Source organism: Lycorma delicatula, chromosome 1 (genome assembly GCF_047948215.1).
Source record: "Lycorma delicatula isolate Av1 chromosome 1, ASM4794821v1, whole genome shotgun sequence".
Lineage (NCBI taxonomy): Eukaryota > Metazoa > Arthropoda > Insecta > Hemiptera > Fulgoridae > Lycorma > Lycorma delicatula.
In genome coordinates this window covers 223,151,430-224,291,113 of record NC_134455.1, presented here as the reverse complement: position 1 = coordinate 224,291,113, position 1,139,684 = coordinate 223,151,430, and the positions used below count along the sequence as shown (strand labels likewise).

The 1,139,684-nt window shown below is 31.3% G+C and overlaps 10 protein-coding genes across 28 annotated transcripts; 6 read left to right on the top strand and 4 right to left on the bottom strand.

Annotated features, from left to right (window-relative positions):
* The first annotated feature begins 27,403 nt into the window (after positions 1-27,403).
* Positions 27,404-236,279, top strand: pps (protein partner of snf). 4 transcript variants are annotated; one of them, XM_075373559.1, is made up of 27 exons: positions 27,404-27,721; positions 33,927-34,039; positions 41,322-41,455; positions 45,597-45,932; positions 60,805-60,942; positions 66,155-66,378; positions 77,429-77,560; positions 86,658-86,733; positions 94,064-94,162; positions 96,300-96,355; positions 104,545-104,751; positions 110,132-110,420; positions 113,103-113,135; positions 115,522-115,821; positions 125,086-125,219; positions 127,878-128,522; positions 158,080-158,171; positions 163,409-163,516; positions 169,422-169,492; positions 191,294-191,537; positions 199,045-199,238; positions 203,160-203,452; positions 209,152-209,364; positions 211,214-211,420; positions 216,787-218,308; positions 222,856-223,085; positions 234,091-236,279. In XM_075373559.1, exons 3-27 carry the CDS (start codon positions 41,335-41,337, stop codon positions 235,648-235,650), a joined length of 7,524 nt encoding a protein of 2,507 aa, XP_075229674.1. In that variant the 5' UTR covers positions 27,404-27,721; positions 33,927-34,039; positions 41,322-41,334; the 3' UTR covers positions 235,651-236,279. The 4 variants fall into 4 exon arrangements, with proteins under 4 accessions (XP_075229674.1, XP_075229666.1, XP_075229691.1 ...); XM_075373551.1 differs by lacking the exon at positions 33,927-34,039; XM_075373576.1 differs by lacking the exons at positions 33,927-34,039; positions 60,805-60,942.
* Positions 236,280-275,080: 38,801 nt separating this feature from the next.
* Positions 275,081-360,115, top strand: OstDelta (oligosaccharide transferase delta subunit). 2 transcript variants are annotated; one of them, XM_075373524.1, is made up of 14 exons: positions 275,081-275,235; positions 280,369-280,556; positions 294,388-294,516; positions 299,773-299,930; positions 306,337-306,476; positions 310,406-310,578; positions 317,358-317,560; positions 319,116-319,325; positions 321,610-321,814; positions 328,063-328,254; positions 329,455-329,517; positions 346,937-347,032; positions 356,252-356,327; positions 358,773-360,115. In XM_075373524.1, exons 1-14 carry the CDS (start codon positions 275,190-275,192, stop codon positions 358,913-358,915), a joined length of 2,022 nt encoding a protein of 673 aa, XP_075229639.1. In that variant the 5' UTR covers positions 275,081-275,189; the 3' UTR covers positions 358,916-360,115. The 2 variants fall into 2 exon arrangements, with proteins under 2 accessions (XP_075229639.1, XP_075229650.1); XM_075373535.1 differs by lacking the exon at positions 329,455-329,517.
* Positions 360,116-368,364: 8,249 nt separating this feature from the next.
* conu (Rho GTPase-activating protein conundrum) lies at positions 368,365-601,817 on the top strand. 6 transcript variants are annotated; one of them, XM_075373489.1, is made up of 17 exons: positions 368,365-368,549; positions 461,037-461,082; positions 466,257-466,322; positions 534,456-534,588; positions 541,014-541,264; positions 542,350-542,459; positions 545,758-545,933; positions 552,185-552,347; positions 554,905-555,043; positions 560,618-560,792; positions 562,800-562,894; positions 566,391-566,640; positions 569,923-570,100; positions 578,482-578,665; positions 583,225-583,400; positions 593,246-593,439; positions 596,698-601,817. In XM_075373489.1, the coding sequence occupies exons 4-17, from the start codon at positions 534,483-534,485 to the stop codon at positions 596,817-596,819; spliced, it is 2,319 nt and encodes a 772-aa protein (XP_075229604.1). In that variant the 5' UTR covers positions 368,365-368,549; positions 461,037-461,082; positions 466,257-466,322; positions 534,456-534,482; the 3' UTR covers positions 596,820-601,817. The 6 variants fall into 6 exon arrangements, with proteins under 6 accessions (XP_075229604.1, XP_075229630.1, XP_075229593.1 ...); XM_075373515.1 differs by lacking the exon at positions 461,037-461,082; XM_075373478.1 differs by lacking the exon at positions 466,257-466,322.
* Positions 601,818-610,896: 9,079 nt separating this feature from the next.
* Positions 610,897-640,646, bottom strand: LOC142329128 (glutamate dehydrogenase, mitochondrial-like). The gene is made up of 9 exons (XM_075373467.1): positions 640,358-640,646; positions 639,775-639,975; positions 638,076-638,162; positions 634,671-634,858; positions 633,871-633,987; positions 625,269-625,436; positions 623,542-623,746; positions 614,810-614,955; positions 610,897-611,013 (listed from the first exon to the last, which is right to left on the bottom strand). The coding sequence occupies exons 1-9, from the start codon at positions 640,644-640,646 to the stop codon at positions 610,897-610,899; spliced, it is 1,518 nt and encodes a 505-aa protein (XP_075229582.1).
* LOC142329094 (uncharacterized) lies at positions 637,364-714,297 on the top strand. Of its 5 annotated transcripts, XM_075373460.1 has the most exons (8): positions 637,364-637,643; positions 639,132-639,318; positions 668,409-668,561; positions 669,499-669,742; positions 673,080-673,883; positions 689,297-689,353; positions 692,027-692,154; positions 712,352-714,297. In XM_075373460.1, the coding sequence occupies exons 4-8, from the start codon at positions 669,532-669,534 to the stop codon at positions 712,619-712,621; spliced, it is 1,470 nt and encodes a 489-aa protein (XP_075229575.1). In that variant the 5' UTR covers positions 637,364-637,643; positions 639,132-639,318; positions 668,409-668,561; positions 669,499-669,531; the 3' UTR covers positions 712,622-714,297. The 5 variants fall into 5 exon arrangements, with proteins under 5 accessions (XP_075229575.1, XP_075229567.1, XP_075229555.1 ...); XM_075373452.1 differs by lacking the exon at positions 668,409-668,561 and having other exon boundaries at positions 689,297-689,356; XM_075373440.1 differs by lacking the exons at positions 637,364-637,643; positions 639,132-639,318 and adding an exon at positions 661,816-661,928 and having other exon boundaries at positions 689,297-689,356.
* Positions 643,686-644,045, bottom strand: LOC142317766 (uncharacterized). Its single transcript, XM_075354316.1, has one exon. The coding sequence runs from the start codon at positions 644,043-644,045 to the stop codon at positions 643,686-643,688; it is 360 nt and encodes a 119-aa protein (XP_075210431.1).
* Positions 714,298-731,040: 16,743 nt separating the features above from the next.
* LOC142329084 (centrosomal protein of 19 kDa-like) lies at positions 731,041-737,005 on the bottom strand. Its single transcript, XM_075373424.1, has 2 exons — positions 736,968-737,005; positions 731,041-731,777 (listed from the first exon to the last, which is right to left on the bottom strand). Exon 2 carries the CDS (start codon positions 731,775-731,777, stop codon positions 731,283-731,285), a length of 495 nt encoding a protein of 164 aa, XP_075229539.1. The 5' UTR covers positions 736,968-737,005; the 3' UTR covers positions 731,041-731,282.
* A 24-nt stretch (positions 737,006-737,029) lies between these two features.
* LOC142317765 (uncharacterized) lies at positions 737,030-820,240 on the top strand. The gene is made up of 14 exons (XM_075354315.1): positions 737,030-737,178; positions 763,298-763,525; positions 765,126-766,973; positions 768,934-769,104; positions 771,684-771,808; positions 776,302-776,514; positions 786,313-786,487; positions 788,033-788,092; positions 791,526-791,564; positions 802,368-802,475; positions 806,819-807,027; positions 810,510-810,677; positions 813,980-814,129; positions 820,104-820,240. Exons 2-14 carry the CDS (start codon positions 763,309-763,311, stop codon positions 820,164-820,166), a joined length of 3,546 nt encoding a protein of 1,181 aa, XP_075210430.1. The 5' UTR covers positions 737,030-737,178; positions 763,298-763,308; the 3' UTR covers positions 820,167-820,240.
* Positions 820,241-983,105: 162,865 nt separating this feature from the next.
* On the bottom strand, positions 983,106-1,057,033 carry LOC142329069 (deoxyribodipyrimidine photo-lyase-like). 6 transcript variants are annotated; one of them, XM_075373403.1, is made up of 10 exons: positions 1,056,981-1,057,033; positions 1,046,287-1,046,408; positions 1,038,414-1,038,540; positions 1,028,579-1,028,704; positions 1,022,497-1,022,699; positions 1,013,020-1,013,178; positions 1,006,348-1,006,546; positions 996,041-996,233; positions 986,088-986,329; positions 983,106-983,561 (listed from the first exon to the last, which is right to left on the bottom strand). In XM_075373403.1, exons 2-10 carry the CDS (start codon positions 1,046,395-1,046,397, stop codon positions 983,395-983,397), a joined length of 1,527 nt encoding a protein of 508 aa, XP_075229518.1. In that variant the 5' UTR covers positions 1,046,398-1,046,408; positions 1,056,981-1,057,033; the 3' UTR covers positions 983,106-983,394. The 6 variants fall into 6 exon arrangements, with proteins under 6 accessions (XP_075229518.1, XP_075229478.1, XP_075229488.1 ...); XM_075373363.1 differs by having other exon boundaries at positions 1,056,749-1,057,031; XM_075373373.1 differs by having other exon boundaries at positions 1,056,764-1,057,031.
* Positions 1,057,034-1,057,489: 456 nt separating this feature from the next.
* IntS6 (integrator complex subunit 6) lies at positions 1,057,490-1,134,553 on the top strand. The gene is made up of 16 exons (XM_075373350.1): positions 1,057,490-1,057,803; positions 1,058,005-1,058,082; positions 1,063,593-1,063,832; positions 1,074,796-1,074,976; positions 1,078,690-1,078,821; positions 1,082,808-1,082,944; positions 1,091,190-1,091,366; positions 1,093,887-1,094,039; positions 1,101,437-1,101,664; positions 1,106,883-1,107,028; positions 1,109,064-1,109,200; positions 1,112,168-1,112,377; positions 1,112,574-1,112,710; positions 1,118,342-1,118,663; positions 1,124,166-1,124,591; positions 1,133,684-1,134,553. Exons 1-16 carry the CDS (start codon positions 1,057,675-1,057,677, stop codon positions 1,133,869-1,133,871), a joined length of 3,021 nt encoding a protein of 1,006 aa, XP_075229465.1. The 5' UTR covers positions 1,057,490-1,057,674; the 3' UTR covers positions 1,133,872-1,134,553.
* The last annotated feature ends 5,131 nt before the right edge of the window (positions 1,134,554-1,139,684 follow it).

The window sequence follows — 1,139,684 nt, the reverse complement described above, 5'->3', positions numbered from 1 at the left end:
GATTGTAAACAGTACTGAGAAAGTAGTACTGAACTCTTGTAATATCTTTACTTTCATAATATCTTAAAGAATAAATTTATTTTATGAGGTCAGGTGTAATCAATATAAACATTTTCTCATCAATTGCCTTTTTGTAATAATTGTTCATGAATCTTTATGAGCATTTAGAACATATCTGTTTTATCCATCTATTTATTAGTATTATTTTGTTTTTTAAGTAGAGAATATTATTGACTGATAGAGATTTAAAAAACAACAAATAAATGCATAAATTTCATTACTTTTTGCTAATTTAATGGTTTTTTAAGTTTATCTCCTTTTTTTATTAATATCACTGTTTGTCTTTTATTTCTCATATTTTTCAATTAATAAAAAATAAAAATTCATATGAAAAATAATAAAATAAAGTATGACACATGTGAAAACATAACAAGTGAATGAATCTACTTCGTAATTATAATAAAAACTGATAATATATAACTGTCCCCTTCAAATATTACACCCAGTAAAACATTGCTTAAGAAAAACTAACAATCTTCATGAAAAGAAATGACCTAGATGCACTCTTTCAACAAATTGCAGATGAGCACTAAAAGAAAACTAGCATGCTTTAATATGAATAATTTGTCTACTAGTGGTAAATTGAATACAGTGTTATTACAGAAATGATCAAAATACCAGTGAACTGTTGAGCTGAAATTCTATTTACAGTACATTGTATTATGTTCATAAAGTTTCATTCTACCTGAATCAATCAGTAATAATTATCTATTTATGTAGTACAAGTATTAAATGCTCAAAACCAAAAATTGATAACACATTGAGTGCATCAGTAATTCTGAAGCATCCTTCAGAATGATATTTATTATCATTTATTTCCTTGTTACAACCTACACAGATTATTATTGCAGTTAATATTTCATGTGTATTCGCAAAGCTGACATACTTGATCATATTTTATTGGAATCAAGTGTAATAAAATTGTTATATTGTTAGCCAGCATAAAAGTTTGAATTTTTTCTTAACGTTTTTATCGTTTAAATAACTGTCCTGTTCCATACATTATTTAAGGGTTTATCTATGAAATAATGTATTTCTATTTGAATTTAAATATATTTCTCTGATTATTTACTTATATAATTTAGTTATTGCACTTTATTTTGTATATCCTGCTTAAACTATATTTATTTACTGCATTTCTTTCATTTGTAATGTATTCATTTTATTTATTTTCAACAATGTTCGTATAATTGTTCATTACATGTTTTTTTTATTTTCATACCATTACTTTGAGTTAGATTTTTCTGTTAATTTTATTTACTTTTTTAAAATCATTATAAGTCTTTATGGTAGCTAACACATCAGTTTAAAATTATTTAACGTCACAGCATACATAATTATAGTATACGCATATCATACATGTAATTAAAATATATTTACACCAAACATGTACTTGGATTAAAATGTTCAACTAGTATAGTTAGGTAGAAAGGGATTATTTTTTAGAATAATGTCTTTATTCAAAATATTTTAGTGAAAGCAATTTAAATTATTTACTTAAAATGTCTGATTTTAGGAAAGATAACATTTTAAACTGAAATAATAGTGTTGTATTCATGGAAATTAAACAGAACTGTTAATTTTTCTCTTTCAGTGTAACAGAAATTATTAAATAATGATACAGAAATTATTTGTTATTAAATTAAATGTAAATGCAGAATAGAGTCAAAAATTTGAAAGCAAGGTCGACAATAACTAACTAATTGATGTGATGACAACTTAATGACTTTCTTTTATATTATAATGATCTTATCAATATCAGTAAAGTTTCTGTTAAAGAACATACCATTTATGCACATCAATGTAAAATAGATTGGTTAATTTATTATTTTGTAAATCATGCTCATCAGATCTACTACGACAATGCTGAGTTTTGCATGTGGGCCTTGCTTGGTTTCTGAGAAGAGACTAATGTTAGAAATGTGTAAAACTCACTTGCATTCATTGTTTGATGTGGAATTATAATTAATGTCAAAGCTGCCTTTTCAATTTCTCTTTTAAGTCTTAGAGTCAAAATATTTTTAACTTAAACCATTCTTGGAAAATCTTATTTAATTCTATTAGTGAATTCCTCTTTTCTTCCTTCTTAATTGAATAAGCATCTTTATATGCACTTTAAAATATGTTATAATTTCCTAATTAATATAATTTTTGTACAATATTTTACAGTATGGTTAATGTTCTTACCACTAATCATCAATCTTAAATAATAATAAAAGAACTCTGTACAAAGGTGTAAGTTTCTGTCATTAGTAAAATAATTTTTTTTCAAAAATCCAGTTCATATACATTTTATGAATAAAAAACTTTGCAATTTTATGTAAAATCAAACTAATACTTAATTTACATAACAAACTGAACTGCTAACAAATTCTTTTCTGAGGTGTATGTGATGATATCTTAAACTTAATACAAACAAATTCATGTGTAATATGCATAATAAACGCACATGAAATTATCCTGTTGCTAAAATTATTAAAATTAGATTGATACAAATTTAAATACATAAGAAGTAATAACTGCTATACTAGTGTGACTGTGATCACAGTTTTACTGAATTTTAGTTCAGTACATTCATTCATCTTAATTCTTTTTTAAGGCTTATTAGTTATCTACATTTATCATCATGATTATCTAAATCAGATAGCTACAGAAATACTTTAGATTTTATTTTCTAGGCTTCAAAGTGATTTGTATAATCCTGCATTCTGTTTTAAAGATGGGGTTGATTCTGTGTAGCAAGAGGAAATACATCACGACTCTTATAGCAAAATCTGTAATTTAAAAATTCATACGTTAACATGGATATTCTTTTATTGTTATTATTGTGAATAACAAGCCAATATTGGTAATGATTATTCACAACATAATAGATCTTTCAAGTTTTTAAAAAATATTTGTTTTTTGTATGTAAATATACCTAACAGTTTGAGCTAAGGGTGATTCTTTCTTTTCATTAATTATCTCTGTGTAATGAAGAGTAGCCTTAAAGGACTTGTAAATTTTAATATTACTTTTTCCTGCTTTTCGAATCATTTTATTAATTTTTTCTAGTATATTCAAATTAGGTATATCATTTGTTTGGTAAATTGTAGATATACTTGCTATTAATTTTAATTTTCTTCAGATGAAAGTTTGAAATAATTTTATCCTTTGTCACTGCTTGGAATAAATCAATACTAAATTATGATAAATGTTTCAATATTTCTATTAAAAATAATTTATTTAAGCATGAGCCAATTGAGCTGGTTATAAATATGTGTCTTGACTACTTTAACCAAGAAAATTCCATATTGATCGCTTTCATTGAACTAAACAGTTTAACAGAAATAATACGTGATGAATTATTTTCTATTTTGAAGTAATTTTTGTGCAAATTGAGAACTGTGTAAGATAAAAAAGATTATTAAAGTAAGTTCATAAATAGAAAACACTCAAATTGTTCACAAACAATTAGAACTAAATTTACATTTAGACTGTTGAGCAATCATCATCAATAGAAACAGATAATACATCTTTATTTCATTGTTTAACTCATTTTTTACTTATAAATTGAATAAATATTTTTTGTCTCATTTTTTCTTACTATTGTTTATAGTGTATTATAGATATAATTCAACAAATGTTACAGTCATTTAAGTTATCATCAATACTTATTTATTTTCAGAGGACTTCTTTAATTTTTTTTTTTTTTTTTATGCAAAGTATTTCTTAACCAAGAGAATTGTGTATTAATATAAATTTATTTTAATATTACTGATCATTGTGGTTTGAATTTTATGATGTGATGAATACAAATTAGCATGAATTTTAATTGTGGTATTCATTAGGATTATTAAATTATAAATGTACTTTATGTAGCCTATTTGAAAAATGCAGTATATTTGTTCTTGATTGTATCATTCTAGTATCATTTTGAACAGACATGCAACTAGTAAAGAGCTATAAAGGGAGCAAGTCCATTAACTAGGCTATATCACTTTAAGGGCAGTGTTTTCTCTGCCAAATTCTGTTATGATTTTCCTCTATGAAAGAATTCATGACTGGTTAATTTGTTTTCTAAAATTTGTTACTCCAGAATTAAAATCGCTGAACAATTTACCCATAATTGATAATCGAGTCCACCTATACTATATTAGGTTACTATGTTTACTTTATTTGGGAGTTGGGTTACTATATTTTAGCTTAGTTTCATGTTAAGGTGCTGAATATTTGCATTTAAAAAAAAAATTAATCCCTTGAAAAAACTGCCATTTCCTAAGAATAGTTTTATTTATTCAGTATTAGCATACCTCTTGATACCAACTGTTGTACAGGCAGGGCTCATCACTAAAATTATTGATTTTTTATTGCAAGCTAGTTATTCTCATACAGCCTTTTTAATACATATTATACATTTATTGTTATTCTTTGGTTGATGATTAATTCACAACATAAATTTGAAGCTTCTGCAAGGGAATATGGGATGGAAATTCTGTAACATCTGAAAAATGCCATACCTGACAGGTTTCAAACTCAGATCTTACACATGAAAGTCTGACAATACCATTCCCTTACAAAAGTCAGTGGTTTTTTAAATATTATCATTAAGAATGTATTGTTCATTTAACAAACTATTTTTATATGTAATATTACTACAAGTTGTATTCATAAAGTAAGGGCCAATTGGTCATTAGAAAAAATTAACTCGTGAGAAAAGTAGTTTACTACATTATTTCACTTATCCATATACTCACCATTCAGTTCTAAGCACTATTCGGAATGTTGCACCCGTTTCTTTAACCCTGCTACGCAGAAATTTGCCACCTGGGAATTGAACCAATTGACAATGGCAGTCTTGAGTTCCTCATCATTTTCAAACCGTTGTCTACCAAGCCACTTTTTCAAATGCAAGAAGAGGAAGAAGTTGCTAGGTGCAAGGTTGGAGGGTGGTCAAAAAGTTCCCAATGAAAATTTTGAATCTTCTTGGTTAAGGCAGCAGTGTGAGGATGCGCATTGTCATGAAGGAGGATTACACCGGACAACAGTTTCCCACATTGTTGATTTTGGATCACACATCTCAGTTTGGTGAGCGTTTTGCAGTAAATGTCAACTGTAATTGTTGATCCGCATTCCATGAAATCAACCAAAATGATACCCTTTTCATGTCAAAAAACAGTAGCCAACATTTTTTGACTTGAGTATGGAGATTGCTTTTAAACTTTTTTGGTTTTGGGGAAATTGAATGGCGCCATTCTTTTGACTGTTGTTTCGATTCTGCATTGTTGTAGGATATCCCCTCTCGTCATTCGTAACAATGTGGGAAAACAAATCATCTCCATCTTGTCAGTAGCAGTCCAAAAACACTTGTCCACTGCACATTCTTTGCTCTTTGTGTTGGTCAGTGAAGATTTTCAGCATCCACCTTGCACACAGTTTGTGATATCCGAGCTTTTCTGTGATAATCGTGTAGTTAGAGATGCATCTAACATGTGGAAATTCATCAGCCAGAGCATTAATTGTCAGTCATTGATCAGATTGCTGTTTTTGGTTCACTTGTTCAACGATTTCATTGGTCTGAATACTGGGCCTGCCACTCCACTGTTCATCATGCACATCTGTCTGGCCATTTTTAAAGTCTCAACACCATTGTCTAACCTTTCCTTCAGTCATTACTGTAAGTCCATACACTAGGCATTGTCCATTACTATTACAAAATTATTTAGTGTACTTTTCTGATATTATTTGAACCACTACTTGAAAATACTACATTCATTCTATAATCCCTGTTTAACTGAAATTTTACTACAGAACTTGGTACAAATCTTGTTTGAACCAGTATGAACTGCAGTAATTCTTCCAATTTGCTGGAGAAAGACTTCCTTTTTGATCTCGTTTTTGTCTCATTCATTCATGATTTTAGTTTTAATATCCATGGCTCATTCAGTAATAATGCTGTTGAAAAATCAGTTAACTAATTCCATTTAAAAAACTACACCTTATGCATTAAAAACTCACCATTGCTTATCTGAAAGTTTTGACTATCTTTTTCTATCTGAATCTAAGTTTATGAACAATCTTCCATTTGAAGGGTCATTTATAAACTTGTAGTAATAATTCTACTATTAAATATATTTCTTTTCCTCAAAATATCTAGAATTTTCTTCATAGTTGGAAGTTCTTAGTTTTGTAAATTTTATAAAATCATTGCCATTATTAATTGTCATTTCATCAAAGTTACTGTGTTTGGACTAGTGGAGTAAACTATTGAAACTTCTGTAGTAGAAAAAAAAGAGAAAATACTTTGAGAAAAGCTCTTTAGTAAAGACATATTTGAAACTTAATCACCAGGTAGTGTACTACCTGGTGATTACCACTTTAACATTGCGTACTACCCTTTTTAACATCACTTTTCTTATCACAATCTAACCAGACCTTCTTTATGATTGATTTATTTATAAGCTTCTTTATACTGACATCTTGCTTTCTCCCATCAGTTACAAGTAGCAGTCAGTAGATATCATCCGCAGTCGTATCCAATAGTACTAATATTTTTCTGTACTTGTTGAAGTTTACATACACTCCACTCCACTTCTTATCACTCGTCATTTCACTTTGCTAAATAAATATATGTTATATTATCCTATATTTTATATTTTTATTATTATCCTGTTTTTTATGTAAGTAATAAAGTTCATATCAAAGGAGCAGGTACAAGTGAATTGGTTCTGTTACCTTTTTTTACCATATAAACAAACACCCGTTATTTTGACCAGAAGTAATTTCAGTTACCTTATGAAATCATGCGATTTAACTATTTCTTTGCTGCCAAAAAAAATTATTACTTTTAGTATATGAACTTAAAAAAGATTTTTTTAATGTAGATATTTAAACTGAAATAAATAAAAATTGTTTTTAATTTTTTATATTTTATTTTTGTAAATAGACTACTATGGCCATCTTTAGTGATGGAATAATAAGTCATTACTAATAAGAAGGGCGAATTACATCAGAATAAATACACTAGTAAACTATTAAAGAAAGTTATAATGTAAAACAAAAAAAATTAATTCCTGATATCAGAACAGAACAGGGGGTAGGAAATACTCCCTGTATGTATCATAGTATCTGGATATTAGTTTTGCTGGGACTTTCCTTATTAATGTGGGGAGGGGTAATTGCTTTTTTTGATTGCAATTACAAATTTTGTTTTCTGTCACTTAGAGGGATGTAGAATTGCATTCCGATCCTTTTCTAGATCTTAGATCTTTCAGTTTACAGGGATTTGTCCTTGAGAGAGAGTAGATATGGGTATCCTTTTCATCCAGCGCAATTCCCCTTCAATCCATTTTTAGCAAGAAAGAAACAGAATAATTCAAGATCACCATGCTAGTACGTTTCAGTTTAGTAAGAATGTGTCTGATTACCTGATAAGTCTCATCTTCTTTTAAAAATTAAATATTAGAATTAATTATTAATCAAAATTATTTATTGATGTTTACTAAATCATTATTAAATTTTTAAAGAATGTTTAAGCCTGTAAACTATAAGAAGATAAATAAAAAGCAGTTGTAACTGCTGTATTACATGATGTATGTACAATAAATACACTATGACTGACTGAGAGCGATGAAGTATAAAAGAAGTTATCTGATCCAAAATGAATAACAGAACTACTACAGTGATTACTCATTGTCTCAATAAACAGAGTACAGATGACTGATCATTGTGTTACAGAGTGATGTGAGAATAAATTATTTTGTGAACTACATAAAAAATGATGTAGCTTCCTTCACTGTTAAATTTCAGATAAATCAATTTTGTTACTTCATTTATATTATTGATCTTTGCATTTGATTAAGTTTTTCTTCTTTTTTCTACAATTTGCCAACATCCCAAATTTTTACCCTAAAATTGAAAAGTTAAACAGCAGCCCTTGATATAAGAATGTTGTTCATTTAAAGAAAAAAATATTAATGTAAAATTCTTAAAGAAATGTCTAAAATGGAAACATGAAAGAAAATAAAAAGAAAGTAAACAAATAATTCGTAAAACTTATAATACAAGTGTAATTTTTGTATTTGTACATATCTGTCTTACAATTAATATTTTATATAGCATACAGTCTTAACGTCTTTATTTTTTCTTTCTTATTAAAATGTTCCTACTAATTTCTTATTTTACAGTAATTTATAACTGCTAAATAGAGCACAAATTTGAATATTTACACACTAGAACTCAACTCAAATGAATTATTAGGTTATACTAAAAGTAACATGACAAATGTTTGCTAATACCTAACTTAAGCTTACTACATCTTGAAATTGTTTTTAAATATCACAAAAAATAACAGAGAAATATTAATTATAAACATTTATAATATAAATAATTTTTTTTTTTAAATTAGTAGTATTATATTATTAAAATACTGTATATTATTAATTATTTTGGTAAGATACCTTAAATATGTATTTCTAATACTTTCATTGTTTGGTAAACACAAAGACCTATTTCCTCAGTTGTTTATGTACAGTTCATAAGGTTTTTCCAACTTGTATAGGACTTCATGCTTTATCATAAAGCATTGTTTATTACCTCTCCTAATATTTGGTTTATAGTAACTGCAAGATTGGGTTTCTGTTTCTAGTGAACTTTAAGTTCTGATAAAATATTACAGTTTTCTTCTGTTTGAAGTATGTTTGGTTTATTATCAAAACTTAAATATCTTTATTTGAATGAAAGTAAAAGAATAGATGATTCTACCTTAATGATGATTTTACCACTAGACCAACCTGGTAGGTTCTTTATCTTATAACGGTTTTTTTATTCCTGAATGCCAACATTTTGAGACATTTGAGTTGTAAAACACAGGATTTAAAAAAAAATTATTTCTTGTTTAAAGTTAATTTATGAAAAATAATGATGGGCTAGATTAATAAGTGGACTAGGTGTCAGCGATTTAAAAAATGACTTTGACTGAATAACAAATATGATAAATTTCTTAATATAAAGTTATGACAATTTGATGCTGCATACAAAAAATTTGTTTATATTATAAAATACAAACTATTTGTTTGTCAAGGTAGATTGTTTCATTGGCAGCTTTCTATGAAATTTTGCTATGAATTACAATGGATGTGTAAACGTATTTCTTTTTAAATATTTTAATAGTAAATAAAATTTGTCTTATGAATACTGACAAGATAAAAACGAAAGTTTATTTAAAATCATCATTCAAGTTAATTTTAAAATTTAAATTACTGTCACCTCTTAAGATGGCAAATTATATTTTAAAAAGAATTAAATAATGTTTAACACCATCACAAAAGAAAATCACTTACATAAAACGTGATATAATAATGATATTTAGTTTTATTTCTTTATATTTGATTAAATAAAAGTAATAGGTTGTGTTTTATTTAACTTAACATCTTGAATTTAAGTGGTGATAAGATGTGTATGCTCAGTATTAGGATCCATTATTTTAAAATCTGTTTTCTTTTACTAAATTATTCTACATCTCTCTAGATACTTTTTTATTTATCACACTCTGCACTAGTTCACTGGTACCTTCTTTGTGCATTTGTTTGTAATTTCTAGATTTAACAAAAATAAATCTAAACCTTTTATTTTAACAAGGTCAAATCTGCCCAACGATTTTTTTGTGCCTACATTAAAAGCACCATGCAATTAGAAAATATTTTTAAATTATTTTTATTTCTTAGAGGCCCAACTCAATACAAAGTACTTCAACCGGCATAATGGTTAAGTAAAACACAATTCTGAAATTATGTGTTAAACCTTTTCATGGTCTTTTTCCCTTTCTTGTAAACATATTCGATCAGTTATAATTATAATTTAGAAGGTCAGGTATTAAAAGTATGTATATTATTTATAATAAGAGGAACAGTTACCAGAAGAAATAGGATATAACCCATTTCTTAAATGAAATGGGTGTAACTTCATCTGAGTTTAGGTAAATGTTAAATCATGAATACAGTCAGATATAACTGTGATAGTATTTACCATTTGTTCTTAATTGCAAACATGAAACCATATTGTATGATAATGCTTGATTTTACATAAAGAAACTTGCACATATGAAAACTGTTTCGTTAAGTTTTCGTAAAAGGGTGATATTTTTAAAAATGCATTGTTGTATAAGCATATAAAGCACTGCATAAGATAAAAATAAGTATATGCCAGGCTTATAGAAGTATAGAAAAGCCAGGAGCATAGAAAATATATTATAAGGTTGATGGAGTAGCTTTTTTTTATAGAAAAAAGGTCCTTTAAGACTCAGTATAAATTTTTCAAGATTAATTTTGTTGAATTTTAATAAACCTGTTTAATGATTTAATTCTTTTTAAGAACAGATTCAGGAGTGTTTCCAGCAAATCTAGTATAACAGATTTTTTATATAAGAGATTCTTTGGAACAGAATTTGGCAGAGACAATCCCACCTAAAGTGTGATAAGGGTAGAGTGAATTTAATGCATAATTAACAAGTTTTTTCCTGTATACCTTTTTATTATTCATACATACTCACATGTACAATGCACACATATTTTTATTCAGGTTTTGTTTTTATATTACTTTGAGTGTGGTGAACTGCCAATTAGTAATCCATATCTGTATATCTATGATGGATTATATCTGTATGGTATTAATTATCATCTTGTATAAATATTTTATTTATTATGGTATTCATTACAAATGGTATAATATTTATTGTTCAGTATAAACATATATATTTATAAATCTTATAATTTTTTACATAATTTATTACTGTATTATAATATTCATAATGCATCATAATTCAGTATCAATAATATGTCTGTGGAATGATTGTCACTTATTTTATTACTAATTAATATATTAATGTTTATGTAAGCACAATGTGACATAGCTGTTTCAATATGTAGAATAGTTATTGTGTTTAAAATTGGTTTAATAGAATCATTATTATTCCTTTTGGGTTAATTTTTACTGTGAAACTTTACGCATAATTTTACATTAAGTTCCTTGTTCACTGATTTAGTCACAGTGTTTATGTATTTAGTTACAATTTTTTTTATTATAATTGACAAACTTTACACACATTTTAAAAGTATTTATATTACATAGTAGTTGTAATGCTGATTTTTTTGTTACCAGTCATTTTTATATTACTTTATTTACAGTGTCAAAGTTATGCAATATTAATTGGAAGAGATTTTAATTTTTTTAAACTTTCTTGTATTATTTTTTTTCGAGTCAGTATTTTCTAAATTAAATTATTCTGTGTAGATTTTGTGACAAGATAATTTTAAAAAATGGAAGTATATTTGTAAAACTTGATTATGCATTTGGTATATATACTAAACTGGTTTACTGAATTTTTTTTAATCAATAAGAAAATTAAAAATAATTTTTCTTCACCCACTTAAACCATTTAACTATCTGTAATTAATTTCATTTTTCTTGAAAACTTTTTTTCATAAATTTTAATTTATTTTTCTTAGCTGGAGTTCAATATCTTTGTGATATTGTAATTTTTCTGCAGAGGTTTTGATAGTTATGTTCATTAAATCCAAGAGAACTAGTCACATCCTATATTTAATTGTTTTTACAATTATTAATTCTCTACCTTTCCCCTATATCAGTGTTTCTCAACCTGTGGGGCGCTCATCCCATAGGGGGGGTGTGATAACTCTAAATGGGGTGCACAAGCATATCAAAAAGAAAATATTATTAAAAAATTATATTAATTTACTGAAAGGAAAACAAAACAAAATACATTCTCACATAAATAATAAAATACACATTTACACTAATATAATACACTTATAAATAGAATTGTATCAGTACTGCACAATGTATTGATAAATATACTAAATTAAAAATAAGTTTAATAATTATTAGTGACTCCCCTGGACCTCTTGCACAGCAAAGTTTTTCAAAGGAAGGTGTAATATTACAAATAATCACTGTGAGCTATTTTTCTATATATAGCTGAGATTGATATTTTATCTTCAAAGCAGCCACTGCAGAAAATCCAGTTTTGCAAAGGTAGAATGTTGAAAATAGTATACAAAATGCTCTTGCTTTCAGTCCAGAAAACTCATCATCCACCCCTGCCCAAAATTTATTACCAAATTGTCTTTTAATTTCAACTTTTACCATGAAGTCTATGAAGGTTTTTTATTCGGCAGTTGAGAGCCCTTCGGGAGAATTTTGAAATGGATCCCTAACCCACTTGTAACTTGCTACCAAGTTGTCGTCAGCAAGAAAATACTTCTTAAAATTTTTTGCCAGCATGGCTAAATGATTTTCACTGGTTACAAAAACAACTTTCACATGTTGTTCTTCAGCCTTTGAAGTTTTAACTCATTCATCCACATTTGCAAACATTTCTAGGAGTTCCCAATGAAAATCTTGAATCTTCTTCTTGGTTAAGGTAGCGGTGTGAGGACGCACGTTGTCGTAAAGGAGGTTTATACCAGACGACAGTTTCCCGCATCGTCGATTTTGGATCACATGTTTCAGTTTGGTGAGCGTTTTGCAGTAAACAGCTGTAATTGTTGATCCACATTCCATGAAATCAACCAAATGACGCCCTTTTCATGTCAAACATTTCTAGGATTTTTTGCTTTAAATGTCTGCTCCACAATTCCTGTTTTCTACAAAAAGCATTAACTTTATCACTCTTATCTAACATATGTGTATTTGTTCCTTGGAGTTGAAGATTCAAGGTATTTAATTTCTTGAATATGTTGACCAAGTAGCTCAATTCCATCACAAACAAACCATCTTGAAACTTCTTGGTACTGGTCGGTTTTCCTCTCTTAGAAAAATGACAATTTCATCTCTTAATTCATAAACACATTGCAAAACTTTCCCATGTGATAACCATCTTGCCTCGCAATAAAATAGTAATGCTGAATGTACTGCACCTATGTCTTTACAAAGTTCAGAAAAGATTCTTCATTTTAGGGTCTCAATTTTATATAATTTACTACAGTTACAACCGTCGTTAGCATAATATTCAGACCAAGACTCATTTCTTAAGAAGCCAGAGCTTCTTTGTGGGTCGTGCAATGTGTCCAGACACACTGTGGAGATTTTTGTTTCACTAGTGCTTGAATACTTTGGAATCTTCCAGACAGTGAATAAGCACCATCAGTGTATATTTTGACACAAATTTTTAACTGTATGTTTGCCTCATTTGTAAAATCATTTAAGATAGCAAATTATGTGTGTGTTGTTGCTTTTAGTTCTGTTGGTTTGCAGTAAAGTAGTTCTACTGTTGACATACCATACAAAATTGAACATAGGCAATGAAATGAGCGTCTTTATTGCTATCTGTTGCCTCATCAAGCTGACCTGAAAAAATTTATCGCATAACTTCCCAAAAAAATGATGCTGTACATCTTCAGTTATATCGCCAATTCGACAGGCAACAGTTTCCTTTGATAGTCATATGAACGACTACAATTGTTTGGCAAAATTATTTCCGAATTTAGTTTCTACAATCTCAATTGCATCTGGCAAAATAAGCTCTTCACCAATGGTATGAAGCTTTTTATATCTGGCTATTTTATATGAAACTTTGTAAGAGGCAAGTAAAGCATTTTCATTTGCAGACAATGTTTTTTAAAAATTATGTTTGCCTTTCATATGATTTTAATTTTAATTAGAAGAATTCTCAGGGTTTATTAACGTACTCACTATAAAGCATTTCCAAATGTTTAAGTTTAATGTTAATGTTTTGGTTTCATGCTGTCTGCTACCAAAATTTTTGAGCAAATGACACACAGGGCCCTTTCTTCTTCTTCTTCTTCATTTACTTCAGTACTGGTAAACCCAAAATTTAAGTAATCTTGAGAATATTTTCTTGATTTTATTTTCGGAACCGTGCTCATCTGTGCACTTGATGCTTCACTATCATCTAATGCTCCCTTATGCCCACTTAAAAATTTATCCATGATACTGTATAAATCTATTACCTTGAATTGCAATTAACATGCAAATTACAACATACACATGTTATACATACATGATTCGATAGCGATAGAAGGGTTGACTTGACTGAGACTGGCTGGAATTGAACGAGGTACCGCATTTACACACTGTCATGCAGACATTCCAGAATGTTCAAGACAAATCGGAACTTCTCGTGAAGCCGCAAGAATGGTAGACATAAGACAGAGAGCAATAGAGAGACATCGATTCTGGTTTTGTCAATGCAGCAGATCGGTGTTGCCAAATATCAATAAATTTACTTATTCTTGGTAATTTTTAAGGTTTGTAAAGGTCATAGCGTAGCTTTAGCGTCAAAATACATTTCTATTGTATGAGAGGGGGCGCAATGAAAATTATGATTGAAATTTGGGTTCACAAATACTGAAAAAGGTTGAGAAACGCCGACCCCTATAAACAAATAAAATACATTTGTTTATTTTTTTTTATAAAAAGAATATAAGTTTTGATTAGAATAAATGGCTTTACCACAGGAAGATGTGCAAAGTGTTTCTATGCATTTTTATGGATTTTTTTTATAAGTTTTACAGATTTTTAACCCGTTTGATGTATTGAAATTTATCCTCTTTCCACTTTGTTCACGTTGCCAAAAATGATTAAAGTGAAGTCATAACTTTCAATGAGGCAATAAAATTTTAAACTTCATTCATCGAGAGAAGTTAGTTTACTTTGTTTAGTTTTCTGGAGTTTGTAATTAATCTGATTACAATCTTGTCAAGTCAGTACTGTCAGACCGATCAGTAAAATAATGATTTGTTGTTTATTTTAGCAACTACATACAGGCCAATCACCCAATTACAGTCATTCTTGAGATGCAATAAAAATAATATGAAAAAATTCATATCGTTTAAGTCATTTGTGGTTACTATAACTGACTGGTGCTGACCGACAGAAAATTAATATAAAAATTTTAAATAAAATATAATGTAAATTACTTGTTTAAGAAGTAATAATTTTATTAGATTCCTGAATAATCCTGTGACTAAATGGAGATCACCATTTCTCTTCTGTTTGTATTTTTATCACTGCTATTTTTGCACTGCCAGCAAGTACAAAACAAACAGTATGCCTGCTGAAAGACTGCATTATTCCGAAATATTTTTGAAAAATTATCAGACACGTAGAGTAATTTAAAAGGACTGAGATGGCAATGAATTCAAACAAGTTTTTGTCTTAAATAAAATAAAACTCTTTTTGATGCACAATAATCTCTTTCCAGTAACGTATTCATAGCTTGCTACTCTGCAAAATAGTGAAATTTTTTATTTCTGTTTTATTAAGTATTGTTTTTAAAAGGTTTTTTTTATTCAGTATGGCAATAGGTAATTTATTTTAAGGAATTATATTTATATATATATATACCACTATATGTACAATATACCAATTATATATAATGCAAGAAATAATGTTTGTGTGGATGAAAATATTTTGTATATTTCTTCATTATTAATTTGTGTATGTTTGGCTACATGTATGAAAAACTACCATGAATAAATTATACTTTACGAGTTGTGTTTTTAATATATTTATTTATTTATCTACGGTATCTTAAGACTATTTAATAAATCTTTTTATCTTTATTTTCTTTGGCTTTCAAGTTAAATCGTTCATATATTCCCGTGCTGTTTCATTCTCTTATATTTATCAGTACATTGAATAATTTATATGTAATTATTTCTATTGTATTTTAAAACTTTTACGTATCTAATATTTAAACTAATTATTAGCAATCCTCAATTTAACTCAGCTGCTAATTTTAACAGTTCTAAGATTTTTGTAAAATTATTTTCTCATGGATAACACACATCACTTGTTTACTGGCTACTACTTCCAGATCACATTGGATTTACATATTTTAGAGTAAGATTATTAAAAAAAACACCTGATTTATTAGGGTATTTCAAATCACTTCTTTTTGGTGAAGGAGTAGAGGAAAAGAGTCATCACCCTTTTTGTTGCACAACATAGTATTCTCAGAATAGAAATCTGAAAGAAAAAAAAATATATAGACTTGCTTAGGAAGCAAAAATACTGCAATCAAACTTCTTTGTAAGCTACAAGGTAGTTCAATTGCAACTACCTTTTACATATATGTTCAAGGATCATTCAAATCTAAACCGGAATCTATTTACATAGCTTTACTGCTATTAAATAAAATTACAGATAAACTAACTTAATTTTCTACACAGTTAATTCAGCAGAAATACATTTTCTCCACAAGATAGGTAGTTTCCTGATCCCTTCATCAAAGAAACAGTATGGCTGTACCAATTTCGCACATAATTCCCGACTGTGTCATCAATTTCGAATTTCTCCTCCTGAAGCTTTTTTCAGCAAATTAAACAGTGGAAATCACATGGTGATAAATCTGGACTATACAGTGGGTGTTCCAATGAACTTTGGCGTGTCTGAGCTGCTATATGTGGCCGTGCGTTATCGTGCAGGAGGAGGACGTTGCGAATCGGTTACTGGCGTCATTTGTTGCGATAAGCATCCATAACGTAATTCGATAACCGGCAATATTATGCCGCAATTACCGTCCATCGTTGCAACAAATCAATCAGCAGCACCTTTTGAGTCCCAAAACACAGCTGCTAGAACTTTTCCAACTGACAAGTGTTTGGCTTTGATCGGTGCCGCCACTCCATATTTCTCTTGTTTTCCAGGTATACTGGTGGATCCACGTTTCGTCGTAGCCAAAAACGCCTCTCCTTCACGCGGATGATGTTCGTGACTTCCTTTCTCCACTGCTTAACGGCCACTTTCGTGACTTCCTTTTTCCACTGCTTAACGGCCACTTCGTAATTTTTTTTACTCAATCAGACAGACAATTGGAGTTTTTGACAGGATAGCATTTCCCAACTCTGCCGGGAGTTGAATAAAAGTTTCTGAGGATTTGACACCTTCGTTGGCAAGAAACTCGCTAACGAACAGATTTCTGACGTATCTGGATATGATTTTTACTTATTTCTGGCTACAGAATCATCTCTCGACAGATTGCCGTACAATTTGGAATCACTCAGTATATAATAAATATACCATATAATAAAGAATGTACGTATAAAAACAGTAGTTTGTTTTGTATTTTTCCGTACAATTGAATTGTGTGATTAGTTTTTGAATATTAACTATTTATCAATTGCTGAAAAATTCATTGTTGCAATAGTCATTTTTTGTTTTCTTTTTTCACTTTTAAGCATATTTTTCAATTGTGATTATAGATTTTTTTGATTTTATAAAAAAAGAATATGTCAAAACGAAAAAAAATTAGCACCGGCAGAATTCTGTACGACGATTTTGCTAAGAAGAATGTTTTTTTTTTAAGTGTTTCGGACCGGGGAAAATGAATATCTCGGAAACTTTATGATCTTTTTTTATCTATAAGACATAGAAAGGTATACTTTCACCAAGTTTCGTCATAATTAGATTATTTTTGTGGAAATAAAAAATAAAAAAACGACTTGTATTTTTCTCGGAAATTTTGAGGTTATGTTAAAAAGCGAGCCTACTAAAGTTGTAGATCTTTGCATGATCTACAATGTATTTCCATAATAATGAATACATAATGCAGAACTTGAAAGTCTGAATGCGTTTCGTTTGTAAGGCTATACACGAACGTGCTCATTAACACATTCCAGCAGTCGAAAGCTTATGACCAAATAGTATCTTTACATGAGGAACTGCATGACGCCATTGAAGTTATTTGTCCACGTGAACCATTTATTTTATTAATTGCCTAACTTAATTAAATGCAATAGCTGGATATTTATTATTCAGAAAAAGTTGAAAAAATATGTTAGTTCAAATGTTACGTAACTAACTAAATTCCTTGAACGTAAAAATCCATGTTAAAAAATATTCGAGAAGAATCGAGAACTTGTCTGATTTTGGAAGAGTCGCAATGAGAGACGATTCCGAATTTCACTCTGTATTTAATCAAGAAAGTGGATTGTATACTCTTATAAAAAGTTAAAATAAACCAGATGCGTTAAAATGTCAAGATTGTATAACTAGTGAAATATTACCGACATGGCGACGAAACCGTGCTTATGTCATGTCGAATGTTACGGTTGACAAAAAGGACTAGAATTGTTACAGCAACAGAATTATTTTATTATCGTGTAAAATTCAACAAAAAAGATGATCAGATACTATAGATGTCGCACGGACCGGCACAAATACACATAATTTAATGTTCTTTTTAAATCCTTGCTAAATATAATAATTTATTTAATGTATTCTTCCAGAAATACCGAAATTTTATACGTTAAAATACTGAAATTTCTTGTCGATTAAAAAAATATAATTAAAGCTCCATGCCGGATCAATAATAGAAAATTTAATCCCGCAAACTAATGTAAGAATTGAATTTCAAATCGAACATTCAGCCTAAGCTGTGAAGTGTAATGACATGAGTTTTGAAATCGTATTTTGTAGAAAACATGATGGATTTGTGTAATTTACAATGTTATTTATTATGATACCGTAGCAAATAATATAAATAAATTTTCGGTGTTGGGAAACAAGCATTTGATCTCATACATACCCACTCTCTCATGACGTTCTATATACCTTTCGCCGAACAATTTTACATACGTTTGCGCTTTGATTTACTAAGTGATCATTGAATCGATGCCTCCACAGCAGCATACGTCTCAGCTCTAGTGCTCGGCCTCCCAGTGCATGGCGCACCAAGAACACTTCAGCACAAGTTTTTTTCTACAGTTAAAAAAAAAAGAAGAAAACTGTTAAATTTAATTGCTATAAACGATACACAATATACGTTCCTTTAATATACTTCACAACTTTTGTTATGGAGACACAAACTCACTTACTATAATGAACAGGATGTGATCTTGTTAAAATAAAACCATTACTGCATTACAAAATTAACTTTATTTCTTCCGTTCGGACCCGTACGAATTAGTCTGCCTGGGTAAGGGGTTTTATGGGAGGAGAGGCTTTATTACATAAAAAGAAAGAATTCTTTTGTCAAAACCTCCTTCACTGTTTAAGTTGCACTTATTACTGCAGTCTAATTAGAGAATTTTTAAGTAAATAAATTCTGTAAGGGTACCAGGATTTTTTGAAAATAGGATGTACCTGGTTCGCATATGGATCATAACTTTCTACCACAATAAATTATCGGCACAAAGTTTAGATTGTAGGAAAAATTTAAAGAAAAACTTTCCTAAGACAAACTCTTGACACATTCAGTATGGTCAGCCTTCTTCTTTTTTTCCTGTTTAGCCTCCGGTAACTACCGTTTTTAGATAATACTTCAGAGGATGAATGAGGATGATATGTATGAGTGTAAATGAAGTGTGGTCTTGTACATTCTCAGTTTGACCAATCTTGAGATGTGTGGTTAATTGAAACCCAACCACCAAAGAACGCCGGTATCCACGATCTAGCATTCAAATCCATGTAAAAATAACTGGCTTTACTAGGACTTGAACAGTATGGTCAGCCTAAGACCAAAGTTCCATCCAATACTCTTAAGCACTTTCTTATAGTCATATTCTTATATGAGCACATTCTTATAGTCACTTATCATCTAAAAATTGGTGAATGCTTAATTATTCCTATGTTATGGAATGATCTACCATCATTAAGAATCGCAATACAAATTTTTATTGAAAAATTTTCACTAAAAATGCATAGTGTTGTGAATTTTGTTTTTAAAATTTACTGATCAACATGATAAAAACTGATTCAAGTTTTTTAAAGATTAAATTGAAAAAGAATTTATATTGTAAATACAATATTTTTTCAAATTTAGTATTTTGTTAATATAAGATTCATAAGTTGAAATGCGAGGTCGTAGATTTAATTTCTAAGTGTAAAATTTCTATGTTGTGGTTAACATTAGCGGAAGAGTCCTGTGCCTGTGAGAATATCTGCAGAGTTGTGATTATAATAACTATTTTGTGTGGAGTTCTAGTTTCTCAAATGTATGGCTGAGTGTGTTCATCTAGTTTGCCTGACCTAGTTTTTAATTTGCACTTTAATTTTTATACTCTAGAGTTTTTTATTTCAGTCTGTATTTTATTAATTTTTCAAATTAAATTGCTTACTTTGTTTGTGGTTTGGAAAGTGTCCTAAAACCCTTATTTTTTGAAAACAATTAAATTAATAATTGTTATTTACTTTAGCATCTTATAGAAAAAATTATCACCCAAGTCCCATAGCATCCCACAATTATTATGGTTAAAGATTGAAAATATTAATATTTGAACCATGTTTTTGAAATTGAATTCCACCTTCAAGGATAAGCAAAAATTTAATGAGTCCAAGCAGATCAGGCCCCATTATTGTCCAGGCCCCTAACCCTCTCAATTAAAAACATGAAAATTATGAGTCAGAAAATCCTCTTATCAAACTACATTAACAAAACATTGGTATATGGTGATGCTCAAGTCATTCTTTTTTTAAGAATCAGTAAAAATTTAAAATCAGTAAATTTTTAATCAGCAAAAATTATTCTTACAATCATTTTGCTATGACGTAATGTTTGGACTACTTTTCACCTAATCCCTAGCTTCCTGCTGATTAACAAAAATTGAAATTATAATTTCAATTTATAATTGTTTTATACAAATAGTCTTTTGTTTTACAAAATTAGAGATATGTCTTTTCAGAGACATGTAAAATAATGTTAGAATTTTCTGTCCCCTCACTACCAGGCCTTCTAGTCTCAGCTCTTACTGATTGATATTCAACTAGTCCTCAGTTTTTTGCACTGGGGAAAAATAAAATTTTCAGTAATGCATTGAGTTTATGCCACCTTTTTCCTCCCTACTAAGCACCATACTCTTTTAAATAACAAAAAAAAGGAAATTTTACTTCCCCTTTTTTGAGTTTCTACCCAATGAGTTTAGAGATCAAAACTAGCTGCCTTGTTCCAGGAACTGAGTTTCTAGAAACCTCAGTTTTAAATATTTGAATCTTCTCTATGAAAAACACTCCCTCCCATCTGGGCCAGTAGAAAATAAACAACTAGGTCCCTAGCCCTAACCCACCGGGTCTAGTGGTGAACGCATCTTCCCAAATCAGCTGATTTGGAAGTCGAGAGTTCCAGCGTTCAAGTCCTAGTAAAGCCAGCTATTTTTACACGGACTTGAATAGTAGATCGTGGATACCGGTGTTCTTTGGTGGTTGGGTTTCAATTAACCACACATCTCAGGAACGGTCGAACTGAGAATGTACAAGACTACACTTCATTCACACTCATACATATCATCCTCATTCATCCTCTGAAGTATTATCTAAACGGTAGTTACCGGAGGCTAAACAGGAAAAAGAAAAGAAAAGGTCCCTAGCCCTATTCATTAGCAAAAATGATATTGCAATTATTGAATGGTTATTTTTAAAAACGAACTCAAACTGCAACATCAAGTAGAAAATTCAATCATATAAAAGAGGATCTGGATCCCTTGCTACCTTATGCTACTTAGCTTTTCTCCAGTAAAAATAGATGAAATATTATGACACTTTACCCATTGTTTTGAAACGATCACCTGCTCTGCAAGACAGTGTAATACTCAATGATGGTGTCAAAGCAGTCTGAGCATTTGTAGCATTCCCTCACTTTCTGACTTAATGAAAATCTGATGAGCTTCTCAATGAATGTAAAATTAAAGAGCAAAAATTAATACTCAACAAAATTAAATCTAATTTTGTTGAGTATTAATCTAAGTATATAAAACAGTTTTAATCTAAGTATATAAAACTGGACATTTGTGTCTACATATAATCACAGTATGGTCTTCTTACGTGTTCACTGCTGAAATACTAATGCAAACAAAGGGCATTATCTCCATCTGAATCAGTTAACTCTTAGCTCTTCATGCAACAACAGCAGAATCATTTTTAACAAAACTTAAGTCATTTTACGTAAGTCAATTCATATAATTTTCATAACCTCGACTGAAATATATCTTATTTGTTAACATTAACTTAATCTTTTAATACAAAGGACTTATAGGAAGACTCCCTTTAAATTCTTTTTTCTTTTTATTTACATTCAATGTTTTATAGAAAATAAAATTATAAAAACAAAGCACATTAAATTTACATCCTTTACTCTGAAGGATATAAATTTAAATGTAATTTAATTTAAATGCAATAAGTTTAAATGTAATAATACATTTAAAAAAGGATGTAATAAATTTTTTAAATCCTTGAAATCATTTAAACTGTTAAAATTTTAAAATACTGGTAATTGATTTTCTGGTGAAAGTTCATAACAGAAAATATACTTTCATAGCAATTATTTGTAGTTTATATGTGCAATACATTATTTCTTATTTATTTAAAATATTTTCCTGTTTTTTTACATTTCTGTTGTGGCAGTTCAGTTTTTACTATTTTATTTTCCCAAGTGATGGATTTTAGTGCTATTTGAGAGGTTCCTTTACCTCATGTTATTATTTCTATTGATCTGTGTGTCATGATTTCCAATATTTATTTTATGTGATTTAATTGCTACTGCTTATTCTAATTACGTTTGAAATTAAGTAACTGTTTTTCACTTCACCTCTGTTACAGCATTTAGTGTTTTGTATTTTACAGATAATAATAACCTCTCTCATTATATACCCATTAAAAAAATCATCTAGAAATTACTTTTTATACATGAAAAATTACTGATGGTGCAGTAGTTCTAATTCTTATCTGCTCCCGTTTTCTGTAGAGTTACAATTGTTAAGTCTTTATTGAAATCTGATTGTATTTCTTCAGTTTTGTATAGTTTGCATTTTAATGTTACACAACATTCTACCATTAACTTGTCTTTTTTTTATACCTAACAATATCTACTTGTTTTATTTCTCAGAAGCTGCATTACAAGTATTTTCCCACTATCACCTTTTGCGCTTTGATTTTTTCTGTGTTTGTCCATTGTTAACAATATGTGTAATTTTGGATTCCTACCAACTGTCTTTGTTCTACCTAAAGTCTGTTTTCTTGTCTTGGATACTTCCTTTTTTAAATCTGTCTACTCATTTGTTATAACATTTGGATTTGTTATAATTTTTAAACTTGTTCCTATGATTTTTCAGATCTTCCTTTTACATATTACTTACCTGTATCTCATTTCTTTTTTCCACTTTTTTCTTTCATTTCTTAACCTTTAATCTGTACTTCATAGTTAAATAATGATCATAATCCTTTCTACTCTCAAGTACATTCTAAAGTCTATCTTTTATTTCAGAATCTCTACTTAACCCTTAATATCAAAATTTGCAATATATTTTAAATTAGATAATTTTACTCATAAAGAAATTAATCAATATATATACATGAGACTGTGCATCTCTCCACATTTGATGCTCTATAACATCAAACTTTAATGTAACCATTATGAAATCTTCCTGATGAATAATGCCTCAACTTTGAATACATGCTTCTTTTATGGCTTTGAAAAAGGTTGTTCTCTTACTAGTCTACATTTTTTAGATAATTCTGAAAGCCTTTATCCTATTTCAAGGTAGTGATTCAAATAAGAGTCAGATAGTTATATCAAATTTAAAAATACATTTTTTTATAAAAATATAAAATGACTTATTTGCAAATATTAGAACTTTGTTCGTAACAGCACCTTTCAGACTAATTAGCAGTTCCTTTTTCAGTGCAGTTACTAGTGATGGTATTGTTTTCGTTATTAGTGTCAATTCTAAAAACAATAGGGATCCATATAAATGTACTGAATATTTTTTGTCAAATTTTGCTCAAGTTTATTGAAATTGTGGATTTTATGTGTTGCAGTAACATTTCATATTCTGGTTAGTGTCTTGGTATGTATATCTTGTTTCTATGAGATTATTGTTTTCAAAATTATTTAAAAAAAAATGTTATTCTGTTATCATGTGTAATGCCTATATGTTCTTTACATTTGTGGGTGATTATGTGTTCAGTCTGTCAAATGCAGTATTTGATAGAATTCACTACTAAGTTTACATATTCCTGGATTGCTGTGTTCGACAGTAAGTCTGTCGTTAAAATTTAGCATGATCTGCACATTTTGTTTATTACTTTGAAAACATACAATAAACTTATTTCCTGAAAATATTGATGATTTTGTTTGACTGTTAGTTGTTATATGTTAATGATATGTATTTTCCGCTAGTAGGTGTGTTTTTAATTTTGTTCTGTACATAGCATGTTGTTTGTTAATATGAATGGTGTCCATTAACCACAGTTGTTTTACTGTTGTGCCAGATATTTTATTTATTTTCTTCAATGTAGTTAATGGCTGATAAGATAAATATGTTAAATAATGAAACAATAAAAAAGTTATATGTTTGTGTCATATAAGGTGGTTAAGTGTTTTGGAGAAGTGTAAAAATCACAGTAATTTTCTATAAAGTTTTAAGTTGTGTTTAATTTTAAATTTAAAACTGTAACTTCAGAAAAGACCAGTGCTATTAATTAGCTCTGAAAATTACTCTTGAAAAACTTTACAGTATTTTGAAAATAGATTGTTTTATATTAAACTGTTATCACATTTTATTGTGCTGTTCATTGAAAAGTATAAATATATTAAACCATATAACCAATAATCAATAAAATCATCATTAATACAATCATGTAACTAACACTTCTCATACCATTTTGGAAACTAATAGTGTTTCAAAATTGATAAATCATTTATTAAAATTATCTCAACAACTGAATTAATTTAATATGTGTAATTTTAATCACTTTTAATTACCACTTTTCATGTTTTATAAGTTTTTTTATAAGGAATGTTCCTTAATGATCAAAATAAAACAGCTTCAAGGAGAAAATGATTACTTAAAATTCATAGTGTCACTACTAATCAAACATCTCACACATGCGCGCGTGTGCACATATACACACACATGAATCACAAATGGACAAATATTAACAACAGTCTTGGTATACTACATATATCCAAAACAACACCACATATTAACACAACTTAATGCTGTGAAACACTAACATACAACACTATATTAAATGAATAGACAAAATTCAAATCCAATACACTTTTCAACCACATTCTAAACAAGTGTAAGCCTAACTAAAAAAAAAAACTCAAGCAATTTCATCAGCTGACACTGTAGTGCAAGATGGTTGCAAGAGCAACTAAAAATGATTTTAAGTTAATATAAACACTAATTTTATTTAATTTTGTTTAGTTGTTGTTACAGAAATGTAGTTTAAAAAGATTTGTTAAATGCATTTGTTATAAAATATGTTAAATAGCATTGTTATCTAATTTAAATGAAATCAATGAATTCACTTCAATCAGTAAATATCATGAAATCATTTTTAAACTAATTTTTTGTTCAAGTATTTATTTTTGAAGGTACCTTGATGCCTCCTTTTTCAAAGAAATCTGAATTTTAAAAATTATCTGCAGGGTAAGTATTAAAAATGAAAGTTTATAAACAAAAGGTTGTGAAGTTATCAGTCTTTCGTGTAACTGAAATCTATTTATTTTAAAGAGTGGAGCATAGAACAATCCTACAGTCTGTATGTGCTTTTTTTTAGTCTTCAGTCAGTTGACTGATCTGATACTGTTCACCATTCCTTTCTGTTCTGTTACTGCAAGAACCATATTAAAAACCTTTTAAAAGTTTTTGAATCTAGAGAGCTGACATTTTGCATACTTATCTGAAATGACTCGCTGATGTTCAGAATCTCGTTAACAAGAAACCACCAAGTAAATCAAAATTGAAAACAGTTATGTTTTGTCTTCCCATAACACAACTATGCCAGCCTACGTGGCATGAGTGGTAGCATCTCAGACTTTCATCTGGAGGTATCAGATTCGAATCCCGGTCAGGCATGGCATTTTTCACACACTTCAAAACATTCATCTCATCCTCTGAAGCAATACCTAACAGTGGTTCCGAAGTTAGAAAAAAAAAGAAAAAAGTTTTAAGTTAGATTGTTCTTTAAGCACCAGCATAAATTGATTCTTGTATAACAGTGAATAGTAAATAATCTTGTAATAAATTAAAAATATACAGCATATATAGACACTAATTTATTTTTTGTAATTAATTAATATTTTTGTAATCTTCTGAATGAAAGTACATTTTGATAATTGATTTCTGTGTGCTTCTGGCTTTTCGGAGTATTCTGTCAATTTTTTTAATTTAAATCATAAAAATTAATTTTTTTTAAACGTTTGTTGAAGTAGCAGATGATCTACTTTCATAAGTTTTGTTAAGCTAAATGAAATTTGGTAGGTCTTAACAATTTTGATTTTAACTCCGAGACAAAATAATCATTGGGAAGTTTATTCTTTATATCAGTACAAAAATTTGCTGATCACAAACCATTGTTATTTTCTAAAAATTTCCTATACATTAAAAAGCTAAACCAAGTATATATTAAATGTAGATATGGAATGATAAAATCAAAATGTTAGTCAAATACAATACATGAATTAATGTAGAAGTGCTCTAATAGGATGTCATGCTTTGTACTTTTGGAATGGTATGAAACTCAATTTGAATTATTGAATCAATTTAAAAATTAGGCAAAATGGAATTGGTGCAAGCTGCATTAATTAAGTTGCTATAGGTAATTGATTAAATATTTTTATAGCTGAAAACAAACTGATTCTTGGTCCACAGCTTGATATAGACGACTTAATTTTATAGATAAACTAATCACTCAAATTCTACATTTCTTGCTGTTTATTGTAAATAACGTTAGTTTGGATTCAAAAGACAGATCAATTTTTACAAGATATCTAGCAAGTAGTTGAATTGATTACATTCTGTTGATTATATTTCAAATCATATTTAAAAAAATCGTAAATAGATATTTCAATGGAATGTCTATTTACCAAAATAACTAGGTTTTGGCTTTTCTAAATATTGGAGAAAGTAAATTATATTTTCGTAATTATCACGTATCAAAAACCATTAAAAATAATTCCTAAATCAGTTCAAAGATAAAACGAAAATATAACGACATAAGATGAGATTTGTGGTGGGTTGAGTATAGTTAATGCCGCCAAACTAAGAGGCTGTCTGAGGGATTGGAATAAGCAATAATTTATTATATTCTCTGTGGAACGATATTTGCAGAAGCACGAGAATTTCCTTCTAATAAGATAATAATCTATGATTTAATTCTACAGGAAGGAAAAAAGTGTAACAGTTTAGTTGAGAAATAAATTTCAAACCCATATGCATACCACATTCATAAAATCCAACATATCCTTAAAAAAAAGAAATAATAACCAATTATTATTGTACAATGATTTGTCTGCTTCTTTAACATATGAAACGTGCAATACTAGAAACCTTCTACTCTTTACGTTTTAATGTTCCATGCTGTTGTTGGCAACCATGGCACAGTAAATATAGGGATTTTGTGTTGAAAAGTGTGAGGGGTGTCTTCTTATTGTATTCGGATCGTAGCGTTTGTGGACGTTTTGTGCACCTCAAAGTTATTAATTTTTATGGTATTAATAATATATCTGTTCAATACTGTTAGCATTACACTGTTGTAGGTAAGCCAACTGAGATGCCGCCTAGAATTTAGGAAAATGGACTCCTTCAAAATGGCGTTCTTATAGTGGTTAGTGTTATGTGCAACGATTTGTTTTTTGCCATGTGGTTGATATTAACTGTTACTTCTTCCATTCGTCGCATTTAAGTATTGATATTAGGTATGTAGTATTTGGTATAACTTAGTTTTAAGTGTTGCTGTTTCATTTTTTTTTTCCACCTAGCTCGATAGCCATGTAGCTGAATGTCCGCTCTTTTTTGAACGTAACCTAACCTAATATTTAAAAAAAAATATATAGAATGGTATTTTTCATGCACGCAGCCAATTCTAAACATTTTATTTGAATTCATGAAAATTAAATATTACTTTTCATACAGAGTTTACAGTTGTTTCCTCAATTATCTCGTTAGTTTTTTTTAATAGTATTTAGAATAGTAAACATTTGTTTGTATGGAGTAATGGTCCATTTATTAGTGATGTTGAAAAACAGGCTTAGAAAACTAAGCCTGTAAATTTTATTTTGTCATTCTTAAAATCATATTCTATTTTGATGGATGAATTGTAAAAATCTTTGTATATGATGAGTTATGGAGTCTGTAACTTACTTTAACCTTGTATTACTGAGAATGTAATTATAATTAATATGTGTTAACTACTGCTAATGACAGTGTGTGATATTGTGATATTAATGCATAATTTTGCGTAAACTATGATGCCGTAAATATCTCAAAGCAAGCTGAAAACTGTTGGATCAAGTAGTTGCTTTGTGTATTCCGTAAATAAAAAAATGGTTTAACTTAGACTTCAATGTAAAACATTTGATTTCATTCTATTATAAAATAAATTTTATTTTAAGTAGTACATTCTTAGTTTTCATTTTAATTAATGTTAAATGTTTACTTTTAAGCAGGTTTTTCTACATGTACAGGCAATTTGTATAATGTGTCATTCATTTTATAAAGGAGTAAGTTAATCTGTTGTTTTACATCCTTTTTTGCTAATCTTTTTATCATGTAGAATTACATATGGTGCAAGAGACTAATCAGTTCGAATTTTTTTATTGGGTAGTAATGATATTCACTAATAGCTAATTTCTTTGGTAAAAGAGGTGTCAGTTGTAGTGCTGAATATGAATTGTGTTTCAGCGAGCTTGGCGATAAAAAAGGTTGCCAGAAACTACTTCACTCTTTATTTCTATTTCATTCTTTATCAGTTACCAAGTCTAGTATGAAAATCCTTACTTAGTTTTTTTACTTATCTTTTCGAATGCTTGGTTATATTTGGCAGTTACTTGTGTCAAGTTCCCTACAGGCTCACTCGACATACATATTGAGGAGATGTGTTGTATAATAAACAGTTGTAGGTGACCTGACATGACATAAGTTGCTCTTTTATATGGCATAACCATTTTTGGTGCATGCTTTGACAAGGAAGTGAAGAGTGAGGTGGAAATCTACTTTTTCAGAGAGTAGCATGTAGCCTACTATTGCATGAGCAAGATAATTTCAACAGATATAGTTATCCTTTCAAGTGATATCTTTACTTCATTCATTAAATGAAATGGCAGTTATTGTACTTGGTTGCTTTTAACAAAAGGAACTCTTGATTGGTGGGTGTTTTTGTTTTATGAAAAAGAGAGTGACAGATAATATAATAAATTAATATTCCCATTTTGTCATAAAACAGTGTGTTTAAACATGTTACTACTTATTCTTAGCAGGAGAATTAGATTAATTATGATTGCTTTTGATGTGGTTTATTTTTCTTGTTAAAACACATTTAATGAATTAAAATTAGTTATGTTAGAAACGACTGTAGGTTTATTGCAGAGCTCTGTAATAAAAAATTATTATGTAAAATGTTTCTATTTTTTAACATGGCCTTTTTTAATTAAAAAAATAAAAAGGAGACTCCTTCTAACTACTTTTTTTAACATTTTATCAAAGTTTATAGCTTCACATATACATTATTATAAAAGCTAATTGTAGAAATAGGAAATCATGCTTTATTTGTTAGTTTCATTGAATTTTCCCATTGAAGATAAATGGTTTCTTGATTCAGATGCTTATGAAAAGTTGTGTATATTTGTGTCTGTAATTTAGAGCTTTTATGTTTCGTCTATTTATGCTTTGGAACAATTAATTAATTCTGTAAAATATACTATCAATAACTTGACAACAATTTTTATATAATAACAATGTTAATTCATTCCTTATTTAGTATTTTGTAACTGATAATGAATCCATGAATTAGAAAAGCATTTTATATGTATTGGTTAGTTTACTTTAGGCTTGCGTTAAATGCCAAAATGATGCATTCACAGGTGATATATGCTAATATTAAAATATTAATTCTGAAATAATATTAGTATTATTACTATACAATTATTATTCATATTTTAATGTAAAGTTAATAATGTTTACCCAATAAAATGGGCAATTTAAAGAATTTAGTGATTTAAAAAAAAATTATGCTACTTATTTAGAAAGATATGACATGCATTCAAAAGTTGTGGTATATGTTGTTTTGGTCATCGTGTTAATCATCTATGAACTAGAAAAAAATTTGCCCAAACATAATTTTTAAATTTAACATAATTTTATTGTAATGATAATGATGAGTTTTTTTACTTTTTCATAATGTTTGAGAAGAGAATAAAAGTCAATCATGACACAAACATTAGTTTTCAAATAACTGTATTTTTATATACTCTATTCTAATGGAAACGGATCATATGTAGCATCAAAAAAGCATCCATGTGATGCTTTTCACCTGAGTTACATCCCTTGTAAATTACACAGTACCTTACCCTATCCTAAAGAGCACAGTAAATTTTTACAATATATTTACTCTGAAATGCATTAACATATAATAAAAGAATGAAGCTAAGAAAGGTAAACAGTATCAACATAGAAATCACAGTGTTCTTAGCAGAAAATATAATAATAATTAATAACAATTTTAACTAGGTTAACCAGACCAGAATTGTAGAGAAATTAGAAAATTTAAAATTTTAAATTGTAGAGAAATACAGTAAAGAAATTACATAAGACATTAGCAAACGTACGGTTTAATAAACAATATATTTTCAATCAAATAATACCTAATTACTCTAAAATTAAAAATAATAATAGTTACCCAGCAAAAAAAGCAATTAAAAGGCAGAAATAGATTGGGTAAAAATGGAAATTAAATCTATATATAAAAAAGGAAAAATTTAATAAAGAGTTACTGCACCTACACCTAAAACTCACCCAACACCTTTAGTCAATACAGTAAATAATAGAAAAATTAAAAGTATTATAAGTACAATAAGTTTTGACAATGGAGTTATTCTGAAATGTGTCAACATATAATAATAGAATGAAGCTAAGAAAGGTAAATAGTACTCAGCGTAGAAATACACAGTATCCACCAAAAATTTAATAATTCATTACTGTACAAGTGTAATACACATTATTTTCAGACTAAATAATTGGTTAATGTATACAGTTACTGACTACCCTAACAATCTGTTAATTTAATATTAATGAAACGAGTGTTAGGTAGGTTATGTTTGCTGATATCATAAGAAGTTCAGAAACTTGTTTAATTTAATTTTTGTAAGTTAATCGTGATGGGGCATCAGTGTTACCAGGATGTGGAGTTTAATTTCTGCCAACTAACATATTTACTAATTATTATTCACGTGTAACTGTATGTACCAAAAAGGGTATCGCCACTTTCACAAAAAGTGTGTTTCTGTACTTCCACAACCACAAGTTTATTCTACAGTATGTAAAATACATTTGTGGAATATAAAATAAGTTCCACAATTTTTTTTTCATATTATGTAGAATAGAACAATTGATTGTTTACCCATTACTTAAAACATTATTTTGATTCATGAAATTGTTAGATGTTAATAATATAATCTTAAAATAATTAATTGTATTATTAGAAAAATTTTATAATTTTAACTTATTAATATGAATTGTGAAAATGAAAAGTTCTTTAAATTTAGATTCAAACTTTAAATACTATATTTATAACCTGATTTGATTTGAACGTTCTTGTAAAAAGAGGAGCAATTCCTTGTAAGTCATCACTAATTGATTCATTATCAGCCACACTTATAACAAATTTATCAATAATATTTTTCGATTAAATATTGCTCTTCTAAAGATATTTAAATTTTTTTTTTATATTTGCATATTACTTTCAGTTATGAAGTTATGCTTATAGAGCAACATTTCTTATAGATCAGACATTTTAATCAGGTTGAGGTTCAAATGGTTATCTTAAAATAAATGATAGTTTTACTTAAGAAATTTCATCTTCCAAAACTTATTTTTTTTTATGGTTTATTCCATTTTGTTATGGTAGTTTAGTTTTTGACATGACTCTATTAAATAATATTTTGGGTTGTGTTAGCCAATCCTGCATTTCACTTTTGTGTAAATCTGAATTCAGAGCTGGATTTTCAAGGAAATTTTAATACAGTGCATTGGCTAGCACTATTGTCAAGTTAGCCAGTAGGATGTAGGAAATGTTTTAATAAAACATTTACAATCCGCATTTTGAAATTGTTTTAATTGAGGACTTTGATAGTTATCATCACTTTTCTTTGATGGACCTGTTAGGAGGGTGTTGGGAACAAATCCTTTCTGTCTCCAGTCTGAACTCTTGCATTTTAAAATTTAAAACATATATCATCCTTGCTTCTGTTGTTATGCACCCATTACTCTGTGTAAAAAGTGGGTGCGGTTTCATAGAAATTAACAATGTTTCACCCTTCTTTTCTATGTTGTATTTGTTAATGAATTTTGCAGACTCTAATATCATATTTTTCCAATAATTGGCATTGATGTCAGCTGTTTTTCTATTTAAACTAAAATTAAAAGTCGTTTTACTGATTGAAGACCGATTTGCTTTGAAATTCAAGTCCACTTTTTCGTGCGGACTCTTGAAATGAAAATCTTGATTTTTTTCAGTTGTGTAGAAGTCTATATGCTGAATCTCATCCTTGTTCAATTATCTAAGTCCGATTTTAGACGAGATTGTCACTGTTTGCAGTTAAAAACAGAGGATTAGCATCCTTGTAGTTTTAAATTCTTTTATGAATTTCCAGAACTGTTTTCACTTACGAGTAGCTGTGCTGTTTTTGCTACTTCTCTGACAAACTACTTAATCATTCTGATTTTTCACATAATTATAAAAGTTAACCATGATTTCCCATATCTGGATGTCAATAACTGTGTCTTCATTATTTGCTATTCTTCAAGGGGCATAATGGCTAATAAAATCATGTGTGTAATACAAAGTGTTATTACACGAAATGTAAAACTACTCATTTGTAAGCACAAGCATATGGAACAGCTACTACAAACTGCTCTTCCTCATTAAAAAAAATTAAAACAAACGTAAAAACCTCACTGCATGTGATAGAAATCACTAAAGGATAAACATTTTGTTTAACAGTGAAAAAAAAAAATGTAAACAACTGTAACTGTTATAGTGACTAACATTCTTTGTACTATTCTTTGCACTAATTGAATTGTAAGATGATGATTCATTATCTATAATGCCTCTTCCTGTAATGTATAATGGTTTTTTATATTTAAAAAATATTGTTTCACTGTATAAAACATATAAATGGTTGTTTTTGATTCAACATAATTTTGATTCCATTTAATTATACAATGAAATTCTTTCATAAACAAAAATCTTTATAATTCAACCTCTCAGTATCTATGTTGATAGAGGGTGTCCAATTTAAAATGCAACCCACTAATCAGTCTTCTATAATATTTTTAATTGACTGCCCAGTTCCCTATGTTTTACTTGAATGGACTCGTTTAACAAGTGAACATTTTGTCGACACAGTACATTGGTACTGATTGCCATAACAAAGCAATCATAATGCTCATTGCATTGTTAATTAGAAGATCGTGTTTTCAAAAGAAGAACATGTTATTTTTTTTTTATATTTAAGTAGCAATCAGCGGTTGCAGTGCAAGAATCTTTTTACTGTATCATGATAAACCAGCACCTAACAACAAATTTGTTTCGAGTTTAGTGGCTAAATTTAGAGAGACAGGTTCTGTTAATAACAAGAAACACAAACGATCAATGACAGTGTTGAATGTAGACACATTTGCTGAAATCAAAGACCAGTTTACTGCCATGCCTAAAAACATAATTAGACACTGTTAACTGAAATTTATTTACAAAAATCAACCATTCATTGGGTAACAAAAAAATAAAACTTACGACCATATCAAATTTTTAACTTTTTGATCCAGACAAAATAAAAACAGCTAGAATATTGTCATTGGTTTTGTGCGTGAGGGTATTCATGTTATGGATTCTATTTTTTTTCACAGACAAGGCATGGTTTCATCTAGATGGCTACATAAACAGCCGTAACAGAAGGCTTTGGAGTGATGAAAATCGCCATGCTATCATGAAAAACAATTGCACCTGCAGAAGATATATGGTATGCAATGTCAAAAAAAAATTATTGGTCCTCTTTTCTTCAGGTACACCATTACTGCAGAGCAATGTCTCAGAATATTTTATTGCAATTCATTGCACTCTTGGAAGAGGAAAATTAATACAGCTGTTTCCAACATGACAGTGCAAGATCACATTTTGCACATTCAAATTTTGATTTTGTTAACAAATTTTTTGGTGATCGTGTTATTGGTATTGGCATATGGCCACCAAGATCTTCATATTTGACTGCGCCAGATTTTATTTTTTTGGGTTTACCTCAAAGAAAAAGCCTACAGCAACCAACCACAAACACTTGAATAACTGGAGGTCAATATCGAACAAGCTGTTTTAAATATCAATCCATAAATAAGGGTGGACATGTATATTCATGAAGGCACTTCCAGCATTTACTGTAGAATTTAAGGTGTTGGAAAGTTTATAAATAAAATATTTAATGTAATAACTTACAGATGCCTTTTTATTTAAATATACTGACATAAATGGGTTGCATTTTATATGGGACATCCTGTAGGTGTTCTAATTTTTTATTTATAATAATTATTTTAAAAGATTTAAAAAAAAGTTTGTCCAATTATGTTGTGGTTAGGTTTTTGTATTGAAACAATAAATCTGAACTGTGTTGAATGGCTCCAAGATGCAGTAGGGAATTTCAAGAAGCAACGAAGAATGTTAAATATTGCCAGCCTTTCTGTTAAGGCTTTGTAGTTTTTTAAATGCTACTGTAGTTTGATTCTAAAACTATTTTAACATACACTCCAACTGTATTATAATGTAAATTTATGTTTTTTATTTGCAGTGATTAAAAATATGTTAAGGTATACATTTACATGTGGGTAAGGATAGTTAGTAATTAGGCATAATAAAAGAAGGGAAGAAAGAAAACACTTTATTTTTAGTTTTTTAGTGATAAAATATAATGTTTTGAAAAGGGTAAACTAATAATATAATTAGTTATATTATAATTGTTTTAAAAACCCAATTAGAGTATTTTATTATTTTCTTGAGTTAATAGGTTTTTTTGTAAATATGAGTAATTATTTTAAAAACCTACAACAATGATTAGATTTTCCATCCACCCCTTTGCAACTCTGTTGTGGATTCATTTCACACTAAAATTTATATTAAGGATTTGGGCAGCAATTTTCAAGGTTTATTGAGAACTTTGTACAAACTTTGTAGATTGCAGTAAGAAATTTACTGATTTTAAAATAGACTAAACACCAGACACAATATAAATTAAATTGATGTTAGAGAACGTGTTGAAAGGGGTTTCCTAAATGTTTCTAAATAGATTTTACTAGAGAAATTTTATAAATAGTAGTAGTGTGCAATACTTAAGTTAATGTTGGTAATCTCAGTGTCCATTGCAGTTAAAGATATGAGTTATCTCCTGTATTCATTACCTTCCTGGTTCATGTTGTTTGGATTAACAGGTGAGAAATATATCTGGTTACCTTTTGAGTGAAAAGGGCATGAACAAATTGTGAAAATTATGTTTGAGTTTCTTGAAGAAGATTCAGTGCTAGAGGATGTAAGTTATTGGATGAGAAGAAATATTAGAAGTTACTGGGGTTTTGATGACATCAGTTTTTTTTTTTTTAAATAATTGCAGAAAAAATTTTCCACCCAATGGGTTTTTCATTACCTGGCTGCTGAACAGAATCAGAATCACCTGAATATTCAAACATCATTGAAGCAAAGATTTGAAAGATCATGAATCCTATTTAAAATTTTTTCTATTGTTGCCTGTGAAGTTATATAGCAGTTTTGAATGAATCTTTTGTTACATTTTTATCTATTTAGTCAATCTAATTTACCAATCTTAATATTCAGTGAAAAATGAGTATATTTTTAAAATTTTGCTGGTTAGGGTATGTAATACATAATGTATACAGAACTTGAAATCAAACTGTGAACAATAATTTATCAATTTTTATAAATTTACACTCTTGTATGTTTCCAAGATTAGGCTTCTTCTTCTGTTGTTCATATTGTATTGTATTTATATTTAAGTAGGGATTAGGAGATCTGACAAGCTTTCCTACCATTAGGCTTATTAATAGGTCCATCAGATAAGAAACTCCATTGCCTAAAGAAGAGGTGAGTACTCAGGTTGTGTACAACTCTCCACCAGATCAGTCCAAGGTTTGTTCCATCAGCTTGAGGAATGGATAGGTTTCTTCATGAGATTAATGCAGTCATTGCTGGTTGTGACTCCTGTTACTGCCTCCTCCTTGCTCTTCTCTCTGTAAATAATGTGTTTATGATAACATTCATTAATAGCTGTTATTAACTTGCTTAGTATCTTAAACATATAGTAGCAATAATTACATCTTTTATCAGCTAATTTTCCTAGTAACCCCTAAGAAGAAACAGGTTTATCCACATGTATATTGCAGTTTTATCTCATGGTCCAATCATTGATGCACAGACATTTGGATTTATCACTGAATTAATTGATTTTTATTTATAGTGTCTTAAGTTAACAACATAAATGACTACCATATTGAAATGGCAGAAACAAATTCATATTGAAAACATTATAGTACACAACTATATTTTCAACATACTTAACTATACTATACTTTTACATACATACTACATACTATACTTTAACTTGCTTTTTATTTTGTTAACATGGTAAATTTTATTGCCTGACCGAAGAAAATGTAATTTTTAATTGTAGTTTTAATTGTAATTTTAATTGTAATTTTTAATTGTAATTTTTAAGTATATTAACTTAACAATATTATTACAAGTATTCACTACTAATTTTTTTATTTGTGGCATTTTTTAATTGTTTATAGTTAAGAAAGTTCAAAATTAAAAAAACAATTCAGTACTATTATTATGTCTTTGGATATACAATCATTTGTATGTAGATAGATTTTTCACATCCTTTTTCATAGATAATATAATTTTTTTTTCACACAGTTGTGAACATGTGCGAAAATTATCATTCATCAGTTAATTGTTTTGCAAGTCACCTTTAAGTAAGCACTTTTTGTTCTTTGACTTAAATATAATAATAATATACTAAATAATAAATATTTCAGTTATGACTAATTGTTTGCAGTTTTGTAATTAAGTGTCTTGTAAGGGACACTACTGCAGATAGTGAGGTGTGATTGCTTTTGGTATTGCATTTGCCAGGCTAGTCTGATAACAGAATTAACACTACCTCATCAAATTTGTCTTTTGGATAAAAAATCCAGAAGACAAATTAGTTTAGTAATGAAAATTACTAAACTGGTTGTTATCTTCATTAGTCATTGTTGGTGGATGTTGTAGAAATTTAGTTATTTGTTCTAGATAAACAGTTGAAAGGAACCAAGAATGTAAATGTATAAAAGGTACTGTGTACCATCACTGTGATGACTTGTTGCAGATCTAAACTTTAATAAATAGATTTGTTATTAAACTTCAATTTTTTAATTGAATTATGTGGTTGTTGGTACTGTAAGATATTATGTATAAATATACTGTTAACATTGTTTCTGCTGTTAGTAAGTCTCCTCATTGTTATTATAGGATTGCCTGAATTTTAGCATGTCAGCGCCTATTAAATTTACACAAATTTTATTTTGTAAAAATTTAATTGCATTGCATCTAATGTAGTAACTGGACATATTTATAATCGTCCATTTTAATTGATATTAATTATTATGTATATTTATTTTTTGTTGTTTTGTGCGTATACTTAACGCTATATAATTATTCAATAAAACATCAGAGATGGTTTAGTATCATTTGTTATTTACAAAGGTTGGGGTGTTGCAGGGCTGCTTATACAATTTCTGTAATGAAACTATAATGTTACATTCATATATACAAAGTATATTCTAAAAATAAACTTATTATTTAAAAAATAAAATACGCAACACATAAAAATTAAATAAAAAAGCCAGTGAAGAGTTGCATAATTTTTTCCAGTTTCTTCAGAAAGCTATGCATCCCTGATTACCTAGGGATTAAGCCTTGTCAACTACTTGAGAAAGATTAAGTGGGACATTAAAGAATGTTAATGTTTATTAATTTTTAGTAAAATTTTGATGAATGAGACTCATGGGGAAGTATCTCCCCCATTTCCTTTATTAATTGTAACCAAAATTAAATTGCCTCACTGACCCATATTTAGAGATTATTGTACATAGTTTCATAAAAATCATTACTTGATCCAGTCTGTAAATATCAAACAAAACAATAAAAAAAAAATACAAAAGTATTATGCTCCATCTCCGAATTAATTTGGCCTAATATACTACCAATGTGACACTAATGTTATAGAATCATCTAATTAGTACAAGAATATAACTTTATATGAATCCAGAAATGACAAAAAAGAGAAATTAAGGTTAAGGGTACCTCCATGCTGTTATGGGGACTTGAATGAGACCAAATATCATCGGTGTTAATATTTTGTGTGCTTGATTTTGTAAGTTACAAAATGTAATAGTTTGTTAAGAAATGTAGTTTTTTTTGTCCATATTGTATTATATTTATTTTGTTATGTCAGATGTAATCTTAGTTACTAAAGTAATATTTTGAAAATTTCTTTCACTATTTATAAACTATTGTTATCATGTGCCTTTTATCAATCTCAATATCAATTTTTCAGTTGAAAATCAAAGTTGCCACATTCTTAAGCTTGCATAATTTTGGGCACAACTCTGCCCACCATTAACACAGGAAAATCAAAGTATTGCCATAACTCAGTCACTTTTTTTTATGTTGTATTGTAAGGAAAAACTTACTGTATTAGATGACGTTGAGGCTCATATTTCCACACACTTTCTAACTCCAAGAAAAAATTTAAATATTATGATATTCAAACTTATTTTTTTTAAACTTTTCTATTTCTGGGAACCAGTAAAAACCTCAGTAGTTGTTTTAAGAGTTAGGTAGGTATCTTCTCCCTTTCCACAGGGACATGAAGTTTTGTTACCTCGTCATTTTGTAAACTTTGAAATTATTCTTATTCAAAACATTTATCTTTAAGAAATAAATTAAAGGTGGTGGTATTAAGAGTAGTGCCCTACTTGTATCCTAATCTTTTGTGAACAAAATTAAATTTTTGAAGTATTCTAACTATTCTTGTTTAATATCTTATAGGTATTTTTGTAGTTACAAAGATCTTTTTTGTCAGTTTCTTCCTCCATTTCAGTATCATATTTTTTAATACATGTTCACTTGTGCACCTGCAAAACACTTTAAAAGCAATATTGTTCTTGTAAAAAATGTTTCATAAACTACTACTTGCTAATAATTCTTTACTAGGCAATTTTTTGCTGATCCATTTTTGTTTGTGTGTTCACAAATAAAGTGGACGTTTTCTGGCTCTTTTGGTCTCTAACCAAGCTAACTTTTGTATATGAATAATGTTTTTCACAGTTGTTTTTAATGGAATTTTCAACAACTTTTCCTTTATACATCTTCTTTTTATTTTTAAGAAACAGAGAAAAAGGTTCTGAATGTAACCTTTTTCCACTTGGTGGAAAAATTTTGATTTTTTATTTAATTTTGAAAAGAAACTTCATTTGGTAGCCCTATTGTATTTACTAAAAAACTTAAAATGGAAAATTTTAAAGTGAAAATAAAATGTTATCTTCATAGAAATGATTTTTTTTTTCACTCTTTGTTATCTCATTATCAGACTGTTGTAATATAATTACTCAGGTTTAACAAAAAAAGTATACTTGGTTATTCATTTTTGTATTTGATGCATCATAATTAACAAAACATATTCATATGAAAAGGTGGTGATTTCCTGTTTGTCACCCATTTTATATTTTTAATAAAAAATGTATATCACAACATGAAAAATTACATCGAAAACATTTTAGAAAAATTTCAAAATTTTGGCTGTATCAATTTTTTTAAATGTTGGTAATTGTTAGTTCTATTGGATAAAAATACATAAACATGAATAAAAAGTATATTTTTTTATTAATTGAGAAAGTTGTAAGCACATGCATCAAACTAATAATGAATCTTGAAAAAATAAAGAAAAATGTGAAAAAAGAAATGTAATACGGAGAAGCCAAAAGAGAATGATGTTAAATTAAAATTTGAACTATGGTTAGGTTCAGGCTTAGAAATTATTTCAATAGAAAATACAGTTGAAAATTAATGGAAAAAGATTTTAAAAAAAGAAGGAAATATTGAAGGCAGGAGAGAAGATGCTGACCCACCGGGTTGGTCTAGTGGTGAACGCGTCTTCCCAAATCAGCTGATTTGGAAGCCGAGAGTTCCAGCGTTCAAGTCCTAGTAAAGCCAGTTATTTTTACATGGATTTGAATGCTAGATCGTGGATACCGGTGTTCTTTGGTGGTTGGGTTTCAATTAACCACACATCTCAGGAATGGTCGAACTGAGAATGTACAAGACTACACTTCATTTACACTTCAGTTACTGTAGCCATAAAACCATGGCTAATATAAAATATACTGAAACTGATAAATGACCATACTTTTTCAATGTCATTGCTGATTTATTCTGATGATGCAATTCTAGTTTTTTATATTTTATTGTAAGTTCCAGTTTAATTAACTTTGCATCTCTTATTGCAATGCACAGAAATTCCTCACCCTGGTTTTGATCTATTTTGAGCATTTATATGTGATGTTTCCTTTTTGAGTTTTTTGAAATCATTGTAAAATTGGAACCCAAAGACCAATAATTTCATGATATTGGAAGGTTTGAATTATCATTTGATCTGAACTGTGTTCTACTTCCCATTGCATTGTATTCACATTCTTAGTCACATTTTTATATCATTCTGTTATTAAAATTAGATCCTTCGATTAAAATATTTTATTGACTTTCTCTTATTGCTAGTGCCCGTGAAAGTTTTTATGCTTATATTGAATTATTTTATGAATATCACTGGGGATTCTCTCTTCAGGAAAAACATTCAAAAACAGTACATTGCTGGATAAACATCCATAGTATGCGTGGAAGTGTTAGTAAGGGTTTGCTTTAAATCTTTAGAAATGACTGTTTGCTTGTAAGAGGATGTATTATCTACAAAAAATTACTCTGATGTATATAAATATCAAGTAGCATTAAATTTTACCTACAACTATTGTGTATAGTATAATTTTAAGTTGGTTGATCCTTTTTTTCCTTTCTATTTAATTTTTTTGTATTGTTTAAAGTTATTTTATTGCTTTGATTAACTGGTCTTGCATAAAATTATTCTGATATTATTGTATTTTATTATTTTGTGTTTGTATTGCTTTATGATTGTTTTGTTGTTGCAGTGGGTCAAATGCAATGTCCAGCACATTTGTTGCTGATAGCACTGATGATCGAAAATCAGACGACACATTAATAATTATTGTAAATGCTGATGGTACATTGTCTGTTGATCCGGATGCTTTAAATAAATTATTAGGTAAATACAATGTTATTTTTGCTTTTAATTGTTCACTAGATCAAATGCAATTTAATTATGGTAAAGTGTTATTAATAAATTTTCAGTATAAGAATTATGAAAAAATTGAATTATTAGAAAACACTCTGAAGAACCTACCAGAATATTCAGGTACAGTAAAAAAATATTTTTCGAAACTTCCAGCTAGTGTTTTGGTTTGTATAAGGGAATATTATTAAATATATCTGTTTTTGACCTGTGTGGTAGAACTGTATCTTTTTATCTTTGGTTAAAGGAATTGAAACAGATAGCTGTCAGTTTGTAATAAACTGTTAGTAATTGTATGCAACAAAGTTTTTTTAAATTTTATATGATTTTGTCACAATTGTATGTGTGTCATCCAGGAAAAATTTAAGCAGTGTTATACTATATAGAAGTTTTCTGTCATTTGTGGTTGAGAATTAAAAATTTCAGGGACATTAATCAAAGTGATTTATTATTACTAACGGGTGAATTAAATTGATTATGAAAACATTTTTTAGTTTCTATTCAAGTTAGTAGACTTTTCAGATGAAAATATCTTATGCATTTGTTTTGACAGGCTAATTTATTGTTCTGATCTTTCAAGACACTAATTGCTGCTCAGTCAGGCTTTGTTTCTTCTAGTGTCTGTCAAGTGTGAGTTTTTTGGCTAGTTTCTGTCTTTCATCTAGAAGGTTCTGGTATGAATCCTGGTTTGGCTTGACTTTTTTACACAATAAAAATGTCTTCTTTCATCCAAAAAAAGAAAGTATATTAACTGTAATTTTTGTTATTACAGTGAATTAGTTAAAATTATTATGTTCAAACTTTCATTTTTTATTATTTGTATAGAATTCCTCTTATTGCTTCTCATTGAACAAAGATTTTGAAACAATTTTGTCCATGACTGTTTGAAAATTATTTAAGAATATAAACTTTTTATATTTAAATTAATTAAAATAAAATAGAAACAAATTAAAAAAAATTGAACCACAAACTGAATCAAATTTTATTAAATCATTTTTGCACAACTTATTCATAATTTTTTATTGCTTTTTTGGACATCTTCATTGACTGTTGCTGCTGTTGTTATTTTGGAGTCAGCCGATATTATTGCTACCAGTTTTCTAATTCAGGCTAAAGTATTTGAATATGGTAAAAAAAACTTATGTTTGATTTGAATTGTCTCTTTATCTAGTACATAATTGTTACGTGTGTATTTATTTCATAATGTTCAAATGGTTAAGATGTCATCCTTTTTGTGTAAATGTAGAATTCCAAGGTGTTGTGATTTACCAACCTCTCTTAAGAGAAGTCCAAGCAAGATCAGCTGAAAACATTGATTTATTAAATTTGGTTTACTGTTTAAAAACTTTATAATTTAAAAAAAAGTTTTATGTAAACAGTAAAGTAAGAGGGAAGTCAAAAGTGTATGGTTCTTTGTTTACACAGGGAAGAAATATTCTTTTACATATTGTCACTGGGAGTGGTTATTCAGAGAATGAATTTTTTGCCACTGTTGTTATAAACAAGGCACATAATGTCTTTATTGCCATTGTAATCCTTTGCACATTCTATGTAGTATTATGTAGGTTGTTCTGCTGTCACATTTTTAGTTACATGATCTTCATTTAATAAAGTACAAAAAAGAAAAAAATTCATGTTTTATATATCCAGATTTAGAAGGTAAAAACAATTATTATTTTTTTAACTTCTTGTAAAATTTTATTACTGAGATGTATGGAAAGTTTTATAACTTGTTGAAAGGTAAATTGATAATTTTCCACAAGTTCTATTATTCTTACTTTAATAACTGTGATTGCTAAAGAGTGCTTATACGTCGTCTATTGCAGTTCTTTTTTTCCTTTAATATTATTATTACTATTACTAGTAATACTGGCTATCATGATGGGTTTCATGTTTACTATCATGATTTTAATGACAGCAGCTCCATTTACACTTTGTACTTTTACATTTTGTACTATCTTTACATTTGAATATTTATATATTAAGTCTGTTTATTGTTAATCGGGGCCTGATGAAAACAAATCCACCCATTACACCAAATATTTCTCCGCATCAAAGCAAAGTTTTCAGCAGAGCATGAGTATAGTGTCAAAATCTCACATGGCTTTTTCAGATCATATTTGCTGTCTTCCTTGATCTTATGTTTATGTATTACAGCTTTACCTAAAACATGAGTTATAATGTAATGTGTTATAGATTTTACATAATTCCAGTGTTTAAAAACTTTAATCAGGGCTGCCACTCAAGATCCCGCTTTCATTAAACATAAACAGAAAAATCTTTAAAAAGTGGGGAGAAAACTATTGTATTGAATGCATTATACAAATCTTGTGAAAAACTTCAGCATAATTTATGGACATCAGTGAACAGGGCCACAATATTGAAAATGAAATAATCAGAACAGGTGAACTAATTATGTCTAGTAAAACTTGAAAACAAGTTCGACCTGTCATTAGAAAATTTGATAACATACAGTCTGGTTGTTTATACAATCCTTTCCTAAATAACAAAATGCCCTACTTCAAATAAAGTACAGATATAAATGTCAGCTATAAATGATGATCCTGATCTTCCCAATATTAAACTAGTGTATTTTTTTTTTATTGTTATTAGAATTTAAATTTGCGACTGGAAAAAAGGCAAACTGTAATCATAGATGGGGAGAACATCACATTGTGGTCATGGAGTTATTTGAAAATAAATATTAAGAGACCTTAGAAATAATAAATGAAACTTTTCTATTTGGACAAGACAGGTTATAATGAAAGTTTTACGACCCCAGAAGTTAGACATGATGCAACTATAAAATCAGCAAAAATAAGCATTTTTGTAGACATTAGCAGCCTACAATCATCATGTAATGGAAAACATTTAGTTATACTTATACCTTAAATTATTTGTAGGAAACAGAAGCAGGTTTTTTAGATAGCCACTTATTATTTGAATTGAAAAAGTTGGGTGGTTACCATGTGGAAATAAATAGTGATGTTTTTAAAATACTGATTGTTTAAAAAAATTGTGAACTTCTTACCAACTAACTGTACAGTAATTATAGATAATACACAGTATTGCAGTGTTAGACTTGAATGGGTACCCTGGAGTTTTTGGCACAAATGTGTTATTGTTCAATAGCTCCATGAAAAAAAGATAAGCTTTGACTAAAGTAACCTAATTGCTTAACTTCTGCAGACAGTAAAAAGTAATTCAGGCTCTTTAAACAAATATTTATCATTTAGTTGTGAAAGAAGACCATACAGTGTTAAAGTTGCTTTCAAATCCACTACATCTTGAATTATATGGAACTAATTTGGGATTCAAGTAAAGGGCCACATAAAGCTTGTAACAATAACATTTTTAAGGCTTACAAATATTTTGGAAGAAGGTTGACTAATCTTATGACAAAAAAGTGGTGCAATTGTTTAATTTGTTGTGTGTGTGTGTGTGTGTGTGTGTCGTATGAAAAATAAAAATAAAATGGCAACTTCAAATTTTGATATTGTTGTAAAATTAATTATTAACTTGAATGATAACGGATCTATTGAGTTAGAGTTGGAAGGTAGTATGGAAGAAGTTATTCCTTTAACAGATGATGAGATCGTTATTGAAAATGTTTATAAATGTGTAGGTGATACTTATTTGTTGTTTGTTTCATTTGTGTTGCAATTAAACTGGTTTTTTTATCAAATTTAATTTGCTTATGTAATAATGCATTATAATTGAATTTTTAATTTTTTCATATTTTAAAGAAACATTCATATTTATCATGTTTTTAATAATAATATTATGTTCTGTGTTTCGTAATTAAAATAAATAAAACAGATATTTTCTTACACTATTGTACCAGTACATAAGAGAGGAAAACAAGGTATACCTATGAAAGGAGAACATAAAGTAAACAATTTTAATTGTAAGGGTACATGCCCCTTCAATGTTTACTATGTTTACATTTGGTCCAGACTAATAGTGATCAAGACTTTAGAAGCATTTTTTAATTTTCAAATATTTATTTCAAACAAAATTTAGTCTTTCAGTATTTGAAATTGATATTGACTAAAATGATTTTTTTAAATTTCTGTAATAAACTTTAGTAATTTTTTTATGGGGTGTTTTTCAGCAAATCAGCATACTACTGGTGTGAGTGTTGTTCGGGTTGGTGGAGATCGACAAAATGATGGCATTGCTGAATCAAATGAAGGTGCTGGAGATGATGATAATCCTCATATCAACCTCACAGTGGAGGGTTTTTATCCACCAGGTTCAACTACTGCTATTAATTCCACTGCTTCTGCTTTGGCAGCTGCGACTCCAGTTACTACAAGTGCTACAGATGTGGCAGCATCTGTTGCTCCTCCTACCACTACTATTGTATCACAGCCTGCTACAACTACCAGTGGCATTACTATCACTAGTACATCAAACGTTTTACCTGTTGTATCGCCTGCTGTTGATGGTTAGTTTCATTTGCCTGATGTTTAGCATGTAAATTAATTATAAATTGTTCAAATGACTGCTTGAAATGACAGCTTGAGATTTCATATGTTTTCAGTTTTTAAACAGAAACTGAAATTATTGATTAAAACTAAGTGTATGCATGGATAATCAGTTCCTGAAGCATAAGCTATATGGTTAATTTTAATGTATTATTTAAAAAATTTTTATTAATATGCTTTCTGTTTGAATTTAAAATATAGAGTGTCTTTAGATTTCAGCTGATTGTGATTATTTCAGTTAGTACATACATTCATATTAAAATAAAAGTTTTTTAATATAATTATATTGATTTTATAAACTAAAGCAATTTAAATCTAGTTGGTTACATGCTTGAATGAGGTTGTAAAGGAGTTTTGGAAAAAAAGTGTATGCTGATCAGTTATCATACAATTCAGTGAGATCTGATATGCTAAGAATTATTCTTTAAAAGGTTTTTAAAGATTTTTTTTTTGTCTGGTAAGATTTAGATCTGATTCTGGTGTGAATTACTTCTGATTAGGGTAAAGGTGTATTATTTTATCCCTTCTCATAGTAGTTACCTTGTAAATTCAGCTACTACCTCACTTGTTTCATCTCTATCATACTAGCTAGTATAATGTGATTCCTATTAGTGCATTAGCATCCTTATTGGCGCTTGGTAGATTAGTTATTCTACATTTGGGCTGCTGGGGATTCCCATTTCTTATTCAAGTTTTGCATAAAACACAGCTTTGAGAAGTCCCAGATAATGACTTGAGACAGCTTTTGTGGAAAGCTGCTTTCCTACTCTTCTTAATATGATAATTTGGTTTATCAAATGCTTTCTTAATATGAATAGTGCTACTGAAATTTACTGGCCTCTAAAGCGAGATTGTGATTCTTATGTTTTGACACTATTGAATGTCAATGATGTTAAATGGGATGGTTGATCATTGTCTTAGTGATGTTCTTGATTTTCACAGAGGTTTATGAGGGTTGTCACTCATCATTTTTAAGCATCTTTAATTCATTATCATTAGATCTATTGTCTGAGACACGATGGCAAACAACAATTAAGGAAGAAATCTCAATTTTTGCATTGTTGTTTTATAGATAGTGATAGATTTAAACAGAAGATATTCTGGTGCTGTCATAAAAGGAAGATAGATAATTAAACTGGTTTATTAAAAAAATATGTTTGTTTAGACCTTTTTAAAAGTGACCTCTAGTAGTTTATGTTTTATCCAAGCTGGAAAATTTCAGTTAAGGTGTGTGTATTAGTTATTCAAGGTAGGATTATAAATAGTTTTGAGCAATTTTTAAGTTTGAAATTTTGATAGAGATTGTTCTGAGATAATGTTTACAGTGGATTTTAAATTAGATACAGTTTAACTTTTTCAAGACAGCTTGTGGAGACAGTAGTCACGCATGACCTACAGCAGTTTACATCACATGTTTTAAGTTGCATTAAAAAGGAAATTCTAATTTTTAAGAAATACGTAATATCTGGTCCAAATCATTAGTTTTTAAAGAGGTGTTTTAAGCTTTTTAATTTTAAAAGGTGATAGAATCTAGAATAATAAATATGTAAATGTAAAATGTGAACCATCAGATATTTAAACTCTGTAAAGAATAAAATTAAACAAATTGAAGTAATTCTCATTGAACTGTTTTCTCAGTAAATATTCATTGTAGTAGTTATCATTGGGTTGAGTAGACAAAAAAGTAAGTAAAAGATTAATATGAATCTGAAATGATAGAATACAGTAGGCTCCGAGTTTGCGATACTGTATTTCCTATAAAAGTTTCTTAATGAACAGGGAACATCCATGACTTTCTAAAAATTGAGAAAGATACTATAAAATTAAATGTTGGTGGAATATCATAAAAAATGCTGGAGCTGTTTAGTATAGGGTGGTTTTTATGATATTGACTATGACTACTACATAATATGTGACCTTAGCACTAGGGTTATACTTACCAAGTTATTTCCTGCCATGGAAATCTTAATGTTATAGTTTGAAATAGGTCACATATACATTAAACCTATTGTTAAAAAGAAAAATGATCTAGCAGTTGACAAAATGTTTTGAAAATTGCTTAAATAAAACTACTTAACTAAACTACTTTATTTTATCATATTTTAAGTTACATAGTGAAAAAAGTTAATGTATGTTTGTGTATAGATACTTTTTAAAAACATCTTGTTTTATTAATTGAATTTTTTAACATTTTTATTTCTTTTGTAGTATTTATAGTTAGTATGCTGTGCAGTATTATTAAATAAACTACCTAGAACTGATATATTAAAAACTAAATTCTATGTATATTTTTATACAGGCTGTCTCGCGAAGAAACTGAAAATGTTTGGAAATGAAAATAAAGGAAAAGGTTCATATATAATTATGGGCATAATACATATATAATTATGAGCATCTAGAAAATGATTTGTTTATAGTTTATTTATAGGTTCTGAAAAATTTCACTCTGATATAAATTCAAAGATACATACGAAGGTATTTGGAATTTAAATCAAGAGATAGATTTTGTTGGTTTTTGACCTGAATAATTGAAGAACATGTCCGTTGTAATTTTTGAGGAAATTATTATAAAATGTAAAAAAAAATCAGTGCCCCAAAACACAGTTTCTTATCTTTGTAAACTGTTGAAATTTCGTAGAAAAATTTGTAGAGAATATAATTCTGTGAATTTATATTTTGTTAGTTATATTGCCTACTTACAATATAAAAAAAATATAAATTCAATTTTTTAAAAAGTTTCTAAATAATGAACTTTTATTTTTAATATTTTTAACAAAACACAATAAATTTAAATAATGCTATTAAACTGTTGACCGATTCAATTTTCCTTTTTATTTATTTTTAATAGTTTATTTTGTTTCTGAATATTTTCACTATTAAAATGATTGTTTTATTTTGAAATTATAGTACAGTATTTTTCTGCCACGTTGGTCTGCTTTGTTTTTAACTTCTAAAACAAAAATCAAAGTTTTTAATTTCTTAAACTCTTTGTGTTCAGTTAATGTTACATAAATTTTCTTGGAATTAAATTCTCTAAAAGTCTTGTTTTAAAATTTTATATGTACTGGCAATTTTATGAAGTTATTGTATATCAAACCTAACAAAAATATATTTTCTGACACCGATTTTTGCATTTTATAGTTATTTTATAAAAAAATTACTAGAGATATTGTTCAGTTTCAACAGATACAGTTTTATTCAATTTCTCAGGTCAAAAACCATCAAATTTATAACTTTACTTAAGTTACAAAATGTTTAGTATGGTTTCATGTAATCTTGGAGCACAGAAATCAGGGGAAATTTGTATAATTTTTTCTTTATTTTCAATTTTAGAACATGTGCTGAAATTCTTTTAATTTAGGAGGCACTCCATAAAATGAGGTAAAGTCAAAAAGTAAAAGGAGATTTCTCTTTCCCTTCAATCACATGTGTCTCATGTCACACTGACTGTTGTGCTATAGATCAGAATCTCATATCATTTGTTTATTGGAAGTATTATCTCATTATTGGCTGTTTATGGTTGTGTTTTAAAATGAGGGCACTTGTTTCGCACCAAGGAAGAAATAGTAGTGTGATGTGTTTTCTCAATTCTAAAAGGGAGAAACTAGAAGAGGTTATTCATAGAGTGCAGAGGTGTACAGAAATGGTTATTTAATTGGAAACAAGATTTATAAAATCTATTGATTGCTTTAAAAAAGATAGAAATTCTATCAGTAATAATGGACAACTGGGACCTTCCACATCAAAGTGTAATGACATTATTGAAGCGATTAAATAATGATTCACAATAATCATCGGATTAAAGTTGATGAAGTTGTAAATAAGTTAAATATACTCCGTGGCTCAGAATTTTCAATCATTCATGGTTATGTTTCCTGTATTTCATATCAACTTAACAGGAATCCACAAATAGAATTTTTTGAAAATTTCTCAGATGTTTTTAAAACATTATGAAGATGAAGAAGAGAGTCATTTCTTAAGCAAATAATATCTGGGTTTACATAATTTGAAATTGTAAATGAGCTTCAAAGTTTAGTCTGGAAACATCCTTTATCTCCAACAGGGAAAAGATTCAAAATTCACACATATGTAGAAAAGTTGATAATGATGTTATTCTTAGGTTCTGGCAGTTTGTATTCTCTTTACACCAAAAGGTGAAACAATGAACATTTCTGTGAGCTGCTGTGGTCATTGAAGACAAGAATCAAGTCCAAAAGGTGTGGTAAACTTTCTTAAAAAGTGTGATTTTGCTTCTCACACTTATTATTCTGGATAATTTTCAGTCTCAATATTGCCAACTAATCAATACTTTGTATTTTGTCTTCAATATCTGGTTTTAATCTGCTGGACCACCACTGTATAGTCCTGGCCTGGCTAAAAGTGATTTTCTTCTTTGGGGTCCATTGAAAAAATAGCTGCAAGTGTGAATTATTTTTGTTTTGGTGAAGACATCATCTAAATGGTGTATAATGTTTGCTAAACACCAGGCAGAAAATTTTTTTTCCAAGAAGCAATTCAAAAGCTTGTTGTTAAAAGATAAACTAAGTGCATAGTAATATAAGGTGATGTATATAGAAAAATAAGCATAATTGATTTATTATATAAGTGCAAATAAAAATAATGATTTTTTAAATCTCATTTTACTTTTTGACTTACTCATGCATATTTTGAATGCTATGTTGCAGCCAATACCATAGTATCATTATTATACTGCAGTTCGATATCTGCTAAAGTTTTCAAATTTTTATCTATTTGAATTATCATTGTTGTCCTAGTTTGAAAGCTGAAGCAAGAGTTTCATTTCAATATTGCCAACAAAACACATATTGACACCTTATTGTATTTGTGGTTTAATTTTTGAAAATATTTTGTACTGATTTTAATTTATTTTTATACTAAATTTAGTTAGTTTATAGAGTTGAAGTAAACAAACTGCGCGTAGGAGTGTTCAGGTGGCCAATTCACAAGCATCTCCTGTAAATTCATGTGAAGGAAAATACACAACGAATATTATATTTTACAAAAATTATACATATATTTTAGATTTAAATAAATTGAGTCATGTTAAATGATCAATAAATATTTCTTACCTTGTTCGGCACATCTCATATAATCCATGAGTATTTTATTCATTAAAATTGTTTTTTGTTACATAGTTTCCTCGAGTTTTTTAAGAGTTATGAAATTGTCCACTAAAAGTAGAAGTTCACTAATATTTTTTATAATATTTCTGTGATAATAAATAATATATTCAATTCAGTCATCTGATTATGAGAAATCAGTAGTGCTGCAGTATTAAGAGATTCAATGAAAGGGTGAATATTGTTTTCTGTTTTATTATCCAATTCCCAATAATATGGTTCAGCAGTATCTGTTACATCTTTTATACAGTTTTTCCATCGCTGCTGGCTCTTTTTATCGATGGTTTTGAAGCATAAATTCTTATCATCAGATTGTAAGTAATATTTTCTGATGCTATGTAACTTTTGATTTGCCCCCAAATTAACATATTTGATTGAGTTCACAATGATAAGGAGATAATCGAAGCATTGGATCTTGTTAACTTATCAATTTTATGCAGATTAAAATTACTTTTAACGCGTGAAACTCTTTGAGATGATTGGAAAGTCAACCTTAAATTCATCCTTTTCAAAAATCACTCCTTTTGAACTAAGCCTTATTTTGATATCATTATTTTTTCAAGACATTGCTGCAGTTTTTTCCTTTTTACATGAATGATGAAAGGGGCGTTGTCTAAGATAATAGCTAAATTTTCTTCTAGAAGAGGTAACACATCGATAAACCATTTCTCAAAAGACTGTCATGTTCATCTCGTTTGATAGTCTCCTGTAGATTTAGATTAAAAAATACAGATACCACCATCGACAAACATGTTATCACTGCTGATATGCATAACTATGAGACGGAGTCTTATACAGGTTGATAAGCCACACAGAAAGGCTTCTTTGATGAATTCACAACTTTATCTTTCCAAATGGAACTTTTTTTGTGGTCTTTGTTGACCCAAGTTTCATCCATATAATAATTTCTACGGCTTCCTTGCCTCATTTTCTTTATTTCACTGAGGTAGTGTCTTCCCCATATAATGACATCATCCCTGTCAATTAAAGCACTTTCCCACCCTTGTTTTTCTTATTAAAATTTATACTTTTTAAAGATTTATGAAAAGTTCTTCAAAAAATCTGGTAGGTCATCATTGTTGTTTACAACGTGTAACACTTTTGTCTATTGTAGGCAGTTCATTTCGAAAATAAAATTGTGTACCTTTTTATCAATCGTGTTTTTATCAAAACCATCAACTTTTTCTTTAATTGACCTGCTGGGTATTGTTTCCTTAGAAGATCGTAATTCATTAGTAGATTAATACTCGCGCGAATCACTTTGTACATTGAAGCAGCACATCTTCCACTTATGTTAACAATTTTATTAATAACATCTGAAATCAATGCCATTGGATTACTTTGTAATCCACTTTTTTAATTATTCAAAATGGCTTTTTTCATGGCCTTTTCTTGATAGAGGATGTCAATAATCTTGCACTATTATTAACAGACATTGTGTTAAAATGATATAATTCAAGTTATACAGACAGATATGGGAATACACTGCACTCACGTGCCAGTGAACTTAAAAAATTGCATTATATTAATTTTAAATAACATTAGAATAAATAAAGAAACATAACTGAACATGAGAACGAAAGAATGATCATATGAAAAGATAAGGGTTTTAATAGAACTGAGAAGATATAACCTTATATAAACGTTTGATTAAAATGACTATTATGTAACTAATTATATAGTGACTGATGTATATATGGTTGTGTTGTGAATTTGCACTATACATGGAACATGATTAAGCAGAACCATGATGAACTCACTCACACAAACGCAGCATTTGTTTTAATCATATGTGCATAAAACTTGTTTTTAGTATTGCCAGTTAAAGATTTTCCTTTTGTAACAACATTTTTACCTGTCTCCAAGAATAAAAACTTCACCATAGCTCACAAGAACAATGTTAAAATTTCATTCTTGTAGTTGTATTATTGTTTCTAGCGTATTACATAATTTTTAAAACTACGATAAAAAAATGAGACTGGAAAGAAAAGTGAGAACTGAATGGGTGCTATAAAAAATTCCAGTTTCATATCCGTTTCATATCAGTTATATATGAAATTATTATAATTAACAATCAGATTGCTTGTTGCATAAGACATGGCTCAGCAAGGTATATACTAAACTTGGGTATATACTATTAACAAGGTATATACTATTACTTAACAGTAATTAGTCATTGGCAGGGATATTTGATATAACAGTATGCATATTAATTGTGGTCTTAGTTGGTGTTAGTGTATTGCTTAACAGATGATCTTTTTGTGACCAGGAAAATGGGTATAAAAACATTTTTGTTGCAGTATTATGAATTGATGAACTGGTTAATTTTAGGATAATCATTATGCTTTTATATGAATTGTTCTTTTATGTATTAGTATGAATTTATTATCTAAATAACAACTAAATAACAAATTTTTTGTGCATTTAGGGATTTTATACAATGCATTTGAAAAGTTACTGTGCACTATGCTCTAGAATTACATAGTGCATTCTGTTATTTTGGTGTTAGGTTGGTTGCCCTGTGGGTTTGTTGGGCATTGCTCAGTAATTAACCAAGACATCAGTTGCTGAGTTGTGATTGAGTGTGCTTCATTTTGTTTAGTTTATCAGAATCAATAGTTGCAAGAAATATAATGGTTCTTTTGTTCAGTAGGGGAATGCAGTTTTCTTGTTGAACATGTCTTGTGGATTTAGTGAAGCTTAAGTTTTCTGAAAAGTTTCCAAGTACCCCTGTTCCTCATTACTGCAATGCAGTTTAAACTCTATCAAAAGGTTTTGGGCAACAGGCTCTATTGAAGACGCTGATCGAAATGGAAGACCATCTGAACTAAATGGAACAGATGCTGCTTGATATTTTGGATGATATGGGCAAAAGTCTATCATAGTCAAATGTGTAAGGTATCACACCAGCAAGATATCAGACTACCTGTCGCGCATAAAGCTGTAAGAAAAGAACTGAAACTTTTCTTTTACAAAGTATTGTGGGTTCAATAACTGAAACCTACACATCACGCCAAGAAATTATTGTTAATGGTTTAAACGTTTTATTGACCAAAATTTTGTAAATATCTTCGACATTACATTTTCTTTTGCAGAAGAAGCATGGTTTCTTGTGGGAGGGCATATTAATTCACAAAATACATGATGTGGTTGACAACTAACCCCATGAATAATACAAACAATCTTTACACGAAATGAAAATTGGAGTCTGGGTCGATGTGAGTAGAACATGCATTGTGGGTCCAATCTTTTTAAAATACAGTTAGTAGTGATCGTTATTGTGTTGTTTTAACAAACTTCATTAGTTGGTTAAAAGAAGTGGAAATCAACCATGGGGTTGGTTCACACAAGATGGTGCCACAGCACACACAGCTAACAACAGTTCAATAACATTTTTATAAAATATCTGATGAATGAATCATTCAGCGAGATTTGTGGCCTGCACGATTGCTTGATCTGATTCTCCCAGATTATTTTCTATGGGGTGCAGCTAAACAAGCAATGTATCGCAACAGACCATACACGATTGACGAACTAAAAACCGCAATAACAGCATACGAACATGACATTCCCATAAATTAGATGGATAAAAAATGTTTGAAAAAAATTGAAACGTTTGCAGTGTTGTACTTATGTTGGAGGAGGTCATTTTTAATACCTTTTGTAATTATTACAGTTATTGTAATATCTGTTTCTATAAAATAATGAAGTTAAAATATAAAGTAATAATTGATAAAGTTTCGTTTTTACACTTCCCTACTTCCAGTGCACAACAACTTCCTGAATTCACTGTATTAGAATTGAGTGTGTCTGGGAGACAAGTCTGATCTTGTTGTAGAGGATTTACAATTTTTTTTTTGTCTTCAGTCATTTGACTGGTTTGATGCAGCTCTCCAAGATTCCCTACCTAGTGCTAGTCGTTTCATTTCGGTATACCCCTACATCCTACATCCCTAACAATTTGTTTTGCATATTACAAAAATTGCCTGCCTACACAATTTTTTCCTTCTACCTGTCCCTCCAATATTAAAGCGACTATTCCAGGATGCCTTAATATGTGGCCTATAAGTCGTGTCTCTTCTTTTAGCTATATTTTTCCAAATGCTTCTTTCTTCATCTATTTGCTGCAACACCTCTTCATTTGTCACTTTATCCACCCATATGATTTTTAACATTCTCCTGTAGCACCACATTTCAAAAGCTTCTAATTTTTTCTTCTCAGATACTCTGATCGTCCAAGTTTCACTTCCATATAAAGTGACACTCCAAACATATACTTTAAAAAATATTTTCCTGAGATTTAAATTAATTTTTGATATAAACAAATTATATTTCTGACTCAAGGTTCGTTTCGCCTGTGCTATTCAGCATTTTATATCACTCCTGCTTCGTCCATCTTCAGTAATTCTACTTCCCAAATAACAAGATTGTTCTACCTCCATAATCTTTTCTCCTCCTATTTTCACATTCAGTGGTCTATCTTTATTATTTCTACTACATTTCATTACTTTCTTGTTTTGTTCTTGTTTATTTTCATGTGGTAGTTCTTGCGTAGGACTTCATCCATGCCATTCATTGTTTCTTCTAATTCCTTTTTACTCTCGGCTAGAATTACTATATCATCAGCAAATCATAGCAGCTTTATCTTTTCACCTTGTACTGTTACTTCGAATCTAAATTGTTTTTTAACATCATTAACAGCTAGTTCCATGTAAAGATAAAAAAATGACGGGGATGGGGAACATCGTTGTCAGACTCCCTTTCTTATTACGGCTTCTTTCTTATGTTCTTCAATTAATACTGTTGCTGTTTGGTTCCTGTAAATGTTACCAATTGTTCTCCAATCTCTGTATTTGAACCCTAGTTTTTTTAAAGTGCTGAACATTTTATTCCAATCTATGTTATCGAATGCCTTTTCTAGGTCTATAAATGGCAAGTATGCTGGTTTGCTTTTCTTTAATCTTCCTTCTACTACTAATATGAAGCCTAAAATTGCTTCTCTTGTCCATATACTTTTCCTGAAACTAAATTGGTCTTCTCTTAACACTTCTTCCACGATTCTTTCAATTCTTCTGTACAGAATTCTTGTTAAGATTTTTTATGCCTGGCTAGTTACGCTAATTGTTCTGTATTCTTCACATTTATCTGCTCCTGCTTTTTTTGGTATCATGACTATAACACTCTTTTGAAGTCTGACGGAACTTCCCCTTTTTCATAAATATTACACACCAGTTTGTATAATCTATCAATCGCTTCCTCACCTGGACTGCACAGTAATTCTACAGGTATTCCATCTATTCCAGGAGTCTTTCTGCCATTCAAATCTTTTAATGTTCTCTTAAATTCAGATCAGTATTGTTTCTCCTTTTTCATCCTCATTGATTTCCTCTTCTTCCTCTATAACACCATTTTATAATTAATTTCCTCCGTATAACTCTTCAACATATTCCACCCACCTATCGACTTTATCTTTCGTATTATAAATCGGTGTACCATCGTTGTTTAACACATTATTGGATTTTAATTTATGTACCCCAAAATTTTCCTTAACTTTCCTGTATGCTCCATCTATTTTACCAATGTTCATTTCTCTTTCCACTTCTGAACACTTTTCTTTTGCTAGTTTGCACTTTCTGTTTATAGTATTTCTTAATTGTTGATAGTTCCTTTTACTTTCTTCATCACTAGTATTCTTATATTTTCTACGTTCATCCATCAGCTGCAATATATCATCTGAAACCCAAGGTTTTCTACCAGTTCTCTTTGTTCCACCTAAGTTCGCGTCTGCTGATTTAAGAATTTCCTTTTTAGCATTCTCTCATTATTCTTCTACATTTTCTACCTTATCTTTTTTACTCAGACCTCTTGCGATGTCGTCCTCAAAAATCTTCTTTACCTCCTCTTCCTCAAGCTTCTCTAAATTTCACCGATTCATCTGACACTTTTTCTTGAGGTTTTTAAACCCCAATCTACATTTCATTATCACTAAATTATGGTCGCTATCAATGTCTGCTCCAGGGTAAGTTTTGCAGTCAACGAGTTGATTTCTAAATCTATGCTTAACCATGATATAATCTATCTGATACCTTGCAGTATCACCTAGCTTTTTCCAAGTGTATATTCTTCTATTATGATTTTTAAACTGGGTGTTGGCAATTACTAAATTATACTTTGTGCAAAACTCTATAAGTTGGTCCTCTCTTTCATTCCTTTTGCCCAGTCCATATTCACTCACTATATTTCCTTCCTTGCCTTTTCCAATGCTTGCATTCCAATCTCCAACTATATTAAATTTTCATCTCCTTTTATGTGTTTAATTGCTTCATCAATTTCTTCGTATACACACTCTACCTCATCATCATCATGGATGCTTGTAGGCATATAGACGTTAACAGTTGTCAGTTTAGGTTTTGATTTTATCCTTATTACAATGATTCTATCGCTATGCATTTTGAAATACTCTACTCTCTTCCCTATCTTCTTGTTCATTACGAAACCTACTCCTGCCTGCCCATTATTTGAAGCTGAGTTAATTATTCTAAAATCACCTGACCAAAAGTCATTTATTTTCCTCTTCCCATCAAACCTCACTAATTCCTACTACATCTACATTTATCCTATCCATTTCCCTCTTTAAATTTTCTAACCTACCAATCTTTTTTTAAACTTCTTAAATTCCACTCTCTGACTCGTAGAATGTTATTTTTTAATTTTCTGGTTACCTTATTCTTAGTAGTCTCCACCCGGAGATCCGAACAGGGGACTAGTTTACCTCCGGAATATTTTACCAAGGAAGGCGCCTCCATCATTGCTATATGAAAATGCAGAGAGCTACATTTTCTTGGAAAAAAGCAGCTGTAGTTTTCTATTGCTTTCAGTTGTGCAGTACTCAGAGGACTGAGTGATGTTGATATGGCCGTTTAAGTTGTCCTGACTTATGCCCTTAACAACTACTGAAAGAGCTGCTGCCCTCTTTCAGGAATCATTCCTTAGTCTGGCTCCCAACAGATATGGTTGCACCCTCGGTCCAGCTACTCTATCACTGAGCACTCAAGCCCCCTCACCAACGGCAAGGTCTCATGATTCATAGAGGGAGGATTTAAATAAAATAGAATAAAAAAGTTTATTTTACTTAACATTAATACTTCTATTGTAGAGTAGTTAAAATCTTCCATAAATCTTGGTCCATTTTTATCTAACTTTAGACTAATTTTAGGCATAGGTATCTTGCAGTTGTAATTTTTTTACAAGTGAAAAATTATTTTGATATTTGGTACGTAAATGTGACTACTTTTTTAAGTGACTTTATAATCATGAGAGATCACTTACAAAGATATGGTATTTAAAATATAAATACATACCAGGTTTCTTAAAGTAAAATTTGTTTTGAATTTAGCATATATATATATATATATATATATATATATATATATATATATATATATAAAACAGATGGTGCTTGTGTACTTCAGTTATTTCTATCAATAGTCAGCAGTCAGCTACAATTATTAGTTGTTTTGATGTTAGCTATATTTTATTCATCTATTTATAATGAGTGCTACATTCGTGATTGTGCCAAGTGTGAAGAAGTAGGAGGAGTAGTAGTAATCTGCTTTTTGATGGCAAAAGACAATTCTGTGGCTGAAATTCACTGGCAAATTTATGATGTTTATGAATTTAGTGATGCTAAAGTAAGATGGTGAAATGTTATTTTCAAAAGTGTGAACTATAAAGAATAAAGAAAATAATGATAAGAAAAAAGGGTGCATGTAAAGAATATAATGCTGGCCGTCTGTGATAATGGATGATTTGATTGAAAAACATTTTTTATTACTTAGTCATAAAAAAAACTTCTGGTAATTCACAGTGATAGTTATCTGTTAGATTTTCAGGCCTTATTCAATTTCACCTCTGTCTTTGTTAACACTGGAACCTTCTTTTTTTAAAATTCAAACTAAGGACTATCTACAATACTGGCATAGGGTTTATTGCACTTAAACTGTACAGTCCTGTCTATTCTGTGCTGTATTTAACAATAGGAAAATTTTCAAAATATTTCCTGAAAACATCTCAACCACATATTGTTATTTATTTCAAAAGACTATTTACCAGCTGCGATGGTTGGTGATATCAGAAAAAAAAATTTGTTCTGAAAAAATAGACAATTGAGATTGGTATTTTACATTTTTACTTCCACTGTAATGTTCCATTAAAACAATGGAAGTTTTTTTATACATATTTAAAGTTTTCATCCATAAAAAAAAGTAAAAAAAAAATTTCTTTTAATATTATTAATATAAGATGTTTATAAAATTACAATTGAAAAACGTAATATTATGTAATGCATACAGTAGTATTATGAAACAAAAATTTTAAACACTAGCTACATATTTTATATGTAGGAGTGTTATCCTAACTTTTTATAAGTTACAATAAGTTACAGAATTTTTTAAATGATTATTTTGGCAGTTACTGTTTGTAATTATAGGTTGCCATGGCTTTTTTTTATGTGACAGTAATTATTTTAATAATTCTTTGTAGAATTGATAAAAAGTACTTAAAGATTCATATCTTTCCATGAGGTTTATTTGGTGTTTTTCATTAGCCTTTTTCATGTATCTTTTTTTACTTATGAGTTAGCTATATATTATAATGGTCTAAATTAGCTATACCTTTTCTTAGTGTCTGAATTATTTGATTTTTTAACTGCTAATGCTTGGCCTGAATTGACATACGTTTTTTCTAGTTTTCAACAATTTGTAGGTTAATTATAACAGATAAAAAAATAAGTTTTTATTTTGCAGACAAGTTATATATTAACAATAATACTGATGCAGTTGATAAACATTTCTAGAATAAAATTAAATATTTGGTCATAGTTCATTACTTATAATCTAAAACAATGGCTTACAGTATCTTTGTAAATAATATTATATACCTATGTTATCATCAGTATTATAATTATCATCGCTATTGATTGTAGAATACTTAAAATATACTAAAAGGTGCATCATTTTGACTCTTTAAAATGCTGTTCTCTCTTTGATCAGCTAAAGGCTTTCTGATTCGTTACAATTTTTTACCTGATATAAACTTGTGAAGAGTGTTGTGATGTAACCATAAGTGTAACTTATGGTTATTGTTATTTATGTAGCGTGTTAAGTTGTTGACTTTTGTTTATTGTGAATATTATTTTGATCTCTGGAGTATCAGCTTTCTGCATTTTATAAACTTTCATATTGTAAAACAGGGGCAAAGCATAGTATATTTCTTAAATAACTTCATTTGTGTGTGTATGTGTGTGTGTGTGTGTGTGTGTGCTGTGCGCGCGTGCGTGCGTATATGTATGTATGTATGTAGAGGAGAACATAAGCATACGGAGAAAATGCTATTGGTTATGTTATTAAAGTACAGTTGTATGTTTTCCATTTAACTGTATTTATGTTGTTGTAATGTCCATTAATCATATCTTTTTTTGTGGTTAATTTATTTTAATGTTTTTTCTAGATTTCTTTCTTTGGAATTTGTTTTGAGTTGTCTTTTTTTAATGTAATGTCATTTTTGTGCTATATACATTTTGTACTTCTCACAACTTTAAGTGATTTGGTGAAAAATTTACTGTTTGTGAATTATTTACCTTCGTAATTGTTGTTGCCATTGTATTTAGTTTGATAGAAGTAATTTTTTATAGGAGGGGCACAGAGTGGGGGAGGGGATCTGGTTGATCCATTTTCAGAAATGGATTCAGAGCAATTGAAGCGACTGGAAACAGCATTGCAGTCTGAACAAGCTAAGCAGATCCTTGGAGAGAATGTTACAGCCATGTTTGGTGTGTATATTCTTTTTTATGACTAATACAATTGTCGTGCATGCTTAATGGAGGAGCACTTGGAAAGAGTTCATATAATCAATTATGATATTATTCAGTTATTAATAAAACTGTAATAATGATTCTTATATTTTTATAAGTCTAATACATTGATTTTTGTAGTAACTATGTTTATGGTTTAGTAAAAATTTGCCTACCTTGAGGCAGGTATCTACCTCATGCAAAATTGGTCACTCTTCTGTTGAAATAGTGATCAAATTAAAGTTCTGACATCCTGTAAAAGTCAAACTCAAGTTTAAACATTTTTAAACCATTCTTAACACCAGATATCCATCTTTTCATCGATCACTTTTCATATATATTTAAGATATAAATTTACAATGTTTTGGAGACTTGTAATGAATTAACATTTCCGCATGACTTACCACATTATGATGTCCAGTTACATTCAACTTTTGAGTTTCCAGTTTGGATTTAATAAAGAAATAATCACTTCTAATGTCAAAAATTCTCTTTTGCATTGTTGTTTCATATTTCATGAAAATTTTCATTTTATTGACAATAATTTTGACATCTGTAAAAACTTACCTTTACCTCTTAAAGGTAAACACCCCTCTTAAAGAGGGGTGCATTCAAATTTTACCTAATATTCTATAAATAAAATTTATTGGGAATTATGAATAGCTCCACAAATTTTATTGTGAATATTTTTAAATCCGATTGGAATGAAATTGTTTTGAATAATTTTTTTAAACTCTTTTTCTGTTAAATACACTCCAGTTAGTTATGGTATCTAGTTATAGTAGTCTAATGTACTCATAACTTGTTTGATGGTTGATGGTGATTGTATATATTTAATCTATAATTTTTGTTGGTTATATCATGTTATTTGTCTTTTGCAACTGTTGTTTTATTAAAGGATTTATAATATTCTGCTATTTAGAAACAATGTGTTTCTTTCAATTAGAGAATATTACTTTACCAAAGTTTAGTATACAGTCAGGTGTGGCTTATTCTTAGAGTAAGTTTTATAATTCCTGAAGTTTGGTGGTTTCATTTTTTATTCTTTTACATATACTGTTCATGTAAAATATTACTGAACAGCATATTGCTCAAGAATGTTGCTGTTACTACTAGATTCTATAAGGAATTTGTTAGTTCTTGATAAGATCATCAGAAAAAAAAGAATAAATGTATTGTATTTTAATGTTTATGCGATAAACTATGTTTAATTTAGATATATATATTTCTATGAAAAAGTATCAGTTTATTTCTAGGAAGGTTAGAATTTATAAATCTGTCTTAACTCTTTGCGCTCTTTTGGCCTGCAGTGCAGGCCAAGATGGCTTCCCCATGTGCTCTCCATATTTTAGAGGTTGCTGTCCTGACAGCTCTCTTGGCCTGCATTGCAGAACACAGTTACTTACGTTATTAACTCTGTGTGTGTTGTGACAGTGTTGTGCCTGTCAGCTCTGATTTATTTATGCTAAATGTCTATTCAAATGTACAAGTTATAATCGTAATTTGTTGTATTAAATGTAATTAAGAAACATGTTTTAACGAGTATTTCTATTTTAATTGCATAAAATATTACTCCATGCTATATTGTATGTCACCATTATAAAAAGTAATAATAAAAGCTGTCTAAAACAAGGCATGAAATGAAAATTGGATGTGTATGTGTTACAAAAAAAATTTTTAATGTCTGGGTGATTAAGAAACATTTTCATAACAATGACTTTATCATGGTGTTGTATATAAAAATATTTTAATATAATTATAAAAATTACAATATGTAGAAAAAAATTAATAAAATGTGTAGAAAATACATATTTTAGTACATAATGAAATGAGAAAAATTATGTATAAAGAATAACATTAAAAGTAGTACAATTATAATATTTGTACCCTAGAAAAAATTGTTATTGATAAAAATAAAAATATCCACCTGATTATTAAAAAAATTGTATAGTTGAAAAACAGTAGGTTAAGCATAATAATACAATAAATAATAAACACAGATATAACTAAAAAATCATAAAAATTTAAATATTAGTTTGATAAATCATTCAATTTTATATTTTTTTAAGGTGTGGTACCTATGAAAACAGTCACCTGGATGTAGTCCCAGGTTTATTTGAGCATGTTTCACAGTACAATCTTGTATGTTTTCTCTCTCCCATGGCAGATCTGTTGCTGCAAACTACACAGTCCTTGGATTTTCTGGCCTCCAAAAATCCTTCAGGCAAATGATCCAGAATATTTAGAAAAATCTTTCCTTTGAAAATATGCCCTTAAAAAAGGGTTGATAATGTAACCAGTCTGAGGAAAAATAATCGACTAACTCTGGTTTAGGATTGAGGGACATATTCATAATAGCACCTATAAATGCTTTCAATTCAGGCATCATAATATCCCTCCATGAGTGCCAAGCAAAATTTTTTTGTAAGGGGTAATTCATTTGTGTCTTTTCCCTTGCATATCTATTACTTTCCTCAACAATATCAAGCAGCAGCTCGTCAGTAAAAAATAACTGAAAATAATTTATTTCAGAGTTTCTGTCAAATCCTGGTGGAGGGATAAAACCACTTTTATTTTGATAATGAAATTTAGGAAAACTTACTTCTTGGTTGGTCCACTCACGCCATCCTCCTATGCTACCAAGCAAAACATTTGACTCATCCTCATTTTCATTATCACTGGTTTCTTCTATGTCTTCTTCCACATAGTCATTGTTATCCAGATTGCTTTCATGATCACCGTCTATGATAAAATTGGTAGGTTCATTAAAACTAGAAGGCTCCACTTGTCATCATCCCCTAATTCACCAAATCACTCATAGTCTGATAAATCTGCATATATTAAATCCCTAATACTATCCAATGAACAAAATTCCTCCTTATTAGCCATGAAAAAAACAAAAACAGTATAGTTTGAAAAAAACAAACGTATAAATAAAATAATAAAGATTTTAAAAGGTCCACTCATGACATTAATATTCAGGCCAGTGAACTAGAAACGAATAACTAATATTCTCTCCTACACGTTTGTTTAAGTACAATACAACACAAATACAATCAGCTACACATAGAAAAAACCATTAAGAGAACACACAAAAAGCCATTTGTGAAAACATGACTATAAGTGTTTATTGTACAAGGAATGTAAACGGGGATTTTGTTTTAAGTTGTTAGACCATTATAATGTTTTCATTCATTAGTTTTGAACGCAAGCACGTACAAATATAGTTTAGTTATCAAATAAAAGATAATTTTGTTTACTATGACAAAATTGTTAACAAAATATATTTCAATAAACATTTAATTAATTTAATAGTGCTAATCATATCATCATGATGAAGCAAGGGAATTATTTATCAGTTTATGAGTAATATCTAACGTATGAATAAATTTTATCGGTACATATCAGACTTGTCAATGTGTTATTTTTAAATGAGGCCATGATGTGACTGCACTTTATAGATATACAGAAATACCATATAAAAGAAAAATATAAGCTGTACCTCGGTGGCCTGCAATGCCGATCAAGAGAGTGAGCATAATGACTTTGGCCTGCCATGCAGGCCAAGAGAGCTGTGAGGACAGCCTACATAATATTCAATCAGAGCTGTGTGCAATATGGCGATTTCCTGCAATACAGGCCAAAAGAGTTGAGGGACAGATTAACAAAATTTTTCCAGAACGCAAAGGGTTAAATTAAATGTTAATTTTTTATTGTCAAGCATCGATCTGGTTGGTCAACCTGTTCTTTGCCACTATCTAATTTTGTAAAAAAAATAAAAAAAATGCCTTTATCTAATTGGTGATCACTGATATCATAGCTGCAAGCTGCCATACTATCTGTTGTCAGAGTTGCAATTTCCACACAAAATTGACTGAACACATATCCCTGGTGACTTATATGTCCTTATCTTTTCTATTTTTGCCTTACTTATCAGTAAACTCAATCTTTACATTTGTCTTATAAAAAGATAATTAGTCAGTTAAAGTGTTATAAAAAATAATTGCATATTTCCGAGTGTGTATGAGGCAAGAGATTTGTGTTTTTTCCCCTTTTAATTATCTTGTTAAATATGCATTTAACGTCTAAAAAACTGATGCTGTTTTCAAATATATATGATGAAACAGGACACTGCTCTTAGATGAGGTTGTGAATGGAGATAGCACTATTAAACATGTTTTCATTTAACGAGTTAATGTCCAACAGAATGCACTGACAGTTTACTGCCAAGGAACTTAAAGAACATTAAAGAGTAATTGTATACTTCTTTATTTAATATAGTTTTGAACATATGAAAGACACGCTTTCATTACAGCTAATGAGGATTTGAGTGGAGTGTAGTGGTGAATCAGTTTACTATATTATATATTATTGTTTGGATTCCAGTTACTGTTTATAGTTGTTTCAGTGATTCTTTTCTTAATTTATTTTTAATTCAGTTATTTTGTTCTGTATATTATATAGAATTGTTTGTTTTCTTCTTAGTGTGTGAAAAATTATTTTTCTTTAAAATATAGATGTGGTTACTTTGTTGCACAACGTAATCTAATTTTTTCTGTTTAATTTTTCATAAGTTGAAAATAATTGTTTAGTAGTAAATGACATTCGTTTCTAAAAAAAAAATAAATAAATAAAAAGATACTGATTTTCTGTTGCTTTGTATCAAGGAACATTGTACTAACCACTGTATGCTCCAGTCTGTAATTTGTATTTATTATTTCATCATAACAGCGCTAAAAATAATGTTCAGTGTCATTGCAAAATCTTTATGGTCATAGTAAAATCATGATATAAAACTCCATTGGTATATCCCTCCAAACCAAATGATCTGTTTATCGGATTTTTGTGGTAAATGATTTTAAGTTTAAACTTAGCCCATCTAGCCTAGCAAGATTTGTAAAAATTGTAAATAAATTCTGTACTTTCAACTATGTAAAAGAAATTAGGAGGATTGAATCCTGTGTCTAGCCTGCTTTTTATATAAATAAGCGTTACTGAAATACTGTGAACAGTGTTTATTTAAATTTTCTTACTTGTTAAAATTTCCTTGAGGTGTTAAAATACACTTTGATCATTTGATGTTTGCTCATATAGCTCAGCTGTAAATTTGCTGGGATTATGAAGTTAGAATATTTATAAGATTAGTTAAAATGGTTCATGTGTTGTGAGTAGAGTTATTGTTTGTTTTCAGATATGCTTAATGTTAATGGCGAACAAGAAGTCCCACTTCATGAATCTATTAGAATGGATCATTGTTACACTAACTTATCAGGGCCATCTGTGAGTAGTTCCCAGTCAGTTGCAGCAGCCTGTGCAGTTCAGCCAACCCAGCCTCAGGAACAACAGTTACATATCCAAACACAATCACAACTTCAAAAATCACAGCCTGTTGTAGCTACTGTTATACGAGGGAAGGTAAGATAACATTTCTCTTTGTATTATTTGTTTCTGTTTCTAAGATTATGTTTTGTACTTAAATTTTAGTTCTGTGAATTTCACTGCCACATTAATTTTGTTTTGTAATTCTTAATGCATGTAGACGTAGTCTGTACTGACTTAGTTCAGATTTTGCGACAACCTTCTCTGTTGTTTCAAGTTGAGAAATTATTTTTCATTTTAATCTGATTTATTTTTTCTTGAGGAGGAGTGCATGTACAACTTCCTTTACTGTAGTGCTTTTGAATTAAAATTTTCTCTATATGTATTTTAAGGTCTTTTTGTTTTTTGCTGCCTTAGTTTGAAAAGTAACAGGTTAAAAATAAAGGACGCAGTGTGTAATTGTGTCTCTGTTGTTTGGTGTTTGACACTTTTACTCCCATCACTATTTGATGAATTTCAGTTTTATCTTAGCTTATTTTTTGTCGTACTGTGTGTTCACCAGAAAAATGCTTCACACTTTTGATAAAAAAAGAAGTTTAATTCCTCTGTAAGTTTTCTATTGACATGCCCAATTTGTTTTATTGGTGAGTTATCGCCTGCAAGAACCTCCAAATAATATCTAAAACTTTTTTCTATTAATTACTTATTGGCTTAAGTTTTTGTAACTTTGCTCAATTCAAATTTTTCTAAACTGATTTTTTTTTCAGTTGTTGATGATTTTCTAAGTAACTGTTATTTGTCAGGAATGGTATTCATCAGGAATTTCATATTTTTAATGGTTACGTCAATTTTTTTTAGAAGCTTTAGAAAAAATATGTAGGAAAATTGTTTTAAAGTAATTATTACAGATTGAAAAGTACTTAAAAGAAACAAGAAAATTCTATACTAAAAAGACCATGTAAAGCAGTGCTAACTTATTAACGTGTTAAGTGATTGAGCAGTTTTGATATTTTTTAATGTGATTAAATCTGAAGTAATGTTTTACATTCAGGCAAATAAAAAAAAAACACAAATTTTGTTTTCTTTAGTTCTGAATTCAGAACAGTAACATTATTGATCATTACTTTTACTTGATTTTGTTCATGTTTATTATTACTAGATGTGTTGTATCATTGCCTGTCAGTTGATAATTCAATTCATACTAATAGTTAAAAGATTAATGGTATACTTATTTTATTTTATGTCACTTTTAATTAATGGTGCCTTTATTTTATGTCGCTCTACATCTGTGATACGGAATCATTTTTAAAGGTGAAGTTCGATTTTTTTTTTTTAGTATGCATAAAACAAATATAAATTCTGAAAAAAGGAAGAAAAAACATAATACATCAAAAAGAAGTTTAAGATATTTGTTTATTTCTCTAGATAAATTGCAAAGACCTGATGAAAAACAAACTTAGATTATGAGAGCTCAACCAAAAAGAAGTTAAAAGAATTTAACAGATTAGGAATTTGAAAGCAAATCAAGTCATTTATTATCAGTAAAGCTTTTAACAATTCATCTATCATTTCAGAATCTGTTATTGTTTAATATAATTATTAATAAGTATAAAGTTTAATAAAAATAATTATTACTAATACAGTACTTGCTTACTAGTACGTTAAAATTACAGTATCAATACTTACAATAATACATGGAGTGTAGAGAATAGTAAATAATTTTGATAAATATAAGAAAACACATGCACTGTCAAAAATATGGTTATATTCAGTACAACATATTCAAAATAAATTACAGACGTCTCGCAAACATAAATATTTGATGATTGGGATAATATCGGTAGCATATTTCTAAAAGCATATACACAGACAAACAATAATTATCTATATAAATGAGTAGATAATGTTTATAGTTATTTGTATGGAGAGGTCCTGTGTAGTCTGACCTTATTTGATCTTTTTCTTCCTTTTTATCACAATAAGTTACTTATGAATGATGACAATTTACACTTGTATTGTCAGTGTTTTTTATTGACATCATTTATCAATTCCTTCACATTATTATTGATTTTTGTGTATTATAATTACATTTGAAATTATTACCATGAGTTACTTTTTTCTTTTTATTATATTATTGTTTGGTTATTGCAAAAAATCTCACAGCTTGTTAACTTCTAAAAAAATACACTTTTTCTTTAAACAAACTGAGGTCTGTAGGATCTACAAGTTTTTTCAGTGGAAGACCTGTGAGAGAGAAAACTGTGGCATGACAATATTGTTAAAGGAATTCTATTCAGCTGTAGCTCTTTCAGGTTATAGCAATATTGAAGATGATGTTAAAAAATATTTCATATTGCAGGTTTACTAACCAAATTTTATTTCTGTTTTATTTTTTATAAAAAATAAAACTTTGCAAAACTAGCATAAATTAGATTATATTTTGGTTAGGATTTCAAACTTTTTTTTGTACTTTGCAATATTTTTAAAACAAGAAGCAATTCCTAGCAATTGAAAACAAGAAGATAGAGTTTTATAGAAGAAGAAAAAGATAAATCATAAGGTAATTGAACAGTTGTTATGTTTTAGATTTTTAAGAAGATTAGTAGAAATAATATCCTGCTTTTCATTTTTTTCCAGTTAGTATAATAATAATTACTGTAAGGAGATTGGTTTTTTATTTAACAGTTACCTATTTGCTTCTAAAAACTTTGGGAGTTTGTTTTTCAGAAATTAAAACTATTCTTCCCTTAGCCTTTATTTACTTATTAGCAGCAGAGAATTAATTAAATTAGGTTAAGTGTTGATTAAAAAAAAAAAAAAAACTACAAGGGGATAAGTGTAGTTTCTTTTATATTGTATTACAGTTTAATTATTTTTTAAATAAAAAAATATTTAATTATTTTAACATACAGTAAATCAAAATAATAATTTTGGCCTAATAAGAAAAAGTACTATTACATGTTTTTCAGCTGTTTCTACTCAGAATTCATTGTTGAAATTGTACATTTGTGCACCTCTGTTGTGGACTATGTTATTGAAATGTATTTCATTTTTTTTTTACTAACTTTTTATTAGTTTTCCTAAGGTGTTTAATATTGTTTAATATCTTAGTGTAAATATTTGAATTTTGTGCATTGATAGTACATTACATTAATTTAAAATTGCGGTGTGGTATCCATTTTGCATTTAATATTTTTCTGGTATTTGATCTCCAGTGATTAAGTAAAGCTGAAGTTTTGTACAATTTCTTTAAATTATATAAAAGAATTCAGTTTGTGAAACCCATTGTGTTCCTTAATATTTTTGTTTGTAAAATGTTCAGTAGAGGAGAAAGGTATAACCTAAAAGTAGGTTATGATTTTTTTAAATCAGAGGTCCTGGTTCCCATTCAGCTTATCTTTTAAAGAAGAACTGATAGTGTTTCATTTTGATAGTATTTGCTCTGAATGTGATTTTTAATTAACATCATTATTTTTTAAGCATTTATATTTTACTGGAGAAATCAAATTTCTGTACTGAATTATTGAAATTTATTTTGTATAAAGAATTCCAGTAGTTATTTTAAAATTTTAATTTAATTTTTTAAAGAAATTAGAATTAAAGGCAGTATGTCCAACAAATTTCTTAAACTAGAAAAATATTACAGTTGGATGTTATTGTAGGTTTAATTTTTGTTTTTTACTGAACTTAATGGTTTACTCATCTTTTGGAATTTAACTATTTTAGATTAAATCAATTGTGTTAAAATCTTCTAGAAAATTATTTATTGGGAAATTTGTTGCATACTAGTACTCTTGTTATTAATTATAGTTTGATATTGATGTCTTTGATTTAATTTTTTTTTAATTTATTTAAAAATATGTTGTCATTACTATTTTACAACGAATTGTATTCTTGGATTTTTTTCATAAGCTAATGGTGAAGTTTAGAACTAGAAACATTTGGGTGTAAAATTCTAATTGATTTTTGTGTTGCGATTGTTCTAATCGTAGAATACGTACAAAAATTCACATTTCTAATTAAAATACATTTATGTTTGTAATTTTCTTCCCCAGTCACAGAAACTATACAAACTTCTCTAGCACCCTTTTGTTTTTTCCTCTATCCCTTCTTCCATCTGTTTTGCACTATCTTATTAGTTACATGCATTACATGTATTCTGATTAGTGAACACTAATTTTTTATTCAGATTTATCTAGGTATTCAATCCACAGTACTAACTTGTCTAAAACCTCATATTCCCTAAGCATAGTGGCCAAGCTACTGCAGTTATTTCCAGTGATTTAGAGAATTAGATGTCTCTTTTTTAAAGTCCTATGAACATTTCCTCACGTTGCTCTGAAATATGTTAATTCTAAACATATCAGCTGAGGTCATTTTCTATTATCTAACAGTAATGTGGGAAAAAATTCTGAGTGTAAAAAAAATTGACTTGTAATTATTTTTTTCTGAAATACCATTTAGAAGAATTATAATTTTTTAGGATGTTAGAATCTTCACTGCATCTTTCAGATGCATGTTCAAATAGGAAAGTGGATTGACTTAATCTTGTTCCAGCTTCTATTGTCCGTTAATGCACATCAATCTCAATACATATGGTTATGATTAGGTGTATAGATCTTGTTTATGTATGAAAGCATTGTTCTTTAGTATTGTATCTAGTCATAACAGTATTATGGGGCGGCTGTTTTGACTAATTAGCTAATGGTAGTACAATTGTTAGTTAATATATGGTTAAAGGCTACTTTGTTGTAGAGTTAAAATAAATTTCTTTATGTATTTCTTTAAATAATTTTTTGGATTTATCTAGAAATTTCCATAAAAACTGGTAAAAATTTAATAAGAAGTGGAAGAAGTGGTGCAAACCTGGTTCTCATGAAACCTAAGTTAATGAGGAAACTCTTAAGTTATGAATTACAGTAAAGGTGTTAGTTGCGTCTTAAAAATGTTTAGGAAGATTTTAATTTTCAAAATTAATATGTTGCTAACTGGAATTAAATTGTTAAAATTTTTAATAAATGGATATTTATGCAGCAGCAATTCAATACGATTTTTACAATTTATTTATGATTCAAACCATGATATTTAATTTAATAAATTTTATGAACTGTTTTTAATTAAATCTTTTTGAATATACTTTAACAAAAATATACAAAACAACTGTCTTGGAAGATGAATTGAAACTAGGTGAGTGCGTTTAACATGAAGAAAGTTAATTCTTCCTGTTAGCTATTAAGTACCATTAAGACAGATCTAAAAAAATAAAGATATATAGTACCAAAAAACTACAGATGAAAATCATGTTTGCTAAAAAGTAGTATATTTTCATCAAGTTTATTGTTGAGTAATTACCTTTGAAGTAAGTTCAGTTTTGAATAAAAAAATTGAAAAATATAAACAAACTACTATGAATAATAACTTACTATTTAGCTCCCTTCAACCTTAACACCTTTTTCATAGTTTCACTAGCTTCTTCGTTGTTCAAGGAATTCCACTACCAATGACTTAAATCATGCAGTAAAACTATTTTTCAGTTTATCAAACTTATGATGCAAGCCACTGTTTAAGGTGAAGGAAAAGAAAATAATTGCTGGGAGTTAAGTCAGGGGCATAGGGTGTGTGAATGAAGATTTTTCAACAGACTTTTCCAGATACCTGTCTGTATGAGTTGCTGTGTGTGGCCAGGCATTGTCATGCAAAAATAAGATCCCAGGATAGCATCCCGCATTTTTTAATGTTTTACAGTATGTATTGAAATTCATACTAGTTCTGCGATCACTAAATTTGACAAAACAAATAACCCATTTTGCCCCAGCAGTAGTTATAAACTTTTTTCTGAACATTCTTGTTTGAACTTCTTCGGTCTAATAGATAATGAATGCCACCATTGCATTGACTGCTGCTTTGTCTTGATGTATAAATAAGAAGGTTTCATCTCTGGTAACAATGTGAGCTAACAATTCATCACTTTCATTTATGTAATTCTGCATAAATTCATGCACTGCAGCAATATGTTATTACTTGTATGTCAGTAAACATCTTTGGCAGCCATTTGACTTATAATTTTTTGTACCCAAATTTTTCAGTCAAAAACATCAGTCAAAAGATTGTTAAACATCAAAGACAATTAGGATGCATTAAAGCACACCAGTTTTTTCAAATTTTTTTGTTAACTTTTTCAATTAAATTTTCAGTTATCAACAGCCAGGCTCTATGTTCTTTATCATGAACTGCACCACTCTTAACTATAGCATCACTTATAATTAGCACCACCATTAAACATCACAAATTTGCCTATGAATTTCAGCCGCAAAGTTGGTTTTTTGCCATCAAAAATCACTCTTCATACTTTTAGCACTCATTATGAATGTAAAGATTTAAGTATTGTTGCTAAGAATTGACTGTTGATTCAAATAACTGAGCTACAATAGTGCCATCTTAAATATGTAATGTAAACAGATGGCACTATTACATATTTAGGCAGCAGATTAAACACTGACCTGTAAAACATGCCCAATATGTAAGTGTGTACTTTAAATGCCATAACCATAATAGTTGTAGATGACTTCTTATAGATTCAAGACATAGAGTCAAAAGTCGCTCAAAAAAGAGGAGGTCATATTTAAGAATATTAAAAGTCATTTACCATATTTACTATGGAAATGCGGAAGTTATAGTTTGCTTTCTTCACTAAGCCAAACATACAATTGCATATCAGTGTTTCAGGGCCCAATAAAAAAATGTAGTTTACATTCAACCATGTAAGTGAACTTTCATTGTGTGTAATATGGGACTGCTTATACAGTGAACATCATTACTTTCAGAAAATTCAGCCCTTGGCTGATGACTGTTGTAGTCAAATATACAGATGATTCAGGAGGAAAGGGAAATAATTTGGTAACAGATTCTATAAGCGAAGAAAGTTTATACAAACATATGACCAAAAATGCTTAGTTATGGAATTAGATTAGTGAAAATGTTTGCCCAGATTTCAAATTCCCTGGGGAAATGAGGTTATACTGAAATTTTTAGGCATTATTTAAGATTATAAGGTTATACAAGGCGTAAACTGGAAGGTCTCTTATGTTTTTTTGATAGAAAAAATCAAATGAAACTTATCCCAGAACTGTATCTCCTCCTCTAGTTTTCATGATTACTCAATGTAAAACAAACAAAATTGGTGACAAAAACGTGTTTTTTTTTGGTTTGAGTATAATTTTGTTAATAACTAATCTACGTGTGAATTTTATTATCAAATTGCACAGAATTTAATTATTGAGAAAATTGATGTAATAAAGGCTATGAAAATTAAAAAAAAACCAAAAATGTCTGTTTTTAGTACAGTAAATTTAAACCTTTGAATCTAAACTAAAATACTTTTAATTTACGTTTTAAAAAATACTCACTGTGATTTATACTGTTTTAATATATAATAAATGTTCAAAAATTCCATCATTGACATGCACTTGTTAACTTGTCTCTTCACATTTTCTGTCTCCAATCTAATGATATCTTCATGTTCCTTGATTAGCCCAGCAGCATTGATAATGTGAGGAGGATCAGTTCATCACAGTGTGTCTAATTTTTGCTTGTATACCTTGCATTACATCCATCCCCGTAATCAAAGGTAGTAAGGTCCAGTGATCTGGCTGGCCAATTTTCTGGCTCTCACATCCAATCCATTTACCGGTAAATTTCTCATCCTAAAATTGTCTTACTTCATCATGAACTGTGTTTGCACCATCAAATTGTTAGTGCATTTCAATTTGTTTTGACAATGAGAGATTTTCAAGTATGATAAGAAACTCCTTGTTTAAAAATTTTAGTTAATTTTTCTGCTGTGACATGTTATAGTATAAAAGGGTCTATTAATTGGTTGTCAAACATGCTACATGAAACGCTCACTGAAAGTCATTGCTGGGAAATTTGATTTGATTACAGCATGTAGGTTTTTTCATCATTGATGTGAATTCTTTGTATTGTTTATACCATTATGAGTAAATTTTTGTCCAAAAATAGTATCAATGGAATTAAGGGATAATTATTAACAATCCATTGACAAAGTGCAGTTGTGTTATGTTCATAAAGATATGGGAGGTGGTGGTGTTGATGAGGAGGTATTTCAAGTTAAGCTAAGTTGTACCACCTAAAGAATGTTCCTTTTTATCATCTCCATGTACTGGTTGATGTTCAGATGAATTATAAGTACTGGGAAGTATACCATTCTCACAAAGATTATTAAAAATTCTACAAAATATTTTATGGTTTGGAACTACTCATCCGGAATACCTACACCTGTAATCTTCCGCTGCAGCTGGAGCACTTCCATTCCATAGGCCATACACAAAAATCTTAGTAGTATATTCTGCATGAGTGAAGATGCAGGCCTTTCAAAACAAAGAATTCAAAATTGATTTTCACTTTTTTAAATTTAGACTTGTTTGGAAAAATGTAGGTACAGTTTAGAGTACAACAAACACAAAAATAGTACATAACTAATTCTCAAAAATTATGTAAAAAATAACTAAACCGCCTAATGCTTATTAATCACAATTTTATGTCAATGAGTAGTTTAAAAATTATTTTTGAAGCATATAGTTAGTGTTGCCAACCTAATTTTTCTAAGGTCTAAATTTATATTAAAAAACAGCTGTTTTTAATTTTTACAAGTTCATGACATTTTCTGTTAAGTTTTGTTTTTAATAATAAAAATTGGGTTTCTTTTTTTCATAGACTATATCAGTTTTTGCAGAATTAAATTTTCTTCAAGTTTTGGTAATAAAGTATTTCACAAAGTAATTGCACTATATACCTAAAAACCTTTTTTTTGTTGCTGAATCTTTTATTTACATTGGGTATCCTGAAAAGTACAGGAGATACAGTTCTGGGACCTGTTTTATTTGGTTTTTCAAGTCAAAAAACTTAAGAAACCATCATTAACCCAGTATTTAATGCCTTAAAAATGTCAGTTATGACCGCATTTCGCTGGGGGAACTGAAATCCAGGTGAAACGTTTTGCTAGCCATAACTTGATAGTGTTTTCTGACATATTTTTGTGTGAACCTTTTTCCTTATTTCAAGCTCTAGAATCAGTTACTAAAGTATTTCACTTTCCTACTGAATCACTCTGTAAAAGAGATGATTTAAAATTCAGTATGTGTATAAAATACAAAACTTGGGTCTGATCAGTAATAATCCAGTTAAAATATTAAAAATGTTAACTATTGCTTCAGATTCCATTATATGCATTTTTAAATTTCAAGTCACGATATGCCAAAAAGAACTTCAGTTGTCTACGGGAAGGTGGGGAAAGTAAATGTTATTCAGTTTTAAGTAAGTTACCCTTCTAATGCAGACAGTCTGAATGATTCTAAACTAGATCATGCTGCTGCACATGCAGCTAGTTTTGATTTTTTTTACTGTAGTTTGTAATTGTCCATTGGATAATTATAATAAAAATATGATAATGTATATACAAAAAGTTAACTTTTATTTTTACTTCAGATTTATCTCATATTAATCCATTTTAAACTAAAATAAATTTGCCATAAAATGTTTAAAAGTGAGTAAGCTATTTTTTTATTTTTGTTTTTTATTATACAAAAATTAGGAATAAACTAAAGTCCAATAATACGAAATCATTTTTTGCTCTAAAAAAAAAGTGAGAAAGCAGATTAATTTTGTTTCATGCAGGTATTATGTAGTATAAACATGTATTTATTACAGTTTCTGTAATTATTCATTAAAAAAATATATATACATTTATACACAAAATGAAGAAATGTAGTCAGTTATTAGTTTAAGCAGTTTGGTATATTACTTTAAACTAACTTGGATTAAGTCCAAGTTAGTTATCATATTAAGAAATTTAGTGTTTGCTAGACTTTAATTCTAAAAAAAGAAGTTTTTTTGATACATTTTAAAAGAATTTAAAAAAAGTGTTATGTAATAGGAAAAATGCAGCAGTTATAATTGTATCAAGAGAATTAGAAGACTAGTTAATCATACAATAGTTTTCAAAGGACGTAGTTAACTTATGGGCAAGCAGTCAACTTGGCTAGATCCAAGGCCTTAAATTGAAGGAAGTCACTAGAATGTGATACCCTTGTTACTGTATGTGTAACTATATTGAATTATCATTTATAGAGTAACAAATCTTTTTTATCTAATTCATTTAAGTAGGTTTCGAAGCTCATTTTTAAAATGTTCATTCTAGCAGGGTTGTAACTGATTGTTACAAACTCTGAGTAAAGATATACTCTATTAAAAAACTGATGGTACTACTAAAACAGTTTTAGGTATGGATTAATTTTATCTAATTACTCAAAAATCTCTGATAGCATATTCAGAACCCGAGCTAAAATATAGGAGAACTACCTGGACTGGTGAACATAATTTACATTTAGAGTATTGGCTCTGTGGTCTAATTTATAACTGGTAAGAAATAAGAAAAAGAAAAAAATGAAATCAGATTTTTACACTGGAAAGTTGTAGGAAGTATGAGAAAAGAAAGAAATGTGAAACTAAAATTAGACTAATCATTTCCTCAAGGTATTATGGAAATAAAAACTAGTGAATGTAGTTCTGTATAACATTCAACAGTTGTGTCTATCATAATGAATGGTTCTTTATGTACTATAAAGAAAGAATTTTATGAAACACCTTGTTGATTCCTAATGTTGATCTCATTGTACCAATGATTTCTGTTATTTTAGATTAATGTTGACCGAGTTAATTATAATTTCTTTCTCTACATCCCTTGTGTGAGCTGTAGAAATTTTACAGATCTTGCATGATTGTTTAACTGGACACAGTTACTTAACTTTTAAAACTTTTCTTGCTTATTGTATTGAATGTCTGTGAATTTTAAAAATATTTTTAATAAAACTGGATACTTAAGTCTCTAGTTATGTTGTAGTACCCTTAATTAAAGTTAGTTTCCATTGAGCCAATTGTTTTATGAATTTTTAAGGTGACTTTCTTTTATCTATTTTTATTAAACTGATTTTTACAATTTTGTAATTGCTTTTTTGTAGTTAATAAAATAAAGCAGTTAATAAACAGTTTTGCTTTATACAGGTTAACTACTTTTTTAAACAAATAAATTATTAAAAGTACTTAGAAACATAAAATATGATTTGCACAGGGACGAGGAAAACGTGGAGCCACTACTGATACTGGAAGAATTTCTGTAACTGACCCTACTCTACAGAAGGGCGGGGCCAGGCTTCTGCCACTGGTCCATCCTTTGATATTACCAACATCAACTGTAAACACTGTACGTATTAATTGTGGCTAAATTGTTCATCATTCTGTTGCAACTTGGTTGGCTTTAAAGTATTATAATTTATTATTAATCATTACATTATTTAGGCTGTCTTCAATTTAAGTCTGTATTTGTTAGTATGAATTATGCAGTAAGTTCTATTGATGAAAATATTTTTATTTCAGAAACATCAGCTAAACATTTTCTCATTCATTTATTAATAAATTTTTGTGTTTTATTCATGTCTTTTCTTAAATTAACCTTTTTGCTGCCAAATCTGTTATGTTTGTCATTATAAAACTATCAAGTATGACTTCATTTTTCATAAATATAAAAAAAATTTTTCCTTTTTTTAATATATGTATATTTTTTAATTTGAATTGTTCTGAATTTTTTAATAATTATTTATTTAAAATGTGTTATTTTTTGTCATAATATTTATTTTTCTGCCATAATGTGAAATTAATAAAAAGAAATTTGTATTTATAAAAAAAAAAGTCATACTTTGATGTGTGTGGTGAAAACAAAAATGAGTCATTTTACTCATTTATTTACTAACATATGTGTAGTTTACTTGATTATTTATGCTTTATGCTTTTAGTTGAATATTAAATTCATGTTTAAGTAACAAAGAACCATGCATTTTTTTTAATTTACTTCTTCAGACAAGGTTGTATATGTATACGAGGGACATTCAATAATTAGACAAGTTGATGTAGAAATGAAACAGTTTATAGGAGGCATTTTGTACTTTCATTACTAGGTTGGCATCACTAGGATGAGCTCAGAACAGTTGATAATAAAAATTGTTTTGTTTATAACCTCAATATCACATTTAACGATGGCATGTCCACTTGAAGTTTCCACATTAGTTGAACAATGTTCAGTGATGAATTTTTTGCTTTCTGAAGGTGAAAAACTGGCTAAAATCTTTTCTTGAATGATTTTACAGTATGATGAACCATAGAAATTTTTATAAGTGGGTGGAACAGTTAAAAAATGGTTGAACCTCAGTGACTGACGAGCAATGTCCTCTCAGGCCAATTGAAGTGTCAACTCCTTCATTTGAAATCAGCATTGAGAACATTATTTGTGAAGACTGACATATTACAGTTGAACATAAAGCAAGAACAGTTGCAGTAAGTGTTTTTCACTAACAAGCTCAAGAACAGCAAAACAAGTGCAAGGTGGGTCCTGAAAGAGTTAACATAACACAAGGAAACAACACTCAAAGTGTGTACAGACTTGAAAGAACGTTATGAAAGGGAAGGTGACCCTTTTCTAAACAAGATTTTAACGTGTGATGAAACTTGGGTTCCCCATTTTCAATTGGAGTCCAAAAGACAAATCATGGAATGGAAGCACACCAGCTCACCTGTCTGAAAGAAATTCAGAACGCAGCCATCAGTGGGAAAAGTCATGTTGACTGTCTTTTGGGATGCTCAAGGTGTCTTTTGTGACTATTTGGAAAATCAGTATAAACAGTGTCTACTACTCAGACCAGCTGATGAAAAAAGTAAAGCCAACAGTGAGAGAAAAACGTTGCAGATCTCAAAGAAAAGATGTTCATGTGATGTTGCTACATAGCAATGCTCGCCCTCACACTGCCCAGCTGACCCAAGAAACCATTGGAAAATGGATTGGGAGATACTCATCATTCCTACAGTCCAGATTTGGCTCCCTCAGATTTTTATTTGTTTGGTCCACTCAAGGAGGCATTACGTGGAAAAAAGGTTAACAACAAGGTTAAATAATTTGTGGGAAAGTGGTTCAAACAACAAGACAAAGACTTCTTTGCATCAGGTATAAAAAAAAAACTAGTTCATTGTTGGGACGTATTAATATTGAGAGGGGGGGGGGGTTATGTTGAGAAGTAATAAAAGTCTCATGTTGTAAAAATACCGTTTTTTCCTACATCAATTTGTCTCTTTAATTATAGAATCTCCCTAGTATATATATTTTAATAAGGAAGATATTAGGATGAAGTGGTAGATGAAAAAATGGCCACTCATGCCAGTATCGAACCTAAGTCCAGATAATGTGGAAGCTAGTTAATAAATAATTGGTATACAGACTGGATTAACTTTTTATGTAGTATTTGAATAATCATAAAAAGTTTTCTTTAGCGACTGAAAAACTGAACTTCACATTAGTCATGCCTACTGATTGTTAGGTAATCGACATTGAAAATAAAGAATAAATTAAAATCTGTTTGTTTTGAATTGTTTGAGACCTATGTATTGATCCTGCCTGTTTCAGAAATCAAATTCTTTAATCATAGTGGTATGTACTCACAGTAGCTCTTAAATATCATTACCTTTAATGCTATCTTCATTTCTTTTATCACTGGATTTACTGAAATCCCAGTTCCTTGCCAAATCCTCTATTAACATTGAAATATCTTACTCTGGTAAAATGTCATTTGATGTAGATTACATCATCAGCAGCAAAAGTAGAAAGAAATAAATGAGTTTATTAAGGTTAAGTAAAAGAGGGAAAATTAAAGCAAAACCTTTTTATAAAAAAGAAAATCTTTGCTTCAATTCAAGTAAACATTAAACCACAACAGAGTCAGCTGATGGTGATAAATTAGAAAATTTGCTCCATTTAATTTTTATACAGAATAAGTGGTATGTGATTAGTAGATGATGCTTGAAGCAGCTTGTTAATAATATGATAACACTTAGCAGGAGATGAATTTAGGATATCAGGCAGTTCCCAGGACTATTAGCCTTCAGCACTCTTTTGCAAGAAATATGAGTTGTCTTACTGCCTTTCTGGCTGTGAAAGGGTTAAGAAGATTGACAGAAAATATTTTATAGTTATTGGGAAGGTTTGTATCACTTATTTTTTATTAATAATTCATTGTTACTGATCAACAATCTTATTTAATTAAAATTACATGTACTTGAGCAGTGTATTGATTGTATTTGAGAATGCCTGTTGTGTACAGGTTAATGCTCTGAATTAATGTGTTAAAAAATACTATTTATATTGTCGTGATGATATAATTACTGAAAATTACAGATGTATAAACAAAAGATGTTACTTATACACTGGAATATTGAATGAAGACAGAATGAACAAGTATTAATTTAAAATCAGTGTAGTATTAATTTAAATCAATCAAGTATTAATTTATAACTGTGTTTCTAGTAAATCTATCTGTTCTGTTTATTTGTAAAATCTTATTGTGATATAAAAGTGTGTAGAGTATATCTCTTGTAAAAAAGATATTACCTAATTTAAATTTGTATATCATTCTTAGAATAATAAATAAAGTAACAAAGTAGTGGCATCATAAACAATTTTGTAATAAGACAGAGTAATACATAATTTAGGACCTAGTATGCTCTTCAGTAAATAAAAAAAAACAAGTAGAAATTAAAAGTAATTAATTTTTTGTCATTGTAAGGTAATCCTTTGTTTAGTTCAGGGATGAACTAACTGCTCATCTGAGAGTGATTGGAAAACCCCGTATTATGAAGGAACGGTCATGCAGTGTTGCTCAGTGTTGGAGGCAATGTAGTCTGCATTCCATGCAAAATATTATGTGATTATGGTCATTAATATATTGTTGGTAGTTTATATTGTTGGTAGTTATCTTAAATCACTGTAAAAATAGCTGGATTGAACTTGTTTCAGGATATAAAAAATTTATCTTTTTAACAGTGTAAGATGAAATTTTTCCTTTGTAAATATTCAACCAGCAGCAAAAATGTTTCAAACTGAAGTGATACATACAAATCAAAAGAAAAAATGTAGACCACAGTATATACAAAATTGATAGTGTTTTATTTCAGTGGTTAAATCTCTAATTTCATATTTTTTACAAAAGGGTATTCAACTTAAAAAGGCCTCATCACTCAGTAGTTCATATTAAAAAATACATATTTTTTAAATAAAATGCATATATTAGTGTGAGGTGGGTAAAATAATGTGGAAGATGTTGGTATGACAATTGGGAGGACTGTTTGTTACTTACACATGTGATTACATCCACAAAAAATAGGCGTTTGGTGTGTGGTTTCAAGGCGACAAGTAATAGGACCCTTGTTTTTTGAAAAAACTGTGGATGCGCTTCTCTATACCTAGAAATTATCTCATTACATAGCCTTACTGCAGGAGGATGAGTATGACTGCTGGCCATTTGCAATACAGCTTGTTCTACTATGGAGATGCTAAGGATTTTTTTAGTAAAAGAATCATTTCGAAAGGATTGTGGCAACCAAGATTCCCTGATCCAACTAATCCAGACTTCTTCTTTCTTTGTGGTTACTTAAAAAAAAATCTGCAGGAATTGAAGATGATCATTGTCAATGCCATTCAGGAAACAGACATAGTACAGCTAAAAGAATAGCCAGGAACATGACCAAACGTGTTAAGTGGATGGACATAATTTTTAACACCTTCTATAAATTATTGTGCAAGTGTTTGTCAATAGCCTAAACTAAGTGAGGGAGCCTCTTTTAAGTTAAACGCTCTATTTGTAAACATGACTTTTCTTCGTGTTTGATAGTTGTGATGATCACTAGTGACATTTTGTTTTCAAAATGCACGTAGAAAATTCTAGAATATAAGAAAATCAATTACATCTTTTATGGTAAGGAATTCCAATAGTGAAATCAGTATCATTAATGCAGAAATTTTATGAATTTTATAGTTGAACGTAATCTGCCATTTCATGTCATACAAGTCCCCCTTGTCTTTTGTATTATATTCTTAGATGATTTACTGATGTCAGTATTTTATTACTGATGAACTATTCTGAAGGTTGGCATCTCTGATTATATTAACTGTACTATTTGGTTAAAAAATAGGAAATATTAACCTTTTTAATGAAGAAAGTTATTTTTTAAAACAACTTTTAATAGTGCCATATTTTTAATTTTTTTGTGAATAGGATAATCTTTGTATAGTAATTTTATTTCTTTTAAATACAGTGACTATTAATTTTGTGATTATTTATGCCAATATTATGATTAATGTGTAGCCATATTGGGATAAATTACATTTGTCTAATTATTTCTGCGGAGATAATTTTAATCTGAAAATTATGATCTCTTTCCATTATTGCTTACTCTAATAAATAATATTATATAAATATAACAAAAATTGGATCAGTGGAAACAGAGTTGTTTGGTGATGGCCAAGATGTTTACTTACAGTGCATTTAGCTATCTAATGTGTTAAGTAGTTATTATTTATTAGAATTATTTTTTTTGTTGTAATTTTCAATTTTGCTTGTTGAAAATGATTGTTTATAATTTGTTTATTGTTTGCATGATTAAACCTTATGAAATTTGTTAAAGGAATGCTATTATCAAGGTGATGCTGAATAATTTCAATAAATTCAGAGACTGATTATTCTTAAAGAAAGTGGTTCTAAATATTAATTTAAAAAATTGAATAACTCCTATTTTTGTACACAATTTTTTTTTTTAATTTGTTTCATCCTCATTGAGTGGTAGTGACCTTGTAAATTCATTCTGCTTCACTGAACTTTGATTAAAAAAAGTGAACAACAAATTGTTCTTTTTGGAATATTGCTAACTTAATTTTGGATGAAACATTTTGTCATTGGAGTGGTAGATTTCCATGATTTGATGTTAGTATTGTCTTCCTTTATTATTTTAATTCTTTTATTTTATAATAAAATAATGAAACTAATAAAAGAATGAAGCTAAGAAAGAAAGGTAAACAGTACTCAACATAGAAATCATAGTGTTCTTAGCAGAAAACATAAGATATTTTCTCTGCATTTAATTACAAATAGAATTATCAAGAATGTTTTTTTAATAAATATTTTTTTCAGTTTAACAAAACATGAAAGAAAGGAATAGGAAGTGGGATCTACCAGTATTTTTTTAATAAATATTTTTTTTAGTTTAACAAAACATGAAAGAAAGGAATAGGAAGTGGGATCTACCAGTAATGAAGCTAAGAAGCAAATAGTGAACATGAAAAACATGTTGTCGCCTACAACTCAACATGAAAAACATTTTCTTGTTTATATTGAAAATATAAAAAATGTTTTCAAGTTACATTTGCATGTAACTGGTATGTTGTGGCCCATAAAATTTGTAGTTACAAAGAGTTGACCTTATCAATTGTATAGGTATTTTATTGTTAATATTTCAGGTTTTTGAACAAATATGAGTCGGGTTAATGTAAGCTGGTACATTTTATTAGTAGGTAGTGAAGGTATCTTAGCAAAACTGTTTTAAATGTAGCACACTATTCTCTAAAGGAGTATGCACAAGGAGTTTATGTATGTATTAACAAGTAAGGATCCATATATGCATGGTGTGTAAGTTAATTATGCAATAATAGTGAGGAAAATCATGCAATAAGAATATTGCTCACCATTGAGAGTTAAATAAATTACTTGTTAAAGAAAGAGTTCGCTGGACAGAATAATTATTAACAGTCGCACAGTAAAAGTAGTGCAACCACTAAATCAATCATCAATTTCTGTTATTGAATCTACATATGTTGTTGCATCTTGAATATAGTTCTAATATTCTTAATTTCTAATATAATTACTATAACAATAGTTGTAAAAGAATGTGAAAGATCTCCCTTAATTAATTATCTTAAGGAAGTTCGGGTTCAGCTAATGGGGATCCATTATAATTTGTGAAAGGTAACCGGTGGGTATGTATCTATATAGTATGTATTAATAAACGAATTGAAGGTATTAGGCTCAGAAGCTGGAATTGATCTAAGGGAGAATATAAATTAAGAATATGATGCATTCATATTTGTAATTATAGTGATAGTGGAGGAGTGAGAAATCAAGGGAGGTTATTTTTATGGTTATTGTAGTTTTTGGATGGTAGCATTAATAAGCTTTAAAAAAGGTTTTTTGTACTGCTAGTTGATTATGAATGGTGAAGTTGTAGATTAACATTATATATTGCGCATAAAGTTGAATTCAAATCAACAATTTTTTTATGGGTGTAGAAATAATCAACATTATTTCTCTGGAATAATATATTCTCACGCATTCAAAGACCTGCTTGTTTGAATGAAGTTAGGCATACACATCAGTATTTTGATTGACAGGGTATTAAGAGTTTTCTTTATGTCTGCAAGTGCGCATGTGTGTGCATATATGCATGTATTCAGGAGGTTCATAACTGTAATTAAGAAGAGGAAAAAATACCAGCGGTTGATAAAAATTGCAATAAATGAATTTTATATTGGCATATGACTTGATGAAATCAATAGCAGTGTTGGAGAAATTACAATTACATGGTTATTTTAAATGAGGATAAAAATTTTCTGGGATAAATTGTAATAGTATTTTTGGAAATACATTCAAGTGAGAAAAAAGTGCTATAAGATTGATTTAATGAAAGAAAATTGGACACAAAGTACAAATGGATGTTAATGGTTTCGGATAGGTGTATAATTTTCGAAGAGAGTATTACTAAAATATATACTTTGAATATTCCTTGATTTATATTAAGGGAATTACAAATTTGATATAGAGTGCATTGATTTTACAAAGGTGTAAACCAATTTTCTGATAAAAATTTTTTATGAACATAGATTTCATTAAAAGTATTATTAACACATGATGATGATAATGGCCATTCAGTGGTGTTTGACCCTCTGAGAATCCATAGGTGAATGTTCTCCACAATTGCCGATCATGTATGACTTCTTTAAGCGTTGCTATTGTCCTGCTTGTGCCGCTTTTGATAGTGTCAAGCTAACATGTCCGTGTTCGTCCTGTTTTTCTTTTTCCACTGAGCATAATCGAAGTTTCTAAACAAATAGTGCGTATGATGTGGCGGAAGAATGTCAGTGTAATTCTTGTGATTTAAGTTTAAAGTGGAATTTCCAGTTTTATACATTGAGAACTTCTTTGTTTGTGATTCTGGTGATATTCTTAACATTTCATGGGATTCTCAACAATCTTTGCCAGCACCACAATTTGAACGCATTGGTTATCCATCATTTTGATTTTCTTAGAGTCCAGTTGTCACAACCATACATGGTAATTGGAAAAACTATCATCTGCATGAGTCTGCATTTATGTCCAATCCAACATCTCTATTTTCCTAATCTGCATACTAAGCATCATGGTTTGTCGAAATGCAATATAGCGTTTACGGTCAGGTGCTGATTTTGCATCGCAGTTGATATTGGAACCAAGGAAAATGAATCTTGGACACATTCAATTTCATTTTAACACATACTGATTCGGAATTCAGTGATTGCAAATAGAAATTATTTAGCCCCCCTTGTTTTCTTCTGTTTGCTCTTTGTATGTGTACGTTGTTATTTTTCTTCAGTTTCGTTTAGCAGTAATATATAGTATCCTGTACAAATCTATTTCTTTATTATTGCAGTTTTATGGTACTAAGAGTAAATCTTTGGTACTAATTTCAACTGATTAACAAGTCTTTGGTAGCATTTAATTAATTATTGATATCTGTTACTATTTTTGTCTTTTTACTATTTCTGTCAATGATTTTTTTTTCATTGTTAACAAAACCTGAAAGTTCATTACTAATCACAGTCTTGGTTGTTTTTCGCTTATCTCTAGGTACCTTATTGAGAAACATTTTATGTACTCAAAAATATGCAACAAGAATAAACGTTTGTTCCTCTTTTGAATAAATTATTGACAGCCCTGTGATCTCTGAATAATGTTGGGCACATTGATATTACTAGGGATAAATTTAAAACATCAAAGCTGTGATCAGATGTTGCATAAACTTATTCAATCCTGTGCTTTCATAGTTTGATTATTTGCTTTGAAATGAAAACAAGTCACCGGGTTGTGTTTTTATTGGGACTGCAGTATTTCTGTAGTCTGATGTATCCCTTAGCTTAAAATGAATCATGTGCTTAAATGAATCATATGTAAATTTTGTTTTGGAGTTCTGAGTGTATTTGTTTTTAAAATTTGTGCTCATTTTTTTTTTCCATTTAGTTAAAGCTAAACTAATAAACGAAAATTAATATCAGTTATAAATTTGAGTACAAATGTTTGATATAATGTTAATGATTGAAAATTAGTGAAAATTTTCATTATAATATTCTTATTTTTTTCACTGGTAATCATATTTACTGTATGTTTGTTGTTCTCTAGATTCAGACCGGTGGAGTGGCAAAACCTCAAAGGCTCATTCTCCCACAAAGCAAAGTTATTATTGCTCATGAATTAGGTAAATATGTTATCCTTTATTTCATGTAATTATTATTTCATGATCTTGAAAAATTACTGGTAAAGCTAAATTTAGCTATAATATATTGATATCTAATATATAAAGGTAATATCTCTCTAGATAAAAGTTGTTTAGATCTGAAAAAGTACACCAAAATTCTATAAGAAAATTTATCTAAGAATCATAACACATTCATTCATTTTGATTTTTGTTTTTAAGTTTTAAAAAAAAAATTGCATCATAATAAAAAGTTAAGATTTATATTTCAGGAAGATTATTCTACCCAGTAACAGTTTTGTAGGTACAAAGTGTGATAAAAAGATAAGATAATTTTTAAATTCTGTGCTCTAATTTTATGTTAAAAATGGCATTGTGCAGTGAAGTGGTGAAAGTGTAGACAAAGCTTTTGGTGAAGATGTGTTATGTTGACACCAAGGGCTGATATATGGTACAAGTGGTTTCAAGAAGGCCATCAAGATGAAGATGATAAAAGGATGGATGTCTTAACACAACAACTGATAAAAATGTTGACAAAAACTGATATTGTGGTCAATAATTATCGAATCACTATTAGAGAAGTTCCACTATTAAAGAGGTAGGAATTTTTCTTATGGCTGTGTGAAACAATTTTGACTAACATGAGATGCAGCAAAAATTGTTCTGAAACTTTAATTTTTAAGAAAAACAGTATTACAGAACAGTTAGCTGATATCACTGATGACTCAGAATTATTCAAATGTATCATAACAGCTAATGAAATGTGGGTGCTCAGTATGATATTGAAACAAAGGTTCCATCCCAATGGAAGCTTCCTTAAGAACGAAGATCGAATAAAATAAAAAATATTTTGAGTTTGAATGAAAAATTTAAGGTTCTCAATCTTTAAGATGTTTAAGATATATATATATACTTTAATTAGACTTACAGTGGCATCTATTATGAAGTCTAACCACAAGATTGGTTTTATGGTCAACAAATAGTATTACTTAATAGTTTTACACTGTTTATGTGAGACAAGCTGAAGTAATAAATCCAAATTTGGCAAATAATTTTTGGCTTTTGGATTGTGATAAATATAATTACATAATTAATGAGATTAATAAATTTATAAATTATTTATGGAAAAGAAATATATATATAAATAAATGTTTGTTTGTTTATCCCATATGCATTCCTATACCATTCATCTGATTGCAATGAAACTTTGGTGAGTTGTTTGCATGCCCATGAAGCTTCCTGAATTAGTTTGGACCTGCTAGGTGGTGCTGGGGTGGAGATATTTCGAAAAATTGTATTTATGGTCCAATTTGGCTCATATTTAGAATATGTGTTATTTACATGGAAAGAAATACTTCTGCAAAAAAATGGATCTGCTAGATGGTGTTGGGGTTGAGATGTTTAGAAAAATTGCATTTATGGTCCGATTACGTCAAAGAAAAATATTTGCAAAATCTATACCCGCTAGGTGGCATTGGTGTTGAGATATTTACAAAACAAACAAACAAACAAATATACAAATAGACTTTCTTCTATATATATATATAATATGTGTGTGTGCATATAGAAGGCAATGTTTGTACGTGTGTCCGCTATAGTCTAAAAATCTACTGGACAGATTTACGCACAGGGAAAAAGGGTGAAGGGAAAATCAAAAAAGGGAAATAGGAAAAAAGGAAACTGGGAAGAAGGGGGAATGGGAAACTGAAAAGAGAATAGAGAAAAGTGGCAAAGGGAACAAAGAAAAAAGGAAAAAGAGAAAAAGGGAAAGGTTAAAATTTGTGAAGTTCCATAATGTTCATTTTTTTTATGTTTTATCAAACTTTCAATTCTGTTCATTTAATCTGTTTATATACTAAAATCTAATAATAGCGAAACATTGCTGGGTCTGCTAGTATAAAATAAAATAAAATTACTCAATTTTTAAGTAAAACTAAAATAAATGTAAAGCAGTAAATATAAATAAAATGTTAATCATTGTGATAATAACTACATTTTTAAAATAAATCTATCTTTAAAATTTTTTTCTGAATATATTTGAGTTTATAAAAATTCAAATATAAAGGGTCATTGAAAAAGGTTGCAGCAATTAAAAAAAATCCTACCTCAAACTACTGGTGAATTTTTAAAAAAATACTCTAACTCAGAGTTTTTTTTTTACATACCTTAATGTTAATATGAGCCCCGTTGGTTGTTCTGCAAACATCCAGCCAATCATCAACTTCTGTCCAGATTTGTGGGATCATCACAGGCATAACTGTGGCAATAATAGCGGTGATTGGTAATCTTAAATCTTTTGGCTTAATTGTAGGATATGGGAATCTCAGCAATCCAATGAAATTATTGAGTAGGTCAAAGATTCCCCAGAAATAAACGTGTGGTGTGGTTTGATGTTCGATCATGTGATTGGCCTATTCTTTTTTCATGAGCCCAACTATCACAGGGCCTGTTTATTAGGCAAGCTATAATTGTACATTTTCCTGTAAGTTGACAAAATTAAACAAAATAAACAAGAAAGTAAACAAAAACAAAATTAATTACTTTAAAATTAATTAAAGTAAACAAGTTGACAAAATTAAACAAGAAAGTAAATTGCTTTATTGTTTCAATAAGATGGTGTAGCTCCACACTTTACCCTAGATTTGATGTGCTTTCAATGAAAATCCCCTATCATTGGATTGGTAGGGCTGATTTCTTTGCTTTGGCCTCTGAGTAGTCCAGATTTGTCACCCCTAAATTTTTTGTATGGGGATAAGTTAAAAACGTAGTCTACAGTGAAAAAATCAGGGATGTACAACAGTTAAGACAAACGGATTACCTCTGCTATTGCCAAAGTTACGCCTGTGATGATCCAGTGGACCTCAGCAGAAGTTCATTATCAGCAGAATGTTTGCAGGGTGACCAATAGAGCTCATATTGAAACATTCTAGGTATGTAAAAAACTTTTTGAGTTGGTTAATTAAAAAATATAAAAAATATTCGTTTGATTATCTCTAGCAGTTTATGAGATACAATTTTTTTAAATTGCTGTAACCTTTTTTGATGACCCTATGGAATAAATCTAAAAACCAATATGAGGGACGTTCAATAATTAACGAGACAAATTGATATAGAGGAAAAACAATTTATTCAGTGACAATGAAACTTATACAATTCTTCAACATAGTCTCCAGCAAAATTTAGACATTTGTCCCACAGTTCTGTGAGCTTTCTGATTCCTGCAGCGTAGAAGTCTTTACCTTGCTGTTTGAACCATTTATGTACCACTTTTTTGACCACTTCGTTGTCATCGAACTTGCCATGTAAAAATTCTTTAAGCAGGTCAAACAAATTAAAATTGGATGGAGTGAGGCCTGGGCTGTAAGGAGGGGGTGGCAACACCTTCTAACTCAATTTTTTGTTTGTTTCTCCTGTTCTCTGAGCTTTTTGGGGGCATGCATTGTCATACAAGAGAATCACACCTTTTGAGAGAGGCCTTGACGTTTTCGCCTTATCGTGGGTGTCACTTTCCGTTGGAGCATGTTAGAATAGTACTCAATGGCGAGTCCCACAAGACCATCAACATCACTTCACCGGCTGCTGCGTGAGTTGTGAATTTTTTTTTGTTGTAGGTGAATCCAGATTTTTCCACTCAAGACTGCCGTTTGGATTTGGGCTTGCAATGGTGTTGTATCCACATTTCATCACAGGTTCATTACCTTTCGCTTCAAACCGTTCTTTGAGCTAAGAACAATTGTGAATCCGGGTGTTTATGGGCTTGAGTCAACTGTCTTGGACCCATCTTGAACACGTTCTGCGATAATTTAGCATGTCGTGAATGATTAAATGTACGATTCCAACACTAATATTACACAAACTAGCAATTTGGGAAATTTTGACTTGCCTGTCTTCACAAATAAGATCATTTATTCGACTTTGCAGCGCAATAGTTGAAACTTCAACTGGTCGTTCAGAGTGACGGAGATGTCACACTTTTTCTGCCCACTTTAAACTGTTCTAACCACTTATACATGTTACTGTGGTTTAAACATTTTTCATCATACTGTTTTAACATTCTTGAGTAAAGTTTTGCCAGTTTCACACCTGATAGCAAAAATTTTATCACTAAATATTGCTCTTCCAGCATACATGTCTCATGCGGAGTTGACATTCTGAAATCAACAAAAGAGGTTATGGTATGATCGAGATTAAAGAGATAAATTGTTATCGAATAGCTGATTGTGTTCCCAAGAATGCAATTTGACCTTCAAAAAGTTTCATTGTCATTGAATGTACAGTTTTTTCTCTACATCAGTTTGTTTCATTAATTATTAAATGCCCTTCGTAATAACAAAACCAAAATAACTAGAAAATGATTTAGCAATATTTGTAATTAACAGCAATAACAGTAATGTTAGATTAGAACAAAATAACTAATTAGGAAAAAATATAATTCAAAAAGTTTTTTCAGGATACTTAACTTTATGTAGTTAAAGAAAAATGAAAGCTGTTAATTAGGTTACAGTGAACTTCCATATCAGTTTATATAGGTATATATTTAAATTCTATTAAACAAATTGTATTTATATAGGAAAATCAAATAGAATCTTTAAAACTAGATTTCTTGAACATTATAGAAACACAATAAACATTCTATTTTTTGATATTAATACAAATTTAAAAATTAAGAAAGACATTAAAATTAAATATATTAGAAAAAAATTACATGTATAAATTCAAATAAAATTTCAGGTGATAATCAGACGTTATTTGAGGAAGATCGTCTAATAAAAACTCCAGCAGATAGCAACACTTGTTTAAATTAATAAGAAATTTTCATTTTAGTAGTTATATTATACAATAACATAATTTCAGTCATGACTGAGGATGCTGGATCCTGTGAAAGTACTTTGTTGAAAAATTAAGAAAAGATATGTCTTACCTCAGTATGAAATATAATTTAACAGTACAGAGAAGTAATATGAATCTTATAAGAATTAATTTTGGTAAATATATATATATATATATTCATCATGCTTATCAATGCAAATTTAGTAAAAATAATAAAATTTTCAGACCATAATCAAATAGGGAAGTGAATTGGTAACAAAATTTATTGTTACTGTAATTATAATGCCAATAGTAATGTATATAATAATTATGTAATTTTTATCTGCTTTAGGTGAAACTTTGTATTTATTTTGTTTTTACTACACGAGGCATGTTTTTAATGTAAGGTCCAGTATGAATTGGCTGCCAATATATGCAGTGCAAATAGATGGTGTTTGTATAACGGTGCTGTTCATTTCAAGAAGGACAAATAAACATTTATGATGAAATTAGTAGCTGGCCAATGTTGATAACAGATGATTTGATTGAAAAAGTTGAGAAAATTGGCACTTCACTTTGTCGCCATCTTGGATTTAAAAAGTTTTTACTGAAAAATTATGTGTAGATGGTAAAGATAAAACTTGGATATCTTATTTGAATGTTGAGACAAAGCAGCAGTCACTCATTGTGGGGGCTTTCTCCATGGAATTTTGTTTTTGGATGATAATGCCCGACCTCGCAAGGCAAATCAGTCGGGCAGTTGAAAACTTTTTATTGGAAAATCATCAGACATTTATCTTGTAGTCCTGACTTAGCTTAGCAATTTCTTTCTTTTTCTCTATCTTAAACAGTAGGCTACATCACAAAGAGGTTTAACAATGATTACAAATTGAAAAATCACTGGCAGCAGAATTTCTTGAAGAGGGAATGAAGAAGCTAGTAAAACGTTATGAAAGATGGAAGTGTTGAAGTTGAAGACAGCTATCTAGAAAAGTAGTAAACAAATATAATTTGCATAAAATAATAAAGTTTTTGATGTTTTTCAGTTTTGTTTTAATTTCAAAATAGACCTAAAAAAAGCCTTGTACTTTAAAAATTGCCTTTTTGATTACAGTTTCACCTACAGTTTTTAAATGTATTTAACTGTCTGTTAGTAAATGAACAATCATATGTATATGCATATATCTATATATATATAAAAAATATACAAATTATGTCTGTAACCATTTTGCAGCTGCAATTCATCCAAACTTTAGGGCCCATACCCATACCTTCAGAATTGTTTTAAAATAAAAACTAAAAAAAAAACAACTAAAAAAAGGTCAAAAATGCCCCTTTTTTCACCATTTGGCATCTATATATATATATATATATATATATATATTACATATTAAATTATCTCCTACATGTTTGTCATCGCCTAGCAGTCGCATTACTTTACATCTAAAATCCATCCAAATTTTAAAGGGTCAATATTCAAGGCTATGAGATGTATGTAAGTCAAAATAAGTTTTAATTAATTTAATTATATTCATGACTAAAAAAATAAAGAATAAATTAAAATAATCTATGCTTAGAAATTAAATTTAATCTGTAAATTATTTGTCAACGGACTGTTTCTAGTGGGAGATGTGCAGCAGATGGAGCCTTGTGCAGCAGCTTGGCGCCTTGTGCAGCAGCTTGGCGCAACACCATTGGTCCGTTGGAATCTGAAGCCACTAAAACTTTGCAATAACACTTGACAATATGTCAAAAATTTATCAAGAAATATCATAGAAGCAACATTACCTACTGGAAAAAAATATAGATGTTTTCCAATAATTTCACCCAAACTTCTGTTTCTTTAAACATTTGCAATCCCCTTTAAGAATATCATTCACAATGACCATCAATAAATCATAAGGACAATCCCTCTAAACATGGCTGGATTACTGTTAGAAAATAGTTTTGGTCATGGTCAGTTATATGTGGCATGCTCAAGAGTTTGTTCACCAAGAAATTTATTCATTCAACCTGAGAATCTCGCCAGACAAACAACATAGTTTACTAACTACCTAATTAACTACATGGGATAATAATCTTTTAATTTTTTTTTTATTAAGCTTTTTGTAATATATTTTATTTTACTTTATTTTTATTGTTTGTCGACATTATCCCACAACCACGCAGTGTTGCCCAACATGTATATAAGTCAAAATAAGTTTTAATTAATTTGATTATATTCATGGCTAATGGGTAGAATAAGAATAAAAGAATCTTACGGAAATTGTGGTTTAAATTTTTCCTTCATTATGTAAATAATTTACACTGTGAAAAGATTACTGCCAGGACTGTGAAGCCGGCCCATCGACTTTAACAAAAAAAATGTAACCCTTTCCCTACCCGAATGGCTAGCTGCCAGCTGGCTGGTATATATTATTATATATATGTTTTTTAAATTTTAAAACTGAAAATCTAATTATCAGAGGGTGTTTTTTTGTTGAGTTCTATTCAACCATGCATTAAATTTTTCATTTTTTATTAGGAGGAGTTTCAACTATAATAAATCAAGCCAGCCCAAGAGTAGTTCTTAGTAGAATACCACCATTGACTACATTCTCTGTTGTTAATACTACTCCTGTTGGTAAGTTAATTTCAGTTTAATAAGTTTTGATATAGTATTATCATGTTACAGGTAAGGTTTGTATTTTCCAGTCATTAATTGAAAATTTTATTAATATCTGAAATTCATTTAAATGTTTTTTCAGTTGTAAAGTATGTACTTGTTTAGTTTTTAATTATGCTTTTTATCCGTTATTCACAAGTTCTGGATAAGTTAACAGTAATATTTTCATTGTCACTTTTCTTAACTTCTTACTTTACGATCTTATTTTTATTAACCCCTTTTGGCCACTGATGATGTGTTGTATGGTCACTTATCTGCGATAGCATATTACCATAAGATACAAATAATCCTTTTGATTGTTGTAACTTTTTTGTGACAAACTTGTTACATTTTTCTACCTGCAAGTGAAAATTATTTTTGAATATACTCAAGGATGGCAAAAAATAATTTAGCAAGTAGAATAGAACTTTTGGCAGAAATATGTAGATTGATATTTTTCTTCATTATTTGTAATTTTTTTTTTTGTTCTTTATGTGCATGATGTAATCTGTTTCAACTAGTGAACAATAAACAGCCCCTCCCCTGTGGCCTAATGAGATTAGGATATGTGTGACATGTACATGTGGTGTGATTTTATGCAGACTCAGACTGACCGTTTCTGAGATGTGTGGTTAATTGAACTCCAACCAACCAAGTACACCGGTATCCAAAGTACATTGTCTAATATTCAGATCCATATAAAAGAACTAACTTTTACTAGGTTTTGAACCTCAGAACATTTGACTTTAAAAGTCAGCTATTAAACAACTAATCTTGTGACAAGTTTACCACTAGAGCAGTCTGGTGGGCTTGAATTTTGTTTTCTTTCTAAAAATAGGCCTTAAGGACTAAGTTGCTAAAAAGGAAAAGAAAATAAAAAAGGATAGTAAGCTTTTATTACATGATTGCTTTTAAGAAATAAAAAAAAAATCATTTATATTAAGTCAGTAGTATACATACTATATTCTTCAACAGTATCTGTTATGATGATCTCATAATTTGATATATGTTCCTGACTTAAACAACAGATTAATTTACTGTAAGGTATTAATTATTCTACTTGTCTTATTTTGATTACACATTTATCAGTTATGATAAATTATGAACTTTCAATTTCTTCTCCCTCTACGTTTTCCTTATACGTTTACTTTTATTCCTAAATAACTGCCTGGTATTATACTTACATGTATATTATGATATTACGATATTACATGATATAACAATATCAATGCAGTTCTTCTAGTAAGAATTGCTGCAGACTTTCTTCAGGTTATCTTAAAATTAAAAACCGTTTTGTTTTCATCTTTAGCAACTAATTTCTGCCTTTTGAGATTATTTCTTTTTCTATGTTTCACTGTCAAGTACAACACTTCATACTATAAGACAGTTGTTTTGTAATTCCTAGGTACACGTTGGTAGTTAAGGTACTAGTAAATTTCTTCTTTTTTTTTTTGTAAAGGCTCCACTTTATTATTAACACATTATAACTAATATAGAAATCATTGGGGAATAATAAGGAAACAAACATTTTAAAAATATATTGTGTACTGATAAATCTAAAAGAAACTTTCATTGATGAATAAACAAAAGGATTTTGGGAGTCATGAATCAGGTTAACTGGATTGTTATGTATATAAAGTTTAAATTATTCAATTATTTTCATGGTATAGATAAGAAATTTCAATTCATGACAGTTCGGATGTGGTTGAATTAATAAAAAAATTCTAAGGTATATGTTCTTATGTAAATATGTTGTAATTTTACTACACTGACAGTGAGAGGACTCACCATTGTTCAGTATTGTTAAAAATTTACAATATTTAAATTTATGTTTGAATCCTCAATCATGTTTCATGCTACGTGTTTGGTCGGGTACAGTAAATTCATTAAAAGTTTGTAGCTTTGAAATAGTTTGAGTCACTGATAATTAGGATTTGGTAAAAGATTAGTAGTCATTTTAACAGTGTTGTGTGCCCAGGCACATATATGTGCTTGGACTTATGCTTGCCACGTATATAAACTGATGGTTTCTTTTATTTTTATTGTCGTAAGACAAGTTTTATGTAACTAATTTTTCTCATAATAGTGATTTCTTTGTTTGATGAATATTTTTCAGTCTCTGGTAGTACAGTGACTGTTGCTTCAACCAATATGGAGCCGTTAAAAACAAAGGTATGTTTATTATTTTTTTTCAGTATTACTTTTCAAGTTTTAAATAGCTTTAAAGTTTTTGCTAAATATGAATATTGATGAAGGTACTTAAGTGATTTTAAACAGTTATTAATTTTTCACCTAAACATTTGCTGGAGTATTGCTGAAGGACAGCAGGTGTTAAACTTTGTGTTTTTCTATTTTTAGTGAGTGGTTTTCAAATTACACTTATAGTTTTTACTTAGATATAAAAGTTTCAGATCTGTCTGTGGTATAAAAGTTTCAGTTTAATATCTCATAAATTATGTTTAGTTGTTTGTTCTGTCATATTAGCTAGCCTATATATTTTGACTCGTTTTTTGCTGTTGATCATTTTTTAATCATAAGAGATCCCTTAATTTGTGAGGACTAAATTAACACAGAAGCTTCCTAATATCATAAAATATTTTAGAAATTATAAATCTCTTAAAGATTTAAAAAAAAAATTTAATTGATAAAGCATTCATTGTATTTAGGTGATAACTTTCTTTTATGAGAGCTTGGTTAATATTATAGTATTATTATTAGTACTATACCTGATGATTTGTTAGTAAATGGCACCCTTTGTATATGAGGGGATACCAAAAAAGGAGAGAATTATGTATTAAAATTTTTTTAAATTTAAGATAAAATCTTGAAAATATCAGTTTTTTCAAAACACTGTCCATTAGATTATATTCTAATGATTTTTCCACTGTTCAAAACATTTTGTAGGTCTTTAATTGATCTAATCTTGTTAATTGCTTTCAGTAATTTTTTCTTTTCTTCTGCATCCTGAAAACACTTTCTGTTTAGGTTTTCTTCATTCTTTGGAATAAAATGTTGCAAGGGGTCAGGTTGGGTAAGCAAAAGGGGTGAGAAACCGTTGTATGCCGTTTTTTGTTAAAAGTAGTTGATAATTAATGCTGTGATCAGGCACTTTGTCATGTTGAAGCAGCCAGTCCCCTCTTTACTACAGACTGATATTTCTCACTGCCTCATGCAGTCACATCAGCACTTGTAGATGGTAATGTTGGTTCTCTGTGCTACTCTGAGGAACAAATTCAACATAAATGACTCCTTTGATGTCAAAAAAACAAACCATCATGGACTTCACTTTTGTACTTCATTTGCTGTGCTTTTTTTGGTCTGAGCATCTGGGCAGTGAAGCTGTCTTTCTCTGGCTGGAGCTGTTTTGTTTCAGGATCATAGCCGCAACACCAAGATTCATCCCTATTATGACTTGTCAAAAATCCGGGTAAGTTGTGCATGTTCTTTCAATGTCTGGCACACTGTGAAACAGAGCAGTCATGAAACAAACTTTGCTGGAATTTTTTGACTCGCATTGAAATTTTCAGTTAGGATTTACTCATTCTTCAGTTAGTTAACTTCTTCACTGTTAACTTCTTTTGAAAGAAGTGATAGTGGAAGACCCGATAAGGGTCAACCACTATCACTCCTCCTTTTGGCCATCATCCAACAGGGTCATGATGGTTGGATTACTAGCAATAAGCAACCTCTGCTAGGACCTTGTGTTTGTGATAACAGGTGGGTTATAACAGACATTGATTATATTAGTACAACAGGAGTAGGAAAATAAGCAAATAAATATCTCTGATTACCATATTAATATATTTATTACATAATGTTCTTATATATTTACATTGTTGAATTCTAGATCTTATAGTCCATTTAATTTATACAATAATAAAATAATATAATTCTAATTTACATAAATATATAATTAACTTATATTTACTTCATATGGTGTACAAACATGTTTAAAAATATAATTATTATTTGAGAATATATTAGGTAATGGCATAATTTGTCTAGTGTTTCTTTAACTTCTACATTATTATATCCTGATTTCATGTGGTGTATTACAGTAGAAGTCCGATAATCCGGCACGTTCGGGACCGGCTCGGTGCCGGACTACCGAAAATTCCGGTCTATCGGGCGGTAATTATAAGAACAATTAGGTTAATAATTAAACTACAAATACAGTATGCAAATACATACAACAAAGTTTATTTTACATTTCATATAATGTATGTACACGTACTGTAAAACGTATTTCACTTAGATTTAAAAAAGTCACGAATGTCTTTTTGTTTTCTTGACTTTTGGCGTTTAGTATAAAATTTATTTCTAATGATATGGAAATCAATAATTTCTGAAGCACTGTAGCTAGTACTAGCCTCAGCAAAAGAGATAAAATTATTTAGTGATTCTGCAGCTTCTGCCCAGCTGATTTTTGATAATGTCCTCATCGGTTAGTTCTTGTTCAACAGGCTCATTCTCGTCGATTAGAAGCCACTCCTCTACCTCATCTTCAGGCGGGTTTTTCAAGGGATTGTCAGCACTTCTAACGGCATCCAAAACTTTGGTCAGAGCGTCTTGGTCAGAACTCGAAGGCTTAGGTTTTGAAAACATGGTCACTGTACAGTTAGAACGAAAATCACTTTTTTTATAAACAGTTTCAAAAGTTACGTTTACTGCGATGTGAAAGGACACAAAACAACAACGCACAAAAAAATGGCGAAGACGCTTCGTGATTGATTAACGGAGCTGCACTGCACCTGAATTTGTTGTGGCAGCTGAGACTAGCCGGCCGCTAATTGTTTCCGAACAATACCGAGCACTTCCGGATGATCCCGAACTACCCCGAAAATTTCCGAATAGCTCTCGAGCGTTTTTATTTGCTTTAAAGACACACTTTTGGAGAAAACCAAAATTTTTACAATTTTCCGGAGCGATGCCGGATTATTGGGCATTCCGGACTGTTGGATGCCAGACTAATGGACTTCTACTGTAAATGTAATAATGTACTTATTCTAATAAAATATTTAAATTTCATAATACCAGTTTCATCCTCTACTTTGGGGGTTTACCTAATACTACACCTGGATATGTTTTTTCTATTTTGTATAATTGTCCCTGATGTATTAAATGTTGATCCCACTATATTATCTACTAGCATTTCTGTATTATATTTAATCTGTTGATCCTTTTTTACTACACCCTGACTGCCTGGTATTAACATGTCCCATTTTTCTATGTTGGTTTATAGCAATGATTATGATGTAATGGTGGGAAATGAATTGTTTTTTTGTATTCCTTTCTTTGTTCTATTTCTTCTTTAGTTATTATATCTAAATCATCTCTGAATAATTTATTTTCTGTTAAATGATATGTTGGACTCATGTCCTCCTTTTTTATGTTTAATAGTGGTGGTGACTTATCTTATGTTCCTATTACTAAATTTTGTAAACTTTCAAAATCATATGTTGTATAGTTAGTTAATCCCCCTTGTAATAGTCTTGCCTAATTATACACTTCCATAATTATTTCTCCTTTTATCTATGTTAATCCCCCTCCATGTGAGTTTATTTAATTCTTTCATCAATGTCATTGTTTGGTTGTCTCCGATTTCGTTTTTGTGCCAGCTGATGTCAAGAATCCAGCGAATTGGTATGAAAGTGGAATCTGGTTTTGGTGTGTTGTAAAATCCAAAGTCATGCAGTGGCTGGTTTTTGCTACATTGTAGAAGCTGTTTCCTCTGTTCCATATGTTTAGTACCTAAGCAAGCGGATGCATTATAATTAGTTATTGATTATAATTATTTTTTGGTAATTATAATGAATTGCTTGCTTACTGTTAATGACATTCACCATCTGTTTCCTTGTCCTCCTGCGCCATCTCCACCCCCTGCAATAGCGACTGACTGATTATCTGACTTTCCTGATTTTCCTTTTCCTTTATTTTCTTTGTTTTCTACCATTGTATCTAGTTCCCCTTGACCGTCTAATGTCAGAGGTGACTGGAATCTATATGTTGTGTAATATTTTTATTAATGTATATAATTTTGTTATTTTACCTCTTCTTGATATATTTTGTCATGACTGTTGTCAATTGTGTGTACCACGTCGAGGTCTATGATCTTCTTTAGACTGTCTTCGCCGTACATTATATATATAAAATGGCTTAGTGAATCAGGTTGATTACTCCTAGTATTCTTGATATTTTTATTTGTTTAGTGTGTGTTCTTCATCTCTGTGGTAGATTGTTTTTTCAAATGCTCATAGTTTAATTCTTTGGTATATTTGGATTTCTTCGTTTCTGTCTATATTGTTAGTTATTGGTGTTGCCGTAGTAATATATATGTAATCTTTGTATCCCTTCCTTGTCTTTGTGTTTAACGTCAGTTTTACAGTCTTCCCTTCTAATAGTAGCTTCCATGTCACTACATTAATTGGTGTTGTTATTGGTTCTTCAAAGAGTGCCCTGGATGCATTAGGTACTTGGTCTAGGTGGAAGCCACTATTGTCACATTCTTGTGGTATATCCTCTGGCATTGTCGGTCCTATTAAGTTATTTATTATTAATGACTTTCCTGTGTTTGTCTGTATAGTTCAAGTCAGGTTTTTTTTTGTATGATTTTGTTTTTATTATTTCAGTCCAGGTGAATAGTTCTGTTAGATTTACATTATTTTCCTCTGGCATATATTTTATTCATCTGGCTCTGTTAAAGTCTTGTAGTTCAAAGTCTTGTGCGTATGATTTGTATATGTTTGTCATTACTTTTGTAAGTGATTTTCCATTATTATTTTTTTTACTTGTTCATGTGTGTTGTAATGTATAATCTTTTGTATGTAACTGTCTATGTTAAGTCTGAGTTCTTTAATTAGTTGTCTTTTTATTTTATTATCAATTCTGTTGTCCCAGTTTGTACATGATGTTATGTTGTGTTTGTTTATTAATTCTATTACATCGACTACGTTTGTGGTTTTTTTTTACCAGTTTGTTTTTTTTATCTTTTCCTCCCAGTACTGTTTACAGTCTTTGTATTAGATTATGTCCATTTGTGTGTCTTATTATTTTTATTTCGTTTTGTAAGTCTCTTTGAAGCCTCATCAGTCTAGTTGATCTTTTAGCTCCAAATTGATGGAAGCTTCCTGTGCAATACTGAATATATGCCTTAAGATTGTGATTTTTTTTTTGCGTTGTGACGTACATTTCTTCAAGTCCTGCATTGTCAAGTTATAAATATCGTCCAATCCTGTCTCTTGTTCTTGTACTGTTTCCTCCTCATTTGTTTCTGAAGTAGATGTGGCTGTGGTCTCTGTAGCTGTATAGTCCAAATTGTGATTCGTTTCTATATCTCTGTTTGCTTGTTTGTCTGAATCTGGTTGTTGGATTTTGTGGTGGATGATGAAAGTGTATCCATATTTATTATCTTTTGTCAGTTCATTCTCCTTTTGTGTCGTCAATTCCTCCAGTTGTATGTTGTCAGCTGAGTCCATCAGGTTTGCCTATGTTGTTTGTTCTGTCATTGTTCGTCCCTGTTTTTCTATATTTAGTTTTAGTCATTTTGTCAGTAGTCATTTTTGTCTTTTGTTTAGTGGACTTTTTTTTTGTAAGATTTGATGTTCTAGGGGGTTGGGCTGGATCGTCCTTGTCTGTTATTAAGTGTATAAGTATCACCTTGTACATGAACCTCCATGGTGGAAGTATATTTCCTGTCGTTAGTGTTTCTAATGTCTGCTATCGATTTCATTGTTGTTGTTATTGTCTCCTGCTCCATTTCTGTCTGGAAGCACCTTCACGTCTTTGTGTCTCTGTTGTGTCCATGTCATTTTTGGTCTGTAATTTTGATCTAAAATTGTCAGTATATTCGACAAAATCATCTTTCATATAATTTGAGAACTTCTGTTCACTAAGAGTAAGTATATTTTATCCCATTCTCTTCCACTAGGAGTTAGAAAATGGAATTGAATTCCCTCAGTGGATTCGGGGCAAATCGGTGAAATTGGGAGTTTGCTATTAATTGTTTTGTGTCGTTTGTTGTGGGATCATTGGTGGCTTCCGTTTTTCAGAGTTAGTAGTGTCACGTAACATCTTGGAGCAGTGTAAATCAATGTTCCCCATCTGTTTCATATCGTTGGGTATTATATTTGTCTGTCATTTGATTCAGCCATGTCAATAATCTTTGTAATTCTGTCAGTCTGTTCATGTTTAGAAATAATTTGTTGAAGATTATCTGTATATTTGTTGACTTGTTCCTTCTCTTGTAGTTCTCTGTTCTTTCAATATATTTAGTTTTCGATGTTGTCGTAGAATCTTCCGTTGTCAAAGAAGTGTTTTAGTTCATCTTCTTTATATTTTCTATCCTTTAATGGAGTAAACCAACCCGAACACTGCTGATCTTGATTTCCACAGTAAACACAATTGCACAGTATTTCGCCATATTCACAATCAGTATGTATGTAACAGTCTATCACTTGTTCATTTATCATGTCTGAACTGTTAATGAACTGCTCTTGCTGATGTTTTCGTATTTATACCCGTGGATGGATGGAAGTGGAGATTAAGGGAGTAATGTTCTCAGACTACCACCTGTTACGTGTGGTAATACGTAATACCCCACGTGGTAACGTGGGGTATGGGTGTTTTTTTTTTTTTTGCATTTCTTGCATTTTATGACCAGGGACCCCCAAAAACCAAAAAAAAGTTTGAGGTAATGTTTGTATGAATGAATGAATGAATGTATATATATATATATATATGTGTGTTTGAAGCTTAATAGCTTTTCATCGGCCTAACCGATGAGGCAGTTTGCTGATGAAATTTTGAAGTCAATGGGGTAGATAGGTTTTTGGGATCAGTTTTCTAAAAGATTTTGCAAACCCCACTTCATATATTAAGTTCAGTACATGGGTATTTGCTTACATTACCATTTTAAAAAAAAATTCTGCCATAAAATTCCTCCTTTCTTAAAAATAAAAAAAAGCTTTCTTCATTTAGTGCATATTGTTTAATAAAAAAATTTTTCCTCCTAGGCATAGTAATGCTGTGAGCGACACAAACAAATACTTTGGGGACAATATTGGGGGTCAGAGAGCTTATCAAAGTTTAAAAATATTGATTTTTTGAATTTTTTAAAACTTTTTTGATTTATTTAAACTTAATCAGTTTATTTAATTAATCATAATTCATCCCCCACCCACCAAAAAACAAATCTTCATTTGATTTTTTATTGGTTGTACATTTTTCAGTGAATTTTTTAACATTTCTTTCATTTAACTTTAGCAAACAGAAAAATAAAAAGATCTTCTTGGAAGGTGATTTTGGAGGTGAGGAGCAGAAAAAAATACAATTTTTTAAATTGAACGTATTTTTGTTTATTTAAACATATAATGATAATTTTACAATAAAACTTTTAAATCATAAATTACCCTCATCCCAAAAAATAAATCTTAGGTAACTTTTCCCATGTATCTATTTTTCAAATTTGTAAGAATAAATAACCAGCGCCAGGAAAATATTACAACTTTGTTATCATTATCTTTAATATTTGTTCGATAGCCTTTTTATCCTTAATTTTTATTTGTTGTCAGCTTTTTTAATCTTAATTTTTGTTAGTTTTAACTATGAGAATATGAGTGTACCTACTCTAATTGGTTGTTTTGGATCATATCATTTCATATTAATAATTTAAATTTTTCTATAGGTGGATTGTTTTTATAAACTGACATTCTGGTTTTACAATAGAGAATTTTTTCTTGTAATTACTTTTTAATATAATATTTAAGATAACTAAATGTGCTCAGTTCCCTCCACACCATCATGCAAGGTCCTGTGCTGATTATTTGGGGTGGAAAATATAATAGACTCTTTAGATAATTGCACATTAATATAGCTATTTATGGGAAAAGTAGAATAGATAAACAACAATAAACAAGGTTGAATTGAAGTATTTTCTACAATTCTTCCCCTTATCCAAAATTCTGGCTCAGCTAGTGAATTGTAGGCTCATCTTGTTCTATTGTTGTCTTTGCTACCTTTTATTCTTTTTTTTCACTTGTGTAACTTTTTTCCATGGTCTTCCTTAACATATCTTCCCATTTATCCTAATTAAATATTTCATTGGTGTTCTTTATTCTCTTAATATGTTTAGCCACCTTGGTTTTGCTTTCCCCAGCCTTAACACATTTTCTATTTTTATATAAAAAATTCTATTCTTTTCTTTACATGGTATCACTTGCCTTACAATATGTAAGAAGTTTCATTCTCATTTATTAATTTATTATTTAATTTAAATTCATTGATTAGGTTAATTGTTAATCTGTTATTGCTTAACATAGAAAATGAAACTCAATAAAGTCAAACTGTGACTTTATTATTACCAGGTGGTTAGTAGTCGTGCAGGGAGAGGAGGAAACAGGATTGGAAGAGCACGAGGTGAACCGAGGAGGGTTGCTGGTGGAGGAAGTAGGGGTGGTAAAAATGCTAAAGTAAGCCCTGAAATGCAAGCACAGGTACTTCGGCTGGATGAAGAAATGGCTGCAGCACTTCGTGCTATGGAATCATCGCCACCTCCAATTGCTGATAGTCAGGTATTTTCTAAGAATATTTTTAAATTGCATGACTTAGTTTGAATTATATTCAATTAATTTAAATTAATGAAAGCAATTTTTAAGGTGAATTGCCTTTTGAAAATATTGTTTTAGAACTATGTTGCTTTTTAATAGATTTATATTTAACAGGTTATCTTTCTTGACATGAAAAGAAATAAAATTTTATAGTGGTCTGAATTCATGAAAAGGAGTGACATTTAATTTAATTTCTATATTTTGAATATTATTGAATAATAAATTTCCCAGTCTTATCTTATAAATGTTTCATTTGCTTTTTAAGTCAATGAAAATTAATAATTTTTTCACAAATTATTTCAGCATTTACCTATTAACTGCTTTATATTTTTACATATGAATGTATTTACCATTTCTTATTGATATTTTCTATCATAAAGTTGGTGGGTGGGTGTGTGTGAATATATCAATAATAGATATATTTAATTACAAATAAATTTAATATTAGTGTTATTGTGTAAAAAAAGATTTTCAATGTTATTTATATATATATATATTTTTTTTTTTACACATTGTAAGATTAAATAAATAAAAGATGAAGTTATTTTCAGTTAAACATTTAATTATTGTATTATATATATAAAACAAACTGTTTATAAAAATGTGTAATACATGTATATAAAAGTTTTTTACAAGTGAATAAAGAATATAATTTTTTCTTAATTTGTTTCTCTGCTTCTTTGATATAACATAATTTTGTTTCCTTGACTTGTTATATATACTGAAAAACATTTTTATTAGCCAGTTTTCTAAGAGTTAAGAAAAAAATAAACTGCTCTTGTATTTTTATAGTAGGATCTTGAAAGTTGTAACTTCTTACTATTACTTAAGTCTGTAAACACTGAATACCTCAAGAGGTATCTGTAATGTTTTCATTCCATGTGCTAACTTCTTCATGTTGCGTGAGCATTCACTTCTCTTGATTAAAGAAATCCTGCTACCTATTGTCCAAAACTTATGCACCTAAATCATCAACTTCATTTTCTTCTCTTTAACTGGGATTTTCATTCAATGTCTAATAAAAAAATTAGGCTTTTAGTTATTTCAGATCATATTCCAGTTAATATTCCAGAAAACCAATTTTTCCATAATTATATTTACATTTTTCTCTCAAGATTTAGCACATTAGGAGATGTTTTCCTTAGGTTTATTCGTTAAAAGAATACAGGGTTTTATGCATAAAGTATGCTTTGGTTGATAGGTTGGTAGATTAACATTGGGTGGAGATAATTTTTACACAAATATCAAAATTGTTAAATTTTGTGTTAAAATATTATAGATTAATTAAAATTGATTTCTTCATAGTACTTGTCTGCCTAAAAATGTTTCTTTACATAAATATAAGTCTTTGTAGAACCAGGCTTCAAGTTAATTATATGATATCCATACATGATTATATTTTTTTTGCTTTTGTAAAAATTTGTCTTTCATTTAGTCTTTTATTAGTTCATCAAAACTGGTTATGAAAGTGGTTTTTTTTCAGTTTCTTCAACAATTTCTTCCTGCAAACCGTACAGCTGCCAAACTCCCGTATCTTTTTACGCTGTACAACTTCTACTAAATTTTCTATAAACACTTAACTATCTTTAACATTTGCTCTAAAGTTCAGTTTTGCTTTTTTCTGAATTATAGAGGCAGAAAATTATATGAGAAAGATATTCAATGATCTTTTGCATTTTTGGGTGGCTTCTTTCTTTCTATGTATGTTAGTACATTTGTAATGGCATTCAAGTTTTTCTTTTTTTTTTAATCTAGTCTAAAGTTGTTAAAGGTCAGCCAAAAGTCTAAAGCTGGAAAACCCCATTACAAAATTGCACAAAATTCATTGTTTTTAAATAAAAAAGAAGAAACAAATTTAGTGCAGTACAGTTTTTCATTTTTTGGCTTCATCATCATCATCATGCCGCCAAGGATTAAGTACTAGGCCTGTTCTGCCCAATTGTAACCTCAGTCTTCCAATCTTTTGCTTTCCTCTTGGAATCTAATCTAATGCATATTTAGGTAACCGTCAGCCAATTGCCTGTGAATTGTGTTTCATTGACTGCCATCATCTGGAGTACATCCCTAATTTTGTCATTCCTGTGTCTGTCAACCTAGTCACTCCTTTCTCCTTAAAGATCTCATTTCAGCTGTCTGAACATGTTTTACTTTTTTGATATCGTCCAGGTTTCTTCTATCAATGGAAGATTTATTTTTTAAATTTTGTTATCACCGTTTCACAAACTTGTTGAAATCTGTAAATCTTATTATATGCATCATTACTTTTTAAATAAGAATTGTCACATCTTGAGTAAGTAAAATATGTCACTTGTTCTAAAATCTGACCTTTTATGACTATTTTCAAACAGGTTCATTATAAAAAAAATCCATGACTTTGGTTTTTGTGGTAGAAAATTAATCAAGCAACTGGAGTTCGTCTTCTGATTCACTTAACATAACCAAATCATCAGCAAACAAAAGGGAATTTATAAAACAATTGTTACTAACTTACACACCCAAAGGTGCTTTTCTTCTCCATTGTACAGTGAAACATTTAATATACAAATTAAAAAAGTATCTGTGACAAACTGCAGCCTTGTGTAACCCTTTTATTCACATTAATATATCTTCTTACATCAACAGTCTTAGTTCGCATTCTCCTGTGACATTTCTGGATAATGAAGATAATTTGTTGGTATTCCTAACTCCTTCATTATTTCACATAATTTTATTCTGTCGACATGATCAAAGAACTTATCCGAATCCACAAATACAAAGCGACACTTATCAGTATAGGAGCATTCTCTGTGGAATCCACATTGTTCTTCTGTAATTAATAAATCCACTAATATTTGCATTCTTCTTGTTATGATTTTAGAATATGTTTTGTATCTCACAGAGAGCAGACTAATACCAAGATAGTTTCAGAAAACACTCTGGTCACCTTTTTTATAAATAGAAAACGACAATACAATCCAACCATTCTTGTGATGAATAATATCACTTGTCCCAACACAAATTGAGAAAGTGGAGTATTTAAATTTCATCTATTGATAGACATATTTAAATAATTCTGATGGAAGTTCATCAGGTCCTGGAGCTTTCCTGATCCTCATATCAGCAATTAGGGAGCTGTAATTAGTGTGACAATGTTTATCAGATCAACTTTTCCAGCACTATATTTTCATCAGTTAGTACCTCTGGATCATACCACAGGTTCCTCTTCTATTGTATTATTAAGGAAACATTTCTTCATCTCTCTTATCTATTTAAGTGTTCAATAGCTTTATAAGTATATGATTGTCTATCATGTATGTCATGTTCTAAATGATTGATAAATGTCTTCCCAATCATCACAATGAGCTTTCTGCAGGACCACCTTCAGATATTACTTCAGATGATGAGATGAATGACAATTTTTATAACATGTGAAAATGCCATGCCTGACTGGGATTCGAACCCGGGACCTTCGAATGAAAGGCCAAGATTCTACCACTCGCACTCGCATGGAGGCCAGCTGCTTGACCAGTTTGGTGTAATTCCTTTTTAATTTATATTCCTTGTTGTTTTTGGCTGTTCTATTATGAAGATACTGCATGTGTGCTTTCTTTTTTCCTTTTAAAGCATCTAAATAGCCTCATTCCATATCTTCAAAATTTTTCCTTTCTATTCCTTCATCTTTTCCCCAGCACGTCTGCAGCTCCTTCCAAAACATCTTTAATGTTACCACTCAGTCTTTACATTCTCTGGGGGGAGTTCTTTGTGTAACTCAGACTTAAGTACAAATTTCTAATGCCTTCGTCTTCCAGAAGACCAGTCTAAAAACAGTCTTTGTGTCTTCAGACCCTACTTCACTCCCTTGAAATACATGAGTTTCTTGAATCTTAAAATTTTTCATTGACAATTAATGATTGTAGTCCCTTGCTTCCCAAGTATATTTATTAATTCATTTTTTATGAAAAAAAATGTGGGTGATTTTCAGCCTTTTGAAGGAACAGAAATCCACCAGTGTTCTCCCATTACCATTCACTACAAAAGTTCCAGCTACACTTTCCACTGCTGTATTTCCAACTTTGGCATTGAAATCTTTGTCTGATATAATATATCTGACATTAATCTTACTTAGTTCATGTTGGAGTTGCTGGTAAATTTCCTCAGATTCCTTTATTTAGTTTTCCTCAGGTGCATATGCTCCTACAACTGTCAAGTATGCTGTTATCCTGAGTAGAATCAAGTATGCTGTTGTTACTGAGTAGAACAATTAAAAACCTCTCCTTTATGAATTCAGCTCCTGAAATGATTTGAAATCGGTCTTTTCATTAATGTAATTTCTTTTTCAATGTGCCGTAATAGTAATTAATTTGAATTTTAAAAATGTTTCTTTTGTCACAGCATCCAAATCTCATGTCATCATATATGTGGTTATTGTTGAAATAAATGTAACAAGTAGTTTATTTAAACTTTAGAAGTTGCGTTATGAAATATTTTCTGCTTTTTATTGCTAAGTGAAATTAAGTTGATAAATAATTTAACAAGAGGAAGTTTACCTATAATCATGTTGTAAGAGTTGACTGGGAATTCAGACTGCTGGACTGTTCATGCTAAAGGTACTTCATAATGTATGAAAAAAAATTAATCAATTATAATTTGTGTATCTATGGTGCATTTGTAAATATTACAAGATAAGAATTGCACATGCACGTATTATATCAAAATTTAGAAAGTACAAACACTTAGTGAGGCAGGACATTGTATGCAGAAAGAAACCAGACACACTGGTCCAGCAGGTCATCCCCGCTCTGCATATCAGTTAAGGTTTTTAAACTCTAATAAGAAGCTTAGTAACTTCCTCTATAAACAATAAAGTGACAGACAGAAAGAGTTGCCCTGGCAAATATGTTAAATTTAATAAATAGAACAAATAACATTGCTTTCCCAATCTCATGTTTCTGAATGGTAAAATATGTAGTGCTGACTGATTGATTTTAAATCTTTCTTGCAACTCAATATTATTGTGAGATTAGAATCTACATTTGGATTTCACACTTAACTTAGCTCCCACCTTGATTAGTATTATAATTTGTTGGCAGTATTTTAATGCTCAGTTGGTCAGTCTTGAGATAAAATTCTGTGGATTTGACATTTTTAATTGCCGTTTCATTTTTCTTGTTATTGTTTGCAAACATATTGGTTGCACAAAATTTCCAAAAGTTATTGCTTTGAAATGCAATTTGTGAAAAAAATTTTTTTTTAAGCCAAAAATCTTCCCAAAGTTTGTGTAGAAATTGAATATTTAAAAGTGTTGATGCCAACTGGGACAAGTGATATAAATTTTTTTGTGCATTTATTTCTTTCAATTTTTCAGACAGTAGGTGCTGATATTAAAAAGAAAACCGTGGTAAAAGTTGTGAATAAGAAGAATTTGGATAAAGTGAATCAGCAAGTTAAGTTAATTGCAGTGGATGAACACAAAAAATTAAGTGATTCTAAAACTGGAGGGCAGCTTTCAAGAATTATTCCTCAAAAGAAAGTAAAAGCAGCTAAGAAATCTGCTGATTCTACTACACCTTGCACATTTGCTGTTACAACTACAGCTGCTTTAAATACTCCATTAGTTTCATCAGAAGCCAGTTTTTCGCTATTAGAAGTTCCAGGTATATTTTATAATATATTTTATGTCTAGTTTTATAAACACTTTTCTAATGTAAGAGGCTGTGTATTGTAAATGTTTCAGAAATTTATATACCAACTGTGAACAACAAAATATGATCTTGAATTTAAAAGATTCAAATATAGCTCTTGCATTCAAAAATCTAAAACATTATTTTAATCAGGTAAGTTAATACTTGTTTGCGTTTCAGTATGTGTGGATTTCAAACAAAATTTTGTCTGAAATCCACAATTTAAATATTTTTTATTCGTAATTTTTCAGTTAAATGCACTTTAAACCTAATTTTTTTTTTACACTAATATAGTTTACTGTAACCAATGGACAGAAGTATGAACATCAAGGAAGCATAAAAATATGCTTTTTTTTAAACAATGTATAGTGTTTTATAAATTACACATTATACATTTATTATTATGATATCTTTAGCTGGATAAAACTTGTCCCATGTGCCAACTATATAATGCTTTATGACCTCTTCATTTGAACAACAAAGTCAAGTTGAAAATATGTGGTAAATTTCTGTTATCTGAAACTATAGTAAATTAAAACTTTACTATGTTTTTGAACTTTTTTGGGTTTGGTTATTGATCTAGTTCACAGTAATTATTTATTGTTTCATCTTATGCTGTAAAATGAAAAAAAAAAAAAAAAAATAGGATCTTCTCGTCTCAAATATTACCGCATGAGTTTTGAATACTTGTGGCTGTCAATGGATGTTTCCAGCTGAAATTCCAAACCACCCAGTTTTTTAAAGCATTCCTCACAAACTCTCATTTCCAATAGTTTGAAAACCATCCATGTAATACAGCACCATCTGATGTCTGTACCTAGCATTTAATGTACCTTTTACATTTTGACACCTTCTATTTTCCCAACTTATCCCTGTTCTTATCCTCTGTGGAGACTCAACCCCATAAATTTTAATTATGTCCTCACCATATATAACAAAAAATTAACAATTCCTCTTGTCTTTCAGCAAACATTTTACCATTTTCTATCAGAGATGCAGTAGTATATGAAGATGGGTTGAAGCAGAATGATACCATTGGGGATGCTTTTTTGTTGTAAATGAAAGAATTTGTGTTTGATTTCCTGGTATTACAAGTGTTACAATGCTGAACTGTAGTAAGCCATCAAAATGGCCTTTAATGTCATTAAAACAAAATATCATCACATTTCTATCTGTAGCGATTCGTATAGTGCTCTCCAAGCTATAGAGGATTTGTATTCCAGACATCCTATTGTCACCGAAATACATAATACAATCACTGAATTAAATCATCACAATATACAGGTGAATTTCTGCTGTATCCCAGCCATGTGGGAATCCTGGGTAATGAATGTGCGGATTCTGCTGCTAAAGATGCACATAGCCAACAGTCTTTTACCACTCAAGTTACAACTACTGATTTTACTAATTCCATTAAACATACACTTTGAAGAAGGTGGCAAGGTGACTACAGCGGATAATAAACTCTGACAGATGAAAGATATGGTGTTGTTACAATGGGATTCTTCATGCAGGAAAATTTGCCAAGAGGAAGTGGTCTTGTGCCAATTGTGATTAGGACATACCAGAGCTAATGGATACCTAATGTTGTCGATGTAGAGCACACCACTGACCATGCAGTGTGACTGCCGCTTGATTGTGGACTGCATATATTATGCAGACCTACGTCGCAAATTTAGATTGCCAAGGAACATAATGGCGCATCCTAGGAAATGACAAGAATGTACTAGACCGGGTATTATTACTTCTAAGAAGAATCAACATACTCTGTAAGATTTAATGATAATCAACCATAAATTCTATTTTGTTCATGTTAAATATTTTATCTTAATGGTTACGTTTCTTTTATTATTTTAGTTTTGATCTTATTTCTGTCTTAGTTTTAACCTTCTTTTATTAATACTTTAATATCAGAGAAGGGTCCTTTGTTACTTTTTGATCCAGCTGATAACACAAAAGCATTTTTTGTCCCCCCAAAAGCTCAAATTTGGCCTACTCTCAGGTTCAAAGTGAAGGATCAATGTGACTTGTCAAAAAGGTTTGTTATTCATGTCAGAATTAAATTTGTGTAAAATTTTCAAACAACTCTCTTTGTGGATGTCAGTTGACCAGTCAATATGCATGTTAGTTAGAAGTCATGGATGTTTGAAAATGCTGAGCAATGGCTTATGTTCAGTTTGGTAGTAACTTGATCAATTGTCAGCTGTAACCATGAGCAATTTGTAACCATTTTGATATTGTCATTGTTTTTAAAGTTAAAGGTTTACCCCTTTCCATTCTTCATCAATGAGAGAAATTGATGAATCTGATCCACTCTGAATTCTTACATTTCTTTCACAATGTAGTATGACAATAGAGCACTCAATTTAAATTTCCTTTTAAATATAGTAGCAAATTATCGCTGAAACAATGCTTACATTGAAGATAGAGTGTGAAGTTATAATTTGCAACAGAGCAGTCAGTACTACCATTACTCTTACCTTCTCTGGAGCAAGAGAAAAATTCCTTTTATCTTTTCAATTTACCATTACAAGAAATAAAAAGATTGCTGAAAGTAACATTTACGATTTACAATGTTGTGTAGAATTTTCTATTAGATTCTTTATTTATTTCATTCCATAAATAGATTTAACCTTTTTTTAACTGTTACAACAGATCTGTCGGCCGGCTGTCATTGGTGTATACAAGGTACCGTGTCTTGAATTTGTTAAAAATTTTTTGTGTTCTCTTATTATTTTATAATGTAATGAACTGTTTTGTAATTATATAACATAAATATTTTTTACATTCATTAATCTTAGTTTTCTAAAATGGGATACGTTTAAACAATACACATGCCTTGTATACAGCTGAATCTTACATTGCATTCAGTTTTTGGTATATTAGTTTTATGGTTTGTTTCGTTGCTGAATTTTCTTGTGGTTGTGTTGATAAAATTATTGTCTTATTTAATTAACAAAATTTATGAAATGAGAAAAGCACCCTCAGATTTTTTAAATGTGTAAGTGACATCTAACAAAGAAAGCACAGGAGTAGACCTACAGAAAACAGATGTATATGACTCTGGTTGCAATGAGAGTGAAGGTAAAAAAGCAAGCTTTGATTGAGGAGGGAGTCTGAGGATCTGTTTCTTCTTTTGATAGTGTAAGAAATAATATAGAAACTGAAAATCAAGTTTGCAGAAAAACATCCAAAGAAAGACAACAAAAGTATTTAGTTTTATTGATGAGCTTGTTCTTTTAGTTAAGACTTAAGTTATAAGAAATACAAGAAGCATAGGATATAAGTTCTTGCATTATTAGGACAATATTTCATTTAAGAATGAATGAGAATAAAACAAAGGTTATAGAATGGGGCAAAAGAATGATAAGGAATTAAAAAGGCAGAAGAATGTAATCAAGGGCTAGCTGATAAGTAACGCACAGTTTCATATTAATGGACGAATAATATATGCTGAGTTTGCCATCTTGAAAAAACTATATTCCCCTTCTTAAAATTCAGGAAGAAATGAAAATTGCAGGTCACTAGATCTTGTGACTATGGATGATGTGGAATGAGTTTAAATTTTATCTTCACACAAGAGCTTAGGGAGTAGCATGTGTAGTATGGCTGAGCATAATCATGCTCAGTCACACTTGGCCATGATTGTTTAGCCATTATTAGCTTGATGCATTTTTTGACATAACACACATCTTAAAATATTTTAATGTTTGTGTATTGTGCAGAATTTTCAATTATCCCAGCTGTCAGGTTTTCAGTCTCATATATTTGGCATCTCAAAGTTCTGTCAAGAGAAGTATTTTGTTTTGAATTTCTGGTATTGCTGTTATTCCATGTGTTCCTTTTTTCTGGAACATATTGGTGGACCCAATCATACCCCTGTTATGTCTTTGTGGTACGTACTATGAAGAGATTTTACAGTACCCTGAAATTGCTCAATAATGTGTTCTTTTAATATGCTTAGTTGCATGGTGATGTATGATGTAATAAATCAATTCACCCATATTCATCTGATGCTTCTTCATGGAGGAAATTGGCCCACCAGTGCAGATTTCATCCTCAGGATGCCCGTTACTGGATCCAATGCACAACATTTTATTTACCACTTTTTCATAGCTACTTTTATTACATTATAGTAAAAGTAGCCAAGGTCAGGTTTCTAGTCCACTATAAATATTTTTTATGGCTAAAAAATCAAATGGTGTGATTTGTTTCTTTTCTCTGTTAAAAGTTTCTTCTTCTCAATACCTGTTGTTACTTGCTGATTATTCAGTAGAATTTGTTTCTTTTCTCTGTTAAAAGTTTCTCCTTCTCAATACCTGTTGTTACTTTCTGATTATTCAGTAGAATTTCTTAGGGCTAAATTATGGAAAGTGTCTTTCATTGATGTTAGAGGAAAAGAATCACCTGGCAATAACAATGATGTCAACATTCAGGATTCTCTCGTAACACTTTTTTCCAAAAGTATTTTTGATTAGTCTATGTTTCTATAGGATGTAAATACCCTAAGTTTAGTACTGTTGAGAAACTGAATAACATCAGCCAATCCAAAATAATTATTCCTTGACTATTTATTATATAAATATGCACACATTTACGTGCGCATGCACACACAACAATTTTTATTTCATGGACTTATTTATTGTCTCATTTTTATTTAAACAGCACCCATGTGTTTTGCAGTCAGTTAAACACTCTTCTTTTTTAATAAAATTAGTGTCAGACTTGACAACTCATAGATTTGTAATCAGTCTTGAATTTTTAATTTCACTTAACTCTTAAATTTAAAACTGTTAAACTATAACTCTAGTATTTATCAAATCTATATCAAACAAAAAAGTTTTTCTAACTTTTAAAGTTAGAAAAAAGTTTTATATGAGCAGTAATTTTACTAAAAAACAACACATTGTTTTCTTAATTAAAATGTATGTAGTCTACTAATTTGATTGCATGTCAGGAAGCAATTTTTGGTGAATTTATTTGCATTATATATGTCTCTAATTGATATAGATTGATTTGATTACCATTTTGTCAAACGGGATAGTTTTTGTTTATTATACAATTTTTTTTTCAGGAAAAGTAGCAAAGTCTCCAGATAGTGCTACACCTGCCACATCTTCATTTAATAGTTTCAGCAGTTCTAGTTCAGCTGCAGCATCTTCTAGCACACTTACAACTGCTGCTACTACTATTACTACTTTCTCTACTTTAAATACTGCTGCAACTCCTCTCCAGCAATCTAAAAAATACCCCAAAAGGGAAAACCGTAAACCTCCAGCACATTTGGCTGAAGCTTTTGGACCAGCCCTCTTTTCTACTCCTGATATCATACGACGTGTCAGTACAGATAAACCTCAATTTATACCAACTAAAGGTAATATATTATATTAGATTTCATTGAGATAACATATATGTGTAAAAACTCAACTTCCAATTTTCAGTATAATACATTTAATGCTACCACCATGATGTATGTGGTAGAAATAATTCTAACTCTATTGCTGTGTAAGCTATAGAAGTCATCTTTATACGAGGGTTATTTTTTTCAAGGTCCGATCGGTTGTAAAATAAAATCCCCCACAAAAATCGGATGAACCTTTGCGCATATATGTTGCACAGCGTCTCTAGTATGGCCTTCAATCACGCTGTGTCACTTCGTTTAGTTCTGAACATGCAGCTAAACATGTCTACAACAATAGCATCTCCAGCCAAGTGTGAAGTGCGTATGGTAATTCGATCTCTTCAGGCTGAGGGGGTGTGTACTGTAGCTGAAATTCATTGACGAATAAGTAACGTGTATGGTGAAACTTCAGTGAGTGACAGCAAAGTGCGACAATGGTGCAGGAACTTAAAGCAGGACGTGCAGGTGTTCATGATGCAGGCGGTCAGGGAAGGAAGTGAGTTTCAACCGATCTCATTGAGCGAGTGGATGAGGCAATTCGAGAAAATCGTCAGTTCACAATTTCTGTATTGAGTGATTCGTTTCCTGAAATTTCAAGGTCAGCTCTCTACACCATTGTGAGTGAGAGACTTCAATACCGCAAACTGTGTGCGAGGTGGGTTCCCAAGATGCTGTCCGATCATCACAAAACAATGAGAATGGCCGCCTCCCTAACGTTTCTCCAGCGCTACCACAATGGAGAAGATTTTTTGAACAAAATTTTCACAGGGGACGAGACATGGATTCATTTCGAAACTGAAGAAACAAAAGAACAATCCAAACAGTGGATGCATTCTCATTCTCCCAGTAAACCAAAGAACTTCAAGCGAACCTTCTCCAACAGAAAGTGTATGGCTACTGTGTTCTGGGACCAGAATGGAGTTCTCTTGGTGGAATTCATGGAACGTGGCACGACCATCCTCATATGTGGACTGCAGCCTCATACTGCATGACTCTTCAACGTCTACGAAGGGCGATTCAGAATAAGCGGAGAGGAATGTTGTCATCAGGCATTGTCTTTCTCCATGACAATGCTCGGTCGCACACTGGAGCTGTAACAAAGAAGCTCCTGCAGCATTTTCGTTGCGAAGTGTTTGATCACAGCCTGGACTTGGCTCCATTCAATTTTCACCTCTTTGCTCACATGAATTGCTGGCTAGGAGGGCAACATTTTGGCACAGACATCAAGCTGCAGACCAGCGTGGAAACATGGCTGAAACACAGGTGGCTCTGTTCTATGACAAGAGTATTGGAACGTTGATACCACGCTATGATAAATGTCTAAATCGAAGTGGCGACTATGTAGAGAAATAGCGTAACTATGTAAGTACTTGTTACAAATAAAAAACTTTTTAATTTCGTGACCGATCAGACCTTGAAAAAAAAAATAACCCTCATATTTTTTAGGCTTGTTTTGGGGTTAGCTTACTGGTGTGTTCTAGCACTTGAACTTTAATATCCTGTTATTTTTTTCCCTGTGACATTTGACAAAATGTTTACTATTTCAAAACTCTTAAATCTATTATATATAATTTATTTTATTGATTTTATAATAAAAATTATGTATTTAACATTGTCATAACAGATTTAGTACACATTTAAAACCACTCATTAATTTCCTCTATTGAATTTCATTTGGAGTGGCCAGTTTTGTTTTATTCTATAGCGTACACATAATTCTATGCACTATAATATATATTTCAGACCTGCATTTACTTCTTTGTTTAAAGTAAATGTAAAATATGAATTTATTACAGCAAGTATGAGTAAATATGATTGTACTTTTATTTACAACTATCCTCAAATACATTTAATATATGCACATTTAATGAAATTTTATTATTTCTGTTTAACTACTATTATTTCTGTTTTAATGATTTAGTTAGATTTTTGTATTTACACCTTTTTTCCTTTTAAAAGAAGAAATTATTGTAATTTTTAATTTTATAAGTTTTTAGTATTATTATTATTATTATTATTGCTTATGGACTTGATAAAAGTTATCTACAAAGGAAACTAACTTTTGTCACAATGTCTTTCAATATGCAGGGTGCTGTTGGCATGTATGCTAGGTGGCAAAATGGTGAAACATATTTATAAACATTAGTAAAAAAAAAAAATCAGTTTAGATTACTACATACTATAAAAAAATGTACAATAAATATTGATAAGTATAGTGTTTAGTAAAGGATTCTTGGAATTAATTTTTTTTATACTGTATAATTTCATCATTAATTTTTTTCATACTGTATAATTTCATCATTAATTTTTTTCACTTGCACAAAATCATTTCTTTATCATTATTGTGATAGTGAATACATAATACATGTACAAGGTGTGACAAGAAAAGTACTGAGACTGGCAACACTGGGAGCGATCTGGCAATGATGAAGACTCTGCCTTTATATAACTTGTGTATCTGAGATACTCAGTGAAAGTTCCAACCACATGCGGTAACTACACGACCCTAGAGATTGTGATAAGTGAAGTTGTGGTTTTGTAGTATGTTGCAAAAATGGAACAGTGAAATTTGAAGCAATGATGTAAATCAAAAATTTTTTGTAAAGCAAAACTTGGTGAATCTGCGAGTTTCACCTATGAAAAGTTGCAGCGAACCTTTGGGGAACATTCCTTATCAAGAGCATAAGAATTTGGGGGCACAGACCATTTAGACAGCCAGGAAGCAGTGGAAGTCAAACCTTGCTCAAAACTGAGGAAAATGTGGAAAGATTGAGGCACTTTTGAAAGAGTTCATTCCTTAGAGTAACATTGAGACTGATGAGTAGTGCGTTAAATTTGAATCATTTTACCCTTCTCCATTCTTTGACTGAAGATTTGGGCATAAGAAAGGTATGTTCAAAGTTAGCGCTGAAAACCCTTTCCATTGAACAGGAAGACAAGCAGAAGAATGTGACCTTCTCAACAGAATCGAAAATGACCGTCGTGTGATCACTAGTGATGAAAAAAGAATTTTTTTTCTACAATCCAGAAACAAAACGTCAAAATCAAGAGTGGCACACTGACACTTCTTCTCTACCAAAGAAATCTCAAATGAGCAAATCGAAAATCAAGTCTATACTGATAATTTTTTTTTTGACAGTTGGAGAATTGTTCATACAGAATTTGTGCCCAAGGACAAACTGTTAACCAAGGTTTTTTAATAAAGAAGTCCTTGAAAGGGCCAGAAAAAGGGTGCTGCGTGTCAGGCTGGACATTTCAAACACTTGGATGATACACTATGACAATGCCCCCCCCCCCCTTACCTGACCATCTTCATCAACCAGTTTTTGATGAAAAAAGGGGTTCCAGTGGTTCCTCAGCCTCTATTCACTGATTTTAGTTCGTGTGACTTTTTTGTTCCCCAGGATTAAAAACCAACTTGAAAGAATATCATTTTGGTACTGTCAAAAACTTCCAAAAATAGCATAACCAATGGATCTGACAGCAATTCAGTATGAGCCTTCCAGCCTTGTTATGAAGCATGCAAACAATACCTCCCCCAATGTACAAATGTCCAAGGGAATTACTTTGAAGGTGATAACATTGATCTATAAAAATAAATTGAAATCTTTGAAAAAAAATCAGTTCATTACTTCTCTGTCATACCTTGTATGTATGCTTTTGCAGTGGGAACACGCACATTGGAGTGAAAATCAATACATTGAATAGGCCAGGTAAACATAACATGAAGTTTGCATTGGTGTTGCAATACTTGATTTAATTTATTACAGTTTGCTTGCATAATGCACAGTTTTAAAATATTTTAAAGGTGGGCTTGCCATATTGTAAGATCTCTTCCTTTGGTAGTGCTCTTTGAAAAGTTTTGGATGGCCAGTATAGCTGAAACTCTGGAATTCAGCTGAAGATTGAGTGAACAAGAAATTTCTTCTATGCAAGTAACTAACACCGGTCTTTTGATAACTTGTTTAAAGTTAAATTTATCTACATGTCCACTACAAAGTAAATTAATATTTTATTGTATTATTTTTTTTGGAGTTTAAAAATTAATGAAGTATTTAACTGTTCAGGTAATAAGGCCATAAAAATAATCTTCAGTCAGTTACTTTTAAACACAATATTAATTTATTGTTTCTAAACAATTAATTTTATTGAAATTTTTCTAATGGATTTATTTATAAACATTTCCAACTTGAGTAGGGGGATCACATAGACAGAGCTGAAGTGTGCACAACCACTAGGTTCAAAGTCTTTACATCATTTTCCTTCAATATTTACTATGTTAATAATAATACATTCTAACATACATTTGTATCATTCTGCTACTACTTCTAAACTAATGTAATCTGTTATATTTTGTATTATAGTAAATAATGGTCCCACCATAATTATAAGCATTTTACTAAACTAAGTGTACACTAGAATTATATTAAACTAGACTGTAATGGAATGCAATTATACTGATATATAAATACTAATATCGCAACATTTTTTTAGTAAACTAATATGAAATTTACTAAAATTTTATTTAAGTCGCATTGCAGTTTTAAACTTTTATATTTGTGTGATTGGTGGTGGATGGTTCCTTTCACATGAATACATAAATGGTAGCATCATATTACTAGATTATGATATAACGTAGCCAGTCTTTCTCCTTCATTCTTCTATTATTGGACCTATATCCACTCTTCAAAACTTATTAAAAAACCTTAGAACGAGGGACATAAAATCTTTCTGAATGTAACATTTTATGTAGAGGTGGTCTGTAATATTCGTCCTATTTAATTTGTTTCATGGTAGGTTATCAGGTAGCCGGGGCCTTTCCTTGGATTCCCAAGTGGTTAGTTCCTTTCTGTATTGCTAATGATGAAGTCTTCTTTTTCCTATTTTATGTTAGGTGGTATTTAAGGTCTTTCATATGCCTGGTATACAGCGGGAGATTTATTAAATGAATAGTTATCATGAGCATGATATTGTCTTTTCCATCATTTTTGTTTTGTGGATGAGGTAAATATTGCTCTTTCTGTAATAGCTGTTGACGATTTATACTGCTCGGTGTTAACTGTGTGTTACCCCACCAGTTATATGTTACTTTCTGTTTGGCAGTGGTGGCTGTGATCATTAGCTATTCAAACATTTCCAACTGAATGCAATGAATGGCATCCAAAATTTTTAACTTGAGTGGTCTCTGGGGACCAGTACATTGAATACGGCTTTGGCTGTTGACATTTATATACCATTGGATTGCACATTTATATTCGTTTGCCGAATGTTCTCCTTCGGATATTTCAGGTGTTGTAAAGCTATTGTTTGTAAGGGAATTACTTTTTCATTATTGATTTCCAAAATTTTAAAAAGAAATGAAATGTGCCAAAAGAAAGATGGTATTATATTACCAGTGCTCCCCTCTAGAAACTTAAAACTTCAGTAAGAAATAGGTTTCCAGTTAATCTGAAAAACTTTTGGAAGAATAATTCTGATGATTTGAAAGTCTGCTGTTTATAATTCTTAATTTCAAAGTGTTATACTGTCCTTAGCAATCATTAATAATGTTTGCCATTTAAAAAATGTGTTTAAGCTTTATGAAAGAACTGAAACTTTTTTCCAGAGATACTAAAAACCACAAAAGTTGTTATCCAAGTATGGATAACAACTTTATCCATAAAGGAAATAAGGATTATTTTAATATAATTTTTTTTCTCATAATATCCGATTATATCTTCTAGAAAAAAGAATTTTGAAATTATTTTCTGTTTACAAGTGAGAATTTATAGTGTGAAAGTTATTTTTATATGTGTAGGTCTGACTTTGCATTATTATATTATTTTGTTATTGAGAAGTACAGTGATTAAAGATTGTAACATTATTTTATAATTATGAATGTAAGTTTTATGTTTAAAATTATGTTACAGTTGTCTATGGTTTCTTTATATTTTTCACCAACACATATTTATCCTAAAGTCAAGCCTACGCTCTTAAACTTAGAAATGTTAAAGGTTGTTTTCAGTATTAATTTTCAAGTTATATAGTTTAAGTTGTTTATTAAATGCCACTTTTAATATAGTGATATATTGCCTTGAATGATAATCAGATTAACACATTAAACAATATAATAAGTAATGAAAAATTCTACTGTTTCTCACTTATGTACAAGGACGGTTTGGAAAGTAACCGCATAGTGCTAGTAGCACTACGCTACAACTGTAGTGTGAATCGGTGTGCTTTCGGCTCTGTCAGTTTGAGCCATGTACTTTAGTCCGTTCCCTTGTTATAACCTAAAAATATGAGAGCACTGCAATAGAAAATGCTGTGAAATACAAGGTGTTTGCTGTCATAAGATTTCTTTGGGCACAAAATGTTTTTGACAGCAGACATCCATCATCAGTATGTTCTGTGTATGACCCAAACGTAATGAGTGATGGTGTAGTGAGGCAATGGATCTGATTTTTAAAAAATGGAAGGGTAAACATCCATAAAGTAGAGAAGAGTGGTAGACCTTCTGTTGTGAATGATGATCTTGTCAGTGAAATTGACAAATAAGTGAGTGAAAATTGAACATTGACTATCTCTGAACTTTCGAAATAATTCCTGCAAATTTCTTGCATGATTTTTTAGAAGATTGTCAAATTAGGCTACTGGAAGTTGTGTGCTCGACGGGTTCCAAAATTGCTCACAAAGATCCATTGAACCAAATGAATGTGCTCTGCCTTAGACTTCCTTTCACACTATGACACGGGAGGAGAAAGTCTTTTTTAAACTGAATTGTGACTGGGGATAAAAAACTAGGGTGACCTATGTGAAGGTCAAAATGAAACTAACAGTTGATGGCCTGGGACCATGTCAGTTCTCCATGCAAGCCAAAGAAAGCTTGCCAAACATTGTCAGTGAGAAAGGTTATGACTATCGTTTTCTGGGATGCCAAGGAAGTTCTTGTAGTTGATTTTATAGAACATGGTACGACGATTACTTCTGCAGTTTGCTGTGAAACTTTGAAGAAGCTTAATTTAGCCATTCAGAACAAATGTTGCGGATGCTCTTATCCAATGTTTTTTTTTTTGCATGACAACGCTCGTCCTCACAGTGTTTGAAAAACTCAATAAGAACTTCTGAATCAGTTCCAATGGAACATTTCTGATCATCCCCCTTACAGCCCGGACTTGGCAGAGACTGATTTTCATCTCTTCACTCACATGAAGAAATTGTTTGTGCTGCAGCACTTCGATGACGATGATGAACTTCAAAATGTCATGAAAGGTTGGCTAGGTACCCAGGTGGCTGAATTTTATGAAGAAGGTATTTGTAAATTAGGGAAGACATGACAAATGCTTGAATTTAAATGGCGACTATGTTGAGAAATAGTTGTAGTTTTAAGTTGTATAAATAAAATATTTTTATCTATGTAGGTTTTTTATTTATAGCCAAATGGAGGTTACTTTCTGAACCGCCATCATAGTAAAATATTATATAACATCACATTAATGATATTTTATTGTTATGTGAAATCTGTGTTGTTATGTAACACTATATTATATTGTATACTTTTCACTGTAAACACTTTTCACTGTAAACACCAAGTAGACCTCTTTCTGTTTCCCCATAGTTCATGTCAGCAGCTAGAAAAAATTTTACAGTTGTAAAATTGGATTTACTGTAAAGCATTAGGTAATGTTATTGTAACTGTGTAAAATGATTTCTTCTTTAAACGTTTTCCTGGTTATTAAAACCTGTACTCTTTATAAACTGTGAGTGATGTAATCAGAAAAGCATAAAACAATAAATAATGTATATTACAATAAATAATTTAAGTACCACTATGATTAATACAAACTAATGTGCTGTAAATTTATAAAATTTATTTTTAATAAATACTTAGAGTATTTAATAATACTTCCATTCTTGATAAAAAAAAACATTATTGTAAAAAATTAACACATATATCCACACTGATAAAATAATATCTATAATTATATGTTAATACAAAATTTTCAAAAAATAATATCAGTGTTTTAATTTGTTAGTATTATCTTCTGAATGAGAGGTTTAAAGTGTTGATTTAACCCTAGAATAAAAGAGCAAAGAGAACATTTTAGTTACACACATGACCGTAATATTTCGCTTAACAGCATCACTAGTAAAGATGGCGACTCCTGAACTGAAAGACTTCTGTGTGTTTGCTAAATGTGAATCTGTAGTTATAGTTCAGTGTGTGTTCTGTAGAAAGTTTAATTGTGATCCTCCAAGTTATAATGACATTTATCAGCGATAATCAGTTAGAAATGACCAGATGTCTCTGTAAAGGGAAGAGTACATTACAATCAAAGGGTATCATGTTGAATGTATCAGAGAGTCTTTCCTGTGTAGTCCGTAAAAGTCTGTTAAGTCCAGATACAAGCTAGGAATGTGAGCGACTTAAGGAAACTTTATGCGTCATACTGTTTACACTTGTTACAGCCTTTCAAAAATATGCTGTATGCACCATCTTCTCAATCAGAATGTTATAGCATGAAGTTGACCTTGATCATATCATCTTTACTTGAGTCAACATTTCATCTAAGAGAGATTAAATCATGATGACTATAATTGGTGTCAGAAAATCCCCATGAACTCTTACAATGCAAAAGGAACCCCTCAAAATTAAATGTTTTCTGTACAATATCCTAATGATAAGTTTACAAGCTGTTGTTTTTCACCGAAGCAAGTATAACAGGAGTTGCTTATTTGGATATGCTTTGTACTTGGCTTTTTCCTCGACTGTTTGATGGATTGGAGAATTTTATTTTGCAACAAGTTGGTGGGTCTTTCTTTCTGGTATATGTGTACTGGATTGGTTGGATGACATTTTTTCAGCTGCTGGATTGGTTGGATGGACCTGATGACAGTGTTTGTTTGCAGTGGTCTCCATGATCTCATGTTTGTGGTGGCCTCTGATCTGATGTCACGTGATTTTTTTTCTTTTTGATTTTTATCAAGAATCTGTTGCATTTGCCTCCATTACCTACTGATCTACTCAGTTCAGATAAAGGACTGAAGCAGTTGTTGCTTCCATTCTCCAGACATGCTAGTCTAAGTATGGGATGAATTCTATCAGTTAGCTATGTGCCATGTGATGAAAGGTGCTCACATGGTACACTTGTAAGAGTTACTCTTTGATTTTATTTGTAATTCATTACTGTGAGTCAGAATTTTAAAACCTTGTTATTCTATTTTGTAAACCTTGTTTATTCTTATATTTTTTTTTAGAAACCTCAGATTTGGGTGCAGATACTTTGCTAGACAGTATAAATTCTAGAGTACCATCTCAGGAAGATCATTTGTTCACAGATGCTAGTAATCTTTTGTTAGAAGAATTGTCTGAATTACAGGAAGCAGCTGAGGTAAGAATCTATATATTTTTTTTTTGTGTAATTGTTTTATCATGCAGACGATGATGTGAAACTATTATACAATTATAGTAACAAATATTTTTATGTTTCTTCCTCATTTTTAATAACACTACATTGCAGTATTACATCAGTTAGGAGTTGAGAAAGCACACATGACGTGTTCTCTAATGTGCACAGAAATTGGCCATAATTGTAATACTTGTCATCCTGTGTTGAATTGTTGAAGTCATATTTATTAGTTCCTATTGTTAATAGTTCATACACATGTTGCCTTCCTTGACTTCTATATAAATTCAGTTTATACAGTGCAATCATTTTTATTGTTCACATCATGATACTATACCCTACAATTCCACTATAATGATTGAAATACACTCGTATTTGATATGATTCTGTTCATGGAATGTAATATGCACAACTGGTAATGTCTTGCAGCAAATGTTGGAAATAGAGATCACCATTTTCCTGAAGGCAGGTCTGAATCCTTCACACCATATTTGTTCACGCCCTACTTAGGACATCAGGGCTAATGGAATCATCTCTGTACTAATGAAGGGCTCCAGGCCTTGTAGACTATGTGGGTATGCTCGATATACTTATCCTTTCAAAAAAACCCAGAGAAAGAAGTCTGGTGATGATAAATTAGGGGAATGAGGTGGCCAGCTGGCCACAGACCTTTTGAGATCGTGCGATCATCAAAAATTTCTTCCAAAAATTCCTTGGTGTTTTTGGATATATGATATGTTGCCCAGTAACAATAGCAGGTAACTATAGCTTTCATCAGCCTGGAGAAGAGCTGCAAATTGCATAATTACATTCTGGTATGCTGGACTTTCAAGGGTTTTGTAAAAAAAAATCAGGCCCATTATTCGTTATCAAGACTAAGTGCAGTGTTTCATTAGTATGTGTGGATTTTGTATTAATCATTATCTGTTCTGACTATTGATGTATAACCTCTAAGGTGAAAATGTGCCACATCGCTAAAAAACATATAATCAAGTGTGCCCATCCCCATTACTTTCACCTGGTTGATAAACCACTGACAGTGTACCTCATTCTTTCTTGGAGGTTTCAGTTCCCGTACACAATGCATTTGGTGTGCATGTAGACCTTGTAGATGTATTTGGTATGCACCCGTGTACGATATTTGTCTGTAATAATAATTTACGCAAACATTTCCTTGGAGACTGTTCAAGTAATTAATACACATACCTCTTCCATTTTCCCTTCTGTCAATACTGAAGCACGCCTATTCTTGTCAGCAACACTCCCAGTCTTTTAAAAGCAATTGATGATTTGCATTACTGTTGAGTTGTTTGACGCAGGTGCACCTGGAAATCTTAACACAAAATTGTCCTTTAACATAGTCACATGACTTGCTTCCAAAGTAAACCTTGGCAATAAATGTCTGCTTTGCTGTTGCAAACTGCATGATTATTCACAAGGAACACACTACACTATACCACACCACATGTTCTGTAATCACAAAGATCATGTCTTTGTATGCACAAAAACGATTATTGCATACTGCATGTTGACGCCACATACCTCCCGGTAGGTTAGCTAACTACATAGCCAACACTTAGACAGACATCAACTAACTTTGAAAAATTGCTAAAATGTTATTCAATGATTTGCGCATAAAAATGATCGCACTGTATAATTAGTCTACTTGAATTAAATTGCATTTAGTTTAATATAGTTCATTTTAAAAAAAGTTCTACTTTTTTTAATTGCATTATCTTATTTTTTCATGTTTTGTGTTTTTTGCAGTGGTTTTAGAAGTGAAATAAGAGATGTTTTATTTTGTGAATATCATTTTCATGACACCAGTATATGGAAAAACTTTAAACTTATTTGATGTATTAGTTTACTTTATTAACCCTTAGTAAGGCAGTTATGATTGTAGGACATCAGTTAAAACTTGTTTTACTGTTAGAAAAAAACACTGGTTGAAGGTGACACTTCAAGATTCAGACTTTAAATGTATGTGTATCTAAAATTACAGACTTAGTCTGTGCTTAAAAAAAAATGAAAGTGTTTAGTTTGGAACTTAAAATTGAGTGAAATTCTTGATAGTGTTTTTGTGATGTTAAATCACAAGTATGCATATAAATTTTAATGACTTTTTTAAATTCATATGTTTTTTCAGTTTCAGTTGTCTGAGTGGTTTTGAGTTTGATTATTGTGTTCTGTCTAAAATTTGATTATGATTGTCTTATACAAATTTTTAAGCTAATCTGTATGGAACTGGTTTCTTTTTATAATTAATATATATGACACGATTTATTTTTCATTGTTTGATATTACAGCTCTTAATGGTATTTGCCATTCATAGTATTTCTCTCTCTGCTCTTCACTACCAAGTTCCTCAAGAACTTTCGCTGTCTCATCCAACTGTTTGTACTAGGTTCTCTTCTATTTTGCTTTTATGCCTTCTTTTTTATAGTGTTAGATGTTCTTGATATCTTTATCCTTTAAATCTTTGCTGTCCAGTATTATTTGGGCTTAATGAATAAAATAATACTGTAATTGTGAAATCATCTAATCTTTTGCTGACAATGTGTTAAACATTTTTTAAGGAGGAAGAAAATGTTAATGAGTAATTTTTATTACAGATTGATTATTTATCAATTTTCTTTTCTTTAGGTTATATCTCAAGAAGAAAGTGATATTGTGACTGAAGTTGTTTCTAGTGATCGAACATTAGAATTAGATCATAGTGATGTTCCACTACAAGCAGAAATTCCTCCTGCTTGTTATTCAGCTGATAAGTTTGTGCATGAAAAAGTTGATTCAGGTGTTACCACAGGTGTTTCACATTCATTACAATCTGTAAATTCCAGTGTTACTACAGAAGCCAGCAAAACAGTTTCTGTAACACCACCATTAGTTACAAGCTCAGTAATTAGAACTGTTGCAACTACATTGTCACAGACTTTGATGACTGTAACTGCTAATACATCAGTGAGTAGTAAAGTTATGACAACAGTAGTGAAGACTGAATCAGTAACAATAGCTACAACACCTCTTATGATAACTACAACAAGCACATCAGCATTGATACCAAAGACTACTCCTATTACACAATCTGTACCACCCAAACTACTTCCTACTCCTTCTGTAACAGCATCAACATCACAAATTCCTATTTTGAGAAAGTTGCCTCCAGTAGAGTTACCTGCTACACGATCTGCATCAAAACGTGCATCCCTCCAACAGCAGCAGCAGCAGCAGCAGCAGCAGCAGATACAACTATCGATTCAACCACAATCTCCAGTACCACAGAAACAGGTTTGTTATATTTTAGAAAGACTGATTAGTTTATCCAGACAGTTATAGTGTTGATTTTGTTGTTAGTCTGTTCAACTGTGTAGTGTTGTGCTGTTAAAACATCAAACAATACTTCAGAGTATTGAATATTTTGAATTTATTATTAACTTGTCAATATTTGATAAAGATTTCTTTTTAAGTCCTGTAATAAAATTATTATTTTGTTATTTTGTTCCAGTTTTATTTCATGCACTGCATTGTTTGTAGGTTTTCTTTTCCTGTAGTTTATTTCTGTTCATATTTAACTTTCTTTTTTCTTTTTTTATGAAAATTTTGTTATTTTCTGTAACCAGTCGGTGAAATTAGTATAATATTGTTAATATTTAAAGTTATTTACTTGTGCATTTTTTATTTTCTACAGTCTATTATATAAAGTTAAATCAAAGTTAAGGCAATTTTAAAAATTAAATTACCAAAATTGGGTTAAATACTAAAATATAGATATTAATGTTTAGGCCTATATAAAAATTAACACAGATGTGTAAAATATTGGCTTCTAAGCTATGTTTGTATGATATAATACTAATAGTACTACAGGTGATCATAAATTATTCAAAGCATTTTAAGTGCTAATAAAGACATAACAAAGCAGTGTTACATGCATGTTTTGTTGTAACAGGACATTTTAAACATTTTGTTTAGATCATTTATTAACTTCAAACAAGTTTCACATGAACACATTTTGTGGCACATAAAATATCTCCATGATATTTCACTTCATGCCATACATTAGAATAAAAAGAATTTCTGGAGTTATTCCATAATTACACCTTTAATGTGTACACCTTGTCTTTTACAAATCCCTAAAGAAAGAAATCAAGTGGCGTAAAACATCAGGGATTTAGGTGCCCATGGAATTGGTCCATCATAGCCAATCCAGTGATTAGGAAATTGTTCATACAGGTAGTCCCTAACATATAAACACCATTTTTGTGGTATGCCATCATGTTGGAAGTAAATGTTGGGTTGCCGATGTTCAATTTGTGATACTGCATATTCCTGTAACATGGCTTGGTAACTAGTGCAAGTAATCGTTGGTTCGGCGAAGAATTGTCTGATCACTTCATAAGCAGTTAATGCATACCAAATGTTAATTTTTGGACTATCACATCATGTCCGTCATGTTATTTGTCCATGGCATGAGGATTCTCACTACCCCCAAATTCGACAGTTAACATGACCAGAAGATGGATGGTCACTTCAGAAAAGATTACTTTTCTAAAAACACATTATCTTGATTCACTTTATCAAGATTCTTCACAGAAAAATTGTAACATTGCTTTCTCCTGCATGGTAGCTATTGTTCAAGTGACAACAAGCCCCCCTGTCATTACATTGAGCTGGCATGTTAATTCAAGATCATCAGTAACTCTAGTACCTACAATGATGTTTGAAAAAATCAACATGCACTGCATTGCTTTGTTCATTTTTTATTAACCCCTAAAATATGCTAAATAATTAATGTTTACCGTATATTATGTATATGATGAAATATATATATATAGTGAGATATACTTTTTGTCAGGCATCATCTGATACATGCCAGTGTTGTCTGGAATTGTTAAGAGAGTTTACTTTATTAAGAAAAAACCCAGAACAGTTTTGTTATGACTTAGGTAGAAGTTCTGAATTTAAAGGCAAGCCAATAACAGACTTCCAAATAAATTCACAGTTAAATCCCCTGCTCGATAGACAGGCTACCAAGGATTTACTCTTTTTCACTTTATGGATGTCTTTCTGGCAATTTTAATGCTCCTTTGTGTACTTGAATGCTTATTAGAAATTACATGCCATTTTTTAATTTTTGCCATGAATGTGATCTTTCACCAGAAAGAATTGTAAATAAGTTCACAGATATGTGTTTTGTAATTTTAAATATAATCTAAAGGAGAGTTTTCATTGATGATAAAGTGATTTAAAATAATTCTGGTTTGTTTTATGGGGTGGGGTAGTTTGTGTTTTTTTTAATGTTTTCTGTTTGTGTAATTCCAGTATTCTTACAAGTTTCCTTTTCTATGTTTCTTTAAAATTTTTGTGTTTTCATATTTTTTTTAGAATTACATAATTCCAGTTCTTTTGGTTTTTTATTTTTATTTATTTCATAGTTACTCAATGGTTGTAATACATCAAGTCAGATTGTTCTATTACAGACCAAATTTGTGCTTCATTTTATCCTTTTTCTATTCCTGGATCTAGGATGGTAAGGAATATATCCAATAGGATGATAAGGAATATCTTCCTTGTAAGTACAAAGAATACCAACACAAACCTACGTACGTACTTTCATGCAAGCACATAGTACGCTGTATGATAAATGTGCCTTATTTCATTTTAATATCCACTTTATTGAGATGTTTATATCATAAAATGTAAATATTTTTATTTTATTATTTTTTTTTTTAAATTTTAGTGCTTGTCTTAAAAAGTAGGAAAGCAAGGATTTGTTTTAATTAGCTATCCCATTTATGTCATATGTATCATCTTTGTCTGATGACAGATTAATCAGTACTATTAAAGGTATTTAATTGGACTAATTCATGTACTTCACTTTTTAACCAATCTACAGAGCATGGAATATTTCTGCAATTGTAGCCATTCCAGCACTACTTGTTTTCTGTGAGTTGGATTTTACACCTTTGAATTCTGCTTCTTGTGTAATTTTACATAAAGTTAGCAAGCACTGCCAGTTAATAAAATTGAAAAAGAGGAAATGGTTTTGCAAATTAATTTTGTTTGACCTTTTTTTTTGTACTGCTTAGCATTATGTTCTTCCAGTATTCTGCTTCTAAACTGACTTAAAAATCAAAAAATGTATTTGGAATCTCTCCTTTAGCACTACTGGCATGCACCAGCTTCAGTCCTTTTGATATAGGTTTTTGTAGCCATTTATAGAGCTATCAGTCCAACCATACTTTTTACATGTGTTGACTGAATGTATGTTTCTCTTAAAAAAATTGTTATTCTTCCTGTCTGTAAATTTTAAATTGTTTTAAATAATGTATTAGAAACATATGTTGTGTTTTTCTGCCAAAGTATTCTTTTATTTTCAGTCTTCCATTTAAAATCCATATTCCTCAGAATTTTCTATAGTTCTGTGCGTGCAGTTTATCTGCAGATGTGTATTTTATTTTTAAAATTTTAAAACCACAATAACTTCTTTAATTGTTAGAAATGTTTTTAGCAGTATGTAAGAATTGGGTATAATAGTTCTTAATCAAAATCTTTGAAATTTATCAATCTTAATTTTCTTTTTCATTCTGTTAGAAGATTTTTTGGGCATACTAAAATTTTCATTTTGTACCAGTTAATCTGATTCTGTTGTAACTTTACTTACTATATGGTCAGACATGCCACAATTCTAAATTTTTATACATACATATGTATAAAAATTAGTTATAGGATTGTTAATCAAAAATTTAAAAAAAATAAGATTGTGGTGGTTGTATTCTATACCATACTTTTCCAAACTAAAAACCAAAGTTGTCTAAAAGTCATAAAGTCAGGATATCAAACAAAATTGAAAATGAAAGTAATTAAAAAAAGCATTTAAGTATTCATCACAAATCTATCTGATCTCTAGTTATTTATTTCAAGATTATTGAGCATATGAAGAGTGAAAATAAATAACTAGTATCTTTAAATTCTGCACTCTGTATTTTCAACTGAGTTCATATTTTCCCCAATTATTGACATCATTGTCTATTATGTATTAATATTTTCAGCCATATTAGACACAAATTTTACAGCCAAATAATTAGGATGTTTTATTATGACTGGTAATTCTTGTTTGAAAATTATGGAAATAGGATTTGCATTGAATCTTGTGTTAAAAATGTAATAAAGTGCAGTGAATTGGTGAAGTTGTTAGAGTAAGCTTTTTGGTAAGGATGTTTTTATCGACAACAAGGGTTTGTGAATGGTATGAATGGTTTCAAGAAGACCTTGAAGATGACAAAAGCGTTGGATGTTCTAATGCATCAATAAGTGATGAAAATTAAGGACATTGTGATCAATAATCATCAAAAAAATACTATTAGTGAAGTTTGTGAAGAGTTGGGAATCTAATTGCTTGTGCTGGAATAAGATTTAGTTTTGGTTATGAAATGAGTAGCAGAAAAATTTGTTCCAAAACTGCTGAATTTTAAACAAAAGTAAAATTTTGTAATTGTTATTTGAAATCACTGATAACTCAGAATTATTCATACATGCCTTAACAGGTAATGAAACATGGCTGTATAGTTATGTTGAAACTGAAGGTCCAGCATCCCAATTGAAGCTTCTGTAAAAAAAAAAGACAGAAAATCACGCAGAGTCGAATTTTAAGGTTCTCCTCACCTTTTTTTCTGATTACAATGGCATTTTCCATTTTGAATTGCTACCAAGGGAGATTTTGGTCAACAAATGGTATTCATTAATAGTTTTAATTTGAGGTAAGGCGCAAACAATTCTTGGATTTTAAATTGTGACATCACTCCAACTCTCCCTTCATTATTAGTTTGTGATTATTTAACCAAAAATAGCACCATACTGATGCCCCAGCTTCTGTAATCTCTAGACAAGGTACCCTGTGGCTTTTTCTTATTCCCAGTTATCAAAAGCACAATTATTTGGAATGTAGATGAAATTAAAAAAATTGCCAAGTGAACTTAAGGCTCTACCAAAAAATGTTTTCCGCAAATATTTTGAGGTTTATAAGAAACACTGGCATAGTCGCATTTCTCAGGGACTTTGTTAAAGGGGACAATATCAATGCAGAAGAATAAATAAATTTTTTTTGATCAGAATTTCAATTCTCTTTATTTTTTTAATCGTATTTTGTATTTAGGCACATTAGTATAACACAAAAAATTGTCTGATAAATTATAGATAAACCAATCAGGAGAATCTGTATGGAGAGTTTGTGAGATATAAATGTTTTGATGATATTAATTTGAATATTACCATATATTGTTGCAAAGAAAATAAACACAACATTGTACAAACACAGTAAACCACAGTTGCATTGAGGTTATAGGAGGACATAATCACGGATGTTATATAGGATCAAGTTGCATTATGAAAGTCTTAGATGCTTATTACAATATCAAAAAATTTATTGTATTTTATCATAATCCTTGAATGTATTAATAAATGTAAACATTTTTTTTAAACTAAAAAAGTGGTAGGCAAGTAGTTAAATGTTTTGTTAATTTTGTTGTTTTTTCAAGTAGGCCTACAATAGGCTATTTGTTAGTTTTTTTATGATTTTATCTTTAAAAAAAACAATAAAGACACTTTAGTATATCAAAATATAATTTTATTTATAATTTGTATTATTTGTTTTATAATATAAAAATAACATGTAAAATATTATTGCATGTAATTTCTTGTTTTCCTATCCAGTTACCCCCCACCCTCACTTGCTGCTTATATTTGAGAGTCATCAAAAATAAATCAAAATAAATCGTCATCAAAATAAAGAGATATCCTTATTCTTTGATAAGATGATTTTGCTGTGATGTTACAAATTGGCTGTTGTTTTATGTGACTTTTTTCTGGAAAAATGTTCTCATTCGTATTATATCTGAATCCAACTACGTTAATGACATGTAACTGGAGTCGATTTCATAATCACAAAATGTACTATAGAAACATGAAATACGTATAAAATAAACTAAATATATGGTGCACATGCATTTAGATTTTAGAATTCGCATTATTATGTGTAGGAAGTCACTTGGAATTCAGGAGCTGACAGATAAAATTATTAATTAGGTACATTCATTTTGTGAAATAAGGCTTAAAATAATGTAAGTTCATTGAATGACCATTGTAAAGTTAGGTAATAATATAAAATAATAAGCAATTGTATGTGACATAATCTGTAATTTTTGTGTGAAATAATCCTTTTTTGATGTTAGTAATTTTTTTGATAATGGTGTTCTCTAATATTTCAGATAAATTTGTATGATGTTATGTAGTACTATTATGAATTTCTTTAATAATATAATGCTTAAATGTTAAATCAATCCATTTCAGCCATTATTATTGCTGATGTCTATTGTATTATGTTACTTTTAAGTGATTAAGTTAACAAACTCTGTATTACCATGAAACATTACTACAAGAATAACTTTTTTAATAATTTGTAATTAAATATGATCTGTTTTTATGTAATACAACAGAGATTAACAAAATTTCTTTATATATTTACAAAAAATGATTGATATTTTAATTACAATTCGTAGATGTTGCAAATTATCTTAGGAAGTGGTTGTATAATATGGTAGCACTCATAGTAAAATGAAAAAAGTTTGAGTGAGATTAAATATGGTAAACAAATATATAAAAACTGTGTGATGTCAACATTTGTGAGAATATTACTGATCTATTAGTTTCTAAAGATATTATTGAAGCTAGTTTCTGTTGCTAAATATCAGAGGCTTTAGTACAGAAAAAGTGCAAAAAGGAGAGCAAAGTAACAAAATTAAGAAATAAAGAGTGAATATTACTTAACAAAACTGAAGAGTAAAGACATATGAAATATAATATTCCTCTGAAAAGGTGTTGGGTGATACACATTTTGAACTTCAAAATAAAGAGACAGTTGTAATAAATTGTGTAAATTCAATGAAAAGTACATTTATGGGATCAAGAGATTTTTTTCATTATTTGTAATTGGTGGTTTACAAAATCAAATAGCAAATCTATCTTTTGTAAAAATCTCTTTACTAATAATTCAACTTTCTAGATTCACTACCCCAGCAATGCTTCACTGATTATATATTTCTAGCACTGTTGGGGAGAAATTGGACCCCTTTATCCATTTTTACCTTTTTAAAGATTGTTTAAAGGAAAATTCAAAGATTTATTTTTATAGAATTTTATAGTCACTTGGTATCTTATTTTTACTTTCTATTTAGTATATTACAGTAGTATCATCTGTTGAGGAAATCATGCTTATTCTATCTCATCCTTTTAGGAACAGTTAAAGTAGTAAAATCCCAATTTTTAAAATATTGTTCAGGATTGATTATGAGCTTCTCTCGTCACTATTGGATTCTAAAATTTCAATTTCTCTCAACATCAGAAAAAATAATTTAACCGTATTAGAGAAGACAGAAAGAGGGTTGTAAAAAGTTACATTTCAAAGAAAATTCTAAACTTATAAGTTATACAAGGTGTGTTTAAAAATTGATGAGAATTTTGAAATTTTGTGGGTTGTATTAGTTCGATGCTCGGGATTTTGTCAGTGTTGTATTGATAAACATGTCTGAAAGTATCTGCACATTTTTAGCCATATTGGATGTTTAGTTTGTTGTCAGCTGTCAAAAGAATAACATGTGTTGTGGTACAACTGGTGAATTTTTATTTGTATTAATAATGGTTCTGAGAATTTGTATAGCAATGTTTTAAAAATATTAAATATTGCTTTTGGTGAGTGCTATGAGTAAAGCAAGAGTTTACAAGTGGTATAAGCATTTCCAAGAAGGTCATGAAGATGATTAGTGCCCCGGACGCCCCAGCACATCAAAAACTGATGAAAACATGGAAAAAGTGAAAGAAATGATTATGAATGATTGCCGAATCACAATCAGAGAAGTTGTTGATGATGGGATATCAATTTGGGTATGAAACTTGTAACAGCAAAATTTGTTCCAAAATTGTTGAATTTCAGACAAAAATAGCGGTGAATGAAAGTTGCTCTGGAGTCGCTAAATGAAGTCAACAACGATGCACCTGCTTACAATTCATTGCTTGTTCGTCAATTTTTAGCCAAAAACAATGCTGAATTATACTCCAGCCACCATATTTGCCAGACATGGCCCCGTGTGACGTTTTTATATTCCCAAAAATAAGGAGAACCTTAAAGGGTCGTCGTTTTACAAGCATAGATGAGATTAAATGCGAATTGCTGAAAGAGCTAAACACTATTCCAAAGATCAAGTTCCAGAAATTTTTTGGATCGGGAATTTGAAAAAGCGCTGGCATAAGTGTATAATATCAAATTGGGACTATTTTGATTGGATAACTTTAATGTAGATGAATAAATAAAATTCTTTCCATAAAACAAAAATTTTCGTTTCTTTTTGAACACACCTCGTAAGTTATTAGTAAATAAATGCTGTTACTACTGTAGTAAATATTCCTGATAAATTTCCATATTTCATCCCAACTAGAAGTGAAATGTGGTTAAATTGAAAAAATGGTTTGTACCCCATTTCAATCTCCTTAAAATTGATCCTTCGTGGTAGTTTACTTTAGGGTAGCAACCCTTTCTTGCCTGCTAAAGGTTGTAAACGTAATATTTCCCCCTTTTTTTTAAAGGATCTTTTAAAGTAAGCAGATTCAGTTTTCTAAGAATTGAAAGAATTACTAATGTATATGTCATTGAGGACTTCTTGTTTATATATTGGTTTATATTTATTTTTCATATATATTTTGTTACAATTAGCAAAGCATAATCTGAAGTTTCTACTGATTTTTGTAGCACAGTAGTCGTATATTTGTCTCATAACGTATTGCAAAGTAGAACTACAGTAACGTTTAAATTAATTCAAACACAGGGAACTTTTTATCTTATTTCTCTATTGTCGCTACACTGCTCGATTTCCTCCATTCTTTAATTTGCCTGTGCAATGTGAGGTTATTGTTCTTTGATTATTTAGAAATTTTCATGTTGCAAATAGTGTTTATGTAATTTTTTATACAAAATATTTTATATTTTTTTGCCCTGTGAGTTTTAAAAATATATATATATGTATATATATATAAAATGATGTACATAACTCCAAGAAAACATTTAAAAATTGTTTCTCTTTCTGAGCATACCAGTTTGACACAATGCAAATAGCTTTTGAGTGTGGTGTTGGACTAGGGACTGTTCAGTGCTATTCTAAAACAATTTAAAGAAACTGGTTCCTTTTCACCTCAAAGGAAAGGCAAATGAGGCCATAAATGAAAATCTATTCCAACATAGGATTGCTTATTAGTGAGCCAGAAGTAAACTTTATCCAAAATTATCTGCTGTGGACTTGAATTGAAATTTAGCAGCCATTGGAACAGACTTCTTGCAGCTGCACAGAAAGCTCTTCAGCCAGCTAAAAAGCAGTTTTTAGCACCAGCAATGTGCAAAAAGTCTCGTGTGGGCCAAAGCACTGGAAAAATGCTATGTTTTGTGACAATTCACATTTTTATGTTCAGGGATGAAGGGATCCGTACATTAGAAAAACATCAGATGAAAATACATCACTGATTTCTAACCACCAGTCAGTTAAACATTCTCAGAAAAAAAATGTTTTGTTGTTTCACATTTGAAGGTCCTTGTTCATTATTAACAGCAGATGGTATATTGAAAAATTATGGATATATCAAGATTTTGTACCATGCCGTACTGCCAAAAAAGTGGAAGTATTTTTTGAAGAACACATTAAAGTGCTCCTGTGTCAACCCAACTCCCCAGACTTAAACTCAATTTAAAATCTTTGTGCCGTAGTAAAAAGCAATATACAAAAATGAATTGTACCATAAAAATTGACCTCAATAAAGCAATAATTTCAGTAATCATAAGTCACTTGTTTAATCGATACTAAATCATGTATGTGAAGTAATTAAGTATAAAGGAAGACACATTAATTACAGTAGAACCTTGTTTATCAGACATCCACGGGACCAATTGATGGTTGCAACAAAAAAAGTCAGATATTGCAAGAAGTAAAAATCAATATTAAAACAAAAAAAATCAGGATGTATTATGGCATTCTAAAGAACTAAATAAAGGAAGAAATATTTAATTTTAATGATATTGAGAAATATTTGATTATTATTGAAGCGATAAACAAATAAACTGACATACCACATGGACGCAGCAAAATAAGATTCTAGTTTTTAAAAAAATAAAACGTTCTTATAACAAAATTTTATTGCACATACTGTATTACTGTACAATAGATTTAAAAACCTTGTGTCTCAATTATAACCAGTGTGCATAATAAAAAACATAATTTATGTCAAGACAGATTTATTGCAAACAGAAAAAGTCTTAATTTTGTTTTGTCAACATCCTGGACTTTGCTGCTGTGTCCCATAAAATATCCATAGGTGTTGAATTTGGGTGCTGTTCTACATATTGTAGATCAATATAGAATATATATTTGGCAGTGTGAGAATCCTTGATAATCAGGGTGTTTTCATTGTTGTCGTCATCATTCAGATCCTGTTGCCTAACTTTGCAGTTATCTGATCGTCGTTCAATTCTTCATTAGTGTTAGCCTCAACCATCACGTTCAGAAAGCTATTCTATAATGTTGTCATATTCAATATCAGGCTGTGTAGCTTATAGATCTTGGACCACTGCCTTTGTGTCAACATCAGAGGCTCATTTTCTGGTCCATATTTGGTCACAGTTTCCTCCATGATTTTAATGTTTCAATCATTTCTGAAAAATGTCAGTCTTTTCTGTTTTTTCAAGAATGAATTCAATATATATTCAACTATACCTTTTTTTCAGCCATGTGAATCACACCCTGATCTGTAGGTTGGACATATAGAAGTGTGACATGAGCTGGTAAGAGATATTGTTTTAATTTTTCCTTTTTGTAATTCATTTTCATGTGGGTGATGTGGTGCTATACCAAAAGAAGAAGAATAGCTTTTGGTAGAAGATTTTTTAATTTTAAATCTTTTTCAACTATTGGTACAAATTCATTGTAAAACGAGTTCTTTAAAAGATTGCAGTCCATCCAGGCAGAATCCTGGTTATGATATTAACAGGCAGTGAAAGTAAGTGTAAATTCTTAAATGCTCTTAAGTATTTTGAACTTCACAAAAATAAATAATAGCAGTTTATGACTTCCACTGGCATTACTGCAGAAAGCAGTTGTAATTCGATCCTTTGCCAACTTGGAACCAGTAACATTTTCAAATTTTGATGCAAATAGTTCTTTTCAGGAGCATTTTGTAATTTAACTCTGTATCATCAGTATTGTACAGTTTGCTATCTTCAACTAGCTTTTTAAATTTTACCACAAATTGATTTGCACCAGCATCACAACTTGTCAAATTTCATGGTGCTTTAGATAATTTTGGATGCTTTGTTATGGTAGGTCAGATTGCGATGTTATAAACAATTTTTGAGGGTATGAAATTGATATTTAGTTGTAGTTCAATTTGTAAATTTTTATTGGTTATCAGTTTTTCTGATTCAGTTTAGGTGAGTTTGAAAAATATGTTTTGTTAATGGATTTCAACACCAATGGAAATGTTTTTTTGAGGCATTTGCATTGGTGCCATCCTGATAGACACTTTACTCTTGACTGAGATCAGATATTGAGGATCTAGAAGATGACCTCCGGTAAAGCCCTTCAGCTAGGAACAGACGGGTGGTGTGGCGGTTGGGATTGTCACAAGGTGGGTGTCTTCCCATATGGATCAAGATGGCACTTCCACCTGTGAAGCTATCCCTCACTTGCTGTGAATTTTTCATCTTCCCTTCCAGTTTTTTTTTTTATACAGAACCATTGCATTTCCTTTAATAATGAGTCCAGATAAAGGAGTTCCTTTCCGGTGTTTTTGGCAGAACTGAAGCCATAATGCAATCTTTAAGATTTCCAATTTAGGCTTTCTCAGCATTTTTTGGTTTTTAACGTGTCATCTCAGTCATGTGTATGTGCTTCAAGGCCCTTTCTGTTTTTCCTCCTATCTTTAATTATGATAATGCCAACTTCCAAATTTTAAAGAAAGATTTGCCCAGACTCACCCTTATCAAGTTATTCAAGCACTTAAAGCTTCTGTTGCAATGAACACACTGGGATTTTGTTTTTGAATAGCCATTAGTGAATACACAGTGAAAACAAACAAAGATACTATAGCCTGCTCACAAAATTCACATTAACAGTGACTATCAATATGGTAATGCAGTAATGAACAAACATACTACTGTACTATATTGGTTAAATTAAAATAAATTGTTATTCCATGTACACATCAAGGCTGAACAGTAGTACATTATGTACGTCTCCTTAGTAGTAAAGTATGTATGTCTCCTGATACTATGCTATAGTACGACATAATCAGTTGTGGTGATTTGCATATATGATGTACATATCAAGCTACAGTACTATACTGTGTCGGTCGGATATGCCGAGGAGTCTGTTATATTGAGGTCGAATATGGGGGGGAGGAGGTGTGTGCTATGTATTAGATATTCACAAATTATACAGGTATGATATTTTCTAATTAATTTTACTTTTTATTTAAAAAAAAAAAAACATAGTGTTTGGATTAATTTTCATGCTACTGTACTCAATTTCATATTGAAAATGTAAAAAAATGGATTTATTACAATTATATCAAAGAATCATCAAATAAAAAAACTGTTAGTTATTATTCAGAATAATAAATTGAAATGCATCTTAAGACATTATGCTGCAAATTAATCAAATGTAATTCAAAGGAAGTGTTGATTAGAAAACAAAAAAACTTCTAAAAATCGCAGCTTGTTACTGTTAATATTCTTTAATATTATGTAAAAGTCTTTGAAAATTTCTCTGTTTTCCTTGTGTTATATTTCACTTTATCTATTTATCTAGTGTTTTCTTGGTTGTCCATTTTCATTATACAATCTTTCTTAACAACTCTGTCTATCCTCATTCCCTATCCTCTTCACATGCTCATACTAAGCCTTTTTTACCAGCTGTTTTATCTTGTTTTAATGTAGCTTGCTTTATCAATCTCATTTCTTTTTGCAACTTTCTTCATTTTCTCGACCATTCTTAAGAACTTCATCCAAAGACAAAAATCACTGTCCATCTTTGCCATTGTTTTCTTTTTTTTAATTAGAATAATTATGTATTAATGCATTGTGATGTCTTATTTAGTATAAATATTCTGTATAATTTCCTTAGTCAAAAACTCACCAGACTGAGTATTGATGGTTGTTCAGCGTGGTTCCAACATGAGGGTGCAACCATAAACTAAGCAAGGAATAGAACAGCCATTATGAGAGAAATATTTTTCAAGCATGTCGTTTCCTAACACTTTGGCATTTTATGGTCTTAATTATCTAATCTCTTCATTTGTAACTATTATTAGAAATACTCTAAAAACAAAGTTTAACACAGTTGAGAAACCAGATGCTAATATTTACTGGAAAATAGTGATAATTAAGCTCAGATGCAATAGAAAGAATTAGGCTGTAAGTGTGTGTTCATAACATGTGATGCACTTGTGGTGGGGGACTTTGTAGACATAGATGTAAATTTACATAATTGTACTTTTCCTTTTATGGTAGATTTTTTAACAACTGGTATTGCATTAATAATTTCAAACGTGGTTAATTTCCCTGTTGCATTCTTTATTTATATTTAGGTAGGTAGGTTAGTATGTTTAATATTTTTATAATCAATAACATATTGTTTAAAAATAAAGCACTAACAGACGTCTTTTTCTCATTCATGATACAAATTTTTATTTACGCAGTTAATCATACCTTCAGAAAAAATGTTTAGATTATTTAAAGAATGTCAGTATATATCCAGTTATTTATAAGATTTAATATTGTAGTACAGAAGGTTATTCAAAAAGTAAGTTTCAAAGGGCTATTTAAAAAATGTATGTAACTTTTTTATTGCTCTTTGAAGTGTTATACTCTATTTTTCTATACAGTTCCCCCACTGTTAAGGCATTTATCATAGTGCGGAACCAGAAGTTATATCGTTTTTTCATGATCCACCTATGATACAATCCACTTCAATGATTTGTTTGACCATGTAGTTGTGGAACTGTTGACCAGTAAGGAAAGTTTTAAGATGCAGGAATAGCTGGTAGTTACTTTGTCCATGCTGTATGAGTGATCAAACTTTTCTCAGCTGAAAGTAGTGAAGAGATACACTGTGGTGGCAGCATGTGGATGAGCAATGTTGTGAATTAATGAAACATGCCAGGTAAACAAGCTACATTGCTTGTTCTGGATTGCACAATGCTATTTTTTTTTTTTCATTGTTTTGGAGTAGACATTATTGATTGTGCAGCCTTTGGGCAAGAAGTCTACAAACAAAACATATTGTCCCAAAATATTGGGCACTTGATCTTCAGAGTGGTTTGCATTTTGTATGTCTAATCAACGAAATATGTTGCTATTCCATAAATTGTTTTTTTGTCAATTGTAAAGTATAACACCCATGTCTTGTCCCCAGTGATTATACAGCTCAATAAGTTGTCATTATCTGTACTGAGGTAAAAATTCCAACATGCTTTTCATTATGTGATTTTTCATTAGCATCTTAGACACCCCAGCAGACACAAAATTTATGATAATTTAATTTCTCAGATTCAATCTCATGTATGAGGAATGTTCAGGTCAATTTGGGACTATTAATTTTTAATAAATAAAAGACACACTTATGATAAAAAATACTTTTACTTCTCGATGTAATCTTATGCGGCATTTATACATTAAACCCAGCATTTCACTAGTGCCTGGATGCCCACAAGTGTAGAAAGATTAGTCATTACGTTGAAACCAAGACAGGAGTGACTGCTTCACCTCATCATTGCTGTTCAGACGCTGGCCTCCCAGGAGCAATTTCAAGGGCCAAATAGTGAAATTCACTGGGAGCGAGGTCTGGTCTATACAGGTGGTTTGGTAGTAACTCCCATCCAAGATCTTGTTGCATGTATGTCATGCACTGAGCTGTATGTGGTCGTGCATTGTCCTGCAGAAGCAGAACACCTTTAGTGATTACACCAGGCTGTTTTTCTTGAGAGCACTGTGCACATGTTAATATTGACTCAATGGGGTAGAAAATCGACATGAATAATATCATTTTTATCCCAAAAAACTATAACTTTGCTTGCAGAAGCAATTGTTCAAAAACTTTTGAGAGGTAGTTAGTCTGCATGCTTCTGCTTTGATGCATATTTGCACCACTCAAATGTTTTGTGACGACTGACAGTCTCATCACCGTACTGTGTAAGAAGTCTGTGAGGAAATCTCACCAGGTTTTATACCTTAATTCATGAGAAATTTCATTACAAAAATACAACATGCTGTTCCACATATCCATTCACTACATTGAATACCATGTTCTTTACAACTGACTTGTTTAATGTTGCTTCATGCCAGTGCGCCATGCGGTAATAGCTGATATTTTACTTTATGTCTACAATCAACAGAATGTGCACGAATCTCAATTCACATTCTAGTCTAACAAAATAACCAGATGACGTTCCTTGTAGAAGGAAAAATGAAATTTCTTGAAAATGCATGGAGAGATGTGATTGTGAATCATTAGTTGTCTTTAATATTGTCATCAATTGCATACACAAAATTGTCTATAATCAAAGATGGTAGAATGGATTTGTAGAATAGCAATCATAGCAATACAGCAAAAATATTTTGAAACTGAACTTAGTTTCTGGATATACCTTGTATTATTCTGCAAATAGTACATAATTGAAAATATGATGTTACATTTTACTTATGTGTATATTCAATAGCTGTTTCTTTTACAAGACAAAATCATATTGCCATATATGATCATAGAAATTATTTCATGTTCATACTATTATGGTGATAGTGTCAAGGCTGACATACAGTGGTGTGTTATCAGTGTGTACAATATATTGCTGACGTTCTTCTTATCTCATTTGTCAGGTAGTTGCTAAAATCAAATGTGAATTTATTATACCCAAGAACTTGGCCAAATTGAATTATCTAAAAAGTATTTAATATTAAAAAAAAATAAGTTATATAAAAAAAGGAGCTTATCCACCTTAATTTTAAACAGATTCCATCGTTTATGATAAATGATTATTTTTTAAATAACTTTATTATTTAAATAAGGTTACCCATCCTTGAATTACTTGAAAAGTTTTTAATATTAAAGATTCCATCATTTATGATAAAAATTCTTATTATGTTGAAGGTATATACGAGGGCTATTTTTTAAGTAAGGTTGTTTTTTTAAAATAAAAACAAACCAGTAAAGATATTATCAAAAACGTTTTTTTATTTCACTGCACTTTATGCTAATTTTCTCTACAACTACCTATCTGTTTAAGCAATTATCATAGCATTTTATTCAATTTTTTATACCCACTTCATAGAAATCAACCTCCTGTGAAGACAGCTAGTCTTCAACTGTTGTTTTCACTTCTTCATTGGTGCCATACCACCGAGAAACTTCTTCAGGTAGTGGAACAGGTAGTAATTGCTCGGCCCCAGTGTCTGTGCTGTACGGTTGATGGTCCATTTGCTCCCATCCAAAAGATCTGATTAACTCCAGAGTTTGGGCTGCAAAATGAGGTCATGCAGCAACAAAACTCTAGATGAAGTAGGGCATGTCAATTCATTCTATGGCATGCTGAAGTTTCGTCAAGGTCTTGCAGTATGCAGCTGAGTTTATTATCCCTTTGGACATAAAATCAACTAACAGGACACCATGTCTATCCCAAAACACAATTGCCATAATCTTGCATGTTGACATGGTCTGTTTGGCATTCAGTTTGATGATAGATGTTGTGAGTTGTCATTCCAGTGATTGCTGCTTTGATGCTGGAGTGATGTGAGAAACCCATATCTTGTCTCCTGTGACAGTGTGGTCCAAAAGTTCATCTCCTTCCTCAATATATCAAAAATGTTAAAGCACTTTGGTGTTCTTTACAAGCAGCCTGGAAACCTATCACGAGCACAGACTTTTGAACTGCATGATTTCAGAAATGATTTGTAAGAATATCGGTGACAAAGTGGAAATTGTGAATCGCCGGTTTTCACAAATTTTTGTGTCAACTTTGCCCCCTAAATTGTCTGTGATTATGGAAAGTCGGCCTGGCCTGATCTCTGTTCATCATTGACATTGTCCTGCCTGTCCTTGAACAGTCTTGCCCATTTACACTCTTTGCTGTCACCAATTTAAGTCTGTAAACCTCACATATCTGGCAATGAATGTCTGCTGCTGACGCGTCTCTTGTGGTCAAAAATAAAATCAGAAACCTTATTTTACATTCGGCAGGCTGCATGATTATTTTAAACTTTTCAACTTAACAAGAGAAATCATACACAGTAACGCTATGACTGCAAATAGTGCTGCATTTGTGGAAGGCTTGCTGGAGCGCAGGCGTGATTCGACAGCCGTGCAAAATTTACTTAGCTGCATTACAATCCATTTACTTGGCCATAGCTATATAAATTTTGCACAGTTGAACCTTACTTAAAACATAGCCCTTGTATGCTGTTGAAGTCGTACAATCAACTTGCATTACGTATACATGCATATAGAAGGTACATGTATGGTTTCAGATGTGTAACAGTTTTAAGTTTCGCATTGCTTGTCTACATAACTAATTTAGTACAAACTATATGTATACTTATTTTGTATTGTAAAGCAAAACTTTTTTGTATGGATAAACTACATCAGCATAAACATAGTTGAAAATTGTTATCAATTGGCAGTACTATTTTAATGTACTTCATGAATATTGTAGAAAAATATTTATTTTTTTTTTTGTAAGGCGTCATGTTATAAGAATATCCTGAGATGACATTTCTGATAAAATAAACGAATTATTTCAATTTTTTTTGTACAAACTATCGAAACCTTTTATTAATGATCAGAAAAATGAAAGTACCTGGATGTCACACTGTTTGTGGCCTATGACTTTTGTACTTATTTAAAAAATATTTTAATACTCTAACAAAGATTATAATAAAAATGTTATTCCTAATTATTTAGTTAAGTGTCAAATTAAAAAACACTTATAAGTTACAGTTCTGATATCAGCATTTGCAAAAGAAATCGCCAACCTTCAAACAAATTTTTTTATTGTAACTTTGGATGTAGGAGTCTGTTTACAAAGTCGATGATAGTTAGCTGCTTATCAGTGAAAACAATTTTCAATGCAAACTATTTAATGATGATGTATGAGGTCTGTTTAGAAAATAATCCAACATTTGTAATTATGCACCAACAGAGTGCAGGTTGATAGTGTTGTTGGCAGCATTATGTTCTGTATAACCTTTGAATTACTGCGCAGTGCAGGTGAGGAAGCGATTGATAGATTATACAAACTGGTGTGTAATATTTATGAAAATGGGGAATTTCCATCAGATAAAAATGTTATTCCTAATTATTTAGTTAAGTGTCAAATTAAAAAACACTTATAAGTTACAGTTCTGATATCAGCATTTGCAAAAGAAATCGCCAACCTTCAAACAAATTTTTTTATTGTAACTTTGGATGTAGGAGTCTGTTTACAAAGTCGATGATAGTTAGCTGCTTATCAGTGAAAACAATTTTCAATGCAAACTATTTAATGATGATGTATGAGGTCTGTTTAGAAAATAATCCAACATTTGTAATTATGCACCAACAGAGTGCAGGTTGATAGTGTTGTTGGCAGCATTATGTTCTGTATAACCTTTGAATTACTGCGCAGTGCAGGTGAGGAAGCGATTGATAGATTATACAAACTGGTGTGTAATATTTATGAAAATGGGGAATTTCCATCAGACTTCAAAAAAAGTGTTATAGTTATGATACCAAAGAAAGCAGGGGCAGATAAATGTGAAGAATACAGAACAATTAGTTTAACTAGTCATGCATCAAAAATCTTAACTAGAATTTTATACAGAAGAATTGCGAGGAGAGTGGAAGAAGTGTTAGGAGAAGACCAATTTGGTTTCAGGAAAAGTATAGGGACAAGGGAAGCAATTTTAGGCCTCAGATTAATAGTAGAAGGAAGATTAAAGAAAAACAAACTAACATACTTGGCGTTTATAGACCTAGAAAAGGCTTTTGATAACGTAGACTGGAATAAAATGTTCAGCATTTAAAAAAAATTAGGGTTCAAATACAGAGATAGAAGAACAATTGCTAACATGTACAGGAACCAAACAGCAACAATAACAATTGAAGAACATAAGAAAGAAGCCCTAATGAGAAAGGGAGTCCGACAAGGATGTTCCCTATCTCCGTTACTTTTTAATCTTTACATGGAACTAGCAGTTAATGATGTTAAAGAACAATTTAGATTCGGAGTAACAGTACAAGGTGAAAAGATAAAGATGCTACGATTTGCTGATGATATAGTAATTCTAGCCGAGAGTAAAAAGGATTTAGAAGAAACAATGAACGGCATAGATGAAGTCCTACGCAAGAACTATCGCATGAAAATAAACAAGAACAAAACAAAAGTAATGAAATGTAGTAGAAATAACAAAGATGGACCGCTGAATGTGAAAATAGGAGGAGAAAAGATTATGGAGGTAGAAGAATTTTGTTATTTGGGAAGTAAAATTACTAAAGATGGACGAAGCAGGAGCGATATAAAATGCCGAATAGCACAAGCTAAATGAGCCTTCAGTAAGAAATATAATTTGTTTACATCAAAAATTAATTTAAATGTCAGGAAAAGATTTTTGAAAGTGTATGTTTGGAGTGTCGCTTTATATGGAAGTGAAACTTGGACAATCAGAGTATCTGAGAAGAAAAAATTAGAAGCTTTTGAAATGTGGTCCTATAGGAGAATGTTAAAAATCAGATGGGTGGATAAAGTGACAAATGAAGAGGTATTGCAGCAAATAGATGAAGAAAGAAGCATTTGGAAAAATATAGTTAAAAGAAGAGACAGACTTATAGGCCACATACTAAAGCATCCTGGAATAGTCGCTTTAATATTGGAAGGACAGGTAGAAGGGAAAAATTGTGTAGGCAGGCCACGTTTGGAGTATGTAAAACAAATTGTTGGGGATGTATGATGTAGAGGGTATACTGAAATGAAACGACTAGCACTAGATAGGGAATCTTGGAGAGCTGCATCAAACCAGTCAAATGACTGAAGACAAAAAGAAAAAAAACCTTTGTAACCACATGTTTTGGATTGCTGATGTCTCATGTAGTTTTTGTGTTATTGTTATTTGAGTGCAATGCTTTTAAGTGTTAGTAGCAATTTTCAGGAGCAACAATACAATGTAAAAGTTTGTATAAAATTTTCAGGAGCAACAATACAATGTAAAAGTTTGTATGAAATTGGGAAAATTTTCACAGAAACGTTTCAACTTTTGAAACAAGCTTACGGAGATGATGCTGTAGGTCATATGCAATGTTACGAATGGTTTTCACAATATAAAAGTGGTTATTAGTCAATTGAAGATGACCCTCTACCAGAAAGGCCTTCAACTTCAACTGCGTTACACCCATGTTCAAAAAATCAACTATTTGTTGCGTGCAAATCACCATTTGACTGAGAACTTGCAGCATCTCAATTGGATCATACCATGACATTTTGACCGAAAAAATGAACATGCTTCAAGTTGCAACAAAGTTTGTTCCTCATTTGATGACTGAACAGCAGAAGGAACATTGAGTGGATGCTTGCCAGCAACTTCTTGAACAAGCCAATGACAATGAAACATTCATGCAAGGGATTATAATGGGAGATGAAAGCTGGATTTATGGCTACGACATTCAGACAAAGTTCAATCATCACAATGGATTGGCAAAGTATCTCCACACCCCAAAAAGGCATGTTAGTCTCAATTCAATGTCAAAGTGATGCTCTCTGTCTTATTTGATTTTAATAGAATTGTGCATTTTGAATTCTTGCCTCAAGGTGAAACAGCAAAATGTGTACTATCAAGGTGTTTACAACGGTTATGTGAAAAAATTCACAAAAAGAAACCAGAGTTGTGGCAAGATTAACTCATGGTTGCTTCACCATGACAATGCTCCTGCATACTCAGCTTTGCCAAAAATTAGATGACTGTCCTCCTTCAGCCACCCTACTCATCAGACTTAGCTCCTTGCAATTTTTTTTTCTTATTTCTGAAATTAAAGTCTGTAATGTAAGGACACCGTTTAGAGACTATAGATGACATTAAAGGAAATTGTCACTGACCTTGAGGCCATTTCAAATGCTCTACGATGTGGAAGCACTGCTGGGAAAAGTGTGTGAATAGGGGGAGGGGGACAAGGATCAATAATCTGTAAATTTAATAATAAAAATTAAAAAAATAAAGTTCAATTATTTTCTGTACAGACCTCATATGTATGAATAGTTAATCATTCAATTTTAGTGCACAGCATTCAAATAAATTTTCAATACTAAACCTCAAATTCAGTTTTTTGTTCAGTACATCCTCATTGAACTGCACACAAATGCCTTGGTGTAGGTAGAATTAATAAGTTACCATTCTGTGTCCAATGATACAGTTGCATCATACGTTGTGTTTTTGGAAATTTGATCCTTGTCCTAGAAAATTGTGCTTTTGAGAAGGATCAAATTCTTCAATTACATTTATCTTTTATATTAGATTGTGGTAAAATAAATGTTGTGCATTTATAATTATTATATGAACATATATACATTTATATATCTTTATTTTAATTTTGTTTTTAATACATGGCAGTTGAATGCTACTCATATCATTTATTAGAGTAGGAATCTTAAGATTTGTTTAGTTGAAAAAATTTATTTCATTATGATTTACTGAATGACATTTAATGGTGTTTTCTTGTGATATGTTACATGGCTATAACCAAACAATTTTTTATATAGACATGAAACATCAGTACCACTAATAATAGTTTATCTATTTGTCAGGGACTGACTACTGTACAATAACATCACCCTTTTGTATGAGAAAACAATTACAGTCCATTAATGTATTCAACCTGTTTGTGGGAAACTGAATTTATTGAAAATTTCACTTTGTGGGAAGTTTCCTGATTGTTTTTTTTATTATAGGTTTAAACTTAACATATCATTATCTAAAATTAATTTCTTCATTTAGTTTGTTAAATCCATGAGTAGTCGGAAATGTTTCATAATGATCAATGATTTTTCACAAGTTAATAATTTAAGTTGTGGGTTTATAAACTTTAAATTTAAATTTTATCCACTCTTAAAGAATTGTTTAAAGAAACATTTTTTATCATGGTGTAAATAAAGGCTTAATAAAAAATTTAGATCAGCATTAAAGGAATAGATTTAAAAAAATTTGATTTCGAAGAAAAAAGATAAGATTAGTTGAAGTAGTAAATATTAAGAAAAAGGAAAAGTAAGACAGTAAAGGTAAATGTTTGGAATTATTATTGCAAGTAAACAAAAAATATTAAAATTTCATTGGACCATTTCTTATCTTGGGTGATAAGTAATTGTTAACCTTTGCATGGTGGAAGTATATAAATTTAGTCTTCGTTCTTTTGACCAATTATTATATCAAAAATTATTTAAGGAAAAAAGAATTTGGATCAACCGCAGAATTTGAATCTGAAGGAAAAGAATGTGGCCAAACTGTAACTTAGTTCATAGATGTCTTGGTTTGGGTATTAGCTGATAGAAATCATGATGATTGTACCATTAAATATAGTTTATAGAGAATTGAATCAAATCAAAACGAGAACTTACAATGATAAAAATTATTTTAATTTAGGGTATATATGATCAAGTAAAATAGATCAGCGTTTTAAAAAATGCTAATTTTCTAGTCAAAATCTGACAAGAAGTAGTAAACAAAAATCATAAACCGTTATATGATGGTTCAGATTTGAGCTCTTCAACCAATAAATGTAAAGTTAGGCAACAGTTCTTGAGAGGGATTCTAATTTTAAAAAAAAAGTGTTATCAGTAGCAGCAGCTACTGACTAGTCATAGTCATCTAACAAGTTCTGATTAATATTTGTTACAACCTCTTTGATATTGTTTATAGTTAAGACTGTGGTGCCAAACATTTACAATGAATTAGTTTGCACCTGTTCTGTCATGTAGAGAATGTATATTTAAGTGTTTAATATGTTCTAACCAGTGTTTTTGGTAACTGTGATATTTTAAGTTTTCCGAGTTACAGCACACAGCGTGAAATTTATATGGTTGTCAGGAGAAAGTTCAGTAGTGTATGACCAAAACGGTTGATAATATGAAGAGTGTAAATAGTTTTATTTACTTAAAGAAATTTGTTGTAATTATCCATAATGTTTTTGAGAAATTTAAATTTGTATTATTTTAAGTTATTATATTTACTTTTTTTTGAGTTGGACCATACTTAAAATTTGGCTTCTATTCTGTAATGCTCACTGCAAAGATTGGTTAGCAGCAGTTCTCAAAGTTGCTCTTTCATTTGATTTTTCTCAGTTCTTTAAAGCTTCCACAGGCCATCTTTCACAATCTGTAAATAATTCAATCTGTCTTCCTCAAGATCTCATACTTTCAACAAAGCCTTATTCATTGTGTCCAGTGAATTCAGTTCGCGTTATATTAACCTTTTTAATATTATTTTCATTCTCTAATTTCAAAACTTCATCATTATTTACTTTATGGCACCTTTTCTTGCAAATCATTTCAAGTCTTAATTCTTCTTCCTTGATACAGATCTCTGCTGTAGGATTTAAGTATGTAATAATTTCTTCTGAATGCTGTGAGACTGTGTAGTTAACAAATTTTTCTGCTAGCAGAATGCTTATATTAGCTAATGTATCCTTCAAATTACGTATTTTATGTAAACCCATCACTGGTAATTTTGCTTCCCAAATAAGTAAATTTCTAACTTCTTCATTCTTTTCCTATGTAGCAAAGTGTGTATCCAACTTCTCTCTTTTATTTTATTTTACACTTTTTTATTTTTAAATTATATTCCTTACTTGTTATTACCTCCTTATTTTCTCCAATTGATCATTAAGGATCTGTATATTTTGTGCTACTAAGCAGTACTCTATAGTATTTAAACCATGGTGATTTGTTGGATTTTAACCCACTTAAATATTGATTAGATAAATTAGTACATTATTTATTTTTTTACTAATTACTCCATTTTTTTCTTCAGTAAATATGTATACAAATATCTTGTAGGTAGGAAGTGAACCTTTAGGCCATTGCAAGATTTTTAAATGTAAAAAATGATTTCTTGCCTAGAATGTATCGCAGCATGATGGTTTTGGACAAATGGGATGAGTGAAAGAAGAAAACTGAAAACCCACAAAGATAATGTAAAACTGATATAAAGAGTATTGCTAGCTCTCTCTGAGTGTTTAAAAAACAAACAGAAAGATAAATATATGTAATTTAATAGTAGCTGATTGAGTTGTGGAGTTGACTCAAATGATGATAAAGATTTTGATGTTAAGTTAAAATAACTGTAATAAAATTTAGGAAACACTGAATTACTCTAAAACTCCTAGAAATAAGAGAGAAATAGATTTAAAAAAAAATTAAATTATTGTTTTAAACATAAGTTTATAATAGGTTATTATAATAGGCCAGTACTTTTGTAAGTGTTGTAGTACTTTCTGTATTTTCTATTGAGAGCATTGTACCATTGATAATTTTGATATAGCATTCCTGAGAAGTTTTAATCTTTGGAAATAAAAAAAAAGCTTTTACAGTCACAGATTGTCAGATGTATATACCATACCCAAGTATTTGATAATTAAATTGCATTGGTTCATGATAATGTATTGTTTTGAACATGAAAAAATTTAAACAAGAAATTGAAGTCCACAATATTAAATGTATTAGCAAAATCTTTTTGTTTTAAGAAAACAATGTTTTTAGTCTCAACCAATATGTTTCATGTTTAGTAAATGGTACAATTATCTATTTTCTTTAATGTTTACTGCTTCCTACCTCATTTTAATTTCTTTCTTCAGATATTCTTGACAGTTGATTTAGGTGCAGCATTTATTATATGGTTAATTAAATTATCAATTCTGAGATATACAAAATGGTGTTTAATTAAATTTTTCCCCACTATAAATGAATATTATACATATTTCTGTAGAATGCTTTTGGACTAAAAAAAGTGGAAAAAGAACATTGTTAGTAAAATTAAGAGATAACATATAACCCTGTGAAAAAATATAAAAAATTCAAGTGGGGCAACAGATGTCAAATGTGAAAATATAATTATGTGAACCTTTTTGAGAAAACTAGCATATATATATATATATATATATATATATATATATATATATATATATATATATATATGCTAGTATATAATTAAATGGTAATTACGTTTTGAAATAACTTATTGTCAGATTAGTGTAAGTCTATATCACATTACAACATCAAATGATATACTACTAATGGTTTGAAAGTCGATATATGTAGGGTAACTAGGTACAAAAATTTTCTGAAATATTAATTTGTATAATTCTGCACACTATAAATTTTCTAACCATGAGTTATTCTGATATGCTTACTTAGCCTACTATTGTGCTGATGCTTTTTGGTCTTATACAATCTGTATTTGATCAGGAATTATATTGCATGCCACTGTTGACAAAATATCTGTCTGAGTAATCATTAATCTATTGTATTGTGTAGAATTTAATATTAATCATTGCCTGTAAAACTATATTCAAACTATGCATTGGGAATGGTCCCATGAGATCTTGTGTTATTAAAAGAGGTATGATGGTAGTACACATGTGCTAAGTTATTAAGGATTGAACAGAGATTCTGTAAATTTAGAATTTATTCTTTAGGAACCATAGTTAATACTGCAGTAATTACTAGATTTGAACTGAATAGGAAGAAAAGCTTATGAAGAAAAATATTATTAGCTATTTGAATTAACATTGTGAATTAAGTTTGACCTGTATCTGATATTGAGTGGCTAAATGTATTCCTTCTACTTCAGAATTATTCTTAATGTAATTCTGTGATATAGTTTAAAGAACATCTCTACCAGCCATACTTCTGAATAATAGCAGGGGTTGGTTTAAACTAAGTAGTGTAGTTTTATGAGCTGCAGTATATTTATATTAATTTACTTTTTTTTTCATCTGGGTAGCATGTTTCTCATATTTAAATTTTTTATTTAGTATGTCCTCTATTTGCTAAACCTTCCTCTATAGCTAATGCCATTTTTTATTTATAAATAACAACTGAAGATAAAATAGGATAAGGCTACATAACATTTAAACTAAATAATTTTTAAATGTTTGTCCATTCTATCATTACAGTCATCAAAAAAATTATATCTTCCATTTTTAACATCCTTACTGTATGGTATATCCAATCACTAAATCATAATTCTTGCCTGTACTAATTTGTTTTAAATCTTGTACATTGTCTCCTGATAGTAGTATAAAAGTATATTATTGTTTGAAGTTCCAATGTGATGAAAATTTATAAATACATTTTTAAAAAATATTTTTTTTATTTAAAAATATCAAATGTGTTTATTAAAACCAGATTTATAAAAAAAAAATATGTTGACCTCTCTTCTCTAGTAAACATAAGTTTTCTTTGTAAACATCTTTAAAAAAATTTATCTTTTTTAAAGCTTTTGTAACAACTGTCTATGGTGGGTTTTTATTCCTAAAAGAGTTTTGATTTTAAATCAATAAGTTTTAATTGGTGACATTTAATTTAAATGCCATGATTACAGCTTTCCTAATAGCTGTAAAGAAAAATTAAGCAGTTGACACTTTATTCATAAAAAATTCACTTTAAACAAAGTATGTTACATAATCAGCTGATTAAAGCTGATAAAATCTTTGTAATTAATTTTTTTTTAAGATGGTTGTGATTGAAATAGAGACTTAATGAAGCAACAGATAAAATCTTGTAATAAAATTTTCACCTAAACACTTATTAATAGCACCTTGTTTCAGTATAAAAAAATTATCAAGAATAAAAAGTTATTTTGCTAAGGATGAAAAGTTATGTACATTAAATTTATCTAAATCTCTTTCTATTGTACAATAATAAATAAAAAATAAAGGTAATTTTTATGAAGATATATGCTGTATCTCAGATATAAATATATAAGGTTTAAAATTGGATATTTGATAGCTTATTTATGTGTTGTTTACAAAATATGGCTCTGCCTCTTCTCCAAAATAGTAAAAAATCCTTATGTGGGATTCAATTCCAGTAATATATTTTAATGTCTTCTTACGTTTTGCCTTTTTTCCTTTATTTTTAGAGTTAAGAGCGGAGCACCATTTTCCATTCTAACCCTGTAGTTGCCCTATTTCATACTATTATCCTGTACTTGTCAGTTTTTTTGATAAGGAGATCCCATTTGCTGTTGTTTAGAGTGATGATAAAAATGGCGTCTTTCCATATTATTTTGCTGGAAGGAGTGAGAGAGACATATAAATGTTTTATATAGTAGTATAACTTAAAATTTGTGATTCTTAATTTTAGTCAATTATGAAAGTACTCAGATTTCTTGAATACACACATTTATTCTGATTTTATTCTCTAAGCTGTAAAATAAAATTGGTAGAAGAGTTTTCTATAGTTTTCACAAATTAGTGGCAAAAATGTTTGAGCTTTATATTGAAACTATAGCTGGGAAGCCAGGTGACCTCCATGCAGATCTTTTATTCATTGCAAAGTGAAAAAGGTAGTTCATCAATCAAACCACCCTTTTCTCTGGCACAAAATGCTTTCTTAGTTTTACATTACTGTTATTTTAATATGAAATATTACAATGCCTTTCATAAATAGTTGAAAAGTGAGGTTTTCAGAAATTCTTCTTCAGAATCTGTTGTAGAAACTAGAATACTTTTTCAAATATATTGTTTTTTTATAATCTCATCTACATTTGATTGTAGTAATGTGCATTTTGCTGCCGTTTAATTTACTTAACATATCTGATTCCAAGATTAAAATATGTGCTTTCTTCAAATGAGAATCACATTCTTCCACTTTTTTTCCTGAGGTTTTGTTTTCTTCCATTACGTTACAGTAAGCTTACTGTATAGTATGTGTTAACAGAAACTATACTTCATTTACATTCATAAATATCCTCATTCATCCTCTGAAGTAATACCTTACAGTGGTTCCGGAGGTCAGAAAAAAGAAAGAGGTATTATTAAAATCTTAATCTCTAATGGACTACCTACCTTCTTTTAAATTAACCACCAATCAAAAGAGAAAAACAGATAGCAAATTCCAGGTTGAAGTGCAAAGTCTTAAGTGTTTAATGCAAAGAGCATAGAAAATAAGGGGAAGTTTTAAGACTGTAAAGGTAATAAAAATGATGTGTTACAGTATTACTGAAAGGACACATAGAAAGAGACTGTAATAATTAATTTTTTTTTGCTCAAACTTTAATAAAAGATAATAGGATATCTGCAATTTTTAATGTTGACTGGGTAGAGATGTTTTGTAGTATGTAAAGTGCCCAACATTTTTTCTTCACATCAATTGGAGGATCGATAATGATATGGTCAGTGCTTTAGTGGAGTGTGGTATCTGATATGCTCATATACTTTGTATGTAATATTCAGATTCATTTTTAAATTTTTTGATATAGTTGGTAACATCTCTCTTTATTGGATCTTGGGCCACTGTAGAATATGGAGGCTGAGTTTGCAGTAACAAAAGCCTTAATTTGTATCGCATTTTACAAGTATACTAATACACCAGACTTTATAAATGTAGTAAAGAAATTCACTAATGATAAGTGGCAAGCGGAGTTGAATACCAAAGCTGGAAACAAATTCTTTTGCATTAAAATATAGTGTTACCCTGGTTGTACTCAAATCAGTATAGTAAAAATTTATGAAGTATTGCTGGTTGCTTACTGTTTGCTCATTTTGGAGAAATGCATTATCTTTTACAAAGTTTTTCTTTAAGGTGAATTCTGTATTCAGTGTTATGCTATTAATACCTCCTTTTATCCTGTGCTTTTAGAAGTATTTGCATTAACATTTTATTATCCTAAATAATGTAAAGTTAAATTAAATACTCATATAAAGAAGGAAAAAGTAAAAGTAACAGAGCTTAACCGCAAACTGCTGTTTAGCACCTTTTGGTGTCATCCACTTGTAACTTACCACTTATCAGCTAAGATGAAAATCCACTATTCCCTGTAGATCCTTGTTAAGATTAAGAGAATAAAAAATTAAATTTTGGGTAAGAGTGAATCACTTACAAAAAACTAAGAAGTCTTAATGACTAGTCAAAATCAAATAACTGGAAAAAAAAATTCCTGAAAATTATGGACATGTGTAAGACCAGTGCAATGTGTAAGACCACTGAAGTTGAAATTGAATTGCAATGTAATCTTAAAACAGTCAGCCAGAATCATGTTTCAGTGTACTTAAATTATAAATATTTTATCCTTGTAAAAGTTATCCTTAGATAGGGTAAATGTTTCAGTGACTACTGTTTAGTGCTTTACAATGCTTCTTAATGCACTAACTAAAACTGACCAATTGTGGCTATTTACAAAACAAAGTGAGAAAATAGTTGGTTAAAAAGTGATTTTGTTTTACAGAAAAATTACTTTGGTATATAACATTTTGATTGAGTACAACCAAATTTTTTAAACAGAATAGAATAGAATAAGTTATTATAGTTATTCTCATTTAGTCATTTGATAAGTTATAACATGCATGGGTTTCTTTATATTACAGTCAGAAATTTCATTTACAGTTATGTGTTAAATGTGAGGCATCAATAAAAATTATATATATATTTTTTTTAATTTGTTGATTCCAAGCTTAGAAAATTTGTGTATAAATAATCATAAATCTAAAACTTGCATAACACTTTTATTGAATATATTTTCTTGTGACAGGAGCTGGAGGTTGTACCAAAACAACCTGCATCGATAGCTGCTTCAAAAGGAAGACGGAAATCTTCAATGGAATCTAAAGCATCAAGTGCACGGTTAGTAAAAGAGTAATAATTAGCTTTCAATTGATATTCTTAACATGAACTTCATTTGTTATTCTACACTTTTATTTTATATAGTTATTAAGTCCTTATGTGTATTAATTTATATTGGCTGAGTTTTAATCTGTTATACTGATCAATGGTCTGTTTGTTGCAAGAGTTTCAGAAACAATACCTTACTTTGTTTCTTTGTTGTTCTTAAATCAATAGGTCTCCAAATCTAGAATTTTTTATTTTAAGGCTGTGTCGATTACTTGACAAATAACAGACAAAACAATTGAAAATATATTATCATATTTATTTGTATGAAATGTATTAATCTTCTGTATAATTTTTTCAATTCACTTGTGTTCTTTGTATACTTCAATAGTTTGATCCTCTGAAGATGTTAATATTACCAAAAGTGTTTAGTAAAATGTAACATATTATGTACGTGGCATTCTTAAAGGTAAGAAAGAAAAAATATTCACTTAAAATGAAATAATAAAGAGGCCGCACCTTAATCAGTCTTCATTCTTCAGTTATAACTTACTTTAAAAAATTAAATATATTCAAATTATTTACAGAGTGAACATAAATTATTCTGTACATTTTAGGGGTTAATAGAAAATCAACAAAGCAATGTAGTATGCATTTATTTTCAAACATCAGTGTAGATACTAGTTACTATGACCTTGAATGAATATGTTAGCACGATATAATGACTGGAGGGGATCATCAGTTGAGCAGTAGCTATGCCAGAAATGTGCATAGGTGTGAAATGTTCATTGGTTTTTGTGAAAGCAGATCTGTTATTAAAAGTTCTTAGATGTTTTTGTTTAGCGTACTGCCTCCTCCTTATAAAGCATCTTTTAAATGTTAGTATCAGCAGTTTAAGGATGCAGGAAGTATAATACACAAAAAAAGATGCTGGCAGAAATCCCATATCTAAGGAAGTTGTGGACAGAGTAAAAAAAGCTTTACAGAGAAGCTGAGATAAATCTACTTGTGTGAATTTAGAATTGGGAATACTGCAATTGATAGTTGGGAAGGTTCTATACACAAGTTCCTAAAACTTCATTCACGCAATTCAGTTGGGACATGCAGTTGAAGATGACGATTAACCATTTCATTAAAATTTTGCTAAGGACATTCTTGACAAAGTGAACAAAGAGCTGCCCTCCGTGTTTCTGGTCACATTAACCATCATGGTTGTTGGATTTGGAGTAGCGAGAACCCTCATGCCATTTGACAAACACAATGTGATAGCTCAAAAATGAATGTTTGGTGTGTATTGACTTCTTGTGAAGTGATGAGATCATTTGCCATGGTAGAGTCTATGGTTACTAGAGCTATTTATCTAGACATGTTTCAAGAGTATGTAGTACCAAAATTTGAACATCAGTAACCCTTCATTTACTTCCAAGATGACACACCACCACACTGGGGTTTATGTGTTCGGTACTGTTGTGTAATGTTGATGTTCAGATTAAATAATTGTTTTATTAATATAGTCTGGCAAGACTAAAGGCTGATTGTAGTCAAGCTAACATTTCAGACGTCGAATCAAGTTGTAGATTTGTATCAGTTGCTTGTAAAATCATTTTAATAAATGTTGTTTATTAACTCAGCTATGTTTTATTAAAACACGTGGTATATTATAGTGCAGTATGGTAAAATAGAAAATTATGTTTCATCTTTAAATTTAAAAAAAATTCAGTTCATAATTTGTATCAGTGTGAGATTTAGTACATGATAGGCTTATTGCAAATTTGTATATAAATTAGTGAGTAATTTAAGAAAATAGTTTCAGTAAAATCTACCATTTTCTTTGAAACTGTCTGGCAATTTATCTGAAAACTGGAAAAATATTTAACCCATTCCCGTCTAAGTTTTAAATAAAAAACTTTCCTGGCCCACAGGACTGTTTTTTTTGTTTTCTAGTAAACTACACAGTATAACATTACAGAATATATTTAGCTGAACAGATCTTGCAAATATTCAGTTACCAAAATGCAATCTTGGGGACCAGCCATCAGCATCCGGTGATAATCCACTTTATCTTCAGGCAAAAAAGTGGGTCAAAAAATACCTTCTACAAGCATGGCAAGACGTGGTTTTCTTGCATGGCAAGAAAAATGTCTAAAGTGTATAGTGCTCAAGGAAGAGGAAGTGAAACAAAGTATGTGCAAAAGTACTTGATTTGAAGAGTATCATACAATAGTAAATTACTGAAAATGTAAATATACTTTTTAAATAGTGTATATAAAGTTGGTTGGAAACAAGTTTGTGCTACAAATTATTGCTAAGTAATAGTTTCTACATTCATATTGATAGTCTATAGACTATCCCAACCAACTTTATGTACACTATTTAAAAAGTATATTTACATTTTCAGTAATTTACTATTGTATGATACTCTTCAAATCAAGTACTTTTGCATGTACTTTGTTTCACTTCCTCTTCCTTGAGCACTATACACTTTAGACATTTTTCTTGCCATGCTTGTAGAAGGTATTTTTTGACCCACTTTTTTGCCTGAAGATAAAGTGGATTATCACCGGATGCTGATGGCTGGTCCCCAAGATTGCATTTTGGTAACTGAATATTTGCAAGATCTGTTCAGCTAAATATATTCTGAATTCTCAGATATTGCATGCTTATGTTTAGTTGTTCTTTTGGCAACCATATTATGTATTAAACTAATGTATAAAAAAGCCAAAAAATATTTTTTTATATCCTTTCATGCATCTTGCTTGTCAATAGCACATATATTTTTATTATAGTCAACCACTACATTAGATCTTAATGTATTTTAGGGTTATGTTTCCTTTTTTCTTGTTGAGGAATGGTACTCATGGTGTTCTTCATGGGCATGAAGTGTGGACAACATTGTTGCCATCTTCCGGTCATGCCACTTCAGAGACAACAAATTTTTACAGGAAGAAATTGACAGTTCACCTTTTTTCAGTTTTATTCTTCTCTGATCTTTTCCTTCTAATTTCTAAGGTTCCCACAGCAAAAGTATCTCGATTGAGAACCAGTCTGTGTAATTTCAGTGAACTTTACTAGTTATCCATGTACAGAACACTCAACTCTAAAACATCTTCACTAATTAGATTTTCTGTAGTTTCAGATCCTGTGGCCTTACCAGTATAAATGTTAAAATTATAACACTTGCCTGTGACTGAATCATAACATTTTAAATCTTAATCCCAAATGTTTGCCCTCTTCTTAAGATTGAACTGTGTACAGGAAAGTCTTCCTCGAAACAGCATCAAACTTTTATTAATGGAAACATATTTTCCTGGTGTGGAAATTTTTTTAAAACATTGAATAAATAAATTAACCACACCTTATTTTCCTCATTTTGTCATTTTCATCTGAGAATGATGAAAAATGAAGGAAACAAGAAATCATTTTGAAATGATCACAGGACATTGTTTCTCCAATAGTAGGAGAGAATAAAATTTTTCTTGTAGGTCAGTATTTATTGGTACTATCTTTAGAATTCTGTGCCATAATAATTACCAAGCAATATATGCCTTCAGTTCATCTATCCATTTTACTCTGCCATTCCTGCTGCATCAGTTCTTTCCTTTGCATATTTATTTGTCTCATTGCAAATCTGAGTCCACTTCTTTTTTTTTTTTTTTAAATTTGAAATTCGAATTGTTCACCCAAAAAGTTTTTGAAAACATCTAATGTGGTTAAATTTTCAGAATTGTTGGGAAATTATCGGATTAATGCCAGAATTACCTGAAAATGCAATGTTTTTTACCACATTAGTAACAGTTATGCAATTCCAAGTTGAAAGTAATTTTAAAAATTAAAGCGCTTATGGTAGTACAAAAGTGTCCTGAATATCCTTTTAAGATTTCTTGTGCTGTTTATTTTGGAGGTAACTCGTGTTTGGTTGTTGTGGATTGTTATTCGAGATAGATAAGTAGTTATAGCAGGTAATATATCATTTGGATCTTGAGAATTTATTGTGTTTTCTAGAGAATGGAGTTTTAAAATAACTTCTAGTCTAGATATCCACAAAGTAACAACAGCTTGACCAAAAAAGATGTTAAAAGGATCAAAAGAAAGTGTTGAAGAGTAAGAATTAATGTTGTTGAAATATCAAAGTACACTTTGTTGGTTCTGATTATTCAGATGTCTGTTGTTAAGAACTAAAATTCCTGTTTTTTAAAAAATAAATTAGTAAGCTTAGGATACAAAGACAATCTAATAAAATTTGTGAAAAAAGAAAATCTAAGATTAAACAATATTGTGATGGTAGTTGTAAGAAAGAAAATATGTTAAAGGTAAGCAATAATATAACATACTGGGATGAAAACTCTAAATCCAGCTGTCATTGTTGATAAACATAGCACTCCAAGATTTTATTGGATTAAAGATGCAAATATTCAGGTTAAACATAGAAATACGTTTTCATATTAGAAAATCTTATAATCCTATTAAATTTAATTGTGATTTTGACTTTAATGATGATGTTATTTATAATAATGATCATTACAATTTCCTAATAATTCTAAGAAATAGTATGATTATTTTGTTATAATTGTAGAAATGGCAATGAGTAATAATTGTTTAAGGTAATAAGTATATTACAAGGTAAGGTAAGAATGTAAAAAGCTTGTGCCATTTGATTTGTAAATTGTAAAAAAATTGTTTTATGGCAATTGATAATTGTTAATTTGTTGATATGGTTGAATGAGACAGGCTGATGGTCAAGCCAACATATAAGACATCTAGTTAAGCTGTAAATTTGTATAAAGCGCTTGCAAAATCATTTTAATAAATCTTGTTATTTATTAACTTGGCTAAGTTTTATTGCAATACATGGTACAACAGGGACTAGCTACATGAAAAATTTCCTCAACATTGGATTGGTTGTGATTGACCAATTACCTGGCCATTGTGCCACTTGATCTCTTTCTTTGGGGGTTTTTCAAAGATAGGGTGTATGCAATGAAGGTTGTCAACATCAGTGAACTAAAAAGAAAAATTGTAGGTGTAAATAATGGAATAACTCCACATATTCTTCATAATGTTTAGCATGAAATTGAATATGATCTAGATTTATGTATTATAGATTTATTTATGTACTATTCCGCCTGCTACAAACAAGATGTACTTTATATAGTAATTATTGACTCTTTTATACTTTCTATTACAATTCTTTTTTTTATATGATTTGTGTTCAAGCATAATTTTATACAAACACACTTATTTTTCATTTTCAGACTGTCTACTTCAGAAGAAGAAATCCCATCTGATGAAGATGGCAGCTATAATTCTGAGGATGATCCAGATAGACTATGGTGCATATGTAAAAAACCTCATAACAATAGGTATGTTTCAGTTTTCTGAATTTTTTAGTATATCTTGTTCAGGTAAAGAGTACCATTGTTGAAAGACATTAGTTGCTGTTAAAATAAATTAGGCAATGTGGTTTCATTAAAATAATTAACCCTCTCTCTCTTTTTTCCTGTTTAGCCTCTGGTAACTACCGTTTAGATAATTGCTTCAGAGGATGAACGAGGATGATATGTATGAGTGTAAATGAAGTGTAGTCTTCTACATTCTCAGTTTGACCATTCCTGAGATGTGTGGTTAATTGAAACCCAACCACCAAAGAACACCGGTATCCACGATCTAGTATTCAAATCCGTGTAAAAATAACTGGCTTTACTAGGACATAAACGCTGTAACTCTCGACTTTCCAAATCAGCTGATTTGGGAAGACGCATTAACCACTAGACTAACCCGATGGGTTAAAATAATTAACCCTAGATACAATAAAACCCACTTATAACATAACCAGTTTTATCAATTCTCTATGTGTAACAACATTCTTGCTTTTGCAATATTAATGTTATAAATAGTGTTTTGTGAAAGTTTATTTCATTTTTTATTATAAAATATTTTCACTTTTTTTTCTGTATGTCTTGAATAAATAATAATGAACATAACACTAAGAAAGCATTAAAAAATTGTTACTCTTTTTGAGCATATCAGTATGACACAATGTCAAGTAACTTTAGAGTGTGTTGTTGGACTAGGGACTGTGAGTGCTATTCTAAAACAATTAAAATAAACTGGTTTCTTTTCACCTGAAAGGAAAGGCAAATGGGACCGTAAAAGAAAAACTACTATTACTAATGTAAACTTTATCCAAATTATTTGCTGTGGACTTGAATTGAGAATTAGCAACCAGTGAAACAGATTTACACATGACAACTGTCGTCAGATGCAGACATCTTGCAGCTGGACAGAAAGCTTGTCAGCCAGTTAAAAAGCAGCTTTTAGCACCAGCAATGTGCAAAAAAGGCTCTCGTGGGCCAAAATACATGTTAACTTGACCAAAGAAGACTGGAAAAATGTTACGTTTTCTGACAAGTCACATTTTTATGTTCAGGAACAAAGTTGGTGAAGTTATATCTACCTGAGGAGAAAAATGCAATGGTTTTATCCATTGCAGTGGATAAAACCATTAAAATCCATCCAGTGGATAACTTTTTGAACTGCTAATGTAGAGTTCTAAATTTAAAAGTCCTTTTAAATAATTATCTTTGGATATACAGAGTTCTCATTTGCAAAGAGTGATAGTGAATGGTTCAAGATTTTCTAAAAAATCTGAATGGCAGAGAACACCACTTCCCTGTGGCACTCCACGTTCTAAGTTTTAAAGTGAGGGCCTACATTTCATATGTGCATTCTTAACAAAAGGTGAAATTTCAACTGCCTTTCTGTACTCGTTTGATGACTTAATATAATAAAAGCTGACGTCTGAATACAAATTGTGAATTAGGCTGTCAGTGATATGCTGTGAGCTGATTTGACTGCCTGCATTAAAAGGGTGTATATAACATTCTAAATGTATAAAAGTGTACTTACATGTAACATTTTATTACTGTATTTCTTAAAGGTAGAAAATAAATATGACTGTAAAATATGCTAATTAATAAAAATTATTAAATAATAATTGTAATAAATAAAGAATGTCATTATTTTTTTAACATAAGATTATAATTCACTTTTGATTGCAAAGGCAGCAGGATGATAGGTGATTTGAGGTCTAAACTCCTGAAAGAAATAGACTGCCTGTGCTATTCAGTTTCAACTAAACATGTTGCTAATTTTAAAGAATGCTTGTTCTGGTTGTTTTTACTTTATTTTTATAATTTTACTTACAATCCTCTACCTTTACTTACAAGGAATAATAAGGATAAAATCAAAACCTAAACCGACAACGATTGTTAACGTCTATATGCATACAAGCGCCCATGATGATGATGAGGTAGAGTGCGTATACGAAGAGATTGATGAAGCAATTAAACACGTAAAAGGAGATGAAAATTTAATAATAGTTGGAGATTGGAATGCAAGCATTGGAAAAGGCAAGGAAGGAAATATAGTGGGTGAATACGGGCTGGGCAAAAGGAATGAAAGAGGGGACCGACTTATAGAATTTTGCACAAAGTATAATTTAGTAATTGCCAACACCCAATTTAAAAATCATAATAGAAGAATATACACTTGGAAAAAGCCAGGCGATACTGCAAGGTATCAGATAGATTATATCATGGTTAAGCAAAGATTTAGAAATCAACTCATCGACTGCAAAACTTACCCTGGAGCAGACATTGATAGCGACCATAATTTGGTGATAATGAAATGTAGATTGGGGTTTAAAAACCTGAAGAAAAGGTGTCACATGAATCGGTGGAATTTAGAGAAGCTTGAGGAAGAGGAGGTAAAGAAGATTTTTGAGGAGGACATCGCAAGAGGTCTGAGTAAAATAGATAAGGTAGAAAATGTAGAAGAAGAATGGAAGATTGTTAAAAAGGAAATTCTTAAATCAGCAGAAGCAAACTTAGGCGGAATGAAGAGAACCGGTAGAAAACCTTGGGTTTCAGACGATATATTGCAGCTGATGGATGAACGTAGAAAATATAAGAATGCTAGTGATGAAGAAAGTAAAAGGAACTATCGGAAATTAAGAAATGCTATAAACAGGAAGTGCAAACTGGTGAAAGAAGAGTGGATTAAAGAAAAGTGTTCAGAAGTGGAAAGAGAAATGAAGATTGGTAAAATAGACGGAGCATACAGGAAAGTTAAGGAAAATTTTGGGGTACATAAATTAAAATCTAATAATGTGTTAAACAAAGATGGTACACCAATGTATAATACGAAAGGTAAAGTCGATAGATGGGTGGAATATATTGAAGAGTTATACGGAGGAAATGAATTAGAAAATGGTGTTATAGAGGAAGAAGAGGAAGTCAGAGGATGAAAGGGGAGAAATAATACTGAGATCTGAATTTAAGAGAGCATTAAAAGATTTAAATGGCAGAAAGGCTCCTGGAATAGACGGAATACCTGTAGAATTACTGCGCAGTGCAGGTGAGGAAGCGATTGATAGATTATACAAACTGGTGTGTAATATTTATGAAAATGGGGAATTTCCATCAGACTTCAAAAAAAGTGTTATAGTTATGATACCAAAGAAAGCAGGGGCAGATAAATGTGAAGAATACAGAACAATTAGTTTAACTAGTCATGCATCAAAAATCTTAACTAGAATTTTATACAGAAGAATTGAGAGGAGAGTGGAAGAAGTGTTAGGAGAAGACCAATTTGGTTTCAGGAAAAGTATAGGGACAAGGGAAGCAATTTTAGGCCTCAGATTAATAGTAGAAGGAAGATTAAAGAAAAACAAACCAACATACTTGGCGTTTATAGACCTAGAAAAGGCATTCGATAACGTAGACTGGAATAAAATGTTCAGCATTTTAAAAAAATTAGGGTTCAAATACAGAGATAGAAGAACAATTGCTAACATGTACAGGAACCAAACAGCAACAATAACAATTGAAGAACATAAGAAAGAAGCCCTAATAAGAAAGGGAGTCCGACAAGGATGTTCCCTATCTCCGTTACTTTTTAATCTTTACATGGAACTAGCAGTTAATGATGTTAAAGAACAATTTAGATTCGGAGTAACAGTACAAGGTGAAAAGATAAAGATGCTACGATTTGCTGATGATATAGTAATTCTAGCCGAGAGTAAAAAGGATTTAGAAGAAACAATGAACGGCATAGATGAAGTCCTACGCAAGAACTATCGCATGAAAATAAACAAGAACAAAACAAAAGTAATGAAATGTAGTAGAAATAACAAAGATGGACCGCTGAATGTGAAAATAGGAGGAGAAAAGATTATGGAGGTAGAAGAATTTTGTTATTTGGGAAGTAAAATTACTAAAGATGGACGAAGCAGGAGCGATATAAAATGCCGAATAGCACAAGCTAAATGAGCCTTCAGTAAGAAATATAATTTGTTTACATCAAAAATTAATTTAAATGTCAGGAAAAGATTTTTGAAAGTGTATGTTTGGAGTGTCGCTTTATATGGAAGTGAAACTTGGACAATCAGAGTATCTGAGAAGAAAAAATTAGAAGCTTTTGAAATGTGGTGCTATAGGAGAATGTTAAAAATCAGATGGGTGGATAAAGTGACAAATGAAGAGGTATTGCGACAAATAGATGAAGAAAGAAGCATTTGGAAAAATATAGTTAAAAGAAGAGACAGACTTATAGGCCACATACTAAGGCATCCTGGAATAGTCGCTTTAATATTGGAAGGACAGGTAGAAGGGAAAAATTGTGTAGGCAGGCCACGTTTGGAGTATGTAAAACAAATTGTTGGGGATGTAGGATGTAGAGGGTATACTGAAATGAAACGACTAGCACTAGATAGGGAATCTTGGAGAGCTGCATCAAACCAGTCAAATGACTGAAGACAAAAAAAAAAAGTACAAATTTCATCGTATTTTATGTAAAAAAAGACAGTGTTTTAGAGATAAATAGAAAAATATTATTTCAAATAAACAAAATTATATCTTTTTTACACAAAAACTAAAGAAAATTAAAGAAAAAAAAAAAAATATATATATATGCAGGGTGTCCCATATAAAACGCAACCCATCTTATATTGGTAGGTATTGAAATATTAAAAAGGCATGTGTAAATGTAAATGCAATTTTTATTATTACCATCCATTACCTTACATTTAGAGTAAATGTTGGAAGTGGCCGCCATCTTCTTGAATACAAGCTTCCATTCTTTTTACAGCGTTTTTTGCAACTTTTTTCAAAGTTTGTGGCTGGATATTTAATACAGCTTGTTCAATATTGACTTTCAAGTGTTCGTGGTTTGTTGCTGTGGGCTTTTTCTTTGAGGTAACCCCATAGAAAAATATCCGCCGCAGTCAAATCTGGAGATCTTGGTGGCCACAAGCCTTGACCGATAACACAATTACCAAAGAATTCCTCAACAAAATCAGAAGTTGAACCTGCGTAGTGCGATGTCGCACCGTCATGTTGTAGCCAGCAGTGTCTGTCTTCCTCTTCCAAGAGTGCAATGAACTGAAATAAAATATCCTGATATCGTTCTACATTAATGGTGTACTCGAAAAAAAATAGGACCGATTATTTTCCTCCGCGATATGGCGCACCACAACCATTGACAATATTGTAGCCGTTTTTCTTTGTCGGACCCAAGAAGTTGATGAACCATTTGAATGCGATAAGGTCGTAATTGTAATTGTTTGGTCGCCCAATGAACAGTTGATTTAGACAAATTAATTTCACCAGACAAACGTCTGATCGACTTATTTGGCGAGGCGTGTAATCTGTCTTTGATTTCAGTGACACTGTATCTGTATTCAACACTGACGCAGATCTTTTGTGTTCCTTGCTATTAACAGAACCAGTCTCTCTAAATTTTGCAACTAACCTTAATACTGATGTTTTGTTAGGAGCTGGTTTATCTGGGTACTTAATGGCAAAACAAATCTTGCAGTGCAACCACTGATTTGGTACTGAAGTACGACTCAACAATGAAAACACGTTCATCTAGCGAAAACACCATCTTGTGTCTAGGAATACACTGAACGTTATAATTGCATTGTTGTTACTATCGGTAGTGTTCTACTGTGTCGCCGTGATGTTCAGATGTTGGACGAGTCCATTTCAGTAACGAGTAGGGCTTGACTTTTGAAATTTCATGGATGAGTGATTGATGGGTTGCATTTTATATGGGATACCCTGTATAATTATATACTCATGTATTATGTGTTTTACTTCTTTTAGCTGAGAAAATTTTTCCAAGTTTATGGTACATTTTACTAATTCTTATGTCATTGTGTTCATGTGATTTTTTAATTGTCATTGTTTTTTTTTTTAATTTTAGATTTATGATTTGTTGTGATGCTTGTGAAGAGTGGTTCCATGGGAAATGTGTTGGTATCACAAAAGCAATTGGTAAGAGAATATATTTTATATTTCATCATGCGCAATTATAAATACATTTCACTTATCTGTAATATTTTGCATAGTTATTTTAATATAATTAAATAATAAGATCTTGGGCTCTGTAAAACTGTATTTAAATTGTTTGCTTTGTGACTTTTTATGACATTTAATTTTAGTTATTTACAGTCCTGTTAAAAATTGACATCTATAGTCCAGTTGTCAGAGCTCTGTAATAGGGTCCAGGTTTGATTCTCAGTTCAGATTTTTATCTATCATCTTATTCATATTTCAATAATTAAAATTTTTCTTCACAAGTTCTTAAGTAATATCTGAAAATCACTTTACTTCTAAAAAAATTAATGGTTTTACTTGAAAACATTTTTGTTTTAAATTATCTTCAATTCTTTAGTTGATGCAACCTATATGTAGTTAATTAATGATTACTTAAATCTGTGATTTTTGACTTCACTTTATTAATTTCTTTTTTTGGATAATTTTTTTTATAAATTACACATTTTGAAAGAATATCATTTTCCTCTGTTGAAATATTATTTTATTGTTTTTAGATCACATTTTTGTTTTTCTTATACACCAGAAGTTTTTGGGAAACATTATTATACTTACCAAAACTATCATTATAGTTTGTCATCTAACATAATGGATGTAGTTGAAATAGCTTTTCTTCCCTTGCCAAAGAAATATTTCCAATTAGAGGATGGAATAATGTGTAGAGTGTGTTTTAGCTTTTTAATTTTACAGTTAAATAATTTTTTTAGTGCTTCATAACCATTTTTTTCCAGTTAATTTTATTTTCTTCAATCTTTTGTTTTAATTCTCCTTAAGGAATTTGTCAATAATCTGTTACGAATTGTGAATTAGTGACAGTTATTTTCATTGATTGATCAGTATTGAAACTGATGTTAAGAAATATACTGTTCATTCATAAACTGTTAGAATAAGGAACAATGAAAACTAAAATAAAATTCAACTCCCCGAATTCAAAATGATTAATAGCTATTAGGCTGCCTTTAAGTCCTATCATAATTATCTTAGAACCTTTTTTTGTCCAGTATTAAATGAATGTTTCAGTTATTAGAAGTTGAAGTGTGTGGTACTCTGAATTCCTTAAAATCATTGGAGTGGTATTATCAGAAGACAAACTTTGAATAGTCATACATACTTCTAACTTGTTAACCCTAGTACGGTACTAGATCTATAATAGATCTTATAGTAGATCAATTGTAATACACAATACGGTTTTTTTTATTTAAACAGTTAAAATTATCTTTCTTTTTTGTGAGTTTTTAAATTTAAAATAAGCATAACATATAAAATATGTTTACTTATTTAATATATTAATCATATTGTGTAATTATTTTCAAAGAATAAGAAACTTTAAATAAATTATTACCTAAATTTGATTATTACGTAAAAAAAAAAAAAATAATTAGAATCCTTAACCATTATTATGTAAAGATTACGTTTGATTGATCTAGCACACCAGTAGCATTTTCTTGCTCAGCAATCTTAAGCATATTCAGAAAAACTGGACACTATTTTGTTAGAATTACTGATGCTGATTTTTGTCAGCCATAGTATTATTCTACATGTATTTCCTCTTCCATTTCACCTTAATTTATTTAAAATGTAGCATTTTTTAAATTATTTGTACAGTGATACTCTCCAAGCTATTGAAACCCAGTAAAAAGGATGACTTACACTGTATTCAGTTAGCTCATAGATTGAAGCATAAGTAAACATTGTGTTTGTGTGAGTTTATCATGATTGTGCTGAGTCATGTTCTGTGTATCAGTGCTGATTCATAATGTGGCCATATATATATATGGCCACATATATAATACTCCACATAATATATACTCATATATTAGTCACCATATAAGTCATGTAATCAAACGTTTATGTAATGTTATGTCTTCTCAGTTCTATTGAAACCCTTGATCCTTTCATATGATCACTCTTTAGTTTTCATGTTCAATTTTTGTGTTTGTGTTACTTATTTATTACTCAGTTATTTAAAGTTAATGTAATGCAATTTTTTTTAAGTTTTGTGTCTGTATCTTGATTTATATCATTATTTTGACTCCATGTGTGATACCAATTCAGCTGATAGTAGTGCACAATTATTAATATTTCCTCTGAAAAAGGCTGCAATTAAGTCATGCAGAAAAAGACATAATTTTAAATGCTTACAAAAGTGAAGTACAGAATAATCCAGCAGCATCGATTTTGGTTGTCATTAATAAAACTGCCAACATAAGTGGAAGTTGAGTTACTTCAGTGTACAATGTGATTCGCGAGTATAAATCTACTAATGAATTACAGTCTCCTAAGAAACAAAATCTCACAGGTTAATTGAAGAAAAAGTTGACAATTTTGATTAAAACATGATTCCTAAAAAAATACATTAATTTTATTTTCAAAACAAATTGCCTTTTTTCTGTTTAGCCTCTGGAACCACCGTCAGAAGATGAATGAGGATGATATGTATGAATGTAAATGAAGTGTAGTCTTGTACAGTCTCAGGTTGACCATTCCTAAGATGTGATGTGTGGTTAATTGAAACCCAACCACCAAAAAACATCAGTATCCACAATCTAGTATTTAAATTCATATAAAAGAAACTGTCTTTTCTAGGACTTTGAAATCAGTGATTGGTGAAGATGATTTCATCATTAGATCAACCCATGGATACAGCAGACAAAGTGTTACGAGTTGTAAATGATAACAATCTACCAGATTTCTGAAGAACAAGTTTTTTATAATTTGTTAAACAGTATGAATTTTAAATACAAAAATTGGGGTTGGGAAAGTGCTTTAAGGATTATATCATTATATGGTGAAGACATTACCTCACTGAAATAAAGAAAATTAGGCTAGAATATATTGTATGGATGAAACTTGGGTCAACAAAGCCACATAAAAAGTTTTGTTTAGAAAGATAAAGCTATGAATTCGTCAAAAGAAGCCTTTCTGTGTGGCTAATCAGCCAGTAAAAGGCTTCATTGGGGAAAGGTAGGCATCTCATAATTATGCATATCAGCAGCGATACCAAGTTTGTCAATGGTGGTCTCTGATTTTTTTAATCTTAATCTACAGGAGACTATCATAACAAGATGAATGTCACAAGCATGGCATATCTTTTGAGAAATGGTTTATTGATGTGTTACCTCTTCGGGAAGATAATTCTGTTATTGTCTTAGACAACATCCCTTACCATTCATGTAAAAAGGAAAACATTCCAGCCGTGTCTTGGAAAAAAATGATATCAAAATGTGACTTTTATCAAAGGAAATGATTTTTGAAGAAGATGCACTTAAGGGCCAATTATTGCAAAGGGTTTCGCTTGTTAAAAGTAATTTTAATGTGTATAAAATTGATGAGTTAACAAGATCCAGTGGTAAAACCATGCTCAGATTATCTCCATATCATTGTGAACTCAATCCAATTGAGTTAATTTGAGGACAAATCAAAAGTTATGTTGCGTCAGAAAATACTGCTTTTAAAATATTTGATGTTAAAAATTGAGCTTAAAAGCCATTGATAAAATGGCCAGCAGAAATGGAAAAAATTGTTAAAATATATAACAGATACTGTCAAACCAAACTATTGGGAATTCGATAATAAAATAGAAAACAAAATTGAGCCTCTCATTGTATCTCTCAATATTGAAAGCACTACGGATTCCTGCAATCTAATGAAAAACTGAAAACTGAATTGAATTTATTATTTGTTTATTGTCATAAAAATTTAATCTAAAATATTAGTTAACTTTTACAGTTAATGGACAAATTGATAATTTCATCATTTAAAAAACTCAAGGAAACTATATAACTGTAAACAATTTTAATGAGTAAAATACCTCATAGGTTATCTGATGTTCCAAACTAGGTAGGTATATATATATATATATATATATATATATATATATTGATCACTTAACATGTCTTAATTTATTCAAATTTAAAATATGTGTTTAATTTTTTTTGAAAATATAATAGCGTATGGTTACTGAATATTAATATTGTTTAGTTAGTTTTATATGCATGAGGATTTACAGTAGATGCTTGTGAATTGGCTGCCTGAACACTTGTACACACAGTCTGTTTATAGGAACACAATATAAGCTAACTGAATTAGGTATAGGAATACCTCTGTTAATATTAATTCACATTTTTGCCTTATTTTTGAACTCAACATTAATAAACATGTTGTCCTTGAATTGTCAAGTTGACAATGTGGAGTTCACATTGTCCTTCTTCTGCAGTGGGACATACCTAATTTGATGATCAGCCATTGATACACGAGGTCATTGGGTAACAGCTAGTCTGCCCTTGAGCAATGTCATTGTTGTTTTCTCTGTGCTAAATACCGTCTTAAGTAGCAAACCCCACCACTGGAGTATCTTGCAAGCCTTGGCTGCCCTGAATTTAATCTCATTCCTCAGAACAGCAAAAGCCCATCATCTGCATACACGATGACACAGCATCCACTGGGTAACCTCAACTACATCAAAGTATCAAATTCATAAACCCAGAGAAGGAGCCCTAAAACACTACCCAGCGAACAACCTTTAGATAGTGTTTTTCCTACTTCTGAGATGTCATCTCGAAGAACAACATGTCAGTTTCTGAAATAATTACATAACACATTCAGCTCATTCTGCATACAATCAGACATCTGATTGATAGGAAAATTCATCCTATACTTTAACCAGCATTCTAGAGTAATGAAAGTGACAGCTGCTTCAATCCTGTGCCTAGATTAATAGGTGGTAGAGGCATATTCACAAAATCTTTTATAAAACCCCAACAGAAAAAATCACATGGGCTCAGATCAGGTGACCTCAACCCACCGGGTTGGTCTAGTGGTTAACACGTCTTCCCAAATCAGCTGATTTGGAAATCGAGAGTTACAGCGTTCAAGTCCTAGTAAAGCCAGTTATTTTTACACGGATTTAAATACTAGATCGTGGATACCGGTGTTCTTTGGTGGTTGGGTTTCGATTAACCACACATCTCAGGAATGGTCGAACTGAGAATGTACAAGACTACACTTCATTTACACTCATACATATCATCCTCATTCATCCTCTGAAGAATTATCTAAACAGTAGTTACCGGAGGCTAAACAGGAAAAAGAAAAAAGAAAGAAAGATCAGGTGACCTTGGAGGCCACCACAAACATCTGTCTTTGGGTACGTGCCAACTAATCCAATAGTTGAGGAAAACATCATTCAACTAATCCTGATAGATTGATGTTAACCAATCCTATGTATGATTCTAGTTTTCCCACCTTGTTGCCAGATAGAATTCTTTGTTCTATCTTATAATTTAGGAAAGAGTCACGTATACAGCACATACAAATAGCCAACATCTGTTACACTTGCTTCAGCGAAAAAGTAAAATTGCCATTGAGATATTGCACAGAAAACTTTTAATTTTGGGGAGAGTTCCTTTTGCATTGTAAGAGTTACAGGAATTTGCTGACTCCCAGATACGGACATTATGTGTGTTAACTTTTCCACTAAGATAAAATATCTCATTAAATGCAACACAATCAAGAAAGTCATTTTTCATGTGAATGAAGATAACTCAGTCAATAAAAATAAATTATTTATAATTGATAGTTGATTATTAATCTAGATAAGCCAGTGTTGCTGCTGTAATATTTTACTTGTAAAGTCAAAAGTCAACATGCATAGCATAGTTGGTAGGCTTCAAAACCTATAATAATTGTAAATGATGCGAGCTTATATGTAATGCTTCCTTAAAAGCATCAGCTCCAGCATTGGTAGCTCACAGCTAGCCTTCCTAACAGATTTTTTTAGAGCTACATAGAAAAGGCTCCTGGACTTGTTCAACAGTTTCTTCAGACACCCTTTGTCATTTTGCATTCATACATTTACACAGACATCTGATCATTTAAAACTGATTATGTCATTGATAAATTTTATTGTTACGTGGAGGATCACATTAAACTTTACAGAACACATGTTGAACTATAACTACATATTCACATTTAGACAACTCCAAACGCAGAAGGCTTTCTGTTTACAAGTTGCCATCTTTGCTAATTGCGCTGTCAAGCAGAAAGCAGAAAAATAGGAAATAAATTTATATCCATGCATGCAGCTAAAATTGTCTTTTTGCTCTTTGATTCTTCCCATTTTTCACCTTCCAATCCCCAATCCTCTAAGTTAACAGGACTTTAAAAATAATGTTCTTATTGTTAATTAACTATTAAATATACTAAATTTTTTCTTTCTTAATGTGGTCTACTGCTTCAAAAATGTTACAGTACATAATGGTGTACCAGAGTTTCAGGCTCCTCAGGGGCCTTTAAACCCAGCCTTTCTGTTTTAACAAAAATCAGATATTGTGATATTTGAATCAAGCTTTTAAAATTGTATTAATTGTGTTGTGTTCTATCCTTAGAAAAGATATGATATTTGAATTTCTCTTTTAAGATTGTTCTAATCTTACAAAAAATGAAATAGATAAGAGAAGAAAACATTCGAACATTCTTGTCCTAATGAAGATTGTTCTCCCTAAACCAGCGTTTTTCAACCTTTCAGTATTAGCGACCCAATTTTCAATTATAATTTTAATCGCACCCCCCTCTTATTCAGTAACAATTTATACAATAATAATGTATTCTTTGTATTTTGACGCTATGGCTACATTACGATCTTAATTACAAACCTTACAAATTGCCAAGAACAAGTAAATTTATTGATAATTGGCAATACCAAGCCACTGCATTGACAAAACTAGAATCAATGCCTCTCTTGCTCTCTTTCTTCGTCCACCTCATTGGCTTCAAAAGAAGTTCCAATTTATGTCAAACATTCTCGAAATGTCTCTGTGACTGTCTGCGCAAATGTATGTAAATGCTGCACCTCATTCAATTCCAGCTAGATTCAGTCAAGTCTATTCTATTGCTATCGAATCTATCATGAATGTGTATTTGGTAATTTGCGTGTTAATTGCAATTTCACAGTATTAAATTTTTCACGATAGCAGATTTATACAGAATCATGGATAAATTCTTAAGTGGGTGTAAGCGAGCATTAGACAATAGTGAAGCATCAACAAGTGCACAGATGAGCGTGGTTCTGAAAGTAAACTCAAGAAAATATTCTCAAGAATACTTAAATTTTGGGTTTACCAGTATTGAAGTAAATGAAGAAGAAAGGTCCCTGTGTGTCATTTGCTCAAAAATTTTTGGCAGCAGACAGCATGAAACCTAATAAACTTAAACATTTGGAAACACTTCATAGTGAATACGTTAATAAACCCTGAGAATTATTAAAATCAAAATCATATGAAAAACAAGCATCATTTTTAAGAAAAACCTTGTCTGTGAATGAAAAAGCTGTATTTGCCTCTTACAAAGTTTTGTATAAAGTAGCCAGATGTAAAAAACCCCACACCATTGGTGAAGAGCTTATTTTGCCAGCTTAATATTGAGTTTGTGAAAACTATGTTTGGAAATGATTTTTCCAAACAATTGCAGTCCATACCTCTATCAAATGATACTGTTACCTGTCAAATTGGTGATATAGCTAAAAATGTACAGAATTAGCTTTTCGAGAAGTTAAGTAATGAATTGTTTTCAATTCAGCTTGATGACAAACAGCAATAAAGATGCTCATTTCATTGCCTATGTTCAATTTTGTGATTGTATGTCAGCATTAAAGAACTACTTTTCTGCAAACCAATAGAACTCAAAGCAACAGTACTCACATTATTTGCTATTTTAAATGATTTTATAAACAAGGCAAACATAGAGTGGAAAAATTGCATCAGAATGTGTGATTGTGCTCAATCAGTGTCTGGAAGATTCCGAAAGTATACAAGCACTAGTGAAACAAAAATCTTCACAGTGTGTCTGGACATATTGCATGATCCACAGAGAAGCTCTGGGTTCCAAAAAATGTGTCCTGGTCTGAATATTGTGCTAATGATGGTTGTAACCGTAGATGATTTATTTGTGATGGAATTAAACAACTTTGTCAAAATATTTGAGAAATTAAATACCTTGAATCTTCAGCTCTAAGGGGCAAATACACATTTGTGGATACGAGTGATAAAGTTAATGCTTTTTGTAGAAAATTAGAATTGTGGAGCAGAAATTTAAACAAAAAACCAAAAAGTGTTTAAAAATGTGGATGAATGTGTTAAAACTTAGAAGGCTGAAGAACAATATGTGAGAGTTGTTTTTTTAACCATTGAAAGTCATTTAGCAAGTTACAAGTGGGTTAGGGATCCATTTCAAAATACTCCCAAAGGGCTCTCAACTGCCAAAGAAGAAATTTCCACTTCACGGCAAGTGGCGAAATCAAAAGACAATTTAGTAATAATTCACTCTTTGAATTTTGGGCTGGGGTGGATGATGAGTTTTTTGCACTGAAAACCAGAGAATTTCATATACTATTACCATTTCCAACATCCACCCTTTGCGAAACCGGGTTTTCTGCTGTGGCTGCTTTGAAGACAAAATAAATCTCACCTAAATATAGAAAAAGAACTCAAGAGTGTAGTGTCTGTCTATTTCTGATATTAAACCTTCCTTTGAAAAACTTTGCTCTGTAAGACAGCCCAAGGGAGTCGCTAATAATTATTAAACTTGTTTTTAATTTAGTATTGATAAGTTAATTGTGAAATACATTGTGCAGTACTGATCCTATTTGTAAGTGTATTATATCAGTGTAAATGTATATTTTATTTTTTATAATGCGAGAATATATTTTGTCTTGCTTTCTTTCATTTTTTCTTCTGTCATTTGAGTGGTTTGATGCAGCTCTCCAAGATTCCCTATCTAGTGCTAGTCATTTAATTTCGGTATACCCTCTACATCCTACATCCCTAACAATTTGTTTTACATACTCCAAACGTTGCCTGCCTGCTCAATTTTTTCCTTCTACCTATCCCTCCAATATTAAAGCGACTATTCCAGGATGCCGTAATATGCGGCCTATAAGTCTGTCTCTTTTAACTATATTTTTCCAAATGCTTCTTCTTGCCGCAACACCAAATCTATTCCAAATCTATTTCCAAATCTATTTGCCACAACACCTCTTCATTTGTCATTTTATTTACCCATCTGATTTTTAACATTCTCCTATAGCACCACATTTCAAAAGCTTCTAATCTTTACTTCTCAGGTATTCGATTGTCCAAGTTTCACTTCCATATGAAGCTACACTCCAAACATATACTTTCAGAAATCTTTTCCTGACGTTTAAATGAATTTTTGATGTAAACAAATTATATTTCTGACTGAAGGCTTGTTTCGCCTTTGTTATTCGGCATTTTATATCACTCCTGCTTCGTCCATCTTTAGTAATTCTACTTCCCAAATAACAAAATTGTTCTACCTCCATAATCTTTTCTCCTCCTATTTTCATATTCTGTGGTCCATCTTTGTTATTTCTACTACATTTCATTACTTTCTTGTTTTGTTCTTGTTTATTTTCATGTGGTAGTTCTTGCGTAGGACTTCATCCATGCCATTCATTGTTTCTTCTAATTCCTTTTTACTCTCGGGTAGAATTACTATATCATCAGCAAATCATAGCATCTTTATCTTTTCACCTTGTACTGTTGCTCCGAATCTAAATTGTTCTTTAACATCATTAACTGCTAGTTCTATGTAAAGATTAAAAAGTAACGGGGATAGGGAACATCCTTGTCAGACTCCCTTTCTTATTACGGCTTCTTTCTTATGTTCTTCAATTAATACTGTTGCTGTTTGATTCCTGTAAATGTTAGCAATTGTTCTTCTATATCTGTATTTGAACCCTAATTTTTTTAAAATGCTGAATATTTTATTCCAGTCTACTTTATCGAATGCATTTTCTAGGTCTATAAATGGCAAGTATGCTGGTTTGCTTTTCTTTAATCTTCCTTCTACTACTAATATGAAGCCTAAAATTGCTTCTCTTGTCCATATACTTTTCCTGAAACTAAATTGGTCTTCTCTTAACACTTCTTCCACGCTTCTTTGAATTCTTCTGTACAGAATTCTTGTTAAGATTTTTTATGCCTGGCTAGTTAAGCTAATTGTTCTGTATTCTTCACATTTATCTGCTCCTGCTTTTTTTGGTATCATGACTATAACACTCTTTTGAAGTCTGATGGAACTCCCCCTTTTTCATAAATATTACACACCAGTTTGTATAATCTATCAATCGTTTCCTCACCTGCACTGCACAGTAATTCTACAGGTATTCCGTCTATTCCAGGAGCCTTTCTGCTATTCAGATCTTTTAATGCTCTCTTAAATTCAGATCTCAGTATTATTTCTCCCCTTTCATCCTCTGACTTCCTCTTCTTCCTCTATAACACCATTTTCTTATTCATTTTCTTCGTATAACTCTTCAATATATTCCACCCACCTATCAACTTTGCCTTTCGTATTATATATCGGTGTACCATCTTTGTTTAACATATTATTAGATTTTAATTTATGTACTCCAAAATTTACCTTAACTTTCCTGTATGCTCCGTCTATTTTACCAATGTTCATTTCTCTTTACACTTCTGAACACTTTTCTTTAATCCACTCTTCTTTCACTAGTTTGCACTTCCTGTTTATAGTATTGTCGATAGTTCCTCTCATTTTCTTCATCACTAGCATTCTTATATTTTCTACTTTCATCCATCAGCTGCTATATATTGTCTGAAATCAAAGGTTTTCTACCAGTTTTCTTTGTTCTGCCTTAGTTTGCTTCTGTTGATTTAAGAATTTCCTTTTTAACATTCTCTCATTCTTCTTCTTCATTTCCTACCTTATCTTTTTTACTCAGACCTCTTGCGATGTTCTCCTCAAAAATCATCTTTAAATTCTTTTCCTCAGCTTTTCTAAATTCCACCAATTCATCTGACACCTTTTCTTCAGGTTTTTAAACCCCAATCTACATTTCATTAACACTAAATTATGGTTGCTATCAATGTCTGCTCCAGGGTAAGTTTTGCAGTCGATGAGTTGATTTCTAAATCTTTGCTTAACCATGATAAAATCTATCTGATGCCTTGCAGTATCGCCTGGCTTTTTCCATGTGTATATTCTTCTATTATGATTTTTAAACTGGGTGTTGGCAATTACTAAATTATACTTTGTGCAAAATTCTGTAAGTCGGTCCCCTCTTTCATTCCTTTTGCCCAGCCCGTATTCACCCACTATATTTCCTTCCTTGCCTTTTCCAATGCTCCAAGTATTATTAAATTTTCATCTCCTTTTATGTGTTTTTGCTTCGTCAATTTCATCGTATACACACTCTACCTCATCATCATCATCATCATGGGCGCTTGTAGGCATATAGACGTTAACAATTGTTGTCCATTTAGGTTTCGATTTTATCCTTATTGCCATGATTCTATCGTTATGCATTTTGAAATACTGACTCTCTTCCCTATCTTCTTGTTCATTACAAAACCTACTCCTTCCTGCCCATTATTTGAAGCTGAGTTAATTATTCTAAAATCACCTGACCAAAAGTAAATTTTCCTCTTCTCACCAAACCTCTCTAATTCCTACTACATCTACATTCATCCTATCCATTTCCCTCTTTAAATTTTCTAACTTGCCAACCTTTTTTAGATTTCTAACATTCCACGCTCTGACTTGTAGAATGTTACTTTTTAATTTTCTGGTGACCCCTTCCTTAGTAGTCCCCACCCGGAGATCCGAACGTTGGACTAGTTTCACTCCAGAATATTTTACCAAGGAAGGCGCCTCCATCTTTGTTATGAAAATGCAGATCTTAACTAATATCACTTAACAACAGAAGATGTAAATGAGCTGTAAAGATGTCTAATAATTGAATTAGATATCTCATAATTGATATTCTTTAGAAAAATACCTCAACACAGGTAATGATTTCAAGAAGAGGCAGATTTGAGGAAGATTGACTAGTGCAAAATGTAAACTAGGAATGGAATAAAAAACTAGAATACTAGTAAAGAAAAAAACATGTTACGATTGCGAGTAAGTAACTCTAAAACAATGTTCTTTGTTTTGAATAATGTTTGAAAATCCAGTGCTCATCACATTTTGAAAAGTAAATTTAGAAACTATATTTAACCCTGATCCTGAAATGAATGTAGTATGATTCAGACATGAGATTCCAATTTGTGAATTGTTGCTCATGCATTAAAGAAGTGAAATTTTTCAAAAAAATATTTTTTTGTCTATTGAACCCACTTTTAAGTGTTATCACTGGGCCAACAAAAATCTACTTGTATTATAATTATAGATTAATCTGTTACAGATATTAGTATAGTCCAGTGCTTTGATTTTATTGATGTTGTAAGACAACCTTCTACTAGCAATTTATCATTATTTTTTTTATTTTTTAATGGTGACTGATACTTTCAGCAGGATAGTAGGCCACCAAATTTCCAAATTTGTATGAAAATTTTCTTCATGCCACTATTTTCAGGAGATGGATTGGACAAAGAGGTGCAGTAGATGTCAGCCTTCTAATTTGAAACCATTGGACCTTTACCTCTGATTTACAGCTTTGTTAGCAATAATTTGTGTCTATACTTTTCAAATTTAACTATTCATTTTTCTTAAAATGTTAGTGCAGTTGTCTCTTAATTTTCTTAATATATCCTGTGTAATATATTCTCTAACAATTACCTATAACTAATATTTTAAAATCTAAGATGAAAATCGGATATGATTGTTTGCATGTATATGTGTTAATGTACTCTATTCGTTGTGAAAAGTATATTGAATTAGTTCATTCATTTGTGCAACTAGAACTACAAGAAATTGAACTAGCTTGCAAACAAAACTGAACTTGGATTGCAATATTTTCTTTTTAATTAAATTGAAATAATTTTTTTTTAATGTGATGAGATAAAATTATTATAAAGTTTATTAATTCTCTCCTAGAAACAATCATCAACAGATTAATAGTCTCTACAGATTTATCAGTAATGAAATAATGTAATGAAACAAATTTCTTTGTTTTTATTTAATGTAACTGTTAATAGGTGACTAGATTCTGCTGATCATCATGTAGTATGATGATAAATGATACATAAGTAACAGCTCAAATACATTAATAGATTTTTTATTTTCCTGAAACAAACTAATTAGGAAAAATTAAAAAAAACAGTCATATGTTTCATAACTAATTAAATAAAATTTCCACTATGTTTTTGTATTATTTTTTTTGTTAGATAGTGTTTTTGAAACTTAAAACATTATTAAAACCTACAAAAGTTAAACTACAGTTTTGAAACTCTGCTACGTTTTTCAGAATCTTCATAAATATGTGTAATTTTTGGATGCATGACAGCCATGTTCAGTGGAAACAATATAATGTTAAAACTGTGATCATTCTTCAGTTTAAAGCATGCTTGTTGAAGAATGCCAGCAAAGATTTTAATTTTAAACTAAGTATATAGGATGAAAAATCAGCTTAATCAACAGTGTTGATAAATAATGTAATGTGTAAAGTACATTGTGTTTGTATACACATACACATCCACATACCCATTAAAAATGTACACATGTTTAAATTTTAATAAAATCAGGATTGGTGGTTTTTCTTGATTGAAGTGAATTATGTATACAAAATATTGAATGTCACAACAAACATAATGTATTATTTGTTATACATATTATTTTTTTTAAATAAAGTAGATTTATTTTAAAAAAATAAAAATATTGTAGTTTTTAAGTCTAAGATTCATCCTATTTATTTTGTTTATTATATAAATCCTCATTGTTGTTAGTTGCAGTGCTTGTTTCTGTTATTATATTGCTATAGCACTCTTCTTGTGTTCAATCAATATATTGATTTTATTACTACCACTTCCAGTTTTGTTTACAAATAACTACGCGTTAACACTGCTGGACTGTCCAGCAGTAGGCCATCACATACAACCTAATCATATTTACAACTTCAGAAATTGAACATAGACTCTAAAAAAATTAGCCCTAGTTTCAAACATAAATGTCGTGCTTTTTGTAATGTGCTACTGTTTATTGTGAAAGGTATTCATTTTAATTTCAGTAATATGCTAGTTTCATATTACTGACAGGTAATAGGCTAGTTTCATTAATGACAGTTTTTGTTTCTTTAATATATTTTTTATCTTTAATATTATAATATTGAATATATATATATTTTCATCTGTAGGATACTACTTTTTTTCTCATCATTTACAGTAAAGACAGTAAATTTTATGTTTACTTAACATTTTGAGATACTTTGGGGTTCTTTTTCTATATTCTCCATGCAGTTCAGTCCATTTTAAATGCAAGTTTTACACTCATTGTAACTGTATTAAACATTATGATGAATGAAAACATCTTTTTTACAAGCTCAATTCCTTTAATAGGAATTTCTTAAAAATCTAATGATTTTTTTAAAATGAACTAGAAAAAAGTAACCTGTATTAAACAAAGTAGTATTAAACAAAGGCAGATGCAAAACCGTCTTTACTTTAATATTAAAACAATAGTTTTTCCTGATATAAATAGTATTAAAGTAAAGATATAGAATCGACAGTGATAATTGTTTATGAAATCAGTCTACAGATAATACCAAGAATGTGTTACAGAATAAACAGAAATAATAAAAATGACATCAAATTACTTACAGGCAACAAAAGGTGTGCTAAAATATGAACTTGAAATGAGAGACATTGACAAGGGAGTAAAGACAGAAGTTAAACATAATGCAATTTCACTTTTCAATATATATATATATGCTTTCAAATCGTAATTGTTACTATATATTAAAAAAAAAGTTAAAAAGACTTTCTGTAAATAAGAAAAAAATATTTCTGGTTTTTGTGTATAAAAGGATAATCTATATATAGTGTATTTAATTAATACACTATAAAGTGTAAAGTTAATTATTTTGTTAATTATAAAATAAAATAAAGACCGAGTGAAAAAATGTATAACTTATTTTGGTGAATGTTTTGTTTCATTTGTATTCTATAGTACTGTAAGATAAATTACTGATTACAAAATGAAATTTATGGTAGCAGAATGTTACTTTTATTTATTATTGGAGTACGTTTAAGCACTTAATATTACAGCATGTTTATTCAGTTAACCATTAGCTTGTAATAAGGCGGATGAGGCATATTCCTGAGCGAACAGCTGTAATATCAGCATTTTCTATGGTTAATTGTTGGCATTATCTCTGTATGTCAAGCATTAAAAGATTATTAAAATGTGTGTATTTGAACTTAATACTATTTTTAAATGTTCTTACATGCCATAACCAAAAATATTTTAGGTAATTTGACATACATTACATTAACTTGACATATGTTGAAATATACATTTCATTCCTGAATTGGCATAGTCATTCTCTAGTTAATAAGCAACCTGTATCTCGCTTAGTAGGGAAAGTGAGTGTGCGATTTCCTGTTGCTTTTTTCAGTGAGCCAGATTTACTGTTCACATCAGCATTTTATACCCACTGAAATGCAACTGTTTTTCTGTAGCAGTGTTTGTTGATTCTACAAATGACTCCACTCTGTTCACCACATTTAGAGTACATAATTACTCTAAGAGAGAACAACTAGATTAGTGCTTTTTGTAACTCAGTTGCTTTACATGCACCACTGCCATTAGAAATACCAGCACATGTAGTGTAAAGCAACAAATTAATCTCTCAGAAAATAAATAAATTTAGTCTTATATCTTATTGTTATGATGTTTAAAAGTTATAACATAATTTATAGAACTAGTTCATGTAGTTTTGGAAAACACAAACATTGATTTTTCGTTACTCTTTTCCTTTTATTTTACAAATTTTTTAAAACTAATTACTGACAAGCAATAAATCATCTCAGTATTTCATTTTGTAGGATAATCTGGCTGTTACATAATTGGTGATTTAATTTGTGGCTCGGCCTGTTATGTTTGTTGATGTTATAATTCACATTTTATTATTACAATTCATCTAGTTCTGGTGAACAAACAAAACACTTGCAGGAATCACCCATTTAAAAATCAGCAAATTTTACATATTTTTTTGCTGCATCTGATAAATGAATATAAAAAACAGTTATACTTAAAGTAGTTATGATTACTATTTTACTACTTCTGTAAACATCTCTTGAGTGAGTGTTATCTCAGTTGTTTGTTTCAACAAATGTTTTTCTTCCTCATTTTAAATTTAAAGCTGTGCTTACCATATCTAAAAATAGATAATTATTTTTATTAATATAAAAATCTTTATTCATATAGTTTTCATTTAATATAAATGTAGTATGAAATTTAAAAGTTGATACTTACCATACCTTTTATTGTATGGTGAAATTGGAATATAGGTTGAAGATTTTCACTACCGATTCAAAGTTTGAACACAGTATGAGCTGTGGAATAATTATCTTATATTTAAATTAGAAAATTGTATGAAATATTGAAATTATCTCTATGGCAGAATGGTAGTGTGTCTGTTCTTCATCCAAAAATTACTAAGTTTGAATCCCAGAAAATTGATCGATGATTTAGAATTTATTGAGTTGCAGTATTTTTAAGCCAAAATTACATTAGAAGCAGTATAGAAACCTTGTAATTCTTTGTTGATAAGGGTAGGTATTGCAATTTTTTCAAAAGTTAATATACCCATGTATATTAGCTGCATGTTAATATATACTGACAAATATATTCACTGGCAAATATATACGTATATTGACTGCATGTTGCTGCAGTCAGTCATTTGCAGAAGAATAGTAGTTAGTGTCTTTGGGTAGAGTTAATGATTCACAGCAGTCATTAGAGTATCTTAATATTAGTGTCATTAAAAGTTTAGAATCATTCAGGTAATCATCAATGGTTATTTTTGTTCATTTACCTAATTTTTGCCTTTTGATAACAGTGTTTAAACTAAGCACTGTCTTTACCAGAGTGATAATGCCTGTGCTGAATTTAATACATTTGAGATACAAAAGATGCTGGTCAGGATATTTTCTGAAAGTAATGTTGTTCACTATTTGGTTAGTCCCTATAGTGAAGGTATCTCATCAAAGTGAAACTGAACATTAAATCTATAATGTGCTTACTGTCCTTATTAAAATTCTAATGTCTGTAGCAACAAACTTAGACTTTCTTCTGATATGTTTGGCCCTATATCTTCTTGTAAAACATGATTAGGCTATTTTTAAGTGACTTGTGCCTCATATTTGCTCACCTATAATCGCAGGATTTTGGTACTGATATATTTAATTGTGGTATTTAGTAATTAGTTATTTAAATTCAGTATTAGTGCTTTCATTTTGTTGTTTGAAACTTAGGTATAAATATGTAATAAAAAAGATGTTTAAATTCTGTGTAGAATATACACTTAATGCCTGCTTCTAGTGTGAATTGTTTTCCTGAGAATTGCTAAGCAGTCTCAAAATTGTGTGCACTTCATTTAGGCTCTCTCTTGAGAGGAGCAGTTAATGGTTAAGATAGTTAATGGTTAAGATCTGTGTTAAGTAATCTCAATAAAACTATACTTTCAAACAGGATTTATTTTTATTCACTAGATTTCAATAGGCTATTATAATTCATATTTCATGACTGTTCTAGACTGTATAGTATGTCACCATAGATTCATCTGAAAAAGGACTTGTGCAACTGCTAGATAGCTGCTACTTTGTTTCAACTTATTACTACAAGTGTGAAATGGAGAGAGAGGTTGTTGCAGACTAACAAAAAAATCGTTTTGTTTTTTAGTCTTATCTAAATGCAGCTATTATTTCTCTCTGTGTTTCCAGATATGTTAATTTCTTCTTTCTTTCTTTTTTCAATGCTATTCTCTAGTTATAAATAATTTATAATTATTTCCTTTGTCCTCTTTTGCCCACTTCTAATAAAGCAAGGGTGTCATTATTAAAGACAGTATTATTTATTTATATTCTTCAGAAGCTACAGGCTGAAATACAGTTTCAGAATGGTAGTTGAATTTTGTAGTGATGATCTTGTGAACTTGAGAAGTCCATAAAAATGATGACTAGTTGGTTGATCTCTGCTACTCTTAATAAAAAGCATTAAAAACCCTAAAAATCCTCAAAATCACTGGTGATTCTCACAGCACACAAGTAATAAATATATTAATCATGTGTAATGAAATCATTGACCATCTCACAAAAAAATGCCTATTAAAATTTAGCTAATTTTTTTCTGTTGATTTTAGTTTAATACTGTTATTTAACATTTTATAAAGTTCTATTCAGTTTTTGTTTTTTAGTTATTTATTATATATAAATTTACTTATTAGCTTTATTTTTGATCTGCACATGAATTTGTTACACTAACAGGAAATTATTGATAAAGTTTACTGTCGTTAGGTTACCTGTGCAACTCTGTGCTGTAAAAGATAATCTGTACTGTACAGATTTTATATTTTCAATTGTGTTCTTCTATAATCTTGTTAAAAGTACTAAAATTAGCAAAAATTTATCATATAAAAAATTATCTTAGCCATTGTTAGATAGTAATTTTGATAAAGTAATCATTAATGGCTTTTTTTGTTAATCCCCAAGAAGTTGTGCCAGCATAAAAATATGTTGCTTACTATTTATTCCCTGTTTGCCCAAAATGAAATTCAAAAAATTAAACTTGTTTAAATAATGTTGTGTACCCAGTTCAATTAACAAATTGGTTTTTTGTGAAAATTATAAAAAAATGTATCTATAAATTCTTAATAAAATTATTGAATTTGTTTACTAGTTTTTTTTAAACCTTTTTATCCTACTATAATTAATATAATCAGTATCAGTTCATATTATCAGTATTATTTCATATAATTATTTTTGTGTATGAATACAGACTTAAACCACCCTTCCCTTTTCAATTTATTAATTTCTCGTATATTTTTATTGGTTCCCTAATCAAATTTTTTTCCAATCTTCATCTTCAATACAAATCTGGGGGCATTGGACAGCTTCTTTCTTGACTGAAAGTGTAGGAAATCTATTCCATTTATATAATGTAGGCTTTTAAGTATAGAAGTATGTCAGTCTGAATAAAATATGTTTTTGTTTACATTTAGCTTAAACGGGTAAAACTTATACATTTAAAAACATATATTAATAGACAAAATCCTACAAATTCCACAACAAAAAGTTTAATTTTATTAGGTAAATAGTTTATAACAATAAATATCATTCCTTGTCATGATTTACAGTAATTCATTTTTTTTTAATACACTAAGTGTACGTAATGAAATCAAAATAGGAAATGTTGATGTAAAATGGAAATGACAGGCATTTCAAAACAAACATACATCAATTTCTAGATCTTCAGTATTCTTTAAACAGTTCTTGAAAATTTTCTCTTTTTAAGTAATCATTTAACAATAAGTTTAGCTGCTTTGAAATAATGCCTCATTTCATCTTCAATTAAAAATGTGTAACAGCATGTACATCTTGGGAACAATAACAAGATATTTAATGTCCACAACTTAAGAGTAATTTTCAAATAGGAACAGCAGTATAAATTTTGACACATGACTCGCTCCCATAATTAATTTTCAATTGCCTGTACATTTGTTGCAGTTACACGTTTTTCAGAATTTAAAATAATTATAATATTACCTTATAATGTGGACAGTGAGCCTAACAAATGCCAACTGTGAGCAATCAAAATTGCTTAACTAAACTTATTTTCTCTGGAGATAAATATCTTTATTTATAGTTGGAACTATAAGCTGTTTATAATTTATCATTGGCTAATGGCCATAATTGCAGTCCATTTATTTAAATTGAACAAAAATAAATAAAGAATACATTTACGAATCACATTATTCAACAAAATTGTGTCAAATTTATCTTCAAAATTTATAAATAAATTATGTTATGTCATTTTTTACCATCTATACCACATAGCTAGATGAAAGTAATTCATGAAATTTACCATAAGCAGTAATTTATCAGCATCCATTATCTTACTCTTCAATCCTTCAAGTTACTCCTAAGAAGAAAACAAGACTACTCACTATACCTATTTGAACATATTGCAAAACACAAACTGTAATCTTCCAAATAATAGGTTTACTTCTCTCCAAAATGGTTGATATATTGCTTAAAATAATTATGCCTTTGACAACACAATTTAAATAGCATTTAAGTGTATCACAGTTAGGATGTATACTTATTTATTGTGTAAGCAGTTTAAAACTGTATTAGCTTTCTCTCTATTTATGCTACTTTTTTCATAACATTCAAAACATTGTATCTGGATTAATTAAATTATATAAGTATTTCATATTAAAAAAATCAGTATCGCATGTGTGCTCTACCGTAGAGCCATTTTTAGAACTAATTTATTATTAGTTAAAATTTTATGTAGTAAACACAGTGTTCTCTTTGTCTAGCGTATTGTTTTTGTCATGAAAAATGCATAATTGGAAGAAATACATATCAAATTAATAGTAATAAATCAAAATCTAAACCTAGACCATCACAAAGTACTAATTGTACAAATTATGTGCGCATACATAATGAAAGCGTCAGTTTTTAACTAATTATTTAACAGCATAATAATAAATCAGTGTAACCAGTAACACACAAAAATTCATATACATAAGTTTTATTAGTATTTAATATTATGAGAGTGTTAATGAATTAACATTATTAAAATAATTTCAAAACCTAAATTAGTAAAAAAATATTTATGTATTTTTCCTGTAGAATATTTTCAGTAAATGTTTGAGTAGCAAGACAAATCACTGTCTACGTAAATTTTTTTTTTGCATGATATCACGAAATTGAAAGTGTTTTCTGCTTCAAACAAGTAGGTGAAAAGGTGTTAATGTATTCAGTTAATAATTTAAAAACCTTTTATCCTTTTCCAGCTAATTTACAATAAACTACTTATTTGTGCCAGTTGTGTTCATTCACTCTGCCTATTACTTATTGTGTTTATAAAGAATGTTTGTTTCTACCTTTATTTATTTATTGTTTTTTTTATCAGGTACTGTGAATCTTAATTAAAAATTGTGCTTTATCTAAACAATTTTACCTGAGAAACATTCTACCCAGTATTAACATTCTCAATCTTGTTAACTTACTCGGATGCTTTAATCTGTCTTATCATTTTGTAGCCTATTAATTTTTTTACCTAAATTTTAAATATAGTTTAAATAATACTGTTTGCATCATAGAAATTGCTATGATCCAAACAATATTCATTGAAGATAAGCTCAACTGGTTTTTTAACTCTTCAGTGATCTACAGAGATGGTTTATTAAACATGGCTAATCATGTTTAATCATTGGTGTTTAACCTTATTTCACACCCTTTAATTTAGTATGAAGTTCTAGTTAAATTTTAGATATTGCAGAATATCAAACATATACATATTAATATCAAATAACATTACACATCAGGTTGTGTAATGTTGTTGCAGTTAGTTTTACATAGAACCCTGCTATAACTTACCTGTATTTTTTCCTATTGAATACCACCATTACTGTTACATTTTTAAGTTTTTGACTTACCTACAGTTCTTTTTTATACTTGAAAAATTTGACATTATTAGCAGCTTTATTTTTTCCAAAAAATTATCCTTTCTGTTAATATGCTTTTTATAAGCTTTTAAACTGTATTAGCTAAACTACACTTGCGACTTTATTAAAGTCGAAACAAAGTTAACTATACTTTCAACTGCGTTTTAGACTGGCTCATATAGCTTCACTCTAAAAGACCATATTATCTAGGTGATGTATTCTATTATTTACCGTGTATACTTTTTTTGTCTACCATGTGTAATTTACACGTTCATGTGAAATTACAGTGTCATTTTTTGTTGCAGGAAAGCAAATAGAAGAACAAGGAATTGAATGGAATTGTCCTAACTGCAAAAAGAAGGTTTCAGAAACAAAAACTGTTGAAGTTTCTGCTGAAAAGATAACCCCAAAGAATCAGGTTCAAAAACCTTCATCAGAAGCCAAAGGAAATCCTAATGAAAGCAAACAATTGAAAGAAATGAAATCTCCCTCTCAAACGAAACAGACTACTTTAAAATTCCATTTTGAAAAGACTGCTTCTAAGCCTGTGTACGTTTTGTTTTTCATTAGTGTTAACACATATAATAATGTAGATTACTGTATGTGAATTGTGTTGAAATAAAATTTTACTTAAAGGAAGTTTTTAAGTGATGCTAAAATCTTTTCAGATATATATCTGCTGCAAACTAAAATCAATTACCTTAACCTTATTTAACATCACAGAATTTTATTTGGGTTACTCATTTGTAACTTATTTTTATGAAAAACCTGAAATAGAATAATCTTACAGTGGTTTTTCTTTAATACTGCCACTCAGATGTGTTTGATGTTATTAATCTTAAAGGCATGTCCTACTTGAATGTGTAAATGCACTTGAAGTGTTAAACAGTTTTTCTGAATTTTGTTATACAGTTAACCTTATTATGGTCAAAGTATCTGTCAGTTTTGTTTAGCCATTGATTTAGTGCAATTTTATTTTTTCAGCTTTTCAAAAAATACCTGCGTTTTTTTTTGAGACCCCATGACCCTTATTTTGTAAAAAATACTTGTAAGTATTTAAATACCTTTGATAATAATTATATGAAATAAAAACCATGTTTTCCCCATCTAGTTATTTATAATTAGCATAAAATAACTTTCAGTTATTTGGATTTCAGTTACGTAAGCACTTACTCTAAATGCTTAAAATGATTGCTTAATTGTTCAACACCTTTTCTAAGTAGTATATATTTTGATTGCACTCATAATTGTGCCTATATATATGTATATATATATATATATATATATATATATATATATTTATAAATACATACCAGAAAATATGTTCACTTTTTGTCTTATTTTTGTTGTAACCAATGTCATCTGATATTGAAATCTTGGTGATACTAGAGATATTTGTATTTCCTTGTTTCATGTTTTTATTCAGTTTATTAATAATCTCGAGTAAAAAATAAACCTTTTCTCTTGCATCCTACTCTATGCTTGTTTTATAACTCATATTTTTAATTATGGCTTTCTTCTTTTGTTACAGTTAGCTGAATTATTTTTGAGAATGGCCTTATTTAATTTAAATCGTTCTGAAAATTATGATGGCCAATTTTTAAATCATATTATGTAAACTGTTCCAATCTGGTTTCTCTCTATTATGTTTCCGTGTTTATTGTTTTGCATGTTTTTGTTACTGTTGATTGTCCACCATTTCTTTGTGATTATTTATTCACTGATGTTTCTACTCATTGAAAGAAAGCTGGAAGTTTCCATTAGAAGATGGTATTTTGTATTATGATCTTTAACACTGAAGAAAAAAATATTAGTAACTAGTTTTTTTAAACAGATAAGTAATTTTGTTTTCATATTGTGAGGTGGATTAGACAAGTGAAGTACATAAGGATATGAAACAAAAAAAGGAACCTTCTAACAGTGAAGTTAATGCTTTTAAACTGCACACCTTAAAGAAGAAACACTGATAGTGGTTTTATATTGTTTCTTTTTTTTACTGCATAGTATATAGAAGGTTAAAAAAAAATAATGTATGTGTAAAATAAAAATGTTTTGTTAGTGATTAATAAATTGGATATTTTTTTGTATGTGTTATTAGTTTTATCAGTAATATTACATGATATGCATTGTGTTAGTTGATTTAGAGTTAAATTTTCAAATTAAGGCAAAATTCTACCATGAAGTGAAGTCTTGTAGCATCCAAGTAAGAAAAAATGTTTAATGCGGAACTGTAAACTTTTGATACTCCCATATGAAGGGCCTCACTGAAGTGGATGTTTCAGTTCCATTCAAATTATGTTTTTCAGTTACTTTTAAGATATTTTTTACCATTAATAATTTTAGCGTTAAGTTTTATTATGCTGCAATAGCAATTTCTAAACCATGCAGCAATGAAGTAGGCCTGATCTTTTCATTAATCTCCAAAATTTGTTTATCCATAATAAATGTTTAAAACTTCAATTTTTTTTTATATAAGTGCACTGAGTACTTAACCAAAACGATAAATTTATAAAGATGTGTATTTTTTAATAATATGAAGGGTTCATGATATTACCATGTTATTTATATTATATTTATAATAACTTGTTAAGAATTTTGGGAAATGGTCCTTTGTTAGGAAAGAATTAAGGAATATTTAGAGAATTTAGGAATATTGAGTTTTTCTTTAGTGGAGTTCATGCGATAGATTCTGACCATAAACACAGTCCAGTGCACATGATTTATGGTATAAACTGTTGTTATACCAGTATAACTAAGCATTTTGTCAAAAATATTACGGTAGGTCTCATCTCTGTGTAATATTTCTTTGATCTTTACCTTTCTACTACATTTTGCATGCAGTTTATTTTATTTTGACATTATTTTTTGAATACTTCAAGCAAGCAATAAAATATATAATTCATTTTTAAACCATGTTCTGCATTCTCTGTTTACTGCAATAATAATTATAGTCAGATTCATCAGTCATTAATAGTGAAATTTTTGTGAAAGGTAACAAAACTATAGAATTTTATTTTTATTTATGGATGTTTCAATATTTTAGCTACAACTTTTTCAGAAGTTGGGAATAAGTATCTTTAATCATCGATGTATTGGGATTCTGAAGTTATAAATTGCAAGTATTAAAAGTAAGAATGTGGACAATCTCAGAATTTGAACTGTTTTCATTTTGAACTGATTGTATTTTAAGAGTAATAAATGACAATAGCATAAATCTAAAAAGGGAACCATGCAGGCTACAACACTTAAATAGCAGAATTGACTCTTTGTTATCAGGTTTATTAGTTTCATTATCACTGTTGGCAAAAGAAGCAAAATTTATAAGTTTTACTAGGTTGCACGTTTTTAAGGAGTTCCATTTATAGATTAATGGGGCACATGTAGGATGTTTATAAATGATGTTTCATAATTAATTAATAATTTTGCATGAGATTCAATGAATATGGGTTAAAGAGGAGGCATACAAAATTCATTCATGAAAAAGAGGATATCTCAATTCTATTTATTTGTGCTTTAAGCACATCAAATTACAATTTGAAATTTTCAGAATTATTTTATTTAATTGTATACTTTAATTGATATGTAGTTTGGATTGAAATAATCTGTGTACAAAATGATATTACTCGGTGATTATTTATTGAAACATGTGCTGTTATTTTTTGTATTTAACGGTTTTAATTAATTGTAGCAGAGCTTTTTTCTTTTTGGGATGAAATGTCAGATTTTTTTTTTTTTTTTTAATTAACATATGCTAAACAATTTTGTAAAATTTGTGTGTAAAAAGACTGCTTGCAATTTTATGAGGTATAATTTTTTTTGTTTTATAATTTTTTTCATGTAAAAAAAAATCGCCACATGAACAGAATGTGGTGATACTTTGATATCACATTACAGTTTTTACTCTTTTTTTATTAATCCTTTTTTTGTTTACATTTTTTGCCTGCGATATATTTCACTACAGTTCATAAACATATAAAGGAAAAATATTTTAAGTAAATTCATCAGAACATGCTACCCCTACCCTGTGTGGTGTCTATATTGTCTACTAACAATCTCATATTGCAGAAATAATGGATTAAGATTATGCTTTATAAGTCTCTTATTTGAAAAATTGTATGTGTAAGTAAAATAAAGATCCTTATTTTTCTTTTTGAAAAATTGATCATTATTCATGGTTGGGAATGAATTTTATTCACAGTGTGAAAGTTTTCTGGATTTATTAAACATCCTTCAAGACCCTATGTAAATTTGTTAATTTTATACTGTGTATGATATATATATAAAAAAAAAAATTAATTTCAACCAAGATTCTGTCGTAGCTTCTGTCAATAACATAACTATGGTACATAACATCTACCTTACTAACCAGTCAGTACTGGATAAGAACTAACTTTAATGAGGAACTCATATCATTGTTCTATACGTCACCCTGGAGGTCTTCATGTAGTAATAACTGTTGTGAGGAGGTTATTATTTGCCATTTGCGAATAGGGCGCACTAGGCTCGATCATAATATCTGATAACTCAAAATGATGCACCCATTTGTGTTCACTGTGACTGCCAACTGATGGTACACCATATTTTAGTGGACTGTGTCTGTTATGCAGCAGTGTGTTAGAAATTTAAATTTGGGGCTAACATCAGAAATATTTTAGGTATGTTATAAACTGTCACAGTTTCTTAAGGCCATACATATAGATTCAAAGATTTAATTACTCATACAATCTTCTTTTTCATCTATTTATGCCATTTGGTGTATGATAGATGGTATTTTTGTTATAAGTTAATTTTAACTATTGAATTTAACTGTGGTTTTAATTTGGCTTTAGCATACGGCATGGGAATTTTATATCTATTGCGTGTTTTTATATTACTTTTGTGTAATATTTGGGTTAATATTTTAAATTTAATTTTTATTTGTTAGTATCGTGTTTGGGTGCTAATGACAACACTTTAATTTTGCACCCACAAAAAAAATCTTTTGGGAGGAATGATATTATATCCATTATTTGCTGCATGAATGATGGGTCTTGTATGAGAATTTCAAAAGAGAAAAACAGTCAAAAAATTTTAAACACCTAATGTAGAACAGTTGACTTAAGTACCTGCAAATAATTTAAAAAAAAGAAGAAATAGAAATACAACACTTAAAGCATTTATATCTCCTTAAATGAAGACATGAAATAAATAAGATAATTATTTTAAACTACTTATTAAACACATAATTTTTAAAAACATATGTCAATCATCATGGATAAAAATTTTAACAAAGAAACGTGAAAATTATGTTAGTTGTATATGTTTTGTTTGGGTAAGTAAAAAAAAAAAAAAAAATACCTGTACATACAGAAATTAAAAAAAATAATTTGAAAATTCTTATGAAATGTTCAAAACAAGTTGTAAATTTGTTCATTTAGATATCCAGTTATGTGACTCTAATATGGACTCATTAATGTGTATATGAAGAAAAAAAGAATAAACTAAAATAAAATAATGGTGGTAGAATTACAGTGTTCGAAAATCATGACAATATTGTTAATTTATAGGCTAAAAACTATTTCACCAACAACCATTCAAATTTCTCTTTATAACAGCTTCAATCTAGGAATTATTATAGAAGTATTCAAATGCAAGATTTTACTGTGTTTAGTTCTTTTTACAAATGATGACCAATGTTGCTTAGAAAATAGCTTCTTAATTTATCAGAATCTACTTAAAATGATGCCATTGCCTGTATGAGTGTTCACTTGCACAAGTTGTAAATGTGATTTTTATCTTGAAAGGTAAACCCTTCCATGTTTCACTCTTTACAAGCAAGTGTGTGTCTTAAGACTTACATGTCACATTTGTAATTTAATTTGAATATGGAATCAGATTTCTCTATGATAAAAATAACATGACTTACTGATATGAAGGGTTTTGATTAATTTATATCACATTACTAGAAACTGCTTGCGCAGTCAAGGTTGTTAATCTTGTCATGTATCAGGGTACCAGTCCTGACATGCCTTCTATTAACTCCAAATTACCGAAGTAAAGTGGTGATAAAGTTTAATCAATTAAATGTACTTAATGAAAATCTTTTCAGAATTGCTATGCAGCTCCTTTTTCAGTGTTTATAGTTTGTCAAGGTTATAATTATTATTTTATAATTTTTTTTTTTACTTTTTTATTTCATCTGATAACGTGTGAATTTTAATGAACACTATATCTAAATTTGTGGTTTGTTAATATTATATTAACTTGTTCAGCTGTAGGTTTAAAAGAAAGGTTTGTTTTAATTACTGTTACACCTATGTGTAACAAAGAAGTTACAATTTAAATGAAAGGCACTATATGCATGCATAGAAACAGCACTGTACCTATAAAGATGATTTTATTGCATATACAGATTAAATTTTGCTTCCATAGGTCTGAACCCTAAACTTGATTTTTTCTGTTGTTGGTTCTTAAAATAAATTATTATGAACTCATAGAAGATTTAAAAATGTTATTTTAAATGCTGATCCTTCTTCCACTCCCACATTATTATAGTCATTGTAATTCTAATTTTATGACATTATTCTTTTATCAGGATTTTGCAAATTTGTTTAAAATTTTAAGTAGCATGACTTGAAATCTTTGTTAGGTTTTCCTTATTTTGTTCATGCAATTAACAGCTTTTGCATTGCTTGTTTTAATATTAAAGACATACTAAGGATTTCTTTCATAATTTTGTCACTGTCAGGTTATTTACTGAACGTTTTTCAATTAATTTGTAAAAAAAAAAAAAAAAAAATATAGAGATTAACAAAGAGAAAGTACATTCAATTTATTAACTGCAAATTAAATTCAATTAAATATCACTGAAATTGTTATTGGTTAATTCAGTTATAGAAATTAATTTTTATTGTTATTTATTTTTCTTTACTGTCTGGTGTGTTTTTAAATAGTTAACAAAATAACTTTTGAAACAAAGTACTAATTAAAAACTAAATTCATCCTCCTTGTTTTTGGAAGGCATACATTTTTCACATTCATGGTGAATGAATAGTAATGAACTAGTTATTAATTTTGAAATTCAAATATTCTCAACTTTTAAATTATTTTATCCCAAGAAATTTTTGAAGTGAAGGTTATTTGACAAATTTTTGGGGTTTCAAGTTACTATCAGAACTGATCCTGTAATATTTTCAAAATATTGAACATTTATTTTTATAGATATTAATTTATTTCCTAAAGTATAAGTTCAGTAGAAAACATTTTATTTTTTTAGAGTCATTTAATTTATAATTTTGACACTCTCTTTGAATAGAAATAATGAACTTTTGGTGTACTTAATAATACCAGTGCACTTTGGTGGTTGGGGTTCAAAAAATACATGTATATATCAGCATTTGTGTATTTTTTAGGGAAGACAGAAACTAATATTTTGTAATTTAAATACTATGCATCAGTAGAAATAAAATAATTTTGTCAGAATTTAAAAATGTAGTAAGTGTAATAATTATGAAAAACATAGTTTATTAATATAAATTTGTTAAATATTGTTTTAAAAATTATTCATAGCCTGTTTTTGGATGATGTTTATTATTTTACCTTATTTCATTACTTCTTTAATTGTGATATTTTCTAATTGAGAAATGTCCTGTGTTCTTAAAATCGATGCAAAATATATTATCATTAGTGTTCAAAAAATGGTTGGTAGTACGTTTTTCATATACTTCATTTAAATCAGGATGTTATTACATTTGTTTTGTTTTTTTCCTTAATCTTGTATGATTTATGTGATGTTTATGCTAAAATTATATATATTCCATTCTGTTCATGTACATTCCAATGTTCAATCTGATCTGTAGTGTCCTAAGCCTCCTTTCTCTTATGTAGGGTGAAAATTACTTGATAACTAGTGAATGTTAATATGAGGGAGTGTAGTTTATCTGCAGCACATGATTAAAAAAAAATGTGATTTGATAGATTGAACTTGCTTATTAAAACAGTTAAATCTTTGCTATCATCCTTTTTCTTAGTTTTAGTACAATTCTACTTAAATAAAAATGTTATCTTTATGTTTCAGTGGTAATATCAGTTGCATTGTTTGTAAAAAGCCAGCGCAGATTGAAAGTATTTATTGCAGCGATGATTGTATTGTAAAACATGGTGAAGAATCATTAGAGATGATTAATAAAGAAAAAGGTGATAACTCTGGAAAGACTGTAGGAGATACAAGAGTTATTGTTTTTGAAAGAAAGACAGCACGGTTATTAGCAGGTCTGTATTTTTCACTGCTGTGATTCACTAATAATGAAGTTAGAGGCTATTTGACATGGGCACATTTAAATATTACCTATTACAAAATATGTATGTTCTGTAACTTTTCATTACCAAACAGTTTTCAAAGTTATATCTATATGCATTAATTTTAAACATTGTGTGCCTTGATCCTAAAAATATGATTCTCTCATCTTAAAAATATCTGTATAGTTGTATATTATGTAGTTGATATATCTATACCTGTAAGTTGACACTGCTCATATCTGCACAGCTGTGGGTTATGAAAAAGTAATTTCTAGAAAATTTTACTAATTTTCTAGAAATGCACAATTATCCGTTGCTGTATAAATAACTTTTTTGACATTAAAAAATAAAAAGTTTTTTATTGTTATTTTTTTCTTCATGAGGATAGAGTTATTTATAATGTGTGATTTTTTTCTTAAATTTATACTCACAGTTAAAACCATTATATTCCGATGTGTAATTTGCAAACTTATTAACATATTTACTTATTAAACTGATATTTTGATTTTTTTTTTTACATGTTTATTATATTTATTTTTATGTAAGTTATTGTGCATTTTATTTTATAACTCTTATGATGCCTAAAAACATTGTCTGGAAATACTTGAAAAAGTAATCTACCAAAATATAGAGCACATAGAATTTAGCAGAATCATAAATAATAAATTACTTAACAGTAAATTACTTCAGATGACTTATCTAAAAAAAAATGTCAGTATTGAGAAAACCATTCATAGAAAAGCAAGTAATCTGCTCTGCAGAGTAATCTGCATCTGCTCAGTGGTGTAGAAATCTTCTATTAGAATGTGAGTTGTGTAGTTGTAATCAACTGGAAGAAGTTAATACAAATCTCTTTTGGCTAAAAGTTATATAAATAAAAAATAATATTAATTTCAGTTGCTTAACTGCAGTTTCATAATTATTATTAATTATACTGAAAATTGAATTTGATTTTATGAGTTGATATATTAAATATATTAATAATCTATATATACTTTTGGTAACACTCTCTTGTAACATTATGTTATAAATAATTCATCCAAGTTGATATCCATGTGCATGTTGATTCTAAGAAATTGCTGTTGTGACAAAAGCATTATTAGTAAGTGATATTCTGGAAAGGAATGAATTTTTAAAGTTTTATCATAGTTGGAATTTATTCCATATCTAGATACTGACTGTTTGTGATTTATGATAAACTGTGTGCAACAGTTTCAAGAGCAGAATGCCTAGAAAATAAATTTTTCTAAAATGCTTTTTTCTTCCAATAAAACAAAAATAGTTTTCCAAGAGCATTAATTTTTTTGAGCTTTTTGTCTGACTAAATGAAATAAGATGATTGAATTCATAAGGACAGAAAATAGAGTCTAAATGTTTTAAAAGATCATCTTGGTTATGTATAATACTGCAATTTTTGTACCAAGTACTAGTAGACATAGGAATTTCTGTGAGGGTCACTGAATGACCCTCAAAAAAGAGATAAATGACTGTAGAAAAATTATTTATTCAGTGATAGTGAAAATAATATTACTTTTCAACATAATCTCCATCTACTTTAATGAACTTGTCCCTCTTTCTGTAAGCTTTCTCATTCCAGTAGTAAAGAATTGTTCACTTTGTGTCTGAGCCAATCTTGACCTGCTCATTGTTGTCAACCTTTTTTTTAAGCCTTGGGACCGTCATATTGCTTCAGAGGATGAAATGAAATGGCAATTTTTAGCATGTGAAAATGCCTGCCTGACCAGGATTCAAACCTGTAATCTCCAGATGAAAGGCCAAGACACCATCACTCAAACCACAGATATATATGTAAAATCTCTTAGAGAGGACAAAAAAACTGATGATGTGAGATCATAAATGTAAGAGAGATGTGGCAACAACTCCCAATATAACTTCTGAATAGGTTTCCATGTCTGATAAGCGGTATCAGGGATGGGTATTACCGTGCAGAAGAATTAGTATTTGAGAGAAAAGCAGGACATTTCCTCCCCATTGGTGTTCCTTTAATCTTCTAGCATGTGACAAAAGTACTCACTGTTGGTTGTCCTATATTATTCTTCCAAATAATTGCAATAAATTGGATCTTTATAGCCCCAAAACACTTTTTGCATAACTTTACACTTACATTTTGAATTTTTTCCTAGTAGATGAACTTGGATGTTTCTATTACATACTCAGATGTTTGGGTTCTGGCTCAAAATGATGGATCCAAGTTTCATCACAAATTATTTTCCAATCTAAAAAAGCTTCCACTAAAAACTGTTGTTTAAGCTTGGTATAAATATGAATTCAGGTATCTTTGTGATTTTGAGTTGACTGTCTTAGAATCCACCTTGAACATATTTTGCTTGTGGTAAGTCAGTTTATCATGAATAATGGAATAGATAGTGCCGATGCTTGCGCTAAAAATTTCAGCAATTTCCCAGAATTTATGTGTTTTCCTCAGGAATAAGATCATGAATAGGATTTTGCAAAGCATCCATTGAAAATATCAGTCTTACGCAATGATGAAAATTGGTGGCACCTGTTCTACCCAATTTAAACTGTTCAATCCACTTATAAAAAATTGCACAGTTAATGCAATTATGGCTCAACCATTATAGCATCCATGAGTGAATTTAGGCCAGTCTTACACATGCCTTAGAAAATAATATCACAGCACACGCTTTTCTTCCACAGTACTTTTCTCAAGCAAAGCTGACACTTTGATATAAACAGCAGAAATTAAAATAATGGAAATTCTTTTCAACCAGCTGATATTTTCTGTCAGGGGTTCCAAACATTAGCCGTTTTCAATTTATTCTATTAAATAGTTTTTCTGTTGCCAGTTATCTCTTTAATTATTGAATGATCATCATACTTATTTTTAATATTACTACATATCAACATAGAACACTCAAATAATCATATCAAGTGGAAAAACTTGGAGGATTGATAACAGTGAACCTCTTCTTAATTTTTAGAGAGAACTTGAAACTACTAAGGGCCAAACTGAAGATCCTTTTTTTGTTCTGAAACATTAATGAAGATATAGATAGATGCTTCATTTACATTAATTAATTAATTACCATTCCAGATATACAAAATAATAAAGGAAGTGATAAAACACTCAAATTATATTTTTAGTGGCACTTCAAAATACTTTCAAAAGACCTGGTTTCATTGGGTTTTTTGTGAAAATTTGATAAGTTAACTTATTTTACCAATGTTAGAGCTCAAATATACTGAATACTGGTTTGCTGTTTGTAAGTATGAATTTTAGCTGCATCAAACTTAACTGAAAAATAGGAGAAAATTCAGAATACAAATCGTAGCCTACGTGTTGTTCTGGGATGCAACTAAACCTCTTCAATTAGCTTCACAGAGACAGATTAAGCATTATGAATTTTTTATTACATTGAATTAAATAGCTGAAACCTTTACATCAGAATCTGTTGATGTAAAGTAGTAGAATATCATTCCTGTTTTCATAAATATGCAAATAAAATTTAATAAAATATTGTGATGCACTTTTAATTTAGTAATGTCCTTTTTGAAAGATATGATTATTACGGAATGAAACGGCTTTATGAATGAATAATTACTAATTTATATTCTATTGTTAATTTAAAATTATTTTTTTTAAACTGAGGTTGCTGTTTTCATTTCAGCATAAGCCAATTGACAATATACTGCACTGATTTCAGCTTTCCATGTTCAAACTATATCAGCATGTATATTTTAATAATACTTACATTTCAGAGAAGAAATTCAATGAAATGTTTGTGAAGATGGTATTCCTCAAATCAGTTAGTAGATAAATTCAGAAAATTCTGGATTGATTGATAAATACGAAATAAGATCTTTTATTAGGAATTATTATTACTGGTGTTATAATAAATAAATTTTTTTCAGGTCCTAATGCTCCACTTGCTTCTAATTTGATCAGTTGGTTGAAAAATCATCCTACATATGAAATAGTCAGGCCTGGTCAGTTGCCTACCTCAAAGTTCTACAGTCAGCCAAAGCCAGCGCCAGTAAGACCTGCCCCACAAACTAACCCCAAGATCCAACAAAAAGCACCTGGAGCAACAAATTTAAAACAAACTGTACTAACTGCAAAACCTGGAACTAAACATATAATCCTCTCTACTAAAGTACCAACTACCAAACAAAGCCGAATTGTTCTAATACAACCAAGATCTCAGGTATTTAAATAATGCAAAGAAGTGTTTATTAAAAATTTTAATTCTTTATTTAAAAAAAAAGTTTGTGTGTGTGTGTGTGTGTGTGTGTGTGTGTGTGTGTGTGTGTGTGTGTATCAAAGACTAAAGTATAAAAACCATTTACCAGCAAGAGTACAAAATTTGATGTCATGAAATATGATGTCTAATTGAATTGAGATATTAGTGCATATGGACAAATACAATAACAAAAGAATTGTTTTTTCTTAGTTTTTTTATACACACACACACACACACACACACACACACACACACAGACAGAGGTGTAACCTAGAACTTTTTGTAACCTATTGCACTCATGAAAATAATGGAAAAAGTTCATATAAACATATGTCCTAAAGTGCTTCGTTTGCAAGTTACAGCTAGTGAAAGATTTCGCACAGATTTCAGCTACCTCGGTTAAATGAGGTCATACTGAAATTTTTAAGATGTTAATTGAAGGGCAGAATTAAGGATTTCTTATGGTTTTTGACCTGAAAAATTGAATAAAATAGGTATCAAAGCTATATCTGCAATAGTTTTTGAGAAATTTAAGGGGAAAATAGATTGGGGTAAAAAACCCTGTTTTTTATGTTTGGCATACAATAACTTTGTTAAATTGGTAATAAACACATAGAATTTTCAAACAAAACATGTAGAGAATTCAATTCTTGACAAAATGGTGTAAAATAAGGTAAATAAAACAAAGAAAAGTTAGAAAAATTACTTAAAATAGTTAACAAAAAAAAAAGAAAAATACAAATTTTATTTAGAAACAGTACATAACAACATTTGTCTGGAAATTACACAGCAATTGTAAAATAAAAATACAACAAATAAAAATTACTTAGATAATAATTTTTACAGAGTACAATAAATTATTTGAAAAATTATTTCAACGTTAGCAATAAAGCAGCAATAGCTGATCAACAACACGCAATACTGTGTTAATGTTTAAATCATTCTGTAATGTACATTAAATATATTGGGTACATTGAACTGTGCTGTTATTAGTGAAGATTTTCTGTGAATTTTAGTCTGAACGTGATTTGTTTGCCCTTGAAGTAATGAGTACTTACATACAACATAGGAATATGCTGATATGGCATTCATTTTAGGTGTGTGTGATGGTAATGCTACAGCTGCTGCAGTGGAAAATGAAATATGTTTTCCAAACCCCAAAATAATTAGCATGGCTTGTCGCACTTTTCAGGAAGCAGGTTCTCTTCCTAGTATTTGTACCAGTTGAAATGATCTGTCCAGCATGACACTGGTTATTGATGAAATTATTATCGATGCAGTCCAGGGGTCAATACATGCCATCTTTTTAAGCAGATTGGAGTTTTGCATTTGATGGTTTAGAGGTCACTTAAACAAATTTTTCTTTATTATAAACAACCAGTACAACTTCTGCACCCAGGAGACAGCCTGCTTTACCTTGAGTTCAGCAACTGATGGAATACAGATCGACAACTATACAAGTATGTTTTGTTTTCTGACAAGGCAAATTTCTCTTGAGTTGGTATCAACTTACCCAATGAGCATATATGGGCCAAAGTAAATCCTAATGAAACGATTGAAGGCAACATTCAAAACTAATTTAGCATGGCCGCTTAAATTCTAAGGTCTGCTTGCACTTTCTTCAGAGAATTGCTGCAGCTACTTGAAGATGTTCCTCTAGCACCAAGACAAGTATACTTCCAGCATCATGACACACCTCACTTCTCTTGTGCTATTTCCACTCACTTAAATCATTATTTCCCTGAGAAATGGATTGGTTGTGGAGGTTTACAATCCTGCCCACCAAGATCGCTTGATCTAACACCTTTAGATTTTTGCATCAGGGGATGAGTTAAAAATATTGTATACAAAATAAAAATACATTCTCATGAAGAATTAATAGTCTGCATTATTGATGCCGCTACGTAACTTATAAGGAGAGCTCTAAAGAACTAAAATAAAGGAGCAGAAGCATGTTTTGAAAATGGCAGGCTCATTTTTAAATGTTTATAGTAAACTATTATGTATAATACACTTCGGTGTAGTGTACTGTTTCTAAATAAAATTTGATTTTTTCAAACTTTTATTTGTTTTATTCAATTTATCTTACACCATTTTATTCAGAATTAAAATTTTTTACAGGTTTTGTTTAAAAGTTTTATGTATTTATTAACCATTTAACAAAGTTTGGGTCAAACATAAAAAACAATCGTTTTTTACCCCAATTTATTGGATATCACTTCAGATTTCTCAAAAACTGCTGCAGATATGATGTGAGACCTATTTCAGTACAATCACATTTCACCAGGGTGGCTGAAATCCAAGCAAAATCTTTCACTAGCCATAACTCACAAACGAAGCATTTTAGAATATATGTTTATACGAACTTTTTCCATTATTTTCACAAATAGAATAGGTTATGTTTTGTAGAACCTATTCTCTCAGGAGAATAGTAGTTCTCCCACAATCTTAATAACCTATTCTAATCAAGTGCTCTACTTCAAGTGAAAGATTTCATTTGGATTTCAGCTAACCTGATGTAATGACATTGGCTTAGAAAAAAAACTTAAAAAAATGTTAATATTTTATTAGGTAGTAAGATGTTCTATAAAGGATTTTTTTTACTCGCTTTTAGATATTTTTTTTTATCTTTGGTTTTCAGTAAAAGTGGATTTCTAAAAAATTTATCCTGTACTTATTACAAATTTCATAAATTTTCTCAAAATTAAATTCTCTACAAATTTTTCAATAGTTCTGTTTTTTTTTTATTGGCATTAACAAAGAAAATTTATGTCAAACCTAAAAAAGCATGTTATATATTGCTCTGAATTTTTCAGTATTTATAACAGTTTTCTGAGAAAAGGAATTAGAATTTACTACGGCATCTACATTTACTAAAAAAATTTCATCTCCTGTTACACTATGATTAGACCATCTAAATCGTCATTAAATTTTTATAATTAAATAATTTTAGACCAGATGTACCTATACAGGATTTGTTGAATAGTTTGAAATATGTCTGTACCATGAAGATGAATGATCATTGGTGATTAATGAGGCTTTGAATCTACCCTGACTGAGAAATTCTTTTATTGTGTGTTTCTTTTAATAACATACTTATTTTGATATATTCTTCTTTATTATAATTTGTGTTAGTATTTATATATCTACTTTTTTTATTCCATTTATTACCTGTTATATAAAATAATTATCCTACGATTCCTGGACCAAAGATTCTGCTATAACTAACTGGTAACCTCTACTTAAGTGATTCTAGTTCCCATGTAAGGAAATATATTATCTCCTAAACATTTACTCCAAATGATGGATATCATATTACATTGTGAAAGAACAAGAATGAGGGAAAACGTATGGTTGTAGTTTACATTATTTTTAGCTATGTGGTATTCAAAGTGTAACATTTAGCCAGCCTTAATTTGTTATTGTACAGTTAATAACAACCATCAGTTGGTGTCTTCAATACTTACAGGAACTATAACCTCATTTCAGGAATGATTTTTTAATCATTTCTATCCTTCAGATACCCATTTGTTTTTATAACATCTGAAGTACACAACTATCAGCCTCCCTAAACCCCTGCCCAACAGTGTCACATAGTTGCTTAGAAGTAATTTTGTTTATTCCACTTAAATAAAACATATTTTTAATTTGGTTGTTTCTTATCAATATTTACAGTAATTTTGGCCTAAAATGGTATTGTTAGTTTTTATTGCAATCAGAATTCATTAATTATAGTTGTATATTTTTCCTTTTTTTATCAAATAACTTTGATAAAACTTTTCATAATAATTTTCAAAAGCATAATTTTATTTTGAGTATCTATTCTCAATAGCCCATATTGTGAATAGAAACCAAAAGGCAATTCTATGGGAGCTGATTTGGGATTTTAATATAAAAAGATTTTTGTTCTCTTTCAAATTGTAATATTTTTAGTCAGTTTTGTTTTGAATTAACATGAAATGTATTTACATTAATATTTGAATAATTTGATTATCTATAAAATTTTGTTAAAAATTTTTATTTGTTAACGTAATTTATAAAAGGCTAATTTACAGTAGATCTAAAAGAGGTTTATGGTAAAAAAAAATTGTATTCTTTAAAATAGAATTTTTTTAAGCTTTGCAATAATTTTTCCAAAACTACTTCAGATATTGTTTTAAGGTCAGAAAACATAAATCCATAAAATTTGGTTGTCATAATTATTAGTTTGACTTCATTTTAGACTTGGACCAAAAATCAGGGAAAAATATTTTGTTAGCCATAACTTGAAAATAAAGCATTTCTGGGCATATTTATAGAAATGTTTTTGTTTTATTAATTATCAGATTAGATCCCAAAATATTGCTGAACAATTTTGAATCACCTGTGTAATTTTTATAGATGTATCTAAACTAAAAATTAAAATTTTTTTTATCTACACCTACTTATAGCTCCTACTTCACGTACTTACAATGTATTGAATTAATAGTTGTGATAATTAAATCTACGTACTCTGATATAATTTTTTTTTTATAAAGTTTTAATTAAATTTTGTTTTACAATATTTTTGATTAGTGACTTGTTTGTTAAATTCAGTGTATGATTCGCCTATGCATATGATCAATAAATTTTTTATTTATATTTATCTTATGTTTTTCAAGAACCTTGATAGTTTATGAATGGTTTTATTAAGGTTTCCTCTAAACATTTGTTTTGATTTTAATATTATGTATATCTCAATTTTTGTGCCTTACTAATTAATTTTGTTTGTTTTTTCTTCATTACGTAAAATAAAATAAATTTTTATAAATCGTTTACTACGATGTTATTAAACAATTTTAGAGTTCAGATAAGATTGCTGGCATTGAGAATTTCACAGTTGAGCCTTCATTTAAAATTTACCATGAATCTCAAAAATACACTTCTGAGCGTTTACCTATGTATTACACATACCCTCTCAACCCAAAGAATTAAGGTAACCTAAACAGGCATCTGCTTAACTGTGTAGCACTAGTGAGCAGATCCGTGTGCTCTTGCTGTACTTAGACATTGTAACTATTTTTTTATATGTACCTCGTTTTTATGGACACGCTTTACAGTATTTAAATTTTTATTTAGTATTATAAAGTACTTTTTTGTAAATGTATATTTTCATTTAAAATGTACTTTTCCTGTAAATGAATTTTTTTTACATTTACAATTTTTTAAGGTAAATGTATTTTTTCCGTAATGTAATCAACCCTTTTCAATTTTCTCATCTAGTTATCAGGCACAGATGATAAAGAAATAGGTTAAAGAAGGTAGATTTTATTATATATTCTTTTAGTAAGTATAATTGTACAAGAGTATTATTATTTCACCTGGTGTGAAATGTGTACATAAACTGTTATAAATAAGCAGGATTCAAAAACCAGAGAATCACATATTATCTGTATAGTTTGTTGGCAACCATCTTGGAAAATGGGAATCAATTATTAGTTTTTCTAGAACATTTTGAAAAATTCAAAAAAGATTAATAATACAGTATTATCAAAATTTGTGTATACAGAATTACAAGAAAGTAATACTAGAATAGATAACTCTGTGTGAATCAATTTCTTAATAAATCAGTTGAATTAATTTACATATGTTAGTATGATAAATTGACTAAATTATTATTTGACAGAGGATTTAATATTTTACAGCCTGTGAATCAGAAAGGACAACCAATTCCTAAAGTAGAAGGACAACCAGATACTACTACCCAGGAAAAGAATCAAAGTACAAAAAAAGAATCTGGAGTGGAAATTGTTGATTCTTCAAAGAAAACTAATGTAGCCCAGAAAAAACAAGTGCAATCAAATATTCCAGCCGTTATAACACCTTCTCCCAAAGTAACTCAACCTTCTAAGAAACAAGTACGATAAATGTATTTTTTTTTTTAAATTAGTAAAATAGCTTTTCTTTGCAGAATGAAATTTGATTAGCATCTTATGGATATTAACAGTATTTCGATTATAATTCAGAATTCCATTATTCAGTTTAAATAATACTTTTAAAATAAAAATTATTTTATTATGAGAGAATTGTTAGAGATTAGGTTGTGTACTTTATGAGTACATGCTATTTTACTGTACTTAGTAAAATATTTATATCACTATTTAAAAGTTGTTTAACAGGTTATTAATATGTTGTATAGAAAATAAGGAAGATAAAATATTATTTAAATTGATTGTGCAGTTTCAGGTCTATAAACATGTAATATGACATTTTTTATTCAATATGCTTGTTTGTTTCTAATCAAATTCATTATAAACAATTATTTATCAGTTGAATAAATATTTAGCGTTTATAGTAGAATGTAATTTTATTGCTGTACTGTAGTAAACTTGTTTTGTTTAAAGAAATTAAAAATAGGCTTCAGATTATTATTACTGTAAAGTGAGATAAATTTATCTATTGCTATGAAATTTGTTACTGCTAGTAAATATCCTATAGAAAGCAAACAATTAAATTACGTCTGAGAATAATTTATATTTAAATAATTTACTGTCAAAAAGTTATATAATAATAGCAATAGAATTACAGAATAATAATTTGCATTTTTTTATAAATTAAATTAACAAACAAACAAAAGATAGATGTCATTTTAAATAAAAGAATGATCTGGAAGTAAAATTGTCTGAAATTAATAGAAATTTATTGAAAGACTTAAAAATAGGAGAGGAGAACATAAAAAAATAAATACAAAAATGGAAGTCCAACTGATTCTTATAACTATTTAAAAATTAAAACTGTTTAATCCAGCCTTTTTTTAATGGGCTAAACTACCATAAGACTTCATTTATGTAATTCAGGACTGTTGGAAAAGGTTTTTATCTGAAATAAGGTAGTGTTATAACTGATTTATTTAACATATATCCCTACTGAGTTAAATTACAGCAAATAGTTTATTAACATTATAAAAATTGTCTCCATATTGTATTCTTGACTCGATATAGTCATAATTAGCATTTATAGTAAACAATTTATTTCTTTTATTGATTTAAATCAATTTTTTATATTTCTTAAATTTCATTTTTCAGCATTATTGTAATATTTACATGACACATATTAAAAATTAAACTTATAGTCTTCTTGATTCAGTGTTTCAATCATCACAAAAATTGTCTTAAAAAATTATGAAATGGCAATTTCTTAATTTCTCTAGATAGTCAGCAGCCATTCATACAAGTTATATTTTATTAGTGCCTACATATTACAAACATCTTTGGAGTTTGATTCTATTAATAGATTCTGGAAAGGCAGTTTAGACATTTAACATTGCTTAATGTACACCATTGTTACACAAATTAGGATTGGAGCATCCTACAGACCTTAATTGAATTAGGGTTCACCAGATATTCTGAAACTTTCAGTATCTTATTATATTCAGTCTTTTATCTCATTATTGTACTTCTTAGATAATATTTATTTACAACTTAATTGTTATTGCATTAAAAGTAAATGGAAGTCGGTTCATGCAGATAAAATGAGATAGGTATGAGCTTAATAAAGTAAGGAGTTGCAAGGTAAAATTGATGTTACTCTGATTTTAAGATATTTGATTTTTTTTCCTCATATCTTCATATTCATTCAGTAGCACATGGTAGAGTTGAAAAAAGTTTTTCATTATTTCAGTTTTTATAGTAGAAACATATAATTAATTTTGCATTTTCCAGTAATCAAAATTTTCATATAAGCAATATTTTTTACATATTTTTTCAGAGAAGAACAAGTAGTACAAAGGACGATTCTAAAAATGTATTAAATAAGAAACCAGAAATTAAAAAAGCTGAACCCAGTAACCCAACCAAATCATCAGAAGATAGTTCAAAACCTGAACCAGTAAGATTAAATGTTAAAAAGACTTTGGGTGAATTATTGTTAAACAGAATAAAAGAAGTAGGAGATATTCAGATCGAAGAATCTGAGGTGAGTTTATGTGTATGAAAGTATTAATGTGTTAGTTAATAAATCATTATTGTAATTTGCATTTTAAATAACTAATTGCTAGAAAATGATACTGGGAAATCTGGTATGCACAGTTCTTTTCTTTTAGTTTGTAGTATGATTTTTTGATTTGAAAATAATTGTAAAAAGTTTTGTAAATTATGAAATCATTGAACTTTTTTTATGGTGATTAATTTATCAATAAATTTTTAGCGCCTAAAAATGAAATTATGGATGGGAATACGAAATGAAAATTTTATACCAAATGAAAAGTGCCATGCCTGATCGGGATTTGATCTTGAAACATTTATCCTAATGAAATCTATTTATTATACCATTATTTTTTATATATAACAAGACTAATAGGGAGATCTTTTTATCCGTTGAACTGTTAATTTACAAACATTGTAAATGGTTTATTAAAACCAAACAAGAAAGTCAGATATAAAAATTGTAACTCTTAACAAGCCTGTTTTAACGATATTTTTACAGTACTCCATGCATTTCTTTATTTCAGAAAAATTAGAAATTCACTTCCATTTTAATGAAAGGTTTGGATTTGGACTGCTTGGGTGAACATCAGATCATCCCAGTTTCAAATTACAAGCTATCATATATTACTCTGAAAGCATTCATCAGGGAAATTCATGTAACCAATTGCATAATTCTATTGTGATTCTAATTATAATTGTAATCTTATAGATAATCTTTCTTACAAAATAAAATTCATAGTTTTCTGGCTTGTAACATTGTACGTTTGTTATAGTTTAAAATTAGATAAATGGTAGTGGGATATATTTTAAAATAACTATAGAAACATCATATTATTGTTCTAATATAAAAGTGCCGTTTGAGTGACACATAGTACCACTACCGAGCTCTGAATGATTATTGTGTATATCATTGATAATATAAATTTAGACATGATAAAAATTATAGCAGTCACCAATTTGAAATTTTTAAGATGTTATAATTAATACTTTAGCTGTATTAATCAGTCTTTATTGGTATTTATCAATTCAGCTGAACAACTATTCAATTCTGTTAGTAGAAGTATGATTTAAACAAAAAATGATTGCTTGATATTAATGTTGCTTCTTTGGCTTAATTTTGAAGCTGCTATGTAACCAAAAGCAGGCAGTTACAATTGATGAATGCAGTGGTAATCTCCAATTGAGTATGGGTGATATAGCGCACCCTTAGTCCTGTACTGATCTTAATTTTGACAAACTGAATCTTTTGAGAAAGGCAAATTCTTATATAGACAGTGCTCTACCATCATTCAAGAGAGCTGACTGGACTCGTATATTTACTTGAGTCTCATGGTCAGCAAGGCGGTTGAGAATTGGTATATGAATCTGTTATTCTTCGATGATGAATTTAAGTAAAACAAATTGTTTGGCAATTTCATAAAAGAAGAAAAATAATCCCACTAGTTTTACTCTTAAATTACATGTAAAGGGTTCCTGATTCTTTACAGAAGCTTGTTCTTATAAATACTTAAAATGGCAATATTTGTTCTTACAAAAATTAAAATGGGTATCTCATTGAAAGTATAAAACCAAAAAAAGTAAACTTCGGCTGTGTTATCCAGTTATATAGTTTGGCACACTTGCTTGGAATAGAGATTTCAAGTTATCAATCCACTTTTAGTGATGTAGAGGGGCCAATTTTTTTTGAGTCTAGTTATTTGGCTGAATTAATTTTTTATTAAGAAAATTAATTCTTTTACCAAATTAGCTTTTTGCCTCTCTCTTGTCACTAAATTAACTAAACCTGAATGTCTTTATGGATCACCTATCTAGTTCGCTTCTTTGTAGGATTCTGCTTCTACTCTCTTATGTTCTTTTCTCTTCATTTAATATGTCTTTATGAATCACCTATCTAGTTCGCTTCTTTGTAGGATTCTGCTTCTACTCTCTTATGTCCTTTTCTCTTCATTTAATATTTTATCAATCCTCACAATTCTCAACATCTTATGTTATATTACATTTTAAAGGCCTCTCGTTTTTTCTTCGTAAACTATTGTCTGTATTTCACTATTACAAAGTGGTGTATTTTGAAGAAAAATCCTTTTAATTTTTTGATAAATAGATATACTAATAGATTTTTTCTGCATAAAAGCTTTCCCTGTTTATGTCAATTTCCAATTCATCCCTTACCATACTTCTTCCATCTTTTATAATTTACTTCCTAATCAGTCAAATTTTATAACTTCATGTATATTATGTTCAACCACCTTTATATTTAATTCTTTGTTATCCTTCTTTCTGCCAGATTAATTAATTTTGCATTACATTTATTTATTTTCAAGCTGACTTTCTCTCCTATCAATAAATCCATGCCACTCAAAAATTTCTTATAACTCATTTTTTATTTCTTCCAATTGAACAATTTCATGGTTGAATCTCAACATTACTTTATTGTTTCTGTTTGAATATTTATGACATTTTTCTTAAGTTCCTGCATTGCTTCTTTGCATTCAAGTTGAAAAACAATTCTGATGACTAAAACTTTATTTCATTCTTTTAGAATCAGTCTGCTTTCTTCCTCGTTCTCCTTCTTCTCCTCCTCCTCCTCCTCCTCCTCCTACACTTATTACTGACATCTTATTATTGACAGGTTGAATGCAAGTCTTTCTTCCCTATATTTCCATCTTATTTTCTTTAAAATTGAAAGATTTTATTCTACATTATCAAAATGTTCTCTCTAGATTTACAAATTCCATGTAGGTAGCTTTATTCTTAAGCCAGCCTTCTAAAATTACTCTGAGGATTGGAATTCCTCCCTTGTATTCGTGTCCTTTCTGAAACTGTACTCATCTGTATCAAGTACACCTACCACCATACATGATATTCACCTTTAAATATCCTTGTATTTTTTATGTATAATGTAACAATTACACTGTTTAAAAATTTACCTGCACTTCTCAGTCTCATAAACCCTACATACTAATAAGTCCATTTATTTTATTCAGTCTTGCTCCTCATAGACAAAACTTGTCATATAATATGTCTTGTTTATGACAAAATATAATATTATTATTCTTGTTGAATATTAAGTTTGAATGGTTATAAAAGTTTATTATTGTGAAAAAATCATGTGTCCTACTACCTTATTATGTTTAAACTTTTTACAACTCTATCCAAAAGGTGAACTAAAAGTAGTCTTTTCTAATATTGTCATCAATTTCTTTTTTTCTTCTCCAAAACGTCTGATAATTGTCCTCCCTTTTTAAATCACTTTGTATATTCCTGTTAGCTCTTTCTTATCTCAGTAACTGGTCTTCCAACCGAACTACAATTTAACTGTCAAGGACAAATACAGTTACTTAAGAGATGTTCAGATATTACAGTTACCATCACCTAAATATACTGTTCTAATTAAAATTACAGCAGTAATATTCTGAAGTTCAGTATTTCATTTACTAATTAGTTAGCAAAAATATATGGTGTTTCTTTCACATAACCCTGTATTATAATTATTGGAAATTGAAAAATTATTAAAAAGAAGAATTTTAAAGAATCATAAATTGGATAATAAAAATTGGAAGTGTATTTTGAAAACTCTCTAATGACTATTGACTTATTCCCTAATCTTTACTCTGATTTTTTTTTCTACTGGTGCCTTATTTCATTTACACTTTTCCTTTCATGTAACTGACTTGCATTAGTTTCTTGTATAATTTGTTTTTTGTGTATTGAAGTAAATTCTCTAATTTCAACTTAAATTCCTTTTGTCTAACATTGTGATTCTCTTCAGCCTGAGCTCTCTGTTCATTTTTTTAATAAAAATATAAATAAAGAATTTAATAATTATATATTTTTTCCTGTTCTTTTTTTATTAATTGCATTTTCACTTGATTATTTTAAATTAGTAAAAGCTCAAATTATTAACAAATACCACATAAAATATATTTTTTTCAAATAACTTTTAATGAATACTAAGCTTTAGTATTTTCCAGAAAGAAATTGTATGAAATTTGCATAAGAAAGAGATATTAAAAATTCCTATTCACTGTTGAAAGAGAAAGTAAAGTATTTGGACAATATACATTTACAAAAGTAAAAGACTAAAATACATTTTTACAGGGAAGAATAAAAGATAAAAATAGTCATAGATAAGTTCTCTAAAAATATAACTCCTCTTGAAACTAAATAGTAAATTTAAAAAAATGCAGTAATCAAAAGTTGCCTGGAAAATTTAAGAAAGGGCAAAAGATTACAATATAGATGATGAAATTGCAGCACCATTGAGGAATAGCATACTACAAATAGTTAAGATTTTACTTCTGGAAAACAAGAAATAAATTACAACTAGCATATGGATTTAGGATGTTACTAATTTTAAATAATCATTTGAATTACAATTTGTAAAAACACTAAAAAAGGAACAGAAAAAGAGATAAAATAACAGCTTTTTATTAATGAAATATAAATGTTGTTAATAACAAATGTAACAAAATATAGATTTATTAAAACTAGGTGGAATATGCACAGATATTCAAAATAGAGACAACATTAAACTACATAGATCATTTGACTAGAATGGCAGGATCTAACACTTCTAGAACATATGATGTAATTTCATCATGGGTTATGAAAATAAAATTACAATTACAAAAATTAACTGAAAATATGTTAAAATTTGTCATTTATAGATTTTCAGTACTCTTTGAAAAGAGTTGGAAAGTTGGCATAGTTTTAGTTCAAATGGAATTAAAGTATTGTATTAAAAGTCATTTTAATCACGTCATATTTTTAGAATTATGCTGTCAGTAACATTTAAGAAGAGATTATATCAAGAATCAATCAGAAATAGTAGCTTTTAGTTAGATAAACAGGAATTATCAGTATTGTATCAACCTGTATAAAAAATTAATGCATGGACATAATGAGAAAATGAAATAAATGTTGGTCAGAACTCATCAGACTCTTTGCTGAGTTGAGAAATATGTACTTGATAAATGAATGTCTAATAACTGATGAAATATTTTTATTAAAATTAAAACTGTCAAACATTATTATCAAGGTATTTCATGAACCTATTATTTATCACTGTTAATTAGTGAAAAAGCATTTTAGGTTCCATGCAGTTGGTATTGTGCTAGATCTCTGCACTCAGTAGTTTATACCTTTTTTTAAGACTTATAAAATAGCATTATAATGATTTCCTTTAAGTGCAATAGTTATAAAATGAAATTTAAACTTTGATAAAAGATGAATGAGTGTGAAGGAAGTGGATAAAAAATGCTTACCTTTCCAAATTGAAAGGAGTTCTCTTGTTTACAATTTGTTTTTTGTAATAGTGATGTTATGTGGTTTACTAGTAAATTTTCCTTTTTTCAGATTGAGAAGTTGGCTTATCATATCGAAGAAGAGTTGTATACTCTTTTTAAAGACACAGGAATGAAGTACAAATCAAAATACAGAAGTTTGATATTTAATATCAAAGATCCTAAAAATTTAACATTATTTAGAAAAATTGCTGAAAAATCTATTAATCCACAACAACTGGTTAGACTTTCTGCAGAAGAAATGGCTTCTCAAGAATTGGCCCAGTGGCGTGAAAGGGAAGCTCGGCACCAGCTTGAAATGATAAAAAAAAATGAATTAGATCTTTTGCAACAAGCAAAAACAGTTGTCATGAAGACCCATAAAGGAGAACAAGTAATTGAAGCCGATGAAGGATTGAGTTCAAAAAACCCAGAAACATCCCTTACGGAACTGGAATCTGCTCTGAATAACCCTGTGATAGATGAATTGGTTTCAAAAGAAGTTGCCACTCCCATGAAAGAAAAGGATATTATTTTATTTAAGAAAGATGATAAAGGCAAAGATAAACATTCAGAAGAGAGACACAAAAGAAGCAATAAAAGTAAAAAAGATGATAAGAAAAGCAAAGACAGAAGGTCAAGAGATAGGAAAAATAGACATAAAGAAAATAAAAGGAGTCACAGTCATAGCAGAAGCAGAAGCAGAAGTAGAAGTAGGAGTAGAAGAAGTTCTGATAGTAGAGATAATAAAAGAAAGGGTGATAAAGAAAAAGAAGACAAAGATAAGATTAAAATTAAAGAGATAATAAAGAAACCTATGGAATCTGAAGTTATCTCTCAGGTAGCAGCTATATCTGATTTGGATATTGAAATGAAGGATATTACAAGGAAAGATCCAGATAGTGATATGTCTGATCGAGAACCAAGCTCTACAGTCATCATTAAAACTCCTCCTTATGATGAAAAAAATGTGCTATGGAGAGGTATATTAACGATGACTGATGTTGCAACATTTCATACTACTATTCAGGAAGTTTCTGGGGATTGTGAATTTCTAGAAAATGATCTTCCATTATCTATTGACTGTGTCGGAAGAATTAATCCAGATACAGTTTGGGATTATATTTCAAAAATAAAAAAATCTGGTACTAAACAGATTCTAGTAATTCGCTTTGGTGCTGAAAATGAAGAAGATAAAATGTCTCTTTTAAGTCTGTATTCTTATTTGAGTAGTAGAAATAGGATGGGTGTAGTCGGAAATAATTCTAAGATGATAAAAGATTTTTATTTATATCCCTTGGGAAGCCACTGTCCTGTACCTCAAGTACTTTTACCATTAGATGGTCCTGGATTTGAAGACTATAGACCCCATCTTTTGTTGGGAATTGTAGTTCGTACAAGAAGAAAGCGAGTAATGACTGATAGAGATATTCCATTTGTACCAAAACCAGTAAAAAAAGTGGAAAGAAGTTACACACCACCGTTACCAGATAACGAGAACCATACTCCACCTCATCCACCACCAGTTGATAGCTCTCTTTTGTCTCCAAGAAAGGATAAGAAAGACATACACCCTGAACTTAGTCCAAACTTAGGTAAATATCTTTTATTATTATTATTATTATTATTATTATTATTATTAACTTTTATGACCACGTAGGATCACTCTAGTCAGTCCACTGCCTAAGTCTTCTTCAGTGGGACTGTTTGGGCCTTGTGGTCCTTCCAGTACGTTTTCATATGTTCCAGTCTTTGTGCCCTTAGTGTTGAAAAAGTTCATGTTGTGAATTTTTTTCTTGTGAGTGTGGAGCGAGTGCTTTTGTTCTTTATTTTTTTTTTCTTGTTTAATCTTATCTTATCTGTGATGTCTTCTGGTATAAGCCCAATTTCCTTCTGATCCTCTCTTATTTCTCTGATCCATCTGAATTCTGTTTCGTTGTTTTCAAGTCAAGATTGTACTGTACTAGCTGTTTCAGAAGTCTTGAATCTTGCATCCTCATGGTATCCAAAGAATCATAATCTCTTCTTACGCATGGTATCAGTGATGGGTTGAAACTCTGTACAAGTCTTTGTTAGGCACAATCCACTACTGCCCGTCTTTCTGGTACTTTATATTGACGCAGGTTCTTCCAATTCTTCTTTCGATTTTCTGGAGTCTTGTCTGTCTTTGATTGTTCATTCAGGTGGGAGAGTGTTTCTGCTGCATAAGTGATTTCTGGTTTTATAACTGTTGTAGTTTCTTATTTTTGCGTTTATTGATAGGTATATCTTATTGTAACTGGGTTAATTTTTGAGCTTTAGCTAGTTTGTTTCTTATTTGGATTGAGGTTTTTTCATTTAGGTTGTTTATTATTATTTCTCCGAGGTATTTAAAATGGGTTACTAATTTTGATTTTATTACTGTTTATGTTTACTTCTTTTAATTGTGTTGGTTTTTGGGCATAATTTCTGTCTTCAAATGATATTTTGAAGTTTAATATCTGTAATTTAACTTCATCAATGTCATTTTCTAGCAGTGCCAAGTCATCAGGATACAATTTGGCAATATCGGGATTCAATTTCCATTATCGGGAGACAATTTGTTTTTATTTTTCAGCCTATTTTTACTTCTGCGGCCATTTTTTGAGCCAGTTTCTCATTGCCATTTTTAGAGCACTATTGAATAATAGCAGTGAAGAGCCCACCACCTTCGCGCAAACCTGTTTTGATCTAAATTGGTTTCGACAGCTCACCTCTGAATTTTACTTTCGACTTACTAATGAGAGTCAGTTTTATCATGTTTATTTATTTGGTACATAGTCCAAAGTGTCTTAACATTTTTAGTAGGGATTCTCTGTGGATACAGTCATAAGCTTTCTTGAAATCTACAAATGTTATCACCTTGTCTCTGTTTCTTTTCCTGTTGTAATCCATTATTAGTTTGAGACTCATGATCTGGTCCGGACAGATCCTCCAGGGTCTGAAACCTCCATGGTATTCTCTTAGTTTTTTCTCCAGTTGTGAACCGATCCAATTGAGGATGATTCTTGAAAGAATATTGTATGTTGTGTCTAGGAGTGAGATTCCCCTGTAATTGTTAGGGTCTATGTTGTTCCCTTTTTTGTGTAGTGAATGGATGAGGGCTGTCGTCCAGTGTTCTGGTAGTTCTTTGATCCAGATATTGACAAGCTGTTGTTGAAGGGCAGCCTTTGCTGATCTTCCTGCATGTTTCCATATCTCTACAAAAGTCTGATCTTCTTCTGTTGCTTTGTAATTCTTCATGTCACCCAGTGCTTGGTAGACTTCTTTTATTGTGGATGGGTTGATGTTTTTTGATGATGGTGTTGAAGTTTAGGAGTTCCATCATTTCTTCACAATATAGGACTTTCTTGAAATATTTAGCTAGAATTTCCACATTTGCCTTTATTGTTATGGGCTAGTTTACCATTTTCATTAGTAGGGTTGGGGATTCATATTTTTTGAGCTGATTTTTTAAGTTTTAATAGTAGTTTCTCGACTCTGTTTTATTGAGTTTTTCTTCTGTTGACTTCAGAATGACTTCATGGTGTTACCTTTTTATTCTCCTAATAGTTTGGGTTGTTTCTTTTCTTTGTTTTACTAGATTTTAGAAGGATTTTTGGAATTGGTAAAATAGTCATGCTTGATGTCTTTTCTCCACTGTTTCATCACATTCCCTGTTCATAGTGGTCTGAGCCTGTGTCTACTCTTCAGAGAACTTTTACGTTGTAGATCTCCTTGTGGTGTTGTTTGCCCATGAAGACATGGTCTAGTTGCCATTCTCCTTTAGTGTAGTCGGGGTGTTAACAAGTTTTGAGGTTTCCACTCAAATATGTAGATTTTGAGGTTAGGCTGTTGTGTCTGCAGAGATCGACAAGTCTGTCCATTTTTGTTTGTTGTTTTTTGGGCATGCCACTTCCAATGATGTCGCGGTATGTTCTTTCTCTGCCTAGTTGAGAATTGAAGTCTCTGATTAATTGCTTAACATAGTTTTGGGGGATGATATTTATAGTCAGGTTGAGTACATCCCAGATCCCCATTATGGTCTTTTAGAGAGTTATTTTTATTATTAGCGGGTGCGTGGGCATTTATTATAGTGCAGATTTTATTAAGTCCTTTTAGAGTGAGTGTTGAGATTTTTGGGGATTGAATTTTTGTTTGAAGTTTATTATTTTGAGGCTGACTGTTCCAAACTGTGGGACATTTTTCATTACTCTCTTTCCAGATATATCTTTGTAGAGCCTTTATTGAGATTCCAATGGTATCCTGGTCAGTGTTTCTTATTTCCTGCAAACTCATGATGTGAATTTTTTGTTGGTCTATTAGGTTAGTTAATATTTTTAGTTTACCAGTCGGCATGAGCGAGTTTACATTGTGTGTGAAAATGTGATTTGCTTTGGTTTGATTTTGGATTTTGTATTTTTCTTGTTTGTGTGTGTAGTGTTGGGGGTCAGTGCTTCCGATCCTATGTTATCTTTTAAGTTGCAGTCCACCGTATCCGAATGCTGCCTTCTCTGAACTCTGGTATTGCTTGGTTCAGCTGGTGGAGTATTCCTTAAAAGACCTTTCATGATTTGACTATCAAGGGGTTACCTGTGGTGGGATTAGGTCCCGAGTTCAACTCTAGATGTGATCTGGTGAGGTATAATTTGATGATAAATGAAGCTGTGAAGTTTGTTTAGAATCAGTTCGCTGGAAAAACTTCTAGTTCCAGATGTATGCAAATGATCCTCATGGAGGCTCAATCCAACTTTTGTTAAAGTTGTTATTTTGTAGAAAAGATGCAAAATCTGATCCTAAACATTATGACTAAATATTGTTTATATGTAACATTTATTTAATTTTATTTCTGGATATTATATACTATTCATTTAGTAATTTAATTTAATTTAGTATCAAAAAATGTTTTTGTTTCACAAGATAAAATTTGAAAATGGATTGTTTATGTTTGTACATACAACTAATGATAGTAACCTAATGTGATTAACTTTATAAATTGAACCAGTCATTTTATCAAGAGTAATTATATTTACATAATGATGGTAATGTACTATCTGACATATCACATTGATCTATTACATGTGATCATATCACATTGATCTATCAGAGGTGATCAGTAAATGGCAAAACCATTCTCAGTAATAATAATCATTTCTTGCTATATCTTACTAAGAAGAGTATTGAATGGTTTCCCATTGCCTCTATTAAGTTAAATGTTTAATTGTATAACAGTGTGCTAAACTTGAAGAAAAGCTAGTGTATTTATTTATCTCAACAAGTGACAACTTCACTCTCTTTACCATACAGATAGATCATTTTTCATGTAAAGAACAAATGTAAGCTCTTGACCTAACACAAAAGCTCACCTGACTGAAAAATCTTGTTCAGTTTCATCAGCATACAAAACAACACGCAGGTTTACATGACAAAGTAGATTCAAAAACTTTTGTTGGTATATCAAATGATTGGTGATTTATTATGTTTAAGAAATTAGATAGAAGTTACTATAATAGATAGAACTATCTGTTAATATAATAGGTAGAAGAATAGGCAGAAGTTACTATTGGAGAAATACACACCATTGAACACCTCACGTAATTTAAGTCAAAAATACAGAAAGAATATGTTGTGCATGAGCACACCCATAGTGGCTGAAGACTTCTGTCATGCTCTGTATAATGAATATGCTTGGTAAAATTCATAAAGCCCATTTCCATGATAGAATGTCATGGTTACATCAACATTCGGCATATTTTGGCTATTAGCTGATCTCACCATTGTCAGGCAGAAGACTTTCCGCTCTACTAGAATGCGCTTACTACAGGGCTACATACAAAATTATTAGTAACAAATTGAAGATAGTTGTTATAGAGGAGATCAAAGATTCTTAGAACTGTTTGACTCAGAAATGTAGACTACGAAACCCTACTCCAACTGAAATTTTACCAAATATTTTACTTTTTACTTAATTTTTTTTAATAACTCATTTCAGGACTCCTTTTGTTGGTTTCATGCATCTATCGATTTATAACAGCTTAATTTACACTGTGTAATGTGTTCTGTCTAACTTCTTAATTATGCCCAATTTAATATTCTATTATTTGTGATAACAGATTATATTTATCTGGGTATTAATACTTTACAGATTTTGAAGATGGTGATGAGCCCTATAGTCCTGGTGGTGTAGATGATAAAGATATTCCTTATAGTCCAGGAGGTGATAATGATGTGGAAATTCCAGGTAGTCCACCTTCTGTTGATTTGCAGCGTAAAATGGAAGAGTTAAATCGTAGAATAGAAGAACAAAAACAACAAATTCAAACTATTAGTAGTGCTATTGAAGGAACTCCAGATATTGGAATTTCATCTGAGATGGTAACTGAATTTATACTGTCTAAAAAATTTTCTTTTGAAAGATGTTTTGTGATTGCTTTTTTTAAAGATTGTACAGTTTTGATTTAATAACACTGAATAAGTTGTAATAATCATTATCAAATGGATAACAGTACATTGTTTTATTTATAAATCTTGCTTTATTGTGAATATACTTTAATCACACATGATGTTCATCACTGAAGGTTACACAAAATGATTACTTTTTGTAATCATACTTTGACTGTTCTTTGAAATATAACAGAATTGTTTTTATTTAGTTAAATACATTTTCAATTATATTTGGTAATCTTCCTCTATTATTAGTGTAACAATTACAACTGATCTTTGTACTCTGATTCCAGCAGAAATGATTGGTTTGGTATTTTTAAATTGGAAAAGACATAATTAGGACTTAGCCAAATCATATTATAAACACTTTCATATATTTTTATAGACAAATCCACCATTAAGTTCTTCCTTCAAGCTTGTTCAAAAACTAATCTAATATGTTCCTGCCATTAATTTTAAAAATAATTACAAACATGTAAACATAAATTCAATTGATTCATTAAAAAAATTCAGTACAAGCCTCAAAACTGCATAAAAGATCTACAAGATGACATATCTCATTATTCAGCAATTACGTCTTTTAATATAACAAACTTCTAAATAAATAACCACCTTCTTGAATGTACTCAAACATAATAAAGTATTGGAGAGCAAATTTCAGAAATAATAACTATTAAATATTATAACAAAATACATATATATATATATACAAGCTTTGTCCCAAAAGTAAGTGTACTGATTTTTTTGCAGACGAACAGGTAAAACGTCCAGGTTTAACGTCCAGGTAAAACAAAATCAAATTTTGTGTGAAACTCAACAAGTTGAGACTTGTGTGAAACTCAACAAGAGTTTCACACTCTGTTGAGTTTCACACTCAACAAATCTTTAACTCAAAGCTTTAACCAAAGCTTATGGAGATGCCACTCTATTAAACTATGGTATTTAAGTGGCACAAAGTTTTCAAAGAGGGCCGAGAAAATGTTGAAGATGACCCTCGTTCTGAAAGATGAACTTCATCAATAAACGATGAAAATGTGGAAGTGAGAGCTGTACATTGTGCGCAAAGAACTTGTACCTCCAGGACAGACAGTTAATAGCGCCTTTTACAAAGTTGTCTTGGAAAGACTTCAAAAACAAATCCAGCAAGTCCAAAGAAACATTGCACATGATTGGATGCTGCACCTTAATAACATGCCAGCTGATACTTCAATTTCAATTTGAGAATTTTTGGCGAAGAAAAACATTCCCCTACTTCCATAGCTTCCCTACAGCTGAGATCTAGCTCCATGTGATTTATACTTCTTCCCTAAGTTGAAATTGAAATTGAAGTTGAAGGGTCGATGATGGAAAACATAAAAACCTTAGGATGATGTTTTTACATCGTTCTAAGTTGGAATGATGGAAAACAAAAACCTGTAATCGATGCACTACACACTTAAGGAAAATGAATTGCTATGAACTGTGAAAGAAATGTTGGAACCACTGTGTAATTTCCCAAGGGTCATACTTCGAAGGAGATAATTTGTAATTTCAGGTAAGTTCAATGAATAATTAAATAAAAAATCAGTACACTTACTTTTAGGACATACCTCATATATGGTGTTTGGGCTAAAGTTTTTCAAAAGTAACTTACATTAACAATAATTAAGTAGCTTACATTAACAGAACCAGTTAATATAATTTAATAAGTTATTTAAAAATGTATAGCAACTCACCAATTTTTAACAGGTTGACTCCCATGAGACATGAAATGATGTCTCAGCCATTTATCCATTTCCAGCCAGTTATAAATATTTTGATGTTACAATAATTATTAACATAATTTGATGTCTCAGTTTCACAATCTAATACTGCTAATTTTTGTGTCCAATTACATATTATTTTAAAGATGAATTTCTGTATACTATTGTGTTATGTGTAGCACAGATGTTTTTCTTTAAATTTAAAATTAAAGAATTTTTTTTGAAATTCAACAAATAAAAGCAAAATAAACATAATTAAAAAGTGCTGTAATAAAATTTGAATTAATTTCAGTTGTTTATTGACAAAGTTAAATTATATTTTAATACCAAGTACTCTTAAAAATATTAAATTTAAATTTTACTTTAAAAATCTCAATTTGAAGTATAAGTATTAGTAAGATGTGATTTTATTATAAGATTGACCTGTAATAATTTATGTTAAAAAAAGTATAACAATTAATAAAAATACTATTACAAATAGAATTTTTATACAATTTTGGAGTTCTAGAATTAAAAATAAATACTATTAGTTATTAGTAAGTGAAAGATATTATAATTTGATTAAAATATGTTAAAAATTCTGAGACTTCATTGGTGTCCCGTTATCCACAGGTCCTATGAATCACAAATTGATGTCTCAATTTTATTTTTGAATATTTCAAAAAGTAAAGTTGCAAAGTGAAATTTGTATAAAAAATTATTAATAAGGTAACAAAAACTTCATTGAAATTGAAAAAAAATGGCAGTACTGATGGATATTTTTAGCAAAATAAGTATAGCAGTCTTGGAAATGTTGCATTTTTCAGTGTGGCAATCAGCCTGTTACTGTAGTATACTCAAGTTCATTATGTGCACCATTTGTAGCCCCGCATTTGTCTAGACCAGCATTCTAGACCCCTCCTCCCATGGGGGTTGTGACCCTCAACCTGAGGGTAACAACCCCCACAGGTCATATGAAAGCAGGATCGCAAAATCAGCCTACTACTTTATACGTTAATAATATATAAATATTAAATTAATGAGATAGTTGCGTTTGTTTTTCATTTAAAAGTTTCTTCATACATGGATTTATTAGAAACGCACAAAAGCATATTGTTTTTCAAGTGATAAATGACGATCCCTGTGCAACTATAGATGATATACCCTTTTCATAGAGGTAAGATGTGGTAAAAGAGATTATAACTTTCAATGCTTTTGTTACTAAATTTCCATATTCACTTTGATGATTAAGCCAAAATGTTCTAAATCTTCAGATGTGAATTGTTATTGTAACGTTTTGTCGGCAGACATTTTGATGAGCTGGTCATGAATTTAAACTGGTAACTTAGCAGTTGATTTAGCAATGCAAAAACATTGAGAATGGCATTTTGTTTATCTTGGAAAAGTATTATTAATTCATCTCACAATTCCAATAACCAGGTTAACACTTTCCCCTGTGACAACCATCTCACTTCTGTATGTAAAAGAAGAGATGTTTTCTTTTCACCCATTTCATCACATAGTTTAGCAAGCATGTAGTGGTTGAGTTTTAATAAAATTAACCACTTTTACAGCTTTACAAAAAATTTGACATATTTCAGCATACTTTTTGTGGCAACAGCATGTCTGTCAATCCATTTCAGTGCATCCATTTGGCCTTTGGTATAAGATGATCTTATAATTTTTTCAGAAATCCACTGTTCTTTCCTGTTATTGCCGTTGCTTCATCCCTAAATACTGTAATACATTTTGTCAAATCTATGTTATAGTTTTTAGTAGCTTCATAAAAAAGATCAAAAAGAGGTATTGTCCTGTTGCATGACTTGATTTGCAAAACAACATTTTTTTTTTATTGATCTGTCCCTATTGCATTCATATCCCACAAAACATAAGAAAAAATGCTTGCCACATCTCTTTATTTCAAATTGAATACTAAAAAATTCACTTGAACTCACTTTCTGAATTATCAGATCAGTAGACAAGTCATCACTTCGCCTTGATCTTGTCATTGTCTTGATAGCAGAATTTTTTTAGATTTTTTTGCTTCTTCCACACCTATTAAAACACTGACCATATCAGTTGTAGTATGCAATATAAGATTTTCTACGGTTATATGAGGTTTGGACATCTTAGCTACTATTAATGGTATGAGATTAGATACCTTAAGTGTACTTTTATCAGTATGGCTTGAGTATAAATAGAAGCTTGTTGATTTCTCAAAGTATGTAATTTTCTTTCAAAAAATTCCAAAGGTTTGCTTTTAAGATCTGGATGTTTAATTTCATAAGTGTCAAATTAATTCTGATGGCTTCATGCTTTCATCAGAGAGAACTTGAAAGTAAACAATGCACTGTGGCATACCGTCCATTGAGGTAAAACATAAATTAAATAACTGTCATTGTATAAATCTTATCTTTTTACCAATTGATGCATTGGATGTCGAAAGGTCACTTAGTTTTTTCACAAATTTATCCATTTTGCATAAGAATCTAATTGAGAAAAAAAAAACAGCAGTTACATTGTTTGACCATACATTAAAAAACCAAAACCTCAAGTCTTATTATATTCAATGAAACTACGCTTTTAAAAACTTAAATAAAGGCACCAGATGCATGCTTTGCATTCAAAATTAAGTTAACATTCTGCAGCCCCTTACACTTCTTTTATACTGCTAAAAGAACAACGTATTCAAACATATCATATGCATGTTCGAACATGATGCTCTCACAGCAAATATTATGCAAGTAGATCAAATTACTAGGACCACATACATATCAAGTTAAAATCTGTATATGCTCATGTTTATACACTTCATACATGCATTTTCATACTTTTGCTATCAACATAGCTAAATAGTTTTAACTAGATTTCATTGGGTTGGGATTGGAGGGTTGCAAAATACTCATTATATATTTTCTTTACATTTTGGGGGTCATGAAGCTAAAAAGTATGAGAGAATCACTGGTCCAGACAATAATCTAACTCTTGCAAGGTGTTTAGGAGCATATGTGACATTAATAGATCAACAGCTTCAACAATTCTTTTTTAAATCATCCAAACCTCGAACTATCCTTTGGTACAAGCATCTTTTAGTAAATCCCCAAGCAAAATGTACAAAGGAATGATACCTGGAGATGTAGATAGCCATGCAGTTGGATTTCCTTGTCCAATCCAACATCCAGAAAAGTGTTGCTAGGGAACATAACATTTCATTGAAAGTGTGATGGTGCACCATCTTATTAGAAACTGAAGCGTGCAGGAATCTGAGGAACATCTGACCCCAAAGAGGAAGACACCCACCATGTGACACTTCCGGTTGCCATGCCACCCCCTCCATCATCTAGCCTTGATGGGCTTTACCCGAGGTGGTAGATGTATTGCAGTCTCACCTCGTTCAGGATGCTACCGATGCAAATGCCTCAAACGACATTCCCATCTGTGTACTTCTAACAAAGGTGGACATGTAGAAACAAAACACATCTCAGTTAGTATTAAGGAAGTCTGAATTTGCAATCATTGAGTGAAGGAACTGAAATCACCAACACCTATCTGATGAGGTAAAAGTGAGTCCAACACACAACTTGAACTAAAATTAAAAATAAATCATAACTATACTAGTAAAGAATTAACAAAAACAAAGAAAGAAGATCAATAAAAACAAAACAGACATCTCGGTTACATTTATCATCATATTTCATGCACTCATGTATCACATGAAATGCGTCATTTAACACTCTGCAGTGTGGACATAAACCCGTATCAACCAGGCCGAATCTCACCAGCTTGCCCCAAAAAGGCCGTGTACCAAAAAAAAACTGTGTGACACACTTGTTTGGGGAAATCCAGGAGGTGCGCTTCAAGCATCTAATGTCTGGAAAGAGATCATGCGTATACCGCACTCGTCATCTATCTCATCCCATCTAGCTTGCCATAGATCAAATCCATGCTGCTTGATTTCCCAGATCTTTTAGAAAGTCAACTCGCCCAACTTCCTAGCAGCATAACATTCCGCCCTTTCTACTGCAAGAATATCGATTGATTTTACTCCTGCAATCACCATGATCACCTCTCATGAAATAGTTCAGTAACCACCTGTTACTGTCAGCAACATAAGTTGTTGGGCCCTCAGTAAAATATTCCGGCAACTTTGAAATTTTAGCCTCCTCACCCAAACAGGCACCACATGTAGCATAACACCCTTGCACATGTCTTAGTACAGGATGCTCATGATCTTAAAATTAAGACCCCAATCAGGATTGACCACATGTCGATTTAGAAGGAGGCACTACAGGCCTTCTCTCTGACGTATTGAAAGTGCTTCTTGAATTGCAGCTTCTCATCCAGAAACACCTCAAGGTACTTCTGAGCTGAACATATTTAATACACTAGCCTGCTATCAAAACGCAGGCTTGCTGCCACTCACAGCCAAATGGCGCTTGAGGAGCATCGTAGTGGGCTTATCCAAGCCAAACATCATCTTGTATTGATGACCCTACAGCTCCAATATCCTGCATGCACAAGTGGCCCTGAGCTCAACCTCCCTCCATGAGCATCCTTTGACCAGCAGGAATCATCAGCATAAGCCATCATGCAATACCCTCTGGGCAATCTCAGCTGTAGAAGAGAATCAAATTCGACCACCCACAATAGAGGACCCAACACACTGCCTTGGGGACAACCCTTAGACAGTGTCTTACCAATCTCATGGTTACCCTTATGGAGCAACGCAACGCGATGACTGAAATATCTTTTCATTACTTCAATTCAAGTAGTTTTTGTAATTGGTAAATAGCTGAAGGCCACCACAGGTTATTAAAAACACTGGAAATGTCCAGGAAAATTCCCAAAACATATTCCACCACGGTTGTCAATACCACACTCATCACACGGAGTATGGCATCCTTGGTACCTTTTCTGGGATGAAACCCATACTGATTCTCCATCAATAACCCAGTTGCTATCAGCCTCTCATTTGTATGAGGATGCATGACCTTCTCAAAGACCTTACCAATAACTGGCAGCAGTGTCAGGGGCTTGTAAGATGAACTAATAGTGGGATCCTAGTTTCCTACTTTAAACAACAATTTAACAGTCCCTTTCTTCCAACATACCGAGAAGCACCCACCAAACAATTTATTAAACACCTGTCTGATAGTTCTCACACTTACCCCTACTGAGTAAACAAAGAGCTCTGCCATTATCCCATCAAACCCTGAGGCCTTACCCCTGCCTAAACTACAAATAGCCGGATGCACCTCGACCTCAGCAATCTCCAAAGATAATGTACCCCATGAAATAGAATGACCTCATGCCTCACCTGCAGATGGTATGCAGTCTCCCTGCTTCGTTGTTGACAGGTAGCAAATCATTTAATAGTCTGTAAAATTTCAGATACATCTGATATTATGCCATGTCTAATCGAAAGAGCAAACAGAAGAACGTCCTTTCCACATTTGTGTCTCAAAACCCTATACACAGTAGCCCAGAGATCCTTGTTTCCCTGTTAACAAACAAAGGAATGCCAGGAATCCCTCTTCACCATGCAGACCTTATGAAAATAATAATGAGTCTTCGATCTCTATACTCTGCAACTAGGACTGCCCGCCTTTCCAGATATCCTCACACTGAGACACTACATAAATGACTGACAGCCTGTTTCAGGCCTTTTAATTTTCTATTCCACCATGGGGTAATTCTCTCTTGACCTGAACTTCAAGGAATTGAATATTCAGCAGCATCAATGAAAGCTGCTGACAACCTAACTTCCAGATCCTCGAAAGCTAATGTCTCCAGACTTTAATCAATAACACAAAGTCTGTCCAACAAGAAATCAACACACCTCCTCCAGTCTGCATGCCTGTGCAGAAAAAACCCTGCTGAACTGGAACATTAACGTTAGTAACAATCACTCAAGCCATCAATTATCTCATAAACAATCCATCTATGATCACTTGAGCAAACATCAACCACCTTCCAGTTGTTAACATTGGCAGATATACCTACCAATGGTGACATAGATGTTTGTTTCACCAAACAACCAACGCCCATCTACCATACCAGCATAGGTGAAAAACTCTCCTGGCATATTAAATACCTGTAAATCATACTGGGCTAAAAGCCCTCGACCAATTCACTGCCTTTATTGGTGAATCCACTATGCCACAACAGTGACTTAGCAGTAACATCTGCCCCGATAAGGATTATGGCCAGAGAATCTGAGAATTTTATCCCAGACCTCAAGATGACAATCAGCAGGATCGGATCCCTGTACCAAAAATACGAACTTGTAACATATAGATACAAGTTCTGAACATCTACATGAACAGCAGCAGCATGATGATTATCTGAGAGCTATCGCAAGAACGGTTCTCACAAGAAGACAGTCTAACTCCTTTCTGCACACAGCAGTGGAAATACTGGCAAAATCGCAGTAGAATCATTTCCAATAATTAGAAAAACCTGGCAGAGGTTTTTCTAAAACAATATCCAAACCCTACAAAGAGCAATCTCACCTAGCTCTGTCTGTATAACGTAAGCATCCTGTATATTTAACTGATTAAATTTAACCGTGTAATGCCAAAGAATTCATATACATATCAACAGCCCTCCAATAAAAACTACAATCCTTATTACTTACAGAGCAATCCTTATTGCTTAGAGTCCTTATTTGCGCACTTACAGTTCATCCAGGTAGGACCCTCTGACTTTTTGGGACACCATCATTCTTGTGTCCCTCCCCTCCTCAATGCGCACACATTGCCACCAGTTTCTTACAGAACTTCAACCTGTGTCCATAATGGCAGCATTTAAAGCAACACATCGCTGGACATCTAAATTACCCTTAACCATGTAAGAAGAGAAGTCTACAAACAGCCTACCTTAAGCAGCAAAGCGTTTCCAGAGTTCAGGGCTTACCTCAAACATGCCATGGTAGCACTCGGCCTCACACCTACCCATTTTAAAGAGTAATCAACAGTTGGACATTTCTGTCGTCTAAGTATTTTGTTCACATATCAGAGTCATCATTTCATCCTCAGATGAGTCGCCTGTCTGTCATAAATGATGATCCTAGGGCACCTCAACAACAGGAATTGAAACTTTTTCCTTTAATATGACTTCTTTCACTTCAGCAGGCCTTGCAGCTAAGGCCTCATATCCCTCAACTAGAGCCACAGAAAAGGATTTAAAATACTAAACTCAGGGGAAACCAGTTTTAATGAATCTAATGTTCCACTTTTAGAATTGTCAAAAATTGCATGAGCGTATCATACCATTCATTAAATTCACACAGAAGTGGAGCAGAACTCCCTTGACACCCAAAAATCTTATGAAATTTACCAATAAATTCAACTGCTCGAGTTGAAACACCAGACACTCCAACCCTCAGTTCCTCTCCTGAGAATAAATCATCAATTCTCACCCCAGTTAATAATTCGCCAACAGGAATTGCGCTGTTTGCACCACCTGGTCCAACCCTGCTTCTCTTTATTGACATAACTCACTAATTATGTTAAAAAGAAATTGTAAATGATAAATAACAAACTAAATAATGTAGTAGTTGTTTACAACAAATAAACGAATACCCAATCAGAGCAAACATAAACAGTAAAACGAGCCAGTCAGAACAAGGCAATAGGCTGACGCAAAAGCACAGCAACCAATCACAATGCAACAAGATGGCAACCATTACTATAGTAAACAAACTGTGCTCTGAATTAACAAAACTATTAGAAATTATAATTATTTCCAATAAACCACAAATAAACAATACAATTAATCACTTAACAAAACACAACACTGATAAAAACCCACCAAAAGAGGTGGAATTCAATCAAGAATAACCACCTGATTACCTATGGCCCAGATAGCCTAGGCTACCCAAGCTAAAATAAATAAAAATAATTAATTACACCAAAATAAACCCGTAGTTATTAAAAACAACCTACAAACCTTAGGAAAACAAAACTAAGTAGTGAAATTAAATAATTCCAAACTAAAAAACTAGTATGGCTAGAGCAGTAAAAATACATCCTAATTCAACCAAGTCTTGTGTTGAACTCAATCTGAGGAACTGAAAAGTTTTCAAGATGTAGAGGTTTGTGTGTCCTATCAGAGTGGGCTTCATGCAAAACAGACCAGTGACACCATTTTTGTGCAGTCCTAACCAGATGTTGATCTTCGGTGTGTCCCTTTCATTTTCATTTGGGGGGGTTTTTAGTATCCCAGTTTCAACAGTTGTGTCTGTTAACTTTCCTGCATACATGAAAGGGGTCCATATCACGACTAATTACAATTGCATTATGCAGCTTGCCTGCCCATGTGTATTGTGCTGACCTTGAGAGTATACAAGACAAATATTTTTAGATATTTCCTGTCAATTGAGCCTATGTTTAAAAGATAACGATGACTGATTTTCCAATTATAGGCCATTACCTTTGGATACCTTTAGTCCGGACACTGTATATATAGGTGTTTCATTCTAATCGCCCCAGGCGATTTTCTTGTAAACTACACACAATACAAAAAAATTACCTAAACAAAACTTAATCAGACTGAAGGGGGACATCTTATGGTGACCTAGAACTTGACCTTCTTTCAAGTTTAACATAATTTTTTTTAATGGAATGGCCTATTTTTCTTGTCGCCAATGAAAAGAGCAGAAAATTTTATATTGGAGTATGTAAAATTTTATGTAAAAATTTTTCCATTGGAATATTATTATAACACATATGACAATGCACCCTTTTTGAAGCCCATATAGCTCATGAGATAGTGTTGTATGGAGATAATGTTATATGAGTTTTGAAGTCATAGAATATTCCTGAAATTTTTATATCCCAGGCCATTTATCTTGCAAACTATGGGAAAGAGAGTGCATCATAAAAAGGACTACTTTATACAGAGATATTTAATTTAAAACTATTTCACAAAGTGAACTGCATTATAGTATAATGTTGGCTGATACTAAATGAATGATGAGATTTCATAAATATCCAATAAAATTATTTAGAGTAGAATTATTGAATTTTACTTTATATAGTGCAAAAATAATAAAATTTGATTATCATAAAACAAAAATTATTTGTTATTATAAAAAAAAAAGACTGTTTACTTGTTGTTTATATCTTATTTTGGCAGTCAAAAAAGATGCATATAAATATTGTATTGTATTAAAATTATACAAATGGTTTATATCATAATGTTTACTTTTTCAGATGGAGTTGGCCTCTGGAGCAGATGATGAAGCATATAGTCCCTCCCGTTCATTTACACCTCCACCAGCTGAGACTGATGCAATCCCTTTTCTGGATTCTGCTAGCATTCCTACAGATATTTCATTGCCATCTAATCTGCAAGAGATCTTAGCCAGCATTAAAAAAGTGGATGAACCAGCTGCTTCAAAAAGTTTAGATTTAAAATATGATCCAATCGTTCAGGCATATAGTAAAACAGATGAACCTTATTCTCCAGAAGATAAACCATCTTCAGTGCCCATTGAAGAATATGTCCCGACTATAATTAGTCCAGAACTTCAAGAAGATTCTTCTCAAGCATCTGTTATATCTCTTAGCAAGGAAAGTAGCAAAGATTCAGTTTTGAAAATGAGTCGAGATCCTAGGCAAAGAAATGAGCCCACAAAGAAAACTGCATTAAGTCAGTTAACTGATGATGAATTAATAAAAAAAGCTGCTGAAATGGGATTTATTAATTCTGATGATAAAGATGGAGAAAGAGCTGTAGATGCTGGAAATAGCTCAGCTGATATGGATCAGCCTCCGCCTCCTGGTCTTGAAGAAGAATATGATCTTGATATGAACAGTAGACCTGGAGAAAATTCTGGTATGATTTATCCTGTTCATATGGGACAGGGACCTCCTTTTAGAGGATTTCCTGTCGTTGTACAACCTGGTGTCAGTCCTGTTCTTCCACATGGACCTATGGGTCAACCTATTGTACCAACTATAGGACCACCTCCTTTAGTTCAGCATGGTCCACCAATACCTGCGCATGGGCCACGACCCATGGGACCTATGGCTCCTCCTCCCTTTGCTCAGGGCAATTTTGTTCCTGGGTCTGGCCCTGTATACCAGCAAGGCCCACCCCCACCGCCACCACCACCACCTGCAGCACCACCCCCTCCACCACCTCCTCCACCAGCAGTCACTCCATTTCCTCCTTGCTCATCATTCAATTCATCTCAGTCTCATCGAACTCCAGAAAATTCAATTCAGGACCATAATGTTGCCGGTCCTAGCAAATCAAAGCAATCAGTTATTCATAAATCACATCACTCACAGAAAAAAGACTCTGGTAAAAGAAAACAGCATTCTTCATTTGATGATGATGATGATGATATAGATAAAGTGGAAAACATGAGAAAAAAGAGAAGAGATATCTCAGGAGGAGATAGTGGGGGAGGGACTTGGAAACGTGAACTTCCATCTATAAATAGAGATTATATGAGTAGATCTGGAGGAAGTAACTTTATGAGAGGACACAGAGGAGGTAACAATGGAGGAGGAAGGGGCTATTCTAGGAATAGAGGACATGGATTTGAGCATAGAGGAAGAGGTCATTTTTTCAGAAATTATTCACAAAGAGGCTATCGATCCAGTGCACCTCCAGGCAGTGTTCAAAGCGAATGGGATGAAGAGATAAGGCATTTTGAACAGAATAGAGAAAGAAGGCATAAAAAAATAGAGAAAGATAGGTATTGGAGTAGAGGAGGAACAAAGAGCAGAAGAAGAGATTACTCTCCTGATCATATCGATTAAGTATTCTGATGGCTATTGACTGAACATGTAGCCTGATTATGTACTAATTTTATTCTCTTGAATATTGAGGCCTACTTCCTGAAATGCAGCAGATTCAAGACGTTTTTACCAGTTGATGTTCATTTATAAAATCATATCAATTATGTATATCGTGTGAATAATAATAATTGTGTATTTATATGTGCTTATGTAGAATGGAAAATCTCATAAGTTATAATGATGTGTATTGTGTGAATACAATTTCATATACAGTTTAAAATGTGTATAGATTAATGGGATTGATCTTTAAAAAAGTACAGTGCTTACAGTTTAATTCCTTCCAGTTATTCTTTACTATTTGTTTAAAAACTAGTAAATATTTAATTTTTGCAACTTTGTTTATAGACTATATTGTGATTGTTTAATTAAATAAATGTACTATATTTATATTTGTATAAAACTAGTTGTATGGTTTAGTGGACAGCATACTTTAAAATATTACCTTTCAGTTATTAATTTTGGGCTTAAGTAAGATCTCATATGAATGTGTGAATGCTTGTTTAATTTAGAACTGTGCCATTTTCTTTACAGTTTTGATATTTGCAAACTATTTTTATGTTTTTATTATTATTATTATCATAATTTTGTTAATGAGCATAAACAATCTTAATATAAAAGTAAATTAGTGTTAAGTATTATTAATATTTTCTGTTAAGTGGCTTTAAACAGAAAATGACTGTAAATATTTTAAAACATATATATATATATTACAGATTTAGTTTAAATGTGTTATTTTAACACACTATTTGAATGACAGTGAATTATAGTTAAGCTCTTAATTAGTTTTTCTCTATAAGAATTGATTTATTTCTATTTCATAATCAATTGCTGTTATTAAGAAATAAAACGTAGTATTAATTGATAAGATCATTTAATTATTATGCTGTGTTACTTTCTTTTCTTGATGCATTTACAGTATGCAGCATTAAAATTAAAGTAATAAAATGGTTTGTTTGAGAAATGTAAGAAATAGGTATTACTCAGTAATTTCTTACATTTTCTATTTGGCTAATTTTATGTACTTGACCGATTCTATTGCTTCAGTAAAATTTGATGGTATTAAAACTTTAAGCAATATTGATGAAAAATTTGTCCTTTACAGGGATTGGCTATAACTGTAAATGAAAATTAAAAATATATATTTCTGGAATTTATACTTGTTAACTCCCTCAACTCTAAAAACATTTTTTCTCTTTCTTTCCTTTTGATTTCTTTAATAAAAATTGATCAATATTTATTAACTTAAATTCTTTCCAGGTAGCCTCATTTTTACTCCTGTTTTAACTAAGTGTGTTAAAATCAGTTCATTTACATTTTATCATGCTTGTTTTTTAATCTGATTAAAAATTATAATGAAATAGGTTATTAAATGTATTTTCATTTTAATAAACTGGTCTTTCTTTAGAAAACAGAATTTTTATGAGTGACTGACACCCCTAGTCCATAAGGTTAGAAAAACAGCATTGTAATTAGTATATTTTGAAATACTTGCTTTATGAAAACTGTTCAGTGTGGAATAAAATGATTTTTGAAACTTCTGTGGTGCAAGGAGGTTTGAAGTGTTAAATTTTTTCTGGTAGAAAGCCATTGTAACAAATATTCTCACACAGCCATCTCTGTATTCACTGTAGATTAAAAGAAACAAAGTCCTGTTGGCCAAGTTGTGATATTAAAAAACTGTTGACTTCTGTTAGTTGCATTCTTGAATTGTTTATCTCCATAGGCATCTGTGTCTGTGCGTGCTTCCTCTGGGATGAATGTAGCTTTGTTGGTTGTTCATATCCAATAATCCGACCTAGTCTACTGAGATGATCTTGATTTGAAGTAGAATAACATTCTTCTATTTAAGGATTTATTAATAGATAATGATAAGTTCCTTCTGGGTGAGATTTAAAAGACACAGACAATCATGGTAACAATATGATAATGCATTTAAATCACTTATGACCGTTGCATGTAGCACATCAAATGAAATACCTTTTTGATAGTGACTTCTTAGATAATAATGTAGTAGTCCATTACTAAAATAAAAATTTCACTAAAACAGTTCATCATGCAACATCATTATCATCTCTATAGCAGCTTTACCAAGAGTTTAATGTAAGAATTTTTCAATTCCATATATTTTCTGGTCTATTTTGAAATTGTAGTGCAACATAACATTATTGCTTAATTTCTGATACCTGCCATTGTAATTTATACTTGTTTCAAAGGGGGCTGGTTAACTAAGTAATTTCTTAAATTAATAAATGGTTTATTTTTGTTTTAACTGATTAACACTAAAATTTATTTTCAGTTTAAGTACTTAGAATTAGCATAAATTTAAAATATTTTTGTACAAAGTAATAAATAATTTTAGAATGTAAAAAAATATCTGTGATTATTAAATTAAAAAAAAAATTGTAACCATAAAATTTAAGTTTTGTAGATAGATAATTATTTTAGTTTTATTTATGCAGTTGTTCTTGTCTCTGTTATCATTTTATAATTGAAAATTATAAATTTTATCAATAATTAATATATATTGTATAAATAAATAAAGTTATGTTTATTTATAGGTTAATTTGTAGATTTAGTTAAAAGTGCTTTGTAATCATTATGACCAAGCCAGTCAATCCATAATCACGTAATCTTAAATGATTTTTTAACAATTTTATTTTTGTTAAATAGACTATTACTGTTTGGATGCTGTTTTATTATTTTCATACTAAAAAGAAATTTTTCCATCTCTAAAATTATGATATAGTTGTTACTACATCAGTTAACTGCATTAGCTTGCATTTATTATGTCATTAAAAATGCAATGTTCACCTGTAATCACAGCCTTCAAATTTAATACAGAGAATTTACTGCTGCTTCATTCAAACATTCATTTTAATTTATTATATAAAAATTCAAGTTATACTATCTGAAGATGGATTAACCCAAAACTGGATATGTCATCTAAGCTATAACTAAGTTACTCTACAAACTTATAAAATAATTATACTTTTATATCTATTGTTATTAAAAATATGAATATTATTCTTATTTATACTTTAGATAATGTACTAAAATAGCAATATTTGTTAATCATAGTTTCCAAAAAACAATTCTAATGTTAATGATAATACTAGTTGTTAAATTACAAATCAAATAAAGCTCAACATTTTTCTATTTGAGGAAAAAATTCCCCAAAAGAAAATTATTTACATTTTTCTTTATAATAATTAAAAGTTAATAAATTTCACTATTTTTTTATCATTCAAATTTCTTCAGTTTAGAAAAAACTGCTTACTCTAGTAATTAGTAGACAGATTTTATTATTGCATTCTAAAATCCATAACTTCTGAATGTCATTTTCCACTGGAATAATTTTTGAGTTAAATATACACCCTAACAAGATGAATAAAAATTGTTTCTGAATGATATGAATATTTTGAAAAGAAAAATTATATAATATGCATTTTATTGAATATATTCATTATTCATAGTGTCTTCATTTTTTTTTTTTTTTTTGTTGTATGTAAAATAATTGTGATTCCTTTCTAATTGTGTTTAATGAGTTAGAACACTGATTGTTTACAGTTTGACCCAATGCTTAATTTAAACTTCATGACATTACTATATAATTAAAATATTCTTTAGATTAACATTAGTAATATTAATGTTATCTCTTGTTATTTAAATCTAGTAGTTTTAATACAAGATCTTCAAAATTTCAATTTTCCTTTAACTCCATAAAAAAATAGCACAAAGACAAGTCAGGAAAAATGTATGATTGTAATTCGCTTGTTGAATAAGTGATGAACTTGGTACTGCAACTGATTAAAATATTTACAATAATACACTTCTATTGAAACATTTCAATACTTGTTCATTTTTATTCATTTAAATTCAATCATTAGTATGTAAAGGAGAAATAACATAAAAATATTTAACAATTGTGAATATATCAAAGCATGAAAACTGTGTTGTTTTTTTTTTTTTAGTAGTATTTGTTTGACAATTTTTGTTAGTAAAACATCTCATTTTTTATTATATTTTATAAAATAGAAAAAGTAAATTTTATTAGTTCATTTCATTGTTTCTAAAATGTTTTATGTACTGACTTCCTTTCATGGTGAAACAGTTATTTTGTTTTGGGTTTGCAAAGTATTTTTTTATGTAATCTGATTTTAAGATTTTTTTCATTTAAAATAAAAATTGTATCTAAAAATTTATTAGATTGATGGTATAAAATTAGTTTAATACATACATTTTTTTGCAGGTAAATGGTGTCAGATATAGTTTTTAGACATATGAAAGTTTATTTTGCATTAAAACCTAGAGTTAAAGTAATTTTTTATTAAACTCAATTTCTACGGTCAAAGACCTGTAATGTAATTTCTTCTGTGAAGTTTACATGATATTTTTTATGTATTCTCTTAAACATTATAACAGTTAATAGAATTACTAATAGTATAAATAAAAATAGGAGTTGTATTTCAAATAAACATTAATAAGTAAACAGAATTTGAAATGAACTGTGTTATCTGAATAATGCAAATAAAGAAAAATATCAGAAATTAGTGTGCACATATTTTTTGCAGTCAGATAATAATCTTTACCAGTAAATTGATGATTTTTCACTGATTCTTATGAATCCGTGAAAAACATGTGTGTAGTAATAATTACACATATGCAATTAAATTACTGGAATCTGTTTAAGATAATGTTAGAATATCTCCATGTAAACATCTTTTGTTTGTGTATTAAGTGAATAAAAATATAATTTTATAAAAATAAATTATTTATTTTGAGAAATAATGAGACTTGTGTCTCATTACAGGTCTCTTACAACTTTTTTTTGTAGTGGATTTTTTTGAAGTTAAGTGTGCTGTTTTCTGTAAATTAGTTCTGAATACTATTCAGTGGAGTCAGAAAGCTACAAAGGAAATCTTATTTCTTAGAAATTGTACTATTGGTACAATACATTCTATTTTTAGCTATTTCATCCAGTAATCTGACACATTGCTTTCAACAAACTGAAGGTATAGTGTGAAAAAATGAAAATTTAAGATGGGATTTTTTTACAGATTGTGAATTTTCCATCTGCTTTGTCCTGATTTTATTGATTTCTAAAGTACTAAGTTATAAAATATAACTCTTATATTAATATAAAATAAATATATTAAATCTTATATTAAATCTAAAATTAACTTTTTTTATATTTATTTTTCAATCTGAAGATTTCTTTGTCATATTGAATTGTTCAGTTCAGTTAGCAAAAGTAAATGTCTTTGAAAGTTTAGTTCCATTAAGATTCTTGCTTTTTCAACAAAAAAAAAAAAACACAAAAAATGAGGCTGTAATTTTAATAATATTAATATATTTTATTAATATTCTTTCACAAACACAAACAAAATCAAGATGTAATCCTTACATTTAGAAGTTATAGAGAAGATTTTATATTTTTAATTAGCTTATATATCAGACTGTTTAAACAGTGTGTATGTAGTTAAATTACTGTCTAACTTTAATCCATTTGTCTTTTCTATGCTAAAATGTTCAATATGATTTTTAAATTATTCTTGTGCCAACCATAAAAACCATATTCCATTATCACCTAATTATTTAACCCACAGCACAAGGGACATCTTAGGTAACACTACATCTTGGAAAATAAAATTATGTAAATCAAGTATAAAATTTCAAAGATACAAACTAGTCACCCTTCATAATATTCTCTCCTTTAATGGTAAGTTGTTAAAGATTTTTAGATTCATCTACATTTAATTTTATTAATATTACCATAAAACCTTCATGGTGCACCATTGTCATTACAAGAGTAAATGTATTAATTATTTTGTAGTGAAGTTTTTGTTGGATTGGATTAACCATTTTTTGCTGCTAAGACTAGAAAAAGTACTTTTTATTATAAGAAAAAAAGAAAGTAAATGGTTGAATATGGGAGTCCTGTATTAGTAAAAGTTTTTTTAATGCCTAAGATAACTGATTGATTATTCATGAAAATATACATTTAGTTAAAAAGTAATTATATGTATTTAACTACTGTTGCTGAGTCAGATTCACAGCAAAGTTATCCAGTTTTCTAATCATCCCAAAGAAAAGTGAAGCAACTACGAGTAGAAAAATGGCTGGTTTTTTTAAATTTGTTTTTTATTAATTGTGATTTTTCCTTTTTTAAATTTATTTTACAGTAAGTGTATCTTGCAGTCATAATTTAGTATTTTTCTCTTTTTTTTAAGTTATAAATATTCTTAAGCTCAAAAAATAAGAGAAGGGATTACATAGTATATGCATACTGTTTAATAATACATAATTTCATAATTTAAGTACAATCTTTATTTAATTTTTTAGAAGTTAATCCTTGGTTAATTATAGTTTTTGTGGCGAACAGGAGAAATTAGACAGCAGCAATATTATCTATTGTTTAATGAAAAATCGCATTACATATAAAAGTCTTATTAACTGCATTCTATTAGTTTCAGCATAAGGTAGTTAATTTTAGATAGGTGATAGATAATTTTGTTATTAGGCAAGAACAGAATTGCCTTTGAGATATATATAAAAAAACAAAAAGTAATTTTTTAATTCCTTTTAGACTGAAAAACATTAATAAAAAAGAAAAAAAGATGATATGAAATTACTGTGAAGGATGTGGTTTTGTCCATTTATTTACATGTAAATACACACATACATATGAAAAATAAGATTGTCAATGGATTGTAAATTTTGAATAATCATTACATCATAAATAAAAAAGTGATCAAGATTAAATTTGTACATGTTGCATAATGTGGTTCTATAAACTGATTGTTAGTTGCTGTTAACAATTAAATTCATACAAGTTGCATAATATGGTTTTGTAAATTGATTGTTGTTTGCTATGGTTAATGAAATTAATTTATTGTTGAATTCTCTGTGTAATATAAGAAAATTCACTTAAAAAATTTGTAATTTAGCTGCTGAATAATATATTTTAGTTGTAAGCATTTTCATATGGCAAAAAATGATTGCTTATTTGTAAATAAGTATGTTGTATTTTTGTATATAATAAATCTATTTAGACTATACTTTTATTTCTATAATCTATGTTCTTTAAAACTTATTTATGTGACTGTCTGTTAGCCTATTACTTTTAAATTTTAAAATAGTACCACCTACAGATGAAAGGCAAATTGCCGTTCTTGCCACTGAAATTGTTTAAAATTGAATATTTTTATTTTATAGCCCTGAGTCATCCCATAATTATTATTTATATTACTGTCCCCTAGTGACCATGTAGAGTAATTTACAAGTAAGAAGTTATTCTAAAACTGCTTATTGTTGGGAAAGAAAAGAACTCTAATATGGAGTAAAAATATTTTTAATTTAACCCTGTAATTACACTTAAACAATTGGCTGAGTTTCTGAATCGGTTGATTTGATAAAAATCTTGTTAGAAGACCTTAATTTTTATACTACTTTATTTCAGCTCTACTTTTCAAACTAAAATTACTAATAAACCATGTTTTAGCATCCACAGAATAATTTTTTTCAAATATGTAAGAAGCAAATATAAAATTAGATTGTTCCAGTTAGACCATATTGAGAAATAAATTTATAAATGTACTCCCCATGTCTGGTGCAAATTAAAAAACTTATATATCTTAACATATTTGATTTGAAAGGGAATTTTTTGTAACTCACATTGTACTTTAAAAGTAGAGATATAATTCACAGGTTTTAGGTTATATAAGAAATAGAAATAACTTTTATCATGCTAAAAAAAAAAAAATTTTATGGAATGATAAGATATTGTATTATATTATAATCTATTATTATAATTAAATGATAACTTACTCAGTATTGAGTTTTTTCAGCCAAATACGCACATAAATGTAAAATAATAAAAGAGCATAAGTATAATAAACAATATCCATTAATTGTTCAATCAAATCTGTAACATATTCACCCCCATTTATTTCTTACATCTCCATCCTCTGCCTGTGAATCATGTCTGTCTACTAATATTTACATTGTTCTACCATGACACCCCCTTCATCATTGTTTTACTTTTCATTTCAAATAGCATTCAGTGACCTTGTTTAATTGTCCTCCCTATAGAATAAAATGATTTTCTTTTACTTACCAACTATGTAATGTTTGTGTGGAAGTACAGTATGTTCAGAAAGTTACTGTGCACTGGAATTATGGGAATTTCTTAATTATTACTTTGTCTTTGTTTTATTTTATATAAACGGATATAAACGTATAATAACAGAATAGTTTGTAAAAAGTGTTGAAAATTATCTCTTCCAACATCTATATAACACTGCATACATTTCAATTTGTTTTCAAACACTTTAACCAGCTGATATAGTGGAATGTCTCATACATATGCCATTATTGTGACTTTTAGTTCATCAATTGTGCATCACCTGTTACAATACACTGCTTGTTTCACTGCCCCAAACAGAAAGTAACCTGGGGAATGATATTGGGTGATTGTGCAGGCCACAGACCCCTCAAAATGATTCATTCATCAAAGTACTTCTGTAAAAAATGTCATTGACCTATTAGCTGTGTGCTATGTGGCACCATCTTGTTGGAACCAACCATGATTGATCTCCCATTTCTGTCAATTGACTAATGAAGTTTGTTAAAACAGCACAATAATGATCACTATTAACTGTATTTTCAAAAAAGATTGGACCCACGATGCATGTTCTACTAACAATAACCCAAACTCCAATTTTCTCTTCATGTAAAGATTGTTCCTGCAATTCAAGAGGGTTAGTTGACCACAGTTTTGTATTTGTGAATTAATATACCCTCCCAGATGAAATCATGCTTCATCTGTAAAAAAAACTTAATGCCAAGGATAAACGTTTGTCAGTAAAATGTTTTAACCATTGACAATAATTCAGTCTGTTGGCATGATCAGTAGGTTTCAGTTTTTGAATACACATTACTTTGTAGGGGAAAACTTTTAGTTCTTTTCTTACAACTTTAAGTGCGGTAGCAAGTTTAATATTTTGCTGCCGTGCTAACATGTACGTTGACTTTGATGGACCTTCAGCCATAGCATCTGAAATATCAAGCAGCTTCTGTTCATTTAATGTCTGTGTGAAACCATAGTGTAAAGTAGGCCATTTAATTTTAAGTATGGGTGGTCTTCCATTTCAATCGTCTTCAGCAGAACCTGTTGCCTGAGATTTTTTTTTGACAAGAGTTTGAACTGCAATGTGGTGAAGAACAGGAGTATTTGGAAACTTGTGCATCACTAAATCAGTATATTTGCACCCTCATGAAAGATGTGTTCAACAAGATAAGTGCATTTTTCTACCAAAAGAACCATTACATTTCTCGCAACTGTTGATACTGATAAACGAAACGAAACTAAGCACATTCAGTCACAACTCAACAACTGACATCTTGGTTTATTACTGAACAACGCCCAACAAACCCACAGGGCAACCAACTAACACCTAAAGAACAGATTGTACCACATAATTCTAAAGCATACTGCATAGCGGCAACTTTCCAAACACTGTAAAAACTGCTTTGTTTTACTGCAATAATTTTTTTGGCCAATTGATAAAAGAAAAACAAAAATAACTATTTCTTTAGAATAGTAACAATAATTTAGTTTATGAACTAACAATAAATTCATAAATTAAATGATATTCAAACAATCTTAATGTGCATAAATTTATACAGACAATTTTATTAGTACTTGATTTAAATATGATTTCTGTGTTTTTATTTCAATATTCTGGTTAGTGATATTTATAATGAGAGCTCAATGTATCACTACTCTAAATATTTTGAAATCTACCAAGAACAAACAGAAATTAGAAAAAATTGAAATAACTTGTAAATCTCATAACTTAAAGTGTCTACATTTGCATTGTAGTAAATATTTTATTTGAAATGGTATTAAATTTATTATTATGCAATACATATGAAATTTTTAGATGTAAACATGAGTTGGAAGTCAACATTTTGCAGACTTAATTGAAATTTATCTTGTAATTCTTAAAACCATATGGCAACTCTAGAATTAAGTAATTAGCTTCAAAAATAATATTTAAGTTATATGTTTGTCTTTTCAGACATAATAACTATGATAAGTACAGACTTCTGATAAAAGTTAAAACACTTTTCTTTATCCTGAAAATGAAAACTTATGTTGATTGCATCTTACCTGTTGACTTAAAATTTTAGTGGAGGAAAAAGTAAGTAAAATTATAAATAGTACACTAAAAGTGTTTACAATTATACTGTATGTTACTTTTCAAATTTTGATTTCTTTAAAAAGAACTTATGAATTTATGGAAAAAATTAACTATAACTTCATCAATAAATAATGACTATTAATTCATCAGTTCTTTATCCTACTGTGTATCTTCATTAGGATAAATATTGGATATATCAAATATTTTTAAAAATTATACAGATGTTAGGAAAGTCTATAAACAAATGCAGATGTGTATAGATACAAAATATTATTTTATTTATTTAGAAATTTCGGTCTACTTTGAATCAAACTTAAGTTTTTTAAATAGCAAGGAACAATCATGTCTGTTAGGCACAAAAACTGCAGAAATTAAATGAGAGGAAATATAGTTAGAAATTTTATTTGTAATGCATTTCACCTGCAAATTGCATTTAGTAATACACTTTTCACAGTGACTGGTATAAAATGGGGGCCACTTTAGTAGTTGACATGCTGGTTTCTAGATCTCTGAGGTGTGATTATTATTTTTTTTTCTTTTAGTCTCTGGGACCACTGTTAGCTATTGCTTCAGACAATGAGATGAAATGGCAATTTTGTAGTATGAAATGCTACACCTGATGCGGATGGCAAGAGCCTAGAATTTTTTCATTCTCATTAAAAGATAACATATATATAGCTCAGCTCATAAACAGTCATATTTTAAAGAATGACTGCTGTAGATTAGCTGTATAGTAGTAGGAGCAGTGCAAGAGAATAATTATTAAAAAGATTTATTTAAATGTTTTTTACTTCCGTGTATGAAGTAAAGGAAGTATTGTGATCGTAAAATATTTTGGTTTTCAGATTTCAATGGAAATATCCATTTTGACTAGTTTTGGCATGACATCTGTACATAAGTATGTATGTACGTACATATGTACCTTGCATAACTCAAAAATGATTAGCTGTAGGATGTTGAAATATTGGATTTAGCACTGTTGTAACATCTAGTTGTGCACCTCCCTTTTTGATTGCAACTGACTGAAACAAAAAAAAACCAAATCCAATTTTTTTTGGATTTCGACTTTTTCTTAACTGCAGTAATAAGCCCTCATTGAGAGCTTTTCAACGATATAGTGGTACTTATTTTCATTGGTTACAGATTTATATTCAAATTAAATTTTAATAAATGAAATATTTGGATCTTAGAAGGAGAAGGTACATCAGTTTGAATCAGACTTATCTCCTTTTTTTTTGTAATTTAAATATATTGATTTATTAATAATTATTAACCTCTGATTGTAAAAAAAGTTTTAAGATAAATAATAATTCAATAATAACAATAAAAAAAAAATATCAGAAGTTGTTAATGAAATAAAATTTTATGTATTTTTATTTTTTTTAAATGTATATTATGTTATTTAATAGGTACAAGTAAGTCATGTAGTGCCCACATAAATTTTTTTGTTAATCTCTTAAATTATTAGTAGTAAATTCTTGAAGTTCAGCTTTCAAAAATTAATTATCTAAGTGCTTCCCTTCTGCAGTTTACTAATCTCAAGTGATAGATTTGATTATTTCATATTTTCAAAAATGAATAAATCTACAAGCTGATCAGCATGTAGTAGTCAAGACTAAAATAAGGTAAACATGTCCCAATTATTTCCGTTTAAACATTCTATAACCCATTATTTTGTCAAACCCTAACTTAAATTGCTTTTTGCGAATACTACCCAAAAAATGGAAAACAATTTTCTTAGTTTACATAAGGAACAAATCCATTGATGTTACTTTCTTTCCAGTTTAAAATTTAAATTTGATAAACCTCATGGACCGATAAAATTAAACTCAGTCTGTTTATTGTTTAATAGAAAATTAAGTTATAAATAATTGTCATTGAGCGTTCAGTTGCATCAATTATAAATACCATGAAAGTAGGTATAAACTACTTAATGCACAGATCTCATACATAGTATCATACAATCCATTTCAACCAAAAATCCATTCATTCCTCCTAATTCTTTAATTATTATGCAGTCTCATACATGTCGCTCATTTTTTAACCATTGCTTATATCAACCTTCTACATGATACACAATGTTTCATATCAAAATATGAGGTAACTTAAATCTTACACCTGATATCTTCAACATATAACTAATAAACAGAAATAAAGGTTCACAGTTAAGTTCTAGATTAATATAATTAGGGGGTCCTTGGTAAGAGTAATAAATTTTTTCATAAAAAATCTGAGTATAGTTTCAAGAGAATCAATTTCCATTTATTACTATTAGTAAATCATTTTTAACTATGTTTTAATTTTATATACAGATCAGATATCACAATTGCAATTCACGTGGTAATGTGATCTGAAAATGACAGTTGAGAAGTAAATGTAAATCAGAGATATTTACAAGGGTAAGTCAATTATTATCGGCAATTTGGTTATATTTTTGTTTATGTTGGTAGGCATGCGTGGTTTAATTGATGTTATGTCTGTGCAGGTTTGATACTGCTAGGTTAGTTCCATTATCGCTGCCCTGCCGTTAACCATGGCTGTTCCGCTTTCTGTTTGCACCAAAGAAAAGCAACGTTCAATGATCCGTTTTTTGTGGTCGGAAGGTGTATCAGGGACCGAAATTCATCGAAGACTTTTGCTACAGTACGGGAACAGTGTCTTGCCGCAACGAAGTGTCTACGAATGGATTGGAAAATTAAAAAATGGTCGCACAAGTGCTACGCACGACGAAGGAGCCGGACGACCGTTTACCGCCCCAAATGAGGAAAACATTGAGTGTGCACGTGACATGGTTTTCTTAGACAGACAAGTAACTAATGATGAAGTGGCACATCGTCTGCAAATTAGTCACGGTCCTGTCTACGAAATCATACACAACAGACTTGGGTTTCATAAAGTCTGTGCAAGATGGGTCCCAAAACAAATTACACAGTTGCATAAACAAACGCGCTTGGACATTTGCCAAAAATATTTGGATCGTTATGTTAACGAACGGGACATCTTCTTAGACAGAACATCACTGGTGACGAAACATGGATCCATCATTACGAGCCGGAGAGTAAACGACAGAGTATGGAATGGAAACATCCAAATTCGCCCTGAAAAAAAAAGGTTCAATACCCAACTATCCGCAGGAAGACTGATGCTTACGGTTTTTTGCAACTTTCAAGGCGCAGTACTGGAACATTATGAGGAAAGGGACGACAATAAACAGTGCGCGTTACAGTGAGATGCTTACTGTCAAGCTGAAGCCTGCAATTCTAAGCAAACGCCGAGGAGTGCTGTCGAAAGGTGTTGTGTTGTTGCACGACAATGGCCGTCCACATACTGCTGCCCACACTCCAGAAACTCAACTTTGAAGTACTGGCTCATCCTCCATATAGTCCTGACCTTGCCCCTTCTGACTACTACTTGTTTGGTCCACTCAAAGAGGCATTAAGGGGCCGTCGATTTACCTCGGACGAAACAGTGAAAGAAGCGGTGCATTTCTGGCTCGCAGCTCAACCGAAAACTTTCTTTTATGAGGGCATCAGAAAGCTTATGCAACGATGGACCAAGTGCATTGAAATGCAAGGGGACTATGTCGAACAATGAGGTACATGTACGTTTCCTATTTGTATTGCAATAAAATTTATAACTACATTGTGGATAATAATTGACTTACCCTCGTAAAATAATTAATAATGCTTATTTTGTCATAACCTACAAATCTCCTTTGATAAGAAGCCAGTCGAGTCGACCCATTCTGGAAAACTATTATTTCAGATTTGTTTGAATTGATTACCAATTCTAATATATTGCAATTTTTTTATGTAATTTATCATCCTTTGTAACAATTTAGGAGCAGAAGCAATTAATGAAAGGTCATCATTTTATGCTAAGTCATGAACTTTTTTCCCGTTTAGCCTCCAGGAATCACCGTCAGGTATTACTTCAGAGGATGATAAGTATGAGTGTAAGTAAAGTGCAGTTTTGTACAGTCTCAGGTTGACCATTCCTGAGATGTGTGGTTAATTGAAACCCAACCACCAAAGAACACAAGTATCCATGATCTAGTATTCAAATCTGTATAAAAGTAACTAACTGCCTTTACTAGGATTTGAGCGTTGGAATCCTCAACTTCGAAATCAACTGATTTGCGAAGATGCGTTCACCACTAGACCAATCCAGTGGGTTGTCATGAACTTAAACATCATCAAACCTGTATCCCTTACCCCACAAGTAAAAAATATTTTTATTAATTAACGAAAATAACAATGGTAAAATAAACAGCTTTGTTTTAAACCAGATAACATAAAAAAAGGTCTGTCATCCCATTCCTTTTGCAGACACCAGCCTTTTATTTGTGTACATCTCGATCCCCCCCCCCCCCCGAGGGGAGAAGATCCCACCTCGTAGCGTGTCCGGTCGCTACACCACCCCCTCCGTTCCTAGCCAGTAGTGGCTTTAACGGAGGACATCTTCTCGCCTTCAAACTGATTGCGCACCACAGCTTTCAGTTCAGGCCCCGCAGAGATGCCACCGATGCAGATGCCCCGAGGGACATCTGCATCGGTAAAGTTCACCCCGAGATAGTTTTATATGTTTATGCCTTCAGAAAGAAGACAACGGACACCTGCAGCTACCACGTCGCCCTCAGGAACTAAGCTAGAAGCCTAACCACGGAATGAAGACCCCGCACCTAGCACTAACTTTATTGAGCCAATTTATCGAATGTCTCAGATCCGAGCAAAACTACCACTATAGCAAAACTTTCCCACTAAAGTTTAACACAGCGAAATTTAGACCTTGTTCCCTTAAGAACCCCGCTTATTACTCGAAATGAGTTTCTTTACTGACTCCGCTCCGGTCTGCCCGGGAGAGGAGAATTAACGCCTACTCCCGTACAACTCCATCGCGGAGTCCCGCGTGACATTCACCATCTTTCGTAACCGCCGCCGAAACGTCGCTGCATACCACCGAAGCGGCACCCAGAGACGCCCCGCCGACAGTGTCGTTAGCTCACAAAATGCCCCCGTCGAAGCGCGACTGCACCCCCCGGGACAAGGATAACCATGCCCGTTGGCAGCGGCCGCAACTCTGCCGACAGCCTTACTCCAACAAAATAACACCAATTATTCTAACCGAGGCAAGCTGCCTTAAGCGCCTACCTTCGGCCAGTCAACTGCCCAGGCGGTCCCTAGCTACCCAGGTTCCTATCACCTACTAAATCCCTTCGGCAGTTCTGCTCAGGGCGAGGAAGCAAAGGAAGCCTATTGTCCACTCTCTACGAGTCCTCCAGTTGATTCGTAGATCCAAAACAGAGTTTACTCTCTCGAGTTCCCTAGTAACTGGTACGCTCAGCTTCGTACCGGGGACATATGTGTAGGACATGGTCCACGGTGTCATCGACCCTACAGTCCGGACAGAAGCCGGAATCAACCAACCTAAACCTAGCCAATTTATCCCTAAAGGCACCATGTCCGGAGAGGAACTGCGTCGTGTGCCGATTGGGGGATACCCAGCTAACCGCTCGCAACTCTCTAACATTGGGGAATATACCATGCGTATAACGACCTGTTAAAGAATCGTTCCACCATTCTTGCCAAGAGTCAAAACCTTAGTCTTCGATCTCACGCATACGCCCTGAAGTAAGAAGGCCTCCCTTCTTTGCAACATACCGCTGGCTACGTTCCGTAGCCGAAATATCCACAGGTTTGATGCCTGCGATCACAATTACTACCTCTCGCGAGACAGTCCTGTAACCGCCGACAACCGCTAATAAAAGAAGACGCTGGGCTCGTAATAGAATGTCCCTATAACATTGGTACCGCAAACGATGAGCCCAGACGGGCGCAGCGTACTACATAATGGCCTCGCAAACACCTTTGTAAAGAATCTGCATGGTACGGAAATTCAACCCCCAATCGGGATGGACTACTCTACGGACGCCGAAGAAAGCATCAATTGCCTTCTTCGCCACATACTGTAGGTGCTCCTTGAAGAGAAGCCTCTCATCAAGGATATCATCCAGATACTTCTGAAGAGTGACATACCTAATTGAACGACCGTCCATCACAACCCGCGGATGGCGAGTTGCAGCTAGACGCCCCCTTCAAAAACATCATAGTGGTTTTCTCCGCACTGAAAACCATCTTATGCTGAAGATTCCACAACCGCCCAACCCTACATGCCTGTGCCGCTCTGAGCTCAATCTCAGCACGCGAACCACCCTCAACCAGCAGCAGCATAAGCTACAACGCGACAGCCACCGGGCAAACGTAGCCGCATGAGAGAGTCAAACTCGATGGTCCAGACGAGTGGACCTAATACACTGCCCTGTGGACATCCTCTTGACAGGGTCTTTCCTACTTGCGAACTGCCGTCACGAAGGACAACAGTTCTTTCGCTGAAGTAACTCGAGAGAGTCCTAATTTCATCCCGCGTGTAACCACGCTTCTGCAATTGAAACAAGGCAGAGGGCCACCACAAGTTATTAAATGCCCCGGATATGTCCAAGAAGACACCGAATACATATTTGTACTCACTGCATGAAGCCAGATCCAGGACTCTAAGAATCGCGTCCTCTGTACTCTTACCGGGTCTAAAGCCATACTGGTCGTCCATCAGCATGTGATTCGAAGTCAGCCTACTATTGATGCGGAGGTAACGTACCTTCTCGAAAACCTTTCCAACAACTGCCAAGAGCGTCAGAGGACGGTAAGACGAACTGACGGTGGGGTCCTTGTCGCCACCTTTGATTAATAGCTTCAAAATACCACGCTTCCAGCAAGCCGGGAAATAACCAGCGAATAAACACCTATTGAACACCCTAGTCAATGGGCCAAGAATTACAGGCAGGGTGCAAACAAGGAGCTCCACCATAATACCATCATATCCAATGCAATTAAATCCGTCCTTAAAAACACAAAATATTAAATAAGACAAAAATTGAAAAATTAGACCCGTCACCTAAAATAAACCTTTAAAAACACGCCCGATAGAATCATCCAGCAGCAAGGGACACTGTCCAGGTTCTGCGATCCGTAGAGAGAATCTATAAACTCCCGCCAACTTTGCATTCCATTCCATTCCATCATATCCGGGGGCTTTGTTCCTAGCAAGGGTACAGATTACTTGGCGGACTTCCGCCTCAGTAATCTCCGAAGACACAGAGTCTGTGTTGAAATCTACAACCGCCGCTCGAACTCTCTGGTGAAAAACGAGGTCTCACCAACCTCTGTATCATTGGGAAGCAGATCGTCCATCAGAAGAGATAGAACACGATCTTTCTCAACTACAACGCCGTCTTGGGTCGAGAGAGCCGACAGAAGATTGTCCTTTTTCCGCTTGTGTACTCGATAAGTACTCGATAAACAACACCCCAAGGGTCTTTATTCCCTTGCTCTTGAACAAAAGAGCGCCAGGAATCTCGCTTCGAAGTCCTAATTCTATGAAAATACTCGTTCCTTTTCTGACGATACTCCGCAAACAGGACCTCGCGCCGGTGTGTGCGGCTCTCCTGAGTCGGCCCACGGCCTGCTTTATCGCAGTCAAGTTTATTTGTGTACAGTTCAGACAACACGTGAGAAATCAATAAGACAAACTTACTTCATGCAGTTTATAAAACAGAGCATCTTGTCTTATGTTATTAAAGCCGACCTTAAGATCCACGAAAAAGCAGTATTTTCTTTGTCTTCAAACTAATCAGTTTATAGAAATTAAAAACACCTCCAGTGGGTTAGCCTACTTGAAACTTGCTCAATACATTATTTTTTTGTAAACCAGCTTTTAAGTCTCCCCAGCAAACTCCCTGAAAATAGTTTCACTATTGCTTTGGTAAAATATATTCCTCTACAATTTTTCATACTGCAATACCACCTCCCATTTTAAAAAGCAGAAATTGTAATATCACTTTAAAATTATGAGGGGTGGTTGCATTTTGTAAGATGTTATTGAAGAGTTAAAATCTCATACAGAAGACAATTAGGAAAATATTTATCAAATTTTACCGGGTTACTATTAGTTCCCGTCATTTTTTTCCCTTCGCTTTATGTAAAACGAAGACAACTGTTCGCAACTAACCTTTCATAAAAAGTTTCTTCAACTCTAAAAGAAGTAACAAATCAAATTGTTTGTGCCTTTCTGTTAAGTCTAAACAAACCACTAAAATGATTTACCCATATATCAGATTGTATTTAATTTTGTAAAAACTCCATTAAGTATCTCTGATCGTCTTCTATGCATATTAATTATATATATTTTTAGATAAATGTAAAATGGTTTTAATAGTATTCAAATTGTTTTTTCAACATTAGATGTTAAAAAAAACATGCTATTAAATACAATGGCAGAAGGTGAATTGTAAAACAAATTGCTATAGCAAATTCCCTTTGTTTCATTTCTGTACAAATTTTGTAATTTTAATTGTTAAAATTAACAAAAGTTCATATAATTGTTTTCATTAAATTCTGCCTGAAAATAATAATAATACTACAATATAAAAAAAACATGATGCCTGTTGCACTTTATATATTATGCTGTGTAATTTAAACAATTAGAATTCAAGTGACTTTTCCCACATGAAATTTTTAAATTTGCAAAATAGTATTTTTGTAGTTCCACAAAAATAGTATTTTTTACACATCTGTATTTGTTGTTTAATCACAAACAGTTTTATAATATGAATCCATATCCAGACATTTCTAATACTCTGTGTAATGAATTATAAACTTTCTACAACCAAGTTTTTATTTATTCTGCTATTTATGTGCTACATAAAAATACCTTGTTTTATTATAAGATTAAAAAATAAATAAATATAATTCTGGAATTTTTTTTGGCACTTTTCAAAAATCATTAGTACTTTCATTCTTAAAAAAAGAATTTTTTAACATTTAACACTAAAAAAAAAAATCTAGCCACATTTTAAAGGGTTAAAAAGTGTTTCCATGTTAGAGGTTCTTGTAATTCTATGAACTTTAGCGATATATTGTTTGTTTCCTTTCAAATAATATTTTATGGTCTTGCGTACACCTACTTTCTTTTCTCACCATTTCTTATACTGTAATTATGACAGCATTTTAAAATCTGGCTGTTAATTAATTATTACTTCATGAATAATTTAAAGTATAGTATTAATAATAATTGCATCTTTAATCTTACATGTCTTGTGGCTGCTGCCTAAAATTTCTTTTTAAATTTTGTGAAGATAATGATCTCCAAAACATTAGTGAGTATTACATAGGAGAGATTATCATCAGTCTGATGAAATCTGTTGTCATCAGTTAGTTATCTGCACATTCTTCATGACAGGTATTAACCTTAGAGGAAATTTCAGAAATACTGAAGCTGATTTTATATAATACATAATCTACTAGTGTTGTGGATCAGACTGGATGTATATGTATGTATTCTGCATTATTTGCAATTAGCACTGGAGCTTAAAATTCCTTTAAATCAATATATAAAAGACTAATTTTAAATTATTAAAAGTATATGTAATAAATTTACAATAATTAAATTAATTTAGAAAATTATATTATAATTTGGATTAATCTATTTTAATTTAATTAAAAAATAAGTATGTTTTTGTAAGGTTTTGGATTTACCGTTAAAGTTCCAGCTTCTTCTGATTTCACTACTTGTCACTAAAAAGTGCCTTAGGATTTGCGCTCAGTTAAGAAATTTAAACAGTCCAAAATAGTAGATATATTTAGTAATAAAAAATCAAAATAAATTGCAGATCTCACAAATTTAAATTTTGATGATATAGCAAGCACATCTAAAAATATATAAGGATAGGTTTCGAAAGAATAGAGGAGTCGATGCAAAGTTTCTATTCTATGGTGTCATAGCATTCTGTTTACAACATAGCTAAATGTAATTGTACCTCAGGACTCATATCTCCATTTTCATTTAATTGCAGCAGAGTTTGTACGTTATTCTAACTCCCTTGATAGGAAGTGAAGATGTTGCAGAGCTTCTGGGCCCGCTTTAAAATGTTGCTACTAAAATGTAGTTTAATTTTTTGGAAAGTAATGTATATAAGTTTGCGTCGATCTGTTAAGAAATTAAGAAGATAATATGACATATAAATCTTTGCCAAAAAAAGGATAGTGTGTGGGTTTGTTTCTTTGTTTGATGTATGTGCTCGCCTTTTTATTTTAGCTGCTATTGGCGTAGAGTAGACCACGAGCTCTGCGCCAAAAGGCAGCTGCGCGCAGCTCACGAACGTTCATTCGTTCGAACGATTTATACATCACTAACGGGTTTTTTTAACCTCCGGTACCACCGTTAGGTATTACTTCAGAGGATGGGATGAATAACAATTTTTTTAGCGTGTGAAAATGCCATGCCTGAACCAGATTCGAACCCGGTTATACAAATCTCGAACAATTTGTACTTCTTTATACGAACGATTTATCTAAAATTATATTTATGTTTTGAGGATAAAAAAGGAAAACATTGGGGTTAGAGCTTTGTAAAAAAATCACAACTAAACAAACAGCTAAAAATGTTCAGGATTTTGAAGCTTTTCGTTGTAAAATTTTTTGTTGTTGTTGGCACGCTAAATTCATGAACGTTATTTAGTTACAGCTGGCAAAAATGTTAAAACAATTCATGTCTAACGCCCGCCTTTTTTCTAGTATTGATATAATTCTATATGTTAACATTTTTATTTTATTTTTTTTTTAATTACTTATTTTTAAAACTTACTATTGAATGAAAATAAATCACAATATATAAGTTTTAAAAGTAAGTAATTAAAAAAAATAAAATTAAAATGTTAACATATAAAATTATATCAATACTAGAAAAAAGGCGAGCGTTAGACATGAATTGTTTTAACATTTTTGCCAGCTGTAACTAAATAACGTTCATGAATTTAGCGTGCCAACAACAACAAAAACTTTTACAACGAAAAGCTTCAAAATCCTGAACATTTTTAGCTGTTTGTTTAGTTGTGATTTTTTTACCCAGCTCTAACCCCAATGTTTTCCTTTTTTATCCTCAAAACATAAATATAATTTTAGATAAATCGTTCGTATAAAGAAGTACAAATTGTTCGAGATTTGTACAACCGGGTTCGAATCTGGTTCAGGCATGGCATTTTCACACGCTAAAAAAATTGTTATTCATCCCATCCTCAGAAGTAATACCTAACGGTGGTACCGGAGGTTAAAAAAACCCGTTAGTGATGTATAAATCGTTCGAACGAATGAACGTTCGTGCGCTGCGCGCAGCTGCCTTTTGGCGCAGAGCACGTGGTCTGCTCTGCGCCAATAGCAGCTAAAATAAAAAGTGGTTGAGGTGTCGAATTAAAGTTACTTTATTATTAATTTTCTTATCATTAATATATTGTTGAAGTTATACTTCTTTTGGCGCGTTAGGAGAAACTGATCAGGGTGTATTTTCAGCAAGTTACGGAAGTTGCGCGCGCTGATGTAACACACCATAAAGATTTGCACAGGCTCAAGTGGATCAGTTTGCACCCAGATGCGTGTAGTCTCTAATTCAGCCAGTCTTTCAATGCAATTAAGCGATTAGCACACGTTGTAAACATAACAGATATTAAGTTGTAATAAATATATATTTATATACACGGATTTCTCAAGACAAATATTTTAAACTTTGAATATTGTTGGCCATATTCATAAAACTTTATTTGTGTTGCACCGTATATTTATATTTTTTACTTTTTTTGTGAAAATTGAGTATCAAGATTTGAGGTTATATTTATGTAAGTATTATTTTTTATGAGTAAAATTATATTTTTTAATGACACAGAAAATATCACACTTCAGTTAAATTCTTGATTTTGCTTTAACTAATTTTAAATTTACCAAAAACAATTTTTTTTTTTTAAATGCACAATTATAAAATAAAACTGTATCATATCTTTCACATCATAAGCCGCTGGTAACCCTCGTGCCTATTCAATCGTCATCCGAAGAATTAATGGAACTAAACTAATCGAAATACATTCGATGAACTTTGTTTTATGTGACAACGAATACTTCATTTATTTTTAAACTGCATAAAATAAATATTTTATTTTATTTAAGTGTTATTTATTCAAAATTTTATTCATGGTATTTAATGACGTCTATCGATTGTTTGACTCTGTTCAAATTTGTTTGAATGTGTAAAAAATTCTTTGTTTATTTACGCCAAAGAAGTATCTTCTTTTACGTGCGTACTTAAGTACACACGAGCTTTTTTTTAGTTAATTACATTCAGAGGTTCAACTTCTTGAAAATATATATATGTATTTACATATTGTCTCCTATTTCCTTCTTCTCAGACCCAAGTACGTTATTGCACATCAGCAAATCTGTCCAATGAAGTGGAATGAACTCCGATATTCAGCATACTTGTTAAAACTTCACTCTGTTCATTTCAGAGGCTGACAGTTGTATATGGACATCATTATTCTCAGAGAAAGTCGAAATCCTTCTATAAAATATGACCTGAATGGCAGTGTATTCATGAAATCAATCTAAAACTCATTTTCAGACATTATGTTCACGTTTACTTTCTTAATGTTAGAGCACCAGATTATCCTTCACAGTGGGCTTGAACCAGTATTAATTCGACTGATATAAAACTCCGGATTTTTTTTTTTTGGATATGGTAGTTTAGCCCTTTAGAAGTAATTTCAAAAAATAAAACTATAATCGTGTCTTGGTAAAAAAAATCGCCTTTAAAAAAATGGTTTTAATTTGTTTAGTGTGATTTACGTAAAGAATATTTTTCATTTCAGTTATTCCCTACAATATAAGTTATAATATTTTAATAACGGGTTTACTGTGTAAACCTGTTAATTATTCAACAATATATTAATCTTTCAATGCAATTAATACAAATACTAATTTTTAAAACATAACAGTTCAATTATTGATGTTAATTTTTCCATAAATAAAATTGCCTGTTGAAAATATTATGAAAACTTTTTGCCAAAGTACAAAGGATGCATAATGAAGTGCTTGGTCATGTAGAAATAGGTATAGAGAACAGTAGAGGATTTTTGACGATATGGGTGTCTTTAAAAAGCTAAGCGGAAGGAGTCTTAGCGCAAACGAAGAGTACAGATGAGCAAACACCAAAACGGAAACCGCGAAAAAATACGGAAATGCACTATTACGAATAAGTTTAAGTATTCAGAAATTAAAAAGCTACTTATCATTGGTTTGGCAGAAGGGATACAAGAAAATCATGAGAACGTGTCTGGACACGTCCAAGCTGTGGTCGTTATTGAAGATTAATGAATCGCCAAGATTCACACTTGCCACACACTTGAAATTAGCTAATTTGTTAGTAGGGATTATTTCGCATTCAAGCTGTTTTCCTAGTGTATGGTGCACAGCACATAAGAACGTATTACACAATGCTGCTCCGCTGCAGACACTTTCAAGCTGTTTAAAACAATACGAGGCATAGAAAGAAGCCAGAAGTAAAAAAGAAAACGCGAAATTATATGAAAATTGTATCTGTCAACCAATTCTTGTTCGAAAGAGGATATGGAAATCATCGATATCATCCTATCCCCAGAATTGCATTTGATGCTTGAAGTTGTAAACACTCTTTTTAAGCATATGCTTCTGAAGTTCGAAGAGGAAAGTTTGTATTGGGCAAACTCATGCAATTTTCAGCAGCAAATCAACTACGGAGAACCATTTTTTGCTGGATGCGATGGGAACGCATGTAAAACTTTGTTAAACAAAATTGATTTGTTGCGAGTAAATTGCGAGCCAGAGCAAAATGTCTGCCATTTGTCAACTGTTTTGCAGATTTCCAAAAAGTTGTCGATTGCTGATTTAAAGCCAGATTTTGTGAATGAATAATATCAATAATTTTCCCGAGTCATTTGAAATTAAAAATTAACGTAACACCAAAGGTTCACGCTGCTGTTTTTTCCCTCGTTTCTGACTTTTGATCTAGAATTAACACGGGACTGAGCTCTTACAGCGAATCAGTGCATGTGCATTCAGATTTCAAGTAGACTTGGAATAACGGAAAATTAGAACATCTCATTCTGAGTATAAAAAATAAGTTACTACGAGCTGTCTCTGAATAAATATATTAATCTTTGTGTTTAAAAGATTGTAAATATTATTTTCAATCGAACCGTATATTTTAAATTACTGTAAAAATGCAAAATAAATTTATTCTCGATCAGTTAATATATTCATAATATAAACCAATTAGTGTTAAACCTAATACTTTCATATAAAATGAAATATTTAAAATTAGTAATATCTTGTTCCTAACAGTGTTCTATCTTATCAATAATTTGCCCTACTTGAACATGCACTTGATTAATAATTTACGCATTAAGAACATCAATAACTTCGCGATTACAAAACAAAAAAATTTCATAAAACTTTCAACCGGCAATTTTATTTGTGGAACTAATAACATCAATGATTGAACTCTGTTTTAAACAATTAGTATTTGGATTAATTGTATAGAAAATGAATGTATTTCGAGTACTTAACAGGTTTGCATAGTAAACATAGTTTATTACATAGGTTTACATAGTTTATATCGTAGGATATAATTGAAATGAAACATAATATGTGCGTAATTCACACTAAAAATCTTTCAAACGATTTTACTTTTTAAGGTTATCATGAGGCGATTTTAATTTTTTTTTTAAATTACTTCCAAAGTGTTAAACTATCATATCCAACAAAAAATCAGGGGTCTTAGGTCAGTCGATGTAAAAAGTAGTTCAAGCCCTCTGTGCCTTCCATATCAACTTTTGCAGGAATGTATTAAAAAATTAACGTAACACCAAAGGTTCACGCTGCTGTTTTTTTTCCTCGTTTCTGACTTTTGATCCAGAAACTCCCACTCCTCCCAACGACGTGGTAACGGAATACCTAATAAGGTTTTCATCACCATCATGCGTGTCAACGGGCACATTCACCTAGCCTTCGAGCCACAGCTTCAGGCGTCTTCCGAGGGCACCCAGCAACGACGATCCGGTTGAACCCCCGCTGCCCACCCCTGGGAGCTGGCTCACCCACCAGCAATACTACCTTCTAATGCTCTTCTTCGTTCATCTTGGTAGAAAGAACTTCTTTGAACCATTTACAACACTTGTTCCATTCGTCATCAGAATTAAGCATCCTTTCCGTCACTTCCTCTGGGAAAATTTGCCCACTAACTGGCCGCATCGCCGCCCACCTCGGACACTCCAAGAAAGTGTGTTCGCGTCATCCGAGAGACCACAATATTGACACCCCGGGGTTGTGCGTCTCTTCCTGGCGTATAGGAACTTATTGAACGGTCCATGGCCCGATAACTATTGAACCGTCTCAAAGTCTCCCCATGCTTCCTATCACACCATGTTCTAATACATGGGATAAACTTATACGTCCAGCGACCAGTTGACGCATCTTTCCAACCTAGTTTGCCAACGATCTAACAGGGCAGCCCTAGCCACATCTTTCTCCACTCCCAGATACCGATCTCGCCTTTCCTCTGCAAGCAAATTCACCCAAGGCATCTCGGCTATCACCAGCACTGCCTCAAGCGAGATAGTGCGGTACGCCTGCGCCACTCTGATGGCTAGCCGTCTGTATGTCCTCTCTATCCTCATTCGGTTTCTCGCCACTCCAAGGGTTTCTGACCATACCGGGGCTGCATACAACATCGCTGAAATGACTATGGCAACAATAACCCGCCGTTTGGAGACTTTGAATCCCCAGACGTTTGCCATCAGCCTGCAAACCGCCAGGCTCACCCGTTTGGCCTTCCTGACTAATTCCTCCACATAGGTCGAGAAGCCTCTCCCAGAGCTCAGCCAAACACCAAGGTATTTGACTTTCCTCGATAAGGTCACCTTCGTACCTTAACCTCAACCAAAAATTGAGGGATCTTTCTCCTAACTGCCATCGGGATCATAATTGTCTTGCGAGCCAAGACTTCCAGTCCCTGTCCTTCATCCACTGGACAACACGTTGCAGTGTTTCATTTGCACGAGTCCGAACCTTTTGGACAATTCTTCCCGTCATCACCACTGCAAGTCCATCAGCATAAGCTGTTAATTCAACCCCCGGAGACAATTTAACCCCTAAAAGGCCGTGTAAGCCACATTCCGTAACAGGGGTCCCAAGATTGACCCCTGGGGCACCTCTCTTTTCTTGGCTACGACGACCTGTTCTCCTTCCTCTATAGTGATTCTCATCTCCCTACCTGTCAGGTATTCCTGGATCATCCTAACCAGATAGGGAGAAATCTTCTCGTCGGCCAGACTATCTAAAATATCATTCCACTTAATGCTATTGAATGCATTTCTAGTGTCGATTAAGATCACTAAAGGTATCTTCATAGTGTGCCTCGTCCCCTTTGCAGCGTTATTGACCATTTCCATGACACTCATAATTGCATCAATGGTGAACCGTCCCTTCCTGAAGCCATACTATCTCCATGACAGCCCAACCCGTTCCTTCAACTCCATATTCAGTCTCCTGGCAAGTAGAACCTCAAACAACTTCCTCAACGTATTAATTAGGGAAATTGGCCTGAAACAACTCCTCCTTCGGAACCAGAACCAGTCTGGCCGCCTTCCATGTCATCGGGATACTCTCTCTACATATGGCCTGATTAAACGGTTTCAATAATGACATGGGGAACGTTTTCACAATCACTTTCAGAGCTTCGGCCGTTACCCCATCAGGGCCCACTCTTTTATGCGGCCTGAGCTTAGTGACGGCATATTCTACCTCTTCCGCCGTTAACCGAGGAATCTCCACAGCAGCTATCTCCTGGCGCCTACAATTACCATCATGGGGAAACACTTCTCGAAGGGTTTTCCCCAATTGAGCTTCGGGCAGTCTAGACAGGACCTTCCCAAACCTGCTCATGACTGTACAATACGCGTCCCCAAAGGGGTTCTCGTTTAACTTATCGCACATATCATGCCACCTCTTCCTCTTGGATCTATCAATGGCCCTTCTGAGATCCTTCCTTGCCCGTCTCAAGATGAGTGCCGCCCTTTCATTTTCTACGTGCCTTGACTGGTTCCGACTATCCTCAACGACCTATCTACAGGCTTCCACTATATTCTGATGTACCTCTTCTAATTTGGTCTTATCCTAATCCTCCACCTTCTTCAAGAATACCTCCCTAAGGACAGGTATTTGAGAGCTCCTCATGATTCAGGACCTTTCCTGATTCATCTTGTTCCTTCCGGACCGTATCTCCTCTACTGATCCATGTAGAGGAGACCCAGCAACCACTTCAATACAGCTGTGATCGCTGAGCGTCTCACTCTCCAAAAGTTGCCATTGAGTCGACCAATATGGGACTCACTAACAAATGTCAGATCCAGAACTGATCCCATTCCTCTCCTGTGGAACGTATGCGCCCCAAATTCATTAATGTACACCATTTCCAGGGAAGCCATAGATTCTCGCAAGCTGCCTTCCCCGTTTGTTAGTAACTCCAGTACCTCACTCGTGGCTCTTAGCATTAAAGTCACCTCCTATTATTATTGGGCTCCTCCTACATCTAACCTTAGAGGCCGGCCCCTCCAAAAGCTCAGAGAATTTCTCTAACTGTATGTTCAGATAAACGTAACAGCTGAACTAGTACCCTACAGCACCGCAACCCAAACAAATCCTCTGCCACCACCCTTGCTGGTTATATGACTCCTATCTTCAACCATGGCAATGGCACAGTCTCCTACTAGATCTGTAAACCATCTAGCATTTGCCACTATTCTTCTATTGAGCTCCGAGACCATCAGCAACTCTCCGCCAACCCCTCTTGCCAAAGCTCATAACAGGTTTGCCCAGACCTCTTGGTATTTAATTGCAAGATTTTTATTATCTGTATAGCTTCCATTCCTATTGTATGGCATACCTATTGTAGGTATAGTGCCATACCTATTGTATGGCTTCCATACCTATGGTCCTCCGCGCCACACTTTTTGCAGGTCGCCGGCTCCCTGCACCGACTTAAAATGTCCATATTTTCCGCAGTTAAAACAACATTTGGTTCTGTTAGGACCCTGGCACTTAGAGGCCTTATGGTCCCTGTCCCAACAACGGAAGCACCTTTCCACCTCCATATCTACTGCTACCTGCACATCACCACTCCAACTTGCAGGCGCCCCACCCTGAGGAGCTTCTCTGCCACCCCCTTGTTAATTTGTAATGTAGCCACCTGCGTTACCGAGTAGACAGGTTTCAACCTAAGGATCTGCCCCACTTTCTCTTGCACCTCTGCAATCTCCCTCACCACCCTCACTACATGAAGGTGGTGAGGTGGTGGGAGGAGGGTGCCCTCACGACCACCCTCCTTAGTCGTGAGGGCATCAAGATCTTTAATACAAATTCTCTGCCTTCGTACATTTTACTTCAGGGCATAGTTTACGGATGATTAATCTGTATCTATAAAGTATGTTCTGATCGATTCATAATCAATGCTCAGCAAAACCTGCTGACGATAAATTGGAGAAAATTTGTATACGTTCTTATTATAGTGAAAATGCATACTAGAAGACTAGAAGAAAGGATTTTTTGAAATTTCGAGTTTAAAGTGTTAAAATGGAGTAATATTGAATTTTACTTTTTTTTAAATTTTTCGTTAACAAATGAAGACTTCATTTTTGGTGTGTATAATCTTCATGTCAATATCTAAAAACCAGTTCCAAAATTTTTCGAAATTAGACCTTCAAAGGGGCAAAGAAAGGTAAAAAAATTTTGAACAATGTATGCAAATTTTCCCAATTTCTGATTATACCAAACGAGATATTTACTTATAAATAAATACTCTTCAAATAATATTTAAAAACTATTTTCAGGATTTTTGAATTTCGATTTATTAAGGGGTGTGACGGTGTATACGGCGCTGCGGCTCAACCAACACAGCCACTGCCACTGTTACTGTAAATGCGACGCGATATATGTGCCTTCGATTACTTGACTAAAAAAACATAAAATAAAAATGACGTACGGTCACCTTCTAGTGGTGCTTGTCGGGTAACGCTAAAACCGAGCAAAATACATTTTTACCCATATGAAGGACCATTAACCAACTACAGCTACTATCTTTAAGATGGAGGCCGTTTATTTTGATACGCGCAGTCTTCAGATCACTCTGAAGTTTCGAGTCCTGTACTGATCAAATTGTTGCTCTATAAAAATTACAATACACTGATAATTTTTTTTTTAAATTGAACAAACTTTAATTTTTGTTTATCATAATCATGAGTTTAATGAACATAGTGGGCAGAACCCACTGACCGGCTAGTCTTATAAAGGGTGGAGCAGAGAAAACGCATGATTTTCACTACTGAATAACTTCGGTTGTTTTAATTACGGAAAAAAAGTTTTAGATTAAATAATAACATTTTCATTGCATTTTTGAAATTAACATACCTTAATTAGGTTCGGAAAATAATGTCCGTAAGATGACGTTCTTGTCGGACGCAAATTAGGAGCCTATCCTCAAAGCTGTGCACGGCTTTCTCCAACATTTCATTCGACACGGCTTCAGTTCCTTGACGAATGGAAATTTTCAGGTCTTCGATTGTCTGTGGTATGTTCACGTACACTCTTGATTTCAGGTAGCCCTACAAAAAGAAGTTACAAATCGATAAATCGGGAAAGCGTGGGGGCCAAGAAACATCGCCGAATCGTTAAATTATATGTCCAGGAAACATTTGTCAAACCACTTCAGTCGATGATCCGTGTAAGCTGAGACACCATCCTGTTGGAAACACATTTTTCACATGCTCACCCGATGCCTTTCCAGTTCTGGATGCAGGAATTTGTTTAACATGTCGATGTAGCGCGCTGATGTCACTGTAACTGTGGTTCCCACTCTTCAAAAAAATAAGGACCAACAACCCCTACCTTGGACATACCGCACCACCCTGTTACTTTTGACCTGTGGAGAGGTTTTTGTTGTAGTTCACATGGGTTCTCGGACTCCCAGTACAGACAGTTCTATACACTAACTTAGCCATCCAGATGGAAATGGGCTTCGGCACTCATCATTACTAGGTCGTTTTCATCTTCTATAAGAATAGCGTTCATTATGCCACAAAATTCATTGCGTTGCACAAAATCCCTTTCAATTAGCTGCTGGACGATCATTATTTTGTATGAGTGAAATTTGAGATTACAGTGTAAAGTGCGATGAAGTGAATGACGTGATATACCCAGCGTTACAGCTTGTCGTCTAGAGGATCTTATCGGACTAGCAAGAACTGCCCTTCTTAACCCTATCTACGTTTTCCGAAGATCGAACTGACAGGGAAAGCCAGGTCTTCCTTCATCATAGATTCAGTACTTCTAAACGCCTCAATCCATCGGTGTATGGTGTTTCAAAATGGAACTGCACCTCGACGTTCGACATTAAAATTTCGACAGAAGCGACGTTGAACCATGACCACAGAATCTTGTTTTTAAAAAGCTGCTCGACAGCAAACACACGATGTTCTACGGTCCAATGCTCCATAGCGACTGAAACTGCGTAGTCTGAGCTGTCCGCCAAAGGTCGACGAAAGTCAATACCTCCAGTCACCATTGAGTAGTACTTGTTAAAAAAAACATGCGTTTCCTCTGCTCCACTCTTTATACAAAAGATGTCCTGACTGACCGATTCATTCACTCATCAACGCCCAGCTTAAAGTACTACAGTTTAGAGACACGAGATTTTGAGGGTATGTTCGTTTTTTAGAAAATGATTCACATTGTGCTACTGGCGCTTTCTGAGCTCATTCTATCAGCGCAAATAATGAAAAACGTTCAACAAACATGGGTCCGGAAACGCTCCATTAGCGAGTTATGGCTAGCGAAAGATTTCGTCTTGATTCCAATAAAACTATTCTGAAATTCTAGAAACCCAAGTTAAGGGGTATACTTGACGGTTTCTTTTGACTTTTGATCTGAAAAATTGAATAAAACAGGTTCAACAATCATATCTACAGTAGTTTTCATAATTCCCGACGTAAAACAGAAAAACTTGTCTAAAAACACGATTTTTTATGTTTCTTATAAAAAACTTTGTTAAATGGCTAATAAATGCGTAAAATTTATATCAAAACTTGTAGAGAATTTAATAGTGAGAAAATTGATGTAAAATAGCCCGATAAAAAACAGATACAAGTTCAAGAAATTTGATTTTATTAGTACTTATATGAAAATGAAGAGATTACACGTAAAAAGCATGTTTGCTTTCCTAAAAAGTGTAATGATACCAAAAATAATGTTTTATTGTAGATAAAAATAAAATTAATAAAACCAGAACTAATGTTGTGTGAATGACAATAAAGTTTATGTATCTTTCTCGAACTCACTGTCAACTTGAACACTGGAGATATTATGATTTCGTAAATTGTTAACAGAAATCAGCTGGTGAACAATGTATTTTATGTCGTGTCATTAGTGTGTTGCATATTCTGTGTTACTACTGTGAATTTTTACAAATACAGTGTAGTTTAATTAAGTGTGTGTGTGTGTGTGTGCGCGCGCGCGCGCGCGCGCGCGTGTGTGTGTGTGTGTGTGTGTGTGTGTGTGTGAGAGTGTGTATTTGTTTTAATTGGTATCATTCTGCACCAATGTCTTTGTTATTTACGACAAGGAATAAGCCGACACAGTAAATATCTTGGGACTGTGTGTTGGAAATGCAATTGCTTCTGCCTGTAGAATATCAAAGACATTTTCCTTTTCGCAGAGTTCCAAATCCTAAGAAACAATTAGTGGGACTTTCCATACGCTAGGAAACGGCGTTTCCCAGCATTAGTACTCTCCGCGACTGTTCTGCACATCATGATGCTAATATTGAAATATTATGAAAGATACTCAACGCAGTCCGGGTGTTAGTGTAAGACGCCTTTCCCAGCGTTTCAGAGTTTCTCAGTTTACGGTGTCGAGGAAACTTCGTAACAACAAACTGTATCCTTTCCATAATCAACGAGTAAAATATCTTCAACTAAAAAAATCTTCAATCCTTCTTTTTGTTTGCAATATTGCAACTGGTTGAATATGAACTGCTGATTGCACAGGTTCATTTTATTTACTGACGAGGCTCAGTTTGCTCGGAACAGCATCAACAATCTTTGCAATAAATATTAGGCAGAAGTCAATCCACACACGACAGTAGAATGTAATTTTCAACACCTACTTAGCGTCAATGTGTAGTGTGGTCTAGTTTATGATCAGAAATTCATTCTCCCAGTCGTCTAAATTCTAACATTTACTTGGAAATCATTAAGAAACAATTACCGCTGCTATTAGATGTTCCCCTAGCATCAAGATATCGCATGTATAATTTGGGTAAAAGAGTTAAGGAACTTATCATCATATGTAATAACATATATACTGTATCATCATATGTACTGCACGGATACATTGTGTATTTTCTATCACAGTATTTTTTTTATAATCAAGGGTTTGGGGGCTAGAACCAACAATTGGAGGTAAGAAGGCTTGATCCTCATGAGCATCTATATATTTTATTTCATTTTTCTGAAGGTAAAACACGTTTGAGAAATAATAATTTTAATCGAACTTCTTAGATACTTTTGTTTTGAAATTTTTTCTTAAGATAAAACATTACAAAAAAACCAGTTCAATCCCAACACTTACATTTTTGTTAAGTGAAGGATTCCAGGAAAGCTAGAAGTGATTTTCAAATTTTTGAAGACAGAAAATGGTTTTGAAAAAGGAAAGTTGCTTATCAGAGAATTTAAGTTTTTGTAAGATTGCTGGTGTGGTGAAGCCATACCTTTTCTTCTCCTCCACGGTCATTTTATTACTTCCTTGTAAGAAGTAAAATCTGAAAAATTTCGGTTTTCAGATTTCAACGGGAATATCCATTTTGACTAGTTTTGGCATGACATTTGCATACACGTATGAACGTATGTACCTCGCATAATTCAAAATTGATTAGCATGTTGTATGTTGAAATTTTGGATTTAGGACTGTTGTAACATCTAGTTGTGCAACTCCCCTTTTGATTGCAATCGACTGGACCAAAAGTGTTAAAAAAAGCCCAAAATCCAAAAAAAAAATCTGGATTTTGAGCTTTTTCTCATAGCAGTAATAATCCTTCATTGAGAGCTTTTCAACGATACATAATAAGTGGTACTTATTTTCATTGGTTCCAGAGTTATAGTCAAATGAAATTTTAATTAATGAATATTTGGAACTTATAAGGGGAAGGTACATCGGTTTGAATCAGACTTCATCAACCTTTTTTAACTTTTTTTTAATTTAAATATATTGATTTATTAATTATTAACCTCTGATTGTAAAAAAAATCTTTTAATAAATAATTCAATAATAACGATAAAAAATGGTATGAAAACATATCAGAAATTAATGAAATAAAATTTTATGTACTTTTCATTTTGAAAAAATGTGTATTTGTAATTTAATAGGTGTACAACTAAGTCATGTGGTGTCTACATCAGATTTGGTGAAACATCTGATTATTTGCTTTTGTTTTCATTTTGTTGATGGTTACATCATAATAATTTTTAAAAAAAAACATAGTATTAGGTATAATTGACTTATATTTATTTAAAGAGTAATAAAGGGACCTTTACTCATTCCTAATATTTCAGGTAAGATGGTTGAATTAATAATTGTATAAATATATGATGTTAATAAAAACTAATATTTTAGTAATTGTGTAACTATCCTCTTTATTAAAGAATTGGAGCATCGTGTCTCACTTGCAAGTGAAATAAGTTTACATGAGGTGCAGCAAAAAATTTGTATATGTAATTTAATAGGTGTACAAGGAAGTCATGTAGTGTCCACATCAGATTTTTTTTTTTTTTTTGAAGACAGAATGTATTTTGAAAAAGCTATAATTAAATATTTCAGCATTTCAATTTTTTAAGTGGGAAAACTATTCGTGGTCTGAAGAGGTTAAAGGAGTTTAAAATATTTTCCACTTTAATGATGCTGTGCTTTTGATCCCACTGAATAAGATTTCAAACTTTGGTGGGTGTGTCAATAAATTTTTTCACATAGTTTATTTTTTACCTATATATATTATTAATTTTATTAATATGAATGAATACCAAGGGGGCCAGAATTGACAGTTACTAGTTTTTATACAGCCTAATAGGAATAGAGTTTATCACATCAGTTCAGTAGTTCTTGAGATTACTCCAAGCAAATGAACTCTGTGTCTTTATATAACAGTACAGAATTTATTATTAAAAGTACTTTTTTGAAAGCATTTTAGTATTAATGTATTTAAAATGTTGCAACTGATCAATTCAAATGTTATAAATCCTTAAGTAATTTTTAATAATTTACACGTAAATGTAATTTTTTTTTTGTTTTATTGACTGAGTAATTTTCTTTATATGAAATGACATCTTTCTATACAGTTTTAAGTTTACAAAAGTGATGTCTATATATGCGAAAGGATAATTTAATTAGAAAGGCCTTTCTAATCAAATTAATTACAAACCCATAACTAACTGTGATTCCAGTATTGGACAAAATTCTTGAAGTTCATGTCCAAATGAATTATTATTGTTATTTTTAATAATTAAACATACCAATAATTAAATTAAATAATCAACAATTAAACATTAATTATGTTTAATAATTAAAATTTAATGATTATTGTCATTATTAGAATATGAAATCATGAAAAAAGAAAACATTACTAAAACAACTAAACAAGGAATTAATTTAAAAAATGTACTGTTAATGGAATTGAATAATATACAAAAAAGTAAGTAAACCAACTTTTGCAGGAATAACTAACAAAATAAACCTCAAACAAAAAGAGTACCAAGAATAATAACAAAAAAGAGAATAAGCAAGGATGATCATACTGACATAAAAGATAAAGTAACACACTACATGATAAAAGATAAATCTATTCAAACTAAACAAATCTACATGAAAAATGATAATGAAATGGCTATCAGTTATATGAATGAAAATAGTGTATTTACAACCGAAAAAATTCTACAAAATAAATACCTAATGCTTTTAAAATTCAAGTGGAACAATTAATAAAACCCAAAATAAAAACAGTTGGAATAGATAATTATGAAAAAATTGAACAATAAAAAGATTGACGATAAAAAGATTGAACAAGATATAAATAACAGGAATTTCAGCAATTTTAGCACAAAAGGTCAAGTTTTATACATGTAAACCAATAAAAATACTGGAATGGATACAGTATTATGGAAGTTTCATCTGAAATTTATATACATCTAAGAGAAAGTAACAATCAAATTTTTGTAGGATATCAAAATAGTAGAATTTATGATATGACAAATGTTAGACCATGCTTCAAGTGTGGTAGATTTGGACATAGTGGAAAGAAACGTAGAAACGAAGTTATATGTCTAAAGTGTTCTGATAAACATGAAACTAACATGTGCTCAAATCAAGAAGTAAGGTGTCCAAATTGTATTTATAACAATAAGCAATACAAATCTAATTATAACATTCATTCTGTCATGGACTTGTAGATAACTACATTCATCTAAAAGATGTGGTAGGAAGAGACAGGGTATCCAAGCTGATCAACTGGGAAGAATAGTTATACTAACATCAACTTTCCTTGGAAGTCCACAGCATGTGCATGAGTGAGCTCAAGATGGGATGATATGTCCGTCACTGTGGTAGTTCAGATTTGTTCATTACATTCACATGCAATCCGAATTGTAAGGAAATTCAAGAAACATTACTATCTGAACAGAAATACTATCACCGCCCTGACATAATTTCAAGTGTATTTCACCGCAAAGTAAAGCAGTTTATGGGTCTATTGATAAAAGATCTATTTTCCAAATAATTCAATTGATGTGTTAGCATGTGAGAACGCATGCACTATTTGTTGAAGGGCTACAAACCAGAACTCCAAAGTACTGTCAACCAGGGCTACTTTGGTCCTTGCAGGATTACTTTGGTCTAACACAAAACAGAAGTTATTAATTTTTGTACTGAATAAACAATACTAGAAAAATGGGAGTATTTGGGCTTGAAAAAGTTTATACCCTATTTGAGGGTAATTTAATAGTTTGGGGTAAATTTAATTTTTTGTTAATGGCAGCACTAGAGTTTTTGCAAACATTTATTTACATGTGAAGATTTTTACTCTCCAAAGTTTCTCCTGTGAAGCAATCTGGAAAAGAGTTAAAAATAAAGTAAGTATCAAAAAATATAATAAGGTAAGTATCAATATATTACCTTTAGTAACCAGTTACCAGTGCATGATCATAGTTTTTCCTTAATTTTTTTGTTTTTACAGTAAACTTTGAAGTTTTCATAAACATAACTTAAAAACTAATTTTTGGGGCTACTTTGTGCCAGAACCAAAATAGCCCCAGCTACTTACAAATACCTTTTTTGCCACCAAATCTTTAAAAAATGTTTTGAATAACATTTTTTTCAAATGTTACTGTTGTAAAATGTTATTGTAGTTGTTTTTGTTCCAGTTGCTGAGGACATCATGACAAGAAATTACAAAAGAAAGGCAGGTTTGAGAAAGTATGCCTATTACAATGCTGAGACATTGCAACCTTGTTTGACGGACATAAGAATTGGAGTAAGAACACAAAGAGTTACAAGTCAGTATTATAATATACCTAGAAACACAATAATAAATAAGCTTAAAACAAATGAGGTAAAAAAAAACATGGCCATCCCACAATATTTTCTAATCAAGAAGAATGTTCACTTGAGGCTCATTTCAACAAGTTGGCTGAATTTGGATTTCCAATTACTGATCTTGATTTGAGATATTTCAATAAATGCTTTCTTGACAAACAGTTGCATACAGTAAATAACTTTAAAAACAATTTCCCAGGACCTGATTGAGTAGCATTGTTTAGGAAACACCACCCAAACTTATCGGTGCACAAAGAACGCAACATAAAACGAGTAAGAGCTGCTATTTATAAAAAGATAGTCGATTATGTTAATAACTTAGTAACTGTCCTCAGTGATGTGCCAGATGAAAATATCTGGAAATATGATGAGACAAATCTACGAGATGACCCAGGGTCAAGTAAGGTTATTTGTAAAAAGAGGACTAAAGTATATAGAATGCATTATGGAGTCTATGAAATCTTGTACCTCACTAATGTTTTGTGGAAATGTGTGCCTGCCCTCAAACTCTACTCATCTCACCCAGCCACTGGATGTTGCCTATTATGGCTCTATGAAAAGAGACTGGCATAAAATATTGACTTTGTGGAAAAAAACAACCCAAGGACAAACTTCCCAAGGATCAGTTTCCTAAATTCCTAAAACCGCTGGTTGATTATTTGTATGCAGACAAGAAGAAAAATATGATATCTGGGTTCAAGAAAACAGGTACCATACCCCTTGAGAACCAGAGTTCTGCAGGGCTTGCCTCAAAAGGATGTAAGCAGCTCTCTAAAAAAAACTGATAGGAGACAGTTTCTTGCAAAACCTTGCAGAAAAAATACAGGATAAAAAGAGCCTAATAAAAAACAAAAGAAACTGGATGTGCCAGCTGGCAAAAGTGTCTCTTCAAAATTATTTGATTAATCAAGCACAGATGAAATGGGTTTGGAAGGAGTACCAACATCTACGCCTAAGCCAAAAATAGGGCGCCCATTTAGAAATCGAACACCAGAAACTGAATTTGAACACTCCAATCCTTACAGTCTCCATGACTGCAGTCATTCTGATGATGGCTCCAGCTTTTGTAAAAGTGAATCTGAAGATTTTGGAGAAGCTGTTGGTAGCAGTGGGCCTAACAAAGATCTACTGGAACCAGAATCTCTAAAAAGTAATTTAGAAGAAGGTGACTTTGTCATAGTCAAATATGCAGGAAAGCACTATCCTGGTTTGATAACAAAACTGCCCAGTGGAGGAGAGTCAAGCCCTACAATAAACTGCATGACCAAGACCAAAATCTCATGGAAATGGCCCGATAAAAAGGATCTTCTTGTTTACAAATGGGCTGACATCAAGAAAAAAAAATCAGCCTTCCCAATCTAATTAAACGAGGACACTTCAATGTTGCTGAGATGGCTGATCAAGAGTTAGAATGAAAAGTTTAGCATTGAAAAAAGTGATAAGAAGAAAGGACAAGTTTTGAGATATTATTTCTCATGTTTTTCAAATCTAGAATTGTTTATTGTGTTTCAGTATAATAAAAACTTTTTTTTACTAATTTGCAGTGTCAGTTTATTAGCAGGTCCTTATGCAAGGGGTACAATAGTTCCAACATTTGACATCTATTCAATTTGTATGAAATCAACTGAATGGACCAAAGAAGCCCCAAGCAGGGGGTTACTTTCCAAAACTTTAAAAATAGTAAGAACTGAAAAAGAAATAAAATATCTTTTTAAAAAAATACAGTTTATTTTTTTATACCATGTTAATTGGTTAAAACTCAATTTGGACATTGAAAATTCATATATTATATTTTTTAATTACAGAAAAATTAGTGAAAACATGAAAAAGTGACCCAAAGTAGCCGATTGGCAGTAGCAAATTGAATTTGTAATGTAATAAATAAAGATAATCAAATTCTTATCACTTTGAGAACAGATAGCTTATGAAAATTTATGTTAGAAATCTATTAAACTTACAGAATAAATTCATTATTCTGAATTATATATTATTATTATTATGAGTTCTAAATTCTTTATTTACTAGAGCAGTAAAATTATGCAATACATTAAATTGTTTGTATATGGTACAGGAGCGCATGTTTGTAAACAAAAAATAGAATGGTGGGACATGATTTTGAACCTTTTTAATTCCTAAATGGGATTATATATTCCTCTGTACTTTTCTGTGTAACGTTTTAATACAGTTGTTCACATGTAGCTATAATTGCTGAAAGAGTGAAAAACGAATACTTTTACAGTCTCTTTCAAATAAGTTTACACAAAAGTGCATATAATTTTGAAAGTATAGAAATTCCCTCCTCTTACGTTTGCATGTGGTATATAAATAGTGAATGAATTATTTTCCATTCACGATTTTTGTTAATTATAATCCCGCTTCTCAAATTAATAAAAAGCCAGTGGCGGTTTTTTAACATATGAACATTCTAAAAATATTTCATACTATAAAATTATCCCGAAATTTTTACTCTACTTTTACCTGATTTTGAATAATCTGAAATTACTCCCTACCAAAAATGTACGGAAAGTGGTTTAGATAGTTAAATCTCTCTAGTTTTATTTTAGTTTTAAGTTTTAATCGGCTAATATAAACTATTTTAACAATCACAGTCGAATGGATGTTTCGGTATGATATCGTTCGTCGGTAACGTGTAAAGTAATTGAACGTGGTATCTTCGACATATCGACACTAACGAATGTTAAATGCCGGTTTTAATGACGTGTCTATTACTAAAATGTGGAGTAAGTATTTCTTTAATATTAAACACCTTTTATTACTGTTTATTGTTTTTTTCATCAAATATATCTTATAAGTTGCATTTTACTCGTTTGAACTAAATCGGTATTTTGTGAGTTTTATTTATGTCAGTTGAAGTTGTTTGATGGTTATGTGTTAGTGTGTTTTTTGTTTGTTAAAAATCTTTACCTTTAACACTTAAAAAAACTAATTTTTGTGTAAATCGAACTGATTTTCATTTTTGCAGATTTTTAATTTCAGCACTGTAATGAAGTCGTGGTGTTAGTGTTTATTTCTTGGTTAGAAAATTTGTACTCATTGGAGGTATTATACTTTTGCGTTAATCTACTGTTTTGTCCATTGTTTGAAAGAAGTCATCATACTTATTTAGATCGTTCTTGAAGTATGTAAATAGGTTAATTTATAGTTATAATAAACTACAAATTTGAAGAATAAACTATGAAAACGGGAATTATAATAAATTCTTGTTTTTTTCTTTATGTTCAATAAATCACAGTCCCCCTTGTTTTGGTATGGTTTATTTTTTAATATTTTAATGCATGGTTTATAATTTTTTTATGTTTTGTATGGAAAGACCTTATTTTCCATTGTGTGTGGTTTTTTGTATTACTCATGTAAATGTAAGTCTCGGTTTAAAGAAATTATCTGATTTGAAGGGATTCATTTTGTAAATTGAGGTATGATCTGTTTTATTTTTGTTTGATGTATTTGGGAACTTTTCAGTTATTGTATATCTGTTTAGTTTTCAAGCAAGACCAGTAACACAGTTTAATAAATAGCTAATTGCTAGCAGGCTTTAATGAAATATGTTATCGCTGACATGTGGTTGTTCTTCCATCATAGGGTTACAGTTTTAGACTTGTACATTAGTTTTAAATAAGTAGTGAATTTTTTTTCTTACTGTAGTTATATATTTTCTCTTGGGTATATATTCTGCCTCGTGCCCTATGAGGTGGTATTTGATGTTGCTGTATTTTGATATATTACCTTTCACTTCTCCCCACAATCTTTCAATGTGCTGAGTGTGTGCACCTGAATCAGGATTTAAAAAATTGTAGCTATGGTTGACAGTAAGTTGCTAGTATCTTTAAAACTGAAGGCAGTTGTATGTTTTCTAGCAAGCTGAAATGATATTAGTTCCAGAGCATATATGTTTATGAATGATAGGTAATAGCGTATCATGATCATGGATTGCAACTGGCACAAGAAGACAATTTTTGTGTCCGATTTGTACCTACCTACCTTCATTTTACTGGTTAACATGACTAACTTGTTACAGTTAATTAAAATACTGAAAACCTTGTCTTTGTTCTTTTAATTTCATGTATTTATCTCAGTTTTGACACTTCACTTCACTGTAAAACTTGCAGGGAAATGTAAAAAAAAAATATTGGATGATTTTATAAAACTTGTTTATTGTATTTTCACAAATATTACACAGAAACTAATTTTATCTGAAGAGCAAACCATTCCACTAGGAAATGATAGTTGTCTATTAATGAGAAACCATGTCACAAAATTGACATTTAAAAAACCCAGTGGTTGACTTATGATGATTTGTGACTTTCAATTTATGTAATTTTCTGCTGCTAAACTTCAAAGAGACAACATATTTTGGTAGTAAGCAAATTGAAAATGATACAATAATATTAGAGAATTACCAAAGGTAGAAATAAAATAATAAGCCAGTACATCTTGTTGACTTATTACACAATGTGTAATCATATATGAAAATCTGATTATACATATGTAATCATATATGTGTAAACATATATGATCTTTATATGTTAGCCCATTTTTACTACATGCAGTTTTAACAATATGAGTGCTGAGTGTATTTTATTTTATTTGTTAAAATGTGTGGAAGCCTTAGCAAAAAATTATCAATATAATACACAATAATTGGGTAATTATGTACAGTTTCAGACTCTTCCTTGATTTTGATGAAATTTGGATTTTACCCTATTTAGGACCTAGATTATTGTAACAATTGAAACTATTTGTCAAACGCCTTTCACCCAAGTTATGTCCCTTGTAATTAAACAGTACTCCCTTCAAAAATTTTGTAATTCAGCCTTGTACAAGTATAATATACATTATTTTCAGACTAAATAATTAGGTTAAGAATGATATTAGATTCACTTAAGATTAGATTAAATGAATTAAGCTTAGGTTGTGGGTTTTTTTTGTTGTAAATGTGTAATATAAATGTTATTTATAGAGTAAATAACTTTGTTTAATTGTAATTTAATTGAGTTTAATTAGGTTTGAGTTAAGGTTAGGTTAAGTTAGACAGGTTTATAAGTAATTTATAAATTTAACAAACTTACTGTTATTTGTCTGATGAAGTCACAATTCAAGACTCCTGCCCAATTTGTCCTTAAGCAAATCTAATCTTATTCTTCATCAACTTTAACTGAAGATTGTTTATTTAGTCACCAAATAATATTTATTACACATGTATGGTGCAAAATAATAAAATTCTGGGTGTGGTTACTCTGTAATTTACAAGGTACATAACCCATGCAAAAAGAAGTTACCAAAGATTAATTTCAGTTTTAACATTGCGTAGTATTAAGTTACACAATATAAATTGGTGAATCTGGGAATCTTACCTTCTTTTTTTTATCAAAAAAGGGAAGACTTAAAATGTTTTCAGTAAAATATTGATTAACAGTTATAGATAACTTGTAAATTCAATGATGAATATTTTGCCTTTAGGCAGCTTTTTTCATTCATGCCATATGTCATGTTATAAAATTTAAGTATCAGTACTCATTAAAACATAAAAAGGAAGACATGTTAGCCAATTTCTTATATCATATTGAAAATCTTCATTATTAGAAACAAGTCCGTCTGAGCATTGGGGTTCAACATTCCAGGTATTACTGTTATTTGTTTAGAACAATTAGCTTAGTTCTCAATTCATCTGGATTTGTTTGACATAATCATGTCAAAATGTGCACATAGGTAAATGTACAATAGATTTAAATCTGGTGATGGGGAGGCAAGCTGTATGACCTTGCCCAGCCCACTAATCAGACCCACCGGGTTTGTCTAGTGGTGAACGTGTCTTCCTGAATCAGCTGATTTGGAAGTCGAGAGTTTCAGCGTTCAAGTCCTAGTAAAGCCAGCTATTTTTACACAGACTTGAATACTAGATTGTGGATACTGGTGTTCTTTGGTGGTTGGGTTTCAATTAACCACACATCTCAGGTATGGTCAAACTGAGAATGTAGAAAGACTACACTTCATTCACACTCATACATATCATCCTCATTCATCCTCTGAAGTATTGTTTAAATGGTAGTTATCGGAGGCTAAACAGGAAAAAGAAAAGAAAGAAAGCCCACTAATCAAGTAAACAATTATTAACTCTGACTTAATCGTAGAGTTTATAGGAACATTAACATGGATGAACCATATTTGTTATACATTTTTTACAGGAATTTATTCTAAGATATATTGAGATTATTTCTGAAATATTGTGGTTAGTGATCTGTGCTATGCTTCTCCAGTCAATCAGTTTGACAAGATTTAAGGGCGAGACAGCATATCTCCAAAGATACCTGTCAAATCATTGACCAAAGAGATATTATGCCTTGAAATGCAAGTAGCATGTGGACTTTCCTCTGGCGAGAAATAGTTGTTTTAAAAATTGTTTATTGCTCCCAAATAAATGATGTTTCATCTGTAAATAGAATATTATATAAAAACATAGTGTTATGAACATGCTTGTTTATTAGTCATTGACAGAAGTCAGTCCTGCTTTGGAAATAAATTACAGTTTGAGCTTGCTGAAAATGATACACTACAGTAACTGGTTGTGGAAAATATTTCGTGTGATGGTTGTGAATACCTTCCGACCAGTGATTCTTCTACTTGATGAACCTGGATCCTGTTTAATCATATGCAAAACCCATTTCTCTAATTCAGGTGTGGAAACGGGCCTTAATTTATTATAATAATTTGTCAGTTGTTCAAATAGGCCAGTCTCACTTGACTGGATTGTGAGTTTTGACAAGCACTTTACTACTGGGCTGTCTACATTGTGAATAAATGTAGGAAGCAAATCCATTTGCCTTTTCATTCATAAATTGTATATCAGTCTTTTCCTGCGTTTGCACCGCAGATTTGCCATACTTTTTTGAAAAATGTTACTCGTCAAAGTTTAAAAACTGTAATCATACAGATTCACAGTAGCTCTATATAGGGTATCTGAATTAATGTCAGCATTACTAATAATACAGTTGAAGGAATGATGTACTGCAATTGACATATCATTGGTAGAAAGAAGTCATATTATCCAGTAATTCATTCCTATCCTACATATAAACTCAACTTTCTAAACTTTTAGAAGTATCAGCACTATCAAAATTTTCAGAAATAATCACAATAGTACACACTACTCAATTACAAGATGTGTTGCTACTTTCTCTCAATACAAGAATGTTAGCTGTAGTTTTAAGTTCACAAATATGCTATGAGTTTCATAAAACAACCGATTCAAGTAATTTTGACTTAAGTCAAAATAGACCAAGTCAAGTAATTTTGACTTAAGTGGAGAAGAAGACTGCAGTAGATAACCTCACTGGATTAGCAGTATGTAAATTATATTAACTATTTGAGAAGTATTGACTGATATGATCAAATATAGAATGAATAAAATTTAGTCATTTTTCATTATAATTTGTTTGTTTGAAAAAAACAAAATGCCATTTTGTTCTCGATAAAACATCAAAATTTTAGCTAATGAACAATTAGTCTACTTACTAACACTTATAGTTCTTGAGCTGTTACTAAGTGAAAAATTAAGTGACTGCAATTTTGAAACTGAATATAAAACTATTTATTTATTCCATTTAGAATTTTAGTTCAGAAAGATATGTTAAATTTGATTAAAATAACCCTGTTTGTTCTGGAGATAAATTCTATATTTAAAAAAACAAAATTCTGGACAGATAATAAAAGGTGTTTTTTTTTTACGTATGTTTATATGAATGTTTTTCTTGCATTAATTTTAGAAACACGTAGGCAATTTTTATTTTGCATGACCTTTTTATATACTCTGTGTGTATGTATCAATAAAAAATATAATTTTCTTTGTATTTTTACAGGTAGGTTATTAGTGCTCATTACCACCATTGCTAGCCTGTATGCAGCATCCACAACTACTTCATATTTGTCAGTGGCTGATAGAGAACGCTTAAAAAATGTCTTTATATTTGATCTTAATGATATTCCATCATTACATTATGCTGTGCTTGGATATAAATTATTAGGAGTTCCTATACCTGAAACTGAGGTAAAATTACATACACATACTGTATTATTATATTTTCTAGTTTTTCTGATCTGTATGTATAGTAAACCTTATTAGGTAATTTTTATTTTAATTATTCCCTTGTGAAATACCATTAAAAAATGGACTGTGATGTAATGTATTATTTTTGGAATTATGGAAGTGTAATGACAAATCTTTCTTAATTTTACTCTGTATTTTTATTTCATTATTTAAAAAAAAAAACAGATATGACAGTAACTTGATTAGTTTATAAAAGGTGCTGAAAATGATCTCCTCCAACATCAGTAAAACACTGCACACATTTCAGTTAGTTTTCAAATAATAACCAGCTGATGTCCTGGCATGATGCCTCATATGTATGCCACTATTGCAGTTTTTAGTTCCTCAATCTTGCATGGTCTGCTGCAATACACTGCTTTTTTTCGTTGCTTCTCGTAGAAAGTAATCAGGAAAATCAGATCGGGCAATCATGCAGGCCACAAACTCCTCAAAATTATTCGTTTACCAAAGACATTTCCTAAAAAAGTCATTGGCTTCTTAGCTGTGTGTGCTATGACACCATCTTGTAACCAACCATAATTGATTTCCACTTCTGTTAACTGATTAATGAAGTTTGTTAAAACAACACAATAATGATGTATTTTCAAAAAAGATATGACCCACAGTGTCCATTTTCTTCACACTGACCCATATTCCAACCTTCACATGTAAAGATTGTTAGTGTAATTCATGGGGGTTAATTGTTGGCCACAGTCATGTATTTTGTGAATTAATATACACTCCCAGATGAAACCAGACTTCATCTGTAAAAAACGTAATGTCAAGGTTACTTACTGAATTTTGGTCAATAAAATGTTTAAACCATTGATATTAATTTAGTCTTTTGGCATGATCTGTAGGTTTCAGTTCTAGAACACTCATTACTTTATAGGGAAATACTTTCAGTCTTTTCTTATAGTTTTATATGCGGTAGCAAATCCAATATCTTGCTGCTGTGCTAACTTATGCATTGATTTTGATTGACTTTCATCCATAGCATTTGAAATGCTATGGGTAAATAACTTAATATGGATTAATAACTTAATTAACAGAAGCAGCTTCTGTTAATTAAGTTTAAGTGGTTTTTCAATTCAATCAGCATCTTCAACAGAGCCTGTTGCCTAAAATTTTTTGATAAGAGTTTGAATTGCATTGTGATGAGAAACAGGAATATGTAAAAAAATTTCAGAAAACTTGTGCTTCACTAAATCTGTATACTTGTCACCTTAACGAAAGACATGTTCAATGAGAAAAATCTGTTCCTCTATTGAAAAAACCATTATGTTTCTTTCAATTATTGATTCCAATGAACGAAACTAAACTAAGGACATTCAGTCACAGCTCAACAAATGATGTCTTGGTTTACTACTGAGCAATACCCAACAAACCCACAGGGCACCATACTTAATGCCAAAGAACAGAATGCACCACATAATTCTAAAGCATACTGCACAGCAACTTTTCAAATGCATTGTTTTAATAATTACTAAACACAGTTAGCATACACTTGCTTTGTTTACAACATAAGAATACATTCATAACTGTATATTTATTGAAAGTATCCTTATATCATATTAGGTATTATTGGAGATACCTAGTATGCACATTATAGTCATAGCCTGATTATGGTGCATTATTTATTTATAAACAAATTAAAATATGGCATAGAAAAATTTATCAACTGAGGTAAAAAAGCTAATGAGTTTTCACTCAAAATTTCATTATTGGTACATTTTTTAACAAGTTTTGTTTTTATTAGGACATTTCCATAGTTTGGACAAATGAATAAACAACAGAATATACTGGATGGATTCCCAGAACAGCACTTTGAAGGAGTTTACCTCCAGCAGTGCTGATCATCAATAAACTGCTTGGAGAGTGTTCCAAGGTGCTTGACTGGGCTGGTAGACTACAGGATGGACAACTATAAATATATTTTGGCAGTTTTTATTGATATTGAGGCAGCATTTTTTCCCTTGTTTTGGAATTTGTCTTGAATCATTCCTGTTCCCAATGCTTTCCAGGTCATTGTCAGCGATTACGTGATTAATAGAAATACTTAATTAAAACCATACAGCTGCTGTGCAAAAATCCATCACTAGAGGAACTTCATAAATATAAGTATTTTGATCTTTAACCGTGAATTTGATGACCTCATGGGGCTTCTGCTCCCAGAAGGCATTATTATTCAAGCTTATGCAGTTGACTGCTTTCTCAAATACATGGTAACTCATGTTTACATTTTTAGAACTGAGAGCAAATGGCTTTAGCATTTTTGAAGGGTTGAATGAACTGCAAAATATAAATATGTTTATTCCTAAGGCAAAGTATATGCTTCTCAAAGATATGAAAAAATTAAGCTTTGGGTTAAATCTCCTTAAATATAAAGGAACTACTTCTAGTCTATAAGGTGTTATGGCAGGATGTTATTGGATGATAAATTGCTTTTCAGCAATCATATTATCTAAGTAGCAACAGATGCTGCCTTGATAATGTAAAAATGAAAAAGAGTAACTAGTAGAGTGGGATCTTTTTTATGTAGTCTTTTGGATGCTATACTAGGAAGTTTTCAAAAGTGTAGGTTCTTCATTGGGTGTGGTTTGTGATAGAATGTTAGATTAAAATAAAAGTTATTCTAAATTTAGAAGTATTCAGCACAGGCCCATACAATATGAACTATTTTATTTGACGCATATTCCTTTGAGGCTACTATCATTCTGGGTAAGGTTCTCCCAGCAGATACAATTGTGAAGATGCAGGCTGTTGTATTGAAACTGTGAAGGAAGCAGAAACTACAAATATTATGAGAATCACTGAGGAACTTTGAAATACTGGAGAAGTGTAGCTTATGTCATTGCCATTCTAAATTTTGTTGCATTGGGCTATACTCCCAGAAGAAGCGGTTTCAAGCTCTTTCTCTAGAAAAATGGAACAATTAACATAACATATCACGTAATGGAAAGCCTGCATTTGAATATGGTATTGTACTTGGAAGATTGGTATGCTACCTGTTTAAAAGAGTGACAGTCGTCTAGGTATTCCCTCCAACCATAGTATTTGGCTAGTTAGGCTAGTATTTGAGGAAGTTAAGCTAAATTATATAAGTTAAATTTTCTGTAAGCAGAGGATGGTCCAGTCAAATTAATATTGTATGTATTGATTGCCTATTTTTGGAAGGATTAGAGACTGGTACTACAAGGGTGGTTCAACGCTGGGGGAAAACTGGTTTCTTTAATGGAGTGAGGCTTTGTGGTGTGAACTGCACTGCCAGTTTGTGTGAAATTTTCAGTGAAGTTATGCTTTGTTCAGTTTTCATCAGTAAAGTTGAGAAAACTGCTCTTGTGAAGGTGGACCCTGTTATCAGCAAAATTTTTATTTGAATGACTAGTTAGGTACAGTCATTTAAGCCACCTATCAATACCTAAAGTTTCTCTTTAACATAATTTTATTGTAGGAAGCCTAATTATTTGTTTTAGATTATGATGTGAGAGTAATTGTAATACACTTGACTAGGTCCTAGTTGACAGTATTCTCTCCTCCCTCAGTTTTTATTGTAAGTAAATTTTAAATGAGGTTTAATTTTTAATTTGTAAATGGAAATGATGACAAGAGTATAAATCTCCTAGTAAGAGTTTATAGGAAGAGACTCAGAATTTATGTCATTAGGCAATTCAGAGGGGAATCGGCAAAAGAAATAACCAATTACTCAATTATTTATTGACTTATGTTTTACTGAAAGTTTATCAGCTATCTGTTGTTTATAGAGAAACATATTTGTAGTCATACGTTTTATATCTTGGAACTTAAAAAGATATATTTATAAAAAAAAAATTATAATAAAATAAAAATTAGTTCAGGTAAATACTTGCTCAAGTAAATACTATCTTCCTAAATAAACTCGCATAATGGAATAGCTCCATTCTGTGAGCATTACTACTTTAAGATCCTTTTAATGGAGTGACGATGAATGTACCTTTCCATATCTTACAGTCAGGAGCTGACCGAGTAAACAGTTCTATAGTGAAATGTGTTATTGCTAGAAGATTTGTTTGTAACATACTCAAAATATATAGTGTAAAATATTTAATACCAGTGGTGTGACAATTGATTAAAACATAAACAATTTCAGTTGCATTTTTTTCATCTTCTCCAGCTAACAAATATTTGTATTTTTAATCAGAGACTAGTTTTACATTGTAAACTGCAAGATCAAGGCTATATTATTTCTGCCCTCATAAATACTTTATTTTGCACCATAAACACTATTAAACAATCAGTCTTTTGCTGTTATATTAATTCACATATCTTTTTTATTGAAACAGGGCTGCAATATTCCAAAAACAAAAGATTGACTAACAAAAGAAAGCACTTAATTTCTGAGCCATTAAAATTCTGAGTTGTTAGAAAAAATAATGTTAGATATTTATTAAATCGAAGTGTAGTTTTTGTTATATTTTTTATCCAGTTAAAGATTTTTATGCTCTGTTGTAAATGTAATTGCCAAACTTCATAACACTAATCAAACAGTTTTAAATAATTTACACATATTGAAAAGGGATGATGAAAGTCCCTTTTTTTTATTAAATTCCAGTCTGTTTCAGCCATTACTTTGATGTAGTGAGTTATTACAAAAAATTTAAATCTTTATCCCAGTAATATATATTAGTTTTGAAATAAGTAATATTAGAACATAAATTAAAAAATGATCATCTGTAATATCGGGATTTTTTTATTAAAAAAGTGAAAATCCATGTTTTTTTATCTATGTAATTAGGTGCATAAGTATTCCTGTGCACTATTGACTTAACCTCCACCCCTGGCCATATAATTATAACAACATTTATACCTTACCAGCAAATTAAATGTGAATCTAGATCTGTCAGTTTTTAGACCATTGTCAGGAGAATAAAATAAAGTCAAAAAATTAAAATGATTAAGCAATCATGATTGTTTGTTGGTTATCATTATACTGAAGTGTACAGTGTAATTTGCTGGAATAAAATGAAATTAACAGGAACCATGGTGTAAGAATAATATTTTATTTAAATTATTATCTCTTTATCTATATTCTGGGCGTTTAAACAATTCTATCTATATAAGTCTTTAAAAATGTTTTTCTCATTAATTAGATTATGGTTACTGTAAGTGTGATATTTTTCTAAATTAGATGTCATAATAATTATAAGAAATGTGTAAAATTTTCATAAAAGTATTGGAATTGTATGTATAACCATTATCTAATATATGTGTAGCAAAGTTAGAATTTTCTAGTTATTGTTTTTAATACTATCCATGTGTTCTATTGCACATATAGAGAATTTACGATTGGTCATACCGATATATATGTTACAATCTTCACAACCAAAACTATATACCATTTGTTTATCAAAATTAGCATCATTATTATATAATTTAAAAAAAATTACAATGAAATTGTAAATTGTATGGAAAGAGTCTCGCAGATATTTCTTTTGCTCAAAAAACAAAATTTCTGTAATATAAATTTCTTTTTGTCTTCAGTCATTTGACTGGTTTGATGCAGCTTTCCAAGATTCCTGTCTAGTGCTAGTCGTTTCATTTTGGTATACCCCCTACTTCCTACATCCCTAACAAATTGTTTTACATATTCCAAACGTTGCCTGCCTGGACAATTTTTTCCTTCTACCTGTCCCTCCAATATTAAAGCGACCAATATTAAAGGATGCTTTAATATGTGGCATATAAGTCTGTCTCTTCTTTTAACTATATTTTTCCAAATGCTTCTTTCTTCATCTATTTGCCGCAACACTTCTTCATATGTCACTTTATCTACCCATCTGATTTTTAACATTCTCCTTAGCACCACATTTCAAAAGCTTCTATTCTTTTCTTCTCAGGTACTCCGATCGTCCAAGTTTCGCTTCCATATAAAGCGATGCTCCAAACATATACTCTCAAAAATCTTTTCCTGACATTTTAATTAATTTTTGATGCAAACAAATTATATTTCTGACTGAAGGCTCGTTTCGCCCGTGCTACTCAGTATTTTATACCGCTCCTGCTTTGTCCATCTTTAGTAATTGTACTTCCCAAATAACAAAATTCTTCTACCTCCATAATCTTTTCTCTTCCTATTTTCACATTCAGTTGTCCATCTTCGATATTTCTACTACATTTCATTACTTTTGTTTTGTTCTTGTTAATTTTCTTGCGTAGGACTTCATCCATGCCGTTCATTGTTCCTTCTAAATCCTTTTTACTCTCAGCTAGAATTACTATATCATCAGCAAATTGTAGTATCTTTATCTTTTCACCTTGTACTGTTACTTTGAATCTAAATTGTTCTTTAACGTCATTAACTGCTAGTTCTGTGTAAAGATTAAAAAGTAACGGGGATAGGGAACATCCTTGTCAGACTCCCTTTCTTATTGCAGCTTCTTTCTTATGTTCTTCAATTATTACTGTTGCTGTTTGGTTCCTGTAAATGTTAGCAATTGTTCTTCTCTCTCTATATTTGAACCCTAATTTTTTTAAAATTATGAACATTTTATTCCAGTGTACATTATTAAATGCCTTTTCTAGGTCTATAAATGCCAAATATATTGGTTTGTTTTTCTTTAATCTTCCTTCTACTATTTATCTGAAGCCTAAAATTGCTTCCCTTGTCCCTATATTTTTCCTGAAACCAAATTGTTCTTTTCTTAACACTTCTTCCACTCTCCACTCAATTCTTCTGTACAGATTTCTAGTTAAGATTTTTGATGCATGGATAGTTAAGCTAATTGTTCTGTATTCTTCACATTTTTCTGCTCCTGCTTTTTTGGTGTCATAACTATAACACTCTTTTGAAGTCTGACGGAACTTCCCCTTTTTCATAAATATTACTCACCAGTTTGTATAATCTATCAATCGCTTCCTCACCTGCACTGCGCAGTAATTCTACAATTATTCAGTCTATTCCAGGAGCCTTTCTGCCATTCAAATCTTTTAATGTGCTCTCTTAAATGTAGATCTCAGTATTGTGTCTCCCCTTTCATCCTCTTCAACTTTCTCTATAACACCATTTTCTAATTCATTTTCTCCATATAACTCTTCAATATATTACATCCACCTATTGACTTTGCCTTTCATATTATAAATCAGTGTACCATCTTTGTTTAACACATTATTAGATTTTAATTTATGTATCCCAAAATTTTTCTTAACTTTCCTGTATGCTCCATCTATTTTACCAATGTTCACTTCTGAACACTTTTCTTTAATCCACTCTTCTTTTGCTAGTTTGCACTTCCTGTTTATAGTATTTCTTAATTGTCGATAGTTCCTTTTACTTTCTTCATCACTAGCATTCTTATATTTTCTATGTTCATCCATCAGCTGCAGTATAAATAATATAAATAAAATAAAATAAGCTATATAAATAAAATTATTTTTAGCATAATGGTACTGATATCAAAAAAGGTAAGACACTACATTTCTATTATCAAAATCTGTTATTAATTTAGAATTTTCTTTAAAAAAAAATGCATGTTAAATGTATGTAATAGACAATGGAAGTACAATAATAAATAATAAACAATGTTTAAGCGTTCCATATAATAAGCAAAAAAGATAAAAATTAGTTACAAAACTCTTACCAGCTCAGTTTCATTTATTAAGCAATGAATAATTGTATGATTTATATTTCTGTAAATGCTATATACAGTACATAAATGAAATTGGGCCGGTAAGATATATATATATATATATATATATATATAGTAATTATATAACAATAAAATAAATAACAAAATAAAATTAGAGATCATCGTAAACCTTATAAAAACGATACATTAATCAACTACAATTAATTTCATCCATGGTCCCAAAAGATGGATGTTTTTAATGCACTTTTACATAGAGCCATGACCTTAAATATTAGAACACTTTTACATTACCTTAAACATGATAAGTTTCTCTAAACAAATAAATAGAAATAATTAAAAATATTGCTATTATTAACAGTTATAATATTAATACTATAAATAAATTATACAATAGAATAAATAATAAAATTAGTACGACTAACAATATAAAATTATTACCAGATAAAAAAGAAAAAAATATATAAAAAATGAATACACTCCATTTAGCCAAAATATTAAAAATTTGTATAAAAAAATTAACACTACACCTGCATATAATACAAATAATAAGTTAATAATAAATAATAAATAAAAATATAAATAATTATTATTTAATAATAAATAATAAATATATTAATAATAATTGTAATAAAATATCATATAATAATGATTCTGATTTTGATAAACAAGGGGTATATAGTTTGGGTTGTGAAGACTGTGATGTTATTTATCAGTTTGACCAATTGTAAATTCTCTATACATGCAAAAGAACACATGGATAGTATTAATAATAATAAACCAGAAAATTCAAACTTTGCTAAACGTATATTAGATAGTGATCATATTTTTTTTGTCTTCAGTCATTTGACTGGTTTGATGCAGCTCTCCAAGATTCCCTATCTAGTGCTAGTCGTTTCATTTCAGTATACCCTCTACATCCTACATCCCTAACAATTTGTTTTGCATCTTCCAAACGTGGCCTGCCTACACAATTTTTTCCTTCCAATATTAAAGCGACTATTCCCAGATGCCTTAGTATGTGGCCTATAAGTCTGTCTCTTTTCTTAACTATATTTTTCCAAATGCTTCTTTCTTCATCTATTTGCCGCAATACCTCTTCATTTGACACTTTATCCACCCATCTGATTTTTAACATTCTCCTATAGCACCACATTTCAAAAGCTTCTAATCTTCTTCTCAGATACTCCGATTGTCCAAGTTTCACTTCCATATAAAGCGACACTCTAAACATATACTTTCAAAAATCTTTTCCTGGCATTTAAATTAATTTTTGATGTAAACAAATTATATTTCTTACTGAAGGCTCGTTTCGCTTGTGCTATTCGGTATTTTATACCGCTCCTGCTTTGTCCATCTTTAGTAATTGTACTTCCCAAATAACAAAATTCTTCTACCTCCATAATTTTTTCTCCTCCTATTTTCACATTCAGTGTGATCTCAATTATTATATGAGATCTGTAAATAAAGTAATGAGACTGGTTCAGAAAAACTTTTTATTTACAATCCAATTATACATGGACTCATCACCTTCGAAATAGTTCCCTTGGGAAGCCATGCAACACTTCAAATGGTTTTCTCACTCTTCATAGCAATGTTGGAACCAGAAACCGGAATATCCTTCAGATGGTCGATTACATTTTTTTACGTTTTCTACTGTTCCAAAGAGTGTCCTTTGAGGTGGTTTTTTGAAGTCGGGAACAGGATAAAGTCACAGGGACTCAGGTCAGGTGAATAAGGTGGTTGAGGAACTACAGGAATGTTTTTCTTTGCCAAAAACTCTAATTGAGAGTGCAGTTGACAAGGTGTATTGTCATGATGCAGCATCCAGTTGTCTTTGATGGCTGGTCTTACACGGACAACTGTTTTCGACATTCACAAATTTCTCAGAAAAACATATTGATTTACAGCCTGTCTTGTAGGCAAAAACTCTGTATGGGCAATGCCATTACTGAAGAAACAAATTAGATGTTTTTGATTTTTGATTTGCTTAATTTTGCTTTTTTGGGACGTAGCGAATTTTAAGTGTGCCATTCCTTGCTCTGGCATTTTGCTTCTGAGTTGTACTCAAATATCCACGATTCATTAGCAGTAATAACATTTTTTAGAAAATCAGGATTAGTTTCAGTTTGCCCCAGAAGATAATAACACACTTCCATCCTGTGTTTTTCTGTTCAACAGTGAGGTTTTTTGAGACCAATTTTGCACAAACGTTTTTCATCTCCAATTTGTTTGTCAAAATTTGATGGACTGTGGTGCGGTTCATATTCAGTTTGAACAGGTCGTACTGTATCAAGTCTGATTCATTCAACATTGTCATCACTTTTTTATGTTAACGGTCTTCCAGAGCGTGGATCATCTACAACTGATTCTTCCAGTCATCTGAAAATGCATTAAACCACCTAAAAACTTTCCCGACGGGGATTCTTATTCATTAAGACTTTGGGGGTTGGTATCCCCACAGCCCTAGCTACTGCAGCTTTTCTTCGCACTACACCCAGAGCTGCAGAACACTTCACATTTTACACATACACTACACAGATTACAACATATACCCCAACAAAACTATACAACAATATCCTATACTGTTTTTTCTTACATTTATACTCGGTGGTGTTGCAACATCTTACAAACACAACCGTACCAAGATTGTAACCCAAGGTGAGAACTGTCATGCTGATGGGTGAATGGCTCTACGTAGTGATACTCGAACAGTATCCTCTGGGCATCAGGGTAAACCTAGTTGTATTTAGCTCTAGCTCCAGTAAGCTTGTGCTCTGCTGGAGTGGTCCATTATATTGCCGGTAATTGTGGGACCAAAATTTCTAGTCCACAAAATAATGTTACAATGGTTGGTGGTCCATCTGATAAAACCACCAATATTAGTCATATGAAAAGACCTCACTTGGCGTTGTTGATGTGGATAAAAACTGTATGAAGAAAATACTGTGAATGGTGATGTATCCCATCCACTGTGTAGAAATATACAATCTATTGTTCTTCAGAACGATCAGGAAGGAGGCTTCCTCCAAAAGGAGGCTTTCTTTCCTTTTCTCTCCTTCCTGATAAATAATAATATCCATTCCTGATAAATATGTGATAACATGTTCAGTTGGTTCACCAAAAAACATCTGGAAGTTAAGAGACGGATCAATATTGGTTGAGATGTTTAGTGACGAACAGAGCCGATATCTCTTATGCCTTACCAATATAGGTAATATAAACAAAGATGGCATGCCATAAATCTTTAAATACTAGCTGAGTAGTAATCTTTTGCCTGGATCTTCTGGAGATGGACATTAATGAAATAGCTAGTGAGCCTCATACTCAGGAAGTTGTGGAGGTGAAGCGAAAAATGAAAAGGCAAAACGTAGTGGAAGAACCTACACCTTCCCTTATCTTCCGTTACAACCATAGAAAATAAAAGTAGGTTATCTATTGGTTCGAGTACAACCATTCATACTCAATCCACGGCGATGTTTTAAATGCCAAGGTATGGACACACTACAACATCTTGTTCAAAAACAGAGATCTGTGTTTGATGTGCTAAGGAAGGCCACAGTGACACTAACTGCCAAGAAAACGAGAAATGTGCAAACTGCAGTGGATCACATACAGTTCGCTTCTGGGATTGCCCAACTTTTAAAGAAGAGAAAGCAATTATCAGAATCTGTTCGGAGCAGAAATTATCCTTTACAGTGGCATGAAGAAAATATAAAAAATTAATCAACTCTCGTAACTTAGTTAAACCTGATATGTTTTTCGCTGCCGTGAGATTTAGCAAAACTCCTTTAAATGCTGATAATCAACAATGTCAATCCTGCAGTGAGTTAAAGAAGCTTGTGTAGATGTTGATCAAGTTTCTTCACTTACAGCTACTATTTCAGAGATTACTAAAATTAATAAAAATTCGATAGTTGCAGCCAGTGAAACCAATAGTTTAATCCCTCTGAAAGTTCCGGTACCTAAAGTTTTACCTTGGCGGACAGGAGTAAATACATGTGAATCAGAAGCTATACATGTGAGAGATACAACTGTCTAGTAGACAGTAGAGAGAGTGGTGGAATCGCTATTTTCATGAAGAATGAAGTGTCGTCTACAAGGATTCTATTAGCCATCCTTATTCCTGCTGTTGCTGTAGGAGTTTCTATTCCTTTCAAATTGCATATCTGCAATTTGTATCTCTCACCGAACTCTGAGTTCAACGCTCTAGAAATGTCAAATCTCCTCTCAAAAATTGCATCAGCGTTAATAGTAGGAGACCAATGCCCCACCATATTTTCCTGGGTTTCATCTTTCTGCTTCTCTCAAGGAAATATGATAAATATAATGAGTCAAGACTTGGACCTTTGTCTGCTGATTGATAGGTCACACACATTCATGTCCTTATCATCTGGTACATTGTCCAACATCGACCTCTCTGTATGCTCACTGAATTTACTCCCTAATCCTAATTGGTCTGTTTGTGATGACTTCCACAGCAGTGATCACAGGCCAATTATTATTTCTTTCGGTGTCGACCACAAGGTGAAAAAAAACATCGGGTTACCCTAGACGTCCTTCCGTTTCATGGTGGAATGATGATTGCCAGAATGCTATTAGCAACCGATGACAGACCCTATTCAAATTTAACCATAGGCCTGCAACTGAACATCTAAATTTATACCGCAGGGCAGAGTGGTATCCCATTGAGTATTCTTGGACTCTTAAGAGGAAGTCATGGATGAAATACATGAATACTATCTTACACACTACTCCCACGTCTACTATGTAGAAAAAGATCTGTGCAGTTTGCAGATCACCAAAACAATGTATTCTCGGTCTTATTGATGAAGGAAAACTCCTTTCATCTTCTTCTGCAGTGGAAAATACCTTAGCAAATTCCTTCCGCTCAGTGTTTCTCACTTCATCATATAATAATGATTTTCAAAGGTACAAAATACAGATGGAAGTATTAACATTAAACATTGGTAATTCGGTTGGCAAATTACCGACGCCCCATTCCTATACAATGAGTTGCCACACGCACTTAAAAACTCATGTGACACTTCCCCTGGACCTGACAACATTCGCCTCGGTATGCTGTCACACTTTCCTAACTTGGCGCTGCAACATCTACTGAACATTTATAATGGTTTATTCTCCGAACAAGTTTTCCCACACAACTGGTCAGAAGCCATTGTCGTGCCACTGTTTAAACCTGGTAAAAACAAAGCAAACCCCTTCAAGCTACCACCCTGTTTCCTTGACAAGCGTTTTATGCAAAGTAATGGAGAGAATAGTGAACTGCAGGCTTACGTAGTACTTGGAGAAACATGGCCTTTTATCTCCATAACAGTGTGGTTTCCAACAAGTTCGGATTTGTCTATTAAACTGTCTTTTTGCACTGAATCACTTGTACTCTTTCTTACAGTTGAAATTCTCAGACGTTTGAGTGGAAATTATACATTTCTTCAGAACCCATTCTCCGTTCCAATGTTAATTGAAATATTATTAAAGCTATCATCCACAACCCATGTAGTATTTTAAAATATGTATATTAGTATTGGAAAAATTCCTATTTTTACTGAGAGCTGAATAGCATTTATGTATATATTTTTTAAATAGCTGCCATTTGAAATTTTAATGTAGCAAGTAATACTCTTAAATGCACTTAAAATTATTAATTTTCATATTACCTCTTAAAATAGTTTTGAGACATTAAAATTGCATTGCTGCAAGACAGATAAAAACCAGGTATTTTTTATACAAAATTTTCTGTAATTTCTAAGGTTTTTTTTTAACAAACTGTAACAACCAACATAATATAGAAAATAATAAGCTCTAAGTAAGTTACATTTATTTCTTTAGATGTTTGTAATAACTTTGAAATTGATGTTTTTCTCTTATGACACACATTACGACTGACTTCTAGTAAATTGCTATTAATAATCTTTTCAAACCTTAAGCTTTTTCTAATAATTCTCTGTTGGAGTAAATTAATGAATATGTTTGTAAGTTTCTGAATTATGAAATAAATTTTAATAGTAACTTTATTTTTGATAATATTAATTTTTATTTATCTTATTTTAAAATTATAAAATTCATGATTTAATATTAAATTTTCATCTGCAACATAATGATAAATCTATCTATTATTTTGGGCATTAATGTTTTGTTGTGTATTGCAGAAAGTGTGTAAGGCTTTTTTGAACTTTGCTGGTAGTGCAACTTCACCAGAAACATTGTATTATGCAACCAGTGCTTGGAAATCTATAGGAAAATGCCAAGGAACATTTCCCACCAGCAAGGTTTTGGAGGTGAGCTAAAACTGCTTATTTATTTTGACATTAAGTATGAGTGCATCAGTGGTTTCTCCCTCCAGGATCAATTGACAGTATAATTAAATAATATATTTATTGTATAAGTTATTCTTAAATTGTATAAATATTCAAATAGTATTCTGTAACATCCATATGCTAATACTTTTGTTTCTGCTGTGCTATTTTTTTCTGTTTAGCCTCCAAAACTACCGTAAGGTATTAGTTCAGAGGACGATATGTATGAATGTAAATGAAGTGTAGTCTTGTACAGTCTCTTTATTACATTAAATTATAATTCTATCTTTTATTTTAGACATTTTTTTTTAAATTTGCATTCTAAAGCCATTATATAAAGCCATTAAAATTTGCATTCTAAAGCCAATATGTTGTTATTATAATAACATATTGTTGTTATTATAATTAAAATAATAAAAGTTATAATTTATTAATCATCAGATCAACTTTATAATGAATAACATTCTAGGATACAAAACAAGTGAATTTTTCATATTACAGTAATTTTTTTTACTTTGTAGTGCATGATAATAATTTAGATATAAACTAATAGTATATATAGAGGAAAAACCAATCCACTACTCTCTAAAAGACTATCTCTCTCTAATAATATAAGCAGAATAAGTGCTTCTCTCTTTGGATACATTGCTTTGGCTTTCTCCTTTTGCTAATATTATTTAATAATATTAATTTATTAATATTTAACTGGTATTACAGAAATATATTGTGTATACTTTGTTTGTAGTAATGTAACTATTAAGATACAACATAAAGTACCGAAATATGAGTGGATTAATTAGCATTGCTGTTTGATTGGAAGAGTAGCTTACCTGCCTGAAATTGTCTAAACTCATCTTCCTGTCCCTCTGAAATAAATTATCTCATGAACCTATTTAAATTACTTTACTTCCTTGAAGTTATATAAAGTTTCTTCACAACCTGTAATACTTCAGTAGACTCATTGTCTTAACTTTCATGAATTCATCTAAACAGTTGTATGTTTAAGCCTGCAATAATATATGAATCAAGCTCCAAATAAATGTAGTTATAACACAGATGGTGATCAGAAATAAGCTGATACAACTGTGGGACATTAAAGGACATAATTTCAGAACTTAAATTACTTAATGTAATATTTCAAAAAAATTTACTTGTCTTTAACTTTCTCTCTGTTAACTGGTAATTCTTTATTAACACTCTTGTTGCATTATTATAAGATTATTTTTTGTAATCATATTAGTACATGCAAGATCATAGTAATGTCTGACTTGTTGAAAAATGTTTTATACTTTGAATCAGTTCCTTATAATTAGTAACTAGATAAAAGTCATTATTAAAAAAAGTATTTTACACTCGAATTTCTTTATGTATTTTATTGTTTTCCCTGAGCTTGGATTGGTTTCTATAGGGAAAGTTAATTATTGTAGAGATATTTTCCGATTACTCTGAATCAGATAATTTACAATTTAAGTAAATTATATTGTCAATTATTCCAGAAACTGAACCAATTCTTGTGAACTCATTTATTTTAGATTCTAAAATGAAAGCTTTCATTGTCTCTTCATTACTGCTCAATATACTTTTCAGAACAGTATAAACTTTTTAATTAAAAAAAAAAATGAAATGCTTTCAATTTTAAACAAATTATGACAATATTCAACTCCTAATTTATTATGCTAATTTATGTTGTTAAAAACTGTGTTACTTAATGTATTGAGTTAAATGTAGATTAGAAAAAATTTCTCACAATGGTTACCTTTTTATGACTGAAATAATATTCTATTTAGCCCATGTTAAAAAAATATTTATTTTTATATACACCTTTCAAAGATATATTTATATATATACACCTTTTTCTTACATACTTTCTATTTATTTGCTTGTTAGGTTTTAGTATTTAAATATACAGAGATTAATAATTTACACTTCTGCATTTAACAAGCAAATATGAAATAAAATTATAATAATGTAATGTAATAGAATATTAATATAGATTTAAAAATTGTGTAAAAATGACAGCTGTCCCAAGAATCCTTCTCTCTTTGCATGTCAATTTATTGTCAAAATAGAAACTTGCTACAGTGAAATGAGGTATTTTCAATTCATTGTAGCCTAAATAGATTTGAGTCAAATAATTTTCATGATCACCTTGTAGTATGGCTAATATATTTATTTTATTTACAACAAATAACTCACACCTAAGAACAATGTTCTTTATGAAAAGTGTGATTACATGTTTTACAAAATGTTAACATTTGTCTTTTGGCTGATAGACAAAGCAGTTTCTTTACTGAGTTTGTTAAGTACTCCTTCAGTATGATTATTATTTTTTCATATTCATTATTTAAAACAGATTGAATCATTGGATTCAATTAATCCAAAATTGATTGTCCTTATTAACAGTCATCTTTTCATTCATGGTTTAGCTATTATTTCAATTTAATAGAAAATGTTTTGGCTTTGTTTTTTGGAGCATTCATGTTTATGTTTATGAATGACCTTTTACATTCTTTTCAGTAATATTAATCATATCGTAAAGGTGTACAATGGCCAGCAGTTTGTTTTTGGGCTATAAAAATGTCTTTGTCATATCTGTTCCAAGGTACCAAGCATGAGTAATTTCATTAAAGATTGTCAAATCATAGAACTTTTTTTTGCCCCATCTACTTGTAGGCCAGGAGCATTAGACATAAAAAGGCAATCTTTTGGAAAAATTCGTACTACTCTGAACTTGGCATGATGATGTAACTGATGAAAACTAATTTTCTAACAAAAAAGTAACAAGAATCAGGAAAATTGAAAAAAGGGCCCAAATAACCGGCGAAAATTGTTTATATCTCAACAGGAAATCATTTCAGAAAAAAGTCAGAGAAAATTGTTTTAGATACTCGCCTAACCTATAAATCGAGATGTAGATAATGATTCCATAATTAGGTCATGTGCAATAAGCAAAAAAGCATGAAAAGTGGAACCTGATGTCTGAGACAGTAGCTTTTTTATTTTTTTCTCAAAACACTACTATAAGTAAGTCACATTTTGTCTTGCCTTTCAGTTTAACCTAAGTAGATGTTGAAATCCCTGTATGCTCAAAAGTTATGAATACTTCATGTTTGTTTTGAAAAATGATTATTTTGCAATAAAAAATTAACTACAGCATCCAGCTCAGGGTTACTTTTTAGACAACATTGACCTATTTTCCCCCAAAATTTGAAGTGATTTGAGAAAAAAACAAAAAAGTACTGTCTCAAACATCAGGTTCATCTTTTCGCATTTTTTTTTTGTGTATTGCATTTGACCTAATTATGGAATTGGTTATCTATGCCGTTTCAATTTATAAGTTAAGCAGTTACCTGAAACATTTTCCTCTGACAATTTTTAATAAAGTGATTTGTTGCTGAGGTATACATGATTTTCGCTAATCACTCAGACCATTTTTTCAATTTCCTCCCTTCCAAAACCTGATTCATGTTACTTTTTTGTTAGAAACATTAGTTTTCATCAGTTACATCAGCATTCCAAGTTGTAGAGTGGTACAAATTTTTCCAGGCTCTATGTCTAATGCTTCTGGTCTATTTATTATTTATTTCTTCATAAGCAATCCAAGTTGTATTTCATGCTTATTTAGATGAATATTTCCACCTGTTTTTTCTTTCAACAACTCATTTAATATAACAAGTTGTAAACATTATATCTTCCCTAAATTCTTCATAAAATATTCTTCTAAAGGTAATTCATTTTTTCATACTTTTACTAACATGTAGTTTAGCATGTACACCAACTGTGAAATACATGGTGTGATTCGTTTTCTTAGTGCTAAAGGCATGAAAGTGGCTGAAATTCATCATCAGATCAGTGAAGTATATGGAGAAAACATTATGAGCGATGGAATGGTACGAAAAGGAGTTAGAGCTTTTAAAGATGGCCAGCAGAATGTTCATGATCAGAAACTGAATGGATGACCTTCTGTCATTACTGCAGATTTGGTGCAGAAAGTTGATGAAAAAGTGAGAAAGAACAGATGCTTTACGATTTCTTTGTTATCTGAAGAGTTTCCTCAAGTTTCAAGAACTGTTGTCTATGAAATTGTGACTGAACGCTTGAAATTATCAATGATGATGGTATCAAAGCGACTGTGTTGCAGTGGTTATTAAGCCAAGACAGCAGACTTCTATGACGACGGTGGTCAAAAGTTGGTTGCACAATATGACAAGTGCCTTAATATTAGTGGCAATTATGTAGAAAAGTAGATTAAACTACACATGCTTTCATGTAAAAATAAAATTGTTATGAATAGTGTACTTGTTTTTTTTTCATTTCATTTTAAACGGTACTTACTTCAAAAACATGCCTCATAGAAAGTTTTTGATATTCTTTTCTCTTAACTACAATATGACTAATATCTGAGTTGAAAGAAATACTCCCAGGATAAATTTTATATCAGAATTTTATTTTCAGTATCCATAAAATAAAGTTCAATTGTCTAAATGATCATCATTCTGTAATAGGCAGCTAAATTTGTATCACTCACCTGTATTTGTTAGTCATCTATAAGAAAGAAAAAAAAATGTACGCATTCATGAAATATAGTTATTTCAAATAAATATTCTTTATAGGGAAAATAATGTAGTCTGATTATAACAGGATTTCAGTGACATTCATTGTATTAGTACAAAGACAAAAAATAATTTAAAAATATAACCCATTAAAACATAAAACAAATTTGATTACAAATAAATGTTTGATTACAATATATTTTGCATAATTAATTAAAGCTAAAAGACAAGATTTCAGTGTGATTTAATAAAAAGTGCCATCAATTCAAATTTTTGTGAAAATTGTTATGACTGCTGCATATCAAACAACTGAAGAATGAACTAGTGAAGGCCACTGCTCTTCAACTCAAAATCTAGCAAGACTAGAAAGATAAGGAAAAATGGCTTTCCTCTGCTACTCTGCTTGGTTATAAATAGTTGGCAGTTGCAAATATTACAATTTTTTTGTTATTTAGGCTAATAGAACAAATGGAAATTGTTCTGAGCAAATTTTATCATAAAAATATTACTGAACTAATCCTTATCAAAAGTGCTGAATTTTCATTTTTGTTGGGATATGTAATTTGAAAACATTATAAGCTAGAGGTAGAATTAGAAGCAGCTTTCTGAAATACTGAGTGAATGATTAATCATGCTTTTAATTAAATTTATTCTAAATGTATAACACGAAGTGTATATGACTTAGGTTGTTGCTAGCACTTTAAAGCAAGATGGAACAAGTGCTGCAGATCTTTATTATATCGTTAATACTTACAAGCTCTTGGGCCAAAAACTTACTTCCCACGTAGATCTTATAAAAAGTAATCTTCAGGCTCTTCTGAAAAAGGATGATAGCATATCAAAGTAAGTATTATTATTAAATGTTCAGTTTTTTGTATGTGAAAAATGTTCATTTTTGGACGTATTCCTTTTTCTAACCAGATTTTTTTTTTTATTAATTAAGTAAGGAATGTATGGGCATATATTCTTTGATTTCTGGTTCTAACTTTCTCTTTTCCTTTGTTAGTTCTTACGAAAAATGTGTGTTTAGTAACTGCCACAATAGGTCAGTTATAGCATAATGTTTATTTATTAAATATAATGACTTTCTCTTAATATTATTTACCTAGACCATCAAAATTAAAAAGACATTAGTTAGTCCTTGAATGTCAGCTGCTATGTTTTTTCATGTAGAAAGTGGTGTGTAATTTTGGGTATTCTAGTACATCAAATAAGTTTCATATAATTATATTTGTAATCAGTGTCACAAATTAGTCTCTTACTAAAATTAATGTGTTAATTAACTAAACCTTACTAAACGTCAGTTATAATGTGTTGATTTTTCCTTTATGGGAATGAAGGAAAATAATAATATTAGTATGAAAATTCTGTAATCTGTGTTGAAAACTATGATATAATAATCAGGTGTTACTTGCCTTCATAAGCAAATTAATACCATTATTTTACATTTTCTAACCCTTCTTGATGGCAGATTTTAAAACAAAAATGTTTGAGATTGCATACAACTGAAGCTATTATTTTCATAACTGCAATTCCTCTGACCTCTGACTACTAACAGTTTTAGCAAATTAAAATATTTACAAATATTTTAATATTTACAAATATTTTAATTTTTTATTGGTTTTTATCTTGTGATATTTTAAATTTATTATAACACCTATAAATCTGATATTAAAGAGAATACTTCTTCCAACAGACAATCAGCTAATTTAATGAAAATTTTGTATCAGTCAAAAATAAAAGTAAAATAAGTTTAATTTACTGTAAGTGACTAGGTTATAGGATTCATTACAATTTGAGGTTAAGGTTGCTCAAATAAACACCTTCCAATTAAACTAATGCTGCCATTTATATGGAACTTATGAGTAAAGATTAATGTAACTAATTTTTGAATTGAGCTGAATAAACATCTCACTGCAAAAATTTTCTTTTGTTTGTAAATGTTATCTGTGAGCGATTAATCCATGTACAAACACTGCATGATGTCATCTTGTTGTTTTAATTCTACCATATATAAAACAAAAAAAAAAAAAAGATTAGTGAAAAAATTGTTTTTCTCATAACTTCTCTATAAAGTTATTTTTAATGACATCACATCAAGCCCAAGTTATATTTTTTCTTAGAATTAACAAGCTGTGGGAGGACTACTTAGTATCCAAAATGACTCTTAAACTTAGCATTTTTTATTTGTAATGAAAACCATAATACTAACTTAAAAATATTAATCTCAAGTATAAAATTTGATTTCTTGTGAATTAAATATATGATTATAATAATTGCAGTTTTTAATTTTTTTTAGCAATCAAAAAAGTTAAGTACAACAAATTACTAAACTGAACCATTTCCTATTTTATAACTCAGAAAGTATACTCCAGTTTATTAATGTGGTTTTTTTTCCAGCTGGACTATTTTTAATCGAAACCAGTGACAACTTATTGTTTTTATTTATCAAATTATGATTTGTAAAAAAATTAATATTGAAAAAATTTGAATTATATGAGTTTGTACAGATAAGAAACATATTTACAAGGACAACATAATTAATTTTGCTTTGTATATTATTATTGTTAGTTTTGCATTCACAACTCTTGTTTGAATTTAGGTGGGATACTCAGATGTATATATTCTATACATTTTTTTAAATACTTAAACTCATTATAATCATAATTACAAGTTTGAAAGTCATGAAGTAATATTAAAAAAATGCTTGATATATTTCTTGTTTCTCTTATTATTAAAAGATTATTTTTATTACATACACACATGTGCATTTATATTGCCAATAATAAACATTATAATGTAAAGTGACCCTGTGACCCTGTGGTGATAACAATTTCCAACATGTATTTGACTGATTAATTAATATTCAATAAAAATAGTTAGCATAAAAACATTGTGATTATTATGCAAGAAAGCATATTCCTTTGCGAAGCTAAGCTGTGTGTTACAAGTCGACTTGAGGTGTGTTACGAGTCAAGTTGAGGATTCCAAGCTGTACTTTTGATGAATTTTTAGCTCTACGCTGAAGTTTTTTTTGGACAGGTGGTTTGGTGATTTAAGTGATTTGTACATTCGGAAATTGTTGGTGGACATATACTGGATGTGTGTACAAAATTTGGTGAAAATTGGACGACGGACTGACCAGTTATTTAGATTTTTGTAAAGTGCTGTTTTTTTACATTTTAAACTATAGGAGAATAGATACAACATAACCTATTACATAGTAGAAATATTCTAAGTTGATTGACAAGATCAGACAAGATGGTAACATCATCAGTATAGAGACAAACAAGGACTTATAAAAAAATTTCACAATTTATATTGGTGAGTAGACTGAATTTTCTAAGTGCTAGCTAATACGATTATCAGGAGGAAATTTCTAATTTGGTCAAACCCTTTTGCATCTCTACCTATCCAGACTACCTCGACCCACTCCCCACACCCTACCCCATTATCCGACCCTGGATTTGGAGGGATACTTTTTCAGACCCTCTTCAAAAAATAGGCATGTGGCATGTCTAATTATGCAGAATTGGCCATACCAATTCTTACAATTATTTGAAGATACCGTGTGATAGAGAGGCATAGTTCTTTAAAATCTAAGAAATTGAGGTTCCAGGCATTTCTAAGCTGCTGATCATGGTGAAGAAGACTATCCAACTACCGTCGTCTGAGGAAGAAGAGGTGAGTCCAGAGAGCAGTGTGAGGACCCAGCAGCCTGTGTGTTTTGTGGTGCAGAGGGCCACTGGGCAGGCAGATGCACGACAAAATGAGATATTGCAATTTAATGCAAACAAAAGCCGGCGTGCTATGGACCTCTGTTACATAGTCGCACAGAGAGAGGACATCGGCTTGTGGCTGAACCAAATGCGGCAGTGGTGGTGGGGCCTTGATGTTTGATGGACCTCACAGGCAAGGCAAGGGATAGGGTTCCTAGTGAATAGTATGCCAGTAGTAGCAAATGATATGGGACGAGGATATGTGTGGGTTGACCTGAGCAAGATGGTGGTGTATATTTGTTACCACTTGCCCAATACAGACATTGAAGACTTTTTTGATTTTTTGGAAGACCTTAGCCATAAAGTAAACAGAAACAGAGGCAGAAGCGTCCTAGTAGTGGGATACTTCAATGCTGTCTTCCTATCTTGTTGGTCATGTTACTACATTACAAGGACAATAGTTAAGTGAATGGGCAAGCGCTTTGAGGCTGATATGTTTTAACGGAGAAGGTGACACGTTTGTATGGAGGGAGTCGCGATTGGTGCTCGACTTGGCGTTTACCAACGAAGACAACATCAGCGATTACTCTAATTGGGAGATCCTGCAGGAGGAGAGCCTGTCGGATCATTTAATGATTCAGTACAACTCAGGCCTAACAGAGAATAGAACCGCTGACAAAACTGGTACTTCTATGAAGGGATATATATGAAGTTTGTGCAGGGATATGTCAAAGATTAGCGGAGAGGGCAACGCCAGAAGAATTTGTGGACATTGTGCTGGATGAATGCAGAATAACTGGATTTACCTATAGCAGGCCTTGAAGGCAGCACGTTTACTGGTGGTGTGAGGAGATTGGGCAGCTGCACAAACAAGTATGGGCCAAGAAGAGGATAAACCAAAAGGCTAATCGAAGAGATGATCCTGTATTGATGGAACGTACCCACTCTATGGCATCTCATGCCACTCTCTAGGCATCTCTCATGGCATCTCACTCTAGTATATTGCATCTCATGCCACCTTAAAAGCAACAATTAAACAGACGGAAGAGGAAATCTTGGAAGGAGTTATACCTTGATATCGACAACAAGTGCTGGAACCCATAAAAATACGCGTAGAGAGTGAGGCAGTCCAACCATGGGACACTGCCAAGTATTTGGTTGTCTGGTTGGATCGCAGTAGGAAATTCATACCTTATATTCGTGAGGCGGGGGATAAAGCTGGACTGTTGGTAAAGAAGCTCACTAGACTACTTGCTAACGTTAGAGGACCCCAGGCATCCAAAAGAAGATTATATGTCCATCTAGTGAACTCGCTGTTATTGTACGGGGTTCCTGTATGGGACAGAGCTGTAGAAGTGGAGCACAACAAACGAATACTCGAGGGGGTGTAGAGGCGTATTGCTCTCAAGACCTCAGCGTACGCATGTGTATCAACAGAGGCGGGAATTCCGTCTCTGCAACAAATAGTCAAACAATGTGCTCTAATGGCAAATCAAGAGAGGAAGCACAGGCTGTTGTAATGCACAATTGACAATGCAGAAGGGATGTGTCCACCAAGGGCAGGTGGACACATCGACTGATACCCCGGATTGAGGTGTGTGTTGGGAGGAGGTTTGGTGAGACCAACTTCTGGCTCACACAGTTCTTGACAGGGCATGGGGTCTTTAGGAGTTACCTGTGCAACCAGAGGCGGGTGGAGGATCCCAACTGCCCTTATTGTGAGGATCCTGACACACCCGAGCATGTGGTATTCCAGTGTCCAAGGTGGGAAGTGCAGCGGCAAGGGTGTGTCATGAACACAGGGTTGATTGACCATGCTGGCAAGTGCAGAGAATTTTCACATTATAGAAACATTTGTGTCGGGGATACTAAAAGAAAAAGAAAGGGAAACAAGGGGCTGAGAAACAGCCTTGGCTGGAGTTGTCATCTGTCCTTGGGAATGTGTTACATGGATGGGTGGCGGCAATGAAGATCGGGGACTCTGGAGCCCCTGAACTATTAAGACCAGGATCTGGCAGGGGTTCCCCTCAAGGTTACCTGTTCCCCTGTTGGCAGGGGTTCCCCTCAAGGCACAAAAGACCAAGACGCAGTTGCGGAGTTGGGATGGCTGGGAATGGCATAGCTGGGCCTGGCCGCTGGCCCTCGTGGTTAGAGGCAAAGGCATTTCCCAGAGCTGTGTGTTGCTTTAGTGCGTATCCAGCTCCAGGAAGCAGGGGAAAAACTATGTCACATTCCAAGCATTATTGCTACCACTAACTGCCAAAAATTAAATGACTGTACTCTTGTGGAAGTGTAATTTATTACTCTACCCTTTTAGTTTTCATTTTTGTTTCCAGAAATTTAACTTTATTTTTGAGAAATGTTGAGAAAGGAGGTTCTTGCAGCATTTTATCATTAGGTTATTATTTATGAGAAACAAGATGTAGTAGATCAAAATTTTTACATTGTCCTTATCGACTTTTAATAGGATGGGAAAAATGTTATAAGCCTGAAATTTGTCTTTTCAGTAACACTAGAAATGAACTCTTTATCATTTATTTTGTTTGAATTTGGTTACATATGTAAAATACTTGTTCTTTTTATATCTTAGCGTCCCAAAATATTTGTTTTATTTTAATTCTTTTTGAACCACCAGTTGCATAGATTTGTCTGCTATTGGGTAATACTTGCCCAATGGGAAGCACATCTGTGCATGTTTTCTTGTAATGATTTTTTTAATTATATGATCTGAGCTATGGTTTTGGTTACAGTATTTAAACATATATTTTTTGTGAAGGTAATGAAGTGTTTTTTAAATTAGTTTACATAATGTTACATGTTTTAAGTATGCTCATTTAGAAAAGAATGGAATTTTAGCCCTTCATCTAACAAATTTTCAGTACTGATAATATTTCTCAGATAAATTGGTGATATCATGATTTAACATTGAGCAAAAAGGTATTTGATTGTACTGCAGATGTAAATGAATTTTTATCATGACTTAAAAAAAAAAACATGACTTAAAATTTATTGTGTTAAAACCTCAAAATAAAACTGAAGAAGGACAGAAATTATTTTGATATGAAAACACAGCCAAAAAGAAATTTTGTCATTTTATATTAATTTATATATTTGTTTTCCACATTTTATCTTCTTGAAATAAAACTAATGCAAAGAATTAATTAAACATTCTATATGCTGTAATCCCAGCTAGATGGAAATTCAGTCATGAACATTTCATTAATTTCAGTTACCTACGTGGTTTCAAAATAAAAAAAATAGGCTATCCGATCGTTGTTTTAAAATTAAATTAAAAGATTCCTCATAAGGAAATAGTATAAGGTGTAGATGATTCTAGAATCTCATGTAATCAAACAGATTAAGCCTTCAGTAAATTTAAAATTCTAATATTTTTATTACATTAAATTATTTAAATGACATTTATTTTGATAAAACTTAAGTTTTTCAAATTGGAATTGTAGGTGCACAAATTATATGTAACATCATTTAGTTCTTTCAAAATTATTTTCATAAAGAAATACTCTTTTCAGCTTGGGTTATTCATTTCATGTAGCTTCACATCTTGGAAATGATGGAGTGTTTGCTTTTGAAAGGATTGAAGATGCTGTCGTTCAAGCTGATGAAGTTGATGGTCGTTACCTTCAGTTTGAAGGAGGACTTAGTATTACAGGTAGATAATAATTATTTGGGAACATATTAGTGTTGATGTGCAGTATTGTAGTTATTGATAGTTTTTAAGTATGAAATAATCTATATCCTACAATATGCCAATGTAGATTTTTATTTTTTTTATTTGTAATCAACCTAACTGGGTGAATATCTTCACATTTGTATGTTTTTCTTCCTATGCAGTATGTCTTTTAATGATGAAAATGTTCTAATTATTGCCTAGACGTTGACTGTGTGATATAAGAGCTATATGTTCAAAAACTTTATTTAGCTGTTGTAAATAAAGATTGAAATAGAATTTGGGTACATACAAGCTATACAGAAATTCAGCTATTCAGTATACAATTTAAAAAAAATCATAATGTCAGAAAATAGAGGTTTACAAAAGTTTTGTTCATTTATGTCTTAAAGAATTTTAATTATGAATTTGTTCTAAAAAAAATACCTGATTGTAGTCTGTTCAAATAAAACTATCTCACTAACTTGGTTCTAGCACTTAACCTTCTTTAATATGTAGTGGACAGTGACTAAATTTGTGGTAAGGCTAGACAAAAAAAGTTATAAATGTACAGGAAGGATAACTCTAACTGCTTCCTATAAAAAATAAGTTCACATACTTTCTGAGTAGACTAGAATTTCATTTGCCATTCCCATCTATTAATCTTGGTTCACTTGATGTGTAGTGGTTTATGCTACTAAAAATTATTTTGCTTTCCTTTAAAAAAATTTATGTTAACCAGAAAAGTTTAATTTTGTATTAAGTATGGGCTATTTATATTGACTAATCCATATTTTTTTTACAGTGGTTACCAAATTTTATTCAAATATGATTTTTTAAGCATACACTGTTTAAATCATTAAATTTTGGTTTACAGTCGACAGTAAAAAAATATGTCTTAATATAATTCTTAAGTATTTTTGCACCTAATTTCAATTTTAAAAAATGTGCATTTTTTAAAAAATGTATGAAGGTCATTCAATTATTGCAGAGATAAATGGCAACAGTGGAAAATTATTTAATAGAATAAACTCAAACTCGTATATAAATTTTAGAATAAACTGATCTGATGTTTAAAGTTGGAACTCTGACATAGAAAATATCAAATAAAAGAATCTCCATTATTATAATCTCTTATTTCAAAATGTTGGCTTCACTTCAAACATGTGCTGTGGAAGAACAGTTTACCGTGGTGAGGTTTTTATTTTCTGAAATTGTAAAACTGACCAAAATTCACTCTGGAATGTTAAAACAATATAGCCAAAAGTATATTCACAGTGCAAATTTTTCTAATGGGATTGAATGTTTTTTTAATCAGGCAGAAGAATTGTCACCTATTTTCATTGAAATGAAAGACTGGTGGAAGTTTCAACTGATACTTTGCAAAATTGCATTAATGGTCTTATTTGGAAAGACAGACACATAGATATTGCCTTGTGAATATTGGCACAGTCCATTCTATTACCCATAATAAGATGAATCACTGCAAAATGTGTCCAAGGTAGGTTCCAAGATTGTTGTCTTAAAATCACAAAGACATCCAAATTCACATTTGCTGGGAACTTAAACAACAGTCTTTAGTAGAAGGTAACACTTTTTTAGACTGAATAATAACTTGTAATGAAACTCGCATTTATCATTTTGAGTCAGAATCCAAATGTCCAGTGCATGGAATGGAAATATTTTAGTTGGCCTGCCAGAAAAAATCAAACTTGCTGTCTGTAAAGGAATACTAATATTTTTTGAGACTATAAGGCCCGATTTATTGAGATTATTTGGAGAAATAACCTGCCATGAACAGTGAGAATGCTCAGTTGTGATATGCTAGAAAATAAAGTGAAATCACAATAAGGAAGAAATAATCTGGTTCTCTCTCAAAAGGTCTTATTTTTCTGTATGACAATACCCGCCCCCTTGCTGCTCAAAAGACATGGGATGCTATTCAAAAGTCATGTTGGGAGGTGTTTTCACATCCACTTTATAGTCCTGATCTCGCATGATCAGGTTTTTTTTTGTTTGGTCCTCTCAAAGAGTTTTTATTAGGCTTTTTTTTTGCAACAAGGAGCAGATCAGAAATACTGTACAAGAATAGCTCAGACATTAATGTGAAAAGTCCTTTAGTATTGGAATAAGAAAGCCCCATAGAAAGATGGGGACAAGTGCCTAAGTGTAGTCAGGGATTATATTGAAAAGTATTGTTAGTTTCATTGTCATTGAATAAATAATTACTTATTTACAGTCCTCATTTGTCTCTTAAATTATTTAATGACTTATATATTTGAAAATAATTTCTTGGAGGAGGGTCTATTTTTCCTTAATGAGTTCTGTTTTTATTTAAGTTTAATCTCAAAGAAAAAAAAATATATATATAAAAATCTTTTTTCATAGGAAGTGCATTTTTGGTCCAACCAATACTTTAGAAAATGTATATTATAATGAAATTGGCCCAGAATTAAATGCTGGACCTTTCTTAAGGAGATGCATAACAACAGAAGTCTTAAGACAGCTAGGAGTACTCTTTTTCTGAAGGATTCATAATTAAATATGCTAGAATGATAAGATTAGCATCTACAACTTCTTTTAAGATACAAGTTTTAACTTCCTGGATATCAACAGGAAATAAAAATACTGATTTATTAACAAAACTATTCAAGATGAATGGCCTTGTTTGAACTGAATCAATGTTATTGTTTTTTGAAATACTGGAAAAGACATTATTAAATTCTTGTGCTTTCTGAACAGGGGATGAGATAATGGAAATCGAGTCCTAAGTTATCTGACCCGTTTTATTTTCAAATCTGCTTTTATTTTTGATAACTGCCCACATGGTTTTAAATTTATATTAGATATTAAGTTATCATAATATATATAATCTTTTAGCCATAAAAATATCTTCAGCATAAATTTATACATAATTTTTTAAATAATGCAGGAAGTTATCAGACAAATTATAATTAGAATTTCATGGACATTTTTTAGGGTAGAGCTAGATTTTACAATTCCTTTAGTATTCCATTTTTTTTTTTTTTTGTTTAAACTGTTTCTTTTTTAGTAAAGGGCAAGCTAGAAAAGAAGCCTTCTGAAATTCAGTATGAAAATTGTTAAATTTTTCATCGTACCTAACTACTGTGTTATTACTTTTTCCAATTTGTTTCTGAAAAGATTCTCAAGTTTCTAATTGAATCCTACCTCATTGTCTTCTTGAATGAATAAAAATAATAATTTTCTCATTATACATTTTTGTTAATAAATGACAGTATTGAATTTGACAATTATGATGTGAAAGACTGTAATCTGCACATGATGAAAAATTATCTTTTGACAAATTTATAAAAATATTATTTATATAGGTGGCTGAATTCCTTGTAATTCTGGTTAATTGAGATCTAAAACATTAATTCATTTCTTGCAAAATGTTACTTTTGTCACTGTACAATATTCCTCATGTACAGGAAATAGTTAACTTTACTATAAGCCTATACAGTCAGTTGGCTGACTATGAAAATATTAATTAATAATATGTTTAATACTGCTCTTTGTCGGAGGCTAACTTTTATTTGTATGATGAAACTGCTGTTTTCCATTTTATACAACCTTGTGCTGTGTTATCAGTTGCTGAAGATAGTTTATCATGCTATTGTATAAATATCCATCAACTGGTAAAACAGCATTATCTCCTCTTATTTTCATGCGCATCCTTAAAATAAAAGCATTTACTCTCCTCAGCCGAAAGAGTTAAATGTATTTATAAAATTAATTTTAAAAATAAAGAGTAAAAAGATGTAAAATATTTTTAAAAAATTAACTACAGTTATTTATGAATATTTTATTTAAAAGAGTTTTCATTATTTCTGTCAATGAATAAATTTGATTTATCTTTATTAAAGATATTTCTTTATAATTTCAGTAATGATTGTTTTATGTTGTTACAGCTTTGCTTGTTAGTGGAGCATACAAGCTAGCCCAGACTGTAAATAAACCACCACCAATAACTGGTGATCAAGTAGTAAAATTTGCCAATTATTTCCTCAGCCGTCGTTCTGTTCAGACTCCAAAAGGTGCCTACAGTTTGCTGGAAGTTATGACAACTGTTTCTGATAACAAGGTAACTATTCTACATACCTGATTAAGATTACTGTTACTATATTTAAAAATGTACTTAGTATCTGCTAAATTCTAGAATCTGACTAGCACTTGAACATAATGTGAAGTATGTGTCCATTTTTTGATTTTAAATTATTTTTTAGTGCCATATTTGTAAGAATGAGATCATTTACAGAAGTTCATTTTTCAGTGCCAAAATTTGGGAATGTGGCATAGATAATACTGGGAAAAAACAAAACAGCCCAATAATATATTTTTTCAAAGACAAAAGTAAAACTTAGCTTTCCACCAACAGTACATAATCTAACAATTTTTCTTACCTTATCTTATTACTTCTCCAATTTTTACATTAAAAGCACTTTTGAGGGTTTCCTTCAATGTCAGTTAATCAAATTTTTTTTAAAAATTACACATTAAAATTAAAACATTAAAAATTGTCACATATATTGTAATATGTAGTCAAAAATTAAAATAGAATAAAAATAAAATATTGCCTGTGGCCAGCCGTACTTACAGTACAGTACTAATTTTATATGAATTTTACCTAATAATTTATACAAATATACTGCTATTTATGGCAGTTTTGATAAGAAAATCATTATCAAATTCTGTCTGCATATTAATCAAATTGAACTTTTGTCTATATTTGTATATAAGTATACAAATATAGACAAGTAAGTCATATATAATACCTTTCTAAAATGTTTAGTTTTTTATTGTTATCACACTCTTTTGTAATTTCAGTTATTTTTAAATTTTAAGTCTGTGATAGAATGTGAACTATTAGATGGTCAGCAAGGTTAGAGAAACCTAACTTCGTTTTTATAAAATCTAAAGTGTTCTGCAAATCTAGCCCTAAATAATTTATTAGTTTTCCCAATATAAATTTTATTACAATCATTGTATGTTATTTTATAGACACCACACAAATCATTAGGATCATTATGAAATTTCAGATTTTTTATTATATGGTTGTATGGTTTGTATGCTGGTGTATATTTTTCATCATTGTGAACATTAATCAAATTTTCAATAATATTAGTATAGGAATATTTTATGTAAATATTGTCACGTTTATTATTTATAGGTTTCAATATTGTATTACTAGATTTAAATTGTTGTTTTTTATAAATATATAAAATACAGTACTGTATGTGTTACAGGTTACATGCAATATTTTATTTTTATTTTTGACTACATATTTCAATATGTGTGACAATTTTTAATGTTTAATTTAAAAAAAATTTTTGATTAATCCTCGAAAGTGCTTCTAACGTAAAAATTGGAGAAGCAGTAAGATAAGGTAAGAAATATTGTTAGACTCTGTACTGTTAGTAGAAAGCTAAGTTTTACTTTTGTCTTTGATATAATTAGTACAGAGGAAGATATGACAAATGCAATAAAAGGAGAATTAATTTTACTAAATTAATATATTTTTTATATGAGATATCTAAGTTGTAGGCTACTAGTATTGCTGTATGATTTGGCCTTATAAGGATGACTGTCATTACATTTTTTGGTTCCACCTTCTGGGCCACAGAATGTTTTGTAAAGAAACGCATTACTTATGTTAATTACATTCTATAAAATGCTGAAACATTCGTAAAACTATAAAGATGTATATAGAAATATGTGATACTCATGAATAAATTTATTGAATACCATATATGATACTTGTCATCTGATGCAGAGTGCGAGTTTCATATGTGATTTCCATAGTACTTACGGCCTCAAGGTCAGGCTTTCTTTTCCAGATACCTGTTAACTATTAATAGTATTCTTGCATATATGAAAAATGTTTCTCATCGTTTTGTTAATAATTAAGTTATTTATTTTAATTTTATTGTAACAGTCGTTTTTTATTTGCTGTTGCATTTTTTACAATTTACATTACATAATTTTTACATTTTTATTATTACATAAGAAATATGTAAATCAAATTTTTTTCCATTATCATTCTTTATGATATATATAATGTATTGAAATTTACAATTTTATTATTATCATTGATTTTTTTATTTCATTTACAATATTTAAATATTATAGTATTATTATTATTGAAAAGATTGTTTACATTCTTTTCATTCATTCATTTACTCGCTGCTTGTGAGTGGCCAATTTTCCCCCGGCCTATAAGTTCCAGGGTGGTCTGGTCTCTGCCCTACCCAAGAGCAGGGCAGTGTACATGAGGTGTTCATTTGACTGGACCTCCCTGCAGATACACAGCCCATCAGCTGCCAGGCAGAACCGAAACATATTGGTTTAAATTAACATGGTTGTTGAGCACCTGGGCACCCATTGCCCTTAAAAACGAGCTCGAGGCTTACCATCTCCCAAATCCTGTATAAATTTATACAAGGATCTTCCCTTAGTCGTGGTGTGCCATTCCAGCTGCCATGCATCCATCACGAGGCTCTGTAGCCTCTTCCACAGACAGGAGATGGGCAACTGAATGAAATTTAGATGCGGTGCATTGTGATCACCATTCTGCTCTGGTACTGGTCTGGCTTGAAACTGCATTCCATATACCTCGGCCTCCTGACCTCTTTGGAGTCTCCACATGGCTGCTACCACTTGCTTAATGTGGTTGCTAAACAAAACTTCTCATCAAACAAGACACCTAGGTGCTTGTGAACTCTCACTTGGCTGATTACACAGTCTTTATACTTAATCTGGGGGTTCTGACTGTATGATAATTTGTCTGCACCCTTGAGAAGTGTATACTTCATGTTGGACACAGAAATTTTTAAATTTTGAATGTTCATCCAGTCCTCTGCGGTTGACAAAGCCGCCTGTGCTCAGTCTTGTAACTGTTGTCATGAGTTACCATGAACTAATAGGAGACAGTCATTGGCAAAAGCCTGGGTCGTGACCCCTTCTGAGAATGTCAGTCCCAGAAATTTATCAAAGACCAGGTTCCACAGCAAGGAACCGAGAATGGAATCCTTCAAGCTTCCCCTGGTCACGGATTTTTCCATGATAGGTGCGCATCTTTAAACAGAGCCATGCGGTTAGACAAATAGTCATGTACTATGGCCTCTAGGGCTATGGGAACATTGCAGCATTCCATCTCATAGAGGACAGAACTTCAACACAAGGAAGCAATGCTGCCTCTCTGTTAATAAAAATTGCCAAATCATATTTACAGTCAGGGCTTTCCACCTTGGCAAAAGCATTTAAGATACAATTTTTGGTGCTACAACCCTTCATGAAGCCATACTGGCCTCGATTTAAAAAACAGTTCATATTGATGTTCCTGCAACTTACCGATAAGTGGCAAGAGGCTGATGGATTGATAACTACCGACTTCACTAGGATCCTTTTCCTGATTTTACGAGCACCCTCATCAAAACCACCTTCCAGCAAGCCAGAAAGCAGCCCCAGCTAAGGCACCCCGAGAACAGCCTGCCAAGCAGCACTCATGACAGGCAACAGATGATAGAAAATATCCAGGTCAAGTTGGTCAATCCCCGATGTCTTTCTATATCCTCTTCTGCTTCATCCTCCAGAGCATCTGGAGACAAAGTATCCAGGAATGTCTGGCAAGTCGCCACAGATGTTAAAGTGTGGTCTCGACCACCAAACTCACATTGAACACTGGACAGCACATGCAAAGGCTTTGGCCCATAACATGACTTCACGAGCTGTCAGGGGTTGTGCTGCAACTCGCGCATGGAGTCTTGCCAAAACTTGAGTTTGGCTTCCTTGATGGCATGAACGTAATCATTACGAGCGCGCTGATACATTCACAGATGCTTAGTAGCGTGCACATTATTGATGATAATCCCCATTAGGGGACAACACTGGTATCTATTCCTAGCGGATCTAACTCTTGCGCACAGCATGCTGCGTGAAAAAAGTGGCAGTCAGAGGACCACCACTTTTTCTCCTGTTTTCACCTGCATCTAACAGATGGCTCCCCAGAAACGGTGATCATGGCAGCTTCAGGCACTCGCTGATCAGCAGATTGGTCACTGCTTAAGGGTCTGTCCATTGGCCTAGGCCACCATAGGACCCTGTTACAGCCAGTCTTGATGGCCTGGTCAAATTGCTCAGCCATCAATTCCTCCATGCGCTATTTCAAACCCTGCAAGGCAGCTGTGCACTCGTGCCATAGCCTCTCCTGACTCAAGCCCCTTAGGTTATAGCTACCTGAATCTGGAGCTCTTAGACCGCCTCTGTAAACGATCTCATAGGTTGTATGTCTATGATTGCTCACACTAGCTGGCCTTGGGCCAGACAATCTAACTATTTGTACTTCTAAGCAGGTCGCTCGTTACCAGTGTGACGTTGATGTAACTTTTCCTCAGTTCGCAAGAGAAAGTTGGCGGTTGTTCTGTTGTTAATCAAGTACAGGTTTCTGGCTTCAACACACTGTTAGAGACCAGCACCTGTGTGGGGTTAGTGAGTGGTGAACCCCAGGTGGGAGAGTTGGCTTTAGTGTCCATAGCAACCAGCACCCTGGTCCCTGAGAGATCATCCAGAATCCTGCCCAACTTTGCTAGTAAGTCAGCAATACTTACCAAGCTGGAAGTATTACCAAGCTGGAAGTATCCCGACACTAGTATGATATGTAACTAGTATGATCGAGTGTACCCCTTGTGATTCGCATGATGCTGAATTGCTCATCGGACCAATGGGACATCCAGAAGACACTCAACAAATTTGAGCCAACTACGATCGTGGAGAGCGGCCATCCCCCACAAGAATGAATAACATTCACCCCGTGGAAGCTGTCCACCCTATCCCTGACCATGTACAGCTCTTGGACCAAGAGGACCTCGGGGTTGCACTCCTCAAGAAACCCTCATGGCTTCACTGGTGGCCACCCGGGAATGATGCAGATTTAACTGCCCCAGGTGCAAGCGTTCAACATGATGGAGTCCATCCTCAAAAGCTTCCCCCAATTCAGGTGTTGCCATTAGCTGTATTTTTCACAGCTCTCGCCCAAGCAACATCATAGCCCCTGCTCTGCTTACCCCTGACCCGGTGTGCAGCATCGCTGCCTTTCACCAAGGTACATGCGGCGCACTTGGCAGGGCAATTGGCTGCCCTGTACACAGGAAGAGCAAAGTAGCTACACATCTCCGACTGCACTCTGCAGCAGAGAGGGGTGTACCAAAAAACATGCTACCTCTGTATGGTTGATAACCCTTCATGAAGTCTACCTGAAAAACAAACGTCCACTTGCCACCAAAACCTGCCGGATCTTTGGGAAGGTCTCCAATAGTGACTCTTCAGGGCTTTCTTCCTCGCCAGCTGCCGAACCACCTTGGTTTCCCAAAAGAAATCTTTGATGGACATATCCAATAACGGATTTTGACCGTACATAGCCTTGAGGATTTCAGGCTCCTCTACGCTTGTTGCGTTTGCCATATCATACACCAATATTTGCGGCCTCCACTTGGCCAACAATTGAGCCATCAGTCCGTTCTTCACCAGAATGTCGGCCTCCAGCAGCTGCTTCGCCGCCACTCACTTACGACTTCCAAAATGACACCATGGTCCCTTGTTTTTGTAACACAGGAGACTTGGATCCTTTATCTCCTGAGGTCCAGAACCTTCTTAAGAATTTGGTCCTTTGCTGCTGACAAAGCCCCCGGACCAGGTTTTATTGGACCAGCTTGACAGTGGCCCGCTTAATTTTGGCCATCGGTGCATGGGCTGGCAGCAATGGACCAATCCATTTAAGTCCAGGTGCAGCAGCTACTGGGGCGAAGGAGTCAGGCTTTTTCACTTTCTCCTCCACCCGTTTAATCGACTTGCAGAGCTTGCCAAGAGCTTCACCCATCACCAGCTTGAAGCTCCCAACTCCCTCCACAACCTGGTCAACCTTGCCGAATAGCCATGACACAACCAAATCCAAGGCAAAGTTGGCGCCCTGGAGTCCCTCACATTTAAGTGCCAGACCCGAGACCAACAGCCATGCACATTCACTCAAAATAGGAGTCAACCAACTATCAAAACTCCATTGCAGCTCTCGGCTCCATTTTAGAGGAGATTCTGGACCATTCTGCCCACATCTCCTCAATCCACCCCAAACTGTCAGACCCAGAGTTCACCTGCCGCACAGCAAGCTTCCCTCCAGCAACATCCTGCTCAGGGCCAATCACGCACCACTGCATTCCACCTTCCCAGACTGGTGTCTAATTATGATCTTTTTACAAATTTCTCAAATTTAGGAAAAAATTGCTCATCAGCTGAAAGTTTCTCACTGGTAATTGCTTTTTGGCAAATGCTGTGCTTCTTTTTCCAGTAGTATAGTCAACCCCCACTTGCATTAAATGTTTGTTTTTCCTCTTCTAATTTTTTATGCAGAAAAATTGCTTTTTCTTTAATTTTTGGGCCAGATAAAGGAGTTCCTTTTAGCCTTTGTTGACAGAACCATATCCACAGAGCATTGTCTAACAATTTTAATTTTGGTTTTTATAGAATTTTTTGAAGTATTTTCTCTATCCATTGTCATTGAACTACAGACCATCAGATATGCTTCTGATTGTCTGATGTATATCAACGTGAGGTGATCTTAGGGTGATCACCTCACCCAAGATATGGGGTGAGGTGATCATTGGGGGGGGGGGGGGGATCTACTGTATTGATACTTTCTTGAAGTTTAAGATTGCTTTAAAAAATTATTCTAATTTTAACAGCAACCAATGATGGATTAAAAATAAACTACAGTATAGATGCGATGTATAAGTAGTCCCTAATTTGTGTAAGATGTCTAGATTGGGTAAAGTTGGTGAAGTCAATTGCTTGATATTATTTTTTTCTTTTTAGCATCATGTACCAGTGACAATTACTCTAGCAGGACCAGCTGCTGTTTCAACTGCTGAGCCCAAGGTATCAGTGAAGGTATGTGATTTACTTGGTCGACCTCTTTCAACCGGTCCCTTCTCTGTAACAGCTGAATCTGCTAGTAGAGTATCTGATGATGTCATTGTTCTATCTAAGAAAAAATTTGAGCCTGTTTCTTCTGATCCGTATGTGATTTTTATTTTTTTTACTTTTAAGTAGGTTTTGTAATTAGTAATAGTTTATTAATTTGATCAAATAAATGCCAACCAAATACAAACAAACCATGGTGGTTTACAATACAATATCTTTATAAAATTAACTGCAGTCGTCAGCATTTATATGACTAAAATGACAAGATGCAGTAGTTTAAAAATAATAAGTTTGTTGAAAATTGATTTTTTATCACCTTTAGTTTAATATTGGAATTTTCAATCCATTAAACAGTTTGCTGTTGTTGCTTAAATACCTAAAAATAAAAAAAAAGGAGGAGGAAAATATTGTAATTTTATGAGTTATTTATATTAAGCCTTTCAATTTAATTATATCATTCAGTTTATTATTTCATGTTAAGAAAATATCTCATGGAAAGAATAGCATTATTTTAATACTTTATGCTTTAAAATTAGATTAATGAGGAAAATAAAAGTGCTTAAAAAAATTTTTTAAATAATAACTTGTAAAATTTAGAATTTTTATTTATATTCTTTTTAATGAATATTATGTGGAACCTTTTTGAATGAATCTAACTTCTGTTTGGCTTTTTAGTTATTTTAGTTATAGTTAGTTTAGAAAACAAAATATATTCTGTACAATCTGTATATTCTGACTACTCACTAAGTTAATTCATTTAAGTCTTGGCCAGTTTTTTCTTTTATATTGGGTCTTGCTTAATTCTTATAACACAATTTTTTTTGTTACCGGTTAGTTTTAGTATTATCTTTTTTTACTCATCTGAAAAAATATAAAACAATTATATTCTGGCTAGTTTGGATTTTCTCAACTGCTTAATCATATCTCATACCCACACATGTACATTACTACACCCATTCACGATTCTTTGCTGATAAATTTATCTTTTCCTAAATATATATTAATCTTCATCTCTGTGTAGTTCAATATTTTTGGAATGTAGAAAATTGTTATTGCTCATGTGACGTAGGTGAAATATCCAATTAAATTATCTAAACCATTCTGAACAAAGTATACTGATATTGTTTGAAAATATTTATGAAAATTATGGGGCCTATAATAATTTATTGTTTTACTTTTTACTAAAGCTATTGAATGCTATAATAAAAGTGAAGTACTTCAGTAAAAGAAAAGTAGTAACTAAAAGTAGATATTAAGAATGAAGTTGCAATGGAAGACATTATGTTTCAGAAACAGCTTGAAAGTTCACATAAATTGAAAAGGCATACATGCCTTTGTTGAAGACATACATGTATAAACTCATGTATATAATACTTGTGTTGTATTAATAATCTCTTTTTAGCCCTGTAGATTACAATATATAATACATACCACGTATTGAATGTCATGAATAAAAAAAAAAATATTCAGTCACAGTACACGTCTGATATAACTTGTAAGTATGTATGAGTATTTTAATGTTGGATTATGACATTAGCATAATGGCAAAAAATATTAGTCATTGTGATTTCAACAAATAGAAATATTTAAGTTACAGATTTGTTTGAATTGTGTTAATTCTCTTTATACAATTTTTTATTGATTTTATAGAACAATATATGCTGTAAATTTGATGGAGGTTAAACCAGAGCCAGGATTGTATAAGGTTTCTGTAAATGCTCTGCCATCTAAAACAGATGCTCGATTGGTAGGAAATGTAGGTGTTACACTACTTGTCAAAGTTATGTGCTCAGTTGCAATTGATTCTATAGAAGTTGGTGTAGCAGATGCTGATCAGACAACTCAGCCAAAATTTGAAAGGTAAGTTTTTCTTTTATTTTACATTTATTGTAATTTTTTTACACATGAGTGTCAGAAAGCAGACATAATGAGAGTAATAGTATATTTTGCTTTTGGTATTCTATAAGAAAAAGGTGTGAAATAATTCATTCAGGTTTTCTGTATAACCCTTATTTGCTGGAAGATTTAAATACTCTGACTATAGTCCATGGATGGAGGAGATTAAATAATTTCAGTACAAAATGCACATCTTTGTTAAAACTTCTAAACTACAGCCAAAAAAGTGGGATTTTTATAAAATTTTCATCATTATGCACAGAAAAGTACATAGATTAATGTCATCATTAAATAGCTATCTATTATTCTGTTCGTATTATTTGTTTGTTGCTATTATCCTATGAAAACTATTCAAAATTGCCATATAAATGACTAATTTTATTCCTAATACTAATTGTATAATGCAAGAACAATTTACATACAATCTATTATTATTCTATTCAATTCTACAATACGAAAAAATTATTGAAGCCTTATGGTATCATTAGTATCATGTAGAAAAGAATATGACACACGTGTTGTAAATAAACACACATATCTAATTGTAGATAAAAACTTTCAGATAAATTTATTTCAGGCAAGCTTTGCTAGTGTCTTGCAGATTTCTCAAGAAAATATATGCATCCATTACCTTAGAAATTAAGTTTGGTGTGATAGTCCTCAAAACATCCTTCCAGGCATAAACTGATGTTGCATTGTGGACAACAGTATCTTGTGTCCTTCTTGTTCTTGTGCTTAGTGCAAACAACACACTCGTTTGTAGGTAAGCTTTTTTCCCAATCCAGTGATATTTCTCATAAAGTTTCTTTCTCTCAAATGAGGAATTATGTTATCCATCGCTTGACGTCCAGCTACTTTCCTATCACTATCAACATATTTGAGAAAAAGGCCCTCCACTAGATTTACACAAAAAGCAAGTTGGTCAATTTTTTCACCTGTGTTTTCTCTGTAAATCATTGTGCTATTTAAAACTGTAGCATTTAGTAATCTTCTGAATAGTTTCATGTACCATTTGCGCATGCGTTTTTTTTCAACTAGATATGCCTGTAATAATTGATCTTTGAGATCAATTCCTTTCATATGTTTATTGTATTCCATCACATAGACCGGTTTTTGTTTTTCATTACCTCTCCTGATTTCTGTTTGAATTTCGGTACTGCGGTAAGTATATATAATGGTGACATTTCTTTTATTTTCTCATTTTAGTACAGTGATGGATCCGGAATGTTGTCCTATAATTTCACCCTTTTTCAATTTACTGTCTTTCACTTTCTGAGGGACACCCTTTCTGTTCAGTTTCAATGTTCCCACACAATCAGTGCCCTTATCTTTCAGAGATCTTGTCAATGTTGGAGAATTATAAAAACCTGCCCTTTATGGAGGAGGGGTTCAATAAGATGCAACGCAATGGAAGTAGTTTTGTTTACCCTCTGTAAAATTGTGGGTAACTGTAATGTATCTTTACCAGTATAAACTAAAATGGACCATAAATAACATTTACTCGACTCACATAATTCATATGTTTTAATTCCAAATCTTGCTGATTTTAATGGCAAAAACTGTCTAAACAATAAAGGCCCCTTCCATAATGTGAGGGATTCATCCACTCCAATATTTTGTTTGGGAAGAAAAAGTTTTGAAACTTGTTGAGATATGACAGAATTGAAAAATATTTTACTCAGTTTTGGAGGGCCTCAGCAATTATCTTTATCACTCTTGTCGGAGAAATGTAGGAATTTCATTATTAGTTTGAATCTGTCCCTAGATGTAACATCATCAAATCCTGGAGTTTATATTAGTCTTTTCCATGAAAAGTAAGATCTCAGAGTAGGCTTCTGTGTAATACCCAAAAGTAGAAATAATCCTAACGCAACATAGATTTCATTTATTGTCACTGGAGGCCACTGACGTACAAGACATCAAAATGTAAAAAGTCTGCCTCTTGCATTCATAAATTTTCAGCGTACCTGTTTGTTTCTACAACATTGGTATTTATTAATTCTTCCACAAAAAACAAAATGAATACAGACACAATTGAATTTATGTTTACGGAAGCATTTTATGGTCCAGAATTACCAACAAATAACTCCTGTTATCAGGGTAATATATAAATATATAATATAAATAGTCATTTGGCTGTCTTTATGTTATTTTATTCTTTAAAATATTATTATATTGCTAGCAATTATTATTTGCAGTTTTTTTAATCATTATTCTTTATCCTTTATGTTTGTTTCATTTTTCACAGAATTCTTTATACCAGTAAACTTTCTAAAAAACTAGAAGTGGATGCATTACAGAAATTAATTGTGAAATTTACTTTGAAAGATAAGAGCACGAACAAACTGATGCTTGTCCATCAGGCATTTGTTCGATTTAGCAATGCAGCTACCAATCAGGAAATAATTTTCATTGCCGAACCTGATTCTGCTAAGATGTATCGCTTCGATTTGGTTTGTATATATTTATATATATTTGTAATAATTTTTTATCTGCTCTTAACACAAACAATTTATTGGTAACCTGACACTCCATAAGTATCATTAGATTTGTAGGGTTGAATGATCTTTATAATAAATTCTACGTTGAGTTGAGTTCTAGCCTTGGTGGTATAGGGACGTGCTGTTGTGCGTTCATTGATCAGCGTTACTTGTTGATATACATGTTATGACTAACTGTGTTTTGCTTATGGTTAATAATAATATCTTCTCCATATTTTATTAAATCTGACATACTCCCTGTGTCAAATTAATTTCTTTTGTTTTATAACAAATTAAATCGTTAAATAAAATATTATTTATATTTTAAATTGCATTTCGAATAGTCAGTGTTTCTTTGTGACTTTTGTTTAAATTATGGATAGATTTGTACTCAAATCTCAAAAAGAAAAACGGGGTCGTCCATTTAATTTGCCCGATGAGGACAACCAAGCTGCAAAACGGATCCCTGGATTTGAAAATATAGATCTGCTTCAAGGCATGGATGCAATGATGAAGAAATATTTCGATGAAAACCTGGCCAAGCTGGGAACAAAAGATATTTTGGGTATATTGGCTGTGATTCGAGATCTCATGGAGGAAAATAGATCATTGAAATAAGAAGTGCGAATTTTGAAGGAACAAAATGGCAAAATTTTGAGCTGGCTTGATAATTACGAAGACCGGGCACCCTGTAATAATTTAATATTCAAAGGGCTGAAATTTAATTTCAATGCAGATTGCCATTGAAATTGCATTGATTGCCATTGTGAGGTGCTTCTGTAGGGATGTGTTACAAATAGATCAGCAAGTAGTGATTAATCGAGCCTATACACTTGGTAAAAAAAAAAGAAGGATAATGCTCTCATTATTGCGCATTTGCCATTTGATAACAATATTGAGTGTATATTAAAAAACATAAAGAGGTTAAAAGGAACTATCATGATAGCATACAAGGACTTTTGTTGGGCATCTAGGGAAAAAAGAGGAAAGCTTGTGGTGATTCAAAAAAGTTATTAAAGCAGTGGGAAATAAGAACATAACTATTAATGTGGATCAGCTGATTATGGATGGTCAAAAATTTACTATGGCAACAGCACGGTTGATGTGCGGATTGCAAGATGGCATGGCAGAATTAAAGGAGATATTCAATTATGACTGGGGAAATTGTTAAGAAAATCAATGGACAAACTGGTGACGTTCAGTAGTGTGAAGTTGTCTGTTGGAAGGGGAAAGAGATAAAATACTTAAGATTGTAGGATATAATGTAGCGGGACTCAGCGCTAAGTTATTGGTCCATTATTTTTTTTTTTGCTTTTAAAGACATATGATGTTTGGGTGGATGATAAAGCTGAATGATCTAAAAATCTGTTTCAGGAGCATAAAGTTGTATGGGTTCTAGCAGTTAGAAGTTTGGGTCACGGAAGATCTAAGTTTGGGTCACAGTGGAATTATGCTAGTCTATAAATGTAATTTGCAAGGTTTAATTTGTAGTTTTTTCAAGCTCTAAGGGGGGGGGGGGGGGAACAGCTATGACAGTAAAAAATTGGATGATTGCTGTATGTATGTAATTCCAGTTTACTTAAACAGTAGTGGGACATGGGAGGATGATTTTAGAAGATTATGGAGCTTTATGAAAAACATTGGCAAAAATTGTTACTTTGTATGCTACAGTCTTTTAATAGCAAATAGAAGATTGACAGGTACTGCCAGGTGAAATAATAGACAATGAATGGATTGTAAATGTAATTAGGTGTTCTAAGGATTAGGTGGTTAATGCTTGGGGGCAGAAAGTGATTGGATTGTGGAGAGATTTGATTTGTGTGTGATGAATGAGAGAACAGGGAGCGATAAGAAGGGTGAATGGACTTTTGTTAGGAGAATGGAAAGTTCAGTTGTAGATTTATATTGCATATCAACAAAGTTGTTAAGTAGAGTTGATTTTCAAGTTATTTCCACAGATTTCTCGGATCACACCCATTGAGGTGAGAGAACAATGACAGCGACCATTTAAAAATAATTGTTTTTTGTCTTTGTTACTGAAACTGAGGTGGTCTGCGGCAAAGAGGTACAAGCATTCATTGGAAAATTTAACATGGGACGCGGCTTTGCCTGGGTAAAGTTATCAGGATGGGAAAAAAATTGTAGGTATGTTTTGTCAAGCAGCAGGAAGAAATCTGTCAAGTAGAGGAAACATTAAAGAACCCAGTAGGCAGAAATGGAGAATAAATGCACTTTATTTATTTGGAAGAAAGAAAGAATTATCATAGTCTCTGTAATAAAAAGAAATCTGATTTTTTTTTTAAAGGGGACAGACAAAACTTTGGATTCTCTAATTGATGAGGTAGAATTAAATACTGTTTTGCAGAAAGCAAAGGAAAATAAAGCCCCTGGTACAGATAGGGTTCCCTTTGAATTTTACAAAGCTGCACTGAAGGATTTCAATAAAATATTGTTTAAATTTTTTAATATTTTAGAAACCGGTCAAATGCCTGGTAATTTTTCAAAAGGAATTATATTCCAGATGCATAAAAAAGGAGATCTGTCAGATGATAAGAATTACAGATGTATTTCGTTTATTAATACAATAGCAAAATTATTTTCAGGTATTTTATTAAACAGGCTAATAAAGTGGCTAGGAGACAATAATATTTTAAAAGAGTCTCAAGCTGGTTTTAGAAAAGGCTTTTCTACTATAGACAATATATTTAATCTGCATACTTTAATTAAATTAAAAATTAGCGGTGGTAAGGTGTACTGTTTGTTAATTTTAGGGCTGCCTTTGATATCATTGATAGATCAGCGCTTCTATATGTTATATGAAATGGGTTTGTCTTATAAAACTTTGAATTCAAGTTTTGTAGGATTGTATTTTTGTAGGAGAATTGTATAAAAATACATGTGCATTTTTGTGGTGTTTAACTGAAGGCTTAGTACATTTAGCGGCTTAAAACAGGAACGTTTATTGTCACCTGCTTTGTTCTCATTGTTTATCAATGATCTTACAGATTGCATCGGAGAAGATGTTTGGGTTGATGAACTTAATATTAAAGGATTGTTATATGCTGATGATCTGATCTGACACTAGTGGCATCCTCACCAAAAGCGCTTCAGATAATGATTAACAATCTGAAAAAATACTGTGAACAATGGGGATTAATAATTAATATGGAGAAGACAAAGCTTATGGTTTTCAGGAGGGGGTTCGGTTATTGAGACATGAAAGATGGTTTTGGATGATGTTTTTTGCTGAATGGTGTGAGTGAATGCATGAAGAAGGATTTAAAGTAGAAATGGATGGTGCTTGTTGAAAAATCATTATTACACAACACTTAACATTTTCTGGATCATGTACTCGAAGATCAGAATTATTTTACTGGTAAATTTAACAGAAGCGAAATGATAGTAATATTTAGAAGGCGGGATGCAGTATGAAGTTTAAATAAAAGTTCAGGTTGGGAGGGCGGTCAGTGGTTATGAACTTTATGCAATAGGCTGGAGAAAGAAGACATAAATTTTATCAGAAGGTGCCTGATATTAGTGCATATAAGAAATTCTGAACTGGGCAACAGTGTCTTAACAGGGGAGCAGATAATTAATCTACTTAATGGAAGGGATTGGAAAAAAGGCTGATAAGATTTATAAGGTGTGCTTGGTCTTATAGATATAGTTTAGTTGCTGAATCTAATACTTAAAGAGTCAAATATAGAAGTATGTGCATGTGTGGATATGCTATCCAGGTGCTTCGAATTTAAGATTAAGTATATTTCACTGAGTTCCGCTGCAGTGAAACATAAAATTTAAAGGTGAAGTCATAATCAAACTACATTAATAAAATTTATATTCATTAGACTGGGTGCGGATTGATGGTTATCTTGTACATGTTGTATTGCACTGATTATTATTTATGTTGTTTTTTATAATGTCTAGTTTTAATTTATTTTGATTTACCGGTTAATGGTAGTAGAATTTGGTTTACTTCTGGGAATTAAATTATTTATTACTTAGCGTCCTTCATATATATATATATATATATATATATATATAAATCATTAGATTATTATAATCTTATGTTTGTTTATAACAGTCTTTTAAGTACTAGAACTCAACCTGACAGACTCACATTGAATTTATGCTTTGATAAATCCAGATGTATATTTGAAAACATTGAAGAAGTTGCATCAGGGGATTCAAAATCTCAGGAGGAACCCTGCTGTTGTCTTGCAGCATCTTGCTCCTCCATGCCAATGTACGTCCGTAAGCTACTGAAAAAAAGGTTCTTCATAAAAGAGATTTAAGGAGAGGGATTAGTGCTCATCTACCCGATACTTGGCCCCAAGTGACTACCAGTTAACATTAGTTCTTAGGTCAAGTAACAATGCTGGATAAACATAATTTTTCTGTTCAGTTTACCATAAAAATCAGTTGTACAAACTCATAAATGGTGAATTGAATGTGAATATGTTAGCAGGTTGCTTCCCTGCAATAAATGTGAAGAGTGTGTTTAATAGCGTATTGCAGCCAGTTACAAGAAAGAGGGTATAGCAAAGTAAAATTAATAGTAATTTATGAAGAACTATAATAAATGAATTATTAAATTAATTCAGGAAATTTTAAAGCAACAACAACTCGAGGATTTATGCATTAAAAAATTCTGAATAATTATTTTTGATTCTGACTGTAGAACATATTATACTTCAAATTTTTTTTTGTATTTGTTTATTACCTTCCATTTTAAATCATACTTCAAAATCTAAATCGTCTAAATTATACTAAAGGGAACATGTAATACGATTCTCTCAAGATTGTTTTAAGGGCAGATTTTTGCAATTCTATGAAATTGGAGATCTCTAGGTGTTTAAGATGCTGTTTTGATACCTTTTAAATTCTTACTACAACCGACAGAAAATAAATATACCATTCCATACATAATTATGTAAAGCAGATACTGTGTGAAGTAATGTTTGTACCGAGGAAAATATATGGTAAATAATGATTATGGTTGGAGGATGATGTATACCCTAAGTTATTATTTAAGTTATCTATGAGGCTTGTCCAGAAATAAATATATTCTTTTGTAAACAATAAACAAATATTATAAATTGCTGTAGAATTTTTTTTCAGTGTACTATCAACATGTCAAATTTGTTATGTTTCGAGTTTCTACACTTCTACATGTAGAATTCAGCTGCTTGAATTGAGCAATCTAACTTCCATATTCAGCACATCATTTTCAAATTAGTTCATCTACAAACTTCTTTAATTGAGAAACCAAATTATAATAATTTGGCTAAATCTGACCTGTATGGGTTGTTCTCATGTATATCTGATATTCTTTATCATTTTGCAGAATGAAATCTTAGTTTGTTATGAAATAATACAACTTTTGCCTGCATTTGGAATTTTTGCATCCACTTGCAAACTGTTTTGCCTGTCCTGTAAAAGAGTAGAATGCACATGATCTAGGTCAAAACAGTTCAATATTTTTTCTTGAACATTTATCTTAGTAAAGCCATTGAAAATATAATTTAGTTCTTGGATGATGTAGGAAACCCTCACATTTGTCAAAATACTGCTTCAAAAAAGTAAGCTTCCTTGTCTATAAATCCTTAAATCTATACTTTGCATTGTGCTAGTTCATAACCATTTATAGTACAAGAACCTGAACATAGTTTTTAATAGAAAGATTTTTTTATTTTTAATGATTCTTGCAGTAAGGACCATTCAACATAAGAGGAAAGTATTGTTAGATAAGAAATCATACTTCAAATCAGTTTCCATATTTTTTTAACCTTTTCATCAGATGAGAGAAGTACCTAAACATTGCACTTTTCATTATGAAAATTTTATTCCTCATTTTCCCCTTTGAATTTATGTTCCGGCACCTATTTTAATTTTTTCCTACACATTTAATATATGCTATGTATTTTGTTAAGCTTACCATTTCTTGCATTAAAGTAATATATAACTCAGAATTTGTAGGCTTCTGTATTGAGTTAAAGCATTTTCCACTTCCTGTAAAAACTTGTGAAACAAGAATTTTACAAACTTACATTAAGTGTAATATGTAAAGGAACCAATATTATACATATACAATATGTGTGCATTGTACACGCTGTTGTACTTGAGCTAGATCCAATGGTATTTACTTTCTGGACATGCCTCAAGTTGATTGCATATGTTTTTGAGTATTTTAATTTTATTGTGTATTTTTTTAATGTCAGAATTTAGGTGCTAAGCAGGCAGAATTCAAACATTTGTCTGGTACTTATTCTGTAGAATTGATTGTTGGAGATGTTGTGATTTCTAACTCATTCTCTTGGAAATTTGCTGATGTCAATCTTAAACTGTCTGTTGATTCGTCCAAAGCTTCTGAATCAAAGAACAATGTTTATCAGCCAAAACCTGAAATCCAGGTGAGAAATACTAAAATACTCATTATTATTTTAAAAAGATCAAATTTATTGATAACTGAATAGCTCTTTTATCTTTATTGAGAGTCCTTCACACCAAATAGACTACAGGTAAAATCCAGCAGTAATCATTTTATTAATCTTGGATCACTTTGTTTTATCCTAATCAATGCAGATAACTTATAAAAATAATAAATATAAAAGACAAATTTAGAAATTGAATATTTTAAATTTTATTTAGTATTTTGAAATTCTATACAAAAATTTTACTTTTGTTTCCTTACTTCTTTTCTTTTTAACCAAAAATATTTACACTTATATATAAATAATTAAGCAGGTATTTTTATTTTTTGTAAAAAAAGTTTAAATTTATAATTTAATTAGTATTAAAGCCTACCTCCTACAAGTACTGTTTAATATCAGTGGAGTATGATTATCATGGTTTTATCATTTTTGCACTTAAAAACTGTTTGAGGTACCAAATTTTAAATCTGCTTCTTTTCAAAGTAGAAGGTATTTCATCTTCTAAGGGATAGTAAAAACTTGCTGCTCTGAATTTTCTTTCATGCATTGGAGTGCATTGAGTGCCCTCAAAAATGTTAGCCTGCTATTTTATCTGAAGTATTGGAAAACATATTGTGGCATTATCATGTATATAGGCATGTTATTTATTTTATGTAATTGAATAGATGACAAATATTTTTTATGAAGTAAATGATAAATGAAAATAGTATTTTTTAGATAAAAAAACTTAACATATTTAACAGTTTTTAGTCAAAATCTAAAAGATTGCCACTTATTTTATAATTTCATTTTTCATTACTAAATGATTATTATCTTCTCTAATAATCAGAATAAATATATTTTATTTAAGTGTTAAATTTTAACTTTAATATCATTTTCATCAATAATAATTACATCAGCTCATCCAAAACGCTATTAATAAAATATGAAAAAAATTAATCATAAGAATAAGATATTAATTTGTTTATGATTAATTTCATAAATTAATCTAAAAAAAGATTAACGTTAAAATTATATATATTTTTGTAATTAATCAAAATTACCCTTGAATTGATCCCTTAAAACTTCAGTTAATTATCGTTAAAAAAAGCTCAATTTAGCATTGGTGAAAATTGTCATATTTTTTCTGTATGTCATTATCTCCTTTACCTTTTTATTTCCATACAAGTCATGTTACAGGGTGCGCATCATGAAATATCTGATAAAGATAGTGCTCAGAGAGATTTTGAAAACCGTGTCAAGGTAAGAGTGTGCACTCAGAAACAGTATTTGGGTTGAGTGTTTTAAACGGGTGTGCACATTTTGATGATGTTTTTTGGTGTACAAGGAGTTTAGAATAAGTAGTTCCAATATTACAAATTTTAAATTAATAGTTAATAAATTTCAGTATTCTCTTTACATTTTTTTTTGTCTTTAATAAGAATTTACTTTAATTTGTGTAATTTTTAAAATTAATATTAAACATCATTTAAATATCAATTACATGAGTAATCTTACCTGTCTTGGTTATTATTATTATTTAATTTTTTTTTAGACGCTAATAAATTTGCTCGACTAATAAGGAATTTTAATTACTTTCATGAAATAACTTCAAAAATCCATATCCATACAGAGGTTGTTGCCCCACATATATTAAATATATCAGACTCCGTAATGAATACTCAGAATGTTTTTACTGACATCGCCATTGAGCATCATTTTTCACCTTTTCTGAGATTCATCATTATTTGTGTATTGATATTTCAAAATAAATTTAAAGAAAGTAATTATAAAAAACTGAAATGACTTATGTTACATATCAAGAAATTTGCTCCCAGTTCTTGTTTCATAAAGGATGTCCATATAAAAAAGCTATGTGTAAAATCTGATTGATGCTATCAGTGTAAATTAATCACAAATTAATGATGCTTGTTTGAAGGTTAAGCTGATTTATAAAATAATTATGTATAATGTGAATTAGTTTATTGGCTATAATTATTAAAATTATTTGAAAATTAACTAATTGTTTGGAGGTAGATGTCTTAGGATAGTTTATAGATTATTTCTTTTTTTTTTAGAAATTAGAGATAAAAGGAAAAACAACTGGTGAATTTTTCCAAGTATTATGATTTTAAATTATTGGTAGTATGAGTATGTATATATATATATACATAGAGTAAATATATATCATTTTTATTTTTTTACTTGTTACATCTGATCACAGATCCAAGAAAATACTTATTTTAGAAAAAGGTTCATATTGGGATAATTGCTTCTTATGTAAAAATAGCATATTATTACTGAATAAAAAATAGTTATAAACATTGAAGCACAATATTTAGTACAAGTTATGGTTGGCAGTGACTTGATATTTGTTTCTCATTAAGAAAATTTCAAAACTAAGACAAATGAATGTTTGAAATATAAACTTACACAGGATCATCAAAAAAGGTTACAGCAAATTAAAAAATCGTATCTCAGAAACTATTAAAGATATATGAGTATCTTTTTTAAAAATTCATCAATTTAAAAAGTTTTTTTAAATATCTTAGAATGTTTCAATATGAGCTCCATTAGTTGCTCTGCAAACATTCAGCCGATAATCGACTTCTGCCTGGGTCCATTGGATCATTGCAGGCATAACTGTGCCAATAGCAGCAGTGATCCATTGTCTTAAATATTGTACATCCCTCATTTTTTTCACTGTAGATAATATTTTTAATATATCCCCGTAGAAAAAAAGTGTAGGGGGCTTCTCGGAGACCAAAGCACAGAACCGGCCCTACCAACCCAATTATTAGGGAATCTTTCATTGAGAACACGTCAAACGTCTAGGCTAAAGTGTGGGGGCACACTATCTTGTTGAAACATTATAGCAACCTACTTTCTTGATCAATTTGGTCAACGTTTGGGAAAATATACAGTTATAGCATGCCTAAAATGTCATGCAGGATGTCGCTATTGCACTGTCAGGCAGTGGCACAGAGGTGTTATGTGCATCAGCTCAAGGTCACGGCCAGTTACATCTAAAAAAAAGCTTGGTATCCTGATTATTTTGCAGTTCCAATTAATGTTTATCTCATTTTTTTTATTGCTGCAACCTTTTTAGATGACCTGTTATTTTTAGATCTGTTAAAACTTAAACCATTTATGATAATTTAAATTTTGTATTGTCTGTGGTAAGTTGATAACACTTTCAGAAAATGGTCCAAATGTCTTGTTTACATAATTAATTAATATCTATGTGCAAGAGGATATCTCTAAAGTAAAGACTATTTCATTATAAAAAAAATTATTTTGAAAACTATAAATATTTTTTATTTCTCTTAAACTACATACCTTATACTACTTCTCTATATAATTGCCACATGAATTAAGACATTTATTGTAGTGATACACCAGCTTCAATATACCCTTGTCATATTCTTCTGCCAGCAGTCCATTTAGTAACTGATTAACAGCATTTTTAAGTTCATCATCACCTGCGAGTTGCTTACTACTCAAAATTCTTTCAATTTACCAAACAAACAGTAATCAGAAGGAGCTAAGTCTGGACTATATGGTGGTTGATAACAAATTTCCCATCCAAATGTTCTCAGTAAATCACGAGTCATACCCTCAACATGTGGACGTACATTATCATTCAGCAGGGTGATGCCACCAGTCAGCCACCCACGTCACCAATTTTGAATGGCATGCCGTAACTTACGTAGAGTTTCACAGTAGGCTTGTGCATTTTATAGTCGTTCCACGTGGCATGAAATGAATCAGCAGTACACCAAACCAATCCCAAAAGACTGTGGCCATCAGTTTGCATCCAAATGGCTGTGGCTTGCTTGACCTTTGTTGCTCTGGTCGGTGATTGAAGATGATGTCATTCACTTGACTGCTGATTTCTCTCTGGCATGTAATACGAAATCCATGTTTCATCGCCAGTAATGATTGAATTAAGGAACTTGATTACCTTTTTCTGTGTAGTGCATCAGAAATTCCAAAGCAGATCCCATTTGGATATTTTTGAGATGTTCCGTTAAGATGTGCGGCACCCAATGTGCACAAACCTTTCTGAAGCCTAAACAGTCATGAACAATACGACCAAGTTCTTGAAACATCAGGAAAAAGGACCAGGTTGGAAATCATTGAGTGACAATCTTTTCTGATTTCATCATCGACGTGTTTCAACAAGTCCTCTGTGATTTTCAAGGCCCTCCCGAACATTCTTCATCATACACATTAATTCTGTTATTTCTAAACCTTTCACACCATCTTTGGACGTTTCTTTCATTCATTTCATTGTCACCGCATACAGCAACTAACTGCCTATGAATTTCAGCCAGCTTAACATTTTCATGGTTTAAAAAACATTTGACTCCACATATTTCACAGTCGGCAGGAACATCAGTTTTTCTATTCATTTTATAATGTAATAACTCACAAGTAATCAGAGATACTACAATGCAGGTGTACATTACTAGTACACACTGATTCGCCAACCTTAAGGAGAGAATTTTCTCAGCAGTCTTTACTTTAGAAATGTCCCTTATACTATAAATAGAATTTACATTGAAGTGTTTTTTTTAGTGGGTGTGTAGAAGTTGTGAATGTAATTTAGTGATTGTATTTTAGTAGTCTATTCAGTTTAGTAGTTTTAGGTGCTTGCTACTTTCTTAGTGGATGTTTGTGGTTCATTAAATCTTCATACTTTGTATAGTACATTACCATTTTTCTTTTAATATTGTGAGTGCTTATATTTTTCATCCTAGTCTTCATATTTACACTAATTTTAACACAACTGATTCACTTACTTTATAAACTTCTTTACATTTACATTTTAATTTTTAAAAGCTGATTTTCAAAGTCGAAGGTTCTGAAGTTCAAATTCTAGTAAAAGTTGGTTGCTTTTATATGGATTTGAATACTAGACAGTAGTTACCGGTGTAGTTTGGTGGTTGGGGTTTAATTAACCACATATCCTGGGAATGTTCACCCTTGAGTTTGTACAAGACTACACATTTACTTTTCATGTATATCATTCTCATCTCATTTGGCTATAGTGGTGGGGGGGGGGGGGGTTTGCTTGTTTACTAGTTGAACAAATTGCAACATAATTAACATTAAGAGAATAAAATAAGCATAATAATGTTATTACATTTTTTTATAACCTGTTTCATTTTAAGATAATATATATAATTTTTTTTTTCAACCTCCGTAAAGTACAAAATTAGAGAACACTTGTACCTTTAATTTTTTATGTTCATCAAAACGTTTTTGAGCCCAAGCCCATCTTCAGTAATATTTTTTATTTTAATAAATTTTATTTGTTTACATTTACTCATTCATTTTAGCTTTTTACATTTTATTTTGTAAAATTTTTAATAAAATTTAACATTTTAAAAATTTTATAACAAATATTTGTACAGTCAAGAGAATGAAAAGTATTGCAATAACTATTAATTTATCAGTATTTTATCATTGTATGCCAACTTAAAAGACTTTGCTATGAATGTCCCTATCTAATTCTGTTTGCAGATTTATAAGGCTGAATTTACATTTATATCTATATATATATATACACAATTTTTCTTAAAATTTCTAATATTTTATTACTATTTTCATTTTCAATATTTACTTTTTTGATTATTTCTAAATTATTTTCCAAACTAGTTATATTATGATTATTATTTATTAAATGGTCAGCTACATTTGAGAAACCTATTTTTCTATTTTTAAATGATCTAAAATTTTCGTTAAATCTATTTTTAAAGGACCTATTCGTTTTACCAATATATATATTTTCGCAATTGTTGCATTTTATTTTATAAATACCGGAAGAATCATATTTATTTTTACCTTTTTTATTATTATAATATTTTAAATGTTTAATTATATGGTTATCAGGCCTCTTCTAAGCAGGTTTATATTTTCTGTCATTATATGGATCAATCATGTTTTCTGTAATTTTATTTGTATAAAAATACTTTATATAAATATTTTCACCATTTTTATTTTTATTTATAGGTGTTAATGTAGTAATATTTGTGTTATTGAGAAAATTCTGAATTATTTTTTTTTTATATATATTATCAATTAATGATGTACATATCCATTTTTTATATTATTTATTTCATTAAAACAATCTTATTGCTTTATTTATCATGTTTTTAAAAATATTAATTTTTTGGAACTAAGGATGGTTAACATTTTTGTTTATAATGATTTCATTTGAGGTAGGTTTTTATATACTCCAGTTATTATTTGATTGTTTTTATTTATTTTAATATTTACGTCCAAATCTATTTTTCTGTTATGTTCCATTTCATATGTAAATTTTAATGTTTTATGATAAGAATTTATTTAAAATTATTTCATGTTCGTTATTTATAACTGGTTTATATATAACTAGAATGTCATCTACATATCTGACCCTTAATAAAATTTTATGTACATGATTTATGCCGTATACTACTTTCAAATTCCTGCAGATAAATTTCTGACATTGTAGCAGGTTAGGGAAATCCCATGGGTAAAACATTTTCTTGTGAGTAGCAGGTTCCATTAAATTCAAAATAATTTTGTTTACATATATTTCTATTTATAATATTATTTATTTATAAAATTTTGGTCCTCGCCTGTTTTTATTAATTTGTTTTTTATTATTGAAATTATATAATCAATGGGAATACTATTAGTTATATCAAAGCTAATAACTGTAGTTTTATTATTAATTTTTAATAATTAAATTAATAATTAAACAATCAATTCATACCAGTTTCTTATATTACATTTATATTCTAAATTAATCTTTGATCTAATTACTTTATCAATCATTTTGGTAATTATATAACTTGAGGTATTTTAAAATTGATTAATGGTCTCTTAGGGATATCTTCTTTATGCAATTTTGTGAGACCTTTGAGTTTTGGGGCATAAGGTTTGTATGGATATAATCTGCTATGATATGTTAATTTATTATTATAATTAAATATTTCTTTGTATTTAACTATGAGGTCTTTTGTAATTCTTAAAAAATTGTTGGTTGGGTCATTAATTTTTTTTAAATTGTTTTCATTTATATATTTATTTATTAAATCATTGTATTCATCAATTGAAATAGTAACGGAAATTTTTGTTTATCAGATTTTATTACTGTAAAATTATTTTCCTTTGATTTGTTTTTTATTTTAATATTTGCGGAGGCTGAAAAATAAGTTTATATTATGCATAGTTATTTAATGTACTGAGAAAAAAAATGGACTGTAAAAAATTTAATCTAAATAAATTAATAATAGATACAGGGTGTTTCTAAAATGGTGGGCTAGCTGTACTTTTTCAGATTAAAACTAAACAAAAAATATCTTTAGGAAAAATGGCAATTTCTCCTTCGTACTCCCTCTGTCCACCATTTTGTTATTTTTATATAAAAATTTTAATAAAGTTTGGATAGAGGAATCTTATTAATAGTTTGTAAGCATCTTTGTAATAACGTTTTCAAATTGGCAAAGAAAGCAGGACTTAAATACCTTTGCAAATTACAAAATGGCAGTCATTTTTATTTTTCAATCCATTATTTCTCCATAAATATAAGTTTTATCAAAGTGTATGTAAATGTTTGCTAAAATATTAAGCCTTGTATTCTGAACAAAATGACATTTAATTTGTTAAATATGTTAACAAATAGCCAAGTTATGGCAGAAAATCGATGTAATTTTGTGTCTGTTTTCATGTCCTCCACTTTACATTCAATTTAGTTAAATATTTTTTTAATTTATTGTTAATTCTGTAAATTAGTATCAAATTAAGTAATAATTTTCTCACAATAATTGACCTAATAATTAAAAAAACTAAAACTAGCTACTTGAGATTTATGTTAATAGTTGTAGAACATTAGGTATACTTTTTTTTTAAATAAACAGCTAGCACTTGTTAAAAGTTATAAAAGATGTTCAAAGTGTCCACCATTAGAGATTACACAAGTCTCCCATCTTTTACTGAGAGATTGTCTTAACCGTTCAAAAATTCCAGGAGTATTCTGGTTTCTTGTAATCCATTTTGGATCCTTTGTTGAAGATCCTCAATGTTGAATATTGGAGTTGAATAAACAATATGTTTCAAATGGCCTCACAGGTTGAAATCGAGAGAGTTTAAGTCAGGTGATCAGGCAGGCCAGGGCACTAGCCTTCTGCAGCCTATCCATTTTTTCCTGGAAAGTTTCATGCAGGAAATCTGACACCAACTGACTGAAATGTGTTGGAGCTATATCTTGTTGAAACCACATATTTCCTCTCAATTGTAGGGGTTCCAAAAAATGTGGAAGATTTTCGGCAAATGAGCAAGATAATTTTCTCCATTTAAATGATTTGGTAGAATGACAAAACCCAAAAGATAGTCATTAAAAATACCTGCTCGTATGTTCAAGAAGAATCTTTGTTGATGAATACTTTGGAAGGTACCATGAGGATTCTTGTCACTCCAGATACGCTGGTTGTGATAGTTTTGAACACCATTTCTGTTGAAAGAAGCTTCATGTTTACATTGTTAACATGATCAACAGTAATAGTTGCTGTGTAAAATTATTCAAAAGTGAAAAATTAATATCAATTGCTTTATTATTATGCAATGTTAGATTTTACTGTGAGAAAATTATTACTTAATTTGATATTAATTAACAATAAATAAAAACAATAGTTAATTCAATTGAATGTAGCGTGGAGGACATGAAAACAGTCACAAAATTACAACATCAATTTCCTACCATAACTTTATATATAAATTTTTATATAAAAATAATAAAATGGCAGACAGGGGAAGAACGAAGTAGAAATTGTCATTTTTCCTAAGGATATTTTTTGTTTAGTTTTACAAGTAGAATCCAAAAAGTTATAGCCAGCTGACCATTTTAGAAACACGCTGTATATATCTTTCTATAATAGATGTAACTGTTAATCATACTTTAAAGTATTTCCATAGCTAACAGAGCACTAGATTAATATCAAATATTTACCCTATAATTAATCAAAAGAACGTTAAAAAAGTGCAAAATAGATTAAATGTATTCATTTATTGTAATATAGATTGGCTTTTTCACTTTAAAACACACACCACCTGCACTGTCTTATACCCATACTTCCCTTACCCTTTTTTTTTTGTGTTTGTTCATTCATAGACATGAACATCTGTGTAACACTACCAAAAAGTTAGTAATATTGTTTTGATTAGTCTATTTTAAAAAAGAAACATACTAAACATTAAAAATGTTCATCATCTGAGTAGCAAAATTGTTTGATTTTTTTTGAAACTTTTTGGTGGTTCTTCCTTCTTCATACTTTTCTTTTGGTTGTCCATTAAGAATGTAATGTTTTTCTGATAACATATGATTTTTATATCCTAATTTTTTCATCACAGTTTCATGTATTGTAAATCCTGTATAAAATATTGATCTGTTTGAATTATTTCATAAATTTTATGAAGATAGTTAGAAATTAAAGTTAGGCTGTGGCTCTGTTTCTCAGTGTAAATACCTTACTAACCCAAAGGATTGATGATATCGCTTTGTGATCATTTTTTTATGTCACCATAAAAAATAAGACTTTTTTATTTATAAATTTCTGCTGGGTACTCACATTAAATTATTCAAAAGATTTTGAAAAAAGAACTTTGAATTTGGTGGGATTTTGATTCTTCATATCAATTTTAAAAATGCATTGTTATAAAAAAACAAATCACCAAAGTCAGTTGTGCTGAGTTTTATAAAATGTGAGCATGAACACAAAATTGTGTAGTTGTTCTGGCAAAGACATTTACGTTACAGCATAGAGACCCCAAACATTTAGATAAAACAAACTTTCATATCCTGTTGTTTAAGCAATATACTTAGATATATGTCCAATACTGACAACTTGCATTCACATTTTCTTTTTTTTATTGATTTGATTGTTTATCTCAACCATTTTATTATGTTTTTAAATCAATGAGTTACTGAACATCTGCTTTTCATAAGTATAACTTAACAACCATGTGTTGTTTTATAACATAAAACGTTTGTTGTTTTTCTTGGTCTTTTTGTAGTCTTAATTAATTTTTTTTTTGTGTTGTATTACTTTGTTTATGATTTTGAGTTAACATTTTTTACACTTCTTTTTTGTTTAATTTACTTATAACTATACAGTAGTAAAATTGTGTGTGACGTGTGCTTGTATGCAGTTTTGTGTGAAATGACACTGGCAGATTTTAAACATAAATAATAAATGCATAACAAATACATTTTAGTTTCTATTATTTAGAAAAAATTACATTTATTTAAAAAAAATAAGTATGTGTTACATAATTTAAAAGGTTTAATTGTACTTTTACTTCTGTGTTTGTTAACTGATAATATGAATTATCAAGTTAAACTTACTAATATGAATTTGCAAGTAATCATCATAGCATTACAAGGTATTCAAGCTAAAAGTATCCAAAAGTAATTGCTTATATTTAAAAAAAACCAGTTGTGTCAATCTTTAAAACATGTTTCAATTCACAGTAAATATCTCTATAATTTGTTCTGTATTCTCTTAAGGTCAGCAGAATACAAAGCAATTTAGTCATTCAAGATTTGGACCCCGCAGCAGAAGGTTTGATTAGCAGAGTTTGAATATTACGTGTGTTCAATAGCTTATATGAACTAAATGGAATATCACTTCCTACATCCAAGTCTATTCGTCAGGGAGATAGACTAAGAGAGACTGGAAGCTTGGTTTCACAAACTGGAAATCATCCAAAAATTTCAGTTAGTGATGAGAAGGTGGTTGTGTGTCGCAATGGCATTCACTGCCAGTCCTGGAAAGTCAATTAGGCAGGATATTTATGAATTGCAAATTCTTCATTCCACTGTTCATGACGTTCATAAGTAGCTCCATTTGCAAGAGTATAGGTTACAACTCCTTCATCACATTAAACCAAATGATCACCACCTATGATATGAGTTGCAGAGGTTGACCATGTTGAAAACAGTCTTAATTATCTTGATGAGGCAACCCTTTCATACATGTGGGAAGGTTAGAGACACAATTGTCAAATTTGGGGTACTGAAAAATCCCATAAAGTAATAAAAAATGAAAGCGATATCAGAATTCAGTGATTGGTTAGGACTGCACAAAAGTGACATCACTGGTCCACCTTTTTTCATGGAGCCCACTGTGACAGGACACAAATACTTCAACATGTTTGAAAACTTTGTTGTTCCTCAGATCCTTGCAGGCTTCAGTTTCAACACGATGGTGCTCCACCAAACTTTCATCGAGATGTTACCATGTTCTTGAACAACACTTTCCCCAGATGTTGAATTGGATGAGGAAGTCCAACTGCATGGCCACCTAGGTCTCCAGATATCACTCCTTTGGACGTTTTTTGTATAGGGATATATTAAAAGTTGTGTATACCAAAGAAAAATTTGAGATTTGGACAATTTAAACAGAAAATTGTTGAAGCTGTTGGTCTAATAACGTAGATGCTTTTAAATACCTGGCAAGAGTTAGATTATTGTCTAGACGTCCACCTATCTACAAAAAGTGCACACGTAACTTGACTAAAATTTTAGATTAAAATTTGGTGAGTTGCTGTGTTTATTAAAAAAAATATTAAATTATATTAACTGGTTCTCTTAATGTAAGCTGTTACCTTTAGATACTTTTAGCCTAGACATCCTCTATATTAATAAACTATTATTAACAATAATTAAAATTACATCAATTACTGTTTGTAATATCATTACAAACGGTAAGTATTGCAATTTTTATTATTGTTGATAATAGTTCACAAACTAATATGATCACAAATTAACATTTTTTTTTATGTGATTAGTTTGCTCTCAGTGCTATATCAATTGAAAATATTTAGTTTTGATTTGATTGTATGAGTTAAATATCTATTTAATATTTATTTAATTTTATATTTTTGGTGATTCATATAAATGGTGTTTGCTTCCACATAATTGTGTAGGTGTTGACAAAACAAGACAAAAATTAATGCATTGTATGATATATTTATATAGTCTACCTTTATTATTTTCAGTTGGTTATTTTTAATTTAAAACAATAAATATTTGAAAAAAATACACTTGTTTATTTCTTAAAAAATGTAGTGTATTAAACAATCACTGGAAAAAGAACATTGTACAATAATCAAATAATTAACTTCATTATCTAATCTGTTATAAAATAGTCATATAATTGAGCATCATTTTTCATGGACCACTTATTATTTTGTGAAGTTATTTAATTTATAATTAGGAATAAAAGTATAATTTATAATTCATGAAATATTCTATTGGACGTAATTTTTTTGAGTCATTTGACTGCTTTGATGCTTTTCTTTATTTCTTCCTCTTCTTTGCTAATATCTTTTAACCTCAATGTAATTACTTCATCTTGGATCACTTGTCTGGATTAGCAGACGTTTGGTCCACACAGTAAGGTCCACTTACACTGAGGTCTACAAAATTCCAGTGTTCACTGTTTTGTTTGTCCATTTTATTTAACGTCCACTGGTATTTTTATTCACCATTAGTTTTTGTCGACTTTCTTTTAGGCCACACAGATATATAGGTTTTTTTCAGTCCACTGTAAGTTATAATATCAAGGCAGACACTGTTACCATTATTGGGAATTAAAATGTTGCTTGGCCACGTTGCTAGGCGATATCATTTTGGAAAATTATGGCAGAGTTGATTTAGGCGATCATCTTGGAGTAATTCTTCGATTTCATTTTCATTTAATTTCTCTAATACTTTATTTTCTAAATATTCCATAGTTAGGTTTGCTAAGCAGGCAGAGATTGATGACTTCATCACTAAAGCATGGCATTGTTCATATAATTTAGTTTTAAATTTAAAATATATATTATTTATGCAAATATTTATACATTCTAAAAATTGTTTTTTTTAAATTGTAGTTACTTTTTCTATTTCATTCAATTTGCTTTCTATCGCTTCAATTACCTAACTCTTTGGAATACTGGTGTATAATGAAATTACATCCAAAAAAATTATTTGTTGTGTGTGTATATGCTTATTAATAAATATGTGGAATTCCCATGAATCTTTGTTGTTATATTTATTTCTTCTGATTATATGTTGTAATAATTTAACCAAAAATTTGGATAGCTTGTATGTCAGACTTTGTATGTAATTTACTATAGGTCTTATAGGATAATCATTTTTATGTAATTTTATTAGACCACAGATTCTTGGCAGTAACAATGTGATACCACCTTTTACCACTTTTTATTTGGCGGTATCACATTATTGTTACATACTTATTAGTTTCGCTTCTTCTTTTGTTACATATACTACATTGGGTTGTTGATTTTTCTACCAGCGATTTTAATGTAGAAAGCATACTATTCAGATTGTTAATTTTGGTGGGCTATTGCAAAATCCTTTTGTAGCAATTTTTTTAATCTTTTCTGACAGATCTTTGACATATGGTAATGCAACATAATTCTCACATTTACTATTTTTATTCGGATGGTTGCCTGATATATTATTACAGTGTTTATGAATTGTATTTTTATATATTTTATATATGATATTTTCTGGATAATTATTATTTATTAGTAGATCTTTTGCTTTTTTTTAATATATTCTAGTCTAAATTCGGGGTTTGTAAATTTTATTATTCTGTTTGCAAGATTCTTGACTATTAATTTTTTTATGTGATATTGGTTGTGTTGATAGGAAATTTAGGTGTCTGCTTGAAGATGTTGGTTTTATATACCATTTTGTTGATATTTTCTTTTCAAAATGAGTTATTGTTAATTCGAAAAAGTTTATACTATTGTTAATCTCAGTTAACTTTGTAAGTTGTGTATGTTCATAAAATAGGTTAAATTCTTTTAATATTAAATCAATATCCTGTTCATGTGCATGTACTGGAATGTCATCTACGTATCTTTCATTGAATATTAGGTATTCAATGAAAGATACGTAGATGACATTTTTTAATACTTTAATACTTAATTTTTCTAATACTTTATTTTCTAAATATGTGTATTGTAAAGGTTTCAATACACAGCAAGTAGCAATTAGGTTATATAAAGACATAATTATCTAAAGATAAGATGAATCATGTATGAGTAGGAGGATCTATTACAGCAAGGGTGGGGATAAAATATTGTTATCTAGATTGGGTAGACCAGTTAATTTCTTAGTATGGAAGAGAATAATTCATCAAAAATTATGACAGGTGATTTATTCTAAAAAAATAAACAAATGCTGCATTTCAATAACTACACATACCATTTCCATTCAATTAGTAAAGATGGTTTACGACGATATTGGAGATGTGAACAACGAAGCTCCTACAATGCTAGATGTACTACTGGGAGTGGCCCTGAAGATATACAAGTTCAGAAGGATAGTACAAGAGATCGCCAGCATGGGGCAGGTGTGTAAGGGGAAGTAACGAAGGTAAGGGACAACTTAAAAAAGAAATCCACATGATTTTCCAAGGGCATGTCTTCCCATTTGTCTACGCTATGACTCCGTGGAAAACGGAGGACTGTATCGATTGCTGTACGAATGTGTTGTGGGCACAGCTCGAGAAGCAAATATCCATATACATCCTGGAACTATCATGATGGATTTTGAATTGACAAATATTAATGCAGCTCGACTAATTTTTCCAAATGCAAACACAAAGGGTTGCTAATTCCATTGGTCTCAATCGATCTGGCATTAGATTCAGTCAGAGGGATTAGCAGCAGAATTTAATACCATAGGGAATGTAGTACAGAAGCAAATTTCATTGCTGCTGGGATTACCATTTGTTCCCGTGGAAGATGTCTTTGATGATATTGTTGAAATAACGTCAGAGGATCTGGACGGTCTGGTGGAATATGTCAAGCGGGTATATGCAAGATGGTGAGCTCGAGGCCAATGAAGAGCCGAGAACGCAAGATTCCCTTTCAAAATGTGGAACGTGTATGACCTCATGGTAATTGGCCAGCAGAGAACAAACAGTGCCATCGAGGGATGGTATAATAAATTTCAGAAGTTGATGACTCTTCACCATCCCTCCCAATGGAGATTCATGGATACAATGATAAATGAACAGCAACAAAATCAACAAGATATTACTCAGCTGCTAGGAGGCCACATTAACATAAGACCGTCTGTGAACAAAACATATTTAGCAAACCAAACACACATTGCTGAAGTTGTGCAATGATTTCAACAATATAAGGATGAACAGCACATGACAATTTACCTGAGGGCTGTTGTTTATAGACTAAGGTGAACCTTGCAGAATTGATTGATGAATGAAATCCGTAACAATTAATTAATAGGTATATGTCATAATTATTTCTGGGATACATACACAATAAATAAATAAATAAATAAAAAGAATTATATTTCTCTTTTTTTTTATTTATCTTGGTAAATGGACTAGACAAATGTGCAATGGACTTTATTTAAAGGTCTTCTAGTGGACAATACAGTAAATGGACATTACCTGGAGTGGGCATAAGTGCAATGGACTAAATAACTAACTAATTTAAATTAATGGACATTGGACTTCAGATGGACCTTACAGTGTGGACTAAATGTCCTGGAAGCCTTATTTGTTTTATAGACCCAATCTTTGATTTCCTTTATACTTTAATGAAGTTTAAACATACTATTTACAATCACTAGTCACAAAATTTTACAAGCTTACTCTCTCTTTTACCACTGACATGGTCCTCGCTTTTCAACTATTTTTCCTTCTTGTCCTTTTCACACTGCAACATCCATTCTTCCACTGCCATCAGATTCCATCTTTCTTTTACATAATTATTTGTTTAATCATGATTTCCTCATATTTCTTTTCTGTCTTCTCTTCTGCTGATGAAGTTGCTATAACCTGTGTACTAATGTTTTAAACCCAGTCTTGAATCTATTCCTATTAAAATAATTCTCTCAGTTTTGTCAATGTGCTGCTTATAATACTGTTTCTCCTACAATTATATACATATATTACACCTGTTCCTGTATTTCACTTTTTAGAATATTAATTACCCTACGTCTCCCTTACAAAAATTTTATTTGTATTTCCACTTTACCCAATAATTGCTGCTCTATCTAACTGTAATGTTTCCATTTATTTTTTTAAATAAATAGAATTATAGTTAAAGCAATAAATATTCCATACTCTAACTTAAAGAGTGCCTTTTGTACTTGCTAATGACCTTCTCTTGTGCAGTCCCCACCCAGAAATCTGATTAGAAAGGATTATTTTATTTCTGGAGTATTTTACTCAAGGCGTCATGAATAAGAAGAAAAGAAACAAGCTTCTCTTTGAAAATACTTTACTTTCAGGTGTGCTGTATTTAAAGCCTAAAATGTATTACCTTCAAGTTTATTATTAAGACCATATATATCAGTTATCATTTAGTTGGTACCCTTAACAAATGCTGAAAGAGGTGCTGCCCCTTTTACTTAATTTTGTAGCCTAATCTTCAGGATGTTCCAGGTGGTAATAATATTGTATTTTTAGTCATTTGTAATGAGTCAAACTTTCTCCTGACTGAGCTCTTTACTTCTTGTACATACATTAAAAGCTAAAATTATAGAGAATTAAATAGGCAAAAGGACTAAGAAAATTTGAATTCATTCATCTTTTTCAAATAGTTTTTTATGCATCAGGCTTTACATCTTTTAACATGCTCTGAGTTTAAAGATGATGATGATGATTCTTGAATTTCCTCATTTTATTGGGTCATCCATGATTTCAGAAACTAATGGACCTTTGCTACAAAACTTCTGTGCAAGGTGTCTGTAACAAATTCTATTGATAGGTTGTTTCTAATTATTATAATACAGTTTTCGTTATAAATGTTATGCATCCAGTTATTATTATACTGTTCCTATGACAGAATGAAGAAGATTAATCTCTACTGCTTGTCTTGTATTCTTATTTAATTTCCAGCCTAGAAACTATATCTCACTACCATATAAACCTGCAGATAGAGCTATGATTTTAAACTAGAACAATAGCATTAAAATACTAATAAAACAATATAAAAGAATATTGCATTCTTCCTTACTTTATTTCTTTATATTCTTTTAATAATAGAGCACATTTTTTAAATTAAATTTTCCACCTGATGTCGTGTTTAATTATAAAAAAGTTTTATTGCAGTACCATTACAATCTTTTGATAAGTTAATCATAAAAATCATTGTCACTCCTTAAAATAATCAATTCCTTCCATTTATGAATTACATTGTCCAAATAGAGTTTAAACTATGCAGGAGATACCTTTTCTCTTATGGCATACCACGTTAACTGTTTTTTGTTTAATTTTATCATTTTCTATTCTGGTGTTGGCTCTGGCATATGCTTCTTAATGTCTCTGAACAATAAAATCCCTCTTTTCTCTATTCTGTTCTGTAGTTTATTTATCAAAGCTTTATTACTCCTCTGGAAATAGGTGCAATACATAAAATGAGGTGTACAACAGCATTAATTCACTAATAATAGTAATGTGTAATTTTAAAAAAAATAAATAAAATAACATAGCTTTAAAAATGGACTAAATGGCATTCTCTCTTATGCATGAATATTACCAGTAACTGCACTGTTGAAGGAACTGCCTAAATTTCCCGCAAAAAAAATCTTTTAGGCACAGTTTTTACATTTGTTAAAATATTTTTAATTAATACTGGTTATTCACACTTTTTAAAAATTGACACCATGTTTGCTGATGAATTAAGATATTTTCAGTGTTCTATGTTTTAATACAAAACAGTAGTACTTTGATGGAATGGTAACATCTTAGGCTTTCTTCTGGAAAGTCCTGCATTGAAATCCCAGTTAGGCATGGCATTTTTCAGAAACTAAAAAATGTCCATTCCATTTTCCCACACAAGCTTATGTGACGAATTAATCATCAACCCCAAAAAAGTAATACAAATGCAGGAGTGGTGGGGCAAACTGAATGCATGCTTCATGCATATGTAGATCAGATCTCATGACCAAAATTAAGGCAGACTTTTTGTTGGAAATAGCTAACAAAAGATGTTAAAAAGCTTGTTCTACCAGTTATATTGGCTATTTTTAACAAAAACAAATTTTGTTCAAATTTTTACAAACTAGTAATTGATTTTTTATGTTACTTATTCTTAATTGAGCCTATTACCAAAAGTGTAATAATGTAGGGGTGCTTGTGAAACTATTCTATTGATCTTTTCAATAGATTATCAGCATGTTGATCAATAACCTTAAGGATGTTCACACATCTGAAATGATTACAGAAGTTTTCAGATTGTTCTCAATTAAAACTTTAATAAAATTAAATGTGAACTAACATTATCAATGATTGAATTCTTTGTAAGAAATAATTTTTATTAGTTATAAACTTTTGTATTTATTTAATATTAAATGACCAGACCCCCATATAATATTCTGATTTGATACAGCACTTGAGTAGTGTATATATAATGTTTAAGATGCATGTCTAAGTTGATACATTCTGTTTGAATAATTACATTTTTGTTTATTAAAGTTATTGTACAGGATTTTTCAGATTAGTTGAACTAATTAATTTAGTTTCTTCTAGTCCTAGTGTTCTAGTGATTCTCTGTAACACTATAGCATCTTTTTGTCTGTTTAATTAAGTTTTTCTAAATGTTTAGAAGTTAATATAATTTTTTTTTCTTTCAGCATATATTCAGAGAGCCAGAAAAGAGACCACCAGTTTTTGTATCAAATCTCTTTACTGGGCTTGTCTTTGTTCCTTTCTTAGTATTGGTTGTGCTGGTCAGTAAATAATTTAAATATTATTTTTATTTATTATGTTTGTAATTTACTATTCCATATATCTTAACCATACTTAATAGTTTTTTTTTTAATTATTGCAAAAACCACAAAGGCAGTCATTAATAAAAAGTATCAAGAATACTTCTAGCAGCTTTCACAGTATTCTTAGGTCATTGGCTAATTTAAATAAAACGAACTGCATACAGTTTTAACATAGTATATCTGGAGTGAACATATTGTTACAACTATTTTTATATACTGTCCTTCTTTTAAATTATTTTCTTAAATAATAAACTACTGAAATGAAATATATATATATACTGGGCGATTCAGGAGGAAAAGGAAATAATTGGGGAACTGATTCTAGAGTTTGAAATAATGAAAAAGTTCATATAAATTTATGTCCAAAACGCTTTGTTATTGAGTTATGACTAGCAAAAATTTCATCCAGATTTCAGTTCCCCTAGTGAAATGAGATCATACTAAAATTTTGAAGGTTTTATATAAGGGGTAAACTTTATGGTTTTTCATGTTTTTGACCTGAAAATTGAATAAAATAGGACCCAGAACTTTACCTCCTGTAGTTTTCATGACATCTAACGTAAAACAGAAAAAATTGGTGACAAAAAATAGTAGGTTTAATTAGGTTTGAAGTACAATAACTTTGTTAGATGCCTAATAAATGCATAAATTTTATTATAAAAACTTCTAGGGAATTTAATTTTGAGAAAATTTTGTAATAAGTCTATGAAAAACAAAAAAATCAACTTTTATTATTAAAAAATGAAACTTGACAGAAAAATGTTATAAATCTGTAAAAATTAAAAACAGCTGTTTTTTGTTCAATAAATCTAGACATTTGAAATATTAAAACTCTGTATTAATTTACAATAAATATTTGAAAATTCCACCACTGACATCGATGCATTTTTCAACTTGTTTCCTTACATTTTGTATCAATCTAATGATATCTTCAGGTTCCTTGATGAGGGCAGCAGCATAGAGAATGTGAGGTATCAGTTTATCACAGTTTGTCTACTTTTGGCTTGTATACCTCACAATTCATCCATTCCCATAAACAGTATTCTAAGGTAGTAAGGTCCAGTGATCTTAAGTGGCCAATATACTGGCCCTCACATCCAATCCATTTACCAGTAAACTTTTCATCTTAGAATTGACTTACTTCATTCATGAAATCTGTTGGTGCTCCATCAGATTGATAGTACATTTGACTTTGTTTCACCCATGAGAAATTTTCTAGCACTAAGAAATTCATTGTTTAAAAGTTTTAGATAATTTCTCCCTGTGACACGTTCTACTACGAAAGGGCCTATTAATTTGGTTTCGATTCTGCCACAACAAATGTTCACTGAAAATCATTGCTTTGTGGAATGTTGTCGTGTAGAAATGCTTCGCCTGCTCATAGAATTAATCATACCATCTGAAGAATGTTTTCCCGTTCATCATCATGTACCAGTTGATGTTCAGATAAAACATGAGGGCTGGGAGTGTACATTCTCATAAAGATTATTAAAAATTCTACAAAATACATTATAGTTTGAAACTACTTATCCAGAATACCTATGTTGGTATTCATCCACTATAGCTGGAGCACTTCCATCTCAAAAGCCATACACAAAAATCATATCAGCATATTCTGTATGAGTGAAGAGATGTGTTTTTCAAAACAAAGAATTCAAAATGGAATTTCACTATGTTACAATCCAGGTGAAATTTTTTGCTTGCTGTAACTCGATCACAAAGCATTATGTTTGAATAAACATTATTCCGTATTTCAAGCTCTAGAATGAGCTCCCAAATTATTTCCCTTTCCTACTGAATCACCCTGAATTTATATTTAGCAGTAGACATTCTAATTGTTCTAGCCATATCTCATAGGTCTAATCTTCTCAACAAATAAAAAAAAAGTTCATTGAAATATGAGTTGAGAAAAAGAAACTCATTTTCTAGTTCTGGCTAATCACAGATTTTCACTTTTTTCTGACCTCTATGTGAAAAAGTGTGATAATGTAATTATGATGTCATAGTGTGTGACAAAGTGATTTGATTTTACCTATGGAATTATAAAAACTGACCCAATTGACATAAATTAACATAATTTTTTCTGCTTTTTAAGAAAAAACTCACAAAAATATTTGTAAATATTATAAGCAAGAATCTTTTATATTTTTGAAGAAACATTATGGACCTAAATAAAAGAAGGCTACTAAAAATTTGTACAGGTAATTAAATTCTGCACAAATTCATTTCAAGATAATCTTTAAAAAAAAATATCAAAGATGTTTTATTCAAAGTAGTACAGAAAAGATTATTATTTAATAATCATTTTGTTGACTATAATGGACAGCAATGAAAATGATTGATTTTGGTGACATCATATCAAATTAAAAATTTTAATTAACATTTTTTACTGTAAGAAAATGTTTTTAATATACTTATATTTTTCATTAGTGATGAAGTTAGTGTGACTAGCATCTTGTTCTTGCATTATCACCCATTTTACAGCCAGAGCAATCATTAATGTTTTGTGTTTAAGTCTGAAATATACACGCGTGCCACAAATATTTTTTTTAAGTTAAATTGAAAATATGTAAATAGTGGTTTAATTAATTGACTGAGCATTGATAATAACCAATCTTTTAAACAGTCAGAAAGATGGAAATTGTGCATTTTTTCAGTCTTACCTGTCATAATAGCATTGACAAAATTTCAGTTACAAATCAAAAAGGGTTGAATGTTTTCATCTCCTCAAAATATTTTTTTTAAACATTCAGGATTATTGAATTTCCTTCTAGAAGGAGATAAAACCAATAAATAGGGTAGACAAAGACTACCGTATGTGAAATAGATAATTAATAGAGAATTTAGGATGTAAGTGGTATGCTAAGCTTACAGTAAGAGATTGGTACAGAATAGAATGGAATGAATACATTCATCAAACCATTCAAACGAGTGAAGACAAAAAAGTGAGATAGAAATGATTACTGTTGACTTGTAGCAGTAGTTGATGAAAGTTATAGTAGTTAAACTTAAACTACTACTTAACTAGTAACTTAACTTTTTAAGAATGTGAGTGATTCTACATGTGTATGCAATATAGAAATTTGCATTTAAATTAATCAAAACTTATTAAAGTGCATAATAAAAAAATTGATTAAATTGAAGGAAATGTACAAATTCTATACAAATATGGTAATAAAAAAATTGCATACCTGCAATGGAGAAATTACATATTTATGAAAACAGAATAACAAAACTGAAATATTGAGTAAACACATTTGAATTTTTACAAAGGAAATAGAACATTTTGTTGCTACATTTGTACTGGATTACAGATTTAACTATTAGACCACATTTTATTTTAGTGTGCTGTGTTTAAATAATGTTTTTTTAAAGTTTTATGTTCAAATAATGTGCTTTCTTGTGGTTTGAAAAGCATTTTTAAGCAACCTAAATATAAAATGGAAATGTGTAGTTATGTATGATAGCCATTCAGATATAACCAGAATTTTGCCATGTAGACTGAGGAAGAGCAGTGTGCTGGGTGCTGCATTTTTTATTGGGCTATTATACACCAATGTTCTCAGAATTAAATTCTCTACAATTTTTTATAATGAATTTTATGCATTTATTAGTCATTTAACAAAGTTTTTGTTTTAGAAACATAAAAAAATGTATTTTTAGATAACAAACTTGTCTGTTTTACAACCGTTATTATGAAAACTGCTGGAGATATGGTTCTGAAACCTGTTTTATTCAATTTTTCAGGTCAAACCCCCATAAGAAACCATCAAGTTTTAATTCTGTTCCTAGAATTTCAGTACGGTTTTATTTCACTCTTTGCCCAGGAATCAGGGTGAAATTTTTTGCTAGCTGTAACTCGCTAATGGAGCGTTTCTGGACCTATGTTTATTTGATCTTTTTTCGTTATTTACACAATTGAATAAGCTCAGAAAGCACTGGTAACACTTCATGAAGCATCCTGTGTATATATTTGTATCAGTTGTCATTTATAGCAAGTCTAATCATGTTCACAGTAGTTGTGCATAATTTGTTTGAAGTAAATGCTAAAATGAAATAATAAATGATGTTTGTTTTGAGAAAGCAAGACAAATGTTTATGATGAAGAATGTATTAGTTGCCTGTCTATGATCACAAAATATTTGTTGGGAAAAGTAAATAAACAAATTAAAAACACAGATGATTAGAGTTTCACTATTATTAAATGAATTTCCAAATGTTTTGTGTTGAGTAATTTTCCAAGTTTTTCTACATTTTAAACTGCTGGATTTTAGGGAAAGTTTTTGCAGGTTGTGTGGTAGGTAGGTACCAAAAATGTTGACAGATGGCCACAAAGAAAAGTGTCTTGCTGAAGCTCAAACATTTTGTCGGTGTTATAAATATGAAGGAGATGAACTACTTAACCACATTGTGACTAGTTGTGAAACTTGGATGTCATATATTAATTTTGAAACAAAGCAGCAATCAGTTGGAGAGGTCGGAACTCATCAGCTCCAAGGCCAAAGTATTTAAGCAAGAACACTGGCAGAAAGCATATGATCACTGTTTTTTGGGATTTGGTATCTGGTGTGTGATTTAAGTCATGCATCTGCCTCATAGAGGTCCTTGTAAAGCGATCAAGTCTTTGTTCTACAAGGCATGTGCTGACAAGAGTGGCTACAATGTTGCTGGTGTAAGTACCCTGTAATAAGCAAGGGTTTGTTCAGGTAGGGCTCGGTCTAGTCCTGCTTGTGCTCTTTTTAGAGTGGGGGGCTATAATCAGTGTTTTTGTAATTGCTTGCACTTGCATAACTGAACCAGCAGCAGCTAGGAGGTGCAAAGAGTGACAGGAGGACAATAAAGCCTCTGGCTACCTGTATCTCGCTGCAGGCAGTTGGCACATTTGTGGGCTTGCCCAAAAAAGTTAAATATCAATAAGTAAGAACATAGATTAACTTAACTTATTTTATTTACTTAGGGAAGCATTGGCAAAGATGTTGATTGTAGAGTCTTGTAGAATCTAAGGGAAGACCCAGGTGGGTTAAAATTGAAGAGGTTATCGGCAGGGGGAGTCGAGGATGTTTCCATCTTCTCTTTCGATGACAAAAACGAAGTTGGTCAGGCAGGTATATCCACCCGACCTGCCTCTGATTAGTGATTTCTTTAAGGCTGGGGACAGGGCTGGTAGTTCTATCCCTGTAGTAGCACCATTTAAGGAATAATGTAAGCAGTTGGGGTTTCTTGAAGGCCCTCAGATCTCCTCTGCAGCAGTTTACAGACGAGAGTGGTCCCAAAGCTTAATAATGAGTAAGGAAATGTTCTCTGCATTTCCAAATGAATTTGAGGTGCTTTCCTCTAAGCCAACTGAATTCAAGGAGGTAAAGAGTAATTTAAGAGGCAGTTTCCATCCTGGTACCAGTGCCTGTGCCTATTAGGGGAGAACAGAATCACTATGCTGAAGTGCTTAAAGGCAAGTGGAAGCCAGCTAAGCCTGCATACAGCCAGAAGTCATCTTCCTTAACAGGAAGGAGGGTCCACAAAAACAATTGAAGAAATTAGAGAGGAATTTCAGATTGCCCTTCAGGGCAAGAGCTCAAATTTGAAAATTAGGAACATAAAGGATACTAGGGATGGTCAGGTTATAGTAGCGAATGACAAAGAAATGTTAGTCATCTCAGAATCTGTCATTAGTAAAATGTTAGAGGTCAAGGTGGATCAGAAATGTAAAAGGAGGCCTTGAGTCATGTCTGTAATATAGATATTCATTTGTCCAAGAAGGAGAATGATGTGTCTCTCATATGGGAACAAAACATCGACTAGGATGAGGTGGCATCCAGGTCTGAGTGCAGGTTTTATTCAAAACTGGTAGACGTGATGCCCAAAGATATCACGGTATATTTAAAGTTGGGCGTAATCTGTGTAACAAGTTTGTTGCTGAGAGTAGGTTGTTTGTGTAGAATCAAGGAGTACAAGGATGTACAAAGATGTTTTAATTGTTGTATAATTGGTTATAGAGCTAAATTCTGTCAATATGTTTCACTCAGTGTGCAATGTGGTGATGAGGGTCATAAGTGTGAATAGTGTCCTAAAAAGTATGAGGCTCCTACTTGTGAAAATTGTAGAAGGTTGCCTAAGGATTACAAGCTCTCGGTTGACAGTAACGACTGTGGTTGTTATTTGATATCTGTTGAGATGTATGGTTAAGTTTGGACAGATAAATTCAAAATATAGATAAATACTAGATCATGGATACCGGTGTTCTTTAGTGGTTGGTTTCAATTAACCACTCATCTCAGGAATGGTTGACTTGATTCTTTACAAGACTTCATTTACATTCATACATATCATCTTCATTCATCCTCTGAAGTAATACCTTATAGTGGTTCCAGAGGCTAAACAGAGAAAGAAGGAAAGAAATCAAACAAACAGGAATAACAAACTTGTTATGCTAATTTTGTTTTTGAAAAAAAAAATTTTCTGTATAATCTGAATTATTTTCATGTTAATAAAGTAATTAAGGTTCAGCTAAATAAATAATTATCTAATGTACAATACAGTTTTTTTTAAAATAAGAACTGTTGTGATATAAAAACAAAGTGAGTGATATTGAAATACTTTTTTAAATTAAAATAACATATATATATATATATATATAATTACTTTTCCATATAATTGCCATTCATTGCAATACATTTATCACACTGTTCTTGTGGCTTCATTATTTTGTCTTTGAAAAATTCCAGTGATTTAAGCCAATTAATTAATTACCCATCTATCAGTTCCTCATTATTTTCAAACCTTTATGATGGAAGCCATTATTATAAGATATTAAGGTAATAATCATTAGGTGTGAGGTCAGGACTGTATGTAGATGTTTGAAGATTTCCCAGCAAAGTCATTTCAGTTCTTGAATTTGTTTTTGCAAGATGTAGTCAAGCATTGTCAGACAAAATCTCATTGGATAAATTCCCACATATTTGTCCCAAATAGCAAGTCACAATTATTAAGAGCTTCACAATATGTATAAGCATTTACACTGCTACCACAACTAAGGAACTCTATAAGCTATTATACTACTACTACTGCTACTGCTACTACTACCATCCCAAAAAACATCCTGCCCCTGAAGGGAAGAAACCCAACTTGTGACGATCCTGGTCGTCACACTACCCCCTCCATTCATAGCCTTGATGGGCTTTACCGGAGGTTTCTTTTAGACCCTCTAAACTTGATAACACAACAGTCATCAGTTTGGCCTCTGTCAGGATGCCACCAATGCAAATGCCTTGGCAGACATTTCCATCAGTGTATTTTATTTATACAACTTACTATTGCCTTCGTACGGCTACTTCCAACCACAACCATCTACTATAACTTACAACCCTCAACTATCAAATTAACTGATTTGTGGAAGACGATCTTCCTCTAACACTGCCATTCACGTTTCACACAAAAACTCTTCCTGTATCTAACTTCAATTTGATTATGCACTCAGATCGTTGATTGAATTAAACACCAAAAATACCAACAAAACAAGTGTTGAATGCGACAACAAATTTGTCCTACAATCTGATTTACTTTAAGAGCTCTTGAAAAAATCAAGATTCACAAATTTAATAAGCCCCTAATGAATACATTATTTATTTAACTGAACCTTAATTACTTCATTAACATGAAAATAATTCAGCTTATATAGAACATTTTTTTTTCAAAGATAAAATTAACATAATAAGTTTGTTATTCCTGCTTGTTTTGGTTTGTTAAAGTTGACAGAATAATTGAAAGGTGTATTTTTTTGCAACTACAAAGAACTGTTAGTTGCACAGACTATTTTTTTTTATACAAATTCAGATTTTTATAAAATTTTACTAACCTCGGATGTAGAGTGTACAAGCTCCTCTGTTATTTTTATCTTACCTTCCTATTCTTCTTCAGTTGGATGAGAATTATTGGTGTATTTTATTTTACGACTTTCTCTAGTATCTTACCATACTTTAATTCTTCACAAACAGTATTATGATGAACCTTAATCTTAACTGATTTTTTTACATAAATATAATTTTTATCTGAAACTTCAGAAGTTACTTTTCTGATTAACCCCCGATCAGAGACAGTCCCTTTGTTGGATTGATTTCCCCTTCTGATTCTCTCCTTATTCTTTAATCTTTATCTCTCCTTTTCTGGACTGTAGTGCCATGGGAGTTGAGCCAGCTGTCTGCATCTATCTTAGGTATCTTGTTCCAGCTGGTTTTTTTTTTATAGAGTTGGAGTGAGCAGTGTTGGATCACTGTGTTTGTGGAACTATCACTGGACTCTGTTTCCTACCTGGAGTTTCGACAAAGAGCCAAACCACTGGCTGTAGTCCCGCTAAGTAAAACTAGTCCTGTTCTTAGTTAGTCAGTATTGAACAAAGTCATTTTTCTTGAACCACCAATGTTTGCTGTAGCTAAAACAGTTATCTATTCTTTCCTACATTTACCTTCTTCTTGCATTACTCCTTTTCAATATAATGGTTTTGTTCAGTAACCTAAAAACTGATCTTGTCTATGTAATCTGATTGATTTTGTAATCTGCAAAATCAGATGATAATCATCCTTCAGTCATTTAATTTTTCTATAGATGAACTCATTAAAAAAACATTTTTAACAAACTAAGTCTTTGGAATATTTCACTTCTTTGTTTTTCCTCTCTTAACTACCCAGATCACTTCCACCTTTTAGCCAATGTCTTATCCACTTCACATTTAGACCATGTAAAATAACTAAAACAATATCTGTAATTAATAAACACCAACTTGATTCATTGAAACTCACCGCTATGTAGACTGATATGTTCCCACATTATCGTGTGTGAGATTCATTAAAATTTATAACATAATGAAAAAACAATCCAATAATTAATTATTTATAATTAATCAAAATAATAATTCTTGTAGCTGCTCCAAATCTTATCATTCAGTGCTTAAAGTTAAAGGTACAGGCTCGTATTGTCTTAGTGATTGTCACATAATTTCTTTGTAAATTTTAAGCTTGGTTATAAATTAGCTTTTTACTGTAATTCAGTCTGTTTCAGAGGATTGCTTACCAGCCATTCAACTTTTGAATTATTCATTAGTGTGCATTATTTTATTTTATTTTATATTTAGCATTCTTAATATTTACCTTACAAGAAATGTGATTGTGGAATTAATTGTTTCAGTGGGGTAAACTCGGTATTAACATTTCAAACTTCCCCTTTTCACTGAGTGCTGTAGGATTCCACATTGGACTTGGAGGTAAGTAGTTCTTTCTAAAAGTTTATCTTTATTTTCTCCAAAAATGTAATTTTTTAATGATGTCAAACACTCTGTTCATTAGTTACCAGTTGATGATGAACACAGCATATATCCAAAAGAATCTGTCCCTAATAGTGTTGAGTGTTAGATATATTTAAGAACCAGTTTATTTAACAAGGCTTCAGACGTGCATTCTCTGCTTGGATGTTATTAAGAGGTATACCAACTAAATAGTTTGACATATTTTGGAAAACTAGAAAGTACTCAGAATCTATTATGTATTTACTTTTATCAAAAAATATGCCATTTGTTTGTTAAACAGACATTTTCATCAACAGTGTAATTACTTCTAATGTTGATTCTAACTCCATTGTTGAATATCAATGGGAGTATATAATAGGTTGCTTGTAAATGTTAAAAATTTTTTTCTAAAGCCTTTCTTTCATAAAAATTATCCCTTCCCTTAAATTGTATTTATGGATGGGAATATATTTCTGATAGTTTATGGTTTATTTTATCTCTATCTTAAAAAAATTTGTCTGAGATAATCCTATATTAAGGTGTACAAATTGGATTGTAGTTGGCAATCTGAGTTGGAGGTATAGTTCTTTAGAATGTTTTTAAGTTAACTTTTATATTTTTGATTGGGATAGCCTAAAATGATACTGCACACTTTTTGTTCAATAGACAGTTGTTGCTATTTTTGTATACTAATAGAAATACTTATTATTGATGCTAAAGTAGAACTATTTTAAAATCAGTTTTTAATCAAACGAGAAAAAGTATGTTTGTCTTTTGTTATTTTAAAAATAAATTTTTATATTTTTTAATAGTATATTGAAGTTTTGTCTGATGAAGTAGTATTAGTTAGTAGTACTATTATTACTTGTATTGAAATAGTATTACTATTATTAATATTAATTTTGTTTGAAGTAGACACAGTGTATAACAAAAGCACTCGTTAGCAAAACAGTTGTGATTAAGTGAGCATTTATAAATATTAATTGAATACTGATTAAATATTCATTATTTCATTATTCAATCTAAAAAATATCTACCTTTGATGTTTATATATATGATTTTTATATTATTCAGTACCCAATTTATTTATAATCACTATCTGGCCAAACAATACACATCGAAACTGCCGTTACTTTATGCAAGTCTTCATAAAAAAATGAAGTATGCATAAATACTATATTTATTTATCTTCATACATGCACAGTAATATATGTGGATTGCAAGTTCCATTTATAAATTTGATTCATTAAGTTTTGTATGTTGAAATTAGAATCTATTCAAAAATTACAGTTTCCTTAGTTTTTCATAGCATAGTATAAGTAGTTTTCCTAAATAAGTGCTTTCATTTATTTAAGAAAAAGCAGTGTCTTTCTGATATGATTCATAACAATTTGGTATAGTTGCTGTAAAATGTTGAATTAAATTTTTGGTTTCAGGCACACTGCATCTGAGTTCATCAGTGTAGAATCCGAATGTTCTATAGTGTTCTTTGGGAAATAGAAAATCTATTTTCACTGCAGTCTTGTGACCTATCTTTTATAAATAATAATATTTTGTATTTGTTATATCTGAAAAATATAAAGCAAGGGTTTTTATATCTACAATGCATTGTTGCTATTGTTAAGACAGTACCATCAAAAGTAAAAAGATTTGTAGGGATGAAAATCATCAATCATTTTTTTAAATATTTTCATTCATTTGCCGGTATGCCAGTTACTGAAATAAATAACTGATATACGTTTTTAGCTGTCATTGTGAATACTTACCTGAATTTACTTAAACCGTGAATATTGATTCATTTCCATTAGAAATTGTATGGAAGAGACCCTATTTTACAATAAAGCTTCTCAACTGCTTGTAAGACTTTTTGCACAACTCTTAGATAAAAAAAGTAATGATTAAACAGTTCTTAGGTGGGTTTTCAATACCACTGGAATACCGAACAACAAAGAGGCTATATTTTTTTATTTATTACCCAGTGATTTCAGCATAATTTTGTATTTATTTATATATGTTCATGATATTCATATTTTTTTTTTGTCTCACCATTTCTGGGTCTTAAGTTATCTGGATTTTACTTTGAAAGTAACTATTCAGTTGCTCTTTGTACCAGACATTGATGGAAAATAAAGCAGCAGTGTGTCGGTAGTGTTATAGAAAACCTTTATATTATTCCATAGTTATATGTTATTTACTCTCTTAAGAAAATGATGGTTTAATTATTAGCAGTTTTAGGTAGACAATTCATAATTTTTTTATCATCTTCATCTTTTGTTGACTTAAAAATTAAATTTTCTTGCAAATTCGTATAATCAGACTGTTTTCAATTTACATATTTAAATTATATGTTGCTTCTTTAGATTTTCTGGTCGAAACGATTAATGAATAATAGAAAATAAATTCTTTCTTCTTATTCTGTTTCAGGAATATTTGTGCTTTTTGGATTCTTCTGGCTGAAACTGAATATGTTCCAGACTCTGAAATATTTGTTTGGATTAGGTGTAATTACATTCCTGTGTGGTAACAAGTTATTAGCCAAAATCGCTAGCAATCGAAAACATCATTAGGTGTTAAATTTATTTTCTGAGATAATGAAAGATTTTTTTTTAAATTTTATTACTCTCATTCTTAATTTTGCATGTTGTCGATTATGAACATTTGTTGTCAATTTTTTATGTTCAGTTAGTTCATTTTTTTATCCAGTCAGTTGTAATGTTTTTTATCCAACAATTTATGATTTAAAAAATTCAGTTTCAAAAGTGGTAAAACTCAGGGGATGATTAAATTCAGTGCATGTCTCACTAAAATATAACTTAACTTTTTTGAATTTACAGAATGGTTTTTGTACTTATTTTTTATTGCTTCAAAAAATTGGTCAGCCGGGTTGTTTTGTCTTATTCATGATATTCATATTATCAGAATCTGTTAAAAAGTGTAAGCTTCTGCATGTCCTCATTTCTTATAAGAAATAACAGTTAGTTAGTGCTATGGAACTCAATTCTATTTTTTATGTTTGTTATTTTTATCATTTTTTTTAACTATTATAACAAATATATGCAGAGCAATACTAAATATCAAAAAAATTTCTTTAGTCAAGCTAGCATAGTCAATATTCAGTTAGTTTCCTCCTCCCATTTCTTTTATTATTGATTAAATGTTATATAATCTAATATCGCCAAGAATAAAATTAATTTATAACTAAAAAAATAAATTATTAATAGTATAATTAAAATGCATTAAATTTATTTTGCTTATTCATACTTCATAACTGATTTTTGTATAGTTCATCTTTTCGTTTCCTTTTTTATCTATAATTTTATTAGCCTTGAAATGAGTAGCAATGTTTGTTATAATAACAATCATTGTTATATTAAGTAAGTGAAGCATGTAGTGTGTGTGTGTGTATATATATATATATATATATATATATATATATATATATATATATATATATACAGTTTATTGGTGTTTATTTTGCTCTACAAAGATCAGAAGAAACAAAGAGATAGCTCATAAATAATGTAAGTTATTTAGATTTAAGGTCTCTCAATAACAGTTATTCAATTGTTGATTCTATTTCCACAATTAGAACTTTTTTAATTTGTTTTTCTTACAGTAATTACTTCATGATGTGATAGATTTTAAAAGTTATTGTATTAGTTAATAATGTTATGGGTATGATTGATTTTTATTAGGTTTTTGATGAAATTGCAATTGTATGTGCGCTCTCTGTGTGTTTTGTTATAAATAAAGATTTATATTCTTAATTATTTGAGTTAATTTATTCATTATTTTTATCTGTATGTATATAGTACAGCCTTACCAATGGACCCCAATTTACTATTAACTTTAAAATCTTCAGTTCATCAAAATAATATATCTTACTGAAAGACAATTTTTTTTAGTTTTATGTAGTAGAAATTTAAAAAAATATTTCCCCAAGATAAAGAATGTAATGGAAATACTTAAGGTACTTGTGTCATGTGCAAAAACTAGGGTACTTGTGTCTTCATCTGATTCATTTTGTTGTCTAGAATTTAGATAATTTTATATAATTCATTACATTTTGTACTTTACGATTACACATTGTGCTGTGGTTATTATTTATTGTAATGAAGATGTGTAAATACTTCATTATTGATGCTGCATCTACTCATATACTGTGTTGTTGAATGAATCTATGAATTTACAGATTTATGTAATCCTCTTGAGGCATTCGATTCAACTTTGTTGTGTTCTTTTTAAAAGTATATAGTTACTTATAATTTTTCTTAAAATTAAAGAAAATTACTATTTTAATGGAGAAAGTTGCTGTGTTGAACTTTCTTCATAATCCATCTTAACAAATATTTTAACAAAATTAAGTCTAAAATTTATTATAATTGTTTTAATTTTTTTTTATCATCTAAGATTTCATCTATTTCTTTGATTATGTGTTTCTGCAACAATTGTTCTTATAATAATAATTTTAGAAAGTGTTGGTATGCATAAGAAAGTTCATGAAATAGAAATTTAATCAATTTGATCTGAAAACATTATATATTGTTGACAAATGTTTTTATTGGTAGTTAGTATTGCATAATTATTTGTAGTATTATGGTCAAAGCATAGAATATAAATATTTTTAGTATGCATTTTATTTAATTATTTCATCAGTTATAGAACTGATATTTCTGAGCATGTATACCTCTGAAGGGGAAAAATATCACTGTTATTTGAATCACCAACCCTAGTTATAGCTCCTTCCAGAGAAAACTTTATAACATTGCAAAATTTCAAAGAAGCCTCCAAACTTATAATTTGGACAGACAGTATTTGCAGTCCAAACAAAATCATCAAATTTAGCTAGTTATGGTGAAAAGGATAGTGAATTAAATGTTAATTTATAATGCTTTTTAATATTTTATAAATTAAACATTATCATTTATTTTATGTCAAATGATATTAGCCAGGTTCAGTATTAGTTATTTACATAAAGGTATGGATTATGAATGTTACTCTGTAATGCATTCTTAATATATTTAAGAATTTTAAAAAAAATTAAAAACATTAAAAAGAGATTTTGTTAGAAAAAAGCAATTATAAGACAACTTGATCATAATTTTGATGTATAAGAATGCACTAATAAACAAATGTTAACAGAAAGCATGAATTATTTTCAGTAGCTAATTACATTTCTTTCCATTTTATGAATTTTGTATTAAAAATAATCAAAATGATAAGTACATGTTTGCTTGTCTAATAAAATTGTTTACCCGAGAATTAAATTATATACCAGTCCTCACATGTACTAATGTAAATAAATCTGTACTATGCATCTACACTAATTAATTAAGATTAATTAATGAAACTTTAGATGAAATACATTATCACTAAAGAATGGAATTTAGGTGCTAAAAAACTGACTTTTTTTTGTCCTAAAAAATAGAAAAATATGTGGTAAAAATCAAACTTCATTTCTCTGAATGCAAATAGATTTTTTATGCTGATTAATGACATTTGTTAAGTTTAATACTGGAACCCAGAATAAATGCTATTTTCAAGTTTTCTATAGTCAGTATCAGTTGACTGTCATGGAATAAAGCCTGATAATGGAAAAGGACTATTATAAATCACAAGAAGTAGATGTCACCAAATTAGAAATATTTTGTTGCTAAAATATATTATCATTGTCTGAAATTGCAAAACTTAACATTTATAACCTCTTATATTTAATAAAGGGACTAAGATATACTTAATAATACTATCTGACAAATTTGATTGGTTTGTATAAAATAGATGTGACCTAAATGCTGGAAATACAATTGAAGGTGGTTAATCAGCACCTCAAAATTCTGAGGAAAACCTAAATACAATAATATAAGAATGACTTTTTTTCTCATGTTTCATTGACCCAAAAAATGCTTTACTGTCAATAACAGCCCTCAAAGAAATGATTTATTACTAGATAAGCAGGGAGTTTATTTAGTTTGATTTAACACTTCATTTTTTCGATTGAATCTTTTTCTTTTCTTTTTGCGACTTGCACATGATAATATATGCAAGTTATTCACAAAGAACGTAACACTTTCAGTACATTTTTCCACTGATTAAAATAAAAAAGAAAGTTTATATAAATATAGATTCAAAAACACTTCACTAGCGAGTATTGGCTAGCAAAAGATTTTGCATTGATTTTTTGTGCCTTCAGTAAAATTAAGCCAGACCGTAATTCTTGGTGTAATTTCATGATTTTATCTGACCTGAAAAATTGAAGGGCAACCTGATTGAAGATTGAAGACCTGAATTGATAAAGGGCAAAAGAGATTGGGTGGGGTTTATGTTTGGCATAAAATAATTTTGTTAATGCACATAAAAGTTTTAAACAGAAATTGTAGAGAATTTGATTCTGAGTAAAATGGTATGAATAAAGTCCACATAAACTAATTGCAAACTTAGAAATTTTGAAGTTTATTAAAAACAAAACATCAAAATGTGGCTGATTTTAAAGTTTTATTAAACGAAACAAAATCTTCTATGCTACAAAACAAAAAAATTGAATATTTTAGAAAAACATCAAAATTTAAAAAAAGTAAAAATCAAATAAGACAATTGATTACACATCAGTTATGTTTAAAGCTAATTAAAAATTAATTTTATCTAAATTTTATTTGAAATAATTTATTTCATAAGTCTACAATACTAATAGCTGATTCCAATAATTAAGTTTTTGTATTTGATCAGCAATAAACATTTAAATGAGTGAGTGGGAGGAATAACGTATGTATGTCATTGTCTATCAATGCCTTATAAATTTTCTTATGAAAAATGCTCAAACATCATTTTTCTTTGTGGGTTCTGCAATGTAAATGCATAAGCCGCACATCGAAAATGTAAGATTTCTAAAAAAATGGAAAAGTGGAAAAATGAAAGTGTTACGTTCTTTGTGAATAACTTGCATATATTATCATGTGCAAGTCGCAAAAAGAAAAGAAAAAGATTCAATCAAAAAAATGAAGTGTTAAATCAAACTAAATAAAATGTAAGATTTCTAAAAGTGGGAATTCCAGTTCACAGAAGTTTTACTTTAGTCAGTATTTCAATGCATACATATCATTGTATGAATGCAGTCTTCATATTTTGCTGAGCGGTAAAGGAAGAAGAAAATGTAAATCAGCACACTGAATGTAGCCCGGGCATCAGTACCAGAAGAATTTATTACAGGTTTAACACAAAGTAACGTATGATGAATATTGCAAAAAGATGAACTCCATCATTTTAATCTACTAGAGTTACAAAATTTACTTCCTAGAGATCTTACTGTATGTTTAAATTTTTGTCACTGAATTCTTGACAATGTTAATAACATAGTTTCTATTTTGTTTACCAATGAAGCCACATTTACTTAGAAGTGGATTTTCTCAAAACTGGATACAAATACACGTTCCATGTAAACGTTGGATGCAGAAAACAAAATATTGATAATAATGTTGATACGCATCAAAATATTGGAACCATTTATTTCCAAGAATGTTTTGGGTGTTTCATACTTAAACTTTTTGCAGAATAATTTGCCAGATCTGGTTCCAAGAAGGATTTTTCTGCACAATAGAGCAACTTCACACTTTTCTCAAGCAGTTAGATAACTCATAAATGTGATGTTTTTAAAAATGGACTGAGCTTGGTGGACCTATTGACTGGTTGCCTGACTTAACACCTCTGCACTACTACCTTTGGTGCCATTTGAAATCGTTAGTATATGAACAAAAGTATAGCATAAGAGAAAAGTTAGTTATTAGAATTCACAATATGGTACAAATAATACAAAACAACCCTGTTGAAATAGGGAAAGCCAAAATTTTGGGAAACCAAAAATATTATTTGTCGGGCAGTGTGTTCATTGTCATCCACTGTGGCAGAGGACATTTTAAGTAGTTTATTAAATTATTTGTAAGTTGGTTTTATTGTTTGTGTTTGTCATTTTTCTAAAATATTTAATTCTTTTGTTTTGTAATATAGAAGATTTTATTTCGTTCAATATAAATTTAAAGTAGCCACATTTTGATATGTTTTGTTTTTAATAAACTTCAAAATTATTGTGTTTGTATTTAGTTTCTGTGAATTTTATTCAAACCATTTTACTCACAATCAAATTCTTTACAAGTTTGTTTAAAACTTTTATCTGTTTTTTACTCAGTTAATAAATTTATGTCAAACAAAATAGTGTGTTTTTCAACCCCAATCTTTTGCCCTTTATCCCAGATTTCTTGAAAACTACCAAAAATACAATTCTTAGACCTACTTTTTTCAAATTCTATCCCTTAATTTGGGTCAAAAGAATTACAGCCTGGCTTAATTTTACTGAACTTGTAGAAATCAGGTCAAAAACCTTCGCCATCTGACTATTACTAATGAAGGTTTCCAAACCTATGTTTACATGAATTTTTTATTTTTACCAGTAGAATGTGTCCTGAAATTTTGTTACATTCTTCTTGAATTGCCTGCATAATGATTTGAGATATATAAATATATATTGAAAAAGCTCAAGTTTTTTCAGTTTGCAGTCATGTTCTCAGATGTAAATATACATCATTTGTTTTTCAGAACAGAAATATTTTATACATTTTATGTATAACATTACTTTAACACATATAAATTTGATAAGGTACCCACAACATATTAGAAATGCTTATCACGCATTTATAAAGTCTTATTTGTGTTTTATCCATTTTTATATTTGGTTATCAATTTGTTAGTTTTAATTAATTATAGAAACAAGATTCAATTTTGGGTAACTGCATCTTGTTTTTTATAATGGACTTAAGCCCCTTTATTAAGTTTGTGATGTATGAAATAAAAAATAGTGTTGCAAATTATCAGAAACAGGCGATAATTATTTTACTTATTTTATAATTTATGACAAATGTAAATAATTGTTTATGTGATAAAAATCTTCAGAGAAAATTTAAATAATACTATTTAGATAAATAGTATATATCTTTAAATATATATATATTAATTAATCTGAAAAGATGGAAGGAGTGTGCAGAATATTATCAACATGAGACCTGATATTGTGAAGTAGTCCTCTAAAATTAATTTTTGAAACACTTTAGTACTTCATCCATGATGAAACATTATCTTGACAGCTTGTGTATGAGTTTGTGGACTATACAATATCTTTATATACATCCAACTGAATTATAATTTTACAAAGCATGTCCTAATGGTACCCATACGTCTATAATTGGTATGTTAATAGAATGTGAGTAAAAATAATTGTAATTTTAATAATTGTGAATTATACTTTTATATTTTAAACTACAATTAATTATTATGCAACGTGTATTTTTTATGAATTATTACTATTTGATTATTATAATTTCTAATTGCTTAAATATTCTTAATGATAAAAAAAACTTCAAAATTCAGAATACCATTTACTGAAATGTAAGTGGAAATTATATGTATGTATATATATAATCTTTATTGTTAACAAGGATTTTAAAAGATCTTCCATAAGATTTAAATTAGATTTATTACATTTTAATTAATCCAGTTGGAGGAGCAAGGCATTTCATCTTTCTTGTTGAGGATGATGCAGTTGTACCTCAGAGTATCACTTCTTAGGTTGGAGAGGAGTTGGTGTGCCCATGCAGCATGAGGTGCCACAGGGGTCAATCTTAGGGCCCATCTTGTGGGACATGGTGTACGACAATCTCCTTCAGCAGGAGTGGCTGCTGGAAGTACAATTAGTGGCATACACCGATGATTTGGTGGTAGTAGTGGTGGCAAAGGAGCTGGAGAAGGTGGTGGGGATAGCTACGAGGACCATTGAGAAAATCAAATCATGGCTTGAGATGTAGGGGCTGCAACTGTCAGCTAAGAAATCTGAAATTATAGCAATGTCTGGAAGGCGGGAATACCCCCTTTTGCTGTCCAAGTCAATGGAGAAATGATCGCCTTGAAGGAAGCAGCAAAGTACTTGGGATTGTGGCTCCATAGGTCAAGGGGTTTCTCACTTTAGGTGCAGCAAGTGGCCATGAAGGTAGAAAGGATGTCCTCGGCATTGTTTATGGCCTCGACATTGGCTTATGGCCAATGTCGGGGTCGTAGGATATTCAGGCGCAGAATGCTGGCGTCTACCGTGGTATCGATGATATTGTATGCAGCACCGGCATGGTGGAAGGCATTTGGAATTGGAGAAATGCCCCGAGATTGAATGGCATATATAGGAGGGTGGCGCATCTCTATCAGATGGTATCATTGGATGCCTGACTAGTGGTGGCTGGTATACCGCCATTGAACCTGCTGGTCAAAGAAAGAAGAGATAGAGCCACAGATGGTAGGGAGGAGGTGAGGGACCGCATGGTGGCTGACTGGCAGTAGAGGTGGCGGAGTGTGAAGGAGGGGCACAGGACCTATACCTTAATTCCGGAGGTGGTTGCTTGGGTCAATAGACTGCATGGAGAGGTGGACTTATTGACAGCTCAGTGGTTGTTCAGGGTTTACCTCTGTAGGATTGGAAAGGCGTACAGAATTGTGATGATGACATGGATACGGTGAAGCAGCACACCTTTGTGTGCCCCATATATCACACATCTTTGTGTGATATCCAGGTGTGCTCCAGATATCACGTGACGACTTAAACTCGTGGGGGGGAAGCATGCGGTTGATGCTCTCTGCTGGTGAGGGATGGACTGCGTGTGCCCAGTGGTTTGAAAAGGTGCTACAGAAGACTAATGGAGGAGGACCGCGAGGCGGGCAATGGAGATGTCGGTTGAGGACGGCGATAGGCGCCAGCCTTTTGGAGTGGGTGCGGTGGTGCCTTGGCATTGTCGTCACCAATGACTTCCGCGGAACTCGGTCCTGTTGTCTGAGGCCGGCTTAGCTATAGTGTAAATTGTGAGCTGTATATATTGTTAATTGTAAGTATTGAGTGTAAATAGTGTCTGAATGTATTATGTAAATATTGGTGTCAATCAGAAGTGTGCCTGTGACGTGAGTGGTGCTGATGTTATGCCTTTACGTCAATTCCAGCACGCCCTGGAAGGATCCACTCCTGTAAGGAAGTGGATCCCACAGCATAGGCGGTGAACCCCATGCACCCAGTGTGTGCGGGCTGCTGGGCGTTTGATTCAGGCAAATTTTTCCACTTCCTACGGAAAACAAAAAAAAGAAGATATTCTTTATTCAGCATGTGAGTATTCAAACTTATTACATTTGACACTCCTGGATTATAATGATTTTCTTTGAATATTAGTGCTTTTTTTATTTATTATAAATTACTTTTTTAAATGCAGTATGGATAGTATCAACCCACCGGGTTGGTCTAGTGGTGAACGCGTCTTCCCAAATCAGCTGATTCGGAAGTCAAGAGTTGAAGTCCTAGCAGTTACTTTTATACGAATTTGAACACAAGATCGTGGATACCGGTGTTCTTTGTTAATTGGGTTTCAATTAACCACACATCTCAGGAATGGTCGAACTGAGCCTGTACAAGACTACACTTCATTTGGACCCATACATATCATCCTCTGAAGTAATACCTCAACGGTAATGCTCGGGCCTTACGGGAAAAAAGTATGGAAAGTAGCAAGGACAGTACGTATTGCTCTTCAAACTACTGCATTTAAAGTTTATAAAATTATATTTCCTTGGACCGGTCATCGTCACAAGATAACTGTTTTATTTTAATTTTGCCTTTTATTTTTATGAAAATAATACTTTTTTCAATTTACAGTGACTGTTTTTTATATTTTGTAGACAATGAGGTATTGCTACTAAATTTATCATTACGATGAATGTTTTGGTCTGCAAAGTACGGATAAATTTTAATAGTAAAAGAAAGAAATCGGTTTACCTAATTCGTAGTCATAATGTACATCGAGTTACCTCTACGCACGATCTTGAATCTGTGGTGAGATGTATTTCATTCGTTAGCATTGCACTCCCTAGCATAAACAAGTGGTTACGTCATGGGTGTCGCCCCACCACCATGCGCCATTCATTTTCAGCCAACTCAGTGAGTCGCTGAGCGGCAGCTGGTGCTAGTGGCAGATGTGTTGTATTGTCGATGCGTTGTGATTGTTCTTGTTCGGTAGCATTCTGTCGCTCGCTAATGTTTACTTAAAGAACCGTTATTGTTTTATTACGAGTTATAAACTTAAATCGTGAAATTATTACATGTGCGATTTATTCAGTGACAGTATTACTTTATAGGTGAGATCTTGAAGTTGTCATTTTAGTATTTATGTGTTCAGTGTAAATGATGATTGTGTCGGCAAAAATTTGCCATCTAATATCCACTATGGCCGGTGTTATTACTTGAAGCTTTTCTGAAAAGTTAAAAATGTTTGCGTTTCATTGTTTCTGATCTTAATCATATTTTTTATTTGACCTTGAACTATCTTCTCCGAAGGTCTTGTTACCTGATCTTGCTTTCTTGTTCTTACTCTCTACAAGTTACTGGTGTACGTAATTGCCTCTGCTGTAAACACTGCTATTAGCATATGACCTATTTTATTGTGTTAGCAAACTGATAGTTTGAGCCAGGCAGTATGTTTGATCTGTAATTTGTACATTGCCTTAATGATCTAATTTTATTCTTGAAATATTGTTTCTTAATTCACGTTGGGGCAAAAGTGACTTTTTATTAATCACATTTTTCGAATATTTACATCCGTTTTTATTATTTTTGTAGTTTTTTTAGGTGTGAATGTCGTATCTATGATATATTCTCAACAGATTAAGATTTGTTTTTTAAAACTGAGCTTGACTTTGCCGTTGGTTGAGTCTTTGTGAGTAAATAAACACTCGGGGTTTGGGTCTTGAATTTTTAAAGTTCCATATTTAATTTATGCAGTGTTTCAATTACGTGTTGTGTTTAAATATGCAACTGCTTCAGAGTATTGCAGTGAACAATTTTTTATCATCGTTTTTATTGTAGTGTTAATGAGTTCTTAAGAGAACTCATTTTATCAGTTAATTTTCGTTTACTGGTAGAGTGACTAACGTAGATTTGAATATTCATAGGAGGTTACCACACCTCCTACTAATATTCCTTAGAAACTGTAACCTCATACCTTGTCGGTTTCGCGTAAACAGATTTACAGCGATATGCAAGGATGTGATGGGTATTTATTTCTGAAACTACCCGTTAAGAATGGTCACAATTATTAAAAATAATGAATTTCATGATCTAGGAATAAAAGAAAAATCTGTAACGAAATAAATAAGTTTCATCTCGTGTTTCTATTAACGAGTGAATGTACTAAAATTAATATGGTTATGTGTAAATATATATTTCTTCAAAGTTTGAAGAACTGCATTTGTTTTGGTTAGAGGCATTGAAATATGAAGTTGAATGAAAAATCATTAAACTGTTTCGAACAAGATGTCTTGACTGTAATCACTGAAACTTAAATAAAACGATTAATTTAAATACCAGTTATACATAAACGTAAATTTCAAAATGTTTAGGTTTATTTGCATGAAATTTTACGTTCCGTCGGATGAAATTTTATTACAGTGTTTATGAAGAACATTAGGCTGATTATTGTAGGTTTTTTTTTTAACAACTGTAGTAAGTAATGACGTAAAGGTAGGAATTCAAGTCTGTTTACTAAACCATCCGTATAAATCCGTTTGATGATACTATAAAAAGTTACAGTTGTACATCCGTAAAATGTACAATTACGATCGATTTAGTTTATTAGATTCTTATTTGGGACACATTTACTGAAAACTCGGTAAGATGCTAACTGCAGCAATTTCCGACCATAAACATTTTTTATCTGTGAATAATTGCTAACTGAAAGCGTTAAAAGTCGCATAATTCTAATGTCGTTGAAACTTGAACATAATTATGTTAGGGGAGTGGAGCTTCAAGAGATATAAACGTGCCCGTACGTATGACGATCGAGATTTTAAGATAGTTGCACTTTTTAAAGTGCATTACATTTACGAACATTCTGTTTCATAACTTAAAACATGTTTTATTATTAAACTTAATAAGTAGATGATTTTCTCGTTAAATCAACTCATTTCATTTTTCGACTTCGGATGCGCTAGATTAGTGTTTTAACTAGAAAGAAGAGATGGCTGAGATTAAAGGTTACAAAATGCCAACACCCATGTCTCGGAATCTAATTCAAGAGCCGATCTTGATGCCAACATGTTAATTGGCTTCAATCTCTTCTTAACAACTATTGTAGTAGATAGTAAAAACATAGTCGGAAATAAAAACCGTCGAAATACAAGTAGAAGTTTTTTTTTGTATAACCTTATTTAGGTACTACTGAACGGGTAATTTTGGAAATCAAGCTGCGTAATACATACATTATTGTAATATTATTCGGATGTTCTCCCGTTTATATTGAATTTTGTTTTTAAAGAACTTTTTCCCGTTAGTAAACATTTTTTTTCAAAATATCACTCAAGTACGAGTAATTAACTATGTCGCTAAAGGGTCAATAGACCATGGACCGAATTATTAAATAAATGCATCTTCTTCCTCCGGTTGCAAAAAATATTAGCCCAGTTACGTTGACATTCATATCGTTGATTTATCCCCAACTATTAAGTTCTCCGATATATTTGATGTTCAGCTACAATTAAAGGTTAATAATATACGCGTATAATTAAAACCTTTCTGTTGGAGGTTCTTACAGCGTCTGGGTACAATTATTTGACTTTGAAATTATGTAATTAAATGTTAACTTATTTGGTGAAAAATTATTTTTGTATAAAACAACTTGATAGTACTGTACTAAGGTCAATGCAGTGTATGTGTATGTGTAAAGTTACGTGATCATATAGAGCCCAATGCTCTTCAATATTTTGCGCCTAGCAGTTCGTTTAAAAACGTGATTTCACTGGAAGTTTATATTAGCTACAATAACAGTTCTCCTTTAGTGTAATCTTTTGAAGTTTTTCGTTTTAAAATTAAACGATGGAATAAAATAAAAAATCGCAATTTAATTGTAAAATATAATTTAATATGTAGTCGTTCCCTCCCTGAAAAATTCTTTAAATTTTAAAGTGGTTTTTTTTCTTTATACAAAAAGGTGTAGAGGTGTAGAATTAAAGCGTGTAGATTAAATTCGACGCAATGGCTGATATAACCGTGACGTAACGGATGATAAAAACAATATTTATGATATTGTTATACTGCATTGAGGGGTTTACAGCACTAAATTTCTTATTTCTATGATTAGCTACGAAAATGTTTGCTTATTTTTGCTTTGTCATGAATTGAATAGTTTAATGCATGTAAATATTTATCTAGTGTTTGTTTAGCATATAGATTAAAGCTGATCATATAATAAATTATAATTGGTCTGTCATAGCTGTGGTATCTTAACATTTTAGGAATATTTTTATCTTATTGCAGATAAAAACGAAAAAAATGTTTATTCGGCGGTTTTCTGTGTGCTTAGAGATAATTTTATTTATGTCCAAAAACTGTTCCGGAACTGATATAATCATTAGTATAACACGAACTACTGCCTTCACGGATTCAGTTGTAGATCATAATAAAATAAAAAAAATGCCGTAATTAAAATTACTTATTTTGTTACAAAATCTTTAGTGTTACTGAAAAGTAAATACAGAGTAATAATTTATCAATCAAATTGCTTTCAAGGATTAGTTTAATGGATTTATCCATTTCCTTATAATTTTTGATAATCCTCAAACATGTGTCATGTTATATTAATTTCTAAACTGAAAAATTAGATATTACATCTCTTTTATACGAAGGTCTTTTTGCTTGTGCCTACCTCTTTTGGTGATTCTATCTTTTGTAATGCTTGAGATAAACAAGAAAAGTGTCTACTTGTGTTATACTACATTGTCCACCTGTAGCACCATTTGTATCATTTGATTGCTTTTGTTGTACATTAAAATATTTTTAGAAGTATGTCTAAGAACTTAGTAATAATAAAAAACACAGTTGATAATACTAGTGTGTGTGTGCGCGCACACACATACATACATACATACATACATACATAAATCACTTGTCAAAAATGGTGGGTGGTTTTGTTATTCCACGAATAATAAAAATTAACTTCTTAATTTGTATGGAAGATTCAAGAAAAACAATTTAAAAACCCTGATCAGAGCAGATTCAAAAGATAATAATTATTGTCTGTGATTGTTTACTTGGATCAGTTGAGATATTTTATTCCAAAAATTAAAACTTTGTTTCCAGTTTAAATTTTATCCTGTTAATTATAATTAAAAATGTTTACTTGTTTTACGTTAAATATTTAACTTAGTTTATTAATTATATCGATTAATCGCATCTAAAGTTAATACGGTGGCGTCAGATTGATAATTAAATTATTTTATCCTCTTTAATTTACTTAAATTTTCCTTCATGAAATCCTTTCTTTCATTCATCCTTTCTTAATGGAATTATAAGTTCAGGTATTTGTATACGATTAACCGTGCGTATTGGTGATGCGACTTCAACAGTTTCATATATTACTGGATTCATTACTTCGCTGTTTTATTCCGATGAATTATTTTTTCGCTTTTGTTTTTTTACCGAAAATAATTTCTTTGGCCAAAAGGGAACTGAAGAACAACCTGTTGTTGTAGGCCACCGCCGTGAAGGTCACACAACCTGTTAAGGTGGCGTAGCTGCCGTCTTTTAATGTTGTTAAACTGGTTTTGGAACTTCGGGATGTCCCTCGTAAGTTCAGTAAAACATTACATTGATGTACCAGTAGATTTAAACGCTTGCATTTGTTTATTTCGTAATAATTCTGTACAAATTATTATTGTTGTTGTAAGTGTACTGTAAATTTGTAGCGTAAAGTGTAATTAATTAGTGGAGAGCTTTTTTATTACGTGTAAGATTCCGATTTTTAGTATTAACCTATAATGTCGTTACGAACTCCCGAGAAGAGTTCACGCGTAAAGAACACTGTGACAAAATCAAGGCACATATACACTACTTAATTCCTACGCTGTAATCTATTCTTACACTGAAGTTCCTGTAGACACTCAAGTTCTAAAATATTTTGTATTACGTCTACCCGCTTCTAGAACACTACATAAATAATAATCATAATAAACCTTTCGACAAATACTAATACTTCATAATATTTCAACAAATACTTACTAAAGCATTACTTCTATATTAGTATTTAAAATGATTAATCGCATATCTTTGGAAAGTTTCGTTTTACTTCATTAAATTTTTCTGGGGAAATGTTTTTTGTTATTAATTAAATTTTTTCAGCGGTAACATCGCCGTGATTTTATGTTTTTAAAGATACGTTAGTTTTAATATCTCTGAAATTTGAGCATTATACAAATATAATAATACTCATTAAAAGCTCGATCGACCGAGTGTGAGCTGATTTACTTGTATCATCGTGGCATAAGTAGTTTTACTACTTTTTGGAAAGAATCGCTTATTATAATTATGATGAAAAAACCATGCTGACAAAATATTGTACTGGCACCACTACGTTGGTGATACATACATCTATACAAAGGCGATATAGAACGTTTGATTTTTTCCACTCGTCGATAAATTACATCACACCGTTCACAGCAGAACACGGTCACTACTGATCAGCCGATTTTTTAAGCCCGGTTCACTCTAGACCATTCGTTCTCAAAGAAGTTGATAATGCCCCCTTGTGGACGTTGAAGGCTTTCAGTGGGGCGGTAGGAGGCTCACAGAAAATTGGGGGTGTTCAGGTGCTCTAGGAAGGCGATGGCTGATTAAAAGAATAAGGGAAAATATATGTTTTCCTGATATTTCAAACTAAAATGTAAGTTTCAACTCAGAAATAGGATATGCCATGTTTTAAAACAATAATTGGAATTGCGGTTTTTAAGAGCGCATCTTAAAAACAGCAATTACAATTATTATTTTTAACAGATGAAGTTTAAAAATTTTGGGGGCGCTAGAAAACTTTTGATTCTCAATGTGGGCGGTGGCGAAAAATTTGAGAATCAATGCTCTAGACGAATGAACATGGAGATAAAAATAAAGATCGCACTTTTATATTAGCGGAGATGTATTAATTATTATCAAAAACCGGCTTCAAGATTACCATCCTTATTGTTCCTTTATTCAGTGCGAATCGGCTTTCACAACTCATGGTAACAAAGGCAAACAGAATTTCAAAATAAATAAAAAACTAAAACAAACACATCTCTTCGTTATGCATTGAATCGTTCCACCAACATAAACACGCAGGTTTTTTGTAACTACGTCATCTGATTCACACCCATCTCTATGGACGCCTACAGTAAAGAACTTTACACTGTTAAATATTTAGTTCGTGTTAATAGCTACATACCGTCGTTCTTACATACAGACATTGCATAGAATACATAAGAAAGTAATAAACTCAAAGTATTATAAAATATGTAACATGATCATACAACCGACATTCACATGAAAATTCCTGACGTATTCGGATAAGAAGGTCGTTTTATTTTTTTCTAAATCGCCAGTAAAGTTCACAAAATTACGTGACAACAATAAATACTGCTAAACACAGCGACTAGGAATGTACAAATTGAATTGCACCGATTAATCCATCGGGCCGATCCATATCCGTGTTATACTATAAATGCACAGAACGCTCACATGCAGTGCACGGCACATAACAAAATTAACTCTTAAATCTCTAAGAAAAATGTCATGCATGCAAAACCGCAGCATTGGTTATATTAACTGTAACGTGCATTTTCTCGTATACATAAAAACAACGCGCTTGAAAATTGTGATGTTTATAAACAACATAAACGTGGATGAAAAAATGTCATGTTAAATGAAACAACACCGTGCATATCAAATATAGTATTTTATTTTTTACTAAAAGGGTCTTTTAAGCGCTTCGAGGTGGGTAGTGGGTAAGTCTGTCGTCACAGATTTCGATGCCACGTACAACACTGCCAACGAGAAACCTACGTTATTTGATGTAAAAAATCTTCCTATAGCAAATTTCCCCATTTTTTGAAACTGATTTTGTTGTGTAAAATAAATGAATTAAAACAAAATTTTTTAAACAATGGTTTTCTTTTAAAACGTAATTGCTCTAAAAAGTAGAAAATAATTTTTCAGTGATTATTATTGTGCGCTCATAAAATATTACTTTTCTAATCAGTTTTAATTTATGTTCACACTTTTACCTTTATTAATTCTCACAGAACACCTATTTGAATTCTCAGTAATATTTTATGAATACAGTTGTTTTCTTTTTACAAATATTGAAAATTATTTTGATTATCTTATAATCACTGAAAAATTATTTTCTACTTTTTAGAGCGATTTCTTTTAAAAGAAAACCATTGTTTTTAATTTTTTTTTTTTTTTTAATATTTATTTTTTACTTTTTAATCTCCGCCTGCAGTTGTTCATTCAAATCCCATCAATTCATTCATATTGGTTTATAATTTTTCTCATTCTATCAATTTTACTAGCGCTGCGTTATTACACGCCTTTTTCCAGTAAGTTTCGTGTTGTCAAGTTCTTCATTCCGTAAACCATCAAGCGAATTTTTTGTATTGCTTGTCTAATATCAGCGTTAAGCAGTAGGTTTCGATTTTAATATATATTTCGCAATGTAGTATGATTCACTTTACTGATTCATTTGATCCACATAGGCTGAATATCCATAGTTCCTTTCCATTGCTGGAGAAGCGTAGGATTATAATTGTTAATCCATCGATTTGTGTCTACGCTTCAGCATGCATCTTCGACCATCATTGCGTACAAAATCATCAGATGTTTCGGTGACTATGCAAGATTCAGCGTAAATTTATCTCGGAAATTTAAATCGGCGTACTATTGAGGAGTTCTCATTGTTTTTTTTGCATGTGTTTGTGTTGTGATGAATGTGGCATTTCTTCACGAGCTCATATAGTTCTGAGCCTTCTTCAGGCATTTCTGCGGTGCACACTTGATCAACTTCACTGATTCCTTCAGGTGTATCGAATGCAGGCTGATCTTCAATTCACGCCAGCAATTCCTGATGTGGAATTCCATGATTTTGAAACTCGATTCGCCACCAGTAATCCTTCATGCGACCACCAAATACTTCATGGTTATTTATCAAGAATCTCATAAGAGCATTCAATCTAATCATGAAGAGTCTACTGACTGTGATAGAATACTTTTCGATTAATTTTTGTCTGGCATATATGCTAGATCGGTTGGATTTTCACCGGGTCTCTCATCAGTAATTAAAAGTTCTTTTTCGCATATCGAACCGGTGCAAAACATTGCAGCTGAATGTCACGAAGTATGTTGATGGTCTTAAAGTTCGAATTAGACCAATTAATTCATTCAGTGCAGAATACCAATATGCTCCAGATCCACGCAGATGTTTCAAGTAGAGATGTAAATCTTCTACTTGACCATCTTGTCGTTCAACTTTCCGCAATCAGAGATACTTGCTTTGATCCGATAATGCTCAAACATTGATAGGGAGTAGAACAGATAATCGTTTCTCGGAAATCGTGTATCATTACCCATAATTCTAAATTGAAAATAATCCAATGAAGTGATTTTTAGTGGTCACACCTGCTTCAATCCACCACTTTCAATTCACTTGATACCATATGGAAAGAGATAAAACCATGAAAACTCTTCAGCTTTCAATTCGTGTGCTTCACTAATAATATTATCAGTTGTTTTACGCCCTATTTCATAAGCATTATCAGATAGTTCATACTCGTCCTCAACATTTGGCTTATTGCAATCTATCTCAACCATGACTGAAGTGTGTATAGGTGCGTTTATTGTACTTCCTTGCGTTAGATTAATCTGATGTGATGATGAATCTTCTCCAACTGTGATGAATTATATACATCTTTCGCATGTGCATCTGTGTAATTGGTTGTGTATTGCACATTGTTCGATCTTGTAGCTCGTTTGCAAATGCGTTCAAGTTCTTCGATTGTATCACATTCAATTACACATGCTCTTCCACCAGCTGCCGGTTTGCCCTTCGCACCATATGAGTGCGAATTTGTGGAGTAGTACTTATTATTATAGTAAATGATTCTAAGTGACTTTTTGATTCGGCTATTAATAGACTGGCTCTATGATCGGTGAGTAGCGTAATGAATGCTTCGCGCAGTGTCATTGCTTGTAAATTGCCCTGATTGATTAAATTCTTTAGGGTTCCATATATAGAGGTGTCTTCATCATATATGATGGAGAACGCTCTATCAAACATGATGAGATGGTTTCATAATGCCTAACTTCGAGAAAACCATCTTCTCCTGTTGGATGTCCTGTATTAAATTTTTCACGCAATGTTCGAATGCTTTGATACATTCGTCACCTTCAATCAAGTTCGTGTTCAGTATGTGTGCTGACCATATGTCTGGTGGTAGTATAGCAGCTCTTACAGTGTTTGCCAATACTATGTACAGCATTGAACACCTGCATAGCTTGAGTCAAATACATTGCTATCGCCTTGATGCCATGCAGCACGAACAATTCTTGAACTTTCATTTATTGCGATGTAAACATTTTCAGGCTCCTGAATTCGTTCTACCAGGTGTTTTGTAGGAATTGCAGTTGAATGCACATCGGCGATGTTTGCTTCATCATTGTTTGCAACATCTTTGTACAGTGGATTATTTATTTTAAGCCAATCAAATGCTTTGAATAGTCTTTCTCAATTTATTGAAAATTCTCGTGTTATGTTCAGATTATCAACGTGTTCTCTGATGGCAGCCATTCCAAATCTTCAACTCTTCGTGGTGTGTTTCGATGACTTCGAAAATATCCGTAACGAAGAGCACCGCTTGATCACAGAAGCCATATTGGCCGAAAATTCCACTGAATATGATAATCTTTACGAATGGTGTAACTCTTGATAATAGATGGTGCTCTGACTGTGTCAAGATTTGAATCATTTCAGGAATATTACCAGGATGCAAATTATTCCAGTATGCTTTTAGAGGTGCAGTGATTATTTTGACTGGAAACGTGAGTTTTGCGGCGTGAACATAATTGCAATGACTCCATAATCGCAACGACATGTGATAGATACCACTTGAATTGTCATGTAACATTTGTCATGTACCACTTACACAGTCATATCTATGGCTGTGCAAACTCATTGAATCGGACTGTGTAAATCCGATTTGGATAACATCTTTATTTTGCAAATTTCACAGGTTCGATCGCAGAACATATTAATTGGCTTTTCAATTGTTGCCATATCAGCATTAATAGCTTGCAGACGTTGACGATCCTGTTGCAATCGAATATCACGGGCTTGTGGTGTTTCTTCAGCTCTTATTTGTGAAATGTAACTACGCATAGAATGCAAGGGTGCTTCACGTTGTTTAAGCGTTTCTTCATTTAAGCGTTCGCAACGTTAATCAACTCTTGCCCGCTTCCCCTTTTCGCTTTCTTTCGCTCGCTTTTCATGGGGTATTTTTGATACGCTTTCTCCAACCGTCTTTTACGTTGTGTTGCAGTCTCTTTCTGTTTTGTATTCTTCGGTTTCATTTTTTGTTCCCACGAGAATCTTTTCTATCCTCACATAAAGCATGTTTCTTTATGTTTTGTTAAAGTAACAAAAGACGGGATGACTGATAGCAAATCGCTCTGTCGTCGTAACAAAGTCAGATATCTTACAGTAAAAAATCACTAACGATAGATTATAGTAACAAATGCGTTTTGTTGTAACAAAATAGTTTCGCTGCCACAACAAACCCTAGTTACTGAAACATGTAATTTGTTATCCTTACGTAAATAAAGAAATATGTTTTCACAATGTCTGCCATATTGGATTTAGAAGATATTAAATAATGTCTGCCAGAGTGGATTTAGAATGATATTAAATATACTACATTTTATTGTCATCAATCAAAGCTGTGTGAATTTCAGCTTCATTGGATAACGGGAAGTGTGTCAGATTTCAATTACTAAATTTGACCTATAAGGATTTCGAACATAAGAAAACCATTGAAAAACTAATGTCTTCCGTCCAACTACTTTGACGGATTGTAGTTTTTTTATTTTTTCGGGTTGTTTCGTATGAAAACATTACCTTGACAAATCGAAGTTGCCGTGTAAGGTACTTCGTTTATATTGAGCATCCTTATCAATCTTTTTGATGGACGGTTTTATTTCTACTCTTTAACTGAGAAATAAACTTTCCTTTATTGATTCGATGTTTTGTTTTTATAGACTATGTTGAAATGAACGTTGTCGGATTAAGATACGGGTTAGAGAAAGTTACCCGATCCGTAAATGTGCTCGAATTTTAATCGGTATTTTTATCATATAATATTGATTTTGTTCATTGTAGACATAGTGATCCTATACATTCTAGCGTTTGGTGCATACAAAAAGAAAATAGGTGAAAATAATTGTTGTGCAATATGTTTCTTGTGCTCATGATTTATAGCTTAAGTGATGTAAAACTTTTTAAGACCGGTGCAAAGCCGTGTGAGTGTAATTTTTATTAACTGATTAAAATAAGTATGAAAAACTGATTGAAAATTGATCCGCCCTTAAGTTTTAGCATTTGTTGTATTTAACCTCACATTTATAATGTTTTACTTGAATCTAAATTGTCATCAGAAAAATATGCTGACTTGCTGTAAACGAAAGAAATTAAAAAAATGTCATTTGAATTAAATTAATTAAATGCCACTTGATAAGAAAAATATTAATTATAATCATTACTACAATTGTTTACTTGAGTATTTAATTATAATGTATTGTTTTAGTTACAAATGTTATTTTCAGTAATATGATGTTTTGCGCTGAAAACAATGCTACTACGAAGTTATGGAAGTTCATGGTATTCAAAACATTGCCGATATTTTTGTACAGGATATTGAAACGTAAAACACCAACAGTAATTGTTGAAGGTGAAAACTAGAATACAACTTTATTTTAATGTACCACATAATCTTTTAGGCAATAGGAATTGAATAAAACCTTTAAAAAAATTGTTTAAGACTTTTTGTACCTGTGAAATTGATTTTAATTGGAATTTTTAAACATTTTGATTTTGTGTGTAGTTTGGATGAATACCAACAAGAGGAGTTAATGATACTTTCTGATGATTTAGAACTTATTTATATTTTCTTGAGCATTTAATTAAGTAGTTCACACTTTTACTGCATTGTAATTTCCATTTTTTACTGAAGGCTTCCTTCACCATCACTATCATTCCTTTTATTTCCATTGTAGTCTTCCATTCCTCTATCACCATGATACCCTAATTTTTTAGTTTTTCTATTCTTCCTTCACTTTTCCTTATCATTAAATTTTCTTTATTGTTTATTTCCATTGCGTTAGTTTTCGTATATTTATTTTCATTCCATATTATTTCATTACTTCTTCCAGGGCTGTTGATAATCTTTGAAGCGAGTGTGTGCTATCAGCTACAATTAACATATCAAGAAACATTATGTATCTTATTCTTCATCCTTCTACTTAATACTTCATCTCTTTTTTTTAATGTTTTCCTTATTATATCTTCAATGTAAATATTAATCAGGTTCAGTGAAAGGCACCATCCTTGTCTTCTAACACCTCAATCTAAACCCACCCAGTCAGTCATATTCTTATTTACTTACATTGCTGCTGTTTGTCTCGTGAAAAATTCTTTAATTAACTTCTCTGTCTTTCCATTCTACTTTTTTCTCTTTAAGAATCTTTATCGTTTTTTCACATGTGATTCTATCAAATGTCCTCCAAATCTATGAAACACAGACTCATTCCTCTTCTTCTGTCAAAATATAACTCCAACCATTCTTAGTAGCCCATTGGAATCGCTGGTTCCTTTCCCTTTGCTGAAGTCAAACTGTTGCTCTCCTGCATTCTCTTTCGTTACTCTTACCAACCTCTGGTTTAGGACTCTTAGCGGGATGGAGTAACGTATTATTTTTTTCTGTACATTTTCTGGTACCACTTATCTTTGGACTTTGTATCATTACTGTTTTCACAGTTTTCAAGCCATTCTCCTGTATTGTGTTTAATATTACACAGTTCAGTTAATTTTTTCACTTTTTCCACCTTTATAAGCGATTTATAGAATTCTAGTTGAAGTTAACCTACATCAGTCTATTTTTTATTCTTCATTTTTTTAATTGCTTTCCTCACATGAAATATTACTTCACATTTTAATATTGATAGTCATTTATCCTCTCAGTTACCTCCCATTACTTCTATGTTTAATTCCTCAGGTTTCTCACTTTTCATACAGATCCAGATCTCACCCTTACTTCTTTCTCTTCTCTTCATGCAGTGTTCTACCATCCTTATCCTCAGTTTCTCTCATTTTACCATTCCCTTTCCATTTATTCCATGTAATGCTTCCTATTCATATCTTACTGCTCTTTATTTTCTAGATCCTCAATATCATTGCATTCTTTTTCGTCATATTCAACGTAAGCTATTAATTTTTTAAACGATTTTTTAGTACATTAAAAAAAGTGTTTATACTGTTAATGTGTTTATAATTTTATTTGTGTTATCAACAGCAATAATCAGCATTGATAGTAAATTAGATATTTTTTTGTATGGACATAGTTTAAAAAGATGGGAAAACCGCCTTAGTTATCCAATTCGATTTTCCTTTCTTTTTAACTACTTCATAAACCCTTCACCATTTACGTTGTAAACCTGAAAGGCACCTTTGTAGAAGAGTTGCTTCAAAAACTATCGTACTGTCGGATATAAGTTTAAATACTGATGCAGTGTATTTTGCAAGAATAATATAATTGATTTAATTCTCATTCCATGTTTTAAAATTATTTAACACAAATTATTCAAAGAAGGGTAAATTGTTTGCCCACTAGAAAAGAAAATTCACTGAAGAACTGTATGATGTTTAGTCGGTTGTGTAAAGTTTTGATATGCAGTTTCTTGACAGCAAGTTATTTAAGTATACGCCTAGATACTTTAGGTTTTCTGTTCAGGTAGATTAGTGTTATTCAAATTGATAGTCGGGTAAGTTAACAATGCGTATCGGAAATTCATTTGTTATTTACAATTTGCAAACGATTACTAGAAATTATTAAGGTCAAGTTATAAAATACGTATAACGTTTTGACTTTTCACTAAAAGAAAGAAACGGCGTTATCAGAAGAAGAAACGATTTACTACTTCGCTCATTGCAGTTATACTTTTTGTTAATTGTACTTTCCGGGTTAGGCTTGAAATTTTCACGCGCTACAAAATTCATACTTTAACAATCATAAAAAAGAAAAATAACTGTAATCGAACACCAGCCTGCCGAAACACTGTATATTAATTAATAAATATTAAACAGGACAAGACCCGGTGAGGAACTCCAAATAATAAAATTTCCACTGATATTTATCCTGTTCATATACGTTCAGCAACGTAATACAGTTGTAAAACATTTTTAAGCCCACAATTCATAGAGGTTCTTACAATTATTCAACATATTTATATTTACTCCTGTTATTGTACAGAATGAAACTTTCAGCACCTACGAATACGTAGGAGTTAATCTTGTAGCAAAAGGAGTCAATCTTGCAGCAAATTGCTAACGAAATTATTCGCTTGAAGTAGTACGCATTTACTACAGCCGAAACAAATTTTAACAGGCATTTTTAAATATCCATATTTTACATTTTGTATTGTTACCTATGTTAATGCTTTTGTTTTATTATTCAAATCATCGTCACATAATCATTTTATGGTTTGTAAATTTGAAGTTACCTGCAAATATATTTTTTTTAATAATAATAATATTATTCTCATAGCAAAGCAATTTTCAGTTTGTGTGAAATTGACAGGTCGCCTAGAAAATTAAATATTTTACGATATCAGATAACGTGAGAAGTTTTATATTTTACTAGCCGCAGCGATTTAAGCGAATGGTACCTTTTCAGAGTACCAATCTGTGTAATGTACAGTAATTTCATTAATAATAAATAATACCAATTCCATTAAAAAATTTGTAAATATTTACTTTCTTTATCGTGAAACGTGCGTTCAAACTAATTTAACGCCGGCATTATAAAATTTTTAATTAAACGTTAAAATATTACATATTGAGATAAACTTTAACGGAACTATTCCCATAATTTATAAAACAGCGAATTTTTTCTCCACTGTTCATGTCTATTTTATAATCTATGGACTACATTAGTGCAATTCGTACTAACTTTATTATTGCATGCAGTGGAGTGTAGGCACTGTGGAACTGCAGTATCCCCTATTTCCACTTGATATTATCGATAACATTTAATATAATGAGTCCTTTTTTCTTTATTTCTTTCTTTATACTTGTGCAATATATAATCCGTAAGCATAATGTCGGTAGCCACCCCCCGGTTTATGAAAAAGATACAAAAATATTTACACGGAACTGTGCGCTTCACAGTTATAGCGGCGTGGTGTTTGGCTGTTGTGCGCATGCGCACATAGGAAGATGCACGCGAGGCTGCGATGGAGAGAGATCACTGTCGCTTCCGCAGTGCCGACCCTGGCGTGTTGGTGGAAGGTAGTTTTTTTTTTACTCCACATGTGTATGGAACGTTCCTTGTTCGTTCCCTTTTCTGGTTTAGTGGATGAAAGCAATATGAAAGTTGTTTTTTTCAGTAGTGATCAGAAGATGGCGGAAAGCAAGGGCCCTTTGATTGCCAGATCTGTCCAAAAACACGCTGGAAGGGCGAAAGAGAAGGAGAAGTAAAAACTAATCATATATTTGTTTCTCTGTACACAGATTGAAATTAAGCACCGTTGGACTATAGTGTTTTTAAGCGGACATTTTATTAAGTTATCTAATAATACTAAAAAAAATATTATCTGTATTGACATTTTATTATTTATTCGGTTAAACCGTATACGGTTTTTAATCACAATTTGCTTATCTGATTACATGTTAGTTTAAAAGAAAATATTTTTATTAAATATATTTTAATTACTGTTACATTTTACCCTTAGTAAGGAGATTTTATAAAAAAAAAATTTCTGTACATAAACTGGCACAGCCTCTTACTTTTCGAGATATATGTAAAGTTCCTGAGTTTCAAGAAGCTCCTATTAGAGGTGATTTTTCTAAGATTAATAATTTTCATTATATAAGCAAACAGAAAATGTTATTTGCGAACATCAATGGCGAACAGAATGAAGAAGTTGTTTGTAATAGTCATTTATATTTTTCTGGGCTTGTGATATGTCGATTCAGTTAAGTATATTCGTTTTGATAACGAAGGTAACGGAAACCAGCTTTTAACAGTTTGCGTAATTCGTCTGGCTCGGAATACTTGTAATTTTATGGTTAAGCCGATTTCAGGAGCGATTTCATTTATTTTTCGTGGTCTACAACCATTTCGGTTATAACTCCAAAGACAGATTAAACAATCAGTAAATTTATTCTCTGTTAAATTGCTATTTTAATTTTTATGATGACGAATTGTGGGAAATAAAATGCCTCAAAATTGTATTTCTTTTCAAAAATATTAAAATTTTTGTAGCATATATGTTGTAGAATCCGTCGTAAGTTGTCTTGCGTGGTAACGGAAATAAAATGTGTTATTTATTTAAGTGCGTCGTCTTGTTCTTCGTTAACTGGAAAGGAAAGCTAGGAAGTAGTAGCTATAATTTGTTCATGCTTACGGACTCTCATCGAAAACGAATTACAACTGAATCGGTTTGTCATAGGTAAATAAAACTATAGCTTAACATAGGTGGTGCGGATGTCATTACTTAAAACAACCACCCGTTAAGACTTCTTTCATCCCATCACAACTTGTCTAGCGGATAACAATCGTGCGGCGAGTTGTTCAACAATTGTCTAATTTACGTTCGGATGCTCGTGCGGCTCACATAAATATTCAGTGTAAGAGTAGTTTACAACCATTTCATTTTGTGTATTTTTGTTCTCTTTCTTGATGAGGTTCTATTTTTGTTGAATTGGCTCGAATGTACGATGTCGACAGTCACTTAAATTGAGTAAATAAATTTTTGTACAACAGTAAGCGTGTATCGATAGTGATGGTTATAAGTAGTTAGATATTATTTTAAATTAATCTAGTTTTTTAATGTTAAGTTATGATGTGTATTACTTTAAATTGCTCGGGTTCGAGTCGATTTAAAATATATGCTTGCAGTTAAATATACCCCTAGAAATACGAACGAATAAATTGTGTGTAACTAATTATTAGGTACTGGAGTACGATTTAAAATTGTATATATATTTATGTGTGTGTGCGCGCGCGCACGTTAAAAATTGTTATAGAAGATATGATTGAAAAAAAAATTAGAAAAATACAGTACCATCAGTCGATTACGGTACTAGTCATAACAATTATTTTAACTGTGTCATTACGAAGCCGGGTTATCATAAATCTTTGCTATCTTCATATGGCAAAATATTATAGGAATGTGGTTTATGAAATCGCGTTACAGCTAAAAGCAAACATTTTAGATCCAAATTTTAATGTATCTTCCGCTGTTGTCTGCGGTGAAAGTTGCGTTCGTTCCTCGGGGCATCTGTTGAACTACAAAACTACAGACGCTGGTCGATCGGCGCAGCCTATGACCGAGTTTTTACGCAAATTTCCCTTTTACTAACTTACCACATTTTTGTTTATGATAATTTCTTAAATATTTTTGTTGTATTTTTTATACTTTTGTGTTGTTTTATTCGCCTTCAAAATGACCATTTTTATCGCCGATAAAATGTAGTATTCATTTTCTTGTTATTCTTGTATTATTGCCATTGTAAGATTTGTATATTCTTATTTTTATTTTGGCCTCAGGAGCATCCCCATAACCATTAAGAAAAAACTGTATCGTCTATTTTTCATAAACTTTTTTGTTTGGGTTTTGTTTTTTGTAATGCTTTTATTGCGATACGAATGAATTTAAATCGTTTTTAAAATTTTATCTTTCTGCTTGCATGATTTTTTTTGTATATCTGTTTAAACTTGCCTCCAAAATGTCTTTAACAATTTGAACGAAAATTCTTGTATGTTTTTATTTCATAGTGCTTAATTACGACAAATTAGCTAGGATTAAGTTAGGTTAACTAACTGTTTAGTTAGTAATATTTTATAAGTTTTTTTTTGTGAATATTAATTTTCTTTACAAGTTTCTCTGTGAAAAAGGAATACTTGATTTTTTTTTTTACTGAGAGTGCTTTTAAAAGAATATATTTTGGAATTAAAAAGTACATTTTGGAAAATAACATGAAGCGCATACAGTTTTAATATTTGTAAATATTTGACCTAGAGTTCACTGAAAAATCCCTTTTTTATATTTGTGATGCCAACTTGGAACCAATTATGTATTGGAAAAAACTTATGTCTTATATTGGAGAATTGTCAGAAGTTATTAAACATTAACTTACTGTGCTTTCTACTGTCTTTCTTTTCCTGTTTAGCCTCTGGGAATCACCGTCAGGTATTTAGAGGATGAATGAGGATGATATGTATGAGTGTAAGTGAAGTCTTACAGTCTTGTACAGTCTCAGGTCGACCATTTCGGAGATGTGTGGTTAATTTAAATCCAACCCCAGCAAAGAACACCGGTATCCACGATCTAGTATTCTAATCCGTATAAAAGTAATAACTGCCTTTACTAAGACTTGAACACTGGAACTCTCGACTTCCAAATCAGCTGATTTGCGAAGACGTGTTCACCACTAGACCAACCCGGTGGGTTTGCTTTCTACTTTTCTTTCTTTTTCCGTTTAGCGTTTAGCCTTCGGTAATTACCGTTCAGATAATACTTCAGACAATGAATGAGGATGATATGTGTGAGTGCAAATGAAGTGTGATGGTCTTGTACTGTTTCAGTTCGACCATTCCTGAGATGTGTGGTTAATTGAAACCCAACCACCAAAGAACATCGGTATCCACGATCTAGTATTCAAATCCGTGTAAAAATAACTGACTTTACTAGGACTTGAACGCTGGAACTCTCGACTTCCAAATCAGCTGATTTGGGAAGACGCGTTCACGACTAGACCAACTCGGTGGGTTGGGTTTGCTTTCTACTACCTAACTTATACATATCCTTATACTTACGTATAGTATCTCCCGTGGCTATGATTTAACTGGTATTTGTGAACTTAGTATTTTAGCAAAGACAGTCTTGTCTACTATCTGTTATCTTAAACGCTTATCTATTTATCATTTTCAATGGGTAATATTTTCTCGCTTCAAATGTACTCTATTTTAAAAGGAATTTATAAAAATTATAACAAAAAGAATGATAAACGATATTTTAACGAATATTACTTTTCATGGTTTCGTCCGTTTTATTACATAAACTCATATTTTCGCTTCTCTTAGTTGTAGATAAAAAAAAAATCTGATATGAACACCACATGACTTCCTTATACGCCTATTAAATTACAAATACACATTTTTTGTTGCACTTCATTTAAATTTATTTCATTTGAAAGTGACATACGATTCTCCTATTCTTTAATAAAGTGGCAGTTACACATCTGCATTGTGGTGAGCACCGCATTGAATCACATTTTTTTGTAGTGTCCGTATCAGGATTTTGTATTAGATTATATATTAATTTAATTTCACGTCGCTCAAGTAGTTATGTGGTGTAAGTGAGAACGTGTCGGAATCGTAAGCATGCACACATCGGTTCGAATCCGATTTCATATACGTATATTTTTTTCATTTTTTTTTTAATTTAAATTTATTGATTTAGTAATACTAAAATTAATCTTTGTAAACGTTTTTGAATTGAATGAAAAGTACATAAAATTTTATTTCAACAACTACTGATTTTTTTTTATTCAATTATTTTTTATTGTAAAACGTTTTGTACAATTAGAGGTTAGTAATTTATTGATAAATGAATACATTGAAAAAAAAAAGTTAATAAAAGATGTATATGAAGTCGGATTCAAACCGATGTGCCTTCGCTTTGCAAGATCCATTAATTAAAATTTCATTAATTAATACTTGGCTGTAACTCTGGAACCAATGAAAATAAGTACCTCTTATGATATATCGTTGAAAAGCTCTCAATGAGGGCTTATTTCTGTAGTTAAGAAAAAGTCCAAAATACAAATCTTTTGATTTTAGGCTTTTTTTGTACACTTTTGGTCCAGTCGATTGTAATCAAAAAGGGAGGTGCACAACTAGATGTTACAACAGTCATAAATTCAAAATTTCAACATTCCTACGGCTAATCGTTTTTGAGTTATGCGAGATACATACGTACAGACGTCACACCGAAACTAGTCAAAAAAACTATACTTCCTTTACTTCGTACAAGGAAGTAAAAAAACTTATTTAAGAATATGAATTGAGATTAGTTTAGCCGTGTACAATTTTTTTGTTTGCTTGAATGATATCTCCCAAACTACTGTAAGGTAATGTGCCCTGTGATAGACTGGAAATAATAAAACACCCTGTTTTAAACCTGCAAGTAGTTAATTATTATTTACTAATGAACAGATTTTAAACTCGGACTTTCAACGTTTACTCCTTTGACTCAGCCTTTTGACAACATAAATATTATGGAACCATATTGTTGTAATACTATATTATACACTGCACGAATAATAATTTTACTACACGCAGAACACGTAAGTTGTATTATATAGTTTATAACAAGTCACATTATCGTCATTATGTGCTTGCAGAAAACGTTGGAATAGACAGTTTTTTGTAGTTATCTGTACATTTTAATTATTAGTGAACTTATATGTGGATGTGTATATTACTTTGTTATGTGTGCAAAAATGTGTTCTGTTTGTTATTTACCAATTTCTATAAAGGAATATTTTAAATAAAATCCAGTTATAATAGTTACAACCGGTCCATACGAATGTACGCTGGGACATTTAGCTTCAGTTTACCCTTTTGTTGGTAAATGATTATAAGGTAAAAGGTTACCAGAGATTATATGATTTTTAAAAATACTTCACTATTGAATCTGTCAGTATTCATTCTCAGATTTTTATGCACGCATAGTAATTGTGTTCGTTGGTGGTTGGTGGTTGGTGGTTGTTGGAATATTACCACAGGAACGGTTCTCTTTCCAATGCTTTTGTTAGATATTTTTCTTATTTCATGATGATAGAGCCCTGAATTTTATTGATTGATTTTATAAATGGAATTTTATATGTTTTAAATATAGTGAAAACTATAACTACATAACGCAAAAATATACGTTAAACAGTCTGATTTGGCTTGCATTAATTAGTAGGTAATTAAATATATTTCTATGTTGGGTGCGGTTTACTTTTCTTACCTTCATTCTTTCATTATATGTTGACACGTTTCGGAATAACTCCATTGTCAAAACTTATTGTACTTGGTCCTTACCGGTGTTCTTAGCAAAAAATATAATAATTATTATCTTAACAACAATTAAATATATCCTCAGTCTTAATGTTAACAAGCTAAGTTCTGGTTTCTGCTTCTAACATGGTGGATTACCTCCTGATTCGATTATCAGGAGGTAGTCTACTTCAGTGCTAAGATAGTCGATCTCAAGAATTCGATTCTTTTAATTGTTCATATATTGAGTACAATTCCGTATTTAGGTTTTAGTTGTCTTTTAAAATGGAATTTACTCGTCGAATACCTATTCGCAACGGGAAATTATCTTATTTTAGATATATGTTCACTAATTTAAGTAGTAAAAAAGATATTGCTTGTGATAAATTCGTGAAGCGGCCGACCACAACTTAAGTATTAAGTATTTCAATTACGCATGAAGAGTTCGGCCCGGAGTTCATTACTGTATTGTCTTCGGGATCGGATCCCTGCAGCAAATGTCTTAGAGAATTATTCTTGTGCTCTATAGCTTAAGGCTAAAGTAAAGAAAAGGCCCAGAAAATTAGTGGGGAGCAGCACCCCCTCACTAATTTTAGCTACGAGCCATCAGTGTTGACGTTTATTCGGCAGAATTTTGTATAATTTAGTTCTCGTTAAACCTTAAATGTTAATATTAAACCAGTTTGAATATTGCGAACCTTATATTAAATTCGTTAGATTTACATGCGCAAAATTATATACCCTGAATAACATACTTTATTATAGGCGTATTGTACTGTCCGGTGGGTGTGCGTTACGTGATGTATTCTTCACTTTAATGAGTTATATGAACTATAACTCATTACCAAAATACTCATAACCAAAATATCCGAAGATTGTTAATCTTCGGATATTTTGGCTCGCTTCGCCCCCCCTTCCGTCTAGCCAGGAGACTCTGCCTCCTGGAACACACTCTTCATTAAATTCATGCTTGTGAGAATAATAATGATAAATAAAAATTAAAGCCTATTCAATTTATTTTTAATATCAGTATATTTTAATTTATTTAGAGCAACAGTTTGCTCAGTACAGTACCCGAAACGTTGAATGATCTAAGAATGTGGGTTTTAAAACAGTCGGCCTTCATCTTAAAAACATTAGTTATAAATGGTTACCCGTATTTCATAGGGTAAAGATATATTTTGCCCTGTTCATAAAGTTACCCGAGAAACACACAGCAGGTGATCGTATTTCGTTTCTCTTCTTTTTTTTAAAATTTTTTAATTACTTTTATTTTATGTTTTTTAGTCTAGTAACCAACCGGAGGAAGGTACAGCCAGTCGCGTCGCACATACAGTGACAATTGCTGTATTGTTTAATCAGTCCCGCCGTACACCGTCACACCCCTTAAAAAACCGAAATTAAAAAATAAACCGAAAATGGTTTTCAGATATTTATACGAAGATTATTTGCAAGCCCCAGCCTAGTAAATATCTCGTTTAGTGTAGTCGGAAATTAGTAAAATTTGCAATCATTGTTCAAATTTTTTTTGTATTTCTTCACCCCTTTCCAAGATCGAATTTCGAAAAATTGAGAAATGGTTTTTTTTTAATATTTATATGAAAATTACACACCAAAAATCAAGTGAATATATTTATTTGTTACAGAAAAAAAAATAGCCAGATTTAAGAATAAATACAAAACCCATTTTAATTTTAACTCTTTAAGCCCGGAATTTCAAAAATTTTAGAAATTATTTTTAGAATTCACATGAAGTTTACACCCACCAAAAATCAAGTAGCCATCTTCATTTGTTAACGCTGAGGAGCGTGTATACAAATTTTCATCAATTTGTCTTCAGTAGTTTTTGCTGGGCGTTGAATCACAGTCAGTCAGGACATGTACGTTTTTACCTACAGATAGATATATAAACGTTTGTTAAAATTATTATTTTTATTAGATAACATAAACGATTTATTTTAATTTGTGAAGGATCATTTTATTCATCGGCGTATTGAGAGTAGATTATCTTATTTGTTATTAATTATTTATATGAATACAGTGCACGTATTTTAAAGTAAAATCAGTCTGTCACCGGTAAATCGTGATGTTATATAATTTCAGCTAGAGCACGTTTGCAACAGGGTTATTATAACTGTTACACTCTTTGTGAGTAACAGGAATTTAATAATAAATAAATCACATTTACTTTATTACTCTTATTAACTTGTAGCGGTCATTTTAGTTGAAACATCTTTCAAAACTCAATTTTATTTATATTTTTATTGGTGCGATGGAAATTTCATTTATAAGGACTTTTTTCTTACAAATGAACTAAACCGTTCTTTTAATGAAGTATTTGTTCTTTGACGGAATGAAGCATTAAAGGGGTCATTATTACGATCCGAAACCTTATAACCATTTCCTTAGCGACGTCTCTTTTCTGGCTCTGTTTTATACATGCTGTTTCTTTTATGTTTTGCGACTATATTTTGTAGGACAGTTTGTAGTCATGAAGTTGCGTTTCGATTGTCGGACGTCGAGAAAAATATTCCTTGCGATGAAAAGATAAGCAGATCCGTAGAAATTTCAGTACGGCAAGTAATTTTCGGTCATATTGTTAGAATTGCATAACATTTCATATTAGATAAATTCGGTAAAAATTGTGCCATCGCTTTCAAGGTCATCCAGTCGCTACGATGACCTCACGATTTTACTCCTTTTAGTTTCAACTTAATTCTTTTTCTAAGCCGTTTGTAATACCAGTATATCTAAACGGAATAATTTTTTGTTTGCATAATTATTTTTATATTCTGCACTGTCTATTTAGAGATTTATTAAATGATTTTACAATTTTTATATCTTGTCTTTTCGGTTTCTTCTCGTAAAGGTAACAAAATCTGTAATTTTTAATAATATAGCTTGTTATATTTTACATATACTTTGCACTTAGTGATGAAAATTATTATCTTGTAATTAAATATAATAATACAAAGCGAATATATAATAATTTATGTTAAAAAATTAGCACACTTTTAATTCTGAATTCACCAGTTAAATAGTGAAGTTTTTGTTAATTGCTGAATCCGCGATTTTTGTGTTATATGATTTATATTGAACTATAGCGACAGTTCCGGTTCGAAAGCCCACGACGTTCGCTCGAAAATAAACTTTTTATTGTAGAATTTTATTTTTTTTAAAAATACCGTCTTAATGACATATAAAATAAATATATTTTACGACTCTCTTTTCCAATGGAACAGAAAACGCTCTACTTATTCGATTTTTTTCTTCATATTTCATGTAAATACGAAATGCATGTTCCGTAAATGGGGAAATAAGTAATGGAACGGTTATTTACTTCGGTCGATGTAATAGTATTTTGTCAAAAGGAAGAGGTAACCGTTTAGTGTGGACCTTCCCGTAAACATTTGAGAACATCTTAATTTAAGTAAAGAATAGTATATAGTTTTAGTAACGGTAATAATTGAAATAATACTGAAAATAAATGTTAAGAATACTGTGATAATTGTAAAAGAAAAGAACCAGTGAGATGAACGCGTAGCTCGATGATAAAAAATAATAATGAGAATTCATTAGAGCCCAATTATTAATCATTGAATCAGAAGGTGATATTTATAGAGCGATTCCAAATTGCACGGCTATTTCTTGGGAGATGATTCTATAGCTAAAAAAAAAGAAAAAAAGTTGATATAAACATATATCAACGGGTAGAAAACGATTCATTAACCAGTTTCGGCTCGCAAAACATTTAGCTCTGCTTTCTGTTCCCCTCTGAAATCAAACCGTACTGAAATTCTTGGGTACAAATCGAGGGGAAAATTTGATGGTTCCTTATGGTTTTTGATCTAAGAAATTGAATAAAAATGGTCCTAGACATCTTTCACACTTAGGTTTTAAGAAAAACGGGGTAAAACACGAAAAGATTTCGTCAGAAAATACATATTTTCAGGTTTGGGACAAAATAACTTAGTTAATTTACCGATAAACAAATAAAAATTTCTAGTTAATTTTATAGAGAATTTAATTTTGAGAAATTTCTTAGATGAAAAACCATAAGGAAGCGCCAAATTTCCCCCTCGATTTGTATCCCTTGAATTTTAGTACGGTGGAGCAAAAAGCAAGGCTAAATTTTTCGCCAGCCGAAACTCGCTAACGAAGCTTTTTCTGACTTATATTTTTGTTTTTTTGTTTATCTTTTGCTATAGACTCATTTTCCGAGAGATTAACGAGCAATATGGGATCATTCTGCAGTTGAACGTCACACAAAATTTACATGCCTCAAAAGTACTAAATCTGACAAACTAACAAAGGCAACAGTAATTTAATTTGTCTCCATATAAAAAATATACAAGCACTATATAGTTTTTATAACGCTAAATTGTAATGTTAAAATATTACTTAAGCTTATACATTTATAAATCTGTAAGATTTATATTTACCTCCTGGTCAACCCACAAGTGTTTTATTGTACCCTGCTAGATTTCGCCTACTACAGCAGTGTTGGATCAAACGCCCAACCTAAGTACTATGATATCGTTACTGAGTTTTACATTTATACTTGTATGCGTACCAAATATGACATAATAGGTTGTATAGTTTATCCTGTTTCTCTGATAAATTAACCTTACACTTAATAAGCATTTCTTATTAAGTCTGATCTAAGACGATGTCGTTTTTATTTATTTATTGTGGTCATATATTTATGTTTTATTCCTATTTAGGTCTCTAACATGATGTAACGCATATGAACCCTGTAAATTCGGGACATTAAAGAAAGGTAAAAAGCTTTGCTCGAAACCACTTATTTTTCCGACTGTCGAGCTTCGGTATTTTTTGAACAGAAATTCATACATTTAAACATCTGACCTTCACTCCCGTCATACTCTAGAGTGTTAGAGTTATGCTTTATCTTCATTCTTAATATCCAAAACTCCTCTTATCTCTGTTCCAATGGTCGATACACGTAAAATACTAAAATGTTCGTAGTACTTGTAAAAGCTATATGAGGTTCAGTCACGAAGGATCATGTTAAAGGAGACTATTGATAATTCTTTCGTTTAGATCGATCTTATAATCGTATCTGCTGATCGGTACAGATATCAATATATCTATGTAACATATCGTGAATTGTTTTGACAGTATTCATTCTGGCAATTTTTACCGAATGAATAAATTGTAAATGATTCCGCGGTCAACTGGGAAACTGTTAAAATGTGTATTTTCGTGTCGCGTATTTTTTATTCATCGATCAGCTCCGATCGATTATTAGATAATAGCGTCAAATGGTATTGGTGCGCAGAAACTGCTTTTGCAAGTAGATAATCTCACCAAGGTTATTCTTATAAGCTACTTTCATTTCTATAATCGGGTTTTTTATTTGATAATATAATTTTTAAACGCGATTGTGAATTTCCCCATCAAAATGGGTTATAAACGGTTCTGTAATGTAAGTACGCAGCCAGTTAGGTAACCTAATAGTCAGCATTTTCATTCACATCACTACGCAGTTAAAAATAGATATCCAGAATGGCAATAATAAAAAAGAAAAACAAAGATTGCGTAATTCACTCTTATTATAGTTCGGATTTAAAACAGTTTCAAGTTGTATTATATTGTATCGCTATGACCTGTGATAACATTATTTTTTAATAAATAATTTCAATAGAAGTTACATAATTTATTTCTACTTTTGGTGTTATTTATTGATTTATCATATACTAATTATTATGTTTATTGCTGTGCTTTCAGAAAAAAAAAACAATAATAAAAATTCGCAGAATTCTTTTGTTAGTTTTTAATTTTAATTTTACGAAATTAAAATAAAGATGATGTAATTTTTAAAGTTGGGCTGGGAGTATAGTTAACAGTTGAATGAGAAGTCAGTGGAGATGAAGGCCCTAATCTCTCTTGTCGTGTTTAAACAAAGGACCTTTCATTATCGATTTCCTTGTAGGTGGTTCAAAAAGGACTTCACAACTTAAAAAGCATATAAATTTTAATTAAAAAACTTTTTCGAGGTCTCATTTTATAGCAAAACATAAGTTTTGACTCGTGTAGTTTATTAGTACCGAATTCGGCCACCAACCAGGATGCCTACACGTCCCTAAATCTGCTGTGGAACAACTCGGAGAAAGCTTTGCACTAGTCCGAAGAAATCAACTCGTGTGTCACGTGAGACTGGAATTCCGCAAACGACTGTTTGGCGCGTATTACGTAAAAAATTGCACTTGAAGCCGTTAAAAATAAACATGGTTAAACAAAGACTGGACCATTCTTCTTCCAGGAGGTAAATGGTATCGTTTAAAAATTTTCTAATTCCTCAGTTAGACAATGATGATTAAGATAGACGCTATTACTATCAGCAAGAGAGAACCTCCTCACTACCGCCTAGTAGTTCGAGACTTTTTTGATACTCGATTTCCAGGTTGGTGGATTGGTCGTGAAGTTCAATTGCATGGCTACCTCGCGCCCCAGATTTGACTCTTCTAGATGTTTTCTTTTGGGTTTTCATTAAAGATCGGGTTTATGTACCACCTTTGCCTCCTGATCTTGTTAAGCTAAGACTTCGAATTTACGTCGCAGGTGCAGAGATAACGCCCGACTTGCAGGCTACAGTCTAGAATGAAGTCGACTTCAGGTGGGATGTACTCGTATGTCGCATTAAAAATGGAATCCATATCGAATCAAAATGAATATTAGATGACAAACTTTATATGTTTTTCTATGAAGTGACACTTTAACCGAGTCTGTAAGTTTTCTCAATAAATTTTTATATGCTTTTAAAGTTGTGAAATCCTTTTTGAATACCCAGTATATTTGTGAACCTGAAAACATTGTTACAGGAAGTTGAAGCGTCATTTTGTTATTAATGACTGAGTGAAAGATAGAAGATGATCGAGAAAAAATTTCTATATTTGATAGGTAAAAATAATTACTTGATTTATTTTTTTTTATAGAATGTATTCTGGAAAAGAACCTTGCTTTGTTAAAGTAGCAAAAATGTATTGTGTAAATAAATTTAGCAATTTAGTCGTGTTCGACCCTTGGCGATTCCAATTCCTTGGAATTTTCCTGGCAGGTTTTTACGGGTGGTTTGCCATTGCCTTCCCAATGTGATTCATTGAAACCCATCCACCAAAGAACACCGGTATCCACAGTCTAGTGTTCAAATTCGTATAATATGTATGTATATATTTGATGTGTGTTAGATATTTGAATAAACAGATACCGAAAATATATATTAATATCATAAACTGTGCTGAAGAACATTTTACTCCTTTCCTTTGTTAATTATACGTCCCTATTGTGTAATTGGTTTTTATTTAATAAAATGTTACTGCTTTCAAAATTATTTGAGTAATGATATAAAATGCATCTTTTAAAATTTGTCATTAATTAAAAAATCTCTTACCATTTACGATTTTTACGATTAAAAAGTAGTTTTTCTATATTTCTCGCTTAGAAAATTCTTAAGACTAAATAATTTCTTAAAAAATTAAAAGACAAAATCTAAATTTATCTATTTACTTCTTGCGGTTTCTTATATTCAGAACAAAGTTCAGTCGTTCAAGGTCAAAAATATTTCAAATTTCATTGAAAATAATTAATAGTATTTTATATCACGTGAAGCTGGCTGATAAAGAAAGGCATTTACTTTTTTGAAGCGGCATTGTTAGTATAATATTTTTTATTTTGAAGTTAAAATAAAACAGAAAGTTTACTTCATAAATTGACCTTAAGGTGCATCGTTCAGTTCACTGACCTTAAAATACTTTTTTTATAGGCGACCTAAAACGTTTACGACCCAAATTGAACAAGCAGATGTTATAGAAGAGAAAATAAATTTTACGTAGTAAAAGAGATACCACGGAAATTTTTTCATTTCTATCTTGACCTTTGTGTTAGCTAAGAGTATTTTCGTGTTTTTTTCGTCTCCGGTAAAGCTAATTTCAACCAGACCTTAATTATTATGATCCCTTCTTCCAGAACAATAATTCTCCAACAATAATTTTATTCTGTTTTCTGTATGTGTTTTTTTTAAAATCGTTTTGCACATGTAAATGATAGATGCGTCCAGACTTTCAGCTTTATCATATCTACATCGGGTCGTTCATGATCTTGTTGCAAACTATAATAATTGTTCGATGATGCGACACTTATCAATTACGATTAAATAGATAGGATTGATACCAGTCGGTGAAACGATCACTATGACATGAACAAGATTCCGATACATTATAAAGATTTAAGCGAGAACACAGCTTAACGCGTGCTGTATTGGATTTCTTAAAATAATATACTACCAGTTTATTCGTACGGATGGCGATGTACGTATTGTACGTTATAAAAAAAGTCTGATTTAAAAAAACTGATTAACTTATCAAATCCACTCTCTTTAATTTCTGCTGTTGATTAAGAAACTTCTTAAACTCGCTCTTCTGCATGGAGCTTGAAATCTTGTTATCTCTGTAAATTATACGTTGTTATAACTTCTATATTGTACAGATAAGATAATGTTTTATCTCGCAACTGTTGATTTAGAGAAACTAGCTGCTTTTATCCGTACAGTTTTATAATTGGAGAGCGGTAATGTTTCTTTCTCGCTCAGCAAAATATATTCGTTCATAGTTGCGTACGGACATTAATGATTTTAACAGTCATCGATCAGGTGAGTTATTTCTTTATTGCCACTTTTATTCTGAATTCATCTTTGTTATACGGTTACTTCACCACCTATGCGGTTACTTATGTGTATATTAAACTACATTAGTTTTTTAGAATATACAATTACTGTATTATGTATTCAGGACCTGAAAACAACATACTGAGTAATTGATTTTTTTAATTTAAACAGTGCTTTGTTGTCTTGGTCAGTTACAGCAATTAAAAATGTATATTAAGATCAAGTCAATATATAACACGTAGTTTATTGACTGACTGATTGTTTTCTAAGTTTCTATTGCGGTAAAATAACCACATTTTGCTTGTTTTTATCATTTCGAAATATTAAGTTGATTAATTTTGGTTAGATATTGTTGTGATTGACATGAAATTTCGTTTTCTTAATTTTGTTTTGTAGAACTAGTTGTAATCTAATTAGTCTGCCTTCCTTTTGCGATTAGATTTCATTTATTACAAAGAGAGAAAACATAGGTAAAAATTACAAAAAGGTACAAAGCTTTTTTTAAATGAATTTTGAGCGAGTAAATGCTACAAAGGAGTTTTGGTAATAAGAAAGGAGACAGGATTCTCGTAAAGCTATAGTGAAGATTATATCTTTATTGTTATCTATTCTAATGTGATACGCAAAGACGAAACAGATCGATATAAATCAAGGCCGATATTTCTTCTTTTTTTTTTGTAGAAACTGAAAATATCCTGAAAATTAGATTTTCTGAGCGGTATAGACAACTGTAAGTTTTCTTTCTGAAGATTCTCATTATTTCAGATTTATTTTAACGTATGTTTCATTGAATCGGGTGTCGTATCGGTTTTAACGCCGCTTGTTTAGTTAATACTTTTTAAAGAAGTCTTTTTACTTACACTTAACATTTGCGCTTTGTGTTCTAGTAAATTATTTTGCATGCGGTTCTTGCTTTACGCTTTCTCTATTATTTAGATATCGATTGGATTGAATATACCGTGATATATTTTAATATATCGTCGATTAACTTGAGTACGCATACTGTATATATATATATATATATTATTGTTATTACTTTTAACTGATGTCGGTTCAATTTTCGGCTCGTTGTTAATGTACAAACAAGAAGGGTAATTTACAGTTCTGTGACCTGGTATGCAAGATTTCTCCGTAGGGAGTTGAGTGTAGTAGTTTTCATACGGCAGCGATTGTGAAGTGCAGTCCGCGCTTCACTCAGAACCTTAGTTCTGCGACCTCTGGTTTACCTCCTTGCCGTATTGCTGGTTAAGGATCTAACTGTAATCAGACCAGGTCTTTCTTCTTCCTCGTCAGTATTTTCTTATTATCTACGTTTCATTTTTAGTCTAATGTTTACTTGATCTGATAAACGTTTTAATGGTAATTAAAATTAACGTTTTAAATAACTTTAAATGCGATGATTAGTCGGTGCGGTACAAGTTTTAAAGAATTTCTACCAATCATGTTTTGGGTTGGACTTTTTCTACTTGATTTCTACTTGAATTTTTGCTTTAATTCTTTTGGAATAACATTAGAAATGATTATTTCGTTATGCGCCAGTTGAAAAGGTTTGCTTATATTTTTATTAAACAAAATATAAAAAAGTCGCAAAAATATCAATTTTTCCCCTATTTCCCTAGATAACTCGATAACTTTTCAGTTTAGAGAAAAGATCGAGAGAGAAAAAAGGTAATTAAATTTTACTCACATCATTGGTTGCAAATGGAAAATACGTTATTATTGATGCAAAAATAGCAGCTATAACTGCTGTTTATACTTATATCAAGTACTTATACATAGGACCTTCAAATTTTGCCTCAAAATACCGTTTAATATGATAAAGCAATAGGCCAAATTTCACCAAAATCGGTCTGACAAGTTTTTATACCGTACTTTGCAATCCAAATTTTTTTTAAAAATGCGATTTTTCCAAATTGTGTAAAGCCTGAAATAAAATCTCTAGATATTTGAAAATTTAATCGAATACAAAAGAGCACTCAAACTTTCAAATGCATTTTGAAAAATTTAGATCGGTTAATTAGGAGAGCCAAGGGAATTTTTCAAACATACTTGCAATTTTAACACCCAAAATTGTTGGTTTTTTTTTTAATTGATGTCTTGTAAGCTAAAAAGTTCAAATATCATATTGGCAAACGCAAATTATTGCTAAATATCGGTTTATTAATTTATCAACTACAATTTATTACAAAAGTTGCACAATGCGGTCAACTTTGATCGGTTATATCTCCGGAGATAATAACGAATCGAAACTTTAAAAAAAAAGAAGCGTCTTTCCAAGTACTATTAAGCAGTGCTTTTTAAAATTAATTTAGATAAAAATTCCTGAAGATATTCAATTTGTTTAAAAACAAAAAATTGCAAGTTTGTTTGAAAAATTCCCTACGCTCCTAACATGAGGATAATCAAATTGTAATATTCGATTTGTAGATGTTTGAAGTTTCATTGTAATGTTGCAAGCGTAATATTTTTGTAATGGTGAAATACAATTAATTAAAAATATTACTTTCTTATTTTTCAAAAGAAAAGTAATAAAAAATAATTTTTTGGCTTGATTCTTTTTTTTTCTTCTTTTTTTTTTGTTTAACCTCCGAGTCCACAGTTAAGCATTACTTCAGAGGATGAGATGAATGATTCTTTATATCAAGCGAACGTAACACAAATTCGTGTTCATTCAGATTCGGATTTAAATATTCTTATCGTAGTTTTAACGTTCAAAGAAATCCGAGTATGTTTATCTAAACCTAGTCTGAGTGTCAGTATTAAAAAAAGGTATTAGCTATTTCAACTTAAATTGTTGTTTAATTACTCGACTTTATTTACTTATAAAAACTGAAGACTGTTCCTATCCTAATAATGTCTCATTTTGAAAAAAAAAAATTAAAAGGTTTCAAATCGGTGACTAAAGTAATGTAGTCAAAAGTTATAAACATGTGTAAAATTTCCATTTCTAGGAGCGAGGAGCTTTTTTTAGAAAAAAAAAACATACGTTTTAATTTTCAGTAATAATAGGTTACAAATCACGACACGTACGATAAGATTTTTATTTAAGTTACAAATTAACATCGACAGTAACGTTGAACGAGTTTTAATAAACTAATTAAATTTAAAAAACGAATTTTAATACGTTTCAAAATAATATTTTCCATCGATGGTTAGTAAGATATATTACTTTTCAAAAAAAAAGCTCTTTATTTTGTTGTCATACTCTTTTCTATACACCTTAAGAGCGTCTTCATTTCGTTTCGTTTTTCTTTTTTGATGATTGAGTACTGTTCCACTAACGAACCTACTGGATAATGTTTTCTAGTAATTGTTTTTGTATGATATAAAGCCGCATTTTTATGATACTGAACATTTACGATTTGTATTTTTGGAAATGAGAAATCTTCTCGTTTCATAATCTCGTTAAACATGAGAGTTGTAGTTCGTAAGAGTTATAATTAAATAAAATAGTTCATAAACAACCTTTATTGCACTCATATACTTCGGTATTTTTAGTCGGCTGTTTTCCTTGTAAGGGTATTTAGTATCTATATATTAGGTGAGAATTTTTCATGAACACTTGTGATCAGGTAATAATTTCTTTCCACAGTAAAATACTACTTTATTACATTCACTAGTTACAGGCGCAGGCGTTGCGTTGTTGACTCCAAGGTAAACGCGTGCGCGTGCGTTTAGTCTTTCGATTACTCCTACCACTATCATATATCAGTATTTCGTATTTCACCTCGCAGTATGGACCGACTGAATTAATAATTCGGTCAGTGCTGCCTGCTGGCAAAACAAGTACTAGATATATAAAAAGGCGTTAAGTAATGATTATAAAACTTTCTGGAAGTTAATGTAGTCATGAGTGTTTTATAAAACTTGTTTCACTATTTAATTAAATTGTTTTTATGAAATTTTCTGTTATTTGGCACAATAGGTTTTCCTTTTATATAGTAGGAATAATTTCTAGTGTGCATTATGTGTTATAGAATTGAGAGTGCTTATAGCGCATGTATTTGAGAAAATATCTAAATGACTAATTTCTATTCGTAAAAGAATATTATAAATATTTGGTAAATATAATAATTATTCTCAATTGGGATTCTTAATGAATCTATTACAGTTTTTGGATACTTCTACGGCACACACGATTCTGGAGATCTCTCAGCCTATTTACGGGTGACTATGTAGTATTACAAAAGCAATTTGTTGAACATTTATTCAAATCATTCGATGCAAAATAATTGATTAGTGATGTGTCGCTTACATCCTAGGTTAAGATTCGTTTTTTCTGGTGAAATTTGGGCGGGATTGACGCCTGGAAGGGCTCAAACCTTGAAAGATGCCTCTAGGGGTTCTGGAAGGACTCTTTTGGTGAGGTTCTTTGTTTTTTTTTTGCGGTTTGTCCGTGGGAAGAACCCTTTCTCATCGTTCAGACCTTTTCCTTATCCTTCATCCTTTTTTCTTCGATAGTGTTCTGCAGGTTTTGCTAGTCTTACGCCGATTGTACTAAGATTACCGCATCCTTCATTTTTTGTGGTTCGGCGAGTCATAAAAAATCGAGGGCTTTGCCTGTGGAGTCGTCTCCTGCTGAGACTCTGTTATTATTCGATGGCATCCTGGTGTCAAGTTGTTTATCGGATAGTTTCTAACCTTCTAAAACAAAATACAGTTCTAGTAATTAGTATATGGAACAGACCGTAGTATTAGTATATGGAACAGACCGATTCAAAACAGTATGTGTGAGATCTAATTCAAAAGAGTATTAGATCTAGCCATAGCTACTGTAAATGATTAAAACTGATCGTTAACTCTGCCATGTATGTTAGGGATTTTACTAAATTTAATATCAAGATTTCCAATATTTTTAACGTGTGGTTAAAGTTTGCGCGTTAATAGCGCACCATTTTTGGTCGACTGAACCTTTTTTTGTATTTATGTGAATTATATTATTTTTATTATTTATCATTAAATCGTATTTTATTATTTAACGAAGCTTTGTAAAACGTCTAACTCCATTCGATTTTTCTCAGCGATTAATCTGTAGAGTTTCTTTCATTTATTCACTTAAATATTTTACGTTCAACTTCTTTTTTTCTTCCTAAATAAATAAACATTTCCGACGTATAAACAAACATATTCGTTATTAGTTTTTAAAATATGTTAAATTAATTGGTATTTAAGCAAAACGATACTGTAATTTCATAGATATGATTGTGTATTCATATCAATGTATGATTCGTAAAATAAATATTGCAGTTGTGTCTTACTTAAATGGTTTTATTAATGCTGACATATAGCTGATAAAGGAATACTTTTGCAAATTATCTAATCTGTAAATGAAGTATCTTTAATGATGTCTTTATTAATTTTTAGCGTTTTAATAGAATTAAACATTTTATAAAAATGTATTACTTACTATTTTTTGTCGCTAAATTATTTTTAATTGGTCCGGTTAAAGTAGCACTGTACCGACCGTAATACGCCAGCAACATGCTTGAGTGCCACTTGCAAGAGACTATTGGTTTGTAAGGAAACGTTCGGGCTGCTTGTATAAAAGAAACGATCAGCGCTGTTCAAATATTGAGATTAAAGCAAATGTGGCCATCCTTCGAGCTAAAACAATCTCAATCACAAATTTAATAAGTGCTACAACCATCCTCCTCGCATCTTTGAGGTATTCACCCGGTGTGTTGCTTCTTTTATAATGAAAATAATTCATTGCCAACAAGAAATTTATCGAGATATATACCGATATAACTTCTTCTAACGACGTCCCTGATATAAATTAGAATTCTTGATTCCTATATTGGTGTCTTTGGATAAATTCCGATACGTAATAGGCTGGTCTTCCAGAGATTACGCCTCTGATTGAATTTCAGCGATAAATATCTGTAAAAATCCATAACAAAATTTCTCACAAGCTAAAAACGACAGTATGCAATAGGGAGGTCTTCAAAAAATATATGGAGGTAGAAGTTTAAGTCTTTGGTGTAAATCTATATTTTCTAATTACTTCGTTTTTATAGTAACTTTTATGTCTTTAGAAGCGTCGGAGAGTCAAACTAATATCTATAATTATTAATATTTGAAAATGTATTTTTCCATTGGTTTTCCTGAAACGCGGCATAACCCTTTATTTTTGTAAATGGTTTTTAAAAATTCCTTTAGCAGTTTATTCGTGTTATCCCAGAGCAAATCGTATGAAAGAGTAGTACCGTAGGATATACGAACTGCCGATGAAATTTCTCTGGCATCACCATAATCTGTTCAGCGTTCGCCTAAAGTTGATTATTAATCTTCCGCCGGGTCGCTCGATTACCAGGGGCACATTAAGTTCCTACATTTCATCTGTTTGTCGAAACTTCTCCATAGTCATTTCTCAGAACCCTTAATGGGTGAACAGCTTGGGGAAATGTTTTGAATTTGATTTTACCGGTAAAAAATTTTTGTAAAATGGCTACAAATATATACATCGGGTGAGTAACTGAAGCGTAATAAAAAAAAGCGACGGAAGAGTGATATTGCTTGTAGATGGCGGCATTTTCAACCGTGCTGTGGATATTTAGTACGCAACACTGGGAGTGTTCTCAATTATATCTTAGTTTACTCCTGCATTAAAAGTCTCCGTTATCGCCGAGACTTTAATATTCTGGAATAGTACCGCTTGCCTGATTTTCGGAACGACAGTATTGTATCATAGTAATTTGCCAACAGCGTCAGTTTTATCGCGTACTTTTACTGTTCATCCCCTTTTCTGCATTCATTTAGCGTTTTTACATTAACTCAAAAGAATGTGAAAACTTTGTAACTGAATTAAGGATGAAAGTTTGAAAGGATTAGGTTTTATTTTAAAACGATCCACAACGGTGCCCGTCTAACTTCTATGATTTACATGGTTACGGGAAAAAATATACAACTTGTTAACAAAACGATCAAGCTACAAATTTAATAGCCGTTCACCCCTAAAACTCTGAAAGAATAGAATGCCGCGGATTTATTGTAGGACAGTTTTTTCTGTAATATTAATCATATCAAATTTTTATATCTTGTTATATTTACAGTTATAATATATCTTAAGATTTACATTTAGTCGATTTAAAGATATGTCGTTGAATTTTTTAGTTGAATTTTGTACAGTATCGCTTAGTTATTTACAAAGAAAACTTAGCTAAGAATAATTTGGAAAATTTGACCGTTATATTAGTTTTATCTGATGCCCTTGATTGCTTAGACAAAAGATGGGAACGTATTTATAAACGTACTGTTATATCGTACGTGAAATGATCATGTAGTATAGAGCATTTTGTCAGTGAAGTATCTGTCGTAGTAGGGGCGTGTTACTGAAAATGTATAATTCGCTCTGTACCTATATCTATGAGATGTGTAGCCAGATTATTTTTAAGTTACACTAAGATGCAAATAGTGCTGCTGAAATGTGAACGTTCTATGGTTTGTTTTATGCATTGGATTTTTTTTACATATCGTCACATAATTTCATCAGCTGATTTTCAAAGGATATCGCGCTGAAACGTTGCTTTTTTATACAAAGGTGTCATTAATTCCTATAGACGACAATACTGAAACCTCGCACGCATAAACCTGCTTTAGAGCAAACCGTATATAGGTAGGGTTGAAGCGCCATACCTTGTCTGCTTTGTAGTTGTCTATTATACCATTTGATCATCCCCTTAATTAATGCCAAATGAATTTGGGTACTACGTAAAGAAAAATACTGCTGATGAAATTGTATAGAAATGGATTATGGCTAAGGTTTGATTTCTTATATGTGTTAGTTACAAAAACATTTTTGATTTGATAAGTTACCGTCGTATAAAATTTTAGAATTCTGACAATTCCAGTAGAATTAGTATGTGTGTGCGTTACACCCGGTGTTGTCTGGGAGTTTAGACGAAACATAGTGTATTGTTGGTGTGTGTGTGTTTTTATTTTGTACTGATGGATCCTCTTATGAATAAAGAAAGATAATATGTGAATATATACATAACATACATAAATATTTCAATACTGGGCTGGTGAAAGTCGTTAACAAACATGTGATTAAAATGTTTCAAAAATATTACTAAATATAAAATTGGAACTTTCCACTGGAAAGTTAAGTTCGACTCGGGGAAAAAAGTTTTAATTTTAAGTTTACAAATTGAATTAATAATTCTGCACCGTATTAAATTTTGTATAAATATTTATTATAATACTAAAATCTGTATTGTTTTGAAGCAATATTTATTTCTTATAATGTTTATACTTACAATGTATAATGTTTTACTTTACAACTAGGTAATCCTAATAGTTTATTTCGGCTGCTGGACTCGGTCTGCGAGATCAGGTCTACATTTCTGAGAAATTGGGATTAGTTGAGCTCCCAACGATCTACCTGAACTGCCACTCTTATTTAAAATTCTGTTATCTATATAATCAAATTATTATAAAAAAGTAATTATTATTACGTATCAATTATTAATACTTGAAATTATTACAAATTACGGAATTCTCAAATTAATTGCAAAAGTGATTAAATTTTTAATGAGGTTTAAATTGATGGTATAAAATTTGGTATCAGATATGCCCCAGCAGCCGATGACGATTACAACCCGATTGATATTTAAGATAATTTATTAATTTTTTTCTTTACCAAACTGTTAGTATTCCTGTATTTATAAAAAAAATTGAACTTATTAATCGGACATAAGTCCGTAATCAAAACTATGCGATCTACAAATTTCGCTGATCTATGAAGTATCTTTCAGTTAATAGTAGTTTTGTAGTGTTAAGGTCACTATAGTTTATTTATTATATAAATTGCCATAATGTTTGTATCGATCAGTGAAGTTAGATTTTGTTTACTAATGAGTGGCTTTGAACTAGGTAGTTATAGTTTATCCGTTTAATAGTTATTCCCTAGGGTCAGAAGGATATATCGGTTAAACATATCTATCTCATATATCTGTTCTATTTATTTGTTACGTGTAGGCAGCATATTGTTTGATTTTTCGTAAGCAATGGATATTTTATAAAGATATTGTTAGAGGCAAAGCTTGTTTGTTTCCGCAAATAAGAATAAAATAATGACATATATAATCCGTTAAAAATTTGTACTTTGTTTTCTTGTTGCCCATATAGCGTTGTTAATCATTACAGTTTCTATTTCTACTCTCTGGTATTAATTAATATAATACCAAATTAGTTCTCGTTATCGATAATTTGCCCATTTTTAAGTAAATAAGGTGAATTTTGTAATTTTAACTTTAATTCGCCTGAAAAATAAGAAACCTTTTATAAAAAAAAGAAAAAAAATACCTAGGGCCATCTTAAGAAAGCGATTATTCGATATTTAGTTTAAATAATCTTTACTTTCCGACATACGTTTTGGTCGATTCCTTCCGCTAATTGTGAATTATATTTTCTTAGAGCCTATAATTTCAGTGTTTAGCTTTGAACATTTTGTTCCGAGTGACGGTTATAAAAATTATCCTATCCATTTATGTATCGCGTACCTATTTTTTGACGATGATATGTATGGTAATTACATTTATAAATTTGTTTTTTAAATACACGTTTTTCAGTACTTTATTCGTAATTATCCTTGTATGTGATAGCGTATTATCTTTATTTATGGTTTATGTTTTATACTTTGGTAAATTGACTTTTTTATAGAAAGTTTTAAGTATACATTTAATGCTGTGTACTGTTATGTTCATAAAATTAGTATTAACGAGCTATATAAAGAATCGCGGATTATAGTCGTGCAGGGAATGAGGATGTTACAATAGGCTATAAGAATTATGAAGACAAAAACGTTACCGCCATTGCTTGTTGTCAAATATAATAAGACCTAGTTCTTGCTTCCTCATGTGCTGCTCTATATTCGAAAAAGGCACTATCCATACTACCGGCCACTATTACATTAATTACACATTATTATAAAATAAAAAAAAAAAAAAAAACATGAAAACTTGGTGCTGAATCTTCTTGTTTAGGCTTTACAGTAGATTTCATGATTTATACAACAAGTTATATTCGAATGGATAACACCATCGCTTTCTTAACAGTAGTGGATGTGTGTATATTTATGTTTGTATATATTTTCAATTTTTGGTAACAAAAATCATTGATGGTGTATGATGGTAACGTGTTCAAAAATTTATTGTTGTTTAATAATGTAATTTTTCAGTAATATACAATATTTGTTACATCGATAGTTAGTCGTATATAAGTGTTAAGACATTTTTATCTAAATTATAATGCATAAATTAATTTGTTCATCGTACATTAATGTTTGAAATCTGCTGATTACTCTGATTCAATTCATCGTTGTTGAGAAAAGTACATCTTTCATTCGTTTATTATAGATTAATTTTTTTTGGGATATTATTTTTTGAATCGTTAAACTGTACAATTTTTAGAAAGATATTTCACAGAATTCCTTTTATTTATGACTACCTTCATGGTTTTTTTTCCTAGAAACTCGTAACAGCTTTTTTTTTATAATCCAATGTAGCCGCTACATTATTTTTTGTTGTACTACTACTTAAGGATAATCGATAAAAATTATATCTAATGATCCTGTGCCAATTTCTTCTCCCAGTTGTAATTATTATTCTTTGTAGTTAGTACCGTTTATTATTAGTTTCAGTAATTGTGGTAGGTTTCTACTTTTCATCCGGACGGTTCTGAATTTCGAATCCCGGTCGGGCTTGGCATTTCTCATACCTTTCAGAAGTCATTTATTGTAGAGCGAGTGTAATTAGGTGTAACCATCTTTCTCTTAGAGAAGAAATATGTAAATTATCAGTAGATTGTCTAATATCGATTTTTTAATCATTGATTCTGCTTAAATAACTAGGAACTTAAATTTTAAGTCGAGTAATAAATTTTAAGTTGTTAAATTTAATTGTTCGTTGTTTGTTATGCAGTGTCATGAATTAACGTATTAATTAAAAACTCTTCAGAAAACATAATTTTGTCTAAAGTTTCTGGATGCAGTCTTGTAAATAGAAAAAAAAAATTGTTACGGAAAATAAGTTTTCATTTTGAGTTTCCTCATCATTTCTTTATTAGTTTGTTAGTGTATTTTATAAATAGTAAATAAAAACTTTCGTTGATTATCGTGTTAAGGTTAGATTATTATAACAGATTCTTTCTCAGATAAGTAATGATATTTATTGAATACGGATTTTTTTTTTAGTTTGTCGAACTGAAGTGGCGCTGCGTCTGCCTCTTGGAGTGATTCGTGTCTCGATTCTTTTTTATTGTAGGTTTCTCTGTTCTTGTCGCATTGTGAGGGCAAACTAATATTAAGTTGATGGTGTTCAATGCACCGGGTCGATTCTCAATAGATACGATCGGCTCGGCGCCGTTTCTCAGAAGTCCATTGTAATCGATCGGAATCTATCTGACATGAGAGACCAAATATACCGACCGGGTTCAGCGGACAACGGGGGATTTAATTGCCTGACAGGTCCGTTATATTCTCTCCTTTACCCTATCGTGTATTGAAAGTGTTGTTGAAAGCTTTCAAACCTACCGTATTATGAGAAAATAATTGTTCGATGAAGTTGAACGTTTTTTTAAAATTTAAAATTAGATGTTCGTGCATGCAACGTATAATTAACTTATTTACTCGTGTTATTCAAAGGGCTTTATTTACTATAGTTGAAAACAGGACAGTTCTTATTCCAGCGTATTAAAACGCACGCTCGGATAGGTGTAAAAGTTAGTATTTCATGTGCATAATTTTCACTTTTATTAATGTAAAATTTGAATTAGCGAGGATGTTTTGTAAATAATGAAATTATGGAATTTAGTGTTACGTAAAATTTATGTACGAATACATTATTTAGTATGTAAAACAACTTTATTCTTTTTTCTAGTCATACTGTTACAATAGATATTTTAATAAAAATGTAATGTATTCGATTACAGCAATTTTTATCTTGTGTAGTATTCTATTTTTTTTATAAAACCATTTATGGGACCAAATGGAACATTCTAAGACGTTTCAGCGTTAAAATAGATCGAAATAAAAAGTGAAATCACTTGACAATAAATTAACCTTTATTTTCCGGTAGAGTAAATGTTTATTTTTAGAAAAGTATTTAATTTGCCGTAAAATATTAGGATTGATTAATTCTCTGGCCTATTTTAATTCTATTTATTAGGACAGAGATAGGTTGAAATTGTGGCCGATGTATTTTATTGTTGGATTTGTTTTTAGGTTAGATTATATACTGAGCCTAAGTGAGCAAAGAGGCTACTTCGAGTTTTAGTCTCTTTCTCCTACGATTGTTGGAAATTTAATTCGTGTCGGTCTACTTTAATTACTCGGCTTGTAACAATTAACAGGAGATAAGAATGCAGTAAAAATAAATAATGTTAGCTAGTAAAAATAACTATTTATTTATTTATCCTTTTATTTATTTATTTGTCCTGTGAAATTCGTTCGTTAAATTTTGATAAGTTTCTAATATAGAATCGTTGCGTTCTTTACTGACCGTAGCGGTTCATCTATTCCTGCCTGGCTATTATTAAAATTGTTTAATTCATAACACTACTGGTATACCAGGCGCAAAAGATTTTTTTTATGGAGATGGGTTATTGCCACGCTTCCAGGAGAAGCTGATCGTCATACTTCAGTCACAGGTGTTACAGATTATTTTATTGCGTTGGATAAAAATTAAATGAAAATAAATTTTATAAAATTCTTTTAGTATATTGTATTGAACAAAGACACTCAAAACTTTGTTACATAATTATGTAGTTAATCATCTCGGTTTAGAAATGAAGATATTATGATGTTATAATAAGATAAGATATTAAGATTTATAATTTCGATATTACAAATTTTGGAGTATTTGTTGACTTAATAAAAATTAGAATTTAACTTATAAAATTCACTTACGTCTTTAAAAATGTTCAAATGTCGTTTTAAAAATATGTTATTGCCACTTAGTCATTGTTGCGATTATTTCTGTAATTCTTGTATAGTTCATACAAATCGTAACTCCGAAGCAAAGCTTCTTTCTTCTACGTACAGTCGTAGTTAGAGTTAAAGTCTGTTGACAATCATTTCTTCTAAGGTGTTCCAGTGTTTCTACTTCCTTCTGGTATGCATCAAACGGTTTGCTTCACTGAGCTATCACAGAAACATGTAGAAACCAGTTCTCCTTTACGCGCATTTCGCCTTAATTTATTTGCGATGCCAACGTTTTTCAAACGGTTCCATCTAGTATATATAGCTCCTCACAGATCTAAGGAACTGCATCTCTTCTGCCTGTACGTTCTATTTTGCTCTTGCTAGATGTACCCATACATCACTACCATACATTATTGGAGGAACAGTACTACAACGCTTTATATAGCTTCATCAATGTTTTCTTTCAGACTTTGTTTCGGAGAGACCTGATCATTTTATAAATTCTTTGAAACTTCTGAACTTATTCTCCTGATCCATATCTAACTGTAATATTATCGCGTATTTGTAATGCGATACTTGCTCGATCGGCTTATTATTTAAAACTATTTTTAGATCTTATCGGATCTCTCTATCCCAGAAGAACGAGCTTGTTTTATTTTCAGAAATTGTAATTGTTGCATTTATTGTTTCATTTGATGGTTCTTTCAGAAAGCATTTTCTGAGGAGTGTATGAACATTTTATGCAAGATGTAGTTAGTTTTTAAAACTATTTATCTTAAATTAGGCGTAATATAGTAATTAATAATTTCTGTATGTTGCCGTATAACGTCAATGTATTTATTAAAAACAGTAAGTGTTTGGCTTAGCTGATGCTTAATGCCCTGCATCGTTATCCGTCGATTCAGTCAATCTTTTTTACTCCATCATTTATGTATTTTCGATTTAAAATTCACACCTATATATATCCATTTTTATTCCAGTTAAATGCCTAGATAACTGCCGTTTTTCATTATTCCATACAATTTCTGTCGAAATGTATGATGATCGAAGGATTTTTCGTAATCGAGCAACTTGTGTCGTGTTAAATTCTCAACTTTTAATCAATTATTTGACTATTGCGAGTTGCTTAGATACCTATCGCTTGCCCCTCTAAAGTCATTCTGTTCATTTTTCAATTTTATAGATTTTTGTTGCCTTATTCGTAATCCATTCTTTAAACTTTCTTTTGACACTTACCCAACATCAATCCCTTTATCTTACGGTTTTCGTTTCTTGTTTTTTCTCATCTTCTGAAAATCTTCGTTTCTCTTAAACTTGTATTTCCTCTTATCGCATATCTTACTCTTAGAAAGCCTTTTTATTTTCATTAATCGTCGTATTCCTTTACGACTTTGATTATTGAAGATCAGGTTGATGGAATCTGAAGAAATCGTGAAATTCTCTTTCCAGTACCGAACTATATTACTATATTTAAATTCCGGCGCGTTAATATTTCTTTTGTCATTTTTCTTGTTTCGGAGAACATTGTAAACTGCGCTACGTCGTTATTTAATTTTTGTAACATTTAACAAGAACAACACCAAATAGATTTAAATTGCCCTTCATATAAAAACGGTAGCTCGCGCTTAAATCTTTTAATTTTTCCTTGCTTCTGTTTTATTTTCCTTTCTTCTTGTTACAACTTTATATTAACAGAAGTAATCGAACCTACTCTAAAATACATTATTATTTATTCACTAGTACAGGGTAATAAAACTATTTTGTAATTTGTACGAATGTGCGCTACTTATATTACGCGGTACTGTTGTAAAATGTGATTTTAAGTGATTCTAAAATTTGGGGTTCGTATAAAAATATGTTAAGTTCTGCAACAGAATCGACTATGAAGGCTGGAAGTATGCGGGTTCGTCTTCATAGTACGTGTCGTACTAATTCAACCGTTTTGCGAAGTCGTAATATGTTTTCAAAGCAAATTCCATACCGTTAGATTTTTCTTTTCTTTTCCGTAAACCCCGATTCATTTAAAGGACTAAAATTTTTCCTTAGCCTTTACCTATTACGTGTCAGCTTTGTTAAATTTTAAGCCGATCTTTCCGTATCTATAAACAAATGTTTCCCGTGTGTTATTCTTTAACGCCATTAAAATTTCAATTTTATTGTTTTGTATATTTTATATATATATATATAATAATATGTCGCGAGAAACAACCAACCGATTGCTTTAAAATTTGCACGGTACATTCGTGTTATCCCAGGGAAGGCTTAAAGTCATAGAACGACGCTGCAGCCCCCTTGGGGGGTGAAGCTGTGAATTAAAGATATTTATTATAGAAATATATTATTTATCCTGTAACTTGATTATTATATTTCTTTCACCATGAAAATAGGTTTTTTCGTCGTCAAAAACGTGTGTAGTTTAGTGACCATAATTATTGCTATTCTATTTTTCTTAATTTACTTTCCTTTTCGGGTTTCTATAAAATCTGGAAACTTTAATTGTTATTTATCAGTATTATTCTTACAACCGTGAGGGTAACGGGTCCTGTGGCATGACACTAATGGCGAGGGAAGTAAGATCTGGGTCCTTGAGGTAGTCCCCTTGGCCCTGGGGAGCTCTTGGTTCGGCCCCGGAGCTCGCCTGGGCCGATATGGTTCCCGGTTGGGGGGGGGGGGTCCAAGGGCGGAGTCCTCTGGCTAGACGGTCGGGCCAGCGAAGCGAACCGCGACCGGCTGGTTGATTTATAAAAAAATCCGAATGTTCTTCACCGATTGTTTTGAAATTTTGACACGACGTTGCAATCGAATACACCTGTTTTTATATACCTACTATTTATATATATAAGATGTCGCATTTGTGACAGGTAAAAACATGCTTTTTTTGCACAACAGCGCTATCTGTTGGACGTAAAATCAACACACGCTGTGCTAAATATTTTACGATTCCGTTTCAATGATTCTGATATGTGTGTCCGCTATAGACTAAAAACCTACTGTGCTGATTTACGCGCGGTGAAAAAGGAGAAAGAGAAAAATCGGAAAAGGGAAAATCAAAAAAGGTAAAAGGGAAGAAGGATAAAATGGAAAAAAGAAAAAAGGGGAAAAGGAAAAACGAGAAATGGGAAAGGGGGAAAGAGGGAGGAGGAAAGGTAAATAAGGGAAAAAGAAATGGGGGAAGGAAATGGAAAAGGGGGAAGTAGAAAGGGAATGTGGTAAGATGAAAATGGGGAAAGGGAAAAAGGAAAAGGGGGAATGGTTAAATTCTGTGAAGTTCCGTAATGTTCATTTTAATAGTGTTGTATCGAACTTTCAATTGTGTTCATTTAATCTGTATATATATATATATATATATATATATATATACATTGAAATCTAGCAATAGCGAAGCATTGCCGGGTCTGCTAGTTTACATAAAAAACTGATTTATCGTTTTAATGAAGAGTTAAATGTATGGAAAATGTACTCGAAATTTTATGAACGGTTAAAGAAAATGAATCTTTATTGTTTAATAATTATTTCATTCATGCGGTAGGTATTATTTTGTGAAAAGATGTGAAGTTTATTGTCATGCGCTATTGTACAAGTACAAAATTCTACTTATTATCTATTCTAATTCAGGATTACGCAATCTATGTACAAAATTTAGAAACAAAAATGATGAGTTTATAATTGTACACTATTATTTTTATTGTACACTATCTATTTTTTTTTTCGTACTCTCAGAATTATAAAACGTCAAGAAAACAATAGTTTTAATTGCTGAAGCTACTAACTAGTAATACTTTTGAATAAATTAGTAAAAAAAAAAAAAAATCAAATTGTGTTAAAAAACAATTAGCATAAAAAAATCCATGTTTAATACAGATTTTCTACCTTAATTGAAAACTACAAAGAAAGTTGTTTGACTTTTGTGTGGCTGTGTTCATCGTTAGCCTTATAAGGCGTGGTCGCTGCATTGCCATCTTATTCGCCTTTTCTTGAAGAGAGTAGCCGTTTTATTCGATTTACATTTCCTTGGATCTAGAGAGGGTAGTGAGAACAATTTACTAACCGATAGTTATTGCATTGATTACAGTATTTATTTTTTCGATTTTTCTTTGGTTTTATGACTGAAGGTTATGCTTTATAATTCTACAATGCTTTATAATTCTTTTTCTCTGTACCTTCTCGTCTATGTAGTTTAGAAGCTAAATATTATGAGAAATTTTAACTAACTTCAGTATAACTGTATAGAATATTTAGATCGCTGCTTTGTGCATAAGTGAATTTAACATTTTTAGTCTTATAAATTTGTAAAATGTATAATATTGTGAGATATTCTATATAATAATTAGCTTTTATTCGTCTTTTAAATTATTCAATCACAGAAAAATACTGAAAGGATTAGATTAACCCTAAGTTTCACGTGTTACTGAAGTTTAGTCGTTCAAACATTGCTACCACTCTCCAAACGATATGAATTGTATTACAGCTGTCTCAAACGTTGCATATACGTAAGTTTATACGTAAATTCCATACTCTCACTACGACTACTGCCAGGAATCTTTTTGTGGGTTTTTTGAAGGGGAATTGTGCAACACAATTTTATGCATTATAAAAATTAATTAGATACAGCTAATAAATTTAAATTAAATAAAAAGGTGTGATAAAAGAAAAATCATTTTATTAAGATTTCCTTCGAACTAGCAGTTTTTGTTCTGTAGTAGATATATTTTCGTTTCCGTTCAGTTGTCATCTGTCAGATTTTTGTGCATTATTTAACAAATTAACAAAAAAAAGAAAGAAAAAACATTGTTTTTATTTTCAACTAACTTTCTCCTGACCACTTTTACTGTTTCATCCCAGTGATCTAGGGTACTACTTCCTCGAGTTCATTCTTGTTTTCCTAATTCATTTTGTGAAGAAGAACGCACGCAATTTATTTCTGTTTATAAAACCTTTTTTAAAATTTTATCTAATATTTTTTTTTTGTCTTAAGATATTACGTGAGTGTAACTGTGATATGCCTTACGTTACTAAATTGTTTATATAGAAAATTGTGGGCTGCAATGAATATTAAAAACCAGTGGACTACGGGAATATAAAAAGGCTGACTACTTTTCATTTGAACTATGTTAATCGTAACGTCTTTGTTTCGGTCTTGTATTTATTGTACTAGACAATGTTTGTAAAATAAATTGAATTTTTTAACGTGAATTATTATTAGAATTACTTGACTGATAGTTTAATCAAATAAACCCTCACTTTCCATAGCACTAAATTTTATGTCTTTTCTCTATAATTTTTGTCGAATATATTCTATTACGGTATTAATATTAAGGAAATTCATAGGTAAAGTAAATAAAGAATGTCTCGTGTTTTTCTTATATTGAATTATAAAACTTCTTTCTTTTTTCAATTATGTGTCCCGATATCTTTACTCCTTTCGCATCTCCTCCAATCAGATACAATCTCCTCCAATCAGATACAATCCATCGGCAGTAACAGCATACTTTATGTTTTGATTTATATAAATTAAAATTGAAACCTCAAAGAAAAAGAGTACAATGTTAGTAACAAAAGCACTACGAACATAATACGGTACCGGTATGACACCGACACAGCAAGACTTAATTTATACTCAGTCAATTAGGGAACAATTAAAATAAAGTTTTAACATTTAATTAATACTACAGACGCCCGATCTGACGATTTTCCCCATTGAAAATCAAGCGTTTAACCGCCACGCTACACTCATCCACTTGTCAGTGAAGAATTGAAATAGACTTACTTTATTGTGACTATAAAGCCACGGACATTTTGGCTTTAATTTTACTCTTGTTAAGTTAGATAAATTCGTTCTCGCGACAACGAACGAGTTAAGTTTAAGATTTTTCGGTAAAGATATATAAATCTATTGAAGTAAAAGTCGATTAAACGTCTTTAACTTTTATATTAGAGCCGTAAAGTATAGTCCGTTTCATATTATATCAGTTTCCCTTTTCGCATATAATAATTATTTTATGCGAAAAGGGAAACTTTTCCTGTCCACCTCGTTCCTGCTTGACAGTTAATCCTTTGTTACGGACTCTTCGCTGTACAACTGGTAACTTCTATCCGGCAAAGTAAAGCAGGGAACTGTCCTATTTCAAACCTTTATGTCTCGGAAATAATGTTTGGAGGTATTTTGTTAAGGCAAGAATTTGTAAGTTAACAGTTACAGTTACTCGTGGAATACTGTAGTAATTTTTTTGTTTTATTTTAACTTTTGAACTCGGTTATGCTGATTGTGCATTGTATTTAGAATTAATGCGGGGCATTTTCCTAAACTTGTGTAAAACACTGTATAGAATAAGAGTTAAAAAGTAGTTTTTAGAATAGTGATTAATTTTTCTTTGTATTTAGTGGGTGACGTTATGTTTATAATTAAAATATAAAATACGGAACGTAACAAAACGAAACTTTATTTAACCTTACTTTACACTTCGTACCAGTAGGCGAATACTGCACCTTGAACTTTGTAAGTTACTTACTTGTGAATGTATATTTTTACCATTAAAACATGCAGATATATTACCTTAATAATCGGTTGAATTGCGCATGGTTGTTACCACATTGCCCTTGAGTTTTGCGTGGGAGGGGCAATTGTTGAGCAATGTATGTTATGACTTTCCACGTATCAGAACAAATTCTTATACGTTTTAACATTATCATTGTAAAAACATTTAAATAAAGCTATAAAATTAAAACTTATGTTGGGGAGAACGTTTCTTTTTAAAAACAGAATTTCAATCGGGTTTTAAGCACTGTGGTTTTCATTGGAAACTTGATTAAATTTTATAAGCTCTATTATTGTGGAATTATATACTTAAGTTAAATTTATACTTTATGTTTTTTTTTAAACAAACGTAGCTAGATAAATCAATTTAATAAATAAATATGATTGTTCATCTAGGACTGTAGTCTACCATTACGTAATAGTTTTTATTAGCAAAATTCGAGGCGGTTATGTAGCTTTTCTCGTAACTTATTTTTTTTCTCTTTTCTTTAACTATGAATTTTTTCCTTCAGTATCTGTTTAAAAAAAACAATACTTTACTACGATGCATTTAAACTTAGAAGAGAGAATAAGTGTTGTACGCGTTTGTTTATACTAGTCACGTTGTATCTTGATTAGTTTGAAATTATAACTCGCTTCATTATTAAGATAAATTTAGGGTGATCGTACGTAATTAGTCCTTTTCTTTCTTTTTCCTGTTTAGCCTCCGGTAACTACCGTTTAGATAATTCTTCAGAGGATGAATGAGGATGATATGTATGAGTGTAAATGAAGTGTTAGTCTTGTACATTCTCAGTTCGACCATTCCTGAGATATGTGGTTAATTGAAACCCAACCACCAAAGAACACCGGTATCCACGATCTAGTATTCAAATCCATGTAAAAATATTTGGCTTTACTAGGACTTGAACGCTGTAACTCTCAACTTCCAAATCAGCTGATTTGGGAAGACGCGTTCACCAATAGACCAACCTGGTGGGTACGTAATTAGTCCTGCATTCCTTTATCTTTTAACCGGAGTAATGTCATTTTGTTATTGAAATTTGTATCCAGAAACTGAAAAATTTGAGAAATAGAGAAATGTTCTTACAAAAGTAGAGTAATCCTTTCTTTAACTATTTTTTAATAGTCAGATTTTCTTTTTTGTGTAACCCGCAAATTTAAATATATTCTATTAGCTCTTACTTTTTATTGAACCCTACCAGTTTGGATGTATTTGGACCTACGGTTTTCCGGTCAATACACCAAATAATAGCGATTTCTTGTATCAATGGGTAGTTTTAAAAATTAAACAGAAAAAAATTAGTGTATTAATTTTTTTATAAGCTGAATAAGAAAACGTGCTCAGTAACGTCGGAAGATGAAATAAAATTTGTCACCGTAGAATCCCCCAAGTATGTAATCTGTAATGTTTTTCTAAATTGTTCATCAGCGATTATTAATTTCTCCTTTCTTTGTTGTATCAAGTTTTTAATTATTAAAAAATAATTGATTCCTTGTATTTGACGCGCGCGCACGCAAATATCTTTTACATGGGGTATTAAACTTAAAGAAGGTCACATCACTTAATTTATAAATAGCATTTAACAAAGTTATTGTATGGTCAGACAAAAAAAACAAAAAAACATTTTTTTTTTTACCCCCAATAATTGGTTTTCACCCCCAGATTTCTCAAAAACTACTGCAGATACGGTTCTGGGATCTATTTTATTCGACGTTTCAGGTAAAAAACTTTTAGAAACCATTAATTTTTCTCCGTAATTAACTTTCTAAAAATTTCAGTACGATCTCATTTCAGTAGGGTAGCCAAAATCCGGGCGAAATCTTTCGCTAGCCGTAACTCGCAAACGAAGCATTTTAGGGCATATATTTATATTAACTTTTCGATTCTTTTTACGAGTATAATAGGTTGTAAAAGTCCTGGGAGAACTTCGTAATACACTCTTTACATTTAAATATATTGCATTTATACTTTTTATTATCATATGTTAAAAATAATCATAAGTACAGCATAATGATAATACTGGTGTATGTAAATTAGAATTTCCAAATTGCAAATGATTTTTTATTAGGTAAACCAAATTTTTACTTCATAAATCGTATAAACAACATTTAATTGTCCTCTTAAAACTGGTTTGTATTATTTTTTATATATAGAATTTATATAATTTTAACATGGCTACACATTTTGAAATAGTTATGAAATTAAAAATATTCGAAAAGTGATCAATATGAGTTTATATGAAAATTCAGTTATTCGGTGTATATTATCAGACATGTATTAATTAATATAAGAACAAAGCTGTTTAATTCTGATAGTACTGGAGTCCTGCATAGATATATTTTGTAAGTCACTTTTAAGTTAAAAGAGGATGCATATACATTGAAATTTAGCTTACTGTTTTCATCTCTTGTCAGCTTTTTTTAATACATTTTCAATTTTTTTTTGGTAAATTTTTACTCCAGCGCTACCTGAAGAATTATACTGCACTATTAATTATGTAAGTCCTGTGTAAGTAATCGATTGAAATAATCATAATATGAAAAATTATAATTTCTTAACCCGTTCAAAAGAAAACTGAAAAAAGAAGCAACACTATTTTACTATAATAAAATATGAATGATGATCTATTTGTCTGTTGTTGAATTAGTTAAACGATTATGTACACCAAAATAATTAAAAAAGCTACAATAATAAATAATATTTATATAATTAAATTTGAACTACAAAAGTGAAACTATCCATAAATTACCTTAGAAAATGTACAGTATTGCATATTAATGTTGCAACTTGTCAAAAACATTGTATAATTAATTGTAAAAAAGTATTGCGGCAGTGTTTCAATCCTAATTAATATAATTTTAATTATTAGAGTAGTAAAATGCTTTGTAAACGTTTAATAACATTACTTTCTAAAGAGATAAGGTATGTTTATTAGCGAACAAAAAAGTACATAATTTTCAATTAATATTTAAAAAAACTATGAACTCTTTGAGGAAATAGATTACATTATATCTATAGTGAAGTGTACAGTATATACTATATTACAGTATATACTATTCTAGTATTAATATACTAGAAAAAACATCCCGCGAATAGACATGTAATGTAACATTAATATCTTACGCTTTGTATGTACAAATAAAGTATTTTACCGGAATCACGAAACAGTTATAAAAATAGAAAATGCAGTAACTGAATAGTTTGACTTAGGAAGAGTAATGAGGTACAGACATCTCTTACAGAACGTTCTTTAGTCATCGACTTAAAATAGCCCTACAACGAAAGAGTAAATGAAAAATAACGCTAGAAAATCCGGAAAATAAGAACCGTTTTGTTATATAAAAAATACACATAATTTTCAGCAGAAGTCGAAAGTTCTAAGGTTCGAGTCCTTGTGAAGGCAGTTGAATTTGTATGGATTTGAATGCTACTCTGATAATACCGGTGTTCTTTGGTGTTTGGGTTTCAGTTAACCACACGTCTCAGGAGTGATGACCTGAGTATTACAGAATACAAGTTTACCGGTAGCAACAACTGCATTTGTCAACGCGCGCGCACTCTCACACAGACACACACACACACAGAGACAGACAGACAGACCCGGCATTAGCTGGAAAACTGGTTCTAGAAATATATATATTAATCATAATTTAATATGTGACAGTTTTTATATGTTTACGTACATGGAAGAGCATATCTTGAACTACTTTTCTATAAAAATTCCACCATTATTAAGACACTTTCATATCTTGTAATCATTTTTTGTTCAAATTGTTCAATCAGATTTTGATTTTCATCGGAAGCTACGGTGAAACCTGTTGCTTCACGGCAAGTGAGGCAACAAAACTCTACGACTCTATGACCTTCTCTTTGTTTTGGATTGCCCAGCGCATATTTTGAGAGTATCACAATAAAGCGAAGCATTTATCGTCTTCTTAGCAAAACGTCAACCAACAAATCCCATTTCTTATCCCAGAAGACAGTGCATATGATTTTTCGTGTTGAAATGATAGTTTTGGACTACTGTTTTTTCGGAGATTTTTGTCATCATTCCACAGCCTGCGTTCTATGCTGCATTCTGCGGAGATGCGACATCCCAAGTCTTGTCACCAATATCTTTCAATATTCTTTGGTTCAAAACGTCTGCCTTCATTTTCGTATTGGGTAATTGGCTTGCTTGGCATTTCTCCTGGTATCAGCCCATTCGGTCGTCCTAAAGCATACGATCAAATGTCTGTGTCACAAACGGCTACTGAGCCTCGAAACAGTTTAGCGACCAGTATCCTAAATAGCTTCTAGAGCTTACCTAACAGCGTGAGCGGACTAAGCGCGGTGCCATACACCGGCTTATGTGTCCCAACCGCTCACTTGTCATATATTTACTAAAATGAGTAAGCGCACCCCGTCAACTACTAAACATTTCGTATCGGGTAAGAAAAAACTGAGCAGAGTCTAATCTCTAGGTTTTGTGAACCGTAGTCAACATTTTAAGCACCCAACAAGAGCAGAATTTGTGGTAGCCTAGATTTTATGTTACGATTTCAAGCAAACCTATTTGTGAAATTTCAGGAAACTCAATACATATCAAAGAAATTGTAAACCGTCGATTTTCTTTAATTTTTTCGTCCATTCGCGCAACCAAATCGTTATTGACTACATAAGAGACCCCACTTCTTTGGTTGTCATGCACATTTCTGTTTCCTTCATTCAACTTCTGCACCCACTTTCTGACCGTAACATCATTCATAGTTTTTTCACCATAAACTTCATTAATTTGCCTATGAATATCACCTGGTTTGACATGCCTCGCGTTTAAAAATCAGATAACTGTCCTGATTACCTAATGTGCGGGATTCTCGATTGACTTGAATATTTTAAACGATGTTAAATCAGTTTTAAACAAACGTCACGGTACTGTTATAAAGTCTATCGAAAGCCGACAAATGAGAGAATGTAGTGCGCGTGGGAGACTGCGATCGCAGCGCTACGGCGGTGTTGGAAGAAAACGATACTTGCTTTCCGGAAATGTGTCGTATATTACAAATCCAGTAACGGAGTTATATAAATGTATTTGCGCTTAAAACCGTTCTCTTAGTTCAGTGAAAACAATGGTAAAAAAGAATCATTTAGATGGGGCTTAAGGCTCTTGAGTTTCAAGCGATAGTCGGTAATTACGTGCAGTTGGAGAATTTTATTTATATTCATGAAGTTAGTTATAAATATAATTAAAGTTATATAACAATATTATTAGTTGAATTTGAAGGATCTGACTTTATTATTAATTTTAAAAACGTGCCAAACACCTGTGTGCATGAGGTGATTATTATTGATTAAATATTAACTTTACATTTTCGATGATGGAAAAGCATTTTCGAAATCTTTTTGGGTAAATGAACTGAAATAGAATCAGAGTCGCATTGTATCCGGCACATGAATGGCTAGTGTGTAAGTTATTTCCATCCAATATCGCAGCAAGCCGCTGGCCAAGTGTTTTTATGTTCCAGTTACAGGCATTCTCCAGCATTTTTCATTAAACAGTATTTCCTAAATACTTTGCTTTTGGTAGTATTGTATCGTGATTTACTCTATTTTTTTTTTGTTGCTTTTCTGCGTCTATTCTGATAATGCTCATAAACCTGGATTTCTCATGTTTGTTATTTTAACTATTTATTTTTTCTACCGCATTATTTTTATTTATTACTAAAATAAATTATTTATTGCCATTTCGTTTACGGTAAGTTGAGTAGGAATGATACTGATTAATAAAAATTAACTTAGTTCTTTTATAAATTTTAAGTTAGATGAGTTTTGGAGCTTCTAAACACAAAAAAAATTATTTTGCAGTTTTTTTATTACGTTTTTTTTTACATTAAAAAAAAATTAATTCTGAAAGTGATAAAGTTTTTCTAGAAGGATCTACTACAATTTTGTAGTTTAAATTAATTTATAATAATATATGAATGTACGTTTATTTTGCGTATCATTAGTTAAGGCAATTTATGATCTGATAAAAACTAAAAATAATATCTTATTATCTTAAACAGGCATCGTTAACGACAGGAAAGCCATTAACAATATCATATAGATACAAGTGTAGAACAGTCTGATTTCCAGATTTAAAATAATTTATCGACAAACATAAGCACGATTTTAATTTTACCTGAAATGTATTGGTTAACCACAATTTATTAGCTGAATAATTATAATCGATGGTTGGTATGTGAACAGCTAGTTGTGAGTGGTAGCTAAAAATTTCGTTTTAACTACAGTACCTTGTATGATAACAGAATTTAAATACGTGTACTCCAACAATTAATTATAGTCCTGCCACGATAGATGTTATGCTGGTAGTGCAAATTACACAGGTAGGTGACTGTTTTATTTATTGATTTTTGTTCAGATTCTTACAAGCATAATACTTTTGTTCTTCGCTTCCACATTTTTTGCATTTTAAAGCTCTCATAAAAATTAGTTCATTATTTATATTCTTATTATATTCAAAGAGATATACAGACGTCACGCCGAAACTTGTCATAATGGATATTTCCGTTGAAATCTGAAAACCAAAATTTTTTGCGATCCAATACTCCTTTACTTCGTACAAGGAAGTAAAAAAAATTAAAACAATGGCTTCAATTAATACCGATCTGTTTGCTAATATTTTAGAGTAATTAATAGACTTCTTTATTCTTTTAGTTTGTTTATAAATTTCTTTGTAGTAACTACAAGCTTACGTCTGGTTACAGCTGCTTAAAGTATATGAATTTTGTCATCACAAATCAGCTGATTTTGAAGTCGTGAGTTGTAAGATTCAAATCCTAGTAAAGGTAGTTACTTTTATACGGATTTTAATATTAGATCGTGGAGACCGGTGTTCTTTGGTGGCTGGGTTTCAGTTAACCACACATCTCAGAAATGGTCGACCTGAGACTCTACTAGACTATACATTCATTCACAGTCATACATATCAACTTCATTCATCCTTTGAAGCAATACCTTACGGTGGTTCGGGAGGTTAAACAGAAAAGAAAGAAAGATGAATCTTGTTGAGTGAGAAGGATTCCAAACCTTGATTCGAACCTCGCAGGACTCTGTTTGAAGTCAGAGACGCTACCATTCCGCCAAGGAGGGCAACGAAATTGAAAGTGCACGTTTTATTGTGCGACAATGTTACCGAAAGCAAATCATTCCGAGTCCTATATTGGAATAATCATCGAACTAACCTACTTTTATCGCGCGCTCATACCCTTTAGATGTGGCGCCCTACGATGTCTGTTTAATACCCACACCTATACCTGATTTTGGTTTATTGTTTTGATTCCAGATTAAGTATTAGCCTCTTAAAATGTATAGAATTATTGAAAATATGTATTTATGTTCCCTTTTTTACTATAAAAACTAAACATAATTTATATACAGTGATATAATTTATGTGTATTGAGGGTACATTATTTACATTGTTGTTTCTTGAATTAAATTCTAATTACTATTTTAATTTTTATATCTTCGTTAGTTTTTTTTTTTTTTAAATAAAAGTCAGTTTAGGGTTTTCTTAAATTCTCTGAACTTACGTGTTTTTCGAAGACTAAATGATATCAACGTTACTGATCAACAGTTGTATCAGTAGTAATGCACCATTTCTTACATCCATGAGACCATCGGGTCTGTTACACTAGCGCGTAAACGACGATTTTTACAAATCCTTCCATTCTCAAATTAAACGAAAAGTGTACGTTAACGTACTAAAAAGGTTTTAGAAGGTAGTTTTTATTTTCCATTCGCAGTGCCTACATCGATCGAGACAAATTCTGTTGGAAGTATGACGTACGTTTGTGTCGTCCAATTCTTAACAAACACTGCCCGTGCAAAACGTTTAATTAGTATTTACCTTATCATCTTAAGTGATAACTAGGTAATATTTACGCAGGAAACTCTGTAATTTCTAGCAATATAACATTTACAACCGTGCTGTTAATGATAAAGATATTAGTGAGAGATAATGATAATAGTAACTAGATTCTTTTAAAAATTAAAGTTTAAATATTTTGTTTTTCTTTTAAACAAACTAATCGCTTATGTAGACGTAGCACTATTTATATATAGAGCATGTAGCGAGGTAAGAAGATACAACGATAGATAACTGGAAGGATAAGGGCCCTAAGGACTTATCCGTATTATGAGATGAGCAATAACACCGCAATAACCTTTTTACGTTTGCTCGCTTATGTTAATCAACCGTTAATATAAGCATAATATTTGCCTACTGTACAGCTCTGTAGGGTTATTAATCTTCTTTTCTTCTTAAAATTATGAAATTTTTTCTCTACACTGACCATGACGGTATTAAAAAGTGTATTAATCTGTTTTGTTTTTAATGATGTATTTTTTTGTTACATGGTACCGTCCGTAACTAGGGTTAGCAACAATCGCGGAAGCAAAAAGAAACACGGTAGTTCAACTGTTTACTATTCAGTTCGTGCTGTGATAGCTGTTACGGGAGATATGTGGTAACCGTTATGTTACAGCTATGCCAACAGATTAAGCCGACTTAAAAAATCGGGACTTTGCTTTTTGATATTTTTGTAGTTATGACTGTGAATGAACTGTGTATTTTATAGGCTCAGTGCCATGATACTAAACTGTAATTAAAAATGTAATAATGTAACCCTTTCCACTCCTTTGTATAAAATAAAAATCCTGAACATTGCGATATATTATACTCTTAAGGAATAGAAACTAATTCTATTTTTTTTTTTTCTAAAATAAAGTTTACCTTAAAGTAAGAGAAGAAATTTAGTGGTGAATCATCCGATTGGTACCTGATTCTAAATAATTATTGATTCCCATATAAAAAAGTAATTACAAATTCAAAATTTGATTGAAAAACTTTACTAAATTATCATTTAGTATTCGTTATCGGAATTTACTTTGATCTAAATTCTGGTTAAATAGACGTTTGAGATTTGTTTTTTGATATTTTTTAAACCGATCAAAACTTATTGGTTACTTTATTTTTAAGTCTTTTGAGCAGAGGTTATCGTAGCGTTTTCATGCGGACCGATGTCAGTGCTTGATTTTACCATAATCTTCTATTGTGGATGGCTATGATCTCTAACAATGTGGCTTTTGCAACCGTGCTCTTAATTATGAAGATAATAGCAAGATTCTTGTAGAAATTCAAGTAGAAGTATTTTGTTTTTTTAAACAGACTAATCGATTATTTATTTACTGAGAGTTGGTCGTGATCAGATTCACGTAGACTAGATTCCCGAATCAGTTTCGGAAATTGATGCTCCTGAAAACTTTACTCGAATTCGAACCTAGACCTATCTGTATCACAGAACAAGTTTCGTACCCAAATGTTTGGAAAAGTGATAAAATGATAATTTTCGTTGATTTTTTGTCCCGGAAGGATACTTTGTGAACGTTTTATGTGTCTTGTTAGAAATATTTTTTACCGCATTGAAAGTTTAACAAAATATTATGGGGTATGACAGTTCCTGAAACGTCATTTGTGAAAAAGAAATAAAACTGTTCACAATTGACAGTGCTGGTGATATGGAACTTCGGTTTTTTACTCTGGAAAGTATTCCGCCAATTTTCCAGAAACAAAAACCAGCAGTGTGGCTACGAATACGATTAATTCCTGTATTGTTTCCCGATGTCAATATAAACAGAACGGTGGGCGCTTGACAGAGTCCTACCGTCTCGTTTAACAGCCGTATCTCCGTTAATCCTTGAATGAGTCACCTATAACATTTTGTGCTACTTTTGTTTGGTTTACTTTTTTCTTATAAAACATATTTTTTTTAGGTAGAATTGAAAAAAATAAAACGCATTGTTTTCGATCGGTGGTAATTGGCGGTAACGCAATGTTAGGTTGTTTGTTATGGCTTAATAATGTTACTAATTAATTGATTCGGAGAAAATAATTGCAAATAATTTTTTACCGTCGGTTAAATAGAACAGTAGGGAAATAGTCAAAAGTTGTTGATGACATTTTGAATATAAAAACTTTATATTCTGCTATGAATAAATTTAGAATTATTTTTGTCATAAAATTAAGAATTCAAGTCGAACATATTCTTATATATTAAAAAAAAATCTATAAAACAGGTCACATGTCTTATTTGGTTAATAGGTTATTTTATTTATTCTAATGAAAAAGGCTTTTTGTGGTTCACATTAAAATTACTTCTTCAGTTAACCGCTGGTCAGTCTGTTTATCAACGTCCAGCAAAAAATTAACTAGCAGACCGAATAAGAATTATTTAAGATTAAATGTCCTGATAAATTTATTCGTATGTAATTTATTCTTAAATAATTTTTATAGAAAGACCTTTGTATTCAACCTTCAGCTATTTACACTTCGGCTTCAAATTCAAGAGTAAAATATCCGTACAGTCGAAAGGTATTCAAGTGGTTTTTATAATGCTTCAGCAGAATAATATAAAATGTTGCCGATGTGCAATGTTTTTCCATTAACGAGGTGGAAGAACCCCATTTACGGGCACCTAGGCAGTGTCAGGCTCCCTAACAGGTTCCGCAAGATCTTAATATGTGCGTATGTGTACCTGCGCACTACCGACTAAACTTCCACCCTGGGCTAACCACCCCTCCTGGAAACCGCTAGTGGCATTACTTCAGTAGGAGGGTAAAATGCCCACACACAACCAGACACTACTAATAATAAAGTAGTACCAAACACGCATACACCCCAAGAACAACGCATAACAACAACACACGAAAAACCGCAGGCACAATGCCCACCAATTGGCACAACAAAATACGCATACCATCTCCAACGCGCCTCACATCCACGCAACAGCCATCAACACACACGCATTACACAATACAGCTCATCAAGAAGAACACAACACAGCAACCCGCCAGCCACAATAAACACCCGCAGCAGACACAGCCGATCAACACACACACACTTACAGACAAATACACCCAACAAAAAGTACACAAAGTAGCACTTACCAATATGGCTTCTGACGCTCTCCGAAGCGACGAGCATGATATCAGACTCCAAAACGGAGTGCTCACAGCTTCATCGCGCCAAGGCGACCTCCACGTGTTCGGGAGATCCCCTAGGTACTCAGCCATAGGCCTGTCCGGCCCGCCGCTTTCCGGCTTCTCCTTGCAGGGGACTCCTCAGCTACGTGAAGCTTTCTCATAACGTTTCTAGCAGTTCTCAATAGCTTTTCAGTCTTCTTCACCCTCATTCCTGCTGAGTTTCATCCAGCCTAAATGTGTGCCGGCAACCCAGTTTATCTAACATTTCCTTCCGTTCTTCCTTGAACCGCGGGCAGCAAAAACAGACGTGCTCTCGAGTCTCCGCCACCTCGTAATCAGGACAAAGGTCCGAAGAGTCCAGTCCAAAATCTATAAAGGTAAGATCTAAAGCCGCTATGACCCGCCAGGAATTGAGTAAAGCTATATCCCAGCGAGCTATGCGAACTCCCACATCAACTCCTCAAATCTCCTCTTATTTGGTGAGTCCATCGGCCTTTAATACCGCGGTCCCATCTCTCCTGCCACTTCCCCATCAACTCATCATGTGTAAGCTCAATTACACGCTTCCTTTCATCAGGTGATAAATATTTCTGCTCTCTTAACCTCTTTCTTTGTATCAACACCAAATCGATGGGCATACGTCCTGCCAGCACTTCTGCTACCTTTAAGCAAACTGTCTGATGCAGAGATCAAACGAGGACAACAGCACCTTTTGATAAAGAACTCCAATTTCCCTGTATACTTGCCATACTCAGCCACTCCTGTCCACAACTCGGCTCCATACAATAGAGCGAAGTATGCCACTCCGACTAGCAACCTCCGCCCGTGAAGTAGGCCGCCCCTGTTCGGAAGGAGGCTGGCAACCAACCGCGGAAGGGAGGTCGAGGTATTTAAGATGCGGTTTCGAGCCGGGTCTGTACCGGAGCGGAACGGTGATCTCAATGCACCGGTTCTAAATTTCGAACAGTTGCCCATCTCCCTCCCGCCTGTAGGAGGCTCTACAGCCTCGCGATGGATGCATGGCAGCAAGAATGGCATGCCACGACTAAGGGCACAATACATATAAGGTTCTCCGAACTAAGATCCTATATGACCTCCCTCACGGATCATCTTCCACCTCCGAAATGACTTGCTTCCAGGCCCTTCGTTTAGACTCACGAATGAGTCCAGTAAGCTCCTTCCTGCACTTCCTATTGTGTGTCGCGTGTATAGCTCTCAGAGAGTGCAGGTACATCCAAGTCATCCGTCTCCTGGCTTTATGGCATTCCATTCGTTTTCTGGCAATGTCCGGAGTTCACCAATAAGTCGGGGGGGTCTCCCAGTCTGCTATACTTCCGTGGTAAACCCACGCTGACTTCTTCCGAACAACCTGCAAGGCGATGAGCCTTTTCCTTCGCCGAGTTTGTATCATGTACACCACGAAAGTCGAGGACCTCAGCAAAAGTACTCGGGTCAAAATCCTTAACACTCAAGCTCATGAACGCGGGCGAAACACCGCTGTCCTGGCAGTTATCCGAGATTGTCATCAGAACCGGTTGGTGATTATTGCCCATGTACTCCTTGGAGACCCGCCAGTCTGTAATCTTTACGGAAATCTCCGGCATGGCAAACCTTAAGTGCACAATGAACCCCGACGTGCCTCTTCTGAAGTTATATACATTTCCTTCATTAAGGTAGATCATATCAAGTCCTGCAACTATTTCCATAAGTAGTCTACTACGAGAGTTCGTTCTTAGCGAGTCCCAGGCCGTCGCACAAGCGTTAAAATCACCGGTTTAAATCGCAGGCCGATGTGTAAGGAGGTCCCTGGATATATTTATCAGGATTTCCTTAGAGCTCTTTATCTGAATGTTGGGTGAGAGGTAGCATGAATAGTAATACACTCTACCTGCCCTCACCCTCCCAAAACCATTGCCTCTATGAGCATCGTGCGTCAGCAGAGACGCACACGACCAGAGTGCCGCCCATCATCCTCCGAAACAATCCAGTCCGGGCTCATATGAGGAACATACGGCTCAGAGACGAGTGCTATGTCCGCACCCGCCCCCGATACGTAAACAGTAAGCATATTCCGTGCCAGCCTAGAATGGTTCATGTTGAATGTACAATTCTCATTATCTAGTTGAGGGTTGCCCAGTCCTCTCCTGGCCAAGTCTGTTGCTCTCCTTAACGAGGACTTGGTTAGTTTCTTTTTTCGTTCCTTTAGGGCATGATGCTCCGCCAGTGCGATGCCCCTCTATATTACATGTTAAGCACTTACGCTTCAACGTGCACCCACCCGCCCGATGTCCTCCCCCTTTGCAAAACCTTACTACTATTTCGATTTTCTCTATGTTAAATTTTTCTATTCTGTTCACTATTTCGGTTTTCACTATGTTTATACTTATTCACTATTTATTTCACTATGTTTATACTTTATTTATTTATTTTTTAAATGAGATGACTAGAATCTGCCGTGTTTTTTTTTTTAAATATTTTGCTTTCTTCGGTATGTTATAGTGCATTTATAAAATATGACCGATATCAAAACTTTTAACCGGTCTCATTTATAAATTACAATCTTTCCCTTTAACTCTAATGAGTGAAAATAGCCTAATAATTGCTTTAACAATTTTATTTACAATCGATAAAAATGTATAGAATTATTTATAGAAAAGAGGAAGGTGTGGATCCTAGGGGATTTCCGTCACGGTAGGGTGGGTCAGTAAATGACGAAAATGCCAGAGAAGTAAGGTATTTCTAAAAAAAAATCTAATTTGGACACCACATGACTTCCTTGTACGACTATTAAATTACATTTACACATTTTTTTTTAATGAAAAGTACAAAAAATTTTATTTCATTAAAATTTGTGATTTTCTTTTGTACAGTGTGAGGTTAATAAATCAATATATTTAAATTAAAAAAGAAAAAGTTAAAAAAAAGGAGATGAAGTCTGATTCGAACCGTGTGCCTTCCCCTAACATCCAAATATTTCATTAATTAAAGTTTTATTTGACTATAACTATGGAACCGATGAAAATAAGTACAACTTATGATATATCGTTGAAAATCTCTCAATGACGGCTTACTGCAGTTAAGAAAAAGGCCAAAATCCAAATGTTTTTGGATTTTGGCATTTTTTGAACACTTTTGGTTCAGTCGATTGCAATCAAAAGGGGAGGTGCTCAACCACATGTTATAGCAGTCCTAAATCCAAAGTTTCAACATCCTACGGCTAATCGTTTTTGAGTTATGCGAGATACATGCGTACGTACAGACGTCATGCCAAAACTGGTCAAAATGAATTCAGGGATTGTCAAAATGGATATTTCCGTTGAAATCTGAAAACCGAAATTTTTAGTAATCACAATACCTCCTTTACTTTGTACATTGAAGTAAAAATGCTTACGAAGAATTCATGTTTGTGCGTATTTGTTACTACTTTTGTTCAACTCCATGTTATGTTTCGAAAGATTTATAAACTCTTCCATTTATATAAAAAAAAGTAGAAATCGTGTCTGCTGTCTGACTTCCACCCTTAAATTATAGTTTGTAGATTTCATAAGTAGATGATAAATTTTTATGAAATTAATAAGTTGCTACTTGTAAAGCTGGAGGTCAAACGCTGGGATATCAGAAGTACCTATTCACCCCCCCCTCCAACCATCCAGCGCCCGGCTATGCCGTCCACGCCAGAGCAACCCAAGCGGCCGGGACTCTGTCTTCTACACTTTGGCTCAAGTGAGGGAACCCCAAAAGGGTTCCCCCACCGGGACTATGGTCTGCCATTGCCGTGCCTCTAACGGGGATCCCCATTGGAACTATTGTCTTTATGTCTTGCCTGAAGTGGTGAATCCCCAAAGGGATCCACCATCGGGACACGGTCTTAACTCCCCCCTTCTAGATAGCCCGCCTAAGCCACAGGCTCCACTCCCAAGACACCCGGGGTCCCCAGTCACTCATCGGGTGCAGTCCACCGCAGCGAGCTGTCACCTCCTGATTAGGGCTGTCCGTTCTTTCCCTACCAGCAGTTTTTCCAATTGCTTTCCAACCACCATACTCCTCCTCCTTGGACTTCAGGATCCCAGCCGCTACCTCTTCAACAGCCTGTCACTCATTCGCACCACCCAACATGTAATCGACGGTGATTTCTGGCACTAATCACCCCAGGCATAGTCAGTCTCTCCTTCACCTCTGCCCACCAGGGGCACACATAAAACGTATGCTTGAGGGGTATCTTGTTGCCCACAGTAAATGCACTCTGGGAATTCTCGCCTTCTAAACCTATGTAGATAAGTCCCAAATTCCCCGTACCCAGATTGCAGCTGGCAGGTATAATACCCAGCTTCACCATGCTTCCTCCCCAGCCAAGGCCCAAGCCTGGGGATCAACCGACGAATCCATGCACCCTTATGTGTGGCGTCCAAAACTCCTGCCGTTCCTGCAGCAGAAGGGCGGCGGAGTCGGCCTCCTGCATCCATTTATACACCCGTTTCAGTTGTAGTGCTTGAAGATGGATCGATGGGACATTCTCCAACCCCGTAGGGGAAGACATCCGTCTTGTGACGCTTCCGGTCGCCTCAAACCCTCCCCCCGGCGTTTCTAGTCCTGATGGGCTTTAACGAGAGTCGTCTTTCGCCCTCTAACTTTTTACATCTCATAGTAATAAGCCAGGCTTCGTTGGGATGCTACCGATGTAAATGTCTTCCGAGACATTTACATCAGTGATTTATAACTCAGCTTTTGCCTTCGCTGCAGACCTTATCCGGACATCTTGAATGTCGTACATCGTTCCCCTGTGAACTAGCTAACGCAGTTCGCGGAAGCACGAACTCCGCGCCTAGTTTTACACTTCACAGAGCCAATTTCTGCGTAAACGTCTCATAATATTCGAGGCAATTGAATAAATAACATACCACCAAAAATGTTATACGCAACAACGAAATTTATTCCTAGTTCCCTTAGTGAACTCAACTTTCAGTTCAGCTTCCTCTTGGCCGCCCGCGGTTCCCACCTAGACCCCATTAACCGTTCAAGAGAGCCAATACCCCGCCCAGCCGTATCCGTAATCTTCTGAACGTGTTTATTAAACAACCTCTCTCGTGAAGTCAGGCACTCATCCATCTCACAGCCGTAGTCGCCAGTTCTTCCACTTCCTCCTCCGTACGGCCAGCCACCGACAGCGCCAACTCATCGACGTAGGCAACCACTGATATATCCCCCGCGAAACTCAGCCGCAGGACTCCATCAAAGGCCAGGTTCCACAGGAGGGGACGTTGCACCGACCCCTGAGGCACACCCGCAAACATCTGGAAGCGTACATCCCCTCCTCCATCTCCGTCAACAGGTTCCTATCATGCAGGAAATCGTTCAGCGCTGCCACCAAGTAGTCGCTGACGTTCCTACGCTGAAGCTTCTCCATCACAATTTGCCAGGGCACATTGTTGAAGGCGTTCTTCACATCCAGAAAGATCACAAGTACCTGCTCATAAACGTCCACGATTTTGTAATTTTAGTGCCGTTTGAGTTTTAACAACTACGAATCCAACAGTCCTCTGCCACAATGTATGTTGTTTTACGATTTTTCCGGTTGGCTTTGTTTTAGTTTTCTTCAAATTTCGGTACCGTATGTGGAGCCACGCTGTATGAATGAAAAGTTAAATTACTATCGCTGAAATTATTCAGGTAATTTTTTCGCCGATTCTGGATTGTATTATTTGCTCTTACCGTTTATCTGATATAGTTTTTGATCGGTGAAGATTATTCTATTTAATAAAAAAAAAATACTTTCTGCCAGTTAAATTATTTTTGTTTAAAACATAAATTGTAATCTCACTCACACTATGAATCATTTAAATATTAAATACGAGTAGTATATTATTCTTCACTGGTATGTAGATAACCGATTAGATGTAAGAGTGAAAGGCGCTACTACACATTTTCGAAAAAGAAATTTAATGATTGGCTATTACAAAATGGCAAATTTAATTAATTATGGTGTAATGATAAAATTATTTAACAGTACAATACCTTTATTAATGCTAAGGCCTAAAATGTGCTAATTGAAAATTGTAATTATATTGTGTATTATTGTAATAGAATTATAATTGATTTTTAAATATGTTGTCTTTGAATTGTTGCGAAGTATGATAACAATCGGTGTACAATTAAGTAGTATGATTACAATCGATGATAGTAAGCGGTTTTCAATTCTATGGTTTCCTCATATTACCAAACATTAGACTGTATTTTGAGGCCAAAAAGCCCGTCGATAGGTTTGTGCAACCTCCCACTTTAGTAAGCCTGTGCAGCATTTCTCAACTACTCTTAATTAATTGCTTTGTCATCAATTTTTTTTTTAAAGTTCAGCTTATTTTTAACTTTGTGTGTATTTTGAGGAAATTATAAAGAAACTCACTTAAAAATGAGTAATAATTAAATCGAGGATCATTTTATGAAAACTTAATATTTAGAAGAAAAATGTTTCCGTTAGGTTGTAATCATGGCGTCCAATGAAATATATTTGTTTTGTTGGTAGAGTAAGTAAACAATGATTGAGGATAGACTTACTTGTAGGTGTGGCGATCAGGCGATAGGGCTAACCTAGCCAAAGAACCGTTGACAGATCGAGGAATAACGTTTTAAACAAGAAAGTAATAGCGCAAAATGTTGAGGAATGATTAAAAGAGCTAGCAAAAGGAATTAATGTAAGCGTGAGATTTTTATATCTCTACACCCAGTGGTTAGATGATAGTCGATAAGTGATATCATAATTGTGCCTTTGCAGATTTTGAAAAATAATTATTTCCTTGAAATCATGATATGCCGTCACTTAGTTAAGGTTGTAAAAAGATTTCGTTTAGGCGGCGATTCGAAATTATTTATATGGGTCTGAAAAATTTGTTAAATGATGAAATCAAAGAACGACAACGGATTTTTTAATCGTATTTTAAGGCTATGTTATTTTGAAAATATGAAAGTTTAAAAATCTGAATACTGACAGTGAATTGAAAAAATAAAATAGGCCGATTTACTTTTTATCGATGTAGAAAGATTACAGACCCGTGCATGAAAAATTATTTGAATCTGTAGAACAGAAGAACAAATAACGTTAGAAAGCGATTGATAACTTTAGGTCAAAATGAGAAGGCTATAATTGGAAACTTAAAAGCTGAGTAAGAAAAACAGATATTTCCATTTCGTTTAATTTTTTTTAATGAAAAATCTTGGTAATTTACCACATTATTCCATGTACGTTGTTTCAGTTGATAATTCAACTTATAAAATTCATTCTTTTCGGGTTGCAATAATACTTGACTACATATGGTGACCGCATTAAAGTCGGGAGATAAAATTATTCTAAAAAAAAAGTTGTTTTACAAAAAGAGAAAAAAAATTCTAGTGACAAGTATAATATTGTGCGATTACATTAACTGACATTAATTAAAGAAATTACATAATAAATAAATAATATTTTTTTTAAAGGTCAAAATATTAATTATTCAAACCAGTTTAAATGCAAACGTATGAAATTTTATTGGCAGTTTCGTAATGTAGCCGATACCTACGCACGAGGCTGTAACATATGATAAAATACTGTTTTCAAGTACGTAGGCGATAAAAAGAAAACACTATGGCTAATTGAACTGAATAAAATATCCATTTTTTAATTCAATTCAAGCCAGAGTTAAAATTGAACGTTTCGTAATTGAATTCAATTTCTCCTGAATCGTATTATTAATATTTCTTTTAACGAATACCAGATTGTTAAGGAAACGGAAAACTCAACTGTTAATTTAGTTGGTAACTATAATTTACAAAAAAGTGCAAGGTTGTTATTAACTATCAAAAAACATGGTTTAAAATTTCCAGTGATTCATTCGGAAGTGAAACTGAGAGGTTGCAATGAGGAAGGAAGAAGAAGAAACCAACAGGTAACAAAGATTAAAGTTTTGGTGCGATGAAAAACTGAATAAAGGTAGACCACGTAAAATGAATCAGTGTCCCAGAAGTTAAGGATTTTCTAAAAAAATGAAAATAAATAAATAATGGGGAAATCTTTCTAAAATTCCATTAAATTGTTTACTACCAGCGCAGTAGAATAGTATTTTACATTTCTGTGTGTCACTGGATGCAGATGGTCGGCTTATAATTTCCAAAAGATACCAAATGAATATGTTATTATTGGAAATTTAAAGTTGTGTTTTGTGCCAAGATTTTGTCTCTTCAGTCGTAATATTTTCAGTACTACGTTTTCAACTTATTATTTTTTCGTACCACTTTTCTTTTTTTATACTCTTGATTTTGAACTTTTCTACGCCGAAGGTCATTCTAAGGTAAGCATGTATGGATTCAGTAACGCGGATCAGTGGTTCCATACAGTTTTGAATTAACATTATAGAAAATAAGGTGTAGCGTTTATAATCCTCTGCGTATTATTTAAAATTCCTAAATCTGTCGCAGTAAATATCATTACATAGAGATCTCAGAACCCGAGTACAGTACCAGAAAAGACTCAAGGAATCACGCTGGAATTAATTGGATAATTGTTAGACAATCTAGATTCTCTGTATGGCTGGTTATAACTTAGATTTATATTAACGATTGTGATTGAATTGAATTAATTTCTGAATTTGTACACAAGTCTATTGTTTACATACATACGGAACTACGTACTGCGTACATACATATGAAAACAACCGGCTTCGAGGAACTGTGGAAGGCTTTACGGTTATCTATTCAGGGTAAAAGAGAAGAGGTTTTTTGCCGTAATCCGATGCCAGGTAGAATAGACCTTGAAATTATTATTTAAATTGCTTAAAAGCAATTTAGTTTCTTGTAACCTCGCCAATTCGTCCGATATCTCTTCTAAATCTGCTTCACTTTATTTTTCGTTCAGCTTTTCTGTTGTGTTTTTATATTTTACATGTAAGCGAGTACCGCCTTCTTATGAAGTTTGGGTATCCGGGTACTGAATTATAAGTGATGTAAAAGTAGCCGGTTGTTTTTTTGAGTCTGTGAAATATTTATATACCAGTAGATGTAAAGTTTATCGAATGTCGTTACTTCTAGAACGTTTTTTTTTTTTTTTAATTTTCTTTACGCCATTTGGTACGATCGATGCATGAGACTATTGTTGTTTGAAAAAAAAGTTTTTTAAAAGTATCTTTCCTTGAATAAGTTAACTTAAAATTTATAATTTACTGTCGCGCATCACATAATTTTACATCATGTTTTGTGTCTATGAACAAAAGATTACTTAATTCTCTACTGAAGATGAGAAATAGTCTTTCTGGAGAAGGGTAAAAGGTAATCTCATACGATAGTGTGCTCTCACACTATCCTGTTTTGGTTGTACATACATGATATTGTATGTTGCTCTCTTAGTAATTCTTTTATCACAAGCAATAAGTAGATGATGTGTTCTTGTGGTGAGTTTGTAGGTTATGAAGTTATGACCCGTCACAGTAGCTACTGCGACTTTTAAAACATTTATATTTAACTTTAAGATTTCAGCTTTTTTCATTGATCTGAATCTTTGTTATAATGAATTGTTTTTAAATGTTATACAATCCGGGTTGTATAATTTTGACAGAAAACCTTCAATCTTGTTGACAGGATTTTGATTGTCGTCAATGGTTTTACAGAAGTTTATATATTAATCTACCATTCCCTTTTTATCAAGTCGGATAAAACTTTGCCGAATTAAAAAATTCAAGAGTTACAAAAAATTAGGCTGGCATCGTTTCTGTTAAAAAAGAAATAAATATGCAGTTGTAAATAGGGTTTCTAGATGATTGAAGATTATTTCGAGATTTTGCCATGATGAGGCTTTATGTCATGGGTTTGTTTATCCAATACAAATAGTTCACAAAAAAATGCACATAAAATTGTGTTTACTTAAAATTATCGAGAATCCTGTTTAAATCTGGGAAAATTGAAAGGTATTATCAATTTTCATTCTACGACATGTATTTTAATTCTCTAAAAGATTTTCGTGGATATTCTATCAGAAAAAAATGTTCTCTCTTATCACATGACTAAATTTATTTTAAGAAAAATATAATAAGCTTAAGTTATTTACAGATTATCAAATTTTTTTAAAGAATCTTCAGCCACTGCGACATATAAGAAAATCCTAAATTAATTTTTAATCTTATACGCATACTGTTCTGTAGTGAAATAATTGGAATAAGAAACCCGTTTAGTATGCTTATTTGTTAAACGTTATGTGAAAATGTACCTAATTGTAAAACTGAAATTGACTTTTTTGTTGTAATTATTCTGAATATCTCCATTTATGAGTCGACTTATTAAATATATCGATTCAAGTTGTTTTATTAAAGGAGGATAAATTAAAGGAGTTTTAGATGTCCGTATGTATGTACGAGGGCTGTCCAGAAAGTAACTTATGTTTTGCAATAAAAAACCAACTAAATAATAAAATTAAATTTTATTATATACGTTTGAAAGGGACAATCTTAAATTATTTTTCTATATAGTCGCCATTTAAATTGAGGCATTTATCATAACGATGGACAAGCTTTACAATTCCTTTTCTGTAGAAATCTGCCGCCTTAGATTTTTGGCACCCATCTTGCACAAAATTTGTGACCAAGCTTTCACGATACAATTTCATGCGGTAAACTTCGTGAAATTTGGGGGAAATGAAACGAGAATTCCGTAATCGTAATACGGCGATTGTCACGAATTTTATCGTTGATTTTCATCATCAGTTCATCAGTCACAATGCTAGGCCGATCACTTCGGTCCTCATCATGAACATTGGTGCGGCCATTTTTAAACTGACTGCACTACTGCCTCACTCCACTTCACTCATTATTCCATCTCCGTACACCTCAGAAAGTTGCCGATGAATTTCAATTGGTTTCAGGTTTTTTACCAGTAAAAACCTAATCACTGAACGCATCTCACAACGAACAAAGTAGAAAAATCACAGTCCACACCGCTACGAGAGCTTGATACGTACTGAGTGTAAAAACGTTTTGACGCCAAGATGGCGGCTCTATCCCCACTCAACATGCTAGGCACAAACGTAAGTTACTTTCTGGACCGCTCTCGTATTAAGAGCCATAACTGTAGTGATTGTCGGCGGTCTTAACTCACTGCCGAAAATGTCATTTTCAAATGTAACAAACATTCTACAACAGATTTACTGGAGAAAGTGAAGAGTTAGATGGTTTTCCGGTGTCTGCATCACAGAGCCAAATATCCGGTGGCTTATCAGAATGCTAAGCAGATGTAAGTCGAAATTTGAGTGATGTTCTGCAGTACAAGCTACACATTCACACCTTTCAGCAAGGGACTGTATGTAAATTAAACAATGTTACTCTCACAGGAAGAAACTCTTGATTACGGCCACTTATTCTTCAGATGCTTAACATACATCGCAACCTTGAGAAAGAGTGGGATAGATAATTAAATAACTAATTAATTAATATTTTTCATTTTCTGTTACGTACACTGGGATCAACTAAGGAGGGGAAGTATATATACGCGTCAGTATTACATTATTTTTTATATATATATATATATATATCTGTTACTTTTCAAATTTCTGTAATTCTTATTCGGTTTCTTTATGTTTAATTTTTGTGTTAAAAAACACAATATTTAAGCATTTTATAGTTAAAAATTGTTACGGGTCAATAAAAGTTTCATTTCATTTACAACAGATTTGAAAAATTTCTGAAATTTGCGCTCAGGATTAATAATTCATAGGCTTGTATTTAAAGTTAATGTAATTGCAACTTCAATCGGTCGGTGCAGCGGTTTATTTTAGCAAGAGAGCTCTAAAAATGTAATAAGGGCAACAGCTACTGTAATGAGTTAAGAATTTAATTTACAATGTATTAACGGCTGCAGTTTTTTGAACCTCTGATTACAATAGCGCCCCCACCAAAAAATTGATAGTTATGTTAATGTAAAATTATTCTGCTTTAGATTTTCTAAATTTTTTATTTTTACCAAAAGTAAATGAGGTTTGATGACACCTATTTGCAGCCTTTATATAGGCTCCAAACAACAAATATTCTGCAGAGGGAAAAATTATGTATTCCAACTAATAACACGTACAATATTTCCGTAGAGCATATGACAGTTCCATTATCAACCAGGTTAAAGTTCTTTGAGCCTCTTTCACGAAAAACTCCGAAGCAAAAACGATAAATTCACCGGACGAGTTCCATTTTTAACATCCAACCGGAATTACTAAATAACTGCCAATTTACTTGACTCAAAACGGAATTTTTAGTGTGTATATTACTATTACGGTAAAATATATGATAATAAACATCATATATTAATACTATTATTTTTTATTATTTACTTCGTTGAATCAGTTGCATAAAAAGGTTTTATTAATGCGTGTTTTTTGTTTTTAATTATTTCCTTTGCGTTTTCTATTTAAGATAATAATTAAGAACGCACGAATTAATTTAAAAAAAACTGAATTAAGTTAATTTAATTTTAAATAAATTTTTTTTTTAATATTGTTTTTTAACAGACACATTTTCTATTTATAATATTTTAAAAAGAGCCGTCAGTTGCTTTAAACATTCTTAATAGTTAAAAATAATAAAAAACGTGTTGCTTACGTTTGCTTAAAAGCAATTTTGTGAGCGAACAGTAAGTACATCGCATCCAATAAAGTTCGTCTTGCGAACATTTTTTTTTTCCCGCTTATCAGACAGGTACGTACAGATCCTTTTTAATAAAATAAGCTAGTATTACCTGTTGGAAAATATATCCTCATCTAAGCGGAACATTTAAATAAAGTAAATCTCTAAATAATACCTTTAAGACTTTTCTAAAATTCCTTAGTCGCTCAAATGCTAACATAACTCTGACAGACTCTTTCAAATTTTCTTTGTCTAAAACTACTTTTTCTCCCTCTATGAATCGTGAGACCTTGCTGATGGTGAGGGGGCTTGAGTGCTCAGTGATACTGAGTAGCTGCACCGAAGGTACAACCATATCGTAGAGATATGTGTTGAAAGCCACACTAAGGAATGATTTCTGAAAGAGGGCAGCAGCTCTTTCAGTAGTTATTAAAAGTCGTAGGTCAGGGTGACATAAACGGCCATATCAACGGCCATCAGTAAATCTTCTGAGCAATGCGCAGCTGAAAGCAATGGAACTAAAAGAATTGGAATTTTCTTTTTTTCCAAGAAATTGTAGCTCTCTGCGTTTTCATATAATAAAGATGGAGGCGCATTCCTTGGTAAAATATTCCGGAGGTAAACTAGTCCCCCGTTCGGATCTCCGGTAGGGGACTACTAAGGAAGGGATCACCAGAAAATTAAAAAATAACATTCTACGAGTCTGAGCGTGGAATGTTAGAAGTCTAATAAAGGTTGGTAGATTAGGAAATTTAAAGAGGGAAATGGATAGGATAAATGCAGGTGTAGTAGGAATTAGCGAGGTTCGGTGGGGAGAGGAAAACGACTTTTGGTCAAGTGATTTTAGAATAATTAACTCGGCTTCAAATAATGGGCAGGCAGGAGTAGGTTTCGTAATGACCAAGAAGAGAGGGAACAGAGTAGAGCATTTCAGAATGCATAGCGATAAAATTATTGTAATAAGGATAAAATCAAAACCAACAACGATTGTTAACGTCTGTATGCCTACAAATGTCCATGATGATGATGATCTAGAGTGTGTATACGAAGAAATTGATGAAGCAATTAAACACATAAAAGGGGATGAAAATTGAATAATAGTTGGAGATTGTAATGCAAGCATTGGAAAAGGAAAAGAAGGAAATATAGTGGGTGAATACGGGCTGGGTAGAAGGAATGAAAGAGGGGACCGACTTACAGAGTTTTGCACGAAGTATAATTTAGTAATTTGCCAACGCCCAGTTTAATATCATAATAGAAGAATATACACATGGAGAAAGCCAGGTGATACTGCGAGGTATCAGGTAGATTGTATCATGGTTAAGCAAAAATTTAGAAATCAACTCGTCGACTGCAAAGCTTACTCTGGAGCAGACATTAATAGTGACCATAATTTAGTGATAATGAATGAAATGTAATTGGGGTTTAAAATCCTGAAGAAAAGGTGTCAGATGAATCGGTGGAATTAAGAGAAGCTTGAGGAAGAAGGTAAAGAAGATTTTTGGGGAGGACATCGCAAGAGGTCTGAGTAAAAAAGATAAGGTAGAAAATGTAGAAGAAGAATGGGAGAATGTTAAAAAGGAAATTCTTAAATCAGCAGAAGCGAACTTAGGCGGAACAAAGAGAACTGGTAGAAAACCTTGGATTTTAGAGGATATATTGCAGCTGATGGATGTACGTAGAAAATATAAGAATGCTAGTGATGAAGAAAATAAAAGAAACTATGGACAGTTAAGAAATGCTATAAACAGGAAGTGCAAACTGGTGAAAGAAGAGTGGATTAGAGAAAAGTGTTCAGAAGTGGAAAGGGAAATGAACTTTGGTAAAATTAGCATACAGGAAAGTTAAGGAAAATTTTATGGTGCATAAATTAAAATCTAATAATGTGTTAAACAAAGATGGTACACCGATTTATAGTACGAAAAGAAAAGTCGATAGGTGGGTAGAATATATTGAAGAGTTATACGGAGGAAATGAATTAGAAGATGATGTTATAGAGGAAGAAGAGTAAGTTGAAGAGGATGAAAGCGGAGAAACAATACTGAGATCTGAATTTAAGAGAACATTAAAAGATGTTAATGGCAGAAAGGCTCCTAGAATAGAGGAATACCTGCAGAATTACTGCGAAGTGCAGGTGATGAAGCGATTGATAGATTTTACAAACTGGTCTGTAATATTTACGAAAAAGGGGAAGTTCTGTCAGATTTCAAAAAGAGTGTTATAGTCATAATACCAAAGAAATCAGGAGCAGATAAATGTGAAGAATACAGAACAATTAGCTTAACTAGTCATCCATCAAAAACCTTAACTGTACAGAAGAATTGAGAGGAGTGTGTAAGAAGTGTTAGGAGAAGATCAGTTTGGTTTCAGGAAAAGTATAGGAACAAAGGTAGCGATTTTAGCGCTCAGATTAATGGTAGAAGGAAGATTAAAGAAAAACAAACCAATATACTTGGCATTTATAGACAGCAACAGTAATAATTGAAGAACATAAGAAAGAAGCCGTAATAAGAAAGGGAGTCCGACAAGGATGTTCCCTATCTCCGTTACTTTTTAATCTTTACATGGAACTAGCAGTTAATGATGTTAAAGAACAATTTAGATTCGAAGTAACAGTACAAGGTGAAAAGATAAAGATGCTACGATTTGCTGATGATATAGTAATTCTAGCCGAGAGTAAAAAGGATTTAGAAGAAACAATGAACGGCATAGATGAAGTCCTACGCAAGAACTATCGCATGAAAATAAACAAGAACAAAACAAAAGTAATGAAATGTAGTAGAAATAACAAAGATGGACCACTGAATGTGAAAATAGGAGGAGAAAAGATTATGGAGGTAGAAGAATTTTGTTATTTGGGAAGTAGAATTACTAAAGATGGACGAAGCAGGAGCGATATAAAATGCCGAATAGCACAAGCGAAACGATCCTTCAGTAAGAAGTATAATTTGTTTACATCAAAAATTAATTTAAATGTCAGGAAAAGATTTTTGAAAGTATATGTTTGGAGTGTCGCTTTATATGGAAGTGAAACTTGGACAATCGGAGTATTTGAGAAGAAAAGATTAGAAGCTTTTGAAATGTGGTGCTATAGGAGAATGTTAAAAATCAGATGGGTGGATGAAGTGACAAATGAAGATGTGTTGCGGCAAATTGATGAAGAGAGAAGCATTTGGAAAAATATGGTTAAAAGAAGAGACAGACTTATAGGCCACATATTAAGGTATCCTGGAATAGTCGCTTTAGTATTGGAGGGTCAGGTAGAAGGAAAAAAACTTGCAGGCAGGCAACGTTTTAAATATGTAAAACAAATTGTTAGGGATGTAGGATGTAGGGTGTATACCGAAATGAAACGACTAGCACTAGATAGGGAATCTTGGAGAGCTGCATCAAACCAGTCAAATGACTGAAGACAAAAAAAATACTTTTTACGTAAAAATATACTGCCAGAAACCTTCTGTAATTCATAATTGATGGCTGAAAATCCTTTTGATAGGATATTTTGTATTTAAGGAATGTCTAAAGTCTGGTTTTACCCATAGGTACTTGAGCCAGTAGGCTTATTGTTAAGGATCTGGACACGAAATAGAATCCCTAGTCATTAAATAGGTACTCCCTGTCAGAACATGCCACAACCGCGGTGGGTCTAAAGATCCCGGTATTTTCATATTGATTTAGCTGTCCGTTCCGTCTACCAATAAAACTGGTATTGGGGAAGATGAGATCAAAGATAGCGGAAAGTTATAATGATGAGAAAAGACGATCTACTCTTAGCGGAACCGCATTACGAGACAAACAATCACTTTTTAATTAAAGTAAAATGCCTATACCGCCTACGATCCCTTCGTATATGGGAATTATTATCCGAGAATGGAACGACACATACATGTATATTAGTTGTGGTATTTTCTTCCCTGAATCCGAACAATGAAAACAAGCAGCTTTTATTTACGCAGTTACGTAAACAAAATATGTTGTTTGTATGTGTGTGTGTGTGTGTGTGTATATATATATATATATATATATATATATAAAGATTTAAATGCTTTTTTTGCCATTTTTTGTTTTCTCAGTTGTTTTCGAGATAAAATTCTTACGTTATCTAGAAGATTGCTTCCTACAAATAATTTAAAAAAGTAAATGCGGAAAATTGCACCTACGCGTATATGTTATAAGCATTCTAATTATGAACCAATTCATATAAAGTTTCCATTTCAAACCTATGCATTATATCTTTTAAATATCATTCACGTTTGTTTTAAATGTATTCTGAGTTGACCTTTTGTAAGTTTTTGTTGAATTATTTTTTAAATGTGGTGTGGGGTATGTTAATCTCATTAAGGACAAATAAAATCTTTGTCATTAAATCTATTTTCTTTATTGAAGTCTGTGTTTTTAAACAATAAATTTCTTGTAGTATCAAACTGAAAGCCTATAGTGTCATTTTGTTTTTAAATTTGTATAGAAGGATATATTTCAATTAATATGGGATTACAAGTGGTTCTGTATTCGAAATTATAACAATCCAAGTTCTCCTACAATTCTGTTTCCGTAAAGCAACATAAAATGCGGACGTTTTATATTATCAAATTGTACACCATGCAAGTATATATATTTATTTGCGACATCCAAGGAAAAATGGCAAAAGGATTTAAATATTGTTACTATTTACTATGTTTATAGCTAGAAAACAACAATGTATTTTTAAGTTAATGGAAAAGGGTTGCATAGTTATCTGTTTTTCGAAAAAGTTGTTTGATTTTATTTTTGTCTTAGTTACTATATAACATGCTTATTCATTTACTTAGTTGGTCAATTACTGTGAAGAAGGATTTGTTCAGAATTATACACGATGAAGTAATTATGTTAATGGTGTAATGTTTGCGTCGATGTGTTCAACGGAACAAAACGGTTTTTATTTTCACGCTGAACTTTTCTGTAAGCAACCATAACCTGACGTAATCGATTACGTATTCAGCAGTTAATTTATCTCTCATTCATGCTTAACTTTACTTTCTGCATGTTATGATCAGTGTAAACACATTTACACTCATTATAACACGAGCATTTACTTATTCGGTGTTTTAAGATTTTTACTTTAATTATTAATTTTTTTGTTTTACATTATTTTCCCCAAAACTGTAATGCATGTATTAGCGTCTGTCAGAGTTGCTCTGACAGTAATTTTTGTTCATCATGTAAGTATACTGGAGAGTGATGTTTCTTGTAAGTAATTATCACTTGCATTTCGATGGGTCCATATTTCAGGCCCAGTATAACAGGATTCAGCTCTGTGAAGAACCGCAATAGCAAACCATTTCAGACATCAATTTTGCATGTAAGCCTTTTATAGAATGGTTGTTATTTTTTGAGATTAACTGTAATTTTCCGGAATAATTGTGTATTGTCGAATCTGTGGAATTTGACATAAACAAACACATTGATATCAATGTCTTGTTTGGACAAACAAGTAATAAACTTGCTTTAAGTTCTAATTAAAATAGTAAAATTTTGTGTAATTCAAGATAGTATATTACGTCATCGATGACATATTAACAAAATCTTTTATTATATCTGTACTACTTTTATTTTAGGCTGTTATCTCACATTGGTTTTTATTTAACTTGCTCTGAGTGTGTAGTATCTTCATTTGTTACATTTATTTAGAATATTTACTGTTGATTGTATATGCATGTATATTTATTTCTTACTGGGAGTAAACATAAACTATCAAAACTTAAAAAAGAAAGTTCTTTATTATCTGTGAAATCAAAGCGATATCCATGAGCAGCCCTCGGTTCATGAGCGGTCCCTCAGTTGCAGCCAGTATCCAATACTAGTAACTATCAACAGGCGGTGTGTGTTATAGACTAGTGGTAGTTGGAGATTATTAGCACATATTTAACTTTTATGCAGAAAAATGGACGCTATTTTAACTTGAAGCATTTCTTCCTATCGAGTAATAAGCAGTAAAAAAAATTCACTTGCATTCGTACACACACACACACACACACACTGTTACAAAATATGTGCCTATTGGTTTGCTTGGCATTTCTCTTGCCACCACCCCATTCGCTCGCCCTAAAGCATAAGACCGAATGTCTGTGCCACAAACGGCAACTGAGCCTCGAACAGTTTAGCGACCAGTATCCTAACATAGCTCCTAGAGCTTACCTAACAGCGTGAGCGGACTAAGCGCGGTGCCATATACCACCAGTTTACGTGTCCCAACCACTCGCTTGTTATACTCGTATATTTGCTAAAATTGGTAGGCACACCCCGTGAACTATTTATAATATACATTGCATCCATAATAAAATTTATATCGTCTAGGCAGCAATTCGCCGCCATACCTAGGTCGCTGAATGCCAGCAAGTGCCTATCTACCGTTTTGTAACGCTTGGAACCGTAATAATTGGCTGGTGGTCAGCCATACTCAGGGTTAGCTTCCCACGCCAAGGCGGTAAGAGTCTTTCCCTTAAACAAACTACGGATGCCGGTTGAACAAAGCAACTGCATCTAGGAACTCCTTCACGGTCTGAAAATTTGGCTACAGCCACATTGACTCGCCGCTTGTGAGTGGCCAATTTTTCCCTTGACCTCTATGTTTCAGGGTGGCCCGGTCTCTGGCTCCCCCAAGAACAGGGCAGTCAAATACCAGGTGTTCATTTGACTGGACCTCCCCGCAGACGCACAGCTCATCAGCTGCCAGGCGGAACCGAAACCGATATTAGTTCAAGTTAGCGTGGTTGGTGAGCACCCGGGCATCTGTTGCCCTTAAAAACAAGCTCGAGGCATACAATCCCCCCAAATCCTGTATAAAGATCCTTATACAAGGATCTTCCCTCAGTCGTGGTGTCCCATTCCAGCTGCCATGCTTGCATCGCGAGGCTCTGCAGCCTCTTCCGCAGGCGGGAGATGGGCAACTGAACGAAATTTAGATCCGGTGCATTGTGATCACCGTTCCGCTCCGGTACAGGCCCGGCTCGAAAGCGCATACCAAATACCTCGGCCTCCCCGCAGCTTCCACATAACCGCCCAAACTTGCACACTAAGCCAATTGGGAGAGCCTTTCCCTATGCGGTGGTACCCTCGTAGAAGATTGTTTTAAAAACACCAGTGCATACAATTAAGGCTCTGCGCTGGGCACTCCTTAAATTTTGAAGACGTTCTCTATTCATATCCAACCTATTCGCCCAAACGAGCGCCGCGTAAGTGGTCATGCTTTCGAAGTCAACTCGGTACACCATGTACATTTGACGGCCCGACAACCCATAGTCTTTCCGAGCAAGTTTGTGCATCACTGAGACGGCGTCCGCCGCTACTTAGCTAATGTGGTTTCTGAACAGCCACTTTTCATCAAACAAAACACTTGGCTACTTATGAACTCTAACTCGGCAGATTACACAGCCTTTATATTTAATATGGGGGTTACGACTGTAAGATAATTTGTCTGCGCCCTTGAGAAGCATAAAAATCACCTTGGGCACAGAAATCTTTAAATTTTGAATATTCATCCGCCCCTGTGCGGTTGACAAGGACGTCTGCGCCCGGTCTTCTAGCTGCGGTAGTGAATTACCGCACAGAACTAAAAGGAATTATCACGAACTAAAAGGAGACATTCATCGGCGAAAGCCTGGGCTGTGACTCCTGGAAATGTCAATCCCAGAAATCCGTCGAATACCAGGTTCCACAGCAAGGGAACCCTGAGGGCTTCCCCTGGTAACGGATTCTTCCACAACTAGGTGCGCATCCTTAAAAAGAGCCGTACAGTTAGACAAATAGTCACGTACCACGGCCTGTAGGGCTATGGGAACATTGCGACGTTCCAACTCATAGAGGACAGAATTCCAACACAAGGAAGGAAATGCTACCTCTATGTCTATAAAAATTGCCAAAATGTATTTACAGTCGGCGCTTTCCACCTCGGCAAGAGCATTCAAGATGCAATCCCTTTCTTGAAGCCATATTTTCTTTTCTTGTTTAGCCTCCAGTAATTACCGTTCAGATAATACTTCAGAGGATGAATGAGGATAATATGTATGATTGTAAATGAAGTGTAGTCTTGTACAGTCTCAGTTCGACCATTCCTGAGATGTGTGGTTAATTGAAATCCAACCACCAAAGAACACCGGTATTCACGATCTAGTATTCAAATCCGTATATAGATGAAAGAAGATAAAGAAAGTTATAGATTACGACCCGTCGAAGTCATTCGACGACAACAGCCCTTCTCAGGGCTACCATATGGTTATAAATTACAACGAGCCGTCGAAGCCGATCGACGACAAAAACTGCTCTATGCAGGGAGGCTACTACAACGTTATTAAGTGCAACGTACCGTCGAAGCCGTATACACACACACACACACTATACACCTAAACATGCAGAAAATTAAAATACGTTACGAGTTTAGTTAAACGTTGTTCAGGTTTTATGTATAGTTCTGAGGCTTCGTATCTCTAAACACTTATGTAAAGTAAAAAATATATATTAACTATTATTTATATACTGTTTTAAGTTGTGTGTAAAATTCTGTTTAATGGACTTGATTTTTTTCCTGTTTAACCTCCGGGAGTCACGGTTATGTATTAGTTCAGAGGAAGATATGTATGTGTGTAAGTGAAGTGTAGTCTTGTACAGTCTTAGGGTGACCATTTCTGAGAAGTGTGGTTAATTGAAACCCAACCACCAAAGAACACCGGTATCTATTATCTAGTATTCAAATCCGTATAAAAGTAACAGCCTTTACTAAGATTTGAACGTTGGAACTCTCGTCTTCGAAATCATCTGATTTGCGAAGACGCGTTCACCACTAGACCAACCCGGTGGGTTTAATGGACTTGATTTGCCGATTCCTTTAAGTTATCGTATTTCTCTTTGCAAATTTTATGGTGTAAACCGTCCGCTTGATGAAAGAAAGCTACCTTGCGCAGAAAAGAACCATGTGATTTATAAATTTATCCTGGTTTTTAATGCTTATTGAAAGATTTATCTATTCAAATATTACTATTTTTCTTTTTGAAATATTATATTCGTTTTAAAATTTAATTCCTGAACGTGAAAAATAGTAATTTACCCTAGGCCTACATTTTAACACTATTAAGCAAAATATATTACTCCTTACGGCTGAAGTAATGTCCTTAAAGATGATACTGCAATTGCTGTGGGTAAGGTTTTTTACTGATATTCAGTACTATTTTGCTATCGCTAGTAGTCGATATCTAGTGGCTTCTATGATAGTACTTAAGGAAATACTTAACTGTGTTTAATTTCGCCGGACCAACGTTTGGTCCTCCACTAAATCAATCGTGATAAATAGTGTGGTTCTGAGGGGGAAACGAACTGGTTGCCGTTCATTAGTGTAATTCTTTAGTACAGTTTGTTAGGCGTATGTGACACACTTGGTGGTAATATTGATAAAATCCAAACTAGGCTCGTGATTGGTAATTTACATCTACATGTGTGATTGTTCAGACTCATAAGGAGTTAGTGTGACTACGCTCAACTGTAAAGGTTTGAACGTAGTGGAAGCACCTCATTAAACTGTGCATTAATTAAAAAAACAAAAAAAAACTCAAACCTGCACGATGTTTGGATTCACTAGTTGTAAGATGTGCTGCATGCTGCAATGCTCTTAAGTTTTGACCGTTTACAGTTAATATGTTTGTTTTGTTTTAACACTGAAAGCCGTGTTTCTTCATGCTTCCGTTATGTTCTCAACCTGAGAGTGTGTGTCGGATCGTTGTGGGAAAAGTGGTGATCTTTTCGGCCTACAGTTACACTGAAATTAGTCCTAGGTGGTACATATGATTTATTATTTTTTTGGCGTTCATTTTTTGACTAAAATTAATAGAATAGACAAATTTATCGATGTATGTAAAGATAATAATTGTTAAAAGTTTAAGTCTTACACTTTGATATATCTAATCCTACTTGAAAAATAAGTTCAGTTATGTTAAATAATGACGTTTTAAAAAGTGAGATATATATATATATATATATATATACATTACCTTATTGTTGTGTTTAAAATTTGTTTAAAATTGTTGTGATCATTCATTTCTTTCACGTGGATAAAACTGAATTTCAGGGAAAATATTAAGTCGGAATCTATAAAATATAATTGAGTGTTTTTGTGGTAATTCCGTTACATGTTGATTTATAATAGAAATAGGAATGTCGTATTCATTTAATTCAAGTGCGTACTCGAGTGATTTTATCAGGTTTTAAAAAAGTAAAGTTATGTGCCCCTTATGTAAGATTAGTCACGTTTCCTATTTTTTTCTTATCAGCAATAAAAAAAAAACTTAATACAGTATAATGTAATGTACAAATAAACAGACAATAAATATTTCATTTATTAGTATAATTATTACATACAAATCACATTTTATATTTTATTTGTATAATTTGTTTCTACGAGTTTTTTTTTTGTGTTTTCGAATTATTTTTCTACCGAATAATTTTTGCATTGCAGCCTTTTCATGATATTTTAGCTGTTATGTTAGTTAATGTGTGTATCAGAACGGAGATTGTTTCGTATGACATTACTAAATGCGCTGTAGAATCAAAGCCTATGAGCAAATTTGTTTCATATTCGTGTAGCGAGCCAGAATACCTCTTACTTATTATACCCCTGGATCGCCAGTCCAGGATGTGTAATCAGTTAGAAGGCGGCATAGGAATGATGGCTCGGAAATTGCGTTTAGGTGCCGATAATGTTGGAATACAATTTGTCCAGCGCGGCCTCAAATAGTGTACCTTGCACAAGAAGGTACACCAGCGCCAACCAACTCAGCGCCACCACAACACTCGCCTTAAAATAATATTTGTTGAAGTTGCCGCATGGAAAGTATGATCGTATTCACAGCCCGATTCTCTAATTCATAAGAAACTTAACTAAAGCCATAATGTGTGTTGTTTTTTTTATCTGAGGGCTTAAAAAAAGAATTTATAGTTTATAATGAAAATTCCACGATAAAACCTAAATATAAAATTGTTAGTTTTTTATGTTAATTTAATTATCTGATATCATCAAATTAAGTTGTATTAATTATTACTCAAAAAAATAGTTTTTTATTATCGTGTATTCTTTTACTAATTAACATCGACGTAAGTTTTTGATAATTATTTGTTGATAATTAACATCACCTTTTTTATTATCGAATTATTATCAAATCTGTAAGAGATTGTTTTCTTATATGGTTTGGATCTCCCTACGTTGATGTAATTCCTTTAACAACCGAATACCGAAGTTATGGTTAGTCAGAATCAATTTATTAGAAAAAACAAAACAATATTGCTGTGGAATTTAATGTATTTTTTAAAAGGTAATCTTCTTTCAAATACAATTTTTTTTGGAAGTAGATAAATATTTCTTCAGACGTGTAGAGTAATGCCTTGTAAAACAAGAAAATCCATAAAATTCACTTTTTTCATTCTGTAATTATAGCTACGTACAGATATTTTAAGGAAAGAAATTGAAGAGACCAACAATCTTCAACCGTCTGTCAGATTTGTTGAAGTGAAGTTAATCCCGTTGAATTTTCATTACTACGTTTTATTGTTGATGAGTGGTGTAGTTTTTTAAATGACTTAACGTTCACAAACTAGAGAGTTAGTAAATCGAAAAATTTTATATTTTTGGGAGATAAAGATTAAGGAATAATGATGAAAAACAATGATATATAATTGAACACTGTTACATAGTATTTTCGATTATATTGTTGATTTTTGTTCGTTATTACTGTTAATAAGTTGTTTTATGTTTATTTTCCGCTAAAACGTTATATTCTGTGTTAGCGAGAAAAACATTCGTATTTAAATCCTATGTTTTCCCTTATATTTTAAAAGTTTTTTTCTTTATACTCAGGATTTGCACTGTAAGTCGATCACAACGATGCCAGGCTTATTACTACGAGATGTAAAAAGTCAGAGGGCGAAACACGACTCCCGTTAAAGCCCATCAGGGCTCGGAACGTGGCGGGGTTGGCGGCCTCGGACACAAGGCGGGTGTCTTCCCCTACGGGGTTGGCATGTAAGTCGATCACAGATAATTTCATAATTAATTTAAACTTATAACGTAGTAGATTGAATAAATATAGTTACACCAAATTTTATTAGAAAATTGTAAAGAAGATGGAATTTATAATTTTTTTCTATATATTCGTAATGTTATGTATCTAATTCCTTTTTATTTTTTCCGATAAAAAGTGTTACTTTATGTAGGTTTTATTTTCATGCCATTTTATAAGTGTGCTTAATACGTTTTTTTACATCTTGTTTTGTTCTCTGGTACAGTGCTCGATGAGCGATTGAGAATAAAAGTTTATATATTTATAAGTTAACGTTTCCTAATAGTAATTTGCGTTTTACTTACTTATGACTGTTTGAAGTGCTTTATGGCAAGGCCTGTAGCTTACAATTGTTAGTGTACGAGTACTTATTCGCGCTTGTCTATAGCTTTGATTGTATATAAGCTGTGTCGCTATGTATGCATGGTTGCTATGAATGCATGGCGTTTACGGTTGTCAAAATAATTTATTAGTCGATTCCAAACTCCGTTAGTTCTGACTGACCAGACTACTTCAGCTAATCCGATAAAAAATACATAGTTATTAGAATAGCTTGACGTTATCAAAAAATAATTGAAGGAATGTATGCTTATAATATACATTTTTAGAACGTTTATTGTAATGCCGCTTAAGTGGAGACTTAATTTGCTAACCGTTTGTTTAAAGTAATTAATATACATACAGTATACTATTTATACATTTATATTTTAGAAATGAACTATGGTGTTTTATAAATTTATTATTAAAGTACGTTCCATTTTATTTTACTTAAAACGTGCACGTGAGATTCAGAATATGTGGTTGTACAATAGTTCAGCAAAACCTTAACATCAACTTTTAGCAAGTAGGAATTTAAATAAATGTACCTCCTATGGATAAAAACCATTCTTATCTGTTAAAAATATTAATTTTTGACAGATGACACGAACGTTGTCAATTGTTAATGCCATGTAAAGGATAATAATATCAGTTTAATGAAAGGACTGTTATTTATTTTCATATTTCAATTTATTATTAGCAGTTAATAAGAAAATCAATGAAATTACTAGGCTTAATAATAAAAATATCTTAATCATGATTTTCTTCACGTGGAATTAATTGTTTATTATAGATTACGGTTCCTACAAATCATAAACAAATTTGTTATAAATAACCTCGATTGGTTTCGCCATTGAAAATTTGTTAACTGAAGTAAAATAAAAATGTTGTCGAAATCGCGCAGAATGATAGTAATTTTATTAATTTATATCTTAAGGTCATTTTTAAAGTGCCTGCCACTTTAGATTTGTTTTCAGTAAAAATTATATAAAGGTTTTATTTTTTATTTTATGTAAATTTTCACTTCCTCTATGAATCATGAGACCTTGCCGTTGGTGAGGGGGCTTGAGTGCTCAGGGATACAGAGTAGCTGGATCGAAGGTGCAACCATATCGGAGAGGTATCTGTTGAGACCCAGACTATGGAATGATTCCTGAAAGAGGGCAGCAGCTCTTTCAGTAGTTGTTAGGGGCGTGAGTCAGAATGACTTAAACGGCCATATCAACATCACTCAGTCCTCTGAGTACTGTGCAGCTGAAAGCAATGGAAAACTACAGCTGCTTTTTTTCCAAGAAAATGTGGCTCTCTGCATTTTCATATAGCAATGATGGAGGTGCCTTCCTTGGTGAAATATTCCGGAGGTAAACTAGTCCCCCGTTCGGATCTCCGGGTGGGGACCACTAAGGAAGGGGTCACCAGAAAATTAAAAAATAACATTCTACGAGTCGGAGCGTGGAATGTTAGAAGTTTAAAAAAGGTTGGTAGGCTAGAAAATTTAAAAAGGGAAATGGATAGGATAAATGTGGATGTAGTAGGAATTAGTGAGGTTCGGTGGGAAGAGGAAGGCGACTTTTGGTCAGGTGATTTTAGAATAATTAACTCAGCTTCAAATAATGGGCAGGCAGGAGTAGGTTTCGTAATGACCAAGAAGAGGGGGAAGAGAGTAGAGCATTTCAGAATGCATAGCGATAAAATTATTGTAATAAGGATAAAATCAAAACCAACAACGATTGTTAACGTCTGTATGCCTACAAATGGAATGAAAGTGGGGACCGACTTGTAGAGTTTTGCACGAAGTATAATTTAGTAATTGCCAACACCCAATTTAAAAATCATAATAGAAGAATATACACTTGGAAAAAGCCAGGCAATACTACAAGGTATCAGATAAATTATATCATGGTTAAGCAAAGATTTAGAAATCAACTTGTTGACTGCAAAACTTACCTTGGAGCAGACATTGATAGCGACCATAATTTGGTGATAATGAAATGTAGATTGGGGTTTAAAAACCTGAAGAAAAGGTGTCAGATGAATCGGTGGTATTTAGAGAAACTTGAGGAAGAGGAGGTAAAGAAGATTTTTGAGGAGGACATCGCAAGAGGTCTGAGTAAAGATAAGGTAGAAAATGTAGAACAAGAATGGGAGAATGTTAAAAAGGAAATTCTTTAATCAGAAGAAGATTACTACTTAGGCGGAACAGAGAGAACTGGTAGAAAACCTTGGATTTTAGAGGATATATTGCAGCTGATGGATGAACGTAGAAAATATAAGAATGCTCTTGATGAAGAAAGTAAAAGGAACTATCGGCAATTAAGAAATGCTATAAACAGGAAGTGCAAACTGGCGAAAGAAGAGTGGATTAAAGGAAAGTGTTCAGAGGTGGAAAGAGAAATGAACATTGGTAAAATAGACGGAGCATACAGGAAAGTTAAGGAAAATTTTGGGCACATAAATAAAAATCGAATAATGTGTTAAAGAAAGATAGTACACCAATATATAATACGAAAGGTAAAGTCGATAGATGGGTGGAATATATTGAAGAGTTATACGGAGGAAATGAATTAGAAAGTGGTGTTATAGAGGAAGTTGAGGAGGATGAAATGGGAGAAACAATACTGAGATCAGAATTAAAGAGACCATTAAAAGATTTAAATGGCAGAAAGGCTCCTGGAATAGACGGAATACCTGTAGAATTATTGCGCAGTGAAGGTGAGGAAGCGATTGATAGATTATACAAACTGGTGTGTAATATTTATGAAAAAGGGGAATTTCCGTCAGACTTCAAAAAAAGTGTTATAGTCATGATACCAAAGAAAGCAGGGGCAGATAAATATGATGAATACAGAACTGTTAGTTTAACTAGTCATGCATCAAAAATCTTAACTAGAATTCTATACAGAATAATTGAGAGGAGAGTGGAAGAAGTGTTAGGAGAAGACCAATTTGGTTTCAGGAAAATTATAGGGACAAGGGAAGCAATTTTAGGCCTCAGATTAATAGTAGAAGGAAGATTAAAGAAAAACAAACCAACATACTTGGCGTTTATAGACCTAGAAAAGGCATTCGATAACGTAGACTGGAATAAAATCTTCAGCATTTAAAAAAAATTGGGGTTCAAATACAGAGATGGAAGAACAATTGCTAACATGTACCGGAACCAAACAGCAACAGTAATAATTGAAGAACATAAGAAAGAAGCCGTAATAAGAAAGGGAGTCCGACAAGGATGTTCCCTACCTCCGTTACTTTTTAATCTTTACATGGAACTAGCAGTTAATGACGTTAAAGAACAATTTAGATTCGAAGTAACAGTACAAGGTGAAAAGATAAAGATGCTACGATTTGCTGATGATATAGTAATTCTAGCCGAGAGTAAAAAGGATTTAGAAGAAACAATGAACGGCATAGATGAAGTCCTACGCAAGAACTATCGCATGAAAATAAACAAGAACAAAACAAAAGTAATGAAATGTAGTAGAAATAACAAAGATGGACCACTGAATGTGAAAATAGGAGGAGAAAAGATTATGGAGGTAGAAGAATTTTGTTATTTGGGAAGTATAATTATTAAAGATGGACGAAGCAGGAGCGATATAAAATGCCGAATAGCACAAGCGAAACGACCCTTCAGTAAGAAATATAATTTGTTTCGTCTAAAATTAATTTAAATATCGGGAAAAGATTTTTGAAAGTATGTTTGGACTGTCGCTTTATATGGAAGTGAAACTTGGACAATCGGAGTATCTGAGAAGAAAAGATTAGAAGCTTTTGAAATGTGGTGCTATAGGAGAATGTTAAAAATCAGATGTGTGGATAAAGTGACAAATGAAGAGGTATTGCGGCAAATAGGTGAAGAAAGAAGCATTTGGAAAAATATAGTTAAAAGAAGAGACAGACTTATAGGCCACATACTAAGGCATCCTGGAATAGTCGCTTTAATATTGGAAGGAAAAAATTGTGTAGGCAGGCCACGTTTGGAAGATGTAAAACAAATTGTTAGGGATGTAGGATGTAGAGGGTATACTGAAATGAAACGACTGGCACTAGATAGGGAATCTTGGAGAGCTGCATCAAACCAGTCAAATGACTGAAGACAAAAAAAAAAGTAAATTTTCAATATTTTTATTTTGATACCGGTTAAAGAATTCATCTCGACCAAATTCTGCCTAGATATGTTGGTGATGGGAATGGAAGCCGTTACTGACGGATGAAGTTATCCGAGGGAAGACCGCATGATTTCTTCACTAATCAACTTTAAAGGTAGGTGGGTCAAGCCACGCGGTGGAGATTGGTGAATCGTGATTCTCCAGACGAAACATGCGGTCGCAAATCGTATGCTATACAAAGAGCAGGATGCATTCGGATGAGTTTGAAGAGAAACTCTGTTGTATGAATACGGTGTCAAACCGATCCGTTCCAGTATTGACGGAGGAAAAAACAACCAGTTTATTTCCTGGTGGTCTACAACTGATGAACGGAGGGCTGCTAAGAAATCTCCAAAATTACTTTGCATGCGTATCAGCATTGGATGGTGATCCTGTTGAAAACTTTATTGAATCGACTGTCGTCAGGAACATACGATGTTTTGAATCGATATGGGCGGTTGCCAAATGGAGAATTCTAGGGAATGCCGTACAAAAAGATAATAATCGATTTATATCTGTTATGAATTTTCATTGAGAACGCAACAACGTTCGTGATCTCGATTAATAAATAACACAGTAGTTCGTGGTTACGCTATTGAATTAGAAACCTGAGTTGAAACGAGGAAGTTTCGAATTAATTGTTTATTATAGATTACGGTTCCTGTAAATCACAAAAAGAATGAATATCTGAATGCCTGGAAAAAAGGAACGTGGTTAGTTTCTCGTTTGTTCGATAATATCGATAACAATAGACTTTTCTTTTCGTGGTAGATAGTTTTGATGGGTTGTTGAACGGATGAACAGCAGATGTTCGCGATTGAAGTATTCTATTAAAATGGTGATGGTAACGGCTGCACAAAGTTGTTCGACTTCAATTTCAGTTCCATCTGGAATGTATGGTGCCCTTGCAGTCTGGGTGCAGAATTTTTAAGAAATTAGTTTTGTGTCAAACAAGAACCTCCTGGTAAACAAAGGAATGTAATACATCTGATAACGAAAGACTCGGTAAGAGTTGAAATACTACGAAACCCTACACCGGGTTGGCTATCGTTATTAATTTTCATTCGGCTTGTTGAACGCAGTGTTCAAAAGATTTTCAAAAATCTTTTGAAGATGTGATTCTTTTGAATTACTCAGTAATTCAGTATAATTAACACCTCTTGCATCCTTATAAAATTGAAATACTGCAGGAAATTAAATGACTCCGATCGAGTTAATCGTATGAGTTTTTACCTCCGACTTTTGAATTTATGAATTTTAATAATGTTATTCAGAATGTGTAAATGAGTGATAAATGAAAAATTGGGCTGGTTTTAGAAGTATGGAACTAGTAACGTGGCTAGATAATTGATGAGTGGAGTAAACCAATTGTTTCCTGTAGATATTCCTTGGCCCACGAGTTACCGAATCTCATTGCATGCGATTTTGCTTTGGGGCTATTTTAAGCTTCAGGTATTCATCACCATGAAATTTTAAAGAGCAGTGAATAAAAAAAAAATTGTCACGAAGTTACCGCAATTCCCTTGTTAAAAAAAACACACACACATACACACACACACACACGCACGCATAGGAACTACGGTAACTTTACGTCTTATGATGGAAATACAAATCTTACTCGAAGAAACTATGAATTAAATTAATGTCCACCTTCAGGACGTAACGTTCCGAACTTAAAATGAATCTAAGGAACAGTTAAATACTATTTAATAGAAAACCAGTACATAGTAAAAGTTCTTATTAAAAATAAAAAATTATAAAATTGTTAAATTTTTTTGGTAAATTTGTTACAAGATTTAACGGGCTGAGCAATCTATTATTTTTTATGAAATTATATTTTATTATTTAAAAATAGAAAATATAGGTTAAAGATAAGATAGGTTAAATATAAGTTAAAGAAAAAAGTGAACTCATTTAGGTTTAGTATAAATAATTTATTGGGTCATGTTGGACAAGAAAAGAAGTAGAATGCTCAACTACTTTTTAACCCTATTTTTGTGATTTTTACAAATGCACTTAAGAATTCGATAACAATAAACAAAATAATTTAAAACTTAAGAGACCTTGAAATGAAATACATGCAATGTACCAACTTTATTCAATTTTTTTTTTTAATTCAGATTAAAGAAAAACCTATTAATTAAAGAAACTGTATGTACTGTATACAATACATACTTAAATGTACCTACCTTTGATAATTTGTTTTTTAAATATTGAAATATGGCTGGATAGATAAGATAACGATCTAAAAATCTTTTTCTATCAAACCGAAACTTTACTAGGTCATAAATATGTTTGATAAACAAAGTGTAAAATTTCACATTTTTTATGCCAACTCTTTTCGTTCGTTAGATGATTAAAGTTGACATTTCCGAGAAAAATGTTAAAAACTGTGACATCTCCTTTTTCCATGCCAGTAATAATTACCAAGTATGATAAATAAAGTTTACTTTATGCATTTAACACAGAAAAATCCCAGTTGCTATCGTTTTTAGTTTTTGTATACGATATTTTTTAAGAAAGATACGATACATTAAAAGACAAAAAGCAAAATGTCGTCTTTCATGGCGCACACAATTATAATCTTAATTCAATTTTTTGGATTTTGGACATTTTTGGTTCAGTCGATTGCAATCAAAAGGGAAGGTGCACAACTAGATGTTACAACAGTCCTAAATCCAAAATTTCAACATCCTAATCGTTTTTGAGTTATGCGAGATGCATACATACGTACGTACAGACGTTACGCCGAAACTAGTCAAATTGAATTTAGGGATGGTCAAAATGGATATTTCCGTTGAAATCTGGAAACCGAAATTTTTCTCGATCGCAATACTTCCTTTACTTCCTTCAAGGAAGTAAAAACAGTAAAATTTACGAGAATATTTTATTATAAAAGTAGGCTTGTTCTCAATATTAAAAGTAATTGTCAGATTATAAAAAGTAATTGTTCTCAATAAGTGAATCATTTCAGGCGGTGCACTGGGTTAGTTTTATTTGTGAATTGCGGTAACGTTTGAAACTTTTTTTTATAAATAACCTGAATTTCGAATGAATCATGGTATTAATCTGTTTTATTAATTTTTATTTATATTTTCTTTTTCTTTTATTTATTTCAGGATTCCCGGATAAATAACCGAATTGGGCTTCTCATGTAATTTACAGGTATGCTACTACTTGTCGAAACTTTTCTAATTTTTATTTATTATTTATCAGGAACTTAAGGCGTTTAAAAATAAAACAACATTAAGCAATTAATATTCTGTTGTTAAAAGTGTAAAACATTTGTGTTAAAACATTTCTTCGTTTAACACTTTATGTCCGTTTATTGTGATGTTATTTAACGTTCATACTAGAGAAAAATTTCGTTTTTTAAGATTAAATGGTTAAGCGGTTAATTCTTAAAACAAAACGAAATGTGGAATTTATTTTCATTTATTTCATTTTTATTTTATTCTACAGAGCGTATCTTTTTTATTAGTGAATGCTGTAATGAATTTGAAACGGAAAGTTGAAAAATGGTTGTATTTAAAACAAATGTGATTGTGGAATGGTATTTTAAGAAACATTATATAATACGTTTGTTATAATTCAAGTTTGAAGAATTAAAACTTAAGTGTATTTATTAGATGGGAATTAAATATTCTATTTTTATTGGTTATTAATTCAAAATAAGACCGAAAAACTGTATGTATCGACCAGGTTTAAACAGCTGATCCTATTTTCATGAAACAGGTATTAAACGACTCTTCTTAAGAGGGTGAGTGACACTGAGTATATAATGGTTTGAATATATTATAATATTATATATCATCATTATGCTAATACAAAAGTTTTTTTACGGATAAGGATCAGAGTGTTGCTTATGTAGTTGAATTAATCTTAATTCAAGTAATGATTTGAAATTTTTAATGTGAATCCTATCAAAATATTGTTTAATGTTCATGAAATACCTATCTGTGTAAAGCCGTTTCCGCTATAGAATCCTGCCATCAGGAATCATTTTTGTTCACACTTATTTTGCTTTTGGATTAGATGTTTTGATATAATTTATTTAATGGTCGATTGAACGTAAAAGGTTCAATAAGTATTATTAAAAAAATTTAACATCCTAAAATTAAAATGTCTAAATAGTGTGTTGTCATCCAAAGTACATTGTGTGCAAGCTTTGTATGCACTTGTATAAAAGATCAATTTTAATTAACTTGTTCTGCTAGTGTATTTAATTGTTTTATGTAAAAATGATAACTTTTTTATGAAATAAATTAAATTACATCTTTAAATACAGCTATAATGTGTGGATTAATAGCTGCATTAACAATATCGTTCTTTATTATTAGTATTAATTCGCTTTAAATCTAAATGAGTTCTGTTGTAGTGTAATTAACCAGATAAGGATTTACGAGTGTTACGTAAAAAAAAGTAGGCTTTAAATGCAGTAGTTGTCATTAGTTTAGTGTTGACATTTATCTTTATGTTTCATTTATCATTTGTCTTTATGATATACAATTTAGCTGGGGATCTTACAGTTACATTTTTATTAGAACAAACCAGATTTTAAAAGCGAGTCAGCGTTACGTAAGCTTAAGGTGTGTATTTAAATACTGTTCAAAAAACTTTTCTTGTTTAGTTTTTAAATTCTGTTTTTTTCTGACTATTGTTTTTTCTGAAAATTTTAGAGTTTTATTTCAAATGAGTTTTCATGTTCATTTGATTTACTGCATACTAGGGGCGTGTTACCGTAAACAATTTGAGCGCTCTTATTTGGAAACGGTTAAATGTGTAGTGTATTGAAGTAATGTGAACTTAGTAGTCGAAGGTTCTAAACACTTACAGTTCTGCGTAGCACACTTTCACCTTGGTAGGCTAGGTGTGGCGAAGAGGTTATTCGCTTTGTTGTGATCTACAGTACGATATCGACTTCGTATAGTCGATACTACATGTATAGCTATTTAGGTACTGGAATCGTTGTATCGTTTGGCCTTAATTATGGAGTAAGAATCACCTGTATTCATTTATGTTAGTCAAAGACACTTTAGAAACAGTTTTTTAATTGAAATTAGTTCACCTACTGAAAAATTATATGAACTTATTTTTGTTATCCTTTAACTTTTTTATCCAAATACTTGTAAAGAGTACATTATGAATCCTTGAGTTAGTGAATTTTTAATATTATTTTTACATAAAATTCTTGAAGCATCTGATCGGGTGTATTTTTATAAATCGATAATAGGACTTGTGACTTAGATTAGTTTGACTGTTATTCAACTTGTCCGAAATGAAAAAAAGAGCTGATCGTTGTTTTTCTACATTAATTAACGTTTTTTTGTTTGAGTGGACTGAATTTTTCTTCTATCTCTTCTTTAACATGAAATTATTTCTATTGAGATCGATGGAAGTAACTCATAATTTGAATTCGCTTTTCTTAAACAGCCTAAATGTAGTGAATTTCAATCATTACATGTAAATAATCCTAGTTAAGTGTTTTATTACTTAGTAAAAATCGTTTTAAAAAAACTTGCTAGTTGTAGGCTTAAGGTGATTCTCTTCCAATAGGCATGTGTAATTTCTTGAAGGGTGTAAAATATTTTACGTAATGTAACATTCTGATTATTTGAATTTTTAATCGACTTACGCAGAATAACTTTCAGCTATTTTGCGTAAGCCGTCGCTGGTTATATCTAGTAGAGTATTGAATGAGTGTTTCGTCCGGTACATAATCAAAAAATGGCTCCAAACTAATATTATTTGTTTATAATGTGCTTAATATTAGATTTAAGATTAAATTTATACATGTGTGTTATTATTTTAAGTTCTTACTTTCCTAAATTAGCATTTTCTGTTGGAATTTTTTTTTAATCTTGCGTTGAAATAACGTAAAAATGTTTTCTTTCTCAATAGTTTACTTACTTCGCCCACTCGTCTTTAAAAGAGAGATATGATTTGTCGTGAATTCATGAAAGTAATATATGCCTCTTATAACGGTGTGAGCGAGCATACAGCTAGCATATTGCGGGCAAAGGCTGGAATGAACGGTAAAAATTGCAATAATAATGTGCAGTCAATTTTCTGATAATCTTTAACCGGTTTTCTCACGTTCATAATTTTATGGCCGGTCATAATACGGAGTCGAATAACAAGAACAAGGTGCCACTTGCTATCGTAAGTGGATTCATGGGAATTTTGTTATGTAATATTTAGTAAAAGTACAGTTTAGTCTACTGTTAGACTGCATTGTTAGTTTCCATTCATTAATAAAGTATAATTTATTACGTATAACATAATAAAATATTTAATTGTACGTAACTGTTTCCGGAATAATCTTCATAATATTACCGAACGTAAACAGTATTTGGTTTTCATTTAAATTATTTTTTACAAGGGGAAAATAATACTTAGCAAATTATTTTCTCTATGGCAGCATTCAAACATTAAATTTTTTATTATCGGAGTAAAATTCTTGTGCGTGGGCGCGCGTATGTAGCCATTACAGAACATCTTTAGTTCTCGCATTTTTATAAATATGTTTTGTTTTTTTGTTTGCTACCGTTTCTTTTTATTCACAAGTAAAATAGATAGACTAATACCAGACGATACATAGATGATTGGATCTATACAACCCAGACATGGCAGCAGAAGCAATGTCCATGTCAAATTACCCATATTACCTGAATTACTTTTATAATATTTATTTACGAGCTGTATTACTACATCACTCACCTGGTTCAGTCAGGTATCTTCCGTTGTTGACTTTTTTAGAGAGAATTTTATTCTTTTCGTGTACGCGCGCATCGTCACATACACATTCATATATGCGTGCGCACACGCACGCACGCACTAGTTGGAGGTATTGCACTCTATGGTATTAATTTATTACAGTAATATCAGGAAAAACTATGATTTATTTGTTATCCATCTACAGTATTTAAAAACAAGTTTTAATAATAAATTTGTTTTTGTATGTTAACCGGACCTTATTTTTTTCTCACTCCTACTCATCTGGGTTGGACGTAAAATCAAGTAAAGCTCGGTCCAGGAAAGTGTCCTTTAACTCAAATCGCCCCCCCCCCCCCGCGCATACCAGCAGAACGTCCGGCATGGCAGGTCGGCTCACAGGTTGGATTTTTAAATCGCCTACCTCAAATCCCCAGGTAGGGTTAACTATTTCGTCCCCCCCCCCCCCCCCAGGGACCGGGACTGACTCGGTCAGTCAGTTGCTTGCCTCTAACCGCCAGGAGGGGGCAACCGGGCCCCCACCCAGTGGCTGGGACTCGGTCTTTAATTTAACCCCAACCTGATCTACATGCATTCTATATATATGATATGTATTATATTGATATTATTGTATTACATATATATTGATCTTTCTCTTCTTTCTTTTCCTGTTTAGCCTCCGGTAACTACCGTTTAGATAATTCTTCAGAGGATGAATGAGGATGATATGTATGAGTGTAAATGATGTGTAGTCTTGTACATTCTCAGTTCAACCATTTCTGAGATGTGTGGTTAATTGAAAACCCAACCACCAAAGAACACCGGTATAGTACGATCTAGTATTCAAATCCGTGTAAAAATAACTGGCTTTACTAGGACTTGAACGCTGTAACTCTCGACTTCCAATTCAGCTGATTTGGGAAGACGCGTTAACCACTAGACCAACCCGGTGGGTTAATATATATTGATCTACATCCATTGTACTACACATGAAATTAACGCATTTGAAGCGTAGTTTTGTTCAAATTGTTGATTTCGGTCAATCGCAATTGAATTATCATTTTCATATATGGGTAAAAATGTGATTTTCTTAAAACGTGCTGTTATTTGTACCGTACTATTAAAACATGAGACGTAAGTTAAGGTTGTACATTATAGGCCTAATTAATATTTAGGAAAGAGACCGTTCTTATGATCAGTGCTATAGACAGATGTCGTTTAAAAATAGCAATTTTATTTTTTTATTTGAATGGGTGTAAAATTATCGTATATATATTAATAGATCGTAGAAGATAAATCATCCGAATCTATAATTATAAATTATTAAGCTTGGAAATTGTGCGTTTTATTTTGCAAACATAAAAATTTATAAATGCTAAAATAATCAAAAATGATACGAGATTGCATAATTTCCGAGTAAGTAGGCTAAAACGCCTAGTCATCCGTTTGCTGTTTCTGCAACTTTTTAATTGTTAGGTTTGTACTAATGTTTATAACTTTTTAAATGATCTTTGTAGATAATTAATTTTAATTTATAATTATTAATTATATATTTATTAAATAATTTGTGAAGTCGTTATAAATTAATTTTTTTATCTGTACGGAAACGTATATATGGGTTTCAGGTAGCGAGGTTGGCATTTTTTCTCGGTAGAAGTTGACAGGGATTTTAAACGATTTTTATGATATTCGTAAGTTACAAGTCTCTTAAATCTTCTTAACAGTAGCTTTAATAATTTAATTGGGTTAAACTTCGCACGCATTCATTATTATTATTATTGTACCCTCTCATTCATTTATTCTAAAACATTTTCTTCAATAACTTTAAAAATGAAATTTAACAAAATAAAAGAATAATTTTTATTTGTTCGCGCGTATATAAATATGCGCGATATAATCTCCGGTTTTAATGTAAGTGCCGTGATGTACGCCATCTTTCTTTTGTCCTATACACTATGAATTATCTCACTTCCTTGAAGTATTGTAGTATTTATCCTAGAACTTGAGAGCGTGAAAATAATCGGAAAATGAAAAAAAAAATTGTAAATACGGGCTTGTATATTAAATTGATAAATATATTGCCCAGTTAATAGTCTAAACAATATTTTTAAAAAATCACCTTCGCTTGTAAAATATTTTATTAACAGTAAAGCTATTCCTAATTTCTTGAACTTACTGCCAATGACGGGGTTTTTCCCCAAAGGTATATGTGAATTTGTTTAAATTGTGAATGTGTGGTCATTTGATATTTTCAGTCTTACCTTCAACCGGTATACAAAGCCTTAGTGAAACGTAAGTGTTCTGTTTCCGAGAGTTATGTAGGAGACATGTAATAAAAAAATGTCGTAAATCAAAGACCGATAAATCAATTTTTGAAAAAACGAGCTCTTTGTAATACAGTAATGAAATAACATTTTTAAACCGAAGAAAAATCTATTAAAATAATGATAAACAAGTAAATATGAATAATTTTCTTTTTAATAAAATTAATAATACAATAAATTTAAGTAAGTTTAATGTTAACACAAACAAAAATACATTTTTCGATTAAAGTTAATTAGATAATAAAAATTATAATGTTATTATAATATTAAAAAAACTTTTAAAGATTTTTAAAAACTTGCTTTATACTTTTTATTCGTACATCAATCAAATTATTACCATACATTGCACGAGTTTAATTTGAATTTAAAGCCCCGCATAGCCGTTTTGCAGATTTTACAATTTTTTACACCCGCACCCTTAATTTACCCCCGTACGGGAGGATGTTTGCAAAAGTAATGGTGGATTATTGTGTTGACACCTGACCTTAGTAACTGTGCAAAATTTCATCAATCGGCAATGTCAGGAAGTATGTTAAATTAAGGATACAAGATTTGAGGACAAACATGAATATAAAAAATTGAAAAAAACATTGTGAGTTAAAATAAAGCAAGTAAAAATACATAAGTTAATATCACATATACTATTATAGTAGTCCTTATTTTTTCCGATTAGTTTGGAGTTAAATAGCTCGCTTCGTAATTAAGGTAAAAATATAATATTAGCCTTATTTTTTTCATCCGTTAGTTTGCTATTAACCTTTGGAATTTTACTTCGTTACTGCAATTTTCTTTAAAATACTGAAGAAAAAATAAATGTAAGTATTCTTTTGACTACTTAGTCGAATTTATGTCTGTGTGAAGCGCACAAATAAATTAAAGAAAAAAATGTTTCCTACTAATTTTTAAATAATTTATATTTTCCATTGTCCTTAGCCAATATGAATGGTTTTGAACCGATAGTTTTCCGGTAATCGGGAATTTCTATTAAAAATACATACAAGCATTTTTTATGTGCATCGAAATCGCACGGTGTTTGGTCCAGTAATTTCATCGTGAACTCCCCGAATCGGTAGCTTTTTCATTGTTAATACAGTATTTTATTAAAAATTGGAAAGTCCAAATAGATGTAATAATGACGTGAAATATATTTTATCTTTAGTGGTTAATTTTACTGTTATTCAGTAATACGCTGTTGGAGTACGTCTCTGGTTATTTACACATTATATATCTAAATTCTGTTGTATCTATCGTCATGGTTGTTTGAAATTCTGTGTAGTCAGCTTCTGTGAATATACTAGACGCTAAGTCGACTAAGACCTCATTTTTACAGTGATGTTTTGTATTCGTCTACTTTGCTGTCGAATAATAATAATATAACTGCACTTAAAACAGAATTAGATTATTAGTGGAATGAAAATGCGGTTGCACCTATTTAGGGGAATGATGTAAATACTTTACTGCAGTAAATGAAAGAAATACATTTAAATATTTTGCGGCGAAGAATGCTGGTATTCGTTTTAGACTCGGTTGAACTCATTTAATACACACGTGATTTTGAACCCCTCTGTGCAGTTACTTTTTTTCTTATGAAGATAATATATATTTTTAAACGGTAAAAGCTCTTCTGTGCATGAACAAGAGATTTAGCAGCCTCCGGATTCCTTACCAACAAAGGTGGATTAGATATCTGAAGATATAGTAATCTATCAGTTTTATTTTGCCAAACATTTTTCTTTTTGTTTATAATTCTACAAGGACTCTGTTGCGAGGCTAAATAATGACTGACAACTTTATTCATCGATTGTATTTAAGGAGGAAATTAATCTGGCTCGTTAAGAAAATTCATTTGATTCTATGCTAGATAATTTCGGAACAGATCTACTTCAGTATATATCATCTACCATGTTTGACTTTCATTTTATTAAATTCTTATTTCTGTTGTTATAAATATTGATATTTTGGTCGTATACTGGGTTCAAATAGCAAAACCATTAGTATACTATTTCGTTTACGGTAACAGTGATGCTTGCATTACGTATATTTTTATATATGCCTGCTTTAATTTTTTTAATTTATTTATCTTACTTTCCAAATTTTTTAGACAAAAACTGAAGAAATCACAATGTAATGCAAAGTATTTGAACAATTTATGCGACTATTCTTTATTTCACTTTGGTCTGTTGCCACCAATTTTATTTTAATTTTTATTTACACCGGCGAAAATAATTTTTAATCGTTCATAAGGGATATCATACATGGAAGAACTGAGTAAAACTTCACGCCTTCGTTGAAGATTCATCGATTCTGCGTCTTAATTTGTTAAAATTTTCTCATAACTTTAATTAAACTGTAAATACTTCCTCATCCTATACATCCCTTTATTGTGATTAACTCTTCGAAGGCCGTACCTCGATTTATGTGTTTTTGTACGTGTGATATACGCATTAGGTGTGTGAAGGTTGTTTTATAAGCAGTTGTTGTTTACAACTGAACGTTTAGCACGCTTCAGTTAAACATCTTCGTCATTCGCGACTTTAAACAATGAATTAAAACAATAGCGACTAGTGACCTTCTCAGACGCGTCGTAATTGAATTCTTCAGATAAGATGAAATATAAATATTTATTTATTTTGTTTGTGTAAGCTGATGTGTGACTGATTTTAACGCTGCTGTTATTAAATGCGATTGCGAATGGAGTTTTAATTATTAATTATTGTACAGCTATAATTAATTTTTGTAAATGTTATTTTTAAGTCGCATCTACGAGGCGTATCCAGAAAGTAAGTATCCGGTTTTATTATTAAAAAATATTCATAACCTTTAACAGATTAATTTTATTACATGGAAGAGCAAACTACTTTTCTATATAATTGCCACCATTAATAAGGCACTTTCCACATCTTGTCATCAGTTTTTTCATTCCTTCCTCAAAGAATGGCGCCGCCAGAAAAAGATAAGCCTTATTGTACAGCATTTTTCAGGTCGGCTTCTCGTTTAGCGCTGAACATAAGGGGTCGCATGAGATTGAGAAACAGGTGGTAGTCACTCGGTCCCCGAGTCAGGATTATTAGGTGAATGCTTCAGTTGCAACCAACCAAATTTTTCAATTTCACTTTGAATATTACCGGCAGCATGCGAACGAGCATTGTCATAAAGCAACAGAACCACCGACTGAAGTATGCCTCTTCTTTTGTATTGGATTGCACGGCGCAGTTTAAGGAGAGTTTATTACAATAAAGTGAAGCATTTATCGTCCCATCTGGTCGGCAAGAAATCGACCAACAAAGCGCCTTTCTTATCCCAGAAGACGGTGCACATGATTTTTTGTGTTGAAATGGTGGTTTTGGACTTTTGTTTTTTCGGAGATGTTGTGTGTCGCCACTCCATACATACTGTTTGGATTCTGCGCAGATGTTAGACATACAAATCTCGTCACCAATCAATATTTGGCTCAAAAATCGTCACTTCATTATCGTACCGGAAAGGCTGAGCAGGGTATAATCGCTACCCACCGGGTTGGTCTAGTGGTGAACGCGTCTTCTCAAATCAGCTGATTTGGAAGTCGAGAGTTCCAGCGTTCAAGTCCTAGTAAAGCCAGTTATTTTTACACGGATTTGAATACTAGATCGTGGATACCGGTGTTCTTTGTTGGTTGGGTTTCAATTAACCACACATCTTCGAAATGGTTGAACTGAGAATGTACAAAACTACACATCATTTACACTCATACATATCATCCTCATTCATCCTCTGAAGAATTATCTAAACGGTAGTTACCGGAGGCTAAACAGGAAAAGAAAGAAGAGAAAGATCAATATATATTACATATATATTGATCTACAATAATATCAATATAATACATATCATATATATAGAATGCATGTAGATCAGGTTGGGGTTAAATTAAAGACCGAGTCCCAGCAGAGAGCAGAGTTTACTGTAGCCTAGGTTTTGTGTTACTGTTTTATGCAAAACGTTTTTTGAAATCTCTAGGAATTCAAGTAATAACGAAGAAATTGTGAACCGTCGATTTTATCTAATTTTTTTCATTTACTCTTGCAGCCAATTCGTTATTCACGACAGAAGGGCGCCCACTCCGTTGCTCATCATGCACATTACTGCGTCCCTCTTTAAACTGCCGCATCCATTTTTAAATCGTTTTATCACTCACAGTCTTTTCACCTGAGCTTCACTAATTTGCTGATGAATGTCAGCTGGTTTGACATTTATCGCCTTTAAAAATCGAATAATTGCCCTGATTTCTCAATCGGCAGGATTCTTCATCGACTCGAATGTTTTAAAAGAGCGAATACTAATAAGATTCTGCGAATTAATGTCCCTGCACTTGTAATGGCGTCTATCGAAAGCCAATGAAGAGAAAATGTGGCGCGCGTGCTGAGACCTGCGATCGCAACGCTGCGGCGGTAGTAGAAGGAAATGGTACTTTCCGTATACGCCTCTACTAAAGTTATCAGCGACTACATCGTATTCGTTTTGCTATAATTTTTTTAAACGTCATTACGTTCGTTTATGTTTTGGTATTATTTTCTTTTATTTTAACCGATTACTAGCTTATATTTTTATCAAACGAAATAAAAGATGAAAATTCAATTTAAATTCAGTTTTTTCAAACAAGTTTTTTTGTTGTGGAAAATATGTGTTTTTAACGATAGTTAATGATAGCCTCGACAAAGTTTGGCAATTTATGCTAGCACTTAAAGTATAAATAATGTGATGAATATAACAATTATTCTAATGATAGTTGGTTCTACAAGTCACTTTAAACGTGATTAGAGGAGAATTCTGGAATTAAATTTCAAGCACGTTTATTTAACAGTTTCCCATGAATATACTCCCTTATAATGAATTAAGGGTAATAACGACGTGAACCTTTTTTTTTACGTTATTGTTTATTTTTGCGCTGGAAAAGAGACTGTGTTTGAAAGTAATAAGATCGTGAAGTGGCACCTTTAGCTATTATCTTTTAATATTTGTTTTTTTTTCTGGGAACGACATCAGTTAATTTTAAATATAATGAGATCTGAAATGATACCGAGGATGTAGAGGCAAACAAGCTGTTACGATTAAATGTACATTCATCATTCATTCGTTAGGCGGTTAGATTATTTCAAAAATTGCCATTCAAATTAAGTATTTTGCTGTTGATGTCCGTTACTAGGTTTTATTCGATAGTTTCGTTACGTTAATTTATCTCGTTGAAATAATAATAATAAAGTTCAGTATTTAATCAGTTCGTTATATTGTAATCGATTTTTTTTTTTATTAAAGCCTGGATTATTATCAAAATAATGTTCTTTAAACGTTAATTACAAGTAAAGTTGTCCGGTGGACCAAAGGCTCCATACAGAGAAGTACGAAAGGGAATGGTGGCAAAGAAGCCACCGATAGTTCACACCAGTCGTACAGAAGGAAATATAACGTGGATACGTCCTTAATTTTATTTTACCAAATCGATGTAGATTAATCACTTATTACACCCCGGATTGACTGGAGTCATTCATCAAGTGTATCTGTGCCGGATTCGAATCATCGCCTTTTATCAAAGTATAATACCCTTTTAGCGGTTAATACGTAATTATTACTCTAAATGTTGTGAAACACGTAAGTGCAATTAATTTATTATTGTAATACTCAAGGTTTCGGTAGTGATTGTAACAAATTTGAAACCTTCGGTTAATAGAGTTAATAGACTTATACATTTTTGGAGTTTGATTGATTTTTCCTGTTCCTTTTATTTTATTTCCTCTAATTTATTATATTTTACGTTTTGATCATTAGATGTTAGTTTTCGTCAGCTAACTGATTGTTTATTAATGTAATATTTTATAAAAGCAGCAGTAAATATATAATGTTTGGAAGTCGTAAATGAAACATCATAGTTTAGCTATATAAATGTTAGGTCCGATTATAGAGGTAATTTAAAAATACATATCATTCTTATTTCTTCAAAAATGTACTACGTAAAAAATATTACATCAAAATTTTTTTCTGGTTTCGTTGATAATAAATCGATTGGAAATGCCTTAGAGAAAACTAAAAATTGATGTTGTTCAGGGATTGTAGTTGTAATAGTCAAATAAACAATTAATATACATTTAAATTGAAATTAAAAGACTATATATTTATTTGAGTGTTTTTATCCTTATGTTACTTACGAGTTTCTTTAATAGTGTATTTTTTTTTTGTATGATATTTAATTAATATAATTAGAGATAAATTAAAGTTGTATAGCCTAATATGTATCGTAATTTTTTTCTTTGTCCTACTTGAAGTTGTTTTGTCGTAAACAACTGTTTCTTACTATTTATAATTGATATAAGTAAGTAGGTACGCTAGATTAATTGCATTCACTTGCAATCTACTTGACAACTTTCTTGTTTGAATCGATCTTCTTTAACCGGATAAGTGAGATATAGCAGAATATTTATAGACAATATATATTTTTTGTTCTCTAAAACCAAAAAAAGTATTTTTAAATTTTGTGTATCATTTTAAAATAAAAAGAATAACATATTTACTTATTGTTTTCAATTCTTTGATCTACTAATATTATACAAGTTCTCGATGAGTGAAAGTTGATTTTTTGTGAATAAATAAAAATGTTTTATTTTAACGTAGATAATAATAAGTTGTGTACATCACGTCAGAATTGGGTAGATAACCTACTCCACGGTTAAAAAAAAAAAAATTGACATTTGCTTGAATGGATCAAGGGATCGGTGTTAAAAATCTTGATCAGAGCAGCATCATAAAAAACGCAAAAATAGAAAGATAAGTGTGATAAAAAGTCGTATTAATTATTTAAAATACAAATAAATGAAATTTTAAAATATGAGATCATTTACAGATAGACGGGGTTCTGTCATGGGAGGTATGTTAGGAATTAAAGAGAGGAATCGTTTTATAGACGGAAAAAGATTTCCTTTGTCATTTAATTGTAAAAACTAAATATATAAAAAATGACTACGAACTAAATTGCAATTCAGAAGACGTTAATGAAGATTATTTGAGCAAATATTTATGTATACGTTGATTAGCGAGGAAGAAAATAAAGGGTTTAAATAATTTGTTTTATTAAAATTATTTAAAAATTCATCATCAGAGTAATATTGTTTCTGTAAAAGAAATTTTTTAATTGTATGTTAAATAAATTGTTGGGAAAACTTTTAAATAGTTCGTTGATTTATTAAAAATTACAATGGAAGCATAATAAGATCTTTTTTCATAAGCCGCAATGTATTGTGTCGAGTTGTCTGAAAACAGAAGTTTTGTTTCGTTTGTTAGAAATAAATATGATTATTCTTTAAGAATAAACGACTATTCAATTTTAGCAAATATTATACATTATAAATACAAGGATAAGTTAACAAATTTTAATTTAATAAATATCGGCCTACGTGATATTTGAGCGCTCGACAATGAACAGATATGCTTTTGTAAGTGGAAAACTTTTTTATAACTTTTTGAGGAAACCCCAAGAAATTACATAGATCTAATAAGTATGTAAAATGAAGACAAGCTTTTGTTTTGTAAGACACTTCAAAGCAAAATAATATGGTTTATTTTGTTTCAAATAAAATCAGTTTCCTATAGAGTTTTTCTTCTAAAAAACCCCCAGAAATTTCCTATGAGTAACTTAAATATTAATCATTATCATTAACGGGAAGTCGATCTACTCAATCGGCAATTTTATGAATACCCTAAAATATTTAAAATTCATGTTTGGCTTTTCGTAACAGAACTTCTGAAAAGCAGTAATAAAGTTAAAAAAATTTTCATGAAGCTAATTTTGTTATTACAATAAGAAAGAGTTGTATTTGTTATTTATTATATTACAGATAGACGGAGTTCTGCCATGGGAAGTATGTTAGAAATTTAAGAGAGGAATCGTTTTATAGACGGAAAAAGATTTCCTCTGTCATTTATAAAAATGTTCTTTCTCAAGGATTTCCAACGGCAAGAACTGCTTTGCCACCCGAATTGAAATGCAATCTGTATGCGTGTACATACAGCGCGTGATTGCCGGATTTGGAAACTCATAAGAACAATGCTGTATCTTAGCACTTTCTCATGCGACCGTTCACTTTCCTTTGACTTGTTTCAAACGCCGAAATTGGTAAAGGATGTTGGTGTATTACACCCTTGGTTGAACTCTATGGGGTTGAACCTCCCGATTTGTGCTTCATCACTGAAGAGGTGTTCCAGCAGCTTGTTGATGGCATTCGTAATAACAGAATAGGTTCCGAGAGTAAAGTCTACAGATAGACCCTCTACCTCGTGAAGTACAGAAGGCAGAGGACCAGTCGATCTTACTATTTAAGTCACATTATAGATAGTCCGACTCCAAACAAGGCTGGAAAAAGCCGGACAGGTCTCTCGTGTGTCTGTCACCAAGCAAATCAAAAGGATTTTTCGGGGAACTGACAGAAGATTTTGTCGCAACCAAATCGAATGAACTTGCATGTCTTTGACAACCGACGAAAACTTCCGCAACTTTGTTACGCTTTACATTCTCAAGCGATTTGCGGAGGTTTTAATGTCAAGAGACCAACATCTTTACAACTCTCGAGAAAATTGATTTCCTCCCTCAGTGTTACCACATTTAAGCTGGTCGGCGGCTAGTAGTCTTGCGACCAAAACCACCTTTTTGCTGACGTCGGGAATCTAGGTAAGAGTGTATCTCCTTCAGATCATAAACTTTCTCGTTCGAGTATTCCATTTTAAAACGTACTTAAAATTGAGAAAAATTAAAGTTAACTATTTTCTGAGGATTGAGTACAGAAAAAAATTCAATTTTTTTTTTCGGAATAAAAGGGACTAAAACATTAAATAAACCCTAAAGCACTAAAAACAGAACTCGCTAACTGAAAAACCTGAATACGTATTTAAATATACGAGTAATAATATTTAAATAATAAAAAAAAAGTAATAAAATTAAGGACTTGAAATTTTATGAAATTTACTCAGAAAACTTTTAACTTGCAATCTCAATCAGATCCAGGCAATCTTAATCAAGCAGTGAAAATAGGTTCAAGTTCAATTATCAAACTCGGTCATCAGGTCTGCGGCCTATGGAGGCCAAATCTTTGAATATAATGTCAATATCTCTACAATGTAATGTACGTGAGATTTTTGAAATCGTGTTGCAAATACTGCGTTCGCATTTCTGTCAACAGTAATATCATATGTATATACTAAATTAACCGAAACATTTTCAGCGAATTATATTTAATTTATACTTCGCTTTTTATATTTTATTAAGCTTAACACGATGAATATAATAATTTAAAACCTTGTCAAAGTAACCATTATTTACTGAAATACTTATAATCTTCAAAATGGCCGATTTAACAAACAGAAGTTGACAAAACGGGGGATTAAAATAAAACTACATGTAATTTTTATTGTCTTTGAAGTGAATTAGTGACCTTCACTCTTCAACAACGTATTATGCGACTAACTATTCAGCCATTTGTATTTTTAATTTATTTGTTGGAGATATAAAACGATTACGTATCGGTACATCAATTTTGTTTGCCAGTTTTTTGTATCTTACAGTTAAAAGCAACATATATATTTTTAAAAAATCACAATCATTATACGTACATTGTTTATTATGATACAAAATAAATTAGATACACCGAACAAAATGAATTATATTTAATTTATAAACATATTAAAAATATATATACAAGTACAAAAGTATTTTTATGTCGGTAAAGATATATTTATGTCGGCCAGCTGTATTCAATTAACGTTTTGCGTATGCTGTATTTACTACTAAATAAATTGATGGAAATACTAATTATTAATTTGCCGCGAGTTCTTGGCTTCTGGACAAGCTATGAAAGAATAACGGAGTATTACTCGTCCACAAGCGCAGCTGGTAGTTACTCAATTGAAGACATCTTCGCTCCTATATTACAGTTTTATTGATCGTTTTTCGTACTGGTTCGATTTTTTCAGTATATTGTGTGGTGTGAATTGTCTTCCCCTTTTAATCATAACCCGTCCGTTATGATTAATATACTATATATATATATATATATATATATATATATATATATATATGTATAAAATGTTTTACAGCTGTTTATGAGTAGGCATTTAATTTATCAAAGTACTTTAACAAGAAAATAATGTTATTAGAATATTATTTATTATTTTAAATGTAGCCGTATGATTTATTAACATCATAAATTATTAATAATAACTATTAATATCGTAATCATCGCGGACGCGAAGATTACGATATTGTTTATAAATCATTTGTGTGATTACGATGTTTCTTATCATCAGCACAATAAATATTTATGGAAATAGCTCCGTGTATTTATCCTGCAATGTAAGAGAGGCCATAAATACGATCACTTAAAATAAAAGCAATATTGGTTAGAAATATTTTTCTCCAGTACTTTTAGATAAGATGCCCTTCAGTTTCTTTCTGTCATTTGAGATAACATTGTGGTTTATTATAGTTCGGTTGCTTATAAAAATATTTTGAATTGCAAGTGTAGTTATGAATTGGTAAGGGTTTTAATCTTTCTGGAGGACCAGAAAGATCCCGCTGATGATCCAACTGGACATAAAAAATGCGTTCGGGTCGGTGCCGTGGGAGGCCATCATAACAGCGCTTGGACAAATGAACATAAGCGACTACTTATTGAATCAGGTAGACAACTATCTGGCACAGAGATGGACGGAGGTCCGTACAGTGGAGGGAGTGGAGAAATTTCAAGTCTTTGGAGGTGTCCCGCAGGGGTCCGTTTTAGGGCCTCTGTTGTGGAACATTTTCTATGATCAAGTGCTACGGTTACCGTATCCGGGAGGAGTCGACGTGGTTACCTACGCCGATGATATTGCAATACTTGTGAAAGACAAAGAGTTGGATGATGTGGAGAACAAGGCAAACCGCTCTCTACAGCTTATAGATGCATGGCTTACTAGCAACAACATGGAGGTGTCCCCGGCCAAAAGCAGGTGTATCCTCTTCACGGGCAGAAGAAGACTTCGTAGCTTTCGAGTTGCGATCTGTGGAGAGGATATAACAGAGGTCAGCAGCACTAAATACCTTGGAGTAACCATAGATAAGAGCCTCAAGTTTGGTGGGCACATCGATAAGGTGTGTAAGAGAGTTGTACCTACTATCAAAGCTATAAGAAGGTTATTTACAGAGCACACAGTACCGGGGGCATCTAAAAGGAGGCTAATAACATCTGCGGTGGTGTCTGCAGCGCTGTACGCGGCGCCTGTCTGGGCAGAGGCAATTAGTGCAAAGGAACAAAGAGAAGCTAAGAAGTATGCATCGAACGACATTACTAGGAGTGGTGGCTGGCTATAGAACATTGTCATATGAGGCATCGTGTGTTTTGGCGTCGGTTCCGCCGATAGACCTGCAGGTTAGTAGGAAACTAAGAGTGGAAGGGCGCAGTAGGGCTGAGGCTGAAGCAATGACCAGACAGTGGTGGAAAGAGGCGTGGGATGAGGCCAATGTGGCGGCCTGGACCAGAAGGCTCATACACAATCAGGATGCTTGGTTGGACCGCCAACATGGTGAAGTAAATTTTTATATTACACAACTTATGTCCGGTCATGGGTGTTTTGGACACTACCTTAAAAGATTTGGCAGAAGAGATACGCCTTATTGCGACTACTGCCAGGAGGTGGACGATGTGAATCACACGGTGTTTGACTGCTGGAGGTGGGGACAATATAGACAATTTATTGTAGACAACAATTTGGATGCTAACAATATAATTGAGTGGGCGCTAGTCAACGAGCAAAATTGGAATGTTTTCAAAAACTTTGCTAGCACAGTTCTTCGAACCAAAGAAGAGGAGTCATGACGGGGGAACCGTGGGCGTATTCTGTGATAGGGAAGGGCGTCTCTGAGAGCCTGCATGCCTTGGTGTGCGGGTTTCAATGAGGGGACGGGGACTCCAGAGGAGAAATCGCGGGGAAAGAAAAGACCTAGACCCGGCTGGCGGGGCTGGTTCTGGGCGTGCGTGCGCCCTCTGTGCTGGTCACGCTGGTTAGAGGCGAAAAGGCATAAAGACCGAGACCCGGTTCCTGTCGGGGGGGGGGGGGGGGGGTAACGGCATAGCCGGGCTTGGCCCCCTTGGTGGGAATTAGAGGCAGGCAAACAGAAGATCTGTACCGGGGGAGTTGACCTGCCGTACCGGGTGTAAAGCCGGCGGGTGGGAAGACCGCCTTAGAGTAAAAGCCACGTCCCTGGGCCGAGTATACTTAACTGGATGTCCGGCCCAGGGATGTAGGAGAAAAAAAAAGGTTTTAATTTATTTTAATTGTCATCGGAGAACTTAGGTTCGCCGGTTGTTCTCCGTTAATTTTGATCTCTACACACTACTTTTATCCCAATTGAGTATTTTAAATGCCACTTCTAGGACCGCTATATATATCTTTGGAAATTTTGAGTCACCTTGTTTCACCTCTTTCAATTTTGAACTCGTTGGTATTTTCTCCAACACTAACTAGTGCTGACGACTCTTTATAGATACGAGTATTATTCAGTATTTCGATGTACTCCGTATCTACTTCCAAGGTTAGTAGGACTTTCATAACCGCTGAATGATGACGAGTCGAATGCCTTTTCAAAATCGACGAACGTTTGGTAAAGACTCGCACAGTACTCTTTTGTTCAACTTGTCACTTCACGTAGTACCTGGATGTGATGCTTAGTACTGTATTATTACTTACTGGATTATTAATGACTTTTATGAACACTTTGTACACAATCGAAGAAGACATATTGGGCGATAATTTTTTATAACTTCGTTACCTTTTTTATATTGGAAAATTATTAATGATTTGTTCCATTTGTGGTACAAATCCATCCTTAAGCCATCTGGTAAAGATTCGGGCCAAATAGATGTCTGTCTCATTCCCTGTCAGTTTCAATGTATCAGCAGTTAGTCCATCTGCTGCCTTACGTATCTTCGTATCTCTTATTGCCATTCTAATCTCTCAGGAAGGATTTCTGGTACACGTGCTCACCTTTTGGTATTTTCAAATTGTTATCTTTCTCCTTGCATAAGCATTCATAAAATTTTTCTATGTGGTGTAGAATGTCCGTATTGGTTATTAGTATTTTGCCATTGTCAGTTAAAGCAAACGGTTACCTTTTCCCCAACAAAAGTTTTTGTTTAACGTTACTGTAGCCCTCCTTATTCTAGATAGCCAACCTCACAAGTCTTTCGTGGTTTTTGATATCTATCCTCTTTAATTTTCTTTCTAATATTACTACAAACTTCAGTATATTCAGCGACTTTCATTTGGTTCGGTCTCTTCATCATTTACCGTCCATCGTCTATTGGGATATTTTTTAAAGAAAGGGTTCATGATGTACTTATTATAAGATTTAGCAAATTGAACTATCACCTCTTTGTTTCTCAATCCCAAGCCAAGTTTTCTCACTACTCTATCATCGTGCTGCCCGGGACGCACTTTTGCATTAAAATTCCCCATAACCATTTTAAAGTGACAGTTTCTTTTTTCAGAAACCTAACAATCTCTTCATATACTGCCTCGACTTCTTCATCTGCATTACTCAGTGTTGGTAGATATGTTCATGTTATCAGAAATTTGTAACGTTCTGTTAATTGAATCTCAAGCCCAGCTACACGATCTGATATGTTATACCCTCCACTTTAATGATTCTACCTTTAATATTCTTATTGATCAGAAACACAACATTATTTGTGTTCACATTAGAATTTTCCACGTGGTAAAACATATTACCAGATTGCAACAGCAGGTAACTTTCATCTCGCCGTCCAGCTTCACTAATACAGCAATGTTCAATTTAACACTTCTCAATTCCTCCTTTAGTTTCTTTAATCGCACATCGTTGTTCAGTGAGCGGCAATTGAAAGTACAGATCCACAAATTCCTGCTTTTCTGCTTTTTCTGTTGGTCGTTATTGCAGTATGATCCACCCGGAGATCCGAGTATGGGTCTAATCCGGAACATTTTACTTCAGTAACATCCATCATAATCAACAATAATTGAAGGTTAGAGCATAATCGCCATGCTTACTCAAAACGGGTCGGCGATAAGGATAATAGTTCTGGGATATTTATAGGGAAGGTAAGGGAAACAGGGTAATAACCAGCATTAGGAATGCAAGGATTATCGGGTGGGATGACAGTTGCCCCTTTAGTCGTCTGTACGACCAGCGGTAGATTCTCCGGTAGAATTCTTGGATGCTCCACAGCCCAGAGGGGTCAGATTCTTAAAATTAGAAATATTTGATTTTTAAATAATCTCTCTTCTAAGGAAGTGCAGTTTTAATTAATGTAGCAACTAGGCAGACCACTTTAAAGTAAGGAGTGAATTCTGTGACGACGATATCTTATATATATATATATATATGTTATTTACGATGCGACTTGAATAATTGATCTATTAAAAAATACATTTTTGCGTATATTAAAACGGCTACAATATTACGTCACATTTTCATCATTTTAATAACTGTTGTTTTTTATTACACACACACACACACATATATATATATATATATATATATATATATATATATATATATAAATGTCGCCGTTCGACTAATAAACATTGCTAATAAAACATATTATTTCTAGTATTTTATTTTTTTCATAATAAATATTATAATTTTCTTTATTAACCGTATTTACTAATGAAGGAATATTCTAATTAATAATATATAAATTGCAGTTATGAGTAATTTTTTTGTCCTTGGTCCGATAATAATTATAATTTATATAAATTACTTCTCTGTTTATTTTCTACTTTATTTTATGAAAGATAAGGGTATTATAAATGTTAAATACTGAATTATCTTCTGCTTTGTTTCTATACAAACGGAAAGGTTTTAACTTGACATTAAATTTCAATGCTATTTCACTATAAATGGAGAGTAATCGTTAATATTACTGCAAGAATTTAAAACTGCATACGGTAACAGCATATACACTACTTCTAGTTGTTTGGAATGTGGCTATAAATTGCCTGTTCGATTAAAATAAATAATTACTAGATACGTGGCGTTAATATACGTTAATGAAATAGTTATTCGATGATTGTTATTATTCTCGTTCGGAATGATTTAAGGAGATTAAAACACGGTCATTACTATTTATCGTATCTGTTGAATATAACTTTACTAATTAAAAAATCGGTTTGTCATTAATTTTAAACAGATCTTTAATTCTTTTCTTTAATATAAATTTAATGAAACGGATTAAAACATAAAGGAAAGAATAAGCACGCTGTGTTTATAATAGTTTACGAACTTTGTATGTTTGCTAAAACTAATTTTTTGTTAGTAAAAATTTGAATTTTTAAAAATAATGAAGAATAGCTTGGGAAGATGAATGTTTAGGCGATTTTTGTATACATACCTTTTTTTTAAATATTTTATGTGGTTTATTTTGAGCTGATTCGAATATACACCTTTTTTTTGTAGTACGTTGAACGGATGATATTGTCTGTGGTTGTTCGACAAAAAAAAAATTTAAGAAAAACGGAACGTTTTACTTTTTACATTTTTCTATTAATAAAATTAATATTATTTGACGAACACACAAATGAGAATTAAAATCTTTAGAAAATAAAAAAGAAAAATAATACGAATAAAATTATTATTTGAACATTGTATCATTAAAAGTAAAGTGGTCTTGAAGAAACCGGATTCTCTGAAGGAATTATTGCGTGACCATGGCATGATTATGGGAAGTGTGCTTGACGCGCACGGAATAGCAATCTGAGATGCCTAGAGAAATATGCCAAGTAAGTAAAAATCAATACTGTTGTAATTAATGGTTATAAAAAATTAATTGCAGAAATATAATTCTTTTTGGCAAACCTTCTTTTTTTGACCTATTGCAAATTCTATTGTAGTACAGTGTATTTGTCAGATCCGATGTTATTCATCAGTTTGTTGAAAGATTCCTATTATTGATAGCGAGTTGCTGTTGAAATTATTACTATTTTCTAGGTAGTGAATGTAAAATCAAAGGAAAAAAATTGTGTCTCTTACATTATTTTGAGCTAAAAATACAGACTTTAGTCGGTTTATTATTTACTCGTATTTATAATCGACTTCAAAAGGGTGGTTTTTAAATTCAAACTGTAGTCGTATGTTTTATGTTGATAAGTTTTTGCCCTATATTATTCGCAAATCGTTGAATCGATTGAAATTTTACGAACGGTTAAAGGTTTTTCAACTTTGATGTAACCTTCAGATTGTCAGGGATAATTCAAATTTTAACGAAAAACTTTTTATAATTTTGTAATAGTATTTCCTAGATTTTAATTACATGCATTGTTTACATTGCCCATTTTGAACTTACGGTAATTACAACATAACTATCTGTAAACTGCTAACTGATTAAAATTTTATTTCTATCTCTGGTGGTCCCAAAATTGTCCAGCAAAATATAAAAGAATGGAGAGAGAGTGTGAGTGAGTGATCGGACGCTTATGTGTGTTTAGAGAGAGAGGGGGGAGGGAGAGAGATATATAGATAGATAGATAGATAGAGAGAGCGAGAGAGAGAGAGAGAAAGAGATTTAATTCGGGTGTTCTCAGCTAACGTTTTCCGTTACTTATGAAAGTAGTTTAGTATTTTTAGTTTATAGGATTATTTAGTAACGAACTACAATTTTGTTTTAAGTGGTATTTGCTAGTTTTGATGCTTTCTGTTCCCTGTTATTTTAAAATCGATTATGCAACTAAGAGTGTTACTGAAACATGTAGAATAATCTGGAATATAGATTTTCGTTTTTTCGCTTGTGTGAAAGTAGCATAGAGACTATTTTAATAAAATATTCTTTTGACTTCGTGCCTGCAATAAGTTCGAGCGTAGTAGAACATTCTACGTATAACATGCTCGCTGTACACCGCGTGCATGTTCGATTATACTTCTTTTTTATTGGTAGATCGATCGATTGACCCATGTGACATTCCGAAAATCCGAAAAACTAGTTCAATTTAAATCTGAACTGTTAGATAGCTGCTTTCTATGTTTATGTATTAAGCGTATCTGAAGATTAATAAATTAATAAATCTCGTATGTGAGGCTTATCTTATGTTTCTTTAATATTTATTTAAAAATGAAAAAATCGGCATTCCTTTTTCGCGTGCATTTCTTCTTATTCTGTCGATTATTCTTTTATTCTACTATTCTTTTTTCGTGCTTAGAATAAACATATATTAAAAGGTCCTTATCAAGAGAAAACACAGACTAGAATCAGAAGACATCTTTTTAGTGTGAAAGTGACAGAGAATTCGCAGACTTAAATTTTTGTTTGTTTTCATCCGCATTTTCAGTGGCGTACTCTGGAGCCCACCATTGTTTGTGCTGTTGAATGTTTACTTCGTAATGGTCAGGTAAATATTTCATACAAGAAATAGATACTTTTTTCATGTATACGAATGGAATTACATATTTATTGCTACTACCTTCAATACATTTTTTATTTATATAAAAAGTTTCTCAAGTACTGAAGGTTCGTGTTTTCGATCAAATTTTGAAAAACAGTAAATTCGATGGCTTATGATTTTCTTTTAACCTTTTTTTCTACAAAATTCTGCTACGATCTATTCTAAGGGAGAATATGACTATACTAGAAAGTTGATGAGAATGAATTCATAAAAAATCATTACGTTTGTGGGGGATACTACGAGTATATAGAAAAACTGATAGAAAGCGGGCAATTAATTTACATTGAGACATCGTAGTAGTCGCCATAGGGGATATTCCGAACAGTACCTATTTTGTGAACATCGGGAAATTAGTCACTCTCAGAAATGTCTTATACCCATCCAAGTTGGAGATCTTGGATCTCCATCTTACATACATACATACATACATACATACATACATCCCGGTCAGGCATGACATTTTTTCATACGCTACAAGTTTCCATCGGGCTAATGACCGTAGCAGTTGATGCCCGTAAAACTCGAAAAAAAAACCTTGTCAAATCGATCGTCGACAAAAACAGTAAAGTAACCAACCCCTACGTCCTGAGCTGTGTTGACTTCAAAACCTTCCTAGAACACTACAAGGGAAACCCAGCGACAATAGAGCTGTCATTAGAATATACGTCTAATGCAATGGGACTCATACATATGCCTCGGGAAACATACCGGGAAGGTGTTAAAATTAGCTTTACACGAGTAATCAAAAAATTAGCGCGACACGTTTCGACTGATAATAGAGGCTGGTGAAATTACTAGCATGTTCGATGCAGAATCCAATGACAGCAGCACTGAGATGTCTCTCATCGATAGCTCACTGGCCCACCCACATGTGTAGTCATTATTCTGAAGAATTCCCCATAGATCGGCAACATTCACCATACCATCGACTCAGTCCTACTATGGAATATTAATGGGTTCTACCTCCAAAGAGAAAACTTGCAGTTCCTTATTAATAGACTTGGTCAGACTCTTATATGCCTTCAAGAGACTAATTTTAAGGGTAACCACTGTGCAATACTGAAGGGTTCTAACGTTTTCAGGAACAGATTTAACGTCCCTCACGCCAGCGGTATGGTCATCTATATCAACAGTTGACTAGCCTATACAAAACTTCGTCTACATACTTCTTTTGAAGCGTGGGTGTAACTTTTACGCTCTGGCGCATTTACTATATGTAATATCTACTTCCCTAGCAGTTTACTAGTGAAGAAGTAGTAAAAAGAGTTGGGCGATTGCCCAGTTCATTTCTTCTGGTAGGTGACTTTAATGCCCACCTCATCAGCTGGGGCTCCAGTAGGTTGGACATTAGGGATAAGATGGTGGAAAAATTTCTCGAGAGTTCGGAGCTTGTTATTGTAAACATGGGCAGGCATATATACCTCAACAGCTCTTACGGGATCTTAGGCCACCCTTTCGACGTCAGACTGCTTCGCTATCTCCAGGAACTAGGCCTTCTCTTCCAAGGCTTCTCAGAAAGGAAATGGGATACCGCGCCTTTTTGGCTGCATGCACCTCTAAAGATTGAATATTTACCATCTAGAAGACGCAAACGGGACCTAAATTATTAAGCTGCTAGTGACTAATTTTGCGAGATGACTGAAGAAGTACAACGATTAAACACACATCTATGCAGACGGGTTCTGCCTCTGCCGATGGGTGTGACTGTGCAGTAATACTCCCTGATAATGAGATAATATGTAAGCTTAGTGCTTACTCCTCTACGTTCTTTTACGAGGTCTACACAATTTACTCTGCCTTTAGAGTTATGGAGGCCCGCAGTGACGATAGTTTCCTGATAATAATTGACCCTAGGATTGTACTTGAGAGCTTGAACTGCAGGAGATTTCAGCATAATTTGGTATTCAAATTATGTATGACCCCTTTCAAGAGTAAACAAGTGTTCGTATGGATCCCGGGCTATTGTAGTATTGTCGAGAACTAACGAACTGATGAGGCTGCCAAGAAAGTAGCAACAAATGACCTCCGATTGGAGTTGACGTGTGAGTGACTTCAGAAAGACAGTCCGTCTCAAACTACGTACTCAGTGGAATAAGTACTGGTTGATGAGTCCTCCCACGGCCTTACATGGAATCCGGAGATCGTTTTCGAAAAATTTTACTCCAAACAACAGAAGAGACCAATTCATCCCATCGCGGCTGAGGATTGGATGAACAAAACCAACCCACGCCCACCTATTTTGCTTTCCTCAGCAGAACTCTGAGGCGTGCAATCTAAAATGGTCTGTATAATACTTACTCCTAGATTGCCCAATGTTCGGGACTATTCGTCGTCAATTTATCCTGGGTTCAGATGTGAAGGCTTCGCTCAAACGGAAGAAATGCATCAAAAGACTGTTGCGGTTTATCTGAGGTATTGAAATAAAGAACTTAATTTAGCAGTTTTGTTTACGTGAGATCTCTTACGGAGTACTGTGTGCGTAGTGAAAATAGTCTATGATCATGTTCCTGCTTCGATGTTGTTATCTGTTGTTTGGCATTGTATAATTACTTATGAACACTTAATTTTATTTAAGTATAATGGTTCTTATCGTTGATGCGACTATAAACAAACAATGAAATAAAAAATTAAATTGAGTTTTACTATTATGGTTTTTTTTTTTTTTTTTTTTTTTTTTTTTTTTTTTTTTTTTTTTTTTAAATACTCTAATGACAAATAATGTGGATTCGCAAATTTTTGTGATTTTAAAATAAAGCAGGAAAATTACAGAAAACTATTTTTTAGTGGCACTAGGGTGAGAGTACAATTATGGTTATAATAAACGACAGATATTATAGCGAAAATTATACCCCTTACCTCCCTCTCTTAGTACTCTCTCTTTATATTGGTATTATAGGTCTATAGACATTCATTGAGTTTGTTAATGAATTTTCCAATGTTGAAGGTTTAATACGTATCTAATCAGTAAATATTAACCTATAGATCAGCAAACAGGCAGAAATTCTGTGAGTAAGATTACAAAATAAAACTTTTAAACTCAGAAATATATATGAACAGATTTCAGTTTTATTATTATCGATTAGGTTTTAGTAACTAAAGTCTTGTATATATTTATGAAAAATTTACTTACATCGAAACTGAGAGACCCAGTTAATGGGTCCCAAGTATCCACTTTGTACTATTTGATGAATTAAGTTCGACTGCCCTGCAATTTTGCTGCTGAATTTTCTTCCTAAAGCAACCAGCCTTTTATTTTAGCCGGGCTGTAATTTTATGTTAGGATAGGTAAACGAGAACCCACGGGGTTGGTCTAGTGGTGAACGCGTCTTCCCAAATCAGCTGATTTAGAAGTCGAGAGTTCCAGCGTTGAAATCCTGGTAAAGCCAGTTATTTTTACACGAATTTGAATACTAGATCGTGGATACCGGTGTTCTTTGGTGGTTGGGTTTCAATTAACCACACATCTCAGAAACGGTCGAACTGAGAATGTACAAGACTACACTTCATTTACACTCATACATATCATCCTCATTCATCCTCTGATGTATTATCTAAACGGTAGTTACCGGAGACTAAACAGGAAAATAAAAGGAGGATAGGTAAACGAATTTGTGAAGTAGATCTTCTTAACTTTCCACGTCGTTCGATATTAGTTTGATAATGAAATCAAGCAATGTGATTTCGTTTTGAGTGTTTATAGAAGTGAAAGAGAAAGGATTTTAAAAAAAATGTTTACTGTGGAACTAGTTACTTACCTTCACTTTATTAATACTGGTTTGTTTTAGGTAAATTGTTGCCTTTTCTTTGTGACCACAAACAGTAATTTACCTTTAAAATTATTGTCGATTTCAAAAGTCGTGGTTTTTGTTATAATTTGTGCAATTATTTTTATTGTGTCAGTATGTATGTAGTATTTTTTTAGTACTTCACAATGAAAGAAATATTTTTGTTTGAATTTGCCTATCTTCACATAATTCCTGTTTGCAGAGAAATAAATGTGTACATTTGCAGTTTTACTTGTTTGCTGTGATTATTTTTAAACTTATACTTGTGCCGTGGTAAGAAATTATTATATCTTTCTAAACCTTTTTTGTGTGTTGTTTTTTATGCGGTGCAGTTAGCAAAATTAAAGATGGTCGGTTGTTAATGGAGATCTTCATTTCTTTTTGATTATTTCACGACGTTATTATTTCTTTATCGTAAGGTTTTCTTAATGAACACTTAGATTATGTCCGTTGACTATATACCGTGAAAGTTTTTGGCGTTACAATTTTCTTATAATATTTTTATTATTACCAGTTGTTGTTAACGTTGATTACCTGTAGCTACCGTTTGCGTAAGCTTAATTCTTCATCTAGGCAGCTGCAAGCGTTTTTTTTACGGCTCATTTATTTTTATCTTCTGTGATTGTATTTATTCAATAATTACGTAGATCATATTTCAGAGAAATAATTTGTAAAATACTAAAAATGTACAATTTTTATGATGAAAATCTGATTTACCTATTTTGGTTGCTTCCAAATTTTTCTCATTGAATTTGAGTGGATTGATTTAGTGTGTGACCGCTTAGGTTTAAATTTGCCAGATCATAGTATTTGGCATAAGACTGTTGTGGGGTAACCGTTTGGTGTTGAATTTTTGATATTCCTTAATCTTTATATAGATTTATTTCTAAGCAACTCTAATTATTAAAAAATATCTTCTGTTGCACTTAACTAAACTAAACAAAACTGATATTTGTTACATCTTTTCTTAAATTAAAACTCTTCATTATTTTAAATAATTAGTACTTAATTTTGGTTTAAATAAAATTAATGAAAGCTATTATGAATGTAGAAATGTTTGATTTGGTCGTTCTAAACTCAGTCTGACCGTGAGAGATGAACGGTTCTGTGAAACGATGACCCACTTATTTTAATATCTTACATTTTCAGTAATATATCAGACCTAGATATCGTCTGTGTATCGGTGCATATCGTTTCAAGTGAAAGTTAATTATGTGAGACTATTCAGTTAAATAACTTGCAGTATTTTTCTTTTCTCGTTAAATAAAACGTAGAATAACTTCGTGTGATTTTCTTTGAACTTAAAATTAACGGATACTTTTTGTAAAATTTTGAACTATTTCGGTTTCCGTTCTGTTCTGTTTTTACTTAAATGTTTTTAAACATGTATTTTAATGAAATAAACAAAAGGTAATTTTTCTTTTTTGATTTAGCTTACAATTATTTATGCTAGTCTAATTAATTTATTAATAATTAAGTAATCTGTTTTATTTTCTAATTAATAAGTATTTGCCATTTAAACCGTCACGAAGTTTATGTAGATGTTTTTAATTAATTTGTAAATTATTGAAATAGTCCAGAGTTTGTCGGTTTGTGTTGTCACAGAGGTTTTTCTTCTCCAGATCCTTATGAATATTTGCGTCCATGTTTACCTCACGACTATTTTTCTGACTACTGTTCTTCCTTTTTATTTTTAATTTACTTTGTTAATTTGACACTTTGAGAATAACAAGCTTATGCCGCTGAAATTGGACAATCTTTTTGTAAATCCGAAAACCAGTTTACTCTCGGAATGAAAATATTTTATGAAAATTCTATTATCTTTGTATTCATTCATCTTTGAAAATAAGAGCAGTTGTTTCATATTTCGATTCTTGACAAGTAATTTAATTTTATTATTATTATTAAAACGGGTTTAGTTGTATATTCAGGTAATGGTATGAAAATAATACGCCTTTTTCTGCGATTAACTTTTTTTTATATTTGTTTTAAACAGGCTGTTGCCCAATTACAGTCACTTTATGATAGATGGATTTTGCAGCGTATGAAAATGCCATGTCTGATCGGGATTCGAACCCGGGACCTTCGGATGAAAGGCCGAGATGCTACCACTCCGCTAAGAAGATGGGCAATATTAGTTCATATATCTTGTATTCTATCTTACTAATTTCCAATCAACGTCTTGTAATTAGATGTAATCGTTCAGTTATAGTTTTCATTCTATTATTCGCTTACTGGTAATTGCTCTAACATAGTTAGGGTATCTAATAAAATAAATTTTAAGTTACAGTAACATTTACAATATGATACTATGACGGAGAAAACATTAACATTTTTACTGGTTTCAAATGTACTTGTAAAATAAAATAAAAAATGTTTTATAAAATAGCTTACCATTTCGTTAATATTATAACACTTAGTTCTTGTAATACGTAATATAGAATATATTTTTTAAATATTAAGTGTTATACCCAGCACAAATTTTTGTACTGCTATTTAATGAATTTAAAGAGCTGAAAAGTCGATCTAATCTAACAGCATCCACTGTTACGTAGAAACATACACGTCGGATATTGGCTTTAACCGTTAAAACAATTTTTTAATTATTTGGTGTATATGTTGGTGTTTCACGTGCTTTTACTGAAAATAATATCGTGTATCGGCCTGCCGGGATACTGAATGTTTACGGTGGCTTGAGACTTAGAAATATTTCTGGTTTTTGACATTAAGAATTAAACTATTTTTACTAAAAGCTGAAAATACTTAGTAGAGAAGAAAATTTCGAGTAATTTAATTTTTTCTCGTTTGTTTAATTTCTTGGCTAGAATAAGAGAAATGTTCCACGCCCACCTTTCTGGATGGCATTGTAAAAGATAATTTTTTTTTACATGATTACGCGAATTCTATGTTAATTTTTTATGCAGATAGTATAACAAAATTATAATTGTGAATTGCAACCCATTTTATGTTAGAATTGAATTGCGAATTAGCCAAATTAAAGAAAAAGAATTACAATGTCATTCACTGATTAACCTAATTGAATAATTCGTAATTTGAGTACTTTTCGCAACTATTGTAATTTTTCTGAACTTAATTTTCTATATATATTCTCGATGAATTCACGTTAATCTTTTAAAATGAATTAGCTGGGGCTGTTCGAACATATATTGCTTATTTTGCAAATATATATTGTTTATTATTTTATTTGAATAAACAAAACAGCTTAAGTGATTTGGATGTTTATACTCGTTATGCCGTACAACTGTGAAGCACGTCAAAGAATTAATTATAACGTTGTTAATTATATTTTTATTTTTGGTTATTATAACAAGATACGTATGAATATGTCCGTATTGTTTCTTTCATTTATATTCGTATTAATATTTGTATTCGTATCGTATTCACACAATCTCCACGTAGGAATATGAGTTAATTTTAAAATTGTTTAAGAGTAATATTCAACTGACTTCTTGCGAGTGTTTCAGTGATAAATTTTAATGGGATTGTATTATCTCTCAGTGGCTTTTGCACGTGTACGATTTGATCTTCAAAATCATTAACTTTAAAATTTATTGAAAAATTAATTAAATAAACTATGCCTTAAATCTCAAAATATATAATCAGTCTCGAAATTTATCTCCGATACATCGTTGTTTTTTTAAGGATTGTGTCGAAACTTTAACAAAAGATTATAAAAATTGTCATTTTACTATCGATATCAAAACATTTTTTGGGATAGATAACATAATCGTTAGAATACTTATTTATCTTATAACTTTCCTTAAAGTTAATTTGTATGTAAGTCTAAAAAATACGGTTTTTAAATAGAAAATAGTAGTTTTATATATATATAGATCAGTTAAGGTAATTCGATAATTAATTAAGAAAAGAAAACCATCATCACGTTCCTATGAGGTTTCTTTTACGGTGTCTTAGCGTATAATAAAAGAAGTGTAAACTCGTAGAATTTCTCATTTTTCAAAGAAAACAATCTTATAGATCAATCAACTCTATTCTAATTCTAATTAAGAAAAGAGTAGCATGTAACATAGCCAATGAATCATTCGTGATACAAAGCAGCTTATTTACTCGTACTTTAGTCTAGGCCCAGGCTGTCTAAAATAGCATCTAAACAAGAATAAACATTAATGTATGTTACATATGAATATATGTTTCACAAACCCTTTTTATTTTCTGATTTATAATTATTTTTAAATCCTGAAGAGTAACGTTTATCATTAAAATTTATTAAGAGCTTGTTAAAAGAGCAAGAAACACTCGTTTTCATTTAAAGAAAAACACGATTTGACGCTCTTCTTTTGTATAAATGCAATTTCCGAGCTCAATATCACCAACAAAATAAATTAGTAAAATGTATAGTTAACGTATTGTTGGAATATGACTACAGTTTTCACCCTCATTATCTTTCCGGTCGTTTCAGTGATTACTTCAGCGATAGTGGCCCTTTAAAAATTAAAAGTTATATTTCCGCCTCTCGGTATCATAATGACTTTTTAATTATTATAGCAAACAGCTTTATAATATAAATTAAAGAATGTTACGTTCCATATTTTTAGATGAGTATTTGAAAAGGCAAGAATGAAGTAAACAGACAAGTGTTTGTTTAAAGACCTTCGATCATCGCCGTCCCCTTCGTTGTTATCTGCGTAGCCTTTTGTTTTGTGCTGAAAGAACAGTCACCATCTGGTGATTTAAGTATTATAAACTGCTTTTATACCTTCACTACCTTTTTCTCCTTATTGCATAATATTTTTCAGTCTCTCTGAAATTAATTTCTGTTAAATATTGTTAGTAAAACACTACTGTTGCGTGAACATTATACAAAGTATATATATATAATATCAAATTGTAATTGATAATATATATATGAATTGTAATATATATATATGTTCAATTGCAATTTGATTGATTATATTTGTGTATCTGCTTGCACATTAATTCTTTTACGTACTTTGATTTATTTTAAATTATTTCATTACGGAAGCTTAATTTTAGTTAGAATTTTACCCGCTAAGTTATTCGTTTTCTGCGAAATAACTTGTTTATACTTTTACATTTCAGCCAACAGTTTAATTGATCTAATCGGTTAAAAAATAAATCTCCTTTTTCCAAATACATTAGAGCCTATGTAATTTTTTGTTCATGTTAACGATAATGTTATAGAAAAATTATTGTATTATTATAAGCAATTATGTAGGTTAGTTAGTACTGTTGCAAGTACGTTTTGGCTGCTTAACGATGACTCATTGTAATAGTAAACAAGTCGAAACAAAAAAAAAAATAAAAAAAATAAAACAAGTAAAAATAAAGTAAAAAAACATTTTAACCAAATGTAAACGTTATAAGTGATATAATTGTCTGTTACTATTTCTAACTAATCATGGTTTTGATTTCTAAAAAAACTTACTACAGTAAAAATACTCCTAATTCCTACAATACAACAGTACAGTAAAATGTATTTGTCGTAACACAGATAATTAACTGTAACTATTAATTATAATTATAAAAATTAATTATTAAACTGGATGTATTTTAAAGACTTCATTCTTAATAAGTAATGTAACTTCTGCTTTTCTAAACGCACGTTTTAATCAAACATCTGATTTAGTTTTGGGAATTTAAAATACTTTGTGTTGCCAAATATGATCTCTATATTTTCCAAGACTAAGGCTAGTTAATGAAATATTCAGACATTACATCTCTAAAACAAAATATCCATAGTTCCTCGCGATATTATTCCTTTACAGTTATTCTTTGTTTAACACTTGGCTGCTGTTAATGTAGTATTGGTGATTTTGATCCTTCCCTTTTTTTCGAACAATCATCGGTAGCTCTAGAGACATTTTTAAAGTTCACTGTGTTTTCTTGATAAAAATTATTCAAATCTTACTGACAGTAAGATTTAAAATTTTGTCTAAAAATGCTTACTGCTGTTAAATAATTATCTCAATACGATTCTTGGAGACGGCGATATAATTTTTTAATTCATCTCAATTATCACGTAAACAAAACTCCATGTTTCAGTGTATATTAATACTTATTTTGTCAAAGTATTGAGATTCGAAATCGCAAATTCACCTCCCCAAACAGTACGTAAAACGTTATTTTTCTTTTCGGTGTAAACCAGCGTTTGTGCTAGTTTTATTTACACATTTTTTAAAACCTCTCATTTAAAAAAAATTGATGTTTTTTAGGTTAAATTACTTTTAGGCTTATATTAACTGATTGCGTTACCTGTACGTTATAGTAACCATCAGTAGCTTTTTTTAAAGGAAAACGTTGAAATAACAGATTTTTTTATTTTTCAAGAAGTATTTCTTTTTTTCTTTTCTCTTACTTTCTACGTTATTTATATAGTCAATAGATAAGTTAGTATGTTTAATTATGTGCATTTCTAAACAAGTAGCTTATTTGATTCTTTGACAATTTACATTTACTTTTTAAATGAAAATAACGTATAAAGTCAGTAATAAATGCTAGTACAGCTCGTTTATGAGTACTTAGTTTTACCTTTTGTTATTTACTTAAATGAAGCTTAACAATTGAAAGTTGTGATATTTTATGTTCTAAAACTGTGCAAAATGTGCTACATCACATCACCACAATGTGTCGATTTAAAACCACAACAATATAAAAAAAATGAAATATATATATAACTAAATATAATATATATATGTAACTATTATATTAATCAAATAAATATTATATGTATATAATATACATTTGTATATTATATTATTATATTATAAATATTTAAGATATGACTTTTATTTAAAATGTAATTTATTGCAAGATGGTCAAGCGTAATAAATTTCTAAATTCTAGTAATTTGTTTGTACATAAAAATGACAGGGACGGTATAAATTCCATTGGTTCTTTGTTAAAAGGTGAAAAAAAAAATCAGTAATGCTCTTTTTATTAAATTGAGTTATAATTGAATAAAGTCTACTACCAACGTTCTAGAATTTTAGTTGATGTGATTTAATTCAGTTTTTATTGCGTATTTTAATAGAAAACATATTTATTTTTTAAATACTTGTATATTAATATGTTAGTATATTTGAAGAAATAAGACTTTACTATAATTCGTAATTTAGTTTTATCCAAGAACTCTATGTAGAAGCAGAGTAACCATTTTTCTTTTCAAAAGAGGATTAAAATGTATTTTTCAGATCTTAAACCGTTTAGAAAAATGACCAACTGAATTGACAAATTGTGAGTCAATTAAGGCGTACAAACAGTAGCCTAAGCTAATTCTTCTTATTTTCGTTAATAGTAATATATATTTTTTTTCATTCTGATTAACACAATCGTTCTTTATTATATAATTTCTGAGTAGGCATAGGAAAACAGGGTGCATTTGATAGAAAAATGTCAGGAACAAGAAAAGTTGCATTTTATTTAACCATTGAAATACAATGAACACATCATAGAACTATTCCCATTCCTTTAAAATGATTGGAAAACTGTTAGTTATAAAAGTTATGTTTATTAATTCGCGAATTAAGATCTACTTTAGGAATGGATTTTTTTTTTGTGTGCAAAATTATAATTTTATAGCGGCATTAAAAGGCGTTGTACAAAAGAAAGAAGAAAGTTGACTATAACCAGGTGGCTGAAAATGACAAGGTAAAAGATGTGTATCGGCCAAATAATTGTTAAAAAAAAATCTTGAGAATATAAAACGTGGGACCTCCCTCTCTTGTAGAAAGATAGGAGGATTTAATAAAAAAATAAACTGAAAATTTAGTAATGCTTTATTATGTTTTAGTTAGGGGTTGGGGCCTTTACTATTACGTTTGACTTTAATACGTGAAGAACAAAACTATTATGAGCAGAAAGCACGTACAATAACGAACGTACCGGAAAATTAAACTGTAAAACGAGCACATAAAAGTGATAAATTAATATTTTATTACATTTATTATAAATATATTACAATTAATATTTAGTTTATTTATTTGTGTGAAGAAAATATTGATTCTGAGACTCAGGTAGGAGAAACCCGTCTATTTTGACTTAGTTTTAGGAAATGGAAAGAGATACATGGTTTACAATGGTGCCGATAATATATGTTTATTGAAGACGAGTTACTCCTTGTATGGAAAGTTAAAAACAGTTCTAGAAAAGTTACTTGATCCACATAGAAGTTGAAAGTACTGAGGACGTGTTATATCTCCAGTAATGAATGTGTTACTGGAGGACAAGAAGTCAATTTATTTATAATTATTACTGTAATAGGATTTGAGGTATGGACATCACACAATCACCCAGTTGTTTTTTCTAACCTCTCGGTCATTCCTTAAAAATTTTTAAATTATTGAACATTCTGCTGCCTTCTTTGTGTATGTGATTTTTTTCTGCTGCGCATTGTAATTAGTTTAACAGATATACAACTTTAATTCATTAAAAGATTAATTCACTATTGATTAGTATGTAATTCTGCATGTTGATTTTAATTACCAGATTTTATAAATTCGTATGCAGGTAAATATTATTACCTTGTTAAATCATATATGTATTTTTATTCAACACTTTCATTTAACTCATGCTATCTGTCTTTTCGGACCTGAATGGACGTAAAATTAGATTTAAAAAAAATTAAAGCCTTTTTACTACTAAGTATTGTGATCGCAAAAAATTTCGGTTTTCAAATTTCAAGTGAAATATCCATTTTGACTAGTTTCGGCGTGACGTCTGTACGAACGTATGTACCTCGCATAACTAAAAAACGATTAGTCGTAGGATGTTGCAATTTTGGATTTAGGACTGCTGTAACATCTACTTGTGCACCTCTCCTTTTGATTGCAATCGACCGAACCAAAAGTGTCCAAAAGAGCCCAAAATTCGCAAAAATTTGGATTTTGGACTTTTTCTTAACTGCACTAATAGGCGCTCATTTAGAGCTTTTCGACGATGTATTAGTGGTACTTATTTTAATTGGTTCCAGAGTTATGCCAAATAAAATTTTAATTAATGCAATATTTGTATCTATAAGGGGAAGGCACATCGGTTCTAATCAGACTTCGTCTCTTTTTTTCTTAATTTAAATATATTGATTTCTTAATAATTATTAACCTCGGATTGCAAAGAAAGTTTTACAATAAATAATATTTTAATAATAACAATAAAAAAAAAAATATTGAAAAATATCAGAAGTTATTAATGAAATAAAATTTTATGTACTTTTCATTTTAAAAATAATGCATATGTAATATAAAGGCGTACAAGTAAAGTCCATGTGGTGTCCACATCAGATTTGGCGAAACATCTGACTATTCGTTTTTTTTTTCATTTTGTTGATTTTTACATCATAATAATTTTAAAAAACATAGTATTAGATAGATAAGACATACATTTATTTAAAGAGTAATAAACGGACTTTTACTCTATCGTAATATTTCAGATAAGATTATTGAATTAATTGTATAAATATTTGATGTTAATAACTAATATTTTTAGCAATTGTTTACTGTCCACTTTATTAAGGAATCGTTTCTCACTTTCAAATGAAAAGTTTAAATGAAGTGCAGCAAAAAAATGTGTATGTGTAACTTAATAGGCATACAAGGAAGTCATGTGATGTCCACATCAGATATTTTTACTATTTGTAACGACGAACTCCTGATTTTGTTTTGTTTTAGTCGCATAAGATCTTGATGATTTTTAAGATAGCATAAGATTTTAACGTTTGAAAAAGGTTTTTTTTCTCTCGGTACAAATGTTTTTATTTTATTTTTTATATGTATATTTAGTATTTTTAATGTATTTCAAATAAAAACGTTCCTTAACAAAATTAATTTATTTTTAAAACCTGCTTCTTATCTTGCTTTGTTTCTGGTAAGTTCTTTGTAGAACAAAGTTATATTGTATGTGATGTCAGAGCACAGCAGGTGTGTGTAGGTATTCCGGGAAGGGATGGGCTGTTTCACGTAGCTGCGCAGTTCGTTCATGTCCGGCATGTTAATCGTTCCCACGCACTTTTCCTCTGAAGGGCAGGTTAACTGTTTTCTTGACCTTCTATTTTCACGCTGTATGTAAAAACAACGATGAAAAAACTATTGTGACTTTTTTATTTTCTGTTTACTTGCTATTTAATGCTGTAAGGAAGATATAAAACAACTTCTTTTTCTTTTGGAATTGAAAGTATAAAATGGAAAGAAATTAAAACCTATTGAAGTAGTTTTACTATTTTTGTTTTTTTTTTTTGTTTATTTGTTTGCTAATACAAGCTTTCATGCTTACAATTTTAAGAATATTTTAAATGTACAGCGTACCGTTCGAATGCTGTCAATTACTGTTAACTCTTAAATTAGATAAGTTTTGATGTAACTTAATTTTGATAGTACCTCTTAAAGTCAATTAATTGCCTAAATTAAAATTAAAGACGCATTCTGTTACAATATTAAGTTCGATAGAATTAAAAATTAACGGGAGATGTAAAATTAAGGATAGATCATGATGGCATCAAGCTATGTTATAGAGACGATATTCAAACAGTAGCATGAGGTTTGTACAGTATTAATTTATATCCTAGATTCTTAATTACAGTTCTATATTTCCCCGCGTCCGATAGAGACACTCCTAGTACAACCGACATTACGTGCCAAGCTCTGTAAGAAAAGCGGGGAATGAAGTGGTTTTCCGTCAATTTCTTCACGGAGCTAAACTTCACATGACAGCTTCATTCGGTCTGTTCGTCGTAGAGATTGACTGTATAACGAAAATAATTATTCTCAGAAAAAGTGGCTCTAGAAACTCGGGTTCGTTACATGTTTCACAGCTTTATAGCTGTTACTAATAATATACAATAATATACTTATTACTAATAATATACTGCTCGGTGTTATCACCGAGCAGTATATTATTAGTAATAAGTTAACGTACTGCATCTTTCGATAATCGAAGTACTATACACTCATATATTGTTTCTATTCGACAGGAGAATTTCTATGTATAGGGCTTATAATTAATATTTATATTTTAGCATTTTGTTAACAGCACTGGTAGGAAAGAAGTAATTGTTCTTCATTTCGGCAAACCTTTCTGATCGGTAAATCTTGTTAAACAGGAGAAATGTATCATTCCTATGACTGACGTATAAATTTTAAAACTCATAAAAAGAAATTTGTTATTTTTTAAATGATATTAATCTTACTGTTGTCTGAATATTAATCTACTCAGCTGCATCGATTTCAAAACTGAAATTCCAAAAATGTCTAATAAAACAACGATATTAACCCATTAAATTCACTTAGTATAGTTTAAGTACGTGCTTTATCAATAATTAATAAATTTACTGTGATAATATTACGTGATTTGTAGGGAATAGTCTCTTGAAGCAGAAATGGTTACTACTAAATATGAATTCTTGCATTTTGTAAAATTAATTTCATTTGGTTTTTTTCATTTCCAGTTAAAATATTCATAAAGCTTTGACTTGCTTTAATCCGTATCGCTGCCGAAATATGTTCTATAATAAAACTGCGAAACCAAAATATTTTATTATGGTCGGCAGTTTTTTCGTTAAGAAGAAGAAAGACGGTGGAAAAGATTTATTGAAAACTGATCGCTTCGAAGTAGAAGAGTAATCGTTTTCAGAAACCAAGTTTGCTTGCACGCAACCTACGAAGCGCGGTAAAGAGTTAGGCGACATGTTTTAAAATAATAAGTGGAATATAAACAACATTAATGACTCAGTCGTCATCTTTGTGCCAAACGAGCTGAACTGGATTCAGTCGAGGTCACGAAAATGCCTGCTGGTACCGAGTCGGTTTCCTATTCTATTCAAATAATGTACGGGTGACACGATACGCACTCGTTCGTCGTCCCGATTCCAGCGTGACCTAATAGTCTATTCGGTATTTAAATTCTTCGACCTTGCTGACGTATCTTGAACAATAATTTTGTTCGATGTTGTTATGAAGTAATTATTCACGCTTAAATAAAGAAGAATCCGTCAAATAATTTACTTCTTAGGTAACCGATTTTATGTGTCCGAATGGAAATAAGATCTTCAGCGCATTTAAAATCTTAAGATGAAATAAAGGAGAGATATATACACAATTAGCAAACCCTCTCTCCTTTGAAAATTAATCAGATCGTAGTAATTTTTTTTGTTCGCTCACCTGATGCCCGAAAATTTAAAAGGTATTGTTTTCTTTCGCGGAGTGTAATTTCTGGTCTGAAACTTTACATTCCTTTCCTAATTAAAATAAAATAGAGAAAGAAATATTTTACTTACTCAAAGAAAACGTACAGGTTGCACGTTGCAGTTTATCGCTCCTATTACCCGGAATGGATTTATCAATATATTAATTACAAAAATTATAATTTAATATAAAAATTATGAAATTATAAACTGCTGGGTTTATGGCCAAATGTAACCTCGCCTTACGTTTTAGGGTGAAGGTTCTAATTAACTTCTGCGTTGTTATTATTTCTATATCGGAGGTAAAGTATCGACAGCAACGTCGGAAACCCCATCGGAAATTATTTTATTGAAAAATTCTTAAAAATAGCATCCTATCTTAAAAGTTGGAGATCATGAATTTTTTTTTTTACTTTTGCAATTTGGATTTGAACTTTTACTAGTATTTTCACTGTATCGGGGTTGGAGTAGCTTTTAACTTTTGCGGCAGTTGCAAGAGGTAAAATATTTAAATTATGTTAAAAACTTCATATTAAAAGGGCAAACGTATTGTCATTTGCAGTGGTTTTTAGAATATTTTATGATATTTAGTACCAAATTACTTTTACAGGATTGAAGTTGTATGATTTTTTTTATAACTTTGTTCGAGTTAAATCAATTCAAAACATTTGCTCTTTAGATAAGAAAATAGATAAGTAAAAAATGCTGTAAATGTAAATGTAATTCAGAATGTTACAACGGGTGATGAATTACACTGGAAAATCTATTCAGATGCCAAGTAGTAAGTTCAGTAACAATTTTTACAGTTATTGTTATTATTCATTATTTATACTGGAGTATATTTTTCTTTAACTTTCAGCAATCGGAAAAGGAACGCTAAACGGGCAATCAGTCTGTGTGTTCCATAGAAACTAAATTGACCATACGGTAATTGTATGAATTTTTTATATAATTTTTTTTTGTAAATTAAATAACGAAACTATTTAATTTTGTTATAACTGTTTTAACATTTATTGTCTCTAGTCAATGTAATACATTTGATAGACTATTGTGTTAACTATGCATTGCAGATAACGTACAAGTTATTCTCATTATATTTCTTTTCTATAAATTGCTTCTAAGTTATGAAGCATTCTAAAAATTATTGTGATCAATAATTTTCATGACTTTTGTTAATATTTTTCTGTGTAGTTTACGGTGCTTTGAAATACCGTATCTTACGTTATTTTTATGTTTAAGGGAAATTTGAATATCACTTATGATAACAATGCGAAAATAAAATTATTATTATGGCGAAAATCGAATGATGATTACGTTAACGTGAAGTTAAAGATCACTTATGAAACTGCAGTCGTTATCTATGGTAAAATTTTCATATTGATGAAAATAATTAAGGAAATGATAATATAAAATAATTTCATCGGCCATTTTAATTTTAAAGAGTTTTAAAATCAATGTAACATTCTATGTCGGAAACCGAACTTGTGATGATAGATATGTCGTAGACTAATATACGCCGAAGCTGTTCGGGTGATTTTTGTTCCATGTACAATCTTCAAAGCTTTTGCGTAATTCCATCAAACAAAAATAAAATAAAATTAGCAGTTTATAAATTACAGTATAATAACAAAACAAAAGTAAAAAATATATATGTTTAAATTTTAAAGCAATTAATAAATCATAAATATAAGTTCATTGAGTTTTTGTGTAAATTATTGATGAAAATGACAAAAATCGGATTACATCGAAATTTTTCAGAGGTGAATTCATGATAACACGATGGTATTGTATGGCGGAAGTCGAATATAATGTGAGAGCCTATTTTTAATTTTATTATAATCTTTTTTAAGTTAAATTTTACATTTTCTTACGTTTCTATGATTTTGTTTGTCATATTTCAGATTTGTTTTATTGACTTGATATTATGCTTCCTTTTAGATTAGAACATAATTGAAATGTTTTTGGATCGAGTTCACATTGATATAAAAATTAAATTTTTTCTAGTTTAAGTTGAAAATTTTAAATTATTTATAATTAGATAAGAATAAAAATGTCTGGTTCAACGTTAATTTCGTAGCTGCGTTGTTCAGAATTTCTTAATGTTTCGTTTATTATAAGCTTTTATGGTAAGTTTTGTTGTTTAATTTAGAAACCTAATCGGTTCTGTTATAGTGGAATATAATATAAATTCACCACTTTTTAAAGAAAATTGGTAATTTTTCTTAACATGAATTAAATTTTGTTAGGAATTTTTACGTTTCTTTTTGTCATGAAGGACAAATTCAGATTTGTTTTGTGACTTTTGACGGTTGTAGCCTATATGGCTGCAGGTAACCTGAAATTAACCCACTGGGTTGGTCTAGTGGTGAACGCGTCTTCCCAAATCAGCTGATTTGGAAGTCGAGAGTTCCAGCGTTTAAGTCCTAGTAAAGCCAGCTATTTTTACACGGATTTGAATACTAGATCGTGGATACCGGTGTTCTTTGGTGGTTGGGTTTCAATTAACCACACATCTCAGGTATGGTCGAACTGAGAATATACAAGACTTCAATTCATTCACACTCATACATATCATCCTCTGAAGTATTATCTAAACGGTAGTTACCGGAGGCTAAACAGGAAAAAGAAAGAAAACAAAGAAAGGTAACCTGAAATGAATCGCAAGTCATTTCCGGAAACGGATGTGCCTTTTCGAAGAATGACTAATATTTCGATATCAACTTACTAAGAAAATTATGAGTGAAGTGATTTATCAGTAGTTTCCTTTAGGCTGAATACACTGTTAAATATCCACATCTGTGTGCCAGTTTCCTAAAAGCAGTTGATATTCAGACCTATAAATGACAGCATTACTTTTCTTAATAGATTCCATCCTTGGCTCTTGTAGTGAAAGGTTGTGTTTTATTGTGCTCTGTGAATTGTCAGTTGTAACCAGTCCAGCCAGGTGTTCAACAGTTCTTCTACCTGCGTCGCCAGACAATGTGAGAAGGGTCTGCTAGGACATCAGCCGGGCGGCCAGCTACCTGGACTACAGGCCAGTCACATTAAGAAAAGGATAATCCTTTTCTTAATTTTACTTATATCCTATTCAATATTTCTAATAATGTAAAGTGAACTCTTGTAGTCATTGTGAATACATTAAGTAAATAGCCTATTATTATAGGACTATTGTGCTACTTTTAAAATAATTTTATTTTTTAATTGATTTTCTTGTCAGTGATTTTATTTTACAGCAAGTGTAGATTAAGAAGTGTAAATTAAGTTTAATTTTAATTTTTAAATTTTTCTTCCTTATTTTCCTCAATGGAAGGAAAAATAAGGCCTCCTCCACCCCGTTCTCCCACCACGGAACTGTCCGACGGTGGAGAGGAAAGCGGGTCTGGCGCTAGGAAGCGCCAGAAACGCCGGGACTCCGCGCCTCCTATGGAGGCGGAGCCCGTAGCGGGCTGCAGCAAGGCTGCAGCAGCTGCCGACTCGCAGGCTGATGATGGGGCCCCATCACAGCCTGCTACCGTCAGGCGGGAGAAAATCCCGCCGATAATGCTGGACTGCCCGAAAGAGTGGCCAGCATTGGCGAGGGACATAAAGTCGAGGATTGGGGGGCGCCTGGTGGCTAAAAGCACCGGGCTCTCGATAAGGCTGCAGCTGGGCAGCGAGGCGGATTACCGGGCGGTGCAGAGTTTTCTGCACTCGAAGGGAATCGCCTTTCACTCCTTTCAGCTCCCGAAGGACAGGGAGCTGAAGGTGGTTATACGGGGGATCCCCTATGGGGCTGCCCCGGAGGAAGTAAGGGAGGAACTGACCTCCCTTGGCTATGAGGTGGTTTCGGTTAAGAAGCTCCTCACAAGGGACGGTCGGGAAACCCCGACCTGCCTAGTGGCCCTTAAGAGGACCCCTTTGGCCCGGGCCATTTATGACCTTGGCAGTATTTTTTACTGCAAGGTCGCAGTGACTGCATTTGTGTCACGAGGGGGGCCACCCCAGTGCCACAGATGCCAGAAATTTGGACACTCGTCCAATTACTGCCAGAGGGCCCAGCAATGCGTAAAGTGTGGTGGAAACCACGACACTTCTGCCTGCGTCAAGCCGCGTGAGGAACCAGCCTCATGCGTCAACTGTAAGGGGCCACATCCGGCCAATTACAGGGGCTGCCCCTATTATAAGGAGCAGACAAACAAAGTCAAGGGACTTAAAAAGCCCGCGACTTTGGACGGCCGCAGCTGGGCCCGTGTTGCCGGTGGGGGAAAAACAGTCCCCAAACCGGAGGTGCCGGCACCTGTGGCCAAAGCGGTCGTGAAAAAAGGGGAGGTACCCTCCCCAACACCCGCCAAGCCAAAACCGGCGGCAACCACCAAGAAGGTGGTAAAACAAAAGGCGGCGACAAAGCCGGCCCCGGCGAAGAAGGCCAAGCCTTCCTCGACGGGAAAGGCAAAGCCGGTCCCGGCGAAGAAGGCCAAGCCTTCCTCGACGGGAAAGGCAAAGCCTGCTCCGGCTGGGAAGGCCAAGCAGGCTGTTAAAAACACTGTGGCCCCGCGCCCCACCAAAAGGGCGGCCGCGCCAAAAGGCACCCCCAGCGGCAATCCGAAACCGGCTACCCCGTTGGAGACCACTGGCATGGACTTCCTGTCGCAGATGACAGTGAAGGATATCCTGCCAGATATCATGATGGTTTTGCCACGCCTGCTCCAGGCAAAATCTCTCAAGGACTGTATTCAGTCCTTAATAGAGTGCCTCATGGCTGTACTGTCCAGGTATGGTTAGGCCCACCCTCAGACTCTTGCAGTGGAACGCCAACTCAGTAGTAGGCCGGACGGAGGAACTATGCCGTCTGGCCGAGGATCTACTGATAGACGTGATACTGTTGTCTGAGACGTGCTTGAACCCAAACAAGCAACTGACCCTTCGGAACTATTTTACATATAGGACGGATAGGCCAGTTCGACCCGGATCTCGCACCTCTGGTGGAACTGCGGTTTTAGTCCACAGACGCCACATGCATACGCGCGTTGTTCTTCATACAAACGTGATGGAGCAAACGTGTGTGCATGTGGAGCATCTGGGCACGGTGTATCGGCTGGTTTCGGCTTATAGCAAGCCGAACGACGCGGTAACCGGCGCAGATCTGGATGCCGTGCTGGAAAATTGGGATGGGCCCGTGATACTCATGGGCGACCTCAATGCCAAACACGTGTCATGGAACAGCATTCTGACAAATCCGAATGGCAGATTGCTGTACGAAAGGGCGAGAGCCCGCCGCTTGGTCGTCGTAGGCCCTGAGGTGCCCACGTTCGTGCATCGCTCAGGCAGATCTAGGCCTGACGTGCTGGATATCGCAGTCATGAAGGGGGGTACCCTCCCATTCATGATTGAAACGATAGAAGACCTCAGCTCGGACCATTCCCCTGTCCTGTTGGAACTAGGTCAGGCAGGGGGTGGCCGAGATCCCCCGCCTATACCCCGAAGGTCAGTCAACTGGAAAAGGTTCTACGAGACCCTCCAGCGGGAGTACAGGCCGGTAAATCCTGAGCTCCTGAACACCCCGGAGGAAATCGACGACACTGTCGGGCGCGTCACGTCGTCAATGACCGAGGCCCTGGCAGGCAGCTCATCGGCCAAAACTCGAGCAGTTGTTCGAAACGACCTCCCTCCTCATATCTCCGAAGCCATAACGGAGAAACGACGACTGAGGAGGAGATATCGAATCACCCTGTCCCCCGCTGATAAGCGGGCCTTTTATAATCAAACGGACAGGGTAAAACAACTGCTGACAAGCCATCGAGAGGATTCGTGGAACGAATACCTCGCCTCGGTCTCTGACGACATCTCCTCGGTGTTCAGGTTGAACAGGAGACTGCGAGAAGGGAAGAAGCCTCGCCATCCGGTTGTGGGGCAGCGAGGTTTTCTTGCATACTCGGAGGCGGAGAGGGCCGAGGTATTCGCCGATACCTTGGAGGAGCAGTTCACTCCAAACCCCCCTCCCTCCCCGAACGACGAGCACACAACCGAGGTGGAATCCTTTCTTGTAGATTATTTCTCACAGGTGGAGGACGCCCCTCTAGAGATTGACCAAGTCACTGAAGCGGAAGTTTCCGCAGCCATTAAGGCCACAAGCCCCGACAAGGCCCCGGGTGTCGACGGGATCAGCGCCCGTGCATTCCGGAACATACCGGCCTCCGTGATTACAGCAATTTCGGTGATATTCACGTCCATTTTGTACGTTGGATATTTCCCGAATTGTTGGAAAACGGCCAAAGTCGTATGTTTACCCAAACCGGGGAAAAGTTTACTTTTCCCACGGAATTATAGGCCAATCTCCCTGTTACCGGTATTGTCTAAGTTGTTCGAGAGGATTTTTCTCGAAAAACTGAGGCGATACATGGAGGGAGAAGTGCGGCCCGAGCAATTTGGGTTCAGGGAGGGTCACTCAACCACCCTCCAACTGGTAAAAATAATAGACGACCTTGTCGGAGGCCTGAACAGGAAACGGGTGACTGCAGCCGTTTTTCTGGATGTGGCCAAGGCCTTTGACAAAGTTTGGCATAGCGGGCTGCTTTATAAGCTAGCGCGATCGGCGATCCCGTACCGCTATGTCAGACTGATGCGGTCATATCTGCTAGACCGACATTTTGTCGTGCGCGTAGGGGAAACGATTTCCTCTACCAGAGAAATAGCCGCTGGGGTTCCCCAAGGAGCAGTACTTTCCCCGTTCTTGTACACTTTGTACGTGAACGATATGCCGCTGTCGGAAGGGGTCAAAACGGCCCTTTACGCAGACGACACGGCATATTTCTACGAATCCGCAAATGTGGATTACGCGGTCCGGAGGCTCCAAAGGCAGCTGGACTTAGTGGAACCGTGGCTCGACATGTGGAGAATCAGGGTCAACGGTGAAAAATCGGTGGCCGTGATGTTCACATGCAAGACACGAAAACCGACCAGAGAGCTGGAAATCTCAGGGGAGAAAATCCCTTTTGAGAAAACAGTTAAGTACCTGGGGGTGGTGTTGGACAGGCGGCTTACCTTCGGCGAACATGTAAATTATGCGACCCGGAGGGCTAAGGCCGCCAGAGCCTCGCTATACCCAGTGCTGAACAGTGCCAGCCCGTACCCACTGGCAACTAAGCTCCTCATTTTTCGGCTGTACGTACTGCCGATTCTAACATATGCTTACCCGGCATGGGGGGCAGTGTTGAGCTCCTCGCTTCAAAAGAAGATCGAGGCCGTCCAAAACATCGCGTTGCGGACGATCTTTGGAGCTCCGTGGTTCGTCAGGAACGCCACTCTCCGATCTGATGCGAGATTTCAATCCGTGTCCGAGGTGGGGGTGGCGCAGGCGCGCAGACTGTTCGGGAGAGCGGCTGTGTCCGAACACAGTCATCTTCGGGACATCTGCCGAGAGGACCCAACTCCGACAGTTGTAAGGAAGCGGCCTCACGCCGTACTGGACGAACCACCGTGATGGTGCGGTGCGGTAGCCGAAAATCGACAAACCAGGCTTAGGGGCCTCCATATCGCATGAGCCATAAACGGAATAGTGCGTCAGACGCGTTTCCGGGGTCGCGAGTGAAAAGTTTTCGCGAGTTATATAGTTTGAAGACGTCAAACACGGTAAGTCGCGCATAAAACAAAAACGCGGTCTAAATTTAAAAAAACTTACAGTAAGACAAAATATCCCAGCAATTGCGACTCCTCCGGAAAAGGGGACGCATTGCTCCCTCCTTATAGTTAGTGCCCCGTTGTGGCGTATTCCTGCTAGCCTATTAAAGAGTTAGCACCGAAAGGACTTCAGTGGACGGTCTGAAGGGGAATTACGTCGGGAGGACAGGCTTTATAAGCCTAGCCTTCCGCGGTCGGCCCATGAAATGGGTTCGATAACGCTGGTTTAACAACGGATTGGAATGCAATTAAATCCGTCTTAAATTCACTAAAATAATAATAGACAAAACTTGAAAAAATAGATCCGAGATTAAAAAAAATAACCCTTTTAAAAACAAGCCCGATTAGAATGATCCAGCAGCAAGGGACTCTGTCCAGGTTCTGCGATAAAGTAGGGAGTAATAGACTCCTGCCAACTTTGCATTCCATTCCTTTTCTTAATCTTAGGGTTGAGGACACATAATGAACATCATTACTCTCGGAGAAAGAATACTGTTTTGTCCCTTTTGTATCTCAGTTGCTTTACGTGAAACAAAGCTATAAAAAAATATTGTGTCACGCAGCGGAAAAAAAATAGTATTTTATTTCTAGCGTGATTTCTTTGACCCGTTTCGGAGTAGACGTTCCATCAACAGATTTATAAAAATATCACGCCTTACAGGTGGTTAAAATATTAAAAAATAATATATATTTAAATAAATAAATAGATATATATATATATAATTCTAATAGCACAATTAAATATTGATGATTAAGCACGCTAGCTGTTTTAGAGGTATGCATCTGCAGATTTTAATACTTAACAACCTCCGTGGAGTGATAATCTGGTAAATCTTAATGGCTGAAAATATGTTCCAAAACATGTCGTTTTAATACACACATCAACTTAAATGTTTTTAAACGGTTATTCGAAAAAAGGTGCATGAATGCGGATACGTGTTTGGCATTTAAATGGGCTTGAAGCCAAAAATTTATACTTTTTATTGTAATTTGTTTAGTTTGAATGCCGTCAGACTAACGTGAAAATTTACCTTGAATTGTCCTGCAACCCTTCTGGAATATTAAATTGTGTTTTCTTCTTTGTATGAATGTGCGTAATTCTTTTAACGTGTCTGCATAATGCGAAGTAATGCCTGTTTCGAAAATGTGATTTGAATGAAGATGCCGTAACTTGGTTGTGTTCAAGCATAATAAATAGTTACTATAATTGTTCATTTTATTATTTTTATTGTTGAAGTAACATTATTGAAGCTTTCAAAACAAAACAGTTTTCATTGCATTTTTCAATACAATAATGCCACCACTAACTATTAGGCTTAGATACAATTTATTACTAACTAAGCTATCAATCAGGTATTCAGTATGGCAACATTATTTAGGCAGTATATTATTTTTACTACTAGTCGAAAGAAATTAATTATGTTGAGAAAAAAATGGTTAAATATACATTATAAAGATTTGAAATACTCTGTGCGTTCCCGTGAAAAGGAACAGAGTTGCGCGTTATTTTACAACTACGAGTAATCTCGTATCTATAAAAAATTGTTTTCTATGTTGTATAAATTTTTAAAAAAATTATCGAATAATTGGTTTATTAGAAATAGTTATGAAAATAATAAAAAAAATAATTAAAATAAATTTTAACATCATTTTAATAGATCAGTTGATGTGGGAATAGTGGAAATAATTAATTAAAATAAATCTAAATTGAATCAATATAAATCCCTTTAAGAATAGTTCCAAACTGATAATTGAAAAAAGCAACGCAAAAAATACCAATGTTTTGTTTTAAATTAAATTGATGAATGAAAATTGTAAGTTGATTTTACAATATTTAAATATTATTAATTTCATAGATAATGTATATTGCTTTTGTTTACATTCTACGAGTGACAGTTAGATTAAGAAATAATAATAATAAATAAATAACTAAAATTAAACTGGATGTCTAGAAAGCTTCACTGATAGTATAAAATAATTTTATACAGTTCTTTTTTTTGCCTGAGGTCTAATTTCTGAAAATTAAAGTTAAATTACTATAAACATCTGCATATTAAAAAAAAATAATTTTAACTTCCTATGTTAATCGTTTTATGAACCGTCTCTATTTTGAAGTCGGAAAAGCGGTTAAAACTACTGTGGTTATAATTGTGTTAGGGATCCTCAGTGGAGATCTTTGCTTCCGTTTTCCAATAATGTTGAATGTGTATTCATATGTATCATGTATATTTCATGAATAAGTGTATTCTTTATTTTGTAATAATAAGTAATGAAACTTGTATTTTATTGTAGAATTCAGTAGTGCTATTTTCTTTATTTTACCGGTTTTTTTTTAACCTCCGGGACCCCACCGTTAGGTATTGCTTCAGAGGATGAGGTGAATGATTCGTATCGTGTGAAAATGCCATGCCTGACCGGGATTCGAACCCGGGATTTCCGGATGAAAGGCCGAGAAGCTACCACTCGCGCCACGGAGGCCGGCCAACGGTTTTGATTTAGCCGGATATTTCCCTGTGCTGCATCATTCAGATGATGGGCGAGGTTGTTAAGAAAGATCCTCACCCATCACCCTCTTATGGATCGAAACATTGTAGAGGTTTGGTGGCCTAAAATCAAAGACTCTATTCTGCTGAGAATGTAAGCTGTCCTTACAGTCGTATAATAGCGAAAGTCCAACTGCTTGTCTCTCAGCCTTGGTTTATGGCTGGAAATTAATTTTTTGCGAACTGTTTAGTCTTGCGCGAAGCAGATAGCGTACATAGGACTGTCTGTACGGTTGATCTAGAGAAAGCGTATGATAAAACTATTCCGCACGATGCAGCCTCAACAGAGCTGAAAGAACACGGAGCAGCTGCAGTAGTCGGTGTTATTCGGATATGTAACGGAATCTAAACAATATTCCAGTCTCAAAGGGTTAAGACTTCGATTCTACATTGATCTCGACGCAGAGTAAAGCAAGGTAATTAATATTGTCGCAAGTTTTAATATTGTAATTATTCAGTGGTTTTGTGAGGTAATTGCTAAAAAATGGGTGAACTGGATGAAACGATTGGGTTTTCCAACGATGCTGGTTTGTCTGGGGTGACACAAGGGACAGCTTAACGTGGTTGACAATTTTTTCTAAACCACCGGCTTAAATTTTAATTAAAAATATACGGAGAATTTATAGTAGAAAAGTAAAGCATATGTATGCCCCGATCCCGAGTTTAGCTGATCTTCCGGTTCAGTCTCTGGAACTAAACAAGCGGTTTAGACATAACTGTTTGATTCTTTGTAGTAAAAAGTTATGCTTCCCAAGCAGCGAATTTCTGTTGTTCTGGAGGTTAATGCCCAGAAACTGAATTTCAAGCTAAATCTTACTTTCAGTTTATTTTCCTGACCCTTTTAGCAAGACGTTGAACGAAGCCAATAACCGATTATTGATTGATTGATTTGCATGGCATTTCTCCCGCCGCCACCCCATTCGCTCGAAAAAATGGACGCAACTTTAATTTGAAGCATTTCTTCTAATCGAATAATAAGAACTAAAAGAAATTCACTTGCATTCGTACACACACACACACACACACACACACACACACTGTTATAGAATATGTGCCTACTGGTTTGCTTGGGATTTTCTCCCGCCACCACCCCATTCGGTCGCCCTAAAGCATAAGAACGAATGTCTGTGCCACAAACGGTTACTGATCCTCGAATCAGTTTAGCGACCAGTGTCCTAACTAGCTCCTAGAGCTAACCTAATTGCGTGAGCGAACTAAGCATGGTGATACACACCACTTGCTTCGTGTCCCTCCGCTCAATTGTCATATTTTCTAAAATGGGTAGGAGCACCCCGTCAACTACTAAAGTATATATGACATTCAATAAATTAAATTTATCTCGTCAAGACAGCAATTCGCTGCCACGCCTAGGTCGCTGAATGTCAGCAAGTACCTGTCCACCAACATTAAAGCGCTTGGGGTTTTAATTGGCTGATGGCCAGCCATAACTCTCGGGCAGCTTCCCACAGCAGTGAGGTAGAAGTTTTTCCCTTAAATAAACTACTGATGCTGGTTGAACAAAGAAATGGCATCAAGGAACACCACACGGTCCGACAATGCGGCTCACGCCACATTGACTCGCTGCTTATGAATGGCCAATTTTCCCCTTGACCTCTAAGTTCCAGGGTGACCTGAGTTCTGGCCCCCCAAGAGCTGGGCAGTGGAACATCATATATTCGTTCGACTGGACCTCCCCGCAGACGCACAGCAGCTGCCAGGCGGAACCGAAACAAATATTGGTTCAAGTTCGCGTGTTGGAGAACACATGGGCACCCGTTGCCCTTTAAAATGAAGGAGAGGCATACTATCCCTCGAAGTATTGTATAAATCTATACAAGAACTTTCCCTTGGTCATGGTGTGCCATTCTTGCTGCCATGCATCCACAGCGAGGCTGTAAAGCCTCCTCCTCATTCGGGAGGTGGGGAACTGAACGAAATTTAAAACCGGTGCATTGTAATCACCGTTCCGCTCCGGTACAGGCCTGGCTCGAAACCGCATACTTCGGCCTCTCTGCCTCATCGCAACTAAGTCACACTAAGTCAATTGGGAGAGCCTTTCGCTATGTGGTGGTTCCCTCGTAGAAGGTTGTTTTAAAAACACATTTACTATTAATGCTCTGCGCTGGGCATTCCTTAAATTCTGAATAAGGACTTGATTTCTGTCCAACCTATGCGCCCAAACGGACGCAGCATAAGAGGCCATACTTTCGAAGATACTTCGGTACACCATGTACAAATCACGCCCCGACAGCCCGTGATACTTCTGAGTAATCCTCCTAAGCGTGTGCATCACAGAGATGGTGTCCACCGCTACTTGCCTAATGTGGTTGCTAAACAGCAACTTCTCATCAAACAAAACACCTAGGTACTTATGAACTTTAGCTCAACCGATCACATAGCCTTTATACTTAATGTGGGGGTTACTGACTGTACGACAACTTGTCTGCACTCTTGAGAAGCATAAACTTCGTCTTGGGCACAGAAATCTTTAAATTTTATATGTCCTTCCAACCTCCGCAGTCGACAAAGCGCCTGCGCCCGGTCTTTTAGTTGTGGTCGTGAATTACCACTAACTAACAGGAGACAGTCATCGGCGAAAGCCTGGGCCGTGACCCCTTCTGGGAATATCAGTCCCAGAAATCCGTCAAATACCAGGTTCCACAGCAGGGGACCGAGAACGGAATCCTACGGGCTTTCCCTGGTTTTCCACAGCCAGGTGCGCATCTCTAAACAGAGCCGTACGGTTAGACAAACAGTCACGCACTACGGCCTGCAGGGCTACGGGAACATTGCGGCGTTCCAACTCATAGAGGACAGAACACCAACACAAGGAAGGAAATGCTGCCTGTATGTCAATAAAAATTGCCAAACCATATTTACAGTCGGCGCTTTCCACCTCGGTAATGTACGGCTATGCCTCTGTTGATCTGTTACCACTGGCTGCACAGAAAACAACTTTGGCCGAAGTAGTTGTCGGGTGAAACCGGATCCCTTAATTTTTCTATAATATGAGATTACAAATATAATTAAACGTAAGGGCGAAAATCTTGGATCTTATATTTTGTTTAGAGTGCAACGGTTATTCACTTCCCTAAATCGAATGGTTGTTTCGTTTAGTAAAAGTAAAATTATCATGATCGACTAATCGAAGAGATATTTGAGTGGTGAATTGGTCGGTTTGGAATTATCTGTTAGATTATGTGCGCATTTGAAATTTAGCTCCTTAATAGATTTAATTTTTTCATCCGAACTCTTTTCTATATATTCTGCTGTAAAATTGTGCATTAAAAATGTGATTTTTGAAGATGATTATCAAAAAGATTTGATCTAAAGGTTACAGCATTGTTACTTACTTGATTCCTTTATTTCAATTAAAATTGTTGAGCAAATTACGGTATACGTTTATTTAATTAGGTGATATGCTGAGGCTATATTTTATTTAATCGTAAAGGTTATTTTTGTATAATCCTATATTTATTTTCAATATTTACAGGAGTCTTATCTGTCACAACTTAGTCGGTTATTTGTCTTAATTAAAGTGTGGATCAATATAAATTGAATAACTAGAAATCATTTGTTAGAAATGAATGACTATAAATATCTAAAAAAAAAACGAAAAACAACTAAACTGTTTCTAACCTTGGATTGTGTGTTGTCGCCGAGTGCATAAGGTATAAGAGGTAGATATCACGCTGAGATAGTAATGATGCCATCAGTAGGTGGTAATTCACAATTCTTCTTCACAGTTTTCCACATCTTAAGCTCGATATTAGTTTCATTCAGTTTTTTATGCACGAACTTCATCCATTTAGCTTTTTCTTTACGTGTGAACATATCACTATTTCAATTTCTTTTTTCATTTCTTTTATACTTTACAAAGTATTCTTTTGAGACTGTTCTGCCCGCTGTATCCTGTCATTGGAAATGTATGAGGTCTTACTTCAATGCATACATCGACCGCGTAGTACTTTGCCGTAGGAAATGGTGTCATCTTACCTAATATCTATCGACCTTGTGTATATCTTTAACGGTGAAAGCGTACATTTTTGTTTCTGATTTTATTATTTATTTGAATTAATTATAACCTTACCTTCTATTCTGTCTATCCTTCTTTCTCGCACGCAACAAGTATTTTTTTATTTATTTAAATTTTTTTATAGTTTGTATTCAGCTTTTTTATTTTTTTTTCTTAGCTTTATTTTTCATGAGCTTATTTTCGTTTGGTATCAGTTATTAATTAACTAATTTATTCCCATATTCATTAATTTTAGTTGCAGATTTTTATGAATAATAGATTACCGGCATCTCTTTTTTGAATCGGTTTGAGTCTTTTGCGTTGTATACGCTACGTTCTCAAAAAGCTTTTTGGCAGGTATAAGGTTTTAATAATTATCTACTTGTATTACAAGAGTTGTGAAGAAGCCATCAAAACAATTTTTTATATCTACTAAAACATATGTTCGTAAATTTCAGTTTTTTTTTAACCGTATAAACTCGCGTAGATATATTAAAAGAAATATTGCAAACAAATGTACTTGCAATATTTATCTTAAAGTTTTGCGTTCTTACGATGCAAATCGCGAATAGAAAGCATTATTTCACGGTCGAATACCAATCAGTGGGCTAGAATGCAACCAAAACTGTACTTTCTGCACGTGAAAAGTCTGAATAAATTGTACCATCATTCCTTCCCCGATTTTTACTTTTTATTATCAACAAATAATGCATATTTCATGCGCGCGGTTCTTCTAGTCAGATATTATATTTTGATTTTAATATTTAGTTTTTTGGTGCAACAACTACCTTTAATTGTATTTTCGTTATACTGTCTACAAATGGACTCCGGTCGCCCCCCCCCCGTTCATAGTCTTCAAATGGACTGTGCATTTTCTCAGGTGATAATTTACTTCCCTCCGACTACGCTCGTATTCTAAAGCTATTTTCTTTCTATGTTGTATGTTGGCCCGCCAGCGATCGTGTTTATCCAATAAAGGGGGTATATGATAAAGAACTGTATCTTTATTAAAAATAAGGAACTGCAGCTTCCTTCATAATTTATCGAATCAATCCTATCAAATTCATAGTCAACGCACAGCTGTACGTTATAGATTGGTCTGTCTTTTTTGTTTGTCTTTTAGTTTGTCGGTAGTAAGTGTGCGGAGTGCTGTAATTTCATTTAAAAATCAGACAACAGTATTTCTTGGACAATTTTTCTAGTCAAAACAAGTAGCCTATCTTATTAATATCTTTATTGAACATAATATTATAATGGAATGGAATGCAAAGTTGGCAGGAGTCTATTACTCCCTACTTTATCGCAGAACCTGGACAGAGTCCCTTGCTGCTGGATCATTCTAATCGGGCTTGTTTTTAAAAGGGTTATTTTTTTTTTTTTTTTTATCTCGGATCTAATTTTTCAAGTTTTGTCTATTATTATTTTAGTGAATTTAAGACGGATTTAATTGCATTCCAATCCGTTGTTAAACCAGCGTTATCGAACCCATTTCATGGGCCGACCGCGGAAGGCTAGGCTTATAAAGCCTGTCCTCCCGACGTAATTCCCCTTCAGACCGTCCACTGAAGTCCTTTCGGTGCTAACTCTTTAATAGGCTAGCAGGAATACGCCACAACGGGGCACTAGCTATAAGGAGAGAGCAATGCGTCCCCTTTTCCGGAGGAGTCGCAATTGCTGGGATATTTTGTCTTACTGTAAGTTTTTTTTAAAATTTAGACCGCGTTTTTGTTTTATGCGCGACTTACCGTGTTTGACGTCTTCAAACTATATAACTCGCGAAAACTTTTCACTCGCGACCCCGGAAACGCGTCTGACGCACTATTCCGTTTATGGCTCATGCGATATGGAGGCCCCTAAGCCTGGTTTGTCGATTTTCGGCTACCGCACCGCACCATCACGGTGGTTCGTCCAGTACGGCGTGAGGCCGCTTCCTTACAACTGTCGGAGTTGGGTCCTCTCGGCAGATGTCCCGAAGATGACTGTGTTCGGACACAGCCGCTCTCCCGAACAGTCTGCGCGCCTGCGCCACCCCCACCTCGGACACGGATTGAAATCTCGCATCAGATCGGAGGGTGGCGTTCCTGACGAACCACGGAGCTCCAAAGATCGTCCGCAACGCGATGTTTTGGACGGCCTCGATCTTCTTTTGAAGCGAGGAGCTCAACACTGCCCCCCATGCCGGGTAAGCATATGTTAGAATCGGCAGTACGTACAGCCGAAAAATGAGGAGCTTAGTTGCCAGTGGGTACGGGCTGGCACTGTTCAGCACTGGGTATAGCGAGGCTCTGGCGGCCTTAGCCCTCCGGGTCGCATAATTTACATGTTCGCCGAAGGTAAGCCGCCTGTCCAACACCACCCCCAGGTACTTAACTGTTTTCTCAAAAGGGATTTTCTCCCCTGAGATTTCCAGTTCTCTGGTCGGTTTTCGTGTCTTGCATGTGAACATCACGGCCACCGATTTTTCACCGTTGACCCTGATTCTCCACATGTCGAGCCACGGTTCCACTAAGTCCAGCTGCCTTTGGAGCCTCCGGACCGCGTAATCCACATTTGCGGATTCGTAGAAATATGCCGTGTCGTCTGCGTAAAGGGCCGTTTTGACCCCTTCCGACAGCGGCATATCGTTCACGTACAAAGTGTACAAGAACGGGGAAAGTACTGCTCCTTGGGGAACCCCAGCGGCTATTTCTCTGGTAGAGGAAATCGTTTCCCCTACGCGCACGACAAAATGTCGGTCTAGCAGATATGACCGCATCAGTCTGACATAGCGGTACGGGATCGCCGATCGCGCTAGCTTATAAAGCAGCCCGCTATGCCAAACTTTGTCAAAGGCCTTGGCCACATCCAGAAAAACGGCTGCAGTCACCCGTTTCCTGTTCAGGCCTCCGACAAGGTCGTCTATTATTTTTACCAGTTGGAGGGTGGTTGAGTGACCCTCCCTGAACCCAAATTGCTCGGGCCGCACTTCTCCCTCCATGTATCGCCTCAGTTTTTCGAGAAAAATCCTCTCGAACAACTTAGACAATACCGGTAACAGGGAGATTGGCCTATAATTCCGTGGGAAAAGTAAACTTTTCCCCGGTTTGGGTAAACATACGACTTTGGCCGTTTTCCAACAATTCGGGAAATATCCAACGTACAAAATGGACGTGAATATCACCGAAATTGCTGTAATCACGGAGGCCGGTATGTTCCGGAATGCACGGGCGCTGATCTCGTCGACACCCGGGGCCTTGTCGGGGCTTGTGGCCTTAATGGCTGCGGAAACTTCCGCTTCAGTGACTTGGTCAATCTCTAGAGGGGCGTCCTCCACCTGTGAGAAATAATCTACAAGAAAGGATTCCACCTCGGTTGTGTGCTCGTCGTTCGGGGAGGGAGGGGGGTTTGGAGTGAACTGCTCCTCCAAGGTATCGGCGAATACCTCGGCCCTCTCCGCCTCCGAGTATGCAAGAAAACCTCGCTGCCCCACAACCGGATGGCGAGGCTTCTTCCCTTCTCGCAGTCTCCTGTTCAACCTGAACACCGAGGAGATGTCGTCAGAGACCGAGGCGAGGTATTCGTTCCACGAATCCTCTCGATGGCTTGTCAGCAGTTGTTTTACCCTGTCCGTTTGATTATAAAAGGCCCGCTTATCAGCGGGGGACAGGGTGATTCGATATCTCCTCCTCAGTCGTCGTTTCTCCGTTATGGCTTCGGAGATATGAGGAGGGAGGTCGTTTCGAACAACTGCTCGAGTTTTGGCCGATGAGCTGCCTGCCAGGGCCTCGGTCATTGACGACGTGACGCGCCCGACAGTGTCGTCGATTTCCTCCGGGGTGTTCAGGAGCTCAGGATTTACCGGCCTGTACTCCCGCTGGAGGGTCTCGTAGAACCTTTTCCAGTTGACTGACCTTCGGGGTATAGGCGGGGGATCTCGGCCACCCCCTGCCTGACCTAGTTCCAACAGGACAGGGGAATGGTCCGAGCTGAGGTCTTCTATCGTTTCAATCATGAATGGGAGGGTACCCCCCTTCATGACTGCGATATCCAGCACGTCAGGCCTAGATCTGCCTGAGCGATGCACGAACGTGGGCACCTCAGGGCCTACGACGACCAAGCGGCGGGCTCTCGCCCTTTCGTACAGCAATCTGCCATTCGGATTTGTCAGAATGCTGTTCCATGACACGTGTTTGGCATTGAGGTCGCCCATGAGTATCACGGGCCCATCCCAATTTTCCAGCACGGCATCCAGATCTGCGCCGGTTACCGCGTCGTTCGGCTTGCTATAAGCCGAAACCAGCCGATACACCGTGCCCAGATGCTCCACATGCACACACGTTTGCTCCATCACGTTTGTATGAAGAACAACGCGCGTATGCATGTGGCGTCTGTGGACTAAAACCGCAGTTCCACCAGAGGTGCGAGATCCGGGTCGAACTGGCCTATCCGTCCTATATGTAAAATAGTTCCGAAGGGTCAGTTGCTTGTTTGGGTTCAAGCACGTCTCAGACAACAGTATCACGTCTATCAGTAGATCCTCGGCCAGACGGCATAGTTCCTCCGTCCGGCCTACTACTGAGTTGGCGTTCCACTGCAAGAGTCTGAGGGTGGGCCTAACCATACCTGGACAGTACAGCCATGAGGCACTCTATTAAGGACTGAATACAGTCCTTGAGAGATTTTGCCTGGAGCAGGCGTGGCAAAACCATCATGATATCTGGCAGGATATCCTTCACTGTCATCTGCGACAGGAAGTCCATGCCAGTGGTCTCCAACGGGGTAGCCGGTTTCGGATTGCCGCTGGGGGTGCCTTTTGGCGCGGCCGCCCTTTTGGTGGGGCGCGGGGCCACAGTGTTTTTAACAGCCTGCTTGGCCTTCCCAGCCGGAGCAGGCTTTGCCTTTCCCGTCGAGGAAGGCTTGGCCTTCTTCGCCGGGACCGGCTTTGCCTTTCCCGTCGAGGAAGGCTTGGCCTTCTTCGCCGGGGCCGGCTTTGTCGCCGCCTTTTGTTTTACCACCTTCTTGGTGGTTGCCGCCGGTTTTGGCTTGGCGGGTGTTGGGGAGGTTACCTCCCCTTTTTTTCACGACCGCTTTGGCCACGGGTGCCGGCACCTCCGGTTTGGGGACTGTTTTTCCCCCACCGGCAACACGGGCCCAGCTGCGGCCGTCCAAAGTCGCGGGCTTTTTAAGTCCCTTGACTTTGTTTGTCTGCTCCTTATAATAGGGGCAGCCCCTGTAATTGGCCGGATGTGGCCCCTTACAGTTGACGCATGAGGCTGGTTTCTCACGCGGCTTGACGCAGGCAGAAGTGTCGTGGTTTCCACCACACTTTACGCATTGCTGGGCCCTCTGGCAGTAATTGGACGAGTGTCCAAATTTCTGGCATCTGTGGCACTGGGGTGGCCCCCCTCGTGACACAAATGCAGTCACTGCGACCTTGCAGTAAAAAATACTGCCAAGGTCATAAATGGCCCGGGCCAAAGGGGTCCTCTTAAGGGCCACTAGGCAGGTCGGGGTTTCCCGACCGTCCCTTGTGAGGAGCTTCTTAACCGAAACCACCTCATAGCCAAGGGAGGTCAGTTCCTCCCTTACTTCCTCCGGGGCAGCCCCATAGGGGATCCCCCGTATAACCACCTTCAGCTCCCTGTCCTTCGGGAGCTGAAAGGAGTGAAAGGCGATTCCCTTCGAGTGCAGAAAACTCTGCACCGCCCGGTAATCCGCCTCGCTGCCCAGCTGCAGCCTTATCGAGAGCCCGGTGCTTTTAGCCACCAGGCGCCCCCCAATCCTCGACTTTATGTCCCTCGCCAATGCTGGCCACTCTTTCGGGCAGTCCAGCATTATCGGCGGGATTTTCTCCCGCCTGACGGTAGCAGGCTGTGATGGGGCCCCATCATCAGCCTGCGAGTTGGCGGCTGCTGCAGCCTTGCTACAGCCCGCTACGGGCTCCGCCTCCATAGGAGGCGCGGAGTCCCGGCGTTTCTGGCGCTTCCTAGCGCCAGACCCGCTTTCCTCTCCACCGTCGGACAGTTCCGTGGTGGGAGAACGGGGTGGAGGAGGCCTTATTTTTCCTTCCATTGAGGAAAATAAGGAAGAAAAATTTAAAAATTAAAATTAAACTTAATTTACACTTCTTAATCTACACTTGCTGTAAAATAAAATCACTGACAAGAAAATCAATTAAAAAATAAAATTATTTTAAAAGTAGCACAATAGTCCTATAATAATAGGCTATTTACTTAACGTATTCACAATGACTACAAGAGTTCACTTTACATTATTAGAAATATTGAATAGTATAAAAGTAAAATTAAGAAAAGGATTATCCTTTTCTTAATGTGACTGGCCTGTAGTCCAGGTAGCTGGCCGCCCGGCTGATGTCCTAGCAGACCCTTCTCACATTGTCTGGCGACGCAGGTAGAAGAACTGTTGAACACCTGGCTGGACTGGTTACAACTGACAATTCACAGAGCACAACAAAACACAACCTTTCACTACAAGAGCCAAGGATGGAATCCTAATATTATAAAGAGGTTGTGTTAACTAAGCGGGGGGAGAGATAGGTGAGAAGGGGTTGTTTGAGACTCCCTGTGTTCAGGAACTGAACTTAATTGTAATAATAGGGAAATTATTTAGAAATCAGATTCCCTGTCTACAATTGTGTCACGTATACCAGTGACTCTCAACTTTTTTAGCTCACAACCCTTCAAAAAGTAAAACAAATATGTAATGAATATTTCGCAACTAGCCCAACCCCAAACCAGTGAAACCTAGTTAAAACTATCTAGCTGCATTTTTAGCGACAGGTATGAGCATTCATATATGAAGTGCACAAATATGAGCAATTCACAGGTTCCAGCTTGATGTGTAAATCTTCCTTATAATTTGGTCTGTATGCATAATATTTGCTGTAAGAGCGTCATGTTCGAATATGCATATTACGTTTGAACACGTCATTCTCTCAGCAGTATAAAAGAGTCATAAGGGATTGCAGAACATCAGTTTAGTTTCGAATGCAAAGTGTGCACCTTTATTAAACTTTTTAAAAGCGTAGTTTTATTGAAAATTGTAATAATAATCATAATAATGGAGGTTTCGGTTTTTTAGTGTGCAGTCAAACAGTGTAACCGGTTTTTTGTTTTTCTTTTTTCAATTAAATTTTTATGCAAAGTGGATAAAATTGTGTAAAAACGAAGTAAGCCATCCACATCCAGTGAATCGATTGGTTTAAAACAAGATTGTAAAATGACAATTATTTAAATTATTGTTTTACCTCATTGGATGGAAAGCCACAGTGCATTTACTTTCAAGTCCTTTCCGATGAAAGCATGAAGCCTTCAAAATTAATTCAACACTTGTAGTAAATTTTAGATCGAGGTTGGACTGTATTTTCATGGGTGGTGAATGAAGACAACGCCTTGTTGCTTGTTGAATGATGGTTTAATGAATTGTCGTCTTGACAGCTAATACGTTATGTTATAACGTTAAGTTATACGTTATGTTGTAACATAACGTATAACTTGATATATGAAAATAAAACATTAAAGCTAACGCTCATCCGAACAAAGAATGGAGTCCATCCAGACTAAGAGTATGACTTGACCGCCTTGGATCAGATTCGAGCGCCGAATGCTACTAACACCAATTGTCCATCTGGACGAAATGAAAAATGCGACCGCACTGCACGGGATTCTAACGTAGAATGCTAGTACGATCTAACTTTTCCGGTGATCGCTAGCACCCACCAGATCCCAACACTGGATGGCTTGACGTGGAACGGAACAACTTGGGAATAAACATCCGGATCAAAATAAGCAAACCCTTTCAAATTTTTTGAAAGAAAATTACATACTTTGAGAAATCAACAAGGCTCTGATTCTAAATCAAGCCATACTAATAAAAGTACACTTGAAGCATCTTATCTTGTAGCATTAACAGTAGCTAAGATGCCCAACCCATACAATCTCAGAAAACCTAATATTGCTTGCTGCAGTTGATATGGTTAGTGTTTTAATAGGCATGGAAGGTAGCGTGGAATTGAAGAATATTCCGCTTTCTAAGAATGCAGTAACAAGGCGAATTGATGACATGGCCGATGTTCGCAATCACATAATTCAACAAGAGAGTTCAAGTGAATTTTTTAGTATTCAATTTGATGAATTAACTGATGTGGCAAACATTTCTCAGTTCTTGTATTTTGTGAGATATGCATGTGATAGGGACAGATCAATCAAAGAAAATATTGTTTTGCAAATCAATGCTGGTCATGTAACAGGTCAGTGTCTTTTTTGATATTTTTTTATGAAGCTGCTAAAATGTATAACATAGATTGGACAAAATGTATTGCAGTATGTAGTAGTGGTGCAAAAGTAATAATAGGAAAGAACAGTGGATTTCTGAAAAAATTAAAAGATAGTCTTATACCAAGCACGGAATGGATGCAGTGCTTCCTTCACAGACATGTTCTTGCCACAAAAAATATGCTGGAAAATCTCAAACAAATTCTTTGTAGGCTGTAAAAATGGTTAGTTTTATTAAAAGTCAACTGTTACAGAAGAGGCTGTTTGCTAAAACTATGCGATGAAATGGGCAAAAGAAAAAAGCTCTTCTTTCCCATACAGGAGTCAGATGGTTATCTCAGGGGAAAGTGTTAACTCAGTTATTGGAATTGCGAGAATAATTAATAATATTTTTGCAGGATAAACAAACGCCATTCTGAATGTTTTTACAAAATAATGAGTTATGTTGCTGTTGGCTTACTTAACTGATGTATTTTCACATTTAAACGACTTGCATGTGAATTTACAAAGACATGATAAAAACATATTATCAATGACAGATAGAGTTCATACTTTTATTAAGAACCTTGATATCTGGATTATTTGCCTTCATAGTAAAAATTTTTTTATGTTTCCATCCACTTCAGATTATATTGAGAAATATTTGGTTGAAGAAGAAGCTATTATTCATCACAGTTTGGATAGCATGAAGATGCATTTGGAAGAGCTAAAAATTCAGTTGGGGGAGTATTTCTCAGAAAATAAAAATGATTTCTTGAAGAAATGAGTACTGAATCCATTTAGTGAGAATGTTGTTACAGCTGTTAAGTTACCAGTTGAGATTCATGACCAGCTTATCGAAATGTCTACAGATAAAATATTACAACTACAATTCACATCTGGACATTTGGATATGTTTTGGCTTACTCGTCAAAGTGAATATGGAAAATTAGTCACAGAAGCATTGAAAATATTAATCACTTTTGCCATGTCGTACCTCTGTGAAAAGAGGTTTTCAACTACAAATGCACTATAAACTAAATGTAGGAATCATCTATCACTTGAAAACAATTTGCTTTTTTGTGTTTCTAACATAGATCCATGTACAGAGAAACTTTAAAATGAAAAAAAAATGCAACTACCTCATTAATCTATTTTCTTTACATGTGAATTTATAGATATAAGTAAAATGTTTATAATAAATGATTGTTTTCCCATAAAATTATTTCATTCTTGTTTACGTGTAAAGTTGTAGGCTAACTTTGAGACCCCCTTTCATATCACCGTGATCTCCAGGTTGAGAAATGCTGTTATATACCCTTTTCTGCTGTATTATTAATCATTTGTGTACATCATTGTGGGTACAATTGAACATAAATAAAGATTAATTTTTGGTGTGTTGTAAGGTATATATTTACAATTTAAATTACCCTACTTACAAACACTTTAGTTTTATAAAGAGACTGTGATTGAAATTTCTAATATTACATTTATCTATGATATGCATTAATATTTGAATGCTCGTGGAAAGTATTGAAGTGTATCATCTTCATGCTGTTACTTTAGGAATCCAGTTTCTATGTTGTATTTGATTGCAGAAAATGGTTTAGCAGTGATATTTATGGCAAACAAATTCCGTTCAAGATACCCTTAAATTTATTTCTTATAATTTTAAGAATTATTTATGAAGATATTTATCAGTTTTGTGAATAATGTGATTGGTCAGATTGGATTGGATGTGTGAAGTCAGTGATTGGTTTTATTTATTTTTTCGCATGTGATGGTGGCTTAGATCTTATTTATTTACCCAAGTATAGTGTTAAATATTGTAGAATGGTGCCTTTGTAAGCTCTTTCTGCAGTAGATTAAAAGCTTGTTTGTGTTATTCCATGTTTCATTCGATAGCTTTGTTTCAGATTGATAAGCATCACTTTTGCATTATTCATGTTCTTTTGTTAGTTTGAATGGGGCTGAAAATTCAAATCTAATACAAAGTCAAATTTACAACTTTTATAAAATGTAAACATTTTTTAGCTTCACATCTATGTGTGAAGGATTTTAGAAGAAGTGTTTTAAATAACAAACTGTATTTCATTGTATATTTTTTGTCATATTGAGCTTATTGTACCCTCAAAAGCCATAAATGTACTTGTTAAATCTTTACCTGTTTTTATACACATCTTGTCAAGAATTCGATAGTTATATGAATTGCTCCATAGTTACAGAAAATAATATGTTTATAAAAAGAGAGTTGTAGGTTTCATTACGCAGATTATCTGATAAGAAACTCTTAGTTTTGATCTAAACATATGTCCCAAATATGTAAATATTGCAATTACAACTTTTTTTTTTATTTCGGCTAATGTAATTGATTTAGCCGATAATATATATTATATTTTATTGATAAAATAAATGTACTAAATGTAAAAATAAATGTAGTGCGGCTCCTCCTAGTATTTAGGTGTATGTGATTTGAGTGTTTGTGTGCACATGTTAAAAAGGAACGAATAAAGAAAATTATGATAAACTGTACATCTAATTTTTGGTTATAAATAAACAAGGAGAGAATTTTATGATTTTTTCTCAATTATACTATTTTTTAACTTAAAAAATGCTATCAGGTTACTCTCCGGAGATTGCACGGCTTATGTTATTTTAAAAAAAAATTATGACTGTTCAAGGGGAGAAAATTTTGTTAATAATAATTTCATTTGTCCTTGATAACTAAATCATCCTTTCAATTCAGAAAATGATACAAAATTAAAATTTGGATGGGAATGCGGGAAACTGTGGCACATTTCATGATATCCATAAGCTTTTTTATCTCTGTATAAATAATAATGTAATGATATCCTGCTGTTAGCAGGAAAGAAAAAAGTAATTGGATTTGAACTAGAGTGTTTTGTTTAAATAATAACTGCTTTTCTCGAATAAGTCTTGAATCATAGATACAAATTAAATCACTCAAAAATTAGATTAAGACTTATGATTGTGTGACACGTTCTGATTTGTAACTAACAGAGTATCCTAATCATCTACTACATTTCATGATTTTATTTAAGGTCATTTTGGACAAACAAAAATGTGTAATGCATTTGGAATTATGATTCTAGTAAAATTTTGATCATTTTATTTATTATTATTGGAAAATTTCATTTAGTTATGGTCTAATTAATTATATGTTGTGAGGGTTAAATTTTGCCAACCGAGTGATTGTGTGTGTTTAATTCTATGACTGACAAAAATGATGCTGTTTTGTGATTGGCTCAGACATGGTGTCACTAAGTGCAGTACATGATTGATACGTAGAACGATCGCTCTAAATTTGACATAATTCTATTAATCTGAAGTATTTGTTGTTATGATTGGGTAAAAAAAGGGTAGGTGAGAGTTTGCTGTACTCTAATTCATTGTTATGAATGGTTAAATGCAGTTTCAGCGGTTGTTGAAATGTTTTCATTATTATTATTATTACTGGTTAAAAAATGGATTATTGTAATAGGTTGGAAATTATCAAAAAATTATCAAATTACGCAAAATAATCAATAGATAACAAAACGCCACCTACTCAAACATTTACAAAAAAAGAATTCTAGGCAATGAAATATGATAAAAATTTTGAATGTTGCCAAAGAGAAAATATAAAGTTTGAATCTAAAAAAAAAATCTGGAGGTAACTAGGACTAGTCATCTAGAGGTGACTAGGATTCTCTAAGCCAACCATAAAAGTATTTTTCAGTCAGTTATGTTTAATACATTAGTTTTTTTTGCTGTAAGTCAATTATTTTGATATTATGTATTTCATTTTTACAACAAAACAATAATTTTACAATGGTTTTTTTTTTGGTGGGGGGGGGGGATTTATCTGTTTGAGGATTCATCAAATAATTGAGCTTACTAATCAAGGAAGTCTATCATTTCTGATTAGAAATTTGAGAAATAAACTATAATTTGAAATACTGAATGGTATGAGATAAATTACCCATGTGTCATAATAAAATAGGATTATTGTATGAATATTTAATATTGATAATATCTATATAATTATTTATAAATCATGATGGTTTGCGTATTATGTGTTTGATTTTATGTGTATGTAATGAGTTACTTTAAAACCCATAACTGCTAACCTTTACCGAATGATTCTTTTGTCAATATTTTCATTGAAATTTCAGAAATGGTTTTAGACATAAATTTATCCAATTATGCACAAGTGATTCTCATTTATTTAGTGAGCATAAGAAGTTATCCTGTTGATATCTTGTTGAATTAGACAGCATCATTTTTCATGTAATATTTTAGGCTACCAATTAAATATAGCCCAGAAAATTATGGCTGAGTGATTCCCTAGAAGGAAATCTTTAAATAAAAAAGAAAAATTATTATTGTTATATCAATTATATAAATATGGTTCGATGTGTACAAGGTATCAGCTATTCAACAGAAAATTTTATTTTATCGCTATTTTCATTGTAAAACAAGTGAGTAATTTTCATGGATAGAGCTAACTGTTAATAAATAATTTAAATTGAAAATATTATTAAAGATTGATAATAAATTTATATTTTTGTTCTGATGAGATTTCATGCAAAACTTTTACACAAATGGGCTTTTGACACGGTGTTTGTGTGGAATTAACTATGAAAAACGCAGTATATTTTATTAAAATAAATTATCTTATTTTAACTAGTCAAAAAAATTAATTCAATTGAAATTTGGCTATATCTACAATATTTTTTGTTTCTAAATTTTATTATCTGAGAATAAAAAAGAATACATGTTGGGAGGCATTACTCTCATTCAGGATGAATTTACAAAACCAAGTGATGTCATAGGAAAATATTAACATTTGATAAAAATTTATGTTTATATTATATAAACAAACATAACTCATACTCATAAACAAAATTATAATTAGATATATTGATAACATTTTGAAAATATACTATAGATACATCAATTTAGAGCATGACATATTACTTGAAAAGAAACTGAAATTTTCATAAAATATTATACTCACTTGAGAAATATTAAGCAATTTAATTTTAACAAATCAAATTAAAAAAGATAAAAATAAATTAAAACTATAATGGTATCTATATAAATCAACTGGTATCAATAAAAAACAATTTTGCAATTAACAACAGATTAATGAATCAACACATCTATACCACAAAAAAAAAAATAGTAATAAAACTTTATGATTAGATCTTTACAATAAAGATCTAAACCAAATGGATGAATACTTTTTGCTAAATGAAGAATTTAATTTAATAAAAAACAAAGCCAACCAAAAATAGTTACAATGTAAAGGATATAAATGAATTAGTAATAGTAAATATACTCATGTTTTAATTCACAGCATTAAAAGGGACAAAAAATTTTATATTCCTGTAGATTGTATGAGTAATACCAACAAATAAATTTTTCAACAAATAATTTAATGATAAAATTGCTTTTTAAGAATAACATAAAATTAAATAAGTTTTTTAAATTAACTTTAATACTTGTTATGCAATTTCAGTAAAAAAGAGTACAGAGAGGATAACTGAAAAATTCTGGATACGAATAGCAAACAGAAATTTGAAGAAATAGTTTCAGGAACATTTTATATATATATATATATATGCAATAAACAAAAATCTAATTACACTGATTACACTAGGAAAAATAAACATATACTTCCAAATGTAGGTAATACATCAATATTAGAAATAAATAGTATCTAATTTAAATCTTTCTCATGAACGTAACTAATAACTTGCATTAAAAAAAAAAAAAAAATTGTATATGGTAACAAAAACAATAATTTCGTTATCTATTTATAATAATAATAAAAGCATTATACTCAAGTGACACAGATAGTAAATATTTAGTTTAAATCCTTTTAAATACGTTTATCAGAATCCATTTTAAGAAGCTCTTGAAAGTAACAAAGTAAACAATAAGTGAAAATAAGTAATTTTAACAAAATTAACTTATTTTTGTAATGTAACACATACCATACATACAGCATGTCCCATAAAAAGGTTTACGCCTTCAATTGACTTTAGGTATTTTATTTACCAACTGATTTGGTCAAAATTTTACATAGACACAAACAGTTTCATTTTTTGTTTTTTCTTGTAACAAACAGAATGTTTTGAATTTTTGTTAGTTTGTGTGCTATATAAAAGGCTGATATTTTGTGGTATATTTTTATGATTTGTGTTTGTCTACGTGTAAAATTCTGGCCAAATCAATTTATATATAAAATATCTAAACCCAATCAAAAACATACACCTGCTTTTTGTGGGATACTCCATATAATCCCTTCACATTAATAAAGAAACTTATGTCAACTGTAAATAAAAGTAATTGTTAAACGTAAAGAAAAAAATCATAGAAATATGTTATTCATAACATATTCCAGATTAATTGAATGAAATGTAAAAAAGCCTACTCATCATTCTTATAAATAGAATACTGTATATATCCCACACTTTATCAGTTAACAAAGATTATTACAATATTTTTCATTTTAGTAAAAAAAAAAATATTTTGCTCATTTAGTTAATAAAATGAGACAAAATTTAATTGAAATTGTGTGAACGGGAAAGAATGTGGGAACCAAAATCACTGTCACTGTCAAGACCAACAAAGATGTGTGAACAGCAAACAGCAGCTGAACACTTTGGATAAACTATCACTTTTAGATAATATTTACCCCATATTTCAATAACAAAAAATAGCAAAAAAGTAATAAACAAAACTCTGGGACAATCTCACTTAAATAATAAGTTAAATTAATAATAATAATATCAATAATAATAATTAATCATTTAAATTAAAGATTCATTAATTATGCAGATGCATCAATTAAAATCTAATATTTGAATATAATAATAAAAGATAATTTTTTTTTGTAATGAATGTTGGTCAGATACTTATTAAGAAATATTTAAAATGACATCACAATCTGTTCTTGAGAAGTGATTCTTAACTTAAAAATACTAAGAAATTGGCATCTTGAAAAAGAAAGTTAGTTTTTATACCACATCGATGTTTATTATTGGTTGTAACAATACCAAAGTTTACTGGGTTACGTTTATTTATATAATGAAATCATAAATGTTCATCAAAGGTTTAATTTTTTCCTATGACATCACTTGGTTTTGTAAATTATATTGGGAATGAGAGTAATGCCCCCCTGCCGAATGTGTATTCTTTTTTATTCTCAGATAATAAAATTTAGAAACAAAAAATGTAGATATAGCCAAAATTTCAATTGAATTAATTTTTTTGACTAGTTATTTAATATAATTTCTTTATTTGATTAAAATGGACTGTGTTTTTCATAGGTAATTCCACACAAACACTGTGTCAAAAGCCCATTTGTATAAAAAGTTTTGCATGAAATCTCATCAGAACAAAAATATAAATTTATTACCAGTCTTGAATATTATTTTCAATTTAAATTATTTATTAACAGTTAGCTCTCTCTATGAAAATTACTCACTTGTTTTACAAACAAAATAGCGATAAAATAAAATTTTCTGTTGAATAGCTGATACCTTGTACACATCGAACCATATTTATATAATTGATATAACAATAATAATTTTTCTTTTTTATTTAAAGATTTCCTTCTAGGGAATCACTCAGCCATAATTTTCTGGGCTATATTTAATTGGCAGCCTAAAATATTACATGAAAAATGATGCTGTCAAATTCAACAAGATATCAACAGGATAACTTCTTATGCTCACTAAATAAATGAGTAATCACTTGTGCATAATTGAATAAATTTATGTCTAAAACCATTTTTGAAATTTCAATAAAAATATTGACAAAGATCATCTCGTAAAGGTTGGCAATTATAAGTTTTAAAGTAACTCAGTATAAGTATAACCATGCACAAATCAAACTTATAATAAGCAAGACATCATACAAACTTCTCTTATTACCCGTCTTAGTAGTTAGCATACCTGACATTCTATGCTTATTAGTTTATGCATTGGTACTCTCATTTGACATTACAATTACTTTACAAAGTATTAATTAACAAAATATAATCGATGGACATTTACTGTTTTCAGTTATAATCAATGGATTGAATAATTTAAACCATTCTTTTACTCATAGCTAGCTATTCATTAACTAATTTGTCTATGTAATTAAGTTAGTTATTCTTGTGAAAAAAAAAATAGCCAGCTCTATTATTTACTGTAATGAATTAATGAGTGGAAAATTACTGATGGTTTTGACTTTGTACTAACATTTGCTACTTTATTAGTATTTGTAGATGAACAATGCTACTATTACACTTTTTATAGTGAAATTGTATTGTAAAGTATTTGTAAACATTGTAAGACATTGAAGTTCATTTTTTTGAGCCTAAATTTAAATATCTGTCTACTCATGCTTTCTGTTGTTTTGAATTTTTTTATATTCTCTGTTTGTGTTATTTATTATTATTTTACTTCTGCTTTCAATTTATTGTTTGTTTGTTTGTTCATTGGGAATCAAAGAAAACAAATTACATTATTCATCTTCAGATTATTTTTTTATTTCAATTTTGTTGGTTTTTTACGTGATTAGTTTGGAATCTTTTATAAATTTCTGTAAGTTTTAAGGTGTTTTTTTAAATTTTTTTATGTAGTTTTTATTTTTTTACTTACTGGCCCTGTTGGTGTTAAATTCATTTTTTTTTGCTTTCATAACTATAATGAATTCCACCTTAGCATTAAACATTAGACGTTCTTACATTTTGCCTTAATTTTTTTGTTTTTCTGGAAGATCACAGAATATAAGATTTTGTCTATAATTCTTAGTGTTAAACATTTATAATATGTCAAATTATTAAATTTTTATCTACAGCAATATCCTCTAGTGCATTCATTCTCAAACTGGGCGATAATGCCCCCTTGTGGATGCTGGAGACCTTCAGGGGGTTGTAGAAGGCTCACAAAAAATCGGGGGCGTTCAGGTGGTCTAGGAAGGCGATGGCTGATTAAAAAAATGGCAAAAATGATGTTTTCATGATATTTCAAACTAAAGTTAAATACTTACTACACTAGTATAAAAAATTAAAGGGACAACTATATTTTATGATAAAAAGTGATTGCATTCAACTACTTTAACCTTGCAACCAAGAGGCATAGAGAGACAAATTAAAAAAAAAAAATAAAGCTTGAATACTTTACTTTTTGACAGTATAATTCAGATTTCAAAAGCAATCAAATTAAAGAAAAAAAATTAGTGACAAATTCCTCTAATTTAAAATGTAAGTTTCAACTTAGAAATAGGATATGCCATGTTAAAAACAATGATTGCAATTGCTGTTTTTAAGAGCGTAAAAACAGTAATTGCAATTATTATTTTTAACAGATGTCAAGTTTAAAAATTTAGGAGCACTAGAAAAATTTTGATCATCAATGTGGGTGGTGGCCAAAAAAGTTTAAGAATTAATGCTCTAGTGAGTGGGAAAGTTGATGCAGTGCACTGCTTTTTTTTTATAAAAGGGATACAGTATTGATAAAAGGGAGTGACTTGTATTTCTTGTCAGGTTGCCTGCAACAATTTTCGTTTAGCACCTATTTCATATTATCTCTCTCAGTATTTCTTATGATATGTTGAATCTAAGGCTGGCTATGAGGTACAAGAGGCACTTGTCAGAATATTTTTCTCTGGCGGTAATGATGTTGTGTCTGTATAGCCAGTTCCTGTGGTGAACAAAGTGATGATATCACTTACAACTGAACATCTGGATTCTGATAAGGCTTGGCATGCCTATGCAGAACAGCGTGTTGGTGCATTGAAGAAGACGATAAGAAACTTACTATTATGGGAAAGTGATAAGGATAATTACGGGTCACTAATAATTTTCATTATTAAACCTGGCATGGGGTATTGTTATCCTAAGATTGGATATGCCAGTTTGAAGAGTGACTTGTATTTCTTGTCAGGTTGCCTGCAACAATTTTCGTTTAGCACCTAACACATATTTATGTAGCTGTATGTCATATCATTTTAACTTTATTAACACCCCCAGTGAAGCATCTAATGTACCAACTCTAAAAAACGTTCTTCCTGAAACATGTTACATTCTTAATTTTTGCTACTTAGGTAGAATTAATAAATTAGAAAAGAGTCATTTTAAAAATTAAAAATATTTGATAAATCTTTTCTTTCTGGTAATGCAGTGTTACTGAAAGAAGATACATTTAAAAATTTTTCATTATATTTATTGTTGTTGTTATTTTGTGATATAGCAATGAATGCCATATATTTTCAATTTTTAATGCTATCTTGTTTGCCAATAATTCATGATGGAATCATGTGATGATGTATGATGTGTAAATTTGCATTGAAATCTGGCTCATTATCATGGAGGATATTCAATGCATGTTTACTCTTGTTTGTGGTTCATTACTCGTGATTGTCATTATCAGAAGAAATTCAAGTCCAGTTATGACAAACCGCCACAAAGAATCATTATAACTGCAGTTATACAATTGTTTTCTTCAAACAAATTCAAAGCCATAAATTCTGTGTTCAAAATGATAAAATAATGTTAAATTATATGTATTAGAACTGAAAGTTTTCACATTATAGTGAGTGAAAATTTTTAAGAAATACAGTTAAATTGTACATATTTGATAAAATATTTATCAAATTAAAATCACACACTATTGTACATTCTAAGAGACACTAATAAACAAAAATTAATTTTTAAAAATAATTGTGAGAATGAAGACGTAAAAAATTTCGTCTAAAATTGTGTTTATTTTTGCATCTGCGATAATGTAAATTGCCATAATGTTAGATTATGGCGTATGAACAATCTAAATGCAATAGTGAAATGTGTGTGGCACTCACCAAAGATGTGCGTGTTTTGTGCTTACGGTTCATTAAAGGTGTTTGTTCCTTATCTTTTATTTGACTCAATTATATTTGAAATTAATTACCAGAACCTGCTTGATACCGTTTGGAGTGGAGTGGTGACAGCCTGACCACCATAATTTCTACTTTAAATATCTCTGGATACTCTGTGTAGTTTATATTAAAAGTGAAGTTTTGCCACAATTCTTTCTAGAAGTCTTGATAAGCTGCAGGTTTGGTTAACATAATCAATTGCTACCATAGATGTGATATGATGTGTAGTGTTTGGGATGGAATTGCTTGGATATCTGCTGTTTAACGCAAGATGTCCATATTAATATTAAATATATTTAAACATTTGTGGATTAAACTTTGAAGTATTTTTGGATTTAGTGTTACAATAAAACAATTTACCATATTATTTACTTAATAGCTGCAACTGCAAATGTTACTTATTTATAATTAAGTTATAAATATCCTGTATTTTCAATACATTTTGTTCTGAGAATTAAGAATTTTGTTTCTTGATTTACTTTGAATTCCAAGTAAAAAAAGTTGTTAAAACATTTGTTTAACAGATAAGCCTTTATAGTAGTCTTTAAATTGCATAATAAAATATTATTCAAGTATCGGTTTTTATTTAGTTTTACGCAATATTTAAATTAGATAGCATTTTGGCTTTTAATTTTGTTATTTTTCTATCCTTAATGAAACCAAACTTTTTTAATAATTAAATTGTTTTTTTTTATAGGTGGTAATGCTGTGATAAAAAGTTGTTATGGATGCAGATTTGGAAGATTATTGGGCAGAATATCGTATCATCCAAGAAGCCAAACTTTTGGATGATTATTTACAGGAAGAATTAAATGGACCTAGTGGAGAAGGTAATAAGTAATTATAATTCTGATGCTGCCTACTGTGTTTGATTTTACATATATGTCAGTCGACATCTGTATGTATTTAATTTATTTACTATATCTTTTATTAATTATCCATATTATTGAATCAGTTTGATGATTGATGGAAATAAATCTATATCTATCAGATGGACATTTAAGTACTTCATGATTTTAATTATGAAGTTATTACAGAAATTCTGTGGGTTTCTTTAACACAGTGTGGTATTAATTATATTATCAAAGCATTGATTTGAACAATTAAAATGTAATTTTTCCTCTACTTTCAATATTACATATTAACACTGATTATTTATTTATATTGGGTGTAGATTGTCTATATTATGAGTTAAAAATTTGTATATTACTGTAATAGTAAACTGTCTTGTATATAACTGTAATAGTGTTTGATTTTATCTTGTATATGATAGGGTCTATAATTTTCTAGGTACTATTCTGGAAGACTACTGGAAGGCCATAATCTACAAAATCTTGTTTTTTTTATTGTTATTATATTGTTTTGAAATTAAGTAATTTTGTTGTTGTTAAGAGATGGCCACTTAATAATTGCAACAAGTGCTATGTGACAAAACTTTGCAACAGTTGGTATGTTGCAAAGTACTCTACATTTTTGTACGTCCTATAACTTTAATACTCTAGAACTGAAAAAAGCTGAAATTTAGCCATCATATTTAAAATAATACATAGATGTGAAGAATCATGTTAAAAAAAATACATAAATAAAAACCTATAACCAGACAGAAAATGCAAAACATAATCCTAACTATTCATTTTATGTGTTTGTTTATTTAAGACCTAAACAGATGTTCAAACAGTTACATTTTGTGTAATAATAAATAATTTTATTATGAAATAAATATAAAAAAAAAAATTATTTTATAACTTTTTTTTGTGTGTGGTTTATCATTTTCTTTTAAAATGTATTTTTATACAACTTTCTAAAGCACAATGTTGCTATTTAAAAAAAAAAATTAATTTTTTACAGATAAATGAATAAATTTTCATGGTGATGTGAAAGGAAAATGAAATTAAGTTAACATTTTATTAAACTTGACAGTTTTGTATCTAGACTCTTAGAGTCAAAATATTTGAGAGTAATATAAAACTACTGCTATATGAGCGCATATAAAATGTAAATGAGACTTTACTTTTTAAAAATAAGTTTTATTTGGTGTAATCAGATAGTCATGCATAAATCACCTTTCAATGTAATCTCCTGCTTTGGAAACGTGTTTTCCCAGCGGATTGGCAAGTTTTTGTTCTTGGGATCATAAAATGAAGAGGGTTGTGTCAGGAGTTAATTGTGCACAAAATCCTCTACTACTGCATTGTCTTGGAATCGTCCTTCTAGTGCTTCTTTAAGCAACCAAAAGAGATGAAAATCGCAGAGTGATAGGCCAAAGCTATAGGGAGGATGGTCAAGTGGAGTCCATCTCATTTACTCTAATTTTCTGCAAGTTAGAGCTGTAGTATGGGGCTGAGCGTTTTCATAGGGGAGAATAATGTCTCGAATCGGTTGGTCATGTCTTTTGGAACAATAAGCAACCTTTACCTCACTCAAAAGTTCACACTAATAAGCAGCATTTATTGTGCAATGCTCATGCAAGAAATAATGTACAAAATGCCTTGCCGGTCGAAAAAAAAACAGTTGTAAGCACCTTGGCAGCTGACAAATGAGTCATGGCTTTCATGGGAGCTGCCTTCTCCTTCTTCCACCACTCCATGCTGGCTTTTAGATTCGGGCATGTAAGGATGGACTTAGCAGGTTTTGTTGCAGGTGATGATTTGATTTAAAAATGTATTCCCTTCTTCTGGAAACTGTGCTGAAAGCTCCTGACAGACCTGCAAATGTCTCAACTTGTGTTCTGCTGTCAAAAGGCGAGGAACTCTCCTGGCATACACTTTACAGAATCCTAGGGCTTTTTTCATAATTGTTTTACAGCTTCCATAACTTATTCCAACCTGTGATGCAGGTTGGGAACTGGTTTTTTGGAAACTGTCAGATGTTGATCGTCTTCAAAAAGATCACGAATTGTGCGAATGTTCTCCATAAGCTGGTCTGAGGATGGTTCCTCACTTTCAGCCCGTTGACGTCCTTCCTTGAACTCCTTATGCCAGGCATACACGCAAGCCCTAGCCAATATTTGATCCCTGAACTTTGCAATCAATCTTTGCAGAATTTCCACCGGTTTTACACCTTCATGAGCGAGAAATTTAATGATAATTCACTGCGCAGTGGAAGGATGCCCCTGCGCAGGGGAAGGATGCCCTGACATCGTCATCGCTCCTGCCAAATTGGTTTGAACCAGACACCACATGGCCTCTCCCCATTGATAAGCTTCCTGCACAGCTCCTCGATGTTGAAGCAAAGATTAGGAGCTAGGACTACACATTGACATCTTTCACTGGTTTGACATTTGATATTTGAAGCAGCCCAAAAGAAAGTGAATGGTTGCAAGAGGGGACATTGGTAGAGTGTCATATTGTTCCTGGGTCTCACATGGCTTGTGTACCCACACCACAAGTTGAAAATTTAAATTCAGGTGGCAAAGCAGTTGTGGGTGTCATTGTCATTGGAAATTCTAAGGAAGGATATTTTTTAAATGGCTCGGAAACCCTTTTTCTGACTTTGAAATGTCTCCTATCTTAAGTTTTTAATATTGCTGACAATACAACCACCTTTCTACTGACCCGTCCTCCATCACCCCATCTGTTCTGAGCCCTTATGGGCTTTACTGGAGGTCATCTTCAAAACCTCAGCTTTTAACATATGCCAGGATGTTTTTTTGTTACTCAACACAATATTTTGGCTTAAGAGAAAGGACTTTACTATGCTTCCATTGTGTTATATGAACCATTTAAAATAATTTCCTACCAAATTATTTAAAATAGAATTAAGATACTTTCTGTTGCAGAAATAATATACTGTTAATGCATTTTTAAATAGTAGAAATTAAAATAGATCCTGAATTTTCTGCATCTCTGTTCAATATGTACATAAATATGGCTCAAATAATCTTCATTAAAATAAATATTAATTCCTTCTGAATTGTGATTTACTTTATAGTTTATATATGTTTTGTATCTTCACATATTTACTTTAATATTATTTTGTGTGTTCATATATTAAATAATTAATATGGACTTAACCCGTTTTTTATTATGTAATTAATTGTGTATTTTGTGATGCTACTTTTATAAAGATTTTACCATAGTTTTTCATTATCCATTTAAGTAATTGCTGGGACAGTTCTTTTTTATCTGTGGAATAGCATATCCTTACCTACTCTGACCTGTAAAATGTATTATATTATTTACCCTTCAGTGTAAAAGGTTTATTTATTTCACAGAGTATTTCTAAATTAGTTGTACAAAATTAACCTTTAATAATGAAAAAAGTAAATAACTTACATAATTTTTTTATATATCACTGAATGCAGTATATCTTCAAGTTCATTCCTGCCTTACACTGTTAGTTCTGACATTCTCACTAGGTGGCAAGCGTGAATTAGTAATTCCATCAGTCATTATGGAGTCATATACCAGTGCAGGGCGTGCTTAGTATTGTTCAGTGTATCATGAATGCAAATCTACTATTACTGTTCATAGACATTACATGACTAAAAATATTGCAAGGCAATTCATAACTAAATATTGCAAGCCAAAGACAGTCTGTTATTGCGTGGTACAATCGTTTCATTGAAACAGGTTGTGTCACATAGGACGCCAGATCAGAGTAAACATTAACTTTCTGATGTAGCAATCAAACAACTGCAGCATACATTCCTTTGTAGCCCAGGTAAATCAACAGGATGCACCAGCTTAGAATTGAATATTCCTAGGGTTATAGTATGGAGGGTATTGCGTAATCGACTCTCATTTAAACTCAAAAAATTACAACTGATACAATCTTTGAGTGATGGTAATAAAGAAAAATGAACTGAATTTTGTGTAAACATGTTAAACAAAATTGAGACTGAAGATAAAATTATTTTAATAAAATTGTGTTCAGTGATGAAGCAACCTTCCATACCACCAGTAAAGTGAATCAACATAGTGTTTGGATATGGGATGAACGGAATCCACATCATACAGTTGAATATGTACGGGACTCATCTAAGTTGTAAGCTGACAAAATTTATTGTCCTTTCTTTTTTGCTGAGCCAGCTGTTAACTTGGCATTTCATACCTGGGACATGCTTGAACATTATCATGTAATGCCTTGGTTACAACAGGATGTGGGCACAGAATTCATTTTACAGCAAGATGGTGTGCTGCCACACTCTCATTGTACAGTAGTTACATACCTCAATAGCAAAATGCCAACTTTGATTGGACATGGTGGAACAATTTCCTGTCCACCATGCTCGCCTGATTTAACTCCAGTGGATTACTCTGTTTGGGGTATTGTTAAAGACAGAGTGCTTCTTCCTCCATTTTCATGAAATGTTGATGAACTGCAGCACCGGATTGCACAAACAGTTGCTACTATAGATAAAGACGTGCTCCATAGAATTGAGCAGAAAATTGATTACAGATGGGACATCTGCCATGTTACAAAAGGTATTGTAACATTTATTACATATTGAACATTTGTAAATCAAACTTGAAGATATACTGTTTTCAGTGTTGTATCAAAGATTTCTGTAAGTAATTTACTTTTTCATTATTAAAGATTATTTTTGTATAACTTACTTAAAAATACTCTTTATTGTGATTTAAAAATAAAAATCTGTTATAAAAAAATAAAATAAGTTGATAATTTAACCATTTCAATATTCCATTAGTCAATATTCTAGTCTATTTACATTTCAGTTGTGTAAAAAAGAAAACTAATGTTTTTATTGAACTAAAGAAGAGTCACAATTCATAAGGGTTATTTATACTCTCTTGTACCAGCCACCTGACGTAACACTATTGACAGATTGCATGTTAGTGGTCAGTTCTGGTATCCAGTCATTCAGTTTGTTGTAAATTAATATCTGAAGCAAATATCTGTTGTTGATCATTATCAGTTTTCAATTTTGATAAAATATTAAGTAGTGTTTTTTGTCATAAGGTTTCCTCTTTCAAATGATGCTTAGATTGCTATTGAGTTCCACTATTTTATGACTTTTTTTTATTACATACTACTGAACTTTATACAAAGTGTAAGTTATTTTGTTAATGAATGCATACTGACATTGTTATGAGAATTTCCTTGTACATATTTTTTCTAAACTTTTTTTTTTGCATTCTGCAAGAAATAAGTATGATTTAGTTGTTACAGTGGACTTACAAATTTAAATTATGTATTAACTGATATGGCTATAAAGTTTGAGTATTTAGATGTTTGGTCATTTTGGAACAATAGTTCACTTTGTATGAAGTAATCCATTAGTATTTTGGTTTAGTTCAATCCATTTTGATTTGTTTGTTTAGTTTTGAAAAGTAACCTTAAAATTAACAGAGTATTGGTTGTTTTCATTCAGAGCTCTCTTCATGATTTACTGCTGATTTGAAGGGTAAGTTTTCCTAGAATCAGTTATTAGGTTCTATTGCTATTGATGTATTATTGCATTTAGAAGAAAATTTAATAAAAATTGATAATGAAATTTAGGTTCTTGCTTATAACTCACTGGGTTGGTCTAATGGTGAATACATCTTCCCAAATCAGCTGTTTTGGAAGTCGAGAGTTCCAATGTCCAAGTCCTAGTAAAGGCAGTTACGTCTATACAGATTTGAATACTAGATCATGGATACCGGTGTTCTTTGATGATTGAGTTTCACATCTCAGGGATGGTCGAACTGAGACTGTACAAGGCTACACTTCATTTACACTCATACATGTCATCCTCATTCATCCTCTGAACTAATACCTGAATGGTAATTCCCAGAGGCTAAACAGGCAAACGAAAAATATTCTTGCTTATACTTAAGTCAAATGAATTTTTAATTCAGAATATTTTACATGCTTTCTGAGCAATAAATATCCTTTAATAAATTGGAATAACTTCTATTAGCAGTGTACTTGAGAAACACAAACTTGATGGTTCTAATTGGGTCAAAATATCAAATAAATAAAATAATAAATAAAAAAAACAAATTTTTATGAATAACTCAACTTTGTTTTTTATCTGAGCACTCTTATAAGACCTGAACTAGTTTTATTTAGTTTATAGTATCTAAGAAATTTCTATAAGTAATTTTCTATGATGTTATCCTTATAATGGTTTGTTAATATGATTCATGAAAAAGAAAAGCACTTGATCAAAATTTTCTGATAATCCAAACCAGTTCTGGAGATCAAGTCTGATAAATCAGATTTTTGAAAATTAAATTTTAATATGATTTTAAATTATTCTGAAATCATCATTTTTCTAAGTATTTATTGTAACTTTTCTGTTTTGTAGAGATTGATGGTTTGGATGAAGCAGAATGGTTGGTTTCGGCAGGTTTGCCTCAACTTTCTGAAAAATTCTTTGCTGGAAAGGAAATTGGTGAAGCAGAAGTGGGCTCGGCGGTCAGCATAATGTCTGGCCCTCAGGCTCAGGCAGTGCGCCGCCGAGTCCACTCTTTAAACCATACACTGCGACAGCGAGGACGTCAGATGCGTGCTCGTCATAGGAAACCAGATATCAGAGAAGTCTTCCGGGATGTTGAAGTAAGTTATAAATTTATTTTTTTCAGTATGATTTATAATTATTATTTACTTTATATTTTCTAAAATGAATATTACACAAAAAAATTATAGTGTATCGTGGAATCTTTTTAAAATATTTGTTCTTGGTAAATTTAGTCAACAGATTATGTTAAATAAATGAAATGCTATGGTCGTCTTTTTTTGGTTTATTTAGGGTTTTGTTGGTTATGATTTGGAAATTGTTCACTTTGCTTTTTTTATAGAAATGTTTGTGTTAGTTTTCTTTTCTGTTGTGGCATTTAAAATTTGATGATAGTTAATAATTTTAACTTTATTTGTGGAATGTATGATTTTGAGTTTATTATGTAACTCAGATTTAGTGAGTAATGAAAAAAGGTTTCTTTTGTGTAATGCTACTTTTTTCAGCACAGAAGTGATATTAAAAAATAAATTTTTACTAAAGAAAGTTCTCAGTTGAACAATGTTTGTTTTATTAATTTTCATAGTGTATAAACAGATGTGAAATTTTATTTTTAGATAAGATTGTGTAATTTTATTATGATGGAAAAAGTAGTATAGAATTTTGAACATTAAGGAGAGGATCATATTTTGGATGACTTATTAAAATTTATTGTTTTCAATGGCATTGTACATTCATTATTATACTATGAAATATTCCACGAAGTACTGACTACATACAGTAGTTCCAGCTACATAATGCTGCTGAGTATTGCATGATTAATAAAACAAAAGAACCTACTTTAGATGTTGCAAGTACCTGTAAGACTGTTTTAGAAACGGTTTTTATTATAAAATCCATGGAGTAGTTTCAATCATCACAGTTGACTGATCACATATTACTTGTAGGGTTACGAAATAGAAGTGAATTTTAGTGGAGGATGCTTAGGTCAACAAACTTAATTTTGAAAGATTAACATATTTTGATTATTAATTTGATAATTGTTAATTACAAATATTAATAATTAATTTCTTATTGATCCTTTGTAACATTACAAAAATGTGAAGACTGACTTTAATTTTCTAATACTCAATGTATTTTTAGAAATAAATACATCTTTTACTGATAAATTATTTTTGTGTTTTAGAGCTGGAGTACAGGATCACGATCTAGAAGTGCTACTCCAGATTCTTTGGATCTTACTCCTCCAAGTCCACCCTCGCCATGGTCACAGCATGAATTCCATGATAGTCATTTGTAAGTAGTATCTGTTAACGGTTTTCATTGCATAGGATTTGTATTTTTACTTTCCCATCTAGCGCTATAGTTGTAGAAGGGAAAGTATTGTAATCGGTCCAATTTGGGCATATGAGGTTTCCACCGAATCTTGACATTTTGACACCTAAGGAATCCAAAAACCCGGATGGAAATTTTCCAGATGTTCATATGTACATGTGTGTGTATGTGTGTTTTCAGTGTCGCATTCCTTATATCTCCAGAACTACTGGACTGATTTTGACCTAACTTTGTCAGGTTACTTCTATATATGTGGCATTGATGCCATTAAATTTTCAGCTTAAAAGATCAAGGGGGTAAGGCTGCAGAGCAAGGTCACCCTCAGTATCTTGAGATTTTGCCTAATTAAGGTCTTATTTTTCTTAGCCACATTTCTTAATAATTAAAAAATAATATTTGCAAAAGAAATTTTCCAAAATCCTCCATCCCAAAAAATGCTTTAAACTAGTGGCTAAGTGGGTATGCTGCATCAATAGTACTCCATTACCACAAGGAGTGCTAGTGTAGCACTGGCGTGCTAAATTAAGTTATGTGTGTATACGTGTGTAAGCTGCTGATGGGAAAGTCCTACAACTATGTTGTCAGCTTTTTTTTATTGACTTGAGCTAGAATGGATATTTAATTCTGTTCCAATTCTATATTACTTCTAAATAAATTTAGCATTTACTGTTTATATTTTGTTTGCCCCTGTTGATTTTTCAGACAACCCAATTAATTATAAAGTTTGTCAGAATTGAGAATCAAATAATTTTGTTACTGTGTGTATGGTGAAATGTGGGTCAATTGAAAGATCACTGACTTTTTTTTTATTAATAAATCAGAAATTGAAATTCCTCAAACCCTATTGTTATTTACAAATGTATCTTTTTAAACCACTTTATGTTGGTTTTTTCTAAGATACTGCTTGCACTGACATGTGCTGGGATAGTAAGTTAGTAAATTATTTTTCTGTGTAGGAACTGAAACACATTGCATTTACGTGGGTGAATCAGATTCATTGTCAGATATTTCATACCTTATGGGAAAAGACATCCATTTTTACCAATCTTAGAAAAAAAATACTGATGGTAAAGGTGCCTAGTGTGTAATTTAATCTATACAATATTAATAATAATAATGAAAAATTCATATATAAGTTCTCTCTATTAGTATGTAAATGCAGGTTGGTAGCTAATGTATTGTATTTTACAATGCGTGTATTTTATAATAATTGTCTACTGCTATTTCAGTATCAAGAGAAGTACCATAAATAATTTCATAGTTATGTCTTTTAATTGAATTCTAATTCATTCTTGCTCTGTAATTTATTTATTTTGTATTGATAAAATATATTGCACAGAAAGTATTTCATCATATTAGGTCTTTCCTTATATAAAGTCTTTCCATGTAGGTTTAATTGATCTTTTTTTTATGATATTTGGGGTTAGTGGTATGAAATGTCTGTTTTTCTTACTTTTCTACTTGATTATGGAAGCTGAAATTCTAAATGAAATTATATGTGCTTAAAAGCATTATCTGCAGCAGATTAAAGAATGTTTACACTCATCAAAATCTGTTGTCAGTTCTGGGATAAGCCTGCTGTCTCCTGTTTACAAAGCATATGTTTTTAAGTAAAGACTGTTTTGATATAAAAACAATATAACATAGAAAAAGATTTATTATATTAAAGTAAATTTACATGTATGCATTATTTTTCCTTATAATTTTACCAAGTATGTTTTTCATGTCATGCTACGAGGTTTATTATTCCATTTTCAGAACATTCCCCACCATTAATTTGAGCTAATATAATTAATTATTTTGTTTTTCAACTCCTCATCATTTTCAAATCTCTCTGAAGTAAGCTATTATTTTAAATGGCAAAAAATAATAATTGCTACTGATACAAAATAAATGTGCTTTACAGTTACTGTACGTTTCAAAAACATAAATCAGTGGCAAAATTGAAACAGCTCTTACTTTAAAAAGCATGTCCTTAGTATGTACAAGAAGCCAAGAAGAGTCATACTTTTAAAAATGTTCCTTAAATAAGGTTGTTCATAAATTATATTTTTATTTTCATTTGTTTTGTGTATTCAGTACAATAGTGTAACAAGAATAGAGAAAAAAAACATTGTGTTGTAAAGCAGCTGCTGCTGCAGCAACACTTGAATTTAAGTGATAATGCATTTCTTGTCATATTCATGTAATACTTTCATTGCAATATTCAGTTAAAAAAAATTTCATCTGATCTATTATCAGTTTATAGTAAAAGTGAAAGTATTTCATGAGCTTTATTTAAATTTTAAAGATTACATTTTTTTTAAGAACCATATTCTTTTTAAGAACTTTCATTTGAGTTTCTTTTAGTTTATTTGCTTTAAGTTGAGTATTTTAAAGCATATTTTAGACAATCATTTCTGCAATTTATTTCTTTTGAATAAAGCGTACAGATTTTAATCAGTTGGAATTAATTAAAACCATCTTCATTTTGGCACCAAGCCTGAAATGCAATGATGATGATTCAATGCAATGATGATTTGTGCAAGCTGTATAGATATAGAGTTTTATGGGTTTTTGATCACCTGATATTATTAAAAACTTGAGGATTTCAAATTTTTTTACGTATTCATATTGGTTAATTAATTTTTTTATATATATGTTAAGAAAATTTATGAAAATTAATTAATTAACTTAAATTAATAAGTTAATTGGAGTTAATTTAATGAAAATCAGTGAATTTATCAGTTTAAAAAATTTCTGATTGAAGAACAAGATATAAAATTTGCCTTATTTCAGCAAAGTTTTATGTAGTTTAGTCATTGGTCCTATAAAAGTTGCATTTTCATAACTTATAAGAAATAAATTGATAGTATTATTGGGTCTTTCCAATGGCAGTTCAGAATCATATTTTCCTTCTCACTCTGAAAATTAGATGTAAGAAATATGCCATAAAAGTGGATGTGTAATAACGACCAAAACAGCATCTTGGTGATGATGATATGATTCTATATCCTTGCTCATGCAATTATTGCAAATATTGATCATATTTTTGTACTTTACATTTACTATTTAATTTTTTTAATCTTGATTGTTCATTTTTTATGAAGATAGTTTCATGCCTGTTTATTATTTTATAAGAATCTTATTTAAGAAATTTTGTTGAGAAGTTTATGAAATATTTTATTAGTTAGCTGTGAATGATCTGTACAATTGTTATTATTTCATGTAAGTTTATGTTTTATTTAATGACAAATTCTGAAAATAAATTATTTTTCAGACCAGAGACTCCCCCTCCCAGTTTTGTGCAAATCTTTGATGGTCCTCCTTCTGTTCCTGTTCATCGAAATGAATCGCGCCGTGAAGTAAGAAGACTTCCTAGTGCTCCTTTACCTCATCATAATTTATTTCGAAGGACAAGTCGGTCTGGAGGAGATATTGTTGCCTCAGAAACTGGTTAGTTTATTACAAGTTATGTGAGAAAAAGAGTTCATCAAGCAAATGAAATTCATCAATTAAAAATTCTTATGATATTTTCATTGGAGGTATTTATTTTAGATTGGATATGTTTTTTGCGGCTCGGTTTGCCATCAGCTCTGCTTCTTGAATGATTTTAAGTTTTAGGCTGACATTGTGAGACAGATATCTTCGTCAATATTTCTTTTTATCATACAGAAATTGAAAAACTGTAAAATTACAACTGAACAGAGCTGACCCCCATAGGGGAAGACACCCTCCGCCACCTGCTCTGTTCCGAGCCCTTATGGGCTTTACCAGAGGTCATCTTCAAAACCTCGGCTTTTGACATATTCCAGTCCACCTTGGCCAGGATGCCACCGATGCGAATGCCATGAGTGACATTCCCATCAGTGTACTACTAATTAATGAACTCAAAACAATCTCACACATTTCACCGAGTCTTAAGCAAGACTGAAAATACCAAACTAACAAAATAATTGAACTACCTACCCATATAAGGTAAAAGTGAGTTCAACACACAACACGAAACATAAAAATATTACATGGAACAATAACAACACAGTAACATTGAAACAAAACAAAAAAAGGACAAGAACAACAACAAAAACATAATTTACAAGACAAAATATCGACAAAAATAGAATAAAAGAAAAATCCAAGCAGAGCTGTACATCCCCTCAGCAATATTTTCCTTTGCTAAGTACAGTACAAAACTCTCTACTATTGCCCATTCGGCCTGGCTCCTCCAGTTTACATGGAGATCCAATGCCAACCTGATAAGATCAAGCTGACGGATGGTCTCTGTACGAATTAACTCATATTTCAAGCACTCATAAAGAACATGGTAGGTGTCATCCAATTGTCCACACTGAGGACACACCCCAGAATATACCAGGCCAAATTTCTGCAGTCTGTTTCTAAAGGCATCATGGCTGGAAAGAAATTACATCACATATTTATTAGGGTGCACCTAAGAGGCATCTGCCAACCAACAACATTTGGAGAGAGTTCACGCGTATAACACCCACCATTTGTCTCATCACATCTGGCCTGCCACAAGGTGTTGCCATGTTGTTCAATTTCTCGAACTTTATCCAAGTCAACTCACCGGACTTTGTAGCAGCATACCACTGCTCCTTCTCAGATGCAATCAAGTATATTGGTTTCATGCCTGCAGTCACCAAGACTGCCTCCCGTGAAATAGTATGGTAACCACCCGTTACCGTTAACAGTGGTGTTGAGCCCTTAATAATAAGTCCCCATAACTTTTATACTTTAGCCTATCTGTCCAAACAGGCACCATGTATAGCATAATAGCTTTGCACACACCTTTATACAGGATGGTCATGGTCTTAAAGTTAAGACCCCAATCAAAATTGACCACACGTTGATTACTGAAGAAGGCATTGCAGGCCCTCTCCACGACATATTGAAGGTGCTTCTTAAATTGCAGTTTCTCATCAAGAAACACCCCAAGGTACTTTTGAATCTGAAAATAGTTTTCATGCTGACCTGTCATCGAAACATGGACACGCCGACTCACTGCCAAACGGCCTTTGAGGAGCATTATCGTGGTCTTTACTGGGCTAAATGTCATCTTGTGTTGATGACCCCACAGCTCAAGCATCCTGCAAGCCTGAGTGACTTGGAGCTCAACCTACCTCCGTGAGCTTCCATCGACTAGCAGGAGCCCATCGTCAGCATAAGCCACAATGCAACACCCGCTAGGCAACCTCAGCCGCAGGAGAGAATCAAACTCCACCACTCACAATGATGAATCCAACACGCTGCCCTGTGGAAATTCCTTAGACAGCGTCTTGCCAACCTCATGGCCGCCCTCACAGAGCAGCACATTCCGATGACTGAAGTAACTTTGCATAACTTGCAATTCACTTACAGTACATTCTTTTTTGGAGTTGGTAAATAGCAGAAGGCGACCATAGATTATTGAATGCTCCAGAAATGTCCAGGAAAATCCCCAGGACAGATTTCATCCCACTGGTTGTTACCACACACACGTGGTTATCACACGGAGTATGGTATCCTCCGTACCTTTTTAGGACGAAATCCATACTGATTCCTCATCAACAATCTTTGTGAGGTTAACCTCTCATTTATATGCAGATACAGAACCTTTTCAAAGACCTTGCCAATAACTGGAAGTAATGTCAGAGGCGTATACGATGAACAAACAGCAGGATCCTTGTCGCCACCTTTAAACAACAATTTCACAATCCCTTCCTTCCAACACACAGGAAATACACATGTGATAACTCTCACACTCACCCCAACCGAGTGATCAAGAAGCTCCACCGCTATTCTATCAAAGCCTGGGGCCTTACCCCTACCTAAACTACAGATAGCATGATCCACCTCAGTCTCAGTGATCTCTAAGGACACTGCACCCCCGCAGAACTGAGTGACCTCTTCCCGCACCCATAGATGGTATGCGGTCTCTTCAGCTTCACTATCATCCAGCAGTAAACATAGCTACAGACATTCAGATTTTGATCAAATCAATATGCTACAATTGGATTACTGTAACTATGAGTGCTAGGGCTGTTTATGTTATGTAAAGCCAATGTGTGTATTGGTGATTTAGACACATTTATTACAATTTTTAAATAAATTGCTGTTTTTTTTTGTTAGCCATCTGATACTATGAATACTTGAATAGACTGTCTATAATATCAGTTCACTTGAGTAGATTGTAGGTACTGGTATATAATAAGGTACAGGCACCTCAGTATTATAATCAGCTAATTTTGATTATGAAACCATTTGTGCCTTAGACTATTGTTTTTCAACCTGTGGGGCACGGCCCTTCAGGGGGGGGGGGGTGATCACAATAAATAGGGAGTGTGAGCATATTGAAAAGAAAATATTAAAAAAATGTTTTAATTTACTGAAAGGAAAGCAAAACAAAATATATTCTGACATAATAAATAATAAAATACACATTTACACTGCTATAATACACTTATAAATATGATTGTATCAGTACTGTACAATGTATTTAATAATTAATTTATCAGTACTAAATTGAAAACAGGTTTAATAATTATTAGTGATTTCCTTGGCCTGTCGTGCAAAGCAAAGTTTTTTGAAGGAAGGTTTAATATTACAAATAGACACTGAGTTATTTTACTATATTTAGCTGAAATCTATATTTTGTCTTCAAAGCAGCCACTGCAGAAAATCCAGTTTTGAAAAGGTAGGATGTTGAAAATGGTAATTGTATACAAAATGCTCTTGTTTTCAGTGCATAAAACTTATCCACCCATGCCCAAAATTCAAAGAGTGATTTATTACTAAATTGTCTCAATTTTGCTACTTGCCGTGAAGGCGATGAAGATTTCTTCTTCGGCAGTTGAGAGCCCTTTTAGGAGTATGTTGAAATCGATCTCTAACCCACTCGTAACTTGTTACCAAGAAACAAGATAATACTTTTTAAAATTCTTTGCCAGCAAGGCTAAATGATTTTCAGTGATTACAAAAAACAACTTTCACATGATGTTCTTCAACCTTGTAAGTTTTAACACATTCATCCACATTTGCAAACATTTCTAGTTTTATGCTTTAAATTTCGGCTTCACAATTTCAATTTTCCACAGAAAGCATTAACTTCATCATTCATATCCAACATAATATGTGTATTTGCTCCTTGGAGTTGAAGACTCAAGGTATTTAATTTTTCAAATATGTCTACCAAGTAGCTCAATTCCATCATAAATAAACCATCTCAAAACTTCTTGGCTTCCAGTCAGTTTTCCTCTTCTATTAAAATGGTGATTTCATCTCTTAATTCATAAACCCGTTGCAAAAATTAACCATTAACGATAACCATCTTGCCTTGCAATAAAATTGAAACGGTGAATATACTGCACCTATGTCTTTACAAAGTGCAGGAAAGATTCTTGATTTTAGGGTCTCATTTTTATATAATTTACTACAGTTACAACCATTGTTAGCACAATATTCAGACAAGGACTCATTTCTTTGGAAGCCAGAGCTTCTCTGTGGATCATACAATGTGTCCAGACACACTTTGGAGATTTTTGTTTCATAATTGCTTGTATACTTCGGAATCTTCCAGACATTGAATGAGCACCATTGGTGCGTATTCTGATGCAATTTTTCTACTCTATGTTTGTCTTGTTTACAAAATCAGTTAAGGTAGCAAATAATGCAAGTGCTGTTGCTTTGAGTTCTGCTGGTTTGCAAAAAAGTAGTTCTTCTACTGCCAACACACCATCACAAAATCGAACACAGACAAAGAAATGAGCATCTTTATTGCTATCTGTTGCCTGCCTCATCAAGCTGAATTGAAAACAATTTGTTACACAACTTCCCAAAAAGCTGATGCAGTACATCTTCAGCTATATCACCAATTCGATGGGAAACAGTATCCTTTGATAGAAGTATAGATGACTGCAATTGTTTGTCAAAATTATCTCCAAACATAATTTAATTCAATCCAATTGAATGAGGTGCAGCATTTTTACACATTTGCACAGATGGTAGTGCAGACGTTTCAGAATGTTTGAGGCAAATCCAAACTTCTCGCAAAGCCATAAGAATGTCCATTATGGTCTTAAGACAGAGAGCAGTAGAGAGGCACTGATTTCTGGCTTTGTTAATGCAGTGGATCAGTGTCGCCAAATATCAGTAAATTTACTTATTCTTGATAATTTGTAAGGTTTGTAATTAAGGTTGTAGCGTAGCTTTAGTGTCAAAACAGTCAAAATATATTATTGATATATGAGAGGAGGGCGTGATGAAAATTATGATTGAAAATTGTGTTGCAAATACTGAAAGGTTGAGAAGTGCTGCCTTAGACTATAAACTCATAAATGTAACTTCATGGTATACATTCCTAATCTCCAACCTTCCTTAAATAACTTTAATGCTCTGTTTTTAATTAATTAGATTTAATTTAGATTAAATTTTTATTTAAATTTATTAAATTTTTCTCTGATTTTAGATTAATTAATTAGATTTTTTGAAAAAGATGTGCACATTAAATGAGTAATTACTGCATTATTTTATTGCTTAAGAATGTAGATGTATGGAAAAAATGTTGCAGTTTGTATGTAGTAGAGTCCTGCTGTAATCCCAGATTATGGCCAAAAGTTAAGCAGTTGTTGACAAAAATACTCAGTTTAAGGCAATCTGTAGTCAGATACAACTTCTTTATTCTGTCTTAACTGGCAATTCAACAATGTTAGTATTTAATAGTAATTCAGCCAGTCATAATCTGTACATTTTGCATTTAAGAAATACACATTTAAGAATTATTTGTTTTTGATTTAATAGACGATTTGTAAACAGTTCACATATTTGTATGTAATGGGATGAATAATATCTGGACATGAAGATTTGTGTGGCTTATATCATATCTCAAACCATGGACCTTCAGAATGATGATTATATGTACCCCTTAAACCGAATACTTGTATATATTTAAAAATTAACTGTTGCTATGTTCATTACAATCTGCATGAAGTTTTTACTTAAAGCATATGTTTATTAAAAATGGGATGCTCATATTAAGTAACATTTTTGTTGGGTTATATGTCAGAGTTTCTGTTATTATTGTTAATTTTTTAGTTTAAGAAATCTGAGAAACTTCTTTTGCTCACAATGTAGCATTCTATTTTATTCCATCAAACTTTTCTCTGTCAAACTTCTGGTGTGCATCCTTAAGAGGTTTCTTTGACAAATGGTATTCATTTCTATGTCGTATCAATTTTTAACTGTTGATCAGTTTTAAATAGAGAGATGCAATTAACTTAATGGTACTTTTCTGTTAAAAATTCATGAATGTATTTTTCCATTTTCCTGACTTTTAGTACAATGGCTGTTAAAATCAGAGATTGTTAATAATATAATTCCTAAATTTGAGTTAGATCAATTTTTTCACATTCATTCTTAATATTGGTTTAAAACATTTTATTGTAATGATTTATTGTATAGGTTATAACAATTTCTATAGAATATAAGATATTGATAATTTAAGTTAAATTCAATATAATAATGTGAGCTTAATATATTATTGATTTTAGCCCTAATGTTATTATGGTTTGGAGTTTTTTTTTTTCACCTTTAAGGTAATCTGTTATTTGTTACATTTAATTTATATTTACCATATACTGTAAGTAATTCATTCATAATTTTAATGTTGGTGATTATTACTAATGTTTTTTGTTATTACTAATGTTTTGAAGCTGATGGTATTACTATGGTGGGCTATCAGAGGTTAGGTTCTGTGCGTTACACAGTGAGATGTGGTGGAATGCGAGATAGAGGCCGGAGTGGTAGTGATCCTCTCAGTCTTAGCTCCAGTGCACCTAGTGTTGACAATATCTTATCTGATCATACAAATAACAAGTTAGTATTTCATGAAATTGATGATAAAACTTTTGATTTTGTTATAAGGAAACTATAGTTTAGAATTAAAATAATGAACTGAAAATATTTTTGATTATTTCAATTCGCTGAACATATAATTGTCAGGTTATCAAAATAATTTTTCTTTTACATTAAATCTTTTGCTGCTTTAAGTGTTTATAGCATTAGAAATTGCTATTCTTTCAGATAGTTTATGCAGTTCTATGGGTTAAAAAGTATATCTAAGCTGATCTAGAATTCTGTATGTTTCTAAACCTTGAAATCTGTTTAGTTCTGTGACCAGTACTAAATCACTGTGACCAGTCTTCGTAAATCAGCTGACTTCGAAGTCGAAAGTTCTAAGGTTCAAATGCTAGTAAAGGCAGTTACTTTTATACAGATTTGAATATTAGATTGTGGATACTGGTGTTCTTTGGTAGTTGGGTTTCAATTAACCACACATCTCAGAAATGGTTGACCTGAGACTGTACAAGATTACACTTCATTTGCATTCATACATATCAATCTCATTCATCCTCTGAAGTAATCCTGATGGTGGTTCTGGAGGCTAAACAGAAAAAGAAAAGAAACCATTGTAAGCAGTGGATAATTCAAAATTCATAGTAATTTATTCAATATGGATTATTTAATAGCTCGAGTATAAGATTCAAAGCACAATGTGATCCTTGGTCAGTGATTTACTAGTCATGAAGTTGTTCAGTAATTGCTGTTAAACAAAATAACTTATTTGGGTACTCTTATGGGAAGTCAGTAATAAACTACTGATTCATTCACTGAAACCAAAATGTAATCACACATCATGGTATTAAGATTTCACAAATATATTATTTCATACATGCCTAAAAAAAAAATATTTTTTTACATGCTAAATCAAAACCCATGCTGGCCTTGTAAATACAACAATTTTTTTTATATAAACAAATTCAAAAGTATCCTTAGATAAAGTCTAAATAGAAAATATTGCAAACTCTCTGGACAGTACATATATTACCAAGATTCCTCTTAAAGTAAGGGTAGAAAAACATCTTATTGAAATGTAACTTTAATAAACCGTAAGTATTGCGTAGAGTATTTTTGTTCGTCAAGACTGTCATAATACACTGTAAGAGTTATCTGTGTATTCTTTCGTGAAGTTATTAACAAATTATATAATTTTACTACATCCCTGTCGCAGCTTCACCCATGCTACATGGTTACTTGCATTTCTTGTTGTGGCCAATTTTTTTTATTTTATGTTTTTTTGTGAAGTAAATGGAGGCAGATGCAGCCAATAACAATAAAGTAACAGTGGCAATGGCTATGTGTGTTTCAATTACCCCATTCAAATTTTGAAAATCGGAAGATTTGGTTGCAAAGATATAACAAAATTTCTAAATAACCATGGTCTATTAGATTGAGAGTGTACTTGATACATACAAAGTTAGCCTTCAACTTACTAACAAATACCCCATTTGAATTTTGAAAATCAGATGATTATTTGCAGAGATATTACAAGAGCACCCCATTGCACCTCCCAAACAGGGGCACCCTGTTTGTTACCAGTTGATGTTGATGATTGATCTAGCTTCCCATGAGGTGCTCGCATAGCTCACCACTCTAGCCTCACATGGAGTTCCCATGTGAAGCCCGTCATTGTTAAACAGAAATTCTTTAAATTTATTTAATACTATCTTATTTAATGTAAATTTAATTTTATTATTTTTTTAATATTATTCATTCTATTCAAATCATTCAGTTCAAACCCAGTTTACACGGTGATAAGAGACTCACAGTTCATTAAAGTCTGTGGTTAAATCAGCAAATCTCCACTACTACATATATAACCCACCAGGTGTGGTCACTTGTCATCATAAGTCAGCTGATTTCAAAGTTGAGAGTTCTAAGGTTAAACTTCTAGTAAAGGCAGTCAGTTACTTTTATACAGATTTGAATACTAGATTGTGGATACTGGTTATCGTTGGTGGTTGGGTTTCAATTAACCACACATCTCAGGAACGGTCAACCTGAGGCTGTACAAGACTACACTTCAATTACATTCATACATATCATGTAATACCTTATGGTGGTTGTAAATGCTAAACAGAAAAAAAAGAGTACTACATATATATATACTTTTTTTTTGAGATTCTTTGACATGAAATATATTTAAAAAGCTTCTCAGTTATGTCAAGAAACATGGGTAAAAATTTGGTTGCAATTGATCAAGTAGATTTTTTTGTTTATTCTGAACAAATACCCTCTTCCTCTTTATGTAATAGTATAGATAAGTATTTTAACAGTAGAAGTATTGCGCTGTTAATCTCTACCTCTGTTGTTAGTATTTTTTAAAACTACTCTATTGAAGAAATAAAAAAAAATAGTGGAAAAAATTATTTGTGCATAGCATAATTTTTTGTTGTAACAGTTTATTCAGTTAGACTGCAGATGGATTCACTCCTTCTAGTGAAGTTAAATTTTAAGTTTAATTTTTTCTTTTTTAAGCATTATGTAAGCATTTTTTTAATGTAAGCATTACCATTTACTGTATGATTTATAGGGCTGAGAGAGGATGTATGAGAGAAACAGGAAGTCAAGAAGGTTTGTATGAAGGAGCTCGAAGGCACAGTGCTAGTGGAGTGGAATTAGGCTTTGAGGAGATGTGGCGAGATGATTCCCTCTTTTGTCAAGATTCTCAGGTTTGTGACAGAAGTCTTGTGCTTCTTTGGATCTTATTTTTGTTAATTTTTTACTGTTATTAAAAAGTACAGCTATACACTAATTTTTTTATTACTTAATGCTAACTACTGTCCACTTGAAAAAAATGTTTGTTTTTGAAATGTTATTTTTAATATTTCTTTATTTACTGGGAAAAGCAAGATCGTGTTTTATCTTTACTGTCTCATACTTCATCTGTTTGTTTTATGTTTGTGATGCTGCTATGACCAAACCTATGTTCTAATTTTTACAAAATTTTTCAGTAATGTTACTTGCTATTTGGTGGAATGAAGCACATACTGTCAATTTTTCATAAAATTTCCCATTGTAAACTGTTAGTAGTTATCTTTCTTTTTCAGGATGGGAAGGGAGATGTGTTAGGGGGTACATTTGTTGTATGAAAACATTAATTGATCTAAGTACAGTTTTATTCCATAAAAAATATGTCAACTCAAGTTTCCTGTCAAGATACATTGTGGTTTAGGTGCCTTAAACCAAGGTAGCCAATCAATTTATTAAAAGTTAGAATTATTTACCCATAATTTATTGTGTATTAAAAGACTAAAATTAAAAAAAGTACATTTTTTATTAGGAACATAATGTATAAAATATCTCTTTTTTGAGCTCATTTTGAACTACATTAAGCTTCTTTGATGTAGTCTTTGAATGACAACCAAGTGCTAGTTTAAGAGACCGAGTCCTGGAAGAAATCCTGGAACACACAGTAGAAGCTAGCTCAGACACAGGTTAAATTTTTACAACATTCTCTGTTAAAATTTATACCACTGTCATTCTTTTAAAAGTTTCCAACAGTTTATTAATTTATCTATTTGTGAAGTCTCTCTGAAATATCTAGAAATCAAAAAGTCTAATTGTGATTTATACCTACAAGTGAAGCATGAAGGTTATCTGATAAGTATTACACAAAATTTATAAACATTGGATCTGTAGGTTACAGTTAGACAACTTTGTAATCATTCCTGCTACTACCAGTGCAAAGTATTTTTGTGCATTTCCCCTCCAATAAAACAATTCTGTTATTGTGGCAGATCAGAATTGCTGCTAGCTTGATATACATGAAACTTTCACATATAAAGCCAAACAAACTTCTATTGAAATTAATGTGTCATTTTTAAAACTTATGTATTATTATCAGCCAATTTATAGAAATCAGCATCCATATTATATAGTCTAAAGGTCCACACTGATATCTGCTATATTATGTGTAATGTTAATGTTGCAAGAAACTTTCTTTTTAATGATTACAATTGTAATCATCATAACAATTGTATCACAAGAAGAATGTAAACAATTTGATACAGATATGAGACAGATACAAGAATGGAAGTACACTGATAAAAAAATTACCCAAAATGTCAATCAAGGAACTGAGTTTTAAATTGGAAAACCTGTGTCAGAAAAACACATTATTTAAATTATTTTTAAAAACTTTCATTAAATTTTAACACAATGTATGTTATCTGTATAACTTACAAACATCTGAAAAAAAAAAACAAAAGAAAGGCTAAAGAATGTGCTGAAATATAAGACAAAAAATACACCCTGCTTATTTCAACTTATACGAACAACTATGTAATGATATTTTTTTAACATTATGTAATGAAAAAGTAGGTTCAAATAATAATAAATTTACTTATGGAAGGTAGAATGGATCAAAGTGTCAAAAATTTGATTTTTGTTTTTGCGGTAGAAAGGTTTGTTTTGTATGCCAAATGAATGTGTACTCAAAAAGGCTATGTGCTAACTCTATTATATATTAAGATATAGCTAAGGAGATTATTGTTCTAAAACTTGAGGGGTGGCATAGCTGTTGAAGGGATTAACTCCCCTTATATGTATGTTCTTTTTTAGGTCCTTATGTCCGTATGTCCTTATATGTATGTTCTTTGTACTGTCTAGTCTCTTGTTACAATGCACTGATTTGCTGTTTTGTTACGGAATCTAGTGATATGAATAAAAATAATTCACACAATAGTAAAAGTTATAATAAATATAATTAAAAAAAACGTTTAAAAAGTAGTGGGAAAAGTTATATCAGATATATATTTTTTCTGGGCATAAATCGAGGTGTTATCAGCACTCAGACACAAAATTACTTAAGTACAGTGGAGACATTCTAGCAACGCGCTTTCCTCTCTACTCACAGCCATACATCTACACCTCTTCGCAATTACCTTGCTATAACTGCTTGGCTATAAATGATTAAAAATTAACAATTAAAATTTACTTTAAAAACTAAAATGATGTAAAGTGCTCATCTGGTATGTTACGTGTGAAATAAAACCAAAATAAAAACAATATTAAAAATCTAACATAAGACAATTAATTTGTCAAATGTTAAAAGGCAAAGTCATATTATAGTATTAATCAAATTTTGGAATCAAGACGTACAGCCCTAAGAAATCAGAAGACATTAGACAACATTGATACGTTGTTGCCTAAGATATTTTGTGTGTTAACCCCTAGGGGGTTAAGCAACAACACACATGGCATTGTGTTAAGCTTCTGACACAATGCCGTATAACAGAAACAGTCCACAAGAATGTGGTGTACTGTCAGTTGGCAATCACAGTGAACAAACACAAATGGGTTTATCAGTCTGAGTCATCAGATATCCATGAGTGAGCCTAGCGTGCCCTATTCATAAATGGCAAATAATAACATCCTCATGACAATTATTTCAATATGAAGAGCTCCAGGATGACACAGTGTCCTTAACTGGTTGAAGTTTATTACTGATTATAACATTACATTATGAGTCCCATGAATAATGATGAGCATTGAAATTACCAATTATTAGGTAGGACAAAGCAATCTGTAAAAACAGACTGGACAGATCATCCTCACTGATATAATTTGGTGGAAGATATAAGTTGCAGATAATCATTTAAATGGCACCAATATCTTCACTGGGACTGCAGGTATGTTTGCCACTAGCAGAATACGCATAGCTAATACAATTTCTTTCAGAAAAACAGCCACACCTTCACGTTCTCTGCCCTTAGATTGATGGTCACATCTTTTGCAGACATAACCATGAAAGAATGCATCATCCTGGGGATGGAGGCAAGTCTCCTACAGACACAGTGTTAAAGGATTTTCTTCCTTTAGTTGGATTTCAATATCCTCATGGTGAGAATGGAGACAGCAAACATTTCAATGAATAATATTGGTACCCATAAAAATATTCTTTTCCTGTTATATACAAAATCTGCATGCAGATTATGTGTGAAATAAAAAAATTTGTTTTTGCTATTGATAACTTTTAGGAAGTGCTTTGCTTCTTCGTGCACTTCATTAGCCTCCATATCTTTGAAGTGACCTCAAGATGGTGGTGGGGACTTGAAAGCTTGGGAGTCTGGAGATACTGTACCAATAGATCCCTTCATAGTGATCTTGATAGTTTGCTACATTGTTGGTGCAGTGGGAATTTTATTTGGTGGTGGATTAATTGAAGTGGTTTTTGGTAAAGCATTTTTGGACTTTCTGGCAGAAGTAGCCTTCTTGCTTGTATTCAGTGCTGTAATAAAGATGTGGGAATTTTACTTGGTCTGAATAGGCCCCAACCATTTTTGTTAATACTTTGCACAATGTACATTCGTTCTTTTTTTGTATTTTGTTAGAAAGAGCTTGGACAAAAACTAACACTGGGTTGTACAGGATTTCTCATGCTGAGGGATTTTCTATATTCCTGACGAGCCACAAGAAAGGACACTTTCTGCTTGGTACAGATTTTTAATATAAGCTTTTCTTCCTTATAGAGTGGGCATTCTTGAGACTGCAGATTGTGGACCTTTACAATTAATACATTTTTCTATTTCAGCAAATTTGCTATCATCATGCCCCATACAGCCACTACTGCACAAACTTGTTCCTTTGTGCAACAGTCTTTGTTGTGAACAAAACCTTGGCACTGAAAGGCTTCATCTTGGATTTTGTATATATAGTTGAACATGGACAGACAGATAGCCAATTCTTATTTGCAAAGGAACAGTTGGAGTCGGAAGGGTTAGGATAAGTGAGATTGTTGGCACATGAACACCATTCTCCTTTCTCATGATCCTCTGCACAGATAAAACTGATTGTAGTGGATTGTAGATTGGATCCCTTCACACCCTTGTCATCTTCAAATTGTTGCACTCCTAGAGCTTCTTTAAGTGGCCCAAACAAATGAAATTCGCAGGGCGATATGTCCAGGCTGTAGGGAGGTTGATCAAGTTAAGTTCAGTGCATTTCTTCTAGTTTTGAGACCGTTAGAGCTGCAGTATGGGGCCTGGCATTATTGTGGAGGAGGATGGCCTCTTGAATCAGTTGGTCTTGTCTTTTGAGGTAACATGTAGCCCTCCTCCTTGTTCAATAGCTTGCAGTAGTAAGCAGCATTGATTGTGTGTCACTCATGCAAAAAATCAATGAAGAAAATGCCTTGCCAGTCAAAAAACCATTGAAAGAACCTTGCCAGCTGCTGACAGTCATGTCTTGGCTTTCACTGGGGCTGCCTTCCCTTTCCTCAGCCACTCTATACTCGCTTATTTGAACTGGGAAGTGTAGTGGTGGACCCACGTTTTGTCACAGATGACAATCTGACCCAAAAATGCATCACCTTCTTTTGCAAACCTTGCTGTAAGCCTCTGACAGACCTCCAAACGTCTCAACTTCTGATCTGCGGTCAGAAGGTGAGGGACTCATCTGGCACACACTTTACGGAACTGTAGGTCGTTTGTGAAGATTGCTTGACAGCTTCCATAACTTGTTCCGACCTGTTCTGCAATTTTGGTTACTCTCACTCATCACTCGTCTTCAAGAATGTCTTGAACCGTGTGAATGTTTTCGTCTTTAATGGTGGTCTGAGAACAGCGATCGTGTTCCTGATTTTCCACTCGTTCATGCCCTTCCTTGAACTCTTTATGCCAGGCAAACACACGAATCCTTGACAATGTTTATTCTCTGAACTGTGCAGTCAATCTCCAAAAAATTTCTGTTGCTTGAACTCCTTCACGAGCAAGAAATTTTATAATTATGAGTTGCGCAGTGGAGGGGTGCACCTGTTGCTCCGACATCGTGAGTGTTACTGATAAATTGGTTGGGAGTGTGGAATGGCCAGTTCTCCCCACTCCTAATGACTACCCAAGCATACTAGAAGCATGGGCCCAGTCTTACCAACCATAGACGCTCAGTAACAAAAATCCTGTTTATATTTGATTTACCCTCTTAATTTATAAAAAGGAAAGAGAACATTGAGAAGTGTTTATTTGAAAAAATGTTTTTTTATCTTTTATTCTTAATTTATAATAATCTTTACTTTCAAATTAAATTTGAAGACATTTAACAACTTTCATTAAATTTAGTTGAACTGGTACTGTCTGGTTACACTTATAATGAAGAAGCTTGATGCTTTCTCTAATAAATTTTTTTGGAAGCTTATTCATTCTTATTTAGAAGGCAAGTAATTTTAACATTTGTTTAAACAAAGTTCAGTAAATTATTTTGATGAAATTTTTTTTTAATATTAATAAGCATTAATTCTTGTTTTGTAGGAACTATCTTCAAGCTGCTCTGGTGAGAATCTTGGTTGCACATATGTAGATTGGTTAAGTGAAGAAGATATTGTTAAACTTCGACCATTACTTTTTGTTGAACTTACAGCAATGATGGATAGTTGTGGTGTTCAATTCCACAAACGTAAGCCTCATAAACGGAAAAGAAAAGAAGGTATATTACTTTTATGATTAATTTTATAATTAATTAATTCTTATATTTAGTCGTCAGTGATGTGCGTGAACAGTTATTAGATTCAGGGAATGAGTAAAAACTGTTCATATCAAGAGAATAGTGATAACCTGAAGAAATATTCCTCTAAATCTTTATCTTCTAAAATTTTATTTAAGATGATTATTAATTAATTATATCTTGAGAAAATTTATTTTTTTGTCTATACAACCTATTTCTTTATAAAGTAGTTTATTTGAATTGTCTGACATGCATATTACTGTAATTTTTTTCTTTAGAAGAAAAAGTATATAATATTTTTAAGTAATATTTAATCCTTATATTTGAATCTGCAGTAGTTGCTAGTGACTACAATTTTCTAACAGATTTTAGATTTAGGAAATAAAAGTAAGCAATTTTGTAACTCGCTTAGTTTTGATATCAACTGAAATATAGTTTTGATTATGAGAATCAATCCAACTAAAAATTAAAAACTTATTTGGGAAATTAGGACAGTCTGAACACTACTCAGTCTGAACAGTTATGTAGTGTTTACCAGTCTGAACACTACGGTTGTAGTGTTATTTATGTAGTTGTAGTGTTGGTTATGATAACGGTTTTAATAAAGTAAAACCTCAACTTAAAGATTTTGAACAGTTCTCAAAACAGCTTATACATTTTTTTGCTACATTATTTTTTTTTGAAAGATTTTTTTTTAATTTGAATTAAATGTAAAAAAAATCTAAAATCTGAATTTATGTGCATTAATTGGACATAAACAAATCAGAAAGTAGTAAGTAGGTAAAATTTTAATTTTGGAAATTTGGACAGTTTGCTGTTAATCTGAAATTTTTGTATACATTTTTTTAATAAGGTTATTACAATTTATATTTATTTTATAATTTTAACATAGTATATGCAGCAAGTAACTTTACTTTACATCAATATAATAAAAAAATTAACTGCCAAATTGTTAATAACAAGTTGTTCTGTAATTAATAAACAATTGCTTTTTTCAATTAAATTAATAAATATTAAAAACATACTTGTTTACTTACTCATAATTTTGTTAATAAATTTAAACAATTTTCCATTTCTCAACCTGTTTGAAGGTCTCATCAGATTGAGGAGATGATGAAAACATTTGCAGATTAATTTTAATAATCTGATAGAGTAGTTGGTTAAGTTTTGCTACTGTATGTCTAAAATATTATAACTAAAAGATACCGACACTAAATGACAAAATACATAAATGATCTTGTACCACCACTGTACTTAGCTTCTTATTCCTACTTTTATTTCTTGAAATGACTTTCTATAAATTCCCTATGTCTACTTTCAGATACTGTAATTCATATACATCAATCTAAGTAGTGACTGGCTGTAATGATAGCCATTTTTCATATACATTAGTTTTTCATGTATATCAATCTGGTGGTAGTCCCTTTCAAGAGATACGAGTGTGGAAAGAAGTCTAAGAAGAATTATTTCTGATTGGTGTATGGCACTTAAAAGAGTGTTCCAACATATTCTCCTCCACCCCAAACTGCAGCACCTCTCTAGATATGAACTGATCTAGGATTCTTAATTGATAAATAGGATGTACAAATATACATCTTGAAGGCTTGGTTTGAGTAATAAGGTATTCATGTAATAGCTTTCTTCAAAAGGTAGTCTAAGTGTAATGAGAAAAGTCTTTATTTGAAATTAGAGTAAACATGAAGTAAATATTTGAATCTAAAGTGTGTGTGTGTATGCACGTGCGTGCGTGCACATGCATGTGTATTTTATATTGCTGTAGTGCAGATGTGCAACAGTGTGTGTGCATGTGCAAGACACATGGGTGGATATGGGCAGAAGGTAATCATTATATTTATCTCCAGCAGTTAGGAATTTTGTTAAATTCTTTACATTCTTTACTTCTGCTATTGCGACTACATTTTATAATATAGGGAAAATAAAAACAGACTCAAGTGTGACAGAATAATAGGATATAGATTTTTTTTACAGAAAGCAGCTTGTTTGGTGTTTCACTTGAGTCCTTGGTAGAAAAAGACCAACAGCTAACTAATGAACCTCACAATGTTCCTCTAGTCTTTCAGAAGGTGAGTAATAAAAAGAAAAAAATATATATATACACAAACACACACACACACATATGTATACACACAAAGTGTGATCAAATACTTTTGATCACATTATTATTTTCCATCATTATTTTCTATTGCTGTAATAAGTTGTATTGCGAGAGGGAGACAGCTCATAGAATGTGACCTTGACTTGTATTTTACTATTTTGCTGTCATTGCAGCCAAACGCTGCTTGTAGCCATGAAAGTAAAACATGTGAATAGTGCTTGTCATAATTTCATTGCTGTTCAAAATGACTGAATGGGTTGAGCAGAGAATCTGCATTAAATTTTGTCAGAAATTGGTGACAGGCAAGTAGAGACAAGGAAGATTCAAACTGCTTTTGGTATTCAAGCTATGTGAATTACACATAGCTTGATTGTAGCTGTTTCCAGGATGGTCACATGACTGACCTTAATGGTCTGGCACACTTTAAACCAGCAAAAATCCTGAAAAAATTGAGTAAATTTGACTGGTGATGAATGATTGCTGAATAACAATTGAAGAGCTTGAAAATGAAATAGGAGTTTCATTTGGGTCAGTTCATTCAAATTTAATGGAAGATCTCATTTAATGGAAAACCAACTGCAAGTTCCACCAGACATGCTGGAATGTGCTATTAGTGATCCTAATTTTATGAAAAATATAACCAGAGATGAAACATGGGTATTTCTCTGATCCTGAGTCAAAGGCACAGGTATCCCATTGGATAACTAAGTTCCCCATGGCAAAAAAATTAGGCAACCTAGAAGGTTATGCTGACATACCTTTTTTTGATTATTAAGGCAAGTTTCATCACATGTATGCTCTTCAAGGACAAATCTTAATAATAATACTATGTAACTGTTCTTTAACAGCTAAGAAATGCTGTTTGATACAAGAGATTACAGTTTGGGAAACTGGGGATTGAAAAATTCATCACGACAACACTTCAGTCCATCATCACAACTTATCCAGAGATTCTTGGCAAAATATGTGATTGAACAACTTAAGCAGGTTCTGTACTTACCAAACATGGACTCCTTTTGATTTTCAGCTCTTTTTTAAGCTTAAAATTCCGCTAAAGGAAAGAGATTGAAGAGAAAGAAAAGCCTACTTTGAAGGGGACAAGTAATTGAAGTAAGTAGGTTAGGTATTTTTGTTTTTATGGGCCAAGGTCTGATACTTTTTGATCAAAAAGTATTTATTACTATTCATAATATAATAATTAGTATTAAATTATACTTATTAATATAATTACAATGCACACCAACTTTTGAAACGCACTCCATTTCTGATATCAACCCAAACATAAAAATATTACAAATTATGACAAAAAAATTAAATACATTTGAAAAATATTCCATTTACAAGGGTAAGTCAGTTATTATCCGCAATGTAGTTATAAATTTTATTGCAGTAAAAACAGGAAACTTACATGTGCATCATTTTTCAACATAGTCCCCTTGCATTTCAATGCACTTGGTCCATCGTTGCACAAGCTTCCTGATGCCCTCATAAAAGAAGTTTTTCGGTTGACCTGTGAGCCAGGAATGCACCTCTTCTTTTACTGTTTGATCCGAGGTAAATCGACGGCCCCTTAATGCCTCTGAGTGGACCAAACAAGTGGTAGTCAGAAGGGACAAGATCAGGACTATACGGAGGATGAGTCAGTACTTCAAAGTTGAGTTTCTGGAGCGTTTCAGCAGTATGTGGACGGGCATTGTCGTGCAACAACACAACACCTTTCGACAGCACTCCTCGGCGTTTGCTTCGAATTGCAGGCTTCAGCTTGACAGTAAGCATCTCACTGTAACGCGCACTGTTTTTTGTTGTCCCCTTTCCTCATAATGTTCCAGTACTGCGCCTTGAAAGTTGCAAAAAACCGTAAGCATCAGTCTTCTTGCGGATAGTTGGGTATTGAACCTTTTTTTGCAGGGCGAATTTGGATGTTTCCATTCCATACTCTGCCGTTTACTCTCCGGCTCGTAATGATGGATCCATGTTTCGTTACCAGTGATGTTTCTGTCTAAGAAGATGTCCCGTTCGTTAACATAACGATCCAAAGTTTTTGGCAAATATCCAAGCGCGTTTGTTTATGCAACTGTGTAATTTGTTTTGGGACCCATCTTGCACAGACTTTATGAAACCCAAGTCTGTTGTGGATGATTTCGTAGACAGGACCGTGACTAATTTGCAGACGATGTGCCACTTCATCATTAGTTACTTGTCTGTCTAAGAAAACCATGTCACGTGCACACTCAATGTTTTCTCATTTGGGGCGGTAAACGGTCGTCCGGCTCCTTCGTCGTGCGTAGCACTTGTGCGACCATTTTTGAATTTTTCAATCCATTCGTTGCGACAAGACACTGTTCCCGTACTGTAGCAAAAGTCTTAGATGAATTTCGGTCCCTGATACACCTTCCGACCACAAAAAACGGATCACTGAATGTTGTTCTTCTTTGGTGCAAACAGAAAGCGGAGCAGCCATGGTTAACAGTAGGGCAGCGATAATGGAACTAACTTAGCAGCATCAAAAACTGCACAGACATAACAACAATTAAACCACACATGTGTCATCTACGCAACATGACAGTACTATCAACATAAACAAAAATATAACAACTGCGGATAATAATTAACTTACTCTCGTATAAATACAGAAAAAATTTCAATTTGATAAACCATCAGACAGTATTTAAGGGTACTATCTTATAAAAATTATAATATACTTATGTAAATTAATATGTAATCCTCATTAGATTGGTACTTTTATTTTAAAATTTGTATTATCCAATAATAGAATTATTTCAATCATGACTGAGGATGTGAGATCCCGCAATAGTACTTTGATTAGTAATATATGTCTTATCTCAATACTCTGTATTAAGTGATTTATTTGATATAATTTAAATATATATATGTATATGTATTTACAGTTATTAAGAATTATTTTGTGGTTTAGTAATTATGATAAATTATATTTGTTTTTAAGATCTATTTGTTCTAAAATAAACTTGCAAGTGAAAGACTTGCTAACAACAGAACATAGGTATTTTATAATTAAATAGCTGTTTCATATTAATTTAAAGAGTGTCTAAAGAGAGTCTAAATTAAAGAGAGTCTAATTTTTGGTATAAAATCATAAATTTGTACACTGTGTAATGGAAAACTTGATAATGTGATTTTTACTTGTGATTTCTGCTTAACTTGTTCATTGTTCTTTGAAGTAGAATTGTTGTTTAACCTAATTTAGTAGAACATTTTATTTTCTACCTCTGCTATTTATTTTTTTTTGTATGTTTCAGTGTTAGGCACAGAAGACAAAAACAAAAATATTGTTTTTATTTATGGAACTGTGCTTTCTAAAAGAATTATTATGGTATTATGACATTTTACGCTGTCTTTAAAAGTGTTTTAAGGAATTCACTTCTTTGAGTATCGTGAATTATTGTTAAACTTATGGTGTTTTAAGTTGAATTAATTTGTTTCAGGTTGTATGTGAGTTAGAGAGAAGAGGACTTCAAGAAGAAGGTGTACTCAGAGTAGCTGCTCACAAAGGTAAAGTAGAAGTTTTGTGTCAAGATCTGGAACAGGATTTTTATACTCGGCCGGAGCATGCAGATACTTTACTCCAAAGAGCCCCAGTACATGATTTGGCTGCTCTTCTTAAAAGACTTCTCAGAGATTTTCCTGAACCACTTCTTTCTTTGGAGTTGGTGGATCTGTTCTATCAAGCTCATCGTAAGATCATTTTAAATCAGAATCATATTATTCACTAACAGTATAAAGAGGGACGAATATTTACATTTGCGGCCAATGAAGCTTTAATGTATTAAAAAAAAGTTAAAATGTTACAGACATCTGGCCATAAAAACCCTACCAAATCTGTCAGACCAAAAAAAAATTCATTAAGTGCAAAAAGAAATGGATAAAATAAAAAAATTATTGGTAACTGATGATACATCATATCTGGCTTGATTCGTAGTGTCTGGTCTGAAAATAACTACTTTTCCTAAAAGTATAATGCAACAAAGTTGAAATGAAACAAAACTATAATGCAACTAAGTTGTAATGAAATTGTATCTTTTAAAATAAGTGAGTACATGTGTATAAGAAGGAATTTCCTACTTGCAAGTAGCATGTGGACTGACAGAATTAAATCTAATTCTAATTTTTTTCTCATCAGTCACATTAAGAATTTTCCCATTCCTTTCTATTTTGTTCTTATCTTAATATATTAACTACACCTTTATAGCTAAATTTGTCTGCAATTGGTCTTGTTTTTCTTTCACCTTATGTGTTTTAATCCCTTCACCTTATGTGTTCATCATCTACCACACCAGTATGATTCTTGCTGTGAAAAATTTGCAGGATCTTCTTTTCCATGGATTTATCTTAAAATTACTTAATTTCTATCCTAACAGTAATATTCAACATTCTTTAATTCCATACATGAAGTTTATATTCTTTGTCTTTCTTGTTTTTCATTGCAGTAAAGTGTTACACTAATTTTGAAACCTTTTTAATTGCTGCTTCAATTATTTGGTTGGTTTGATATTATTCTCTGTTCTTTTCTGTTCTGTGTTAATCTTTTAACCTCAACACAATTACTACAGGCTACATTTTCTTATCTTTGTCTACCTCTATAATTTTTACTTTACCATTCCAAATACTCTCACCAAATCAACTAAACCTGGATTTCTTAATACATGGTCCACCAACCTAGTTCATCTCTTTACAAGATTCTGCCACAAACTTCTTAAATTTGCTTTCAGTAAGACCTTCCAATTTTTATTTTATCAATCCACCTGCTCTTTTAATACCATATTTAAAATTTTCATGTTGTTAAATTTTCAATATCATGTAATAACATATTTAAAATGTCTCTATTCTATTCCTTTTTGCTTTAAAGATTGCGCAGTTGTACACGTTTCATTACAATAAAGTGCCACATTTCGCACAAATATTTTTTTAGAAAATCTTTTAATTGTCAGATCTGTTTTAGATACAGACTACTTTTGTAAAAAATAAGGTCTTCTTGCTTGTTATGTTGAGTGTTATGTTTTTAATGAATAAGTGAGTAATTATTTTATTTTAATTGGGAAAAAGAAGTTAAGTAACATAAAAAAAACATAGTTCTGTGTGATTAGTTAAATCCTTTTCAATATTTTCATAGTCATTATAATTGCTATAAGAAAAAGGAATTGAATTACTGCTAGAGACTTCTAAGAAAGTTGAAGAAAACAATTAATTTTTTTTTATTGGTGTTTTTTTCTAGAAGACATATTACAAAACTGCTAACATTGTTCAATGGTTTTTTGGGCTCTAATCATATGTGATCAATGTTTACAGAGAAATTAACTGTTTATTTATATATTTTGTTCTTAACAAATAAGGAATTGTACTTAATGGTTTTGAAAAACTGAAAATCAAGATTATACTCAAAAACATTTTTACAGAAATATAGTTTAAATCTAAGTCTAATTTCAATTGTTAAACCTAGATAGCAATTTCAATTGTTAATCAGTGTTCGTCATTAGACACTGGAAAAAGTATACCCAGAAAATAAGAAAATAAATAAATGAAAAAAGAAGACTTAACAATAATAATAGTACTGTTTATGTACTATTACATAGTTTGTTTATGTGCCATTTAATATTGTTTACTATTATTAAATCTTTTTTCATTTATTATATATAGTTCTGTATGTACTTTTTCAATAGTGTCTACTGATTGTTTAATAATTAAAATGGCCATCTAGGTTTAGATTTGAAGTCACATTTTTGTAAAATGACTATAATCTTGTTTTCCAAACTTTATTTTGGGCATATTTTTTATTTCCAAATTGATTGATCTTTATGCCTGAGGTACTTGTGTTCTACAGAGTTGTTCAAGAGACAATTAAAATAGCTACTGACTGTTCATTTATATACACTTCAGTGTTTTCTCAAGCAGCCTCAACTTATTGTATAAATCATTTATTATGAGAAGTAAAATATACTTGTATATACTATTGTGGATTATTTTTGCATGAATTTTTCAAAATGCTGTAATGAATATGGAAGAGTAATGTTTCCAGCTTATTATGAAGTAAAACATCTTAAAATACAAAACTTATTTCATATAACAATCATAGAAAATTAATATTAATAAAAATATAATATGCATGATCTGGCAGTACCTCTGGGTAGACTGCTGCTAGCTCCCATTTCATCTGGAAAATTCAGAGTAAAATTTCTGATTAGGCTTGATATTTTTCACATGCTATTTACTTTTTTTTGGATGGGAGATGAATTCAAGCTCTATTAACTAAAAGTTTGGCACAGCATGAATATATAAATATATTTATAGGGTTACTAAATTTTCATAATTATAGAATTCACTGTTAGTATAAAAAAAAGATTAAAATATGTTTTAACCAGTTTATTTCTCAATACCCTTGAAATATGTTCATTCAAATGTGTTCTTGGTTGACTTTTAATAAATGCAGTATCCATTGAGCGAAAAGCTTTTTCGTGCCCAAAACATTGAGTAAAATGTACTGGATATGATCTGTTGAATTATTTGCGATGTCAGCAAGTTCGCATACCTTCTTTTTTTTGCCATTGAAAATGAAAGAAAAGAAGCCTTTAAAGTGGAACATAACTCTTTTTGTATATCCATCAGAACCTTTTAAAAGCACAAACTTTAACGTTATTAATTTTTTATAAAATGTCAAATTTTATTTGGTTTACTTGATCACCACAAGCAGCAACTAACTGCATACATATGTCTGAAACTTTGCAGTATGCCATCTAAAAGATCAAAGGGCAAATAACGTGGTCATTAGGTCATCCATCTCTGTGTCATTGTAATACAGCATTAATGCTTTAATTTGTGTTAATATTGTACACAGTTCCAAAAACATTTGTAGTAACAGAATTATTTAATTTTAAGACCTCACAAAAATTAACAGTGAAATTGAATGTTTTGTTTTCTGTGAGAAATTTAATTTGTAATCAATTCTTGTAATTTGTTTAACAGGAGTACCTGACTGTATCCGCGCATTGAATCTTTTGGTGCTACTGCTTCCAACCATTCATCGATCTACTCTTCTTTCTCTTCTGTCTTTTATGAAACATTTAATTGATCATCAAGCTCATAACAAAATGTCAGCTCATAATGTTGCTATGATTATTGCACCATCTTTATTTCCTCCTAGGTAAAAATCATTTGACATGTTTTGTTGAGTAGGTTTTGCAATTAAATACATAAAGAATATTTTTATTATAAACTTAAATTAAAAAATGTAAATCATGCTTGTTTGTAAACAAGCTGGTAAAAAGATATAGAACTTGTTGAAATTTTACTAATATATTAATGACTTCACTTTAATTGATTAAAAGGTTTAATATATATAATCTTAAAGTTGAGAGTATTTCATAATTTCAAGTGTTGTTTAAGTCAGTACGCAATTATTATTGTTTACCCATGAATGAATTTAGTGAATAACTTGATGGAATTAGAATTTCTGTATTGTGGTTCAAACTCATTTTCTAAATATAGATGAGGCAGTTATTTTAATTAAGGTTTTTATCTGTTTTTTATCCTGATCATTTTTAAAACTAATTTTAAATTGTTTTGAGCAGTTATTCTGTGATTTTCTGTTTATTCTAATTATTGTTTTGTTAATTACAATTTTGTTATACTAATTTCAGTATATAGCCATCTCATATTCATAGAAGATTCATATTTATGTTCTAATTTAGGAATTAGAACATAAATATGAATCATAAATATGAATCAATTTCAAGTTTAATTGACAAAATTTCAATGAATAAGATAAAATCAACTCTAAAATGATCTGTTAGATCATGACAGACACTGTCATGACATACAGTGAGCTTCTTAAGTTTTCCTTGTTTGTTTGTAAATATATATTTATCTTTCATATTTATTTTGAAGAGAAAATGCTGAAATTTACAGTCACAAACACACAGTTTATCATCTCATAATTCTATAAATAATTATTTTGGAATAGACAGTTTCTATGTTCTTTATCCCTTCAGAGTGTTTACATCATGTCTTTACATTATTCCTGATATTTTCCAATTACCTGATATTTCTTTTCTTTCTTGATTTCCTTTCCAATTACTCCTCCTATTTTTAGCATGTCTCTGGTTTCAATTTTAAATAAAGTAATATTTAGCTATTTACTACTACAAGTGATGCTGGTTTATTGTGAATGCTTGCATTGTAGAAGGTACAATTTTTCATGTTATACTCTCTGATCATCAACACTGTTTACTGGAATATTCTATTAGTGTATGGTTTTTAATATTTAATATATAGATTAAGATGATAATAAAGAAATGTCAAATTTAAAGTGTAATTGATTAATTTACTTATTGATATTATAATCAAACAAATATGTTTAAAATTACAGAAATGTATATCATGAATGCTTAATTGCTGTATTGCATTATGTAATATTTTGTTAATGTGTTTATTGCTGAACTTTATTGTACATCTTTATCTGTTTTATTCTACAATTTTTGTAACTCTAAGACAAAAATACTGATTTTCTATGTTAAAATTTTTATTTTATGAGCTTTATCCTTGTGACCACAGAATAACATTATTGGCTTAAAAATTTGCTTAGTGTAACATAATTGTACAAATGTCTAGTATCTCTTAGTTTTCTATATACATGTGTGTGTAATGAAATCTAATCACTTAATTGTTATCTATTTATTCCTTGCATATGTACACAAAACAAAAAACAAATTACTCCTGATAAAATAAAATTACTACAGTATGTTTTTTTATTGCCAGACAAAAAATGTTAAATTTACTTTACAGCTTTAGCCACTTAAACAGTGTATGATATAAAAATATAGCATCAAACATAGCCTAGAGCAATGGTATTATGGTACCAGGATAAAGCTGTTCAATTAGTGTGTATATTTACTCCCAGTTTGATGATATAAGAAGCATGCTGTGTTCACCTATTGCAGTATAAAGACAAAATATATTTATAAATTTATTTAACAGATTATGAGTGTATTAAATTTCTGAGAAATTAAATATATTTTATGTTATTGAATAGCAAGAAAAATATGAAAAACATTACACAAATAGAAACACTGTTTGTTCAGAAAAGAAAGTTTTTTTTTTAATGAAGCAGTAGTAGTACATTTTGCAACAAGCAGTGATAACCATTGATGCACGAATGTAAAGTAAGTTAACACATGAGCCTTGGTGAGTGTTGTGAATTTCACTAAAGTGCATTAATGGCAATATAGAGAATTGCATACAGTATTTTTTCTGTGGGATTATTGATTTAAATCCATGATAGAATGCATTGTTTACAAAATAATTTTTAATATTTCAAAAAATATAAAATTTAATATAATCTCTCCTCATATTTATTTATTTCTTATATAAAATACTGTAACATACACAGTTATAGCATATTAGGATTGGTCTTTTGACCCATGTAAATATTATGTTTTTTGCAATTGTTAAAATTTATTTGTGGAAATAATTCTTCTTGTATACTAGTTGATATGGACTGTGCATTTACATTCAAGTTACTATTTGTTTTTTTCGATGGAGTCCAATATTTATTTGATATTTCAATTTTATTTTTGATTGTCTTGTCTATGTATCCTTCAGCCACTGGTGTAGATTTCCATCCTCCTCAAGTTGCTTAGAAGTCAAATATCTCCTCCAATATAAACTAAGAGTTGCAGAGCTTCTTAAAAAGCAATGACCTGTGTATGAGTTTGTATCTAGAAGATTCAGATATGAAGTTATTTGCTTACGCATATTTCTAATCTTGTTGCAAAATTCCAAAATTTTCCACAGTAAATTTTCCTTTTGCGTAGTTTAAAAAGACAGCAGAATTTTTGCGCTCCTTAGAACATAAATTTAAGTACTTCTTACATATGTTGTAATAATTTTCTGTTATATTGAATGATTGTGATGTTTTATATGTTGTATTCAGTACAGTAATTAGAAGTGCTGATCCAAGATCTGTTACATCAATGATTCTCAACCTTTTTAGCTGCATGTCCCCATAAAGTAAAAAAATATATAATGAATATTTGAATATTTCACACCCCCCTCCCAACCACAAACTCAATGAAACCTAGTTAAAACTATTTTGCTGCATTGATAGCAACAGGTATGATCACACATGTATGAAATGTGCAAACATGAGCAATTCATAGGGTTCAACTTGATGTGTATGTGTTCCTTGTGATTTGGTCTGCTTGCATAATATTCGCTGTGAGAGTGTTCAAACATGCATAAAAGCATCCATATCATAAAAGCAAAGTCTTGGAATTTTTCGAAAGAAAATTACATACTTTGAGAAATCATCAAGCTTCTCTTTGTAAAGCAAGCCATTCTGATAAAGTACATTTGAAGCATCTTATCTCGTAGCATTAAGAGTAGCTAAGATGTCCAAACCCCATACAATCACACAAAATCTGATGATGCATGCTGCAGTTAATATGATCATGTTTTAATAGGTGTGGAAGAAGCAAAAAATTGAAAAAAATTCCACTATCTAATGACAAGTATCAAGGAGAATCGATGACTTGGCTGCTGATGTTTGTAATCAGATAATTCAGCAAGTGAGTTCAAGTGAATTTTTAGTATTCAGTTTGAAATTAAGAGATGTGGCAAACATTTCTCAGTTTATATATTTTGTGAGATATGAATGGGATAGGGATAGATCAATCAAAGAAAATTCGTTGTTTTGCAAATTAATACCTTGTCACGCAACAGGACATTGTCTCTTCGATGTTTTTTAAGAAGCTATTAAAAACTATAACATAGACTGGACAAAATATATTGCAGTACGTAGTGTTAGTGCAAAGGCAATAATGTGAAAGAACAATGGTTTTATGAAAAAAAAAATTAAAAGATATTCTTATACCAAGGGTAGAATGGACGCACTACTTCCTTAACAGACATGCTTTTGCAACAAAAAATATCCTCAAAAATCTCAAACAAATTCTTTGTAAATCTGAAAAGTAGTTAATTTTTGCTAAACTATATGATGAAATGGGCAAAAAGAAAAAAAAATCTCTTTTCCATACAGAAGACAGATGGTTATCCCAGGGGAGAGTGTTAGCGTGGTTATTGGAATTGCAAGATGAATTAATAATATTTTTCCAGGATAAACAAAACCATCCTCAATTTTTTACAGAATAATGAGTATATGTTGCTGTTGTTTTACTAAGATTATGTATTTTCACATTTAAACAGCTTGAATGTGAATTTACAAGCAAGTGATAAAATCATTTTATTAATGATCGGCGTTCATGTTACATTTAAAAGCTATCTAGAAAATTATATCTGGATTATTTTCTTTCAGAGAAAAAAAGTTGATATGTTTCCACCCACTTCTGATCATATTGAGAAAAATTTGGATGAAGAAGACACTATTATTCCACAATTTGAATATCATGAAGATGCATTTGCGTGAGCTAAAAATTCAGTTGGTGGAGTATTTCCCCGAAGATAAAAATGGATTCTTGAAGAGATTCTCTTCAAGAAGCCATTAATGGATTCAGTAACTAATCTATTATTAGTTATACTAATGGATTAGTAGTGATAGCTATTGCCCCTATCTATAAAACAGTGATAGCCTTCGCTATGTTTGTAGTAGTGAATTATAGAGTAGATATAGAATTTTCAGATGAAGAAATTTAAAATGAATTATGATTCATTACTGGTGTACAAAAATTAAAATGACTAATTAAATAAGTAAACCATTTTCTAGCATGAGGTTAAAAAATTTCTGTAAAAAATACAGTGCGTTCAAAATAACAGAAATATCAAATGTATTATAGGCTTTATTTAGGCTTTGTTTAAATTGTTATTTATGAAATTTAATTACCACCATTGTCAAAAGAAACTGATCAATAGGCACCATTTAGAATTTTTTTTATTTCTTCAAATGAAAATGTTTTAGATTTTTTCCTCTTGTAGTTTTCTGATTTGTTTTTTTAAAAGTAGTCAGCTTAGAAAACTTTTTTATGTCTATTGCATGTTTCAAATTTAGAGTAGATTTTATTATGGAATAATGTCCATCCAATTAGATGTCAGTTTCATTTTTTTAAATACCTCAAAATAAAAAAGCGATACATTTTCTGAGAACAGGTTTACATTATTCACTAATTTCCAATCCATGAACTGATTATGTAATTTTTCATAAACATTTTTTGATTTCTGTGGCAATAGGTTATTTATTAGCAGCAAAAGTTCCCTCTAATTTTCAGTGACCTGTTTGCGCATTTTTTTTGTTATGCAGGTTTTTCAAAAATAAAAAAAATCTGTGCAGTAATTAAAAATATTTTTTGCAACAATATAAAAAGAATTATAAAATAGTCTAATGTTACTACACAACAAATACCTATATAAAATAACCACGTAATACAGCTCTGTAGTATCTGCAGGTAAATTAGATATAATTTAAAATCACAATTACATTAGAAATCAGCATTAAGTAAGTTGTTAAGACATTCAAATGAAAAAATATAAACGTTTGTTATAAAATTGTAAAAACATAATCTGGTTCTGGCTTTATTTGACTGCACATAATTAATTCATAATTGTTTTTATTAATGTTATTCTATAATTTTCAAAAATAATTAAAAATATTTAATATTAATTTTAAACACTTTATTGAAAGCTATTAATTTTACAACTTTCTCTCTTTTCTTTTGTTTTTAACCATTTTGAATAAATTTGATCCATATTAATATTATTTTCATCATTTACATAAGATCTTACTCTCATCAACATATTCAAATGAAATTCTTTTAATTGATTTCTGTGTTTTGTTTTAATTATATTCATTTAACTAAAGCTTCTCTTGCAATCCTGTAATACTGGCCAAAAAGGTACCCCCAATATCTAATAACTTGACAATTTGTTAAATTTGTTCATTAAAGAAAATATTATCAAGCCTGCAAAATCTTTTATTTACTTCAATTGAATTTTTTTGCGCACAACATATTTAAAGTCATTTTATTGTTCTGATATTTTCAACAAATACAGATTTCCAATCTGATAATCTGTAACCAAAATCACATGATGGTAGAGCTGTTACATTAAAGAATATCAAATCTTCTACCTCATCTTTTGGAGATCTTTATTCTAAATTTTCACATAGTAAATTAATTATTTATTGTTTTATTTAATTATTTATTTAATTTATTAATTAATTTTAGCACTTCACTTGTGTTTACGCAATATTCTAGTCATAGCTTTTTGGAAAAGTGTGCTCAACTTAGCTCCAGACAATGTTGCCAATTAGATATTGTTCTTTTATTTTACTTATTTTTGCACAAGCAAATTGAAAAGCATCAAATGGTGTTAGCTCTCAGCGCTGAAAAATTTGACATAATGCACCTAGTTCTTCTAAAATTGTACTTATATTTTCCAAATTAATTTGAAATTCAGTATTTTCTAATTTTTTTAAATGATTTGAAATTACATCATCTTTATCTTCATTTAAGTGTAGTTTGTACCACAGTTTCAATATCTTTGTCACTTTGACATCTTTCCAAGTGTCAGAAATGCACAAATCTTCATGATGTGCAACACAGTGTCATTGAACCAAATGTGGTACACTCTATTTTAATTTAGCTGCTACACCGTTTCTTTTTCCCAATATCACAGAAGCTCCAATAGAAGTAAATATAACGAGCATTTGTAAATCAATCCAGCTGTCTACATAAAATTGTAAAATTGCAGATACAGTTGAAGAAAAATCACAGGTCTTTAAGAATTGGGTTATTCCACCAAAAAATAGTTTTATATTGTTTAGATTTTCTAACTTCAAAATATAAAATTAAACATTCGTTGTGGAAATATTTGCACTTTCAACAATAATTAAGGTATGAAAATCAGCCATTTTAATTTCATTTATTATCTCTTTTATTTGCTACTGTATTAACTATTTCTAAAAATGAAAAAGCATAATTTTTACTTCACCTGCTTTCTGGTATTTTGCCAAGTGATTATTTATCTCTTGAACTAAGAGAAAAGAAATGTTCATTTTTACTGCCAATAGTAAACTATCAACTAAATTTTTACTTCCTCAGAATTTGATTTTTTTTGTTAGTGATCATCTAGTGTTTCATTTAATAAATGTACTAAACCAACTGCTAGTAATAAGACATTTTTACTTCTTAATGTTTGTACACTTTCTAAGTGGGATTTACTAATTAAGTGGCGTAAAAAGTCTAATTTCCAAATATCATCCCACATTTTTCCAGTAATAAACTCACTATGTACCTTTCCATGTCTATCTTGTTCATCACAACAATAAACACCAAATTATACCATTTTCTTGATAAAACATACATTTTTTTTTTTTAACTGAGTTCGTATTTTATTATGACTTTTCAGAGAATCAGTTTCCACAAATTGACTAAGTCATTCGACTTTAAATTCGTTAACTGTTTTTTCTTTTTAATTTTTTTCCATTTTTGACACAATAATTTAGGGTTTTAGTAATTTAATTTATTAAGAAACTTAGACATCAAACTTTGAATCCAAAGGTTATTATTAAATAAACACTTAATATTATTTAACATGTAAACTAATCATTTGTAGTACTGATTATTTTAATGAAATTATTTCACTGAAACACTGATATGGTTAATATTTTATAACAAAAGTCACATAATTGTAAATTAAGATAGATAAGATAAATAAGATGTTAGCTTAATCACTGTTGCAATCAATTTTATGCACATGTGTGCAGTAAGCATGACAGAGATTCCCAGAATTAGCTGCGAAGCTATCAAATAAGTCACTATTTCTTGGCTTTCCAGTTACCACTGATGCTGTCATCTACACACTTTATAGTTGGCAATAAATTTGAACTTAAAACTAACACATATGTGGTGGGAAAGGAATCCTACCACATATGTCATAATAAAACCCAGGATGATATCATACTTTTTTAGATATAATTCTTTGAAGAGTATGTAAATGGTGATTCTTGTTTGCAAATTTTGGAATGATGGTTAATATAACATAACTTTAAGATAAGGGTATTGTGGAATGTGTTGGATACAGCATGATGGGGGTCTTAATTTATTTTGCACTTTGAGTATGTGAATTGCTAAATAAACAGTTTCTAGGCTCCTGGATTGGCTGTGAAAGCATCACCAGTCTCATGCACAGACCACTGTGAAACTGACCTTACCATACCCAGCAAGACCTATGTATATCAATCAATATTGTTATGCAACAAATGAAGAAATTTGTGAAACTGTGTAGAGGAAGCCTTCTGCAGATGTTGGGCAAGATGTCAAAGAGAGTGGTGAAGATGTGTTTGTTTTCAGCATGATAGTGGATACAGGTTCAGTGGATAAATAATTTTAAGTACAAATATGTATGGATGTTCAAAATATGTACTGAGTCCACAACATAAATTTTTGAGGGCTATAGGGACTTCTTGGTGGACATATTGTGTACATTTGATGTAATTGGTTTTATTCTTTTTCTTCTAGAACAGCATAAATTTTTAGTTAAAATATTTTAGTAATAAGTTATACATTGTGTTAATAGATTTGTTCGAATTGATAAAGAAGATTTGAAAGCCCAAGTGGGATTAGCAGCAACGAGTTGTCGTTTAACTGAAACAATGCTACGTTGTGGGCACAGTTTGTGGACCGTTCCTTCTCATCTTCTGAAACAGTTGAGGCAACTTTATGAACAAGAAAAATTTAAACACAAAGAGAACAACAAACCAGTAAGATTACTTACTAATTATTTATAATTTATTTAGAAAGCCATATATAGAAAGTACATTGTAAAGTACATTCTTAAAAATATGCTATTTAATTTTCTGGATCCATATATAACAAAATACACTGATAGAGATTTTCTGTCAGATTTTGAGTCCTGTTGTAATCTATATATTTGTATTGGGAAAGTAAACCCTGACAGTCAAGTTATTGTTACAGAAATTTTTAATGTAAGACACATATTTGTAAATCAGGCATATACTGCCAGTTATTATAAAGTTAAATATCTGTACCAATTAACTTATTTTCTTATTTTTAATCAAATGATGTATTCATTTAGTTACTTGAAAGTTCAATATTCATCAATGCCTATTATGCACAATTTCTACAACTTCTTTAAATAAGTTCATAAGTTTTTTCATCATCTTCTTTGTGCAAGTTTGTGCACCCTTACTGAATACCCAGCACTTATCTTTCACAGTACTGTTACTCATTACTGCAAATTAACAAAGTCATTGATGGATGTCTGTGGTGTTGTCTCCTTTTCCATGAAAAAACTGTATTAAACCACACACTTCAATGTTGGCAAGAGCAGAAACAAAATAGGCTTCATTGACAACATAGCAATAACAAAGTAGGTTTCATCAAGTGTTGGTTATTAATGTTGATCAGAACATAAGTAGGTCAGACTTTAATGAACTTTTAGAGTACTAGTTGCACGCATTGCTATGTTGCTATGGCAGCTGATTTATTTTCAACAGACAATTGTAGTGGATTTCAGAATAGCTCTTGTACAAAAACTGGATTTTTTGAATACAGAATTACATTTTTCAAATATTTTAAAGTGTAATAAATTAAGTTTATTCTGCCCACTAAACAAAATATAAATTATTACTCAAAAAATTTTTAAAAAAATTTCCCTAGATATGCATAAAACCTAACAGAAACTAACGTAATAAAAACATGTTTAATATTTTTTGAGAAACAAATGCACATGAAAATAATACTGTACATATATAACTCTTTGATCTACTCATCTCATAACTCATAGATCTGCTGTTGCTAGATACTATCACTCTTAAAGATTCTCTCCAAATATTTTTTTAAATTTTCTCTCATTTTCCTAACATATAGTTAGAAAAACTCATTTTTCTAACTCTCATTTTTCTAACTCATATAGTTCCCTTTACATCTTTATAATGTGACAAGAGTAGCCACTTGATGGCTTTCTTATTCAGTTATGTTCCAAACATAATTAACATGTATAACATAATTAATTAAACTTAGTTTTCATTTTTTAAATTTATAGTAGGATGTAATTCATTTTAATTTTTTTAGGATGTTTTCATTTTTTGTCAGTAGGATGTAATAACATGTTGAGTTATAGTTCCTATTCATAATGTTGCTTATATATCATTCCTTTAAACTTATTTCTGTTTTTTTCTCTGCTTTATCTTTTTTCTTTCTGAAAATTATGAGAGAGATATGCTATAATATCTGTATGAAACAATAGTATATATATTTATAAATTATGTAATACTTCGTGTAATATAACATGACTTGCATTCAGGAATTTTATTGTGATTTTATATGTAATCAAAGAGAAAAGGAAATAGCAAATTAATTTAGTTTTTTCTTGCAATAGATTTATTGATGAACTATTTTTTTAATTATTTGGTGAAAATTATATATAATCAATCATTCAGTGAAAATGATTTATCACTGTTGAAGACATAGCAGTCTTAATTAAATTATCATTTTTAGATTAATTCTGTTCATTTATATATCTGTTAAAATTTAAATAAACATACACGTGAAATATTATCTATTTGATATTAATTTGATAATTGTGGTGGTTTCAGACTTTTCTTTCATTTCATTTATGGTTTTACAAATTATTTGGTCATTTTTCTTATAGCAATCTTTGCAAAATGATTAAGTAGTATTCAATATGACATATATTCTTTCTGCAAACATTCATAATAATGTTATAATTTTTTTTAAATTGTGTCATCGCATCAACAAAATCCATACCTTCACTAATTGATGACAAATTTTAGTATGATAGATACAATACTTAATTATATGAGGTGTGGTTCAAAAGTAAAAGCCAATGAATTGTAAATAGTGATTGGCAACACTGATTGGTTTATGAACAGGTAGTAATAGCTTTTTAAGTGGTCTGTTGGGTATGTAACTACCACATTGCCGTCAAGGTCATTGTTGTTTACCTTTGTGAGACAGTGTGTTAAAATGAGTGTGATAATAACAAATCCCACCAGTTGTAAAGTTCGGTCATCAATGATTAGATTTCTAAATGCAATAGGACATACTGCTGAGGCCATGCTGCTGAAATTCACTATCTATTTTGTGAAACATATGGGCCTACCGGAATGAGTGAAGGAAAAGTGAGGCAATAGTATCTCGATCGTGAACATTTGGCTGTCCAAATGTTCACGATCAACAGAGAAGTGGCAGGCCTAGTGTTTGAACTGATCTCATTGAATATATGAATACAAAAGTAAGGGAAAATCATCACTTTACGATTAGCATTCTTTTTCTAGAATTTCCATAAGTTTCAAAGACAAGATTATTGAGAATTGTGACTGACATTGTAGGCTATTGTAAACTGTGTACATGATGGGTGCCAAAAATGTTGACAGGTGTTTACAAAGATCACAGATTTTTTTTTTTTTCAATTGCACATGCTTTTCTTGACCACTTTTACCAAAAGGGAGACAAATTTTTTCCCATATCATCATTATGCTGGGATGAAACAGCAGTTCATGCAGAGGTGTCATTCCAGTTCATCTAAACTGAACAAATTCAAACAAGCCTAGTCTTAAAGGAATGTCATGGCCACTGAATTCTGGGACCAAAAGGGAATGCTTCTGATTGATTTCATGGAACCTAGAATATTCATCACATCACAATTCTGTTGTGAAACACTTTCTATTTCACTATCGTGAAACCGTCAGGCCATTCAAAACTAATGATGGGGAATGCTGAAATCAGAAATTGCTCTTCTTCATGATAATGCATATCCACACACAGCTACATGCACAACAGAAAGAAATCAAAAATTGCAATTCAGAAATTTGGATGGGAGATTTTTGATTATCCCTCTTACAGTCCTGATCTCATGCCAGAGACTACCATCTATAACTACACCTCAAAATCTGGCTTGTGTCTCAACAATTTGAGGAAAGTGGAGAGTTGAAAGTGTCGATGCAAAAGTGGCTACAATTCCAGGCAGTGGAATTTTTTTCAGTGTGTTTAAAGACTTCTGTTTGACAATATCAAAAATGCTTGGAACAAAATGTAAAAAAATAAAGTAAATATGTATGTGTTTAAAACCATTAATAAATTTTACTGTTTATCAACTGTTCTCATTTTGTTACAGTTAGCCCTTACTTTTAAACCATGCTTCATATGAACATCATAAATTTGCTACAAAATGAAATATATACAGCAAAACATATATCTTAAACAAATAGTTAGAATAATTGGGAAATTTATAAAATTATAAACAAAATTAAATTTAAAATGAATTCACAACATACAACAGTGCTATATTACAGTAGTCTGTATATTGATTATAACTAAAAAATGTATCACACAAACTTAAAGTTGGATAATCTCCAATAAAACAAGTAAATATAAAAAAAAACTTAAAAAAAGCACAAAAACAACAATAAAAAATTAATAAAAGCACAGATTTAACGGTGAAAAATAGGTTCTGGATTTAAATCTCAGAATAGACATGGGATTCTTCAAATGCTACAAATTCATTATCTTCCATAAATAACTACTATTGGGCATCAACTTGTTTTGCAAAACAAATAAATAATAAAATTAAGAGCAAAGTTGTTTGTAAAAATAAATGTGGTAATGAGAACTGTGATAAATTTTACATTGTAAGACAAGTAGGAAATTTCTATACAGCATATTAAGAACATAAAGGAGCTATTAAATGTGACTTCTTTTAGAAAATTACTGAAATGTAATAGAAGATTGAAATATTTAAAAAAATATACATATCTTATTGAAAATTTGGAAATATTTCACATATATGCTTGTTTAAATTTAAACAAAGATAATATTATAAATGAACAGATTCAATTAAAAAAGGTATTTTAATTGTGACTGCTGCTGCAATCATAATAAATCATAAAAAACATTTATAATGGTAATGAGAGATGAATTAGTGGTGTGAAAAATGTCAAGTATAACTGGTAATTGAACCCTAAACTTTCAGGGGTAGTTTAATCAAATGTGTAATAGATGTTGAAAAATGCAATATTTTAATTAAAGAAAATGTTGTAGTATGCCAAAGTAATGCTTTTCTTTGCTTGAAATTTTATTTTTGTTACACACAGGATGTTGCCCAAAAGAATATACTTGTACCATTTTTGATTGTAGAAATTTCTTCTAACTGGGAATTTTGTGCATATATATATATATATATATATATATATATGCGTACATATTTATTTATGTTTGTATGTGAAAGAAGCAGCGAAGTTTACTTTTGAAACCACCACTAATCAGTTCCTATTTATAGATGAAACGTCTTTTGGGAAGAACCAGACATAATATTCGAGAACAGATTACTCGCAAAATTGACAATGAAGTTGACTTTCAAGAAGGTATTGTACGTGTTAGTGCTCCACAGTTCCAGTTAACTGACGTACCTTTTAATCTCAAATGGTCCACTACAGCTGGTGACATTGTTCTGAGGTAAACTAAGTTATTTTTTTCAGTGTAATTATTTGTTTTTGTAAATTACTTCCATTGTTAATTAATCATTAACAAATATTCTATTTTTAAAAATTTCCCTTCAATGCATGAAAAGCCAAATTACATTGAAGTAATGTATCCATTCAAAGTATTTCCCATTGCTTAAGTTCAAATTTAAATTATATCATTGAGTAACTACATAATTCACAAAGGAATACCTACATAGAATTAGTTTATATTAATGTAAGCCACCTAGTACAGACTATCAGATAAGACATATCTTACATGAATTTTATCATGAAAGTACTTTTGCAGGATTCTGCATCCGTAGTCATGATTGAATTCAATTTAATTAATCATGATTGAGGATGCAGGATCCTGAGAAAGTACTTTCATGATAAAATTAAGGAAAGAAAATTGAGGTAAACTAAGATAATTAAGGTATGTAATATCTTATCTCAATTTCTGTACTAAATGTTATTATTCTGAACTAAATATTAATAGAATTTAAAATGTAATTTAACAGAACAGAGGACTATCATGAATTTTAATAGATTAGTTTCAATAAAATAAATTTCATATGTTAATGCAGACATCACATTACACATTAAAATGCTACATGTAACCTGACTAATGAGTAATATAACAACTGAATATTATTTGAAAGTAATAAAATAGTTCCATTTCAGCTGCACTGCCAGTTTACAGAATAAGCAAATTTTGTATCAAATAGTACAACTAAATAATTAATCTCATCATATGTCTGGAAGCAAGTAGAGTAAACCATTTAACCATACAAAATAAGATTAACATTCTAGGTAAATATTATTAAACCACTTCAAAAGATTTAATTCCAATTCATCTAAATAGGGAATATTTCACACACCATTTAAACAGGGAATTTAAATCTTCTTGAAATAAGGTATTACAGTATTCTTGATTATTAACACACTTGTAGATTATCAAGTTATTAGCATATAATAATATCAACTTCAACAGACTTTGTGAGTCATCATTTTGGTGAGTAAAAATGGATGACTTAAATTAGAATACACGGGACTCTTCATCATACAATAAATTTACTATATTTTTGTTCTCAAATCTAACATAAATTCTTGTATTTATTGAGTAAGAAGAAAATAAAACTACTAAGTCATCAGAAAATCCATGGTAATAAGTTTTGGGATGGAGGATTATTGAGTATAAAATGCTTTTATCACGTCTCAATGAAACATCCTATTTAATTTTGTAAACACAAAATGAAAAAGGCTAATTAAATTTCTAATAATGTATCTAGGAGGACTGAATCTGGTTGATTTACTGTGAAATTATTTAAAAGAAAAAATATAGTTATTCATCCCAGTGACAAATACGAAGGAGAATCAACAATTATCTATACTTTTCGTTCTACAGTTTATTTACATAAAAGTAGGAGTTCAACTTGTAAATAATTTTTCTACATAGTCACCAACTTTTTTAATACATTTGGTGCAGCGGTTCTCAAGTTTGCATATTCCTTCCAAGAAGAATGTTTTTGGTTGGTCGCAAACCACTTTTACATTGCTTCCTGTATCCCTAAGCCTATGGAAAATCGACAACCTCAGAAAGAAGCTTTGACTGAACCAAACAGATAAAAATCAGAGGAAGCAAGATCTTGGCTGTAGGGAGGGTATTACAGTACCTCAAAATTTAACTTGTTGATTGAATGGTGTGGCGAGCAGTGTGTGGGCAAGAATTCTCATGCAACAACACTTTCTTCGATGGTAGACTTTATGGAAGCTGAGCTCATCTTGGATGATTTGATGGGAAGAACCAGGACTGATGTTCAAAGAAGACTACTTCATCAATGGTAACTCGCTTAATTGCCAGAATCATCTCTTGAGCTTGCTGGATCTTGTCATCCATGGTAGAGATTGACAGGTGTCCTGCTTCCTCTTTGTATGTTACACTTGTCCAACCACTTTTAAACTTCTTGATCCCCAAAAAAACACTTTTAATGTAGTGCAGCACTGCCTCCATACTGGGATAAAAGTCCACGATGAATTTCAGCCTCTTTCACATCCTCCAACCAGAGAAATCGGATCACTGCTTATTGCTTCTCCTTGGTGCAAACTGCTAGCAGAACAAACTTGTTTACAATGTAATAGCCAAAAGTCAGATGACACGATTGGGATCAAATTTTACACACATGACTGCAGTCATACCAACTCTAAACACGCTTGCTTATAAAGCAATATGACAATCTTGAAGGTGTGTTATGACAGAAATTTTTTTTTGCGAAGTCTATTTTTACAAATATCGGTCACCAAAAGGATTGCAACCATAAGTAAAAGTTTTGGCTAAGAGTAACATGTCAGGAGACATCCAAAGATGGTCCGTCCCACCCTTCTCTGATACAATATTCATAATATGATCACTGTTCATAACAAACAAAGCAATAAAAAAAACAAAGATAACAGATAATAAATAACAGTCAGATAAATAATAAAGCCACAAAACATTGAAGTCATCCAATTAAGGTCAGAAATATCAAAATCAGATAAAAACAATAGTCACAAAACTATAAAGACACTGAATTCCCAGCAGAGAATCAGACTGCCAACTCGGAATCAACCACCATCTTCAACAAATGTCAAATTGCTTTATAGATTCTTAAAATAGATTCTATTTTTGACATAATGAGCACTGCATTATCCCACAGGCCATGTAGTCTAGTGATTACCCATGCCCTCAGTGAGATCTAGTACATATACCCTCAATCATGTTACTTCATCACCATTGTCAAGTAAATTCAGTGCAAGATGGTTAGATATGTAGTCCCTACTGATCCTCTGTATCTCCTCACGAACATGTGGCACCTCAAGATATCCATGCACCTCATCGTTCCTAGCAAACCATGGAGCCCCTGATTCTATCTGAACATCTTATTTTGAAACTATTGAATGATTTCAATGTTATTATTACAAGTAGTTTTCCATACTTGTGCGCAATACATTTGTACAAGTTTAGCATTCGCTTGTCTCTTGTTCTCTCTGACGTGATTCCTCCAGATCAATTGACAATCTAGGTATAACCCTAGGTTCCATACTGTGTCCACATCAGGGATGAGAGTATTGTCCAGTTAACTGGAGGGCGATTATTCCTCCCCATGGTCAGTCATGTGACTTGATTTAGCAGAATTGGACTTTCACCCTCCAGGTAAGGTCCAGATAAGGTTTCACCGTCACATTCTTTGATAAGGTTGAGTGCTCTTGCAGTTTGCCTGAGGGTATCTACTGCCAAAATTGCTGTGCCATCTGCGAAGGACATAACTATAACATCTTCTGGACTGGAAAGGTCTGCATTGTGTATTAAATATAGAATTGGACCTAAAATAACCCTCCGGAACTCCTCATAGATTATTCGTGCAGACAGAAAATTCCTGGTTATATGTGTCTTGAGAAAACTGCCCATCTAGATAACCACATAACACAAAATAGATCTGTTGAGATAGGCTTGACATCAGATTGAAAAGGAGACTGGGAAGCTAAACTTTGTAGAATGCTTGTTGAATGTTTAGGAACTGACATTTCTGATCACACTAACAGTTCTGTAGGCCTGCTCATTGGATGAATGGCTGCCTCTGAACCAAAATGGTGATCAGGGATGACTTCTCTAAGATGCACCCTTCTCTAAGGCTGGCCATAATCTTTGAAGGAACAGCCTTTCAAAGAATAGGTAACAAGCTTATAGGCCTGTACACGTCATTTGCAGATTTATTTGGCTTCAAAACCATAGTAACCTGCGATACCTTACATTCCAAGGGGAATCATGTGGTCTGAAGTATTGCATTAAGCAGGAAGATTATGTAAAACATTCCTGAAGACTGTAATACATATATATAACATTTTGCCAGTGACCAAAGCAAATCCTGAGCCTTCCTCAAGCACTTCAATCTACTAATTCCTCATGATATTTTCACAGCCATAACGAGTCTCATTGGTAAAAATAAAGAAAGCAGGTTTACTAGGAACTTAAAGATCTCATCATCAACATCTTCTGAATTGTGTGGTTTGAAAACATTGCATAGGTGTATGGCAAACAGTTTTGCCTTTTGGCTGTCACTGTAAGCTCATCCATTATGTAACCTTATAGGTAGGGAAATATCGGCAGCCTTTTGAAACATTTTGTAGCCCTTCACAGTGAATATTTACCTTTACCAGGGAACATTGACATAGTCTCTAAATGTTTGGTTTCTGACTGTCTTCAACAACCTTTTAAGTTTGCGAGCAGACCTGTTACGGGCAATTGCCCACAGGATTCTTGTAGTGTTGTCACCTCCTACGAATTCTCATTTATTCTGCAATGAGTTCCATCACCTTTCTGGGGTAATTCCTTTATTCTTTGCCAGAAAATTTGGGGGTTCCAAGCCAGAGAAAGTGTTGAGCTGTAACCTTGTAACTCACTCCTTTAGTACTCTATCATGGGTAGTTATTAGTCTACTGCCCCAGAGAATATGGATGTGCTTTGCATTTCAGTTACCTCCAGAAATGAAGCAGTGACCCAAGGAATGGAAATACTCAAGAGATCATCTCATTTGTGACCACATGGTGAGGGGGCTATAAATCACAGAGAGCCTCAGGGATCTAAGCCAACTCAATTGAGTCAACTTGAGTCAACTCAATTGTAGTTGGTTTGATATGATTGGTCCCAAGTAGCAGGAGTTGAATGTGCTTGATTCCATTTCTAATTAGCAGCGCTGTTCCTCTCTGTGCCCTGCTGTTTGGGTGGTTGGTCAATGGTCAAGTATGCGAAATAGCCATGAATACTGAAAAAGATGCAGTCAGTGGGATGTGTCTCAGAAATGAGAATAACATTGAGCCCCTCAGTCTTAACAAATGCCTCTTATTCTTTTATGATCAAAATTCCATTTGCTTCCATGTTACAATCTGCAGACTCCTCGCCATCAGCAGATTTTGGTGAATCACCTTCATTAGCAGAGCTATGTATGAGTTTCTCTATCTGCTGCAACAAAAACTCGGTGCTTGTTGTCAACTTTTCAAGCTTATCCGTCGTAGATGAATTCTGAATTTTTTCACTGACCACTGCTTTGGTGAATGCTTGCTGGCAACACTCACATTGCACAGTCACCTGTGCAATCATTCACATACCCAGTTGATCTCTGCCTCAGATGGGAGAAGTTGTTATCATCCATCTCAGGGGAGTGCCTTGTGTATCCATAGAAATCCCAGGAGGCTTAGTAATTGGGATAAAGTGTGCCCTCCTTTTCTGTTTTTTCTCTCTAAAATCTCTTTTTAGACTTTGCAACCCTTGCAATTTGTAGGGTGATCTGAGTAGCACAATGCACATGCTGCTGGAGTTCTCCGTCAACTTTCTGGCAGTTGGCTATCCTATGACTGCCGGCACATTTAACATAACAGTATGGCCTTATGGAGTTATTTTTGCTGTGCTCATATTGTTGACACTGCATGAATTGGACAGTCCCAGGTGTGCTAGGTTCCTCAATCCTAACAGTACAGTTAGCTATATATTTCAGGTTGAATATCTCCTTGCTATTGTCCACTGGCTCGAAATGAATAATGAAAGTCAGAATCGGCTCTTCAGTTTTCTGGTGACAGGCATTTACAGTCTGCTCTGTATCCTATGGCCTTGACACTCGAAGACAATATCAAGAAGAACTGAGTATTGGATATTCCATATCACTGCCCTAAATGCCCTCAAATCCTTCGTAGTGAATGTATGTCCTATGAGGTTCTGTTCTCTAACTAGCTGAATAAGTCATTTATAGGAGTCAGTGTCCAGTTTAATGCCACAACACCGAATCTAGTTTTAAACCTTCATCTTCATTTGATGCATCATTCCAAATTATTTGCTTACAAAAATGAGTATTGGCACTAGTAACTAGACTACAACTTATCCTCTCACTAACAGCAGTTTGATTTTTATGACGAAAGTGTAGATAATTTTTCACTTTTCCTCATATTTTAGCAAGAATACACAGTGTAGCTATAAACTATGATTACTTTAATTCCTCGCATTCTTTCTATCATATTTTTTTTGTGAATGGGTGTGGTTCTAGTCAATGTTTACCTATCTGAAAAGGTATTTTTGGTTAGACATAAATTAAAAATTATACACAGCAACAGAGAAGTTAAAATATTGTGACAAACCTATAAATGTGTAAACTGGGATTAATTCAGGACCATCTGTTTATTTGCTTTTTAATTTTTTACATACTCTCAACACATCTAAATTGCTGAATTTATTAATAAAAAATAATAGGAAGACCTGCTTCAGCAGAACTGGATAGTATTTTGAATAAATTAACTGTTGAATTAGATTTAACTACATTTAACAAAAATAGGTTGAGAACTAGCAACAAAAGCAGACACTTTAACTTTGTCTTTTTTAGAAAACATTATCCATATAATGAATTTGTTATAGATCCTATTCATAACAGATTCCTTTTCAGTTTTTAATCAATCAATTTTTACTATTTACAAACCTCCAAAAATATTGAGGATCGATTTTAATATGATTGACCATATGATGACCTTTTTTTTACGAGAGTTTTATAAGATAAATTGATTTCCCTTTTAATTGTGCTCTCAACTTTAAAATTTTTAATAACGCCCAATCTTTTTATTTTTCCTGTGAAAGTTAGACTCTTTCCATCAAATACTTGTTTGAATTGGGTGTTTTCAATTCAATCAAGAGGTCCTAGATTCGAATCCCAGTCGGGCATGGCATTTGTCATATGGTACAAAGTTTCATTTCCATATCCTATGTACAAGCTTCAAGCTTATATGGGCAAAATCATTAAGAAAAAAAAATGTTTTTATTGTTAATATTTTTTTATTGAATCACTATATTTCTAGAAAAGTATGAGTGCTTCTGTAGGCAAAATTCATCCAATATGCTATAGATTTTCTGTTAAAACATAAAAACATAGAGACATTACCATTTACAACCTATTGATTGTATAGTATTGAACGATGCCTTTAAAGAAGTATACAAATTAACAAAATCAGCCCATGTAAAATTATACCATAAGTCCCAGCTACATCACTAACTATACAGTAGATTGCTGGCAGGTAAAGTATTATGGGGTAATTCAAAAACTACATCATGCTTTTAGAAGGATTTAATCATCAATGGAGTGGAAATTTGAGGTGCTTCCTGAGTGGTATATATCATCCTTTCTGACACATGGATTATATTGAAATTGATAAATAATACTTACCTTTTCTCTCGGAATTTTGTTGTCATCATTAAAGGTTATTGTGAAATCGATAAACTCTTAATCCAGAAATACTTTGGAGTAGTATCATTAACCTATTGCATATGTTTTTTTAAATATTTACCTTATAGGTCTTAAATAAAAATAATTAATCTTCTGCTAATGACCAAGATCTCTTGTCTAAATAAACTCTCCTTTAGCACTTATCAGACCCTGGATTTCAAAAGGTGTCAGTGAAGACTTCGGGATTCACCGTTCTACAGTATGCAAAACTTTCGATTACGTTCTGAACAAAATAAATGAAAAGGCATCTGAATGGATTCACTTTCCACTGAATGCTCATGAGTTAAATGAAGCCAAGAGAAAAAGGAGTTCTCGCTTTAAAATGCAGAGTGTAATACGTACTGTGGATTGCATGCATTTAGAAATAAATAAACCAGCACGCTACGGAGACTGTTACATAAACCGTAAGAAGTATCCCAGCATCAACGTTCAGGTAACATGTGATTCCACTGAAAAAATCACTAGCGTTGATGCTTCTTGGCCGGGTAGCTCCCATGACAGTCGCATTTGGAGACTGAGCAGTGTATGCCAAACCATGGCTAAATTTAATGGTACAGTATGCCTTTTGGGAGACAGTGGGTACAGAATTGCTCCATGGTTAATAATATCTTTTATACCAGCAGGAAACAGGCAGGAAGAAGTGTTCAATAAACAACATTCTAAAGAAAGAGTTGTTATTGAACGCATTTTTGGTCAACTTAAGAAACGGTTCCCGATATTGGCGAATCTTGTTCGTGTAAAATTGGGAAAAACTCTGAAAGTATTTGTGGCATGTTCTGTAAAACAGAACATGATTTCAGAAATGAAATCATGGCTTTGTTGTTGGAAAATTGATTTGGAATAAACTACTTATCATTTTACCATTTTTTTATATTTATCATTTATTAAAAACTTTAATAAAATTTATTATTTTTATAAATTTGTTGGATTGATTAAAACATGAGAAACATTTGATGTATTGACAGAAGTGTCTGAACATGATGATGTACAGGATATGAATCATATAAGTGTTTATTGATAAGTAAAGAGAATACTGGATAAGTAAAAGCAAAATGGGGAAACTACTCGCAAATACTTGGACAACTACAAATGTTACAAGTGTTTACTTATAAGTATTAGTAAAAGGTTATTCACTTAGTCTCAAGGGTTTACTTTACTTGACCAGTATTTACTTTAAAGTAAAAAGCATAGTTTATTCACTTCACTGGTTATAAGGAAAGGATTATCAAAAATAAAAATTTTTTAAATCTGTATGTTAGAACATCAAAGTTTGTATTAGACATCTATAAAAACCATAGCATTTTTATCCCTAATTGCATAAATTGTTAAAACACTGTATTTATTATTCATCAAATAATGCAAGTTGTCGGTTGACGGGAAAGAAATTTCTTAATAGTAGACTGATGTGTTCTGCTTTATAGCATATTTTAGGTAATTTATATGTTGAAACTGTCATATGTGCTTTTGTCTTATCTAATTTTAAAATCAAATTTGTACTCTTTTAATAAACACGTGTTTTCGCCTTATTATAACCATACATTGCATAAGTTTAAAGTCCTCAAAAATGTCACATGAAAAAAATCATAGTGCTAGATTTGTTGGATCCTCTGCTACTTCGATGAGTTTCAATTGCTGCTGTAACTGTAATGACTGTGCCTTCTTTGTTGAATCCAACCTTTAGTGCTTTTTAAATAGATTAAAAGATTTTTAACAATTAAAAGATTACTCCAAATACTGTTGTTAGATGTCAAATAAAGAAAAGAAATAATATACTTAGATTTTGTAACAATTTTTATGTAATGGATCACAAATTATATTATATTTATTAATTATTTATAAAAATTATATACGAAAACACAGCAAAATGATAGTGATGGTGGTAATATGTTTTTTGTTTTAATAGTATTTTATAACTTATGATGTGTCCAAGGGTTTAAAAAATTTTTTTATTTATTTGGTAAACTTATATTGTGCAGTAGAAATCATTTTCTCAAAGCCAAAAATCCAAATTATTTTAAATTCATAAAGTGTATGAAGAGTAAATTTTAAACATTTATTATTATAAAGAAATAAAAATTACATCTCACGTTTTTAGTTCATGGAGATATGTTTTCAAAGGACATTTTCATGATTGAAAATCTCGAGATTTTAAGTCTCAAAATTGAATTCAGTTTCATCCATACATTTTTTTCATCTTAAAAAGCAGTGAAATATTTTTTGGGTGGTTCGTTTAATTTTGATTGCTGTTAGTCTGATTTTTTACTTATTCTATTTTGGGCTGTATACATATAATTTCTTAGAGTAATAAAGAAGATTTTTAAAATTTGTGTTTTGTTTTATTAAATATTGCTTGAATTTTCTTAAAGTTTTTCATCTTATAGAATTTAATTTTTCTTATCGTTTTGTATTCCTTTTGTTTTATGTATATATTTTGTGTTAATAAAATACACTGGAGAGAACTTTAAAAAAAAAATGTTAGAATAATTTTAATGCATGGTAAACAACAATGGATAATACCATTTTTTAATCATTTTTGAAACAGGTTAGTAGAAAAGGCATCACAGATGCCTGTAGTTCAGAATGTGGCAGGTCATCCAAAGTTGGGACGTAGAGATATAAAATCAAGAGCACTTTCAGAACTTGCTCCAAATGGCAATCTCAGTTGCCTTCTTTCCACAGCTGATCCTGAAATGGCTCTGCAGACTCATTTTTTACATGAAGTAGGAGGAAATATAGGTACAGACAAATAATTTCATAGTATTTTTATTATTTATATCATGGTATTGGTAGGGTTTTTTAAAATATAATATTTATAAAATATATGCATTTAAAGACTTTTTTGCTTAAATAACAAACACAGTTAAATAACTGTAGTTTGTGTATTTTAAAATAAGATAAGATGAAAATATTTAAATTAAACCTAATCTAGATTCCCAAAAGTGATTTTCTCCTTAAGTGACACCTCATATAGTGTAAAAAAACTGATCATTGTTTAATGTGATAATGATCTTTTTTATTATGGTTGCAATCTTTATTTATTGTTATAATGATGTTATTTACTATGAATAATTTATCTTGTTAATGTGGTGGCACAATTGAAATTTTAGTAAATATAAAAAAAATATGTTGGAAAATAACTATTCAGAAATTAAAAACAAACTTCTTAAAAATCTGCATAGAATGATTATTTCTATTCAGTTAACTTTGTTTCCGAGTATAACTTTTTACTTCCTTGTACAAAGTAAAGGAAGTATGGTGATCATGAAAGATTTCAATAAAAATATTCATTTTGACAAGTTTCAGCGTGACGTCTGTACATACGTATGCATATATTTATGTATGTATGTATATATGTATCTCGCATAACTCAAAAACAATTAGCTGTAAGAAGTTGAATTTTGGATTTAGGATTGTCATAATATCTAGTTGTGCACCTCCCCTTTTGATTGCAGTCGACTTGTCCAAAAAAGCCCAAAATTCAGAAAATTTTTATTTTGGATTTTCTCTTAACTGCAGTAGTAAGCCCTCATTGAGAGCTTTTCAACAATATATCATAAGTGATACTTATTTTCATTGGTTCCAGAGTTATAGCCAAATAAAATTTTAAGTAATGAAATATTTTGATCTTACAAGGGGAAGGCATATCGGTTCAAATCCGACTTCATCTCCTTTTTTTTTAACTTTTTTTAAAAAATATATTGATTTATTAATAATTATTAACCTCTGATTGTAAAAAAAAATTACAATAAATAATAATTCAATAACAATAAAAAAAAGAAAGAAAAAATATCAGAAGTTATTAATGGAATAAAATTTTATGTACTTTTCATTTTTAAAAAATGTGTATATGTAATTTAATAGGCGTAGAAGGAAGTCATGTGATGTCCACATCAGATTTTTTTTTCTATTACTAATAGACATAATTTTTGTTTCCTAATCTGTGATACTTGATTTTAATCTGTTTTTTGATGTTGAAAATTAATATGAACTCAGAATCTTTCTATTTCCCACCAATTTTGAAAAATTTTTTAATTTTAATAAAAAGGATTTTTTTTCATTTTTCAACATATATGTAGCATTTTAAGCTCCTGAATTGTATTTTGTTACACAATTCATTTGTACATTGTACAAAGGTACACGGAAGGCTTTGCCATTTGGTGAACCTATGGTTTGGCGTGAACCAAAGGATCATGTAACCAATTGTTACTTTTGTTTAACAAGTGTGTCTGGAATTTCTAAAAAATCTAAACATACTGTAAAATATCCTTCATTGATCCTGTATCTCACAGTGAAATTATTCTAGTTCCTGAGCCATCTCTGAATGTATGTTTCGAAAGCAGCGATGAAGAATCAGGCAGTACTGAAGAAGATTACAATGATTTTGAATTTGAATTATCTTCCAATAAACCACATCTTATATCACAAGGTGAATTAAATGACTTGGTTAGGAATTTAAATTTATCAAAAATCAAGCTGAATTGTTAGGATCAAGACTGCAAGGTTGGAATTTACTTTAAAAAAATACAAAAATTTTGGGCTTTCAAAGCCGATAAAAAGAACTTTCTCAATACTTTATCGATAAAAATAACTTGGTTTATTGCACAAATATTGATGTGCAATAAGCAATTGAAAGAGATGTACGATGTGATGAAAGATGTTCTTGAAGAAATAAATTATAAAGAACATAGCTGGAACATGTCATGATTTGAAAGTTATGGCTATTTTGTTAGGCACGCAGTTAGGCTATACTAAGTACATGTATTTTCTTTGCGAATGGGTCAGTCAAGCAAGGGATAAACATTATGTTGCCAAGGAATGGAAGAAATGAGACAACTTAACTACAAATGGGGAAAATATTATTCATGAGCCCTTAGTTGAACCCAAAAAAAATTTTTTTTAGCCCCTCTCCATATCAAGCTAGGACTAATGAAAATTTTGTAAAAGCAATGAAGAAGAATAGATAGTCCTGGATTTTTGTACATCAGGTAGAAATTTCCGAATGTAAGTGAAGGAAAAATTAAAGAAGGAATATTTGTTAGTCCTCAAATAAGAGAGTTGGTCAAAGATGATATATTTAACTCAGTGTTAAATAATGTAGAAAGTAGAGCTAGGGCTTCATTTAAAGACGTTTGAAAACTTTTCTCTGCAAACAAAAATCCAACAATTACCACGATGTTGTTAATCAACTTCTTACTTCATACAGAGTTACAGGATCTAATATATCTTCGAAAATACATTTCCTCCATTCACATTTGGATTTTTTCCCAGACAACCTTCGAGACATAAGTGATGAACAAGGATTTATAAAAGAAAAGCATCAGTGAAATCATTCTTACAGGTATGGCCATGCAAAATTATAAATTTTACAGATTTTAACTAATTTTTCCTTAATATTTTTTTAAGCGCAATTTATTTAAAACTAAGGGTGATAGACAAATTGTATTTACAGATCTGTAATGTACAAAAAAACAATTCAAGTAATGGTATCACACTTAGAGAAGCAGTAAAAAACGTTTTTGTCTATCAGTGTAATTGTAATAGATTATATTGCAATTGATATATATAATGTAGATATAAATATGTAATAGATTATATTGTTTGCTAATAACTGTAACCTAACTTACAAGTTGACTCCTACTGTATATAGTATAAACATTTAATTTTTATCACTAATTATCTACTTACATGGCCTGGTTTCTTGTGCACACATGTGATCCAAAGTAAATCAGTCTTGAATATTTACTTATATAAATATTTTTTCTTGCTAGTTCATCATAATTTACTTCAGATGACTAGAAAATCTCAGCTAGTAGAAGTACTTCATTACTTTGTAACTCTTACTTTTTACTCTTCTATTAGAAATATCAAGAAAACCAATCAAATTAGTGTTACATTTTTTGAATTATGTTATTTTAAGTAATTTTCACTTCCACTGTGTTTTAATTTTTTATTCACAACACTTTTAGTAAAGATTGTTGGCTTCTTATTTTTCAGGTCAGAGACGTATTGAACCATCAGCATTCATGTTAGCTGTTTACCAAGAAAATCCCAATGCTCAATGGGTTATAAGATGTGATCACCGTAATGGTAGTAACCAAACTTTCTTGCGAAAGTGAAATAATGGATTAGAATGGATTTACTCATTGCTATTACTTTTGTATGCATAAATTTATTTGTTTGTGTAATGTACATCATATATATATATATTAATCCAATTACTGCTCAATGTTATTTTATGTTTCTTGTAGAAGAAACTTATATATTTTAACATGCATTATTCCACTGATGCTTGTCGTAAATATTAGTATATGAAATTTTGCTTGCTCAATGTATTTATTAACAATTGTATTTTTATTAGTTCTGCTTATTTGTATGTCAAGAATTTAGGTTATTTTTAAGTGCTATTTCCTACTAAATAAATACCACTGCATTACACATTGTAAAGGTATTTTTGTTCTTAATATTTGTATGTTTGTAATTGGTATTATTGTATTGATATTTAATGTAATGAGTGACATAAAGGTATAATAGTGCATGTTTAGGCTTTTAACATGCCTAAACATGCAGTATTACCCCTTTTAAGTTCCCTGGAAGCACGCAGTAGCTTAACTTGTTAAGCAACTGTATATATATATATATATATACACCTACACAGGTTTAAATTCGTTACTCTTAATAAATAATTAGACTACTACTATGTATTGACTTGACTAGCTATTACCAATTGAGGCTGATGGTCTAAGGAACTGTTTGAATCCCATATTCTCCATAATATTGTGTATACAGTATTATAATTTCATGTATACAAGTAATACCTACTAATACATACAATTATTCATAAGAGCTGTATATGTATTTTGGGCTATGATGATTTGGTTTTTAAACAAAAATATCTTCTTTATTTTAAAATTTAATTAAGAATTAAATTTGAATTTCTTCTAACATGTATAAATTAAAAAAATAAATAAAAATATTCTAAGTAATCACAAAAATTGTTAGTTTTTTGTGTAGTGTGAAGTAAATAATATTTTAAAGAGTGGTAATGTTTAATCATGCGGTTCATTGATGTAACACTATCTTTTGCTTTGTGTAGTGTCAAATAAATAATATTTTAAAGAGTTATAATGTTTAATCATGCAGTTCATTGATATAACACTATCTTGTGTCCATAATGATATGGACAAATTTTTACACAGTCCATAATGATATGCTTATCATTATGGACTGTGTAAAACCTTTGCTTGAATTAATTTGTTCCTTAACATTTTGCAAAAAAGATAACTCTTATAATCAAAAATATTTTATTTCAGGAAAATAACACTCTTAATATCTAGAAGTTGACTTCTGCATTAATATACAAAATATACATACTTTATTATACTTTATACATATACAAAATTAAGTTACTTTCAATATAACTATTCAGATACGCAAGTGAAAAATGTTGAGGTATAGTGGAGGCATAGTTAGTACTTTATTTTTCTTGCAATCATTTTAATAAAATAAAAATTATATAAAATTTGATTTAGCATAACATGAAATCTTAGTGAATTTTGGTATGTGAATTAAATTATAAGGAAACATTTAGAGTTTTGTCACACTATATTTTTATATTAAATTATAGTTATAATTTATATTAATGCTATTCCATTTTTGCAATTATTTAATTAAATTTATCAGGGTTACAATAAAATTGTAAAAAAATGTTAAAAATGTTATATAAAAAAATCTTAATTAAAATGTTAAAATATTATATAAAAGAAACAAGTTTCTTAATTAATCATATTGTAGTAATTCATTTGATGCCATTAAATACCTTATTTGTATTCTATTAATCTAGACAATTATGCACATTAAATTTGTTAAGAAATTAAATCAAAACTTGATGGATCAAATTTGTGAGTTGCCTTAAAGTAGGTGGGCTACTCACAAGTAACTATAGAACAAATAATAATGAAGATAAACTGAAAAAAAAAACCTTAATAAACAGAGGATGTTATAACAGTACTGAGAGTATGCTAGAAATCTTTAAAACATTTTTTATAATCTGCCAACATTTTATGAAATCGGATTAAGAAAGATAATTAAAAAAAAATTATATCTTCATTTTAGAGTATCTTTATTAATAGTAAGATAAGGTGGCCTAAATTTTTGAATAGATCCAAAGTAAATTCCAAGATGTTGAATGAAATTTTTAATAAAATTGACAGTAGTTTTTATCCAGTTTTGTAGGTAATGACTGATTAGTAATAACTATCTTTCTTATATTACCAGTTACAATAGTAAAAGCTTAAATTTAATTACTTTATTTACATTTGTAGTATATAGATGCATTATTCATAAATTATTATATAATTATTCGTTTTCAGTATAATTCATAATAATTGTCTTCAAAAGGAATTATTGCTTAAGGTAATGTTGTGAAATATGTCTTAATTATTAAGTTTAAGGTTAGGTACTCACCATTTTGAACAAATTTATTGTGATATTCAGCAGTATAACAAGATTATTTATGAATGAAATGTTTGATCAAATGTATATAAGTAAGAATGAGTGGAAGAAATATGATTGTGTTAAGTATGTATCTGTTTCATGTCATGATGATAGTGTAATGTCAATTTACTGGTATAGTGTGAAAATAAATGTATAATTCCTTTATGGTACTAGATCAAGTTATCTGGCCATTCAAATCTTTTAATATTCATATAATCATGTGAAGAATTTATAACCTTTACTTCTAGTTTCTATCAAACTCTGTGTAGGACTATTTTACTCAATCTTAGCAAAGATAAAATAAATGTAATACTTTTATAACTAACTTGAACAACTAAAATGTATTTCTACCAATTTGAAAAATTTCCTCTTGATTCACATTTTACTTGCAAATTGGATGATTGCAGGGTTTGTGTATCTTGTCCTTATTCTATTGGTGAAGTAAAACTTCCCAAAAATGAGATCTTTCATACTTAAAGGCTCGGAGTGGCAGGATGACTTATTTCACGAAGGATATGGGTTGTCACATATTACATGTTAAATATCTGAAGAAAGTTAATCTTCATCTAAATAGTCGATCAGATTTATTAGTTACCAATTCTTAGCAAAAATCAGGTTGAATTTTATAGATTTACTAGAAAAAAAGCAGGCCTACAGCCTGTCAAAAAAATGTTACATGGTTATGTTTCATTACATAACTAAAACTTTTACAACAAAAACTTCAAAATCATGAATGTTTTTGCTGTTTCTTGAGTTGTGATTTTTTAACACAGTTCTATTCCCATGTTTCCTTTTTTATCTGCAAAACACAAATAGTTCTTATCAAGAAGTATAAATATAGTTTGAACGAAAGATTCATTCAAGAAGTATTAATCATTTGAGAAGTGTAAATCGTTCTAACGAAGTAATTGTTTGTGTACTGTGCACAGCATCTGGCACACCACCATTGGTCTACTCTCCACCAATAGCAGCTAGAATAAAAATGTTAGCACATACAACAAACAACCCCATGTACCATTCTTTTTTATGGAGAGTGATATTATAAAAATATTTATTGGGCGTACACAAGCCCAATGCTTTTAGACTGAACTAAATTTGCAGTACCACCTCTAAGTTATGCTTGTCTTAACTGTTAATTAAACAATGTTTTTTTTTTGTTTTAGTAAATTGTGCATTTTTAAATTTGATGCTCTTTGTCAGTTAAGATAAAAGTGGTAATGGTGAGCTACCTCCTGTTAGGTGCATATTCACAGTCTTTTGTCAACAAATTGTAGTGCAACATGCGTAATTTATTTCTTCAGTATTTTATGTAGTTTTATTTTTTATGGACAGTGAAGATATATTTATTTTTACAAGTGAAAAAAAATCATCATTAGGTATAAGACATTTATAAAAGATGTGATAAGAAAACAAAATGGAATTAAATGTGACATTGAGGAAGCTAATGAAGTCAACAACTATGATGGAAGTTTCTAGTTAAGATTAAAAAGATCAATAAACCTCAGTGACATCACAATGAAGGGATGTTTCCAGGTGTTATTGACATAGTGTGATGAAGTTTATGATAAACTTTATTAGATTTGGTTATTTTCCAAAAGAAACAGTTAAATTGTTTTTACAGCAACTTCATTTATGGCTAAGATTGTTTTTACTGGTATTAATTTTACTAGTAGTAAATTGTTCGAGAATAATTTGTATATTTGAAAAACAACCTGAATCACTGAAATTGAAGTTTATTTTAATGTTGCCAGATGGAGTAATTATTTACAGATATTGCCAAACTATGAAAATTCTGGTCACTGTTATCTGATTAGCCTTAAGTCACTTTGCTACAGATGTCACTTTGCTATATTTACACTTGCTTCACATTACTGGTCTCGATTAAAAGGTGCTCCAGGTATTTCTTTGACAAACAACTATTAAGACTTTGATATATATATATATATATATGTGTGTGTTTGTGTGTGATATGTGGTATGTGTGTGTATGCATACATGGGTTGTGTGTTCATGCATGCATACATGTGGTGTGCATGCGTGCATGCATGCATGTGTAGGTGTAGTGTGTGTGCATGTATAGGTGTGGTATGTTATGTGTTGAGTATATATGCAAGCATGTGTGTTAATACATGCACACATGTGCTTGCTTATACATGTATGTACGTATGCTTTTATGGATGTGTGCTTACATGCATGTATATGAATGTGTGCCTCTGTGCACATGAAATTGTACATGTACATTTCATGTGAACAAGTTATCAATCACATTTGTGTGCAAGTTGAAATAAACAACCTTAGAACATGAGAAATAGAGGAATAGGTGAGTAGGTGATTGAAGAATATGCATAATGAAAAATTCTGTGTATGTGTACTTACAAAAGCATGCGAGATCTCAGGTTGCATTATTTATTGTACAAATGTTTATAGGTAAAGCAATTAGATGCTGCTGTTATTTAAAAATCAAACTTACTGATTGCTGTTTACATGTAATTATATATATATATATAATATTTTATAATGTGTACACCATCTTAATAGTTAAATATGTTCACTTAAAATAAGGTGCTCAGTAACCATTTACTAGATATATGTATTACAATTAATAAATAATGTTACCCGTTACTCATTTTTTGTTTTTATTTATAATACCTTTATTATTACTTCATTGTATCTTATAATATATTAGTGATGTGTTAAAACTCTTTCCTTAGGTCATAATGCTTGTATTTAGCATGTCAACTATACATATGAGGCATATTCATAAAGTAAGGGCCGTCGGCTTATATTTAAATATTAGCGGGTCTGAACACAGTTTCACACATGCAGGACCATCTATCAGCCCTATTTATGAAGCCACTGCAGTTGTTGACATTTTGATGCAATAATTGTTTGGCTGCTGCTGAATGCAGATTAAAGTGTCTGCAACAATCGTTTCTCCTGCCAGTTGTGAAGTGCATGCCGTGATTTGAGTTTGTGTGCAAAAGGATCTTCAGGTACTGAAATTCTCAGGAGTTGTGCCTAGTGTATGGACCTACAGTAATGAGTGAAGAAAAGGTTAGACAATGGTGTCAAGACTTTAAAAGTGACCGCACAAATGTGTATGATGAAGAGTGGATTGGCAGGTCCAGTATTCAGACCGACAAAATTGTTGAACAAGCGAACTGAAAACTGCAATGTGATATTGTTGAACAAGTGAACTGAAAACTGCAATGTGATTAGCGATTGATGATTAGTAGTGCTCTGGCTGATGGATTTCTGCATGTTGGATGCACCTCTATCCAAACAATTGTCACAGAAAAGCTCAGATATCACAAATCATGTGCAAGGTGGGTACCGAAAATGCTCACCGACCAACACAAAGAGCAAAAAATGTGTAATGGATGAGGGTTTTTGGACCGCTGTTGACAAGATGGAGGTGATTTGTTTTACCACTTTGTGACAAGACGTGGATATCCTACACCTATGCAAAATTGAAATAATAGTCACTGCATAGGCGCCATTCAAGTTCCCCAAAACAGAAAAAATTTAAGCCATCTCTGTACTCGTGTCGAAAAATGTTGGCTACCATTTTTTGGGATGAAAAGGGCATCATTTTGGTTCATTTCATGGAACATGGATCAGCAATTACAGCTGACGTGTACTGCGAAACTCTCACCAAACTGAGATCTGCTATCCAAAATCAACGATGTGGGAAACTGTCGTCTGGTGTAATCCTCCTTACAACAACAACACATGTTCTCATACCGCTGCCTTAACCAAGAAGATGATTCAAGATTTTTGTTGGGAACTTTTTGACCACCCTCTATTGTATATTCCCGACCTTGCACCTAGCAATTACTTCCCCTTCTTGCATTTGAAAAAACCGTTTTGTGGGCAATGGTTTGAAAACTATGAGGAACTCAAGACTGTCATTATCAACTGGTTCAATTCCCAGGCGATGAACTTCAATGCAGAGGGGTTAAAGAAACTTTTGCCATGTTAATAAAGTGTTCAGAACTGAATGGCGATTATGTGGAAAAGTGAAGTAGATATGTAGTAAAATAAAACTAAGTAAAAACCTTTCCTCACAAGTTAATTTTTTTTAATGACCAAACAGCCCTTACTTTATGAATATGTCTTTTGTGTGTGTGTGTGTGTGCGTGTATTTCACTATCTGATTTATATATAAATTATATAGTCATATAAATCATATGATTTATATATATATAAATTAATGATTAAAAGAATTTTAACAAACTACTGCGATCACAATCTTTTTCAATTTAAATTTAATCCTAATAAATATTGTAATAATTTAAGAGATTAATGTGGCATTTGTATATTTTGTTATTAAACACATGTGTCTCAGTTTCCCAGTTTGGAAACAATGGTTATTTTGAAGGACTGGTTAATCTTAATTATAGAGGAGTAAACATAATAATCCTTTTTAATAAAAATTTTGATGAACAAGTAGGTGGAACAGCAACGTATAACAATCCTCTGTCTAGATTCCTGTTAACCTTCGGCTGAAGTTATTTAGTTTTTAATCATATTATTTTTCTTCCTATGAAATGCTGCAATTTTAATTACAAGTTTATTTTGAAAATGACTTCATAAATCTAACAAAGAGTTCATCCTCATAACTGGTATAACTGTGTGACACATTAAGTCTAAAAGGTACAGCTGAGAACAAAAGACAGTCTCCAAATTGGTTGATGAAGGCCGTAGGTTATGAAATAAGGCTATATTTGTGAAATAAAGCTATGGATGTGAAATAACATGAATACAGTCTTCTTTAATGAGAATTGTGATTTTTGTTGCTTGTGTTGAAAATGACAAGGAAAATTATTGCTTTTTCAACTTTGAGAATAATTAGGATTTATATTTTTTGTTAGGTAATGTTACTGAATGTAATGTACAATTGTTACAACAAAGTTGAACATGATGCATAATTTGATTTTATATACTGGTTATTCAGTGCTAATAAAAACAATGTTAGTAGGAGATTAGAATTTTTGTCAACTTTTTATTTTTAAGAGGAAGTTTTGTCTTCAAATTTGTACACAATTATGCTATTAGTAATTCAGAAAGATTTGTTCTGGAAAAACTACAACTGATCAGAGAAAGTTAATTAGTATCTACACAATGCTGTTTGCTAGTTGAATGACAGTAGGAACTTGTTTTTTAGGACTTCTGTTATTCATGTTGTCTTGCTAGCAGAGTCATATAAAGTTGTTTATTATGACTAATGATTAAGCTGTTAAAAGGATTTTAAAACCAAAATATAAGGTCTTCACCCAGTATCTGATTACACTAGTCAACATGATTTTTGTCTCATGAGTACAAATAGTGTACTTGCAGTTTTTAGCTAGATTTCATAAGAAAGCTACCCATTGTAATGAATACCATGTTATGACTTTTGGAAAATTTTGACGTAACTTCTTGTTTCACATCCCCAGACCCCAAAACCAACGTCACTCTATATATATACATTATAATATATATATATATATTTCACTTTCTTGTGGACACAATAACACATCACTTTCAACTTGATACATAAAATATAATGACCAAAATTCTCAGTTGAGTTTGTTAATTGGCAAAATTGGACTGTGGGCTGGGGCTTTTTCGAAAAAAACAAAATAACACTATAACTTTTTCATTAAGTAAAATATTAAATTCGTTTTAAGTTCCTACTATTCTCTGGGTAAGGGCCTAAAACTTATCTAAGTAAAGTTTTTGGATATCACCAACCATTGGCCCACGGGGTGGAAAAAATGGGGGTTCAAAGATAAAAAAATTCCTTTCAGCACGCCAGAAGGTGGAGATTTCAAAAAAGATTTCCACCTTAGTTAAGAAAAACTTCAAATTTACTGAATACAACAATGGTTGCATGTATATTTAGCATATGACTATCCCCATCTTACAATTCCAGCAACATTTTGGTCCAACAAGTTATTTCTAAAGAACAATTCAAAAGTGATTTGACTCAAAATTTCAGCAGTTATCATGTTCACAAGAAAATGAGCATTATATATATATATATATATATATGTTTATAAACTTTTGAGCTGACTGTAGTTTTGGGGTTTGGAGGATGTGATACACGAAGATATGTCAAAATATTCCAAAATCGAATCATGGTACCCATTACAATGGATAGCTTTATTATGAAATCTACCTAAAACATCATACCTCCCTTAATAGGCACAACATTGAATTGGTTTAAAGTGGTCATTAGTCCTGTAAACATTACCTGTCTGAAACAATTTTTGATATGACCAACCCTTACAGCAAGGGATGACCAAAATATTGTTGGAATTGTAAGAATAGGGTTCCTATATGCCAAACATGTGAAACTTGTTTACTTATGAAACCATGTCATTGTGAGTGAATTTGAAGTGAATGCATTTAAACTGCCATAACTTAGTACTGTGTATATTTTTATTTTTGCAAGTGACAATTTTTTATTACCAAGAAGTGTGATTTTTCTATGTATTATCCTTGGTTAATGTAAAAGTGTGTAAATATACCTAGACTTAAGAAGAAAATTTACCAACAGTGGAAAAACTCCAAATGGATGAATCAATATTTGGCGAGGAAATGTGAGGACGTAGATTAAGACAACTTCAGCCCCAGTCAGAGGGAGGCTCTTCTTCAGCAGATCAATTAAAACAAGCATAAACGCCTTAGGACACAGGTAAAGCACACTATTCAATGTGAGCATGAAAAGTCATCCCAACTTTAGCGTCTTCTTCCTCCTACCAAATGTACTATTCACTGTGTGTGTGACGTCATACATTGCCGGTTTTTTCATGCCCATTCAGACAACTGGAGATGGGAACTGTTTTTACTATGCGATTTTTTTGTTGCTGTGTGAAAAGGAGAGTCTTGCACCCAGTTTGAGGGCCACTGTAGCTGATCACATAGAGATCAACCTACCATTGACCCTAGGCACCTACACCTCTCCACAAAATGTTTTAACAGACCAAAACTTTGTCGAAATATTGGAGGTTATCTTCATGAGCTACATTTTAAGAAGGCCAATAAACATTTACATGAGCTTGCCACATAAATCAATGTGATTTGCCCAGTGTACAACATTCAGTTAGCTCCACTTGCTGTTGGATCTGACATCCCAACACCATCGTGGAATTTGCAGAGCTGTGCACCTCAAGTTCCTGAACTGATGCGGAATCTCCCAGAAATGGACAACTGTTACCTACGACTGATGAGGATGAAACTCAAAAGATTTGTGAGTATTGCTGAACTAGGCAAAATATGTAAGGACGCTAATTTTGATATTTGCTCGTTTTAAGGAAATCATATTTGTGATTCAATTGAGTTCTATTTTCAAGGAATACAGCAGCAGCAGCACCTAGTGAAAACAAGGTAATAGCTCACAAGGTAATGAATGGTTTACAAGGTAACAGCTCTTCAACAAACCTACAGCGATGTCATGTTACATAGACATTCAAGACTTGGAATCAATATTGTACAAACATCATTTTACATAATGTGATTTTTTGGTCTAAATAGGAAGATAAGGTAATAGATTTTTCTTTTCAGTATATTCAAACAAAGTAGGGTAAGTTTTAATACTTAATGTGGGTAATGTAGGCCTATTGTACTTTCAAATCATCTTTTCAACATCATTGTTGTTACATTTATACATGTTTTTAAATAAAACTTTCTGAAAACATGTCTTTTTTTATCAATACAAGGAGACAAACTTAGAATCTCCCACTAATCAAGTGTGTTGTCAGCAGTTCAGGAAATATCATAAGGAAATCTTGCTAAATTAACAATAGCTTGAAGTCTAATGTCTGTAAAACGTGTTAAGTAATGTTTGAAACGAGCTCATAAAATATTTTGCCCTGGTGAAATCTACCTCTGCCTTTTTCTTCTGTTTTCAAATATGTATTCAGAATTCCTCCATTACCCATAGATTTTATAATGGTTTTTCATCAATTTGTCCATTGTCAAGAAAAAGCTCCTAGAGTATTGCAAATATGATTGAACCAAATGAGCTAACTCAAAGGGTAGCATTGCTACTGTTGTGCAGGTTCAAACATGTATAGACTTGTACAAACTTGATCTAGTGTAGCATAGATTCATCAGAACAATGCCAGTTCAGTTGTGAGAATATTGAACCAGTAAACACATCATTGAGAGTGCTTTGTGTGTCTGAATTATTGTGTATTACATATTTACAACTTTTTCTTTTAATTACTCATAGTTATAAAATGCCTGGAGTTTAAATCATCCTAACAATTTTTGTTATGTATGTGGTGGAGTGATGCTATAGTTCCAAAGGTGAAACCTTACTCCATTAATAAAAAAGTGTTATGAACTTATTTTGGGTTTTGAACTTCTTTTTACAAGAGCCTGGGCCCACCTATCTGATAATCGTGTTCTAGGCTTCTCACTGCATGGAAAAACTGCACACGCCGCACGTAATTTGCTATCCCTATGATTTGGAGGGAACCCAGAGATCACTCTTCTGACTGTTATTTCTGCTTAACAGATATTAAAGGGATTACATCAAAATCAAAAACACACTGGTATATCCTAACTTGCAATCTGCAATGAGACCAGTTCCACACTGCAAAGAATTGCCCATTCAAAAGCCTCCAGAACATGTGACATTAGATGAAGAGAAGAGCTTAAGAGTCTGATGGAAGTAAGGAATGAAAAGAAACAGATTCTGATACAACTTTTGAACATCTTAGCCTCATTTACAGAATGATTTGTCTTAGCCTCATTTACAGATTTGTCAGAAATGCTTGCTTCCTGACTAAAAGGATGGTGGAATCCATGTACTTATCATAATCATTCTTAATTTAAAGACACAGCAATTTTCTTCAAAAAATGTTTTAGTGTTTCATAATGATATTTTTTTCTCTTATGGAGACACTTTACAATTAACATAATCCCAACAGAATGGTGCTTGTTCATCAATTCCTTTAAAGTTATAAAAGCTGTGCTTCTGCATAATGCCAATAAATTCCAATCAGTACCTGTGCCTTACTCTGCTAGTATTAAAGAAACATATGAAAACTTTAAATTTATATTGGAAAAGCAGTGTCTGTATTGTATGCAGTGTCTGAATGGAATATTTAGAATTTTTTGTTGATTTTTGTTTTCATTTTGTTTACAGCACTTAACTCAGCAGCAGTCCTACTGTTAAAAACATTTTTAATAGTTTTCATTCTCTTCTAGAACAGTCTCATGGCTGTCAAATTGGAACACTTTCTGCCTGGCAAACAACCAGAAATCACAAGGAGGCATGTCTGGTACCTGGTGAACCTTTTGTGATTCAGCCTATATTGTGATATTGACAGCACAGTTATTGTAATAAGGTAATATTGTGATGCAGTCTATATTGTGATATTGTCACACAAATATTGTGATAAGGTAATATTGTGATATACATAGATGTCTCTTGCCTAGATTGTACCACAGATGTGGTATGTGTACCTCCAGGTATATTCCTCAGCGTTTGGGTCTTTTAGAAACTTAAGCTTTAGGAGCTGTAACAATTTGAGCTTGTGTATATGGATCATCCCATCAATTATATGGTCTTAAGGCAATAAATCATTGTTGACTCATTCCAGTATTTGTGCAATGTTAAAATGAATACTTAAATGTCAGAATTTCTCAGACTGTCAGTCTGACAATTTTGCATTATCAAGCTGCATACATGTTAAAACATTTTATATAACACTTTATGTAACTCACGGCTGTGTATATTCAAAAAACTCAAAAGCAAGTTCTATCATAATGCATAGAATAAAAATATGACTCTTGTTGCTGTACAACTGATGCAGCCTATAAGTATACAAGAAACATACGTACACACTATGTACTAATCTGCCTAGTTTTATTGCTTGCATTCAAACAGAAAATATTGAATATTTTTTTGAGCAGACTTTGTAGTTTATTACTGTCCAAGAATGTTATTTTGTACTAATAGTATATATTTTTAACATTATAGTAATGTTAAAAATTATAGTAATTTTAATTGTGTTCTATGGAAAGATTAGTGAATTATCATTATGAATATTCATGGAAACATTTGTTTAAATTTTATTTTAATTATGGAAAATTTATGAACGTAGCTCAAGTGGAGGTACCAAAAAAATTATGAATATATAATTGCAATGGCTTTTAATCAGTTCATTATGTTTTTGAATGTGAATTGGGCAGAAGGCTTTTCCTTAGAAATTTCTAATTTTCAATATAGAGATTGGTGGAGTTTTTTGCTATTTCTGTTGTTTTCAACAGAAATCCTTAAAATAATTATATTATTTGTTGAAACTTCTGTACAGACAAGGATCTTAAATTCAAAGTAGTAGATTTGGAGATTCTCAATTCTGAGCAAGTGGAAAAGTACTCAGGCAAGTTAAATTTGAAGGAGTATCAGGTGGCTTAACATTGTGTTTTCCTTTGTGTTCTAAAAAAAAAACTGTCAACACTAGACACTTATTTTCTAAATATGTATAAATTTAATATACCAGGTGGCTGGTAAGTAATTTACACACCCTCGTTTTTTATAATTAAGATAACTGGATGCAGTTTGCAGCATTCTTGTACCATGGGACTATCTTCAATGAACATATTTCACTCATACGGCAAAAAATTTCTAATGGAACCAATGATGGGTCATTTGATTGGTATATATAATTTAAACTAATTTCTGATCACCTATTCCAAAATGGTAGTAATGTGTGTTTCAGAGAACTAGAACTACAGCTCCATTGCTCTCCTTTAATTTTTTTTTGGAGAATCTCCTTAAATGCTCAAAAAATGTTATTGTTTCTCATCTCATATTGAATGTTTAACTGCCTTCCCAGTTCCTCCATTTATAATACAAACACTGCATGAAAGCTTCTCTCACAATGTGATAAGTTTCTGGTAAAATCTTACTAGAGTCTCAATGGAGTCTTAGATCTCAGAAGAATTAAGGGAACACAGCCAACTTCTCTTATTAGAAGAGGAGTACTATAATTAGTTTCAAGGTGACAAATAGTCACCTTGAAACCACACACCTGCCATGTCAATTTTTTGTAGGTATAGGGGAGATTCAAAGAATATGTACATGTTTTCAGTACCCCAGATCTGGTAGTTACTATTAACATACCCCGAAGATGAAACCATGCTTAATCTGTAAAAAACATGATTTAAAATGCTAATGTTACCTCTAACGAAGTTCTTGAACCATTGGTAGTGAATCACTTTAGCATAATCAGCATTAGTTAGCTGTAGTTTTTCAATCTCCTCAATGCAGTGTGGGCTGAACTATTGAAATTTTTTTCCTGGCTTAGACTCTGCTAAAATTTATGAGTAAAATATTTTAATTGCTGCATTAATTTAATTGTGGCATGTTTATGATCTAACACTGAATCTCACAAAATTTTTTAACTAACTTCTAAATAACACTGATCCTTCCCCTTTTCACATTTCTCCCTGAACTTTTGAAAGGAAACTGGGGCCAATTTTTTAATTTTGGACAACTGTTATATGAGTAACACAGACCAGCTAAATTTAATTTGTCAACAACCTAATTTCTAAGCATTTCTAAGAGGTTTAAAAATTAGAATTCTCATATTTTCTTATTCTCTTTATTTTGTGCTCCCAAATAACTTTTTTGGTTATCATAAAATCAGGACATCAAACAAACTTAAGAAAAAAACAATCCTCTTCATAAAAGTTAACTTTACAGAGCCAGGCCAGCTTCTTCATATGTTTCAAATACTTTTGTTACTGAATTTACATAAGCAGATAATCTAAAATCCAGCCCTAGGTTGTATTTCTGACTTGTATCATGCAGTTCCTGAAATCAAAATGAGATTACATTATACAAAACTATTACTAAGAATGGGATTTACCTGGAGCTGTGGCCTAAATTCAAGCAGCACATGGCACATCTACATAACTATGTTGATCTGTGTATAAAATCTTGCAAGATTTGTGTTACTTCAGACAGCTGTTTGTTCCTCGAACAATAATAATGTTCATTTCACTTGTAAACTATACTCTGCTTTGGTCATTTTATGGTGAAGTTTTTGTTTGTGTCAATCTTGTCAACAGATCAGATATGCATTCCTGCACCAAAGAATGTTGAGAACCAAGGCATGTAAGTTGATTGTATTATGGCAGGGTTAGGCTATGTAGGCAAGCTACTGCCCAATTGCAGGGATGTTCAATAATAGGTCATATCATGCCACTGGTTGGATGATACTCTGCAGGGTTCCTAGGTGATAGCTGGAACTGCTTGTACAGATTTGATACTGTTGAGTTTACATAATCAATGAATTGCACTACTTCAATCAAAGTGAAGTAACTTTCTCAGTTGACAGTGCTATATAACCAACAAATAATCCAATATAGATAATTTGTTGTGTTAGATGGCACTGTTATCTGCACTGAGGAACTTCAGATTGGTTCACAATGTGTTTAAATAATACATAAATAGTTCTAATTTGTTTAGAATATGTAAAAAATATCTTAATTTATGATCCAAGTGATCAATTTTAATCAACAGTAAAGTTTATGTAATTACTATAAGATTGAATGCCAGATGTTATTGATGTGAATGTGGGTTTTCAATAGTCTTTATAGTAAATCTGCAGGAGTGGCTTACAATTGATCAAATTCATCAGCTAGTCAGTTGCCTTGTATGTCAGCTATTTTAATGAGGTTGAGGTTGATTCTGCTGTAGTTCATCCTAATGCACCTTATTACATTTTTTTTTTGCCCTCAGGACCACCGTTAGGTATTGCTTTAGAGGATGAGATGAAATGACAATTTTGTAGCATGTGAAAATGGGTACTGGATTGCTAGTGAAAATATTTGAAGTCGAAATATTTTAATTATTAAAATATCATTATTAATAGTCAAATCATTATTTTTTGATGTCAAATCATTATTAATAGTCCATCATATGAAGAAGATAGTCAAACATTTTCACTTTACAAAATAAAAGATAAATAAAATATTGAGACTTCATTTATGAAGATACATAAGGGGTGAGGTCCTCTTGAGAGGTATCAAAGATTTTAATATATGTGAGGACCAGTGATGTAGATATATTTATAAGTTTACAAGGAGGCTGCTTAATGAAACTTTTTTTTAAAGAGATTAAATAGAAATTGCATGGAATAATTTATTTGTTATTTTAAATAAATGTTTGTTAAAATTGTTGTGAAACAAGGCATAATATAATAAGTTTTAAATTTTTCTAGGCAATATTTTGGCCTTATGCTGTTTTTGTCTGATTATTATTACTCCATTATTAGTAATTAAAAATTAAAAATTTTTAGCCTAGAGTTTATTTTTAATAAACTCTTATTTGTAGAAAATCTCAGCCTTAAAAAAAGGATGAATTATGAATAATATAGAGAATGAATATTTACAAAGAAATAATATCAAAGAATGAAATAATATCAAACAAAGAAAAGGGAGAAAAATTTCTGCAGAGCATAAAATGTACGCTAAGCTATTTTATATACTTTAAACAATTGAAAGGGTGATCATTCTATTCACTAGAGTAGATTCCTTCATGCATTTGGTTAACATTATTATTATTATTATTATTATTATCATGAAGAAATGAGTTTTACATCTTTGTTAAGTTTGATACTCTTATTGTGCTCGTAATCCAGTTTCTTCGATTTGCATTAAAAACAAAATAGAACCCGTGCTTTAATAATGCCAGTTTATGGCACATCCTTCAAGAAACACCATTTCTATAGAATTTACATGTTACTGAAAAATATAGTTAACCTTTCAACATAGCACTTAACAAAAGGTTTGAGAGCATCTTTTGTAAACAGTCAAGACAGATTAGTATTTCGTAAAATATGAGAGGAATATACTTTAATAAAACTTTGAGGAAAGAGCATAATGAAACAAATTATACAAATACACAAGTCAATAACATCATTGTTAAGACGCAACAATAATATTACATTTTTTCTTTCCAATAAAGAGTAGTGCATGGATTTGTTGTATGTACTCAATTTTTATTTTAGCTGCTATTTGTGCAGAGTGGACCAATGGTGGTGCACTGGGCAGCTGCGCACATGCTCAAACAATTCATTCGATTTATACTTTAATTATTCATTCATATCAAGTATAAATCGTTTGAACGATTTATCCAAAATTATATTTTTATTTTGGGGATAAAGAAAGAAAATACTGGGGGTTAGAGCTGTGTTAAAAAAAAAATCAACTCAAGAAACAACGAAAAATATTCAGGGGATTTTGAAGCTTTTCGTTGTAAATGTTTTTGTTAGTATGTTCAATTCATTAATGTTATTTAGTTACAATTGGCAAACAAATTTAACAAAATCATGTATAATGAAAATATAAACCATGTAAACATTTTCACAGTGGGTCGTAGGCCCACTTTTTCAGAGTATACATAAAATGTTAGGATGTTTTGTACTCAATTTGTTTTATAATCTATTCTACCACATTCTATTATGAAGGTCTGAGAACTTTTTTATACTGCAACCTAAAATCTTATAGATTTACAAACAGACAAACATAGCTATGATAAAATACCTGCACATTTATTAAACAAGGTGTAGCAGAAGAACTTAAAAAACTGGAAACATCATAATTTATGAGTATATATTAAACACAAATTAAAGTTAAAACGCAAACAAATTATAGAAACACAAACTGATAGGTGGCTAAAAGGGATTCCCACATTAATATGGCATCTCAAGAGCATATAAGAGAGCACCTCATGATCATATCTCATCTTTAGTTCACTAAGGCATATATATATACTTGGTGATAATACACACCCAAGCATCTGTAAAGTATTCTTATATTTTTGTATGTTGCATTTTATTTTTATAGATCTCATTTTATTGTAGTAAAACTTTTATTATCAATTTTGTGTTTTTGAAGTAGTATTTCCATTATGTAGATAGGAGTTTTTTTTGTTTAACTTGTGTTGTGGCTGGCACAGACTTCAAAAAATAACAAGACTGCTCAAATGAGATAGCAATGTTTATAGTAAAGTTGCCAAGAAAGGAATGGTAGTTTATGGAAAAATAGAGAAAGAAATGCCATGAATATTTCTGCAGAGACAATGAGAATGTATTCATAAATGAGAACATACAACGATTGATTTTTACAGAATGAAAGTTATGAGTCAGTTTAATATATAAACATGTCAAATGAAATGCAAGAGCAACATTCTCAACTCCTCTGCTTGGTATGAGGAAGATTTACTAGAAGCTGTACTCATAAATCTGATGAGACTATTGGTCTTATATGTTGATAGTTGCATTCCCATTTCACCAGTCTGTACAACATTCCAAGCGACAAAGGGATATGTAGATATCAAGCACAAAATAGTAGTGATAGAAAGAAAAATTTTGCCAAGGAGCAGATTTATGTCACACTTAGTAGAGCGACAAACTTTAAAGGGCATTGCCTTGTCTGATTTAGACCCACTGTGTAATAATAAATTATATATATATATATATATATATATATATATAAATTTATATATATATATATATATATAAATTTATGTTACTCATTCTTTCGTAATTACAAGATATTAGTTTTTACTGATACAGTTAATACCACCTACTAATACCACCTACCCTTGCGCATTTGTGCATAGTATATGCAAGACTACTTTGAACAATTGTTTTTTCTGAAGCTGCTTTCATTCTATTTTCCATTTCTTTTGATATTGTCACTTTTATGTCTTGCCCCAATCCAGATTTTAATGAGCTGCTTACAGAATCTAGTGATATAAAGGGAAACATTTTATTACATTTCAACAAGAAATTGTCACAAAGTATGTCTTAAAGCTTTTAAGGTTAAACAATTTTAAAATTAAATATACCATTTTTTATTTAGCTGTAGTTTGTTTTCTCTTATTATAAGCTTTTTATGTTTCATTTGTTTTCTTATTTTAAGCTTGACTTAAATAAGCAACATCTGGGCTTTAGTCTTTCACAGTTATGCTGAGGTTAAAAAATCTTAAGGTATAATTCGTAAAATAATGATAAAAATATTATACATAATTTGTAAACAATGTTCAAGTAAACTATAATATTTAAAATACATATATGAAAGCAAGTAATTGCTTTCATTATGAAACTTTCTTTAAACCTGTGCACTCCTGAACTTCTCTTTTTGCTGTTTAGCCTCCAGAACTACCATTAAGGTGTTACTTCAGAGAATGAATGAGGAAGATGTTAAGTATAAATGAAGTGTAGTCTTGTACAATCTCAGGTGATCCATTCCTGAGGTGTGGTTAACTGAAATCCAGCCACCAAAGAACACAAGATATCCATGATCTACACTTATTCATGACATAAGTGAATACCCTTTCTAGGATTTAATCCTAGAACACTTAAAATCAGCTGATTAGACTAAACCAGTGAGAGGTTACTCTTGCTTGATACCTTTATTTTCAAATTCACAGTAGGAATTTCTTTGAAAAATCTTGATCAAAATTGTAATTTTTCTCAAAACATTTTGGATGGATGGACTTGATAAATTTTTTCTGGATAAGATTGAAATTACATGATTGAAAAATTCATTGTCATATTTATAATGTATCAAGTATACGTTTTGGTCAAAAAACACTAAATAATAAAACTGGATTTAAATTACAAGTATAAAAATAAAACGAACTTAGTGCAATATACACATATATATATGTATTATATATATGTATGACTAAAAAACTTATAACTAATATCACATACATGAGAAATAAAAAGCTAAAACAAGATTTAAATTAAAATCTTAAAAAAAAACAAAAAGAATTCAAACTTAATATCACTGAAATAATATCACAAATATCACAAAAATATTACTACAGCTAATATCACACAGAATCGTAATAGTAAAATAAATTGTTTAAAAGTACAAAATAAAAATATATAAAATTTAACAAAATCCGTAAGGGGTGTAAAGAGCCCCTTCATGGATAACAAAGATTAAAACTACGATAATAGCTCAAGAATAAAAAATACAAATACTAGAGCTACATAGATATTACGATTTTGTGAAACATATTTATATACTCCATATGAATAACAGTATTTGATCTAGTACTTTGTTATCGCCTAGGATATGATAGTTACTGGGTATTTTTAAACTGCGATGTTAAGGTCACAACACACAATCCACAAGGATGTGACGCACACTTAAATGGCAGTCTTTTGTTACATATAGTGGTGCATTGGTGCATTTTCCACTGACATGGGTACCAGTGAGTAGCTCTCATGTCCTATCCACAATCGGCAAAGGACCACTTTCTCTCTGTGAATTTTCCTGTGGGAGGAATTCCATGGCAACATATCTTTGATATGTCAAAATTTGTTGTCTGGTGTAGCAATCTAGTAATTTAGCCACTGTGCAAAGAGTTTTACACAGATAAAGTGGATGTAGTAACATGAGTAGTGAGAGTGTTGGGCTGGACTACATGTGTCTTTAGAAGCGGAATCTCCATGTGGCTAGGGATCCAGTAGAAACCTCCTTGTGTGTTGTGATGGTTCAACTTGTGATGATTGTGTTATAGATTTTGATGGACAACAGGATGTCTGGAATAAAAATTTTCTAAGGCTTGGAGAGAACTATATGAGTCACTGCAAGTAAGGAATATCATGATACTTAGGGTTAATAATATTTAGAGCCTTATTTTTAGCATATAATTCAGCAGTAAAAACACTGCTGAATTATCTACCAGGTAGACCAAACATAAGTGCGCATCCAATGGACTCATCTATTTCGATCCATCTGTGTACACTACTGCAAGAATATAGCAAAACATTTACTGAAGACAGTAGGTGGTGGTGTTATTGTATATTGTAAGGTCAAACATAAAATTTATAAGGTTGATTCCCCATGGAGGAATGAACACAAATACGTTGGAAAAATAGAAGGTGTGTCAACATTTATAAGGTGCAGTGAATGTCTGATATCAACACCTACAGGTGTAGTAAGTATATAACATGGATGGACCTCATACCTTCCTAAATTAGGATTTCCAAGGACTAAGTCAAAAGCCGGGTGTGATTTGGCTGTCCTTTAAGACGGGCAAAATAAGATGCTAAAAGCTGTCCATCTATCCCAAAGTAAAGGCTCACCACAGTCAAGTAAGCTTATGGACAGGGCTTGATCTAAAGTCACCTGTGGCAAACCGAAGGGAAGCATGATGTACAGCATCCAGCATTTTAAGCACGGTATGCTGCACTGAAGAGTAGGCAATCATAATCAGCAATGACCATGATCATACATGACCAATCAGCTCCCAATTGGTGTTGCTAAGGATTCTTAACATTATCTAAAAGTTTGGAAGATTTTGTTTTTAATTCTTTGATGTGTTGGACCAATGTAAGGCAGCTATCAAAAATAGATCTAAAAACCTGATTGACAGAGAGAGAGCAATTATCTTTCTGTTGAGGACTTGCAGAATAAAAGGGTCATGCAGGTGAGAAAAGACTACATACTTGTTTTCTCAAGTGGTGAAAAGGTGAGATATACAGTGATAAGAGATATATAGTGAGACATAGAAGTGTTCTATAGTAGTCTTTCTGTGGCTGTTGAATCGGATATAATATATATAGCAAAGTCATCAACAAATAACAAACATGAAAGAGGTGGCTACTGACAATTAGTAATACTGTTAATGGCTATAGAAAAGAGGGTGGCACTTAATACACTTCTTTGAGGTACTCAGTTCTCCAAGATGATGCTATCTGAGAATCTTCAACACTAGCACTGAAAGTCATTTAAGAAACCCCTAATATAAAATCAAACATATTGCCCTTGACTCTCCATTCTTTGAGGGTGTTTATAATACAATTTTGCCAGGCTGTGTTGTAAGCCTTTCTGATATCAAAGAAGATAGCGGACAAGTTGCTGGTGGAGTAGAAAAGTGTTTTGAATCGCTGTTTTCAATGATACTAAATGGAAGATCGTCCTTGTTGGAAACCGCACTGTTCTGGAGATAAAGACCATGTCTCTCCAAATACCACATAAGTCTGCCATTCACCATTCTCTCTATTACTTTGCATAGAGTGCTTGTCAAGGAGATAGAGCAGCCTTTACTATTTTAAGTACTGGAATGACAATGGCTTCTGACCAGACAGGTGGGAAGACTTTTGCAGAGAATAAACCATTATAAATGTTCAATAGATGTTTCAGTTTCTAATTAGAAAGGTGTAACAGCATACAGAGACAAATGTTGTCAGGTTCAGGGGAGGTGTCAAGTGCATGTGACAACTCGTTGAATGTTAATGAAGCATTTAATTCACAGACCGAATCACCAATATTTAATGGTTATACTTCCATCTATATCTTGACCTCTGAAAATCACTATTACACAAAGTGAGAGACACCAAGCAGAAAGAATTTGCTAAGGTTTTGCCACTGCAAAAACTCTTTGCTCACTGCAAAGACTTTAAGTCTTTAGAGTCTGAGGTAAATTCTGTCTCTTTCAAAAATTTACATCTGCAGACAGACTATTTATCAATTTAGGGTCCTACCGAGTAAGAGTACATGAATGTGCAAAGATGTTTTAACTGCTGTAGATATGGTCACAGAGCTAAATTTTGTAAGTATACCTTGGCATGTGCCCATTGTGGTAAGGAAGGCCACAAGTGTGACGATTGTTTGCGTAGGTCCAAGGCTCTGGCCTATGCTTTGCACAAGAATCATGAGCACCCAGTTGTTAGTAGGGAGTGTGGCTGTTATGTAAGGGGCATTGTGCTGTACTTTAATTCCTTAGATGGTTAGGTTCAATCAACTAAATCCCCAGGGTGCTTATGTAGTCCAGGTTGAGTTAGGTGAGATTGTAGAGAGACTGAGCTCGATGTTGTCCTTCTGCGGTATCTATGGGTGATCTGCCAGGCTTTCAGAACTGGAAAAAGTTTGGTATAGAGCATACCTGTATGTCTGCTATTCTATGCAGGAGGTTGTTTGATAGTGTCTTTATACGGCAGGTTTCTGACGCGCATCATGTTGTGCTCAGATTTTCCATTCGCAGACAGAGCCTTACAGTTATCCCACTGAGGAACACCTAGAGAGATGGGATAGGATCCTTCGTATTGTGGGTAATAGTCCAATCCTCATTGGTGCCGATATTAATGCCAAGTCACTTTTCTGGCATACTGGGATTACTGATCATGGCAGTGGCTTAATTCATAGTTTCATCGTGCAGCATAATTTTGAGGTCTTTAATGTTGGAGACCAGAAAGGTTTAATGTTGGTCATCCGGTTAACGGATGATGGGACTTTTCAGGTACAAATATTGACATCAACATTGGTAGGGACACATCCTTGGTAGGATCCTTGATTGGTCTGTGGTCGACTACTCTTCCCGCAATCATCGGTTGCTATTTTTGAAATAGCAGATGAGCTGCACGATGGCCATGAGAGACACTTTCCTGTTTACTGGAGGCGCTTCCTGGATAGGAAGACGGACTGACCGAAATTCTCCTCTTTGTTGGAATCCAGGCTGGAGATTTAGAAGGTTTGGCAGAAAATCTCACTTCTGCGGTGGTGGTGGCTGAAATTCCTAGATGCACTGGCCAGGAACGTATATCTGGTTTGTGGTCTCGGAATCTGTCGGCAATGAAGCAGTCTGTAAATCGACCCAGAAGGGCTTCGCAAAGAGAGGGTGATCCTGATCGGCATGCGGCTCTAACTGCGGATTACTGTAGAAAGAGAGCTAGGTGCTTTTATAGAATTAGGTCCTCCAAGCGTAATTCCTGGTGTTCCTTCGTCCAGGAGCAAGGGAATAGGGACCCTTAGGGTGTTTTTTAAAGAGCCCTTGGACATAAATGCAGGAAAGATAACCTCTTGTCAGCTTTGTCGACCCATGAGGGTGTGGTAATTGATAAGGACCGTAACCTTAATATTTTGCTGAATGATTTGTTTCCGGATGACACCACGGTGGGTGAGGTTTCATACCACTGGCGTGTCAGGCGGGAAGTCAAGATTTTCGAGACAACTTACTATTTTCTGAGATCACGTGGAGGCGGAGGTGCGTCAGGTGATCTGTAATGTAGCACAACAAGGCCCCCGGATATGACTGTATCACAGTAAAGCTCCTTGTCCGAGCGCTTCCAATAGTCCTTGATCCTATAACTAGAATATATAACAGGTTGCTCTTCGCTGGCCACTTTCCTGCATGTTGGAAGCGTGGAGACTTGGTGGTGTTTTTCATTCAAAGGTGGTGACAAAGATCCCACTGTTAATTCTTCTTACCTTCCACTAATGCTCTTGTCTGCGATTGGCAAAGTTTTTGAGAAGGTCCTATATTTGCGTATTAATCTTAGAGTAGTCACTGATCATTTGCTAATGGACAATCAGTGGACCGGGCAAGAGCACTGAGGGACTTTCTGGACATATCCGGGGCATTTAAAAACTTATGGTGGCCCTCTGCCCTGTTTCAGATGTGCTCAAAGTTATTTTAGCCACTGGACAGTTTTCATACGTGATGGAAGCTCGGAGATTCATTAAGACCTAACTAAAGGATGCCCTCAGGGCAGTGTTATGAGTCCCCTTCTTTGGATCGTATCATGGACGTAAAAGATGAAATTGACTAAGGACATCTGCACCATTGTCATACTGTGATGGGAAGGCTTTATGGTAACCATTCTAATCCAGCTTTTCAACAACATCTAGCCTTTTGTTCACCTTCCAGTAGACACCAAAAGCAATAATAATTGGCCTGTAGAGAGAGTAAGCTCTTTGAGCGTACAGAGAGGTCGATGTTGGGCAATGTACCAGGATAAGGACATGAATGTATGTGATCCATATTCATTCAGTAGACAAAGGTCAGTCGTCTTGTCTCACAATGCTTATCATACTTTGAGAGGAGCAGAAAGATGAACCCCAGGAAATATGGTGGACATCTGCTTCTATTAGCAACGGGATTTGCATGAGGAAATTATACATTTCTAGAGCATTGAACTCAGTTTGGCGATGATACAAATTGCATATATGCAATTTGAAGGGGATAGAGACCTTCACAGCAACAGCAGGAATAAGGGTAGCTAGTGGTATCCTTGTAGCAGACACTCACCGCATTCCACATGAAAATAGCCACTCCACCACCCTCTCTACTGTTTACTAGACAGTTGTACCTCTCATTCAAATAATCTCTGATGTTACTGCATCTTGTTGTAGAAGATGTGTTTCTTGGAAGCATATGATACTAAGAGGTTCATGTGCGCATGTCAATACTCTACTATCTTCAATGCAGGACCAAAGAGACCTCTAGTGTTCCACTGAATAATTTTCATAAGTAAAGATTGTTTATATATACAGAATAGCGAGAAAATATATAAAAATTAGCTGATGCAGTTTTTTTTATATTTTTGATTTTAAAGAATTTAATGCCCTGAGGTTGGGTGATCCTCAACCACATCCTCTAGTATATGAGGTGATGGAGGGGGAAATTTTGAAGAATGGGGAGTCACAGATGACATCCCCAGAGGGGGGGACTCCCTTAACCAAGAGGTTATTATAGATGGTATACTGCCACCTGTGATTACTCCTGCTCATACAGGTAAAAAGTCTGGGACAGGATCCCACTGTTGGTTTCACTAACTGCAACTAATGGTAGAGATTCTGAGAATTCTCTTTTCTTCTTTAAAAGTTGAGGCAATCTTGGGAGTGGTCTTGTGTTTGAATCACTGTGCTGGTTTGCACATTTTTCTCATCTTCTTGGCAGTTAGTGGGTCATTGTGGCAGCCTTCCTTAGCTACATCATCAAGCAAGATGTTGTAGTGTGATCATATCCTTGGCATTTGAAACATCGGGTTGGGTATGAATGGTCGTACCCAAACCATCAAGTAACCCACTCTTACCTTCTCTGGTGGTACCAGGAGAGTAAACATTTTATATGAGAAGATGTTGGTTCTTCTGCTCCATAAGAATTTAAAGTTTAGGAATTTCGACTGTATTTACGTTTATGCTGCCCATATTAGTAGTAATACATAAGAGAGGTTAGTTGTTCATCATTATAAGTTTCAACTAATATTGATCAGTCTCAATTTTTTGATGTCTTTATTGAGGCACATGATTCTGTTATTACCTTGTTGATCAGGAAGACCAAACCTTGTGAAGGGAGCCAGCCACCTTCCTTAATATTTCACATAATGAATCTAATGTTTTTAATCTGTGGACATTGCTTCCCAATTTGCTTTCTCCATTACTGATATCCTATCAGACAAAGCTGTTCGAGGCCTTTTCACAAGATTGTTTTTCAGATGGACCACCAACCATCACAGGAATTTCTTGTCGACTTATAATTTTGGTCCCACAAGTACCAGCAACATAACATACCATTCCAGCTGAGTGCATGCATACTGGAGCTAGAGCTAAGTACAACTGGGTTTGCAAAGGTGCCCAGAGGACATCGTTCACGACTGACTAAATAGAGCCATCCATACATTGGCATCATAGTTTCCAGCTTGTGTTGTGGTTGCGTTTTGTAAGGTGTCACATCACCGAGTGTATTAGTAAGAAGGAAGAGTGTAGAATGTTGTGTAGTTGTGTTAAGGGTATATGTTGTAATTTGTGTATAGCGTAAAGTAGCTCAGTGTATAGTGGGGAGTATAGCTGCTGAGGCTAGGCTGCTAAATCTTATAAAATAAAACTGAATAGACTCTCAGTTACTTTATTTCATCTTATATTCCTGATTGGAATGCTGCTATTTCCTGACTACTTTTAAATGTAATCTTGTTCCCAGGCAGCATCCAAATCAAATGAACACATAACTACACTAATAGCACATAGAGCAAAACAATTTGCTGGAAGTGATGAAATCTGTTTAGGGTCCACTATAAACATTAGATACAAGATATCTAACCATTTGCAGCTGCCTTTCCAGACAAGGCAAAACATATTCATGTAAGCAACAAACTGATTTTCCGTTAACTGCTACTACTTCCATTGTGAGCATGTTTTCTTCAAGACTGTACCATTTAGAGTAATTATAACCAATGTCTAAATTGCACTTCTTACTTGGTGCTTTGTTTAAAAGATTTTCCCAGCAATTTTCATTGGCAATAAGCAAAGGAATTTCCCTGGAAAAAATGTTTCAAAATAAAAATTACATTCTTCAATTATTACTTAGCTACTCTGAACTGTAGGATAGTCTTGTCTAATAACCAATCCTTTGTATATTAACAACATTCATACATACAGCAAGTTCTAGTATTTCCCCTCAAGTGCAGCTTTTGCTAGTAACAAACTACAGATCAATCTACCATTAAAAGAACATTATAAAAAACTAGACTATGTCCACAGCTACAACAGCTAATTTTTTTAAAATACTGTATGTATTTAAATGTATGTTTACCTAACAATAAATCTGTCATTTCTTTTTCATGTCCAAAACTTAATTTTCCAAATGATACGTGATTAATGTTTTTTAGCCACTCAAAATATGAAACTGTTACGCCACCAGCATTACAATATATATCAGGAATAACAAGACATGTCTTACTTTGCAATATTTTGTCACCTGCTGGTGTGATCGGAGCATTGGCTCCTTCTGCTATAATCTGTAAAGTACAAAGAAAACTTATAGTACTTAGACCAGTTTATCTTATCTTAAAGTACTTACCCAGTTTTATCTTTACAGTTATCAAGGTAAAATTAATTTGAGATGTTTGAAATAAATGCTCTGAAAAATGTATTGAGCTAGTTGTGTTTATTGGACTTTGGGAGTAATATGAACAGTCCCTCGTAATTTGCAAATAAAATATATAGTCAACAAATTTTCACAAATATTTTCCACTTTCATTTACAGCTGCTCCCACAGTGAACCAGTTCTCACTCCTTCCATGAAGAATAGTAGTGATCTTTCCTTAATCCACACCACAACGTCTTCAGTTCATTATCCATGGTGAAATTCAGAAAGAAGTCATTATCCTTTAATTGTGGAAATAAGTCCATCTAGGCAGAATACTAATAGAGGTGAATACCCCAGTTCTGATGAGTACAAAGGGTGTGAAAATATTCCAATTTAAACTTCGCAGGAATTTCTGGTGTTGTATGTGATGTATGGTGCAAAGCATAATCATCTTGCAGAAATTACTGAATTATTGACACACAACACACCTATTATAACACACTGTGTATTAGTATTAGTCAACCAGCTTCCAGGTAGTCTAGTCATGTACACATGTTTGGAATCTCAGTAAACAGTCAGAATTTTTTTTCAATTAACCATAGTGCAGGTTCATTAACCATAACCTGCACTATGTTACATATTTTGCTAAATAAATTAGCATAATACTTATATCAGAAAATTTTGGTTGCTGGTATATGTAGCAAGTACTTCAATGTAAAAATGTAATTGTACATTTGTTTATACTGAACAAAGTAAAGGTATTTGGAACTAAACAGCAGTAATATTCCAAAAAAATATTTAATGAAATAAACATTTCTATATAGTGTAAAAATTAGAACAGGAGATAAAAATATCAATATTCACATACCTTCCATATATATAAATGAAAATTAACTTTTGTGAATATTTTATACACTTATGTAATTTTCTTTTAATCCTCAAAATATAAGATAGGATAAATTTTCAAAATATTCCTTTCACAGCAATTTCTTGTAATCAACAGAATACTATTTTACTTCTTTTAGGGTTACAAAGGTCAACTGTTCATAAAATTAAATTAAAAATTCACAATACTACTACTTGTAACTTGTGGAATATTATGTAAAGGATTTGTTTTACTATGATTAGTATGATCAGAGTATGTCAGAAGATTCTTGAAAACACTGCTACGTTATATCACAAAGGAATGGATGGAAACAATGAAAAACATACATATCATGTATCTAGAAATGTATACTTATCTAGTACACATTTTGGTACTTGCAAAATAATCTGTAAAACATTAGGCATTAATTCTAAATAATATTGTAAAAATCAGATGAAATTTTGACCTCTAAAGTAAATGTTACCACAATCGGGGTTAATTGTTTATCTAAAAAACTAAATCTCTAAAATAGGAAAAAGAATTACTTCTGTTAATTACAAACTATTTATCTAAGCCTTATCCAGACCTTTGCTTGAATTTTGCTGGCATTATCTGCAGTGATAACTTTTTCTCTTGCTGCTGGTACAAGAATATCACATTTTTCATACAGAAGATCAGATGATGGAATAACTTCTTTACAACCTGGAAAACCTTTGATTGAACCTTTATGCTGAATTTTGTACTCATACAAAGCCTAAAACAATATTTTTTTTGTTTAAGATACATAAATAAATGTAAAAATAATTTGATAAATAAAAATAAACATAACACAAACTATGAAGTACATAGAATTTGAGTTACAAGTAATTAGGTACAAAATCAGTTCACGAATCACATGTTACAAACTAAGGTACCGGACTATCTTAAGAGTATAAAAATCATAAGATCTCCACATCATTTCAGCAAAACAAAAATTTCTGCATTCTGAAAAAAGGCTAGTGGGTGTCTTTTACACAATTATAAAATAAATAAAAAAAAACATGTAACATTCTGTTTAAAAGTCAAATAATAATGAAAAAATCCTAAGAATTATTTTTGCCATTGTTCAATCATATTTAAGTACCTATGGCAAATTCAGAAGCCACATTACTCACACAAATTGCACACAAAAATTTGCTGCTCCACATTAATCACACAAATAGTAGTTGTGGAAACATCACTAAAATTATTTGAACATTAATAAACTCTAGATTCCTGTAAGCTGCATTATTAGGTTCAGAATACACAAAGAGAATGCAAATTTTGGAGGAAACTATGTAACCATACAAAATAGGATTGACATGCCAGGCATTTGTAGGCATTTTTTTACATAAGGGCAAATCAAATCAATTTTTCACACAAAATATAAATAGGTAGTTAAATCTTATAAAATATACCTGTAAATTATCAGTTTATTAGCTAATAAAAAATATATATACCAAATTGTCTATTTTCCTGTCATGAACCTAAATTAAATCTCCCATCTACTCCTGATCTAGACACTTCTAAAATGATTAATTCATCAGATTCTAAGTTCCCAGTTCTAATGTTTATTCTTCAGTTTTGTAAATAAGGTGCAAAAAAATATCTAGCATAAGAAAATCCATAGTAATAAAGTTTTGTGCAGGAGGATTGCATGAATTCCCTGTAAGACTGTATTAAATATGCCTTTAATAAGATTAACTATGTGATAATGAGTAAAGGAGGAATTGAATTGTTTTAATACAAATTTGCGTCATGTCAAAATATTTTAGGAGGAAACAATATTGCCATAGTCTGTAGTTTGTAACATTCTTTCTATAATGTTTTTGTAAATTGGAGCAATTTTTCACCTGTCTGGAAAGATTTTTTGATAAAACAGATAAAAAATTTTAGACACCAGAGAATTACAAATATTTATAACAACCTTTTAAATGTATAATTTGTGATTTAAATCAGGGCCAATCCTGATTTAATCCTAACCTTACAGGAGTTTTAATAAACCCAGTCATTTATACATGCTCTATACACCTAGCTTATAATTTTTTAATCCATATAATAAATAATATTTTGGATAAATTAAACATTCTTATCAGTATGCTTAATTTATTTTGTAGCTTATTTTAATGCTTAGTTTGTGTTATAAATGTGGATTTTATAAATTCCACATTTAATGGATTTATGAATGACTGGTAGATTTTAACATGGGAGGAGGTGGTCTAACATGTAGCTTTGACAAATGCTGATAATTTTTTAATTATAAACAATTATTTTTTTGATAAGGTGATTTTTGGATAATGTAAAAGTGTTTTTCATAAAGTAGAGTTGCTTCTAATAAGATTGGGAATTGTGGATGATATGAGGTGGGGGGTCATCATGTCATACTGGGGTTTGTCATACTGTTGATGTATTGTAAATATTTCTCAAAATTTGTATTAATATCCCACATATATTTTACTCTTACTATTATTTTACTTTTACTTGGAGCTGTGTTAGATCCACACTCATGTATGAAATGTTTTATTTTGTAGAAAATGTTCTACCTGCATGCTGAGATAATGCCAAAGTTAATAACATATATCATATTAAAATAATTATAACTATTTCTAAAATGATCATTCAATAAGATTATTGCAAACACTTTAATTTCATTGTGTTCAGTAAGCTCCATTAATTTCAAAGTTATGACTATGCTACGCCAATATCAACTTTCTTTTTTGTTACTTTTCAAGATGAATCATTAATAGAAATGCTTAAGAGAATCAATAGTTTACAATAGTAATTACGAGGAACGTTCAATAATTAACGTGGCAAATTGATGTAGGAAAAAAAGAGACAAACTTTTCACTACTTTTCAACATATTCTCTTAGCAACATTTAGACACTTGTACCACCACCACTGTTCTGTGAGCTTTCTGGTTACTGCAGCATATAAGTCTTTAAACCTTGCTGTTTGAACCATCATTTGTGTTCCGCTTTCTTGACAAACTTCTTGCTGCGTTTTTCTTTTAATAATTTTGGATAAATTAAACATACTTATTAATGATGATTCTTATGTTATCTTAACATTCTTAATTTATTTTCTGACTTACTTTAATGATTACTTTGTTATAATCTGGATTTTCTAAATTACACATTTAATGGATTTATGATGACCGTTTTTAAGAAAAACTAAAATGTATACTCTGATCATGAGAAGTAGACTGTACAAAAAATGTCTATGATAAATCTATAGGAGGAGGTGAACTGTAAGGAGGTGACATCTAAGGAAAATATGGCAACTCCCAACCCAACTTCTCGAGCGTTTCTCCTGATCTCTGAGCGATGTGGCGGTGCGCGTTGTCATTCAATAGAATCACAACATTTGAGAGAGCGACCTGACGTTTTCGTAAAATCGCGGGTTTCACTCTTTCTGTTGGATCAAGTTAAAACAGTATTCACTGTTCACTGTGTGTTCTAAATAGTAATTACAAACTGGCCTTGCGCGAGTCCCAGAAGACACATCAGTCAACATCACTTTACCGGTTGACGCGTGAATTTTGAATTTTTTTGGTGGGAAACAATCCAGATGTTTCCACTCAAGACTTTGCCGTTTGGTTTCGAGCTCAAATAGTATATTCAAGTTTCATCCTTCCGCTTCAAACCATTCTTTATGCTCAGAACAAATACCAATCCGGGTGTCTTTACAGGCTTGTGTCAACTGTCGTGGAATCCGTTTTGCGATAATTCAGCATGAATTGTCATGAATGATTGAATATGCGTTCCAACATAATACTACGCAAACTAGCAATTTGGGAAATTTTAACTCGTTTTCGCGAATAAGATTATGCGATTTAGCAGCGCGGTAATCGAAACTTCAACTGGGTCTTCCAGTCGATACACACTGTTCCACACACATACACGTAACTGCGGTTTAAACATTTTCAATATTCTTGAGTAAATTTCCGTCAGGTTCATATCTTCCGATAGCAAAGATCACTTGAACGTTGCTCTTTCAGCGTACACATTTCAAGCGGAATTGACATTCTAATATTAACAAAGAGGTTATGTTTAGATTAATTTTGATTGAACAGCTGATAAATGTGTCCCCCCAAGGTTTCCACATGACCCTCAAAAAGTTTCATTGACATTGAATGAACTATTTTTCTTTACATCAATTTGGCTCGTAAATTATTGAACGTCCCTCGTAAAAAGTCTTAAGGAGTTTCTTAAAGAGTTTCTGGGTGCCTGCTTAGTTATGTGACTATACATCTTGTAATTCTGGAAACACTTGAGAATAATAGCATTATTGTTACTCAAAATTTGTGGCAAACATGTTACATAACTTTTCTCACCGTTGTCTGGGTGTTTCAAATACTGTATGCTATTGCAATGTGTTCTTATGTAAATTTATATAATTATGTAATTTTTTTTATAATATGCATACATCCTTACTAATATTATAAATGTGAATGTGAGTTTGTTTGTTACGCTTTCACGCAGAAACTACTCAACCGATCATCATGAAACCTCGTACACATTCTCAAAGGTATTGCGAAGAACATAGGACACTTTTTAGTAAAAAAAAAAAAAAACAATATTTTTCGGGAGGTAAAAAAATTTACATTGGTAAATGATCTACCAATGATCTTCCGACAAAAAATTTGACCAAATTCAACGCTATCTGGCGTTCCAGCAAGTAAATGAAATATAGTGCCAATCCAACACTGTTAATACCGAAGGTAAAGTAACTAATCAATTGAGTATAGTGCTTCTGCTGTTTCGAATCCTTCTATATTTATTGTTATTAAAACTTTCCCAGTTTTTGACGTTAGGTGCCTGTTTATTGTTTAATTATTTTCAGTTTATGCTCTGTTTTTTCTAAAATGCCTCGGAAGCACAAATCTAACCTGTTCAGGGATTCACCATGGGCCCGGGCGGCAAAAGTTGCTCGAACTCTAGAATCTTCCGCTCACGCAGAACTAAAACAACAAGCGAGGCGACAGTGTGCTTTGAGGGCTGGTGAAACAACTAAGAGACAAGAAAGGTTAGACGAGCAAGCTGAACGCCATGCTACCTTAAGGGTAGCTGAAACGCCAATTCAAACACAAATTCGTTGAGAAAGACAAGTTGAACAGCAGGCAGCTGCTATAAGAGCGAGAGACACTCCAGAACAATCGCAGGCGAGAAGAATCAGAAATGCGAATCGTGCGCCGTCGAAATTTCATGCATAACAATTTATCTGTATTTAATAAGTCTGTATTTAATATGATCCCCTTCACTTGAATACCATAAGCATTCTTTAATTGGTATTGGCTCAATGAATAGAAAAGGTCAGCATTGCGATGCTTTGAAATGGAAATATGAAACTGCTGGAATGTGCTGTTCCAGTGGTAAAGTTTCGCTTCCTTTACTTGGTGAACCCGAGGAGCTAAAACTATATTTAAGTGTTACAGATGAGTCGAAGCAATTTTTAAGTAAAATCAGAAAGTATAACTTGTTTCCAAATGACATCCTTTGGAGTAGATAAAGTGATAAGAATGCCCAGATTTTCACAAACTTTTACTGTACAAGGACAGATATATCATCAAATTGGATCACTTTTTCCAGCAGATAATGAACAGCATACATTTTTGCAGGTGCATTTTATGGGTGATGAAAATGAAGTAAACCGTAATTGTCAGTATATTGAAGTAGTCGAAAGAGATACAGTATTGAAAATTAAACGAATGTTACACAGCCACAATTTGTTGGTAAATACAAAAAAAAAAAAAACGCCAATAAAAACTGGCCTCCGGATAATTACATAGTGGTCATTCATGCTGATCGGACTCCACGTGGCGAACATGAGAGGCGTTATAATGCGCCGATGATCAATGAAGTTGCTGTTTTGGTTACTGGTGACCCATGCTCTCCACGAGACAGTGTTACGGGCACATGATAAAACGCTGAAACGCGTAGCCGATACTCATAAATTTAATGATGCTTCAGTAAAGGTGAGCCAGGATATCATTTCAACATTCCAGTCATTAATCCAACAACAAGACACCCAGTTCCCAATAAAAAAGTTTCCTGCATGGATTTTTATGCGTATCACATGATGCTTCGAGAGCACGACTTCTATCTCCTTTCGCGGTCAAGGCAACTCTTTCATCATCAATTCTTGGTAGATATGTATATTAAAGTAGAGAGCGAACGCCTTCGTTACATTTCTATAAACCAGACGAAATTACGAGCTGAAAATTACATACAGCTACAAGATGCGATTAGATGGTAATATTAGACTTAACGACATAGGCAAGATGGTTATTCTGCCTTCTACATTTGTGAACAGTCCCCGTTATCTGCATGAATACACAAGACGCTATTGCTTATGTACGAACTTACGGCAGGCCTGACTTCTTTGTAACTTTTACCTGCAATCCTTCGTGGCAGGATGTAACAAGAGCTAATGCCTGGGCAAAAAGCCACTGATCGACATGACATAGTTGCTCGCGTATTTCGTTTAAAGGTTCACCGCGAGCGAAGCCGTGGGTAAAAGCTAATGCTTAATAAAGAAAATCTAAAATATATACACTGTATCATGAGAAGTAGACATGTACAAAATATGTTGTACAAACACGTCTGTATGGTGTATGATACAGAGATCTGTTATTACCTACTATAGAGATTAAAATTTTATTCAGTCTAGCTTCACTATATTGTCTGTTGTGTTTCATCGAGTTATTAACATTTTGCTATATTTTTATCAATTCTTTATAATACAAAAGTGATTTTTCTCATTTTTATTTGCTACAACAAGGCTTCTGCAAAAAGTAGATGTTCAAATCATCCAGACAATTTTTATTATTTTTACATGGATTTGAATACTAGATTGTGGATATCGGTGTTGTTTGGTGGTTGGGTTTCAATAAACCACATCTCAGGAATGGTCGCACTGAGATTGTACAAGACTATTCATTTACATTCATATCATCCTCTGAAGTATTATCTCAATGGTAATTACCGGAGGCTAAACAGGAAAAAGAAAGAAAATTTTTATTATGGTCTGTGGTAAATTTACACCTAAATCTCAAAATTTCTGAATTGATAAAAACAGCTTCTTATAAATTATGCTTTGATTTTGTACTCTGGGATCAATATAAAATCTGGGTGCCTCATATTTGCATATCATGCTATTTGCTGAGCCACACCATTTGCTGAGCCATGCCATTTGCTGTACCGATGCCACCACTGCTACTTTTGTATGAAATATACTTTGAATCTTCATTTAAAAATAAAAGTTCATAAAATATGTAGATATATCCTCAGCTCTAAAGCCGGTACCACACAGAAGTTACCTGTGTACTACCATCTATAAAGCAGGTGATGTAGCAGATTATATTGAATTTCTTCCTGTATCTGATGAGAAATTTCATTTAATTCAAGATTTTAAAGTTATATAGAGTGATTCAAAGAAACGGAAAATTTAAAAAATGAAATAACGATAATGAAAAAATTTTTTTAGAAAATGAATTTTATTTCATGTAATTGTACAAATGCTGCCATTTTAGGATACATAAAATTTAGTTTATTTTTTAAAGATGACATCATGCAACTAACCCTCTTCTTCTACGTAAACACTCACGAAGAGTCTTTGTTAAATTGTTCATGGTTTGACGTAACATCTCAACTGGAATTTCCGCTATTGCTTCTCGGATCTTTGCCTTCAATTCTTCCGTTGTAGCAGGTTACTGTGGAACACTTTGCTTTTAAGGTGATCCCACAAAAAGTAATCGCAAGTTGAGAGATCGGATGATCTGGGAGGCCATCTAATGTCACCATTTCGTGAAATGACACGTTGTCCAAACAATCGGCGTACAGCTGCCATCGATATTCGTGCAGTATGTGACGTTGCTTGTTGAAACCAGGCTGTGTTAAGAATTGGTGGAAATCTCTTTTGTTGTTCCACAACAAAGGTTTCAAGCATGGCTACGTAACGAGCCGACGTCACTGTAATCGCAAGACCGTTGTCATCCTAAAAAATAAGGGCCTATAACACCGTAAGATGACATAGCACACCACACGGTCACTTTCTGGCTGTGCAACGGACGCTGGTGTAGCTGCGTAGGAATTTATTGTGCCCAGTATCTGAAATTTTGCTTGTTAACAAATCCACTGAGGTGGAAATGCGCTTCGTCTGACATCCACAGTTTGTGAACAAACTCTTACATTACAGAATTGTGCTCGCACAACTGCATCGTTCGGTTTCAGTTCCTGGACTTGTATGGACCATCTGCAACTTATATGGATGGAATTGCAAGCCCTTCACTAACATTTTTCTAACACTTTAACTATGCAATTGTAAAGATGCTGAGAGACGACGGATTGAGAGATGTGGACTTCGTGTGACAGCATCTTGTAAAGCTTGTACATTCTATGGTGTACGGACGGTTCGCTCACGGCCTGGAGGTTTCTTTTTCATTAACGAACCAGTTTCCTCAAAATTAGATATCCATGTTTTAATTGCATGTGTTGATGGAACACGGCGAAATTCTCTACGCGCTCCCTCCACACTGTTATTGTTTTTGTAAAACGCTTTGATAGCAAATGCACGTTGCGCACCACTCCAAGGATCCATGACAACTAAATGGCAGGTTAGGTTAGAGAGGCTGGCGCCACTTAAGTGGTACCAATCGCCCACGGCTACCAACACAACTTTCAAAATTTCCCGTTTCTTTCAATCACCTGTATTAATGTATTTCAATTTATCTGTTTGAATAAATAAAAATTTAATTGATTTAAACAAATTTTAAATGAATACACAAATAATTTTTTAAAAACATTGATTTCACAATAATTAAGCATTTATTTTTTAGTAGATTGCACATATAAATTGTTATGCATCTAAAAATTATATTAAGCAAATTCTGATTAATTAGTTAAAAATTAGTTAAAATTGCCATGTACGATTCCAGATACATGGAAAATGTTCTTTTGCTGATTATTTGTCAATTTATTTTTGGCTCAAAAATATTTACATGAATATTTTTTATTATTAACTGCTCATTATAAAAATTTCAACTGAGTTGAAATAGTAAAAAAGATGAAAAGGTAGGTTTTTAAGCAGCAAATCTAATTATGTAACTTTTTAGATACTATTACTACTGGAAGACAGTTACAAAATTTCAGAACTTACATGATTTACTAACCTTGTAATCAATTCCTTCTTCATTGTAAAAGCCAACATCATGTTCAGCAATGCCAATACACTTAGCACCTTCTTTAGCAAAATATCTTGTAGTGTGGTAGCCAACATTTCCTAAACCCTGTGGGGTGTTAATATATAATATTAAAAACTAATTTTAAACATATTTTAATACTAACAATAATAAAAAGTAATATAATTTCAGTAATGTATGGATAGTGAATCATACCCAAATTTGCTGCATGTCTAGACCAAAAACTATGTTAACACCAGAAATTGTTTCTTTCTTAAGATTTAAACTGCACAAATGTATAAGTTTTTACACAAGTGGTATTTTTCTCCAAACATGCTACCCCACCAACACCACCACCACTTTTATGAATATAGAGCTTTTCATCTAAGCAGGATAATTTGTATTTAAGTGATACATAATGTATTAATGCAATTTTAACCATGCTACTGTTGGATTGTTGGTACTTTCCTATTTCACTGAAAACAAGGACTTTTATTGCTAGCACTGCATAGGATCTCATAATATAATATTTTAACGAAGCTAAATTTAAGTGAAATTAGAGTAAGTCTAATTTAAGTAATGCGTTTTATCATCTATACTGTTCATTATTTGTATTAGTCATACCTCCTTCATATGTTTATGGGCTTATACTATTTGAACAACAGACAATGCATTATTTCTTATATCAGGTTGTACAAACACACCATTGTGCTGTAACAGTACCTAGCGTACATACACATATAAAAGTTAAAAAAAAATTTTAAATCATTTGACCAAACTCATTTTCTTACTTGGACAATATATGTTTTATCTTTCCAACCAGGTTTCAATCCAATCACTTCCATAAGAGATTCTTGTTTTAAGAAGTAATCTGTTGCATTGTAGACTCCTCTTCCTGTTGCTGAATTACGCCCCCGAATGCCTCCAAGATTTATTGGTTTTCCTGTGGCTATTGCTAATGCATTAATGTCTCCACAACCTAAATATAATAAATGCATATTAATAATAATAAATTCTCTTTCTTTAGTAACTATTTTTTTCTGGGAAAGACTGATTTTCTGTCGAAGTACTTTTCTAAACAATCTAGCAATGTAGTCTGAATTAAATTGAAAGTAATAAAATTATGAATTTTACCATAAAACAGAAAGATAGCTTAATGTTATGAATTAACTAGCGAGTTAATTCACAGGTCAACAAACAAGAAATAATTGGAACAAAGATAAAAGTAAAAGGTGAATTAGTGAATGTATTTTTTATGCTGAATCTTAAAATTAAATTAGTTTTCATCACCCTCAGACTTTTAGTTATGAATTGTAAATATTGAGAAACTTAATGAAATACAAAAATGATAATTAAAATTCCTACCTTTATTTTGCAGTTTTTCTTATTTTCCTTTTGTATTCAGTGAAGTCTTCCCTTTATCATCCAGCAATAGTCACTCTTCATAGATTCATCCCATCTGCCTTGATAACATTGTTCCATCTACAATATATCTTGGTGGAACCTTTCTCCTTGTTCATTTCAGTGTCACCCAAGTTTAAAGGGAAGAAGTCCAAATGAGAATGTAAAAAATGAATTTTCAATGAAATTCTGCAGCCTAAATTTTTGTAGTTCACTAAGAGTCCATTTGTAAGCTCATCATAATTTTCAGCTTTTCTGTTTCCAAGAAAACCAGTAACATCTTAGATTGACTTCCATGCTGCTAGTTCTTTAGGATTTAGTTTGCTGTCAAATATTTTCATGAATTCATCTAATTAAGAAATATTCACTCTGGAGATCATCAAGTAGTCCTATCACTTTCAGCTCAGCAATGATTTGCCATGAGCATTCACATACTTTCATATGTTTCATTTCTACAGAAAGTGCTACCAGTATAGAAGAAAACTCATTTGAATCATGCAACAACAAAGCTTCTCTTTGATGAGTCTATAAATAAACACCAATCATGAATAACATATCCAATGTGCAGTTCAGACGTTAGCGCTGCGCCCCCCCCCCCCCCAACAGGAACAAATTAAACCACCTCTTCAGTATTTTATCTCTTAAGTATTAATCAGAATCTGTAAATCAACACCATGAAATACTGGTCTCATAGCTGAACGAACATTTAAAGCAGTACCTGCTTTTATTGTTTTAATTGAAACCAGTAACATCTGTTTAGCAAAAATAGCAGTAATCAAAGTTTAGTAGGCTTTCACCAAACCATAGGTATGCCAAAAGGTAAATTCTCTTTTTTCCTTTTAACAACATAGTACTTTATGTATGCAACATGTGGAGCCCAGGATTATCTTGTCTCCCAAGAGACAGTCAAAATAATTTGTTGAGCAGTTTTTTAGCAGCACTTTTCATGGTGAATTCATCACAAAATTAACAAAAATATTTTGAGAATTTTTATGTTCACGCGCCCGCACGCACAATAAAATAGTACCAAAAGTTGTTCTGTCATAAAAATCTTTCACTAAATTTATGACACACTTATGAAACTATCTTTATAAAATGTGTTATATAAAACCACTCCACAACTAAAGAACACACAGCAAGACATACCAAGAGCTGAACTCCTACTGAAGAAAATTTCATCATGTTACATTACTCATTACTTAACTCTTGACATATGTATAGACACGTAGGTCTATCCATGTCTGGCTTGACATGAAATGGTATCATTTAGCTGTTATGTAACAAATATAGAGATCTACATCATGCATCACAATATAAATCGTTGTATAAAGTTATAATAGTTTGTTGTAAATAATACAAATAAACTTATTTGTATTGTTTGTTCTAAAAATGGTGGAACAAATAAATTTAACGGGTTGTAACTTAAGAACGTTGTGGTGGGTTGTTTCAAAATACATCTTCAGATTTAGCATATAAAATATTAAAAAATGTAGTCGGTTCCAAATTTTATGTTGACCAGCGATTATCATTGTAATAAATTTTTTGTGATATCACACAAGGTAGAATTATCAATGTATAATTCACCCTTTTTTAAGCAATTCCTGACGGTGCTTCCGAAGGTTAACAGAAAAAAGATAAATACTTTTAATGAGTTGAAAAAAAATTTGGCTCTCATTTCGCTGTAGTTGATAAAAAATGTTTTATGGAGCTTACAGATAAAATTTAATTGTTTAAGATTGACTCAACACAGTTAAAGAAAATATTTTATAATCGGAAGTAACAAAATTTTCCGAATGTTCAATAAACATTAGTGATGGTGATGTAATAAGTTATGCGTCACGTGTGTAAAACAAATAAAACAAACGCAAGCTAGAATTTGATATGGTAGGAGGATCCCTCAATACAAGCTACGCATATGAAAGATTGCTATGAATCGAATCGAATCTTAATTGACCGATTCTAGATTCTTTCGTTCAGTATAAAGAATCGAATCGAAGGAACGACTCGTTCACGATTCTTCCCATTACTATTCTGTACTCTGAGGAAGTGGTAGAGTCAGTGTTTGTTTACGACAATCAGCTGAGCCGAGCGTTGAATTAGCAGAGCTTTATAGGTTATGTTGCGGCTAGCTAGTTATTTTTTCTTTCTTTTCCTGTTTAGCCTTCGGGAATTACCGTTCAGGTATTACTTTAAAAGATGAATGAGGGTGATATGTTTGAGTGTAAATGTAGTCTTGCACAGTCTCAGTTCGATTGTTCCTGAGGTGTGGTTAATTGAAACCCAACCACCAAAAAACACCTGTATCCAGGATCTAGTATTCAAATCCGGATACTGCCTTTATTAGGACTTGAACGCTGGAACAGGTTAGCTGGATGTTTTACTCGAATTGTTCATTATTTAGACCCTAGTGGGCTATTTTAAGTATTTAATACTCATGAGCTTCAAGACTAAATTAAACACAATGTTATTTTGTTGCTCACAATTCAACTAATACTAAAAAATTAATGATAATTGAAAATTTCTTTTTCAAATATATTACATGTTTAAAATTGTCAACTTTTTTTCTATTTCCTTGTTTACTGTTGGGGGGTATTGCCAATACAATATTGTAAAAAAATGAACAGCTAGTCTCATTAAATCCCTTTGACTGTTCTGATGTCCATTTGAATATAATGTGAAAGATGAAAAATAAAATTCACTCAAAAAACTAACAGGTTTTATATATACTGCTTTAAATACATATTAAATTTTAATTTCTTAATTAACATGGAGCAATTAGGAATATCTGTAATTACCCAGTGTTTTGGTGTATGTGTCCATCAGCCACCCCATTTCACGAGCAGAGGTATTTATATCAGGAGCTGGAACATCTACTCCAGGTCCTGTAAACAATGTCACAATTTTCTTCTTATCAAAGAGAAGAAAGGTTTAAGATTATTACTGTTTTTTTATTACCTATAATAGATGCAAATCAAATTAAAACCACAGATAGTCACAAAACATTATGAATTATGTACAGCTTTACATCTGCAAAGAAAAGACTGAACCTTCAATCAGCCGTACTTTTTTCCAATAAGTAGCACTATAATTTTTATTGATTAAAAGCAGTATCTTAGAAAATAAAATAGGTGGAGAGAGAATTATAGACAAAATTTCTTAAAAAGCAGGAGAGACCATTTTTACTAGTATCACATACTAGCAGTTTATAGCCAGGGCTTTGCATATTGTAGTTAATGTAGATCTGTCAGTGGTTAAATACATTACATTGGAAAATAATAAATTTAAAATCTATCAAATTTAGGCAATAACTATCAAAACATATATTATCTATGGCATATATACTATAAAACATGTTTATAGAAAGCTGTTAATAAATTAAATTGTACTATTAAAGGATAGACCATTAAATAAAATAGATTACAGTTATATATTTATAAAATTAGTATGATTATTCATATAATGCACTGCACTGTTGAATCCCTTGTATGGTGCACAAAATTCTCTATATTCTTCTCTAAGAAAAGCTGAGTTTTCAAGACAAAAATTAGGCTATCAGATGACTGTTAGCCATTACAACAAAGGTATGTTATGTAAGTTATCTAGCCATATCTGAAAACAAGATATGAGAAAAATCATGTTAAAAAAAAGATTGTAAACATTGTCAGTGGTTATGACAAGGAGAATAGTACAGAATCTGAAACGGGTAGTCTTATGTGGGTACTTGAATTCACATGAGAGTTTTGAAAGATGAAAAAGAAAGAAAGAATTGTATTTGTGCAATGTATTAAAAAGAATACGTGTGATTTCAATGTACAATAAATTAAAATTTTTTAACTGCTGTTCTCCCACAGGGTGGATGAGATATAGATAACATTAAGGGAACTATACTATTGCAGTACCAAAGTAGAGTGAAGAGCACATACTTTCTCATGCCAAAGTTTGTATATGGATGTTTTTCTGCATACAACAGAAGCCTGTTATTCCTCTCCCCATCCTGTATACTCACAATACACGTGCTCACAAACAGCATATCCAGAGGTAAGTAGTATACACTACTGTTCCAATAACCACTTATGCTTACCAAACATAAAACTTGCTGTATGTATGTGTATAAGTGAATAAAAAAAGTAAATAAGGTAAAGTATAGTATGTATGGGTATGCATTCATGTAGGGCACATATGTAAAGACAAATAATATGAGAGAAACAAAATTGTCACTAACCAGTATGGTTAGTGTCCATTATAGTATGTCATTTCATTAAAATTAAGTTTGAATTTTTTTAATTTACTGATTTTCTTTATAACAAACTTTAAAAACAATTGAAGTTTACATGGGTAGTTATTTTCTATTTCATTCATTAAAAAAAATGGTTATGTTACTACTACAATCATATTAAATATTGTAACTATTGTTTTGGTAACAAATTTAACTATACTTTTGTAAATATTTTCAAGACAATTATAAAATTTTGGTGCTATCTGATATTACTTTACCAATTATATGTTTCTTTAGTAGTTCTAATGTATACCGACGTGTTATTCTCTGGAGTTCTGATTCACTGTATTTGGTTGGATCTATTCGAATACCACCTTTAGCTCCTCCAAATGGAACATTGACACAAGCACACTTAAAAGTCATCAGTATAGCAAGAGCTTGGACTTCATCACAATCAACATCCTTTGCATATCTTATACCTACAACAAGTTAAAATTTATAAAATCATTAAACAAAAAAAGAATATGTTTGAATAATTCTGTGAGCAACTGAAATTTTTACTGCTGCTAATATTATATTATCTGATAACTGTACACCAGTATCATACAAACTTTACAACCAGTTATTTTTTTTCAAATGACTAATTACTAACCCCCAGGAAATCATTCTAAAGAATGCAGTCAAAAGTACAAAAAAAAAAAGGAAAAATAACCAGAAACAAAATTATCATAGCGTAATATTTTATGTTCAGTATGCTACTATTCAATTTTTTAAACTTGTTAATTAAGATAAAAAAGTAGCTGCGGCAAGACAGTAGGAAATGCTTATTGATAATATGGTAAGAAAAAAAAAAATCAATACCTCCTTTCATGGGCATTCTGTGTGAACAGTGGTGAGCCCTGTAACCTCTAAAAAGTTCATAGGTGCCATTGTCCCTTCTTATTGGAAATGTCAATGAAATTACACCTTGACAGTGTGCCATGATATCAATAATTGCTTTCACTCTAGCTTCTGGTTGAGCATATTTTCCTTTTAATGATGATATAAATGTTGGTTCCAATACTTGTATTGCTCGATGGACATAATACTGAACCATTTCAGAAAATTTTGGATTTTGCTGAGTATCAAGATCAGCTAATTCACTGGGCATCTGATGTACATATTTACTATGGCTTATTGCACTTTTACAAGGTTTAAACCAAAAATTCACTTTAGTAATTCTTATTACTTGGTAATTTGATTTTATCATTATTATTATTATTATTATTATTATTTTAAAAGATAAAATATATTATTGTAAGTTGATCAACTTCAAAAATATACAAATAAAAAACTTATTTCGTATTCTATAATTTTACTTTTCTCTCAATAACCACCATTTGTATTTATATTGTTGATAGTAAATTTCTTTTTCTCACAAAAATTCTTCTTTTTGAAATTAATTTTAGTTCACAAATTGGTGAATTTAAAACTATCATATGATTTAATATTTACAAAAATAAACATCAGTTATATATTATGAATATTTTTTATATATTCATGTAGATCACATTGTTATTCATTTTAAATGTACTTACAATACTCTTTATTCATTGGTAATATGTTTAAGAATAACATTCAAAAAAGTTTTTTTTTCCTGGGACCGTAACACATCTAATTTAATAATGACATCATAAAAACTGCTGTCAAAAGTTTGGTTGTAAGAAGGTTTTTTTTACATCAAGTGCATGCTGGTTGTTTGAATACACTTATCTTTCAAAAAGCCCCACAAATAAAAATCAGGACTCGGGTCTGGTGAACGAGGAGGCCATAGACCATGAAAAATTATCCGGTCATTGAAGAAATTGCAAAGAAATTAAATACTACTGTTTGCTGTATGTGCAATTGCCCCATTTTGTAACCAGTAATCATGTTCATCAGTATCTAACAAAGCTATAAACTGTATAATTATTTCTTGATACCGTTCAGCTGTGATGGTCTCCAAAAAAAAGATAGGCCCGACAATTCTCCAATGAGGTATACCACACTCCAATTTTTTACGAATGTAACTGCTCCTGGCACAAGAGGCTCTCAAATGAGAGGTTCCATAGGAGTGGACCCAAAACAGATTTATGTGGAACCCCTCCAAACATCTCCAGTACTTCTTGGCTTTCCTCCGTGTTGAGGACCAAATGCCTATTGTGCAGGTAATCATTGATTGTTGCAATCAGATAATCACTAATCCCAGTAGCCCTCAGGGCATCAATAATCATCGACCAAGGTAAACTATTGAAGGCCCCCTTGATGTCGAGGAGGATGATCAAGGGGAACCTCCTCACCTGCCATGAACTTGCCGCACGGTCCCTAGCCAGTCCAAGACCTGCTTCACTGCATCCGTGGTCAGTGTACCCAAACAAATCAAAATTAATTGGGGGAGAAACCACAAGTCACTTCCTTCTCTACACAAACTCGTTCAGCCAGCAGCTGCTCAAACAATTTCCTCATGATGCTGATCAGGCATATCGGTCTGTATTTGGGGCAGTCTCACTTTCAGAACCAGGTTTGGGGACAAACACCACCGGTCGAGCCTGTTTACAGCACTCTGGAAAACAACACCTCCGGAGCGCCTAGTCCATCATGTCGAGCACTAACCAGGGGTTTGTCAGTTCTAATGTCCCTCTAAGGGCCTATCCCCTACTGCTAAGCATCTACTTCAAGAGTTTACAATGTATGATAACCTTAGAAAGAGGTATGGATTAAGAGATGTTATTGCTGTTGATTTGAACCTTCTTGCGAGTGGATTAATATCCCATTTATATAAGCTTTCAGCGAAATAAAGATTTGTCATGTTTGACTGCAGATCCCGATGTGAAGGCCCTTTACATCTGAGAGTAGGGTTTCTTTGTTTACATACATAATGAAATATACAAATTTGGTATTGTCTAGCAGATTTGAGTATTTTATCTAAATGTTTTTAATGTTAAGTTTATTTTTGTGTTTTATTTAAATATAAACACCCTCTACATCCTTATACCTGTCAATCCTATTATCGATGATTTTTCCTCAGTTTCATGTGATGAGGGATATTTACCTTAGAATTCGATGCCCATACATAAAAAAAAAATATATATATAAAAAGAAAATAATAATAATAATGTGAATTTATTTAAAAAATTATTACAATAAATATAACATTATATATATATACAACCTTTCCTCTTATGTAAGCAATGTACATAAGATGTATCATATTGCTTCATTAAACTAACAATAACAATTATGTAAATAGTTTATCATAAAAAAAATAATTATAGTTGCCAACTAAATCGATTTTGAAATGGATCTTTTTACACCATTGCCCAAAAACAAAAGGTGTATTGTATTTAGGTGTGTAAGTATGTATTTATGTTTGCTCCACAGTAGCAACTCAAACGGTAATTTTTTTTTTTTTTTTGGCAGCTGTATTTTTTTAATTTTTATCTCTTGTCAAGTATAGGATTTTTTTTTCCCCCTACATCCCTGGGCTGGACATCCACTCAAGTATACACGTCCCAGGGGTGTGTCCTTGTGACTCTAAGGGGGCCTCCCCACCCACCGGCTGTACTTCCGGCACGGCAGATCAGCCCCCCCGGTTCCAGATCTTTTCTTATTGCTGCCCGCCTCTAATATCCTCCGCACGTAAGGGAAGGTCCGGCTATGCCGTCCCCCCTCCACACCCAGAGAACCGAGTCTTTACTCTTTTATGCCTGCCTCAAACCAGCGACGCCAGCCCCAGCAAGCACCGAAGCGCTCCCAGGAACCGACACCGCCAGCCGGGACTCGGTCTTTTCTCTATCCCTTTCAAGCAACCTCAGGAGTTCCCACCCCATCTCCGGAACCCGCATACCTAAGCATACGGGCTCTCCGGGGTGGGACTGTCCTCCCTGCCCTATCGTCTGTGATGCCTCTCCTCTTCCTCTTTAGATTTGAGGATGGTGCTCGCAAAATTGCAAAACCAATCCCAGTTGTTATTGGATTGCATTAGCCAGCTAACCAGGTTGACAGATGTAAGGTTAATATGCCTTATTTCATGTCTGAGACCCTCCCATCTATAGCAGTTGAATACGGTGTGTTCCGTGTCGTCTTCTTCCAGACAGTACGGACACCTTGACGTCTGCCTTTTCCCGATTCTATTAAGATATTTCCCGAACGACCCATGTCCTGTCATGAACTAAGTGGTGTGGAAATTTAGTCCACCTTTCTCCCTACCCAACAACTCTTTCAGATTGGGAATAAGTCTTCTTGTCCACTCTCCTGCTTGAGCGGATGACCATGTGGTTTGCCAGTTGCTAACGACTGTGTCTTCTACCTCGGCTCTTGGCACACCTGCCGCCCTCATACTTCGGCCTTTTATCTGTAATTCAATGGCAGGCGTTTCAGCTAAGACACGTAACGCATCGTAAGAAATTATTCTATATCCTGAGACAACTCGTATTAGTGCTACTCTGTACACACTTCTAAGTTTGCGTTTATTGCGTTGTACATTCATTACAGTGCCCCAGACTGGTGCTGCGTATAAGATAGATGACATCATTACCGTTGTGATTAACCTTCTGACCACCAGTTTCGGTGCACAGTGGTAATTAAATAGACCTCATAGAGCCTTAATTGTAGGGGTAACCTTTTGACAAATCATATCTATGTGATAACCGTACTTTAGACTCTTATCTATGAATACGCCCAAGTATTTGACGTTACTGACTTCACGAATAATTTCCCCCCTTATTTCTATATTTATTCCTCTGACCCTTCTCCTACCAGAGAGCAAAATGCATTTGACTTAGCTGGGGCTACTTGGAGTTGGTTGTTATCTAACCATTCGTCTAATAGTTGTAAGGCCTGATTTGCCTTAATTTCAAGATGGTCCATTTCCCTATCTTCCACCAGTACCGCAACGTCATCTGCATAGCCGACAATCCTCACTCATTCCGGATGAGGAAGCCTGAATATTCCATCATAGAAAACATTCCAGAGTATGGGTCCTAGAACGGACTCCTGTGGAACGCCGCCAACATCTGAAAATTTACCGTCAACAGTCTTGACCTCAGTATGTCTTTCGTGTAAGTACTAATTAATCTGATTTACAATGTAATCACTGATGTTCATGTTTATTAGAGCATCAATAATCGCCGGCCACGGTACAGATCCAAATGCGTTTTTTACATCCAGTAATGGCAGACTTCTAGATCTCCGAGTACCGCTTCTGGCTGCTGTTGCCCATTCCGTAACTCTCTTAATCGCCTGTATCGTGGAACGCCCTTTCCTAAAGCCGTACTGTTCTTGGTGTAGGCAGTTCTTCTCCTCTAACTCATTCTGTAGTCTGGAGGCTATAAGTCGTTCAACCGTCTTCCCCATATTATTGATAAGACTTATGGGCCGGTATCCAGATTGATCTATATTCGCGGCTAGCTTGGGCAGGAAGACGGTTCTTGCAGCCTTCCAGCAGCTTGGAAACATGCGGTTTTGAAGTCCAAAGCTGGCCATGTACACCATCTCCCAGGGAACAGCTTCTGCCAGACCCTTAAGAATTGCTGCTGGTATACCGTCTGGCCCTGGGCTTTTCTTATTGCTGAGTTTCTTGATCGCATTTAACACCTCTTGTCGATCGAATGTACCCCTTTCGCATTCAAGTATCGCTCTGTTTCCAGTATCCTCCCTGGGGAATAAGGTTCTTAGCTGTCGTATAGCTTCATCACTGTTTAGTATTGGAGCTTGCCGACCAAGACGTTTTGCTATGATTTGGAATGCTTTACCCCAAGGGTCATTATCCAGGTCTTTACACAGTTCTTGTTACTTCTTGCGTTTAGTTAGTTTAATAAGGTAATTTAGGCGTTTTCTGGCGGTTCTATATTCTTCCATGGCTCTACTACTTTCTTCATTTATACCGAAGTAGGTGCGAAGCCTCTGCGCTTTCCTCTTACATCTGTGCATATAATCTCTTTGGCTAGCTATATCACCATTCCATAATACACAGTAGTATGCCTTGTTGCATTACATGGGATTCTGGACATTTCATCGGTGATAATGTTTTGAAAACTGACAGGATCTATTTGCGTGCACTCTGCGATTCTACGAGCCGCATTCCTTACGATCCTTTGAATTTGGTTGTTCGACCATCTTGGTGTGACATTTTGTTGATGCTTCCTGTAACTTGATCACTGATATCTACGGCTACCGCCTTGTGATCACTCGCCGTCTCTTCCATCAATACTTTAAAGACTACTGTGTCCGGATGTATTCTGTTATCGTTGATTGCAAAGTCTATTATTGATGTGTGCCCTCTGGCATTGTACATAGGTGTTCCGTAATTTATGCACGTCGCCCATGTAGTAGCCAGGAATTCCTCCAGTGTTCTACCTCTTACATTGGATGAGACGGCGCCAGCCGCCGTTGCTCTGCAGTTGAAATCACGAGTATTAATACGCGTTTCCTAGACTGCATGATTATGCGCTGTAGACTAAAGATTCTATCTTGGAATTGATCCAAAGCACAGTTTGGGCTGATGTAAGTCCCCACCAAAATCAAATCGCATAGTTCGACGGCAACAATATCATCCTCTCTGAGATAAAGTCCGAAATCCCTGTTGTTGGCTACTCGTCTGATGGCTACCTCACCATTTCTGTCCGGAACCCTCTGCGGCCTGGCCACCGAACGTACATTGGGCTCCGTGGCTACAATAAAGTCATATTCACCTCTCGTGGCAATTTCCTTTGCAAGGTCACCGGACAGTAAACTCCTGTTGTTATTCAGTAAAAGCACTTTAATCATGCGGGTTTCTACACCCTGCGCTTCCAGTTCTATGGGACCGGCTATCGCAGTCTAGACATTTGGTGGCCTCACGGCAGTCCTTGATCGAGTGACCCTGATCCCCGCAGTATAGATTGTATTTAGTTCACGTTTATTATATAGTTATAAGTTTTGTTGTTGTATATTTTATGTTAATTAGACAAAATTAATGAGCGAAATGAGAGTAGGTTATGTTAGATTATGCTGATTTGGCGGCCTCTGTGGCGCGAATGGTAGCGTCTCGGCCTCTCATCTGGAAATCCCGGGTTTGAATCCCGGTCAGTCATGGCTTTTCACACGTTAAAAAGATTGTCATTCATCTTATCCTCTGAAGCAATACTTAAAAAAAAGATTATGTTGATTCTGTGGACTGCGAAACGTATATTTCAACATAACCAAAAGGAAAAAGTTTAAGCCGTGCAGACCTGTAGTGAAAAAAATTAGCCTAGAATAAACAGAACAGAATGCATCTGTGCAAAGTGGGTCTGTATATGTAGGTGCACAGATTCATGTATGAGTGAAAAAACAAAGTAAATTTACGAAGAAAAATGCAGTGGAATAACAAGAATTATATTCACGCGAGTCAGTCTTGGAATGCGGAATGCGATCATGTATACATAAGTGCGAGAGCGAAACAAGAATGATTGTGTGAGAGGAAGACATTTACCGTTACACTCATTATGTTAAATATTACAACGAGAAACCGTACAGTGAGTACAATGAAAGCAAAAGCTTGGGTTGGAGAAGATCGAGACTGTATTACTACCAAACCTGGATACATTTACATCCATCATAATAGGTCAACAATAATACTCTTACTTTTTATTTATCCACTTTAATTTATTACCGTTTTCATGTTTTATTAGTTATAATTCATTATTAAGTAATTGGTATTAATAACTCAATAAATAGAGATTGCAAAGATAAAAATTTTAATTTAGGTGTATTTAAAAAAAAATGAACTGGTGTTTGAATGTATATTGTTTCCTTAATTTCACTAAATGAGATGCACAGTTATACATTTGTTTTTTATACAATATTTAAAATTTTTTATTATTTAGAATTTTCAAATCTTTTTTTGTACCATTGTTTTCGTTTTTGACTCTACTACTATTATTATTATTATTAAAACTTACTTGAAATTCGGATTATATGTCCATTTCCTGAGGAAGTTCACCATCTGTGTTCATCGGAACAATCAGTTGCACTACCACAGTCTAGATGTATGATAAATTTATCCGTCACTCATCGATTAGCGGTAACATCTTTTTATATCAGTTTCAGCTTTTTTTACATATTCGTAACGTGGTTTTCAATCATCCTTTTTCATTTTATTCATTTTTCCTCGGCTAATTTTTTAATATCTGGCATTCAAAATGTTGTGTTATTATTACCAACATATCTTTTCAGAGCCGACCATACCATCTCGATCAGATTTAAATCGGGAGGGTAAGGTAGAAGTCGCAGAACCTGATGCCCGTGTTTTTTTAATAGTTTATCAAAATGGAACCTTATTTTTGAATTTCTATATGATGTAATTATATCATATAAATGTGGTTTTAACAATGCTTTATTAAACGGAATATAGTTCTTTTCTAACCATGCCTCTTTTCCTATTATTTGAACTGGATCTAGAAGTGAATTGTGGTATGGCGCATTATCGATAAAAACCACATACTGGGGAGGAAGACCAGGAAATAAATTTTCAGATGTCCACTTCAAAATTTTTGTTGTTGACGCGGTCGTGGTAGTCATCGCTTTTTGAACTCGTTTTTCAAGTTAACAACGCGTTCAGAATCAACTCCATTTCTCCTCCAGCGTGGATTATGATTAACTGATCACCTTTATTAAGCGACACTTTTACTCCCGTACCACTACCTTCCGACCACGATATTTTGACGTCGAATGGGACGTTAAAATATACTATCATAGAAATAAACAATCGAAGAATTTTCTTTCCTGCAATTGGTCATTTTTCTTAAATATTCTATCCTCTTCCACGCGTTGTCTTCTTTCTCAATCAAACGTTTACTATCCTCATCAGTTTTACATCACTTAAACTCAACTCTTTCAGGATAGCTGCTAGTGTAGTTCTAGAACGTTTAAATACTCTTTTGGAGTTCTTCACGTAGTTTATTTAATGTAGGCAGTTTATTATCGTTTTGCGTTAAACTTATTAACTGTTCTTACAATACCTTGGTCAAAACTGTCTAATCCACTAACCGGTCTTGAACATTTTGATGTGCTGAATGAGCACGACTGCGATTTAGATTTAAGATGATCCTGCTTTTCTTTTCAGAGTTTTTGAACTTTTGATCTTGAAATCCCGTGACTAGTGGGAGAGGGTTTTTAGCGGGTGATTGCCGGCGGCTGGTAGAGCTTTTTCCTCTCACTACGGAAAAAAAACACCTCAATGAAAATGAAATATTTTGATAACCTTTATGCGTATAAAGTAGTCATTCATTTTATGGAGGGAGTGTAATAATAATCTATTAATACAAGTATAAGTTATTCGTTTTTCTACTGTACACAGTAAGAAATATTTATAAGTATGCTAAATATTTTTAAAGTAATTATTGTCTGAAATTAAACAATATGACAATAAATTTTAATTGTGAAAAGAATTTTTGCTATATTTATAGTTAAACACACACTGTATTGTAGAATACTTGAATTCTGAGTGAGCATAATGTTACAAGAAAAGAGTAATATAATGCCCTACACAGCGACTGTCTACCTCGTGAAAACAGGCCTAATATTCATCTTATACATACATTGTATATATACCTACGCCTCCGCATACCATTCATTTTTGACAAAGGATAAATGTTTGAATATTTCTATTAGTTCCAGTTAGTTAATAAAAATCTCATAATTCATTTCTACTGTACACAGTAAGAAATATTTATAAGTATGCTAAATATTTTTAAAGTAATTATTGTCTGAAATTAAACAATATGACAATAAATTTTAATTGTGAAAAGAATTTTTGCTATATTTATAGTTAAACACACACTGTATTGTAGAATACTTGAATTCTGAGTGAGCATAATGTTACAAGAAAAGAGTAATATAATGCCCTACACAGCGACTGTCTACCTCGTGAAAACAGGCCTAATATTCATCTTATACATACATTGTATATATACCTACGCCTCCGCATACCATTCATTTTTGATAAAGGATAAATGTTTGAATATTTCTATTAGTTCCAGTTAGTTAATAAAAATCTCATAATTCATAAAGTACTTTACTATAGGTCCTAGGTATGTCGGGTAATCGTTTTCCAAAGCAATGTTATTTAAATATAAGGAATATAAATAAGGGTTTATCCATAAGATGCCATTTAGCGAATTTTCATTCTTAGGAGTTATTTCTCTCTCATTGGTGCTAATGATGTTTAGCTCTCGCAGATCATGCAGACTGCAGAACAATTTTCAGTCCTTACTGGATTCTTCTAAACATAATATGGTTAGCAAGAATATAGATTTAATTTTAGAATCCAGTATACCTTATTTTGCAGACTTTTAATTTTCCTAACTTGGGGAAAGACATTTTTCTTATAATACTCAAATTAACAAGTTAAGATTGATAGTTATGGTTATCCTTAAAAAGAAACCGTATATTAAACTAAAGGAACGTGAATTTAATGTTTACAAAAACTGAAAAATATATTCTTTGGGTAAGCGTAATGTTAACATTCTGTTTTAATATTTCCCACTTTTTTATTATTTAGAAAGCAGCTTATAAATAAATTTTTTGATATTGGAGATAATAATGAGGATATATTAATAAAATTCCTTCCTTTTATGGAGCTAGATTATTGACAAAATTAAATGATTCTTCTTGTTATTTTTGTTTAAATTAAAAAGGATTTTTTATTAATATTGAATACATACATGATAGTAAATTTGATATTTTACTCATTTTAATGTGATTTCTTTTCTTTTTTTTTTAATTATACGCAAGTGAAGAATGTTTTGGGTAGCAGGTGAATATGCATATTACGGATTGATTATGTTTATGCATTGTGTTACAAGTGTTTTGTTTATCCTGGTGATAGGAAACCCTGTGAATAACTCAAATAAATTTCTTACTTATGTAAGTGCTGTTTCGCTAGATAAAAATTTAGAAATTTAATTAATTTGTAAGATAAATTGATTATTTTTTGTCAATAATTTGTTTTTTTTTATTGAGATTTATAATGAAGATTAAGTTTGTACTTTTATATATCCTTGGACTGTCTGAGTAATTTAAAGGAGATATATGAGTATATTTTTTAATGAATTAATTTACATTAATTGTGTCTGTATTTAGTTTATTTTTGTTTTTCTTTGTACCTAAGTATTTTTCAGAATGCTTGCATATCTAAAGATTAAACCGGTTGTATTTAAAACTAAATAGATTTTGTTCAAAAGCATTGACAGTTAAAGAATTGTTAGATCTAGTGGCGTTCTTATTACTTTGATACAGAGAAATGTTTGATAATGCAGTTTTGTTAATTGATAAAAATTTGGTTATTTATTTTTTAAATAGTGGTCGATTTTTAATAATGATCCAGACAAAGCTCGACTGTTTGTTGTAACAAAATCCAGTTGGAAGTCATCAGAAGTAAAAAGATTGCCAAGGTGTTTGTTTCTAATGTTGTAGAAACATTATTAATGTACTATTATTATTAATATTTGTAGTAAAAAAAAATTATTCCCAGTAATTACTTTCTGCCTTTGAATAATCTTCTACACCTAAACTCATTCCAATGAATATGATATTTAAATAATCGGATGATAAAAATATAATTGTAAATTTTAAATATAACTCCAATAGAAAAATATAATTCAATATCAGAAGGCAAAAATATATTTTAATCAAAATGGATGGCTCTAGCACTCCAGGTAAAATGTTTGATCGTACACCAAATGTTCGATATCATATTTCGATCCCTTCTCTCTAATTAGGTGTTAGTGATGTAATAGATTGATTATTCGTAGATACATGTAAATATCAAAATCATAATTAGTTGCTTGCTTTATAGACAAAAGAAAACTACTATCTATCTAATCGACTGAGATTACGGCATGATTTTATACCCGCCTACGTACTATCACTGCATTTCCACCTTATTATCGCTTACATACTTGAAATGGTACATAATTTTTGTTTTAGTCATCCATCTGCATTTTACCTATTTGGATGCCGTTGGTCTCTGAGTTTTAAGTATGGATGAATTAGTTTTATATTTAGTTTTAAATGATTCAATTACAGCTTTTATATCGGTCGTTTCCGTGTGCAATTTAAACTAATCAAATCAATATACTAATTTTTTTTAACGGTACTTTGAAAATTAGGCTCAACAGCTCATTGTAACTTGCAAGGTTATAATGTGTTTAATTTGAATTTTTTGACAAGTCAACATTTTATGCAGCCCTACAACTTTGAATTATTCAGGTTTCACTGTATTTGAAAATTTGCTAACAGAAAATCTTTAGAAAAATCTTTAGAAAATCTTTTCTAATTAGAAATATAATGAGGCTTCTTTCTCAGTGACATTTCATGTTTTTACTAGCTATAACACGACTGACTTAGTAAGGAACTGCAACGTAGTTCAGAAAAAAATATCTTAACAGAAGTGTTTAAAAAATGAGAAGTTTACCTTTTAAAAATTTGTTGGCCACGTTTAGTTCCCTATTTACAACACATCTGTTAGATAAGATACCATCTCGTGGATGTAAACAAAATATGACTTTTATTTCTGTATTTAACAAACATACAAAAATAAAAAAAAATTCGTAAAAATGTAACCATCTTTGGGGAAAAATTCACGTCTTTTTAATAACTGAACAATACGAAATATATTTAGCGAAATTAGTAGCCAACTGTTTTAAGTACTATTAAAAACAGACATCGGCATGGCTTGCGTACATTTTATGAGCTGATTAGATTTACTCTGAAAATGCAGCACTTTGATCATTTAAATATAAAAAGATTAATTAACGTAAAATAATTATAATATATTTAATTAATCTTTTAGCGGATCTGTTCGAATGTAATTTTATAAAAGAAAATGTTATTCAGTTCTTCATTTCTGGTACAGTGTATTAACTAATTTCTGTTAACTGCAAGTATAACCCAAATAATGTTTGATTTGTGCGTTACTACATTATGAAAAGTATGCCGGGTATAATTCTTGGAATCCGATGAATCTCTCGTGCCCTCAAAATTGGTATCAAACAAGTCGTTTCCTCGAAGTGCAATTATTTATTCTTTTTCTGTTTGGCCTCCGGAACCACCGTAAGGTATTACTTCAGAGGATGATATGTATGAATGTAGTCTTGTACAGTGTCAGGTCGACTATTCCTGAGATGTATGGTTAATTGAATCCTAACCACCAAAGATCACCGGTATCCACGATCTAATATTAAAATCCGTATAAAAGTAACTGCCTTTCTTAGGATTTGAACCTTAGAACACTCGACTATGAACAGCTGATTTGCGATGACGAGTTCACCACTAGACCAACCCGGTGGGTATATATTCCAGTTTTTCTTTTGAACCGGGTTCACAGGTTGTTTTTTTGAACAGTTTGTTATATTTGACGAAATTAAACATCATTATGGTATTTTTCCATAACATTCACTGAAGATTTTCCCTTGGTGCAAAATTTTTCAGCGTCTTGTTAGGTGATAATTTTTGTAGGATGACGAAACGATTTAGTTTGAGATAAGATCAAATCGTATATTTTTCTTTTGAAGCTCTAAATCAGTTACTAAGCTTGGCATCTTTATTAAATATTTATTATACCTACTATTTTCTCGTGTAAAATATACTGTGTATAATATTACATTTTGAAGTTAAAGTTAGGACGAGCCTTCGGGATACAAAAATGAGCTGTCAAATCTAGTTCTTTATCTGGTGCCAGTAAATATAATTTACGTAACCGATTTTTAGTGAATTAAAAATTTTGATATTTCCATGCGTTTTTATTTACGAATGTGTAACGTTTACTAAAAAAGCAAGCGATTTAATTCTAAAAGAATCATAATTTTACTTACATAAAAATGAAAAATTTTCGTGTTGTACAACGTAATACTTCAACCTTCTAGGATGACCTTACTATGTTTTAGTTCAGTATAATGAATTAAATAACGATCTAAAAGATGTTAAAAAAATTATTTGAAACTGGATGAAACGAATTTATTTTTATAAAAACAATGTTTTTCTGTCGATATAAAAATTTACTATAAAATAATTCACAAATCAGAAGGGGTGATTGAAAATCATTTTCGGGTGATTTGAAATTATTTTGAGCATATTCGTATCTACGTACTCATGGAACGGAATGTAAAAAATGGATGGTTTTTAAAAAAAAACTTTAGTAGTATTTAGAAATTCAACGACAGAATAATATTATTTTAAAAGAAAATCTTTTAATTATTTTCAATAAATTCGTAGAAAGATTTTTTATATGGTTTTGTAATTTATCATGGCAACGTGTTGTTAAATGGCAATGGAAGCGTAATAAGATCCTTTCTTGGTAAGCCGAAATATTATGTTTAGTTATACGAAAACAGATCTATTGCTTGATTGGTAAAGGTGGAGGATATTATTATTTAAAAAAAATAAAGGACTATTCTTTTTTGCAATGATTGCCTATTCATAAATATAAATAGAAGGATAAGTTAATATATTTAATTTTTTAAATATCAGTCCACACAGTTCATACTTATGGACGCTAAACAATGATATGACAACCCACTTTTGTATCTTTTTGAATTTTTGTGGGAGCCCAAGAGATGACATTATTCTTTAGACGGGAATATAAGTAAGCATAAATCATGTTTAATACTGATTACAAGCTTACCGTTGTATTAAAGCGCTTTAAAGTAAAACAATACGATTTGATTTTGTTATAAACGAAAACAAATTGATCATCTCAAGAGAATTTGTCATTTATTAAAATACCCAAAAAGTTTGGTTTATTGGTAGCAAAAATATACATTATCATTAATGGGAATTTTATCCACGCAGTCAGCAACAACGCATCCACAATGCAACGCTTTTATCCATATTTTAAGTTAGATGGTTAAAATCAATCCAGTGAATATTTTTTGAACTGCTGTTAAACAATTATGAACTTCTTTTAAATAATTATCTTCAGATAATATATTGTCATTTGCGAAGAGGGTTACAGTGAATGGTTCAAGATTTTGAGAAGAACTTTAAGAATAAGAAAAGCAAGACACTTCCCTGATGCACTTGGTGTTTTACATCTTGAAGTGAGGACCTAAATTCTACATATATATTTTTATAAAAAAAATTAAATTTTAACTATTCTTTACGGTCGGTAAGGTGCAACTTGTAACTAACTTCACCTGCTAAGGTTACTTCTTTCTTTTTTCCTGTTTAGCCTCCGGGAATTACCGTTCAGGTATTACTTCAGAGGATGAATGAGGATGATATATAAATGAAGTGTAATCTTGTACAGTCTCAGTTCGACCGTTCCTGAGAAATGTGGTTAATTGAAACCCAACCACCAAAGAACTTCGGTATCTTCGATCTAGTATTCAAATCCGTATAAAAGTAACTGCCTTTCCTAGGACTTGAACGCTGGAACTCTCGACTTCCAAATCAGCTGATTTGGGAAGAAGACGCGTTCACCACTAGACCAACCCAGTGAGTTAGCTGCTAAGGTTACTGTACTACAAATAAGTAACCTACTGTAATTTCTAAGATTTTTATCAGTAAAAAAGTTAAACTAAATCGCATACTTTACTAAGGTCCCAAAAAATTTAAAAGGAGTCTTTTTACCTGAGCAATTAAAAATATTCTCCAAAAACCGAGAAATGACTGTATCAGCACATAGTTTACCTTAAAACCAGCTGAAAGTCTGGTGTATGCTTTTAAAGAAATAATAAAAGTCTATTACTTCCTTGTACGAAGTAGAAGGAATTATGTTGTAATCGAAAAAATCTCGGTTTTCAGATTTCAAAGGAAATATACATTTTGACTAGTTTTGGCGTGATGTCTGTACGTACGTGCGTATGTATCTCGCTTACTCAAAAACGATTAGCCGTAGGACGTTGAAATTTTGGATTTAGGACTGTTGTAACATCTAGTTTTGCACCTTCCCTTTTGATTGCAATCGACTGAACCAAAACTGTCCAAAAAGCCCAAAATAAAAAAAAAAAATGGATTTTGGGCTTTTTTATTAACTGCAGTAAAAAGCCCTCGTTCAGAGCTTTTCAACGGTATATCAACGGTATTAAGTGGTACTTATTTTCATTGGTTTTAGAGTTATAGCCAAATAAAAGTTTAATTAATGAAATATTTGGATCTTTCAAGGGGAAGGCACATCGGTTCGAATTAGACTTCATCTCCTTTCTTTTATTTTTAATTTAAATATATTGATTTATTAACCTGTGATTGTAAAATGTTTTTTACAATGAATAATAATTCAATAATAACAAAAAAAAATCAGAAGTTATTGATGAAATAAAATTTTATGTACCTTTCATTAAAAAAAAAAAAAGGTGTACATGTAATTTAATAGGGGTACAAGGAGGTTATGTGATGTCCACATCAACTTTTTTTTAATTTACTTTAGAAAATACACACAATAACAAAATTGGCCTATAATTTTGTAAAATAAGTGTAGAATCTTTCCTTAAGGAGGGGAATATAAAATTGAAGTTTTACGGCAGCTCTGTTGTTGAAAGATTCGTTAATTAAATGTATAAGATAAATAATAATAGTATATCTGACTTCTTTTTAAATACTCGCAGGAATTTAATTAATACCCACTTAAAATATAAGGTTTAACATGTTGATATTAAGGGAAATAAACATAAATATTCATTAACAAACCCATTAAAGGTGAATGGCATCGTTTGAAAGGATCAATATTATTATTTTAAATACTGAAAAATAAGTTCCAGTTAATAAAATTTCTGCTACCTGAATAGGGGTGAGATAACGGAAGTAGAGTCCTTTTGTATTTTTGGTGAACTTATTTAACTTTTTATTTGCAAATCCTCTTTCAGTTTTGATAACTGCCCACATAGTTTTAGATTTATTATTTGAATTGAGTATTAGTTAATCATAATATTATCTTTTAGCAGTATGAATAACACGAGTAAATTCATCTGTAACTTTTAAAATAATTCTAGAAGTTAAGACACAAATTGGTGTTTACACATTTTCCCGGAAATTTCTTAGAGTAGAGCTAGATTTTACAATTCCTTTAGTAATCTACGCGCTTTTTTTTGTTTAAATTATTATTTTTTTAATTAATTACCAACAATTCTTTTATATACGTGTTCAAGCGCTTTCAGAATAAAATTCCATCATACGGTACTAAAAAGTTTTTTATGTTATAATCTCATTAAAACTAAAACTTATTGTGTGAATTTGTTTATGTAAAGTAATACAAGATAACAGTGGTGGTCATAGTTTAAAACTGTGTCGACTTTACCGTCCTGTCATTGTGAATGTCTTCACCGTTATAGTAAAACGTAATGGGAACGGTATGTTCTACTCACTCTATTGTGATAGTTAATCATTAATTAATGTGATTAATTTATCATGATAAATTAATAAACGAACAAACAAGATTTGATAATGATGTCCTGTATATGTACTAAATGATAACAATAGAGTGAGTAGCCAATGAAACATTATAACTGTTTTCATTGATGTTACGAAATGTTTCATTGATTATACGAAAATAACTCACTTATTTTTGTTTTGCAGTCATACTGAATCCTTCGTTTTTTTAGAAACCAGTTTAGAAATTTGTTTTATGAATATTTTTGGGAGGTTAAACTGCAATAAGTTTATTATTTTTTATTTATAAAAATAGCATAATTTAACGTTTTGTGCATACTACAGCAGTTAATGTGCCGGACAGTAAACTATATACGCGTGTATATATATATATATATATAAATATTTTTTTTTAATAGCCTAATTCATCAATGTAAGTAATCGCAGCGAATTAAATTCATGAGACATTTAGTAATTAATGACTTTTGTAAAACAAAAAAGAGTAATGATTTACTGTTTTAACGAAATTTGGTATTATAAAATCGTTCGTAAAACGATAAACCAAAATATGGCCGTTTCTAAACATAGCTTTTATTATCAATAAAATAAAAAGGTGAATTTATTTAAGGCTCGGAATGTACTTTTACTGAATATTTAAAGTAACCTATAATAATTTCCTAATTACCCTGGAAATGTAGTTCAATTTTAATGATTTTATCACAGAAAATATATTTAAATTTTTTTCTGTAATTCGTCCATGAACAAAGTTTTCGTTATCTGCTGAAACGTTATCCACGTACTGACTATCGTGTCTACGTTAACAAATTTCATTTCATGATTGCCTTGTTACTAAAAACCCATCAATAGGCTTACCATATTTTTTTGGATCCAACCCAAGACATATTTTTGAAATTACTCAAAAGTCTTAACAGTTTACCAAAACATTAAACTTTATTTATTCAGTTATAATTTCCACTAGATATGACTTTTTTCAGAAATGGTTTGTTTTAATTACATCATAAAATTCACAACAAGAAAGTTTTGAATTAATTTTAACATTTAGCAGATGATTAACAGTAGATACTGAGCGTCTACCCCTTTCTGCAGACCAAATATTCCCTGTAATTGAAAAAAAACTCTCTCAACTGGAGCAGATGTCTCAGGCAAAGACATCGCAAACTCAACCATTTTAGAAATATTGCAACATGAAATATCAGTCTTTTGAAATACCTTAAAAACCTTTCTACTTCTCTTCAGTAATATCTGATATTTTTTAGAACTTAAACCACAACCTACCCTTTGGTTTTGAATTACCTGGTTCAACAGTGTACATGCATCAAGTAGGTCATCAATATTTATGGAATCTTTTATAATTTCATTAAAAACTTGTGCACTCTCTTCTAAATCAGACCAGGCAATTTCAATTTGTAATTTATCCACTGAAACTTACTGACTTCATCAAAACTGGTTCTCCACAACTATAAGTACTGGAACTAGAGTTATAGAAATTATCTACGCTTGAGAAAAATGTTGTTCGTGAACATCATTATTTTCTTTTAGAGTGCGTAGAAATTCTTTGGCAAAAGATGGTATAAATTTGTGGGTTTTTCTTTCCTGAAGTTGTCAAATTAATTCAGAATATGACTTAAATGCTTTTGTCACTGTTATAGAATTAGCTTCCAATTTCAGAACTACATTATTAAATAACTGTAGAGTACCATATAAAAATTTCAAAAACAGTTTACTTTCTAGATTTTCAAAAAAATCAGATAATAATTTTTGGAATTTGTCATAAGATAAGAAGTATGATTTTAGGCATCAAAAATGGAAATAATTCTTTTTGTTGCAGGTAACAAACTAAGGAACCTTTTGCTACAATGAGATAATACTTTTTTGTAATCTGTTTACACAAATTCACTGAACTCTATGTTTCGTTACTCTTACTGTATATATGTGAAAATATTTATAAATTTTTATAACAATAACTTCTATATCCAGGGTTAGAGAATCACATGCTGTTTGTACTAAATTGTACACAATGTGAGTTGAACAATCAATTCCTAAAATAGGTCTATCTAGATCACTCTGAACTTTTCTGAACACAATTTCATTCACCTTCCTCTTCCCAATACCAAAATTACTGTTAGTGTTATCAGCAGTATAACAAACGAATGTTTCTTCAAGCTTGTATTTTTTTACACACAGCAAAAGATACGAGTCAAAATTTGGGCAGTTTCACCTGACACTTCATTGAAATTTAAAAGTTTAACTTGAATTTCCTCCTCCAGAATGAAATATCTTACAACAATCGAAACAAGTTTTACTTCACTTCTGTTTGAACTGTTTGTGATACAACACATTATCAAATATAAATGGCAAAATAACCTTAACAATAATTGCCTCGGTTCTACTTCTAGCAGATGAAAATTTTGGGTTATATAACTTTTTAACCAATTTAGATGTGCAGTCTGATGTTTTGAATCTTAGTTCGTGTCTAGCAGTGTGGTATGAAAATGTAGTTTCTTTAGCAGCACACTCAAGATCACTGTTATTGTTATTCCCATCTTTGGCTTTAAAAGAATCTCTTAAGTTTGCTGAAGCAATAGCATTAATAGCACTCCTATGTTTAGCTGTTTTCACATGGTCATCAATATCACCCTTTCCTTTACGTGCAACAGAAAATTCTCCAGTACATAGTATGCAATAAACAAGTTCATTGTTACTGTCATTATACAATTTCAAAAATCTGTTGTAGGTTAACATTAAACACACACTTTCTTTTGCTCACTGATAAACGATGAGACAAAAAAGGAATAGAGATAAAATGATCAAAAACATGTAGATGAGTTACTTCACACACGAAAACAAAATAAACACATTACCCTGGTTGTGCTGCCAAATGACTAAGTAAAAGGTTGTGGTGAGACCGGCAGCCACGCCTCTGTCAAAATTGACATCAGCACTTCCTCCAAGATCAGTTGAGAGATGCACGGCCATAAGAGAATGTTTAAAAATGTGATGTTGAATATATTGGTCTAAAATAAAAAAATCCTCACCAGTCATAAAATTCTCAAATCCCAGACATTTTTGCAACCCCGGACAGCACTAAAAAACCAGGACTGTCCAGATTAATCCTGGACATATGGTGAGCCTATCTATCAATCTTATTAAAAATATCTTTTGTACGTTGTTTCTGAGTATATTAAGAAACAATAAAAAAAAAAATTATGTTAATTCACAAACAGTTGCTGTGAGATTACAATATATATGTATTTGGAAATTTCTTATCTTTTCTTTTAAAAGGGAAATGTAACTATCATCTCAGTCATTTAGTTTACTAGTAAATTTACCTAACAATATCACTGAACAAAAAAGGAGTGATATTTTTTTATTACAAAAGTTATACTTTCTACAAGTTTTATGAGAATGTTTTAATTTTGCTATATTTGCAAGTGATAATAGAAGCTGAATTTTTCCGACCGAAAGAGGAGATGTGTAAGACATAGTATGAAAATTAGTGTCAAACATCATTGATCAGGAGACTCTGAAACAACATATTAGAGGGGACAATTTTAGGCAACTTTTTATTATGTTGCAGAGTACATACAATTAACAAATAAATGTAAAATGAATAATTAACATTATAAATGTGGCAATTTTGTAAATTATGTATGGACAAATCAATAAATATTGATAAGTACTAATTGAATAGATAACTTAAAATCAAGAAAAGAACATATTGGTTCTGGTTTTATGTTTTAAAAACAATTAATTTTTTTTTCACTATCAAAATTGACTTTGAGGATTAAATTCTCATTGGACTTTAAATTAAAATTGTATGTAAGATCAGTGGTTAGCAGAGCCTATAAAAATTTGGGTTTTATTATTGGAAACGCTAATGTTTTTAATAAAATCTAACAATTTTCATTTTTATTACTCATACTAATTTATTAGGTCTCATTTAGAAGGGAATTATATAATTTGGAGTATTGCAAATAAAATAAATAGGATTAATTTAAAGTGAACAAATAAAAATGTTAAATTATTTGTATTTTAGAAAACTTAGAATTTAGAAAACCTTTTGTGATTCATTGAGTGTGTCTAGTGGAGAAATTTCAATTTTCTTTATGGTATAGGAAAAATCTTGGAGCTTTAATATATTTAAACAGAATCATTAATGGATTTATGGTAACTCCTGGCTATTAAGTAAAGTAGATTTTTACATGTTCCTGCTATTAAAATGCACTCTAGGCAAATATTCTATATGCCTAGAGCTCATATCTTACAGTACTTGAAATCACCATTATTATTTATGGTGAAAAACTTTAATGAAATTTGTACAAAAGAAAACATTTTGACCGTAATATCAACGAATTTTTAAACATGATTTCTATATGTTATTGAAGGTTAAACCAACATGTTGTACTGAACTGAATTGCAGTATATTATTGTACCTAAGGTTTTATGTATACAATTTTTGTTGTTGTTTACTTTTAATTTTTATCTTCTAATACTATTGTTTGAAGAAAAACTTCTGTTCACTGATTTATGCAAGATTCTAGTTAATCTATTATTAATTAGTTGTAAGATTGTATTATTATGATTATATATGTGTATGTGTAGGTGCTCTATAAGTGGATTTGTTCTGTTGTTTACCAATTAATAAATAAATAAAACTATTTATTATAAAAATTATTCTACTACTTTATTACTTAGCTTAAACAGGTTTACGATCAAATTTTCATGTTACTTTTTCTTTGTTTTATATATTAATGATTAATGGGGTCTTGAAATGGTGACAAAACAGCAACTAAAAACAATAATTGAATAATAATAAGCAATTATAATTCACCGCAGACAATGCACCACACAAACATGTATTTGTCCCTCATTCACTTTGTGGTTTGAATATAAATTAGTCATTCTGACAGCTTTTCTTTTAAAGCAATGATGTAAGTAATACTATGTACCATTAATGATGACAAAATTTTCTCTATCTGGAATGTTGTTTGAAGAAGCAATAATTGTATATACTATATAATTTAGTTTGATTATTACAGAGTAATTTAAAAAATACCATACTGTACAGGTGAGTTCAAAAAATATATAGTATTTCTATATGTATGCACTACAACTTAAGTAAAGTTTTATTTGTATGAATCACATTATTGATGTTCTGGTATTGATTGAATTTAATTTAGTGTGTTCAAAATGTCCCTTTAACCACTCTTTACTTTTTAATGATTGAAGATGAAACATAATTCTTGTTGCTTCTACTAAATGATACTGGCTTTTGTTTTACCCAATATACAATCTCCCCATCTTTTGGCGGCTGTAGAAAGAAGGCAGCTAAAGGTTTTTAAATTTAAGAGTATGTGGCACATTTTTAAAAATATATTCAAAGACAAAAAAAAATACTGTTAACTGCAGCTCAATAAATTAATCTGTCAAAAAATGGTGTCTGATCAAATTTGAAGTAATACTATTTGCCGACCGATAGATAGTTTAAAAAAACTAAAAAAGGAAAACTAGTAGGCTGTTGGCAACCTAACCAACATGAGGTTTTCAGGAGTGTTGTTCAAAAGATTTTCATAATTAAATTATACAGATCAAAAACCCAAAAATAACAAATAACATTTTTACTTATTACTTTTTATATAACATTTTAAACCACTCTTTTAAGAAATAGATCAACAACATATTTTAGGAAAATTACCTTTTGGGAAAAGTATTACCTCTTTTAGAGCAAATGTTTAAACACTACACCCATATTTTCCTGGCAATAATAGACACATTATTTAAAAAAACTCCTCATGTTATGCAGCAATTACAACAGTGAAGTGCAACATGTAAACCTTTGTCCTAGTTTTGAGATAAACAGACTTAGTTTTGTACACTTCCCTCTTCACATACCCTGAAAGGGGTCTTGTGACCTTTCTCAACTTGTCTCCTTTCTAAAGGAGACAAGTTCATTAAACAAGCCCACAGTTCACAACTTTCTTGTCTACCTATACATATTCCTTCAAAATGGGTATTCAAAATACTAAAGACTGGTTTTCCTTAAGGAAGGCTGAGATCCTCCTTAATATGTGGATCTCTGTTGTTATATGCATGGGTTTATGACTCTTTAATGTTAGGAATAAAACCAATCTCTTTAAGTATATGGTATTTAAACTGGTCAGTTTATGCAAAATTGTTGATCAGTAATGCACTTCTCCCCCATCCTGGATGAAGATATGCATCTTAATTTCTCTCGCAATTTTGGATGGAATGGTTGTCTACTTCATGAAAGGATTCGTTACTACTTCAATAGATATGATTGTTATTTCACAGTTCTCCTCTGGATAGATTATGCCTTTCTCATCATCTATTCATATTAATTATCGTTGATCCTTGTTTCCTTCCCTGTGAACTTCTGTGAATTTCTACTATAAGTTCATTTTATCCACGTCATCGGAATGAAAACATTAATAAACATAAAAATATTAATAAACAATTAAATAAACATAAAAACATTAATAAACCTATGTTCTACAACATGGTCTTCAGACAGCTTTGTTCAAACTTCCTGGTGAAATTTTGTTCATATTCATTCTATTGTCACCCCATTTAAGATAATGCAAAAGTTGAGTAAATAAATATTATACTAATGCAATTTAAACATTTTAAATTGCCTTTTCAAAATCCAAATATTTTGGGCTTTTTTTGGTACTTTTAGTTCAGCGAATTGCAATCAAAAAAAGGGGAGGTGCACAACTAGATGTTACAACAGTCCTAAATCCAAAATTTCAACATCCTACGGCTAATCGTTTTTGAGTTATGCGAGATACATACGTGCGTAAGTACAGACATCACGCCGAAACTAGTCAAAATGGATCAGGTTGGTCAAAATGGATATTTACGTTGAAATCTGAAAACCGAAATTTTTCGCGATCACAATACTTCCTTTACTTCGTACAAAGAAGTAAAAATACAGTAATGAAGTATTGCATATATTTCAGTTGGTCAAGTTTATAAATGGGGAAAGGAATACTAGGTTACAATTGTCACAGATTTTCGTTTACTTATAATTAAAAAAAAATTATATCAGTGAATTATAATGATTTTTTTAATATTATCTTTAAATTATAAACTAAGGTAGAATCTGCAAAATTTAAGTTGCATCAAGAAACGTATATTAAATAACTTTTTGAAGTATCCTAATTATAAAGGTATATGAAATGGAGTATACAGTATATTAAAATTTTTAGCTCAGTTCTGAAATAGAAAATTTTCTAAACTGTTTTTTCGAAATAATAAATTAGTTTTTAAAGACTTCGATTCAGGCTTAGATGGAGGAGGTAACAAATGTAAAGATAGCAGAAGTGCCAGAAATACAAGTTTTGAGGAGAAAAACTAAGCGTAATTATATCAACAATGTAACAGTAGTTTAACAAATTGTGATCTGTTTCATTTCACTACAATTATCTAATTTCCTACATCGCGGTTAAAATCTTAATCGATTCAATTGTGCGATCGATAGCCAGTCGGCTACGGTATTTGGCAGAAACCATTTTTTTCTCAAAACCTAGTGGTAATCGTAGTTTATATTCTCTTAGATTTTAGTTAGAACTGTAACTTCCGTTGTCTAAACTTCTGGGACAGAATGATACTTTTTTCAGATACACTTAATTTATTTGCGTTATACTGAATCTTGAAGACAGTCAAATATCATACGAGATAATATGATTTATTGATTTCTGAATTTAATTTCGTTGGCGCAAGTTGGCTCAAGGAATATGTAAATTGGTTTTTGTTTTTGTGTTCAATTCTAGTCACCTGTTGATTCGATGATATGTGGGAGCAGTGGCGGGAAATGTTTTTAAGTTTCTTGTTGTGGGCCTAGTACATGTTGAATGTTGTTTCGTGTTGTCCTGCGAATGTAGTTTATAGGTATTATGATATAGAATAAATTATAATTTGAATATGAGCACATGGTTTATTTCGTTGTACGATTGTTTAGTGATTGCTTAATGTTGGTGTTGTTATTTTATTTTATCGTAATATTATAACCTTAAACCATTTTTCGGTGTGTTGAACAATTAAGTTTTGGTTAACTGTTTACAAAATGGTGATTTTTAGGTTTAACGTCAGAAATGTAGGCCTATTCATGGTCGCTTTATTTCTATTGGTCTGATATAATTAATTTGTAAATGTGGGGAGTTTGTGACTTCTGCATTGCAAGAGAGCAGTTATTCTAATATTGTAAGCAAACATTTTCCACTAGAACAATCCTTGTTTAGTATATTACTAGTATATTTCAAACAGAATAATTACTTGTAGGTATTTCACTAAATCTTGCAAGTAGGTATATATACATTTATAAATAAATGTATAATGCACTTAATACTTTGTACATTGAACAGAGCAAATGTATTAGTTTGAATCTTTTCCAAATGCCATTCATAATTAATAATCATTTCCTTATTGGAGCAGCTCTTTGGAACTAATAAGATATTTTTTGTGAGGGATATCAGTAGTGTTGTTGCTAATGTAATAATATTTTACTTTAAAGAGGTTAGGAATTTTCATAAGTATTTAATTGAATAATATATTTTGTCTCGGTCTTCCTATTTTTATTTTTATTGTGCAGTTTTTATCAGATTTTGTGAATTTATAAATCTAATTAAGGGAATATATGATCATATCTATTATATATTGTCTAAAATTTTCTTGTGGTTAATTAAGTTTCTTGTGGACTATGTGTGTCTTCTTTCTACAAGTTATTTGCAAAATTTGATTTTGTTTTATTGTGTAGTCCCTTTGTAAGTTCTTTTATATGTGAGTAAATGTGCTCCCAGTCTTGTTTAGTGAAGTGTTAAAAGTCTGTGTAAGTACTACAGCTTTAATTTCTATACTCCTGAGTTGATGTATTGTCGGGGAGTGCTTTTAAAGAATTCTGTGTGATTTGTTTGTTTTGCTGTTATTTTGAATGTATTTATACCTTTCCTATAAAGTTGGAAACTTTGTATCATTGTTGGTTGATGTATTTATTTTCTAACAATAGATATGCGTTCTATTTGTTTCTGTATTTTATTTAACATTTATCAGTATCTATGCTTTGGTAGCCATTATTAAGCATCAAATGTTTTAATGTATTCAGATTTTCAGTGTTGTTTTTTTTGACAAAGGTTTGTTTATTAGGTGATATAAAAGCCTAAGTAGGTTACATATTTGCTGCGTAGGGTGGTTAGATGTGTTTTGAATAAGTGTGTCGGTTCTAGTGTATTTTGTAAATATTTTAGAGGTGTGTTTGTTATCTACTTTGGGTATGGTGTGATAAGAAAATGAAGTAATTTGTTGTGTTCACATCCTGTAATGAAATGTAAATTTGGGATACAGTTTATTGATTGAGAAGTATGTAAAATTGTCTTATCCTTTGTGGAAGGATTTGTCAAGATATCAGATCCTTTATGATGCTAGTATCCTTTTTTTGTAGCTGTTATTTGAGATTGGAAATTTTTTAAGATATTTATTACATGTTTTCTCTAGTTTATTATGTATCAAGGAGCCTATTCTATAAAGTTACAAGTTACCAATAGTTGTACAACAAGAGAAATGAAGATGTATTACAGAAAGATGTAAATGTAGAGTTCAATCAAGTGAATTCTTTCAAGTTACTGGTGTTTTCGATTACTATGCAAGTAAAACAATTGAAAAAAAAGGTCTAGTTTGTAATCTTTCCCTGTAAAACATATGTACAAGTTTACAAGTCATCAAAGATAGGTTGAAATATTTTTATTGACATTAAATGTTTGATTTTGATTATTCAATAATGTGTAGTTTGTCATCAAATACTTTCCAAATTTTTGAATTTAATGAAAGATTTATAATGAGTTCGGTTAATTTGGAATCATTACTCCAAGTACTTGTGCTTCACATGAATTTTCTAACAAACACTTATTTTGTTCCTTTGTTATTTCTTTTGAAAAAGTAGTAAGCAATACATCTTTTCTTTAGTATCCACTAGGACAATTACCTTTCAATCTTTTTTTGAAATAATTGTTAAGCTACTGAATTACTAGTAAGAATAGGTTAATAATACATACAAATATCATACCATAATAGAAATTTTGTGTTTTAAAGCAAGTGCAGCAACTGGTACTTTTGTGCTGCAAACCTGTAAAATTGTAATTTTTTTTGTACAAGTATTCTGTTTGTTTCTGGAGACTTAACTTGTAACTTACAAAAACAGTGACCTGTAATTGTAAGATTGTAACTTGTACTTTGTGGAATAGGCCCCAGGGATTTTTGTATGATCATGTATGTCTTGTGAAAATTATTATCCATTAATATTCAATAGACTATGAGCTGGTCTAGTGGTAAAACCGTCGTCACAAATCACATGTTTAAAAGCTGATTTTTGAAGTTGAAGGTTCTGTGGTTCAAATCCTAGTAAAAGTTAGTTTACTTTTGTATGGGTTTGAATATTAGACAGTGTATACTGTTGTATTTCGGTGGTTGGGGCTCAATTCATACATCTCAGTAATGGTTGGCCTGAGTCTGTAGAAGACTGTACCTCATTTACATGTCATACATATCATCCTGATCTCATTTGTCCATGGGGGTTGCTTTTTGTTCACAATTGAACAGATTTCAATGTGCACATTAGAAAAAAAAAATCAAATGTAGAGGTTTAATTGTTTAGCTGTTTTAAGTATGTGTCTACATTTATGCATTCTTTTATTGTTTTTGAATAAAATTTTAAGGTTTTTTTTGTACTGTCAGAGATTTTTGTGTTTTTGAATTAAAGTTTAATTGTTTGGGTGTGAGATTTTGTTTTATGCATTGGATATTAAACTAACATATTAATGGATAAACCTTGCTTTACTCATCAAGGTTACCTCATTAAGAAGTAGCCTTATTTTTTTATAGTCCTATGCTCCCCAAGATTAATCTTAGAATCACTGTGCTTTGAACTCAAACTGATCTCTCTATCTTATATACCCACCTTCACCTGTTTTACTTGCTGAGCATTAATTGTAATAAGTATTTTTATAGTTATTAGTACAACTGATTAACACATTATTTGATATATGTCTTATTTTCACATGTAGAGAATTTATTATGTATAAATTTAGTTTTATATCATTAAATTTGATATGGCTATTGCTCATTCTTAATTTATAAAAACTTACAGTAAAAATCATACTATTCTACATTTATTATCACTACCATTGATTAAAGGTTAACTGATTGTTTCATTTTCTATAGTAGTCTTGTCTCAAGGTAATGCACTATATGTTGTTTTAATTTCATTTTAGAAATGTTATGTTCTTCACCCAAAGAAATACTTTATTCTTTGCAGGCCATGGCTCATTTCCTTTTTTTAAAGCTTTAATCATTAAATCAATTTTATCGAAATAAAAACAACAAATATAATACAAATTTGATTTACTTTTTGATTTCTGATGGTATTTTATATTAACTGTAAAAAAATCCATTGTATAATGCACAGGCAAATATATTTTAATAGACTTGCCATTTATTGTATATATCATACTTTTTTTGTTCTGTTTTATTTTTTTAGGAGGTTCATGAAATTCCTCTGTTGTGAACATGTGCAGTTCTGGAAGTAAAAGAAGTTAATGTAAAGTAACTTTGTTATAAACTTTGTGTTTAGCTGTACAAGTAATACATTTTTTACACAGAATAATTCACCTGAAATTCTTAGATGGTATTGGTGAGTCTAACGTATATTGCTGCTTTTCTGACATAATACAATATGAAAATATAATATAATATGAAAACCATTGAAGATCACATTACATTAAAAAACCAGAAAAAATTCTTCTAAAAGCATCCCACCCTAAAAATGTTTTACATTTTGACTGCTTCAGCTTATGATATAAAATATTTTTAATCAATTTTTTCTATTTTTCTTAATTATCTGTTCAGGGTGTGGCAATAGTTTTCGGCTTTTATCACAGGGTTAGATGGTAATTTACCAACAAATATAATAATATAATTTTTTTAAATTGTTCTGATTTTTAATATTTTAATTTATTTACTTGTAAATATTTTCTTACTATCTTTTTATTCTATGTGCCATGTTATTTGGAAAGAAATTTTATTTTAGTTAGTTTTACCTTTTAGTGCTTGGGATAAATAAACTGTTTTTTTAAAAGTAATTTTTTTATGTGAGTAGCCTAAAATTTGTCATTTAGGATGTTTTAAAATAAACCTTCCTTTGCTTTAGGACAGAATAATGCTGTTAACAATTGAATTTGAGAAAAAATTTATTGTGTGATAAATAGTTCTGTAAATCTTATTATTTGCCTTTACATTAGTTATAATAGGTAAAAATAGTAAGTAAAGAAGGATGTAATTTTCAGGGTTTTCCTTGAAATAAGGGATTAAACTCTAGCCGTATTGCACATTCTAGTTAACTTCATTAGTGTTGACTAGTGCATTAGTGTTGACAATTTTTTATGAGCTGTTTATTTTTTGGGGAATTGTTAGTGTTTTCTAAAATAAAATTTAGTCTGTGCAAAATGATTATTTAATCATTCTGTGTATCTTTTCTGTTAGATGAAAATTGATTAATTAAAAAAGTGTTCTACTATGACCTTTGCATTGATGCTATGGTGTATTTATTATTGTTATTTTTTTTATTTCAGATTTAAATCAAAGAAAATACATAATAAATAAAAATGAAGACTGATGGAGATTTGATTTGCAAGCAGCCAGATGTCTTCTTAGTAAATAAAAAACAGAAAGTTCCTGAAAGTAATAACTTTACTTATACCCAAAAAAGTACAAAAATAAATATCTGTCTTTCAGAAAATGCATCATTAAAACCTAATATTCACTTCAGTAATGAGAAGGAGAATAATAGTTATATACAAAATTGTTTAACTAAAGGTGGGTATCACAGGAATGAGTTAATTTATTAAAAATATTATTTATTTCTTGCATTTGTTTGGGAGCTAGTGGTGCAATTTACTCTATTGACTGATAATTTTAAAATAGATACATCTGTGTCTTGAAAAAGACACAGACGTATCTATTTTAAAATTATCTCTGTGAGTGGGATATTTTATAAGGTATCTCTCATTTCATATTTTGTGAGTTTTAACATGAAGCCCACACCCTTTTGTTTATTACTTCTTAAATATTTTCACACAGTTGTTTTAAGTAGATCATTGTTTCATTGTGGAGAAATAATTCCACCACAAATGAATTACTGTTTTGAATAACCTGTTGGAATAATTACATTGTAGAATAGTTTTTGCATCCAAATCTGTAATTTAAGATTTTTTATTCACTTTTTCTTTGGAAGTCAGTCCATTTGAAGTAGCCCAGAAAACATAAGCTAATTGCTTGACCAATTCAAAATAGTTGACACTTACCCACTTGTTTCCTACATCTTTCAGGACCTTAAAACTATTTAAAAAAAAAATCTTATTTAAGCTGTTTACCTGTGGCTGCCATTTTTGTTATTAATGATGAAGATAACTCATCAGAGTTATTTGAAGCCAAAATTTGAGTTTTTAAAAAGAAATTAGTTTTCAAAAATTCATAAAACTTTAGGGGTGAGTACATCACCATTAATATTATTTGTGGTAAAACTACTAACATATACCTACATATAAAAAATAATTCAAACTATGCCATCCCTGCCTCTTGAAAAAAATATCAAAAGTTTAATTTCACCGTTTTTCACGTTCAACTTTATTGATAATTTCCTCATAGAAAGAAGAGAGGTAGGTCAATAAACCACTGAACCAATCTTTTAATTCATTCATTTCTTCATAAGCATCACATTGTATAAGAACATTATTGATTATTTAGCAATGTGCCAAATTTAATTATTTATTATTCATATAGAGGTAATTTTTTCTTCTTGTAATGTATGTTGGTAGAGTGTAACAGTGTGGTTTGTACATGAGGATATAAATGTTTTTTATCATGAGTTTTTAACAAAAATTCATTTTGTAACTTTTCAGACCACAAATAATAATAACCTAAAAAAAGATAAAAATAGAATTATATTTTTTTATTGAAAACTGTTTATTAATCTATAATGTAAAATTAGTTTTTATTTCTTGTACTTATCTTTCATTTGATGTTATAAAAATAATGTTATTCATGTTGTCTAAGCAAACATTCAACTATCTAATTTTGATTAAGCACAGTTTCATATAACTGCTAATATTTATTAGAATTTTATTTGTATTATCAAATCATTTATTGAAATGATGCCCTCTTTGTATAAAGTATGAATATTTTAAAATAAATTACAGAAAAATGTTTAGATTTTAAGATATGTGGAAATTACATAATAAATGAAAAAGAAAGTTGCTCCTGTGTTTTGTTGCTGCAAAAAAAGTTACCCCATCAACCAAAATTTTGCAGTTAACATTGTAGTTCTTTTATAAATGTAGTAGTAATACATTAACAATTTTTTGTTTTTTTTTGGTTGTACTCGTTTACCAAACTTGCCTAAATTTAGTTGCTCCTGAAAACCTGCAATTTTCCATTCATCTCAGTATCCAATTTACCATGTGTGGCTGTGCAATATCATACAAAACAAAATTGTTCAGGATAGCATCCTACATTTGTTTTTTATAGCTCTTCTAAGATTTTTTTAACATTTCGCAGTACGTATCAGCGTTGACAATAGTTCTAAATTCAAAAAGTAAGCCACCTTGTTTTGTCCCAGAAAACAGTAGCCATAAACTTCTTTACAGAATGTTTTTGTTTGAATTTCTTTGGTTTACGAGATGGTGAATGCCGCCATTATATTGACTGCTGCTTTGTCTCTACATTTGAATAAGAAATCTAGGTTTCATGGTAACAATGTGATCAAAAAATTATGTTAATATGTTGCGTGTGGTTCGCGGTTCATTCAGGATATTACAGTTTATTAATTTAAAATGTTCATAATTACAACCAGACAAATTAATAATGATAATAATGGTGATAAATACAATAATAATAATAAAACAATAAACACAAAAATTAATATGGTAATTACAACCACAATAATAATTAGGATAATAGTAGTAAATGATAATAATATTACATGTCAATAACAACAAATCAAACAATTAATACGTAACATAGTACATGACATAAACCATAACATTATCAAAACGGTAAGCGTGCCATAAAAACAGAGTGTAATCAACGAAGAATAACAATCAAAATATCACACATCAAATAGTGATAAATGTCAATAGTAAATAATAAATACAGATTACACGTAAAACTTAGTTCAAAATAAATAATCGTTTGGAATTTATTCCAGGTAGATAAATAGAAAACTAGAATTGAGACCCATTGACAAAAGAAACTGCTAGTCTTAACCCATTTTAACCACTAGTCTTGTATTAACAAACAATCATACAGTGTTCACTTGCAAATACCTTTGCTGTTTACCCTAACAGTTTATGATTGAAGTTTATTGCATTATTTCTTTCATTTATACATTATAGTTTAACTGAACTCACTGATAGTATTTCTTGTGTACTTGGATTTACTAGTGGCTTCACCTTACTCATATCGAACTGGATTCAGGACTCTCCTGAATTGACCTCTTGCATTCTCGTCTCGCAGACTCACACCTGTCACTCTCCTCGCTGAACCGTTGTTGTAACGTCTCGCTGGACTGGTTCATAGAACTCTGCCGAACACACACAACTCCATACCTCTGCTTGCAAAACTGCCCTTGCAGAACCGATGCTGTAATGTCTCACAGACTAGTTCTAATAGAACTCTTTTTTAGTTGGTCTTACTGGGCTATTTATCTGTCATTAGCCTCTTTACCTGTCAGACTAGACCCAAGTCGAAGCTTGAGAACAGTTGACCAAGGCTTTTTTTTCCCATGAATTCCAAACCTGGTCTCTTCTCACCATATAACAGGTGTTCATTGTGTGACAGTGGGCAGAATAACAAAGGACGATTGTTAAAACGAATTTATTCTTTACAAAAAAGGTTTTTTTTTCCTTTCTAGATACCTCCAATTATATCTTACTATAAAAGTAATAAGTAGTAATTAAGTATTGGTAGGAATCTGTTACTTAGGCCCGCTATACTGGTATTGTTACAATATATTTATGTATATAATTCTGTTATTTATATGTGTATATATATATATATTTTTTTTTTGTAATAAAATTCAAAATTTTACAAAAATATTTCCTTTTTCGTCGTTAGTATATTTTGTATTTGATAAAAGTTTTCATTTTTGTTTCAGAGAGTGGTAAAATATACAGGAGAACCATAAAAAGTAATATACTATACATTCCACAAGAAACTTTTAAATATTCATCATTTTTAAAAGTATTAGCTGTTTTATTATTGATATGTGATATTTTCTATCTTCACATTAATCTTCAGAGTGTTGAAGTTTTGTTACAAAATTCACTTAAAAATGTTGAGAACTTAGAAGAACAATTGAAATTCTCCAGGTTAAATTCTGAGTCATTTAAAGCTGATGTTAATTATTTAATGTACTTAAATAGAATGTTGACTAAAGATATAAATTCAAAAATAGAACTTTTGATCAAATTAAATAAATTATTCATAGATCATGCTGATAGTTCTTTGAATTTTATAATTGATACAATTAGAAATAGAAAGAATGATGATGATGACATTATACGAATTGTTAAAAAGAGAAGTACTTCAAACGGGTTAACACAATATAATGAAATAAGTCAGACTTTATTGTCTGATAGAAACCATGGTCATTATTTGGAAGATTCATTTGGTAATTCTGACCAAGATGCAGAAAATGAATTAAATGCTTTACCGAATAAAGATGATGTCCAGTCTCTTATCGGTAACTTAAATTATGAGAAAAATGAGATGAATTTTAGGACTGGATTGCAAAACATTACTTTTGATGGCTTTAATACTTCTTCTGAGGGCTATCGTGTTAAGAGACAAACTACTAACAACTCTCGGTCAAACAACAGAGGTAAACATCATAATGGCAAATTGAAAAATCGAGGTCACCATCGCCACGTCAATTGTAACTTATTTTGTTGCTCAGCTGGTAAACACTGATATTTATTTTAAAGTACAGTGCTCTTATTATTATAGCACGCATGTACTGATTATATCTTTGTGCTGTTCAGTTAAAGGGGTCTTTTTTTTGTGAGGCTGTACAGTTCTGAAATGTGGCATTTTATAGTAATTCATAATTTTTCAGGGGATTATAAAATTGATTTACTTGTATGTTAATCAGAGTTTAAGAATTTATGCACCTTAAAAGAATAGTTAAATAATTTGCTTTATTAATTCACTGTTATTAAACCAACCGCTATTATTAACAGAACAATTACTTTAGTCATCTACCATTTAGAATACTGAACTTCTCAGAACTAAAAGTTTCTTGTTTACTGAAGTGTTAGGATTTTTTTTTTTAATGAAGCATTCTTTATCTTTAGTTGTGAAACTAAGCGATTAGAGGTGTAAGTAACTTAGACCTTAAAAACTAAAACTAAGCTTTTTCCAGTTTTGATATCTATGTGATAGATATTCTACATTTAATTATTTCCTTGAGTAATTGATTGCTACACAAATTCTTTCAAACTGAAGCTATATTTTAACATTCTTTCTACAAAATTTTCATATTTTTTGTTTATTAAGTAAACATAACAAAATTTTATTAGATGAATGTAGCAACATGTCTTTCCTCCTAATTTTTTATGCTAGTTGATGTCTAATTAATTAAATTTCTCAATTAAGTTTTTCAAACGTGGCACTGTTGGTTTGTATATGAAATTAGTTATAATATAAAAAAAATAAAAATATAAATCAACCTTATCAACAATTTACGTTATGTCTCTAGCGCTTCTAGTCATTCAATTGTGTTTTGGAGAGAGATTTTTTTTGTAATTTAAACCATTAAAATAAAAAACAATTAAAATTATAAAATATTAAAATCATAACAACTGGTCGTCATTGTATAAAAGTAATTACGTCAGTTAATTAATTATTATTTATTCTTTAAATTTATAATGATATATTTTAAAGAAACTGGTTTCATTTATTAATGAATGAATGTTCTGTAAGTTGCTGTTTTTAATTATTTATGGTAGAGCTTCAGCAGATAAAAACAGTTAATGCTGCATCTCCTGTATATTAGCGTACAGGTCACTAAAGAAACTATTAAGTAAGTGGGTGGTAATGGACAGGGACACAGTGTAGTACTAAATTCTGTTTACTCTGGCATCTCATTCAGTTATAAGTATGTGATACACAGTTTTCTTACAACCATGTGTTTCCTTCGTAGTCCTCTATATATATATTTTTTGTTTGAATTTTAATTATGAGCATTATGTGTATTATAGGTGTAACAATGTTAATTTATTGTTGCATTAATTAAGTCTCTATATGCACATGCTGGCATGAAAACTGGTGAGATTGCTTTTGCATGTGCATGCTTGTGTTGTGCATATACTTTTTAAGAGGTATAATTTTGTATTGCATTTATTTGATGTAGATGAAAAGTATTTACAATTTTTTTTATGTGCTTATTTACCTTAATCTAATTTATTTCCTTTTTAATTTAGTTTTAGCTACATCAGCTGGTCGTAGTGTATTGTGTTTTCCTTGCTTTGATGTTGTTGAAAGCTCTGTTTGTTATTATTACGTGAATTCTATTGTAAGAATAATGGTGTGCATTAATTTAAGTAGTTGGATTGTTTTTAGTGTTATAAGCTCATTTGAGTGTTTCTTCATTAACAGAAGAATCAGAAATGAGTTTTTCTTTTCTCTTATAATCATTGTTTAAAAATATAAAACCAATAAAATTATAATTTTATTACTTGTGATGTCATTGTTTAATCTCCGATTTTTGGAAAAAATTATTAGTTTTTTATTTGACTGCAAATGAGGATAATATGTTTGATGATATTGTATTTTATTTAAATTAAATCTTACATGAAAGTATTTTGCATAAAACATCTTTTCTAAAAGCATGATTCTATGAGAACTGAGCTTTTATTTTTTTTACTCTATCTATGAATCATAGTGTTCAATATGTTCTTGTTATTTTGATTTCGTTGGTGTTTTATTCTTGTTTGTTATGAGTGATTCTGGTCTTATATCATATCCGCCTGTACTTTTTGTTAATCTCTTTGCTTTAGAAAAAGAAACATAATTTCTTGGTCATATATATCCCTTTCCATATTTCTTTTCTATCCAGACCCAACAAATTCTTATCCATTAGAATGTCTTTGCATGTTATATATGGACTCTCATTAGCTTCTTAGTACTTGTAAGAGACTGGTCAATTACGTGCCTGTTAAAATAATACGAAGGAGTCATCTGCTTCATATCCTCCTTATATCAAACTTTTTCTGCATAACTCTAAATATTTTTCTCAATGTATAGAACTTTCCATGTTGTCATTTATATTAAGGGTTATCTTGAAAAAAATTTTTTGTTCCTTTTAATGGATTCCAGCTTTTTGATTTATAAAAAATAAGATTACAATAATAAGAAAATAGTACATTTGTTTGTTTTTGGATTTCCTTTATAAATGGATTTGCAAATTATATATTACTTGTTCTAGTATGAAAGTATAGGCTTTAGGCTTTAGTCCAATTAAAATCATTCATTTTCTTTTTTTTTACCTATATATATATATATATATATATATATATATATATATATATATATATATAATTATTTGGTGCTTTTTCAATGGATTAGGTGAACTTTTTAGTAAAAAAATGCCATTGCTGAACCAGGATGCCACTTGAACCAGGACCATTCAGATAAAATGTAGAGATGCTGCCACTTTGCCACAGAGGTCTGCTAACCCCCATGACAAGCTGTTTTACTATAACACTTTTTCTTTCTTAATTTCAGTTTTCTTATAATACAGAAGTTTTTTATTTTTTTTTAGCAATTCATCTCCAACTGGATGAACTTGTACTAAAAGAAATAAACAGTATAATCAAATATGAGTAATAATATAAATAGAGATATTTTATCATTCGCATCCGTAGTTTTTTTAATGGAATATAAATGATTAAATTTATTATACAGTTTATCAATGTTTCACAAGTCCATAACCTTGGAAATTAAACACTTAAATCATGTTTATTTAATTGTGCAATTAGATTTCATTCTATAATTTAAAAATACTCTAGAATAATACACTACTTAGAATTAAAAATAATTAAAATACCCACCAAAATTTAGCTATTGGTTATGTAAAAAAATTTGAAGAATGTTTTTTTTTTTTTGTATTTACTGTGTAATATTTTGACACAACAGATCTATGTACAGTGGACGTATGTGTTTTTCATGGCCATGTTAATAGATATGTTACAAGATCACTTTTCTTCCTGTTGAATTTGAATTAAGGGGCACAAGTCCAGTTAATATACACTTTAATTCCATAATGGCTGTTATAAATAAGGAAAACATACATACACACACACACGTGCGTGCACATTTATATTTAGTGCATCTCTCAGCACATTTATAATTATTTACTTAATTCTATTCTTATTTCCTAATTTAATAGTAATGCTCAAGTGTTTAAAATTTTAAATTTTAACATACACTGATTGGATATTTGTTACTTTACAAATACAAAGGTAAACATCTGTGCAGTCAGAGTTAAACAGTAATACTGTTATTTTATTCTTATCGAACTAGAACTCATGAAGTTTTTCTAGTTGTCATTGTGTATGACTTAAATTTTTATTTGTATGTAAATTATAAATTGTAAATGATTTGGTGCAGGGTTTTAATACTCATACATTTTTAAAACAGTTAATAGGCATCTGTTTGATGCTGCTTTGTATAATGCATCTAATTTTATGAAAGGAAATTATAACTGTTCTTCCACCCAAAATTGCTGCTGTTAACTGCTCTCCCCAAAACAAAATTTGGGTTCAAAGATTTGTTTCCCAGAGCCACCCTTAAACATTACAGAGCTTTGTTTAATTTCTAGATATCTGATCTCCATCTCTTTAATCAGCATTTCCCTAATCCCTCTTATTCTCTTCTGATTAACAAAGGTACTGAAATTAACACTTAAATATTTATTTACTTGACAGTTTTGAACATTTTATAATTACAAGTAAACATTTGGTCCTCTTTAGCATATAATTGTAATAAGGAACCATTTTGACTTTTCTTGTACTGATAGTCAACTGTAACTTATTCCAACGTTCAGCAAGACATTTAAGTTTATGTTCCAGAACTACTAGATCGATTTTGACTAAACTTAGTCAGATTACTTGTGTATATGGAGCTTTAATGCAATTAAATTTTCAGCTTAAAAGGTCAACAGGGTGAGGCTGTAGAGCAAGATCACCCTCAGTATCTTGAGATTTCACCTAATTAAGTTCATATTTTCCTTAGACATTTGTTAACAATTAAAAAATAACAATATTTGCAAAAAAAAAGTTTTTGCAAAATCACACCCCAACCCCAAAAAATTCTGTAAACTACAGAATTTTTTCACCTGTGATGTTGTGACATCACAGGTACATCTACTGCTTGGTAGAATTAAGTAAATGGATAGTATTTAAAGAGTAAAAAAGTAATTCGTCTGGCTGGATCTCGAACTTGATTGCTGATTGACTTGGTACCTGGTGTGTTCAAGTCTCGTGGCTACACTGGTCTGCCAACTGCACAAGCAACATTTGTTCTTTTGTAAGTTGCAAAATTACATTAGTTTAGTTAACGTCGACCATAGCCACTAGTGCTACCGCACCCACACGAATCAAAAAATATGGTATGTGCACACGCTTTAGTTAGAATCATTGAATTAAATAAACGAAAAAATATATTTAAATAGAATGATAAATATTTTAAATTAAGTTGTGTGTGTAAGCCATGCATGAGAAACAACCCACAGTTGTAAGACTTTCTGGAAAGTGGCCTTAGCCGCATGAAAGGGAAGTCCTACAACTGTGTGCCACTTTTTTATATTTATGAGGAAAGAAATTCATGTGACTAATTTTATCTTATCTTTTCCCTTAAAATATTTTACGGCCTCCAAAACTTATTTCAGCATATCTCTGATAAATTTTCTTTTATTTGATTGAAATTAATATAGTTTTTATTTTTATGTTTTCTAATAAAAGTTAATTAAAACTTACCCATTTAATTTATCCATTTATCTGTTCTGTATAATCCATGTTGCACATTTCTCTGTTTTTATTGTTTTGTCAGATTATTTATTTCAACAATCTTTAAAACTTTAACAAGTTTTTTTCTTAAAGCTACAATATTTGAATAAATTTTAATTATAATTTTCTGAAAATTTAGCCATGTTTTACTATAGCTTTTAGAGCAGTTTAAATACGATCATTTTAATAAATTATATTCTGTTAATATATGTGTATGTATTTTTATACACATATAGGTGATTGAAAATTGCACTATGGTACTTCAGGAGCTGATTTGGGGCATTAGTATAAGCAAAAAGGTGAACCTATGCCTAGAATCACTTTGTTTTTGAGTTATGATGAGCAAAACATTTTGCCCAAGGGTAATTTTTGCTCCAAGGGTAAAATGAAGCTGTATGGATAGTCTTGAGATTCAAGCTAAGAGGGAGATTTACATATTTTGACCTGAAAACTGAATAAAACAGGTCTCATAATTGTATCTCTAATAGTTTTTAAGAAAATTGTTACAAATTCAAAAAATTGAAGATAAAAATATTATTTTTAGGTTTGCTAAGTTTATGAAATTACAAATTCACAAATAAAAATTTGTAAGACGATATAATTCTGAGAAAATAGATATAAATAAAGTCATAAGAGAAAAATACAATCTTTAAGAAAAGTCAACTTGAATTCAAAATGGAACAGACTAGAATATGGCAAAAAAATTACAATTTAAGTTGAATCTTCATCTTTTGAACGAATGATGACCTAATCAACTCTTAAAATAAAACATTTCTCAGATAATTTATTTTTTATATATTTTTTTTTAGCATTATAATGAAGATTTATGTGTGTGTGTGCATGCGCATGCACATGTGTAAAATTAAAAAGAAAAAGATTAAAACCTACAATTAATAGTAAAATTGTTGTGTCTTGAATACTTTCCTACAGCATGGTACTTTCTAAATTCATAGAATGAAATTTCATAAAAAAATTTTGTGAAATTTAATTTTCATTTATGTATGGAGAATGAAATTAAATAAAATGTATTTTTTCCCTAAGTTTTAGTTTATTAATTTTATGTATAAAAATATGATAAAACCTATACATATTTGATGCTGTTTGCATTTACTTGAATGTGTCTTAGTTATTTAAAATACTGAAGGCTTTTGAGGTGAGGCTCTTTTATTCATTATCATGGATTAAACTAGTATATAAAATTTATAAACATTACACAACACAACATAAAATAATTTGCACACCAATATAGACATTAATTCTGTGGGTTTTAAAATTAAAATGTTAATTTGTTACAGATGCTAGAATAAATTAAACATTTTTAGATACAATAATTCTTTAATTATGTGCACCAGTTTAGATTATGTTTTGTTACATTACAATATTTTATACATTTTTCAATGAATTTATGGTTTAAAATGTCCAAGTATTCAACATTGTTACTCATGTTTAAGTAACTGGCAGCATTGTGGGGAAGTACATTTTTTATTCTCCATTAATTCATGAAAAACCTTAAATTCTATGAATCATTAAGTGTGTATCCTAGAATAACCATGTCATCCTGTGTTGTACAACCATCTTTTATCGAAGTATTCAAGACAATTTTATTTTTTTTTACCTTTAGTGATTTCATTTTTTCCTGACTGAATTCTTTTGTGGCAACAAACTGTATTTGTAGTTTGGATGTTGCTTCTTGTTGCTTCAGTTGTTTAATTCATATAATACTTATACTACACTGAAATGTCTGTGTTGTAAAATATAATTAATTTGGTTTCACGTGTTGTCTTTTCATTACTTATTTTTAGTATGTTAACTTTAATTATGTATGTTACATATCTTAAATCAATACTTTTTGGTTAAAGGTTTTTCTTATTTCAGTTGAACAGAATAGATTGTATTATATTTATCAATCTGAACTTGGTTTTTCTTGCTTTCTTTTTGCGTTTAATGATTATTTTCTCTCTATGTCCACTAACTTGCTTAACATTAGTAATTCTAGATTATTATTTTTATTATTATTATTATTCATTAGTTGATGTGAGGATAAAAATTCAATTACATCAGTGATCTAGGTACTTGCAGAATCATATTTTATCTAGACACTTAATGAATTCTTGAACATGACAGTGGCATATAGCTGTCACTAAATACACTGATCCACCTGGTAATAATGAAACATGAAGGTGAATAAAAGTGTGTAATTCATGCTATGGTTTTATTTAAACTGGAGTTTCAGATCAATCTTTTTCAACCTTTAGATCAATCAAATTTTTAGTTATATTTCAAATATAATACCCTTAGCATTGAACCAATAAAAAGGAGTGTACTTTACTTGTTGAGGCCTTGGAATTGGAAAGTTTCTTGTGTTATTTTTTATGAAATCCATGATGTTGAAAATTAGTAATTTTTTTTACAAAAAACAGGTTTCCAATATTTTATTAAAAAAATGAGAATATTTTAATTGTGTACTGTGCCTTTTCGACCGACTTTGTAATTTTGTATGTGATGGCAGCACTGTTTATAATGTATATCAATAGTTTCAACCATGTTAGACAGTTCAGATTTGGTAGCTGAGTAATTAGAATATATTTTATTAAGTGTGGTGATTTATTTTGTTTGAAAATGACAGATAATAATTAATTAATTTAATTTGCATCAAATTTTGCGTTAGAAATGGAATAAAAGGCAGTGAAGTGATTAAATTGTTTTTTGTGATGATGTTATGTGACATCAGTGGTTTATGGTTGGTGCAAATGATTTTAAGAAGACTGTAAATTACTTATATAACATTATATGTAGAAGATGACAAAAGGGTTGGATGGATGTTCTAACACAACCAACTGATGAAAATATTGACAAAATAAAGGACATTGTGATTAATGATTGTCAAATTAATATTAGGGAAGTTGCTAAAGAGGTAGGTATCTCTCATGGGGTGTGAAATAATTTTAACTGGTATTTTGAACATGAAACGAGTAGCATCAACTATGAAAAAAAAAACAGCATGGCAGAACAGTTGTTAGCAGACATCGCTTATGACGCAGAATTAATCAAACTTGTCTAGAGATGACGAAACATGTTTGTACAGTTATGATATTTAAATGAAGGTCCAGTCACCCCATTGAAAACAAAGTGAATAGTTGCTTCCTGAAGAGCTAAGACTGAAAAATGCATGCCAAGGTTTTCCTTACTGTTTTTTTTTTTTTTTATTACAATGGCATCGTCCATTATGAATGCTTATCACAAGGTTATATGGTCAAAAACAATATTATTTAGCAGCGTTACACTGTTTACATGAGGCGATTCAAAGAAAATGAATCCAGATGTGGACAAACAATTCCTGGATTTTACACCATTATTACTCTTCAGTTACATTTCATGATTATTTAGCCAAAGATAACACTATACTGATGCCGCAGCTCCTGTATTTTCCAGACATGGGACTCTGGTACATTTTCATTTAATAGATTAAAGGAACATTGAACAACAGTTTGTGCCAATAGGTAGAATAAAAAAAAAATTGCTGAATAAACCTAAGGTTATAACCAACAAATGTTTTGAGGATTGGAAGAAGAAAGTGCATAAATGTGCCTTATATCTGCGGGGGGGGGGGACTAATTTGAAGGGGACAATATCAGTATGTAGGAATAAGTAAATTGTTTTTGATAAAAAATAAAATACTCATTTTTTTATCACACCTCACAGGGCAGGTATAAAAATAAAATTCTTTACACAGTTGAATAAACATAATTATTGAATAGTTATTAGAGGATATTTTACTATAACTACCGTATTCTACGTTTTCGGAAATTTGTTGTAAATTAAAATATTCTTGTATACATTAATCATTTTATGTAACAGATATATCCCTGATTGAAAAATTTATTGTAATAAAATTCATTTGAACGAAATTAGCTTTCTTAAAACTAACATTTCTGTACAAGTTTGAGCATTATGGTATAATGATGTGGAGTTCAGATTATTTTGCTCTTGATTCCATTGTTAATCAGATGTTAAATTTCACTGTATGTGATTCATTAAGTGTGCAATTCAATTTAGTCAAGCGTACTTACATTATGAGTTTTTTTTTCATCTTCAGTCATTTAACTGGTTTGATGCAGCTCTCCAAGATTCCCTATCTAATGCCAGTCGTTTCATTTCGGTATGCCACTTACATCCTACATCCCTAACTATTTGTTTTACATATTCCAAACGTTGCCTGCCTGCGCAATTTTTCCCTTCCACCTGTCCCTCCAATATGAGTTATAATATATGTTTAATGAATAATAAACAATATATGAGTAATGAAATAGATGAGTTATGATATTCAATATTTGAAAACTCAATAAGTTTCTGAAAAAAAATAAAAACAAGTTTATGACCAGTACAACACAGACTTTCATTTGTATTTACTACATAAATTATTTTTAATATATTATAGTTGCACTGCAAGCTTATAAGTTAAATCTACAGTTAAAGATAAAATAAAATAATATTAAATACCTGACTATTACTAGTGTGTATAGGACATTGATTATAATGAAATAAGAGTAATTTTCATAGAAAATAATTTTCTAATTTTATAGTTGCTCTGTCAGTTTTTTTTTCATTCATTCAGTTTCAAGATTCATTTGCTCAATTATATAAAATATATTTATTTTTTATGATGCCTATGAATTAATGAAGGGATGCAAGACCCGTGTTAGGAATTGAACTCGGACCGATTGAAAAAGAAGCTAACATGGGGTCCCTGCATAAATTGGCTGACCTAATATAATTTAATTTTTAACTGAACTATACAATAGTTTTATTAACTATTCTTTGAATGACTTCACATTTTGTTGAAACAGGAATAAAATAAGTAACCTTCTGTCCTTGTGTGTGTAACATTCATAAGACATTACAACCTCTAATGGACATTACACTTGTATGATGGAGTGTTACGATATTTCTAGAATGTTAGTAAAAGTGATTTAATGAATTTGATCAGTTAGGTAGAAATAAAATTTGTCAGTATTAACTGAGCCATAAGAGATTATATTTTATATTCATACACTTGACTGTGGTTGAATTTTTGTTTAGTTGCTATTTATGTGTAGCATTATAACAACATAATAGTAATGTTTTTCAATGTTGAAACAAATAAAGATGTATGAGGACTACAATTTAAAAAAATTAATCAAATATATTTCATTGTTAAATTTTTTTTAAAATGCAGATATGCAAAACAATTCATTTATATTGTGATAAAAAATTGTTAATAGCTACAGAGCTTCCAAATTGTTTATGAAAATATATTTGTAAAAACTATGCTCTTTAATATTTATGTTCTTGTTAAAAAGCACTGGAGAATAAAATTTCCATTTTTTAGAGCTTAGCCCATAGAATTTAAATTCACAATAATTACAAATTTACTGATGTTTTGGATACTGGTGGGATTTTATGTATAGATGGAAATAAAAGATTGCATGATTTCTAGGTGCATTAAAGGAATGCTAAAAAAGGTTTTTTTTTGGTTTTATAACTTTAAAAATACAATAAATGTGTAAATATGAAGATAATTAAAAGAAAACATTGCAAATTATATATAAAAGTTCTACTTCTTTTGGTAAGATATGTTTTTTAATAAAATGCACAAAGTAAATTTTAATAGAAGCATTTGAACAAAGTAAGATTTTATTTAATTTTTTTATAGATTTTTGTAATTAATGTAGCATTGTTTTTAAAGTTTGTCTACAGAAATAAAATGCATTTTTGATTGGAAAAGTTTGGCTTTCAATCAATCTGGTTTTGTGAAAATTGTTTTCAGTTTGAAACACATTGAACAAAATTATTTGTCCTGTGGATCCCTTTTGATTTTTTGCAACTATAAATACAAGTAATATATGTTATATTGTTTATAAAATAAAAAAATTGCTGATTTAAAAAATTAATGTTTGCTGGTTTAATTTTCAAGTTGTAATGAATAATTTATATATAAAATTTAAACTGTATTTCATAAAATGAAGCAATGTATATATACATATATAATTTACTGTAATAATTATGTAAAAAGTTCATGTTTTTGTTTAATAATTTGAAAATTTAAAAAATTGCATTAGGTTTTAGTACATTAAAAAAAATAACATTATATTATTTATAGTTAGACTTATATTAAAGAAGTATTTGGAATTCACATGCTTTAATTGCATTATAATAGATTTCTACCTGAAATATCCGAGTGTTGAAATACTAAAAGATAGATGTTGAACGTCTATAAAAATTTTCCTTGAGGTTTGGAATCATTTTATCCTGTTTATGAGTACATGTATAATGTAGCAAATGAGTCGTTACAATAATGGTGGACAGTTTTTATTTCATAATATTCTACTGTAACTGTCTTTGTATTGAAATAATGGTTCGATATGGTAACTAATGTTATAATATGTATCTAATGATTACCAGATAGAATTATTTCAATTTTATAATTTTAGTAGCAATTTTGCATTTCTGTGTTCATACTGTTCATCAAAAGTTGACTAATTTTTGTAATATAACTAAAAGTAGTTCTAGTTGAATATTATGTACTCCCTTTGTACCACAAATGCATGGAGCTGGGATTCGGGTACTACATAACCACATAGCCATGTGGTCAAAAAGTATTTTTATAGTACACAGTACTATAACTGTGTGAGTCTTGTGATGTTTTTCATTTGTTTGTGTAGAACCAAAGCAGTATTATTTTTAAGACAACAGTGGTTGTAATTTATAACCATTGTTTTTTTATATAAGAAAATGGTTTTGTTTATTTAATATTATTTATAGTACTTGTAAGGACTGAATAATTTTTTAGTAATATTATATGGCTTGTTTTAGGAGTAGGATTGAATAGAGGATATTTTAATTCCAAATCTTGTGTGTGTGATTTTGTTTATATGCAAGAACCTTGGCAATAAGCAAATTGATTTGTAAATGTACTTTCATGTTTTAAAAATAGTGGAGAGTGCTATAAATATTTTTGTAGTTTATCATCAATTTAAATATGAAAATTTTATAATTTGGATTGACCTAGCTATAAATCATTAATTTGGAAAATTGTAGAATTTTTTGATGATTTTATTTTACAATTCTTTCATTGCATAGAGTATTCTCAGTAGTGACATATAAACAGAAGTATATATATATACTTCTATTTATATATATATTTATTTGTTTATGGCTGTTTATGTTTAAATATTTTTAAAGTATCAATGCCACGCTTTGGCAGAGTTTTATAGTTTCTTGGTTTTTCATCTGGAAGAATCCTTTTCATCATAGCTTATAATCCAGGTCAGACTGGCAATTTTTATTTGCTAAAAAATTAATATACTATTTTTAACTTAACAATAATTAAAAACTTAACTAATAAACGTGTAATTATATGTAAAGTAGATTTTATTCTTATGTTGTTTTTCAGCAGACTCAAGTTTTTGTTTAGTTTTTTATCTTCAGTCATTTGATTGGTTTGATGCAGCTCTCAAAGAGTCGCTATCTAGTGCCAGTTGTTTCATTGCGGTATACCTGCTATATCCTACATCCCTTACAATCTGTTTTACATATTCCAAACGCTGCCTGTCTGTACAGTTTTTCCCATCATCTGTCCCTCCAATATCAAAGTAACTATTCCAGGATGCCTTAAGATGTGACCTATAAGTCTGTCTCTTTTTTAAGTATATTTTTTCAAATGTTTCTTTCTTCATCAGTTTGCTGCAACACCTCTTCATTTTTTCCTTTATCCACCCATGTGATTTTTGACATTCTCCTATAGCATCATATTTCAAAAGCTTGTAATGTTTTCTTCTCAGGTACTCTGATCATCCGATTTTCATTTCTATATAAAGCAACATTCCAAACATATACTTTCAAAAATGCTTTTCTGATATTTAAATTCATTTTTGATGTAAGCAAATTATATTTCTGACTGAAAGCTCATTTCACCTGTGCTATCTGGCATTTTATATCGCTCCTGTTTCTTCCATCTTTAGTAATTATACCTCCCAAATAACAAAATTCTTCTACTTCCATAGTTTTACTTCATCATATTTTTTGGTGCATCTATTTTGCTACTATTAATTTCATTACTTTTCTTTTGTTCTTGTTTAATTTCATGTATAGGACTTCATCCGTGTCATTCATTGAATTTTGTAAATCTTTTTTTCACTCAGCTAGAATTATTATATCATCAGCAAATAATAGCAGGTTTATCTTTTCACCTTGCAGTGTTACTCCAGATCTAAACTGTTCTTTAACATCATTAACTGCTAGTTCTATGTAATGGGAGATGATAATGCGTAGACATCTTTCGCCCTCAAAAAAACAAAAAAAAGTTCTATGTAAAGATTAAAAAGTAACGGGAATAGGAAACATCCTTGTATGACTCCCTTTTTTATTACTGCTTCTTTCTTATGCTCTTCGATTATTACTGTTGCAGTTTGGTTCCTGTTAATGTTAGCAATTGTTCTTGATCTCTACTTATATGATAGATATGAATCTCTACTTGAACCTTACATTTTTTAAAATGCTCAACATTTTATTCCTGTCTATGTTATCAAATGCCTTTTCTAAGTCTATAAATGTTATATATGTTGGTTTGTTCTTCTTTAATCTTCCTTCTACTATTAATCTGAGCATTAAGGTTGCTTCCCTTGTCCCTATACTTTTCCTGAAACCAAATTGCTCTTCCCCTAACATTTCTTCCATTCTCCTCTCAATTCTTCTGTACAGAATTCTAGTTAAAATTTTTGATTCATGAGTAGTTAAGGTAAGGTTTTATTCTTTACACTTACCTGCTCCTTTCTTTGGTATCATGACAAAACACTCTTTTTGAAATCTGATGGAACTTCCCCTTTTTCGTTAATATTACACACCAGTATATATGATCTATTGCTTTCTCACCTGTACTGTGCAGTAATTCTGCAGGTATCCCGTCTATCCCAGGAGCCTCTCTGCCATTCAAATCCTGTAATTCTCTATTAAATTCATATCTCAGTATTGTTTCACCCTTTTCATCCTCTTCTTCCTCTATAATACCAGTTTCTAATTCATTTCCTCCATATGACTTCAATATATTCCACCAACCTATCTTTCTTTAATCTTTTCTTTTGTATTATAAATTGGTGTACCATATTTATTTAACACATTATTAGATTTTAACTTATTTACCACAAAATTCTCCTTGACTTTCCTGTATGCTTCTTCTTATAATAAATTATAATTTCTCTTTCAACTTTTGAACACTTTTTTAATCCACTCTTCATTCACTAATTAGCAATAACTGTTTATAGTATTTCTTAATTGTCGATAGGATATTTTACCTTCTTCATCACTAGCATTCTTATATTTTCTACGCTCATCCATCAGCTGCAATATATCCTCTGATATCCAAGGTTTTCTACCAGTAGTCTTTGTTTACCTATATTCATTTCAGCTGATTTAAGAATTTTCTTTTTAACATTCTCCTATTCTTCTATATTTTCTACCTTGTGTCTTTTACTCAGACCTCTTGCGATATCCTCAAATTTTTTTTACTTCCTTTTCCTCAAGCTTCTCTAAATTCCACCGATTATTCAACTGGCACATTTCTTCAGGTTTTTAGACCCCAATCTACATTTTATTATCACTAAATTATGGTCGCTATCAATGTCTGCTCCTGGATGTGCTTTGCAGTTGATGAGTTGATTTCTAAATCTTTGCTAACTATGTTATAGTCTATCTGTCACCTTGCAGTATCACCTGGCTTTTTCCATGTGTCTGTTCTTCTATTATGATTTTTAAACTGGGTGTTTGCAATTACTAAATTATACTTTATGCAAAACTCAGTAAATCGGTCCCTTATTTAGTATAGCATAAATTTTTAATTTCTTAAGGTTTTCCACAGCGTGACAAAAAACAAGCTCAACTTTGCTCATTTCTTTTAATCATTAAAGGATTTTTAATATATATTGAAAAATTAAGTCTATGCCTGTTCTATCCCATATATATATATATATATATTATGTTTGCTACTGCCTCAAATTCATTTCAACCGCCTGTAAATATGTAAAACTAAAAAAAATTCCTTATTTTTATGAAAAATAATCGCTTATTCATTTAATTGATATCAGTTATAATGTTCATTAGCTAAATATATGGAAACTGCACCCAGTATTTAAATTTTGGTGTTGTGGTGAATTTTAAAAAAATAAATAAAAATTAGTTTGTAAGCAAATACTGATTCTTTTGTAAAAAAAAATTGTAAATATTTTTTATTATTGTAACTTCTGAGTGAGTGATATTCATTTTTGCATTTCAGGTCCACTTTTAGCACATTTTAGAGGAGCTCAGCCAGAAGCATTGATTCAAGATGGAGGTAGTATGTATCCAATTTAACTATTAAGAGTTAATTGATGATCATTTATTTTATTAGAAACTGTTAAAATTATTAACTCAGATTGTTAAATTATTAGCAATAAATTCTGGCTCATTGGTTTAATTAACGTCATCAATGAAAACAAACGATTAATAAATATGAACACATTAAATTCAAAGTCTATACACATTGTTGAATAAATGATGATAATGGACTTATTTTGAACCTAACATTATATAATTCTGTTAGTTCTGATTTATACTGTCCGAGAATACTGGTTGATTATTCATTATTTATTTTATATTTCATAGTTTGAGTTGTAATTTTGTTTCACCACATGTTATTATGTTTCACCACTTGGCCAATTTGCATTTGACATCTGATTTTTTTATTTATAAGCTTATAATATAAAGCAGTTAATAAATTTTAATAAAATGTAGATTGATCCTAAAAACTATATGGAAATAAGATAATTAACTTGGAAAAAAATGGTTTGCAATATTACCCCGCTATATGGAGACCCATGTAGAGGTATAAGCTTGGGGATTCATCATAATTCTAGTTTCTAGTGATGAGGAGATAATGTTAAAGAATTCATTTTGCCAATGGATTGAGGTTTGGATTCAAAGCCAGGAAGAGCTCACCAAAGTCAGATTATGTATCAATCTGAACCTTGTATCATGTAAAGTTTGACCCTAGGTTGGGTCAGGTTCCTGTTGCTCGGTAGAGTAATTTTGCCTTTTGTGGTTATTCAACTGTAGCTGGTTGACTGTACAATGGTACGGCTCACTACTCCTGAGACCCATGGTGTGCTCTAGACTGGGTGTGTGTTGACCAATTTGTTTCTTTTAAGCAAAGCTCTGCTAATATATTGATCATTGATTCACACGCTCCTTAATTGAGTGTGCTGAACTTTCATGAGTGCTGATTGGTGAGCAGAACTTTTATGTTGTTCTTGGTTTTCATAGTTTCATTTGAATGGCAGGATGATATAGCATGTGTCTATTAAGGGAAAGTTTTGAAGCTGCATACATCAAATTTTCTGTAGTGATGTGAATGCTTTTACTTTAATATAATTATTCACATCATGTTGAGTATAGGTGGGTGATTGCAGAGCTACAATCAGAGCTTGTTAGGCCGCACATAAGACAGTAAAGGCCCATTAAATAGGCATGAAATGCCTATGAAGTAGGTGTGGGTAACTTGTTATTCATTATTCTTTTTGTATTATTGTTGCATTGGGTTGCCTATTCTGAAGTTGTTGAAAAACTTGTGTATAACTACTTTAGGTGAGATAAGAAGGTCTTAGTTCTATCTGGTAGGTACTTCAGCCAACAGACTTATAGTACTGCTTCCTGATAGGAAACGTGAACAGAAGGGATCTCCTGGACAGATCCACTTGCAGATTCCTCCTATTTTGTGCGATTACATTATCAGCTTGATTAAGTTGTTATTTTTATAAAAATGCTATTTTACAAAAAATTACTTTTAGTTTTTTGTTAAACAGAGCTAGTCTGTAAGAGAGTTAATAGTTAAAAGGAGTACAGAAAAGGAAATTTTCGTCTTATACAAATCTTTGATCTAATGTGTCTGTTCAGTTCAAGAGTGAACTTAAAAAAGATATGTGCTTGTGATTGTTTAAGATATTTAAGTAATCTAAAAAAGCATTATATTATATATATATATATAAATAGTTGTATAAAATGTGTTCAATAACACCGAAAATGATTAAAATTGGTAAAATTGTTTAATAGAATATTTTTCCAACAGTTTGAATATTTGAAAAGTGTTTTAAGTTTTTCTGTAGTTAATATAAAAGGATCAGAAGAGAAATCTTGTGATGGTGTATTTGATAATTTAAGATAAGAGTTGAACAAGATCAATTAATTTATGGTATGTGATTATGTGGATGTTCCAGTATGACTAAGAAGCTAAATACAAGTTGATGTTTGCTCTGTCATAAAAGTCTCTTAAGAATGAATAGGCAGGTTTAATACTCCAACCCACATTGCGATATGCGTGTAACAAGTTTTAGCAGGAAAAAACATTCCTATATTGTACTATAATGGTTTTCATTGGAGATCTAAATTTACAATTTTTTTTATGTAATAAAATAATTCATTACTAATCACTTTGTGTTAATTTTGTACTTTTATTATTTATTACATTCAAAATGTTATCCATGTAATATATGCATAGTAGACTATTTGTTGCTATAATGTTTTCAATTTCTTATTAATATAAGAAAAAATAAAATTTCAAGTAAAATTACAGGTTTTAGTGACATTATTTATGTACATTTGGTAATAAAATTTTTATAAATTCAAAATAATTTTGATTAGATATGGTTTTAATTTTAATGGGACATTAAATTGAAATAATCATTGTTTTCAGTAAATTTTGTTTTTCCTTTATTAATCTTTTGTGTTTTGTATGGGTGTACTTATCAAGGTTTTGTGGTTGTTCAGTGTCAGATGAAACTGATTTAGTTTTGTTGTTAATGGAATTGTTAATATTTGTATATGTTAGTCTTTATTAAGCCAAGTATTTGGTAATTCTGCAAAAATGTTCCTACTGATGATAATATTCTTATCACTGGGGCAATTAAATTTCTCTTATAGTTTCTTTTCTTAATGTTGTATTTATAAAATGTATTGTTATTGTTTACAACAGGTATAATAGCACCTTGGTTTGGAGATTTAGATATATCTGGTGATTATCTAAATAGAAATATTTTGTTGAAAGAAGGCAAAGCTAAATTAGAAGTGTCAGAAAAAGGGTTGTACTTGATATATGCTCAGGTATGTAATTTTATTATTGATGAATTTTTTTATTGTAAAACGTATGGTAATTGCCGATATGGTAATTATAAGTATTTGCCATAAAATCTTATATTACCATAAAATTTAATTTTGATTTCATCGAATCAGTTTTTGTTGGACTAGGATAGTTAGATTACTTATTATGTTTGTCCTATTCTGTTGTATATATTTGTATTAAAAAATTACTTTGTTGTTTATTGTGCATTACATAGTTAACCATGTTGCTGCTATTTAATTATTATTATGTATCTAGGGCTGAAAAACATTTTTATTTCCTAGTTCAGATAATGTTACAATCAATTTATATTTTTTATCTTTAATGATGAGTACCTGAGAAGAAGAGATTAGAAGCTTTTGAAATGTGGTGCTATAGGAGAATGTTAAAAATTAAATGGGTGGATAAAGTGATGAAGAGGTGTTGCGGAAAATTGATGAAGAAAGAAGCATTTAGAAAAATGTAGTTAAAAGAAGAGACAGACTTATATCACTAATAATACTAACATATCATGTGAGTATTATTTACTCATAACAGACTTATAACACATATTAAGGCATCCTGGAATAGTCACTTTGATATTGGAGGGACAGGTAGATGGTAAAAATTGTGCAGGCAGGCAGCTTTTGGAATATATAAAACAAATTGTTAGGGATGTAAGATGTAAGGGGTATACCAAAATGAAATGACTGGCATTAGATAGGGAATCTTGGAGAGCTGCATCAAACCAGTCAAATGACTGAAGACAAAAAAATCTTTAATGACAATATTTTGACCAAAAAACAAATTCAAATTTATTTCATTTTCAGTACAAAGAAAAAAATAACAGAAAACTTTTCTACAAAATAAAAATAAAATTATACAATTTTAATGTCTTAACAAAGGTAACAATAAGTAAATAAATAAAATAAAAATAATAAAAATTTGGTGATAAAATTTAGGTAACCCAAAAGACCAGTTTAGGATTTACCATTCTGAATTTTTGAATCAGTGTGCAAGAGCATATCACAAAATATATTTTCATTATGTGTAAATAGTTGTATTTATGCCTCTTAACTAATTAATGACCAAAAATAATTTACAAATAATTGGGTATGTGTGAACTGCAACAAAAAAAAAATTAGATTTTGTTCCATAACTATATTACTATAGTGAAAAATAAATTAATGTCATTGCAAGATGATAAACACATTTTTAGCTCATTTTTAAATCAGATTGTTAATATCTCTTAGGTTTAGGGGTAATTTGTTATAATTATGTGCTGCACTATAGGTAAACTAAATTTTGTGTAAAATTTTTATGAGCTCTAGGATCTAGAAAAATAATGAGTACCATGACTATTATGAACGTTGTGTTTGTATAGAATATTATTCCCATTTCTAGCATAAAAGACTTATAAAACTTTATAAATATATAAATACTGTAAAGGAAGTAAATTAAGATTTCCAAACAATGGAAGAGATGGTGACATACATGATTTGAATGCCAGAATTTTAATGATATGTTTTTGTGCTGTTAATAAAGGTTTAATTATAGATAAATGATTTCCCCCCAGAATGCAATTCCATAGGACAAAAGAGATTCGACCAAAGCCAAATATAGACACCTCAGTGTAACCCGGAAGCAATTAAAATTGTTTTAAAATCAAATAAAATTTTTAATAGTGCTCATCAATTACTTCATTGTATTAAATCCTTTCAGTCCGCATACAGGAGCAGTCAATATCAATATATTTGGAGTAAGCTACAGAATGATAGATTAATTTGTAATTTTGAAGTTTTTTACGCAAATTAAAGTGCATATACTTGGTCTTTGGGCTGAGTATTAATGACATTTTAACAAACCACCTGTATAGTTTTTCCAGATCTGGATTAATATATTGATTAACACTGCTTATATTGGCAGCATAATGAAATAATGTCATGTCATCTGCATAAGCAGTTAGTTATCTTAGTTATGATTGGCATCATAGAGTCTGTTAACATAAATTAGAAAGAATATTGGACTCAAAACTGAATCCTGAGGAACGCCACATTTTATCAGAAGTGGATCACTAGTCTCGCCATCCAAAGTTACCACCTGTTCCCTATTACTTAAATAAATCCAAGATGCAACCTCTCATACCCACAAAACCAAGCACTTCAATTAGCTTTCCATGATTTACAGTGTCAAGAACCCTTAGCCAAATCAATAAATAACACTGCTGTTGACAAATCTTTTGAGACAGAACTGTAAACATTGGTTAATGGCCTGAAAAGAGCATTCTCAATACTAATACCCTCATGGAAACCGAACTGATTATTACTAAAAGGTCTGTTTTTATTTAAGAAGTTAATTAAACAAAATTAATGCCCTTTTCAAAAATTTTAGAGTAAACTGATAAAAGAGAGATAGCTCTGTAATTCCCCAATCTATCACAATCTCCTTTCTCAAAAAGCAGAACAACAGCTCTTTTGATTGCCGTGGGGAATTCGCTCATGAGTAGCGAAAAATTACAAATAAATTGAAAAACATCTACTATTTCAAATGAAATTGGTTTTAGAATGAAAGCAGATATCCCTTCAGCACCAGAAACCTTCCCTCTGTCCATTATTTTGATAACAGTAAGAATTTCATCAACAGATACAGGAGCTAGAAATAGTGAATCCCTAATATTATTGGTCTAGAAATACTCATTATAATTAGTTGAACTGATGACATTTGTAGTATTTAAAGGGTTAGCAGATAGAATTAATTGGTCTGCAACACTGATAAAATAATTATTAAATTCATTAACAATAAAATAGGAATCAGTGACAGTGGTATTATCATCAAGAACCAGATATTCAATTCTAGCTTTAGCAGTTCTACTGTCAAGCAAATCATTAAGAACCTTTTACTGTTTACGAGTGGAAGGTCCTTAATGTTTTCCAATTTATTATAATAATATTTATCCTTAGTTTGAACAAATCGGTATCTAATTTATTCCTGAATGATTTGTAGTATTTTATTAATTTCTCATTCCATGGTTGATTCTTAACCTTTTTATACAGATCATTTCTTTTTTAACGCTAGCACAAAGACCGCTATCAATGCAAGGTTTGAGAGGTTTATATTTACTACTTGTGAGAATGATTTTAGCATTTTTGTTTATATGGTTAAACTGTATACTGATAAAACTGTAATAAGTAGCTGACAGATGAAAAAAAACAGATGATAGACAGGGACTGAAAAACAGTTGGCCTTGTTTCATTCTGCAGACTTTAAAAATGGAAAATCAGTCTTTTTAGAAAAGTTATTATTGTTGTTTCTGTACGATGTTAAGTTGAAATTGTGTATTGTAACAGATGTAATTCTTGTTTGAGAATTAATAAAAGATTCAAGGCCAAAGTACAAAAGTAAAAACCTGTAATCAATGATATTTGGGTTAGTGTACTTGTAGGAATTTTTAATATTACAATCATATCACCTGCTATCACGAGATTACAATTATTAGTTTAGATAAACCTTCCTGCAGTTCTGATAGGATTTAATTGTATACTTATGCAGTCTCTAAATGGCCAACAATAATAAATTCATCTTATCAAAAGTAGTTTTAATTAGTCTGAACTGGTCAACAGGTCTAGCCTGAAGAAGGCTTGAACTGGTCAACAGAAAGTGTCATATACCACACTGACAATGCCACACCGCATACATTTTAACAACCCAACAGACATTGAGAGAATTTGACTGGGAGATTTTAATGCATCCACTTTATAGCTGGAACCTGGCATTATCAGACTATCATTTGTTTTGGTCTCCGCAGAACTCCCTGAATGGTGTTAAGTTAGTTTCAAAATAGGCCTGTTGAAACCATGTGTTACAATTTTTTGAAACCAGAGACCCATACCAACAGGTTTATGGTGTTACCAGAAAAATGGTTGAAATTCATCTAAAAAATGGAGCAAATATGTGATCTCATTAATGTTATTTTCCAATAACAGTAAATGTATTCTCAATTTTGGCCTTCAAAGGCTCATTACTTTTTAGTAAATCTCATGTTTTTAACAGAGATACTTAGGGTCAATGAATGAAAGAGGACCCATTGTAAGTCTGAATTATTTCCATTCCTTCCTTTCTTTCTTCAGTGTAGAATAGTATAAATGAAGCAATAAGACATTTGGTATTCTGTCATCTCAAGAACAGAGCCTCAGAACACTTGTGTTATTATTGTATAATGCCTAGGATTAATTACACCACCATTCATCCTGTACAACAACTGAATATGCTGCTACTAAGGCCTTGCAGTTAAGTTTAATCCATTAGCAACAAATAAGAGCACTCTACAGCAGAATAGAAGTAGTGCTTCTGAAGGTTTGCTCCTAAGACACAACAACTACTTGAATATTCTAGTCTTAAACTCATAGTAAATTTCAAATTTTTCTTTACTAAATTAGAACACCTTATCTAACCATACGGCATCATTACAGACTCTTATAGCCCTTGACACAAAAGAGAAAATAATCCTCATTTTTAAAGTAGCAGGATTTTTTTGTCGGCTGAGGAAAAATCTGCAACCATCTGGTTGCATCTGCCCAGCAGCTCGTACTGCTGGGTGTATGGGTTTTCCTGCCGAAGCAGGGATCCACTAAAAACCTTCCCCCTGAGCAAACATATCCTGATACTAGTCGATGAGGCATTACTCAGGACATGCCGCTCACCAGAGGTCTCCTGAGGATCGGGTTGAGAGTCCCGCACACTTCATCAATCACAGCGATCCGACAACCCCTGCCATCTCAATGTGTAAGCTGTACCTTCCTGGTCCTCCTCATGTATTCGGATCCATGTTATCCTGATCTTCCAGAATTCATGGACTGCGCACCTGGCAAATGTTGACAGCCAAACCGAAAAGGTAGTGTGTGCAACCACACTATCATGCATAGCCACCACCTTCCTGTACAGCTAATTGTCATACTCATATTTTCACCTGCCGGAAAGGATAGATCCAGGAGTTCCCCACACTTGATCGATAGTACTAACCCGAGGGCCCCCACTAGCGGAGAAAGACCACCGACCACCAGTATAGCATCAAGAGAGACCGTCCGGTAGGCTGCAGCCAACCTTAAGGTCACCTTCCTCTGCAGAGCGTCCAGTGCTCTGCTCCAAACAGGAGCTGCGAATAGTCGAGGTGACCACAGAAGCAATTAGTCTTTGCTTTGACGATACTGGTCTGCCTATATTGGCCATAATTTGGGCTATCATTGTCGAGATGACCACAGAAGCAATTAGTCTTTGCTTTGATGATACTGGTCTGCCTATATTGGACATAATTTGGGCTATCATTGTGGCCAACCTGGCCGCCTTTTTAGTTACCTTTTCCGTATGGACGGTGAATTTTCTATTCCGGTCCAGTCAGACACCAAGGTATTTATCTCTTGTGACTGGCTGGTTTTCCACTCCATCAACCTCTATGACAATGTTCTCAAGTATCCTACAACCTGTCATTGTGACCACCTTGGTTTTGTCAGCTGCCAAGGAAAGCCCTTTCTTTGCTAGCTATTTGCTAACCATAGCAATTGCATGATTTGCTTTCTGCACAAATTCATTGAACTCCCTGGTGGTAACGATCACAGCCAAGTTGTCGGCATATCCAATTGCTTCAACTTCCAGAAGGCCCCCCCAGATCCAGCACACCGTCATAAACCATATCTCACAACAGTGGCCCCAAAACAGACCACTGAGGGACTCCCATATTCATAGTGCGGACAATCTCTTCCTCCTCCGCCGAGGCTACAATTGTCCTGACCCGTAGCCATTCCTGCACAGTTTTGGTAAGATTAGGAGTGATCTTTCTCCTTTCCAAATTCATTATTATTGCACTCCAGGTTATGCTCTTGAATACATTATGCACATCCAACAAGGTAAACACCACTATCCTTCTAGTACGTTGAGAGCTCCTAACAGCCTCAACCACTCTGGTAAAAACCCTTTTAATTGCGTCCATCACTGACCTGCCTGCTCTAAAACTGAATTGACTTTAAGGTAGATCATCCGTCATCTCCAACTCCCTCTTAATCGGCCCTCCAATATGATCTCAAATAACTTGCCAACAGAATTTATAAGACATATAGGTTGGTACCTCATTGATCATCCGTGCTTCTCCCTTATTTTATTAGAAGGACAAGCCTTGCACATTTCCACCCTGGTGGAATAAGTTCAGCATCCAGGATATGATTGAATACGTCCAACATCATAAACAGGATAATCTCTGCTACCACTTTTATTAGCTTCACTGGTAGCTAGTCTGGGCCTGGACTTTTGCTGCCTCTCTTTACCTTAGCAGAAGCCCATTGAAGTTTCCCTACAGTAAAAGCTGGAATAAGATCGGCTACAATCTCCTTCCACCTAGTGGATGCCTGTGGAACAGGGTCTCCATAACTCTACGAGTCATTTCTTTGGATAAGACTGGCAGCATCCTGCCAAATCTTCCCGTAGCAACCTTGTAGGCTGTGCCCTAGGGGTTTTCGTTTAGTTCCTCACATAGGTCCTTCCACTTTTGTTTCTTAGATTTAATGATGACTGTCTTCAATTTCCTCCTTGCCTCTCTGAGGTCCACGTATGCAATTTCTGCTGATTCTATTTGACCCCTTCTTTGTAAAAGCTGAAATATCCTACGAGCAGTCCTGGACTGGTAACTAAGTGCCGCAATTTTGTGTGTCCACCAGTAATCTGTTCTTTTCTGATTGGAACTATGATTCCCCAGACATATCTCTGCAATCTCTGACACGAGATCAGTGAATTCATCCTGTTTAACATGCCTCAATGACAGCCTGGTCACACAAAGCCTCCCTAAATCTCTCTAATTCTCTAGGACCAACTTTCATTGGACATTTTATTCTCTGAGGCATGATTGTGTTATTCTCTATCACCTTGATACAGCTATTGTCGCTTAGGAAATTGGCCTCCAAAATGCACCATTCAGTGACTCTGGCGGCAACATCCTCCGTCACAAACATGGTATCCAACCAGGATTGCTGGTCCCTCCTTTTGAAAGTTGGGGAACCTCTCCGGTTAATGCACATAAGGCGCAGAGAGACAAAGGTCTCTGACAATAGCATCCCCATCGTATCAGTTATTAGCCCCCCCCCAGTCAACACTTTTAGCATTAAAGTTTCTAACTATAATCATTTTCCTATTCTGACTCTGATGATTCTCACCAACTTGTCCAACATGTAATTTACAAAGTCTTCATAGTGTACATTTAGGGAGATGTAGCAATTAACAACCAATACATTCCCCAATTCCACCCATACAACCCCATCCGCAGTACCAAAGCTTTTCATCGGGTAGGAAGAAGAAACTCTCCCAATGGTGCAGTTAATCTTGTTATCTACAGAGCAACGATCTCCCACTGTGCTTCTGTTCAGCTTATTTATCACTAAGTCACTACCCGAGCTCCTCGCCCTCACTCACAGAATATCATGGGATGGCTTGCTCCGATTAACATTTAATTGTAGCAATTTCAATTCTCCACACTACTGGCTGCTCGGTGGTACTCTGTACCACTTCCCTTACATGTTTCCCCTACTGTTAACCATACAGTCAGCCTTGAAGTGGCCCTCTTTCCCCTACCGGAAACATGATTTACTTCGGTCTGAACCATTGCACTTTGCTGCTCTGTGGCTCAATGACCAACACTGGGGGCCACTCAGCAAGACAACCAGCCAATTCTTACTCTTCTCATTTTGCAGAGTAGGGTCATCATTTTCAATGGGTCCACCACCAAGGCCGCCTTTGTACCTCCATAGGACGACCTCAAGTTTAGACATTGCTCTGTTTCTATATCCACCACCTTCTTGAATGCTAACATCACATCTTCCTCTGCAGATAATTCATCCAAGTCTTGAATGCATATCTTTTTAGTTCTGTCCCGTCCTGTACAAGAGACCTTAACTCCCTCAACTTCCAGTTATATTCTCCTTTCAAACTTTTCTGCTGGTTGACCCTTGTCTCTCACTTGTATTAAAACCTCCCCACCTTGACACTTCCTAAGGGACAAAATCTCCAGCAGGTCGTCTTCAACTCCACTCTTAACCTGCCTAAATAACTCTGCATAGCTCCTATATTGTATTTATCCTATTTTGTATCTAACAGTTACTGTTTTAGGTTTTAGATGGTGGCCTTTGCACCCTCCTGGTAGATCTCGCTCGCTGGGAACCCTGTTCCAAGTACAACAACATTCTGAAATTTTTTATTCTTACAGAGTACTCAAACATTTTCCTCATAAGGTACCCGTTTTGCCATCTGCAGCACCAAAGACCATTCTATTCAGACTATCTTGTGAACTCAAAGATCTTTACTAGGCAGGTCTCTTGTCTCTAACACAGCTGACTAATTTGGAGAAACTCAGCATTCTCTGTCCACTAATTATTTCCTGCTGGCAGTGAAAAAAAATAGAATGTAGGAAAATGAAAAATTAAGAATATGTGTAGGTTGACTTTTTTTTGTAGTATTTTTTTTGTTATGGGGACATATTGATTGCATGTGTATTACAATTGCATGAAGATGGAAATATTACATTTCCATCCATCTAAGTTATGCAGATCCTTCATTAGATTTAAAAATCTTGGTTTATCTAATATCTGCACTTAATTTATGATTAAACATTATGTGATTTTATAGATCATCATCCATGAGCTTGTAATGTGTACTTTTCCTTCAGGAAGGAAGAAAGTGGTTTTCTTCTTTTCTTTTTTTTGGAACTATAAACACGAGTGTTTATTCATAACTCAATAAACATTCCTCACTGATAACATTACTTTTCCTCCCTGATACAATCATGATACTTTCTAGTTTTTTCTTCAGTAGAATTATTTTCAATTCTTGCATTCATGTCTACTGGAATTACTACATGATCAAAACCATTCTATGTATTAACTTTCTTCTGCACCTGTTCGTAGGATGTTTATTTTCTCTTTAATTGTCTTTCATAGATGTTCTCTGCCCCTGCCTCCATAGTCAGACTGTCTTTTCAAGTTCATCCTTACAAGTCATTTATTATTATTTTTCTGTCAGCATGGGTATCATCCCAGGCTTTGGTCTCTTAATTTTGTTTTATCCACTGTAGCTATAGTAGCTTTCTGCCTAATGCTATACCAATTTTTTTTTTCTGAGAACATTTAACAGCTTATGTTCTTCCTGCTGTAATTTATTGCGCTCTCTTATTTGTCACTGTCAGTTATTCTAAATTTTTAGTTATTTTTAAATTTATTATCATAATTTAAATCCTATCTAAGGTTTTTTTAAGCATGCTAGTAGTACAAGTAATTCTCTGGTTTTGTCATGAGCACTGCCTGCATTATGTATAAAATATTAATAAATTATAAAATCTATCCAATTTGTTTGGTGTATAGCAAACTACAACTGTCAGCAGATTATTGAATTTAGCAATCTTTTCAACATTTAAATAGCTATTAGAAGTTGACTTGGATGTTAGGTTTAGGTGAAGTAAAGTTTTTGCTATTGGTTTGATATAACCAGTATATCAGACAGAATTTTTTTAATTTCATTCCTGGTGTGTTATTGTAAAATTTTAACAACTGTTTTCAGGTTCTAGATGTGGTGCACCACATGACCTATGATTTCAACTAATGTTTTCCAATAATTTGCGTAAGGTTACCATATGTGTTTTTTTATTGTAAAGATGTTTGCTTTATTCTCTACAAAATAATGTTAGTTTTGATATTTGCTTTTAAATATTTATGACTGTGGGCTATGTTTTACTGATGTTTATTTTGTTTATTTATAATCATATGGAGTAGTTCTAATCTAATTCATGGAATAATGTCCATTTTGATAAATTCTTTTATTTTTTTTCTATGGAATATAAAACTAAAATGACTAGTCTAAATGTGATTAAGGATTGAACATACTATCATATGAGAGTTCGAATGTGAAGATAATCTCAGAAAATTAACATGTATAAAATATTTTGTGTGAAAAAATTTAGCCAAAGGAAAAAATGAATTCAGTCAATGGGTAAAAAGTTACTAATTATTTAGAGATAAATGGGTTAAAAAACATGTTGTAATTAATCATTTACTTGCAGCTGAATGTGAGAAATTTGTGGGATAAATCACTTTTTCCTTTCTTTTTTTTGAATTTGCTCATTTCTTCAAGATTTCCAAGCAAACCAGAGGAGTGGTCTTTAAATATCTATTGTTAATATACCTTATGGATTCCAATATAGGTAATGTAGATTATTATTGATTTATATGTTTTATACGATATATCACTACCTGTGTTTTTTCTCTGGAGTATAAAAATATTTGGTCAGTTTTTAAAAAAACGTACAACCTGTCTGGCTTTTTAAAAATTTAGTGCTTTATTGGGTTGATTGTATTTTTCTCTAATTATCATGATGTGATGTATGTTTTTTAAGTTTTCTTTTTAATATAATTTATTTATTTTAGAATATCTTGTAAAAAAATAGTATTTTTAACTATATTTTTACAGTAGTTGAATGTGCAGTAATCACTTATAATTAATTTCACTATTCATGAGTAATACATTCCAAGCAGTTTACTGTAATTATTAAAATTGCAAATAGTGAGAAGTTTGGAAGGAGCAAGACCTTAATTGGTTCTATTCCTTATCAATACAGCAAGACAAAGTATGATTTAATTGGTAGATAGTTAAGCATATATACATATATATTTTATGTTTGTTGAGTTAGGTATTCTCATATTTTTTACCTGATGTGGCTATAAAATGAAAACCCTTAATGTACTCATAAAACAACCTATCTTACTTAGTTAACATGCTTTTCAGCAAATGTTATGCAGATCCTTACTGAAAGCAAAAGAAACTTATTAAATTTTTTCTCTATTTTTTATTATTTATTAACTATTATTTTGAACTCGCATTTGGATAATTAAATTTGCATTTACTTTTGCTATCATTAATATGACTAACTTATTAATATTAGAATTACCCGTTGTAATTTCTCACACAATTGGTAGTTCTAGGTATAAATAAGTTAGTAGAATAAAGATTATTACAACCGTATTACATAACAGTTCAATAATAGTGCATGGAATTGCAGATTGGTTTAGTTTGGATTGGCAATTCATTGCTCATTTTTTGACTCTGTCCACTTCATATTTAAATATTGTCAACAATGGAAAACAACTTTCATTTATTACTTTTGTTTTATGAGAAGTCAAATGTTATAGGTTTCACACTATAAGTTGACAATTGTCGCTGTGATGGTGAGTTGACTGTATGGGGGGATTGAAAAGCTGTTATGCGTGTTCCTCAAACATCATTATGACAAAAATAATATTAAGAAATCATATTTACTTACAATGATGTCTTGTAATTACTGTATTTACTTTTGCATTTAGACTTATGTTTAAACTATGATTTATGATATCTGGCACTTATTACAGTAGGTGTGTAGGCAATAAACAATTATAATGTATAATAATAAATAATAAATATTTTAGTATCCTCTTACATGACAGCAGTCTTCTGAACTGTAACAGGGCAAATTCAATAAATTTATTTGTCCCTTTTTATTTAAATTTATAAGTGACATCTTTTTAAGAATTATAATTTTTTCTGTTTGTAAAGTATATTATGTGTGGGTTTTGAAATCGGATTGTAGTTTCTTCTTGTCATATGGCTTAATAGTGTTTAGTGTATTCATGTGAAACAGTATAATTTATTTTAGTTACATCTTTTCATTAACAGTGAATCCTGTAATTAAAATCCAAGTAAATAAATAAAAAATTGCATGGACAGAGCAAAAAAATTGTATATAATGTGTTAAAATCTATGGAAGAAGAAGCTAAGCTCAACGTAGTAAAGCTACTGTTTATCTGATAGTGCGATAACACGTATAAAAAGAGAAGCTGAAGGTGTGTTTTCAAATGAAAATGGTGTTTTAAGTTTCTGAACACCAGATAAAAAAGAGACAAAAACCTGTTACAATGATTGACAATTATGATTCTCAGCTGACAGAAGAAGTGTACACAATTTTTACTTGACAGATAAAACAGTACCTACTGTCAAAAATTAAAAAATAAACTTCAAAATGATCTCGTTTGGCAAAGAGGAGAAACAAGTTTAAGACTATATTACATAGTTTATGATTTAAGTGGGTAAATAACTGAAAATTGCATTTGCATTTATAACCGTGATATGTGTCACACGTGTGATGATGTGGGATGATATTAGTAGAATGTGCAGTATACAGCACCTTGCATGGTAGGCTGCAATCGTCAAGTTATGCTGTGCAGCCTGTAACCTTAAGAAAAACTTTTTAAATTTATTAATAAATTTTTCTTTATTGCGTTTCAAAATGGTGAGTTAAATTAGTTATTTAAGCATCCGACATATTTCTCCTACCAGCATAAATCGCTTATAGTTCAGCTAGAAACCACTTTAAAGAAAAATATCAAAGGAAAAAATTTTAGACAAACGCTTAACCTGTAAATTGTGATTTTGTTGATAACAATTCCATGATTAGGTCACGTGCAATATGCAAAAAAGTGCAAAAAATGAACCTGACATTTGAGACTCAGTAGCATTTTTATTTTTTTCTCAAAACACTTGCTATGATGCCACACTATGCTACAAGTGTGAACTCAATCACACGGTTGGTTCATTGTTTTGTCATCGCTGTTTCTTGGACAATTTCACACTATACGATTTGAAATGTACATCAATCAATCAAATCAACATTCCTTAATCCCCTTCCATATTTCAGTCCTTCATGTTAATTAGTTTAGGAGATATGAATTTTACAATAAAAAACATATTGGAAATAACTACAAAACTGATTAAATTTTTTTTAAAGCTTAAATTGAAAGTAATAAAAGAACTTTCAGATGCATGTATTCAAATGAAACTATCTAGTTTGATTTGAATATATGCATTTTTTCCCGAGATATTGTATTTTCAAATATTGAAAAACTTTGTAGACATTAGTAAATACTAAAAACATGAGGTGAATAATCATGTTCTTGATAAGGAAAAGTCACATTTTGTCTCATCTTTGAATCTAGTTCAAGTAGAACCAGAAATTCTGAAATGCTCAAAAGTTATGGATACTTAGTTTTTTGCAAAATCCTTATTTTGCAATAATAAATTAACTTACAGCATACAGCTCAGGGGTGCTTTTTGGACAACATTAGAACTATTTTTTCCCAAAATTTAAAGTGTTTTAAGAAAAAAAATAAAAAAGCTACTGAGTCTCAAATATCAAATTCATTTTTTTGGGGTTTTTTGCACTTTTTGTGTATTGCACATGACCTAATTATGGAATCTTTAACTACAGTGTCTCAAGTTATAGGTTAAGTGATTACCTAAAACCTTTTCCTCTGATGTTTTTCTGTAAACTGGTTTCAGGCTGAGCTATATGTGACTTTTGCCGGTCACTTGGGCCATTTTTTCAGTTTTCCCTCTTTCATCCCCCTTTTGAAACCTGATTCATGTTACTTTTTTGTTAGAAATATTAGTTTTCATTGGTTACATCATCATACCAGTGTGTATCAGTAACGGTGATAAAAATTTTTCTAAAAAAATCACCTGCTTATGTCTAATGTTCCTGGCCTTATACTTATTGGATGCCAGTAAAGGTGTAATTTGAATTTTTGTAGTTACTGTGAGATTATTGACAGTTTTACTTAATTTAATATTTTTTTCCTTTACAAAAATGTGAACCATTTTAAAAATATCATTTCTTTTGTATGTGCTCTTTTATCTAGTCAGATATAGTAAGATAATATTTATTTTATAAAGATATATAAAATATTTTTCAAGGTATTGTCATTGTGTAAAAAATATTTTCAAATTTTTCTAAATTATTGTTTCTTTAATAGAAAGTTTGTTTTTAACTGTAAACATTCTGATAAAGGAAAACAATCAATCATAAAAATCAAATATATCAGAATGTTTACAGTTAAAAACAAACTGTAAATAATTATTTATTTTGATGACCTTAAAAGATCCTTATTACAATTAGGTATACTTTTTAGGAATTTACAATTAATTCACTTCATAAGCTCCAAGCTGGTATGCAGGATTATGGAATATGGTGTGCGGAAGTATGAGAGTAGGGATTTATGTTAGTTGATGATGAACCATTAGGGTTTGAAAGTGCTGTTAGTAAAATCATTTTACAAAAAATGAAGATATATCACATTTTTTACCTGTACATCTATAATAAGAGGAATGGTAATGTATTTTAACTATTATGTGTGTTTATCCCCTTCTGTAGTTTCACTGATCCAACCAATTATAATCAACTTTTGGGTAGTAATAGTTCTTCAGTCTTGAAGTAACATAGGCTATCTTAAATTGTTTTTTCCAAAGGGGGGGGGGGGCTACACTGGGGGACAAAATTAAAAATTACTGTATTTTAAAATTTTAATAAAGTTTCCATAAAACGTTAGAAAGAAACACATTTTGTCTTTTTTGAATTTTTTTTTAAATTCATCACTTGAGATGTAAGCAAAAATTGTGCTCAGCAGAAGGAATTTGGAATACATCACGGCTAGCACATACAACGCCTATTCCAAATTTTAATGATAATATTTCATAAAAATACAAAAAAAACTTTAGTCTCTTGTTTTTTTTTTTAAATTCATCATTCTCGAGATAGTGAAAAATGTGCTCAGCAAAAGAAATCAGAAATGCATTGCTGTTAATGATGGAATATTACACGTCAGAATCTATGCGTGTATTTATCATTGTACAAGTTAAAACGTGTGAGATGGTCCTACCTCTTGTAAAATAATGAATTTAATTAAAATAATAATTTTATATTAATTCTACACTTTAATTTTTTATTACTTGTACATTTTATGTTGGGTGCCTGTGGTAGGCTATATGAGACTTTAATGGCTTTCACTTAAGAGTAATAATCTTAACAAGAGCCTATTAATCTTAACAATTAATCTATTGTTAAGATTAATAGGCTCCCAGATTCAATATAAAATGTAGAAATAAAATAAAATTTCACATTACAGACTAACTTACTATATCCTGAAAAAATTCCTGTAAGAAAAGAAAGAAAAATTTGCTTAATGATTTTTGTTTGTTTTTCATAATTATTCTAGGTAGATATGTACACGTAGTAGTCAGGTTTATTGCTTTTTTATAATCATTTAATTTGATATATATGTATATATGCAGAGTGTATCATGAAGTTCTCATGGGACTTTCATAACCTGTTCTACTTGTGAAAATAACAGAAAAAGTTCATTTAAAGATATAACGGTCATTTAATAAGTCCTTAGAAAATTCAAGAGATGGCACTTGTATTGAAAATGATTTGCTTTTAGTAAGCGTCATTTGTCACTATGCAGTTAAAGTTTCAGCTGCATCCATCAAGTGGTTTCATTGTCATAGTCGATTGAAGCAATAAGGTATTGTTTATTTAGAAAGATGGAAAAAAGTATGTTTCGAGTGGTGATTAAACACTTATATTTAAAAGGCTTAACACCGAAAGAGGTCAAAGCTGAGTTGGATGAAGTTCATGGCACCTCTGCTCCTGTGTTTGCAACTTTTATGATGGGTAAATGAGTTTAAACGTGGCTGTACATTCACAAAAGGTGAAAATCATTCGGGATGTCCAGAGGAAGTGACCACCACCGAAATTATTGATAAAATTCACGATATGGTTTTGAATGATTAACGAATCAAAGTGCACAAAATAGTTGAGGCCACAGGCATATCGCAAGGTACAGTGTTTTCAATTTTTCATGAAAAATTGGATGTGAAAAAAATTTTGGCAAGATGGGGGTCGTGTTTGCTCTCAGTGGAAAATAAACTCAATCGTATGGTTGACTCTTAGGCTAAGAAGGCGAAGACGGTGAAATTGGCCGGCAAGGTGATATGGCCACGGTTTTTTTGTATGCGTGTGGTATCATACACACTGATTACTTGGAAAAAGAACAAACAATAACTGGAGGGTACATCATTATTGCACCGGTGGAGCGAAGAAATAAAAAACCATTATCATTTGGAAAAGATAAGATCCTCTTCCATCAAGACAATGCATGGGTGCACACCTGTGCAGTTTCGATGGCCAAAATTATGGAATTAAAGTTAGAATTATTACAACATCCACCAGATTTTGCTCCCAGTGCTTTTTTTTAATTCCAAACTTAAAAAAATGGCTTGGCAGGCAACGTTTCACATTGAACGAGGAGGTCAGCACCCAAACAGATGCTGATTTTGAGGAGCTTTGAAATCCTACTTTTTGGACAGTTTAAAAAAGTTGGAGTAACACTTGGAAAAGTGTAAGTAGATAATATTGAAAAATAAAAAAAAATCTACATAAGATAATTTGTTTTTCTATCTTTTTCTAAGCACTTATTGAATGACCCTTGTATGTTCTAAATTGCTTCAAATATATCTATGTATTGTTGTAAATATTATTTGAATATGCTCAACTAGAATAATATTGGCCAGATGTGTTTTAGTTACAAGAAAATTGTAGTGATGAAAAAAATCTTCATTTTTAATTTTTTGAAGGACATTTTTTAATTTATAATCATTAAAATTCACTGTTATTATGAACAAACTACAATTTTTTATCTAATGCTATTGATTCAGTTTTCAAAATAGTTAAAATTAATTTTTGTATTATGGTTTTTTTCTATTTATTAGCTTCGTTGTTTAGTAAACAGCAAATTGCTGCAGTAACATTTTTATGAAGCTCCTTGTATTTCACAGCCACTATAGAAATGTTACAAATGTTAGTGAATTTTTTTTGTTGTTTGGGATTGATTTTCTGTTGAATCATGCATTTTATTTTTGACTTATTTCTAAGCACTTAAATCTTTCTTCTATTGTAATGAGGTTTTGGGTTAATTTGGACTGTGTTCTTCCTCTTGTTTCTTGGTCAGAGCATGTTCAATGTTGCTGTTTATCCATATGATAGTTTTCGTGTGTCATGTCTTCTCAACTATCAATCTGGGCGTTATTCAGATTTTTTTTAAATCTATAAAACCCTTTAATAAATTTTATTTCACAGCTAGCTTTATGAATGTTGATTTTTCACTACATTAATAATCTATATCGATATATCACCACTACTGATGTCCCTGTAGTTTTATACTTCTAAAGTATTTTCTACATTAACTGAGTGTTATTACTATTATTAACTATTTAATGAAGACTGGGGTTCATCTCTCTTAATCTGTACTGGTTTAGAGAACTAGATCTGATTAAAAAAAGAATAAACAAAGATTACCATTCACCTTGTAGTAATCCATTCAGATACAATCTTCTACATCTGCTTACAGGAATATAAAAATTTAGTAAACATTTTACTGTTACAAATTTTCAACCTGTGTAAATGCTTTCAGATTTTTTTCTCATTATAACCATAACTTTTATTTTTTCAGAATGCTAGTGGTAATGAAGTCACTAATACGCAAAATTGAAATATAATTACAGTAATTATAGTACAAAAAACTTTCATGTATGACTGAATGAATCTTTAGTATACGTTATAAGTAGTATTTGTTTGTAGTTTGTTGTAAGTGAATGTAAGAAATAAAAATGCCTATTTGGGTTTCTTGATTTTCTTGTTTACTCTTGTTTCAAAATAATATAAAGGCTTTTTATAACAAACTCGTTGTGTTGACAACTAATATACATATTGCCTACATTATTAATAAGTTGTTATACAATGCAGTTTATTATATTGGTATGTTATTTAGTGAGGTGCAGAAGATTAAGTTATAAAAAAAACAAATGCCAGTAGTCCTATTAAATGATGTGTATGTGTTTGTATAAAAAGTAAAATTAAGAAATTTGTTATCTATTTTTTTAATTTTTACTAGAGGACAAGAAAATAAAGATGTGAAAAATGTTTAATTTTTATTATTTTTGTTTATTATCTTATATCGTGTGAGAATTTGAATAGAGTTTTATGTTTGAGGTTTTATTACATTTTGTCCATAAACATGTGTTTATGTATACATTTTTTTATTTTTCTTAAATGTGTAGTAAGTAATTTAACATACATTTTACATTTGTAAATTGCTTTTATTCAAGTCAAACTAGTCTTATTCCTTATTTTCTGTTCTGGGACAGGATGTGTTGTTAGTCATAGATTGCACTTATGTTCTATTATTTATGGACTTTGTGAATATTTATTTGGGTTGTGTAGTTGTTTGTATTTGCCTGCATGTAAATTTTGTACATTGTAAATATACTTTAATGAAAGTTTGTTTTATATATTTATATTATTGAAAATGTTAAAATTTTTTGAACCTGTGTCTTTTTTCTTTAAGTTTATTTTATTCCTATTATTTTTAATAGAATGATAATTTTCTCAGTGTCTTTTTTTTATTATTATTTCTATAATGTTTTATTAAATGCAGTTCTTTAACTTCCAGAGTTGGTTATCAAATTTATTGATAGTGTATTTGATTTGTAGATGCAAATGAAATCGTTTTTCTTTTGCTGCTGTTATGTGATCTTTAAATCTAATTTTAGTAGATTTCTTAGTTCATTTTAAGTTTATGTCTGTGTTTTGATTATTTTGGATATTTTATTTTTTTGGTTGATTTTGTAGACTGTATATGTATGGAAAGTATACGTGCTGGAAGTATACTTTGCATCACAACGCCAGAGGAAATTGTTATATGAATCATCCCTCGAGAGATTGCTGTGTAATCTGGAATTACTTTGTGTGTGCGCATGCATAATTAGTTATGCATAATTATTTTTAAATTCTTTATAAATATTTTGTTTTTATCTTCTAAAGATAATAGTATTATTGTGTGTTGAAGTGCTACCCATAAGTTCTTGAAATTACCCTATAAAAAATAAATAGATAAATGGCCTTAAAAATTATTTGCCTCTAATTCCTTCCTAGTAGTCTCCTTCTACATGGATAGAATTCACACAAGCACAGGCAGTGTTTGTTAGTAGGGAGGGTGTGGGATGATTGTCATATTATAGATGCCAAAAATTTATGTACAAGTGATTGTACAAGTGTGGTGGGCACTTGTCAAGGTGCAAGCACTACTTATCAACTGCACTACTTGTTGGCTGCTTGGATTGATTGGTTGTCCTCTCTGAGCCATTCCAAAACATCAAAATAGAATTACTCCATTCACAATTTGATTTGGTGATAGAAACTGTTTTGTGCATGATACCATCAGTCAAAAGCAAATCAACATTGACTTTGTGTTGATTTGAACAGCATTACTTTCTTTGGCCAAGGTTTTTTCAGTGTGATGACTATGCATCATTTTAGGGTTGTAGCCATAAATTACGATTCAGCATTAGTAATGATGCTGGAATTAATGTTTGGGTTAGCTTTGTGAAGTGCTTTCAGTTCAAATAATTTTTTGAGCATCCATGACTGAATTCACTGACAAATACCATATGATAGGCCTGCAATCTTATATATTTTGTAAATTGTTCTCCATCAGTCTTTCAAGTTAACTTCATGCACTTTTGTAACATTTTGAGTTGCATTTTCAGTTGAAGGATATCCAGAATGCTTATCATCATTCGTTGGCTGCTTGGTTAAGCATTTGGTGAGTTTGAAGTAAAGTTTAATGAAGATTTGTTGTTTTTTAATTATTTATTTTTACTTAAAATTTACTTCAGTGTAGAATTAGAAAATGGCACAAAACACATAAAGTCACAAAAAACAAAAGCGCATATCCATCTAGCATGTCACTGTTTGTCAATTGACTAACAAGAAGTGCAGCACTTTATCAGCGTTTCACAGCTGGTTCATATTCCACTTGAAATTTTACATATTCACACCATGTAGAGAATTAAAAGCTTGCACTTTATCAAGCTCAGTATTTTATATTTCTGCTAATATTTGTCTGATTTTATTTCAATCGCATAAAATGATTTATGAAATGTTCTCTTTATAAATTACATAAAAGTTTTAAAAATAAATCATATGGAAATGTTTACAGGTTGGTTGATTATATATCTTATATGTTCATCAGAAAAATCAAGGACTTACTTGTTTTTAATAATAAATAATTATTTATTTCACAGTTTTTTTTCATTGGTATATAAGTGTGAGTCTTTTTAATTAGTAAATTGTGATGAATTTGTTATTCCTGTTAAATCACCTTGTTAAAATCTCAATTTCTTATTATTTTCAAAATGACTTTCTACATAATTTTTTCCATTAATAATGAAATAAAGGCTTTTTTCTAATTTCAGGTTTATTATTTGACATCAAATCCACTGAATAGTTTCTCAATAAATATACAAGGAGAGAAAGAAGAAACTGGAAAAGTGGTTGCCTTATGTAGCACTGAGGCTGCTTTGAAGGGTATGTCTGAAGTTAGTTGTTACACAAGTATTGTGCGACAGTTGCAGCCTGGAGATAAAGTATTTCTCATGCAACGAGAACGTTATCGTAGAGTTCTTTTTAGAGAAGGTCACACTTTTCTTGGAGTTGTTGCTCTTAACAATCCACCTAAGTGTTAATTTTTAAAGTGTTTAATAGCTCTATGTTACAAAAAAGTTGCCTTTTTTATAAACTTTTGTTAAAATGTAAGTTTTCATATATTATTATAATAATTGTTTGTTTATTCTTGTGCCAAGATTATAATTAGGAGGCTTAAATACTTAAAACCATTATAATTAAATGTTGAGTGTTTAGTATTAAATAAAATTTGGCTGAAGTAGAGTTTGCCGACTACTTTATGTAGGTAACCAATTTTTTTATCATTTGTACATGGACTGTTGTGGCTATTGTAAAGAATGCTTATCCTATAAAACATTCAGTGGCTCCTCCTAGTGTCAAGTTTTGTTGCAATATAAATTTATATATATTTAAAAAAATGGAAACATGCATAAGATTATTTATATTGACCACAGTACTGATTTCATGGTTTTTATTAAGACATTAAAACTTTTATTTTACATTCTTTTTTATCATTCCTTTTTGATGCTAGTACGAGGGTTATTTTTTTCAAGCTATTGGTCACAAAATTAAAACCACAGTGAAAATAAAAAATTTTTTATTTGTAACAAGTACTTACATAGTTACGCTATTTCTCTACACAGCCGCTACTCCGATTTAGACATTTGTCATAGCGTGGTACCAAATTTCTAATACCCTCGTCATAGAACGGAACTGCCTGTGTTCTCAGCCATGTTTCTACGCTGGTCTGCAGCTCGATGTCTGTGCTAAAATGTTGTCCTCCTAGCCAGCGTTTCATGTGAGCAAAGAGGTGAAAATCGGATGGAGCCAAGTCCGGGCTGTATGGTAGGTGATGAAACACTTCCCAACGAAAACGCTGCAGGAGCTTCTTTGTTACAGCTGTAGTGTGCGGCCGAGCATTGTCATGGAGAAAGACAATGCCTGATGACAACATTCCTCTCCGCTTATTCTGAATCGCCCTTTGTAGGTGTTGAAGAGTCATGCAGTATGAGGCTGCAGTGATGGTCGTGCCACGTTCCATGAATTCCTCCAAGAGCTGTAGACCAGCGTAGAAACATGGCTGAAAACACAGGCGGCTCCGTTCTATGACGAGGGTATTGGAAAGTTGGTTACACACTACGACAAATGACTAAATCGGAGTGGCGACTATGTAGAAAAATAGCGTAACTATGTAAGTACGTGTTACAAATAAAAAATTTTTTATTTTCACTGGTTTTAATTTCGTAACCAATCGGACGTTGAAAAAAAATAACCCTTGTACATTTGTTTTTACATTTATTTGAAGTAATTTTACTCGTATTGTAAGAATAATAAAAATTTGTTCCAGAACTTAATTGTTTGACATCATGGAGGGTTCATTCATTTCATGGTTGCTATTTTTGAATTTAAATAAATTTTTCCCTGTAAGAAGTGGTTTTAGTTACGTGTAAAAATATGAGTAAATTGTATTTGAGTAATGCCTCATTAATATTTGTTTTGTAGTTGAAATTTAATTTCTTAAACTATAATGATTTAATAAAAATCACATTAAGTAGTATTGTGGTTGTGTTTTGTATATTATAGTATTTTTGTTCTGGCCAATATTTTATATCGTTTTATGTTTTCATGTGTTTTTCCTAGTTATTAAAAAATCATTTGTATAAGGTTCAGTTTTTTACCACATTTAATTTATTATTGATTCTATAAAAACAGTTTCAGTTTTGAGGAAAAATAACAGCTTGAGTGTTTGCGAAGATTAGATTAATTATTGTAATTAGTCTTTCTGGTAATACTAATTAAAAAATTGAAAATTATTTTGAGTTTTTAATAATAGGTATTAAAAACTTAACAAGTATTTTTATGTAGCTTTATTATTTTTATTAAATATAATAAACAAGTTGTGATATTATGTGATTTGTTTTTGGATTTTTTAAACTTTTTATTTGATAAAAAAGGTTATATAATATTTTTGTGATTTTACAAATATTAGCAAATCTGTTACTAAAATTAGAACTTTTGTTAGCTGTTATTCTTTATATTTCATTACCGAGATTTGTGAAAATTTTTAATATTTTATTTGTTAATTTTTCTGAAACTTTTGAATTATTGATTAGTTGTTAAAGTAACTTCCAACAAATTCATTTAATAACTAATAATATGAAACTATCTTTTGTCAAGTGCCGTTTTCACTCTTTATTATTTTGTTTTGACTTAAGTATTCATATTTACACTTAATGTATATTGTTATATTTTATGTAGCGTAGCATTTAATCATATTAATTTTGGAGTTAATTATGAATTGCAACTAATATGAATTCTAGTTTGTTTTTTAAAACATAGGTTTTTTCTTAGAAAAAAGTTTTCAAAGTAAAATGAATTTTTTTTTTAATTTGTGCTTATTAAAAAAGAAGGTTTATATATTAATGTGTAATTTTACAGGATGACTTCATTACGTTAATATTTGCACCAATAAATTGTTTGTTTCATGATGTATGTTCAGTAGATAGATGTGCCTCTGTATATTTACAAAGGTATATTTATTCAAATTAGGTTGCCTCAGTGAACATTCAAATTAGCTGCCTCAGGCGGTATACTATAACCTCTGGATTCCATTTGTTTTGGGCTTATCATTAATTTTAATCACATAATTTAGCTAATTAAAAAGCTTATGTAGGACTTGTAGTTAAAAAGATATGCATGATTTTTATTGTTAAATTAAAACAAATGTTTGTGTTTTCTTTTCTGAACAATAATGTCACTGTTGTTTTCTGTTGAGTTTATTATAGTTATTCATCATGATTTTTGGTTTTTTATTACTAATTATGAAATTGTTGGACTATTAAAGGTAATTAAGCACTATTAAAAACAACTTTATATGGTATTTGTTAAGATTGCTAACATATGTTAATTATTTTGTGAGGCAATAGCGTTTTAATGAATCCATGTTTATATGAATAAAGTTTGGGAAATAAGAAAAAAAAAGAAAATGTATCATAATACATTTATAATAATTAACTTAATCAACGTGCATTCATTTTATTTTTTGTTGATGGGAAGGAGCTTAACAGTTTCATTTATCAGGATCTTGTTGAATATTTACCTCTGGTAGTCTAATATGATTATTAAACAGTACACATGTCAGTAAAAATAAATAGTTTACCATCTAATTTGTATTTAAAATGGTTAAAAATTTTAAAATTTCCAAAATATATTATAAATGATATATTATTAGCCAAAATAAGAAATTTAGCAATTTAAAAACCACTAAAAACTTTGTTAACCAAAAAAAGGATTTTGTCATTAAAATTCAGTTTTTGTTTGTTGTAAGTTTAAGAAAATGAATAGTTTTTTTTTTTAAGCAGACAGATTAAAATTACATATAGAAAAATATAAATACTTAAGTAATATATTTGTTTTTATTACTGTTCTTGATAAATAATCTTATAAGTAGTTAAAATATGAATGAATTACTACACTTTATGTATTTCATGAAGACCAGCTCCAAGTCAGTGTTTACAGAAATACCATTCTGTGCCGATTTAGTACATTAACCATTATACTATGTATTGTTTATATGACTAAAGGTTTGGAATCAGTTTAGTCAGTAAATGATTAATATTTCTTAATTAAATTGAATCAGTGAGGTATGTTTTCTTAAATTTGTAGCATCTATCACCTTTATCTGATACTGATGCTATTTGTTATGGTAGTATTAGCTTAATTCATGGTTTGGTAAATCGGTGATTGGCAAGAAAATGAATGAATTAACTATTTCATTTGAAGAAAAGTTTGAAGGACAATTCTGTCAGATGAATAAGTAAGAGGAACTTTTAAAAAGTATTGAAATCTGATTTAAATGTTGTTACAATATTAGATTAAATGAATTTGAAAGGTTATTTCCATATTTTACAAACATTTGGTACTTAAATCTGAAAGGAAATTGTCTGAATGTGAACAAAACATTTTTCCTTTAATTCATTGAGAAAAGGGAAAAATAACTGTGTCTTCAAAATTGTCTTTATCAAAGCCAAATTTTCTTTTTGTCGGACTCTCTAGTCAATATTTAATTAAGAAACATTTGTGCTAAATTGCTCCAAAAAAGAAATGCATTTAAATAACTTATGGTTTAAAATTTATGGTTTCATGTCAAGTAATTAGTGTATAGTATTACTGTACTGATTGTTTCTTTTTCACACATTTCATATATATATATATGAATATATAACTTAAACTCCACTTAACTATATATATATATATATATATATATATATATATATATATAGTTAAAATTATAGCACATTTATAAATAATGTGTATAGGGTTCTACTATACTTGCATGTGTTTAATATAGATTTTATTTTTGATTACATACTTACATATGTACTTAACTTTTGATTCTTGGATTTGGGTTTAATCAGGCCTCAATATAATATCTCAATACTTCCAAAAAAACTCCCAACTGTCTCTTCATTGTCTTTAAAACCACCTCTTCGTTGTTCTTTTATTTTAGTACTGCTTCTCCACCATCTCATTAAATACCTTGTATTTAACACAGTTTCCCCAGCTTGCACATGATCTACTCATTGATGATCATCTGACAACTATGGTTTTTACAATTTCCTAGAGTCATATTCATTCTCTTTTCCTTTGAAGGTAAATTTTTCTCTTAAATTTTTAGCTATCCTCTAAAAATTGTTATGTTCAGCATTTCCTTAATGTTATAGTTCCTTATATTGTATACACATAAGTGACTGTGTATATTACAATTTTGGAATTTGGATCAACTTCCTAAACAATGTTTACCTTGTTAAATTTTTTGTGCTTTGAAACAGTCTGCTTCATTTCCAGGCTAGTGATTAAATACATCTTAATTTCAATTGTTGCAAAATTTTCTTCTAGTTATATACACTAAATGCAGTTATCTTCTTATATTTTTCCTTCTTTAAAATTTGTTCCTCCAAAATTTTGGAACATTTTTTCCTATCCTACCGTCACTTTCCTTTCCTCTTTGTTTTTTCTTGAACTGCGTTTCCTCATTTGTTCATTGTGCAAGTTTCTGTGTACATATACAGAACCTATAATTAAAATCAAATCATTGTCAACAAAAATTATTACATGTTTCTGAACATTATTATTACTTGTTTTTGAACATACGAGTATTCTGTTATCCTTACTATATAGTCAAGTGAAAATCATCTATAATGATATGAGTGTTTTCTGCAAGAGCTAGAAAAATTTTATTGAATCGCTGTAATGATTTTTAAAATTCATAGTGGAGACAAAAATATGAAAAAAATAGAGTATATTTTACAAACTTTGATAAATGTTTTGTAAAAGTAATACAGGACACTACTATACATTTCGTGATTAATAATTTAATACAGTAAGTTAAAAGTTCATATAAAAAATTAATGATGCATATCTTCAAAGTGTGTTGGTTTTTTAGCTAAGTTTTGCTAGAATTAGTTTATTTGATTACTCAACTTTATTTTGTTTATTTATATTTGTTGCTTGTGTACATTTATACATAAATATATAGATGTGCATGTGGCATGTGTGTTTTTGTTGGCATTTACAATTTATTAATTTTGCAGGATTTATAAGTTATTAAAAATAGAATTGAAATTTTTCTTCAATTATAACTTTAATACAATTACATACTTAATACAGAAAATAACAAAATTTTGTACATAAGAAAAATTTATCTAATGCATGATTATTGCTTTGTAATAATAATTGCATAAATAATTATGTTTTTTTAAATTTTATATATATATATATATGTATATATGTCACACACAAAATTCTTATATGTATTACGTATACACAAACACTATCTAGCTTGATAAAAAATTCATCAAGCTAGGTATGTAAACAAGGAATTGAATACACAGCACCTTCAGTATATCAATAGTTTGAATGAAGTGTGTTAAATTACAGTAAGTTATGTAGCTTATGATGTATGTTCAGAATTTTTTTTTAGAGTAAAATTCTACTACATAAAACAGTAATTACATATTTTTTCGGTTAGTAAATTGTTAATACAACGTTACATTCTGTAAAAAGATTAAAACTGAAAAAAAAAGAATAGTGAGAAAAGTTTCTTATAGCGTGAATTCTTTTTGAATGTGATGTTTAATACATAAAACAACGTAATGGTATTTATTTAGTTTGGTATTTAATATTATTTTTATTAAATGTATCTGTTAAGTAATCTTTCAAGTAAGGTTTAACATCTTTTTGTTTATTCTCTCTCCTTTATATTTATTCTGTTCTGAAAATGAGTATTTTCTGTATTTCTTAATTGTACTTTTATTAAAGAAACATTTTTTTTATATCTGTTATTTCTGTTATTTTAAATAAGCGTTTGAGATACTTATATTCTTTATTCTTTACTTTATTGAAATTTACAGAAAGAAATAAAGAAATAAGTCTCATGTTCCTATTTTTATAAGATGTTACCACTCATTAATGTTTAATATTTTATTTTGGTTTCTATAATTTTTTGAAGTTTATTACAGTTAATTAGTATTTTTTTTTAATATAAAAGTAGAATTAAATATATATATTCTTTGTTTTATTTTGAAATGTTATTATGGTCAAATGCTGTTTAGTTAGAAATTTCTTTACTTAGATGATGAAAACTTATTATATTTTTATGTTGTATAATTAATTATTGTACGAATTATTTAAGGGACATATTCCAGTTGTATAAACAACATATCTTACCTATATTATAAATATTTTGTATTGTATATTCAGTCGAAGTGTAAGAGATAACTTGTAAATCATTTTTAAAAACAAAATGTGCTTTTTTAAATACCACTGGAGAAACATTTAATCTTTCATGTTACTTTTTGTTTTTGCTAATGAAGTTTTGTTTTCTGTTCTATGAGTGTTTCTGGTTCCATACAGTACCGTGTACAGAGAAAGTGGTGTTATACTTCATAAATAAAACCATGCAAGCTTAAATTTCTTTTAGTACAGGCTGAAGCCAAAAACATAATACGATCACAGGGTAAATAAATATCAAATTCTTGATATTTACTATAAAACATAATAATTTTTTCACTTATGGCTTTTAACTCGGTTGCAGACTATTATTTGTATAAAGATTAGCGAGACAATTTATGTATACATTTTTTTGTATGTCATTATATTTATTAAATAGTAATAAACTTTCAGCTAGTGTTTTATTGGTTTGTCTTTGGAGCAAATTCTTTCCTTCTTTTGCAGAAATATTTTTATTTGTGTGTAGTCAATATGAGTACAAGTAAAAAAAACATGTATGATGTGTTCGGTATTAAAAATATCTTAATGCAGCTCTTAAAATGAATAGGAATGATGTATGTCAGAGGTACTCAGTTAGTCATCCTTCTTGTCTTATGTCCTCTAATATTGTTTTATAACTTGATGTAAAGCTAAAGGAAGACTAGAATATGCAATAAATTTCTTAAATTTATTTGTGTTGTCTTTGATTTTTGTAATACAAAAATAACAATGTGTTGAGTGGCCCTTAGGCTCTTACTAGACCATAGCGACAGCAAAAGACATATGTTGCAAACAAGCTCCATAATAAAAAGAATTACAGCAGATATGAGGGGCACAAGCCTTGGCTCAAGAAATTCCCATTCGTTGGTTCTTATTCTTACCCAAATAGAGTTGCACCCAAAGTAGAGTTCATATGATTTTTGTTAATCAAAGGAGTAATATGTCTTATTTAAGATTTAACTGTTAATTCATTCACATAGCAAAATTGTTAGGATTATTGAGTTATACAACTACAAGGCATCTGTTTATAAATTGTTAACAATTCACAAAAAACAATATGTATGAAGGACAACAGAAAAATTACATGTTTGTCTCAGAAAGAGTGGGAATAAGACAAAAAAATAAACTTGTGATGATAATCATGTAAAAAACAGAACAAAAGAGATTTCTTGGTGTGGGTTATTCCACAGTAAAGATATCAGTTATGATGTCATTAATGAAGCCTATTAATTAAATCATATTAGTGAGATAAGTCTATTTTTCATGGAGGGAATGGTCATAATAAACAGTATCTATATCATTCAATAATATAATACCATATTAGTCACACTGGTTACCATTTCAAATTATTATTTATTATTATTCCACTCTTGAGCTATTTATAAATACTGATATAAACTCTAATATAAATAATAACAGCAGTTAATAATATTAATATAAACATTAACTCACAACAAATTTTTACAATTGTTTAGTCTCAATAGAGAGATTGAATTGTGTTAACAGCTTTTTGCATTCTACAGTGACATTAACAAAAAAATCAGATGTAGACACCACATGACTTCCTTGTACGCCTATTAAATTTATATACACATTTTTTGCTGCACTTTATAAACTTATTTCATTTGAAAGTGAGATACATATGATCCTCCAATTCTTTAATAAAGTGGACAGTTGCACAATTGCTGAAATATTATTTTATTAATGTCCGGTACTGCGATCTAGTGGGTGCTAACGCTAACCGGAAAGTTAAGCCGTACTATTATTCTACGATAGAATCCCGCGCGGTGCGGTCGCATTTTTCATTTCGTCCGGATGGACAAAAGGTGTTACTCATAGTTACTAGCATTCGGCGCCCGAATCTGATCCAAGACGGTCATGTCATACTCATAGTCCGGATGGACATTCTTCTTTGTTCGGATGAACGTTAGCTTTAATGTTTTATTTAAATTTTTATTTTATATATCAAGTGGTACGTTATGTTATAATTCATTTCATTAACTCTCAAGACGACAATTAAACCATCATTCAACAAGCAACAAGGCGTTGTCTTCATTCATCACCTATGAAAATACAGTCCAACCTTGCTCTAAAATCTACCACACCTTTCATGGTCCTCCTGGCCGGATAAATCAAGCGGATCGTTATTAGCCGGATTGAGGGACAGCATCAAGTCCCTGTATTAACGACACGGACTTAGCTGCTCTACAGCATTCATTCCTGGGTTTCGATAAGGAAAACCAAGTAAACAACCCGTTATTTATAAAAAAGCGTTTCAAAAATTAAGGGTTATGTTAAAAGTGCATTTAAAAAATTAACATTAAAGTTTGTGAATATTTCAATGGTTTATAACAGTTAAGTTTTTGACTATAATCTTACATCCGCAGGTGTAAAGATACCTCGATTCCAGTTTTGACAAGTTTTCCTTTATCGGGCTGTACAAAGCACACGCACGCGCACATCTCAGGCAATCTTTCTATTGTTCGTTGACCTGCACCCGCAGATGTTAGCAGATATCTTATATTTACAACCAATCCAATTCATTCAACTTTATTCATAGGCTATACTTTAACAATATCATTTTATATGACATTTATTTTTTAACTTAGTTTCATTCAAATTTAATATTATTTTGTGTATGTTCCAGTAAATGGAATTCAAGAATTTAATTAAAAAACGAGGTATTATGAAGAATAGTATAGCCAATTTAAAAACATTCATTGAAAACTTTGATCTTAATTCAGGCGATTACGATCTATTTACTATAAAGTTTGATAAACTGTTAGAATACGAAAAACTATTTTTCGATGTTCAATCTGAAATCGAATTGCACCAAGATGCAACAGATAAAGAACTACAGGATAGGCACACATATAATATTTTTAACTTAAATTAAAACATAAAAAAGTAGAAAATTGTTTCAAAATTTCAGAGTTAACTGATGCAACTAAAGTGATTAACTAACCTAATCCAATTTCTTTAAAACCTATACAAATTGAGCACTTTCACGGTGATGTGAAGGCTTGGCATAAATTCTTTGATCTTTTTAATAGTTCATAACCGAGAAGAATTTTCTAATGTTGAAAAATGTTATTACCTTACAAATTTCTTAAGAAGCAATGCTCTTGACGTAATAAAAAGTTTATCAGTAACGTCTGAAAATTATGAAACTGCAATAGAACTACTTAAAGCTCGTTATGATAACAAAAGGCTAATAGCAGCTAAACATGATTTAGAAATTATTAATTTAAAACCATTTAAAAAGAAAATTCTGAAAATTGATCTAAATTCATTGACCAAGTTAATTGAAATATTAATGGATTGAAGAATCTTAAATATTGACTATTTAGAATTTATTATAATACAGTTAATTACTCAAAACTTAAATTTAAATACTTTATGAGACTGGGAAAAACATTAGAAAATAATGAATTTCCAAAGTTAGAACAACTCATTTATTTCTTAGAATGTAAGCGTAAACTACTTGAATTCACAGACACGATTCAAAGTAATCAAAAACCACAGCCGCCTAATGAAGGATTTAGCGGCAAAAAATATAATTCAAAACCTAGTTCTAGTAAAAATGTATTTCATGTAAATAATTTTATGTGTACATTATAAAAGTAGCAACCATCCATTGTATCGATGTAATAAGTTTTTAAGTTATAATGTTAACGAAAGAAAAAATCTTTGTATTTCAAGAAAAATTATGTCTTAATTGTTAAGTAAACAACATATTGTCAAAGATTGCCCATGCAATCATAAATGTAAAAAATTCTCACAAAAGCATCATACGCTAACTCATTTAGATAAAACGCTGCAAGAGCCTGCAATTAAATCTTCTAAGCCGAATCAAGCTCCTTCGGCTATTCATATTATACTTTAAAATTAGAACCTAGCAAGTCTGTATTACTTGCAACAGCTGTAGTAAGCCAGGGTCTTACTTGATTCCGCTTCGATGATTTCACTTTGTACTAAAAGGTTTGCCGCCAAACTTGAGCTTCAAACCAAACCTGTTCTCATGCCGATCACAGGTATTAGTAATGTTGTTATTAAATCAAAGCTAAGTGTTGATTTAAATATTAATTCTAGGTATGAAAACTTTAATTTTAATTTGAAATGTCATGTACTGCCATCTATTACAGGTCTGTTACCTGTAAACGTAACTGACTGGGAAATTCTTTCTCAATTTTCCCTTGCCGATCCTAATTTTAATATTCCTGGGCAAATCAGGATTCTCCTAGGAGCTCAAATTATTTTTCTCTACTTAAGCCTGTTCAGTTAACTCATAATTCTAATCATACCATACTTCAAGAAACTCGTCTGGGTTTCATAGTCTCGGGTCAAATCCCTACTAAACCTATTAAGCGGAAAAACAATTCAAATTCAACATTACTTTTTGTCAGCAATGAACAGCTTTCCTCTCAATTAGTCATTCTGGAAGATTGTTTACCGACTAAGGAGGAATGTTTCTACGAAAAAAAATTTGTTGAAAATACCTTTCGTGATGACAAAGGCAGATTTGCTGTATCTTTTCCTCGTAAGGAAAATTGTACTTTAGGGGATTCGTTCGCAAATGCCACACATCGTTTCAATTTATTACAGCGTAGATTTAAGAAAAATCCTCAACTCAAGGAAGATTGCTTCCATTACATAAAATAATTTCAAGAATTAGATTACATGCAACCTTTAGATTCATCTCAGTCCAAGGTTCCATCTGAAACCTTTTATTTGCCTCATCACGCAGTATTTCGTGAATCTTCCACCATTACCAAAACACGAGTAGTATTTGGTGGTAGTGCGAAAACTTCAAATGGTCAATCACTCAATTCAATTCTTGCTACAGGTCCAGTAATATAACAAGATTTATTTTCAATTATAATTCGTTCTAGAACTTACAGCTACGTGCTATCAGGAGACATTCCTAAAATATACAGACAAATTCGCATTAATCCTCGAGATTTTTCATTACAAAGAATTCTCTGGTAAGATGGTGCCAACTCATCAATCATTCCATATAATTTACAGACAGTTACTTATGGTTTAGCACCTTCAAGTTTTCTAGCAACAAGAAATGTTTGATTGAAATTTATAATCAAAATGAAGCCTCCTTTCCTCAAGCTTGCCAATCAATCAAGCAAGATTTTTATGTCGATCTGCTCACTGGTTGTGACAACATTGACCAGTTGAAACAATTATACAATGATGTTTCGTTATTGCTTAGTAAATATGGACTTTCACTACATAAATTCCATTCCAACGTTCCAGATATGTTTGACAATTCTGATTCTTTCATCAAATTAGATAAGGATGAAAATATCGAGACACTTGGATTATTTTCGAATCTTCAAGGCGATGATTTCATCTATCAATTCAAACCAAAAGATAATAGTACTTCTTACAGCAAGCGTTCCGTTTTGTCAATCATTTCTTCATTATTCGATCCTTTAGGACTATTTGCTCCTATAATCGTTCCGTTTAAAGTGCTCATACAAGAGTTATGGTGCGCCAACCTTCACTGGGATGAAGTTCTAACCGCTCCGTTAGCAGAAAAATGGAATTTTCTGTACTCTCAACTCAAATCTTCACGTAAATTTAAGATTCCTAGATTAATTAAAATTAATTTTAGTAAGAGTTATCAATTACACGGATTTTGATGCAAGTAGCAGCGCATATGGTGCTTGTATTTTCATCAGATCTGTTGATAGCAATGAATACATTGAAACCCACTTTAAAAAAATGTAGAAAATCTAGAGTTGCTCCAGTCAAGCAAATCTCTATTCCTAGATTAGAGCTGAATGCGGCTCTTCTATTATCTCTTTTATTCAATAAGGTTAAGTGCATTGTAGGTATAAGATTTGATTCAATCCATTTTTGGTCGGATTCTAAAGTAGTACTTTACTGGTTGTCATCGCTTCCTAATCGATGGAAGGTATTCGTCGCAAGTAGAGTTTGCGAAATTCAAGAGCTAACTAAGGAATGCTTATGGAAGCACATTCCTTCAACGGATAACCTCGCAGACATCCTGTCACGTGGTTGCATGCCGGATGCATAAACCTCGTCACAACTCTGGTGGAATGGTCCGTCTTTTCTGAAGGAAGAGGGAACGTCTGGCCATCCAGTTCGTCTATCATTTCTATGATTCTGCCAGATTCGCTCAAGGAAGAGAAGTCCAGCAAAACTAATGTGTTTTCAACTGCTCTTCAAGCTACAGAAGCTGTAGAACTTTCAAAACCATTCTCTTCGTTCACACCAACATTAAACATATTTTCATATTGTCGTCGCTTCATTTATAATATAAAAAATAAAAATAATCGTATATTGTCTTGTCAGATCTTTCGTCAGAAGAAATCAATTCCACGCTGGAAATTCTTGTTCGTCAAACACATGAATTGTATTTTACTTAAGAATTGAGCGATTTAAGGAAAAATGCTGCTGTATCAAAGAAAAGCAAATTAGTTCTCTTAACCAATTTTTAGATCAAAATGGTATTATTCGCGTCGGAGGTCGTTTAAATTCTTCAAACTTGTCTTTAAATTATAAACATCCTATAGTTTTAAGTCCTCATAGTCATCTCACTCGATTGATTATTTCTCATAACATTTAAGAATATCCCATGTAGGATTACAGTTAATTCATTCCTCACTTAGGCAGAAATAGTGGATTGTCCACTCTAAAATCATAATTCACTCTGTCCTTCATAAATATTTAACTTGTTTTCGTTTTAGAGCTCAGCCTCAGAGTCAGTTACGTGTTCAACTGCCAAAAGAAAGAGTAAGAGTCACAATTTCCAGACCATTCCAGTCAACTGGTGTTGATTATGCTGGCCCAATACTTATCCGCCATAGTGGGCGGCGTACTCGATCTACCAGTCCTTTGACTATTAAGGCTTACATTACATTGTTCGTATGTCTCAGCACAAATGCAGTACACCTCGAACTCGTGACTGATTTATTAACAGAAAGCTTTATCGCTGCCCTACGTAGATTTGTAGGACGCCGACGATTGCCCCCTCACATTTTTTTCTGACAATGGAAAAAAAATTTGCGGTGCAAATTGCTATCGTAAAGAAATGTATGATTTTCTTAAAACCGACACTGGTAGTTCCAAAATTAAATCTTTCTGCGCCTCAAACAGCATAAAATGGTCCTTCATTCCTCCATACTCTCCTAGTTTCGGTGATTTATGGGAAGCCGCTGTGAAGAGCATGAGGTTTCACCTGCGAAGCGTCATGGGAAATTCTGTTCTCAACTACGAAGAATTATCTACCCTGTTAATCCAAATAGAGGCATGTTTAAATTCAAGACCATCATCTGATACCTCTGATCCCCGCTCCACTCACTCCTGGACATTTTTTAATTTTTGCTCCTTTAACCTCCTTACCTGACCCTGATTTCTCAGCGTCAACTTAAATATGCTTGCTAGGTGGCAGCTTACACAAAAATTACTGAGAGATTTTTGGAAGGCATAGTCTAACGACCACTTACATTCTCTACAACAGAGAAGTAAGTGCAAAATTCCAAATAATAACATTTATGTTGGCAATGTAGTTATAATTAAAGAAAGTAATCCTCTCCACTGATGTGGAAATTAGGAACATTTGTTGAAGTGTATCCAAGTAACGATGGACTAGTTAGATTAGTTGATGTGAAAACTAATAACACGATCGTAAAAAAACTATTAATAAATTGATTGTTCTAACAAATATAAATGCTTGCAATGATATAAGTCATCCCGAATGTAATCAATGAGATTTATTTAACGTCCTTCTAATGTATCTGCTTATTTCAATTTATTTTGGTTGTAAGCTTTGCCTGTATCATTATTAGATTTGTTGAGTTAACTTTAATTTTTGTACTTTAAAAGTTTATGTAATTATTTTATGTAATACTCTTTGTTTGTGTATTAAGTTTCATTTCATGTAATATATCGCGAAATTATAATTAAGTTAATTATAATTGGTGGGCAGTGTGTTCCGTTCCACGCCGAGCCGTCCGGTGCTGCGATCTAGTTGGTGCTAGCGCTGACCGGAAAGTTAAGCCGTACTAGCATTCTACGATAACCCACCGGGTTGGCCTAGTGGTGAACGTGTCTTCCCAAATCAGCTGATTTGGAAGTCGAGAGTTCCAGCGTTCAAGTCCTAGTAAAGCCAGCTATTTTTACACGGACTTGAATACTAGATCATGGATACCGGTGTTCTTTGGTGGTTGGGTTTCAATTAACCACACTTCTCAGGTATGGTCGAACTGAGAATGTACAAGACTACACTTCATTTACACTCATACACATCATCCTCATTCATCCTCTGAAGTATTATCTAAACGGTAGTTACCGGAGGCTAAACAGGAAAAGAGAGAGAGAGCATTCTACGATAGAATCCCGCGCGGTGCGGTCGCATTTTTCATTTCGTCCGGATGGACAATCAGTGTTACTCATAGTTACTAGCTTTCGGCGCTCGAATCTGATCCAAGGCGGTCACGTCATACTCTTAGTCCGGATGGACATACTTCTTTGTTCGAATGAACGTTAGCGTTAATGTTTTATTTAATTTTTATTTTATATGTCAAGTTATATGATATGTAACAATTCATTTCATTAACTGTCAAGATGACAATTCATTAAACCATTATTCAACAAGCAACAAGACGTTGTCTTCATTCATCACGTATGAAAATACAGTCCAACCTTGCTCTAAAATCTACCAATTAATATCAAATATTTATACAATTATTAATTCAACAATCTTACATGAAATATTAGGCTGGCGTATAAGTTCCTTTATTACTCGTATTAACTAGATCAATATTATTTGTATATCTTTGTGAGTTGCTGATTAACAAAAGTTTCAGATTTCTGTTGTGTCGTATAAATAAAAGTTAATAATTAAACTATTCTATTTAGTGAACGACTGTATACTGGTTACAAATGTTAATTTCGACCTTACAGTGTAAAATATTCAGTTTTTATTGTTGGATTATTTAGTGAATAATAAAAAATGAAAAAGAAAGATAACATGAAGAAATTTATCTTTAAAAAACAACAAGAAGATTAATATAAAGAGAAAGACAATGCTAAGAACAAGGGAAGAATAAAAAAATTAAGAGAAAATTATGATTATAAAGAGGAAGAAAATGTAAAAACCAAACAAAGAATATAAAGATTAAGAGAAGATGATAAATATTAAGACGAAGAAAATGTTACAACCAAAGAAAGAATAAAAAGGAAGAAAATGTTGCAAATAAAGAAAGAATAAAAACATTAAGAGAAGATGATAAGATAAACAGGAAGAAAATGTTAAGACCAAGGAAAGAATAAAAAGATTAAGAGAGGATGATGAATATAAAGAAAGAAAATTTGAAAACTAGAGAATGTGTACACAAATTAAGATCAGAGGAATTATATCAAACCAAAAAGTAATTAAATGATTGGCAACAAAAAACAAATAAATGAAATTATGATTAACTCTGACTTAGGGATAATATTGTCCGACAATATCAGAGGAGCAATGAACTAAAAGATAAGAATTTTTTGTAGTTTATTAAAGATTGGGCATGTGTACCTCAGTGTATATGTTGTTCTTGTGAGGGTCTATTTTTCAGTCATTCTGTAGTTAACTTTAATAGAGATAAAATTAAACAGAAATTCCAGAATAATTAAACTAGAAAATCCAAAAATAATACGATTCTAAATTATAATATTAAGTAATCAAATGTTTTACCAAATTTATTACATTTACACATTTTTAAAAGTACATAAAATTCTATTTTGCTAATAATTTCTGATTTTTTTCATTTTTTTTTTTTGAATTGTTATATTGAATTATTATTTATTGTAAATTTTTTTTACAATCATGGGTTAATAATTATTAATAAATCAGTATTTATAAATTAAAAATATAAAAAGTTAAAAAAAAAGAAGATGAAGTCTGATTCGAATTGATGTGCCTTTCTTTGTAAGATACATATATTTCATTAATTAAAATTTTATTTGGTTATATCTCTGGAACCAATGCAAATAAATACCACTTATGATATATCATTGAAAAGCTCTTCGTTGAGGGCATGTTACTGCAATTAAGAAGAAGTCCAAAATCAAAATATTTTGGGCTTTTTTGGACACTTTTGATTTAGTCGATTGCAATCAAAGATGTTGCTATTGATTGCTAGATGTTACAACTGTCCTAAATCCAACATTTCAACATCCTATGACTAATTGTTTTTGAGTTATGCGAGATACATATGTACGTACAGACATCACGCTGAAACTAGTCAAAATGGATACAAGGATAGTCAAAAATGAATATTTCCGTTGATATCTGAAAACTGAAATTTTTCACAATCACAATACTTCCTTTACTTTGTACAAGGAAATAAAATTGAAGTGTGTAGGAATTTTGAGGTAATATTTAGATTCAGTGTCAAAAAATATATGAGAGTAAGTCAAAATAATCTGTATAACAAAACTCTTGTATACTAGTATAATAATTGTCCTTGTGTCATAGATTTTTATATTAAAAAAATTATTATAATTTTTTTATTACACTTAGCATTGTATGTAGATTAACTTACTTAATACTTTAACAACAACCTTTTTCCATAAAATTTGTGTTATGTAGAACAGTTTTGGATAAAGTTTCATACCAGATAGGTATACTTATACATATTGTTATATTCAAGTGTACATTTTTTTGCATTGAATTCATTTATTGTTACTTTATTCTTCTCACAAAATGGTTAGTTTTGCTAGCTGGAGAAAAAATTGGTTTTTAGAATTTTTATGAGTGGTATTTTTGCTGGCATTATAATCGTATGATGATTGATAAATCAAGAAAAATCTACTAAAAGAAAGAAAATGTGTTCTTGCTGTTGTTGTTTATTTATGTTAACTGTTACCATATTTGGATCGGTGACTTACCAATGAAGAAAACATAAAACTTGAAGGTACCTACCATTATCTAGATAATTATAGCTACTTGTGAGGTTGGATTGCATGAAAAGAAATTTAAGTATAATAACTCTGAATTACATTTTTTATTGATTTAACAAATTGAATGTTGGAAATATTTATTAATGTAAGTAAAGTAGTATTTATTGGTAGAAAATAAACAGTGAGGAGTGCCCTAATTTCATCACCCATAAGAAGATATATCTATATTTTTTATCTGAATTTAGTAAAGGATTGCATGTACAGTAGAAATGGTTTTGTCATCAGTAACAAGATACTTAATAGTTGTTTCTTAAAATCAAGAACCAGAAAGTAGTAGTTGGTTGTACAATTTGATCATCCAACTGTAGCTTCTAGTTTCCTTTTGTAATTTCGACACAGTTTAATATAAAAGTTTATATGCAATTATGTCAAAACATATTTTTAGGCTAGAATGAGTTTATAGTAACATTTTTTTTGTTATAAAAAAAATGTTGTTAGCAAAATTCTGTATAAAAAGTATAAAAATTTGCCTCTCTTTTTGAATACATAATATCTAAAATATTTTTCAATGTATAATAAAAATGTAACAATGGAAACAAAAGTAATAAAATGCTGAATTTATTCTAAAAGTTCCCAGTTACAGATAAGAAAAGATCAGTTTATATTTTCAAAATTATCATAGTTTGTAAACGAATCACTAAATAGATAAATGAGCAGAATCATCTAATGAAAGCCATATTTTGTGAAATTTTTAAAAAATTTATTACCTAATAATGATTGAAGATGGACTAAAAAAATGTTAGTCAAAAAATTCAAAAATGTCTCATGTGTTGATCTATTCAGTTATTCTATTTGACTGTTCATTTATACATTAATTTGCTGTACGTATATAGCATGGCATGGCAATGAAACGTTAATTTTGAAATTATTTAAATATTTATCGCTTTAATTATTTTTGATACACCAAAACAATTTAAAAATTAGGTTATACAACGTACTGATATTATTAAAATATGATTGATTGATTTATTTCCAGAACGCATCACCCTCATCTTCAGAATAAATTCCAAGTTTATCGATTGGTGCATCAAGGTCATCAAAGTCGGTATCACCTAAATCATCCTCTACATCACTCTTCTCAGATTGTTTATCGGTTTTGCTTGAAAGTAAATTTTGTGAACCGACTATTTTTGTGTAATTTTCTTTGTCATTAAACTGTAACAGCGCATCATTAACTGTTTGACCTTTTTTATGTTGATGAAGTAAAAATATCATCTTTTTTATAATGTTCACATCTACTAAATCCAGAAGAGGTTTATGTCTCATTTTTAAATCTGCAGCTAAAAAATCAGCATCAGAATTAAACGTATCTGATAAAAGTATTGAAGATTGAACAGGCATTAGCAATTTTCTAATTTTTTTTGTTATTTTATTCTCATAGATATAGAGTACTGCTGGTGGTGTCAGTACTATTCCACATTTATGTGGTACAATATCTGTCTCTTTTATCTCTGCAGCCATCTGAAAATTAATACAGATATAATTAGAAGTTTACTCGGAGTAGTGAGAGTTTTCAATATTTATTAGTTTTCAGGATTTAACAATTATTTTTAACAACAAAAGGGTTATAATTATTTATACAGCTTACTGTGTGTTTAGTCAGCTGTTTGACATTATTTTTCTGTTATGCATATTGTTGGTTCCAAATTTAAGTAAGAAAATTTGTTTTTTTTTTGTATCTGAACTTAAATCAATGTGCATTTGTTGTGATTCAATTAATGTAATATCTCAGTAGTAGTTGGCTAATGGATAAACTGTCTAATTGTAACTGAGCAGACAGCTAGTTATGAGGCAATATAAATAAGAATTTTTACTTATAAAAGTTTTATACATTTTACTGGTTCAACTTTATCTATCAACTAAATTCTTAGTATTATTATGTAGTTAACTTTAAATTATAATTAGTTTTTTAAATCTTATATTATTACAATGTTTCTGAAAATTATAATGAACTCATTAATTTTATAGTCAGCATGCTAATAAATGTGCTATCAATCGTTATAGTCAGGATGCTACTCTCACAGACATTTCTGATTTTAGAGAACTATCTGTTTGTAAGGGACAAGATCTAATTTACCCAAGACCATTAGTTATTATTTTTACTTTCATTTGTACTTCTTCCTCTTAGTGTTATAATTTATTTTTTTTTACTGTATATAATAAAAATACAAAAATATAAAATTAGTAATTCATTATTATTACTTTTACTGTGTTTTCCATAAAATTTGATTTATTCCTTTCAGCAGTACTTTGATTATATACTAACTGTTAAAAATAAAGATTACTTTCTGTTATTGAAGATAACCTTCTTAATCAGTAATTGAATATTTTGTTTTAAGTCCATTCAATCCATTAAATGTTTTTTTTTTTTTTTATTTTTAAGCGGAAACATGCTTTTGTTTGTAAAGGGTGGTCAGTTTTAATTTACTGTAATAAATTTTTATTTACACTAATACAAATATTTTACACTAATGTATATTATTAGTCAACCTAATAACTTAGTTAATTTTGAGTGTGATAAACAAAGTCGCTTTTGATACGTAAAACACTTGTCTATTAATGCCTGCTTTTTCCTTAGTTTTTACAGTAAGGAGAGTGGAATCTGATGGAACTTGTATGGCCTTATGCCCTTCCTGACATTACTCTTCAAGAGAGAATGAGATATGGAAATTTGTAGTGCATGAAGATGCTGTACCTGTTTAGGATTTAAACCCGAGAGCCTGTGGGTAAAAAAGACTAATTCTCCACCAACATGGTTGTGTTTTTAAAACATATTATTTTTAATTTTCTACGGAAGCTGTAACATTGTTTTAAATTCCAGACATATGAAGATGTAAGGAATAAATTACCTGTGGATTAGAAAACATAAATCGGTAATGGGTTTAATAAAATATTATGAAAATTCTTATACGTATTAAAAGTAATGAAGATGATCATTTGATTAATTTAAGATTTCGTTAGTGACTTTAGTAAAAAATAGTGCACTAGTTTTTTACATAGTGTAATTTTGAAAAAAGGCAAGGAAACACCTTTTTGTTATTTTACCAAGATGAGGTAAAATTTACAGAACCTAAGCTAACAGAAAAATTAACTGATGCATTAAACTGCCAAAATACCTATTAACCATTCATTATAAAACACTTTTATCATGACAGAAGTCTTAATTTGGTGTGTATGTGTGTTAGAGAATTTCAAATCGCATATGATTACGATCAAGTAATAACACTAGCAGGATATATCTTTTATACTCTTTCATACAAGCAAGCAAATTACTTGAGCAACATTTTATGTAGGTTCACTGGTACACTACTTAAAATAATAAAATTCAAGATATAAAAAAAATGGACTGTCCTTCACCATTACAAGAGCTGACTGCCTTTATATAAACAATTACGTCACACAGTTCACAATACAAATAGCATTTTTAGTGATACAATAAGTATTTAATTAGTTTCAGAATATAATCAAATGTTTATATAATTGTTTAATAACTTTTTCACATCATTTAATAACCTAAGTTAACAAGAACAAAAAATAATCTAAATATAATTTCATATATAGGGAGAATTTTATTATGAATTTAAAATAAACATTTTTTTTTTAAATTTTACTATTAGTACTTAGATTTTTTTTAAATTATAAACATAAATGTTATAAATATTCCATTATAAGAGGAACTTAAAATTATAATGAAATAAAAATTAAATTATTGAAATATAAAATAAATATATTAGAAAGGCTTATAATTATTTCAATTTTCCTCTAATTACCAGAACTAATAACATTTTTTTTCTCTCTGGATAACAATCTGCAACTAGCTCTAAAATTAATGTTTTATAAAAAATATCGTGTTCACTTTATTTTCAGGATTAGCTTTAAACACACACAGGTGTCCTTTAAAGCTGAGGCCAAACTCTACAAAGTGATTCTACTTAACGCATTGAAGAAAAAATGTCCAGTGAATATTGGTCCGAAAACGCATTTTTTTCTGTCTGTCTCCCGTTTTGTGTTTATAAGAAAAAAATAACGATACTCTTCGTTGACAAATTTCAAAATGGCCGTCGTTAAAATTTTTCATTTTAAATATCTTAAGAATTGTTAGATTTATCAAATTTTGCTGTATTATAAAAAAATTATGAAACATTTTTTTTGTGAACAAAACGACACCTTAGTTGTAAAAATCCGACGATAAACAACAGAGTTGTTGCAAAACGCAAGCCTAAACCGATATGGTAGCCATTTTGTTTTTTATTATTGTGACTCGCTTGATAACTAAATCAGATTTCCTGGTTAAAATTGCTAAAATTAGCAATTTTAATGATAAACCATGATTATAAAAAAACAAGATGGCCGCCATATCAGTTTAGGTCTACGTTTTATAGTAACTCTGTTGTTTGTCGTCGCATTTTTACGACTAAGGTGTCGTTTTGTTTACAAAAAAACGCTTCATAATTTTTATAATAAAACACAATTTGATAAATCTAATAATTCCTAAGATTGAAAAAGTTAACACCGCCTTTTTGAAATTAGTCAACAAAGATTATCGTTATTTTTTTCCTGTTAAAAAATGTCAGCGCAATAAAATTAGAAATCGTTTATTAGAAATAATAATTTTCTTAAAAAAACAAAATGGCGAACAGACAGAAAAATATGCTTTTTCGGACCTAAGTTCACTGGACATTCTTTCTTCAGTAAGTTCATTATATAGGAAGAAAAATCACTTCCTAGAGTTTGGCCTCGCGTTTAAAGGAGACTCTGTATTTATAAAAATTTGGTATTATATACTGGATTGTTACTTCCTCAGCATTAGATACTGTTTCTAAGTCTGCCCTGCTTCTCCAGCCACATCTACTCATTCCATTATCCTACTGTAACACTAGATTAAAATTATTTACTTTTGTTCCCTTTTAATGAACGTTGTACGTTACTTATATGATCTAGACTGCTGCTGGTGCTTTGTTTTACAATTTAAGACTAATGATAAGTATTAAAATATCTTGGCTGACCTGATACGTAATAATCAATAATAATTTTTGTAAAACTAATGATTACTTTTTTATAACTTCAAAAAAAAATCTTCCACGATATGTTAAATATAAAAATACTGTAAAATATGCAGTCTTTCTTGTTACATGAAGACACTGTTGCTTATGTATCCATACAATATCCGTACAACAGATCAGGAAAAATAAATGTTTTTTTTTCATTTTCAAAGTTATTTCATTCATAATCAAAGAAAATTGAAGTATTTTCATTTTCCTTCATTATGAATAAATTATTGTAATCTTAGGCTCGCATTCGTAAATTTAAAGAGGGAGAAGAAACTGAACTGCAGTATTTGAAGGTCTGTTATTTATGATATACTATCAAAAATTTTAATTTCACATACAACAGATAATGGTTTTCTTCTGAACATTAACTTTACTGGTGAGATGGTATCACTCGGCTTGAAATCTTTAAATAAAGAAAAAAATCTGTATCAATTTAACAAGTATATTTATGACAAATTACTGTACGGCCAGTAACAGTCATCCACTAGTTTCATCTCTAGACTTTTTAAGAATATATTACTACAATCACAAAAGATTTTTGTACATTACATTGTATTCAACTCACCAGGTCAGTTTAGAGGTTAAAATCGTCATAACAAAATAAACTGAGTTTTGAAGTCGGAGTTCTAAGGTTTTAGTCCTTCTAAAGGTAGTTGCTTTTATAATGGATTTGATTGCTAGACTGTGGATACCGGTTTCTTTAGTGGTTGGGCTTCAATTAATTACACGTCTCAGGAGTGGTCGACCTGAGTCTGTTCCAGACTACATACATGTTTACCGGTACATTTACACTTTTATGTAGGCCTGGCAAACTTGTGGCGGTAAGTGCATTTGACTATACACACACACACACATATCCGGACCTAGCAGTAGCAGAAAACTGGTTGGAGAAAACATATTGAATTTAATCAACTGTTGCTAGCAGATTGGTTCTACAGAAGATTTTGGTTAACATGATCCAGTTAACTCGATTTGATAATCCATTGTCATTAGGATATTTTTACATTATTATTGCAATTAATTTTTTTTTTTACAATGAAAACTATACATTCATTGATCTTTTCTTTGGGATAATCTGCAAAGAATGACATTTATTACATTATTAGAACATTTAACATGTCTTCTCAAAGAATTAGTAAATGATTTTTCAACTGATTGTGAATTTTATGGAAGTATATTTTCTTTCCGTCCGTTTAGAGTAAGAGCTTACTCGAATGCTTTCTTTCGGTATTTTAATTCATAGAATTTTAATTTACTATAATCGTCGTTTTATTTTCACTAATATAATAATGAAATATATGTATTAAGTCAAGGTATTAATTCATAACTTAATTCTTGAAATCAAAAGGTCTCACTCTAGACTTGGAGAAATGTTTTCAGGGCATGAATACAGTAATTTTAAAGGTAATACCTATGGTACAGTGATAATGGAAAGTTACTTCAGTACCCTGAGTATGTTGAATTTGTTTTTTGGTAATAATTTCACTAATTGTACTATTTATTTGTTACTTTATTTGTCCCGATACATGCATTTTTAATAGTGCAACAAAAAAAGTGTGCAATAGATCGAGTGTTGTATTAGGTAAAATGACGTTCGTACCTAGCAGCTAGGACGAGTGGTGGCGGCGTAGTGGCGTGTAGTGTTGTGTGGGTCGAGGAGGCGGCCGATATTGATCGAACCCCTTCAGTTCACTTGCACATTATATTTCTCATAGCGCTCGCATAAAGCGCAGCAAGTACACGAGTATTTTTACCCGAGAAGGTCGACCGGTCACAACCTAACATTGCTTTCTACCCTCAATGAAATAAAGGTATTTAAAAGTAAAACAGTATTATTTGGTAGCGTTCGCTAAGTTTTTCTTTTTGTGTTTTTTTACAATTAATTTTGGAAAGCTTTATTTACATTTTAAATAGAAACTTTTATACATTTTTGTATTTATAATTTTAACTCGGTGGTTATTTGCTTCTTAAGATATGGACGTATCATAAATCAATAAACCAACCAAATATTTGTCAACGAGGTTCATTATTATTATTTTTGTTATTACTTTTCATCTTAAAATCATAAACAAGTAACGTTCTAGTAATATAGTTTCACTGAAACTATATTTTATTTCTATAATTCACTGCAAGCGAACGTTAGGCCGATAAAGATTGTATACATATACCGTAAAAGGTGGTATCCATATACAAAGGTATTACATATAAATCTAATTCTTAAAATAAAAACGCAATTTAAAAGATATTGAAAATAATTTATTACGATTTTCTTCGATGGGTAATCTGAAGAAAGTACAATACTCTACTGTTTAAAAATATTTTTGGTTCTTTAATCGAAAAAATAATTTAACTTAATTTCGAAATTTAACGATTTAAAAATTGCAGTATTAATAGCACTAATAAAAGTATTATGCTCAGCATTTTATAAATTAATGTATAGGTAATCGATAATGATACCTATTTAAAAAAATATTTTTACTTTATTATTATGTTACATTTCGCATATCGATGTGTTAAGTAAGAACTTTTGTTTATGTAATATTTTAACCGTACTTACTCGAAAACTTATATTTAACTTTTTAAATAAAATAGTCAAAATAAAACCATTTCAACTCCATATTACTCATGTTATTGTTTACCAGTCAAACTTTCTGAATTTGAACATATAATAAAAGTATAAATAGGTTCATATTAAACAGTTTCAGATTTACATATTTAACAAAAATGTACAAAAGATGAGTACACGTACGAATATACTCTCTTAATTGCATAAATTACATCGTTTAATCTGTAAATATAAATTTTTTATCCTTTTTCACCTTATTAATAAAAAATATTATTAATAAAAGTATGCTAAGAAGGATAGGATAAAGCAAGCTACCGAAAGTAGTAAAAATAACCTAAATTACAAAATATAAGTTGTACGTAGTAATTTTTAATATTTTTAAAAATGTTCATATTCAGAAAATTTGTAAGAGTGTGTTTGTGTGACTTCGGGCGTCCACTCAAAAACAAATGGTTAAATTTCTGCCTAATAATTCATACCCGTGCCCGATATCAACTAAGTTTTTGGTATCGCAGCCGTTAGCCGTACTAACTAAACCAGTAAGACAGCAGTGGTTATCGAGGTGGTGGCCTTCTTCGATAAAGCAGGAAGTGGTTTTTAATGTAGTTTATTGTTTCTCTCGGATGGTTCAAAATATGAAGAATACGGTTTTGATTATTTTGGCGAAGTATTTTCTCAAAAAAGTCAGAACACAAGGTCTTTTTTGCAGCAAAGATAACTCAAACAATACAGCTGTAAACGCATGTTTTTTCTGATTACATTAAAAGTATTTTACCTACTCTGAAAGTAATAACGTAGGTTCCGCGCTACAGTACATTTGCAATACTTCTGAGGTATCGACAACTACGGTCACAATATGCAGTGAAACTGCACTTAGCGTTTTTAACTTCGTTTGTATTCGGCAACCGGTTTATTAATATCGTTTTCTTACATCGATAAAAATAAAGTGTATATTGATATAAAATCTGTAATTTTGGATTTATTTTTATTTTGAATACGTTGTCAAATAAAAATTGTTAGATTACAATATTGAGCACAGTTCAGTCGTTAATTAATTTCCTACAGTTAAATTTTCTGGCTATCTAAACGGAAAATAAATCCACCTTTATTTTGACTTGCAACAACTTTGAATAGTAAAAAGAATAATTCACCTTCGTTTCATTTCACTCTGATAATAAAAATTCTGATTAGAAAAAGTAGCTGTAAAAACGATTTTTAAATTTTCGAAGTTATTGTTTTTAACTAATGAAATTCTTCATCGGATGATTTTTCATGGTTTATGAGTTTTTCTTATACGTGTTTTATTACTGATGCGATATTTTTTGGAGTAGGTTTAGGGTTTAGGGTCTTCAATTTTCAACTTTGTAAGAGATTGTACGGTAATAAAATACAAGAATATTGTATTTATTTTTAAAAGCATTTTTGCGAATGCGTGTTCTAAATTTTATTTACTTTCATGTTAAAAGTTTTATTTAGGATACAAATGAAATGTGAATATGAAAATAGTAATCACAGTAATTAATAATTAATTTCACCTTAGAAGTTCGTTCGGTAAAATTACTAACCGATCTAAAATATGTAAACGATGAACCGAAGATTCTGGATACGATTTCCTGTCTGTGACTGCCATATTGAAATTTTTTCAACAATTTAATTCTGTTACCTAGTAACAAAAATGCAGGAGTTGAATCTCTAACTACGTTAGAACTGCAGGAGTTCAGTGTAAAATAGTGAAACAAAACGAAAAGGAGGTTTTAGCACTGATTAAGCCTATTCCTTCCGTTTTTTCTAATAAAAGTAGATTAATACTATTTAAAAATGATTAAGCAGATAAAAAAAATATCGGCAGTAAAAGAAAAGATTGTGATTCAGAGATAGATAGATAGATAGATAGATAGATAGAGAGAGAGAGAGAAAGAGAGAGAGAGAGTGATTGAGAATGTTTTTCAAACCTTTTTGTTTTAAAAGGTATTTAAAAAACTCTAAACAATTTTTTATAGGAAAAAAATCATGAAATCAGGCGTTTCCAAGGTTGTTGGTTGTGTTTACATGGAGATTATTTTTCAACACCTTAAGGAACTAATTCCTTTATAACATTACAGATACAGATGGGGGTGTGATGAAGTAACCTGCAGATAGTGAGCAATTGGAATAAACAAAAACAAGTTCTTATATTTTTTATGATTTTTATTACGGTTAATTTGTTACGACTAAGCGGTTATAAAGCATTCTCTTCATCAGTAAGATATCAGTTGTTCATGTTACGCGCCACCCAAGCTGATAAAACTCAACTCCTTAAACGTCTTAGAACATTACACTGTTCAATGAGTACACAAGTAGCGAGATAGAGAAAAGTAGCGAAATTCACCGGGTTGGTCTAGTGGTGAACGCGTCTTTCCAAATCAGCTGATTTGGAAGTCGACGAGGGTTCCAGCATTCATGTCCTAGTAAAGTCGGTTACTTTTACCCGGATTTGAATACTAGATCGTGGATACCGGTGTTCTTTGGTGGTTGGATTTCAATTAACCACACATCTCAGGAACGATCGAACAGACACCGTACAAGACTACACTTCAATTATACTTATACATATCATCCTCTGAAGTATTATCTGAAAGGTAATTACCAGAGGCTAAACAGGAAAAAGAAAGAAAGATAAAAGTAGCCAGGTTTGATGTAACAGAATTATTTTTTTAAAACTGTTTCCACACATCGATAATTTAAAAAAATTCCTGCTACTATTTTATATAAAAATACAGTAGTATTTTCCTAATTTATTTATTTTTTAACTTATTATTATTTTTTAAATTATAGTTTGATGTTTTCTTCTAATTATTTAGGCATTAAGTATATATAATGCGGTATAATATATATGAATATACACATACATTTATATTTACGCGTATAAATATATGCATATAAATGTGTGTGTGTGTATATATATATAAAACACCACGGCGTTGACCTATGTCAGCAGATTGAAGTATACCTGCAAAAATTAATTCAGTAAAATTTTTCCATTCAATAATTTAAGTGATGATCCTGTTCTACTCTGTTTCGGGATGAAAACTATTCTCAAAATATTATTATCCGTTCACGATGACTTAAAAAAAAATATTAGTAAGAGCATCATCACTAACTACTGACAGGTAAATTATTTAAAAGAAAAAAAGTTACTTTTTTACTTCAAACATGATCATCTTTTACAGAAAGATCTCGTCGTAGATCGGTGGTTCTACTTCCAAGCAACTTCTTCGTTAATAGCATCACATATATCTATAAAATTCTATATAAATATATTATAATGTTTCTGTTGTCTGTACTCAATATTTAATTATTGCGATATCAGAAGAGGGTTTATTGTAAGGGAAGGGACCTTTTTATTTTTTTTCTCTTCTAATTTTATTGCTCTTTTCGAAATGAATGATGTGCTGAAACAAATTTTGTAAAGGTTGAGTCGTATTGCAGATACCTCGTGCTCCATTCGAGGAATGATCACGCTTCAGACCCTCTAACATCTCTTAACATTGCGCTCAAATCACGTTCAAAGGCGAATCTGCAAATTGCGTTTGTGAAAATATACTTCGTCTCAATCGATTTACGTTTTTTTCATAGAATTTTTTATGCACGTCAACGGTAGTATGTACGAATACAGTACATCATTAACTCGTGAGGTTTATATCACTATTGTTTATTTTATATTTCATAAAAATAAGTAATTTTTGTCCTCATTTAATTTTACGGAAATTTATCATTCCTCTATGCAATAACATTTTTAATTGCAGAGAAGTTTTTTTTACATTTTATTTTAGGTACTTCTTGATAATTACGTTAATAAAATTTTAATGCTTTACAATTACAATATTATTTTTATTTCGAGATCTTCAATCGATTTAACTAATAATATATCTTCTGATTTGTGGACGATAAATAAATATTAATTCTTCTTTATTGATTTTATAATTGCATAAAATTTGCAGCCTTTTATAGAAAATATTTGAGTATTTTGAAATTTAAAAAGAGGCTTCGACCTATAGCTCCGAAAAATTAAACAAAATTCAAAGGAAAAAATAAAAGCAAAAATAAATGACTAGGAGAAATATTTTCTGTTATATTGACACGGGTTGTGCTGTTATTATAAAAAACTCATAATATAATAGGAGGAACGTTAGATTATTTAACTACTCTTTAACAAAGACACAAATTCAAACATACATTGAACTTTTACCGTTATTGGAGGTTGTTGATGTCCGCCTATCAAATAAAAGTGATATTCGTTTACTACGTCAATTCACCTTAGCGAATCATGATAACAGAAAGTAAGACTTATATTAATTATATTAGGTTATTACATTTAAAAATATACCATTCGTTTATTTTTAATTTTGAATATTCTTGCTTTCTAAGTTGAACTAAAAGTAAATTTATATGCTCATTTTTTTTTTTTTTTGTAAATTCATGTTAAGTGAATTAGGCTTAATAATGCAATTTATCTAAATTATTAAACTAAGAATTGTTATCTTTGGAAAACATAACGTTTTTATAAAATTACGCATTAAAAATGGATTAGGAGGAGGTAAGACTTGGTAATCAAGCTATTAATATGAGCTTGGTTAATAGCCAGCTTGGTAAACAAGCTGGCTATTATGATTAGTGATTATAATATGTTCCTTTTATTCATATGATCTTTATGTAATTTAATGTTTTACAAAACTGGAATGGAGCTGATTTTAAAACAATCTAACAATAACGTATAATATATGTTATCGTTAGATTGTTTTAAATGGTTAGATGGGTTTTTCCCATAGAAAAAACCCATGGCTTGTAAGTGATCAGTAATAAAAATTTGTACTTGTAGTTAAAACTGGTACCTCCCCTTACAACCCTTTTAATCCAAGGTCTTTATTAAACATGTTTTAAATACGTATAATTAAAACCATTCACTTCCCAGTTACTTCGATCAAATTTGGTTACCTCAAATTAAGAATAAGGTTCTAGCAAGAATTACTCAGTAAAAAGTAGTCCTATCACCTACAGCATATAGGGACGGGTACAACCCTAGATAACAAAAGATACATATATGTACTAAAGGCCGCTATGCTAGAAAATGGCATAAGCCGCAGTCTTTATGGTATATATTTTTCAATTCTTGGAGGCTCAAAAAAAATTTGAAATTATACTTTGAGTTTTTGTTGTACTTTTATTAATCAGCTTATTTGTTATTTAAAAAAAAAAAAAAATACTTAAATCGGTACAAAAATTTCAAGTATTATTATCTTTATGTTTAAAATTTTGAACTTTTTTTTTTAAAACCAATGTTTTACATAAAATTCCTGTTTTACGTTATCGTTAGATCGTTTTAAAATCATCTCCACTCCGGTTTTGTAAAACATTGAATTACATAAGGATCAAATGAATAAAGGGAACATATTTCTTTTTTTAGGAAATCATTTACTAACAGTTGGGTATTCATAATGACATTTTAATGATAATAATGCAAAAATGTTCTTGTCTGTCTACTTTCATTGACTTTTCACACTAAATCTAAACCTAGTATTGATTAAATGATGTCGAGTGGAACATAGATAATCTGTAATCATTATTAATTTATCTCATACTTCTTTTCATCAGCGTAAACGTTTCACTCTTTCTACTGTTGTGGTGACTATGTAACATAGATAAAATAAAACCTACATAAAAAAAGATTTGTTATGAAAAGTTTATTGGATTTCGAGGTGTAAACAAAGGGGTGTAAGGCATTCATTTTCCACATGTCATAAATACGTGAGCAAATGATTAGTAATATTAAAATTATTTGCTGTAACTAAAAGTAATTACCGGACGATGATTTTTCAGCAACGTGATAGGTATTACTTACATTCTGTGACATTAAGGAACGGAAATGTTCTAAGGAATAAAGTCAACTATCGTTAGACCAGAAGGCTAACAGGCAATGGACGTAGAACTGGGGTACGGCTGGAGTTAGCTCTTTACACGAACGCCTCCCTCTCGGATGTTCGATAGATAATATTAAGCTCTGTCATAACATCAACAAAAACAGATTTATTTAGGACTTTTTAGACGTTTTGAATGCTATGTTTTAACACAGATAAAATAAAAGAGACGGTGGAAGGATATATGGATACTGTGTAAAAAGCTAATAAAAAAAAAAAATCCTACTACTATAACTTAATATTGTAATCTAATTTAAAATAAATGGATATTTATTATAATAGGATATTTTTTAACATTTAGGTTTGGTTAGTTTTGTTTTGGTCGGATTGCAAAAGGATTAGTAAACTAGACGGATTCAATTTTTATTGTAGTTTTTCTTAAGGAAGTTGAATTTTTCCTCTCCGAAAGAAAAGTACCTGAAGCTTCAAACTTTGTACCTGCAGCGTTTAGTGGGAAATAATAATAAAAATTATAATAGATCGTTTAAAAAAAAACGTTTAGAAACATTTTTTCTCAATTTATATAAAGTTTAACTTTTTTGTTTTAGTTTTTTATTTATTAAAATACCTTTGGTTTTTAACAAAATATTTGATTAAATAATAATGGAATATGAAGATTACCAACAATTTTATATAGTTCTCGGTAGAAGAACGATGAAATTCGTAAATTATGTATGTAGTAATAATGTGTCTTATTACGAACCCTTCAACGCGTCGGTCAATCTACTCTTCAATCAGAATCGTAGGAAACTTGCGTGGTTTGGTTTTATAATGACAACAATCTCGACTTGAAAGCGATTAGAATCTTACGTTACCTCCGTTAAAGATGTATTGTTAATCAGGGTCTAATTAACAATAATAAATTCGTATAGCGAGGAAAGGACGGTACTTCAGAATATTCTCATTCGACTAGATAAATTATCGGCTAGGGGAATTGAGAAAATTTATACAAGAGCTTACTGAGAAAATACACGCAAAATAACTAATTTCGGAAATGAAAAATTCTAAGGGGCTCATATGACAGACTGTTATTAAATCCACATTCTTCTTGGTTCCAGAGAACATTGTAAAAAACCCACGTATAAAATCTATGAACAAATATATAAATATGAAAAATCGAATTTCTGGGTGCAACTATTAAAGTTTAATAATGTTGCCACGTTGTTTCATTCATTTTTATTCGATTAATATTATTTTAAAAGTTAACTTCTTACATGAAAATAGTAAATAAAAAATAACAAGGTTTAAATAAAAATATACCTAGGAGCGGTACCGACCGGGAATTTTAATTCTTCTTTCTACGTTTACCATCTCATCACAACAGATATTTTTCAAATTCAGCAGGGTATAATTTTCAGTTTGTTAAAATTTTAAGGGGTTACAATTTTGCTTTTAAATCTAACGAATTTATTATTAAGAACGTAATTTATTATTTTTTAAAAAACTAATTTAAGTAATAAATTAACGCCGTACAAAACAGAATAATTTTTTTTTTTAATGATACCCGGGCATCGACTGCGATGATCACTTAGCCCGAATGGAAAATTTGTAGAGTATGAAAAATACCATGCCTGATCGAGATTTGAACCCAGAACCTCCGGCTGAAAGACGGAGGCACTACCACTCGCGCCACGGAGGCCGGCGTTGGTAAAAAAAAAGAGAAGCAGGCATTAAAAACAAGCTTTACCACAACCCAAATTCTCTCCTCAATAATTATTCGGCAACCGCCCAACCGCCTACAGTCATCATATGTGACTCTCTACGCGAAGGGAGTGCATTGGACCCCCTAAAAACTATGGCCCCATCAGGCGCATTCCTACTAAACCGAAACGCACTAGCACCGAAAGGGGAATCACGTCCGGAGAAGGAGCATATATTAAATATTTTGCTAATTTTCCAAGAAATAATCCCAGTAAAATATTATCACACCCACGATCTACAAAGGATCAGAACGCAATCCCAAACTGCATACGTTTTAAAAAAAACTAAAATAGAATAGTTAATCGCCATTAAAATGAAATATCTGTCAGATAAATTAAAATACCAAGCAGCAAAGGACTAAAGTCCAAGCTCTGTAATAAATAGGGAGATAAAACAAACTTTCGTTCCGTTCCGACAAAATTTTTGAAACGATTAATTTGAAGCTTTTTAACGACTTCCATAAAGTAATTAATTAAATTTACAGAATAAATTTATACCAGTAAATTAAATTTTGTTTAATCAGGTTGCCCTTTTTCTTTGAGATATAATATTGTTAAATAACACTGTATAATCTTAACAATTTTTACTTAATAACGTTACTGCTTATGGGAGAAATTGTAGCTGCAACTTGATAATAAACGATCGATTAACTTTTCCTCAATTAACAGAAGCAGTGTAAATAATATATTATTTCACTAGAGAGATCGCTACATCAAATTTTTATTTTATACCATCTGTTATTCTATTGTTCGTGGGAGTAACGAATGTAAATAATCTGCGGTACAAGAGGCAACAGTCAAAAAATTTCATGCTATTAGCGGAGTGATTTACAGCATTTACTCAAAGAAAAGGGCAAAGGAAGCCACTCCACTCACCTCTTTCCCTTGTAAATCTGACTTAGGATGATTGCTATTCATGCAAATTTATGTCATTTTCGTACTAGGTAGTATTAAACCGTTTGATTACAAACAGTTCCTAAAAGACATCTTATTAACATATTAACAAACACCAGGTGGAAGGCTTGGCTAAAATTTTATTTAATTTTATATTGCTATAAGAAAATATAAAATATAAAAATATATCTGTTTTGTTTTTTACGGTAAACTTTAAAATAAGTTTAATCAATAAGTTTTCTTGTAGAATAAGGTGCCCTAAGAGCTCATTATTTGCAGTTTTTTTATGCTGTATATTTTTAGGAACACCTGCAAAACTTATTACTGACTCTTTGCTGTATCTAATTTGGAAGGCTCTTGGAAACTAGCAAAATTTGAAAGAATTTTCTTCTTAAATGAAAAGTAGTGAAACAAATTAGTTATCTTGCATCGAAACGTAACTGATAAATACTTGTTTTTTATTGAGTTCTTTGTCAATACATATGATATTTTATATGTTCTGAAGAGAAAACGTTTTTTGATTATATAGTCACATTCAGGCGAAATTATGTAGATTTAGTTATGTATAAATAATACGAACAAAACTCAATATTCACACTCTTTTGAACTTATTTAGGTATGCAAATAAGTTTATTCTTCCATTTTTAACCTTTTCATGAAAAAAGTGTAATATACAAACATTAAAGTTTTTACAAAATAATTGTTTTTTGTTCGCTAGATTATATTTATACTATATATATATATATATATATATATATATATATATATATATATATATATATATATATATATATATATATATGTGTGTGTGTGTGTGTGTGTGTGTGTGTGTGTGTGTGTGTGTGTGTGTGTGTGTGTGTGTGTGTGTGTGTGTGTGTGTGTGTGTGTGTGTGTGTGTGTGTGTGTGTGAGTGAGTGTGTGTACTTTGCATACAGCGAGTATGAAGAATATAAAAACAACCTTATCAAATTATAAATTTTATTAAAGAACAAAATAAAAAAATTTGTACTTTACAAAGAAATTAGTTTATGGTGTATTCATGAGATTTCTATACTCCATTTTTAATATAATAACAGTTAATTACATTACATGATTAATTTAGGTCAACCAACACACATCTGATAACCAACCTTTATAACATTTTTTTGAGAAAAAAAATGGTAAAAACAAATGTTAATTGATCGAGTTACACTTGTTTTCATGTCATTAGAAGTATAAAATGAAAAGCACAAAAACAGAGGAGGAAATAAAACCAACGAATAAATTCATTTTATGGTGCGTTTTACAATAAATATAAGCCATGTAAGTCTAACGAAAGTTCAACTGTAGGTTTTATCTAATTAGACTAACCATTACCGAAACAGAGCTCAATAGTTCTGCCAAAAAAATTGTGTTAAACTATAAATAATAAATTGTTACAAATGATTTGGTTTATTCATTTGAATGATTAGAACCATTTTTAAATAATTTAAAATGTCACTGCTTGCTATATATCACTGTTTTTATTGATTTGTAAATAGTATTTATTATATACATTTCAATCTGTTTATTTCAGTAACCGTTCGACCAGTTACATATTTTTTTCTGAAGCTAAAGTGTTAAACAAAAGGTATAATCTGAAAGAAAAAAAATATTGATAGTTTTAGTATTAAAAAAAAATTGGGCTTCTGCCCAATTTTTTAGATCTATCTTTCTAGATAGCAGTTACATTTCTTCTCCTTTCTTTTTTTATTCTATTTCGTAGTATCTATTTTTCTTAAATTTTTTTTGGGGTTGCTTATCGTATATGAATAAAAAAAGCGTGCTTTTTCGAATGGTATTTCTGTTACAGTCTACGGGTGAGCACAAGAGGGAAGAAATAAACAGATAAAGAAGTATGAAGTCGTTTTGTTCCTTTTACAAATAAGACGATTTATTATTTACTCTCATACGAGTTGTAAGCTGAAGTAAAAAAAGCATATCTGTGCTCTAATCTAAGACGAATGGTATTATTTATTTATCAGTCAACTGAATTATTTTTTTACAACAAACCTCAGCGATAGATTAGAAGAGTAATGTTTTATTGGGAATTGAAATATGTATTTAAAATTAAAGAGTTTGACGTATTACCCCATTTTTTTTGTTTCACTGAACTACATTTTTATGTTTACACAAGAATTTTTTTAAAAACTCAAATCTAGTTTAATTATATACATGGTAAACAGCAAACAGAATCTTACTACGAATGATTCGGATAGTTTTAATGATTGTTTTTTTTCTACAAATTATAATAGATTTCATTAAATTTATAACTTTAAATCTTTTTTTAAAATTCACCATTCCTTTCAGAATGAGAAAGAAAGCGATCGAAAGGAGCAATAGAATAGGATAGTTTTGGTATACAACGAAAACATTTTACGTAACTTAATGTACGATTCAAATTTAAACAAGATAGTCGTAAATATAATTGTTTTATCTCATATTTAAAACACAAATCTTATTTTGATCATCTATTTAGACGATCAGAATAGTCTAATAAGATTATTTTATTACATAAGTAAAATATTAAAAAAGGATTTTTTATACGTATTACAGTAATAATGTACAGTAATACTTGATTTTATTGATTAAAAATGTCACTTGTTACGTTCATAAATATACAGTATAAAAAGTATTTTGATAGTTAAAAGTTTGTCAAGCACTTTGGAAAAAAGTTCTGAAAAATTTGACTTCAAATAAATAGATTTGTTTCAAAAGTGATTGAATGGTTTTCAGAGAGTTTGTTCAATGTGAGATTTAGTACGGTATATCTAAAAGCGCTGAAACTGAGCAGGTGCCACAAATGATTGATTATTGTTTCTAACAGACATCTGAACACAACCTGGCATTTACCAGATATTGAAAACGTAAAATTGTGTTAGGCAATAATAGTATTTTAAAATAATACATTCTGTTTTAATTTTTCATTTAACGTGTAAAAATTCAGTACGTTAATCCAATAAAAATTCATAATCGGACAGTTGTCTGATTATGAACTGCTTGAATGAAAAAAGATAAACTTCATCCAAAGGATGATAGAACACTTTTTAATGATTGAAATCCAGAGGCTTTATCTTATGTAGATAGAAAACATGATAGACAGTAGGATCTTGAAAACGAATTTCTGTTCCCGTCTTTTTCTACTCGATGAACATTACATGATGAACGTCACATGTTTTTCAATTTGTCTCTATTCGACATAATAAAATAAAAAATTCTCAAAGATAAATTTTCTATTTGTAATTTTACCGACTAATAGAATACGAATAAATAATTCCAGAAACTCCCGAATTTTATAAAAAAACTTTGAACTTTATAATTATGTTTTTCAATGTTTAAACAAAATTTTCAAGGGAAAATCCCTTTGATTCATCTGGGGGATGCAATTTTTTTATCATTAATTTATTCTCTGTTAATCTAATCCTGCTCTTGGCTCACTAGTTGTACATAAATAAAATCTAATGAAAATATTTATTTGCTTTTTCTAAAGATCCGCTCTGTAATAATTGTATAGAATTTTTTAGCTACTCTTGAACAGTAAACTTAATGATGAACGAGTCGATGAGCAACCAAAGATAGATTTGCACCTCTTAGAGGTGAGCGGGAAAAATCCTACGTACCGGTAGCTCACTCCATAAAACCATACAATACCTGACAGATTTTCTGTTATCTCTTTCGAAGAGTGTCGAGGTACTCTCTCTTTCTATCCCTACTTAACTGCGGTTAAGCCCGTACTTAATCTTTTACCTCTCTTTTGATCTCTTTAAGAATTGGTCATCGAAGAAATTTTTTGAAATGTGTATGAAAATCAGATCACTAGTAATACAATTTATACCTAAACGGTTCTTGTAGAAGGATGTTTAATGTACAATCGATATCTGGACTAGATCATCGTGAAGAAGAACGACAAAGACATTTGAGGTGATTTACATAATCATTTTGTTAGAGTTGTCAAATAACTTTACAATAAATCAGATCTTTAAAAGGAAGAGTTAATAATTAATATTAAAATAAAATCAGATTGGTATGAGTCCGATAATAGAAAAATGATAGTCTACTAAGTATGTATAAATATGTTAGCGTGCTAAAGGTTTTCACTGTCAGCTTTGTGGTAGGTGTAAAACGTATTTTAATACTTCTATAATTATATTATTCAGAAATATTACTTGTTTAATACAGAACATAACTGCTTCTCTGTTCAGTCAGGTGAGTTGATGACTGTTATTGAAAACATTGAAAGCTATTTTATATCCACTCATAAATAGACATTTAATTGTATCATATTTTGTTATAAAAGCTCTTTACTTAAATTGTATGGAAAAACTCAAAACAAATCCAGCAGAGGAACTTCCTCTAAAAAATAAAAAAGCTGTAATCGGCTGTAATTCGGTCTATTCGATGGAGTAATTCTTGGACACATATAAGAAAATTTGCAAACGGTTCGAAAAGACAGTTTTCTTTTTTTGAAGTCGGTTAAAAATAAATAGTATATGATAAGGCATTGATTTTAGAAATATTCAGAATTTTTAATTTTACGTATAATATACCAACCCGTTCTCCTATTCCTATATTGACATTGACATTTTGATTTTGAAGAAAAAATAAAAACTTTCAAAATAAAAACGTTAGTATTCGTAATGTCCGTACCGTTCTCGAGAATCAGAAACCACGCGCGGTTTTTTTTCTTTCTCTTATCAATAATAAAAGAAACTTTGATTGTTATTTTTATAACTTTTTTAACATAATTATGACGGTTGGCACTTTTTTGTTTGTATCATTTACCATAAGCAGAATATCATTAACCAGAAAAATTTTAAACGTAAAATGCGTCGAAAAGTGCTTAATACGATTTTTTTTTTAAATTTCATGATTATTAAATTATGTTCTTATTAAATTTAAAAAAAAATAAAAAACCTAACCAAAAGCAGGAAAATTGAAAAAAATACCATTTTTGACCAACACAGAGAGAGCCATGCCATACCAGACTTTTAAGCAGTTTGTACTTGGATCATGGCCTTGACCAAATCAACTTGCAAGTTCAGACAAGTCGTTCAGAAGCGATCCTATAACAGTCAGACAAAAGATAGAATATCCCTTATTAAAAAAATTTATAAATATGATCATAAAATTAGCGCTTATGCTAATTTACAGAATAAATAGATAAATAATTGGATCTACAGTAATAATTTAGATCTATTGCTAAAAATTTGTTCTTCGACATACAAATGAAAATTGCTGATTGTATTTTTGATTCTTCTACTCAAGCCTTACTCTTCAACAAACGGATTAATTTCGATTTTTCTTTTATTTAGAGGGAAGATCTTAACTTTCTTCTATTAATTAATTAATTAGCATTGCCTATATAAATTATTTACAGATACTTTTCATATCATGATTTCGTGATCGTTGCTTAACTACTGATTTTATTGTATAATGATAAATAGTTCAAAGCGACTCTGATATTTGAAACTTTTTCACGTAAAGATTCAAACAAATTACTTGGAAAACTTAAAGAGTAAACGGAATTATACATGTTCCCTCATTCTATATTCATATTTAACCTTAGCTCAAGCTTATAGGTACTTTTATTACCTGGTTTCCTTATGTTCCTTTCCTTATTTCTATCAGTACACAGATATTGCACCTAGCGTCAGGCCAGATATTGCCTTTTGGGTTCTTGCGAACGTTTCTCATACGGGGATATTTGTTGGCCTACCTATTATTTTATGTACAAAAAGTACGATCTTTTTTAAAAATAAAAAATCGACTTCAAAACACGCACTTAAAAAAGTATCCGATTAATTCGTTTTAAATTTTGACTTATGAAATCGGGGCCAAATTAAAATTTAATAACTTGATTTGGCTTCGATTTATTTCTAAAAGGTAAAATTTAAGGAACATTATTAATGTTTACCTTTTATTTTATAAAAGTCTTGTCGTGGGAGTATGTAAAAAGGTTTGTAGCATTTGCAAACCTGATCGGGATTCGATGTCAGAACTTGCCGAATGAAAGACGAAGACTGTGTAGGTCGGCATCACTTTTCTAATATGTTTTTTGAAGTCGGTTTTATTTTTTACTTTTATTTTAAGTTTATTTTGTTTTATTTATTATTTTGTTTTAAGATATGTAATATTCTTTCCTTTTAATTCTATTTAAAATTGTTAAATATTCAACATTGTCATCTTTGAAGCATTGCATTAAAACTTCAAGTAAAAGCCATATTAATTTAAGCTATTTTTATAAATATCTGATCTTTGTTTTTCTACGGAGATTAAGTTTATTTCAAGTTATAGATAAACTACTTTTATAGACTATCGGTGACTTCAAAGAATACGTCTTACAAAAAAAAAAAAATCAAGAAGCAAATGCCATAGTTTCATGAGTGTAGCAAATACTAAAACGTACTATAAATGTTTACTAAATTGAATTAAATACGATGAATTCTCTTTATTTAGGAGTTCAATACTTGCAGATTTGCATGATCAGTGTTTGCTACCCATTTCCGAATTTGGCGCTAAAATTTTACTGCCAAATCCAATATACTCGTACAATACAATATTGTACTGGGGAAGTCAGTAATGTAAATTTTGTAACCGAATGAAATTTGGAATTATTTTTTACTCGCTGTATCTCCAATGAGTATTATATTATCTGGATATGTTTGCCTACACCGATCTATTTCATAATCCAAAGCTGGTGTCATTTTTCTGCAAATTTTGTAAATATTTTCTATACGTTCAGTGAACAGTAAACTGCCCATGTACTGTTATTGCTTCGAATCCTTCCCTATTCATAACTCTATTCAAAATATTCTATTCAAACAATCTATGGATTCTCCGTATTTTTCTTCTTAAAAAAAAAAAGGGTAGTTATAAATATTCTTCTTTCTGCGATCAATCTCTTTTGCATTATCATCCTCATTGTTATTATGATAATTTTTATGTAATAATTATTATTAATAATAGATTATTAACAATAAATTACTTATTTTATTTTTAATGAAATATTTTTGCTATTCTATTAAATTTTTGTCGTATTTTTTGACTGTACTATAAATACAGACAAAACGCCTTTTCAAAATATGTTTTTGAAATACACCCGCCTAAAAATGAAATTAAAAATACAATCACTTTCAATTCGTAAGTTAAATAAAAATCTCTGATACTTAGAAAAATACATTTTCATAAATCTATTTGTAGATTATTTTTTCTATAAAATACGAAAATATAATGCAGGACTACGTGAATTTTTAAACCGATTTCCCATGAAGAAAATCCACAGCCAGTGAGCCACTTTCCGCCTCAATATTTCTTTGTACGAGTATTTACTTGAGCGGTTAAAATTCTTAGTCTTCAATCTTAATTCTTTGCTTTTAATTTTTACTCCTGTTTAGTGGAAAGGAAATTTCTCTATGAATTATAGTATGAGAAGCGCAGTGGTTATTGCAGTACAATTAATGAACTGAGTTAACTAAGTGGCCTATAAAATATGCGACCAAACATAGGAATATATAACAAATAAATTATGAAATTCACTTTAATTTAAGATTGTACTGGGTTCACGTGAATCATTTTAAATTAAAAGTTAGAGCTCAGACCGCAATCTAGATAAGAGCTCATGAATTTCAGACAAGCAGAACGTAAACTGACGCGAAGGAAGTGTGTAATGAATGCGAGAACTATCTCAACATCCTCGTACTTCCACCCTGGAGAAAGTACTTATTCCATTAAATTGTTTGTAATTCTATTTAAAAAATATTTCTACGTAAAGTATTCAACGTTTTGGTAATAATTAAAGAGAGATAATAATTTCTTCATTTGAAATGTAATTTATTTCAACACACAACTTTCAAATAAAATGTGATTCTAGATCAATGTCATTTAGCGTAACGATTTTAATGATCGAGATCGTGAGAAAGGAAATTTTCATAATAAAATTTAGGATTTTGGAATTCAAGTAACACCATTGTTTGACAATTTGAACTACAAAGGTTCAAAGTACGTGTGCTTAACTATATCTTTTTTTTTGTTTAAACGTTTTAAACGGATCAGTTTTGATGCGGGTTTTACCAAATGATTTGAGTTTGCTTTGAGAAATGTTTTTAAATTGTAATTTTAAAATTTATTTGGATGAGAGAAGCGAGTTATATTGAAATATAACAAATAGTACAATTTTGTAGAGCTCATAACGCATTGCTCAAAACCTATAATACCCTCGGACTGCTGTCAGTAAAATTTTCCCATAATTTACAGTAACATATGAAATTAAACTTAATGTTTGAGAAAAATTTGAGTGACACAAATGTTCTACATTTTAACAAAATTTGTGCCGCTTAAACAGGGATTTTATTTGTGTGCGGGGACTTCATCAGCAATAATTACGATCATCTGTAAGAGGAAAAACGTGGGCTTGGAAGAATGTGCGGTTTCGCCTTAAAATCTACGCTGTCACATCGAAGGACATTTTTAAAGAAAACTGTAATTAATTACATGCAATAATACGTAACAGTTATATAATTACAAATCCTGCGAATCCTTAAAGAACTACAAGAATTCAGACGATCGTTAAATAAGGAAAAAAAAAACAAAAACGCTTAGATAAAAGTGTAAGACATTTATCAAAATTAAAAAAAAAAAAATGGATCCAAGACAGATTTAGGCACCCCATACTCCAACTGAAAGATACTACTATTTATTTTGCAACATTATCTTCTTGAATTCGACCTGATGACGCTGAAAAAAGCTTGAGAATGCAGATATTTTAGGTTTACCTTTAATTATTTAAGGATAAACCTCAACCATCTGCATTCTAAAGTTCTTAGAAACAGATCATGTTAAACTGTCCTAAACACTTAGATAATATCCAAAAATAATCCTGAGGTTTGGTTACCTGCCCTTGAATGAGCTGTCATAAACAGTATGAACTGTCACACAGTGAACTGTCATGAACTGTCATCAGAAATGTGATCTTGCACTGCCGATTCAGTTGCACAGTTATTTCATACACTAAACGATCACTGTAGCAAGATTATTTTTATAAGATCCAAATAAAATGTATGAATCCTGGTTTTTATACATTTTTCTGAGGCAGCTAATTTTGGCAACGGTCGATAGTGCACTGGTCATCTTTAGGTCCTATCAACAAAGGAAGAAGGTATGTAATTTTGAAATTATACAGCTATGATTTCAGGGTTCCTCGACTACTTTTAGCATTTTAGAGTCGATTAAAATTATCCCTTTGCTGCAAAATATTTTTTGTATTTTTCTTGATAAGCTTGTAGTTATATCGGTATAAAGAGACGGTAACATAGACAAATTAAATTTATGTATACTTCAAAATCGTATAAAGTAGTTAATGTTTGTCAGAGTTGTGTAATATTTTTTGACGGGTAAAAATTTGAGAAATTATGGTCAATATAAAATCCAGATATAGAAGAATTATTTTTAATGTAAAAGTTGTATCGTTTGCGACAGTGCAAAAGAAAAAAAATTTCCCAATCGATTCTGCCTAACTTGTTCATAATTTGTCTTGGACTTGCTGAATTCCTCCATATCTTTGCAAGACACCGAACGGCTTAAGAAGAATTGATTTAGAAGAGATTGATTTTTTCTGTAAATAGTTGAAGTTAACTAAAACTAAAATTTTCATCCTGAAAGATTTCATTAATTAAGAAATTTTTAGCACAGAACAGATCACTTCATAAAGCAGATTTATAGATTTATTACACAGTAAAAGATAAAGTCAAAGGTGGTGCATACCAGTAGTGCAATTTCATAAAGATCTGGTCTCGGTTATTAATTTCGTTTGTTTTTTTTTAATTTAATGCGTATCGTAAAAAAATTATGATCTTGCATCTAATAAAGAAAAAAAGTATCTCATTTTTGGAATATTTTTTCACATTTCATAATTGAGAGCGTGTACAGCATACTTTACAAAATAAAGAAATACCTTATGGAGGAGATACTCGTATTTTAGAATATATTTTTCAATACATTTAAAAATTTTCAGTCTTGTTTTGCGAAAAGTTCAAAATGTTCAACACTGACAAAGTTCTAATATCCGTTTCCCAGATTTTTAGTGAAATAGTTTAAATAATAGCATATTTTTATAAACAAAGGAATAAAAAAAGGAAAATAAAAAGAAAAAATTTAAAATACAGATTTTTTTATATCCGTTTAAAAGAGGAATAAAATAAAAGAGAATTAAGTTATTTTAATGTAAGTGAAGGGTTTTCTGTAACTGAACGAAAAAATATATGTTTTGTTCGTTATTCAACGATTATTGGTATTTAATTATTTATTATTCTGTAAAACACACGACTACTGACATGTTACAACATTTAGCACGGGGAATCCAACGTGATATAAAAACGCACATCAGATGTTAATTCTCATGACAACCTGTCACAGTTGCCGCTCTCATTTATTACAGCTAATGGTCGCTAGGGAAGAAAAGATGGAGATTGTCAAAAAAGTTATTTAATATATTATTCGGTAAGGTTACATCACTGATCGTAATTTATATTCCAATGGAGAGTAGCTTGGCGGTTATTTCCATTAAAATCTGTAAGTTAATATGTATAGACTAAACGAAGTAAATTAATTATGAAACAATATGGTATAAAATCCTGTGAGTTGAAGGCAAATCACAATAGAAGCCAACACAAAACATTTATCAAAACCTTTTACGAGGAAGTATGACATTTTAAAAGCATAATTTGTAACACGACACTAGAAGCAGGTTCGCGTTACACTCAGGGAAAACTTTGTTTAACAAATATTCAAAAATATAAATATAATATACGTATCAAGTGAATTTGTATTTTAATAAAAGAAAATACGCAAAAAAGCCGTAAAATGAATAGTAATAATAATAATCTGCGTGAAAGCGGGTAGGAAACTTCCCTTAGGTTTCTCCTGCCTGTCGTATGAGGCGACTATTTTGTTCGAATGTCAGGAATATTAACCAATACATTTGTAGCTGATCTACATTCTATCGGTCACATTACGAGAAACCTCTTAGGAAAACTCATCGTAACCCATTGGTATGATAATCACGCCAAAGAATGAATAGCATGCGTTTTGCTGCAGTTGTATCTAGTTCGTCGATGCTTGTGGGTCTTGTAAGATTGACAACAAACATATTCCAGAACTGATACACTTTAAAATCGTGTCTGTGGATGAGGTTTACTTAAACAACCCCTACTTCTAACCAATTTAACTATCGGAGTTTTGGCACACCACGGCCAAATGCAGTCGATCCCAGTCTTGTGCCTGGATAAGTACGTTCACAGACACAAAAGTGAATCTGAAGAAGGGAGACCGCTTTCTAGAAGACAGTAATCTTCCTTTTTCCTGTTTAGCCTCCGGGAATTACCGTCAGCTATTACTTCAGAGGATGAATGAGGACGATATGTATGAGTGTAAATGAAGTGTAGTCTTGTACAGTCTCAAGTCGACCATTTCTGATATGTGTGGTTACTTGAAACCCAGTCACCAAACAACACCGGTATCCACGATTTAGTATTCAAATCCGTTTAAAAGTAACTACCTTTAGTAGGACTTGAACGCTGGAACTCTCGACTTCCAAATCAGCTGATTTGCGAAGACACATTTACCACTAGACCAACCCGGTGGGTAGATAATGAGAAGACAGCAGTCTGTCCCCTTTCTTGTTCACAATCAATCACTTTGGGAGAGCGGGGTATTTTACCCATGCCCAGGATCGGATAGTACATTATCTATAAAAAAGGTTAGAAATAAAAAATGCTTCCTGGAACAAGACTTAATTAAGTCTATTACAGACTTAATAAGGAACGATCTTGCCAATCCTTGGAATTATATAAATGTGTGGAATTATACAGAAAACAATCACATTAATGCAGTGTTACTGTACATTAATTTTTCGTTTTGTTCAGTAATACCTCCCTTAGGCTTTCTTGTGGTTGTGATATATAATTATAAAGCATCTGAGGAATAAAAAGTACCGGCCAAAGTAGCTTTATTTCAAATAAAATTCTAAACAGAGATTGTGCTATGGTGTTATTCCTTGTGTTATACAGCGTGAAGATGTTACACGTGAGGCTGAACGTCAGTTGCATTTTGGAGGCATGGCGTGCTGATGTAGAATAATATCTTCGGTTCAATCAAGAAAATCAATCAGGAAAAGGGAGACCACTTTACCTTCAATTTTTCTAGTACGACTGGGAATGAATGCGATTGTTCTTAAGAGCCGCAACGTGGCTTACTATAGTGACTTCAGGCTGGTATCATGTTACCTACGACCGTTGCGATTAAGACACCTAAAATTAGCCTGGATTCATGTAACATAAATGTTAAAGCTTTGTTAGTGAATGACATAATAGGTGAAAATTAAGGTTTGTAGTTTTAAAAACATTTTTTTCTCAGCAGAAGTTTTATACTGAATACATAAAATTAATAAAACAGTTATATTATTATATAGTAATTACTAATTCAGTGTGCCTAAAACCACAGATCTAAACTTTATGAATAAATTTAATGGCGTAATTAATTTTATGTAAAATGGCGTAATTTGTCGGTTTTATTTTTATAGTTTTCTGTTACATGTGGCTGCAAACTTTTAGCGGTTGTTTGTAATGGTCGCGACCGTTTAAATCTGGTTGAAATAAACTTACTTCATTTCGACTGAACATGTGTTGTGAAGAATTAAAATTTGTTCCGAAGCGAAGTTATTTCAGCTTGTTAGTCACGTGAAATTTCTGATAATCAATTTAACGCGTAGAAAAGTACCTGGAGTTGGTTATTACCCCCACCAACAAATTCGCATGGCCAGTAACGTGACTATTAAGAATCAGATCAGTCACGTATAATTTTGGAGCGCTTTTTCTCTGTTTCAGACAGAAAATCATATTTTAATCTTCAGCATCTTTTGAAAATATTACTGTTAAGTCTATATTGCAAAAATATGTATAGAAATATAAGTTAAAACTGCTGCTTTATAAACAATTACTTTCGAATACTCTTAATGAAAGACGCTAGTTTAAAAAAAAAACATTTAATTGTCAAATAAAAAATACATAATATGTGAAAAGATTTATTTATTTATAATAAAATAAAGTATAAATCCGTGACCTACGTTTTATTTTCTATTGATCGCTAAAATTATGATCTCGTCATCGCGACGTTTTGTTAGTATGTATTCATTATAATTATTACTAAATCCATCTAGGTTACTTTTGGAAAATCATGTGTACATATGATGGTATGTAAAAAAAATGCGCCCACAACTATCAAAGATTGTTTGTTGTAATCGATTCGATTGAAAAGTAATACCCGCGTCCGTGAACGGACAGACGCTCTTAAAAATGAAGAATAATAATTTTTTTCAGGCAAAGAAAGACCTTTCATTTAGCACTTTTTTCCTTTCATAACGTATGATAAAAAAGACAGTTTTTTTTAAAGTTCTCATACATATAAAACAATTACGTTATATGTATTGTTACATATATGATATGATGTACATTTTTAGAAAAAGTGATACTTCCTTTAGAATATTACTGTTGTAAATTTTTTCTTCAAATCTCCATTTACCGAAATATAATCAAAACAAAAATTCGTTTTTTCTCATTCCATTCTAACTGAATTTTGATAAAAATTCAGTTCACCATTTTATTTTTGGTTCATCGTCGGTTAAATTATAATAGAAGTCACAGTCAAAAATTGTTTTAACAGTTTCACTTTTTATCACAAAATTCTAAAACTGTATCCATTTCTTAAAAGATATTACCTGTTTTAAGAAACGAAGATGCCTACTCTTTTGGATGACTATGATTTTTTTCATTGATTTATAAAAGTAAAATAGAATCTTTCTATCTCTCACTGGAAATAGACACATTTTGTGTAGACACAGATCTTTCGCCTTTATTTTCTTGTAAACGGATTTTTTCATACGGGCAGCGTTTTTTAAGCCTACCCATATTTTAAATAAAAGTGAAACAAAACACAAAAAAATTGATTAAAGGTGAACAAGAGAAATTTAATTTCTCTGTGTGTTAAATTTTTTTAATTTGGTAAAGCTCTCAATGAATTTTCCTGTTTATTGAATAAGAATTTGTCTTCAAAATGGAAAGATAAACCTATGAAATGGGAATGTCTAAAAACCTTATTTATTCACGTAGGTTTGTTATCCTTGCATACTTAAGTAATATAGAATATACATGAAATAATTTTATGTTATGTCCTCATTGATTGTTTACAAATGTTCATGTAAGTACTGCAGTTAAAATGAGGGAAGCTGTTTTATAAGAAATCTATTATCTCATTAACAGTTAATGAAAAAATTACCAAATACAAACAGCCAAATTTAAAGAATTGGAGAAGTGTATTTTTTTCCTTTTATTCATATTTTAACGTAAAATATAAGTAAGCATACAATAAACACTGCCCATATAAAAAAAGTTCACTAACAATAAAAACAAAGGCATCTACTTAGAGAAAAGGAAATAAAAAGCGCTATTGTAATTTTTTAGACCCAAATTAAGGAGTAAAGTTGGTGGTCTGTAATATAATCTGAACTGGGAAATAGATTAGATAAAACAGGTCCCAGAACTGTAACTGCAGTAGTTTTTAAGATATTGGATGTAAAACACAATATTTGGTGTCAAAAAACAAGTTTCTTTTAGGTTTGTAGTACAGTAGCATTGTTAAATGACTAATAAATGCTGAAGAGTTAGTAACAAAGTTTGTAGACAATTTAATTCTGAGAAAATTAATGTAAATTAAAAATTGGTTTTATTAATTGAAGCAAAACAGGCAAAAAATAGACAGAAAATTGTATATTATTCTGTACCTAATACACATTATTCTTTATAAAGCAAAACAAAAAAAATAAAATACTCGAAATGATAAATGCTGACAGAATAACAAACCTCAGTTACGGTGTAACTTATTGAATTGTTTGAAATTCCCTCATTCACAATGTTCACAATGAAAATATTTTCAGTTGCTTTCTGTATCATCTCAGGATCGTTTTGTATAAATTTCTTATTTTAATGAGTAACTTTTCTTTAATATTAAGTATTCACTTTATAATAATAAAAGTCTATGTCTTGTCATCTTTTCAAAGAAATTGTGAAATCAAACCTGGACAGTGTATTATGATTTTTCATAAGAATTATATCCTAATAGTTATTAGTAAGAGATTAATGACACTTCATTTTCTGTTTCATGAATTGATTCCTAACAAATAAAATTTTATTAAGAGAACAAGTGGCATTTTAAAAAAGAAAAAGCAATTTTTTATTCAGTGTGAAAAAAAAAAACAAAATTACATTGCTTTTCTAATCATAACATGTAAACTGGATGACAGGTGGGGGCATTTGGTATACTTGGAATTAACTGGTAAAGGTAAAGTGGAGTGTCAATACATATATTTTTCACTAGTTACCAAATTTTTATTATGTAAGTGAAAAGGAATTTGGATTAAGGGTACCAAGTGTATACAATGAGAGAATTACAAATTAGGCAATGTTGACTTATTTATTACTTTATAGAAGTAATAAAATTACTTACTTTTAACAGAAGTTAAAAGTAACTGAACATATTATATTGTCAGGATAATGGTCTTAGTTTACATTGAAATAACACTATCTTGGTTTAAAAGTTTTACATTAAGTAAAATAAATTTTTTCCAGTAGAAAGTCTATGGTGAAATTATTTAATCAATTATAGTACTAATTTCATCTGTAATGTTCTGAATTGCTGAACTGTATTTAGATTTCTGTTCTTGAGTCTTCAAGTGTTAAGATAATGAAGATAGACCTATAAAAATAATTGAAATTCCAGCGCAGAGCATTCCTCTATCTCTCCTTAATAACATCCAAGGAATGTTGAAGCATTTTATTAACATTAGATTCCTTAACTTATGAGGTCTCCATGAAGCTATTCAATAAACTGTGATGAAATAAAAATCGCCATAACATTCTTTTCCCTTTTTCTATCTAAATACATTCATACTCATAATGGATCAACTCACTAATAATAATTTTATTGAACTTAGCAATACAGTCAATAAAAATGTGACTGCATTTTACAAATTTATTGGATTACAATTTATCAAATTTGAATTCTTGTTCACCATAACCTGATATCCAATTAGTTATTAATGTAACATCAGCTCTTATTGAATGTCACACATATACTAATGCACATCATCTTCAAAGTCTATCTTATCGTTGATTCCATTTTGTAAAATATGTAGATTCATTTTATTTTTATTTGACTCTATCATGTATTAATAGTGGTTGTATTAGCAATATTTCCATTTATACTATGCTCATAAGGAGTCTATTGACATACATTCTCAGAATTAAAATACCAGACGATCCGCAGAAAAATCAGAAAACTACTTTTATGTTATAATTCTACTGAAAAACATATTTCATTTACGACTGTGTCTTTTATTTTATCTTTTTTTTTTGTAAATATATTAAAAAATTTAATATATTTTAGGTGATTTATCTGTTTCCTCTTTACATGAACTACATGCTTTCCTTCTAATTTTAACAAAAATGAAAGAATTGAATGTATTTGCAAATGTAAGTGACTGTACCTTTGTGTTTTTTTTTTCTTTAAAGGTTACTTGACAATTCCACTTAAGTTAATATTTTATTTTAAAAAATGGTTATAAGTTTATTCTTTACATGTAAAACTTTCTACTGCGGAAGAGTTACAGAGAACAGTTTTCATCTCTAAAACTATACTGTGTGTGCATATGTATGGGCTTAATATAGACATTTTGTTTTTGGTTTGATTCTAGAAAAAAACAGAATGAATGGGTGTTGTTGGCTAGTAACAGCACTCTTTTGCTGGCTAGGAACTGTTCAGGGTCAACAAGATGACAGCCTGCAAGGAGCTTTAGAAGCAATATCACGACGTCAGAGAGATTTGGCAGATGATGATTATTATGTTGACAGGGGAATAGCTCATTTCCTTGGACATCCAGAAGAGGAAATGCAGTATTATGGTAACCGAGATGGATTTCCAGGTAACATATTGCTACAACTAGAAGTTGAGTATTTGATTTGTATATTAAAAAAAGTTAAACATCAAAACAGTTTTATTAATTAGTGAGATGCTATTTTCATACATTCTCTATGTCAGCTAAAAAATATGAAGCATAATTTTTAACAGATTAAATTGTGGTAACTATTGCAGTAAAAACACATAGATCCTAAGAAAAAAGAAAAAAATAACATTTTACACAATTTAAGAAATAATTATTTAAATTTTCTGTGGAATTTGTAGATTTGTAGAATCTGTAGTGCAATTTTATTCACTAATTTACAGATTAAAAAAAAAATTCAGAAATTTAGATAGAATCACAAATTTTTTTGTAAGGGTCCCTATCAAAAAGACTGACTTAGTTTGACTTACTGTGTGAATATAGAGGTGATAAATACACGCAAGGAAGAGAATTCGTCTATAATAATAATTAAAAAAAAGAAACTGGCTGCTGTATTCAAAGAAAAATTTGAAAAAATCTGTTCATTCTCTTTATATTAACAAAGAAGATTATAACATCTAGATGTACCAAATAAAAGTGCTTGAAATAAGGTTATCAAATCTATAAATTTATATTACAGAATTCCATAAATCCTTATGTGTGAAGAATTAATTAATTAAAAAAAAAAATTGTATCATTGTCAAAATAATTACATTAAATATGACAACCTTTAATGTCTTAACATACAGAGTTTACCAGGAAGTTCCTGCTAAATAATTATTATAAGTACACTCCTCTTTTTAAAATCATAAAAAAAGCTTTGCACAAATATGGATCTGGAAATGCTTTGTTTTTGAGTTACAGCCTGTTGAAAGGATTGCCATTTTTTTACCACTAAGATAAAATCAATACTGCTCCTACAGTTATGCAAACACAATTTGTATGGCTATATTTATTATCTTAGATGTAATTTTTCATAAAGAACTTATTTTAGTCTAAATCTGCATTTTTACTATTTGTTAATTTTAACATATACTTATTATATAACTGAAATAATCATATGACTAAAGTAAAACGTAAAAATTCTAATAGTGCTATAAATGATTATGTTAGTAAATCAATGTTTCATCTGAAAATTAAAAATTACAATATTTCTTTAAACTTGCACAGAATGTTAGTTTTAACGAATTCCAGTTCAAAGATGAAAATATTTATAACTAAGCAATAAAACCACAAAATTTAATTATGAACAAATTTATTTATTGTCACTCTGCTGAACTGTTTGGCGGAATGGTAGCGTCTCGGCCTTTCATCCAGAGGTTCCAGGTTTGAATCCTGTCAGGCATGGCATTTTTTATATGCTACAAATCTTCCATTTCATATTCCCTTGCACAAGCTTGAACTTGTATTTTTAATTATACTTGTCTTCATTCATATTTATTTTCATTTTTAATCTCTACTGTGTGAAATCGATTAAATAATCTTTTATTATTACATAATTATAATATGTCCTATTATCAGAGATGCATACCAATGATTACTTTTATTTAATTATATTGTTAATATTTTTAAAAATAATTAATTATATTTTGCCTATTTCATACTGTTCCTGATTTTATCTGATTTTGTTTTACTTATTTAGAAGATGGACAGCCTGAGGACATTGGTTATGGATACCAAAAATCTGTATCACCTCACACGCCAGGGATTTTTGAACCAGTTGCATTACCAAGTGCAAACTTGGGATCACATGATAATTTTGCCAATGGAAGGGTAATTCATTTTTCTAAGAAGGAGTTAGAAGGGCTTGCTTCTGATTACTCAGGAAATAATGCTAATAATAATCATTTTGCATACAAATTTCCTTCAAATGCAATATCAGCCAGTGCTAAAAGATCAATTTTCCGTGAACGAGATGATGGAAACATTCCAGAATCACTTCAGCATTTATATTCTAAGCACGAATCAGGATTAGATGCTGACAGTGGTCGACCTATTTTGATGCCTTCATCTTTCAGAGAACGCTACCCAGGAAGAACAGGGTTACCACCAAATGCATTAGCCCTGGTTCGTAGTTTTGGTGGTCTTGACAGAGATTCAGAAACTGGAACTGGTGATGATGATTCTGATGAATATCTCACTATATTAAATTCAATTTGGGAAAAATACAAAAACAGTGCACCAGAAGGATTTGATCCAGAAGAATTGACAGAAACTGATATCGAAGAATTACTTAATTATTTTGGTGATAAAGAGGACAGAAAACGATATGATAGCTATGTAGACGGGTATGACTTTTATAATTCACCATTGTCTTGGAACAAAAGAAGCAAACAGAAGTTAGATAATACACAAAATGATGGGTTCTTCCACGCATTAAAATTTTTATCAGGTGACAGGGATGTTTTAGAGTCTTTGCGCGATGATGATTTTCCAACCGAGGAGAATGATGAAGATGTAGCAAAAGTTCTCATGGAACAGAAGCCTAGCCTTGCTGCGCAGTATGGGAGAAATGGGTATAGGGAAGGTTCAAGGAACAGAAAGAGGATGTGGCATGATGCAGCTTTGGTAGATAGATACCCTTATCAACAAAGAATTTCAAAGCGATTTCCAGTAACCAAACGCTCACCTAATTTTATAGGGAGAGAACATAGTAAATCAATAAAATCTTTTTCTGACATAAAACAAAGACAAAAGAAAAATGTAGGTGATGGAGAAATTGTCACAGATCCAAAAGTTGCTCAAGAAATCAATAATATATTCTCAACATCTGGTAGTGGAGAAAAAGATAAGACCAAACCTACCATTAATGAATCAGATACTCATGAAGATGAACAAATAAATAAGACAAAGAGTCAGGTAAACACACATTCAACCACAGAGCATGAAAAAAGTAATACTACAGAACTTGGTGGGAACAATGAACACCCACATTATATGCATCGAAGAGACAAAGAAACAGGTCAGAAAGAAGAAAGTGATGATAGTTCATTCAGTAAACCAGTAGATGTAAAGAAAAAGTCAATCGATTGGTCAGATTACTTTGGCATAGATCGAAGGAGGAAAAAATCATTAAATAAAAATATTAATGATGAATGGTTACTTAATCAGTATTTGAAAGCATATTCTCTTTCAAACAATGGTTCTCCCTATCCAGATGATGTAAATCAACTAAACAGAGGCCACCAATATGAAAGTTCTATGAGTCCAGATTCAGATTATGACCTAGAAAAGAAAGGACCAGATGATATTGATGACAAATTAAGAGCAATGGAGGATCTTATAGTTGATGAAGCACTCAAGTATACTGGTGCACATGAAGGGATCACAGATTCAAAAGAAATACAAAAAGTAAAGGATCGTGTCATGTCAAAGCTTGCTGCAGCTTACAGTTTAGAGAAGATGCGTAGAGCACTTGGAGAATTCAAATCAAGCATTGCTGCTCAAAATGAAGCAAAGGCTTCAATCATTTCCACACCAAAACCAGAAGGTAAGTAATTTGAGGGATAAAAACAAATACATTTTAATATCTAATAAAAAAATTACTTTCGAACAGATAGTGTAGTGAATAAATTATTCCTTGTGATTTTTATAAGTTCTTATAAATTTCATCATTGAATAGTATGCGCACGCACATACACAAATATCTAAATATTTCAAAAACTGTAATATTTTGGAGAGCTGCATCAAACCAGTCAAATGACTGAAGACAAAAAAAAAAAATATTTTGGTATGAGCTTTTTTAGACTGTAAGCAAAATATATAAATACTTCTTGCACATTGGTAGACACATTAAGGAGCAAACTCTTCAACAAATAATACCCGAATATTATATTATAATTTCTTTCAAATTTGCATAATTTTTGTTTCAGTCATTTGCACAATCTTTCAAATGTCAATCTTCATGACCTAAAAGGTAATTTTTTAATGAGGGTTAACATTTTCTATTCAGTGCTTCTTCTGTGATTTGAGAAGGCAAATTATTAAAAAAATTTACACTTATAAAATAAAAATTTCTTTGCCCAGATATTTGTAGGTTTAACTATTTAATAGGTTTTCTGGCATATAGTTGGTTTTTTGTTGTTGTTAGGAATATATAATCTATTTTTTTTATGAAGATTCATCAAGACAGCTCTTATTAACTCAAGAACATGAAACTTTTCAAAGAGAGCAGCAGAATGATGAGCCTTGGCTTTCTAAATTTTTACATGTAATTGTGCACTTTATTTACCAGAATTAAAACTGTAAGAAAGGCAGCTTTGCATTACTACAGTAATAAAAATGAAATATTTTAAAATATAATAATTTGTTATTTTATAAATGTCTAGTTTTGACAATACTGAGGTCATGCGTATTACCATACTGCAAGACTCATTGACAATATGTTATTGTCTTTGTCTTCTGGTATTTATTAGCGTTTTTCAAAAATCTTGGCCAGATTTAAAATAATTGATATTAGTCTACAGTTTATAAGTTTTGACTTGACTTATATAGGAATTAAAATTGTCATTTTGTTATTCTGAAATTCATTTCTTATCTATCTTAACGAATAGATAAAATCTATGAATGATTTTAGTCAGTGTCAACCAAACCTGTCATATTAAATTTCTTGGAAAGGTACAAAGAAGGATTTTAACAGGCTTTGTATAACTGCTGAAGCTAATACTGGAAAGTGCAACTACTCTCATATTTAGTAATAAAACTCTTCATTAAGGAATACAAAATTTCCTGGTTCAAAAATTTTCCTTTTTTTCACTGACAAAAAAATCTGATTTGAATTCCACATGACTTCCTTGTACGCCTGATAAATTAAATAAATTTTATTTCACTAATAACTTCTGATTATTTTATTTTTTATTTTATTGTTATTATTGAATTATTATTTATTGTAAAAATCTCTTTACAATCACAGGTTAATAATTATTAATAAATCAATTTATTTAAATTAAAAAAAAAGGAATTGAAGTCAAATTTGAACCAATGTGCCTTCCCTTCTAAGATACAAACATTTCATTAATTAAAATTTTATTTGGCTATAACTCTGGAACCAATGAAAATAAGTACCACTTATGATATATCGTTGAAAAGCTCTCAATGAGGGCTTACTACTGCAGTTAAGAAAAAGTTCAAAATCCCAATTTTTTGGATTTTGGGCTTTTTTTAGACATGTTTGGTCAAGCTGATGCAATCGAAACGGGAGGTGCTCAACTAGATGTTACAACAGTCCTAAATCCAAAATTTCAACTTCATAAGGCTAATTGTTTTTGAGTTATGCGAGATATGTACATACACACATATGTACAGATGTCATGCTGAAACTAGTCTACATGGATTCAGGAAGGGTCAAAATAGATATATCTGCTGAAATCTGAAAACCAAAATTTTTTGCAAACAATACTCTTCCTTTACTTCGTACAAGGAGGTAAAAAATTAATAAACTTTTTTTCCAGAAAAAGAAGATCAAAAGTCTAAAAGAGTTGCTGTAAAAAAAGAAAAAGCTGAGTTAGAAATGAAGGATAAAAAAATGGAGAAAAAGTCACAAGAAGAAAATGATTTAAATTATTCTCCAACAAAACCTGGAAATTCCATTGGATCAAACAATTTTCAGCAGCAAAATCAAGGTATTTTGTTTGATAATTTATTTACATTCATGTACTTGTTTAACACATAGTTTCTCATATATATATATATATATATATATATATATATATCTGATGAATATATCAAAGTTAATACATGATTTCTCTTCAAAATCTTCATAATGCATACCTATATTTTGCATTTATTTATTGCTACTTATTGCTATTTACAATTGATACATTTTTACAATATACTGTTGTCCCATTTTATGTATATATTTTAGTTTAGTCAAACTGTTTGATATTTTATTACTCATCACTATCAAACAGTTTGACTAAATTGTTGTTTCTCAGAAAAAAAAATTGATTATTGTTCCTCTCCTATATAAACTGTTTTTTCCACCCAATAATAATACTCTACAGCAAACATGTTGAATCTCTAAGCAGAGCTGTCAGCTTGCTGCTGGGTCATTTATTATCTGGCAGGTATTTGTTTATTTAAAGGTCACTTTATATCTGTTTTGTTTATGAACTGAATTGTAGATTGCATTCTGATATTTTCAGATCAATTTGAAATATCAGTACTTGGGATATTAGCAAGATATTTGTCTTTCTGCTGGCATGATTCTCCTTCAGTCTGTCCACTGAAGGTCCTTCAGTGCTACTGTCTTTTGGTCTAGCAGGAATTTGTCTGATGACACCCTAATTATTGGAGGGTGCTATTCACTTCCTTCACCAGAAGAATAGCAGTGAAGATGGATGATAAAATTCCACTATAAGATAGGTAGTGAAAATTGATTTTATGGCAAGAAAATTACCAGTTTTTTCAAATTTAAATACTGAAGATCATCCTAAATGTTGTTTCTAGTTCCTACTATCAGTTTACTAATCCTTATATAGAGCTAATTTTTATAAACTTATTACAAAAGGTTATACTTCATAAATTGTGATGTTTCTCCGAGATGGGTATCTAAGGTAATAAAAAAAAATAGATCAGTTAAAAAACTACTGATTTTCTAAATACATTTTATTTACTTTTAATACTTTTGATGCAATACTTGTGTTGCTTCCTAAGAAACATGAAAGAGAAAAATCCTTAATTGCTGCCATACCACATTTTATATAACATAACTGATTATAATTAAGTAGAATGTTCTTAGTTTTAATAGCAAAGGAAAAAAAGAAAAAACCTGTGACAAAATAAATAACAAAACTTTGCAATAATACAATTTTTAAATATGTAATGCATTGTGTATGAATTAAGTTACACATAAAAACAATAAAATATCATAGTCATTAAAAATGGAGACTCAAGGATTATAACAATTTTACAGTGATATCCACTGACACAAAAAGTTGTTGGCAGCTTGTATTATACTCCTTTCAGATAAACAGAAGATATCAATTCATTGAAGTATTGTTACCAGAGCCTGATTCTTTTGATCTGGATGGTTGAAGAAAATTATTCTTTTCAGGTGTACTCTTACTCTTATCTCCTGTAATGTTGTAATCATATTGTAGGTAATTGATTACTCATGTAGCATTTAAATTTAAAAAATTCAAATAATATTCTTTAATAATAGAGTAATTTGGAGCATTAATTCCTCTCACTTCATCTCCATATAAATATCTTCAATGAAGAGGATTAGGTAAAGGAGAAAGAACAGCAGGGTTCTTGAAATTTGCAGGTGAAATGGTTATAATTGCTGATAGTGAAATATTAAACCATGTTAAAAGATCATGTTTAAAATATGAAATAGAAATGAATTAGTCAAAATCATAATACTAGTAGGGATTGTATACAGAAATATATTAAAGTTGGGGAAATTGAGTAGGTGGATACTCAGGAAGAAAGATTAAAAAAGAATGGAATCACTAGTCTAAAAAAAATAGAAGAATTCACTCCTATTTCCAAAACGAAGATAGTCAGAAATGAGGAAGACTTGAGAACTAGAAAACTGAATGAGAAGAGATTGCCTATTGAAGATGGCAGATGAAGAAGTGGTAAATGACAGGAGAGGAATTGGTTAGAGGAGATATAAAATGATTCAATTTATTGAATCATTTTATATGATTGGTTGGTGGTGTAAGACATGTTGAGGGCTTGGCCAATTTATTATTTCAATTTCTATTTACTTAATTTTGTTCTGATCTGAAGGTATTACAATACTGTATTCACTGTAGAAGCTATTGTGTTGTAAACTAATTGCTCTGGCATAATTAAAGTGTTCTGGCCAAGATTGTTGTGGTATTGATGAGACTGTTTATCCAATGAGCCTTTATTATTGATGTCTTTATCTATCAGATAATAATCCCAGTGAAAGGTGATGGGCCTACCAGATTAATCTTCCTTATTATTATCATCAAAATCTCAGTTGTACTTGTTAGAGAGATCAGTCTGTTATTTTTTAGAATGATAAAAATTTCATTTTGTGCTATTTGGAACTCAGTACATAATCCTTGTCATCTATTGTAGGCTACATTTACATTACAGAATATGTACGAGAATGATACATGGCATTGACTAACAGCAGGACTCTCACTCATCTATGGAAGGAAATAATTACAAGTAACAAAAAAGATGGATTTCTGAGTTACAGTATGATTTATTTCATTTGCAGGTGATGAAGTTTGTCCAGTTTTAGAAGATGTAGCAGGAAGGTGCAGACAAATTAGTATAATAGCAGGTGACAGGGGGGACCTCTTTCTTCCTCTTTGTACTCTACACCAAATATGCTACTTGTGTGTAAGTATTGAGTATGATTTTATTATATAAGTTTGTGATCTTTAATACTCTGATTAATTTTATACCATCCTAAAAATAAAGCCCTTTTTTTACTAATATTCTATTGTCAAAGTTGTGATTGAAAATTAAATATCTCTCAGAACTATTAAACTTCTTACTTCCTGCCTCTTTTTCTTTCTGTTCACACTTGTTAATTTATTAGATGCAAGTTTGTTAACAGGATGAGAAAAAGGGAGAGAAGCGAGAAAATTAAGAGACAAACTGCACATCAAAACTGTAAACTTTAAGAAACATATCAAAACTGTGTTCCAGTAGATAATCAGCTAAACTATATAAGAAGGTGGGGTAGTCATGATCTCATAGGGAAGCAATTTCTGTTTTGGCTTTGAAAAATGGAAAGAATGTTATTACTCTATGAGATAAACAAGCTTTATGTCTGATAGTCTGTTGATGTCAGCTGAGATTTTTGTGTGTTATGTTAAGAAAATGAAAAATTTTCAAAAATTAATTGCAAAACACTTTTATTATAAAAGGAATTGTAGTACACTTATTAATATTGTCGGGTCGTGCGCGGTGTTGGTTCTGCGCGGCTCGATCAGTATATTGAGAGGTTGTTGACAATTTATAATGTTTATCTAATTATAGTTATTGATTTAAAATGTTCAAATTACAACTAAGCAAATTAATAATAACAATGGTGATAAATATAATAATAATAATTTTTTTTTTTTTTTGGAGGGGGGTGGGAGGTGGAAATGCATTTACGCACGGAGTGTCCGGCTCCCGCTGATGGTATTATCCAATCACTATCAGCAGACTACCGACTAAAACCACATTACTTCCGGTCGAGTCCTCCTATACTAGCCTGATTTTCAGAACTATCCAGGTCAACTTTTTTGGCCCTGAGAATGTTACCGACGAATCGGGGGTTACAATTTCCCAGCTGCTCAGGTCACGCAGCATCATCGCAATCACGTTGTGGGGACTCAGTGCTCCGATATCCGCCTCTAGTGTCCCTCGATCTGCCGCCCACCGAGCACATTTGAAAAAGGTGTGCTCAACGTTGTCCCGTACACCGGGGCAATACAGGCAGTAGGGGGACGGCGCTTTCTCTATGACATGGAGGTAAGCGAGTTAGTACCCGTGACCCGTTAAAATTGGGTCATGTAGTACTCCACCTCTCCATGCCGTCCACGGTCTGACCAGAGGGATAAGCCTTGCGGTCCATCGTCCTCTGGTCTCGTGGTCCCAGGTCTCTTGCCATGCGAGGAACATGCGAGTGCGTTCCTTGTCGGCAATGGTCACCCGGTCTTCGCCTGCCCGCCGCCTCCTGTAGATCATCTGGCGCTCTCTTGCTAAAGTAGCAATGGGTATGACGCCGGCGACCACAAGTACTGCAGGCTCGGAGACCGTCCGGTACGCGGAAGCGACTCGCAAGGCTGCGGTGCGTTGCACCTGCGCGAGCCGCTTCCGGTTTCTTGCAACTCTTAATACCTGGGCCCATACCTCTGACCTGTATAACAGGATGGAATGCACCGTGGACGTCAGCAATCGCCGTCTGCTGGCCTTCGGTCCGCCGACATTCGCCATAAGCCGGATGAGAGCAGTTACGGCTCTCGCAGCTTTGTCGGCGACTCTGCGAAGCTGATCAGCAAAGCTGAGTTTCCGGTCAATCATCATATCGAGGTACTTTGCGGCCGGCTTGGTCTCGACAATCTCTACCCCGACCCTGAGGGTCGGGGTACGCTTCTTCGTGAGAACTACGATCTCCGTTTTGACGAGGGCTAGAGAAAATCCATGGTTGTCCAGCCAGGCACCGACTCTGTGCATAGCTCGACTGAGCCTCAGTTGGGCGCGCTCCACGTCGCGGTCCGCGACAACTAGCGTAACGTCGTCAGCGTACCCAACCAAGACAGATTATTCAGGCATCTCCAGCCTCCGCAAGCCATCGTAGACGTTGCAAAGGTCGTTCCAAAGGTCGGGGCCGAGAATTGACCCCTGCGCCGCCCCTGACGTGATCGTAGTCCTACGCCAGCCTGCCGCAGTCTCGTAAATGAGACCGCGGTTCCTCAGGTATGCGTCCCCCATTCTGAGGAGGTATTGAGGCACATGGAATGAATGCTCCAGGGCCCGAATCATATCGCTCCACCGTGCGGAGTTGAAAGCGTTTTTAACGTCCAACGTAACGAGAAGAACCACACGTCGCGAAAAATGATTGAGGTCCTCTGCTCGCCGCACTGCCTCAACAATCTCCTGAATTGCGTCTATGGTCGACTGACCCTGCCGGAAACCGTACTGGTTAGGTGACAGGCCACCTGCCTGATTCGTCGCCGCAACCAGTCTTTTCTTTAACAGCTTCTCCAATACCTTCCCAGCTGTGTCAAGCATACACAATAGCGGTAGGAGGACGGTGACTCTGGGGTTTAATAGTCGGGACAATAATAGACAATAATAGTCGGGATAATAGAGGTAAACGATATTTACTGACATGAAATATAATGAAAACAGTAAGCATGACATAAAAACAGACAAAAACTCATAACGTTATCAAAAAGGATAACAATCAAAATTAATCATGTAAATAACAACACATCAAATAGTGATAGTAATGTCAATAGTAAGTAATAAATACAGATTACACATAAGAGAGTTTAAAATACATAATCGTTCGCAATTTATTCCAGGTATATAAACAGAAAACTAGTATTCAGACCCATTAACAAAGAAACGCTAGTTTTAATCCTTTTTAACCACTAGTCTTACATTAACACACAATCTTATAAAATTCACTTGCATTTCCGTTTTGTTGTGTATCTTAACAGCTTATGAATGAAGTCTACTGCATTATTTATTTCATTTATGCACTTATAATTTTATTGTAACTCACCGATAGTACTTTCTTGGTTACTGAATTACTCGTGCCATCACCTTAATCGTATCAAAATGGATACTCTCCTCGCAGATTCACACCTGTGATTCTCCATGCTGGACCGTCATCATACATCTCGCTAGACTGGTTCGCAGAACTCTCTGCTGAACTCACATAACTTGCAGCCTCTTCTCACTGAACTGCCTTTGCGGGACCGACGTCGTAACGCCTCGGAGACTAGTTCGCGGATTTCCGCAGAAATGCTTTTTAGCTGCTCTGACTGGGCTATTTATACTGTTAGCCTCTCTACCTGTAGGATCGGGTGCAAATAGAATTGGATCGACCCAAGGATCGAGAAGAGTGGACCGAGGCTTTGTTCCCATAAATTCCAAGCCTGGTCTCTTCTCTCCTTACAATAGGTGTTCATTGTGTGTTAAGGGGTACTATAACAAAAGACAATTGTAAAACAGACCTATTCTTTACAAACAGGGTTCTCCTTGTTCCTTTCTGGATTTTCCAATTAATTACATTTTCCATTGCTTTTGTAATGATTTTTAAGAATCAGTTATCCAGGCCCGCTGTTCCAATCTTGTTACAATATAATACTATAACTATAAAAATACTATATATTAATACTGTAGTGGGTGTGTGTGTGTGTGTGTGTGTTTTCATAAACTAGTAGTCAACTTTTTATTGTAGTAATCTTTCCAAATGTAGTTGATTTTTAAAAATGTAAAATTCCTTAAATTTGTTAATATTCATTGTCATGAAAACAAATTAATATTCTATTGAATTTTATTCACTAAAGGAATAAATTGTGTAACATGTATTTTTTTTTTGTTATATATTTATTAGAGCATATATTGTAGCAGGTAAAACATATATAGTTATACAACATTTCTTACCAGAATTCTTAACAAGCCATCTTATGTGTTTTTTATATTTTGTTGCAAAATTACAACATGGTAGATTCTCATCTTTATAATAAACAGATATATGCTTCCAAAGTAACAAAGTCCTTTTTGAATTATTCTACATAGAGTAAGTGGATGTATGTTACCACACAAACGCGTGCGCGCACACATCTACTTATCTGCTTATGTAGTAATGATTATTACTACAAGAAGCTGAAAGTTCATGATTTTAAGATCTTTTTCTTCACAATCATAATTTTTCATATTTTTTAAATGAAACTTATTACATATTTACATTTACAGATTTACATATTTTTTCTTTCATAAAACTTATCTTTATAAAAAATAACACGAAGAAATTTGATGTTTGTTATCTAAGCATTAAGCTTTGGGCATAAATAAAATTAAGATATTTTTAGCAGGTGTCTTTGCATCTTAATTAAAAGAAAAATATATTCAAAATTATTTTGTTGCAGAAAATTGAAACTTTGTTCTGTAAGCTTTTCTTAATTAAAGAAATGATATAATACACTGCATAAAAAGATGGTTTGTGATATTTTAGAATAAAACTTACTATGTTTTTGTAATAATATAAATAAACTTAATGTGGCTGTCTTTTGTGGCTTGGAACTCATTTATCCCTACATCTCTTGCATAATTATCTATCTATATTTAATTTAAATAATTTTTTTTTTTTTTTTTTTTTACAGGGTCCAGAGTTAGGAACTGCTTACCCTGGAAGCTGTGACATTTCCTTTTTAACAGAGGCTAATAATATATGTCATGATAATGCCCAGTGCAGATTTGCTGCTAGACGAATGTTAGCTGGAATGCGTGCTCTCAAAGGAGATCCTTCTCCAGCAGGTTGTGACTGGGGAAATAACCCTTGTCTTGCTCGCTTCCTTGCTCTTGCCACTGATCGATAAAAAAAGAAGTGGTTAACGACTGCATAAAAAGATAATAATATTTGTATCATCTAGTGTATGTCAACATTCTGGCATACACACTGTAGATTTATTGTTTGAATGTACACATTCCTGGATAAATAGATACTTGTGTTTATTATTTGGTGCTGTTTATATTAGTGTCTCAGTATGTATACATATACTGACAGCAAGATAAATATTAACAGTAATAATTTCATTAGTTCATTACATAATATCAATTTTTATTACCCACATATTATTATAATGTTTCTCATAAATGTCATGTAAGTGTAATTTATGAAGGTCCAGTTCTAATTTTAGATAAAAAATATATTTTCTTAAAAAAATAAGTATAAATAGACAAAGAATGCATCACAAATTCACATAGATGTTCATATAAGTTATCTTATATATCTCATTTTGTAAATTAATGACTAATAAAATTATTTACAACACATTCTGCCCATTCTTTTTAAAGATCTTTATAAGTTTCATTAAAGCAAATTAGGTATTTAATAATACCATTTCTAATGTATAAGATTTTTTTTCTCCTTAAAATAAAGGAAATCATATTCCATTTTCATTATTTTTGAAGCAAGAGAACTTTTGTTGTAAATTATGTAGTTGAAATTAATGACTGTAATCAATATTCAACTGTAAGCACCAAAAGAAATTAATTTAGGATTGTTAATTATATTATGGCCTACAACTGAATTAACTTAGTTAATGTACGTATCATTATGTGATAGTTGATAGTGTCTGCTATGAGGTAGTAATATTTATATATATAAATTTAGTTTTAATTTATATATATTTTATTATAACAATTGAGTCATTTATGGAAGGATTCTCAGATTATTGGTACCTTAAAAGGCCTAACATTATAACAGGCCTATTCAGTTTTAACTTTCAAACTTACTAATTTAAGCTACTTTTATTTAAGATACAGTTTTAAATACAAGAGAATAATCCATTTCTGAAATAATTTGGCATTTCTGTCCACTAATTCTGCAAACTATATAAAAAATTACTGTAGAGAGTACTTACATCAAATGCATTACCTTGAATGATGTTATAACATGAAAGGCTATCAATATTAGCTTTTGCTGATACGACAAAACTAATTTGGATAAATAAATGAAAATATTGTGGATTAATGAAAATGAACTGATACCACATAATTAAGATATTTCCTCGATTGAATTTTATTTTTTGAATTACAAAGGTAAATTTGTTTATAAATTATACACATAGCTCACTGAAAGTAATTCAAATTTGTGTTATCGGTAAAAATATAATGGAGCTTGTGATAAATAATTTAAGTAAATTATCTTAATTAGAATATTAATATATTCTAATATACTATTTTATAGATTTAAACTAAACTGTAATACAGCACTATTGAAGTAAAGAAATAAATGACGATGCTTATAAGTATGTTCAAAACGTTATTTATCTCTCAATTACATAAGTAAAAATATACATTCATCCATTTTGTACCTGTATTCTATTGTATTAAACTAACTTTTTAAAACCACTAAAGTACATAACTAAAACCTCTAAAATAGTCTAAAATAATAAAACTGATGCATTCCTTCATAATATTGTTCAACAGTTTACTGTTGAACATTTACTTTTTTATAATAGAAAGTGCAGGCAGCATTTATTTGTAAATGCCATTATTAAGGTGATATTTAAAAAAAAAATCTAATTATAAATTTCCTCTTTTATGGATATTATTGTAATTGTTTATATGCAAATTTAAATCAGAGATTTATTTTAAAGATAGAAAATTATTATTATATGACAAGAGAGAAACTATTGGTAAGATTACTTTGAATGTTCGCAATAAATCTTTTACAAAGGATATCTATGATTTTTTTAATAAACAAATATAATATATACATTTTTTAAATGCTTAAGTTTTTGATATATTCATAATCAAACTTATAAGTTTGATAACTTTTATTAAGAGTAATTAATTGAAAGAACATTAAAAATTATTGTAATAAAAACATTAAAACTGATTCTCCTTTTTTATTAAAGCTGATTGTCTGAAAATATAAATAGTTCAAAAAGAATAATGCCTCAAGATATAGAACATTTTATTTTATTGTTATGATTAGTAATAAAAATATTATGAAAAATTATTTTATTATGAGTTGTGTAATTTTCATATAAATATTTTGTTATAGTTTCCTGCTTTTAATATTTTATATATGTTGAACATTTAAATATTTGCTTTCATACATCATAAGTGATGGTGATGCTGATAATAATTGTAAAATGTTGATAAAAATATTATTTTATTCAAATAAAATTAATTAATTGTATATTATTTCAGTGTATCATTAATTTCTTTTAGTTTTTTTTATCATCACTTACTTACTGTTCTCTGTGAACTTCTCAACTGCTTTCAGTTTTGCATTAGTTTTTTCTTCTGGTTTATATTATGTGTTCTCAGTTGCCTCATTTATCTTTGTCGGTTTATTTTCCTGTTTATTTTTGTTTTCTTATCTTTGTCTTCTCTTATAAATTTTGCCTGTTTATTTTTTCACCGTCAGATTAATAAACATTGGCTGCTTTAAGATATGGTTCATCAGTCAAAATTTTATTTTTAATGGTTTCTGACACAGACATCTCTCTCTCCAGTAATTCAAGGTAATATGTTGGAACTTCAGTTTAAACTTTCTCAATCCATCTAATTTTCAATGATCTTCTTGATCAATCCTTTTCTTTTCTGTTTTCCAATTATCTTTCTTCGGCTATAACAGTATGATCTCTATAGAAATATTTTTTCTTAATTCCTAAATCTGAATTTTATACTAGCATAATGTCTATAGCAAAAAAGCTCTCATTCCTTGACACCATCCTACATTGTTCATTCTTTGAAATTTGATTGTTTTAGTAATAAAATTCAGTCTTAGGGGTTTTATTTCTCATATGTTGGAATTTGTCATTACTGAAAGTAACTAAACCACTAAACCACTAAAAACTTGAAAACATACTGTGAAAAAAAACTATAGATAAATACTCTGGATATTTGCATAAAACCAACTAAGTCAATGGACTTCCAAGAAACTTAATCACATTGTACTGCAATAAAGTTTTGTTTGCTGAACAATGGTAGTCACCATGCAAACAACACCAGTGTGTTACAGACAAAAAGTATCCAATAAACAAAGGTAAGTTTATAACTGATTACAGTCATACAAATAAAAAAATTAAAAAAAACTTGGTACAGAAACATAAGTAAATGGTTTTCATCTTTTTTTAAATGCTGAATTTGAAAATTAAATCAATTTTGCTCTATCACAGTCAGAATTTTTGTTATTATTCTCCAAAATAGTAATGTTGAATGTTAATTTTGGGATCCCACATTTTATGAAATGTAGTCACACAATCCACAATCTCACTAAAGTAAGCTTATAGATACTTAAAATAATTACAAAATTAAGAACTATAATAGTAACTGTAATTAAAATGTATCTTTGTGTATCTTTATAAACTGGATTCCATCTGAGCAAAGAAATTTCCGTTTCCTTCTGTTTGCTGTGTATTCCTCACCAGGAGCATTTGTCACTCATCACAAATTTTCCTATCTATGTTGATAACATTGCTCCCTTTGTAATATTTCTTGGTGAAATCCGTTTCCCTGGTTACCACTCACCAAATCTAAATTTGGTGAAAAAATGTTGAGATGGGAAGGTAAAAAAAGTCCTCAATAACTTCTGACTACCTAAATTTTTGTAATTATCAAGTTTCTATGAAAAAATATCATTTTCTGCCTTTTTATTTCCAAAAGGTTTTATTGGGATTGTAGAGGCAAATATTGTCAAAATTAAAAATATTCTCTTTTTTTGTCTTGAGTCATTTGACTGGTTTGATGCAGCTCTCCAAGATTCCCTATCTAGTGCTAGTCGTTTCATTTCAGTATACCCCATACATTCTACAATCCTAACAATTTGTTTTACATATTCCAAACGTTGCCTGCCTGTACATTTTTTCCATCAGCCTGTCCCTCCAATATTAAAGCAACTATTCCAGGATGCCTTAATATGCCTTCTGTGTGCCTGAAGCGATTGATAGATTACAGAAACTGGTGTCTAATATTTACGAAAAAGGGGAAGTTCCATCAGACTTCAAGAAGAGTGTTATAGTCATAATACCAAAGAAAGCAGGAGCAGATAAATGTGAAGAATGGAGAACAAATTAGCTTAACTACCCATGAATCAAAAATCTTAACTAGAATTCTGTACAGAAGAATTGAGAGGATTGCTGTATGAATTCCTGAATGCTCGTCTATTCTTAATATGTGTGCCTTAGTCTGTCTCTTCTTTTAACTATATTTTTCCAAATGCTTCTTTCTTCATCGATTTGCCGCAACACCTCTTCATTTGTCACTTTATCCACCCATCTGATTCTAATGTTTTTTCTCAGGTATTCTGATCGTCCAAGTTTCACTTTCATATGAAGCTACGCTCCAAACATATACTTTCAGAAATGTTTTTCTGATATTTAAATTAATTTTTGATGTAAACAAATTATATTTCTGACTGAAGGGTCATTTTGCCTGTGCTATTCGGCATTTTATATCGCTCCTGCTTTGTCCATCTTTAGTAATTTTACTTCCCAAATAAAAACCTTTTTCTGCGTTCATAATATTTTCTCTTCCTATTTTTACATTCAATGGTCCATCTTTGTTATTTCTACTACATTTCATTACTTTCATATAGTTCTTGTTTATTTTCATGTAGTAGTTCTTGTGTAGGACTTCATTCATGCCGTTCATTGTTCCTTCTAATTCTTTTTTTACTCTCAGCTATAATTACTATATCATCAGCAAATCGTAGCATCTTTATCTTTTCACCTTGTACTGTTACTCCAGATCTAAATTTTTCTTTAACATCATTAACTGCTAGTTCTATGTAAAGATTAAAAAGTAATGAGGGTAGGGAATATCCTTGTCAAACTCCATTTCTTATTACGGCTTCTTTCTTATGTTCTTCAATTATTACTGTTGCTGTTTGGTTCCTGTAAATGTTAGCAATTGTTCTTCTATATCTGTATTTGAACCCTAATTTTTTTAATTTTTTTCAAAACTTTTTTTTGAACATTTTATTCCAGTTGACGTTAGCGAATGCATTTTCTAGGTCTATAAATGCTAAGTATGTTGGTTTGTTTTTCTTTAATCTTCCTTCTACTACTAATCTGAGGCCTAAAATTGCTTCCCTTGTCCCTATACTTTTCCTGAAACCAAATTGGTCTTCTCCTAACACTTCTTCCACTCTTCTTTCAATTCTTCTGTACAGAATTCTAGTTAAGATTTTTGATGCATGGCTAGTTAAGCTAATTGTTCTGTATTCTTCACATTTATCTGCTCCTATTTTCTTTGGTATCATGACTACACTCTGAACACATGAACACTCTTCTTGAAGTCTGATGGAACTTCCCCTTTTTCGTAAATATTACATACCAATTTGTATAATATCTCAGTCGCTTCCTCTTCTGCACTGTGCAGTAATTCTACAGGTATTCCATCTATTCCAGGAGCCTTTCTGCCATTCAAATCTTTTAATGTTCTCTTAAATTCAGATCTCAGTATTGTTTCTCTCCTTTCATCCTCTTCTTCCTCTATAACACCATTTTCTAATTCATTTCCTCCATATAACTCTTCAATATATTCCACCCATCTATCGACTTTGCCTTTCATGCTATAAATTGGTGTGCCATCTTTGTTTAACACATTATTAGATTTTAATTTATGTATGCCAAAATTTTCCTTAACTTTCCTGTATGCTTGTCTATTTTACCAATGTTCATTTCTCTTTCCACTTCTAAACACTTTTCTTTAATCCACACTTCTTTTGCTAGTTTGCATTTCCTGTTTATAGTACATCTTAATTGTTGATAGTTCCTTTTACTTTCTTCATCACTAGCATTCTTATATTTTCTACGCTCATCCATCAGCTGCAATATATCATCTGAAATCCAAGGTTTTCTACCAGTTCTCTTTGTTCCGCCTAAGTTCACTTCTGCTGATTTAAGAATTTCCTTTTTAACATTCTCCCATTCTTCTTCTACATTTTCTACTTTATCTTTTTTACTCAGACCTCTTGCGATGTCCTCTCAAAAATCTTCTTCACCGCCTCTTCCTCAAGCTTCTCTAAATTCCACCAATTCATCTGACACCCTTTAAACTCCAATCTGCATTTTATTATCACTAAATTATGGTCGCTATCAATGTCTGCTCCAGAGTAAGCTTTGCAGTTGACGAGTTGATTTCTAAATCTTTGCTTAACCACAATGTAATCTATCTGATACTTGCAGTATCACCTGGCTTTTTCCATGTGTATATTCTTCTGTTATGATTTTTAAACTGGGTGTTGGCAATTACTAAATTATACTTCATGCAAAACTCAATAAGTCAGTCCCTTCTTTCATTCCTTTTGCCCAGTCCATATTCACCCACAATATTTCCTTCTTTGCTTCTTCCAGTGCTTGCATTCCAATCTCCAACTATTATTAAATTTTCATCCCCTTTTATGTGTTTAATTGCTTTGTCAATTTGTTAATTTCTTTGTATACACACTACCTCATCATCATCATGGGCATTTGTAGGCATATAGACGTTAACAATTGTTGTTGGTTTAGGTTTTGATTTTATCCTTTTACAGTGATTCTGTTACTATGCATTTTGAAATACTCTACTCTCTTCCATATCTTCTTGTTCATTGTGAAACCTATTCCTGCCTGCCCATTATTTGAAACTGAGTTAATTATTCTAAAATCACCTGACCAAAAGTCGTTTTCCTCTTCCCATCAAACCTCACTAATTCCTATTACATTTACATTTATCCTATCCATTTCCCTCTTTAAATTTTCTAACCTACCAACCTTTTTTAGACTTCTAACATTCCATGCTCTGACTCATACAATTTATTTTTTAATTTCTGGTGACCCCTTCCTTAGCAGTCCCTACATGGAGATCCAAATGGGGGACTAGTTTACCTTCGGAATATTTTACCAAGGAAGGCACCTCCATCTTTGTTATATGAAAATGAAGAGAGCTACATTTTCTTGGAAAAAAATCAGCTGCAGTTTTCCATTGCTTTCAGCTGCACAGCACTCAGAGGATTTAGTGATTTTGATATGGCCGTTTAAGTCGTCCTGACCTACGCCCTTAACAACTACTGAAAGAGCTGCTGCCCTCTTTCACGAATCATTCAGTCTGGCTCTCAACAGATACCTCTTCGATATGGTTGCACCTTTGGTCCAAATACTCTGTATCACTGAGCACTCAAGCCCCCTCACCATTGACAAGGTCTCATGATTTATAGAGGGAGAAATATTCTCATAAAAAAATTATATTAATATATTTTAATGTAGTGAAAAACCTACCAAAATATTAAAAATCAGATAAAGCAGACAACCTAACATCAAGTATCTATACCTTTTTATTATTTCATTCTTGGATTTAAGAGTAAATATTCTGAAAAATATGTAAGTTGATGTTATCAGTTTTATAAGTTGAAAAATGTATTCAACTAATTTTTAAGTATCTACTCCTATTTAATTTTTTTATACTGGTAAATTAGAGCAGAATATCTCTACTTCAGGAAAAACAGAATTAGTTATATATATTTTAATGTAATAAAAGCTTATGAACAAAGTAGATATCTGGAATAATACTCTACAGGGAGTATATATCTATCCTTTTTATACTTTGCTGTACTAGTAGATTAAAGTATTTATAAGTTGATACATTGGAATATTTAATCAGTAAAAATTAAAAAAAAACGTTTATTTCCAGATACTAAATAATAGGTTAATAGATATGTAGCACATTAGACAACCAGACTCTATCTACTCCTTGTTCATTGATCATACTAGTAGATGAGAATAAATATTTTTATATCTAAATTATTTTTGTTTGGATTAGTCAATCTAGGAATAAAATAATATAATTATAAATAAATAACTATAAATAATTATATAATAATGTATTAAACGTTAACCAGAATAACAGAAATATGGATAGATTGATCACCTGAATATATATTTATGATTATGTGTAATTATTTTTATATACTCCAACACACAATTCAAATCCGATTATAAAGAGTGCTTCAATAATGTTGTTAAAGAATTAAAAATTTAGGACTTAATTTAAATTCATATCATTTATACAAGTTAGTTGTAACTTTTTTTCAGTGACTGATAGCTTAATAACTTGGTAATTTATTTTATTTACTGTTAACAACAGATCATATTTTTCTCAATTTACACTGTTTCACTACATTACCGAATAATGTAGAGATAATTTCAATAGTAATGTTGTACAATCCAAACGTAGGCAATTCATTCGATGACGGGGGGGGGGGAGATAATAAGCTTAATTTTTTCGTTATTTTCGTCAGTTGTCTTTTTGCTTGATATCTTCAGACTGGATTAACCGATTTTTTTAATTTTGTTCGATGACCTCTAAATATAGATCATTTGCGCAATTTTTTTTTTCGTAAAAATAAATAGGATAAAGGACAAAATAAAAAAAAAGGATTAATGAAAAATAATAAAGGACCAATTTCAGAAAAACCTATTCTGGAGCCTACTCTTTTATTTTTTATATCTGTAATATTTAAAATTGGTCCTCAATTTAGGTATTCTTTTGTCTTGACCAATGACAGGGAGTCATTCGTTAAGAGGGTGAGAAGATAATGTCACCATGAGTTCCGTAACTTAAAATTTTACTCAAGTTGTTGAATAATTGTTTTGCATAATTCTTATTTACTAGACTTGCTATACTAAATTTTCCTCATAAATAATAATCTTCCCGGTAAAGCAGAAAAGTTATGCACCTTTGCCGGCTTTTTTTCCATTTTTAAAAACTACAATTTCAGACTGAAATATCTATTACTTGAAAAATGGTCGATAACGGGACAGTCGTTAGTTCAAAACGGTCAGATTGGGCACGGTCAACGAATAAAGCTTTCGGCAATTAACGCTTAGTTGTATTTTATATATTTTTGGGGTGTTTTTCCGTTAACGCATAGAGATTAAAAAATAGTCAAAAAGAGTTATTTTCTTTACTTTTTTTATTGCGTTTCAGTAATGAAGTGAAATCGCAAAGGTTAACAGGAAAAAAGAATGCAAGTAAAATAAGGCTACCTGCCTGCTACGTTTTATCATCATAAAAAGCTATTAATCTAACTCATCGGCGACTAGCAGAAACGTGCGAAGTTTGTTCAGATGGATTAAGCTGCGGTAATTAAATTGACAATTCGATTTCTAGCCAGTTGCAGAGAGTCATAGTACTGCAATCAATCTTCATAATAATGTGGTGCATATTATAGACGTAACTTAAGAGTTACGTCTTTATAACTAAAGGAAATCGTTGAATTCTAATGAGACATTTCCAAAGAAATACCTAGCAAGAAAATAAAGTAAATAATATTAATGTATAAAGCTCATCGCACTAGACGAAATCTAGTTCGAAACCTTGAAATAAACAAATGCTGAAATAAGAACTGGTTTTATTTTTTCCTTATCTCATTTTTTTAAAACGAATTACAGAATACGAATATCAAAGTCAATAAATTCATACATACTTTTTAACCTTTATTTACTTATATGAGAACTGATAAAGTTATAAACCTATTTATCTGAAGTATTTGACGAACGATAAAAACTGTCAAGTATCCATATAAAAGTTGAAGTTAATTTGACAAGTGTTTTGTGTAACACAGCGTATGATAAAATTATGTGTGGTGCAAGACTGTAAATTAGTGGTAAAATTACTGTAACCTGTATTATGTAGGTAAACAAATAATACCTGAGGATTTATTTTTGTTAGTAATTATGGAAAATACTTCTTTTACAAACGGTGTAACTGTTTTGGACACTGTACCATCGCAACATAACGTACCGACATATATAACAGACTCTGTTTCTTCTCAAGATATAAATAATGGTAAATAATAAAAATTATTGATTATATCGCTTGCAATTATGCATTTCTTTATAACATTTGCAAAGACGGGGTACAAAAACTTATTTTCTTAAAAAAAAATCTATAATTTCTTTTTCACTTTCACAATCATCGTGCAGTTTCATAATTGCTACATGATAATTACTAAAGTAATTAGTAAAATATTATGATACTATTCAATTTGAATTAAAGGTTTATTATTTTTTCCGATTGCACATTTTAATCATCATTTTTTGTAATATAGATAACTGGGTGGTCGATATGCATGATAGTACAATTAAAAGAGGTTTAACCGGTTTTTTAATTTTTTGTGTACAGAATATTAAATCTTCTACTGTTCCACTGATCTCAAATATGTAATGTCTCTGCTTTTGGGTTCATCCACAAGCTTTTGGGTTCAAATTCTGGTCAGGCTTTGGCATATATCCTACGCTAAAACTCATCTTTGATTTAGAACTTTAAGCGGTCACCAGACAGTTACTTCTGGAGAAAAGAAATAAATATTACTTTTTACACTAACTGTAAACTTAAATGTTGATGTTGCTGTTAGTATTTTTTTATTTTTTTATTCTTCCTCGCGTGATTGCGATCTTAATCTGACTAACGGCTATGCCAAGTCAGTACAAATAATAGATTCTATATTAAAGAAAAGTCAGATAATTTTGCATGTTTTGAGCATGACTGATTTTCTCTGTTAAGTCAGACTCTGTGGCGCGAGTGGTAGCGTCTTGGCTTTTCATCCGGAGGTCGTGGGTTCGAATCCCGGTAAGCATAGAATTTTTCATACGCTACAAAATTCCATTTTCATATCCCACGCACAAGCTGCAAGCTTATGTGATGATATCATCAAGAAAAAAAAAATGTATATTTAGGTCTAACTGTACTAGATGAGGTGTGAATATGTGATGAGGGGGATGTGGATGACTTTTTACACTAATCCAGAGCCTTGTTATTTCTACCTAATATTGATTAGGTAGGTGATTTTTTTCTTTTTTGAATTGGAAGATGATGTCTGGTCTACTGGTGACGAATGTTTTATCCGTATGAATGTCAAATCCCAGTGTAGTTTGTATTTAGTATTTTCGAGTATGAATGTTGTGTGCTTTGCCTGTAGGGATCTGTGTTTTTGATGAGTTTGTTTGTTGTGGCTAGTGTTTGGTATACTTTAGCTGCTACGTTATGTCTGGCTGTGTATTTGTTTCTGGCTAGAGCTCTGGATCCATCTGTGATGTGTTCCACCATTTCCTTTTGTTGATGGCATCTCCTGCATATGTCATTTGTGACAGATAGTTCACCAATTATATAATTTTTGTAATTTCAGGTTGCTATTACTTTGTCTTGGACGGCAAGTAGAAAACCCTTTGTTTCAGGAAAGAGCTGAGTGTCCTGTAACCAGGTGTATGACTGCTTTTCGTTGATGTAATCTTGAGTGGCAAGGTATCTGTGTTTTCAGCGGAGTGTTTTATTATTATTATTATTTGGATAAATAAGAAACAAAAAAATACTTAATGTTTTAACCCTTTTTAGATTTGGAAATGGCTACTTATTCGGAGAGAACTATTGTTAGCGTGCAACCTCAAAGAGATGGTGAGTGGAAATATTTTATTTTAAAAATAGTTTTGTGGAATTATTTTTTTTATTGATATTTATACCATACAAAAAACAGTTAAAACAGCCTTGTGGCAGTTCATCACAAGGGTGAGTGGGATTAGATTTACAGTGTAATATCGATGCGTTATTAATTTTTTAAGTACTTCTGGTGGTGATTTAATTAATGAAAATCATCAGATAATTCACTTTCCCTTCGTGATGATGAAATACACTTATTAAGTTATCAAAGAATGATATTGAAGCTATTGCATTATTTTAACTACCAGAAGAAAAACAGTGGTATAAATATGCTTAAAATATCCATTCAATGTCACATAAATTAAAAATTTTGACGTGCATTATCAATTTTTGCAGCTGAGGCTCTTTTAATTTTAAGACTAAGTAAAAATTATGTCTAACCGAAAAATTATTTTTGCTATTTTAAAACCTTCTTTGCTACCTTATAAAATTAAAAAAACCAGAACTGCTAATGTATTTCATAATATTAAGAAAACAAAATTTTGTTATAATAATTAATTAGATTTTTATCTATTAAAAAGTGGATTTAAAAAGAAAATATATATCAACCAATTGAAAATAAATAAAATATTTAACAAAAAATTATTTTATATATGCAAGTTGTATATAACACATCAATATCACAAAAGTCTTCATATCATCATCAGTAAATAAAGGGAATATTTTAATTAGCTCATTAATAAATTACATACACATCACATCAGCAACAGACATTGTGTTGCTTCACTGTTAACTAAAGTAACTGCTCCGGTATTTGCCTAGAAAAATGAAGGAAAACTGTGGCCAAAACTTGTTAAGTTCAGAAATATATTACAGGAACGCTTTGACTTTCATCAGTGTATTTGTTTCTCAGTAATAAGTTTTTTAAAATTGAAATTCATAAGCTGAAAGTGTGAAGATTTTAGTGAAATTTCTTCTTGTAGGCTACATTTAATCTGAAATTCCCTGAGAATTAAATTTAATATTTTTTTGTTTAAAAATTTAAAATGATGGCCATGAAATTCTGTTCAGCACACACACACACACAAACACACACACACACACACACACACACACCTACATACAACTTATGAGTGAGGGGACATAGATTTGCCCAAAATTCAAATTTTTTCATGATAGTTTATAATGTTTATAAGATGACAGTGAGATTATACACAGTTGTACTATTAATGCACTTTTTCATTAAAGCTAAGATGAATATTCATAAAAAAAATAATTTATTTTTCAGCAATCAAAGAAAAGATAATTGATTTTTTGAAGCATTTTAATAAATTAGAAAAAAATATATATTTCATTTCATTTACTTTATAAAAGTAGCTGTTAACTCATTTTTCTTTCAAAATTATTTTCACTTGTCCTTTTTACATAATAATAAAAAGATTCCTTATTGTTTAGCTAGGACTATTGCAAATAATGAAAAAAAAATCAATGAAAAACTGAAACTTGCAGAGGATATCTCAGAATCTCAGAGATGGTTACAAATATTTAAGAAAGTAAATCTTAATCAGTGTATAACTGAAGTCTTGTGATTGATTCCCAGCAAGAGTCTGAATTTGAATGGTAAGAGACAGTACCTACCTTTTAACCTCTCTCCATTAACAAATGAGAATCTTCTGTGACAGCATAGTGATGTCTTTGGTGGTGGTGGTGGTGGTATCTTTGTAGTGGCGTTCTTCCATTTAGAGCAGTGATTCTCAACCTTTTTAGCTCCATGCCCTCAAAAAGGAAAAAAAATTATAATGAGTATTTCATGATCCCCCCAACCCTAACCCAATGAAATCTAGTTAAAATTGTTTAGGTATGTTGACAGCGATGGAAATGCACATGCATGTATGAAGTGTACAAATATAAGCAATTTACAAGTTCCAACTTGATGTGCAAGTGCTCCTTGTCATTTGGTCCGCTTGTATAATATTTGCTATGATAGTGTCATGTTCGAACATTCATATGATACATCTGTTATATGATATGTTGTTTCAAATGTGAAACATGCATTTGGTGCCTTTATTTAAACTTTTAAAGGTGTAGTTTCACTGAAAATAATAATTGAGGTTTCGGGTTTTTATTGTACAGTCAACTAGTGTAACTGTTATTTTTTTCAAATAGATTCTTATGCAAAATGGATAAATTTATGAAAAATGAAGTGAGCCATCTACATCCAGTGAATCAACTGGTAAAAACACAAGATTGTACAATGTCAGTTATTTAAATTATGGTTTTACCTTATTGGATGAAAAACCACAGTACATGGTTTGCTTTTAAGTCCTCTACAATGAAGGAATGAAGCCATCAAAATTAATTTGACACTTGGAAACTAAACTTGCGGATCATAAAGGCAAACCCTTGGAATTTTTTGAAAGAAAATTTCATACTTTGAGAAATCAAGAAGCTTCAATTTGTAAATCCAGCCATACTGATAAAAGTACACTAGAAGCATCTTATCTCATAGCATTAAGAGTAGCTAAGATATCCAAACCCCATATAACTGCAGAAAACTTCATATTGCCTATTGCAATTACTTTGGTCAGTATTTTAATAGGTGTCGAAGAACTATCTTCTTCTTTCTTTTTCCTGTTAAGCCTCTGGAAATTACCTTTCAGCTAATACTTCAGAGGATGAATAAGGTTGATATGTTTGAGTGTAAATGAAGTCTAGTCTTGCACAGTCTCAATTCAACATTCATGAGATGTGTGGTTAATTGAAACCAAACCACCAAAGAACACCGGTATTCATGATCTAGTATTCAAATCCATGTAAAAATAACTGACTTTACTAGGACTTGTACGCTTGAACTTTCAATTTCCAAATCAGCTGATTTGGAAAGACGCGTTCACCACTAGACCAACCCGGTGGGTTAGATGTCGAAGAACTGAAAAAAATACAACTTTCTAATGACACAGTATCAAGGTGAATTGCTAACATGGCTGCCGATGTTCGCAATCAGGTAATTCAACAAGTGAGTTCTAGTGAATTTTTTGTGTTCAAATTGACCAAAAATCAACAGATGTGGTAAACATTTCTCATTTATTATGTTTTTGTGATATCAATGTGGTAGGGGCAGATCAATCAAAGAAAATATTTTGTTTTGAAAATCAACACCTGGTCATGCAACAAGATAATGTCTTTTTGATGTTTTTTTATGAAGCTACTAAAAACTATAACATAAATTGGACAAAATGTATTGCAGTGTGTAGTGATGGCGATAACGGGAAAGAACAGTGGATTTATGAACAAATTAAAAAATCATCTTATACCAAGGGTGGAATGTCCTTCACAGACATGCTCTTGCCACAAAAAATAATTATTATATTTGTTAAAAACACTATGATACTTTTATTGTACATTTGATATATACTCATAACCTTTACTTATTATTTTATTTTTATTTCAGGAGGTGTTCAAATGCGACATCCTGTGCCTTTTAATAATGGTAAGTCAAGAATAATAAAAATAACACTATATATGTATAAAGATGAAAATATAGATGTTGTTGGCAACAAAAATAATACTGCAAATTTATTTTTTTAATTTACACAATGCAGAATATCAGAAGAATGTAAAAAGTTCAAGATTATGTAATTAATTAAAATCACCTAAAAAAAAATTAATTATAAAAATTACATGAATTTTACAATAGTTCATATTTGATCTCCATGAAGTTGAGGCAGGAACTTGTTACTATGAAAAAAATTCCCATCTTATGCATACTTGTGTGTGCTTTCTACATGTCAATAAAATTTTTCTTTAATTAATTTTCAGTTCTGTTAAATAGCTTCTTAATTCTTCTGTTTAATATTATCTTAGTAATATATATATATATAAACCCTAAAAAAGACATAAATAAATGACTTAGGATGAATACTTCATCCTCATATATTATAATTCTTAAAAAAGACATGGTTGATGCAAGGAGTACTGATGGGCTAAGTGCACTAAAGCATTATATTAATAACAGGATACTTTGAAAAGTGAAGGCAAAAATTCTTCTAAGACTCAAGGCACCTGATGTACCTGTATTCTTGTGGCATTTGTTTGGTTCTTGTATATACAGAATATCCATTGAGAAATGGGCATACTTCAAGAGTGCATTCTTCAGTAAGTATTTTTTTATTAGTAAGAAAAAATTTATTATAAAGATAAATTTGAAAAAAGTTTTTTTTTGTTACGGCTACCAGATATTTCTCCTGTAGTATTACAAATTAAAATATTATGTGGCAATTATATAAGTGCCTGTTACAAGATAAATTTTGTTAATTTAACTGCGATTTGACTTTGAAGAATTTAAAAAATTGGCTTCCAAAAATATATCTCCATTATTATAGGATATTTGTTTATTACCAAAGATCATTTGTTTAATAGAACTCAAAAATTACAAAAATAATTATTGTTTGGACTAAGTAAACTTTGTTAAATTGCCAGTAAATTAAAAAAAAAAAAGCTAACTGTAAGTAGAGAAATTAGTTTTGAGAAAAATTGGTAGAGAAAATTAAAAAAAAATTATATAAACAGGTCATGTTTTGACTTCCACTTACGGATGCCAAATGTTTTCCATAAATTTATATAAACATAAAAAATTACAACATAATTGGGATGTAAGTTTTAAGATTTTTCAATTCAAAGTACACTTAGAAATACAAAATTTGCTTGTAATATTGACATCCAAAGAAACATAGTGGTATTAATTTACATTAGTAGAAACCTTTTAAAGAAAATCTTTTGGCAGCAATAGCTGGAAATTAAAGCATAATCTATGTTTATACAAATTTTTTAAATATTTTGTACCAGGAAAAAGGATGATTCAACCAGTCATTCATTACTATCATACAGACTACTAGAGAGCTTTCTCCTGCATTCACATCCAGTTTTTTAAGTATTCAGTGAATAATTCCTATAGCTAATTAAGAGATTGTTTCCTGGACAGAAAATATAAACAAGTGATACCTAATTCTCAATTCATAAATTTGAAAAAGTAAAAGACTATTAGAAAAAGGTTTTTCTGATTAATTTTTTTTACAAATCCAAATATATTGTTGTTGGTGGTTCATTATTTGCTAAGAATGTAATAGAAATACATTTATAATTAACAAATGCAAATCTGTATTAGAAATACATTTGTAATACAAATGTAATGTAATGTAATTACATTATAAATGATAAAATTACACATTACAAGTGTGCAATTATATTTTTAATTAACATTTACAATTTTATTTCACTTGCTACAATGGTATCTTTGATGGAATGCAAATAGTAAAAAAGAACATTAATAAAAAATGTAATAAAAAAATATTAAAAGTATCTTGTTTTTGTTTTCTCAAGACATAGTGACAGGAGGCAGTGTTTTTAAAATGATTAATTGCAGTATGACAGACTGGGCAATAAGTTTCAAATTATATATTTATATATATATGAATATATAAACATATATATACACTCATATATATGTTTAATATGGTCATACAGCTGTATGTGACAGTACAATATCAGAACTGATGATGCAGCAGTTAAGAAAACAAATGTATTGAATGATCCATCTTAGTCATGCAAGTGCAATTGGTGAAGTCCAACCATTTTACATTATAAGTTTCTGTCCATTGATTATGGTGCTTCATACCTCAATCCCGAATAATCATGTTTGATTTTCCCCATTGTTAAATTTAAAAACTATACTTAAACTGAACATAATTTTACATATTCAAAAGTTGTTACAATTATTTATAAAATACGTTTGCCTTTTGTTACAGTTTTATGTTTATAAAAAACTATTATTATTAATTTATTTATAAATTAATAATTTTATAAATTATTATTTATTTTAAATTGCTCACCTCATAAATCCTTTTCTTCAACTCATAATAGCTTATTTGATAAAATAGTACATTCATTTTCAGATCCTTCGTTTTGTTCACTGTACAGATCTAAATTAATAATTAACAAGGCCACTTCAATGTCATTGTGCAGTCCTTAATATAATATTACTACTCTAATTTAATTAAAGGTTGAAAGTGAAAATAGGAGGAGAAAAGATTATGGAGGTAGAAGAATTTTGTTATTTGGGAAGTAGAATTACTAAAGATGGACGAAGCAGGAGCGATATAAAATGCTGAATAGCACAAGCTAAACGAGCCTTCAGTAAGAAATATAATTTGTTTACATCAAAAATTAATTTAAACGTCAGGAAAAGATTTTTGAAAGTGTATGTTTGGAGTGTCGCTTTATATGGAAGTGAAACTTGGACAATCGGAGTATCTGAGAAGAAAAGATTAGAAGCTTTTGAAATGTGGTGCTATAGGAGAATGTTAAAAATCAGATGGGTGGATAAAGTGACAAATAAAGAGGTATTGCGGCAAATAGATGAAGAAAGAAGCATTTGGAAAAATATAGTTAAAAGAAGAGACAGACTTATAGGCCACATACTAAGGCATCCTGGAATAGTAGTCGCTTTAATATTGGAAGGACAGGTAGAAGGGAAAAATTGTGTAGGCAGGCCACGTTTGGAATATGTAAAACAAATTGTTAGGGATGTAGGATGTAGAGGGTATACTGAAATGAAACGACTAGCACTAGATAGGGATCTTGGAGAGCTGCATCAAACCAGTCAAATGATTGAAGACAAAAAAAAAAAGGTTTCACTATATCTGATCTTTTTAAATGATATAAAAGTGATCAACCTTGTTTAATGTGCTCCCCAAAAGTATGATGGGTTCATGTCTGAATGATGAGAGTTAGTCTAACAATCAATGCCCATATTCTTCTAAAATATTATAATTGAATATTTTACTACATGTTTTGTAGTGACTAAAAATTCAAGCAGTTCTATTTTAAAGACTGATGGTTGAAATGTAACGTTTTGCTTCTTCTGTTATTTTGAGTTTAGTTTTCCGTTTAAATTCCAACAATTCTGTTGTTGAATTTAATCTTCCATAACAAAAGGTGATATGGAAAGTGATCAATTACCAGTATTTTTAGCTGCAAACCTGGTAAAAGTTTTCTTCAACCTACCTATAGATGTCAACTCTTTTTTGTTTATTCTACCATGAAAGTCACTTGGCTTTTAAGGTGATTGCTGCACTTAAAAAGCATTTTGAAAAATCTTGTACTCCAGATCCACATGAATTACCGTTATACAATCCCTTTTTGAATCCAGTGGTTGAATCCATGGTTATTCACATCTTTCCATAACTTTTATAGAGAGTAAAAATGTAAGTTTATTTTAATATTTTTTATAAAAAAGTATAATCCATAATTATACTTAATCTTTAGCATTATTTTTTAAATATCACAATAATTTGATAGAGCAAATTAAGAGCACCTTAGTTAATAATACTAATGTGCAAAGCAGTGAAAATGGACACATCAGATTTCCATTCAAAGAGTTATGAGGTCATGAGAGAAGAGTTGGTTGATGTGATGATCTTGGACATAGCTATTTTCTTATATGGTGAATTGAATATCATTGCAAAAATATTTTCATCAGATTCAGTTGAAGGTGTACAATATCAGTTATTGCTATGTTTTAAGTAAACCTGATGAATGTCAAGTCAAAATAACAAATTGAATTCACTGTAGTAAATTCCATATGAAAACAATAAAGTAAAATGTACACTAGAAGTAGGTATGAAGATGAGTTATCGATTAATTTCATTATTTTAATAGAAGAAGGTAAAATGTGACAACTAATAATAAAACTGGTTTGAATTACAACAGAAATACATAAAGTTACCTTCACAAAATTTAACCTGACCAATGTAAAAATATCATTAAATAAAAATTATAAACAGATTTTTAAAAAAATGTATCATTTAAACAGTGGTGTCTTCATCTTCCTGAAATTCACACAGATGCTTTCTCTGTTCACAATTACTTTCTGCAACAGCTATAGAATTGTCAATTACTTATTTATACCACTGCAAAGTCTGTATTTCTTGCCACACATCACCAAAATGTTTTTTGAACAATTTGTTGATGTCAGTAAATTTTATCTTTCTGACAGTATTCCCTAAGTTAACTTCATGTACCTCTAATATCACTAATGGATTTCGCTCTTTTACATACACCTTTGTACACTCCAATATCTGATCTGTAGTTATGTTAACCACATATGATGATTCTACCAGAAACCTTACTTCTTTTAATGAAAAATCAATTGGAGGCTTTGAATCTGAAAAGCCATTGTTGTGTGTTCTTTATAATTGGTAATTTTGCTGATTTCCAGTCGTAAATTTTAGTATCTTCTCAATGTTTAATGTTCTCAATGTTTAGTATCTTCTCAATGTTTAATGTTCTTAATGATTCCATAGTCATTGAAGATTGCTAAGTATTCATCTGGTTCAATTATTATTTCCTTTTTTTAAATCTTTCTCGATGGACCCAAAGACACAATCTGGCATAAGAAAAGATTGTTAGACCACTGGAAAGACTAAACAAACTGTTTGTACAGACTGTTGAGCATTATTAATTAACCATAGCTATTATGAATAAACATTTTTTTTTGACCCCCACATTCATTGGCAAACATAATAACTTCATTTATTTCTTTATTAATAGTCGTGTTGCACAAACAATAGTAAATTGTTAAGGCAATTTCATTTGACACCTTGGCTGCATCTGTTTCCATCCAAAGATATAAAAATCATTGTCATTGCTTTGCTGTGTTTTAGAATTTCCCAAACAGACTGTAAAGTTATAATAATGAAGCTGATAGAAATAATAAGCAGACTGGTCTGGAACTTTAGGCAATATTAAGTTTTTCTCAGAATCGTATGACATAAGAATTTTTGAACAATTTACTTCCTGCTGTAAAATATCATAAAATGCTGAAGCTCTCAGGCTTATGAATTCTTAGCTCAGTCATGTATTGGATTGTCTCACACTCATCTGATTATTTTATTTGTTCTTAAGCATAATGCAACGTGAACAAGCATCTCAGTTGAAGGTTTACCAAAACCAATATTGAAATTTTCATTAAAATATTTTCTAAAATATGACTACCTTGTATACTGGATGAGATAGTATTTTTACAAGACCCCCCCAAACCTTGTTGACATTAAGATCATTAGATACATATTCTCTACCTTTAGATTTTCCCTGACAATAATGTTTTTCTATTGGTTGTAATTTTAAAATGAAAATTTTCATCACTTCCCTCTTAGCGGCAAACTTTTTACAGATTTACCAACCTTTCATATATTAATGTTGATGAAAAGTAGTATTTTAAATAATAATTTAATCAAATTTAAATGTTTTAATAACTTTCTCTGAAATAAAAACAAATTGTATAGTTTGGAAAGACATGGCGAGTTTTGAAACATTATTTAGAAGCATCCATTAAGATGTACATAGGACATAGCTGATTTTACAACTATTGGACAAGGCAAGTTCTGAAATTAATTGCCTATGGACAATTTTTTTGAAAATGACTTTATTTTTTATTGCTAACTTTAAATAGCATATGACCATTATTGACTACAACAGCTTCTGATTCTATGGGAAGGGTTACCACATAATGCTAAAACAAAATCTCAATATTTCTAAAAATTGGACATACTGTTATTAGTGGTCACAAATTATACAAGTGAGTTATCAAGGAAAACTGGCTGAAAAATACAGTGATTAGTAACTTAAGAAAAGAGATTCTTTATAAGAAATACAGTAAATGACTAAATCTCCAAAATTCAGGTCTAATCAGTGAGTCAGGCATGAATGACTATGACAGTGTTCACACATGAGTTCACAGTTGTTTTCAGCATTCTTTACTTTGAATTCATGTTTCACAACCATCAGTACAACTCCAAAGATTAGACACAGTTTCTCTTTTTCTTCAATGTTAGATATTAATGTAATGGAAAGAATACCACTTAAAACTTTAAGCTAACAAAGCAATGACACAACTTCAGATATTGTTTAACTTGCTTAACTTATTACAGATTCATTCATGTTACTGGTTGAGAATTAGATTTTGTAAATCTCAAAAATTTTATACATCTATTCAGACACAGATACTGTCATAATCATGTGCCTCATATGACTGAGGTTACTGACTTTGTATCTCTAAGGGTTATTCATATAGCAAGTGAAATTATATTTTGACAATAAATGTGGAAACAACACTTGTCCAGTATTCTAGGACTGTATAAATGTTTTCAAACATACGGATTTAATTCTACTTCATATATGTGTGATCTACAGAAAACTTCTACTGTTATATAAAATTATTGTTATGATTTCTTATATGTTCATACATTTAATAGGCATGGAGAAATTATAACAGTAAGCAGTTAGAATCTCTACTTAATTTAATATCCTTAATACAAATAGAATTGGTAGAAATTCCTCACAGAAATTAAAATTAATTCGTTATTTTTATAAATCTTCAAAGAAAGATGCATGTCTGAAGTAATTACAGTCCAGCTTTTTCAGCTGTCCTGAAAAAAAATTTGCTGATGGATTTAAGTACGCATGGTATTATGAGAAACTATCTATCTGGTTTTAGAAAAAATATATTAACTGTTTTTGCAACTTTTGAAAAGTCTCCCTCAGTGAAAAATCTCCCTCTGAGATGTGATTAGACAGTTTTTATAATAGATCTTTTCTTGACAAAAGGGGTTCTTAATTTATTAAGAACCCCTTACTTTCTGCTATATTTCACAGACTTTTTAAATGCTGTGATCATATAAAACATCTGAAGTACAAGAGACACTAGTCAGAATTGCTTTCTCTGAGAATAATGATGTTTAGTATATGGCTGGTCCCTCTGATGAACAGATTGTAGGTGACATGAATAGAGCTGAAAATCTCTTGTGTTATAGAAGGCTTTGCAAACAATAGTTAATTTGACTCAGTAAAAACAGTGAAAAACCAGTTTATTTCTTACTTCTCTTAATAAATCAAGCGAGATGCTTGATAAGTTGAGAATAGCTGTATTAAATCAGAAGTGTCTTTTCCCATCACAGTTCATCAATAACCTGTTTAGTTAAGACAACTACGTAGACACATACATACATACATATATACGTGAGAAATTAGTAGGAGCAAAGGATCCTCGCTTTAAATTCAAATGTTAAAAAACTTTAATGGCCGCATAATTATTATCTGATTTGAAACTGGTAAAGACAGTTGCAAGTGTACATACTTAGGCTTGCATTAGTCAGTAGCCTGTCTTAGATTTGGTCACCAATCACAGAGCATCTAGGAAGAGCCCATTACACTATTTCAGATCCCATTCTGTATCTGCAGTAACCTTGAAAAATGTTTTTTTGAATATGTTCATTCCTTAATAAAATATGGAATAATTTTCTTGGAGTCTTGTTGGCATGACCAAAATTTATTTAAACATGGAAAAACTGTACTTATGCCAACAGCAAGGAGTAGGATTATATGTAGAGTACCAATAAAAAAGCTGTTAATACTTCCTATTCCAAAACTTTACATGAAGTAGTAAAATTATCCACTTAATTTTCTTTTTTATCTAATATTCCTAATAACACTTAAAAATGCAGAAAGTATGTATTAAAGTACGCCATTTAAAATTTGTTCTAGTATGAGTCTGGTGCCTTTTACAAGGCTGGAAAGCTGTTTAATAAACTTAGTAGTCGTAATAAATTTCTTAAAGGAGATAATTTTTAAATACACTAAACAGAATAATATGAATAAATTTTTATTAATTTCAATTTAATCCATAATTTTTCAAATTTGCAAGTGCTATTACTGTTATTATTGGGTCAATTTTATTATAAAATAGCATATATTGTACATATTTTTAACTTGACAAGCAATATTTTATGTCACACAGCATTAATTTTACATTGAGTCCTATTTTACAGTCATACCAATTGTAAGCAGACTACAGGAGAGATGAAATAAGTGACATAAATTTCATCTATGCCGTCTTTCATATTTCATCTTTCCAAAACTTCCTTCATGATTTAAAGATAAAAAAAAATCTTTTTATTTTGGACTCTTCCTTTTTCTATTAATATTATTAACATGCGATTAAGATTATCTACATTATTACCTGAAGTTGTAATCATATAAAAATTATACACGATTCCTCTAGTAGCCTAAGAGATATAATTGACTTGTGAAAATACATCTTTCTTTTTCTTACAATGTTTTTGTAATGTTAGAAAATAATGTACACTTTTTTCTGACATTTTCTTAGCTTCTTTCTTTATTCATCTCATGTGTGGTGGTGTCAAATCGACGTGCATGAGACAAGATATACAACCTGGATCTGTGATTTAATAATAGTACTAACATGGGAATAACAAATATACAATTGTACTGGGAGCAATATATATATATTTCTTTTCTGTTTAGCCTCCAGAACCACTGTAAGGTATTACTTCAGAGGACGAATTAGGATGATGTGTATGAATGTAAATGAAGTGCAATCTTGTACAGTCTCAGTTTGACCATTCCTGAGATGTGTGGTTAATTGAAACCCAACCACCAAAAAACCCTGGTATCCACAATCTAGTATTCAGATTCATATAAAAGTAACTGCCTTTACTAAGATTTGAACCTTAGAACTCTCAACTTCGAAATCAGCTGATAATCGATGATGAGTTCACTACTAGATCAACCTGGTGGGTTGGAAGCAACATATCATTTGATATGTTCATACATAAAAATCCAACATACATTTATGTATGTTGGATTTACCATGTTGTATATAGAATGGCATCTTTATTCTCAGTAGATGGAAATGGAAAGAAGAATAAAAGTATCACTATTAAAAAATCAACCAAACATATTTAAGTAAATCATTTGTTCGTTATTAAACAATCGTACATGAAAATTTATAATAGACTTATTAACAAAAGTCTTACCACACTTCAAGAGAATGTTCTCAATTTAACCTGAATGTGTGCAGTAGGCTTTCTTTTTATCTACTTCAATAAATGCACCTACTTCGATAATCTTTTATTATTTTTTTTAGAGGGACTTTCCATTCATAAGTTTCTTCCAAATTAGTTAAATAGAAACAAATTTCACAGCAAAAATATTACACGATTTCTACAGATGATTTTATCATATATTTTATTTGTTAGATGACAAATATGATGATGCATAAAAGATTTTGTTACATATTGGTGTAAATCATTCGTTCTCAAAGTGGACAATAATGCCCCTTGTGATCTCTGGAGGCCTTCAGGGGGGTGGTAGAAGGCCCACAGAAAATTGGGGGCATTCAGGTGCTCTAGGAAGGCAATGGCTAATTAAAAACAAAGGCAAGAATTTTGTTTTACCTGATATTTAAAATTAAAATTAAATACCTATTACAGTAGTACATAAATTTAAATGGACACCTATATTTTATCATAAAAAATGATTGTATTCAAACTACCTTATATCATATAATATATATTGATTATGCATTGAATATGCTACCACTATTGTTGTTATATAAGTATATAGATACAAATGTAATTTTTTTGAAAGCAATTTTAATAAAACTACTTCCAAATATGATTAAATGTGTGTTTCAATTGCTTTTATTTAAAATGTAAGTTTCAACTCAGAAATAGGATATACCATGTTTAAAAACAGTAATTGCAATTGCTGTTTTTAAGATGTGCTCTTAAAAACAGCAATTGCAATTATTATTTTTAACAGATGGTAAGCTTAAAAATGTTGGGTGCTAGGAAAGTTTTGATTCTAAATGTGGGCGGTGGGCAAAAAAGTTTGAGAATCAATGGGTACATTAACAAACTCAGTGAATGCCAGTAAAAAAGTGTTTTCACTCAAAAAATTGTTTTCGGTTAGAACCAGTCGATGCGTAGTTTGAAAGTGAGTAATGTTTCGTCAGATGTTTAGTTTAGTAACCTCCAGCAGTTAAGTTCTGTGTTGCAGTCAGTCAACATAAACTTTATCACAGACATACTTTACTATCACTCATGCATGCGACAGTAAGGACGCTAATTAAAAATTTCATTTTTTTTTCAGGTAACAGTATGCTTGAATTTCGTTCCTATAATAGCACAACTACATTTTCCTCTTTCCTTATGAATAATATTATCTTATAAATCCCATTTTTAAGAATACCGCTTCAGTTTGAAGCTAAGTTTACTAAAATATTTATTTGATAATAATTACTTTACTAGTAATTACAGAAGAATACATAAATTAACGTTATAAATTTAATTAGTTAATTAAAACTAGATCAGTTATGCAGAGATACAAGTCTGATAACACACAAAGATAATTAACTATTCCATTAATTATTTTTTAGGTCAATGGCAAACTTTAGACGTAAGACAACTTAATCCCCAATGGGGTCTGCAACTACTTGTGGACAGAGAACAAATTTTAATACACCAGACTGTTGAACTGGATCAGTGTAAGTATAACACATTAAAATAATTTTAATTACAAAATTAATGTAAATAAATGAGTAATAACACAAAAATCCTTTTTCTTAAAAATTGGAATTTATGTTTTACATATTCAATAATAATTAAACTACAATAAGTTTAATAATTTTTTGTTGTTAGTACTAATAACTTTCATGCAATTGTTATTCCAGAATTTTTATCTTTTACATAGAACTATTCTCTGTCATGTCAGTACTGAGTATACGGAGAATCATTCTAAATCTATCTTAAGCATGTATTATGATAAAAGGAAAGAATTCAATGGAGTAAAAACATTTTCCAATTAAAAACCCTGATGTGGACACTACATGACTTCCTTGTACGCCTATTAAATTACATTTACACATTTTTTAAAAATAAGTACCACTTATGATTGAAAAGCTCTCAATGAGGGCTTATTTCTACAGTTAAGAAAAAGTCTAAATCCAAATTTTTTTGTAATTTTGGGCTTTTTTGCACACTTTTAGTTCAGTCAATTGCAATCAAAAGGGGAGTGCACAACTAGATGTTACAGCAGTCCTAAATCCAAAATTTCAACATCCTAAAGCTAATTGTTTTTGAATTATGCGAGATACATCACGCTGAAACTAGTTAAAATGGATTCAGGGATGGTCAAAATGGATATTTCCGGTGATATCTGAAAATCAAATTTTTTAGCGATCACAATACTTCCTTTACTTCGTACAAGGAAGTAAAAATTAGTATCTTTAAAAAAAATCCTATAAAATTCTACCATGTTAGAATGTCTTGTTTACTTGTAATTACATAATTAAATACAATTATATTATTTTGAAAAAAATGCGTCAGAAAGGACATATCTTTGTGCCATTAAAAAATAAGATGAAAATTAATATTTGAGGGTTAGTTACTGTTTGAAGCGGTGACGCTGGTATCTTTCCAAGTATAAAGAGAAAAGATAGCGATGAAAGAAAGTAGTAGTACTTTTATGTCGAATTTTTATCGAATACAGTTAAAATGATCTGTTAAAATTGACGTATTATAAGGATTAATTCTAATATTTGTTTTTTTTTATAGTAATTTCAGTCTACAGCAGGCTCTGTTTGAGATAAAACAAGTTTTTTTATTGTATTGTATTTATTTATTATTTATTTTTTTTTCATCTGAAAACCACATGAAGTAATGTTTTGCTTTCATTTCTCTTTCTTATGGGAGTTTTCTTTCCTGTTATTCCAATAATTTTTTCATTCTTTCGCTTTGTTTTTGCCTTCTCTCTTCTGAACAGATGTTGGTTTTCCCTTTCTCTTAGAAACCCTTGAAATCTTGTACCAGTTCTGTGATCTTTATACTATTTTTTCAGATATTTTCATTTCTTTTAGGTCTTTTGAACCACTGAGAACAATTGATTTCTGTTCTTTTTATTGTAAATGTGGTTTGAGATTTTTTTTCTGAGTCCGTTATCATTCATTTTCATAAAGTGGCCGAAGAATTTGACTTCTTTTTCTGATGATATCATTTACTCAGATTCATTGTATTTGTAAAGATTTTTATTACTTCTGAATTTGTATTCCTTTTCACTTACTTTTATAGCCTTTATTTCACCTGATTTCAAATTGAAGATGCATTCTGTTATATACAGGTCTTCGGTTTGATTACCATAAAATATTTAATGCCGGATTTTGGCATTTATTGAATGTTGTTTGTGTTTTATATCTTTTATTAGACCATAGTTCAATTCCAGTTTTCTTGTTCTTCATTGGTTGGCTTCTTTATCTAAAACATTAATTTAGATTATTTCTCCCAGATATTTAAATTGATTGACTGCTGTATTTTCCTATTTCATATTTAGGTACTTGGAGGAAATTTTCGATGATGGACATGAAATGATGATGTCTTTGAGGGAAATTTTTAACCCTACTTTCTCTACGATTCCTTTTAGGTAGTCTAATTTTCTGCTTTTCATATTCTCCTAGATAATTTCAATATCGTCAGCAATGGCTAGACGATTAATTTTAATTTCTTTCAATTTTTGAACAAAATTTTATTTGGTGATATATTCCAATTTTTTCATCTTCTTTTCCCATTCTTTTACTACTTTTTTTCTAGAAGACAATTAAAAGGAGTTGGTGATCACCTTTATTACTAACGTCTATTTTTCCTTCAAGCAAATGATGGTTGGTTGGTATTTTGATTTAAGTCTTTCCTTTTGTAGAAACTTCTCGTGTTGTTTTTCATGAAATCCTCTTAAATATGTTAAAGTTTATTCCTCTCATATTTTCATTTAGTTGTTCTATAACTTTGGATGTTTGTTTGAGGACTAACCTAAATCTTAGTTTTAATTTGTCTCTGAGGAGTACAATTTTTTCCAGGCTTTTAATCTTTCATTTATAGCTTCTTCGCATGTGTCTTTCCATCTTCTGTGTTTTTTCTTTTTAGAGGGCAGGTATCTGGCTGTTTCTGATAGTTTAACTTTCAGTCTTCCCAACTCTTGACTTTCTGTTTGTTAATTTTTCTTTGAAGTTGAGATAACTTTCTAAATTATTTCTTAAATTCTCAATTTGAAATCTAATTCTTTTAGTTGACCCTTTGTTTTGTTAGTTGAGTCTCATCTTGATTATTGTGAGTTAGTGATCAGTTTCAATGTATGCGCTATTTTTGATTTTGAAATTTTGAATTTCTTTCTGATTTTTAAAGGAAATGCAACATAATCGATTTGAAAATCTCCTAAATTTGGATTGGGGGAAATCACCATATTCTCCATTTTCTGTTGAGCTTTTTAAAGGAAGTGGACTTTAATTTCAGACCAAATGTTTTTCAATTGGATTAGTTATCCTCTTTTTGTTTGTTCTTTTATGAGCTGGGGAGTTTCCAACGATTCTCTAGTACCTTTTCTTTACTAATTTGCGCGTCAAGATCTAGTAAAATTTTGATGTGATATTTTGGTATTTTATGGATTTAGTTTTCCAACAATTCCCAAAATTCTTCTACTTTGGGTTCATTTTATTTTCTTCATTAGTTGGATCATGGGCATTGATTAATATGTAGTTTTTATTTCCAAATCTGACGGTTAGAAGGGCTAAACGTCAGAGGGTGAATAGAGATTTTTGACTGTTCATTTGGTTTTGCTCTTAATTTTGACAGCGGGTAGAAGGCTCCGATTTCTTTTTGCACGTTAATTTGGGCTCTCAGAAACTAATGGCCCAAATGCATGGCTCATGTTACCTGGAGGATTGGCATTTCTATTTACTACTTGGAGTAATATCTTTTCCGAATAATTCTATCATGGCTGATTGTTGCTTGAGGTTTTTTGTAAGGAAGACGAGTCTTTCAATTGTTAAAACTTATGTTGTGAGCCATAAAGATTTTCTCCCTTTAAGGAGAGAAATCTTCAGATGAGGATAAAAATTGAAAATAAGACAAAGAATCAAAATAATAAAATATATAAACAAAAATATACATTCAAAATTTTAAACGACAAAAAATAAAAAAAAAAGAATTATAAAAATATAGTTTATTTTTATTCATTTAGCTATTTTTTTTTATTAATATATAAATAAATTTTATGTTCATGCCAATTTTCTGTCCCTTTTAGAATTTTTTTGCAATTTGTAATTCATTATATGAATGTTCAGGTGGTAGTGTATTAGAAAATCGTTTAATTAATGTTAGTTGATTATTATTAAATGCTTAAATCCTTGTTTTAGAAATTCTCAACCTATCCAGAGCCACTGCGTAGAGGAACCTACTTCTAGATTTATACCTAATCAGCCCTATTTTCCTTTTCTGAAAAATGTCTTTCCGATAGTATTTTCGGCAAAGGAAAACGAGCCCCTGTATTTATTATTTTAAAGAAGAAAAAAGAAGGTTCTGAGATTTTCAAATACATTTTTTCAGGAAAAACAGAAAGTTCCTTACTGTCAAATTCCTAAAAAATTTATGAATTCCGTAAAACCCAGGTAAAATAATATTCTTAAAAAAGTGGTGAATTCACGCTATGTTGTCTTGCAAGAGCTAAAATTCGGATATTAAAACGATTTTATTTGTTAAACCATATAATAAAACACAAAATGATTTAGTGTAATGGGTGAAAAAGGAACAGAATTCAGCCTATAAAATTTGGCTTACCTTTACGTTCATAAATTCTGATAGAGCTGAACCAGTGATGTTTAGTAAATCATTGGTTAACTTTTAAGGAAGTAAACGTTTCATTGCTGGTTATTATTTTGGTTGGTCCGGATACAAAAAACTAAAACGTGTAATTCCCTTAACTTTCACACTCGATCACGTGCAACAACATTCAAATATATAACATATCAACACACACATAATTTATATATATTTTATTTTTCAGTATTGGCTACGGTAGAGTCCGAGAATAGATATGTGATCAAAGTACCTGACGGGATGACTATATTCTTTGGAGCAGAGTATTCTTCAGTGTGGCAAAGGTTATGCTGTGGATCTTCCAGGGCGTTTACTCTTCATTTATTAGATCCAACAAAACAAGAAGCATTAATGTTGGTCCGCCGGCTGGCTGGTACTGTCGGCTGTTATGTACAAGTACCTATTTTATTATTTTCTGTTCATTTCTTCTTTCTTTCTTTCTTTCTTTTATCAGTATAATAATAATTACTTTCATTTGTTTTTTTGATAAAATCTGGGGACTTCATATTATTTGCATATCGCGCTCAGTAACTCTAACTGAATGGTTGAAGGAGAAACGACGATGCTGTACCGATAGTTTGGCGTGAACCTAAGGACCACTTCATCGACTGCTACTTTTGTATGACAAATATATTAGGATTTTCATTCAAAAATAGAAAGTTCATAAAATATGCAGATGTGACCTCAGCTCAAAAACCCTAACACATGGAGAGGAATTACCTGTAGCTGTACCATCACCTAACCCAACGTTGCTAGAAGTCTAAACAGTCTTAAAATGAAGCACATGATGTAGATGTTGAAGAATTTCTTCCTGTACCTGATGAGAAATCTCCTCATTTAATTCATCAACATGAACAATGATTTAGTTCGCGATTTAAAGGTATCAAAGCAGCAAGCTGAACTTCTGGGGTCTAGACTGCAACAATGGAATCTTTTAGCGAAAAAACAAAACTACGTTTATAACACGAAATAAAACTCTTTCAACTTATTTTACTACGAAAAATTCATTGTGCGTTTGTACTGATTTCGATGGCCTGATGAAAGAGTTTGGAATTCAGCATATTCCTGAAGAATGGCGTATTTCTTTTAAAGTTAGCATGAAAGCAATTTTATTGCAAAATGGTAACAAACAGCCATCAATTTCATTAGCTCATAGAGTCGACATGAAAGGAACGTATGAAACTATGGCATCAACGATAGAATTCAAGTATAAAGAGCACATTTGGTAAGTCTGCAGTGATCTGAAAGCTGCTGCGTTACTTCTTGGTTTACAAGGCGGGTTTACGAAATATTGTTATTTTCTTCGTCTTTGGGATAGTCGTGATGCGAAAAGTCATTACAGAGTAAAGAAATGGCCGTTGCGGCAGAACTTAGTGGCTGGTGAAAATATTTTAAAGCATTTATAATTAATTGAGAATGGTAAAATCGTGCTGCCACCACTTCACATAAAACTCGGACTCATGATAGTTTTGTAAAGGTATTAGACAAAGATGGACCAGGATTTAATCATTTAAAAATAATTTTTCCTAAATTGACTGATGATAAGCTGAAGGAGCGTATATTTAGCTGTTCGCAAATCAAGAAACTACTTAAGGACTCAACTTTTGACGATAAACTTAGCGAATGTGAACTAACAGCATGGAATTCTTTCAAAGACGTTGTTTTTAATGGTTTTTAAGCAACAGGAAAGATGAAAACAATTTTTTTTTGGTTAATAAGCTGTTAGAAATTACAAACGTTTAGGATGTAGGATGTCATTAAAGATTCATTTCCTACACCTACGAAGACGTTTTTCGGAAAATTGGGGCTCTGTCAGCGACGACCAAGAAGAGAGTTTCTATCTGGATATTCCGACCATGAAGCATCCATACTAAGGAAGATGGGATCCTGGAATGATGGTGTCTATTGTTGGATTTTTTTTAGAGAAACTGATCAAAGATCGTACAAGTGAAAATGTTTGTCAACATATTTTAAAAATTAAAGGTAAGACAATTCCAATGATTTAAACTTTTAAAAATTGTTACTTTAAAGACATTTCCAATGATTTAGACTTTTAGAAACCGTTATATTAAAACTGTATTAATGAATTTCAATTTATCTATGTTTGAATAAATAAAAGTTTATTTGTTTTAACCAAATTTTAAATGAATGCACATAGATAATAATTTTAAACAGTGATTATGCATTTATTGGTAAATAAATCGTATGTCTAAAAGTATGAATAAAAAAAAATCATGATGTATTACACAAATTATGATAACAGTTTTGAATTCAGCAACCCAAAATTAATTAAAATCACCATGTTCGATTGCAGATACGCGAAAAAGGTATTTTTTGTTGACTAGTGCTATTATCATTCTAATACAAAGTAATAGATTGATTATATATGTACACTCGTAATTTTTTAATAATTGTATTGCTTTCTTACCATATTTATGAAAATATATATTATTAAGTGAATTCATCAAAGTAGAAATAGAAAAAAACAGATTATCTTAAATTTGTTCGAAAACATTTTTAGAGATATTTTTTAATCTTCTGTTCAAAGTGATTACATATATTTAATATAAAAAATAAAACAATTTGTCCTAATTTCCCTTGTTTAAATGAATTAAAACTCGGCTTATTAATTTTTTTTATATAGTCTTTCTTTAAGATCTAAACCATACCCATCTGTATTTTCTCTTTCAACAGAATTGTAGTTTGGGATTGATATTTTTCTCCCAATAGTCTGACTTTAGAAAGGCATTTCTGAAAATATTTTAGTAAGTAGTACGTTAACAAGAATGCAGAAAACTAATTTTTTTCTAATTATTAAGTTTTTTTAATTACTATTTCTGTATTTAAAAAACTCACCACTTCTGATGAGTTTTTAAAATTATATATATATATATATATATATAATTTTTTTTTAACCTTTATATTTACCTTAACATTTTATTGGATAAATCGTATTTTGTCTAAGACTTATGAATTTTAAGGCGACTTTACTATAAAAAGATCGTCAAGTAGAGATCACCTGACACTTGTCGTTTATAATGATGTTAAATTTTATCAGAATATTTAACTGGATTTTTATCTGCGGTAAAAATGTTTTTGATTTCGTAAAAAAAAAATTATTTTTTAATTCCATAAATACATTTTCTAATATTGTTGGAAAAATGTAATACTTTTTTTGCGGTAGTGATACCAAGGCGCTGTAAATTTCCTTAACAATGTTAAAGAAAAAAATCTATCCTTAAAAACGGACTTTTATGAAAAGACTAACAGTTTTACGAATTTTGATAAAGTCATCAGTTTTGTACACCAATCAACAAAAGGACATCTGTGACAACGGTTCCTAATTTGTTTTACTCGGAAGAATAGTTGTATATAATTGAAAATTAATTTACATTTGTTAATGAAAATAGAACTAAAAGTAATGGGCCAATAATGTGATAAAAAACTAAAAACGCAGCAATAAGAATAATGCAAACATACGAGTAACTTACTTATTTCCAGCAATAATTTCTTACGACAGCATTAACGTTTTTGCATTTTGCCGAACCGGTACGATTTTGATCTACCGGTACACATGCTGTAACATTGAAATAACTTTTATTGAATAGTCGCACTCCGTATAAGCTGCTCTAAAGCTGCTTTTGTGAAAAACGAGCCCTGATTAACCTACCTGTACATTACGAAATTCTGGAGTTGGATTATTATTTTCCCAAATTCTTTCCAATTTTGGACGCTTAGCCTGGTTTTCTGCAAAGTAATTTTTTTATTAATGTTTTATTAATAATTTTTATTTAATTTATTTGAACAAATGAACGATCACGCATAATTTAAATTTGTTTATTTATTGGTTCTAATTATGGAATAATTTTTTTTTATAGAAAATAGAGGTTTATATACCTTCTGGAATTTATATCGGCTGTGTTAAGCAACAGCCGACTCTTATGGTGCCAAATTTTGTGATCCAAAATGCTAGTGGAAATATTCTTTTTACTATCGAGGGCCCCAGATGTTGCGCCTGTTCTATGTTCACTGAAGCCAGTTTTCAGGTATTAATTGAATAAAGTGTTAATCGGTTATTATTAATAAAAGTAATAATGGTTGTCGTTAATCATCTTAAGAGAGAAAAAGCTGCTGATAATCTTTGGAAGGGGGATTATGCTACCCCCAAATTAACGAGTAAAATTGGTACTTTTAAAATTTTCTGAATGTTAATTTGTACTTACTTTTTAAATATGTTAGGTAAAATATTAAAAATAAACACAATAGGTTTATTGACGAAGTCGATTTTTTCAACTGAAGATTAGGTAATAATAAAGTTACTACCTAACGATCGCATTATTAGATAATCTTCTATGAAGATTATCTAAGAACTCATAAATCTATCCACTAAAATATATAAAGGGGATAGGCCCAAAAGTTTATAAGCCTACTAGTCAGCCTTTACGGCCGCGTCTGAAGATTTGTATCAATTTTAAAATATTTTTTGAAGCGCGTTTGAGCATAAAATGGCTCAGACCATGAGTGATTTTAATTTTAGAACACAGTTATTCGTTTATTGATGAAGAAATTATCGATGACTGTTTTATAGTAATTGTTATGAGGGTTATGTTGATATTATTGTTGCGTGTGGGTAGTATTAAGAAATATGAAGGGATATCTGTGCCAAAGTCTATAAAGTTTCAAGAAAGAAGAAAAAATTGACTTAAAAACATAAGAAGAGAATCATCGTAAGTAGAAAAAGAGAGCAACATAGGTTCAGGATATTTCTGAGGTCATTTTCAACGATAAGTGAAGCATCTTATATTTTTTTACTTTCCAAAAATATATATATATATATGTATGTATTATGTTTTGAGAGTAGACATGTCATAATTTGACTCCTAATTCAGATCTTGAAGATATTTTTTCTTCAAAATATTTTAAACTTAATTTATTATGTTGTGTGAGAAGGATGTATTGGAATTAAACGACTTTGAAAAATAAACTTGAATATAACTAAAATAAAAAAAAAAACAAATAAACTAATTAGCTTTGAAATTGAGTTTTTCATAATTATTTTTTTTACACCCACGCTTTCTTCAGGAGTTGTAAAAACTTTCTCTACCTTATTTCAAAAAAGGTTGGATTGTCCATCAGATAATGAATATCATTTTAACTAAACTGAATAAACATAATGCGGAAAAAATTGATCGGGAAGACTGTATTCTTAAAATTTCTTATTTACTTTTACATAAATCAGAAGTACTAAGAATTATTTAATAATCTAAAATCTTTTAAAAATTATAGCCTATATTTTTATATTCCTTGTAAAATTGATCGATTGGAGTATCGACAATTTAATCTATATAACTCATATAAGCTTCAGGCCCTTGCCTGAAAAAAATTCCTATCTCCTAAAAAAAAATATCCATAAAATTCCTTTTTTTGTGTAATAGTTTATTTTTGTCAAATCTCCTGTAGTCTGTCAGAAAAATGATAATTCTTTAGCTTTGAATTTTTTTGTAGTCTCAAAGCTGCATTTACCAAAAAAAGATTTGTAATACTGCGTCCAAAAAAGTAACGCGACTTCTAATAAAAAAATAAGTAACATTTATTTTGAAAAGATTGATAAAAGTAATAAGTGAGGGTATCGAGATTTATATTTTTAATAGGGATAAAAAGGTAAAAAATATCTATAAATCTGGAATTTATATCGGTTGTGTTAAACAAGGAGCCGACTGTTATGATGCCAAATTTTGAAATCCAAAATGTTACTGGAAATATTCTTTTTACTATCGAAAGTGAAATTCTTTTTACTATCTTACCCTAAAATAAAATATTTAAAAAGAAATCAAATTTTAAATTAAAAACGTTCTATGAATTGCTTTTTATAAGTGAAACATTAAGAATTAAAATTTTATTTAAAAATTACTTGTTAGTGCCAAATTCCATGGGCAACAAATCCTTTATTTCTTGGTTGTAAGAAAGGGGAAAGTAAATAACGATGCAAAAGCTTGAGGAGAGGTAAAGTCTATTCACTTTTTTCTAGCCCTATATAAGTGAACAGCCCTGCTGTAATTTCAGTGAATAAGAATAAAAAAGTTTCAGAAAACTAACTCGGTTAAAATTAATCACAATGACAGTAAGAAATGTCAAATTCTTTTTGCTGTTTGTAATGCAAAGAAATTATTTGAAGAGCATAGTGAAACGTTATAATTATTTTAAATTAATATTATTTATTATAAATAACAACCTTTAAAATTAATAAAATTTCTTGTTAGCTCTGAGTGCGCCAAAGAAGCATTTGGAGTCGGTTATCAACATGTTTTTCTGTGGAATTTCCAGTATCACTGTTGTTAGTGATGCTTATCATAGAGTTAAAAATGTTAGGTTATTTGTGTGTGTGTATATATATAAGTAAGTTAGTAAGCTAATATTCAGTCTGCGTTCTGTTTTTTCATTTAATGTGTTAGTGTTGTCAAAATGAGTGTCTTTGTAAATTATATATAATTGGATGGTTTTAAGATACTGGTTTTTAATGTAATACGTGTAAAATTCGAAATTGTGGTTAACTTTTTTGTAGGTATATTCTGTTTGTATAAGTTTTGCACTACTTGAATTTCATAGCGGGCTGTTTAATAACACTGATAATTACAAAGAGATGCCTTGTTGAATAAATCCATTCGCTTAATTATTTACAGATTGTAACTTTTCGTCTTGTCAGATTTCTACATTAGGTATTCACTGTTGAAATGTAGTCCATGTATTTGTGTAGTGTTACTATTAAAAAACTGAGGCAGATAGAAAAAAAAAAATCAATGTTGCAGTAATGAAGAAAAATGGGTTTCAGAATTTATATGAAATGAAAAAATGCCTGTAATGTTAAGGAAACACTACGAGTCACTTATCATAAAATTCCTAATAATTCTCAGAAAAAAAAATTATCTCATGCATTTGAATTTCACGACGAGCTTTCACATCAAATTTCATTGAACGAAGTTCCATCCAGTCTCTAAGATACAATGACCACGAGGAAAATTTTCAATCACTTAAGGGATGAGTTTTTAAAAGTACTTGTTCAGTGAGTATCATAATCCGTTCTGTCTAATCTCAAGTTCTTTGGTTTAGTTTCCGGTGTATGGTGATGCAATATTGAACGATCTAACATTGTAGGATTCAGTCGGTCGGTAAATAAGCGAGGACATTGACAAATATACATCAGACTAATAGAATAATTTTTCATAATTATTTAAAGAATCAATACTGTCTTAAGTATAATAAAAAAACTAAGAAGCAACAAAACATTGCATTGCTTACTGAATATATCAAATAAAAAAAAAGTAATCAAAAGTTAACTTTATTGTTTCAGATTAAATCAAGTGCAGATGGTAATCAGCTTGCTAGTATATCTCATAGCTGGCAGGACAGAACTGGAAGCTACGGTCTTTTAGTGACATTTCCCGCAAGGAATGCTGATCCTAGGACAAAAGCACTAATAATGGCAGCAGCTTTTCTTTTTGTAAGAACTGCTACAAGTAGACTTATATATAATGGAACTATTTATATATATATATATTTCTTTTTTTTTAATTTTCCTAATACGTGTACGTTGCAATCTGTTCGTTTAGTATAGTCGGAAATGTGGAAAATTTGTTATCACTGTTCAAATTGTTTTTACCTTTCTTCACTATTTTGAAGGTCGAATTTGGAAAAATCTAGAAATTGGTTTTTAGATATTTACATAAAAATTACACTCAAAAAAACATTAAGTGGATATCTTCATTTGTTACAGAGAAATTAAAACAAATAGTAAATTTCATTGCTACTCCATTTTAACCCTTTAAACTCGGAATTTCAAAAATCCTTTCTTAGTGTACACTTACTTACACCGTTGGAAGAACACCGTTACAAATTTGCATCAATTTATTTTTAGTAGTTTTTACTGGGCGTTGATGAATCAGTCAGTCAGGAAAAGTTTCTTTATAAATAAGATAAGTGGACTTTTCTCATTGCGGTGAAAATTGGTATCATCGCTAGTATTTCATTGTTTGTATACTTTATGAAACATTTGACAAAGCTATTTCCCAGTTTTTACAAAATATTTTAAATAATTTAGGTAATTTTCTCCTTTTATATGCTCTCATATATTTATTTTCACACTTCTTACTAAATAATAAATTGCTTACTATGACATTAGACGAGCTGCTTTCAGCCGGTTAGTCATACTTTACCGACAGCACGTAGTTGAAACAGTAAACAAACAATTTAAAATTCATTTTCTAATGAATACCTATTTAAAATAGGATCCTCAATTCTAGTTGTAGTATAATCGTTCACAGTTTCTTTCTCTTTTTAAAATTTTTTAATGATCTTCCGAAAAATTCACGATTCATTGTTACTCTCTTCTCCAATTTTTAACAATTTTATTACTTTCTCAAAATTCATTCAAAAAACATTCGAATTGTAGATTGTAACTGTTTAATACGGCGAAAGGTGTCGTAATTATTACACCAGGTTTCAACGCAATAGTTTCATTGCTACATGCGTTAATAACAGTAAAATAAAAAGGGCGTAAATATTAAGAAGGAGTGGTATTCCTGCGTTTACTCTCATTGTAAGTATAAATAACTAAAGCAGAAATATTCTCGTCAAAAAGTTAGAATAAGTTTCTAGGATACCAAAATGCTCCGTGACATCTTTGTTAAATAATGGTAAATATGATCCGTTAGGCCGATAAATCATAAATTAAAATTCTAAATCTTCAGTTTCGTTTATATAAACGATTGTTAACACCTTTACTAAAAAAGGCGTTTATTGAAAAAAAAATTATGAAAAATTAAAATATACACTTCTATCAAATTAGGCAACAGAACTATTTACAGGTTATTACTACTTTCGGATAAAAGAGCACCCAGTACCTGTGCAAACGAAAAAAATCTGACATTATGTTCTAGTATATATATTTAATATATTACTTCGTTATTTAAAAGATCTTCCTACGAATTTATTTAAAATTAAATTAAATGATTATCCTAAAAAAATTACACATCAGTGAGTTCTTACATTTTATAAAATAAAGTGGAATTTCATGTATTTCTATTTCAAGCGTGCAATTAATATTATGTTCAAAATATTTTTCACTAAACATCTTCAAAACTATTATTTTAACTGTAAAATAACGTCATATAAAGTACAAAACTGAAGATAAATCTGATGTAGGTTAAAGAAACGTACCGCCCGGTGCGTGTCTTTAGCTTACAATTTAGCTCAAATATTATCAATTAATAATTTTTTCAGCTCATATATTAAACACAGTATTGAAAAAGAAGTGCTTATATTATTTCAAACGCATAATCAAAATTATTAATTCTAATAAATTAATAAATGTAAAAAATCTGATGTGGACGCCACATGACTTTCTTGTACGCCTATTAAATTACATATATACATTTAAAAAAAATGAAAAGTACATAAAATTTTATTTCATTAATAACTTCTGATATTTTTTCATATCTTTTTTTATTGTTATCATTGATTTATTATTCATCGTAAAACTTTTTTACAGTCAGAGATTAATTATTAATAAATCAATACATTTAAATTAAAAAAAAGGTGATAAAGTCTGATTCGAACCGATGTGCCTTGCCTTGTAAGATCCAAAAATTTCATTAATTAAAATGTTATTCGGCTACAACTCTGGAACCAGTGAAAATAAGTACCACTTATGATATATCGTTGAAAAGCTCTCAATGAGGGCTTATTATTGCAGTTAAGAAAAAGCCCAAAATCCAAATGTTTCTGGACTTTAGGCCCACTTTAGTGTTTTTGAACACTTTTGGTTCAGTCCATTGCAATCAAATGGGAAGGTGCACAACTTCCTAAATCCAAAATTTCAATATCCTACGGCTAATCGTTTTTCAGTTACGCGAGATACATACGTGGGTACAGACGTCACGCCGAAACTAGTCAAAATTGATTCAGGGATGGTCAAAATGGATAATTCCGTTGAAATCTGGAAACCAAATTTTTTCGCGATCACAATACTTCTTTTACTTCGTATAAGGAAGTAAAAATATAAATTATTAAATGTAACGGGTTCTCAGGAATACAAAAATTAGTCAATCTTCGTTTTTATTTTTAGTTATTTGCCTTTTTAATTAATAATAATTAAAAAATTATTTCCAAATAATTTTGTAAATATGGATTTACGTTATAATTTTACTGGCCAGGTAATGTTTTATATTAATCTTTACAGTAAGTTCAAATGCACAGACTCAAAAGCTTGTGACGTCTATTTATTTGCATAAGTTTACTTGGTTTATTTATGCAGTTTATTTGGTTTATAAACTCGTACGCGACAGAAAATTTTTCTGGGTAATTAATACGATCGCTTAATTCGAGACATAATTCAGGGAATTACAAATACTAATGAAGCATTTACTACAACCTTAAAATAATTTTTAGATAAATCTCTAATCACAATTATAAATGAGTTTTAACTTTAAGTTTTATAAAAGCATATACTAATAAAAATTAATATTAAATACTACTTGTATTCCTTCAACAAATGTATGAATTTAATTTGAGCTGTACTTCAAGAAATATAAGAAAATTCTTTACTTATAAAGATAATGTTACCTGCATAGATTTAGTTTCGTTTATACATAGTGTTCATTTCAAAAAGGTAATTTTGGCATCACGGAATCTATAAGAGCTACAAGAAATGTGAAATAGGCAACTTTTATTTTGTTGAGGGTGTTAAAAATATGATACTCTCATTTCTTGATGTCCCATCTGTTTCCATTACAGCGGCAATTCCTATTTTCTTTTCTTTTTTAATTAAAATTTTGGGTCTCATAATTTTATGATTTTTTTCTTACCTCTTTTACTTCTTCCCAAATCCAATCATACAATGCTATAGTCGATTAAATCTTGTAAAATTCGTTATTTATTAGATACTATAGGGGGGGGGGAGGGGAAAAAATGATTTTACTGGCAGCTTTAAATTACAACGAATATTATAATTTCTATTATTGAATTTTTTTATTTTTAGCATGAATACTTAAATATTTTAAAGATAATTTTCTCAGGTCCAATAGGATGTGTCAATATTGCACAGATAATATTTCAACAGGATGGTGCTTCGGCAACGCAATAGTGAGAAGTAATGAAGTTTTTAAATACTCATTTGCCAGACAAACGAATTGCTATGAATGGCCAGCAAGATCCCGAAATTTTTCACCAATCTACATCTGAGAGATGTTTAAAAGGAAAATTATACGGAATCCTCTACGCCTTAGTAGAAAAAATGATGACTGTAGTAAAGGAAATTTGAACAACATTCACCCAAATATATTATGTAAGGCAGTGATGATATTTATAAGAGTGCATGATTGTATTCATGAAAACCATGGTCATTTTGAATACATGTGAATCTCCCACGAATTCTTTTTCAGAATCATTATTTACTTACGTTTATTTTTTTATTAATTTTGATTTTTTCTTGGTTTTGTTCATAATACACATGTATGCATGTGTTTACCAAAGATGTAGTTTTTATAAAAACAAATAGATGTCCTTATTTTGATTTTTACTTCATATGAACTTATTATTTTCACTTAATTTACTACAAACATTTAGTTTCGAATTGGGACAAAAAATACTTGAAAAGTGTATTCCATTATTTTATACTTTCATTATGCTTTAAGCCAGAAAGAAAAAAATTCTTCCCTAAAAGTATTAACTGGTGCACATTTGCCAGCTCTTAATCAGTTGTAGAACCTATACGGTTGAATTTAGAAATAAATAAATTTTAAAACGTACTAGAATGATGTGTTCTATTCGAAAGTTTAATAAAAAATCTGATGTGGACACCAAATGACTTCTTTGTACGCCTGTTACATTACATATTTTTAAAAGTACATAATATTTTATTTCACTAATAACTTCTGATTTTTTCCATATATTTTTTTTCTAATGTTATTATTGAATATTATTTATTGTAATTTTGTTTTACAACCCACAGGCTAATAATTATTAATAAATCAATGTATTTAAATTAAAAAAAAAAGGAAATGAGGTTGAATTCGAACCGACGTGCTTTCTCCTTGTACGATCCAAATATTTCATTAATTAAAATTTTATTTGGCTATAACTCTGGAACCAATGAAAATAAGTACCACCTATGATATATAGTTGAAAGGGCCTCAATGAGCGCTTATTACTGCAGTTAAGAAAAAGCCCAAAATCCAAATGTTTTAGATTTTGGGCTTTTTTGGACACTTTTGGTACAGTCGATTGAAATCAAAAGTGCACAACTAGATGTTACAACAGTCCTAAATCCAAAATTTCAACATCCTACGACTAATCGTTTTTGAGTTATGTGAGATACATTCGTACTTACATACACATTTATACGTACGTACAGACGTCACGCTGAAACTCGACAAAATGGATTCAGGGATGGTCAAAATGGATATTTCCGTTGAAATCTGAAAACCAAAATTTTTCGCCATCACAATACTTCGTTCACTTCGTACAAGGAAGTAAAAATTAGAATTACCATTAAAAAACTATCTTTGCTGGTGTATGAAATAAATAAATGCGATATCAGAAATGCAATGTCATTTTATTACAGTCAAAACGTAGGGAATGTTTCTCATCTAAACATTTTTGTAACTTTTATAAAATGACAAGGGTGGCCTCTTTGAAATGAGCACTTTTTAACGGCAGGGAAATATACCAAATACTCTCCTGACGCATGGTGACTCGAATTTGAATGCCACTTGGAAACTTCTCTTCATGTAAATTCCAAAAATTGAGGTTCAAATTCAGATGACATATCTTGGAAACTTTTATATACTTTGGTAAAAAATTAATATATTGCACTCTTTCTGATGGACGCCAAATACTTGTGTTTTCAACGTATGCTAAGATGATAGAAATGTATGTATATGCATATATGTTTTTCATTTTAACTTTATTAATGAGTATATCACAATAATCTATAAAAAGGAACCCTTTTTTCCGTGAGCAGCAATGGATGTTATACTCATTGCTGCTTCACCAGGTATGCAGAATTCCAAAATATTGTGGAAGATACCATCTACAACATTACAGATGTGCCGATGGAGTCTTTTGATGAAATATATTCATTGTATGTCAAAGGATGCAGAAGTGCTAGCCATCAACATGGAGTTGAGTGAGCGACATGGTATTACCATTTACCATGATCCAGTGACATATTAATTAATTAAAATGACTCCTATTAATCAAATGTGTAAATAAAATTTATAAATATTAACTAAGGTAGTCCACAGGAACTACTGTTGCTTCAGCTACTTTATTTTATAGCTACTTTTACTTACTTTACTTTTCAGCTACTTTATTTTATATGAAATTGCATCATAATTATAAAGGAAATTTGATTATGGTAAAAGCAAAAAAAAAAAATTATTTATTACTCTTTCTAAACTAATTTTAATTATTTACAGGAATATATGTTTTTTGAATCAGCAAAATCATCACACTCTTGTCGTTGTTTTAAAAGAAGTTAGAATGTATTAACAAAATTAAGGTCAAGAATCAGTAGCGATATCCAAATTTTCGTTTAATATTTAAAAAATTAAATCGTGATTTACTCTAAAAAAATATTTTTAAGTGATTAAACTTAATGTTAATTTTTACGTATATCAATAAAATGTATCGATAGGACTAATCAGTTCATTTATTTATTTATTCATTTTAGTGTTCAATCATTCATCATTCAATTAGCAAATAATAGGCTGTAAAAATTAAATTACAGTAAAGTTACAAAAAATTTTTCAGGAGATAATGCAGTAGTACATAGGCATATTCGGCTGATAAAAATAATGAAAACTTAAAAAAAAATATTAAATCACTAAAGAAATTAGTTAAAAAAAAAGGCAAATTAGTTTAATAAATGAGTTAAAAACGCAATGGGGTTTTAACCCATTGGTCTTGTTCAACCCAAGATTTCTTTTTTTCTTAAAGATGCCCACAACATAAAAATCAATATATGTTTAAGTACATATAGGAGAGAAGAAAATGAAACATTTGCTACATGTTCGGTTTAGACGGCATCCGAATTCCATAGATGTGCAACAAAATAAAGAAGGATGACATCACTTTGATCAATGTCATCGAGAATGCGCTTTTCCTGTTTTATGCCATCTCGCACTGGTTCTTCTACCTATCCAGAAATATAAAATAAATGTACAACTTTTCCGTCATTCTTTAAAATACTGATTTCGACATCAGTAACTTATAATTTATATACGTATATATAAGTATTTATATATATAAATTAGTATTTATATATATAAATACTGAGAATATTTGTTGTGGAAATTTTAGGAAAAATGAGAGAAAAAATCATTTTTAAATGAAGAGTAATTTTTTAGAAAGCACCTGACACACCTGAAGTTAATGTTTGGTGTGGTTTAATGAAAAATCGCATAATCGGGCCTTTTTTCAAGCTGAAAAGACTATTAATGAAAATATGTATCTTGATATGTAAATGACTATTGCTTTCCTCAACCAGATAAACCCGAAAATGTACATAAAATTTATTTCCAAAAACATGATGCACTCGGCCACTTAAATGCATTTGTTAGCCATACTCTGAATGAAACTTTTGCAGGTAAGTGGATAAGCCGATAAGGCCTTGTATCCTGGCCTCCAAGAAGTCTGGATCTTGTGATTTTTTGTGATTCTTTCTCTGTAGACATATTAAAACCATTTTTTGCAAAAATTACATTACGTGTATCACCTAAAGCAAAGAATTAAGGAATCATTACAACCGTACAGAATGTATGCAGAAAATGAATATCGATTGGGCTTTTACCGAGCGAAGAAGGGCTCGCATATTGACACTTATTAAATAAAACTATTTGAGATGGAGATTTGAAAATTAAAACAATATAGTTTTTTTTTTTAATTCATTTTTTAAATCCCACCATTCTTTTACAATAAATGAATAATACGAAGTAATGAAAATAATTTTCAAATTACGTTTATAAAACATCTAATTTCACCAAAAAGTGTTTTCTTTAAAAAGGTTAGTAAAATAATTTAAAAATTGTCACAACAAATTAAGTTTTCAACCTGACATCCTTAGTATAAAATAGAAGTTGGTTTTGGTGATGAGCTGTGAGCGTTCTGCTTTGTAAATGATAAATGACTCAATCATGAAAAGTTACACACAATATCAATTTTGATAAATATTTCTGGCTACAAAATTATTTAAATCTAAAAAAAATCAGAAACATTTTTTTAAAGTGCATGTTTTACAATAACAATGTTGAGAAGCAATGTTGAAACAGTGTTAAATAACTATTACCATCTGCACAGTTTATTACAATACTACACTATCCAAATAGAAATATGAAAAGCCAGTTTCCTAATTTTTGTAATTTGTGTGATTTATAGAATAAAGTTAAACAGATTAACTTAAGTCAGATGTAAGACAGAATACTTTTTTTAACAATTAAAGTGTCTTTTAAAGAGATACAATAGTAAATTTCAATATTAAAAAATTATCTAAATGCAGAACTTATCTCTAAAAAAACTATGAATATTTGATTAGGTTCTGTAATTCTATATATTAGGATCACTATCACTTTGTAAATGCATCTAATATTATAGAATCATGGCATTAAACCTTTAATATGTAATATACATATACAAAAAAAAATCATTAATTTTTTAACTATTTTCAAAAACTATTGGTTCCTTTTATAAAATCGAAATTCTACAAATATGAATAATAAACAGTTTAATTTCCAATATACAATTTAATTTACAATAATATACATATGTTTGAAACAGGCACGTGACATCATATTGTAGGGAAATATAGAAAGAAGTACGAAGTATTTTGAGATAAGTCATGGAGGATACCATTAAACATTAAATGGTTGGAGGGAGTCAGGATGAAGTAATACTAAATGGTGACAGTAAAGAAAAAAAAAATTAAAGGAATTAAAGTATGTAAACATACATAAACGATGATGCGATGAAGGCTTATGAAGGAATGATTAAAGGTTTAAAACAGCTACGAGTGTAAAGGTAGTATAAAGTAGAAATAAGTTGGAAAATATGAAGGTGAAGGCAGTATAAATAATAAGAGGATTGGAGAAGAATAAATGGATGTTACTACCTCCATAATGCCAAACCTACAATTTTGGTATTCCAATTAAAATTGTGTTAAAATTACAATTTACGGTAGAAAAAAAGGAAAGTTGATGGAATTATCTTGACTATAGAGAAACTAGTAAAGAAAAGCAATAGGTTTTCAAATACGAGACCTGACAATAAATTTCATGAACACATACATCAGCTGCAGCTGATGGAAAAATAATGCTGGTTTAATATCCGACTAAAAAAATGCGTTAGATATAAATTTTCATGAGCACAAAAGAAAACTCCAACAGAAAGAGTAAAAAAATTCACACATCATAATTTTGTTTTATATTAAAACAATCTTTTCTAAAGCTTTTAAAAGATACGAGGTCTGTTGAAAAAATAGCCTAACTTTTTTAATTACGCGCCAACAGAGATATTTGTGGTTGGCAGCATTGTGTTTCGCATAACCTCCTCTGAAATCAAGTGTTCTTGGATTTTGAATCTCGTTTAGTTTTTGTCTTATTGTTATCTGAATCCAACGTTTTTAAGTGTTAGTAGCGATTTTTGTAATGTGCGTTTTTCAGGAGCAACGATACAACGTAAAATTTTGCGTAAAACCGGGGAAAACTTTCACAGAAACTTTTCAAGTTTTGAAACAAGCTTACGGAGATGATGCTCTGGGTCGTACATAATGCTGCGAATGGTTTTCACAATTTAAAAGTGGTCTTCAGTCAATTGAAGGCCTTGTCATCGAGTGATGACACACACGTTCAGAAAATCAACGATCTGGTGCGTGGAAATCGCCGATTGACTGTCAGAGAACTTGCAGAAAGGGTTAGCATCTCGATTGGATCATCCCATTACATTTTGACTGAAAAATTGAACATGGATCGAGTTGCAGCAAAGTTTGTTCCTCGTTTGATGACCGATCAGCAGAAAGAATATCGAGCGGACAATTACGGAAACTCCTTGAACAAGACAATGAGGATGAAACATTCATGCAAAGGATCGTAATGGGAGACAAAATCTGGGTTTACAGTTACGACATTGAGCCAAAAGTTCAATCACACATTACAAAAATCGTTACTAATACTTAAACATATTGTACTCAAACAACAATAACACAAACTAAATGAGGTATCAACAATCCAAGAACAAGTGGTTACAGAGGACGTTATGCAAGACACAATGCTGCCAATCGCACGTTGCTAAATATCTCTGTTGGCGCGTAATTAAAAAAGTTCGGTTATTTTTGAACCGACCTCTTACGTCGGCAATAGGAAAAATGTGGTATATAAAATACTTCAAGGAAGACTAGTGCAGTTAACTTATTCGTGTGGCAGGGTTACGTTTTTAGAAAGTGCGTTGGGAGCAGAGACAGTGTCCAAAAGGTGCGCCTATATCAGAGTCATAGTTTGAAACCTGAATGGAACAAATTCTGAAACTTCCGATTGGAGAGGCATGTGAAACGAGCGGCTGTATATTAGTCCGAAGCCGATACGTGGCAGTAGATCAGTGTCGGTGTTCGAAAAATGCGAATGGACCGGAATCAGAAACATGCGAAAGGATCTGTATCCGAAAAGTGCGATACTGTGTTTGTGAAACGTGCTATGACACCATAAACTGAAAAGTGCAAAAGGATTCGATTCTGAAACGAGCTAATGAATAAATTCAGAAACACGCTACTGGATGGTATCTGAAGCACGCGACTTTATCAGAAATTTGAAAATGGAAAATAATCACAGCCAAATTTGAAAAAAAGCGAGAGGATTAAAATCTGAATGTGCAGGAGGATCGAAGTCTGAAACGTGTGATAGGATCAGAGTCTGACACGTTCACCTGAATCTGTGTATGGAAAATACGACAGGATCAGAATCCAATACGTGCAACAAAAACAGATTCTGAACCGTGCTACTGAATCAGATTTTGAGAGTCAATTGTTTTAGTATTTGAAGCGTTCGATGGAATCTGAAAATGAAATGTGCGACTGGATCAGAAACTGAAACATGCGACTGGGTCAGTATTCAACCGTGCAACTCGATCAGAAACTGAAACGTGCAATTGGATCAGAACTGGTATCAGAGATATGCAGGAATATCAGGGAAAAGAAAGTATCTGCTCGATACAAAGTTTCGGAATTACCTTCTCTCTTTAAAAGATTGGTAATCTTGTGAGCGAGCCGAATGTGATCCACTACAAGTAGAATATTTTTCTTCATACCCTTCATACTGACTGGAAACATCCGTTGAGGATGAATGGCCGTACTCGAACTGACAGGTAACCTGCTTTTATTTTCTCCGGTGGTACGGGATGGTAGAACGTTAATACTGAGAAGGGAGTAGGTTTCTTTACCCCGCTCTGACGTTTCATTATTCGCTTTATCTCTACAATGTCTTGGGGAAGAAACTTATCGACAATTTCAATAACGACAATCTCCAGAAGGTCCCGGCAAAAAAAATTACTCCTCGGCTGGAATTCTAGGTTTTGTAGAACACCGCATTTATGTTTATACCACCCGTATTAGTAAAACGTAAAAGAGATCGACTCTACTCGTCACTAAGCGTTTCGATCATTATCGATCCGTCTTTTAATTTCCTGACGTTCTTCGGGGAACCACTTCAACCTGTTACTTTTATCCTTGTCAGACAATGCTGAGCGAGGTCTTTTCACAAGACTAGTATTGGTGTTTTTCCGATAGACCACTAACCATCATAGGAATGATTTGAGGACTTTGATTACACGAGTACCGGGAAAAAACAGAACCACCTCGGCAGATCCCAGCGTACAGACTAGAGTTAAATATAACTGAGTTTGCCTAGGTGCCCGGAGAACATCGTTTGAGATTCACTACATTTAGCAGTGAGTCATTCACCGGAGCACCCGGATTACGGTTGCGGTTTGTAACACGTCGCAACGGCCGTGATAAGAGAGCAATAAGAAGGGATATAAGGATAGGAAGGAAGAAGAGAGAAGGAAAGAAAGAGAAGACGGGTAAAATAAACGGAAAGTTGCCTTTTTGCCGCTTTTTATGACCGACAATAGACACCGTGGGTCTAGAACTACTCATTTGAGTGGATTCTCGAACTCACAAGGGGATTCAGTTCATATATGACGTCTTTTAACGATATAAAATTTACTCAATGGAAAGTCAAAATTAGATTTGAATGAATCTAATTTATTTTTGTGGTGAATATTACAAGAGAGGCTATATTGCATAATATTACAGACAGCATACAATGCTCTGAAGTATTTATTTCTATTTTACTGAAAGGACTTACAGTTAATTGCATAAATAAAAACTTGCAATTATTTTTGCTTAAAAAAATGTTTTGTAAGTACCTACTTGAAAGCGGACTTTAAAAAGTTAGAGAAAAGGAATCATTTTTAAACGATGACTAGTAATTTTTGAGGAAGCACCTAAAGTTAAACACACCTAAAGTTAATATTTGGTGTGGTTTACTGAAAAATCGTGTAATCAGGCTCTTTCTTGGCTGAAAAGATTATAATGGAAATATCTAACCCGATACACACATTAAATGATTATTGTTTTTTTCAACCGGATGAACTTCAGAATGTACATCGAATTTATTTTCAACAAGATGGTACAATATAGGCTTACCATATTTTTTTAGGACCAACCCAGTACATATTTTTGAAATTACTTAAAAGTTTTAACAGTTTACTGAAACATTAAATTTTATTTATTTAGTTGTAATTTTCACTTGACATGGCTTTTTTCAGAAATGGTTTGTTTGTTTTAATTACATCATAAAATTCCAACAAGAAAGTTCGAAACTAATTTTAACAATTTGAGCAGTTTCACCTGACACTTCATCAAAATTTAAAAGTTTAAATTGAATTTCCTCCTCCAGAATGAAAATCTTACAACAATCGGAACAAGTTTTACTTCACTTCTGTTTGAGCTGTCCATCGTTACTTTACATAATTAATGTTTTCCAAATGGCGAAATAACGTTAATAATAATTGCCTCGGTTCTAGTTCTAGCAGATGAAAATTTTGGATTATTTAATTTATTACCAGTTTAGATGTGCAGTTTGATGTTTTGAATCTGAGTTCGTGTCTAGCAGTATCGTATGAAAATGTAGCTTCTTTAGCAGCACACTCAAGATCATTGTTATTTTTATTCTCATCTTTGGCTTTAAAAAAATCTCTTAAGTTTGCTGAAGCAATAGCATTAATAGCACTCCTATGTTTAGCTGTTTTCACGTGGTCTTCAATATCACCCTTTCCTTTATGTGCAATAGAAAATTCTCCAGTACAAAGTGTGCAATAAACACGTTCATTGTTACTGTCATTACGCAATTTCAAAAATCTGTATTGCTGTTGCAGGTTAACATTAAACACACACTTTCTTTTGCCCAGTGCTGTACGATGAGACAAAAAACGAATAGAGATAAAATGATCAAAAACATGTGGACGAGTTACTCACCCACGAAAACAACATAAACAAATTGCCCCTGTTGAGTTGCCAAATGACTAAGTAAAACGTTGTGGTGAGACCGGTAGCCACGCCTCCGTCAAAATCGACATCAATGCTTGTTACAAGGTCGGCTGAGAGTGCACAGCGTAAGAGTAAGTTTAAAAATGCGATGTCAAACGTAAAAAAAATCCTCGCCAGTCATAAAATTCTCAAATCCCGGACATTTTTGCAACCCCGGACAGCACTAAAAAACGGTGACTTTCCGGGCTAATCCCGTACGTATGGTAAACGTAGTACTACACCACGCTTGCAATAGTTAGCCAGACTTGTTATGAAAAATTTGCCGATAGATTGATAGGCCGAGAAGGCCCTATATCTTGGCCTCCAAGAAATTCGGACTTAGCTCTTTTTTTTCTCTGGACACATTAAAAAATTGTTTACTCAAAAAAATTATGCCACGTTAATCACCAAAAGCAAAGAATTAAGGAATCTGTTACAACATTAACAGCAAACAAATCTGTTACAACATTACAACCGTAACAGAAGGTATATTATATAGTGTATGGCACAAATTGAATATCAGTTGGAAATATGCTGAACAACAAAGGGGTTGCATATTAAAATTTATTAAGTAACAAAAATGAGATGGAGAATTTGAAAAGTAAAACAATATAACTGTATGTATTTTTGTGACTGCTTAATTCATGCTTTAAACCCCACCATTGTTTTATGACGACTATGTATGAAAAAATAATACGATGTATTAAAAATATTTTTTCGGATTATGTTTATAAAACATATTTTAATTTCACTAAAAAATTCGTTTATTTAAGAAATGGTGATAATAATTTAAAATTTAGCAGAACAGATTAAATTTGGAAGCTGGACCCTTAGTTTAAAGTAGAAGTTGGTTTGGTGGTTAGCTGTGAGCTGTTCTGTTTAGTAAACGCTAATTGATACACCCATGAAAAGTTGTACACGATATCAGTTTTGATAATCGTTCAAAAAAAAAATTGTGGCTACAAGATTCTCTAAATTTGAAAAAAACCTGAACTTTTTTTTAAGTGAATTTTTTATAATAATATAAAAAAGTACATTTTTGTCACCGAAAATGTCAGTCATTTTAGGGTCCAACTCATTTTTGTTAATTCCAACTAATATTTTAGTTTTATTTTTAGTAGTTATTTTAGTTAGTTAATGAGTACATTTAGTATTAAAATTTAATTTGTAATAATTACTTAAAATAGCACATTGTGGTTTCCTTTTATTTATATATATATATATATATATATATATATATATATATATATATGTATTTATTTATTTTAGGCCTATATATAAAATTCTGTGGCTCAAAAATGTCGAAACTACTGAATAAATTTCATTGAGATTTAAATATGCCGTAGTAGTTTACCTGAAATTATGCATGTGAGAATTCGATGAAGATTGGTTGAGTCGTTCTTCAGTTACCCTCATTTTAAGGTCGACACAGACAACATAACCTCAAGATGAGGTTACATTCGCTTTGGATTGGTATTTTTTCCTACACGTTGCAGTGAGTCACAGTGATGAATTCTGACTTGTGTGTAGATTTACTCGTTATTTTCAATTATTTCATCAAATTACGATTATAATAATATAATTTTGTTAGAAAGAGAACATATATTTAATACTAAATAAAGAATTATTATACCTCTTTTAGTTTTCTTATTTAATTTAAGTTTTTTATATTTCTTGTTCAAAAAATTAAAAAAAAAGTTATTCAAAAAATAATAGAAAATAAGATAAATAAAAAAATCGGTCTTCTTGCACACTAAGAGATTTTTTCTTTTTTTTCAAATTTCTATTCTCAAAATTAATCTGATGTAAGATCTCATTTTTAATTTGAAATTCAGCATTGCTTTAACAAAATTTCAAGTTGAGAAAGTAAATTTTTGATATTTAATAACGTCAAAGAAATTAAATTTTTACGGAAATACTGCTTAATAGAAAGAAAATCAGTTAATTAAAAAGATTATGTTTACAAAACAGAGCTTTGATTGTTATAAGAACCAGGTGTGAGTGCATGAAACACATGAGAGGAAGTTGCAAACTTTAATAACTGCACTCAATAAAGGTAAAAAATGTAATCTTATTTTAGTATATGTATTTTTCTCATAGTCTCTTAAAGATAGCTTTCTAGTTTGATTGCAAGGAAACTAAACAAACCAAGTTATAGACAAAATAACTGAATTTTGTAAGATTAGTTAAAGATTAGATGAAATTAACATGTTTTGAAGTTGTTTCCCTACAGTATTTGTATTTTTTATAGTCAGCCACATTCTTTCTGTTCTTCCTCAATATCATTTATAAAATTAGAGCTGTGAAGCTGAATTATAAATTATTGTGATACTTTTTCACACCAATTAAAAATATGTTTGTGTTTGTTGTAAATGAACATTATATATAGTGTTTGGACAGTTTTTTTTTTGAGTATGATTTATGCTAATCTCACATTGAATATTAATGAAAATAAAAGTTAATATGTGAGTAAGTCTAGTATGCTTACTAACTGTGTAGTACGTTTCCTCTAGCACAGAGTTTCGCACAATTGTTTTATACATAATTATTTTGAATAAAGTTTACGAAATGTATTAAAAACAAAGCAGAGTAATATTTAAAATGAACTGAATCAATTTTACATTTCACTGGATAAGCAAACCAAACAGTGCCAGGCAAGCAAGGTAAACTAATTAAAAGAAATAGAGTATATTTTATAATTTTTTTGTTAACATGCACAGAGTTAATGTCACAATATAATTAATTATAATGAGGAAATAGACAATAAATAAATAAAATAATTTTTTTCCCGTATTAAGTTATAATACAGAGTGATTCAAAGAACCGGGAAATTAAAAAAATTAAATAACGTTAATAAAAAATTTTTTTAGAAAATGAATTTTATTTCATGTAATTGTACAAATGTTGCCATTTTAGGATACATACATTTTAGTTTATTTTTTTAAAGATGACATCTTGCAGGTGACCTCCTCTTCTACGTAAACACTCACGAAGTCTCTTCGTTAAATTGTTCATGGTTTGACATATACATCTCAACTGGAATTTCCGCAATTGCTTCTCGGATCTTTGCCTTCAGTTCTTCCGTTGTAGCATACTGTGGAACACTTTGTTTTAAGGTGACCCCACAAAAAGTAATCGCAAGCTTACTGATCGCCTGAGAAATCAGGCGATCTGGGAGGCCATCTAATGTCACCATTTCGTGAAATGACACGTTGTCCAAACAATCGGCGTACAGCTGCCATCGATATTCGTGCAGTATGTGACGTTGCTCCGTCTTGTTGAAACCAGGCTGTGTTAAGAATTGGTGGAAATCGCTTTTATTGTTCCACAACAAAGGTTTCAAGCATGGGTACGTAACGAGCCGACGTCACTGTAATCGCAAGACCGTTGTCATCCTCAAAAAAATAAGGGCCTATAACACCACATATAATAAGATGACATAGCACACCACACGGTCACTTTATGGCTGTGCAACGGACGCTGGTGTAGCTGCGTAGGATTTTCTTGTGCCCAGTATCTGAAATTTTGGATCTGACATCCACAATTCGTGAACAAACTCTCGTTATCATTTATCTTCTGAAGCATTACATTACGGAATTGTGCTCGCACAACTGCATCGTTCGGTTTCAGTTCCTGGACGATCTGCAACTTGTATGGATGGATTTGCAAGTTCTTCACTAACATTCTTCGAACATTTGAACTATACAATTGTAAAGATGCTGAGAGACGATGGATTGACCGATGTGGACTTCGTGTGTCAGCATCTTGTAAAGCTTGAACATTCTGTGGTGTACGGACGGTTCGCTCACGGCCTGGAGGTTTCTTTTTCATTGCCGAACCAGTTTCCTCAAAATTAGATATCCATGTTTTAATTGGATGTGCTGATGGAACACGGTCGTGTTCCCAGATTAAAATGACGGCGAAATTCTCTACGCGCTCCTCCACACTGTCATTGTTTTTGTAAAACGCTTTGATAGCAAATGCACTTTGCGCACCACTCCAAGAATCCATGACAACTAAATGACAGGTTAGGTTAGAGAGGCTGGCACCACTTATCAAGTGGTACCAATCGCCCACGGCTAGCAACACAACTTTCAAAATTTCCCGTTTCTTTGAATCACTCTGTACATATATATTGTGATACTGAGATTCATTTTTCTAATCATATTTTTAAATACATTTCTCTAATTGTATGTTAATAACAGATTATTTAAACATTGTATTTCTTTTGACTGCATAAAATGAAATATATATTATTTTCATAATTAAATTCATAGACTAAACCTATGAATTATTTTTAAAAAATGTATTGCGGAAACAATATTTTAATAATTTAGCTTTTAAAGGGATAATTCTTATAAGTTGTTACTTTTTATGTTTACAGCACATCTAGCTTTACCTACCTTGTGTTGAAGAGCCTCCTAGCAATTCTTGATCAGTTTGAAAGAGCCTTCATTGTGATAAATAAGAAGTGAGTTTTATTTTTACTTTTGGGAGAAATTCTATAATTTCTTTCTTAGATCAATTCCAAATTAAAAAAACAAACCCTATTATTATAACTAACAAGCCTACTTGCACACTGTGCAGAACTTACTGTTTCTGTATGTTATTCTAAATCGATTTAATATGCTGCTGTTGCATTGTTAATGATCCATTCAGAATTCATTTCATAAGACGTCTTTTCCCTTGAAAAGTTAAACAATAAAATAATCTTTGTTAATTATGTCTCAATTAACAAAATTAAATTTGTTCTTGTCAAATAATATTATCATACCTTATTATAATAATAATAATAATAATTTTTATTTTTACACAATAGAACAGCTATGATGCTTATGAATGCTATGAATACTTATGTACACATAATGTTAATATAAACAGACAAGAAACATGAATAAATGTAAATAACATCAATCTATGCATAAAATTTGCTGTAGGTAATGAAGAATATATGTAACAATAATAATCATTTGAAACAAAACAATAATACAGATTTTCCGAGTATAGAATTAAGTATTCCATAAATATCAAAGAAAGGATGACAATTATTTTCCTTTTGAATATTTCAAATTTTTACCAAAGATAACCACATCATTGCTTTGACAGAATGTATGGACACATCTTTTCAAAAGAGCCATACATAAAATTCTGCTTGGAGTGTGTAAATACCCATTCAGAGCCTTTTATATAAAGAGCATGTCACATGGTAATTTTGTATTTGACCAGGCATATTCAGAGTCTTACATTCCTCTTCCTAAGACCTATTCCTCTCACACAGGCCTCAATGATACAAGGCTGATAATAACTTAACCAGGACAGCCTGAACGTGCTTACTAATCTCTCTACCATAATTTCAGATCATAGAACAGAACTCAAGTATTGGTCTTATTCTTATAAAGGTGTATGATTGTGCAAACTCTACAAATTCTCCTAGCGACTTGAAGAAGCAAGTCCAAGTTTCTCCTGGCCTTGGAACCTATCTTATCAACATGATCATTAAACAGCAGCGTGGCATCAAAGTAGACACCCAGGTCATGGATATTAGTTACACACAGGACTTTCTAATCAGCTACTTTATTATTGAAACATTTTCTTCCTTGAAAAATTCATGGCTCAGATTTATGACATCTTGTTTTTGACAATTTGAAGATTAAATCGACATCACTTTGCAAAGCAAGAAAGTCATCATATTTATTAATAGCATACATACATTACATTATGGCATACATACCATACATTTTGATGTCCTCTGCATATAACAACATACTTGTTTTGATTTTTTTTTTTGACATCATTAACAAAAGAATAAATAACAATGTTCCCAAGTTGAGTCTCTGAAACCCCTAAAGTAGTAACATATTCTTTGTATAATTCATTAGCCACCTTTATACAAAAGGATCTATTTTCAAGAAATGAGCCAGCCAACATTTTTCCTGTTGCATCATAACAGGAAGGTTTCCAGAATAGAATATTATTTGGAATCATATCAAAATCTTTACAAGAATCAAAATAAACATTTCCACCTTCTCTCTGTTCTTATTAACAGTGAAATAAAAATAAATATATTAAGATTGGTCTGATTTTTTAGGGGAAGACACCCACTTTGTGCTGATCCCGGTCACCATATCAACTCCTCCTCATTCCTAGCCCTGATGAGCTTTACCTGAGGGTCATCCTCTAGACCCTTAATACCTGACTACATATCAGATTCTGCTCCTTTACCATGGGAAACAATTCCAAAAATGTTTATGATGAAAAAGCAACCCTACAAAAGAATCCGCATCTCAGGAAGAGGTTAATCAATTTAATGTTGATAATGCGTATTAGAATTCTGAACTTCTACCAAAATATTTCTGGTTTTATGACAAAACAAGAAGAATTAATTTTTATTTCTGTAGTAGATACAACTTTGGCATCATTAAACTGTTCGAATCTTCACTCAGTGATGATTCAATCATAGCTAAACATTTTCCAAGTGGTAGGTGAGGTGGTTTGGTTCTTGTTACTGAGTGTGTCTGATTGAAATCAAAGCCTACAGTGGAAATACATATTGTTGGGTAACCATTGTTTTTCTACAGATACTCATCTTGACATCATAATCGGATATTTGCAGAAGCTGGAGGTTATGTTTACCAATGTCAGATGCAGAATTGTAATGTTACGCAACTTTAACATAGCCTCTGTGACTGATGACAACCTTCCTTTTACTCTCCCAAGAAAGCACTTGCGTTATTTACTTCTTAGATAACTTGAACATTTGCCAGTGTCATTATAATCTTCCTGTCCAGAGGAACTTCTGTGACTGATGACAACCTTCCTTTTACTCTCCCAAGAAAGCACTTGCGTTATTTACTTCTTAGATAACTTGAACATTTGCCAGTGTCATTATAATCTTCCTGTCCAGAGGAACTCCATACTGGAGCTTTCTTATGTAATGCTCAAAGTGCATCACATGATCCTGTCATGTTCTCTGCTTAAGTTAAACAACTCATAGTTGCCTGCGAAAAGGAACCTTTTGGTATCATAAGGTGAGTGGTTTACATAACACCATTAGTGTTACTGATTGGTGTCCTGTTTACTTAGCTTCTACTGTTGATACTGCTGCAGCTGCCTTTGACAAGATATGTAGTGCCCTTCAGAGACAACAAGGATTCGCTGTGGTAAGTATTCACTATGGTTTTCTGAACTTATTAAATGCCTTTAAATTTAAAAAAATAGAACACCCAAAAAGACTATGCTTCTTTTACAATGCTACATAAGTGGGCTAAAATGTTGCTTAGAGCTGCAAACAAAGTTGAGGATGAAGCATCTCTTAAACCAGAAATTTAGAATGAATCTTCAAATATGAAAATTTATTCATGAAGGATTTCAAGTCTGTAATGACTCATTCGTAATAATGAAATAATTACAAATGCTAAGATTATTAGTGAAGTGTTTGGGGAAAATTTTCAATTAATTTATCAATCTGCAAGTGTTGAAGGTGATGAAGAAGAGGCTGATCTAATTTGAGATAATTTGGATGCTCCTCATAATATTGAGTAACGTTTCAAGAGGATTGATGAACTTAAACCTTATGTGGCTGCAGGCTTCAATGATTTCCTGCCCTGTGTAATAAAAGCATTATCTGCTTTAATAACATCAATCCTTGTGTGGATCTATAACTTATGCCTAAAAATTCAAAATTCCCAAAATTTTGGAATCTTTGGTTTCACCTGTACCAAATAAGGGTGATTTTCATAAGGTGAGCAATTACAGACAGGTATCTGTGTGTTATGTTGTGTCATTAAGGTTTTTAAGAAAATTATCCACAACTACTTGTATGATGCAATGAGCAATTTAATTGATCTAAGATAACATGGTTGTATAAGTGGAAGGTCCAAATTTCTTTTTTGCGAACAATTTTTGGAGGTTGAGATTAATGTTTTGTTATACCTAATTTTTAAATTTTTATTGGTTATCCGTTTTTTTTTTTCAATTTGGTTTAGATGAGATAGAAAGATATCTTTTGTTAGTTGATTGGTTTTAACAACAATGGAAACGTGTTTCAAGTCATTTACATTGATGTCATCGTGATAAAGGCCATACTGATGACTGAATGTAAACTAATTGCGGGTGCAGTAGTCTGCTACCGCTAAATGATGTCGTCAGTGTTTTATACGGTGAAACAGATCTATCGGTTCTTTTTGGAGGAAAAGCTTTCTAATTACTTTATCATATTTAAAAGATTTATTTGTTTTTACTGTACCAGCTGCCAGTTAAGTGTGCACCAAGATGTTTCAATTTTTTTCATAACTATGCATATCTGTTAAAATTAACAACTCTAAAATACTAGGCATGGCATTATACCAAATGTCACCCAAATAGATTTTATCAATCTACAAATTCAATTTTCGTATTACCCAATGTGCTTTTTATTTGTTTGGTCTTGTGTTTAACATTTCTAAATATGGTTTTATAGTTTCATAATCTGCACTTGTAATTGTTTCTTGAGTCTCAGAAAGTTGTGTAAATGGACTATCTACCACAATAACTGTATATTTTGTAAAATTAAGGGGTTCTTCACCTTCACATGCAGTTACATTGAGTTTGTTCAATTAAAGTGTTTTTTCAGATGGTGATATCATTGTTGAATGCTCCATATCTTCTACTTCATCTAGTTCCAACAAACAAACAAAAATAATAACTTGTTTGTTCTTGCGCCAACAAACAAGTTTCTTGATGTCTTTCTAACTGAGCCGACAATCTACCACCCAATTTGCGACCTACTTTAGCCATACAATTTCAGTGTCAGTCGGCGGCAGCGCCGGCGGTATTGATTTCGGTTTATAGAGTTTTTCTTTCATTTCTTGAATAGGATTCGATTATCGGTTTAAAGCGTTTAGCAAATAAAGCATCTTCTTCGGCTAAACCCACAATAATATGCCCACAATAATATGTTTACGTCTAAAAGCTTTATTCAATATATCGATTTCGGCCAATTATTTTTCGTTTGAAAACGGTTCTAGGTAAAAAAAATTAACATTCAAACGAATTGGTTTATTCGCGTTGTGCAGCTTTCAATCAACGATTAAAAATTTATCGATACCGTTTCTATTACAACCCTTATTTTTATCAGAATCTTTGTTGATGACTAGAAAACTGCTGTTGTTCTAAACGTTGGCTGCATAAAGATTTAAAAATTATCAAACGACATCGACGTTTACGTGTTTTGTAAATGTGTTGTAAATTTAAAATTCGTCTTGTTTGACTAAAAATAAAAAAAATTACAATTGTCTGTTATGGCGACCTCTTGCAAAATATTCATCGGCACTGCTTTGTTTTTCTTTTGATCACATCATCGAAAACCAGTATTGAATGCGGTTGGGCCGCTTTCGGTGGCGGAATTTGATCGTTTTCGGTATATTTATAACTGAGTTCTGGATTTAACATATTTCCGATTAGGTTCCATATATAAGTTGATGTAACGATTTTGCAAAAATGTATAAATTTTTAAATCGTAATCCGTTTAGTTGAATTAAAAGATTAAACATTATACAAATTAAACAATAATAATTCTATCCTCGAAAAATTACATTCTTCTCTACTAACTCAAAATTTTGGTTTACAAAAACTATGCTTGTGCAGAGTTCTCTGTATACTTTTAGCCTCTTTCTCTAACCTTGCAGTCTCATAACTCTTCCTCTGTTTTGCTTCAGGCGAAACTGTTGGTTCCTCACTGTTGGTTCCTCGTGAATCCTCTCTCGCGTTTAAAGATTGTTCAACTTGCATGATTTTCTGTAGCAAGGCTAGCCACTGGGGTAAACCCTCACTCCAGGGCTACCAACCCTGGAGGTTTGGTCCGGTCCGGTACTGCGGTGGAACCGGCATATATTCAGCCCCCTACACACCGACGTTTTCAGGCTCCCATACACCGACATACGTGGCCACCTGAACTATATGCTTGCCATCACGGTGGGCTTGAGGACAGTGGAAGGCCCTCCTTTACCCCTGCAATAATTTCGATCCTGGCCGCCACATCGCCAGCTCTAAAGGTTGTGCAAATCCATTTCCTTAATCATTATAGTTCTCTTCATATATGCAGGGGGACGAAAATTCAGTTATTGTATTACGGTCCTAGGTGGAATAGGGGCGAACAAAATTCCATCTCCGAGGAAAAACACTCGGAGCCCCGTTTGCTAGTATCATGAATAGTACATTTGTACAGCTATTTCCGTCCTGGACGTAGAACGTAGATGTTATGTTCCGGACGTGGGGATTATCTACCTCAGGGCATTATTATTATTATTATTACTATTTTTTTTGTTATATGGGCTTCGACTTCTACGGTCATTAGGCCTCGTCACATTCTTTAAAATAAAGTTAAATCACTATCAGGTTCGTCATACGTACGGGTGTAAAGGGTCCTTACATTTTATTTAAATGTTATGTTCTACTGAAGGCTCCACTCCTCCAAAAGAACAGAGAAATCCAAAAGAGAAGGCGAGCATTTTAGTCACCCCCAAAAATATGCTTAGGGAGTGCATCCAGGATGGACTTGGATGTAATACTCCCCGCTCCATTTGGATCGGTATCATTGTATGGCGGCCGCAAAACATCCTCCTCACCATCATGGTGGTTTCAGAGTGGTGATGATCCGATGGAAGAAGATAATGTCTCTCAGGCCTCGGACACCCTATCCTTAGAGGTAGAGGCTGTATGGAGAATGGAGAAGAAATATAAAAAAGTTTGGCCTAAGGGAGAACCTAGTGTGATAGATCCCCACTAGACTCCCACTATTAGTTATTTAGAGGAAAGACACCTTCGAGTTAGAATTAGAAACGAATACTTGTCGCCCCAAGTTAGAAAACTGTGCACCAAAAGGATTGCCACCTAGTAGAATCTTGTTCACAGTCGCAGTGAACAAGCTTATTCCCGTTATACCATCTGATATTGGAAGAAATTTATAAGTGGATGACCTTGAGATTTTCTACGCTAGCAGTAAAACAGCAATGATCAAATATAAGCTGTAGATGGCTATTAACAAACTCGTCAAAGTAGCAAATATGAACAGATTCTGGTTTTCAACTGAGAAGACTTGTTGTTGTATGCACTTCACTAGGAAAAGATCAGCATACAGAAGACCAGTTTTGATAATGGATAACAGTATTATTGGATATAAAGAAACAGTTTGTTTCTTAGGTTTCACTTTGGACAGATCCTTTCATGAGGGGCACATATAACAGAGCTGGTATCTAAGTCAACAAGCTCTAAACGTGTTCAAGTGTCTGTCAAATTTGAATTGGGGCTCTGATAAAGAAATACTGTTGAGACTTTACAAAGCATTGGTCCAATCTAGAATAGATTATGGATCAACAGTGTATGACTCCGCCAAAAAGTCTTCTCATCTTAAGAAACTCAATGTGATCCATAACAAGGGAATCAGGCTTGCTACGGGAGCTTTCCGTATCAGTCCGATTGACTGTATATTGTCAGAAGCAGCAGTTATGTCGTTGAATTATAGAAGGGAAACAATCCTGCTAAGAGATGCAGCTTATGTTTTTGCCTCCCCAAGACTTATAATAACTCAGTTTGGCTGAACAGTATCAGAAAAGCCCCACTTTTTCTAGACCAGCTGGAATACGGTATGGTATTGATCTGCCAGAAGTTCCCCTGGTATCCATGCTGCTGTCAGTTATGATAGTACTTCACCTTCTATATTTAAAGGTTTATGCAAGTTGATTGCTCCAGTTTCTCACTCACATATGTAGCAAGAGCTTGAGAGATTACATTTTTCTGGAATGTTGGAAACTTGCTGAAGTTTCTCCTGTTCCTAAGAAGGACGATTTACACAGTGTAAGCAATTATAGACCAGTATTGGTGCTGTGTATTGTGTTTAAAATTTTTGAGAAGATTGTCCACAAGCATCTATACAGTATACTCAGGGGGAGTATCGATAGCAGACAACATGGATCTATGAAGAAAAAGTTAACTACTTCTAAGAATGAACTGCTGTCTTTTGTTACCCCTGCGGTGAAGAATAGAAAACTTCTTGTAAGGAAAGTTTCTGAAATTTGTATTGCTGGAAGGATGTTAATGTGGGTTTAAGGTCGATAACTTGAATGAGAGAAAGTTGAAAGTAGTTAAGGTGGCTGGGGAATTAACAGATGAGTATGATGTTACCTCTGGTGTCCTGAAGAGAACCAATTTGGGACTGTTGTTTTTTTATTCTATTTAATTAACGATATAACCAGCAATATTAAGAAGAATATATTGATTGATGTTTGCTGATAATATTAAGATATATGGCAATGCAAGCAAGTAAGGTTGCGGAGTCAAAGTTATTGCAACAGAATATTGACTGGGCAAATGAATGGTCAATTGTCAATAGAATGCCACAACCTTGAAAACAGTTGTAGTAACATTTTCAAGAAAGTCAACGACATCACATTATGGCTATAATATAGCAGGAGATAACATCAGGTGAGAGACCAGCGTACATGACCTAGGAGTGCTTTTTGATTCAAAACTGTTGTTTAGTGTTCACATTGATTGTATTGTTTCAAAGGCCAGAAGGAATTTATGATTGCTTCTATGGGTTGGAAGAAAACTTCATCCAGCAGATAAAGTATTAAGACTAAATAAAACTATTGTTAGACCCATACTCTAGTATTGTTCCACAATATGGAATTACAATCAGAACTATCTAACTAATTACAATCAGGGTAGAAGCAGTCCAGAAAAGATTATTAGCCTTGTGCTATCGAGGTTTGTATATCTGGAGGTCTGTTATATGAGGATGATTGTCAGGGTTTGAACATCTTAACCCTGGAAAAGAGAAGAGCAATGCATATGTATTGATATTGACATATCGAAAATATGAATTCGAGTCCCAAATGTGAATGCGAGAGAGAAACTGATTTGTTCAGACACCAGTCGATTAAGCCCACTAGATAGATGTGTTTGAGTTTGGACAGCTTATGCAGAGGAAATGACATCTCAATGTATTTGGTTCAAGATCTAATGAGTTTAGGAAGATGATACTTGAGAAATGCATCAAAACTGAAGAATGAAGTTGTATGGAAATCTAGATAAGCAGCGACATAGTGCAGCAAGTTTACTTTTGATGGGCATCATTGGTTATTATAGGTTTCATATTATGGGTTTTAGATTTATGGGTATATTATGGGTTTTATATAAATCAGTTTTAATGTTAAATTTTTCTTCTAAGTGGTTCTAATTGTTTGTTATAGATTATGGTAGTTTTCCCCTTTCCCAATAGGTAAAGTGTGTTATATTTATGGTTTCTATGACTACCTACTGCATTTGCTTCCACACTAGAGTAGGTAATTCTTGTTCTAGCTTCCCTGTTTAGAGTAGGGATCTTTTCATGGAGGTTGGGATGGCTATATGGGATTGAGGAGGCCATCCTAAAAAAAATTATTACTAAATTAAAAATTATTAGATTATTATAGATAATTTTTTATAAATTATTGTATGTTTTTCTTCTATTGTTTTTGTTAATAGCTAATTTTTCAGCTTTTAGTTAAGAGCTAAGTTTTCCTGTTGGCCATCCAGATAATTATTGTTTCTAAAAACAACTTTTGTGTAAGTATAATTTTTATCAGTATTTACTTAAAAATATTACTTATATTTACTTCACAAAGTTCAACAATCAGGCAGATATGTTTTTAGTCACATTACTTATTGTAGACTTATATTCACTACTGTTCATACAGTTTTCAGATCTTTCTTTCATGTGTACTGGTAAAAGTTATCCTGTAACATAAAAGGATAGCAAGTACTTGGAATGGTATTGAACATAATTATTTTTTTTCAAAGCTTAATCAGCTTAACTGTCTTTGGTATTTTGGTTATCTGATGGCTGAGAAGTTGAGTAGTTTAATACAGAATGTTCATTACTTCTATCTTTTTACTTTTCTTTGCACATTTTTCTATATTACAACTTTAGTAAAGCTGGCTCTTCACTAACAGTTACTGTACACTTCTGGCAGAAAGAAAGGTTATTTATGATCCTTCAACTATAATAATTTCTTTTTTCAATTACAATTTTTACTTTTTCAGTTACTTCTTTTTTCTTAGAAATACTAGACCTCTCCAGTCATATCTAACAGTAGATTGACAATTGATAGCAATTTTTACTTTAGTATATTCATTGTTGGTGGCTACTTTATTTTAATCTGTAAAATACTTAATACTTTTCTCTAGTAAAATTTCAGTTTTCCGTTTCTTATGATAATTTGGTTAAAAGCTGATTACGTAAACTGCTAAAATTCTTTAACTTTGTTTAATTCTTTAATAAGGAACATTTCTCAATTACTTTTATCAAATACCTTTGTTATAAACAGAATAAAATCTGTTACAACTTTTATAAGAAACTGAATGAATGCAATCATCTTATAAATGCCAAATGCCAATAGATGAAAGATTCATCCAGTTTACTTAATAAAGAATACTGAAAAAAATTCATTTTTGAATTCTTACCAGTTTTTACTATTTAAGTAAAAACTTTTTCAAATTATATGGTTGTAAAATAGAAAAAAAAACTATTCAGTGCCAGTAATAACAACACATTAATAAAAAATAATAAACTTAAACTTTGGATCAATTAAATTTCAAGAGATGAAATTGAAAATTTACCAAATAATTATGAATAAATATTTAAATTCTTTTAATATAGAATTTATATACAATAATTAAAGGATAGTAGTATGTATGACAATTTCTCAAGCTTAATTAAAGTTGGAAATACATATATTAATTATTATAATTATATATACTTGTATATATTATTTTACATCTACTGAGTTTGAAAAACTAGTTACAAAAGCTAATATCCAGCCATTCAGTTAGAATGGTATCTTTTAAACAATTTTGTGCATTATAGTAGTACACATGGTACAATATTATACAGTAACAATAGACGGCAAGTCTTAAAATTAATTACCAACAAGGCACTGTGAATGTTAACGACTGTGACTGATAAACATTCACAGTGCTTTATTTCAATAATGAAATTTTCATTATTAAAACAATTTAATAATGAAAATTAATCTAGCATAAAATAGAGAGTAAATGTTATACACAAGAGTGGGTCAAAAGTACGGAAACCCCCTCAACAACATTAAAACCGATCCAGATAAAATACTATATCAGGATAAAGTATCAGTCAACTACTTTACCTTTTGATGCAAAAAAGAAGGTCAACCCCTTCTTAGGGGATGACCCAGGAGTTGTAACTCAAATATTTTAAATGGTAAAACACCCTTTGTGAGATACTTCATTTTAAAGGTCTCTTTAAGACAAGAAAAATGGTATAAATAAAAGGTTTGTATGATGTCTGTACCCAAAATACATTCGTATGAATGTACAATAACATTGAATTAAATAGTAAATTAAGTTTTAAATAAAAGTAATACTTTTAATTGTATAAGAATTATATTTTAATTTCATAAAACTGAATATTTTTCTTGATTTATTGGGAACAGTATAAATTAACAAAATAAACAATTCAATGAAGTGGGATGTGACTGAAGCTCATTATGATGTTAATAGACTGAAGTATGGATTCGGTCGACAAACAAGAAAATCAAATAAGGTAAATAAATAAACATATTACTCTAACTCATTTGTCTTCTTTCATCATAATTATTACTCTTTCCCTTTATATTATTAAAAAAAAAAATATGTTTTATGATAATTTAAATTCAAAGCCTCTCCACTCTCCAGTTAATTGTGTCATGTTTTTTCAAAAATAATTTTTTTTTAGATCTCTCTCTCTCTCTCTCTCTCTCTGAAGTCTTTTAATACATAGTTTTTTATTTTTTTATTGAACTGAGTAGTATTAACTATTATTTCTTTAGGCTTTGGGTTCTGGTGGTGAAATAATAAAAGTAAACCATATAAATTTTCCTTTTTCTCTCCTTATTAGCTGAATCATATGCATGAATTTGATTTGAAAATTATATAAGTCTTATATAGGTGGAACGATTTCATTCATCAACGATATATAGGTGGAAAAGATTTTTGAAAGTATATGTTTGGAGTATCGCTTTATATGGAAGTGAAACTTGGACAATCGGAGTATCTGAGAAGAAAAGATTAGAAGCTTTTGAAATGTGGTGCTATAGGAGAATGTTAAAAATCAGATGGGTGGATAAAGTGACAAATGAAGAGGTATGTGGGAAATAGATGAAGAAAGAAGCATTTGGAAAAATATAGTTAAAAGAAGAGACAGACTTATAGGCCCACATACTAAGGCATCCTGGAATAGTCGCTTTAATATTGGAAGGACAGGTAGAAGGAAAAAATTGTGTAGGCAGGCCACGTTTTGGAATATGTAAAACAAATTGTTAGGGATGTAGGATGTAGAGGGTATACTGAAATGAAACGACTAGCGCTAGATAGGGAATCTTTGAGAGCTGCATCAAACAAGTCAAATGACTGAACACAAAAAAAAAAAAAAAATAGGTGGAACGATTCTTCAACAGGTCGTTATAGGCATGGTATATTTCCCAATGTTAGAGAGTTGCGAGCGGTTAGCTGGGTATCCCCCAATCGGCACACGACGCAGTTCCTCTCCGGACATGGTGCCTTTAGGGATAAATTGGCTAGGTTTAGGTTTGTCGATTCCGGCTTCTGTCCGGACTGTAGGGTCGATGACACCGTGGACCATGTCCTACACATATGTCCCAGGTACGAAGCTGAGCGTACCATTGTTACTAGGGAACTCGAGAGAGTAAACTCTGTTTTGGATCTACGAGTCAACTGGAGGACTCGTAGAGAGTGGACAATAGTTGCTGGCTTCCTTCGCTTCCTCGCCCTGACCAGGACTGCCGAAGGGATTTAGTAGGTGATAAGAACCTGGGTGGCTAGGAACCGCCGGGACGTGGCTGTGTGCTGCTTCGGTGGTAGGCATTGGCGTTTCGACAGCGGTTATGAAAGATGGTGAATGTTACGCGGGACTCCGCGATGGAGCTGCGCGGGAGTAGGCGTTCGTTCTCCTCTCCCGGGCAGATCGAAGCGGAGTCAAATAGTTTGAAATCATTGAGTTATTAAGCGGGGTTCTTTAAGGGAGCTAGGACCAAATTTCGCTGTGTAAAAATTTTAGTGGGAAGTTTTGTTGAAGTGGTAGTTTCTCGGATCTGAGACATTCAGTAAGTTGGCTCATTAACAGTTAGTGCTAGGCGCGGGGTCTTCATTCTGCGGTTACGCTTCTAACCAGATACAGAGAGGGCGACGTGGTAGCTGCAGGTGTCTGTTGTCTTCTTTCTGAAGGCATAAACACAAAAACTATCTCGGGGTGAACTTTACCGATGGAGATGTCCCTCTGGGCATCTGCATCGGTGGCATCTCTGCGGGGCCTGAACTGAAAGCTGTGGTGCGCAATCAGTTTGAGGGCGAGAAGATGTCCTCCGTTAAAGCCACTACTGGCTAGGAACGGAGGGGGTGGTGTAGCGACCGGACACGCTACGAGGTGGGATCTTCTCCCCTCCGGGGGGGGGGGGGGGAATCGAGAGTTCACATGAAGAAAAAACCCAGTGGGCTGGTCTAGTGGTGAACGCATGTTCCCAAATCAGCTGATTTGGTAATAGAGTTGACATGAAGGAGGGCTAGAAACCATAGGGTGTGAGGGTGTGGTGACTGGAAGTTCACATGGAGACTTATGCAAACATGGCAATCCTGCTAGACTGAACACAATCAAATATGCTGAACACACGTGGAAAATCTGTGGCAATCTAAAATTTATCGCTGTACTCTTAGGAATGCAACTGGGGTACACTAAATACTGCTGCTTTTTATGTATGTGGGACAGTAGGGATAGGAAATCACATTATATTCTAGTATAGTGGCCTGCAAGAAATCTTAACTCTAGTAAGAAAAATGTCATTTGCGAGTCACTCATGAATCCAAAGATGTTGTTCTTCCACCCCTTCATAAATGCTGGGTTTGATGAAAAATTTTGTCAAAAGTATGAACCAAGAACAGGCCTTTAAGTAATTTATACAAATTTCCTATATTAAATGATGCAAAAGTTAAGGAAGGTATTTTTGTTTGGCCACAAATTTCACATCTTGTAAAGGATGCTGCGCTTGACTGAATTTTGGAGGGGAAAGCAAAGGATGCGTGGAAAGCCTTAAAGGGAGTCATTCATGGATTTTTAGGCAACAAAAGAGATGAAAACTACAGTCAGTTGGTGAGTACTTCTGCAAAAATACCATCAACTTGGATGCAACATGTTCCTTAAAATCCATTTTCTCCACTCACATCTGGACTTTTTCCCTCCTAGTTGTGAAGTTGTCAATGTGATGAACATGAAGAAAGATTTCATCAGGACATTTCTGTAATTGGAACAAAGATATCACAGCCGTTGGAATGAAGTAATATTTGCGGGTTACTGTGCGGGTCTGTGTGTAGGAATGCTCTGGAACTCAAAAGAGGAAGGCCAAAAGACAATGATCTCGTAAAGCAATCACACGATTCTCTTCAAACCCAACAACTGCCAGGTATTTTTCCATCATTTAAGAACTCTTAGAATGTAACTATCATTAAAAAAATGTCAAATGAATTTTCTATGTTGTTGGTACACAGTATGTCTGAAAAGTTCCTGAACTAAATTTTTGTGGTCTCTACAAGTAGCGCCACCTCTCGGACAACCAAGGAACTATGTAGTACGATGTCTGACGAGCGTGTGTACAAAATTTCATCACGTTTCGTCTTTCCAGTCTCAAGTTGTATTCGGCTGCGTACGTTGAGTTCATTTGACCTCGTGCGAGCTCGCGGTATGGAACAGAGAAGTGCGATAAAATTTTGTGTTCGACTTCAAAAATCTTTCGTTTAAACTTATTCTATAATACAGCAAGCATTCGGTGATAAAGCTGCATCTCCAACAACATACACGTAGCAGAAGCGGTTTAAAAATGGTAGACAGTCGTTGGGACGAAAACGTTGCGAAAGTACGCGCGCAACTGGTCAAACTGTCCCAACTGATCAAACCGTGAATTCTAAATTCTATTTGGAAGTAATGAAACACCTGATGGGACGCATTCATCGAATCTGGCCCGAGTACCGGGATTCTGGCAGTTAGACTCTCTTGCACGACAATACCTCGGCACACATGTCAACAGTTAATGCATTATTAATCGCAAATCAAATCACCGCCTTATCACACCCGTCCTATTTACCCGACTAGGCTTCAACAGATTATTTTTTTTTACTATTATTCGACGACATTCCGGCCATCCAAAGGGCTTGCTCCGAGCAGTTGAAGGCGATCCCACAAAGTGATTTCTCCAGAGCGTTTGACGGACTCTACCGGGGCTGCAACGAGTGTATATACTGTGTATATATAATTAAATTGTATCGTTTTCTCTTAATCCGTTAAAATAAAATACTTCCGCCTATCTACAGAAACCAGAGCAAATAAATATTTTCTTTGTCATGTTAGTTTTTCTCAAACCAAAATTAGTAGCTTTAACTCATGAAGTGAAGAAAACATTAAAAAGAAAATTTTTATTGGGCAGTGAATTGAGGAATCAACTTTTCCTACTTGATTCCTCTGAAGAAATACACAAAGTTGTTTTTCTATTAATCAATTTAATAAATATTTAGTCAAAGATAAATAAATATGAAAATTCAGCAAGACCTTTCAATAAGAAAGGTATGTAGTTATTTTTATAGAAAATCAAAACCAATGGTAAACATAACACTTAACGAAGATTATAAAAACCTCATAAATAAGGTGAAAAAAAAAAATAGAATAAATATTTCATTAAAAAAGAAGTATGGTAATTATTTTGTGTAATTTACAAAACAAACCACTACTAATTATAATCTAAGGAATTCTTTTTATAATTATTTCATTACCTTCATTTCTGTAGTAAACCTGGTTTTTAACAGATGAAGATTATATTTTGTTTTTAACTTAGTAATCTTCAATGCTGATGTTTTTTGTAATATTAGTAAATAGTTAATATTTTATTGAAAGGTTAACCTAACAAGTGGCTAAATAACTTCGCATAAATTTAATTATAGGTTAACAAAGAATTATGGACAAACAAAATTGTCCACAAATAAAATAAATCTAATTTTTAGATTTTGTAAACTTAAAAACTACATCTGTACTAAAAATTTACAAATTTTTATTTTATTCAGGATACTCAAGAATATGAAGGAAATTTTCTGTTGGATTTTTATCATACTTATGGAACTTATAAATGGTCTGAGTTTAAAAACAAAATTGTTTATGAAGGTGCATTTTTTGCTAACTTTAAAGAAGGATATGGACTCATGTCTTATGGAAACGGATGCACATTTGAAGTAAGTTGTTACAAACTTCTGATAATATTGTTCATCCAGAAAATTAAATTGCTCAGAGGAATGGAAAATTTAAACTAAACTTTCCTTTTATTTAACTACAAGTTGCTGTTTGTTGTTAGATCTTGGCAATATTTGGAAAAAAATTGTATGATTTTTATTATAAACAGTAAAGAAATAAATGCTTAAGTGACAAAAATATCTCATTTCCTACATGTATACTATAGGTTAAATCCCTGAGGTAATACAAAGGTGAACAGGTCAAGATATAACTTTTTTTAATTTGGAATACCTAATAATATTAAAAACACCAGCAAACAAGCTGACTGTATTATCATTTTGTATTTTTCTTTTCTTTGTATTTTCACCAGCAACTTTGTATTTTCAGGGTTTCAATCTTCATAAATTGAATTATCCTCTGAAGTTAAAATTAATATTGATTACTAGTTCAAGCATATGTAATCTTTAATCTGGCTTGGTACAAACCAGTTGGAGGATCTAAGAAATCCATCTTTAATCCAAAAGGAAAACTCAACATGTGTTGCGTAGAAAGTTGAATTCAACATATATGCTGAATTTCAAGCTTCTATAGTTCTATTTTTCCAGATTTTTTTGAGTGTAGATGGTTGTTCATACATTTTCATCCATCTAAGGGAGGAAAATATATTTATTATTAGCTGTTATAATATCTAAAGGAATATCCATGCTAGGATTCAAGTTTCAGAATCCTTTTGGTCTGGACACCTCATTCCAGCACCTTTTTAATTTAATCTCTTAAGGGATCTAAATCAAAATTACTGCTCTCAACGTTTGCTAAACATCCCTAGAACAGCGATTCTCAACCTTTTTTGCTTCACGATCCCCAAAAATTAAAAAAAAATAGAATGAATATTTTGCGACCCTCCAACCACAACCAGTGAAAACTAGTTAAAACTATTTAGCTCCGTTGATAGTGACGGGTATGAACATGCACGTATGAAGTGTACAATCTATATGAAGTGTATGAGCAATCTATAGGTGCCAATTTGATGTACACGTACTCCTTGTAATTTAACCAGCTTGCATAATATTCGCTGTGAGAGCGTCATGTTCGAAATGCATATGATATGTGTGAACACGTCGTGCTCCTAGCAGAATAAAAGAAGCGTGTAACGGATAGCAGAACGTTAGTTTAGTTATGAATGCAAAGCGTGCGCTGGTGACTTTATTTAAATTTTTAAAAGCATAGCTTCATTGAAAATAATTGAGATTTCGGTTTTTAGTGTATGGTCAATACGATCAAACTGTTTTTTTTTTTTCAAATAGATTCTTATGAAAAATGGGTAAGTTTGTGGAAAACCGAAGTAAGACACACATTAAGTGAATCGATTGGTAAAAAGACAAAATTGTACAATAGCAGTTATTGAAATTATAGTTTTACCTCACTGGATGGAAAGCCATGTTTTTTGCTTTAAAGTTCTCTCCAATAAAAGCTTGAAGCCATCAAAATTGATTCGACACTTGGAATTAAACATCCCGATCATAAAAGCAAATCCTTCGAATTTTTCGAAAGAAAATAATATATTTTGAGAAATCAACAAGCAACTATTTATAAATAAAGCCGTATTGATAAAAGTACACTTAAAGCATTTTATCTTAACAGTAGCTAAGATATCCAAACAATCACAGAAAACCTCACACCTGCTACAGCTCATATGGTGGTCAGTGTTTTAATAGGTGTGGAAGAAAGAAAACGATTAAAAAAATTCCGCTTTCTGCGACGCAGTAGTACAGTCTTCTTGTTGGCACCTTTCAACTATATCGTGAGTCGGGTCCTAGATCCTCGAGGATTGATGGCAACCTTGAATACGAACGAAAACCGTGATCCATCTGTGACCTATTTCTTTTGGCGAGTTTATATCGCGGACCTGGTTGCGTGCGATAGTATGTCGATATGTCGTAGTAATTGAATGGCGGTTTAAACAGGTAATGTTCAAATAGATTACCGTCCAGCAAAACGATGGGAAGTTTCTCGACGTACACGTTAGTATCGGATAAACGAAACGAACTAAAATCTGCTACGAAGGAGGAGTACATTTTCTGAACATGCTGTTTAAGGACGTGTACTACGCGACACAATTGCTTATCATCAAACAGTACGCGGTCATATTGGCGGGAATAGTGTTGTTTGTTTGGATCTCGATTTTTGTATCGTCGGGCTCGTTTTCAAAGTATCGCTCTGCTTCAAAATTCTGTAAAGATAAACTGAATTTTAGAGTAACCCGTTTGATAGATGATGGGCCCATCGGACTTATGTAGGGCCCACTCCAACATATGTAGCTACTCCAGCAGGAATATTATAATCCTCCTGACCATTTTACGCAAAATGGTTAAACCCACTAGTTCACCACCTTTATCTCTAACCCCACTGTGCCAAAGAAGCGATTTGGCATTTGCGTTAGCTTCTAATACAACAGGGAAGTTACCAATAAGACCAAAAATTAAATCCCATATTTTAAAATGTTCCTCTGTGTGTTCCCTATATTGAAAATAAAAGGAAATCAACACCATTAACAACACGCTTGACAATGATGTGGTGAGTGTCATGAACCTGCCGTAAGAAGACACAATCTGTTCGACTTCCTACACAGAATCGCGGACATACTGACCATACTCCAACCACCAAAACCGGCCTACACCCTTAACCCCTAACACTCCACTTACGCCCTTAACCACATACGGATGTAAGAAAACCAGTGTTAACACGGACCAATTGCTTAGGGATTCTGCTTACGTCTGACTCATAAAACCATGTGAATGTTACTGTGTCGACCCTTGGTTGAAATATTTTGTTTGTTAAATAACAAACAAATATCTTATTTGTTAATTTTTGTCTCGATCGGCTATATTGCTCATAACTTCGTGTTTGTTTTTACACGCAACGTCTTAAGGTTTAAAACCGATTGTCCTATGAAGACAAGTCTAGTGGTTAACAGCTGATTTTCGAAATCAAGATTCTGAATTTCAAATCCTAGAAAACTTTAGTAGTTTTTATACGCTGTTTATAGCTTTTATACGAATTTTAGAACTAGACATTGGATACGGGTGTACTTTGGTAGTTGGGGTTTAATTAACTACACGACTCAGGAATGGTGGGCCATAGTCTGTACAGGACCACACCTCTTTTACATGTCATACGTGTAAAACACATTGATAACTTATTTTGTTAGAAAAAATTTTACTTAAATATTTGAATCATTCTTTACCTTCAACCGTCTGTGAAGTTTTGATTTTATATCTCGCTAGAATAAGTACGAGAAATTTTACGACATAATACTTTTTTTTTATTTTAAGCGGGATATGACGAATGCACATATAGAGAAATAGTTTGAGTATGAGAATTATATTATATTCTCTGTCTTTACTAAATCCGCCTGATACAGAACAGCTATACCTTTCAACTTTACAGATCAAGAAAGCTCATAAGCATTTCCCAACGAGATCTGGGAAATGCTTATGAGCTTTCTTGTAAAGCTCTTTTGTGATACCTTGTTTAACACGTATGATTTTATTATAATATTGTAACGAAATTAATTTTCACTCAACAAGACATATAACTTTAACTCAGTCAGTTATTTATAGACTGATATTTAGCTTACATATTGAATGCGAGATAAAAATTCCATTCCCCATTCTCATACACAGATTTTCATATTCGATAACGATTGGCTGTTTCATTGTTACCACTCAATTTTATTTTCAAAATATTTCCCCCTCTATCTCAAACACCGACAACGGAAAATTTTTCTTCAATGTGCCTACTGTTGGTCTATTGATTTTATTTTTTCTTTCAGAAAGAAACCGATGATTCATGAATATGGATCGCTGCTGGAGTTCTCATCAGTTTCCTTCGCGAGCAGGTATACACTCTGTGAAGACGAACTTATCTATTCTTCTTCTTCTTAGTAACACACCGTCTATCAGTAGCCCGAATCTATAATGAATAACACAAACAATATTAAAAGTCTATATATATACCGCGCGTACTTCACGCTCGGGCACGTACGTGTACTAATACAAGAAACAAACTCACCATATGCTCGGTTTTTAACACAATTTTGTCGTTGTTGGCGACGTAGTTGTCGATGCTAGGAGTTACGTGACTGAAATATTGCAATCAAATAATGCAATTCTATTGGTTCCAGACTGAAAGACGGCGGAGGAATGAAATTACCGTGATGAGTGGTAGAAATAAATTACTACAACTCAACTTGGGTCTGGTTGTGCAAGTCAAGAGAGTAGGGTATAAATACTCCAGCAAAGACGAGTTAAGTTTAAGCGAGGAGTAAGAAGCAAGTTATTAAACGAGTCTGTGAAGAAGCGAGTATTTCGTTAGTGCGTATTATGTAGTGTTTGACGTAACGTCATAAGCATTCCATTGTGTAAGTTTTTCGGCGAGTTACTGATTCACAATTAGAGAAAGGGTAAAGTGTTTGCAGGAAAGGTATTTGCAGTGCAAATCATCCTAGTAGTACAATACCAGTTGTTAAGGATGTAAATGTTAGCGGTCATTACAATGTCTTCTGTCAATTAAACTGAATTATGGTTGTTAATATTTAACTACCTGTAAATAAATCATGACCATATTTTAAATTTTGTTTTGTATGTAATCATTGTTTTTTATTATTGTTGTTGTTGTTTTTCTGGTTATGATTGTGATTACTATTATTGCTATGATTTGCTTCTTTTTGTCACTTATTATTATTGTTTGCTGTAATTATTATTATAATTATTGTTATTATTAGCGTTGATTTGTCTTATTTTACTTATGTTCTTAAACCAATAAATTGTAATTATCTAAACATTGTTAATTGTTAATCTCTCAATATTCTGATCGAGCTGCCAACACGCGACAATATATAAAATACGTATTTATTATTTGGAAAGTATATTATATAAAATGGTAATTGTATAGTTAATATCTTATTAACAGTAGAAGAGAATTTTGCGGCGGAATTCAGAAGATTTTGCAAGTAAAAGAGCAGTTGTTTTCTTACATTGAAGACATAAGCTAAGAATATTCGCTGTATAACAGAGGTGGCACAATTAAAAGTAGTAGAGAAATGTCTTTTCTGGGAGTACTCCTTGGACTTTGTACGTCACGTGACCTTCCCCACTCGTGAAGCTAAACATCAAGGTAGGTCATTTGAATGTAAGAAAACAATTGCTCTTCTACTTGAGGAAACTTCCGAATTCTGTTGCGAAATGCCCTTATACATTTATTATTCCATAAGTTTCCCTTTTTTCTTTCTACAATCTCTATACACGATTACGGAATATTATAACGATAACGATCTGCTGCGTGATACCGATTTCCTCAGCCAAGTGAAAATTACTTCAATTTTTCACCGATCGTAAATGAACGCAAATGATTCTACAGATCTTAGTTTTACTCGCTCGCTTAAAGTACAAACTGGAAAAACTTATTGTAAGTATAAACTGAACAAACAATCTTCACTTAGTTAAAACAAGATGAATACTGTTATATGTTTAACTGAAACGACTTATATCAGATACAAAAATACGAGAATGATGAATAATATCAAATAATATATTAACCGGAAATGCGGAGGTAAACATAAATACTTACATAGAAAAATTTATAAATTTCATGTTAGTTTTTAAGAAAAAAAGATGGAATCGTGTATGAGTAAATACGGAAATTATCAGTAATTTTTGTATTATATTAGGGCCTCTTCAAAGAAAACCACAGGTTTGGACCAGGCGTATTCTCTTATCCTGACAGTACTCAGGACGTGGGATTGTGGATAGGATGTAAACTTGTTCGATTACTTACGCAGCAATCTACAATTCCCCTACTTGGAAGTTCAGCTGAAGTTCTGCAATTCTAAACTTCGTTTGGAAGAATTTTCATCATTGCCGTCATAGAATATTGAATTAAGGAGTATGTTTGTGAAAATTGGTAGTCTTTATGATGAGCTCAGTAATTTGGATCTCGTCAAGGATGAATTATTGTCTGTTAAATTTCTGAACACCGATCTTGAAAATCTTTTATCTGAGCTTATCTGCCTTCAAAAGAAAGCATTTCCCAGCTCTTCGTTTCCAGTTTCTTCTTTGATTCGTTCTGTTTAATTAAATTTTTCCACTAGTTCCTTTCCAGACCTAATTCAAATAATAAGGGCTCTAATAAAACCCAAGAAGAATCTATCAGCATCCATTCTGGTGATGGGGTTGATGTGATGATTAATTCCACATATGGAATATACGGAATTTACTATCTCTTAAAAATAGTATTAATTTTAATATCAAATCTGATTAAGATAATGATATTGACAGGGCTTATCTTTCTGATATTGGTAACCTTTCCAGTAATGTTTTTTTATCTAATAATATTGTCACCTCTTCCTCAAAAAAATTACCAGAATGATGTTCATGTTGATTCTGTTGGTCACACATGAGCTATTGCTGTTAGGGAAAACAAGGCAAGAACTCGGAACCTGCTGCTGACTCTAAATTAAATGGCAAAGTGGTTATCCCACGAAAACCTTTAAGCAGTAGACCCAATTTAGGTAAAACTGACTTCAAATCCTGGACCGGTTGTTCCTAACCTAACAGCAAGTGTGCTTTGTTCGTGACCATGTTTAATACCTCGGTTACAGAATCCGACGTTGAAGGTTTGCTCAAAGACGCAGATTTAAAGTTCTTGAAATGTTCTAAATTAGAAACGAAATACTCATCTTCAATACTCGCTAATTTACGCAAAAAAACCAATTCCATAAATGTTATTACACTTAGAGAAACATTAAAAACCATTAAAACATTAAAAATCAGTATAATTAACTTCTCAATACTAAATTAAAAACAAGTATTATTATTAGTGACTCCCTTGGGCCTGTCTTGCAGGGCAAAGTTTTTCAAAGGAAGATTTTTAATATTAAAAAATAGACACTTGAGTTCTTTTTTTTATATTTAGCTGAGATCTATATTTTGTCTACAAAGCAGCCACAGCAGAAAAATCCAGTTTCGCAAAGGTAGGATGTTGAAAACCGTAATAGTATACGAAATGCTTTTGTTTTCAGTGCAGAAAACTCATCATCCACCCCTGCCCAAAATTCAAAGAGTGATGCATTACTAAATTGTCTTTGATTTCCCTACTTGCCGTGAAGTCTATGAAGATTTCTTCTTTGGCAGTACCTTGAAATGGATCCCTATCCTACTCGTAACTTGTTACAAAGTAGTCAGCAAGAAAATAGTATTTAGAATTTTGCCAGCATGGCTAAATGATTTTCAATGGTTTCGTTTAACATGTTGTTCTTCGGGCTTGTAAGTTTTAATACATTCATACACATTTGCAAACATTTCTAAATTTTTTTACTTTAAAAATCTGCTCCACAATTCCAGTTATATACAAAAATCATTAACTTTATCACTCGTATCCGACATATGTGTATTTGCTCCTCGTATCCGACATATGTGTAGTTGAAGATTCAAGGTATTTAATTTCTCGAATATGTTGACCAAGTAGCTAAATTCCATCACAAATAAACCATCTCGAAACTTCTCGGCTTCCGTTCGGTTTTCCTCTTCTAGAAAAATGGCAATATCATCTCTTAATTCATAAACACGTTGCAAACATTTCTCACTTGATAACCATCTTCCCTCGCAATAAAATAGTAAAATAGTAACGTTGAATGTACCGCACCCATGTCTTTACAAAGTGCAGAAAAATTCTTGATTTTAGAGGTCTCATTTTTTTGTGTCGTTAGCGCAATATTCAGACCAGGACTCATTCCTTTGGAAGCCTCTGTGGATCATGCACTGTGTCCAGACACACTGTGGAGATTTTTGTTTCACAAGTGCTTGTATACTTTGGACTTCCAGCCATTGAACGAGTACCATCGGTGCATATTCCGATCCAATCTTTCCACCCTATGTTTGCCACATTTATAAAATCATTTAAAATAGCAAATAATGCGAGTGTTGTTGTTCTGAGTTCTATTGCAGAAAAGTAGTTCTTCTACTGCTGACATATCACAAAATCCAACATAAGCAATGAAATGAGCATATTTATTGCTATCTGTTGGTTCATAAAGCTGAAATGATAACAGTTTGTCACGCAACTTCCTGGAAAGCTGATGTGCTGTACAATATATCTTCAGCTATATCACCAATTCGACGGGCAATAGTATTATTTGATAGAGGTATGGACTGCAATTATTTGGCAAAATTATCTCCAAACATACTTTCTACAATCTCAATTGCAGCTGGCAAAATATCTGGCTATTTTATGTGAAACTTTTTAAGAGGCAAGTAAAGCTTTTTCATTCGCAGACAAATTTTTGTTAACAATGATACGTACTATTTATAAGCGTTTCCAAATGTCGTTTAAGTTTATTAGGTTTGATGCTGTCTGCTGCCATAATTTTTGAGCAAATGACCTGCAGAGGTCCTTTCTTCTTCATTTATACCTTTACTGGTAAACCCAAAATTTAAGTATTCTCGAGAATATTTTCTTGACTTTATTTTCTGAACCATGCTCATCTGTGCACTAGTGTATGCTTCACGACCAACTAATGCTCGCTTACGCCCAGTTAAAACTTTATCCACGATAATGTATAAATCTACTGCCGTGAATATTTAATACAGTGAATTGCAATTAACACGGAAATTACAACATACACATTCACGATAGATTCAATAGCGATAGAAGGATCGACTCGACTGAGACTGGTTGGAATTGAACGAGGTGCGGCATTTATACACGTTTGCGCAGATGTTACAGAATGTTTGAGACAAATCGGAACTTCGAGAAATTCTCACGAAGAATGTCTGGCGACATATATCGATTTGTCGACAAATATCAATAAATTTACTTACTCTTGGTAATTTGTAAGTTTGTAATTAAGGTCGTAGTGTAACTTTAGCGTTAAAATACTGAAAATTCATTATTATTGAATACATTGTTATTGTGAGAGAGGGGGCGATGCAAATTATGATTGAAAATTGAGTCGCAAATACTGAAAGGTTGAGAAACGCTGTCTTAATTTGTGCTTACCAACCTATTCATTTGTTTATTATTTCGGCTATGAAACTTAAATAAAAAATTCTAAACTTAATAATAATATAAGCAGCAGGTAGATTAAGTAATTTAAAGAAATTTGACTGGAGAATTAAATTTATGCTTTCAATGACCACAAATAAAATACTTAGTTCTGAAAATAGATTGATTTCCTGCATTGTCAATTTCAAAATTTCGACAATATTTACTTTTACTTCTTTTTATCATAGTTACATAAATATACAGAGTGCTTCTAAAATGGTGCGCTACTTGTAAAACGGATTATACTTGTAAAACTAAACAAAAAATACCCTTAGGAAAAATGGAAATTTCTCCTTCGTTCTCCTCCTGTCCTGCATTTTGTTTTTTTTATATAAAAATTTGTATTTTAAGTTCGGATAGAGGATTCACAATAATATTTGGTAAGAGTCTTGGTAATAAAGTTTCAAAATTAGTAAAAAATCAGGACTTAAATACCTTTGCAAATTACAAAATGGCGGCCATGTTTATTTTTCAATCCGTTATATCCGTTATTTTATCAAAATGTATGTTCTGGCTAAAATATTAAGCCTTTTATTTTGAACAAAATGACATTTTATTTTTTTTAAAAACTGTTGACAAAGAGCCGAATTATGGCAGAAAATTGATGTAATTTTGTTTTTCCACGTCCTCCATATTACGTTCAATTTGATTAAATATTGTTTTTATTTATTGTTAAATCTTGTATTGTAAGATAGTATCAAATTAAGTAAGTTTTCCCATGGCCTACCAACTGACTGAAATGTGAGCTCCATCGTGGTGAAACCATATGTTTCCTCTTAATTGTAGAGGTAAGTCTTCCACAAATGTGGAGGATTTTTGGTCAAATGAGGAAGATTAATTTTCTGTATTTAAACAATTTGGTACAATGACTGGACCCAAAAGATAGTTATTAAAAATGTCTGCCCATATGTTCAGGAAGAACCTTTGTTGATGACTACTTTAGAAGGTACCATGAGGATTTTCGTCGATCCAGATATGCTGGCTGTGATAGTTTTGAACACTATTTCTGTTGAAAGAAGCTTCATCTGTGAACAGAATCCTTGTCGAAAATAAAGGGTCTTCAATTAATGTTCTTCGAAACCAGTTACAGAAAGCCAATCGACGTGGAAAATCACCGGCAGTCAGCCCCTGTATATGCTGCAAGTGTTAAGGGTAAAGACACAATTTAAAATCCGCCACACAGTCTTCTTGTATTGCCAGAGAACGTGTTCTTTTATCAGGGAATTATTCCACACGATTTAGAATACTTTCTTCTAATTCAATAGTACTAGTACTCCTTTGTTTACCATGGTGTACATGAATGATGATTCCCTGGTGTAAATAAACCTGTTTCCCTAAGCCATATGTGAAAAACGTTTGTTCAAACGTTTTTTCATTTGGCACACGTCTACTAGGAAACCTGTTTTCATACAGTCTTTTGGTTTCTGCCCTGTTGCAGTTTGCCTAAACCATACATTAAATGCATGTCACACATTTCCCCAAAAATATATTCAAACTCCTTAATGATAAAACAACAAAACTTAAAAAAAGATCTGATGTGGATACTTCCTTTACGCCTATTAAATTATATATATACATTTTTTTTTTTTAATGAAAAGTACATAAAATTTTATTTCAGTTACAGATAATTAAAATTAATAGCAACGTTTTTACAATCGGAGGTTAATAATTGTTAACAAATCAATATATTTATATTAAAAAAAAGTTAAAAAAAAAGGAGATGAAGTCTGATTTGAACCGACCTGTCTTCCCTTCGTAAGATCCAAATATTTCATTAATCAAATTTTATTTGGCTTTAACTCTGGAACCAATGAAATTGTCATTTTTCCCAAGAATATAATTGTTTTAGTTTTTACAAATAGAATCCGGAAAAAGTATAAAGCCAAAAAGTAAAGCCAGCCCCACCTTTTTAGAAACGTTCTGTATATGCAAAATTTTATCTTATCCAGGATGATGAAGATGTCGCTCACCAGATAATCACCAGATTGTTGAACAGGCCTGTTGATGAAAATATTTTTAAATCGCTTTACTCAATTCACGTAAGAAATCCAAACAGTTTGTTTTTTGAAAAACCTCTTTTTAACGACTGCTTCTTTAAGTCTTTTAATCGATTAGAAGAATTTTATTTACACAGATTAATAACAAATTACACTGAAAAAGGAAGAAAATCTAATGTAAGTTTAATTAAAAAAATTATTTTAGTTTAATAAGTAATTATTTAATTCTTTTATATCATGTACGTTATGTTAAGAAAATTCTTTTATTTTTTTATTTTTAACTTCCAAGTTATCTGTTTTTATTTAACCCTGATACTGATGCTACTCTGTTTAATCTAGTATGAGTACTGTTAAACTCCATTAGAAAGTACACGTGTGATATATTTATTATTCTACTTATTGTGACGAATCGGCTCGTGTAGGTTTCACTACAAACCACCAGGTTGGTCTAGTGGTGAACGCGTCTTTCCAAATCAGCTGATTTTGATGCCGATAGTTCCAGCGTTTAAGTCCTGGTAAAGCCAGTTATTTTTACAAGGATTTGAATACTAGATCATGGATACCGGTGTTCTTTGGTGGTTGGGTTTCGGTTAACCACACATCTCAGGAACGGCCAAACTGAGACTGTACAAGACTAATTTCATTTACACTCATACATATCATCCTCATTCATCCTCTGAAGTAGTAACTGAACTGTAATTCCCGGAGACTAAACAGGAAAAAGAAATAAAGGTTTCACTGCAAAATATCAATATTTGAACTAAAAAGTCGAATATCGAACTTTATTGTGTCGATTTGTTGGGTGAACTGTTTCTAAATATAACCTCGTCTGTAGTTACGTTTTTATAATCACAGGTAGGATGGTATTAAATTCATACATACTTTACAAGGTGCACAATTAGGGAGCACCAAAAATATGCTTACACAGTAAGCGTTATTGAAGATTTGTCTAATGAATGGGTGGAATTTAAGGGTGCAGGTGGTGACTCTCGAAGTGGACCTGGTTTGCGAAAATTGTCTAAAAAAAAGTAGGTTCTGTATTTACACTAAAGAAGGCAAATAAGTAGTTCCACTTCAGTTTGTGTCAGGTCCAACAAGGGACTGCATACACAGTGCTTTCCCAAGCATAAATGTTAAATAAATTCCCGATTTTGAAGAAGTAAATACTAAATTTACTATAACTTTGTAAATAGTGAACATATTTTGTTAATCTTTTTTTAAATTCTTAATAAATAACAGGAATTTAGTGATTACAATAACATTTTTGTAATTTGTAAAGTATGTGAACTGTATCTAAACAATTCAAAGCTTTTAGTATTTAGTTAAGATAACTGAATTTAAATTAAAAATATTACTTAAAATTTAAAATATTCAAAAATTTCAAGCGTAAGTGTGATTTTCTCAGATTTTTATGATAAAATATCAGTTATTTAGAAATGTTAGATGCATCGTGTTTTTAGTGAAATAGGGTTGATTTTTTTCACATATCCATTTTGAAAACAGGCTTGATATTAAAAGGGTTAAATTCTGATAGATCATTTATTGCTGGTCTGTAAACTTATACTTGAAATATTAACACAAAAATTTAAATAATACATTAACTTGGTTGAAAAATTAACACAGAACAGCATATTTATTACCCCAAATATTTTTGACCTTTTAAAATTTTACTATTATGTTTTTCAGATATTTCCTTTTTTCAGTAAAAATCATTAAACTGTGTCCTTCACATTTTCAAGCATTGTGTAAATTAATAAAATCATAACTTATATTAATCCTGATCAGTTGATTCTTGGTGTTTGTGGTTAAACATTTGATTCAAACAATATGTCATTGTAATATATATAATTGGTGTTAGTGATGTAATTAATGGACCTTCAATGTAAATTTTTATCAGAACTTTTGTGCCAAAGTATGATTAAAGTTGTCCTATGAAATTAATTAAATATTTGTCATCATAAGTTTTAGCATAACTTTTGTTTGTGTATATATTGATACTGAAAGAAGAAAATTTGTGATTAATATGTAAACCATTATAACATTTGGACTGTTGATGCATATTAAGTTACATAACCAGTCACATCTTGTTCTATTACTGGTCTAATCATGCATCCACACTGTTCATATAGGTACACATAGCCTGACAAATGAACACGTCTGACTAAGTCAACACGAAGTTAAAAAAAAAATATTGCCTTGAAAGTTTTTCTGCATTGATACAGTTACCTTAGTAATGATGACTGAAATGACTTCTGTTAATTTCTTTTAGGATGCCCTTAACTATAGACTTTTGTGTGACCCCTCCCTCAGACAGACTGATTTCTTCTTCACCACAGTATCAGCAGTTACAATCATTAAATTAATTTATAATTTAACTTTGCTGTAACCCTAAGATTTATTACAAATGCTACCACTTGAAGAATGAGCTGCATCTATTTAGCAACAATTAGAAATAATCAAATTAATTGGTTGATTTTTTCTACTTACTTAAAAGTTTAGTCTGTCACATGCATTCATTTATTTCATTATTTTGCCTTATAACATATGTTTACAAGGTCTAGGTTCTATTTCGTACAAATAAGTGACAGTAAAGCAACTGATAACTGCAGAATAAATTAGTTTTTTTCAATATCCTTAATATTTAGTTCTTCATAACAGTATCCCTTAACATTTACACCTTAATATCCTAAAATATCTGCACAGTAACATAAAAAAGTTGTAGTAGAAAAAATCATATTAATGAAGATATTAACAAAAGGGCTATATAAGAATTTCAAGAAGAAAGACACTAGGAGAAAAAAATCAAAGGTATGTCGTACAGCTTTCAACAGTGATCAAGAAAAAACACCCTTCCATCAAAAACTCAACTTTTGAAAATTAAATAATTCAGAACATTCTTAGGGTTCAAAAGATTCAAGAGTTTATTCTATGAGGTTGAAAGAAAGGCATCTAATATCTCTTTTATCAGTCATGTCTTTCATAGTACATGGAAAAACCGAAGAAGCAACAATTTTCTTCCAAGTTTCTAAAATTGTCTTTCTATTAATGTGATTACCTGTATTTATTTTTACATTTGCACAAAGTGTCTTGAATATGTTCTCTTGAATATGTTCTCTTGAATAGAATTTGGCAATGAATTATGCATTATGTCCGATCCTGAACAACCACGTCAGTCTAATCCTCCTTCTTTTTCAAGGGTCTCCTTGCTGCTGTAGAACTGTGCAAACCACTTTAATATTGGCTCATAAGCTGAGTCTCAGAAAATGATCTAGACAAGCTATTTATATGATGTATGACCAAAATGTATCGGACCTCTCTGTTTTTTTATTGCGTTAACCAGTTGTAGCAGGAGAGGAACCATTGTAGTATGACCTTGACTCCCATTGGTGTGGTATGATTCACAGTTTTTCTGTCATTGCAGCCAGTTAGCAGCCGGGAAAGTAAAATGTGTGAATAGTGCTTGTTTTGTTTTCATCATTGTTCAAAATGATTAAACAGGCTGAGTAAGAGAATCAGCATTAAATTTTGTCAGAAATTTTGTGATCTTTGAATTTGAAATTTTGTGATATTTTGAATCTTTCTTATTCTTTCTATTTGTATGTCACAAAATTTCTGACAGAAGCCTGTTCAATTATTTTGAACAGTAATGAATTCAAACAGCTTTTTGATGATTAACTAATGAGTGCTACACAAATACCTGTTGAGTGGTTTCACCATTTCCAAGATGACCAAACATTGTTTGAAAGTGGCAAATACTCTGACAGATCGTCCACCAACAAAAATCTCGAAAACGTCGAACATGTTCGGCAGATGGTCATGAATGATCGTTGAATAACAATGAGGCAGCTTGAAGATGAATAAGGAATTTAATTTGGCTCAGTCCAATCGATTTTAACGAAAGATCTTTGGTTATGGAGCATAGCAGAAAAATCTGTCGCAAAACTACTCATTCATGATTTGAGCCCAGTATTGAATCAGCTGTTGCTTCGATTCTGTGCTCAGATCGGATAGATAAGTAGTAGCGGATGCACATACACAAAATGCTTTACAAAACTCCAAAAGGATAAACTCAAGATAGGGTCAGAACCGGAGATCTTGGAAACCATCCTGACCCCCGTAGGGGAAAACACCCTCCGCCGCTCTCTCCGTTCCGAGCCCTTATGGGCCTTACCGGAGGTCATCTTCGAAACCTCTGCTTTTGACATATTTTAGTTCGCCTCGAGCAGGATGCCACGAGTGACATTCCCATCGGTGTACTACTATTTAATGAACTCAAAACAAAACGCATCTCACAAGAGTCTTAAGTAAGACAGAAAGGACCTTACTAATCAAAGGAATTGAACTACCTACCGTAGAAGGTAAAAGTGAGTTCAACACATAACAGGAAACATTAAAATACTACACAGAACAGTATCAACACAGTAACTTGAAACAAAACAGAGGAAAAAAACATAATTTATGAAACAAAACATAATTTATAAAACAAAACATCAACAAGAGAAATTTAAGCAGAGCTGTAGTTCCTCTCAGCAATCATTTCCTTTGCTAAGTACACTATAAAACTCTCCACTATTGCCCATTCGGCCTGGCTCTTCCATTTTACACAGAGATCCAACGCCGACCTGATAAGATCAAGCCGACAAATGGTCTTCGTACGCATTAACTCATACTTCGAGCACTCATGTAGAACATGGTAGGTGTCGTCCAATTGTCCACACTGACGACACAGCCCAGAATCTACCAGGCCGAATTTCTACAGTCTGTCCCTAAAAGCACCGTGGCCGGAAAAAATTGCGTCACATTTTATTTCGAGAGAGATCATGCTTATAACGCCCACCATCTGTCTCATCCCATCTGGCGTGTCACAAGGCATTGACATGTTCAATTTCTCTAACTTTATCCGAAGTTATAAATTATAAGTTCAGCAACATACTTCTCGGCAACATACCGCTGCTGCATCTCAGACGCAATCATATCTATTGGTTTCACGCCTGCAATCACCAAGACTGTCTCCCGTGAAATAGTACGGTAACCAGCCGTTACCGTTAACGATAATAGGCGTTGAGCCCTTAATAATATGTCCCGACAACTTTTATATTTTAGCTTATCCGCCCAAACAGACCCCGCGTATAGCATTATAGCCTTGCATAGCATTATAGTCTCGCACACACCTTTATACAGAATTGACCACACGTCGAATACCGAAGAAGGTATTACAATTACAGGCCCTCTCAGCGACGTATTGAAGGTGCTTCTTAAATTGCAGTTTCTCATTAAGAAACAACCCTGGATATTTCTGAACCTGAACTTACTTTATACGCTGGCCTGCCATCGAAACACGGACACGCTGACTCACTGCCAAACGGCCTTTGAGGAGCGTCATCATGGTCTTTTCCAGGCTAAATGTCATCTTGTGTTAACCCCACAGCTCAAGCATCCTGCAAGCCCGAGTGGCTCGAGGTCAACCTCCCTCCGCGAGCTTCCTTCGACCAGTATGAGCCCATTGTCAGCATAAGCACGATGCAACACCCGCTGGGCAACTTCAGCCGCAGGAGAGAAAGTCCACCACCCACAATAATGGACCCAACACGCTGCCCTGGGGACATCCCTTAGACAATGTCTTGCCAACTTCATGCCTGCCCTTGCAGAGCAGCACATCCCGATGACTGAAGTAACTTTGCATAACATGCAATTCACTTACAGTATACTCTCTTTTTTGGAGTTGGTAAATAGCAGAAAGCCACCATAGATTATTAAATGGTCCGGAAATCACCAGGACATATTCCGTCGTTGCCACACTCATCACACGGAGTATGACGTCCATACTGATTCTCCATCCACAATCTTTGCGAGGTTAACCTCTCATTTATCCGCATCCCAACCCCGTAAGGAAAAGACACCCACCTTGTGACGTTACCAGTCGCCACACCATCCCCTCGTTCCGAGCCCTAAGGGGCTCGGAACGGAGGAGGTCCGAGCTCCTCCGTCGGAACGGAGGTCTAAATATGACCGGAGGTCGTATTTAGACCCTCTAACTGATTACATTTCAGTCATCAGCCAAACCTCAGTCGGATGCCATCGATGTAAATGCATCGGCAGACATTTGCATCAGTAAAATATAAAACAAATTTGGCCTTCACGTAGGCCTCAAACGGACATCTTCACATCCAACTTAACATGATTTCCTCAAACTATCTTGAGACCGCGGAAGCGCGGACCTCGTGCCTAGTCTAATTTTGACAACACTGTTCGTGACTGTGAATGCCTCAGAAACGGAACGAGTGGTAAGTTAAATCATTGCTACACTCATCCAATCAAAATTGTTTTACACAACATAGAAATTCAGACCTACGCCCAAATAAGTCTACCAAATTAGGTCACCTAACAAGGAGAACGTATAACCTCGGTCCGCGCGGGAGCCGGGGGACAAACCCCGCACTCCCACCCGGTCCAAATATGGAATTTGTATTTGTATCATGGTGCAGCAATACAAAGTCACAATCAGGGACTGTCACCGGCGAACGAAGCAGGTCACACGGGCTACCTTAGCCCGCCATCGCGACCACCACACCACAGTCATTGCGACCACCACATGAATCAAAAACAATACCTATATAACCATGGTTCGATGCCAATGCGTCTACCTACAACCAGTCCATTGCCTAGCCACCCGGGATCCTACCACTAACAAATACCTCGATTAAACTCCCTCTGCAGACTTACATACCGCAAGGGCGCGAAGAAAATCAGCCACTAAAGACCCCACTCCTCGCGGTTCAACCAGTTAATACGGAGATCCAGAAAGGAATATTTTCTCTCAAGTTCCCTAACAGCTCGTGAACATTTGACCTCGTATCGGGGACAGACGTAGAGGACGTGGTCAACTGTATAATCAGGCCCACAATCCGGGCATTGACTTGAATCTACCAAACGAAGCCTAGCAAAACTCGCCCGAAAGGCACCATGCCCGGAGAGAAACTGTGTGATATAACGATTGGGGGAAACCCAACTAATCGCACGTAAACCAGACACTATAGAAAATATGCCATGCGTGTAACGACCTGTGGGGGGGATTCATCCCAACAGACAGCAAAGCAGGGATTCAATCTCCTGCTTTTGTACTGACGTCAATTGATTATTTACATTGGAAATGTAGCGTTCCTTACGCTCATTAGCCAAGCTATGTATTGGTTTGACTCCGGCTATAATACAGACTGCCTCCCGCGAGAGTGTTAACCGCCTATAACAGCCAGCAAGAAGAGTCGCTGGGCCCTTAGCAAAATTTCCACATAACACCTAAATGCCTAGCGGCATCTTTAAACAACAATTTCATAATCCCAACAAACACGGAAGTATCTTTCAATCAACAATTTATTAAATACACGTGTGAAAATCTCACACTTACCCCAACCAAGCGAACAACAAGCTCCACCGTTATTAAATCAAAGCCTGGGGCCTTACCCGTACCTAATATACAGATAGCTTGACGCACCTCGGCCTCTGTAATCTCGAAGGACACTGCACCCCCCCGGAACTTAGCGAACAGCAACCGCAACCGCATATGGTATGCGGTCTCTTCCACCTTCACTATCATCAGGCAGTAAATCGTCAAGTAATTTGTGTAAAATCTCCGAATTATCCTAAATTACATCAAACCTGGTATAATACTACGCCCCAGAGATCCCTGTTACCCTTTTCTTTTTTTCCTCTCTACTCCCCTGGGCCGGTCCGACTGTTTGGTATTACGTCATCCAGAGAAGTGTCTGTTTACTATAACGAGCCTCCCCACCTACCGGCTGGAAATCCAGCATGGCAGGTCGGCTGGCCAGTCAGCTCGTCGGTCAGCTCGTTATTTTTAAGAGCTGACCGGCGAGCCAACCTGCCATCCCTGTTACCCTGCCATCCCTGTTACCCTGCCATCCCTGTTACCCTGCCATCCCTGTTATCCTGCCATCCCTGTTATCCTGCCATCCCTGTTATCCTGCCATCCCTGTTATCCTGCCATCCCTGTTATCCTGCCATCCCTGTTATCCTGCCATCCCTGTTATCCTGCCATCCCTGTTATCCTGCCATACCTGTTATCCTGCCATCCCTGTTATCCTGCCATACCTGTTATGCCATACCCTGCTCATGAACAAAGGAACGCCAGGAGTCCCTTTTTTGCAGTCCGGAATTTATGAAAGTAATGACATCTCAAAGTCCTATATTCAGCAACAAGGACTGCCCGTCGTTCCGGATCACCCTCACATTTAGAAGCACTCTGCAAACGACAAACCACCCTCTTCATTCCGGACAGCTCTTTATTTCACCATGATGCAATCCTCTCTCGACCGGAACTTCGGGAAATTGAACTCTAAGCGGCATTAAGAATAGCCCCCGACAAACCAACTGCCAGATCTTCCAAATCCAAGACATCCAGATTCCGATCCAAAACTCAGAGCCTGGTCGAAAGTAAATAAACAAATTTCTTCTAGTCCGCACGCCTGTGCAGGAAATGACCCTACTGAACCGGAACGTTAAATCGGTAGCGCTTACTCAAGCCACCAGCAATCTCACAGACAATCAATCGATGATAATCATTCGATCAATCATTCACTACCTTCAAATTACAAGCATTGGTAGGAATAAATCTACCAACGGTAACATCAATGTTTGTTCCACCGACGCCCATCTACCATACCTACGTAGATGAGCAACTCACTAGGTACGTTATGTACCTGTAGATCATGCTGGGCTAAAAAGCCTCTACTAATTCACCGCTAACATCGGTGAAACCGCTATGCTACAAGAGTGACGTTTTTGTGCATTCACACCCACACCTATAAGGATTGGACCAGTGCCAGTCAATCGTAGGGTTTTATCACAGACCTCAAGATGCCGACGATTAGCAGGATCTCTCTATTGGAAATATGAATTATACAGATGCAAATTCTGAACATCCATATGAACAACGACATGATGATTATCCGAGAGCTGTCTAATAAAGACGCAATCAAATTCCCTTCTACACAAAACAGCAGACATGCTTCCAGTACCACAATAGAACCTTTTACAATGAGAAAGACCGTGCAGTTCACCGGACACAATATATGGATGCTGCAACACATCCACACCTCTGCGTAATGCAATCTCTCCAAACTCAACCTGAGCAATGTAAGCACCCTGAGCATTCAACTGACCAAATCTAATCATTTAATGAAACGATCCTTTCGAAGACGTTTGCAATTAACACAAGTCGGACCCTGCGAGTATTTTGGACACTCCTCATACATGTCTTTCATCACCACAATGAGCGCAAATTGCAGTATGTACACAGAACTTTGCCCTGTGACCAAACCTTCGGCACTTAAAACAGCACTGGACATCTAAATACTCTTTGATCTTACAAGTCTACAAACAACCTGCCCTCCTTCAAAAATCCCATGTTAGCGCTCCGCCTCGTCCCTACCCGATTTAAATAATACTCTACATTCAGATTTGAATGTAGCCTCATCCATCTGAGTATTTTGCTCCTTAATGAGAACCATTAATTCTTCCTCAGACAGCAATCGATCAGTGTCATAAAAAATCACTTCAAAACGCCTCTTGCCTTTAGAGTCGACTTCCATGTCGGACTTTAAAGGAATCTGAGATGACCCGCACAGTTTCTTTGTCGTCAGCAATGACTATACCCTTCTTCGTCTCTCTAACATTGCGAATATTCAGGTTCTGCCTCTTGTCGAAGGACGGCCTGAAACTCGTCCTTTATCTCCTTAGTTGTGTTAGTAGTTGCCCCTCCTTTAGGTTGACGAACACAACTTCTGGCTGCTTATGGCACAGACTAGCCTCCCGCCTCCCTTTCAGAACCACTGCGTACCGTTTAGCCTGAGGCAACCCCTAGTGTGGAACCACAGGAAGGGCAGAAATTATCTCCCATACAACTTCTCTCACCTCAGGCTTAATAGCCAATCTTACATAGCCTTGAGCCAAGGCCTCAAAAATGGGTTGAGTTCCCTGATCTGAAGGAGGATCTTACCTAGCACATTAGCCTTAGCACCTCTTGGGTTCTCCAAACATTAGCTCAGAAGTCGTACGTCTTGATTATTGATTCCTCACTAACGGCACTGAACCTCCAGCTCTCCCATTACCTTCAGAGAACTTAATCATTGATATTTACTCTTCCCAGCTCGTGAAGAACCAGAAGCACTTGCTCGCGACCCCTCATCCTCAGAAGCGGATAAAGAGTCGTCGAGACTAACCTCGACGACTCTTGACTTAAATAAACAGAAACAATGTTTGTTTACAAACTACAAACATTAACACATAAAAGCAATTTGCCAATATTAAGCACATACAGTGCTGAAGTTGACCAGTAGCAAGCTACGTACAAATAAATCTTTATTTGTTCAACCATCTAGTTCAATAAATAACCATCTAGTTCAACCATCTAATTAATAAAACACTCCAAAAGCCCTAAAACAAGTACAAAACCATAAACAAAATCATAGTTAACACAATCAACTAACAAACTATAATACAACGATAAAGTTACACCAAATAAATATCCAAAGAGCGGAGCCTATACACAAATTCAACCTTTCCTACTGATGTCGCGTGTTGAACTTCACCTCGGAGGCCACCCAAATCAAACTCGGGTCCATGCCGACTGATCCAACGGTCGGTGAAAAGTCATTCAACCGATCCCGTACAAAGTTATGCCAGCAAGGAGGCTCATCATCTTTGTTGTGTAAAATTCTCTGGTCCATTTTGGAGTTGAGAAAATAGCCATGTATATTGCATTTCCAAATAACAGTTTCCTGTTACTCTGCTTCAGGAATATCGCACAGAAAACATTAATTTTCTAGGGATTTTTTCAGAGTTCATGGGGATTTTCTGACCCCCTAAATACGGACTTTGATAACTTTTCTAATAAGATGTAATGCTGACTCATCACTAAACTATCAAGAAAGTCGTCATCTTCAGGCTTCAATATTTCAATCGTGAAGTCTGCACGTTCAGCTTATTTTGTAGGCTACAAAGTCGTAACAGCTGTATGCTATATGAAGGCATATCTGTTTCCTTAAAAAAATTCCAGTTGTTATTACCAACATTGCTAACTCGTGAGCGGTGATAATGTAATATTATATATACTGAGTGTTCACCAGTAAAGGACACTGGTGAATATTAATTAATTTTCAGATGAAAATTAAATTGTAGAGGTAGTCATATAACCATAGGTACGGAAATGCTTTGTTTTAAAGTTAAAGTTGAAATTTGTTATGGCAAAAACTTTTACGATTTGGAATAACAAAACAAAAAATTGAGATTATCAAACAAAAATTAAAATTATTTTCTGTTTAAATTGCTAATTCGTCTTGAAGCAGTTGTTGAGCTGAAATAAATAAGTGCAATTCTTGACTTTTTTCCTACATTCCTGGGCCGTTCATCCAATTAAGTAAAACACAGTCCAGGAGCGCCTCCTCGCCACGACGGGCCTCCTCGCCTATCGGCAGTACGCCCGACATGGCAGGTCAGCTCGTCATAGCTGGATCTTTTGATTTTAAACCCACTTTTTTAAATTTAAATTATTATTTAAATCACAATTCCCTCGTCCGTAATCGACACACCTCAGCATGCCGGCACCCCTGACGGGGGCTGTCCATCCATTCATCCATATCTAACACGCACACGCACTAAATTACACTCTCACTAAATTACACTCACCCCAAATTACACTCGCCCCAAATTGCACTCGCTCTTCATTCTTCTTATTGAAATTGATTAGAACCTATTACGACTGATTAGAAACATCACGATTAGTCTGATTGACTAGTCAATCTTTCTTGTGTACTCGAGACAATCCACCTTAAAGTGGCCATCTTTGGCACAGATGAATCAACATCTTCGTCTTATCTGGAACCACACAATTGACCGCCTTGTGGCCTACGGCCAAATACCTATAGCAATTGTCTTCACGGAACGAAATCCAACCAATTTTATTCTCCCTTTTAGACAAAATGTGTCATCATCCTACTCGACAAAAGTACCGTCGCCATCTTGGTACTTCCGAATGACTCACGAATTGTCATACCACTGAGCTGGTCACGATCTAGTTCTGTCAAAGGCACTAAAGCCTCAATCACTTCTTTCATAGTTGACAGCATGTCAATGAATTTTATGTGTATACGTTTGTACCTCATTCTTCCGGAACAAGTGACCACCTTAACACCTTCGACACACTCCATGATCTTCTTCCATGATATCCTTTATTCTGATTAGCATTTCACCAGTTTGAAATTAGTAAATAAAATGTCAAAAAACTACCTGACAACTTTTGAGCAGAAATAAATATCTATATAATTTGGAAAAACTGCAAAATATTCACTGGTTTTGTAGAATTATTCTGAATTTGTGTCAGTGGTAAACATTATCAATATTTATAGACTTGATGTTCGAATAGAATATTAAGGAAATTAAAATATATATATGTATATATATATATATATAATATGTCGGAGAGTAAAGTACAGTGGAGTATCTTCCGACAAAACGATGAGAATATTCTTTAGAATATCTGTATTTTTAGTAGTTTTAAGAAATGTACTATTACTTGTAATATTTTGTAGAATAAGGTTTAAATTGTTTTATTGCGGTAGGCTTAGGCTCAGGTAGGCACATGGTTGTCAACGTAGTCGGGATCCCAGGACGATAGGGGTATCATAAAATTAATAAGGAAAGGGAAATATGCAGTAGGCATATTATTTGAGAATATTGAGAAAAGTCAGTCTTGCTTTGGAACCCAGATCGAACAGACGTCCTGGTGATCGCGAATTCGTATTTCCCTGAGCCTCGGTCTATCGCAAGTTGTTTTAATATTATTTGAATTCTAAATTGAATTAATCTTATATTGTAATTCGTGTGCTACTGAGTTATTGATAAGTGATAATTATCATTTGTAATTATTTCATTGTACGAGTTATCTACTCATTTTTATTAATTGAACTTTATTGTAATCTTATATATTCTCCACTTGTAATGGTGGGAATGAGTGAAGCACAAGGCGTTGAATCCCTGACAAATCTCCTCGCCTCTCCGACATCAGAAGTGGGATCGTCTCCATCTGGTCCATCACCTGATCAGTGGAATACATTGTTTGAGTTTATGAAGTGTTGTATGCAAAAGCCATTATCGACAAAGAAAAGTGTTGCGTTACCACGATTTAATCCAGAGAGTGCGGGATCGGATTCTGTTGCTTGGTGCTCTGCAGCAGAACTGTGTCTATTAGAAAATCCTCTTCATCACGCAATGTGACGTGTTTCAAATGTGGGGTAGCTGGTCATATTGCGCCAAACTGTACGGCTCCAGGTAGCAGCCGTAGCGGTCCAGGAAACAACAAGGAGAATGGTAGCGTCGAACGCCGTGTGAATCTTTGCACAGTTGCAGCTCCTACTGGTATTCTAAACCATCTTGGTGAGTCGTTTCCATATTGTTTTGATTCAGTTGCGGAATGCTCATTAATAAAGGAATCGATAGCGATTAAGTTTTCTGGACGTAGAATTAATGAATTAATAATTTTGAAAGGCATCGGAAATGTTGTAGTAAATTGTAGCATGCAAATTTTATCTATTGTAATTATGGATTTGTTTACATTAGAGATTCTTTTTCACGTTGTCCCAGATGAATATTTGAGTTATAATATTTTAATTGGTCGAGAAATTTTGAGCTTGGGTTTTGAAGTAAATATTTCTCAAAATAATTTTAAAATCTGTAAATCTAAAGTAGTAAATGAATGTAGTAAATTCGAAATTATAAATTTTGATAATTGCAGATACGATAGAAGAAGCGTTTGAAAGACTTCGAGTGGTATTAAAAATTCTTATAGATGCGGGATTCTCATTTAATTTTTCAAAATGTTCTTTTCTCAAAACATCTGTTTCATACCTTGGGTACGAGATTCAAGAAGGACAAGTTCGTCCCAACCCTCGTAAAATAAACTCTTTAACAATGTTACCCGCTCCAAGGACCGTTACTCAGCTTAGACAATTTATTGGCCTTGCATCTTATTTCCGACGGTTTGTCCCTAAGTTTTCACAAATCATGAAACCATTATATGCTCTTACCTCAGGTAAAATTCAAGCTGAATTACATCCCATCCCTAAGACCCGCATACCTTGGCATACTGTGCATATAGATATTACAGGTAAATTGAGCGGTAAAAATAATACTAAAGAATACATTATTGTTATTATAGATGGTTTTACCAAATATGTTTATTTACATCACACCAGAAAAATTGACTGTAATAGTGTTATTAAAGCTTTAAAGGCTTCAATATTTATATTGGGAGTTCCCGCTCGTGTGATTGCCGATCAAGGTAGATGTTTTACTGGGAAAGATTTTAAAGACTTTTGTAAATCTTTAAATATTAATTTACATTTAATAGCTACAGGTACTAGTAGGGCAAATGGTCAAGTAGAGCGTGTAATGAGTACGTTAAAAAATATGTTCACTGCTGTTGAGTCTAATAATCGTCCATGGCAAGACGCCATTGGTGAAGTTCAGCTAGCTTTAAACTCAACCGCGAATCGTATTACCAAATCTAGTGCGTTAGAATTATTAATTGGTAAGAAGGCAAGACCTTACGGGTTGTTAGTTGATGACAACGAAAATGAAATTGATATCTCTAATGTAAGACAACGAGCAATTGAAAGTATAGAGGAAAATGCTAATTATGAGAAGATTAGATTTGATAAAAATAAAGCGAAGGTTAATAAGTTTAAAATAGGAGATCACGTTTTGATTAAGAACGAAGAACGTAATCAAACGAAACTCGATAGGAAATTTAGAGGTCCATTCGTAGTAACAGAATTACTTGATAACGACAGGTACACACTAAAATCTTTAAGTAGTAGTAGAAGTTATAAGTATAGTCATGATAAGTTGAGAGAAATGCCTGAGAATTATATTCCTAATGAGTTGGATGTTTCCTCGGACAATGAAAGTTGTGCCGAGGAGACTGTTGATGTTGGTCCTGAAACAGGGACTATGGTTTAAAAAGAGACCACCAATGACGCAATGCACTAATGGCTGGCAGCAGGTCGTGGACCTGGCATTCTTATTTTTCGCACATGCATCAGTGTGTAGTCGTAACTGCAAACTAAATTAGCGGCTAATGTTAGTTTGATCAGGGCGCGATGGGCACCTGATGATGTGTCGGGCAGGTAGTTGTGGCAACTACAGAATATGTATGATACTGTATGTGGCATACAGGGTAGCCTAGAGATAGTGCAGAGGTCTATTGGTGGAGGAAATAAAATCTTATTTGACAGTTAAATGATAAGGAATAATGATTGATGGCTTTTCGATCTCTTGAGTACTGTACGATAACTATTTAGGATAATGAATAATTAATGGATTTCTGTTACTCGAGAGGACTTCTGAATCTATCTTTTGTACTTTAACTATTGTAAAATGCTTTATAGTGACCGAGGTCAGTTGAAAACAAAAATTAAAATACCACTGTAACTCAATGTTTTAGATACACCCGAGGGCGTGTGATTGTCAGAATGGCCGTGTCGGAGAATAAAGTACAGTGGAGTATCTTCCGACAAAACGATGAGAATATTCTTTAGAATATCTGTATTTTTAGTAGTTTTAAGAAATGTACTATTACTTGTAATATTTTGTAGAATAAGGTTTAAATTGTTTTATTGCGGTAGGCTTAGGCCCAGGTAGGCACATGGTTGTCAACGTAGTCGGGATCCCAGGACGATAGGGGTATCATAAAATTAATAAGGAAAGGGAAATATGCAGTAGGCATATTATTTGAGAATATTGAGAAAAGTCAGTCTTGCTTTGGAACCCAGATCGAACAGACGTCCTGGTGATCGCGAATTCGTTATTTCCCTGAGCCTCGGTCTATCGCAAGTTGTTTTAATATTATTTGAATTCTAAATTGAATTAATCTTATATTGTAATTCGTGTGCTACTGAGTTATTGATAAGTGATAATTATCATTTGTAATTATTTCATTGTACGAGTTATCTACTCATTTTTATTAATTGAACTTTATTGTAATCTTATATATTCTCCACTTGTAATGGTGTGAATGAGTGAAGCACAAGGCGTTGAATCCCTGACAAATCTCCTCGCCTCTCCGACATATATATATATATATATATATATATATATATATATATATATATATATATATATATATATACACTAAAATGAGACAAAGATCTCTGAATCCGATAAAGTTATTACCCAATAATTTTCCCTTTGTAATTACCCTCACCCTTCTGCTTCCTGCTAATTGTAGTACCAGTGATGAATGTTTAATTTAGCTAACTATTAATTTTGAGTGGTATATATGATAGATTTTTTTCAGGAATCAGATGAACTGCAAATTTTGGCGTGGAATAATGAAAAATATGCTATTGACATGCTGCAACATTGTTACAAGCATAACAAGTTTGAGGTAAATCTTTTACCTAATGAATAATATTTGTAATAAATTCCAGATTTTTGTCAGGCTATTTCTCTAATTGTAATAAATAGCGGAATGTGAGTACGGCTACAAAAAAATTATGTATTTTGTAAATTATCAATATTGTTCTTATTAATGATTTACACTTCCTGTTAATTATTGGTTCAATCTTTATTGTATGATTAAAAAATTGGAATATTCAAATGAGTCGCTTATCAAAAGTTGCTTTTTAGAAATTTTTTGAAAAACTAATACATTTACTATTATTATGGCTACTCAAAAAATAGGTGAAATTTAACAGAAATCAAATAATGTTTCTTACAATCACATGGAATGTAAAAATTTAAGATAATAAGAAATTAAGGAAGAATACTCATTCATTTAGATGAAAAATGTAGTGCAGGAGTGGGGATTCTATGATCAGTTCCCATTTTGAATAACTTTTTCTGGTCAAAAAGTCTATTTTGATATTCATGTTTGTGTACCAATCAAACAAGAAGTATGATTCTACCTGCTAGAAATAATATTTTGACTGATAAAAAGAAAGGATTACTTTTATACATTAGGAAAAAATGTTATTTCATATATATATATTTTTTTTTTTATGTATAAAAGTTACTTTATCTTACAGGAAATAAAAAATTATAAAACAAATGCACCAATTTGTTCCTTAATTATACATTTTGTTTTAATTATATAAATTTTTACTAACTCACAGTAATCGAATAGTTCCTGAAAATACTTTCTTTTTTTAATTATAGGTTTCTTGTATAATTTTCATAAATAAGTCAGTTTTGAAAATACATTAGAAAAAGACAATGCAAATTGTAAGAAAATAATTTTTCTGAAATAAAATTTTTATATTTTTTCTTAAGATTCTTAAAATTAATAACAAAAGACAAGCTTAAACCCTCTTAATGGATTTCTCGCCCCCATTCATGGGGACGAAAGTAGATGAAAAAATCAAGTTACAGCTCAGTTATATTTTATTTTACTGAGCAAAACTAAACACCAAATTCCAAGGAAATTTGGTGAACATTTTTTGGTAAAATTAATAATTATTTTTGTGATATTTGGAAAACCTTTTTTTATTACCCTCCCAGTTATCTGTAGTCTGACCTTCTTGCTAGGAGTAAAACTAAATATGTCAACAAAAAAAAACAGCCAAAATCCAAATTCAAATTGGAATCTCTATCAAATCTGATTTAACTCAAGATGACAAAGTTTAGTCAATGAAATAACATTCCTTAAAGTATTTTATTCTAAGTTTATCATTTTACATATATCATTTTCAGCAAATCTTACATTACATTGTTACATACCATGTGTTAGTTAAAGTATGGAATGAATGAATATTATGTTTAATAATGCCATTATTTATCCTTCTTTCAGAATGTAATTGCGAGTTAATTTTTTTTTCAGAGCTGTATAATAAATAGCCTTTAAATCTCTAAAACCAAGTGAGGAAACTTAAAAAAATTGTGAAAATTTTTTAGAAAACTTGTGAAAATTTTACAAATGAATTTTTTCTGTTTTCTGTATTAATTTCAATCCAAATATTTACCTCTCCAAACATAAGTTTCCAATTTTTCATTAAAATCTTACGATATTTTTTAATATTTTTCTTTTTTTTTGTTATTGAATTATTTCTCATGGTAAAAAACGTTTTACAATGAGAGATTAATAATTAATAAATCAATATATTTAAATTTAAAAAAAAAAAGAAAAAAAGGAGTAAGTCGGAGGTGTCTTCCCCTAACATCCAAATATTTCATTAATTAAGATTTTATTTGTCTACAACCCTGGAACCAATGAAAATAAGTACCACTTATGATAAATTGTTGAAAAGCTCTCAATAACATCCTACGGCTTATCATTTTTGAATTATGCGAGATACATACATACTTACACACTGTAGATACATAGCCGAAACTAGTCAAAAATGGATTCAGGGATGGTCAAAATGGATATTTCCATTGAAATTTGAAAACTGAAATTTTTTGTGATCACAATACTTCCTTTACTTCATACAAGGATGTAATAGAAGGGTGTGAGGTACACAATAAAATTCTAATGGCTGAATTATGAATTAATAAATAATGAATTCAGATAATTTATTTTCTTGTATATTAAAAAGACACTAATTTTATTTTTTTTTTAATCACAAAATCTAAAAAAATAAATAAGGTTATATGAGCAGAGAAATGGATATTCTTCCTGGTCTTCAGAGATTACAATTTGTAACGATTTAAACAGTTTGATTTTAAATTACTTTGACTAGTCTATTAATGAGTAAGACGATGTTTTGGAATTGGCATTTTAAGGAAATAGGTTTTTTTAACATAGATTATTAGCTTTTATTGTCAATTAAATTTAATTCAATTAAATTAACACCTTGCCCTTTCATTTGAGACTCCAGTCTAAACATTTTTTTGTACACAACAAAATGTCCATTTAATATTCCTATGCAAAAGGTTTGAGCTTATGCGGTGAATTAATGACAAAAATCACTTAAATAAGGCACAGGTATAATGCGAGTTCATCTATCATTTTTTTTTGTCATTAGTAAACATAAAATAAAATGTAGAATCTTCTTCAAAGACATTTCATACAATGGTTCTGTATTGTGGTTTTACTGTAAATGGCATTGCTTAACAATAAATTCTTAATTTTCAGGAAATGTTGTCATTTAGAATTTATGATCTATTCATGGGTCATCGACATAAATTTAGGACTCCAGGAAAAACAGAACTTTTATCTATACAATTATTTGAAGTTTGTAGTACACCTAATGTTGATAAAATTCATAATATTTGCAGTAATTACACTGTTTCACTAGATGTTAAAGATTCTTTTGGAAACTCGCCAGTTATGGTTGCTGCTGTAAGAATTATTTTTATTTTAATATTTGTATATAGTTTCTCCATATTTAAATAGATCAATGTTTCAAGTAATTTTTATTTAGAATGTTTAAATTTTATTAAAAATAACACTATGGCTTAATTTTGTGAATCAAATTATTTTATATTTTTCATTTTTTGTGATAACCATCTTTACATTTATCATTTAAAATGCTCTAAAAATTGAGGAGCCTCCTGTTATTTAAAAACTGGCCTTTGGGTGAAGCTGAAGTAGTTTGGAACTAATTGCAATAATTTTTGTATAGTTAGTCTTTTATTTTTTCATGAGATTTATCATATCAATTCTTGATATATAAAATTACAAGCATATTTTTTTCCAGTAGAAATAAATGATACTTTTTTCCAAATCATGAAATGATTTCAGATGTCAAGAAAGGTGAATAAGGTAAATTTTTTCAGTAAAAAAAAATTCAAGATAATTAAATTAATTAACGTTAAAAAATATTTTTTAAATTATTTTCTTAATTAAAATAATTAAAATTTTTTTTTTTATGAAATAATTTTCTTTTGTGAGTTTTGCTAATAAAAGAAATCACTAAACATAAGCAATTATAATTTTGTAATCTTTAAAAAAGTCATAATAAGCAAAATGCTTTTTCTTAATATTATTTGATAAGAAATTATTTTAAACAAAGCTTTTTCTTAAAAATATAAAACATGTGATTTTTAAGTCCTTTTCTGGTATATGTAAATTATAAGCACCAATACTTCCTAATCATTTAGTGAATAAATTATAATGGACTTTTAGCTTTGCCGTCAACCAGTCCAAAATCACTTTGGTTATGTAATTGTTACCCGGATTCCTGAGTTTGAAAACTCATTTGTAATAGAATAAAAAATCAAACCTATCAAGGTCTATAAAGTACAAATTAATTAAATTTAACAAGCAAATGGAAAAAGGATTTTTGAATTTCAATAGATTGTGAGTGTTCTCCAAAGAAGATTTATAAATAATTCATTACAGCAGTAAAGAATAAAACAGTCTAAATGTATAAATATATCAATTATTCACATCCACATCCACAATCAAAAAATATATATACAGTAATTTTTTCGGGTATTAAAAACATCTTGCTTAAGTAAAATACAAAAATAATAAGTAACTTTTTGTAGTTAATTTTTATTTTTTTATAAACTTATTTGTAGTATTAAGTACCAATATTGTTTAATTGTAATTATAAATACAGGTACATTTTGTTTTTAATGTAGGCACATGATCGTCATAATGTTATATATGAATTAGGAAAACTCTGGACAAATTTGGATTGTGTTAATGATGAAGGACTTACTCCTCTGGGACTCTGTCTTTTACGTTATCTAGCTTTACTCTATGATGTCACTAACTGGGAAACTGCTTTCTTACCACCTAATATTACAGTGGAATCAAAAGTAGAACGTATGTACTGTCATCATAAATTATTATAAATAGAATAATTATTTCCAGTGCATATTCCTATCTCTGCTGCTCAATTTTTGTTAGTCAGTAGCAGTTAGAAATATGTTAATTTTGTCTTGCACCAATTTTATATTATACTGAACAGATGATATCAGCAAAGATGAATGAATCGCCAAGATTGACAGTCAACATAACTATGTAAATTGCCGGATTATTATAAATTTTTCTCATTTTCTATGAAAAGCTAAAAATGATCAATTTTGACATAACAATTATTACTACTACATTGGACTGAGTCCTTTAGACCTAGTGGGTGAGGTAAAATGAACATAAACAAACACAACAGTCCAACTCTGAAGACATATGGTTGACTCAAATCTAATAACTAGTTGGTTTCTGCAGTACTATATTTACAAATTTAAAAAAAAAAAAATTTTTTAATAAATATTTTTTTCATTAATGAAAATTACTGTAGCCCAATAATAATGATGACCACAATACTGTATATTTTCTGATTCCTGTTGAGTTCAGAATAAAAGACAGAAAGCTTAAGTTTAGAAGCAAAAGATTGTTTTTTGTATTTGTGTTAAATAATGTCTTTATGTTTTATTCAGTGATTTTTTTTTTTAAATTGCTTTTGAAGTCAAAATAAACAAAAATTCTTGCTATATCTGAAAGATGTTAATCTTGGAATGTAATTTGATCAATTTTAAATAGGAAAGCTGATTGGATCACATCGTGAGAGAAGCAGTATTAATTAAAACAATACTAGAAAGATAAGTAGAATGTGCAAAAAAAGAAATTGGAGAAGAGTAAAAATTATTTATCTAAAAGGAAAGTGAGAGCTATCTTAAAATCATAGTATGCAATAAAGGAAATGGAGGTATTGTTCAAGGGACCTGCCACAGTGTAGATAACCATGTAAAGATGAAATCTTTGTTGTTGATATATTTCATTTTGTATTTTCTTTGTTGTTACATAGTATTCTACCAGAAAACTAGCACGAATACGGGACTATCCACCTTGTCATTCTGTTTTAGCTGAAAAACAGGTTAAAAAATTATTCAAAAAAGTGTTATGTGGATTCCATATGATAAAACTTTGTAAAAATTAATAAGCAGTAACAGAACTGTACATTTTTACAACTCTGTGATAGTTTATAGTTAAACATAGATTGTATAATTTCACTGATCTATTGAAAAATGGGTGGTACATTAACTAATCTGTGATATCAGAAACTGTTATTGTTATTCAATTATATATGTATTATATAATTGAATCTTGATTGAGTCTTAATTTTATGGTACTTTTTGATATAACTGAGAAATCAATAATGTACTTGTGTATAACATAAAATGATTTGAAAGATATTACAAAATATTAATTAATGATGGGATTATGTCAAACATGACTTAGTTACTAGAAATTTGGATGGTGCTAGAAATTGATGAGAGATGAGCCGAGTATTGCCTGCAAAAATGTTAAGCAATGCTAATAGTGACAACACCAGTATTACAGATTTAACTTCCCTACTATAAAATGAAAGTAGTTTATAATAATGTTTTATAGTTAGCAAAAATATTATTAAAAATTTAATTTCATTCTAAAAATTTCATATTTTTACATCAAGGTTTTGATAAAATCAATTTAATGAAAAAAATCCTGAAAGTTTTTTGCCAGCCAGGGAACATTTCCTGGTTAAAAACTTTTTTACATATGTAAAACTTTAACTTGCTTACATAAACACAACCTTCTTTCCTTCCTCCCCTTCAAGTCCTTTCCTGTCAGCCTGAAATCCTGCAATCACAGTTTTATAAATTTGTGGTCAACAGAAATTCTTGTTATGCATTCATACAACCACTTAAGTAAAGCCAATATGTTAAAAGAAAGTACATTTTACTGGAATTTTATGGCAAATTACAGTTTAGTAAAAAACTAACTTTCAGTTAGTGAAAAACTAACTTCTTCTATGGATTTGAATCCTGATCGCCTTGCTGTTTTATTAATTTATTTTAATTAAATGAAGTTGAATGCTTAACTAATAATATTTTTATGATCCTTTTGGAAATGCCTTATTTTGGTAACAGTTTTCTAATTGTCGTTATTAAAATGATATTTTCAGAATGGAGAGCAGCAGAAATAAATGTAACACATTCAACTGCAATGTCAATAGATGCAAGTATTCCCAATCCAGAAGGTATGTTGATAATAAAATGTTACTAATCAAGAAAAGAAAAAGTAAAATTGAATTTTTAAAATTTTATAGTGATGTTAATTCATTATTTTTGTTTTGCAGCCAATTATATATTAATAAGATTGTGAAAAATATAGTAAAAAGAAATTTTTTTATAAATTCAAATACAAATGAAAATTTCAATAATTTATATATTTAAATTTGCAGTTAGTAGAGTTATTTTTCTAACAATTAAAAAAAAAGTAATATTGAGGTGGAATTAAAAGGAAAGTAGAACTAAACTGTGGTAGATACTTTAGCTGATGCTAACTCATAAAAAATCACTTTTTGTTTGTAATAACTTCTTCTCTTTCTTTCTTTTTCCTGTTTAGCCTCCAGTAATAACTGTTGAGATAATATGTCAGAGGATGGAGGATGATATGTATGAGTGTAAATGAAGGTGTAGTCTTGTACAGTCCCAGTTCGTCCATTCCTGAGATGTGTGGTTAATTGAAACCCAACCACCAAAGAACACTGATATCCACAATCTAGTATTCAAATTCGTGCAAAAATAACTGACTTTTACTAGGACTTGTATGCTGGAACTCTTGACTTCCAAATCAGCTGATTTGGGAAGACACGTTCACCATTAGACCAATCCGGGTGGGTTGTTTACAATAACTAACAATCAGAAAAGTTTCTTGTAGGTACACAGTGGCCTTAAGTCCCTTTCCAGATAAGAAATAAAACATGAATTTTTCATGATTAATTTATTTAATATTTTTACACATAAAATTATTGCTTTAAATTACATCTTACTATAATACTACATTGTCTGCGTATAGTTGTATTGGTGAATTTTGGCATTCTTTTCAGTGTTGAAGAATAAATGTTGCAAAAACAGTCTCTGTCAGTAGTTTTCAGCTATCATTCCTTAATCAGAGATTATTTCTTTCTTCCAAAGGGAATTGTCATAGGTTGTTAAGGTCTGAACTTCTAGGTAGCCATTGAATTCCAGAGCCTCTAGCAATCTATTGCCCTGCAAAATATTTTTTTTTTTAAATGTCCTTTACAAATTGAACACTTTTTTTAAAGCTCAGTTTAAAATATTGGTTAATCCCCCATTCTAATCAATAGAAGCTGAGGAATAAAATAATTTTCAGGCATTTTAGGGTATGAAATGTAGCTAATACATCTTTTAGCAAATTTTATAGTCCTTCCACTTCTTTTTTCATTTATTTATTTATTTTTACTTATTTTCTTATAAAGTTTATACTTTTTCATCTGTCTCCTGATAAGGATGATTGTTTAAAAATCAGACGGCCATTTACTTAGACTAAAGTAAATTTGCATAAATGGCTTAACAGCATAAACATTATTTATATAAATAAAATTTCCACTTGCCAACATTCATTTAATAATAGTAACTATGCTCAAGCGCTTTGAGAGATTATTACTCCATCATCAGGAACAATAATATAATATATATCATAAATATTTACTTCACATCGATAATTGTAATGAAATAAATTTTAAAATAAATATAACAATTTATCACCAAAGAGGTAAAATAAAGTCAACCTTATCTGTCATGTCATTAGAATATTCAAGAATTTTAATAAAATTATTTGGGTTGTAATTGTGATTATGTTCTGTGATATGTCTGGCAAAATCGGATCGTTCTATGTTTTCTTTATTTATACAATTAATGTGCTAATTAATTCTAATCGAAAAAGATTGATTAGTCATCGGGGCAATATACTCCAAATCGCAGTTGCACATTTAAAACTGTATACTCTCCCTATTTATCTAAATTAAATTTATTTTTGTTTTATTATTCTAGTAGGATCTCCGTTATTTATGTAATTTATTATTTTGTTATTTGTTGTCTTACGCAGTTTTTAATTCACATAATCTAAATATTTTATTGTATTTCTTGTAATTTATTTTGTATAATCATTTCCGTTATTATTTGTTTTATATAATTATATTTAAATGTAATTTTTTTTTATTTTAGTATATAATTTATTAGGTTTTCGTTGTATACATTATTTATAGCTATATATTTGATATTATTTAATTCATTGTTTAATTTTATACTGTTATGTTTTAAATATTTTATTTTTAATATTTTATATTAATGAGTTAAACGTCAACACAGTTTTGATTCCAAGGATGAAATGAATTATGGTGTCCGTTTACTAGTAGGTTTCAAAATTAAGCATAAACCTGTTCTTCAGTTAACATTAATTCTAACAGTTAGCGTTGTTTAGTTAGTAGTACCTAACCAATTATTAAATTTTTACTTCACTTCTATTGAGATTATTATTGTCACGGATGTTGATTTAAAAACCAGATTAAAGAAATAAGTGTGTGTGTAAAAAAATATTTTATTTTATAATTCTTTAGGTAACACAACAACTTTATAATATATAATACAAAAATAGACAAAAACAATACAATAAAATTATAAAAAAACGTTTCGCTCCAAATATGAAGCTTTCTTAAGGCGCATGGCATGGCATTTTTTCCCAATGCTAAATAAATCATTCATCTCATCCTCTGAAGCAATACCTAACTGTGGTCCCAGAGGTTAAAAGAAAAAAAAAATAAACAATTGCAATTCGGTTGGTTTCTGTGAATGTTAGCAACTGTTTATCTCTATACATTTTATACCTTTCCTAAGCCTATAAATATCATGAATGCTGGTTTGTTTTTCTTTAATCTTGCTTCTACTATTAATCTGAGTGCTAAAAACTACTTCCCTTGTCCCTGCTATACCTTTGCTGAAATCAAATTTGTCTTCTCCTAACACTTCTTTCACTCTCCTTTCAGAAGAATTCTCCTGATTGCAGAATTGTATTTAAAATTTTTGGTGCATGGGTAGTTAAGAATTGTTCTGTATTTTTTACGTTTATGTTTTACGTTTTTTACGTTTTTTCCTGCTTTCTTTGGTATCATGATAATAACACTCTTTTTGGAAGTCTGATGGTGAAGACTTTAGCTTTTTTGTAAATATTACACACCACTTTGTATAAACTACCAATCCCTTTATTACCTGCACTGTGCAGCAATCTGCATGTATACTGTCTATCCCAACAGTCTTTCTCTCATTCAAATCCTGTAATGCTCTGTTAAATTAAGATCTCAGTATTGTACCTCCTTCTTCTTCCTCTATAACATCAGTTTCTAATTCATTTCCTCTGTGTAACTCAATATATTCCATCCATCTATCAACCTTTTGTTTCATATTATAAACTGGTGTACTATCTGTATTTAACACTAATGATTTTAACTTATCTATCAACCTTTTGTTTCATAATATAAATTGGTGTACCATCTGTATTTAACACTAATGATTTTAAGTTATGTACCACAAAATTCTCCTTAACTTTCCTGTATGCTCTATCTATTTTACCAATTAACATTTCTCCTTCCACTTCTGAACACTTTTCTTCAATCCACTCTTGTTTTTGTTAATTTACACTTCCTGTTTATAGTATTTCTTAATTGTCTATAGGTCCTTTTTACCTTTTTTTTGCCATTCTTATACTTTCTATGTTTATCCATCAGCTGCAATATATCCTCTGATATCAGAGGTTTTTACCAGTTCACTTTGTTCTGTGTAAGTTCGCTTCTGCTGATATAAGAATTTCCTTTTTAACATTCTCCAAATCTTCTTTACCTCCTCTTCCTCAAGCTTCTCTGAATTCCGATTCATCTGACACCATCATATAATCTACCTGATACCTTGCAGTAACGTCCAATTTTTTCCCTATGTATATTATTATTATCATTTTTAAACTTTGTGTTGCATTTACTAAATTATACTTCGTGCAAAACTCAATAAGTTGGTCCCCCCTTTCATTTCTTTTGCCCAGCTCATATTCACCCACAATATTTCCTTTCTTGCCTTTTCCAATGCTTGCATTCGAATCTCCAACTACTATTAAAATTTCATCCCCTTTTATGTATTAATTGCTTCTCAATTTCTTCATATACACACTCTATCTCATCATCATGGGCACTTGTAGGCATATAGACGTTAACAATCGTTGTCGGCTTAGGTTTTGATTTTATCCTGATTATAATCATTCTATTGCTAAGATTTTTTAAATATTCTACTGTCTTTCCTATCTTCTTGTTTATTATGAAATCTACTCCTGCCGGCCCTTTATTTGATGCTGAGTTAATTATTCTAAAATCATCCGACCAAAAGTAATTTTCCTCTTCCCACCGAACTTCGCTAAATCCTACCACCTTACATTTAAGCTATCCATTTTCCTCTTTAAATTTTCTAACCTGCTAATCTTTTTTAGACTTCTAACATTCCACGCAATTAGAATGTTATGCTTTAATTTTCTGGTGACGCCTTCCTTAGTAATCCCCACCCAGAGATCTGAATGGGGGACTAGCTTACCTCCACAATATTTTACCAGGGAAGGTGCCTCCATCTATTTTACATGAAAATGCAGAGAACTACATTTTCTTGGAAAAAACAGCTGTAGTTTTCCATTAAAACTATTCCGTTAAAAACCTATCCCCTGATCTATGCCTTTAAAAACTACTGAATAGCTGCTGCCCTCTTTCAGGAATTATTCCTTAGTCTGGCTCTCAACAGATACCACTTCAATATGGTTGTACCTTAAGTCCAGCTACTCTGTATCACTGAGTACTCAAGCTCCCTCACCTTTGGCAAGGTCTCATGATTCATAGAGGTAACTGAAAACATAACCTACTTAATCATATGTTCTAACCTAAATAGCAGTTCTTTTACACAATAAATTCTAATCCTATATATTAATTGTTTATCATTCCACTTAAATCAAATAAAATATATCAAATTATACTAGCATATACACCACTTAAAAAATTAATACCCATTCTATTATTGATAGAATATTTACATTTGAAAATATAAATCATTTCAAATATCAACCTCCTGGTAAAAATAATTTTACTTGTTCATGATTAAAAATGTTTTTGGTACTTATCGGCCTCCAAATGCATTTTTAAAAATACTGGGTTGTTTGTCCTATACGTTATCCCTGGCAATCATTACATTGAATATTATATATTAAGTTGGATTGTTAAAGTTTGTCAATTAGCAATTTTAATTTGGAGAAAAGGTGCTTAAAATTGTTAAGGTTTTTAAATACAACTTTGAATTCTTGTTTCAAAATATTTGTAAGTTTTTCAAACAAATTTTGGATATTTGGAATGGTTATCCTCCTCTATGAATCATGAGACCTTGCTGTTGGTGAGGGGGCTTGAGTGCTCAGGGATACAGAGTAGCTGGACCGAAGGTGCAACCATATCGGAGAGGTATCTGTTGAGAGCCAGACTAAGGAATGATTCCTGAAAGAGGGCAGCAGCTCTTTCAGTAGTTGTTAGGGGCGTGAGTCAGGACGACTTAAACGGCCGTATCAACATCAATCAGTCCTCTGAGTACTGCGCAGCTGAAAGCAATGGAAAACTACAGCTGTTTTTTTTTTCCAAGAAAATGTGGCTCTGCATTTTCAAAAGCAATAATGGAGGCGCCTTCCTTGGTAAAATATTCCGGAGGTAAAATAGTCCCCCGTTCGGATCTCCGGGTGGGGACTACTAAGGAAGGGGTCACCAGAAAAGTAAAAAATAACATTCTACGAGTCGGAGCGTGGAATGTTAGAAGCTTGAAAAAGGTTGGTAGGCTAGAAAATTTAAAAAGGGAAATGGGTAGGACAAATGTGGATATAGTAGGAATTAGTGAGGTTCGGTGGGAAGAGGAAGGCGACTTTTGGTCAGGTGACTTTAGAGTAATTAACTAAGCGTCAAATAATGGGCAGGCAGGAGTAGGTTTCGTGATGAACAAGAAGATAGGGAGGAGAGTGGAGTATTTCAAAACGCATAGCGATAGAATCATTGTAATAAGGATAAAATCAAAACCTAAACCGACAACGATTGTTAACGTCTATATGCCTACAAGCGCCCATGATGATGATGAGGTAGAGTGTGTATACGAAGAGATTGATGAAGCAATTAAACACGTAAAAGGAGATGAAAATTTAATAATAGTTGGAGATTGGAATGCAAGCATTGGAAAAGGCAAGGAAGGAAATATAGTGGGTGAATACGGGCTGGGCAAAAGGAATGAAAGAGGGGACCGACTTATAGAATTTTGCACGATGTATAATTTAGTAATTGCCAACACCCAATTTAAAAATCATAATAGAAGAATATACACTTGGAAAAAGCCAGGCGATACTGCAAGGTATCAGATAGATTATAATCATGGTTAAGCAAAGATTTAGAAATCAACTCATTGACTGCAAAACTTACCCTGGAGCAGACATTGATAGCGACCATAATTTGGTGATAATGAAATGTAGATTGGGGTTTAAAAACCTGAAGAAAAGGTGTCAGATGAATCGGTGGAATTTAGAGAAGCTTGAGGAAGAGGAGGTAAAGAAGATTTTTGAGGAGGACATCGCAAGAGGTCTGAGTAAAAAAGATAAGGTAGAAAATGTAGAAGAAGAATGGGAGAATGTTAAAAAGGAAATTCTTAAATTAGCAGAAGCAAACTTAGGCGGAATAAAGAGAACTGGTAGAAAACCTTGGGTTTCAGACGATATATTGCAGCTGATGGATGAACGTAGAAAATATAAGAATGCTAGTGATGAAGAAAGTAAAAGGAACTATCGGCAATTAAGAAATGCTATAAACAGGAAGTGCAAACTGGTGAAAGAAGAATGGATTAAAGAAAAGTGTTCAGAAGTGGAAAGAGAAATGAACATTGGTAAAATAGACGGAGCATACAGGAAAGTTAAGGAAAATTTTGGGGTACATAAATTAAAATGTAATAATGTGTTAAACAAAGATGGTACACCAATATATAATACGAAAGGTAAAGTCGATAGATGGGTGGAATATATTGAAGAGTTATACGGAGGAAATGAATTAGAAAATGGTGTTATAGAGGAAGAAGAGGAAGTTGAGGAGGATGAAATGGGAGAAACAATACTGAGATCTGAATTTAAGAGAGCATTAAAAGATTTAAATGGCAGAAAGGCTCCTGGAATAGACGGAATACCTGTAGAATTACTGCGCAGTGCAGGTGAGGAAGCGATTGATAGATTATACAAACTGGTGTGTAATATTTATGAAAATGGGGAATTCCCATCAGACTTCAAAAAAAGTGTTATAGTTATGATACCAAAGAAAGCAGGGGCAGATAAATGTGAAGAATACAGAACAATTAGTTTAACTAGTAATGCATCAAAAATCTTAACTAGAATTTTATACAGAAGAATTGAGAGGAGACTGGAAGAAGTGTTAGGAGAAGACCCCAATTTGGTTTCAGGAAAAATATAGGGACAAGGGAAGCAATTTTAGGCCTCAGATTAATAGTAAAAGGAAGATTAAAGAAAAACAAACCAACATACTCGGCGTTTATAGACCTAGAAAAGGCTTTCGATAACGTAGACTGGAATAAAATGTTCAGCATTTTAAAAAAATTAGGGTTCAAATACAGAGATAGAAGAACAATTGCTAACATGTACAGGAACCAAACAGCAACAATAACAATTGAAGAACATAAGAAAGAAGCCCTAATAAGAAAGGGAGTCCGACAAGGATATTCCCTATCTCCGTTACTTTTTAATCTTTACATGGAACTAGCAGTTAATGATGTTAAAGAACAATTTAGATTCAGAGTAACAGTACAAGGTGAAAAGATAAAGATGCTACGATTTGCTGATGATATAGTAATTCTAGCCGAGAGTAAAAAGGATTTAGAAGAAACAATGAACGGCATAGATGAAGTCCTACGCAAGAACTATCGCATGAAAATAAACAAGAACAAAACAAAAGTAATGAAATGTAGTAGAAATAACAAAGATGGACCGCTGAGTGTGAAAATAGGAGGAGAAAAGATTATGGAGGTAGAAGAATTTTGTTATTTGGGAAGTAAAATTACTAAAGATGGACGAAGCAGGAGCGATATAAAATGCCGAATAGCACAAGCTAAACGAGCCTTCAGTAAGAAATATAATTTGTTTACATCAAAAATTAATTTAAACGTCAGGAAAAGATTTTTGGAAGTGTATGTTTGGAGTGTCGCTTTATATGGAAGTGAAACTTGGACAATCGGAGTATCTGAGAAGAAAAGATTAGAAGCTTTTGAAATGTGGTGCTATAGGAGAATGTTAAAAATCAGATGGGTGGATAAAGTGACAAATGAAGAGGTATTGCGGCAAATAGATGAAGAAAGAAGCATTTGGAAAAATATAGTTAAAAGAAGAGACAGACTTATAGGCCACATACTAAGGCATCCTGGAATAGTCGCTTTAATATTGGAAGGACAGGTAGAAGGGAAAAATTGTGTAGGCAGGCCACGTTTGGAGTATGTAAAACAAATTGTTGGGGATGTAGGATGTAGAGGGTATACTGAAATGAAACGACTAGCACTAGATAGGGAATCTTGGAGAGCTGCATCAAACCAGTCAAATGACTGAAGACAAAAAAAAAAAAAAAAAAGAAAGCCATTATAATTCAATTTGGCCATTATTTGGGTTTCACAAAACTACATAACCAAATTTGCTAAACAGGCAGAAATAGGTAATCTCATGGATAACCGATGATAGTTTATAAAATTTAACCTCAAATTTGAAAAATATGTTACTCATACACATTGTAATACCATTTAATAGAATCCTTTCCATTTATATTAGTGAACTCTTGAATTTCTTCCCATTTATTTTTGATTGACTAATTCCTATAGATATGGTAGTGCATAGCAAAACCACATCAAAGGACACAAGTTAGTATTTTTCTAGTAATGTTTGCTTACATATAAAACTATGGAATTCCCATGAGTGCTTTATACTAAACTAATTTTTTCTACTACATTTTGAATTATTTTTATTAAAAATTTGGGGATAAGTTAATGTGGGACATTGACTACAACTGACATTCGGTCTCTTCAAATATCCTTCTTTATATAATTTTATTAAACCATATGTTCTTAGTGGTTTTGCATTATTAATACATAGCAGAATTTTTCTTCCTTGTTAATATACCCCTGCTCATTCCACTTTTTACATAAATTATTGTTTTCTTGTCATACTTTATTAGTGTTGTCTTGCTGTATTAACATTTTTATCATAGCTATCAGCCTCCATAATTACCATTTTGTTGATTTTATCAGCTTTTATTACTTTATGTTTTTAGACTTTTTTTTGTTTTTTGTGCATTCTTGCTAATATTGTTAATTGCTATTTTAGTGTCTACATTAATGAATTCATCCTTAAATAATTTTACATGAGAAATATTATGTTGTATCTTGTTGAAATTTTTTATAACACTACAAACATTATTTCTAATATCTTTTTAACTTCCTTGCTTTTATCTACTATTTTTAACACTTTTTCAATGTAATGATTGCAGGGACAACGTGTAAGACAAACCTCCTACATATTCTGTCATATTTAAAAAAGTGTTTGGAGGCCCATAATTACTGAAAACATGAAGTTACTCCATTATCCAAACATTAAAAGAAAGTAACACAGTTCTAACTATGAACAAGTAAAAATTTTAGATTTTAATGCAAACAATACCAGGAGGTTGATACTTGAAATGATTCATATTTTCAAACTTAAAAATTCTATAAACAACAGAACAGATGATTTTTAAGTGGTGTATGTGCTAGTATAATTTAATATATTTTATTTGATTTAAATGGAGTTGTTAGATTTTATTATGTAAAAGGATTCAATTTAGGCATATTTATATAATTTATTATTACTTATCAAATTTCTAGTTTGGTTGAATAATAGTAACAGTCTAATATTATTTAACATATGATTAATTGGGTTATGTTCAGTTACAGTATACTTGAGAAAGTTTCGAATTTGTTGCAAAACATTGTTTTATTATTTTTTTGTTTTTTTTGTGTTAAAGAATTATAAAATAAAATATTTGTCCTATATATATATAATATAAAAAATTTTATTTTTTAATTATTTAAAATTATATTAATTAAAAAAATTCTTATAAAAAGCAGTACTTATGCACTAAGAGTTTCCAAGTCTAAACTAATTATAATATAGATCTTTTATTCTGATTGGTACATATATACATTATATGTTATTTTTCTAGATAGATCAAAATAAACCATGGTAATACACAATTTCAAGTTAAAAAACAGGTGTGATTAAATTATGCCTTTAGTAGTGCATCATTTTTAATGTAAAAACATAATTTGATCAAGAGGAATTGGACCCAAATTTTTTTAATGAACAGTTTGATACTTTTCGCACTTTGCTTATTTTATTAAGTGATATTTAAAAACCATGTGGTGTATTTGAAATAAAAATTTATCAAGGGCAAAGCCAGGAAGATTATGTAAAGGTTTGCCAGATTTTTTCTGTTTCCTTTGCTTTTAATCAATTAATCAGTATCGAAATTTTCTTCATTATTTAATTAATCAATATGATGAATTTCACTATTAGAGCATATGTAATATCTGGCACATATTAATATTACCTTCACAATTATCTTCCCTATCACTTACTCTATTATTATGATTTTCCTGAATATTTCTGTTCACAATGGTGCACAAGGAGGTTTTAGATATGATACAAATTTTCTGACAAATTTCTAATTACTAATACTGACTTTCTAATTATTAATTGTTTACTACAATTGTTTTGTGTAACTAATTATTATTAATTGTATTTTAATTTCTAACATGACTCATAAGAAATTTTTCCAATTGAACGATAAAAATTTTGCATTTGGGAGGGTTTGAAAATTATTTTTATTAATTTTTAAATACGAATTTGCATGTAGGAGGCCTCACCAAATTACCAGAAGGCCCAAATAATCAAAAGAAACAAAAAATCATGTTTTAGCAAAAAATGACTCCATTTTGGTAGGTTTTGCCCACCAAATGACAATATGTTTCTTATGTTGAGTTATATACACTAGTTATGAATGAATGTGATTACTGTTTTGTCATTGATTCCTCCCAGAGTCTAACTTGTCAGTCTGTCCACAACAACTTTATTCATTGTCTTATTGGATATTTTTTGCATTTAAATCATTATTTTAATAATTAATGCATCAAAATTATTATCTTTTTTAATATTGATTTTCTTGTAGGTTATGCAAAAACATCTAGAAGTCGCAAAGTAGAATCTTTCTCAAAAAACCAAAGATATATATTTAAGTTACAAGTACCCAAAAATCTTGAAACATATAAGGTATTAGTTTTGTAATTTTATAGATGTATCAGTCAGATATTTATTTTAGTAAATTTCAGTAAACAGATATATTTCTAATAATTTTCTTTTGATGATTTAATTTACCATGTAAGCTTGTGCATGGGAATACAAAATGGAGATTTTGTAGCATATGAAAAATTTCATGCCTTACTGGGATTTGAACCTAGGATCTCTGGATGAAAGGACAATACGCTATCACTCTGACATTGAGATATTGAGATTGACATTCAAATAACTTATTTATGACACCGTGCTGGTTCAGACTAAATTTTAATTTAACTATCCCATAAAGAATTAGAATACTTGGAATATTCATTTTGAAATAGTAATAAAAATTTTGTTTTGATTTAGTAAAAATTAATTATTAGTCTTAGCTAACTGAAATGATTATTAATTAAATGAAGAAATGAACTACAAGCATTGTAGTTGATTGTTAAAGCTGTGGATGCCATCAACAAAAAATTAATTTAACAGATTAGGAAGTAAACATAATTATTAATTTTTTTAGTATATTATTAGTCAGATCATAAATCTGAAAGAAATTATGTATACTCATATTATTATTCCTGATGTATTTTATTGCCTTTGTATTTACATAGTTGAGGAAGAAATTTCTTCAAATTCTGAGAAGCTTACTTTTTATTTTTATTGGTGTAATTGTAATCTTTATGATTTTATTAAGCAATAAGACTTCATTACCGTCTTTTCTTAAGGCAACATTAATGTAGCTGCTGTTCGTTTTGATTTATAAGCAATGAATTGATTTATAAGCACATGGATAATGTGCTTAAAACTCTTAGTGATTTTAATCAGCATTTAAAATCAAAAAATATAAAGTATAAAAGAACATGGTGCAACATATACTACCATAGATTTTCAGAGTTTTGAAGCAAGCTAAAGTATTTTTAGAAGGAAGATAAAGATAAGATTTATAGTTAGAGCTGCAGAGATTGATCTCAAGGGTAGACCATAAACTTATTAAAATATGTGAAGTCCTTTCCAAGTGAAAGCTGCAACATGAAGCCAATAAAAAATCAAGTTAGGCAAGCAGTTTGAATCTTATTTTCATTCCTTATTTATGCATGTAATGTCGTATGTAGTGGAAATTCTAATGTGGATTCTTTTGATGAGTCTTTAATTTCAAAAAAAGGAAGAATAAAGGCCATCAAGTCTCTTGGACCTAGAACTGCAGGTGATGTTGATGGTATTTCCCCATTTATAACATTTATAAAAGGGAGTAGGTGTTTTATATAGAATTTTATATGCTGAATCTGAATATATATTCCAAAACAACCCATCACATAACGTTCTTGAGTTACAACCCCTTACATTTATTTGTTTCATCATTTGTGGAACAAAAATACAAGCAAATTAGTAGGTCTGTATGTTTGCTTATTCACATCTGGTTTATATTGTGATGCATGCTCTGAACCTATATTTGATACATAAAAGTCGAATGATGTCATTTGTTGTCAAGCCAGACATTTATAGACATGTCATTGAGTCAAGTTATAATTCAATGTGATGAAATTTTCTTCAGTGTGAGTTCAGCTCTTGGTATTGCCTGCTGTGTTCCTTAGTTGTGGTGTGGTTTTATCATACACATATTATAAATATTGTTTCATGAGTAATGCCATAAATTTAGTGAAAGAATTTTATGACAGAAGAACAACTTTTGGTATTATTTTATTGAAAATCAAGATTTGTTAAGTTGTGTGTGCACTTGCATGTGTTTCATGCTGTGTTTTATTACACTCCATGGTGAAACAGTTTTATGAAGTATCTTAAATGTTTATAAATTAAAATTTAATTATTTTTTAGTATTTTTTTTGTAAGTATTTCTGTAATATTTCAGTTGACTTCAAATATTTTGAATTTCACAATGAATAAAAATCGGGTTTGTAAACATTTTCAAAATATTTTTTGTTACATTTGCAGAGAATTCACCATGAAAAGTTTATTAAAACCACTATCAAATTTGCTGAAAACTGTTTACAGAAATTATTTTAACTATCCTTGGGAGACCAAGATAATCCGAGGCTCCACATGCAGCATGCATCAAGTGCTATGTAAAACTAACCCAGTGGTTAAAAGGAAAAAAGAGCATTTGCCTTTTGGTACCTATGATTTGGCAAGAGCCTAGTAACTATTATGATGGCTGCTATTTTTGCTTAACAAATGTTACTGGTTTCAATTCAAACAATAAAAGCAGTGTTCATTCAGCTATGAGACCAGTACTTCATGGTGCTGATTTACCAATTCTGATTGCTCCAACTTCTTGGAAAGAAATCTCTGATTCCCCAGAAGGCTCAACCAATGAATCCTCAACTTCAATAGATATTAATTACTTTCCAGAAGAATCAGCTACTGAACCTCAACTCATCACACAGTAGAACTGAGCAACCTAATTCATGATTTGTATTTGTCGAAACAATATGCAGAACTCCTAGGTTCAAGTCTTTAATAAAAAAAATTGTTAAATTTAAAAAATTTATTAAATTTGAAATTTATTAAACAAGGATACTAAAATTTCATATAGAAATTTAAACAAAAATTTACTAAAATACTTAAGAGATGGTTTAATTTGTTCCTGCCATGATGTTAAGGGACTAATGTCTGAACTGGACGTTAAATGTTATCATGATTAGCGTCTATTTATAAATTCATTAAAAAGTTTTCTTCTATACTGGTAGCACATGGTGTAGGAAAGAAAGAAGCATATGAAAGTATGCCAAAAATTTTAAAAGCTATTAACCCTTAAATAGTCATGTCAGGTCTGTATGACATGAGACACTTTATTAAACTTTAAATATAAGTTTAATATTTGCCTCAATGGTATTAGGTTGGCAAGCCTGCTAATCTCGTATCCTAATTCATTCTAACAGTGAGTATTCAGCTTCTTTTATTTTATGTAATATAAGTAACAGAAATAAGCTATTTGACCAGAAGCGACCAGTTCTTTTATATTGTTGCAAGAGATTCTCTTAAAAATTTAGGCCACCATTTAGTACAAAATTTACTTTGTAAAAAGTATCTCACTCTGGGAATCCAAAAAAACTTGAAGAAAATAAAAATATATTTTGAAGAACACGACAAGAACACGATGTTCAACAACCAGAGGAGCGAGATGTGGAAGTTAGTCACCTAGGACAATATGTATAAAACATTGTTTGTGTGAAATGTGGGCACCATATTTGTAAAAATCACACTTCTTTTATTTGTAAAGATTGTGAATAATGTTAATGTTGGAAATAAAGACATTCTAACTATGAAATAATAAATTTAAGAAAAAAAGTACACAAATGCACTGTTCAGGACATCAATTTGACATCCAGGCAAATTTTACATTGTTTACTTGTAGATGTACGACTCGGTTCAAATATTTTAATTCGAAAACATATTTACAGATGTGTTGCTAGTTTGTCTTCAATAATGAATCAGGAATAATTATATTTTTATGTTAGCAAACTAAAATGAAGATCTTCATTTTTTACAACATTTTGTAAACATTTTATAATTTTTTTTTTTTTTTTTTGATTATTTTGTTTCAAATAAGGAGATATTTATTTTTATTTGAATAAAAAATAGTTTCTTTTTCAAATATAAGTGTTTATTTCTTTTTTATTCCAATAATGTATTATTAATTTAATTTACGAATATTTGGGTCATAGTGACCTGATGCAACTAGTAATGTTATAAAAAGAGCGTGACCAGTTATGGGTTAAGTAAAATACTTATCGCGAATCATTGCTGACCTGAAATTAATGGGCTTCTTCTCAGTCTCCAGTGGCTTTACAAAATATGTGTTTCTTGTGGGATAGTTGGGCTAGAGATAGACAATAAAAAGCTAAAGATTGGCCAAAAAGTAATCAGTTTACCTCAGGAAAGGAAAATATTGTCAATATTCCCCTTGTCAAAGCAGATTGTATTATTTTACTACCTCTACACATAAAACTAAGCCTGATAAAGAATGTAAAAGCATTAGATTAAGATGGACGGCTTTAAATATTTAGCTAAGGTTTTTTCACAATTAACAGAAGCCAAATTAAAAAGGGAATATTCATTGGGAGTCCGATCAAAATAACTCTAGTAATAAACATAATAAACATAAATGCGTGAGTGGGAGTGGGAGTGGCGGATTGAAAAGGAGTGAAAAATGGTATTATTAATGAGTTCCGGCGAAAGTTGATGTCAAAAAAATTTGTGGTTATTTATGACACAGAAAAGTATACTTTTACAAAGTTTCGTCAAAATTAGATTATTTTTGCAAAAATGAAAAATATTTAAATTACATTTTTCATGTAAGTTTTGAGGTTATGTTAAAAATTGAACTACAAATTTTGTATTGGAAAATTCTTTTTCAACTCCCTAACCCCACCCCCACCCACCGCAAATCACCCCTTCGCTAACTCCACTCCCATTATTTTTTTTTTATGTTTATTACAAGCTCCTTTACCATTTCCACTCATGAAAGTACAGGTAACAATTTTTTTTTCTCTAAGTGTAATTTGGTTGGACTATTGGGTCACGAATAAGAAAATTAATTTGGGAAAATAAATTTGACAGCAAACTGAATCCTAAAGAACTAGCATCATGGAAGTCATTCAAAGATGTAGTCACTGGTTTTCTTGGAAACAAACAAAGCTTATAAATGAACTCAGTGAACTACAAAAATTTAGGCTGCAGAATGCCATTAAAAACTCATTTTTTACATTATCATTTGGACTTTTTCCCTTTAAACTTGGGTGACATCAGCGATGAACAAGGAGAAAGTTTCCACTAAGATATATTGCAGATGGAACAATGTTATTGAGGCAGATGGGATGAATCTTTGGTGAGTGAGTACTGCTGGATGATAAAAAGAAAAGACTTCACTGAACACATAAGTAAAATAAAAAAAAATTAGATAAACATAAGTGTCTTAAAATAAAGGTAGGAATCGTAATTGCAATTATTAAGTTTCTCAATATTTTAAAGGGCCATAACTAAAAAGCTGAGGATGATTAAGTAAAACTGATTTATTTAATTTTAAGATTCAGTTTAAAAAAGAATGTATTTTTTAATTCACCCACTTTTATCTCGGTTCCAGACAATTTTTTTTTTGTTGTCCTGTGATAATCAGTGATTTGGGAGAATGTAATGCTCTAGTACTGCAAAAATTGGAATATTTCCAATTTTTAGGATTTCTCATGCTTTGAGAAAGATCTTCAAAAGATTACCCACCAGTATTTATATTCTGCACAGTCTGATAGTATCTTGGCTAGACAACATGGTTTTATGTCTATGATGATGTCTACATAATTAATCTTAATGAAATATTGTCATTCCTAGCCCCTGAGGTCAAAGTTATGAAACAGATTTGTGAATGTTTTGACTTTTCAAAAACCCTTTAACAAGTTACCTCTTAATTTATTTACTTTTGTAAAAACTAGTTCTTTGTATCAAAGGTAGTATGGAAAGGTAGTTTTTAAATTGTCCTACCTTTTTTAATAAACATTTCAGAATTTTAATCACTTTTTTGTTAAAGGAAAATAAAGAAAAAATGGAAGAAAAGCTTTATGAATTTATTATTTTAGAACACACTGAACACTTACAAAATTACTATGGCCTATTTAATGAAAAAAAAGCTAAGTATGATCCTTTCGAACACTTATAGCAGATTAAGTTGTCAAGAAAATGGTAGACAGTATTTTTGTCTACCATTTTCAATTTATAAGCAACTTTCAATACAGATATATTATATAAGTAGTATAAGATGAAAAACATATGGAGAAAAGAAATTCAAGTAGGAAGAAGTACAAATGTTTTTGTATACACAGCTTCTTTTTTCTATATGCTCTTCATGTACTTTATTATGTTTGTCGCATGCTCAAATAAAGACATATTTATATACTGATCATGTGAACTCTAAGAAAATACTCTTCAAATACAAGTTCAAGAACTGTTTACAGAAGCAGTTCTCAAACTTGCTTTACATACCACTCATGCGAATTACAGATCAGATGAAAACCACTGAACTATGAAATATGTAATTTATCATTAAGGGTAGTGACAGAATTACATCTTAGAATGGTAAAGCAACAAAAAATTAAAATCTTTTTTGAAAGTGTCTTTTATAAAAAAATCACCTATTATAAGTTTTTTAATCATTTTTTATAAAAACATTTATTTACTTCACAAAGAAGCGTTATGTAGCTCTTTTTGGTAAGGTTATTTTAAGTCCTACCTTCTTATCAGTAATTGTATTAAATGTATTTATTTATATTACTGATTAGAATATTCATGAAGAAATAATATTCTGTGAGAAGGATGTATGCTTGAAACAAATGAAGAGAAATAGTGAAAATTTGGATCAAGGTTATGAAATTTATTTTTTTACTGTCACCACATCAGAAAATCCAGTTTCACAAAAAAATATGTGAGAAAATTGAATTAAAAATAATATTGTTTTTCTGATCAGCAGATATTTATTTTTAACTATTAGCCAGAATTCATGTAACTAATTTTGTAAATTCCATTTTCAAATTACATTGCAATATATATTACTGTCAAAGATTCTGTTATGTTATTAGGATTCCAGGAATGATATCCAGTAGGAAAGAGTTTTTCATATCCTTAGGAATTCAGAGTTGGTTATTTCGCTTTCTAAAAGAAAAATGCTAACTTAGCATTTTTCCAAAACCATCTAACCTCTGTGTATAGCAGTAACTGAATATGGTTACTTCCATTTCAGAACACAATTTCAAAAATAAATGAGTTTAAAACTTGAGATTAGTAAAAATTACCACTTTGATGGCCTCCTAGAGAACCTGTTTAAATTGTTCAAGCACCAAAACCTTATGATAGTTTAGTCATGTACCATTTATACAGAATCCATACTTTTCACAATACAATCTGTTGAAGACCATCTAGAACTAATAATGAATAAAATGGCTTTCGTCCTTCAACTCATTAATTTGAAGTAGGTGATCAACAGCAGAATAAATAGTGTCCTTTTGATTACAACGGTAAAGTTCTTTAAAGAATTTAGTTATTAATCATACCATTTCTTGTAATATCTTTTGGCTATTATTATTCTCTTGCTGTTGTTTCTTATGGGGTCCACTGTTCTTTCTCTCCATTCACTTTTTTTCATAATTCTTCATCATTCTTTAATTTTTAATTTTAGGCGTCCAATCTTTAATTTTTAATTTTAAGAGTCCAGTCTTTAATGAGGCAGGCGTAAAAGAGCTATAAGGGCAAATAAATCATTTTTTTTTTTCAAAAACTAAATGATCTGCTAACTACCATAACTGGAATATGACATTAAGTAAAAATCCTAAAAGTATGCTTTATGATGAGTATAGACAGAGGAACTTTTGAATAATAATAATAATAATTTTTAATTCATCAGTGATGAAATCATATATCATAGGAAAATTAAGAAATTTACTCACAGTAACTATGGAAAATAATATTTTTATTTTGCGTTTTACTAATTTTTAAAAGTAAAATGAACATATGAAAGGTATCCTCTACTGTCCTTAATTCGTGTAAATCTTTTTTATTTTATATTGTTATATTTTTTTTAGTAAATTTTGTATTCATTTTGTCTTTATAACTTAATCATACTGAACATAATACCAATCATATTGATCATACTGAAAATTGAACCCAGTACATAACCCAGTAACATATTACACACATTTACAGTTATTATGCAGTATTATAAAAAAATGAATGAAAAAAAAATATATATATATATAAATAACAATATGCATTTTAACTGTTTGCTGTTGGCATGTATTTATGGCAAATCACCGCAGGTGTTTAGTCATAGTATAAAATTTGCCACATGCATCTGCATGTGGCAAATTAGTAGATATCCAAAGTAGTAGATATCTATCTACTACTTTGGATTTTAATTCCCTTGGACAATTGGGCCAGTAATTAATTGTGACTTACTTGTAATTTTTATTTATGTTAAAAATAAACCTTCAGAATTATGTATCATTTGAATTGTTTTTGCTTTCTTACCTTCTTATAATTAATGGCATCATGATGCGTTGTATCTAATAGCAATACAATTCACTTTTTAGCTAACTTTTAACTGAAAAAAATACCCAATTTATTATAAATTACGAGTAATTTATAATAAGTAGAAAAATATTTTCAATTTTTAAAAAAAATTGTTGAAAATGATTTTCATGTTGATGATATTTTTGAGAATCCGCATTAAAATTGTGAATTGCTCATCATACATGAATTCCCAAAAAAAATTTTAGCAGAAAGAAATAACAATATCACAAACACTAATTTATTTTTATTTATTTGTCTTATTTACTTATTTGATTAGTCAATTACTTTTTTCTTAGCCTGTATTAAAATGTAGGATAAAAAACTTTAAACTGGGAAGAGGGCAAAAGTCAAAGAATAAGAATATGTTGAGATGTGCGTGCATGTATGTGTTAGACAACTGCAGTCAATATACTCCAAAGGAACTTATACAACAAACATGGAACAAATGAAAGATTTTTAAGAAAAGTTTATTTAAAATTGTTAGGTTTGCACAAACATACACTAACATGCAAAATTTTTCTTTTTCTTTGCGTATAGCCATACAATACCCAAGTTTTTATAATTTATAATAAATATGTATCATTCTTTTTTTACAGACTTAATGACATTAGAGCTACAATACTTACACTTTTAGAATCTGGTGCATGTGTAAAAAATGTAGATCAAATTCCACTTCCTTTTTTGATGCTTGGACTTTTCTGTCAGAATAAATTCATAATTCAGTCTCTGCTGTTAGCTGGCAGTGATCCAAATGAAACTTTATCATATGAAGTAAGTTATTAGTTTAAAACTATTACCCAAAAAAACTCTTTATCATATCAGAGACAGATAACTGTAGTTTCTTAGTAATTGCCACCAGGCTATAGTTGTACCAGATAATTGTGAGCAGCATTGAAAATTCTCCTCCCAGTTTTTCACTTATTAGAAGAAAAAAATTCAACTGATATGAAAACAAAAAATGTGGATAAAAATAATTAGATCTCTAATGCTAGAGAATATTTCACTTTAGGAAAAAAATAGCATAATGTCCTCCAAACTACATGATTCTTAAAATAAACCTTATTAACAACAAATATATTGCAATAAACTATAGAGAAAACTCTTGAAATTATTATAAAATGAGGAGTTCAATATGATGTACGACTTTAATCATTTTACAATTTTAATCATTTTGTGGTAGCTTCAGAATTCATTGTGTATGTATTGCAATTTCTTATTTTTAAGAAATGTGTTTCAGATGTATTGGTGTTATTTAATTAGAAGTACATAAGTTTAAATTTCTTTGCATGTTTTTATTTAAATTGGGTGTTTCCATACCCATATTTTTTGTGGTATAGTATTAGTAAGCATGTTATGTAATTTTCTTTATAGAAGACTTTTACAATAAGTAAAATGGTCATTCAAGAATAACAAAGAAAGTGTTTGGGAATGGAAGGTCATTTTTATACATCCTTCACTTACAAAAAAAAAAAAAAATGAATAATATTTTACTGTTCTTATATTCTTTTCTATAATTTATTTTTTAATTTCATTTTAATCTCAGCCTAAACATCCCAACATAAAAATCTTTTTGTATCTCTTACTTCATTGAAACATTTATTTCCGGTCAGTCAGTCTGCTATCAAGGTGTATCATCTTGATGCTTGTCCTCATCAGAGGATTTTATTCCAATGCCCTTTTTCATATGATTTTTTTCAGATAAAGGATACTAGAACAGTTTTCTCAAAATTAATTGAACATCTCAGAATGAATTTCATTCTGAAACCTCTCAGAACTGAATTGAACTTATCTCTTGATCTTTACCAATGTGTGAAGAAATTCACCTCTAATCAGAATGGCCCCAGGTTAAGGCCTGTTGTAGAAACCATCTTCTCCTTGGGTGACCTACACACCTGTGGCCTCTGGGTTTGTAATCATGGGGTGAGTGAAGCAAACATTCATCTTCCATCCATTCTAGATGACTGCGCCAGTTCCTCTTGTATGCCTTAATTTTATCACCCAGACTAAATATACCAAGCTCGTTTCTTATATCTTCACTTTCATTCCTTCACTCTTTAATCTGTCATTCAATGTGCATCCTTTGACTGCTCTTAGAACCCTCATGTCAGCTGCTGTTATTTGGTCTCGTTGTCTCTTGGAAAAAGAGCAGAAAAACATTGTGCGTGTAATCCCTGCTTACCTTCTTCTAACTATTATCTTTGCCTTTTCTACAGACTGATTTGCAGATAGGCTTGTGAAATACCATAGAAATATCTAAAGTAAAAACCAGGCTCACAGGTCACAGTAAGATAGAAACGTGGGAGGTATTATCAAATGGCCTTTGAATATCAAAGGCTCCAAGAGCAACTTCGTTGAAATTAACTCTTAATCCTGCTCATTGCTGAAAAACTTGATAAAATATATATAAAAATCAGAGAAACTTGATAAGTATATCAATTTCCAGGAAATAATATTTAAGGAAAATTCCATCTACTATAGCAGATTTAAATGGGATGAATTATCTTATTGTCTATCTGATCTTAAAATAACATAACTACAAAACCTGATTCCAGTCCTCTAGAAATGTTGTGTTTAGTCATTCCAGGGATGACCAGAACCATAATCTCTGAATTCAGGGATACTAAATTCAAAACAGTGTGTACTAGATAATAATGGAATCTATTAATAATGAGAAATCTTCATAAGAAAGAGGCTGAAGACAACTTTTTGAATTTACAAGTCTGTCTTTATTGACCTTACAACAAAAGGATCCAAAAAAGCTTTCTTGGCTTTCCTAATGTCTTTAATGTAATTATAATTTGTTAGCACTTTCCCTAATCACAACTTAATTTCATTTTATTAAATGGACATCCAATATGCATCCAGAAAGCTCTAGGGGTTTGTTCAACCAGTTATCTCCACCATGAATCACCCCTTTGCAGGACAGGTTTCCTGAAATGAATGAATCAATTATGTTTTAACAGTAAATTCCAGACCATGTTGCTTATACCACCAAGAAGTTTAATTCTTTTCTTTATTTTTAAGTAGAGTAGCTTCTTATAAAAGAAGCTGGTCCTTCTAGGATTCCTTCAGGGCTCAAAAGCTGAAGCTGAATATGAGTTTTAATTCAAAACTCATGACTTAAAAGCTATGATTCAAGCTATGATTTAAAAGTGGTTGTTCTTCTGAAATTAAATTACTATAAAATCTGAGAACAAATAAAAGTTGTGTTGCTTCTCACATGGAATCCAGATCTTCAAATTCTCTAACAAGCAAAAGATGATTCTTCGTATATGATGTAATGATAACTAACATGAAGCTTACTGTCATTAGAATTCAATAATTTCTATAGTTGTTATATCCCTGGGATACAAATATATCAAAAGAAATTACTTAATTGTATCATTGATCAAAACATGTGCAAAGACATCAACTTACCCTGTCCATTTCCTAGCCCTATAATTCAACATCTCCATAGTTTTGCATGGTTCAGGCAAGAATTAAATTTCTGGCAGAAATCTCTAACAAACAATAGCAGATACTGCTCTTATATAGTAAAGAATTATCTGTAACATCTTATCTCTTCCACCTTCTTTCTTCTTCATCCTCCTCTAGTAAAACTAATCTTTCCCATTCCTAAGAGTGTCCTGATGCCAGGAAATTTGAGTTGTCCTCAGTGTAGTATCATTCATAAATATGACATCAACTTGCCCCAAAATTTCATCCTTTTCAGAACATATAATTTAAAATATTTTGAGTGTTCATTATGGCTATTCCGCTCAACCAATACCTCAGAAAGTTGATACTGGAATATCTTTAGTATCTTTAAATGCACCTTGATCATTTTCAGAGTGCTCTTCCTTTGAATACCTACACTTCCCCAAGACTTAATTTCTTGATCTGTTTTATCACTTCATGTAGTACACAATGCAAGTGTCTGACTTCATGTACATGCTGGGAAACTAAGGAATTTATCATCTCCAGAATTTTAACATTTACAGCCATGGCCATTAACAAGATTACAATTCAATCATTATCTTACAATATGGATAATGAACATGGACTGATAAAAGAAGTTAGTGTAGCCCAACATATTTTATGAGTTTTTTCTTAAATCATGGGTTATAATTGTCAGTTTTCTTTATATTTAATTTCATAATCTCTGTAATTAATTTCAGAATATCTCATTTTTAACCCTATTAGAGAATTACAATGTTTTTATTTAGAAAAATAAATTTGAATGTTTTCAAACAGGAAGGAGATTTGACACCGCTTCATGTGGCTTGTTTGCTTCCTCCTAGTGGCCATATTGCTGAAGCCATCAACCAATTGTTAGAATTTGGTGCTAATCCTAACACATCAGTCAGTGTCAGTATCACAATTTTTTTTGTATCTTTTTTTGTGTAAGATGAAAGAATTAAGGTGTAACTGAAAAAAAATATGAGCACTCTGTTCATAATATTTTATTATTTAAATGAGGAATAGAATTGTTTCCAAAGTCTAAAATAATTCAATTAACAAAGTTTTTAGGAGATTCATTTATGATTAGCTCAAAACCTTGTGTTTTTTGCATACATTAAAACATGTTTAAAACTGTGTATTCATGTTTTATAAATTAAATAGTTGGCAATTGACCATAATAAGCTTTGATAGATTAAAAATATTGTATTGTCATTAGAGTCATCAATGAGAACTAACACCGTAACATTTGGAACAAATCTTGCTGTAACAATATCTCTTATGTTATCTTTTAATACTACAGTGTGTGCCCTGTTCATAATTGGTGCATAATGATCTGTCATGTTCCTTTTGGTTAAGTATATTAAATGACATTGAGGTAAAAATTCAAACAGTCATGCAGAACTGGTGGTATTTTGAACTGATGGTAGGTTGAAATTGACAAAAACTATTTAAAATGTCAGAAAATCACTGGATTGTTGTCTAGACTGTAACATATTTTGCAGATATTTTTTATAATTTTATTTTTTTTCAGAGCCCTTTTATATTCCCAACCACCTCTGCAGGATGTAATATTTCTCTATTCAGCTGTTTAATCTAAATGGATATAAAATGAATTCTCTTTTTAACAAACAGCTGATATTCTCTGATTTGATAAATACTTTTCTTTCCTTTGCAATTTTTTTATTCATAATATATTTTGAGGTTTTAGGGGCGTCAACTATTATGGTCATTAGCACCTTTACACTTCAAAAAAAAAGAAAAAGAATATTTCTTTCTCATCCTGTTAAAAAGCAATAGCGACTTGAAAATAATAGTCAGAAGACTATCCTTGTCAAATAAAACATCTATAAAAGAGTGCCATGAATAAACACAAGATGGCAAAGGTGTTAAGGGTCCTTGCCACTTTAAAAAACATATTAAAATTATCACATTAAAAAATACTTCAAAACACAAAACACTTTAAAACACTCAAACCATTTCTAATGAAATGTTCTCAAAAAACTATGAAAATAAATAAAAACATTAAATCACAAAATAAATTACAAAAATATATTTAAAATTACGAATTTTGGTTATGAAAGTTAATTTATTAAAAATTGATCAAACACAAATTATGGTAATTACATATTAGAGAAAATAAATGTAAGAACGAAGAGTTTAATTTACTTAATTTATTAGAGCTAACAGATTTGTTTTTCTTAACATTAGTAACAAAAAAATGATGTTTGTTTTAAAGAATAACATTTAAGTAGCATTAGTTTCTGAACAAAAAAATATATAATGAATCAGTACAAACACTGAAAATTACAGAACAGCTTAATCTATATCTATATATGTAATAAAGGAGTTGATTTATTTGAAATGCAACATTAAGGACCCCATAAATATACAAAAAAAATTATTCAGCAAAAAATTTCTTTATTGCAATGATGGTTTTATGTGTTTTTTATAATTTTGATTATCTGGTTGTCGGTTGATCCAGTCATTCTCTTATTCTGAAATTCAGTTACATCTACTAGATAGTACGACAAATTTTAAAAATTCAAACGGCTTAATTTTTACCATGTTGAGTGTTAACGTTGGCATAAAAAAAATGTACGCTGAATCAATCGGTTATCCAGTTATTCGGTTATCCATTATTTTTCTGAAATTTACCTCTATCTCCAGAACGGTACCACAATTTAAAAAATTCAAACAGCGTATTTGCTAGCAGTCCAATGCCTATTGTTTGCATACAAAAGATATACTCTCGATTATCCAATTATCCGGTCATTTTGTTATTACGAAATTCAGTTATATCTCCGGAATGGTAAGACAAATTAATTATTTATTGATATGCCAAGTAAAGAACATATATTGTCAATCGTTTTTCAAAGTTATCAGTTATCAAAGATTTTAAAAATTTCTGTTTTTACTTACTTGTACGAAGTAAAGGACGTATTGTGATCGCGAAAAATTTCGGTTTTCAGATTTCAACGGAAACATCCATTTCGACCAACCCTGAATCCATTTCGATTAGTATCGGCGTGACGTCTGTACATACGTACGTACATATGTGCGTATGTAACTCTTATAACTCAAAAACTATTAGCCGTAGGATATTGAAATTTTGGATCTAGGACTGCTGTAACATTTAGTTGTGCACCTCTCCTTTTGATTGCAGTCGACTGGACCAAAAGTGTCCAAAAAAGCCCACTTTGGACTTTTTCTTAACTGCGGTAATAAGCTCTCATTGAGAGCTTTTCAACGATGTATCATAACTGGTACTTATTTTCATTGGTCCCAGAGTTATAGCCAAATAAAATTTTAATTATTGAAATATTCGGATCTTACAAAGGGAAGGTATATCGGTTCAGATCAGACTTCATCTCCTTTTTTTCTGATTTAAATATATTAATTTATTTAATAAATATAAATTTTTGATTGTAAAAAAAATTTACAGTATATAATAATCATTAATGAAATAAAATTTGTTATACTTTCATTTTAAAAAAAATGTGTATATGTAATTTTTAATAGGCGTACAAGGAAGTCATGTGATGTCACATCAAATTTTTTAAAATAACTTTTAAATGAAACATCATATAAAAATGAAATACAGGACAATGATAAATCTTGATTTTTAGTAAATTTTGAAGTTTTTACAACCTTTCTGCGCACAATATTAAGGTCGTAAACCATAAAAATTTACTGTACAAGCACTATTGAGTATGGATTTTTAAAAAAAATTGAAAATGTTCTGCTTGAAAATGTCTTTTGAGATGCACTTTTGGTTCCATTAGTTGTGGATCGATAAATGGAGCTGTAGCTAAAAAAATCTCTACAATAACTTCATCATGACGAAATGCTAATATTTATTTTCTTAAAATATTTCAGTAAAATACTTAATATTCTCACAAACATGAGGATACAAACGTGTCAAGGGTCCAGAAGGCAGAACCCCCTGACTAGATGGTTGGGTGAGCGAAGCGAGCTCTGACTGGCTAGTTTCAAACAAAAATTTGTTCAATAACAGAAATTAATAAGATGATCATTATGCCACACAGTCCTGAAATATATAATTACGTTTTATAAGTGTAATACACGTTGTTCTAAAAACCAAGTGCCTTTTACTTTTTATACTTGATTTATATATTGTATAATAATGTTTATCCTCCTGTATGAATTTGAGACCTTGCCGTTGGTGAGGGGGCTTGAGTGCTCAGGGATACAGAGTAGCTGGACCGAAGGTGCAACCATATCAAAGAGGTATCTGTTGAGAGCCAGACTAAGGAATGATTCCTGAAAGAGGGCAGCAGATCTTTCAGTAATTGTTAGGAGCGTGATTCACAATGACTTAAACGGCCATATCAACATCACTCAGTCCTCTGAGTATTGCGCAGCTGAAAGCAATAGAAAACTACAGCTGTTTTTTTTCCAAGAAAATGTGGCTCTCTGCATTTTCACATAACAATAATGGAGGCGCCTTCCTTGGTAAAATATTCCGGAGGTAAAATAGTCCCCCGTTCGGTTCTCCGGTTGGGGACTACTAAGGAAGGGGTCACCAGAAAAGTAAAAAATAACATTCTACGAGTCGGAGCGTGGAATGTTAGAAGCTTAGAAAAGGTTGGTAGGGTAGAAAATTTAAAAAGGGAAATGGGTAGGGTAAAGGTGGATATAGTAGGAATTAGTGAGGTTCGGTGGGAAGAGGAAGGCGACTTTTAGACAGGTGACTTTAGAGTAATTAACTCAGCGTCAAATAATGGGCAGGCAGGAGTAGGTTTCGTGATGAACAAGAAGATAGGGAGGAGAGTGGAGTATTTCAAGACGCATAGCGATAGAATCATTGTAATAAGTATAAAATCAAAACCTAAACCGACAACGATTGTTAATGTCTATATGCCTACAAGCGCCCATGATGATGATGAGGTAGAATGTCTATACGAAGAGATTGATGAAGCAATTAAACACGTAAAAGGAGATGAAAATTTAATAATAGTTGGAGATTGGAATGCAAGCATTGGAAAAGGCAAGGAAGGAAATATAGTGGGTGAATACGGGCTGGGCAAAAGGAATGAAGGAGGGGACCGACTTATAGAGTTTTGCACGAAGTATAATTTAGTAATTGCCAACACCCAATTTAAAAATCATAATAGAAGAATATACACTTGGAAAAAGCCAGGCGATACTGCAAGGTATCAGATAGATTATATCATGGTTAAGCAAAGATTTAGAAATCAACTCGTTGACTGCAAAATTTACCCTGGAGCAGACATTGATAGCGACCATAATTTGGTGATAATGAAATGTAGATTGGGGTTTAAAAACGTGAAGAAAAGATGTAAGATGAATCTGTGGAATTTAGAGAAGCTTGAGGAAGAGGAGGTAAAGAAGATTTTTGAGGAGGACATCGCAAGAGGTCTTAGTAAAAAGATAAGGTAGAAAATGTAGAAGAAGAATGGGAGAATGTTAAAAAGGAAATTCTTAAATCAGCAGAAGCAAACTTAGGCGGAACAAAGAGAACTGGTAGAAAACCTTGGGTTTCAGACGATATATTGCAGCTGATGGATGAACGTAGAAAATATAAGAATGCTACTGATGAAGAAAGTAAAAGGAACTATCGGCAATTAAGAAATGCCATAAACAGGAAGTGCAAACTGGCGAAAGAAGAGTAGATTAAAGAAAGGTGTTCAGAAGTGGAAAGAGAAATGAACATTGGTAAAATAGATGGAGCATACAGGAAAGTTAAGGAAAATTTTGGGGTACATAAATTAAAATGTAATAATGTGTTAAACAAAGATGGTACACCAATATATAATACGAAAGGTAAAGTCGATAGATGGGTGGAATATATTGAAGAGTTATTCGGAGGAAATGAATTAGAAAATGGTGTTATAGAGGAAGAAGAGGAAGTTGAGGAGGATGAAATGGGAGAAACAATACAGAGATCTGAATTTAAGAGTGCATTAAAAGATTTAAATGGCAGAAAGGCTCCCGGAATAGACGGAATACCTGTAGAATTGCTGCGCAGTGCAGGTGAGGAAGCGATTGATAGATTATACAAACTGGTGTGTAATATTTATGAAAAAGGGGAATTTCTGTCAGACTTCAAAAAAAGTGTTATAGTAAGGATACCAAAGAAAGCAGGGGCAGATAAATGTGAAGAATTAAGAACAATTAGTTTAACTAGTCATGAATCAAAAATCTTAACTAGAATTCTATACAGAAGAATTGAGAGGAGAGTGGAGGAAGTGTTAGGAGAAGACCAATTTGGTTTCAGGAAAAGTATAGGGACAAGGGAAGCAATTTTAGGCCTCAGATTAATAGTAGAAGTAAGATTAAAGAAAAACAAACCAACATACTTGGCGTTTATAGACCTAGAAAAGGCATTTGATAACGTAGACTGGAATAAAATGTTCAGCATTTAAAAAAAATTAGGGTTCAAATACAGAGATAGAAGAACAATTGCTAACATGTACAGGAACCAAACAGCAACAGTAACAATTGAAGAACATAAGAAAGAAGCTGTAATAAGAAAGGGAGTCCAACAAGGATTACAAGGAGACAACCTGTCTCCGTTAATTTTTAATCTTTACATGGAACTAGCAGTTAATGATGTTAAAGAACAATTTAGATTCGGAGTAACAGTACAAGGTGAAAAGATAAAGATGCTACGATTTGCTGATGATATAGTAATTCTAGCCGAGAGTAAAAAGGATTTAGAAGAAACAATGAACGGCATAGATGAAGTCCTACGCAAGAACTATCGCATGAAAATAAACAAGAACAAAACAAAAGTAATGAAATGTAGTAGAAATAACAAAGATGGACCACTGAATGTGAAAATAGGAGGAGAAAAGATTATGGAGGTAGAAGAATTTTGTTATTTGGGAAGTAGAATTACTAAAGATGGACGAAGCAGGAGCGATATAAAATGCCGAATAGCACAAGCTAAACGAGCCTTCAGTAAGAAATATAATTTGTTTACATCAAAAATTAATTTAAATGTCAGGAAAAAATTTTTGAAAGTGTATATTTGGAGTGTAGCTTTATGTGGAAGTGAAACTTGGACAATCGGAGTATCTGAGAAGAAAAGATTAGAAGCTTTTGAAATGTGGTGCTATAGGAGAATGTTAAAAATCAGATGGGTGGATAAAGTGACAAATGAAGAGGTATTGCGGCAAATAGATGAAGAAAGAAGCATTTGGATAAATATAGTTAAAAGAAGAGACAGACTTATAAGCCACATACTAAGGCATCCTGTAATAGTCGCTTTAATATTGGAAGGACAGGTATAAGGGAAAAATTGTGTAGGCAGGCCACGTTTGGAATATGTAAAACAAATTGTTAGGGATGTAGGATGTAGAGGGTATACTGAAATGAAACGAACTAGCACTAGATAGGGAATCTTGGAGAGCTGCATCAAACCAGTCAAATGACTGGACAAAAAAAAAAAAAATAATGTTTATATTACATTATCTTATCTACATTAATGTAGTAAAAATGATGAATAATTATTCCTTCCTATCATATACACAGAGAAAACTCAACTCATTGAGATAGAAATAGTTTCTGGAGTAGTTTCAGCTTAAAATATTTAATTAAATTTAGGTTTAAATATTCTAATTACTCTAAAATAATAATGTACATGAATTTATTTAGGATTAGATTATTTAATTTATTTTATAATACTTTTTGTTCTTACTAATTACAGCTTAATTGGTACGAAACTCTTGGACCAGAATGGCAAATTAATTTTGCATCAAAAGAATCTAAGCCGTACATTACACCACTACAGCTGTTAATTTTAAGACCAGACACTCTTTTTCACGAAGCAAAACAAGTAACAAAGCTTTTTTTCTAACAATTTAATTTTTTGTTATAAATGAATCATCTACACTTTTTATTACAAGAATTACTGTCATGTAAAGTATCATGGATCCTCTTTCATATGAAACAAATTGGCAGTAGGGGTGTGGTAGCATTTCCCAGTAATCTGCTGTATCTGTTTTCAGAAATCATCATGATTTTGTAGAAAAAATTGTATTAATAGGGAAGTAATAGTGAAAAGAACTAAATACATTAAATTGATGTTCTGAGCATTTTTAATGCTAAATAGAATCTTGAACATTTTAAAATAACATACAAGTTGTTTGTTTAAAATAACAAACAGCCACCAACTACGCAAGATAAAATTAGTACACTAGTATATTATCTTTCTCAAGTAAGTAACAGATTAAATGTTTCAACCCTAATATAACACTTCATTCCATCTTAACCGATATAAAAATTTCTTTTAAGATTGTTAGATTATCCACAGTATTTATCACAAAACTCTTTTGCCATGGATCACAAAAAATATCAGTCTGCCTAATTATTTACCATGATCTCAGACAATTACATACCATATCTTGCCTTAAAATTTTTAAAATCTGTATTACAAATGTCATATAATCTATCATTAAATATAAAAGTTATTTTTTTCATCAATCAACTTTCCATGGTTTTGATACAAAATATGCAAATTCTCTTAAAAAATCAAATTTTGATTTAAGAAAAATTGATTTTTTTTTAAAATTAGTATTATATTTAAAACTTGGGACGAAATGATTCCGGAACCGATTTAAACTTTCTCCATACTTAAAATCTCAATTAAGAAAATCGGTTTGCGCCTCCACATTGGTTCGTCTGGATAACCAGTTAGAAACATGGAGATTTCTACTGGTGAACTAAATCGGAATCACCTCTCTGGATCACATCCAGAGTTGTAACTCGGGAATTTATTCCCACCCAAGGCTGACTTGCCTTTGAAAGTCAAATATGGAAGGTCTTTTAAGGAAAAATCCACCGTCTGGAAATACCAGAGAAGGCTGCACTCGGATCCGGTGGCCAGCTGCTTAAAAGATAACAATGAATCGGAGCGTTTGGAAACACCCAAAAACAACACAACTTCAAAATTGAGGATAAGACACAAGCAAATAAACTACATTGCCACTCACAACATTAATTCTCTAACTCAACCCGGCAAACTAAAAACTCTAACAGACATAATGGACAAACAAAAAATCCTAATCGCAGGACTTCAAGAAATGAGAAACACCGATCGAGAGCTGTTTGAATCTCAGGGTTACAGAATTTACAAAGGAATCCTCGGGAAACGAGTGATGAAGAATTGCCCACAGTTCGGAACAGGATTTGCAATCAATCTTAAAATAATTGACACAGTCGTAGAATTTAAGTCTTACTCCCCCAGGATTTCAACCTTAACCCTAAAATCAGCCAATAAATTCTACACCATAATAAATGTCCATGCTCCCACCAATGACAAAAACAATCTTAAAAAAGATAGAGAAGAGATGGACAAATTCTGGGAACTTCGTGACCAAACTGCAAACAACATAAATAAGACCCACACCACGATTTTAATAGGGGACTTTAATGTCCAACTTGGTAAAGAACGAAGATATCGTGATATTATCGGAAAATGGCCTGCCCAAAAGAAAACTAACAAGAACGACCAAAGACTTGTCAAATTTTGCAGAAACCATAATATGATCTCAAAATCCACCTATTTTATGAGAAAACCAAACAAATTGAAGACTTGGAAACACCCAGATTGGAAAAAAGGGGAATGGCAACTCGATCATGTTTGCATGGACTGGAATTATCACAAGGAGATTTATAATGTAAAAGTCTTGAGAGGAACAGATACTGGATCGGACCATTACTTAATTAAAGTTAAAATAAAATTCACCCCACATAAAAAGAAAAAATCCCAAACTAAAAACAAAAGAGCTCATGAGCTCCACATAAATTAATAAACAATGCCATCTTTGAAGAAACAACAAAAAAATCAAATTAACTAATAATTTAAAAGAACTGACATCCCAACTGAAAGAAATAGCTGAAGAACTAGCCCCTATAAACCCAAGAAAAAACACCAATGGTGGAATGAAGAATGTGACAAAGCATTCAAAGACCGACAGCGGGGTTGGATCAACCACCAAACCCGAAAAACTGAAGAATCTAACCATGAATTCACCAAACAAAGGAAAATAACTAAGAAAATTATAAGAGGAACCAAACGACAAGCCCAAAAAAACTTGATTCAGCAAATAGAAGAAAGTTCCAAGAAAACTAACTCCCGAGACTATTATAAAATTTTTGGTCAGGCTCTTCAAAGATATGAACCACCCACCCTTATGCTGAGAGGAAAAAAAGGAAATATGGCCCACACCAATAAAGAAAATGCTGAAATTTTAGCAGAAACCTTCAATAGACTCCTCAACTGTGACGACCCCCCAGAGCTTTTTGAGATTGACACTGAAACTCCAGTTAAAACTTCACCGGTAAATATCAACCCGCCAACAATTCAAGAAGTTCTCGCAGCCTTAAATGAAATAAAAAACTACAAAGCAAGCGGAAGACCAGCTTTTCGCAGAACTCTGGAAACACTCATCAGTTTATTCAGTCAAAACTTCCCTACATCTATGCCTCGTGAAAATATGGAACAAAGAAAAACTTCCAGAACACTGGACCACAGCCCTCATTCATCCATTACATAAAAAAGGGGATAAAACTAATCCGGAAAACTACAGAGGCATATCTCTCCTGGATTGCACATACAAAATCCTGTCGAGAATCATATACAACCGATGCAAAGACCAACTTGAACTGGAACTTGGGGAATACCAAGGGGGATTTAGGCCATGGAGAGGTTGCCCGGAGCAAATAATATCCCTAAAACTTATGATGGACTTATATAAAAGACGGAAAAAACAACTAATAATCACCTTCGTCGACTTTAAAAGGGCCTATGATTGTATACACCGACCATCCATGCTGAATATTCTGAGAAACCTGGGCCTTCACCCTAAACTCGTAAACATGATAAAATTAACTTTAACCAATACCCAGTCCAGAGTGAAATTTAGAGGTGAACTCTCTCAACCCTTCTACATAAAAACTGGATTGAGGCAAGGAGACGGCCTCTCACCACTCCTTTTTAACTGCGCCCTCGAATTTGTCATGAGAAAATGGTATGAAATAAATCCCAAAAATATAAAAATGGGTACTAAGAAAAACTCCATCACACTAAATTGCCTAGGATTTGCAGATGACCTCTCTCTTTTAGCAAATAATATTCAAGAAGCCAAAACACAAATCATGAGCCTTCAAAACCTAGCACAAAAGATAGGGCTTCATATCTCTTTCGAAAAAACTGAACTAATGGCCATAGATCCTCTGGTAATAGAGCACATTACGGTAAACAATCAGAAAATTAAAATAGTAAAACAATTTAAATATCTAGGGGAAACAATAACTTATAATTTAAATGAAAAAGTGACATGGCAAAACAGGACAAATAAAATGATTAAATCCCAAAAATTAACTTGGTCAACATATAACAAAAAATGCCTTTCTGCTAAAACAAAACTTAAACATTATAAAACTGTAGTGCAGCCAGAAGTCACCTACGGAAGCGAGACCCTTTTCAAAATCATTCAGAAAAACCGAATTGAAAAAATTCTGAAAATAGAGAGGAGAATTGTCAGAACGTGTATCAATAAAAAACACCAAAAAGAAGGCCAATGGTGGATTGTGCCAAATGAGGTGGTGTATCGAGAAATAGAGCCTGTTACTGATACTATGCGGAAAAAAAGAATCTCTTTCTTTGGTTATCTCATAAGGACACCGGAAACAAGACTGTCAAGAAATATCATTGAAAAGCTCTGGTTCCAAAAGCTAGAAGTAGGATGGATCAAAGAAATTAGAGAAGATATGAAAGAATTGGGAATTTCCCTGACTGACCTACAGAATAAAACTGGAACAATTACAAAGCTAAAAGACAAAAGCATTAGATTTAAACAAAAGACAGACAAATGACAAAATACAACGAAGAGGGTGTTTACGGATGAAGAAAAGAAAGCAAGATCTGAACGGATGAAGAAATACTGGGCAGCTCGGAAGAGTAAAATAACACGCTTTTCTCAGAAAAGATCCAACTAAAATTGACTTAAGTGGTCCCATGTTGGCCGTAAAAGCATAATAATAATAATAATAATAATAATAATAATAATAATAATAATAATAATAATAATAAATAATAATAATTTAAAACTTGTAAGTTTAAATCAAAGATTAAAAATAAACAAAAAATTTAAATCAACGTAAAAAATGTTGGATGGTATTCAAAATATTAATATCTCAAAAGGACACAAATGTAAATTTTAAAAATCCTATAGAGTGGAGTTCAAGTAGTCTACAGTATGGTAGATGGTTGATCTGCTATGGTATGGTGGATGGTTAACAGTAGGAACTAAAGGTTTAGGTGTCAGCATTGGCATTTAATTGATATCAAAAATGGTGGAATACTCTACTATATTCTACTACTGAAGTTGAAATTTCAGGAAGTGTAAATTCTTTTCATTATAGTTGAAATGATTAATATTTTTAATTATTGTTTAACTAAAAGTACTTTAACTTATCATTCTTTTAAGAAGAAAATGCTCTTTAGTATGGTTTTTATGATGGATTTAGGTCTTATAAAAAAGGAATAATTCCTAAGGCTTTGTTAATAATCCATGTAATTTTATTCAGTTACCAACATTTACTATAACAAGATTAACAATAACAGAGTCTATTAGGTATCCTTCTTATAGTAAATACTGCTCAATTTTCTTTTTAACATGATCACACACCAATATATGGAATCTTCTTCTATGCAACCTTCTTTAACAAAGTTAAGCATGAACTCCACAGAATAGTAATTATAATACCATAATTTTTCTAGTAAAGAAAAACTCATTCTGTAAAAATTTGGTATGTATCATATTACACACCACACATGCACTGAAAATTTTTACCTACATGTGGATACTCTTTTAACCATAGATGAAAAATTTCAGGAATTGTTGATACCATCATTGGTAAATGTACTTTCATATGTAATTAGTAGTCGTGAAAGTATGCATGCATCTATTCACATCAACCATTCCAAAAACTGCAGTTGCTGCAGCATAATTTCTTGGATGAATTTGTGCATATGAACTAGATGCACAAATTCATGACTGGATGCATTTGTCTATGATAAACACTGAATTTTCCATGAAAATTCAGTGGTTTATCATAGACAAATTTTTGGAATACTAGTTGGCCCTATATATTCTTTGTAAACTAGCAGAATTATATTCAGCTATTAAAAACAACATATTCAGCTGTTATTACAGTTAGGAATTATACTACTTTTATGCAAATTATTAAATACTTCGTAGTTTTGAATTCTACATATAGGATTTTGCAACTAAAATATTAGCATTTTCATTGCAAAATTCATATACATAAAAAACATACCTGCATATTTGGCATGAATGAAAAAGTGAGACATTCTCAAAACACAATTTTAATCATAAATAATCACATCAAACAGACATGCATCTACTAATACATACTTACTGTGTGGACTACAATGGATAACTTTCAGTTCATTTACTTTTTGAAGACTACTAAGTGATAAAGTAATTCAATTGAAAATGTGTTATAATAACACTGGTAAACATAGTTTTTGTTTCCTAACATGCGATACATGATTTTAATCAGTTTTTTGATGCTGAAAACAAATATGAACTCGAAATCTTTCTATCACCCACTATTTTAGAAAATGTTTTAAATTTTAATTAAAGGATTTTTTTCATTTTTCAACATATAGTTAGCATTATAAGCTCCTGTATTGTATTTTTTAGCTCATTTTTTATTGTTTAACTTTAACATAATTTCTAAGCTATAAATAAACAACACTAGAGAAAAAATTAAATCATATCGTAGTCACATTTATGAAATCTATCTAATACTAAAGAATGAGCCTTCATGGAGAAGATTAATTATGTCTGTGCAGGTAAAAACATGTAGCTGAAAACACAGCTGTGTTTTCAGCTACAACTGTGCTTTCACAACTGTGAAAGCACAGTTGTTTGTATTAAGCACTGGATTTAGGAATGAATTAATTTTTTTCAGTCTCATTGATGTCAAACTTATTGCTTAAGTTTGTTAACTGTGCACTGTCATAATGCCTCAAAATTGTGTAAATAATATGTATGCCTTTTGTTATGTATGTGGTAAGTTTACCGTAAAATCAAATAGGAAAAACATTACACTTTTAATTAAAAAAGGCATATCATTTGTACTTTCTGTGTAAAATTGGTGATCGGGATAAGACGTGGGCTCCTCATACAGTATGCATATCATATCTCATGGTTTGGTGTGAACCAAAGGATCATATAACTGATTGTTACTTTTGTTTAACAAGTGTGTCTGGAATTTCTAAAAAATCCAAACATACTGTAAAATATTCTTCATTGCAATCTGCAATCAAGCATGTACCTCACAGTGAAATTATTCCAGTTCCTAAGCCACCCACCGCGCTGCGGAGTACAGGAATACTGCAAAATGCATTAGATGTGGCTTAGAGGGACACCGTACTGGAGTGGCAGCATGCCATGGAGAGGCTAATATGGAGAGACATAGTAGAAGCCAGGGGAGGACTGGACACGCTCCAGCCTGCCGATGAGGATACTGCAGGTGAACATGAACCATGCAGTGGTGGCACAGGACTTTCTGGTCAGTTTTGCAGTGGAGGTGGGCGCGGACGTCGGGATCATCTCCAAACCGCGTCCTTCTCAACCGCGTCCTGATTGGCTGATGTCTGAGGATGTGAATGCGGCGATCTGGTGCTGTACAGAACTCCCTGCCTGTGATGTGTGGCTGGGACGGGGCTTTGTAAGGGCGAGGGTGGGAAGAGTGACCTACTACTCCTGCTACCTTTCGCCCAACATCAGCATGGAGTATTATAAAGAGATTTTAACTACTATGGTGAGGGATATGTCTACACGTCGACCAGTGATAGTGGCAGGCGATTTTAATACCTGGTCGACCGAGTGGGGATCTGCCAGGACTAACGCAAGAGGCTCTGTGCTTATGGATATGACTGTGGCACTGGATTTAATAGTGCTAAATGTTGGCGATGCATATACATTTTGGAGAGGGCCCTTGTGCTCTATAGTCGATGTGACTTTTGCCTTCCCTGAGCTTGCTGCACACATTGCAGACTGGAGAGTGTGGGAAGGCTACACGGCCAGCTATCATCATGCTATATTGATGACGATCGCTGGCACCAGAGCTGGTAGTGATGGATGCTGTGGCTGCTGTCTGCAACTTGGCGGGAAGAGCCTCGAGGGGAGGTTATGGTAGGATCTGCGTCCTAGTTACACTGGATGTACGAAACAAGTTTAATTTCATTAGCCACTCAGCAATAATGGGAGCAATGGAGGACCTTCGTGTCCCTTTTTATCTGCGACAGATTGTGCGAAATTACCTCACTGGACGTCAAATGACCTTAGACTGTATGATTAGTATGTTGAGAAGAACCACGGATTAGTGAGTGGATGGCTGGGGTAGGACTGGAGTTGGCTCCTGAAAAGACGAAGATAGTGTGATCTCTGCCGCCAGGAGGAGGCCAACTTTACGTCTGATTCTTGATAGCAGAGAAATTGTATCTCAGGTGACCATAAAATAATTGGGAATCTGGATTGATTCCAGACTAAGATTTAGTACTCACGTACTCCGTACGGAGTACTACGGAGAAAACGTAGACGCTTATTGTTAGCCTACTCCCAAATACAAGAGGGCCCACCCAACATAGGAGCAATTGCTTACTGGTGTGGTCTATTCAGCCCTGCTATATGGTGCCGAGTTGTGGGCGGGCGTTGTTAGATTTGCCAAGTACAGGGGTGAATTGGAATCCATCCATAGGAGGTGTTGCATCAGAATAATGGCCGCCTATTGGACGGTTTCCAGGGAGGCGGTTGAGGTGGTTGCTGGATTCCCGCCTGTAGACTTGATGATAATGCGGCGTAGCAGAACTAGGGAACTGAGAATACTCCCATTACAGGAAAGGAAGGGTTCTGCTGAAGAACTAGAAGAAAAGATCGCACAAGCATGGCAGGAACGGTGGGATCGGACCACGAAGGGTAGGTAGACCCACCGCCTTATTGGTGACATCAGGGGGTGGTGCCGGGGACATCAGTGTGCCATCCATGGCACGCTGAGTTTTGAGTTAATGCAATTCCTGGAGGATCATGGAGGATTCAGGTCTCATTTGTGTAGGTTCGGGCTTGATCAATCTGAAAATTTTCCGGAGTGCGAGGTGGAAAAGACCCCTCATCATGTTTTCTTTTTGTGCCCGCGATTCGCCATATTGCGTAGAGAAATGCTCGGCAACCTGAGACGTGAGCACATGTTTCGCCTTGATGATACCCTAAGAGTACTGTTACACGGTGAGGCACAGTGGAAGACTGTGGAAAGATTCGTCAGGACGGTCATGAGGAAGCTCCAATTATATGAGGAGTCCCGCAGAGGAGAATGGTGCCGGTGGGCGCGGGGGCGGACAGGTTCTCAGCTGAGTGTGTAGGGGGCACTCGTACGTGTGGGGGTTGCCTGAATGCGATGTGGCCGGGGATACTGTGCTCGTGCGTCTGATGGTGGCTACTGGTAAGTGGTGTGACTATTTAAGATTTTTGTCTTGACGGCTGTGTGGGTGTGAATGCGTAGGTGTTGTGGATGTTAGTAGCTTGTCCTATTTTCTGCAAGTTCTTGTGTGTTATTGTCGGTGTATGTGTTGCTTCCAGTCATGTTGTTTGTGTGGTGTGTGACATTGTTGGATTGTTATGACTGTGTATGTGTGCGATTCCCCCTTCTTCTGATAAAATGTTTTTATAAGCAGTCCCAGGAGGGGGGAAGCCAGAAGTAGAGGTTTAGTCGTTAGTGCGCAGGTATACATACGTCCTTATTTATAGCTAGTCCAACACTGCTTAGGCGCCCGTAAATGGGGTTCCTCCACCTTTTGAATGTAGTTCCTGAGCCACCTGTGACTCAAAAAGCGAAACCTGTGTTCGAAAGCAGCAATGAATAATAATGAATAATTTTGATTTTGAACTACCTTTCAATAAGCCACATCTTATATCACAAGGTGAATTAAATAACTTAGTTACGGATTTAAATTTATCAAAAAATCAAACTGAACTGTTAGAATCAAGACTGCAAAGTTGGAATTTGCTTAAAAAAAATACAAAAATTGTGGGCTTTCGAAGCCAACAAAAAGAACTTTCTCAGTACATTTTTGATGAAAATAATTTGGTTTATCGCACAAATATTGATAAGCTTATGTTGCACTTACAAGTTCATAAGCCTGAGGACTGGCGCCTTTTCAAAGATTCGTTCAAGTATATTTTAAAAGTGGTTCTACAACACAACGGTAACAAATATCCTTCGATACGAATCTATTATGGTATTAATTTGAAGGAGATATACAATGTGATAATAAACATATCTGAAACATATTTGATTAGGCATGACTGGCGTGATTTGATTAGGCATGCAGTAAGGCTATACTAAGTACAGAGTCATCCACGGGAACCGGATGTTTTTGAAGTGGGTTGTACTCGGGCGTTCGTGGTGGGAGGGGCACGTGGCTGGTTCTGACGTTTCAAGTGGTTCAATATTGAAGAAAAAACCACCGGGTCCCCGACGAACTGCTAGCACTCCGGAGAACATCGAACGAGTAAGGGAAGCCATTGTCAGAAGCCCACGCCGCTCTATTCAGAGGCATTCAGCAGTGCTTCAAATGAGTACAAGTACGGTAAGACAAATTCTGCATACAGACCTGCATTTCTATTCTTACAAGATAGCCATCGTGCAGTAGGTAAACGAGCAAGATTTCACGCAGCGATTACAATTTTGTCGACAAATGCTTACTATTTTTGAAAAAAATGATAATTTGATATTGTTAATGAGTGACGAAGCCCATTTCCATCTGAATGGCTTCGTTAACAAACAGAATTGCCGGTATTGGGCAGAAAGAAACCCACATCAGCTTCACGAGAGACCACTTCATAGCCCAAATGTGCCCAAAAGGTGTCTGGTGTGCAATAGGAAAGGTCGGTGTTATTGGACCATATTTTTTTTGAAGAAAATGACGCTGCCGTAACTGTAACAGCTGATCGTTACATTGCGATGTTGAATACATTTTTCATCCCTGAGTTACGAAAACGGGGAATCGATTTTCAAAATATGTTATTCCAGCAGGATGGAGTTACAGCGAGGGCAACGATGGCTGTTCTCCGTAACTTGTTTCCGGGACGGATCGTTTCCAGATTCGGCGACATTCCTTGACCCCCTCGGTCCCCCAACTTGAGTAGTTGTGATTTTTTTCTGTGGGGGTTTCTGAAATCGCGTGTGTACGGCAATAAACCGTGTGCATTGGAGGACCTAAAGATCGCAATTCATCATCACGTCACCCAGATTGATGTAGACATGCTGCAAAGAATTGAGGCCAGTTACCGTGAAAGGCTACAACAATGTATTGCCCAAAATGGGCATCACTTGCCGGACATAGTTTTTCGTTCATGAGTAAGTAACAAATGCTTTGATTTAACAAGTGTTTCAGTACCAATAAAACTTTTTTAAAGTAAATATTCAATTTTTTATGATTATTTTAAAAACATCCGGTTCCCGTGAATGTCTCTGTACATGTGTTTGCTTTGCGAATGGGAAAGGCGAACTATATTATTAGCGAAAAATATTATTCATGGGCTCTTAGTTGAACCCAAAAAAATATTTTTATACTCTCCATATCAAGCTAGGACTAATGAAAAATTTTGTATTAGCAATGAAGAAGGATAGTCCCGGATTTTTGTACATCAGACAGAAATTTCCAAATGTAAGTGAAGGAAAAATTAAAGAAGGAATATTTGTTGGACCTCAAGTAAGAGAGTTTGTCAAAGATGATGTATTTAACCCAATGTTAAATAATATAGAAAGTGCAACTTCAGCTTCATTTAAAAGACGTTTGCAAAAATTTTCACGGCAAACAAAAATCCGGCAGTTACCACGATATTGTTAATCAACTTCATACATCATACAGAGCTATGAGATGAAATATGTCTTTGAAAATACATTTCCTCTAATCACATCTGGATTTTTTCCCGGACAACCTTGGAGACGTAAGTGACAAACACAGTGAACATTTCATAAAGACATTTTGTTGATGGAAAGCCGCTATAAAGGGAAATTGAATACCAACATTCTAGTTGATTACTGTTGGACATGAATTTGGGATGTGCCTGAGGCTATTTATAAAAGAAAATCATCAGCAAAATCATTTTAACACAGGCATGTACATGCAAAATTGTAGATTTTACAGATTTTAATTATATTTTCCCTTAACCTTTTTTGAAGCATAATTTATTTAAAACTAAGGGTGATAGAGAAATTGTATTTACAGATCTGTAATGTATACAAAATCCAATTCAAGAAATGGGATCATGCTTAGAGAAACATTAAATTTTTTTTTGTCTTATCAGTGCTGATTTGTAAAATAGCTATATACTAATTTCCTTCTGACTTTTTTTTGTTTCTAATTTCTTAAATAGAATCTCTTAAATAGCATATTTTTTACTAACTTCATTTCTATCAATTTCTAATTATTTAGGTTTACTCCACATTGTCACAATTTTTTTATTATTAAATTGCAATTTAAAAAAATTATTTTACGCCAAACCCTAGGAGAAACCAAAAAGTGTTAGTGTATTCGACATAGCAACAAACAATAACGTTTTGAATGCCACGCAGCGAGCTGTGATGTACATTGACCTTGAACAGTAAGAGGGGAAAATCTGTGAAAGGGGGAACATAGACCTGTAGCTGTGAAGGAAACACAGTTGAGATAAAGCCAACCGAATATGCTGCTGACAAAGAATGCCAGAATATTCAGTTAATAATACTCACAGGGCAGATCGATCAAAGGAGTGCAAGAAAAATTCCGTGTAGAGTTCAACAGTGATCCACTTGCCAAGTCATCCATATGCAAGGTCATAAAAAAGTTTGAGTGAACTGGAACTGTGCTTGATAAGAAATATTAAAACCCACCTATGAAAATGACTAAGGTGCACAACAAAGATATTCACCAGCAAACAATATGCCAGGTGTCTTAAAAGACCTACACCTGAAGCCATACAAGATTACAGAAGTTAAAGCCTACAAACCATGATAAACATTTACGGGTATGTTATTGCACATGGCTACTACAGGAAATCGAAAATGATTTACTCAATCCAAACTTCTACTTCATGACAGTCTAGGAATGTTTCCACTTCAGTGGCTACATTAATTCGCAAGATTCACAATATTGGTTTGTCGAAAACCCATGACAAATACGAGTATTCAAGCTACTGCTGCATGATGTAAAGACTGGAGATGTCAAGGACGAGAATCATTGGACTTATTTTCTTTAGAGACACAATGGACACAACATGGTATATTACCAATATCTTCCAGCCCGTTGTAGAGCAACTGATGCCAGACAAATGACGTTTCATGTATTACTAGCAGGAAGGTGCGACTCCACACACAGAACGTGCTTCCTAGGAAGCAGTGCACTCAGCTTTCACACCTGACAGTATTATCTTGAAGGATTTATGTCCTCCTTGGTCACCTAATTTATCCAGTGGAGCAATCTGAAGGGTAAGGTTTACCAGAACAACCACAAACTCTTGATCCACTACAATGTCATCACCAACATCCAACGGGACGAGATACAGCAAATCGCACTGAACATGATTCATCAGGTCAATCTGTGCCTGCACCGTGGCTGTCAACATTTCCAGCAGTACCTGTACAGTTTTGTAGAGATGGATGAACCCACACAAGTAGGTTTTTGTCTTTCATTCACATCTATAATATTGCCTTACAATTCATGAGTTCACTTGCTTTGGGATCAGTTTATCCTTGGGCTACTCCATATTATTGAATGGCTGTTCAACGGCAAAGTATAATTAATTAATTTGGACTAATTCAGTGGCTTTCGCTGTATCAAAATTTTAAGATTAATGCTTATTTATTGTGTCTAATTGCTTGACAAATAGTTAGTAAAATATTGATTATTAGAGTAAGTGCGTAAAAACAAAATTTAATTTTTATTTACATAAATTTATCTTATGTCATACTTTTATATATATGTGTTCATTTACTATGAGTTTTTTTTTTGCTAAATTTCAATTATTTATACATTTAAACATATGCACTTGTTAAGGTAAGCATGACCACCACCCTATTTCCTGTAATGTTAATTTGGCAATATTTATGTTCCTTTGTCTCCTGAACAATTTAGTTTTATACCAGTTACCTACCAGATTTACTAAGTTTGGAGAAATATTTACTGATCTAAAATTGTTTGTTACAAGTTCTACGAAAATTTTAACTTAAAAATAATTTCTTAAATATATATATATATATATATATATATAATATATATGCGTCTCATGAATTTGGTACCAGACAAATAAAGTAGCCTCTGTAAAGCCCTGTAAAAATTTCAGCTACTTAGCTGTGATAGCTTTTAAAATCACTTAAAAAATCACTTATTTGGTAATTGTAGTTTAAAAGTAAATAAAAGCACTTACTTTGTTAAAAAAGTCCTGGGCCATGATTTGAATCCAACTCTGCCTCTTTTGAGTCATCTTTTTTCTTTTCCTGTATTCTCCTTACTCTGTTCTTTTGGTCTTTATAAGCTTTGTCATTGAAATTTCAGCTTTTTTCAATTGTGCTGCAGCTTGACTCTGTAGCACCAGGAATGACATTTTTTCATTAATTTAATATTTAATTTTTGTAGAATGTTTAATTGGCCTCAAAATTCATCATTAAAACATAAACACTGAATTATCATAAATCCCTATTTTAAAAGTATCTAACCTAACAAGAATAGTTATGAAATTTTTGACCCCACTATGTGATTAAAACTTTCATTCAGATTTTGTGTGCAGTGGTGTAAGCAACTCTGGTTTTGACATAAATTGGCTTAATTTTTTCAGCAATAACCATACTGAGTGACGTTTTATGCTTATGTCTTTTACCTAATGCAACTGGTTTGTTATACTTCTACTATTAGTTGGCATCCTTGGGACATAAGAACGTCGTGGTTCTCTTTCGGTTGACATTTCATGGAAATATGATTTCCAAATATACTTTCTCATTTCCTCAACGATGTCACCCTCCCTGATAGCTTGGGCATAATATGAACTGAATTCTGTCTATTTTGGAAAAGGTAAGTCTGTTCTTACCGCCAATGGGTTTCCATCTGCCAGACGCTGCTCTTTCATATCTCTTTTTAATTTGCGCAGCCTACAGTCATAAGATTTTCTATGATTACACCATTCCCATAAGGGTGATCCTCTACCACATTTTGGAAATCCTTACTGTCCCCATCTCCCAGACTCTCAACATACATTAATTTGTTTCTATACTCCTAAAAATTTCCAACAGCCCAGATAACCTCCATGCCGCCACTTGTCCCTTCATAGTTTTTGGTTCAGTTATGTTCCTGTGCATTCTGAGTTACACATTCCTGACAGTATTTGCCCAATATACTAATATCATGAATTTTGCTAGTATCAAAACTTAGTTACACTCACAAATTCATTGAGTGAAGTGTGACCTCTCTTCTGCCACAAGTCGTCAAAAGCCATGGTTAGATTTCTTGAGTTATTGTTTACAGATACAGCTCCTCAGTGGCTCCTATTATATTCTCTTCTGCAGAATACTTAGCAGCACTCCCAGTCAATTTTGTGTAAGCATGAAGTTTTGTCGGAGGTGAGGGTAAGTCCATGAGAGAACAAAATACTACTCTTTGTTTTATGTGAATTCATAAAGTCAATTGACTTAGCACAAAATAATAAAATACTTTTGGCCAAACCAACTCCTTTCTCGTCAAAGTAAATGAAGTTTACACAGTCACTTTCACAACAATATTTACAACTAACAAATGTTTTTAAAACTTAAAAATAAATGAACATCAAATATGCAGTATCCATCAACTGATCCTTTAAAACTTCCTTAACAATAAAATTCAGTTTCTTTTTCAAAGAACAACTAGGCCTATTTACAGCTGGTGGTAGCTGATTCAGTGTAACAGGTAGATCTTTCACAGGAACAACTTTTTTTGATGTACTGGTCTCCTCTAAACTTGTATTTTTTTGTAAGCCTTTCAGATCTCTGCATTTTGTAATGAAAACAAAACAGAAATTTACAACATAATTTTTTAGGAATAGCATGTGTGAATAAATAAACAGCAACAGATGTCATGTTACCAATGGCAATGACTGTTAGAAACAGTTAAAACAAAACTATGATGTATAAAAAATAAAAGTACTAAATCAGTATTATGTAGAAAAATATCAGAAAAATTTCAATCTTGAAATTCATTTCAGGTCTAAACAACACTTTGCAAAAATATTTATATCTTCCAAATTTTTTATTGTATGAACAATATTTACATGGTATTGTACAGAAATAAATTTATAACAATCACATGGTGCAAAATTAAAAAAAACCCAATATTTTTTTTATTTTTTATGGTCACACTTGCCTTAAGTGTAAAATATACTTACACATAACACTATTAAAATTATTACTTAGCATTTCTTTAAATCTGTTGTGACAGTATTTTTGTGTCATTGTTTCTTCTTTGGTACGAGTTACCAAACCAGACATTCTTTTCCTTGGTCATACACCTTTATCAACGGCAATCATAAGAAAAGATAAAGACATGGTATTGTGTTTGTTAAATTCTGGTGTGAATCCAAACATTGAACTTGCTTCAGATTTAGGTTTTGCTTTGACTGTTTTAATGCATAAAAGCAATTTTGATGCTGACATAAGTCCAGAATTGGTAAGTTAATAATTTTTTTACAAAAAATAATTTTAGAATTATAAAATACTTTTAAAAAAATAGTTGGCTGATTTGGACCAGCCCGTAACAGCCACTAAAAATGCCAATAGTATGTAATGAAACTATACCCTGCATTATTTAACTTCAATGAATTATGGTTTAACCATGGATTAATGGTTTATTGAACATGGTTTCAACCACTGATATTTTATCATTACTTCAATTTTCAGAATACTCTGAAATATTTCAGGTCATAAGATGTGAAGTTTACCATCTTATCCAGGACCCTGTCTATTATCAAGATAGTATTTCTTAATAAACTTCTTATATTTTAACATAATACAATTATTGTAATTAATTTAAATTTAATAATCTAAATGGTAATGTATTAAAGTTAAAAGTAATTATAATAATACATTAGGCTCTGACAAACTGATGATCACATCTACAGATTTCAGGGAGTAACATACTGGAAATTTGAAAGTATGAACACAATTAAGTGCCAATGGCCTGAAGCCACATCATCTCTGAAGTTAAATGGGTGTCAATCTCCTGCAAGTGTTTGTTATTGTTATTGACTAATGATGACAATAATATAACCAGTGCAACTAAAGAAAATAAATAAAAATTTTAATAGTACAGTAAAGAAAAGAAAATCTAATTTTAGTATATTAGTGTCAGGTTCATGTAATGACATAAACGAAGATCCATTCCAAAACAAAAAATTAGCTAGTTTTTGATTAACAGTATTTTGTTTAACTGCAGCAACCATTACAAAGACAGACTCTAGTAAAACAACTCTAATTGTTCATATTACTCAGCCACTTTTGTAGTAACTCATTCTAGCATTTTAGTACTTGAGTTAACCTGTGTATGAATGTTCCATAGTCTATGAAACTAATTGAAAAAAAGAATAAAGTTTATAATACACTACACTATTTTTTTTCTATCAAGTACAGTATGAGAAATGAGAATAATCTTAATGGATTAGCAATAACAATTACATTATTGAATGTAATCTTTAAATATAAGTGAAAAATTAGTTGTTTGAAATAAAAAAAAGTTGGTAGGAGCTCTAATGCATTTCTTAAGGATAATATTAAAAAAAATAAAGTAAATAAATTTTGGCTGGCAGAGCTATTATGAACGTAAATATTCACAAGAAAAAAAAATTGAGTTGCATAACAATATCTAAAGCAGTCATAAAATTGTTCTTTTTGCATGCCTGTGGGCAGAGAAACAAGATTAAGTAATCAATTTTTAATGATAAACTGATAAAAATTTATTATAACATATATAAAACTTATATATACTTATATATACTTATATTGTTTCTATAATTTTTTAATTGAAGTTTAATGACTGGAACTGTTGTTTTTCACTTTAATGTTAGCCGATTGTAATTTTATGGTGACAGCAAATAAAAATAGCATAAATTAGTTATATGAGACAACAGATCATTAACACTGATAAATACAGTAATAAGATTTTACAAAAATACCACTAAACTTGATTCAGAAAATAACTAACTTCTAACTTCCTAATTATATATATATATATATATATATATATATATATATATATGCCCTGTATGTTAAACACAGCCCATCATCTATGATAGCCTATGATTCTTAAATGACAAAGTATCAATATTATAAAATGTATCATAATAATATAAATTATTATACTAGTCACGTTAAATTCTATAGTAAATGCTGAAAGTGGTTGGCATCTTTCTGAATATATGTTTACATTCTTTTTCACTATGTGTCTTGCAACTGTTTTTTCAAGAGGTTATGACTGGGTATTTAATACAGCTTCATCAATAATGGCCTTCAGTTGTTCTAGTATTTGTGGTTTATTGTTTTTTCTTTCAGGTAACTCCAAAGAAAAAACCTGGTGTTGTCAAACCTCTGAGGTAATAAACCATGATCACTAAAAAATTCATTTATGAAAGCAGTTGTTTAATTAGTTTAGTGTAATGTTGCACCTCAACAACAGTAAAAAAATGTTTAACAATGTTTGCAAATTTTCCCAATTTCCAACTATAATAAATGAGATAATCAGTACATTTGGGCTTGGAAATACTTTTCAGATAAATATCTAACAACAGTTAGAATTTTTTTTAAATTTTGATTTGTTAAAGGGTGCAATGGTGAACAACATGACAGCTCAACCAACACAGCCACTGTCACTGCCAGTGTTACTGAATAAGCAGTGCAACTGGCTGCACCTACCTCACAGAAAATGCAAGTAACCAAATAGTACAAGCAAAGTTGCGACAGAGATGCTAGTTTTATATATCCCTTTAATTCATCAATAAGTTACTCTCATTTACAGTTCATTATAAGCAAACATAGATCTTTCTATATCCAAAGTAACAGCAATGATATTTTCAAAATTTATAGAAATCCCATCACAAATGACTCTCTTATCTACAAAACATGTAATAAATTATTGAGCAAAAACATGTAGCTTTTCTTCACAGATCAGCTAATATAAATAATTATGTTATCTAACAACTCCAGTGAATTTAACACAATAAATTATCTATCTCATGGTAACAGTTACACATCCATATTAACAGAGAATACTTTTCGTAAAATGCAGAACAAAATCATAAACACATCAGATGATGAAAATATATGATGAACAGCCACACACATAAGATAGGTAACACTTTCAAAAACATTTGTTTCTTTAAAGACCAAAAATAAAATGTAGATTATAAAATGGTGCAAAAACTAACAGAACACAGTGATAAACAAAACCTAGGAATACAAATATTAAACTATAATCACCCCTATTAAATTATACATTGCACACAATATGCCATTTCTTAAAAGCCTCGTACACAACAGATCGATCAACTTTTGCCATGTTTGACAATGCTTGACATGTATTTGTAAATATCAATTTTTATTTACTTTATAGTCCTCTGGTCCCTTTTTATTAGCATACATATTTTAAAATTTTACTTCAGTAATTCATCTTATAACCCTGGGTTTATCAGTGATAAATCACTGTTATCTTATAACCTTATATAAATAACTTATGAATAAATTGGTTATCTTATAACCTTGGATTTATCAGTGAAGAATAAAATTCTTATCATTGATGAAATTAATATAAATACTAATATACAACACTCTTCAATTAGTTTTTATAAAGGCATAAATTATAAATGACAGCAACCAATTAAAATACCAACAATCTAAGGTACATAAATCGAAAAATAATACAGTAAATGAAACTAATTACACTTTATTACACTTTAATTTTTATTAATTTTTAAATTGTTTATCTCAGTGTTTTCCACTATATGGGAAATATAGGATATCCAGGTTTCCTGTGGGACACCTTGGTGACCATGAGAGATTGAAAGATGATCCACAGGACATATTTTATTTTCATTAAAGTTGTTGCTCATACCTGTGGTATTTGTAATATACATTTCAGGCTCTCAAGGACCATGGTTTAAGTAAAATTTAACATAAATGTTAGTACCACTCCACTTTGTGAAGAAGAAATGAATAACCAATTTTTTTATAGGTTTTCAAAAAATTTTTTCTGGCTGGTCAATTCTACCTCAAACCCCTGTGTCAGGATGGAATGTTGTCTTTATTACCCTCCTCCCCACCAGAGTCATCCCTGTTTTGTCAAGTGAAGTGGGACCAGTGACCATGTTTTTTATTCACTTCAATGGCAGAGTAAAAAACTTGTGTTCCTTTGGTTTATTGCAGTGAATTTTTATAATACACAGTAAATTCTTCTGATCAAATAATTGAGTTCAAAACAAAATTTCTGATCTTAAATTTGTTCACGATCTCATTTAGTGTTAAGGATTGGTGGTTAAAGTGTGAATTGTTGAAACACAAGACACAATGCTTTGAGTGGATCTAGTGTTGTCAAAATACTAGTAGTGCATATAAAGTTCATCACAGAATAAAATTGAGCAAATATTGCCCATCCTATTTACAAATGGGATTTACTGTTCAGATTAAAGACTGCGAAGAAAGACCACAATACGTTCCTTGTTGTGAAGTGTTCATTGATTGAATCATGAAACCGTCGAAGAAAAAACGCTTGAAACAAAACATAACGAATCAGTTAATAAGCCATTAGAATATTTTGAAAACAAAATAACTGCAAATTCATGGTTCACATAATTTAGTTAAGGAGTCTGTGAGTGAAAATCAAAAAGAAAATGCTGCTCTTGCCTCTTACAAAATCACCCTTCTGATTATTAGAAATGAAAAACTCTGTATAACTGAGAATGATTTAATTTTGCATGCTACAAAAGCGATAGCAAAGAACTTATATAGTGAAAAACATGCCAATGAGGTGTCTATCATTAACCTACAATATTATGAAAAGAAGAATCGACAGGGTGGCTCAAAATGTGAAAAATATTTTGCAACAACAGTTTTACCTAATAGTGAATATTTTCTGTTAGTTGACTGAAGTCACGATTTAAAATAATGTTAATCTGGTAGATTTTGTGGCATCAACATTCTCAATGACTTCATAACTATAAATAAAGTTCTATGAAAAAAATGTGTAGATATAAGCACAGATGTTGCCAAGGCAATGTTGGGAGTGGATAAATATTTGGTCTTATACATCCAGAAAGTTGCACCTTTGTGAAATGGTCACATTGTTGTTTATAACACGAAAGTACTAGTTACATGTAGTATGTCCTTAAAAATTAAAACCATTCTAGACGAAGCAGTAAAAATTGAAAATTTCATTAACGCCCATCCTTTTTAATACCTATTACTTTCTGCTCTTTTTAATGAAATGAGAATATTTATGAATACTCTCATTTCATTACAAAGAAATTATTGAACTTGGAAATTTGATGGTTGTCTTGGAGTAAAGTTCTGACATGGTTGTTTGAGCTTCATGATGAAGTAAAGTAAGGTTGTTGTTCCTCTTAAATCGTAAATTTGAGTTAACACTCAAATTAAATGATTTCACATGGCTCGCGTTTCTTGCTTATTTGGTGGAGATTTGTAAATCTTAAATACTCAAGTCAAGACTTGAGTATTGGCAACAATCAAGAAGATAAATGTATGGTCAGCCATTTGGAAAAAGGGAAAAATGATTCCTTTTACTCACTAAATGATTTCAGTGAACAACCCTTTCTATTGATGTTGCTGAAAGTTGAAGTTAGTGATTTTGATTGGTTTTATGAAGTTTGTATTTTCAGATTTATCATGGAAAAAATGATTGGATGAAAATTCCCGTTCCAGACCCGGAATATGAACTTTCTTCTGTCGAAGAACAACTTATCGAGCTGTCTTGTTTCTACGTTCAGTATCCTGTTTCTTTCATTACTGTTACTGGAGTTTTGGTTCTAATCTAAAGCTGTTTATCCAGAAATTTTTAAAAGGACTGTAAGACATCTGTTACCATTTGTCATTAAATATTTGTGTAAGACAACTTTTTCTCATCTGTCGCACATGAAAAATAAATATAGGAACAGACTTAACATGGAGCCAGATCTATGTCTGAAGTTATAAAATTTTGATCCATACATATGGAAGTTGTCATCTGAAAATCAGCATCTGCCATTATATTAGGTGAATGTTAAATTCATAATACTAGGTCAGAATGGTATGATCGTATTTTTCTGCCTATCTCCATTTACAACGCATTCCATCCATAATATAATATTATCATCTATATATCTCCATTTATAATACAGTATCATAAATGGTAATGACACATTTAGTGTTGTAAAATTGTATTTATCATTATATCTTTATGATACCTATTTTTTTTTTAAATATACTTAAAAAATAATTTTTGATTTCATGGGGCCTGCTTAGAATTAAAAAGTCACTACAGGGGGTTCCGGGACATCAGAAAGGTTGGGAAACACTAGGTTATCTGAATTAAATAAATGCCATGTTTTTTTTAAATTTAAAAACAATATTATAAAATTATTTAAAAGTTTTTAACAGAAACAATACCATATTATGAATACCAGGCTATAGAATTACAAAAACTAATAACCTAAACTAAATTGGCTGCTGATAGTAAACTATGTAAAATCCCTCTAAATAAATTTTCCAACCATTTCTCCTCTGGTAATTTGACTGCATGTTAATCTGTTGCTATGTATTATTTATATCATGGATATTAGAATTCAGATTTCTGCTGTGTTTTTGACATTGCAACAACATGTATTTGTATAACACTATTTACTTACTTACAGTCCTAACAAATTCATTTATAATTTTTTCTGTAATATTAAGGTAGTGTACAACAAGCATTTCCTTAAATCATACATCATGGTTTGTGATTTAATTTAGTAAACATTATCTCTTAAAACCCCAATGAAATAACCCAGTGTCAACAGTATTTTGAGAAACCATTTTTGTATTTTTTGTAATGTGGTTGGTTGAATATACTCCCATCAATTCTGTACCACCTACCCACCAATGTGGAAATATATGATTTGAAGTTTGTTGATTAGCATGATAAATTTTGATAACCACTTTTTATAAATAAAATATTGCCAGTAATAAGTCCTTCCACCAAGGTATAGCTTCAAATTTGACTTAATAATGGATTTGTCCAAAAAGGTTACCAATACTTACCAACTTTTATGAATATGCTGTTTCATATAGTTTTTTTTTTCAATTAATTAAATCTTTAAGCAACCAAAATTAAAAATTAGGATTTTTTTTCATTTTAAAAACTAGTTATACTCCTTTTTCTATAAATATTTTATTTTAAACTATTACAGTCAGTGAAATTCTATAATATTATTTTAACTGGCTGTATGATTTTTGAAACATATACTGATTTAAGAGAATATTTACTTATTTTTTTCATATTAATTGAGTAAGTGCAGTAAAGAATTGTCAATCCATAATTGCATTTTCTACACATATTACTATTTTGAATTTTTCTTTCTTCTTTAACAAATCTGTGTTCTTTTATAAGCACACAATGAATGGCATTTTATTTAAAGATAATGATTGTTAAAATTATTTTTTTTTTAAGCTAGAATCATTATTAATAAATGGAGCTGATTTACTTCTTATTCTATTAACTGGTGATGGTGAAAAAAACATTGTGAACTATGTGATTAATGAATATGGTAAATTATTGTAAGTAAAGAACAGCAAATGATTCTTAAATAGATTTACATTCTTGTTAATTACTCATTATTAATAATAATACTGTAGAGTTTCGTCCAATTTGAGGCTGCAAGATCTGAAAGAAATTATGAATTTAAAACCATTTTGAATTTGTACTTCAAAAATTGATGTATTTGATTATCAAAATGTACCATAAAAAAAAAATTAGTGTATTTATAAATTAAAATAATATATTACAAGTAATATGTAAGCAAGTGATGATAAAAAGAGAGGAAGGATAACTACATTTCATTAAAATTAATACGGTCTAGCTTCATTCTCCAAAATTAGGTGTGAAAACAGAAAAATTTCACTAATGGTTTAATTCAGCTGCAGGTGCAATCTAACTTTGCTAAATTTGTTTGACAGAAATGAAAAAGTAATCAGAATTATCTAATTACAGAGGTAAAACAATGGACTAATCAAGTGTACTAAAGAATATTAGGGTCGGGGAAACACCTGAAAGTGTCTGATTAAATAAAAATATATATTAAACAAATTAATTAAATTATATAAAATTTAATTTTAATAAATAATTTAAATTTAATTAAATTAAAAAAAATTTCATTTTTATCAAAATTATAGAAGACAACTTGAAATATGCAATTGTGATTTTTTTTCTAATATTTATTATTATTGAGCAAGTAACAAGTTTCTTCAGACAAGGAGCAGGCAGAGAGGCAGTTGGGCCCCGGATCACTGATCTTGTCTGGGATCCCCCAGCTGACTTAAGTGAAAGTACCGAAGTACCATATCATTGCTTACCCCAGATGTGCATGTAGATGTAAATGCACAGATGCAAGATTGGGTTTTGTCCAGTGCATTTTTTTGGCAGTTTTGTTTTGGGCATCAACTACTATGGTCATTTTTAAAAGTGTAATTTCATATTTATAATCTTAACTAAATAGATTAAACAGTGAAAAGCAGAGCTGTTGCAAAACATAGCTTACAAGAAATCTTTTGATAGTTAGCTGATGTAAAATTCAGAATGAAAAGCCAGCAAAAGGAGACCTGCATTATGTTGCATAATTTTGTTTGTGTGGATGTTGCAAAGTGACTGTGATAGCAATTTAAAATCAACAACACTGGTGAATTAAGGTAAGTTCACTGATATGTAACCAGAGACGATAGACAAGTTGTTAGTGACTTGGGGCCATATTAATATCAATTGCATGAAGGAACAGGTATTTGAACAAAGCAGTAACATGTAATGCTGAAAAATACTACCTTAACTTCAAAGGAAAACATTTTGTTTTGATTAGCTATGAATGAACCTTATAGCTTTAATTCCAAGTTTGTCATTACAAATCTAAATTTGTTTTCTCTAAATTCATGCTTTCAAGCCGCTAGTAAAGGCAAAAAGCAGGCAAGACATGATCTAAAACTGATTGAATTCCAGGGCAAAGATTTGTTAGCAAAGTCTCTTAAAAAAAAATCTCCAAATAATAATCAGTAAATCGATAGTTTCTGGACCAACTGTTTATAGCTACCAACAACCTTCTATCATCGTCAAGATCCCTACCCTTGCCGGACTCTTGACAGACAAGGTGAGTGTGAAGATGTTTATTAATCTCAAGTGTATCCCGAAAGAAAAAACACTTTTCTCCAAGTCTTTCAGTGTTATCTAAATTCCCAATGTCTTTTTATGTAATTCATTATTTTAATTTCTGCATTGTCCTTGACCACTCTCTGAGTTATCATTTATCCATTTCCTTATTTTTTTCCATTTTCTAATTTTTTGTTTTAAGTTTGTTTTTCTATTTGTCTCTTGTCATCACCATCAAACCATTCCATTCTTTATTTATCTTTTCATTTTGCTCTAATATTAAGTTTATTAACTTTCTTTCTAAAGCTTTTCTATTATTTATTTTTTTAAATTCAGATAAACTTAAAAATATTGTTTTATGATATTGGAAAGTTTTAGTAATAAATGAGTTGCTATAACTGTAGCTATTACATATAAATTTTTGTGTTGTAAATTTGTTTGTAATTCTAATTTATGTTAAGCCTATGTTGTATGAATAATATATATTTATTTCTTTATTCCAAGCTTCTAATGCCAGCTTTGACTGGTTTACACTATTCTTTCAGAAACATTTTTGTAGCTTGATTTACACTAATCTATTTCTTTTCCAATTATTATTTATACTCCCTTATACTTAAAAACTTTCTTCTTCTTTTCATATTACATTTACCTCAAGAATATAAAGATTGTTTCTCCTCATTTTTTTTTTTTGTTTACCAATATTTCATTCCTATTCATTGTTCTAATGATCCAAGTTCCTAGTTTCAGTCTTTTGCTATATCTTAATTTTTCTTTTTCCTGTTTTGAAAATATCTGGAGTTTGAATTGCGGGTATATTTACCTAACTTTGGTTAAGTTTCCATACCTTGTTGTTCTATGTAACAAAGAATGTTCTTAATATCTTTAATGGGCCAGTTTTCCATGACTTCTCCATCATTTGCCGTTGATTTCTTGAATCATCCATGAATCTGACTTCACCATTGTCCCCTCTCAACAAGCAAGGTGAACTTTAGGATTTTCCTTTTCTGAAATGGAAAGCGAAGTAGATGTTTAGATGAAGTAGTTAGCTATTTTATTAATAAAATTAGACTAGAGTGGATACCATGTTAAATCGTTTTGAAAATTTATAAAATAATTTTGTATGTATTAAATGCATGAAATATAAATAATGCTCAGACAATATAAGAACATTATAACTTCTTAAATTACAGGCAAAGTACTTCAACACTGATATCCCCAAAATCAAAGAATAAACCAGTAAAAAATGATTTAATAGTTAAAAGAAATGAGTATCAAAAGTGTATATATCAAATTATAAAAAATGTTCAGGAGCGCATTTCCAGATATCTAAAAGGAAAACTCACAAGAGTTGTTATAGAAAAAGCAATGTAAGTATAGCTTTTATGTACCCTAACCAAAGAATTTACCAAGAACTTTCAAGACTTTACCTTGAAATAAAATGTCTCTACTTTACACTAATTTTTAATATATTTTAAAAATTGTCCCATAAAATATATCTTTAAAATTAAAAATAAATTTGATGAGGTAGAAGCTTATGAATATTACCAGATATATCCACACCAGCTATTTAATTACAGAGAGCTACCATTCTGACAAATGTTCAAGATTTTATTATTTGGGTTATAAAAAATGATTTTTTTTAGATTTTGCTTGTAATCAGAATTCAGAATTTTAAACAATCACAAAATTGTACTCCTTGATTTTTGCTGCAAAGATTTCATCTTACACACCCCCTCTTGAAGAAGAACCTAATACACATCTACATTTCAGAATTTTTTCTGCAGTAAAATTACAAAAGATTGTCTAAGCAAGAAAGGCATGAAAAGAAGATTTGGGTCATAATTATCAGAGCTCTTGTGAAGAAAATAATTTACCACTATCATAAACAAATGTAGAAATAAGTAGTCTGTTTGATTTAGTATCAGTTGAAGATGTTTAGAAAAGTTTATGGAATCTTATAAAAGTACAAGATTGGTAGGCAGTATATTAAACCTAATGGAAGTAATTAGATTAATCTGGTTTTAGAAGGAATCCACTAGATAAAACTGAAAATATTAGAATACAACTAGAAAATGAAGGACCTGAAATGTAGGTTTTCTAAGTATAAACAGCACAGAATAGAATTAAAAGTGTATGTGATTGGTAAAGAAGAAAAATATTAAAGTAATAATGCTTTCCATCATTCTCCTTAGCTTCAACTATGAAGATGAATGTCAGTTTTTATCAACTTACTTTAGTCACAGACCTTTGACACCAAATTTTCATTGTAATAAAACTGTAATGATGATAATTGTCTGCTATTATAATTTTACCACCATTTTAAGCAGTTTTCAGACTGTTTAAAAATTGATTTGTAAAAGAAGGTATTTTAATAGCATAATAGAGATAACTTAAATGATGTGTGAATTATTCAAAGCTATCTTGCAATACTATGTTGTCGTAATACCTAGAATGAGTGTAACAGTTCATATTCATTCTAATACGATGATGTTATACACATTCTAATATGATGATAATTTCATATCAAAAACCATCCTGATGAGATGATTATTTCTGGAATAATCCATAAAAGTGTTATTTTATTCCATTTTATACCCAAAATTGGCTTCATTATTTTCTTATTGATTTTTAGTTTTAATAGAAGTCTGGAAGAGGCAAATATATTTCAATTTTTTATGCAGTATTGATTATTTGAAACATTTTCCTACAATGTCGTCTACTTTAGAAAACGTTGTTGAAAAATCTACAGCAAGTTCCTTAGAGCATAAAGAGGGTGTTGTTTTCTTTAATTGAACATAAATGCTAAGTTTTACTCTTTTATTCAACTATTAACTAATAAATAATTATTTGATTGGCTATTCAGTTAATATGAAAGTTGTGATATGGTCTTAGATGGAATTACATTACAAGAACAACATTAGTACAAATGTGAGAAATGAATTATTAACAATTTTCTTCTATATCATTATAAATATATTATGAACACAAGTAACCACCTCATTACAGATAAATTGGTTTATGTCAGACAATTAGATGTAGAAAATCTATGTGTGTGTGTGTGTGTGTGTGTGTGTGTGTGTGTGTGTGTGTGTGTGTGTGTGTGTGTGTGTGTGTGAGATTTTGTTACCACATATATGCCTAATTTAATATCAGCGGACGAACACGGTAGCAACTCAGATGTGAGCTGGCGCACAGTATACGTACGCGCTGATGTAAGCATTACTACCCCCCCGCAGATAACCGCACAATTCTCCCACCATAGCGGCGCTGCGGCCCCACCACTCACAAGCTCCAATAAAAGAGCGTGCACGAGAGTGAATATTCAATTCATCGTCGACCACCATCTGGAGAAGACCAAGAAGAAGAAGGAATAAGACAGAAGAAGTTCCCTGGCCGCCTCAACATGGAACCTCCCGGCAGCAGGTCTGGCCGACCCGCCGAGGGAGCCGCTGGACGCGGACGCTACCTTCCCGCTCCAGCTCGCCGGGCTTAAATCGCCCTGGCCGGCGGACTCAGCAGCAGTAGCCGGCCCAGCGTGGGATCGCTCAGGGAGAACCGCTTCGGCGAAGGACGACCGACGCCGACCTAACTCGACACTGCGGGGCTCTGGGAGCCACCATTGCCACGCTGTAGTGGGGACCCAACTTGCCGGTGAAGGAAAGCTTGGTCTGACTTCAATGGACGAGCCGCAACTCCCAGACTTTGCCGGAGACCAGCTTCCAGACCCAACAGCTCTTATATTATTATTTCTCTGATTATATTATATATATATATATATATATATATATATATATATATATATATATTAGGTTAGTAATTACAAAGACCTGTTGAAGCCAATGGACGACAAAAATGCTTTTCAGGCCTATCATAAGGTTAGCAAGTGCCACGTGCCATCGAAGCCATTCGGAGGACAATATATATATATATATATAAATAACAAACGGGCTGTGGCAGTTATCTCAGATGTAGTTTGATACTGTCAAACCATTGGTGTAGTTTGATACTGTCTAAGAGGGGGTATAGAACTTCAAAAAAAAAACTAAGAATAATTTGCCACAGGTAAATACAACTCCAGCCACCTCTAAATAAGCCGACCTATCTCACACAGAAACTGATACATTTGAGAACCAAAACCATAAGTGCTACCATAAGAGGTGAGTATTTAGGCTTATTTAAGATAACATATTTTACAATATAAATACAGCTTAGTTGAAAGCAATTGTTAAACTATACATGCATTATCCAAGAATTTTTTCATCATTACTTTTCATTTTTTTAAAAATTCAGTGAGATGATATTGTTGGAGTAAATTATTTCAGAGGTAGAAAAGGTACCTACCTGATTGGATTTCCAGGCAGAGACTATTCAGAAGAAATAAAAACTAAGGCATTTTGCAAGTCTGAACATGGAATTTGAAAGCTTAAATAAGAGTGGTAGGCTGGTAATTTAAAAAGAAAAGGAAGGTTATAGGTCAGAAATGTGGTCAGAAGGTTATAGATCAGAAAAGTGGCATAGGAATAATAAGAATACAGGATAAAGCGTTAGTTAATGCATTATTAAAAGTTGCATAGTAAGAGAATATTTTAGAACAGATTATGTACAAGCCTATAAAAAATGCAAGTTTGTAAACCATTTTTTTTACACAGAGAATAAGAGATAGAAAGATGTATGAAAAAATAGATTATTTAATCAACATTGTGAAAGAATTTGGTAATAATGAGAGACTGAATTCCATAATTAGAAAATACAAGAATGAAAAACAGAGAAATGAGAAAGGACTTGAGTTTTGGAATTTGCAGTTAATATAATCCTTTTACTGAAAAAATACTTGTATCTCATGATTAACACCATGAAATACAAGCATATAGTGGATAGATTATAGACAGGGTTTTTGAAACCAAATTTTAGACTGTAAAACTCAAGAAGAGATAGTGATTCTGACCACAGTTAATTTGTTATTTAATGTAAGTTGAAGTTTAAGGGGTATAATTAAAAATGGAATACAGTTTAAAAGAATGTAATGTAATTTTACTAAAGTACAAGGCAAAAACATTTCTCCAAAAGAAGATTCAGTTTTATTAAAATTCATTTTTAAAGATTTTCATATTAAAAGATTGAGCATTAAAAAAGTTGGCAATTGGTAGAATTTCATGGATAGCAAAAGGTATATTGGAATTGATTGATAAACACAGAAAAGGAAAAAATTCTAAAGATGATGAAAGAAAGAACTGTACATATATCTTAAAATTGGTTGAAAATAAAATTAATAAATGTCACAAATAACAAAGGGAAATTGGTTTATGCAGAGATGTAGTGATAAAGGGAAAAACAGGTTGCAAGGAAGACTGATGTAGCATGCAGAAAAATAAAATAAAACTAGAAAAATAAAACAAAAATGAGGTGCAAATTGAAAGCTATTATTAGGAAGAAAAAAGAGATGACAGGAATATTTAAGAGAACTAGAGGAAAAAATCATCATATAAAGTTATGGAGGAAGAAAAAGTAATATCAGAGAAGTTTATATTTTGAGGTCAAAGTATGACGGCTGTTAGTTTGATAAACAGAAATTAGACATTAAGGAGAGGCAGTTAGACAGATTTCTGAAAAAGTACAAATTTACCATGTTGTACGAGTTTTGAGCATCAAATATAAAAAGATATTGATGAGGATAGTGTACAGGCAAATAAACTTGATGTATAGTACAACAGGTTCTACAACAGTGGTACCTGTTGTAGAATGTACATTAAAAGAATAGTTCTGCTTCAGAAAGAGCTTGTGTACAAGGAAAGGGGACATTCTGGCCTTCAGATTAACATACAAGAAGAATCAAACCACCTATTTGGTATTTGTAAATTTGGAGAAGGCATTTTATAATTTAAAATGGAAGAAAATAGGACCAAATTTTATAATGTATGAAAGAAAGAGTCAAAATCTGACAGCCATAAACAAGAATACTGAGTCTTAAATTATTTGATCTATTAAGAAAAATAATACGTTACCCTGAAGAAAAAATTTTGATTTCTATGTTACCAGGAAATAAAACATGACATATTTGGCCATCAATTTACAGTATACTAGATAAAATTCTAGTCTGTTGTTTGACAAGATTGAAGTGAAATGATTTTTTTTTTGTATAGTTATGATTTTTTTAGTCTACAATTTAGTGTCATATTAGACAAATATAACTGCCCAAATTTCTATTTTGAGTGCCTGAGTTTGATTTAGTTTGGGAATGTAAAGCCAGTACTACTGCTTATTTTAAAATGAGTTGTTTATAAAATCCGGCATTTTAAACCAATTTTTATATTTAATATGAATTTTAAAATCAAATCTATTGAAAACTTAATAAAATTTGTCATATTTATTTGTAATTAGGGCTGATGTGGATTCTATTGCTTTTAAATCTTATGAACTGCTAAAGCAGGCAGAAGACTTTTTGTCAACAAAGGATTTCATAAATTGTTTAAATATTTACTTAGATAATGGGATAATTATGTATGAAGAAGATATGTGGCATTGTTTGGAGACGCTGTCCAAAGGGTCAATAAATCAAGAACTCGCTGTAAGTAATTAACAAACTATGCCTTAAAAAGTTTTTTTTTAAACTTGTATCAAAGTATACTTTAGATTCTCAACCTTTTTAGCTCCACGAAAACCAAAATTAAAAAATTATATGTAATGAATATTTCACGACCACACCCCACACACAACTCATGAAATTTAGTTAAAACTATTTAGCTGCGTTGATAGCGACGGTATGAAACATGCATGTATGCAGTGTACAAACAAACAATTTACAGGTACCAATTTGACGTGTAGGTGCTCCTTGTAATTGCAGGTGCTGCTTACATAATCGCTGTGAAAGCGTCATATTCGAACATGCATATGATACGTAGGTTTCAGTATTTTAGTGTGCGGTGAAACGGTGTAACTTTTTTTTAACAGACTTCAAAAAAGAGGAGGTTATCATTTCAACTGTATTTTTTTTTTTAATGTATGTTTCGCAATATCTCTGACGTTAGTAAACCGACTTTGATAATTTTTTTGTAATCGGAACAGTATACTTTCGGAATGTTCCCATATAAATTTAAACCAAATCCAATGATAATCTTAGTAAAAATACAAAAGAAAACCACGAACAACTCGACACTCTTAGCCGCTGACTGCTTGCAACAGTATCGCGTTGCTATGTTTCCTGTATGAGTAGGATATTAACAGTCCATATTATCGTTGTTTAGTCTCCGTGGAAATATTTATGGCATTCTTTCTTAAACAACCGTTCCTTTTTTTTCTTGGCTGTTTTCCTATATGTATAACTACATATAAATATTAAACTTACATTTAATATTTATATAAAAGGGTGAAAAACTGTATTATGCCTAATTGCAAAGTTATAATTTAAATATTTATATTATGCAATAATAAACAATCATTTTGCAATATTAAATAGTCATACAACAAGCTCCCAACCGACATCACCCCGACTTCAAAAATAGTTATTTGTTAATTATTTGTAACTTTTAGTACAACATTTGAAGTCTGTTTTATAATTTTTTTTAATTAGATTCTTATGCAAAGTGGATAAATTTGTGAAAAAACGAAGTGAGTCTATATTCATGAATCGATTGCTAAAAAGACAAGATTGTACAATGAGTTTTTTAAATTATGGTTTTATCTCACTGGATGGAAAGCCACAGTGCGTTGTTTGTATTCAAGACCTCTCTGATGAATGCATGAAGCCTCAAAATTAATTCGACACTTTGAAACCAAACAAACGGATTATAAAAGCAAACCCTTAGAATTTTTCGAAAGAAAATGACATATTTGAGAAATCAACTTCGATTTGCAAATTAAGCCTTACTGATAATGAATCATCTTATCTCGTAGCATTAATATGTTCCATTATAGTTCTTTTTCCGTTCCATGTCGAGCTGTCCGGTGCTGCGATTTAGTGGGTGCTAGCGCTCACCGGCGAGTTACACCGTACGATTCATTCTACGTCAGAATCCCACGCAGTGCGGTTGTGTTTTCATTTCAGTCCAAGGGGACTCATAGTTTCTTGATAATGTTCAAGTTCAATTACGACTAAAGTGTCATACATTCTTAAGTTTAATGTAACTATTTTAATTCAATAAAAATGTCAAGGGTGACAACAAATTAAATATAACGATTCAAGAATAACACATAGCGTTGCTTCATTTCATCATCTACCATCTCATCAAAAATACAGACCACACTAGCTCTAAATTCTATCAGTGCCAAGATGTCCAAACCCATTTAATTGCAGTCTGATGCAATTGATATGTCTAGTGTTTTAATAGGTGTAGAAAAAGTAATAATATTGAAAAAACTCCGCTTTCTAACGATACACTATGAAGGGGAATCGATGACGGCTACCAGTGTTTGTGATCAGATAATACAGCTAGTGAAGTCAAGTGAATTTTTTAGTATTCAGTTCGATAAATCAACAGATGTGACAAACATTTCTCAGTTCTTATATTTCGTGAGATATAAATACGATAAGGACATATAAATCAAAGAAAATATGTTGTTTTGCAAATCAATATTGGTCAGGCAACACGACAGTGTCTGAAGCTACTAAAAGCTATAACCTAGATCGGACAAAATGCATTGTGGTATGTAGTGATGGTGCAAAGGCGATAACAGGAAAGAACAGTGGATTTCTGAAATAATTGAAAAATTTTCTTATACCAAGGGCAGAATAAAACGCACTGCTTCCTTCGCAAATATGCTCTTTCTATAAGAATATTACGGAAAACCTCAAATAAATTCTTCGTAAAGCTGTAAAAATAATTAATTTTAGAGAAATCAGATGGTTATTGGAACTGCGAGGTGAATTAACAATAATTTTCCAGGATTAAAAAAGCCATTTTCAATGTTTTTACAAATTAATGAACATACGTTGTTATTGACTTACTAAGTAGTTGATGTATTTCCGCATTTAAACGTCTTAAATGTGAATTTACAAGAACGTAGTAAAACATATGCTATATGACAGACAAGCTTTCATTAAGAAGCTTGATATCTGGATTATTCATTTTCAAAACAGAAGTTTTGATATGTTTCCACTCACTTCCGATTATACTGAGAAAAGTTTGGATGAATAAGACACTATTATTTGCCACAGTTAGGATAGCATGAAGATGCATTTGCGTGAGTTAAAAATTCAGTTGTTTAATATTTTCCGGAAGATAAAATTGATTTCTCGAAGAGATGGGTACTGAAAATCCATTAAGTGAAAAAGTTACGCTAAAACGTAACAACTACTATTCACATCTGAAAATTTAGATACGTTTTGGCTTGCTCATCGATTTGAATACAGAAATTTAGTCACAAAGTATTGAAAATATTAATCCCTTTCGCCATTTCTTACTTCTGTGAAAAGGAATTGTCGTCTATGGTTACGCTAAAAATTAAATATAGGAATCGTCTTTTATCACTTAAAAACAATTTGCTTTTGTGCGTTTCTAACATCGATCCACGAATGGAAAAACTTTTAAAAGAAAAACACAACCATAAAATGTTTACCACTTTAGTTATCAATATTTCAGTTCCTCTTGAATTTCTATATAGTGTGGGCTTTAGATTTTCCCAGTATTTCTTCATTCTACCGGATCGTTGCTTCCTGACTTCATCTGTGACCTCCACTTTGTTATGCCTTTCTAATTTTTTAACGTTGAATCTGTTGTTTTGAAGTGCGTAGTTAATTTTCATTTTATCACAGGCGTCCTCAAACCTCAAGCCAATTTCTTGAAGATCTCTAGATTTTTCCAACATATTTTCCACAGGTTTTTTGTTAATATTCCTTGTGACCAGTTATTTTAGAATTCGGTTCTCAGGCATTCTTAATACGTGAAAAAAATGAGAAATTCTTAGTTTTTTCACTGTACTAAGAATTGGGTCGACTTGTTTGTAGACTGTTTCATTTACGGTAATTCGCCAGACTCCATCCTTTTGATAACTCTTATTTAAACAAGTTCTGATAATTCGCCTTTCTGTTTTAAGTAATTGGTCCGTTTTACTCTCATTCTTAATCTGAAAAATAGTCTTACAAGCACAAAGCGCCACCGGAAGAACTACTGTGTTATAATGGTAAATTTTGGATTTTATTGAGAGACATTTTTTATTGTGTTTGCCAAGTTAGACTTAGTGCTCTTTCAATTTTAGTTATTCTGTTTTGTCATGATTGTTTTTCCCTAAATCTGCAGTGAATGATTTCACCTAAGTATTTAAATTGTTCAACTATTTGTATTTCTTTATCGTTAACTTTGATTTTGCTTATACATACTTTGCATAACAAGTAAAACGTTTATAATAAATAATTTTTTCCTCATAAAAGGATTTCATTATTTTTTACGTATAAAGTTGTAGGGTAATTTCGCGCCCTCTCTCCGTTCATATCGCCGCGACTCCCAGGTTGAGAAACGCTGCTTTAAATTAATGATTAATATGTTGTATTCTCATACATAACATAAAATAACATAATCATATTATTTAATAAGGTATTAACATGTCAGTTCAAATAATGGGCAGGCAGGAGTAGGTTTCGTGATGAACAAGAAGATAGGGAGGAGAGTGGAGTATTTCAAAACGCATAGCGATAGAATCATTGTAATAAGGATAAAATCAAAACCTAAACCGACAACGATTGTTAACGTCTATATGCCTACAAGCGCCCATGATGATGATGAGGTAGAGTGTGTATACGAAGAGATTGATGAAGCAATTAAACACGTAAAAGGAGATGAAAATTTAATAATAGTTGGAGATTGGAATGCAAGCATTGGAGAAGGCAAGGAAGGAAATATAGTGGGTGAATACGGGCTGGGCAAAAGGAATGAAAGAGGGGACCGACTTATAGAGTTTTGCACGAAGTATAATTTAGTAATTGCCAACACCCAATTTAAAAATCATAATAGAAGAATATACACTTGGAAAAAGCCAGGCGATACTGCAAGGTATCAGATAGATTATATCATGGTTAAGCAAAGATTTAGAAATCAACTCGTTGACTGCAAAACTTACCCTGGAGCAGACATTGATAGCGACCATAATTTGGTGATAATGAAATGTAGATTGGGGTTTAAAAACCTGAAGAAAAGGTGTCAGATGAATCGGTGGAATTTAGAGAAGCTTGAGGAAGAGGAGGTAAAGAAGATTTTTGAGGAGGACATCGCAAGAGGTCTGAGTAAAAAAGATAAGGTAGAAAATGTAGAAGAAGAATGGGAGAATGTTAAAAAGGAAATTCTTAAATCAGCAGAAGCAAACTTAGGCGGAATAAAGAGAACTGGTAGAAAACCTTGGGTTTCAGACGATATATTGCAGCTGATGGATGAACGTAGAAAGTATAAGAATGCTAGTGATGAAGAAAGTAAAAGGAACTATCGGCAATTAAGAAATGCTATAAACAGGAAGTGCAAACTGGTGAAAGAAGAGTGGATTAAAGAAAAGTGTTCAGAAGTGGAAAGAGAAATGAACATTGGTAAAATAGACGGAGCATACAGGAAAGTTAAGGAAAATTTTGGGGTACATAAATTAAAATGTAATAATGTGTTAAACAAAGATGGAACACCAATATATAATACGAAAGGTAAAGTCGATAGATGGGTGGAATATATTGAAGAGTTATACGGAGGAAATGAATTAGAAAATGGTGTTATAGAGGAAGAAGAGGAAGTTGAGGAGGATGAAATGGGAGAAACAATACTGAGATCTGAATTTAAGAGAGCATTAAAAGATTTAAATGGCAGAAAGGCTCCTGGAATAGACGGAATACCTGTAGAATTACTGCGCAGTGCAGGTGAGGAAGCGATTGATAGATTATACAAACTGGTGTGTAATATTTATGAAAATGGGGAATTTCCATCAGACTTCAAAAAAAGTGTTATAGTTATGATACCAAAGAAAGCAGGGGCAGATAAATGTGAAGAATACAGAACAATTAGTTTAACTAGTCATGCATCAAAAATCTTAACTAGAATTTTATACAGAAGAATTGAGAGGAGAGTGGAAGAAGTGTTAGGAGAAGACCAATTTGGTTTCAGGAAAAGTATAGGGACAAGGGAAGCAATTTTAGGCCTCAGATTAATAGTAGAAGGAAGATTAAAGAAAAACAAACCAACATACTTGGCGTTTATAGACCTAGAAAAGGCTTTCGATAACGTAGACTGGAATAAAATGTTCAGCATTTTAAAAAAATTAGGGTTCAAATACAGAGATAGAAGAACAATTGCTAACATGTACAGGAACCAAACAGCAACAATAACAATTGAAGAACATAAGAAAGAAGCCCTAATAAGAAAGGGAGTCCGACAAGGATGTTCCCTATCGCCGTTACTTTTTAATCTTTACATGGAACTAGCAGTTAATGATGTTAAAGAACAATTTAGATTCGGAGTAACAGTACAAGGTGAAAAGATAAAGATGCTACGATTTGCTGATGATATAGTAATTCTAGCCGAGAGTAAAAAGGATTTAGAAGAAACAATGAACGGCATAGATGAAGTCCTACGCAAAAACTATCGCATGAAAATAAACAAGAACAAAACAAAAGTAATGAAATGTAGTAGAAATAACAAAGATGGACCACTGAATGTGAAAATAGGAGGAGAAAAGATTATGGAGGTAGAAGAATTTTGTTATTTGGGAAGTAAAATTACTAAAGATGGACGAAGCAGGAGCGATATAAAATGCCGAATAGCACAAGCTAAACGAGCCTTCAGTAAGAAATATAATTTGTTTACATCAAAAATGAATTTAAATGTCAGGAAAAGATTTTTGAAAGTGTATGTTTGGAGTGTCGCTTTATATGGAAGTGAAACTTGGACAATCGGAGTATCTGAGAAGAAAAGATTAGAAGCTTTTGAAATGTGGTGCTATAGGAGAATGTTAAAAATCAGATGGGTGGATAAAGTGACAAATGAAGAGGTATTGCGGCAAATAGGTGAAGAAAGTAGCATTTGGAAAAATATAGTTAAAAGAAGAGACAGACTTATAGGCCACGTACTAAGGCATCCTGGAATAGTCGCTTTAATATTGGAAGGACAGGTAGAAGGGAAAAATTGTGTAGGCAGGCCACGTTTGGAGTATGTAAAACAAATTGTTGGGGATGTAGGATGTAGAGGGTATACTGAAATGAAACGACTAGCACTAGATAGGGAATCTTGGAGAGCTGCATCAAACCAGTCAAATGACTGAAGACAAAAAAAAAAAAAAACATGTCAGTTTGGGACAACAGAACAAATAAGTAAAAAATTATAGATGGAGCGAGCACTCGTTTGAATAGAGGCGTTATAATTTTGCCAAATAGTACATAACTACAAAATATTTGCGTTCATTATACATTACAAAAGCCTTTCTCACAATAGAATTTTTTTTTTATTTCCAGAAATGTTGGTGTAACCTACTGATATGGTAACTATTCACTGAAATAGAAAGCACATTCTCACAAGAAATTTTCTAAGTCCAAGCAAAGTATGTAGTTTTAGTTTCAAAAACTTTAATGAAACAACTAACGGCTTAGTTCCATTATTTATAATTATTTATTTAATGTTGCGTTTGATTTTCTCCATTGCGCTATTGATTATATTAACCGAACCAGTTTAAGGAAATACTTTCGTTTAAATCTTTTCCATAAAAAAGGCTGGTGCGTGGGTTTGTACGTTTTTCGTATGTGCTCACATTTTTATTTTAGCTGCTATTGGCGCAGAGCGGACCAATGGTAGTACGCCGGGCAGCTACGCGCGGCGACTTTCTCCCGCCAAAAACAGTCCGTTTGTCAATTACTCCCCTTTATTTGTAGCGGGAGAGAATCGTTGGCGCGCATTGAATCGCGTTGAGAAAATCGTTCGCTCTACGCCAATGGCAGCAGTTGCATTGGAAACTAACACGAGCCCACACTAGGCTAAACGAAGAATACGGCATCCCCAAGCCCTGTTATCAATATAGCTTGCGTTAAACATTATATTTATATTAAAAACTATTAAATTCTATATCTTACTCCTTAATTCTACGTATTTTAAATATGAAAACACCAAAATGTTCATAAAAATATTCTCTATATACTAATATTTCTGTAAAATAATTAACAATCTCACAAACACGAGGTTACGAACGCATCGAGGGTCCGGGGGCAGAGCCCCCTAGCTACACGATCGGACGAGCGAAGCAAGCCCTAACTTTATAAAACGTTTATAGATTTCCTATATTTAAAACATTATATGGAATGGTAATAATTTTATTTTATTTTTACGACATTAAAGTAGATTTAGAGAAGGATATTCAAGAAAAAGAAATATACAGTTGACCCAAATTAATTGCTGGATCATTCACTTATTTTATTACCTTGCGATTCACTAAGAATGTAGCAAAATTTCAGAATATGTTCTACTGTGAAAATAAGAAAGTTCATATAAACATAGGCTCAGAAGCGCTTTGTTAGCGAGTATCGGTTGGCAAAAGATTTCGTCCTGATTTCTGCGTCTTCGGTAAAATTTACCCAGACTGTAATTCTTAGCATCCAAAAAACGAAATAAATTATTGGTTTTATTTAAGCTGAAAAACTGAAAAAAAATAGCTCCTAGAACTGTATTTTCAGAAAGTTTTGAAAAATTTGAGATAAAAACGTTTGGGGTCGAAAAACACGCTATTTTATGTGTGATCTCGACTATCATTGTTTTAGTTTTAATTCAAATTCTAGATTACTATTTTTTTTAAAAACTATATTAAGGGCAAATATTTTAAATACCAAAAGGGTTAATGTAATATTGTAATTTAATAAAGTTAATTATTTCTATTAAGTGTTGTAATTTTATACAAATTTTATATTTAGTTTTGAAGCTACAAAATTCTCATTCATCCATTATTTTAAATAATTGAAAATATAATATGAAACAAATATAAAATTAAGAATTAGGAACTAATAAGAATTCTAAAGAAAATTATAATTTAAGCTATTTCAATTTAAATTGCTTGAGTACGTAAAATTTTTTTACAGAATCACATTGAATCAAGTAATATCTTAATGAAGTTTGCTTATAAACAACGCCCGAAGAAGTCTTCATTTAAAAAGCAAAGAATAAGTACATTTCAACACATGTTTGATAAACCTAATCAAAATTCACAGACTATTGCGCAGTACCCAGAACTAGATACTGAAGTATATATTATTTTATTTGATAAACTTACCGTCAATAATTATTTTAGAAAATAGTGGTTTCAGTTAATATAATGATCAGCTTCTAGTAAAAGAATTATTTGTTTTTTCTAATTATTTTCTGACAACTGACAAGACTCCTTAACAAACAGTAAACATATTAGATCAATATAAACAAAAGTATCGATTAGCACAGCAAAATGTGACAAGCAGTTGAAAAGAAATCTATAGAAAACAATGAAGGTTTGCCTTCCAGAAATGAAGATATTATGTAGCTCCTTTATTGGTGGTAATGTAATTGGTACTCATTTTGAAGTATTTAGGAAAATCTTTAGTATCAAATATTATGCAAATCAAAATCTGCCATGTTTTTTGTGCAGTGTTAGCAAAATAAACTTCTCATGTTGAACATGATTCTGTTATACATTATCTGTATGCGTTCTTTAAACTTGTGGTTGAATGGTTTATTCTACATAGAATATACATTTTATGTTCTCTTTTGATGCCATCACTGATTTAATGTGTATACTCCTGAGTGATGTTTATAAATGTGTACTTCAGCGATTTTGTCTATTTTGTTTATGGTTTTGAAAGCAAACTAATAACAACCTTGGAAGACTGTAAACTGCATCCCTTGTAATCTTATGGCTCCACAAAACTTGGAACATCTCAGGGACTAAGCACTCCAAACAATAAACAGTTTAAAACAATGATGAAATATCAAAGTTGAAGAGGAATGCTTAGTAACCAGCTGTCACACAACACTTGTGGTTAAACAGCTTGTGGTCTTACGGTCACTGCAGTTTCATTGAAAGGTGACAACATTTTTTACTGGTTAATTATCACAGCAGATGTTAAAAACCATATTTCCTGAAAGTTTTGCAAAAGAAATAGATAAAAATATCATAACCTTTCAGTTCAAACAAGAAAAGTCTGATTTCCAAAATTGCATCAGTAAGCATGTATAGCAAACAAGAAATTTTTACTTACAGTGTGTGTAATATTAAAGTTTCTATTTTTTTTTAACAGAAATCAATGAAAATTTAAAAAAATAAACAAGATGAAAGCAGCAAGATGGTCATTGATACATCACACTGCTTCTATAAATTTTAATAATGGTGTCCAATTTAAATATTTTGTTGTATGTACAATGACAGAGAGGGATTAGAAAAGTTTAGTTAAATTCATTCTGGATTAGTAGTAATTATCATGTGAATATTTACTTATTTATATGAGAACTTTAGAGAGTTATATGCATTGATAAATAACCAATCAAAATATGTTAAATCCATGTCAATTTTTTTTTTTATAAATGTTACTGAAAATTTAGTAAATTGTATATAATCATATACAATAATATTCAGGTGCCAACAACAATATTTAGCTGCCAACAACAATATTCGTATGGTTTAAGATTTGTACATAAATCTTTGCTAAAACTATTTTTATCAAAATAGTATATTCTACCATAGAGTTCAAGAAATATTCATTTCAATCTATTTTCTCTAGTTTCTCCTTTTAAATCAAAACTGATGTTACCAACAAAAAAATAAACTATCTAAAAGGCTGTTCTACATCATTAACAATTACAGCCAAATTCTTTCCTAACAGAGAGGAATATTTTTATGAAATTTTCCATTCACGTTTAAATAACTGAAAGGCCATTTGTTTATTTATACCCCACTTTCTGTAAATTTTGTTATTGTAACTTTATGAACTTTTTTCAGTTGCTGTTATAAATAACATTATGAAAATTTTATCATATGCTTTTACGATCAAGATTTGTTAGGTCAGATATTTAATGAAATATCTCTTTTTTTACAGTTTGTGAAAAAAAAATTCCTGAAGTCATTGTAACTAATATTTGTAATTAATGTGAAATTTGAGAAATGTTTAAGGAACAGTGTTTATAAAGCATCTGGAAAAATGTACAGAAAGGTTAAAAAATTAAGAAAAAAGACTGAAGTTATCTTCAGTACTTCATAAGGAAAAGGTACATATATTAGTGTAGGGAAGGAATAAGGCTTACTGATTCATTTATATATCATATAAATATTTCTTACAAATCATTTTGTGTAAAACCTAAGCTGAAATGTGGAATTTTTTTGTAATTCATCATTTACATGAAAGTATAATAACACCTTTACAATCACGCAATCAATAATGTAAAGTTTTTCTTTATATTCTATACCCACTTTCGTTAAAAATCTTGTTATGCCTGAGAAAAGGTGTACAGTTTCTAGGAACATTTCATTTCAGGTCACCTTAACACTGTTTGGATATGGTATGTGAGTAGTCCAATTACAAAACACCCAAAGTTCATTTTTATAAGTTTGTGGAATATAAAAAATGGCATTTATTTAAAATTGTACTTCAGATGTTTTTTGTTGAAAAAATAGAGAAAAATATAATACTTCTTTTTGTAAAAACTGTTTGATTTTCTAGTCTTAGAAAAAAGTTATTTCAAAAATTAAATGGATTTAGCTAGTATAGAGTTGGATAGTTTTGGAACAACGTAATTTGGATTTAGGAAACATTAATTCTTTAAAATTTAATGAACAATACTAAAAGCAATCAACTAAAAAAACATGCATTTTTAATGTAATAATAATAATAATAATAATAATAACAATTATATCTGTTAATTTTAGGTATTTACATAAAATTCATATATTAAATTGGAAAGAAATGATTGTCAGTAAAATTTAAAAAATTCTTCATTCACAAACTGATATTTCATTACAGATGTACCTGCTCTTCATAAAGCCTACATTTTTAATAATATCATCTTCATCTGGTTCTGTTAAATTTGTATTATTAAATATCTTAAGATAATACTCCAAATGTTCTATGCCCAAATCAAATAAACAGTAAACAAAACTGTTTTACCAGTAAACAATTCACACCTTCAATTTTTTTGGGTGGAGGGGTTAATGCCACAGTATTGTCTTATACAGCTGAGCATTTTTTAAAAAGTTTCCTTACTCACATATAGTTCTTGCTGCTCCAAAGTCTGATAAATAAGAAACCTCTCCCCTAACAAAACCTAACTTTCCATTATCATTTTTTGTTATTAGAACAGAAACATTATCCAGAGGATCTGTTGTACATAAACAATGAAACACTCATGATGAGTCTTTTGATATCCCTTGACAAATCATAAAATTATAGATTTAAAATTATTGCATGTTATAAGCAATTTGATCTGGAATTTTGGGGTTCATTAAGTTTAGTCAAGGAGGTCATTTCATTGTCATCCTGTTCTTTCAATAATATATAGAATTTGTTAGCTTGTTTCCTGTGTGGCTAAGTTTACCTGTTTTCTGATTTTCAACACCATATGAAATTTTGACTTTCTCTTTTAAATATAAACATTTTGAACTCCACTGAGTGGCAAGAACTTTTTTAAAAACATTTTCCTAAAATACTCAGTTTAATTTTAAAGTTTTCAACACCTGTACTGTACATATCACAAATAATAGCAATCCTAAAGTCACTACTTGGATATTGTCTTAGGTTATTTTCACAACTATAATGTGATTCTACAGGATTTAAAGTCTCAATTTTTTTAAACTTATATACTTGGTTATTGGAAGAGTGTCACCACCTCTATTCTCTTTAGGATTCTTCCAGAAATGATTGTTTTATTACACTTAGTTATAAATATTATTTGGCATACTTTAACCAGTTTACTTCCAGTTAAGAAACTAAAAGATGGCATATTATATTCTGTGTTCTTATTTTACAGCTGCTACTACTTTTTTAACGTCATTTTTAGGTACCCTTAATATACCTCAAAATAAAGTTACTACTTCATTTGTGTAGCACAAGTCTTCTTACAAAAAAGACTGATGTCTTGTAGATTCAGTTTGAAATAGCCAAATCCATATATTCCATCAATTTCTTCAGTGTGACCACGATTTGACAATTGAGACAGTCCAGGAGACAAATACCTAAAACATAATGAACAATACAGTATAATAAAATTTAGCATAAGCTTATTTTAAAAATTCAACCCTATAAATTTTAAATATTAACAAAACTTTGTGTTGGATTTATGTTATTTTCTGAATGAAACACAAGAAACTAGACCAGCAAGAGAAGAAATTTTTATTTAGAACTAAACTGCAATATATTTTTATTACTGTTACATTCTGATAATTAAATGATGTATCTAGTGTTGAATAATTTAGCAGACATGGCAACTCATTAGTGAATGTATGCTTCTTATTTGAATTATACACATTAAAAATATTCTTCAGAAGTAAAGGCAGCTTGTGTAATTTTTTTATTTAAATAAGAATGTAACATGGACACCATTTAAAAAAAAACTAAAAATGGACTAGTGTAAAAACAATTTCACCTGGTGCCAGAGGCACTGATATATTAACTAAACAAAATGGAACAAAAGAATTGTGTTATAATGTTCACAATGTTACAGAATATCATACGCTATAAAAGTTATAAAAATCTCTGCCAAATAAATAATAAGTAATGAAGCTGAAGAACTGAAGTGCATAAAAAGAGTATCAATTCAATATTAACATATTGACACATGCAATATGTTCATTTCTGAATCAGGTTTGTATGTGATAATCACAACTTCTAAGAAAAGAGTCTGTTGAATTTACACACTGGATTTACAAAAGTGTGCTGCTACCTTCATTGTTGTGAAAGACTGGATAATATACAATTGTGAAAAAATTGTGACTAAAAAATTGATAGTTGCCAGCCAAGTCCTGAAAGATTCGGGTAGCAACTGGTGCCATAGCCAACTGGTACACGGAAAAAGCTAGACAAGATGCATAATGAGCTAGGCAAGTCTGTGGTGTTATCACACTTTTAGATGATTAGTGTAGAACGTGATAGTCATAACACAACAAAACAATCTGTTCTACTTGCTAATTTTGATGAATTGAAAAACAATGGATGTGTTAGCAAAGTGTTTTTCATTCATTGTCATTGTTGTTCACTTTATCAAATCCAACAAGAGATTGTTGGATAGAAATTCAAACACCAGGGAAGTATACAGAAAGCGTTAGGTAACTAACAGTGAATGTTCTGAACTTTTAAAAAGAATGTTTAAAAAATCATGGTGTCAGTTATAGTTAGAAATAATATAAATAGAAGATATGAATAGTGATCAACTAGTTAGTTTTATTTCTTTAGTTCAATAAAGAAATTTACAACCATGACTTAAGAAATATTATTTGACAAGCCTGTAATGCTTGTCAAATAATATGTTTATGTAATAATAAAATATACCACATGGCTGAAAAGTAACTTACCCCTAACTTTTTTTATAATTGAGATCAAATGGATGAGTTTGCAATATCCTTCCTTGCACCAAGGGACTACTTCAATAAATGTGTATTTCACTTCTTAGCTTTCGACAGCAGTGGATGGGAAAATCAAAAATTTCAAATGAAACCAATGGTCATTTGATATATCATTTTAAAGAGCTCCATAAGATGTGAAAAATTATACAATTAAAACTACATTTGATGGCCCAATTCAAAATTGTGGCCAAAAATGTGTTTGTTTCTGCTAGAACTATGGTTGAATCTACCCGATCTTCTCTTTGGAAATTTTCTCCGATTGCTAAGTAAGCCCCAATTTAGAGTATTTGGCTGTCAGGGAGCAGGGGTGGCTCAAAAGTTTTTAAATGGGACACGTGGTTATGTGATATGTTTTAAAGATCTTTGTGAGACAAGCAAAACTGTATTGAAAAAAATTAAATTCTAACTATTTAAACCAAAATGGCGACCACAGATGTCATTACATTAATTGAAAAATTTATTATTTTGATTTTTCAAATATTTCATTTAATTAAACTTATGGGTCATTTTCATATTGAGGGATAATAAAAACAAAATGTTAAAAAGTCAAAATATAGTTTATTTATTTTAAAATTAATTAATAATCATAGAACAGTACAATAGAATCAGACACTACAATAGCAGAGCTACAAAAATAATTTTTTGGCATTTTTATTGTCAATCTATTGTTATGGAGTAAACAAAATGCGTCATTTATGTAACAATGTTTGTGAAATTATAAGTGAAGGAAAATGTGGTAAATGGAAAAAACAATTTTATAATGTATAATTATATTATTAATTCCACACGAAATGATTTTTTTTTTTTACAGCACTGTTTTGATTAAATGACAAAGTTTTATCATTTTGTGAGTTAAGTACGTAATACTCGAAAAATACGGAGCGAGAGCACAGTTTTAAATAAAATTTGATTGAATTTTAAAAACTATACAAGTGATTAATTTCATGATTTTACTGCAGATTAATTATTATTAATTTAACGAGAAATTGCAGTTTAAGACGAGTTACCGAACTGCGGTAACGCTACCGATTTGACGTGTTACCGGACTGACTATAAGATGTGGAAGTTGGAGAAATTAGTGAAATAAAACGAGATTTTTGGAATATAATGTACAAAATAAACATAAAAACTTAGAAATAAAATCAGCGAACATTTTTAAAACAGTCTGTAAAATAAAGTATTTCGATCACAAGGTACAATTAGCGAATTAATAGAATAAATTTTCATAATACACGCTTTTCATAATACAATATTATATGCCTAGGAAATAATATTTATCATTCAAAATCAAAAACTTAAATCAAATACAAAATTGAAAAAGAAAAAACTCATTACGATCAAAAAATTTCACAATACTTGAACAGACTTTTTTAAAGAAATATATTTATATGGCATTACAACATTCTTTGTAATACAAATGAAATTTAAATAAATGTTTCAGTTAAATAAAAAAAAAGAATCTAGAGAAACAATATTAAAAAAAATCAATATAATAAAATAAAACTCAACAATTAACTAGAAAACTAAATTAATATAACTAAGTTTCAAAACACATTGATATAAGTTTTTTGAATACATTTTTCTGACAAATGAAAAAAATAATACAACATTAAATAACAAAAACGGTTTTTTTTTTGTCTTCAGTCATTTGACTGGTTTGATGCAGCTCTCCAAGATTCCCTATCTAGTGCTAGTCGTTTCATTTCAGTATACCCTCTACATCCTACATCCCCAACAATTTGTTTTACATACTCCAAACGTGGCCTGCCTACACAATTTTTCCCTTCTACCTGTCCTTCCAATATTAAAGCGACTATTCCAGGATGCCTTAGTATGTGGCCTATAAAAAAAGTTATAAAAAAATATATTGCTCCTTCAAAATACATATTTTGGTTTTTTGAATTCATAGAACACGCGATCTCTTTTAAATAATGTTGGGCGTAGAAAGTGTCGCTACAATCTGTTTCATACGAAATATCTTGCTCGTCCACAAAAAAGAGCTTTTTGTCGCCAGAAACATTTTTTTTGAACAAACTTTCAACTCATCGTTATCCACGGTACTTAAGTCATACACCGACGAACTGACGCGGTCTGAATTTTTTTTTATGAATTTTCGAATCTGACGAGAACATGTGCACCAAGCGTGAGATGAGACATGTGGTTTGCAGATGTCAAAATTATTATAATAAAATGAACAAGGTCTACTACGATCAGTATCCTCAGACAAAGAACATGAAGGATTTTCAACAATATTTTCCTCATCTGATGATGACGACGTTTACACATCATCAACGTGAATTCGACATTTTTTTGGAACATAGCCAGTTTATCATCATGAAATATTTGCATTGTAACATAATGTTCACAGTATTGACTAACAGAGCAAGCAAAACGTTTATTATTATTATTATTATTATTATTATTATTATTATTATTATAATCAGAAATCCGTCACCAAATTAAAATTGGAAGTTTCAGAAAATACAATAAAAAAAACTTTAATTGTTACTGCTCATATTAACTCTTAAGATATTAATAATACTGGTTTTTTAAAGCAATCCTTGAGAAAATAGTTTTCAACAGCTTAGTAACTACCGCAGCAGGCAATCAGAACGGTAACGTTTCATCGGATACGGAAACGTTTCCGAACTGATTTTTACCGGACTTAGTAATTACATATTTATTTCGTACAAAATGATGTACAAGCCGTGAATTCGGCGCGGCGAGGTTAGAATAGGTCTAATAGATAGTTCTGCATGCAGCGTTATCCTTAATATAAAGTTAAGTTAATAACGTTTAAACTGTATACGTTATCGAGCTGTTCACTAATTAATATATAGTTAATATCTTACCTGGCTTGACGAAAAAACTTCAAGAAAGTACCAACTACAACACATACTCATTTATTAAACGCTTATACTTTTTTATAATTTCGCGCGCGTTTATTCTACCGGGCGGAAAGTTTTAAACTCTCCCCCGCCCACATTCATAACCGACGACGTATTATTTTCGCGATCTCAGTTACGTTAAATATAATTTAATCTTTTAATGCCTTATTTAATAATAGGGTTAGGGAAAATTATAATCAAGTTTTGTTTCGATAAATAATTTTTTACGGTTATAAATTAGTAACCGATTCACAGGACACCTTTACGAAGACAGTTACCGAATTGACGATTTTAGGCAATTTCAATAAAAAAAAAAATAACCATTTAAAAAGTATTAACATTTTATCAAATAACATGCAAACTTAAACCCAGTACTTCCCAAATATAAAATAAATACAAATTTTCAGTTGAAAAGATTAATTTTATGACCAAAGACTAATAATATTTTCTTACGATATGAAAATGACTCTTAGAATCTTTAAGAACTTTATTTAATTTATGTAAATAACAGTTTGTAATTTAATTACTTTTTCATGTGTAATTAATTCTATCTTTTATTAAAAAAAAGTCTATAATTTCATGAATTAAAAATACTGCCTAATAAAATTATTTCAGTTAAAAAATCTTATTGCTACTCATATTAAATATTCAAACTGCCTTCTGTATTCCTCCATGCAGTAACATAGATGCTGCCTTGAAAGCTTCTCTTACATTGTGAAAAGTTTCTGGTGAAATATTCCTACATTCTATTTCAACACACTCTTAATTCAAGAGAAGTTGACTATGAGCTATAAACAATTGATTTTCAATGCCTCCACAGGAAGAAATTAAAGGCATTCAGGTCAGGTGATCTGGCTGGCTATTCAATACTACCACGTTAACCTATCCAATGATTAGGAAACTACTGGTTCAATACATTTCTCACATTGTGAGCATATTGTAAAGGAGCACCATCTAACTGGAAAAACACATCTCTCTCATGAGAAATGGTTGTATGTTACTCATGAATAAAGGTTGCCTAAGAACGATCTCAATAAAATTGTTGATAGCTGGAATTATCTACTCATTCAGCAAAGCATTGTAAATATCAACATCTAAGTTACCATTTATGTCAAACGGTCCAAGAAGTGTGTCACCTATTTTTCCAGCCCATACATTTAACCCTTTGAATGCTGGGTATGACTTAAACAATATCAGTGAGAGATTTTCTTGGGCCAGTACCCAGTTTTATGCCTGTTAACGGCCCTTTGTAGAGTAAATGAGACTTTGTCTGTGAACAATATGTTGAAGCAAGAAACAGTTCTTGCTGTTAATCTCAACCCTCCTATCAAAATCATCTTAAATAAGTTCTTGTACTAATTGAATCTTGTACGGATAGTATTTATATTTTTTTAATACTTTTTGTACTGACCATCTAGGTAAATTATTCCACGCAATAACTTTATCTTTACTGGGCCAACCATCTAAAACACTACCAGTGCTTAAAATTTTTCTATTAAATTTGTCGCTGCAATCCTGGAAATTGTACCATTAGGATGCCATGCATTAAATGCATTAGCTAAGTTAAATACAAAACCAGTTTCTAAGTCAGGTTAAACTTTTTTAACCTTTTGATTTTTTAGACTTTTTTACATTTTATATTCTTGATCTTTGTAGTTTAAGCTTTTTTTAAGCTTTCTAATAAAAAAACACAAAATTCCATCCAAAAATAACACTAATGCAGTTACACTTTGACATCTGTTATCTACTTTAAGACAAATCTACGACAAAAATCAATCAATATAAACTTTGAAAAATGTAACTTACCATTTGTTTAGTTGTTAACATTATCAATTAATGAAGTAAAAGTTACTTTCTTAAAAATTTCTTATGAAATAAAATTTTAATGTTAAAAAAGGAGTAAATTAATTATTATTTAATTTAAATTCAACATTATTAACATATAACATTTATGGCTGCATTTTGGTTTAAATAGTTGAAATTAATTTTTTTAATATCGTTTTACTTGGCTCTCAAATACCTTTACAACAACGTATTGCATGGACCATATGTCCCAATTAAAATTTTTGAGCTACCCCTCACCACACCCTGAAGACTGAATATTCTTAACTTGGTGCTTACTGAGTTAGCCTTTCTTATTAGAGAAGATTTCCAAATAGAAGAACAGGTACCTCAAATAACTAAAAAATTAAAGAGAGAAAAACGTTAGAGAATTTAGTTTTACTGTATCATTTTTCTTATCTCATCAAGCTCTTTAAAACGATCTATCAAATGACTAATGATCTCATCTGAAATGTTTAAGTTGCTCCCCAGGCCTGCCACTAAAAATCATTGTGAAATATACATTCATTGAAGTAGCTCCTTGGTACAAATAAGAGCATTGCAAACCACAACCAATTATAAAAAAAGTTACAGGGGGTTGTAATTTATTTTTCAGCCACCCATTACATATTCTGTAAAAAAAAATTATGCTAAAATATTCAAACAAATTTTTGAAATTTATGCCTAATAGTAAAGCATGAACACAGGCAACAGAAAGGAAGAGTTATGTTGCATAGACTGTAAAATTATTATATATTGTATAAAAAAATAACAAAACTACCTTCTTTTAGGTATATTTTTCCAACTTTAGGCTTTTTTTCTGACTTTATCAGTCCAAGACATAATGTGAAAAACAGAAGGTCAAAACCCTTTATATCAAATAATGGATGTTAAGATTCTTCAGTAGGGAAAATTCCTTACCTGATTTATCTTTTATCATCACTATAAGCAGTAAAAAAATTGCGTTTTTAGCTAGTTTCTTCCTGCTTTATTTTAGATACTAATGATTTTAATTATATTCTGTTTACCTCTCTTGCATGCAATGCAAGAGAGGTTTTTCGTTTAGATAAAATATTATTTAAATTAAAAGAAATAAAAGTATTTAATCAAAATATAGACTGTACATAACATAATTTGTGTATTGTTTAGGTAAACAAATACAGAATCTGTTACAAATGTGGCCAAAGAAACTTGGAACTAACAGATTGCAATAACTGTCATTTAACATATTTTTGTTCTAATGGCTGTCTAAATGCTGAATCTGGTTATTGTTCTGCTGGCGATGAAGAATTAATGCTATGTGGATTCTGTAGTTGTAAGTATATCCAGAGAAAAGTATCTTTTTTTTCTTAAGAAAAAATTTCTTACTTAAAGAAAAAACTGAGAATTGCTATCTTTAGTGCACTGATTTAAAAATTATAGTTAAAAATCAAGTCAATTTTAAATTAATTAATTCTGCTATGTTTCTGTTTAAATAATTCAACTCCTTGAAAACAAATCAAACCAAATTTATTAAATAACGAGTTTATAAATCTAATGTAATGCTTCCATTCATTCTTGTGACCATCTTCAGTTACTACGCCCTTTTTTCAGTACAGTGTCACTTTGATATTATTTAGTGTTATTAGGTGGACATGTATTTAGAATGTGGTAAAAAATGTATTTGGTTTGAAACTATTTAGTATACTATTACAACTCATCTGAATAATTAGTAATATTCAAATGTATTGAGATGTGGCCTTTTCTGTGCATGTATGTAGAATATCAACTTTACTGTTACTGTAGGTTACCATTGCTGAATATGGACAAAATCAACTTTCAAGCAAGGAAGATCAACTGATATCTGAAATATCACAGAATTGTTTTAAAGAGTAGAAAAAACAACCACACACTTGAGGGTTAATAAAAAAAATGAGAATAAATTTATTTCTCACCAAATACATTATGCATAGTCTCAACTTGACTGGTATCATACTGAAGCAGTCCCCATCAAGCTATATATAATTGGCTTACTGTGTCTGCTGGTCCTGAAACCCAAATTTTGACGTAATCTTCATAACCACCGTTGAGGGTTTGATATGTTGTCCCACAACTCTGATTTCAGATGAGGAAACAGAAATGTCACATAAAGTGAGGCCCAGACTGTATGGAGGGAGCGTCACACATTTGATATTTTATCGGGTCAAATATAGTGTAACATCGGGTATGTACATTATCATGTGTATGCATAAGATGGAGACAGCTCAGAACTTTTTCATCAGGTATCTTTGCTAATATAATCAATTGGAAAATCATTCCCCAATTGTGAAAGAAAATCACTATTACCTTTCTTGCCGACTGAACAACTTCCACCTTCTTTGGGATTGGAGGTGAGGGCAATTCCAATACTGTCCTACCCTGCTGAATATTTTGTAATGTTCAGATATATTAGGACATGGTCTTTATTGAATAGAACATCAAATTTGGTTACCATCACCAGTGGTGATAGAACTCAGATAGGTTTTACCATCTTCATTTATCAAGCAATCATCTTTATTTTTTATCAAGCAATGGCCATCATTAAGATAATCCTTTCTTCTAATGTCTAAAACAAAATATTTTATATACCACTCACATCTGAGTTAAAATAAGAAGGTTGAGTAAGTTAATCTAAAAGTGTGGATTGCAATTTTTTGGTATGCTTTAAAAGGTTCCAGAAATCTTTGGTAAGAAGAAATCTAGGTGGGGGCAGCATTTTTTAATTTTTTTATGTTACTTTTTATAATTTCCAATAATGAAGTTCCATACATAAGTTGCAGTCTAACCTCTGCCTTGTTCAATCACAGACATATCAATGACCTTGGACTCCAAGATTAACCAACAAGGGGTTTACAGAGCAAATCACATTAACTCAATATTAAATTCTCTCTATAAAATTTATTAAGTTTTTTTTATTTATTAATTTAACAAAGATTTTTTATTGCTGATTTTTTTAATAAACTTTTTATTGAATATTCATGAATTATGTCCCCATTTCCTTATTTAACTACTGTTTTTTCTCATAACCGTATTTCTCATAAATGTAACAATGTTTGTGTATTCTCTGAATAGTGTACAAATTCGTTATAAGATATTATTATTATATAGAGTGTTTCATTTTAATCGCCCTACGTGATTTTCTTGTAAAGTATGCATAATGCAAAAAATTACCTTAGCAAAATACTTCAGATTGGAGAGGAACCTCAAAATAACTTTGTATTTGACCTTGACCTTATTTCAGGGTTAACATAAAAATAACCTATTTTTGACCCCACCAATGAAAAGAGCAGAAAATTTTATTGGAATATGTGGTCACACATATGATCTTAGAACTTTTTTGAAAAAGTCATATGACTAACCATCAGAAATAGTGTTATACGGGTGCTTAATTGTTTTTACAGATATTTACAGTCACTGGTTTCTAAGTTGTGAGAAGAGGATTCCTATCCAGCACTGTCTTGAATCAGCAAATTGGGTTAATCGGATATCGTGAGTGATATCTAACTCCTAAACCATGAACTTCAAGAAGCTGGAAAAAATTGAACATAGTCATAAAATGTCATGACTAAATTGAAGAATGTCAATGTGATATTATTCGCTCTTTCCATTGGTGCTATTGAAAAAGTTAATTCCATTTGAAAACCTCCAATGACCTTGGGACTACCTCCAAAGGGAAACTCAATGTAACCGTTAGATATCCCCCTCCTGCCAACATAACTTCTGTAAAGTCATTTTTATGCTTTTTGATAATTTACGAGATAATAGTTTGGAATATAGATATTCCTGCAATATTGTATGTATCAAAAACATGTAACACCATCTCTGATAGTTAGCCATATGACCTAAGTTCTAAAGTTCTAAGATCATATGTGTGACCACATATTCCAAAGTAAAATTTTCTGCTCTTTTCATTGGTGGGGTCAAAAATAGATAAATATATATTTTTTTAAATTGTGTTACCTTGAAATAAGGTCAAGGTCAAATCCAAGGTCACTATGAGGTGTTCCCCTTCAATCTGAGTAACTTTTGTTTTTGGTAATTTTTTTTTTGTATTTGACATAGTTTACGAGAAAATCGCCTGGAGCAATTTTTTTCGAAACACCCTAAAGAAGGTCCAAGCTCATATGTGTGACCAGATATTTCAATATAAAATTTTCTGCTCTTTTCATTGGAGGGGTTAAAAGTAGATCATTCTATTTGAAAAAAATCATGTTAACCTTGAAATAAGGCCAAGATCAACTTCAAATACAAGGTTACTGTGAGATGTCCCCCCTTCAATCTAAGTAACTTTTGTTACGTCATTTTTTTGTATTGTGTGTAGTTTATGATAAAATCGCCTGGGCTGATTAAAATGAAACATCTTTGTATAATCTGTGTATTTACAGAATACATTTTTTATGTATTTTTTTTTAAAAATAGGTACTAAAAGAAAAAAGTACGTAAAATGAGAACTGATACAAGATTACAATTTAATAGTAATATACTACTTGGATATTAATACTTAGTAGGTAGTTTTCAGTTTCCACAGGTTACTCAAATAATCACAGTTTAGGCACTGGATACAGAAACAGTCTGTGCAAAGGCTAACCCCCTGATTCAAACCTTGAGATAAGAACTGAGATAAGTTAAATTAGTTTTCACATATTTTTATTTATTTATTGGCTACACTGGGGAACAAAAAAGAATTTTTTTTGTCTCGGGAAGAAAAATTTGTGATTCTGATTGCATTTTTCCCCCTGAATTCAAATATGATATTGGTTTTTCCTATCATGCAAGGTTTTCGAGAGACAGGCATTTATAATTTCAAACATTTTAATACTTTCTGCATTCTTCATTACACAGTATTCAAACATCTGACTCACCTAGAAAATAAGAAATTATGATTTTCTGCTATATTTCAACTGTGGGACATCTCTCTTGACGGTCTAACAATAAATCAGCCAGCATATTAGGATTCCATTTGCCTTGATACCTCTTTTCCGTAGCTGAAATCTCCTGATGAAAGTGTTCTCTGTGCTCATCACACATTGTGCCAAGATTTTCTGCGAAGAAATCTAGGTGAGAGTGCAGGAAGTGTACTTTTGACATATTACAACCCAGTATCATAGTAATTTTCTGCCTTTCGATTTTCCAAAAAAACAATTTTTTAATGCTTGCCAAAGCTGCTTTCTCCATTGTATTCAATAGTTCCTCAAACTTTTCAGTGATCGTATTTGTGGACCCACAAATATTCCTTCTTTAATTTTTGCATCACTAATTTTAGGAAACTTCTGTTTTAAGTACATGAAACCAGGAGTATTGTCCATGGCCTTGACAAAATTCTTCATTAATCCTAGTTTGGTATAAAACTGAGGTAGATGTGCATTTTTAGGATTACACAATGGGTCATGTTTCACATTTTTCTGTCCAGGAATGAGTGATTCATGCTTAGACCATTCTTTTCTAATGAAATGGTTTTTCTGTCCCTACTTACCATTCACACCGAAAACAGCAGTACTCTGTGTAACCAAGCTGCAGACCAAGAATATGTGCAATTACCTTCAACTCACCACAAATATTCCATTCATACACTGTATATTGAAGCTTTTCCAATATAAAGTTTTCATATGTTTCTTTCATACTAGCAGAGTGAGCCACAGGTACTGATAGGAATTTATTACCAATATGCAGAAGTACAGCTTTTAAATTAACTTTAGAGAAATCCATTGATTCCTCTAACAATTGATTCTTGTTCATTAACTAGCGCCATTATGTTGGGTTATGTTCATTACAAAGTTTCTCCATTAGAGAAGAAATGCCATTACAAAATACTAAGTAATTTTCTTCAGAAAAATAGTCTTTTAATTCACAATGAAGATTACAGCAAGTACACATCTTTGTATTCTTTTGAAGAAGATTCCATCCTTTTAACTGGGAAGCAAGCATCTCAGACTGTTTTTGGATAACTTATGTCGTATGAGATGGTTAAGATTTTCTTGAGTCAGTAAATGAGGCTCAAATGAACTGGTTTGTTCAAAAGTTGTATCACCAGAATGTGTTTCTGTTTTTTCCTTACTTCCATCAGACTCTGAGCTCTCTTCATCTAATGTCACATGTTCTGGAGGCTTTGCTATGGACAATTCTTCGCAATGTAGAAGTGGTCTCATTGCAGATTGCAAGTTAGGGTACACCACTGTATGTTTTGATTTTGACATAATCCCTTCAGCGTTTGTTAAGCAGAAATAACAGTCAGAAGAGTGATCTTTAGGTTCCCTCCAAATCACTGATATAGCAAATGGTCTGTGGCATGTCGATTTTTCCATACAATGAAAAGCCTAGAACATGATAAACAACAGATATGTGGGGCCCAAGCCCTTGTTTGGTCCCCGACTTTACACCCAAAATAAAGTTCATAACACATTTTTACTAATGGAGTAAGGTTTCACCTTTGGGACTTGAGCATCACTTCACCACATATATAATAAAAATTGTTAGGATGATTTAAACAAATTCTAAGCATTTTGTAACTAATGACTAATTAAAAGAAAAAGTTGTAAATATGTAATACCCAATAATTCAGACACACAAAGCACTCACAATGTGTTTACTGGTTTACTACTATCTCACAATTGACATCATTCTGATGAATGTGTGTTACACTAGATCACATTTATACATGTCTGAACCTGCACAACAGTAGTAACGCTACCTTTTGAGTTAGCTCATTTGGTTCCATCATGTTTAAAATGCTCTAGAAGCTTTTACTTGACAACGAACAAATGGATGAAAAAAGTTTTAAAATATTTAAAAAAATTAAAATAACAAAAAAACTGTGGGTGATGGAGAAATTCCAAATACATATTTGGTACTCGTGAGACAAAAATCAAGTTGACCAGCTGAAGCACTGAATACAAAGAGAGTCTGTGCAAAGGTTACCCCTTATTCAAATCTTGAGATAAGAATTACCTAATCAGTCCTGATAAAGTTAAATTAGTTTTCACATATTTATATTTATTTATTGGCTATCAGTCATGGACTGGTTGTAGACTAAGTTCAAGTTTAATATTTTTTTGTTGTCACAACCGTTTTCCAGCATTATGTACACTTCAGGAATTAAAAAAAGTTTAATATTATCTAGTACTTTTCTGAAATTTTGCTTGTATCTTAAACTACAGGTCAGCTTACATAATTAAAAAAACAAAAATCCACTTTTTAATCAGTGTGTTATATACACATTCATTTGATAGCAGAATCTCTCACCATTAAGTAATCTATGTTTAAAAGTAGATTTTCATGACTAAAACTTGCATTTAGAACGTAACTCTGAAATCATTAAATTTGATTTGGTTTTACAAAAAAAAGTGGTGAACAACTTGCTTTATTAAAAAATTCAATTATTATTACATTCTGAAATTTGATAATTTCAGAATTATCAAATGAGCTAGTATGAGTCAGTTAACTCATACTACCTAACTATATTTCTTTTATGATATGCAAATCAACTATTAGGTTTTCATCACTGCTTATATACTTAAGTTATCTATTTGTTAAATATGTTTTATTGAGGAGTAAGATTTGTAAAATAAAAGTTATAAATTATCATGGCTCACTAATCCTTCCTATCATAAAAAAAATGTATTGACCCCATATGCTTTGAATTTATTTCACCTAAACAAATTCTTTTATCACAGTTAAAGAATTAACCATGACGAAAAATGTGTAACCATAATATATTATTATTGCAGCTATTTTTGCACTACAGTTACCAGGTATAAATTATTCTATGGGTTAAAATTAACTTCCCACATTAATATAAGTTTAGGAAAATGTTGTAGCATTCTCTGTGGCAGTAACGTTAATATTAATTTACAGATAATAAAATAGAAGCTGACATGGGAACAGATGAAGGTAGTGTTGTGAAAGGATCAGGTACCAGTACTAAAAAAGGACAGAAAAAAGGTGACAAACAAATACATTCTAAGAGAAAAGAAGAAGACAAAAAATTGGAAAAAAAATTAAAACAAGAAGAAGAAACAGAAAAGAAAGACAAAAGAGAAAAAGAAACAGAAAAGAAAGACAAAAGAGAAAAAGAAACAGAAAAGAAAGACAAAAGAGAAAAAGAAACAGAAAAGAAAGACAAAAGAAAAAAAGAAACAGAAAAGAAAGACAAAAGATCAGAGAAAGAAATCGAGAAGCAAAAAGGACAAAAGGAGGTAGATAAAAAATTAGACACACTTAAAGAGAAGGACAAACTATCACAGAAAAAAATAAAGGACAAAAAAGAAAGCAAAAAAAGCACCGAAACAAAGCAAAAAGAAGTACAGTCAAGAAAAGAGGACAGAAAAACTGAGAAAGAAGGAAAGAAGGAACAAGGTAAACAAAGGCAACAGAAAACTGATGAAAAATGGCTGGTTACAAACAAAGCAGATTCTGCTTTTATGAAAGATAGTAAAGATGTCATGAGTAAAAGACCTCTTAGCTTTGCTGGTAAAGAATTTGCTGAAGAATTTCTAAGAGCCCTCCTAGCAAAAGCTGGTCTAAGTCTTGGATTTTTACTACCGTATGTAATTCTAAAAGATGGTTGTCTTTACTATAAATTGTATGAAGAGACACCTGGACTATTGGAAAATTACAGTTTTAATTAAACGTTGAACTGTGACAGAAATCATTCTCTTTATAATTACAATTAAAACAGTGAGTAAAATATCTTATTTATCTGATGAATGTAGAATTTTTTAATGAAAATGTTTTTTTAGAAGAAAATAAACTTCTTCCTTCTTCAACAATCTTTTTATTGATCCATCTTAATGAACTGATCCACCAAATTCAATTCTTGTGAATGTTTTAACAGATTTTGAAGTTAGTTAATGCAGACCCAGAATATATGTATAGCTTCAAAAAATTTCCTGTTTTGGAATTATGATAATGAATGGAACATTAATAATAATTATTCTATATTATATTATATTATATATTCTCATAGGTTGGCAACATTTACAGGTCATAATACAACTAGTGTTGCATTCTTGTTTCCCTTGCAACAATGGCAACAGGTACATGTTCTCGGAGCATACATTTGATCTGGTTTCAGTTAAAAATGTGTCTCATTGAACAAAATACAAAAATCAAATATATATATATTTTGCTTTGTAATCACTATTGTGTTAATATTGCTTGAAAAAGCTTAACATAATGAAAGAAAAATTTATGAATGACATGGGAGTTTCATGAATCACTTTAGTGTTGATGATGCTAACAACCAGTACTAATCATTTATCATATCATGATAAATGATGAAAAAAATAAACATTTTTCTATCAGTGTGACAGAAATAGTGTCAAAAGTTGAAATTCTTTTTTCATTTTCATAATACAAATTTAAAAAATGAACTCTTTATATTTAGTAACAACTAACATAATGAATTAAAATAATAAAGAATCAACTATACATATTACTTAAAGGTACTTCTTAGCGTAAATCTCTGTTAAGGTTTCCAATACATTTGTTTTAGGTGAAGATGTGATTACACTAATTAAAACTTTAATCAGAACTAATTGTACCACTAATTACAGACAAAAACAAGCAAGATATATGATGCTGTATGTCCTAATACAATTGCTTGATATTTCTGTATGGGGAAAAATTCATAGCATACAACATACATTTACAATTATTATTATTTACAACATACTCACTCATACATCTATTGAAAAGTATACACTACACAATATTCTGCATACACAAGATTATTATGTAAGAAAAGACTTTCATTTAATAAATAGATATAACTTTTAATAAATTTTGGAGTAGGGAAAACATGAAAAAGCATTTAAATGTTTTTGGAAAAAGAATGAGTAAATGATTTTTTTTAAACTATACAAAATTGCATCCTCCTACATTAGACATCCAGTATAATATAATGTAGAAAGGAAATATCTTAAAGCTAAAATATAATGAAAAATATGGTTCAATTCTTGATTAACAACCTACCATTATTATTATTTTAATATGATTAGAACAACAAATACAACAATGAAGTTTATCCCATAATGAAAAACAAATTCTGTATTGAAGTTAAGAATTAATTATTGAATTATAGTTTTCTTGTACAGTGTACCAAAGACCAAATTTCAATATCTATTTAAAAGACTGTAATAATAACAATATAGTTCATTCTTTTAGGTTCAATAAATAAATACATTTCAATGAAATAATAAACATATCCTCTTGCTGTATAAATTTTAATTTATTTATTTATTTAAATGAAATATGTAAATTTTTCATATAATTGAATGGTATTTAGAATAGAAGTGGACAAACTAATTTTAAAAAGTAACATTTTGTTAATTCTAAATTTAGATAAATTTTTTAATGTGAAATAGGTATTATTTTCAATCACAATTTTTAGTCAGAGGTTTTACATGTTTTATACGCTCAACCTGTCTGACTATAAAGTACAAACAATTATTTTCATTCAAAAACATACATACATACACAATACAATAACAAGCATACATACTACTACATATTTCATAAAAATAGATGATGCATTGGTTGTGAGATAGATGATGTGTTGGTACGTGCTCAATTTTTATTTTGAATGTAGTGCTCCCATCTAGCAGAAAAAATTAACTGTATAATAAATTGTATTGTGTACTATAAACAGTATGCTGTTTACATTAACATTTATTATACTTATTTTTTTTACATTTTGTTAAAAAAAACTATTGTATTAAGTTTTTTGAAATTTAAAAAAAAATAAGGATAGAATAAATGTTAATGTAAACAAACATACTATACTGTTTATAGTACACAATCAGTGGCAGCTTGTAGCTAAAATTAGTGGGGGTGCTGCACCAGAAAATATTTTTCTGAGCCTTTTCAATGCCATGCTTAAAGTTTTCCGTAAAATAAAAGAACCGAAAAAATAATGAATCAAATAGAGAATAGCTGGAAACAGGATAATCTAATTTTACACTTTATCACATTCAAGAATATGTCACATGGTTTTTAAGCAGAATGTGCATTTGGTTTAACTGAATAAATAATAAAATGTCAATACAGGTAATATTTTTTAGTACTATTAGATAATAACTAATAAAATGTCTGTTTAAAAACACTATAGCCTAATTTAAATTTCCAATTGTGGTTAATTTAAATTTTTATGTACACAGAAACAAGTACATAATTAGTTTCCTTCTAATTAGTACCTTCTCTTTTGCCCTTCCAGCGTGTTTTTGGACAGATTTGGCAATCAAAGAGCCCTTGCTTTGCGCCATCTTCTCATCACTACTGAAAACCAACTAAACCACCTTCATATTCCTTCCACCAACTAAACTAGAAAAGGGAACGAACAAAGAATGTTCAATACACATGCAGAATAAAAAAAAAAACTGCCTTCAACCAGCACTCCAAGATCGGCACACAGCCTTGTGTGCAGTTTCCTATGTGCTGTCACCGAATGGCTTCGACAGCATGTGGTACTTGTAGTAGCCCTGAGAAGGGCAGTTACTGTCATCGATTGGCTTTGACAGCTCGCAATTAATAACCTTATGGTAGCCCTGAGAAGAGCTGTTGTCATCGAGGATGGCTTCGACAGCTCATAATTTAAAACCTTGTGTTGGCCCTGAGAAGAGCTGTTTATTGCGTTAACTCTGAGAAAAGCTGTTGGGTCCAGAAGCTGGTCTCCAGCAAAGTCAGGGAGTTGCAGCTCATCCATTGAAATCAGACTGGGCTTACCCTCAGCAGCAGTTGGGTCCCCACTACAGCGTGGCAGTGTCGGGTTGGCATCAGTCATCCTTCACTGGCGCAGCTGAGGCAGTTCTCCCTGAGCGATTCCATGCTGGGCCGGCTCCTTCTGCTGAGTTTACCGGTCAGGGCAATGGAAGCCTGGCAAGTCGGAATAGGAAGGTAGCATCATCCGCGTCCAGCGGCTTCCTCAGTGGGCCAGCCAGGCCTGCTGCTTTGACACGGGGATGTTGTCATCCGCTGAGAGGTCCCACGTTGAGGCAGCCAGGGAACTTCTTCTTAGTCTTCTCCAGGTGGTAGTTGATGATTAATTAAAAATTCACTCTTGTTCACGCTCTTTTATTGGAGCCTGAGAATGGTGGTGCCACAGCACTGCTATGGTGGGGGAATTGTGCGGCAGGAGGACACTTGTACTAGTGCGTACGTATACTGTACTGCAGCTAACATCTGAGCTGCTACCATATTTGTCCACTAATATTAAATTAGGCATATATGTGGTAACAGTGCACATGGGCAAAATAGCCAAACACCATGTCACTGTGATGTGCACAGTTCCATATGAAGATTTTTGTATTTTTTCATAAACTGGGGGATGGTTACTGACATTTAGCTTAAGGATTATATATTGTACAAGTAAAGAAAGAAGTAAAGTAAAAGGACTCATTATTATATAGTTATTCAATTTTTTGTAATTATTTTGATTTTTTTGTATTGTAACATTTTTATTATTTAATTTTTGTTAATAATATTTATCTAAAATTATATTTGTGTTTTGGGTATAAAAAAGGAAAACATTGAGGTTAGAGCTGTATTAAAAAACCACAACTTAAAAATCATATATATATATATATGTGTAAGATCTATATATCTAATGTAATGTAATATCTACACGAGGTCTGTTCAAAAAATACGTAGACTAACATCATAAAACAAAATGTACTTTATTTAGAAGTTACTTGTCTGGGTCCCCTTTAAAGTACTCTCCTCCCCGACACACACACTTATCCCAACGGTGTTTCCAATTTGGAAACAGTCCTGGAATGCTTCTTTTGAGATGTTCTTCAGTTCCTTCGTCCTATTTGCCTCAATCTTGGAAATCGTCTCAAATCTTCTTCCTTTCAAAGGTCTTTTGAGTTTGGGGAATAAGAAAAAGTCACAAGGGTCAGGTGAGTAGGGTGGGTGGGGAAGAACAGTGATCGAGTGTTTGGCCAAAAACTCACAAGTTTTGAGGGCTGAATGGGCTGGAGCGTTGTTGTGATGAAAAAACCAGTCACCACTCTTTCACATTTCTGGCCTTTTCTGCCAGATAGCGTCCTGCAGACGTTGAAAACTTCAATGAACTTCTCTGATGGTCAGATGTCGATTTGCCCAAACCAGGGCGTTAATTTTGTCTGTGTGAGTTGTCAGTTGATGTGGAAGGACATCCAGGACGCTCATCATCTTCAATTGACTGACAACAATCGTCAGTATTAAAACGTCCATGCCACTTAAAACATGTTGCATACTTCATAGCAACGTTGCTGTAAGCCGTCTTGAGGATATCAAAAGTTTTACTCGCAGATTTTCAGAGTTCAACTCAAAATTTCACAGCAACTCTTTGCTTGTTCAAATCACTCATTCTAAAACCCGCAAAACAAAAAAAAAAACTTCACAAACAATCACATAGCTAAGCAACCAATAATGATATTTGCAATCAAAAAACTGCATTGTAATCAGCTGATCTGTATGAATATGGCAACGCCAAGTGGATTAGACTGGAATCAACTGGAGCCGTGCAATTTAAACAATCTATGTATTTTTTGAACAGACCTCGTACTATAAACATTTTTTCAAAATACTCTAAATAATAATATTCTATATATGTATATTCCTCCTTTATGAATCATGAGACCTTGCCGTTGGTGAGGGGGCTTGAGTGCTCAGGGATACAGAGTAGCTGGACCGAAGGTGCAACCATATCGGAGAGGTATCTGTTGAGAGCCAGACTAAGGAATGATTCCTGAAAGAGGGCAGCAGCTCTTTCAGTAGTTGTTAGGGGCGTGAGTCAGGACGACTTAAACGGCCGTATCAACATCACTCAGTCCTCTGAGTACTGCGCAGCTGAAAGCAATGGAAAATACAGTTGTTTTTTTTTTCCAAGAAAATGTGGCTCTGCATTTTCAAAAGCAATAATGGAGGCGCCTTCCTTGGTAAAATATTCCGGAGGTAAAATAGTCCCCCGTTCGGATCTCCGGGTGGGGACTACTAAGGAAGGGGTCACCAGAAAAGTAAAAAATAACATTCTACGAGTCGGAGCGTGGAATGTTAGAAGCTTAAAAAAGGTTGGTAGGCTAGAGAATTTAAAAAGGGAAATGGATAGGGTAAACGTGGATATAGTAGGAATTAGTGAGGTTCGGTGGGAAGAGGAAGGCGACTTTTGGTCGGGTGACTTTAGAGTAATTAACTCAGCGTCAAATAATGGGCAGGCAGGAGTAGGTTTCGTGATGAACAAGAAAATAGGGAGGAGAGTGGAGTATTTCAAGACGCATAGCGATAGAGTCATTGTAATAAGGATAAATTCAAAACCTAAACCGACAACGATTGTTAATGTCTATATGCCTACAAGCGCCCATGATGATGATGAGGTAGAATGTGTATACGAAGAGATTGATGAAGCAATTAAACACGTAAAAGGAGATGAAAATTTAATAATAGTTGGAGATTGGAATGCAAGCATTGGAAAAGGCAAGGAAGGAAATATAGTGGGTGAATACGGGCTGGGCAAAAGGAATGAAAGAGGGGACCGACTTATAGAGTTTTGCACGAAGTATAATTTAGTAATTGCCAACACCCAATTTAAAAATCATAATAGAAGAATATACACTTGGAAAAAGCCAGGCGATACTGCAAGGTATCAGATAGATTATATCATGGTTAAGCAAAGATTTAGAAATCAACTCGTGGACTGCAAAACTTACCCCGGAGCAGACATTGATAGTGACCATAATTTGGTGATAATGAAATGTAGATTGGGGTTTAAAAACCTGAAGAAAAAGTGTCAGATGAATCGGTGGAATTTAGAGAAGCTTGAGGAAGAGGAGGTAAAGAAGATTTTTGAGGAGGACATCGCTAGAGGTCTGAGTAAAAAAGATAAGATAGAAAATGTAGAAGAAGAGTGGGAGAATGTTAAAAAGGAAATTCTTAAATCAGCAGAAGCGAACTTAGGCGGAACAAAGAGAACTGGTAGAAAACCTTGGGTTTCAGACGATATATTGCAGCTGATGGATGAACGTAGAAAATATAAGAATGCTAGTGATGAAGAAAGTAAAAGGAACTATCGGCAATTAAGAAATGCTATAAACAGGAAGTGCAAACTGGCGAAAGAAGAGTGGATTAAAGAAAAGTGTTCAGAAGTGGAAAGAGAAATGAACATTGGTAAAATAGACGGAGCATACAGGAAAGTTAAGGAAAATTTTGGGGTACATAAATTAAAATCTAATAATGTGTTAAACAAAGAGGGTACACCAATATATAATACGAAAGGTAAAGTCGATAGATGGGTGGAATATATTGAAGAGTTATTCGGAGGAAATGAATTAGAAAATGGTGTTATAGAGGAAGAAGAGGAAGTTGAGGAGGATGAAATGGGAGAAACAATACAGAGATCTGAATTTAAGAGTGCATTAAAAGATTTAAATGGCAGAAAGGCTCCTGGAATAGACGGAATACCTGTAGAATTACTGCGCAGTGCAGGGGAGGAGGCGATTGATAGATTATACAAACTGGTGTGTAATATTTATGAAAAAGGGGAATTTCCGTCAGACTTCAAAAAAAGTGTTATAGTAATGATACCAAAGAAATCAGGGGCAGATAAATGTGAAGAATACAGAACAATTAGTTTAACTAGTCATGCATCAAAAATCTTAACTAGAATTCTATACAGAAGAATTGAGAGGAGAGTGGAGGAAGTGTTAGGAGAAGACCAATTTGGTTTCAGGAAAAGTATAGGGACAAGGGAAGCAATTTTAGGCCTCAGATTAATAGTAGAAGGAAGATTAAAGAAAAACAAACCAACATACTTGGCGTTTATAGACCTAGAAAAGGCATTCGATAACGTAGACTGGAATAAAATGTTCAGCATTTTAAAAAAATTAGGGTTCAAATACAGAGATAGAAGAACAATTGCTAACATGTACAGGAACCAAACTGCAACAGTAGCAATTGAAGAACATAAGAAAGAAGCCATAATAAGAAAGGGAGTCCGACAAGGATGTTCTCTATCTCCGTTACTTTTTAATCTTTACATGGAACTAGCAGTTAATGATGTTAAAGAACAATTTAGATTCGGAGTAACAGTACAAGGTGAAAAGATAAAGATGCTACGATTTGCTGATGATATAGTAATTCTAGCCGAGAATAAAAAGGATTTAGAAGAAACAATGAACGGCATAGATGAAGTCCTACGCAAGAACTATCGCATGAAAATAAACAAGAACAAAACAAAAGTAATGAAATGTAGTAGAAATAACAAAGATGGACCACTGAATGTGAAAATAGGAGGAGAAAAGATTATGGAGGTAGAAGAATTTTGTTATTTGGGAAGTAGAATTACTAAAGATGGACGAAGCAGGAGCGATATAAAATGCCGAATAGCACAAGCTAAACGAGCCTTCAGTAAGAAATATAAGTTGTTTACATCAAAAATTAATTTAAATGTCAGGAAAAGATTTTTGAAAGTGTATGTTTGGAGTGTCGCTTTATATGGAAGTGAAACTTGGACAATCGGAGTATCTGAGAAGAAAAGGTTAGAAGCTTTTGAAATGTGGTGCTATAGGAGAATGTTAAAAATCAGATGGGTGGATAAAGTGAAAAATGAGGAGGTATTGCGGCAAATAGATGAAGAAAGAAGCATTTGGAAAAATATAGTTAAAAGAAGAGACAGACTTATAGGCCACATACTAAGGCATCCTGGAATAGTCGCTTTAATTTTGGAAGGACAGGTAGAAGGGAAAAATTGTGTAGGCAGGCCACGTTTGGAATATGTAAAACAAATTGTTAGGGATGTAGGATGTAGAGGGTATACTGAAATGAAACGACTAGCACTAGATAGGGAATCTTGGAGAGCTGCATCAAACCAGTCAAATGACTGAAGACAAAAAAAAAAAAAAATATGTATATTTTGGACTAAAATATTCAACGATAATTGCAAAATTAATTTTGTTAATAGTAGTTAATAGAGTTCCGAGGGCTGAATGGGCTGGAGCGTTGTCATGATGAAAAAACCAGTCAACACTCTTCCACATTTCTGGTCTTTTATGCTGGATAGCATCTCACAGACATTTGAGAACTTCAATGTAGTAAGTCTGGTTCACTGTAGAGCCTTGGGGAAGGTACTGTGGTGGGCTATGTCCTGAGCATCAAAAAAAACTGTCAACATCACCTTCACATTGGAATGAACTTGGCAAGCTTTGTTTGGTCTGGGAGTTTCGATGTCATAACCATACACTCAAGATTCATCACCTGTTATGATCCTCGTCAAGAGCTTTTCATCTTCTGAACGATCAAGCAATTCTTGACAAGCCTGGACGCGATGGGCTTTTTGGTCGTCTGTCATCAGGCGTGGAACAAATTTTGCAGCAACATAGTGCATCTTCAATTTTTCGGGCAAGATCTCATAACATCCAACTGATAACTCACACTTTTCAGCAAGCTCTCTGATGGTCACCCAAACCAGGGTGTTGATTTTGTCTACCTGAGTTTAACACAAAATTTCACAGCAACTCTTTGCTCGTTCAAGTCACTCATTCTAAAATCCACCAAACGAAAAAAACACTTCACAAACAACCGCGTAGCTAAGCAACCAATAATGATATTTGCAATCAAAAAACTGCATTGTAATCAGCTGATCTGTACAAACACAGCGTGCCTAGTGGATTTGACTATACGGAATCCTGTGAAAGTACTATCTAAAAATTATAAAGAAAATAAAAATAAAAATATTAAGGCAAGAGTTTTCTTATTTCTGTACTTGGATGGATTAAGCTGATTTACATTATGCTTTAAATTATTAGTGCTGAGGTGATATGGATCTTGAAAGGATTGATTTTAGAATAATATATATATAAATGCGAAAGTTTGTTTGCTTGCAACAGTATCATGCGAGAACCAGCCAACTGAGGCCAAGGCCCTAACCCCCTTGGAAGTGAATTTGTGAATAAAGATATTCATTAAAGAAAAAAGTATTCTTTTACTTCATTATTAAATCTCTGTCACCATGGCAACAAAAATATAATGAAGTAAAATGATTAATTTTTTTTTCTTTAATGAGTGTCTGTAAAATATTTAATATTTTAACAGCCATGAGGATAACAAACGCATTGGGATTCGGGGGATGAAGTCCCCTGTCTACACAGTTGAGCGACTGAAGTGAGCCCTGACCGGCTAGTTTAATCAATATCAGTTTTTGCAGATTTATCACACGAAGAAAAACAAACTTACTTTTAGTGCTTAGAGCCATTTATTAACTGTGTTTTGGTTCATTTTGCAACTAATCATTTAACATATAATACAGCAATATCTGCAAAGCAGGTCAATGAACCTAATTTTACTAAAGACATTTTGCTATTCATAGGCAAGCCCTTTTAAATTTTTTTTTTTGTAAATAGTAAAAATCCAATTAAAAAGCCTCTAAACATTAAAAGAAATCTCTTTGTAAATAAATCGATTATTAACAAATAATATAATTAATAAAATTCTACACAAGCCAAAATTACATTTACTTTACTACTTGTTGTGTAATGTGTAATAAAAAATTAAACATCATATTTTCTTCAAAGTAGTTTATTTAAACAGAAGCTACATGTTAATGCCAGTACTCATGAACTTTTAAAAACATTCCTAAAACCCATTCTTAAATATTTCTTTCAGCTGCTTAGTCACTTTGGCAATGATATATCTAATCAGAATCAATTTAAAGTGAGGAAGCACGTAAAAATCAGCAGATGCCATGATAGGAGTATCTTAAAATTTTTATATGTTACTTTATGCTGCACAAGATAGCTTTATGACAGTATGAGTTGACAAACCCAATGCCTTTTCAGATCATGGTGGAAAGAACCATAATGCATTGAAGATCATGTGAATAGGGCCTCTGGATTTGTGTGTGATATAATTAATGATCAGAAGATTGCACACACAGTCAGAACCAAAAACTGTCTTAGTATTTGAGTTTTTTGAAAAATATTAAGGAAGGAAAACACAAATTTAAACAATGTTTACTTTTTGAGTTCAAAGTTAATTAAAATACACAACAATACACTCACAACATATGGGATACCAGAAAGTTATCTAAAAGATGTCCATAAGATGGTTAAGAAATTGGTTATCACTTTAGATATAAATATAACTACTCGTAGATGCTACAGATGTGTGCTCCTGGTTTAGGAAAAGTCAGGGACAACAGTAAAGTTCTTTAGATAAAAGGATAAGTTAAAAATGTTTAAGAAGGAAAGAGTGAAAAGGAATTTTTTAATAATTTTTGATATTGTATTTTATTGTTATATGTATTTTAGAAACTCGTAGAACCATAGGAGACATTTGAACTTTGAGCTAAGCTTATAGAAATGTAAGAAATTTTCGTAACTTTCTGGGCAGTTGAGTATACTCTACTGTTCATTGCTTCTTATTAAAGAATTCAATGTGAACAGATATTTTGGCTGATACTCCTCTCATTCAGAAGATATTATGGCACTTGACAAAATTAGTAATTTAAAAAGTCTAAATCTTATGCAACATGCTTACATTTGATGACAAAGCAAATTTCATTCATAAGAAAAAAGAAAAAGAACAAAAATTCCTTACATAAATGAAAAAAGATACTATGTTAACAGCTAAAAACATAAGCTTATTAAAGTCTAGTAGTAGGTAGTTTGGACTCCTTTTATTAAGCCATCCTCCTTCAGTAAACTATTTTAAGTATAGTCAAAAGTTAAATTTCAAAAGCAAGGTGAAAAGTGTGAAAATTTATATACAGAATATTTTTAGTTTCTAGGATGGTAATGAATATATTCAAGCTTATTCTCTTTTTCTGTTTAGCCTCCGGAACCACTGTAAGGTATTACTTTAGAGGATGAATGAAGATATGAATGAATGTAAATGAAGTGCAGTCTTGTACAGTCTCAAGTTGACCATTCCTAAGATATGTTGTTAATTGAAACCCAACCACCAAAGAACACCGGTATCCATGATCTAGTATTTAAATCCATATAAAAGGATTTGAACCTTAAAATTCTTGACTTTTATAATCAAGCTTATTCAAAAGAAATAAATGTGATCATTTTCCCCCAAAATGAGGCAATTATTGAAATTTATTTTGCAAGTTATATTTAGAAATATTTTCTTATGATGAAACACCTGATTTTTATAAAAAAATAACATAAAGTTAATTAGAAAAAGTTTTGTTGCATGATATTTAACGGAAATAACCTATTGTTTAGAAAAACTAAAATCAAGTTCATAAAGTTTACAATTTTATTTTAAAAGAAAAATTTCATCATCTTTAATTAAAAATGTTAGAAGGATGTGATGAAAAAGTCACTGTAATTAGAAGTTCATTTTTTAAAATATCAAATTCAAAGATCTACAAAAAAAGTCAAAAGTGTGAAATTTTATGTAATTATCAAAAAAATGATAGCTCTGTGAAGGCTAACACTGTGGAGTGTTGGTTGGTTTTCCAGTACACCAACTAGAAATTTATAACATATTCAAAATGTATGTTGCAATGAATGAGTAAAAAGAATGCAATCATTTTATTTCACAAGAATTTGGATTATGGTATACCATATTTTCAAAATAAAATGTTAAGGTATAAAGTATTATAAAATATGGTTATCACATCACACTAATTTGTTGTCATTTACACGACACAACAGCTGAACAAAAGAAAAACTGTAAAATACCATTATCAATTAAATGCTCAATATTCTCATAAAAATTAGATTTTGTTCATTTGTTGCTGTAATTTAATCTTCTTTTGTGTTAGTTGTAAAAACATTTTTTAAAAAATGTTTTGAATTTGATACAAAATTATTTGATATTATCTGATATTTTGGTCTGTTTCTTGCTTAGAATGATAGTGTTTTTTTTTATATTTAATCAAATCATCCATAGTCTGGATAATAATTTTATTATTTCTAGTTAATTGGAATTAACTGTTGATTAAACAGTATTATACCAAATACTAGACAGCTCATAAGTAATTACAAACTGAAATGGTCACTTATTCTAGGTAGCTACAATAAAAATATAAATACAATAGTTGTTTAAAATTTTACTGAACTTTTAAAAAATGTGTTAACATTAACAAATTTAAAGTTACATTTAAATCATGAATAATATTTTTAAATATCATACATTATAACACTGCTTTTAAAACACAATTAAAAAATAACATAAAATTATAAATATATAATCAAGTTTTGATAACAACATGCATAAGCAAAAAATATTTAATTAATTGTTACAAAGATCCCAGTTTTTAAAAGTGAACAAGACTTAATAAAGTGCATTGGACAGGATCAAGAATTTAACATTTTTCTGTTTTACATCACTTTTTTTTCTTATATGGATGTGATTTGCCACCCCACCTAGCAACAAAAGCTTGAACATCAAATTTACGTTTACAACCTTCATAATTCATGTATCTAATTTTACCAAAAATTTCCCTCTCTCTCCAGCCCTGATCGTGGATTCCACAAATTGACCACATGCAACCTGTAATCAAAGTACATTTACTAATATGTAGAGAAAACAATTTAAAATTATAGTTAGTGTTCTTGTTAACTATACGGTAATGAAAAAAAAATAAATTTTACAAAAGAAAAGCCTGTCATACAACTTCGGAATTTTGATATTAGAGTAGAATTATTTTTAAGGTTGAGGTTAGGTTGGTATTTTGTGTTTCAGTTAGACAAGAGTAAAATAAGAATCTAAGGAATTTGTTTCTTAAAGTTATACTGGTTTTTTTTATGTTATAAGAAATGGTTTCTGTGAATTTCTTGATGTGCTTTGTAAAAAATACCATTACAAAGCACATCAAGGCATTCACAGATACCATTTTACAATATCTGTAACTATAAATAGAATGGTTAATTATGAATTTTTCATTCAATTGATTCAAATTTGGTTTTGCTTTGGTTTTGTTCTACTAATGAAAAAGAAAAACAAATTTAGAAACTAAAAGTGTATTTCTATCAAATTTTTTATTTTTATTTTTTGTTTCTACCAAAAACTATTGAGAAAAAAGTTGTTCTTCCAATGATGGATTGAAAAACTAACACTAATTTATATTGTATTGGTTATAATATATCTAAACATAAAAGGAAAAGTTACACGAATCTTTTAAATTGAAAATCACATAATTTATGTAATTTTATATGATAAATTGTAATTCATCAAATTATTATTTTAAAATCTAAATATTACCTTTCAAAAAGTAAACTAATTTTTAAAAACTATTTCAACACCAAAAGAACAATATTGGATTTAAAAAATCTCTGCTTCAGAGAATTCCAAAAGAATCACTTATATCTGGAATTCTGTCATCATCAAATTTTAGAGTTATGAAACAACACTGCCCTTAAGCTTCTTTTTGATGAATCTATAAATAAATGCCAACCATGAATATCATATTCAATGTCCGGTTCAGACATTAGCCCCCTAACATCATGGCAGAAACAAATTAAACCATATCTTCTAAAGTATTTTAGTAAATTTTTGTTTCAATTTCTATACACTGAAATTCTAGTAGCCTTGTTTAATAAATTCCATTCTTTAAGACATACAACACTATGAAGTACTGGTCTCATAGCTGAATGAACACTGCTTTTATTATTTGAATTGAAACCAGTAAAATTTGTTAAGCAAAAATAGCAGTCATCATAATGGTTAATATGCTGTTGCTAAATCATAGGTACACCAAAAGGCAAATGCTCTTTTTTCCTTTTAACCGCTGGGTTAGTTTAAAGCTTGAATTAGTTTAGCACTTGATGCATGCTACATGTGGAGCCCAGGATTTATCTTGGTCTCCCAAGGGACAATCAAAATAATGTTTATAAGTAGTTTTCAGCAGATTCAATACTGGTTTTTGTTGACTTTTCGTGGTGAATTCTGCACAAACGTAACAAAAAATATTTTGGAGATTTTCTCAAGCCCAATTTTTACTCAGTGCAAAATTCAAATATTTTAATGAATGAAAGTAAACTGAAATATTATAGAAATATTTAATTATAAAAATAATTAAGTTTGAATTTATAAATAATTAATTACTTAAAATATTTCATCAAATTGTTTCACCACAGAGTGGAATAAAACACAAAGCAAAACATACACACACAACTTAACAAATCTTGATGTTCAATAAAATAACACCAAAAGTTGTTCTGTCATAAAAATATTTCACTAAATGTATGGCATCACTAATGAAACAATCTTTATAGTATGTGTATAATAAAGCCACTCTACCACAATTGAAGAACACAGCAAGTCATTACAAGAACTGAACTCATACTGAAGAAAATTTTATCACACTAAATTACTCATTACTTTACTCACTGACTTGTCTATATATCTGTGGTTTGACGTAAAATGACATCATTCAACTGTTAAGTATCAAATACAGGTCTACATCATGCATCACAATATAAATAAAATGTGAGTAAGCTAACATACAGACGTACTAACTTAAAATTTAAGGATTCTAACTCAAGAAGGTGATGTAACAGGTTGTTTAAAATACAAATTCAGATTCAGCATATAAAATACTATATAGAACACCTACTCCCTTTTCAGTCCCAGATTTTATGTTGACCAGTGTTATTATAAATCAAATATTAAAATCCTTTAAGTTAGAATCCTTAAATTTTAAGTTAGAACGTCTGTATGTTAGCTTATTCTCATTTGATTTATATTGTGATGCATGATGTAAACCTACATTTGATACTTAACAGTCGAATGATGTCATTTTACGTAAAGCCAGATATTTATAGACATGTCAGTAAGTATTTATAGACATGTAATGAGTAATTCAATGTGATGAAATTTTCTTCAGTATGAGTTCAGTTCTTGGTATGACTTGCTGTGTTCTTTAGTTGTGGTAGCGGTTTTAATTTTCTAAGTAGATATTGGTTTCCTGTACTATACTGTAATTGCATGTAGTAAAAATAAGAGAATGAGGAAAATTGATAATTTTAGAAAACTGAATTATCTATAAGAAAAAAAAAATTATACTTAAATACATACCAACAAAACCATTTGGATCTCTTCCATCCATGCTGTATCGGTCATTTAAATATAATGCAGTAGAAAGGGCTTCTTCTGGTGAAGCTGTCCATTCAAGAATCTTCTTTGCCCAATACATTCTAAGAAATCCATGCATCTTACCATCTTTAATTAACTGTAACTGAGCTGAATTCCAAAGATCATCATGTGTTTCAGCTTCATCAAGTTCTTCTTTAGAATACAAATATGTACGTTTATCCTTTCTGCAAAAATTTACCAACCAGCCGCAAAATCAAACATGTACATGAATAATGCACAGTTTAGATAAATATACAAAAAAAGGTAAGTTTAAATAAAAGATCGTGGATACCGGTGTTCTTTGGTGGTTGAGTTTTCAATTAACCACACATCTCAGGAATAATCGACCTCAGATTGTACAAGACTACACTTCATTTACATTGATACACATCATTCTCATTCATCCACTGAAGTAATACCTTACAGTGGTTCTGGAGGCTCAAAAGAAAAAAAAAAGAGAGAGAGAGAGACATCTAAACGTTGTTTTATTCTTTTTTACAAATTTTAAATGGCACAGAGTGATATGGCCATAAGCCACTAACAAATCCCAACCCCGTAGGGAAGACACCCGCCTAGTGACGTTCTGGTTGCCACAACACCCCCTGCTCATAGGCCAAACAAATTACAAGAGCATGTAAACAAACAGTATCTTGATCTTCTTTGATTATTCTGTTATTATCTTTGGTGACCTAAGGAAATTGGTTTGATGACTTCTACTGTCAAGATGCTATCCTTATTTCACGATATTTAGTTTCCAAGATTCCTTGATTTTAGTTACTGCAGAACCATCAAGTTATAGGGATCAGTTTATTGTCTTTTCCAGGGAACTTTGTATGTGGTGGTTATAAAAAGGTTAACATCTTTGATTGGCTGTGGGTATTCTTTTAATGACTGATTAGGCTGAAATTAACAGTTCGAATTAAGAGCAATTCTTCACAAATGAATGGTAACTTAGCTACTGGTAGGCCCAACCTAGATACATCAAAGGCTTTTTGTCTGACTAAAATATACTGGATGATTAAAAAGGAATTTCATTAAAAGCATATAAAATTTTTTTGATATAACTTACAGATTCAGTTGAGGTCTCATTTCACAGCAAAACACATCAAAACTTGATGTGCTTTATAAGACTCAAATAATTTATTAGTATCAAATTCAGTCACCAGTGTTGTTAAAAATGGATACATTTACTGGTGCGGAACACGCTCATTGTGTGTTTTGGTTTCACGATTTGCAGTTGGTAACTGCAGTTCTATGTAATTTTTATAGAGAGCCTCCTAGTAGGCATACAATTTACTCTTGGCACCAAAGTCAGTGATTGAATGTTTATTGACTATTAAATAGTCTGTAAGATTTGAGAAACTAATTTTTTGTTTTTATAAGTAAACCTTGTCCAAGGTTTCTGCAAGGTTTTTATCAGTAAACCTTGCCCTAAATGATATTTTAAACTAATTCTTTCCCTCATCATCAGTTAATAAAAACTTTCTTGTTTTAAAAATTGCACATTAAAATTAAAAAAAAGAAGAAAACATTAGTATAAAATATTTAGTGAAATATTTTATAAAATAAATAAAATAAAAATAAAATATTGCTTATGGTCAGCCACATATACAGTACTGTACTAACACTATTTAAAGTTTTACTTAATAATTTATTGAAATTGAAGACAAGTTGTAAGTCTTTGTGAAAAGTATTTATGTGATTTCGGTTTACCATCGTGAATTTGTGATGAACAAGATAATGAAAACCCCTATGACACAATGTTCCAACATTTTTTTAATATGAATGAACTTCAAGAGTACATAAATATTAACCTTTCTAAATTAAATCCAGACCAGCTCCGAGCATATGATTTCATCACTCGCAATATCCATACTGACAGAAAAAGTACTTCTTTTAGATGCTCCTGGAGGCACTGGAAACACCTTTTTGATTGAAATCTACTTCTCGCATATGTTCGATGGACAGTTAGCTTGGTTCTTGGTGTAGCATCATCAGGTATTGTTGTGACACTCCTCACTGGTGGTAGGACTGCTCATTCATTTTTTAAATTTCTGTTAAATGTATCATGTGGACAAGAGTCAGTTTGCTCTATGTGTAAAAATGGTCCTCTTATAAAACTTTTCCAAGATAATAGACTTACTGTGTGGGATGAGTGCACCATGATTCATTGAGCTCATATTCAAGCGATGACCGACGACCTTACATCATGTGAAAAGTAAATGGGAGGAATAACTTTTGTCTTTGCTGGAGATTGTCGGGAAAATTTGCCAGTGTGTGCAAAGCTGCGATGGGGAATGCTAGTGTATATATATATTTGTATAAAACTTTAATTAGTTAACTGAAAAATTTTTAATTAGTATTTCTGTGAAAAAATATGTTATGCATTTTTCAATTTGGTAAACATGACAAAAATTACAGAAGCTGACAACTGTACAATAGTAGACCTAAAATGATATAACATGCAAATCAAAATCTATTATTATTACCTTCATTGATTGTTGGTGTTCCATTTTATTTTCAAACAGATATTCAAAAGTTAATGCAAGATGATAATGATTAAATACACTAAATAATGGAATCAGAAATTACAGCAGAAACTAATTTTTAAATGTTAGAACAAAATTAAACTATTTTAATTAAAGAGGATGAATGTTATCCACTTCGCAAGAAATACTGGAATTCCAAGGTTACTATCAACAGAATCATCATTGCAGTCATCACTGTCACTTTCACTATCTTCTTTTAAAAAAGTAATACGTGATTCCACAGTAATGTCAATAATTTGTTCCTGTCACACATATTCAACTTCTGTTTCCGTAACTTTACCATACCTTCCAATTCTTTTCATTCATGGTGGCAACTTTATTTTAACAAAGTCTGTCTTTGAACAACTTTGATAAAATTTACATTATGACTTGCTTTTTTTGTCTTCAGTCATTTGATTGGTTTGATGTAGCTCTCCAAGATTCCCTCTCTAGTGTCAGTTGTTCCATTTCGGTATATCCCATACATCCTATATCCCTAACAATTTGTTTGATATATTCCAAACGTTGCCTGCTTGCATAATTATTCCTTTCTACCCATTCCTCCAATATTAAAGTGACTATTCCAGAGTGCCTTAATATGTGGCCTGTCTCGTCTTTTAACTATATTTTTCCAAATGTTTCTTTCTTCATTGATTTGCCGCAACACCTCTTCATTTGTCACTTTATCCACCCATCTGATTTTTAACATTCTCCTATAACACCACATTTCAAAATTTTCTAATCTTTTCTTCTTAGGTACTCCGATTGTCCAAGTTTCACTTCCATATAAAGCTATGATCCAAACATATGCTTTCAAAAACGCCTTCCTGATGTTTAAATTAATTTTTGATGTAAGTAAATTTTATTTCTGACTGAAAGCTCATTTCACCTGTACTATTTGGCATTTTATACTGCTCCTGCTTTATCCATTTTTAGTAATTATACTTCCCAAATAACAAAATTCTTCTACCTCCATACTCTTTTCCCATCCTACTTTTATATTCAGTGGTCCATCTACTTTATTTCTACATTTCATTAATTTCATTTCATTTAATTTAATTTGTTCTTGTTTATTTTCATGTGGCAGATCTTGCAAAGAACTTCATGCTATTCATTGTTTTACATCTTTTTACACTCGGCTAGAATTACTATATCATCAGCAAATCATAGCATCTTTATCTTTTCACCTTGCATTGTTACTCCCGGATCTAAATTATTCTTTAAAATTATTTACTGCTGGTTCTATGTAAAGATTAAAAGTAACGGGGATAGAGAACATCCTTGTTGGATTCCCGCTTAGGTAGATTTCATAAGAAAGCTACGTATTATAATGGGTACCATGATTCGACTTCCGGAAAATTTTGACGTATCTTCACGTTTCACATCCTCCAGTCCCAAAAACCACTGTCAGCTCAAAAGTTTATATATATATCTCACTTTCATGTGGACACAATAACTGCCATGATTTTGCACCAATCACTTTCAAATTGTTCCCTAAAAATAATTCGACCCAAAATCTCGGTCGAGTTTGTTAACAGCCAAAATCGAACTATAGGGGTGGCTTTTTTGAAAAAAAAAATATTGCTATAACCTTTTTATTAAACAAAACACTGAATTCGTTTAATGTTCCTAATATTTTTTGGATAAGGGCCTAAAACTTATCTAAGTAAACTTTTTTGATATCAACAACCATTAGCCCAGAGGGTGGAAAAAATGGGATTTCGAAGACAAAAAAATCATACCTTGCTTAATAGGCACAGTATCAAATTGGTTTAAATTGGTCGTTAGTCCTCTAAAGATTACCTAAAACTTTTGTCTGAAACAATTTTTGATAGGATCAACCCTTATATCAACGGATGACCAAAATGTTGCTGGAATTGTAAGATGGGGCTTGTCATATGCTGAAACTCTGAAATTTTTTTTCACATGTAACCGTTGTCACAGTCACATTGAGTAAATTTGAAGTTTTTCTTAATGTTAAGGTGGAAATTTTTTTATCCCCTGCTTAGCACTGGTGAAATCTACCTCTGACTTCTGGTGTGCCGAAAGGGATTTTTTTATTACTGCTTCTTTCTTATGATCTTTGATTATTACTGTTGCAGTTTGATTCCTTAATGTTAGCAATCTTTCTTCTATCTCTATACTTAACCCCAAACATTTTAAAATGCTGAACATTTTATTCATTTATGTTATCAAATACCTTTTCAAAATTTATAAATGCCATGTATGTTGGTTTGTTTTTTTAACCTTTCTTCTGCTATTAATCTGAACCCTAAAATTGATTCCCTTGTCCCTATACTTTTCCTGAAACCAAACTGATCTTTTCCTAACCGTTCTTCCACTCTCCTCTCAATTCTTCTGTACAGAATTTTAGTTAACATTTTTGATGCATGAACAGTTAAGCTATCTGTTCTATATTCTTCACATTTATCTGTTCCTGTTTTCTTTGGTATCACGACAATAACACTCTTTTTGAAGTTTGATGGAACTTCCCCTTTTTCATAAATATTACACACCAGTTTGTATAATCTATTGCCTCCTCACCTGCACTTTGCAATAATTTTGCAGGTATCCTGTCTATCCCAGGAACTTTTCTGCCATTCAAATCTTTTAATGCTCTGTTAAATTCAGATCTCAGTATTGTATCTCCCTTTTCATCCGACTTCTTCTATAACACCAGTTTCTAATTCATTTCCTTCGTATAACTCTTCAATATATACCACCTATCTATCAACCTTTTCTTTTGTATTATAAATTGGTTTACCACCTTTATTTAACATTATTAGATTTTAACTTATGTACCACAAAATTCTCCTTAACTTTCCTATATGCTCCGTCTATTTTACCGATGATCATTTCTCTTTCCACTTCTGAACACTTTTCTTTAATCCACTCTTCCTTTGCTAATTAGCACTTCCTGTTTATAGTATTTCTTAATTGACGATAGGTCCTTTTTACCTTCTTCATTGCCACCATTCTTATACTTTCTATGCTCATCCAGTAGCTGCAATACATCCTCTGATATCCAAAGTTTTCTACCACTTCTCTTTGTTCTGTCAAAGTTCACTTCTGCTGATTTAAGAATTTTCTTTTTAACATTCTCCACTCTTCTTCTATATTTTCATCTTATCGTTTTGACTAAGACCTCTTGCGATGTCTTTCTCAAAAATCTTCTTTACCTCCTCCAAGCTTCTCTAAATTCCACCAATTCATCTGACATCATGATATAATCTATCTGATACCTTGCAGTATCGTCTGGTTTTTTCCCAATGTATATTCTTCTACAGAGTGTCTCATATAAAACGCAACCCATCAATCACTCATCCATGAAATTTCAAAAGTCAAGCTTACTCCCCTACTCGTTACTGAAATGGACTCGTCCAACATTTGAACATCGCAGTGACACAGTAGAACACTACCGATAGTAACAACAATGCAATCATAACATTCAGTGTATTGCTAGAGACAAGATGGTGTTTTCACTAGATGAACGTGTTTCCATTGTTGAGTCGTACTTCAGTACGAAATCAGTGGTTGCAGTGCAAGATTTGTTTCGCCATAAGTACCCAGATAAACCAGCTCCTAACAAAACATCAGTATTAAGGTTAGTTGCAAAATTTAGAGAGACTGGTTGTGTTAATAACAAGGAACACAAAACATCTGCGTCAGTGTTGAATACAGATACAGTCACAGAAATCAAAGACCGATTACTCGCCTCGCCAAATAAATCGATCAGATGTTTGTCTGCTGAAATTAATTAGTCTAAATCAACTGTTCATCGGGCGACCAAACAATTACAATTACAATTACAACCTTATCGCATTCAAACGGTTCATCAACTTCTTGAGCCTGACAAAGAAAAACAGCTACAATATTGTCAATGGTTCCGTCGATTTCTGCATGATAGAATTAATGTTATGGATTCGTTATTTTTCACAGATGAAGCATGGTTTCATTTGGATGGCTATGTAAACAGCCAAAACAGTAGAATTTGGAGTGCTGAAAATCCCAACATTTATCACGAAAAACAATTACACCCGCAGAAGTTGGGCGTGTGGCGCACCATATCATGGAAGAAAATAATCGGTCCTATTTTTTTTGAGTACACCATTAATGCAATATCGATATCAGGATATTTTATTTCAGTTCATTGCACTCTTGGAAGAGGAAGACAGACACTGCTGGCTACAACATGACGGTGCGATATCGCACTACGCAGGTTCAACATCTGATTTCGTTCACGAATTCTTTGGTAATTGTGTTATCGGTCGAGGCTTGTGGCCACCAAGATCTCCAGATTTGACTGCAGCGGATTTTTTCTATGGTGAAAAAGCCTATAGCAACAAACCACGAACACTTGAACAATTGAAAGTCAATACTGAACAAGCTGTATTAAATATCCAGCCACAAACTTTGAAAAATGTTGCAAGAAACGCTGTAAAAAGAATTGAAGCTTGTATTCAAGAAGATGGCGGCCACTTCCAACATTTACTCTAAATGTAAGGTAATGGATGGTAATAATAAAAATTACATTTACATTTACACATGCCTTTTTATTATTTCAATACCTACTAATATAAGGTTGGGTTGCGTTTTATATGGGACACCCTGTATTATGATTTTTAAACTGGGTGTTGACAATTACTAAATTATACTTCGTGCAAAACTCAATAAGTTAGTCTCCTCTTTTATTTCTTTTGCCCGGCCTGTATTCACCTACAATATTTCCTTCCTTGTCTTTTCCGATGGTTACATTCCAATCTCCAACTATTATTAAATTTCCATCCCCTTTTATGTGTTTAATTGCTTTCTCAATTTCTTTGTATACATACTCTACCTCATCAGCATCATGAATACTTGTAGGCATAGAGACATAACAATCGTTGTTGGCTTAAGTTTTGATTTTATCCTGATTACAAAATGACCTATTACTAAGCTTTTAGAAGTACTCTTCTCTCTTTCCTATCTTTATGTTTATTATGAAATCTACTCCTGCCAGTCCTTTATTTGATGCTCAGATAATTATTCTAAAATCAACTGACCAAAAGTCATCTTCCTCTTCCTACCAAACTTCGCTAATTCCTACCACACCTACATTTAAGGTATTCATTTCCCTCTTTAAATTTTCTAACCTACCAACCTTTTTTAGACTTCTAACATTCCATGCTCCGACTCGTAGAATGTTATTTTTTAATTTTCTGGTGACCCCTTCCTTAGTAGTCCCCACCCAGAGATCTTAATTTCTCTAAAATTTCATATAAAAATACACTTCTTTATACGTTCTCATCCTTTCTTTTGGTACTTTTTACCAGGCTAAACCACTAATTTATTTTTAACAATTTTTATTCCCAACTATTTACTCTGCCTCTGTTTCTTTTTAACTGCACTGGTACTAATTTAATATTTTCACTGTCAATCTGTTGTCATTTGTTTTAATTATGTAGCCAGCCCAATTCAATTTCATTCTTGTATTAACTTTCTTACATTGTCAATTCAATATACTCTATCTATACCTATATACTATCAATTCTTTTGCAATCATATGCTTGATCTTCTGACCATTTTACATAATCCCTAACATAATCCTCTCTATCTCTTTCATTAGTCATCATTCTGATTATTACTTTTCAGTTAATGTCCACATTTTACAGCCATAAATAATACTGGTACAACAATCATTTTAAATAGTTTACTCCTGTTTCCTTGTTCAATAGCTACTCAAAATAAATGCTTATAACTGTTTAATGCAGACCACTGTAAGATAATATAGAAAACAGAAGAAAATATAGAAGAAGAAATCTGAAAATATAGAAGACAGAAGAAATACAAGAGCAGAAGACAGAAGAAAAGAACTCTAGAATAATCGAATAATGAATTAACAGACTTAATATAAAGGCAAAGTAAAAATGGCTAGCAGACAAATAAGAAAATCAAAAGGATGGTTTCAACTAATGCATAAAAACGTAACAATGAATAAATGAACGAAGTGTAGAGGCACTAAAGATATTACTAGAATGGCAGAGAATTATATACAGAAAAATACTTAAAAGGCGGAAGGAATTAATAAAGAAACTATACCAGTCTAACAGAAAACTGAATGATTTCTCTATAGATCAGGATGAGATGCAAACAGATGAAATAGAAGCCACGACCCTAAAATCAGAAGTTTACAAGGAATAAAAAATATAGATGACAGAAGGTAAAAAAATTGTGAAATGTGATCTACAATCTTGAAATGAAACCAAAATATTTTATTGAAGGAATTATATAATTCTAACTCTAATAAACCAGTGTAGTAAAGTTTCAAGATAAGAGAATAATGTGTGTTAATATGTGTGTTTTATAGATAGTTGTTAAAATGGGATAAAATAATGCACCTGAATCAAAAATAGTTGTAATTTATTTTTTCCTACTAAGCTGATCCCTTTATTTTCTTCTACATGCTTGTTAGATAACACTGGAAACAGGAACTACCCTTCTTCTTACGTCTTCTAACCACTTGGTCTGTGAATCCCCTTATTTTTATAACATTATTATTATTGATGGTGAAATATATTTGTAAAAGTATAAGTATATGTTAAAAAGGGTCTTCATAATTTATTAATACATATCATTAATATTATTCAGTTTTTATAGCTAAAAAATGGAACCAAATGTTTTGGTTAACAGGTAATTATTACATAACACTGAGTGTTATGTACGAGATATTGATAATAACCATTTAATTAAATTATTTTCTGAAAATTATCTTTGATCCAACACACCAAAAACTTATACTTCACTTTTCTGTACATTGCCTACATACTAAAGAAATTAAAAATAATATGTACACCGAAGGATAATTTTTATGTTAGAAATTGAATGTTGGGAAACTTGAAATGAGTTATATAAAAAGAGGATCTACAATAATCAGGTTCTTATTTATGATTATTTTTTATTAACAACCATTTTAACTCAAAATTGTTTTCATAATATGTACTATACGCTAATGAAATTTAAAGAGAAATTATCTAAATAACTCTTTCATAATATCAAATACGATTATGCTTTCAGAAGATCTTTTCAGAAACAATTTAGTTTCTACATCATTAGTGTTGCAGAAATCTTCTGGAAGCATATTAACAGGTACTTTAGAAAGTGGGTCAAAAATAACTTATTATAAAAGTGTGACCTCATCTCTTCACACTGATAAACGAAAGCTTATAAAAAATTCAGTCATAAATATAGAGGAAAAATATAAACATAAAAAAAAATTACATAAGGGTAACAATATTAATAAAAATGAGAAGCAATAAATAAATACCTGTTAAAAAATACTGATATTTTTCTGAATAACACAATTTAACAATTATAACTTAAAAAACATACCTATGTGCATTTAATGTTAGCTTAGCCCAATCATATGCTCCTTCAATACTGTCATAATTAGGATTGTAAAAACAAAAATTATCAGCTAGCTCTCTTCGAATAATAGCTTCTTCACAGAAAGCATCAACGCTTTCAGGATATTTAGAGCGCAGCTGTTTCACAACAAGAACTGCACGCTGTACTGAGAGTTGACCTAGAAAGTAATTTAATAGTAATTAAATCTAAGCTTTAATAAAACTAAGGTGCTTAAGGTTTGAATGTAATTGGCCATAGTTTTTCCTTTTCTTTATAACTATATTTGTCAATTTCAAACATGTCTCTGAAAGTATATATTTTTATACCTTATTTTAGGCATTAATAAACTACCAATACAAAAAACAAAACTGTACAATACAAATACAAAATATTAAAAACAAATACATCACATAAAAGTGAAAATATGTGACTGTACATGATTAATAAATTTCTTTACAAAAAATTTTTGCATAATATAGGATAAATTAATCTTAAAAAAAAGTCACAAATAACATGAATGATACACACATAAAAGAATGCTATTTAAAGTTAAACAAATAATAAAATTACATTATTATGAATCAAGGCAGTAAAAATTTTGTTGAATTAAACAATATATGAAAATATGAAATAAGATAATTGTATAAAAATTAAATAGGAAAAAATAAAAAAATACATCCATTACAAATGCTAATAGTAGTTGAATGTGATCGATGTAAATAATGATTATAACAAGATAAAAGTTAGTTGGGAATACAAAAATAATATCTTATTAAAAATAAGGATAAAATAAAAAATTAGAAAATGTTGGAAATACAAGATAAAATGTACATGTTAAGAAAATTATTACATCTGTAAATAAAAACATCAATATGACTTGATTAATGACTGGAAAGATTCTACTGCAATGATCTTTAAAATCATATGTTATTAAAATATTCAATGAAAATGTCTTAATGTGTAACTGAATTCATTACATATGAAACCATGACTGACAAGAGAATATTCCATATGTAATGTGGTTTTATTACCAAAATTAGAATATTTTAAAAGTAGACATGAATTTTAGTTATCTGGAAGCACCTTTTGAAAGATCACATTTGTTGGGCATACGTTTTGTGATTATTTAATCAAATCATATCTATATACTTGCAAACAATGTTTGCTTGAATAGAAAACGTAATGAACAAGTTAATGAAAACAAATCTCTTTTATAATTAAATGGACAAAACTGATCGGGCAGTGTTACGGCATAATCAGTTTTTAATGAATATATTTGAAGGAAAGGTTGTAGGGAAAAAACCAAGGTGACATCCCAGAGCTCCATTCTTCAAGAACATGGAGTAAGGATGAATTTAGTGTTGAACAGACTTTAAGATGGAAGCAGTGGAGAGAGATATGGTTATTTTGACAAGCCATCACCTTTAGAAGTTGATTCAACTTTAGTAGACAGTAAAACTGATTTTAAACTGAATTTCTACAATAATTTACACAAATGATTAAAACTTTTCCATATTACTTTTTAATTATTAAATAAATGAACATAATTAATTAGAAGATAATGGACTTTTAATTAAGCATCGTATGCCTAACACTGAAGCCAAAATTAGAAAGATATCACAGAAGCAGATTAAAATGAGTCAGGAGAGCTTTAATCCAGAAACTACTGACTAGAGCTAAATGAAGAAGTAGGAATCAAAGTAAATTTTTTTAAATATTTACTTCAAGTGTAGTGCTTTGTGACAGTAAAACATATACAAAAAAAAGCAAGGCCAAAAAGGCAAAGAAGAGACATTTGAAATAGAATATCAGAAATCAGGTTGATAGAAATATTTTGAAATATAAATTTTACTTTTAAGATAAAAATTATTCAGGGAAAAATACAGAATGTATCACAAAGTTCTCCTGGCACTTTCATAACCTTTTCTACTTCTGCAAATAAAAAAAAAAAATTCATATTAACATGAATCCTAAAATGCAAGTTACAGCTAGTGAAAATTTTAGCTGATTTCAGCTACTCTGGTGAAATGAAGTCATCCTTAAATTTTTAGGACATTAATTAAAGGGCAGAATTTGTGATTTCTTATGGTGTTTTTAACCTGAAAAATTCAATAAAATAGGTTCCAGGACTGTATCTGTAATCATTTTTGAGAGATCTGGGGGTGAAAATGGGGTAAAAAAACTCTGTTTTTTTTATGTTTGATGTACAACTTTGTTAAATGGGAAATAAACACATAAAACTTTTAAACAAAATTTGTAGAGAATTTAATTCTGAACAAAATGGTGTAAGATAAGCTGAATAAAACAAATAAAAGTTAGAACATTTTAAATTTTATGTAGAAACATTACATTACTACATTGTCAGAAAAGTATTTATTTAATGTAAACAAAAACCAAATTTTTTGTTCAAACTTTAGTTTGAATGTGATCAGTTTGCCACTGAAGCAATGCCATACTTATCTACAACAGGAATACACAGATATGGTATTCATTTTGAGCGTGTGTAACGGTAATGCTACAGTTGCTACAGCAGAATACTAAGTATGTTTTCCAAATCTCAGGTTTCCAGATATCTAAAACAGTTGGTATGGCTTTTCACAATCTTTGAGAAGTAGGTTCACTACCTCATATTCGTACCAGCTATGAACAATCTGTCCAACATGACGCTGTTGTTGACGAAATCATTATCAATGCAGTTGAGCGCAGTCCAGGCGTCAGTACACGTCTTTTTAAGTTGATCAGCGTATCGCATTTAATGGTTTGAAGTACACTTAAACAAAACAAGTTTTATCCTTACCATAAACAGTCAGTTCAATATTACACCCAAGAGACGGTCCCCTTTGCTTGGATTCTGCAACTGGTGGAATACAAATCGATAACTTTACAAGTAGGTTTTGTTTACTGATGAGGCAAATTTCATTTGAGATGGTGTCAACAACTTGCACAATGAGCAAACATAGGCAGAAGTAAATCCTCATAAAACAGTTTAAGGCAATTTTCAACACTGATTTAGACTCAATGTATGTTATAGCTTTCTTCACAATCAGCTGTTTGAACTGTTTATATGACCTGGCCGCTTAAATGCTGAGGTCTACTAGCACTTTCTTCAAGAAGAATTGTCGCATTTCCCAAAGATGTTCCTCTAGCACTGAGACGCAAAGTATACTTCCAGCATGATGGCACACCTCTCCACTTCTCTTGTGCCGTTTCTACTCGCTTAAATCATCATTTTCCTGAGAAATGGATCGATCGTGGAGGTCAACATTACTGGCCACCAAGACTGTCTGTTCTAACACATTTAGATTTTTCCATCTGGGGTTGGATGAAAAATATTGCACACAAAACAAAAATACATTCTCGTGAGGAATTAATTGGTTAAGGCCAGCCCTGAAGAACTAAATATAGGAACAAAAGCAATACAGAAGCGTACCAAAAAATGTGTTGACAATGGCAGGCTCATTTTTGAACATTTATTATAAACTGGTACGTGTACTGTACTTTGGTCTAGTGTACTATTTCTAAATAGAATTTGAATTTTTCTAACTTTTCTTGGTTTTATTTAACTCAGCTTATCTGATTTTATTCTGAATTAAATTTTCTAAAAGGCTTGTTTAAAAGTTTTATATGTTTATTATCATAACATGATGAAAATGTATGATATAATACATGATGATGTACTTAACAAAGTTTTTGTATATCAAACAGTTAGCCTACTAACATATTCCCCATTTCAGTCATGAAAATCAGATGAATGGTAACAGAGCCATTGAATGGAACATGAATGGTGAGGAGCTTATTTTGCCAGTTAAATTGAGACTGTAGAAACCGTTTGGAGATAATTTATCCAAATAATTGCAGTCCATACCTCTATCAAACGATACTTTGCCATTGAATTGGTGATATAGCTAAATTTTTTGGGAAGTTGCGTGACAAACTGTTTTCAATTCAGCTTGATCAGGCGCAACACGCAGCAATAAAGATGTTCATTTCATTGTCTATGTTCAATTTAGTGATGGTATGTCAGCAGTAGAAGAACTACTTTTCTGCAAACCATTAGAACTCAAAGCAACAGCATTCACATTATTTGCTATCTTAAATGATTTTATAAATGAGGCAAAAATAGAGTGGGTGCATCAAAATATGCACCTATGGTGCTCATTCAACGACTGGAAGATTGCACAGTATATAAGCACTTGTGAAACAAAAATCTTCACAGTGTGTCTGGACACATTGCATGATCCACAGAGAAGCTCTGGCTTCCAAAGAAATGAGTCCTGATCTGAATATTGTGCTAACAACAGTTGTAACCATATTACGAGGGTAAGTTAATTATTTATCTGCAATTTAGTTACATTTTTGTTTATGTTGATAGTACTGTCGTGTTGTCTAGATGATGCATGCGGTTTAATTGTTGTTATGTCTGTGCAGGTTTGATGCTGCTAAGTTAGTTCCATTATCGCTGCCCTGCCGTTAACCATGGCTGCTCTGATTTCTGTTTGCACAAAAAAAAAGCAACGTTCAGTGATCTGTTTTTTGTGGTCGGAAGGTGTATCACGAGCTGAAATTCATTGAAGACTTTCGGTACAGTATGGGAACAGTGTATTGCCGCAACGGGGTGTCTATGAATGTATTGAAAAACTCGAAAATGGTCACACAAGTGTTACGCACAACGAAGGAGTCGGAAAACTGTTTACCGCCACAAATAAGGAAAACATTGAGCATGCACATGAAATGGTTTTCTTAGACAGACGAGTAACTATTGATGAAGTGGCACATTGTCTGCAAATTAGTCATGGTTCTACCTATGAAATCATCCACAACAGACTTGGGTTTCATAAAGTCTGTGCAAGATGGGTCCCAAAACAACTTAAACAGTTGCATAAACAAATGTGCTTGGACATCTGCCAAAAAGCTGTGTTGTTGCACGACAATGCTCGTCCATATACTGTTGCCCACACTGTTGAAATGTTCCAGAAACTCAACTTTTAAGTACTGGCTCATCCTCCGTATAGTCCTGATCTTGCCCCTACTTACTACCACTTGTTTGGTACACTCAAAGAGGCATTAAGTTGATTTACCTCGAATGAAAAGTGAAAGAAGCGGTGCATTCCTGGCTCGCAGCTCAACTGAAAACCTTCTTTTATAAGGGCATCAGGAAGCTTGTGCAACGATGGACCAAGTGTGTTGAAATGCAAGGGGACTATGTAGAAAAATGATGTACATGTAAGTTTCCTATTTTTATTGCAATAAAATTTATAACTACATTGCAGATAATAATTGACTTACCCTCGTAAATTATATAAAAATGAGATCCCTAAAATCAAGAATCTTTTCTGCACTTTGTAAAGGCATGGGTGTAGTACATTCAGCATTACTATTTTACTGCAAGGCAAGATGGTTATCACGTGGGAAATGTTTGCAATGTGTTTATGAATTAAAAAGATGAAATCACCATTTTTCTTGAAGAGGAAAACCGAATGGGAGCCAAGTTTCGAGATGGTCAATTTGTGATAGAATTTAGCTATTTGGTCAACATATTCGAGAAATTAAATACCTTGAATCTTAAACTCCATGAAGCAAATACATATGTTGGATATGAGTAATAAAGTTAATACTTTTTGTAGAAAACTGGAATTGTGGAGCAGAAATTTAAAGTAAAAAAAAAACCTAGAAATGTTTGCAAATATGGATAAAACGTATAAGGCTGAAAAACAACATGTGAAAATTGTTTTTGTAACCATTGAAAATCATTTAGCCATGCTGGTAAAGAATTTTAAAAAGTATTTTGTTGCGGACTACAAATTGGTAGCAAGTTACAAGTGGGTTAGGGCTTCATTTCAAAATACTTCCGAAGGGCTTTCAACTGTTGAAAAAGAAATCTTCATAGACCTCATGGTAAGTGATGAAATCAAAAGATAATTTAGTAATAAATTACTCTTTGAATTTTGGGCAGGGGTGGATGATGAGGTTTCTGGACTGAAAACAACAGCATTTAAAATACTAATACTGTTTACAACATTCTACCTTTGTGAAACCGGATTTTCTGTGATGGCTGCTTTGAAGACAAAATATAAATCTCTGCTAAATACAGAAAAAGAACATAGAGCGTCTATTTCTAATATTAAACTTTCCTTTGAAAAACTTTGTTCTACAAATTAGGCCCAAGGGACTAATATTTATTAAACTTCTTCTTAATTCAGGATTGATAAGTTAATTATTAATACACTATGTAGTATACTGATAAAATCTTATTTATAAGTGTATTAACTCAACGTAAATGTGTATTTTATTATTTATTATATCAGAATGTACTTTGTTTTGCTTTACTTTCAGTAAATTAATATTTTTTAAAATAATATTTTCTTTTTGATATGCTCATGCCCCTATTTAGTGTTACCATGCACTCCACAGGTTGAGAATCACTGCTATAAGAGCATCCCATTGAACCCACCCAAATGTTTTCATGGCCTAGAACAACTTTGCTCTGAATGATACCCTCATACCTAATTACAACTATACTACAAAAACAAAAAAAAAATCAACTCCAAAAACTCTCAACTCTCTGACAACAAACTCAGAAGTTTTATTATAATGTAGATACTAACACAGACCTAAACAGAATAAAGAAGTGAATCAAATCAAACAAACACCTTAGAAAAAATAATTTCTCAACTTTTTGAATGAATAAAAATTAAATATAAAAAATTTAATTGTAAAATTCAACAACTCTAAAATAACATTTTAATCTTCAGATTTTATTTTAATGTTTTATCTTCAGATTTCTAACTTTTTAGGGAACTGCACAATAGTCAATAATGATTAAATTAAATGTTTACTAACAACTGGGAATAACGATTTGCCAGAGCAGAAGTATGTAGATCAGTCCAATTCTTTACACTGACAAAGTGATAAAGTGAAAGAGGTTGTTTCAGGTAAGGCTAAACTCTATTGTGCTAGGCCTGTTTTAGTTGAGAAGCTCTCTAAAATTTATACTTTTTGCCGTATCTTATAAATCAAAGAAAATCCAAGCTATAATATTTTTAAGTGTGGAAGTTTAACAAAGGTGTGTTGTTTACACTAATAATTTTCTATTTATCTATTAAATCTTTTTTTGCTGTTTTATGAACATTACTCAATAAATAACAAATAGTTTTCATTAACGAACAAAATTTATATTAATTTTTATGTAAGTTACATTAGATTGTTTCTGTGATTAAAAGCGAAATGCAACATATTTTTTTAACAATTAGAAACACATTTCTATCAAACACTATTTTTTTCTATATTACACTTTATATGCATTAAAAAAAAATCATTAGTGTTAAGTATTCTAAATCCTGTGTGATTTTTTCTCAATCCCATTATCTGGATTATGAATAAAGAGGTTCCATTGATTAGAAAGTGTAATTGGTGAATTAGATAAACATATGAACTTAAGGTTGATATTTATAAAAAATAATGGTCCAATTCAGTCCCAGTGCTGTCCATAGCAGAAAATTCATGTTCACAACATGCACATCAAATACAATTTTTTTTCTATTCTTATAAATATTCTTTACTAATAGTGTTTTAATTTTCACTGAGGTTGAATCATCTGTTAGTGTTTCATTCAGGATTCGCTAGTGTGATCCCCAGATGAGGATTTGAATATCTTATTTTTTAATTTACAATTGGATTATATTTAATAAAATGTGTATTCATTAAACATAGATACTCTATAGTTTTCAAAAATATTTTTTGTTCCAATGTTGGCTAACCTGTAAAAGTATTTGATATAAATTTATAACCTATGAGGTGTGTGAGAAAAGTAATGAGATTGGTAACACTGCGAGTGATCTGGCAACGTTGTGTCTACCAGTCTGTGCTAGAACAGTTTGTTCATCCCATCCACATGTTCAGTAGGAGTTTCAACTCCGTTCAGCCAGCACATTATTTTTGACAGTGCCATCAATGAAGTTGTGTTTTTGTTGTGAGTTACGAAAATGTAGCATCGGAATTTAGAGCAACGTTGTGCAATCAAGTTTTGTGTTTTACTTGGGGAATCCGCGAGTGTGACTTTTGAAAAGTTGAAACAGGCCTATGGGGAACATTACTTATGAAGAGCACAAGTTTTCCGCTGGCACAAATCATTTTTGGAAGGCCGAGAACACGTTGATGATCAACCTCGCTCAGGGAGACCTTCAACTTCAAAATCTGATGAAAATGGCAAAATGTTTACATTATTTTCTAGTGAACCTTTGTTTGTATTTTTGACAGATTCATGTGTGAGACTACAAACATATCCTTTTAGTTAATAGTACAATAATTTCTGAGAATATATAATACTTATTATAAAAATATGCTACAAAATACACTGATCCCCATTTGGGGCTCACACAGAATGTGTTATTATAAAAATTGATGATATTTAATTATTTTAGCAATTCATTTTTTTACTTTTCCAGTGTTTGGTGCAGTATGGCTGCTAAAAAACGTCTTAGTATAAGAAATATAGAAAGAATTATTCAAAGGTGATGAATTTTTTTATGAAAGAGAATGAAAAACCATTGATATAGTTGAATTTCTGCCTAATAAAGTGGATGTATTATCAGATTGTAAAGGCCTTAATTACAATGTTTTGGATGACAATCTCCCCAGGACATTTCCGGTCAATTAGAAGTACATTCTAGTGCCTTAGAAGATCATCATCTATGCAAAAATCAAAACGTAAGGTACTGCTGAAGAGTGAATGACAAAACAGGACATAATCTTTTCCAAATCACATTACAATATGACAATGCATTTAAAATGGAATCAAAAATAATTCTACATTTGAAAAATAAATCACTTTTTGACAGATGTAAAGAATTTTTTGATGAGATTTGTAACAATCTTTTTGAAACAATCTATAAGGGAAAGCCAATCAGATTTGGTTTAAATCAATAGATTATGTCCTGCTCTGAATCTTGGTATTGTTTTCATATGGATATTTATGAATGAAAATGTGAAGAAGAACAAGTTGTGAGTGGACTATGAGCCTCTGTAATAATGAAGATGATATTTTTCTGCAGTATCCATCAGAATATGAAACATTTTTTGACAGCTTCTTTACTAGTTTTGAATTATTGAAATTGAAAGAACATAATATAAAGGTGACTGGAACAGCATGGTATAATAGAATGAATACGTGTCCCTTGAAATCTGATAACATAATGAAAAAAGAAGAACGTGGAGCACATGATTACTATTATGATGTAAGCAATGACATTTTTGCATTAATCTGGAATGATAATAACTGTATCAAAGTTCTATCAAATTATTTAAGATTTCAACTTTGGAAAAAGTAAAAAGATATTTTAAAAAAGAAAATAAAGACTGCTGAGTGACTAGACCAAACACTGTAGGGCAATGTAGCAAATACATTGTTGGGGTTGACAAATTGGACTGGAATATCGAAAAGTATCACATTAAATTTAGAGGTAAGAGATGGTATATTCCTCTTTTTTACAAGTGCCATTGATACTGCCATTAAAGCACATGTTTTTTATACTGTTTTGAATGAAAACATTACATTATTAGACTTTAGACGCAGTGCAAGAACATACGTGAATAAAACATCATTATCCAATCCTAAAGTCATCAGAAGATCCAGTTAAGAAGAACAAGGAAAAGCCATGTATTTGAAAGTGATCAATTTGATCGAACTGGGCATATATTGGAAAGAGCCTAGGAGGGAAAACAAAGAAAATGTGCCATGTGTGCAAAAGTGTAGAAAATGTAATATAGGACTACATGTCAAATGCTTTCTGTTTGTTACAGAACATGAATTTTTATAGTGTTTGTAATACTTTTTTAGTTTTTTCAAAATTTTTGTAACTGGAAATTCCATGAACTCCAAAATGGGTATCAACAAAAAAGTTAAAAATAACTATTTTTTTTGAATATGCAAGTGAAGTAACCTAAATCTTATTATCTAATTCCATTTACAGCCCTAATACACCAAAATTATCAAAAATGAAAAATTGGTAGTTTGGTAGTAACTGTTTTAAGAGATATCCTATGTACACTTCAGAAAACCAAATCAATGTTAAAAACAGGTGTAATTTTCTAAATTATAAAAACTCTAAATTAATTATATATTAGAAAAAAATCTATTTGTGTTATTCTCACAAAAATTTAAAAACCTCATGAATGTCTCACATCACTTTAATGCAACATATTTATAATATAACACTCCAAAATACCATTTATAACTATACCATATAAATTTATTTTAATAAAAAGTATTTAATAACATTCTTAAAAAAATTTACCAAAATGAAAGTATGGAGAGAGATTGCTTAAAGCATTAGCAACAGGATCGTTTCTTTTTGAAGAAAATATCTTCAAACGATCACTGACAAATGAATACAACATTTTCATTCCACCTGTATAACCAGGAATAAGCCAAGTTACTGGTTCCATGGTTCTGTCTACTTGTAGAGTATTTTCTGCACTCTTCCAATCAATTTCCTAAAACAAATGAACACATCAAAGATGTTTAAGCACACTCAAAATACTTTACAATGCTTACACACTTCAAGTAAAATACAGGCACCAAATTTGGACCATAACTTTCCAGGTAACAAAATCTAAAAAATCTTATGTGAACACCACATGAGTTCCTTGTATTTCTATTAAATTACATGTACACATTTTTTTAAAAATAAAAATTACATAACATTTTATTTCATTAATAATTTCTGATATTTTTTTTATTGTTATTATTGAATTATTATATATTATAAATTTTTTTTACAATCAGAGGTTAATAATTATTAATAAATCAATATATTTAAATTAAAAAAAGTTTCAACTAGTACTGCTTTATGGCATGGACTTTCAAAATTCCATTTAAGTCATATTTAAGTACATTAATACATATGAACATTGTTAGGTATGAGGTGTATTTAACATAATGATCAACTGAAATCTGACTTTGTTACACATGATGAGTAATTATATTTGTTAGTTCTTCTAAATAATTTGAGTTATAACTGAACCATTCCAAAAAATGTGTAATTAGAAAATTTATGAAACTCAACTTTTTTCTTTCCTTATATTACACATTTTCAAATTTTCTTATTTTATTGTTTTAGGAACTTCAAAATTATTCCAAAATTTTTGCAATTCTTCATTGTTGGACCCTATTATATTCATTTTCTTACCCATTATATTCTCATATAGTATTACAATTCAAAAGATTCAATGATTTTTTATGTTACACTGCTTAATAGATTCAGTGCTGAGCACTTGCAGGTGCGTGGTCTATGTATACATGCAAACTGCTGATGCTGACCACACACATATGTATGGTAGTAGCAGTTTTTCTATCTCTACTGGTGGAGGTCAGTATGTTACTGTTGACATGGCATGTTTTACGTGGTATTGTTTGTTAATGTACCCAAAATGCTTATATTTATTTTTTTTTACTATACAATTTGTTTGTAGTTACATTGAACTGGCTTTTTTTGGTGAAATTTTAAATTTGCGTGAACTTTCATCATTTTTGAAAGCAGATAGATTTAGAATAAATTTATTTGATAAATTATCTGTATTTCAGTTAGTATTGATAAGACAATTAGGTTTTACTTTTATTTTATAATTACCTATTGATACTATTACTTTCATTTTAAATTAATAATTTTGGTGATTATTTATATTCATTATAATAAAATGAACTTAATAAATATTTTTAATTTTATTACTCATTTAAATAAAAAACATTAAAGTATACACTGTATTATTTCATTATGTTTTTAAATCATAAATAGTATAGTTATTTTATTTGTTTGTCAGATCTATTCTAAAACGTTATGCGGAATTACTTAAAATTTAATTTTCAGAGGTTCTAAGCAAGTCAGATGATTCATGAAATCAGATGAAAATAAACTGCAAATTAATCTAACTGATAAAAAAGTAAAATACAACATTCTAAATTAATTATTAATATACGGAATAAATTGAGGATTTATTGCATGCAAATTTTACACAGACAGAGTTTTTATAAGTAAAATCCACAAACTTAGGTCTTCTTTTTTCATAAAACAAGGAAATAAACTATTTTTATCTAATTAAAAGACTAAAAAATTAGTTAACATAAATTGTCAGAATGAAGAAGAAATTTACGAATATTCTCAACCACATACAAGTGAGTGTTCAGAATGGACGGTATAAATCCATTGATTTTTTGTCTCCTGTGCACACCATGTGCAAGCATGTGGTCAAGTTTTTCGGGTTATTCAAATGATCTATATTCCAAGAGATATATGTAAATGTTGATAACCAGTATACTTAAGTAAATTAAAAACAAAAAAATAATTCAGCACAGAGGGTTAATACATTGATGAAAAGTAAGCAAAGAATATGTTAAGATTCATGCTTAAACATGTACAACAGTAGGAAATATATAGCACAAAACTTACTTGAAGACCAAAGCTGATATCACAATTACAGATAACTCCTCTGATCATTAAATACCATACTTACAACTTAAACACAACTGCTTATTTCTTGGGGTGACAAATATTTAACCTAGTAATAAATAATGATCAGATGTTATTATCAGGTGTTTCATTATTATATTTTATTAATTACCAAAATGGACAATAAAAGTAGTAACCCAGCTAATAACACTAGTCCTTATAGCAAAATCTGGTCAAAAACCTATTATGCAACATTCTATCTGAAAGCTGGTGTTATCATAGTTTATTTCTACCTAATCCAATAATTTATAATAATTACATGCAAAACACACATGCCTTTCTTCAATATTCATCTATTATCCAAAATTAATTAAAGTAGCAAATAACTAAAAGCAAAAATCTGAAGAAAAACATTTATTCAAATTTGGCTTCTATGAAATATACTAAATACTACTTCTAAATAATGCTAAAACTAAATAATACTTCTATGAATTATAGTAAATACACAAATACAATACTACATCATGTACTTCAGTGCAACTTGTTCTATGTAATACACAAATAAATTTTAATAATAATCACTAACTTACTAACTCACTAACTTAAATGTTAGAACCTAATATGTTAAACATTTATAAAATGTTTGATGGTACATCACTACTAAATATTCACTGGAGGGAATAAAAAGTAGTTTCAATTAAGGGCAAAAGAAGTAAATGTATTAGATGATGAGAATAATCATCTACTTGATTATTAACGTGATGAGAATAAACAGCAACTGGAACTTCATAGTAGTAACTACTCCAGGGTAGTTCCTGAAAAAATGTAAAAGCAACTAACTTAGTAATTACCAAATGTTTAATAAGTATTAACAAAGGGGGAGAAAATGATGCAAAGCGAACTCTAATAGAGTTCCAAGAGGACATCAATCTGTAGTGAGTAATAAGAAGCACAAGCAAAATTTCAATTCATAATGAAACTGAACCCAAAGAGGATGTTGAAATCGAGAAATACAGGTCGGTCTATAAATAAAGTAATGAAACTAGTTTTTTCTGGCAGCCAAAATGGCAACACTGTAAAGTTATTAGTAAACATATGGTTATATGAACAGCTGATTTATATTATGCATTAATATTTTTGCTCTATTGCTGCCACGTGAGGCATAAACAAACTTTTTGTGACACGAGTTTTTGTTGTGTGTTACAAAAATAAGTGATACTAATTATGACCAACGTGTGCAATCAAGTTTTGTGTTAACTTTGTGAGAATGTACTGAAACTTATTTAAAATTGAAAAGAGTGTATGGAAATGATGCTCTGTCATAAACCCAAGTTTTTAAGTGGTTTAAAGCATTTTCAGATGACTGGAAATCAGTTGCGGACAATCCACACTCTGGAAGACCATTAATGTCAAAAAGTGACAACAATGTTGAGAAAATCAGACACTTGATACGGTATGACCGGCAATTAATTGTCAAAATGATTGCAGAACAACTGAATTGAACCATATCACAGTCCATCAAATTTTGGCAAATGAATTGGACAAGAAAAAAGTTTGTACAAAATTGGTTCCAAAAAACCTCACTGTTCAACAGAAAAACAACAGGGTGGAAGTGTGCCGCAATCTTCTAGGGTGAATTGAAACTGATCCTGATTTTCTAAAAAAATGTTATTATTGGTGATGAATCTTGGATATTTGAGTACGACCCAGAAATAAAACGCCAGAGCAAGGAGTGGCACACTTCACACTTACCACATCCCAAAAAAGCAAAAATGAGCAAATCAAAACTATGCTTATTTGTTTCACTGACAGTAACGGCATTGTCTGCAAGTTGTTTTTGCCTACAGGACAGACTGTAAATCAATATGTTTACTGAGAAATTCTTGAAACACTGCGGAAAAGAGTTGCCCGTGTGAAACCAGCCATGAAACACAACTGGCTGGCTGGATCATGACAATGCACCTTGTCACACTGTACTCTCAATTAATGAGTTTTTGGCAAAGAAAAACATTCCTGTAGTTCCTCAACCACCTTATTCACTCGACTTGAGTCCCTCCAACTTCTTCCTGTTGCCAACTTTAAAAAAACACCTCAAAGGACACCATTTTGGAACAGCAGAAAGTATTAAAAAAAATGTAACCAAACATCTGAAGATATTCTGGTTTCTGAGTTCCAACACTGCTATGAAGTGTGGGAAAACAGTTTGAAGTATTGTGTGGCTTTCCAAGGGAACTATTTCGAAGGTGATAAAGAGTACATGTATATTTGAATTGTAAAAAGATTTTTCTGAACCAGTTTCATTACTTTATTTACAGACCTCATATATAATCAGAACATTATTTGTTAAAAAAACATGCTGCAACCATTTTATGTGCTAAGGATCATGCATGGAATGAAATAAAAATTCATGTTGTAAAGCTTAAGGGAAAACAGTTTCTATCTAAAACTGAAAAAAAAAAAAAAAATATAAGGACTGCAATAAAAAAAAATCTGATGACAAATGAAACAAGAAAGTTATGTTCAGAGACTGGGAAAAGAAATTTTTAGAAATAATCAATGTAAAAGAAAACCCAATCTATTCAAAGACATCTGCAACTATTACAACAGATTTTGAAGATGAAAATAATTTGCAGTTACCATCAACCTTTTAAATGACTGAAAGTTATAAGTAGCACTGTTTGCATCTTCTGACAACCATTTATCTTGGAAAGAACAAAAGAAAAGAAGGCATTCCAGAAGCCAACGTAAATGCAACTTTATTAACACTCAAACTGCAAAGATATATACTATTGAAACTACTGTCAGTCACCAAGCAGCAAATTCAATGAAAAACATTAGTAGTAGCAAAACTGAAAGATAAAGCTCAGTTAAATTGTCATTTACTTCACTATATGATGCCCATCACCATCAAATTCATTATAGTCCACAGTAGTGATAATAACTTTTGTAATTTCAAATACGTCATTCAACAACTGTAAAAAAAAATTCATAATGGATATAAGGATATGAAAAAAAGAGATGAATATAAAATTACAATAAAAATCTCTTATTTGAAATAAAACAAAAATTTCTAGATAACTCATTGTTTTTAAATTTTTACACACAAAGTAAAATAGCAGCTACATACTTGTAATACCAATTATCTTGTAGTGGATACAATCCAAAATTCAGTGTGTATTGTATACAGTCCAATATATCAGATTCAATATCATCAAGATTGAAATTCTCTATTGCAGTTAGCTCACAATCAAACTGTCATAAAACATTTTTACATTGTTATGGAGTATTGCCAAAAAACAATTAGTTTAGGGTTTTTTCAGAGACATTTTCACAGTTTCCCAAGAACTAGAAAACACTCTTTTAGCTGTCTAATGAGTGTGCATTTTATAATCAGTCTTTCTGTGGAGTTCACAGTATTAAATTTTATGTCTAAAAATAGGATTTTTCAAGGGAGAAATCATCCAAGTTGCTATTCTGTACCCAATGTCTCTAAGTAAAGAAGGTAATCCATTAAATTGCAAAAATTATTTGGTACACTAAACTTAGCTTCCAAATACTGTTGTTTCACAACTGGGCTATTGCACACCAACACTAATCAATTTTTCAGCATCATCACACATATGTAAATTTAAACTTGGATAGCCTTTACTCATCATCATATTGGTACAATTTTTTTCATTAAAATACATGCATATATTACTGCAAGATCACTGTCATGCTGTCAATACCTTAAATAGCATCATCACAATCCATAATAAAAATGTTTCATTCACTTCGGCACTTAAATTAAAAATTTAAACCAATCAGAGTAAAGATATGCACTGCATAAAAAGCATTTCTACTTTCAGAGGTGCCATGAATTCCAGTCTTCAGCCTCACCACTTTGTAAATCTGAATTGTTGATGTATCTCAAAAAAATGTCCATTTGTTTTTTTGGTTATTGAGGTTCCACTTCAAATTTCATATGCATTTCTTATAAAAAGTTTCAACAAGAAATCCACATTATCACTTTCAAAATGCATCAACAGTATTTATATATCAGCTTGGATTTATACTTCTCACGATAATGTTTATATTACGAAGTTGCATATATTCTGCCATCTCTATCCTAAGGTTAAATGTGACTTGACCAAAGTAAGTGTGTTAAATTACGTACTTTGTAAATTGATTATTATAAGCTGGATATGAAATTTAGTTATTGGCTAGCTATTAGTACTTACTGACAAAATAGAACAAATCCTGGAAAAGGCTAAGGAATAAGTAAGATGGTTAGTAACTACTTAAAAAACGTTTAATACTATATCTTACGTTCTCCATTACATCTCATTCTCTTCACTGAATAAGTCAAAAATGTATTAATTTTTTGTAATTTTTAATATACAATCTGAGAAGCTTTTGTCATCCTCAAGAGAAAATAAATAGAATCTTCTAAAAAAAATTTAGTAAGTTTCTGCAGATAATTTTACAGAAAAGCACACCCAAATAACCACCAAGTTAAAATCGATTTAGATTCTTACTTACATCTGCTTTCAAATTTCCAGAGTAAGGGTGCTTCATGACAGGTGGAAACTTAGTAAGATATTGTGACAATTTATTGTTTATTTTGTTCCGTATAGTTCTAGCTCCATATTCCAATTTGTCTGAAGCTATCCAGCAAGGGACAATGTTATGAGCATCAACCTGAAACAGTAATTTTTTATACAAAAAATTCATTTTTAAAAATACTGTACTTGCATTATTAGTCCAATACAAAGAGGGTGATCATTATGTTCATGTAAATAAATTGCTACATGAAACACAATATGAAACACTTTTTGGTCAATTTCTAAATGATTTTTCATAAATAAACATTATAATTAATATCAATTATAAAAGCAAAAATGTAAAAAGAAGGAGTGTAGTGTTTATTTTTTATCTATTTATTTTTTATTTTTTGGTCATCAGTTACAGAACATTGAACCAAAACAACAAAATTAGCATAATTTCCTAATAATACAAAAATACTAAACTTAAAGAGTTGAGAACTCTTTTGATAAATTAGGAACATATGAAGAAACTGAGAAAAATGTTTTGATAATATTGACAGCAGTAACCAAATATCTTATAAATAATTCTTTCTTACTTCCAAAAAGTTTTTTTTGAAAACCTTATTTACCAAGCCTGAAGTGTTTCAATGCTGCAAGTCAATTTTCAAGTTAGTTTGGGTGGCAATCATGTAATAATATTTAGACAGAAAAGAACACTGGCAGTCTGTGTGCTTTATAGATAAAAAAAACAAGATCTCAAAATTTTCATTCATGCAGGTTAGTGTTCACAAATGTGTGAGTTGAGTAGCATCTGCGGTCATGCCCACAATTCTAAAAACTGTAATCCATATAACAACTTTACATAAAATAAAACGCACTGATTCACTTGTTCAAATGATTGTCTGATGTTTCTTGTTTAGCTTTTTACTTGTTTAATTATATCATACTTAGTATATTTTTACACTGTTGCATCATGTTTTTTAATTAATGAGATGAGATGAACATGTTGTGTAGTTATGAACGTGCAAATGAACTAACTATTAAATTAATACATACATTAACATCAGTACAAAAATAATATATCATAAATATAAATAAATAACAAATGAAGCTGAAAAGTTAGAGAGTGAATAAGAGACAGCAAAGTGATATTAAATCACTGAATGATATTTAATAATGTAATGTTAATAATTTTATTAAGATGAAGTAATTTACTCTATTATTCTATCAATCAAGTTCCTTCAACTACGTAGGTATTGCCGTTTATATTTTTTATTTCAAAAATGTAGATTTTTACAAAGACGTATTTCAGCTCTAAAGAATTATATGAATTTAATTTTTTATAGTTGTTATAAGAAGAAATAAACATAAAAATGAAGAAAAAATTATGCATATAAAAATAGAAATGAACGGACTTTGATTTATTGGATATTAATTGGTATATAAATAAAACTATTAAGTAAAATTAGAATTGCTTGTGTTAGATAAATATTAAATACTGGGTGATTCAAAAAGGATTTTTCAGCTTAACAAGATTAGCAGATAAAGGTGGTACATAATCCTGATCTTTAATGAAACCCCACAAGGAAAAATCTATCGGAGTCAAATATGGGAAGCAAGGTAGTGATTCAACTTGATTTGCTGACCAATTCACCAACCTATGAATCTAGTATCAAGAAAATCTCAGACTTCTAGGCAGTAGTGAAGTGGTGCTCTATCTTGCTGATAGTCATCATCATCTAAATGAAGAATTAGAAAATTTTGATGTCCAGATAAATGATACCATTTATGGTTGCCTGTTTATCTCCTAGAAGAGGCTGTTCTTAGGGCACAAACAAAATTGACATTAGGGCTACCATGAATGTGCTCCAAAGTTTCATGAGGGTTTTTGCTATCCCATAATTGGCAGTAATGGGTGTTCACCTTGCCACTGATGTGAACATTGACTCATCATCACTTAAAATTACATTGTCTAAAAATGTATTGTCTGCAATTCTACCCATCATCTCCACATAAAACTGCAGCAACTTTGTCGTCATCTGTAATGTATTGAACCATGGTTGGTTAGTATGGCTTCAAGTGTAATAGTTTATGTAATATGCACCAAACAGTTGTTTGTGGAATGTCAGTCTCATTTGACAACATAAAGTTAATTTGTTTGGACTAGTGCAAAGCTTTCTTTGAGTTGTTCCACAGCAGCTTCAGGGACGCATGTGCTTCCTGGTGACTTTGTGTGTTCAACAGAACAACCTGTCTCAACAAAATTTTGGTGTCATGAATAAACTGTATGCCTACTAGGAGGCTCCCTACCACACTCTCTACGAAAATTATGTTGAACTGCAGTCGCGTGAAACTGCAAATCATGAAACCAAAACACACAGCAAGCACATTCCATACTAGTAAATGTATCCATTTTTAACAACACATTGGGTGAATTCAACATTAATAAACTACGCGAGTCAAAACTTGATGTATTTTGTTATGAAATGAGACCTCGACCAAATCTGTAAGCATAGACATAACCACGGTGGGGCGCTTTTCCTCCCTGGCTCATTTAGTCAAACGAAAAATCATAGGTCAATATCAATAGGTTATAACAGTATTGCATGGCAAGAAAGCATGTTTGAATCATGGCTGGAGTGCTCTCTGGTGAATGAGCGAGGAACTAGTGGTTCAATATCTGGATGGTCTGCGGTAAAACTCGAAGCTTATAGAATGTTCGAGGTTGGATTTAGCGGGAAAGTTCTGGTACCTTCTGTTCCCTATTTAAGCCTGCAATCAGTGAGTGAGCAAGTTGAATCAGTTAATGCTTTTGAATTAGCTCAGACTGCAATCCCAATCTAAAATGGATATTAGAAACGTTTTATGGTTTTAGGTTATGTATCTATATTATTTTCATTTGAGTCCATGAGTAGCAAAAACTATCTAATTAAAGCAACCTAAAATATTCAGGAAATGCGAAGACTGTTTTTTTGTTTGTAATAATGGTGATTTTGATGCTGTCTTTATTGTTGAAATTTTAAGAAAAATCATACATAAATAAGGAAATAATAAAAAGTACACTACACTCCAATAAATTTAAATAACAATTAAAAATTGTAATTAGCTACTTTTGCAGCAGTTTTAGTTAATTAGATGGTTTTGAATTTTGAAATTGTTGATTTTGCAACTTGCTACTTCTGCCAGTTGCAAATAATTGTACAAACAAATTTGTACAAAATATTAAAGGTTTATTACAAAATACCATCATTCAACAATAAAAAACATTAAAAGTTCTCGATAGCTAATAAATAGTGACTGGTTCAAAATTCATAATAGTCCAATTTTTGTTGTGATCAAGTTCAATCACTACAAAAGTTGTTATGTTAAACAAAATTCAACCTTGGTACAAAAATTTCTAACCCCAAATCAGAACCATGTTGGTTCACATTAATTTCATTCTGTACAGAGCCACAGCTTGTCAGATTTTACCATTCCACCAGTTTCTTTATGTTTTTTTCTAATTATTCCATTAGTACGCTTAGTAGAAATGACAAAAAACTTACTTGTGTAAACTTGAAAATAGAGACATATAGATGGTTTTGAAACTCGTCAACTCATATTTAGGTCAAGAACATTTTTCACAAACAAAAAAAGTTTTTTACTGATTTTCAAAATGTAACTTTGTGAAAAATTATAGTATGGAGATGATAAGTTTCTAGCACAGAGTCTGTTCAGAAGCTTAAATTTTTAGTTGCTTTAATTTTCTGAGAAAGTGTAGTAGTAGTTATTTTCTTTTAGGGAGGCAGAAGAGGAAGCAACCCAGATAAAAGTAGTAGTGAAAGTGATAGTGGTGGAGAAGAGAAATCGAACCAGAACGTTGGTGAAAATTCAAGTGGATCTTCGCTACCATCTGGTTCTGGTGTACAGGGTCAAACGTATTTTGATAAAGATGTGCGTCACTGGCTTGGATGTTCGTTTAGTACTAGCTCATCTCAAAAAATTGAAGTTTTAAAAAACTGTTGGTCACCAACTCCAAGTTATGACTTTGCTAAGCAAGCTGTGCAATTAAAATGAAAATTCAAATACAGCTGGTTGATGGATTGCGCTCCTTGGCTGGCGTATTCCAAGAAATTAAAGGGTACATTGTGCATTTACTGTGTATTGTTTCCACCAACTAATATGCATGGTGTTTTCAGTTCTTTCATAGTGAGGCCCTTTACTCACTATAAAGACATACAAGATTTTGCAAAATGTAACACGTCATCTAAGTGGCACAAATCGGCAGCCACAGCAGCAAAATGTTTTGTTGAAAATATACACATTGATGTACAACTGATTTCTGTTCACCAACAAGAAAATTGTTGCATCAATAATTTTGATTGTATTGTGATATTCACATGACCTATATTTGAGGGGCAAAGAAAATCATGAAAGTGATATGAAGACTTGATCAAACTCAAAATTGATGCTGGTGACCACATTTTAAAAGAGAATATTGAAAAAGGACCAAAATATACCACTTACTTGTCACCACAGATTCAAAATGAAATAATCAGCCTATGTGGCGACATCATTAAAGACATTACTACTGACATAAAGAAAGCATGGGCTTACAGTATCATAGATACAGTATCAAGATGGTTTGTGAGGAATTTCTAGGTTTTGTAGAGTTGACTGACATGGATGCAAAATCTGTAGCATCTGTAATCAACAACTTAGAAACTGTAGAAAAGGTAGACCTTGATCCAGATAAGTGCGTCAGGCAAAGATACAATGAGTGTTACAGTATGGCAGGAAAGGATGGTGGTGTTCAGAAAATTATTCAAGGAAAGTATATGAAAGGTGTTACATTCACTGTGCTAGTCACTAACTGAACTTAGTTGTAAATGACTTAAATGAAATACAGTCTCTACAATAAAAGAAGTAATAAGATTCTTCCAAGAATCAGGCTTTGTCGAAAATGCACACCAAATATACTAATGCTTAGTGAAACCCGTTGGTCTCAAAAATATAAAAGTATCGCCACATTCAAAAAACATTACGGGCAATTCTTTATGGCGCTTAAAACACTATCACCAGATGGTAACACTACAACAAGAAAAGCTGCTTTTCAAATGCACTGCACTGCTACAAAATCAGAATTCATTGTTAGTGTGTCTCATAGCAAAATATTCAGCACTCCTGCAACCAGTAATAAATGCTCTTCAGTCAACAAGTGTGGACTTCCTTCAATGTACAAATCACATAAAAAAAAAATCACAAACATCATGAGAAAACACCATGGAAATGTGGTTGTTGAAAATGAAAGTGTTATAGCAAAGGCTGAAACAATCACCAAGCATCTTGGAACAGATTTCAATATGCCATGAGTCATAAATCAGCAGAAACATCATGCAAATCCACCAGCATAGACACCTAGCAAGTTTTGGATCTCACTATTCCTTTCGTAGATTCATTAATAATATCTCTGGAACAGCGTTTTTCTGAGGAGAACTTGCCAGCATTCTCATTGCTTATGTTACACCCTCACACAATGCTTGATATGAAAGAGGATTTTTAAATAGACTACAGGTTTTTGTAGTTACAATTTGAATGATTTCCATGGTGAAGCTGAACTTTGGTACAACTAATGGAAAGGAACAAATGTGCCAAATGCCAAACTAAAGAAGATAAAACTACTTGCACCAGTTAAAAAAAAACAGTTGTTCTACCCATCCATAAAATGGGCACTACTTATCTCACTTGCACAGCTCTGCACAATGTATATTATAAAAAGATCCTTCAGCACCTTACGCAGAGTAAAAACTTTGTTACAGTCAACAATGACAGAAAATCAGCTTGTCAATCTTTGTATGATGGGTGTGCACAAAAAGAGGGTTCTGGAAGCTAAAAATAAATTTGAGAAAGAAACTTTTGACAAAATTACCCAGAACTCTTGTAGGCTAGTGCTGAAATAAGATTTAGATAGTTTGAATATCATTGCAACTAATTACTTTTAGCATTTTCAAATGGTCAAATAAAACCATTTTTTACAAAAAACATATTATTTTTGCCTCCACTGGAAAAAATCCTGGCTACACCTATGTCTGTCTAAATGTCTATCTAAATAAATTTTTATATACTTTTAAAGCTGTGAAGTCCTGATATTTTGCATGCTGATACAATAAAATTAATTTTTTTTTGCATAAGTCCAGGAGTTCAGTGTTTATTAAAAATAGAGAACCCAAATTTTAAGCTTGTAAATTAAATTGTTTACAGTTTTTCACTAATTAAATTTACATAGATAGAAAACAGTATTTCTTAGCAAAATTGTTAATTAGAAACCCTACTGTGGATGTGCAAAAAATAGGTCAATAATTAATGTTGAATGTTAATGTGCCAGTCCATAGAGAAATCAATTTCAAATATGCCAGCCAGGTAAATGGCTGGGAATATTTTATACGAGGGTAAGTCAATTATTATTCGCAATGTAGTTATAAATTTTATTGCAATACAAATAGGAAACTTACATGTACATCATTTTTCAACACAGTTCCCTTGCATTTCAAGGCACTTGGTCCATCGTTGCACAAGCTTCCTGATGCTCTCATAAAAGAAGGTTTTCGGTTGAGCTGCAAGCCAGGAATGAACCGCTTCTTTCACTGTTTTGTCCAAGGTAAATCGACGGCCTCTTAATGCCTCTTTGAGTGGACCAAACAAGTGGTAATCAGAAGGGGCAAGATCATGACTATATGGAGAACAAGCCAGTACTTCTAAGTTGAGTTTCTGCAGTGTGAGCAGCAGTATGTGGACGGGCATTGTCATGCAACAAGACAACACCTTTCAACAGCAGTCCTCGACATTTGCTTCGAATTGCAGGCTTCAGCTTGGCAGTAAGCACCTCACTGTAATGTGAGGCACTGTTTATTGTCGTGCCTCATAATGTTCCAGTACTTGTTCCAGGTACTGGAACTGGTTTCCAGTTTTGGCTTGGGAGTCCCAAAAAACTGTAAGCATCAGTTTTCCTGCGGATGATTCTATCTAAGATGTCCTGTTCATTACCATAGCAATCCAAATGTTTTTGGCAGATGTCCAAGCGTGTTTGTTTATGCAACTGTGCAAGTTTTTTTTGGGACCCATCTTGCACAGACTTTATGAAACCCAAGAGAGAAACCCCAAGTCTGTTGTGGATGATTTCGTAGGTAGAACCATGACTAATTTGCAGAGGATGTGCCACGTCATCAATAGTTACTCGTCTGTCCAAGAAAACCATGTCACGTGCATGCTCAATGTTTTCCTCATTTGTGGCAGTAAATGGTCGTCCGGCTCCTTCATAGTGCATAACACTTGTGCGACCATTTTTGAATTTTTCAATCCATTTGTAGACACTCCATTGCGGCAACACACTGTTCCCGTACTGTACTGAAAGTCTTTGATGAATTTCGGCCCCTGATACACCTTCCGACCACAAAAAATGGATTACTGAATGTTGCTCTTCTTTGGTGCAAACAGAAAGCAGAGCAGCCATGGTTAACGGCAGGGCAGTGATAATGGAACTAACCTAGCAGCATCAAAGCTGCATGGACATAACAACAATTAAACCATGCCTGTGTCATCTACGCAACACGACAGTACTACCAACATAAACAAAAATATAACTACATTGCGGATAATAATTGACTTACCCTCGTGTATATATAAATATGAAATGAAAAAACATATTAGAAGGTCAGAATTAGTTTACAAAGATTTTAAGATTGAAAATGACTACTGTAAACTACCCCTAAAAACCAAACCTAATATTGTGACAGAACCTAATATTGTGACATTCAAGACTGTTATTGCTGATATTCTTTACTGAAAATTCTAATAAAAATGATTATAGTCAATAAAAATAACTAAAAAATCACTTGCAAATTTTTAGTATTAACAATAATAAACAACTTATCATGCATGAAAAAACTTCTTTAAGGCAGTTGATGTAAAATTTGTATGAAATCTTCAAATAACAGAATTTAAAAAGAGAACATTTAAACAAAACACCTTCAAACAAACACTATAATACAAAACTGTAATGAAATAAGGTCTGAAGTTTGTGACATTAATTGTAAATCAGCAGATAAAGATTTATGCCAATGATTCTTGAATAAGAGTTAAAACTCTTCTTCAAGCATCCATACTAAGTAGATATTAAGCCTTAGATTCAAGTCTATTAACATTTTGCATTGATTAGGTTTAAATTTTATGATTTTTAGGACTGAAGTTGATTTTTATTATTGAAGTCTCCAGAATTTTGGGATACTGCAGGTTCTGTTTAATTATAAGGTTTTGCAAGAATGTGTGAAGTGAGTAGCAATATTTGGGAGTAATCTAAATTATATGTGGATTATAATTAATCAACTGATTTATTAAAAGTATTTTTTTTCGTTAAGGTGAACCACAGTTGCAATTAGAAACAACTATGTTAAGTTGGCATACATTTCCAGAAATGGTTGTATAACTTTACTACATCAGACATTAATTTATTTTCTAAATAAAATCTCCTACTGTACATGGCCTAAATCCTAAAATCTAGTAAATGTCAAGTTGACTACCTGAACAAAATGTTGTGCTTTATTTTAATTACTGCTCTTAATCTATTATTAACATATAAACATATAATATGTAATCAAAAATTAAATTAATATAAATTTCAATTATTCTACCAAAGAATTAGAAATGAAGCAACTAAAATAATAGTTGGCAATAAAACTGATAAACTCTGGTAAGCTTAAAATTTAAATCCTCTCCCTAATCACAATGTTAAAATAAACCCCATTGCTACGCTAAACTATCAAAAAATATAGTAAGTAGTAGATAAACACACAAAAATATTTCAGACTAACAAAAATCACTTTGTAAAACAAATTCAAAATTTCTCTTATTGTGTAACTAAAACCTATTCTGGTCTAATAATGTCTGACTTAAAAGAAATAAGATTCCAAACCAGCAAGTTAAAAATTAAGACAATTTTTTATATACAATAATGCAACTGATTTCCAATGTAAAAAAAAGCTACCCACTACAAAATATAAAAAATAATTTTATAAAAATTCCTAGTCAGCAAAATTGAAAATTTTCTTCATTGGTATTTCTATACTGTTTATTGATGATGGTATTTCCATTTTTTATAAAAATAAAAAAGTAAGAGAAAATTCTTATAAGTCCACCCCTTTTGTAATATAATTAGAGTACTCTCAATATCCATTCACCCAATTTAAAAATGTAATAGATCTAATTCCACTTATAGTGAAATATAGTGAATTTCATTACTATAAGTTAAACTGTAACTGAGACATAAAGCAAAGTAGCAACACATTAAGATTGTCACACAAATTTTTTTAGCCTTGATTGTTAGTACTTTTGAATTTACAATCTCAAAAAATATCAAAATTCAGAAAGGATTTTTTTTTAATAGTAATACTCTCTGTTAACAATATATGAAACTGGGAAAGTAATTCTTTACACTAACCTGGCATAGAGGTACTTCATTTGGAAGTGTTTTTTTCAATTGCTCTGCCCAACTCATGGGGCCTTTCAATGGCATGAAATCAATCACAACTGCACCCATTTTATGTTTTTCAATGAAGGGTGGAAGAACTAACTCACCATCACCAACCAACATGTGAAACTGAATATTTAGTTTTTTACATTCTGCTGCAGCTTCTTTAAGACCTGAATGTGTTAGCAGATTAAAATTAAAAAGAAATTCATTTTTTTATTAATTTTCATTTTTCAATTAATAAAAATTATTGAAAATACATATTTTGAGATCTTAAAACTGAATAATAACAACTCAAATATATAGATATAATTCATACTATAAAAAACAGCAAAAATAAGCAAATACTGTACACAGAACAAACACAAGAAGAGAGTAATTGAATATAGTGTACAGTATTCAGATCATTCCATGCTGTAGAGTAGAAGTTTGATTCCATGGCAGTAATAATGTTCAGTAAGTCACCAGTTAAAAATTCCATTTTGCTTTAGGAAATCGCTCATCGAATTTTAGTCCTTTTACATTTTATTCTTTGATAGTATTTTCAATACTGAACTCAATATAATCAAAATAAAATGTCATTGAAAAAATTTATATTCATGGAATTTAACAATTACTATGTTTGTACTAAATAGCAAATAAATCTTGCATAATATTTTTTAAATAATTTATTATTATGAAACTATGTGGACCAAAATTAATAAAAAAAAATTAATCAGAAATCAGATTATGTATTTTTATTTTGATGCCATACCATTATGTTTAATCTATAATACGAGGGTTATTTTTTTTTCAAGGTCCGATTGGTCGCGAAATAAAAACCTGCACAAAAATCGGATGAACCTTTGCGCATAGTTGTTGCGCAGCATCTCTAGTATGGCCTTCAATCACGCCGCGTCACTTCGTTTAGTTCTGAACACGCAACTAGCATGTAAACATGTCTACAACAATAGCATCTCCCGCCAAGTGTGAAGTGCGTGCGGTAATTCGATTTCTCCAGGTTGAGGGGTGTAATGCAGCTGAAATTCATAGATGAATAAGTAATGTGTACGGTGAATTTCAATCACTGACAGCAAAGTGCGACAATAGTGCAGGAACTTTAAAGCAGGACGTACATGAATGTTATAAAATAAAATTTTTTTATTTTCACTGTGGTTTTAATTTCGTGACTGATCAGATGTTCATAATGCAGAGGATCAGGAAAGGAAACGAGTGTCAACCGATGAGCAAGTGGATGAGGCAATTCGAGAAAATTGGCGGTTCACAATTTCTGTATTGGGCGATTCATTTCCTGAAATTTCAAGATCAGCTCTCTACACCATTGTGAGTGAGAGACTTCAGTACCGCAAACTGAGTATATAGAAACATGGCTGAAAACACAGGCGGCTCCGTTCTATGACGAGGGTATTGGAAAGCTGGTATCACGCTACGACAAATGTCTAAATTGGGCGACTATGTAGAAAAATAGCGTAACTATGTAAGTACTTGTTACAAATAAAAAAAATGTTATTTTCACTGTGGTTTTAATTTCATGACCGATCGGACCTTGAAAAAAAATATAACCCTCGTATTTATAACAAAAATTACTCCTAGAATTTATGAAACAGGAATAATATACACAAACGACAATTTACCCAAGTTGCTAAGATTCAGTGTTATTCAAAATGGTAAATACCTTGAATAAAATAAAATGTATATCTTATCTTAATCATAGTTACAATAGTTTACTTATTTATTTAGTTTTGGTTCATTTATTTATAGCAGCTATTTTGTATAATTCAAAATAAATAAAATAAGTCATATTTCCTGAGTTTCTATGTAATACATAAAAACTCTATTTATTATAATTAAATGCCATACATTTTTACAACACTGTCTAATTCTACAGACACAGTTGACAACACTATCATACTTCGGCTTCACTTATAATTCAGCTTCAAATACTAATTCAATGAAAGCATTAATCTTTCAATCTTTTACTATATCTATATTGAGACTACAATAATGTGACATAATAAAGCACTACAATAAAAAACATTAATCTGATAGAATTTTTTTTAGGGAGTAATTCAGTTTTAAGATTACCACCATATCCTGAACTGAATTCATTTAAAATCTAATCCCTAGTGAAATATCATGTCAGCAAATACAGTACAAAAGAAACGCAGTTCTGCACAAGATTGACTTTTTTTGTTAATTTAATTTGGTTTAGTATTGCTAACAACAGATACAGCAGATAAAGAAACATCAATGTTCCAACTTGCAGCATCATAATGAACCTTTTACTTCTAACTTGCCCTGCTCAAATTTTTTGATTTTACACTGATCGCAACTCAGAACAACTCAACCAATCTACATCAAATTTTCACAATCAACTTCTGACACACTACTACTACACATATAAAGCATATATATGCTGGCCTCCATGGCATGAGTTGTAGCATCTCGACCTTTCATCCGAAGGTCCCGGGTTTGAATCCCGGTCAGGCATGGCATTTTCACATGCTACTTTTTGCTCATCTCATCCTCTGAAGCAATACCTAATGGTGGTCCCAGAGGTTAAAAAAACAAAAATATATATATCAATGAAATTGATCTAGTAGTTTTTGAGATTTCTGAGCACAAAATTTTATACATAGGTCCTTATAAATATGTAAGGAAATCCCAATTTAACTGAAAAATATTTTCATACTCCTCATATCTCAAAACATAAAGAAAATTCATTTTCAACCCCCCACTCAGAACATTCGAACATTCGACCGAAAGTAATACCATACTTTTCTTTGAAAAGTCAATATACTATAGAAAGAAATGTGTGAATGAAATATGACAGTATAATTTCCAACTGAAAACCAATATGAGAACATAAAAAAAAACCTTAAAAATATCTTATATATATAGCAACAAGCAACATAGCAACATAATATATATGTTGCTATGTGGGATATATAATAATCAGGTCTACTGGTAATTGGTGAACAAATGGTGGTTGTGAACAAACTTAAAAGGAATTATTCCTCTTATATAAGAGCCTGAAATGATTGTACAAAAAATTAAATGATTATACGATTTTACTCATAAAAACCAAATGACAGCTGAATTTACAATGATTTTCTTAAAAATATAATGGTACATAAAAGAACTTACAGTTTATATAATAATGGAACTAATAATTTAAATTGTTGATTAATTACAATCAAAATTATGTTAATAATGGCTAATAGTTAAATAGAATAGAAAACATTATTTATGTTGTATCAGTATTGAATAAATTATCTATGCTAACATCATTAAAGCAAAAGCATATGCTCCACAATAAACTACATTATATAAATAGAATTGTAATATTATTTTTTAGTCTATCTTGTATTTTATACAAGGCCATTTAAAGCAAACATAACCTTTTTATTTTTCATTCTGCTACATCAACATATTTCATTTTGATATTAATATATAAAAAAAAATGAAAGCAAGACTTCCAAAAACAAATTTCTGCCCTATAAAATTAATTAAACACATTCTTTGTGGTATACTGAGTACTCAATTACTTTACAGTCTTTTATATATATATATATATATATAAAATGAATGTTTGTTTGCTTGTTCCATATCAGTTCCTATGTCGTTCATCCGATTGCGATGAAACTTTGGTGAGTTGTGGGCATGCCTGTGAAGGTTCCTGAATTAGTTTGAACCCACTAAGTGGCGCTGGGTTTGAGATATTTAGTGAAATTATATTTATGGATCAATTCGGCTCATATTCAGAATGTATATTAGTTACATGATAAGAAAAATTTCTGCAAAAACTATAAACTATACCTGCTAGGTAGCACTGGTGTGAAGATATTTACGAAACAAACAAATATACAGACTTTCTTTTTCTATATATATATATATATATATATAAAAGGCAACATTTATATGTGTGTCAGCTATAAACTAAAAAATTACTGAATGATTTACAAAATCATTCAGTAATTTAGGGTTTTAATTCAGGGTTTTGCAAAATGGTTCGCGTTGTCCAGAGAAGGTTTAAAACTATTGAAATTCTCGATCTGACCAGTAGAAAGAAAGTTAGCGGTATTTTAAACCAACTATTGTGTTCAGAGAGTAGTTTAAATTAAATCAGATAGGTAGTGTTGTTTTGAAAATTGGATTTATTTTCATTCTGACTTTTATAAAGTGAAAGGTTAAAAATTTTGTGAAGTTCCATAATATTTTGTAAGTTTCTTAATGTTCAGTAGTAATTGTGATGATTTTGCAGCCATCTCTTTTAGTTAAAAAGTGGTTTGAATTAAATCCAATAGGTAGAGCTGTTGTTTTGCCAACTCGATTTATTTACATTCTGACTTTTATAAAGTGAATGGTTAGATTTTGTGAAGTTCTGTAACATCCAGTTTTTTAATGTTTTATCAAACTTTCAATTGTGTTCATTTAATCTATATATATATATATATATATATATATATATATATATATATACTCAAATCTAGTAATAACGAAGCATTGGCAGGTCTGTTAGTTAATTTAAATAAATTAATTGCAATAAGTTTTTCTTCAGATATTTTGTAAAAAATGAATTAGTAAAATCTAGATGGAACAAAAGAGCAATTCAAAAAAGATTTTTGATTTTATGTACTTTCTCAAGAAAAATACATAGTTGAAATCATTTTAATCTTTGTTTAATTTTGTCAATAAATTTTAACATGGGATAAGACAATATACAAATTTGATTTATCACTTTTTTAATTTCTTTACTTTAGTAAAACAGAATAATTAGAAAAACTATTAACTGCTTAGTGGTCTGAACCACAACTTCTATATGGTATTTTTATTTTTTTCTGAAGGTAGAATGTATTTTGGAAAAAATAAATATAAATATTATACCTTTTTTTACTGAATTAAAGCGGGCAGAGAGTCTGAAAGAGTTTCAAATCTTCTAAACTATCGTATACTGCTTCTTCTATAGAATTACACTTCAAAATCTGGCACTTAAGTGATAAAAAGTTTTCTCTCAATCAGATTTTATTTTTTATCTACGAATTATTAATCTTATCATTAAAGGGTAATAGAAGGGGTGAGAAAATGGAAAGTACACTGGGGATTATGTAATTTCTATACAGACTATGGCATTCAGGAAGGAGTAGTTCTAAAATTGTGTGAAAGTTTTTCTCATCACTTTACAGTTGTTGAGATTATCGCAGACAAACTCAACAAAATAGTTTATAAGAGATATGCTGATCATATTTTAATAGTGCAATATGAAGAAAACTTCAACAATGAGCAAGATTATAGATTTTATATAGATATTTCCAATTTCAATGAACAGGCAAAATATATGAGGTCAAACCGTGTGATAAGCTGCAAATAAAAGCAACTCTTCAACCATCTTCTAACCCCTTAATTAAAATAGTTTTCCTAAAGACCTCTTCTTTAGGAATAACTTCGTGATAAATTTCAGACTTCAGACAATCTGGGAAGTAGAATAATTAAAAATTAGTGAACACGCAAGGAATTTCCCATTTACAAAACCTAAAATTATTACAGTATGAATTACTGCTAACACTTGATATTAGAATTAGCATTAATATCTGATTTTGGTAAAAAAATAAAAAACCTGAAATAGCAGGGAAGAACCAAAATATCTAATAAATAATGTACAAAAGCACCCAATTTTTTTATTTCCAATTTGACCCCATTTTAAATGACCGCATTAACAAAAACATTTCAAATCTAAGGTTTATGTTTTTAATCAGGTAAATCTTTTTAACTTTTTTAATTGAAGTAATGATATAGTTTATACTCTTATGAATAACGAAGCACAAATTTAACACAAATGTCAAGTTTTTTATGATTAATGCATAAATTATGTCAGTATAGGATGGCTTTAATTTTGCCACTATTCACAATTCTAAAATGTCTTAGCTTAATGAATCTCAAGTCCTATATCTGTACATATAAACTGGCTTCTAATAAAAACAGCTAATTAAAAAAAAATATTAAAATGGATGGCTTAACAACATATAATTAAAAAAATAATTCAGAGGATTACTTGTTAGTAAGAATCTGTAATGTCTGATAGTAGCATCCATGAATTTTGGTTTCAGGCAAAAACATATATGAAGTGGGATTTTATTCTTCAATGCCAACTTTTGGGCATAAAGGAGGGCCCAATTATCTGAAAAAAAATAATAAACACTTATTAGTTCACAACGGGATTGAAATTATTTCATTTAAAGAGAGATAAAGGACATACAAAATATTACAACATGCAGAATGCTCACAATATCAGATATGTTTTTGGTTACATAAAATATCAATACAATGTTATGAAATTATACCAAATTTTTTAAGATATCTAACAGCAATTAAATTCTTATCAACTTCCTTTCAAAAAGGAGATAAGATTCCAGAAAAATCTTATATAGTTAAAATTTATTTCTTCTCAAGTAACATATGCAGCTCTTCATATCCACCTGGAAGTTGTTGGAAAACCATAAAAAATATGATTACAAAACACCCTAAAGGACTTTCCTAACCAGCTTAAGACAGATGCAATTAATAAAAGCACAACAACAACAGCAAAAACACAGAAGAAAGAATCAAATAGCCCGTTTAAAAGAACTGGAACCACATTTAACCACTGCAGATGAGTTTTTACATGTTGATCAATGAACATCTATATTCAACATCTAACAAGAATAAAGAATCACCCTTCGTGTCCAAGCAAAAAAGGACATTAATTATTCTAGTAAATATTTCATATAATAATACTGAATAAATATTACTTAGTTAATACACAACATAATACTAGCTTAATTTTCTCAAAAAATTTAACTACAACATTGAATGCATATACACAGTATGTTCTAACTTATACAAACTGTTTGATGGGCATGTGTCATGGAACAGGTCTAGTCAAAAGGACACCACACTTGAACAACTAAATAATTTACATCATTACATGTCTCTTGAGACTTACTTTTTTCAACTGATCAATGAAAGATTCAAATCTCTGTTTACTTCCTTGTATGAAGTAAAGGAATTATTGTGAGCGGGAAAAATTATGGTTTCCAGATTTCAACGGAAATATGCATTTTGACCGTCCCTGAATCCATTTTGATTAGCTTCGGCATGACATCTGCATGTATGTATGTACATATGTATCTCGCATAACTCATAAACGATTAGCCGTAGGATGTTGAAATTTTGGATTTAAGACTGTTGTAATGTGCACCTTCCCTTTTTATTGTAATCAACTGAAGCAAAAGTGTCTAAAAAAAGCCCAAAATCAAAAGAAATTGGATTACTGATTTTTTCTTAATTGCTGTATAAGCTCTCATGGAGAGCTTTCAAATGATATATCATAAGTGGTACGTATTTTCACTGGTTCCAGAGTTATAGCCAAATAAGAGTTTAATTAATGAAATATCTGGATCTTAGGGGAAGAATCAGATTTCATCTTTTTTTTAACTTTTTTTTTTTTGTTTAAATATATTATATATTTGATTATACTTATTTACTGCTATGTTAATCTATCTAGAATTATTACAAGGACATAATTTATAAAGTGTAACTACTACTGGAAATATTATTGAAGGATTAATTTACAATGCTGGGAGCATATCATGATACTCTAAAATTAATGATATATTTTCATCAAAAGTATCAGAATATACTGTTTCAACTTGTGATATGATAAAAGGGAGAAATTAGTTCAGGAAAAAATATGTTAAAAATTACTCTCTTGCATTATTTTACTTATACATCCTTATCTTAAACAGCAAATTTGTATTTTTTAAATAATCCAATTCAACATAAAACTTTTAAAAGGCTACTCCTAAATGCGAAGGTACACAACACTTTTGTATTGATGAATATATAATTTCAGAAACGTTTTTTATGAGTACATACTACACAATTTCTATTGGGCTTTTTTATTGTTGTGGAAGGGTTTTTTCAAGAAAGATTACCAATGTTCAAGCACAAGGCATTTTCACATAATTTTGTTTAATGAGGAATCATTATGTTTTCCAGAGTTTATTAAAAAAAAAAAAAAAAAAAAAAAAATGGAATTTCTGGGTAACTATGAATTACAGTTGCATAATGAAAATGTAATAAAAAATTAATATTTTATATTTATTTTTTTTCGTAATAAAATATAATGAAAAGCAGATACTTTTTGATTTGTTTATCTTTACACATTAAACTGTTTTGGTTATCACAATTTGTGGTTTTAGATTGCAATTGAATTTGATTTTTCCTTTTGTCCTTGAGGAAAAAGCTCCACTAACTTTGTCAGACACAGAGAAAAGAAAGCATTAGCATATATTTTCTATATTTCAACAACACAAACACACAAAACATTTTACAAGCAGAAAATTTCAGTTCACCTTTCTTTAATTTCATTAAATTTTTTTTCACAACTCTTTTCTGTTGCATACCTTTAAGCATGCAGATCATGCATACTTTGATAGATTGAACTGAATAAAAGAAAGCCTTTAATAAAGAGCATTTGATTTTTATTTATAAAAACATTTCATTTTAGCTTTATATTAAAATCTGATAATCAATTCCAATCATTTCACACAATTCATGGATCATTCAATGACATTCCTCATGTATGAGTTTCCAAATTTTCTTCACATTTTTATATTTTTTTGGACCAAAATACTATAGAGTTTCAAGTGAGACTCTACCGATATTGAAACAAGTTGTATGAAACACTAATAAAAATGTTATTAACAGTATAAAAGATTCTTTTCCATGATCTTTATCATTGTTGAGATAAAGGCTTTATCTTATCCAGTTATAATGTGCACTCCATAAATATGGACATTAGGTTATGGACATTAGTGCACATTAGATTATGGTGGAAAGTCTCAGTTGACAATTCAGTAGTTTTTTTTTTTAACCAATTGCTCTTAAGCGGATTACCTAAAGTGAAAGTTGTTTGCACTTTTTACTTTGTCCCATAAGCACCATTAGAAATATGTCTATGTTTTAGAGTATTTTGTCAGATCGTTTAATTTTTAGTTAATATTTATTTTATTATTATTCTTATTTTTATACATTATTTTGTCAATATCTGATGATTCTTATCTGATAACTGAAGTGACTGTTTCACTATCAAAATGACCATTAATTTTACATAAATTTTTTTGACCATAATCTTGTTTTCAATTTATTTCAATTACCATATAGCATACCCCTTTCTTCATAAAACTTAAGTACATATTATACACAAAATACTGCAGGAAATTAGAAATAAAAGTTTAGAATGTTATTAAAAAAAAATTATCTAACAAAAAACTGAAATTAATCAAATGAGATGTTAAGTGCACTGACATTACAGGGAGTCCTATGAATTTATTAATACATTCAATCAATGTTATTCACTTATGGGAAAATCTTTGGGAAATATTCTGCCAGATACAGATTACTCAGATAGTCTTCAACCAGTTAAAGGAGAGGAAAACAAGAAAATATTCTCTGAAATTCCATCCACAATGGAAACAGAAGCTGAAAGAATTATAACCTATTTAAGGAAAGCCTCATATGTAGAAATTATATATTACAACTACTATATCTAATCAAGGTCATCAGATATATACTGAAGATGATTTCTCATGTTACTAATCTCAGACAGTTAACGAGTATTTTTCCTGATTTATTAAAATAAAACTACTATAGTACTATCTACCAGTAGCGATTTTAATTTCAAATTAAAATTTATAATTTTCAGCAGTTATAAATTAAAAACAGATAACTCTAATTAACAACTTTAAAAAATCTTAGAAAAGCAGCTTAAAAATCCTTTGTAATATATTTCGAAGATATAACAAATTATCATCTAATCGCTATATATTTTATCAGGGCAGAGGCACATTGATATAGCAGAATTGTGTAATAATTTAGGAAAATGTCGATGTAATACCATACTGGCCTGGATATAAGACTATATTTTTTCTATAAAATGTACCTTTAATAACTGTATTCGTTTTATATGTGTAGCCTAACACATAAGGACATAAGTAAGAGGGTTTTATACCATTTTTGGATTTAAAGGGCTGGCTTGTTATGAGAGAAACATGTGCGTGTCACAGCAGAGCTCAAGGTCAAAACTAAACCAACATTTTTCTAACTTTGTCACTGATAGGTTCGTTCAGACAAGCATGAATTAATTCCATGTATTATTTATTTTTTTTTTTAATGTGCATATCAGCATACGTGAATTTTGCAACAGTGGCTTTATCAGATTTGTGACTTTTTAATTTATTATAATTATAATTATAGTCACGTGATGTTCACAATTCATTCATAACTTGGAGCATATGCACACTCGTATTTTGTTCATTACTGCACTGGTAGACTGTGGTAGTTTTAGGTTACCTATCATGGCAGAAAGTGCTGAAAGGAGAGCATCTTTGCTATTGCAGAAAAATAAAGGAAAGAGGAGAAGTTATGATGCGAATTTCAAATTATGTGTTTTATGTGAGGTAAAATGTACTAACATACAACCTTCAAAAAAGTTTGATGTTTCTGAATGCAATATTCAATGTTGGTGGAAAGAAGAAGAAAAGCTTTAAAATGCCAGTGTTACATGAAAAGCATTCAAAGGACCCAAAAATGGGAAATTTAATGCAATTGAAAAGCATATTTTTTATATATGCAGGAGAAATGAAACGAAGGTTTGCCAATAAGTCGCGAAGTGATTCGAATGAAAGCGTTAGTGGTGGCCCGAGAATTAAGTATTCCAGTAGCTCAATTTAAGGCAAGCTTGGGTTGATGCAAATGAATGATGCGTCGTACTGGACTGTGCTTGTGATGCCGTACAACTCTTGCTCAGCATCTACCAGCAGATTACACAGATAAGTTGATCGCATATCATCATTATATAATTAAGCTGAGGAAAGAACATAATTAACCTCTTGGCCAGATGGCAAATGCTGACCAAACCCCAGTTTTTTTTGTTTTTTTTGATATGCCATCAAATGTTACTGTAGACAAGAAGGGTGTGAAAACAGTATTAGTTAGACATACGGGCAATGAAAAGTCATGCATTATACTCATGTTAGCAGTTACCGCAGATCACCTTATGTCATATTAAAGAGAAAGATACTGCCAAAGGTACAGTTGTCAGCTGAAGTTGTTTTCAGAGCATAGGAGAAGGGATGGATGACCGAACAACTGATGACAGATTGGTTGAAAGTGGTTTGGGGATGTTGCCCAGGTGCGGTAGAGGGGCATGCTAGTTCTAGGTTCATTTTGTGGGCACACAACAGAGAAGATAAAGTAGCAGGTTGCTGACATGAACACTGATCTTGTTTTGATTGCTGGGGGAGTGACTTCCCAATATCAGATCCTTGATGTTGTCAATAATAAGCCTTTTAAGAATCATTTTTCGAAGGAATACAATGCCTGGTTGCTTAACAGGGACCATGCATTGACTCCAGCAGGCAAGTTGAAAACAACCAAGCCTACAGCTATTGGCCAAATGGATAACCACAGCTTGGAGTATAATCAAATGTGAAACGTCAAAGGGTTTAAGAACTGTTGTGTTTCTAATAAGTGTTGTGAAGATAATGAACTGTGGAAAGATTCTAGTTCCAGTAGTGAAGATGAACTCAGAGAGGAGGAGTGTTGATTTTCAATTTTACTTTAATGTATGTTTATTATTTATTTATAGATAAAATTTCAATGTGTTTTGATTAAATATATGTAAAAGCAATCTTAAGTATGAACATTTAATTTTTTTTAGTAAACAATCCTCAAAAAGTAAGTGTCATCTTGTATGTGAGGCCATCTTATATCCTGGCCAATATGGTACTTTGAATTTGGCAAAAACACTTGATACAGTATCATATCAAATGCTATTGGTAAGAATGTGATGACATGATCATGAAAGTCTGAGCTACATCAAAATTCAATTATCTACATTTGAATTATAATTTGTAAAAACTGGGGGGTTAGGGAAAATATCAGCAATCCTCTAATGATATTATATGGGAAAACAATATCTCTTGCAGAAAACAGTCTTCTTAGTTTTTTTATGACAAAACTAAAACAAGTAAAATGTTCATAATGTGCCTGAACTCTGGTAGAAAGGTGACTTGATTTTAACAAATTAACACTAATTAAAAAAATTACACTTACACACACACACACACAAATTATATCTTTATTTTATTTACATTTTTAAATTAATTTAAATTCAATTAAAAAAAAATTAAACATATAAAATTAAGTATTTTGGAAATTTAACTAAGAACAAATTGCAGTGAAAGGAATGGCTGTAATTACTGTGGGTTATTACTAAGAGGGATAAATCCAGTTACTTAAGGATTAATACTGATTAGAAGTTAAAAAAAGAAAATCATAGTACTTATTTGGTTAAAGGACTGCACTCATTGTTGCAAAATTTTTTAACTTATTCTATAAGCTTCATGTCATGAGATGCTATATTTTTAATTTGTTTAAAATCAATGTTGATAATTTGTATTCCAGCAGCAATTTACATTGCCTGACTGACATACATCACTATTTACCAATATCAAAAATTATTTTTAAGTGTCTTTTTGCGTAAGAATAAATGAAACTTTAATTTTATAAATAAGAAATTCAAAAACTCTTGCACAGTTCTGCCCAATATGACCAACATTTTGTTTCTGACCCCCTCACTATTTTACAGTCACAAACACTGACTTTCAGAGTACAATGCAATACATATGTTTGATTAACAAAAAAAACATTACATAAAGCATCAAGTTTAAACTTACTCACCACTGTGATTCATTGCATAAATGCATATGAAAAATATACATGTTGTGACACGTAAGCTCAATTTGAGGTTATATTGACCTCAAATCAAGGCATATTAAGCTCAATTTAAGGTTTCGACCTTAAATTGAGCTTAACTCAAAGATGAATCGACCAACCTTCATCAAATTTTCACATGCACAACTTCAGATAGACTATTACGGCAAATCTAAATCTCAATGAAATCTATCAAGTAATTCTAGAAATATTCAAGCCACAAATTTTATACATAGACCTATTTATATATACATATGGAAATTACATATCAAGTGAACGTATTTTCATACTTCACCCCAGTTAGTTTCAATTTCACCCTCAATCCCACTCTGCAACCAGAAGTAATACCATACTTTTCTTTGAAAAGTTGGAAAAAATGTTGTTAATATTTAAAAAGAATCTTACTACTAGCAATCAACTTTTTTTCATATATTCCTATAAGCAAGAGCTGAAGCATTTTAAGGAAAGTAATTTCCAGCAACATGCTATGAAGAACAGAAAATGTACACAAAAACTGATTATTTCTATATTAGTTAACAATTCTTTGTTAACCATAATATTTGTTGCTTATTTTGATTTATTCTTTAAGTTAAGTAGTTTTATCTTTGTTACTCTTTATATTTTAGTTTTTCTGTTACTTTTGTATTTGTGGAAGTACAAGAAAAAAATTAATATGGATAAAACCATTGTACTATATCTTTCAAACAGCTATAACATTGCTAATTCCAAGACTAGTATTGCCATTTATGACAAAGATAATAATTCTGCCACCTGTGGGTAAAATATTCAACAAAATTTAATATTAAATTCTCATTGGGAAATCAATTAAATTTTGTTGGCAAAGACCAAACTGTTGGCAACTTGCTCTGAAGCATCATAACGAAAATGCTCAGTTTGTCATTATAATATATTTAGGCTTTCATAAATTCTCACCTGAAATTATCTTGAGGTTTTCATGAGTTATGAATTTTTATAAAACAAAAATTTACTATCAGATCGTTGTTTGTTTCTATAAATATGTTTCATATAGACTGAATGTACAGGGTGATTCAAAGAAACAGGAAATTTAAAAAATTAAATAACGTTAAAAAAAATTTTTTTTAGAAAATGAATTTTATTTCATATAATTGTACAAATGTTGCCATTTTAGGATACATACATTTTAGTTTATTTTTTAAAGATGACATCTTGCAGGTGACCTCCTCTTCTACGTAAACACTCACGAAGTCTCTTCGTTAAATTGTTCATGGTTTGACGTAACATCTCAACTGGAATTTCCGCAATTGCTTCTCGGATCTTTGCCTTCAGTTCTTCCATTGTAGCAGGTCTACTGTGGAACACTTTGCTTTTAAGGTGACCCCACAAAAAGTAATCGCAAGATGAGAGATCAAGCGATCTGGGAAGCCATCTAATGTCACCATTTTGTGAAATGACACGTTGTCCAAACAATCGGCGTACAGCTGCCATCGATATTTGTGCAGTATGTGACGTTGCTCCGTCTTCTTGGAACCAGGCTGTGTTAAGAATTGGTGGAAATCTCTTTTGTTGTTCCACAACAAAGGTTTCAAGCATGGCTATGCAACGAGCCGACGTCACTGTAATCGTAAGACCGTTGTCATCCTCAAAAAAATAAGGGCCGAAAACACTGTAAGATGACATAGCACACCACACGGAAACTTTCTGGCTGTGCAACGGATACTGGTGTTGTTGCGTAGGATTTTCTTGTGCCCAGTATCTGAAATTTTGCTTGTTAACAAATCCACTGTGGAAATGCGCTTCGTCTGACATCCACAGTTCGTGAACAAACTCTTTGTTATCATTTATCTTCTGAAGCATTACATTCCAGAATTGTGCTCGCACAACTGCATCGTTCGGTTTCAGTTCCTGGACGATCTGTAACTTGTATGGATGGTATTGCAAGTCCTTCACTAACATTCTTCGAACACTTGAACTATGCGATTGTAAAGATGCTGAGAGACGACGGACTGACCAATGTGGACTTCGTGTGACAGCATCTTGTAAAGCTTGAACATTCTGTGGTGTACGGACGGTTCGCTCACGGCCTGGAGGTTTCTTTTTCATTGCCGAACCAGTTTCCTCAAAATTAGATATCCATGTTTTAATTGCATGTGCTGATGGAACATGGTCGTGCCATCCCAGATTAAAATGACAGTGAAATTCTCTACGCGCTCCCTACACACTGTCATTGTTTTTGTAAAACACTTTGATAGCAAATGCACGTTGCGCACCACTCCAAGGATCCATGACAACTAAATGGCAGGTTAGGTTAGAGAGGCTGGCGCCACTTATCAAGCGGTACCAATCGCCCACGGCTACCAACACAACTTTCAAAATTTCCCGTTTCTTTGAATCACTCTGTACATTAATAAGGCCAACTTCTCTATAATTAGAAATGTGCAATCTGTGCTTCAGACAGTAATTTATTTCTCCCAAAAAAGTCTACCTCTCAAAACTAGAGAACTAAATCACTTTTCTATAACGGAGAAATACTTTGGCCTACAGAAAAGACCATATTTTGTTTTGAATGTCAGTTATAATAAATTACTGACTTTTTAAAAAGATCTTCCAATCAATTTTTTTAAACTGTATTAATATTCTAACCATTTTTTTTAATGCTTTTTTATAAAAGTTTTCTCAAGTTTTATTCTTGAAGATTAAGGCAATTTCTTTTTTTATTTTTGTAGTAGACCATCTACCCATTCATGATTTATGTAACATATAGATCTAAACAAAATATATTTTTATTTATTCATTAAGCGCTACCTACATGTCATTAACAGTCACATCCCATTGTTTCCATTACATATTTTGGTGTTTAATCATTTCATTATGCAATTAACATTATTACAAAAAAAAATTATAATAATAAGAAAGCATATTTTTCTTTTTTTATTAATTAAGTAATAATAGATGAAGTCTTTAATATAAAAATTACTCAACATTAATGGTGAAAAGTAATAAAAGGAAAGAGAAATTCAGATTTAAACTTTGTATTGTAGTCTAGAAAATAACAACAGTTTTATGGTAAAAATGATTAAAATTGCAAATACCTTGAATACGCTGATCACGAAATGTCCAATACACAATTCCTTTGGCCCATTCTGGGACTTCCTTAGATTTGGATAAAATACGTACTCTTGATTTTTCAAACTTAAAATCCATAACTGACTCTGCTGTCTATAAACAACACTTATTTATTACATACATAAAAAGAGATCAGAAAAAAGAATTAGAAATAGAATAACCCAAACACATGGAACTAGCCATGATTCAAATTTCAATTACATTTTTAATAATGTCATTAGGTACACAAATTCCTAAGGTTGATTTATGCTACAAAACAGCTAAATATGTGATTAGCCCCAATGCGTTACTCTGCTGGTTCATAAATATGAATGAAATTCACAGAAACATATTAATCTTTGACATATTTCAATCATAAAGTGTAATTTGAATGAAATAACATGTCACTCAACACATGCATAACATAAATATTTATGAATGCATACATATACTTATTTCTTTCGTGTTGGTACAAATCATTCTAATGTTTCTTGGGTGTTTATTTCTCTCTCTCTCTCCCCCTCCCTCTTTCTCTATATAACTGACTTAATGAATTTCTGCACTGTCTTATTTATAGTTTTTAAATTTTGTTTTGCCTAAAAACCATTATTTAACAAATTTAACACAAAATTATTCTTTCATAATTCTGATAGCATCTTAGTTAAAACAGATGCTTTTAAAATAAATAATAATTTATTTTTGTTTCTAAATATTGTACAATATTGTTAATTTTTATTAAATCTTTTACATATAAATGTACTACCAAAAAGTTATAATTATACTAGTTCCATTATATCTTAATTGTGTTAAGAATTAGAATAAGAATTTAAAATCTTGTTAAGGTGATGGTAGTTAAAAGTGTTAGTTTTCTAACTGACCATTAGGGTGTTCTGCCTCTACAGTTGCTTCGTTCAATTGGCTTTCTCCACTCATTACAGCAACATGTCATGTCAATTTAATCATACATAGCAATTCTTTAACATGTTCAATTATTACAATAGTGTTGACTTTTATATTCAAATCAAATTCAATCTCATCTATAAGTGTACATTTGTAATTTATCTAAGTGCTTTCAATGGCTATCATCAGCCAATATAATTTATTTGTTCAAATTAATAAACATGGTTACAGTTTGCTTACAATTCAACAATTATTTGCTACATCAAACACCATTACCAATTGCAATCTTGAATTATTCAAGGAAGGTTGTAAACTAAATGGAAAAAACTCTATAAAAACCTTTATATAAAATTATGTAACTTCAAATAAACTTCAAGACAAGCATAAAAATTCATGGAAGTCTTATCTTATTCCTAGATCTTCTTTCCTGTTAACCTTCAGAATAAGATTTTAGTACTGAAATTTGTTTTCAAAAAACTTAAGGAAATTAAATAAAACTTTCATATATTGCCTGCTTTTTAACATTACTTTACCCATGTGAAAAGCATACAAAATTTGTAAAATGTTCCATATAACTACCCAATAACTCTCATTATACTTGCAAAGTATGAGCGCTTTATAATTAAATGTATTATTAAGTGCTATCATGTTTATATAGAACATTTTAACACCTCAATCAAAATTATAATCTTTATTCACGATTTTTAAAATTTTTGTTTCAAGTCTTAACAATAATAAATGTTTTATATGTTTACATTATTTGTTAAATGTTTTTATTATGATTATATCAGGTGGGGCATAAAGACCTCCCATATTTGGAAGGGTCACTGTGCGAGCTGTAGTGGGAGTAGAAAGGTGGGGTAAGTCTCATGTGGTTTTGGTTTGCTTCTACCATTTTCAGTACCAATCATGAGTTAGACCAGTGAATATTAGGATTTTTTGTTGAAATGTATTATGAGAACAACTGGTTTGTGTTAACGATGCAGAGAGCATTCCGTACACACTTCATGCTAGGTCATAATGCATCTGTATCAGATTGAAAAAACAATTATTCTATGGGTTTCTAACCTTTGGGCAACTGAATCAAGACTGAAAATAAAATCACCTGGCAGACCTAAAATCATTAGAATGCCAGCAAATGTGGAAACAGTAAGAACGACCATTCAGATATCACCAAAGAAGCATTCTGCTCATAAGCATGCCACGGCACTGGGGGTATCAAGTTGGAGTTTGAGGAGGATTCTGAATATTGATTTAAATCTGCATCCTTACAAGATTATGCTGGCTAAAGACATGGGGTGAGAGATCATACTAACCATGATCTCCATTGTAACCTACGAGAGTGACGCCCAGTGGTAGAGGAGTGAGAAATACGTCATTATACACTATATTCCAAAGGGCCGGCTCAAGGATTGACCCTCGTAGAACTCCTCTATCTATGCACTATTCGACTGCTCTGTCCTTCACTTCGCAGATCAATTTGGGTGCTCACTGAGATAGGAGAGAATTATCCTTCTCAGATATGGGAGCGCAGTTCTAATGGTGTCATGATGGGTCACACAGTTAAATTCATTGCGGATGTCAAGCACCACAAGCACGCAGATCTTCCTCATTACAATGATTCTCCTTGCCATACCAACAACTTCCAATACCGCATCCAAAGCAGATCTTCCTCTGCAAAAACAGAATTGTTTATCTGAAAGTCCTCCTGCGTCCATAACTTTGATTAGCCTCTGCAGTAGCATGCGCTCAGGTATCTTTGGCATGGTGTCAATCATTGCCAGTGGTCTATAAGAGGATGGAAGCAGCAGGCCCCTCCCTGGCTTGGGAAGCTAGAACAGGCGCTGCCGTCTCCACCTCTGAGGGAACACCCCCTCATCTAAACAGTTATTGTATACCTTCAAAAAGGCATCAGGGTTCTCCCCAACAGCCACCTTAACTGCCAAATTTGGCAAAAGGTCTGGTCTGGCACCTTATGCAGAGGCATCCATTTCACTGCTGCTGTAATCTACTCTCTGGTGAAAAGTGGAGGGGAATTCACATCATCCTCAACTTCCGCAATGACCCCATCTCCATGAGAGAACAGTTCCTTGATTATGTTCTGAACCTCTGTGGTGTCCAATGGATAAGGGGACTCTAGATCTTAGTGCCCTTTTAACAATTTTAAATGGATTCTGCCATGGGTCTGTATCAATTTCTGAAATGAATTGCTTTCAAGATGCCCTTTTAGAGTCTCTAATAAGCTTACTGATATCACTCCTGCACCTCCTATATTGAGCCATGTATAACTGTCCTAGTGAGTAGAGATGCATATGCTATGTGAGCCTCCTAGCCCCAAGGCACTCCCTGCGTTTCCGGGTGATGTCTTCCTCCACCAATATACTGGGGAATGATTCCTCAAACAATACCTATGAGGAAGAAGAGGAGCACATGCTGTTTCCAAGCAGTCGACCAGACATGCAGCCCCATCTTCTGCAGTAACTCATGTACCACACTGAGATCCAGTGTCTCTGCAAATTCTTTCGGGTCCTTACCCCTCATACTCCAGCCACGAGGAACCAGCCTCCCAGCCTCTGGAGAATCGTCTTATGTAACAGTCAAGAGGATGACCTGGTGATCACTTGTTAGGCAGTCTTCACTCACCCACCTGTCCTGAATCCATCCCTTCAAAGCCGGCATAGTAAGATCAATAATGGACCAAGTGGTTCCCCTCCTGAATGTTAGTATGCCTTCAAAGTTGAAGCATTCTAAATCCAGTAATCTGATAGCCTCAGTCAGCAATATGACCCTCACATTGGTCTTGGGTGACCTCCACATAGCCAACCAGGCATTAAAATCCCCAGCCAATGAGCTTGGGGTCTCTAGTAAGCGAGGCCAAGACCTCCCTGTATCGTTCCACAGACATGTTAGGCTAAAGACAACAGCTGTAATAATAAATGCCTCCAATCCTCGCGCCCTGATGAAACCACGCTCTCTCAGAACATCCTGTACAGGTAGGTGCGCAATCGGCCAAATGACCACACCCCAATCCTCAGAGATAACCCACTCCACCTGTGAGCGAGGAATGTAGGGCTCAGAGATAAGCTCAATATCAATATCAATGCTCATCTCCGAGACATATTGTGTCAGCAGATCAAAGTCGCACAGTTCATATTTAACTGAACCATTTCCATCAACAGGTTGAGGTGGAGCATGTGGCACTGTCAGTTTGGTGCCCCTCTGCATTGCATGTAAGACATTTCAGTTTTGCTACATTCTACAGCATGATGTCTGTTGCTCCTGCAATTGTAGCATACATCCTTCCTGTCTTCGCCCCGGCAGTTCCTTGCCAAATGTCCTGTTTCTAAACATCAGTAGCTCTCCCTTCACATTCAATAATCTTTCGGACCAAGGTAGCAGTATCCTGCCCGTATGTCACCGCTTGTAGCGGTCCCAGAACGGCCTTTACTGTTCTCTCTGATTTTTGTAAAAACCTCCACTAATGCCTGCGCAAGATCTCTGTCATCATCTTAGTCCATCTAAACCACATGAAACATGTCGGAGACCCGGGCCTTCCCACCTCCAACTTCCCCTATCAGTCTCATCTCCAGAGAAGCCGATACGACATTCCCAACTTTTACTTCGGATTTATCTAACAGCCAGGCCACCTGTGGGTACCTAGCAATGCGTGCATATCAACAACTGCAACCTTATTGAGCATCCCCTCAATTTTTGCCAGGATCCCAACTTGGGTAATTCTGAAGGCTTTCTTCGGTCAGCCTTTTTTGATAGTCAACCATCTGAGACGCCAGCACCCCGCTATCCAGAGCATCCTCAATGGGACAGCCTGTAGCAACCCATGTGTGCATCCCTCAGTTTCCTCTGACCGCTGCAGTCAGTTTCTTACCAATGGTAAAAGAAGTACCACTAACCATCCTCCTCAGATCTTTCACCACTATGCTAAGTTCCATTTCTAGCCTCTTCTTTACGTTCTTATCAATATTCTTTCTCAGGTCTTTCACCAACTGTTCAAATCTGCTGACAAGAACATCTAATCCAAGGGGCACTTCCTCCTCCGTAGAGGACTACCATGCTTTCGGCCTTTTTGTCCCCTTCCTACCACCATAGCAGGCCTAGGGGGAGGCCTTCCAGCTCCCCCTACCATTCATTTCATTTCATTATTTAATGAAAAAAATTTCATTAAATAACATTTCTATTGAATTTTTGAAATCAACATACCTAAATTAGGGTCAGAAAATAATGTCAGTAAGTTGACATCCTTCTTTCTGGACGCAAATTCAGAGCCTCTCCTCAAAGCTCTGCATGGATTTCTCCAACATTTCATTCAACACAGCTTCAATTTATTAACGAATGGAAATTTTCAGGTCTTTGATTGTGTGTGGTTTCTTCACATGGACTCTTGATTTTAGATAGCCTCACAAAAAGAAGTCACAAATCAATGGATTGGGAGAACACAGGGACTAAGAAACACTGCCAAATCATGAAATGACATATTCAGGAAACATTTGTCTAACCACTTCAATCAATGCTGTGGCACCATCCTGTTGAAACCACATTTCTCTCATTTTCACCCGAGGCCTATCCAGTTCTGAATGCAGGAAGTTGTTTAACATGTCAATGTAGCATGTTGATGTTACTGTAACTGCAGTTTCCCCTCTTCAAAAAAGTGAGGACGAACAATCTCTATCTTGGAGACACCACTTACTTTTTAGCTGTGGAGAGGTTTTTGTTGTAGTTCATGTGGGTTCTTCAATGCCCAGTACCGACAGTTCTGTACATTACATAGCCATCCAGATGGAAATGAGCTTCGTCACTCATCATTACACGGGCATTTGCATCTTCCATTGGCATTCATTATGCCACAAAATCCTTTGCATTGCATAAAATTCCTTTCAGTTAGCTGCTGAGTGATCATTATTTTGTATGGGTGAAATTTGAGATCACCATGTAAGATGCAATGAAGCAAATGACGTAACATACCTGGTGCTATAGTCTGTTGCCTAGCAAATCATTTCAGGCTAGCAAGAACTGGCCTTCTCACTCTATCTACGTCCAGAGTTCGGACTGAATGGGGAAGGCCAGGTGGCTTTTTCTTCATCACAGATCTAATACTTCTAAATGCCTCAACCCATCGGGGTATGATGTTTTGATCTGGAACTGCACCCCAACATTCAACATTAAAATTTTGGGTGAAAAGATCTTGAACCATGACCACACAATCATTGCTTCTAAAAAAAACTGCTCAACAGTAAACACACAATGTTCTGTGCTTCAACACTCCATAGTGACTGAAACTGCAGAGTCTGAGCTGTCGCCAGAGGTTACTGAAGGTCAATATCCCTATTCACCGCTGAATACACTAATGGTTTAAAAAATGTGTTTCCTCTGCTTCATCCTGTATATTTACAGAGAGAGAGGGAGAAGAGAGAGAGAGAGAATATCACAAAGAAATGAAAAGAATTTCAAAACAAGATCTAGAAGTGAAAATACGAAAACAATCAGATAAACTTGGTCTAGAGATGCTTCATTTTTGGGTTACAATTTGCAAAAAATTTTGCTTGATTTCTGTTCAAGGGGTAAAATGAAGAGCCACAATGAAATTCTTGAAACTTAAATTAAGGTGGTAAATTTGATGATTTTTTTTATTTGAAAAATTGATTAAAATATTTTCCATATGAAGAGATTAAAAAATCTAACTATTATTAAAAATAAAAAAGACCAAAACATGACAAAAAGTGTATTACAATTTAAAAACTGAAACAAGAATCATTTCAATAACTGAAAATATGTAGAAACAAAATAAATTTCTAAAGATAAAAAAGAAAAGAAAAATTAAATAAGATGATAGTCAACAGTTTTATTTTAGTAATTTTCAAAACTGAAGGAAATGACAGTGCTTGAGTATCATGTTTTAAAAATTATTTTTAGTTTTCAAATATAGAAATAGACATACTCTTTTTACAGATATCTTCTAATGGAAATATACTAGCTGTACACAATGAATAACAATAAAAATTTTCTAAAAGGACTTCAAATCCAAAAGCCTTTGTTTCAGTTTTTCAGTGTTTACGTACAACTGATTCTTTTCCATCATACTGTGCCTTTTTCCAAATAAAACTAAATTTCAAAATTGGTCAACAAAGTGAAGACCATCCTTTCAAATTCAAGTCTTTAACTGCTTTTAATGCACTCACATAAATGACTCAATTTTTTAATGGTACAGAAATTATAACATGCACCAAACTGCATCCTTATCAAAAACTTACTTACATCTAATACTGGAAAGACTACTGTTGCTCTTTTATGAAGCTGAAAATGAAAAATTAACATTTTTTGCAGTTTTAGATTTTTTTGTATTTTCTAAACACTATGTTCCCTTATGGCAGTAACTTGTGCTGTTTTAATCAAAGTTTCCTGGCTGAAACTGTTTCATCATTTTGATTTTTCATACATTTATAACAGTATAAAATAATCTCCCTTAAATGGCTTGAGTAAGCCAGTTAAGGAAAAAAATAATTTCAATTATTTTTCTGGAAAAAGCAAATTAAATGCCTTTAAACAAAGTATTATGAAAAACGTCTTGGAAGAAACTAACAAACCTACATACCATCTCAGGTAGCATTGAAACAAGATGCAAGTTGTGTGTATTCGCATGGATTTTCTTGCTGCATGAATACTTTCTTACATCTAAATTTTCTTATCTAAAACTATATCAACTTTTTTAGCTGATCATTTAACTCAATAATACAATATCCCACTTTGTGCGAGAACATCAATGCATGCGAGAACATCAAAGTACGACAATGATTAACAACCTGCCTTGAAAACAGACAGAAGATAATAATTTGCTGTAATTAGTAGCAAATAATGATAGATGAGTAATAATATCAAAATGTATATCAAACATCTAACAAAACTTACACAACTGACTAATTAACTTAAAGAATACAATAAAAATACCTGATTTCTTTCTTCAATAATTTCATTTATGAATTTTTCAAATCCTGTATCAGTTTTAGTACTATCAATTTTCATCTTTTTTGCTGAATTACCTTTAACACTGGTTGCCATTGTGAATGCAGCTAAAACAGAATAAAATAAATACAAAATTTCAACCATTTTTTTTTTTAATAAACCACATTCTTAAATAATTATCTAATTTAGAGTTTATGCCATTTTACAAGTAGTAGCTATTAGCTTAAATAGATGCTTTCAGAATTCTTTAACTAAATTTAAAATATATATAAATTTTATTAAATAAACCACCTGGTACAGAATATTGAGATAAGACATATCTTACCTTAATTTTTCATGAAAGTACTTTCCCAGGATCATGCATTCTCAGTAATGATTGAAATAATTCCATAGACCATCTTATAAAAACTGCAACTGACTGCAGCACATGTATAAATGAATACACAATTTTCATAATTTTTATGCTTTTATTATACAAAAACAGAATTATTTCAATCATGACTGAGGATGTGGGGATCCCATGAATGTAAGAAAAATTAAGATGAGATGTCTTATCTTCAGATTCTGTAGTAGGCAAATTTAATAGAATTTAACAGAACTGAGAAATAATATAAATTCTAAAAAGATTAATTCCAGTAAAATATAAGTACACATGTCATGAAGATGATCCAGATTATACAAAAACAAGTATACTTAAACAAGTAACAGAAATATTTTGAAACTAGAGTAAATAATTTTAATTACAGTGACATTTCTTATTGTAATCTGCTTTCATAACTTCCATATTTGTTTATATATATATATATATATATATATATATATATGTTCTTAATTCAGTGAATAGCATTTTTGGAAATGCAAAACAAAACTTAAAAAACTTCACTCTATAGCTTTCACTTTCTTCTTTAGAACCATTACTGTTATTTTCAATAATTTTACATATATTACATCCATAAACCATCCAAGTTGTCTGTGGTGCAACACAGTTTATATCTTAACTGAACATATTTTTTGATACCTCATCCCACTTAACTTATTTGCATCAACTATTTTTTTAATACGGATCAATTGTGATCTGAAAGGAGCCAATTCTGGAATTTTTTTTAATGCAATTATATATCTATTAACCATATGTAACTGGCAGCTCCCAGAGTTAGATATGGTTAAGTAAAAATCACTTTTCATTACACTTGGAGTAATGATTGTCAGTTCTAATCAGCAATTAACTCATCAATATTTTCTGTTAAAAATATCCAACATAAGCAAAGTCTCTAGTGTTGTATACCCAGGAACATCTTTTTTAACCCGTCAACTCAATTCCAAATATTTTTCAATCAGTATATGGGTAACACCAAGCCTTCATCCATATATCCCTTTGTTATTCATTAATAAGCAAGCAATTCCTGCAGGAATTTTTTTCCTGAGGATGGTATACACATTTCATTACATTTAGTAATAAAACGTTGCATTGTCATGCAACATGAGTTATTTTCAATTTCTCTTTCTTTCTCTGTCAATGGAATCAACACTACTTATTTCTTTTTGTGTACATAATTAAATATCTTGCTTCAGGCTGTAAGTACGTTTTTCTGCCTTTGATTTATCATGTACCTGTGAAAGAGAATGAGTTTTACTAAACAGCCATTATTATGCATTATAAGTCATCAAAATGGCAGAATATCATTTTTACCTACATCTGCATTGGCCTAAACATGCTTTAAACTCATCATGATGTCAGAATTTTTTTCTTTTTGACTTTTCTTTAGCTTTTAAAGAAACATTTTCCCTCATAAAAGGCTTTTATAATTCCCATTTCTGGAATATAAAACTTCAACAATTTTTTAATTTAGCTCTTCAAATTTCCCTTTTTTTGGATAATTGTAATGATTTTTTGAAGGAATATTTAATTCTTCCTTTTGTCTTCAACATCTGCTTCAATTAAATTGTTTTTTCTGCAGCATGGTCATAGCTATTTAAAGTTTTATTGATTGTATATAGTTTAAGATTTTCATGAAAATTATGACAAAAACCATTACTGTTTATTTTCTTAGATTACAAATCACCAATGATAATTTCACCCTTCTGAGCTTGCACAAACAGTGATGAAAGCAAACCAATCCATTTCAAAGAAAAGGAAATGTTAACTAAAAACGTTAACATAATTTTATGCTCTACCTAAGTTAAGAAAAAGTTTTTCTCAGATCAGATATTTTGATTTGCCACTAACTAGTTAATATTTATTTCAATGTACAAAATACTAGAGAAGTATAGTATGGCACACACAATAGACAACTGTTAAATATACAATCAAAAATAATTGTAAACTAACACTTTCATTACGGTTAAACATAGGATAGAGAATAAAATAAACAGATTATAAAGAAAGAAAGAATTTTATTTATGAGAAAGAATTTTTTATGTGAAAGAATTTTATTTTTAACGGTAATTATAAAACTGTTACCATAAAATATCAATGCGTTACTATCTCAAATGATGTGACAGCACTTATACCTAAATTATTAATAATGTCTTCTTTTACAGTATTGCAATTTGTAATGTTTTCACAGTAAACATATATATACAAATGAGCTAAGTTTTCAGGATTTCAAATAAAAAAAACATTCGTATAACAGGTGGGTCATACAGTTTTCTCAGGACTGTTTCCTTAAAATGCCAAATAATCTTATATTTAGGTTATGGTTACAATTACACAACAACCATGTTTTCTGCCACATTTCCAACTTTCAGTTGCTAAAAATTTTTTTTTTTAATATTTTATAACACTTTTTTATAAGGATGGATGTTTAACTATTAATATGAGCTAATTACTTAATTGTATTAGGTTCTTCACTGTAGTTATTAACTAGAAAAGAACGTTTATGATGTGAAGGTTAAATGCAAAACCATGATGACTGATCACTCTGTACACTTCACTTCTACAAACTACACCCTTTTTCTACTCACTTAATCATTCTCCACACTTAAGTTTTTTTTGGTGAATTTTTTTTGTAAGACAAATTTTTACATCTGCTTTGATCAAATTTATCTGTCAAATCAAAATGGTATATTTTATATACTATTCAGTGTTAGTGACTGCCTGTTGTTGCCAAATGACAGCTCTCTTTTGCAAATATATTACTCATTTATATTTATTCAAACTTACATCATTCATAAATTTAATTTGAAAATAACAGACTCAAAAAAATAAATAAATTTTAAAAAATAAATTTTTTTTAACTCAACCTGGAGAGTTGGTAAGCATAAGAAATACAGTTAGTGTTAATGCAGTAATTATTATAATAAATGGATATTTTATCTTCAATGTTATTTTTAATGATTTAATTTAGGTTCCACTTTTTATATCATATTTTAATGTATCACATACATGTCTTGCAATATGGCATCTTTTAATTTCAGTAACAAATATATTATTCAATAGAAAGAATATAGTTTTACCTCGCCCAATAGTAAGTTTAATTTTATTCAATGCAGTCCCAAGTTTTTTTTTTTTACATGAATTTTCTCCACTGGAGACATTTTTTATTCATGTTGTTCCTAGTAAACATATTAAATGTTCAGTAAAACAGAAAGCCCAAAAACCCATTGAATAACTCAGTATATTACACCAAACTAATAATAGTACACAATCATCATTCAATTTAAACTTGCACCATGAATAAATAAAAATTTAACTGCTAAAACATAAGTTAGTTAACTGCCACTAACCTACGTTTCAATATAAGTAAATTAAGCAACAATGGAAGTGAAAAAGAATGATTTCAGTTTTAAATCATTATCTTTAACTTTTTCAATTATGTAATTTGTATTTTTTAATTACAAAAATTACTTTTTTTCACAGGTGTTGTATTTGTCTCTGAAATGATTGAGGTTTTATTGACATTTAAAAATACAGAAACATTATGTCTAAGTATCTTAAACAATAATGTAGGTTATAATAATCAGGTTTTTCTGGCCTTGGAACATGATTCTGCATATCACAACATTTTGAAGAAGACATTAATCATTATAATCAAGACCAATTGTAATTCAATGACATTTTGTTGTTTTATATTAATTAGTGTAGGATAAAACAATTTCAGATCACCTCAATAAAATTTGTCAATTAGTCAATAAAATTTACTTATTTTTCAACACAGAGATTATTTTTAGGATGTTTCTTTTTATTTTCAGTGATAAATGCTGCTATAGCAATAATGGGAAAGTATATAGAGATTGGTAAAAAAAATTGGTCTGTTTTAAAAGTTGTCTTAAGAAGACATTTAAAAAAAAATAAATTGTAAATAATCTGTGAAAAAAAATTTATTTCAATGCTCCCAAGTCCAAAAAATTAATTTCTGTCAGACGGATGTGTACATGTGTATGCATTTGGCCTGTACTTGGTCTTATAATTCTGGACCTAGTTGAATAATTTTCATCAGACTTGTTAGGCAGGTACTATCCACTGGTGGAGGGGAAGAATGTATTAAATTTTTGCAAAGAGGAGTGGGATGTTTTGGCTGAAGTAAAATTTCAAATCTTTAGTGGGGCACTTCAGCAAATAATTAGTTCTTCATACAAAAGCTGAAATTTTTTTATCAAGATTATCAATTAAAAAAAAAAAATCATTTAATATTCACTCCCTTCCCAAAAAAAAAGATTTTTTTACCTTTTTAGCTACATCTTGCATAAGAAGATGAGTTAACAGGAATTTTTTGCACTATATTTTCTACATCAACAGGTCTTCAAACTACTTTAAAAGCTTTTTGCCCTTCCCACTTCAACAGTCTGCAGTAACAAAAAATGTTTAAATTTTTTAAATTTTAATCTATCTTGCAAGTTAACTATCAATTAAAATGGTAAAAACCTTAATTTTTTGAGAACTCATACTCTTTTTAATACTTCAAAAAATGAATCAACCACAGATTTTCACCTCCTTTCTAGGAAATTACAACTTTGTTTATTTACAATTATGCCTGTACTTATTATCACAACTGACGGATTATTTTCTTAAAAATTTATTCTACCCAAATGCTTCCATTTGAGTACGAGTGTCAGAAAAATGCTCGTTTTTTACAATTTCAGATTTTTAATGCTCTATTGCAGAAAATGTATTCTGATTAAACAATAAAATCACTTAAGTAACTTAATACCTCTCCTCTAATGGAAAGCTCCCAAATTTAAAAATAAAAATTCAACATTTTTTACAAAAATTTTATTTATTTTATAATTTTATTGAATATTTTATTAATTAAAAAAAGCCCCATAATGCATGAGCCCCAAATTTCCAAAAACTTGAAAATTTTTTTTTGAAATTGTGATGGTATGTACTAATATTAAATAAACATCATGGTTGCTTTATTTCAAGCATTTTGGCTTCAAAGATTAAAAAACTTAAAAATAATCAAACAATTAATTTTAATAATAAAAATACTTTTTTAATTAATAACATTAGAATTTATTAAAATACATTTTCGTTTTAATATGCTGATGAAATAATAACTGAAGCTGGCTAATTCACATTTTTGGTTAATATTTTGCAACATATTCAAACACTGTATTTTTTCTTTCTCCCGGCTATTGAAGTTTTCATTTTTGAATATTCATAAAGCATTTTTTAATATTTTATATGAATGTTGTTATTTTTTATTCATCTTAACTTTCCTTTTCCAGTTTTTTCCATAACATATAGATGTCATAAAGGCTTTAGCAAAAAATTCCACAATCATAAGCATTGGACTGTCTTTGAACTTTGTGGAATGTTGTTCTCATATTTCTATAGTACAACTTAGATAAAAATTTGAAATCAATTTTCATAAGGCAAAATTGATCAACCTGTCTTATATATGAAGTAATTCACAACCATATGTACTTATTCAATGCTGTGGTAAATTGTTTTCTATGTCCTTTAAGCTATCAAATTATAATACAATTTGCACATTTTTGGAGGAGACTGGTTTTTAATGATAAGGAAACTGGATAAAATGTTTCTTGTGGTTCAAACTTTGAAAACATTTTTAATCTGAGATATTGATATAATAATACAATTAACACAAAAATGTTGATTCAAAATTTCTCCTAATCTTAACTGTTTCTTTGAATATTATGTCTGTTCTCATTGTTGTATAGTTTACTGCAAAAAAACATTTCCTAAATAATATTCAGCTTCCATTTCATTTAAGCTTATTTCATTATTGAAGTCAATAAATTTCTGTCATTTGGTTTATCATTTTCATAATACATAATTTGTACTAAACTGTTTAACGACACTTTCTTACTATTATTTTACAAATTATTTCCATTATCATTTATTTCATACAAGAAATCTTCATCTGAAGAATCATTGAACAAATTGTTCTAGATTTTTTTGAAGTTATCATACTTATTGTTCATTTTTTTCAGGCTTGTATATTTATGTATTTTATCAACATATGCAGATCTAGGTTGATGATCCAAGAAATAGGTTTCATAAATTTCAGTTTTTCTTATATTAAAATTTGATAATACAACATCCAACCATAAAACATAATTTGTTATTGAGATTTAATGACTGACATAGCCAGAAAAGTGTTAGAATTCATTGCAGGCTTTTGTTTGTCTTGAATGCTCACTTGTTCTAGGCATTTCATTTGTAATAGGCATTTCGGTCAGTTTTGCAGTTTTTTTTTAGAATTTCTGAAACTTTAATAATTCTCTTGTTTTTAAAGATATTAAGTTCAGGCAAAATACACATTAATCTTCATAAAATACACTACATATCCACAGCATACTTTGGCATATACTGATGAAACAACTCAAAAATCAACTCAAATTAAAGTTTTAAAAACACAAAATCTCAACTTTGGAATTAATTTGCAATCTCTTTTATCGTTAATTCTGGAAGCAACCTCTTGTCGATCATTCTCAAATATCTATGCGCCATCGAAAAATAAAGACCAAGGAGATGTTCAGCTGTCATTCTAGCCTAATTCATAATATGAGGGGGGACTATGTTCGATTTCCTTAACGTGAGGATTGTCTTTTGCCCAGAAAGAATTTTGGTTCGAGAGCTTCGATAAATCACACATTCATCTGAAAACATGATGTTCTTTTTATCAATTCCTCTCTGAAAGCATTCAAGCAATAACTAACATGCATAAATAGTTTAATCAAGGTCATTGTCACTCAATGTACATGTATGCACCTCCATGTCTGGTATTTCAACTGCAATAGCATATCAAGAGTGATCATTTTAAATACTAACCAATCAGCATGATTGACCAATCATGACGTTCTTTTTATCATTTGCTCTCAGAAAGCATTCAAGCAATAACTAACATGCGTAAATAGTTTGATCAAGGTCATTGTCACTCAATTCATTAACTGTGACTGGATGAAAACATTTAACTTTCAAGTCCTTCTGCATACGGTTTCACACTGTCGATCTTGGAATGCCGAACTAGCATAATATTTGCACGTTGATTTTATCTGTGATTGTTGAATCTTTGCCTCCACAGCAGCACACATCTCAGCTTGACTGCTTGGCCTACCACTGCGTGGCACATCAAGAATATTACCCATTGCAAAAGCCTTCTTCTCCCATGTCAGTAACATTTGCTGATGGAAACAATTTCCCAAAATACATAAAGAAGTCATTCATAATGTTCTCCAACGTTTTACCAGTGTTCGTGGAACCATACACAAGCTAACAAATCCAATTCAACAGTGAACGCACTTGTATCTGCCGTTGTTCCACATTCAAATACAACTAAGATCATCCCATCACAAATGAACACACCGGACGATCCTCACTATGGCTTATCCTCCCCACCTTTTCCAGCAGCAGTGAGCAATATCAACAGTAGAGTCCAATTAAGCTTGATTTATTGGAGTGTAAAGGGACTTCCTGCCCACCCCGTACTTTATTTATAAAATAAACTCAATATATAAAAACAACTAATGATATTTACTAAAATTTTATATTAATATTTTAATTTTAATACCACAAAATTTGTCAAAACAGCTTTTGTAAATTATTATTAATTATACTTCCAAGATGTTTTTCTTAAATATAAAAGTTCTCTTACTATGGTTTCAAAAAGTTTAAAAAGATTTTTTCATGCAAACACTATTACCATTAAACATTTTAACCTCTTCTATTTTATTACTGAAGCATTGGTATTTATGAAGGAAATGTTTATATTACAGTAATTTTTATTTGTAAGGTAGGAAGAATTAGGGTGGTTGGTAAGACTGGGATCATTTTGACTACAGATGTCATAGTGAACAAATATGATTTCTCATTAATATTTCAATAAAATTTTTTGTTCACAGGGTAAGTTATCCATTGTCTAATAATACAGTGCGTACATTACAAAAGCACTGATAACAATAAAAAACAGAGTAGTTAAATATTTATTAGATTAATATATTTAATTTATCTACTTTTTTTTAACTACAAAAATTAAAAAAAGATTGTTTTTTTTATTACTCTACACAATAACAGGCTGAATGAAAATTAAATTAGTTCCATTTGCCAAAATTCAACATATCAGTATAAAACTTATTTTTTAGAATGAAATTTTTACATTAAGTCTTTACCAAATTTTTTAAATAGTAACAATATGCAATTTGGAAAATAAGATTTCATTGTGTGGACAAGTATAAATTGAAAGTTTCAAGACAATTCAATAATCAACAAAATATTTTAGAAAAAATAAATCAATTTTTGTGAGTAATAAACAGTATTATAGAACATTCATAGGATTTAAAATGGTTTAATTTTTGCAAAAATAAAATATGTACCATTTATATTACAGATAAATATACTAAGTCAAAATTAAATTTGTTACCTTCAAATTTAAACTATTCTTCATTACAAAAAATTATAATCGTTCTATAATCAATATTCATGTATCTAATACCAGCACCTCTACTACTGCTTTAGTAAAGTGTGATAATGTAATCTATATAACAGTGCCAACACATTATTTCAGTGGCATAGATATTGTAGCTCATACTCCACATACACATTATGAATGCTTCATGTATTAAGGCTTCAGCACATAATGGGCCTGTATTACTGATAGTTATAATACTTTGGCCTATGTCACATTTCCTTTGTAGTAAAAGTCAACTAAAATGAAAGTAGATAAACAATAGGCTGCTATACCTATACGTAAACATCACCACCATGCAATTAAATTTCATAGACTAATAAAAATTAATATCATTGCCAATCAATTTTATTTGTTAATGATGGAATTATTCTCATTTTAACTGCTAAAATGCTATATATGTTTATTTAATATTTAATGACTTCAAATAAAAATTTGATATATTAAATTCTTCTAAATTCTTAATGCTCAATCTTAGCTTATTTTTCACCAGTATGTCTATTTAAAAATTACTACCAAATTTAACAAAGATCTACTGCAGTCAGTATTATTGTGTTAGTGTTTGTTTTATTTCTATTTCAATTGAAATTGTTACTTTTGTCTATTGGCCGGAGCATGTTTATTAAGCATCTTATTTCTAGTAAAAGGTTACAGTTATTCCTTAGTCGGCAATTTAAATTTCATGTTTTTCAATGAATAATGAAAATTGTAAATTTGTGTAAAATTTATGGGTGTGAATTGTGAAGGGTTGTTGAACATTTTTTCACTTTCTCTTTTATAAAAATGTTGAATTTTTAAATAGTAATTAAATAATGCTAATTATTCTACAAGAAACGTACACGTGACATATTTAAGCTCAGTTTCATTAAAAATCAATGAAATATTTTTTGATATGTACTGATTTTGTTTATTTCATTATCTCTATGTGCATAACCCTTATTTAGATTCATAGTTATTATTTTTTAACATTTCACGTTTTTCACACTTTCAGCAAATGCCACAGCAGTTTTTTCATTACCTTTGAGGTAACATATACAACATTTCTGGTATGATCAATATAATGTGTTTATTTATTTAAATTTTGTGATTTATTTAAAGTATGTACTTTATAACAAAAGAAAGTGCAGAAAATCACTGATGCAAGATACTCATAAGGAACTGAAAATAATTTAATAAGAAATTAAATCTTTATACATTACATTTAATTCAACCCATTTTAATTACTTTAAATAACATAACTGTCATGAATGAACATTTACTCATTTTGAATCAGGTTGATTATTAAACTACACTGAATAACAATCACATGTCAATGTAATAAGAAATAATTATGGTATTAACATTGACAATTTCATAAACTTAAATTCTAAAACCTGGAGAAAGAAGCATACATAAAAGGCACACATCATCAAATATAAAACTTATCAATGCTGTTGCTAGCCAAAACAATATTCGATATCTGTGCATTCCAAGTAACCATCAAAACCAATATATAAACGTTGGAGTTACCACATAATGACCATGACATACATGTATTCTAACAAAAACGTAATCTTACCACAAAAAGTATTTACATTTTAAATTAATACCTCTGAAACTACACTTATAAATATATCTACAAACTTCAATAATCATGAAACAATTTAATCAGTCAAAAATTGCATCACACAATACAACGATCATTTAGGAATTCCAATCTTAACAATATGTAAGCTGCTCATTACAAATAATAAATATCCGTAAAACAAATAGCAAGGTAATACCATACTAAATTTTAAGTACAGATATTGAACAAAAACAACAGACCGCTAAACGAACAAAAACTGCTCACGGCGCTTTGGATATACACAAGTTCAGTACCAACAGTCTGTAGCGAAATTACTTTCATTTTTTTTCTATTACGCAAAGATAAATAAAAGAAAAGAAGTTTTTTCAATGCATAAAAATATTTAGATATAATTCGAAAAATTTTGTTAGTAACAGTAAATTTTCAGACAAATTGTGCTCATCAAACTTTGGCAAAAAATTATTAATCGCCTACTTCGTGAAAAGTCCCATTTCAACCAAACATTCTTTTTGTTAAACAATTTTTTCTTAACAATTAAGGCCACAATATTAAATCTAGCGGAGTATTTTAATGTAATATAAAATTATTACTGTTAAATTTTATCAGTTCGCAAATATAGAAAACTACCATAAATCTGAATGTGCTGAATAATTTACAGTAAATCATCGTTTTTTATGCTATTAATTTTATCCGTAGTGAACCTTCAAGTTTATTAATTATGAAGTTGTTTGCATGCATGCTTTCCCTCATGCCCGGATGCTTTTTGTTAGCTGGCATTCGTGTTTAGTTTGTATTGCTGTTTAACCGTTTAGCTGCTTGACGAGGCAGCTGCGTGATGGTTGCCTTCTGGGGATGGGGTTACGAATGATTGTAGTTTGGACAAGTTAGCCCATGTAGATTTGATTTTTTTAATTTCCTTTAATAATTTGATATATGAGCTATACAATGACTATTATAGTTTTTCTTATTGACACATCAGCTTCCATGAACCAAAGGGCTTATTTAGGTGGACGCCCAACTCTGCTTGACGTAGCCAAGGGCGCAGTAGAACATTTTGTCAAGGTAGGCTTAAGTGTACAATAGCTAATATACATTTTCGTGAGGTTTTATTTTCGCGTACTCGCAGTACCCAACCTAACTATAGTATAGACTAGTATTCTAATTCCGTAAAAAAATACTGTTAGTTGTTTATAATCTGCAGATAATATCGACTTGATAAATGTAATTAGGTTAATATATCAAAATATTTATGTTGCGTTACAGGTACGACAAAGATCTCCAGAGAGCAGGGGGGATCGGTATATGTTAATGACATTCGAAGATCCACCGGCAAATATAAAGGTAATCAAATTAAGATTTACAGAATAATACTTTTTTCTGACTGGGTTAATTATATTTTATGTTGAATTTAATTTCCCAGCTGTACTGATTCGTACCATATTTTTTTTTAAGTGACGTTTTAATAAAATTAGTTTTTATTTTGTGAGGTAAAGTTTTTAAATTACTTACTTAAGTAACAACTTATTTGTAAACATGCTTTTATCCAGTTAACAAGAAATTGATCGTTAAAACAGTTGTCATGAAGTTTAATTCTGTGAACTGTTGAGATTTAGTTAAAATTGTGTATTAATGTTGATTTACCATTTTCAAGAGATTTAAAAGGTTTCTATTTGTTTCTAGACTGAATTATAGTGATTACAAAAGTGTTTTTGCTATGATTATTCAATTTTGTGATGTAATTTAATGATGTAGCACATACGTAATTTAATTGATTCTTCCGTTATGTTTTCATTAATTTTAGACAATGTTTTTTCTGTTTGATATTTGTGTTTTTGAGAACATTCCCTATCTCAATGCCAATATGAATATTAAGTGAGCCCTAAAGTTTTATTGTATTAAGTTAGATCTAATTTGAATTCGCCCTTTATGAAGAATAAGTAATAGAGATCATTATGAAGTGTTAAAAACTGCTTTTTTTAATTAAGACAATTTGTATTAATAACTTCTCTAGTTGCCTTGCTAATTTATAGGTCCTTTTTGTACATTTGAACATGCAGAAGTGGTAGGTGTGAGAAAATTATGGAATGAACTTAAGAAAACTTATTACAAACCTGAACTCATTTTTGTTTAGTACCATAAATTTAACAATTATAGGAGATCTGACGCGAATCATTAGTCGCTCCAAAAATGTCATTATTTAAAAAAATAACAAGCATCTACTGCAAATATTTATCTAATAATGTCAGGCTTACTAAAGAATGTGAGGATTCAAATGGTATTCACAGAGTCGAATATACTGTTGCCTATCGGTATCCCAAGTCTGCTAAAATGTAGTGTATATTTTCCCCCGTTAGTGAAATTTTTATGTTAATTATCTGGATTGGTTGTAGTATAGTGAAGATAATTTATCTGAGAAGGCTGCTCTTAACTGGTGCACCTTCTGCTGTTAGTGCATTATTTTTGTCACAGCCATAAGATGACTAGGAAGATAAGCAGTCATCTGGTTATCTTTCACAGAAACTAATTAATGTAGTAGATAAAGCCTGAATTGAGCTTAAGTCCTAAAATGTGAATGTGTGTATTAAATATATAGTTATTTTTCAAATAACTGCTTGAAATTTAATAATTTGGCATATATTCCATAAACTTAATATGATAAATCAAAAACATTTCTATACCTGAATGCTTTGGTATATATTAAGCAGTATACATTCTCTTCCTACCTTTGTGTTACATAGAACCTCAGATCAGGTTCAGTCTATAAATATCTGATCGTAAATTTCACATGTTTTCATCATTCATCAGCTGAATTAAAAAATCAACAAAAAAAATGTAACCTCTTATTTTAAAGGAATTTGAAGTAACATGTTTAAAATGCATAGATTCTTGTTTTCAGAAGAATTTTTTCTCATGGCTCCCTTTCACTGGTGTTTCAGATTGTAACATTCAAGTTTTTAACTAATCATCCATGACCAGAATCGTTTTTTCTGAACAAAAACCTTTATTTTTTATTTTTTTATTAGAAATAGTGGGATATCTACATAGAATTAAAATTAAAGAAGTTAAATTTGAATTTTCTTTTCACCTGCTCCTAATCAATCTGAAGAGTGTGAATTGATCAGAGTAAATAAGATTGCCATAAAATCTCTATTTTGTCTACTGTAATCAAAGTGGTTTTGAAAGTAATTGCTTATAATCAAGAGTGTTTAAGAAATTGATTTAGTTTGTTGAATTTTAAGATGATTATATTTCTGTTCATATATATATATATAGGAGTCGTAAATTTAATAGACTCCAGATTTGAGTTTTGTGTCTAATTTTTATGTGTTATTTTTTCAGCCAGATCATTATTTTAAGGAATATTGATTCTACGCTTTTACTTTATTACTTAAAATTGTAAATTTTTTATAAATTAATATTTAGTTTGTAGAATTTTAAGACAAACATTTTTTTTGTGGGGTTAAAAAATGTATTTAGTCTTAATAAGGTTTCACTTTATGGATCACAGTTATTTAATCATTGTAGTGTCAGTTATAAGAAAAAGCAGTCATCCCATGACATTTATTGATTATATTTTTCAGCTGATTGATCTCCCTTTGTTAAGAAAGAATAAAAAGAAAAAGTAGTGTACAAATATTTATTTTCATTTTACAGAATGGCCACTCCATGTGGTTCCTCTCCATGTAACAAAAATAAACTTGAATTGTTATTGGTATTAAATAAAATTAATATCCACTAGTTTATTTAATATTTTTATTCATAAAACCTTCATTAAATTACAACTCTATTTCTTTGACATTTTGTTCACATTAAAGTAGTAAAAATAGCCTGACAGCAGTTTTCAGCTCAACATTCCTTACTCACAAATTGGAGATTTTTTGTTTGATGCCTTAAAGCAAGTTGTCATAGGTTGTTTCTAGGTGGCCACTGAATTTCAGAGCCCCTACAAGTCCTCTACCCTTCCAAAATATTAATTTAAATAGCCCTTTATTGACTGCACATAATGAGCTGAATATCCATCCTGTAAAATTACAGTTAAGTACATAATCAATCAATTAAAACTGAAGAATAATTTTTAAGGTATTAAATGCTGTTAACATTTCCTTCAAAGAAGTATGGTCTTATCAGATATCACTACTCATGTCATTACATGTGGTGAATGTGATTTTTGCATGAAAATGAGGATTTCTTTCTACTAAAAGTACACATTCAGAGATTATTACTCAGTAAATGGCACACTCATCAGAGAAGTTACGTCCAGGTCAGAAAGTTCTTAACATGACTAGGATTAGAGTTTAAATAGATCTTTTTTCATTGTTTTCTGAAGTGTTGACCGGTAATATTTAGCTATGAAGACCTTTTTCTCATTAACTTAAGAGATTGTAAACAAGATTTCAGTATCATAGCTATTCATAGTTGACTAGAAGGACGTACAGATTGTTTCATATTCAAGACTGACCGAATGAAAAAGGTTTTCCATCCACTTTTAACGATTACTGATGATGGAGCTTTTTTACCAAAATTGTGTACAAATCTGTTTCTTATGTTTTCATTTGCATGCTCATGCACCTGAACACTAGCAACAAGTCTTTCTTTAATTAGATACTCATTTGTGACTGCATTTTAACTTCTAACTGCACAAATCAAAATTCTCGCTAAACACATGAAAATAACATCAACTTCCCACAAACCTGTTACTTTGTTGAACAATTGAAAGAAGGTGATTAACCTTTATAACCACTTGATGGCATACAGTGTCATCAACCTTTGTTATATCATGGGAAGGAGCTTTGTAACCACTCTGTAAAATGAACATAACTGCATCAAGATATATGTTACTACTACTAATCATATAAATTGCTCACTTCAGTTATAATAATCAATAAAAGAACAAAAAAAAACTTGAACATAAAAAAGAATACAATAATATCAAAGTAATATACAAGAGTAAGTCAATTATTATCCGCAATATAAATAGGAGACTTACATGTACATCATTTTTCAACATGGTCCCCTTGCATTTCAATGCACTTGGTCCATCGTTGCACAAGCTTCCTGATGCCCTCATAAAAGAAGGTTTTCAGTTGAACTGTGAGCCAGGAATGCACTACTTCTTTCACTGTTTCGTTCGAGATAAATTGACGACCCCTTAATGCCTCTTTGAGTGGACCAAAAAAGTGATAGTCAGAAGGGACAAGATCAGGACTATACGGAGGATGAGCCAGTACTTCAAAATTGAGTTTCTGGAATGTTTCAGCAGTGTGGGCAGCAGTATGTGGACGGGCATTGTTGTGCAACAACACAACACCTTTTGACAGCAGTCCTTGGCGTTTGCTTCAAATTGCAGGCTTCAGCTCGGCAGTAAGCATCTCACTGTAATGCGCACTGTTTATTGTCGTGCCCCTTTCCTTATAATGTTCAAGTACCGGGCCTTGTGAGTCCCAAGAAACCGTAGCATCAGTTTTCCTGTGGATGGTTGTATCTTGAATGTATTTTTGCAGGGTGAATCTGGATGTTTCCATTCCATACTCTGCCGTTTACTCTCCGGCTCGTAATGATGGATCCATGTTTTTTCACCAGTGATGATTCTGTCTAAGAAGATATCCTGTTCGTTACCATAGCAATCCAAATGTTTTTGGCAGATGTCCATGCGAGTTGTTTTGGGACCCATCTTGCACAGACTTTATGTAATCCAAGTCTGTTGTGGATGATTTCATAGGCAGAACCATGACTAATTTGCAGACGATCTCCCACTTCATCAATAGTTACTCGTCTGTCTAAGAAAACCATGTCATGTGCACGCTCAATGTTTTCCTCATTTGTGGTGTTAAATGGTCGTCCGGCTCCTTCGTCGTGCATAACACTTGTGCGAACATTTTTGAATTTTTCAATTCATTCGTAACAACACACTGTTCCCGTACTGTACCAAAAGTGTTCAATGAATTTCGGCTTCTGCTACCTCTTCTGACCACAAAAAACGGATTACTGAACGTTGTTCTTCTGTGGTGCAAAGAGAAAGCAGAGCAGCCATGGTTAATGGCAGGGCAGCGATAATGGAACTAACTTAGTAGCATCAAACCTCCACAGACCTAACAATTAAACCACACATGACTCATCTATGCAACACTACAGTTATACCAACATAAACAAAATAACTAATGCATAATAATTGACTTACCCTTCTAGTATGAAATTAACATTAAGGTTTAAGTTTAGTAACTTTAATAGTAATAAAGTGAAACCATTTCTTTTTAAATCAGTTACATATCAATTTTCAGTAATCAGTTTTTTAAAGTAAAATATTCTAAATAACATCTGTTATTGAGTAGTGATTTTCTGTTTATTGTATATAGACACCCTCATTATTATTTTTTTTAAATAGATCTAAAGGAAATTTGAATTCTAAATTGAAATTATATTCAAATCAATAATTTTTGCTGAACCCTTATGATGAGAAAGTTGTGATTCAAAAATCTGTATGGAAATGAATTTCATTAATTTGCTTGCTACAAAGAAACTTTCTGAGAAGAATAGTCATTTAGAGGCTGTGATTAGAACATTTATATTCATATTGGTAGATGGAAAGATTTTTTTTTTTGTCTGTTACTAGCATTTTCTTAAGCCTTAATTATGTGTGGTTATGAGTAGCTATATTCATATTCATGAGTAGTTCTTCATTGATGGATATTCTGTATTTGTTGGCAATTTAAGTTATTTATTTTAATGTACAGTAAGGATAGAGAATTATGTAAAGACTATAACATTTTGAAACATGATCTAAAACTTGGAAGTGTCCAGAATATGTTCATGCAGAGTTAACTTATTCTAATTATTTTCTAATTCTTTTACAGGCTGGTTGGAAAGAAAATCTTGCCACATTTATGAATGAGCTAAAGAATTTACAGTGCTATGGTATGACAATGATGGGAGCTGCACTCAAACACACATTTGATGTTCTAAATATTAATCGTATGCAAACAGGAATAGATACTTATGGTCAAGGAAGATGCCCATTTTTTTTGGAACCATCAGTTATTGTTGTTATTACTGATGGTGGAAAGTTGTCAAATACTAGTGGTGTGCAAGAAGAGGTACAATATTAAGAGTTCATTTCATTAAACTTAATGGATGTATAACAAATAGACAGGTTATCAGATTCATCCTTAATGTATAATTTATAAAAAATTTACTCTTTATAAAAATGACTAAAATATATCTCTTTATTTATCTTAAATGATATGTTTAGACAGAATGTTCTGCATATTTTATGCTGCAAAACAGCTCACTAGAATAATAATCTGAAGTTTTTAGATTTCAGTTATGGAATAAAGTTGTAAGGTACAAGAAAATAAAACATTACAAAGCACAAATCAAATGATTTAATTAATCTTTTAAAATTATTCTTGACAAGATAAATTAAAAAAATTAATTATTTATCGTAAAATATAAAAATTAAAAAATACATTTTTTTGTCATTAAAAATGTAATAAAATTATTTATTATTATCATCACACTTAAGTAAAATTTAATTTTAAATAAAATTCTTCATATCCTTTGCCATGAGTTATAAGTATTTAATCATGTCACAAAGATCTTATTTTTTTTCTTTTGATACAGGCAATGGCTGTATAAAGTGAAGGCAAATTATTAGGCATTACATCTGTAACTCAGTCCATTTTGCCTTGCTTTATTTTAGTTAATGGAAGCAGGATCGTCAGCTGTTATTTGATTACATACAGATTCTGTATGTTTGTACTGTATGATTTTTGTTTGTTTCTTTTCAATAATATCAAAATTGTTAAAATATTCCTGTTGCATAATCTTAACCTCAAATTGATTACTTGGTATCCCACATGCATTAATTTCAACCCACTCAATTAAAAATCTCAAGACATAAAACTTTGTCCACTTGCTAGAAATTTTTGGTCAATTTGTGTAAAATATGCTTTATTCACCAACATTTGATAAAAAGCAATGATTTGTCAGTTGTTATTTTAACCAATACAAAGGTCTGACCATATTATCAATTTCTGATTTTGGCCAGCATTTAAATGTTTAAAATTTTCTAACAAACTAATAACACAGAAGCTATTCCATTAGAGCCTCTTTTGGCCACTACTTCATCCCATAGATTCAGTGTTTTTATTTCTTTCTATGTAATGAATGCAGCTGTTGTAGACAGATAGCTGTCATTGGTAAAATATATTTGAATGTGAAAGTGTGGCACAAAACAAAGCTTGCTGCTTGTCAGTACACAAAGCATGAAGCTTTTTATTTAATTTTGTTGCTTTTGTGTCTAATTTTGGTAACCCAAAACATAAATTAAAATCATCATTAAAAACTTGTCTATAATAAGATACAGACTTTTTTAAATCAGGATATGCTTCTTTAAATAAAACATACATTTTTGCTACTGACAAAGCTGGAAGACATTCTTTGGCAGAAGTATTGTGAGAATAATGGCTTTCTTGCGTAGGAAAGTTCATAATACGTTCAACAACATATATACAATATATGCATATGTTCATAATATGTCTAACAAGATTTCTTTTGTTCTTCCCCATTTTTGGAGTCAATTTTTGTATTTGCCTGTACAGTCAGAGAAATCTGTCAAACCAAATTTTATTTTGTAAAACTTGCATTTTACGAGGTGTAATGCCAGTAATGTCACGCAGATTTTTTAAACATATTCTATCTCGACCAGTAGATGTTATATTTAAAGAATACTTAAATGAAACATGTCTTCTAGAAGTATCTCTGGAACCTTACATCTCAATTTTGGGTCTAACTGTATGCTTTGCAGTAAGTGTTTTTCTCATTCACAGGTAAATTTTAAATATCTTCATTTTTTCTTCAAAATGGATATTTCCACACTCCTGGTCACATTTGCAAATCCTGCCCTAAAACAAAGAAACAACCACACAAATCTGAAACAAAGAACAAGTAGCAAAAACAAAAAGTAAACATTTTTATTTAATGTTATTGAATGTAATATTGTATAATAAAATGATAAATATGTATTATGAATATATAATAAAAAAACGTCATCAGCGTACATATATTGTATATTAATAACATCTTGAACAATATTAAATTTAAAACCTATGAGTTAGGCCTTATATTTTGTTTTAACATGAACATTTTATTGCGAGGAACAAATAAAAAATTAGAATAAGATTTTTTAAAAATGAATTTGAGCACACATAAATGCTCTTTCAATGAATTAGCTTCAATATTAAAAAATGTTAAAGTGTAATATTAAAATAAACAAAATAATATGCTTTGAACAAGTAAAAGAATGGGTTAATTCTGTTACAGAAAGGAGATGAAAACAATTTAATAACCAGGATAAAGAATCTTATACTAAATATGAATTTTTAACTTTTTTAAAATTTAATAAAATAAGAATATGAACAAAACTTATTTATATCAATAGGCTAGAGTAATTTCATATTATGCATTAGTCTAAAATATAAGGTTACATTAATACAATGTTTTTCCACTTACCACTTTGGGATGTTGAACAGCTGGTTTTAATGTGCCTTTTTGATTTATGTATTCTAATCATTCATTTATTATCTTTTTCTTTGATTTCTTTCCATTCTAACACTAAGTTTGCATTTTTTCTCCTATTTAAGTTTATAACTAGACTTTCACTCATATTCACAGAACACTGTTCACCATGTTTATCACCTTACAACATTCTTCCACACAGCAAGAAATGTAAACTAAGAAAACTAACCAAAGTGGTACAAATGTTACCCATTAGATGACTGTTGCGTTCGTGATACCTTTACTGTTTCTCACCTATATACATGTGTTTGCTGTTGCTAGGGGCTGTTGTTTTGAGAATGGTAGGCTACGTGACAAATTGAGTTTAGATTCAATAGTTTTTGTAGTCAGTTCATTCATGTGCAGTAGAAACAATAAATTCAGCAATGTGATACAATTTCTTTGTGTTTATTCAATTAAGACTTGGGACCTAACCCTACATTTTGGTCCTCCGGGTCGGATTTCAGGTAAATTTGGAATTCAATTTAAATTATAGATTTAAAAACATTAACCTTCAAACAAGGACTTATAAAATCCAAATCTACTAGGTTTAAGAACTTCCTCAGTTCATGTACACCTAATGAAACACAAAATATCACTCAGTTGCAATTGTGATTAGGTAAGTTTAAGGAAACATGGGAAGAATTCAATAAAATACAGGATGAAATCATGAGTTTAGACTCTACTCCAGAGCTTGAAACAAAAAATGTTGGTGAACGCTTGGAATTTGAAAATTAATTTTTTGAGACTGTTGCCCGGGCGGAATAGTTACTCAATTCATTTCAATACAGTAATTCTGTTATTTCCATTAAACAACAAATGGCTTCGTCAGAATCACCACTTTCTGTTAGGGTTAAACTCTCTCAGTTAGACGCTCCCAATTTCTCTGAAAAATACGAAGACTGGATTAGCTTTAAAGAATTATTTACACCTGTTGTTGACTAAAACCCAGATATTGATGAGGTCCATAAACTTTATTATTTATGGTAATCGCTGAAATAGGGAAGCGCTGCTAAAATTAATTGGTTCAATTGACTTGACTGCACAAAACTATAAGGTTGCATGGGAGTTACTAAGAGATTTCAAAATGAAAGGCTCTTTGTTGAGCGTCATATTAAGGCATTATTTGAATATCCAAGTTACACAAAGAATCGAGTTTTGCGATTAGGCAAATGATTGATAAAACCAACATTCACATTAGAGCATTAAAATCTTTAAAACAGCCTACTGACACTTGGAATACTATATTAGTTTACCTATTATCAACTAAATTAGATTATAATTCAGTAAATGAATGGCAAATTCATGCCGTTCATGCAAATTCATGCAACACTGATCATATTGCTATCTTTGCAGAATTTTTAGAATTTCTCAATAAAAGAGCGCAGATGTTAGAGGCTGTTGCTTCTACTTGTCAAGGAAAATATAGTCTTGCTCAACCAACTAAATCAGAATTCAAATAATGTAGTCGCTTAGTTAACAAAATACACAATTCTGTTCATTTTTCCACCGAAAAGAATGATACAAAACAAGCTAATTGCCTGACATGTAAGCAATAAAATCTTTATACTTGTGCAGAATTTCATAAAATGACTCCTCAAACATGAAACAGTCATGTGATGAAATTAAAATTATGTCTGAATTGTCTGAGACAAGGGCATAAGGTTAAGGAATGTAAGATTACTAGCCATTGTAAATTATCTTCTAAGAATCATAACACTCTATTACATGACCCACAAGATATTCAAGAAACATCAAACCAATCATCAAGAACAATTTCTACATCAGCTTCATATACCTTTCAAAACAAAAACCATAATATATCTCAAGTTATTTTAGCTACCGCCCTAGTTAAAAAATTAGATTTTTCTGGTACTCCTTGTACATGTAGAGTGTTGCTTGTATCTGGCTCATCTATCAACATTATAACAGAAGTGCTCTGCCAAAAGCTAAAACTCCGTTGATTGCTAAGCTCATGTTAATGGGATCAATAACGTCGGTACAAACGCAAATTCACTTTTTACTACTACAATTAAGTTAAAATTCTCTAACTTTGAAACTCAGTTAGACTTTATAGTTCTGCCTAAAATTATTCAAATGCTACCTAGTTCAAAAATTGTTTATTCTGCCAAAAATATTCTTAACAGATCTATTCTTCTACCAGCCAAACAAGGTTGATGCTCTCATTGGAGCAGACGTTTTTTATCACCTGCTATGCGTTGGGCAAATACGATTGGCAGATGGCTGTCAAAAAACCTCCTTAGGTTGGATAATATCCAGAAGGGTATTAGAATCATATTTCGATGTCCCATCAGTACACTGTTGTCATGCCTCCTCAGAAGATATTCAACAACAAATGGAAAGGTTTTGATCAGTTGAAAAATTGCAGCTCAACATATCTGATACATTATTGACAGGAGAAGATGCAGTTTGCGAAAAAATATATTGTGATACAGTAAAGACAACAGAAGAAGGAAGATTTATCGTTCAACTACCAACTAAAGTAAACATCATTAATTTAGGTTCAACTCGGGAGGCTTCATTAAGAAGATTTCTTTCAATGGAAAAACATTTACACTGAAACCCAGAATTAAAGCTACAATATGTCAAATTCATGAAAGAGTATGAAGACCTCAATCACATGGAGTTTGTCGGTGAAGATGACATTCAGAAATCAGGGTATCACATTCCTCATCATGCTATCTTCCAGGAAAATAGTAGTACTACTACCAAGCTTAAAGTTGTGTTTGACACGTCTTGTAAGTCAGATACCAATTGTTCAGAGTGTTTGATGGTTGGACCTGTGGTTCAAGAAAAACTATTCTACATTGTATTATGTTTTCGCTCTGACATTTATGCCATGACTGCTGATATAGAGAAGATGTATTGGCAAAAATTCTAGTAGATCCACAAAAGACACAATATCAGCTAATTTTCTGGAGAGAGGATTCATCTCAACCGATCAAGACCTACAGATTATTGACTGTAACATATGGAACAGCTTCAGCGCCATTCTTAGCCACCAGAACTTTGAAGCAGATACATTCTGCTTTCAGAACGCATATACATTTGTTAAAGCAGCAGAAGTTATTCTCACAGATTTGTATGTAGAGGATTTGTTGACTGGGACAAATTCCATTTCAGAAGCTTTAGAACTACAGACTCAATTAACAGATTGTTGTAAACAAGGAGGATTTAATTTAAGAAAATTGCGAGCAAATGACTGTCGATTGATTGAAAATTTGTCACCAAAAAATTGTGAGTTAGGACACAACTATGACATAAAAAAGGACCTTACAGTTAAAACCCTTGGAATTCGCAAAATGGCCATTTCAGTTTACAATAAATACAGATATTAATGATAAAAATCGAGTCGCTAAAAGAACCATTTTATCAGATGTTTCAAAACTCTTTGATCCTTTAGGCTTAGTCAATCCTATCATTTTGAAGGCTAAAATGATTATACAAGACTTATGGAAGTTAAAGCTATCCTGGGATGACAGCATGCCTATCCATATTTACACCAAGTGGATACAATTCAAATAATAATTAATTGACCTTCATCAACTAAGAATTTCTAGATGCATTATCTTTGACTCCCAAATCATTTCACTGCAGCTACATACATTTTCTGAAGCATCTCAATCAGGTTATGGAGCCTGTGTGTATTTAAGAAGTGAATATGCAAACAGAAACATTGAAAGCTGGTTGGTATGTTCCAAAAGAGTAGCTCCTAATAAGGCTATAACACTGCCGAGATTAGAGTTAAACGGTGCTACATTAGCAGCAGAGTTGGCTCAAAAAACATTATTGTCTTTGAAGATTAATGTGACTGAAAAATACTTCTGGACTGATTCAACAATAGTTCTATCATGGCTATCATCTATTTCTACAAATTGGAATGTTTTCATTGCCAATAGAATTTCAAGAATTCAAAACGTAACAGATATTAAGGACTGGAGACATGTTCCAATTAGTGAAAACCCGGCTGATCTAGCCTCACAAGGTATAAATGCCGATCAACTGATAGATTCATCGTTGTGGTGGAAGGGACCGTATTGGCTACCAAGTGATTGTACTTGGAATAGTCCACAAGATGTTCACTTACATAAAGGTGAGGAGCTTCCAGAATATAAATCACAACTACGTGTTTGTGTTGCAATTGATAACAATAGTTTTATTTATAAAGTATTCATCATTTCATAAGTTACAGCATGTCATTGCTTATATTCTAAGGTTTATTGACAACTATAGACTAAAGGACAATCATTATCGTCTTTCTGGAAGTTTGACAGTTACGGAATTGCATGATTTATTAAACAAAATTGTACACAGTTCAGACTGAAAATTTTGGTGAAGAAATTAAACGTCTTCAAAAAACAAAGGAACTCAATTCAAATAGCAAGTTAATATAATTTTTCCCATTTTTAGATAAAGATCAACTTCAAAGGGTGGGCGGAAGATTACAAAAATTGGGCAGAAGATTCTGTGCTTTGTTACTACCAGAAACATCCTCCATTACTACCATCAAACAATCCTATTACAAGCTTAATTACAAACAAGAACGCAAAAAATTATTGCATGCTGGACCTCAAGCTGTGTTGGCATCAATACGACAAAAGTTTTGGCCTCTCAATGGACGAAATCTTACCAGAAAGATAATACACGATTGCATTACGTGCTTCAGAAACAAACCAAGGGCAACTGAACAGATTATGGGGCAACTCTCCACCAGCCTAGTTCAACAACTTCAACCTTTTCTGAATGTTGACACTGTTTGTGGTCCCTTTTACATGCTGTCATCTCGCCAACGAGGAGCAAAGTTAACAAGGATTATGTAGTAGTTTCTGTTTGTATGTCTACAAAAACATTACATTTAGAATTAATATTAATCAAGGATTTACTAATGCATTTTTGACTGAGTTTCAGCATTTTGCATCACAAAGAGAAAAACTAAATCAAGTTTTTAGTGACAATATTACAGATTTTGTTGGAGCCCAAAATGAGCTCAGGGAATTGTATGATATGTTTTCCTTGGAAAAGGCTCAAGATTTATTCATTTTAGACTTATTTATTCAACGATTTATTCATTAAAGGTTTATTTATTTTCAACTATTCATTCATTCACTCAAGAATTATTCATTCAAGGACTTAATTCAAGTATTTTTTATTTGTTAATTTATTATTAAAATATTAAACAGAGTGCCCACTTCCAAATAGTGACACTCATAAAACTGATTAGAATCTCAAATCACTTTATGTTTGTTCCATTAAGTACTATTCATTTTGATATTTGCTTTTGTATTAATTTCATTGTTTAGTTCTTTTTTTAATTATTCTTATATTTTGATGTTTTTGTACTTGTTAATGTTTTTGTTTTTGTTTATGTTGAAAACTGATGTTTTTATGTTGCATTCCTAACACATTTACTGTTTACCGCCTATATACATGTGCTGTTCTGTTGTTTTGACAACGGTAGGGTATGTGACAAATTCAGTCTAGATTCAATAGCTTTTGTAGCCAGTTCATTCATGTGCAGTAGAAACAATAAATTTAGCAATGTGATCCAATTTCTTTGTATTTATTCAATTAAGACTTGGGACCTAACCCTAAAATGACAGCTAATGATTCTTTTTATCCCCTAATGATTCTGTTGTCTCACAATAAAAGTAACTTTGACAATTTTGTACCTTACAACATTCTTCCAGGCAGTTATTCAATTTTAAATGAACATGTTTAATGAAAGTCTTCAAGTAATACTGGTTAGGGCTTTAAAAAGTATATATTTACCAGGCATTTTAATGAAAATAAAATAAATCTGAAATATTTGGTATAGAAACATGTTTTTGCATTCTATTCGAGAAAAGTACTTGCAAGTTGACATTTCATGGCATCTGCAGGTCCTTTATTACTTGTTAAGCAGCAATATCCAGCTTCAGCTAGGTGATTTTCACCGTCCTAAAAGTACTTATTCTTATAAATTAAAATTGTTGTACTCACTTATAAGAAATTGAAAAAAAATTAAATTTTGAATAACTTTTTAATGGATGTAAAGATCCTTGATCAGAATTTATTTAAAATTGTTTCCTACAATTTTTTTTTTTCAAATTGGTGTGCTTTAGTATTTTTTTGCTTGAAATTGTAGCTAAAGTGATTCTTGATTGAGTAGGTAATAAAAAAAAAAGGTTACTGGAATATGAATTCTACAGAATCTGGCAATAATTTCTTTCCTGAACCCAAAGAAAAATCCCAGAGGTTTTAGACTTATTAAAAATGATTTTCCACAGTCAGACTATGTTATTTATAATAATATTAATCAAATTATCATAGTGGGATATCAAAAAGTATAAAATTAGAGGAAATAAGAAGTGGCTTGATGTAATTATATATATATGCCACTTAGGAAGAAGGGAATTGTTTTAGAGTGGTAGGAATTTTTCAAAGTGGTTCATATTTCCTGAGATTATACTGCATAGAGAAGTAAAGAAAATCTGTGAAAATATAGATTGAGATAGATTTACCTTTTCAAACTGCTGAATACAAAAATCTTACCTTTTTTTTTTTGTCTTCAGTCATTTGACTGGTTTGATGCAGCTCTCCAAGATTCCCTTTCTAGTGCTAGTCGTTTCATTTCAGTATACCCTCTACATCCTACATCCCTAACAATTTGTTTTACATATTCCAAACGTAGCCTGCCTACACAATTTTTTCCTTCTACCTGTCCTTCCAATATCAAAGCGACTATTCCAGGATGCCTTAGTATGTGGCCTATAAGTCTGTCTCTTCTTTTAACTATATTTTTCCAAATGCTTCTTTCTTCATCTTATTTCTTATTTATTATTCTTATTTCTTCATCATCCGATTGTCCAAGTTTCACTTCCATATAAAGCGACACTCCAAACATATACTTTCAAAAATCTTTTCCTGACATTTAAATTAATTTTTGATGTAAATAAATTATATTTCTTACTGAAGGCTCGTTTAGTTTGTGCTATTCGGCATTTTATATCGCTCCTGCTTCATCCATCTTTAGTAATTCTACTTCCCAAATAACAAAATTCTTCTACCTCCATAATCTTTTCTCCTCCTATTTTCACATTCAGTGGTCCAACTTTGTTATTAAAATGTGGCTCTCTGCATTTTCATATAACAATCTTACCTTATTATCATAAAATTAAAAGCTTGTCTGATCTTTTACCATTGTAAAAGTAAGAATTATTATCACAGTAATATTAATTTTATCCCTATAAAATTGTTTTTATGTTTCATTTATAAACTTTATTTTCTTTATCAAGATTCCATCATTATTTTGGTAATGTATATTACCGTATAAACCCAATAAATTGTTTTATGTATGTTTTTTTAAATCCATAATGTATAGTATATATTGTCAACCAACTTATATATGAATCCATTAAATAACTACCATTTAAGAAATAAAATAATATCAGAGCAAACACCTGGAATCGAGTAGTAGAATGTATATTTTTTTAAATATGTTTCTGTTGTCAAAATGTATTTGAAGCCAAATTATATAATGCATCTAGAAACTAGTATAAATCTGTTTTACATCCAAAAATTATTAAAACATTTTAAGTATGTTATTAAATATCTGATATACAGGTTAATATGACAACTTATTGAGACAATGATCGACTGTCTTGTGTTAAATATTGAAAATCCTACCTCTACATCGATTTAGCCTACACAAGTAAGTCTAAGAAATCAAATTTGAGCGGAAGGAAGGAATCTGTGAAAAGGTGCATTGAAAAAAAAATAATAAAGGAAGAGTTATAAGAAATGGATATAGGGAAGCAGTTGGTCATAGTTAATGAGATTTATTATAATCTGAAAAATGAAATAAAAAGATGGTTTTACCTGAGATTTATGGATGTTTTATTGAAAACTAAGGGCTCAATATTGATTTAAAAAGATTCCGTCCTACGATGGAGTAATGTTTAATGTAAAATTACTTTCATTTAAGCAAACTTTATTATTAGTAATATGACTTGAAAAGAGTTGAAAGCTTTAATAGATTAACTACATTTTTTAGTAACTTTCATTATAAAACACTGATAATCAGGTGTTTGCTGTGTTTGTAGCTGCTATAAAGTTAATAAAATGAATTTAAGTAAAATGAAAATATTAGTTAATTTTAAAATTCAAACCATTTACATTGGGTAGTAATTAAAACAGTTTCAAAATTTAGGAAGTCCAATCATTGTTTAAAAATATTATTTTTTACAGTTTTATAAGTGAGGATGATAATGCATGGATAATTAGGAAAGTTAACTCAGAGTAAGCTAATTAAACCGTACAAAAATTTCCTTGGTGCTTTTTTTTTGTCTGGAATACGGGAAATAACAAAATTTATGTAAAACATTTCATTTTTAGATAAATATTATGTCAAACTTAGAACATTTGAATTAAGTTGTACGAAGTAGATGAATATTTTTTTGTATGATTGCTTTAAATAAAAATTTTTGTTGTTATGTTTAATAGTTTAATCTACCGATGCACTCTCCTATCCCAGGATCAGAAATGACAAGAGAACCATTCAGATGGGATCAGCGTTTGTTTTCCTTAGTTCTCAGGTTATCTGGGACGCCTGCTGTTGATCGAGATACTGGTTTAGTTCCTAGTGATTCCTCTCCTATTGATGCCATGTGTGAAGTCACTGGTGGTAAGTTAACATTATTTTACCTTATTTAAATTTGCCAGACACACTGTTTCTCTATAGTTAATCAAAGACTTTTAAGTAAACCTTTTCTATCCATGGAAAATAGCATTTGAGCAATTTGCTGTAAACAAGATTTCTGTAGGGTAAAGGGGAATTGTGTTCCATGACATAGAAGAAGAATGTATTAATGCCTTTAAGATATAAGACAATTAAGTTAGTACAGTATGTATTAGCTGGCATTAAGAGAGTAAATGACCAATTACATTACCGTATAAAACTAATCTCTCCAACAGTTCTCTTAACCACCTTTTAGGAAAGATTATCTGTTCTAACATTTAGGCACTAGTATTTTACAGTTTAATAATAAAGCTATATATCAGCTGTTAGAAATATTTAGAATTTTTTTTTTGGTTCATGGATAAAGAAACTTGCATATTAAGAAATAATAAATACCTAATTTCATTATTTAATCTAATACTAGATAGAAATGTTTTGTAATTGAAAAAATTCAATTAAAATGGGTAGGTTACAGCTGTTAGAAAAAGAATACACTCATTTCATGTATGGAATTAAGTGCAGGATTGTACATGACTATTGCTGTTCCACTATGAAGCTACTTGATTCTTTAACAAATGGTCAGAAATTTTTCTTTTCTTATAATGCTTTTTTCCATTATTAAATTGTAAAATTATGTGTTTGAACTGAAACAGTACTTTTGAAACACAGTTCAATGCAAAACCTTCCTATTATTACAAAAAACCAAATAGCAGTTTTTTTTTTTTTAATGATTACCATATTGAAACCTAACATCAGAAATGTTAAAAGAAATAAATAACTAAACAACAGACGAAACTATTTTTAAGTATCAAACACCTGTTTTTGTTTTAGCAAAGTTATTAAACTTTGATATAGACCTACCAAAAAACAGGTAAAAAACATGGTACTTGTTTTTCATAACATGCTAGTTCTTACTAGTTTATTTTTTTTTTAAATAAATCAAACTTGTGGTATAAGCTCAGATATTTCCATCAAGAGATTCAAAAGATGTATTTAACATATGAGTTATTCTTTCATGATATGCACTTTAAATATTGCATTTATCTCACTAATTAGTAAAGTGCCTGTTTTCATAGTAAATGTAATATAACTAACTTTAATCTAGCTTATTGAATTATTTAAAAATTAAATTAAATTATTTTTTTATTTTTTTTAAGTTTATATGCCACAGTGGGTAGCATAGATTTAAATAAAAATCTATTTTATAGCAGTATGTATATTTTTATCAAGATCATACATTTATTTTTATAGTAATTAAAATTTAACACACAGTTATTGTCAAGACAATATTTTTAGCTCTCGTGTTTATTACATTAGGTAACTAGTATAAGCTGATAAAATTCTTGAAAAATATCCTAATTTTATTTTGGTTTTTGATTTTTTACCTGTTCAGTTTACGACTCACAATAGAAGACATGGTCATTTAGTGAAGAATGGACAGAATCATAAAACCCAAAATTCTGAAGATATTCAAAAAGAATTGAAAAATTGAACTATATTAAGCAGACTATACAGTTAATGTACATAAAAATTAATCCAGATGCAATGTGGTTACTAAAATACAGTAACTAATTCACACAACAAATAAATTTAGATATCTGAAAAATAGCTTAATATTTATTCCTTGACCAGTCTTTGTTATTATTGGTTTTATATTGGCAATGTATGCTTAAAGCACTTGTTTAATGTTGATATGTATATGTTTTGCTTACTGGTTTCACCATTTGGGAAAAATAAACATTTTTTACATTTTTGTGTTATTGTTATGTACTGTATCTTGTAACTTGAGTTAATTTCTCAATTTTTATGATGTGATTTTATTAATACATTTTTTATTAATAATAAGTTGCTTTATTGAATTAATGCACAAACTGTTCCTTGTAGTTATCTATGACTTGATATTGTTGATGTATCTTGCTAATTTCTGTGTGAATGAACTGCCATTTAAGTAATAATTTGGTGAATGAGACTTCTGAACATTCAGAACACAAGCATATCATTGACAAAATAGGCACATTAGTATTGAGGATAAACATTTATGGGTTTTATATTTCAATTACATCATTGCTGGGTTGAACTACATTGGAAACATGTAGTATTCAGGTACACTGCTTAATCTGTAAAGTGTGGTATTGTTTAGCCTTTTGCATACAATTATAAATGTATAATTTAATTTATTTATATAAATTTTAAGGGTTTTGAAAGTTTCAGCTGTGTTGTGTATTATAAACAACTTGAATAAAAATAACTTCATTGAAAAATCTGCAGTCTTTGAATTTATATAAAATTAATTTGTGAATGCTAAGGTACAATATAGCATTTTGTTTGTCAGTTTTAGTGTATACACTAATTTGTGCAAATGCTTTTTGTATCAGTGTAATATTTGTCTTTTGTTTTGTTTTTTTTGTATTATTGTTCCATAATAAAGACAAATCTTGTACACTATGTTAGGTCCATGGTTATCAAAGTTAATTTTTCTTACAGGTTTTGTTTTAAGGACAATTTTTTGTATGTTCTATTATTTTAAGGGTAATGTAGGTTTTAATTGAGGACTTAATCTGTTGTGTTTGTGTCTTCTGCATTGAATTCTATGTTCATTTGGTTTATCACATATGGGAGGGGACAAAGTAATTATAAAATTGATGTTTTTTGAGTTGTAGGCATTGATCACTTTGAATTGTAGAAATTGGTAGTCAAGATCTCACCAACTGTCGACAAAATTTCTATGTCTTTGCTTTATTAGGAGAAGAAGAGTTGTTATGTTATTATATAGTCATTATTACTCCTCAATTTACCCATAAAATGGTGGTCCCGTACCATCATGGTTAAATTAAAGTAAAAAAAACCCTTTTTATAAAATATTTAACAACTAGAGTTGTAAATGTTTTTCTTTTTACTATTTTCTAGGTAGCCACCATACGCTTATTTTTGCATTTAAATTTCATTTGCAGTATTTTTTTAATATTCCTAACTTCCATGACTGTTGTAAGATGGTTGTTTAACTACCAGCTTGCTGAATCTCATTAATGTTTTATTTGTTGTCAGGTAACAGATTTTCAGCTTTCAAACATGGTCATTTTCCATATGTCTGTTCTTTCACACTAATGTTTTCCTGTGGTAAACATTCATTCCCGCACTGTGCTTGAAGTAAACAAAAATTTCACAAGACTTAACCCCTGCTATTTAAGAGAAATACATGGCTCATTTTGCAACATCATTACTTGACAGTTTTGCTAAAAAATCTTAAAGAGTCATTGTTTGATAAAATGGGAAAAGGCTTGATTCAGTCTGATTTGCAAGTTTAAAAACCTGAACTTATCACAATAAATATTGTCCCCTTGATATGTTGCAAGGAGTGGAGCAAAATTTTATGTTTAAACTATACCTACTACATATACATAATTATACCTATACATGATAAGTTTATTTAATATTCATTTGCAAGATTTGAATTTTAATTTCTGGTTTTGAAGAACTTAGTAGTATGTTACTAAAGTGTACTGTTGTCTATTTAAAACTCTTCTATATGATTTCCATTCTTTTATAAATGTGATTTTTTTTATGTTATATGTAAAGTTATTATTTGTTTTGATTTAGGTTTAAAATTAATATAATTTTATAATTGTTAGAATATAAATACATAATAAATTATTTTTCAGGGCGTTCGTATTCCATAACTTCTCATAGGATGTTAATGCAGTGCATAGACAGTTTAGTACAGAAAGTCCAAAGTGGTGTTGTCATAAATTTTGAAAAAAGAGGACCAGATCCTCCACCAATCACTTCAGATAGTAAGTTAAATTATATTACTAGTTATGAAAAACTTAGCATGAAAGTGTCACCATTGCTCAAATGATTATATGTAATTTATTTATTTATTAATATGTTTGTTTTATTAATCAATTTTTTTTTACAAAAAAAAAATATTGATATAGCAGTATTTTTAAAAAGTAATGCTTCCTATTGTAAATTCTTAAAGCTATTTATTTTTCGATTCCTTATCATTAGAATACTATAATTATTTTTCAGTTTTTAAAATACATGCCAGGAGATCATGTGTTAATATTGTATTAATGCTTTTACCATCTTACAGGACTACAAAGCAAAAGGAAATGCAATTCCTATTTTATTAGAATCATCAAATTAATAATTCAGTGCTTGAGTTAATCACATTTAATAATGTTTTTATTTCATAGAAGGGTAATATTTTCTAAAAATTTCAGAAATACTTGTATTTTTCTTGCTTCTTAACCAAATGAAAGAGCATTACTTATTAATACCTAGCCTTCAAATTCTACTTTATTAAATATAAATAATAATCTATGATATTCGTAGAACAAAGAAAAATATTTGTATTAATGATAATATCTACCTTTAAAAAAGGACTACAAGATAAAAGAAATTAGAAATTATGTTGAATTTCAAAATGATAAAATTGATGAAACTTTATTTTCCATCGTCTTCATTTTCAATAACAAAATGATTAGTTATAATTTAACTTATTTGTGTAATCTGGATTTTTTTTTTTTTTTTTTTTTTTAGTTTTACTAATAACAAAATAAGAAGAGAGGTAAATAGAACCAATAGGTACAATTCATACATTTCACATTTTTATAACATATATTTTTCACAAACAGTGGTTATTTATCCTGACTTTAATTGTTAGTGGGATTAGAACATTAAATTAAATAATTGATTATTCAAGCCAGTTAACATTAATAAAATAGTTATAATTAATATACATATAAATCAACCACATTTATTCATATTATTCATAAGTTACACATAAAATCTGGAACACATAAGTTACACATTAAATCCTTTTTTTATTTATTAATGTATAAACACACATATACAAAGCATAACTTGCATTCATGCTCTTTCCAACTTCTTCAACTTACTCTCATATGTGCTCAAATATATTAACAAAAAAAAATTATATCCTTACTTTAATTATAAAAAAATCCAGTTCCTAAAAATTCAGTAAGACACAGAAAAAGATTGTTTCTTTGTAAAATTTGACAACTATGAGTTAACAGAATTTAACAAAAATCAAAATTGCACCATGCTTACTAGATTCAGAAAAGAAGATTCAATATTCAGAATAAAATAAAAGTATTTCTATATATACATTTGTACATTTAAATTATATTAAATAAACCGTCCAGTACAGAATATTGAGATAAAACATATTTTATCTTAATTTTTCATGAAGTACTTTTGTATGATCCTTAGTTATAATTGAAATAATTCCATTATTGCATAATAAAAATTTAAAAATTACTAAAATAATGAAAATTGCGTATTAATTTACAGTGCTGCTATGTGTTGCAGTTTTCATAAGACCGCCTCCCTCAAACACTTATCTGATGTTTTATCAAATTTAAATTCTGTTTGTTTTTATGTATGTAATACTTTTATCATATATTTAATTTTATATCATCTTTATTAATTTTTAGTATTTCTAAATTTGTATTAATATCAGAAATTTAATGTATATTGTTTATTAGATTGTCTGCTACATTAGATAAACCTAATTTATTATTTTTGCAATTTCTGTAATGTTGAAGAAATTTAGTTTTATAGAATTTATTTATCTTTTTCTTTATAAATACTATCACAATATTACATTTAATTTTATAAATTCAGCTCAGATTGTTTTATTTTATTATTTTTTTAAAAATATTTTATTATGTGGTTATTAGATTAGTATGCTGGTTTCAGTTCTAATTCTGAAACTAAATATTTCTAGTGTTTACTTAAAAAGAAGAGAAAGATTAGGTTTGCATTACCACATTAACTAACAAGCTTTGTATTGAAGTCATTTTAAAAATTCACTATTTTATAGAAAACATTGTTGCATCTAAGCTTAGTCCAATCAGATTTTAATTTTGTTCTAACATTAAAAATTTACTAAAAAAGTTATTGTCAAATTTTGAAAATTTTTTTAATATACTATCCATTGAGAAAGTTTATTTTTTATACTTTTTATACTCAAAAAAGGACAAGAATAATTGTTACAATCCATTCTTAAATTTTAGAAGGTTGTAAATGTAAGCAATTAAAAATTTGTACTACTTTTGAGTGAGGTAATGCCTGTTAATAATATGCATGTCCTCAACTTGTTTTACAGTATCTAATAGAATATTTTGTTCTACTTTGTTATGCAGTTTGCAAATTTGGTTTCTCAGGAATGAACATCTGAGATCAGTATAGGGTCTTAACTTGATAGAGGAGAGAAGTGTTGGTTGTTTGTTGCTAGAGTTTTCATTTATTGCAGTTTCTCCTTTTAAGATTTTTCTAAAAATTCTATAAGTATTTAAGTTTAATTTGTTAAGTAAAATAAATAATGTTCTGTCAGATACGCCAGAATTCTGTAGTATTCTAAATTACTCCCTTAAATCTCTGGACTGCTATATTTTCATTTTTCTCTTTTGGAGGAATAGCCACAGAAAATGAACAATTAGTTGAAGTACTATTGAAGACTATAATGATGGATCAAGCAGTTTACATTTTTTTTCACCTCTCTTAACTCTACTAACTACAAACCTCTCTTCCCTCACTGCTTTTGATATCCTGAAACCAATATTTTAATTTTTTTATCATATTCTAGATATTAATACAAATACTTATATAAAACTTATTACCCACTTTATTTCTGTAATTATTGCATTGATTAAATTCAATTAATAATTTGTTTAAAATTGTAGAGTTATAAATAAATTTAATTTTTTAAGTTATAAATATTGGTAAAATAATTTGTTTTGACATATTGTAATAATTTTAAGACACTGTTTAATCATCATAAATCATGATAAAAATAGAACAATTTTTTTATTTGACATTTCATTTAAAAATTAAATTTTAACCTGTGTTTTAATCTATTCATTCATTGATTAAGGACTTGTAGTAAAACAGATTTAAGTGCCAAAAAGTTACTTTTTGGGAATGTTTGTTTAAAGTTATAAAAATACAATTTATGAACTATTTCAATAACTGTACAAGCACTTTAAAACTGAAATGTAGCTGTCTGATCTACATGTTAATTTTAGTCAAATATGTTAGTTTCTTGAAAAATTTTCATTAAAACTTAGTGAAGGAAATGAGGTATTAAGTGTAACATAGAGCACTGTAAATATTGATTTAATTGAATGAAAAAATAATATTTCTGTAAACTTTCTCTTTCACTCATGAGGTGTTGTAAATATTGGACATTCTAGAAGTATACTGTTGTAAAGCTCCTTTATTTCTTAATTTGCTTTACAAATGGTATCTAAGGACTTCTTTTTTGCAGTCATTGTATGGCTTTTTTCTGTTTGATGCAACTTTACCCCTTTTCTTGTATATTTTTATTAGTATCTGAACAAATTTAATAAATTAACAATGGTATTTCCTTCCTGTTTTTAGTGCCATCATAAAATTATTACTTAGTTAACTTGTGATTAACTTATTTCTTATTTTCATGTGCATTTGTCATTTATTTGATGAAAACAATATTTTTTCCTTGAGCACAGCATATAAATTTGTCTTATCTTTTTATGAAGTAGATAATTGTCAATTCATATTTGTTCTTTTATTGATGATTCTGCCATCGGTTTTACTTTTTCATGTTTTCAACTTTCTTAACCATGTTCTCTAGATATCTATATTGTTACAGTACATTAGTCATAAAAATGTGGGAAAAAATTCTGCATAATCCTTAGATTAATCCTAATTATTGCATGCATTATTTATTATTATTTAAATAAATATGTCGATTTTACTGTTTTTTTTTTAGATCCAAGAGATAATTCAGATGGCATGGGAATGGATAGTGAACAAGAAACGGATGGAAGAGACTGGGACAAGGAAGTACTTAGTTCTAGTAACCAGAATGATATATCCATGAATAAGTTGTTTGTTAATCAGAATGGAGTGAGTTTGATGTTTCTGATTATAATTTCTTGAGATAACAAACATTGTTTCATTTACAATATTTGTGTTTCATAATATCATAAAATGTTAATGATACTTGTGTAGAATAATCAATTGTTACTTATGTCAAGTAGTATGCTTTAATGATTTTGTTTTTGTTTGTTAAGAATTCATTGAAAAATCATCCAATATTAACTTTGAATGTCCGTTGTGTTTTTAAATTATTGAATAAGTGATATTTTTAAGAGTGGAAAAAAGTTTCTTTAAACGTCTCTGTTACTTGCCATAACTGAGTGGTTGTAGGCACTCTTGACATGAGGCACAAGTCATTGCTGACCATCCATTCTCAAGAATAACAAGCATCCAAAAGTAGCTTGGGTTTCTTTTGAAATGAAACTATGATTATTGTTTATTTATTTTATAATAGTTTTGGTCAGTTTATCTAGAAAGCAGCCTTAAATTTTTTTTAATTCAGCTGTAAAATCAATCAAAAAATCCATAGAATTTCAGAATGGATTTGGGATTTAAGTAGGTCAGTTAGAGCTCAAGTCCATTACTCTTAATGATTTTTACAGACTATACCGAAATGGTGCAAGTATAGAACTAGAAGACAAAGCTATGCAGTTGGAATTTGAGACCAGTTGTACATAGTATGTTTTAGTGTATACTGATGATATTGTCATAATAGTTAAAAGCAAGGAAGATTTATAGGTAGGCGTGATTTAATGGAGGAATGTTGGAAAAAAGCAAGGGAATGGATTAAATGTATCATAGAATAAGATTATGATTATTAATAAGTTTAAGAATGGATAAAATATACTTAACATAGTGTGAAAGTCAAAAAAATTTAAAACAAATGAAAATTTTGAATATCTATGAGTATGATTTAGTAGTGACAGAAATATGGAGAAAGAAGTTAATAAAATACAGAAAGTAATCTAGTTTTTTTTAGTAAACAAGTAGTTATATAATTAAAAAAAGAAGTTTCAATCCAAAATGAAAATATGTAAATCATGCTAACATATGCTTGAGAAAGTTGTGGAATGGCAAATTAGATTAGAATAGTAGATTAAAAGGATATAAAGTTTTATTTAGAAGTTGAAAAAACTAGAAAAGATACAATATGCAACACTATTATAAGGGAAAATTTGGGTCAAGAATATTTGGAAAAAGATATCAAAAAAAATATTTGAAGTGGTATAAACATGTGTTTGCACCATAGTGTGGGAAGTCCAAAAAAAATAGAAGGGATGAACAATTTAGAATATCTGGGAGTTTGATTTAGTAATGATGGAAGTATGGAGAAAAAAGTTAACAAATTATAGAAAACAACCTCAGTGTTTTATTAAATTTATTCCTCAAAGTAATTTTTAAACAAGCTTTTAATTACTTTTTATCATCTTTCTACTGACCGCATGAGACCATTATACCTCTCATATTTCTTTCTTCACAACCATGTTAAATGGAGTTTCTAAATTAAAAAATGTCAAGAATAGGTTTCTTTGATAGTTAATCATTTATCGTCTGCTACTAAAAAGAAAAAAAAACATGAACTAGTGTTTATCTCTTTGACCAGAAAACTTATTTACAATCCTTCCTCTGCTTGTGACCTTATTCTACATTCAAGAACTCTTGAACATTTAACACACCATATATACTGCTCTATAACTGTTACAAACAATAGAGCTATCCTTCTTAAGAATTGGACTAATTGTATTATTTTTCTAAATTTTCTCCGTATTCCATGCATTTTTAAAAGTCATCTACGTTCATCTCTTTACCTCATCCCCTCCATACTTTATCATTTCTGGCATTTCATCTCATCCTGGCAATTTTTCTGTTTTTACCTTTCCAATTGCAAATTCCATCTCTTCTATATACATGTCACCCAATCTCTTTTTCATTTATTTTTCTCTTTCTCCAACCTAGTAACTTTAAAATAATTTTGAGAGTGCTCCCTTTAATAAACTTCCAAAACTTTTGTAATTTTCATCAGCTTGTTTTCTTGATTTTTTTTTTATTTCTTGCTTGCTTCTCCCATTTCTTCTTTAAACACTTAATGAGTGTCTAGAACTCTTTATCATTGTCACTGGCTTTCCAAATGGTCTACCTTCCAAATTTCTTCCTTATTTTATGTTCCCTTACTTCCATTATTGCTATAAAAGCTTCAAGATATTTGTTGTACCAATTCTCTATGTTTCTTGTTTGTATTTCTTCTACAAGCATCTTTCTTTCCTTTTATGTTATTTTTAACACTGCCATTCCATCATTTGTCTGTTTTAGCTTTGTTTGAACTACATACCATTCTGCTACTTTTATTAATGTTTACTTTATTTCTACTATTTTCCATACAAATTAAGACCATTCCTCAATCTAGAGCAATTTTTCACCCAATTTGTCTACACAAAAGAAATGGAAGTGTGAACATTCTCCCTCTATTCAGTTTTCTGGAGTTCTATTTTAATTTTTATATAATTGTTAGTTATAACTTTTCTTGGTGATTGTGTATTGGCTTCATGACCAGAGTCTACATTGCATACTGAGTTCTGTGCTTCTGTATGCTCATATATCTTGTACTGCACACTTTTTATGTTTTTTTACATGTAAAATACCACTACAGGTTGAAAATCTTGTTCAGTAGCTGTAAATATAATTTGATTTATTTTTTATAAAAAAAAATTCAATCATTCTAGCATCATTTTCATTAGAAGTAAGCATCTTTGGTACCATACCTTGCCAAACTTCCAAATCTGTATTTTCATTGTTACGCCTTGGCATTCCAGACTCCTGTTATAAATATGTGTTCAATTTACTGGCAAATCCTAGCAACAATCTCTTGTATTTTCTATAAAACTGTTTCTTCACTGTCTTCCATTAGAGTATATATTTCAGTTTGAATCTGTATAATTTTTTTCCACTAACTCTAAACCAACATAGACTATTCTTTAATTCATTTCTTCTTATTATCATATCATTCAGTTCAGTGGACACTGTTGACTACTTCTTCCCTAGCTCTTGTATCTCTCCCAACTCCTCCGCACATCATTACATATTCCTTATCTACTTTTCTCTTCTTATTCATCACCATTGAAACCCAAAATGGTGATCCTTTTTTTTTTCATTATATTTCTGCTTCCTTACCTGTGAGAAAAGTGATATTACATGTTCCAAAATGTTACAAGATCTTTCTGTGTTTATTACATTTCCTAAAATCTGGACCAGTTCTTTACTCTGAAAATAATGAAGTCTTCTGTATAAATAATAGGCCTATGACAGAGTTATCCAGGTGGAGGGGCTGTCTCCTCAAAGCTCCCTGGTGTATCGTGCAGATGGTATTTAATTTAGAATCTATTATTAAAATGTTCCCCAATACTACCTGGAGTGTGATTTTTAAAGCCAACCAGTCTACATCATACATTTGCCTTACCTATACCTTGAAGGTAAATGTAATCTCATAACCCGTACTGTCCATAAAGCTGCCCCTGAGGGGTAATATCAGTGTATATTTTACTCATTCTTGAAGATAGAAAAGAGTTTGAAAAATATCATCACAGTATTTATAAATGTTTATAATTATTTGAATTGCTAGGGTACTGAAATGCATAAGGGCACAGGATTTCAATAAATTCTAATGCTATTTTGTTTCTTGTTTGTCCCAAATAATAAGCTTTAAAAACAAATTGAATGTGATATTATATCATTTTTTATTATTTTAAGGAAGCTAGAATAGGATTGTAAGGTGCCTAAGGGCCAAGGAAGGAGTACAAACTGTATTACACTATTGAACTTTTTGTTGACAATAGACATTGATGAATTTAGTTGGAGGTCTCATTCTGGGAACACGTGAGTCGTATTGCTCTGCGAATATTTTATTTTTGGATTGGTTTTTCAGTTATTGGTTTGGTCTTGGTAAAATTTCATGATTTTTGGCTGACGGATTGATGATATTTTTTGGTTTTTTGTGAAGTATTTGTTTCTGTCATAAGAAACTGTTTTAAATTGAGTCGACATATCCTCTACTTTAGTTTAAAATTTTTTAAGTCAATCGGCGAGCAATTATATAACTGTGACATCATTCTGAATTGGTAAACAAGGACTTGTAAAATTTTACAGATTGTTAAGGTGAGATCTAGTGATAATTTTTCTAAGTCCCATGGACTTACTAGGGGGAAGCTTCTATTCCTTTTATCTTCACATTCTGTCCTCACTCGGTCATTTCGTTCCAGATCTATCCCGATCCCGACCAGCCCCAAATTTTGACCCCTCCCAAATTCCAACTCCGGATTCGGGTTGATACTTTTTATTGTATTGTTTTTTTATTTTTTGCGATTTAGTGTGACCCTAGACTTAACAATTAGGGAGATGGCTGATAAACTGGATTTAACTGTTAATTTTAACTGAAGGTTTGAACATGCATCTAGTGTCTGTGAAATTCATTCTGAAATTGTTGTTAAACCAGCAGAAACAACACCAACTTGAAGTGTCCTAAGAACTGATTAATTGGGCCAAAACTAACCCAGATTTCTTGAATAGGATATTTACAAGCAATGAATCGTGGATCTATGGGTATAATCCAAAAAAACAAGGCACATCATTGCAGTGCAAGGGTCCAAGTTCATGTGGCTAAGTCAATCGAATATGAAGACTGTTGGTGGTTTTTCGATTCTATGGGTATCATGTTTCATGAATTTGCCCCTAGAGGGGAGGCATTCACTCAGGAACACTGTAAAAGTGTCCAGAATTTGCCCAGAAATGTGTAGGAGAAAAGGCTTGCACTCTGGTGAGACAAGAATTGGGTCCTCCACCATGACAATATACTGGTTCATTGTACATTCTTGAGCAATTATTCTAGTAGAATTTTTGATCAAATTCCAAATTCCTGTGCTTCCACAACCTTCCTATTCCTGTGATTTAGCCCCTGCCAATTCTACCTATTTCCTAAATTGAAATTTTCCTGAAAGGGAACCAATTTGACTCAATCAAAGACATCCAGGCAAATACAGAGGGGGGAGGTCTTAACACTCTTAAGAAAGAAAATTAACAGGAATGCAGAAAAATGGAAACACTATTAGAGTCAGTGCATTCAGTCAGAAGGGGACTAGTTTGAAGGAGATCCATAACAGTAGTCGCAAAGTACTGCCATTTTGAAAGTACTAGCCTATTCTTAAAACTTTTCAATAACACTTTGTAATTGCTAATTGATTTATTGTACTTTCTGAATGAGATCATAGACACTTAATGGTTAAGGACTACTGTACAATACAAGCTGAAGAAATCGGGAGACTCAAAAATATATAAATCAATTGCAGGACTATATAATAAGAAATAAAATAAAGGGAATTATAAAAAAAATGCATATAAAAAGGATGGTCTTGTAAAAAAACAAAATGGGCTATGAAATGTTACTAAAAGTAATTGAAAGGCTAGAAGTGGAGAGAAACAATTCAAACAATATCCAAGAACAATGTACAGATTTTACAAGTTAAAACAAGCAGTTCTTCCAGTTAATGGAAGAAGACAAATGATTAAAGTATTATTAATCTTGCAGACGTACCTCATACAGTGGCTTTTTAGTGGAAAAGCCAGTTGTAACAGTTACTGGAAATTGATAAGTTATATGTATAAGATTTGGAGAACTTCCAGTTTTTGGTATAAATGAAAATCCTCAGTGCCGATTCATTGTAACATAACATTTGATAAATACTTTCTTAAAATTATATTCATGATAGGAACCTCTGCTTTAGATCTGTCAAATTACAAATTGTTTTAATTTATAACCATATTACAAATTATAAAATCTGTAATTTTTTTTACTGAAAAAATGAACTGAGAAATCATTTTAATAATTTCATAATCACTTATGGTATTTAAATTAAACATTCATATTTAAGCAGTGTATGTTGTATTTTTTAGTGGACCAATTCATTTATTTTATTATTTTCATCTTTTATGACCACAAAAGATTACTCTAGTCAGTCCATCATCCAAGTCTCTTCGATGGGACTGTTTGGGCCTTGTGGTCCTCCCAGTACTTTTTCATATATACTGATTTTTATGCCCTTTCTAGTGTTGAAAATGTTCATGTTGTGAGTTTTTTCTTTTGATTGTGAAGAGTGTTTTTGTTCTTGATCTTCCTGTTTAATTTTATCTTATCTGTGGTGTCTTCTGGTGTAAGATCAATTTATTTATTTTATGTATAAGGCCATATATATATATATATATACATTTAATTTTATTTTATTAGGTCAACTAAAGTTTAGGATTAGTAAATTAGGATGCAGGAGCGCTTTCGTGATTTACTCACATCATCAGTTGCATTACATATTCATATATGCATCTCAAATTACATTACAAACTTCATAAAATATAATAACTTATCATGCAATTATTTATTTTATTTAAAATTTAAACCCTTTAATCCTTTTATTTTGAGAATTCAAACTTTATTCAGTTAAATTAAAAATTAAAATAAAATTTTAAAATATGAAAAATGAATTATAATTAACATTAAAAATTAATAATATTGTTAATAATGTTAAAATGACATATTGCTATTATAAGAAATATATGCGAACAGAATTATTTTAAATTTGATGACAAATATTACACCCAGGAAAACACTCTACCGATTGGTTTTCCTTTGTCATCCATTTTAACTGAGGTTTATTTACAGTAGCTTGAAAGTAAAGTAGTCTACGGGATAACTCATACGCATGATATTTTATTATGGACTAGATAGTGTTGTAGTCAATAATCCAGTTATATGTAACGAGCATTTAATCATTTCGAACAAATTAATTCCTACTATAGTGAATTGCAATTTACCTTTGAAATTGATAATAAAGAAATAAATTATTTAGATGTTAATATTGAAATTAATGATAAAAATAATATATTTATAATTTCATTATGTAGGAAACCCACATCTAACAAAGCCACTATACACAGTACACAGATCTTCAAATCACCTGTAGTCACACAAAATTAATACTTACACAAACATGGTAAATAGAGCAATTAATTATACAAAGTATAATGAAAATGGAAATAAGTTAAACAAAGAATATATGTTTTATATATATCTATACATATAAAATGCAAACATCAATGTTTGTTTGTCTGTCTGTTCCAACTTAACTCGAGATCTACCGGACAGATTTGTCTAAAATTTTGCACACCTACACTTTGAAGCCCTGCGGTGAACATAGACTAATTTTTTTGGACCTCCGACATAACGGTTGCGAGTTATCGGCGTTAAAGTTACTTTTTTCCATTATGACAACATTGGATTCATTTGTTCACATGCTTTAAAAGTTAAATTTCATGTGATTTTAGTTTGTTTTTTTTCAATTCGATGCGGATTCGAGTTCCAATTTTGACTACACTTAATGATTGTGACAATAGCAAAGTACTTTTTTGTAGATTCTTTATATTGCTGGTAGGAGATTTAAATCAGAGGTGGCAGAGAAATTAGGTTTTTACAATGGCCGAGTCATATGAAATTATTTTTAACGTAGGCTATCTATTTTTTTCATGCGATTTGGCGTTATCGAGTTATACGTGTAAAAGTTAATTTTTTACAATTTTGACATTTTTTGCATTTATTTGTTCGTATGCTTGAAAAGTTTAATAAATAGTTTTATGCAGTATTCAATTTCTACACAATTATCCAAATTAAGACATTTTCTCTACTCAAGTTCTCATTTCAGGTCTTCTTAAATTTATCTCCAATACTTTGTTTTTCCGGATATTTTAGCTTTTCTATCAATTAGAGTAATGGGCGATTTTATTAATACACGTGTGGATTTACAACCTTTTAAAAGTTTTTTAATGTTGATTTCCAAATTATCTACCAAAAATGTTTTCACAATTGTTATATGGGAGTTATTTTCTGAGGGAGGGTTTGGGGGCGCAGCCTCCATGTCTGTAAATTAAAAAAAATGTATTTTCTGTTATCATATATTGTATCTAAATTGCATGAAATTTTTTCTAAAAACATTAAGCTCTTAACTTGAAGTAAAGTTGATAACGTCAAAAATTTTCCAGTTGAAAAAAGAACTTTGGAAACCTGGAAAACCAAAGCGCCGAGCGAAGTGAGGCCTGGCTGGGAGGTCCGGTGAAGCCAGGCCGAGCGGCTAGTATATATATATATATATATATATATATATATATATATATAATATTTTTTTTTTTTTTACAAAAAGCTGATTTAATAAAATGTGATTGGTTTGATATGATTTTTTAGACTCGATCCAGCAGTGGTGCCAACACTCCTATAGGTTCTGGGCTTACATTAAATAATACAGCATGGCATAGTTGTCGAAGACTTATTTATGTTCCTAGATCTGCTCAGAAAGGTTTTGCTGTGGGTTTTTGGCCGATACCAGAATCATTTTGGCCTGATCTTTCAGCTTCTTCATTGGTAAGAATAGAAAGCACTATGTGTGGAGAAGTAATAAATATACTGAAAATAATTAGCTATTACAAGCATTACTGGTAATGCAGTTAATGGTGAATCTGTTGTATAATAACAGGTGATCGTAAAGTTGCACAACCCAAATGACAGCAAATTGATTTTTTTAGAAAGTCTTTTTATTAATTTACAAAATAATAATATTTACAAAAGTGTTACATACAAGTCTATAACAAGTGCTGGAAATGTCCACCATGGTTTTCAATGCATGCGTCAACTTGTTTTCTTACATTGTATGTGACCTTTTTCATTGTAGCAGCAGTGATATTTAACCCACCAGGTTGGTCTAGTGGGGAATTTGTCATCGCAAATCAGCTGATTTCAAAGTTGAGGGTTCAAAGGTCCAAATCCTAGGTTCAAGTCCTACTAAATCTTAGTATTTTTATATGGATTTGAATAGTAGATCGTGAATACTGTTGTTATTTGGTGGTTGGGTTTCAATTCACCACACATCTCAGGAATGGTTGTTCTGAGGCTGTACAACACTACACTTATAAATAACACTTATAATAACATTTATATTCATACATCCTTTGAAGTAATACCTTTTGGTGGTTCCGAAGGCTAAGCAGAAAAGGAAAGAAGCAGTGATATTTGATATACAGACCTCAATATTTTGTTTAAGTTCATTAAGTGTATGCAGGTTGTTTGAGTACACCTTATCTTTCAAAAAGCCCCACATATAAAAATCAGGAGGACTCAGGTCCGGTAAATGAGGAGGCCAAAGACCATGAGAAATTATCCGGTCATTAAAGAAATTGCATACTACTGCTCACTGTACATGCAGTTCCTCCATCTTGTTGGAGCCAACAATCATATTAATCAGCATGTAGCAAAGCTATAAACTGCTTGATTATTTCCTGATATCACAGACTATCAGCTGTGATAGGCTCTGAAAAAAAAGATAGGCCCGACAATTCTTTGACAAGATACTTACACACTTACTTAGTCACACCACACTCCAATTTTTTGCTATTGTAGTGGCTGTTCATAGAACACATATGGGTTCTCAGAAGACTGCATTCTGTAATTTTGACTGTTAACATATCCGCTAAGATGAAACCAAGCTTCATCGCTGAAAAAACCTTGACTAGAACAGATAAGTCATTTTGAATGAAACTTCTAAATTACTGACAATACTGCATTCATTTCTCCTTATCTGGTTCTTGAAGCTGATGACTTAAGTTAATCTGGTACAGATAAACCAATCAAGTTAGAAAGTTTTCAAAGAGACATTTTTGGAAAACAAAGAAATGTTTCACTTTATCATCTGCAGACTGTCATCAGTTAAAACACTTGGATGGCTAGTATGCTATGCACATCCCGAAAACTATTAAATAAATGACATATAGTAGATTTGTTTGGCACATTAGCATCTGGAAAACCATTTAAAAAATCTTCTTGACAGTTTGCATACGATTTCGATTTGCAGTAACTCTCAACAATGAAGACATATTGTTCTTGTATAAAAGACATTGCTGCTCGTACGAAACAAACTGCTTGGTGCCACGTCCACTGTTATTTGGAGGCGTGATCTAGGAGTGCTGCCATACACTATTCTGTCATACAAAAAATTTCCCTAATTAAAATATCTTTTACAATTTTAACTGTCATTCCTACAAAGCAGAAAAATTTGGGTTGCGCGTCTTTACGTTCACGATATTTGATTATACGTCTTTACAATAAGCTGATATTTGATTATAAAGTGTTCAGTATCAGTTAAAATTCGTAAGTATTTACACTAAACACATGAATCCAGATAGTAAACTAAAATTTTTTGATGGCTCCAAAATTATTTCATCAGTAAAAATATTGTGTAAATTAGGATATATTGTTTGGTTATTTTAATTTATTTTTCACCCGTATGATGATGAGATAAGTAAGCAGCATTTGTGAATGTTCTGAATAATTAGTAAGGTAGTAGTAAAGTGTATAATAAATGTGTTTTTGTTATTGATTGCTGTTGGGATTTGAAAATTGTTCACTTTAGTCAGGTGTTCAGTGAATATAAAATACCGTAAAAGGTTGTGAATATAAATACCGTACTAAAGGTTGATGCCATTTTTAAACAGTTACTTATTCTTTCGTATTTTTATTTTTTCTAGTGTTTAGTACTATATAATGTGTATGCGTGTACTAGTAGGATATGTTAACTAGCCAAATTTCAAGCCATAATTAAAGAGAAAAGCAGGTTAGTATCAAGCAGTAGAACCTTTACAGTGCAATATTTTGAATTTAATTTTAATTAAAATCTTATTGAAAAGATTTTTTGAAATTTTTTTTAATAATTTTTTATAATGTTCAATGTTATTTAATAAAAATCATTTTGGAACCCCAAATAAATTATTCTTGCATATGTAAATTCTTTAAACAATATTTATTTCTTATTTAGTGTAATTATAATTGTTAATTATTATTGCTAATTAAAGGTATAGAGTCTTAGTAATGTTTTTCATATAAATGTTTTAGCCACCTCGATCAGCTCATCCTAATGTAAAATTCACTTGTACAAGTCAGGAACCAATGGTGATAGAAAATTTACCATTTGATAAGTATGAGCTAGAACCAAGCCCTTTGACACAGTATATTTTAGCAAGAAAGCAACCGACAGTTTGTTGGCAGGTGAGTTTTATTTCCTTTTGATTCAGTATTATTTATGAAGTTTACAGTACATTATGAAGTTCAATGTAAATATGAAGATTTCATGGTATAAAAATTAATTTTTTAAATTATTAGAAATCTTACATTAAAAAAAAACTGAAATTAATTGAAAAAAGTCACAAATGAGCTAGTTATTAATGTTGGGAAAATGGCAGTAAAAGAAAAGATTAATTGTTTCCGTTAAACAAAATTATTCAAGGATATAAACAGTATCTAAATAAAAGGAAACATTTAAATCTGTTATTTTAGAAGTTAAGTACAGATCATTTGAAGAATCCAGTTTAACTGAACCAGATCATTTTGTTAGCAATTTAAATTACTAGTTACAGTATATGTGTTTTTTAATTAAAACAGAATAGTATGAATTTTATTTTTTTAATATCATTGAATTCTAAGCTGTATTTTAAAGAAAACATTTCAATAAAGTATGTAGTTGTGTACAATATGAAATCAATTTTCAGCTTTTTTCTGCCTTTATCTCAATTGTAGATAGACATTATAAAAAAAGTGGTATCTTTGTCTTCAAACATCACAATGTGATAGTTGAAAGTGATTTTTCCTTAGTAATAAACTTTTGTTTTTTGTAATTACATATTTATCATGTTAGAATCAAATTTATTGGAAAACGGAAAAGAAAATTACATATTTCAAGACTTTATTATTGTGGAAGAGAATTGAATACACAATATAAAGTGTAGATATAGCCTAACACGTTAAAACATGTAAAGTCTGATACAAAATTGACTAATATTTTGATTTAGCAAAGATTTTCATTTAGAAGTGAGTGAATAACAAAAAATGAAGCAGTAACTATGGTCATTCGTACCTGGCACAGATGACTGACTTCAAAAGTTTAATAATCAATATTCAGCCACTAATTGGATGCAAATGCCCAGTGTTATTTACCACTTTGATGCCTTTATCTTAAGAACAATAAAGCATTAACCACCATGACATCAAAAGATTTTCCACTTCAGACAGTAACATTTAAAAAAATTAAATATCATAGTTCAATCAGTTTTATATTAAAATTAGAGTTTAAAAAAATTAGATAATTTTTTTAAATAATATTCATCATTTTTTATTAATTTCATCCAATACTTTAGACATGCGATCTAAAATCAACAACGTGGAAAACTGTCGCCCGATGTAATCCTCTATGACAACACGCATCCTCACACTGCTGCCTTAACCAAGAAGATTCCAGATTTTCGTTGGGAACTTTTTGACCACCCTCCATATTTCCTGACCTTGCACCTAGCGACTGGGTCAATCTTTTCGAAGTGTCCCAAAAAGACATAAGCTGGCTGCTTGACCAATTCAAAAAAAATTGAAACTTATCCACTTGTTTCCTTCATGTTTCAGGACTTTAAAATTATTTTTTTTTTTCAATTTTATGTAAGCAGTTTACCTGTGGCAGCCACTTTTGTTACAGTGGACCCACCTATTTTTGTGATTGTAAGGGTTTACAAAAGAAATCATAACTAAGAAATTATTGGTCCTGAAAGGATGAAACAAAAAGCAATATAATCATATTTTCTCAAGGTAGAAGATTGGTCCAGTGGTTTATTTACCTATCTCTTCTTTCTGTGACAAAATTACCAATAGATTTGAAGATGAGAAATGTTGAAATTTCACTTTTGGTCATTTTTTTTCAAGAGGCGGGATGGCAGTTTATACAGTTTGAAGTTTGAATTATTTTTTATATGTAGGTATGTGTTTGTAGTTTAAATGATAAAATATAGTAATAAATAATAGTAATGGTGATATACTTACCCCTAAATTTTTATGTTGGTAAAACTGCACAATTTTACATGAAGTATATAGAGTTTATCAATTATTATTTGATGTTTTCCTGAAAATTTATGTGTACTGGCGTTTTCAAACTTTATAAATTATTATTCCAAAACTCATTAATTTGTTTTTTATATTCAATCACCACAACTATGCTAAATGTTACTGAAGTATCATAACAATTTATTAATAGTAAATGAAATATATCCTTCGTTAGCTGTGAAGATATTAAAAAGGATTTTTCGCTGTAAAAAGAACAGAAAAACGTTTTTGAAAATTCCTGTGGATCTTACTTTAGAAAAAATGAAAATGCTTCTGCTGCTACAAGACTTAACACTGCACACATTCTCATTTTACAAATTCATTATCTGCTCATAACCAGTGGTCTAGAAGTCATGCCTGCCATCTGATCAAAAATAATTTCACACGTTCTCAATGAAACCGGATTAAAAAAGTGAAGATTTTTACTTCAGATTTAGACTTCAACTCACTTGAAATTTATATCTGTTATACAAAATAACATTAATCTTTTCAATTTTATTGAGGTGGACAATGACTTACTGTATAATATTGCAACAGGATGATCTGCTACAGATGAAGTAGCTGATTTTCTTTTGAGTGCAGAAAAAAAGGCAATGAAATGAGTTGAAGGAAAAATTTATTTCAGAATGTAGTGAATCTGATTTTGGTTTGAAGAGAGTATATCTTGTAACAAAATTCTTAATTTTGTCTCGTGTAACCAGAAGAAAAGAATGATTGTGAATGCATAATTGTAAGTGCAAGAACTGCAGTTTGCAGAGAAAACCTTGAAAAGGTTTAATGTTCTCCTTAACTCTCATTCCACAGTCTTTTTGTAATTTAGATGGTACGATTCATAATACAAAAAAATTTAAATTAATGAAATGTTTAACACATTAACTGTCATGTCAACCCAATTGGATCGGCATAGCTAGGTTGGATAAAATTTGCCACCAACCTGATCAGATCATCAGTACATCATTTGTAATGTTTCATTCTTTGCTGCTAGGTGCTTCCTGCTGAACTGTATCGGCAAACAAATGAACTACTTTGTCAAATGATATTCCAGACTAAGCAAAGAATGTAGTATGTTACTGTAATGTTTGCAGGTAGGCAAAAAACACATTCTAAGAAGGCTAAGTTTAGCCGGTACAGTCAGGTCAGCACAAATGTTTTACTAATTTATTGTTTTGTTTTAATATTGTATATAGCACAAAACTAATTCTAGGAGTATAATAAAATGATTTATGAAATGTTATTATATTTACTAATTAATTACTTAGTTTACATGGCATACCATGTATCAAATATATAAGTAATAAACAAAAATTTTTAAATAAACAATTGTTATTTTTTACATTAAAAAATTGTCTCCAATTTATTAGGAAATAATACAACTGTGTATTCAAAAAACTGCTTATTAATTAGCTTCAAAGAGTATAATTTGATTTTCAGAAAAAATTTTAATATAATATATCAAATGAAAGGTAGTGACAAAAAGAAAAATTTGCTTAAAAAAACTTCAGAAGAATTTACTTTTAGTGACAGTAACATTTACATTCGTTTACTTGTGAATGTTCTTAAAACAGTCTTTGCAAAGATATGGCTTCTGAGGGCATTTTTCACAGAAGGTTGTGACTTTTTTCATGTTCTTAGCTGCTTTACAATCTCTTGTACTTACAGCACTTCGAACAAATCTTTGGGAACAATCTTTGCAGTTCTTCCTTGCTTGCCTTTTATTTTTTCCTTCACCAATGAAGTTTGCTGATTCATCAAGGTATTGGTGGCCAGTTTCTCATACAGGATCCACAACTTCTTAAAAGGCTAGGAGTGTATACACTTATTTTATTCCTGGATGTGGTAATAGAATAAACATGTTTTCTTCTACCATGAGCAGTAGCACCTCCAGCTTCCTCATATACCAGTCAAGCATTCACTACTGCACTACTGTAGGAGGACATTTGGTCAGATAAATCAATTCCCAATTTGGCTTTGTTATACTTATTCACTACTAAAGGTTTTAGTATAGGATTACCGTATCTTGTTTTTTCCCAGCTTTCACAAAATCTGCAGAATGTTTAGTAAACATGAGTTTTACTTCTTTCTTATTGAACCATTTTGTGAACACTACCCCATTAGGGTATTCCAAGCAGTTCATTTCTCCCAGATTTATGGTCTGACCTGAGGAATGGTCTTTTTATGGGGTAGCCATGTGCAATGGCCTTCTTGATCACTATTTTTGTTGTTATTAAAGTGCCAGAACCATAATAGCAACTGAAATCTATTCTTGCTCATTACTCGGGTCGCCACCAAATTTCTGTATAAAATGTTTTTTAACCAATAACACTAATAAACATAATTTTTGTTCCTAACATGTGATACATGATTTTAATCTGTGTTTGATGCTGAAAACGAATATGAACTCAGAATCTTTCTATCACCCACCATTTTTGAAAAATGTTAAAATTTTTATTAAAGGTTTTTTTTTTTAATTTTTCAATGTATAGTTAGCATTTTAAGCTCCTATATTTTATTTTGTTAGTTCATTTTTTATTGTTTAACTTTATTAACATAATTTGTAAATTATAAGTAAGCAATAATAGACAAGGAATTAAATCATATCATAGTCATATATTATAACATCATATCTAATACTGAAGAGTGAGCCTTCATGGACAAGATTAATCATGTCTTTGCAGGTCAAAACATGTAGGTAAAAATATAGCTGTGTTGTTTGTATTTTGCTGTTGTTTTTAGTTTTTCTGTTCTTTGTAAATTAAAATTAAATAATGAGTTACCATTGCCCTTAAAAATTTTCAAATTTTCATCCTCACAATTTTTCATTCTTGCCTTCTCAGATTTGTTCAGCTTCTTGTATCTTTCATGTAAATTTATATGTTTATCATTATTTTCTACTTTATCTATACGCCCACTGTAATTCAAATCTTCATTCACACTTTTATTTTCTGTCATATTTATAATTTCATATATATCTTCTTCATTCACCTCCATATTATCAATAAACTTACCTTTATCATTTCTGGCTGATATTGATGCATCACTAAGAGCAAAATCAGGATTACTGTCAGTATCATCAGCATCGTTGTTGATTTTGCTGCCCAACCCATCATCACTCATACTCTTATACCATTGGTCAGGTTCACTAAACATGGGTAATTTTAAAGACCTTTGTATTTCACTATCATCTAGGTTGTCATCACTTATTAAACAAACACAAACCTCAGTACAGAAAATTAGAAACCAAATAGAGATGATGTGACTGAGTAACACTGGCCACTGTAAAGACTGCTTGATGATAGCTGTGGTGGGAAGCACATGCAAAAGTGTAGGAGAGGTAAAGTAAAGGTGGAAAACAGGTTAAACAATAAGTATAGATGTCAGTCTGATCGGGTCAGCGAGAAATTTTACAGTGCTAATATTGTTGAAAAATATTTTTGCCAACTCAATGGGCCAAAATTATTCCCATCCTTATTTTGAATTTTTTTTATAAATCGTTTTAATTAACCATTACAAACTCACCTAAAGCAAATTCACACCAAACCAATGCTAGAAAGTTGGCAATATAGAGTGTATCGCAAACTCAGGCATAGCAGTTCATGTGTTAAAGGTTGAAAGTAGCCAAGTTTTTATACCCAATATAATAATAGTAGATGGGTTTTATATGTTACATTCTATGAAAGATATTGCTCAAACATTGGAGATATTTTTAAAAAAAATATATTCCAAGCTATCACTAATAATTGTTCATCCAAGATTCACTTAATTTTTTATAGATACTTTCCATCTTCTGTTAAAGATTACAAACGTTCAAAAAGAGGATTGTTCATCCAAGATTCACTTAATTTTTGATGGATACTTTCCATCTTCTGTTAAAGATTGCAAACGTTCAAAAAGAGGAAGCTCTTCATGTGATTGTGACTTCATCATTTTCCAGGAAAACTCAAACAAGGCCAACAGATTTTTCCAATTGTGCAATAGTAAATTTAAAGATTTATTCATTAATTTTATAATAAATCACTTTAGTAACCTACATCTTATTGAATTTATTAAGGATAAAACTATTTTTGTGACTTTTGATAAGTGTTATTCTACAAAGTTGTTAATGGCCAACTCATGCAGTCAATCAACGAAGAGTTTTCTGACCCTAATAGAAGAAGCGGACATGAAAATAATGTTTCATGTTTGTAAAATTGCTCATGATGCTAATATTTTAATAAAATGTTTTGATAAAGATATTTTGGTTATACTAATAGGAAATTTATGTAATATTAAATCTAAATTACATATTTCAAATGCATATGGAGTTTCAGATAAACAAAGCGTAATAAATATTAATGAAATTTATGAATTAATGGGTCTCTGTAAAGCACTTGAGAATTTCATGGATGTGATTATAATCCATTCTTTTATAGAAAGGGAAAGTTGCATCGATTTACATTTCTTCAGGAATCCAAAGAAATGTAAAATACTTTTATAGAGCTCGATAATTTGTCATGGGCTGAAGATAAAGTAATACCAAATCTTGAAAAGTTTGTATGTCAAATGTATGGGCTTACTAGTAAGAACTAAAATGATCTAGCAACCATTAATAAGGCTTGATTTAAATTACTTCTGAAACAATTATGAAATAAAAAATATTGATGAACCGTCTATAAAGAAATATTTTAAAAATTTTGATGCAACAACTCCGAATTCCTTGCTATTCCAAAATTGAACAACACATTTTAAGAGCCGGCTCTGTTTGTAATACCTGGCAAAGATCACACGAGTGTATTCTATCACAATTGATACCAGAAGACCGCAGATGGCTTTTAAATAATATGATAAATATGAATTTTTATGGTTTACTGGCTATCAACTACCTTGTAATATTAGTGAAATTATATTTGTAATGATTATGATGATATTGATTTGAGGCAGAAATGTCAGATAGTGAGTTAAGTATCGATAATGATAATGAGGAAAGTTTGCATGGAAGTGATAACGATAATTTATAACATAATATTGTATAAAATATGTGAGATGTTTTCATCTAATTGCAATTATATTTTGTTAATAAAAAAATTTGTTTGAAAACCACTTTTGTTTCAATGAGATTATAAAAATAAATTGGTTGTTTAAATTTTATTAAAAAGGTAAAATATTTTTTTTGAATTGACTACTATTTGATTAACCGTGAAAGTAAAAAAAATAAAGGCATAATGTTGTTGCTTTTATTGTAATCTGTATTGTACATTATTCATATTTATTTTTTTTACACATCTTTTTTCAACTATTACCTTCAATTTTGGTTTCCACCCTTTGGAAAATGGGCTTAGACATAAACAAAAAGGTATATCTACACTGGCAAACACACCCTAATGATTTTCATTAAGAAATTTCCAAGATGTCATTGAGGTCGTTAAAAAACTGCGCTGCATTCCAGTCACTTTCAGTTGAGATCTTTAAAGGAAAAACTACCGACTTTTTTCTGCCTGGAATTAAATGTTATAGAGCGTTAAGTTATGTATTTATTATTTTTTCAGGTATTTGTTCCAAACAGTTATAAAAATTCTGAGGTCGGCCATCCATTTGGCTATTTGAAAGCAAGTACAAATCTGACATGTGTTAATTTATTTGTAATGCCTTATAATTATCCTGTACTTCTTCCATTACTAGATGAGCTGTTTAAAGTACATAGACAGAAATTTACGAGTGAATGGCGAACACAATTCAACAATTATCTTCGAACTATGCCTGCTTATTATGCAGCGGTGAGTAGTTTTTTCATTTTCATTATCTTTAAAAGAATAAGTAAATAAATCTTTTAAATTTAAAACTCTGAATTAGTTTGGTTGTTATGAAATTTCATTAGGTTTGTGAAATTTGAACTGAGATAACAAAACTGTATTTTTTTCTAAAAATATAATTAGCAATTGTAGTGGTTGTGAAGTGGAGTGTAAGTGCAACAAGTCTAGTATTCCAGTCTTTACAGAAAGATGGAAATAAGTATAGAAACTTTACATCTGCTTTTTCTGCTTGGTTGTATCACTTATGTTATTGTACCTGTTAGTAATGTAATAACTCATTCATATATTTTATTTTCTACCTGAAGGAATACCTGCTTTTATAATATAAAAACTATCTGTTAAAGAAAATATTAAGCCTTTCAAGTAAAGGAATGATAAAATAATTGCTGATTTATAGTTTTTGAGGCTAATTACAAATTAAAGTATTGTTTTAAATTTATTTTAGTTAACATTTTTAAAAAATTGGAATAATTTTTTAAATCTTGACTGAGCTAGTGAAATAATCTTGGGCTTCATCATACTGCACTCATCAGTAGTCTGAAAATTTCAATCACATTAATTTGTTTTTTTTCCAGGTAGTTAGCATTTTTTGTAGCAAATAGTAATTGGTTTTTACCATACTAGGTATAAATGGCTGATTTTGACCTTTATGGTTGTTAAGTATTGTTTATGTCTGCAAACAAGGTTCAGAAGACAGTTCAGAAGATCTGTTCTTTTTTCCTTGGCATTAAACAGTGAGAATATTTCAGCATTTATTGATTTTGATATTTTAATCACTTGACCTTAGCTGATTAAATTTCATGCGGCCTCATATTCTTTGTATAGAAACAGTATCTAAGCTTTAGTCTTGTATTATTTTCTGTATTTTTAGAATTTGTAAAAAAACTTAATGTTTTTGAAACAGAGAGTATTTTTCTTAAATACAAATAAGAATTTTTTCATGTTTTTTTTTTCTGTAACTTACCTATAAAAGACACTTCTTGTTTTTTAAGATAAGTTAAAATTACAGAAAATTTTATAGTAGTGTTTATTTGATACTTTTTTCATTTATTCAGACTTAAATGAAATGTAAAATTAATTTTTAATTATTTTTCCTAAAAAAAAAAAAATTTCAACACTATACTGTATACTTGTTTACTTATATACAGCATACACGCTGTACTTTATGCTTAGTACTGTAGGGGTATTCCATTTTAATTCAACAAATGATCAGTGCATTACTAATTTTGATTTTGATGATATTTGGTATATAACAACCCACCTTATAGTGATCAAATTATATTTTTTTATATTTTTAAAAATGTTTTCTTGAGTGTAAAATATTTTCCAACTTACCAAAAGGTAAAAGCAGCCATTTTTGTCACTTTTTCCATTATCTGTTGCATTTATATTTTACATCAGACAGAGGTCAAAAAGGGCTTTTTGGAAAGAGTAAAGGTGGAACTTCATCTTAGTTTACTCAAAATTCATTTTGTTACATAACCAAATCTTGTAATATTTACTGAAGTTATGTTTACAAATTGTTGATTTTCAAGTTTTGGGCCCAAAATAAATAATGAAGGGCTTAGGTAACAGACCTGTTTTTTACCTTTTAATTCTTAGGTACTAGTAGTAATTATAAAAAAAAATTGGACTGTTACAGTGTCCATTAAAAAAATGGCCACCAAATCATAAGATTTTGAAAATGTTTCATTTTTGAGGCCCAAAAACCACATGTGAGGACAGGTGGCAAAAATCTGAAATTTTTACAGCAGAAAGTACATTTTATGTACTTTAAAACCATATAAAATTTATTTTGTTACTCAAAGGGTTTGATGAGTAATGAAGCCAACAAATCAACAAAAATTTCAGATTAGAAAAATTACAGCTAAACTCATTAGAATGAATAAATTTATAATTAATAAATGGTCAATTACAAAATGACAAACAATTCAACTACGTTAACAAGTTGCTCAATTCACTTTTACCTTATTTTACTCCCGCTAATGGAAGTTATGAATAAAGCTTGCACTTTTTGTTAATAAACTTTTAACTAACATAACATAGTGCTCTGCCCTTTTTTTATTGAGTAGAAATAATAAGTCCTCATTCCTCTTTGGTGTAATATTGTGTCCTCTTCCAGAAGATAGAAAAAGCTCTGAAGGCATGAGAATCTTTAAAATATTTTCCAGTTGAACCCATGTTTGATTGTCACATGTTCTTCTATATCACATACCATCACTGAAAGGAGAATTTTATAATCAAATTTCATTTTTAGAGCAAATAACATGAGTTTCACATTTTAGTGCATGACACACATGCACACACAAACAGTGAGTACTTGACCTACCAGCCAGAACACAAAATTTAGGTCTTAAATCGGCAAATTTTGAAAAACCAATTTTTAAATAATTTTTTCTTTGAAGGCTGTGTACAATTCTTTTAAGTTGCAAAAGATAAGCCTTTTTTTAATATTAATTTTCTTTTCATCAGCTTGTGTTACAGAGACACAATCCTTCTTGCATCATTCTGGTAAAAATCTTGGGCACAGGGTTAATAACATTTTCATCAATTACGCGACTGGGTTTCTTTTTGCCGATTTGTGGCAAATTTCCACTTGTTTTAACTAATTATTTGGATTGACGGACTAAATACTAACACTAAACTCATTTTGAATTTTTTGAATGCTCCAGCTGCTTGGTAATAAATTTAAAATATTAATTTTTTTTCTTGGGTTGATGTAACTGTTTTCATTTTATCCTTTAATTTAATGATTAATTCCTCATATTCCCTACCTAAATCAGCATAATTTTCTGGTACTAAACTGGTTTCTTCTATAGGTATATTTAAATCAAAGTAATCCTTTAATTTACTGGTATCTGACTCAGCTTTTTTTTTAACTTTATTTTTTAAAATTGGTTCCTTTGCATTGCTCGATAATTTTTGAACCTTAATGGAGAAAATGCCAAGTGCTGAACAAGCTTTATTCACACATTGATGCTCAAATATATCTTGACATTCCAGTTTGATTTCTGTATCATCTTGTGGTTTTTGTATTTTGTTTAAGCACTTTGTATACAGTGCTCTGGCTGGAATTAATTTTAAATTTGGATTGCTTGTTGAAAGTGTTAGAAGATATTTCTTGGAAGAGATTTTTTGAGTGCTTTTGTGTGGCAGCTAAATGGGTTAGAGCAATTGCACCTCACTTCATCTTAACCCAGTTTCTCTACAGCTAAAGTAAAAGTTACTCTAATTAATAAAATTAAAAGTAAAAGATATCACATAAAAGATAAGTTCTCTGCTAATAAGATTACTTTATAAACAAGTGTACATCTAACCACAGTATTAACCCTAGCAACAATGCAACATATCACATTGAAATCAAAACAGTAACTGAGCCTTCTACAATGTTTACATTCAGAATTATACAAACATTCATCATGTCCTTGCATGTCTGTTCACTTTCGTGTTTAAACGTGAGTTGTATGTATGAGTCATACTTTAAGTAAAAAACTATGTAGAACATAAGCTACCTTATTATATACATATAAAAATATTTTGTATAGTAGACCTACATTATTATCTGAAAAAATACATGCTGTGAATTGTTTGGATACATTGTTCACGGTTAGAAGGAACAGTGTTTTTAGCGGTTTTGATGGCTTCATTACTCTTCAACCCCTTTGAGTAACAAAATAAATTTTATATGGTTTTAAAGTACATGAAAAGTACTTGCTGCTGTAAACATTTCAGATTTTTGCTACCTGTCCTCACATGTGGTTTTTGGGCCTCAAAAATGAAACATTTTCAAAATCTTATGATTTGGTGGCCATTTTTTTTTTTTTTTTAATGAAGGACACTCAGTAACAGTTCAATTTATTTTTTTTATAAGTACTACTATCTAAGAGTTAAAAGATAAAAACAGGCCTGTACCCTAAGCCCTTCATTATCTATTTTGGGCCTAAAATTTGAAAAAAATAAATAATTTATAAGCGTAACTTCAGTAAACATTACAAAATTTGGTTATCTAACAAAATGAGTTTTGAGTAAACTAAGATGAAGTTCCATCTTTACTCTTCCAAAAAAGCCCTTTTGACCTCTGTCTGATGTAAATGCTACAGCTCATTGAAAACGTGATGAAAATGGCTGTTTTTACCTGCTGGCAAGTTAGAAAATACTCTATTACTCAAGAAAACATTTTTTTCAAATATAAAAAAATATTTTTTGGCCAGTAGGTGAGTAGTTATCACATAACAAATATCATCAAAATCAAAAATAGTGATGGAATAAAATCATGGAACATTTTTTGAATTAAAATGGAAGCCCCAGTACGAAATTCTGAAAGACTGTTCCTTCATTAACATTTTCCTCACCCTTTACTCACTTGAATTGTACAATTATAAAAAAAATAAAAGACATGGAAGGCTAAAGATTAACTTCTAATCTATTAGAAAATAAATACTTCAAAAGTAGGACTGAAGGCAAGAGGGTTACAAGACTTTTTGATAATTCATTCATAAGGTTAACTTTGTCCCTGAAAGTAGAATATGTTTTTAAAAAAATGTTCAAATGTAAAAAATCTATTAAAACTTTGGTAATTATATAGGAAAAGGAATCTTGTTCCCCTTTGGCTAAATGTAAAAGTACAGTTTGCAATATTTCTGTTAATTGAAAGAGAGCTAGATGGCATAAAGTGAGAGTACTTTTTGAAAAAGAATTGTTCAAATTTTTAATTTTGTTATGGTTTTTTTATGATTGAAGGAGTAAAGAGGCTTTTAAAACTATTCACCACCAGAAAGTACATCTTGAAAGACACCATATTTTTCTGAAAACAGCTTCTCACAGTAATGTTAAACCAGCTAAATTTTTGCTTACAATTGTATTCTTATATGGATTGTTATAAAAAAAAGTTTATTATTTCCACTAGTGCATTAAAAATAAGTAGTAAGAAAAGATATGTTTTTCATGTATATTGTGAAATGGTTATTGCAACCATACTCCACGTGAAATTCAGACTATAGTATTTTTCTAGTTGCTTACCAATAAGAAGGAAAATTTTTTCTTGTCTTTTGAAGTTATTTTCATGTCAGCTATCCTTTCTCATCCAGTTTTACCTGTTTTGACTTTATTTGCTTTTATTTTGAGTTTGTCTTTTCTTTTTTTTTTTACCTTGATTACTAACAAAATTTTAATTTTTTTACAGCCATTAAGACGAGCATTAAGTCGAATGGGTGCTGTAAACAATCTTGCTCAAACTCTTATCCCTGAAAATATGGATAATTCGATTAGTTATAGTGTCCTTAATTATTTAAAAAGACAAAAAAATCAAGCAAAAGTGGAATATGATAGGTGAGCAATATGTTTTCTACAATAGTCAATGATTTTATTTATATTTGATTACTGCATGTGATTTTATTGTTTGTTTTTTTTATACATTTTTGTCTTTTCATTGAAGTATTATTTAGATTTATAAAAAAAATTTAGATATAAATTAATTTCTTTAGAGTAAAACAGTTGAGTAGATGACAACATGTCAAATGCACATAACTATTTTATTTAGCATTCCTTTAAGATTTTACAGAAATCATTGAATGATTTACATAACAATGTTTTTCACTAAAATTTCTTGAAAAATAAAATTATTTCTTTTTATAAGTAGTACCATTGTAGTATTTAACAAGAATTATTAATAGGTAGTATTACATCCAGTCCCTGATATCAGGTTCTAACAAGAGCGAATTGTAACTTATCTCAAATGAGCCCATTCTTGATTGCTTGCTAGATTACCAGGTGTTGGTGGACCCGTTAAAGAAGTTTATAAAACGTTTGGCTGTCAGTACATAGAAACTGAAAATGACAGTCAAGTGCAGTAAATTCTTGCTTTGAAGAAAATTGCTGATTACTCCATGCTTGTTCAACCACACAGTACCTTGGTTGTTATTTATTGGGATCTGCTTAATTACACAGAAGAAAAAATGAAGAATTATCAAATCAAGGTGTGACTGAATGCTGGAGGTGGCCAAGAGAAGAAATAATGAGGTTCTTGCTAATGCTTCTTATGCGCTGACATTCAATAAACCTTCCTTGCCTTAGTAGGTATGTATGTGGTGGCATACATTGTTTGGACATGTGAGCTTTCATACTGCAGCCTATGCTTTGTTTCACATTTGAGTGCTTTGGACACACTAATTCAGGTGGGAAAGACAGCAAATCTCCATATGTGGTGAGGCAAGTCATGAGGAAGAACCAAGAAAAATTGTTAGCAACCGAACACCTTGACCTATGTCGACTTATGCAAAAGCAACTGCTACCCCTTCTCTGTCAAAAGTTATCATAGAACAGCTACTTTCTACCCTTGCAGCTATGATTGTTAGAATCATAGATAGTAGGATGAAATCTATCCCAAAAGAACCAGTAAGACCCATCAAAATGCAGCCATCAGTGGATGTTGTACAGAAGAATGTTAAGGAGACATTTGTAAAGCCCTAAAACACTCCTTCAACCAGTCATAAGATGAAGGAAGGTCAAGAATGCAGAAGAAGTCTGAGCCTGTGATGATAGAGAAAGCCCTGGATAGACAGACTGTTAAACAGAAAGCTACGTAGCCTCTGAAAGCACAAAGGACTCCAAAAGAGTGGGCGAGCATTTCAGCAGCTCCAAAAATTTCAGTTCGGAGTGCATCTGGTCTAGAGTTGGATGTAGTATCCTGCTCCACTTGACCAGTCATCCAATACTGATCAATACATAAGGCATCCTTTCTACCACCATCGGTAGTAACAGAGATGGATGAAGATTCTATCTCCAAGGCCTCAGACACTACCTTCAGAAGTGAAGGCCATCAGGATGGAGAAAGAAGTAAAAAAATATGGTCTAAGGGAAAACTAGGCTATAGATGTATGTAATAAGTTTAATGTAAAGACGACTAATTTTTATATTTTTTGTAATTTTTTAATTACTAATAAATTTATTTTTAAGGATATGTTTTAAGTAATTGTGGGTCCTTTGCACCTGTTTTAATTCTATTTCTTTAGGAATGGATTATGTGTTTTTAAGTGGCAAGGATTCTATACACACCTTTGTCATTTTGTGTTTGTTTGGGGTTTTAATTATCTATTATAAGTTTGTTTACAGGTTTATCTGTTAGACAATATTGACTTGGTTGCTAGTTTTTATCAGGGTGAAAAAGTTTTTTTCTTTTTTGTTTGTGACGAGGGCTATTGACCATAGCAGTTAATGCCCAATATCCCAACAGAAAAAAGAAAAAAAAACTTTTTCTAATTAGTCTTAAGTGATTTTTTTGTGTAGTATATACTACTTATTACTATTCTTTATGTATGATAGTATAACATTAATGTTTATTGTTGTAAACATTTATTGATTGCAGGTTGTGTAGTGAAGTTGGGAGTAAACAACAGAATGCTAACAACAAAAATAGTTCTAGCAGTAATTCCAATGAGGGTATAAGAGTGGTTAATAGAAACCCTTTGAAGAAGGAATTAATATCACACCCATCATTGCAAGGTTAGATATCTTATAGTCTTTATTCTCTTTTCTTAAACTTTGTGAAGTAATTATTACTGTTTGAAGCATTTCTTTTATTTTATGTTACATTAGAAGATTCTATAAGAAAAATAAAACAAATACAACACCATATCATATACTGATGTGATCTCTGGGTTCCTTGTAACCAGTCAACTTTATTGATCAGATATGTTCATAGTGACTTATATCAAGATATGCAGTTTTAATTTTTTTTTAGCACTGGCAATCTATCAAACCATTACCCCTACTAATAATCTAATTCTTCTGCCTTTGTAATTATATTATTTAAAAACTAATTTTAAATTTACCTGATGAGCATTAAATTTTTTGTCTTATTAATCAAAAGAAAAGTTTAAGGATAAATCATTTTTCATTTCTTTAACAAAGCTGACCTATGTATGTGGTAATAGATACAGAGATGCAAGACTATACATTCTAAGCTTTCAAAGAGAATTTTTTACCCCTAATACTGTTATCATTTAATTACTAATTTTTAAAATTCCAATTCTAGATTCAAGTTAATATTCTTGCTGTTTGGTATTTCTGAATAAACTTTTTAGTATAGACAGCAATATTTTAAATATTTTATCCACTCATCAAAAACTGTGTTTTAAGTTTGTTCGTGGAGGAAGCTTTAGAGTATTTTATTGATATGTGCATACAATTGGTTTACCTTTTTTTATAATTATTACGAACTTGCCTCTCTCATACTTAGAATAAAAATACATATTGTGATTGAACATGCTTCATTTTTGTTATTTTACTTACCAGAATCAGTAGTTGCAAGAAAAATAATGTTTCTTTCAGTAGAGGAATGCAATTTTCTTGTTGAACATGTTTTCCGTGAAGTTGACAAGATTTAGTGAAGCACAAGTATTCTGAGAACTTTTCAAATAATCTTGTTCCTCATTGCAATGCAGTTCAAATTCTTATTGAAAAATTTTAGGTAACAGGATCTGTTGAAGACACTGATCAAAGTGGAAAACCACCTAAAAAAACAAACAAAGGCTGTTTGATATTTCAGATGCTATGGCCGAAAGTCCATCAAAGTCAGCAAGATATCAGACTTGTTATCAAACATAATGCTGTATGAAAAAACTAAAACTTTTCTCCTACAAGGTAATGTGTGTTCAAGAACTGAAACCTACAGATAATGCCAAAAGACTTAAATGTTTTATTACCAAAATTCTGTTGGTGTCCTCGACATTAAATTTTTTACAGATGAAGCATAGTTTTATCTGGGAGGGAATATTAATTCACAAAATACACAGCTGCGGTCGGCTACTAACTCCCATGAATTACACGAACAATCTACAGAAAGCAAAAACTGGAATCTGAGTAGAACATGCATTCTGGGATTAATCTTTTTTAAAATCTAGTTAATAGTGATCATTATTGTGCTGTTTTAAGAAAGTTCATTAGTCAGTTAACGGAAGTGGAAATCAATCATGGTTGGTTCCAGCAAGGTGGCACCACAGTGCAGCTAACAGGTTGATAACTTTTACTACATGTCTTTGGTAAAAGAATTATTTTGAGGGGGTTTGTGGCCTGCACAATTGCTTGATCTGATTCCTCCAGATTACTTTGTACGGTGGAGGGCAGTGAAACAAGCAGTTTATCACAACAGACCACACACTATTGATAAAGTAAAAATCGCAGTAACAGCATATATATGAGATTCTGGTACATCAGCTGGTTAAAGTATTTGAAAACAAATTGAAATGTGTATTGTTGTATTGATATAAGAAGAAGTCATTTTCAACACCTTTTATAAATTATTCCAGTTGTTGTAATATCAGTTTCTATAAAATAATGAAATAAAGTGCAATGTAATAATTAAGAAAGTTTTGTCATTACATTTTCATAAATCCAGTGCACAGAAAATTTTCAAACACTATGAAGGCAACATGAGATGACCAGTTTTGTTCAGTATATAATTGCAAACATTCATAAATATAGTTATTTGCAACTGTTGAAATTTATTACTCTGTTTTAATTGTAATATATATCCTGGAATTTAACTTTAATATTCTAAAAATTCACTTTTCTGGTACTAAGATAATATTTTATTTATAAATCATAATTTTAAAATATTAATTTCACTCTCAGACCTTTTTAAATAATTTTACCTAATTGCATATATGTTTAAGAAAGAAGAAAAAGCAATTAATGGTTTCAGATGTTTTAAGAGAAAAATATCTCGCATCCATTATGTAAACTTTTTTTTTTATGAAAAAGTTTGACAAGAAAAATTTAACTTTAAATTCTGTGAAAAACAGTTAAGTTAAACAAATGAGTCACTTGTGATGTAGAGGACAATCACTACACTTGCATTTTGAGATACACCTGTGTAAAGCATTGTAGTTAATCTTAATGCAGAAACTAACTAGTGTTTAATTAGAAAACACACCAAAGTAGTAATGAACTTAGAGCACCAAAGTACAAAAATACAGTGTTACTTGCTGACAAGATAAAATGTGATATAAAAAAAAAAGATAAAGTTTCTCTTCCCAACAATTTAACCTCTTCATATTAGTAGGATGTGTGTGTGTCACTTATTTTTTGAAAAGAATTCATTTTTGTAAATATCATTTATACCTTTGAATCTCTTAATTTATTAGGTAATGAAAACTTTTATCCATTATAACATTTAAAAACTTTTTTGTACTTGAGAATTTTTTACCTTACACACAGCAAGTATATTAATAAAAATTAGGTTTATTTTTTTTAATCAGTAACTGACTACCATTTTTTAGGCTCTATCTAATGTGGATGTTGTTTTCTGAGTACTATGGGTTTTTTTTTTAAGAAATCATCTTCCTTCTTATTTTCCTTTTCCACACTGAATTGCTAGTAGTACTAATATATGATTATGTTATACTTGAATTTTAGAATTAATTATTGGCATTTCAACCTAATTAAACATTTTCTTTATTTTATGAGTAGATAAGTTTACATCATTACGAGATCAGATAAATGATTTCGGAGGGTTTATTGTTGGCATTGTGCGTAACAGACACCACCAATATCGAGCTGGTGGTCACAGTTATCGGAATCCTTTTGATATTCCTCGTCGTAATCTCCTCGATCAGGTTGTTCGGATGCGAGCAAATTTCTTACAGCCATCTTTATCTCACACCAAACTGCTGGATGATGGTGAGTAAATTTACTTGTGTTTTTGATTGTAATAAGAACTTAATTGTTTTTTTTATCTACCTCTTACATAAATTATTTGCTGTTGTTAACAGGTTCTTAAGCTTAAAGAAATATCATTATTATGATATTTATGTTGGTTGTTTATTTATATGATTGTTATGAAACAGTTATTAATTTTGTTATTCCCTTGTTGCAGATTATTTACATAGTATGCCTGTTAGTCAAATGGGTAATTACCAAGAATATCTGAAAAGAATGCAACCTTCTTTAAGAGAAGTAGAGTCCACTCCTGTTAGACAACATATGTTTGGAAATCCATTCAAAATAGATAAGGTGAACAAATGTTTTATCAGATTGTACAATATATATATATAGTTGTAATTTTTAAATATAAATCCAAAATATATATATATATATATATATATATATATATATATATATATAGTTAGTTGTAATTTTTAAATATAAATCCAAAATTCTATTACTCTTACATATAGCTTTTTAAAGTACTAAAATATGCTCAACTAATAAAAGGAAAATGAGTGGCTATTGATTGCATGTATAGCAATCTCCAAACATTGTTATAATGTATATTATATTGCAGCAATTTACTGTATTGTAAGTATTCAAAGCATTTTCAGTTAAATCAGGAAATTGTTCTTTATTGTTCATACAAAATACAATTTTATTGTTTAAATCATTAATTATTCTTGAGTGTTAGACTTTATTTATAGTATCAAAATACTGTATCAAAATATCCAAAGTATCAAAAGTAAATATCAAAGTATCAAAATGAACTGTATCTAAAAAAAAGGGCAGATTTTTTTTAGTGCTAACTTTCAGTTTAGTTTTTGCAAAAAAGAAACTTCCTTAAATCAATTATTTCAGTAAGAAATCTCTATCATAATCATATGATCTTATATCGAATGAAATTAAGTTATCACAAAACCAATTTTTTTTTTTTTTTTTTTTTTAAATACAAAACCCTCAAAAGTTACAGAAAATACATAAATTCAAATCAGTTGATTAAAAATGAGAAACATTGGGATTTTGCAAGAAAGCTGTAAAAATAACTTATCTTCCTTTCATTTAAATTTTAATCTGTTTTATTGCAAAAATTTATGATATTACCTTAAAAAATTAAAACCACACTTTTTGTTTATAATTTGAGAAATGCTGCATATGTAATTGCAAGAAAATTGAAGTGTGTAAACGCTAGTTTAATGATAGCAGCAATTTAAAGATGCTTACAGTTTCTTCTCACAATAGTTTGCTGCAACAACTGTAGCAGTTGCAGGTATGATGTTCACCATATTTTTTTACCGTCCTTCAATTGGTTTATTATTCTATTCTAGTTCTTTAGTTATTTTAAAATATACTGCATCACCTGCTTCTTGAACTCTTATTTCTTACTTTCTTCTTGTCATGAATTACTTTCTTACTTTCTTACTTTACTGAATTAATCATATACACCTTAAGTTATGACCTACCAAACTAGCTCTTCTTTCACAAGAATTTGCAAAAATGTTTATGATTATTTGCTTCAAGATCTCTATTATTTCAGTCTTATTGATCACTAGTTATTACTGTTTTACCCGTAACAGTATATTTTGAAAACAAAAGTATTGTCCTTACTAGCTTTTACATTTTACTGCCATAAAGTTTCACCCTTGACAAAAATATTTTTTAAGAAATTAGATTAAAACAAAACTTTTTTTCTATATTTAAAATATATACTCATTGCTGCTTTCTTTTCAGTTTTTTTACCTGTTTTACAATTATTAATTTTAATATTCAAATAAAATCTTCCCTGACACTGAGTAGATATTAAACATTACTTCTTGAAAAATTAGAAAAGATTGAACTCAGTTTCTACTAAAAGAAAACATAAACCACATTTGTTAGCATTCTTCCTCCTTGATTATTAAAGTGTTTAAGTGTTCTATGAATTTTTGTGTTCACAGAACACTGTAATTTAAAAAAGTTTATCGTTAGAATTATAATATTTACCAAATTCTTCTGTTATAAAGTTATATTTGTCATTTTCTTTTTATTTTACCATGTACTCATTACTGCATTAAAGAATGAAATGGTCCACTGGTATTGCCTTAAGAAGAGATTGCATTTTACTTGAATGCTTAAATAATAGTATTTTATGTCTTAATATTGCAAAGTATGAATTGTTACAACTGGTGGGACATCATTAATTAAAAACTGTTTTGATACTTTTAACCAATTATTATGTCAGTAAAGATTACCTCAGACATCATCCTCTTTTGATTGTGATGATGCATAATAGTATTCTAGTTTGTCCCTAAACACATCTTAGGATTATCTGACATATGCAGCTAGAAAATATAATTAATTTAAGAAAAATGTAGAGCCTTCATAATTCCTCCATCCTTCTCAAAGGGATGAGATCTGTTGGACAAATACCTGGATGTTAGAAAATATGCTCAAAAGAAAAGAACTAACAATGCACATTCAAATTTTTTTTATAAAGGATATCCCATAAAACCATCATTTAAGTTACAGACACTTCAGTTTTAACACAAAGTGCACTTACATGGTTAACACATTGAAGCCGAAGCCTGAAACTCCCAGGCCATAGAATTTAATTCTATATAAAAGCTTAGCTTTAATTCTATTTTCATGCTTAGGGTTTTGTAAATCGTTCACTGAATAGTTTAGTTCAAGTCACTCTTTTATCTCCACGCTCTGGCGAGAATTTTTGAAATTATAGAAGAAAAACAAACTTTTTGCACATTGAGGTTGTAAGTGTTGTTTACGGACAAGTTTCGTTCGTCAGGTGTGTACTTTTCAGTTTACTGCAGTAAGTTTTTCTTTATGTTGTTGTTATTTATTTAGAATTGGTTTTATTGTGTTTTTTGGTAAGGTTACAAGTTTGATAATTCTTGTTTTGTAATAACAAAGATGCTATCATCAAGCTGATATCCTAAATAATGAATATCTTGATAACCCCATGCCATCAGTCATGTGAGAAATTTTAGGCCATTTAAAAGAAAGTTGTCAACAAACAAAGCGATACAGATTTAGGGTGGTCATTTATTGACAATCTGCCATCATTGCCAGTGTTCAATGAGCATAGTGGAATTACACTATGCTCATTGAAACTCATTGATGAAACTTCCACCCCTCAATGATGTTTTCACTTTTTTCTGGAATCATTCATCGCAGTAATAAAATCAGAAACAAACAGATATTCAAAACTTATTGCTGATAGGCTACAAAAAAAAAATCAATTGAAGAAAAATAGCAAATGGGGAAAATGGATTACAGTGAAACTACATGAACTTTATTTTTTTTTCTATTATACTTCATACGTGCATTGTAAAGAAATCAAAACTCAAAGATTATTGGGCTAAGAAAAAATTTGTGCACTCTTCATATGGTGTTTCATGTATGTCAAGGGATCGCTTTCTTTCTGTTCTCTCCAACTTTCACCTCAACAACAATAATCTGTATATTCCTTACAGTAAAGCTGGACATGATACTAAAGCTATTCTTAGATCAATTGCTTTTCACCTTACTTGCTTTTTACCCAGACAAGTATGGGATAAAGCTGTACATTGTGTGCGACTCTTCAACCAGATATGCTTTTCAGCTTGAATTTTATATTGGCAAAAGGAATGATAATTCAGTTATATCACTATTCACTATTCCTGAGACTTTTCTCAGTATCTTGATTAGGGTCATACTATATTCATGGACAGGTTTTACACTTGACCGGCTTTATTTGATTTTTTATGGCAGAGAAAAACAAAAACTGTTTTTCGAATTGCAAAGTGTTATGTAAACAAAATGTAGTATCAAAAAAATTGAAAAAACCTGTATCTGTTTTCATAAGAAGTGAACATCCTCTGTCTAAAATAGAAAGAGATGTAACATTGTCATCAGTCCACAAAATGATTCCAACAGATGTTGAAGTTCGTTAAAGAAGGGTATGATTGCAAAATCCAAACCTGATGTCATCGTTAACCATAATAAAAATAAAACCAGTTTTGATAGAAATTACCAAGTGATTGCCTATTACCCTTTCAAGAGGAAACAAACTCTTCTTTCATTTTTTTATGATGACTGTTTCAAATTCATTTCTCCTTTATCGTGAATCCCGACCTCCAAACTTGAGAAAAAAGTACATTTAGAAAAGTTACTTGGAGTAGAATTGGGCAATAAAGGTGGATCTCTTGCTCGAAAAATAATTCCTGTATCTGTTGCTTCAAACAGACTCACTGGACGTCACTTTCCAGACAGGATTCCTCCCACAGAAAAAAAAGCTTGGCCAACACAGGTTGGCCAAGTAAAGCATCTACTGGGAAAGCAGGATGACAAGAAATTGGTTGGTGGTGCCTGAATATGATGCAGCACTGTGTCTTCTGGACTGTTTCAAACTATACCATACCAAAGCCAAGTACATACAGACTGATTTCATTTGATTTTTGTACATGTTTATTGTTATAATTAAGTGAATAGTTAGGTTTTTTAATTTGTAATAATTTAGAGGTAGGGTAATAACTTTATTTTAGTTTTCAATTTTGTAAAATTAGTGAAAAAGCATGCAGTTCAGTGAAAACACAGCCACAATTTTTTATTTTTTCACTTTTTAAAATCATTTTCAATAGATTGCAACACAAATGGTGAGTAGTCTAATCTTTTTCATTTATACACTAAAATAAACTGCATGATTTGCTCTTTAAAATGGTACATAATGTACTTACATACAATTCATATTTATTTTTTAAAAAATAACTTAAAAACCCCCAGACCACCAGGTCTGGAATAGCTAGGCTTCAATGTGTTAATTGTGAAACACAAAATCAGACAAATATCCCCTTTAACAGTGCTGGCACACTCTTCCTTTTTTGATAAAGTTTATTGATCTTTTACAAAATTGTGGCTTAATTTCACCAATAATGTTTCAAATCCCATAAAGCTTAGGAATTGTTTGTGGTTTGTTAAATTAATACAAAAACAGATCTCTAAAGGAAGAAGTCACACATGGTGTCAGATCACAAGACTTTCGGAGACAGTTCTGAACTCCTTTGCATAAGGGATAGGCAGAAAATTTTTCTCACTATATGTCAATCGTTTCATGTGCTGTTTGATAAGTAGCACTTATCTCCTGAATCCATGTCTTTCCATACCATCCAAATGAGGCTAAATTCAATTACATTACAGTAAGTGAAATAATTTTTTTTGAAAAGTTGTCTTCCTCTTCTTGGCTTTCAAACATCCAATTGACGAATTCTTGACACTTTGAACAGTGAATCATGAAGGCATTCAGACCCCAACCCTTTTGGGAATTTGCTGCATGGTCATCTCAGAATAGACAATTATTTTGAGCATTGACAAAATGATTTCCCAGATTTACATCAACACCTCTCTTATGACTCAGAATGTCAGTTATTTTCAAGTAACCAATTTGACAAAGACAACCAGGTGATTTAATATTCACAATCAAATATTAAATGATTCTTCCAATTTCTGAATTAATCTCTGAAATGTTGACAAATAATTTAGGTAGATTTTGTTCAATGAAAATTCCACATCGTTTGCAAATATTTCTGCATAACATTCTCTGTACTTGTAAAGCATGTACGGCATAAAGTAATGTTGGTCTTTAGTTTAATGCTCTGTGATAATTGTTCAAAATAAAGATGACATTAGGAAGGTGCAGACCCAACAACCTAACAACCGATAATGGTGGACGTGTCAAATCTTGTATTCTATATGTTACACATATACTATCCTACTTATATTTATTTATATTTCTATATTAAAAATATAATTATAATTTATGTAATAAAATTAACTAAATTTTTTTAAAAATTGAGTGAAAAACTTTTGATCTATCTAATTATTAAGGAATATATATTTAATAAAATAAAAATTGTGTATTTATTTTTAGTGTTTCTCTAGTTTTAATCTATTTTGTTTTTGCAGCGAATGATGGTTGATGAAGCAGATATAGATCTTGTAGGTGGTAATTCTCCTCATCGGTCTGGTACAAAGCGTAGTACAGGGGATCCATTAGGCTCTCCTAGACCACCAAATAAAAGAAAACCTGGACCAATACCACGTGATGTACTTGTGAGGCGGCCAAGTCCTTCGCCTCCACCATCACCTGTTCCATTGCCTTCTTCACCACCTCCACCACTCTCACCACCACCATTATTATCTCCACCACCTCCACCTCCATCATCACAAATTCAACAGCCACCATCAACACCACCACCTCTGTCTCCTGCCATCAATGGTGAAATAGGTGAGTTTAATCTCCATGGTTTGTTATTTATAATTTTTAATTTTAAAATATCAGGTTTTTCTATAAGTACTCTATCTTTTGTTTTTAACCATTTGTCTTACTGTTTTATTTTAGATGTGCTGCAATTTATAATATATTTTTCTATAAGGTGTTTTAAGTAAAATTACTGAGGTGTTTTTTAATCTGAATCATTAGTTGGGTTCTTTATTACAATTTATTTTATTTAATATATTTTGCTATGATGAAATCTTTTCATTTTTTGTTTTTTTTTTTTTTATTTTAATTTTAAATAGTGTTATTTATTGTAATTAAAATGTATTTTTATTTAATATATGTTCTTGGTTCATCACTGATACTTCAATTTACAATTTTCTTCATCATCCAATCTTGGTTTTCTTAGGTTTAGTTGTACCAGGTTTTTTTTCATTATAGATTAATATAAAATATACTGTCAACTTCCATAAAATTAAATTTAAATTAAAATTCATAAATTATTTTTAAAAAAGTAGCAAGGTAAACTAAGTGAAAAAAAATTGCAGTTGATAGGTTACTCAACTGTTTGTAAATTTCAATCTCTGCTTAATGACCTGTATTTCTATTTATTTACAAAATCTATCATTACACACTATTGGAAAGTCAATGTGAACTTTTTTATAGATTAGTTTTTACTACAGATAATTATTATTTGTGACTAGAAAAAATGTAGGCCTACTGCCCACCACGAAAATGGCTTGGGGGATGCCATCTTCTTTGTTTAATTTGGTGTCTGTTTTTGTGAGATTGTGTTAATTAATAATTTGTGAGATTGCCTCGCCAACTGCTACTCCTTAATCTGCTGCTATTGGTGCAGAGCAGACCATGTGGTGTGCCAAGCGACTGCGCACAACTGACACTCTCTTGCTACCTGTGCTCTCATAGTCTCTTTCCCACAGTCCATTGTAATGTGGTAAGCCTTTTTAAGCCAAGAGGTGGTAAGCCTTTTAAATAATGTGTTAAATAATGAATTCTTTTATTACTGCTAAATATTAATTGTTTATCTCGTTCTTTTATTAATATGTTTGAATAATAATTATATAAATAAATAGTTTAAATATTAATAAGAATTGTTAATCTTTGATTTAAATTTAATAATAAATTATAAATAAATAATAATTACCTAATAAATTCTAATTCATACAATATGAATAAAGTAATAAATAAATAAAAATAATCTATGCTTAGAAATTAAATTAAATAATCTGTAAATTGACAACAGACTGCTTTTAGCTTGTAAATTTTAGCTTTCTTGAGTTGCAATTTAACACATGTTAACACAAGGGAACAGGAGAGAGTCGGCTTAGCGCAGCTGCCCAGCATACCCTGTGGACTATTCTGCACCAATAGCAGCTAAAATAAAAATGTGAGAACATATAACAAACAAACACATCATCCTTTTTTACTGGAGAGATTTCAAATTAATAGGGGAGTTTATAAAAGATGTTAGTGATATCAGAGTATAAATGTAGTCCTGGACATACTGAAGTTTATTTCAAATGATTTATTTATAAAATCTTCATATGTATATATTTTTTCATGAGATTACAATTTTCTGAATATGTTGTAGTTATCAGTTGCAATTCACTCCAGTTTAGTGACATTTATAGAATATAATTGCATGATTGAAGGAACTGAAAGCTCTTTAAAATGTCAACTTCCAAAAATACTAGCAGTGTCATTGCCCTATCAGCTATAATGAAATTTAGCACCATCTTGCTGAAAACAAGTTACTCCAGCAAGTACCCATTAATCTATTTTCTTTCTCTCTGAGTTGGTCAGTGAAATTGATAATTCAAATTATAAAAATCACTGTTAACATTCTTTTAAAAGAATATATATAATGAAACACATCTTCCAAAAAAAATCAAAATTCGATTTAAATTATTTTGTGGTCTTACACAAATCTGAATCTCAAATGAACAAATTTAAATATTGTATAAATTAAAAAATTCAGGCAAGTAAATAAACAAAAAATGTGATTCAAACTTTTTTTTTCAAAAATAAAGGAAAAAATATTACTCATACGTAAAAAAATTATTTCATTTTAAAAAATTACAAACTTTTTTATTCTTTGGTACTTTAACAGTACATTTTAAACAGTACTTTTTAAACACGCTGTACAGTAGTGATTCTCTTTAACGTTTGCAATCTTATGGTGGATTCCAGTAAGAAAAACCTAGCAAAACCAGTAGATTTATGATGTTAAGACCTGTATGTTAAGTCTCTACAAAATCTTATGTACAGACATCTTGACTGTCCTACTTTGTTGCCTTCTGAACTAGCTAACTGAGTTCACGGAAGCATAAACCCCACGCCTAGTTCTACACATTAATTGAGCTACTTTGTGAGTAAATGTCTCAAATTATTTCTGAAATTAAAATCAGTGATGAAAGGATGCTGTTTTGGGATTGTTGATGACATCAAATGAAATTATCCAGGACTGCTTCACGAAGTGGAAACACTGCTGAGAAAAGTGTGGAAGAATGATTAATATCATCCATAACAACAATTATAATTCAAATTGTGGGGCTAATACACGAATGGAGGACTTGGAAGGGGAGAAGGACCAATAATCTGTAAAATTATCAAAAAAGATTAAAAAAATAATGTTTGATTATTTTTTAAACAGACCTCATTTATCAAATATTATCCCTAATATATCATTGTGTGTTTTTTATATTAAAATTCCCAGTTATTATATTATTTATACAACTTGAATGTGGATAGATCATCACCATACATTTTTCAGAATTTTAAGTCCAGAAAATTGTTTATATAGCAGTGGTGAACCTTTCTTTAGATAATCCTGCAGCAAATTCACATCATTGATTTTCCCAGAAAAAAATTTATCCCATCAGCAAGCAATAAACAGTTGAAACATTTAATGCTCTAGGCAATTATTAATGTATATGAAAATCAGTTGCAATCCTAGATTTAAGTGCATAATACTAGAATTATTAACATAAAAATTTATTTTATGTTTTGAGCATTAACTTCTTTTATTGATTGGTAAGGTAAAAGCAGAAAAAAACTATAAAATTGATAATAAAGCGTTAATAATAAAAGTTTATAAATTATAATAAAGTTATTAAAAATTAATTAATGAAAGTTAATTTCACAGTATTTTGTGATCCACCCTTATTAAATGCTTTGGAGAAGAGCATTTAATATTATGCAGAATTTTTCATCTTAAAAAAAGAAATTGACAACAGAAATAGTCTGATAATTATTAAACTTACATTTTATTAATATTTGAATGACTCAGACTTACTTCAATCTGTTGGACATGTGAAAGTTTTTAAACACAAACCAAAATTAATTTCAAACGAGTTATAAACATGCAACTGCAACCTTTAATAATGGATCCTGCTTCAGTAGTGCTTATATCCTCAATAGTTACTTTAGAAGTTTTTAAATTTAAATAGGAATTAGTGTTATCTACTACTGTTATTGAATTGCTTTGTTTGTAGGTTGAAGAAAAGTAAACCTCAAGGGCCATAAGTATATTTATTCTAGAATGTGCAATAATGTTTTCCAAGAACTCAATGGAATGATTGCTATTATTGTAGCTTCAAAATTGCTTAATATTTCACTTTACTTGTAATTAAAACCAGTTCAGAGTGTCTTTATAGGCATTGCTAACCGTCATCTTTACTTCTGATCTTATATTTTAAAGGTTCATCATGATAATGAGGTACTTTTGCTTCTATGGTCCTTTTTTTTAATCTAGGTAATAATCACTTGATGATATTGTGATTGCCATATTGCCATCACAGCATTTACAGAATTGTAAGAACATAGATGAGAAAATTTTAAAATAGATCAAATATTGAAATAGTTCACAATTATTCACAGTAATTAATTTTAATTATGTTAAAAATCATCAGCTTACTAAACAGTTACTAAATTTCTTCACTTCAATCAGATTCAAGAAAATCAAAGTAGGTTGAGTACGCATTGATAGTAAACTACATTAATCAAATATATGCAACGATCAATCATTAACTTAAACTTATGATAATAAAACTAGGAGAGTAAGGAACCAAGATTGTGATGTAGTTGGCCTGTTCACAGCACATTTCTGTAATGACAGTTACCACCTCTTACCTGCATGGTATGCTCTACAGTTATCAGTATATTTACCAAACAGAATTTTTTAACCACGCACATAACAAAATAAAGAAGAATAATGCTTTATAAAAGAAAGGCTGTCTTAACTATTAAAATGTTTTATTTTATCATACTTGTATTTAAAATTGTTGATTAACATATTCAGTGTTTATGTGTATCATCAAATATTCGGCAAATAATAAAGCATAATCTTGAATACCTTAAAACAGTATGAACAATAACATTTACATACTTCATACTTAAACTTATAGTGGCAAAGAATAACAACTACTTACCCTCTCCCTTAATTCTTACCATAAAACTCTGTACTTTGTTTTTTAGATCTTAATAATAAACTGTTTGCATCTAATACATATATATATATATATATATATATATATATATATATATAACCAGCTTCTGGGTTGACAATTATTTTTGTAGTCCCACAGTATAATGTAATTCATCAATATAAGATAATGAAAACTATAATTAATTATTGTTTGCTGGTGTTTGGGTAGCCTAATAACATAAACTCTAAAAGGCAGTATTCCAGTAAGCTATCCAGAAGTATGTACAGCCTTCAGATTTAAGAAAGTAAAATGAGAGAATTAATTTTTTTTAAGCTAACCAACATTGCCATTAAGAATACTTTCTTTTATAATTCTCTACAAGAAAAATAAAAGGTAAAACATCTTATTTATTAGAATTAGAAATGCCTTCTCAATAGTATAAGTTAATGTAATAATTAAAATTAAGTATTTCTTACACTGTACATTATTATTTTGTAATAATATTTCATAATATAAAATTTTATTTGAAAAATTCCTCAAGAAAAATTATTAAATTCTGTCCCATGTGATGAGTGTATTCATAACTTTGGTGCATCTGGGATATAAGAATTCTAATTGTATAAGAATATGATTTAAAGGTACAGGATAAAACTCTTGTTTTATCAGATATAGCTCTTAAGTGAGTGATTGCATGATATTGGTGTGCACAACTAATTGCCCCAAGGAAAGTTCTGCCATTAGAAAAATGTTTAAAAAAAAATTTTATTATGGCATTTCATTAATTTTAATCTTCTACTGTTGTTATTTCATAAAAAAATATTCTATTGTTCTTTGAAGAAATGAAGATAATAGTGTGTAATGATGGTAATGACGATGATATGCTGCCATACAGAAACATTGGTGGGAGGATTTTTGTAATGCATTTGTGAAAGCTTAGTCTTGTTTAATGCCAAACAAGATATTATTTATTATTAGAATCATATCATTTCATTTTAACAATTTGTTTTAATTGTTGTTTTTTTTTTTTTTTATTGTTTTAAGACATTTCTATTATTTGTTGCAGATGATGTTAATAATTCAGTACCGGACAGCCCTCGTTCTCCTTCCCCTCCACCTCGAGATATGCCTCCACCTGTTCTACAGCCATATGATGGACTACCAAATCATGTAACAGATTGTGCTCCCTCAACGCCACCACCTCCTCTAATTCCTATTAATTCTTCACCACCACCTCTTATTCCAAATACCCACTTTTCACCTCCTTCAAGTCCACGTTCAATACCAAATTTAACTTCAACAATTGAGGAAGGCATTGGAGATTGGCATCCTAATCATATAGGAGAAATTGTACAGAATCATGTACCTTCACCCGGTATTAATAATCTCATAAATAATAATGAACTTTCAAAGAGAGAAAAATTAGAAATTAAGAAACATAATATTAGTGTTCGAAAACTTGCTTATAAAGAAGTAAGAAGACCGGGTAAAAGTGAGTGTTTTTTTCTTATTGAGATTATACTATATTTTAAGAAAGTAGCTTAACGTTTTGTCAATAATCCAATTTACATGATTGAAAAAAAGCATATATTACACAAAATTTTCAGTTGAAAATTGTACTTGCATTACAATTTTCAAAAATGATTACTAAGCTGGGAAAGTTTGCTTAGTAAATATTACTCATTACGTCGAGATATTCCTCCACCTTTACTGCAACCATATGATGGACGACTATCATTTAACTTTCTCTTTGAAAATTTTGTAACTATATTTAATTAGTTAGGTAGCAAAAGTAAGAATCTGATACTGAAATAAAACAAGAAGGAATAATGATGATAATATGATCATTAACAATATGTTGGTCTCTGTGTTTTTGTGTATAAAAAAAAACACTTAATTCTGGTTTTATTATAAATTAATAAAGTTTGATTCAGGCACGAGGTATTTTGCTGCAAGATTTCTGGGCTGTAGAAGTTGTAGTCTTCAGTTCAGAACTAAGAGACCACACAAAACGTTCCATAGCTATTGCATTTTGAAGTTAACTTCATTTTTTTAAGTTTTTAATTTCTTTCTTTCCAAATAACAAAAGGTATTTATTTGCTTGAATGTTCTTTATATAGTTGTGGTTATGAAAATTGCAGTTTTAGCTGCCTTACATATTTAAATGTTGGCAGATAGAAATAAATGTTGAGACATTCCACCAAACTACAATATTTATTCTGCTTAACGTTATAGGAAATTTTGAAAAAAAAAGAATTTGTATAAAGCATTATTTTATAGTGCTTGTATAAATTTTAAACATCAGTTATTAATTAATTGTCTTTGTTTTATAGATATGTATTTTTATTTATATATCTAATGAAGTATGAAATGATGTATTATTTTGAATCTTAAAGTAATATCAATACATTTTACACTTAGTTAAAATGAAGTTGGTAAAAATAAGATTCTTAAAAAAAGATTATTTGTCCAATGAATAATTATATAATAATTAATAATAAATTATTAATTAATAATAATAATTAATAATTTTTAACTTAAAAATAATGCAATTTTTAAAAGTTAAAAATGTTATTAGTTATATATTTTATATGAGCATGTAAAAATGCTCATATAAAAGATATAACTAATAAGAACTAAATTTTAAATTATTTTTTTATGAAACACCTTTTTTTAAATAACAAAAAATTTAACTTTACATACATACAGAATGTCATGTTCCCCTCCCGTGTTACAATAATATACTCAAAAAAAACATCAGTACATCTTTTAGGACATAAATTTTATTTTTTTTAAATATGACCTTTACCAATAAATTTAGCTAGAAGAAGAAGAAAGAATATGTTTTAAGATTTTTATGTTGTGAAAGAACAAGCATTAAACAGCTATGGTCATTAGCCCAGTAGAAATTGGTAGCATATGAAAAGGGATTCAAACCCAGAACTTGTTTTTTATTTAGTCAAAGATATCTTATAAATTACTTCAGCTCTGCACTTCCTAAACCTTTAAGAAAATGTTTAGCAATATATAAAATTTGTTTAATTTAGTAATATGAAGAATTTTTTATAATATATAAAGGATATTTTTAAATAAAATTGTTAGGCTGTTTCTCTACCTTTGCAGAACTTAGTAATAGTAGTATAACTGAAGGTTTCTTTTAAGATTACATTTTGGAGATGTAAAAAATAAATAAAAAAAGAAGATAACAAATGTAGGTTTCTAAAAAATGTATAATCCTGAATCTTTTACATATATCAGGTGGTATAGCCCATTGCATATGTATTATATAAGTATTTGTAAACAAGATAAATAAACCCCAATAAAATAAACATGGAACATGTATCTCAAAGAAGCACGTCCACTAATTAGAAAAAAAAACTTTGTTCAAAAGATTGATAGGATTGCAAAATTCTACATAAAACTTCTTTAAAACAGTTCAAAAAACTAAGAGTGTTTAAAATATATATTATAAAACTAATACTTAAAAAACTTTTAAAGACAAATGAATCTCATTCCAGAATCTTCAACAAACAATATAGCAGAGCTAGCAAAAAGGATTATAAACACTTGAAAACTCTGAAATAAGCCTTAAACAACGTTTAAAGTATTTCTGTTTAATTTTCAGCCACCATGTAATAGCTCTGTTGCAACAGTTTTTAAATATAATGGAATGTAATTAGTTTAGTAGTATATGAAATTTAATTAAACAAATACAGTTAACATAAGCATAATATGTTTTGTTCATGGATGTAATTCATATAGTTCTGGAGTTAGCGTAATCTTTTTATGACTAATTTACATCAGGATAGAAGTGTATTCAATCTTTAGTTTAGTAAATGGCAGACAGAAACGTTCAGCAGGAAATTGCTTTGTGCAGTTTCTTTTATTGGTAATAAGATGATAAACTTGTATGTTTTTTTGTTTTAATTTAATTCAAGCTTTTATTTTCCACACATGTTCTTGCAACTAACACAAAGAACCAGTCAGCAGACATTTTGGTCAGTTCAGGATCACAGGCAACTGTCTTGATCCTGTAACGTTTTGTGCAGTTTTGGTCTTACTTTCAGCAAATTAATAATATTTTTACTGAATAACCTACAATTAAACATCTAAAAACGATCAACAGATATATTGGTTGGTTCTAGATCACAGACAGACGATGGTGTAAAATTTTTCTAGTCAATTGATTGCACTCTTATAATAAAATAATATGTAGATTTCTTTATAATATTTCATTACTGTAACAAGCATTACCACCATGTGTCTATGGTTTTATTTTAATGACACAGTATATTGTTAATTTTTAATGTGCAATTTATTAAAATTCAATCACGACTGAGGAGGGGATTCCATGAAAGTACCATCATGATAAAATTACGGTAAGAGAATTCTTATTTCAATAGTCTGTACGTGGTGGTTTAAGTTAGTAGAATTTAAAATTTAATTTAACAGTACAGAGGAATAATATGAATCTTAAACAAATTAATTTTAACTAAATACTTATTATTTGATGCTCATATTTTGCCCGTATAAAGCTAGTAGCTGTATTTCAATCACTAATTCTAAGCTTTGAGGGCTAAATTGTAAGTCACTTTTAGAGCAGATTATCAATTGCTTACATGTAGAGATTTTGTTATTATCTTTTTGGAAACAGGAAAGCTCTTGTTTTTCAACACCTTTCCTGTTTCCAGATCAAAAAGAGGCAAACCAACGTTTGCCTCTGATCTGTGGCTTGCTCCTGTGAAAGAGTATTTACCCAATCCTTCTGTCTTTCTCAGGAAAAACAAGAGGATTTTTAGGTAGAGCATGAGAGGCCGTAAGCCTGCAGTAGGTTGAGAGAACTGCCTTATATAATAATAATATATCTTGTCTGTGATATTGCAGTGCTGTCAATTAAAGATGTAAAGCAGTATTCATGTATATAAACAAAATATTCAAAGTTATTATAAATAAGTGATTATAAATTATATTCTTCATATGTATTTATGCCCTTTTAATAGTTTTATAAGCCACCCAAAAAAATCCACCAAATTTTTTGTGTTGTTGATCAGCTATAAGTTAAGAAAGTGTTTAACTTATAAATAAGTTTAAATCCATAAAACTTAACAGATCAGGGCTTCTGCCTGTGATCTAGATCTGACTAAAATGTGTGCTGATTGGTTCTTTGTGTTAGTTGTAAGACAATAATTTATGTAAAAAAAGCTTATTATAAATAAATAAAAATAATATAAAATATATAACTTATCATCTTATTTTCAACTAAATAACTGCATGCCATTTACTAAGGTAAATACATAACACACTTCCATCCTGATGTGGATTAGTCATGAAAAAGTGTGCTACCTCAGGAGACTAATTCACTAATGCATTTAGGTACAGTAAAGAAGTCTTGATTGTATTCAATCTTTATTATCATAGGCCAATTTGTGTATGCTTCATTCTTATTTTGCCAAAGTTGATTTAAACTAAATTTGCCTTGATTAAATGTTATTAAAATTTATTTAAAAATAATTTCAAAAAAAAAACTTTATGTAATGATCCATTCCAGGCAGAAAAGAATAACACAAACAGGCTATTCCAGTACTATTCCAAATTAGTAGTTAAAAATAATTAACATTATCTCAAATAACTCACTAATAAAGGCCTGACTAATTAAGCCTTTATCTGAACTACTATAATAATAACTTTTAATTTAATTTATATTATTATTTTAATAATTAAATGTATTTTAATATTATTTATTTTAATTATATTTTTATTTTTTTTTATATAATAATTTTATGAAACATGTATATTTTTAAAAATGATTAAATTAAATTTAGTGAACTATTAACTTTATGAATCCTTTTCAAGTCAGAATTTTATAGTGTATATAAATAATTATTTATATTTTCCTTTAATAATATTAATTTGAATGGTAATGTACTTTCGCATGTTGGTAATATATTCATTACAAATATTAAGATAACTGTTACGCATCAAAATAGAAGGGAACAGCTGATACATAATTTCCTTGCAATTACAAAGACAAATAATGCAAGAATATCTTATTTGCTTAGCTAATAAAATATATTAGACTGGTGAAAATTAAAAGAATTTGCACAAACCTTGAGAAAGAGTTTTTTTTTGTGTGTTTTTTTTTTTTAATTTATAATGTAATCCATTTTTTCTTTTTAATTTTTCAGTGGGTTTTTGATAATACTCTTTTTTTATAAACAAAAATCCCATAAAGCTAATGATAATATAACACTAAATTAATTATTTTCAGTTCTTCCCATAAAATTTGCAGGATTTGTTTAAAAAAATTCCCAGAATATTTTCTTTTCTTCTTAATTTTTTTAATTGCCTATTTTATTCATGTTTTTGTTAACAAAGACATGAAAACCATTAACATTAGCTTTTTATCTTTTAACACAGATGCATTGGTCAATGAGGTATTCACACAGTGGAAATGCATATTTGTTTTTACCTTGTAACTATTTTTTTTTTTTTTTTTTTGATTGTATGTATGAGGTTTGTTCAAAAGATGACTGAACTTTTTTAATTACACGCCAACAGAGATATTTAGTAATGTGCAGTTGGCAGCATTGTATTCCTCATAACCTCTGTAGCCACATATTCCTGGATTGTTGATAGTAAATTGAAGATGACTCTCAACCAAGAAGGCCTTCAACTTCAACTGATGACACACATGTTCAGAAAATCAACAATCTGGTGCATGCAAATCGCCAATTGACTGTCAGAGCACTTACAGAAAGGGTTAGCATCTTGATTGGTTCGTGCCATAACATTTTGACTGAAAAATTGAACATGCTTCAAGTTGTCGCAAAGTTATTCCTCGTTAGATGACTGAACAGCAGAAAGAACATTGCGTAGACGATTGCCGGCAACTTCTTGAAGCCGATGATGATGATGATGTAACATTCATGCAAAGGATTGTAACGGGAGACGAAAGCTGGATTTACGGCTATGACATTGAGCCAAAAGTTGAATCATCCAAAAATTGCACATAAAAATCACTATTAACATGTTGCACTCAAATAACAATAACACAATAACTCAATGAGATATCAACAATCCATGAACATGTGGTTACAGAGGAGGCTATGCAGAACACAATGCTGTCACCCACATATCACCAGCTAATATTGGTTTCTATACCCAATAAGTAGAAAAGTGTATTTTACACACTTCTAAGTGTATTCAAATAAAATAATTTAAAAAGAAAGATTCATACTAAAATGCATTATTAAAGGATAAATCTAGTCTCTGTTAGTATTCTGAAAGTGATACTTAATTTCAGATACAGAGCAGGACTTTCCAAATGTAACAAAAATTAAGATAGCCTTACATCAAAATATAAGGGACTGTAATAGTAATCATCTCTATCGGTTATAAATTTCAATTTAAAAATTATAAATCATTGTCATTTCACTATATACAAGGGATATCTCTAAAGTAAAGACTGCTGGGAAATTTCTCTCCTTAAGATTGGCGAACCTGTGTCATTCATAGCCACACTAGTATTGTACACACTGCATTGTTGTCTGTAGGTTGTTGTTTTGTATTATTTTTGATTACATGTGAGTAATTTACATTTTACATTATAAAATGAATAGGAAAGTCAGTGTTGTTGCTGACTGAAATACATGGAGTCATATGTTTTTTAAACCATCAAAACATTAAGCCGGCTGAAATTCATAGGCAGTTACTTGCTGTGTACAGTGATAATGTAATAAATGAAAGAAATGTCTGAAAATGCTGAGAAAGGTTTAGAAATAACAGAATTAATGTGCATGATGAAGAACGTTTGTGGAGGCCCTCAATAATCACCAAGGACTTGTTGAAACTTGATGATGAAATCAGAAAAGATTATTGCTCTACGATTTCTGATCTGGCCCTTCTTTTTACTGATGTTTCAAGAGCTGTTATTCATAGCATTGTTCAAGACCATTTAGGCTTCAGAAAGGTTTGTGCACGTCAGGTGCAGCACATCGTAACAGAACGTCACTAAAAAATCTGAATGGGATCTGCTTTGGAATTTTTGATGCACTATACAGAAAAAGGTTATAGCGTTCCTTAATTCAGTTGTTACTAGTGATGAAACATGGATTTCGTACTTGTATTACACACCAGAGAGAAAAGAGCAGTCAAATGAATGGCATCATTCTCAATCACCAACCAGACCAACAAAAGTCAAACCACAGCCAAATGGAAGCAAACTGATAGCCACATTCTCTTGGGATCAGTTTGGTATACTGCTGATTGATTTCATGCCACTGCCATGTGAAACAACTATAAATGCAGAAGCCTACTGCAAAACTCTATGTAAGTTATGGCCATTCAAAATCAGTGTGGGCGGCTGACTAATGACATTGTCCTTCTGCACAATAATGCTCATCCATATGTTGTGGATCTGACATGTGATTTACTGAGAAAATTTGGATGGAAAATTTACGATCACTCACCATATAGTCTGGACGTCTGGGAAACTGAAAGAATTTTTGAGTAGTAAGCAGCAATTCGTGGGTGACGATGAACTTAAAAATGCTGTAATCAGTGCCTAAATGGATTGGTGGCAGAAGAATATAAGTAGGGTATATTAAAGCTGATGTATCGGTACAATGAATGTCTTAATCATGTGGCGATTATATAAAGAAGTAGTATAAGGTATGTACGAGGGTAAGTCAATTATTACGCGGAATGTAGTTATAAATTTTATTGCAATACAAATATAAAACTTGCATGTACATCATTTTTAAACATAGTCCCCTTGCATTTCAACGCACTTGGTGCATCATTGCACAAGCTTCCTGATGCCCTCATAAAAGAAGGTTTTCAGTTGAGCTGCGAGCCAGGAAAGCACCACTTCTTTCACTGTTTTGTCCGAGGTAAATCAATGGCCTCTTAATGCCTCTTTGAGTGCACCAAAAAAGTGGTAGAAGGGGCAAGATCAGGACTATACGGAGGATGAGCCAGTACTTCAAAGTTGAGTGTCTGGAGTATTTAAGCAGTGTGGGCAGCAGTATGTGAATTGGCATTGTCGTGCAACAACACAACACCTTTCGACAGCAGTCCTTGGCATTTGCTTCAAATTGCAGGCTTCAGCTTGGCAGTAAGCATCTCGCTATAACACGCGCACTGTTTATTGTCATGCCCCTTTCCTCATAATATTCCAGTCCTGGGCCTTGTGAGTCCCAAAAAACCGTAAGCATCAGTTTTCCTGCGGATGGTTGGCGCTTAAACTTTTTTTTGCAGGACAAATTTGGATGTTTCCATTCCATACTCTGCCGTTTACTCTCCGACTCATAATGATGGATCCATGTTTTGTCACCAGTGATGATTCTGTCTAAGAAGATGTCTTGTTTGTTACCATATAGACCCAAGTGTTTTTGGCAGATGTCCAAGCGCGTTTGTTTATGCAACTGTGTGAGTTGTTTTTGAGACCCATCTTGCACAGACTTTATGAAACCCAAGTCTGTTGTGAATGATTTCGTAGGTAGAACCATGACTAATTTGCAGACGTTGTGCCACTTCATCAATAGTTACTCGTCCATCTACGAAAACCATGTCATTTGCAAGCTCAATGTTTTCCTCATTTGTGGTGGTAAACAGTCGTCCGACTCCTTCGTCATGCGTAAAACTTGTGCGACCATTTTTGAATTTTTCAATCCATTCATAGACGCTCCGTTGCGGCAACGGAGTTCCTGTACTGTACTGAAAGTCTTCGATGAATTTCGGCCCCTGATACACCTTCCGACCACAAAAATGGATTACTGAACATTGCTTTTTTTTGGTGCAAACAGAAATCAGAGCAGCCATGGTTAACGGCAGGACAGCGATAATGGAACTAACTTAGCAGCATCAAACCTGCACAGACATAACAACAATTAAACCGCATGTGTCATCTACACAACACGACAGTACTACCAACATAAATAAAAATATAATTAAATTGCGGATAATAATTGACTTACCCTCGTAGTTTAAGAGAAATAGAAAATATTTATAAAGTTTTCAGAATAATTTTTTTTGCAATGAAATTGTCTTTACTTTAGAGATAACCTCTCCTAAAATACAAAAATTCTGTGAATAGATGATGTTTTATGTTTTAATATGATTAAATGTATATATATTGGAAAAGTTAACCTATAAATTGAAACTTTAAAACCAAAAATATAACAAAAAATAATAATTAGTAATAATAAATAATATTACTAATAATAATAATAATAATTTAATATACAATTTATTAATAATTATTTATAATTAATGTAGTATGCAATTTTATAATTATTTAATAATAATATTTGCCCTGATAGCCAAAGCTAAACTTAAAATGCTTTGATTTTTTTTTTTTTTTTTTATTAATATAAGTAACAATATTTTGTTAAAAAGAAAAGTAAAAGAAACAAGTTTTTACAATAATTGTTTTTATAATTGTTGCTAATATTCTTATAAGTATTTGATATTTTAATTTGTTTTTGGCTTAAATAGCAGATGTAGATCCATATATCATGTAGTCATAAAAATTTAAGTATTATAATAATGAACAATTTAACATTTTTGTTTATTTTTTTTTAGATTATGCACCTTTACTTGAACATCTGGAATCAATGAAAGGAAGTGTTGATGACAGAGCAAACCTTCTTAAGGATGTTATAAATGAATGTTTACGTTTCAAGCGGAAAACCCTTGCAAAAAAATTAGAAGAAGTACTTCAGTCAATGATAACTTCTAATTACCATATGACTAACAATGGGACCACATAAGATGAGAGTTTATATTAAGCAGTTATTATTAATGGTTATTTAACTGTATATTTAAATGATGCGCTTAAAAACACCAGCTGTTATAAAAGATAAAAAAATCAATTGTTATCTTTTGTATAATTTTAGTGGATTATATTTCATACATTTTGTACATATTGTAATAATTTCAGATTTAGATAGTTAGGGCATGTATATAATACTTGTACAATCAGCATACTAAATTTTTATTTATTAAGGTCGATCATTTAAATTCATTAGCTCATAGCATATAAATATTGACTTCATCGTAGATTTAATTTTTTAACTGACCCCATTTATTAGTGTTCATAAAAAATAAAATGGATTTAGACAAATTCTTCAGAAAATGTCATTTATTATCAATGTAGACAGAACTAGCAATGACAACAATTTATCATCCAATTTTTTTGTTTCTCATCAGGTAGTGTGCATCTTTATACATTAATTGTAACTCTGTTAGTGATATAATTCCCTATGTGTTATCCAGATTTTTTGTGTTTCATGAAAGTTATCAAAACATAATTAAATTAAATTCAAAAAATAGAATTAATTAGTTGTACATCTTGGTAAATGTTTTTAAAAAGTATGTGAAGGATGAAAAACACACTTCTGAATCCAGTCATGTCAATTGATCATTCCCTTCATACATTTTTTTGCCACTACTTTACAGAAAAGTTATGTTATTGTTTTTTGTTAGGCGATGTAGTAATTATGGCATAATAGTTTTATTAGTAGTTTGGAAAATCTTAATTTATGATATTTTTCTGCGTTCTTAAAACTTCAAGCGGTTTTTTTTAGAATCTTCTATTTTGATTAATGAATAACTTAAACGTCAGTTGCAATTCGTAAGATGTTAGTTCCAATCATATCTAAGGTGATTTGGTATACTGAAACTTATAAAACAATAAGAAACTTTTTTCATTGATCAAATCAAAGAATCTTAATTTTTTATTTATACTTGAAGCTTCAGTAGAAGCTTTTATTTTTAAACATTCATTATTATTGAGGTTGCCGACTTTAGTTTAGTTACTTTTTGGATTCAGAAGCAAATAAGTAACCTTATTGTTATATTATATTATGCACTAAATTACAGATTAATGTAAGGAAACATTAGTATTGACTACAAACATACCTTGTTGAAAATTATAAATCATTTATTAACCTCAGACAATATCTACTTAAAGATTCTGCGCTATTAAATACTAATAAAATAATTAACAGTTTAGATAAAACATTTATACTTAAATAATTAAACTTGCATTTGTGATTTCTCCTTCAATCTATGCTGACAACTGAAAAAAATGTTAATTGGATGATAATAACATCACTCAATTAATAACATGTTTTATAGTATTATAAAACATATCACACATTTACTAAAGACCTTTATCTTTAGTGTAACTTAAAATTCTGGATTTTAAATTCAGTTGTTTTTTTATTAATATAACCTATTAAATTACTAATAAAATGATTTTAATATTATCCCTTATGAAACATTTACCTTTGAATATGTACAGTTATCTAAAGTAAATGTGATTTATGAACAATTTTATAAAATAAAAGTTTTTATATTGAAGTTAGTTTTAATTTAAAAATTACCTTAATTAAAATAAATCTTGCATAATTTCTTTCTTGTTTTAAAATACTTTATATAAATTAATTTGGTCGGGTATCAATGTATTCATCACCTGAAATCGATAAACAAGGTAATTCATTGTTCTATGTTATATAATTTTGTATTAAAAGATCATTTAATTAGGTTAGGGGGTTGTAAATATGTGTGAATATTACTGAAATTTTTTTCAATTTATTGTTGTGTTGTTAATAAAAAGATTCCCTTTATAAAAAATTATTATATATTACATTTGTACCTTATCACATGTTTTTTATTACAAAAAACTTAACATAATTTTATTTGATTTAAATCACCTTGTTTTTTTTAAATTACTTTTAATGCTACATTTATTAAATGTTTTAAATAAATAATTGTGAATAGTCTTGGTAAAACAAAATTGTTATAACTAAAAACACATCATACTGGAACTGATATAAAAATTTTGGTTTGTTTTCAGTAGATTTGATGGGTAAATTATTTTTATTTTTAATTAGTTTGCCTTACTTTTGTGTAAAATTAATTTATCTTCCGTTAAATTGCTAGATGTGAACGTGTAAATTGATATGTACATGCTGTTTTTCTGCTTACTCAGTTATCCTGATGTCATGTATTTTTGTTAGGCCCTAATTTATAAGTGGAGCAATAAAAGTGACTTCACTGAAATATCCACATATGGTTATTAACTTGTTATTTTTTTAGTAGAATAAATTGTATCATCACATAGGGGTAATTTTAGATATCACTTGATAATTTTATGTTTTCTCATTAGTAGGTTCAGTATATATTACTGTTTTTGACATTTTTTTCCTGTATAATTGTATATGTAACTTGGACTGAAATTTGATTTCAGCACAGTAACATATATTTATTTCTTATTATTATTTATGTTCAGTATATCATGGTATTTTTTATACACTATATCTTTACTAGCATTCTGTAAATTTTCTATTAACATAGAATCATATAAAATTATTTCCGTTGTTAAAAAAATAATTGAGCTAAACTTATCATTGGCGTGAACAAAAATTTAAAAAAATTTACATCATCTAAGTGTATAAACAAAAATAATGTAGGTCAATGTTTTCTTGCCAAATGGCTGAGAAAGTACAGCAGCCAAATTATAATTATTATCATGCACTTAAACAGGTAATATTTCTGTTGAAAACTCCACAACCCCAATATGTATATTTATATATATATACACAAATAATATTTTTGAGTTATTTTGAAAATGTACATTTCTCTTTGATAATATTTTTAAAAATGTACAGGAAAAATAAAATCCAATTTTAACAAAAATCAAAAAATAACTAATTATATCAGTTTTAAACAAATACACTATCCAATTAGATGTATTTAAATGTACATTAACTTTTGTAATTTATTTCAAATTACTGAAAACTCTGTTAGATTTTACAAAATTATTTAAAATTGTTCAGTTTAAGTTGTTTTATGTTTTACAAAGAAATGAAAAAGTTTTAGCTCTTGGTTTGTGGGTTGAATTTTTATAATACATGCTGATTTTTTTTTTTTTTTTTTTTTGGAGATAGAAATTTATGAGACTGTAAAGATCATTACAGTCAAGTTCTCCAATTTTTATCTATGACCACCTTTTTTGTAGTGGAAATGTTATTTCTATATGTGGAAATGTGGAAAACAAAAGCAGCAGTGTATTTGTCTATTTATCAAATTTATTTATCTAATCATGATTATATGTAAACTATAAATTGAAGCTACTTGAACTTCTTACTACTAAATGGCAGTAAAAAGTATAATATTTACAGAGAAATATTGTTCAGCAACATGAACAGAAATCCCATGTGATTTTTTTTTTTCTCTTCGCACATTGAAATCTGTGTCCAATATATGATCAATTCTTTGTAAAATAAGGTCTCTAAATTCCATATATTTTTTCTGATTCAATCTTTCCCTCTTACACTTTGTAATAAAAACATATAATGTTGTGATGTTTATATTATCATCATTGAATTTTTATATTTAAATTATCCTAAGCTCACAAATTACAAATCCTGTTAAGATCATACAATAAGGCTCATACACATTCAGTTTATATATACATTACAAAACGCTTAAGCATCAGGCATTTAGATTTCCAGAGAAATTGTTTGCCAGAAAGTAAATGAGAGTTGTTTCAGGTTTAAACCTGGAATACACTTGATTTATTACTAAGCCTGCAATAAAAAATAGTTACTGACACTACCGATCATTAATTTGATTAACACTGTGTAAATAAATGAATTGTCCACCTCCTGAGTGTAACTACAAGAAACATTCTCTGAAGACAAAAGAGATTACTGACAATGAAACGTTTAGTCATAACTACCATACTTGGTAAATCATAAAATATATTACTGTATTCCTTAAAACCTGATAGTTTTAACACCTGGGTCATCTCAGGGATTAGCAACTTGAAAAGTGGAAGGATTTGAAGAAGTTGGTAAAATACTAATTGCCAAAGCCTCATTCAATTAAGTGATTCCTATATCTCAAAAGTTAAGAATGGTGGGTGAGTTCACTGATATTGGCATTTTTAATAGCTAATGGTCATAACAGATAATACCACTTTAAAAAAAAATCTCCTTGTAATTATATTTCATCTAACCAGACCAAGCAGGAGATTTAATGTTACAAACAGTAATAGAATGACATAATCATTACCATTTAAACATTTGGTGACCAACAAATAAAAATATTTTAGACTAGTAAAACTTCTATTGATAATTTTTTACTTATCACAACAATTTAACTTGCATAATATATAATAATAAAATATAGTTTTTCTTTTTAAGTTTGACTCTGTAAGTTCATACATTTTTAATTATTACCTGGACTTGTGCTTTTCACACACTGTTGTAAAGTAGACAGTAGCAATATTTCTAGAATTACCTTTGAGTATAGGTGTGATATGTGTGCATTTTCCAGTAAACACTGCAAAGAAAAATTTCATCAAAAGCAGACAAATAAATTTCTCCATCTTTTAACTCTTCTTTTTTAATAATGTGTTTATTTCACAATAAAATATGTAAAGTTTATGTAGAACCTTACAAAAAATAAAAAATTAGTGTTAATACCCTATATTTCAAAATGTAATCCACACAACCTAGCATGACCATAAGGTCATTTGCCAGCTTGGTGGGTTCAACAATTAATTAATAGGCAGCCTTAACATAATAATAATCTTTAATTTAAAAATCTAATTAGAAAAAACTAACACACCATGCAATGTAGATATACAGCAATAATATATAGATTAGCACTTAGTATACGAACACACGTATAAAATAATTCTAAATACCTTTAATATTTTAGATTGATACATAGATAATTTTCTTATAATTTATAGACAGCCTCTCAAAACGTGAAATTTTACTAAAAAAAAAATTAATTTATAAAATTATATTAATTAAAAAACAAATAGCTTCTATAAAAATAGATATGTTTGAAATTTAAAATAAATAATAAATTTATCATGTATTGCTATAAAAAAAGTGAAATGAGATTACACAGATGAATAGTTTGAATCACAAATCAATAAATAGATAAATAAAATTATACATTTTTAAAGGGTCTGTTTTTTTTTAAAGAGACATTGAAATTGATTGTCATTTTGCAACAAAGATGAATATTATAAATGTATTAATGTGGTACGTTCAAAAATTACTAAAGTAACTGTACATACACTTGTCATGTACTAGTTCAACAATACATAATGTCAACTTAAAGTAGTTGGAAATGGTCCCTCATGAATATTCAAACATCTGCACACATTTCTTCTTCTCAAAAACTCACAAGTTGTTCCTGGTGAAATCATAAATAGCAGGGTGAAGTTCCTAAAGGCTTGTAGGGGCTTCCCAATAAACATTACTTATAACCCAGGCTTAACTCCAGAAAACAAGGTGGCCATAAGCTCTTAAAAAGGATTCTATTTTCAAAAACCTCTTGCAATCAAGACTGTCTAGTTGTATGCATGTTCACACAAATCTTGTTGAATCAAACCATTATTAATTTCATCCTTCGTTATCTCTCCCATGAACTGATGAATGATTTCACAATAATTAGGGCTTAATTTTGCAAAGAATATTGGGCTGACTATTCTTCAGTATTGCAATCCACACCTCAATCTTGTAGCATGCAGTTGTTGGCAGACTATAAACATGAG

Bases quoted from the DNA above. Each gene is read 5' to 3' on its own strand.
- LOC142329128 (XM_075373467.1), bottom strand. From the start codon at position 640,646: ATGCCCAGTGAATTAGCTGATCTTGATACTCAGCAAAATCCAAAATTT. The intron at 633,988-634,670 runs GTAAGAAAATGA...AACACCCCACAG, and splicing joins ATAAAACATATATTGTCCAA to GGTTTAGGAAATGTTGGCTA. The intron at 614,956-623,541 runs GTAAACATACAT...TTATATCACTAG, and splicing joins AATGACAGATTTATTGTTAG to ATTCTGTAAGCAGCTCATTA.
- LOC142317766 (XM_075354316.1), bottom strand. From the start codon at position 644,045: ATGTCATCTATCTTATACGCAGCACCAGTCTGGGGCACTGTAATGAAT.
- pps (XM_075373551.1), top strand. From the start codon at position 41,335: ATGTCCAGCACATTTGTTGCTGATAGCACTGATGATCGAAAATCAGAC. The intron at 96,356-104,544 runs GTATGTTTATTA...TATTATTACCAG, and splicing joins TGGAGCCGTTAAAAACAAAG to GTGGTTAGTAGTCGTGCAGG. The intron at 110,421-113,102 runs GTATATTTTATA...CTGTTACAACAG, and splicing joins TTCGCTATTAGAAGTTCCAG to ATCTGTCGGCCGGCTGTCAT.
- LOC142329069 (XM_075373363.1), bottom strand. From the start codon at position 1,056,809: ATGATTATTGAAGTTTGTAGATATATTTATAAGTGTAGTTTCAGAGGT. The intron at 1,038,541-1,046,286 runs GTATTTTTATTG...TGTTGTTTATAG, and splicing joins TTATTGAAGAAAGAAATCAG to ACAGCAGAGTCAGTTATGGA. The intron at 1,006,547-1,013,019 runs GTAAGTAAGAAT...CATTTGTTTTAG, and splicing joins CTGGAAATTTGAAAGCAGAT to GAAATTGATTGGAAGAGTGC.
- LOC142329094 (XM_075373452.1), top strand. From the start codon at position 669,532: ATGAAGACTGATGGAGATTTGATTTGCAAGCAGCCAGATGTCTTCTTA. The intron at 669,743-673,079 runs GTGGGTATCACA...TTTTTGTTTCAG, and splicing joins ACAAAATTGTTTAACTAAAG to AGAGTGGTAAAATATACAGG. The intron at 692,155-712,351 runs GTATGTAATTTT...TTCTAATTTCAG, and splicing joins TGTACTTGATATATGCTCAG to GTTTATTATTTGACATCAAA.
- OstDelta (XM_075373524.1), top strand. From the start codon at position 275,190: ATGTTAAATGCCGGTTTTAATGACGTGTCTATTACTAAAATGTGGA. The intron at 347,033-356,251 runs GTCAGTAAATAA...TAATTGTTTCAG, and splicing joins TCTTAGTATTGGTTGTGCTG to TGGGGTAAACTCGGTATTAA. The intron at 356,328-358,772 runs GTAAGTAGTTCT...ATTCTGTTTCAG, and splicing joins ATTCCACATTGGACTTGGAG to GAATATTTGTGCTTTTTGGA.
- IntS6 (XM_075373350.1), top strand. From the start codon at position 1,057,675: ATGAGCTATACAATGACTATTATAGTTTTTCTTATTGACACATCAGCT. The intron at 1,074,977-1,078,689 runs GTAAGTTAACAT...ATTATTTTTCAG, and splicing joins CATGTGTGAAGTCACTGGTG to GGCGTTCGTATTCCATAACT. The intron at 1,124,592-1,133,683 runs GTGAGTGTTTTT...ATTTTTTTTTAG, and splicing joins AGTAAGAAGACCGGGTAAAA to ATTATGCACCTTTACTTGAA.
- LOC142329084 (XM_075373424.1), bottom strand. From the start codon at position 731,777: ATGGCTGCAGAGATAAAAGAGACAGATATTGTACCACATAAATGTGGA.
- LOC142317765 (XM_075354315.1), top strand. From the start codon at position 763,309: ATGAATGGGTGTTGTTGGCTAGTAACAGCACTCTTTTGCTGGCTAGGA. The intron at 776,515-786,312 runs TAAAAAAAGAAG...TAGTGGTAAAAT, and splicing joins TTGCTCTTGCCACTGATCGA to TACTGTAACCTGTATTATGT. The intron at 786,488-788,032 runs GTAAATAATAAA...AACCCTTTTTAG, and splicing joins TTCTCAAGATATAAATAATG to ATTTGGAAATGGCTACTTAT.
- conu (XM_075373506.1), top strand. From the start codon at position 534,483: ATGGATGCAGATTTGGAAGATTATTGGGCAGAATATCGTATCATCCAA. The intron at 542,460-545,757 runs GTAAGTAGTATC...ATTATTTTTCAG, and splicing joins GAATTCCATGATAGTCATTT to ACCAGAGACTCCCCCTCCCA. The intron at 562,895-566,390 runs GTGAGTAATAAA...AATTTGTTTCAG, and splicing joins TTCCTCTAGTCTTTCAGAAG to GTTGTATGTGAGTTAGAGAG.